At 39.3% G+C, this 972,092-nt stretch overlaps 11 protein-coding genes and 4 long non-coding RNA genes across 50 annotated transcripts; 5 read left to right on the plus strand and 10 right to left on the minus strand.

Moving 5' to 3' along the window:
- Nucleotides 1-34,588: 34,588 nt before the first annotated feature.
- RIMS2 (regulating synaptic membrane exocytosis 2) lies at nt 34,589-517,506 on the minus strand. Of its 22 annotated transcripts, XM_068932845.1 has the most exons (38): nt 517,025-517,506; nt 456,000-456,032; nt 455,516-455,602; nt 427,415-427,625; nt 414,414-414,425; nt 388,794-389,104; nt 309,602-310,527; nt 261,314-261,522; nt 260,118-260,237; nt 257,739-257,838; nt 256,792-256,915; nt 252,249-252,295; nt 250,941-251,053; nt 246,187-246,234; nt 237,423-237,553; nt 234,377-234,548; nt 233,659-233,812; nt 224,007-224,033; nt 218,516-218,584; nt 203,771-203,927; nt 199,093-199,209; nt 190,322-190,387; nt 189,632-189,739; nt 185,878-185,943; nt 183,399-183,461; nt 174,385-174,564; nt 173,154-173,263; nt 172,292-172,324; nt 154,904-154,993; nt 137,843-137,878; nt 133,221-133,321; nt 114,697-114,869; nt 92,887-93,128; nt 41,460-41,601; nt 39,876-39,988; nt 39,124-39,225; nt 37,979-38,118; nt 34,589-37,540 (listed from the first exon to the last, which is right to left on the minus strand). In XM_068932845.1, the coding sequence occupies exons 1-38, from the start codon at nt 517,198-517,200 to the stop codon at nt 37,322-37,324; spliced, it is 5,328 nt and encodes a 1,775-aa protein (XP_068788946.1). In that variant the 5' UTR covers nt 517,201-517,506; the 3' UTR covers nt 34,589-37,321. The 22 variants fall into 22 exon arrangements, with proteins under 22 accessions (XP_068788946.1, XP_068788947.1, XP_068788954.1 ...); XM_068932846.1 differs by lacking the exons at nt 189,632-189,739; nt 190,322-190,387; XM_068932853.1 differs by lacking the exons at nt 189,632-189,739; nt 190,322-190,387; nt 261,314-261,522 and adding an exon at nt 261,639-261,706.
- Nucleotides 517,507-518,416: 910 nt separating this feature from the next.
- On the plus strand, nt 518,417-522,121 carry LOC104148952 (uncharacterized). The gene is made up of 3 exons (XR_011139256.1): nt 518,417-518,515; nt 519,317-519,454; nt 520,012-522,121. It is a non-coding gene; the product is annotated as an uncharacterized lncRNA (long non-coding RNA).
- Nucleotides 522,122-537,956: 15,835 nt separating this feature from the next.
- DCAF13 (DDB1 and CUL4 associated factor 13) lies at nt 537,957-566,471 on the minus strand. Its single transcript, XM_068932869.1, has 11 exons — nt 566,283-566,471; nt 563,960-564,159; nt 562,030-562,137; nt 560,420-560,509; nt 559,545-559,700; nt 558,671-558,748; nt 554,510-554,592; nt 552,599-552,763; nt 549,957-550,092; nt 541,940-542,103; nt 537,957-541,112 (listed from the first exon to the last, which is right to left on the minus strand). Exons 1-11 carry the CDS (start codon nt 566,350-566,352, stop codon nt 541,025-541,027), a joined length of 1,338 nt encoding a protein of 445 aa, XP_068788970.1. The 5' UTR covers nt 566,353-566,471; the 3' UTR covers nt 537,957-541,024.
- Nucleotides 566,472-566,509: 38 nt separating this feature from the next.
- On the plus strand, nt 566,510-584,267 carry SLC25A32 (solute carrier family 25 member 32). The gene is made up of 7 exons (XM_068932870.1): nt 566,510-566,778; nt 569,988-570,138; nt 571,298-571,383; nt 572,471-572,631; nt 578,692-578,805; nt 579,145-579,290; nt 580,985-584,267. The coding sequence occupies exons 1-7, from the start codon at nt 566,613-566,615 to the stop codon at nt 581,118-581,120; spliced, it is 960 nt and encodes a 319-aa protein (XP_068788971.1). The 5' UTR covers nt 566,510-566,612; the 3' UTR covers nt 581,121-584,267.
- CTHRC1 (collagen triple helix repeat containing 1) lies at nt 584,248-590,828 on the minus strand. The gene is made up of 4 exons (XM_068932871.1): nt 590,502-590,828; nt 587,261-587,482; nt 586,124-586,340; nt 584,248-584,719 (listed from the first exon to the last, which is right to left on the minus strand). The coding sequence occupies exons 1-4, from the start codon at nt 590,820-590,822 to the stop codon at nt 584,577-584,579; spliced, it is 903 nt and encodes a 300-aa protein (XP_068788972.1). The 5' UTR covers nt 590,823-590,828; the 3' UTR covers nt 584,248-584,576.
- A 9,534-nt stretch (nt 590,829-600,362) lies between these two features.
- FZD6 (frizzled class receptor 6) lies at nt 600,363-632,497 on the minus strand. Of its 6 annotated transcripts, none has more exons than XM_068932875.1 (8): nt 632,361-632,497; nt 631,458-631,846; nt 610,390-610,586; nt 606,853-607,870; nt 604,650-604,798; nt 602,953-603,384; nt 602,189-602,388; nt 600,363-602,042 (listed from the first exon to the last, which is right to left on the minus strand). In XM_068932875.1, exons 2-7 carry the CDS (start codon nt 631,635-631,637, stop codon nt 602,232-602,234), a joined length of 2,133 nt encoding a protein of 710 aa, XP_068788976.1. In that variant the 5' UTR covers nt 631,638-631,846; nt 632,361-632,497; the 3' UTR covers nt 600,363-602,042; nt 602,189-602,231. The 6 variants fall into 6 exon arrangements, with proteins under 6 accessions (XP_068788976.1, XP_068788978.1, XP_068788977.1 ...); XM_068932877.1 differs by having other exon boundaries at nt 600,363-601,436; nt 632,361-632,437; XM_068932876.1 differs by lacking the exon at nt 632,361-632,497 and adding an exon at nt 632,015-632,164.
- An 18,064-nt stretch (nt 632,498-650,561) lies between these two features.
- BAALC (BAALC binder of MAP3K1 and KLF4) lies at nt 650,562-678,962 on the minus strand. Its single transcript, XM_068932879.1, has 3 exons — nt 678,729-678,962; nt 657,897-658,066; nt 650,562-654,741 (listed from the first exon to the last, which is right to left on the minus strand). Exons 1-3 carry the CDS (start codon nt 678,877-678,879, stop codon nt 654,637-654,639), a joined length of 426 nt encoding a protein of 141 aa, XP_068788980.1. The 5' UTR covers nt 678,880-678,962; the 3' UTR covers nt 650,562-654,636.
- Nucleotides 678,963-702,343: 23,381 nt separating this feature from the next.
- On the minus strand, nt 702,344-725,121 carry ATP6V1C1 (ATPase H+ transporting V1 subunit C1). 4 transcript variants are annotated; one of them, XM_068932880.1, is made up of 13 exons: nt 724,962-725,121; nt 718,934-719,116; nt 716,581-716,648; nt 715,125-715,210; nt 714,029-714,123; nt 710,692-710,783; nt 709,504-709,602; nt 708,036-708,104; nt 706,592-706,684; nt 706,393-706,486; nt 705,456-705,553; nt 704,142-704,268; nt 702,344-702,964 (listed from the first exon to the last, which is right to left on the minus strand). In XM_068932880.1, exons 2-13 carry the CDS (start codon nt 719,063-719,065, stop codon nt 702,869-702,871), a joined length of 1,149 nt encoding a protein of 382 aa, XP_068788981.1. In that variant the 5' UTR covers nt 719,066-719,116; nt 724,962-725,121; the 3' UTR covers nt 702,344-702,868. The 4 variants fall into 4 exon arrangements, with proteins under 4 accessions (XP_068788981.1, XP_068788982.1, XP_068788983.1 ...); XM_068932881.1 differs by having other exon boundaries at nt 724,999-725,096; XM_068932882.1 differs by having other exon boundaries at nt 715,125-715,230; nt 724,962-725,092.
- A 1,825-nt stretch (nt 725,122-726,946) lies between these two features.
- Nucleotides 726,947-728,168, minus strand: LOC138066214 (uncharacterized). Its single transcript, XR_011139455.1, has 3 exons — nt 727,993-728,168; nt 727,570-727,624; nt 726,947-727,297 (listed from the first exon to the last, which is right to left on the minus strand). It is a non-coding gene; the product is annotated as an uncharacterized lncRNA (long non-coding RNA).
- A 25,835-nt stretch (nt 728,169-754,003) lies between these two features.
- Nucleotides 754,004-786,833, plus strand: AZIN1 (antizyme inhibitor 1). The gene is made up of 12 exons (XM_068932885.1): nt 754,004-754,528; nt 760,247-760,384; nt 772,871-773,068; nt 775,131-775,304; nt 775,591-775,763; nt 779,992-780,126; nt 781,795-781,876; nt 783,153-783,227; nt 784,345-784,510; nt 785,085-785,200; nt 785,305-785,519; nt 786,157-786,833. The coding sequence occupies exons 3-12, from the start codon at nt 772,967-772,969 to the stop codon at nt 786,266-786,268; spliced, it is 1,350 nt and encodes a 449-aa protein (XP_068788986.1). The 5' UTR covers nt 754,004-754,528; nt 760,247-760,384; nt 772,871-772,966; the 3' UTR covers nt 786,269-786,833.
- An 18,314-nt stretch (nt 786,834-805,147) lies between these two features.
- LOC104148959 (uncharacterized) lies at nt 805,148-811,269 on the minus strand. 2 transcript variants are annotated; one of them, XR_011139258.1, is made up of 3 exons: nt 811,072-811,269; nt 808,692-808,853; nt 805,148-805,574 (listed from the first exon to the last, which is right to left on the minus strand). It is a non-coding gene; the product is annotated as an uncharacterized lncRNA (long non-coding RNA). The 2 variants fall into 2 exon arrangements; XR_011139257.1 differs by lacking the exon at nt 808,692-808,853.
- Nucleotides 811,270-811,820: 551 nt separating this feature from the next.
- KLF10 (KLF transcription factor 10) lies at nt 811,821-817,743 on the plus strand. Of its 3 annotated transcripts, none has more exons than XM_068932887.1 (4): nt 811,821-812,003; nt 814,041-814,280; nt 814,378-815,278; nt 816,204-817,743. In XM_068932887.1, the coding sequence occupies exons 2-4, from the start codon at nt 814,050-814,052 to the stop codon at nt 816,461-816,463; spliced, it is 1,392 nt and encodes a 463-aa protein (XP_068788988.1). In that variant the 5' UTR covers nt 811,821-812,003; nt 814,041-814,049; the 3' UTR covers nt 816,464-817,743. The 3 variants fall into 3 exon arrangements, with proteins under 3 accessions (XP_068788988.1, XP_068788987.1, XP_009680644.2); XM_068932886.1 differs by lacking the exon at nt 811,821-812,003 and adding an exon at nt 812,226-812,307; XM_009682349.2 differs by lacking the exon at nt 811,821-812,003 and adding an exon at nt 813,040-813,391.
- Nucleotides 817,744-821,944: 4,201 nt separating this feature from the next.
- Nucleotides 821,945-827,465, minus strand: LOC138066060 (uncharacterized). Its single transcript, XR_011139259.1, has 3 exons — nt 827,092-827,465; nt 822,199-822,356; nt 821,945-822,100 (listed from the first exon to the last, which is right to left on the minus strand). It is a non-coding gene; the product is annotated as an uncharacterized lncRNA (long non-coding RNA).
- A 12,117-nt stretch (nt 827,466-839,582) lies between these two features.
- On the minus strand, nt 839,583-850,440 carry ODF1 (outer dense fiber of sperm tails 1). Its single transcript, XM_009682358.2, has 2 exons — nt 849,790-850,440; nt 839,583-847,575 (listed from the first exon to the last, which is right to left on the minus strand). Exons 1-2 carry the CDS (start codon nt 850,077-850,079, stop codon nt 847,263-847,265), a joined length of 603 nt encoding a protein of 200 aa, XP_009680653.2. The 5' UTR covers nt 850,080-850,440; the 3' UTR covers nt 839,583-847,262.
- Nucleotides 850,441-879,025: 28,585 nt separating this feature from the next.
- Nucleotides 879,026-966,235, plus strand: UBR5 (ubiquitin protein ligase E3 component n-recognin 5). Of its 4 annotated transcripts, none has more exons than XM_068932889.1 (60): nt 879,026-879,197; nt 897,951-897,995; nt 898,493-898,574; nt 898,775-898,851; nt 899,634-899,753; nt 903,308-903,497; nt 904,651-904,810; nt 909,298-909,447; nt 911,387-911,598; nt 914,376-914,492; nt 914,572-914,682; nt 915,490-915,644; nt 917,605-917,722; nt 918,562-918,746; nt 919,581-919,690; nt 921,309-921,421; nt 928,452-928,595; nt 928,690-928,801; nt 929,007-929,161; nt 930,698-930,895; nt 932,057-932,267; nt 932,878-932,922; nt 934,848-934,974; nt 936,194-936,345; nt 936,729-936,824; nt 937,250-937,373; nt 937,674-937,771; nt 938,632-938,780; nt 939,196-939,287; nt 940,244-940,390; nt 940,485-940,603; nt 940,685-940,811; nt 940,911-941,040; nt 941,270-941,430; nt 941,985-942,224; nt 942,999-943,122; nt 943,904-944,015; nt 945,611-945,742; nt 946,666-946,923; nt 947,265-947,533; nt 949,471-949,682; nt 950,056-950,286; nt 951,761-951,834; nt 952,767-952,939; nt 953,018-953,152; nt 953,710-953,930; nt 956,324-956,444; nt 956,550-956,648; nt 956,944-957,187; nt 957,785-957,896; nt 958,421-958,565; nt 958,857-958,987; nt 959,554-959,614; nt 959,939-960,114; nt 960,647-960,731; nt 962,115-962,270; nt 962,662-962,775; nt 963,915-964,059; nt 964,664-964,749; nt 965,612-966,235. In XM_068932889.1, exons 1-60 carry the CDS (start codon nt 879,136-879,138, stop codon nt 965,822-965,824), a joined length of 8,463 nt encoding a protein of 2,820 aa, XP_068788990.1. In that variant the 5' UTR covers nt 879,026-879,135; the 3' UTR covers nt 965,825-966,235. The 4 variants fall into 4 exon arrangements, with proteins under 4 accessions (XP_068788990.1, XP_068788991.1, XP_068788992.1 ...); XM_068932890.1 differs by having other exon boundaries at nt 879,027-879,197; nt 953,039-953,152; XM_068932891.1 differs by lacking the exon at nt 932,878-932,922 and having other exon boundaries at nt 879,027-879,197; nt 953,039-953,152.
- The last annotated feature ends 5,857 nt before the right edge of the window (nt 966,236-972,092 follow it).

Here is a 972,092-nt window from a genome sequence, read left to right on the forward strand (position 1 = left end):
CCAATCAGCAATTACAGAAGTACTGAAATGAACGTTACCTATTTATCCTTGGCTGAATGGCCCTACATGTAATTTTCCAGACAGCCAGTTTTCCAGCAGGTACTGAAGTAGCAGGACACAGTGGCTCACCATAAGACCACGTTTCCCATCCACAGAGTAGCCATATCTTTGCTATTTCAGTATCAGCTACTAAATTAGCTCTGGAAGCAGGAAGGCAGCACGATGAACATAGCACAGTCACTGAATTATGCATAATGTAAGGGTATAATTAGATATAGTGCAAGAAGTACCATCTATAACTGGGGGACATTTCTGTTCATTATAGGAAAAATGAATGAAATGATCCTTTAAACAGAGCATATTTTTCATACTATTATATGGGGGAAAATTCAGAAAAGTGATCCCAGCAAGTGCACATTAGATCAGACCAAGTTTCCATCTAGCCCAGCATCTCAGCCTTGACAACGGCCTGTAGCAGCTGTTTTACAGAATCGCTGGGCTTGCTCCAGTATGTCCATGTCTGTCTTGTTCTTAGGAGCCCAGCCCAGCCCCAGTCCTGTAGATGTGTCTCACCAGTGCTGAGCAGAGGGGGAGGATCACCTCCCTCAACCTGCTGGCAGCACTTTGCTTAATGCAGCTCAGGATACCAGTGGCCTCCTTTGCCACAAAGACACATTGCTGGCTCCTGGTCTAATTGTTGTCCACAAGAAGCTCCACGTCCTTTTCGGCAAAGCTGCTTTCCACCCAGTCAACATTCAGCCTGTACTGGTGCATGGGTTATTCCTACCCAGGTACAGGAGTTTGTATTCTTTTGTTGAACTTCATGGGATTCCTTTTAGCCCTGGCAGTCTTCACAACATCCAGGATCTGAGTGCCCAGCAAGCAGCAAATGTGCTGCTATGCAGCAGGTCAGGTTGGAAATGGAGCAGGTGAAGTCAGGCAGATGGAGGCCTCCACCGCCCGCAGTAGGGAGTCTCCTACTGCCATCACTTGCTGCTTCCTCCTGGTGCTCCTGCATGGCTCAGGATTGGCAGGCTTGAATGCTTCATTGAACAGAGTTCCCAGCCTTTGGTCTGCTAAAAAGGCACTGAACCTCTTTTGTAGTTGCAGATCGGCAGGTGGAACAGGAGCTGTCCTCCTGGTGCCAGAAGTCACAAGCTTCTAGCCTTTGCCATCATAGGAGTCTCCATTTCCCAACCCAATAAGCACAGACTCTACTTGCTCCTCTAACTAGTTGGAGGTTCAGGCTCTTGAAGCTGCAGGGTCTTGGAGAAGATCCAGTTAATCTGTTTTTCGTTATCTCTGATGCTGCACAGTCTCCTGCAGCTCCTTCACTTGGCAGCACAGACCTTCCACCAGCACACACCTCCTGCAGGCAAGGAGCCCATCTTTTCAAGTCCCAGAGCCAGCAAGAGGCCCCATGCATCCCTGCAGCCCCAGACCTGAAGAGCTGAATCATCCTGCAGCATCTCAGTCCAGGCCGAGACATCTGATGCTGCTCCAGGGGTTCTGGGGGCCATGCCCTATAATGCATCACCACCATCGCTGAGCACACAAACACTGTCCTCTGCAGAGTTTCTGGCCTTCTTTTGTTCACTCTTCTGCACAAACTGCTGCGCAAACTGTTGTGTCTGTTGGCTGCCAGTTAAGGAAAAGAGCACAATAACACATATTTACTTTTTGTATCCAGTGATCAGCGTTAAGGGACTTACATAGGAGAGTTACAGCTGGGTCATTAAGTTTAATATCCACCAAATATTCATTGCTACTCACTTTCTTCCTCTTTACATACAGTCTGGCAAAGGCATTATTTTTCTCACCTGAGGTGCTGTCTTCTAGTCGTTTTACAAGGCAGTGTAGTAAGACAGTTTACAGGCACAGATTTTATCTCTTGGCTGTGGAAGTTTTGCAGCACTTAATACTCCCTTTGGGGCTCCAGGAAGAACAGAGGCTCCCATAGCACCATAACAAACAGTGGGAGTGTGCAATAGGAATTTTCTTCCGTTGCCAGTCAGTTATGGCACTGAGAGGAAGTTCACAGTAACTTAACTGCTGGCCAGATTGGCAGTCCAGTCCTTTGCCAAAGGACTTGGCCCAAAGATGAATGGGAGTGGAGCATTTCTGCATCTACTTAGGCTAAATGCAAGAAAGGAAGTGGTTTGTGGTCATCTGGGTGGAAAAACTTTTTCTACCCTTCATCGTTTCAAGAACATGGAATTGTGGGTATACTTTACCCATACTTGTCACTTGAATTGCACCTTGGCAGTAACCGGCATCAGTGCTTTTAGCCTCAGATCTCCTAGAGAGCTGAATAAACCTGTAAAGTACATACAGAAAATGCAGAAATGAGCATTGTAGCCTAAAAAGTATGCTAACATGTCAGGTACCCTAACTCCATGAGAAGCTGCCTTGAATGATAATAGCATGCTCATAAAGATCCTCAGCTGGTTATTCCCAACCCATGTGTTGCAGGTAGGGACACCTCTCAGTTGTGTCAACGTCACTGTTGGTTTTTTGTTTTTTTTTGGAGAATTCCTTTAAAGCAGAATATGTTAGTGACCCATTTACAGCACACACTCAACAGCTGCATCAGTACAGCTATGAAACATATTCCCCTGGGTCCAGGGTGGATCCTGCAGGCCTGGCTTAGCTGGGTTTGCTGCCAAGGGCAAGGTATCACAAACTACAGCACAAGTGTGTGTTGGCAGAATGTTTTCTCTTGCTGACAACAGCTGCTGGGGCTGCCTGGCCCCTGGACTAGCCTGCCAAAGGTGTTCAGCAGCGACTGCTGTAAAATGGCAGGAACTGAGAGCTTACTGTCAGCACAGTATCACAGCTTATTGCTCTGAATAACAATATCACAATGGCTGGTCTTTTTCTCCTCACCTCTCTCTTTGCTGGTGTGGTATGGGTCCATCTGCATACCCTAAAAAAATGAGGATGGTTCCAGAATCAGTGCATTTCCAGCCTCTTTTCCCACTCTACCTTTTAAACCCTGCAAAATGACTGGCAGAATTTGCTTGCACATAAAAACCACTAAACATGTCTTTGCTCAAGACCTGTTTTGGCATTTCCTTAATGCATTCGAACTGATACGATACCATGATTAACATAGGTTTGATAAGGCAGTGTTTTCACTATTGTAACATGCATCTTTGATGCATATTGTGTTGGATTTGTCTTTAGGATGGTGAAGGTTGTTTTCTTTTGTGCCAAATCTGTTTGCTGCAAGAATAAGCATAGTTCATAGCCGTGAACACACTGTTGCATTTAAATCTTTTGCTGTTCTGATCTGCCTGCTTCTGCGTAAAAAAGACCAGCTAGCAACTAACAGCCCTTCCTTGCGTTTGTGGTCCAGAGAAGGCAGGAAAGAAACAAAGCTCAGCAATTGTAAATATTTGTGCTCTTGTTTTTGAGTCATGGTTTTAATTAGTGTTTCTGTTTTACTGCTACACTAGAGATTTAGATTTAAATAAGACAATTAAATTTTCTTTTCTAAACATCAGAGGAAATGAAATAATGACAGTGGATCATTACTCACAGTGAGCGGAACTCCACCAGACCAGTAGAGTATCTGGAGCCAGCAACACAGCAGCTATGAGTAAATGGTTCTCAGAGTGAATTAGGATCACACAATCTCACTTCTGATGGACCCCAGTAAAAACCCAGTATCCAAACACTGCTGAGCTTGGATAAAGCTTGTATCTGATACTGGCAGCTGAAGCTAATCCTTGTCTGACATGTTTGAATCACTGCGAAAACACAAACTTGATTCTTGCTTTAAAGAAATATCCCTGTAAGACGAACTGGGGAAGAAGTAAAGGGAGGGTTCCTAAAGGTCTCCAGGAAAGCAATTTAAGAGTTTTCAGTTAAATAAATGTCATTTACAGCCACATAAACAGACCTGACTTAGTCCTAGGAAAATAAGGTCTTGAGGCTTCTCTATGGAGCCCTGATTGAATGCCCAGCCAACATCATGAAGTGACTGTCCAAGGCACAGATTCATCAGATCCTCCTTCTTGGAATGAAAACTGGAAAAGTCTCTCTTGACTGCTATAAGTTGCTGTAAGTTATATTAATTTGTTTATGTTTCACAACCTCTTCTGTGTTGGAGATGTCACGTCCAGCAAGTTACGCAATAAAGAGAAGCTTTACCGTCAGCCTTCCAGCCTGGCTACAGCTGGAATCTCCAGTCACAGAGATGAGAAGCATTTTGAAGAAGACATAAAAAATCAAAGTTTAAAAAAGCACGGGTAGCAGTTCCACAGTTATAATAAGCAGCTGCATGTGCCTAGCTGTCTCTACTAAAAACAAGGATGCATAGCCTCTATGAGATGCTGTGCTAAGGTATCTATATTATTTGAAGTATCTGAACAGCCTTGTGGGGAAATAAATGTTTTGCTGGATCATGGCTGCCTGTGGAATTCCTGCACAACAGTTCATAGACTGAACTGTTGGGAAAATTTAAGGATGCACATTTTTTGGCTGGAACTTCCCTTGCTGTCACCATGCCCCTGGCTTTGGGCTCAGCCGAGTCCCTGGCCTCAGCATTCCCAGCCTCCTTACTCCCTACTGGCCCAACTGCTCTTGTATTTTTACTTTAATCCAACTCAAAATTATATTGCTTATAAAAGGTATATTATTACTAAACGTTAAAATAAGCTAGGTCAGTTTGGCGGCGTTGGATTACTGAGAGATTTCACAAGAGGTTATTCAAGACAATCTGAGAGAGAAAGTAATCTCCACCAAGTAGTCATGATAGAGAGTGGCTGGGGACAGTAAGGCAAGTCCTCAGCTCAGTGGCAGGCTGAAGACACTGTGCAAGCTGCTACCTAACTGGGGAACAACTGGGGACACTCACAAAGCACTATACATTTTCCAGGAGTAGATTCCAAACCATTTTCATCAGCTTAAAAACAATCCCAAGTTATCTATAGATTGATAAGATTTTTATTATCTTTCTGATGCCTCATTCTTTTTTCTTTCTTTTGTGTTTTCCCTCTACTGTTCTCTCAATACCCTATTATCTTTTTTTACCAAAGCTAAAGATATGCCAGACAAAAAAAATTGACCTTTTCAAATGACTCTAAAGGAAATGAGAAACAAATAGAATGCACTACAAAAAAGTTTGCCCCAGACAGTTACAATGCAATGAAATACCAAGCTATTCCAATCTAATTTTCCATAATATATGCTCTTTTAGATAGCTGAAGTTAGCATTGCTCCAGTGAAGGAACCCGTACAGCAAGGACTGCCAAGGTCATAAAAAAAAAAAGGTTATACGGAAAAAAGAAGAAAAATAATAACAGCTTTTGTTGGACCATATCTTACCAGGAAATCTGAAACATTACTAATAAATTCTTTACTGCATGATATGAAAAGAATCAGTGAGATAAGGAAAGAAATAATGTAGCCAAATAACAGTAAGTGGATAGCAATCTTTGCTTAGAATAATGCAAGTAGAATTTATAATGGATCTATCAAAGCGTCTGGCAATGTTTCTATAAAATAGGCCCGGCATTTCCATCTTTACCCCTCAGTTACCCTGAAGAAGCTTAGAACTTTGCTGACTTGGTCCAAACTCGTAGTAAAATGTTGTTTTCCAGTCCTGGATTTTGGGTTTAGCTAATGACTAATAAGAAAGTTCCCCCTGACAAAAAATGAATAAAAAAATTTTAAAAAGTTCAGCAGCCAAAGGCTTACAAGACAATACTTGTCATTGCTCTTTCCAAAGTCTTTCCTTGTTGTGTTATCTGCTTCTGGCCAAAGACTGAATTCTCTTTCTGCTGTTTTCGGACTACCACATGGTTTAGTTAAAGAATGGCTTCTTTAAATTAAAAAAAAAAAAAAAAGGAGGAAGTAAGGAGAGGAATTGGTTGGTGCAATAATGTTAGTTCTTGTATACAATGAGTATATGATACAGAAAAGGGTACAGAAGTTGAGCTTTTTGAGGCAGAATAACTGGTAAAACCAAGGGGTAGTCAAAGAATGGAACCCACAAAGCATTGTAAAACAAACCTCAATACACATTTGCAGGCTCATGGAAAGCGATAGGATTTTGTTAGCTATTAATATGTAGTATTATGGGTTTCCATCTGTCCTGTAAAGTAAACATGCCGCCTTCCCGTAAGTGCCACTGCCCATATCAGCTACAAAAAATATTTACTATTCTTTATCCATTAAACAATTAGTATCATATTTCAGCTCCTGGGAGGTATAAAATCAGTGCGAATTAGAGCCTAAACTATGTAAGAACTTGAATCAGCTGGCAGTTTCCCCAGCTAATTAGTGATAAGGCAAGAAACTGCAGTTTAATGCTACTGAATAGATGTGCAAAGGGGTAGTAGTGCCTTCATTTTAAACAACATAAAGAAGAAGAGAGAGAGAGAGAGAGACAGAGCTAGAACAGGAAAGAGTACGATGAGAGTGTATATAGTCCTAAAATTTGGCCTTCATCATCCTCCCTGCAACAATCCCCTTGGGGCTTCAGCATGACGAGTGATGCACAAAGAGCAATACAGCAAACAGTAATGCACACTGTCAAAAGAGATGTTCCTGTTTCTGCCTTGGCAGGGCCCTGAGGTCCAAGGGCACAGAGAGAATACAAATATGAGCAGGACTAACCGGGGAAGTAGCTACAATAAAAATAATGATGACAAAGGGAAATGGGAAAGATTCTTATCAGGCCATTGCAGTGCTTGGAACAGGTTCTTTGAGTTTATTTGGTTTGTTGGACTGCAGTCAATTAAATTATTTTTTAAGGAAGTGAGAAAAGAGAGAACTATAGCTTATATCAGCTGGAAGTGGTAGCTCAGGATAGTTCTGATCAGAAGGAAGAAGGTAGCTGAAATATGGAGAAGTTACACGTTTATTTGGAAATAATATTGGGATGCAAGTAAAAAGTATACTTCCAGTAACCAAAACTGAAAAGGAAGGATGCCAGCTTTTCTTCTGACCTACTCAGAGGTTTCTGAGCCCCAGATTCACCAACCAAATCACTGGATTAGCTGTCATGTGCAGAGCAACTTGGTGCAGTGCAGAAGAAAAAGAGAAAATTTTATTTTTATTGATGATGGCAAACACAGGAAAATGTTGCTAGTTGACTGCAGAGAAGGGAGAGTAGAAAAATTTTTCTGTGCCTATATCAATTGTTGATGTCTTAGACAAAATTCACTAACAATTAACAATTCATTAACTGAAGTTGTCACAGTTAAGCACTCGCAGCATACAACTGCTGAAGAGAAATATAAAAAACCCACTAAATATTAAAGTATAACTTTTATAAGACAAGCGGTTTCTACTCCAGTAGATTTACCTTCTGCATTTCTTCTGAAAGCAACATTCAGGCATCCAGCGTATTATCCCTTCTTCAGTAATCACACAACTAGTGTTCATAAGCGGTTGTACAGTATTAGGAAGAAAACGGCTAATCAGCCATTTCTTTTCTGGCAATCATGCAAATATTGTGTACAACATGAGATAAGCCACTTCAGAGTTACAAAAGATTCTGCAAGTATCAGAAACTTTGGGGGAAAACATATTTTATGATCAGTCAACAGGCTTCAGCATGAAAGGTTCAATGGGTAATAGGCTATCTAGGAGAAAATGGGGATGTGAGAAATGCCAGCAGATGAGGAAGCTCTGAAGAAGACTGCTTTCCACCTGAATTAGCTGCTACCAAATGAATCATTTAGGAAATTCCCGTTTCTTCCCGTTGAGCTTTTCCTCAAAGCGCTCAGATGTTCTTGTGGTGCCTGTGCCAGCACCTAGAAACTGTGGTTCCAAATGGACTTGAATGGAGAGATTTACAGGAAAGGTCTTGAGGACGCATTTGAGTTGAACTGTAATTATTAATAGGTTGAGTAATACTATGCTGAAAGAGCTTGATAATAACTGTGACATTAATAGGATTGTTTGGAGATAAACCAGTCAACTATGCTGGAAGCAAAACAGAGTGAGAGAGCTTGATGCTGGGTCTTTCCTGTGTGAGGACCTGCAGCAGTAGAGAAATACTTTACAAGGAAAATTAGCCCAAGATACGCTCTAAATCTTAAAGGTAGATTATATGTTAAAAGCTCTACCTACGATAATTAAAATCGATGACTGCTGCTGCAAAACTGGATCCTAGCTGACAAATGCCCTATTATACACTCTTCAGAGATTCCAGATAAAATATCAACATAATAACTCCATTTTATTTGCTTCTGGCATCGTGTAAATGTTTGAGTCAACTGGATGGGGTTAGAGGAGGACGTTCAATACACTGTAATTACTTTTCCTTTTTCCTGCTTCGCCAGTTCTTGATGCGTCTTTCCTCCTCATCATAATTATACTGAAAGCTTTTATTCTATTTTCTTTATCCATTCTGTGGATACTATATAAATATTAATGAGGTGAAATATCTGTAAGAGCAAAAGCAACCGAGTATTTTAAACAAAGGTAGGTAAATATCCTCCTTGTTTCACTGAGGTTTTATAAGATTTATATCTTAGTTACTTAACCAATACATGGACCATACAGCTCAGATTAGGAAAGAGAAAACCCTTGTCATACTTTTAGTCAAATTGATTTGCTACTATCTGTTCAGAATATCAATGTCACAGAGAGTTTAATCTTACTACAGTATAACGAGCCTTGTAACTATTAAAACCTATTTTGTATTAACTCTTCGTTTCCTGTAGCTTGCTGCATGTTCATTTTGTTAAGGTATAATTATTTTCTTTAGCTTTTTTAATGGGACAACCTTTCTTTTTTTTTTTTCAAAGTGCCACAGACCAGATGTCCCTACCAAAAGAAAAGGCCTAATTGTTCAAATCAATGTAATTTACCTATGAAGTAACTTGGTTTTGAGCCACATGGTACTCTGCTTGGCAAAACTTTAGCAGAGTTAGGACTGACCTTTTCCTGCAGCTCCAACCCTCCATCCAAGCAGAAAATCTAGTTTTTAATCATGTTTTCAGAGACACAGGATGTCTCAAAGTTACACAAACTATGTGAGCATTTCAAATAAATTAACTATTCCTTGCATTCCATGTCTCTAACAAGTCATAGATACAGACAAAACAATAAAATACACCTACACATGCCTCCATGCTTCTCTGCCCCGACAGTGCTTTGTGATTTTGCGTTTCGTCCAGAGACCTTTTGTCACAACCATCTCCTTCAAATCACAGGGCCTCTCTGATCCTTCTCCCTTTCTAAGATGCCTGAACTCTCTTTCTATATACTTTGTCCTCTATGTCAGGTTAAAACCATGAGAAAAACCATTGTCAGGTTGTTCAAATCCCCATCAGACCTTGTGTTGCTTAGTTACCAGGTGACCCAAGTGGTTCCTGGGTCTGACCATGTCCTTTGCCCAGGCATTTGAGCAGAAATATTTAAGAGTTCATAAATGTCTGTCGCTAGGCCTGTGTCGCTGGTTCCAGGAATTTCGATCCAAGATGAAGGCAAAACCTTTGCAGAGATGGCAGGTTAGTCCTGTAATCAAAACAGCATTTGCAGTTCGTGACCTCTGCCAGAAGTATCAGAGTAAATAGGATATGTATTGCAAAATTGCCATACAGACAGAGATGGTGGCTGTGTGCTTCAGCCTGGATACATTAGAACCTAGCTGACAATGTGCTTGTTTCAGTGACCGATACATAAAAGGATGCAGACCAGATCTGCCACTGCCGACGAATTTCCTTGGACACTGCAGGCTTCTGGTCTACAAAGGAAGCTCCTGGTTTTTGGGGAAAGTCCAGGTCTGACCATCTTCCCGCACCTCCTGGCCATTCAGGGTGGCTACACGAATCATGGGACCACCCGGCATTCAGCTTCATGGTGAACATTACCCTCGCTGCCTCCCCACGAAAGCCAGAGCTGCTGCGCTCCCCCAGCACTCAGCCACAGCAGTTGTCTGCCGTCCCCCAGTGCCGACCCAGCATACCCAGTTCCCTCCTATGAGAGGAGATAACTGTTGGGAAGCCAGCAGGATGGAGGGAACTAAATTCTCTGCTCTTTAAGGAGTTTCCAAGGTGGCAGAAGGATTGAGCGATTTCGTCTTGGCCCTGGTCACCCACTACGTTGTGGCCACCTATCACGTCCATCCTCATGCTGCGGTCAGTAGCCTTACATAGTCCTCTCTCTAGCTAGAGTTGGGAGCTCTTCTCCCTCTCCAACCCCACCGTGAGTGCCAGCTGCATGGTTAGGCGAGTGTGATCTGCTCCCAGACTAAATTTATGTGTGCTTTATGAAGGGATAAAACTGTGAAGGGCAGGACAGATAGTTCTGGGGCAAGAAACCATGACAGTATAGGCAGAAAGAAAGGAAAGAAGAGGGGGAAACACCATCCTCTGCTTCATCTTGCCCATGCATACTCTCGCTACCATAGTCATTCCCTCTCTTCCTTGCTTGCCCCCTTGTCCCCCCAGGCTACATTTCTCTCTTTTTATGTAACATGAAAAAAATTCACATGCTGCCTTAGCTATCAGCAGCTCAGCTCATGCTGATAAAAAGCAGTTGGGTTCCCAAGGAACCATTTGCCAGGATTTTGCCTCACGCACATGTAAAGCTGTATAATAACTCTATGCAAATTTGAGGTTTACTTGGCTTTTTGTCAGCTAAATACATACCTACCCTTCAGTTCTCTTCTTTGATGGTACTTTCTCATACTTTCTTGAGTTTAACGGATTTTTTCAGTTTTGTAGTTGCAAGGTGTGCAGGCATGGGTGTGTGCATGTGTGTGTCTGTGTCAGAAGAAACATAAGACCATCTTGTAGCCTGACACTTGTCAGGGTGGTGTAAGAAAAAAAAAAAATCTCTTCAACCGGTCTGACACAACAGACATCAATGTATGACTCATTAACGATTGTACTTAGTGCAGAACATGCCCTGAAGTGTATCTGGGTGGGCAGATACAGCCTTCTTGGAATATCTGATGGCAAAAGATTCCTCTGCACTTCCTATCCTAAAGCAGTGCTGTTCAGCTTATGACCCAAGGGTTGCTGGTGATCTATCACCATGAAATGATTGCAAAAAATCCGCTAACTATGCTAAGCAGATTTAAAAACTCTTCACAGGCATAACTCCAGGCAGCTAACAGGTATGTGTCCTGCTCATCACCCCAAACTTAATTAATATTTTTAATGTAACTGTAAAGTTCTGATTTTTGCAAAACATTAACAATTTGTTTATCCAGATGTTAGACATTTTATTTATTTATTTCCCTCCCTTTGCGCTGCCATCCAACAGTTGGAAGACGGTACAAGATGGCCTGTGGATTTTTTTTCCTCAAAGCTTAAGCAGTCCTTTATATTAAAAAGGTTGAGAGCAATTGCTTTAGTGATATAAATATATCACATTAAAAAATAGTTATTAGACTGTGTGGCAAATAAAAATGAGACTTGTTTCTGTTTTCAAAACTCAAAATTATTGTGGGTATTTTATTTTGTTTTTGTTTTTAATTAAAACTCTAGTACAGCATCTTTTGTGTTTGTGGTAATTATTCTGAACTTTGTGTCCCAAAGGAGCAACGTGTAAATAGTTCACTCTTTTGTGGCTATTTGTTCCTGCTATTACTTCAGGAAATGTGTTTTCCAAGCTCTGCATTAGTTTAGCCAGCTGGTGACAAATGTAGTCATTTTTGTTAACACAAGCAGGACGCAGTTAAGCAATAGAATAGACTGTATTTCCTGGTAATATAATGTGACCATCTGAGGAAACATTAATTGTACAAAATGTTTTTTCTTAAGTGCATTCTTTATTATTGATGTGCTAGTTGTCAATGTGAATGGAGAATGGTTTATAAATCATTGACAACTGTCATCAGAAGCTTCAGAATTCTGAGGACTTTTCAGTCTGCCCTGCTGTCCCTGAAATCAACGCTAAGGCTACTCTAGATTGAAACTAAAATAACTATGGGAATTTAGGTTTTGTGCCAATATACATTGTGCTAACAGCTTTGATTTTGACGGATCCACTATAAGCTCAGCCTGGAAAGGTGACTAAAACTCTGCCCTGGTCCAGCTACACTGGAAGCGTCTACCAGGCACCAAAGTGGGAAAGTAATTGAGAAGCTCTCTTCACCAACACTAATGCAACCAGTAGCCAACAGCGTGGCACGTGCGTTCATGAGCTAACGTACCAGTGAATTTAGAGAATTCATGTTCATCCAAAATAGAAATTCTCAGGTTGGCCAAATCCATCTACATGTGCCATCAAGTTATAGCAAGTCCCCGGGTGGGTAGAAGTTACTGTACAGTACAGTCCCTCACCACATCCTTTTTCTCCCAGTCTAAGCTGCCACCACTTTCCTCTTGTCTGTGGTGACCCCAGCGGCATTTGTGCCATTTCAGCTGCCAGCAGCCAATCTCAGCTAATCCCTGCTGAAAAGCCTGCCTGGATTTGGGTCAATGACGCCCATGTCCATGTGAGTAGCTCTGCACTCGGTTGCCAGAACCCTGACTTCCCGAGCATGGCACGGGATCGCAGGCTGTAGCGTTGCGCGGCGCCAGCCCAGGCTGGCAGGGCTCGAAAGTGCAGGCAGTGTGCCAGGCAGCAGCAGCAGCTGCGCTGTCCCTGCCACCCCGGTGTTCCCCAGAAAGGCATTTGTGTGGCACTTCCTGAGTTAATATCAGCACTTGGCATGGACAGGGCACACCCCAGATCATCTGCCCACGTATTACTTAGAGTGGCTGGTAGGCAGTACCTCTTTCTAGAGCATTTCAAGGACTCCTTTCTTACACAGAAAACAGGAGCCAGTCCTACAACAGACTGCTAAATGTAATAAAAAATCCTGCCAAGTGGTCTTTTTGCAGTAATCGTCTAGGATAAAATTTCATTGCAGTTTGTGTTTCAGAACACAGACCTTCCAAGAGGTGGGTGTTTTCTTCAAAATGCATTGTGTCCAGTTGAAGAGACTCCCATCCCACCCTGCCCCACATGACACCAACATCCACACCTGCTGCAGTCAGTGCCCAGCCTGTATTCTTGCAAGGGGTCGGTGGATACATCCAGAAAACTGCTTCCAGTTTTGAGTTCCCCTCCAGGACAAGAAAGACATTGATAAACTGGAGTGAGTTCAGCAGAGGGCCACTGAGGTGGTCGGAGCTGGAACTCTTCCCTGTGAGGAGAGGCTGAGGGAGCTGGGCTTGGTCAGCCTGGGGAAGGGACGGCTGTAGGAGGCCTAGCAGCAGCCTTGCAATATCAAGAGATGATTGAGAAGATGAGGCCAGACTCTTTACAGCTGTAAAGGATGAGATACAGTGGACATAAATTCATGCAAGAAAGGCTCCTAATGGATATAAGGAAATATTTTTCCCCATGAAGACAGTTGAGCATTGGAACAGGTTGCCTAGAGAGGCTGTGCAGTCTTCCTCCCTGGAGGTTTGCAAGACCTGACTGGATAAAGCCCTGAACAACCTGGTCTGACGTCATGGCATGAGGTTGGACCGGAGACGTCCTGCATTCCCTTCCAGACTGAAGTATCCTGTGATTCCCTGACTGTATGGTTCCATCCCAGGTGCAGGATGTAATGTTTGTCTTTGTTGAGTTTGTCCTTTTGGCCCATTCCTCCAGCCTGTCTAGCTACGTCTGAACTGCAGTATAGTCCTCAAGCATAGCTGATCCCTCACCCCTAATTAAGTGTCATATAGAAACTTCATGAGAGTGCACTCCATCACCTCCTTCAGGTCATTGGGAAAGATGTTTAACTGGACAGGTCCCAGGACCCTGTGGTACCAGCCTCCAGGTAGCGTACAACCTATTAATCACTACCCTCTGAGTTTGACCCCCCAGCCAGTTTTTTTACCCATCTATTTGTCCATCCATCCAGACTGTAATGTCCTAACTTGGACACTTAAAGCTCCTTATAATGTATGAAAAATCCAGCACATCCTCTTCCAACACTTACTTCTTGAGTTTCCTTAGAACTGTCATGTGAATCTGTTCATTTGATTTTAATGTTAACATTAGAGCTTTAAGAACTTCATGACATTTCCTTTTCTTGTCTTGAATTTGTCTCAAATGAGTCTGGTAGTGCAAAGCTACAGATCATCCATACTTTACCTGGAGCTTAAAGTCAGAGTAATCTTGTGCATCAACTAGGTTTGGAAACATTGCATTTTATTCACCCTAAACAATGAATATTTCATTGATTATTTTAGGTGATACTGTAGTTGACAGCTGGGAGTTTTCTCTTGTCTGACTGTTAGCATTTGTCTGTAATGATTGTCTTATCTGTAATGAATCATGGGCAAATGGACAAGAGGAACTAGAACTATTCTATCCTTCACAGAATACTGCTCTTTATAATACAATGTTTTAAGGAAAAGAGACATTTGGGAATGAAGAACAAGTAAGGTTTGGCTGCTTTTGTGCTGCCTTGGCAATACAAGCATGGTTTTGTTGGCCAGTCTGCTCTGACTGTTTTAGTCTGCTCTGAATTTCTCCTTAAAAGTTGAAAACATTTAAGTGGTTTTAAACTAAGCTCCATAACAGTAAGCTCCAAATAGCAAGGGATGTTGTTCAGTGTTTATTTATGAATTCTTCGCTAGCTTTTAAAGCTCAAGGATATTTCTAGAAAAAACCTTGCATTAAAATGAAGATAAAGTCACTCCTCAGTAAGGTAAGGGTAAAAAGTAAACACACACCCCAAATCACCCACTCGGAGCCCAGAAAATTCAGAGTTGAGCTCATTTTTCAGCATGAACCACGTTGACTGTTACTGATATATTTCTGAGGCAACTCCGGATGTGGAAGGCACCTCTGGTGATTGTCTAGTCCAACCCTCTGCTCAAGTAGGGCCAGCTAGAGTTGGTTGCTCAGGACCATGCCCAGTTAGGTTTTGAATATCTCCAAGGACAGGGACTCCACCACCTCTCTGGGAAACCTGTTCTAATGCTTGACCACACTCACAATCAAAAAGATTTTTTCTAATGTTTAAGTGGAATTTCCTGTACTTCAATCCGTGCCCTTTCCCTCTTCTCCTGTCACTGGGCACCACTGAGAAGAGCCTGGCTGCGTCTCCTTCACTTCCTCCTATGAGATTTTTACATGCATTGATAAGATCTCCTTGAACCTTCTCTTCTCCAGGCTGACCAGTCCCAGCTCTCTCAGCCTCTCCTCCTATGAGAGATGCTGAGTGATGCCTTAACCATTTTTGTGGCCTTTCGCTGGACTTGCTGCGATATGTCCACGTCTGTCCTGAACTGGGGAGCCCAGCACTCATCCCAGCACTGCAGATACGTCTCACCAGGGCTGAGTAGAGGGGAAGGATCACCTCCCTCAACCTGTTGGCAACACTCTACATAATGCAGCCAAGGATGCTGTTGACTTCTTTGATGCAAAGACATCCTGCTGGCTCATGGTCAACTTGCTGTCCACCAGGACTCCCAGGACTTCTTCTGCAAAGCTGCTGGTTAGACTCCAGCATGAAAATCCTTTTCATCTACTCTGAGGCTACAAAAAATAAGGGCAACATTCAAAAAGGTATTTTGGCACCTAAGAGCAATTTAGATGGACTTTACAAACTGGTGGTCCAGACATTCAGTACTACGTAGTTCCCTTCAGAGGCAGTAGGACTGGGACTCTTCTCAGCTGCCTTTAAATCTCTATGTAGCCAATCTCAATTCTCTTTATGGATAAAGTGCCTTAGGCACATGTAGAGTACAATTTATCCCGAGCGCTCTAGGAGTAAACGGGTCATATTGCACAGCTGTCTGTTTCCTTCCATCTGCTGTAAAGGGAGTCCAGATGGCTTCTTGGGTCGAATGAATCCATCTCTTGGTAGCCACATGTTCACAGGAAAACGCAGTACACCAGTTGATGCTACCCTTTCTCTCTCCCTCTTTCCCTAATTCCCACCCCTCATCGCCATGCAAGCTCATCATGCTTAGAAGTCCAGGTGATGAACCAGAGCAGGGAACTGATCTGGGCCGAAAAAAACTCATAACAGAAAATAGGTTTTTTTTAACTTAACCTATGTTTCCAGCAGCACACCTTCCTAAACAGTTGTATCCACACCTGTCCAGGCAGGAGAAGGGCTGAAAGGAGCTGCAGTGAGGTACAAGCTCAGTACAGCCCAGCAAGGTCTCCTCAAGGAGGCCTGCTGGTTAGGGGTGCAATGAGCATCTCACACACACTGACAACAAAGAGTCCAAAACCAGCAGTTGTAATGCTGCCTCTTCCAGTGCAGGTTGTAATGGTCTGGCTTCCTGGGCACCAGGACATACTGCTTCTCCTCTGCTCCTCAGCCCTTCCCTGGCTAGCCCTGTGGTGAAGGCATTCTCCCAGAAGAAAAAGAGAAATTACTTCAAATTACCTCAGATAGCACAAGGACCCGATCCACAGTCTCCCTCCACTGTGCAAAAGATGCACACAGTGTCTTTTTTCCAGCTCTTTTGTCAGGGAAAATAACATAAGCCAGTCATTCACGTCCAGAGGACATGGCTGGGTGAATTCCAGTCTCACAGAGTTGCTTCAGGGCTGCAGGTAAGTACTTGTGGCCAGGAAAGACAGAAAGAGAAAAAATGTCAACCACCTCAGAGTCATGGTGTCTTTAAACCTTTCCTCTCCTTTTTCCTCCCTCTCTGACTAATGTTCTAACTGAAGCATCCTTTCATGGCTAACAGCATGGCTCAAGTGTGTCATTCCTACAGGGCAGAGTTGAGGATGTTTAAATGTTTTAAGGATATATGTCCATATTTCAAGTTATTTCATTGCAAGTTACAATTAAAAGTAATCCAAACATCATTTCTCTGGTTTACTATGCACAGTTTTAGTAAACTTATAACTTTGTAATGTTCCATACTTCCATTCCTTGGCTGTCTCACTTCAATGCCATCTAAACACGTCTGGCAACATCAACAAGTAAATCAATACCAGCTTTTCTGTGCATTTTAAACAAATAAATCACAAACATGGTTATTTCTAAATGAAGCTGCACCTTCCTACGCAAGTTCTTCTGTAGGTACAGGAGTTCTGTACTAAGAAAAATCCCTCAGATCCTGACTGTTCTTATAATAAATCACTTGTGTTACTGAAACCAGAGGTGCGAGAATGACTAAACTTACTGAACCGAGGATAAAGAAGTTGGTATATTTTTGCCCAGAATACGCATGAGACACCATCCATTGCAAAACCTCTGGGTCACACCAAGTTTCAGAAAGTGGCGTGTCCCAATAGAAAGTGGAAGTTTCTTACATACAGGGGGAGCTGTAATGACTGGGGCTGCGAGATGCAAGGTGGCTGCAGGTTACTACAGCAGCAGTTGTCTTCTGAAGCACCGAGGCCCTCAAGCCGAGTGTGCTGCAGCATCACCATCAACGCTGGATTTGATGTTGTACTCCCAGGGCAGCAGCTGGAGGTCTGCAAAGGCCACGCCTGTGCTTGAAGTAAGGCACATTTCCTTTTCTCTCATGGCTTGGTTTTTTGCAAGCACCAGCCAAGACTTTCAGCTGTTCCTATCCTCCTCCAGGAAAGAGACATAGGCAGCATTTGTAAAAGTATTTTGCTTACTATTGGCAGTACACATACTGTTGTCTGGAATGTCTGTGCTAAAGCAAAAACCTATGCTATTTCATATGTTGCCTGGTGTTTATGTCTTGTTTTCTGTCTCAGGTCTTGTCTGTGAGGGGAAAATTCATAGTATACACTTGACGTGTGCCTGAACACTGTAATTGGAGCTTTTTTCTTTCTTTGACTAATAGCAGAGAGCACACTGCACTCTATCAGAGCGAGTATCACCAGAATCAATGCATCATGCCTGCAGGTTTCTAAATTCAGCATGGATGTCATGTGCACAGCACCTGATCCAAAGCCTATTAAATGAATTTCACATAAGGTCTAAATGTAGAAAACAATGATAGAAATGTCAGGTCAGTTACTATGGCCTAACTTTTAACAGAACTCTCTAAAGTGCTTAAACTCATGGGTTTTTTATGTGAGAGGCACAGCAGATATAGTGGCATAAATCAGTAAATGCGCTGGTGAGGTTGCTCAGTAGGAACAATAAGTGACTCCTTAATCACACCACCATCTACATATGCAGACAAGTGATGTAAAATTTCCTTTGCAGCCGAGGCTGTGGGAAACTCATCTGTCAGGAGGATATAATTACCCAGGACTTCAGGGTTGTCACCAAATTTCTTACACAGCACAGTGACCGAGACCGAGACTGTTTACCTTCAAAACTGCAGTGTTACAAAATCCAGCCCTTTGACCAGATGTTATGTCTAACTTCATGCTTAAAACGTCTTGGTGGAGAATGTGCTATGTCATAGGCTGACGGTGCTGCTTTTCTGCCCTGTTGCTCTGAGCTTCCATGCCAGCCTCCTGCCTACCCTGAGATACCCCACGTAAACAGGCACTGTTCAGCTTGGGAAGACTGATGACATCATAGCCTAGAATGATACAGCTGGAGACCATCTGTCTCTGGACTTAGCTCTAGGCCATAGGACCGACACATGTTGCCACAAGGCACAGAACAAGCATTTCTGCGTGTTGCAAGGCTGAAGCTGTGAATGGGAACAATTAAATAAGCGTGGAGTTGGAGGCAGAAGTAACTTTAGTATTTGCAGAAGCAGTGCCTAGAGCACAGGTCTGCACAGCTGCATAGGAGTGTCCTGAACTTGTGCATCTCTCTGGCTAGTGAATATCTAATTGTTGCACACAGAACAGAGGACATTCTGAAAATGCTTCTTAGTTTGTGCCCTTCTGGCAATGTAGGCAGAGGAACACCTGGTTTGTGGAACTAGGTAGGACTTAGGCTGTAGCAGTCATGCCTAAATAAATCTTCAGATGCCAGTGAAACTTACTGATTAAACTACGAGCACCTGTGATGAGTCAGGTCACTGTTAACAGTTGGATGATGGGTGTCTTCAATGTATAGAGACAGTTAGCAGATACTAAGGGTAAGTCTGTACTAAGGCTAAGGAGATACGTGTGCACTGCTGCAGTTGGACAGCTTCCGAGGGTGATGGTGGCTTGTTTGAAGCCAAGGCAGGTCGCTGACACAGCACTGAAATTCCAGGACAGACCTACCCGTGGGGTGTAGTTCCGTGGTCTGAGCCTGTGCTGCTGCCAGGTGGTAGTTCCTCCCTGCCTTTACCCTGCACTTGCATATTCCCACCTCTGTCTCCTGCTAGTCTTGGGACCCACAGCTCCGTGGTTACTGGATTAGAGAATTAATGCTTCTGAAAGCAAATCCTAGGAATATTATGGCTTTGGTCTACTGGCAGTGTAGACACAGCCTAACCTAACCTGACCCAAAATCCGCCCCCGCCAGGCCTATATGCTTCATTTTGAGCAACAAGAGGTTGCGCAAACCACTCAAACTCAATACTGAGTGTGTAAAAATGATCTTGTACTGTTCCAAAGGGTGACTTGCTGAGTATGCAAAGGAGAAGTTTGAATATAGGGACTCATCCTTTCCTGACACTAAAATAATTTTAGAAAGGAATTTGCAGGTTGCTCATATAAGTAAGATCCTTCTGCTCTCTGCTCAGGCATTTATAAGGCCTCTGCTGGGCTGATTTTCCTCCTGTTAACTTATAAGAAAGAATTAGCTAAGTTTAAAGGGAACTGAGTAAGATCCATTAGCACAAGACAGTTCCACAAGTAACCATAAAATAGGTAAAAGTTGAAGTAAGCCTTACTAGGCATGGGGTCAGAATATGACTTCAGGTGGCATTTCTCTGCTAATGATCCCTTAATGGTTGCATCTGACAAACAGCACAATGAAAGGAACTTTAAAAATGTCTCTGTTGCTGATAGCCATGACTACTGTGGTGTAAGATACGGATCTGTCTAGGATGAGTCATAGGGTATTTCAAATATGATAATGACTTGTATTTCGTTTTGGATTATGTGTTTCCCATGTTCTGTGGAGAAGCACCAGTTATGGAAGTGTTACTTTTCATCTGACCCTGGCACTGTAGGAAGGAAAGCTTTCAAAGATCTTGGGGGGTAAAAAATGTTTGATTGGCTTTGTAAATCTCTGTCCCCTTGCTTTAAAACACAATAGCTGGCTCAGAGAGGCAGTCTTCACATTTTTGGTCTGCCAGCAGAATATGTTTGGCTGCACAACATAGCTGCAGTTTTCCTTCCTATTAAAAGCAGGATGTCGTGTATTCAGCTATTACAGTCCTTTATTTTTGTTATGTAAATGTATAATGTTCAGTATCACAAGAGGCTGCCCCCACCTACAGCACGCAACACTGTTGTTCAGAAACCTCATCAGCATGAAGGAGGGCTTCCAGCCCTGCCACTCGCCTCCTGCTGCCTTGCAAATCTCCTGGCATGCCAGCTCCTGTTTACTGCCATCACTGCCACGCGCAGGGTGCTCTCACCTCCTGGGGGAGGCTGGTAAAGGTAATTCCTTAAGCCAGGCATTTTGCATAAAATGCAGAGGTGGGAGATAAACCACGACTTTCAGACCCTCAGAGCTGCATTCTGCAGGAAGTATTTTCTTGTTCGTCCTTCAGTTTGGTTTATAGCATTTTTTGTTTTCATGGCTGGCACAGCAAGGCTGGGAATCATGTTTTAGAAACATGGGAGCGGAGGTTGTCCTCTGTGGAGTAAATTCCTCTAAACTCAGGGCCTTGTGCCTCAGGACTTTGTAGGCTGTGGCACTTTAGGTGGTTTTTCCGAGTTATCCAGTGCCTTCCAGTTATGGAGGCATTTGCCTACAGATTCTGTGGAGTCACTCCCTAGTCTTCACACGAGTTTTTTTAGCATTATTTTTGGTATTTCATATTTACAGCAGAGGCAGTTTTTCTTGAGGTATAATGATGTTAATTTTTCTTAAAGTATAATAATGTTGGTCTTACATTGTCTAACCAGGGAAAAAGTCCCATCTCCTTCTGCTGTTCTTCCTGCTTTTGCTCAGCTTTCCCTGAAACAGGCAGGCACATCCCAGCCTGCAGCACAAGGACCTAAGGGGACAGTGTATCCAGGTAGCCCTGTAATACAGTATTAACATTACCAGTAACAGGCCATAAGCTTCGTACTGAGTTTGCAAGGCCTCAAGACTGATGTATGAACTTTTCTTGACCTGCCTGCAAGCCTCTTACTTTGTTTAGCTGTGATAGCAGTTTCTCCAACTGACCAGGCATCTACGGCTCATTTGTTTTACTGTTGTGGTAAAACCGTGGATTTAGATATAGCAGTTACAAGCATCTATTCTATGTAGAATGAGATATTTACCAGTCTAATATTATGCTGTAGTGTAGAGAAACACAAGCCTGGCACAACAGCAGAGGCCATGAGAAGTTGGGAAACAGGGTGCAGCGTAGAGGAGAGCAGGTGTGGGATGAAATGGTATGGGGGGCAGACCTGGCATCGGAGACCTCACGGCTATAAACAACTCACTCATGTTCAGCTGAAGAAATGCAGACCTGGGGCTGGACAAAACTGGTTTTAAGGGTAACAAAGAGAACAAAGAACAGGTATGTAAGGTATGTAAAAGCTACTATGTATTGTAAACTCAAACGTAACATGGAGCTGCAGACCAGCAAGAGCAAAGTTAGCAATGCATGTTAGCAAACATATAAAAATGACCCCAAGCAGATCTCACAGAGAGGAAGAAGAAATCATCGACATGAAACATCATGTTCTTCCTAGCAAAGGACTCCAGATGCTACAGCTGGCCACAGCACCCCCCACTGCCAACAGCAGGACAAAACCACAGATGTGAGGCCCCACAGGAGCAGGGAAAGGGAGAGCATAACATGAGGGAAAAGAGTAAAAAGTAATAAATGTGTTTATAACAATTTTAACTGTGCTATTATTGTTATCGAAACTTTTTCCAGATAGCCATATTTTTTCACTTTCTGTAATAATGATATTTGGGCTAATAATGATTCTCAGCTTACAGTGTTAAGACTTAAATTATACTAACGATAGATTCTTGGCTAGATAGACAAGGTATGTTTCTTCTTTGTCCATTAACAAGATTTGGAGTGTAAAAGTTTGATCTCTGACAGTAAGGAGCTGTGGTTCCTTAGGTCCAGCCTGCGGTAGGATCCCGCAGCCAAGCTCACTGCCCAGCGCGTGCAGGGGAAGAGGTGCCTCCAGAGCAGCTAAACCACTAGCACGCAGACCAGGGGGCTGCCTCTGCCCAAGGGGTGTTGTGCACCTGGTCCCTGCCTCTCAGCCGGCTCCTGGATGAGGTGACCCCCGAAATGAGACATCTCCTCTGATGAGGTGACCAGCCAGCCTTCTTGTCCCCAGCGAATCCCCTCGCCTGGCGCCTGGCGGGATGCAGGAGCCCCGCTCCCCGCTGCCGTTCCCAGCAAGGCAGCCTCTGGTGCCAGCCAGCCAGCGGCTTCCAGGATCTGCGCACCGGTGTCGTTCCTGGAAGCGTGCTGCCAGCCCCCCCGCCGCTCTGCAGCACTAGCAAGCAGCACTGTTTCTGTCGTCTCCCAGGTAATGGATTCGACTAAAGTCAGCAACAAGACTTCCATTATGTTTAGTGCGCTAAACTGGCAGGTGTGCAAGGTCCATTGCTTGGTGGATGATTTACTGAAAATAAACCTTCTATCTCTCGAGTTCCCATCTCTCACTCATTGTATGTGTTAATACTGTAGTGACAAAAGTATGTGTTTGGAAAGGTAGCTTCAGGAAGGAAAAATACTGCTGGAACTAATGATTAGCTAGATCATAGGGAGGCAGTAAGTTTCCTTGCCCTGCATGTATATGAATGCTTCCCATTTGGGATTTTTCTTTGCTTACTCTCAGACATACAAATGCCTGATACAAAACCAACAGGCAATTTAAAAATGAGAAATTTGACAGAAAAAGGCCAGAAAAGTTTACTATTTAAGCTTTCACCTACTGTTATTATTTTTATGTGGCACTCTCTGAGCACACGCTCTCTAAGCACAGAAGTGAGATACACAGAAACACTTCCTGCTCTGGAGTGTGGACAACATGATTAGCTGAAACAGTATTTTTGTAGATAGGGAACTGACATACACAGGACTGTGCGTAGTGTACTTAGAAATGATTTCAGTGACTTATCTGTGATTTCACAAGGAGTCTGTGAAAGGCAGGTGCCACAGAAAGGGTCACTGAGTCCAGTCCCTTCCAATCACAGCCACCACGTCATATATTCCCTTTAGAAACCTCTCACGCTCTATCCACACAGAATTACTTCTCCATTTACAGCAAACCAAATCAGCTGTCTTTCCCTCTTGACATACTATTTTGGTTCCTTCAATGAATGTTAATGCCTTCTGACTTGTTAAAATAGTACTAGTTTTATTAACATTATGAGAGATAATTATGGCAATAAGGAAATACCTGGACAGTACATGGCTACTGTACAGCACAGGGAAATTTAATGTGTTTCATGTCTCAGCTTTAACAATTCATGAAGGCATCAAGTTCCTCAAAAGGTCCCTATCGCTGCAAACAGCGCTATTGATTTCCACTGTATTCTGGAGGTCTGGAGCCAAGGTTTTATTGCAGAACTGGTCTGAGATGCTTTCTGGGAATAGCATCAGAGGTTGAACATCCAACAGCATGCAGAGGCAACGTGGAGATACCTGCGTTACTACTGCTCCACTGAATAAAGGGAAGACTTTGCTGCCCAGGGCTATCAAGCCAGCCCTAGGTTTGTATCCAGCAACTTCAGTTCAGTGCCGGCTGGAGGAAGGAGGGTCTGTGAAATCAGTCTCAGTTACCTAAAAAAGGGGAAGAGGAGACAAAACCCTTTCCAAATCAGTAAAAATACTTATGCATTGACACTCCTATTGTTGAAAGTAGTGATCTGGCATTTGCTTTTGGAGCAAAGCTTTGGGTTAATTAAGGTGAAGTAGTCATTGATGTTACAGCTTTGGGGGTATTTAGCAGTCTGAACAATGCTAAACGGTTATTAATTGAATGTCCATAATATAACTGTATTTCTGAGGTTTTTGATCCCAAAGCCTTTGGAAATTAGAAACAGAGCTGAAATCCAGTGCAGTTTTGGCTACGTGTTCTGCCCAATTGCTTTTGTCACATAGGCCAGGGAGACACTGGAGAGAAGTGAAATTGGTTGCTGCAATTAGCAGAGGTCAGTGCTTGTGAAACAATTGCACCATCTTAATGTGCATGGTTCTGCAGATTTTAGGAGTTTAGCTTTTTTTTGTGAGAGATGAATAGCAGCAGAATATAATGCTGCTTGAGCAGCTTGCAAAAGGTTTTCTCTTTTGTCTTCCCTTGCTTTTTTTACCCTCATGATTTTCTGGGTCTCATTTGTACAAAGTGTGATTTTTAAAAAATTGTTGATATGAAGTTCTCTTCCAAGAACAAGGCCAAAATATAAAAGCATGTAGTCTACTGGTCATACAATAATGCTGAGTGTGACAAAAAGTGATGCACCTTGTGATGCACCAAAGGGAAAAGTGCTTTTTGAACTGGAGGACGGAAGAGAGGGCAGCAGGGCTGGAGCAAAGAGATTCACTTCGCTCCGGAGCTTGTTCATATGCTGGTCTCATCACTGTGTCTGTGCTATGCATGTGCTCAACTTCTGCCTCTCAAATACATTTATATACATAAAAGTAATTTTGAATTTCAGGGAAAGGTAGAATAGAAAAAACTCTAAGAGCAGTCGGCCACATGAAAGCGCAGCACTATATAATGCTCCATTTTAGCTGGAAAAAGCAGTGGATGTAACCCAGTTCAGTAAAGGCTCTTCAGAGAAGTGCTGTAATGGCTGAGTGTCTGGCTGCAGCTTTTCATGGAGCCGTGCACTCGAGGACTGAAACAACCGACCCTGAAGCTCGCCTGGGTGCCGCGCGGCACGCGCCCGGCAGGGTGACGGCTCCTGCGGCGGGCAGCGAGGGCCAGGGGACGCACGTGCCCCCAGCAGAAGTGGCTGCTGCCAGCCGGGGCGCTTTGTACACCCTGCTCTGTGCTAATGACACTTAGTGTAAGCATCTAAGATAGGGCCCCCCCCCTTTATTTTTTTTTTCTCCTTTGAATTTCTTGTGATCTGCAGTGGTATAAATTAATCCTCCAACATAAAAAAATTATTTTCTGCGAGGATGAAAAGGAAAACTCAAACCTTTTCTCCACAGGCAAGGCAGAGCCCTCAGAACTAATTGGCAGGGAATAAAATTGTGCTGATAAGCCTTCATTTTGTCTTTCCTGGGCCAGCAGAAAGAAAAAGGATTCAGAACACCATTAAAATTAAAATTTATTGCAGGGAGCAAACCTTTTAACGTAGGAAATGGGAGGCTTTAGTGGAGATAAAACCTTCTACGTTTTGATTTCCTGCCACTGTTCAGTGCATAACCCAAGCAAAATGCAAGCCTGTTATCTCTCTCTCGTTTCCTTGGGCTCTGTAGGGCCCTTGGTGACTCAGAGCGCAGGCTGCGCTTGATGCACTTATTCCTCCATATCAGCCACTGTCAGCTGACTGCTTCTTTAGCTGGCCTCATCCGCAGCCAGCCTGGAAATCATCTGCTCGTTTCAGGGTAACGCTTTATTTACCTGTGCTAAATTCTGAAGAAATCCAGTGTTTTAGAATAGCAAATACATTACCCTCAGCAGCTGTTGTCAACACTGATTTAATAGCAGCTAATAAAACTTTTATGAAAGTGCTTTGCGGTGCTTTGCCCTAAACCAAAAGCATGTTTAAGGGCTGCTTCCTGAACCGAAGCCTGGATCCGAGCCAGCAGGCTAATTCACACCACTGCAGAATCTGGCCCCTTGTCTGTTTACCCTGACTGTGGGCTAAGTCCTGCTCTCCTCTCTGTGTGAACATTTGCAGATAAGTTTTAAAGGAAATGAAAGTTTTACCAGAGAAAAAATGTTCACGAAAATGTCTTTTTGTCTTGCTCATTTTAATAATAATAATAACAAAAATCTTGGCATATTTTTTTTCTTTCCCAAGTGACAAATCTTTAAAAGTCAATGGACAGAAATCCACTGTGTAAAATTTTGAGTGCATTAGTCAATAGGAAATTCATTGTTGACTTTGATGCAGTAAGGATTTTGGACGGACATCTCCAAAGTGGGCTCCTCAGGTTTAAACAGTAAATTGTTCTTAGAAATACAGTACAGCTCCGGGAATGGTCCTCTGTTTTCTCAGCTTGTACCGAAATCAGAGAGGCTAATGTGCACGTTCCCGTTCCTTCCTTTGTACACTAGCTTCTCTACAAGCTGCAGTTCAAAATAAGGTGCAAGTTCAAGAACAGCCAGCTTAGCTGAAAGTTAATAAAAGAGCCAGAAGATGGCCAGATAGAGAAGCCCAGGTAGAAATCATGGCACTGAGCTTAATTTCAGCAGCTTTAGAGATGACACATAATAACAACAAATAAACCTGCATAAATCCACTCTCCAAGGCAACAGTTACCTTCACTGTTTACCAACATATCTGCACAAACAAGATTTGGATGCCCTGATCATTTCCTCTTCCTCTGAGTCCAAGGGAAAAGAGACAAATATGAGAAGGGATCAGTATAGCTAGGCCCCAGCACCCCTTGCTGAAATCCCTATATCAAGCCACCCATCTCCTTTCATGCTCAAGGATAGCTTTTAGTATGATTTGCATACTTCAGAAAAAGATTCCCAGCGATGCTGAGAGCATGATGTCCCTGGGTTACTTGCATTATTAACTGATTATTTTTTCAGTTAAAGGGTGCCTTATTGCATCATTCGAAAATGGTGAAAGCCTGAGCGTTGTGCCTTTGGTCCTGCTAAGGCTTTCCTGCTGAGCTGGGGACCTCCTTACCAGCAGTTTTGTTCCTGAGAAGGCCAGCTCTGAAAATTTGCAAGGGAAGCCCAAGTAACATGTAGAAAAAAACTCTGGCAAATTGCAGATGCTGTATTTCCCTCTGTGAGTTCTGGCTTTTTTTCCCTCAAGCGTCTTCTTCAGCTGCCGGCCTCAGGACGCCCGGCTCCTCCTCTGAACTGTGCTGCTTGCTACAGCCTGTCCTAGGCACGTCCTTGGACCTGGCTTGTTCTTAATGTCCGTGTGACTTACACAGTAACCTTCATTACATGTGCATGTTTTTCACAACTGATGTCATATCACACACTACTTTGGGGCTAAAATCTTTGTTACAAAACTAGTCTATTAGAATCAGGCTTAACCTGCTGGTGTAGCAGCAATTTCTGCAATCCTTATACAGGCCAGATGTCTATTAGCACGGCACCGTGTACAGCCCTGTGTTCCCCAATGACTGGATCCACCAGCCTGCCCCATAGCAGAAAGCACTTTTCCCAGGCAGAGGTCCCGCTGGTGTTAATGGAGGTACTCAAACACAAACAAGAGGAGAAAGCCAGGCCCAGCTGATAAATATACTTTGTGTATGTAACCATGCTGCACATCTCCGTATCTCTGTATCAGTCTCTTCCAGGCCTGTTTTTTTGTAGCATTAGGATATTTCCTTTAGGTGCCAGACACACGTGTCCTGGCTCTTTAACGAGAAATATTTAATGGTGTTCAGCTGCCACTGGGAAGGATTCCTGCTGAGGACTGCAAGTGAAGTAGGAAACTGTCAGAAGTGCTTGACTGAAGTGACTGCTTCTCTTTAGCATGTCCCTAGGTCAAGGGACACTTAACATTTTCGAGTGTTCTCCCTATGTATTGCATAGACAGCCCAAGTACCTAGTTCAGAACCGGGGGTCCGTTGGGCAGTAGAGTCCAATTAAAATCAGGTTTAAAACCTCCCATTAATATACCCTGGAGGTGTCTGACAGTACCATTGCTTTACTTCTAACTTCCATCTCTTCTCAAAAGTGCTTTCCTTATGATTTTCGTAGAGAAGAACTTGTCTCAAACATCTCAAACTGTATTAATAGTTTCCACCTGGATATATGTGGTCAGTAAATAATAGGGTAGAAAAAAAAAAAACAAAACAAGACATTTGTGGGTAAGGGAACTTCAGAAAGAAAGAGGGTGTCATCTGGAGATTTGTAAATATGATCTTTGCACCAATTCATTTCACTGTTACTTGGAAGCCTTAAAGACTGCAGATCAACAGCAAGATTATGGATGTAGGTACCCTCAAAGACCATGGGAATTACCATGCTGGATCATAACCTCTCCCTCCACCTGGATTTGACAGTAGCAGCACTAAAGGCTTCAAATACCTTTAAATCCCCAGGTAGACAGGAGCAGGACAACCTGCTCCACACAAAATGCTTATCCTTGTCTCTGATGCTTAGAGATCAGCCTCAGCCCAGAAACTGCATCCTTTCCAAAAATCAGTTAGGAACAGTTGTGATGTTCAGATCAATGACAGTTTTTCATTGGAAAAATTAGGCTTGTGTAACTTCCACCTGCATGCTGGTTTATTTATTTTAACTATTTATGTGATTATGGGTCAATATCACAGCTGCGGAACTAGGCTAGACAACACACTGCTTTTGACCAGGGGATGGAGAGGAATGAATTCAATCACTTACTCTCTTCTTCTTCTCTCACTTACTTCCTCTCTTCAGGCTTTAATTACTTTGCTTGGTTCATTCATGTCATCCTTGTTAATTGTGACTAATTGGCCATAAGTCTGTTCTCTTTTTGCAAACTCCAACAAGTAGAACCAGCTTATGCAATGTAAACTCTTGTCCAGGAGAGCAGCCTTCTGGCAAAGCTGAAAAAGGCCATGGTCCTGTCGCTTGCTCACCCTCAACCAGATCGTCCGCAAGCTGGCTGGCTCGTCTTGCCGTTCCCACTGAGGGAGGCGCCAGGACATGTGCTGTAGCCCTTTCTAACCGCCTCGCCCCCCCCCCCAGCCCGACTTAGCCTGGCCTTCCTGGGGCAGGGGAGGCCTGGCCTTCCTGTGCTTAGGGCCAAAAATCTTCAGTTTTGCTCACAGTGTTCAGGAGCCTGGTTGTCTTACAATAGCTTTTTTTTTCTTGAAACTCCTGTTGAATTCAGCCCTTCTCCTTTAAAAGCTCTGCACTTTAGATAAAAGCATTTATTTCAGACCACATGGAAGAAAAAGAACAGGCTTCAAAATTTGGCAAGCAAGGTGCTATCTACACCATTTGGAAAGGAATGATCTATCCTTTGATAGATCATTCACATAGGCAGATATCACTCATAACTAAATCCTTTGATCTCTCCCATCTGGTTCTCCTTTCCTGTGTGCAAAGGCTCTCAGGCTACATCAGTCAAGGAGGCCTGTCCATCCCCTGAAGTGCTGGCAGGTCCCATCTGTGCATTGACACCATTAGCATGGCTTTAACCCATGCCAAAGAGCACTCTCCCATAAAAAGTTTTGAGGATAGCCTAGGCCAGCACTTGTTCCCAGCAGTTCGGGAAGGGAAGGAAAGGAAGGGAGGAAGGAAGGGAGGAAGTTTGGGTGTGCAGACGGACAGCAAGCCACGCTGCTTGCTTGTGGCACCAGTGAGCAGGAGCTGGCTTGCTTTATTTAGCAGTACGGCTGTAACCTATATGAATTCGGATCGGAGGCAGAAGCAAGACAGCAATGCTAGGGATAGGCTGTCACAGTGCTCTAGCAGCCAGGATGGCACCTTGCAGATGAAAGCTGAGAAGCTGTTTGAGAGTAGAAATGTGACTTATCCCTGTGCCATGGTGTCTAGCCAAGGCCAAGGACAGCCACAGGGTCAGACTGAGGTTCGGAGGTTTGAATGAGAGGGCTGCAGGGTGCCTGGGGCGAGGCGGAAGCCTCAGTGGGTAAACTTGTCCCTTCCCAACATTTCTGGCTTCACAAAACTCAAATTTGTTTTCACTCAAGTCTTCGGAGAGAGATTTTTCCCAAACATTTTCTGGAAACCCAAAGTACATGGGATGAGCACTGACCTAAGGAGTCTTTATCTCTTATCCACAAGGTGGCATTGTAATTTTGGGAGGTAGTTGCATGGCCTGCCTTGGAAGCTGAATCGCCTTAGGCTTCCTATGTAACTGATAGGAAGGGTGCTCAAAATGGCTTTCCAGAGGATCCTAAATTAGAATTACCCTGTAGGGACTCTTGTTTCTTTCCATCAGCTACAATTAAATAGACTCTTAATTTGGGCTCTCTGTGTTTCACCTAAATCAGATGCCTGAGGACAGCATGAGTGTCCATCTCAGACTGCAAGTGTGGCTTGCTGAGCTGCCTTGACACCCAGCTGTCACAATTAAGTTTGTTAATCAACATTGATTAGGAGAGCAAAGCTACTGAAGGAGGGAGGGAGGAAGGGAGAAAACTATATGCCAGACTATTCTGAATTTGTTGCCTAAGGCATCTGCTCACATTTTAAGTATAAATCAGACACATATTAGATGTGGATGGTTCACGTGGCACCAGCTCGATCCTGCTCTCAGTTTATGGATCACCACCAAAGAAAACAGAGAAGGAAAAACTGCGCCTAAGCAGGTAAAGAAAACAATTATTATATAAAAATGAGTTCTTAATTACCCAGTTGTGCGATCAAAGAAAACTAGCTCTACAATTGTGCAGATACTAAGATATTTATTGATACCTCAGCAAGTTAATTCAGAACAGGAAATCCTGGTTAGAAATGAATGTAGTCCATAGAAATCAGTAGTCTGAAATGGGGATTCTCATGTTCATTTTCTTTCTTTTTCATCTTATTTAAACTTTTACAGTTAAGAACTATGCCAACAGGGCTTTTTTATTTTGAGGTTGTTCTATGTGCTGGCAGAAACCTGAAGGCCATTTCACCCCTATGTCTCCACTCAACATCTCCTTGTCTAGCTTATGTTCTTAGGGGACAGGTTGGGGACGAGATTTTCAGCAGATTTGGTGGGCTGTCTCCCTTCATGGGACCCAAACATCTCTTGGCTCATGCTGAGAGCTACCCTTTTTAGCTCTGACTTTGTTTCAGCAGCCAAAGAGCACCAGGATATATGACAGCTCCAGCTTACATCTTTGTAATAGCTCCATATTACTCAAGGAAGATTCCTAGAGAGCCAGAGCTGCAGAGTACATACCCAATGGAGGCCAGGAGCCACCTGCCCTGTCCACACAGCCCATGTGTGCAGCCCTGGAAGGTGTGTGCTGATGCTTTAGCACATGAGCCAGGCGATACATAGCAGCTATGGCAGTAAGCAAGCCTTGAGTTCAGCCTCAGAAACAGAAAAGCACCGCTTGGAAGTTGTTATGGAACCAGCGTGTGGACTGTAAAAACTATTAAAGCAAATCATTATCTTTGCATCATTTCCCATGTGTGGTAGACCATAAAAAAAAAAAAAACATGTTTGAAAATAGCATCAAGCTTCTTAACCTATTTCCGTGTAGCAGCACTCTTAATGTGCTGGTCAATGGAAGATGGGGCCTTATCCTCATAAAAATGACTCCTACTTACCTGCAGGACAGCCATCTGCTGCTATTTAGGAATGCTGCAGCTAACGTGTTAATTAACTGGAAACAAAATAGGGCATCAGTAAAACACATTGCCACTGTTACTTTGCTGTCTTTGCTTTTCTTCAGTCTTCCCTAAATCTACTTTTCATTCTTTTCAAGAGTGTAGTAATTTTGGCTGCTATTGGCATTCAAACGAAGCTGATATGTCCTGGCAGGCATAATACCGGTCTTTTCTTCATCCATGTGTCAGATGCACTATTTGCATAGCAAGACTGGCTGCTTGGGTTTTGGCCTAGTAAGTGCTGGTATTTTGTTCTGTTTTCATATCACTGAGTGGGGTCACCTTAACATAAATATCATTACTAAAACACTGATTGTTCCCTAACTGAATTTGAAGCTAGTGAGAAGGACTTTGAAAAAGATATCTTTTAGTCCACGGGACTAGCCCCGCTAACAGCTGTTCAGAGAAATAGTCTGTTCCAGAGAAATAGCCTGCCAGTGCCAACTCTGGTCTCCACTTGGGGAGTCAACCTAGACCTCTGAGTAGCTGTCTCTAAAGCTAATGGCATCTAGTGCCACTCACACAGTCCATCTTCACACCAACAATACTTCAGCCATATGTATGAATAAGCAGTTCTGGGTTGCAAAGACAGTCATGGAGAGCAGGCTTTTTTGGCGATGTTTTCCTCAGGCCTGTATCATGGACTTTCTGCAAAAGTAGGATGCCCATTTACTTCTGTATGACTTCATGTCAAATAGACTGTGGGGCATTAATGCCCTATGGTTTAATTATTATGGGTGGACAACAGCTTTTCTTTCTCTTTGTGGTTGGATTGAAGAGTGACCTGACAGTACAGTGTTTCAGTTCTGAGAAATTAATTCCCAGCCATTTCCTCCCCCATCAGTCCATCTGTTGCCAGCCTCCTGCTGAACCTCAAACCTAGGAATTACACAGGCAGTTCAGATAGGACTTGCTAATCATGGAGTCTTTATTCTTATTCCTAGCTGCTGAATCTGAGTCCATTTCTCCTAAGCACAGTTGTTTCGAAGTTAGACACTGAGTGCGCAGCGGTCATCTCCTGCTTCGGCCTCTGTAGTCAATGGGGAGAGAGAGGGAGAGAAGTTGCTCTCCCCTGAGTGATTCATGCCATTCTAAATGAGGCATCTGAAACAGACAGGTATTAAGCCAGTAATTCCAGAGACTGATTTATCTTCTCTCTCTGTAATATATATATTTTTTCCAACTAAAGCTAGATTCATATCTCTCCTAAATGTGGGCGATTCTTGTCTAGGAAAATATGCGTCCTCTTTCTCCCATAGCTTTTTGCTCCTGATAAAGGCTCACTAGAAATATTTACCAAGGAAGGGACAGAAGGGGTAGTCACACTTGGAAGATGGTTATGCAATTTATAATTTTAGTGTCTGCTCTTTGCTATCTGGATGATAGGGAGATTAGAATTATACAGAGATATTAGCTAAAGAAACAACTATGAACTTCTTTAAACTCCAGTCGCAGCATTATATAACTTTGTGAGGGTGAAATCTAATGGTCTGTTAATTTTTATATCACATTTAAACACTGGTATTTAATCTTCTATATAAAAGCACTTATAACTTAATTAGTTATCCAGTTGTGATCAACTCTGTGACCAATCTGATAACAGCAAAATGCCGTGAGAATGCAGCGACTCAGAGCAGGGGTACTGGTTAGCAGGGGATGGCCGCACAGTGTCCCCAGTTGCTGCAGGAGCATCTTACTGCTCACACTTTGAAGACCTACAGCAACGGCATGGAAACCGAAAAGCCCCGCAAGTAGGGTGACATAGCACTTACACTACACTTTTCATTGCCATAGCTCTTTCTGGGAAAACAAATCAACCAGCGGAGCCAATGTTTAGAAGTCATGAGTAAAGCAAGACTACTAAGATTAAAACAATCTGTAGTTTTGCTTTGTTTGAAATTAAGGGGAAGTGGGCAAGCTGTTGGGGACGGGAAATGGTAAGCAATTTTGTGAAACTGCCTCAAAGATATAAAGGAAGGATCCTTCGGAAAAGTGTATTGTGGCCTCTTTCGACCTGGACAACTGACCAGTGTGCATCTTTGAGTATTTGCTGAGGGTGACAGTGTTTATTGACAAAAAGCACCCACGGGGACAACTGCTGGTGCATTCAGTTGTGACAGTCGGAGATGATGTCCTGCCCCCCCAACCCCATCACACTGCCGGGGGCGACGTTTGGGCCTTGGCCACAGCAGGTCTGGTCTTACCCACCTTCACAACGGCTGGAGCCCACAACCAGGCTTTGACCAGAGGCAGCTGTGGCCTGGTACCTACCTGCTCTGTCAGCCTTATAACTGGGGTGCGAACATAAGCAGAGGAGACTCGTGAACAGCAGGGATGATAGTTGTTTAATGCACCAGAGTTTGGTTTTGTTTCCCCAACATCCCACTTTCGAGATACAGTAAAACAAACCGCTGGCGAGTGTTGCTCACAGCTCCAGCCACCATGCTGCCCCAAATACATTTGCTTTCTTGTTTTATTTCTCTTACGACAAACCAGCCTTTAAGTGTTCAGTAAATTTCCAGGGCAGAGGTACCTGTTAGCGTCGGCGCTTGAGTTTTTCCAAGTCGCAGACCTTCCCTCAGAGGAGCCAGGCAGAGAGAAAACCCTCCATCGCTACCACCGTCCCCACCTCCGTCCCTGCCACCAGCCTGGCTGCAACCGGCCCTGGCTTTGGGAAGCATCAGCCCTGAGAACGCCCTCGGGTTGAGTCACGCAGCCAGCGAGGTCCTGGACTACGGAGGCAGCCCCCTGCCCACTGCGCGCAGCAGCAGCAGCCCAGGGCAGAGCAGCCACCGCTGCCCACCAGGCACTCTGTCTGGATTTGTGCCCTGCGCAAAGAAAGCTAATATTCTCTAGTCTAGCGGCACGTCACAGCTGCTCCAGGCCAGCTGGCTCTAGCCCATCGGACAGTCCCAGCATGTTTAGCTTAGTGGCTACAACGAAGCCCCAGCTCATCCTGGCAGTCAGGTTTCGGCAGCTGAAGCCGGTGGCCGTGCTGGCGCCGCAGCCGCGCATCCGAGCGGGCGCGTGGGCGCCCTGCTGAGCCGCGGTCCGGCTCAGGGAGCAGGCAGGGCTCGCCTCCGACCCCCTCCGCACACACGGCGTGAAAACCCCGGCAATGAGAGTCTTACTTCACCGATGGCACGGCGTTTACGGCATTGCCCTGCGAACAAGAGCTTTACTGCTCCTCAGTTTCCCGCACTGTTTCCTGAAGGCCACAAACGCCGTTAAAGAAGGGCGCTGACCAGCTCAGCAAGGAAAGAGCCAGAGCACCGCACACAAGTTCTGTAAAGAAAATGTTTTATTTAAAGTGTTAAATACCATCACCAGAATGAATTTGATTTACATTAGTTGGTGTTCATTACAGGCCTAATCTGCCTTTTTTTTTTTTCCCCCCAACTGCAATTCCTTTTAACTTTTTAAAACGTACTATGTACAAGACAGCAGTGATCACTGGAATAGTGCTATTTACATGACTAAACCATAAGTAGAGTTGCAGACGTGTGAAAATTAAAAAAAAAAAAAAGCATTAATTTTTTTAAAATAAATACTGCATCATGACAAGTATGTACAAACCTTCCATGCGTCATGTCCTTGATTTTAAAATTGGAAATAATTTATATAGGACTATGCATACAAGAACATGTGAGTGCATCTCACAATTCCAGGAAAAGGGTTATGTGTTTTTGTTCAATTGTAGGGGATACTGTTCACTGCATGTTGGTATTATTTATTTGTTTGCTGGCAGACAAGTGTCTAAATTATTTCCATAAATATAATGTTTACCAGTCTGTCCATTAACTAAATAATAATCCATTATATAATCTCTGAGGACAAGACACAATCTTGATTTATATGATATTGCACAAAGTAAAAGGCATTTTAAGTGTTACTATTATTACTTTTGCCCTCTTAAGAGGCATGTACAATTTTTTAATGGGCAACATTAACAGAATTTCAAATAAAATTAGAATAAGTCTGTGTGGCCTTAAAGTTAAATGTGTTGTATATTTCAAAAATTATTGCAAGATTTCAATATTAAATCTTAAGTAGGTATTAAAGGCATACAAAGACCCAGAAAAGTGGGACATTTTCTTATTAAATGTTAGCCAGTTACCTTCCCTTTAAATAACGTAATTTAATGAGAAGCTTGAACTTGCAGCACCACCCCCTGGTAGTTACTGTCTGCTACAGAAAATAGGGCTTTGAAGCTCTGTTGCCTGCACTGAGGGTTCTGGTAATGGTGACAAATAATTCTTAGAGTGGTACTGATAAACTTTTCTTTAAGGCTATTTTATGAACCAAAGATTGACATTTTTCTGACTGATATTACCGAATTATGTCTTTGCCAACACAACTGTAGTCCATGAAAATTGAACTGTACAGCAGAAGAACTGTAAGAATTAGTAACCTCTGTTGTCTTTATAAACCCAAGAATGTAGCAATTTATTTGGTTTAGTGCAAATAAAATTGTTTAAATTTATTTCCTAAAAAAACCTCAAACATTTACTTAATTTTTTTCTCTTTCCAAAACCTTCCAGAAATGATAGTTCAACCCTTGAATGAATGATGCTGGTGCTGAAAACAAATTTATTGACAACATCTTACAATGGCCATATGATTCCAGTATTTTGCTGTAGAATTCAATCTGAAGGTGAGAAAAAAATGAAAATAAGTTACCATGCACTGTACAATAAATTGCAAAAAGTTCAAATATCTTCTTTATCAAATACATGCTGAATTACATTAATGTACTCCCAAGCCATGTTGCAAAATCCTTTTCAACATGCTTGAAAAAAAGTAAGTTCTTAAACAATGTTTTTCTCAAATAATTCAGAACTGCAAGAACAATCTGCAACCCTGAACCAAATATGGGGCATAAGAGAGTAGTAAGTCAAAAGGTAGCCATTTTAGAGTATGATGGTCATCCTGGGAGGTAGTGGGGAAAAAGAGCAACAGGAAGAAGGGAGATTGGAAGAGAGAAGAGGAAGGAGGAGGTAAAAGAAGTGTACAATTTGCACATTATGTTGAACTTTACAAGGCTTGTACCTTTTACATTTAAATAAATTTAATATATTACACTTATTTCTTGTCACATAAACAGAATTTTAAATATTTGCTAGAAATTATTTGTAATATAAGTCTGCAAAAATACAGACCATGACTGGTTTAAAGAATGATAAACGTGGTGTGTCTTTTTATCACCCTGTTGCATTCTCTTCCCTTTAAAACCATGCACTAGTGAAATTTATTTTTAAAAATAATATAAATTGTTGAAAATGGCTGATTTATTTATTTATTTTTTTTTTGCAAGTTGCAGCCCCAAGAAAATAATTTAAGTGTTCAGCTAAATCTGTGTCCATGCAAAAAAGTTTCTTTAATTTCATACAGTACAGTATATCCACGGAATTTTATTTTTCAGAGAGTCCATCACATCTGGGGTTTCACTGTGACTATAGCTGGAGCTACGAAGCCTGCCACTCTTAAGTCTTGAACCTTTTCAGTACGGAGAGTTTTCAAGTAACTGTTTCAAATGACAGCTGACTTTTCTTTTCAAGAGTTCTTATGTTCTTCCAATGTCTGCAAATCCACTGACTTGCGACATGGCTTCATGGGAGGGAAACGCCATTTCTGCGGCATAACCAAGCTTCAGGAGCGGGGAGGGCAGATAAATAAAGAAACGGGAGCAACAAAATAGATATGCCATTGAAAAGGACTTTTGTTGCATGAAACAGATGATTGATTCTTTTAGTTTAGTCCATGGCTTCGGATTGGACCAAAACTGAGTGTCCCTGAACTCCAAACCTGTCAGTTTGTTACACCGTCAGTCCTTCCCCTGAGGGCCTTCCATAGGGCACAATGTGTGCAACTTCCTTGAGAACACAGGATCGCGTTGTAGCCCTAGAAACAGGCTCAGAAGACACAACATTAAGCATGCAGTGTTACCAGGGTTTGCGACCTGTAATTTTTTTTTCGTTTTGTAACGCTGGTTGCTATGACAACAGTTTCACAGCTGCTATGAGCGAGCATACGAAGGTCCCGTCGAACTTTCCAGAGATGACTGGGAGGCTCTTCTAGTGAGAGGAGCTAAGGTTGGGTCTACTAGGGAGGAAGGAGGGAAAAGTTTGAACCACCCAATCACCATGTTGGACAGGTCCAGTTCATCTAAAAGTATCTGTGCCACTCCCATAAAGGATTTGTGATCCATTCGTCCGTAGTCTCCCCAAACAATAATCTGTTAGCAAAGGAAACACGAAAAAACAGAGAAGTTTCAGCAAAAATTATGGAAGCTGCCATCTCTTTCTTCAATAGCCTCCATTTATTTAATTATAGCAAGGAATGGAATTATCTGACTGCTGACATAGTTTAACTCTGCATATATTACCATGATGCAGCAGCAGAAGCAACTTGGGCAGTAACTGAAAGAAAGCAAGCCCAGCAAGACAAGGAGCCCATGCACACAACAGAGACAAAATAATCTAGAACTAACTTTTGCTCAGCGCTTTGCACTTGCTAGTCATCAACAGATGTTGCTATATGCCTTATGTGCTCAACACACGTTTGAAACATCAGTACTTGCCAAAAGAAGCTTGAAAGAAAGTTTGAAGCTTATTCACCGAGAACTGTACAGACGGCATGTTTTCAGATGCAGAAAGACTTTGATGCACATTACCTGTAAAACTTTTCCTTGGGGACTTTCTTCAAATGATAGAAGTTGCTGATAAAGTGGTTCCAGAGTTTTTCTTGCTACCTTTGTTTTCTTTTTGGCTATGCAGACTCCATTTTCTAATAAATACACCTTTACGTATGGTGCTTAGAGGGAAAGAAAATAAAGAACAGTAAGTAAAGGAAAAGTCCATATTTTTGCACAACAGATGTAACGTTTTATCATCATATGCTAAAATCTACCATTTAGTGGATATATTGCTTATACGAACAAACAGCTTCACCAACAACATTAACATTTATTAACATGCAAAGCATCCATGCATTTTATTTACTTTATCTCCCTGGTATCCTTTTTCTCTACTTCTTTTTATATGATTCTTTTGCCAAGAAATAACTCAGATTTTGACCTGGAAAAATCTCATATTCCTATATATAGCATCCCTATACTGTACAGTATACAAAATAGGCCTGTTGGGTAAATGAATGACTTGCACTGACTTTGGTGAGATTTGGATCAATGCTCCAAATTGTTAATAATTTAAAATAATCTACAAGGTGAAAATCAGTGGAGAAAAGACTGACACGATTTCTATTTCAGCAGAAGAGCCTACTAAAAATACCATGATATTGTCCTTTTCATACAGTGCTATAGGACATCCGACTATGAAATAAGGAGTAAATATCAAGTACTGGTCTCCTTTTCAGAGCAGGTTCCTATTCCACACATCCTGATAATTCCCTCTTTCCCCCTAAGACTCCTATATCACATCTTCAGCATATGCCTTCCCTTCTGCCCCATAACCAAGGATGCATTTGCTGTTACTAAAATATCTTCAATGTCTTCTGGCACCCCAGAGAACAGTCTGACGTTTTTTCCTCCTGAAGTTTAAAATGTTTCTAAAATGCTCCTAAAGTTTAAAATGTAACTGTTTAAAATGACCTTTTGTATTTACTGCAAGCTTTTATACCAGTTCAGTGTATTTTTACATTTCAGCGTACAATACTGTAATTTAGTGTTATGTGTATCTGCTAAAAGAGTTCTGTTCACTTAAGTTGAACAGTAAAGCCTCAGAAGTTAAGGGGAGAGTTGTTGGTTCTGGGGGGGGGGAGGGTTTCGGTACAGCTTTATTCATGCTGCTTCTTTCTTACCTGGCAGTGTCTTTGAACCTGGTTTTACAACAAGGCCACGAGCTCGAATTATTTCTACTTCCAACTGTCCTTTCTTGTCCATCATTCCCACCTGGATATCTCCTAGAAAAGAAAATGAAATCCTGGCATTGTAAATCAGAAATATCTAATCATACTAACAGCTACAGAAAATTCTAGAATGAGTATGTGATGACTTTTCTCTTGCATTAAACCAGTATATATGATCACGATTTTAATACTACTAGATAATTTCTTAGCCTTTTCACTGCTATTTATGCCTGTATACATTACAAAAAAACCCTGTAAACAACATTTCATCTTCCTTTCTCCCTGCCCCAGTCACTTGAAATTATATTCCTTTTTGTCTAATGAATCCCAGAGACATACGGGCAGCAAGTACTTGTATTACGACATAACTCTGCAAAATTGCTTGAAATCTCATTTCACTATGGTTCTAGTTTTAAAAAAAGTATAAAAAGTGATTCAGAGAAAAGATTGGTCCCATTAACCACATTTTAAAGATGCAAAAACCGAAGAAGAACAGATGAAAGATTAATTCCTCAATGCATCTTTCCACTTCTAAGCCTCCTAATGAGCACCCACAATTATGTAAAATCCTGACTGAACTTGAGGTTATAGTTCTGGTTTTAACTGAGTTGTCCAAAATCACATGGCAATATTTAAAGAATTAGAATCTAGATCATTTCTACGCTCTCATTACCAGACCCAGTAGATGACGGTGCAATGCTTACCCATTGATGGTGTTGCCAAAGTTTGTCGCCCTACAAGCTGGGCAGGACCAAGTCCATCCAGAAAATCACTGAACTGGCTATCTGCAGCCAATCTCACACCAGGGAAAATCAAACTAAAAGATAATATTGTGAAAAATTAACAAATACACTGGAATTTGATCTTTTTTTTCTTTTCTAGATATTTTGCCCATAGCACTTACGTTTTTTGGCACCAGTGCGCAAAAGGAACTTACTTGCACTGACAAGATTGCAAAACAATTACTATAACTTTCAAAACTTCCTAGTGTTCAACAAGTAGCAATTCAGCCTCCAGCACATAACTAAACAGGTGATGGAAACACTAATCCTCATCGTTTTTAATTTCCACGGTAATATTTTTCCATCATGCTCCTTTTCCCAATATATCAACGATGATTGTTAATTACTGCAGTATTCACATGAGATCAGTTCAATATGATACTAATACAGGCCCTTTAGAGTAATTTAGCTACACATGAGTAAAATTTCTCAGGAAATTTTTCTTAGTCAATGTGAACTCAATGGCTGAATGTCAAGAGTATTCGGTGAAACAATTATGTTAGAATGCATATTGATCAATCCTTATAAAAACAACTTTTAAGTGGGCATTCATTAGGAATATTTTTCTAAAAATGTCTCTAAGAATGACATACATTCAGTAATGGAACTGAAATCAATCATGGTAAATAACCAAAGTAACTTAAAATTCAGGTTCTGAAATCTTGCCATAAATTATCTGTGAAACATTACAAGGCAACAATTATTCACAGAAACTGAATCTCATTGATAACTCACTCAGAAAAATGGTAATTTTCTAGATGATCAATGAAAAGAGAAAGAGGCAAAACTAGTGAAATTTACAATGACCATAGATAAATAAATGTACATCTCAAACACACAAAATGCATCAACTTGGACACCAGCTCTGCAAGGTGTATTGTCCAGAGCAGGTATATTGTCCAGAGCTCTGAATACCACTAATAAATCCATCCACAGTAAGATTTTTGTTGGAAATGTCTTGAACACACCATTCCTAGGTCCTTAACTTGGGCCTTTAAGAAAAGCATAATATGGGAAATTAAAATACGTAGGAGCTTTGTATTTCTACCCATGTCACTTCTTCAGGATTAATTAGCACAATTTTGGAAAAACTGTTGAACCTAGTGAAGGACATCTAGAAATGTAAGAAATTTCAGCTCTGTGAAAATATGCAAGGAGATGCACCTGAAAGTAGGGGTTTGCTGAACAGAAAGCATCCTTTTTTTGTAATTTATACACTGCACTATCCCTGCTTCCGCTCCTACCAAACTGCATGCTCCTGCCTGACCTGGCCCCAGGTGTCTTTAACGCGGTGCTGCAGAAATGATCACTGTACCACCCATACAAACAATGGGAAACTCTTTTAGTCAGAGGAGAAAACTTAGGCTTGATCTGCATTCAAATGACAAGAAGTCAGGAAGGGAATCCTGAGCGAAACAGGAACTACATCATTCATCTCACTCTTGTGTAACAATCAGTTTTGTGGAGAAATGTCAGGTAAGAGTATCAGTAATAACTTTTGCTTACTTTCCCTCAGAGCTGTAGCTGTTCATGCTCCCATCTGTAGATTCCCGGCTGGCCTGACGTGTCATCCAGTTCCTCATCTCCACAGCCAGTCCTGTCTCAGTGCTTCTCTGGACAGTGCTCCGCAGCTTCTTACCACCCGCTTCTGCAGAAACGAAACATGAGACTTCGTGATAACACGCTATAATAACTGACTGTTCCTGCAGAATCACAGAGCAGCTGAGGTTGGATGGCCCCTCTGGAGACCATCTAGTCCCACCCTGCTGCTCAAGCAGGGTCAGATAGAGCAGGTTGTGCAGGACCGTGTCCAGTCAGATTTTGAGTACCTCCAAGGATGGAGACCCCATAACTTCTCTGGGCAACATGTTCCAATGTTTGATCACCTTCCCAGTGAGAAAGTGTTTTCTTATGTTCAGACATTTCTTATGTTACGAGGTAGTAGTATAGACAATAAACAATCACTCCACATTGTAGAAACAGTCAAAGTAAGAAATTATTGCTCTATACCAAATCTTGCATTTTAAAAAAACAGTTATTTTAACAACAGGCAACTAGAACAGTTGTCAGAGACCCTTTAAATAACTGTCTCTGTCTGCTTTTCAAGGCCAGATAGCATACATAAAATACCAGTTCCTCAGAGTACTGTCTGCCCGCAGAGGTAACCAGAATTATAGTAGCCATAATCTTGTGTACTTAAAATATGTTTTCTCTAGAGGAACACAGGAAATCAAGAACTCTTCTCGTTCTTCTTTCTCCCTTCCCCCCCTTCCCTTTACACCATCTGGTTTTATTTAATATCTAAAAAATAAGTTTGTGTTGATTTTTATGCACAATATGAAACTTTTTTCCACCTCAAAGATTAGCAAACATGGTATCTGCTTGCATATTTTAACTTTAGTTGCAAAGACAGCAAAGTGACAGATAGCTGAGTACCAAATAAGGGGAAAATACTCAGAAAGAAATGTAACTGCATTTTAGTGTAGGGATTTTGATCAAGACCTTAACTAGAACACATATTGAAGCCCCAGCAAAAAAAGCCAAGAACAAAGTGGGAATGAAGCCTCAGTTTCTTTCTGTCATGAACAATATAGTTACTCCATGTCATTTCTGATTTTAAATTCTATTCCCCGCGATGCTGCAGAGAATTCTGCATTCCAATTTCTTACACCTGCATAAAGGATAAAAAATCCTAGCTTTAGCACAGAGATGTGTGATATACTGACGACAGTCTAAAAGAGTAGCAGTTCTAAATGGACATGACGCCAAATGATACCAGAATTCTTAAATATTGATACAAGAACAGTACAGCAATATACAAGATCCTAAAGGATATCTAGGGACCAGCCCTCTTCTGCAGTCTTTGTAGACCCTGCTACCCTTTCTCCTCCTCTGCCCCATCAAGTACCAGCAGACAGAAGAACAGCTGGGCTTGTGGATTTTAGAAGGAAAGTGAGCAAGGGAGGAGGACATTGTCCTGGGATTAGGAATCTCATAACCTGAGGAGAACGAGTGAGCACCGCAGCTGGGCTAGTGTAAGAGGCACTGTACCTGCGGAGAGGGCACAGGAGGAGGGAACATGTTTCCATGTCCTCACTCAGGGTCACTTTGTCCTACAGGCTACAGTGGGGTTGGAGTCCTGCAAAAACATATCCTAGTGCCTCCAACTGAAGCAGATCAGATAAGGAACACGGGAATTTTGGTGCAGTGGGAAATAGATACCCCAAACACTTTAACAACTACTGACCCCTTGTCAAAGAATGTTTCGTAACATTGCAGTATTTAGCAATAATGAGACATTTTCATATCAGCATCATAAATGATTCAAATCATATTGCTCATTACAAGACTTCAATGCAATCCTCGAGACCATAACTTTCAATCATTACAATGTATATAAGAAATAACAGAAGTAATAATTTTGTTCTGGAACTTCAGCTACCCACATGAATTTAGTACCCAACAGAGCAAAATCATTTTTGTATTACATCAAAACTACTTATAAATAGGCCCATCAATTTCGGGTGCAATAAATATAAACAAAAAAGAGATAAGTCCAATATTACGTTTGAAAAATGAAGAGCAGAAGTCAAAAATTTCATTTCTGTTGGGTTGTAATAGTCCAAGTGTCTGCTCTTTTTATAATTTATATTAAACTAATGAAAGCTGGCAGCTGACTTCCAACACTGGTCCCAAGTTCATCTAAAATCCAGTCACTCGGATCAAAGAAACATTCCCACAAAACTGCCTGGAAAAATTGTGCTACGGTTAGGCAGAAAAAGCACACTGTGTTATAGTTTTGTATGAAAAGCACAGAACTCCTCAGGCTCCATCCTCTTTTCATTAAGGTATCGTTACAGGATATTTCTCTTCTATTTTAAGTGCTCTTTTGATTAATTAGCATTTATTTTTGTTCAGTTCTGCTAAATGGCAGTCATTTTCCGTTAATTGTTGCAAGCATGAACTCTCTCATAAAAACGTAATAGAACATCTCCATCTTGCATGATTCTTCAAGTTTTCATATCCTTACACCTTTACAAGATTTCTGGGTTTGAGATAAACGTGAATTTGAATATGTGATACACAAAGGAGAATGCAGTAATTTTTATTAATTAGTAAGGAAGAGTTTTTCTGAATTACAATTCTAAAGCTGCATACCTCGACTCTAACAAAACACTCATAAGAATCAACACATCTGTTGCATACCAATTTAAGGAGAAATTAAGGCAGAATTAGCACAGCTGCCATTCAAGTCTTCACAGGAGCAGATGTTTCACTGGCTGTTCTTACCATCTTTCTATATTACACTTTTAAGCCGTTTTACTTTCCCACGTTCACTTGAACTCAAATAAGTGCTCTGGTTCATATTAAAACAGGCCAACAGCTGAGAATATGCAACTTTACTATAACATGAAAGTTAAAAACATACACTAAACTCAGCTTTTCTATAAGCACAGGTCCTAATCTGGCATTATCTTGACCGCTACATTGAATTCAAGAAGTGCTGAGAGAAGGCTATGTGAATAACCCTTTTCAAGTGTTCAAGAGAAGTAGGCAGAGCTCTCCAATGGTCTCAAAAGAGAAAGACCTGACTTTGCAGCAATAAGGCTCCTAATCATGATGCTGATGCTTCTTGAAACAACAGTGCAAGATTTTAACAGCAAAAATAGCAATTTGGAATAGAAGTATAGAAGAAGCCTCAGCTCACATACAGGACTCCTGAACCACTACTTTAGAGATGAGTATTCTTTCATATTAAGCTTGGCTAAACGAATATGAAATAATATGCATGAGAAATACCTGCACTTGATTGCCCACAATACTAGCAATACACTGATCCCTGGAAAAATGTAATAAATCAAATAAAATCCCACAATTCATCATGCAATTTAAAAAGCAAAGAGTATTCATATGAATCACAATTCATGTTTCATAAATTCAAAACTGAAATACTTAAAAGGCAATGAAAGCCAACTAGTGGCACTGAAAATGCAAGGTAGGTACACCAAGAAATAGCCTCTAGTGCCACATTTCCATGCTGCAGCTGGTGGAAGATCTGGCGGAAGGTCTTACCATTCCACTAAACCCAAATTATTTTTTCTCAGCCCTTCCTAGAAATTAAATCCTCCTCCTCAGTTGCGTTAATTCAGCAAGCTGTGTGACTGCACTCTGCACAGGATCGAGCCAAAAAGGAACAAATTAGCAATACCTTTAAAGTTGCTCATTTTTTTTAAGATCCATCACTTCACAAAATCACTTTCAAAAAGTAAACATACAGCCAAATGAGTCAAATTGAGGTAATGTTAATTTCCAGCTAGATAAACCACTTGGGGATGGATCTGCCACTGACACGGTAGTAAACACATATCCACAACCTAACCTACTGTACCTGGTGTCACTGTAAAGGTGGCAGTTTGGATTTATAACCATAAAGCATTTACACATGCAGGTTCACTTCACTTACACTGTTTTTTAATCCCCCCAAATGAAAGGATTCAGAAATTAGAGAGTTCAGTTTTTTGCTACTTATGTTGCTAACCTCTTATACTGAAAATGATTTATCTCACTATTTACCAAAATCTAATGAAGAATAGATTTTCTCCAAGTTAGCATCATCTAACTGCCCTAGAAATAAGAAATTTCTCTCGAGTCCTCATCACAAAATATGGAATATATTATCTGAAAAAATACTAGTTCAGATTCTTGTGGCCATATTGTAAGGAGTGGAACAAATTACAAGAAATAATTGCTTCGGCATTTATGAAAGCACATTCATTCTTATAGTCAATCACACTGGTAATTTAACTAATATGGTTACTGCAAATAGACTCTACAGGCCACATTTTCTAAACTACTTGTGGAATTATTTATTCCCAAAACTCTGAGTCTAAATCACTTGCAATTTAGGAGTGCCAAACCACTCTTAACAGATGAGGGTAAGCTAAAAACTGCAGAGAAGAGGAGAGATTATCTTCTGGGACCTGGGATGTAGCTGGGTGAGCACTGCTTCAGCAGGACTAAGCGAGGGCGCCCAGCTTGCTCTCAGCCTGTGCTTGCCCCAGCTGCTCACTACTCAGCACAGACCACAGGAGAGGCCAGTACTGAGGCAGGCAGATGCAAAGCGGTTATGCCAATTTGAAGGCAGTATGTGATCTCTTGGTAGGACATGTTCTCAGTAGAGAGCAACTGGGGCTTCAGAATTTAGGGACACTTAAATGGTTGGAGTGCCACTTCTCTGCTCTCCCTACGCCACCAAAAGGGGTGCATAAAAATGAGTGCGGTATTTTCATCTGAACTCAGGAGTTAGAGCCACCAGAAGACTAAGCTGTCTGTAAGTGACTATTTCGCAAGAGTGAAGCTCCTTAAGTATCCAGAGATCTGCTTCCGGACATGTTAAGAACATGTTAAAGAAAAATCTGAGCATGAACATTTGATCCCCCTTAAGTAAAGGGAGGAAGGCTAGGTCTCAAGTTCCTTTGCAGACCCACAATAATTTGTCCAGAACAGCCCAAGTTTTGGCCATACTGAACAAGGCATTTAGCTCTTTTTAAAGTACTGCTGGAAGCAGCAGATGAGTTGTTTCTCTCCTTGCATCACCCACAGACCCCAAGCAGCAGACCTGTTAGGATCTACTGCTTTAAGCAGGATTTCGGAAATGCAAATTCCACTGTCACCTCTGTTTAAGAAGATTTGAGCCCATCTAATCAATTCTCAAAAGACAGTGCTAGCCACCAGATTATAAACTGTTCTGTTACAGTTTTTCTGATGAAGATTTTTCACAATGCATGACATAAGTATTTATGAAGCACAAAGAGCATTTGGAGGGCCAGGCACTAATCGTAACCAGTGGGAAAGACATTGGTAAGGAAGGAGGGAAGACTTAGGTTCCAGTCCTTGCTCCCACAAACATCCAAACATAAAACACCTAGAAATTCAAATTAGCATGGTAATGGCCTGCCCTGCTAGCCTAAAAGCAGTGCTGCTCTCAGTATGAAAGCACTCAGGTTTGAAACATCTGAAAGAGCCTGGACTAAGATAGCCTCAGTCTGCCCAGTTTTCCAAAATCCTCCAGAAAGCCCTGTCTTACAGGCAGGAAGGGAATAACTGCCCAAAAGTCACGTGGCCTTCCTCGCCCGTAATATACGTGAAGCCTGAGAATGAAAAGATGTTGGGAGGAGAGGCCACGTCTCTTGGCCATGTTACAGGAGGTAAATTTTCTCTCAAACAATCTCTTGTATTTGTTCCTCTATGCTTTCAGGTACGCAAACATTTTCCTGTACACCCCACTGTGCAGATTCTTGCCATAAAAGATTTTTAAATTTCCTGGGAGGCCTCACTAGTTTTTCCTTTTAAGTCAAGAAATACTTTTCCTCTTTTTTCCTGTACCCTCTTGTTTCCTCCTCTCTCTTTCCTCTGGCCGTACTGGAAGCTAATTAAGGCAACAGACAGCACCTTACAAAAAAGTGAAAGAAAAAGAGAGATCTGAATGCAATGATCAACAGCAGAACTGTGGCTCCAACTTTTGGCCAAAGGCTGGTAGAGTAGCTCTCAGGTCCCATATTTGATGAAATGCCTTATACAGGACGTAAAAGGCAGACATCATGAATCTCTGCTGCTCAGGGGATATAAAGAGGTCATAAGCTCTGAGCAGACTGCAGCATCCTTTGTCTGTATTTTATTTCCCTTTCATGGCAGGGCTAGTCACATTTTCAAGCTGGAAAAGATCCCTCTGGCTTGTTGTGGCTGCATGATGTAATGTGCATGTTTACCATGCACTGCTCCCAAGTAATGCTGTGGTTGAAGGCAGACACCTGCTCCCCATTCTCTCCCACTTTTCCATGCATTTAAAGTTGTTTTCTGCCACTTCAATTTCTCTGCTGTGCTGATGCCCATTCTTCTGCTAGTACTAACTGACCCTCCAGCAAATTCTTAAAAGTATCAAACCACTGAAGCTGCTTTTGTCTCAATGGGGCATCAGTGTAAGCTCTTCAACACTGGATCCCAGAAGCTTCTGGAATATTTTTACAAGACTATGGTGCTAATAAGAGCTGTATTTCCAGATACAGGATAATTACATCAGTGTTCCTAAAATCCCTGTGCCACCTATATTATTAGTCAAATAGAATCACTAGTGAGCATGCTGCTTTACAGACAGACACGGAAAAATGGCAAACAGCTGTCTGGGACAGCTTACAATCGGATTTCAAAACCTGTGCTATGTAGTACTCCCTGAAAACCCCAATGGACTGTATCGGGAACCACAGCAGGGAAGTTTGGTGTCCAGCCAGTCTCCGAACCAAGGACTTTCCCTGGCAGCAGACACCGATGCTCTAGGAGCTGTCCCAGGGAAGCAAAACTAAAAGACCTCCGCTGCCTCGGTGAGCGGTGTTGCTGTCTATGCTATAACCGCCCGTCACGATTTCCACTTCTCTTCTGGCTGCTTGCTCTGACTCTTTAACGACAAACCAGCATTGGAGACTTCTGGGTATATAATTTTAGAGATGCTGAGGGTAGATTTTGATCATAATATGAATATAGTGGGTGACATTTGTAAATACACAAAGGAACTGCATACTTCTCAGTACAACTTGAAACACAGAAGGCTCCTGTTTCCATACATAAAATCCAAGTTTTCTTCTCCATATTTCAGACTAGATTACTTCTTTTTTCTTTTTTGCAACTGCATATTGCTTGCACTGGAATCAGTGACAACTCTATCTGTGCACATATCTAGGAAAAAAAAAACCCTCAGCTTTGCCTTTTTACTTCCAAACTCAACCCTTACTACTCTCCAGTTGAACTAATGATGCATTCATGCATCTTATTGAAAGACAAAACAAATATAAATCTCATGCGAGCTATAAAACTCATTCGCCTAAAAACATTCCAGTAGAACAATCAAAACCCCAAGCGTGCACTTTTAAAATGATAACTATAAATTTTAATTTATACACAAACAAAACAATTTTTTAAAATGGTTTTTCATCATCTATTTGGCCCAAGAAAGATCACCTCCTTATTATGTTTACATTAATTTTTTCAAAGGTATGGCTACAGAGCCCAGAAGGAATATTGTTTTCAAAATTACGAAAGATGTATTTCCAAGACAGCAGCTATACCGACATTCACTGAGTTAGTGAATTACATCTTGATTAACCGCTCCACTCTGAGATCCACAAAGGTTTGAATCTAGCCTGGAAAAATACTGTTGCTCACTAAGTGGCTCAAATACTAGATTAAAAAAAAAAAAATTTACTTGTGATGAGACACAACAGTAGACAGCAAATGCAGAATTATTACATTATCCTAATTACTTTTACTTAGAAATGTACAGCTCCTGACAGTGAGATCTGAAGCAGGGACACACTGTGCACAGCCACTCAGCTGCTTTCAGCCACGCACCAGAAGTCTCTGTTTCTATTACTGATAAAAGCATCAATTTCCTAAGTGTAGTTTGAGGACCTGCCTTATTATTGCTGTCAAATAACACAGGTAAGACACTGAAGAAGAATTCTGCCTTGCAGTCCACAGCTGTATGTCCCATGTGTCAAATGACCTGAATGAACAGTATTTTGGGTACCCTCATTTAGAGTAGTTACGATCTCCACAGAGACAGATGTTCTTCTAATTCAAATACAGCATGTCTGACTTTTTACCTTTTTTGTGCAAGTGTCAAAACAGAACGGTAGCATTTTATTTCCACTTTGTACATCCTGGACAGAGATCTAAATGACTACAAAAAGTGCAAAGCAGTGGGAAATCAGACTCATCCCCAAGCTATTAAAATCCTGAAAAAAACAGAGTAAGCAATTTTGTGGAATTACATTCTAATTGAATGCCATTTACATAAGGAATAGCTAATAGGTGCATGTCTTTACAAGAAATCTTTAAACCCACAGTCTTTGATCTTGCCAATGACAAAGGATGACCATCTTAAGCAAAAAGAAACTATCACTGCAATTTTCAGTTATACTGTCTATATATACATGCAGCTTTTTGGATTATGGCAACCTCAGGCGCTCACTAATAACAATTATTCCTTATATACAGAGGGTCTTAAAACTGCTTTTTTAATTTTTCTATTTTATGACTTGAGATACATATTCTAAATATTTAATAGTGACAGTAACACCATTCTTCAGCCCAATCTTGTTTATTTTTAGCATAGCTAGGGTCATTACATACCTTATCGAAGGATCTGAGCAGCATTTTTTAATGATGTAGCGTGTTGAAACAATTCAACACCCTCTGTTAGGACTTAATGAGACAGATCGTGCCAAGTAGTTGGATGGCTACTGAGATTACACAAATTAGAAACACTTCCTCCTCCTAGCTTTGTCTAAGATGAGTAATGATAATATGCAAATATAATTGTTTAAATAACCACAGTTCCCAAAACTCTGAGCAAATTCTATACTGTAATGACCCATTTTCTGACTACACCACTGTTGACCTTGCAATTTGAAAACTACAATTACAGCATGTAGATATACGTGAGACAGTTTTTCCAGGTGTGTGTAGGCACCACAAGGCATCGATGAAGCCTGTTGTACACGGCAGCTTCCCTGCTGATAAAGCCATAGCTGAGCTATCCGTCACCTATCTGGGTATACGCGTCAGCGTAGCTAAAGCTTAAATGAGAAACATGACAAATGTGTTGAGAAATACTGCTTTAAATTTCTGTTGGGCATTTCAGTCATTTAGTCAGGTTGTACTGAATGTTAACTCAGACAAAGTGACATTCAAATTCAAATGAATTCAGTTTCATTGAATGTCAGTCCTTCAGCAATCTTTTCTACTTTTCTCTGTTGGTTTTCCAGCTATTTCCCAGAGTACATGTTTTGTTTAAGTCACATTCCTAACGTCACTGGCAACAGGAAAACCATTTCTGTACTTCTTTTTTAAAAGGTGTAATCTATTTTGGCATTTATATCTCACCAGTATAGTACCTGAGTGCAATCAGTAAAAATACCAGGGACTGCAAAGGCAGATGCAACTGCTTGGAGTAACTTCTGCACTGTCCCCCTCCTGGGATCAGCCAGCAGGCTGGTGGTAGAAGTGGGAGAGACTAAGCCCCACAGCACAGGCGGAAAGGCAGGCTCAATTCAGCCCGAGCAGTGCTCCAGCAGCAAACTTAAAAAAAATTATCGACCGTAAACTTAAAGGTCATCTAGATTCTGTCTTCAGAGGTTTTTTTTTTTACCCTTTAGATGAGCCATCCCACTGTTGCAGGAGAGAGTAGACAACCTTTGGCCTGTAAGTGTCAGTCGATCCCAAGGTCCTTAAAGCTTTATCTTTTATAGCTGATATCCTTTCCACAAGGCAATATACCCTTATTTCATATTCCACTTTGGTTCTGCCTTCGAAAATTCCACATAAACAAGGTCATCTTTACCACCAAGGCCAAAAAGTAGGCCAATTCCCCCAAGAAAATGTAGTTATTCTCATTTTCTTCATTGCCTGATACTCCTGTTATCTCTTATTCTTCCTAAGAGTATAATTTTAAAGCATAACTACTTCATGTGCAGGATTCTGTTCACTTCAATAATTACTGTGTTAATGAATTTATTGTTACTACTTCCCCCATTTTCTATTTCTGGTTAAATTATTGTCTGCTTGTTATTGTCTACTGGGACCTCCAGAGGGACAGTGTGGCCTAACCACAGGAACAGAACCCAGGAACTGCAGGGTTTTATTCCAGCCCTGCCAAGAAGCAGTGACGAATCTGTGAGCAATGCCACCGAAACCAACCATACTATTCAAGGGAGCGGTTAGACATACATGTAACTACGGCCTAAACCTTCACTCCCTGACATGAATGGCAACGCTCTGGCTGATACCCATGCAGGATCAAACAACTTTTCAAGCAGGTTTTGTAGATAGAGCGTCGCCAGCTGGGTAACAGCAGCATGTAATGTGCTTCTATTCTTACTGAACTCCTGTAGCAACACTCAGATGCTTCCACTGGTAGACATCGGTATGCAAAATTGTCACGTATCTTCTCCTCAGCGAACATAGCTAATTCATGCTATTTTTGGCATGATTGTCTTGGGCTAAAGAACATTCTGTGGCTTCTTTTTCAATTGCCTTTTGTTTTTCCAGCGTACTGGGAGACCAAGACGCTTTCCAGTTCTTTCTGAATTAATTTAAATATTAAATTATCATAAATTATCTCTTGAATTGTCTTCAGCACCTGCAAAGCACTTAACTTTCCCCTTCAACTTCATAGTATCCTTCACTACCATCCAATAAACCAGTGCTTCGACAACAGAAGACATGAAATTGAAATATACTTCCTTTTGGAGGTCACATTTCCAGTAGCAATTCGACAGCTGCGTTCCTCATAACCTCCTATTTAACAGCACATATCAACACCTCACTGTAAATGCAGATCAGAACTGACTGTAAAAGACTATACTATGTAATGCAAATGTATTACAGTAAACTACACAGACAGTGTAATGTGAGTTAGCAGCCCCACTCATAAAAATGGACATAGGCTTTCTAGTGACCATTCAGCACCAGAACCTTTGTCTTCCTTTCTCAGTGTATCAACGTACGTTGGATCATTGTAATTCTTCTCCATTAACATTGTTCTACGTAAGAATTCACATTCATTCCCCTGTTGCCCCGGACTGTTTAGTAAACTCAAATCCACTGTTTTTAAACATTTTATGTGCTGGAGAATTTTGGACTATAGCTATACAAGCATCTAAAAGGATGTCACAGCGCAAATTCACTTAACAGTGGTAATTCCCTGGTCCTTTGAAATTAATGATAAAGTTTCCACCAATTTCAACGGAGCCAGGATATCGGACAAACTGTGAGGCCTGGGACACTTCAAGAGCAACTGGATTTCAGATAGGTACTAACTTGACCTCCACACCTCACACCTCTCTTCAGCCGTAAGTGTAATTTAAATCTGTTCCACCATCTGATGCCAGATCACACTTGGGATGGAGGCCATACCCTTTACCTTCAATGAACAAAATACGCAAAAGACATCCTTTGATAATACTGAGTATGTGATGAGATACCTAATTTGCTCTGGGACCATATGCAGCACTAGTTCTTCAGACCTGTCACTGAATCAGAAAACTGTAGACTATCCACAGCCCCTGCTTGTTCAGTACGTTACAGCCTGGACCTCAGGGCTTAATAGTCTCCTTCTTTAATCAACTGACACTTAAATCTATCTTCTCATTCATGGCATTCAAAAACGGCATCTAAAATCATTCCTATTAACACAGTCTACTGAGTTACTATTCAATTACTTCTAAACTTGACATTATTATTCTTATCCTTTCATACTCAAACATATACCTAAGAGTCAGTGTATTCATGTCAATAGTCAGCGACCAAAAGTTTTCAAGGGAGTATCACAAATAAATGTCCCAGCAAATCAAGTTTTCTATTTTTATTAAAAACATGATTTTGCAGGAAATGGAAGAACACTCCTGTAGCAGGGCATCTTTTTTTAACCTGTCAAACACAGAAATAATTACAATTGTAATCTTGAGTCTGGATAACTCATAAAGTTGGTTTAACATCTGTCTTTTTCAGATTAAACAGATTAATTTTTCAGATTAACCTGTACAAAGAGCATTAAGTCCACAAACAATGGAGTGCATAGACCACATCCATTTAAGTACGCTGACAGTACGTAATTACGTAAAAGCAATCAGAAGATAATAAATTCCAATTTGACTGTAGAGATGACTTGCAATCAAACAACCAGTCTGCATTTTTGTCTTTATAATCTCAATGAACGCACTTGGGAAGAGAGTTTCGCCACGACGCTTGTCACTCTGTCTGTAACCAGGTATGTTAGCAATCTCCGGTACTAGAAACTTAGTTGCATAAAAGCTATACAGCACTTCTGTCTCTACTTTCTCATTTGAACTACATGACGCACGTTTTCAGGTGTGGCCTACATGTGAATAGGATCAGAAATCACAAATCAACAAAACAAGTGAAAAATATATATATTACTTTACATTCCTGTTGAAGTAACTTGCCAGCACAAACTAAACAAAGCATTATAATTCAATTAATATTAAGTTAGGAGATGATCCTCTACTGATTTCCGTATTTTTTAGATTTCTTGAAACCAAGGAACGCTTTTAAACATACACAGGTCTCAGCTGAGAAATAAATTAGGTTCTTCCTAGAGAAATAAAGAAAATAGACCAAAACAAAATAAATAGATCCTCTTATTGTGGAGTATTTCACACAAGATTGATATGATTATTACAACTAATATTCAGGACTGAAAGGACAACTAGTCCTGGACAAAAAAAAAAGCCTTTAAAGAAGACCTAAGCATGCTTAGTATAATTTAAGATCTATTCAGTGCTTTAAAAACACTTGTTTTCAGCAATAGAGTTTATTAGCATGTCAGATGATTAAACAAAATGCACTCTGAGGCCTGCCCTGCAGTTTACTGGCAATATGTCATAGTTCACTTCTCTGTCCACGGCAAGGAACAGATGAGAGTACTGAAGGACAGCACATTTTGCTCCAGGGAGGAGTTCCCTGTTTTCAGTGGAAAGCAGCAAGCTGGACAGCCGCAGAATAGAGCTCAAGGGAACTGCGAGGAACTGCACCTCGGCCTCCCCCTCAAAAATGAAAGAAAGATAGCTTTAGGGAAGAAACTTAAGGGATTGTTGCACCTCGAACTATAAATAAGATACATAACAGCTGAGAACAAACATCTGCCTCTGAACTGTCTGCCTGAGACGTGCAAGGTGGTAAGTGCAGATGCAGGCGTTCTGAACACAGATTACCAACTCTGTACACATGTAGCTAATACATTTTTGTTCACGCACTTCGTACAAATACAGGTATCTTAATTTGATATCACTAAAATTTACCAGAAGTGCAACATGCTCAATTAATCTTTCTGAAGCAAAAAAATCTTAAAGTATTTCTGAGGAATGCTAGAAAGAAATGCTGTAAACTCATTCTATATCTAAATATATTTAAACACATCAAATCATATTCCTTATAAAAGCTTTTAAAACAAGCTCATGAAAAAAAAGAGTTCTACCTGAGGTCGGACTTGGTGTCAGACTTCTGCATATATACACATACCTTACACACATGCCTAATAGTAACTGGAACTTCTTGTTTTTCAGATTGTCCCAATGCTATTTACATTTTTGCTCCATTTTTTTAATAATCTATTTTTGCCACAGTAATACAGAAAAGTCAGCTGTCTTTCTCTTTTTGTTAACTTCTCGTCCTGCAATAAATACATGGAAATTGTACAACAGCCTTACTGATTGGTGTTACTTTTCTGAGCGGAGATTACCTCTGTGAGTGAGAACCACAATGTGCAACGCTAAACATAGCTGTCTACCTACCCTGAGCTTCCTAAGGAAAAGTTAAACGGGGCCAGTTCTTGATTGTTCAAATCTGCTTTTCTTTGTAATTTATGTCATAACAATAGACAAAGCATACCTGAACAACCCCAAGCACTGGCAGAAAACAGCCTCTGAGGAAATCTAACTTTCCAGCCAGTGCTTCCCATGCAAGCGAAGAGACAATCACAAGACCCTCTCCCTTACTTTGTCTACATCACTAAAGCGTACAGGTAATCAAAGGTAATGCTCAGGCCGAACACCCCAAAAGCTCCTTCCTGGCTTGGCAAGCACCGCGTCACTCATCACTCCCCCACGACAATAACTCCCTGGAAGTCACCCGCGTCGCGGCAGCCGCGCCACGCACGGGTTCCCCGCCGGCGGCCGCGACCGCGCACCGGCAGAGCCGCCTCCCGCGGACCGGCCGCAGGCTGCGCGGCGCGGCCCGGCGCGGCAGAGCTCCCCGGCGGCGGCGGCGGTGCCGCCCGCACCTGCGGCGGCGCCTCACCTCCGTCCTCCTCCAGGGAGTTCATGCAGGGGAAGTAGACGGCCAGCGCCTCGAAGGAGGCCGAGAGGCTGCTGCGGCTCTGCGAGCGCTGCATGCTGCGCCCGCCGGCCGCCGTCTGCCTGCCCATCTTGGCCGAGCGGCACCCGCCCTTGGCGCGGTACAAGAAGCGCGGCGTCTTGGCGGCGGGCGGGCGCGGCGCGGAGGCGCCCGAGGGGCCGTGCCCGGGTCCGCGGGGCGCGGAGGCGGCGCGGAGGCGGCGCGGCGCCCCTCGGCAGCGCCCGTAGCCGGGGCAGCCACCGGCGGGTCAGCCGTCTGCAGGCGCCGGGCGGCGGCGGTGCGAGCCGGGACCGGCGGGCAGAGGCTTCGCGCGGGACCCCGCTGCGCGCCGCCCGCCCAGCGGCCGCCGGCCCGGCCCGTCCCGTCCCGTCCCGCCGCGCCGCGGGGGCGGGCACAGCGCGGCGGGGGCAGGCTCCGCGCCGCGGCCGCTGAAGCGAGAGGAGGAGGAAGGGGGGGGCCAGGACCCCCCTGCCCGGCCCCTTCCCGGCGGCCGCGCCGTGGCGTCTCGGCGGCGCGCTGCCCTCCGGGCGCTCCCGGCGGCGCCGCCGCTGCCCGGCCCCGCTGCGGCAGGCACGGCGCGGGAGCCCCCCTCCTCCCCCCAGCCCAAACCCGCGTGCTCCCAGCTCCCCCCCCGCCCCCCGGAGCAGGGGCAGCTGCGCCTTTCCTGCCTTCACAGAACTTGCTCGTGGCCGCAACAGAACATTTTTATTTTTCGTCGATTTTATTTCAGCACTTTCAACACCTGACCTTTCTTTCCTGTTTATGCGGTATATTAGTTGAGCATACAGTATTTGGCAACCTCCCCCCAAAACAGTAACAAACTAAAGCAATGGTTATCATTCAGAAGAGCTACCTGCGACTCTGTCAGTCTTTTGCAGTATCAATAACTTCTTTCCCTATAGTGTGTGACAGTGCCAAACCTGCAGGTACTGGGCCCTGCCTATGTATGATGCTGTTTTCTTACTGGCTCTTGGTAACCATAACCATAATTTTAGCAAATGTACTATTCTTTCCAGTTTCTTTCAGACGTTGTTAACGCCCCCAAAACAATGGCATACGTTATTTAGGCACTGATTTAACAAACTTCGCAGACAGAATGCCAGTTTGAAGGCAGCTGAAATTCTTCATGAGGAATGTTTATAGTCATACCCCTGCAGTGTATTTCATTGAGCTGCTGTCTGGAAAGGAGTATTTGTGGCTGGATCATAATAAGAGGTTATAAATAGTCTATTACTCTGGTGCTTTGCTAAAGGAATAAAAACGAATCAAAACTTAAACTCTGAGGGATGGAACCCATAATCACTCAATCTATAGGGAAAAAAAAAGTGATTTCTGTGTATTCTTATGTATTTCTTTGCACTGCCTTCATTTTGCAGGCTAATGACTATGAACAGGTCTGCTATAAGTGTCTATGTTATATCAGTTACAACTTAAGTCAAGAAAAATGTAAGTACATGCCTCCATTTTAGTCTTTAATTTTCTAAATTCCTAAATTTTAGTACCAGTTTCAGCCCAGTAACTGCTTACTTAGGCCCATAATTCATTCTGAAAAGGAACACACTTCTATTTATCTCTTAGTCCAGTAGAGCATATTCTGTTGCTACACTGTATTGAAAATTCAATACTGAAAAACAAAAGGAGTTGAGGAAATAACAATCTCTCCATAATACTTAATTGCACTCAGGTCTGACAGCTATTTTTGCATATGTACAATATTTCAAGGCTATTATCATCTAGTATGCCTAAGAAAACATGTTGCATGTGACACCATAGCAACTTATCTTAGAAAAAGATAAATCTTCCTCTATTCTGCTATTCGAACTACAGATGAAGTCTAGGTTGACTTGCCTAGACTTAGACACTTAACTTTTAGATGTCTAATTGAGGCCTTACTCCAAAGCGTCTATTTAGTTGGTCATTCTATATGAGTTCATCTTGCTCTAGTTGCATGACAAAGGCTAAATGCCTTTCAGTGTATCTGTGACTTTTAAGAAGGGGAACCGACAGACAGACATCACCTTGTGCTGTACCAACAGGTAGGGACGCTGGCAGGCCATAGCCATAGAAGCCTGATGCGCTACTTGGGTTTGAGGTGGACACTGGACTTGCCTGGAATATAACTAGCATTTCTTCTAAAATCTACCCTTTACATTTGTACCAATTCACACTAAAGCATATTCAAGCTGCAGAATGAACTTTTTCTGTTCACAGATTACTCTAAAAAGGTAAGTTACTAAAAGACAGTAAAACAATCAGCTCTAAAATAAATAATGATGATGGTGTTATTAATAATAATCAATCTCTAACATACAATTATCACCTAATTGGCAAAAAAAAAGTGTACAAGTAATTGTTAAAAGTAATTGTTAAAGATATTTCCTAAAGACTTGGTGACTATAGAATATTCTATCCATATCTATATCCATATCTATACTAAAGCAGACAAAATACCTTCAACATTTTTAGCAATGCAGGGTATGGCAGAAAGTGAATGTCTATGGCTTGGTTTATTTTAAAATTCACTCAAGATCACTTTTGGGAATTGGAATGCAAAGAAATAGTTAACATTCATTATGCTTCAGCTGAACTACTAGTGATTTTCGTAAAAAAAAAAGCTGAATAAATATGAAAAATAAGACGAGGACAAAGCGAAAAGCAAAACAATAGCTGGCTGGACAACTTAAAAGATGTTTACAGAATAGCAGGCAGACTGTAAAATATATATTCAAAGAAGAGCAACTGATCTGCCACATTTGTTTAATCTACTTTCACTCCCCTTTATAAATACCCTTTTTGGAAGTACTCCTTTTAGAAGAAACAATACCTACCTACCTAGTAGTACTCTTACTTTCCCAAATGAGATAGTGAGCACATCTTCCAGTTCGTGCTAAGCTCCGAACTCGGCAGAAAGTGGAAGTCGCCCTCAAAGTGCTCTTAGCCCTCAGGTCTGATGGGCTGCCTGGCTGCTGCTCTCCAGCGCAGCCGATGCAGCGGGGTCAGCACGTCACACAGGACAGGCACTCATCTGTCAGAGGTAATTTGGGATGTGGGAACTCTGCTGAGCCCTGAAGGTCATGCTGCGGTGCCATGGGCCTCCACCTTCCTGGTTACTTCAGAATTTACCAAGAAATAGAAGCAACACCATGCCATTTAAAACCAACCTTCTTGGCATGCATGCCAATAGCAATTGGATTATAATCCCAGGAATAATCAAGTGGTATTGTATTACTGTTTGATTATGAGCTCCATCATACTGAATACATTTAGCAAGATTAAAATCAATTGATGTTTCCTAATATTACATAGTATGTAAACAAAGTGTTAATATCATTGATAAAATCAGCTTCTACCATGAAAGTCACTTTAAATATTCCAGAATCTGTATAGAGTCAATGCCAAATTCCCCAAATTACTATTGGTGCAATACAAGACACCTGTTCAGCAAATCTGTGACAAAGCACCAGATCACAATCCTGTCCAAATTTCCTTAACATGCTTATCCCTTCTGATTTTCTTTCTTTAAAATAAAAGTTCAGAGATAATAATGAAAACAAAGACAAAGAATTGAGATAAGAAAGCAATAAATTGTTCAATATTCGATATGGGATTCCAAGGAGCTGTCAATGGGCCGTAGATAACAGTTGCATTATACAAACAACCTAACTGATGGTTGTCTATATGCATGCCTTGGTTGCAGAAAACAGGATTACTATCCTGACAGTGACACCCACTCCCCCTGCCCCATCTAGTTGTTTTGACGGATATTTTAACTGCTGCTCACTGACTTGTGTCATCGGTTGCAAGCGAGTAAAATTCCTTTTATAGGAACTGCATCCCAGCTCGGATTTCAATGCTAAGTATTAAGACAAAACATGAAACTTTCACATATCATATTTCTTTAACATTTTCTAATAGTTCGCTTAAAGAACAGTCAGGTTGTAAGAATCCAGGTCAAACAGAACAAGGTTAAACATCAGCTATAAATGTTATGTACTATCTCAAGGCAATTCTACTTGTAGCGTAGGATTTATCATCAAATATTTTCATGGCTCATCTACCAAACGAGGGACACAATTTCCTGGTAGTTGTATTCCCTGAAAATTACTAAAAAATCATATACCATGAATTTGGAGCACTGGATCTTTAGTGCCAACCTGTTTTAAATACAGCCAACCCATCATGGGATTCCACATTTCATAGATGTATATCTCTCTTTTTCTACATAGCTACTGCAGTTAAGGACAGCAAAAGTTAAGCACAGCACAGTTAAGCACAAGAAAAAAATACTATGGAAAATTATTTATTCTCCACCTCTTACCGTCTTTAGAACATGACTGGGTATATTTCTTCACGAGTGCTCCAACCAAACACAAATTATTAGACTTTAAACAGGGATACTTAGGTAAAATAATGATTTGATGATCCCTTCATGAAAACATATTTTTTTCTATAGAGAAAAATGTATTTCTTTACTTGCCCTGTGCACATTTTGGAGAGGATTCTCCAGTGCAAACACTATGGAAAGCTGATCTAACGTTTCTAAACGCTCCTTTTAAAATCTGTGATGCCAGAAGCCATTAGGCAAATGGGACTGTCCAGAAAAGGAGTTATCTGGAGAAGACTACAGCACATATCTCTGGAGACAGAGACAATGCAGCAATACATCAAGAGGTATGATCAGGAAAGGGAAAAACTGATAAGATAGATAGGTAGAATTTGCAGGGGTTTTTATGAGTATTATATTCCTTTTTGCAGTTTCACATCACAGCAAATGACTAGGAGAACCCTCTCCTCTCATCGGAGGAAGCCAGGAGCAAAACTTGGATGTTGCATGGTACATTGAGGAGACGACCTCAGCCTTCTCAGATCATCTCAGCTTGCCCCTTTCTCTACCGCCTCTGATGCTCTCCTGTCAATCATCACCCACAGACCCACAGATTTCTTCTGTTTGCTATATAAAAGATTTCTTCTGGTCATGGCTATCTTTAGAAAAGACAATACAGCTGCCTAGCTTTCTAAAGATGTTAATTATCTTTAACTTACACTATGCCTATTAACGATTAGGCATAAGACGTTACAAGTATAATCCAAACTCTTTAACCACTTTCCACCCAATGGCTTCAACACATACGAAAAATTATTGTGGAATGTGTTTGCTAAAGGAAGGATGAATGGCTTCCTATTATAATCCTATTATAATAGTCCTCCCCATTTCCCATGGAGATGTAATCCAGACCATGTTTTGTTTAACTGAGTTTGGTCTCCTCTCATTATACCCTCAGCATTCACTAAGCAGAGACAGCCAATACATTTCAAGAGAAAAGAAACATTTGATAAACATCATCAAAGGTCTCAGAAAATGAGTTAACTGAATTATTCCCCCCCCACACACACACACCTGGAAAAAATCTGGAAACCCAGCATTTATCTAATTTTAGGAAGACAGGAAAAAGGAAAATATATCTCAGTATTAATTGGAGGAAATGTTACTCTCCGAATAAGCTGTTCTTCAAATAATTTCCTGTAGTCTGACCAGCTTAAGTATCACTGGGATATAAGACTGCAACTGTTATTGAAATTAAACCTTTTTTTCCTGTAAAGCTAAAGGAATACACTGAAAAGATCATTAAAGAATTGCTCAGTCAATGTAAAACACTATGTAATCTGATTTTAAGAGTATATGTTGTGAATTACACCACTGCATATTTCTCTCCCGAGGAGAGAAAGCCTGAGGAAAGCAGTGCCAGAAACACATTTACAGCAGCACATGACAGAACACTAATAAAAGAATGCAAGACTTCTGAAGAAGTTCTTATAGTATACAGCTACGTCATTTGACTGGATAGTGTACATGAGACATGTTTGATAAGTACATCTCTGAACTTGGCAAAGGGTCCTGAGATGTTACCTATTTAATGTCCACACTTTGACTCGCCTGTGGGAGATTCAGCTTTCTTCTCCCTACCTGGTCCAGTAAAATCTGCACGCAGCCAGTAAAATCCTCCTGCCCGACTTCTTCTGGTCTGGAGACTCAGAGGATCCCTCAGGGGCATGGATGCTCATCCACGCCCAGCTCCTGCACCACTGACCTTCAGTGGGCTCCTGCTCAACTTGCGGTTTCATGACACATTGACCGCTGCCACATCATCTCCATGCTCAGTCATCAGGGTATCCATTTTCTAGACTCTTTTTTATTTTAGTCAATACATTTTGCATTTTCTGAGCATTTATTATGAAGCAATTATGTAGTAGGCTGCCACACTTTTGCCTCTGCTCAAGTGATAACAGCAAATTCTTCCATTCTCCATTCTCCTGATTGTTTTGGCATTTTCTACTGTAAGGTAAACTCCATCGCAAATATCAGTCTAGGTCTATAGTACAGATTTCTACCAAAATAGCTATGCTGACCAGATGCACACAGCTTCCGTGACCCACATAGCTGTTCTGGAAGAATCCCTTAGTCGTTAGTGCAAATGTAGTTATAACAGGAAAACAGTATTTTGTTTAAATTGCTTGTTTTGCATGCCCAAATTAGGACTCATTTGCTGGCACTGAATTCTACTATTCCTGCAATGGAAAAATGCTTTTACTGTCTGCATCGCCTTAACCGCCTAGGGCAGTGAATTCTACTGTTAAGTAATTTAGCCTTTGTAGGGTTCGTCCCAAAGTCTTGATTTCTGCATTTTCAGAAGGTACAAACAATGATTTGAAGAGCTGAAAGCAGTGTCTTTCACTGTGTCTCTCCTAAATACACTGGTTTCAATTTCTAAAACTGAAATTCAGGAATTTTAACATAAAGTTTTAAAAGGTAGAGAGATATAGATGGAAAAGTAATAACATTTTTCTTTCTGGAAAGGAAGCTTAGTAGGATGCTTTCAGATCTACAGAGACACTAGTTTTAATTCTTAAGTAACATAATAGGATTGCTTGACCTGCAGGTGTCATTCCTCTTCTTTTTTTTATTTCTTCCTTAATTAAAATGAAGGAGATTTGTTAAAAAGTCTTTTTTTTTAATGTTACTCTTAGTAATATGTGGAAGTTGCTTGTTCTTATTTAAATAAAATATCTGTAACTTTCCTCTGTGATGTTTGTGATAAAACCAAAAAAACTAGCTAAAGTCATACTCTTTCTAAATAACAGAGGGAGTTGCTAACAGCCCAGCATGCAGTGGTGCAACGTAGCTAGCTCAAAAGTAGCTAAGAGGTCAGAACTGTAGCAGAAAAACTTAACGCAATTAAGTATTTCTATTTTGATTAAAATAATTTCACACCTTCAGGATCACAAGGCAATCTACAAACCACAAGGTGTTCTAGAAAATGTATTATTTCGTAATACTGGATGGAGGTGAGAAATAAAAAGCAGGGAAATAAAAATTTACGTGCTCTTTTTTAAGGAAGAAAAGGTTTTGAGAAAGAAAACCACAGGAAACAATATTAAGCTGCACAAAAACACCATTTTTTGAATGCATACATGGGAACTATCCATGCTCTCCATTTGGATGCTAATCTACCCTTGTAGTCTCTGAGAAGAGCAATCCACACAGAATAACTTTCTCTGTAACTCACCAGATCCCTCAGCTTAAAAACAAACGGCAGGCATTCACAGATAGTCCCCGATCTTACTATTTCAGCTGCCGGCATACTACACTGGAGGTTTTCAAAATATCTTAGATGAGGACAATGTAATTGAATTTAGTTTCTGAAATCATGTCTTCATGAAACATGATTTATTTCCCTCTATAATTCAGTCTTCAGTACAGAAGTGAGCGAAACAGTACAAAAACATTGGCACTTTAGAAGCCTGTGGTGCACGCTGTGCTGCACAATAAATACAGAGAGTTAATGTACCTGTGTCAATGCAGCTGCTGTTAGTTAAAAAGATATACTGTGGTAAAGAACCTTAAGATTTTTCAGCTGGTCTTTTTCCAGAAAAAAAAATTGTAATGAAACATTTTTGCAAACAACATATGAAATGACAAATGAACACAACAATACAGAAAGCAAAATATATATCTGCCACACATTTCTCTCTGGTCTCTGCACTGAAGCGCTGTAATGCCTAGAGAGCACATAGCTTGCTGAGGATACCGCTGCTAAAATGCAGGTGTGGTTAGATGTAAACTTCCATATACAAGCGTTTCATTATTATCAAGCAGTAAACGCTCTGGAGAGTCAAAATGTCAGTATTTTAAAGAGATATTTGTCTTCAAGTCTGTATCCTAATTTTGACCTACCTCTGGAAGATTAATTTAGACTAAATAGGGACAGTTCTGCAAAATTCTGCGCATAACAGGTTGTCTGGTTTTCTTTACATCATAGACTACATTTATTGGAAACGCTACATTTACTGGCAACACTATATGCCACCATTATGTGCATTATTTCACTGCAGAACAATCAAGCAGTGGCTTTTTGAGACTTCTTTTGCTATGCAGAGCCTTGCAGAGCCTTGCCACATCTATTAATCCCTTGCAAAGCGCAGTCTTTCAAATTGCCTGCGCTGTCGCCACTGTGTAGCCCAAGGGTAACCAGCTCCATTCACACCAGTGACTCAGACTCTGCCAGCCCAACTTCCACTTATGCACTTCCAGTTAACGCACTAAGTGGCAACCTCTGGATCTAAAAAGTGCAAGAACTTCAGTGGAAGATAGACCGATTTATTGAGGTCATTAATTTCCACAGAGCTCCCTGTGGGTGCAAAAATATGTGGTAAGACTATTTCAAAGCCTTAACGAGCAGCTTAATCACACAGAAGCACTGTATTTGGGTGGATCTGAGCGACAGAGAATTCAATTCACTAATAAACACCTTAATTTTAATGGTCAACCCTAAGCTCACTGACTACAGAACTACAGTCTGACTTGCTGAGCACTGGGATTCACCCAAAAAGAAAAAAAATGCTCTCAAGATAAAGTCTAAATGAGTAAGAGGAAAGAAATATATTTTTGTCTACTGATGTCATATTTAACTCACAGAAATCACAATTTTTGGTTTTACTTTATCGTTTTTCAAACTGTTTGTCTTCCCTGTGGAGGGAATGTGTGCTGTTGTCACTACACTGCTCTCATTTCCATGGTATTTGAGTCATAGCAGTGTCTCTTAAGCCTTAATCACACAATCACATGGATCCCAAAAATCCCAGTGCTGCTGAAAAATAATTTAATGATGCTCTGTCGTTTTTATTTGGGTGATCTACAGCTATGTCTATACTGAAAACACAACACCAATGTACGTTCTGAGTCACTGGAACTAGATCCCTTTTGCCACTATATTGTTAGAAGACTCCCTAGCACAAGATCAGCCTGACCTTCTAACACTTCTCCAAAAAATCTGGGTTCAGGAGTTAAAATGGGCCAAGAACCACTTCCAAAAGGCTGTTTTGGAGGGTAGGAGAGCTTAATAGTATAGACGTGGGTAATTCTTTGCTAACTGGACTTAGGGCCAGAGAACAACCCAGTGCATTTCAAGTCACTAATACAGAGGAAACTTGTTCCTCTCAGATTGGACTGAGAGATTGGACTACGGACTTAAAACTGCCAGGCAGGAATTTGTCTGTAGCTACAAAATATGAAGTTAGCTTGCCAAACAACGTATTTGGCTTCAGTCACGATACTATGAATAACTTCTGGTCGAAGTTAGCTGTTTGAAAACCTGTTAGCCATGCTATCACTATATTTATGAGTTCAAACGTGAGTCAAAATACCATATGTGAAGTTTTAACTGGTGTGTATAACTTGGAACTCTTCGAAACTTTTCACACTTCACATACTATCTTATATCAAGTCCACACTACTTTTTGTGTGGCTGAGTGACCACTGGTGGGTTTAAGGTTTGGCCAAAAGGGGGCATGGTCAGCAAGTTCATCCCTCACTAAAACACCCTGCTCCATGCAAAAGCTCCTCTAACCGAAAGTTGTTTCTGTTGAGAACATTATTGCAACCTTTAGATGGAATAACTAATGCAGTATCACTTTGTTAAATGTAAAACCACTCTACAGACAATGGCATGCTTGCCTCTTTAAACATCTTCGCTTATTTTAAAGGCCACACCATACAACGATAAGAACATAAACGTTACGTAGATTTGAGAAATTCCCTTGAAGAACTTACATTCTATTCAAAATGGCATTTGAAGGTTAACTCCCTCCGATTTCATGTTATTTACACAGACATGCTACCTAGTTTTTTGTATACCTTTTTGCAGTTTCCAAAGACGCAGTGACATTTCACAATATATATACACACACACTATAGAATGACATGTAAGGCCACACTGGAGATCTGTTCACAATTTCATATTTAGGGTCTGATAATAATACAGAGCTGCAAAATGCCATAGTCTACTATTCTATTACTACTAGCACTAGTTAATATAGACTAAGGATCAGATGTGCAGGTGACGTAAGTTTGGCCCTCTGCACGACTTGTGTTCCTGGATCCTGCAAAATGCTGAGCAACTTTAGCTTCTTTAGGCAGTGTGGCATATAGGAAATAAAGTTTACCACTTTATCTAGTGAGGTGCCCCATTATAGCTGTGCAAGATGATCTAAATATGTCATCAAATACAATGAATGCCTAAAAATAGAGTGGAGTCATAAAGGTGTAATAGGCTGCAATTTGCAATAAGCTATAATGAAACCATTTAAAACATTTATACATCATAATGCTCTATATTTTCTTGTATACACATTCTTGTTTAAATTATAGGTGTTTTTTTTCAAATATGTTCAATTCCAGGTCTAAATTCTTAGCACAATAAATAGCCAGGATGAGGTAGAATAGCTGCATTTTCTTTTTCTACCTTAACCAGCATAGAAATAAAAACAAACTAGTCATTAATGAATATCACTCATCGCAAAATTCAGGCATTTTGGACTGTCACACTAAACTAAGTGCAGCAATCTGACTGTTACATGGAGAACAGCAGTAACAGTAGTACATTTCGCAGACAGCTGGCACATCCAGTACACTGTTACGTCAGGTTACAGAGCATCATGATGACCTCTCCTGTAACTTAGTTAAAAATATCAAACAAATCATGTAATCAGATTGCACACTGCCCAACAGTGAGGACATAGGGAAAAACTTGCAAAGCGTAAGCCCTCGGTAAAGTGCTTTGAGATTGATAATGCTTCCACATAGGGCTTTAAATATCTCTTTCAAAGTCTTCCATGGCTAATAGACCGAATCAAGCCTGCTGAGAAGACTGAAGCTTTGGTGTTCAAAGATGAGCTGCTTCCAGTGCCACTCCTACAGCAACATACAACTCCTCTCTTGGACGTTTACATTTTAAAATTGCTACACAAATATACCCAGAGAGGCAAATACCTACAGAATACTTTTTAAACTGCAGTTTGCTAAAAACACTGATGGAAAGCTATGAAGTCATAAGCTCCCAAACCTTGACTGATTCCACAGGAGATTGCCAGTGTGGAAGAGGACGCCTAGAAATTGCTTCGCTTCGCTACCTAAACAGTCCTAGAGCTCTGAAAATGCATGCTGAGTGCACACCTCATACACATGTGCATACTTAAGGTTCACATAATCTATAAATCAATAAATCCCTGCACTGACTGGCTTTCCAAAACTCCCTGAGATATATGGTTCAATATCTTTCAGGTGTAATTTCGGCTGTCAGCTGAAGTGCAAATGAACGAGAATACATGAGAATGATGTACTTCACATTTTCAACATCAGGCCTCTTTTGTTCACGTGCAAAACTACCTGTGAGCATGAGTCTGTGAATAATTTTCACTCTTTTGCATTTTGATCTGTTTTCCTAGGATTATGTTGTATTTTCTATTTTACTATTTCAAAATATTCATCCTTCAGCTTCATCTGGCTGCCTTCTGTTGTCATATTTAGTCCACATTTACACAATGATAAAGCTGGAAGATCAAGACAAGTTTGGACCTGAATGTAGAAGACACTATACAAACTCATAAATGGAGTCTTTGCTCAAAATAGCTGACAATCTGAGAGATAAGACATAGCACATCAAAATCACAGGCTGCACAACAAAAGAAATTGAACCAAATTTACATTGTTTTCAGTAAGTCAGGAGCAAAAACTTCTTGCCATCTGAATAACTGCAATCCACATGCAATATTTCAAATGCAATAGTAGTAACATCCTCCTAATCTTTGCCTAGCTTCATACTATGAGACACTTTATATCAATTTCCATTCCGCCAGCGTAAATTCAGATTTGCTTACTGAAGGGAGGAGTACAATTTCTTCAGTGGAAGGAAAAGTCAAATGCGTGCATTTATTAATTTATTATAAATAAAAAAAGAACCTAGATAATTCTAGGAAAAAATGGACCATTTAGATGTCCAAAATCCAATAATAGTATTCTTTTTCAAGATCATGGCAGTCCCTATAGCAAGTGGTAAGTGACTCACGTAAGTGAGTCTAAGTAAGAGGTGTTTCTCTGGGTTAGAGGCTAAAAGAGTCTCTGATCGCAAAAAAAGATCTAAGTGGGTCATGTTCTTTGCCATAATGAGTTTACTTACACAGCAGAGTGGAGCTGGTACTCTAGCTCAGCGTGGGTACTAGAAAATGCATCTGTCCTGGTTTTGGCCAGGCTATATAGTTTTGCACAATATGCCACTTGTTTTTCGGGAGTCACCTCAGGTATTTGTGACAGCACTGTGTTGTGTGGCACTGACATGCATTGACATACCCTGAGGATGGGATTTATCTCATTTCACTTCAGCAGATTAAAAGTAGAAGTCTTGTTTAAACCAGCTGCCTAAACTCCCTCTATAGCCAATGGGAAAAATCTGAAAGAACCTAATTGTAGCAGACTGCAATGCCAGAGCACAAATTATGGCAAATGAATGAAGTCCTGGAAAAGTTAACAGTGGATGTTAAGTGAAAATTAAAAAAAACCTATGGACTCAGTTAGTAACTACATACAGCCACATAAATAATAGAGCCAAAGCTAGAGGATTACAGAATCCAGAACTATGAATATTACCGGAGTTTATCAGCAATGTAAAAGAGCCACTCACACCTTTTTGGACTACTGGACAAGTATAGTTAAGGCATGTCAAATTTTTAACTCAACAGAGTGCAAGGCCGTGCACTGCATATCTTGCTCTGAGATCTCTGACTCCCCCTTCCAGAAGCCCATGGGCCAGTTTACAGCTAGAGCAAATAGGGAGGTTGCCTCCCACCTCCCAAATCAGACTAAGATGCCTAGCTGAGCTGTGAGCGTTCCTTTTTCGTATATACATGCGTGTGTGTCTATATACATGCACCTATATTATATTAATGGTTTCACATTCCAGAAAGTACAGAAGTGAACTGAAAAAAACCAACGAGGACTACAGCCCATCTGTTTGCCAGATCTCAATGGCAAGGTGCACCTAATTTGAAATGCTCTTACATATAAACAACATTTTAAAAATAACCCCGAAATAATAAATGTAACTCAGTTCTTAATAAAAACATGTCTGCTAGTTCTTTCTCCATAAATTTCAGCTGAGTAGTGCATACACTTTTTAATTTAAAGAGGAGCTGAGAATCTCCCTCACTTATTTTGGAGGGATCTGTCAGGAACTCTTGGGTTCTCAGAACCCTAAAAGTCAAAGCAATAATTCTTTGCTTACTTCTCCTCCTCCCCTGCTCCTTTTGTTTCTGAAACAAAATAAAATAGATACACATTTTGTTAATTAAAATTCCTTATTTTTTGCTGTATGAATACTGGCTATTGTTACTTTCTAAAATAATCTTTTGTGGATTTAACAAATGTCAGACTTTCATCAGCAGTCTGCACCAGCATTCTTGTTTGGAGAGCTCTAAAAACTCAATTAGACAGAAGCACACACTAATGCAGATGAGTTATTTGAAAACAGTTTTCCTACATCTGCCTATTATGAGGTGCGTCAAAGATAGCTGACACTTCACAATTTTACAATATGGGCTTTACTTAACGTTTTAATATAGTTTAGTTAATGAAAGTCCCCTAGTTTTCTCTACATACCACTCTAATTCAGTCCTATCATGTTTAATTATCTCAATATCTGTTTGTTCAGTTTAGGGTATTTGTTCAGATTGACAGTCATTTAGTATATAGATGAGTTGAACACTGCATGCATGAAAAGAGAGGGAAAAGTTCTCTAAGTACAAATGTGACAAATGACCATGTGAGAACATCTTTTCCTCTGAATATTTAGAAAATGTTTTAAATTTGAATTTAAATATTATTTTACTCAGTGCAATGTGAGATATAGCAGAAAAGTATAGATTACACAGTTAAGCTGTTGATGCTAGTGTCTCCTCAAGACGTGGGGCCAACTCCTGGCTTTGCTTACATTTGCACAAATATGGAGTCACTTTGTGACCCCCCTCTAGATTAACATTGCATTTGAGATTTCATAGGAGTGTATCAGGTAAGCACACAAATCAATTGATGTATGCACCTACCTGCTTAAAAATCTTTTATAAGTGAGCTAACATCATGGCTAGAATATTGTTCTTACGAGAAGATAAGTATTATTAAACAGATTAAAGATAAATAGCTTAATAAAATGTTTAGCTGTTTAACTGCAGTAATCAAAACCAGCTTTGATATGAGTTAATCAGACTTTTACAAAAAGCCAAATAAAACTTATACTAGATGAAATCTTCAGAGTGAGGAAAAAAAAGAGACATTTCTTTAGAGAACTGAAACTGCTATATTGAATAAACCACGCATAAACGTTTGGTTTCTAACATCCATGTGGTCTGATAATTCGACTGCTGCTTTCCTGTCCCAAACCAAACACCGGAACAGAGATAAATGCAGAGGAAACATAAGAAAGTGAAAATGGCCATATCAGGACAAACCAAAGGTCTTTTTATTCAATATCCCGTTTGTCAGTATGGCTAGTACCAATGCTTAAGAAGCTCATGTAAGGAAAAAAAAAAACATATATACCTCTCTCTCTCTCTCTCTCTCTCTCTCTCTCTCCCCCTCTCCCTCTCCCTCTCTATATATGTATACACATATATATAGGAAAGAATCTCCCAGTTTCATTGACCAGTGGTTTAGAGCCTGAGTTAGAGGCTGTTGTGTTTAATTGCCACTGCTAGGTCCACCACACCTAAATTTGCCTAATCCCTTTCTGACCAGAATATACATTTGGCCAGTACAATATCCTCCAGAGTAAGATCCTCAACCATCTCCTTCGCAGTCTTTTTTTTGAGAAGAATCCCATTCCATATTTTTCACCATCACCACCCTTGTTACTTTTTGATGTACTTCCTCTAGCTTTGTGCCCTTGCTGGGGCTGTGGAGCATCGGAGATACATACAGCAGAATAACTATATTTTCTGCTCTGTTTTGTTACATTCTTTTCCTAATAATTGTAACATCATGTTTAGGGGGGAAAAGCATAGGACTTGCTGATTGTGGAGTCAAAACAGTGGCAGGAAAAGGTTAAAATGGATTTCAAATTTGAGATGACTTAATAAGAAATAAATGTTCACATTTTTTGAACAACTTGTAAGTGACGAAAATGCCTCTCTCCTGTTTTGGAGGGCTTCAACTCATAAACATCTGTGTTCAGACAGTGGTATGAGAAAGCAGTGATCAGCTCTGGGTGCTTGAACTCAGAGCCCTATGACTCTTTCAGTATACAATTTTTGAGTCAGGCTCTAAGCCAGCATTGTGTTGTGCCCTGCATGACTGAGAGATATGAATTTCAGGTATGTTTGACACAGGCAGAAAATTATAAACCTGGGCAAAAATTTCCACATCTCATCATATGCAAACATGAAACTACAGAGAAAAAGGGGAAATTTTTTCTAACTAGGAAATTCTTTCAACATATGTAAAGTTTTATGACAGGACTAAGGAAATTACTAGCTAAGATGGTAGCAAAGAGGTAATGAAATCCATCAGAAGAATCCAGCAAACAGGCCCGAAGGGAGAACTGAAATGGTAGGCGAGGGAATAACAAAACAAGAGCAATGCCTTCTTAAGCATACACCAGCAGATGACAGAGTGAAGGATCAATAGGTTTAATTAGGAAACACCTTCATCTGGGATTTGATGCAAATTGTGCACATAATTTTTATATGGGACTAGGAGAAATCACTGAGCATTACTGCCAAACTCCAGCTGGAATGGAAAAAAAACCCTCCTTTACCTGCCAGAAAGGAAACACTCTTTTCCCTCCAGCGTATTTTGGGCTACCCTGATGAGACTGACCTGGAAGGATGACTACAGCCAATTATCCAGTAAAATTATTGGCTCTAGTTACATAAGGGAACCTGTAGAGACAAACCCTAATATCTGTAGCGTTCTGGTGAGAAAATGAAACTCTGCAGTAACATGAAGACTCCTGGACAATCCTTTGCAGGATCAGCACCCTACGGAAAAAGAGCTTTTGATGGAGACAACTAAAGTAATAGGCCAACTGGAAAAAAAGTAGTTCTCCCTTTGAACTTCGTATGAACAAGGATGGGCTTTCTTACAGAGGAAAAAAGATCTGAAGCAGGAAAAGTTAGGTGTGAGGGGGAACTTTAGTAATCTCACAAAAATGGTACATGTGAAGGAATCTGCAATATATATACAGAAGGCAGATGATAGACAGAAAACATGGATTGTGGCAGCTGCAGGACATCATATTCTGAGTCATTAGCTCATGAGATCTTGAGACGTTTGGGGGTCACTGTTCAGTTCAGAAAAGACTGAATTTATTCTTTTGGACTGGATGAAAACTAACAGAAAAATGTCTATTTTTATTAATATGATTCTATTATGGAGTCCACAGAGCCTTTCATTATATCCTAGGCTCCCACTGAGCACTCAGATAACACACAACCCTCATTATAGAAATCTGACTTGGTTTTCAGCAGACTTAAACATCAAGCAATTGGTCATCGCCTTTTCTAGCTCTTCAGACCCCAAAGCGAGTGGTTCCCCGTGGTGTCAGGAAACACATTCTTCCAGCTGTTACCAGCTGTGTCTGGTATTCCCTAATGGGACAGAGACTGAGCAGCTACTCCACAAATCATGACCACCAGTTGCTGTGAGGGAACAAAAGACAGGGCACAAAAGAGGAGGTCTTTGCTCAGCACCTAAAAATTGGCAGGTCTGATATCACTAGCCATAGAAGGTGTTTTTGCATCTTGCGTTAGTCAGATTAATATCTTCTTTCATTTATTTGTGATATCTCACTACTGTCCTACATGTTGTTGTTGCATCCAAGATGAACTTTAATTTTTGTCTTATAGGAGGACATTGCATATTTGATTCACAATCTTAATTAACACACTTAAATTAGCACCTAAAAGCTATCTAATGAGATGATTTTAAATGATGAAGATTTACACACTTTGTGTCATAGCTACCTTGAAAACTACCTCTTCCTTTTGTAATTCCTCCACTACTGAATATCAGCTATACCTAAGTTATCACACAGAAAAGACATAAGAACAGGGTATTTTTAGAAAAGGATCCTCTGCTTTCAAATATAGTTCCACTTTGAGCCAAAAGAGTTGGAATTTGCTGACTGTTAGGGGATTCTGCGAACCTTTTCTTATCCCTTAGGATTTTGAAGAGGAGAAATGAAAGCTAAGAGGGGAAATTTGTAGCTTTTAATCCCAATGGACTCTGAGTAAAAATAATAACTTTCCAAAGCAGCACTATGTGAAAAAATCATTTCTAAGAAAGGTAAGGACATTTGCTGAGAATCATAGTACTAAATAAAGTTTGTTCTGTGGGACAGCCTTTAATATCAAATTGGGGACTTTTCTTTAAAAAGAAAAGACCATACGCTCAAGACCATACATTTATTATCTAACATTGTATTTAATCCTCCCTCAGAATCAAAAGATAATCTACATACTCAGAACCTCCAAATGATGAATCTGAGGGTAATATGAAGTTGCATTCCTGTTCCTTTTATGGTTCTCAAATGTCTGTACTGGTTATTTATTTTCAGTACAAATAGAAGTAACATTGTAATTATCCTTCTATGCTAATACTTTTGTTATTGTATTAAAAGTATTTTAAAAAGAACACATGGCATTCACTGGCATAAACACTTGTATTGTGAAATGGCTCCACTCGGCTTATGCGTGATTCTTTGCCGATACAATTTTCCAACAATATGTCTATATTGTATTCCTATTACTGCAAGTTACCACTTTTATGAACAAATACAGTATTGTTTGCTTTCATGAAGTAGAAGGAAATATAGTCATTCTTCTCTATATTGTTAACATCATACTATGCAATAACTAGCAGTATAACTGGTTAATTCTGATATGTTTATTAGGACCAGATGATGCAAAATACAATAATGTTCTTAAATTTATCCAAAAATCACCTGTTACTGGCTAGAATAAAACTAAAATGTCATTGACTGGTACTATAAGACAAAACATAGATGTGCAGGTGTATGAGAGAGAAGTTTACTGGCTTACTATTAATGCACATTGAACAATGTGAACGAAGGCTCAGCATATTTTCTAGAGATGGGAAGAGTGCCAGGTGTGCAGAAGTGCCACACCTCTGTCAAAGCAAGCAAGGAGCTGATGACGTTGCAGTAGTGCAGGCAGGTCAGTCTTGTCAGGCATTCGACACACTTCACACATTAACCATGCACAAACCTAGTGCACAGGATTAATCTTCAGATAAAAGTAAGATATTTCCATCAAGCACTATCCTGCCTGCTGGTTTACCTTCATTTCCCCATCACTGAACAGTATCTCCTGAAAACTGGCTTCTCTGAATGTTCATCTTGCCTCCTTCTTGAATCACAATAAATACCTTTTTTTCCATGCAGCACAGTGCTATATTTATAAGCAGAGTGAGAGAGGGAAAGAACAATCATTTTCTTGTCCCATAATAAACACTATCCATTTCCCCAATTACTAGATTTTACCTCTTCTTTCTTCAGGACGAAGCACTGCGTTCACATGCCCAGTTTTGTTTTCTAGCCACTGAACAATCATCTAACCTGAGCTTGAGGGCCTAAAAATGTAAAAGAGGTAGCATCTGTCTAGACCTTAAGCAAGCAAAATCATATTTTGCAATGAAGTAAAGAAACGTATTTGTAAATGCTGCCTAATAGATATTGACAATACACTCCTCACCGTGATCTACCTACAGTTGTAACCAAACATAATTTGCTAATTTTTATTCAGTCTGAATGCTATCCATGCATCTAGCTTTGATGTCAGAGTGAAAGGAACAGAAGTAACTCAATGAGAAACAAAAGTGAGTAAGAGGAAGAATCCTGAAGGTTGCTGAAAGTAAGGGCACTGGGCTTGAACTTACAGTGACAAAGAAGTAAGGTGGTGAGAGCAGGGGGTAAGAAAGATTATTTTAATTGCGCAGTACACAAGGGCATGCCAACATACAGGAGAAACAAAGAAATACTGGAATGCAGGAAGGAAAATGAGTATACCACATAGAACTGTATAGCATAATGGTAAGTCTTGTCTACTTTCGGGGACAGGGAGGGAGAGGCAGGTTGCTATAATATAGCATTTTGCCTTAAAAAACATGTTGCTTTTTGCAATTTCTTCTACAGGCAGGTCAAGAGTAATCTCTTTTGGCGAGTGAGCAGCAAAATCAAATCTCATCATTCCTAAGCCATATTTCTCCTGTCTAATAAAAATACATAGTCAATGCTTATTAAGCTAAGTGAGGATCCATCATAAATTGCCAAAGAGAGTAACAGAAAAAAAAAAGCTCTAGGAGTAGTTAACAGCGAAGTCTTCCCTTCCCTTCCCTTCCCTTCCCTTCCCTTCCCTTCCCTTCCCTTCCCTTCCCTTCCTTTCCCTTCCCTTCCCCTTCCCTTCCCCTCCCTTCCCTTCCCTTCCCTTCCCTTCCTTTCCCTTCCCTTCCCCTTCCCTTCCCCTTCCCTTCTCTTTCAGCAATGCTTTCAATTGCTCATCCTCTTGCTTGAGGCTTAGGCCTTTGCGTGTCAAAGCTTTAGTGCACTTTTAACCCAGTAAGGAGTAGGTGGGAGTAACAGTCATCACGAAGAAATCATTTATACATCTGCATGTGAATCACGCCCTTCCCTCTTGGAACAGTTCTTTGGCCTTCTTCATTCATGCCCTAAAAATATTAAATTTTGCATATGATCTACATATAGAGAAGGATAGGTAGATTGTCTGAATCCATCAAGAGATGGACAGATCAGAGCAGAAAAATCACATACCCTGGTTACTGCAAATTTATTACAAAATGGACTGAAGAACCAGCACAGTATAGAAGAAATTGCATGGAAAAATGATAGAAATCAAGCTGTTACTTGGCTACCAAAGTCAGCCCAGGCACTGTTATACAGTTACTTTCGCCCTATGTCTCAATTTGGAAGGCAAGAATGAAGCAGAAAAAAAGAATAACATGTATCACTTATACAGAAAATAGCAGTTCTCACTGGGAGAATTATAGAAATTAAAAACAGACAGATCTATTAATCCAGCTAACCATTGCCACTGCCAGAGTAAGAGTGTTCACAGTAGGACACACATACAGCCCATTCAGGACAGGATCAAAAACACTGCTGACATGATGCTATTATTTGCTGTATATTGCTTGAATTATATTTTCTTAAATAACTCAGGACGTCTACAACATACCATTAATTATTAGGAATTAAAGTACTAGCTTCATTCCTTGAGATATGGCTTTAAATCTGACTGAGAGCCCAATTCACAACATAATCCCTCAAAAGGACACAACAAACTTCACGACTGCATCAAGCATCCAACTGGCAATTTTGTGTTTAGCCCAGTGTAAGGAGTGAAGAAGAGAAAAGCTCCATTTCAGCACTGAAATGTATTTAACAATGTTAATTATCTTATTACCATGTACTGATAGCCTAGTAATGCTCAGAGCTGCAACCTGGAAGAATAGCTCTGGCTGTCAGATAATGAAGTGATCTAGTAGCTGTGTATGTCATTTCCAGTCTAGTTTCCTTCAGAGAAAGTTCTTACATGGTCGGACCGTCTGCCCATCTGGACATTTTTCTGCCCTCACTACCTTTGGAACCTACTGGACAATTGCAGGCAAGTTCCATAGTAGATAGAGGTCTCAAAGATATTCGTTTCCTACAAGTTTAATGAAAAATAAATGGCTGCAAAGAGCCGCAAATTAGTGCTCCCATTGAGAAGTCAGACCTCTGGTGGTACTGTGCCAACCTTTGTTTAGGCAGCTCTTCTCCCACTAAGCAGGGAACAGGAAAGAGGCAAGGAGAGAGCCAGGGATTTAGAAAATTTGATCAAGAACTGCTTGAGATGCTGACTGAGAGAGTTGATTATTACATTGTGGGGAGGAAAACTGTACACCCCAATAACTCTGACATCTGTGTAATAACTACAGTTAAGAGGAAATGGAAAAGCTAAAAACTTATTTATATGCATGTACATGCATATATATATGTGTATGTGTATACGTATACATATTTGACAGATGTGGGTTCATCTCAAACTTAAACACATATGTAAATCAGGCTTGATTGCTCTGAGACTGCTGAATCTAAATATGTTTCACAGAATTGGACATTTTCACTCCAACATATTGCACTTATCAATCTCAAATGAAAGGTGATACTCCAAAAAGACACCAGTGTCTACTTCTATGCAAGTACCATGTCTTAAATATCCTAATGTAACAGATAAAAATTGAGAGAAACTTTCAATTCAAAGTAGGAAGAATATTTAACACAACTGTCTTCTTTTTGGAGGGAGTGCACTGAGGATGGGCCTATGAAACTATAATCCGATTTCCAGCCCCAACAAAGTAGTGATTTTCAATCACTGTTCTTGCTCATGGGAAACTACGCCACTTTCATAGCTGTTCAATATTAAAAATCAATAGGTCACGCACTAACAATTTTTACTGAGCCCAAACAGTAACAGATATTGATTTAAAGATTGGAAGGGGAGAGAGAAGAAAGCATGACACCTAATGAAAAAAGAAAATTTCTATTTGAGTCCCTCATCTGCTCTGCTTTCTTGGAAGGATTTTCCGAGTCATTCCAAGCAGTCCTGCAGAGTTCTCACTCACAAAAGATTTTCTCTCTTATTATATTTTTCCCCATCCACTCTTCTCGTTCTGTCTCTAACGTCCTTGTTCTTGATTCCACACTCTAATAAGCAGTTAAATCCATATTGTCATTTAGTCCTCTCCTGCATATGCCTTCCTCCTCTTTCACTGATAAAATTGTTGAACTTCCCCACACTCCACTTTCCTGACTTCTTGACTCTTCTCACATTCAAGTCAGCTCTGCTGCCTTCTGCTGCTGTTCATCCCCACCAATAACTTTGGCTTTAATGCTGTGGTTTTGATGAAAAACTTCTGAACAGGTTGTCTGTCGCTGTTCTCTCACCTCAGATGTTGAGCTCCTCATCCTGGGTCTTTATATTTTTACCAGTCTCATATATCTCGCTAACCTTCCTTTGATATTGATATCATCCTATGATACTAGTACCTTCCTTTCATATTGATTTACGATCAATGTCTTACAGGCCTGTTTTCATAAGAATTAATAGAACAGCTTCTGTATTTTTAATCCTTAAGTCTTTTGTTGAGAAGCTAGATAATTCCGAGCAGGTTACTGTTTTCATGTTGGCCAACTATTTTCAGTCAAATCCAGACTCTCTTAGCGAAAAACAATACAACACAACAAAGTGTCTTCACTTCTCTGGTATTTAGACACACTGGACAGACATAACTCAGGAAGAGAGGTGGAGAAAAAGCAGGAGGTGATGGGTGGAATTGGAAGGCGGAAGTGGAAGGTGGAACTGGAAAACTCAGTTAACTGTGCTGATAGGAAGGAATGCAAATTGGCTAAAAATCATTTTATTAGTTCCCTAGAATGTATTTTCAGATGACAACAGAAAATAAGTTCAAGCATTCTCATGAGTTTTACCTGTGTGATCCCTGAGGACAGTTTCAGTTCGTGCCATTCCTTTCACAGTTTTATATAAATGGAAAGAAAAAGAATAATGGAAACACAAAGCTATAAAACTTGGAATTACTAACATGAAGATAGAGGGTGCTGTGGAAATTTCATGCAAATATTTATGGAACACTCTGCCATCCACCTTATCCTCCTAAACTTATTTATCTTTGTGGTCTATTCATTCAAATGTAGTTGAAACCAGCCAGGGGGATATAAAACTACAAAGTGTTACAGAGGGTGTATACAGGCTGATAAACTCTGCATACACACACTAACAAAGGGATGACTGCATGAAACTTACCTTCTTAGGCTATGTTTATGGTAGTAAAGTCTACAGGGCCACAGCACTGGCTGAAGCACTGGCCCGCAAACACCTTTGCCCTTAAGCCACACTTCACATCAATATTTTGACAAAGGCCAGCTAGGGCTCTCCCAAAAAGGCACAGTTCAGGAGACAGCACGGGCATAGGAGGATTCCAGTAGATTTTAGGGATGAGGAAGCCTTAAATAGGTTAGCCATACAGATATCAGCCAGGTCTTGCTCTTAGCAAGAGCAGATCCTAGTCTTTTCATTTATCTGTACAGAGGTAGCCTTAAGTGACTGTCAGATTCAGAGCTTTAGAGGCTCCAGAAAAAGACCTCCAGACTTCTTTTCATATACATTGTGTATCTCCAAAAGGCAGATGAGTTCAGGATACACTAAGGTAAAATTAAAAGTGATAGACATTTTCTTCCACAGTTCAAGAAAACTGAGAATATGCAACATAAACAATTGGCAGATGTTTAAATTCATCTCTACTGAAAAGAGACAAGCATGGTGGCAAAAGCAAACACCAACTTGGACCATCTGAGAAAAGTTATTTCAAAATCGCAAAAAATCCTCTTCCCAGTAGGGTTCTGTTCAACAGTTCCCATAATCTGCCAACGTGCTGCATGAAAGTAGCTGCTTAAATGGAATAGTAAAAGGGATGCAAGTTAATGACTTCTGCTAGGCACTAAGCACTTACAGATGTTTCTGTAAGGAAGTTACTGAACTGACTAATCAGTTCATTTCCATGCAGATTCACCTTCGACTTGTAGCTGCTGCTGGCACCTGATTGCTCTCGGTGCATTCACTGAATATGAAGGGTTTCTTAGCTTGCGCACTGGCTGAAAAACTCTTACACCAGTATGTTGTTCAGCTACTAGGTAGCTAATGAAATAGCACAACAAACAGTGTCTTGTTGCCTGACAGAATGGTATAACTCTCCAGACTTTTATGCATTTTGCCTATTTAATTATGACTGATTCTGTACACCTCTTAGCATTTCTATCCTTTTACTGATGAAGACATGATTTAGGCCTTGGATATAATGGTGAAGTTAAACAAAGTAAAGAAACTGCTATAAAAGGATATTTTGTGGCAACACAGCTAAAGGGTTTCTCTAGTTCTCGTCTTCTAGTGGTCCTAGCAAAGAAAGAGAGCTTCAGCAGAGAACAGGATTGCTTTTGCATAAAGAGTGGATTCACATAAGTCTTCCCTCACTTTGTGAAGGAAGCCATCTCTCTAATGCACCTTTAACTTCAGTGGGACTACTTATGTGTTTAATAGCAAGCACATGCAACACATTTGCTAATTTCCAACATTCATAAATAATACTTAACCTCAAAAATAAAATCAGAATGTATTACAACAGGAAAATCATAAAAAGCCTAAACTTTTTTCTTCTCCCAAATTACATATATTCAAATAAAACAATTTTATTTGCACACTCTGGATAGGAGCTCAAATTCAGGTCAAGTAACATAACTCAATGTAGACAGAGATCACAAAAAAACAACTTTTCAATTGCCTACCAACTCTATCAAGGAACTAACTGAAAAGCCTGCTCTGCAGGATTGCCCAGAACAGCAGTGAGCCCCATCCATCCGAGCTCAATACTAGGTGTGAAACAAAGAGGATGTATCTATCTGAGAAAGAGTGATATAAGAAAGAAATGTAGCTGATACCAGGTGAGACGAGGTTCTTTGCCCTACTCAAGAAACAGGTACATTTTGGTGAAACACAAGCAATGCTTTTAACTAGAACTCCAAGTTCAGCAGTGTTTTTATTTAAGCTTTGAAGACCCTTTCAGGTTGTACTAATTTTTAACCTGTGAGTTTGAGGCTTCAAAAATACTACTCCATCTTCCATACTCTTGAAATGACTGAAAAATTTTAAACACTAGCAAGTGGTGTCAAAATTATAAAATGTTGACACTTAAATCAAGTCGGATTGTTTCATATGCATGCTTATTACAGCAGAATTTGTACTGGTCACTGATACACTTCAGAAATCAATGAGTAAACTAATGGAGTATAAAAAAGATCTATAAAGATTTTTTCTGATGTTCTTATACTATAGCACATTTTTATGTGATACTAAAACAAAAAAGGCTGTTGCCTTGCTAGAACAGAAAGTATATTACAGTTTTTAGAAAATCTAGGATATAAACTTTCTATAAAAATCAGGGATTTTAAAGATGTTAATATGTTATCTTTTCCATTCAATACATTAGTTAAATATGGCACTGCCTTAATCATAGCAGGTTTCACACAAAATCCTGTCTAAATTCTACATTTCACAAAATACTCAAGATACCCACCCCACAAAAATATCAATAGTCACTATTAATTAATTTAATTCATCACAGAGAAGTCATTTTTGATTCACAGTACAAATTTATCCTTTACAGGTCTTATTGTAGCAAATATTACCAAGAGGAGTGCTTATTACTGTGAATATCTTCAATTAAGTCTCAATGTGATTTCACAGACTGAGCTAAAAATAATTTTTGCTGGTACCAAATTCTACCTAGATAATGACAAAATCTAAATATTACATTTCCATAATTAGGAAACTGGATCAAATCTGAATATAACCTTTTGAGCAGAGTTTTAATTTCTGTAAGAGTACCTATATAATTTAATATTTCATACTGTATTCAAAAGCTTGTAACAGTAAAAAAAAAGTCAAAGTCATTTCTACAAACACTTTCAGGAACAACTAAAAACTCTCTAAAATAGGTATAAGAAAACCACACCCCTCCCAATTGTTAAGAATTGCTATGTTTAATTACATTACCATAAAAGCTAAGACTACTAAGCAAATATCTCCCAGAGGCTCCATTCTTCTTATGCACATACAGAAAGAACATAAATTCAAATAGGAAATTACTTTAGCTGACAAAAGGGAAAAAAAAGACATTTTTGCCTTTGTTAAGGAGTCATTCACCTTCTCCTAAACATGCTCTAATAGTAGAAATGGTTTGAGAACAAATTACATGTTTTCTTCCCACCATACTATGCTTTGAACGACAATTTTTTTGCTTCTTTTTATACATATGAATATATATATATATCCCTGAACAGGAAAAGACAGCTTAACTCAACTTAAATGTGCCTAATAGTATTAGAGAAAATGCAATCGTATTATTTAAGCAGTAATTTGAAGGCTATGACAGAAGCTGCAACAATATTTAAGAAAAATCTTAAAGGAATTCCTCAATTGTAAATGACTAAAAGAAAAAAAACTATAGCAAAAATATACAATTCACAAGTATACACCTTGAACCAGATTCTCAAGTTTCCACTGACTTTAGATGCACTTATGACTTCTTCAAAACCCTCACTGTCCATTGCCAAAGCGTTTGACCACTCGGATTTGTTTTACTTCAGCTTCATCAAATTGAAAAAAATATATATCCTAGAGTAGTCCAATAGTGTACTCAAAAAGTAAGATGTTCATGCAGAAAGACAGCAAAAAGTAATTTCATTAATTCTTTGCTGCTGTATTGCTAAACCCTGGACTTGGTAAGTCAAGTACCGTGACTCTTGCCAAGCACCTACCCTACACATCAGCATCCAGAAAAAACAGGTTCTGCAGGTTCTGCCCAAGGGACAAATCTGGTAAATCTCTGAAGTGCAGCTACTGTGCTCAAGAAGTGTAGAGCTGGCAACTGCTTTATTTTATAATAGTCAAGAGGAGAAGAAACAGAATCTCAGTCCCACTCTTCCCCTTTTTATGGTGCTACCTAGAGGACTTATCCAGGATGGGGAAAGATCTGGATTCAAAGATTCTCCTCTGCTGCAGAAGATGAAAACATTTCCTACTTTCTTGGAGAGTACATAACACACAGCAACTCCAGTATTTTGCAGTGAGAATAATCCCTATGCTATAACCTGAAGTTATGCTAGCATGCAAAGAATGAAAGATCCAAGAGACTAAATAAAGCATTGATAAGAGAGCTAAGACCACAGGCTAGTGGCTAGCGCACTTTGTTCATGAGTAGAGGGTCCAGCTCTCTGATCCAAGCACTGCTTATGCATTTTCTGTGAATCATCACCATTACATTTCGCTAATTCTAAATGCTCTGTTTATACCATTTCTCCTGTAAGAGTTTTCTATTAGTGGCACCAAGAGATTTTGAGTGATAGCATCACCACACCACTTCAATGCAAGAAAAGGCAAACCTGAATGACCTGGGGATGCCTGTAAGTTTATCCTAGTCCATTATGAGAGAAACCAGTACAAGGAGCCGAGAAATGTGCAGGAGTCCACATAACTGTATTCTCAATATCTGCATGATTTCCTATGAGCAGCATATCTTGGGTAGTGCTTAAAAGTAGAAGTACTACAACCTCTCCCTCCCTCATTTCATCCTAGGGAGACCATAGACTAGAGTCTTATTCACAATACAGGCATAAGACATCCTGTGGAAATAGGCAATCTGAGAGTACAATAAAACAGATCTTTTCTAATACCACAACATACAGTTGCATATAGGCTGAGGCCAGAGAATTGTTCTGAATTAGTTTACAAAGTATGCCTTTAAAACCAACTTTACATCTTGAGACACCTTTATGATTTCTATGTTCAGATGATTATTTTACAAACTACCTTCTATCCTTAGAAGCAAATCTCCATTCATCAAAAGGATAAAAATGGTATAGCTGATGGCATGGGCACTGTTAAAGTCATAATTTCAATACTGAGATATGACTTGCTAAAGGACATTTAATATTTCCGTCTCTGTAATTACAGTGAAGGAAAACCTGTGTTGTTATAAAATGTTGAATTAGAAAAGATGCAGCCCTAATTAATCTGTAAATGCAAATGTTGCATTTATTTGGTTTTGATGCTAGAACCATGTTTCTGATGAGAGTCCAAGAGCAAGACACACAAGCCCTCTTCCTGCTGGCCCTCGGAAGTCTGGAGCAAAACTCCTTCCACAGTACAGCATCCTTCGGTAAAGCTGCTCGATAGAAGCAATGTGTGCATCTGCACGTTACCCTTCTGGAATAACGTAATCACTTATTTTTAGCTATGTTAAAAATTGGCAAGACTAGAAATATTAGTTCATCTGCAAACAAGTAAAATGGAATTTTATTCCCTAAGGTATAAACTACATCCTATATAGATACACAGAATAATAATTCCAGCTAAGTTTCTTAGTATCTTTCAGGTAAACTGAAAAGTGACTCTCTGGCAGAATAAAAGCATGAAATCACCTATAAAGCTCTTTTCACTCTCAAATTTCAGGAGGATGAAGTCAGAGTTCTTTTTCACAGAATATCTAACAAGAAATTCATACATATAATATCCCATGTTAAGCAAAGGATTATAAAAGCACAAAAATCACATAAAACTGTCTCATGGAAAGCCTAAATTATTCTGCTGAAGAGCTGTCATAGAACCTAAAAGAGAAATGCTCTACAAATTGAATCAATTCATGAAGAACAGTGATGACTTTCTTCATATAATAATGCCAAGAACAAACCTTGTTTATTGTGAAAACAGAAATAAAAGAGCTATAAACTTTTTGGGAGGAGATATGTACTTTTTTTTAGCAAGGGTCTTATGAGAATTCTTGTGCTCTGAATATGAAAAGATAGTTTAGCAGTATTTTCACCAAGAAAGATCACCCTACATTTCTCTCTCTATTTATACTGCTAATTATGAAAAGAATGAAAATCTGGTAGAAGGTCAAGCTAAAAGTTCTGATCTCACTTACAGCTTTCTCCTTTTTTCCCTTATTAATGAAATCAAGTGGTAATGTAAGTAAGTTGCTTTTTTAAGGAAAGGGTTGACAACATGGAAAATCATTTTTAGAAATGTAGGTTGACTTTATCACTCATATAAATGCTTACAACCAAGGGATTTAGCATTACCTCCACCACAGCTGGAAAGCTCACAGGTGTAAGCCTCACTGAGCTGGTAACTAAGTGTTATAGACAGAGAGAGTTCAATGAGTGTTTTGTGACTGAGGCAGTATTGCTCATCTGGTATATACGATCTGCATATTTCGTCCACAAATTAAGCCTTTTATTCTTACTTCCTTTTCTCATTATCGAATTTTCTTCTCATCTGCCTGGAAGTTCTGCTTACATATGGCATAAGGTGTCTCCTATGTGCTATATGTGAGAAATGTCTTTCAGAAGACCACTTCGGTAAGATCACAAGTAGTACTCATTGGAATTCAGTTCTGACACCTCAGCTATATACTTCTTTTCACTGCATGAATCTCTTACAGAAATTTTATGAAAATATTAGAAGTCATATACATAACTACCTTCAGGAAGATTGTTATGGACAGTTATATAAACCTGGTACTGCATTATCTTCTTTCCTACCCTTTTCCTACCTACAGAAGAAAACTTTTTAAAATAAAAATCTACCAATTTAGTAACATGCAGTTAAAAGCTTGTGAGATCAGCCTTTTTAGTTTGTTATTAAGTATATTTATTTCTTAGAATACTCTCCAGAGTTTATTTAGTAGAAGTTGATTAATGCTCTTAGCAATGTATTTAGCACAATGATACTTTCTCCATGGTAATGGATTCAGGTCATATTTCTCAAGTAATCAGTAGCACAAACTGGCCTTAATCTCTGTCAACAACTAATCCTATGTTTCTCTCAATGCAATATAGTTCTTTTTCTGAAAGTAAATCAGATTATACATAAAGAATACTGATACAAGTGTAATACTACACATTAGAGTAATTCATTTACATTACTAAACTGTAAACTCTGAACCCTACTCTTACAACCCTATGGCCTCACTGGGACCTTGTGCCGTATGCGGCATCACCTTGCCAAAGTTTGTCTTTTTGCTAAAGAAGGTGCATTCTTTGTCTTGGTCATCAGAAAAAAAGTTATTGAGTTCTAACAGAGTAGTCAGCTTATATGGAGCACCGTGTTGCCACAAAGAAACTGCTTTGGGCAGTGTCAGTCTACCCCCAGGGTCTTCTGTTAGGCTTATGTGTGCAGGGCCCTCCAGAGCAGCATACCTCGGAGTAATGCTCTACAGAGAAGCACAAAGGCAGTTTATTCTATTTGAACACATGGTTACAGCTCTCTGCTGTAAATGAAACTGCTTAGGCGATTGGATATAGCGAGTCTGAGAACGTAATAGGTCTTGGCTAACTGAAGACAAAAGATTTGCTCAAGTAAAAGAAAGACGTCAACTGCTTAAGGGAAGTCAGGGCACCCAGGTGCCCTGCCAGAGACATCGCATTTGAGTCCAAAAGCAGAACTAAGTGTAATCAGAGAAGGGCAAAAGCTACAGCTAAGGGTTACAGGCTTAAACCCGTATGAAAGCCTCACCATCAGTTTTCTCAGAGTTGTCTGGCAGAAAAAGGATTGCATTCAAGATATGCATAGCGAAGCATAAATGCTGTTAGATGCTGGTTGGGTTTTGCATTTTGTGTTTGATTTTCCCCTGTAAAGGAAGCCAGGTTCTTCACTGGGAAGAATGTCCATAGACTCATGACTTGAAGGTCACAACACAAACCTTTTCTGACCTGCCAATCTTAGCTTTTAGGAACGACAGGTTGAATCAAGCACAGGGAGTATTCCTTTAGCTATTTTCTGCACATTGAAAAGAGTACAGGAATCAGAACTAAAGTCAATTCCACTTCACTCTACAGTATCTTGTCTTTTACTTAAGTGTTATTTATATTAGCAGACTTTCCAAAATCTTTGAAATTACTTTTGTCATCCAACTGTTATCTTGATGTCAAGGTCAAAGAAATTGCAGCGATTTCTAGGCTCTTTTTTAAAGTTGGTAAAATACCGACTCTGTATATTCTTGCACTTGAAATTTTCTTTAAATAAAACAATAGGCAAGAAATATCACAGCAGTGATGCACATTGTTAGAAGGGCACAAAGTAATATGGCCTCTCTGCAAATAAATTACAGCTCTTATTTAAGTACAACTGGAAACTGGAGAATGAGTCTTGTCTATTTTTATTCATGTTTTCTCTATTCTTATTATCTTAACACTGGCAATTTTTCTTCTATTTGTTTTCCCACAGGGATAGTGATCCACAGAGCACCATTTAAGATCTCCTCTTGTAACAGACATGAGGAAAGATGTCACCCAGATTTTCTGTATATTTTAATTCTTTTGCTCTCAACAACTAAAAAAAGGTCAGTTCCTAGTGACTGTCTTAATGAGGTTAGATCCAGACCTGTCCAACTTCTTGAATTATAACTTTAGTTTCATAAATTAACCTCAATGGCCTTGGTCAGCAGATTTACTAGATTAGCAATTTTCTGTGCATTTTAAGACTGTACTATTACACCCCTCAGGAGAACACAGGATTGCTTATATTGCTTATTCAGGTCTTTGTCATATTTCAGATGTATTCAACTCTTTCTCTGGAGGCCTTCCAACACAGAGTACACACTAGACATAACTGAATGAAATCAAAATGCCTGTCTTAGGATACAATTATATCTGCTCATATATTGCTTTCATTTGATTAAATACACTGATATCTAGTTAGATACTCCATTAATCCAGCAAGGCTTTTGACACTGTCTCCCATCACATCCTCCTAGGTAAGCTCAGGAAGTGTGGGCTAGATGAGTGGACAGTGAGGTGGATTGAGAACTGGCTGGATGGCTGAGCTCAGAGGGTTGTGGTGAATGGCGCAGAGTCTAGTTGGAGGCCTGTGGCTAGTGGTGTCCCCCAGGGGTCAGTCCTGGGTCCAGTCTTGTTCAATGTATTCATCAATGACCTGGAGGAAGGCACAGAGTGCACCCTCAGCAAGTTTGCTGATGATAGCAAACTAGGAGAGGCTGACACACCAGAATGGCTGTGCTGCCATTCAGAGGGACCTGGACAGGCTGGAGAGATGGGTGAGAGGAACCTCCAGAAGTCCAACAAAGGCAAGTGCAGGGTGCTGCACCTAGGCAGGAATAAGCCCATGCACCAGTACAGGCTGGGGGTTGACCTGCTGGAAAGCAGCTCTGCTGAGAAGGACCTGGGAGTGCTGGTGGATAACAAGTTAAACATGAGCCAGCAGTGTGCCCTTGTGGCCAAGAAGGCCAATGGTCTCCTGGGGTGCATTAGGCAGAGTGTTGCCAGCAGGTCGAGGGAGGGGATCCTGCCCCTCTACTCAGCCCTGGGGAGGCCTCACCTGGAGTACTGTGTCCAGTTCTGGGCTCCCCAGGACAAGAGAGACATGGCACTCCTGGAGAGAGTCCAGCGGAGGGCTACAAAGATGATGAGGGGCCTGGAGCATCTCTCCTATGAAGAAAGGCTGAGAGAGCTGGGCCTGTTCAGCCTGGAGAAGAGAAGACTGACAGGGGATCTGATCAACATGTATAAGTATCTGAAGGGAGGGTGTCAAGAGGATGAGGCCAGCCTCTTCTCCGTGGTGCCCAGCAACAGGACAAGAGGCAATGAGCATACACTGAACCACAGGAAGTTCCACCTGAACCTGAGAAAAAACTTCTTTCCTGTGAGGGTGACAGAGCACTGGAACAGGTTGCCCAGAGAGGTAGTGGAGTCTCCTTCGCTGGAGATATTCAAAAGCCGTCTGGATGTGATCCTGGGCAACATACTCTAGAGGTCCTTGCTTGAGCAGGGAGGTTGGACTAGATGATCTCCAGAGGTCCCTTCCAACCTAAACCATTCTGTGATTCTGTGATTCTGTAATTCTTCCAACATTACTGTTTGCTTTCAAGATATCCCTTTAACTTAGAACTTACACTCCTGCCTGCATCACATTTTCTTTTATGCAGATTTGCTTGTTTCATGGACATTATCATTTCTATATGTGATGGACTGTATCTTTTGATATGTTCATGTTGCCTTCAGTACTGTTAGCCTGGTATAATCACTAGGCAGCTGTTTGCAGGGCATCTTAACGTCCTAGGGATTGATTTCCTGAAAACTTTTCAATTGTTTCCTTACAACGCCTGCTAAGTTACAAGCAGGCTATTCTGAGCAACATTCCCTGATTGAGCTCTCAAGAGCATCAGCTACACACTGCTCTGTACTACTTGGGACCTCTAGTATTATTGGAGAACTACAGATTTTTTTTTTTCGGCATTTTAGTCAGAAAACAGAAAACAATGTTTTGTAATTCCTATTGTTTGCTCTTCTTCTTCATAGATTGTGAAATGAGGGCAGGAGGGGAAAAACCAGTAGAGAATTGTTACCTGAGAAGGCATCAAAAGTCTGGGCATGCTTTATGCAAGTTCTCCTCCTCTCAGCTTTCATATACTTTTTTGTGTAACATCAGGAGATTATCCTTTTTGCCCTTTTCTCCTTTTCCCAGGTCTTATTAATTGGTTGTATTATATTTCACATTAATATATGCTGAATATCGTTTGCAAGCAGTTCCACGCAAGGATTGTGACTTTATATATTTTCTATGTCATCTAAATTATTAAGACAGTTACTCCCTTTCTTCCCCTCAGTAACAACAAACCAACATACCCTCTATTCCCCAAAACTCAAGCAAGAATTCCTACTTGAATAAACTAAAATAATTAAAGAGTAAAATAAAAAAATATATATTAATTTGTATATATTTAGAATGTCAATTTCCCAGTACTAATTCCCCCCCTAATAACAAGAGATAACATAAAGGTATATTGAAAGGACAGTAAAAATTAATTTCTTATGATATTTATTATATGCCTGATTCCCAGTTCTGAAAACAATCATAATAACCTACCTTCAAAAAATTTCTAATATAATTTTAGTTATAAAACATGAATGAAGAAAACTACTGAAATACAATTATGCTTTACAAGACACTAGAAAGAAACTTTAGAGACACTAACAGACATTTCTTTACTGATTTCAGCACGGGACACATGTTGAAACCTTAGTTGCTATAAATGTAACATTTTCTGTAGAACTGTAGTATTGCTGGTATCTCCTGATATCAGCATGCTTTTTCAACCCTGCCATGTCAACTAAAGAGATACTTGGCTGACCACTTGAGCATAATGTCTTCAGAAATTACCTAAAGAGCCTTTATACTTCAACCAGTTTCTCTATAACAGTGCCTTGCAATCTGAGTATCACCTGCCTTTCAGCTACAGAAATTAGAGGAAGTCTGCAGCACGTTCAGTATTTTGATACCAGGCCTTGTGTCAGTGCTTGTATCAATACATGATTTCTTTGTACAGGCATTTAACATCTGAAACAGGACGATAATGTGGTAAAACAGGGAATAGTTATCCATTCATTAAATAAACAAACTGAAAGTTTTAAACCTCAGGCATTCATATATAACCCTGGTGCCCAATATTTTCTTTAAGATGGTCCAAAGGACAGACACTGAAGATATGCACAACACTTCTTCATGATGTGACCTCCCCCTCTCCTAACCGACTGGCCATCACCTTGTCTTGCTAGAGACACATCTCTGTGCATATACTGTTGCCAAGGGCCAAACAATCCCTGACGTGCTCACTGACATGCTCACCATATGGCCAGCATGCATGTATGACCCATTTATTTAAATGAAGCACATGACTGTCACGTGCGGCCACAGGACAAGCCCCTCTGGGTCATGGGATGGGAGATAACTCGAGAGCTCTTGTCTAATAGGGCACAGGAGCTGGTACACTGCAACAGTTGAATAAGACAACTCATGCCCAACCTACAGGCGCGAGTCCTTTCCAGAAAAGGACAGCAGGAGCACATCTGTGCTCTACACACAGAGTCCTGACTGCAGCAGGACTTCCCTGAGTGCAGCCCTCTCCTGGGGAGGAGTAGAGGGGGAATGATGGCCTGCCAAAGCCATGCAGATCCCTCTGGTCTCTGCTGCAGCTGTAACAGGACTGAAATAAGTTTCTGTATTCACGAGTTTTTCAGAACACCCCTTCATAGTGAACGAGTCAAGAGACCTTGAGTAATTTTGAAAGATACAGATTTCACATTTGTCCATAACCAGATCATCCAATCAGTTTTGGGGCAACTGGCTGGATATAACAGTGAGAGAGAAGCTTCACATTAAAAGTGCCATCCCAAATAACTAACTCAGCATGGTATTTAAATTAAGTCTAAGCAAGCCCCACAGAGATACAGATTCTCTCTAGTCTCTCTGAGAAACTTATAGGTGAAAAGCATACGAAGAGCTGACTTCCTTCTTAAATTCAGTTACTATCTCTCACATTAAGACAGACCAGATTAGATCAGAACTACTAATGCAGTTCATTATATTTGACTTGACATCCACATACCTGTATGATACAGTTGATGTGGTTACATATCTGTTCACTATCACATGAGCAAAAATAATTTCTAGGTGAGTATGCAGCTAGGTTTTTTTCTAGACATTTCCCAGGTCTATATAAATATGACTTCATCTTTCCCCTCATTCATTGAGCTTGGAGAAAATAGAAACATGTATGAAACTGCCATTTCCATAACCAGCAACTGAGCTGGTAAGACGACACACTCCTGCAAAGATTTGCCTGCTGATGTAGTCATCAGTGTCTGCATGATTTTCAGAGCTTTTGCTATGTACATTCTTTCCCCTCCACTTCTTCATTCCCTCCTTTCTCACATAGTGTTCGGTAAGGCGCACATTCAGATCTCCCTGTTCTCTTTCTGTGCTTCCCCTTCTGCACCGCTTTCTTATTCCTCCTTTCAGTGTCCCCTCTTTCTCCCGTCTACTCTTTCCAGGTTTTTAAGTCCTCCTCTTACAAAATTTTACTCAGAAAATTGGCCAAAATTTTTGGCATTGCAAACCATCATTTTACTGCATTTACTTGCACATCAAACCTCTTATCACTTCAGTTTCACCATATAAATTGCAGACTTTTCAGAGAAGTGAAAAATCTTTTATCAAGGCTTGAACAGTGTTTAGCACAATGGAGACCTTCAGATGGGACCACATATTGTTAAACACTACTGGCAAAAGTGATGTTGAACCATACAACAACATTACATCTGTTTTGCTTAGATACTGAACATATATCTCATGTATAGAACTTTAAATATATAAAAACATGTATGTGCATATCTATATACGTTGCTTATTTATGCTTTATATAAAATAATTTTAATACAAATAATCCTTTCCAACATAAAGTACACTGGCTAATTGGCAATGAGAGCTTTTCAGAGTGCATTATATGGATTTTCCCTGAAATAGGAGGGATAAAGTGCATTGGATTTTAAATGCTTTGAGTGTCAACGTAGAAAATCTGTCCACTTTTCCGAGGCAGACTATTTCAGTGATGAATTTTAACTGACATAACCAGAAATGAGGAAAATTTATACTGATGGTGAATATGCTTGTAGGCTGAAAAGAAAGGAATTAAAAAACAATAAAATGGTTGTACTAATGCAGCAAAATGTAATATGTAATCGTGTTCATGAAAATTATTTTGTTTCAAAATAAATGTTCCATGTTCAAATATGAGAAAAAACATATGCAAGCACTATTCAGAACAAAAGAGAAGGAATTTTGCAACTGCATTTAGCGATCCTTCACAAACTATTAGTAAGAATTCCCCGAAACATAAGTACAGCAGCTCACGCTGGTTCCTGAGAAACAAAGGGATTATTGCATTAAGTTGTTTCTAGCAAGTGAAAAAACACAAGCCTCAGTCCAACCTGAAAAGGATCCTTGCTGAAAAAAATAAGTTTAGTAAATGTCCAGACAATTAAAATGTTTGACCAATTTCTTCTCTCCCTAGAATACTGTTCATGAAGCAATGTCAACAAGATATTCAAACGATTAAGTTGCAATACATGCATAATACATACGTTCAAATGATACTTCAAGAGAAAAAGAATCCAATTCCTACCAGTTTGGCTGAGTTGTGACGTGCTGCGGCTTTTTCTCGAGAGGCCCACAATGGCGACCATCTTGGCACCAATGCTGGAGCGTCTCTTTTTGCCGCCACCACCAACAGTGCCCACTGCCGTGTCCGACTGGCTGCCATCGTTCTTGTCGAGTGTGTACATGTCCCCGCTGATGCTGGTGCTCTTGGTCATGTTCTTTCCTGAGGCGCCCATCTGTCTGCTTTGCATTTTGGATGTAAAGACACTGTCAGCCAGTGGACGAATAAACAGTGCAGACAAAGAAGAGTAAAAAGGGGAAGACAGAAAAGGACAGGTTTCAGATGGAAAGTTTTGGGACACTGGAGGGTAAAAGCAGCTAATTCACACAGGTAGGGTTTGTTTTTCTTAGAGGTAAAGAGGAATAACTTTAATTGTTAGGTTCCTGTTTGGTGTCCTGTAAACATACTTGACTCATCCAAATTTTGTTTTAAACACTAAGCTCTTATTCACTGATTGTCATTACCAGCAAAAACATAGCAATGATTGAATACATTAGGATACCATATATAGAATTTTTTAAAATTTTATGCAAAAAGACCAGTATGTTCCTGCACATTTTTATTTTGTTCTTAATGATTTCAGTGTTGTTCTTTCATATTTCACTTATCAAATCACAAATATTGGTTCATCTAGTTTATCAACTAAGTAGATTCTGAAAATGGCTTGAGTAAAGATCGCCTGGGCCAGGCAAGGAAAACAAAGCAAATAAAGCACAGAAAATGTAATTTACAGTGCTGCTTTTTTCAACAGCAAATCAGAGGTGCAGAAACCCAACACAGATGAATAGTAGTTACACATGAATTTTCACCTGATTAGACTTTTTCTTTGTTACTAGAAAGCATTTGTACTATGTTTATATCTCATTATAATAGCCTATAAAGCAAACAGTCAAAAGCTAACATAAGAAGTGTTTTCCATGCTTTTCCGTACGGTAGACCCTTCAGTAAGCTAAAGCAAAGGCACCTCCTGGCTCCTCTGTTGTTCTCATGATCTTCCTGCAGTAACTATAGTGCTTGATTACTTGAGAAAGGTCTGAGAACAGGGTAACAAGGCTAGGTTAAAAGACAACTTTCTTCAGTACAGAGCTTATCTAAGATTATTATCCCCATTTCTCTTATACATCTCTTCTATGCTTTTCTTGAGATTCATCTATCATAGTATCAAGTTTTTACCTTTGTTCACCCTTTTTCTTGTTGAGGTGACAGAGCAATATAGGGCTGTTGGATATTTGCTGTCCCCCTAAAAGTGCCATTATCTCCAAGTATTAATTGTCACTGTGGCAGCATAAGTACTGAAACACCAGAAGTGCTTCCTGTTGGTCATTACTGCTCCCAGCTTTTAGGTCTTATGACAAAACATTTGTTTAGCGATAACTTCTACTGTTAATGGTGCTAGCACCTATAGAACATGTTATTTATCTATTTATTTAAACTGGCAAGACACTTCAGAAATATATAAGTAAATGAAAGGTTTTAATGAGAGTAGATCAAAAGGACACTGTACACAAATGCAGCAGTGAGGCTACTACATCCCAGGATGTACAAACCAAATAATACACTTTTCAAGCCATCAGATAGAAGGTCAAATTGTGGGCAGACTGACACATAGTGGACCCAGGGCCCGATCTCCAAGAGGTCTGGGTTAAGGGACTTTTTCTTCGCACAGAAATGAAAGTCTGTAGTGATATGTGACATGCCTGGAGAAATACCCAGACTGGAAACTCGAAAGCACATGTAAGCCTGATAATATGCGTAAAGGATATTTTGATATTTTGAAGTGAAACTTCCTGCATAGAACTTGGATCTTTATTATTCTATTCAGTATGGCAAATCTCATTAATAAGGCCATGCTAGATACAGTGCCAAACCATCCATAGAGAAAAAAATCCTGGGATATTTTTGGAAATCATGGGAAATAATTAATTAAAATTGTCATTACATAAAGGCTAAAAAAAGGTTATTTTTGCTTTTTAAATACTTTCTCCAAAACATACTAAGGCTACTCCTAGAGCTGTGAGGCTTTACCTCTCAACAGAGGGCTCTAGAGTTGATTATTATTTATGAATTCATTCATATACAAATATATATTTGCAAATTTGCTTCTCTGGCCAGGAGAGTGTGAAAATAACTGAGGTTCCCTTAGAGGTCAGCTTTGTTGGCTGAGGAACAGTTCTGTGATAGCTGTGATTCCTTTCTGTGTCTTCTTTGGGCTGAACAGAGAGGTTATGAAAGTGCTCACTCTTGGCATAGGTTATTTTTGACTCCTTTGCCTATAGCTAGGCATAGCCACACTATTTTCCCCTTATGTATAATGGCTTAAATCGATTTCAAAAAAAGAAGGTAGTGTTGCTTCTTTATGAAGTTTTACAATAAACGTGCTGTCAATAAAACCTATCTAACAGATTAATACAGTGCCCTCAAAAGCCAAGGGACCACTGGGTCCCTTCCAGATGATTCAAGGGGAAGTGAGATAAGGCATCAGATTTGGAATAGCATGAACAGAGGAAGATACAGGAGCTGGTTTATCCAGGAAATCGACCTTAGGCATGATGTCAAAAAATACTGGGTGTGCTTCCTAAGGAAGTTATCAGCGAAAATTTGAGTTAGTATCATCAGCTGAGAAAAAGCGCAAAACAAAGTTGAGAGATAGTCTTAGTGCCCTTAATTGGACAGACAGTAACACAAGTTTGAAATCAGTGGTAACAGGAAAGTTTTTTCACCTCTCCTTCTTATTACATGTTAGTACATATTGACGCACATTGTTAAATTTAACACTAAGACAAGAGTGGGATAGGATGCAAGTAAACAGGAAGGCACAGAAGAAAAAAAGTCAGTCTCTAGTTCTGGGTTTTTTTAACACTATGACAACTCATTCATAAGATGATGATTATATCACATGCTATATTTTCCTTGAAACTAACACCTTTAAGTATTGCTTCATAGAAAGGAGGTGCTACAGAAAGTAATTCTCAGTTTCAACACTATCTTGCATATAACAAACATTAGAGAGAGCTAGGAAGGACAATGTCGGGAAGAGCTCATATCTTCCACATTATTTCATGCAAAATTCTTCTAAGAATCAGAAAAGTATAGCCCTTCAACCGCTAATGCTATTTTAACCCACATTTTATACGGGAATATGATTAACGTGAATGTGCTGTCTGTCAAGTCTACTTCTTTTCAATAATTTTTTAATCAGTTGTATTCTAATTTGACATAGGAGTAGAAAACTAAAGCTCTTTAGTTCTTGTTCTTGAATTGTCTTTGAAAACAGATCCCTGGAGAGAAACTTTTATTAATGCCCCTTCAGGGAAGGCTGTACTGTAAGTCCCTGATATTTCACATGGGATTTAATTCTTACAGCACAGGTTGATAGGAACATTATTCTTACTGTTTGCAGAACAACCTATTCCACTAATGCTTTTTTCAAGAATGACATCCAGAAAATCAGTAGGTTCCTATCATATTTACTAACAGAAAATAATAATTATTGCATGTTTTGTAAGTGATATTAACCTTTAGGAAAGGTCATAGCAGTGAAAACAGAAATCTTATATTTTCTCACAAAACTTTTACTGAGAAGAAAGCTCCCACTTCCTGAGTCTTATGTGCCTTTACCACATCACTGAAGCACTTCACGTGCAATTGCCCAAGATACATAATTCTATTGAAAAGCAAAGGATTGCAACAATCACCCCTATTAAAGCAAACAATGTGCCTAAAAAGGTTAGCATGCACACAAATTTGCTATAATTTCAGCAGACAGTTACTTATGAAAGCACTAGAACTAGCATTAGAAGGATCTGCTCCTTTGTTGCTGTTTAAGGACTTCAGTACCACAAAAGGAAGTTTTGCTCTGTATACCTGCTAACAATGAGGTAGACTTCATTCAGCCAGGTTCCACTGACCAACTAAGAAAATTAGGAGTGAGAATTCAAGTAAGGAAAAACAAATTTAGATTTAGAATTGTGTAGATATTTCAATACTAGTACAAATAACTAATATTGACAGCTCATTCACAGAGTCCTTTTTATTTTCCAATAGAGTTCTAAAAATATTTTCTCTAGTTAAAGTTTTTCCTCCTGAAAAACAAACAGCAGGGAAGACATCTTTGCTATGATCCCAACTAGCAATCAGCTCCTTGAAAAAGCCACCACATAGCAGTGACTTTGTCTTTCCTCAAACCCTCTTTCTCCAAGAAGGTTTGAGAAATATGTACTAGGAGGGTTTTGAATGGCTCATAGTGTCATTCAAAGTATAGCTGAAGGGATCATGAGCAAGCAAACTCCTTCCTCAACACTCTGAACCCAAACCCCTTTCATACTTTCTGGCCATCCAAGCCCTCGCTCACTAATCAGTCTTGGTAGATGCTTGGTATCTTCTCCCATTAAGTTATTCCTCTACCACGACTCTCTTTTGATAGCGCCAGAAATGGCTGATTCCCTGAAGAAATAGGGTGGCTTATGTCAGGTTTGGTTCCTTGCCAAAATAACAGTACTATGAAAGGGACTGTGAAGTAAAACAGTAAATCCTACAATCTTTTCTCTTAACAGGAAAAAAAAAAGATTTATCCATTGACTTTTCTTTACATGTATACCCATACACAAACACACATATCTATATCATCTTTATCTATATCTATATCATTTATTTATCCATATTACTCTTCTGGTCTATAAGTCTGGATCCTCATCTATAAGATTAGATCCTTGTATATTAATAAATATCTACTGGCAGCATGTAATAAAATTAAATTTAGCTGTAAATTGTAAATATGCACATAACATATCATAGGTAATATGGACACATGGATGTAAGGTGATGGGCAAACTGCAAAAGACTTGAAATGAAAATGCTTTTAAGCTGGAAAACTGTGAAACCTGGAACATATAAGTATGTACCACCGTATTTTAAAACTGACATTAAATAACAGTAATTTATGAGACAAAGAATAGAACTGAACTAAAAATATGGTTTTCAAAGTGGGGTGGAAAAAACCTGAAAGGTAAATATCTAGGAATTAACTATGCTATTCCCAATCACACGTGAATAATAGCACAATTATCATCCTTATTAGAATCTAAAGATGAACAAAATCATTACAGAAACCCCTGTTCCTGGCAGCCTACAGCAACAGCAACAGAAAACAGTGAACTTGACAAGCTACTGACCTTGGCTTAATGGGGGCACCACCTAGCAGTCAACAAGAGCAGGGCGCTGGGCAAAACTCACAAGGGAATCTTGCTTCCTGAGTTACCCTTAAACTAGGAAACCACTTGAGGACACTCAGAACTGAAGATAAGTGTTTGCATAATTACGATTATGCAAAGTCCAGTGAGAGGCTTCAGTGCTTAAATTTTCAAGTGAGTAAGGAAAAAGGGATGATTCCTCTACTTGGTCTTCCACTTCAGTCATGTTCTTTTCGAGTTCTTCTCCGTTGTGGGAAGTAGTTTTATACACCTGCCCTAAAGCACAGCATTCCTCTGTAATTGCTTCACAAACAGAGGGAAGAGGAAAATGTTAAATGACCTAACAGCTAAGTGTAAAACACACCCTGAAGTCTAATCATCAGTTAGAACAGTCTACTCACAGCAAACACAAAACAGGTATTTGACATATTTGTATTTTCCCAAGTGATAATTATTCCACATAGTCAGGGTTAAGTTGAACAAGATGGCTTCCTATGTATTTTACAATGAATTTTCTTGACTTCAACTTTTTGTGGTCATATGTACTACAAATGAATTTTAAAGGAATACATTCTCAAAGAATGCAGCAGAAAAATGTTCTTCAAAACAAATCAGAGAAAAATAATACATTAGAAAAGAAATTAAAATAAGACATCTTTGTTTATGTGTAATTTAAAGTCATTAGTGTAGAGGAAATACCATAAGTGTTCTGATATATTCTTAAAAATATATTGGGCTAGCCAGCTGAAGGGAGGCAGAATGACAGATATTCAACTAGAGGAAATTTATATTGTTCTTACTGTCATTGAAGAGCCGTATACCATACATAATAGTAAATAAAATGGCTCAGGCCTGTTCTCTGACCTTGAGAGCTTGCATATACACAGCTAATTTATATTCTCCCCAAAAGAGGGTTTCCTCACACATGCTGCCTCCTGGAAATAGCCCATGCCATGTCCTGAGCTGCGCCTGGGCACTGTCTCTGAATGCCAATTGTCCTGCACAAAGGTGTGCCAAGGAGCATGGAAGCGGTTTGAACAGTATGAGTGATCATTCTAGATAGTGCGTGAGACTATGCCCTGGCCCTGTCTAGTTTATTGGTATAGACATAACCTTACGTTCCTTAATGAAACTAAAAATCACAGATTGTTCTTGAATTCTGATATTCTACGGTTGATCAGGCCAATTCTAGGCCATAAGCTTTCTCCTACTGCTTCTAAGGAAAAACAGTCAATAATCACAAAATTGCTAGTCATCCACAGCTTTATGGAAAATGTAATATTGTATTTCTGATTTCTTTAAAGGCATTAATCTTCAAAACCTCTTTGGCAAGGCCCATTTGTTTCCAAAGCAGGAGTGCAGCTCTTCTCTGGAATCCATCTGTGTTTGCTGTCAAAGTTTTAGAGACTCTTACTACAGCAGCTAATCAGAAACTACCTGCTTCTTCTCCCTGGGGTTTGTCAATATCTATGCTGAATTACAGAAAGACTAGGAAAGACTGGCAGATAAATCCTCCCAAAATATGTTGTCTAGGATCTGCTCTTTTGAAAATGATCCCTTCTGGGGTCGATACATCAGCCAGAGGGGAATACTGCAGAGCGCCTAAGGAAATCCTCACAGGAGGGAGGCAGCGAAGCACATCTCGTAAGATGTTTCATTCAGTCTTGGTATCTCCTGCTTTAGACACACCATTTCCTTGATATCTGAGCAAGAAGGACAGTGACAGACAGTTCATGTGGTTTGGGTTAAATCCTTTGACTAGAGGGCAGATTTCACAGTGCACAAGGAGGGTGCCTCTAAAGGCAGCAAAACTGCCTCAAAGCCACTTGATATTCAGCCATGTAGTTTGGAACTTTTGTACCACGTAAGATGGACCGCAACGGGAACAAAATGCTCCAGATCCTAGATAAACAGGTTTCTTACAAAAACTTGGCTTAATCAGTAGATCAGTGGAGAGTAGCTGACTTTTGGATCTTAAGGAGAAAAAAGTAAGTCAGAAACTTCACTGTTATGGTTCTCACAATTTCTGACTGGCTTATTTGTGCTCCAGAGGCACATTTATGGGCTTATAGAAATTACTTACTCCAGAATTAATCACAAAATAATATTGCTGGCTGATGTCATACCTTCCATGAGAGCAGTTGCAGAAACACTGAATCCTCATTGTTTCATATTTACCAAATGGGAAATATCCTCCTGTCTCCACAGTTAAAGAACCTGCAGTCTTTGGCTGCCTACGTTGCAAACCATTTGCAAATCTTGGTTGGTATCTTACTAGTTGGTCAGATTCTTGCCTGAGAAAACAGAAACTCTTTTACAGAAACTTGCTGATTAGTATCGTAAGTGCCAAATTTCCTCAGGAATCTTTTGTTTAGGCTGGGGAAAAAAAATACTGACACCTGGGAGTCCTTATGCTTTTTCATGCCTGTTGAGATTTACAATATGTGGCAAACCAACCAGAATAGGGAAGGAGGAACCCAAGATAGTGACTCCCCTGAAAGCTGTCATTGCTTTCAGGTGTCCCACAGGTTAAAGAATCTTACTAAGATTTCTGGAGACATCATATACTGTTGAACAGGGAAGTACTGCCCATTTTTTCTGTACCTTAAGTAATCCAACAGGCAGCGGCATGAACGGGCAACCTAAAACTAGGTAAATCTACTAATTCAGTCATTCTGCAAAGACAAGATACAAGAAACAAGACAAACAGGCACTAACCCAAATCAAAGACAAAGAATATTTTCGATTTGGGAACAAAGACAAATAAGAAACACCTTAAATCATTGTTCTCCAAATAAAAAGTTTCTGACTGTGTGGATTTGTGCATAGCTTATAAGACAAATCTTTTCTTACTACATACAGTCATTTAATAAACACAAATCATATTCTCTCAGGCATCCTCTGGCACTGCTGCATTTTTCTCTCCTTGAATTATCAAAAGAATAATGCACTCCTGTAAAGACAATATTTCTCCTTCCCCTATCTCATTTGTTAAAACAATACCACAATCCACCTTTCACTGCTCTTCCTTCTATCATTTTCCTTACTAATAAACTTTCAAGACAGATATTTTATGTTGGCAGATGTAAAAAGCCTCTTCTCCCTCTTTACTAACCTTGTAAGCTGACATCACAACGGTAGGAGTTCTTCTGCAGTAAAGTACTGCTAACAGTCTGCAAAACTTGCTTTTAAAATAAATCAGGCCCTAGCCCTGAACTTTGACAGTCTGTGGCAGAAAGCAGTACAGTAAGCAGTAAAGAATTCTTGCACTCATTCAGTGGCTGCACAGTCACTAATAAATCACATAGAAAAATATCACTTCATTCTACAAAGAATGAATAAAAATGTTGTTATTATATATGCTCCTAAGCATGACTGTTAGACTAACATTATTATGTCAATCTCAATCCTTTTGTTTTTCAGCTAGCAGCAAATGCACTTTACTACAAACAATATTATCTAACATAGCCACTTTTCCAATCTGCAGTATTACTAATATTTTTAAATATGAAAGAGAAAATAGTGTATCTTGTTAAGGGGATTTTTGAGGATTTATTTTGTTTTTCTGCAGTCTTCATTATCACTGAATTGGAAATGAGAATATATCATCTTGCTTCTGTGCCAGAAGTATATGTGCTAGAGAATCAGATTTACACTGAAGTCTTTTGGGAGATTTTATAGGTTTCTTTTTTTCCCAATATAAATTCAATATCAATATTTCCCTATCATTTTCCTTACTTCTCTGGTAAATGATCCCTAACTAACAATAAAGCACTTGCAACTATAACACTTCACTTTGCCAAGTGATGTACTGTGATGTCCCAGCGAAAGGATTTTAATGATTTTTCAATTGTATTTTCTTACACTTACTCCTTGTGAGATTGGAAGACCACTGAGGATTTCTTTTACGGCTTTTTACAAGCAGGAAATGAATTTTAATGCCATTCTTAATAGACCTCTTTAAGTCATTTGGAGAGGTTCTCATTTCATTAATTTGCTGAAAAACATTAACAGAAACAGCGTTATGGGGACAGCTGTGATGTAGGAAATAACAATTCCACAGGAATGTTGCTTCTGGCCAATACATGTACTCATCTGCCAATTCACATCACAGAGAGACATGACAGCTTTGAAACTGTAATGTCTCTTGAGACTCACTTGGCCAAAAATTATCTTATCAACTCATTTGCGATATAAATATTGAAAAGTTACTGGACTGACTTCACCATTAGGTTTATTTTACTGAAATCATAATACAAAAGGTAGTGGGAAAACAACTGAGCTTGTAATTAGTAAATCTTTCTAATGAATTGGTCTAATCATGGAAGATTTATCTTTTTCATGAGAAATGAATTACTGAATAAAGCAGTGATGATAATGGATTTTGTTATATATATTTACTAATCAGAGAAATCATGTGTGCACATCTGAAAATAAAAATAACCTAGTACTTCTACAATAAGGAAGTAACTGTTTTAAAGGTCTCTCACAAAGTAGAAGCACCTCACCAGTTACAGTACATAGGTTGACATAAACTGGATCTTTCCTACTCATTTATATATCCAGCTCTGGATATTGCTGTCCATTTTATTTCACAAAACAACAGCTGTATAGCTTTTTCTGTATTATGCCTAGAATGATAGGCATCTTTGACAGAAAAAAAATCTTACAATTGTTCATGGCCATGCTGTGGGGTTACTTATCAAACATTGCTACAACAAATGAGAGATGAAGGAGAAACATTTTAAAAGACAACTGTTTCTAAAAAGCTAGCAGTTGAATTTTTCACAGAGCTTCAGAGGTTCTTAATAAAAAATCTTGCTGTTTCAGAAAGAATAATAGGCCATTGGTTTTACTCAGAAATACAATTTATAGCAAGTTTTTTATTTAAATTAAATTAAAATTACAGGTCAACAAAAATATTACATTCATGTTTATCTACTGTTGACAGACTTTCAAGTTTTCCTTCATAGAGTTACCGAAAAGCTTCATTACCTTAAGAGATATGCATCTATGCAGAAATCCCTTCCTTTGCTATAGTGAACTAAAGCAAACATTTAATATATATATGACTTCAAAAGAAGCCTAGAAAGAATGACAGCTAAAGCACAAAAATCTTCTATTAGTCAGTTCTCATTTTAGCTTGATATACGTTTGTAAAACATAAGCAGTTTATTTGAGCTCTGAAAGCTTGGCAATAGGGAAACAGAATCCTAAATAAAGACAGATTCAGTTGTAGAATATTATCCAGAATTTGTGAGTTTAGAAAGTTGAGCATTTTCTTTAACCCACCCTGGCAAAAAAACACCTGCCTTCTTAATAGCAGGTTAACAATAGGCTTGCTGAATTAGAACTGACAGTGAGCAATCTGACTGAGTGCCTCTTACAGAAATGCACCTTGCGTGTATTTAATTTGAAGGTTAGAATGCTGTGTGCTTATTTGAACATATTCCTGAATTACAGTCTTCCAATAGAGAAAAGTCAGAGAGGGAGCATTCTGCTTTACGTATTAATGATGCTGACTAAATCACAAAATACAACTATACTGCAAGCTTGCTTAATGTTGGCCAGATTTATTCCCTGCAGAATTTAAAAGAGCTCTTTGAAATGAAAAGCAAGCCGTGAACAGATAGAGTAAACCTTAAATCTGCCATGTGCCCCAGACCTAAAACTACCAGAGACATAATATAAAATCAAGTCTGGAAAATGAGAAAAATTTGAAAGTTGAAGGTATACACTCTCAAAAATATTTGGAGATCAGAGAAATCACATATTGCCTCAGGGCATAAAGAACCATGGTTTGGTATCTTTATTTGCTATACTGAAATTACTTAAAAGGAAGATTTTTTGTTTAGCAAACATTGACAGCTAAAAGGCTTCTGAAGACAATCATGCAGGAACTTGATAGCCAGCACTACTGAGACTACATTAAGGGGAAAAATCACATAATAGACAGAGAAAAACCAGATGTCCGAAAAGGGCTTTGACTAATTCAACTGTTGTAATCAATATGGATTTCACTATAGCTGCATCTATACGTCACTCATCAAAGACTGGATTGCTTTGATTAGTAGTGTACAAAGTGGATCTGCTCAGGCCCCTTGTCTTTTGTACTGCTAATGTGTGGGGGGTCTAAAGAATAAAGGAACAGTGACATTTCCTCCATTCCTTGTAAATACAGGTTGCTTGAGAACGCTAAAAAAATCAGGGTCAGAATAGACACTGCTAACATCTCACAAAATCATACTTTCTCTTTGAATTGATCTTCTGGGACCAAGAGCTAAATGGACACAGGCAAGAGATCTGAAGCCATAATTACCTCAACCAAAGAGACATTATCTGGGACATCATGATCTCGCCTGCCTGACTTCTGTCACTTTGACAAAATGACTTTGAGTCACCTGGGCCGCTGGGGGGAATTAGAAAGGCATACAGGAGACTAAAGACCATCATAAAAAGAAAGCGTTGTGAGGAAATTTGGCTTCCAACTTTCTGAACTCACGTTTGCAGACTTGGTTTTCCAGCCTGGAGAGAACAGAGCTCCCTCCTAAGGAACTATCGGGTCTATATGCATCTTTGGAGCACCCGTTCAGTGTTGTTTACCGTGGGCTGTCATAGAAGTATGCCTGTGGGAAGAGCTGGGCTTGCAGTGGTCACCCAAGCCCACAAGCTCTTTACTCACTAGTAGGGGCCACATGATGAAACATCTCCCTGCTTGTGTAGGTAGTGCTTTACAGACACGCTCCCCGCTAGCTTTTGCTGCTGCAGCTTCTCAAGATGAGTAAGAGAACCGTGAAGGCACAGTGAGAGTACTGAACTCCAGAAAGTTCAAGTAACTTTGGTCAAATAACTTCAAAATCAAACAGATGGTCAATGGCACACCCCTGGAGCATCATCTTACAATGTGCATTAAGTAAGTAAAAATAAGGCTGGCACTGGGCCCTTGACCTTTAGTTAAAATATCATACTTGCCAGATGGATCTGGCAATATATCTTTCACAGCTGTAGGGAAATGAGGATGAGAGATTTTTCTCTCTGAGAAAGAGAGGCTTCAAAGGTCCTTTTCTGACACCTACTCTTATTCAATTTTGATTTTTCTTGTACTGCCAACACAACTAGGATGTCCAAATTCAGACAAACTCAAAAAGTTTTTAACGCTTCTGTGGCTTGACATCACTTCTCAACTCATTGTGCCTTTGAGTGCTATTTTGATCGATGTCTGCCATAAATACCCTTTTTTGTCAGAAATACATTTCTGACTGGATGAACAGTTCTCTTAAAAAACAAATAGCAAGTAGCTTACAAGGATTTCTCTTATTTGACTGAGGCTTCTATAATACAATTTTCCTTAAGTATAGACCAGAAAAGCCTGAAATCACCACTGCCTGTATCAGTGTCAAAGATGGTTTCACTGAGTGACCATGATAAGAGGTCTCTGTCATGAATCAGAACTCCCAGACCCAGGACAGCCTTCCCAGTGCCCTCCATGCCTGCTATACATGGTCTGGTGCTCTTTGTCTTAAAGAAGAGTAAAAAAATCACTGCTTTGTTGAACAACTGAAATCTTGAAAGTCTTGCTCGTTCATTTCCCTAGGCTTTACATGGTTTGCAGTTTTGTGAAGACGTTCAGTTCTATATGGCTTACAGTCTTTTGCCTTTGTGCAACTGGTGCCAGTGACAGCTTTGACAATTACTGGCAATTAATAGACTTCAGTACTGAGGATACCAAGTTTAGCCCTAGTGGTCTTGAATTTCTAGGGATAAAGGGCTGTTAAAACTGCAAATATTTTAGGACAGATGGACCATCTCAAGGAATTCTGAGTAACCTTCTCAAAAGTCTCTAGCTTTGATTTAAATACCATTTTGAAAAATGGGAGCCTAATGCATAGATGTTATCATATTACTAACAAAAAATACCAACAATGTATCTATATTTGGACAAAACCAGTACCTATATTTTAGAAATATCTTTATGAAGTAACAAGAAGGAAATTTATAGTTGTTTCTTACATAATCTTATTTACTATTTTTAAGGAAGTACATTCAGAGGAATCACCAAAGGAACTAAATTAGTTTTACAGTCTTTTCACTTTTCTATTCAAAAATAACACTCAGATTAAACTCTTCGGAATAGTGAAAACATATAGCACTGCGATGGAACCATAGAATCACAGATGTGAGAGAAAGAAAAGCCTAAAGAAAGCTTTTCTGATTCAATTCATTGCGTTTATAAGTTTTCTCCCCACACTTAGTTCTTGCTATTGCTATTCCATTTCATGGACCTGTTGTGCTGAATCTTGCCCAATTACAGAGAAAAAAAGCTTGTCCACTGAGGAACATACAACTTAAATAAGTTTTAAAAAGAGAGGCTTTAGGCTTTAGAAATTGAGCTTTTTAAACACACTTAGAAGTGCAAAAACCAATAATTTAATAATTATATTTCCATCCAGCCACATTTTAATTTTTCACCCTCATCTCTACTTTTTGCATGTCTCCAAGGCTTTCCATTTGCTTTTTTTTTTAACGACTGGTACATGGTTTTTAAATAACCTTCAGTAAGAGGAGTACACATCAGTGTTTTCCGGACCACAGGTTACAGCTAATACTCAGTAGAGGTGGAAGCGCGGGAGTTTCATAGAAAGGGAAGCAATTGCAAAAGATACTGTGTGGCTGTCAAAGAAAAAACGTCCAAGAGTTCCGTGCTGGGCACCATACAACAAAACTACAGACTGTTCCAAACGAGGTAGTCTCACTGTCCACCTGTTAATAACGTGCACTTCCAAACTGATTACTTCATTATTTCTCAGTGGATAAAAGTAAGTTTAGTAGCTGATTCTATACATCATTTGTGCTAACTCGTAAGGTTCCCTAATGGGTTTGATAGAATGCGACGAATATCTTAGAATCAGGTGGCTTCGTTAGACTTCTTCAATGATTGGTATTCTGCTCCTGGGACAGATTTCACAAAGCATATATGAATTAATATAATTCTTTTCCAAACCAATGATAGATTGATATCCTTTTCCATAATACTTCTTCAGAAATCACAGAAAGTTTTCTCCTGTATGTTATTTGTGTAAGTGCAAAAAAACACTGGCCAAATTATTGGCTGAATGTGTTGCTGCAGACACAGCTGCTACTACAGCTCTTGAAGATTTGCCTCAATGTGGAATACTTAAATAAGTTAACGAACTTACAGTAAAATGCAAGGCTTTTGATCTATGCTTTAAATGGGGTAAGAATTTGTCACGAACTGCTCACGAACCTCTTTACAAAGCCCAATAAAACTAATGAAATCTTACTGAAAACAGCACTTAGCTTTAACTACTTTGATTTCAGATCCACAAACTGGTAATAGTAAACAACTCTCTGCTTATCTAATTAGAAGTGCACAGAACAGTTATGCTGAGGGTACACAAAATAAAGCTGATGCTTTTTTTATTCAACCATTCATCCCGCATCCCTTCGCCAGCTGCCTGAATAAAGTGATCTGTATTTGAAAAGAGCTGGTGAACACTGTACCTGCAACCTGTAATTCTGATCCCATGAACGGCAAAGTCATTCTGTTATGAGGTTGAAGAACTTACTACACCAATACCTTGGGTTGAGAGCTAGGGGAAATTGTAGGCTGACGTCCTTGAAAAATTACATCAACATTCATGTTAAACAGCTATACTCAAGTTCTCTCTCTTATCATGGCAGAAAAAAAATTGGGTGAACCTTAATAGCTTAAGGGGTGCCTGTTACGGCAGTGGTGGCGTCCCAGCACCTCTTGCCATTTCAGCTGAGGCCCACGCTGGGACTTGTCCCACCTCACCCCAAGCTGGGAGCAAGCTCAGTCACAGGAAGGGAAGGGTGCAATGGGAGGCTGGCAGCTGGGGATACACTGCTGCTGCCATTGTCATTCCACCTGCCTGTAGCCTGCTTTTGCTTACTTAGGAGAGGCTCCTGAGTGTTTAGCACAGCCTGAATTTCTTGTTCTAATGATGGTAGTGTGTTTCTGTCCACGCTGTTTCCCAAAATACCTAGGGAATGGCCAGGGATTTACCAGTCTGCATACACTGTGTTGAAGTGTCTGGCCTGTTTGTGCATGGTTTAAGTGACCTGCAGAAGCACAAATCCAGCACTTCTAGGAAGATATTGCTGGATTTATCAAGTGCACGGTCTGCCTGTACTGCTCTTTTGCAAAAGGACTGATCACACAACGGGGAAAGAGCCCCCACTACAGTTTCCTCTACAAATGTATGTCCTATTTTGCTAGGAAGGTTAGGCACCATTAAGGTGTTTCATCCATTAGTGCAGTTGGAGTAACCACTATAATTACTCTGAAATAGCTTTAAGAAACCAAACAACATATGCACACTGAAAATAGATTCCTAATGCTTGCTATCTTTTGCACAGTTTTAGATATTTTTACCAGAACTGAAATTTTCACAGAACGTTCCTGGCCTCCACCACTACAGGGGAGCTTGCACAGACTGAACGGATCTGCTTTTTCATCCAGCTTTGCAAAACACTGTATTTAACTGATAATAGCTGCAATCAGTGTGGAAGCCACATAAACACTGAAATACTGAGATTACAATATAAAGCAAATCTAAGAAACAAATGCTCATCAGGAGCATCAGGAATCAGTTTCAAAACCTATATAATTAAATTCTCTAAATATTTTCAACTGAATCACACACAAAAAAGAAAGGGAAGTGAGCTTGATTTGAATCTTTACAGACCACAAAGGAAATGACATGGAGAGCATTAAGAACCATCAGGAAGAGAACAATCTTTTTATCTGAACAAATCCATTGCCTAAAACTGTTCTCCACTCTGCTTCTTGTGCCATGGAGTGCTTCTGAAGAATTACATCCCAGCTGATTTTTCCTGCTACAAATTCATTCTCTCCTTCTTCAGTTCTGTCATCTTCCTAGTTAATCAATTCTATTTCTCCTTCTTTTAGCTTTCACTTCTCTTTTTCACACAGAATTGCACTGATTTCTTCCAAAATATAGCAAAATACATGATCTGTTTTTCTCTTGTACTATCTATGTATTTTCCCCTTTACAGTTTTCTCCTCCTTCTCCCCTGTCATGGACATAGAAATGTCTCATTGGGTCTCTTCCTTAGCTGCCTCATTTGCCTAAGTGACTACATGCTGTCTTCTGATTTCCTTTGCTCTCATCTCTCACACTTTCCTTACTCACATGTCTAGCCACCTGGCCACCACTGGTTCTTTCCCCAGATAACAGAAACACACTTTGACATATCCCTTTAAAAAGTAAAACAGATCCTCTGTTCTTGCCCTCACCAGCTCTGCAACTATTGCCACATCTCCTTTCTCCTTTCTTGCATTAATTGAACACATTGAATAACTCAGTGCTGAGTTTCTGTTTTCCAATTCCACTTCAGTTTCCAAACTTTCACCTTTTGCATTCAGCTGAAACTGCTTCTGCTGAAGTCTTTAATGATCTCCTAAGATTTTGAAAGCACACGTTCTCTCCTTTGTCTTGCTATAATTAACATGCTCTTTCTGAAATTTTGTCTTCCCTCAGCTTCCATAGTGCATCCTCTCTTGAACTTCCTCTAATCATTCATTCAACACATCTCTAGTAGATTCTCATTTTCTGCCCTGTGAGGGTCCTACAGGGTTGATATCATCGGTATCCCTGAAACCAACATACCTTCAGCAACAGTACATCAAAATATTATCCCTTCTGCACTAATAGTTCACAGAACTCCCTCTTCTCTCCCCTCCAGTCTTCTGGCTACATGGCAACCTTTCTTTGGCACCTCCCTGTGAATCACCAATTTCAGCTCAGTACTGCTGACCTCCATTTTTCCCTCCAAGACCTCTCCTCTGCTTCTTCTCCCAGTGATGTGGGACATGCAAATTGTTCGTGGCTGTTACATGGGTAGGACTTTTAACTCAGGCTTTACATTAGGTCCACAAACTTATGTCTTGCACAAAGTTTCTATTTCACATCTAACCTCTCTGTCCATCCATGCACCTAAATGTTTTGTTCACTTTCTCATCATTTCATATGCCAGTTATCATAGTGCTTTTCTCCAGCCCTAACAGAATCACAGAATCACAGAATCACAGAATCACAGAATCGTTTAGGTTGGAAGGGACCTCTGGAGATCATCTAGTCCAACCTCCCTGCTCAAGCAGGGTCCTCTAGAGCACAACCTACCTAACCTATCCCCATTCAGAATACTGTAGGAAAGATAAATTTCATAGCCTTTCAATTGTATCTCAGTACAAAGATATCATTTTTCTTTACCCCGTTGAACATACGTTGCTTGTCTTTATTTTCTAGTGCTGTAATCACTGCTCCTTATCACATTTATCTTTTCTCATTTAGCTCCTGCTCCTGATCAGGCTTGCCCTATCATTCACTTATTGTATTTTCTAATCATGTTTTCTCCCCAATGTTTCAAATGCTTGAAAAGAGCTCTTCAGAAGCATTCAGAAAGCTATCTTATTTTCCTTCCTCAAGTTTCCCCTTCGTACTCTTCATTGTCAAGATGCCCTCAAGCCTTTATTGTAACTATCTCCTGTCATGTGGAGCATCATTTAATTCTCCCACATTCCCTCCTCTGGAGCAATGTTATCTCACTATTTGGACTGTTCGTGTTTGGAAAAGAGGTTCTATTTTTTTATGTATTTGAGCACTGTCCGAGACAGTGAAACCCAGGTTCATGACTACAGTTGCTATATATTGATATGATATCACAAAACTATCATGATTTTCAGAATTAATATATTGGACTGATATTTAGGAAAACGTTAAGAAAGGTTAAGATTTAGATCAGTCTGATATAGACTTCTTGCAATAAAAATTATGAATGCTCACACATTAGGTCTAAGAGGGTTCCTCTTGTCCCTAATATCATCAGGGAATTATTTAGCTAACAGATTAAAAGTACGTTGAATAAGAAATAATATCTTCCAGTCAAGCAAAATACTTAGCAGCATTGTCACAAAACAACTGTACGTAAGGAATCCTTAAAACTTATATCAGGAAAGCCTGATCCATGCTTTTAGCTGCGCATCAACTATATGCCAATTTTTAGTTTTACAACGTTTAATGAATGCAAAATCTGACTCTACAGCTATTTCTGCCAAGAAGATTTATCAACTTTTTGTGCTCCAGTACTCCAAAAGTTAATGCAGTGTATTCACTAATTTCATTAAGACTTCAGTAAAAACTGCAGGTGTATATGCAGCTGAGCACATATATGAAGTTTTATAAGGGCTAATAAAATAATCATTTTATGTAATAAATACTAAAAAGACCAACTTCTAAGGAAAATCTGGGCATCTTAAAAGTTACAGAACATGCCATCAGAAGGAACTGGATTAACATCCATTCTTACGACTTATTCTACCTTCTGTTTTGTCTACCCCTTACACAAGTCATGATGACAGGATTACTACTAATCTTCAAGGGGAATTACTTCAGTATGCTAATGATACACAACTATGGATATATGTATCTCCGTCTGTGTCCTTTTCAGCTTGCTTCCTAGGAGATTGCTAGGAGTCTTCAGCTAGGAGACTGCTTAGAAAATACTGAAAATATGAGCACTTACTGCACTATGGGAAAGGAAGGTGGATACAGAGTAACTTTTCTTTTTATTCACAACTTTTATACCAAAAGTGGGCAAAGCAGGCAAGGGACAGATTTTTCATGGCAGGGGCAGAAATTTTATACAAAGTCACTGCAAAAGAGCCACTAAGTAATATCTTGTTTCTCTAGCAAGTAGGGACTCCTGACTTCCTTTATTCCTGTAGGCAGAGAGCAGCTAAAAAGCAGAAGGGTAAACTGGAAGGGGGAGTAAGAAGTTGCATCTTAAGGAGGACTTTAGTTTCTATAAGGGGTAACATTTTTGACTGAAGACTAACCTGAGTGAATGCTGGAAACCAGAAATAGGTCCTGCTTTTTGAGAGGCAGGACTTCCAGATCCCATGAAACTGGGAACTTATTGGGATCCTGGAGAGAAAAGAGTCTTCAAAACATCCTTTCCCGCAGTACCCTTTAAAAGTTCCTGGAGCAAGTATGCAAGGCAATCTTAAAGACAGCTCTTTATAAACCGCTGGCTTCCTGAATTCTAAAATGCACTCACATGAGTGCAGGAATGACAACAACAATATACAGAAGTGGTAGTACGACTATATTGGCCCATGCTGCCCCAACCTGAACACCACACATTTTGACTCTTTTTTTTTCCTACCACTCTGAGAACTGCTTTAAGAATTCCCTTTTCTCCTTCTCACTGCAGGTGAACTGGTTTTTGTATCTCCATTTAGAAAGAACGTGTGTGTGTGTGTGTGTGTGTGTGTGTGTGTGTGTGTCTTAGTATATGTACAGGCATGTACACACATATGTATGTAGCAAGGGAAGAAAGTGGAATGCAGTCTCTGATACAGTAGAGTGCTCTGTGCTTACCCTAGTATATATTAGCACAGTTTCATAGGCATAAGTTATCTATAGGTAGTCTAACATTAGAAGCTTAAAAGAAAATAAATTTTTCCAGGTTTTTTTCCTATTCTTACATGGTGAAAAGAGGTTCAAGAATATTCAGCAAATCTCAAACTCACTTGTTTCTAGTAAAAAAGAATACTGTATTTCTCATAATGCGAATTACATGGATTTTGCAATACAAAATGTCATACATTAACAATAAAAGTCATGGTTCAAAAGGAATTGTGGTAAAAGTGTAAATCTAGAATATTAGCTGATAAAATCAGAGCCAATTGTGCTGAAATGTTTCTGGACACAATACAGCAGCAGAGGTACATAACCCTTCCACAATACAGCAACCCACAATATTATTCACATTGTAGAAAAAAAAAAAAAACTTTGCTTATCCATGTAAATTGTCACTCAATATGCACATTTATCAGCCTACACAAAGAGGATTAAAACAATTCAACTCCTCTTATTTAGTACTGCCACACATGAAGAGTACAGATGGCTTTGATATTGATGACGTATCACTTAACAAAAGATTTCTTCCCTGAAATAACAATTCAAACAGGGAATATTAAGAGGTATCTTACAATTTCTATTGTTTATATAGTCAAACCCAAACGCCATTCTAAACCAATCTAAAAAATAACATGCTGTAGTTGCATGCATAATAATGAGTAAAGTGTGCTGCATTATTTAGTACGCAGAACAAGTTCACTGCACTTGGAGTGAGACTTGTTTAAACATAAAAGTATCATGGTTGAAGGTAGAAGAGGCTGCAGAGAACATAGGCAGCAAGCTAGGCAAAGGGAAAAAAAGGGAAGACAAGTAGGGTCCAGGTACAGGAGGAAAAGGAATAGCTCTGCAAAAACAGAAATATATTTTACCTGACATCCTCTTTCCCTTCCTCAGCTTGGTCCTCTTGGGTCTTTTCCTCATGCCCTGATCCTTTGATTTCCTTCTTATCACAGTTCTCTGTCACCTCTTGCCCTTCCCCTTTTTCATTAATTGCTTGCTCCTTCACTTTTTCCTCCTCCTCTTTTTCCTCCTCCTCAGGAAATATCTCATCTTGTTCATCCCCTTCCAGCCCTCCCTCTTTTTTTTCCTCTATATCCCTTGTCCTTCTGAAGTCAATACAAATTGAACAAGGCATGCAAAAGGAAAAAAGAAAAGAACAAAGTAAAGTTAGGGTCAGAGAGAAGAGCATGCATGAACTCATATGAAAGAATATGTAAAAGAAAACAAACTAAAAGACAGAAGTAGTCATAAGTTAAAGCATGCTGGCTGAATCTCCAGCCTACACTAGAAAAGCTTTAAATTAGGACAGACTTTTAAGACCCTCTTTGAATAAGAGTTGCATGGCAATACATCCCATACAAAATCATACATAACCGTAAGATAAATATAATGTGGTCCTCACAGTGCTCATATAAACAGAGAAATGTTTAAATCATTTTTCAAAATCATCATTTCTCTTGAGAGGACAAATTTCTGAGCATTAATAATTTGATCTGATATCAAATTTTTCTGAGAGATGCAGGTGTGTTACATCTTCCAAGAAAAAGTATCTTTCATTTATTCTGAACCCAAGGTGCCTCTGAGTGCACGCAGGGTGCAGGCAAAGGAGATGGAGCATTTTGCTCACAGATGCTCCGCAGACATCTTGTTGAAGATTAATTCACAGTGGATATATATCTGTATCTGTTTAAATATTAAATAAGACTCCTGCAAAAGTACAACAGCTCTAGTTTAAAAAGTCAGTTAGAGATGTCTCTCGCCTCGTTGACAAGAAATTGCAAGTTAAATGGGCCTTTTAGCCATATTAAGTATTTTACAAAACTGTTTTCAGAAAATGTAAATCAAAGTGCATCTAGTGCCTGCTGACAGCAGACGTTTTTTATCCTAGTCCATGCTAGTATAACTCAAGATGACGAACTTTGCTAAAAACAAACAGCATAAAGAATTCAAAAAGCATTAGATGCAGAACACACTCAAATCAGTATTCTGAAAATTTTCCGCAGATTTCAATTTAGGCAAAACACTCATTTCAAACACAGATATTGAAAATTGTTCAGTTACTTAAGTTAGGCAGCCATGGCTGGCGTTAAGCTCACCTTATTTTCTTGTTTCCTCTTGGTCGCTCTGATTGGACGGACATGTAGCTTGTGCTGCTGAAGCGCGAAGCACTGCTTGTCCTTGACACAGCTGAGACATCACTGACATCGCTGTCTGAAGACTTATTGGAAACATTGTCTGAGCCTCGCTGAGGATCCCGTCCTGACCGATACTATAAGAGCAGAGAGACAAAGATTCAGATGCTGTCAGTGACACTACCACAAATCAGCTTTGGAATCAGTCTCCAATGATATCTCAACTGCCTGTATCACCGGACTGCCTGGCATTTTTATAATGAAGTTTTTAACTGACATGGAATACAGATTATTTATTATGGTTCATAGTAGTTTTACTCTGCTGCTATCCGGTTGAAGTTATTAGCGCCAGACTTTGATCCACAGAGCAACTTGTACAAAACTTCCAGCTCTTCCAAAGGTTTCACAAGCCTTAGCAAAGACATATAAACCACTGTAGAGTATTTCCTACCACAGCTATTTCACCAGTGCACAAAAGCAAAGCAGGGAGACTTAGTGACCTGCCCAAGATTGCTGCGTTAGTTAGAGAAAAATGGAACAGGAGACAGAATTTGCTTCAAGCTATCTACAAAATAAGTGTCTCTCTGGGGGCCTATCCTATTTACAAGAACTGACAAACGTTAACACTTTAAAAAAAAAGTAAACAGATAGATGAGGTTATCGAATCAAAAGAGGAAGTGATGTTGTAGCGGTGCAAACAAAGCCACCTCTTGCTGAACTGTTGGGCTGGGAAGTCTGAAAGGCCCCAGCAATGAAGGGACAGGATTTAGAGAGAATTTCTACTGACAATATACAAATGCCTCATCTGTTTAAAGATGCCAACAGTACTCTGGCTTGTTGACAGCATACTCCAAACACTGAATTGGCAGGTGACTGGCGATCAGAGATAAGCCTATACAACAAAAAGCACTGTTGTGCAGAGGTATCCAAGTTAGAGCTGAACAAAATATTATGGCTATACTATTCTTGTTATTTAAGTCAGCTTTGTGTTTACAAAGTCGGTTTAGCCTTAAGTTCAGCCTTATACTACCAAGACTAGGAAGTACAGCCTAGCACACTGGGCTACTACCAGGCACTATAGCAAGGTAGTAGCAAGAGCTCCCTTCAGGCCAGTGTCTCAGTATTTGCTTAGGCTCTCACTTAAGTTTTGCATGTCATGCAGAACCTCATGCTGCCATGGCTGCACTACCACTGGTCCCCAATAGAGCTAATGTATAGCTAAATCATATGTGCTTGTATGAGCAGTTGTCATACATATAGTGGCTAGTGACCTCAGTGCAGACGTGGGGTTAACACTGCAGACCTAATGTGGCTATACTATAGGGAAATAAGATAGACTGTAGTTTCAGATGTAAATCATTGATGGAATTGTTAATTAAATTCCAATTAGAGGATAGATAATTACTTGTGGTAATTCACAGAATAACAGATCTCAACCTGCAGATCCCACACCGAGCTTGTCATGCAGCCAGTGAAAAGGAAGCTTCTCAATGAAACACATCCAAGTGACAGGAAGCAGCAAACCACCCCACTCCTACAAAGTCCATCTAACAGATCGTTCCTACAGCACACAGGAAGTCTCAAAAACCTCTGGTTTTGTCAGTTTTATTTCAACACCAGTAAGCTAATCCCATTTCTTAAAAATACATTTGGGGTAGAAATGTATGACATCTATCAAATCAGACCTTTTCCTAAATAAAATAGCCTTATTGTATTTTTATTTTAAAAACAACTAGCACAGTAGTAATAATCTACTGCTGTACAGTGAGGATAAGGAATTACAAAAGTAACAATAGCAACTTCAGAGTAAGTAATACCTGAACTATCAGGGGAGAAAGAGACCATTACCTGCTGTCTTTTTTCTCTGTCATAGCTAAGAGTATTTCCCACCAAGTATTCGAGATTGGGCCAGATGATAAATAAATATTATTTGATCCTTATTATTTCAGGATACTTCAGATTTGGAATGAAGAATGTTTTAGAGGAAGTTACGTGATCCTTTAATTAAATACAAATGTCTTAACGTAAAATATTTCTTTTTAAAAGTCTCACTAAGTATTTGTATGTTTTCTTAATTGCACTCCCAGCATCTCTTAACTGCCTACCAAAATAACACCTAGAACCTGAAACTAAATTGTCTGTCTTTTTTTGGACAAAGCTCAAATACTTCAAACTCATCCATAAAGTCTGATCTAAATGGCTGTTCTGTTCTTACATCAATTATTTCCATCCCCTACCTTTTTGACCATATCTGACTTTATTTTAAGATATACATTATAACTGTAAGTATATTGTGTGTAGCGTTTCAGTGACTACAACACAGAAGATGAAACATAGTGTTTGTCTGACAGAAACCATGCCGGTATTTTAGTTTTACAGTTGTTTCTGAAATTGCAGATCAATATAAGGCAGTTTTCAAAGTGCTCCTTTGCCCTCTGCCTCAAAGTAAAATGCCACTTCCATTGTATGAGTACTGATTTTTAAAAAGTATCCCATTTCCCGTATCGAGTATCTCATATCACACAGCTTGACTGCAAAACATTTTGCACAATTTTGCACAATTTTGCATTCTTTGTGCAAACCTTTTTTTCATTTTCTGTGAGGCTAAAGACGTCCAAAGGCATTATATCATGCATCACATTCCTTGTTCTTCTTCCTCCAAATTTCACGGATTTTTTTTTTAAGTTACCAACGGCATAACAAGATAACAATTACACTGAAAAGGTCCTTATTTATCCAGTGCCATCCTCCTATTCTATCTGAAAGACTGCTGCCATTTCCTCTCCCTGTCCACAGCTGTCCTTCACATCCTCTTCTGTCAGACCCAACATTGGCTGTGTTACAATTACTGCAGGGTACTTGTGGTCCCCCAGGGTGGATCCTAGCTGTATGTTTGCATCCGTTCTGAGTGAAAAACCTCTCTGTATACTCTGATTTCCTTCAGAAGAAAACGTAGATACGGAGGCAGCAAGGGAGCCTCCTCTGCACCCACAGCTTCCCTGGTTTGGACAATCAGGAGGTCAACACTGCGGTGAAGTGTACCCACGTACAATACAGGTTGATTAAACTCTGCCTTTTTTTTTTTTTTTTTTTGCTCTCCCTTCTAATACAACAACGTCTGCAAACATTCTGACCCCTTTGTGAACTGCCGTTATATGGCTGACAGGCTATATGAAACCACAGCTGCTCTGATACTTATTTCTCAGAAGAAATTGTATTGGAATTTCTAATTCAAAGAGAGTTTTTAAGTGTTTTGTATTACTTTAATCTATTGTTACTAGTCTTCCATCTTGGATTATACAGTCATGCTGTTGTCCAGGCAATTGGAATCACCAGGGATTTCCAACTGCCTTTCTGTTTTATTAACATTTTTTCTTTTTTATGGTCTACTCATCAGATTTTATTTGCTAGCATTTACATAGGAGCAATTAAATCCGGTCAATGCTTCAATTAATCAAAATGTTGGGAAGATGGTTTCAGACTATTGTTCATTGTCCTACCCCAATAAGATTAAGGAACCATTCTAGACTTTTTCAATACTTCCTTTCCAAGCTGACAAAAGCTTTTGAGCAGCCAGAGTACAGCAATTGTATGAAATTTTCTGTAATTTCAATTGGAGCTTCTGGTTCAAGTTTGCAACCTCATAAGGCACTGTGAATCTTAGTTACCATACAGCATTTGAATGAATGTTATTAGATTGTTTAATTGTGTTTGAATCTTTTCCTAAAGGTGCCCAATAGAGTATGCCATTAAAAATAAAACTGAATACTTACAAATACTTACAACAACAACATCACATTTACATAAAGCAAAAGATTTTAAGTCTCTACATATACAAATATGTAGAGAGAACATTTGTTTGTTTATATACTGCATAAAAACTGAAGATGAAGATGACAAGCTGCCCTGCAACTAATTCATAGTTAGCCATCTCAATAATCATCGGTTTCGTCTGTCCGTCTTGTCAGGTTACCTCAAGGCAACTGAGGCTCTGCTAGCCTGGTCAGCTTCTGCCAGCCCTGCTTTGGCAGTCAGCTACAATCACACGGCACCTATCAGTTTCTTCAGAGATTTAAGGTCTGACCAGGGAGTTTAATTTCCCCACTACTCTCGTATAAGGTATACAAAAAACTCAACAGTTGCCTTAGACTTGCCTGAATGGAGCTGGAACCAGCTCTAGCTCGAACCCATTCTTGATCGCTTATCCTGACTTCTGCTTTGTAGTCCTGGGTGTTACACTTTCCTCCTCCTTTTTATTCTAAATTCTTGGATCCTGCTTTCCTAGCCCTGGATTTTGCTTCTGACCAGTCCTTTTGGCATTGCTCCAATCCTGTCCTCCCTTCAGCCGGCTGCTAGTTTGCATTATGCACCCATTGGTTTCCTGACCACCGGCCCGATTGTGCCTCTCTCAGTACAGTACTCTTGTCTTGCAGTAGCATAAAAGAGAGAGCTACATATAGCGTAGTTATTTCTAAGCATTGTGGTGCCTGAGTCAGTAAGTCCAGCTGGGTATAAATTAGTGCCTGGGAAGGCACCTGGCTATCATCCCCTGTACTCCCACTACCTCATTCAACATCATTTTTTCCCCATTAGTCAGAACATTCCACCCTACTTTTACCTTGAATGAAATGAACTGATTGTAACCTGATTTGCAAATCCCACCTTCCAAACCATCCTAATCTCCAATGAACTTAGGCCACTTGTTAAAAAAGAATGTCTATGTTTCAACTGAACATGTGAAAAAAAGCTGTACTTCAATTCCTCATGTCCTTCCCGTAGAGATCCAAGGGGGTAAACAAGCTAGGAATCTAGAGAACCTCTATTCCACTGCTGAGGCGAAGCCATGCTGCAAACAACATCCTACTGCTAAACTGAAAAAGATCAAGAAAGTCAGAAGTGAAAAAACATCTAGTAAGTCAGACACTTTTTTACCCTGAGGACAGTGAAGCAGTCGATAAGGTTGCCCAGAGAGGTTCTTTAGTCTCCATCCACAAAGGTTTTCAAGCCCCAGCTGGATAAATCCCTGAGCAGCCTGGTCTGATCTTATGGCCGACCCTGCCTTGAGCAGGAGGTTGGACTGGAGACCTCCTGAGGTCCCCTACAGCCTGAATTATTCTGGGATCCTATAGGTCAAGATGCTCCAGGAGCTGAAGTAAAAACTTCAAGGGCAGCAGTAATACAGAAGTCACCATTAGATCATTGACTAAGGAGACGTAAAAATATAGAAGGAGGTAGTCTTGGAGGCAAGGCAGGCAAAAAAGCATCTGCTTCACATACACTGGCCAATGGTGCATTCTTTTAAGAAGTCCCCAGGTGCACAATATGAAATAAATATAGCACAACACTAGGAAAGATTCTGGGATTACCTCAAGGAGAAGTTATCAGACCTGCAAATATTTGGTAAAGTAGAAAGCACTAAGGTAACTCCAAAAAAGTATCTGGGCCCTTTAGCAATTGAGAATTAACTTTCCAAAAGATCTCTACCTACAAAAAAATTTGTTCTTGCAGTCAGTTTCAAAATACAGAGCAGTCTCTCATTCTGATGTTATTTTTTTCATACAGTATGATTTCTGGAAGATTAAGACAACTTCTAATTTCAGCTGCATTGATACCTGTTCTTATCCAAAAAAGAAATCAAGATGTTATTGATGTTCATTCACACAGATTAGCTTCAGTCTAGGGAACTAAGTGTTCTCATTTAGCTCAGGTCAGGACCACATTTTGTGAATTTTGAAAGGAGAGAACACTGCAAATTTTCTCACTGGCGTATAAAGTTACCACACTATTTCAAAGACTGGAATGGCCATTACCTAAAATCCCATCTCTCATATGAAAAGTGCAAAAGATGGTAAAAGTGGGTAAAAGATAGTTGATTTATTCAAATGAAAGGCAATTTGAAAAAACAAATTAAGCAACATAGCAACAATTTAGAAGCATCACCTGAAAAAATGCTCAGAAGTGTGTTATGCACTGAAGTGAAAATCTAAAGTTTACAAAGGCCAAGCAGGATACTTCACAGTATCTCAACAAAAGCTGCCTTAAAATCTTAACTCATAGAAATATGAGTTTCTAGGCCAAATCATTAAGTTATTGGAACTCTGCTCTGGGATATGACTATTCATAATAACAACAGGTTTAAACTAGCTATGGTACCACTGGCGTGCATTGTTGGATAGTATGACTGATGTACACTATAGAATTAAATATCTACTTTAAAAACTAACATAACTACTTTGTATTGTCTATCAAGGAAGGTAACTGAGATTTTTAAGATGAGGTTTCATAGTGTGAATATTAAAATAATATGGCTTCTTGCATGGTTCTAGTTGATTCCAATAGACTAAAATGAGGCAAAAAAGGGATCCAAATATAGCATGTAGCTACGATGACAGAGCTATAACTGACTATATAAATTGGAATAAATAGAAAAATCTTATATGTGTCCTGTGGATGGACATCCGTAGGACACAACATTAATTAAACTTTCCCTTTATACAAGATCTGATGATTCCAGTACACCTTAGTAAGTCACAGACAAACCACAGATTGCTCTCACACAGCCAGAATTTCCCTGAGGATTTTTCATCAAAAGTAAAGATTTAAAAAAAATATAAGCCCACATAATATGAAGGTAAATAAATATGAGCTTCAAAAAAGAACCCTCTAATGGATAATTAAAAGGCGGATGGACGTATGTCCTGTAATCAGACCCCCTTTTTTGATTTAAAGGAATTCAGAAAAGCAGGCAAAATGGAAAATAAAACAAAACTCTTTCTATGATATATTTGAAACAATTGCTATCCAAGATCCCTTTCATACTGCTGACCTTCTCCTGGTCTGTTAACTGCTATTCAAAAAAGGGCATAGAGTCAGTCAACAAATTTCCCTTCAGGGAAACAGGTCCACAGACTACTTTGTGACAGTGCACAATGGATTCTCAGTATAAAATATCTTTTCAAATTCCCTAGCCTCTTTTTAATTGCTACATAATAGTTTTTTGACTGTCTTATACAGAAGGAACAAAATCTATCTCAAATGGAGATCAGCAGTCCTTTAGGATTCCAGAGCACTGTGCCAAGTCTACTGAAGAGGCATCATCATGGACACAGTGTTCACTGTCAAAAACTTGAGATGTTCAAGCCATGGTGACTGCAAAAAAGCAGGGGTTCAGGGCTTCACAGTGCAATTCCAGTTAATAGCCTCTCCAGTGCTTTATCTCCTGGTGAACTCTAGCACGTTTTTTAGAACTCAGAGTCAAAGTGTGCTTCCTGTATTATTTTTTTCTCTTCCTCAAGTAGTTCACAAGCCACTTCTGTCACCATTGCACTCAAGCTCTCTTGCACTCTGTAAGGTCCTGTCACCCCAAAAGCAGTTTATTTCTTTTTTTTTTTAAGAGGGTAACAAGGTAGGATTTCTGCTTTGTTTAAAAAACCCTCTTTTGTGTATGATTTTTCTAAGCTTCTTGCAGATGTTACTGTACAAACTCAGTTACTCAAGTCAAACACTACGCATTTTAAAGAGCCAGATTTTTATCTGGATCTCTGTAAGTTTACATTAGCCTATGTCTCTCATAAACAATAACTGAACAAAAAAGATGGAAAGGCAACCATCTTCAATTGTCTTATTACAGAATTTCTGTTTCACCACACTTCATTTCACCCCAAAAGTCTGCTAACCATTTTAACAAATCTGCTAGTTTGAGAACAGAAGCATAAAATTCCTTCCCCTTAGTCCTACTTTCTTTATGTAACATTTAAATATGACTTTCACCAAATTTGTCCAGCACCTTCAAAGGAATTCATGCCGAAGAGAACAGCTGGATTGACACATGGGCCATCTGGTGAGTGCTTATTCCTGTAAGCAGAAGTGCCTAAGGACCATGAGTTACACAATTGCTCAAGAACACGGTATAAATATATCTTTGTATGACTCCACTTAAAAAGTCCAAAAATTCATATATTTCAAAGAGAAGAGCCTCCAGTATCAAGCATGTTTTGAGGGAAGGTCCCATTATCTTTTTTCTTAATCTTTTGTTTTCACTGATTCTCAAGATGCATCTTGAAAAAAACCCTGCACAAAAATAAAAGTATGAGCTCAGCTGATGGCCTACATATTTTCTGCTGATTCATGCCTAACTAAAAGAGAAACAAATCTGCAAGATGCGGATATCACCATCTCCTTATTCCTCCGCACACAGGTTAAGCTGCTTAGAAAACATTACTTCTCCCTAAAAACGGATTTTCTCATTACCTTTACCCCTGTTACATTAGTAATGAGGGGAAAAAGGCTGCAGGGAGCTTGTCAAATGCAGCCTGTACCTCAGGAGTGAAAACACAGAACTCTTTTTCTCTTTCTCTCTTGTCCATTGTACTTCAGTTCTCAAAGAGGGAGAAACTAGAGACTATGCATTTGCCTTTCATAGCCCTTTGTAAATATTATGAATATTTACTCGCTTTACTTACTCTCAAGTACAATTTGAATTCACTTCTACAATAAATAAGCAATAGGTAATATCATTAATTACAGCTTCAACTTCACATAAAACACAAACAACAGAATAATAACATGTAATATTTCAGGAGAAGAAACAAAAAATAATTGAATTGAAACTGTACAAGGAATTTAGACAATTTTTTAAAAGCGATATATTGAAACCTAGGAGAGCACCTCTCCTATGAAGAAAGACTGCGAGAGCTGGGCCTGTTCAGTCTGCAGAAGAGAAGACTGACAGGGGATCTCATCAACGTGTACAAGTATCTGAAGGGGGAGTGTCAAGAGGATGAGGCCAGCCTCTTCTTCGTGGTGCCCAGCAACAGGACAAGAGGCAATGGGCAGAAACTGAACCACAGGAAGTTCCACCTGAACCTGAGAAAAAACTTCTTCACTGTGAGGGTGACAGAGCATTGGAACAGGTTGCCCAGAGAGGTGGTGGAGTCTCCTTCGCTGGAGATATTCAAAACCCGTCTGGATGTGATCCTGGGCAATATGCTCTAGGTGACCCTGCTTGAACAGGGAGGTTGGACTAGATGATCTCCAGAGGTCCCTTCCAACCTAAACGATTCTGTGAAACCATTCTGGGTTAAAACTGTCTGTGAACACTTTTGAAGCTCCGTAGTGACTATAAATAATAAGAATCTTGAAAATACTCTTCATTTCATAGATGGTACCTTCCTTAGCATAGCACTTCCTAACACTATGTGACTGGGAACTAGTTTAGAACTGAGAAAGAATTTCTCATTTCACTACTAACACTGCCTCCTACATAGCGTGCCAGTTAGTTTTTCACGATTCTTGAACCTCAGAATCAGCCTGTTAGTGGAAACTAATTTACGTTATCTTCTCTTCAGTACAAAAAATTCTGTTGCAAAGTGTTTGACGTTTTATTTTTGGAAAATCATATTCACAGTAGCATGTGGACATTAAGAATTAGCTAGTTGCTTCATATTAAACTGCAGAAGTATACGCATCATTAGAATTGCTTTTTAACTAATGTCGTGTCATTTTAGCGAGAATAGAAAGAGGATAAGGCATCCTCATTCTGTAAAATGTAAAGGATCTAAGATATTTAATATGATGAGATGAAAATAAATTCATTTAAACATTTGGTCCAGTCTTGAGGCAAAAGGTTGATGAGATAAATTTCTCTATGACAATACAATTTGAACTATTTGACAAAATCACTTATGTTTGGTTGTATGATATCATTTTTCTCAAGGTGAAATGACTCTGGAAGAAATGCAATTACCAAACATCTTTTCAGTTATAATACAAAGGATATTAGATGAAAAAGTGTATATTCTCCAAGATACAGTCTGCTTTTGCAGACTGCAGTTTAACTTCATTTGATAATTTTATCTTAAATTCCACTTTTTACTGCATCTTGGAGCCCTACTAGTAGAATAAGTTTGCTACAATAATTAAATCATTTTATGATTTGTCTTAGAAAAACAAACATCTGGGTACTTTGTTGAATTTATTCAGATGTAGGACTTGAATTTTCAGAAAAGCTTTTTATTTTTTCATGTTATTTTTGTTATCATGCACCAATTGTAGCCTGCTGACAGTGTAATCGGTGTTAAAATGACAAATTCCATCTGTAGCAGGATAATACTTTTTCTGATGTATTATTAAAGAAAGTATTCTATTGCCTAACACTAAATCAATATTATCTCTCATAAGCAAAGACTTTACTTCCAAATGACTGTCAGAGACAACACAGGTTACAAGGGCCACCTAGATAGTTTCATGTTTTAATAAGATTCTCGTTAAAACTGCTCCTAAAGCATGCAGACTTTATGAAAGAAAGATTTCCCTGCACTGAGACTCCAACGTCCTGATCTTACTTCTATCATGTTCTTAGAGCAGAATCAGCTTTGCAGAATAATGGCAGTGTGTGTTACACAACCTAATTCTTCACATATGCTCTTTGCAAAATGGAAGCTTGAAGTCACATTTATAGTCACTAAAATTAACTCTACAAGATTATGTATTTAAGATGATACTTTAAAAACAGAAGCAAAAAGTGTAATACCTTGGGGAAATCTGATATAGATGCATAATTTTTTTTCTTGCATGAAAAGCAGCAACAGTTCATCAAAAAAAAAAATCTGTTGTTTGGAAAAAGGTCGATAAAGTGGCAACACTCCCATTGATTTCTTTGGAGTTTCCATTAAAGAAAATCAACCCATTAAAAACAAAAAAAAAGGGCTGGACCAAACTAAAAATCCATACTGATAAGACGACTACATAGGACTCATTGTTATAATCAAAATATCTTTAGTGAAGAATTACAAATGACGAAACTAAGCTCCGGGTGAATCCTAAATCTGCGGTGTGCCCCAGCTGCACTGCCAGTTTGGCTCTCTGGAGGCAGCTACAGGAGTAACTCTGCAACCTGGTGCACTACACGAAATCCGGGGCAAGCCTGGAGGGGCGTGCAGAGAGCAGCCAGCCAGCTCTCCTGCTCTCCAGTCTCTGTGTGCGCGGAGAGATGGGCATCTGAGCGTGGTATGTGTTCTCCGAACCACCCGCTGCTGAGCAGACTTCCTGTATCTTCATTTTGACTCCTACACCTTTAAGGAAACTCCACGCAAGCCCAGCACTGGGCTGTGCACCTATCGTTCCTGTGCAATGCTCTGCTTCATTTTCCAAGATCAAGAGCCTAGCAAACTGCTTTGGCAAACATACTCTGGCTTAGCTAAAAACCACTGCTCTACCCTTGCTATCTTTCAAAAGTAAACAATGTCCCTTATGAACTTATTCTGCCTCGCACTGAATTAAGTACTACAAACTGCCGGCTGGAGTGCTATACATTATCACACGTTGTTATTGTCATTTCTTGGGTTCCCTACTATTGAGGCAATTCAATTCACTTCCATGTTCTCTATTTCTGAATGTCACACTTTGGCATCTAGACAATAAGCATGTATTTCCCAGTTCAACTTATTTCTGAAAGTCCCTAGATTTTCTGTTCTGTAATTCGTTTCTGTAATTTGCTGTTAATAAAATCCTTATTTTTCCAATCAATTATAATAACTAATGGATATTCAGAGCCAAATCAGGCTGGTGATTTTATTTTTTAAATTTAGGACTCATTTTTCTTTTCGAGATTCATCAAACCACGCACTTCAACAATATTTCATAACAATTTTAAGCTCTGCTTTCTAGATTTATGATTAGCAACATAGGCTTACACACAAACTAAGAAAATGGCTGACAAACTACACAAAGCACATGCAGACAGATCAAGATATCCAGTACCAGTCTCCTTTCACGTGCTTACATTTCTGCCATTATCATGACATCTGAATGCAGTATTTGTGTTAACCAGAGCACAGCATTCAAGAGTACCCTAAGTCTGTATCAGAGACACACCTATTCAAGATTCAAAAATGTATTAGAAAAGCATCAAAACTGAAATAAATTAAATGAGCACTAGAATGAAGTGAGAAAGAAAAAGGAAGCCTTAACACCACTATGCAACAGAAGTCTTCTCTGAGTTTGCATATCATTAACTAAAGAAGAAAATGAAAATCATTGAGGAAAATATTATAAATCGTATCAGTCCACATCTGTATTCAAATCACTAAATTCCATTTCACCCATCAGCAAAACACAGGAGCACAATAAAACAGCAATGAAGAGATGTTTTCCACATCACCATGCACTTAGAGCTCAAATTTAGAATTTTGAAAAAATTTTATTTCATCAGAATATCTTTTTGAGTCTTATATTTCAACGTACAAACTTATATTTATAGGAAATAAAATTGCAACATCAGCACTTTACATGATTAACTTTTCATGATGAAAATATAATAAACTACTTGATTAAAAGTATAAATTCTAACAGCACTATGGGCTCAAAAGATTCTCTTTAGTCATTTAGTAGTAAAATTCCCTGCATAATACAAATCAGAATGATTGATTAAGTAACTTGAGTGCTCACAGGCTTTTGAGAGTGACAGGAACTGTCCTTCCAGCTAGGATAGCTGGTTTAGCTAATCTAGTTTCCTCTCCAAAACCACAATTACTGACTAGTCCATAGGAAGGCACAAGAACCATGTAACAGGCAGTAACTAAATGGGTTCCTCACATGGAAAAGATCATTGCTAGGCTAATTTTAGTGTTTGCCTCATGTCCTGGAGCACAGGGCTTACTATAGCGGGGAAGGAGAAAGGGGAAAAGGGAAAGGGGAAAGCTGAAAGTGAAGGGACCCAATAAAACTAGGCATGGCTGCTTCCATTTATAAACCCATCAAATTGCATTTGCTAGGCCCTTAGTTTTACCGATATCTTACAGAAATTAATTGCATGGAATAATTGCCTGTTAATTATTGCCTTCTTAATTATTCTTCAGCATAGCTCCATTCTAATTATTTAGTCCCTCCAAGTTTTATCCCTATATATAAGATTTTAAACATTTAAACCAGGATGTTAAGAGTGAAATATGTGAAACAGGCTTCCAACTTTTGCAATATTTTGATGGAATTCAGATGTCTAACCTAGCTTCCTTTTTTAATTCAATTTTGAATATTTCTGATTGCACTCTTAACAACATAAGATGTCAGAAACAATTATGAGATCAAAGAAGCATAATCATAGCTGTTACAAAATGTCAAAGTATTACTGGACAGATCATGATCTTCCCTCAAACTCCCAAGGTCTAAGCTTTCATTTTCACTGAAAAATTGCCAATTCAAAAATAAAATAAATAAACAACACCTTATAGATGATAATAATATCAAAGCTGTTCAATATCCTATTTATTTAGGTTTTCATTCAGCTGTCCCCTCCCTAAGGATTTCCAGAAGAAAAGTACCAAAGTACCACCTATTTCTGTCAGCAGTCTCTGCTGCTTTACGGACTGAGGCCTCACTCCAGGTGAGGCCTCACCTCGAGTACTGTGCCCAATTCTGGGCTCCCCAGGACAAGAGAGACATGGCACTCCTGGAGAGAGTCCAGCGGAGGGCTACCAAGATGATGAGGGGCCTGGAGCATCTCTCCTATGAAGAAAGGCTGAGAGAGCTGGGACTGTTCAGCCTGGAGAAGAGAAGACTGACAGGGGATCTGATCAACATGTATAAGTATCTGAAGGGAGGGTGTCAAGAGGATGAGGCCAGTCTCTTCTCCGTGGTGCCCAGCAACAGGACAAGAGGCAATGGGCAGAAACTGAACCACAGGAAGTTCCACCTAAACCTGAGAAAAAACTTCTTCACTGTGAGGGTGACAGAGCACTGGAACAGGTTGCCCAGAGAGGTGGTGGAGTCTCCTTCGCTGGAGATATTCAAAACCCGTCTGGATGTGATCCTGGGCAATATACTCTAGAGGTCCTTGCTTGAGCAGGGAGGTTGGACTAGATGATCTCCAGAGGTCCCTTCCAAGCTCAACCATTCTGTGATTCTGTGATTCTGTTGTGTGAAATGCTTTTTTTGTTTTGCTTTTTAAGGAGGAGACAAACACATCCCCAAAATACCTTTAAATCCTAAACGTTTCTATCAACAACACAGGTCAAAGACCACCACACAGAACTGTACCAATGACACAGCTGCTCACAGCAGGTTCCCGAGGAAACAGGCAGTTTTTGAACAGCTGGATGAAATGACAGAGTGTGACTACACTGAGAGTTAAGGAGACCTGTTTCTAATGTATTTAAACTCAACCTCTTCCTCTTCCGGCATTACAGCTCTTGTCTTTTGCATTTTCTTTTACACAGTCCTTAACAAGGTAGTTGATTCATTGCTGAACCCAAGTGTCTCAGTTGGCAGAACTGCAACTTTTCAGTGTCTACATGTTCCAAGCGCATTTCAGCTGTGTCTATACTAGTCAACTAAACAGGGTGCATGCTTAAACCTTCTTTTCCACTGTTCAGTTTGGTTTGGGCTTGTTATGAGTTTAAAAAGGTCACAAAGTAACATGGTAGTATGTCAGATACTACTAGTCTCCTACATGAAACACAGAGAACTCTGTTCATACATTTATGCTGTGCCGTATCTGACAAATATAAAACTTGAATTGTCACTATTGATTACAAGAAATTGCAGTACTACATAGCACTGAAGATGTGGAAAGTTTCAGTCTTATCATCAGTATGAATCATTAAGGGTGGTGTTAGGAAGTCCTCTTTGGCATTCTGGATTACTCTGTATTTAATGTACTCTCTTCTACATTATGGCTAAATAATCTTCTTAATGATTCTGGTAAAATCTCTGTTTTTATCCCATCTTTTACCAATTGTTCCCCATCTTTGTTGCTTGTTCTTATAATATACCCTATTACAATTATTATTTTAATTATTTTATATACTATATTATAGTATATAGTATTATATTACAATACACGGTATTATGAGTTAGTAACTGGATTTCTCTGCACCTTTTTGTAGGTCATTATTTTCTCCTAATATAACCAATAAAATGAGCCTAATGAGATTTTGAGTTTTAAATGCATATTCACTAGTTGCCAATCCCTATTTTATCTTTAGTCCTAAAGAAAACAATCATTTATCACTCTTCTCACTCCTTCTCCTACGTAAATTTTCCAGTTTCACTTAGTTAGACCTGCAATGCTTTTAGATACTAAGACCATTTTGGAACGGCTAATGTGACCTCAGTTGATGGAATTCTTTCTTTTGATCCCACACTAATGTTACACTAATTGGAAACATTTCCTGGGTTCATATACATCATATACACACAGTATTTTCTTGCCATTCTGTTTTTTAACCTTCTTCTTGTTTCTGTTGTTGCTATTGAGCAACAAGGCCTTTCCAATCTCGCCAGTCAATCCATGAGCATGTTCTAGTCGTGGGAGCAAGAACAGAGGAACAGCAGGATTCCTCCCACCCTTTTCCCTTCAGTGAGGGCAGGGATTCCTGAAGCAGAATATTAGTGCTCACTGGGAATGACTAAGGGAAGGAGTTACCCATCAAACAATAATATCAATTTGGTCACCAAGAGAGCTAACAGCAGCAGCACCAAGCAAGGAGCAAGGCAGAGAGGTTTTAAGAGGTAGTCTGGAACTGAATCAACCAAATGAGACCAAACTTCACCCAGCTCACTGCTCTCAGTATCTCTGGGCTCTGACCATGGCCTTTCTCTTTTCACAGTTCATCTTACCCAAATACTTAAAACTCTGGTGCTACTGTGAACTCAGGTTTTCCTGCATGTTAGCTTCTACCAGCACTGAAATTCAGACTTTAGTATCTATTCCAATACAATTCCACTTGCACTCAAAATTCAGAAATAAACAGTTGTTGCAAGAGCAGAAATATTTCAAACTAATCATTTATGCCTACATTATTTTTTCCTCTCATGTCTCCTTAGTCGTTAACATGCTTATACAGAATCTAAACATATTGCTTGCTGTCCTTATGTCTGTTCTGAAAGCATACTAAAGAAAGTTTTGTGTTTAGGGAAAGAGATATTATACAATATATGACCTGCCAAACTCATGTATATAGAATATTATGGAAGCAAAACACTTAGTTTCCAAAAATGTGGAGGCACATGTATGCATGATAACAATACGGTCTGTAATTACATCAGTCATGAGACAAAATTATAAAGGAAAGTCAGTTTTCTATTTCAGTAGCTTCTAAGAGTACAGATACCAGGAAGAAAATTTCTCCCATAAGCATCTTAATGCAAAATTCTGTACCATAGAAGTGTCTATCTTCCTCTGAAGTCCCTAATAGTGACTTCTAGAGGTAGAACAAACTGAGACAGATACAATCCTGGATGGCTATTTTAATACTGTCCCACTTCTACTGTTACAGCTTTTACTTTCTCAGAAGAAATGGTTTTTTTTTTTTTCCAATTCAAAGTAATTAAGAGCAAAATGTGTTTGCTGTTTATTTCCATTTAAAGAAAGAAACAGAATGGAAATCTAAGAGACAATTCCATGTGCTAATTTTCCTTGAATGTCATTTAGCGCTTAATGACATTGTTTTCAGGCATAATACACTTCACTGCCTGCTTGTGCCAGCTGACAGATTTAGAAAATCAAGGTCACTGTTATGTATATAGAACATCAGATTTCAGTTTGCATTTGACATGTGTGTTTTGGTTCATAACTCCAAAAGAAATTATGTAGAAACCAGGAAGACCAATTGTACTTACTCATTTTCTGTCTCTAGATAATATTAGCGCTTAATTAAAGGGGAGCTGGAGCAGTGGTAGTAAAAAAGTGAAGACAGAACTCTCAATGGCTTCTGAGAGTTATGGTTCTCATACAGCTTGAAAAATTTTAAGAACATATATCCAAATTACTACAGGCACCTGCTACTGAATATTTAGTGTCTGGTTCTAAGAGTTCAGTGACAGAATAAATAATTCCTTTCCAATTACTGAAACTGCACCTTCACAGAAGAGTAAATTAACTGTCAGTTTCTGGAGACAGTTTGTTTTATGCATGCAAAAATAAATCACCATTTTCATTAAATGCTTTGATTTATAATTTTCTTCTTTAATACATTCCAATAATACTGAAAGTAAAATTTAAATAAAAAGGAAAAAAATGTATAGTGAGGCCCAATGATACTGTGTGGGTGAAATGGGAAAAACAAGTGTAAGAAACGTTTCCTTGGGTAATTCTATTCCACTCAGTTCCCTTACATGAGGGACCAGTTACTCTCTTTACTTCACATGCAGTCCTGACTAGAATCTCAGAGTCAAAAATTGAGGGAGCAGCAAAATTAGCTGAATAACTCTCTTTTTACATATAGTGCTATATACTGTTGTAATGCTTACAAGCAGGTTTGCTCACAGTATTAAGCCCAGCTCCGTATAAAAGAGGTAACACCTTTCAAAGTGGACTGATATACTGAATATAGATATATATGAAAATAATTTTGCCATCTATGTCAATATAAAACAAATATGTAAATATGTCAGTTTCCCAAGTCACTTCTACACCTTAATAAAAACTCCTGTATCTTCTATAGTAAAAATTAAGCAGAGAAAATACCCTGATAATCACGCAGCACACCCAGAGAGTGAAAACATTTTAAGCCATTTTCACAGTGTTCTTTTGGGTTTTTTTCCAATTATTTCATTAATAGTCTCTTCCACTTTATCCTGTTTGGGCTTCTCAAAAGGTCTCTACTTTCTCACACTGACATATACATTTTTCAGAAGAAATTACATCACTAGAAGTCAGTATATTACATTAATGTACATTATCTACAATACTACTAATAATATATGTGATTTCTTCGCCTTCAAATATTAAATAGCTCAGTTTACAATAACTTTGCCAGTCCTTGAAGTGAAGGAACTACATCCTGGAAACAAGCCTAAGATAGACTTTTCTTCCTCAGAGAGCTTTTATAGGTCAGAAGTCTTGTGTTTCCCACTTACAATCTGACCTCAATTAATGAAGTCTTTTAGAGGACACTAAATTATTTTTGTATAATAGAAGTTTAAATTGAGAATATCTGCACTGTTTTAAATAACACACCATATACGACATGACCCCATTCCAGATAGCAGGAAATAGCAGGATAATATATTTGGGGCTATACTACTATAAAACCATTCCAATTTTTGGTAATTGCCACAGCTGGGATGGAAGTTTGTGTTGAGGTAGAAAACAACCTTTCCAGGAGCTAAACTGCCGCTATTAAGCTAAGTAACACCATGTCTTCCGAACTTTCAGTAGGTCAAGATAAGGTTATGTTTCCCTACACAAAAACCAGAAGGTTTCAGTGGCTTTCAACTGCATATTACTTAATAAACCTCTTTTTTCCTTCTCTTTGATCTTTTTAATCTTGGCCCTATTGTTCATTCGAATGCATAAAAGCCACTTCTATTTGATGATTTAACTTGTATTTCCTAAATGTTAATAATCAAGAACACTCTATGTTATAGGTTTTGCTGCACTTTTCCAGTTATTTAATTATAGATACATAATAAGCTCCTACTGAAAAAAAACCACTCTCTCACTCATCTATCGGTTTTTCTTTTTGTTTTTCAAAACAAAACTCCCTTGCCTTAGAATGATAATCTTGCTCCAGCCTGGAATCTGATCCCGCTACCTGTTTGTACTTGCTCATTTTCATTTGGCGATTCCTCTCTTCTACATCCATAGCACCTGTTAGTAAAAAGAAAAAGAAAGAAATAAAATAAATACACAAGTAGTCTTCAATTCCAAGTTTAACGTTATGTTCATGGAATTTCTAACAGAAAGAGATGAAATCTCAGTGTATGTAACTTTAACTATGTAATTTCTGAATTACAATTTTGTGGAAAAATGGATCAAGAAGTTATAAGAAGAGGAGAATAGTAGATGAGTTAGCATTTCCACAACATCTGAATAAGTGTTGCATTATCTACAAAGTTCAAATGAACCTGACTTTGTTAAGGAAAGGAACGTAAATGGAACAGAATGTTTTCACAGGATAGCATTTTACTATTACAAAAGTATTCAACAGAAACTGAATCATTCATTTACAAAAAATAAAGAATGCAAAGAAAATCTGTTTATTTTGGATGGAGATCCTGGTTCATCGTTTGTTATAGTAGAATACCAGCACTTGTATCAAACTACTAATCAGGTAAGGGCCACAGGCTGGCATAACTTCCCTTTACCGTTACTTAATATGCTCAGATTAATTTAAAAAATGTTTAAAGGGATGTTAAAGAGCCACCCAGTGGTATCGCTATATTACATTCTAGTGACACACAGCTTCAAGAACAATTTCAATACATGATTAGTCTCCGTTAGAGGTGGGTGTTTACAATGCTATTCAGGTATCAAATGTTTTCAGCCAACTGGTACTGTAATACCATGATTTACTTTCTAAAATAATGAGGAAGAAAGTGCCAAAGCAGAGATCAAAGTGTGAGAAATAGAAATAGAAAAATGAGAAGAAGATAACAAAATGAGAGGAAGATAAGAGCCTAGAATTAAAAAAAAAAAGCCTTGTAAACAAAATATAGTTATCTATTATGTACACACAAGGCGTGATTCTCTTCCACTTAATGTGATAAAAATCAAGAGTAATTCATTATTCACTGATTGCTAAAAAGCATTCATTTTGACTGACATTTATCTTATACTTTCCACATTTTTAAGGTTATCTAAGATTAAATTTTCAGAATAACAACAGCCATAAATGCGAGCTTCTGTATATTCACACTGGACAATATGGATTTTTATGTATGGAACTGGGATGGGAATATTAGTCTCCAGTATACTACATAAATCTGATTTAAACTCCAAACCTAAGTTCTAAGTGAGAACCTAACAGTAAAGTGGGGCTTTGTACGGGACCTCTGCAGAGTCCCTGAGCTTTGCATTCTCCTTCTTTACAACAGTAATGATAATACTACCCTGGGCAAGAAAGGCCTGCCAGCCAAATTGTGCAACGTCTGGAAGGGAGGGGGTGAGGAGAAGAGGGAACAGGTAAGGCTAAGCTGTACTGTTATCTAGAAACCCTTCTGGCTTCTGATTTCCTACTCAAACTCTCCATCTCTACTCCCCACAAACAACATGAACAAAAACACTTCATCAAAACCTTTCATAGAGATGTAAATCAGTATCAATGAACAAAAAGAAGAAATGATGCTTTTTATAGGGAGAGTGACAATGAAGAGAGCAGCAGATGAAAATTCCTAAAATACAATATGCCTAGTGTTTCCTATCAAAATTTCCCTCAACTATCATAGCCTTCTAAAAGCAGTATTTGCCAATGGTCACTAAGCCACAGAGTTTTTTTAATGATCTAGTTTTAAAAGCTTTAAAAAGGTATTTATAAATTTTATTTTCTCTGTTCAACATAGAAACTTTAAATGGAAAAATGATATTTTTCTTTTTTCAATAGCAGAAATAACACATTGGTGTTACTGATGAGGTAAAATACTCTAACTTCTGTTTAAAGAAAGAAATCATCTTTTGATGAAATCAGGACATTCTACGAATCCGCTTGACATTCTGTAGTATCTTTTGAAAGGGCTTGTTTTCACCAAAAGGGAAGAGATGATAGATACTATTTTAGAAATTTCGTGGATTTTTCTTACGAAGTTTCTCTTACGAAATCATCACATATGTTCTTTGTCCACAGTCGTTCTGCCATGAAAACCTGATTAAATGACAAGAAGTGGTGAAATAACACCTCTTGATCACACATTAGAAATTTCATAATTACTTGTGAAAATAGTTATTCCTATTTATGATCATTTGGCAAATGAAAATTAGCACTTTTCCATATATCCAGTTCCATGTGTTCTGTAAAACCAAACACTCCTAAATATGCAGTTGAGCAGGGAGTATAATATATAAGCCCCTAAAGCAAGTCCTCTGTAGTAAAATAGGCCTAGACCTGACTTTGTGATCAGTCTGCATTATACTTCTGAAATACTTGAATACAGAACAATATCAGTCTAACGTCATGTTAAAGACTTTTGTTTCAATTAATTATTCAGGCTTAGTTCAATTTATAGATTTGTGATTTGTATAGTCATATTCTGGAATGTTTTCTGTTAATTTTAGAAAAGTTCACCGAGGCCTACAGTGCTTATGGATTCTGTGACATCTCGTAATCTCAGTTTTCCAGTTCTCTTCTCCAGTCTTAAAACCTCATCAGTAAAAGCAGTGAAAATTCTGTAATTTCTATTTATGCTAGTGAAAAATTTTTAATAGCAGCTGGAAATGCAAAAGGGGAAAGCTCATACCCATTTTGCTATGTTTTATAATTAGGGACAGGAAGGAAACGTGAGATGGCTAAGTCTCTGAAAAGTCAAAATTTAAAAGGTAAAATTGATGGCTTATTTTAGTCTCAAGAGAAAAACACTGTAGACAGCAAAATTTAAAATAAATTTACTCAATTCCCATAAACTTATTAAAAGAAAATCTAACTTGCTATGTTCTTTTGAAACATAACCATTAACAAACAAATTAATTCAATTATATGCAAAAAAAGGGAATCCTTGGGGCAACGGAAAGTTCATAATGCAGAAGATCAGCTTCGGTTTTGCTGTACATGGCGCTGACGTGCAGAAAGATCGTGCAGGGATATTGACTGCCGCAGGCTCATTTCATCTGAAACTAAAGCCAGACACAACCAAGATCCGGATAGGAGTAGGACAGGCTGAGAGAGTGTCATGGCCGCTTCCCTCTCACATGGGCCAGAGCGTATGCACTACTGCAGTTAAGTGATGCAAATGCAGGGCTCTAACCATCTCCTGTTCCACTGGCAAATCTATACCTAGCTGATACCTACATGTGGTGATTTAAGCAGGAGCAGAAAGTACTTCTAGAGGGTCAGTAACTGTTGGGTACATAGGAAGCTTCAGCTCCTAATACGATTTCAGTAATCAAGTCAAGACTTGACATCAGTCCCACACTAAGGACTCCACTGTAATCAGAAGGTATATATGGAGTATACGCAGATACAGATACAGCATAACTAACTCTAATCTATTAAGTATCAATAGTGGTAAAAATGTAGGAGCATAATCTCTGACATTGGTAGTAGAAGGCTGACTGAGTCCTTAGGTGGTTATTCAAGTTGTTAGCTGGAGCCCAATACAACACATTTTCAGGGCTATAGAGATCTGAACTATAAAGCTAGTTCTGATAAACTTTCCTGTATTGCCATCACATCTCAAGTTGCATGCAAATGAATTTTGGCCAGGTAGAAGTGAGTGAGCTCACTTGTACATTTCTTCTATCTTGAACTCCTTTTCAGAATTTGACTTGTAGATAACAGTAGTGGCTGCAACAGAAAAAGCCAAGGAGTCCCTCAAACGTTAGGCATAGGAATAAAAAAAAATCAAAAGAGACTGATGGAAGAACAAAGCCTGATGTTGCTAAGTGAATACAACTGTGAAAAAGGCTGGGATCATTGTACTGTAGCCGTACCTCAAAGTTTTGCTCACTTTAATTGCCTCTCCAGTGTAAAAACAAAACGTGGCCTGAAAATTAGCTCTATGGGGTTTTCTTCAGCACAGGGAAATTCCTGGCTGATGAAGAGCCAGCTGCTGATTCAGTACTACCCATTCAAAATATTTTAAAAAGAGATTATGCCAAGGGAAAGCAGCGTGATTACAGTGTAGGCAGAGTCCAGAAATGCCGGAACTGGGCCCTGGAGTGCAGTGCACAGCAGCCCTGTAACCTGTCCTTGGATCAGCAAGGGCTCACAGCAAGCACTAGAATCACTGCCCCAGCCTCAAATGCAGCCTATTATTTTCAAGTTTTATCTTGACGTAAAATTCAGCTACTTCAGCACTAGAGCTGTCGTCATGACTGGAAACTAAATGTTTGTTTTCTAATAACAATTTTAAGGGGCTGTAATCAGCTGTTCATAGAGTCACATTTTGTAACAGAGAGAAGAAGGTAGATGGGGCTTGCATGTATGCATACTCTGTGGCTGGTGTAAGAAGTACAGTATGGAAGTCCTAGGGCATAGGAAAGCCTTCTTTAGCTGTCTCTGATCTCTTTCCTCCCATTTCTCCCCCTAATTTGACTCCCTTAAACAAGGAAATGAAATACATTTGGGAAAGCCCCAAGTATGTTTCTTAGTTTCTGTTATCTAATACTTATCTGCTTAAACATACTCTGTTAAAGAACTTAAGGGAAAAATATGAAGATATTTTGAATAATCCACCCTACCTGCATCCCCATTCTCTGGATCTGCTTTCTTTTCTTCTATAAACAAATGAAAGCAATATGTAAAACAAAAAGAGAAGGAGAGAGAAAATGCAGAAATAATAATAAAAGCAACAAAAACATGCATTTAAAAGGAAAAATGAATAAAATCCAACAAATTAATTTAAACTGATGACTTTAGCCACACAACCAAGTATGGTGCTCTGCTTCCAGAGGCATATTCACTGCATGCTACTGTCTACATTTTTGCACCCTAATGACTTACTGGAGGGAACCCAGGGGTATTTTGTGCCCTTCCAGAATCATTAACACACTCTATACAAAAGACAGTAAGGCAGGTGTCAGATGTAGTTAGTTTACAGTTCCCTTGAACAGGATGATGCACAAATAAAAGTAAAACATTAGTTTATGCTATGTGTTTTCCACAGCTTATACGCAATATGCGGTCAAGTGGTTCAAGCATAAAAAATTAATGTCTCAGAATAGCTTTCAGTAATTACTTTAAATCTTCCTCGGGATAATCAATTCTCATAGCTTCTACAGGTTAAAAGGTTTAATAACGTTATCATTGTAGCTTTTCTTAGAGCTCAAAAATGATGAAGAACAAAAGATGCTAACAGCTATACATAGAACCCAGTTTGTGCACGTAAATCCATCTAACTGATGCCAAAAAATATTCTGAATGCAAATCAAAGGTTGTATATGGCTCAGGGCACGCTTCTGTCACAAAGAAACATCGGTTCCCTATCAACTAGTTTGGCAGCGCATACACACTGCACTCTGAAATCCAAGTTCGGTAATTAATGTAAAAGAATTTTAAGTCAAATGAAATTTACTGTAATTAGAAATACATGAACTTTTAAGCAGTTTCTCTGTTTCTTCTTCTTATCATAAGCCAGAATCTTAATAATTTCAATTAAAATAATCCGAAGAATACGGAACAACTCCCTCTCACCACAAACCAAAAATAGCATATACTATTACAATTAAGTACTTTTTACCAACTTACTAGTTACTGAGGATTGCCCACAAAATTGCTATGTCGTTTATAGTACACTGACTATCACCACCGAAGAAGAAAATAGAGATGTTACATTTCAAAGAAGTACCAGTTTGTAGGGGATTATCACAGCAGAAGACTAAGTCCTAAGACCTAAAGAGAAAATATACTGGGACAAAGTAGAGGTGTAATATAGAAAAATGCGATCCCGTGCTATGCTTTGATGGGATCTGGCATTTATGTGCCATTCTATGTGGGATCAAGGTGGTTCTCCTACTGCCAACTCCCAGTGGAAATGTTAGACAAATTAATGTCAGACGTGGCAAGTCACAAACCTACACCCATTCCCACACCTTTGGAAATCAGTAGATATCAAATGGGTTCTTGCAGCCCATTCCCCGCCCCCGCTTCCTCCTCCATTTTGTCTACAGTGCGTAAGTAATGCCCTTTGCATGCTGTCCTACTACTCTGGCCTTTGCGTAGTCTGGCCTATATTGGCCCTGTCTGGGCTGTGGATACGTGGGCTATGAAGAAGGCAGAAAAGCAGAGGTAGTTGTGTTTGCTTTTCAAGCTTTCAAAGGATTTTAAAATTGCAGTTACCAATGCAAGAACTATGAATACAACCCTGGCTTCTAACCCTGGCTTCTCCTATCTCATTACTTTCTAAAGCAAAAGTCATTTGATAGCAATACCACTGATTAAATGCGATGCAACATTTATGAAAGTGAAGTAACAGGCATTAAAATACCTTTGAGTTTGAGCAGAGACAGGATGATATAATATCTAAGTTATTTCATATATATGGTGAAAATAAATCTTTACTCTACCTGAAATAGCATCCTACTACTGAAAGCTAATAGGATAATTTATATTTTTTATTCCTTCTCTGAGATGTTTTATAAGGCCACTTGTCCATCTTTCTGGGCCACAGGACTTCTCATAAACAAAGCTTTAAATGAAGACATTGTCAAAGAAAAAGGAAAACTTGAAACAAGTCTAAGTTTCCTTTGTTCTCATTCCTCCTTTAAAAGGTACAAAACAAATCTTTCCACATTAACTCATAGAAAAGCATACCATAGTCTTGGCAAGCAGGAAACTGCTGGATTCTTGAATTATAAAGTGCAATTGAAGTGCTGTGACATTTATTACAAATCCCCAGAACAAGCAAATCCTTTAGATTTTTAAGGGAAAGGTTGGCAACAGTGGATCCTACCCTTCAAACTGAGGTTTCGGTTGTATTCTAAAGAACTGTCTGGAGAAGTGCTAGAAAGAGCAGAAGTTTGAACTGAGAAAGTTATCATTTGGGTGGGAAGCGGCAAAACTGAGCAGTTATCAGTATTATCTTACGAAACTCATTGACCAAAGAAAACAAGGCCAACTTCTCATCAGCACAAATCTTCACAGCAATTATGTGCCTCATCATCCCATCTTAAAAGATAAGAGTGCAAGCTCAGCATGTTGAAACTAAAAGAACGGTTTTGGTTCCCTCAGTTGTTAGGTGCCCAAATCAAAAAATTGTAAATAGGATTAACATCTCAGAAAAACTGAACACCAATAAATCACTCAAAGATCTTTTGAAAATGTCTCAAACTGAATAATATAAATTGCACTTGATCATTGCTACTGGAATGATCACTTACATTTCATAAAATAGGAAATGCTTCTCTACTTAAGTGCTTTCTTAAAAATTGAGCCTGACTTTTCAAAGGGGTGGGAATTAATAAACATCATGTAATTAAAAAAATTAAATTTTTACTTAGGACTCTAACTTTAGGTAATTACTTTTTAAATGGTAGTAAAACATCTTAGTAACATCATTTCTTTCTATACCTGACAGAAAAGACCTCTCTCTTGAAACGTTCTTGATCAGAATACAGGAAAAGCAATTTTATACCAAAGCAAATCTCTAAAACAATACTTTTATCAAAGCAAACACAGAAAACAATCAAACAAACATCAGATACCAAAACTTCTAAGTTAAAGTCCTGCAATCAAAGGGTTATGTTTCCTTCTATTTGCAGAGCTACTCAATTCCAATTCTACCTCTATATTTTGCTCTCTTTGGAAAAAATCTGTCACCGCCTCCTATTTCAAAAAAATATTTTGCTATATGCCTCACTCTCCGATTCAGGCAGGGTATATGCTGCTGCTTTCCTTCATACATACAGTAATGGAAAAAAACTCTTTCTAAGAGCAGATAAATCCATAGTAATCCAGGAAAAGGTCTTTTCATCTCCACTTCTGCCATTAGGTCAGCAAGACCAGAATTTCTTAAATTATTAGTCACATACTGCAAAACCAGTACCCATGCTCCAAGAAGCAAAGCCTCTAGCTGAGACCTTTTGCATAAGCTCCTACAGAAGCCACTATTGCTATTCCTGATAGTCTTTTTGTCTTAACTGTCTATACTCACATATATTCCAAATGTTAATATAAGAAGACTGGTAAGCTGTTATATTTTTAAAGATCTGCAAGTTATGAAATTAGCCCAAAATTTTTTCATTCCGGCTATCCACAGCATGAAAAATCTAACTGCCTAACTGCTACAGGTCTAAAGAAAGATCAGGTGATGCCTGATACAAATGGCTGCTGAACTTCACTCGAGCGCTTTATGGCCAAGGTATGGTAAACATAAAAAAAGCTATTGCTACAACAAGCAAGGCCTTTCCAAGAAGTGCATGCTCCACATCACAATCTGAATAAAAAGAATATGAATGACAGCTATAGAAATATGGCTCACGAAATAAAAAATTCTGCACAAGAATTGAAGCCTTGTTTCTTAAGTGTTTTTATATTAAAGTTTAAATGAGATTGAAGTGTGAATTACTGTCCTTAAAAGGGAATGCTAGAATGAAGACTATTTCAGTTAGCCAGATTCCTAGTGGGGGAGCATGCCTTTACATTCCTGTTTTCTATTTGAGAATTGTTTGACTTTTTTTTTTTCTTGTTCTTGGCTTCAGATTGACACATTAAATAAAAACTGAAACCTGGGGACATTTCTCACCAATTAAAGAAATTTTCATCACAGTGCTCAAACCATGTTAGCAATGCTACTTTAGATTATTTGCAGGATATATGGCACTGCTTTGTAAAAGAGTTGAATAAGATGGTGTGGCGAGCTAGACAGGAAAGTTAACGAATTCCTAGAATCATCGGTCCTCATCACTAGGGAAAGATCAGTTCAGCTGGCAAAGGACAAAGGTCTTTTGGAGCAAGCCTGAAAGTCTGCTCTGTTCTATATGTTCATTAAAATAATAATCAGGGGTATGACCTAGTATTTTTATACTAGGTGCGCTTACCCATGGATCCTTTTTCAAGGTGATTTTTACATGGTAGCCCATGATGTTTGTCCTACTTGCCACTTCATACAAAGGTATACCTACATTTTGATGGCTTTGAAGAACACTGAGATCCCACAAAGAAAAAGGGATTAAAGAGGAAGCAATAAGACTAATGTTGGCTAAAAAACCATATTTCAATCCCCTCAAGAACTCTGACTCTTTCTCCATATCCAAATGGTATGCAATAGGATTTTGAAAACGCAATAGAAAAATATCTGCAGGGTCAGTGGACTGCTATATTCTGTTCTCATAAAAATATATTCAGATCAGCTATGTTATAAACATAGCTCTCTGTTGTCCTCATGAAAGCTTGAGCACAGTCTTATTTTATGTTCTCCAGAACCCTGTTTATCAAGTATGTAGGTGCCTCAGATTTCCCATCACTGAATATACTCCACAGAATAACCACAGAATATTTCACATTCTGATAGAGCCACTCCAGAACGCAGGCAGAAACACTTGATGATAACTATGCCTCTGCTTCCAGAAAAGCAAACACCTATTAATAGAGATTCTTCAGCCATCCTAAGAATACAAGAAATCTTCGTTAGCATCTCAATACTCAGAAATATGATGCAAGATGTAAGCAAAGAGCACAAAACAACAGTCATTCAAGACTAGGGAGAATTACAAATTCAGCTAGTTAACCTTTACTGGTAACAATGTGTATGCTCTGGTATTACATTCTGCCTCTTGTATAATTATGCTCTCATTTTTAAGCTAGGTAATGACATCACAACTTTTTTCTTTTGGTAGACTGAAGATCAGTCCTTATTTACCTGGCTAGGTTCAGATGGCTATTTGGGTTACTGGTTTTGGGGGCCTTTGGGGTTTTCTTGGTTTTAATTCTAATTCTAATCAAAATGAAAAGTAAGGGCAGTCTCCCAGCCATCCAATATAATACATCTATTAGTATGCTAAGTACCTTTAAACTCTATTTTGGAGTCTGTGGCCTTTGTTGACCAAATACAGTGTCAGTCTATTTAAAATGTCTCAGTCATAATCTGTGGCATGAGATTTTGAACATAACTGTCAAGTTAAATATCATAGAAACCTTCAGAGATGCACAAGTCAGTTAACCACATTTGTGCTAAAAGGCTAAAAATTCCATCAAATCTGAAAAACGTTTTCTGTATCTCATATGCTTGAAGACCACAGGAAGCATTAGCTGCAATTTGTTGGTGCGATGGTAACTAGTCAGTCTAAACAATCTTACTGGTAAAAAGAAATTTCTCCACTTCATGACTGTGGTTCTTTGGCAGGTGAGGTTCTACTTCACTTGCCCATACTGAATATACAGGTGGGTGAACAGCCATGTGTCTTCCTAACTATCCTTAAATCCTATGAAACATTTTAAATAATTTCCAAAATACAGTTTTAGAAACAAATTGTGAAACTTCTGCATTGCTAAACTCCTCATTTACCCAAGGAAAACAGGGTTCAATCATTAAGGATGCTATCAGTCTGTACTGCTGCCAGATAACAGAATCTGTATCAAAATAATTCTGATTGATTGTGAGCTTTCTGAATTTATGCTTGTGTCTGAGATATGCAGCATAAATTGCATATATTGCATGCACTCCTATAGGATTTTCCTATTAAGAAAATCCTAGATTTCTTTCAGGGAATAAAATTTTGTTATTTTTGCTCTGAAAGATGATAATATCCAGAGAGACAAACTGGTAATATTTTTATTTCATATCTATATTCACACATTCAGATATTTAGCTTCACAACATTTCTTGGTCTTGTAACACCTAAAATCAATCGCTAATCCTTCACCTAAATGTTTGGTAGCATGGCAAATACTGTGAAAAGCATTTCCTAATGAATCCTGTAAACGGATAATCCTAGTTCCACACATTCTAAAGCAAATTCTAAAGAAAATGGAATGTCTCCTTTTGAAATGTCACCCTTGCTTTTAGCTATGCAGGCAGCTGGTCAGAGCGTCTCCACGTGCAATGTGTAAACTATGATGTCATCAAGGTAAAAGTAGCATCTGCAAGGTTCCATAAAGATAATCCCTGACTCTAGGGGATCACGGCAAGGGTAGTAACAAAGATACTGAGTTCTGAAAGAACAGCCCTAGCAGAGGAAACACAAAAACTTCTGACTAAATACCACCCAAGTTTAATGGGCCAGGCAAAGTACAACATAGACTACTTTAGATCTTAGAAGCTAAATGGCATCCAAATTCCTTCTTTAGTTTGTTGGGACAATAGTGGAAGCACAGAGAATAAATTACAGCTTTGAAATAATAATGGTAAAACTTTTAAATACATAGGGGGAATTTCTTTGTTGTTCTGATATACATGATTGAACAAGCAGGGCAAGCATGAATAACTACTGTATTTTCAGTGCTAGAATGCCTTGTTAAACGTTAGTTCTGTGCCACTAAAACAAATAAAAGTGTCTAGGTCCTTGGACAAAACTCAATAATTAAATAGAAAAAACAGTAAAATGGCAGCTTAAAATTTAATATGAAAGATGAAAATTAAAAAAAAAAAAGAGTAATATACAACATGAAAAAAAGACAAGCCATGAACAATATGGATAAACCTAATCTCTAATGTTTTGGCTTCTCTGTCTTTTATCATCACACTCTTGTTTTACATTTGTTGGCATGAGAGAATAGTTTCTGATCACTAACATCTCTACCTCTTGATCACTAACATCTCTACCTCTAATCTCCATGTGTTGTTCAAAGGATCTAAGCTTGAGATGCCAGTGCATGAAATGAAATTAATGAAATTATTCAGTTCTCAAATTATATCCTCCCCAAGGTGAATAATAAATTGTTATATCTGTTTCCAAAACTTCTGTTGCAGTTGTCAGATGCGATGATAAAACAGATTACAGACTGCTCGCACGTGCAAGCTGGAAACTTAGAGGCTAATACATAGATAATGGAGATAGGAAATAAGCACTGAGATGAGAGAATTCTAATCACTTTAAAGTCTTAAGATATAACACACGTATCATCAGTTAGCTTTTAATGCTTACTTTTTGTAGAGTACATAGTTTATAGGCAATAAAAATTACACAAAAATCCTATCTAAAATTAAATTCCTATGATTTGTTTAAATATACTGAGGGGGGAGGAGAGTGGAAAGTATGTGAGGTGAGCCATGATAAAATCTACAGGAAAGGTAAAATAAAAAAAATAGCACAGAGAAGAGCAGTAGAAGAGACAGACCTGAGTTTCTTCTCCTTGGTGATTCCGCTTCTTCTGTGATCACATCGTGTAATGGACAGACATAGACAAAGGAGATGGGCGTGAGAGGATGTATTCAGAAGGTTAAAACTGACACCGAGGGAAAGGGCCAAAAATGGTCTTAGAGAGAAGTCTGCAGTGCAGAGTTAGTAAATGAAGAAAAAAAACCACAGATACCAGAAGGAAAAAGAAAGCTGAAGAAGAAGTGGTTAAACTACTGTTGTTGAAGAAGAACAGTAAAGATAGGGTTAGTATAAAAGCTGAGGAAATAACAAATGTTTTAATTGACAGCAAAGTCAATCCTTGGAATGAAGCTGAAGAAAAACCTGGATAGCAAAACGTATGTTAACTAGCAGATACGCTTCAGGTTCATGACTATTCATCTTTTTGGAATGTTATCTACTTGAACGCATATATCATTTTCTTCTTTTAATTACTGAACAGATCATTTAAGGTCATCATTGGGAAGTGTATGATTATTAGATATTTGAATTATTTAATTGTTTGAATTCACGCTGAACTAAACTTTCATATATCCAAAACGGAAAATAAAAAGGAAATAGCTTGTTTGGAAAATGATATACAAGCCCAGGAATTTCAGAATCCACATAACACACTCTGGAAAGGACTGCATTATAGTAACACACTACCACTGGCAATCTCATCGCGACCAAAGAACTGAACATGAGAAAAGGGAATTAATGTGCAGCTATTACCTCTCACAGTCAATTCGGCAGATATTTTGTTCAGAACCAAATGTTACTCATAGCCCACAGAAGTCTAAGTTACCAGAAATGCATGCAAGTTCAAAGCAACTGTCTCATTACTTACTTCATTACTTCACATTCAAAACACATACTGCCATTTCAGATATGGAAAACATCTGAGGGACAGTGTCACTTTCTGTACTGAACATCTATTTGTAGTAAAGGAACGGAGGAATTCATCTTGAAATGTAGTAATAAGTAGAAAGAACTGTGAAGCTACCAACTTTAGCAAAACAAATGCATTCTTCTAAAAGTATCAGAGTTAATATGAAAAAAAAGTCTATTTATAAGCTCTAATCTGATTTCTGCTTGCAGTCTTTTAGAGAGTCACAAAACATGGCTCATAATTCATTAGTACTGCAGATGATATATTAAGAACTCCACAAAAGTTTGGACATTACAAAAATATGCTATAATCTTATCCACATTTTATAGTCAATATCAAGACACCATTCAAAAATGCAAAATTAGAATAAGTAATATAAATCAAAAAAATTAAATTAAAGACAACACTAAATTTCAACTGATAACCAATGTCTTCTACAGTTAAACCATTTTATTTTATAGCTGGCAGACTATAATTTTCATCTACTATCAAATGCCAAGACTGTACCCACACTTTGTTGTAAAACAAGAAAACAAACAGTTTGTAACATACATATTTGGAATGCATTTTTAGGCAATCAACTTTCTCACAGAATGAACCCAGCTATGTGCTATATTTCATATATATATATATATATATATATGAAAGCATAAAAGTTGACAGCTTTGACAAAGGATGTTATGTGTTCTCATATTAAAAAAAAGTAATGGTGTATGAGCATCTTTTTATCTGGGCAAGTACAATGAATTCATAATATGAAATATGAAAAAGTAAATGCAAAGATTGACTTTACCTTGGTGTTATATAGCCTATATTAATACAGTGTGACCATAATTGCTGTAGCTGTTAAATGAATAAATCATTATTAATATCATCAAAGTCCCAGATAAAGTACTTAAACTTTGCAAAAATGTTTTCTATTATAAGCCCATAACCTTGAAGGCAACAGTCCTACTAGTGACTAGTAGTCCTACTCCAGAGGAGTCACTAGAAGTCTGTGTCGTGACCTCCTCACATTTCATTTATTATTTTGAACATGCATAAGTATGTGTTCCTTCGAGACATATACTTGCACTAAGATAAATTCTTCTTAAGAAGTAGTCCAAGGCCCAGATACAGTAATGCAAACAACCACAAGGAGTTCCAGTAAGGTCAACGGCACTTGGCATGGACACAAGTGTATACCACGGAAACTCCTTTTGAAGATTTTGCCACCAAATGACCAGTACTTGGCTGCATATTAGTCCCATGTAGCAATCTTTTACAAATTGCATTTTAAAAGCCCTCATGCAAAGTATTTGTTATGAAAAAAATTGTTTATTTATCAAAGAGCCAAACAAAATATATCAGAAGAATAATTTTAATACAAGCCAGAGAGGGAAATTAAAGATAGTAGATCACTTTATCTATCTGTGAATATCTGTTCAGCTGATACCTCATCTCTCAAGATCTGTTGCTTCTAATATTTTTTACATCAATTGCTGCAAATATTAATGAATTACTCAGTAGAATTTGTGGCACGGTAATACATCAATTTTTTTCAATTAACGATGATAAGAAGGAAGTACTAATAGCCCCATCAATTTAGATACAATAGCACTTACATTAATCAATCTGCTTATTAAGAGACCATGCCATACATCCCAAACAACAGAGTTTTAAAACTCTATCTCTGTAGCTTTTAATCTACTAAATCAGATCTTTGTACATAGTACATAGAAATGTACTGAGGACAAAATCATGGAATAAATTCTATTAAGTTTATATAACGTCAATAAGCAGTCTTCCTTTGCATAGTTATTGCTTTGTTGTGGAACTAGCATTTGTTTGGATCAATTGTTCATGTTGACGTAGGAGAGCGCTATGTGTAAGGGTATTATAACAGATTTAGAAACAAGTGAGACTCTCTCAATGAATAAACTTATGAATTAAATGAAAACCAGCTATTGTACTGCAAGTCTGAATAAGAGAAAAGAAATATCTAGTATTTTATCATGCTTTCATACAGAAATCTTCATTGTAAGCGATGTCAGTTATTAAAGAGAAGTATTTAGGAACTTAATATATGAACAACCATACCTGAAACTTATATGGCAAACACACCCATCTGAAATTCTAAAAGTTGCATCGGACAGAGCGGTGTAAGTTAATTACTATTTTTATCCAAAGGCTTTTCTTAATTTCAGGATTTTTTTGTTCCTTAAAAACAAAGATCTTTACCTATGTTTATGACCTCACAAAAAATTTCTGTGGTTTCCAGATTTGGAAAGCTCAGTTTTCTGACACTCTTCACATAAGAAGGCACAATCAAGTAGGCAACATTTTAAAACACGAACCATTCAAACTGACATCATTCAAACTCGGAACTGCTAAGGACAGAGATAACAGAGGAATAGTAGACAGCAATATAGTTAAGAGCAGAAATAGTCATTAAACGAAGATTTAGAATGAATGGGTAACTATTTGACTACATTGAAGTGTGAACAAAATCAGTTTTCCATAATATTCTTCAACAGCATTAAATCTCATCTACCTTTCCTGTAGGTACAGAGCCCCATTCACACTTCTGATTTTTTCAACCCAATCCTATGAGCTGAAGGTGCAGTCTTTATCTTAAGGTGTAAATTCACACAAACATAATCGCAGCTGCACACTGGACAGACACTGGCATTTTTCCTCAAAAATATAAGCAGAGGATTAGGATACAGAAAATACTTATAGAGAAGATAGAAACAATACATTTTATTTTGCAACTAAATAATATATGCTAGGTAAGATAGTAAGAACATGAAAACTGCGGGATATTACCACCCAAAGATAAAGATAATAGAGAAGAAGGTAGAAAACAACATACAAGAAGAAATCAAAATAGTCAGTAGCATGAACTGTATACATTATAAGAAAACATGTAGACTGCATTAATTTTTTGTAAGTCTCAAGAGATAAACCAAATGAGGAAGTCAGAGAGACAGCTTTTATGATTTTGTGTCTCTGAGTAAAGTTCAAGTTATAATTTTATATCAAAAGAGAAAAATGACAAAATAATCAAATTTCAAAATATTAATGGACTACAGTTAAACGTTGAATTAGAAGTATTTATAAACTCTGAACAGATAATAAAGAAATCTCACTATTAAGTTAGCTGATTTAGGTAACCAAACCTATTTTGAAATTCTATTTCAAAAAAACATATGATTCCCATACGCTCTCTATCGTCAATAAAGGACAGATTAGCTATCTTAAATCAAATATCTTCCCATTTTAAATCTATTCTCATCCTAGCGGTGTCAGTAAGTTTCATCACCTACAGAATCAGGTTGTCCATGAGATCACAATAGGTAAGATTGCATGAACGGTTTCTGAAATACAAAAGAGTAGTAAAAAGGTATGCACAAAAAGGTATGTGGTTTGCTAGGCATTTTCAGGCCACCTCACTATCTGTGATTTGTTGTAAATGACAGTAAACTCCTTTCTGACTTCATGCAATTTGGCTGAGACACTGAAGCACAATATTTGACTATGTCTGTGCCCTATTCACATCTGGACTGCAACTCCCATCCACATAGACACCCCTTTTAACCATAAGAAATCTCTGTCTCTTGAATCCAAAACTTTTTTTCCTTTGGTACAAATTAAGTGTACTGACATTCAAAGTGGAATAGGAAGAAATCAAAGTAAATTTTAAAATAAATAAAGACATAAGAGGAGTATCTGTTTTGAATTATTAACTGCAAAGACAGTACCTAGTAAGTGTGGAAACACTCATGGGTTTTCAACAAAACAATTACTCATGCCTTATAGTCTATCTACATCACTTCTTACTTGCCATGGCTTAAACGATTCTCATAGATTCAACATGGCACGTAACATGTAGCTCTTCCCATAAATTTTACTTCACTATTTTTCAGGTCCCATGGTATCTTAATAAGATCCTTTTTTATAACTTCTCCTTAGCACTACCTTGCATCAGTGTCAAGGACTTTTTGTTTTTCCCTTTCCCAATCCATTTCTTTTGAAAACTGTTCTACTGCCCAGTCACTTTTCCCCTTTAGCAATCATGAACTACACTCTGACTCACTTTGCTCCTCGCCTCTCCTTTTCAGAAGAGTATAATTTTATACAAATGAGCTTAGGTAAGATTCTGCAAATGATTTGCTTAATTCTGCAGTTACTTCCATTAGCCTTCTTTCTGCTCTCTGAATATCCTCTTATCACTACTTTGTCTTTTCCAGCATCATTCATTCCCCATTTCAAATCAGATCTCTCATTTATATTTTTGCATTTATCATACTTTCAACTGTGACTAAAAACTTCTTTTAAAATCACCACCTCTCCTTTTGACCACGGTTTACTACTTCAAGTGATGCCATGGCAATAGATACATAAACCATAAAACTATAGTCACATTAAAAATTATTTCTGAAAACCCTTTTCTGTGTACAGTTAAGGAATGTTCCCGCCTAGAAAAAAAGATAAATGTTCCATGTATGCAACCACCCATTATCCTCTTCAAATTAAAAGCCAATCAGTACATATAAAATACTTACCGTTTGTAAGCATGCATTACCTTTGTCTTATGTTTAACTTACCATTGTCAAGATCCCTCTAAAACTTTAGTACTACTTTAAAAAAATACTGCTTTCCCTCAAATTATTACAAGGGCACTTCATTTTGTTTCATTCCACCCAGAGAAGTGTAAATCCATTTCAACTAATCTGTCTCCTTTTGTTCAGTCATATTAAAATATGTATCAGCACTTTCCCATGGTTGTATTCTTCAACTGTTGCTTAGAAATTAAGTGTCTGTAGCAAGGGCTACACATTTGATAACACAAACTTCTCAATAGGCAATAACAATGAAACCATTCTGGCAAACAGATAATAACTATCAAATCTGCTGGCCCCAAGTTTGAAAAACAGGCAGAAAACAGTAGTATTTCCTTTATTATCTCATGTGGGTAGTTTCTGCATCAGCTGTAACATGTGTGGATGCAGGTACGGTTTGCTAGACTGCATTCAGCTTCCAAACTCTGCACAGTCAGACAGACCGCATACTTCAAAAAACAACTGAAAAGAAAGAAAAATGAGTACTCCTTCCTTGGTGGTCTAAATCATGTGCTTTCTCCCTTAATAAACCTGTTGGGTTCAGGAAAGATTACTGATGATACTAGATGAAAATAACTGCTTATTTAAGCAAAACAGCATCTTGCCCAATCCTCTGTACAGGACCTATGTTCTCTACCCGCAGCCTACTCCTTTTCCAGCTTGTTCTCTTAAGGCATCATGTATAAAAACGTGAAAATGCTTGCATTCTACTTTTTTTTGTTTTGCACTGATCAAGGACTAGAGCTTTATTCTCTTTCCATCATTCATCACCTATTACAGCTCAGAGGCAGGGGTGTTTAAAGTAGAAAGTGCTTTGTTGTTTAGGTAGGAACAAATAAGTACTCCATAAGCTCTTTGACTCCATGGTATTCTGAGAATACAGCGTTTTCTCAGCGCTGACACTGGCCAAAGCAAGGGCACACGCTGCCCGTGCCTTGAATTTTGATGTGAAGCTCACCGATGATTCTGCAGTTTTGCCCTTCAGAATATTTGCATAAATACAATCGACTTTTTGTAATTTACTGAACAATATTTTTGAAAATTGCCTCATAACTTAAGGATTTAATTAGGAATTTTATCATTTTCTGTGGTAAAGCCTGAATCATAAGAAACATTTTACTACAGTGTTTAGTGACTTTAAATTATTCTCCAACAAATTTGCTAACCTCATTTCTAGTCACGCATACACCTTGAGTTTAACGCTTCACATGCTACAGCAGTATTATTATTTTTCTTGTTACTTGGAATTATTTTTATGATCTATTTATGATTTTATCTAGAGCTGTTTGCACGGTCTCACTTCTTCGCTCAGTATATTTACGTAATCAATATTGAATTTTTGTCGCAGACTTGGTTAGCTTAGCTGTGATACTGCCATTGGCTTGTCCACATGACTGAGTAGGTTATATTCTTAACAGACAAACTGGACTTGAAAACTGGGTAAGTTTACAAAGCAGGCTATAGCAGAAAATCCTTTGCATGAAAAGGCCATAAAATTAGGGCAACAGCAATATGAAGTGCCTGTATTCCTCCCTGCTGCTCTCTGTAGACTGCTGACTGGAGCCAGGGAATAAGCTGTGCTAATATTTCCTTGCTATTTTCTGTGCAAGCACTCTCAGACGATGGTAAACACAACCCCGCGCAGAGGGTAAAGCCCACGTGGGAAAGCGTTATGGAATCTGAACCTTCCTTACATAGATTCCGTCAGGCTGCATCACGGGCAGATGAGGAACACAGAGCCAATATATCTTAGCGTCCGGGGTGAGTGCAGTGTTGTGGCATCGCCTCTCAATTGCATTGACTCTGCTGTGCCTTGAAAATGGATACTAAGTGTTTGTACTTACATAGGGATGTCTTCAGGGGACAGTAGTGTGCCTTAAAGCATGTAGCACAGCTCCTGGAAGCAGCATGGATTTGTTACCTTGGCATTCCTCGGCTTCTCCTGCCTCTTTAGTACTTAGTGCTTTTGACAAATGGAGCATCAGTTTGGAAAAGCATCATGCTACCGTAGCTGCACCCTTTTGGGTGTTTAGGTGTTCAGAACCACCTCAGGTCTTTCTGCAACAGACGTCATTGCCCATGTACACACCATAGCCAACATTACCAATGATGTAAATTAGAGGAGATTTTAAGCTCATACCCAGAATCAGCCCTCACAGAAAAGCCTAGGACTGGTGCAGCACAGAACAAACATTTTTACTCTATCTATTCTAGGGTTTGGCAATTGTGACTGTGGCTTTTCAAACAAATTCTGTGTATTCTCTGCAGTACTTGGGAGCAGTGGTACTGTTCCTGAGGAAAGAATAGATAGAAATCAGTAAAATACTGCTTGGATATAAAAAAGTTTTCTAAAATGACAACTTCTTATTGTCCGTATGTTTCGCATTTCTATGCTGCCACTTGTTTTCTTGTCTTACAAGATTTTGCTCATGTTCCAAAACGTAGAGTGCCCTGAGGGTAGGCAACTAATAAAATATGACTCCCTCTTCTAAAAATGGGGAAGGTGGCCCTACCAAGTTTTGCTAATAACTATGGATGTGCCATCTGCCTACAGACATTAGAGTACCACAGTTTTTGGCCCATCTCAGCTGGGAGATGGAGATGATGACCATACTTAGCTATCATGTAAGAGAAAACTCTGGGCAGAGGCACTACTCTGCTGAACTGGCTCTGGGAAAGCAACAGTAAAGTTTTGCACTTGTAGTAGTCTGAATCTGTAGTTTAGTAGTTAAGCCACTCAGCTGGAAGAGAAGGAACACTTACACTCTGATCCTAGCCCTCAGGCGCAGCACTTCTTTTATCCTGCTACTTCCTCTAATGTATAAAAAAGCCAGGGAACAAGGAATTCAACTGCAGGTGTGGCCTACATTCCCTAATTGCTAAGTTACAGTGTTACTCTGGATTTTGCTGCTCCTCTTCACTCCTGACTCATGCACTTTAAGCTGTACAGTTTAGCTTCAGCAAGAAACTTGGAAATAGTCAGCTTGTAGGTAAGCCTAAAACTGGAGATTGCAGCACTAATTTAGAAGGTGGCACAAATGCCTGATCATATAAACTTTTACTTGTGTGAGCAGGAAAAAATGTTATCATTAGAAACAGTAAGACAACTAATACAGCCAAGGGAAAAAGAGATTTGCACCTTCATGACCCAAAACCACACCTAAGTATTCTTGTAACTGAAAAATTCCTATTCAGCATGAAATCTGCAGTCTAAAACATTCTATTCTACTCTGCTCTGCTCTGCTCTGCTCTGCTCTATTCCTTGCACTGTGTTCATCATCATGACATCCCAGGGCTTTTTGCAATTGGATTAAGTAATGTGACTCACACATTTTCTTGTCTGATTTGACAGGAGAGAAATTACTGTTTTTATTATTATTCGGTTTGCTTTTTATTGCTATACATTTGTAGAAATGAAGATAGAGTCAAAGGTTGGACTTTACGGTTGAGGTGGAAGAAGGTTTGTGGTAGTTTTTAGTTCAAGAAGAAATTCATTCATGTACAGGACTGAAGAAGGATTTGTTTCAGAACTCCAGATTTAGGTATAAAAAGCAGCTCATGCTAAAAAATGATGTCAGACTGTTATTTGTGCTGCGTGTAATGGTGCAAGAAGGTTTCAAATTCAAGTCTTGGAAAGATGATTTTCCCACCATACATGCAGTATATACCTTGGTCTGGTCAGCTAAATAGGATTCAGCATAACTCATACTTGGAGTCCTGAGGCTTGCACATATAAATAAATCAAAAATAAAAATAAAAATAAACTAAAAAGCAAGCTAAGTCTAATATTAAGCCAAAATACTTCTTTCCTAATGCATGTGCATTCTAACACAATTGCTGACAAAAGCAGGTCTATTTTTGCTATTCTAAAACAAAACTCCATACAACACTAATCTAAATGGTCTCTACATACTAGAAACTTCACACCAAAGTGAAAAAAATAAGGTACATCAAGCACACACGCATTACAAAAGCATGAAATGTGTTTTTATAGTCTCATGCTTTCATGTGGTTTTCCAAACCCTGACAAACCTGGCTCAGAATGGTGTTTCTTTTTCGGCAATGGTTTGTCATCAGTTATTGTACCATTCACCTTTTTCTGCTGGTCCTCCCATGTAACTTCTAGCATAAACCAAAAAAAATCAGAGATATTATGTAACTTACATTAATAATACACCTAATATCATTTGGGACAACTTCATGTAAACAAATAAACTATCATTACCATGGCAAAAATTTAGTTTAATTCTTTAATTTCAAGGCCTGTAGTGGAAAGAATTAGTCAATACCATAAATACAGATCAGAACATACTATATAAAAGTTAATATTTATGTATTTGATCAAATATCATGTTCTCTCTCTCTCTGTTAAAATTTGCAATCTGAATTGAAAAGCATAATGCTATTTACACAATACTTACTTCCATTTTTTAAAAGATGTTAAGATATTAAATTCTACAGATTCTTATAACATTTTTGTATTGCTACCAATTAAAAAAGACATTGATCAAAAATATATCGGTAAAAAAGGCTTTGCAAAAGTATAATTCAAACAAACAAAACAAAAACTGACCGTCAATCATGTATGTTCATTTTTAAATTGACAGAGCATTTTAACCATGAATTGAGTTGCATACTATCCTCAAAAAATATTGTCAAAAATTTGGTAATAGTCAAAACTAGGTCAGGTTTTCGTTTTAAATCTCAGATTAGATACGCTTTCAGCTTGCATTTTATGCAAATTACATTACTCAATACATACTAACAAGAAAATAACTTACAGATCCTATACTCTGCAACCAGCATATCTGACCTAACCACTCAGTAAAAGAGCTATGAATAGCGGCTATGAAAGCACGTATCCTCCGCTCCAAAAAGAAACTCAGTTCTCTAGACTAAGAAGAATTCTGGAATATCTTCCTGAGATTGTTAGATATTTTAGATGGAATTCTCCATCTTTTGAAAATTAAACTGGGTGGTTAGCATACTATTACAGATTTTAAACCTCTTGTTATCTCATGTCAAAACCAAATCTGGCCCAATGAACTGACAGGTTTTATACCCTAAACTTCATTTTTATTTTGAACTGTTGAGAATCTGCTTGTTTTGCTGATCTCACAAAGCACAAGAGCTTCTCACAGACTTTGCTTACAAGTATAAACACTTATATAATCACAAAAATAGTAATGCAGAAGAATACGATGCATGTGGAATACATTTTCGATCTTGTAAATTCAAAACTAATTGACATAAAGTGATACCGTTCCATGACATTTCACTTTTTTATTTTAATTGAGGAGGATGGCTATCTGACATTTAAAATGTAGAAATGTATCTGTGGTCATCTTATCTGCGGCCTTCGTACTTGTAGCTGCTCCATAACACTTCTAAACGTGAAAAAGACACTACCAGTCACTGTTAGCACTTTTTGTTTTTAAGTTTTATGGTGATATCAGTTAGAAGATGCACAAGGTTCATTGGGCCACGGAGAGGATAAGAAAGAGGGATGTTGACTGTGTATTCTAGTGAGCAGGACGTTTTCACGCAGGGAAGTCCTGTGTTCTGGTCCTGCTCCAAGGATGGTATAAGCATCTTCAATTTAAGTCACTGAACACAGCACATAAACTGCACTACTGAGAGAAAGTATTAGAAATGAGAATCAAATAACAAAGGTCTAAAGGTATTTTGCTCCTACCTTGGCAAGGGAAATACATTGTTCTATGAAAGGCTGCTGAGATAACTGATAATTACATAGTGCCCAGCATAAAATACAAGGGCATGTATCAATATTGTAATAAACAACACATCCAGCAACAAATCAGCTGTTTACTTCCCTCCACAGGTTTGTGTAACCCATTCCTCTGGAATCCTATGAACCTCTGAAACACTAGCTTTACTACTGCAAGGACTTCTACAGATGAAATAACAGGATTTGTGCTTTAGATGAGCCATAGTTTGATTTTTGAGGTCAAAGTAGTTTTAAAGTCATCAGTGTCTTGTATGAAGAAAGAGTATACAATTTTTCACTGCAGCATAGTTCTAACTACATGAAATCACTCAGTCTCTGAAAGCTTCAAACAGTATCTGCTTAATGCTCAAATTAATTATACCAATACTAATAACAACCTGAGCAGATTTAGACAACTGTTTTCAATTAGCTGGACTTCAATTTCTTTTCCTCTATTCTCCAATGAGTGTTCACAGAACATACATAAGACAGTTTTTCCAGGTAGGACCACATCGTATTATCCATGGTATATGACCTCCAATATAGCAGTAACGTCATCAATATTTTCATATAATATGGCCTAGTAAAAAGCTCAAGCAGTTAAGGATTAGATCTTCTGATGCTCCCAACATGTGTTCAAGAAAGTGGAAAAAATCGTTTTTACCAACGTATAGCATACTAACATAGCCATATCAAAATACCCATCCAGGATTCTAATCTCAGGAAGATGTATTAGAATAAATGCTAGTTGTTGCTAAATATAAAATTTATACTTCTGATATGAACATGAAGAAAGAGAAATATCCAATATATTTAATGAATTTGTTAACTTTCATAGGATAAGTTTGTTAGATCATTACTCTGGTGATAAACCTTGCAAAAAAGTTGTTGTCCTATGAAAGGTGGCTTTGATTTTTGATGGAGCTGCTGGCTTCAAGTAATACCTCTATAAAATGTCAATATAATGATTGTATGACGCCACAGATAAGTATGCTGAAGCAGAGGCTGTGTACTATGTGTAGCACAAAATAAGGAACTTCAGAAGGAACACTCTCTTTCCAGACTGTGGAAACTGAATATTATTATGTTTCTTCCTAACCAAAAGGTAAGGCTTTTTTCTTTATCTCTATGAAAACATACATGTTTAGTAATACTTTTTTTAATGATGCCATCTATGCTCCCTTTTTCTTGGACAAATCCCGAAGTGCCTTATTAACTACATACCAAAAAATTCAATGACCTTAATCCAACTACCTTTGAGTCTAAAGCATAGTCACTTCTGGGAGAAGACAGTGTTAGACAACAGTTACGTCAAATAGTGAAGATACTCAGAGTAAGGTAAAAAGAAGGCAGAAAGTATTCTCAAGCACTGAATTTTGTCAGGCCATATAATGAACAGTCTAAATATTAAAGAATATCAGGAGGTCTAGAGTGACTTTCATGCTTGTTTTATGGCAGCTTTAGAAGACAGGACCTTCTCAGAGTTCTTTCTCAAAATTCCTCATTTGGTTCTGAACCTAGAAACCATAGCTCAGTCTGTCATCAAAACTACTTTTCCTAGCACAAAAGAAAAGCTTTCTTAAGCCTTGCTATCCTTCTGAGAGCTAAGCAGATTCATTTGTAAACACAAATGTTTATGTCTGTTTCTTCTGAAAAATAGTTAAGCCACTTTGGGTACTCTAAAAATACTACTGTGAAAACACTTGAAGTGACAAGCATGGTGAGAAAAATATCAACAAAAATATAGCTCTTCGAATAACTACTTTCACCGTTTTAGCCTTAAAAAAGTAAAAACTATTATAAAACAACAAAGCAACACAGGCTATTTTTTACTTTTATACTAAATTGGATGGTACGAACGTGTAAGTACTTTCAGGAAGGGCTCAGATAACCGTGCCTCCATAGCTTTAATTATCCTTACAGCACATCAAAGTTGAATTCAAATGACTTCTTTAACAGCAACGTAGTACAACTCTCAGATTGAGTATATGAAGATTGGAGCTAGTCAAGTTCAGATCAGGTGAAAAGCTTCACTGATTTAGGTAACTGCAGAAGTTTTGGCTAGTCATGGTTTTCATTTAACTGAGAAATAAAAACACATGAACTGATTAGATTCAGTCCAACATTTGAACTTTTATTCACTCTTTTCTAATTCAATTTCCATCTTTGCATGTTCTTCAAAGCTAAGAAGCTATGCTCGTAAAGGAGAGCTTTCTATTTGGGGACTATTGAGAAATGCTGATGAATAGGCAAAATACTAAATGTCACTGCTGCCCACATCCTCTCCAATTAGTTAAGTATGCATGATAGTCTCTAAAATCTCTTTTCTTCTTTGAGCAAATAGCCACTGTCTATTTCCTTGTGGTTTTAACCAAAGTTTCTTGTAAACTTGCAAATATTTGGGAAGAACCTATAGCAAGAATCGATAAATAACCATTTCCTAATTGATTATTCAGCTCCTACCAATCCGTCTTCACATACAAATGAAATTCAGTCTGTTTTTTTGTTGTGAGAATGAGTTTTGACTCATGTGTAAAGAAAGATGAAAAATTCTTAAAAAGACTTCATGCAGATTACATAAAGGATAGGATTATTGAGTCAGAATATTGTAGCTATCTGAAGCACCTTTGGGGCTAGAAGGATTAGACAGATGTACTGATTTAAGTTTCTTCCTGTTGCTATGAAACATGCAACCATTAGATGTAGTTGTTTGAATTTATCCCGTAGGGCACCTGCCCACCACTGCGGGCCCTGGTCTCCCCACTGCAAGTCAGGCTGTATGCTATTCCCTCTTGAGAATGACACTCAGCAGAGCAGCCTGGGAGGGGAGTTGGTGCACTCCAGCACATCTAGAAGTGGTATAACTGCAGGATTTCTTACATTTCTCTTTAGAATAGTTAATATTAAAAATACATAAATAACCTATAGTAAGAAGAGTTGTAGATCTCCAATTTTTCTGAATGTCTAATCGTGTCTCCTTAGCACCAGCAATGTGCTGGAATGATGCTGTAAACTAAAGAAGTACAAGATGATGCAGCAAAATATCAAGATGCTAATGATGTGGAATTTTTTTACGTAAATACTCCTCCTCCTTTCTTTTCTCAGCAGTACAGACAATAATTCCTCCTTATAACTTAAAATTATATCTCAATCATCCTTTGCTTAAAACTCTTTTTCATATGCTTTCTCTTTTATTTGAATTTCCAACTTTTTAGATTAAATCCACTCAGCTTTTAATTCTTTTCAGTATCTAAACTTTCTGTGAACCAATTTTTATCGGTGCATTTCTAGTTTTAGACTTTTGATTAGGTTATCATAAAGTCTTCACTCTGTCATTAGGACATACTTAATTTAGTCATCTTTTCCCGCAAATGTAAAATCCTCAGAACTTCTTTCTATTTTTAATGCTATAAGATGAATGCTCAGAAAGGAATCATATTCTTAATAATACATGGTGACAACTACTGCAAAAATGAGTCAAAAGTGAGTTTGGCTAGCGCTTATTAAACACAAAGCAGCGCAATAGAAAGCCATTAGAATTGTGGGGATAAACTGTCAAAAGCGGAGAAATTATGTTTTGACCCAGATACTCATGATCTTTACCTCATGCATAGGGAAACAAAAAGGAAGAATTAATTGGAGATGATTTGTTTTCATTATAGAAAAGGCTGAATTCTTGTTATCCAAATTTTAATTTACAAAACAAAGTCTCTAATAAATTAGGGTCATCAGTCTGAAGAGTCCACACAGAGGAAAATATTCTCAGCAGTGTCAAACCCCTACTGGGGGAGAAAAATGGCTTGAAGTCAACGACATACAAATTGGCCCAGACGTACCACATTATATATGCGTTCAACCCAGTCTCACCTTGCACTGCCACCATGCTGCTTATGGCATAAAGACTGGTTCCGAATGACACACGTTCAGCAACGAAGGCTTTATGCCAGCCTGGTGCTGCTCCTGCATCTTTAGCTGCCTCAGTATAATGGGGCTGATGGTCCCCTATGCACTCGTAACAGGAACTAGACTCTGGCTCAATATCTGAAGAGAGGTAATACCATTTATAGTGTTTCCTTGACAAATTTGGAAGAAGACCTCCTGTCTCTCCAGGTAATATCCTACCAGCATACTACACCAAATCTGAGGACACCATTTCTTAGCTTCTCCTGTTCACATAGTAACAGTTCATCTCAAGTTGATTTTTTTTTCCCCCCATACACTGGAAGAATGATTCTATACATTGGAGCTGAACGCATTCATGTGAGATGTGGTGACCTGTGTTTCCTCCAGAAAGTGAAATGAATGTGGGTCTCTCATCTGGGAGCATCGTCCTCAATGCTGGTAGAGATGTGGATGATACAAAGGCAGGGGCAGCACCCCTCCCTTGCAAGTTTTAGGAGTGAGATGCACAGCACATACACACAACTTCACATGAAGCTAGTTTGCAAATTGGAGCCAAGTCAACAAAATAATTTTGTGATATGTTAACACCATTTTTAACAAAATAAACTGTTGTTTGCAAATGGCTATTTAAGCATCACTTATATAGCGGTTTTAACTAATGTTAGCATTGCAATAAAAATCTGACATATCTTCATTATTTAGTGTTATGATTTCATCTTCTTTACTGAACTACATATTCTGCAAAAAACTGTGGGCTTCATTCCCTGGGGCTGCAGTGAGAATACATTAAAACAACTTTCATGTAAGTCATTAGACAGGCAATAAAAATATGGCCATACAGCTATATTTTATCTTATCATCACTAGTGTGACAAAAATTATAGTGCACTGTAGGTCATTTCTTTATTCTAGCAGTATTTGCTTCAAATTGACTTAAGGCTGTGATGTTTAAGTGTCACAAAGTCACTACCAAGGCTTTTATTCCAGAACTGTTTGGAGGGCGTTTATTTGTTTTTTATATCTTCTTATCTGTTTTTAAAATATGGCAATTTTGCTCCCTCTTCTGGTTATATGCCTGAAACACATTAGAAATGAATATTGTCCCGCTGGCCTATTGACCTGTTACAAATGGGTAAATTTTGAACATCTCAGATAAGCAGCTCTACCTAGTCACCCATTTGGTAAGTAAGTACTGCAGGTTTATGTTGGCAGGACTGCTATATGCAGAGGGGGGGAGAAGAAAGCTTAGGAGGAAGATGGAGATACTACAAAAAGACACTACTGCTGTTTACGTAGATCCCTGAGGCAGAAGTAGTAGGAGACTGGGAATCCAATGTCCTAGACAGGCATTACTACATGCTGCTTCTGCTTCTAATCCTTTCCCTAGCATGCATGCTTGGTTTGCTGAGGTCCAGGCACTGGGCTAGACGGATTTTTGGTCAGACTGGTATGGCCATTCTCATGTTGTTATGAAAGCTAAACAGAAAGACAACTCAGAATATCTCCAGAATCCAATGATCAATGAATTGAGCAACTATTTAAATAAGGCAGATTGCAAGTTAGTGCAAGTACAAAAGGAAAGCTTCCGCTCTGCAGCTCTTTTGCACTGTCTCTGTTCAGTTTGCATTGCCATTCCCATGGGCGTCTGTGCGCGCTCCACGCATGCAAGGACACGCAAACAGCCTGCAGATCCACCTTGCAGAATGCAGGACATAAGCTTTAACTTGGTGCAGGTATTTTATTTTTTTCTGCGCATACAGGCACTTAAGCATATGCACCTATAAGACATGCAACGTAGAAGTGGAATTCATGTATGAAACTTCTTCATACCAATTCTGAAATGTAACAGTGATTCACATAAAATATTTTTCATATCTAGAATGAAATGGTTACATCCTCGTTAGGATCATGTTTCTTTAGTATACCTGACAAATCTTTTCTTGTCCATTTTTTTTTCTAACAGTCTGTTGGTTTGTGTGCTATTTTTTATGCTCCCTGGACTATTAAGACTTTAATGTAGTCCTTGTCAGGGCACTGAGCCCCTTCCCCCCCGGAGAAGTGTAGCTACCTGCCCTCAAGGGCAGCTCTGTGACAAGGATTGCTGCCTGAGGAGCTTCAGCCGGCCTCTGAGCCCTTCAGGAAAAAGCCGGAAGAAGCCTAAGCCTCCCGCTCCTTTGCTTGGGAGCTGCTTTTAAGCTGAGGCTCCCGTGTGTGGCCCCAGCCTGAGCTGGGCGGCAGCCGCGCCGGTGCCTGGCCACAGGCACGCTGATCCAGACCCAGACCCTGACCCGCGGACTGACCTCCCGGCTGGCCTCGGCCCTGCCTCGTCACCACGGACCCATCGGTGACCCGGACTCGGGCTAACCCTGGCTGCAGCCCCGGGCCCTGCCCTGCTCTCCTCACGCGGGGGCTGTGGGGGAACGGCCGGCCCCGTGTCACCCTCGGCACCCTGCTCCCTGCCCTGGCCAAGCCACCCACCCTGCCTGCGCCCGGACAGTTATCATACGATGTGTGGTAGTGACTACACGAGCTCATTTAAAGCAACGTCAAGCACAACAGCATGTCTTGTCACCTGTAACATATAGCTTCCTAGTTCAGAATATTCACATATATTTAATTGCTGCTATATTTAATTGCACATATATTTAATTTACTAAAAAAGGGGTATTCTTTTAGCAAGTCTTCAAATATTTCTTGGATTTCAGAAAGATAATTGATTAGCGCATGACCATGCATACCACATAAATGCTCTGCGAGAGATTGCCTCTAGCCACTTTAAGTGCAGTCAAGATTGAAGTTTATGGCATAATTCTAAAATGTTAAAAAGCTAATCAGCCAAAAAAATGATTCTGAAAACCAGCCACTAGTTTTAAAAACTAATACCAATCGATAAAATGCAATAAATGACTTACAGCAAGATGAAAAATACAGATTTGTTTCTTCAGAATGCTTTACGTATTTCAGAACATCCACTACCACTAACTAATTAATAACCTGTATATTTTCTTATTACACAAATGCTGTCCAGAGCAAAACCCTCACGCTATTTCTCAGCATTACCATTTAAGAAATGTTGGATTTGTATCCATACTTTAAAAGAGACAAACTATGTCTGACTAGCGGACAAAATGACACCACATTGTGAGGTACCAGTTTTAGAAATGCTGCTTTACCCTATGACATAATTCTGAATGTTATATAAATCAGTCAAATTTGAAGCTATAGAGGGTAAATTTATAGTTAGATTCTTTCTCATCTGCTATATTTCTGGGCAGTTTTAGAGCTAAATTCATAAAACAGTTACTCACATCAGATGGAATTTCAGCTGCATACAGGTTCCTCAGTTTGGAGAATCTGTATCTTACAGGTGCTTTAGGTCTTCTTTTAGTTTTTTTGGTTGTGTGTTTTTTTTTTACTTCACCATTTTCTCAGACTGAAGGACTACAGTTATGTGCCTACCTACAACTGCAGCAGTCTCAACAGCTCAATGTTTTACTTAAACTTAACTTTGCTTGAATTAGAATTTAATTAAAATCTAGTATTCTGCTCCCTAGAGTACTCATAGCACATATAAATATGTTAGGTATTCTCACAGCACACAGAAAACACACATTCAGTATCACTCTTCATGCAAAATTCAGAAGCTGCCATGGTCTCTTACCAAAGTATAGATCCACTGAGCCAGAGGAATAGAGAACACATATGACATTTGCAGACATTTGCAGCTCAGTAGTTCAGGCACTCAAAGCACAAGCCCTGTTTACCAGGAATCCCAAACAGTCTTAGATGGAAGATGCTTTGGTCAGCCAGAAGGACAATAGGTCCCTCTGGCATGACAGACACATCCTTGCTTTTCAAAAAAATATACGTATATTTCTGGATGTGAGTTAAGCAGGTTCACTTTGGATGACTCCTTTGACTAGGGTTCCTGTATTCTGCAAATCTGCATTGCAGTCTAAATACTTTAGATTTCATCTGACGTGTGCAGCAAGTATGGGATACAGCACACATTTAATTCTAGTGCTCCAGTCATCCAGACTGTTGATTCTGGGACTGGGAGTTCCTGATTCAGCAAAAGTAGAAAAACTGCCCCATTTATTCTAAATAGGCCTCATGACCACATATAAAGGTGTTGTAAACTACATCTTCAGTAATATCATTAAGTGCAAAAAAAACTTTTTGATTCCAAGAAAGATTTTAAAACCACAGTTGAAAACATTTTTTTAAGTGCAAGAGGTAAAACAATACATTAAAACTGAACATACACGAAGGGACTAATTTTGAACTAACAGAACAAAGGAACGCACACACATGCAACAAACAAATAAATAATTCTCAAACACCACAATTCACTAACACCACCATCGACTTGCCTTTTCTCCCATTAATAGGTGGGTTTTGATGTTTTTCCTCACAATCTTTATGACATTAAAAACGGACAATGATGATTAACAATTGGAACTGATATTGTGATGAACAACTTAACCATAGCGCACACAAATACTTCGCAAACTATATAAGCACAATTCCAGGCACTATGCTTGTGCTATCACAAAACACACACAGTGAACAGTACACAACAAAATCACAACAAAAGCAAGACAAATATGAGCTGCAGTATAATGAAAAACAGGAAGGCCAAGATCTACAAGCACATTTCCAATGCTTAAGTGCAAACCACAATTCCAAAAAATTCCTCCTCTGCAGCTGCCAAATCTCCTTGTCCAGATATTAGCCCTTGTTCATCATTAACATTCTGAGAGAGCCCTCAACTTCCCCCAGGCACCTAACTCCTGCATAACCCTCAGGGAATCCAGAAACTAGACAAAGTGTAACGTTAAGTCCTCTGAGCAGCCTCATCTGCCATGTATGTTTGGAAGATGCATAACATACATCAAATAGATCTGACTTCTCCTAAAATGCATTTGCATGCAATTGATCCACTGGAGATAGAGGAGGTCCTAGAACCCTTGTTTCCCTACTCCTGGGCTACTACTCTAGTCACCAGACTTCTGAATAAGTATTGAGCCCTACCACACTAAATCCCGACGTTATTTTAAGAAGAAAATAGTGATCCACATTTTCTACTTTTGAAGAACAACAGGAGCGGGGCCCAGGGCACGGGATTCCAAACAGACTGGGATTCAGGCACCCTTACTTTTAAGAAGGGGTGGGATTTTAGGTATAACTCAGGCTTAGGCAGTAAGCATGAGTAACATTTTCTAACAGTCAGTCCTAGATGAGCTTTTGCCTGGCATTTTGGTTTTTATGGACCACCCTTCTGGAGCACTAAATTCTCTCCACATAACTGCAGTAGTAGCCTCAGCTCATTACCCTTTTCTCGGCTTCACTCTATAGACCTTGAGGCCTGCAGCACTACATTTTAGACATCTAAGTTTAGCACTGGATCTAGCCCCAAATATTTAAATCCAGAAAAACATGGCTGTGCTGCTCTTCCACACCCACCATAGTTGATGTAATGTCAAAAACAATTATCAGCTGGAATATTATTTGTGAGAAAAGATTTAACTTCAAGTGCTAATGGAATTTGACCTATTAACGCTGCACATTTATGTTTTTCTGATTCTTCCTTTGAGAAAGAAACTTAAGAACAGAAAAAAAATGATGGTTGAAAAAATCTTTAGATCTCTGCATGTCTTTGACACTGTAGGAAGTGCAGTTTTTGAAAGTGTAGAAGTCCTATATTTTAATTGCTTGGTATGTGAGATAGTTTAAAAAATATTTTTTACTTGTTTGATTTAAAAGGGAAAAAGGGATATCTCTAGATCTTCATCTATCAGTACTCATCACACTAGCTTCCTTTTTCTACCAACTGAAGTTTTTTTCAAGCAGGATAAGCGACATTATGCAAACTATTCTAAGTACTTCAATGCAGCGCACTTTCCTACTATTTTTGTTCAGTATCACTGGTGGGCCTACACAAACTAGGGAAGAAAAAGTGTTCTGATGCAATAATGTTTACTTCCTTCCTTGTCAAAAATACCAACGAGAAAGTAGGGGGAACCATGTCTAAGGGATGTTAATTCACCTAGATCTACTAAGGCTGAAACCTGACCATAGACAGGAGTAGAATACTTTCACAGAGCAAGACAGATAAAAGTTAAGTGAATTTTGCAGGTTGATAATCCATGTTGTATTGAATTTGTTTGTCTTGCTCTTAAATGAAACGATATGATTATTGTCCGGCCTCTGACTTGTAATATATTTACAAGCTGGCTGGCAAAGCTTCCCTGCATGCTCAGGGGGAAATATCTCTAAAGGAGACAAACACTTGTGGTCAGACAGACCTGCCTCGACCTCTGATTCCTGAACTCCACTACGCTTGTTTTCTTCCTCTCCTGCTGCATTCGTATAAGCAAGGTATGAGAAGGGGTGGGGGGAAAAATGACAAAAACATGCATGCTTTATTACAAGTTGATCAAATAAAAGATAAACATCAAACAAAAGACATACAACAATAGCATACAAACCCTCAGTCTGTGGCACAAATTACTTTGTGAGTCAATCAAAGATTAAATAAATATTTGTGTTATTATCATCTCTGGTTTACTCCAATGAGATTTTTCTGCAAGTAATGATGGTCCTTAATATTCCTGTTTGCCATTTTATTTCAAAATCACTGAAGCACTAGAATTCAGATAGCAAGTACTAAAGCAGAAAAAGTAGACATATATTGACAGGTAACTGGTTTAAAAGCATCTTTGGCTTAGCTTTTCTTTTATTTTTTCTAGAAATAGAAGTCCCAGCCTCCATTCTCAAAGAGTATATTTAAAATTGTGTTTAAATCTTTAGTAATCATTAGTAATATGGAAAAAAATAATATAATTTTTACCTGAATTTCAAAGTAATTAGAAAATAAAAACAATTCTGTATCAGGAACTACAATTAGAAGGGAACTGAGACCTAGAGCATATCTAAATGTTGGTGAACTCTGAAACAGTTGGAAATAGCAGTGAAGTTAGACAAATATACTTCTTTTGTCTAAGTAATGAAGAAAGAATCAGAACAACTTCCTTTTGTGACAAAATTTATCTAATGCCCTGCTAACAACAGCAACGATATAAAAGAGCGTTGAGTTGAATAGCTGTTGTACCATAAGTCTGATTTCATTTTAATGTCAATTATTTAAACGTTGCTTTGATGTGATGTAATACCGTACAGTTATTGAAGGTTCAGATTTCTATTACTTATTGTGCACACTTTTTGTATTCTTTATTTCCAGATTTTTTCCAGTTCTCTCATTACTTCTGCAGGTTTATTTTATGTGCGACTAAATAGCTCACTGAATTCTTTGACTTTGGGGCTAGTTAGCATGCAATCATAATTTATAAACTTCTTGTTCTGCCAGGTTATTGTTAATAGGCAGAGAGATTTAGATAATAACTGATGTCAATGCAACAGAAACTAATTTCTAAACAGATTTCTGCTCTATAACTCTGTGATAAAATAATGAAAATTGAATTCCAATTGAAATTCTGTATTCTGCATATTGTAAAGTATTTAGTAGGGACACCTTCTATACAGTCAGCCTTCTCTCGTAGAAAAAAAAATAATGTAGAAGAGGTAGGCCAAAAACTTAAAAAGAAGAATTTAATTCCACTAGAATTGAACAAGAATGTTTCTGGCATGTCAGTACCCTAAAACAGAAAGAAACAGTGGCTGTCATGAGCACAGGTTGTACGGACCTTTGCCCATTTTTCATCATGCTTTTTGTAGATCTAGTCCTAGAAGTTAAGATCTTCGAGTGGCATGTAAAAAAGAGGGGTGTAAATCCTCCTTCTAGCAGTCCAAGAGAAAAGTACAAACCATTACTTCACACCTTTCAAGTAAGCATCTTAGCCCTGCGTTATCGGTAACATTTTCTCCGGTTTTTCAATAGAAATTGTACTACTGCAGGTAAAATATTTTAATAGGCCTTCGAATAAGTATGGATTGAACTCTTCTACCTCTCAGGATAGTGATCTAAGCATTTACAGCCAAAATCCAGAGATATATTTTTGCTCATATCTAATAGAAATCAAAAGCCCAAGGAAGTTTCATGCATTATCCCAAAGGCAGCCTAGAAGCCAATGTTAACTAAGCCAATGTTAACTCTTTACTTTGTTGTCAAGTGCATATGACCAGGAGTTACCTTGTGCAAGAGCAAAGGTATCTAAGACTGCATATTCACTACCACAGTCACATACACAGAAAAAAGTGGGTGCAAAGAAATCTATTTTCAGTTTTTATTTTACTGCTTGACCAAGTCATCACGTTCCTTGCCAAGCTCAAGCTAGTCCGAGTTCCTATCCTATATGATATATATGTGATCAATCACATTCTACAGAACACACTACCTGTGCTATATATTTTTACCAAAATGTTACAGGATTTTTAAAACTGTGAAATCATAGCTGTCAGAATATGATAGAATTACGGCCAGTGTGAATATTGGTTCTCTGCAGTTCCATTATAATAGCCTTTCTCTGAATCCCGTCAAAAGACTATAGGGGACTGAAAAACACAATAAAATTCCTTCCTAATTTGCAAAATTATGTCTCATTTAACAGAGAACTTATGCTGTGAATGAGACAGAAACCCCTAAAATAAATAGCATATCTTCCTGTCTTCAACAGTAACTGTTTTTTCCCAATCATTAGAGTATCTCAGTAACTCATGTTCCTTACTTCATAGCGCGTCAATAATACAATTGCCAGTATAGCTATTTTCATTTTACAGACTTGAAATTGTGTCTGAGACATATAAAAACTGGAGTGATGGCTGATAGCTATCCCTGATTAAAGCCAGTCAGTTATCCCCTGTTAATTCCACTTGCAGATAATTTTATTCTGGAATAAGAGCATCCATACCTGAAATTAAGAGGGGACAGTTAATTGGCATTAATGTCAGCTTTAGCAGTCTCTGAAATAACTTGCCCAAGGTACAAGAATATGATGAGTTCCTGTAATTAAAGTCTATACTATAGAGCATAAATAAAAGAGCAAATCCTAACTGAGCTCTACTATTTGCTAAATTTCTGAGCGCTTCATTTTTCCACCTTAAAGTTTTATTACAACAGTTCTGATGTAATTTTCTAGTTTTTTAGCTGGATGGATGGTTGTTTTTTGTAGGGATGACAAAAGAAGGAGTATATTTTTAAGAGGAAAGGGAAAAATCTATCTCAGAAAAAAATACTCCTTTGATTAGTAATTAACAGCAAACTGAAAGGACTAATACTGAATATTGTCAAGAACTCTTTATAGTGCTTTGCTTTCATTAGCAGCAAGAGGCAGTCACTCAGCTTACCCTTCTACCAAGGCCAGAAAGAACAAAGAAATATATTATAGCTGCACATTAGGGAATAGAATCTTGTTAACCCTTAAGAGCTATAAATATTCCAGTATTCACTTATTGTCTATAGTGCTAATAAAAACAAGTTCCACTTAATACAATTGTTTTTCTACAAATGTTAACTTCAAGCAAAATGTCTCTAGCTTTAGCATAATCTGAACACATAAAAAACAAAGTTAAGGTAAAAAAGACTATATTCGGGCATCTCAAAAGTTAAAATCTGTTAGAAACCTCAAGTGGTCTCAGACTTCTTTTTAAAATAAGCTTTTAAAAGTGTTTTCCAGCCACCTAGCATGAAAATGTAGTGAATTAACAAAATGAAAAACAAAAACCCCTATATGCTTACGGTTTATTCTGGCTAGATAATATAACTACGTGTATTCTAGAGGTATCCAGTCTCTCTCTTAAAAGGTGAAATCAGACACTGGAAACAGAACTGTGGAAGCTAAGCATAATATTTGATGAACACAAAAGATACCAAATCCTCCCTCTCATTTTAAGCTAAAGATATGATTCAATAATGACACGAAAGACTACTTCTCTAGGACAATAACGTTTTCCAATATGGTCATACAAGCTTCCTTTGTATTGTGACAGCTGTTTTGATTATCACCAGAACATACAATAACACATAACAATCCACTGGAATGACTATGAAGTTTTCAGGTTTACTTGTTGCTTTATTTTCTTTGCTATTATTATTCATATCGACTATAGTCAATGTTTCCGATTCTACTAAATTTCAGTTGTTATTCTCACTGGCACTTCACTCACATAATATTTTTTTGTAAATGGAATTAATTGCAGTTAAAAACTACTATTAATTAACCATAATTATCTTCTGTCACTGACAAAAGTTAAATAATCTGTTGTTCGTGTAGAGTGTTACTTCTTTTAAGAAAACAGCGATCCTAAAGAAGAATACAAAAAGCCTCAAAATAGAATTACACGGTTTGAATAGATTATGAGCTCTTAACTCATAACAAAAAATTATGTAGAACACCGTGTGAAAGCCTGCATAAGTATGGGTTATGTTTTTTAAATTACAGTATTTGCACCTTTACTTGAACAAAATGTAACATGAAGTGTGTCTAGTGTGTGGCTTCAGTCTCTGATGATGTTTCGATTGTATATTACAATACCAGTATCTATCGATTTCACAATTTTCTGTAACCCAGATTTACCAAAAGACTACTCTTAGACAAAGGTACAATAAAATATTACTCAGTTTTTGAATAAAAATGTATACAGCTTCTCAAGTCCCAGAAGTACTTACCAGAGGAAACAATTCTAGCATTCCTATAAAAATAATTCTTTTTAATGTATTCATTATATTTCTCTATGATGAACCTATGATGTAAATAAGACTGCTGTTCTCTCTAATCAAATGCAGTAAAAATATGCAGTATGTCACAACTGCTGCCCCGGAGAGCTCACAGTCTAAATAGATATACTAAACAAAGAGTAGGGAAAAGTGATAAAACATGAAAGCATATATAACAATGACAGCAAACATCATGTGATTAGATGCAATTAGTTCCTGGCACAGCTAGGTTGTAATTCATATAAGCATTTCACAACACATAAGACAACAGAGAAATGTATATACTAGGGTAATGATCTGAGAAAACAAGAGTTTTCTTTTCATGAAATTCTGATTCTGGAATGCAAATAAGCACCATAAACATTGTAAATACTAAAGAAAAAAAAATCTGATGAGACAGATACAGTTATACTACATGTAGACCCTCAGTGGTATAACCAAGGACTGCAATTGATATCTTATGGCTTGTTTTGAAGCAACTTAAATAGTTTTAACTGTATAAAATATAAGGGGATTTCATTTTAAGCAAAAGTATTATCACTTTTTTTTTAAAAGGCTGTCTTGCTGCAAATGATTTTTGCTTCTATATCTTTTAAAAATTACCCACTAATTCAGCAATTGCTTTAGGTAACCGCATAACATTGTACACGTAATATCGTAATAAAAACATGATTCCGATTAAGTGCATGATTAACACTAACCATGCCAAATAGCCTGAAGTGCTGAAATTTAAATATATGCCTAAATTGCTAATTCTGAAAAGAGTAATGTAAATGTTTATGGACCTACACAGGTTAATTGGCTTCAATGGAACTTGAAATACTCTCCTTTGTTACAGTGTCAATTCTTGGTATTTAAAGACGGGTATATGTCTGGGTACTTTTCCAATGATGATCATATTTAGAGAATACTATTTGTTCTCCCCTTTTTACGTAGAACCCTGTAAAATTTATGACCCATAGATCTGAATATAAAAAAAGACTGAATAATTATCACAATAATTCAGGCTAAGTCTATGCAATCAAGCAACATCAATTGCAGTTGGGTTTATTTTTGCCTATATGCCTCTCAGAAAGGCTTTCAGGTGAAAAACAAACCCTCCTTTATGTACAGACCTTCATAAGGTTCTATCTCCTTGTCTCCATTGTCTAGGGAAAGTAACAAAACAAAAACAAAAAAGGGAACCAAAGCACAGGGGTTAAAAACAACAGAAATTTTATAAAAGATACAATATACACGTTCAGAAGGATTAAAAAAAAAAAAAAGGTGTATATGGCCATTTAGACTGATTTTGCACAGCATGTATAGATACCAGAAGCGGAAGAGTGAGAATACATTTGCTATCAAAAATGTGTTTCTTTTCCTCTGTTTCTAAACATTTTGGAAAATGTTTCCACTGACCAGTGCTTTTAAGAAACACTGAAAATAACCACGTTTAGAGTATCAGTAGATCACGAATCATGAAATATTTTGTTGACCTTTCCTATTTTAAGGACTATTACATCTTTCCTTGTTCCTCCTGTTTCAAGGTGCAAAGGTTTTATACTACTACTCTACAGTATACTGCATGTGAGCTCACAAGTGATCAGCTATGCTGATAACTTCCAGAAGAGCCAGAGTTTTATCACTAAACAACATACAAAAGCTCATTTCCTGCGCCTGTTGAAGTCAATGACAAAACACCTACTGAGTTCAAAAGGAACAGGATCGTGCTAATAGTTAATCCAGTAAGGTTTGTATTTGTTGTATTATAGATGATTACTGTACTGCAGATGATTCATTTCAATCAAGATCTTTGTAAATGTTAAAAGATACTAAAAGAAAATACAGTACAGAATACAAAACTACTATCACATCCTAGTTCTATGCACAAAAGCTCAAGAGCTTTAAGGTATAATTCCAAAAGAAAAAAAAAATATATAATCAACATTCATGAGCAAGTCTGAAATGTGATTAAGCAAAAAAACATACACTTACTTCTCTCCAATGTCCCTTTTGGTGGGAGCTGTGGTAACTGCCTCCCCCTTCGCCCTGCTACTGGAGTGCTTGATGGACTTGTTTGAACGGACCCGGTTCGAGGGTGTGACCTATGAGACACACATAAATACAAACCATAGCCATTAAATGACAATTTCATCCTTAAATACCTAAAAGACCTGGTAAAATTTCAAAGAAGGTTTAGATCACTTGGGACCCTTGTAGTCCCAAAGCAAAACTATTATCTCTTTTCAGAAAAAGATCAGGTCAAAAAGAGAAATCTCTCTCTGAAAAAACAAAGCAAAAAAAAAAAAAAAGCCAAAATAAGGCTAAGGACCCATAGGCTACTTGTTTGCACTGTCAAGTCAGGAAACGCATTGTGTGCGTATGTACACATGGATATAATACCCACATACACATAAAATTATCTACAGGCCAAATTCTAGGATCTTTACTCAGTTTACATTTAATTACACTTCAATTGAGTGGCAACACAATTACAGGGATTTAACTAAACAAATGAAGTAACAAACTGAGAGAGGACACTGAGATTCGATTCTTGATGTTAACAACTCCCACTTTCAGAAAGCAAAAGTGTGCGCTAAAATAAGGAGAGGCTTTACTGAACATCAACTAGACCAAATGTATTCATCTTCTTATTGTAGTACAGTTATTTAAGCTAAGAGCAATTTATAGAAATCTGCAACTGTCAATCAGTAAAGATATAGTATTGTACTCAAACAGGAATGATACAGACTATGGCACAGTAAAATGTAGTCAGAGGAAATGGTGGTTAAAATGACAGCTAATACACAAAGTTGATTCAGTCCATCTAAAGAAACTTTTTTAAAAAAAATAGTTTCATTTGATGTTTTCATGATGGTTGTTCCTTAAGGGATGTCTGATGAAGACAAACAATTTCGCATTCTGTAAGAGAAGAATGTGATAGTTATGAGGTGCTTTATGTGGGAAACCATCCAGGAATCCTGAGAAATGAGAAATCACAAACAAATGCCGTTAAATACTGTTAGTAAACAACTTACAATGGCAGCCACACCATTATATCCACAGTAGAATATAAATAGTGTGTTGGCACTGAAGGGGTTAGTATCTATTGCTACTAGTGATCAGCTAAGGATGGCAGGCGATACCAATTAGCTATTGGGAAAATAAAATGGTGAGCTGGGGAGGGGGCAGAAGGGGATTAGTCTGATCGATTTGTCTGTTTCACCTCGGTAAGGCAGGTGAAGGAGGGGCAGATCTTCCAGTCATTAATGAAGGCATCGACCTGATGAGGTTTGAGTCAGGACGCTCTGTGGATCGGGAGCGGGAGTTGGTCCGCTCTAGCACAGGATGTTGCTCTGTTGATCTGGATCTTTGATATGGCTGTCTATCTGCTGCTTCACAATTCCTGTAATGTTAGTCAAAAAGCAGCTCAGTTGACCTTTGACTTTTCTGTTACGTATAAAATATGCTGCATGATATTGGTTTGGAGAAAATCATTTTATTATGCACACTTTTTTGGTAAATTTTCTGAGTTCGCTTCTTGATAACATACAGTTTTTTTAAAGATATATGCTTTGGCTTGCTCAAAACTCTTGATAAATGGGCTGAAATGTTTTCAATGTCTCAGTAATGACTATCCATGCAATAGTCTGTTTCCTGACAATATCTGGGTAAAAAAATTATTTTGTTGATTTATGCATCCGTCTTAGAGGAAAAGAATAGCTGACATAATACCATCTCTCATTAAAGCTAAGGATCTTTTTAATTGTGCATTTTCATTGCACATTTTTACTTACAGGAGTACATTTTTACAGACTCCACCATTTTTAGAAGTTCTCTTGAACAAGTATTCACAGGGATAAACTCCACAGCAAATACCATCAAGCTCAGATACTGCCAGATGTTATAATTACCACATATTGCTGTTAACTGTATTATTAGACTCATGATATCAGTCAAAAAGTAAGCCAGGCTCTAGTAATGAATTCATACACAGTACTTGCACTGCAATTAGTAAAAGAGCTACAACATCACTCACACTTGCAGAAGTTCCACCAACTAGATAGTGTGGTTTGTGATAAAAAAAATCTTCTCACCCTCAGCCTAAAGAACAGTGCCAAAATAGCAATGGAAAAAGTCAGCATTAGAGACAGGGAAAAAGTGAACCAAGTAAAAGTGAACTTCCAGATCAATCAGTCTGGTCTTCTATTATCATAGGCAATTAATCATGCCATTACTTTTGGAAACTAATGAAGCTCCACCTTTCGTCACAGTATAATTGGTATGTTTGCAAGGAGTAAAATTTGCTAATCCTAAAATATATAAATTCATGGTAACTTCAAAATTAAAATGTACACCTTAATGAATCCACTTATTAAATTTCCACTCCTTCCAGCTCTACCTGAGTAACTGAATTGCTGTAGAATCCAAATGATGAACGCATACTCTTTAGGTCTTTTCCTTGAGCTAAGTCGCATATTTTACAATGAAGTCAGTTAATAACTGGATGGTGATCCAAGTATAACATAAACCCAAATTTTAATTATTACCAAAAAAAGAGATGTAGTGCAGCCTCATTATGAAGAGTCTTATGTTATTAACAGTATTTATTTCTAAAAGACCATACTGAGATGGAACAAAGTTTTCTCTAAGGCTGCTAACTTTGCTGAATGAGTTGATAAAACATTCATTAAAACGAATGTCTCTTCATGTTTTCCATGAGGTAGTAATTGGATTCCTAGAGAATTAGAAGGAACTCCCACAGACAGGTTCAGAATAATACCATTCACCAAGAACCTATGCCTAAAGCTCCTAACAAGCAAACACACCACAGTGAGACACATAATGGTAATTATAAGCTAAAGCACTAAGGATTGGAGGAAAAGTACAATGAGCCTGGCACAAAACCACAACAAAATTACCTCACATCTTCTTCTATCAGTTCTGTTTCTGAGTGGGAAGCCTCTTCAGCAAAAAAATCCACTGTCTCGCTTCTTTTACATTGTGAGTAAACAAAGAAACATAACCTTAGGTTTTAAATGGATGTTGCTTAGCTTAGATAACCGTTTAAGAGGGGTTTCAGTGCTACAGAAGGTAAGAAAGGAGTCAACCATCTGCATGGTGTTTAAAAATAACTTTCTTTGGCTATGAGAATAAATTTGCAGAAAAAACAATTCCTAAATTAAGCAAAATTGCAAAAAAGAATATGATTAAGGTCCAGACTGAGCCCAACCCCCATGTTGAGCACCCACATGTATAAGAAAATTCATGAGTCAATAGAGACTTTCTCTCCTCTTTTGGCCTCCCACATAGAGAGACCTATAATACCTCTACTTATTCCAAAGAGCTGGCAAGTTGCTGGTGCACACAGCAGCAGGGCGTGAGGCAGGAACTGGGCAACATGGCAAGAGGTACAATTCCTTTTTCTAGGTATCCTTCTCTCCTAACAGCAAGCAGGACATATGGAGGAACAGGTGAGCAGCGACCACAGAATGGATTCATGTAGACAGTTTGCGAGATGTTAAGCCTCTGTCCTGTATGACTTCTAAAGCCCTATTCTCTTTACCAATTGTATAAGAAGCATTTTTAGGATAGCATAGATCTGACCCATTGCCTGCTTTGGAATGGAGGAAGGCATTTTTATTGTTAGGGTCGGTATTGTTAATGGCTTAGTATGCATGTTTTGTATTCTGCAGAGCATGGATCCACCATACCTAACCATGCTGTTAAGAGATAAATGTTGCAGAAATTTTATATTCAATAGTTAATGTAATATAAAAATATATATATATCATAAAATATAAATAGTATTTACTACTGGTGGAAAACCAAATAGGAGTTCCTAGAAGTGAAAGAAAACATGGATTTTGGCAGTCAACCTTTTGCTTTTTGACCAAGCCTTGACACCACTGTTGCTTTTGCAGATGGAAGGATTTAGTTGAAACCTGAGGTGAAACTGAGTTGCTACCCTCAGGTTACAGATTACATGCTGCAAACTTCCTAATACCCTTAGCAAAAAATGGAGTGCCAGATAAGCATAGTAACAGCCTTCCACTTGAAAGCATCACTGTGTGTTTTTGTCATACTCATTTGCAGAACAATGCAACAGACAGATTCACGGTTTGGAGGAAACTAAGTATATTCTTTGTCCTCACATATTCTTTGTCCCTTCAACAGGAGACACACGCACTAGAAAATCCAGGTCTTCAGAGATGAATTGTCCCCTTTTATAGAAAAAATACCACTCCAATAACTTGCTTAGCCAGTGAAGCTCCCCACCTACCACAACATACAACTATTGATTAATGTCACAGTCCAGCCATAAGTGTGGGGCGTGGAATTTTTTAAACACATCATTGAACTGAAACAAAAGATTGTGACTTTTCAGATAACTTTCATGTGGGTTTACGTTCCCAAGTTATCTAGATGCATCTGAAAGTTCCACCTACTCTGATTATAATTCATAATGTATGAAACATTGATTTTTAAAGAGGAAAAGATAATACTCAAAGTTAAGACTATTCAACATCCACATAATGTCTTAATGTATGCTAGAGGCATTTTGTTGTTGCTAACAGACTTTTCATTAAAAACAGACAGTTAAAGAAATGTCAGAGAACGGCCTCCTCCTCTTCATATTACCAACCATAGCATCCTTCTACCTTGTTAGAGAAAATATGCACAGTAGGTGGTCTAGTCTCCTATCAAAGTGCAGGAGATTTGCGAGCGTATATCTTCCATACGCTGGAGGAACAGTAGAGCAGTAGGTGTTTACTTCTTAACCAGAGAACCATCTATCACTCTGAAATTGTTTGAGCTCTCTCTAAGGCACCATGCAGAAAAGCTCTGGGAGTATTCAGTTAAAAATTTATATTCCAAACCCATACAAATTTACATTAAAATTTTAGAGGATGAGCCCCATCGTATTCAGGAACTGCTGTAAATTCTAGTAACTAAAATATCTAACCAAAGGCGCTACAACATTTTATACTAACTACTGATTTATCTGCATTGTTTTATATTCATATTCTGGAAATTTCCAAAGCTAACAGTTTTCCCAATGCAGAAAGTAACCATTTCTAATTTTTAGTTTTTCAGATTTGTTACTTAACAAATAAAAAGGAGAGTTTTCAACAAATGAATAAAATCATTAATCTAAACTTATGTCAGAAAGTCTCATAAAAAATGAACATTTTGAAGCAGTAACCAATCATAAAAGCTCGCAACATGAACATAAATTACTTTTTTCCAGAATAACTGAAAGCAGTTTATTTGATTACTCATGTACAACATTCTTTTAACTGGGTGCAAGACTAAAAAGTAGGCTATGACATAATGTCAATCAAAAATTTAAAAGTTCTAGGTTATTGTAACAAAAAACTGAAGAAATAAAAATAGAATTGCAGTAGAATTATAACATACTATAATTCAGCTCCTATTTCATCTTCTTTCATCTAGAAATACTGAGCACAGAACAAGAAAAATACAGCAATACATTCTCTAATGATCATAATTTCAAACTCCAGCTACTATACAATGGTAATACCTGTCAGTGTCTGTGGATGGTTGCTGGATTTCAATCCTTGGACATGTTACTCTTCTACTAGCTATAGGAACTTTGCTGTTTAGTCACAGACACAAGATCGTCTGTTAGCATAACACAGATAAGCATGTCTGCAAACAAGTGAGATTTCTAGTACCAATCAAGCTTAACAAATCTGAGATATAAGTACTGTAATAGAAAATGGGAAAATACGAGGTAGTACACTGTTGAAGTATCAAGCTAAAGTAGTGACTGGTTAGCATCACTAGATCACTGAGCCAAAACTATAAGGAAACTTCATATAATACTATGTGCTGCCATAGTTTTTAAAAGCTAGGCATTTAATGTTTTTAGGTACCATTGTAAAATAAAAAAAAAATAAGAAATAAAGTACAATATTTTTTCTGCAGTAGTAGTCAATTGTGCTTTATCTATATATAAAAAAATATATATACATATTTAAATACACACACATGTATATTTTTATACCCACATGCGCACACACATACACACATTATACTACCAGGCATGTGACAACTACAGGAATGTCTACACTACAGTCATAGGAGAGAGCGGACTGTACCATGCCAGTATCTGAACCACTTTTCTACTAGCTAGCTCCGCTACACAATTGAAGCAGAAGCCTCACACTGTGCTCCAGCTGCTAAGCACAGACTGCTACACGTACAGAAACTCATTTGCTTACAGCTTGCTTGGGTTTCTGTACACGACATTGCAGTCACTTTGATGACTCAGGTGTAGACATACCTAATCATGCTAACAAATGATAGCATGATACAATTACAAAAATGCTAAACGAAAGCACAGATATTTGTATCTGTACAGATTTACTCCCCACAATATGTTTCTTCATCAACAGATTGTAAGGTAATTTAGAATAGCAGTGCCCTGCTTTGAGCAGGGAGATAGACCAGAGGCCCCTTTCAACACAAATTATTATATGATTCTACGAACGCAACGAGAGAGTTACATTAGCCATTACAAGTATCAATAAAGCCTGTAAGCAGTGTTGGTGGTCAAGTAATACTGAACTGATGTGCTGAAATAGTGCATATCCTCCCTATCTGTAATATCAGACCCTATTAATTCTGTGCATTCAAATTACGAGTTCTGCAGGAACAGAAAAGAAATGAGTACATTTGAAGAAAAAACACTAAAAATATGAAAATAATTTCTTCCTCACAGAAAGTCTCAACGTTAACCAAAAAGAAGCAGCATACTGAATGCTGCTGAGAACAAGGCTTCTTAACTTTCCAAACTCTCAGTTGTCACAAATCCTATTAATAATTGCATTTTAACGAAAGCATACACAGCACAATGAGTGCCAGCTTAACTTAAAGTATCAGTTCCCAGTATTTTACATGACAGTAATTTCTCAAAAAATGAACCTTCCAGGCTAACATTTGCATACACAGAGGTGAACCAATGAATGCAAGCAATATACATGTTGCCTTATGCCTTACGGATTTACTAGCTTGCCTTACTAACTTTCTAGCATTAACATTAATTCATATTTTTATCCTATGTTGAAAATATGAAACTTATGGAGGTATTTTTTCACTTCTCATTTAAAAGTTTGAGAGATGCAAGCAGATCTTTGCTGTAACTGCAATATGTGAAATGATTGTTTGTGCATGAATGCTTCTGGTACTTAGAAATTATACTTTCATCTATACGGAGACAGCTCCCTTTTATAGTACTTTGTATTTTACTAACTATTTCCAGCTTTTAGTATCTTTAACATTGACCCTCAATTGACACAAATCACAAAGAATCACACAGCAGGCTCAGATCTCTCCACCTCCATGAGATGACTCACTGAAGATCATAGGATAGAGGGCCTTTAACATTCAAAAGCTGGGAGCTCAAATTTCTCAAAGACAAGAGCTAAGATCCTTTTTCCCTCTCTCAGCCCAATTCTATTAGTAAATATACTGATGTATCTTTCCCAAAGAAAATAATCTGAATTTTAATAAAAATATTAGAAATATTCCAAGGTATGAGCACTCAAGCCTTATAACTTTATTATACAGTTTTGCCCACTTCAGGATATACTATTTCACCCAGTCACTGGAATGCTTAATCATAAAGACAGATGTATGAGCAATGGTAGCAACATTTGAGAGTTCTAATTAACACGTATTTCAAGACCGAAGAATAAGTGGTGTATAAGGAAATATATATGGAAGTTTTCCCCAGCAGGGCTTTAAACCTTCAAATTTAATTCAGCAGAGCACTAGGACTATAGAGTAATCAAGAGAATTAGTTCCAGGCTCAAAATTAAGGATGTGACTGAATATGCTTTGTTATACTGCAGCACTAAATGCTATATTTGAAAAGTGCTTGTTCTTTTTTTCTCAGATCTGAAATTTAACTTTATTTATACACAGAACACCATATATAATTGGTCTCTCTTTTCTAGTAACATTTTTAAGGTCTGATAATGTGATAGACATTTAATTAGTAAAATGTCACAAACAAGGCTTAATTCTACAGATTTGTGTATATCTGCTTAACTTTTAGCAATAGGAGTAGACCTGTAATTATAACCTCAGTGAAGCTGACGAGTTTTGTCACTTCACAAGGCCAGGATTTCAATCAGATCATACCAAGATAAGTAGTTATGTAAGTCTTTATTATCCTTTAAGCTATTAAATCATGAATAAGCATAATAGAGTACTGTTTCCATTAAAGGCATTCTGTAAATCCACTGCTATTAACAGATTCTGCCCCATTTCAGCACTCTTTATTCTATTAAAGAATTTTTTATGCCTTACGGTCTATTTAAATGTCATATTGGTTTGCAAAAAATGTTCTTGCCTTCTCTTCCATTTTCCACAGCTTTTTGGAGCTTAATTTAAGTTGGAACAGAGAGTACTAACACATAAAAGTTTATTTTTCAAGTTACAAATCTGTTATTTTTTCCCTGATACTACACTATACTAGCATCTATATTGTACTAAGTTTTAAAAAAGTGAAGTAAAACTAAACTGAACTATTACTAAACTAAACTAATACTAAACTAAATTAATAAATTAAAACTATATAATGTGTCTATTAAAAACAAAACCACAAACTTTTCTTAGCCTTGAGCACTTTCCACCTTTTTTATTGCTGGGTATTTTCAGTATGCTTGTGCACTTTCTCAGGAACAGTTCATTTGCACGGTGCTCCCCGTAAGTATAAATAAAGTGTATACTACTAACAATTAAAATTGAAGAGTCAGCAGGCAATGGGACACTGGCACAAATAGCCAGGGCAGAAATATGGTCCCAAGGAAGTTTCTGTAGCTGCTCTAATGTCCAGCCAAAGGACCCTATATAACCTATCCAGTGAGCAGAGAAACTTGCATTAAAATGTTGGAGGATGAATTTTGTTTTTAATCAGAATTTTTTAAGTTCCAGTTGATAAGATCACTTAAAGTCTCCTTCACTCTCTAACTTCCATAAATGGAATTGCTATATTAGCTAATATACTTTGCAAAATACGAATCACTATTTTATTTAAATAGTCTTGGGACTACAGGTCACTAACAGTTACAGGTAACTAATCCCTTATACATCTCTTTCCAATATACTGGATCTTTATACAGTTGCTCACATTCAAATGAGTACAGCTTAGTAAACCCCCAACTATCTGTTTTGGGTGCATGACTATTTCTCCAGAAAAATCACATTTACTTGTGCAGCTATAAAAGAATAAATAAAAACACAAATTTTAAACTAGGTTCACTTTTAAATTCACTAATAAATAATAATTGAGCCAAAGCAGGGAATTAATTCAATACTTATGCACAATTCACATGTTATTAAGTACCTGTGAAATTACAGCATTTGAGATACCAATTTATAGTATTATTTTGCAAAAATTAATATAAAATATTTTTGAGATTTAATTTCATTAAGGAAAAATTCCCAGTAACTCAATGGGAGTTTCACTTAAGGACTTCAGGATTTTCCAGCAACTTGGAACACACCCTATGTTTCTCTTAGTCACCAAAACATGTCACTGATAATATAATCCAGCTCCTACTTAAAAGATATGGAAGGGCAGAAAGAAGCAAGCTTTTTTCACATTCGCAAAGGAAACAAGAAGTAAAAATAAGGAAAGAAAATGTTGCAAGGGCAAAAACAAAATGAGAGAGAAGCAGTAAAGCTAGAGAACTCTGATTGTGCAGGTGTATGTAGGAACATCTGGACATTCCCTTGATCAGGAGCCAAGTGCAGCTGGGCAGAACTGAGCGTTGGTAAGCACAAAGCGCATTACCTGGGCTATGCACCGCTCACAGAGAGGAGAAAGGTTAGACAGCTGGAATTGGGATTACTCCCAAAGCTAAAAAGTATTAGGTCTCAAAGGTACATGCCCTTACATGTGCATGTAGACTGGTATTATCACTCAAAGAGAAAGCACTTTTTTTTTAAAACAGCCCTGAACATTGAGAACATATTTTAAAAATAGCTCAAACATAATCAATGTTCTTTTTATATTTGTAATTTAATAAAACAGTCTAATGCTGGAAAAAAGACTAGCACAAAAGTATGTCTTTTCTGAGTCAAGAAAGACAGACATAAAGGAAAATGTACTTCTTAAGAATAAATTTAGTGCTATAATAAAGCAATTCTATGAGATTAGAAATACATTTTAGCTCGGTCTGTAACTCTATGCTCTTTACTTACCCATAATTTTCAGCTGAACCATTGACTACATGATCTGCCCATGAACTTGCACCATTGTACCACCTTTACAACGCAGTTAAAATAAAGAAGTGTTATAAAGAAGCATATGCAATATTAGTAACACTCTAATTCATATGACATGAGCACTTCTCATTACAATTGGGAGTTTTCCAATTGTTTCCAAATCATTTTCTGTATTTCCTTCTATTTCCTCTTAGGTATGAAGAAAAACACATCTTCTTTAATTAATTAATCTTTCCTGATATAGTACTCAATATATTTCACCTTTACTATTTTCAGCAGTTTAGCCACAAATTTCAATTCCATAAAGTCTAATGGATCCCTTATTTTTTCTCATACAAAAGTTTTCATGTTTTCAATGGCTACTGTGTTTGTGAAATAAATAACAATATTTGTGGAGCTACAATATCAACTTAAAAATAATATTCTATGAAGCAATAGCATAAAATGATGCTCTTAATTTTATTAAATATTTTATCTTTTCAAATTTATTTACTTTTCAACTTGATAGGTAGTTGGTTTTCACAGTTATTTAAGAAGCAGAAGAAAATTCACATTCCACTCAGGTCAAACAATGAAAATAAATTAAATTTTCTATCTCTATTACTGTGCGCAGTATTGAACATGGGCTACCTAGCTTAAACATTTACAGCATCATTTCAGTAAAATCAGTTGGAGATCACATCAGAACATGTATAAAAACATTTTATCTTAAAGTAGAACCAGGAAGAAATCTTATCTTAAAGTAGAACCATAGAGAAAAGAAATAACGGGATGAAAAAAGCTGCCTTGGTTTCAGAAGCCCTGGGATAATCTGTTTTTGTTCCATCAGCCTGGTATGTTGAAAATATACCCAAATCACCCCATATCTGGTTAAGGACATTCAACTTCAGCCTTATCTGGAGATCCAGATTTTCAGGATCCTGCTCAGGGATAGCACTGGACCTGCAACAGTCCCACTATTCGATGATTTCCACATGACAGAGAGTGAGAACCAAGAAAGGGATTTTCAAAAAGGGACCATAGTATTCTCAATTTGAATATATCTCTTCCTTTGCTTGTAATACAGAAAATCCCAACCAGAGTCTGCACAATTAACTTTTTAACGACTTACATACACTTATCAAAGGTTGTGATGAATCTGCTCTCAGAAGTCATGGTAGGATGGATGTTTTACTTCTCAGATCTGAGGTTTTGAGATGTGTTCTCAAACTACATAATCTCACACCTCCTGATCATTATAGCAAGGGAAGGTAGTGAGAGAAGATAGTACGGAGTGCAGTATATGTGAATGTAACTCAGCTGCTCTTGTTTCTTCTACAACAAATTGGATGGTAGAGGTAATGGCATTTCTTACATGGCTTGTAGCCATGACTGGATGAAAGTTAGTTCAGCTTAGTTTAATTAGAATACAACTGGAGAAGGACAGGTATATATTTATGCTCTCTCTGATCATCACTTTCTCCAGTTAGCTAATATTTTAGGTAAGATTTTTCTGTAAAAGTGTCTTACTCTAGCCACCATGCATATATAAATACGGTTTTTAAATTGCAGTTTACTTTATGTTTTTTACAAATGTGGCTGTATTTGTTCTTAGTGATCTAATGAAAATGAACAAAATTTCTTCCTATTAGTAAACATTCCTCTCCCTATTAGTAAATATTCCTTGCTTTACTTGCTCACATACTTCAGTTGGAGATCAGATACAGTCCTAAAAATGGATACTGAAATATAAAAGAACTATTGTACAAAATGAGAGAAATATCAACTCCTTTCTTTCTTCAGATTTCTATCGTTTTGGACTTTGCCTCTCTCTCTCAATGTGAAATGCTGTTATCATGTAACTATTTCCAGAGACACTGCAAAATTTTTCAGATTACACTCCCAATTTGAGATATATTATGTCCACTGTGATATCAAAATTTACATGGAACAATAGTGCTTTTGGTCCTAGCAGAGCAAACACTCAAAATCAGCTGCAAGGCACTAGTCATTTTTAGGTCAGTAAAAGCACTAATACGTCAAAAGTTGAAACATCCTTACATGTCTCTAGATATTAAAAGACTGAAATTGAAGACGTAAATTTGTCCTTTGATTATTCATAATGACTGAAAACGTTAGCTATTAGAAGTATGTTGTGATGAAGTGGAGAAAAACTTCCAGTTATACCTAACTCATCTGTATTATTGCTTTTCCTCCCACATCTTCTAGCCAATAAACCTTTTTCAACTGAGAGCTTCCATAAAAAAAATCCAGAGTGGAGGCAAAGGAGGGCTAAAAGAAAATGAGGTATTTAAAGCTCTGGAGATTAGCTGTTCCATTTTAAAAGAAATACTGCATGAAGTGCACTGTAAATTTAAATATCATGAATCTTGGCCAATAAAAAATCTTAGAATACGCTTCATAAAAATTGTTATATCACTCAACTTTATCTATTTTATTATAGAAATAGAAATACCTTTCAGGAGTATAGGTTGTGTCGTCATAATATGTATTAGGCACTCTTCTCTCCTGCCTAGTCCTCCTGAATATGGAATAAACAGCACAGATATTTCAGACATTTTAATAGTGCTTTTTTATTATGTGTTTTCCCTTGCCGTATAATTAAGATAGTAATGAGTACATAGAGTACATTTATTTACTTTATGTTCAGCAATGTCTTCTAAACTTATATATTCATATATAAGGTCATTTTAAAGTCCTAATTCTGAATTATATTTAATCAGCAACATATTAAGGACATTTGATCAATTCACACACTTCATAGGACTGCAAAGTTACATCAGTAGGAAAACAGTATTTACGCAATTGCAAAATTTCAGCAAAAACAGCATACAGCTGTTATGAAATTTCTGGTAAAATGAGGGTCAAGAAACAAACAGGAATCAAAAGTTTCTTTCCTTAAGAGAAGCAGCACAAATGTTGCCGGAAGTAAGCTGCACATCTTGCACAAAATGTGCATAAACCAACTTGTATGGTCCTCCAAACTCAAATCTCAGAGATTAAGGGAAAAAAAATAAAATTAAATAGCATACAGCGTAGTGCTCTCAGTGATTAAGCTGAACTCTGAGAAAGAAAAGCTGAGAATGGAAGAGTTAACACAGTAAAGCTTTCAGCAGATTTTTATTTGGGAGGAAAAACCTATTCAGAAAACCTAGAAAAACAGTATATCTTTATTTTTTGATAAATTTGGGGTGAAAATCTTGAGAATATTATATATAACTGTATAACTGTACAGGACTTGTGAACTGTGGAATATAAATAAAAGGGCAAGTAAAGCCCTGCATGTCCAAAAATGATATCTTATGTATGTTTATTCTGAGTGGCTGCAACAGTGTGAGCTGGTACCAGCTTGTGCTACCGTGCTGAATATTAGATAGCTGAATATTACATGAAAGGGTCAACCAAAATTTGAATAGAGGGCTGGACAGCAGGGAGCTCTTGAGAAAGCACTGGGACCCAAGGGCAATGAAGTCACTGTGGCCACACATGTCCCCTACCATCTTTCTCAAGCTCAAGCAAACTATCCTGGCAATGCTGCCTCTGTTTCCTTTTGGAGGGCAATAGCTGGACTCCTTCAAAAGGAAGGAACTATTGCCAAGGTAAAATGATGACAGCACCATGGCCTAAGAAGGAACTCACAAGTTAAGGTTTTTGATAGTGTAAGATCATCCTAGAACATCAAAGAATATCAAACTAAGATAAGACAGTAAGTGAAGCAATCATCAGTACAGAAAAGAGCAAACACAACCTGTTAGCCAGCTCTGTGAAGAGAAACAAACTGCTAGCGAAGACTGCAGGAGTTAAGGGGCTAGCTATGAATGACTATAAGTAGTGAAAGGAGCCATGAAAAACAAAGAAGGTAAGTAATCTTGACTGATGTATCTGTATGACATATTTGCTCGAAGGACATCCACACTGGCAGCTACATAATGTCATATAAGACAAAAATCTCTATTTCAGATGCAAGACTCTTCCCTGAATATTGGACATTACAGAACAATGTTTACTATTTTGATAAACAGTGGAAAATATAAATACTTATTTTACATATTTTAAAAAGTGAAAATAAAAAGTGTCAAGAGAGGAGATGATTGCTTAATATCAGCACGACACTGATTAAGCAGAAGGGACTAAGAAGACAGGACTAAGGTCTTTCTTGCATTATAAAAATAACATATTTTTAGGTAAGCATTAAACTAGATAAAAAGTTTAAAGACAGACAAGGAAAGATGGTTTTAAAAAATCTTTCATATATTTCCAAAATACAAAAAAAGGAAGAGGAAATGACTCAGGGTGTCTATAAGGATAATGAGGAATAAGACAATGATTATCCTTTATTTGGTCCTTAAATACCTGGAGAACGGCTTTCAGAGTATGGAAGGACAGAAAGGGTGAAAAACTACGAAAAGTCATAGTGATTATCAAGTACTCATAGTAGTTCTTATCTGGTGACATGACTCATTTAGCTTGAATACTAACGTACACAGGATTCCAGAGGACCAGAAAGTCCTTGATCAGAGTCTACAGCCCCAGGATTCCCAAGATACTGCTCTGACACTTGAAGTGAGTAAGAAACGTTCCATTGCATGTAGGATTTTTCTTTCAGATTTCAGCAGGAATTAGCTGTAATAGGACTCCTCAGAAATAAGGCCCCCAAAAAGATCTACTGCATCTCACCGCTAAAATCCCAGCTTTTTCTTCTTTATGTACATACTACCACTTTTGCTCTTTATTGTCATTGTTTCTAATTTATGTTTTGAGATGAAGTTTTACAGAAACTAAGATAAAGATTTGCAAGGCAAGATCCTCAAACTAAGACAATCTGATAATAGCTCCAACTTTTGGCACTATTTGAATAGGTACAGATTCAGATAAACTAAGGCAAATGTCACTATAACAGTATATAAAAATTAAATATTGAAATAGTATATACATGGGTACCTTTCTTCACATATTTTCAGAAAAAAAATAAAAATCCCTCTCATTTAAACTCTCTGCACGTGTAGTGAGCTATTAAATATACTGTTTCTTCAAATTAAATTTTACATAATACAATATAATTTCAAGACAAATGTTTAGCTGAGTTAGAAAGGTTATAAGGTTTATTACATTACAGCTTTGGAGAATTTTTAAAAGACAAGTTTTTTTAGAAGGAATATTTTCATGATATTATAACAGTTCTGGATTCCATTTTGTTTCTGTATCTAAAGTCAGTTTTACCCGTACAAAAAATATGTTTTTTATAGGTTTGAATCCAGAGCAACACTTAGTGAAATTCTCAAAGGAAATTATATCTAGATGGCAGCCATGAAGTTAATATACAAAAATTCTTTAGTTCTTCCAATGGAAAATTGTACCTTGCCTGTCTTGTAAAGCAATGGAGGTATCAACCATTACTACTATCTGAGATTAGAAGCTATCACTATTTTAATTAGCTAACAGTTTATCTAACAGTTAAAGATATGAATCTTTATATAACTCTTCCTGTTGATACACAAACGTGAACTTTTTTCTAATTTGAAATATTTGATGAAAATACCATAATTACACCAGTATTTTTTTGCATCTGCAGTACAACACCAGCATGCCTTACTAAGTTTCTTAAAAGCCACTGTATTTCATGTATAATCATTTCATACAAATTATTATGGGCTTAGCTTTCCTCTGCCATATTTTCCTTATATGAATAGGAATTCTGATGTTCTGTAATCACACATAGCTTTTGCGTATGTATACTTCTGTAGTTTAAGTATTCATAAACTACAGAATAAGCATCATATAAATATGTATAACATAAATAACACTTGCACATTTCACTCTATTTTTCAGTTAATTTCAAAAAGACTTTTTCTGTGTACTTTGCGGCAGATAGGCATCTTCTCATTATTCCCAAGAGAAAAATAAGTACAAAAAGCACTTCAGAAAATCCCATCAAAAATAAGAGTTGTACAAAGACACTTACACAAAATATACATATAACTCCATTTATGAAACTGACTTTTATAAGACTATTCAGTTTCTCTTTGGATTTAGCCATACTCTGGAGCAGTCAGTCTTAGATGCATGCAAACTCCCAGAATATCATAAAATATCCTCACTGTATGTGTTTCTCACTTAAAACATTGGTCACATTCTTAGTTTGGAAATCAAACGCAGTCCTGTCAAAGTATAAGGGGTAGAATAAACAATATGCTCCACACCAATTATACCTCTCAAGATCATAGTAAGCACCCTCAGAATAGGTACGGCACATCTTACGGGAGCGAAGCAATCTGACTGCATCTTCACAAAACAGAGGATACATTGAGTGATCCTTGCTGCCAAAACATAAAGGGTGAACACAATGAAAAGCAACACAAAGATGAAATGAGGATAAACATGAAAAGGAGGAAAATTCAGCAACAGAACTAAATACTGGAACAGAACTCAACTGGAACATCAGTGAATTTAGCAAAATTACTTTTAAAAAATTAAGGTCTATTAACCTGCAGCTGAGGTTATGAGAGAAGTATCATACTTCAGGCTTATCTGCCGTAACCTCTAACACAGTCATATTTGTATTACATTTTGAATATGAAAATTAAAGTATCAGAAGTTGTGTTGGTTGATTTAAATAGCTTTCTTTATTGGATTTTTAAGAGATTGGAATGATATAAATATAGCATCATTCTGCACCTTCAATTGCAGACTTTTGGCAGTGAAAATAAAAAAGAAGCAAAAAGCTAAGAACTACCCAGTGATTTTCTACTTACTCTACTAAGAATATTGATGTTGATATTTATTCAACACTTCTAGGTTTTCTACCACTACACATTGACTGATAAAGAGAGAAGTGGACATGAACGTACATACAGGTACATGCATTATCCACACAGAGTCACACAGAGGAGAACATGTACCTGGCATCTCTGTGATGGTGATCTGAGGACTGAGTATACCGGGAACGAGGCAGAGTAACATAATGACTGAATACATGGCGGAAACAAAAATACAAATATGAAACAATAAGATGGAGAAGGAATACATATCACACGACAGAAACATAAAGATTTGAGAATACAGGGGCTATGAAAGCACTGTATAGAGCATTGAAATGATTAACAAAATTATAAATCAGATATAGAGTTCTAAAGAAAAAATTACCTAAATGATTCACACATTTATTCTGAAAAGCCAGCAAGAGACTTTGGATCAAAAGGATAGCTAAAATTTGGGATCTTTTAAGTTATTTCAGTTAGGGCAGAGAAGGTATAAATCTCCAGCTGAACAGAATCTCAAGAAGTCATATCGCCTGTTCCCTTGCCTGAAAGCAATGATAACTTCAATACTAATATCATCTTTGGCCAAGGTTTACTTTGTCTGTCTGAAAGGCTACTAGTGTTAGGAATTCTGCAATATCTCCACATAGCCATAGCAATTAATTTATGCATTTATTTGGGGGGAAATGGAAAGTTCCTGCAGAATGGAAAATACATTTTCTAATCAACTCTAATTTTTTATAATGAACCACCACCCCATGGTGGACATGGACATATCCACCTGTGTGGCTTTGTAAAAGTAGTAAGCAGAGAACTAAACAATGTAGGAATTGAATATATCACTGCACATTTCAGTATACCTAAAGCTTGACCATATTTAGAAGTGATATGTTATTCAGATAATAGATGAATGTACAGGAAAGCCCCAATGTCATTTAAATAATATATGAAGCTATGTATCTGCAACAGAGTATGACAGAAAAAAGGCATACATTTGAAAATAATGAAAACAAAGTATTTGCCTTTTGTTCGTATTGTGAGAAAATTTGTCAACATTTTTGTAATTTGTTATATCTTGCTTTATATTTGTTATTGCACCAGGAACTCCTCAAATTATCAATGCTTATTGTAAAAAGTGAACAATATTATTTCTCTTTCAATAATACTATATGCACACAGTACAGGAAAAAACAGTTTTGAAAACAGTATTTCACTTTCAAATTACAAGAAATTATAACACTGCAAGAAAGAATCCCTGGACTACAGCCCCTCGGAAGTTGGGGTATTTCAGAGCAATGTCCAAAAACAAAAGCCCACGTTAGAAGAGAAATTCAAGTCTGTAAACAGCATGGAAAACCTCACATTTCTCCTGTGCTTTTAGTTCTCATTTGTTAATTTTTTTTACAGTTAATGATTTTCTAATAATGAGACACATATTTACATATAGCTATATTACCTATATGTATTATCTTTGCCTCTTTTGCACGTGGATACAATGTAACATCAGCCACATGTAAATGTTCTTTATAAGCATATTATATAATCATATGTAGTACAAGAGATCTTTGTGCTCACTGCTTTCCAAATACATGCCAAAGCACAGTCTTCAGTAAAAAAAGCTTTTAACTTAAGTCCCTGATTATGTAATTTATACTTCGCAGACAGATCGTTACAAGAACAAGGAAGCCTACACAACTCAGTAAGGCTCAATTTGCCACAGCATGCTGAAAATTGGAAGATGAGATCCTAAGAAGGACTTAACAATTAAGAAAATAACGGCAGAGCTGCACTGCAGGCTGCAAATAGCGTTTCAATCTTTGAACTAGGGCACAGACTTGAGTACCAAGCGCAGTCTACCCATAACAGCCTGGCATTCAACATGCTGCCAAGAAGCATTATAAACTAATTCCACCATGTTCCTAAAAATTGCTTTAGAATACAAGCACACCCACAGGAAAAACAATCAAATAAAAATGTAGGCGTCTACCCCATGGCAACTGTGATATGTGGTTACGGCAAAGAACTGCACACCAGTCCGTTTCCAGGGCTCTATTTACAAGCTATGTCCACGTGAACATGTCTTTAAGTGATTGAGCTGAAATTCTGGAATTAAATATCACAATATTGTTGCAAATATTACATTAGTATTAATTACTAATTAAGTCCTTCCAGCTGGTAGATGACATTTTAATGTTAACAGTTCACTTTCACTTCCTCATCTTTTCAGCGAACTGCTGATAAGTTTCCTTGAAATTCTTTCAAAAACGGAAGATGTCAAATATAATATATTCAAATAGTTTTTAAAGGGTAAGGCTTCAGAAAAAAATCAGGGTCTTAAACAGCGTTGCAGAACATGAATTTAATGGCCATGCAATTGCTATTTGCAAGCAGCTGAACTCACTGTCTGTAAGAAGGAATACCCATGACTTTTTCCAGGCATGTAGACAAACATGATAATTCTCATTTTTCAAAGGAAATAGAAAATGATACCTTAACATGTTCTGATATCACTCAAATTTACCCATTTCCTTACACCTTCAAGAAAATTTCAAGAACGAACAGGGTAACAGAGCAGAGCTCAATGATTCAGTGACCAGTTAGAGTGCCTAACTCCAAGTATTTCATCTCCAGGGGCTGCCTAGATCTGCCAGAATAGTCTCACAAGCACACATGAAAACACACACACATACTCACAATGCTTCACTGTACAATCCATTGTACAACTTTCTGTTCTTACTGTACAAGGGGAGCTTACCCTGCCCTTCACAGCTTGGGATATTTCACTCAACAGTAAAGATGAGGCATTAGAAAATAACCACTCTCTCTCAATTTCTATTCTCTGTGACCAGGTCCCACAATTCAATTAGTATTCCAGCCTCTGTATCAGAGTAGGAAGATGACTCCAAAATATTTCTGTGGAAGGGATGAATGTGTGGAGCACTATTATGTTCTGACAATCGTGTGCTTATGGAAGCGGCCATAAATAACTTTGAATGCAAGACAAGATTCTCTTTTCCAAAACTAGAGCTTGAACCAATCAAACGCGGTTGAAAGAAAAGGCTTTTATCATTCTATTAATGTTTATCCACTCTGATCCTCAATTTTTTTCCCAGTGCGTTATCCCACCATAATTTACTTTAACTGATACATGAAGTACGTTGTCAGCAATACTATCCTCCATTTTCACTAGCAGCCTTTTACTCTTTCCCAAGTAAAATAGCAATTTAAATGTATGACAGGTAATAAATGATTAAGATTTCTAAAAGGAAATTTTATTTTTAGGTTTGTGAATTTACCTTTAACCAAGCACTCATAAACTGGTCAAGTTACAAGTTTCTGAAAATCAAACAATGCTAAAGCGCAGGAATTAGCTTAAGCAAACTGTAGAGAAAGGAGCAGTTGGCTCTTTGGGCTGATTTAGCAGGGAACTTAGGGAAAAAAAGAGCCACTGAAGGTGGGAGGAGGGAGAAGAGAGGGGTCCGGACTATGACATTTAGGGAAAGTACTGCAGCAAGGAATCAAGTACGAAAACGAGCCTAGGATCAAGTTAGGATTGCAAACCCAAGCGCAGAGGGTTCAAGGGAAGAGGGGGCTGGAACTAGTAAAGTGATTAAGGCTTCAAGGAAAAGGTGTGCAACATCTCCTACTAGCAGCTTATTCACTCTAAAGATGTTAACTACTACCATCAGTTACTTTTTCCAAACAGCTGAGGCCTGTGACACACGTGTAAAAATTTTGATTCTCCAGTGAACAAAGTGGCAGTTAATGTGCTGTTTGGTGGAATGCTTTCCACACTGCTTTATAAGCACCTGAGACATTACACACAAAAAGCTCCTTTAATAAAATGTGAAGTCAAGCACACAACTCCTAGAAAATGACAAGTGCCATGCATGAATAAAACATTAGATACAAAATTTTCCCTGCTGCATTCTGTACAAAAGATAAACAACATAGTTTTATTTGATATTTAGACTTTTCAAAGCAGAGAATGAGTTTTCTTTAAGTAAAAACATCAATAGCTTTTCCACCCCATAAGGATACAGATGTTTGTTGTCACACTGATTGCACAGAAATTCTTGCTCAGCTCCTTAGGGCAGACTAAGCCCTAGAAATATTCCAATTCATTGTGATTAACCATTTGGAGAATTTAGCTGCCAAACAACAGCAATTATCTGCAGAGAATGTGTGAACTGACACTCACTGTCTCATCAAATTGAGACGAATTTCTGTAAGAAAATCAATATCACAAGATCACAGTGCTCTCCCTCATACATTTCAAGTCCTCGCTCCTAAGGACACAGCACTAAAGCTTTTGAATAGAACGACTGCATTATTGTTAATATAGGCGTTTTGTATGTGTACTTTATAAGAAATGTATCGATGACTTTTCTTTTTTTTTTTTTTCTAATTCAGCTTGAAAGCTGTGAATCCCAAGACCTTTCAGACGTAACTGCATCTGCAAGAGCCAGCTGCCCTTGCGCCCTTCCTACTCCACCCCTCTTTTGGAGGCTACGGCCCTCTAGCAAAGGCACCAGGAGGGTGGCAGGAGTAACTGTCCACCACTGTAAATTAATAGGGATTTTTCCTGTCAAGTAATATGCCTACTACAAACCACAGCTGCTAGGGAGAAAACACTATCCTTTCTGCCATCCTTACTACAAGGCTAGAACATGGGAGAGAACTAGGATTAAGATGCCTTCAGCAACTAAATCCAACTGGGCTCATAAGGTAGAGCTCTGAGACAGAAAATTGTGTTTGGCGATATTACAAGCAACAGAGTCTGTTTATAGAAAGCATAGCACCATCTTACCTACAGGAATCCCTACTTGCACCAACTGTATTAAGTATGTATTTGACTTGCAACTGTAGGTGTAGTTGCACAAGATGTGGGTACACACTAATGTGTACATGAACATTATTAGGAAGTACCGTGCACCATTAAGGCGCGTTGCAAAAATCTGAAATGACAAAAAGCGCTTACAAGAGGCATTGCAATTACTGTGATTTAAGTAGATCCACATCATTTTATAATACAGCTATAAGCAAACTTGCAGCAGTGCATTTTTTTAATCGTTTGGCTTTTTTTCCTGATTTTTTTCTAATGTGCTGAGTATTTGCAGAATGAAAGGAACAACAACATAACATACCAATCATAAAAAATACACAACTAAGAATTGCAAATACCATCTCAGAACTTCCATATAAAGCATCAGTTACCCTTTTTAATTTGCAATATCTGTATATCTGTGATATACAGTAAACTGATTAGTCACATTATAAATGATTAATTAAAATGTTATTCTGCTTTTTCTCCCTGTTTCCCTGCAGGTACATAGTAGAGGTACATACAGAATTTAGAAGTATTTCTTACGCAATTCCATTGCAGGGTCATTTGAGTGAAGCAATCTCTGAATGCCACTATACATATGCTAATTTTACCTTGAGTAATTTCATGCCTCAGGGAGAGCACATCTTGAATAAAGAATCTAGTGAGATTAATGCTGGTTTAATAATATCTAATTTGCTTAGAGCACTATTTCCTGTACAATTGAGTACAATTCCCTGTAACTGTCTTGGTGTTTCTCATCAAGTATTGATATATCACTCAGAATGTAATATATACATATAGTTTCGGCAGATGTCTTGTTTTTAGGCTTATGCTAGGATTCTCACGTTATTCCTCTAATCCACCCAATTATATCCATAGTTTAAATATAAAATTATTATAGCAAATCTGGCTGTTTCCAACATTTTTTCAATAGCTTGATTAACTTGTTTTGGCTTCTGAAGTGAGGTAATAGTCTACTTTGGAGAGCTTATTAAAAACATGTCTAGCTAGAAGGCTACCCTGTTCACAGAGGTACGGGACTTTATATAAGCATTCATATTTTTTTCCATGAGAAGTTTAAGTAATTTTATAAAAGTGTGAGTGCTTGCAAAAAAAAAAAAAACCTCATCACATTTTGAACAAAATGAACCAGTACCTCTATATCAAATATACGGGTAACAAAGTAACTTAAATAATTTCACACTTGGAGTTACCAGTATACAATACAATTCTGACCTTTTTGATAACACAGGAACAGAGATAAATTTTGACTGTAGTTTTGCCCTACCAACAAAAATCAGTGTATGAACTGATAACAAATTTGACATATTTAAAGGCCTGGTGTTAGAAATGAAAATTATCTCCAACAAAATTTAAAAATGTACATCTGGCTGCTTTTTTAATATTTTGATTTTCATTTCTAACTACATAGTTTTGAGGGAATGTTTACTTTGCCATTACACTTGAGGTCATTAGTGTTTCTTGCATGTGGTTCCACTTCACTTCTTAATGCCATACATGTTAGACAACTCTACACTAGAAAATTGAGGAAAGAAGGTTCGCACGCATTTTCTCAGTCACTTTCCAACACAATACCTGAGCATGTCTACAGAATCTACTTTTGCAAAGTCTCTTCTTTGCAAGCAGCTCCAAGGGATGAACACAGCAAGGAACGAACAATAAATCCTCAGAGCAGTGGAGAAGCAAAGTATGATTTTTTTTTCAGAGGTTAAGTGTGGGACCAAATAAGGATGACAAGTAGAAAGATTATAAACCTATATAAAAGTTCAGAGTTTTTCCACTTCTCCTCATTGCCTGCAGTTCAGGCAGGATTCAGGATTAATACTCTTGGAGTGTTATTTTAGAGACTTCTTAGTGTATGCACAAACATTTTTTATTACATAAGACAGAGCGTGAGACAAATATTCAGTAAAAAAATCTGAGGTCTAGTAATTTTCCATTCGTAAACCTAACCTGTCAAACTAACAGTGAATATAAATCACGATAAAAGTTTGGGACTATCCTTTTTCCTATTCTCGTGAGTGTCGCCTAGAATCAATATGCTTCAGAGACACTGTGTGTTGCAATAAAGGCATAATTAGTCCAAAATCTGATTACACAGAGAGCCACTCACTGAGCATGCACAGGAAGACTTCTGTACATGTTTTGGAAAATAGAGATGACAAACCTGCTTTCAGAGATTCAGAACACATAACAAGCAAATACCTACTCATCAAGAATTCTTACAGGAAAGTTCAAAAATGTCATTACCAACAACTTTCTGACATTCTTTTTTTAAAAATATTCTAAAAAAATTGATTTCTCTTTCTCTAACCCAAGCCAGTGCAGTAGAGGAGATCTGCTTGAAGTGGACAAGGAAAGATTGTAGTGCTGTACCTCAGACCGCCTTTTACTGCTATGTATGTATCGGGGATGTAGCAAGCAAATGCAGCAAACAGTGAACAAACGCAAGAGCATTCCATAAGGCATAGAAGGACTCCAAGGATAAGCTCAGATCCTAGTTCAAGGGTGATTGGTCTAAGTATCAACATAATATTATCCCAAGAGTGTTCTGACTTTCCTTGTAAGGAAAAGGCTTAGAATCCTTAAGTTAATGCCTTCTGCATGAAAAACAACTAGCCCCATCAGCCAACTAAATAGTATTTTCTTTTTCATAATATAGATAGAAATATCAAGTAATTTAGTACAAAAGGGAGGTTCTCCTATAATCTACTTACACCTTTAATGAATACAGTTAACATTCTAGATGATAGCTATTTGATTGCTTTTCAGTATTTTTTTTTTTTTCACCCATTTGGACCTTTTTGGCCAGAGGTTCCATTTAAAAATCACTTGAATAGATATGCATGTATTTTTTCTTTTGATATTCTTTTTTCTATCTTATCTTATTATAAAAATGAATTAAAGCTATGTTTTGTCCTGAAGATATTCTTTCAAGACATATTCATCTTTTCTGTTCAATATAGCCAGTCAAAAACCCACTGATTTCTTAAATTCTTCTTCGCATTACAGTTACAACTGCATTTATTTGCTGTGATATCACTTGAGGAATAATCTGTAAGTATTAACTTCAAGTACTATTCATGCAGCACTACTGAAAATTAAAAAATATACCTGTATTACTACTTACTATGTGCAATTCAGAAATGAGACAACAGCTAGCAATCACATCTCTGTGATTCTGATTAAGCTTTAAATGTGACATATAGGACGGGCAGAAGTATTTCAAAATTAAAGGTATCAAATGCTTTTTCTTTTAATTTTCTGACCTGAAGACAATGGGGTGGTAAAGACCTTTTCAATATTTTTTTTTAACTGCAGAAAGACACTACCTCAGTTAATTCAGGAAAATTAGCTGCATCTGCTGATTAATGCCTGTAATTCTTCCTCTATGTCATTAAAATTCATACGGGTTGCTACAGCTCTGCTCACTCTTTAGGAAGCTCCATTAACCAAAATGTTACTCATGGTGAGATGTGCCTCAAAATACAAAGACCCCAATTTTATTCTAACACACATTGCCATAGCAGCTGATTTTATCACCAAATGGCTCATAAAGCTGAGAAAAGACAAATACAGGGCTAGGATATACTTCTGTGATGTCTGTAAATTCCACTGTATCCAACGGGAGTATTACGTTAATACTGAGCTTAAATTATACGTCTTTATGCCTCTTTACTCAAGCACACAAAAATTATCATCTAAGGCTACTGGTACATTTTTTTAAAATATTCAGCCCTTGAAGAATTTATTAGTATAGTACATAAAATACTTTTCATAAAAAGGACAGCTAAGCTATTTCCCTGTTACAGAGCACAATTTCTCACAGATTTTTCAAATTCCCTCTTACCAAAGACAAACTAAGTTGTTAGTTTGTCAGCCTTCTGGGCACTGTATATTTTTTAATACATCATATAACCAGTGGATAAATCAGTAGCGAAAATAATCGTCTGTGGGATTAGGTTAGTAAATTTGTTGTTTACTCTAGTGAGCTATCACACTGAAATCATTCATATTGATGAGCATAAGCTTCAGCTGTTCTTAATTCCAGTCAGATATTTACCTCTCTCTGTCCGGTGAGTAGTGGTCATCTATTACACGGTGTCTATCCATTCGGTTCAGGGTATTGTAATGTGCAGGGGTAGATCGAGTCCCTCGTAGTCCCTGATCCACGTTACGACTACAAATAAAAGATATCAGATTTCCTTTCAGAAACCTTTTCTCAGTTTTCTGTACTACAGGAAAAGGCACTAACACCACGTGTGGGATAGTTTGGGGGGAGTTTTTTGGTATTTGCTTTGAAAATGAGAGAATTTCAATATTTTATTTAAAGGGTTAATTTTCATCAAAATTTGATTATTCTTTCCAGACTAGTACTTTCAAGGAGAATTTCCTTCCTACTTAAAAAATACACTGTAAGGAATTTTCCAGGAGCCACTGAGTTTGGCTATACTAGGAATGTGTAAACTTAGTGGGCACAATGAGGACTACTGGCTATTAAGGGAGACTGCAACCTGCTGAACACATTGTCATCTGAATAAAACAGCAGATATTTGTTTTGCAGTGAAAAGCTTATTCTCTAGCTCATTAGCATAGAATCTGAAAAAGATAGCATTTTTTAATTAAATGTTTTTTTATTCCAATAGCAAGAGTAAGCGGCACACTTAGCACAGCTATGGTTCAAGAGTATCTGTCACCCTTTCAGTTTAGTCCTGCTTGAGATGAAGGCTTTGCCCACAGAAAGCTTTACTCAGTTTAAACATTAATACCTACTGATTTCCACAGACCTTACTTTTGCCACTCTCTAAAACAAACCTACAAGAAGGGGAAGATAGGAAGACAACAGTTAACTGTTACAATTATCAGAAAAATAAAATAGGATAGTTTTGCAGGGATTTGAAAATAATAGGGTTTGCATGCTTCCCTCCACAGAAATTCAAAAGTTAGACCTATAAATTCTTCTGCCTTCTATTCTTTCCCCCAGCCTTCCCTAAACGTGGGCCTCCTTTCACTTTTACTCTGTTCAGCTCCCGCGCCTTTAGCTCACCATTGCCCTTTTTTATGCATGTTTGCACCCTAAAACAGATAGTGATTAGTGTCCTCTAGTGTTCTTTGCTGATTATTCTACTTTTCTCAACAATCAACTCTCATTCTTCCTTTCTCAATTCTAGTCTCTGTCTAACTCTTTCCTCAGTCTCTCTTTTCTTTCAGGTTCTCTCTACCACAGTCTATGTATGCGTACTCTGGCCTTTTTTCTTAATTAAATATAAATAAATAAATCAACATATTTTACTTAACTCCCTAATAGAGAAAAAAAAAAAAAAAAGAGAAAAACCCTCTTCTTCCTCACCTTCATTTTAAAGTGCACTCTGTTTTAAGTACTCACTTTGTAATTTAAATCCAATCCCTTTCCTTTATTTGCTTTGTTAGCATCATCCCAGGTGATGCATTAACTCAAACTTAAGGTTGCATTTGAAAATCATCAACCATTCTGTAATCACTGGGCTTTCCCGAGCCTGTCCTCTTCAGTGTCTTCGCTTATCTCACTGTGTTTTAGCATTTCATTCGCTGGGTTTTATTTTCTTCCTCTCTTTCAATGTGGACCATAGCATTCCCAGCCCCTTTTTTTCATGTTGCAATCCCATCTCTGAGCAATGTCAGTGTCAAACTCGGGTTTAAATTCCATCTTTGTGCTGATAACCCCATCATCTCCCTCCCACACAAAACAAAACCTCACCTATTTTTCTTACTGATTGATGTTCACAGATGTCCAGCCATCAACTGCAACTGAACAATGCCAACATTGAACTTCTCATCCTTCTCCCTGAGGCCTTCTTCTCATTCCATAATTTTGTAATAGCAGAAAAGAAAATTACCTACCTTGTTTTTTTCTGTCTATGGGATTAGCTTTATTTTTCACTCAGTCCTTCTTTTGACTTAAATATCTAAGCTTTATAAATGTTGTTATTTTTCTGCAAAATTTCTCCAAGATCTGACCTTTGCTCTGCCCACACAACCAAAACTCCTGAGTAAACTTTCTTTATTAGTATCTTCTTTCTAGTCTTAGTACTGAAAAACTCAGTATTAACCTGTTCACTCATATCATTTTCAATAAGATTGTGTTCTCAGCTGACTGCTCTAAATAAATCATTCTTTCTTAAGTTTCTGCATTGTATCAGATTCTGACTTGCTGCTGCTTTTTACAGTCCTATACAATTGTATTTCTTCCACTCCAAACAAAGCATTATTACTATTTCAGTCCTGTTCCACTCTGCTAAGGATTCTTGTGTTAGCCAGTTTTATTATTTACCAGAAAAAGACATATACTTTTTCTCCAAGGAAACTTCTTACATACGAGAAGTTCCTTTCACATGATATATCATCACTCCTTTGGATCTTCCTTGCAGTTGACAGAATGTGCATGGAGTAAAGCAACCAGATAACAGGTAGGCAAGTGAAAAGCTGTAATTGCAGCTGATGATGGTCCTATTGGATTTACCACACCATTTCAGCCTCTCCACTTTCTGTATTTCACGATCGTCCTGTTTTTCGAATGTAAAGTCTTAGAAAAAGCTAAATGTGATTTTGGTCACATGTTGGCCTACCACAGCCTAAACTCTATTCTGATCTACAGAAAGAATAACATAATCCATCACGTATATTAGCTGAAAATATTACAAGAGGCTTTTGCTTCTTTCCTAGAGACTTTTAATCTGTTCTCACCTCTGTCAGAGGTAAAATCATACAATTTAACAGTTACCAGATTACTAATGTATATGTTCAAAGTAAAATTCTCTTGTCAGCTACCATGCAACTCAGTTTTGGTCAATTTTAAGGGCTTCAAGCTACACATTTATTAACTAGGTCCGGTGGAAGAACTGAAAGCTCTTGAACCATCTCTGCAAAACTGCTTCTAAGGTATAAAAGCAACTTGTGTTTCTATGTCCCAAGAGAGGCTCTTGCCTGCAGATGCATCATTAAGTAACTGGGAGATCGCTGGACGTGCAGTATGCTTACTGAAGTTAGAACAAGTCTGTAGCAGCACATATATAACAAACTCAACTATATGTGCAAATGTGATTAACAATGCTTATAGCTTTGCTGAGTATGGCTGGATTTTCATTAGAATGAAAAAGGATCATGCTCCTTCTTTTTTATGAAGTCTTAAGTTCTAGCAAATGATTCTCCGGACTCTACAAATCCTGAAATAAATGATTCAGGGTATGGGATTGAAATACTAGATAAGTAATGCATTTGACTGTCAGATTGTAGGAAATAGCTGCAACATTTTTCTCTGTAAGTTCAAAATTATATTTAAAAATTTAGCTTAGGACAGGCAGAAAGCAAGAAATATATCATACAGGTAAAGACTGGCAAAATGACAAGTAGATGAAAAGATTTTTTTAATGGTGTTAGTCAAGTGTTAATTACTAGTTTGGTTTACAGTTCTGCCCAAAACGCACATACTACAACAATCACAATTTTTCTCACATTTGTGTCTATGTCCAACAGAAAAAAAATTCTAGAGATTTAATATAGGTAATTAGTTTAAAATATGTATAGCAGAAATCAGAACAGGCCCTCTTGCCTACTGCTTATCTAATTACATACTGTCTTATTTAAAGCAAAGTTGTATTAACATTTTTTTTAAATTTCAAGTAGAAACTTACAGTTTCTGCATGTTAGCTGTCTGTGATGACATGGGGTAAATTTGGGATCCTAATAATTCACTAATGGCAAATGATATCTTTTAATCTGTATCTGTTAGAGGAAATGGTAAGTAAACAAGTAAGTAAGAGAATATGAAGTCAAGAGAATTTTAAGCTAACCTAAGTAACAAAAGCAACAGGAAAGCAGAACAGAAGAGAATCAAAATGGCTGTAGAAGAAAGGGATTCATTCATGTACCTTAATAGGAATACTGGATATGAAATCCTCAGTATTCAATGGGAACTGTGAACTTTATGGGCAAAGGACGTAACTTACTATGCTTATTCCAGTTTAGAGAATTACACCAGCTGAGAACCTAGCCATTGATAGAAACAACAAATGCTGGAAGAAACGCTTCATTCCCCTTACACTTCTATTTTTGCTTCTTCTAAAAGAAAGTTTCTCCACGTGGGAAATATCTTAATTCTGGATTAAACAGTATATTCTATCAACTAGCAGTTATTATCCAAAATGGCCAGCTTATGGAAGAAATGTCCTGCTCGTTGTTTCATAAGATAAATAGCTATCAGAGGCTTTCTAAGATCAGGAGAGAGAAGTTTTCAATATAAAATCATATGTATGTCAATATATTCTTGATGCTTTAAAAAGTTTGAAGAAAATATTAAAAAGTAAGCTACCATGGGCAAAAACGATAGCTCTCCCAGAACCCTAATCCTATGCAGACAAGAGGATTGAAAATGGATGCTAACAAACAAAGACTAAGAAAATGAAGAACCTTTAGATACTGTAAAACACAAAACCTTCCAAATAGCTCTTGAAAATGAACATCTGGAGTAAATATTTTTCTTTCTTTAGATTGGAATGTATTTTGGTTTTTTATGAAAAATAAAACAAAATTAGGTGAATTTCTACACATCAATATAGCGTAAGAACAAACATCCTTGGCTTTACGTAATTTCATAGGATATAACTAATTCATTGTCATTTTGGAAGTCACGTCATTCTCTCTGTATTTTCACAAGATCAATAGCACTTTACTTCATATACCTGCAGAGTTAAATAACAGTTTACCTTTGTGGGGGAGGGACGCTGGGAGACCACGATCTAGTACGTCCTATGCTATCACCACGGTGAGGGGATCCTGATCGAGAGCAATGATTAGATGACATAACTTGTTCTGGCACTGACAGCGTGGAACTTTGAAGATCTCTCCCATTATGTCGATAATCTAAAAAGAAATACAAATATTCAATAAAACTGGAATAGCATTTTTCTTTCCTATTACATCTGTAGCGATTTAAAATGTGATAGATGATAGGTTTTGATCAAGAATGCCATATGTTCTTTATGGTGCCTGTAATAAAAAATATCTATGTAAACATAATTCCTCTTGTTATGTTTAAGTCCAGCTTTAGTTCCTATAGTTACACTTTGAATTTATATAAATTAATTGCCATGCACAACACTGGTATTCATAATAATCAAAATATCCACCTTTACCACTTATTTGTGGTGAATATGATGCATTAATAGTAGTCACGCAAAACTGATTTTTTTTTTAGAATAAATAACATACAAAATTGATTACTGCATTTTGCAATTAAAAGCTGTATTGTAACGATTACTTACAATATGCAATACCATGACACTACACACAGATATGTTCAAGATTCAAAACTAATCCAAAATTCAGTTAAAAAAATTGGGATAGCAAACTTCTGGATGTTTGAACATAGAGTTGGGGCTAAACAATTTCTATTTCCAGAAAGAGCTTCAGAAACAATGACACGGGATTTCACTCACAGGTCTGAACTTAAGCAACGTGGTTACTTTGCAAATATATGAGCTAAGGCTACACAAACACCTGCTGACATTCCTTAGCTAAGCTTGAATTAAGATAATAGGAAGCATGAAATAGTCTAGGCAAAGTCTTACCAGATATAATAGTTTAAAAGGCAATTACAGGGCCATCATACATATGGATTTTAAAAAATCTTTTTTAAAAGCCAGGTTTACTGAAGTAACTATCTGCACGTAACTGCAAAAATAGCACTGCCCTATTCTTTTTAAAAATGTCAGCTTAAAAACCTGAATTCAGGGTACAATACTATCTGTGAACAAAAGATTCCAGATATACAGTAATTTCAAAGAAGTATTCACGTATTTTGTCAGGATCAAATTAATATGTATTATTAAGAGACAGAGGAATTCCAAATCTTAGCCTGATGATAATGTTTTGCAGACGCAAACAACTCCTGACAGATATGACCCTTGATATAACTGAATTTTCGCTCCGAAGATGGGAATTAAGTGATTATAGTAAAAAGTGTTTAGAGACTTCCACAGGCCACTGGAAAATTCTGGCGCACAAAATTATAATTTTCTTCCTGTTAGAATGAGATTCCAAGAGGACTTAGACTTCTACTCCAGACTGTTTGTGGCTTTCTTCCTGGAAAATTTTTGGCAATCACCTAACCAGAACCTAATTAATGCAGTCCATTTCACGGTTCCAAGGATGTTTGATATTTCCAGCTAAACACTGCTATACGCTATATGACCTCAGGATCAAGGAGGTATAGGAATCATCCTAATTCATGAATTTCTTCCTCCTCTTTGTGCGTATGTGCGTATGTGTGTACATAAAGGGGAAAAACACCACACCATCATTACAATCATCTGAAAACAACGATGTTGAGGATTAGATATGCTCTTGTCACTTCAAAGCAAACAAGTAATGTTATGTGCAGCCTAGGTTGGTAGCCAGTAATGAACGACAGATATTTATCCCATGTAGAATTATCTGCTACATAATTAGCACATATGCTGTCAGAGCATATAAGGTCCATTGCAACACACAGTTCTGGGTGAAATTGCCAGAGAGAGGGGGGAGTTGTTCTCAGTTGTTCAAGCTGAGTATTTTAACTAATCAGTCAGGTACAAGATATCGGTCTAACAAAGATATTTGCATCTCCAAAGAACAGAAACAATGCTTATTTTAGTTAATGTGAAAGGTCATAAAAATCTGCTTGATAAAAAGGGAAGAGAAGTACAAGGCAGTTATAGGACACCCCTCCCACAAGAAGTGAAAGGGGAAATTAGCTACAAAAAAGGTTGTGAGCAGTGATGAAGGCTGATAAGGAAAGGACTATCTTTTTTTATTACTATTTAATCATCATGTAAATACTTTATATTTCTTCTTTCCTTTCTTGACCAACGTATCTTATAAATATTTTGGACTTGTGTTGTCTATTTCAGGTGCTGTAACTAAATGTTTTCATCCGCATTTTATCTTAACCTTGCTTTTCCTAAGTGCCATTTTACTACAAGTAAGGGTCACGGTATTCATCAACCAAGGGTGTCTCAATCCATATGTGGGGCATTTGACTCCCTCAGACATCCTCTGGAGTACCCTCATTTCAGCTGCACAAGCAAAGGGGAGAGCTGGAAGCACCGGTGTGAGCAGCGTTTCTCAGCAGCTGATGGTACACTTGGTATATACACTTGGTATATAAACTTTCTAGCAAGTAGCAAGACACTGGGGTAGCCTTAAGCCTCCGCAGCATGGGTCACATCAAAAAGAATATAATATAAATACTTACTGCACTAGACAAAAATGTTATCTTAATACAAGCACAATCAAGAGTGTCCGTAAGGGGGTCAAGAAATTCAGGTCCTGACATATGGAGAGATAGTAAAGTACAGAGGGCATCTGTAGCAAAGTTTTTACAAGTCAAAGCATGCAAATCAATAGATTCTGCAACTATCAATCAAAAGAGAAAAAGCTAAAGTAAACGTAAAATAATTAAATTCATTAAATCTGCATATATATACAAATGAATTACTTTGATACAAAAAGCCTTCTCCAGCTCTAACTTCTGATCCTTCAGCTGACCACCTGCACACTGTTGCAACAAATCAAAATATATGACTACCTAATTAAATTTCCAAGTATAATCCTGATCAAAAATGTTTCACATCAGATTGGAAGCAGATGTGCAATGCTTTCTGATAACTGCAATGCCTCCTTAAATGCCAATTTAAAAAGACAGAAACTATAAATGATTCTAATATTTTTGCATCAATCCAATTAGTAATGTTAAGCTGTGTTCTGAGAAACAGATTAATAGCTGTATGCTTTGTTGCCAGAAAATGAACTTTGCAAGTTTATAACGGATTCACTCAAAGCAATAACTGCTGTATTTATCAACTCCTTTTTTGTCAACGTGCGACATACTGGAGAGTAACAGTTTGAGTAACGCTACCCATTCATGTAAGTTAATTTCAAAGTCGTCCTTCAGTGCTGTAGAATTCATTAATGCAGTTTTCTGCTATTATTTCGTAGTAAATATTTTTACTAGGCAGGAATTCAAAGCAACACAGCATACAACATCATACACAATCTCCTACTGAAAATAACCATGTGAGACCTTCACAGAACATAACTTTCTGTGAGCGTCTGTAGCATATAATATGGCAGACTAGTCACTCACATGATGCCCGTTCTGGGCACACAGTCAGAGAAAAAACTAGAACCATCTACGAAACTGGCAGGTCCAAAAGGCAAGAACCTAGCAAGCTTTTTGATCAGTTTTGAACTTAAACAAGTCTGTCTAAGGTCAGCTTTGGCACATTACAAAGTTAGGAGTTACAAGTATCTGTCTTGCAGGCACTTGGCTCCAGCATATCATAGTTTAAAGGTTCTTGGTCTTTGAGTCTTTGCATTTAACTGGAAAACAAGTTTTCCTTATTCAAAATAGTGGAGACAATTTTTTCAGAGTATCAGGTTTTAATAAAAAATACTATTGTTATTGCTCTGTTTACTGTTTTATTTCTACAAATAAATACAGATTTCCAAACTTCATTGCCAAGGTCATATTTATTTTCCTTTCTGAATCTAATGATCAGAATCCAAAATGGGAAAAGTGTAGTTAATTACACCCCTCTGCATTCCAAAATAAAACTGTTGTCTGTGCTTAAACCATAGAGAAAATGCATGTCATATGCCCAGCCACTGGACTCCAACGTGCCTTTATGCCCCCTGTACATTGATATTCTCTCCAGCTGAAATCAGATGAAAAAGACAGTATCTACTACAGTGTACCCGGAGACTTCAACTGCTATGGGATTTCATCCCAAAATTTAGAAAGTATAGAGAAACCACCTTGGTTTCAGTGGGAAAATGGCAGGAATATAAAAAGTACCTAACCAACTGTTTAAGAATAAACTTTGTAAGATAAAGCCTATTGAGACTCTGCTGATACTGAAATAATCGATTCAGTGACAAGTGATCTTTCACTTGTTTATTCTTTCATTGAATTGCAAGTTGATCTGAATGGCTTTCGTTGCAATTGCCACCTGCCAAATAACATACTTGTGTATGTAAGAAATTTGTGCCTTTCATTGATCTCCTTAAAACTCCAGACATACAAGACAAGAAATCTGTGATTATCCTTCAGGCACAGGAGATACAAAGAGAACAGTGGGTCAGCTCTTCAGCTAAAAAAGTCATAGCAAGGATGCTATGACTTCAAGCTTTACAAAGATGATAGTAAAACAAAGCTTTTGTGGGAGGCTTAATAAGATACTTGGTACCAATCCATACACCTCAAAAGTGGCCAACACTGCAATAAATAGGCTTAGTAATCAACACTGGAGTTCCTGTAAGTCCCAAACAGACTTTAAAGCAGCTATCCCTGATTGAACGACCCATGGAGTATGAGCTGATGATGTTGCTACTCCTCACTTGAGGACTAATTCTCTCTAGCACAGGACTGCCTTTGCTTGCCCAAGTGCTGCAGATTCAAGTCTCTCTCAAGAGTGGTGATGTTCTAAAAATTATTGTGATTTATTCAATCAAAAGGTACAATTTGTCTTCCAATTTCAAAAAAATCCTATGCCCTGGAAACAAGCTTACAGAAGGAAAGTGAAACTATTTTACCGTGTAAAGAAAATGTAGGCACCACTTTACTATGTAAAGAAAATGTAGGCACTAAAAACAGGCTGTAAGTGCAACTTGACCAAGGAGCTGCTATTGAGCAGAGCAGTCAGTTAATTATAGCAGCAGAAAAAATAGGATAACCATTGGAATCTTCTTGCAGCTATAAATATTAAGTCATTAGCATAAAATCAAAGGCTCTATAACTACAGCAAGCCTCTTAAATCAACGTACAGAGCACAAAGAACCTGATAATCAGTAGAGCGATAATCAGAGATAAACAACTGGGGCTGCGGACCCTTAAAAGCTGGGCATGTGACAAAAGTATCTGCAATTCCACCACCTCCCTTATCCAAGGGTTTCATTAAAAACTGTGATATACAACAAATTAAGAATTCCACAAGGCACACGAAACACACCTTCCTCTGAGCTACAGTTTTAATTTTCTCTGTTTTAAGAGAGCGCATTAAGACACTTGATTTAAAGCAGTCATGCACACAGCAGGGCTGTTCTGTGCTCATCTTTTGCAATAGTCACTAAAAAATTGTTATCAATTTCCACAGCTTTTAGGCACAAAACTACAGCAAATTGCAAACATCCAAATAAGATGTCAAAATCAACAGCACTAAAAAAGTTGAAAAAAAACCCAGAAAAGTATGAAAGAAACTTTTAATTTATATCTCTTTTTGCGTGACTGACTTGAGAGAAATTATTTGTATGAAAACTGTTCTAGTTTTATATAAGAATTGCTGTTCATCACAGACACAACTGACTTGTTTCAGACACTTAGGCTAAATGGCATTTCCTCCAGTTTAACATCTGTACTTGACAGAGGTGTCCAACTTTCTATTTAGCAGTTATTTCGTTTAAATACTCACTGTGGTTGGGCTTAGAGCAAGCAACAATTATATAATCAAATTGCAAAAAAAGTTTAGCATATAAAGATTTCACACACGGACACTTTGGGGACAATCAATCAACTCTTTTATGCACATGTACTCAGCTTCTATTGGGATTTGAATCTCTAAATGCAGAATCTGGATGTCCTGTGAAAAAGTGCTGAACAGTAACAAATCAACTGAATTAAATAAACTGAATTAAAAACATCAGAACACTCTTTAAATTGAAGATTCATTCTGCGTATTTCGTTTCTGCATCAAAATATTATTTTGCTTCTAAAAGAAGAATTAATATATATTGAAAGAAAATAGAAAATGTTTTAGTCAGAACAAATGTTTACTTGCTGTGTAGTAACTCAGTTCTTCAAGAGGTGTTTTTTTGTCTCTATTGCACTGATGGTACATAGGCACTCATCACACTTGAGACAATTCTTTTGATCGTTAGTGCTTATTGGGAATGTCCCGACAAAGTAAGAATTCAGAGCTTGAGGAGTTGTCCAGTGTTGTCCATACACACAACATAGCACATAAAGCTTGAAAAAGCACAGTCACTACAGAGTAAATGTTTCTTCTTCGTTATGTATATAGCCACTTTGATAGTGATTTCCAAAACACTCCAAAACACTGGTGAGATCAGTGCAGATGGGAACAGTTAATTCTTCTAAAATAGCAAACAGAAGACAATTCTGCTGCATATTTGGTCAGAGTTGGACATCTCTGCAGCAGTACCTGTTTTTAGTGAAGTGGACACAGCTGTCCTGCAGATGTTTATGACTGGCACATTCCTTAGAGAAACAATACAAAACTTTCTTCTGTGCTACTGGAACAAGCTATGATCTTTAAGGAAAGGCCACATTCCTCAGTATGTTTACTGGGACTGTTGTCTAAACTAAATATTTTAATGTTTTTTCAGAGAATTTTTTTCACAGACAAATATTTTAATGTTGAGACAGCTCATCCTTCAAATCTAACTTCAAAGGTGCTGATTAAATTGGGATTAGGCTCCAAATGGCTCTGTTCTACCTACATGAGAATGAAACTCCCAAAGAACACCTTGGATGATCTTTGTTGCTATAATTTTGGAAATATTGAAAGACAGATAGTATAACCTGAAAGTAAATCTAAGATCATCTTTGGTAGATATTGGACACAGTGCAAATGACACTCTCTTCTTATATGTGGGAGGCTTTCCCTCCAAAGCTTGGAATTTTCCCACCTTCCCGGATGACGTTAATGCTACCAATTACTATTGAAATTGTTTTCATGGAAACGTAAGAATTCCGCCCATGTTGAAATAACCTTTAGATTCTAAAACAGATTAGATTCTCTATTTGGAAATTAATCCTTTTAAATCCCTGGTGTCATATGTAGGATATTTGTGATTTGGAGAATAAAAAACTAACGTAACTACCAAATTAATTCCTCAGTAGGGTAATTCTTTAGTCCTAGATTGTAATCTAAACAATGTGGAATCTGTGTCTTAGAAGGAGACATTTGTCACTGCTATGCCAAATCTTTTCCATTTACTAAGATACATATACCACTAAAGCCTTCCCTACTATGGATGAAGTTGTTACAAGTACTTAAGAAATTTCTTTCTAAACAGGTCAGCTACTTAAGGTATCCGGTAAAACAAATGGCATATGAATCAAGATGAAGGATTAGGTCAGTATTCTGAAGAAGAACATCCACTCTGAGAGTGCTGAGAGGAAGGACAGAGAGATTTCTGACAGGTATGTATCTAAATTGACTTGGCAATACAATTTATGCTTCATTAAAATTCTCACTTACTAAATTCTAAGTGTAATTCATTAAAATTCCAAACAAAATGCATCCTAAATTTCCAGAGAAGAAGCAATAATACTTTCTGTTTTCTCTCATAATAAACATATCATGAGACAATTCTTCCTGAGAAATATAGTATAAATTATTTAGTAGTAACCCTTGTTTATGGTTCTCTGCAAACCAACAGACATACATCTTCTCAGTAGATGAACTGTCACTTACATGCACGCTGGACAAATCTACAAATCTCCCAAATTAGCAGCCTATTGACACTATGGATTGGAATTTGATTTATCTTTTTGTGGAGTATTATGGAGCATCACTGTGTATTATAGCTTTTTTTGGAGTATTTCTTCCTCAGAAGAAATCCCCATGTTTGTAACTCATCCCCATGTTTGTAACTCATCCCAGCCAGGCTTTCTCTCCTGATGAGAAGTATCTGTTAAGAGACTCTTTGATGGGAACGCAACTTCTTTACAGCTTCCCATCACATTTTAGATGCCTCCATCACTCTGTAGATGTTAGGACTGTGGTAGAACATGAACTAACATGCTGAGTTCACATTTACGTAACTTTACTCAAAGAACAGAATGCTAGTGATAATTATGGATAATCTACAAATGCAACTTGAAATTAATTATATCTTCCCTTTCAAATGGGAGTGATACAGCTTATATTTAAAAATATGAACTTGTTCTAAAAAATTGTGTTAACAGAATTTGGATGTTTGAAGAAAAAGATGTTTTGTCAACTGAGGAGAGTATATTAAACAAATATTGATGAAAATAATAGTGGTATGGCTAAACTTTACTCTTGATAAAAGTACAAGAAAAACTTTAAATAATTATAATTAAAATTCCTATGTTAAGGACTTTAGGTAAAAAGTTGTAAATAAATACACATCACTACTGTTTAAAAGGAATAATAAGGAGTAATGTTTATCTTGATGTAAGGGGCCAGCACAAGGACTATTTTAACAATGCTTGAATCGCTTTAAATTTTTTGGAGAATTTACAAGGTATATAGACATTAAGCTGATTTTTTAGTCAAGAAAAAACACACTGAACAATCATTAGAACAGAGAAATGGACATCAGGACATAATAAAACAAAAAGCTGGTGAATGTTTATACTGGTAGTTACTGGGCTTTGGGGGCAATACAGACTCCCATTCTGGGCTAGCTGGTTATCTAGAATGAAATTCTTTTCTGCATTCTGATAGGGACAGAATACATCCATTCTACATACTAACACTGTAAGATATCTTTCAATGGGCAGCTGATTTCAAGCAGTACCCAAGGCATTTATGTGTTCTATATATGCTTCCAACAGCAATCACTACAAGTATCCAGGCATAAAAATTCAGATCACTTTATTGGTGAGTACAGACAGGGCCTTTTGTGTCCTCTGCAGGAAAGGATGCAACATGGCAGTGAAAGAATTCTTTTGAACAAAAGGAATCCTTAAGTGTTTCAAGAAGTGAAGAAAAAATGAATAATTGCTTTTCATTCCTTTTCAAAAACAGAATAATTCTTGTAAGTTCAATAAGAATTTCTTTACGGGCTGCAATTGTTTTTTTCTCAACTACCCAGCTCTAGACACTTGCTGAGTAAATATCTCATTTGTATTTTCATTTTGCTCCTAAAATACCTTGTTATCTTTTACACAATGAGAAAAACTGTAAATGTTTTTCTTCTCAAGGCTGGAAGGCTGCAATCTTTTTCTCTCAAAAGCTCTTCTCTGCAGAGATTTGTAATGCAGCTTATGTGGAATTCAGTGCCTTACATTCTTCCAGGATTCCCCTGTTCAAACTTATCTCAGATTACAAGGCTATCTCATAAACCAATGTAGTATGGATAAGATAATGGTATCAAACTGAATTTAAAACATTAAGATCTTACTTAATATTTAAGAACTACTACAAATAGATGAGACTTTTTATGATTTTATGATGTCTTGACAAGATATGTCCCCACTTGTTCAAAGAAGTCTGACTAGGTTACTTGCATAGTTCAACATACAAAATGATGAAATACTTGGGAAGATGCAGATTTAGAAATTATACTATGTATTTGTTGGACTTAGTTTCTGTTCTACTTTGGTACATAGAAAAGAAAAAAAAGGAATAGTGTTAAATCAATTGTACTTAACAATATTATAATTTAGACGGTGTTTTGCAAACTGTTCAGGAATTTTTCTAAAATCAATATAGCAACATTGTACCACTGTTATTGATAAGCACATAAGAGCATCCAAAGGAGCAAGTGAGGAAGGTAACATGCTCCAGCACAGTACTGCTGATGACAGACAGCTTTAGGGCCAAAGGATATTGTTCAGGGCAGCACAATGACTACTTTAAACCACTTAAAGGTAATGTAAAAGATAAAGAGCTACAAATATTTCTCCTTCTGCTATCCTGCACTAACATCAAATCCAGCAGCAGTGAGATGTTATAGAGATTCTGAACTAGTATTTTTAGATTCCAACATGAAATGATTGCGTATTGCAGGTGAAGAAAGTTCTTTCAAAATCTTGACAAAAATCACTTTTACATGTTGTTTTAAATGCACAATCGTTATGTTATAACTCTTTCTGATAGTAGCTGGTGTAAAATTCACGCATAGTCAGGAAAAAGCAATTGAAGTCTGGTGGATCAAATTGCCTTAGCAATAAGAAACAGCAGCTGCAGATATACTAAAAATTAGTTAGACAATTACACAAGGAACTAGAGCTTACAAAGTGCTTTCTGTTTCAGCAAATATCATCTAAGAACTGTTTTAAGATCTTCCCTTTTGTATTTCTGTCTATCACTGGCTTGTCCAAAGATTAAGTCATTTGACCTTATGGGACCAATACTAGAGAAACTACACGAAAAGGAGCTGTGGACAAAGAGATAAATTGCAACTACGATTAGGAATATCCACATGCAAGACAGTATTTATCTTTTAATGAAAAATGAATAAATGCATAATAAGATCAAGCAAGGTCCATGGATTTTCTTAGGTGTATACATTGTTTTGAATAAAAATAAACAAAAGAAGAACTAGAAGAAAATTCTTGCTCTTATTAAAGGTTTCTGGTCTTTAGTTTGCATGTGCAATACTTTGAATAGCAAGAATTTTGTGGAAAGGATCACAGAGAGTATTTGACAGATATTAGCAAATATATTTGATGTGATATAGTATTTATATTGCAGAAGGAAAGACAGAAAAACAAAGTGTCATGTTAAATAAAATCTGACAATATAAAATGAAAGAACTTGCATAAGTAAGAAAGAAAGAAAACAGAGAGACAAATGGCTGAAGTATTACTCTTGATACAGAGAAGGTAAATATTTAAATCAGGACCACACTGTGACGAGTTTGCAAACTGAATAGATCTTTAACTAAGAGAAGGATGTGGGTGGTAAGTAAGACAAGACAACAAAGATAAATTAAAAAAAAGGTAAATATACTGACAGCTGCACAAAAAATAAAAGAAATAAATACATTTTTCAAAACTGAAAGAACATCAAACTTTCCTACCCCCACAAAGCCAGCCTGAATTACAATGCAACTAAGGCAGTGGAATTGTCAGAAGAAATCCAAAAGCAAAAAGGTACTACAGAAACAAGTTTAGGTACATTACCAACTCAGGTAAGGGAAGTAGACTCATTCTCAGAACTATAAAAACTCACAAATTTTACAAGCAGTTGTCAAAACAGGAGTTAAACAATTCATTTCCTGTAAAATGGTATCTAGCATAAAGCAGGCTTTAATGACCACATTTGTAGTCTTCATATAATCACTTAAAAAAATAGGTAAAGTAAATAAATAATGAAAAATCAATTTTTAAGAAGCACTTTCAAAGGAGAAAGATAGAAAAAAAGACATTTCCATAATCTAGTAGGATATATAGCCATTCAACATACTGCATCTTAATTTGCATTAGGAAAAACATATGTCATAGGTGCCTGAGAAAAGAAACTTAGAGGTAAATGAGCTATAATCTTTATTTAAAAATCAACCTTCAAAAAGATAGAGGAATAATTTAAGAGGCTAATGTGTTTCAAATATAGTATGAAGCAAATAAATTCACAATATTGTAAATCCAGCTGTTTTGCAGGAATCCCACTGATGTTAGAACACCTGGTAAAGCTTCTCCAAAAGCTTTTTCAAGGACAATACAAAGATTTCAGTTTCAAAATGTCACCACACTAAGTACTTTAGACAAATATCTATCAAATTTTCTTTTTTTCCTTTTTTAGGAAACTCCAGAGTTGAGCTGGTGCATTTCTAATTAGACTGTCCAACAGGAATATAAAAGCCCTTCCCTTCGGGAAGACAGGAAATCTGAAAGCCTTACTTACTATTAAGCATATCCTGAAAGCTAACCAACCTTAGACTGAAAGAACAGTAATAACAAAGGGACTTTTAAGAATCACAGCCTCTCTGATTCCAATGCTTTGTGCTACCCTGGCTACATATCCTTCCTGTCTTCTTCCTGCCATAAAAGAAACAGGCAGTGGCAATATGAGACTGCGCTAAGTTTTCCTAAATATCTCCTCAATTAAGGTATTAATCTGAAAACTGACTCTATTAGTGTTTGAAGACAAAAGATTTAAGGAAGATAGATTATTTAGTGGTCTTGCAGCCACAGCACTCATTTATTTTCTGGTAAAACTGTTAGAAACTTAGCGTATAGCAAAATTTGAGCAGAGATTAACAAAAATCTGAATGTTCATGCAGAAAAGAGAAAAAATATATTCCTTTGGGACAGAATAACTTTCACCATGGAGAATCAACAAGGCTAGATTTTTCCTAATATTAATGAGGACATCTTGGGCTTAAAAATGCTTGCTTTCTAGATATGGTAAGAGGAGACTTACAGTGAACCACAGCCAATAAACATGTTAACAATATGACCACTTGTCCTGTTTGTACCAGAAAGTGTGTTTAATATTGTGCTGATTGATAAAGTTTATATGCTGATTAAAAATCGATTCTCACAATACGCACAAGTCCTACGGTAAGGAGGCAGGGGCTGTGACGTTGCAGTCCTTCCGCTCTCCACGTGCTGCTCTTCCCCCTCAGCCTGAACATCACCTTGAAACGGTGCTCTTCTTCCCCCTCAACCTAAACATCACCTCCTCGTAAACAGCACCTGGAAAGGGGCTAACTAAGCATGCACCAACTAAAACTTGTCTAGTACGCAAATGCACCTGGATGGAGGTTAATGGAGTATCGTCTAGTATGCTAATATGACTATGAGTTAATCATCTTATCCCCCATAAATAGGGGGTGGTCCAGAGACCACTGAGCTCTCCTGCACGGCAGCAGGCTGCACTGCAGAATCTCCTCTTGAGTATGGACGCCTCTCAAGGTTGCTCCTTGAGGTCAAGAGATTCCTTACCCGCAAGAGACCCTTGGTAAGTGACACTGATAGCATGCTAAAACTTTGTAACTTTGTTACCTCTCTGATTAATTGTACACATCATCCTTAGACATAAACCTTAGATATAAATCCTAGGCATAAACCTTAGGCATAAACCTTAGACTAAGTCCGGTCTCCCTGACATCTACTTTGCAAACTTTGCTTGGTTACGTCTCTCAGTGATTGTGTGACTGTGTATATAATCCTCAAACACAAACCACTGACAAGTCTGGGACTACGACTGGACCCATCTGGAGGGTCCTTTCTGAACTTCATGACACAATGGGAGGGTCTCCTTGCTGTATGAGTGTGTATCCTTAGACATAAACTGTTGAATAAGGCTGGGACTAGGACTGGATCCCCTGGGTCCTTTCTGAACCTCATGACTCAATGGGAGGGCCTCCTTGATACTTTCACCTGACCCTGTCCTTCAAGCACTGAATAACCTGGGTGAACCATGCCATTCAACCCTTGTTAAGTCACTGTCTTATTCACAGTTGTGTTCTGTTAAATCTATAGAACATATTGCTGCTTCTCTCTACTGAGTGAAGTGCATCACTTCTCCTCACTCCGTCCGCGACAGGGTCGAAAATTAAACAAAGCGTAAGAGAAAACCGTGAAATATCTAGAAATACAAAACTGTCTGACTCAGACAACATGGAAATGCATCCAAGCTCAGATTGGTATCAGTTTTTAAAACAGGACTGTGCAAACTCAAGTGAGTAGGTAGCTCATTAAAGATTTGGATTTATTAATATGTGGTTACATCCCACCTTACAAATACCCACAATTGCCTCTTTCTATCTCCTTTCTTTCCCCACCCTCAGCCTCAGCTCTAGTACAACCCCTCTGGCTCATGTTCCTATATATCTTTCCATCAGCATGTGCTACACCCAAATTAAAGCTATACATATGCTGACAGGTGGCTGTGTTACAAAAACGTATGTTTTGATAGCCCAGCTGACCGCTGCCTTACAGCTGCAGGACAGACCAAGCAGCACGTACTGCTCCACATATGCTGAGTAAGATACTCCCATACGTTAGGTAGGCCTGCCCTAAAGGAAACAGTAGCAGTGTAAAACACAGGCTGCTCAGAGTGGTCAACAGACCTCAGGAGAGCAAGAGGCTAAATTAGCCCACACTGAGCCTGTGCTGCCAACCTTACACTGGTACCAGTGTCCTCTAGCACAGATTTAAAGCTGACATATATTTTCTTTTGTCGCCAGGGAAAGCAAATGATTCTCTGATTTTATTGGTTTTGGTTTTGATTACATTATACTCTTTTCTCTCACAAGAAGAATAGGAATACTACATCTTTTACAAGACAGCTACTACTTTAAATACTCATCAAGCTCCCAATTCAAACACTTCTTAATAAGAACAGATGATCTGTTAAGACATCACCCTTCCTGCCTTAAATGTGCAGGTTTCATATCTTCGGTGGTGTTATTACTTCACCACAGAGTTCTCATGGATACATAAAATCCAAATGACTAAGTCAATAATTGAAGAATTTGCCTACCATTTCATATAAAAAACACTTTTATGCTATTTTTATCATTAAATAAAAGCAACAAAGAAATTCATACATTGATTTTTCCCTTTGTTGGTCTTTTTGTGTGGTTAAACATGCATTATCAATCATATTTATTTTGTGTCTGTTAGAAAAATATGCACTTAGAATCCATTTCTTTTTATCAGAAAAATATTCTGAAATTCATAATAATAAATTATAAATAAGAAAGATTTCTACTGAGCTCAGAGGAGTAAGTTTAGAAAGTAATACCTGAAACAACACCAATTCCATCATCACAGTCATAGTCAGAGACTTCACTATCGCTGATTCTTTTGGACCCTGCCAGAAAAAAACACAATATATCACTGTTATTTACCTGTATGTCAGAACTACTCTCACACAATAGTACATAAATAGATGGTAAGGATTTCATACTCAACAATGAAGCATTAATACATAAATATAAGGAAATTTATTGTTTTATTATTGCAAAGGTAGCAACTATTTTCACCTCAATGCCTAATATTATATATAATGACATAGTGAAATACAGCTCTACAATCTTTTTTTAATGAAATAGTTAAATATACTTTGTGTGCATTCCATACAGAAATACACATTATACTATTCATCTTCCGAGCGTTCATGTATTAGACACACACACCCCCCCTAAAAATCTGTGAACATCAGAAAAATGAATTACTGTGATCATGTTAGATGGATGTAGTAGTTTCTTTAGCATTATTAGGAACAGGCAGCTTCACACACACGTCCCGCAAAATAAAATCTCTCTAGGATACTTCAGAGGAAACAAGCTATTAAATGCTACTACAGGTGTATACCTGTTAAAATAGCTAGAGCTTAGTTGGCAAAAGCAGATTCCAAGTCCACAATTAGAGCTAAAATGTTGGGCACATACGACAAATATACGTGTTAGTCTGTGTTTGGCTTAATTTTACTTATCTCTGTCCTTGGTATCTTTTAAACAGCAGATAGGGTGCGTTTCATTGCTGATGTCAAGATTAAGCAATGGCATGCCAATAAGTGAATGATAATTATTCATTTACTTGTTTCAGACTGTGAAAATCCCTGTTTTTCAGTAACATGGTCTGTCTATTCTAATTCTCTGGCCATCTAAAAATAGGCAACTAGTAACTAGGAGATTTAATCTAATTGTCACCAAACCTTCAATCATGTGCAAGAATTTTGATGGTTACCATAGGGACAATTTACCTTTCTGAAAAACACATAGAAAAAATAGAGGTTAAAACTGTGAGTAAACTCTAAAGGAGTGCAGGACAAAGTAGGATTAAGCTTCTGTCTTGGTGACTGGCACAGAATGATTCCTAGCCTAAATTTTGTGAGGACTTTTTTCTTTAAATCCAAGCTATTTGATTAAAATATGAAATTACAAGCAAATGATTAAAATCAGCACTAGAGAAGACCTAGAAGATGAGTGCAAGAGTGAAAGAAAAGGTTTCATCCTCTTAACAGACTTTCTGAGAATCAGGATAATTTTTAAAAAGCAGTGAAGTCTGACTTGAAGACAATATTCAATCGGATTATTTTCTTAATTATAGTAGTACACAGGCCTAACAAAAATCTCTCTTGCTTCTCAAAGAAAGAGCATCTACTCCACCTGTGATGCTGTTTCTCCTGCTCTTTTTAGCAGAGAACCTTCTACTGGAGCATGGACATACAAGCTAGTGAGTTTGGCTGGGATTTGGCTGGAATCTAAAAGGCAGAAGCTGCCAAAAGGAGTGCTGAAAGAGCTGTTCTGGCCTCTTGGATAACCTGCTACACATCTGAGAGTGGTCTGCTGCTGCTCGAGCACCAGCATCGCTCGAGCTTCCACTGGGGAGAGAGGATTATGGAAAGGGAACATGAGGGCAACTGGGCAGTTTGCTGATGCTCATCACACGGATGCTTGGAATGGGTTGTATCAACCATGATTTGAATGAATGCAATTCATTGATTGTCTAATTCATCCTTATTCATGAATGAATTAATTACAATTAAGGTTCCTTTATTTATGTTTATATTTATGGCTAAGTAGATCTAGCTTAAAGTTATTATTAGAATATTATGTTCTGCATCCTGGAGAAAAGATTTGCATTTCTGAGGATGAAAATAGCCAGCTGTTGTCACAGACTCAAGACTTCCCACCCACACAGGTAAAATTACATGCTGTAGTAGTTGCAGAGTATTTCTGGGAGAAAAGTAAGAAGTATCAGTGGACAACTAGTATAGGGGAGAAGGGTCTCTCTCCTCTCAACCCCCCATTCACTTTTCCCAGAATCTCCTGATACCTCAACTTCAAATCAACTTCCAGGACCTTTCCCCTTCCCATATACAGGCCCCTGTCTTTGTTTCGATCCCCTTTGCTTCCCCAGCTTAAGCTGCAGGGAAGAGGTGGGGCACTGGAAAAGCAAATGGCCCCGGATCAAGACTTGCCCTAAGGATGGCAGTAGAGAAAGAGTAGAGTCAAGAGAAGAAGCAGATTTCAGAGCCTTCTCCAGCTGCTCCTGCTGCTGCAAAGAGGACAGTCTCTTGCAACAGCTGACATCCCTTCAGTACAAAAACTTTTTCTCTGTGCAGACAAGAGACATGAAGCTTGTTCAAGCTAGATCACCTCTTCAATCTCCTCAAGCACAGACTATCTTAGGCAAAAATCTAACTATTAACAGACTCAAAACAACTGAAAAATAATCATGTTTAGGTAATATTTCATCTATTTTTAAATATAACTGTGAAGGCTGGTTAAGAAGTTTAAAAAAATTAAGATTAATTACTGGATTTTATCTTTAGAAATCAATGTTTTCAGGAAGGACAGCGGAAGGAAAGCATGTCTATTAAATATGTAATGTCATGAAGCACTGCCTGGAATATGTAACTTCTGCAAAGTAATCCAATTAATTTTATTTAAAATGTCTTCCATTAACTTCAGAAGTGGAACAGATTAGAAGGTCCATAGGTCATCCGTTATTGAATTCAGCATTCAAAATGCAAGTATAAATGTTGGCATCTTATTTTAAGATTTCTTGTAAATTTTGCAAGAGTAATTTCATCTGCTCTATATTCATTCTAAATGCTAATTGTCTTTTCAGTGTATTGACAATGTAAATTTGAAGATACAGCCTTCAGGCCGTCCTTAACCATCTCTCATAAAAATACTGTTTCATTATCTAAGTAATCTGAACCATTGTCAATGAAACAAAGAGAGAACAATTCATAATTTATCTGGGAAATGTGACAATGAAGCCTCTCACAAACAAATTACGCCAAAGCAATACTGCTAATGAAGCTGTTATTTAGTATTTTTATGCATCTCTTAAAGTGTTTGACAAGTATGTTATAAAATATGGTACATATAACAGCAAGGAAATGAAATCCTTTCCAATATAAATTCAAAATTTAATACAAGAATTTGAGCAGTAACACCTGGGACAGTGGGTGCAACAAATAAATGCATCAATGCCTATAGTTTGTATGTAATTAACTTTGTCTTTGATGGGCTTTAAACATAAGGAATGGTATTAATTAAGTCTCATTGCCAGGGTACTGGAATGTAGTTTATTAACAAAGCACTCTACTAAGGGCTAATATTGCCATGTTTTCTGGTAACTGGACGGTAACAGATGGTAAACATTGACTTTTGAGCGCCTTCCACCAGGATTAATGGTTAGTGTCACTTACAGACTGCAGGCAAAATAGACTCCATATTGTAAACCACAAAAAACGCTTTAATTCAGTGTATTCCCGGTGTAAAGAATGTGTGAAGAATTTATATGCTTTCTAGCTTTCTTCTTATTTTCATAGCTAGCAATAAATTGAAGGAAAACATGAGTTATTTAATTCCATTTTATGAATCAAATACTTTGCTGGTTTATTTTTACTTTACACAGGCTGCAGTGTTGGTGCCCATGGAAAGCTATTACAACTTCAGAAAAAAAAATATGAAAATAATTTAAGAAGATTTCACAGAATTGTCTTTACTTTCACAAAAACACATTTCTTCCCACAACCATATTCTATGACTGGAATTCTCAAATTATGGAAGAAACAGTACCCAATCATAAATATTTTCTAGTAAGACAACTTTAATTTGTGGAGAATTTCAGATCTCCTGACTGCTACGTGAAAACTGATGTTGGATAATGACACTGAGCTATGCTTCATCCTACAGGCAAAACAGCCTGTATGACCAGCCAATATAGCTATCAGAACTGACTAGCATGGGGATGGAATGAGAAATAACAAGATTAAGGTGAGTCACCTTAAACACAGAAGAAATGGCCAGACTCTAGGGCTCAGGAATTCTCTCTGTGCTTTTCTTGTGGAAAAAAACAGAAAAGAGAGCAGATCAAGCTCCCCAGCTGGGAATCCTGTCCCTTACAATGCAGGAATACTTTAAGAAGTTTCATGAACTCCTTGGGTGAACGAAGGGTAATGAAGCATGCCTATGCCCTGGTTCTCTGGAACTGGAATAAGACCTTGTTCCATGTTCAGACCTGGAACAATTAGCAACCCTAAAATCAGTCTCATAACTGTCTTAAGAATTTGCTCTCTCATATTCATTCAGTCTGTGCCTGAGGGTTTTGAATGTGAACTGATTTCTTATGTAGCCCTGCTGTCTGCATGTTAATCTGTCACTCCATGCTCCCGCACAAAATACTGCATTTTTGTTGTTGTTGTTTTGGCCAATTTCATCTACACTGACAGAGGAGCAGAAATACCAACTTTAATTAAGTTCCTACAGATCTCTGAAAATGGTTGCTGGATACAAGAGAAAGACCCAAATCAGAACCTCTAATAGAAAACAAACAAAATAACACTGAAATGTCTGGCTAATGGACACACACATAAATCCACACTACCCATAGCAAACATGATCTCTTTTCATGTGAAGCTAAGAGACATGACAATGATCTGGGATTATTTCAGAAGACAGTATAGGAGATAGAACATGGGAAAGAAAGGATAGAAGTAACAGAAAACAGGCCTTCTTAGTCCTACTCTCAAGAAAATCCAGTGTTTTTTTTTTTCTCTCCGCTATGGTATTGGCTCTATTTTCTTCACAATATGATGTGTTTCATTTCTTAAATAGAACTGAAAGATAATTAGATGTACCAATTCTTAATGAAATTCCCATAATTAAAATTAAAGGAATTGCAAAAAGTCCCCCATGAAATAAGCTATAAAATTTAAGCTTGTAAAAGCTTTACATTATGAGTTTATCTATATTTAATTAAGGCAAACCAAATATACCACTTCTCAGATATAACAACTACATTTTTAACTGGGGACTTAAAGCAATATGAAATTGTAAAAACACATATCAATATAAATACTGATTTTGCCAGTATTTCACTTACCCCATGTCTGTATTCTAAAAATATTTACACTAGTTCTCAATCGGTTGCAGTATGACAGTGTCCATTTTACCACAGCTTAAGCAAGATAGCATAGTATAGTTAATAGAGCACACTACAGTTTACCTACCAAAGCTTTACCTAAAATGAAGGCAGACGAAACAAGTATAGTATTACAATACTGCTCTGTTATCAATACTGAGGTGCTATGAACAGAGAAACAAAGCCAACAAAGAACCTGTAACTGAAAAGCAGATGGGGAAAGCCAAAGAACATTTTAGCAATTTAGCATCTGCACAGTAGGTAGCATAAGCACACTAACAAAATATCAAATTAAATTTTGCATGTATATGTAAGCAGTAAGCATTTCTCGCATGCTGAAAATTTACCTGAATTATATGAATATAAGCCTTTATCTGGAAAACAAATATTGAAATGAAGCAGTGTCAAGGAAAAATATACGAATCAATACATGTAACAGGGATGGTTTGTACCTTAAACTTCTTATTAATCGCTTCTGGAAATTGAAGAATATGATATGGTAGGCCACATTCATTCAAAAGAAAAAACCTCAACTAGCGTGAAGAAATTAAACCACAAAAATGCCAAATCACTTCTGGATCAACATTTCTACTAAATAGTCACAGAGGACTAGCAGAGATATTCCAGTCGTTTCCAATTCTGAAATAGAGCTGCACATTCATTATAAATAAAAATGTTTAACTTTTTAAGAGCAACTGATGTATAGTCAGCTAAATATGAAGTCTGAATTACTACACTTACTTAAAATCACTGTACGTTAGTACTTTCGCAGGATGATTTTAGCAAAACTTTGCTGAGATGTAGCTCTGAATCCTACATTAAACTTAGCAGACTCAGAAGTGATGCTTCAGTCACTCTTCTGTCTCCACCTACTCAATGGCCTTGATTTGGTACATATATACCTACAGGAATACCTTACGCACATGTCATTCTTCCCAATGAATTTAAGGTTTCTGATGTGAACACAATGACTAAATACAAGATTTGGGTTATTGGTTGCATTACTAAAGTATAGCTGTTCTAAGCATTTTAACTTTCTATATAACCATACCATTTTTCCTAAAGTTCAAAATTTCTTGAAAAAATTGAATTTACATATGTTAATATGCAAAAATCTGGACATTTTTGGAAATATAAAATGTCACTTTGTATTTGCAGATTTTCTAAATGTGACTTCAATAAGGTAATGGGAATATGCCTGGGAGTGAGGATAATCTGAATACTGTCGTGACATTAATAAGACATTATAAATGTTTTTATTCCTTTTAGGTTTACAAATATTAACTTGGCATCACAGTGCTCACAGACACCATTTTAAGTAATAAAGACTGACAGACTGTAAGTAATGCACCTCAGACGATCAGGTATGACAGTATAATAGAGGAGAAATGAAAATTCAGATTTCTTGGCAAGTGGCCCTGTTAAAAATCCACTAGACGACTGAGCCCCTTCTGGCAAATCATAGCTTTTCTGACATCCAGTTACATACTCTTTGAATATGTAGACAGAATCACTTCATAATCTACAACATTCAATTTTTAATTCTATATATTTTAAAACTGTATTTCTTTTTGAATATAATTAATTCTTGTGGATTAGCTCTAGAATTCTACTTAGCTATATAATTTCAAAGCAAAAATAGGGCTTTTTTTTCAACATCATTTATAAACTTTTAGATGTGAACTTTAGTACATAAGTTCTCTAATTTTTGTGTTCCTTAGTACAAGTTTCTTCCAATTACAAATTTCATGAAAAACTGACATGGAATCACAGAATGCTTGAAGTTGGAAAGCACCTCTGGAGATCACCTAGTCCAACCCCCCCTGCGCAAGTCAGGTCACCTAGGGAATGTTGCTCAGGATTGTGTCCAGATGGCTTTTGAATATCTCCAAGGAAGGAGACGCCACAACCATCATGGGCAACCTGTTCCAGTGCTCAGTCACCCTCACAGGAAAGAAGTTTTTCCTCATATTCAGATGGAACTGCCTGTGTTTCAGTTTGTGCCGGTTGCCTCTCGTCCTACCACTGGGCACCACGGAGGAGAGTCTGGCTGCATCTTCTTTACAGCCTCCCATCAGATATCTATACACATTGATCAGATCGCCCCTCAAGTCTTCTCTTCTCCTGGTTGAAGAGTCCCAGCTCTCGCAGCCTTTCCGCATATGGGAGGTGCTCCAGTCCCCTCTTCATCTTTGTGGGCCTCCGCTGGACTCTCTCCAGGAGTGCCATGTCTCTCTTGTCCTGGGCAGCCCAGCCCTGGACACAGTACTCCAGGTGAGGCCTCCCCAGGGCTGAGGAGAGGGGGAGGACCCCCTCCCTCGAGCTGCTGGCAACGCTCTTCGGAAGGCACCCCGGGATACCATTGGCCTTCTTGGCCACAAGGGCACCTTACTGACTCGTGGTCAACTTGTCATCCGCCAGGACTCCCAGGGCCTTCTCTGCAGAGCTGCTTTCCAGCAGGTCGGCTGCCAGCGTGCTCTGGTGCACGGGGTTATTCCTCCGCAGGTGCAGGGCCCTGCACTTGCCTTTGCTAAACCTCCTGAGGTCCTTCTCTGCCCATCTCTCCAGCCCGTCGAGGGCCCTCTGAATGGCAGCACAGCCCTCTGGGGTATCAGCCACTGCTCCCCGTTTTGTATCACGGGCCAACTTGCCGAGGGTGTACTCTGTCCCTTCATCCAGGTGACTGAGGAATAAGTTAAACAATGCAGGACCCAGGAGTGACCCCTGGGGGACACCGCTAGCTACAGGCCTCCAGCTAGACTCTGTGCCACTGACCACAACCGTCTGAGCTCTGCCATTCAGCCATTTCTCCATCCACCTCACCCATCCACTCATCCAGCCCGCAGTTGCTGAGCTTGCCTGTGAGGACGTGATGGGAGACAGTGTCAGAAGCCTTGCTGAAGTCCAGGTAGTCAGGCTCTGCCCTCACCTCCCCAGCCGGTCATTCCATCAGAGAAGGCTATCAGGTTGGTTAAGCGTGATTTCCCCTTTGTGAATCCATGCTGACTACTGCTGATGACCTTCTTGTCCTCCACATACGTCGAGATGGCCTGCAGGAGGAGCTGTGAATGAATGAGTTACAGGCTGACTGGCCTGTAGTTCCCTGAGTCCTGCTTGCCCTTTTTGAAGACTGGGGTGACATTTACTTTCTTCCAGATGATTGAAGCTGCCTAGCAATGACATTTGTCAGCTCCTTCAGCACTCCTGGGTGCCATCCCATGAGGGCCCCTGGACTTGTGGATGTCAAGTTTGATTAAATGATCTCTAACTCAGTTCTCCTCCAACACTTCTTTAGCTACAAAATCATGCAAAATGGTGTGTGGGAAAGTCTTCTAGTTTACTAGAATTTCAATAGAGCCATCAAAATGATTTTGATGAATACAGTCTGGAAATTATTTATATAATTAAAAGGGATGGACTTTCTTGAATTAAAATTCTGCAAAGAGCTGTAAAAGAGTAAGCTTCTTGAAGAGCAGAAGAATGTATAAATACAGACACTATTATGGGACTGGGGACTAGAGAAGCCACATTTGTTTCTGCGTGGTTACAACACAGAAAGGAAGAAGTCAGAATATTATTAAATTTATTTGAAAATTTCACCACAGCCATTAAAATTGAGTATTATAGTTCATTATACTTCAAAAAGTAAAAAAAACAAACCCTACTTTTAGTCAGAAAAGGGTCTACATCTTTCAGAATCATTTAAAAGGTCCCCTAGCTTGCTATCTACCCAGTGCATAGAAAGGTTACTTATATACTATCCAGTGAGTTATTTTGACAAGAACATTGCTTTTCTGCCATCATTATATGACTGAGGGATAATTTAATAACATGATTATATCAATTAACTAGAGCAACAGATTTATAAACAATATCCAAATTCCGTTTAGTTGCTTCAAAACACTGATAGGATTTGAAATATTTTGTAGTTTAATTACAATTTAATAATGTTTATTTTTAATTCTTCAAAGAGCACAGAATTTAATAATTTTCTTTCTTTTATATTTTGATAGTTTAAGGCCTCTACAGACACCCCTGCATCATGTTAAATACCTTTGTATTAAAGTATTTAATAGACCATAGATGTACAATAAATAGAATAAATAAATTATAGAAGTATAATAAATGCAATAGTGGCACTTGTTTCAAAATCTCTGAACAAAACATTAATACAAGCAAACAAAGATAACATGCTCAAGCCCTGTGTTCCATAAAAGAAAGAGAAAAATAAAAGAATAAGCATGAAAGGGAAAAAAATGTGTTATTCTTATTCTCTAGGGTTAACTTCTTGTCATGTATTCACTGCTTATGGATCTGTGCCACTGACCATAAAATGCTCCATATTATAATGTGAAAAAAGGTCACTGATATGCATTTCCATTAAGTACTACTCACTTATCTACTAGTGAATGTAATTATTATAATTCCCTCAAGTAAGAATCAGTAACATTGATTTAAAACTACTCTACTGATTTACCATATTCACAGCCTATTAAAACGAAATTGTTAAGACCGCAAGACCCTGATTCTGCAGTAAGATGAGACTCTACAGAGTTCCAGAAAGGTCAGTGGCTTTCACTGGAAGACTGAGGTTCAAGATGCAGAGGCTCCAATTTCAAAGGATAAAGTTTCAGATACACTGCAATCAATTATTATTAAGCTTCAGTAATCTGGCACTACCATGAAACCATCATACTGTTCCACAAAATAGACTTGAATACTTTAATACTAAAAAAATGGAAGAGAAGACCTGAATTAACAGTTATAACATGCCACTCATCTTTGGTTTGGTAGTGATTGAATAGTACACAGTCACAGAACTTTTGCAAAAAAAACTTCAGGACCCAGCAATGACAAGTCCATCTAATAATCACTCTCAGAATAAGCAATGGAGGCCTTCATTTGTGAATTCAGTCTACAAATTTGGTGTTTCTGGTTGGATGTGATAATTTTTAGCAAGTCTGAATATAGACCTAGAAAATATAATATGGCTCCTGACAAACTGTACAAAGCTTAGCCATGAAGATGACTCTAGAACTTACTCTGTCATCCAAAAAAAGCTTTGCTTATGGATTATAAATTCTTTCTTCTCATCCAAATTAATAGATAAAGTTTGGAAAAGGAATGCTATATATAGCTTTTGCATGCTATATGCCGATTTCTTTTGTAAAACAAACTACACTCAATTTTTCTCCCCAAAATTTGAAATATTCATTGCTGCAATTTCTCTCCCACCAGATTTTCTTCACATAGCTTATTTAAGAATCATGTAGGTTAGGGAAGGGAGCCTTCAATGACATTAATTTAAAAAAAAATGAAAGTTAAATTTTCCATAAAAGAAACCTACTTCACAGTTTCCTTATTTCCAGTTATTTTGAACCTGATTGATTCCTCGTGTTCATGCTCTTGGTAGAATGCAGTTTGATCCACCATTTTGGACTTCTATGTGTTGATTTCCAAACACTGTCATTTCTAAAATTTCTAAGATTTTGGTTTCAACAAGACAGTTACTTTCACATAAATTCCCTATTTTTCCCTTACTGAGGATACATATTTCAAAAAAATATAATACCACATTGTGTATTCCTCATGGCATTTTAAGCTTCCACTCTCTTTCCATTGTTCCAATACACACACATGCTGTAACTGGAGACCTGCAAACGTTTGCATTACTGGTTTTGTATGTATCTCCCCTTTTTTTTGGCATTTAGCTATTATCCACACTGTCCACCCACTCTCTGCAGTCAGCAGATCAATAATTCAGCCAGCTTGTTATAAAGCTGCAAAATCTAACTTTGAAAACAAGTGTCTGTTACTTTTTAATCCTAACTCATCAGTAAATTCTTAAAATACTTGAAGTAAAATAAAAAAATAATAGCTGCTCCTAAAACAAATTCAGAGTTACTACAGAATTAAAAAATTCAATGTGCTTCCAAATGTGCAATAGCTCAATATTCTTTACCAGCTAAATAGTATCAGCCCACACTGCACAGATACAAACATTATATGGACATAACTGTAAAAGACTGATTAAGAAAGGTTTGGATTCAATTTGGTGACTGCTATCTCTGCATTCTGGGATACGCAGAAAGGAAGTAATTACTGATTTACAGTCCCATGGTACAAATCCTCCTTCACTTCTGCATCAGTTATCACTGAAAAGTAATGCTAACAATAATTTCTATCCCATTTATCTTAACATTTGTGAATGCAATATCCAAATCACATTTACTTTTCAGTGGAATCTGGGGTTAGACTCTTACCTAGTGTGAGAAGCATTAATAATAGTGTCACTTAACTGACTATATGAAATCTCAACATTTTTTTCAAAGTAACTTTGAATTTTCTATTTACAATCTCTTGTCAGAGGCAATATAAAAAATAACTTTAATTTGCCCATGATTTCAATTAATGCTGTCTGGAATTTTTAAAGTATGGATGATTTTAGGTTAAAAGTTGGGGGAAAGTTGGGCCGTTTTACAAATCCACTTAAAAAGTCCAGCATGATAAGTGAAACAGACCTACTTATTACCTCACATTTCGTATGTAATAAGAAAAAAACCTAAAACACATTGATCGGATAAAAGGCAAACAGTTTATGAAAATCTGCAATATAATTATACAGCTGACAGAGCTCATAGGTCATAATTCTATGTTCTATAGCAATTCCAACGTCTAAGTAGCTGTCTCATTAAAAAGACAGTCCTCAGGAAAATGCATGGTAATAGTTTTTCATCAATAGGAGGTTAATGGACTGCATGGACCAGAGGATTGGGCAAGTGAATGTGGACAGTTGATTGGGAACTCTCTGTATCACAACATCATGTCTACTCAAAGATACTGAGAGATAACTAGAGATAGAAACTGAGTTACTGTCTCTCTTTGAAAGTCACTTCCTAAAAAAATGGCATATGGGACTCTGCAGAAAGCTTGCACTATGCTACTGACTATCGGTAAATACAGGAGTTCAGTCTTCAGGCCTGACAATCTGCTCGTTTTTAAGAACACTAAAATTCATTAAAAAGAAAATAAAAGTGCTTCATGGTACAGCCACATAAATTCTGAGAATTATAAGAAAAGTAAGTGGGTAAGTGTAGGCAGTTCTTTTAAAATACCTTCAGGGAATAACATTTAAGTATTTTTTTCCTAGTATATGTATTTATAGTAACCTGTCAGTCATGAAGATAAGAAAGCTTAGGTGTCTTTTTATATAAACAACAAACAACCTTGTAATTCAAGATCTCTCTCTTCTTTCTTATTTCTCATACTTACAGTTTTGGGGGGCATAAAATAAGGCACTTTACATTCTACTCACTAATTCTATACATAGAGGCATCACAGAAGTGAATAAAAGGCGGGAGGACTGAACTGCTCTTGAAGCTGAAGGCAGCTTTTGCAGCCCCAGCAACTGAAATCTGTTTACTGTATAAGAGCACAGTAAGTGCTCTTAAAAAGTGCTGTTAGATACACCTTGCCTTCATTCTGGATAATTTTATTTTTCACAAAGTCATAATGCTTCCCTGAAAATAAAAAATGAGGTCATCTTCTGCTTTAAAATGTTGTCTTCCGTATTTCTGTTTGTCCCAAAATGTAGCGTTACTATCTGGGAAGCATTTTGATCATATACAAGAGTTTGCATTGAAGAGTACAAAAAGGGCTTCAGACACAAGAAACAATGAGATCTTAAGTTTAATTAAATATTCTTTTGAAATTTCCAAAAAAAAAAGGGTAAAAGAACCAAGCTTCTATATGCTGTTGTATTCTTAATATTTTACTCAGTGAAGGCAAACAAGCATAACATCTGATGTCTGCCCTTCTTCATTCCCCTAGAGATGAACTTCAAAATCACGTAGGTTGGGAGGGACCTTCTGAAGGTCATCTGGTGCAAGGCCCACTTCAAAGCAGGGCCAACTTACATTGCGTTGTTCAGGGTCTTGTCCAATTGAGTTCTCGATATCTCCAAGGGAATACTCCATCACCCTTCTAGGTAATCAGGAAATACTTTTATTTTCATTTCAGAGGTGCAACACAAATTCACAGGCTTTTTTGATAAATAGAGTCTGTTACCACGGCAAAATTCTGACCAGGTGCTAAGTTTCTGTTAGGATGTCTTCCCAGCACCAAACAGAGAGGGCTTCTAATCCCAAAAGACATTACTCTCTATCCTTTGCATGTAATACTCTTTCTCTAAACTGAGAATGACTTATGGCATGCAAGGATTCATAGAGCACATGGGTTTCCAGGACACTAGAGAAAACCCTTTGTATGGAATCCCCATCTCAGCTGGAATGCACACATCATAAGCTCTTGGAGAAATGTATCAATGTTCCAGCAGTCATAGTGAACTTCTGAAATTACTTCTTTGGTTAAAGCTTGTGGAAAACTATATGGCATCAAGGTACTGCTCTGGGAACAATCAGGTTAAATTATCCTTCACTGAAAAGCAGGATTTCTACACCAAATCTTACTGTTCCACCAACCTAAAAGTCAATGCAAGTCCTTCCCTATACATTTCCACAGAGAGTGATAAGAAGGAAAAGTATTAGAACTTTTTCCTGGCTTTCCACCTTTGAGTTAATGCCTTTGAACAAATCTTTAATCAAATATCAATACCTTTCATAGCAATTATTTATTGAGCAGATGGGTACTACTACAAACAAAGAGCGTTTCTTTGCAGGACTGAGTATTTCCCGAAAGCTAGAATTTCACTGATGTCACACATGAACTCATTTCATATACAAACAGATACTGAAAAGTCCAATTGGTTTATAAAAGTATTGTTACATGGAAGAAAACTTATATTTAACTTATTAAAAATACGTTCCAAAATGGCAGAAAATAAAGAAGAAAAATAGTTAAAATAAGAATTAATTAAACAACAGTCATGGTCCTGAAAAGATTGAAGAGGAGTGAACTGAAAAAGAGGTCCTCACCTGTTAGCTAGCATGTCTTTCCTTCTTCTTTGGATAAGTATAATGTCATGGCTTGAAGGCTACACACTTCAGCCAACTCTCATTTAATGTATCTATCTCAGAATATTATGATATGGAGCATTTTAATCCTTTTCACCTTCCAGGGCACAGACACAAAATCTGCCAACTACTTTTAAATATTCACATGCAAGAGATAAATTAATAGAGAATCCATACAGAACATATGAAGTACTCAAGCTTCATCGAGCTTCTGTGAGTTTGTGTGTGTTAATAAATGCACACGCGCACACACACTCACACAAAATAACCAAAGAAAATGCAAAGAGTTTTCCAGGTTTTTTTTTGCAAAAATTATCTATGGGAATAATAGAAGATTTTTCACAGCGTCGACATATTTTATGAAGTTAATTCACTGAAGGATAGCTTTGAGTCACTGACACTAGTGAGCAGTTTATCTAGAGAAACAATGAGAGTAAGGATGAAACAGATTCACACCGTATACTGTCTTATGTATCTCTTTTCCTTAATAAACTATTTTCTGTTTGCCAAGTATCTACTGCTAACAGCAAACTACCGTGGATCAAATATACCTAACTGTATGAAATAGTATTACAAGAGAAATTCCATTTGTGAATCTAACCACATATAATACTATCAAAATAAAGCAACAGGCCATGATATTTAGTTACACGTGATGTTACATACAAGTCACTGCTCTTCATTTTAAAGAAGTCTGAGCCAAAAGAAAGTTATTGCACTTTCATTTTTGGTTAACTAATGAAATGATGAACCTAATACAGGAAATAGGACTTCAGAAGATAAAAACAGTACATTGGCAAAGACCAAGATAATTCAGTCAAGCTGAGGATTTGAAACAGGTAGACTAATAAGAAAATTGGTGGATCATACAGTATTCAGTATTACCATTTGTAACAGCTCGGAGTCTCATGAGTAATCATAAATAATCTAATTCATAACACTGTAAGCTTCCCATTTACAAGAATTTAATATACTCTACATGTTAATTCAAATGAACTACACACAGCATGTAAAACCAGCAACTTACTTTGTAACCTCCGTGTGGGACTCTCGCCATGGAGTTGTCTGCGTGGCAAATATGGTGAGGGGTGGGGAAGTGGCAATGAAGAGACATCATGTGTTTGAAGTTTGTACCAGTGAGGTTCATCATCTAGTAATGCTGTCTCTAACTCAATAAGAATCTAAAGAATAAAAAATGATTAAAAATAAGATGGCATTACATAACAGAACACTTTTAAAATAGGCCTATCCATAAATCTCATTCTATTTATTCTCTTACTGTTAAGGAGTATGTTTGAAATTTTATAAAAATCTTACTTTTCATTTAAGAAAGGAGATCCTATGCTTTTGATGAACAAAACCCTTTCACAAAACCCTGATTACCTTAACAACAACCTTAATAGCATTCAAGCATCTTGTAGCAAATTATTCAGCAGAATTTGTCAACATTTTAGTAAGACAGAACCATGGATAATATGGATTTTAATGAACAGTTCTCAAAGAAATTGAAACCATGTGCACACCGTTTCAGAAACAGAACAAATACAAAATGAATCTGAGATCAGGACTGTGTGGTAAGCGTGAGGTTACTATTTGTTTACTGCTAAGTAAAATAAGTAGAAATATAACAATTTAAAGCAGCTTTGCTTTATCACATTTAATTATTTTATTCAAAAATGTTGTATCTAGATATAAATATGTACCCAACTATATTCCTAAAATAAAAACCAATGATAACCATATACCTCGCCTAAAAATTCACTTTCTTCCTCTCGAACTCGTGCTTGGTCCCAAAGAGTAACTTCTAACATTCGTTCTCTAAATTCTCTCCGGTGAACTGGAGAATAAATGAATGTTTGGTTCCACTTAGGTTCCAATGTTTTCTTTACTGTTTTTGTTCTTCTTTTATTTTTATCACTGCAAAAAATAATTAAATATTAAAAATGTCCAAAAGACCACGACATTGTAATAAGCATCTCATGGAATGCAGCAAAGCTTAAATCAGTTGTACCTTGTGTAGCTTTTGGAAATACTATGATAATATACCTAAAAATTAGTACTTTATGATACAATTAAGTTCAGTACATATATTCAGAGTAATTCATAACCTCCTATTAAAAACTAAATGTAGCCAATTCCCAGTTCACACGCCAACTTCAATTTTAAGAAGTTTCCTGAAAACCACAAATGTTTTAATAAGCTCATCTTGGAAACAGAAAAGTTTTTGTGAAAAAAAATATACTTTATAAAACAAAATATATGTAGATGGGATTTCTGTGGGTTGCTGTTTGGCAGTAAAACATCTATATGGATAACACTAGGCACAGGAAAAATCGGCATTTCAGATAAAGCAGCCAGATGATTCACTCGAGCTTCCCGGTCCTACAGTCCTACAGATTGTTGAGCCACGGAGCAGGGGGTTCGGGCTGCCAGACCAGCACAGGAGCGGTTGGGGAGCTACATGTAGGGCCCCAAACCCTCGGCTCCAGCACCAGGGCTTTGCGGACTGAGGGCTCCACAGCTGGGAACTTCAAAGCCCTGCGAATGAATTTGATTTCTTTTGCCAACAATGCTGGAAGGAACAGTGTTCTCAGAACGGCTCCTGAAACCCCCTGAGTGACCAGGGTCTCCACTGCAAGGTGGGCCTGATGTTTCAAAGCCTGACAACATCTCCATGCAAGGCACCACCACGGGAATCCTAACTCTTGTTCAAGGGCGTTATTGCTTGAGCCATTGCTTGTGGTAAAGGCAAGGTGTTTTGCAGAACATTTCTGTTTGAAAAAAATAGTATTTGCTGAAGTAAACAAGTTTCACTGGAAAATATCCACGTTCCTTCTACTGAGAATACTGAAAAAGGTACTCATAACAATCCTTAATTTTAAACTTGCTGATAACTACTTAATGCAACAGCAGCACTAAATCAACGGGATTTTTTAATACGGTAACGAAGACACTGTCCATTTGCAAATATTTTCAGCTGCAATATAGTTATTTTATTTCTGAACCGTTACTTAGAATCTGGATCAATGTATTAACTATGAAACAACATTTTTAGCCACACTGTTAAAACAAATAATACAATTATTTCTATTAAAAGAAAGATTTGCTTGCCCTTGATATTTGAAATAAGTTACATGGGAAGAGCTTTTCTATTGAACTGTGTTTAATCAAAGAGAGTTTCACATCTTCACCTAATTAAGCACTTAACTTTTTAAAATGCATTTTACCTCTAGCAGGTTTCTTTCTCTTACAAAAGAAATATAATTTTGCTAACTTAGGCTTTTCTTCTGAGGAAAAGAAAGGCAATTTGCCTGTCACAAAACAGCTAATTCAAAAAGATAGCTTGCTAATTTTTATATATGTGATAGGAAACACAAGGAATAATTGAAGAAAAAGTTCTGAACTCTTCACATAAACAGGAAGAGAAAAACATAAGATATTTCTTGTGAAACATTAGCATACAATAATAAAATATATACATTTTGGTATTTGGATAGATTAAATTATTTAATGAAATATTTGTTTCTTTTATGTACAATTATTCCAACTGACATTGTGAGCCACTGTGAATATAGACATTTTTAGCAGCTTTACTAATCTTCAAAAAGCCAGTAAGGCTACTTTAGCAGACTATTCTCAGTTTAGCTTAGCTTCAGTGTCTCCAAACACACTACAGTAATTTGAACAAACTAAGAATCTGGTCCAATGGTTTAAATATTTTTGAGGCAAAGACAATCCAGCCAAGAACTTTCTGTCAAATCATACCATAATTTATGCAGTCACAGCAAATTTTCTTGTTAACATATGGCATAAAATGTAAGTGGAAAAGCAGTGTCCTCCAAAGAACTGAACAGCTTTCTTTCCGGATGAAGTCAATTGGAACTAAAGATAGCTAGCATCTTCCCAGTTTAGATATTATGAAAACCAAAGGATGTAAAAACACAAGCTGTAAAGATACAACCACTTCTACAGATTCAGCAGTCCACTGGCCAATTTTTTAAATACTGAGTCAGGTTAAACCTTTGAATTAGCTGACTGATAGACTACAAAATAAAGCTAAATATTTTCCCCTACTGACATGTGCTGAAGAAATACAAAAAAAAAAAAAAAGGTCAGCTTGGGGACATACTATCCCCTTTACTGTTCCTCCTGCCACCCAAGTGCAAATGAAAGAAAATCATGGATTAAGAAATAAAGAAGTGATTTAGGAAGAAGGGCCCCCACCACTGTATCACTTTCCTTAGATGCATGTGTGTCACAGGTACAGATTAATATAAATCACGTGCTTTGGGGAAAGCCTTCCACTTGTATCTGGGGATTCTCAATATCTTGCCCACTACAATATATACTGTGATATGAAATCCACAGGTTTCAGATGTCACACCTTCTCCTGTTTTGCAATGTAAAGGTGGGGGGAAAACAAAGTGCTGAAGAAATATCAGTCCAGAAGTCTGTGAACCTAATTCTGTGCAATTTTCTGTGCATCAGACAGGAATAACTGCCTAGGAAATAAGAGCATAACAAAGCACCAACAATATATCTTGCAATATATTTTGCATGCAAAGAGGTATGTTTACCTTTCCTTTTCCATTCAGTATTTAATAAAATATCCAGCTAAAGTGAATTTGTGTCCAGTGTTCAAAGCCAAACTGCTGTTACATAGCATGCTCAATAAAGAAACTCCAACCTGTAAGATTATTCCATGAGAGTATGACCAGCAAACTCAGCTCCACATTCTGAATATCACATTGATTCTTACTCAAAAGCTCCTCGTCTTTCTGTTCACCCTACCTTCTGTCCGGAAGAAAGTAAATTTTAACATAAGGATTCCTTGGCCTCCCATCTTCCCTTGAAGGAAGATCCTTTGCTCCCAATATCGTGACTATTAACTGATGACCAACCTTGTCATACCACAGTTTTATCTGTAATAAGAAAATATTTGTTAGTGAACTAATTTCTCCAACAAAGTAGCACATTAATCCTTAAAATTAATTTTATTCATTAGCTTCTATTTATATCGGTTACTTAAACATAGAAACAGTGTTCTATTTTGTACTTATAATAAAGCAGAAATAAATAAGTTAATACTTTAATACCTTCAGTATGTACCAGGAATCATTCATTTTTAAAACTTTATATAGTAAGTACATTACTTCATACTAATTGTCTTTCACATGGTGCTCTGGTTAGGATTATTCTCTCTTGGCAGTAGTATTGTATTACTTCTATTACTGATGTATGGTATTCATCTATATCCATTTCTAAGGGTTTTATTCACAATGAATGAAGGAATGTTTCATGTCCTGTTGTGCTGGAAAGACTGTGGGGTAAGACCATAAACATCTTGAGTCTCCTTAAAATGTTTTCCAAGGAGATGTGGAGACTTATACTGAACTCAAATAAGCCTTCCAGAAATTATAAAAAAGTGAGAGGGAGGTTCAGCTGACCAACTCTCTTCCCAGTCCTACTCAGCAACAACAGGGCAAAAACTGCTATTACTCTGTAGAAATTATCCTTACTATTAATCACTCTCAGAGTTGGTGTAGCAACGGACAACCATTTTTATCACAGTCATTAAAAGCTGCTATTTAACTGTTCCAATTTGAAAATTATAGCTGCCAATATATTATCCAAGGAGAGGATATACCTGCTTTAGAGCACTCACTCTGGCACGGGGAAATGGTGCAGGCAGGGCATAACAAAACTTTGCAAATAATCAGGGAGTCATTACATGGAAGTACCACTACAATATTATTAACTACAGCTGACAAAGCAGACTGTCTTCCTGGGGGGCTTCCTTGAGGCAAAGGACAAATTAGAACATTTAAAGGACACATTGTCCTTCCCTGAACTTGAGGGAATCAAAGAGGATAGTGCCCAACTCCACACTTTGCAAAGCAGTGCACCTTTAGACTCTGCCTAAGGTAAATGTAATCAGGGGCAGGTGCCCCTTCTATGGAGCCTAACCCACATCATTTCGGATACAGGGTCTCCATTTGCTGTCATAGCTCCTCATCCTCTGCATTTCAGTCCCCTGAAGAAAGGTCTTGATGCAGTTCTCAAGTCTTCTGGCCCACGACCAAGAGACTGGTTTACCTTTCTGCCATTTCTAATACTTCAGTAAGTGGAGTGACGCTCAGTCCTACCAATTCATTCAGTGGTGGCAGTGTATTTCTACTTCCTACCCCATTACCAGTTCCTACATTTCCTGTAGCCACCAGCCAGCGGTGTTTGAATAGGTATTAAAGAAAAGGGGCAGGTATTAAAGAAAAGCAGGTCCATGCCCTTGGACCTGCTTCTGACTTTATAGGCTTCTTGCACCAACAGTTAAAGCACTCTGTGACTACTAAGGCAGAAAAATGTGTGGAAGAAATTATCTTTAATATGTTTTATTCAGCAGAGCTCTAGAGGCTGTTCCTCCATTCCTGCAAAGTAAGGGGCTCTGTCAATATTTCTCTAAACTGAGAATCATCTAGGCTATTACAAATCTTCATCCAGGTACAGATCACAAGTAGAAAGGTTCACACCAACCGCACAGACCCAAAGAGAGGCTTTGATGACATCTGAAGTATAAGCCATCTTAAAAGCAAGCCTCTGTCATTAAATGCAGGAAGGACACCTACATTTTACCATCCACCTGCAGTTTGCTTCAGGCATCCGTGAGCAAAGGACAGACTTGTCTATTCACAAGCACTTGCTAGGGCCACTCTCTCAAGGGGAATAGCAGTGAAGGACATTCCTCATCACCTGTTTTTCTGGGAAAATTATCCTCATTTAAGCAGAATGCAATATATTTGTGATCCAGCCACTACTGAAATCTGTGACTGAATGAAGGTGAGATAATCCAAACCTTGGTGCCAAAAATACAACCGCTCATGTTCAGACTAAATATTCCTTTGCTATATCTATTTCAGATTGGATTTTTTGCAAAAAACTTCATCCAAAATGCTCTGGAGAATGACCTGAAGGGGAATGTTAAAACCTCTGACACCATTTATTTGAGATGCCCTAACCTCTGTGTTCTGGATCAAGAACTTAAAATTTGCAGTGACTCACATCTTATACTCTTTTCTTATGGCACTGTCCAAATGTGGAAGAGCATGTACATAATGGGCACCTTCCCCAGAAACTACAGACCTGGCTTGTTACAGGCCAGGCCAGGAGGTAGAATGAAGAGCAGAAGTCTCTCTCTCCTGTGTTCACAATGCTAACTCTCCCAACACAGCACAGGCACTGTAACCCAAGAAGTCATTTGACTTGGATACAGAGAGAAGAGAAGAAACCGTGGGAGTGAGAGAACGGATGAAAAACCCCACAGAGGGGTGGATGGGTCTGCAATCTCATGAGGTTAGAAGAAGGAAGAGGAGACAATGAAAAGAAGCTGCTTTAGAACAATGGAAAAAAAAAACAGTATACCGGATGCTTCTTGGTGAAACACAGGAAGAAGAGAGTCATTGATGTTAGGGACAATAGAAGAACAGGGGCACAGAAACAGACTGGATGGGAGAAGTGGAATGAGGCAAACAAAGAACCCAGTCAGTCCATAACTGGGGCAAAATATGTTGAATAGAGAGAGTGAGATAAAAGAAAAATGTGACAAGATGTCAGGGCTGGAAATTGGAAGGAAAAATGAGAAACAAGGATTTAGAGTAGCATACTAAACATGGAACATGGCATTGGGAATAGGACTGACCTAATTCTGACTCTCCTGTGCATATGCAATATGTGCATATTATGACACAATATGTGGATGTTATTGTATTTTCCTACAAGGATCTTGTGTTTTATATTCACAAAGAGAGAAAGGACAGTCATTTAAGACAGATGGCTGCTCTCCAAGAGGACTGGACTCCATCCCTTCCTCTTTCCCAAAGGTCTTGTGTGTTGGAGGATGGATCGTTTGAAACATTTCAAAAGGGATTTACAAATTGCACATTCTTCATTATCTGGGACTCTGACCTGATACACTGAAGCCTGATTTGAGGAAGTGTTGAGGTCACAATGTTTGAATTGAAGTATTAGGCCTGTATAGTGCTAAAGTCACTGAAAAATCAGAACCTGGCTGTCTCAGATTTTGATCTTAATCGTTTAGGTTGGAAGGGACCTCTGGAGATCATCTAATCGCTCAGTCATAATTTCTCAGTTCATAACCAATAAATGCAGAACAATCCTACCACACCTCATAGACTATTCCATTCATTTTACATTGTGAAATCAACACAGGGATAGCATATGTATAATGGAAAAGTCCATGAGCAAATTAATTTTTCCCTTATATTTGTGTTGAATAGTACACAGAAAAGATTCCTAATACCACAAAGAGAAAAGCATTGAATTATTCAATCTAGAGAGTGAAAGTCCCACAGAAATACACAGGCATTGTGATGCTCAGTACTGAAAGAGCTAAGGAGCTGTCTAACGGAGCAGATCCTACAAACCTCCATGCAGCAGTTTTCTGAACATACAGGAAATGCACCTATAAAAGGAGGTGATTCAAATAAAAATTTAGACATCTAAGGAACTGTGACAGATGCCATCCTGATCTAAATGGAGGGAAGGAGAGGCCAAAATTGCAACACATGAAATAGACCACAAGAACTCTGTGCTGCGTGATGCTAATGTGGAAGGTAATGTCTGTAAAAATCAACTTGGATAAGACCTCATCTACCTAAATCCTACCTAATTTAGGATTTAGGCACCTAAAATTCACCTTATCAGAGACTGAGCCAACTGGAATAGTTTCTAAAGATCTTCCTACTTAGTGTGGAAGTCATGGAAACTTATGTTTGCATGTCATACATATGCTCATATACTTTCCTCTTCTAGACAGATGTGCACCTACTTCTTGGGTAAACTTCTCTTGTGATCTATATTCAGGCAAACAGGCATCTGAACTCAATGAACCCTTAAATTGTGAGAAGGTCTGTCATCCGAAGAGTGGTGCATCTGCCACACTGCTTTAGAGGGGTTTCCAGGTAAAAGTACCTGTCATACAGAGCTTAAGCAATAGGAACTACCTGCAATTCACTGATGAAGGTATTTGTCAGGGAGAGAACAGAGCTGAGGTCTGGTCCCATCTTCACAGGACTCTCTCTGCTTTTTAACCTATAGTGCTGTAATGCAAGATCAATACACATTCTGGGTGGTAATTCTGGAACATGCTAAGCTAAAATTAAGCTTTCTCTGCCTGCTGACCAGCTAGCACAACACACATATTCCTGGCCACAGAGTATCTCAACTTCAGGGAAGACTTCATGCTCCAAAGAAGATAAGGATGTGTAATAGTTTGATGATAAAGAAACTTTTCTGAGAGACATGTTCAATCCCTCCAGTTTAAGGAGGACCCAAAATACGTATGTCCTGTTTCTGGAATGACCGTTCTACACATAAGGCAGGATACAAAAGGTAGCTGCTCATGCAGCATTCTAAGAAGTGATGATGCTTGTACCTGGTATTCCCTTTTGAGTACCTATATCCTCAGAAGAAGAGACAGACCCCTACCTCAATGGATTGACTCACTGTTTACAGTAACCTAAGTTCCATATAGTTAATGGAGACAGGCATCCTCTATTTGGCCTGGATCACTCACTGTAGATATCGAGGCATCTATTTTTTTCCTCCAGCTGTACAAGTGGATAACTGCCCAAGCTGCCCCACAAGGCACCTCAGATTTACTTGAGGCTAGCATCCCTAACTTATGTAAGTTCACTTACATAAGAGCACATAAACTTACTTTTCACCTAGGTCTTTTCACTTACTTTTCACTTTTCACTTTTAAACTTACTTAAGCACATAAACTAACTTTACTACGTTTCAACCTTTTTCCTTGTATATCTTGCCCTAACTGGACATTTTTTATTCAGAACACTGACAGAAGTCAGAGTCCTGGAAAAAAAGTGATCATGTAATTAGGATCAATACCTTAATACATCTGCATAAGGGAAGTAAGTTAAGAAAACTGAAATAATATAATAATATAATACTGGCATTTCCTATCTTCCTATCTCATGAATACTTCACTGATCAATCTTAGCTATGTATTTCTAATACAGTGTTTCGTGTATAACACTCCATATCTCAAATGGTAACTTTAGATTTAAAACCAGAGAATATTTATACTTATTAATTCTGTGCTACACTTATTTATTTGTTATAAGAGTTGCTTAATGAATTTCATGGGATTAAGAAATACCCTTGTGCGACTGCAAAAGAATGCCTGCTCCGGAGCTTGAACTCTACTACCACAGCAAAGTGAAAATGGCTCAGGTCAAAACATCACTAGGTTTAAGACACAGCTGGCCCTGCATTTTTGCTCTTATTTTCTTCATCATGATTTTTATTCTAACTAGTATAGATGTTTACGGCTGTGATATTTTGAAACTGAGAAACTACTTTTCTCTCCTCTTTTCATTATACCTCAGTAGGATATGTGTTGAAAAAAACTGTTCTTTTATTTTTCAAAATGCTTAAAGCAATCATTTTATTTGGACTACGCTTATAAGGTTGCACATGCCCTTAGTGGTAAAGTCTGTGGTGTAGCTGAGATAAGCTTTGGTCGTTCTTAAACCTAGCTCTAACAAAGGCTAACTACTGAGTGTTGCTAAATCAAACTATCAACGCTGCCTGCTTGGGGTGCTGTCTGATATGCTGGAACAAATACCAGAAAAGACTGTCAGAAAAGGCTGCCTTCAAGGATATGAAGGCCAGAAAATTATGGAGGCATTTACGCTATTCACATACACGTAATTAAAATTTCTGTTTTAGTGGCTTCATTTTGATTCCAGCAATGTCAAATAGATGCAAGTGTATACTTTTAGGCTTCATCAAACATAATAATATTCTGTATTAAAGTAAAAAGGATGCGTGAAATTCTTAAGTTAGAAAAAAATAGTGGCTTAATTGCAACTCTGGCTCAATAAGCAGCTCAGTCTGGTTCAACTAAATGAATAAGAGATACTGCAAGGAAAATACATTTAAGAACAGATGATTCACTATTGAAATATTAGAAAACATGATTCTTTAAGTTAGAAAACTGCTGGTATGCTAAACTGAAGCTAAACATTTCAAGAAATAAATACACTTCTTTCTAAGAGCTATATAAGTAGTAAAATTTCAGGAGAGGAGTGCATGGCAAGGGAAAAAGGAAAATGATTGTTTTTCTTTTCAATAAAATACTTATAATTGTTAAATCATCAAGGGTTACAAGAGATAGCAAATGGGTGGAAGGGCATGGAGAGAAGTGTGGAGGAGGAACCTGTGCCAGAATCTGGAACGTGCATCACCAGGATCAGTTTCAAATTAAGAAGGAGAGAAGAGGCAAGCAAGAATAAAGATGTGCCTTTCCATTAAGAGCAATGAAACAAATAGGTATAAACAGAAGTGTCTGGAGATCCTCATTCCTGTAGCCAATTCTACAGACAAGCTAAATCACAGCCCACAATGTAACATATACGTCCTGACTTAGCCATAAACAACAGCTCAGAGCTCTGAGTTAGCTAAATCCTCACACCCAAAAGCAGCTGCAGCTCTGCACTGCTACTGGATCCCAGTCTAATAGCCAAGCTAGCCTTCTTAAAGATCATTGGAGTCTCTGCTCTTCCCCGTATTGTAAACATATCTTAAATTAATTCATGTTAAACTATCTACTTCCTCTGCTGAAAGCGGGCAGATGGGCAGCCTGACCTTTTGTTTCAGCCTAGGTGAAAAGATTTTCTCACAGGCTTAAGTTTGAGCTCTTCAGGAACTCTTGTCATATAGACATCATTATATTTGGCTCTGACCATTACTGAGCTCTGCAAAAAACTGTTAAAGGTGTCCACAATGGTTCCACAGACATTGTGCAGAAGCAAAACTAAGGCTAAAGACAGTTCCAATCTATAATATAACAAATAACACAATCCAAAGTCTGGGAGTAAGCCTCTGAGATACACTCTTACTTTCTGCTGGATATTCTCTATCAAGCACTAAACTTGTTTATTATCCTAAATAAGTACCATAATCATTTGATCATAGCAAATTATTTTGTTTTTTTAAATTAATGATATTAGTCTAAAAAGAGCTAACAAATTTTATATCTATCTATGTTTTTATCTTATATAACGTGCTTAAAATAATAACTACCACATGTCACTTCTACATTACAGTATTTCATGAAACAGTTACAAGTTGACATTTGCTTTTTCAAGTGAACACTCAATTGTCAGATTATTTCTTAATTTATTTTACACGTATCGAAAAAGAAGTATTAAGTAACTACTTATTTATCTTGAATACAATATTTACCTTTTTCAAGTACTTAAAGATTTGTGATAGAATTTGTACCCTTCTTTGATTTTATTATCACAAGGAGAAACTAACTTTCTTAATCATACTAAAGAATATGTTTTAAATTTTTAACAGAAAGTCAGTTTATGTCCATAGCACATAGGAATATATTTACTTTAAGCAATACTTTCAAGACCCTAGTTTTGTAATCTTAAACTTTTCTTACATTTTTATTGGGAATTTATATTTAAGCACTTTTAAGGACTACTTTAGGGAAACAACACATTGTTAAAATATATGTGCGTAGTTTATCAACTCTTAGTCATAACCAAATCATTTTCTATAGTGTTATTTAGAATTCCTTTATGAATTTATACGATCATTTTTTCCATTTCAATATGAAATTTAATCATCTCATTCTCATCATTTAGATCCACTCCTTTACATCTTTCTTTGAGTAACTGATCAAACGAGAAACGTTTCTACAGCTCCCACAAAAAAGATTAACATCTTCATAAAGATATTTTGTAACAAAAGCAGATAATACTCTATACACAAAACACTGAAAAACATGCAGCAAAGCAAGATAAGCATTGTAACATATTAGTAAAACTTACTTTTGCATTAATCTACAGTACCTTAAGAGTTTCCTAATGAAAAAAGGCAAACAAGTTGTACCCAAAAGACTATTTAAAGCTAAATAAATTCCGTAACACAAAAGCAGATATCATTTTTGAAGTAAATGAACTTTCAGTTATTTTGACAAACTTTTAAAACGCAAGAACTGAATTTTAGACACAAAAAATTTGTTTCTTTATACCAGGTACAAACTTATTTGCCTGTCTTCCACTCAAGGTGCTACTATTACTTGGAAAATGCAAAAAAGGATGTGTTAACAATAATGAATGATTTAAAGAGACATTGATCTTGATAGAATGAGCTCAAATGTAACAGGACAAAATTATTTATTGCTTAAGCAATACATACATTATGTATGGGGGATACATAGCCATTATCACTGCTGAAACCTGTGTGAGTTTAAATATATTGGGTAAACAACAAAACAAAAAATAATTGTCTCTTTAAATTGTAATTTAATATTTTAACCTCCATGCAGAACTTTACAAGCTGCTCACAAGATGACATGAAACTTGTTAATATGGTTTAAAGCAACGCACTGAAAATATGGGAAAACGGACTACAGTGTAACGTTTTCCTACTATGCATTTTCCATAACACACAAAAGAAAAAAACACAATTTTAGTTTCTGTCAGGCAGACGAAGCCTTTACCTGAACCCTAGGAACAAAAGGCGTTGTTCTTCTACTAAGGCTTTGGCTCTGGTAAGCAAAATTAAAGAAAAAGCAATAAAACAAAACCAAAAAGGACAACACGCTGGAAACTAAAAGACCAAAAGTAAAAACAAAGACACACAACTATTACTTTAAACACAGCTTTACACCAAGGACATGTTTATCTAAAACGAAGTATTTTAACACAACATATAAATTAAATCCGCAAACCTACTACCAAATCATATCAAAACTCTGTGATTGAAATTCTAGCCTTAAGGAAGTCAGCAGGCATTTTGCCACTGATTCCCCAGGAGCAAGGATTTCGTTTGACATGTTCGCCAAAGGATAACATTTACAATAGATTTAAAAATAACATTAACAAAAGCAGCAGGTCAGCAAAGTGTGATTTAAAAGTGGGCTAGAAAATATAAATTCAACTTGACCCTCTCTTTCAGAAAGATTGTAGACACATATTCAGAGACTGAAACAAATACAGTTCACACACTGACAGCTTCGGCTGCTTTCTACAGGAAAGCAATACTAAGTTTTCCACAGCTGTGACTTTAAAGGGCATTTCTATAGAAAGCCCTACTAAATACTTTAAAAATGATTAAAAGAAAAGGCTATCTGATATTAGCAGTACGCGGGGAAGGTGCAATAAATATACTTCCAATATCTAGCAATCATGACAGAAATGACATATGGTATATACAGAAAACCCTTGCACGAAATGCGATCTATAGCATTTAGCCACATAGCACACAGAAGACCCATTTATAACCCTTATGTTCGTGAATTAATATTTAAAGACATAATGACACTGTGGATCTCAGAAGCTACATTGAGACTATCGGTACCAGCCGCACGCCTGAATTCCCGGACCAGCTACAAACTCCAGCCACTCTCCGTCTCCAGCTTAGAGCGAGCAGTAATGGAGTTGGACAGAAAAGACACCTGAGCACAGGGACCGGACAGGAGCAGGAGCACACCCCAACAGGTCAGAGACTGGATAAGGGGGGGAACAGGAGTATGGGAGGATGTCACAACAGCCACAGCAATCTGGTAATGCTGGCTGGGCCTAAAGGCAACTCAGCAAGTAAAAAAAATCTCTGCCTCCCTGCTTCGTTTTCCTGAGATTATCAGTCTACTTCAAAGTAAGGGAAAGAAGCTACTGCCCAGTGTTGTGTTCACTTCCATAACAGCTGTACCCAGAGCATGGAGAAAGGCAGCGAACTGAAGAATGGTTCTCGCATACCTGGCGTGCACAGATGCTGGAGAAATCTGTTGCATAAAAAGTGTGAAGTAATCTATTCTCATAGCGAAGCAAGAGGATATATAAGAAAACTCGACAGTCTGAGTCACAGGTTTTGTCTGATGTGCTCCTGAGGTGCAGCAGTGGCACACTGCCCCCCACATTGCACGGCAGTACTGTACAGCCTAATGTTAAGGGTGCCAGAATATGACCTACTTACACACAACGAAAGTAGATCTACAGCTTGCTTCTGCTCTGTATTACAACAGAAATATAGATATTCAGAATATCACAATCCTTAAAGGGACAGAATGTCTCCACCATGCCCCAGGAACCCACAGCTGCCACACTGTGCCCTGCAGATGGAGGGCAACAAGCACATACTCACACTACACAAACTTTAACCTTAGGACAACATTGGGTTACCTGTCCTGAAAAATAGAAAGTAGGGAAGGGGATGGGGAAGAGGAAGGGGAAGGGATAGAGGAAAGGAAGGGGAAGGGAAAGGGGAAAGGATAGGCAAAGGCACAGGTGAAGCATGCCTCATACTTGACCTCATCTTCCCCCTAGATACACAGACATATCATGTTCTTTGCAATGTGCAATATCCCCTTTCTAATATGCTGCAGATTATTCAATGAGAACTAATATACCTTCATTTTACTGCTTTATAAACTGAATATGCATGGAAAATCTGTCGAAGTACAAACGCTTCTGTGGTTCAGCTGAACAAGCAAATAGCTTAATTTCATAAATGACGACACTTTTCTCTGTTAGAATTTCCACTAGTAAAAAAAAAGAAATAGTGTAATTCTATACATGTACCCATTTACCTGTTCTTCTAGTCAGGTTATCAGTCTCTAACGCTAACTAACTACTGCAGAAGCATTCCGAGTTATACCTTTCATGCAGCATTGAAAAAATAGCCCAAATGCAGTAATGAAGCAAAGAGCACCAACACACAAAGAATACTAACTTTTTCAAAATGTCATTAAAAGAAAAACAAATAAATGAAAAACCATACCAACAGGAACCAGACAAGGCAAATAATAATAAAACAACAAATGCAACAACAACCAAATGTACTCCCCTCAAAGAACAACGTGGACCAAAAACACCATAAAATAAATTGCACAAAGCACAGGTAATAAATTATTCCGATATCTTAGTATACTATGACAAACAATAGTTTAGTGTAGCTGCACATAATTTGTTTCAATTAAATATGTATTTGTGTAGAATAATTATCGATGGAAAGATGATTTCTAAAGTATGCAGGATGGCTTGCTTAGTGGGAAATCCTATTACTCAGCTCTGGAGTGTCAGTCAGTGTAGGAGTGTCACTGCAGCCTCAACAGAAGAAAACAGGTACACAGACTAATCCCAATTCAGAGAAAAACGTGTAAGATTGGACAGAGAGAAAAAGGCATCACTGCAATTAACCTGGCTAAATAACTTTTGTGCTATACCCTAAACCACCTGAGATTCAACATAGCAACCACTAGAAACACATTCTCTTTTCTTCTAAAATCATTTCTAATGCTTTCTTATTTTTGTCTAGGAGTCAAATGCATAAATACGGAAACTTAACTTCTGATTTAAACACCTAGCTAAATTGCCTTAATGTCAAAACTATTAAATACTGAGGGTGCTTATTCACTTCTAAAGGTATTCAAGGCTTCTCCAAAAAATCTGTCACTGAAGACCTTAAATTATGTACTGAATTACAAATGTCTCGGTCAAGGAACATAATTAGATAAGAACTCAATCAGCCTTTTTTCATTCTACGTCTTTAAGGCCAAAGCAAAACTCCGCTCAACACTATCCATCTATACAAGTAAATATGCAAAATCCGACACAAGAATTGTGCCAAAATACATATCTGAGCACATAGCCATTTTAATTTGAGCACGCTACACATACAGGAGCACACAAAGAGCTGGCATTAGAGATAGCCTGAAGTATATATGGGGTAAACTGAAGTAACACACAACTTTGCCGAAATACCTAAAAGAATGTGCAGATTTCTCCACTTCTGACCACAACTTTGCTATTTCACAGCCTATTACATACAACTACCCTGACAACAGCCCATCAGACTACAGAGGATTATCAGAAAACACAGAAAACACGTTGGAAATCTTGTCTGTCACCCATTTCATCACGATTCCTCACACCTGCCTGGATTCACCCACCAGCTCTCAGCATGTCACCAGACACGCTTTTTCACATGTCCTCGCATTGCCACAAAGCACAGCACCTTTCTGCATTCTGTCCCCCATCCACCCGCAGCCTACTGCAAATATTTTCCTGCCTAGGCACTCACCACAAAAAGCACATTCCCAATTTTACGAAGTCAGTATTTTCTTCCATTTCCATTTACTCAGCTACTTGTGAATGAATGACTGCTCCACCAACTATCCCGTCAGAAAACAGCTGATTAAAAACATGAAAAGCAAAACACTGAAGCTGTTATATTTTGTACAAAGTGTACAGTGATGATTTCTAATTCTACATTTTCCAAAGGATTCCGTCTTTCAAAGTATTTAAGTACAGCAGTTACACAAAATTAAAAATTATATATTGCAGATGGCTGGTCTGATTAGCAAAACAAATAACGTCCCATGCATTGCAAAATAGAGTGGACATGGCGGCTGACCAGACAGAAAATATTTATTCCTCTCTTCTATAGACACCATAAACCATTTGTGTGAGACCTATAAGCAGTCTGCTTAGATTTTCTGCATGTTTTTATAGCCCACTCATTATGTTAACATAAACATCTTGGAAGAAATCTAAATGTGACATTTTCAAACTTGCATCAACTTTGCACTGCTTCCATTTTGTTTTCCTCTCAATTTCAAAAGCTACCAGACCACAACTAAGCACTTAGAAAAATCACATTTTGGAGCCGTAAATGGCACAGAAGGAAGTAAAAAACCTAAGTCCATCAGTTTAGTACCAAAATGATCCTTTCAAAGAAAACGTTCATACAATGAACTTAGTAAGAGTGAAGAACGAAAGTGAATAACATGACATACTGCTATAATGAGTATAACATTAGTAAACAGGCAAAGGGATATCTGATAAAAGTCATATTTGAGAGCTAGGGCATAAAAACAAACAGTACTATTGTCCAAGCACGCAGCTGATAAAACTTACCAACTGTACACGTAGGTGTTACAGTTGCAAAAATATATACACACAACTGCACAAATATAACTGGAGGACAAGATTAGGCCTTTCCGAACATCTGACTACCAATCTGACAGCTTACTAGGAAAATACACATATATATGTCTAACATAACATACGATGTAAAATTTCTAAAAGCTCTTAAAAAACTATGTCCCTTCCTATTCTGAGATATATAACATAACCAAAAAAAAATTAGAAGGTTTAACAAGAAATTTATTTTAGAGCTAGCTTGCACTCTGCACAAAACTTTGGATATGCTGAAAAAAAGTACAACATTAATATTAATGAAATGTTTACATACTGAAAGTTGTCCAGACAAGAACTGTGGAACATCCCTTAACATGCCAGGACTCATAGGAGAAGTCACTGAAATAGAAGGTCGGTCCATTTTTTGAGACTCAAATGAACTAGAACCTGTAATCATAAATATATTTTTTATAAATAGTACCACTTACATATTTTTCACAACATTCTTTAAATAAAAAGATACAAATAATCACACATGTAATAAAGTTGTTTATTGTGCTAGAATTGCTATTTTACCTATTCAGAATGATCAAATAGTGATACTCAATCTTCTGATGCTGAAATGCAATCAAAAGCTTACCAAGTTTATTATAGCTTTAAAATGCCATGTCAAGCATATAGAACAAATAATAGTTTATTCAAATAATATCCACAGTAATTATGCCTGTAAATTGAAGGCCCCAAACTGCTATTTACATTAATGTGGTCAAAGGAATTCAGTCTTCTGAAGAATACTTTTTCACTTGTACAATTAGGCTTATTGTTTTTATTAGATTTTTATAAAAATATCAAGATGCAGATCAAGTATCTTGTACATTTTGTTTCTAACCTGTAATAATTTCTGCAAACTGTCAGAGAACAAGCTTTGACATATAAAATGTAGAGTAAAAAAGGACTATATTATAAGTACAAAATACTGCTTATTAATATTCCATATCTCACAAAATGTAATGGATTTTATTTTAAGATTTGGCTCATCAGTGAAGAGTTATTGTAGGAGCTTTTTCACATTACTATAATTAAGTTTATGACACTGCATTTATTAATAGCTTCTATTACAAAAGAATTCTAAAATAATGATAAAAAAAAAATAACTCCAGGCTGAAAGCCATCTTACAAGATCTAAGCCAAAGAACAAGCTATTTTTCTCACATAAATATTGGTTTAGCCTATTTAAAGAGAGCTGGATAGTCCTAATAAAATAGAAGAATTCTGATTTCAAAGTAACTGTCTCTTTAGTTTTAAATAATTAATAGTTCATCCTCATTTTTAGTTGAAAAGGAAATTAAAAATTAGGATTAATGTTCTTGCATATTAGTCAGCATTAGGTTTTTCTTTTCAACAAAAAACAGCCTAAGTTTATAACAAAATGTCAAATCTAAATTAGCATAGCCCTACTTCCGATAGGTTATTATTAAACAAAGGTAGATGAGATAAACAGATAATACAGGATGATGACATATTGAGACAAATACAGACAAACAGACCAGGGCTATGCTGACTGAAACGACAACCTACTTCAATCTACTTGTGCTTACATAAAAGAGAGAGAAGATTTTCCTACCCCACAATTGAAACTTACTGGACTCCAGCTGTGCATGTGTGCTGTCAGGTATTCTGGGAATATCCCTGAAATCAGGAAAAGTAAGACAGGCTGATCTAACAATCAGATTCATATTTCAGTTAAACTGTAACATTTTTCAAGTCACCATGGAATGCCTCAGGATAATCACACAATCTACTGATTGTCTTCAGCCACAGGGAGGTTTTTTCCTTTGTCCCATATAACTAATTTCAGTGGCAAATTAAAACCTACAGCACAGGTGGTTTGGTGAATGTAGGAGTTCTACGAACGCAGTTTTGTGTAGTCACAATTGAAACTGAATGCAGTTTTCTGTAGTCACAAATAAAATAATTGAATAAATAAAAAAAAATCTCAGAATCAACGACAGACTGAAATTGTGAGTAGTAAACTTTATTATGACACTATAAACGATTTAAACTTACTGGACACTTGATCAAACACACCAGACCCTCAGTACTGGCTATCCCACTATGTCCTTTACTCTTCTTAAACCCCACACTTGGAAGACCTTAGCTTTTCTGCGAGAAGACTAAAGGTACAACTGCATTTGACAAAATTACATACTTGCATATGCACAAGCTGCTGTATCACCGGTACTAAACGGCATGTACAGCTATGTATTTTTGGAACACTCAGTGGCAATGACTGAGTACCTCATTATGCTCACCCCACACACAGGGACCTACTCGGCCTGCGAGGGACAAACATTGCTATATTAACAATACCCTAACAGAAACATTTTGGAAGCACTTGCGCAAAACAAGGCAAGATTATGACCTTCAGTTCTTAGTCACAGTAAAAACAGTAGTTAAAATGATTTTGTGTGTTTCAGTAGATTTCGGTTTTTGAAGGACTATTAAGAGGAGGGGAACGTTAAAAACGCTTTCAGTAATATCCACTACTTGATCCAATGAAAGAAAGTCTATACTACATATAAATAAAACTTACCTAGTTCCTTTTTGGTATACTCTTACTGAACATTTATCAACAGTCACTAGAAAAATAGCTTCACTAAACAAATTCAGGAATTCCATTCACCAGACGAACTGGTGCTGCAGCACCCAATAGTTAAAATGCATCAAAAGCCACGTGACTGGCTCACTGTGGCTAAGGAAACATCACTGTCTCTGTTGCTAGTAAGCAAAACAGGTCAGAAACTTTTAAATGCTATTGAAAAAGTAAATGCTAATAGTTTGCACACGTGATATTTGTAGCATTTATAGAGGAACCCAATCCTTGCCTATTACTTCACTCAAATATACACTCTAGAATCTAACCTTTAATTTAAAATTATTTCTAGCATATGAGTTTGAGAAGAAAACCTTGAAAACATGTACCATTGTGAACAGATAGAATAAGAGTTTTCTGCAGATAGCTGAAACAATAAACTTGAAAGCTCTGAACACTACCATGTATGTTCCTGAAACATTCAGACCACAGTATTTCACCATCATGTGAATGGCATTTCTTACAGGGAACTCTCACCAAGACAAACAGATATAGGAGAAACAACTACAGAAATCTTGTATTGGCATGGAGAGAAAGGGTGTTTTGGTAAGTATTTCTAAGCACCCCTTGACATTTTAAGATATGTTTCATTGAAAGCACATTCGACAGAATAATTAGTACAACACAATACGTCCTGCCTTCTAAAATGACAATAGTAATATGTATTTTAAAATACATATTTCTGAGAATTAGGAAGAGGAAAAGGGAAAAGTTGCTGCATGTAAGAGATAGCCAGATCCCTCAGAATCGCAACTTGGCCATCAGTTTTTATTGTAAGAGAGAAAAAGGGATAAATTATATGCAGAAATGGCACCATTGTTTTTTGAAAAGGATCTTTCCATTTCATCTTCCTTTATCAGCTTGGCTTGTCATCTTCAGTTTTCTTAACATTCAGCCCATAATATAATGAGGAAGAACTACCCATAGTGTTTACTGGAATTTGTCTTTGTATTCAGAATATCAGAATGAGACAACAGGTTCTCTCTCAACTAAACTAACTGCCAGTCTCTGACTGTCTCAAGATTTCTGGCATGAGTTAATGCACTACCATGAGATCATCAGGAGACTCTCATATCTTAATTAATAATAGGAGATACCTCAATGTGAAAGTGCTCCAGGGAATAAAGTTTCACTCTATTTAAAATCACTGAAAGTTCAAGTTAATCCAAAGTCTGAAGGGATGATTATTTTATTCGCTGGGGCAGAACTGGGACCTATGGCTTTGTTCCCTTGGGCAAGTATAAGACGTTCATTTCCATAGTCCCTTTGAGTATGACCAGGAGTCTCCTAAACTGAGAAGATACTAGGATATTTCCAGCTCATCAACTGAAATCTCATGAAAAACACTTCTGAATTCTACTTTTTATATCAAATTCCAAAGAGTCACATATATCATCTGATCAGAATCTAAAAAGTCACCAACCTGCAGATGATTAAAATAAATATTCATTCAAAGTCTAAATAATATCTCTAGAAAGTATTTAACATTGAGGCTTCAGATATAAACCATTTATGCTAGTACCTGGAGATTTAGAAGTGAAGAAGCTCTTCTACTGCAAAAAGAGACTAGGGATCAAGTAGGCAGAACAATCTATTTAGCCCTGATCTGGCTCAGTTCTTCAGCCAATAAGGCAAGTAGTTAATGCTGAAGAGGGCACCCTGAGAGCATGCATGGCCTTCTTTAAGAAATTATACATGAGCCACTCTAGTGCCAGCAAGCGGCATGCATGGCTACATCAATGAAAGACATTATGATAAGGAAGGTAAAAAACAAAAGAGAGTAAACATACATAAAAGCACAGGAAAGAATAGAGGAGATTTTCCACAGTGAAAGGAAAGCAGAAAGAGAAAAAAAAAAAAAGTAGCTATTTTCAGCACTGGTGCTTCTGCTGTTTGAGAGAAGCGAAGATCTTACACATGTATGAAAGGTATGTGAAACCTCTTCTGAGAAAATATTCTTTCAGCAATGTAGTCTGTCCCTTGGCTTTACTATTCTATTGACAGCTCCCAAGTTATGCCAAGGTTTTTATGGATCAGACAGAAGATACAGCTTTTGCCCTACAGGGGTTGCAATTCAATACATAAGAGAGAACCTCTCATCTCATTGACAAGACAAAGCAATTTTTGTTACCAAGTTCCCAGGTTAAAATTGTCAAACCGCATTAAGACCTACATGTCGTTTCTTCAAGTTGAACACACCCAGGTACATTATCTGGAAGCTGAACCCATAACAATGAAATTTCAGCCTCAGATTAGATGTTTCTAGATTTTTGTTAGTACTTCCTATTTTCAGTTGCTATGTTATTCATGATTTCCAGTATGAAGCAAAGATAATTTTGTGTGTGTGTGTGTGTGTGTGTGTGTGTGTGTGTGTGTGTGTGTGTGTGTGTGTCTAGAGAAAAAGGAAAGGGATAAATATATTTTTAATATGTAATTACATGTAATAATATAAACATATTTCTCCCACAGGAATTATATTACTACATATGAATTTCATACTAATTATATTTTGAACAATAGTAAGCCACAGTTGCAGATCCTATAAACAAGTCCCTACGCACAAAATTATCTTCAAAGTCATTAATAAAAAGGTCTACAATTAGGAAGCGCAAATCAACTTCAGTGATAAGCATCCCTTTTCACAGCCCCAGTACGATCATCTATGGAACTGCCAGTGGAGAAGTAAAAGAGGGACATCACCACAGTCTGTAGAACTTGAAGAAAAAGAATGGATAAAGAAGGGGAATTATTCATAGTCTAAGATAATGAAGCAAGCAGAAATGTTCAATGGCTAAGCAAGAAAAATTAAGGTTTAGCCATTAAGAGGTAGGTCTGAATGTCAGGCAAAAGTGTGCAGTATGAAACACCAAAAAAACGTGCTGGACAGTTGAGATAAGCACTGCTACTAGCTATTCATGCGGATATCTTCTCTTTTACATACCAAGCAATAACTTCACAGATAATCTCCTCACTGGTGAAGAGGATGAAAATTTGGATTCAACCCTGTCTCCCAAGCATACTGATTATGTCGTCAACATTCTGTGTTTTGGCCAAAATTCCACATTGCAGACTATCAGTAAATAGAGTTTATTATTAGTTCACTGCCCCAAGTATAAACATATAATTATATATGTTATATAAAAACAGGAGTGGAGAAGTAAGAATCAAGAATAAAGTTAATAATCAAGGATTTTGATGATAAAGTGTATAACCACAGTTTCAGAGCCAGACCAGGCTGGGACAACAACTAAATAACCGCTGAAGGGAACCTCCTTTTGACCCTACCAGCAGATGATAGTTTGGGCATGAAGAAATGTCACCTGGAGCTATCTCAGGGAATACTGGATTTCACATCCCCTCATTCTACCAACCGCAAAGGCCTATCATTCTAGCTGTGCCTACAGTTTAGAGAATTTTGCATATAATTTCATTCTTTACAATATTTATGAATCTGTTTGATATATTCTTTAATAAAAATGAAATTTAGTGACTTTTTATCAAAACTAATACTAAAATTTACAAAGTTACTTACCCAATTGGCCTTGAAACTACAAGCTCCACCTGCGGCTCAGGTTTGGACTCTAAAATGATGTTATACACCTCCTCAAAGGTGGCTCCTTGTAGTAGCCGTCCATTCCATTCTAATACTTCATCACCTAAAATTTCAGTAATAATACTCTGCTTAAGAACTCTGCTGTGAACTGTACTTACAATGACAATTTAATCTATACTATTATAAGTTTACTGAATTATGAAACCTATGCTACAGAACAAGTTTGGAATTTTAAACACAGGAAAATAGTGAGCATTAAAACATTTCTACAGATCAACTTTGAAAAGAAAAGGTCAACAAAACAATAACATTATCATTAGGACACCTACTGATTTAGATATAGCTCTTACTTGCATTGCTAATAGTGGCTTTTAAAAAAAAAACAACATGATGATCTTTAGAAAATGCATTTCTTCAAAAAACAGCATATCTAATCAACTTACTATTCTGAAGACCCATTTCCATGTAAAAGTTTAGCATTTAGGTTCTCTGATAGTTCTTACGTTAACATTTAATATTTCTTGCACATTCTCCAATGGAGAAATTTGTGGTTTGCATGTTGGGACAGAAACAGAACTTAAAAGTTTCTTAGCTGGACTGGTTCTTTTGGCTCATATGTGATAGCTTGGTTTAGCTCTAAATAAAAATATACACCATAAATTGAGCAGGTAGGACATCAGTGGAATATGTGATTTTGAGCACATGAAAATATGAATGAAAACACAAAAATGTCATTTTGAAAAACACCAGATTTTATGTATTTCATAAAAGTACTAATGTGGATAACTAGTAACTGAATGTCAGGTTGAATTCTGCAGCAGCTCATGATATTTGTTTAATATAATCTTACTTCTAATTAAACTCGTTCTCTTGTTACCACCTTTAGAAAAGCAACGCAGCAGTACAACTCTATAGCAGATACATACCTGGTCTAAGATGTCCCACTGTATCAGCTAAGCTTCCTTTTTTAACTTTGGTGATAAATGCACAGAGTCGACCTGATTCAGTCATCTTTCCTCCTACTACCTGTTTCAAAGAGGAATTATTTTCATGGAATAAGCATTACTTTAAACAATTGAAACTTTCTGGCAGCAGAAAAAATAATTAGATGATTGCTTCGGTTTTCAGGTAGACTGGGTAAGACATATACGCTTGACTAAAGACCACGGAATATTGGCTTTGGCAGGCTATGTTTGTACCTTTTCCAGATATTTATGCACATATTTAAACACAATACAAATACAGAATGCTAAAGCTTTTAAACTTTACCATGTACACTTCCACTATTTCACAGTACTGCAAAATAGCAAAAAAAAAGGAAGTATTGGACATTAGACTGCTTACTTCAATACATTTAGGAGAAAATAGATATATTAATGCAACAGAACTCATGGCATTCACATAGGCCTGACTGCTATTAATGGCATTTAGAGGTAGGTATTAAGAGGAGAATATACTTGCTAATTTGCAGGCAAAAGGCACAAAAGTCAATGTTGTTAACTCAAGATGTGCTATTCTGAAGCTATTTATTTAGCTAAAAACAAACAAAAAAAATTCTCATCCATGCTTTGCTTTGCTTTCCTGTTCTTTACTTGTAACGCTAGCCAGTTTGATGAAAAAAATCTATATGAAGATACTCATTTCATTTATTTAAATGTTGTGGGAAATCTTGCTTGCACAATAGGATTCATGCTAAGAACTCCATTTTATGTTTGCATTATTTCCTTTAAAAAGAGAACTACACTTTTAACGTAACCTGCAAAATCATATTACTATGCAGAAGGATTTATACTAGGTAGCAAACGTCTTTATCAATTAATCAAATGTGCTTTGCCTGGGTAAGTTTGATGAGAACACTTGTCACACTGAAGATTGCTCTGCAGCAAAATTCACGTAGATTTAACCTTACTATATATCTTAGAATCAAGAAATTCAGACAGCAGAACCAGATATAACTGTATGATCTTCAAATTCTTAGATTTCTTAACCATCTCCATATTAGGGATGAAAAACTGTAATATCAAATTCAGTTCCGTTACTTTCAATAGGGTAAATATTTTAAAAATCAGGTCAGAAAAAACTGTTGAAAATCACTTTTTAAGAAGTCTATTGAGATTAAAAAGTAGTTATTCTTGATTCTAAACTATTCATGAATATGAATGAAGAGTTCATCTTTATAATAGAGGATAAACTATTTATACATAATAGTAAGTAATAGTGGTAGTATTAGTCTCATCTTTTGCATTTTCTGACAGAAAGACAATAATACATATACCAAAAGCAATGCTCAAACGCCTTCTCCACTAACCTCAAAATACAATCATTCATCAATTAAATTAAAATTGAAAAAAATTTCCAAAGCAGATCAGTATAGTTTGTAATTAATTGCATTGATATAATCCCTGTTTATAGTACATGACTACAGCCTGATCTGTTTACCTGAAATGAAGCCACCGTCATGCTAAATAGAGGATACTGAATTAATCAAATTTCCTTATTATTTGCCACAATAAGGAAGTTTATCCAAAATAAATACATGCTTGTTTTTTTATCATGTATAATTCATTCTCATTCTCATACTAGTATTGATTCAAATAATGGTATCACATAAAAATGAGATTATAATGTGAGCTAGACATCTCTTCACTTTGTTTTGGAAGAGTATTGCAACATGAAAAAGATGCAAACTCATTACTTTGCAATAATATATAATAAAAAAATACTTAATTTACAATAAATAAATGCTAAGTAATAGTCAATCTTGTATATTTAAAACATAATAAATCATAAATTTGAAAACATAATAAGTCAATCAATCAGAGGGAAAAAAACTCAAGAAACAAGGCTTTTCCAATGGCAAACTCTGCTCTAGATCCAGGTGTCATTAAGCTCCAGATGGCTCCTATATCTTCACAAAAGGTTATTTGTTTTTCACATTTCTCCTCTCTTTTGGGAAAGGAAGTTATACTGCAGTACAATACCCAGTCCCGAAGAAAGTGGACAGGGCTTGGCTTACCCAGCAAGCACACAATTTAGTACTCTGCAGAGCAGACGTTCTCTGAAAACTTGGCGAAAACATGTCTAGTCCTGTAGCAACATGTAATTTAGAGAGTCTTTCTGGGACCCCATAAAATTACTTTTGGTAAGTGAATATAAAATGTCTTTATACCTTACTTTTGAGAATAATAAGATATTATAGAAATAGCTGTAGATACAGTATATTTTATGAGAACAGTTGTGTTATAAACACAGCTTCTTTAGCTGAGAGAAAGTTACAAGTAGTTTCAAAATTATACGTTACTAACCTTCAATCCAAGCATTGCTCCCGAGTCTCTAGGCACACTTCCATCTTTTAGTCGTTTATTTAACAAAATCCGACCAATGAGACGGTCTCCATCTTTGGATGGCTGCCAGGTTACTGGATGCTAGCATATGGTGTCAATGAAAAATAAAGTGAATAGAATTTTAAAGAATAATATTTCAGTAACACTTTTCATTATCTGATATATTTTTAAAATGCAATGGAAGTACTATGATTACATTAGTGCTTAATCTAATCTGATAGAATGACAGAAAACAAGTCCTGAAAAAGATTCATTTGGACATACAGTCCATCACAAAGTATTTCTAAGATATAAAAATATTATCAACTTTACTATATCGAATTTGCAAATATCTATACCACCACAGCATCTTGATAGCTAAATAGACATAGAAAACTATGCATAGTTATGCATATACAATGAAAATCTCACCAGAGCACTCACAAAAATAAATGTTGAAATCTATTGATGTAAAATATAATTTAAAAATTTTTAAATAATATTTTTATTTTGTGTAATCATAGCACTTTTTCCACAGATAAGCACCACTTTCATGCTCTAGTTCATGCAAAACTAGCAGGCACAGACAATTCCTTCTCATTACAACTAATAACTCCAAAAAGATTTCTCATAATTCCCACCAAACCAAAATCAAAATAACAAACACCAAAGCAGATGGCAAAGACTTTAGTTCTGCACAATACTACACAAAAATGGCATGGCAACAAAACAAAAGAACTACCATGACAGTGAAAGGGAAAAAAGAAAAACAACTTTTCCGTGCAGAGAGAGACCCAATTTTCTCCCTTTTTCACCTGGGATTTAAACTATTAATTTAATTTCAGCCCCAGGAGTTTGAATGCAGTAAATCAAGTAAGCCAATCAGCAGAATCCTTATTGTTAATTACTTTATACTTGAAGGTAATACCATGATATACCATTACGTAACCGTAATAACATTCCTTTGTGCCTCAATAATTTTTTTTCTTAGGCTGCCAAACAGTGCAAGCTGCAAGCATGCAGGGACTTTTCATTTGTTTTTCTTTTCTGCACCTTAAGAAATGCTACATTGTCTCTAGAAACACCCTGTCTTATTTTATGCACTACTTCAATGAGTGACAGAGAGCAAACAAAGACCAAATGAGCAGGTTAAAATGCAAGCTCCATAATCTCAGTACCTTTTCGCTATGGCTATGCTCCTCGTTTAGAGTTGTGCTACTACACGTATCTACCCCAGAGTCTTTAATCTGAGGCTCAGACCATTCCAAGTCCTCTTCCAAAGAGTGGCCACCAAAGCATACCATTTTCTTTTGTCTCTCAGATAAGGTGTTAGAATCCGACAAAACTGCCTGCTCACTAGTTTTTCTTTTTCCCCTTTGACTGTCCCCTATAGGTGTGGGATAAAAAAAGGATACAAAAAAGAAAACATGCAAAGGTGTAAATAAAACAAAGGAAATGTGAAATGATAAAGGAAACTACATGGTAAGGCTCCACATGTCTCACCAAAGACATTGGGGATGCCTCACTGCTATGCCAAGACGTATGGTCCAACCAGTTGTAATCCATGTCTCCTGTGAGAATCAGACAGACAAGATAGTGCAGTAAAGGAAAGGTGAAAGAAAGGACAGACAAAGATACAGTCACATTGTAAAGACTTCTGATAATCCTGACTGATCCACAACCTTTGGCAGCAGGACTTGCAAAGTGTTTCCCACAAAAATTTAGACTCCAAAATCAACAGAATACATGGAATATGAAATACAGTGAGGAAGCAGGTGTGTGTGTTTACGTGTGCATATAACTATACACAGTGTAAAGCATCAGTGATTCAGAAATAACTTCTTCTATAAAATTACTTACATTAAATTAAATCAAAGTAAACAAATTGTACTGTGTCCATAACAGAGTTTTCTGAAAGGAAAGCATCTGAATGTAGAATGGGTTTCAATCATAACCTAAAGAAACAGTTTTGTCTTAACGAATGGCTTTCTTTGCTTTTCCAACACAAACGAATGTTTTTTTCTAATCACCAAAATACTTAAACAATGGAATGCTATACCGAGCTGTACTGCAGCTATTCTGAAGAAGTTTAAATGATCTTTTAAAATATGACAGATTGTTAAGAAAAAAAATAAGAATATTTTTAGAGTAAAAAGCATATTAACTTGGCTTGAAATTCCCAGAGAATCAGCTACTGTTTAAATATCAGGCAGAAATCTAGTTAGTATAGGTGTCTCATAATGGAGAATAAAAGTGTTTTGAGACTGTTATTTTTGACGTTGTTTGTGGCAGACAATAGATAGGAAGAAAGGCATCCATGGTTTTGAACAAAAGGTCTAAATTAATAATACTGCTGTCCACAGAACTGGAGAATGATTTGTGGGTTTTATCTAAATGATCTCATTGATCTGGGTATTCTAAACTGTAAATTATGCCTAGACATTTTGGCAGTATTACATTTCCCTTTTTGTTTACAATACAGTTACTACAGGTTACATAGTATTTTGGCATTATTGTGTGCAGGATAAAAAGTTCCAATCTAGTTCTGCTCTTCTTAGTACAGACCACAAAGGGCACGTTTCTATTTCCATTACTGCAGATCCTGCTCTGACATCGCTCAACTTCTTCCCTTGAAACTACAACAGTGAGTTTACAAAATATAGTTAATACATCTAACCACAGTCTAAGCAATTATTTATAAAACCTTATATAGAGGATGCGCAGATACCACCCCATAACACTAAGGTACAGAAAGCTAATACATGTTTTGGAAAATAAAATATAATCTCCTCAGAGGGATACTATGTACAGTAAGTAATATAGTCCTTGTTCATTTGTTTTCTCCTAGTTCACATACTTGCATATGTAATATGCAAGCAAAATCCTTTCTCATCTCCATTTTAAAGAAGGAAATCTACTGAATATACAGCATTTCTTTTTAAACAGTTATTTTGAGTTTGAACTTAAACCTCTGTGCTCTGCAGAAATACAGTAGTATAGTCAATATCCTTTGATTTCATAGAAATAGAACCTCATTAAATTATTCTGAAGCTCTAATTCATTCGCATTTTCTAAGTAGTAAATGGGTCTGCTTTAAATGTAGTAAGTGTGTTTCTTGATTCATTGGAAGACACATTTTAAACTGGGAAATTCTCACCAAACCCACCTTCTCATGAGAGTTAACATTTTGACTACATTTTGAATAAAACTGTGAATATCCTGTAAAGGGAAAAGAAATATTGTTCTGAGAGCTGATAATATTTCGCAAAAGATACCTCTAGTACTGAGTTTTCAATGCTGCCTTACCTCTGTCTCCAAAGAATTGGTTTCAGGAAAACTGAGTTGAAGCATCAGTGAGCTCATAAAATACAGTCTTTACTGTACTTATACACATTTAGAGATATCAAAGATAGCAAAAGTTCCAGTTTACATAACATTGCCCATTTCTAAAATCCTTATTTAAAAGTATATTTAAAAAATAATCTGAATAGTGAGGAAAATTCACCTCATACATTAATGACATTGTTTCGACTCTATGGCGCATGAAGTTAAGCCACACGAGTACTGTTTTTCCCAGCATTTATCTTCTGCGTCATCAATATGATGGCTGTACCCAAAACCCAAAGTCTCACTACAGAGTGGTAGTCCGGTTCCCTACAATTTGGCATCTAAATGTACAAGTAGAGCACTGAAATCAAATGGGCTTTATAAGCAGAATAGTTTAAATTGATCATTCTTACTGATTCCAGTTCCTCACTATTTCTGAGGAACATATACTTTTGTCAATAATTAAACTTCAATGTAAGTATCTATCATTAGGCATTATAATCTACCACTGGAAATTACTAGCCAAGTTCTATGGTTTTAAAAATCTCAGCAATCTTTACTATAATTTATAATCCAAAAGGAACCACCAGAAAGGAATTCAGGGGTATACCTATTATGCCCTTGCTGTTCTATAATGAACATCTTCACCCACAATTTATAAAACTCTTCTGCACATTGAATATTCATGTTCACATTATTCATATCAGTTTACATGGCTTTGCCAGCTCTTCTATTGGTACATTTTCTGATATAAACTGTACAATTTTGCATGAACTTGTCAACAGTAAGGATTCCTATTAAACTCAACTTTCACTTGTAAGATCTATGTAAGAAATAGGAAATAACTTGCTAAAATAGGAAAATAAGTTACTGAAAATTCGACGTGACTGAGATGTACTCATCATATACACATTCACACTGCTTGTGTGCATATACCCAGTCACCAATAACTGATCCAGTCTTTACTGCTATACGCATGCCAACAACATGTGTTTATAGGCAAACATTCAAATACAGAAATTAAAGAGTTTTGCAGCAACTGACACACTTTGAGATATGCTCTATGTTCACCCTACAGGTATATATATGAGTAAATGGTGAGCCATGTCAGGCTCTAACAATTTCTCATATGCACACTCATATTTTGAATGTACATACTAACTTTCAATTAAAAAATAGACATTTTGGATACATATTTTTTTCACTAAAGCTATCCAACCTAGTAATCCACATATATTAATAAACACACATGTATATGACTGATAACTTGAAATTTTAAAAACTTACCATTCACAGAGTAAAAAAAAAAAAAAATCAATTATTTTCCACCTATAGAACTTTCAGTTTCTTTCTAGTCTCTGGAAAATGATTTTCTCATAAGGCAAGTCCTCAGCAGTGGTAATGGAGACTAAAGTCCATGGACCATAGAAGACTTTTTTTTCTACGTCCAAGTGTTTAAGCCTAGAACCCTGGGTCATTTGTGGTTTTAACTGATTTCTGCTTACTGAAAAATTTTCCAAGCGTCCTCTCATTCATGTATTATATGGTGCAACCACATACTCTACATATCCAATATCAGACACACTTAGCCCAGCACATTTATGCCCTAGGCATATGCCCATAGAAATTGTTACATTTTAAAAGATAAAGTTACCTTTTAGTAACACTTACTCTTCATCAAATCTTAAGCCCTAAACCTGAATTTGCACTGATACACATACAAACTTGAGCCTGTTGCCAGGTTAACGCGCTCCCAATTCTCCCTCTACCTTTTTTGCCTTCTCCTTTTCAGTCAAGATGTAAAAACCTGATTGTTTCCTTTTAATTTAGTTAATTGTCTCAGAGTAAACATCAATTATGCTAAAATTCAAATGATAAAAAATAAGCAACAAGACCCAAAGACTGTATTGTCCATATCTGGTTTTCTTTCCATTAAATATATAATTTTATTTACGTTTCAAAAAAAATTTTCATAGAAATTAGAAATGATAAAACCCTTCTACGCCACCCAGATTTTATTCCCACTTTCATAGTTAATCAAATGGAATCAAAGCATTATTTATCAAAATACTTAAACTAATATATAATATATCCAGGAGGACTGTGTGCAAGGCCCTGCGGAGAATTAGTATCCATCTCTGTGAGAGACATTTATAGCTTAGTATGCTCCTACTTTTTTGAGGTTCAAAGAACAACTTAATAAAATGATTGAACATAATTTTTTCACTGCAAGTTCTATCAATACTAATATCTTGACTGGGTAAATGATTTGTGAAATCTTGTGAAATTACAAGGAATATTTAAAAATATATAGTTGTTTCTCAGTAACAAAACCCGTTATTTGATAATCTTTACTTAGGAAAGACACTGTATCTTTAATTCTGACTAGTAGAGAACATATTTATTGGTCTCTTAGATATTTCTCTTCCATAACAGCAGGTGCTTTATTACTGCGAATATGTGCATGTACGGTGTGTGGCAGAAATGACTCAGGAAAAATGTCACCTATTTGATAAATTATATAAGCTACAATATCCAAGCCTTCTTTCACAGAGAAAGCATATGTTACGAAAAATGATACAGTCTTAGCCAATACCATTATAATAGTATTTGAATGCCTTATGAGCTCAGGAGTACAGCTGGATATGAGAAAGGACATATGTGAATTCTGTTCTTACTAATGTCAGTGAGCTATATGAGTACCTGGAAAGCTTGCATGGACAAAATAGGTTGGGAAGAGAACGGGATCAGTGACCTAGCCTTTCCACATAAATAGCATTAAGCTAAAGGTTTTATAAGTTTACTGATTTTTAGTGTGCTTTGCTCTTACAATCTTTATCCAAAATCAAGTAAAGTTTTACTTACAATATCTCCACCCTGCAACTCACAGTAACGGGAACTTTCCAGAGTGTGAGAACTTAACAAGCAAATATGCATTTAAATGAATTCTAGTCACTTTCCATTTTCTATTTTAAAGTTTGATTATGGATTTTTTGCTTCCTAGAACAGCTTTCCCACCCAGAAATATGGTATCCAAGTATCTTTTAAAAGGCATTGAATATAAATGCAATATACACAGTATATGATTGCTACCTTTTGAGTGTAGTTCCAAGTTCATGGTCAAGTCCAAAATCCTTTCTCTTCCAAGTGGTTTAGATGTAAGAGATTCAATTCAATTGGCCATATATAGGCATGCATGGCCATTTGGGAGGCTTAATGGTGCCCAAAACCTTCACATAAGATGTGTGGATGATCTGTGTCTTTCTGGAGCAACAGCTGGAGGTCAGCTGGGATACCCTAAGGCATTTCGAGTAGCACCAGATGCCAACTGAACTGAGCCCAAGAAGCTCCATATTAAAATACCTACATATAGGTGTCTATAACACAGTTCATGGCGTCTCAAGAGTAATTCAGTTCACATCAAAGTAAGCCACCTGATCTGGTCAACTGCCTAGCTCTCTAGTTGACTGTTTTGACTAGATCTGAATTAACTTTATGGAAATCTATAGTCCTAGCTCACATCATCATATTCTGCTGCCCTGCAACAGTATTACCAGGATAACACTAGACAAAGAGGTCAATAGGACTCCTTCATCCCAACATTTTATACCAGAAGACAGTTTGCAAAATGTGCAGGCATCCATTTTACCATGCTGCTTGTGCACAGACTCTGTGTATTTTGATCTACTCCTCTGGCCAACACTCCTACAAGACAGCATACGCTTGCCCCATTTGGCGTAACCATTTAGATAATTCTTCCTAATTGTTTCTCTTAGGGGAAGAAACCAATAATTTAGTTAGGGCTTTGTTCTGTGCAACCTGTTTGTTTACAAGGAGTACATACATAAGCCATAGTTTTTAAATACAAAAATCAGGATGCAATGGGTTCTTTTGCTCACCTTCTGACATCTCCTTCCATGCGTTATTTTACACCAAAACGCTCTTTTCTTTTTTTTCCTTGCTGCCTTACTTGCCATCCTCTCCATACGCTGATATATTTTTGTCAATTCTCTTTCATACACAGAATTTGTCCCCCTTCTGCTTAATCTGTGATCCTAATGAAGCTCTAAAACTTTATCACTAGACACTGTTCAAGGTTACATGCAATCTAATTTTTGATTGTAATTTTTAACGATATCACTGATCACTAAGCAAGCAGATTCAGTGGCTTGCTTCCCTACTTGGCTACAAATCGAGGAAAGTATCATATCAGTAATGTCAATGCCTAACCCATAACATAATTTTATCATGTCAACTTCATTTTGCACCTCTCAGCAAGAGTCAATATTGATAGCAGAACGAATGTTCTGTTAATTTATGTGAATTAGTTAGGACAAATGGTATTGTTTTGGGAGTAAAAGAAGAGTTTGAAGTGGTTGTTAGTGACTTTGTACTGGCACTAGAGGAGGTAAAATAATCTTAAACTTTGTAATTAACACCATGGCACTAAGCTTTATTCTTGATCCTAAAATGATGTTACCTTATCTCAGTTCAAGGATTTTGACCTGTGAAAGAAAATTTTTATAACATTATTACATATACTAAAATAAAAATCTCTAGGTTCTTTGACAGGCAAAGATGCCCACAATACTTCAGTGTACGGTGCTGTGAGTCCCAAATCCTGCTGAGCGCCTCCTACAGAAGCAAGGGACAAGAAAACCCCAGAACCTCCTATCTGACATTAAGAAATCTTAGGAAGGGGACTGCACTAGATCCTGAATTAATAGAAACAGAAAGCCTGCAGAGGTTCTGTTCCTTCTTGTACCAAAAATGCATTCTGTTTTTGAGAGGTCTTTACCCAAGCTCATGGAAAGAACTTGCCAAAGACAGTAGAGCAACTTGTTCTCTTACAAAGTTCCACAGCAGCTGTAATATCCGCAAACACTGAATACTCAGAATAATGTCAGCTTATAAAAATACGGTACTGAAAATATACCGGGTAGCATTTTTAGAACCATTATATTTAGCAAAGTATAAAGCAAATTAGACATTCAAAGAAGTCTGAAGAAGATAAACAAGTAACTCTTTTAAAAAGGCTTTTCTGAAAATCTCAGCCATAATTAATGACCCATAATGAGTTTAACAACTGGTACATTTTCAAATTAGATTGTTTCTTCATCTACTGAATAGTGAACAGAAGTAGCAGCTATGACTGAAGACAGATATAAAACTTGCAATGAGATCAGAGAAACCTGTCTAAACTGGGAAGTTCTTCTTCTCTTCATAAATTAAAAACATCATCTTCCTTTGAAGCAAGCAAAAAAAAAGTTTCCTCAAGTTGAAATGTCACTGCCAAAAAGAACAGGTTATAAACCAGTAACTTGAACTCCTTCAAGCCATGTAATCTATCTGACTACATACTGCATGCTGAATACATACTACCTACTGATAATATGAGTCAGTGAGTGTGCATATATGCCATTACTCAATACTATCAATGATTTAGCCTTGCAGTTTCAGGAATAGGTATATTCCCCTTTCAAGTTCATGTTCAGCATAAGGCTATAGAGGAAACAGCACATCCCATGTCTTATGAGTTTTTTCTAAACTGCAGAATCTAGTGAAGCCACATACCAGAAAAACTCTGAAGAAAAGCAGAAGTGGACTACACTTGCTGAAGGACTCTGATCTAAGCAGCTTCCTGTCTGTGCTTGGGATATTATCCAAATGAACTGTCACACATCTGGTGACTCCGAACAAGAACTACACAGCCACAACTGCCTGAGGATGACTGTGTGAGTCTTGCACAGTGACTCCAGATGTGCTTAAACAATTGCTAAGTCAGCTCTGGACAATTCAGTGACATCACAGCATTTGGTGCAGGTACCAATGTCGTGTTGTCTCGCACATCACAAGTATGGAAACATTTTTAGCAAAGTCGCTGTTGCATTTTGAGGACGGATGACAAAAAGAAGCTTCCTCTTACAGATCTTATAACAGGCTTTGAAACGTCTTCTCATGCATTTCAACATTCCTGGTTTGGAAATGACTATTCCTCTGGATCTGTCAGCTTTTGATATGAACAGAAGAGGAAACTTTCTGAAGGATCTGGTCAAAACAAAAAGAGAATCTGTTCTTTACATGCAAGATATGAAGTACAGTATTGATTGCTAATACTTGAAATAGAGAAATGCAGTAATCTAATCCTTTGGTTAGCGTGGAATTTGGGGAGAAATGTGGGATATGTTCCCAGTGATGTTGTATCTTGAAAAAATATCAAAGGGATCAGCCATTATGGATTGTATCTCCATCAAAGGTCACATCACTGTAAGGGACACTTCCATAAACTGGTGCCTCAGTGAGTAGGCTTCTAGAGTTTCATGATCTCACTGATCTGATGAGGTCCTAGATCCAGGTCCCTTTCAGTAGCAGACAGGAATAGTCTAATCAACCCCTTATATCACAGAATTACAGAATGGTTGAGGATGGAAGGGACCTCTACAGATCATCTAGTCCAACCTCCCTGCTCAAGCAGGGTTACCTACAGCACGTTGCCCAGGATCGTGTCCAGGTAGGTTTTACATACCTCCAAGGAAGGAAACTCCTCAACCTCTCTGGGCAGCCTGTGCCAGTGCCCAGTCATCCTCACAGCAAAGAAGTTTTTCCTCATGTTCAGACAGAACTTCCTGTGTTTCACCTTGTGCCAGTTGCCTCTCATTCTATCGCTGGGCACCACTGAGAAGAGTCTGGTCCCAGAAATAGAAGTCTGAAGCAGAAATCCTAGGAAGACCTAGCTCAAACTGAAGGATAAACCTAAGTCTTAAGTCTCCTGCAGACTGTCCCAGATACAGATGACAAAGAACAGGACAAGACAGGGAAGAACTTGATCCATTTCACCAGAAAAGTACCTCTGATAAATCCCTTTCACTATCAATGAAAGGGATCACAGAGTAGACACACTTATACTCTTGTGGCAAGAATTATCCAGATTTAATATCTTTAGTTACTATTGTACGATGACTAGAATGGTCTCTGTGATTTGAATTTATATACATCATACAAGCGCCTTTAGACCTCTCTGAGATGGTCAGGCACCCCGACAGCAATATGGTTGGTGAGACTCATGGCTTTATGAAGGGGAAGAGTCATAATGAGGAGAAGAGTCAAGTTCTTACACTGGAGACAGAAAGTCTTTACTGAAAAGCAAAAGTGCTGCCTGTGATTTAGTGACATCTCTGCATCTCACTGGCACTTGCTATGATTGCAGTGCTGCTCTCGCTGCCAGTAATAAAAGTAAACTTGGCAATCAGGAGAAAGATGCATCAATCTCCTTTGATGATAAGGTGGCTGTGAATCAGACTGATGTTTGCGCTTAGCCCTCACTATGCAAATCAGCAGCACCTATGCCATTAATTGTAAACTGAAAGGCCTCAAGAGCCTCACTGCTAGGGGCTGGGAAGACTCTGGGCAACATGACAAATAAATGCAAAAGAGCAGTATCTCTTGTCAGACCTCCTAGAAAGGAGACCTTGACACATTCAAGAGACATTCAGTGCTGGAATTCTTAACTGATGTCACAGATTGAGTGGTACAATCCCCTATCTGCACCAGAACGTAACACTACAAATAAAATCACTACGCACAGTACAGCAGAGACTTCTCATTTCGAGCTTAGAAAACTAGCAGATGTTGTAATAAGTAGGAATGTGTGCCTCACCTGAAAATTAGAGACATTCAAAATTCATCTTAGGTAGTTTTAGCTTTTTATATCTGAACTAGTTACTCTTAGCTCCATTCATCTGACATATTTCATAAATCTATTTTAATTTCACATGAATTGTACCGCACAAGTGCCTATTATTTTTTTAAATGACTGTAAAAGAAGTTAAGATGACTAGCTTAGATGCAGATATCTAGTTTCTGGATATCTACATTTAGTCAGATGGAAACCCACCTCTGATATATGGATCTGCTTATTTATAGCACTCCTACAGGTGATAAATGGTCAAAAACTGATTTTCCATGACCCTCCAGAACTGCCCTTTTTAATGGTGCACACTTCAAGTTCTTACGGCCAAGAAGTAAAGAAACAAAAGAAAAACTATAAATCTGGAAGAAGATACTGAACAGTACAGTGCTCCATCCCACCAAGCGGATGAGAAAATAAATAAGGTAATGGGGGGGGACTCATTACCATACGCACCCATGTGGCAAGAATGACGAAATGGAGAGGGCATCAACTGGAGATACTGCAACAGAAAAACTTCTCTGGTCTAAAGAGAAAGGGCAGAAAACATATGTAAAATGAAAATGTACATGTGCTCTGTCACTCAGCAACAGAACATCTTCTGCGATGATGAATTTCTGAAAACATTCCTTCTAATGGAAATGCTGGCAAACCCTTCAGTAGAGTCACTCTGCATTTTTATATAATACAGAAACATATACTTTCTATCAACAGAGATCTGTTTTGAAGACATTCACTGATGGTTTATACGCTTGTGGAAAAGCTTATGGGATTTTGGCTGTATTTTTCATGGCTCATTTAGAATTTAAAAATCTCTTGCTTTGCCTTTGTTTTTTAAGTGATGTCATTTAGGGGAAAATGTTATTTAAAATGGAGACACTGGCTTACCCTCAAACCAAACGTAAGCTTGTTTTCAAATACTACTAATACTGCTCAGTGGAAAGGATATTGTTCTTAAAGGAAAGAATTACTCAATGGAAAGGGTGACAAGGTTTCAGCATGACTATTTCTTCTATTCTGTCTCTCTTTTGCAAACTGGAAACCTTAGCATCCACTGCTGAGAGAGGTACTGCAAGTATCTTCTTCACTGTGTTTTCCCAGAAGGGTTTAAACTATGGAAAATACTTTCTTCAAAACTACATTTTCTAAAACAAAATTAGGCTTTATCTATCAGGCAAATATGTTTCGATAAAGGTCTTTTCTTGGATTAAATGGAAGGAAAGCATATTGATACGCAAATCATTTTTACAACTGACTGTTTACCCACAGTAGAAAGCTGCTGGGTATTTGAATAAGTGGGCTGGAGTAGAAAGAAAGAAAAAAAGGGGAAGAAAGAAAGAAAAAGAAAGAAAGAACAAACAGAATTTCTTAATGGAAGTTCACACAGCAAAGTGGCACATACCAAATGGTCTCATAAGTCTACAGTCATGCCTCTCACCTCATCTGTAGTGCGATCCTATATGTCATACACTGTGGCCTCTATCACGTAACCTAGTACACTGAAACTCAAACCCTGTGCCACCAAGAAAATAGACTGGTACTGTTTAGAAGTCATTGCAATCACAGAATCACAGAATGGTTGAGGATGGAAGGGACCTCTGCAGATCATCTAGTTCAGCCCTCACACAGCAGGCTTCCAGGATCGTGTTCAGATCGGGTTTTGAGTATCTTCAAGAACAGTGGACTCTGGGCAACCTCTCTGGGCAACCTGTTCCAAGGCATAGTCACTTTTACAGGAAAGAAGCTTTTCCTCAAGTTCAGATGGAACTGCCTGTGTTTCAGTTTGTGCCGGTTGCCTCTTGTCCTGTCACTGGGCACCGCAGAGGAGAGTCTGGTCCCATCCTCTCTACAGTCTCCCAATGGATATTTGTACATATTGATAAGGTCCCCCCCTAAGCATTCTCTTCTTCAGCCTATGCTATCCCAACTCTCTCAACCTTTCCTCCTGTGAGAGATGTTCTAGTCCCTTAATCCTCTTAGTAGCTGGACTCACTCCAGCAGTGCCATACAGCTCTCTTGTACTGCAGAGCCCAGCCTCGGACACAGTACTCCAGGTGAGGCCTCCCCAGGGCTGAGGAGAGGGTGGGGATCAGCTCCCTTGACCTGCTGGCAACGCTCTTCCGAAGGCAACCAAGGATGCTGTCGGTCTTGGCCACAAGGGCACCTTACTGACTCACCCTTACTGACTCATGGTCAACTTGTCATCCGCCAGGACTCCCAGGGCCTTCTCTGCAGAGCTGCTTTCCAGCAGGTCGGCTGCCAGCATGCTCTGGTGCACGGGGTTATTCCTCCGCAGGTGCAGGGCACTTGCCTTTGCTAAACTTCCTGAGGTCCTTCTCTGCCCATCTCTCCAGCCCGTCGAGGGCCCTCTGAATGGCAGCACAGCCCTCTGGGGTATCAGCCACTGCTCCCCGTTTTGTATCACGGGCCAACTTGCTGAGGGTGCACTCCGTCCCATCACCCAGGTGATTAATGAATAAGTTAAACAATACTGAACCCAGTATTGACCCCTGGGGGGACGCTGCTAGCTGCAGGCCTCCAGCTAGATTCTGTGCCACTGGTCACAACCCCAGCTCACCCTTGCCAGTTGATACCTGCTTAATGTTGAAGTGTTCTCAGATTTGCACACCTTTGTATTATGCTCCCTGCTACTCACACATTCCTAACAACACCAAGGAGTACTGGAACTAATGATCTGCTATGACTGTCTCATGTGACTCTTTAAGAATCTGTCTTAGGAAGATGTGAACTTCAAATTACACTTTGACCATATTTATGGCATTTGCACTTTTCCACTTCTTCCCTCCCTTCTTCCTGTAGGTCCAATAAGCTGTGAGCATGTGCCAAATATTTCCCAGATGAGAGAATTCCTTCAGGAGAATATAAAGAAAATCACACTGGAAAGCTTAGAAAGTACTATTTCTCAATGGTGCCTAGCAGTAAGTAATCAAAATAAATTTATTTTTTCTTTTTATTACTTTAATTTTCCAATTCTTCTTACTGTATAGGCCTTTTTCCTTTTCCTCCCCCATTCAGATCCACAAACACTGCACATATATCCATGGAATGACCTCATACATATTTCTTGCCTATCTGTCATTGCCATCCATCCCACCATCCCAGTCTTCCAAATGATAGCTTCATTGCAAGTTCTTCACTGTCTCTCCCTAGGAAATCAATTGAACAAATTTAAACAAATCAATGTCAGCTTTGAAACTGAAAAAAGTCAATACCAGCTTGCCTGTGCCTCAATGAGGAACCCTTGGAAAGTGGAAACAACCAGTATTAGTAACGCATGGCAAAATAAAACCTATTAATTCTATTAAAGAATCCCATAACTCGTCCTTGTTCCAGTACCTCAATCCTCTGCAATACAGGGATGATATTCCCATCACCTAGAAGTAGACATCCTTGTTAAGCGTGCTGAATTAGTCTACCTCTCTTCACAGACTAGGCCGCTAAAACTATGAACTACGTTTGCCATCTGACTGGCTCAGAAAAATGAGTTACCTTGGAAAATGACTGCTAAGGACGCACAGTTCTGTCATACAAGCACAGAAGATCCAATGGTTCTGGGCTGCATTGGAGCTATTGCACAACTGGGAGCTGATCTGCACACGCACAACAAATTCCTTGCTCACACTTTTGAAAATAGTCCAGGCAAATTTAGTTGTCTCTCTGCCAACAGCAAGGCAGCAGTAAAACCTGCCAAGCCAGTTGGAAATGAGCTGTTCAACCACCTGGAAAAGAATGCATTTCATGATTGGAGCACTATGAAAATTTGTAAGAAACAGCTGCAATGTTGAAGAAATAGGACTGGGTCTTGTATGCCCCGTGACACTAATTTTCCTTTAGACTTTCCTATGCATTAGCATTTTTTACACTCACTGAAGGAGACCTGGGTAAACTGAATAAATAATTAGCTTCAGGGAAATTCTATAAAGCAATAGTAGACATGTTTTCTTATGCAGTTCACTTTGGGCTGGGCTACTATATATCCAACTTTCCACAGATACATACTCTTTTTACATCCTGAAGTTTTGTCTTTGACAAAGTTGTATCTGATACAGTCAGAAAAACTCCAGCAAGGCTGCCTGGCATTTGGAAGTCTCAGGGGCATAGGATTTACTGCACATGCACGGGATAGTAAATGTGACCCTATTTCTATTTGGGTACTTTGGACAGACATATGAGCTCTCTACCTTTGTGAGGCCCCATGTTTAACCAGATGTGCATTTTAACTTCTTTTAGAAACAGGTAACAACTAACAGGGAGTCTATACCAATGTTTTCTTCAAATAATGAATTTAAAGCTACTAGAAGAGCTGGAGACAATGCAAATGATAAAAACGTATGTTTATTCTCTGAACGTAGGGGCACACCGATGTATAGATCCCTACAATATTTATATTAATGACAGTAAAAATTACAGAACAAGTAGCTCTTTATACTGGGTACTTTTTTACTTTCAATTTTTAGTGCTTTGATGTTAGCACTAATTACTATAGGGGAAAAAAAAAAAAAAACCTAAGCCAGTTTTAATCAATGTATCCTAATTATTAAATGAGACTCAAAGTTACAGGCTGAAGACAACAGAAGACCACAACAGAAAGCAAGGGAATGGGTTCTTTATGAGATATGATGCCAAATTCACAAAGAAGAACATAAATCTAGCATAGCAGTTGTGCTCATGACAGAGCTGTATTAATTTCATCAAGAAAACAAACAAGCATAAGAAAAGCTGAAATAGTGAATATATCAGGCATGAAAGGAAAATCTTATTTAACTTACTTTAGAAGCATCATAAATCTATTAATTTGCAATAGCATCCTGTATTTTCATCCCTGAGGTCATGTATAGGCAATTCTAATGGAGACAATACCAACACAGAGATGCCTCCTACTGTAGGCACATCATCTAAAATCAATTCCCCTCAACAACCTAACAGGCACGCATATACTGTGACTGAAGAACAGCTAGCTGTTTCATTGACTGAATCTTTTCCCATTCTCTCTACTTCTTCTGTCCAGGATAGCAGATGTTTTGCTACCAGAACATGATATTGAGAAATACTGATATTGCGATTTTCAGCATGAGATAACCAGGGAATAAATTAATGCGTCTGAGTATCTAACAGAATAGTACAATAAAGAATCATAACAATAATATATCATCTAAAAAATACAAGCATTTACAATTTTGAAGTGAAACAATTTTATAAAATAATCAATTTTATAATTGGTTATAAACTGGCATCTTGATACAATTGGCATCTAATTCCAGTTCACCATTGTCTCTGTCTGCTCAGTTATTAGTTTTGGTTCTGGGGAAAAACAATTCTCAACTTCAATCCTTGGACATAGTTGCTCTGTAGGAAAGGGGTAAGGATAATATAAGACGGTGATAGGTCTAATCTACGTTTTTAAAAAATGGTATTCCCAATAAGTTATGAAAAGTTCTCAGTGGGCAGAGAGAAAGACTGTAAATTAATTCTAAATGTCTTGATCGTGGATGAAGAAAAAGAAATTTTAGTATAGAAACAAGAGCAACGTTAAAAAGAAAATCTTCTGCATTTGATGTTTAAACAACCAGGTATTTTGAATAGCATAGTGCCACCCAGGAGTTAAGATGACATATTTTCTTGCCTATAATTCTCAATTTGCATTATGTAGAAAACCATAGGCAAATTTTAAAATTCTACATAACAATCAAGAGGGAAATATAATTGCTGTGGTATACGTCATCAGTTGATGAAACTATTCATTACAGGGAAATATAGCATTTCAATACAAATCATAGCCATTCTTCTCTTTAAAGCTCATCTAATACTTCACATGCAGAACACTAATAATAGCCTTTCTGATTGTCTAAGCAAGTATAATGTTTAATTAACTCGAGCTGCCAGCTTCTCAAAACGTGGTTTCTAAACTGCAGCAGACACAACATAGGCTCACTTCACTGTTAAAATGACTTGGTTTGAGAAAAGAGAAATAATTCACAGCAGTAAAACCGAAGCATCATCCATCCCTGGCAGCACACATGCCACAAACTGTCCATAAACATGCAGTGCATCTGCTGATTCAGTAAGCTGGAGTGGCAGCAAAAAAAAAAAGAAAAAAACAGTGCTGGAGGGCTTTTCATCACCTTGACACCTCAATAAAAGTCTCTGTAAACTAGTAATTGGATCATTAATTATTGATCTCTCCTTTAATCGTCACCATGAAGAAAGTAACTTGTAAATTTGGAATATTTAAAAACACCTCTTGTTCTGACTTTGTTTACATGGTTTTTTTATTCTAAACATTTTCTTTGAATGAAATTAAAAATCTCCTTAAATAAAAACAGCAACCCAGAAAATGAAATTCTAGTGAACTCTAGAAGTCAGAATCATAATGAACAGTCACATTTAGCTTCATACTTCCTATGTACAGGCTTGACAGCATAACAATATATAAGCAAATTAGTTTAGAGCAGTGATTTCTTATACCTGATTTACAATTTAAAGAACAGATGTGCAATAATAAAATACCAGTGAGGTAGATTGTTGTTTTTTAAAATACCGTAGCAGCCTCAAATGCATTCTGTATCTTTATATTTAAATGTATGTGTGTACAGGCAGGGACATCCACTTACTTCCTTTATTAATAAGAACCTTAGGTTACAAGGTGAAATAGTCAGGAGGTATGAACGATATGAGACTTAAAGTTTGCCTTGGAGTCTTTATTTAGTCCCTGTACAAAGGTATTATTGTACAGTCTTATCTATACTAATGTATTATTGTACAATACAACGGCATACTTTTTTTAATCCCCCATGGACCACTAGCATCTTCTGTGCACAGAAAGCAGAGTGTAGATTCGATTAGTAGCCAGAAAATATTTCTCTTTTTTCAGTGGGTGACCCCATTCATTAGCTACTGAATACAGTTTAAATAAATACTAATCTAAATACAAAATTATTTGCCTCCTCAGAGTGATTCTCTGGTGCTCTCATAGTATCTTAGTCTGGTGGGGGGGCTAGGTTAACTTGGACGAGTTTTAATTTGTGGCAGGCGTACATAATGAAATGAGGCGGGTGCTACTGTTATCCCCTTTTAAAATGAATCACTGACCTCAAGACATAGAAGCCAAAACTGTCAGAAGTCCCTAACAATATTCAGTGCCAAACCTGAGGAACACATGACTTGGTTTTCCCCAAGGATTCCTCGAGTTGTACTTCTGCCTTTTCCCAGCTCAGTTATTTTCAGATTTAGCATAAAGACAAGAATTTACAAAAATCTACTTACCAAACAGGCAGTAGATTATATTATATGATTAGAACAAACAATTTCCTCTTTCCCAACATCCACCAACCATTGCGCATGTCTACATACATAAACTGGATGGAAACCTCCTTTAAATATAAATTTTCTATGGATTTGCTTCAAAGAGAATAGATACGGTTAATAACATGTTGTGGAGATATGAAGGTAAGATTTTTGAAGTCATAGACGTATACGTATTTCCACATTCCTAAATTAATTTTGAATCTTGATGATAAAAAGTAGATAGATTTCTTGATTGTAATTTTCAGTGTATTCATGATTTCAAAAGTGTGTAGAACAATGGAAGAAGGATCCATGAAAGAACAGTTGATTATGTAGCTCTATAATTATTTCATTTAGCTGAATACATAAATAAGCATTTTGCTCAGAGACCTTTCCACAGTCAACAAGAACTACTCCTGTAATTACAGCTTTCATGGTAGCTGAAGCTATAATAAAGGTTACATAAGGAACCTAATCTCAGTCTCCTGTTTTTTTATGATCACAACTAGCCAAAAATATATCTACCAAGGCTAAATGTTTCCATAATGAGTTTAAGCAAAAGGTCATTTTTCAGAATTTTTTAAGGAAAATGCCCTCACATCCCCTACTTATTCATCTTTAAATTTCTGGAAAGTTAAGGTAAGAGGAGAAAAAAAGTCATAAAATCTAATGCCTTTCTTGAGTGATTCAAATACAATAGGGAATTTCACCTCATGAAGTGGATCAGCTCCTATGTTACAGAGACTTTCATTGCACAGAGTTGTGTTGCCAATATTGCGTGGCTTACATCAGAAAAGTCTTTCAAAAGTAGATAGCTCAGCAGAGCCTGGACCACCATTCTTTCCTCCATGGAGAACTATTCACAGAACAGAAGCTACACATTTCTTATGGAAACACTGCAATTACACTCCTCCAAAGACCTATTTTGTTAACATTTCATTCACATTACAACTATATCAAGGATAACAAAGGGAAACGTTTTCAAAAGCACCAAGTGACTTTCCATAGAATTGTGTAAGAGCCTCACTGTGCAGCCACTTTCAAAACATCCTTGCTTCATTTGCTCAATTCCTTACTCGTACACTTTACTTGCCAGTATTATCAATCCAGATTAACATAACTGTCCAAATAAAAGGCTTTTCCCACTTGTCTTGCTGCTCTGCAAACTAGTTCTATCTTCAGATGAGCTGCTATTCTAACCAACTATGACTGAAAAATGTGCCGTGCTAAACAAGAGTAGCAGAAAATGCATCAGCTCTTCTCTCTACAGTCTGTCCTCTCCAGAGACATGTGCACTTGACTAATGAGCTATTTACTCATCTCAGCCAAGTATGAAATTGAAAGCCTTTGATGGGGCAACTTAACAAGCAATATGAAAATTACATAAACAATTTATTTTATTTTAAATTAACAGTGTCAGAAATCTGTTGAAATTAAATTCCAGGGGATTCCCGTGATCCAGATATGACCACTGTTAAGGAAGAAATTTGTGTTGCCCTTCCCGGTAAAGGACAGAAAACCAGGGCTGAAGCTGCCTCTTTCCCTCACCATGTGTTCCCAGCACCTCCGAACAGGAGGGAGATGTGAGCAAAATAGTTGCAGGGTCTGGCTGGCATCAGTGTCACACCATAACCTTAGCAGATATGGCCAGTTGGGCTGTAAAAAACAGAAGGATCATTTCCCTGATTTAAAACTGGCAGCAAGCACTTGGAAAAGCAACCCCTTAAAAGACCGCTCAGCAAATTTTTCTTGGAACACCCTGAAGCACTCTTCTGCCTGCGTCTGCCCACCTCAGACTGCCTACCACGGAGCAGCTCTGCTGTGCTGAGAGAACTGCAGTCCTCGCCCGAGTCAAGCTCTTACACAAAAGCAAAGCCATGAATTACCTATAAGCTAATACATGTATTACAACTACATTTGGAATATCTTATTATCTGGACCTGTCCCTGAAAATATCTGCCATAATATTTAGAAGTATTTATATTTATAGATTGGAAATAACTTTTTACCTCAGTAGTCTTTTGTTGAGGTTTACTATTATGCAAGTAAATTTGAACTGTTTGTGTCTATCAAAAGAAAATAAAATCAGCTTAAAAGAAAATCTTGGTTACTAATACTGCAAATAATGACACTATTAACTTTTATTACTACTTCATACTAGATTCTGAATAGTAACTTCCATTTCTAGAAATGATTTATTGAATACAGAGATACCAAAGATTTTTGCAGATGTAGGACTGGGCACGCTCATAACTATCCTACTGTAAACAGCACAAACAGTTAATGGCTTTTAAGGGTGACATTGCTGTTCCTATTTTTTTTTTTAATGTCAAATCTGATAGAGAACTGGCAAGTGTGACATGCTTTGGGAATAACAACTTTGGTAAACTACATGCCTCAACAGAGTTACAAAATTCAACTGTTTCTCTGCCACAGTTGAATACCTTTTCTTTCTTTTACTTTACTTCAAACGAGGCCAATTTGCCTATGTAAAAATGGCATTCATGTTTCATATATGACTATGTTCTTAAAATCAGTCTTCTGCAGTTTTCCTTTTGTTTTTGCAATATCCTATCTTTTATAAACAAAGTAAAATAACCAATCTACTTTTTCTTTCAGTGAAGTCAGAAGCAGTAAGGGTTCATAACACAAAGATCTCATACTCCCCCACTCCTTCTCTCCAAGATCTCTTTCTTCTCCAAAAGCTCTGTCAGATGCCATCAACACCATGTAATTGAATATGACAGCTAAATAAACAGGTGAATCTAATGCTAGTGAAAGGCAACTTTGGATAAAAATTTACTGACCTATACCAGTTGTTCTGACCTTTCCCAAAGCATGGGAAACTTTTCTGAGCCAGTATCACAGCGCAGTCAATGTCATAGTTCTCTCTTTGGCAGCTTCAGCTTTCATATTTAATTCTGTGTGGTCCTGAACAAGATGGGGGGAGTCTTACAGGCTACACATTACTGTAAACCATGGGTTATGACTTACAAACCTACAGTGTAGCCAAAGACCAAAGGTAACACTGACCTCATCTTGACAGCCCGGGTATGTTGAGGAATGGAAGTTGCCTCATCTGTGAGAGGCCTAATAAAATAGTTATGTCTGTGAGGTTCATGCACTTTTAAACTTGTGCAGAAACTATCTATTCCAGTAATAAATTGTTTCAGAACAGTTGTGAAAGCAGCAAGATGGGTATGTTGGCTGTCAAGATTCTGCAGTTCTTTCCCTGGCTAAAAGGATCCATCAGGAGACCTAGCAGGCAGAGCTAACACAAGCGAGGACCAGTTTGGTTCATTCTTTCTCAGACGCTGTCTAACAAAAGGAGATTTAGATATTCCACACCACAGACTTCAAGCCCTGTTCCCAGCTCTAGCCTCCTACAATGTCTCAGTTACTTTATCTGCTACGAGAGATGAATCATAAAAGAGTAGATTTAAGAGAGCTTTGAACATAATAAAAAAGGTATGAATTCAATGTACAGGAATGAATAAAGGCTACTAGTACTAATATGAGAGTATCAAATTGGTATCACGGTTTGAGAATTTGGAAGACTTTGATTCTTCCAAAATCTTACATGACCCAGTCTGGAGCAAAGGAAGACCGGAACAAAAAGGCAAAGAACCAAGCCTGGGGTTTAGCAGGAACTGAAATGAAAGCAGGAAAAAAACAGATGTATTGCTTTGTTTAAATGTTCTGTGTCTGGATGGTACAAGTCCCCTCAACCAGTATTTTAGCAAATGACCCCCAACTGAAATCTAACGATAACCAAGGCTGACTGAAATGTGAATCTTCACTTCTTCTAATAACACTAATGAGCAGTGAGCTCAAAATGAAAGGGATCTGAACGCTAAACTTGGTTCTGACCGTGATCCACTGTTTTCCAACTTGTAAAATCAAGATAATAAAGCTTTCTTCGACCTATAGAGATAAATGAATGCATGTGAGCAACTCCGAAACTACTGTGATGAGCATTTTACAAAGGTATACGGAAAAATGGAACAGCTCCAAAATCCGCGCTCTTTCCACAATAAGAATTAAAGGAATAAGTATGTGTCTCATTCTCCAAGTACTGTTCATTCTCTGCACCGAAAAGTGCAGATGCCTGCTGGAAAAGGGCAATAGGGTAATTGAATTAACGATATTATTATTATTACAAAAGCCAATACTTAGGGAGGCACAAATACAGTTGACCACGCAATCTGGTTTACTGACATTTTGGAATTCTGCATGCCTGATTTTGAAACCTAACATTGTTCTCTGCAGTTCTAGAGAAGAACTGATTGGACATGGGCTACAGTTCTGTGCACCATGCTGAAAATACCATCTCAGAGGTGAATGATCAGGATGGAGACTCCTCAGGTTGGCACGCAGCAGTTAAGTTTGTCACATTCTGCATTTAGTTTTCAGAGTAATTCAAATGTTTCAATCATTCTTGAAAATGTTTCACACTACCATCTTGAACTGCTTCCATTAAAGGTTCACACTGGTACGTTTTTACAAAGCCCCTGTTTACAGTTCTTGATTGCTTCTGAGTTAAACATCAGCAGGATAATTAGAAAAGGAGTAGAAAACAACACCAAAATTTAGCCCAGTTTAATTATTTCCATAGTACATTAGAATCTGCTTTAAAAATGAATTTAAAAACAAATTTTTCAGTCCCTCTGTGTATTAGTAATATGAAAAAATTTAAATGTATATAAACATACATAACTGTTTAATTTAATTTGAACATTATGTATTTCCACATTTTAAAATCTTCATTATACCTTAGCAGGATGCAATGTTCTATTTAACAACATCAAAATATTGTTCTCAGTCTATATTGGACATCAGCCAGAACGCTCTCAGCTGGCATTGCAAGTACAAATGTAAGCAAAAAATCTGGTTAGCATTTCTCAATATATTTTTACACAGCCTTTATGTTGCTAACTTTTGTTTAGGAAAGTACTTCACTATGCTTTATACTAAATATTTTCCTTCTAAATGCATAAGTTATATATGTTGGTGGCTTTTTTTCTTTTTGGTTTCTGCTAACGAAACAGATGTGAAGATCATACAAACAGAAGTATCATAATTAATTTAATAAAAATAATTAAAATTCAATAAATATATTCATGCACACACTTTGTTGTAGTATAAAAAGAAAAAACGTATTCCTTCTTCAAAACTTTCTGGGAAAATTATCTATACTGGGCAGCCTGAGGAGAACATAACGCAACTGATGAAGGAAAAACGATTAGTATTACCAGTCAGCTTCATCATTTCTAACTAGAGTCAGCATTTACGAATATTATTCATATGATCTCAATACTTATTCCTGCACATATAATTTTTACACTATTAGCTACAGGGAGGATGTGAGGTAAGTGACACGTATAATCCAGTTTATTATGTTCCTAGAACTGATTTTGCATTAACATTATACTTGCTGAGAAAGATAACAGTAATCCATGTAAATGCCTCCAAAGGAAACAGAAATTCTCAGCTCACTTCTGAAGTCATGACTTGCATATTCTGCCCTTTGCTCTGCCACATTCTTTACTCATGACTCAGGATAATGGACACCAGAACACATTAACATTTCAAACCGAAAAAGCGAATTAAATTTTTTGTACTCTTTCCTGCTGGTGGGAATATCTTTCAGCTACAGGAAAAAAGAACTTTTATGCATATGCTAAAATTTAAATGTTTCTGTAAAGTGTGCCGCATGTTTTAATCAAGAGCTTCCTATAAGCCAATGTTAGGTAACACATATACTTCCCAGGCTGGATTTCCACTCTTCGTTTTCTGCCTTTTGCAGCCTTTTTCTTTGCAGGATCGTAAACGCCTAAACAAGATGCTGGATAAAAGCATTCAAGCAGCTAATTTCCTAGCAGCTGGCTTAAGTGGAAACTCTCATATAACTCCTTCAAAACCAGAACTTCACCAATCAAAACACCAGAAGAAGGCAAAAGTGACTGTCCCAGATAAAAAGCAAATGCTAGCAAGCAACATCACAACCAGATTTCCCGTCATTTCTCATCTGAAAGTGACTAGAAAAATCCAGGACTCTGCACAGAAGTCTCAATGATTTCTGGATGAAATCTGCACATATTACGATTCGGACAAGTGTTCTTTTCACTGGCTTCACAGGAATATCGACCCACACCCAAGGGGCTTGTACATGTCAAGCAGTAAATTGCTCCACAGGTGGAATCGCGCTCGTGCTTGGGAACGCAAACTGAACCGGCTCAGCCTCCCAGCTCACTGCGGTGCTTACGAGCAGCAGAGCAACAGAAGGTCAGCAGAACCAGGGGGTTTGATCAGGATAGCATCTTTTACCTAAAATGTTCATTTTGTAGGATTCTTCCAGAGGAAAAAACAACTTTCAACTGTAGTCAAATAAGAAATACAACTGTTGATAATTTTAAAAGAATATACTGCACTAAAGAAATAATTTGATAAGCTCTATGAATACATTGCTTGTTTGCTGAATAGCTACACTGAACGAAAAAGAAATAACTTCTGAGTCTGGCCTTCCTCCATGTTCTAAGTTACTTGCAGGCCATATAAATCACATAACAACAGGAGACCCAACCAACAGCAACATAATGAGTTATACATAAAAATAATTGGTCTAATAAATCACGTCAGCAAAAAAAACAAGCAGTAAAAAATGGAAAATGCATTGTTAGTGTCAAGCTTGCAGCTCTGCCTCTGCCTATTCTGCTTATCTCTTCAGATATGAATTCTGTGACATACAACACTGCAGAGAAAACAGGTATAAGCAAAACAACTTACACATACTATACAGCAAGTTCATATTTTTGCATAGTACATACTGTGCATCTTAGATAATGTATTGATTGCTTAGGAAATGGGAAATATATCTTTACCATATTTGTAAAATGTTAGACTTTTCTGGTTGTTTTTGAACTTATTAATGTTTCAACATTTTTCTTTTTGAGATAATAATAAACTTATTTGTATTGCAATTTCAAAGTTTGCCATGAAAGCCTAATAAATGCATTTCTCTGATGTAACAGATTCATTTCACATCCAAAAATTTGGTATATTATGAATTATTGCTAGTGCTTAATATGAATTAACAGACTGAGCATCACTGCTGTTATATACCTGCCTATTTTCTGCATCTAAAGCCCACATAGCAAATTTCACCATTAGATCTTAAGAAGAAGCCCACGTCATTCATATCATATTTCAGATTGCGAAGTGAAAGACAGAAAGACTAAGTGTGTTGATTGAGGTAACGCAGCAATGATATGGCAGAGTCAAAACGAAACCTAACAATAATTACCAACCATACGATCTTCCTAAAACTGTGTGAAATGCAAAATATTTCCAAACAAAATATACAAGTAAATAATGTCACACAAAACAGTTAAAACCATTAATCTTATTCTGTTATAAGTAAAAAGTTTCAAATTTTTGGAAAACATAATTGAGATTTTGTGTGTATTTATTTAGGAGTATAGTATAGGAAGGGGAAGCAAACTTTATACTTTGGCTCGTGAATTTTCTCCAATCTTTTTTATCATTCCACCATGAAAAAGAAAGAAGGAAAGAGATATATATTTAATCTTTTTCTCAGTATGTAAAACTGTTTATTTATATATCCTTATTGCAGTTGCTGAGGTGGAGATGAGATTATTTTGATCTGACACAATTTCAGACACATATTATGAAAAGAATAAACATTCAGAATTAAAAAAAATGCCCCATCCCATTACAAATCACTTTCTGTTTGAAACATACACTACCCTATCAATTTTCTCAACCAAGCCATCACTAGACTTCAGGAGAATGGAACAGTGCTCAGAAGCTGACATTCCAGCACAGGATTCAGCGTTCCAAACCCAGATAATTTGAAATTTTTGTTTCATAGTGGCCATACAGTGAGGAGCTACCAGAGAATTTTGAAGGATTTGTATGAGTAATGCTTCTAGTCATTTCAACAGTCCTACTAGTGTCAATGATGAGCATTAACATCACCATCTCTCTGTTTGCCTCACGGTAATTCTTACGGGCAAAGCTAAGGACACAGTGAGGATTTACTGCCCTCCTAACCTACTCTGCAGACCTGGATTATCCCTTCAGCTCTGTGTCCCAATTCTTTGTGTTGTAAATGCTTATTGCCAGGTCCCTGCAGTTCCCATTTTTCTTCTTTTTGCTCGCTACCTACAATGTTTTTCTCTGCTCTCCATTCCATTTATCTCCTTTTCGTTACTATGATGTCAGAAAAAGCCAAGACCAATTCTCTTCTATGATTCTGTTTCTGTGTGTTGGCAGGGGCCCTTTTTGATTGTTTCAATATCCGAATTTTTTCATAGCACTGGTTCATGCTGGCATCACCCTTAAGAAAGAACATACCAGATGTTTTACCACCTAATTGCCATGGAAATGAATCCATTGTGAACACACTGTGAGCAAAGCAACATAATTTTTTGCCCATAATAAAGGTTTCAAGTTTTTCAATTCCAGAATGCAATCCTAATTTATTTTTTTTTGCAAAGATGAATAGTTTGCTCTATTAGATCTTATCCCGTGGCAGAATATATTTTTTTAATTCAGTTAGGTTACAAACAGCCTCTTTTCTTTTACCATGACAGAATGTTCCAGTTTCTCTGTCTGCCTAAGCAATATAAATATTTCAGAAGAAAGAAAAATCTTCTCGATACCGATACATAAATCTTACAACATGGTTATTACATTAAAAGACGTTCTCCTGTAGGGCCATGTTTAAACCAACACTAGCAGGTCACAGAAAGGACTAAAGATTAGCTACAGAAATTTGTTCGGATAAAAGGTGGTTAATCACAAAGACTGAATTATAAAGGATTATGGGGCTCCTGTAGGGCAGATGTTTTGCTACTGATGCCACAGAACATATAAAGCAAACAGAAGGGAAAATGTATAATTTTTCACTGACTAAGGATTTTCCATATCCTAAATACTTCTAGTAATACAGGCAATCTTCAGAACCGCTCGGCAAATGTGAGCTTGTTTACAGACTTTGTAAAGGTACTAGGGAGCTTTCTCGCTTTTCTTGGCTTTGATTATATCCCCCAAATATATCCATACTTTATAACTGTTAGACTGCAACTGTCACGTGTGGCAAATCTTTATGATTTGTGCTCATAACGAAAATCAAACACATTATTGGATAGAAAGAAGGTCACAACTAGCAAGTCCGTCCTTTTAAGCTCACCTCAGTGCATGAGTACTACATTATAATGATTGTATTCTCTAACTTTTTCATTCTTACTAAAGTGTCTGTCTTGTGCTGCTCCCCTCATTACGCACCCCACTCAATTTGTTAACAGCCCACCCCACGCAAACTGTTCATGTGAATGTGAGTAACGTCAAACAAAAGAGAGCAATGCACAGCTTGTTTATTAAGGTAGAATCAAGAAACTGGTCACGGGAAATAAAAGTCCCCATGGGTATGAAAGTCCACAAGTGCAAAATAAATTCTGAGACAGAAAACTAGGAGATTAATTCAGATTAAGCACTTGCAATGTTTTGCTGTCATTCTGACTGAACATAATACTAAAATTTAAAATCCAAAATCATATTTTTCTCAGCTTTATCATACTTCAGAATTTGTTGATGCCAAAACACTGCTTTATTATTTTATAGTCAAAGCCTCTGGCTAAAAGCAAAATATTATGTACCTTTTTCCGTCTATAACTTACTGAAATTGCAAGTATTTGATTTCATGAGGAATGCACATCAAGGAAGTAGGCCATATGTCATATGCACACTTTTAAACTATACTACAATATCTACATTGCATTGTGCCATAAATCAAGGGTTATGACACAAACTACTATAGGAAAAAGCATGTGGATGACATGCTCTTTACTGTTTAGTCCTATATGTGATGCCATAAAAACATAAAATCCTTACAACCTTCAGAGAGATATTTTAACTCTGTACTTCAAATCCATCATCAGTCTGAATGTTCCTGCTCTATTTATTACTCTTCCATCAATATATTTCTCTACTGCCCTGTTGAAACTATTTTTGTGAAAATATTCTTTCTAAATATTCTCTAAGAGACACTGTCAATCGTTACAATAACTCATCAGGACCCTCAAAGGGAGTATTTGTACAAAGGTAACTCAAAAACTCTCAGAAATAATATCAATGCACTCAAAAATGAGACTAAAAACTCTAAATCTCAATCAGTGGTGAAGCGCAGCTTTAGAAAAACATTACAGTTTGGGCACAGATGCAATGAATAATGATGTGCAGATGATTTTCAGGGCAGATCTACAAATGCTTCATTTAGCCACATCTGCACAGGCTGTTGAGAACAGACTTAATCTGGTATGCCAATACTCTATCATTACTGTGAACTGAGTTTTATAAAAGTATTAATTAATCTCTTTTTTCTTTCTTTTAAAGGAAATAATTATAGTTGCTTAAAGGCAGCAAATATTTTATTCAAAATTGTGACTTCCTGAAAAAAGTGTTTTGATTTTCAAGAAAACTATTTCAAAATGGAAGTTAGGAAAAAATAAACACTGTCTTTCAAAAGTGGGTACGCAATCACAATACTTTCTTCTTTCCTTTTTTAAAATGTTGTAGGATTAAAAATATCAGCCGCAATAAACTCTAGGTATCATATGAATCCTCCTCATTAATTTGCATTTGCTAGACAAATATTTATGTATTTCTCTAGTGCTTAACAGTTTGTTGATCTTTTTTTTACTCCTGCTTCTGCCTGGTATCATAATTTTACACAAGCCTCAACTGTATGGGTTTTTTTACTTGAAAGAGGATGTGTTAAGAGATCTGAGTAAAACAATTAACAGTTTTGCAAACTATGCTACTGTCATGGTCAGCTTCTGTTGGCTTCCACCAGAAGAATCCAGGCTGTAAGCTCTAATCTTTGCAAGAAAGTGGCTGAGCATTTATATTTCTTCCAACAGCTTGACCTGAAGTCACTCAGGTTAACTAGACTCATTTTTTAAAATCAAAACATCAATCTGATTCAAAGTGATGCTCACGGAATTTTTTCCTACTAATTTTAGGGGAGCCAAAACTATATCCAGAGCAGATAAATTTAACAGCAAATAGTCTTAATATCTAAAAATTTGCATAAGCTATTCAAATTAAAGTATAAAATGTATTTAAAAAGAAAATATATGAAATGCACTTGGTTACACGAACATACAGTGGTATAATGACCTCCAAGAGTTCTTATGAAGGCTACACCTATTTGTAACAAAACAAAAAGCAGTACAGCAGTATTTGGGAACATACACTTTGATGGATGCATAATCAGTGATCATGCCTCTCTCAACATCCAGCTGGAAATGTGGCTCCATTTAAGTCAGCAGGAAAATTCCCACTGACTTGAGTGTTGCTTGGATTTCACTACTACAGAACAACTCAGAGATACTCTGCTAGCCATCAGGCATCTACAATTTTAATCTTATCTTCCTGAAGACAAAACCTTTGCTCTTGGAATGCTTTCCTCCCAGTCACCCATGTCACAGCTGGTTAGATACGTAGGTCAGATAAGAAATCCATGAGGTGGTCAAATGGATAAATCTGAAACAGCCTTCAGAAATATGGTCACAATCACTATTGCTTTTCCTCCACGTATCACTTCAACACATTCTATTTTCCCTCCTGTTTTCCTTCTTGACTTCTGTATAACCAGTCCCAAGACTGTCCAGCTTTTGACTTCATGATACTACCACCATCATAACCAGTATGAGAGGCTCAAATACAGATAGCAATATTGTCCAAACGAATAGACTCAGAAAGGGGGAGCATAGAGCAAGGCAAGTAACTATAGCCCCAAGCTAACGTTTGGAGACTAAAGCCTACCCACTCTCAAACAGGATGTCTATGTAGTATATCCTGCATCTACTGCACTGAACAAAGCAATTGCTGTTTATATTTCTATACATCTTCTCTTTTTATCAGTACCATGATCCTGAAGTAAAGAAATAATCTTAACAAACTCAGCTGAGCCAAAACTCGTTTGTTTGCCTCTCCTTCTCCCAGGAATAACAGTTAGCACCAGTGAGAGTCTCTTTAACAAGCTATTTTTTTCTTCCAAGGATTTTACAGAATATGAAAGAGATGTGTTCATTATTTAACTCTCATATTCCAGGGATTTAAATCTTTTCTGTTTGTGTTATAAATTTAAATCTATATATAAAAATAAAATAATACAAATTCAAGTTTCTCAGCGTCGTAGGCAGAACTGAATTTTGCTGTGCTAAGAGCTAGTGCTGGTCCACTCCTGCCACCAGCAAGGCTCAGGGAGATGGAGGCTGGAAGCTGTGGGGGAAGGCACATTCAGAGCCAGGTTTGTTGTTCCTGATGCCTCCAGGCCCTGACTGTCACTGCAGCTCCTACTGTTACTTGAAGAGATCAGTCGGCTCATCTGCTCACGCTCCAGCAGCAGTCACTGCACCACACACTAACCTCTCTCGCAGCAACAGCAGCAGCGGCAGCGGCGGCAGCAGCAGCAGCAGCAAGCTCAGCATGCAAAATAAGCAACGGGGTCACAGCGGTTTCACCAACCCTGGTTACCCTGGGCTACTGCCTGCCTTGCTTAGTCCTAAAAGCCACCCAAGACACAGCCACACAGTTAGCTGCAAAGGGCTACACGTGTACTTACTTCTTCTACACCCTTTGCCAAACAGACACAAGAAAGTCCTCAAAAGGAAACAGCATAATTGTATTTACGCAAACTGAGCTCATGCTAATGTAACTGGCCGCTCCATTGAGCATATTACCAGTAATATATTAACATGTGGAAATGGCTGCTGAACTGAGGTTACAGATGTCCCTCTGGTTCAGAGTGCAGAATAGCCTAGTGCTTACCTGTGTGGATACGCTCTAGTGATACTTTTACCTATGTGCATCTTGGTAATAATTCAAGCCAACTCAGGTAGAAGAACAAATCATTCTTAGAGACGTTTAGAAAATCTGTTCTTTTTTAGCAAACCTGCAATACTTGGTACTGCATTCATTGTAATAATCTTGCTATGTTACTCCTACTTGAAAAGGCTTTACAGAACACACGACACTGAATTTACTGGATAGCCATAGTGCACCTAAACTCTTAACTCATCCTTTGGTTATCAAAGCATTTCAACTCCTGCTCTTTCAGGCTGGCATTACTTGGTGCATCCCCAAAAGACTACCGCTGGTCACATGTTCAGGCAGATATGCTGATTCAGGACAAGCCCTCCCTGACATTAGCCTGCAACAAGATCCCCTCTGCCACCAAAAGCTGAGTGACCAGCCTGCAAGAGCTGGCAAGAGGGGCCACATCAGTCCTCCTCTGGCAAGAGTCATTTTATACACATTTCATCAACAGAAACTAATCTTAATCAAACCCATAGTTTGTGCCCTTCATAAGCACAATATTTCTCCTTTTCGTATAGCGTAATGGATTGAAAAAAATGCACTTCGAAGGAAAAAAAACCTGATGTCTGTTTTCATTCTTTCGCAAATGAATTCATTGACAAAGGGATGATGAAATGTACCCCTTTTATTTTCTTTCTTTGATACATGGCTTTCAGTTATTATAAATGTCATTCTTGCCTTTTCTCTTTTAAATGCTATCTGACCCCATAAATCAAATTATTAAAGCTTTTGGATTCTCACGTAATAGAAATATTATATTGAACTTCAATCAGTTACAAATTAAACAATTCTAAGTGTGTTTCTAATTTTGAAGTATTTAATGAATCTTTAATGAAGAAAATATTGACTCTAATTTTAAAATCCATATTTTCTCCTCACATAATTTTAGCAATACCTCCCCTCACTGATCTTAAATTCACTAAGTGTATTCTTCTAACAAGATGAACACTTAAATCCTAGCATCATATAACATACACTGTTTATCACTGGAATGTTAATGATTATCCATATCCATTATCCTCTGATTTCTCAAATCTTCATTGAAATGGCAGGAAAACACTAACAACATCCGTACAATTACAAAACATATTTGATTTTAATATTTTCTTATGAAAAAAGCACCACTTTCTCTTCTGCAGATCCTTTCCTGAATTCATTTGTATTTAATGTTTAATATTTTTATTTGAATAATATTTATCCATTTAGAGGTTTGCTAGATCAAGTCATCTAAATGACTGCATTAAAAATCTAAAGCAAATCAGCCAGCCAAATACATAACACACAGCCAAGCACATTTTCTCTTATCTGCTGAAATGAACTATTAAAAGACATGGCAGATTCTCCTCTGTCCTTCAAACAAAGAAAAAAAAAAGATGCCTTTCAGGAAATGTCCTTTGATCAAACACAAGATATGCTCTAGTCATACAAATATTGGGCTCGGTAACAAAGCAATGGCATGATACTGAATGGACTATGATGAACAGCAGGCCGTGCTGAATGTTGCAAGGGTCATTATTCATTTTAAATTCTACAAAGCCATAAGAAATGATTTAGAAAAAATAGCAGAAATAATAAAGTAAAGCAGAGCTTTCCTGCTGAACACAGCATTGACAGTTGACGGAGTTAGACTACAGATATCAGTGTAACTATAAGTTCTGTTGCAGTAATACCTAAAAGCAGCAGTCAAGGAATAGGACCCTTTTGAGTATGCCTCTGCCTGTAATATGGAAACCCAGCCACTATATTATGCTTATATTTTTATTATAAATAGTTTGCAAGTACATGATCTGATGGGGCTGCCTAGTTCAGCACAGTCATCTGCTTTATTTTCATAGGGAATATAACAGCCAAAGCATTTGGTGGATTATGCTACATAATACTAAATTTAAACCTCTAATAGGTGGGCCAGATCCTCGGCCTTGAAACAGCCCTACTGTGCACTCTTAAGCCAGCAAAGCAGGCTTAGCTAACCATCTGACAAATTGGCCAGTATGAGAAAGTCTCAGGGTAGCACAGAACTGAAAATGCCTCCTGTCTCATTCCTGGCACTTGGCATATACCCGTGGGACCAAAATATTTCTGGACCATAGCAAGCCTTATCTAGTAAAGTCTAAACCATAAAGTTGCATGGTGAGGACGTTTATCTTCCCAGTAAACACTGGCTCAAAAGCTCCATTGATATAATGTAATCACAGCTGTACAACTCTCTGTTAGACTGCAGCTGTAGTCACCCCAAGATCCACCCTGAGTCACACCGAGATCCTAGCAGGCTCTGTGTCCCAAGAGCAGCAGGGCTTTAGGAAGCTGCTGTTGTATTTGCAACTTCCAGGTCAGATTAAATAAGTAAACATGATGCAGAAAGATCTATAGATGAATACAGATTCTAGGACCAGAATGGAGGGAAAAATATAAATTTGTTAGTTTATCTTCCACAATTGAGTCACACAACTGAATTCCCTTGTGTCATTTATTGTTAGACAATCCACCTCAAAATTATTTACCAACTGTACTGGCAGATATGATTAGAAAAGATTTGCCAACTGTACAAGCTGTTCTCATTACAAAGATAAATCTTTAATAACTTCCATTTTTGCAGCAGAAGAACTTTCAAAATGAACTTGAAGAAAGAAAATACATACAGCTAGAAGGATCTAAAGAAGAAATACTCACAAAACTGTATACAGCAAGAAAAAGAAGAATGATGAAATGTATTACCATACTAAAAAATACCAAAGTTTGTTTCACAGACATCAGTATCTGAAGTTCTACTTTGTTAGCTCGGTGATTCCATTGCTACAATCTAATAAGGGCCATGCAACCTTGAACAGGAGAGAAAGTTTCTGTGGCTTGTCATTGCTGGGAGAAATTACTTCTTAACCCTAATGCTGTTTAGTGCACTAGTATTAGAAGCTTGAATACTGGCTGTAGGAATTTACTCAAGGAACAATATCTATCGAAGTCAAAATTGATTATGATAATGAGCTTAAGTCAATTATCCAAACAATATTTAACACATTATAATTCTCCCCAGCCAATACAAGGAAGAGTTCAGCTTAAGCATGAGTCTGTGATCATCTGTTCCATACAGAACAAATTATTAACACATAGCTTTGTTTGAAAAAGATGCTCTTTGAAAGGGTATTACACTATTTTTCTGTACTGAGTATTTAATATAAAGCCCTCACTCAACTCTCTTTAATTATTTGGCCTAGCTGTTAAAAACATCTTGTTAGGAACATATTTCAACTTGTCAGAAAAGATCTACCACCACCTGTGCAGATAAAGGGAAAAGGGTTTAATTTATCTTGAAACACCATGGGTGAATGAATCTTAGTTTTGCTCTGCATAACTCCTCCTTCCTCAAACTTGGTGGAAAGCAAGAGGCATTTCTGAATATTATAGTAATTCCTGATATGAAAAAAACTTACAGCGGTGGCTGGAGTCAGGGAGAAAATACTGTGAAAGAATGCTAAGGAAACAGGGCCTTGCAAGGGTATGCTTAGTGCAGAAATGCTGGACCAGCTGCTTGGTTTAGATCTGCATAGCAACATTGCCATTTACAGAATGAAACGGAGCTGGGTAAGCAAGAGAATTCTGTTCTTCTCAAGAACAGAACAGCTAGGAGGAAGGGAAAGGTGCTATATTAAAGGTTTGCACTAGGTTAAAAACTAAAGTATCTGAGAAGAACTGAGCCAATTTGAGAAAAGAGAGAATTACATAAATCACGGATTTATGCACTTGCAGCATATCACCATGTGCTAATCTTAACACAACACTGCTATCACCTCGATTCAGCTATATACTCTCTAGATAGCTAACCTTTTTGGTGTTAGTGTTCAAATCAAAACAACATACAGCAGAGCAACACTGGTAGGGTTGTAAAAAGAAGTACTTAAAAACTGGAAATGGCACAGTTTGTATTACTGATCCCAGGCTCTACCCCAGCGCCAAATTTCCCCCAGCTAGAATGAGCCTCCTTCTTCACCTCTCTCAGCAGCCCCAGTCCCAGTTTGTCCTTGCCAGAGTCACCAGTCTCCTCTCACTCCCACAGCCTTCTGGCTAACTTGTCAACTCCCAGGGACAGTTTTCTCTCTCCATCTCCAGTCCCTGTCACAGGCTTTTTGTCCTAGTTCACTGTTTTTCCTCCTTAAATTTGCTTTAGTACGCTTTGCTTGTAAAGCATGCTTTTTCCCTGCCTGGAGTCAGCAGGATATGGAACACGTGTCAAGAACACAAAATACACGCTCCTTCTTTTGTACTCTTGTGCCCATAGCTACCTTGGTCCAGATCAGTTCTAGTGAAAATCCTGTTGTGCCTGTGAGTCTCTGGGAGAAAAACAGGAAATAATTACTTCATAAAGGTCCCTATATACTGTGGTAATACATAGGAGCTATGAGAACCTTCAACAACTTCAGGAGCAGCATAGATATTAGCAATTAACTGCTAACAATTCTCTCCTAAGCCTATACAAACTGCTATTTTTTCAAAGATTTATAGTGTTGCCAAGTGTGGGTCAGTTTTCATAGTGACATAAAACGCACTGCCCCAGAATGAGGGTGATGCACTACTTCGAATTACTGTCTTAAGGATTTTTCACATGGACAAAACAATACATTGTCCCCTGGCCTCCTCCTTCAAAATGAATTGAATTACTTTTCCTGAAATGTTATTTTAAAAAATACCAGCCTGCAGCATAAACCCAGCATGGAAAACTGCAGCTCAGAGTGCCAAGTTTCAGTGAGCTAGAAACTACAGATAAAACTGTCTCAAAGTAGGAAGGGTGAGGAAATCTTACTAAAAGCCAGTGCTACGAGTCCAGGTGATGTGCAGCTGCTGTCTATAATTAGTAATTAAGTTCTATAACTACATGGTACTTTCATAGTACTTCTTACAGTACATTTTTACCATTGTGAAGAAACAGAAACAGCCAACTTTCAGCTTCACCACAGCTCTGTAAAATGCTCAGTGATCTGTGCAGAGCAATCGAAGGTTATTACCTTCACAGGGTGCACAAATGTAAAAGGCACAAAGAGGTAGGGCATTGCATGCTACAAGTCTCTTTCCAGATATTTAAAAAGAATGCAGCTGTTGACTAAGCACTCTTCGCTCTCATTGAATTTCATAGGAGTACTGAAACTTAAGTGCTTGTGAAAAATACAGCTCTTAAATTCCACAGCAATGCATCTTGTCTAGTCATCTAGTCTACTGTGAAGTGAATAAAGGAAGGTGTTAATGTTAGCGAATCAGAATGGTAATGTTTTACACCCACTTCTCAGTCACTTTGTACAGATAAAAAAGGAAGATAGCAACAATAAGTCAGGCTCAGAGAGTGCTGAATACGAGTCACGTCAAGATGCCTTCTTGTGTACCTGTTTTTACTGCATTTTTCCTTTCTTAGAGAAAACTCTTTAAGGAAAAAGACAACAGTGTTGAGCATGTGTTTGCTGGTGCAAAGCTTGGCATAACCATATATCTTTGTGAACTCAATCTACAACAGTAACACAAAGTATTGCAACTTTCATAGACGCTGTTTCTCATCTTAGAAAGGTGCCATAATGGATTCTGACTTGCTCAAGCTCACTGTTTAGAAGTTGTCTTCTGCAGCCCAGAACTGGAAAGCTGCTTATCTCACAGGATATCTGAAGAGCGATAGTCAGCCTGTGTAGTAATGAGGACGAAGGCAGAGCAGCTCAGTACAGACTCATCACATGAATACTTACCCAGCTTCCCAGGAGTCAGCATTCTCTGCAGCTCCGGTGTTATCAGTACTTCAGCTTGCTCACTGAAAGCTGGCTCTCATCTATCAAGATGAGCTGCAGTCACACCTCTGACTGCAGTGCAGCCCTATCCTTAGATAAGATATGTAGTTTCAATTTCAGGAAAATGCTAATTCCAAGAGTCTCTGGTCTACTCTGCCACCTCTCAGGCTTTCACATGCATCATCCTTTAAAATCTGCACTTTTGCCTATAATGTTGCCAGTGTTGCTTGAAAGTCATACTGTTATTTACTGCTTAGCGCAAACGTGTTTCATTAGATGGCTGAGCTATCTAACAGTTCACTGTCACTGAAAGTGATTGTCTCCTTCTTTCCCTTGCTGCTCCCAGCAGTGTGACAATGTTCTTTTGTGACAGTTTTGGTCATAGTGTGAAATACCACGGTAATTCTTTAGCTCATTAAGTTCGAAGAGAACTATTCATTTTCTGTGATCATTTAGTTTTCTGCCAAAGCAGTGACCTGAACTCACTAAAGCTGGCAAATATTGGATTTAGTTCAGGCCAGCAAGCACAGGAGAAGATGAGGAATGGGACTTTCCTTTTAGGTGGCAATAAGGTGATGGGTCATCACAGCTCACCTTGTTGAACCACACTCCGATTTTAAACCTTGTGCTCTCTTTCTGCTCTTTTTTTAGAGAGGGACACTGACACTTTGATGTCTTCTCAACTTTTAATAAAGACTTTAAATTTGTTCAGCCACTATTGGCGTTATTTTCCCAGATAACTTATACTTTTACAAAAAATGTGTTATTGCATTTCTCTCTTCTTGTAGTACTGAAGACACAAAACAAATAGCAGAAAACATACTGCAGTTAGCCTTAATTATACTGGATTACATCCACCAGGGTTTCAACTACTGACTAGCCTTGGCTTTTGTAAGGGATCATAGTGATTGATCTGAGGCAACTGATTACAAATGTCTGTAAACAAGGAACTTTCAGCCTCATACATATGTTTTCTACAGCGAAAAGAAGATAGTTGCCATTTAAATTCTTCTTGGGTTATTAGTCCAAAGGTCAAACCTAATTCTGGTGTAATTCATCAATCAAAACCTTTCAAGAAAAAAATCAATTCCTTCAACTCATCCATGTACTGGTTTTTAAAAGAAATCATGTTCTTTTTTGTAATTCTCTCTTTTTTTTTTTTTTTAAGTATACTGGACTTGCATAATCAAAGCTGAACAATCAGATTTTCAAAGGAACTCAGCTTCTAGAAGCTCCCAGTATGGCCTAATTTTCAGAACTAAGCTTAAAAAAAAAAGAATTAAAGCCAATCTTAAATATAGAAGAAACATTAAAATTCTTAAAAATTATAAAATCTCCTGAAATATACTACAGTCACTCTTTCTAGATAACATATCATGTAGTATCTAGATATCATGCATAGTCTGTCATAAACCAAGCCTTTCCTTGCTATTATAGATGCATATAAAAATGGCCTAGATATATGCATAAGAGAAAAAAGTCATGGAGTTTCACGATGAAAACTTTTATCTGATTTTTAGTTAGCTAATGTAACTTATTTATTTAGCTTATGTAACTAATGTAGTATTTCCCATTTTCCAAGTAAATAGATTATATAACTATGGCTAAGATAATCATAATCCAAGTGTTCAGAAGGCCATCAAATGAAAATAAGGGAGCTATTTCTTAAGAATATTTCTGCAGAATACCACTGATCTGAGTGCATTTCCTTAAGAATTAGCATCTTCAATCTGGCCTAAACTTCCACGTGTGACAAAAGTCAGATTCATTCATCTCATCTATCTTTACATATCTCAAACGAGTATCTTAACATAGATAACAACTGCTGCATCAATACAGGTTAGTAAATTCAGTTTTCTATTGAGACAGATGAAACATAAAACAGAACCTGCATTACAACGTGTCCTCTCACCATCTACATCTCCATACGCATAAGGGCTATTAACAATTTCGTTTACAACAAATTACTTAATCAAACAGATGAAATGGGGAAATCAAACATGCATACAAAAATGAGTGGCTCCCAGCAGAACCAAGTACAATTTACCCAGTTATTGTTAAATATCCGCTGAAATTGTTTAAAAAGTCTCTTCAAATCTGAATGCCTGTAAGTGCTGCAGCAGGATCACTCAAATTTTTGCCTAAACTACGAGGCTTCAAAAAGAAGGGCAGGAAAGAAAGTAATATAAGAGAAAAATTATAAATTCTGTAAAGGGAAAAAGAACCACTGTTTAATGTCAAGATGTGGATGGGTTACACAAAGGCAGAGCAGGCTGCTACATAAGCAAAGGAGATGTTGCCATGAGAAACTCAGTGGAATATTAATGTTATCTCTCTCTCTCTCGCCTCCTCTCCCTCTCTTTTATCCTGTAACAATTTCATTTAACATGTAACAATGCCTAAACATAGTCTGCAGATCTGCTCCACCCTCAACACATCTGGACGTTCTAAAATGTAAATATGTTACACTAGAAGCTTATACATTACATAGGAAATGTTTTCAGAAATAAATTATAAATTAAAATTTTCAAATGCTTTCATATTTCAAAGCCATGTAAGGAACTTTATAACTGAGAAAGTGACAATTTATAGCCCCCAAAAAAGCAGTGCAGTGCTAAACATCAAGTCTTTTTCTCTGAGCTAGTCTTTAACCTTTCCATGACAAAAAGGAAAGGTGGAACAAAGGTGGTAAGCAAATCATATATAAAACTTAATTCTCAAGAGAGATGTAGGCATTTTATATTCCATGTCAAAATATATTTCTCAGTGCAATTTTATGACAGAACCATTTTGATGATTTGATTAACTGCAATGTCTCCATTTTCTCCAGACAGTTTTATTTAATATTTTTTCAATTACTGAAAAAGTCATTATCATTACATCAAGGTTTTTCTATCTTTGTTCTAAAAGTAGAATTTTACTATCAAAACAGTGGACCATCAAGGAGGAAACACACTACTGATCCTTGGAAATGTACAGTCCCCACAAACATCAGAAAACTTTCAAGTCAAGAAACCAAGCAAGTCCCTCTAAGTAGGTAAGTCCATTGGTTGAAAATAGAAATCAATGCAATGCATCAAAAAGTTGAAAATAATTTTTTTTGTTTTCTCAATATATTTTCAAGAAAGTACTACTGCTGGAAAAAGTCAGCTAGGATTTACACAAATTGGGTGAAATCAGGCTCCTAATAACCAGATTCCTAACTAGGTGGCCTGATTTTCAAAAACCTTAATCATTCAGAATGTCCCTTTTTATTGGCAGAAAAGCCAGTAATTTATTGGGGAAAGCATTGTTCTGTCTTTTCAAAAAACTTGGCCACTTACTAAGGGCTTTGACTGAGCAGTGAGGACAGGTTTTGGCAGGACCGTGGCCATGACGCCTCCTGCCCCAAGCCACCCAGCCCACCCTCACGCCCAGGCTCTGGCCTCCACTGCAGGACCCACTTGTGGTGACAAGCAGCCGCTGACCAGCTGTAGCTCACCGTTACAGCCAGACCCATTAAAGGAAAGAGAAACTGGTGCCAGTTTATCTAGATTACGCCTTCCAAATATTTCTGGCACCTAGACTATAAACTACAATGGATTAGATGCTTGGAGGGGGAAGAGAATTAGGAAAAGATGGCAAGGAGGAGCGTCACCTCCGGCAAGCAGGTATTTGCGCATTCAGCTCTCTCCTTTGACAGTATTACATTTAATCCCAAGCATCTTCTGTGACTAAACCCAGCTCTTAAATGCCACACTTGGAGAAGCTTGGGGCAGCGGGGCTAAGGGACAGAGCATGCTAGGAATCCAATTTGCAGGTGGGTGACATAAATACAGCCCACTCTACTTATTCTCCTCCACTTTTGTTTCTCTTCTTCTTCCCCTCTCATTACCCTATCCTTAATGAAATGGACCAAAAAATCACAGAATCACAGAATCATTTAGGTTGGAAGGGACCTCTGGAGATCATCTAGTCCAACCTCCCTGCTCAAGCAGGGTCACCTAGAGCACATTGCCCAGGATCACAATAAAAATATCAAAGGAAGAGGAAACTTGCTTACTTTTTTAAAGAAACGGCAAAAAACATCACGCCATACGATTTAAAGAATGTTCTCAAACAATTACTTTTAAAAATTAATTAAGGATAATAATTTGACAATGGCCTTTTATGTTTCTGATATTTAATTGTGGAAGCAGCAAAATTACCTGCAAAATCAGCTTAAACATGTCATGGGAAAGCACTAACAGTTCAAAAGGGCATTGAGTCTAATCCAGTCATTACATCTATGAGAGACAGGTTTGAGTCCTTTACTAGAAGAATAATGATTTCATAAAGTATGAACAAAATTTTGTTATGAAAAATACCTGTGCGTGTGTTCTGGAGATATCTCGTGTCATGGTTATTACTCTTTTTACTTCTGTTTGCTGGGAGTCCTCCTTGAATTCACTACAAGCACTACAGCATTTAGTTAAATGTTCAGAAACTCAGGTACATTCTATGATGGCTTTTTATTCTATCATGGCATTATAGGAAACTAAAGGTTTTTATATTGAATCCAGTATGTCTTTATTTGGCTCATCTCTGCCAAATCTTTATTAATTATTAGTCCTGATGCGTAATGCAAGACTCGGAGCACAAGTCCTAAGCTTTTGAATTTGTTAGACACAGATTTTGAATAGAAAAAAGTGGGCCAGTCTGGGTAAAATAAGAACCACCTCCACACGAAGCCTTACATTTCTCAGGATCAACTCCTTACCAGGCATGTTTGGACAGTGACTTCTTCCATTGCCATTTACAGCTACAAAAGGCCACTGAATATTTCCTGAGTTTATGCAGCACACTTCCCAGCTGTCAAGATGTGAAAGGATAATAGGAAATTATTTTTAAACTATATAGCACAAGTCTATTTTAATTTTTATTTAAATTGGAAAGAGGAAAAAGTGCCTCAGAGAAAGCCATAATGCTTTTTATAATAATTTTTAAAATGGTATTTCACACAGCTCATTGGCTTTCTGTTTTAATTTAAAAAGAAAAATCACCTTTATGCCCAGAATAAAAGATTTCTGAGGATTTCCAGGGAAAAATACATCTTCTGGTTAATGTGTTAAAAATACGGTGTTAAGCTGAAAATTTTTATCATAATAACTAATAATAATAATAGATAATAATAGATAATAATAGATAATATTAGTTATCATAATAAAAATTTCCCCGTAAGAGAAAAATATCTAAAACCTATGCTCTACTAACATACATATTAATCTCATCCAGAACCATAAATAACTACTACTAACCCACTAAAATACTTCAGCCATAGCTCGTTGTTCTTCTATCACATCGCATCAAGAAAAGAATTACTGTGGTGCCTGCCTACCACTTCGGTTTTAGCTGTAGTTCCAGCCAAGCTCCAGAGTAGAAACAAACATCACTGAAGAATTGCAGTTTTAATAGTTTGTGTACATTTGCATGTAGAAGATTCAAGTTGCAATTTAGTCACGGTTTTAAGTCAATAAAAATGAGTATTAGATTTTTGTTGGCATCAAAGCACTATAAAATTACTCATGTTCAATTACTCGTGAGAAAATAGTCTCCTCTGACTATTATGTGAAAATATTTCCTCTTCTATACTTCAATAAATCCCTATCCATTCTCATATTCTGATAAAAGTATAGCGAGGTACACTTTGCCATCTTTTTAGCATGCACTGTAATACTTAATAAGACATTGTCATGTCATCAAAAAGTTTCAAATATCAATGTAGGTATTTGTTCTTTTTGCCTGACTAGAGAGTGTTACCCCCAACAGTTTCCCAGCTTAGTGTAGTGTGAACCCGCTTAAGTGCTTCTGCCAGCAGAGTGGAAGGAGTGACGTAAGGGTGCAAATATGCTGTCAAAAACGGGGAAAGGAAGGGCTGTTTCTGTGAGGGACATTGTTGGCTTACGCCAGGTTTAAGTGCCTGCAAATTTAAAATGTTATGTAGTTGGTTCCTCTAAATACCAGAGGAGACCACATCACTTCCCTTTATCTTCTGAAGAACATACAAGTATCTAAGTAGAAGAAGGTTTGGCAAAAATACAATAAAAAAGCATTTCTTTATTATTAGAAATCTCCATAAATTTAAAGATGCTAGTTCTGCTATCACATGCATCTATGAGAATGTATTTGTTTTTTTAGAAAATCCTATGACAACTAATACTAAAATTTTACAGTAGTAAGGTACTTCTCATTTGGTGCTGTAAGAAGTACTTTAAAAGCCGCAATTTCCTATTGCTCAAACACATCCAAGGAGAAAACTCTAGCATTTCTTACCTCCTAATTGCTGAAATTAATCACTTTAAAGTCAAGACAGAGACTTAGATTTATAGGAGAAAAAAAAAATCCTAAAATTGTGAATTTCCAGTCAAACGCTTTATATATTAAAAACACATTTTCTTTACATAAAATGTCGGAAGCCTATTTGACAAAGGAGGATTTTTTTACAAATGGAAAACATCCTCTCACCTGCAATATAAGGAAAATGATAATAACAATAAATTTAGTGAGAGTTTAAGACTTGGCTTTTAATAAAAACTCACGACAGACTTTCTGGTGTTTTGAATAATCAATTATTCTTCTAATGACCGTTCAGAATTTAATATTTTCATCTCTAAAATATCTCCATACTGAAACAGTGTAGAATTTCAAAGACATTGATGTTCAAGACAGTGCTGTGCTCAGTCTTGAAATGTTGGCTTCTAGTACGATTCTTATTTGTTACACTGAAATTAGACTTTCAGGAATGCTCTAACATGAATGAAACAGATCTAAGAAACAATGACCTCATTCTGATCTAATTTTTTAGCACAGTTAACTTTGAAGTCAGAGCTGCTGAAGATCTATGAAACTGGCACAAGTAGGATTGAAATCAGGTCCCTTGTCTCTTAGAATTTAAAAGCGAGGGGACTGTGATGGTATATCACTTGCTTGGCAAGTCTGTTCATGTAAGACATATACTACTCCTGCAGTAGTAGCACTCAGACGTAAAAATGGGCTTTCTTCTCTTCTCACATCATGTGCTACAATTAATTTTTAACCTGTGACAATAGCAAATTGTTTCAAAATAGACTTTATTCTATATTAAAAACTGAAGAGTATTGGATTGATTTTAATTTTGCCATAAAAAACTAGGTCCGGCAACTTGTTCCGTAAGGGACAACGTTTGCAACTTCTGCAGTGAAAAATTGCAGTAATTTATATTTTTGTAAATAAGCATAACACGACCAAGAAAAGGTTATATATCCGAGTTTTCAATACCCTTAGTGCCAAAGAACAGAATATTAGCCCTTTGTCCTGCATACACATATCTCTACTCAGATAACCTGTGCTCTAGAGCTTTCAGTCAACAATACTGGTACTTTGAAGTGTATAAGACCATGGGAGCCTATCTATTTGCATGTTATCTATTTGAATTTCTGTGATAAAAACGGGCATCCATCTAGCTATCATGTTTTAATAAAAGAACAGTAAAAGTAAACAGTGAACTTAAGAACTGAACCTCTGACAAAGCACATTTGCCCTCTCCAGCACAGATTCCACCCACCTAAGATGTCAGTCACCATCTGTGCAGAGAGATACCTCTCGCAGGGCACGCTGGAAGGGGGTGGCAGCCTGGTGTGCACGTATTTACCTAAACTGCTCACCACTGTCAAAAAATCCACATTGTCCTACTTTATATTTAGAGTAATCATCCAGTATCCCCAAATGTGCTCACCCCAGGTACACTTCGCCTCTGCATTACCTACACTCTGAGCACGGGTGCGACAGCCGCAGGGAGCACTGCATTGCCTGGGCCTGACTGCGGCAAGCCTCCTTGGACTGCACTGCAAGTGGGACAGTATTGCCACTAGGAATACATAGGCAGTGGTACTGTATGGTTTTCTAACAATATCTGGGAAATCTGCACATACACAGAACAAGTGTGCAGCACTCTTCCTCACTCTGCTACATGCTAGCTGACAAATTTTGGAGGCCCATTCAAACTGGTCCTAGGACCTATATTTCTTAAGACAGAACTGACAAACACCTATCTACAAACACAAATTTAAAAAATACTTTATTATTTCATCATAATAGAAGAGATTTATATTGGACAAGCAATGGAGACAGCTTGGACTAGTGTGCACACGACAAAAACCATAAATTCATTCGAAATTTTGTAGACAGTGTCGTTCAATTTTCACTGTATTGCAATGAGCAACATGACAATTCTTATCTTACAAATCATGTTTCTCACAGCTTTGAAACCGAACAAAGTAAACAGGAATAGCTTTGAGAAAGAATAGGTGAATTTAACAATATAGAATGTTTACAAATTGATCATTATGATTTTTTACATTTACTGATTGAGGATCCTTTTTATTGTCTCCTAAAAGTTACAATTTCATAAAACGACTGGCATTTCAAGAATTGTTTTTGCCTAACATCTTAATCAATTTTGTTCTTTTAGGAAATACACCTAGCATTTTAGTCCAAAATATATGGTCACCTTTTTTTATCTGTAAAAAATATTTTTAAACACAACCACACTGATGGGGAACGCTATCCTGCAGATAAAGCGGACCATCTGCTACACCATTCCCCAGGGTTAGTGACAATGCTGAAAAGGAGATACAGCTTTTGCAGTTTCTGTCACACTAGTGGCTCCTCATCTTAGTCCCACGCTTCACACCTAGGCCAACTCCCTCTCTGCTCCTCAGGCTGTTGCTGCTAGACCTGCACTCCTTCCTCAGTAAATCCCAGCTCCCTACGCCAAAGCTCATATGCCCCGCTCAGCTCTCCTATACTTCTCTCTAAACATCCTTTTCTCAACCGCTCACAGCTTTTCCCAAATCTTCTCCTTATGTTTCCAATCTGCTGCTTCTCAGCCAAGCTCAGTATACTGCAACCTACAGGTCTGTCTCCTTCACTTTTTCTCTTCTTCCCAGAATACAGCTCACGGGTTCAGTCTACTTGACCTGCAGGTTTTGTTCTCCCCTCTTCTGGTTCACTCCAGTCTCAGTAACCATCTCAACCCACTGGTTTGCAGCTACGCAATCCCATTTTATTTTGTAGTTCTTAAACTTACTCTCCAGGTCAGTCCAGCCTCCTGCAGCCTCTGGATTCCCACTCCAATATAAAAATTCTCAGGCTAGTTTATGACTCGTATTTCCTGATCCAAACATAGTTGCATTACAAAACCTACACTGGATCTTAAGAATCTAGCTCTTTTCCTTCTACAGTTGAATCTCCATCTTCAATGGAGAGTATCTACAATACCAGTATCTACAGTACTTCTTCATCATTCCTGTGTTTCATTCAGCTGTCAACTGGGTGCCTGAGTGATGTTTAGGTATTTACCAGCTTTCTCTGCTCCCATTTCTAGCTCACAGTTTCCCTCATCCCAGATCTAAAAGAGCCAGGAGCATTTCAAGGCAACAGTTTCTCTGGTCATTACAAGAAACATGCAGAAAAATGATTTTGCCTGGTCCCCTCCCTGAAGACAGTCAAGTTATATTTTCAGAAGTTAAGGAAAAATTACCTTAAGACAGACAGCTACTGAAATGAGCTCAGCCCCAAATATTTAAAGTCACAGGCATTCAGTAATAACAGATGCTCTTCCCAGAGCTCTTAATCCAGCAGCTGGTGCCTGTTTCCATTGGACTTGTAGAATGAAAAGGCTATCTTCACTTCTTACATGTATATGTATGTTTAAAAAGGTAATGTCGACCTTTTCCTATTGTGGATAAGCTTGAAGAGGTAAACTTGCAGCTCTTTTAAGAGTTTATGGCTATGTTTTGAGATAATTCACAATTTTTACAGTAGTTTCTCAAAAAAAGTATAAAGGGCTCGGAAAGTCTTAGACGTAATTTAGTGAACAGCTGTTCCTGCAGCTCTGGCCCAGAATGCTCCTCACAGCTGAGCAGTTACTAATATTTATTTGCAGATTCTGTGAAAAGATATGGAAAACCCATACAGAAGGAGATGGAGAACAAATTATTCTCTTCTTTTGGAGAACAAACTATTGCTGCATCCAAAAATCTCACTCTAACATTGCCACCCTTTGTGGCTCTGAGGCTGAATTTTTTATATTTAGCATTACATTTTAGGCTAAACAAACTTTGTACGTGGCCTAAAAGAACAGCTGATAACTCCTCAGGTCTGAGGAGCACTTGTAAGGCAGAAAGCCAGTAATCTGTGGGGAGGGGAAGCCCATTTTTTATAGAACGTGTTTTAAATAATTAATGGCCATTTTATCAATTAAGGAAATAACGTATTGCAATACATGGGAGATGGGGTTTTATGTGTTGGATTTCTGTTGGTGGTGTCCATGAAGAAATCACTTGCTTATATGAACTCTGAGCGCAGGCTGTTTCACACAGTAAGAGGCATTCATGAAAATAAAAACAATGATGTAGGACTTCCTGGGTCTAGCCACAGCAGTTGTGAAGGCTGGCTCCAGATGGTGGGAACCCCTCCTCCTCTTCTACTAGCAGTTCTCCGATCTCCTCCCCCACACCTAGCAGAAGCCAAAGCCCCCAAATCCACTCAAAGAAACACTTGCCTGGAGCTGCCGCTTCAGGGTTTTAAGAGTCGGAGAAAAGTCAGAAGCAATCAGACCGCTTCCCCCACTCTGGCAGTTGAGCTTTCTCCTTTACAAAAATCTTTCTCCTCTACGAAAAGCCCAGGCTGTTCTCCAGACGAGTTCCAGCTACAGGCCACTGGCTGCGCCACGCTGACTAAGCTATCGTCTATACAACATGAACACTTCTTACATAATTCATTCACAATCAGCAACACATAAAGTAGGGAGTTTTTTCCTGTGAAATCTTGCAAGCATTTTTCATTCATTTATCAGATAAATGCTCAAGGTAGCTCCATTCACTACCTCGGAAGTCACCATAGGCATGACATACTATCATTACTAATATGATACATATTATTATTACCAATAGAAATGTGTTTTCTTTCACAGTTGAAATATAAAATTATCTGTGTAAAAACTGTCATTTACACCAGATTATGGTCACACAGACCCTATTATTTCTGTACATTATCTTTTGCATATGCTTTTTATACTATGTGTACAAATAATGTTATTTGTATATTAAGTTGTATAGTACGTTTCCTATTGTAAATTTCACTAGATAAACACTTTGTTACTACTCTCCCAGATAATAATTGGGTCTGTTTTCTACCACGCTGCTACTAAGAGTGAATCATGAATCCCTGGAAGCTGAAAGGAATTTTGCTGTTGATCAGGAAGATTAAAGCGGTTTGGATTTCATCACAGGAATTTTGTATTAGTGCATCTAACTGTCTACCTCGCCTTTGGACCAAATTTCCTTCTATTCTACCCTAGTTGCTGCTATCGACATATGAAAACCCAGAGTAATTTCACTTAACTCAGATGAATTACTTGCTTCAGAAACAATGCTGATAACAAATTGTAGCAAATTTTCTAGTCTCAAACCGCAATAGCAGATAAACACTGAAACTTTATAAAAGACACTTCCTTTTCCTACCTGTTCATACCTTGAACATTGCTATTAAGGAACACAAAACATTCACAAGTGTGAGGAAAAGAGGCAGTGGCATAACAATAATAATAGAAAACAAGTTACAACTACTATACTTTAGATCAACAAGATACATGAAGGTAAGTGATCCAATATTAACTTGATTCAGCTCATCTAACAGTTTAAATTGATGGTCCCCAATGTTTTCATGTTTCAGTCATATGTAGGAACTGTTACCTTTGGATAGGTTGGGAACTATTCCAATTAATCTCAGCTTTTCTTCTGACAATGGAATAACTCCAACATCATGAATCCTAATAAGTGCTAAAACCAAAATGCACCAGAGCCCCATGGCAAAAAGAAGTCTCCACTGATAGAAACCACCTCAGTTATTTCAAATACGTTTTAAAGTTTGAATGCTTAACTTTATACAGACAGTTTTTTTGCCAGATCAGATGTTCTTTAACCTCAAGCAGCCACCTTGAAGCTGGTTTAAGCTCTGTATCGTGTGCTTTACCTAAATGAACAGCAATGCAGTCATGTGGCCATGCTTGATCCAGATCAAATTTGTACTGATGGGAGACCAAGGGGTACGCAAATCTGGTATTAATGGTCATGAAACTATGACTTTGTATGACAGTCCAGCTCTAGATACTTTGCGGATTTAATTAACATATTTTTCAATAGACATGGTTTTCCCTTTAACATATCCAGATACTTCTAGTAACAGTTATGTTCTTCTCCACGTAAATCTTTGTGCAATTTGTCATTAAATGTGGATTTCAATACATGAAACAGAAATCAAAAAAAGCCCAACTCCTATCAATCACAACAAACTTAAGATATATTTGAAGAGCTGTTGATATGTAGCTGCAAAACATTCTACTACGTAAAACAGAAATACAAGGGAATAGTAAATGAATCACATCTATACAGTGAAATAATCAAAAAATTAAAAAATCTTACCTTTTTCACTAACACTTTCGCTTTCAATCTCTACATCATCACAACTTGTGTATTCTGGAGTAGAGGCCAGTTCTTCTTCTGAGCTGCTTAACGAAACCTGGCGCATTTTACCTCCCTTTTTGGTTTTATGGGGCTTTGGTGGTGGAGGTCTGACAGATTCAGACTGGTCTGAGCTGAGCGAATCGTTCCGTAACATAGTTTCCATCTTCTCACGTTTTGTTTTCCGTACAGCAGAATTGGGATCCAAATGGTGTTGTTTCCTTAAAGAATCAGAACGCCTCATGTCTGGTCTTTCCAGAGGAATTGGACTCCTCCTAGGTGTAGGAGGGCTATGGTTTGTGGTCCTCTGACGATTGGGACTTGGTCCCTGAGCCTCTCGAGTTCTTTCCATAGAGTATGAACGCTGATTCTCCATGGCAGCTCTGCGCTCAGACACAGATCTTTGTCTTGATGGTCGTTCCATCCTCAGCATAGATATCCGGGAATCTTCCAACTCAGTATTTGCCAATGAGACATCACTATGTCTCCGTTCATGACGTGCTCGGGATACTTCGGCATGGATACGCATTTGTTCCTCATATGGTTGTGGCTTAACTGGATAACGAGCCAGATTAGGATCACTTCGGTATCGTGCCTGGTATTCCTCTTCCCTCCGCTGCCTTTCATATTCTTCCCTATTCTGTACATCCTCTTCCTCTACCGGATACTCCTTGGAACGCCTGCGACTCCTTCGGTTGGAATCTCTGTAATCACCTGGTTCAGGTTCTTCATATAACTGAGGGCCACGCTGGGACCGCCTATCTGAATAATCTGATGGTGACCTGGGCATTGCACTGTCTGATGTAGCATACTGTGAATATTCGTCTCTTTCTTCCCTTTGGTCGTATCTTCTGTTCTGATCTCTTGATATTGATGGGCTTCTTTTCCTAAATAATCAGTACAAGCAAGAAGAAAGAGAATTCTGTCAATATTGCCCGCTGCACAAATAAACAGTTAACGCTAACTGATACAATAATCAACTCATGGGAAAAAAAATCCATTCATTGCATTTCTTTCTGAATGCGCTTGTGCATTTTCGGCACTAAATTAAAGAAAGCAAGTCATTCTGCAAATCTATTAACAGAGCACAATTTAAGTCACAAATAGCTTTACATAAAAAATGTTAATATGATAATAACATATACTTCAATATATAGAATATAAGAATATAGAATAGTGTAATCATTTAACTGTTTTACAAGAATTTCAGCTTTGTAACCCCTGGTAATGATTTTAAAGTGATATAGCCTGACCTTAAAGTGACATACCTTGATAATATAGTTTTGTTTCTCTTTTACAATCCCTATAGAAATTAAGGCCAGATGGATCATTCAATTAGTCGCTCTGATCTTACAAGAGCCATTATTGCCTAAAAGCATATGCTTCTGTTCTCACAAAACTATAATGCCTGCCAAGAGCAGAAATCAAGACAAAGATCCAATGGCAGCATTTGTCTAAATTACATAGTCTACATAAACTCAGAAAGCAAACAATTTTTGTGTTGTATAAGAAAGCAAAGAAGAGCCTCGAGGTCCTGCCAGTCCGAGCTGACAAAAAACCTCCTTCTCATCCCTACTTTTGACGATAGTATTAGTCCAAGTATGTGAACAAAACACACCAGACAGATACCAGAATGGATTTCCTGTACCACGTTAAGCATTGACTAGTTCTTTGCAATACAGCATATCCGGCCATAGACGATTTCTGAGGCCTCAGAAGTATGTGAAAAAAGAACTGCTCATCAACTGATATTCTTTCCTGGTTCTGACAGATGATTGTCTGAAGCTTTCAGTTTTATTATGGACAATATTTCAATATGGGAAGTGCCTGGAACACATTATGAATGTTATAAATCCCGTTTATTTGATACTGCACTGTTTGCTACTTGGTTAGAAGGGATTAATCATATAGGGGGTAGTGACTCATAGCAGAAAAAAAAGACAAGAGCTTCAGACCAAGCCTTTACCAAATCTTAAAAGTATAATGTGCATGTTAAATGCTACTTCCAGACATGCCCAGCTTGGTACTTTGTTTTTAACCCCAGATGGAACTGGAGGAGTTACCCACAGCAAACTTGGAGCAAAGATCCAAGATGTGGAGAAAAGAGACAGAAAGGCAGCAACTGCTGTGAAGTCTGAATGGCTGCCCTTAGATGTGGGATTTCTCTGGGATAACAGGCCAGCTGAAGCTTTAAGCAACGAAAATATGCATGTAAATATATTCTTATATTATCAACCCTTTGCTCTTCTTATAAATTGTTCTATCTTTATGATTAAGAACCCTTTGTAAATGGTTTTTACCCTCACAAATGGCCACTGATCCTGAAAAGCAGCCTTGCAGGCAGACAGTGAGGAGAAGATCCTGCCTAGTGCGAGGAAGGATGCAGAAAAGAAGATCAAAGCCCTGCTGTTGCCACAGTTGTCCTAAAAGAGATAAGGTAAGGAAAAGCTTCAACTTAGTGAAGGGGAAAAGGAAAAACAGGCTTTTTGATGTCCAGGAAAGCAGGCTGAAAGGGCTCTGCCTTGCTAGTACGCAAGAAAATGCTTTTCTCAGAGCCAGATGGGAAATGCAGTTTCTGCTCAGCAAGGGAACAAAGCCGCTGGCTAAGAAGAGTTTGTGTGGGGGGTGACTGGCAAATTGGCACCCTGTCTTAGGTACCATACAGGGTCACTAAACTGTGCTTGAAAGATTTGGATCCAGTCTTGCCTCGTAAACATTAAAGTACTGTAGCCTTATAATGGCATCTGCAAACGAGGAAACTAATTTAATCTTGCAAAAGCGCAGCTCTTCCTGTGAAGCATGACAAATAATATAAGCATCATTTGGATGCCTATTTGCTTACAGTGATGTTAAGATGTCCTATCTGTCTTATTAAAGTGTCCACGTACGTATCAGCACGTATCCTAACCTCTGCAAATTTAATGAGAACTCTATGGGTCCTGCTATCGAGAAGTCAAATTGAATAGTCCTAATGTGACATGAACAGAGAGTTTCCTAAGTCTAAAACCAGAAGGAATGGGCAATGGGAACAGATAATTCCAGAACTACTAGAATGCAGAGAGTTTGCAGAGACATAGACGTTTTCAGTAATACCACAGAGATATCAGTGAAGAGGTATGTGGGAACTTATTTTTAAGATATTCATTTTCCATTTAAATATCTCAGACGATAAAACATATGCCACATCCCCAAATAAACTATTCCAGTAGCAAATTACCTTCACTGTTGAAAATTTCAGCCATGCCTATAATAAAAAATTGCCAAACTTCAACTCCCAGATTCTGTCACCCATATTGCAAAATAATAAATCCACGTCACACCGTTCTCATAAAAATGCAAAGAGTAGAGAGAAAGCTGTTCTGGAAACATCAGAACTATAATGGCAGATAAGAGCATGGTGGAGGGAAGGATGGGTTGAAGGGATAAGGAAGATGAAATATCCATATGAGTAAAAATGATTATTATAGACTTTCTGCTGAGATAAATACACTTCTGCCAGGAAAACATTTCATCTGGGGAACGGCTACAAGATTTAGCAGTAAAAATACCCTTTTTTGCTAGCATGAGCTATGTCAATGAGAGTAGAATGTGCCAATATAGCACTATGTTTTTATACCTCTAATAGAAACATTTTCTGACCCTGTATGCTACATCTACCACAAGCAGTCATTGCCTTTGCTCCATTTTGTTGCCAATATATGAATATACCAGCACACCTATGGCCTACAGTAATGTAAAGATCAACTGAGTCCCGAATCTATTCTAAGTTTTCACGGGAGGAAACAGCCTCACAGAGGCGCTCCACATGGCAACTATTAGGCCATGTGCAAGAATTAGGACCTTCCTGTAAGGGCAACTTGCACTTGCAACCTTGCACTTGCACTCTTGCAACCTTTTTCTTCAGAGAAAGCAGCCCGACAGGTAAAAGTCACTAATTTAATTCCTGGCCTATGTTGACTGGGACTGTGAAACTCTCTTTCCAATTAATTTCATCCCTGCTGAAGGGATTTAACTTCACTACCAGCATCAAATGCCAGAAGTTGTAATCCTATCAATCAGAAATAAATTAACTTTACCTGTGCATCTGATGGGCCAGGAACCTTGCTAGCAAGAAAAGGCTCATCCTGTCCAGCAGTCACCACACTACTCATTATTCAAGCCTGTGCACTTTATTGGTCATCATAATACAATCAGCCCCTGCTTTACCATTACTCTTTTTTTTTGGTTATAAAAATACCTGCTACAAATATATCTGTACAATGTATATGCTTTAAAACATACGACAGGATGTATAGTACACATGAAAACTTACATAGTCTGACACTACTATTAAAAATCTGCTGTTATTTTTAGATCACAAGCTAATTCTCACTCACCTTCATGAGCCTTTGCCTAATCCATTTCTCACTATCACCTACCTTTAAGATACCTTATAAAAGCCTTTCCTCGTGTTCCTCCAGCTAGATGCACCGTGGAAAATCATTACTCTTGTCCTTGCAGGACTTTACTGGGACATTAAAAGCTAAGAGAATTTTGAATGTTTGACAACAGCTGTGATACACACCATCCAGCCTGCAGCCCAACTAACCACTGTGTATCTCCTGTCAGAAGGACTACCACCTTTTCTGAAAAGGTTACTACTCCACTGAAAAATCCTCAAAGTCATTGTGATTACTGTTTCTTTGAATCAATAATAAAATAAAAACCCTACTATATTTAGAAAACTCTAAAATTTACACAGGTCTTTATGTTAGGCACATTCTATAAATATTATTAACAAATTTTCAGATCTAGAAATCAAAATTTATTTTCTACTAATTATCACTGTACATAAAATTTTTTCTTTTCCTCTTATGAAGAGATGACATTTACTCTTGTAATACGTACCTCTAAGCCTTCCACTGGTGGAAACCTTATTTACAGTGCAATGCAAATATCACTAGTACTACAAAAAAGCAAATGGCTTGACTGTAATCTGACCTCCTGCTCATATAGTTAAATTACTCAGCTCCCCCACACTCCAATAGCAGATAAGTACTTTAAATATGGCACACAAGAATACAGTAAGTCTGCTTTGATGACTCTGATTTCAGTACTAGAACTATATAGTTTGAAAATCTTTGGCATTCATTTGTATTCTTCCTTGACGAGAAAAATACCTTTCTGCTTTTTGCTGTAGATTTTTTAAAAAATGACCATAAGAGTATTGAGGAAGAAGAAAATATGAAAAGGCAAGTTTCCATCACTTTACAAAAGCTAGTCACATTCAACCACACTGTAAAACAAAAAATTTAATATTACAGTCAAAACTAGATCTCAGATCTTCCTGGCTACTAATCTTGTTCTCAGAACAACAGAAGACAGTTAAATTGGAGAAAACTTTCAAGAAAATATCATTCTAAAGCTCCATTCACACACACAGGTACCTGAAATCATCCACATAAATTTGGAGATTTTTATAAATAAGAAGTTTTAGGCCAATTAAAGAAAACAGTAAGTGCTCAGTTGGCCTGAGTCATGATCAGCTATTTGAAAATATACTAGTCACCTATTCGTAACACTTCATTATAATTTACCAAAAGATAGTCTAATATTTTGATCTCTATTCCCTATACATTACCAAGGAACACAATTGACCAAAAAATTAAAACTGAAAATATTTGTCCTGTACCTATTCTAAATGAATTAGAAAGATGACTGCATTATTCTATTACAATTTTTATCTGTCTGGTCTTTCCTAGAAAAGTTATTTTCCTTCTATTTCCAGGAATAAGAAATGTTTCAGAATTAATTTGAGCACTCATAAAAGAGAAATACATGAACTGAGAAAGATTCCTTATACTTTCTTTTGTTTCAGCATCAGTAAAACTATGCTCATGTTTTAGTAGTAGGGACCACTGTTTTGATACAAACAAAACAAAACACACACTGTTATTCAGAAAACTCTGTCACAAATGACTGCACAATTAGGAAGGAATAGTTATAATAATGAGCCTTGACTCATGTCCTAAAGCTAATTTTGCTAAATTCCTTTCAAAGTACGATACTTTCAATACATGAAAGAATAATTCAGAGTATGTAAATGTTCGCATTTTCCTCTGGGACTCTCATGAAAGCCATGCAAGGGACAGGGCTTCTTGGGAGTAACAGCATAAATTACATGGAGCACAGTTTTGTCTCTCCTTTTCTAAGCTGCTCTTGTCAGGAAAACCACATCTATTGGTTCCCCGAATGATCATACAAGAATGGCTCTATTCTTCTGTGTGTTACATTCAAATGCTAGTCAGGTACCTGTTTTGAGTCAGTGACAGGGAGCAGATACAAGACAATCATGACACCTTGCAAAAGAGTGCCGGAACTGCAAGAAGATGAGCTGAATACACTATGGACCTTGCAGTGAAAACTGCTAAAAAGTAAATAGGCATTTGGAACTCAGTAATGAGATGTTAATTACTTTGCTTTTCAGATACTAAATTTTTAATTTCTACCATGCCTATCCAAGCAAACCTACACTGCGAGTGCAAAGAACCCACAAGACTTGCACCACAAAGTTGGGGAGAACAGACTGCACTTTTCAGGGAGCGCTCTATTCTTTCACTGTTAGGTACCTTCATGAAAGTTATGAAATTTCCACAAACTCCCTTTGCCATACTAAGGTATCAAAAAAAGATTTACCAGTTTTTTGGAAGTGTTTATAAGCGACTAACTGGTATTGATTTAATTCCTTTTCTCATTCTCTGTTTGTAACTTTCATTAAACTGTTTTACTGAATCCCATTGTGCATGAGAAATCATTTTGCACACACTGCAAAAGCAGCTATGGCTCCAGCTTATTAAAAGTAAAATAGCTTTTTCTGGCTTTTAAGTAGCTCCAATTTCTGCACAGAGAACTTTCTGCACTTCTTCTATACTGTCAAGATTTATACTACGCTAAATCTTCAGATTGTTCTCCTCTCCTTCGTTTCTCACTCCTAAAAAAAGAACACTAGCAACCAATGCATGACTTTCAAGCTACAGTATTTAGAAAGCCAACTCCAATAAAAAGAAAAGGGTTTTAATTTATCACATTTTTTGACCAATACAGTTTTAAACAGGCTGCCTTGAAGTACACCTAGTACTCAGAGATTTAAGCAATTCATTACATTAAGTTCATCTGAGACATTACTTCATTTCTCATTTCACCAATGCCTTACAAATTGTATTTTATAGCAACTATATTTTGAATCACTAAAATGCCTTCCAGCTAAATATTTCCAAGCCATAATGAATTAACTTTACAATGATGGTTATAAAATTTACTGAAGCATGAAAATAATACTGCAGGTGTTGATCTCTAATAGATTTTATCAGATAATACAAGTTCAATGACTGCAGGCTGGTATCAATGGTATGAAAGGAAATTTGTGGTACAAAATCATTAACATAAAGAAATTCACCACTGATAACAACTTTGCTTTGAACTTGATACGATTATGTAGACACACAAAATAATGCAATTACCTCAGAACCACCTATGTTCTATACAAGCAACTCGGCAGAAATTCAGCATTGCAGCTTTGAAGGGTTTAATCAGTATGCGTGGGAGAAAGAATTATAACACAGAAACAAACTGAAAAAAACTAGTGATTTTAAATATCTCTTGCTAATCTACACATGTTTCAGTAACAAGTTTGTTTCACAGCTTTATATTAAATCAAGAACATGACATGTGGCAAATGGGACTGCCAATGGAAGATGTTTCTCTCCTCTTTTGTTATGACCGAGTTTTCACTATCACTTGTTTATGTCATATGATTTCAGAGAACTACAAGGAGAACAGGTTTTAAGTTAAAAGAATTTGTTATAAACATATAACATATGACTATTTCTGTACTGTAATTTCAAAATATAGCCTTTGCTTAGTGATGGTTCATTAATCCACTGTAAATTTTATAATAATTAGAAGCATGCACACACACACGCAAAAATATGTCCTTGTAAATTTGCATAAAAACTACTTTTGAAGATATTAATGAGAAGTAATAAAATATTTCTATTTTAATATTACTGTTCATTCAGCTACCTTGATGAATGCTTACCATTTACAAAGAGGTAAAACATCCTAAAACTTTTCTTTTTTTAAATTTTTGAACATTTTCAGAATGTATACTTTGCTAATGATCTCTACTGAATACACACCCAAAAAAACTCACCCACTTTTTCAGTAAAATCATTTGTTGAAAATGCTTAACTTAAAAACAATACTAAACTGCTTAAAACTCTTTCTTGAATAATTAGTCAGAACATGCATTCTATTATCACTCTTGATATTGACACCAAAGAAATCATTTGCATAAGGTCAGAATCCATCAGCAGCTGTCACATAGGATTCAAAATGAGTGTAAAACCTGGGGTGTTTAAAGTACAGTAGGTACACATACATATTAAAGCATAAGAATGAGTTAAAAGAATACGGAATAATATAAAATGTGACTAAATTCCAAAATTCCAAAATTCTACATATGCTATTTTTATTAAAAGAAATTCAATTCTGCAAGAAAAATTTTTAAGTTGCAGAAAATATAATTCAACGTGAAATATTAAATTAAGGAAAAATGCAAGACTTCATTGAAGGTACTATTCTCCTATATCTAAAACTCAACAAAAAGTTTTTCCGTCCTTCCAATAAGCTTTTTTGCTCAAAATAAGAAATATCTTCCTAATCATCCCAAAAGAATAAAATACGCTGAGCATTATACATTGCTTTCACATAAGACATTCAGCACCTTTCTTCCTTGCTTTACCTTTTGATCAGCCACTGCACATCTGGGAAGTAGGAAGCCTCAGGTTCATGAGAATACATCAACTTCTGTTCTGGCTAGGTCTTTCATTTAATCCTCTAGGTTCAGTGAAATCATATGAACAGTCTCTTAATTTTGAGACAAAATTATTTAAATATATTTTATCATCCTTTCCCTTCCCCTAAAACACAGTTACAAAACATAAGGCATCTGGGAACAAAAAAATCCTGTTGTATGAAATACCACCAGTTCAAGTCAGAGAGCTGACCCAAAGGGAAGCTATTGGGAGCATGAGACGAGTGTTATAGTTTAATGCTGTTACCATGTGCTGTATATAGCTGGAGGTCAAGGAAGAATTTACCCTATAAGGAGGATTATGGTACTTAGCTGATTAGAGCCTTGCTACAGTACTATTGCCTGCAAATGTACAGGCTTGCAAGATACTCATTTTAAACTATTTTTAAAATTTTCCAGTTCTAGTATTTTGCGATTTGTGGTACTATGTCCAGTATCGTTTCTTGTGTTACACATCTCAAATGAAACTATGTAATATTTATTATTTTTAGTTTGCATCAAGTCAAATTTTGACATAATTTTCAACAGCTTAGGCTAAAAACAGCTGTAGCATCTACCTCAGACTGATGTCCGAAGCATGCTGTAGAACTCAAAATATTTTCTTAGTTTTTATAAGCCATTCTCAAAACAAAATAGTGAAAATCAACAGGCTGTTATTTCTAGCAACATCAGAACTCAATATGTCAACTCCCTTGACCTATGCAAACTATTTTAAAAATAAATTATATTTTAAACATAATGTTGCTGAAAGCACCATACCTCAGATAAATTTGACTTTAATAAATTTAAGCCATGGCAAAGTGGCATCACATTGGAAAAAGAGAAACTTAGAAACAACCTACATTTTCTCCATCTCAGCTATGAGAATGATGAGTTCAGGTTCTTAGAAATGGCATTCTCACAACGCAGTTTTTATCTTAGCCATCACAAAGAACATATCATAGCATATTTCATCTCTACAAGTCTGCATCTAATTTTCAGTCTAATCTTTTTACAGTTATTTGGTTTCTTTCCATGGAGTTAATTCAGTAGGTGTTTTTCCCAGGATTTGAAAGTATACTGGTTTTGGTAGAAGGATTTCAAAATCTTTAAGTCTGCTGAAGAGGAGAACTATGTTTTAAAGAAACATTCCATTATTGCTAGGCTGTTATTACCATAAAATAAAAAAGATACCTACTTCAACAGTGATCAAGCAGTAAGGAAATATCAGCAACGTGAACAGTCCTGTGAGGGCTGTTTTGCCTCGTAACTTCTCCGCAGGCTGTTTTAGACTGTTAAACTCATAAAACTGTAACTCAACTAACGAATGTGAGTCAGTGCATCTTTCCTTTTTTTTCTTTCTTGTATCCACAATTACAATATATATGTGACATCATGCAATGAATTTGATTTTTTAAATATCTCTAGGGTTCATATTTCGGCTGGAAGAGATGGAATAGTTTGTACTGCGCTGTTATGATGCCTTCACAAAACAGTAAGCAGAAAAAAATATAATAAAACCGTCCAATTTCTTCAGTAACATGAGGCAAAAGCTCATGATTAAATCCAGCAAACTACATCAGTGGTGGCTCATCTATGAATGTTAGGCTGTGTGCAGCAGCCCCTCCAAGTAGGCAAATGGAATGTGTGCTAGGGGACACCACCTGGACCACTATGAAAAGAGACGGCTGCATTCAATAACGGTTGGAACCAAGGTAAAGAGAACTTTAATTTTCAATTCAACTGTCCCTTTCAACATGCTGGCAGGTTACGATTAAATGTGTGTACTCTGAAAGCAACATCTAACTCTACCCATCACAGTAGCAGACTGCAAGTTTATGGAAAAATAATGTGTATTTCCTTACAGCTACAGTATCTATAATGTATATTCGTAGAAGATGACTCCACAATATTTTTCAAGCTAAAAGAATTTGGTCCACAGCAGTTTAAGTATGGCTGTCCATTAACAGTCCTTGCGTGAGCCCAAATGTGCAGGATGAAACAGTTTACAGCTGCCTAGATAGATGTCATTGAGTTTGGATCTCCTGGCTCAGATGGGAGGAAGGGAGATGTGCTGCCACGCCACTGCTCCCTGGGTTTTTAGATGCGCTGTGTGGAAAACTTCCCACCACAGTACCATGCAGCAGCAACATCACATGCCTAACATTCTGTTTTTTCATATTATCAGCAGATAACAGGGATACAGAACCAGTTCAGATCCCTGAACTTAGGCACTTCTAACAGAGCTACTTTGCTTTTTTACAGTACTGTGACGAGCTCTGGATGTTCCCTCCTCTTAGTTTCTGATGGTCTCTTACAGATATCTGCATTGTAGAGTCTTCTATAGAAGACGCTCAACATACAGCTTGCCAAAGAAGAAAATTTATTCCAGGATCTTTGAAAAAATCCATATGGAAGATCATTAGCTACTCTAGTAAGTGTATGGAATTAATTGACTCTTGGAAGTGAAAAGGATAACCCTGGCTGACTAATAGCTTTTACTTTGGGAGGTGTCATCCAGTCAAGACAACAACAGGAAAGAACAGAGGAGAATACAGACCTGTTCTAGCAAGAAGCAAAATAATGCTAAATAGTCCCTGCAGAACTACTCGAAGCAAACCATAAAGTAAACTCACTGAAATATATAACTACTTCTGTTCCAAGAAGATAGTTCTGTGGAAACGAAAGATATCTTAAAATAAAACAATTAAAACAAACATAACTTAATATCTTGATACAAACAAGCCATTAGATGTACTGCGCATTCTACTGCAATGGAAAAAGACTTAATCACTTTAGTCTTACTTGAAAAAGAATTCAGGGTACTGGTTTTTCTTATTCCACAAGATAAATGAATGGCCCTTTAGTAACACCATTTGTATAGCAACATTCCAACTAATTCCTCTTTCACAGTTCCTGTCACCATCATAACCTGCACTACCCAACAAGCTGACTTCTGTAGGATTCTCCAAAGTCATTATACAATGATGAAACCATGATTAAAGCTCAGGGTTGTCTCGATTTTGGACCTAATGTTGGTCACTTCTATCTACAAGAGCATTTCTAGAAAAAGAGTGAGAACTAAGAAGAAGAAGGCCAACCAAGACCAATATGAGGCTTAATTGTCAGATAGCTGAGAAATGCTGAAAGTGAATACTATCTGATTGTACCACTGAGTTCAAGTGGTACAAGTCATCTGAGCCTTCCATAACGTCAGACTACTACGTGAAATTACTGAGTACTGACTATGACTCAGTATCTAAGCAGAATGTGACCAAGCAACTATGAGAACACAGTAAAGGAAAGGAAAAAAGGAATTAAGAACAGGGATGATTAAAAACACTTTGTGAAGACACTCATGACAGCTTTTAGAAATGAGTGATTAGGATACAGAGAAGGCAGAGACACGGAATGCCTTCTTTGCTTCCGTCTTTACTGCTAAGACCAGCCCTCACGAATCCCGGACCCTGGAGACAAGACAGACAGAAAGTCTGGAGAAAGGAACACTTTCCTTTGGTGAAGGAGGATCGGGTTAGAGATCATTTAGGCAAACTTGACATCCACAAGTCCAGGGGCCCTCATGGGTGGGATGCACCCACGAGTGCTGAGGGGGTGGCACACATCATTGCTAAGCCACTCTCCGTCATCTTGGAAAGCACATGGAGAACAGGAGAGGTGCCTGATGACCGGAAGAAAGCCAGTGTCACCCCAGTCTTCAAAAAGGGCGAGAAGGAGGAGCCGGGAAACTACAGGCCTGTCAGCCTCACCTCCATCCCTGGAAAGCTGATGGAACAGCTCCTCCTGCAGGCCATCTCGACGTATGTGGAGGACAAGAAGGTCATCAGCAGTAGTCAGCATGGATTCACAAAGGGGAAATCACGCTTAACCAACCTGATAGCCTTCTCTGATGGAATGACCGGCTGGGGAGGTGAGGGCAGAGCCTGACTACCTGGACTTCAGCAAGGCTTCTGACACTGTCTCCCCTCCCATCACGTCCTCACAGGCAAGCTCAGCAACTGCGGGCTGGATGAGTGGATGGGTGAGGTGGATGGAGAAATGGCTGAATGGCAGAGCTCAGACGGTTGTGGTCAGTGGCACAGAGTCTAGCTGGAGGCCTGTAGCTAGCGGTGTCCCCCAGGGGTCACTCCTGGGTCCTGCATTGTTTAACTTATTCCTCAGTCACCTGGATGAAGGGACAGAGTACACCCTCGGCAAGTTGGCCCGTGATACAAAACGGGGAGCAGTGGCTGATACCCCAGAGGGCTGTGCTGCCATTCAGAGGGCCCTCGACGGGCTGGAGAGATGGGCAGAGAAGGACCTCAGGAGGTTTAGCAAAGGCAAGTGCAGGGCCCTGCACCTGCGGAGGAATAACCCCGTGCACCAGAGCACGCTGGCAGCCGACCTGCTGGAAAGCAGCTCTGCAGAGAAGGCCCTGGGAGTCCTGGCGGATGACAAGTTGACCACGAGTCAGTAAGGTGCCCTTGTGGCCAAGAAGGCCAATGGTATCCCGGGGTGCCTTCCGAAGAGCGTTGCCAGCAGCTCGAGGGAGGGGGTCCTCCCCCTCTCCCCAGCCCTGGGGAGGCCTCACCTGGAGTACTGTGTCCAGGGCTGGGCTGCCCAGGACAAGAGAGACATGGCACTCCTGGAGAGAGTCCAGCGGAGGCCTTATCTGTGCTTTATGCTGTATTACTGCTTTATCTTTCTGGTTGCTTATTTTGCACTAGCACTGCTCTTGTGCCTTGTGACAACTCTGCTTCGACAGATATGTATCTCATCGTTTTAGTTCCTCTTCCTGATCTGCTCACATTCTTCTTCTTTGCAATTAGACTTCAAAGGTACCTTGTGATCATAGCAAAATCACAAAAAATATCAGGGATCCAAGACTTACATATTCCTCTATCCATCTCTTAAGAGGTATTTAGCTTTCAGGCACCATGCCATGATTGTGTCCATCTGCAAATCAGATCTTCTCCATTAGAGAAGCTGTTTGCATCAGGCATTGCAATATATCTTTAAAGCACTTATCTTCAGAGCCTTTTTCACAGAGATCACAGTATCTTTTTCAGGTCATCTTTTACGACACCCTGTTCTGAGGGGTTGAACCATATTGCTTCACGTGAACCAGCTGTATGGAGGCTTTTCTTAAGTAATTATTCAAGATCAGCACGGGAAATAATATTGAAATACATTGATATCAGAACTGGATATAAAGCAAATAAGATTTAAAATGACAATTTAAATTAGAAGACTCACAGAATACTTAGTTTACGGTGACAGGCACGCTTTCCACCCAGTAAGTAGTATATCAAGGAACAGAGGTACAATTACTCTACAATTTTTAACAATTACTGTTACAGTTGAAATGATGTATCTATCTTCACTATTCTTATGCAATATCCTGTTGCAGTTTGGAGATGTGGGAGGTACCTAGCCTTGCCCAAGTTCAAGGTGAAATCACAACACTTAAGTAGCAATCTGGTGCACAAAGCCTGCAATGTTGCAGGAAGTATCCTGCAGCAAGTATCACGAGGGAGCAACAGTGCTGACTGTCTATGTCCTCTTACATGGAGAATACAAAGATGTATGTAACAGCAATGCACACTCACTCTGATTTACCAATCTAATTTACAGTAACATTTATGTCTTCTGAATTTGTTAGTTTAGCATTATAATGGATAAGAAAGCAACAGTTCCATAGTGAAGATAAAAAGATATGGAATTTAAGTGGGTAAGGTAAAAAAGGAGGGGAACACATGCCTTAACTATAACTTAAACTTCCAGATAGTTTCAGACAAGCAGCTATGCAATAGATGAGATACTGCACATCTAGCATGTGTCCACCTTCAGATTTAGAAAGCATATGATTAAGAAAGCATAAGAAAGAATGGAGAGACAGAAGAAAGAGAGAAGCATGAAACTCCAGAAATTCAAAGAAAAGGCTGAGGGAAGAGAAACGGAAGCAAGAGAGAATGTGCTACTTAACCTCCACCTATTCTAAATGAGGTTCCCTTCCATGCACCAGAAGGTCTGTTTAGTGGTTTTGATATCACCAAAATGCACTCCAGCTAGGAGGCTGAGATTCTCAAAAGTGCCTAACATCTGCATTCATATTTCATTGCTTCTCCCAAAACCACTACTTTAAGACTAATTATTTTCACTAGAAAAGCTACTTTCGTCATATTACTTATATCTCAGTAGAAATGCTGTTGCTGGGGATTTAAAACCCATTTATATCTTTCCCACAACACCCAGGCAAATAGCAGTCTGCAGTACAGAAACCTAAGTAAAAAATTGTTTACAATAAATATTTCTTAAAATAATAAACACTAGCTATAGCAAGCTTAATTTTTTCTAGAGTAAATCCTACTATGGCAACACACTAGTAAGACTGAATATCCTTTTGAAACATTCAGTTTAGATTATGTAACAAAAATGTGAATGGCTAAAATAAAAATTATTGATCTTGACAATAATTGCTAATGATTATGCCAATATTGTTTTAACTAAATGTTTATTTTCTTATTTTTACTTTATTAATCCAAAAAATAACAGCTATTCTAGTAGCACCATAATGTTTTTTCTGGCATGAGCACAGAGCATCTATTGCCTCATCTTTGAAGAATTTGTTACCTGCCCCTTGAGAGGCAATATTCTCATTGTCAAGTGTTTAGTGATGGTAGTTAATAAGACAAAAGCTATCCAAGTATCTACCAGGAGCCAATAAAATCAAATATAAAGATCCAGTCATAGAGAATTCAAGACATAGCTTCCTCAAGATTTAAAGCTAGAATTTTTGAAAAGGAAAAGTGACTAAATGGGAAACTATTATTCTATGTATTGTTCTTGTTGCTATAATTAAAAGAAGACAAAAACTTAAAAAGTATTAGGACAAAGGCAACATGTTGCAGTTATATCAAAGTGTAATCTGACATTTATTTTCCTTGACCATCTCCTTCCAAGATCACTGTTAACACGAATGCAGCATCCTCTACAGAAATTCAGATCCCTGAATCTATAAAGCCACACACAATGAAAGAAAAAAAAAAAAGAACTTATTGCTAAATATTGTACTAAGCCACATTTTCTGACAAAAATCACAATGTCAGGAAAAACATCTATAAGGATAACTGTAGCATTTTACTTAATCTTCCTTTAATGAGGCTAAGACAAAGTATTGGTGGGGACCCTGATTTTTGGAGGGACAGAGATATCCAAACAGACATAACTCCAATTGTAATTCTGGGCATGACCAACAGATACTGCCAATTTCTAATATGTCAGGAGTCCTGTCAGTGAGATGAAAGCTGGCTGAGATGATGAGCAACCATGCTATAAATTTAATAGTTTCAAATCTTTTAACTGATACACTGTTGACAATTCAGCTAGACAGTTCCAGTGGTCAGTCTTTAGTGGTTAAATAGCTAATATCAAAATCATTCAATGAGGTTCCTGTTCATGAACTCTGTGGCACACTTTATATAGACACAAAGCTTTATACAAAATAAATATTGCTCTTTTACCATATTCTTTTCAGTAAAATAGTTTTCTGTTATGTTTTCAATAATGAACATAAAAACAAACATGCAAGTTAAATGTCTTCAGAATTCACATACTTTTTCCTGAATGCCAGGATAAGTTACCTCTAAAATAGCACATTAAAATTTTAAAGTACTTGAAACACACTTTTCAAACAAATGTAGGCATGCTTGAAGAGGTAGCTCTCTTGCAGTTAAAAAGTGCAACTGCCCTTTTAGCCAGGAACTAATGGAGAGGTTGCGCAGGGCACAACATGACTGCTAGATCACAAACCAGACAGGGAGAGAGCGACAGATGCTCCCTCATCCTCTTTTTACAATAGATTATTGTATTGCATTGTTGACAACTATATTCATTATTAAAATTTCAAAATTTATGGCACAGACTAATTAAATCCATTTTCCTCAAAATTCATTGTACCATGAAATATATGTATATTAGCAGTTTCAGTGTCAAAGTGTTTTTATATTCTATTAATGTATACATTTTTTGAAAAGTTAAAGGGTTTTTTGCAGTGAAAGGGAGAGGTTTTTTTTCTTTAATTACAATAGTATTTAGTCCGCATTCTCTAAAGCTCAATACTTTTCACGCCATTATCGGAACTAGAGAGTACGTGCTGGGGCTGCATTGTACTTTCCGGTTGAAAGAACAGCAAAAGGAGACAACTGCACATTTACTCTGATACTCACTAGAAAAACCTTCAACCCCTGCAGAACAAAAAACATGTATGTAGAAAACGTTCACTTTGAGGGATACAATAAAAATGTGAATACAAGCTCCTTTCAGCAAATAATGACTCATGCATTTAGTCTTTGCTGATTTTCTCTTACAGCTCATACGAAGTGCTACAAAATATCGGGTCACTGAATACACAAAATGTAACTGCATAGTTAGCATTACAAAGGCAAGCTCCCTTACAGAACCTTTTCAAAATCGGAAGCAACTAACCAATTCAAGATATGCAGTGAAGTCTATTGGATACATCACAAAAATCTCATTCCTCAGTCTGTATTTGTGACCACGCTTAAGCAATTTAATTAACCGGTCAAGAAACAATACAAGAATCTCGTCAGTGCTGGATTTTTCAGAGAATGCCATGCCCTGTACAAGCACATAGGTTTTTAGCAGAGTTCTTAGAATGAGCGAATGAAAATAAAGTTATCAGAGGGAAAACTACAGTAACACATAAGCAGTACACTTTGGACTTATTTTCTAAAGTGCAGGCAACCAAAGAGAAGTACCGCATCAATTATTCAAGAGCACTGTATTCCAAAAATGTTTAAGATGACCCCACATTTTAAAACCTCAAAAGGAGGCTGAGGTTTTTGAAAACTGATAATATTACACTTCTGTGAATCACTAGATACTATGCAATAGCTCTGAACGTGTCAAAATTCACTAAGTTCTTCCACCTGTGTCTGTAACAAGAAATATTTAATTTATCTGCTTATTGCTACACTGCAGATATGGGAGATTCAGAAAAACTTGACAGGAAGAGGTGGACAGACTTTGCTGGTAGTTTATTTTTCAGCGTAAAGGATCAAAAGATTCAAAATTAGTTTTTACAGCCAGCTTTTGCAGTTAGCACTTTTGCATATAATCACTTTTATTCTTTTTCATATGTGGAGATTTTGTCAGTTTCCCTGTATGTAGGAATAATCATAAGGAAAAATGGGTAATAATGAAAAAAAGAGAAGACTCCCTTACCTTAGAGTTATTGGAGATCTTTGAGATGTATCGCTCTGATGCACAGATACCCCAGGCACTTAATACGTAATCTTAACGCCATCAGTATATGTTGAGGCTGCACTTGCCTGCTCCCACCCTACTCCCTACAAGGCATGGAAAGGGCTACCTTCATGGTAGCTCCTTTGCTACCACAGACTCCAGGTGGGAGATTCCCAGTGGTGAGGACAGAGGAAGTACCATGCCTCCATATGCATAGTAACAGGTATTGGCATTTGCATTCTCTTTCAAATGACTGACACTCATAAGCAGTTCGTTTTTGCTGACTCACAAACAGTAACCTGATATGCAGAATCTAGATGCTCCAAATCTATCAAAAAATGACTCATAGGACTCTGCCAAAATGAGCAGCATATCTATAAGCCTTTATAAAGAAACAGTATCCCTTAAATGTACATATTAACCCCTAGAGCGCAGCTCTTAAGTTAACTATAAGCAGTATCTTTTTCCTTCTCAAATTCACTACAAAACTGGAATTGACCATAAAACTGAAGCTCTAAATTAAATTTTATCATTGCTAATAAATAGGGGAATGATTTTTCATAGGACTTTGCTAACAAAAAAGAGATGATTTTTCATAGGACTTTGCTCACTGTGCTTTATAATACGTTAATCCAGTCATTCCTATTTCTTCTAAAAATACTGCAATTTATATTTTGCTGTCAAGTGACCTTGGAACATTTAAATGCTTAATTCACTGCATGTTAATATGTAGAGATATGCATACGGAACTCTGCATATCTAGAAAAAATCAGAACTATAAAGTTAAGTAACAGATGTACCAGAAACTATATCATTCTGTACCTTAGAATAAAAATCAAAATATGGTTTTATCTTACATTCAAATTAACACATTTTATTTTATCTGCCATGCTGCATTATCATGACACAGTGCTCTTCAAGAAGAAAAAAATAAATTAACATTAACTATTGCTATACAATAAGGGATAAGAGCTTAATTTTCAGCATAATCCTTAATGGGTACACATTGACTTACATGTACTTACAGACTATTACATTTTGACTATGTACTTACACGGGGATACTCAAACACTCTTTAAGTTTAGCTCAGAGAATATGCTCTCCCCAGGCTCCCGCTACAGTCAATGGTGAGAGACAGATGACTCTAAAAGGTGACTCAGACCAGAAAACTAAGTTTAGGTTCTCTGAATCATCCCCAGAGAAGCACTCTCTCTCCACTGACTATGAAGAGAGCCAAAGGGAGATGAGCTACAAGCTAAATTCAGCCTTTATGGATTTCTTGCACAAGTATCACATTGTGTAAAGTGTGAATAGCCTATCAGAGTCCTCATACCTTAAAAATGGCATTTACAGCTCTTTCAGACAATGCTTTACGAAAAATCAGAAGAATCATTCATTCACATATGGAAATTTCTGAAAATACTACATAAACTGAAACCTTTGCCTTTCTGATAACGAACTTTGCATGTTATTACATTCAGACTAGCAACCATTACTGTCACCATTAACACTCAGTTGCCAATAAAGAAAAAAAAAATAGCCTAAAGATATTATTGGGTTGGTTTTCAACAGAACATCTGCCTTTTTGACATTTATATTTCACAAATCAGTGAATGGAACAACAAACTAGACCCAGATCCAAGGAGCAGGGTCATCTCACCTAGTTTTAGATAACAGCAATGTAAGCATCTATTTCAGAGCAGGCTCCCTCAGTCACTAGTAATTCCCTTAGAGTCACAAAAAAGAAATGGCACTTGCGCTGCCACTTGAAATTTTAGCTGTCTATCTTGGTAAGAGATGAATTGCTCCCTAGAAGTGCTTATTTCTCTCCATTTACTGTAAAGGAAGAATAGACATCTAACTCAGACACTTCTACATAGTAGACTTTTAAAGCTATGTGAGATGAGTCCAAACTGAAGAATATCAAAAGTGCCATTCAAATGAAAAACACACAAATTCAACCAATGATGTGTAGAAGATCAGTAAGAAAGTCTGCAAGAACTGAATAATCAAATCCTTTCCTACAAGAGGAGAAACATGTGGCATGCTAAAGAGCCTCACAGATTTTCTTATTTTAACACAGTTGCACTAAAATGTTGGGGTACCTATTTTGATAGCTGAAGATCTGGAGTAAGATCAGAGCAAACAATCAGGACACAGGATTTTTTTTTACTAAAAACACTAATTATAAAACCTTTTGAAATCAGTATATTTTATCATTTGAATTGCTCTCACAGTACTGGATAAATAATAACTCAAAAAAGTTGGTGTTTCAAAACATCACCGGTGCTTAAGTTAACAAAGGAAATCTAGTCTGAATGAGCATACTGAAAACATTAAAATGCTATATGGTTCATATCTATGATGTGCCTTTAACACTTCTCTTATGTGTCTTAAAATTGATTATAGTCTTAGAGAAATGTGAACAAGTCCTTGTAGAACAAGATTTTGGTTTCTGAAAATATACCGTATTTTTGCTTCATCATTTTCCCAGTCATATATTTTCGTACACTAGAATATTTAGAATTAACACGAACACTGTTTCCTCTCAGACTCAAAGGATCTGTGCCCTACATTGGTATCTGTTCCACTATTCTGCAAGAGAGATGACAAAGATCTCTTTGACATCTAGTTTTTTTCCTTTCATGCATCTTGTTTCTCTTCTCGCTGGCTAACTCACATGCTGTCTATCACTGTTACATATCTGATAAAAAGGATGAAACCATCGGGCACGAATGTTCTTTTCTCTTTCAATAAATGACAACCAAGATGATGACAGTGCCTTCCAAATGTCCAATGTGAATTTTCGTACAGAAGAAGGACTGACTCAGACTTTGTCAGTTTTGAAGCAGGATCTTAATGAAAGGCCTTTTTTCTTGGTAACGTCTCAGTCGTTTTTGGCTTATTTTTCCAAAAGAATTTCAAAGAGTTTTTCCAAAAGGTCTCAGAGAGCTTTGGCAATTTTTTAATAGGTGACTTTATAGAATTACTCAAACATCAGGAAACACTGAAAGATTAATAAAAAAGTTGTTTTCATGGAACAGATGTATATTCAGTTAATGTTTTTAAACATAAAATATGTCGTCTTCTTCCATATTTACAAGGCTGTATGGCTTCTGAGTAGTCAAATAATGTCACACCTTTTTACCATACATTCATGACATTTCACTTGAAAATGGCCCTAAGACTTAAAAGAAATTACTCAAAAGAACTGAGTATTCTTTTAATACTCAATTAAAATGAATTGAGTATTGTTACCTTCTCCTAGAGTGATCTGATTTTTATTTTTAAGTAGATATTTAATAAAATATTTTTAAATGATTTGCTCTTTTCTCCTCTTGAAATAGGAGCATATCAAGGCTCTGTCTGAAAATATTAGAATGATTCCATTTATATTAGTGAAAGTCAGTCTTCTAGATACATTAAATGACACTCAAAGTGAACACTGAGAAACAGACATTTCAAAGGAGTATCAGTAACATGAAACACTCCAGATTACCTTGACAATTTATTGATACCAGATTATGTTATCTCAATGGTTTTAAGTCAACGGTTTTAGATAATGTGAGCTTTTCCTCTGAATATGCATTTTTAAATAGTATGCTGAAGTAGCATTGCAAAGACAAAAGCCACTGCAGCAGAACACTTTCAATCAATTTACAAGAGCCACATTTAAATGCTATCCAGTAGAACCATACCACCATCTTACATTTCATCTAACAAACTGCTAGTGAAATATGAACTAATACTTTTTCTAACACAGATGCAGGGATCACTCACTACCTACTGCCCTGAGCAGGTACCTTTTGCAGAATGAAAGTGCCATTCTCTAACAGGGCCTGTTCTACAACTTGAATGTCTTCATTAAGAAATTTTACTGAGTTTAAGCATTAATGTGAGCCAACAAGAGATTCACAGTCGTACCAAAGATTAGCTATTGGGCCCTTTTTGATTTGCTGTATCACCTCTTTAATGGGCATATTCAGTCACCTTTTCATCTCTCTGTTCAAGTCTATTTAGTAACATGAGGTGTCTTGCAGCGCTGCTAAGGGAAACAAATATAAGTTGTTTGCATACTTCCTGTCTGTGGTGCTGCCAAGAAAAAAGCCCAAATTTGTTATCTCCTAACATAATCCAAGGCAATTCACTCAGATCAAAAGTTTTAAACTCCCAGTTAGTTTTCACTCTGATTTGTTCCTGCAGCACCTATTCTGAAATTATGCATGTCCAGAAACCTAATAATCAGCTTTTTCACTCTCCACAGCTAAGAAACCAAAAACCACGTCACTCCAAAACAGATCATTTACTATAGCTTTAATATTCTTTTTAACCAGTTAATTTCACCAAAACATAGAATAATAACTTAATTTTGAGTTACCTTTAAAAAGCACCATTATAAATAGATGGAAAGCATCATTACCAAACCTTGTTTTTTAAAAAAAATGCAAATTTTTCATCTAGGCTTGACATTTTTAACTTTCATTCTAGCTTTTCCAGAGATATGTGAGGGTTTTTCTTTATTCTGAACAATGTGAAGCAATACACCTTATGTTAATCAAAAGAGACGGTACAACACTTTCTGCATTATCATAAGGCTAACATGCTTACTATATTTTCCCCTTTTTTTAACCTGACAGAAATAGAACAATGTAAAAAAAGATGGTCCTTAAATCGGACTGAGGCACTAACTTCAATATACTTATGTTAGGAAATTACAGCAGTACTCTAGTTCCAAAAGGACTTAACTGAAACTTGATTTCTGCATTCTGGCATAGGCCTCAAACTGCAAATTTAAACATTTACTTCGCTTTTGAATGTTAAAATGCGAAGTTATCTAAGGAGCTACTTTTCCATCTACATATTCAAAAAACTAGGATCAGCCTAGGTAAAACCTCCTTTCCCCATTCCAAGCGAAAATATACCCTAATATCATTACCCTGTAGACTTTTAAAATAAAAGAATGATAATATGTGTTGAAGGTAATTCAGATTTTTATGTAGAAGTAAAGCCATAATGAAAATTAAAACTTCATAATATTCTATTTGTGATAGTAAATTCAGAATACAGAAATGAAATTTTTAATCCTTCTCATAAAAAAACTCTGGAAGCTAGAATAATATGCATTTAGAGTTCACCAACACATATGGTGAAATTAAATGAAATGTCTGAAAGACTTTTATAAGAAAACTAAAAAATTAAAAGAAGGAGTATTTTAACAATAAATTTATTTAAAGACAAATGAAGGCTCAACATTTAGTAACCCTTGCACTGCATACAATGATCCATAACTCATTTAGTGGGAATGCTGAACTATATTACACAAACATTGTAGTGATATAATTCAATTTTATTCATTGAGAAAAAGATATTTTAGAAAAGAAAGCATAGTTCAATTTAAATATAGCACATCCAGATTCGCTGTTCAAATAATCCAGCCATTCTAAACTAGTAAAAACTTGTAATTACAGTATAAACAAATTTGAAATATTTTTGCATTCTTATCATTCTCAACAGCTGATCATTAATGTGCTTTCACAGCTCCCTGCATCATCAGTCAGCGTTTTGTTTCAAAATATCATCAGGTTTCAGCTAAAACTTTAGCATCTATATGATGTCTTTTCAAGTTACGAGGAGTCTTAATTCACTGTACAGCAATTAACAGAAAAAAAAAAACGAAGACACCAGTAAAAGCTTGAATAAAATTCTCCTTGTTCTACTATTAGGGGAAAAAAAACAAATTTTTAGTAGTGGAATATTTTATTGTGCTATATTACGCTATACTGCATGCTATACTACATTGCACAAATATTGTAATTTAGCATACCTGTGCCTCAGATAAAAAGTCTATTCAACCATTCAGCTACTCAAAAATAATGCGAGCAAAGTAAAATGTCTTCGTTAATTATACTGGGTATGTTTTGTCCTTCGTACTGGGAATTGTCAAGTGAAAAAAATCACTTTGCAACCAAAAATGTAAAAGACAAAAGATGTAATTATCCTTTTCTTTTTTTACAGTATTTTCATGTATAGAAATATCCACACTCAAGCCAGGGGCTACACAAATACGTTATCAAGCAGAAAATGAATTAATTAATTTACAGTGTGATCTCTTTAAGAATCTTGTTTCCAGAAATAATAGTTCAGCAAGCAGTGATCAGTTTACCAGGTTTATTTAAGAGATATAAGCATTACAAGTCTGCCAGTAGTTAAAAAGGGCCAGTAACTGTAGAAGGTAAGAAATGCATATTAAAGCTGTGTATGGGGCAGGGGCCTTGGTGACAAAGGATACAGAGAAGGCAGAGACACGGAATGCCTTCTTTGCTTCCGTCTTTACTGCTAAGACCAGCCCTCACGAATCCCGGACCCTGGAGACAAGACAGACAGAAAGTCTGGAGAAAGGAACACTTTCCTTTGGTGAAGGAGGATCGGGTTAGAGATCATTTAGGCAAACTTGACATCCACAAGTCCAGGGGCCCTCATGGGTGGGATGCACCCACGAGTGCTGAGGGGGTGGCACACATCATTGCTAAGCCACTCTCCGTCATCTTGGAAAGCACATGGAGAACAGGAGAGGTGCCTGATGACCGGAAGAAAGCCAGTGTCACCCCAGTCTTCAAAAAGGGCGAGAAGGAGGAGCCGGGAAACTACAGGCCTGTCAGCCTCACCTCCATCCCTGGAAAGCTGATGGAACAGCTCCTCCTGCAGGCCATCTCGACGTATGTGGAGGACAAGAAGGTCATCAGCAGTAGTCAGCATGGATTCACAAAGGGGAAATCACGCTTAACCAACCTGATAGCCTTCTCTGATGGAATGACCGGCTGGGGAGGTGAGGGCAGAGCCTGACTACCTGGACTTCAGCAAGGCTTCTGACACTGTCTCCCCTCCCATCACGTCCTCACAGGCAAGCTCAGCAACTGCGGGCTGGATGAGTGGATGGGTGAGGTGGATGGAGAAATGGCTGAATGGCAGAGCTCAGACGGTTGTGGTCAGTGGCACAGAGTCTAGCTGGAGGCCTGTAGCTAGCGGTGTCCCCCAGGGGTCACTCCTGGGTCCTGCATTGTTTAACTTATTCCTCAGTCACCTGGATGAAGGGACAGAGTACACCCTCGGCAAGTTGGCCCGTGATACAAAACGGGGAGCAGTGGCTGATACCCCAGAGGGCTGTGCTGCCATTCAGAGGGCCCTCGACGGGCTGGAGAGATGGGCAGAGAAGGACCTCAGGAGTTTTAGCAAAGGCAAGTGCAGGGCCCTGCACCTGCGGAGGAATAACCCCGTGCACCAGAGCACGCTGGCAGCCGACCTGCTGGAAAGCAGCTCTGCAGAGAAGGACCTGGGAGTCCTGGCGGATGACAAGTTGACCACGAGTCAGTAAGGTGCCCTTGTGGCCAAGAAGGCCAATGGTATCCCGGGGTGCCTTCCGAAGAGCGTTGCCAGCAGCTCGAGGGAGGGGGTCCTCCCCCTCTCCTCAGCCCTGGGGAGGCCTCACCTGGAGTACTGTGTCCAGGGCTGGGCTGCCCAGGACAAGAGAGACATGGCACTCCTGGAGAGAGTCCAGCGGAGGCCCACAAAGATGAAGAGGGGACTGGAGCACCTCCCATATGCGGAAAGGCTGCGAGAGCTGGGACTCTTCAACCAGGAGAAGAGAAGACTTGAGGGGCGATCTGATCAATGTGTATAGATATCTGATGGGAGGCTGTAAAGAAGATGCAGCCAGACTCTCCTCCGTGGTGCCCAGTGGTAGGACGAGAGGCAACCGGCACAAACTGAAACACAGGCAGTTCCATCTGAATATGAGGAAAAACTTCTTCCCTGTGAGGTCAGCTGACTGCTGGAACAGGTTGCCCATGATGGTTGTGGAGTCTCCTTCCTTGGAGGTATTCAAAACTCAACTGGACATGATCCTGGGCAACGTGCTGTAGGTGGCCCTGCTTGAGCGCAGGGGTTGGACTAGGTGATCTCCAGAGGTCCCCTCCCACCTCAACCATTCTGTCATTCTGTGATTCTACAAGGCATTATATATGTATAGCAATTTATAATTCAGCCAGGCAAATGAAGTAAAAAAAATACAATTGTACACAAGGGATTTTTTTCCTAAATGAAGCTTCAAGCCAAAGCTGAAGTTGCCTATAGGAGCTAGTTATATAGTTACACATAGTTACATAGATGTCTAAGGGCACCAGTTGTAAAAACAGAAGTCCGAGCAACTAGCAAAAATCCAGTTTGTAATCTGGCCATATCTCTAATCTAAATTAAAAAAAAATTAAAAAGTCTATATACAGTGTACAGAAGCATAATTAACAAATTTCTCGTAAGCAACTAAAACCTCAAAATTTATGAAACAGATTTTAATTAATTATTATACAGTTAAGCTGTATGAGGAAGAATAATATAAGCCTGGTTCTCCATTTCCCTGCAATAGTGTAATTTCACTACAGTAAATATAATTTCAGTAATGTAAATATAGATTAACATAGTAAAGACTAAAACACATTCATCTCTGACTTTTATTAACAGATACCCTCTACTCCAAACTCAAATACCGATACCAAAATACAAATCGCCCAACTGTGGCCCAGCACAACCTGCAGTGGAAGCTGAGAGAATACAGGGCCATCGGGTCCATGCTTTTAGCTCGACTCTGCTTCTGTTCATTTATTTCCTAAGATGCCATAAGAAGCCATCAACAAGATGCTCAAGGTTGCGCTGCCTGTCTGACTTTGCAGCTATGAATGAGCACTTAGAGTACACTTTGGGCAGCCAAAGAAAAGGTAAATTGTGACTCAGAGGTGGGAATGCGAGGCTCAGAATATGGGACAGATGAAAGTGGACCAAAAACTACTTAAGCTGTCAAAGACAATGTCTCCTCTAAACTACATTCTGAGCAGGCCAACTGATGACTCACATTCTCAGTGTTAGGCACACACTTCACCACCTTCCTGCACAAAGATATTCACTTGCATTTTTAGAAGCTGTATTTCATCATATCTATTTCATTATATATAGGATGTTTCTAGGGTTCATCCTATTTACCCTTTCTTTTTTTCTGCTCCAGTGTTAGCAACAGCCCTCAGTTAGCACCATCAAAATATTTAATTAACATACCATTTATCTCCAGACTTTACACAAATCCATGTATACTCACTTACCTCCCATCCTGAACATTGCCATTTATCCTAACCTACTGTAAGGTGTTGTTCAGTCTCTTTTCAATACATGTAATTGTGCTTGTGCTCAAATCAATTTGAAATACTGTAAGACATCTCAAGAGACTATACTGAACACTTTAGCAGAGCACAGTTCATTATTCATCTTCTTTATCCATTTATACAATTTTGTCACATAAAATAGTTTGTTAAGCAACATTTTTCCTCTCTACTTTCAAAATAATTATTGCTCTTGGTTTTAGGGGCCCCTATATGGTTACAGATCTTTTCTTCTAATATTTTCCTTATTATTTAACTAGGGATGTAAGCTGGATGTAAGAGATTGTACTTGCTGGATGTAAGAGATTGAACTTGACAGGTTTACATGTCAGAATTCTGAAGATTCATATTACATATCCTACCTCATCACCCTACATATTTTTATTGGCTTTTAAATCTGTGCAAATCCTAGAGCCAGTAACTAGACAAATGCTTCCCTCCCTTTCTCTCTCCTTCCATTGCATTACACATTAAAATGACCTGGGGTTAGACGATCCTTAGAACAAGTGGTTAGAGGATGGAGGGAATGTTAACATGGACAGAATGGACATGAACAGGACAAGATGGACAGAACACTTGAGAAAAAAGGTCTTTAAAGGCAACAGAAAAGAACATTCAAGAACATAATCAGAGAAAGAATGTTCTTCTGTGAGCAAAATGAGTATTAGATAAATTATGAAGAACCACTCCACTGCGTCATCTTGTGAAGTTTGCATCATTAATAGCAGCTATAGAATTGTAAAAACACATACGTGAGTACCAAACTTCTCCTCATGGAGACAAAGGATATATGCTGGGACTATTCAGTAGATTTACAGATGATCTCTAAAAGGAGTCAGATACTGAGATAACTGAGTTTCCACAGTCATTTGGAATGGAATGAAAGCTAACTGCTAAGAATTACAAATGAGATCTTATAATAATGACTGGATAATAAATTGGCATACAATATTAAATGTTAAAAAAACATAAAAGGGCACAAATGACCCTAACCAGACATACACTGTAAACAGACCATAAATTAGCTATTATCCCCTCAAATAACAGAGGCATTGTGGACAGTTCTCTGAAATATCACCTCAGTGCTCAGGAGAAGTCAAAAGCATAGTAAAAATGTTTTAAAAAGTTCAAAAGAAATAGAGAAGACTCCTGGAAGATGAGGTAAATCCATAAAATCGTGTATGAAATGGAAAAGGGAAACAGGAAGCAATTACTAACTGCATCTCACAAAATTACATGTACCCAATGAAATTGTCTGGTTTTAAAGCAGACAAAAGGAAACACTTTCTCCACAGAGGATATAATCCATTTGTTGCTATGGATGGGCTGTGGATGCCAAAAGACTAACTGGACTGAAAAAAACAATTAGGCAATGGGAAGACAAGGCTACTATAGACAATCTAGCCATAACATTGCCAGGTCCCTAAACTTCTATTTCTTGGCAGCTAAGATCACTCTAGACTTGCACTGCTTTTCATACTCTTCTGTAAACATCTGCTGCTGGCCATTGTCTGAGACAGGATGTTGACTTATATGAATTTTTGGTATGATCAGTATGGCCTCTCTTACCTCATGTGAGAAAGTAAACAGGGTGGCAAAACAAAAAACAGAGGTGGTGATTCAACAGGAACAAGGAACCAGATTTTTCTATTACCATAGAGAATGACTAGATATATGATTGTAAGAAGCAATTATAGAACTAAAATATTTGTTATATTGTTTCTCAGTAGTTACAAAAAATTGTACTGTCTCTGGGATTTCTAGTGCATCTTCTTGCCACTACAGTGGCAGAAGGTGAGTGCTTCTGTATACCTGACCATGCTTTTCCGTCCAGTAACTTGATGGATTCCCTGCTTCCTGTGAAGATTCATTCAGGCTGAACATCATTACTTAGCAGACCTTCACATTAAGCAGATAAAAGGAATCTCAGTTCGGCCATTTAAAGAAAATATATCGTTCTCTCACAAAATGATCTTCTAGTCCTTTCAATTATAGAGAAAAAGTAGAAAATATGAATTCCAAAGATTCTGAAATGGAAAACTACAATATCCATTCTTGCAGAACAGAAACAAAAAAAGCACATGCCATTTTACAACCAAGCTGAAACTCTGAAGTGCGCGTTTGGTTTGTCTTACTCCTAAAAGTTTTCTGCACAAGTGCTTTTTTATAATGTTATATAGTATATGCCAGAAATTAAATAAGGAAATGTGCAGCCCATATCTGCCTATGTTCAGCTGTCCCTCAGCTGAATAATTGAGAGTTTCCAGACATAGAGAATCTACTCACAGTAACAGAAATGGAATAATATTTAACATTAAAAAAAATGGATTCTTGCATAAAAGTAAAAACTTTTAATACAAAGTATGTGGTCTGTGACTGACGGTGATAGAAGAGGCAAGGGAGATGTTTCTAAATTAATTGCAGGATATATGCAATAGCCAATCACAGTATGACTGTAAGTATGACACAAGCACGTGATAGGGTGAAAAAGGTAAATGTGATTTTAGGATTAATCACAATTATACTTTCAGCAACATAAAGAAGCATCGGTATCGTTGCACAAGGCACTGTAAGACTCCACTTAGACTAACTTTGTACAATTTTGGTAACTTATCTTCAAAAAAGAAGTAAATCACACAGAAGAGCTATTGCAATGATTAGGAAAATAGAGAATTTCCCTAAAAAGTGATATTAAAACACTTTGGCTTATTTAGCTATGCAAAACAAAGGTTTAGCGGGAATATTACAACTCTATGTATCTAATTAGAGACAAATATCATGGAGGGAAAATAATAATTTAAGTTATAGGATAATGCTATCTCAAGATGAGACAGGCATGAACAAACTAAGACTAAAAATTAAAAGGTGTAATCGTCTATAAAGTACTTCTCTGGGATGGCATTCCAAATAGGGTCGAGGACGCATAAAGCCTCTGCATTAAGGCAGAAGCAGTAATTATAAACAAGGTGTCATTTGATTAAGATACAGAAGCACACAGAAGTCTATTTAACTAGCATACATAAGGAAACGCTGGAAAAAAAGATTCCATCAGTTTTTACCTGCTCATCAGGTCAACCTGCTCATCAATTACCTGCTCATTCCATCAGTTTTTCATTTAAGAAGTCCTGTGCTCTAAGGCTTCCACCACTCACATGTACATTCCTCTTTCTCCAGAGGCATGATCTGATTTTAGGTTTGTTACGCTGATTAGTTAGTTTTCACTGATGTGTGAGAATTTGGCTCCAGCTATCAACAGACTGTTGAGAGGAGGACTAGCATGCTCCAGACGGTATGAAAAAAAATCTCAGCTGTTTGATTGTTGCATATTCCTTACCCTTTCATGGTTAGACTAATTGACACATTTGGGGTTAAGAAGGAATTTTAGCTAAGTTGGACTAGCAGGGTCTAATTTTCTGTCTTTCTCTGGAGCATGAAGTATGGTTTACCTTTTAAAGGTAATCTGGCATTTTCATCTATAGGTGTTCCTCCTATTGCAAAAATGTGAGATACTGGTATGGCTCTTGCCTTTTTCTGAAATCTTTCATTGTAGGTCTCAAGTTTGTAATAGTGTAAAAGTAAAAAATGCTGTGGTTTGTAGCAGGTAGTATTTTGTAGACCTCTCTAAACGAAGTATCTACTTGTACATTTGCCTGCAATGTAAGTGACTGGACTCAATGATTCTAGTAGCTTTCACCTTATGCTCTTCTTGTGGATGTAGGTTCTCCTTTGAGAACCTTTAAACAATTCTGAAAGTGGTAAGTTAATGAGTAGCACCATCCAGCCAAGAAGAGCCAATAAGTCCTTATTTGAACACTTTAACATATCCTTCTCAAAATCAGAAATGAGACATTAACTCAGAGCAAGCATGTTTAGTAATTGGCTGAATTCAGCGACAAAGAACTGTTCTACAGACTTCAACACAGAATGTGCCTCAAACACACCCGCAGCCCTGCTTGGCTGAGTCCAATATTCACCAAGAATTTTTTATGTTCTAATAGGTTTTATTATATGATCTCATTCATTTGGATAACTTTTAAATGGCATCACCTCTGCACTTTTCTCCACAGGGTATAAGCACTGCATTATCCTTTTAAAAGGTCTTTCTTCTATCTCTCACAAAAGGAGTCCTTTTCCCGTGAAAGGAATGCATGCAAAGTTTTCAGAAGGGTTTTTTTTTTTTTTTCCCCCTGAATAGGCAGGAACCCAAAGGGAATAAACACAAAGAAACAACTTATTGGCTGTTTGGCATGAAAGTGTGCAAATGTCTGGGAATTAAGTAACAAAGTGACCTAAGGATCACTTCATCAATGTGTGCTATACTGCACATTAAACCATTTATCCCTAATGGTTTAATACGTTCGCAACGTATCTGCCAGATCTCATTATGGCTGTAAGAAGGCAGCTTTAACCAATAACTGTGTAAAGAACAAAGCTTTCTGGAGATTCAAATGGTGCTTCCATTTGCATTTTAACCTAGCCAGTTTAAAGCCCCCGAAAGCACTGGTTTTCTCACTAGTAAAAAGGCATAGGCAAGGTATTTTGTATATCTGAAAACCGTCAACAAATGTGTCCAAGCCGTCACTGAAGAAAATTGTCCAAGAATGTAACCAGATCTTGCTAGCTAGAGTGGAGTGATCAACAGGATATACTCGTTAATGGGTGCCCAGCCCAAACAGCAAGATAATCAAATATGTCAAATTAATCAAAAATAATAGAGAGATCTGTAACTGTCCAAGAGATATAATCTTTGATAATCTCTTTTGATAGAAAGTTAAGAAAAATAAAAAGAATATTTTGCAAGAAACAGGATTCCACTTTGCCTTCTGAAGTCAAGATACGAGACATGAGCTCAAGATATGAGCTGATGAGCTTCTTAATCTGTTAATAATAATGGTACATACCAGAACTAATGACACTGCCTCACATCACCTTCGCAGGTTACAGTTGTTTTCAGAACTAAAAACTAGTGACTCTTCTTGAAGACCTTACTGATCACTCACTAAAAGGAAATATTTTGGAGGTGAGGTTTTATGTAGCTGTGGTTTTGTAGAATGTAAGTGCACCATCTCTTAAAAGGCTCATTTAGTCATCCAACGTCAATTTAATTTATATCACTAAATGGGGGTCGGGCAGTTCACATCACTAAAAGGGTCCCTCTGTGTCAGAGAAGTTCCTTTACCTACTTCATCTTCACTGAAGAACTTTTAAGGAAATTATCTCAAATGTTCTTAAATCAATGTTCTAACAGATAAAACCTAAGACAAACTGTATGCTTGTTATAATTTCTCAGCCGTCCATTAGCATCACCTAGCACGCATGCACTTTGTGTTACGTGACAAGGGATTAGCTGTACCACTTCCACGTTACTGTTGTGTAGCTTCAGTCCAGCTACAAAGCATTTTGTCATGCTAGCTAACAAAACGACTAGTTCATTAAGGTCCATCTATAATGTATCAAAAGGAAAGGTGTCCTACTGTGGAGAGACATTAGTATAAGCATATATGCCACACATACTGGGAATCTCAGGCTATCAAAGCCAAAATGTCCCTAGAATTTTTAAAGAAGATAGATGTTAGTTCAATTATGAAAAAAACATTGTGTCAACACAAGGAAATCTTTTTAAGATATCGTCCTGCCAGAGAAAAAGGAATTGGTCACGCAACTAAAAATTAGTAACATCTTAGGTACAAATAAATCATCACAACTACTTTATTTTTATATAATGCAGAGTCAAGCCCAAGTCCATAATATACTTAAAAGAGGCTTTAAAATAATCCGTGCCACAAAGCTGAAAACAAGGATCCAAATTAAACGGAAAAAAAATGTACACTGAAAAGTGGAAATGCTGACTGAGTACTCTTCAGAACATTTTAGCAGCTATCCAGAAAAGCTAAACTACAGGGTAAGTGAAAGCAGTTACACAAATGTAACAAGTGAAAAAGAGAGGAAGCTGAGAATAATTAACATAAAGTTAGAACCTAACAGAAATCTGGTAATGGAAACAAAAATATATAAGGAAAATCCCTTGTCAGATGAGACAGGGACAAAAAAACGCAGAAAGTATTTTTACAAGGATAGTAAGAGTAAAGGAATTTTAATGATAATATATGTCTATTATGAAATGGAAATGGTAAAATTTTCAGTGACTAGGCAGTAACGCTGAGTAAGTATTTCTGTTCTGTGGTCTGGAAGGAAGCCAGATGATATATTGATATTAGGTGGTGATGATAATAAAATAATTTCTATTCCATCAGCAGCTAAGGAAATGTCTAATTTTAGTAATGACTGATTTACTAAGTAAGTGATATGGACTTTTAGTTTATACCCAGGAGCTTCAGAAGTGCTACACAAAGAGCAAGCTGAACTTTTAACAGTGATTTTCAAGATCTTAAAGCAGGGATATTTCAAACAAAGGATGGGTGTGCCAATAGTTGTTCATATATTGAAAGAATCCTCCAAGTAAGCATAGGGTTGTCGGTATGACACTGACTGAATGACTGAAGGAAAGGAATACTCCAAAAAACATGTTTCAGTATAGCAACTGTAAAGTCATACAGCTAGGAAAAAACAGGTAAGCCATATCAGTAGGATCGAAGACTCCAGGCTGGAAAGTTGTCGCATCGGTTTTCAAGAAAGAAGCTGAAAAGGGGGGCTAATATAATCCTTGAATAAAAAATAAGGAACTGAGGAGACTGAATCCATTATGTAAGTTATACTACTTCTATTACTGCTATAAAGTTATATTGCAACTTCCTCTGAAGATTATGTCAAGGACTGATGTCTGAACTCCATAAAGTACATATTCACAAATGAGGAACAAAAATGGTTACATGGCTGGGAATATGTCACATGACAAAGATTCAATTAATTCAGTCTGTTTAGCTTATTAAATGGGAAATAAATTTCATAATAGGCAGCTTTTTAATTTAGGTACAAGAAGAACGAGATCTAATACTTGGAAATGGTAACTGACTGATGAGGTATGTTCCTTTAAAAACAAAGCTCTTAGAACTGGAATGATTTTGAGAGATTATAATGTATTTTTATGAAAACTGTTAAGTGAAAAGCAAATGTTTTCGGAATAGTATATATGATTTAAGTCATAAAAATCCATTTAGTCCCAACATTCATAACATGAATTGATAGGCATATAGATAGATTGATGAGAATCATCATGAATACTTTGATGAGCACCACAGAAAACCACTACCTGTGGCTGGAGCGGTGAATCAGCAATATCCACAATCTATGCAAGCTTCTTCAAATGCAGAGAAATCATATCCACCCTCCACTAACTTTAACTGTCTAGACTGAACATAAGGCATGCAATATATATAATACAAAACATACAGTAGTACATATTTAAGTTATAAACGGGATTTAAAGGTTTCCTCTCCAAGAAGGTAGCCTACATTTAAGGCTTGCTTTTAAACAAAAACTAATGCTATACTCAATATTAATTGAAATGCTTGCAATGGAAACTTTGCCTGAATTAAAACATTTTTTCTTGAGTGACTGCAGCCACCAAAAGGCAAACTAACAGATTTCAAAAGAAAAGCAAAATTCTCTGAAACTCAGCAATCTGTTTCTTTGTGAAAGAAGAATGTAATTCAAAACAAACATCCAAAGAAACAAATATACTGCAACATCATAGAGTATAATATTTTTAGTAAGGTCAATGGTTAATGTAGAAAGCATGCTTGAAAAGTGAAGGGATGTTCCTTTGTTTGTGTCAAATTAAATCTATATTGCTGCTTTTTGACATTATTGTTGACAAATACATAACAGTTCTTTTCTACAGATGAAACAAGAGGATTGGAAATATGTTTTCTTCTGGATGATCAGATTCACAGGAACTAAACAGCATGGTTGTTTCATAGAGGAATATCCTGTAAAAAATGATCTAGCACTTGACCTTGAACCCTGACATTTTCACAACTTTGACCTGCTTTGCATGTCTATAGGCAGTCCACTTTATTTCTCTGCAAGTTTCTAGTCTGCCTTTCTCTATATTTTCCTAAAAATATTTTCCTAAAAAAAACCCATAGTCTTATCTCTACCTGGACACTCACTTCTTTAGTCACAGTCCAGTTTCCCTTATTCCCCTTCATCTCAAATCTCTATGATATGGTGTACTCCACCTGCATAGATTTTCTCCCCCACTTCACCTTTAGTTACTTCACAAATTAAGTCCAAAAGAAATCATTCTTACCATCCAGTATGGCCTCCTAGATCACACTGACCAGAAGATTTTTTCATCAGGATCACAAATTGCATTTGGAGTTGAAAAATATGCTTCAGAAAAACCTTCAACTGTGATTTTGAGCCTTATAATGTAAAGTTCTCCAACTCTAAGAGAAAACTACCTTTTTCTACTCTGAGATATCTCTTTCCTGACAGCTAATGGAGTTTATTGCCTCTTTGTATGAGAGACTAGAAAAAAAACTTTTCTTCAGGCAAGCAAATATCAAGTAAACATTTCACCCTCTTTAAATAAATTGCATGCTTAGTCTCTTACTTTAAGGCAGGTTTTCCAGACTTTGAATCACCATTGTAGAACTTTCTCAAGCTCTTCCCCAGAGTGAACATTCTTTTGGATGAAGTTAATGATCTGACAAATGTCTTTCACACTTATCTCCCCTGAAGCCAAATTGGATCATACTTGATTTATATTCACACCTATGTGAAAGATAACATTTTGCCTGAATGAAACATTAAGTTATGAAATACAGCCTGTTGTCACAGGTACTGACAAAGGTACATCAGTACAAATCAGTTAAGCTATTAGGAATTCACCCACCTGAAACTCTTGCTGCTCCTTCGTAGCTTTCTACCTGAGTTGCCTTATAGCTTTACCTTTATCCTAAGTCAACTTTGGAGGTGTAGCACTCACATGAGCAAGAAGGAGAATGTTAGCAGTTCACTCCATTTTTCAGATACTCATGTTCTTGCTCCAAACTATATCCCACCTCCAGTCCTGCTTGTCAGACCTTTCTCCCTCTTCAGGCGTAAGATTTAATCATGTTAACTCAGGTAAGTTACATGCTGTGGACAAGGTGACCGACTTTGTGCCCTCCTCAGTGGATTCACCTATAGGGCTCTTTCCAAGTCAAGGCCACAGGAAAGAGCCTCACAGGTACAAGGTAGAAGAGCCTCCCTTCTACTCCCTTTCATGAACCCATCATTTCCCATCTATTAGGTTGACTGCATTGACTGCACTGTTCTGAAGCCAGCTGGACACCTCTTAATCACTCCCTGCCTCAGACTGTGTTGGAAGATGATCTGCCGCCTTCTCCTCCACGACTTGCATGCAGTAAGTTATGTCAGAGTTTGACCACTTCTTTTAAACGGAGTATACTTCCTGTGCAAGTACTTACTGTGTACATACACTGTACAAGATTGCACTAAGTATAATAGTGCTCTGCAAGTTTATACAATAACAATCTAATTATGTAAACAAAATAATAGTAAACTAGGCTTTTACGAGACCATAAGCCATTAATTGATTTGTAAAATGAGAGTTTCGTGGAAATTTTTTACTTTACTTACTTATATTTACACTTAAATCTCCACAAAGGGGTTTAGACCTAATACAATGTAGTTTTAATTCTAATTTAAAAGTTAGAAATTAAACCCCTAATAATGAAGATGGAGAATCATAGATCTTTTGAAATAAAGGGAAAAACGTGTGTAATACGCCTTTTTTTGTTGTTGACATTTAACTTGTCACCAGTAATACATAACTGATGATAACACTATGTGATCATCGGTTGCTTTTGGTCTACAGAAGGGATCTCAAAGATGACGACATAAAAAACAAAAACGTGTCTGATCACAGACTGACGATGCATTCCAGATACACCACACACACTAGCGCCTTGCAATGAAAGTCCTTGAATCAGTCCCACTTCCCTCACACTGTCTCTGATAACACTGCTTCTCCTATTTTCAAGTCAAAGACACTCTCACACTATGGCAAGTCAAAGCACTGACCAATGGTCCTCTCCCCATCCCACCATCCTGCCTGCTCTTGGCTGCTAACCCACTACACAGAGGAAGGCAAAAGGTAGATAACTCTAGATTTTTCACTATCTCTTGTCTGAGCTTTAACTTACCATGCTACCAGCTAGAGCTGAAAAGTGGGAAAAAAGTTGTTGGCAATACAGAAAGTAATATTGCAGTTTAAAGTCTACACAAATGCCTTTAAACTCCCCTGGTAACATCACTAACTGTGAGAATCCCTAGAAAGAGATTCTGCTGGTCATTTAGGATATCTTTCAGCTCTCTATATAGCCCAGGCGGAGCAAGAGTGAATAGAAGAAAACTGCCCTCAAGTTATGACTATGATCTGTTGACATTTTTAAGGCAAAACACTCAACTCATTTGCTCATAAAACTGGACTTTACTTATCTCTGTATTATGAAATATTTTATTTTCCTTTTCTCCCCTCAATCTCTCCATCATTAGCAATCTAGGGTATTTTGTGCAACTGTATCTTTCCATAAAGCATAACTTAAAAGGTGCTGCTTACTGTACTTATCAAGTGAATTTTATGCAGTATATATCAACAGTTAAGATATTTAATTACAGTTATCAGAGTCTCAGCATTTCATGACACAGTCAGTGAATATAATAACAGTGCCTCAAAGTAAAACTGATTAACTGATAAATTATTAAATATACAGGCTTTCAACACATCTAAAAATATCCTCTTTATTTTTTCAATTTTAGTAGAAACTTTCTGCAGCACAGTGCTTTTAATATGCATTTTATTGCTTTAAATTATGTAAGCTTTAATTTTTAAACATTTACAGGAAATGAACTGAAACTGAAATGTTTACTGGTGTCTTACTCTAAGAGACAATGAATATATAAAAGAAATGATGCATTGCTGCCAGTTTTTATGACATATGTGCATCAATACACATCCATAAAGCTAATAAGAGAGAAAATATAATTGTTTGCTCCACCTTGCAAACAACAATATCTTAAAAACAGAAAAAAAGGGCTGGCTATTATTAGGGGAGCACTAATATGTTAGTGATGAGGAGAGTTTAGGATGAGAAGGCAAGATCATCTTGCTCGCTTGCACGAACCCAAGTAAGGGGATGAGGGCAACTGCAACTGCCTCTTAAGTATGTGACTCATGAAGTAGGAATCAAAATACTAAGTTAATCATTTAAAGTTCTCATTTACTGCAAATGAGAAGCATTAGGCATCTGACAACTCGACTCACTACACTTCAAAGTATTATCATGGATACCTAAGTCAACAAACAAAAAATGCTTAAGAGAGGGGTGCATCTGAAATCTCGCCTCTCACCTGAACATATCATAAACCTCTTCATGTGATGGGGATTCACAGACCAAAACATATGAGGCACTTATGGATATAGCTGCACTACAGCCATAAACTTGCTCATCACCTATCCTGAAAATGTGTCCAGCTCACTCTTTTAACAATCGTTCAGCCTTGAGCTGTGCTCAGCGCAAAGCTCAGAGGGGGAACTGCCACCCAGTCCTGCTGTCCTCTCAATGCCTACAGAACTGACATGGCTACAGGATGGCTCAAAAAACATGCAGAAAAGAACCATCGCCCTGCTCTTGGTTCCTGTCCTTCTTCTCGTCTTTGAATTTGAATTTGAATTCACTGAAAAATGTTATTTTAAAATGTAGCCTCTTCGGGAGTTTGACAATTTTTAACGAATCTGTGTATTTTCTGAAAATTTTTGTGCAAGATCATCTTTGATATTTTCAGTTTAGAAATCATATTATCTTTGTAAGGTGCAGGAACTTACATTATACACTTATATTTAAAGCAAATAAATAGTGAAGCCATGTAAAAAAAAAAAGTCTAAAGGCGAGAGCAATACAGGGACAATATATTTGGAAATGAGCTGCTTCTATGGCAGAAGAGACAGTACGGAGCTCACTTTTTGCAAACCACACAAAATTTTGTTTGCACTGAATTATCTTGATGACAAATTTACCTTATGAATAATTCCACTGCAGTCAAAGCATACAAAGATAAGCAAAAGTTGCTGCAGGTTTGGGGTCCAAATACATAGAAAAGGGTTCAAGAACATTTGTATATTTCAGTGAATTTATATTTTTGGCCACAATTAGTTTTAGTCTCCGTAGACTGGGGCTGTAGTAATTTGAATTTCATTAATCTTGCATTCCTTATCTTATTTAACTTTCACATACTAAAAATTTCCTATTTGTTCTCTAAAAGATGCTGTCCTCCTACCAAAAACTATAATAGTTAAATGAAAGAATAAACTTTTTTATGTAGATGATATTTCAATTGCTAAGAGCAAGAAAAGGGATAGATAGCGTTTGTCTACCACACTATCTGAGTAATGAATTCTTTTTTATATATACGAATCTTCTCCCAAGCTAGGTAGAGGGAACTGCCTCTGCCTGAAGTAAAGATATAAAAAGAATTAATTAATTAATTAACAAACATTTCCTCTTTAGCGTCTTCTATTTTTTTGAGTATATCATCATTAAAAATAACTACACATTGTACTGATAAAATAACCTCTCAAATCACAATAACAAAGATACAGTGATCTCATTTAGAGAACTGATTCAAAATCCGGGTGCATCTAACAATCATATTGACATGAGGTATAATATTTAATACATGTATAACATATCAAATATATGCATATATTTTATTTAATATTTGCCCCACTTGCTTTTCTCAGTATACTCTGAATTTCATCAAAATTCTGATTAACTAGTTAATTGTCTTCAGCATGTAAAATCTTAGGCAGGCAATGTGAGCTAGGGGGGATTAGGTAGGACCTAGGCAGCAAATAAGTTTTCAGGAAGTAGTAGGAACCGCAGCCCTTGCACTTACATATCCCTGTAAATGCTAGGCCCTCTAAAAAGACGAAGCAATTGTTACCTCACCTTTTCTGGTCAGCAATAGATTTAAATTAATAGCCATTTTCTTGTGAAGCACCTTAGAGAGTTTGGAAGGTCCAGAATCCATATGAGCAAATATACATGTCTAAAATGTCATTCATCTCATCCTAATGTTAGCTGCCTAAAATGTCTTAGCTGGATTCTGTGCTAGAAGTATTTATGTCTCTCCAATGGTTTTACAGGAAGCCTACAGTGATGAGCTCAGAGCCTGAAGTTAGGTGAGACAAATGTGGGCCGAGGCCTCAATACTTCCTCCCGCAGTACAAAATCTTCTTGATGCCCATATACCAGCCTCTTGAGCCCAGCGTCAGCTTTTAAAATATTCTTTCTAGATTTTCATCTTCTAATACAAGTTCCATTTCACATATTTATATATACATATGCCTGAGTCAGTAAGTTTATATAACTGAAAATGATTTTAGCAATGCAAAGGGCAAAACCTTCCTAATGAAAACTTAAAACCCACAGATAGAAGCAAGCATTAAAAATACTTTCAGAATCCATGCATTTTGTCCCTGGGATTTTTTGCTATTTCTTTTCAGAGATACTTGACTTTTGAATTAAGTCTTCATAAAGAAAGACTAAAATAGAATTGGAATTTAAGTAAACACAGTGTCTGATAATATTTCAACTACAAACTCATCATGTGCCCTAGAGCAAATCCTTCCCTTTCTGTCTCTATTTTTTCTGTCAAATTACTGCTCTTACAATGAAAATGAAATTTTACAGAATTGTTAATAAAGGTCTAAGAGTGAGATTCAAACTCAGCCAGCTCTTACTTGGTTTCATACTGTTCACATGGCAACATAAAACTGAAAAACTGGCGAGGCAGGAATCATTATCTTGATAGGACTGGAAAATGAACAGGGTTTCAGTAGGGGGAGCCAAAGTTATTGAAAGCTATTTGCTCATTCAAAAAACCTTATTTGCATAAAGTATCTTGGGATAAGCTGCAGAAAACTGAAAGAATATTAAACTGTAATTTTTTATTTTATTTTGTGGAAACGTTGTTATCCAAAGACTCTTAAAACTTCTATGTGGAAGTTATTTGCATAAGGAATTCTGAATTAACCAAAGGAATAAACATTATGTGGAACAGATGGGAATGAAACGGGAAAATAAATTATTCTTTATCCTTTTTTATTGTACACTAGCTTTTTTTTTTCTCTTCATCCTACTAACACAGAATGTCAAAGCTGGCAGTACTATGGCATCTTACACAAGCAAGAAGATGACGTTAGCAATCATGTTTCAGGATTCTTGGACATCTTCCTTTGTAAAGAGTGTAATAACTTAGATACTTAGTATGAGAGAAAGAGCAAAAAGCAGTCACTAGTACCATCACAAGAGTTGGTGGGAGGTAGAATGACAGTGATAATGATAAAGAAAGTAATCCCTGAGTATTTCCTAGGAACTACTACATTTTCCCATCTTAACAATATAAAATAAATGCAGTGAGTCTATCTACAGAAAAGATTTATTTTATTAATTTGAAAACTATCATAAAGAATGCATACTGCAGCATGAAAAGAATCAAGAGATATTGCTATGTAAAGATGTGCTGAGATAATCAGTAAGCAACCTTAACATTTCAAATATTTTTTTCCTTTTTTACTATCCAAGAAATCTGCAAATTGCAGGTGGAATGACATTTAGCATTTTGGACAAAGGCCTTCGGCGGTAGGTCAAATTAATTTTTCATCCTATGGGAGGAAGCACATATTTTATCTGTTGTATTATTCTTTAGGGAATCTTCCAAGCAAATCATTCCCTCTTTAAACCTTATGTAAAAGGTAACATATAAACATGGTCCAAACTTTTTTCTGAAAATGAGGTCTTTCCTGACAAAACAGATATTTAGATAAAGAATAAGTAAAATTCATTAATTTAGTTTTAGCTCTTTGATTTGCCTTGCATTTGACTGAAAAAGAGAAGAATTAGCAGAATATGACAGAAGTGAGGCTAGCATGATGCAGGAAACAACAGAGATTGTAGCAGTATTATTTGTTCCACTAATAATGCTTGTTACTCCTTCTGTGCTAATCAGGCATTCACGTACCGTAAACAGTAATTCCTACTCAATCTGGATGACAGATAACCTTCCAGAGAGAGTACTGGAATCTTAGATGTTATTACACTGTACTGTACTGACAGGTAGTAAAAATAATCAAAAATGACTTCCTTTTCCAACTTTTCCTGAAAAAATATGGCAGAAATAGAATACAGCTAGAGAGCCCTTATTAGATCATCTAGTTTGTTTCCATGACAATGAAGGATTATTCCCCAAAGTCCATTTTCTAGAGTTTTCCCAATCTAATTTTAGAAGTTTTTATTTTTTAAGGCTTATACCATTTCCAAGGCAATTCATTCTATAACTTGGTACATTAGTAAATTTTTACCAGTATTCAATCTCAACCTTTAACTAATTTCATCACACTTTAACTTTTTTAAAATTCTTCTAACTAATTCTCCTTCCTCCTTGCTGTTTACACAATTAGTGCATTCATACACTGCTATTTTCTCCTTTCTACTAATCAGCTATATTCCGTGCTCCAAATGGACATATTTCCATTTCTCCTCTCTACTCCATCTCCCTTGGTTGTTTTCATCCCTTTTTATTGCTTTTCTGAAATCTAAATTTGCTAAAAATTGTCCTGAATTATGTACAGTGATCCCAGTATCACTGTCTCAGAGCTATACAAGGCAGCTTGTTCCACCTGGTATTTAACAAAGTTATAAATACTACTCAAAACCTACCAAGGCTGTGCTTAAAACTTTTCAATTCGGTGATAATCTGCCAGTGATGGTCAGCATAAGGAGAGCCTAAAAGCCACCAAGTCCTGCCAGCACACTGAGAAGTCTTCATTCCTCTCTACACCAGTGCTAACAGCTGCTTTACAGCCTTTTAGGTGCAAAATACATTGTTTTTGTTTTTGCATTAATCAAAGTGTAGACAAGGCCACAAGCGGGATCTTCAAATCCTACAGTTTTAATCTTTCTTTCAGATACTCACATTGTTCCTGGAATGTATCTACTTTCTGTAACATTTTGAAATATCATCTAGCACAGAATGCAGGAGTTGTCTTTAAGTGGAAAACACTGAATTTCCATTCTACAAATGACATTTATCTAAAGCTCGCTGTTAATTTCTTAGTCTAATATTCATCCATTATCTTGAGCTCCGTTCAGATATTGGTACATTCATCAGAAAGAGATTAAATATGAAGCTCCTTTTTCCCATTGGTTCACTAGAACCAAAAAGTCTGGTCACCAAATAAAAAGGTGGCTTTGAGAAGGAATATAAGGATGTTTGGGAGGTATACTGTAAGAGCTTTTCATGGCAAAATACCTAGTTTATCCTATTAGATTTACTGAGGGAATAAGACAAGAGGAAATACTGTAGTCCTATTTTAACAAATAAATGACTTCACATATGTAACATAAAAGAATTAAACCACCAAAGTAAAATACAATCTCCACTGACTAATCAAGATCTATACTTCCAGCTATGGCAAGGAATCTTATTTTCATATTTTTGCTAGTTAGCAGATTATAAAGAATCTGGAAAAGGCCACACTTAAACATTTTTCACTGTTCTGTTTATACAGATCTTGAAAAAAATGAGATGCAATATGTAAATATTTATTATTTTAAGTGATTAGAACTCAAAAACTCATTAAAATATTGCTTTAGGCTCCTCAGATAATTCTAGCTTTACTTAGAGAACGTTACAAATTCCTGAAACTCATTTGCTTTCATACAAGAAACAAAAGTTAAATTTTCTGCTTCCAAGGAATAAAATAAGATTCAGCATTAATTATGGAACCATAAAGAATTCACAATAATACATGGGCACCTGTATAAATGTAGTATCATTCCTCGTATAGTATCCAAACTGCCTTATTTATTATACATGATTATATGGCACAAATAAAATGCAGCAGCCCTGCAGCAGAAAGTGCAGCTAATCAGCACAAGTATATCACAGACAGAAAACATTATCAGGCAAAATGGAGGGTATGCTTTCACTGCAGAGTTCATACAGACTTGCGCTGTGATAGTGACAGTATCCTTCCTCGCATAAACCTCTTCTCTCCGTTCGGTAACACTGCTGACTTGGACTCCCTGACACTTTGTGAGTACTGGCAAATCTGGGCTTACGGTCTGGTTCTGAAGTACCCTGCTACAACTGCATCAGTTTCATGCTAGTATTAGTCAATTTGCAATCAGCATAAAGTGCATTAATCTTTATAGGATTTTCTTGTATTTCTGTCAGCGTATCCACTTCGATTTTTTCTAAAATGCAGCCTAAATAGACACTACACAGAACTGATTAATTACATTAATCAATTAAGCCCATCAAAAACATAGGAAGTATAAGCTTTCTTTTGCGTTCTAGATCTGCTCGGCACATTGATTAATCTAGTCACAGTGCTAGTAAAGCAAAGGCTAGTTCAGAAATCTGAAATGAATATATTGGCCTGAGAACGTTACCTTTTGGTTGGCTTTTGTTGGCTTTGATTATGTAACTTAAAGTAGTGCGTTCTTTTCTGGAGAAAAAAAAAGTCCCCTAATGGTCACTAGTGCAATATAGTTTACAAAACTAAAACAAAGGTAAGTTATTTGTTTTTAGCTAGTCATATGAGCAAGGAAAGATGTTGAACTTTGAATGAAGTGCTTTTGTTATACACTGTGGAACAGAATTAAATATATCCCCGTATAAAGTGACTAGAAAAAAAAAGTTTCTGAAATTTTACAATTTTTAACTTTGCATGACATGACGGATGCATGATGCATGACTGAATGGACTTATTTTTTCATTTTGTACCATTTTCTTGTTGGGGAGAGAACTGAAACATGAGAAATAAAAGCAAACATAGGTAAAAGGAAAGAAACATTACATTGCAACTCAATGAACAGGTCTACGCAACAGACTCCATTTCCTATCTTATCTTCACACTGTCTCAACTCCCTAGAGTTCCATGTACATTTTCCATACATTTTCATGGCAACTCCAATGAACTAACAGAACTTTTTGAGGAAGAACAAATATATTATGCACAATTTGAAATTGTTAGAATGAAAGTCCCAGAATTCAAGTAACACTTATATAGTGACAAAGACCTATTTAAAATGGTTCTTCTCACTGCAGCTGAAGCAACAATAGATTCAAGATTAATTCTCATTCTGACCCAAACTGCTGTTGTCTCATTCTGACCCCAACTTGCAACCAATGAAAGGTGACTATATACAGAAGCTTTTTCTATATGACACAAGAACAGTTCAGAGCTCTCACATGTAACCAAAATGAAATACTGATTAACATATCTTGTATAACCTTCAGTAGGAAAGCGATTATTGAAAGAGCATTTAGACACTAGTAATTATTCAAAAGGTTTCACAATTAAAGGTAAGTAAGAAATGTTCAGATCTCTTCAGCTGTTTCTATTTCTATATTTAGCTGGGAACTCTAATATATAGTATATATTATCCACAGAATAGAATCGTATCAAAGATCTCTTCGCATTTCCTGCATGGAAGTACTGTGACACTAAAATTCACAAAAATATAGATCTGCAGGTCCTTCCCTAGTTTACCGCCAGAAGGCCACATACATAGTCCCTACAGAATAACTGAATATTTTCCTGGGATTTACAGAGAAGAGAACAAGGTATTTCTGTGCAGAAGTGCCACTGTGCGGGCAGAAGCCGAGTAGCTTGTACAGTTATCCAGTTTTTCAGTGTCTCCATTATACTTGGTTAATGTTACCTAATCTGCATCCTTACTGCACAATATCAGCAGACTTACTAAGAATTTCCTTTCAAACATGTTTATTTGTATATTATTTAAATATTGAAAAAGCATGTTCAGTTTCTAAATTAAGGGAAAAAAACACTGAAAGATCTATCCCAAGACAAAAAATTAGCGTAGTAAGGACAGAGCAGCTGTGTAGCTGACAGCATGAAAGGAAACAGCGTAGTTAGTAATAAGATGCAATTTGCAGCTGGTACGACTGAGGGCATCCTTGGTGCAAGTGAAGAGTATGGCTTAAAATCCTTATGCCTCTATAAGTTAGTTAAACTCCTCTACCACACGATCTAAAATCTAAATATGAAGCTAAATACTCAGAAAATATGACTAAAATTCCATTTGATCTTTCACTTACATACAATTGCAACCCAAGGATCCTGAAGCTCTTTACAAATATTTACAAATTAAGCTTCAGAGCTGCCCATGAAATACTAAATCTGAATTATATACCAGGAAATATTGCCAGTGAAGTTTATGTGATTTCCCTCAAACTCTGAAGGATCTGTTGACAGAGGCAGGTCTGGAATCCAAACCCTTTCACCTCCAGGTCTTTGACTTAATGACAATAATACCTTCTTCTCATGTGTCATTCCAAAAGAGAGATTTACCATTACAGGTACTCTTGAGGCATGATAATTACGAGCACATTTTCCCATTAAAGATATATGCTAAGCACAAGTAGCACACTTGTACTTTTGTGCAAGGAAATTATTTGAATTGCCTAATCTTTAAAATCTTAATTCCAGTTGCATTTTAAAATCTTTTCTGTCTTCTCTGACACTTTTCCAGCTTTCAAAATTATGATAACTAAATCAAGTAAGTGCTACTGGAAAAATTCTTGATAGCAGGGCACTTAAGAAGCATTTACTGTGGTTATTTGAATAATGACCAAACAGTGTCAGAGTCACTGTGACACAGAAGAACTATAAAATTTGGATCTTCTTTAAAAACACACTTTTCTTGTAATTTTATAGCCAAATAATGCCACCATTAGCAGCAAAAGGTGGAAGTCCTTGAGTGAATGAAGCGCTGAGCATCTCTGGGTTCCTAATAACCACACAATATGCACTTGCTCTGAGTACAATCTGAAGACACAGAAGCAATAACATAAAAAATTAATATTGGGAAAACTAAGACATGCAAAAGGAAATCTTAGTATACAAAAGAGGAGAGGAAGGAATGAGAAGGGAGATGTTATGCTTCCTCTTTAGCTAAATTTCTGAAGGCTATTTTTAGATTTTTCAGTTATGTTGCATATCTATATTTGCATATAATTTTTGTAGGACTAGAGACAATAAATCAGTAACTGGAATGTAAAGTCATTTTGAAATTTTGGAATTCCATCATCTGGCAACGTGGTATTCTTTATCTACCTAAGATATTTTTTAAATAATAATTTGAATGTACTATATGGAGAAAAATTACTCAAGTTTGTATAACATTTTCTCACTTCATTACTTTATCCTTTATTTAATACATTTTTTACTTACAAACACATGTACATAAAACATGCCAAAAGGCCTTGCCTTTGGTGTACAATAGTTAAATTATACTTGTTACACTTGTACACTTACACTTCTTTGTTTTAGAGTATCTCTCAGTGACTTTGTATATTATTTTATGGGCTAAAAAAAGATAAATATTTTAAAGTAATTACCATGATTGCATTTCCTTGCTTGTCAACTTAATTTTGTTCATCCTTTAACAAGGAAAGGTTGTTTTTCAATTATAATATTAATGGCAATCACTACCTAAGAGACATGAACTAAAAACTAATTTATTGAAAATATTGATTAAGTTTCATGATTAAAAATTATCTAGATTACCAGAAGATAGGGATTTGGAAGTATATCTTCATCATAAAGATGGTTCAAAAGTTAGAGGGAGGATGTATTAATCAAGATATATTTTAGTTTTCTCATAAATAAAGACACTCACTATATGGGCACACTCTGGCTTTTGTGAGATAAATCCAATACAATTCTTATTCTAAAACCAATAAAACACAGGTTTCAACAATTCAACCTGCAATCCTTTTCATAGACAAAATTTTCCAAAACATAACATTTCCATTTCATATTTCATTCTCAAAATTTACTTTTTGTCAGATTAAGGGGAAAAAACAAAACAGAAACCACAAAGCAGCTATCAGAAAGCTGCCTTTGCCTTCCTGAACTGAAGCCAAGGACTTGAAATATTTCCAACTTCCACTTTCAACCACCTATCTAGAGGTAAGGCTAAAACAATACAGTTAACTCCAAAAATCATCTCAGATTGCTCTGGTTTCCCAAGGGCCAATACTTTTCTTTTTTTAATGCCTTTTTTTCAGAATCTGAGGCTCAGATAAGAAACTTTCTTGAACAACTTTGAAAAACAGCATTTTCTGTGGGTAAAGCTTTGCGTCTTTTCAGTGCAAAATCAAGAGTGCAATCCTGGGGAATCTAAAGGGACACTAGGTCCATCATTAGCAACTGCTAGGACAGCTCTGTCTCACCTGAAAGGAAAGAAGCAGTGCAGCTGTAATACCGTTCAATTTTCCCTAGTTTATCCAGATCTAGACAGTCAAACTTCCCATTTTTGTTTGTGTTACCCAGTTCTTCTCGGAGATGGGAGATTCAAGAGGCTTAAATTGGCTTGGTTTCCCTACTATTTCTCTTCCTACCTAGAATCACACTACACCAAAAGAATAAAAAGAAAAAAAAAGTCAAGAAATGGATGACAAGCAGGGCCCACGCCAGCAGAAGTGGTCTTCCTCATTCTCACTGCTTCAGTGAGTCAGTAATGGCAGCAGCAGCAGCAAGTGGGAAAGCTTCTCTATCGAGAAGCACAAAGTAGTTTCATAGGCATGGTTTAAGACACCAAAACGTGTTTCTCATTTGTACTTATGAGAAGTACGTTTGTTTCTTGCATTGAGACCTGATAAAACATAAAGGTGATATCTTAGTACTGATAAGGAAAGTTTTGCTTCTTGAAGGACCATGTTTCTACAATGCATTATAATTACTATTACTGACATGGTAATCAATTATTGCCATTAGGAGGCACGACACGCTTTAAATGTAGATGCGATTTAACAAACTGACCTAAAAGAAGAGCTGAAACGATAAAGAAGGGAGCAAAAATAAAAAGGTGAGGAGCCGCATGAGTGCTGTTAACCATCTTTGTGATGCAGCCAGTACTGAACAAAGTAGGACTGGTGAAGACTCTCCCCAAAGAGTGAGAGAGAGTCTTTGGAGCTTTTGGCCCAATAGGTGGGAAGACTGAAATATTTATGAATAAGCTCCTGATATTTATTTTGCCTCATAGCAGCACACTGAACTCTTTAAATTAAGGCAGTGTGGAACAGATTCACACAGCATTCATGCCACTGTTACAAGACTGACAACACCCTGAAGAAAGGTAAAGTAGACAAGTGAGTTATCGTTTCAGCCACCACAGCTCAGTCTGTCACCCAATGTATCTACTGCCTTATCTAATAAAGGTTCAAGACTGGCAGTTTTGATTTCTGGATGTCCATCTTGCAATATCCACTTTTCATAAACCTCTGGGCACTTGTCATTGAGCACACCTTGTTAAAATATTTAAAGTTGAGCACAGAAAATCAGTAGCCGTTTTTTAATATCTTAGCTTCTGCCTTCTCCTCATCCGGAAAAAGAAGATAATAACACCTACATCTCATGGGGATGTTCTGAAGAATTACAGGAATTATCTAAGTTACTCCAGAACGGAAAGGGTTTTTTCTCATATGTTCTGATCAAAAACGATGTACTTGAATAACTCAAATATAGAGCTTAGATTTCTGCTGCTCTCACACAAGTGAAAACAAAATCAAGTTTTAAAGCATGTTTTATTGGTTCAAAATGTAGTATGATTTAAAATTGCAAATTTAATATACTGCCTGAATTATGGTAAATTATCCACACCTGACCCCCTCCTCTTTTTTCTTCCTCGTGGGAGGTAAGATCATACGCCAGGTAAGATCATACGTCATCATCAGATAACAGCAGCTGATGTTCAAAGAGTATAGAGAGAAACTTGTTACTGCTGCAAAGATCCACAGCTCTAGGAGATTCACAGCGGGAGCATATGTCACTTTATTAAATCTGTAGCAACTGAGGTGAGAGTAACAGAAAGGATCTCTCTAAAGAGCTGGAAGAGATGGAAAAAGGGATGGTTCTGTATGGAAATCTCTCTTACTTTTCTCTCTCTGAAAATATCTGTAACAGGATGTTACAAGGATATTCTTTCCTAGAAATTAGGATTTAAAAGGCAAAAACAAAAAACAACTGCAGCCAAGAGAGGACGGAACGCAGAACTTCCTTCCAGAAAAAAAAAATGTGGGACTAAGTTAGGAGGTTCCATTGCTTCTTCCAAGAAAAATAGAAAGCTGAGAAGGGGGAGATGAAACAAAAAACAAAACCCAAAAACCTCATGCTACTTGTCCCACTTTCTCCCAAAGTTACAAATCAAGGGCCAAAGGACGGATGATGTTAAATATACTCATTCACAGCTCAAGGAGGACACAGTGCTCTGTGAGAGGGATGCATGGCAAGGTGCAATGGTAACCACAAAATTTACTGAGCTCCCTCATCCTTGCTGTCTGCCAGCGCTTGTTTATCTTTTGGTAGTCCTTTGAAATTGCTTACAAGAGGAAGGGGAAATGAAAGCTTCTTTTCTCTCCTTGTTCCAAGGGCTCTCATGGGATACTACGAAACATAGCTGTAAGAGTCTCTCTCCACCTTTCATTTACATGTGGCTGTCCCAGACAGTCTTCCCCTTGTGTTTATAGGAGTTTATATATTTATTTATATTTACCTGAATTTACCTGAATATGGCTTACGCATCTAATTTTAGGAGGAAAACAAGATAGAGGATCATTGGACATGGGTAACTCAACTCGCCGAATTCATCATTTTCAAAGGAAAATATTTGCAATCCACAATTCCTAACCCAGACTTCTGCCAAAAGTACCATTTTGGGAAAACTGAACTTTGATTTTGTAGTAATTACTTAATATTCTCAATATTTATAAAATATCTGACAGGTTGTACATCCTAAATCATGAGCTTTTCTACTGAATAATGCAACAACCTCTGCTAGCGTTCAAAGCCACATACATAACAGAATAACCAATATATTGGTGCAACGAGTAAATGCAGACCAGTCTGCCACTGTTCTGCTGAAGTAACACAGAGACATATTGCTGGTGTTAGCTTAGTATGAGAATTCTGATTGTGTTTGATGCAAACCCCAAAGAGTAAAGAACTGGGGGAAAAATAACTTTGCTAGGCCTGTAATTCATTAAAGAAAAAATTAAATAGAAGGAATACAAAAAATAGTTCTGAATTTTTTTTCTCACATTGCATGACTTTTCATTTGATAAAGCACAGTAGCCACAAATTTCAAGAAATGGTTGAAGACAGAATTACGCAGTAGGGAAGTAATATGGGAACAGATGTGAAAATCCCAACAAACTGCATTTCTAAAGGTAGCTAGGTTTCTAACGTGAGGGGTGGCAGTTTTAGTTAGTATTCATTGTTCTGTGCCAGAATAGGGACAATACACTTTCAATTCCAGTGCCATCGGTGTGGCTTTTTCCTTGGCTCTTGAACTAATAATATATGTAAAGGCAACATACTCTCAGAATTACAGCAAACCCTTGCTTTGTTGAACTGATACACAGTCAGAAAAAATCAAATCTATACTGCTGAAATAGCTCCACAAAATTGTTTCCAAAAAAGGAATAGAAAGTGATCTTTTTCATTCAATGTCAAAGTAATCATTACTTGCACGATGATGAATAACAAACGTCTGTGCCAGTAATTCTGGACATCATATGATGGCTTCATTATAAAATGGAGCATTAGCAAACAGCTGATTGTTATAGTTAGGAAACAAAACAGAAAATTAAATAATGAAAATAAAGAATACTTTTCTGCTAAAATGACATTTTCAGTGTAAGTATCTGGTTTCATTAATAGGCTAATTTTTTAGATATTTTAGGAACCTTTTGAAAATAAGAGTAATTATTTAAAAGCCACTTAACCCAGTTATTCAAAAAGCAGAAACACTTAAGAATGTCTAAAAATATAAGGTTTTAATTTAATGATATAAAATATATTTTACTTCTTTAAAGTAAAGTAGGCGTTTTTAATTTCAAAGCATGGACCACTGCTGAGTCTCTGCTGTACATAGAATCCGTGATGAGAACAGCCTTTTCATTATTTTAAGGGGAGAAGATACTAGTCATCTTATGCCCCTGTGTGGCCAACCTGGACAACAAATTCTCCTTCATGTAGCTGTAACAAAGAAATAACAACATACTCTGGGATAAAGCATATTTAGGTAAATCTACTGCTTTCCATTCTCAAAGAAGGGCTGTTGTTAATACATACTGCAAATGGTAAAATTGGACTGATACTGTTCCTTGCAGTTTGTATCAATTTTAATCACAAAGGATACTCACTATTATGCAGTGATGTGTTAATCTGAACATTGCCCAAAGCACTTACGAATTCCAATGCAGTATGCTGCTACAAATAGACCATCTGACAACACAGTCTTTGTACATTCAACTACAAAAGTAGAACGGCAGTCAGAAAAACCTAGTGTATCTGATAATTAAAGGCTTTTAAAGATATCTAAAAACTTTAATTCAATCTCCTTACTCATTTGAATGAAAAGTATATCAGTTAAAATTCATCAGAAAAATTTTAAAGTCCAAAAATCTGAAGCTTCCTTAGACTCTGCTTTAGAATTTGGATATAATGTAAGCACTTAGTCGTAATGTTTTCAAAAACAAACTGAAGGTCTCCTGATTTCTCTTCCTGTACTTTCTTCTCTAAAATGCAAGAAGACTTCATTCCCATACTAGCTATTGGACAAATGCCAAGAATGCAAAACAACGCTAGTGACTTTCTAACATTTGGTAATTCTAATCATTTTTCAATAAAAAGTAGCTATTGCCCAGGAAATAGCACTACAGTCCACAATGCAGGTGAAACAAAATTCTGAAGTAAACTCATAGCTCTTACTGCTTCAGCTGGCTGGAGTTGGTACTGTCAGGTAAGAGACACACAGGACTGGGAGAAAGGCACAGTAAACCAAGCATCTCTTTCACACTCACAAGAGCATCTTACACAATGGTGTGGCAGTATAACTGGCAGAAGAAAACTAAACGGCAATGTTCCTCTAACAGATGCTGTTAGCAGAGGCTAACTAAGCTCATTTAAACAGTAACATCAATCTAGCTCATGAGCAGTCTAGTGTTTCCCCTATCAGTTCTGTAATGCAAAGAATAAACCATAAAAAGACAACTCATGTAAGGTCTCTTTGTAAAATGATAACAGTTTAATACATACTCCTGCTAACGTTTTGTATAATACCAGAAAGCCAAGGCCAAGATAACTAGCTTTCCTGAAACAAAATCACAGCAGGCCTAAACTTTCAGAAGAACTGAAGGACTCTAAGAATATAGATCATGTTAAAATTAACAGGAATGCATTTTCTCTTACAGTTCTATGCATACTACCTATTTTCACTATGACTCTTTGTTTTAGAGCTCATTATCCACTATACTGTTAGTATGCACTAGCATGTTTTCTTCACATTATGTATATGGCAGTATATCTGCAGTTAATGATTCTGTGCTTACTGTCAGTTGTTATTTTTCTGGCCTCTGAATTTTTTTATGTAAAAACAGAATGAAAAGATCTGAAAAAGCAAAATAATCATCCCTTTTTAGTCCTCTGACTCAATATTCAACCTTAACATTCAAAGACACAGACCACTTTACACCTCCTAAAAGAATCTTTTACATGCTAAAAGTATTTATCTTTTCCTTACCACAGTTCTGAAATATTAACTCTTAATGAATGAACAATTAGTTTTCAGTAGACGCGTTACACTACCTGTGCAAAGCTTTAAGTGAAAAATCTACTTAGAACATTGACTTAATCCAAAATAATTTATTTTGGCCTCCAAAAGACATTTAGTTTAGACTTTTTAGCGTCTATTCAGCATATATCTTCTTCACAGCCATTTTATCAAGATGAAATTTAAAATACTAATACTTGTGCAGAAGACAGAAAGAATCTTTTTACTCGATAACCTTAAACAACTTTCAACTAATAAACCAGTTTAATTCTAGATAACACCGAAAATATGACTTAGCCTAGCATGGTTACTCTTCCACATTGTTAAAAAATTGCACAATGTTTTCTTGAGGCCAAAAGCATATGTACCTAGAATAACACTACATAGTTTCTTATAAATATAGAAATATTCTCATCCTAATTCAGATAGCTCATACTGGGTCAGAGGCTGGGTTTCCTAATAATCATTTCTTGTTAATCAGCCTTCTAGAATAAATATAATTCTAAATCTCAGTCATAATAAATGTAATAAAATATTTCTCTGAGGTCTTTTGACTTGAAATTGGTACCATTTGCAGCTTTTGCCTGAGAATTTTAAGCAAAGTACATGCACCTGACATATGGATCTGTAAAAATTTAATAAAAAGCATGCAGCTTGATCTGCAGCAACAGATACAGAGAATCAGGAATAGGTTTGCAGAAGATCAGAACAGTTGCTTAGGGTTTTCTTGATCGTTGCAGGCCTTGAAACTATGCACTTGGAAACATGCACTGCTTTACCATCACAGTTGATAACACATAAACTATTGCTCCATTTTGTAGAGCTTCAAAGATTTCACAGTACACCAAAGGGATGTAAAAAAAATCCCATTCACTACAGATTTCATTTATATGTATAAAAAATTAATTCACTAAATTGATTACAATTACAAAAGCTACCTCTGTAATTTTGCATGCTTATTTAGAAATTCATAACTGGGATAATAAAACTTAAGAACAGTGAAATGAAATAAACATTACAGTATTTTATAAAAGAAACATGAACAGTAAGGGAGAGAATCCTGAACACACTATTCTGGGCAATAAAAGGTAAATGGTTTTCTGAGGTATTAAATTCAAATATCACTGTATTTAAAAAAGAATATCCTATTTAAAGAGATTTCTCCCACAGATACAGAGAAGATTAAAATGCTGGATATAGTCTCTGCAATATTACTTCCACCCTTTTTCCAGAACGTTTCCATCAGTGCACTATCACTATAAAAAACTACAGGATTCTCTTTCTCTCTGATCTGCATCCACACTTTTTAGACAATATTCTTACTCATTTTTACCTTCAATATTTAACAGCAGCATGACAAAAGTTCTCAACATCAGTAATACACCATATGTTTACTGAATAATGCAACAAAAATCAGTAATTTTTATTTCAGTTTACTCCCAAAAACAAAACTAAGAAATCAATTCAACAACCATCTCAAACCAGTAAACAGCAACTTCTCCCTACCATCTCTAATTCCCACAAAACAATAACTATTCATAAAAGGATAGCCTACAGAGCTGACTGACCTACTGCAAAGCATCCACTGATCATCTATAATTTGGCTAGTTAAAAAGACAATTGAAAAGCACTGCACACAGAATCAAAGTCTTCTAAAAATAAGAAGCTGCTTTTTGCATATTTTCCAAATGGTATGCAGGACTGCTAATTTACATCTTCCAACAAATTATGTATGGTTAAACAGACACATCTTTGAGCATTTAATCCTTTCACTGCCACATCCACACAGAAATCATTTCCTCAGACAAATTTGTTTATGAATACTTAATATGCTTCAAGGATTACACCTAATAATGCTACCTTCTAATGGGAGCTAATGTATTTGAAAGATACATATCCACCTTAAATATGTTATTCTCTCGGTGCTGGGTTAATTCCTGCAGATAGAGTTCTCATTTAAATCCTGATACAAAACATACAAATACCAAGGGAAGAGACTCATTGCTACCACAAAAATATTAACGTCTGAGAGAGTAATTATAAAGGTACCCCACTGAAAAACATGTAAATAGATTACTGTTAACATAGGCACAGAAATAGTAAGGGAAAAATGTTACATTTCTACTCACCTAGTGTTGTTCAATGTCTGTCCAAAAAGATCATTTTGTAAAATATTTGGAGGGGATGAGAAAACCCCATGAAAATGAGATAAAACAGAATTGCAGACCTGGCGCAGTGTCTCAAATTGCATTTTCTCTCTTTCCTTCCCTTCTATTTTTCTTCACCACCTGTCTTAAAAGTCATCTGTTTTGCACACACCATCAAATGCAAACATGCCAATCAAGTTCCATATTTCTCCTGATCTCTGTAAAAACTGTGCCTAAATGAGCAGGGGTTGATAGTTAATTGTACAGTCATTATTCTTCTAATTCAGTCGTAGAAGATTTAGTACCCGTGCGGCTTTCTCCTGACTGTAGCAAGAATTCTAAACAGCAGAAAGCTTTTTGGGCATTCCCAGATGAAGTGTGAAGCTGAGCTGCTTTCATGTACTATACTCATATTTCTCTAAGCCTACTAAAAACACGCAGTGAATAGATGCTGTCGTCAGGAGTTTCAGCACATCTGGCTGCCAGCAATAAAATCTCTGAAGTAATAAAAATGAGGACAAGGCATCCTCACACTGTTACTACTGTCGACGAGGAGGAGGACTTCTGCATTTTCCCCTCCTTCTTCCCTCCCCTGTAAAAATGACTAACACCACTGACCGTGTATGTAGGTCTCTTCTTTTTTTTTTTTTTTAAATGTAGAGGCAGCTATACAGCACAGAAAGCCCACTCTAAAAATAGATACCATATTCTTCATATAATAACATGTAGCATTGAGACTGCAGCAGTAGACTTTTTGCCTGTACTTGAAAAGCTATACTGTACCTTACAGGAGATAACAGGATTTTCATTGCAAACATGTAAATGTAGTATCAATTCATGGCTAAAGGAAGCAATCTACACTCTATAACCCTGCTCAGTTAGGTGCTGTATGTACAGCACTGAGTCAATGATTAATCACACAAAGTTGAAAAATCACCAAAAGCAATGGCCACTCATATATACAGCACATTTCAAAATAAGAAGTCTTCTGCACCTTTTAAAAGTTTATTGCACAGAATCAAGCATGACAGAACTGAGCAAAATCAATCACTTCTTTGGGTGCGCTATACCTGTTTAATCTCAGGAAAAGTCATAGGTTTAGGAGCCTATGTCTCTGGTGCACATACAGTCCAGAAAATCAATGAGCAAGAAGTAGAATCAGTCATCTAACAGAATACAGAGAGATTTTGCAGCACAGTGTGCACAGTGAACACTATTAAATGTACAAAAGATAAATACCCCTGCCTGACCACAAAATGTATTTTTCCTCTTTTCTCTCAATGCTTGTGTCAGGTTAGAGGAGAGCATTACATAACATTACAGAATATACTCTATCACTCTCAAATTGAAAAATAACAATTAAAATGATTTTCCTTTTAATATCTTATTTTCCATCCACAGCTTCTAACATCTTAGCACCAATTACAAAATCTCCAAATAAAATCAGCATAAAATGAGGGCCATTACTAAAGCTCTTCCACCAAAAGTGATTTTAATCCCAGAAGAAATGGGAATAAGCAACCTTCCAGCTAATTAAAATATTGCACTGATGTGCTCAGACAGGAGTACCCATCCAGCCTTCTTTGGCCAGAAGGATGGCAGCTACAATATAGAGCTTTTCAAAGAAAAAAAGGAAATGGGAACAAATTCATCTACAGGCCTGTCAAAGGGATATAGGGAGCTTCTTAACACTTATGTTAAAACTTTCAAAAATGTATAGGGAAAATATCAGTTAATTAAACTGTTCCTAAAACTCATGTGAAGACCTACAAACTACTATACAATATTTAGTATCTGTATTTCTGCCTATAACATACTGTACATTGTGGAAACATATCTTTCTTTGAGAAATTTATTACCATGAGTGGTAAAAAGTACTAGGCTATATGTATCATAAATCTGATAACAATAATGAGTTCCTAAAGTCGGAATTAAGGAGTATGTATAGCTATTTTGTGATAATAAAATGAAAACCTAAAACTTTGTAACCATCTTTCCCATACTGCAGGGAAATTCACGCTTGTCACAGCAAAATGTCTCCTTACCTTCCATCGGAAAGACATAATTTTCAAATCTGGTGCAAGAAATAGAATTTTCTGTTCAAAATGATTCAAGGTATTCAAATAATTATTAGCCTTTTATGCACTGCTTAACAATATGGAGACAATGTTGACTGTTGAGTCGGTATAAGAATAACATTTCATTGCATGTTGCAAATATATCACCATTTGCTGTGTGGGTCATGGATGGTCATCAAAGCCAAAATGCTCCTGCAACTGCAATTGCTAGGTCTGAACGTTTGACATTCACCTTTCTATGTCTTCCTTTTCAGATTTTTAAAACGGAAGTTATGACATATATTCCTTTTTGTAAAACTGTACAAAAACTATTGACAAAATGCAATACATATTACAACTTTTCATTTCTTCTTTTAAATCTGGCATAAGGAATGCCTCCATATATTCATGCAAGTAAAACTATTAATGGGAAAAAGGTAGAAGGAAACTTTTTAAAGGCATATACTCTGTCAATGCTATTAGAAGAAAACTCATACATAATTTTTTTTGTGTGCAAATGCATGTCTGGAAGTTTTCATCAAGATTGAATTTAGTGCTGACTAGAAATGTAATTGGTATTTTTTATTCCAAAAAAATAAATGTGGTACAGAAAAATAAAGAGTTTCCTTTCTTTCCTGACCTTTCTATTGCTCTCACAGGGACCCTTTTGGCTGATTCTTTCCTACATTTATTATGCAGCCTATATTATTACATAGACCTTATTATATACACTTATAAGTGTAACATTTATTATCATAAAGGCCTTCTTAGTTACATATACCTTTGCCAAAATGTAATCATTTGGTCTGGAAGGAAGCAAGAGGCGTAACAGGAACAAGTCAGAGGGGACAGAACAAAGGAGAATGAGCAGATTAGGTTGCACCCACTAAAGTACAACCCTTCAGAACGAGAAAGGACAATCAAAAGAAACCTGTAGAACCACACATAAAATTTATTTCCTGAACGCTAATATCATTGGAGAACACAATAGTACAGGTACTAGTCTCCTTATTCCATCCCTGCTAGAGACCTGCTCCTATACTACATACGACAAAAATTTCTTGTGCTGGAAGGAAGAGGGACCGAGTCTCCTTTTTTACAAGTTAGGAAATTATATTCTTCCCCTCTCCTCAGCCCTGGGGAGGCCTCACCTGGAGTACTGTGTCCAGTTCTGGGCTGCCCAGGACAAGAGAGACATGGCACTACTGGAGAGAGTCCAGCGGAGGCCTACAAAGATGATGAGGGGACTGGAGCATCTTTTCTATTAGGAAAGGCTGCGAGAGCTGGGCCTGTTCAGCCTGGAGAAGAGAAGACTGAGGGGGGAATCTCATCAATGTGTACAAGTATCCGAAGGGAGGGTGTCAAGAGGATGGGACCAGACTCTTCTCCGCGGTGCCCAGCGACAGGACAAGAGGCAACCGGCACAAATTGAAACACAGGCAGTTCCATCTGAACATGAGGAGAAACTTCTTTCCCGTGAGGGTGACCGAGCACTGGAACAGGTTGCCCGTGATGGTTGTGGAGTCTCCTTCCTTGGAGATATTCAAAAGCTGTCTGAACACAATCCTGGGCAATGTGCTCTAGGTGACCCTGCTTGAGCAGGGGTTTTGGACTAGGTGATCTCCAGAGGTCCCTTCCAACCTTGGCCGTTCTGTGATTCTGATTCTGTGATATCCTTAAAATACCTATGTTAAGAGCTTCATGTAGTAATTCTGGAAGAGGCAGGATTTTTTCTTCTTCCATTTGACATTTAATTTCGTTACACTTTAGATTTCCTTGTTCCTTCTTGCAAGCCATGCACTCTATACCTGCCGATATCTGTATTAAAAGTAGTGCAAGTCCTATGGACAAAAATTTCCTTTTTCAAAACATCCCTAATTCTGTACTTAGACACGTATAAGGGGAGGTAAATTTTACTCTAGCAATCATGACTTTGGAATTTCCTGACTTTGGAGGGCCTGATTCAAGTAATTTTGATAATGATTTTTATTACAGTGTTTTGTGTATTTATACTTGCACACATGCATTACTGCTAATTAAGATTATAAATAATAATCAGTTTAATTTCCACATCAGTTTTACAAAGGTTTTCATAGACATTAATGCAAAGTTCTTTAAACATATTGCACATAATGGGAAAAATGAGTACCAGACAGTCTAAGTGACACCGCCATGGCTGAAATGGCCCATTTCAACATGAAAAGACAAACCTAGGAAAGCATCATAGGCTTTACTTAGCTGAGCACCACTGAGATCCATACAGATACCTATTTCTCTAGTCAAGCTGAATCTTAATAAACATCCTCCAGCTACAAATAGTTTCAAAGAAAATTTATTCCAGAAAGCTCCCAAATGTATGGATTTTTTTCAGTTGGTATAAAAATACATTTATCTTTCAAGATAAGATTGAACTTCCTCTTTAAATTTGATGCTAGAATTCAGAAAGCTCTTAAGGGAAACCTATTACATAAAGAAAGCTGACAATATGTTCAAATATGTTATCTCAAACATTACTTAGAAGCATCACTATTGTTATAGGCACACAGAAAATATGTTAAAAGAAAGTCATAGCTTAAGCAAACTAATGTCATGAAACCTCATTAAAACTATGCATTGCACCCCACAGGGCATTTAGGAGCATTCTGTGATAAAAGCTACTATCAGGTACAATTTTGGATTAAATTCCATTCTTATTTATTGGGCATTATGTAAGTACAGTTTGATGGAAACAAAGAAGAAAATGGTAGAGATAAGTCACTTGGAGTACAGAAGTTAGAGTGTTTTAAGGTACAGAAAAGTCGAGCCTCTTTATTTCTTCTCCTCTGGACCCTAAATAAAGTAACCAATAAATAAATCCCTGTAGTGCATCCATCACTGGTCTCAAATCTGCCCTTACCAGAACATTTATCTAAATAAATATTTAAAATAAAATTTCTGCATAATTTGATGTAAGCATTCTTGCTATTATAGGAAAAAAACACCCGAAAAAATGCTTTCCACACAGGTGGTTAACACCAGTGGCCTTGCACCACTGTGGGTTGCTGTTACATTATTACTGTTTACAGACTACTCATTTTGGGTCAGATTAATAAACTGATGCCCTATGAACATGATCTTATAGGACTAATTTAAATTCAGTATTTGGATGCACTTTTATTTGCTACTGTAAATGAAACACAACCAGACTGCTTCTTTTGGAAGCGCACATTCACTAGTATTTCATAACATCAATGTGCAAAGGATGAGCTTCACAAGAGGAGCTTAGTAGGAATTAAGGCAATTCCACAACTGTAAATTTAAACAGCAAAGAACAGAAGTCACCAAAACTGGTACCCGAAACAACTAAGACAGGAAATAACAGAGAGAGGAATGCAAACACAGCCCCAGCCCCCCAAAAGAGGTAAGTACCTAAATCCAGGCTGCAGGGAAGCATTAGTCTCTGCTCAGGAAGCACAATAAAGAATCCTCTTCTTGAGCTGGATGATGTTTCAAACATGACAGTGATTCAAAAAGCACCCTTATTTCTATTACGGTAAACCTGGCGTTTAGAACATTGTCTTGGGACACTGAGTCCCAAAATTCTCTTCTGCCCTCCTCAAACATGCCCAAAATGTCCTCATCAACACTGCCTTGGATTTTCCAAAGTGGGAGCTTATCTTTGCTGTTGAGGCTGTTCTCTTTCCCATAAAATAATTAAATATTGAAAGAACTATTTATTGCACTGAGTTAAACATTAATTGACAGTGGAAAAGTGATACTGATTTTATTCCCTGGCAGTCAGGTCACAGATCTAAGGAGGAAGATATTGAAATTCCAGCTAAGAGACCAAACCTCGCCACAGAGAATATCTGCTAACAAAGTACAGTAAGATAAAAGAACATGAGTTCATGTGAGTATCCAACCACCTAAAATTGTGTTCTTTTCTTGCTTGCATTTTTATTCCAGTATCTTCATCCCTTCCCTGTTTCTGTACTTTCATTTCTGAGGCATTCTATCCATAGTCATATTTTTTTCTAATTCCTTCTTCTGAAAAATAATTCATTGTCTATTTCTTCCTTTAATACTAATCTATACTCTCCTTTTAGCCTAATTAACAAACTTTAAACCTAAGAATATGAGACTTTTAGGAAGCTGTGCACTGTTTTTCTGTCCATATTCTTGCTCCCAACTATCAGCATCACTAACAAGCTTGGGCAGACAGGTTGATTTCAAGTACATTGGAAAAAGGGAGCATAAATATTAAAATAGTTATGTTCCAACAAGCTGTGTGAATATCAGCATCATTAAAGGAGGAGAAAGACCAAAGTCAGTGCATGCAAACAGAGGGAAAGGTGGGTAGAACTGAACTATTACCCATTGACTTTGGCAGTAGAAAGCCAATCAGAATGTGGACACTTTATGAACAGCCACATCATTGCCATCTTAAGTTTGACAGAAAAATCATGAGTACTAGTAAAAGGTGCTTAAGTTTTTGTGATCCTCTATTTCACCATTGAGGAAAAAGGTCAGAAGAACAAGGGAAACCTTTACACTGAGTCTCATGCCCACGGAACCACCTACTTCCGTTATATTTAATCCCTCATTCCTCAGTTTCCATTGCTGTGGCTGCTAATGATATTCCATGCACACAGGACTCCTCAAAGTTTCTCTTCTGTTCCACCAGCAGTGATATAACTAATGATACAATAATTATTTTTTCTTACTTTACAAAAATACATAGTCATTGCAAACCCTATACATAAGTACAGTATCTATTGTATACTTCAGGCAATTAAGCTTAAATGATCTGATTCAGGCCACAAATGAGCATAATGTTAGCACTTCAGATAAGATGTATGAGTCCCAATCACTTCCCTCACTTGCTAGAACTTTGTTTCTCCAGAGTACGTTGGGTTGTCCTTCCCTGTAGCAGCAAGCGTTTAGTAGCCTGATTCCAGTAAAATTAGTGATAACAAACCCACTGTATATCAACATTCTTTGGATTGAGGTCCAAAAAAGCTGTCCCTTCAGCACCATGCCTCTAGCGGGTTCTGGCTATCGGGACTGTTCTTTTAGTGCCAGTGAAAGTAGTCTGTGCACATATACCTCAAATCATGAACTCACCCAGCAACAACCACAACACTCCGAAGGGTTGTAAGGCTACTGCAATTAATCTACTTATACTCAGGATAAAACACAACAATAAATTGTCAGTTTCCATTTTGCATCTTTAAGGGGATCTGGATATTTTTACAATGCCCAACTTTGAAAATTCTCAGAACAACTACTGTTATTACCATAGGGGAAAAAATAGGTGAGTAAACGTCTATTTTTTAAGGAAAGCCAAAATTAACCTTGGCACGTATAGATTCCCAAGAAAGTCAAAAAGTATAGACTACGTCAGCCCCAAAGGCCAAGTCTTGATGAGAGATTCCAGATTAGCCTTGGACTTTCTAAAGCTCCAAAAAAAAAAGTTCCAACTGTGCTTAAGTTCTTGTGATGAGATCAAACAATTCATTTCCCTAAATCTCATCGCGGTCTAACTAAAAGATAGAATTAATTATGATCCGCTGACAAGTATGGCACAAAAACTTTTCGCAAGTTAGCAAACAAGTTAAACATGAGATTCTACCTACATATTACAGTGTAGAAAGAATATATTTTACAAGAAAAATAATTGGAAGCTCAGATTTATTTCATTTTGTCCAATTACAGCTTAACTGAAATGTTATTACATGAAGGGAAAAATGAAGGCATATGAGACTGTTTAAATGACTCACTTGTCATAAACTGTTTCAATGTTAAAAATCTGCATTTTTAAAAAATCACATAACAGAAGGGTAAGTCCAATTTTGCTCCTTAGGCAGACACTAGGAAATTTGCCATATGTTCAATTGGGAAATCCTGCTGTTAGGCCCAGTGTGGACAGATACAAAAACTGGCAATGACCATACAAGCTGCACTTTCCAAAATGAGTGAGACAAAGGATATAAACAATCAAATTGGACAAGGCAAACGTAAAAACGATCTTTTAAAATATTTTTATTATCAATGGTAATAGACTATCTATGACTCTACTGTTACAGTTCTGCTTTTTGAAATTATCAGTAGCCTCAGAACCAGGCATGCCTTCAATTCTAATGATTTTAAAGCTATTTTTAACATGAAAAATTTTCATTTATTGGTTAATTTCCTTAGCTCAATATAGATCATGGCTTCACAAACCTCTCCATGGAATTCTTTAACATATTAATTGAAAGACAATATGGGAAATTTTATTTAAATATGACAAGACATAGAATAGTTGAAAAATAATTACAGCAAGTATTTAACTTTAATTATCTCTCGTATCTCTGATCTCCTTATCCTTCTGTAGATTACACAATATATACAACTTGCACAGTGAAGTAGAAAACCTCTATTGCTGGAGCACACAATGAAATACAGAAAAAATCACTATAAATGGCCTTATTCTTCTCATACGCTACTTATATTGATATAACTCCACTGTGTTAAGTAAAGTTTTACAGACATACACTGGAGGAATAGAGCAAAATGTGAAAGTTCTGAACGGCAAAATCCTCATGTCAAAGTGAAAGCTCTCAAGCATTTTATGTTTGCAAGGTTATTGATGGACTTAAGAGGTAGAGGCAAAAGCATCTGCAATCAGCAGCTTTCCTCATACCCCAAACAGCCCATTTACATTTGCAAATCTATGTTAGAGATCCAACAAATTCAATCAAAAACAACTAGCTGCTCAAAGCGGTATAGACTTCAGGAATGGCCAGAGATCAGCATAATAAAAGTTGTAGAGGTTCATAATGCATTTTTAAAATAAATGATTAGTTACTGCTTCTTTTTAACTGTTATCACAGTAACATTGCTTAGCAAACTCTGTGTTTAAAATTGGAGATGTTATGGGTTTTACGCACATTCAGAGGTTGAATTTAGGTTGTCTGAATCATTCTCTGAAGTCATCTACACAGACACTCAAATTTATTCCAATTAAATATAAATGCCTAACACACACATGTATGTATATAAGTGTATATGTCTATATGCATATATGTATATTATTCTCCAAATTAAACCAATTTAAGAGAGGACATGATTAGCACAAAGCAGACACTAAAAATTACATCCTGTAACAGCACCTTGATGGTTACTAATAATGTAAATGCACACAGCATGGCGATGAATTCAATACGCATACTCAGGTAAAAAGAGAGGGAAAACAGTGGGAACAATGTTCTCCTTGTGAAACACAGTTCTCTTCCTCTTTGGATGACATTCTTTACACAAACACTTTTTAGGTGACAAGCTGATCCTGAAGTTCCTTACAATGAAAAGAAAATACATTTACATTGATCTTGAAGTCATGGTGTGATTATATGGTGCAGAAACTGGCCCTCATTCCATGTGAACTTGGGAGTTTGATTAATTTTACAAATTATTTTCTGTTACCTGGGCATATCTTATGATATTTATTGCAGTACCTCTAGTTTCAAGTGACTGATCTGGATCTTGAAGGGTCTCAAAACTTGCCGTATTATAGCAAAATGTCCAGGTAATCTGTGATGGAAACAAAAGCTAATACAGGAGTAAACCAGAAGACAGCTCTTTATCTGAATGATAGTAAGGTAAAGACTGGCCTTTTTGTTTTGTGACATAGGAGTTAAAAGACCATATCCATGTAGTGGACTGTTTGTTCATTTCTGCTGCATTTCAATACACTGGATACAAGTTGCAAGCTTCCATACCTTAGCAACCAGTTTTAAGAGACTAATTTATCCTTAATTCTTGTCATTTCAAAATTCATAGTCTCTTGGATTGCTCCCATCTTCAGCTGACTAGAGTAAAACAACTCACAGACACCAGAATATTTTCCTGATGATCATACATACAGCTCTGGAATTCATTTCTTTGAACAGTGTCATGCAGCCTGGGTTTTATAAGCGTTAAGACAGTGTAAATATCTTACTTCGGAAAGATTTCAGTTAAATACTGGAGTTTTTATGTTAGCAGAGTAATAGCAATGAAGTCATTGCTGGTCATTAAGTCAAAAGCTTTGGGGTAGGGAGGAGGGTTAATTTTATTAATTTATTCTTTTCATAAGTGTAAGGTTTCATGATACTTGGTGATGCACCACAGTATAAATTGCTAAACAAATCTCATTTTCAGGGAGGAAAACATGCTTCTGAGGGAAGTACAAACACCACACAGAGCAATCAAAAATGCTTGTCTTGAGGAAAAGCTCCTGGTTTACCTTCACCAGGATTAACTCTGAGAATAATCAAGAGTTTTTGTGAATAACTATAAATACGACATAGGGTTTTCATATGAATACTTTTAATTACTTGAAGGAGGAGAGAAGTAAAAGGTATGTAAGAATATCCTGATTATGCCAATGCATTGGTCATTACTGCAATGTAATCGATATATCATCATCCAAAGCAATTTCAAAGCATTACACTTTTGTATTTAACTTTCCTGTACGCAAAGATCCAACTCCTTGCTTCAAATTTTGATAAATATTTTCTAAATCAAATACTCCAATCATGGCATTGGAGTAGACATGGAGCGCATCTGAAAAACATGTTTTTTTTTTTTTAAGAAATGCAAAACCATGTTAACCTGGGCTTCTTTCAAGAGTTTTTTGCTTTATTAAGCAGTTAAGGAATGATACAGGAAGATAAATCATTACATGTCCATTTTAGAAAAAATGCAACTATGTCAGCATCATGAAGGGTGAAGCTGTTGAGCTCACCACTGAGTTGTTTCATTGTTGAAATTCAGGAGGTGAAATTGTTGAACTAATTGTGAATCCTCTTCGAGCCTGAACTACTGCTCAGGATTCTAACTGAAGCATAAAGATACAACTGAGAAAGATCCATTTTAGTCATCCCAGCACCTGCTGCCAGAATCAACAAGATTTAACTAATATTCAAAAATTGTTTTTGTGCACTAACACAGTACTTTAGAATCCAAGTTCCTCTTCAGCCTCACAGTCTATTTGGAATTACAAAAATCAAAAACAAAAACCAAATAAACAAACAAAAACCAAACAAAGAAACAAACAAACAAAGAAAGAAACACCAGAGGGTTTCTGCTTTAATTTAATCTGATTTCATGACTATTTCTTTTTCTTTTACCCAGCATCAAGGAAGTCTATCATTTTAAGTCCAGCTAAAGATTTTCACAAAGTCATTACAAAATAAAATGTCTTATAGTTAAAAGGCCTTGCCTTCTATCAAGATATTACCATAAGGACTGCTGTCCTTGCTATTTTCTTTTTGCCAAAGAAAACAGGTTTCCTGCGGCAAAGTTCGTGGTTCATACTATCGCAAATGGCATGCTGAAAACTCATTTCCGCAGATAAACTACAGCTAGGGAGCCACTCAAGTATGTAATATTAACTGACAAAATACTGGACCAGAAATTAGAAATGCTGCGTCTGGAGCAACTGAACCTCTTGTTGCTCTATGAACATGAATCAACACTTACTGAGGTCCCTGGTAACACTTTCAGGAACTCCACTACTGCAGAAGCGCGCACTAGGGCTGTCCTGATGTAGAATGAGAGACTTGCTGAAACAGAAGGGCACGATTACAGGGCACGATGCTGTACAGCACAGAGATGTCAGAGCCAGTTCTAAGTATTGAGCTGCATCCACACAACCCACTGTATAGCATATGCAGGTATTAGCTTGGATTTTAACACTGCACTGTGTAATGTAGAGTTACTCAAGTGACCTCAGGTCATTCATATACCTAGCTGACATGACATTGTACTGAACTCATTTGGTGGAATATTACCTTAAAATGTCTACGGCCATCTTTCTTTTGGCTAGTAAAGAATGTACTGAGACCTGTTTTCACTGAAAGGCAGTTGAACAGAAAATGGAAACAGGAAAATGGAGATTTCTCAAAGCCCAGGAGGGAAGCTCCCATTTATGCCATCCCAGAGCTTGGAGGGAGACTTATATATGATTATAGTACTGTTGGAAATTGAGGAAGAGAGGTGGAGCTAGAGGAAAGAAAAAGATCCGGATTAAAGAAGAAAAGAACCAGTCCGTCTTCATGTGAAGGACAACCATCAATATACCTTTGATAATGCTTCTAACGCCCAGCCAGAATTTGGTAAGAAGTCACATCAGTGAGACAGAGAAAATAATACACAACAGACAAAAAAAGGCACTCTGGGGTAGACAAACGGATAAGCAAGGATTTGGCTTTAGAAGGGAGATTTAAAAGAAAGAAATTGAAGACATAGATGAAGGGGCAGAAAAACAAACAAAATAACCATGCAAAAATAAGGTAGAAAACAAAATGGTACCTTTTTATAATGGAATTTTTAATTATGCAAATACAGCCACCCTAGTCCTATTACATGTCAGTTAGCCTTCCTCACATGTGTGTAAAACAGATTTACATTTACTAAAATTATTAATCTTGCAATCTAAAAGATAAATGACAATTACATTGCACTAAAGAAGTAACTGCTTTATTACCTGTGCCTTCTAGAGACACAAAGAAAGAGCCAAAGAAAGAATCAAAACAGTAATAATTACTTGTGTTCATTTTTTATGTTAATTCAGCACATATAGCTATGGTAAAAAGCAGGAAATTTAAAGTCCATTCATCGAATGGCCTCCTGTGTAGTTCACAACCACTTTGCTGCCAGAAACTACAAACATGACTTAATAGGAATTCTTTATGAAATGTTAGCCATTTCACTGGGCTGCACTCCACAGATGCCATTTTTTCACCTTTATACACCTGTTTTTAATACGAAATTCAAACTAAATCTTTTATTTACACGGCTGAAGAGAAATTAGCCTCCAAAGTACAGAGCACAGCACAACTAGGGATTATGAACACACAGTGGGCTCTGACATTCATGTTTGTGCAAGGTCCACAAAACAGCAATCTGAAAAGATATGATCAACCCAGAAAGGTACTAGCCTCATTAATTAAAAAGATTAAATTAAAAATGCTACCATCCTCAATTTTTTCTGACATTGTTTTCTTTCAGCAGTAATCTAGCTAAAAGCAATACTACATTTAACTCCATAAATGTTAACTGCTGTTAGCATTTAATAAAACTGTCCAATATTCTGATACAGCTGAGATCTCTCTTTAGAGACTTAGATTATGAATGGTCTTATATCATATTTGCTAACTCTGCTGTGATATACAGAAGCATAACGCTGCAACTGAAGGCCAAACTCCATTCCAAAGATACTGACTATCAGCACTGAGTATCAAGAGCGCTCTGAGCTCATTCTGCATTAACAGTTCCTGGAAGCCAGTAAAAGAGTGTTTCCCTTTAACATTAAACTATTTGAAATAACCAGTGCAAAGAAGGGAGATGGCAGCCGACACAGTCATCCCATCTCCATGCTACTCTTGATGACAATGATAAATTGGGCTGTTCTGGGTTCTTCAGAAGGAAAGACCCATTCTGACCTTCTCCAATTATCTGAAAACATATCCAGGCTAAATCAGGAGAACTGGAATATTGTGCACCTCAGCAAAACATATGCCACCAAAACATAAGAAAAAGTGTTCTATGTAGCATTTTCAGCAGCTATATCTTCTGAAGAACAAGAACAACATAAAAAAAGATTTTTCCCAACCATGGGACAACTTTGTCTTGATTGCTTGCTCCCTTCTGTGCTCACATACACCCACAAGGACAACTCCCGCCACACACACACACACACACACATTCTGGTCATCCTCTCCGATATTTACGTCAGGTCTACATCCTCCCTGCTCGCACAAGGCCTCCTGTGTATAGCTATAGGCTGAGCAGGACTAACAGATCTCCCAGTTAGCATGCCCCACCTCTGGTTCCTCGGTTCTTGTTCCTCTCCTCTCATTCCACTATGACAGATTCAACACCAGCACTTACAGCACTTACAGACAGATTAATGACATGATCTCTGAACTGGGCAGGCTGAGTCCCTCCTAATGCAAACTAAAATGTAAGGAATATGGCTGAAAGGAAAGTTTTCTGTCACAAATTAGGCTTTAGAGGCCAAGAATCTCCTATGTAACAGTAAAAAGTGTCTGGTTACCTAACAGTAAAAAGTGTCTGGCTACGCATGTTCCCAGCCTACTTTTACATAAGAAGTTGGTTTCTCATAACATGACATGAAGATCCCATGGTATTATTCAAAATAAAGATATGTAACATATATCAGTTGGAAATCTACAAATACAATATTGGCAATACAAGTGCTTGAAACTCAGATATTGCTTTTATTTTTGACAGAATTTTCATTAGATTTCTATGTTTCCTCTCTTCAGATACTCCTAGACGAGTAGTGCTTTTTGCTTTACTTATTGTTTTATTTCTTCAGTCAGTGTAAAACTGAGAGAAAAGTCAAGTAGTAGGTGCTAGCTTTCAGCGCAACAAATATGCATAATTAGGAAAAACTCAAGTAATCAATAACAATAAGCAAAAATACAGATATTATGTTACAAGAGAACTATTTTTTAAAAGGCACTCTACAGCAAATCATGAAAATGAAATTCCTTAAAACCAACATGAGATTTGCTCACTACAAGAGAGGGCTGGTATAGCTTTGTACTTACTGCCGAGTTCAGACCTTCACCTAAAACTGGGATTCATCCTCTTTGTTACATATTTAATTAATGTTTGAAAAGAACAGCAGCTGTTTTAGACTGTATACTAAAGCAGGCTCGCTCTGCTACCGTCAGGAAATTTGCCTCTTCCCTTTCTTTCTTCTCTAAAGAGATTACCTTTCTGTGAAAAACGATTCTAAATTCTATCCACTAGCAGCCAGAGGCACAGAGTTTTTGCTACCTGGTATTAGCCGAAGAAGGCTAGCTTAAAACAATAATAATAATAAAAGGAAGTAACTTTACATAAAGTAACATCAGAAAAAAATTCTTAAAAATTCATTGGCTAGCCTAGTATTTAGGTGGGAAAAGAAGAACGAACAAACAAAAGAGAGAGAGAGAGAGAGTAATTAAAGCCTCAAAAACACACTGCCATGAAACCATGAAGTCACAGTGCTGCTGCATGTCTGGAATGCTATACGAGCCCTGCCCTGTGCAGGAGACCCACAAAACTGAGAGTAGGAGACAAACAGAATTGTGGAAACAGTTTTGTTTCTCAGAAGATAGGTAGTTCTGCAAACATAATGATGAAAGAAAGCTCCCTCTCTTTTTCAGAGGTTAGAATGGTATGGAGATGCTACAACCTATTGCAACGTCCTAGTAACAGATAGAAACATGAAAGATTAAGCCTGCATTACAGTTTCTAAGGCTAGGTTGTTAACACACAAAGCAAGTACCATTAAGGAAGTTTGACAACTGTACTTCTTATACAGACCGTGCATGTAGGCTTTACAAGACGGTACGAAACACCTGACTCATTCTCATAACTATGGAAGCCTAATCCCCATCATAAGTTTCTATTATTTTGTTGAGACTTATGCATTGAAGGATTTCTGAATTTCTTTGACCCAAGGTACTTCTTTCTGATAAGCAAATATCATATTTTTTCTGGCATTCTTCCTACAAATTTCAAGTGCTTTCTCTGGCCATAGTTATAAATTTTGTTTTTATGTCATTCTAGATTCAGACAACCGATAAGCTTAACTTTGGTTTGTACTTGGAAATTATGGGAACAGCCATAAAAGTGTGAACCACACTCCTAGACCTATATGAAGAGGTATAAAATAACTAAAAGAGGAGTTCTATTATAAAGAACCTAACTCATTTGTTCTCAGTTATTACCACAAGAAATATTCACAGCCTAAACTGAATTGGAAGGATAGGCAGCACAAGAAACAAAAGCAGAACTACTGAAACAACAATTTTCACATTGACATTGCTTTCACTTTACAACGCCAAGGGCTGACTACCAGGGTGCAGAAGAAATGCTGGAATAGGAGCAGGAAGATGAAGGCAATACTTTCTTTGGATGCAGTTCAAATCTCATTCAACTTAAATCTTAAATTAATATGTTCAAAGTATTGTAGGGTACCTCTAATGCCAAAAGTTTGCATCCTGTTCTAGCACCAGCCGAAGCAAATGACAGCTCTTTGCACTCATCCATGGTAAGGAATATTGATTCAATTTCAAACTCACCTGCAAAATACTTATACTAAGCATTAGATTTATTCATAAAGTGAAAGGATATTTATATGCTTTCTCAACAATTGAGTATTTTTTCATTGCAGTGGTCAATGACATTAAAATTTATATTAGCTATATATAAACAACTGTAAAAGTTTAAAATCACTGTTGTCCTTAATGGATAGTTCTGTGCATTCTGATAGGTACTATAACATAAAAATTTGCGCATACCATAGTCATTCTGATTCTTGGATACTCAAATCTCTTATTTTAAACAGTGTTTATATATAATTCTTTCAGTATTTCTCACAGTCTTGAAATATATCATCGGTTGGAAAAACATAGGTAAAAATGTTAAAGTGCCTCTATTTTACTCAGCCTGAGATTGCTTTCAAATATGCTTAGATATGCTATCCACAACTCCAAGGAAAGATTACATACTTTTTTAAGATACCTGATCTAAAGATCTCTCAGCTAAGTACTCAAAACCAGAAACACTCAAAATCAGCAGCTGCACTACAGTGCTGTAGCATAAGTGCTTACTTTGCAGAAGAAATATAATGATCATCTTGGGAAATAGTCAGTTTTCAGACTATCAGAAAGACATGTAACTGACTGATTCCTGTTACACTGTCATGTTTTATATTACAATAAACTACTGTCAGTGGTGTTCTCTGAGTATCAATCATTGTTCAAATTTCAGTAATTAAAGAAAGAAGAGTCATTTGAAAAAGATACAACCTGAAACAGAGAAGGATGCATGTTTTCATTTAGTTAATTCATGCTGCTCTTTGATGCTTCTCAACTAACCGATGTGTGCTTTTTCCTTTCTCCTCCTCTTCACTCTTGTTTTGGCCTCTTTCTTAATTTCTGTTTACTCTCTGACATCCTCAACTGCAGTCCCAAAAGACAGAGTCTATGCTGCCAACTCAGACCAAGAACAGAAGCAAAGCGACAGAGTGGACCACTGTCATTCTGTTGTCATTGCTAATACAACAGAATAAAACCTTTATATGTGAGAATCATCCATGTATATATTCCATAAAGAAAATATTCCTCACAATCTGCAATGGCCTAAGCATCTTCAGAACCAAGTAGCCTCAACACAATCTTGTGTGCAGTTTCTACCCAGAATAAAATGCATCCTCTGGACCCACTATAGGGGGTGGAAACCACTATAAACAACCTATTTTTTCTGACAAAAAAGAAAAGGGAAGATAGAAAATGAACCCGAAGCATATGCAGCTTTGAAAGGAGAAAGGAAGGAGGAGGGCAGTGGGAGATGAATGTATGTATTTTGTTATCTGTGTCTGCTGGCCTAGAAAACAGATACTGTCATTGTTGTTTCAACTCCACAGCTGCTCACTCTTTCAGTTTGCTGTTTTAATTCTGTTTTTTATTATTTAATCTCATATCCTTACAGTTAATCTGGAAGGGGATGACGTTGCCTTATTCATTAGTCTTGCTTCAAATCAGTCCAACATGATCTTTATACATAACAAGAATCCATTCTCTTTTTTCAATATGGCTGACCTTCTGACAGATAAAGCAATAGTAAATTAACTCATGAAACACAAAAACAAACTTTCTCACTATTTTCACCATGTGTTGCATTGAACCTCATCAGAATATCCTTGAGGCGTGCTTTCTTTACAGCAATAGAGGAACGTATGAAAAACATGCATTGTTGAATTAGAGTTAGTATATTCAAACTTTGGAAAGCTTTCAAACTTTCGTTTCATACAGGATACATTATAGAAAAAAAATGGTAATCAGTTCTTATTTACCTGAACTACATAACAGCATTTCACTCAGGCATTAGAAGTGGTTATGTAATTATAAGCTAGTACTAGGAAAATGCACGGCTTTTTTCATACACCGAGATAACTACTACTTAAAAAGGATTGTGAAATGCCAGATACGTAGAAAAGAGGTCCTGAAGCAACACCTCTGGAATGTCACAAAAAGTCAGATCCGGGAAATGACTGAAACTGCTTTACAACTGACCAGTCCTACTGAGAGTAAGGAAAATAGCTATGGTAGAACTCAAACATGAAATATCACCTAAAGATCTAACAATACAGTCAAATAGAATGACACATTATAAAAAGCTTTGGATCAGCACTAAGGTTTCCTGTTCCCCAACTGACATTATATACATTTTCTTTGGCTTGGGAAGGAAGAAGTCAGCCATTTCACAAGCTGACTATCTTCTCCAAAATGACTGAAAAAAAAAAATACATCTTTTCAGATAACTTTTTTTGCTAGGAAGGAAACATAACATACTGGACGATGAGTAGTGTAGGTCTTGAGGGCAATAGAGTGCATGAATGCTTTTGATCAAAATAACAAAAAGGACTCTTTTGTATAATCCAGAAATAATTTGAAATTGGATAGCATAAATCAAAGAACTGCTATGCATAACAGCCATAACTCTCCCATCTGTGCACAGCAGATCTCAGAATGGACCATTTGAATCTATACAGATAGTAATAGTTTGCATTTCTTTGATTCACATCATTTGGCACTTTTCAAGAGGATGGGGCCAGACCAATTTCAGTGGTGCCCAGCAACAGGACAAGAGGCAATGGGCACAAATTGAAACACAGGCAGTTCCATCCGAACATGAGGAAAAACTTCTTTCCTGTGAGGGTGACTGAGCACTAGAACAGGTTGCCCACAGAGCTTGTGGAGTCTCCCTCTCTGGAGATATTCAAAATACAACTGGATGCAATCCTGGGCAATGTGCTCTAGGTGACCCCGCTTGAGCAGAGGGGTTGAACTAGAGGTCCAGAGGTCCCTTCCAACCTTGGCCATTCTGTGATTCTATGAAGAGTCTAGCATTATGGTCCATCAGCATCCACACTGCTCACAAGGATGTCTGTGAAAACCACCATGCATGGTTACTTCTTAACTGCCTTTAGCATAAAATCTCCATGGAATACAAATTACGTCAGTCCCACCTCAATCAATGTCAGATATAAGTTGGCCAGTTACTAAAAGGAATGTAACGCTGGATCCTATGACATGCCTGCTGGCTTTAACTTCTCCATGGATTTATTTCACAGAAAGTAGTGTAAGCACTGTAAGACATATTCTGAATATTGGATACGGACCACAAAAAATTTTAATAATGGAAGAATCTTCTGCTGGTGGTAAGTACATTTTGCTGCTGAATAAATTTTGACTTCTGTTCTCCTCTGGAATGGATCCAATATAAGAAATACAGACTTGGAGAATGTGCAATCCAAAATTATCCCAAATGTCTTTAAGACAACAAATTTCAGATCAATCAATCAATCACGATCTACGTTCATGTACCTTTCCGTCTGAGCAGTTTAGGTTCTACTCATTGCAAATGGAACTTTTACATACAGCAGGGGAACAGAATACTGGTCTAATGTTGGAAACTGAGTCTTATTTTAATAAAGAATAATACTAGTCAAGAATACAGCATAACACAAAATACGTTGAGCACTACTCAAGAACATAAAGCAACAAAAAAAAAAGAGGTAGTAAGGAATGAAATGAAAATGGAATTGGCCTTCTTGGGATTCAGTGAGTGAATGCTGCCCTTCCTTCTGTGACCAACTAGTGTCTCCAGATGACCAAGATAAGATAAATAATACCTTATATAAAGAACTATTAACTAACGATTGCTGTAACATAAAAGGAAGCTGCAGCTGTTCCAGTATCAAACCATCAAGCATATTTAATAAAGTAATTTCTAAGTTTAACTGGAAATGTGTTGATTTGAAAAAATATTCTTTAAGAAATGTAAAAAAAATTTCCACAAAATAATTCAGGCTTTGCTATGGTCATCAGTATATACACACAAATAAAGCATTATAAACCAAATTACTTAAATACAACCAAACTTGGGGGAAAAAAGGCTTTAAAATTACAGTAAAAGGTTATGCAGAACATCAGTACAACACACAATGCTTATGCTAATATAAACAAATTAATTTTAAATAAAATAAAATCAATACATAGGTAGCTTTGTCAATACAACCTTTTATATGTCTATTAAAATAAATTTTGAAAATAAATTCTGAACTTTGAGGCAAGACTTGGAAAAAATGAGATTTTATCCTTCTATTCACTGCATAAAAAACCCCAATGATATATAGTCTTAGGGATAGTGTTTTTAACAAAGGGTTTATTGTTTTTAAATTACAAAATTATTTTTGATGTCAAAACTAATGTGTTTGGAGTAAAAAATGAAATAGAGACAATAGAGTTCTCATTTTCTAATTGCTTCAATTACACTGTGCTAGACAAAAAACAACCACTTCTAAATATTTCAGACTTCTTATGCTATTTCCCCATCATTTAGAGCACTTTGACCTGCCACGCGTTTTTTTTCCTGGATTTAACTTATCTAGACAAATGGTCTAGCATCCTAGAGTAGTTCAACTTCTGAGTGGAATTACTTGAGAATAAAAAAAGAATCATCAAGATAATCTTTCATGTAACATGCTTCTCTGCTGGCTAGTTCTTTCAGTTAATGTTAAGAATATAAATACCTATCATAAAGTACTCAAAAAAGAAGACCTGAGAGACCAGGAACCTACAGGAAAAATTGAATATAATTGCTTGACCACAGCTTTAAGGTTTCAATGGATAAAAAAAACTTTTAACTTGATCAATAAGTAGACTATACATAGGTTTATAAAAATACTGCTAAAATTACATAAAATTGTTGTTACTATACTATGCACTACTTCAGTAGCAAGATAATACTATATTATGTATACCTCTTAACAGCAGTTGAATGCAATATATTGTAAGCCTTTCCAGTATTACTGCTAAGAATAGCAATGGCATCACAACATATACAGGACCAAATTTAAGATCTAACTGTATCTTTGAATTATGGGACAGACTCTCTCAGAGATGCTGATATTCCCCTCTAACAGCCCCATCAAGAAGGAGTTCTATTCAATATCTGCACCAAATGAAAGACAGTTCACATGAGGAACATGAGGTAAGAAAATTATTCAGAAGACCCTCTAACCTTCTAGAGCATGTAATATTTATCATAAGTATAATCTAATTGTACTTACAAATGTTAATTTTGGAACATTAGTATGCGTAGCCAGGTAAAACAGAAAGGGGACAATGACTGAAAGAGCAATCTGGCTTTAAACAATTTGTTGGGTAGTGGTATTCATGATCAGCAGGATGATTCTGATTTCAAGCATGAAGTCTACATTCTTTCTGTTAGTAAATACTGTTTTATACTATATATGCTTCTCATACACTTCTGCTTAGAATAAATGCATGCATATTACATACCTGAATTTTATAAGTCCCTTTCTCCCCTCTCTTCCTGCATTCACATAACATAAAAACACTCTGGGAGTTAAATTATTACTGAGAAGAACAAGAAACTGCTATTCTATCGTCAAATTATTTTTCTATCATCAAATTATTTATGATTCCATTTTCCTGGAAAATTAAGAAGGAAAAAAAAGAAAGAGCGAGAGTGAAGAAGAGCAAGAGCAAGAAAAAGCGAGAAAGCAAGCAAGCAAAAGCAAGAGAAAGAGCTCTCTCAGAGAGTGAGAGCGCGACAGAGAGCGTGAGAGAATCATTCTTTCTCGTTACGTCTCCTGCTCCTTAGCAGTGAGTTAAGCTGCCAGCTTCTGTAGCTTAGTTCTTAGAGACCGTGAATGTAATTAAGGAGCACTCAGAGCCGGTAAGTGCTGAACTCATCAACTGAAATCAGAGCAAAGGGAAACTGGCGGAATAAGTAAAACAAAAAAGGTTAGATGAATTACATTCAATCTGTTTCCAAGTAAGACCAAATACAGGAAATAAAATATGGTGGAATACAGGAGGTGAGGGGAAAGGAAAACAATTTTCATCATATTAGTTGCAAAAGATACTACAGCTGTCTAACTTGTTTCAAGCTTGCTGTATAAATATTGTTTAAAAAGTTACAGGTGAGCAGCAGAGGAAGGCTGCCAGAGGATCTTGCTTTGGCTGACAAATTTCAAGGCAGGTAGAGATCTCTGGAGAGAGAGGATATCATTTCCCGTGACCAACACGTGACCAAGCTCACTCTCTTCTTACCCTTTCCACCATATTTTAAGTCCTATTTCAGTCTTGTTTAGAAAGAAATTCAATGTATTAATTAAACTGTTTTTACCTTTCTGTTACAGTAAATTATAGCCACAGAGGTGAGAGCCTTCCGGTGCCTTTTGGCATAATCACTTCAACAAAATGAGAGGGCAGTTTCATCTTCAGCCTCTGGCCAAGTCTAGATCCTATCACACTAGTCTTAAAGCAGTCACAGATTTAAGCAATGCGAGGTAACCAGATAAATCGTAAGATAAACCATGAGATAAACCAGAGAAGAACAAACATTGGTACTAATGACAAGAACTACCAGTAAGAAAACGAGAAATCACGAAAAATTCAGGTCATCACACAAAGATTTCACTATCTTCCATTCTCTGTACAGCACAAACTAAAAGATGCTTTAATTAGATAGTCTGAACAGCCACCATCTTCTATTAATCTGCATTTTTAAGACTTATTTTGAAGCAGTTTAGAATTATAAAAATTCTGCCATAGAGTGAGTTACCACCAAGTACTGAGGCAGCTAGCTGCTGTTAAAACAAATACAGAAACCTTCTGTACAGGACAATGAGTACGCTTCAACACTGTTGCAAGCACATGGAGAAAGTCTGTCACACTGTAACTGTCATCTTCCATGTGTTCTCCATGTGGAGAAGGGAGGAAGAATGCACACTCTTTATGACCATCTGAACACAATAAACAGCTCCTCAGGTGCTTATTGCTTAAAATAGAGTTGTTTCAAAAATCCTGGTATTTATAGATAAAAGAATAAAAATAAGAAAAAAGAATAAAATTTATAGCATAAATTCAACAGATCTTATTGGTATAAAGATTAAAAACTTTCTTACTTGTCTGATGTTGTGTCACTCGTTACTTGGTGCTTTACACCTGAACCATTTTTAATCGAGTCTTGTCTTGTGAGCCCTTGAGATCTGTTTTTGTCCAAAGCTTGTGTGGATATGTCACCTGACGGTCCTTGGTACTGTGAATGCTCCTGGAGTTTTGCTTTTTTCTCTTGAGGCGCTTCCTCGTTCCGCAGACCTCTAACACCTTCTTGATTACGCTGCTGTGGTGCATTTGATCCACTGTTATAGAACCAGGCTCCTGATTTTGTGAGGATTTCTTGTTGTTTTCGGCACAAGTTACAGACCCACATTACCTGTTCAGAGATATTTAAATGGAAAATCTGTTAGCTTGTAAACACAGGGTTTACAAAGTTTTGGTCAAGTATACATCAACTGTTTGCTGCCATTTCCAAACGTAGAAAGAATACAATTTTCTTTCTATAATATAAAGTTACTGGAAATGTATCCACTGCACAACAAAACTGTCTGTACAACCTTGGAAGAAAGTATTTTAACAAAAGTATAAACACAAAACATTTTTATGCTACTTTTGTTTTGTCACTTACAGTACACAGGACGGATAGTAGATGTATATATTTAAAGCATTTTCCTATTAGCATTCACAGATTTGAGAAGGAAGACTAAAGGATAAGGACAATAAAAAATTAAAAAAGGCATAAAACAATTAATCATCCAGTTAAACCATTCTCTTATTAAGTCAGGGAAAGGAGCACTGGAAAAGATTCTCCACTACCGAGAACAAATGGTTTTATAATCCTCCAAAATGCTCTGCTGATTTACATCAGCTGTGCTCTGTATCTTGCATTTAACTGAAGAAGCTGACTTCAAGACCTGACTCGATTTTCAAAGCTATTGCAAATAAACCTTTTTTAAATAAAATAACAACATATAGGGCAGTGAGTCTCTCCATTTCACAGTCAAGATTTAACTTCTACTGTATACTTACTAAATTATTAAAATGACTAAAGCTTCCCGGTTGAGGGCTCTTGCACTTAGTTATGAGATTTTTAATATTACAAAATGTGTTTGCTTGAGAGGTTTCTGTATCTGATCACCTTAGTCACCTGACAGTGAAGGAAACTGCTCATGCCAATCATTTCCAAAGTTAATTTTACATTCAATTCTTACATTATGTGACAATAAATCAAGATGTAATGAAAAGAATGTAACATGCCAGCTATTAATACAATAGTGTACTCAAATTAGTTATTATCTTAACATTTTGATTGTATATAGCATTCATTCACCTTTAGTCCTTTGTCCTTCTCATTTGTCCTTAGCCTTTTACTCAGCTCTCCTGTTCTTTATATATTTTTTCTCTTACTTTGCAGACAAAATTATACTTTTTTTTTCTACATATTCTGTATATGCTCCTTGAATGTCTACACTCAGCCTTCGACACAGTTTATCACATCTCCAGTTCTAATCATACATTGAGATGCCCTTCCTCCTTGGTTCACATTACAGTACAACCAAAGGCCTAGTTAATGCTCTTCATTATTGCTTTAAATGCAGCTAGTAAGAAAGATAGTTGAATCACCTTGAAAACCACCTTGGAGTTTCTCTCTCCATAATACATAGAGCTCAGTCCACCAGAAAGGGTTTGAGAGCTGTAAACTGCATCTTTTATTCTTCAGTAAATTATCTAATAGAAAACTTTTGCCACGCTATCTAGACAAGTCTCACCAAAAATGTTGTGGTAAAAGTTTCCTATAGAAGGCTACTTGCATATTGAGTTCTCACTCAAATTGAACTCATCGATCTCCTCACTCACAAACTGCCAAGGCTGGGGACAGGAAAAGTAAGTGTTACTTGCTAATTCAATCATGGCACTATGCCATCCTGATAAATTTCCCTCTTAAAACTTTTTATAGAGCTGATATTCCACCTTTGAGAACTCCTGTCAGCTTACTTCAACAAGCAGGACAAGCTATCAAAAGTGTTGACACAGGGTAAAAAAGAGAGACGACTCCCTAAGTAGCTGTCCGAAGTAGGTCAGATCTCCTCAGAACAAAGGTCAATAGCATGTATGCTGCAGACCTGGCCAGTATCCAAATACAGATGTTAGAACAGGTCTGTTTCCCCTTCTCTAATCAAGTGAGGAACTAGACAGAATTTCCAAATTGAAATTTCAGTAGACGGGAAATATTTTTGCCTTCTTTAATTGATAACAATAAAAGCCTTTAATATTTTAGTTGCTTTGTACACAGCTGAAAAATGGTCTAAAGTTGCCATATGTATGTAAGTGCAATGAGACGACCTGATCTGAAACAATTTTTCAAGCATACAAATGTATAAGAATTTGAATGACTACAAGATCAAATCCTCAAAAGCTTTGTGTGTACTATTTTTCCTTCTGTTAGTAGGAGATGCTAAAATGTCACAATAACTAGGTATCACAGGCTAAACAATTGAGCAAGCTTGTCCTTGGCTCTCAGCCACATTTTGTCCTAGAACACTGCACTCCATGATGACCACTGTTATCTTCTTGTACCCAACAAAATGATAGGTGATTTAATATCTCCTCCCCTAAAAACAGAGTCAGCAAGAGGGCTCTGATCTAACTTCTTCCCCGTAACACACAATTTAGTGATCTGCTTCAATATAAATCTCAGCTCCTGACAAACTAGGTAGCTGACATCGTGTATCAGAACACAGCATGCAACTGTTAGTGCCATAAGACCTCCCCCCTCCCTTATGAAACAGGCAAACTTTTTATGATAAAAGTTTGATCGACCCCTGTCTCTGTTTAAAGATGCTGTCCCTATCTTACTTGCAAATATTTACTGCATGATCATATGGCACTCTATTTCCATCTCTAAAGTCTGGAGTCCTTTTTTCCATTGTCAATGACACTCCACAGAAGACATCATATCATATCCCAGTTCCTACTGAAGTCTAACTGGTTGCAAAGATATTCTGCAATGTTTCTTGCAGGCTACCAAAGTAATGGGGTCAGACCTGCAGGAAATAATATAAGTACTTTACCAGAAAGCACATCATGAAACATAAAGAAAAAATTATAAAAGAAAGAAAAATAAAAATCTAACTTAAGGTATTCCACAATGGAAAAGGAAATTCAAATACAGAACATGAAAAACACATATATTTCTGTATTTTGCACATTCTTCTATGCTTTTAAGCACTTTGTAATTTTTATTAGCTGGCACTTCTGATAAAACCTTATTTTCAAGGTAGTTCTAACTATGGCAGACTTCCATAGTGTTAATCTAAGGATTTATAATTTTCACTTAAAGCAATCACAAAGAATGAACAGAAAGGCCACTGTCACACACACAGAGAAATGTACAGGCTTTTAACATGTATTAAGAAATTCAAGTCCTCAGTTATTACAGGGCAGAACTGACTTCATCTTATCATAGTCTGTAGTGTTTTTTCTGCAATTTAGAAAATACCAGTAATTTACAGTGCAGGCTCTCAAATAGGTGACAGGCATGCGTATAAGAGTGTCACAAAAGCACGGAGAGCAAGGTGGCAGACTCCCGGGCAGGAATTCTCCTTCTGCTACCACAAGCCTCTGATACAGACAGAGCCGCTCAGCTGCTCAGACCCCCTTGCTGGGCAGCTCTGTCCTTGCCGGGGTCCAGGCAGGAGGGAACACTTCATATGGCTGTGACAGAGGCACAGCAGAGAGCAGGAAAAGGGGACCAAATGAGTGAATCTCACGCTTAATACATGCATTTCGCAGTATCTGCAAAGAAGGACAACAGTTGTCCTTCTAAAATAATATTTTTAAAACGCCTAATCCCTTACATGATATATTTACACTCTCACGTAATCACACCACCTACTACACTCGATTTTAAAACCCCTAAGAATTGACCAGCACTACTCTGTAACATATTCATGTCAAAAACATACTCATGAATGTTTTTTGTATACAAACACCAATGTTGCAATTTTAGGGTGTCAGTTCTGCTCAATATTGGAACACTGTCAAATTTAAAAGACAAAATGGACACATCTGCTCTCCAACATCTCAAATAATTATTTTTAGTAGTAGTTGCAAATAGGAATCCAAGTGCTAGTGATACTGTACCAAGATGTGTATTTCAATACTAATGGCTGAAACACCATCTAGTGCCTAGCATAAGAACTGCTGATGTTATTTTAAAATATATTTCTCCAGTGATTTGTCACAGTGACCACACAAAACGTCTCTAGCCTAGCATTTTAACATTAACTCCAAATTGAATTCATTTTTTAAAAAAGATTTTTTATGCAACACTTTCTTTTTACAAGAAGTATTCCAAATTAGGACTAGACAAATTTACTACAAACCTTCAGTTCACTTTCAGTTCACAAAGATTGGTTCTACACATGGAACAAATAGGTGCTAAACTTTTTTGGATTTCTTCACCAGTTTTTTGCAGGATGATTCTGTAATATGCTCTAACATCTACTAGCACCTCCTAAAATCTTTGATCACTTCATATCAAAACTTTTTATTTATTAATAAGCACACAAAAAGCAAACTCTGCAAAACCTAAAATATCCATTTAATCAGCCATTGCACATCTGCAGCTATCTCTGACATAACTAATGCATGAAACATTACTCCTTTTATTGTCCTAAATAAAGACATTACAAACTTTTCAATTAGCAGAAATTCTTCGCAACACATTTCACGCACCACTTTAAATCCATTAAAAATGGAAAAGATATTTACAAAAATAAAAAGATATTTACAAAGAAAGTACATTTGCAGACATTTTAAAGCCAATTTATATATAATTTACATATATACATAATATAATCATTTTAATGTTTTCCGATGAATTATGTGAAAAGACAGCTATCTTACAAAATACCATTCACTATTCCCCTAGGCATTATTGAAGTATAGCTGGCCTCACACTAAGTTCAAAGAACAAAATGGAAGTCTTATTGCATTTAAGATTGGATGCCTGAATAAGAGTTCAGATAAGAGTCTGAATTTGATAGCTTAGACACTATAATCTAAAAAATGATGACATCAAATCATCGTTAGCCTTCAGAACCGTTTTTTGAACTCCAAGTAGATGTGATGTACAAAAGTGTACTGAAAGGGTAACTGAGTTTCTAGAGAATAGTAAAGTTCATTATTACAGTATTATCACATTTCTTAACATTAAGCTGCTTGCTTATTTAGGGTTATATTAACTGCTGCGCTTGCTGATACTTGTTTCCTCAGATTTTTCAGAAAAATTCACTTCGTATACAAATATACATATCATTTTTTTTGTCCTCATATTTTAGGTAAGATACAATTCCTTAGACAGTCTACAAAGCAACAGCAATATAGCATTGAAAGGAAGTGGGAGAATAAAGGAAACAGTAGGAAAAGTCCCACCTCTTCATTCGAGTTCAGCACCAGCTTTAGTAAATATGTATACTGAAGTACTAGTTAGTCCTTCTTTTTTCTTTTTTTTCTTTCTTTAAAGCAATCATAGGTGCAAAACAATTGATCGCATCATGGAGCAGTGCAATATTTGAAGCCACCACGTACCAATAAAGGTTTCGTCAAGTAAAGAGTAGTTCTATCTCCATTAGTCACGGCTTTGATTTGGAACAGACACTGCTGAATCAGTGATGGCACTTGGTAGCATGAGTCAGCTTCTTCTGTACGGTCACTGAAGCTACGATTATACAGCAAATCCATGGAACTTTGGTTACCGTGGCCCTGTTTGCTCCTCCCAGGGAGAAGCAGGGGCCAATGGTGTTTTCCTTCCCTCTAGATGCAATTTCTGCTGGGCTTTCCCCATTTTGCATGTTTGAAATATAACATGTAACATAAGCGTTTTCAAAGAATAATCAATGGGTCTCTTGGTTCTGGGGCTGCCTGGGCTGCTGTGAACACTGTGTCCCCAAAAAATCTTATCTCCTTTTCTGGATACTGGTCTGTTTCTGAAGACATTAAAACTCTCCAAAGTTTTTCAATAAGATATGTTGATATTCCACTATGAATAGCACATACCAGAAGTAAAACTTTATAGTATTTTTCATGATATTTAGAGTGGGAAGCTCTTTAAATTACAACAGAAGATCTTCTGAAGTTAGCTAAATATTAATTCCTATCTATTTGGTTCTATACACCACGAAAAAAGAGGCTCATGTTTGCTCTAAAAATAGAAACTTTCTTCTTCTCCACTCTGAAGTCTGGATTCTCTTTTACAGCTGAGACTACTAATTTCTATTACTGAGGAGGGAAAGCCTATATTTCTTTTTATGAGTTGCTTCCTTTTAAATCTTTAATATTTCTTTTTAATGAAAGCAACTACTTAATACTCACTGTGTGTGCTGTCAATAGCTGGCATTTATATTTCTGAAAAGCGTAGGGGACTGGAACAAACAGGCTGGAAGACGTAGGCCTCATTGATAGAGATATCTTTCCAGGGGTTCAGGTCAAGATTAATGATACACCTTTTGTAGTTACTAAGATTTATTTTAAAGGCATGAACTTGTTATCTGAGACAGAATGAAATAGATCATACTACTTTATGATCACATGGTGTAAACAGCAAGGTCAAAATATATGTTTCAAGGAGGCAAAACTTCTCCAGCTCATCGTACTGCTCTGACTGTACTGATACAGGTCATCTTGTACACGTGAAGGCCCAACCATATCACAGTCCGTCCTTTTTTCAAAGAAATCTTGCTTTTCTTTTCCTGCTATTTTTTTTCCAAGTATATATTCTTTTTTTAAGGTTAAAAACATCTCCCTTCCTTCCTGTTCTTTTTCAATGTTGATCCTACTTTAAGCAGGAGGTTGATCTCCTAAGAATCATTCAGGTTGGAAGAGACCTATCATCATTTGCAACAGCATTTCCGTAACACTTTTTCTACATAAATACAAAACCCAAATGTTGACCTGTTCTCAGGTCAACAGAATTCCTCTGGATGTGACTGTAACTGAGAACAAAAATCCCTTACAGTGGATATGGATCGTGAAATTTTCCCTATAGATAGTTTAGTTTGTATGAGGTGTCAATCAATTTTATTGCTTCTCTTCCAAAGCAAAATAAATGTGCAAGATTTCACATTGTCTATAAAGAAATCAATAACGTTACTGACACTGCATGGTAGCTGCTTCTATTACTGTACTATAGCAAAGAGAGGTCATATCTTACTATTTATTCCATTCAGCTGTACCTCACCATACCTGTGGGATACCTTCACCTTTTGCGTAACTCCATTTCCTTCAGTGAAAGGAATGCATTTAGTCAAGGAAGTCTATTACAGGAGCAAAGATAAGCTCTAAATTTGTGACCGTTACAAAATAATTGATAAAAAATTAATTCTTTTTCCAGTATTTTGGTGTGCCACTAGTCTGTGCTATGGTACTGCCTTTCACTTTCAGGCAAGTAATAAAGGTATAATCAATTTGGCCAGCTGCCATAACTGTAACGCTTATTTGTCCTGTCTATCCCTACTGATGTATTTAGCTGTTTATACTTGCCTCACAGACCAACCTCCCACCCCTAAAAACTCTATTAAATACCACAAGGATTTCAATAGCAGTCAATGATAAGGGTGGATGCTTACTATATGAGGCTAACATCTTTACATACATTTTAAGGGATATATACTTTTGTATACTAAGAGAGGGTTATTATATTGTCATTTTGCTCATGAGCTGATGATGAATGGATATATTCTGTATGAAAACTTACGAAGGGGTCACCAACAAACAAGCCAGCCTAAAGCAATTCCTTCAATACAGTATATAATTACATGATTCTATTTTTTAAGCATAAAAGAGAAAAATAGTTACTACAGTAACCGACTACAATTTTTAAAAGGTGTATTGACTCTTCTGAACTAATGCTGTTAATCATCCTAACAGTATAGTACATCCTTCCTATTTTTTTATTATTATCCTTAAGGCATAAGTTGACAATTTTGTCTGTAAATTTTCCTTTCCTAGAGCACAATCAGTGAATAAGAAATCTGACAACGAAAACAAATAATTTATGTTCATAATCTGCAATAAAGCATTCCATATGCACAGTAGCACTTGCAAGTGTTAGTTGGAAGACGAATTTAGGTGGGTTAATGCAAGCCAGAGATAGTCTATGAACATGTACATTCTTCCTGAAGTATACTGTACACAAAGAAGCAGTTTATATATAAAATAACTGATGTTCTTCAACATCTATGGTCTATTTTACAGCAGGCAAAATAACGAATTTTGCTTTTGTTGCTGATCCAGAAAATTGCATTAAAATGTTTTGCAAGTCTAACCGCTACTGGTTTCATTTCACAATACCCCCGCTACGCTTTCGTAGGCCATTCTTCAACAAAGTGACTGTTAAACGTAACTTTTTTAGATCTACTTATTTGTCTTTTTCATTATGGCAGAGGCGCACCTCAACACACTTCAGCTTGAGGCATTTCTAATCAAAGCCAGTGGACACAGTGCATAATTCGTGCACACAGAGCCACACTAGCCATACCCAATTCTTTCATGAGTTTCATGATTTCACGATGAACCAGATGGTGTAAGTACTTCCTCCACTGAGAAAGCAGCTAAAAAGAAACCAGGTGAGGTGTGGACACAGTACACACCAGTGAGCACTGCATCCCAGCTATATTTATAGCTGCACTGCTTCCAAAATTGAGCTTGTAAACCTGTATAGCACTCCACAATGCCACGAGCGCTTATTAAACAAGAGTGGTGCTTTCTTGCATGAAATAAACCTGCTATAATTGCACAGAATCCATAACACAGTTCCACAAGGCCTTTCTTTAACCTTGGAAACTTGCATAATCATGTAATGTATTGAGAATGTGCAGCTGACCAAGAGACCGTTACTGAAGTTTCAGATTTGTAACAGTTTCAAGAAAGCAAGAGAACCGGAGCATACATTTGCTCTCAATCTTCCCAGTAACAATTTAAGACCATTAAGTAAGAATGTTGGATTGAAAGAAACTTGATACATTGATTCCAGTTGCCTACTGCCTCAAACAGCAGCATCATTTAATAACTTAATAATTGGATAAAGTTCCATTTTAAAATTAACTACAAATAGTGAGGCCAAAATCTGTCAGAATGCTTTTCCAAGACTTACAGCTCCAATGGAAAGAATGTCTTTTAATTTTCAGCACTTGTTTATTCCAAGCTCGTTTAGTACCATTTATTCATGTACCAGTGCTGCCATTCATTTTAAATAGTTCCTTTTTCTCCATAGTGTTTGCTGCCTGGTATTTTTATAGATAGCAATCATGTGCCTTCTCTGCTTTCATTTTGCAACACCAAATAGATTTAGCTCTTTCAAGCTACGTCTATACTAGCAAACAAAACATAACCATGTCACAGGGCCAGGTGCTAGCCCATAATTGCCTATGCTGATTAATTCTCATGCTTCCTGGCACAGTTTCGGCCTTTGCTAACCACCACTCTCCCAAACAATGCCAGGACACACTGTAGCGGAACAGCATGGGCTAAGAACTGATCCTAACAAGCAATGTGGACACAGCCACCCTGCTGTAGAAAGGAAAAGAATTCAGGGGTGTTGACCAGGATTGATCCACACAACAGTCCCTGTACCCACACAGGGACACACAACATTCCTGCACCCTTAGCATCTTATCATTAGTGTTCATTCTCATGATCATCCTAATAATCCTACTCTGTACCTATTCCAATTAACATTCATCTTTCTTGACAACGGGTGCTCAGATTTCCAAAGGTCCCACTGGAACCAGAGTGAAGAAAAACATTAAATTTGCTTTTAAAACATCCTAGACTCCCATACTTTTTTCAATGTTTTACAAAATGAAGGGATTCTCGGTTCAGAGTAGAAATTCTTCCTGGTCCTTAAGTTCCTGATCTGACACTGCTATTTAATCTCACTGATTTTTATTACTGAAGTTCTCAAAACCATCTGGTTCTTTATTATATGCTATCCCATTTCCTGTATAGACTGTTAAAACTCCCAGATTTGTGACACCAATGAATTTAAATACTACTTTCCTGTTCTCTGTGCCAAGGCCACCAGATCTTCTGCAATATTAATACTGAGGAACTCAGCTAGTAACTTGCTTATAGCTTCTCTCTCCGTATCACTTTTGAAGCAATTCTTAACTCTTCATCTTAATCAATAATTTCTAGGTTACACTGTATCATTTAATGTTTTGTAAATAAGTTTCAGATAATCATTATACTTTAATCCTTAGCCATCTCTGCACTTCAACTTGAGCTCCTTGAACTTTCCAGTCGAAATACTTTTGCCCATTTGTTCCCTTAATTCCTCAGAGAGGAATTCTCTGTAGAAAGTGTTGCTAAAGCAACTGTTGCTGATAGATTAGAAAGTTGTGATGGAAGAATGTCAGCTACATTTGTAGTAGAAAAAAACAAATAGGCAGCTACAGTTGGAGTAAGGCAGCATAACAGGCATTACAATTATTAATTTTCCACTGTTTTATATCAAAGTGATTGACTATTTAACAGTTTATTACACAAATCCAGGATGTGTGAAAATATTAAGTTTTATTTACAAAAAGATAAGTACAACATTTTCTTGATTTTCTTAAAATAATTCAGGCAAAAATAATTACTGTGTTCCACCAGATTTCGCACACAATAGAAATAAATCACAGTTCCGAGCTGTTCTATTTCACAAAGATTCTTACTCTCAAAGGCGTGGGTAAAAACTTTCAAGTCTCTTACAGTGATTTGATTTGGAAGCTGCTTTGTGGCCTCAAAGTATCAATTAGATGTTTTTTATATCAGTCTCTGTTCAAAGTTCTGTACTCATGTCATGCCTTCATTAAGGAATCAACTAAAAAAAATAACAAATGCTCTACAGACCGAGGTGCTGAGCACATGCATTAGCTAACGTTTGTAAGCTGTTTGAAGATGAATAGCACTAAGTGTTCACAGGTTATTTACTACTATAAAATATGACATCAACAAGAGGCCAAAAAGGGAGAAAATGCGACTACACCATTTATATACTTTGTGCCATTACTCATTAATGAGATTGTCTCAGAAAAAAAAGAAAGATCCAGCTGTAGGGAAACGTGGAAGAATGACAATAGGAAAACTGAGATGGAGCCTATAATGCAGTTACTGCTGTATTGAATCTCCCATTGACATTCTCCAACTTAATATAAACTTGCTGCCTAACAGCAATGTAGACACAGCAGCACAACTCTCAGCACAGGCTGCAAAACTCAGCCAAGAAACTAAGGCATATATTCAGGCTAGAAGTCTACGCTTATGTGCACGCTAAGCCAGATGCACTCTAAGCAGAATTTGAGATGTACACATCTTATAATCACATAAGATGCAACTACAATTAACACAGATAGAACAATAACAAAATATAAGACTAAAAAAATTTTAAAATTGTATTCAGTTTAATGAATTTCAAAATAGAAATGCAGGAGAGGAGCAGGAAAGTATTAGACTTAGAGATACCTAACACAGCCTGTGATATATTATTTATCAGTATGTTAAAGAGAATAACCATATTTGGCCAAGGGAAAAGGAGGCTACATATAATAAAGCTGATTTTTTATTGCAGTGTGAAACAGTCCCCTTTCTTAACATATACAACTGGGTAATGGTCTACCTTTCTATTCTAAATACAGACAGTTCTCTGCACTTCCATAATTATTTTCTTTCTTTAAAATATCTACAAATTCTAATTGTGTAAAATCCTTCTGTTACTTCAGTAGCCAGTTGAGATAGCTAGGTGAATGCATCCCCTTGTCAGTATAAATCAGTGGGCTTCCAAAACCCAGGAAGTGCGTTATTACTGAGATTTATTGTCATCCCTAAATGAAGTACTGCTCTGCATTTCACTCAGATAATTCTATCTAGATTTTAAAAACCACTTCCTACTTTATTGTTCCTTTGCATCCTTTCCTCTCGCAGGCAAGGGGAGGTGGTAATACTCTTCAGATACACAATTCAGGTGACAGTATAAAGCAGGAACAATGCCAAGTCTCATACCTTAAGTGCTTCATTTCCTTCAAAACTCAAAACATGAAGATTCAAATTAAGTGAAAACAGGGAAGAAATCACAGACTACATGTCTTGAAGAACACCAATAACTGAACAGGCAAGTAATTTCTCTTTGAAAAAAAGTCCATACTCAGATTTCAGTTAGCAGCTAACAAATAGAGGACTTCGCAAAGAATATTACCTAATAATAAAGATAATACAGTCCCAACAAACGTTGCATCCTGATTTGAAGCTCTCATCAGAGCACAAGGCCTTCCAGAAGTATGTCCTGAAAACCACGTCTCTGCCTTATAAATTACACATAGTGCACCTAACAGCAGGCAGTTTGTTGCAGTTTTGAGAACTCCCCAAGTTGTGCACCTATTGCATTCTAGGGCACCACTGGAAGCTATTAGCAATGTGTGTTGATAAACCAGCACATCTTATTAGTGTCATCTCCATGTGATTTCTGCTTCTTCCTTCATTTTTCCATCATCCACTACAGTGTTCAATGGAGGGAATCAAGTTCTGTGAAGACCCTGTATCACAGAATCACAGAATGGCCAAGGTTGGAAGGGACCTCTGGAGATCACCTAGTCCAAAACCCCTGCTCAAGCAGGGTCACCTAGAGCACATTGCCCAGGATTGTGTTCAGACAGCTTTTGAATATCTCCAAGGAAGGAGACTCCACAACCATCACGGGCAACCTGTTCCAGTGCTCGGTCACCCTCACGGGAAAGAAGTTTCTCCTCATGTTCAGATGGAACTGCCTGTGTTTCAATTTGTGCCGGTTGCCTCTTGTCCTGTCGCTGGGCACCGCGGAGAAGAGTCTGGTCCCATCCTCTTGACACCCTCCCTTCGGATACTTGTACACATTGATGAGATTCCCCCCTCAGTCTTCTCTTCTCCAGGCTGAACAGGCCCAGCTCTCGCAGCCTTTCCTAATAGAAAAGATGCTCCAGTCCCCTCATCATCTTTGTAGGCCTCCGCTGGACTCTCTCCAGTAGTGCCATGTCTCTCTTGTCCTGGGCAGCCCAGAACTGGACACAGTACTCCAGGTGAGGCCTCCCCAGGGCTGAGGAGAGGGGCAGGATCCCCTCCCTCCACCTGCTGGCAACACCCTGCCTAATGCACCCCAGGACACTATTGGCCTTCCTGGCCACAAGGACCCATTGCTGTATGCAGCCTTTATGAATGGTCTAGGTTAAATGCATGAGGCTTCAGAAAGAAAAGAGGTTAAACAGGCACTTCCATCAAGATTAAATCCTAACACAATGTTAGGGTGAAACAACGGCTGCGTTTTCCTACAGACTTTGCAAGCAATTGCATAAGGAGATGTCGCAACTCAGACTTAACAATCACAAAAACCGAAAGTCTGGGAGTATATCTGGACAAAAGCGATCATCAAAAATGTGAACCTCTCTCAGAAGAGGTAAGTGTTTTAAGTACTCCTTACTTAGGATTCTTATGGCATAATACAGATTTTTTTATTCTTTAAACAGCCAGGTGATTTATGGTTAGAAATTTTAGATTTTAGACCAAACCAAAAAAATGTGTCATCACTGGAAACTCTCAGATTTCTACCACTGTGCTTACTGAACTTGAAACTGCTATCTATTGTATTTACAAACTCCTTCCAGACAATAAAAGTAAACAGCTTAGAGAAGCAAATACTTAGCTCCACCTTCAGAGAATGAAAAATCAATCCTTCCTACCAAGGAGACTGTGAAAGGCATATGCTTCCGCCCCACAGTTACTATCTGCCAGAAAATTCTTAAACACTACCCACCAACACTAGACTGTGTATATATGATGAGCTCCAAAGGAGAAGTGGCAAAACAGTTACCTTGAACAGTCCTCATTCTTTCCAGTATAATGTACCACAGGTGCTCAGAACCCTATCCTGAAGGCAGAAAGACTCTTAGAGATTCACACTAGCTTCAGCAAAGGCAGAAATTTCTTTAGATGAAAGGGGTAAGGAGATCAGAACTAGAGAAGGCCAGAGTTCAAGATCTGGAGTATACAGGTTTTCCAGACTTTCTCTAGGAGCCTCCCAGGATGTTGCCCTAGCAAGCTCTAAATTGAAGATTACCTAATCCCTACTTTACCTATACTTGCCAATACAAAGAAATCGCATGTTTAAAATACCAATATTTTAAATGTCATAGAAGCATTGGTGAGATTTTGTGTGCTCTTTTGGGTTTTTTTGTTCTTGATTTTTTACAATTAGGGCAGCAGTTGTACTAACGTGTTTAAGTAAAAGTGGCTGATAAATTATGAGAATGCTCTTAAACTGCCTCCTGCTTTATGTAGTGGATGACACAACAGAGCTCATAAAGTTCAGGTCATCATCATAGATTCTAGAAAATGAAATTCCAACCCATTTTTCAAAATATAGTTATAAATATTCACAAATACTCACACTATTTCAAAAGATAAAAAGAATTCAGTAAATGGTAAAATCTTCTGCAACACTGAATGTTCCCTCTACTACAACTGATGTTTGCAAAGGTAAAATTGTGCCAGCTCCAATTAAACTGCAACAAAGAGATAAATCTCTTGAAGCCTGATGCCGTGTATCTCAAAATTTCAAAAGAAGAAAAGAAGTCTTTCCAAAACAAAAAGTAAGTTTTAGATCATTATCATCTAAAATTGATATTACACGTGAAAGCAACAGACCTACCTGTAACACAGAAGACTAGACATGGTACAAAAAAAGGAGATGACGGTTTTTATGCATGCTGCATCTGACTCCGACTCCAATTCAGCTAGTACTATTGAGCAATGGAAACTCTGTCCTCAGTTTTGAAACAATATGATAGAACTGTATGTTTCCTGTATCTGTTTTAGCATTATATATTGGCTGAAAAATATTTGTTCAATAACACAGTTTTCAACATAGCAACCCTTGCAGATAGCTAACCCTACTGTAGCGAATGCATACCTACTCTGACTTCTCAAAGCAAAAAGGTATGTATGTCTGCAACTTTTCAAAAATTAACATCAAAACTGTCAGAATGCTACCCAACTTCTTCGCATGCATTCAAAGTAGCTTCCTGAACCTTCCCAAATGTTCTTTTAGAAAAATCCCAAATTTTAGTTCAGAGTAACCAGACTTCAAAGTTAAGTTATGATTTTGTTTTTTCTTTAATTTTGGTGCAGGTACACTACAACGAAACGAAGTGAAAACAGCAGTTCTTATGCATAAAATACGAATCTGTGGAAGTACATCAGAACCAGGCTGTCAGACCTGAGGCAAGTTTTCAACAGTGCTTGGATTTTCAGGAAACTCCTAAGGTTTATAATGACTGAAACAATCAATGTCATCTTTCTTTAGAGGCCAGAAAATGATAACATATTTAATTTAAATACAAGAAAAGTCTGCATTCAGTAAAGCATATATAGTCAAAATAAGCAATTTTCTTTCAAGTTTTCCATGAATTATTTCTTTCTGAATTTTCTAAGGTCATCCTACTCCAAAAAATAGGTCAATAGAACTGTAGCTGCTTTCTTCATTTACATTCCTCAGATCGGGATCCTCATATAAGTTCGCATTAAGTTCAAAGCTCTAATGGATGACTTCTTCAGAATACAAATTCATCATATTAAAATTCTGAACTATAGGCACAGACCCACAGCCGTGCAATTTCACTGCTAGTTAAGGAGAAATGGATGCTGATGAAATCAAACTTCAGTAACTAAAAGGATCCCTTGTGAATGTGGCCCCAGGGATCGTAAAGGTAAATATTTTTATCTACTAAAGATTCATCTGTAGGATTTCTTAGGATCAGTAATGTCTCCATTCCTACTTTAAAAAAAGGAGTGATTTCCTGTAAGTATATTGCACATAAGACAAAGGAAAAACTCCTAGCATGAAAACTAACATCACCATACCCAACCTAAAAAGAAATTTCAGATTAATGCAGGTCAATAGTCACATGAAGTGCGGCATTTCTACAGCGACCAGACTCTTCTGCTAGCTCTGAGATGAAGCCTTTTTTTCACACTCAAGTGGAAAATTTCCCCCAGCCTTTTGTGTTGCTATAGTTTTAGTCTCCTTCCCTGGAGAGGCTGCTTCTCCCACTGAGAGAAGATACGACATATGCTGAAATACTTTCACGTACTAGACGATTCACAAAAGAGAAATCCCTGAAGAATGCCCAGTTGCAGGAAAAAGTATAATCAGAGTTTGCATATTATTACACAAAATTGCAAAGATCAAAGCAACCGGACAACAAAGCTTCTAGTCCACAGTAGTAAAACTACTTTTTATGAACTTAAAATGGTAACAATTCAGTTATCTATGCTACTTTGTAACAGCAGCATATTGAGGGCTGGCTTGCAATGCACTAACATCCGATAAAGAATTTAGGAAATGCTGTGATCTATAAAGTCAACCTCGGTAACTTTGGTATACCCTCAAGGTTTAAAAATAACACTCACAGCTCCCTTGCTGAAAAGCTATGATTTTCAAAGCAAAACGAAGATCTGATTGCAGATTTTTTACATGAGGGGAATTTTGGGACATTTTTCTACAAAGCTACTAAAAAGATCTGAAATAGTGGAACTTTTCTGAAAACTGGAAATTTTCTGAAACTTATGGTTTAAAGTAGCTTGCTGCAGATCATTTCCAGAGAGAATTACACTTCACAGAGATGCTCCACACTTCATACAGAGAGCCAAAACAATACTACATTTATTTTAAGGCCCTGTTCTTTGCTATTAAAGGACTCATTAGTTCACAGTCCTCTTTGTTCAACATGTCACCTATGCTCCAGAGGAGGCTCCAATTAACAGAACCCCATGCTGAACTAAATGGCAAAAGAAAAGTAAAGAATACCTATAAAAAATACAGAAAATAAGACCATGTCTTCTAATCTTTACTAGAAAGGTTAAAATGTTTCTATTCACAAGAGCTTTTTCTTAAATATTATCCTGGTAATTTGTGCCAGGAGTGTTTTGATAAACATGAGAAGCAAAGATTAATAAATAAGCTTAATAAAAAAGAAAATTCATAAGAAAAAGAGGAATTGAAAAGATTTACATTTGATACTACTTAAAATTGAATTTAAAATTCATGATGCAGCTATAATAGAAGTATCACAATCCTGTTCAGCATATAGAATGTATATTATTAAGATTTTGATACAATTAAATTACAGGAAGTCTAATGTTACAGGATCAAGGCTATTTTATTATAAAGTCTCCTATAACTAGCCAGTTAAATAAATTAAGTAATTTTAAGACAGAAATGATCATACAGATCTAGAAAGAATCCAAAAACTTAGAGTATCACAGAAAAATCTCTTAACAACATGGTCCATAATAATAAAGGATTTCTCTTGGATAAGAACTAAATGTAAGGTTTTTTTAGAACTTCTTAACAAGCATTTCAGATTGGTGTCTTGTTCTATTACAAGATAACTTGCAAGCTTAATTTCACTTTTTGTTATTAAAAAAACATGTTCTTAAGAATATAAAGAACAATTAGGCTCCTCCCAAATGACTGTGGTCAGTACAATGAAAATTTTTGTTGGCCTCTGCTAGTGACTTACATAATAAAAAGAAAACAAAGCAAGGATTAGGTATTACAAATGAACTTGATGCAGATTAAGAGAACCTTATAAATTTCCTTCCCATGTATAGGGCAAAAACAACTTGTTAAGGAATATATAATCATCACTTTGTTATAGTTTAAAAATGAACTAACATTGAATGTGAATAAACAATTACACATTGGTATATATCATAGAGCATTTAAACTGTATCTTAAACTCCGCAAAGTACAGAAAGAACTGTTTTGATCTCTTGGAAAGATACTATATATTCCCTACCTAGAAATGTAAGAAATCCTAATGGTTAACAACAATCAGTATCATCTTTCATAATCATATGACCAAGCACCTGAGAGCAAGAATACCTTAATTAACCAGGTCATGACTCTGAAGTTATGTAGCAATTACACTGAAACGGAAAGATGGACAGGTTAAATGAACACTACTGATTAACACTGCCCAAGAAGGTAAAACATTTAAAGATAAATGGGAGGTATGTTTGTATACAGAGTAAACTAAATGACTAAAAGTTTAATTTCAATTAATAAAAATACATTTAAAATTCTCTCAGCATAACACCACCCTGGGAATTTATTTTGTGAAGCACGTTAGCCTCAACATTGAATAGGACTCTTAATAATTTCCTCATGTATTTGGTTTACAAAGCATAGATTATTTTACTTATTGCAGATCTAGAATAATAAAAAGGACTTGTAAACTACATTGAGATAATCTTCAATAAACTACAAACATTAGCACAAATCAATTGACTGAAATTGAATTAGCTACCTGAAATCCAGGCTTCTCTGTAGATCTCCTTGATACTCAATGAAGGCATCTTTATAGTAATTCAAACCAAGGAATTTTTAATTTTCAAATATGTCCTATTTATACTTTAGTGAAAAACTCTGTTTAAACACAACACTTTTCACATTTATTTAAACTGTCTCAAAAAATACACCTAAGTCCAAGATGTGCTCAAGTAGTCCACATAAAATCACTCATACTATGCTGAGTAACAACAGTCCTGCGTGTGCATCCAGTATTTGATGTATCAACAGATGCTTGACACATAAATTCCTATTTTCTCATAGCACATCAAAACAGCAAATACAAACTATTAACCCAGCTGCAAGGCCTTTTTCATTTAATTCCTCAAGCTATCAATAGTGTTCCTTGAAGACACTATCTAAATAAAGCTCTAAGCAAGCAGTTCATTCAGGGAAGGGGGGGGGGGGGGGGAGAGAGAGAAAAAAGAAAAAACATCATGGCACGTTTGCTGCTTTACTCTATTACTAGCAATGTCTTCATTACTTATATACATATATATATATATGTATGTGTGTGTATATATATACATATATATATATATAGGCACTGGTTTTCAGCCACTGAAGCCGAATCTAGATAATAAAACATTTATACCATCCCCCGCAGTGCCATAATGTCTAACCATGCTCAAAGAGCCCTGGCTGTGCTGTTACACACCTGCGACTGAAACAGGGGATTTGCTGAGCTAACTTTGATAAAGGTCTACACCTGGAACTTAATACCACATGCTATGCTTTCTGCATACTGCAACAGGTGGCAAATATAACTTAATGCTCAAGAACTGTTTAGTCTTCTGGTTCTGGAAGTGCAAATAGCCCTATTAATTTAAACAGCAGAAACGAAAGAGAAAATTTTTGATGTGGTAACAGTATATATTGTTATTTCATTGTTTTCATAGATTTTTTTAATAATCTTATTTTACAATGTATATATAAAACTATTTTAAAATATCTTGAAGAAGGAATGAAGAGGAAAATCGACCTATTTTTCATAATTTGGTAATAAAAAATAAATTTCTAATGCTGTCAGGGCAAAATAAATAGCTACCAAATGAAAACCTGCCCCTCTAATTCTACTAGGTTCCCTTTGCATTAACTCTGATGCTTTTCAGGAATTCAGTTCCATCTGAAAGCAAACCAACTATTACTAATTTCTGTACTGGAAAAGTAAAATGCCAGAGAGTATGTGTGCAGGACAAAGCTTATAGCTGGACACAGTATTTTTTGGAAAACTAAGACAACTTTTGGGCACACAAGTCCTTTGTTATCTGATATAGAAGTGTATACATGGCTGTAAAAGGATTTCAGATCTACTTACTTTTCTAGTCAGTGTTCAATTCATTCTTAACTTCTTATCTAGAAACAAGAAACACCTTCGAGTGTGTTCTTCGAGCACAGAGCTGGCTAAAGAAAGTAAACACTCAGGCTCACTACATAGCTGAATAAATAATCCTGTAGTCATTGTACTGCACTAATGAAGACTATTCTGAAGCTACGCTACGCTACAAAGTTGCTGCACTTGTTTATTTTCCAATTAACTTTCAAATACAAGAGAAGCTGGAAAAGGAGACTGGCAATTTCTAGGGTCACATGCCACTTTCCCTGAATGCTGTGGAGGGATGCCATTAACCCTGTCTGTAAGGAAATGGTCCATCAAAATACTGCGGCGGGCGGGGGGAGGGCAAAGGCCTCACTCCTCCCAGCCCAGCTTCTCCAGCAACTCTCAGAAGTTAGTATGAAGCTGGACTACATCACAGTGTTAATTCCCCTGTTCAATAGCTCTAATGGCCAAGTATATCTTAATATGACAGAAAGGCCATCAAAATTAACAAGCCATAGGGAGAGAGCTAATTTGGGGAAAACTGATATTTAAAAACTGATATTTAAATATATTTATGGAGAACCCACTTTATTTGTTTTGCAGTCCAATTCCAGGAAACAGAAGACAGAAACTGTCGGTTTTCACTGCCATGTTTGTTAAAAGCGTGTTCTGTTATTGGAAGTGCATTCTCGAGGGATGAAGAAAACAAGAATGAGCTTTGAATGCAGAAAGATAAAGGACAGCAGCTTAGACAAAGGGACACATGAGAAATAAGATCAGAGGGCATGCTAGAACAAGTGACCTAAGACAGGAAGGGCTAAGTTGCCAACTCTCCGAATTACTTTTAGAGATCCCAATCTGAAACTCAAGAGCTGAGGAAAATCATTGAGCTTCCTGCAACTTACAGAGGTCTCAGAAAACAATCCTAAGTAAGAGCTGGAACAGGAGACTTTTTCAGAGGTATTCTAAGTTTAGGAAATATTTTATTGCTTTTGTGAGCCTCTTTGTAAGAAAGTTTTTTTCAAAATATCGGTAACTGAGAACTTAATATTATTCTTTGTTAAGAAAAATATCCTTTTGAGCAAATGCAGCCCATGAAAGCCTTGATGAGACTCAGTGATAAGGCTCCAAGGTCAATCTGAGGCCAGCGTAAAGAGCAGGACAAGCATTTACCCAAACAGGTATTTTCCAACAGCAAGAGGGCAGCAGTAAGAGGAACAACGCATGACTCCTCAAATACTTGTTGTCACACACAGGCTATCCCCAGGTGAGAAAGTTTTAGGACACACAGGAGGCACAGCCCTGCAACATAGATGGTTTAGAAACAATATGATTCTTGGCAGGGCCCAGGACCTGTTCAGAGAGGGAGAAGTAAAGTGAGAAAAATTCTCTCTTTTGTCTGACAGTTCAAGTGAAATTTCCACCAAATGTCAAGAACATTCTCAGCAATACTTTGGTCTCTCCTGACTGGAGTAATAATACTCTGAAATATGGTGAAGGTAAATGCGGGAACAGGAAATTTTACCTAGGGTAAGACAAAGGGAAGGAGGGAAAGAATAAGGCTGTAAGCTTTTTTATCTTTTTTAATACTATTTTATATAGAACTGTTTTATTGAGATTAATTTGCTGAAAGTGACTGGTATTGTCAGAAATGATTAAAATCTGTACATTTAAACAAAATTCTAGGAAAACATTCAGAATATATGTTCAATTCTCCATTTGCTTAGAGAAGTCTTTGGAGGAATTTATCAAAAAAGATTCTAAGTTTCTTAAGAGTAGTGAAAGTTGGAGACTCGATTTTTAAAGACTAACTATTTGTCTATGTCTTGAATATTTCAAAATGCATAACATTATAAAGGTACAGGAACTACTTCAAAAAACTGTTACATGTTTTATCCACTCTGCAGAGGAGATAAAGACAGAACAGGGAGGAAGCTTCCTAGTTTTGCTGTGCATGGGTTTATCCTGTATTATAAATGAATCTGTTGAAAGCTTTAATTTACCTGTAGCAATTTAAAATAGATTCCCTAAAAATGAATTCCCGAACCTGCTAGAAGAGATGAAAGAGGAAAGAAAGTACTCTACAAAAGGTAAGCCATTGAAATGCCCATTTCATGTCATAATTCTTTAACTGATCAGGCAGAAAAATAAAGCTATCAAAAGAAAAACAATTCTTACAGTTTGAGGTACAGCTCTATGTTAAAATCTGTGAGATTAATACAGAGTAATTCAGAGTCTTTGTTTGACAGACATCCAATCAGGCTCCCTCCAGCATCAAAAGTGCTATTTCAGGAGACTATTCCTCCTAGCACTGAATGAAGTGGCTGCAAGGAAGCTAATGGTGTTGCTCATTTTAATAAAGTAATTTAGTTAGGAATATAATTTTCAAAATCCAAGTAAAGCAATGTGATCTTGTGAATCTCTATCTAAGGAAATTAAAGGAAAGACTTGCTCTCACTAGCAAGCAAACAACCTCCAAGGCCCCCTGTCTCCTTCAGCTTTTAAAAAACAGACCTTCTGCATCTCTCTCGCACAAACACACACACACACACATTATCTTTTTGCTTCAGTTGAGCACAGTTTTATGACAGCCAATCACAAACTGCATTCTAGCTTCTGAGATAAGAGAAAAAAACATATTTCACTATCAGCTACAGGCATTATCTAATCGAGACGAGGGTTTTCCCTCACTTTCAGAATTGCCAAAGCACGGTAGCAGTGATCTAACAACAACCGGTGCAAAAAATGTTCCCATGTTAACTTAATAAAGTTGCACCTAACTTGACCGTAACAGTGGTCTTTTCATCTCTGAACCTGGGACAGCTATTAAACAAAGAATAAGAAAACAAACACTTGAAAAACATGTATTGATACCTCTAGACCTCAAAAGTCCATAACTAATCACATAATAGGGATTTTATCAAAGTTTCTAACAGTCAGATCGCGATCAGTAAAGTGAAGGAACCTAAACCAGAAGGAACCATGTTTTCTCCAGTCAGCTGTTTCCAAAAACTTCTTAAATGACACTTGCTTACTTGTTTTCTCCAGAAGTATTGATGACTATTTTTAAGCCAACGCCTCCAAGTAAAGGTATGTAATTTGGTTTAAATTCATGTTAAATTTGAGGCAAAATTAAATCATCCTATTACTTCTTCATTTTCAAGTATTTGCAGTGAAGACATTTTTTTTACACAAACTTTATCGCACTTCTTAACGCCTCATCTTTTGAATTTGACCTTCCATGATTTTCAACTATATAGCCATACATTTTCAGTATTAAAGCTAACAGTATTGCTCATTTTAATAAAGTAATTTAGTTAGGAATATAATTTTCAAAATCCAAGCAAAGGAACGTGATCTTGTGAATCTCTACCTAAGGAAATATATTTATTTTCATTTAGCCTTAACTGACTTCAGTTTTTCAAGGAACATTTGTCTAGCTCATAGTTACATTTCGATTGACTGAATAATAGTGACACAATTTCAGGAAATCCTGTAAAATGTACCTTGGTTATCAAAGAAAATAAAAATACAGAATCTGAAAAAATTCACTAAACATATTATTTTTCATCAAAAAACTGTCAACTATTCTTAACTGTTACCTTCTGAGAGATAGCTTACGCTTTCATTAACTTAACATAAATTATTCCTTTCCGGGTACACTAGCTCTCCATTCTGCAAAAAAGTTTTATAGACTGTGATAGCAGACTAAACACATGGCTAGGATAGCTGACTATATGTGGGCACAGTGAGACTTTTTCTCCCACACGACTATCAGTATCTAAATCCTCTTCAATGTATGTTCAATGGTCCAATACAAAAGAGTCAGAGTTCACGTTCAACTCTGTTCCCCATGATCATAAACAGCTGCAGTGGACTGCCATATGATTGTCCCACACATTCAACACCAAGAGCTGTCCCAGCTTTTCTCTATAATCTTCATTTAAAAATTTGAGAAGATTTCTGAAGAGGACATATTGAGATGTCTTTCTACTCTGTAAGTCCTCATAGATATAGATCTATGGGGATCTTACCTAGATCTAACAGTACACTAGGTTGACTTTCTTAACCTACGTTTACTAAGCACAGAATATGCCTCTTAGATACTGGAATTTCACACCTTCTCTGATATGCTAATACTGGAAAGTGAAGGGTAATCAGTAATTTTAAGGATACTCTGAGTAGGTTAACCTTCTAGTAAACGTTTTATCACATAAAATTGAAAAAAATCCTATTTATATTGGGTTATTTGTTTTTCATGGAGCATAACTCCATGAAACACACTGAGAGATTTTTAACAACACTTGTAGCACTAAAAGAGTAAGATGAAGACACTGCTGTCCCTACTTCACAATGCTTGTGATTAAGAAAAAATCTGTTCTTTCTGCCTTTATAACTTCTAAAATATCTATTTCAAAATCAGCAGAACCTAAAAGTAATTTGAGGCACAATCATTAATTTTGGAAAAATCTAAATAGGTAATAGGCTACAAAAATTCCTGTTCCTTCCCTCTTTGGGGAGGACACGCACATGATAAAACTAGGTGTTCACATAACCTTATTACTGTACCTTCTTGCATTCATTATTTTCAAGTGAATTTAAGATTTGATACTGCAAAAACATACACAAATGCCTCATGGATATTAGTTGTTGGACTGACTACAGGAATACCGTTAACGTGCATCAGTTACTTACGAGATTACACTGAAAGGACAAATTCTTCAAGTAAAAAATAGCTCTGAACATCTACCTTTTTTATTCTACAGTTACCTCTGTGTTCCAGGAGCTAGGAGTACTTCATGGATCGTGTGAGTTCATAACCTTTTAACGGTAAGGAAATCTAAACTGGCTGGCCAAAAGGAAGCTATGTTAGGCTGTAATAGCATATGTGATGCTGTGATCCACCACAAAGATTGCTTGCCCTGTGTGCATTCACTGGGTTTATATAAGCTGTAAAGAATGTTTTAGTTCATCTGATACAGGCATTTCCTTGCCAAGCATTATAGGGTGCATTGGTTTTGCAATTGCAATTCATTTTAGAGTATATTAGAGATTTTCATTAACAGACCTACACTAGCCCAGGTACTTTTCTCAATTTTATTTTTTAAAAATTACATTTGATTTGCTACTACAATATACTGAAATATATCCTGGCATATTCTCATATTAAGCTTTATACTACCTTTCCTAAACATAACTAAAATAAAATTGGTTATCTGTTTTAGGTATAATATTAGCAAAATAAACACCAAACATTAGTGACATGCACAACTTTTAACATTATTTCAACATTACGCTCAATACAATATGTGCACTACATTTTTGAAACACATACATGTAATTTCATTTTAGAAGTAAGTTAACTACAGATGGATAACTCCATGACACTCCTAGTATATTCTTGCATGTATAGAATAGGCATGTTTTCTGAATGATTACTGGTATCTGATTGTATTGCCATTAAAAACCAAAACTGAACTAGCATGTTAAAAAAATTTAAGAAAAAAACTAAAACATTAAGCACATACATGTTAATGACACAAATATAGCTATCACAGGAGACAAAACTGATTTTAATAAATTTATGCCGTTTTGATAAAATTCCTTTGTATTTTTGTAAGGAAAACAATTCTGAGACAATTTTCTATTTTATTTTTTAAAACTGTGCACATATCATATTGCAAAACTAAAGGAAATGTAGGGGCATGCTCATAAACTTTGCAAACAGAGAGGATTATCATGCATAATGTCCACAACAACTCACAGATTACTGCTATCTGAAAAACAGGTAAGCGTTTCATGCCAAACTTTGCTTTCATTTTAACGATAGTAACTTCCTTGCCTTCAGCAGGAAATATACCTCTGTAAATGAAAGCAAATGTAGGCAAGGAAATAAGTCTACCCATAAAAGAAAAGGATTTTAGACAGAAAAAAGGCTCTAACCACTTTGTCCTCCTGGAGTTCATTTCCACGAAAGCAAGAAAGAAAGGACAGAAAAAAGACAAAGAAGGAAAGAGTCACTTTCATTATGAAAGCAAGCAGTATTATTTGTTAGTAAAATAAACAAATTTCAGAAGAAATTAATTTATCTTTCTTATTTCCTCTAAAAATGAAGATCGAGTGAAAAAGAGCGAAAAATATTTCATTTTAATAACTTTCTTAATCTTTTTATGGGTGAAACTCTGAAGATTTTTTTTATGTCAGATTAAAAATATTTATACAAAGAAAGCTGCATCAAAAAAAGTCATTTTTATAAAAATAATTTGGGAGTCAAGTCCTAATTACTGTAATAAAATAAACAGGGCATCTCATAAAGAGGATGCAGAATTTAGCTCTACATGCCTTGGACCTCAATACTGCAAATGATTAACATGAATCAATCCTTCGCACTTGCACAGAGTCCAGTGAGATGAAAGATGTTCATTTATTATAGCTAGAAATCAGCTGTGCATAATGACATAACTGCATCTACTCATGCTTTAAAATATCAGACTTTTAAAGCACAGGGAGACAGAGACTGTCTCAAGTGTTTACTGCATGTCATGTCAGATCTATATTATCTCATACTTTTTTCATATCAATAATTATTAAATACAAATATTAGCACTGATTATAATTTTCCTTGAAGGAATTGTCTTTTAGCTGTCCAAAACTGTAAATGGAAGAATATTTTAGGAAAAAAAAGAATTCAAAATGGTTTCAATCAAAATAATTTCCCATTTTTTGTGAAAGATGAATAACAATGTACAAATGAACAATATTTTCTAGTACCTCAATTTCACATGCCAGTACACAAACTTAAATCTAGGCATGCACTTAAGCATTTTACTGTGTTAAGCATTTAACAATTGCTTACCAGAAGGAGGAACAACTTATTTTGTAACTTGTTGTTCAGATACCTGTATGGCATATAACTTCGTGCTTTTATGCTCCTACAAGAGTTTTAGGTTCCCCCCCACATTAGAGATACTATAAAACATGAGAGAATACAGCAGAGGGCAACTGAGATGGTCGGAGGACTGCAGCCCATGATATACAAAGGAGAAGCTGAGAGAGCTGGGCTTCTTTAGCCTGAAGAAGGCTGAGGGCTGGGAAGAAGGAAGAAGGGAACTAATTTCAGTCTTCAACTACTTAAGAGTGAGCTATAGAGAAGACGACAGAGTCAGACTTTTCTTGGAGGCACACAGCTAAAGGAAAAAAACGCAACAATCAAGGGATTGCATTGGATATAAAAAAAAAAAAAACAAAAAAAACAAGAGTATGTTAAACACTGAAACAGGTTGCCCAAATAGCTTATGGAATCTCCATTCTTGGAGATTTTCACAACTCAACTGGCTGAAAACCCTGAGAAACCTGACCTAACTTTAAAGCCAGTCCTGCCTGGAGCAAGATGTTGGACTAGATAACGTCCAGAGGTCCCTTCTGACCTAACATATTCTAAGATCCTATATGTGGTAGTAAAAGTTCAAAGTATTTTCAAAGGTGCTCCCATTTCTAGTGGCATTCTTAGTTACACAGACACAAAACATCATTGAAAACTATCTAGATCACTGCACTTCTAAGCACTATCACTCTGTGCAAAGACATATTTATCTGCGCAGCATCCGGTGCACTGCTGCCTCCCCAGCAGGGCTTCCTGTCCCACAACAGTAAGAATGGCAGGAGTTGCTCACAGATAACGTGAATGCAAACAACCAGTGTCTCCATCTCTTATCCTCACCTCTGGAGAAATAATCTCTACTCTACAAAAGGAGCATAAACCACATCCAAGTATCTTTAGCTTGGAGATGAAGAAATTTTGGGGATGGCAAATGTCTGATAAGGTAGCTTTCTTTTTGAATGTCTCTCAGCCATAGGAAGGGTAAGTAACAGCATAGAAAAGCAATCAGGTCAGAATAATCCAGGTCCCCAATTCAGGGAACCAGACAAGAGTTAAGTACTGTGTTCAATTTTAAAATAAAATAACTTGACAAAATTAAATAAATGCCTAGAAGATTTAATTTTGAAAATAGTACATAACGAAAAAGTCAAAGATTTTCTATACATGAAACTGAAAAAAGGTAAAGTAGTAGGTTTCACACAAAAATAGGGAACAGACTCAGTGACATTTCAAATTAGGATGTTATCTTTAAAGCACAGCAAAAACCAATAATGAAATGAGAAAGATGAACAGTAAGTAGAAGAGGTTAGAATTATGCAAACTTAACAAAGAGACCCATGCCTTAAGAAAACAAAATTTTGAGCTGAAAACTATCTCTATTATTTGATTCTTTTACAAATACCTTAACTTACTGTCATACCTGCCTAGGCTGACTATTCTTTGAAGCAGAGTTGTCTGTTCTAGGCACGTTTCTTCTTCATGTCTTAGTAACTTTCAATATCTAGCTATTAACCTTCAGTTTTCCATATTCTCTACTGCACCACTACCCCGACATTTTAAAACATACTATGAATAAGGCCCATAATATTTCAAGAAACTGTTTAGAAATTGTGCTATTTTGTAAGTGTTAATTCCTTATAAAGTTTACTCCAGACTTCCCATAATTTGCATATTTGAAAACATGCGGTGTTATGTGTAGTATTCTTCTCAAAGACACAGTGCTGTACAAGACAAGAGACAAAAAACACTAGATGGAACATTAGAAACTCAAACTAGATATAAAGGTGGTTTGTTTGTTTGTTTGTTTGTTTGTTACCATGAGACAAGTCAAGCACTGGAGGAGATTGCATGAAAAGGTTGTTGAATCTCCATCCTTGGAGATTTCAAACTCAGTTGGCAAAGGCCATCAGAAACCTAATCTAATTGGACATGCTTCAGGCAGCAGGTTTGACTAGATGATCCCCAGAAGTCCTTTCCAACCTAGTAATTCTATGATACTTTGCCCTTAGCCGTTAAGAAATTCTGCCTATATTAGCCCTTATTTAAATAACTTTATCCTACATACACTTACATATATTTAAAAGTCCTCCTTTGTCATTGGTACGAATTTCTTTCCCAATTTGATCTGTATTCCAAAAATCATGACTGATGCAATTTATCGGATTCAGAAATAACAAACTGAAGAGACAGAAACAAATTCTGACTGTAACACTTATCGGTATTCAAGAAAGGAATATAATAGTTTAGAAATTTTGAGATAGTGTTTCTAAGTAACAACTCTTATGCCACTATGTAAGGAGCCACTGACTCAGAAATACTGATGTGGTAACACTGGTCTGTTCATTCTGTGTGTCACTTTGCCAAATCTTAATTTGTGTTCAAACTAAGAGTTTCCAACAGCCAAACTTTACTTTAATCACATAAAAGATAAAATACACACTAAATATATAGTAAGAATGTAAGCAAGTAGAACATACCAACTCATATTTCCTAAAAACTCAAGACTATATTAGTGAAAATCATGGCTGATCAGTAATTTTCATCTATCAAAATTATAACCATAGAGGAACCTCATTCTCTGATAGCTTAAAGGATGTCCCAAAGTACAAGCACCTCTTAGGCAGTGCTTAAAATAATACATAATTACATATTTATAAGACATATACTAAAAGGAGATTGAAGATCTCAGAAAATAATGGTCAAATGAAGAGATCCTCAAATATAAGACTTCAGTATATGAGTAGGTGAAATGTTAATAACACAAAATAATTCTAGAAATTGGTGCTATTGAAGGCACTTTAGAGTCCAAATCCTGTCCTTCACACTGTGATCATCACAGTTATCAAACAGGACTCAGTTCAGGCACAAAATATCTATGTGGAGTAACTTTCAGGATGAAGAGACTCTTCAGAAGCAGGCTCTGAAATATAAAGATACGTGAAGTCCAAGACAAGCAGTCACGTATTGCCAGATAGCCAAGACCACCTCTAGTAGCATCTTAGCTGCCTCCTCAATGCTGACTCAAAATATTCTTCCATTTCACACCAGTACAATGTAAGTAGCAACGTGACTGACCATATGAGAGACAGTCTAATAAGCCATTTCAATAGCAAGCATTGACATTTAGAAATGATTCCGTTCAGTACTCAAAGAACTGATGCTAAAAAACAAATAAATAAATTGGTCAGACTTGTAAGATATTTACTCTATGCCATGTGAAATTCAAACACCTTTTTACATCAGTTTTGTGAGGAAAGGCCTTAACTCCATGAACATTCAGGCACACAAAAATGTTAGCAAATGATTGGAATTCCATCCCATATTCAGAAGAAATCTAGAATGAGTCAACATCTATACGTTACCCTTGAAAAAAAATCTGTTAGAAGGTAGATTTGGCGCTCAGATGTGTGACCTGAAAACCACACTCCAAGAAAATATTTTTTCAGCTGAGAAATCTAAGCATAAAAATAGGAATACAGGCTATTATCTGCTTTTTAATGAGGACCAAAACAGTTACCAAGTGAGAATAGTTTAAAATAAAGAATTAAAAGAATAAAAGGAGTAGCAAAAATAATAAAGTAAGTAGTTTCTGTAGTTGGCATTTGAAGAGAATGATTATTTCTTTTAAAATCACACAGCTCTTTTGAAGAATCAAGAGAACCTAAAGTATTGATACAGAAACGCCAAGACTCTGGGTATCAGTTCTGCCAGGCACCAGTTTGTAAGAAAAGTTTACAAGTTGGAGAGGAGTAACGTATGCTGATTCAAAATGATCGTTGTGCCAAGCCTTCAATCTGAGTGGAGATGCAGCAGTTTGAAGAACTGAGTTTTGCTGGACCAGCACACTACTTCTATAATGTTCAGGCACTGGCAGGGCCGGTGGCTTGGACAGATCCAGTAGCAGGGCACCAAGGGTGGTGACACAAGGCAGGCCATGCCCTTGCTAACAGTGCCTCACCCCACAGCCCCTGCGTGAGGAGGGAAGGGCCAGGCCTGGGATGGTAGCCAAGGTCAGGCCTGAGTCCATGTCACTGACAAGTCCATGGTGATGAGGCAGGGCTGAGGCCAGCCAGGAAGGCAAGTAGATAGATCAGGATCAGTAAGGGACATGGCCAGGCACCAGCATGGCTGCAGCACAGCTCAGGCAGGGGCCAAGGCTTAGTTCCTGAGCTTAAAAGCAGCTCCCAAGCAAAGCAGGTAGAGGCCTCCAGCAGGGTTCATCATAGCTCCTTCTCACGCAGCTCTGTCCCAGCAGTTTGATCCCAGCCAAAACTGTCTTTGGGGTGGGGTGGGGGGTCTCAAAGGTCTGTGACATATACTAGCTGAACAGTGGTCCTGCTGAGTTTGGGCATAACTTTCAAAGGAATAAAGAGGCTGCCCAACTCAAATAAATTAGACCTGACCGCTGTTAGAGATGTCTTACAATCATGCATGTTCACTATGGTTATTAACATTGTTGTTTTCCTATAATCAGGACAAGATTTCAGACTCTACGTCCTTGAAGTCTTTAATGTATTTGATATCATCAACTCCATTCTCTCCATGAAAAGATTAAGATGTGAAATTCATCCCAATTAGAATGATAACATTTATAGTCCAGTTGGGAATTTGGAAGTTCACTTCTACACAGAAGTTTGTCTTCAGAACAATTCATCAGCTTGAAATTGTGGTGCTCCTTACTTTTACTGATCTGCCTGGACTCAGATTCTCCAGAAAGATGAATACAGCTGTATGTATAAAGATTTTACAGGTATTACATGCTTTAAATTGAAAAAAAAAAATAAAAGTAAAACTGTGGTTTAGAGAAATCCTTTTCATCAAGTTTGCAATGTCCTGTGTCTTTTCTAGGGAAAACTGCATCCCTACGAGCAAGAAGTCCAGCAAAGCGGGCAGGAGACCTGCATGGATGAGCAAGGAACTCCTGGCAAAACTCCAACAGAAGAAGGAAGTCTACAGAATGTGGAAAAGGGGACAGGCCACTTGGGAGGAATATAGGGACGTTGTCAGAGTATGCAGAGATGCGATGAGGAAGGCCCATTTGGAATTAAAGCTGGCAAGAGATGTCAAGGACAACAAGAAGGGCTTCTTCATATACATCAAGAGCAAAAGGAAGACTAGGGAAAACGTGGGCCCGCTGCTGAATGGGGCGGGTGCCCTGGTAATGAAGGATATAGAGAAGGCAGAGTTATTGAATGCTGCCTTTGCTTCAGTCTTCACTGCTAAGGCCAGTCCTGAGGAATTCCAGACCCTGGGGACAAGAGAGGAAGGCTGGAGAAAGGAAGACTCTCCCTTGGTCGAGGAGGATCGGGTTAGAGATCTTTTGTCCAAACTTGACATCCATAAATCCATGGGCCCTGATGGGATGCACCCACGAGTGCTGAGGGAGCTGGCGGATGTTATTGCTAGGCCACTCTCCATCATCTTGGAGATGGTCTTGGAGATCAGGAGAGGTGCCTGAGGGCTGGAAGAAAGCCAATGTCACCCCAGTCTTCCAAAAGGGCAAGAAGGAGGAGCCAGGAAACTACAGGCCTGTCAGCCTCACCTCCATCCCTGGAAAGGGGATGGAACAGCTCATCCTGGAGGTCATCACTAAGCATCTGGAGGACAAGAAGGTGATCAGGAGTATTCAGCATGGATTCACCAAAGGGAAATCATGCTTGACCAATCTGATAGCCTTCTCTGATGGAATGACTGGCTGGGTAGAGGAGGGGAGAGCAGTGGATGTTGTCTCCCTGGACTTCAGCAAGGCTTCTGACACTGTCTCCCATCACATCCTCCTAGGTAAACTCAGGAAGTGTGGGCTAGATGAGTGGACAGTGAGGTGGATTGAGAACTGGCTGGATGGCCAAGCTCAGAGGGCTGTGGTGAATGGCGCAGAGTCAAGTTGGAGGCCTGTGGCTAGCGGTGTCCCCCAGGGGTCACTACTGGGTCCAGTCTTGTTCAATGTATTCATCAATGACCTGGAGGAAGGGACAGAGTGCACCTTCAGCAAGTTTGCTGATGATACCAAACTAGGAGGAGTGGCTGACACACCAGAAGGCTGTGCTGCCATTCAGAGGGACCTGGACAGGCTGGAGAGATGGGTGAGAGGAACCTCCGGAAGTCCAACAAAGGCAAGTGCAGGGTGCTGCACCTAGGCAGTTATATAACCCCATGCACCAGAGCATGCTGGCAGCCGACCTGCTGGAAAGCAGCTCTGCAGAGAAGGACCTGGGAGTGCTGGTGGATGACAAGTTAAACATGAGCCAGCAGTGCGCCCTTGTGGCCAGGAAGGCCAATAGTGTCCTGGGGTGCATTAGGCAGGGTGTTGCCAGCAGGTGGAGGGAGGGGATCCTGCCCCTCTCCTCAGCCCTGGGGAGGCCTCACCTGGAGTACTGTGTCCAGTTCTGGGCTGCCCAGGACAAGAGAGACATGGCACTACTGGAGAGAGTCCAGCGGAGGCCTACAAAGATGATGAGGGGACTGGAGCATCTTTTCTATTAGGAAAGGCTGCGAGAGCTGGGCCTGTTCAGCCTGGAGAAGAGAAGACTGAGGGGGGAATCTCATCAATGTGTACAAGTATCCGAAGGGAGGGTGTCAAGAGGATGGGACCAGACTCTTCTCCGCGGTGCCCAGCGACAGGACAAGAGGCAACCGGCACAAATTGAAACACAGGCAGTTCCATCTGAACATGAGGAGAAACTTCTTTCCCGTGAGGGTGACCGAGCACTGGAACAGGTTGCCCGTGATGGTTGTGGAGTCTCCTTCCTTGGAGATATTCAAAAGCTGTCTGAACACAATCCTGGGCAATGTGCTCTAGGTGACCCTGCTTGAGCAGGGGTTTTGGACTAGGTGATCTCCAGAGGTCCCTTCCAACCTTGGCCATTCTGTGATTCTGTGAAATGTAGAATAGAAACATGTCTCATAAGGATCAACTTATTTGTATGTGATAGGAATTCACTGAGTTTAGCCCAAATCCTAGTGACTTAAAAATCTTGGTTGTGGCAGATATAATTCTTTGGTGCCTGCCAGTTTTTGACAGAATGAAATGGATTACGCATCAGCACAGGCAAGCCAAAATTTCATTGAATTCATTGTGAATGCATATCGCTGGTCATGCTGTAGATCATGTAGTTAGAAATGCATCTGACAAAGAGAAGAGAATTTGAAGGTCCTCGAAAAAACTAATGTAGACTCAGACAAATAATCAGAATGCAAATGTTTCACAGAACCAGAGGCAGCTCAGGGAAGTTCCCTACTCATATCTTGTGTGTTTCACACACACTTTTCTGTGTGTGAACTCCCAGAAACAACTGACCAGATGAAAGTCTCTTACTTTTGATGTTCAAAGACAAAGAGGTAAGAATATTTTAGCTGCTACAACTGATAGCAGGTCACTAAACACCCTGAAAGAACATATTGAACATACCTCAAATTAAGATTTCAGAACAAGTATTGTTTCCTTTCTTTACAAGTGAAATCTGAGTTTAGTGAACCAGCATTCTGAGCTGCTGAAAATTAGATGTACGTGAAGCTGTAGGCGTCCAAAAGCTGTAAACACCCAATAGTTAGCATTTAATTTTCTAAGCTGCATAAACCTCTTTCTTCTACCTACTGCATCCTTCAGTGTGCATTTCCCTATATGAATCAATATACAATTATGGAAGAACAATTACTGTTTGCTGCCATGTTTCTTTCAGAAATGCAGTTTTAATCAAGCCAACATTTTTCATAAAGATCAAAGATGTTGGTTAAAGATCCCTTACTCACATGAGATTCAAACCCTCATCCTGATGAATACTTCTATCACTAAGGTAAGAGTTAGGAGCATGGAAGCAGCAATACCACCATTATCGATGCTGGGTTTTGTTCTAAAAAGAACTCTGACATAATGGTTATTTCTGTACAAACTGAATTGAACTTTAATGCCTACATTTCAGGCACTGAATCTAAACTGAAGAGGAGATAAATCATCCAGTCATTCCAGAAGCCCAAATTCTGTGTGCAATCCCCATGTCTTCATTTACAGCTTTATATGCAGGTATATCTGCAAAGTAGAGTAGACTCTTAGTGGACTGCTAAGAGCTATCAGCTTACTCAGAAGATCTTATTTGTAAAGCCTTGTAATGCTGCCAAATACTACTCAGTTGAGAACTTTCCAAATCAAATTATCTCATACTACTCAGGCAACAGGCACTGTCTTCCAAAAGCACTGTCATCACACATGCTACAGATAGCCATAGCGCAATATCCCATAAACCTGCACTTTTGCCACTGTCACTAATGACTTTATGCAGCACACCGTGATATGAATACATGGTTAAGTACTCTACCATCTAGGAATTCTTCAGGCGAGGAATTATCTAGTTGAATGGATTTACTGAATCCCCTTCAACAAGACAAACTAAATGAGGAAAATATCCCATTCAAAATGGATATGGACGCTTTGGAAATTACCAACAGATGCTTGTTGCCTGCATAAGTTTCCAAAAAATCTGTAGCTGAACTCTTATCTTGGCCTTGTTATCTTTACTTAAAAATGCCATTCTTCTCCTTACAAATGATTTCTTGATACTGTAATAGTGACCAAAGACCAAAAGAATAAAAGTCTTTACACTTGATGTTATACCAACTTCAAAGAGGACACTTCAATTCCCAGAGAAAGTACTGTGTAAGATAGGACAAGTCCAAATAGCAACAAACAATAGAAGGATGAAAGCAACAAAAACAAAATGATACAAACAAGAGAAGATCAAAATGTGTCACTTAATTACTCATACGCACTTTCTTTCTTTCTTTTTAAACATATCTGTAGAGGGAGGTTTGCCATGATTATGACGTAAGAATCAAGGTTAGCTTCTATGATGAAAGATCAGAAAGAAAAAAGGCAATGGTGAAAGGATGAGAAGAGAAGCCCACCAAGGAATATTATTCAAACCAAGGGATACTATTTTGGAGCCTTTTGCTTTACTAAAATTCTAAAAGAGATCTGCTAACTACAGCCTCAAAGGTTATAAGTAGTAATTGTCCTTTGTGGACTTTGAAACAGAAGTGTTCTTTGCAGTTCTGTATCTTCTAAGATGTAGGCTGCTTACCCTCACCTGTTCTAAAGTATATAGTATCAGAAGCTGGTGTAAATGGGACGAATTTGGCTGGAAACTTGATATTATGAAAAAGATCACAAATAGATCAAATAGCTCCATCAAAGAACGTTTCAGAGTCACTCGGTTTTAGAATAAACTAGCAAAAGGAACAGTCAAAAGGGTAAAACACTTTCAGGAGACACAGAGATTCTTTAAAAATCATCTTACGCAAAGTCCAAGGCAGACGCATACAACCTGCCAGAAAAAGTCTATAAAGATCAAAGAAAATCTAGGACAGTCAGAACAGGAGGTTATTAGAAGACGACATCTTCAAAAAGTTAGGGTCTATCCAAATAAGGAAAATAGAAAAGAATGAATTTTGGTAAATTACAATAAGGTAGGCCAAAAAAACTTTTCATGGAATAATGTGCATGGAATGTACAGAGGCATAAAATACATCAGAATTAAAAGGACACTGTCAGAGTCTGAGTCTAAATTAAATCTTTTGTTTCATGCTCACTGTGATCAGAGATACTTACTCCACATCCCTACTTTATGGGGAATAAACGGGATGATTTACTTCAAATGGATATTATCAAAAAAAGAAGTCGCAAGGTGAATCAACAAAACTAACAAATTTTTAGAATCAGATGATATTCAGCATAAAGTCCTAAAAAAAACCTCAAATCTAAAATGTCTATTAAGTGTAATACAAAGTCTCTCCTTGATAGAAGATAGTAAATATAATGCCAGCTTATTTATTAAGGAATTTCAGAGTTTGATCAATCGAATAACAGACAAGTGAGTCTGACATCCATACTGGGCAAATCCACAGAAACCAAAATATAGAACAAAATTGGCAAGCATATTGATAAATATTAATAAATTATTATATAATGTGGAAAAGTCAGAGAGGCTTTTGTAAAAGGAAGTCACGTCTGCTACATCTATTAGAATTCCTTCAAAAAGTCACTGAGCATGTGATTAAATGGGATCAGATGATATAGCCAAGCTGGACTTCCAAGCTTTAAAGAATCTCAGCTCCCATAAAATCGGAATAAATTCATTCATGGCAAAACTTAACTGGTTAAAAAACAAGAACAACAGGAATAAACGGTCAAGGTTTTTTTTAAAGGGAGAGATATCACCAGTGGAGCCTCAAGGGAATTTTTCTAGAAATGCTCTTCTGTCCAGCATACTCATAGACAATCTCCAAAACAAATGTATGAGAACTGGAAAAGTTAATTTATCACGCAAAGTTATCCATAGTGGTAGAAACAAAAGTCAACCGACAAGAGCTGCAGAACAGACTACTGAACGCAGAAGTCCACTTACAAAAAGAAAGATTAGGTTAGACAGTAAGAAAAGCTTCCTAAGGTGAGGATGATGAAGCAGTGGAACAAACAACCTAAGCAGCTGTGGAAGAATCGCACTGGAAATCAGTCAAGAGAAGTTAGACAAATATCTGTGCAATTCACATGATCCTGCCTAAGGATAGTTTAAATGATCTCTGCAAACATCTCATTAGGAGATGAAGCCTTCCTCCTAATGCTCTTTTTCTATGGTTCTAGGTATGTAGACATAATGACTCTGAAAGTCTGTCCTGATTGCCTTTAATAATCAGATGAAATTAATACAGAAATTATTATATCCTTTATTACTGGTAATAGGATCTAGTTAAAAAAGCAATAACAATATGTGAGCTTACTCAAGACAAAAGGCACTACGTGAATTTTAAAATTGCCTTCTTAACAAAATTCTGTCAGGTTCAAGGCAGCTTGAGAGATTTACGCACAACATCAGTTACTTTAGTCATTAGAAAATAGCCAAAACTTGAGTCCATTACCAACACATATATTTAAGCGTCCTTTTCTCTGTCTTCCTTAGCTCAATTTTAGAACTAAAAAAATACGTAACATCCATATGATTTTCTCCTACCCACCAGCACATTAAGATGGCATTTACAAATTGCATGATATCTACAATGATCGTATTATTGAAAAATATTCATTTATGGAAATAAATAAATGACTGTATTAATTTACAAAACAAGTGTTTCCATAGAAGATCAGCATAAGAAGTCAAGAATATTGTCATGAATATCCTATGAATATCTGTCAGAATCTGAAAAAAATACATATATCTGATATGATATAAAATGTTGAATAAACTGCTCTCAGGATTGAACTGTCTTCTGCAATTATCTTAGTTCTGCTGATTCTTTTATTCTATAATCCAACTTTTTAAAAATGCAGCTTACTGGTTTACCTAGTGATATATAGTGAATACCAGCATACTAGCTTTAACTTTATTTTCTTTCTTAATGTATTTAATTTTTGAAGGTTTAATATGGTATCTCTGAAGACAAATTATATTAAGATTTCTAGTGATATTTCTTCTAAATATTTTTGGTTCTTTCAAGAACTTTCTGTGAAAATATTAAAATCAGCTTACGAACCACATTTAATCCACTTTCCTTAAAATACACTAATATAAATATATAGAATGCTACATATCATCCATATGCATAGGCACCAATGCATAATAAACATGTAAAAATAATTATAATATATTGCATATGCTAATCTAACACTCATTTAACAAAAATCTTGTCCAGATTTGTGGGCAAGCAGAAAAACAACAATTCTAGCTCTAAGTTCTAATATTCACACTGTCTCAATATTAGCCTCACTAGATTGCTAGATATACTCCCTATCTCCCATACAGAGACTCAGTCCTCTGGTGAGAGAATTGTACTTGCATGAGCTTGACAGTAGAAATGTGGCATATGCTAATTTAAAAGTCATATTCACAAACCAATTGCAAGTCAGAGCTTTAATGAAGATTACGTGAAAAGAGGAGAGACATCTTAAAATACCCTAAGTAGATATAATTTCCTCCTTAAAGGAAATCTGTTTAAGTACATAGTTTGGATGCAGTAGCAATGAATAAAAGATACTGAGTTTGAAGAAGTCAAGTACTAAATTTTCATCACTCCATACCTTGTTTGACCGTAAAGATACTCTTCCTCCGCAGCGTGCACAGAATTTAGTTTGGCAATATGAACAGTTATGGCCACAGCCATCAGCAAATTTTGTTTTGTGGCAGATGCCACAGGTTGGGGCATCACCCTTGTGCTCCTGCTGCTGCTGTGATTCTTCACCCATCTTTTTCACTTGCTCCTTATACATTTCAAACTGCTGATGTAATTTTCTGCAGAAAAAAAGAGATTATTAACAGTTGTTTTATTTAAGCCTGCAAATACTTCACAATCAATAAACAACAGTCAATTTCAAAACATTAATTAGAGAGAAATACTGTGGCAAAGAAAATACATTTAATTATGATATTCCAGAAGTGTAACTTTCAAGAATTACTTCTTTTTCGATATAACTAAACTCTAGGAGGAAGCCCAACACTGATAACACGCCGCACATAGCCCAGCTCCTACAAAGAGAAGAAGCTCTGATATAGGATGTGACTAGCTCTTATCCACAAATATAGCAGTAGGAAACATGGGCTGAGTGATCCAAGACCCTGAGGTAGCAGATGACAAATCAGCTAATAGTGGGGGGAAAAAATCTGATTTATTCTTCCAAGTGTACTTTTATCTAATACCAGCAGACAGACACAAGTATCTTTATCTTGATGTAACTTACCCTGTTTTTTGCAACAGTACAGCACAGGCTGATTATTCTAAAATGCTTTATCAATCACTGTTCAAACACAAGTTACCTCAGTTTAACAAGTTACTAGAAATCAATTAAGCTACTCATATTATTATTTTGGTACTGCCCGGTCATGTCAAAGGAAAGGCAATTGACTACCTTAGATATAAAATTCAGAGACAGTAGTTTAAGAGATGTATGTATATGTGTTTTACCTTCCATTTCCAGTGGATTAGGAGCATATTCATAGTCAGTTACCACATGCATACAAAATTGCCATAATTCCTCCAGGCATGCTATTTTACTCATATCTCTGAGCCCACAATATTCAAATTCTGTTTAATCTCCACATATGGCACTTAAAATTGTCTTACTATGATTAAAGTTACAGACTCATTTCAAATTTTATAAGAGCAGTTTTTTCCTAAAGCCTCTGTTTCTGGAGGTAAATGATGTCATTTTTCAGCTCAGATGGTCGCTGAGAAAAGCTGGAAAATGTGATATAATATATTGCAAGGACTCAAAACCAGAGAAAATAAAAAGAGCTTTGACTTCTCTTTTATTTTCATGCCTGTGATTTTAAGGGGTCTGAATCACAATCTTTACATTTTTAGTATGGAATTCAACTCAATATAGCAAACTCCCTACGTTTGCTATATTGCTAATTGTAGCATCTAAAAATTTGAGTCTAGTTAGTTTAGCTCACTGCAGTCCCTGTACAGAGACAAGTACAACCAAAAAATGATGCATATCCCACCCATTCAGCAAAATTGTTCCTAACAATTCTAAGCCAATATTACAAAACACGGACTTCACTGCACTTAATTATACCCTCAGAAATCATCCCATTAATCCTCCATCCTACTGCAATCATTTATTTGTCTCTGTATTTGGCTCAAATTCTTTGCATTCACCTTTAAAGTTTTCCACCGCTTGGCTGCTCTTCTCATAACCTCTGCCTAAGCCTCTTTCCATTTTGCCACCTCCTTACATTTGCACTTCTGTGTTTCTATTCCACTACTTCTATGCTTGGAACAGATTCTTTAATCCTCTGTCAGAGTGACTGTCTTCTTCGTATTCATTACATAGCATACTTCTTTTGACTAACCTTATAAATCTGAGGTTCCAAAATAGATTATTGTTGAGTTAACTGTTAGTATTTATTGTTACAAAATCATCAATTTCTCCTATGTCACAATTCAGCAGAACACATAAATACCTACTGAGCCATGAGCTCACAAGTAGTCCCACTAAATCCAAAAACCTCTCTTTTCAAGAATGCCTATAACAAAATAGGAATAGTTGTGCTTTGAAGTATGAATGGAAGGTCAGCAGACTGACTTTCTGAGATTAATGAAAATGAAACTAAACTCCAGAGCCAAGGACTCTTTACAGAAGAATACTGTGATATTAATCTCTCCACTTCAGCAAAGGCAGAATTTGAAATATCAAATTTTGATTCTGGTGAATGAATATTCTGTTTCATAGATTAGTTTGGATTCACTGCCAGCAGCTGAAATTCAAATTAATCTTCAGAAAGCCCATTTGCTATTCTCTTAACATGGAAGCAATCTGAAAGGTAACAAAAAAAGGAAAAAGTTTTAGATAAGTATAAATAGATAAGTCTCTTGTACCATTTCTTGATAAGCATGTTGCTGGTCAGATTTGAAACAATTCTCTGTCAGCTGATGTCTCCGTATATCAGTATCTGGGACATACACACCTGTTTTGATATGGGACAATGTAAATACTTTTATCAGCCTGCAATGCAGACAGATCTTCAAATCGCTGTTGTCAATTAAGCAGTGATATAACCTGTATGCCTCATTAGACAATCTATGTTTCACATACCATTATGCATTATTTTCAGGAACGATAAACAAATTACACAAATATTTCTTAAAATATAAATTATTTTACTGACGTTATTTATTTCCTTCCCTTTCTAAATCTCCATCTTTATTACTAGAATTTTAAAAATTACTTACCACTTGACAGTATTTTGAATACACATAGCAGCATTACAATTAATGTCTAATACCTTTGAAACGTTCCTGGCTATTAAAAAATGAAAGTATGTCTTATTAGCAGATGATAGAATATCTGCTGATTCCTGTGATATGAAGATCCCATTAACAGCCCAGGGCTGAAAGAATGCTTTGTTTTCATCAGTAACGTCTTTCACACTTAGAAAAGCTGCTGCTTACCAAACAGAAGGTATAGGCCATTCTGGGTCTTGTCCAGATGTAATTTTGGAGGAAGAAGGAGGAAAAGTTTGTCTGGATTTTTTGTTTTGTTTTGGGTTTTTTTTTTTTCTACAATGCTCAGACCAAAATGTAGCTTTGATTGGACCAGAGGAATGTAATCTTCATTGGGGAAGTCCGGTTCTCTGTTCCTTCTACCAGTTTGTCATCACCACTAAAGATTTCTATCTTCCCTTTTTTTTCAGTTGAGGCAACCAGATCTACAGCCCACTTTGAGCAGCAAATTTTGTAAAGCACACTGCTGCTATTACAAGGCAGTTGGGATACTGTAAATTCCTCTTTCTTGGAGTAGCTGGAGATCAAAGGAGGCAGTGACAGCTTTCTTCCTAAATTGCCTTTTAGTGGTCCTAGTGTGAGTCCCTTAAATTAGTACACTGCTATAAGGCAAAGCATACATGCTGAATGCTGGTAGCGACTCTTCCCATGTGAGCAAAATGGCACATGGAATGAGGTAGGCATGCAAGAGGATTTCCTGCGCCTCTCAGAGCAGTAGTAACACAGCTGTTAAGCTTCTATTTTCAAACATCTTCTAAGTGTACAAGAACTTGAATAACTGAATAGAACAGCATAGAGTGACCAACTAATAAATCCCTCCAATGGAAGAGGGCTCAGAGGAGATGGGCAAGGGGAAGGGCCCATGAAACTCAGGAATAATGTAGGGAGTGACTGACCACAGTGGTTGCACAGGAAGCTGACTTGATCTCAACACAAAAGGGATTGGAGGGTGTCCTTTGTTTTAGACAAACAGCTATGTCAGTTGAGTAGATCAACTGACTACATCCCAGCTGAGTGCATCAGCTGGTGGTGTAAATGTTTCTCCTGGAGTTCATCAGAAGAGTGTGCATGTCTCCCTGAGTTAGCCAGTTCAGCATGGAGGGAGGGAATATGAGACTCAGCCCAATATAGAGTATAAAAACAGAACAATTAACTAGATAGATAACTTCAAAGAGGAATGGGCTTGAGCTGGTTTCAGCCCATGTATTCCTTCCCAGTGACCGAGGAGACCCAGCACCATGATGGTAAGTGTCGTGATGGCAGAGACCAGTAACTGGAACCGCATCTGTATTGTGACTGAACTGTATATTGCAACTGCTATATTTTCCTAACTGTAACCTACGCTTGTATTGTGGTTTCAGTATATACCTGGAACGCTCTGCTAAATCAAAAACCCTGTGTAACATCAAATATCTTCGAATAAGTAAATTTTGCTATTAAAAATTACACCCTCCATATGTGGCATATCTAAAGGAACCTGGTCCGAGAGTATTGGACTCCAATACATAGTTACCTCTCATATTCTTTTTTGATAAGCTAAGAGGCGCTTCACACTGTTCTTGTGGTTTACAGATCTGAAACATTTCTGAAGTCATCCTCTGCACTCTTCCTAGCATTTCAGATCCTTCCTGAAGTCAACACCTGACTGACACAAAGTCTTGTCATTGTCGTGTACACAGAATAGTCCTTTTTGCTTTCCTCCCCACCTTCATATTCTCTGTTAATATAAAGCCAATGTTCAAAATGCCCTAAGAAATACTATAGATTGTTAAATCTATAGTCAAAGCCACATGGTGGAATAGTAAGTTACTACTCCAAAGCCCAAAATCAAAACATATGGCCAGGTTTCCCAAAACTCCAACTGAAGAGCCTAATTACTAAGAATTCCACATAGAGGAAGGTGCTTCCCTCTAACCCAGAGACAGGTTCTGAATCTCCAGAGAAGGAGAGGCCACGTGCTACCTATCAGCACTCCTTACATACTGGCTAGTATGATGCAGTTATTCTGCTTTATTTCCAGACTCCCATATCCAGACCCTTCTTACTCCCTAGACAGGAAATCTATATCAGGCCTGAAACAGTAACATTAGCAACAATACTGGCTTTGCTAGGCACTACAATATCTAAATTGGCTCAGGAGAATTTCTAAGTTTCTTTGTGGATTTCAATCTCGAAGATTTACTAAACCTGACTGAAAGTCACCATGGCTCTCCAATCACTTAACTGTTTCTGGAAATTGTATTCTGAACTTGTTTGAAAAACAAATATCTAGTAAAACAAAGACAGCTACTGAGTGCTGTTCTGGATGCTTCCAAAGACCTGTAACAGAGTATAATGTCAGACTCTAGATAAAGAAAGAATGTCTAAATTGGAAATTACAGCCAGATCCAAGGTCTTCTCTCCACCAGCAGGTTCAAAACAAGTAAAAACTTTTTTCAAACAGAATGTAGTAAAGCTATAGGTCTCCCTGTCACAGGAGGATGAGATTGCTAAAAGTATATCTGGATTCAACAGCAACTGAACAAGTTTACAGAAAAAAAATCCATCCCTACCTCCACCCCCAAAGTACTGACACTCTTTGATTGCCATTTCCTATATTTGACAGTGGGGAAGGTATCACTGTATACTTCTCGTTATACCTCTTCACAGATATTCAGTATCCGACACTGCTAGGGCCAGAATACTGAGGTAGATCGACCTTTGGTCTGACCAGATAGAGCCACTCTTACGTTATGCTCACAGCAGTCTACCTTCAACAGGAGGGACAGAGAACAGTATCATAACTTAATATTCCCTATGAAGGCTACAAAAGTGTACTGCAATCTGTTTTTTAATCATCTGCAACAGGGTTCCTGCAAAACTCATAGAAGAAATTAACTTTTGGTTACCCATACCTTGTTAAGTTACATCAGCATTAAAATTCAGCTTTCCTATTAGCATTCTAGGATAAAAAGTACTCCTACAAATTTCCATCTGTTTCACATCTGAAGCTTCCAGCTGTCAGTCTTAGTTACTACAGGTTTATATTCACGGTCCACATGTTCCTGTAGGAACCTGATTCTGTGCAGCATTATTAACCAAGATAGGAAAACATAGTTCATAGCCTTATCAGAGAGTTAAATTAGACTTTACACTTTAGAGTTTATGAAACAGTAGAAAAAAATATTAAAATGGTAATACTAATCAAAAAATTGAAAGTGCAAGAGAGATTCATTTTTCTTTAGAATTCTTTATCTCTTCAGATATTTCTATATTTTTTCAGATAAGATTATTAAAAATACACATGAAGCCTAACTGCAAAGAACAAGCTTGTTGAGGAAATTAAATTGGGAAACCAGCTTTCTTAACCCAGGAATATATCCTTTCTGTATTCCAGATATAAATAAACAAGACAAAATGGTTTCACCAGAAACATTGGAGACCCTTCCCAAACAAATACTACCACACTGAGGCAATTAAAATTATCTCAAGTAATACTATGTTATTTCCCATGTTTACCCACATATATGGCAAGAATTGTTAGGATTTGCTTTTTTTTTTTTCCCCAGCAAAACTCCCTTAACAATATCCTTTTTATTGTACCATAGAGATGTTGTAGAAACTAGCAGGCAGTTCACTCCCTTTCTCCACCAGGCCAGACAGGAGGCTAGAGGCATGCTTCTTTTGTGTACCTACGAGCTATCTCAAGACCTCAACTGCCACTGACTTTTTTCCAGAAAGAGGGAAAGCATGTTTACTTAAAGTTGTCTCTGTTTTTTATCCACACGCTGCCCCCAGGACGTAGGAGCTGCATCTTTGTCTTTGTCTCTTTCAGCCCTTCTGCTACCTGGTTACAATACCACCTGGCCTGTAGTAGTGCAGGGAGTGGGGTCATTCCTCTGGCCTCTATGGGAATGATGTGGGGGTCAACATTGCCCTAATGGGAATCTGTGGACTCAGGGGTAAGTGGCTTCTTCTGCCTTCTCTCTGGTTCAGAAGGACTTCACTGTTTAATATTCTTTGTTCAATAAAGCAGGACAGGAGTTGCTAACAAGAAAGAGCTGAATGAGGATGAAAACAGAATTTCACTCTGGAAATCTGGCATATTTCAACATTCTACCCCGACAGCAGCATATAATTGGTAGTCAGTAGTCTGGCCCATTTCCATCAGTAAAACATGTAATCTCTGAAACCTTGCTTGCCTTTTAATTTTGCCAAACAGTGTGTTCTTGATTTAAAGCATATTATCTATGCTGAACCTCAAGTTTATTTTAGGCTATGTTCAGCTTTGCTGCTTCCTTATAATCTATAGCCTTTGTTTTCATGATTATTTTCTCACCAGTCTCACTGATGCATAAAAAGCATAAGCCTTTTGCCAATTCTTAAAAGCCTTATATACTGAAATAATTTCACTTTTGTTTCCTCTTGGGCACAAGTATCTATGTAAGGTCACCACAAATTTTGCCTCCAAGTATAAAGTTTTCAAGGTTATACAGAAAAGTTTTCTAAAATCCTTCTTCTAGTAGCAAACAACTTATTGTCTGCCAAAATAGTTCATTGTTTTGTCAGTATTTTCTGTTTCAAGAAAAATATTACTCATATTGACAGCTACCAGAAAAAATTAAACGCTGAAGACAAAATCTAATAAATTATCAATTAGATTGCACTCAATACGTATTCTACTTACTTAGCAGAACCACCTGAGAAGAGTATGCATCCTTGAAACAAAATACAAATTATTCAGCTTAGGGAGTCCACAAAAAACTTCCTATTTTATATATCAATATATTTTTTTCTTCATTGTCTAGCTTGCAAGGGTTTAAACCAAAAATCAAACTAATAACACTCAGAGATAGCTGTTTACAGCAGTATAATAGTTAAAGAACTGTTAGTAAAAACTGTGTAACATTTAGTTTTTATAAAATGTAATGCTTTCCAAACTCCACTTTGTTCTATTTATCTGCAGTCATGTCCCTATTTAGAACATTACTGCCTGAGAGGGCTCAGAAGTTCAGGGAACTGAAAGCAGCCAGTACTAGCAAACTTCAGAGCTTAGAACTGATCTCAGGACTCCCAGGTCTCTGAATTCCAGTCCCTATACTCCAGAGAGTAACTCTGCAGTGACCAAGATCCATGCTTGTAAGTCTGAATAACCAGGCTCTGCAGATGATTTACACCAGGCCAAAATGTTTCTCCATTATATGAATCTTAGGCGCACTACAGGTTTTGGCTTTAAATTAAGATAAATTACATGAAATCATGTTTAACTGGTAAAGTCATATTTACAAGGTTAGAATAAGTCTGAACTAAAGCCTTCATTGACCAGTAACTCAGCAATGTATATTTACAACCCTTGTATGTTTAGACAGCACCCTCAATAGTACTCTCACATGCTAGCTGTTTGTATCGATAGAAAGTCTCTCTCCTCTTCCACATTGTTTCAGAAAAGATAAGCATCCCCTTTAATAACTGCTATAAACTTTACAGGAAAAGGAAAGGTCAGCATGAATTTATGCAAACACCTGGTGATAATGGACAGTTAAGCTGGAAGAAAAAAAATGTATTAGAGTCAAGTTTTAGTCACTGTTATCTCTTGAGAGAATGAGTTCCCTGAATCACAATCATCCCTTCTGGAAGTTTTATCAGTGAAGCCCACCAGCCTTATGTGACTAGTTAAGACTGTTTTTTGGATCGTAAAATGTCCTATCTGAGACAATTGCATAGAGGACTTTTGAGTATCAAAAGTAACTCTTTGTAAGAGATTGGATTGACCTGTCAGGGTCATGAAATAGTTTCTACTGGGATACTTGTTTGGGTCTGGAAGGAAGCAGTGCATTCAATTTGGCTTATTCTTGGCTCCCCACAGCTTTCTGGAAATGAGAAGCTCAGTATCAGTCAAAGAGCAGAAATATCTGGACCTCTGATCAGCTATCAGCTATTACTGAAAGTGAGTAAGAAATGCAGGTTCAGTCATCTGATGTCTCTTAGATCCTTTAATTCTTATTTCTCTTCTGTCCTCCAGAAACGTCCCCAGAACTTTCAGCATTTTACCAAAAATATGCTTTAAGAGTGACAAGCAGTTCTGAAGCCACTGCTGCCTTCCAAAGGTTCTCACTTAAATGTTTCTGAAACTTCCAAAGCTGCTTAAAATCTCCCAACAGAATGGGGGATTGATAAGAAGTACCCAGGGTATCGAGGCGAGATGTAAGCACAGCAGCCACTTCTCATTTCCTGGCTATCGTTCTCTCAAAGTTTTGGACTGATTGGAGCCTCTGCCTCATTTCCTGTTCCAGAGGCAGTGCACGGATGTGGCTGGAATCCAGGCTTTGAAAAGGGTTTGTTCACTCTCAGTTATGCCAAGATCATTCATTCAACAATTTTTTCTGTCTGGTGGCAATGATTATTTGGAAATAAGCAAAATATCATTTCCCACACAAATATTGTATTCATCACCTAATGCTTTCTGTTTTCAAAACAGTACTAGCTAACCTAATACTGAATACACCCATATCTTTCCCAAATGAATAATAATCTTGCACATTTAACCCCATGGGTAGGTAGATGTTAGGAACCAACTGCATGAACAGCAGCTCTGCCACAAGAACCTGAGACATATGGTAGATATCAGGTTGAATATGAGCCCAGCAGCGTGCTCTCATTACAAATTAGGCAAATTACATATGGGGCTACATAAGGAAGAATACAGCCAGAAGATAAAGGGAAATTACTGTTCCCCTTTAGGGTGCAGGCAGTGAGGCTGCACCTGGAATATTGTGTTCAATTTGGGACCCACTAGGCTCAAGAAGGATGCAGACAAACTAGAGCGGTCCAGGAGAGGGCCACTAAAACGGTCAGCAGCCTAGACCATGGAAGCTTTGAGGAGGAACAAAGGAGCTGGGTCCTTTCAGTCTGAGGAAGAGGAAGGGGCTAAGGAGTGATCTAACTGGCTACCTGATCTAACAACTACCTGAAGAAGTAGTAACAAAGATGACAGACAAGAGAGCCAAATTCTTTTTGGTAGCAGCAAATGCTAAAAGAAGGGGTAAAAGGCCCCTTGGGGGCTTCAGGTTCACTGGTTCCTGGGACTTGCAGGACACTGGAAGAAGTTTTTTAACTTGGAGGAAAACGCAGCACTAGAACAGGTCGTCCCAAGAGTTTGTAGAATCTCCATCCCTGGAGATATTCAAAATTCACCCGGAAAAAGCTCCTGCTGACCTGATCTACTGTGGCAATAATCGAGCTTTGAGTGGCAACTGGTCCACAGAGCCTGTCCAACCACCATTTCCATTATTATGTACCTGACAATGGCTTTCTGAAGCAAGACAAGAAACATGAAGTCCAAGTTCAAATAGAAACATATGGCAAAATATTCAACAACAAGAACTTCGCTTAGCACTGCTTAGAAAAAAAAAAGAAAAGGATTTGATAGTGTTTACCAATAGAAAGGAAACTCCTCATATCAGTGCTACAGAACACCAAAAAGAAAGCCAAAATGATACTACCTAAGATCAACAATCTAAGTATCTCCATCTTTGTGGTATGAAGTCTTCATTGATGAGTACTCACAATCTTGAAACAAAGTATTTTAATTCCAAAGTATTCAGGAGAAAAGCAAGTGAACTGAAAACAACTACAAAATGATGCTTTCAGCCATCACTGTGAATACTAAAGTGCTTGAAATATCATTTAGTATGAGCCTCTGCACTGCTAAGACTTGAAAGTTTCACACAACTGCAGATCTACAATAACAATGTAATGAGATTCACAGTCAATGAAAAGTAAGCAAACAACTTAAAACACCTCTCTCTGACAATACTATTGCAGAATAAATTCAAAAAGGGCGGTAGATATTTAAAGTGAGTTTATGGCCCAAATCCAGGATATCTTTTACTTTTCTTGCAACTAAATGAGTCTACAGATACAACTACTATTGCCCATTCACTTGAATATGTGAACCATAAATGTGAAAGTTATCTGAAAAATTTTATTCTTTCCTCTATTACCAAAATAATTATATGTAACAGATACACCGGGTTTCTACAAGCAAACTGTAAAGTGGGAGAAGTACATTAGGATTTGTTCGCATGTTGCATGTTCCGTAAAAGTAAGCCTCACTGGGTTGCTTCTATTTAATTGTCCATCTCCAATGACCAACAGGATCAGGTTCACCAGAAAGTTCTGTCAGAAAAGAAAATGCTTTTTATAAACCACAGTCAAAATATTTAACTGTCTCAAAGTTTGACCAGTGACCTTACATGTACTTTTAGCTCCATGGAGTTTACTCCTTTATACTGATATGTGGAGGCCATAAAGAAGCATTTTTTTAACTATGTTCAGAAATGCAAAATAGCACTTTCTTAATGGCAAAACATCAGTTTTACCAGTATTTGGCTGAAATGAGAAAGGAGAATAAATAAAAGCCATTTTCAGAAGATCATGATTCTGCTTTCAAAATAGCAGATAAAGAAAAACTATTAAGTAATAAAAGGACTCAAGTCTCACTTCAAAAATGAACCTGTCATCCAATTCTGTTTACAATTAATGGATTATCCTACCCGGGCAGATAATGCAACAACAGTCTTGATGTCATTCATGATTCAGAGTTTTCAGCTTTCATATCAGTGAAAATGAAATATTGACAGAAATCAGATGTCAGCAGAGATCTCTAGTGAACATTCACTTAACCCACAACTGTTTAACTTGTTCTGTGTTAAAATGGAGTCTCTACTGTCTCATTGGGAATGACATACGATTTTAACTGTCTGTTTTCCTTAAACACACAATAATTAACTGTTTTCTACTGTCAGTAGGTTTAACTTCATAGCCACCTAAGTAAGTGAAATGGCTAAGCTTAAGCTTTAGCTAAAAATTTTTCTACTGAAGAATATGTAGAGATTGCAAATTGAAAAAGGGCTAGAACAACAATTGTACAGTAAAACACTACTTTTTAATCTATGCCCTGGAATTTACAATAACTGGGAAAAATTAGGAACATGGAAAGAGCTGTTCAGAATTTTCTAATTAAATGGCTTTTCATCTGAGGCACTTGATTTGAGTTCCTATTTAAAATACCAGATCTGGCTAAACTTTTACAAAGTGTTTTTCTCCCCCCGAATCTTGGATATAATATCCAGAAAATGAAAGATACTGTAACGTCCAATTAGTTTGAGTATTTACTCAAAATGTGAGAGACCTAGACTTTAGTCCTTACTTGCCATGAATCCCAGTCTTCCACAAGCTATGCAAGAACACTAACTCTCACGCTCATCTCAAAGTATCTCATAGTCTCTGCTATGGGAGCTGTTGCACTTTGTATAAATAGTTTGAAATACTTTTTTAATTTGCTGTAGTGAAGCATGGGGGGAATAATGAAGGCTTCCAGTTTGTACTGTGCCATGTCTTGTTCTCAGCTTATTTGACCTTCCTCACTAAACAGTAAATATTTCTCTCACTGTATTCTTCCTATGTCATAATAAATTAATTAATCTTGAATAAACCTAAAGTAATGTCATTGAATCTAGTTTTATTTTAATAAAATCAGAAACTCATTAAAAGAAAAAAAAAACAAAACTAAAAAATTCATTTTTAATAATTAAGTAGGATAATGATTCTGTGACTAAATCAATGGATTACTGGCTTGCTAGACAAAAAGTTTAACTGGAACTGGCAGGATTACCTTACTTGCTTTTTTTTTTCCTGTTTATAATGCTCAGTATTGAATAAAACTGCAGCCTTTGTTTATTAATTAAGTAAGGCCACCCATCACTGGCAAGGTACCAGTGAGCAAAGGCTTTTTAGTGCAACAGCCTGTGCAAGGCTACAAGAAAAAGTAAACACAGAGAAGATGAACATATGGCCAATTAAAGTCTGACCTTAATTAATCTTTGGATATTTCTGTGTGGCTTTAGTGAAAGTAAGATAAAGCTAGACAATACGGATATAAAGGAAAAACAAGGTGGTAACCCCCAGGGGTATCTGTTGTTTCCGCAGAACAACAGACAGATACTTACTCATACCTTTTCTGTAGTGCACAGCTTCATAGTTTGAGGTAATTGCAAAATTAAATTGACAAGTGATATCCTTGTGAAAACAAACTTATTGTTTGTTAAAATTAATCTTTAACCGAATTTATTGTATTTTTACAATCCATAATGTAGAAGCTATAAAGTTCCACTTAAGGTTTAAACACCTAGAATATAGAAACAAATCAAATTCATCTGGAACTTTTTCAACACTCATTTTTCTGGTAAAATAAGTGAGAGAAGCATTTTAAAAGCAAAGAGAATACTATATTCCTCCAACACTTGACCTCTATCCATGGACAAATCATTCAGAGAAAGTTAGTAATTTCTCTGTAACTAACGATTATGAGATTAGCTGCCTATGAACAAAGGAAGTTCCTTCATAACTCCATTTAGAAATTAGTCTACGCATTTGAGTATCTACATAGCCCTTATGCATTTTATTTCAATGTAACTGTGAACAATCTGATCATTCTTTTCTAGATCTTATTTAAAAATCTTAACTTGCAGCAGAAGGCTCCAAAACTTTCATACCAATTAGTTTGTACATTTATATTAGGGTTTTTTTCATTCTCATTAGCTTCTCCTTTTTCAGAAAAATTCTGTAAAGGAGCTTCTTTAAACCATTATGATTCTATAGTGCCCTGTAATGTTTCTTCTCATTTCTTCCTAAAATAAATCTTCTAGCTAACTTTTTCATTCCTTCTCCACACAAGAGTCACCATTATTCTAGTAACTTTTGTCACCTGCTTCTGTATCTTCTCCAACTGTACTGGAGAGATCACTAGGACTCCTTATTCTAATGTCTAAACATCAAGCAGGTAAATCAAATCCACGCTGTTATGTACAGTAGTAGTAGGATCCCTTCTGCTCCTTTTCTCACCCTGTGACAAGGCTGGCCCTTCCCTATAGCTGAAGATTCAAATAGTATCACCTAGCATAGGCCTCCCTCTCATATAAGAAATCCTGCCTATATGCCATGCTATTTACGATAGAAAAAGAGAAGCTTCTAGTGCCTGACTAATAACAGGAAACTCTCCAAGTTCATTCCACAGCTGCGTAACTCAACTAAAAATACTTTATCTCTAGCTCCGTGGGCCTTGCCCCTGTGTTTGTAATCAACAATATCCCAAAGGAGTTGCTTTGGTAAATTGCTGAAACCATTAAGTACTAATCCCCAGCTGACAATCAGGACGAAGCACTTGAACTTCCAGTAAAAGTAGGCTGGCAGAGAGTATATGACTCAGCACAAGAATAGTTTCTTAAAGATGGGCATTTGTACTGTCATTGCACATATTTTCTGTCCCAGTTACAGCAAGCCAAAGAAATCTCTCAACTAAGATTACAAATACCCAGACAATTATGGTAAACATTTTTTTTTTTTTTTTTTACTAATTTCTTATGAAAGAGTGTATATAGTCATTCTGTGCGCCCTGCATATCCAGCTACTTTCAGGTGCATTTCATCAGTTTCAACCAAATTTTCTGAAAAAGAAAAACTGTCTCAGAGACAACTGAATTACAAGTTTGGAAAAACAGTTATTGTCATAGGACAGAAATTTTGGAACTTTTCTGTCTGCAGGTAAAGATGCATCATGAGCTCAAGCTTTACTGGATAATATAAAATACATACAGAATGTATTTTATATGAGAGAGAGACCCGATGGCAAGTGATACTATTTGAGTCTTCAGCTATACTGATATGATTATATGATCATGTATTGCTATTGTTAAGTACTTCGGACAAGCGGTAGTGAAGTTTTTGGAAGCTGTGCATAAGAGCAACGTATCTTGCTTTCACCATTCAGTCTCACAGTGTTGAAGACTAGGATCTGTCCCTAATTTCTATGACAGAAGGCACAAAGGGCAAATTAGTAGCATGGATATTGCTGTAAACGAGGCATATAGTAATGTAGCATCACACATATTTAAAATTAGGACACTCTTTAACTATCACTACTTGCAACAGCCCAAGTACAGGAAAAGCTCAACCAGAGACCAATCTTTCTTAGACCCCTAAGTCAATCAGCTGCAAAACACAAATCCCCAGGTAAAAAGGCTTTATTTCTGCTACTTCTTACTTACAAGGAAGAGTCAGAGCTCCTTGCTAAATAGATGGGAAATAACATTTTATGGCTTATTTTGTAACACAAAACTATTATATAAACTAAAATTAGGGCAAAAATTAAGTAAAATCCCAAAACATTACACCACTTCAATTAACTGCGAAGAATATCTTTTACGGAAATTGAGTATAATTAAGAAAAAATACTGAAATATTTTCGTCTTCCACCAGGGATCAGTTCATGCTTGTTTGGATTTAACATGAGCCAATCAGTCTTCATGTCGGATAGGTATTTTGTAGCTGTTGCAATACCCTAATGATGTTATGGGCTTTGCCCAAAATTGAAACTCACATTTGGGTATCACCCACGCAAAGCTGACATGGAAGTATACCAACTTTCATCCCCTATGCAAAAATTCTGTCCTGAAATCTGAATCATCGAGGAATACACTAGGCTGAGGCTCTCAGAAAAATTCTCAGAGAATTTCCTTTGCTATTTTTATACTATTACTGTACTTTTTATACTTAAAAACTGTGCTGCTTTTTATAAGCACTGTTGCATGTTTCTTTCTGATTCAGTCATTTAAGTATTTTAGAACTGCAGTGTTATATCAGTCTAAAATGTTAGAGATATAGTTGCATAAATAAAAATATAAAGTTGCAATGTTAGAAATATAGTTGATTGCCTTTATATCTTTTCTGATACAGTTTGTGTTAGGTATCTAAATAAGTATCAGTTCTCAAAAAAGCTGGGCCACACCTACATACTTTTTAAGGTTTCAACCTGTGTCATTGAGCAAATTTGACATTAATGTCAAATTGCACTTTAAATAAGGGGAATGAATATCAGATAGCATTTTTCTAAGTTAAATTATTAGACGGTTGTTTTTTAAACAGTAGCCTCATTATTAAAAATTATATAAATTAATATTCCCTCCAAATAACTCACTAACAAAAGTTTCACAGTTTTTCTGATACTTGACTTGTATTCATAAATCACACTTTTATTTACCAACTATACCTTAAAAAAGGGGCTAATTCAGTCACTGGCTATTAAGTACATTGCAACATTATTACATTTATAAAGAGTATCTCCAGCAGAGATAATATTTCTCACAGTCACTCAGGTTACTTTATTTCCAACATCGGTTAATATACAAAAGGAAGCCATCAACTTCACACCATAGTTTTAGAAATGTCTAAAATACCTAAGCTACTGTGTTAAACTTCTAAATTCTTACACGCAAGGCAAAATTACTATTTTTTTTAGGCAATTTCACATACTAACAAAATAAATACATTCAAAGTAATAGGTCAGACTGTCTTGGCTCCGAAATGTAACACCTCCTGACACTATAGTATCATGATTAGAGTGAGTTCATTCCACATCATTTGCAATATTCATGAGACTTTTCAATTATTAAGTAGCCCCTATCTTTTTACTTCTCTGACTGGGTTGTTCCTATCTTGATGGTTTTCCTTTTTTAACAGGAGAGAAACTTGGGCAATACTAAGAAAGTTAACATAAGCTAGTCTGAACCTAGACTTCCATATCTTCCCTTTATTCAAAAGACACACTGAACTCAAATTTTGACTTGGCAGAATTAAATATAATGTTAATTTAGGTTACAACAGTATTTCCTCATTTTAGACAAACAGTATTTGATAAAAACTGAAAAGAGAACTAGTGATCTGTGCCTCCAAAACTGTATAAACAGTCTTTGGTCAAACACTATTTCTAAGAGATAATGTCCAAATTTGCCAAATAAAACTTAGACTTTTATGCAAATCACCTCGCCCAAAAAAATCAATGACAGAGAAAATATCAGAATTTAATCCTATATTTAGATCATTGTAATTAACATTGTAATTAAAGCTTATTAATTAATTACTCATTAAGGGTTCAGTCCTATTGGGCATATGTGAGGGTTATAAGAGAACAATAATGGGCAACCAGTAGGGCTGCTGATAATGCTGTGCTGCAATATAGTGGAATATAGTGTGCTGCAATATAATGCAATATAGTGGAACTACATGGAAACAGAAAGGCCCTGAAAAGCTACCAGAGGAAGCAAGGACACCATGACAAGCATAGACCAGGAACTATTTTACAGACAGCTGTGTGAAATTCTGTTTTCCTGTTAACTCTTTAACACTTTTCTCTGCCAAGATTGTGGTATTAGTTTACTAAAATCTTTTCTTGAAATTGCTTGGAAACAAAGTAAATGTAAATGGATTCTACTCACGTTTGTATTAGCTTTACTGCACTTAAACACGTAGAACAAAACTTAGTCTTGCTCTTCACCATACCAATCTTTTTTTCCTGTGTAACAGTTCTCATGTTTATGCATTCTATTTTTTCATATTGTTGAGCAGGGTTCATAAATTACTATATTGTATATTGATCCTCTAAGTTGCTGAGAAATCTTTTTCTTTAAATAATAAGATCTACAGATCTATGTGACTGGGTCTATTCATCCAGCTCACAACTTTGCTCCAAATCAAACTTGGCAGACTCTGGCCACAGGGATGCATCACATTCCAGTGTGACTTTCCCTTCTCCACATATCCTCATTGAGGTAACTTCCACAACCATGGCATTTCAACAAATCTACTATCCTAAGTTAAAGACAGTGTGAAAACACTTTGGAGAAAAAATATCTATTGTTTTTACTGCAGAACGTGTGGTTAACTCCACTTAAAGATAACAAATCCAGGTGTTCAAAATCAATTTCCATTCCTATTTTAGATGACCCTTTTGTATCCAGGACTGGCCAGACCTATGGATATTACTACCCACAGAAGGTCCAATATCAATACTGACAAACACTGATAAATTTTCGGTTTTTCTTCATGCTAACCTAACTAATATGTTGCAACACTATGCTTCCAGCATGGTAAGCAGGATCTTTCTTTAAATATGGGCACCCAAAAAAAAAAAAAAGGAAGTTGATTATATACACGTATGTCCTTCATCTGAGCTCTGAAGGCAGAATCAAAAGAGAGGCAAAGGCATTGGCTAGGACATAACAGCCAATACTCGAACAAATCAGCATCTAAAAAGCTTAGTAGAGGAGATAAAGTTTTAATCCTGTGATTATCACAGCTCATAAAGCATGAACGGAAATATTTAACCAAAGAAAGAATATTTATTTAGTGTACACAGGTAATTAAGATTGTAATTACTATCGTAATAGTTAAGAAGCATAGACAATGGAGTTAAGAATTCAATAGTGAGTCTTTTAGAGGACAGCTTCTACAGACCGTACAACATTTTCTTGAGAGATTCCGTATGAGTAATCTAAAGAGGAGAATGCAGTTGTCATTGCTACATATGATGCAACATGACTGGAGTAAGTTTGTTGCCTGAGTATTTAATGTTGAAAGAGATAACATTCTGCTGCTTCAGGGATCACCTGTTAGTGCTCATTACCCTGTTGGCGAACACTGCACTAGAAATAAGAAAATATGTTTTGCTCTTAAGTACATAATCAGGGGGCGGAGGTCCTCAACTGTTCCAAAATTGTTTTCTGATACAAGCAAAACAGTCTCTATCCATGGACAAAGCAGACCTGAGATGAAAAGACTCACTGTATTCCAGCTGAGGAACCTGAGTTCTCTTTTTGCTGAATATCCTTGCACTGAACGAAGAATATTCTTTTCCTAAAATAAAACTATCTGTAGTAATCAGCTGTGGAAGTAAGGGATATACATATGGATGTTAAGCCTGCTTAAGGACAACAAAGGGTGAATTGCAGAAGGGATAACTGGAACTACTGACAGGTTTTCCAATTTTAGACTCACTGAATCATGATTGTAAGAGATCAGAATTCCCAATAGGCCACAATAAAACTGGATTTTTATTTCTGTAAGACTGCTTTTTTCCATTATGACAATCTTCACCGTCTGTTAATGTTATTCATAGATGAGACTTTGTACCCAATAGTACTCATCCTCACCCCAGGCTTCTGATCAACTCACCCTGGCACCATCTGTCTATGTTTGTTCAGAGTCCAAGATACTCCAGGCGCCACATCACTATGAATTTACTTCAACTTTCTCTCCATACAGAGCATAATCAGGAAAACATTTTTAGGAAGAGATAAGTGAATTTCTTTCTTCCATAAAATCAATATTACTGCTACTACAATCACAGAAAGCCAGCCCTGAGAGCACATGTAGAAGCAAATGGGAATGATTATACTGAGAAATTAGAAAGATCCATCCATCTGTAAAATAGGAGACTTGTCTGAGGGTTTCATAATAGAAATGTTTGGAGGACCATTCTCCTTTTGGAGCATAATTTAGATGTTTTAGATATTTGTTCAGTCATCCTCAGTCTCTAAGACCAGTACTCTAGCTCTCAAGTGAAGACTGCCAGCACATCACAACAATCTGCACCGGGCGATGAAGGACAACTGTCTCATCTCATACATCTTCCCTATCCTCATGAAATGGGATGAATGGGGCAGAGCTCCACACCCTATAGTCAGCCTCTTCTAAACCAGTATGATACTTTCCTGCCTTAAATAAGAGAGGATTTAAGTGATACGTCTTCCCCCTAGTCTTGCTGTTCCCCACTCCACCCCCCACCCCATACACACACCTCTTGGATCAGGGCATGAACACTGCATTTTATTTATATCTAATGAACTGGCCAAACACCGCAAACAACTCCTTAATAAAGGAATAAAAGGAGAGAATGGTGAAGAACAACTTACTCAACCTTGCTCACACCAAAACATGCAATGGAATCAGCCATGGAAAATGCACCAGAAATAAAACCATGTAACTTGAGAGAACAATCTCTTCCAGAGGCAAAGGACAACGCTGGCTCACAGCTATTAACACAAATTTTACCGAAAGGAATTGTAATGTACAAGGATGTAACTAACATTTGTACTTTTCTTCAGAAAAACTCTGCAGTTGGGAAGCCTAATTGTATTTCCAGCAAGCCTAAGTGTGTTTCCTGTCTCTAGGGGACAGGAATTCCTCAGATACTAATGATTGACAGGTCTGGTTCTGCTCTCAAACTGCAAGCAAGCAAAAATACCCACTGCTATGAAACTTACCATGAAAAATAATCTCGCTTTCCACTGGTATCATTAACAGCTGGAAGGGCTCAACACTTCATAGTAGTACTCATCACTACCTGGAACCGGATCATTCATAGAAGTTATTTGCACAGCTACAAAGTGTTTTCCATATATGCTTTCAGTAGCAATCATCAAAATGTAGGCCTTAAATCTAAGAACTGGCCTTGGTGAAGTGCCATACATCACTCAGTACTGAAGAAACGGGACAGAGCTAAAAGGTATCAAGCATTTTTGGTGTTCCTGTCACTAACTGGTAATGTTTAAAAACTAATTTCCTGCTTCTGAAATTGTTTATTAGTACTTGAACCCGGGTGGGGTTTTTTTTCAGAATTTCACCCAACTTTTTGTTTGAGGATAGTTGTGCAGTTACGAGGTTCTAACTGATTCAACCATAATCACTAAATTTCTCCACTCTCTTAAATGTTTATTCAACATTGTTTATTATGCTCTATTTAGGCTCTAAGAACAATCATACCCGATAGTAAAAGCTGTTATTGATAATTTAAGAACAATCTCTACTTTTAGTGAAAAAAGTTATTCAGAATACTTTTTATCCCAAGCTACCATTCATTAAAACTACCGTTTTGAAAGCCTTATTACATCAAACACTACTGATTTTAGAGATTTGGTGTATTTGATATAAATAGATTACAAAACTTTATTAAAGACATGAGTCTTGTGAATTTAGTGTCTTAGATAGTTCAACCTCATGATAGCACATGCAGATGAATGTACCACAGACAATACTAACAACAGTAACTGATGTCCATGGGAAAGAAAATAGTAATGGGGTATACAAGGCCAGAGAGCCAAAAGTAAATACACTGGGAGATAAAACTCTTGCCAGAGTGAGATGGGCACAGAAGTCTTTGAACTAGAAAAAAGGAAATCTTGAGTTTGAAAGAAATAGTCTATGAAAATATTTATTTTATTGAAAGGAATTTTTTCAACTAATCAGAAACCAGAAATACAGCAGTTACTAACCACAAATGCATGGCATGGTACAGGTCTGAATTCTCCACATACCTGCAGGGGTTCTATTTGCATGTTTACTGTACAATACAGAGATCTGTGCACTCTGACTTCTGCTATCAGAGGTTAGTGTATAAGGATGTGATAAGGATGGCTCACTTTTCAGAGTCACAGATAAAAACACAACTCCATACTCTGCTGCTCATTTCAGACCCTTCCTCTTACACAGCTGTATTTTTATTTATGAGGACACTAAAGACATCTTTTTTCATATACTCAAAAAAAAGAAAAAAAATAGTTATCATTTTTTTCTTGCAACATAGAACATATTTCCTTATAGGAATTTGGGATGCTTGTTATCTCATTAATTACCACATCTTGAGCTGATAAATACCCTGGTCTGCTTTAAGTTGCTATGGAAAGTACTGTAACCATTACTGAGTGGTCTTCAAATTGTTGCAGGATCAAGAGTTTTTAATCAACTTTTACCTTTACAGCTTCCAGCCATGCAACAAGAATAGTCTGGCTGTACCATATAGACTTCTTTAAGTTTCAGATTCTGATTATGCCTATGCAGATATGCCATACAACTGCTGTGCTCCCAAGCTTCCCTTCTGTTTCAAGCACCCTAACTTTGTTTCCATATGACACCGTTTGTGTGTTTATCCCACCCTCCCAACAGAAGCGTTGAATGAGCTGGAAATATTTAATAGATGACAAAAGATTATTTAAGGCATCAGTGACTTAAGAGAATATAAAGTCTATTGAAATTCAGGCTATGGTATTCGTTACGTTCACAGTGGATCCTAGAGAATCATGAACCTGGACGCTATTCATCAATGTGATACCACTTCCCACGTTCCTTAATTTCTACCCAGGTATCAGACAGATGATAAATTCTCCCTGCTTTAGTTCTCTCTTCAGCTGACAATAGTTTGTATCAATCTGAAACAAAAATATACGAACCAGAATGTATTCTCTCTTTCCTTTCTTTTGCTCAGTCTTTGTCAAGCTGTCTCTCTGAATATGACTACGAAATTAAATTAAATTAATATAGTAGCAGCTCTGTAAGAAAGCTAAGAATATGTTGTTTGTGTCACCTAGTATTACTTTAGTTAAGAAAATAGTTAAAGAAAGCTAATTTTATAATACTCATATTACTAAAAAAGATTTACATCATGAATGTTTATTTAAAATTGAGATTTAATCCGTAAAAATATTCTATATATAGCACCTGCTATGGGTGCGCTAAAGAGTTACTTCTAAATAAAAATCTAGGCACTATAATGTGAATCAAACCTGTCAACAGATAATCATGACCTACATTTCCATATATATTCTGTGAAAGTCATTTTGCCCTTTGTAATAATTGAAAACTCCTTTTTAATATTTCCAGGAAGTTTTAGTCAGATTGCCTCAGTAAAAATAGCCACTTCCTTTACCAGCTGAGTCCCTGGCAGACACAAATGAGGAAATGAAGGAGCAGATATCTGTAACGGAACTGAAAATTGCATGGGAAAGTAGGCAGCAGCATGTTAGAGGAGGGAAACAAAAATGTAAATAATGGGAACTATACTGACTTCTGCAGATCATGTTAAATGATCATTTGCAATCTAAAATGATCATGCACTTTAAGAAAAGCAAGGTTCAGTATTTACACGGCAGGACAGAAATATCTTGCCCTTTTTTTAAAACCAGTGATCATTTTAGATAAAATTAGAAGTCCTGGAACTAGCAATATTGCAAATACAATAAGGTTCACATCACTTTTACCCACAAAACACAGTTTGTCCAATCATCCTAAGGAGAAGGACTTCAAATTATTAGGAATAATAGCCAGTAGAGTATAACAGGTGTGATATGATCTTCTCTAGACATTTTGACCTTCCTAAACCAAGATTTGCTGGGCATCATATAAACTGAATTTGCCATGTGACCTTTATCATCAGCTCTTCACAGAATGACATGCAAAAGCGTCTTTTGAAAGCAATGAAAATATCATGCATCATGGTAATGCCCAAGGCCAAAAGGAGTGGACGGCCTCCAAGCACTGAAAGAACCCCTTTTGCCAGTACAATGAAGGTAGAAACCACTGGAAACTTAGGTCAGTCATTCAGCTATGTGCTTAACATGCTATCCCCTTATTATGGAAAGGGCAAAGCTTAAGCTTAAGCCAGCATTTTCTATATCTATTTGCTTATCTCATTCAGCCAACCTGTCAAATCTCTAGGGGTACTGTCCATTTCTTTTGGAAAGCAGTTCAAACCAGGATGTTGTCAGCATATTGGTAGCACCATAGACCATGACATCCATGACCTCTCTGAGAAGTTTCAAAAATCATACCTGAGAGAAAGTCTTCTCACATAAAGCTTTTAAGAGGCGCTTCATTTGTGCAATGTATTGCAGTCCATATTCTAAACAGGAAGGGGTTAATACATCTGAACATATATACATTTGGAAACACTCTCTTCTTCAGTTGTATCAATTTAAGTCTTATCTTGCAAAATATATAATTTCTAGAGATTTCAGGTATACTAAACAGCTCAGATGATAGCTTCTTTTTAGCCCTTCCTTATTCATGAGCAGAATTATTTTCCTTTATCATTATTTTATTCAACTACTAATCTGAGTAAAATATATACATTTGGAATAACTCAGCCTGGAAGTTTGGGGGAGAGGGCGCAGGTGTTTCACCCGTTCTTGCCAATAATGCTAGCTGCTGTCCAGCAATTCACAGTTAAATATTTTTCATTCTGTCTTTCTCTTTCTACTTGCAAGTCCCTTTTTCTCTTTTTAACCCCAGATCCTCAAGGAATGCCTCACTATACCATACTACCTAGTTTTTGTTTAAAGATGACTACTTCTTTCAGAAATAGAAATCTTCTAAACAATATATTCATTAAATTGTCCCTACTGGGGTATTTTGCAATTCCTTGTTAATAAGATTTCTTAATTTATCGAAAATGTAAAATCTAGTATCCTTGGACAAAAAACAAATAGCCAGTATTTGTGGGTTAAATAACAAATTTATAATAAATATAATATATAACATTTATATAATATATATAATAAACATGATTTATATATTATATATCAAATATATAATAAATGTGATAAATAACAAACAGCCAGCATTTTGTGGGTTTATGTTGTGTATGTTTTAAGATTAAAATCGACCAGCTGGATTCAAAGTGAAACATATTTCTTATGAACACTATATTCACCTGTACCTAACATGTTTATCTTTGCCTGAGATCCACCATATTTGTGCCTACTATCGTGGCCTCGCTAACACTACAAATAATACAATCAACACAAATAAACCTTCCTCACATTAAATACTACAAGGAAAAAAAAACTGAAAAAGGTCTAATGCATCATTACAAGTCAGCCAACTTTAATTTCATGCTGCAAACAACAAACTTAACAATATCATAATAATAAGGTTCATGATCAGTCATCAGAATCACCTAACAGAAGTTGTTTAGGTACCTCATACTTATTTTGTTATGGGGATGGCAACAGTTTCACAGTTAAGAAGTTATTTTGTGGATTTACAGTATTTGACTTTGAGATAGCTACAATCTCCCTGTTTCTTTTTTTCATACTGTAAATTATAATTTTACTTTCAGCCCATTTGCTCTGTTTTATTTCCACCTTTCTGTCTGAGAAAAGAAACACAGTGAGTGCTAGATTTCTCATGACTCCAACTTCGCAAGTGTATGGGCTGCAAAAATATATTTTTCTCTTTAAGAAAAAATATTCCTTTAAGTGAGAGTACTCTTTTCAATAGTACTATTAAAAACCATACTGAACACAGACTGCAAATAAACCGGGGGACTGGAAACATGGGACTGGAAATACTTACGGTAGATATTTCATAGCCCTTAGGAATCTAAATACAAAATATGGAAGTTGTATCCAGCTCAGGAAGCCACTACAACACCTGAAGTTGAGAGGTTATATCAGGGGAAGAATTAGTCTATGCCTGCCCTGCTTCTTATGTGCATTCTTAAATATCCACTACTGAGCACTGTCCAACAGGCAATACTAGACTAGGTGGATCTTTAGTGCCACCTAGCATGGGAATTCCTTTGTTTTGATGGGATCTTAACACAATTACATAATCTTTCTTAAAACCAAAAATATAAACTCCAAGGCAAAGCCTGAGCCCACAGAGCACTAGCAAATCCTTATGAGGATCATTTTGAATATAACTTCTACAAACTATATGCCATACATGTTCAAAGAAATAAAAATTGATAGGCTAATTGCTGAGCATGAAAAGCAGTTGCTTCGGTGGGTAGCTTAGGATTTCTACTCTGCAAGGATGCTGACATGCATATACACTGAACATTTTAGACAAAATTCACGTTGAAGTGCATAGGAGCTGGAGATAAAGCATCCCTCATCCAGGAAAGCAAGATATGGAATTCACTTCCAAAGGATGTCAGACTAGTCCTACACTTGCTTATGATGAGGACATGCGGTCAATCCTTCATCAAAAATACTTTCACCAGGGCAAAAATAAAATTCATAATATGATACCTCATGTTCTCAATCACTACCATGCTTCCTCCTCTGCCTTCTCCCACCACATTCTGTCCTCCTCATATGAACTGTACTGCAATCAGTTTTTTCATCAGGAAAGTTGGACAGCTATACATATCTTAAAATCCATTACAGAATCAGATAATGATACTAAGGGGAAAATGCTCAGATACTTATGGATAGTGGTAGAAATTTCTTAAGACAATGATCTCCAGGTACAACAATAGCAAGCCATTAAAGGCAGAAAAAAAAAATAAAGTTGCATTATTAGGATTTCTCTTCTAGTTTCTCCCTGAAAATTTACAACAATCACAAAAATAAATTCATGATATGATCACAAATAAAGAGTGCTGGAAGACACTTTAAAAAGTTACTTAGTCCATTCTCTTAGTAAATAAGCTAACTATGTGTCTTGTCTAACAAATATTTATCTAACCCACTCTTTAAGATTTTCAGTGACACAGCTTCCATGGAATTCCCAGGCAAGCTGTTCAATATTTTTGTGTTCCTACCATTAAAAAAATTTTCCTCTTCCCTGACTCAAGTTAAGTTTATTACTTTCTGCTTGATCACCATACACATGGAGAAGAGATTATTTCCTTCCACTTTACAGCAACTTCCTACATATTTAGAGATTTATCCCTCTCCTTCATCCCTTGGGATTTTCTCTTAAGTAGGCTAAACCTCCAATCTTTGAACTTTTCAATGCTTCCCTATATGCCACGTTTTTCAGACATCTGATTACTCATTCCTGGTGGTCTCCGCTGAATTCTAACTCTTCCGCATCTTTCATGGTGTCCAAAACTGGGCACACCATTCCAGGTGAGACCTTACTAAAGCTTAGCAGAATGAAAAGATTACTTCACAGCACTGTCAGGCTATTGTCTAAACATCCCAGTATCATATTTACCTCTTTCCTAATACTGACTCTTGTTCAGCTTACATGCTATTATGCCTCCCATACTCTTTTCCAAAGAACTACTACAGTTGTTTTCTATCCTGCATCAACTGCATAAACTACCCCTATCTAACTATAGTACTTTGAACTTATCCTTTTGAATAGCATCATAACCCTTTTGAACAGCATCGTATCACAACCATAATTCTAATTTTTCAAGATATTTTCAGAATCTTACCCTACCAAACGTCACACTTCTCCCAGCTTTGTTCCAGCTGTAAATTCAATGCGTATATATATCTTAAATCATTTCCCAGATATGTAATGAAAAAACTGAACAAAGGTGGTTCCCAAAAAGACCACTACAGAGCCCTGTTCAAAAAATCCTTCTATTATGATAGTGAACCATTTATAAATATTTTTGGCCCCTATAATTCAATTGTTTACACTAAACATATAGTATTTTCAGTTTCTTTAAAGCCATATGCTTCATACGTAGAACACGAGTAAGCAGAACAAAGTTTGCTGCATTGAGAAAATTGGAAAGGAGGAAGGAAACTAAGGAGGAACTGAGATTTCATGAACAATCTTGAGTATTGCCAGTACCTAACAAAAACCAATAAAGAAAACCTCATCTATTAATATGTAATCTTAACCTAAGCTAATTAAGAATTTATGCAAGCCTAGCAGAATCAGAGCTCAAAATAATACATTCCTTTAGAGAAACTCAATTTTATGGCCTATTTCTCTGTTTAATTTTGTGAATATTTGCAACTACATATTTTTAAAAATATATATAACAGCTTTCATGGACTAAAAGTATGAAACTCCACTTACATATGTAAATTTAAAAATAAACTAAGATTGGATCTGCCTGAAAAATATTTAGTAACAAGTAATATGCACTTTTTACACCACTTATGCATGGGTTCAAAAGCAAATAGGTTTTTTTTATTATGTGAACTCACAAGATGATCCTTTCTACAATAAAGAAAACATAGTAACTTAAAAATTAGGCTTAAATAACATCAACAGCCACATTTATAAAAGTTTGAAAATTTAAAATAAAAAAATATTTTCAGTTTCTCATTATTAAATGAGTATTTTCAGCCCCATGCTTTAAGTTTTACCCTAAGACTGAATCTCCCCACTTTGCCAGTTTCTGTTAATCCTTATCATTTTCAGATAACAAGAAAAGTAAAATTTTTCGTATGTCTCTCATACTGCCTTGGCATTGTAAAAGGTCCATGGATGAAATAACTGGCCCCGCCAAAGTCAAAACTGCCCTTGACTTTGACAGAACCAAGATTTCACCTTATATCTGCTAAACTTTTGAAGCTTTACAGATATTTTAGAAGAAAAAACGAAATGAAAATGTTCCTAGTGCTTAAGAATATCTTCATACGTATTATGTAGATTTGTATAGCATTCTATGCACAATCAATGTCACAAACACTGTATATGGGCATAGACATACTATATATAATACTACATGTCTTATTATTCAAGCTCCTCATGCACAGAATACACACTTCACTGGGAGTTTCACATATGGAGTATCTGCAGAAAAAGGCCAATGGAGCAGTAGTAGCTCCTAAGATGTATTCTAATTTAATCACTGATGTTATTGGTAGAGGTCAAACTTGATTTTCAGTTTTCCCTTTGCCAATCAGAGGTCAGAAAACAGAGGCAGTGTCAGCTTGTAAAATGCCCTCAGCAGGATGTTCTAAATGGGCAATTGTTATAAACATACTCTCTAGTATGTTTTAATGCTATACAGACATTACTTAGTCTACAGAGAGCAGCTTACTTACGTCTGGGGCTCCTTTTCACTTTGTTGTTTTTGCGGTGGTTGAAGAACGTTATTTACCAGCTCAGTAATCCCACTAAAGGGAAACCACCTGTTTAAATAAGCAAATAATGTGACTGAATAACCAGATAAAACCACACTAGATTCATGTTCTCTTATCCGGTAATAATAGAAATATACAGGCGGAAAAGCTAGAGCCAATGGGAATGTTAGCTGCAATACTAAGTCAGCCACTAAGGATGTAAGGGAAGTAAAGTCTTAAAATTAACCAGTTCACAAGCAGGCAGCAAGAACCTACATCCAGCTAACACGTGGATGAAGTAAGAAGCTGCAGGCAGCTCTCTTACAAGCCAGTCAGGAAGCAGATGACAAACTAACTGCAGCCTATCAGGTATTAGTGAAAGCTAATACCATCAAAGGTGCAGAAAGCAGAAAATGGCAAAGGTAGAAAAGTCAAGCCTACTGCACTTTTAAGATATTTTACTTACTGTGTCAGCTGTGGTTTTTGTTCTTCTTTGACCCTAAAAAGATAAGTTTGCACAACTGAGTGCAACATGCTGTAAAACAACTATCCTGAAGTTCTACCACGTGTATCAGATGAGCAGGAAAAGATCTTACTTTGAGTTAAAAGGTATTCCTTTAATATTTGTTGAATATTTATATTAAGCTGTATCCTGTGCTTGTTTCCATTACAGATTAAAAACAAGAGAATGCAAAGTATCGAAAATTTTTAGTTACAATGTGAAATTAGTGATGTACTGCAACTGGTTTCCAATTCTATGGACAGAGTATCTTGACAGAACACTTTCGCAATACATTTAACTATAAATGCAAGGAAAGTGCTTTAAGTTATGTTAACTATAATCTGCTTTTTATATTTTTATTTACAATCAATTATCTACAATATTTCAAAGTGAATTTAAAACATTTAACAAGTCATTTAAAATGTAACATCCTAAACTAATAAATGAAAGAAAAATTGGCATTGTATTTATTAAACTATAACGATGGCCAACAAATTAGCTCTAAAAACTTAGGAAGCCTTTTCAAGTAAAATTTACTAGGATCTGCTAAATGAAATAATTAGGTAATGCATACAGTAGGTCAGAGAGTATTGATGAATATTCGTCCATTTGCTTTAGGGAAACGTTCAGTTTGAAACACACGCTTTAATTTGAGTGACCAAGCCAAAGTTCTACCTAATAACTTTCCACTCAACTCAAGAATGAAGATACATACTCATATGAGTATTTATATCCTATAATTGTAGATATCCATCTTAAATATCAAGTTAGCATATAACATATGCTCAATAAAAACAAATAGGCTTCTAACTTAGATGTTTGGAATTTTCCTCTGGAGAAGACTCCCTTACGGGAGGTGCAGGCTCCTAATTTAAGCAGATGCTTTACGTTGGATAGAATATTGAAGAAGCTCACAAAACCAGCTCCACATCTCCTGCTCCATATCATATTAAAGTGAATACTACTGTGACAGGGTTCAGTGGCTAGACAAGAACTAAACAAGAAAAGGGGTCACTAAGATGCACTAAAAACCTTTCAAAATTTACTACAGAAAGGGAAAACAGAACATGCAACACACAGTAAAAAATGTTCTAGCGTGGTTTGCCTCTTCAGCATACAAAAATATACGTTCCAGTGCAAAAATCAGGCAAATGCACTCCCAAATTCAGAAATATAAAAATTACAATTCTTCATGCAGTCTCAGTTCCACTCCACCATACATCTCAATTTTAACATTATCTTTATTTAAGAGATCCCATACTAGTTTTTTCTACACAGAAGATTCAAGTGTGAGGGGAGAACTGAACAATACACATACCTTCTACATTAGGCAGCTTTAGACATCTAATTCAGAACCCACAATGTTGAGAGCCTAAATGCCCTATACGGTCAATTGTGAGAAGAAAACACTTCCAGAGGATGACTCAGAGCTCCTAAGTTGCATGACTAGAGCTAAATAATGTAAATATCACCTCCCTGGCAACTGAACAAAGAAAATTGAATTGCGGTTACTCAGTGATTTCTTATATTCCTTTCAATATATGCTCCAAAACTTTTAAATTATTTAAATTTAAATTTAAATATTCTTGAATTATTTTAAATTTTTTAAATTATTATTATTATTTTAAAATTTTAAATTATCTTTCCTTGTGATTTTTTTTCTATTGAACTAAACAAATAAAATCTGAGTGCTTCACATAATAATCAGATTACAATCAACATCTTCCCTTTGGACAGTGACCATAGTCTTTTTTTTTCAGATGCGGAACTGAAACCAAAATAGAATAAGATCAAAACTGGCAATAGTGTGTGCTAATTCTGAGCTCCATTTGCAGTCTTTCGTATTTTTTTTCAAGAGGATTTAGCATCTTTACATAATTGTATATGTTCCGTGACTTCAACTGCAGCTGCAAGTCATTGATATTTTTGAAAACCTTACAATGGGATTTTTAATATAGCACCCATTAAATAAAAATCTTTACTCATTAGTAGACACCTTGAAGATCTGCAGTTGAAATGATTTTCCCAGTGTTTTATAGGAACTCCGATTTCTAAGTCAGGATATAATTTGATTCCACCATCCAAAATACATTCACTGTGAAAATCCTACTACAGTTCTGCATCTCACCCCCTATCCACTTTCCAACACTGCAGTTACGTGAGGGCAACATCTTCCTTCATTGCATTAACTATGATACATTCCTTGAGTACTGTACACACTAGTCTTTAGTCCAAGGATTAGGCACGGATCTTCCTCGACTTTGTAACAACAGAGGAGGGGAAGCTGTAATTTGAAAAGAAATTATGAAAAAAAATCTACAGAAAATCAGATTCTACCATATGAGACTAAACGATTATCAGCCTTGTCGACTGACAGGCCTGGAATCTTCAGGTATACAGCACAGACAATTTACCACTCAGGTCATGGAACAGATCGGGATTCCGGATCTAAGCCATCAAACCAAAGGCTAATGCCTGTTACCCTCTCTCCAAAAGGCTCTTCAATCAGATGAAACTAGGAGTAGAAACTATAAAAACTGATAGAAGTAATGATACATTAGATGAAACACACATAAGGTATTTTTAACACAAGTGTGGTTTAAATAGCTTTTTCTAGATAAAAGAGGACTGAAGAAACTGAGGAGTCTTAAACCCTGTCTACATACTCCATATATAGTGGCATTTCCTGGGTTATAAGTGCCTTATGTTTTCCTCCTCCTTCCTCCACGGCTTTCAGAAATCAGAAGTTAGTAATTCCTTACAAGAATTGGATTGACACTTCCAAAAAAAAATTCCATTTAATCAACAGACTAACTGAAAAACCTTGAGCAGTATGACTGCATACTTCTTCTTTCAGACTACCTGTTTTCGTTTTACTTTTTCATATCATTTCTATCTTACCCTCTAGAAACTCAGCCAAGAACAAAGCCTATTTATCCACCAGAACCCATTTCCAATCACAACCAGTTTACTAAGACCACTAACAGGCATCAGATAATGTGTCTGATCAACAGTGACTGGGACAATGTATTCCAACAGTATGTCACTATTAAACATATCACTACCTATTTTCAATTTTGATGATTTTTGTCACTATGGGATTTCACCCAACGCCTTCTGCAAGCATCAAATTCATTCTAAAACGTTAAAGAGTTTGAAACCTTTATCAGTCCACAATATTTTTTGTAGAGTTCGTAATGCCATATGCTGCTTCATTTGCTTCACTTGAAAACAAGAAAGAATTTTTCTATACATCAACAATAAAGAACTTTTGCACTTTTCTGAGGTCTGGAACCTAGGCCCTTTGAAAAGCTCATAGCACCATTCCTCTTGTGTTCCTCTGGAAACCTATACGGTGCAAGTGCCACACACCTTTGATCTTTTCCAGGAGCTACAGTCATTAGGTTAGATCTCAAGTTTTAATGAACACTGTTTGATATTAGACCCTTTCTCCGTACTAATAATTTCCTCTAAGACTATGACTAGTCCCACTGGCACGGAGAATGAATAGAAGGATAAAGAGGGAAGAGAACAAGAGAAACAGAATCAGGAGAAAAAGTAGTGAAGAAAGTAAAATTATTAACACACACACACACACAAAAAAAATCTTTCTCAGCCCTTTAAGCTCTTTATCATTTTCTATTCTTCAATCTACTACCACTAGTAGTTGCATTAGTAAATGGTCTTATCTAAAGTCTACTATGCCAAAAACTCATGTCATTCTACCAAAAAGGTCTGCTGATTAGGTAAACCCACAAGTACTTTACCATCAGACCTCTCCTCTACTCGTACATATGTGGGTGCACATTCACAAAAACAGACAGGTGGAATTCAGGTGCCTATATCCATAAAATTGACTCGTAAACTTGACGCTCAACCTCTTAGATACCTGAAATGAAACAGGTAACTAGTTTTTCCTCCAGTACAGTTTAAGGGTATCCAGATTGCAGAATATTGCTGGAACTGCAGCCGTCCTTCACAGGGATAAACATCTTAATAACTACCTCAAACCCAACAGTGCTCAAGAGTCACAAATTTGGCATCCATGCACCCAAGAGCACAATGAGATCTAATCAGTACAAACGGTCCTGGTCCAAGTGTACCTAATGTCTCCTGGAAACACTGAGTTCAGCATAACGCATGTAACATCCTACGCCATTTTCATTCAGAAATGTTATAGGCCGATAGCTACAATACTTTCCTCAGTAGTGGAACAACAGTCTTCTATGCTCTCCACAGCCTAAGAGGATCAAAAACAGATCTCTGCCTTTGTATCTTCTAGCCACCTCACTCGAGGCTAGACTGGGATGGACGTTTTTCCTAGCCTTTTTGTTGAACCTGAGAGGATTGGAAATAAAAATTAAACTTTTGTTTGGGATTTGGACTTCCTTCATGCATGAAAGAAAATAGCCAAATATTATTCATTATTGCAATTAATGTTTCCATTAACATTATCAATATCACTTTAATGAAGTTATTCCTGCTCCTTTTACTGTAGCCATTTTTATGAAACAAATTGCCTATGAAGTCCAGAGAGTGGGATAGTTGTACGAAATTTTAAGTTTGGGGAACATAATGCCCAATAGCCCAAAACACAAAGCAGAATATATACACAGTAGTCTTAATGAGAAATGCCTGCTACACAAAACTTGATTAAGAATTAAGATGAGATTAAATATTAATGTGCAAACTATCTGTTTTCCTAAAGCAAGCAGTACAGGAACAATGAGGGAGAGTCTCAGACCTATAAAAAGAATCTTCATCTTTTGCTTTCTCTACAGATACAATATTGACATTGACCTCCAGCCATGTTCATAAAAAAGAAGTCAAGAATATTTGAGAGAAGATTCAAGCACTGCAAATCACAGCAAATAATTTTGTCTAAAATACAGATTTTTAGTTATGCACATAAAAAAGAGCATCTACAGAGCTGCTATCCTTCAAATTAATGCAAGTGCATTACTTCCAGCTACTTGACACACACATACATTACTACAAAGTGAATTAAACTGAGTGTTGTCCTCAGGATGTGCATTTGTTCTTCTTTATATATCAGATCCCCCTAGCCCAGATGACAATGAAAAGCCAGCAACTAGCTCCAAGTCGAGATGTCAGCACTCAGGCTTTGAGGAGATTTTATTCTCTCTCTCTTCAAAAACTGTCTCCAATTATTAGAAGATCTGAACTATATTCCAAGATCATCTGATATTTAGCAAATATAATCTCAGTGTAAACACAGTGAAAGGCATAAGCTAAAGACAAAACTGTAAATTCAGTTTATGGACTTTAAGTATTTTTAAATAAAATGGATGCCTATACACAGACATATTAATAATTCATAGGACTACTGTAACTATAGCACACTATGATGTAAAAGTAGAAAGGATTATTCAGAAGCCAAGTCTTATAAGTAATAAAAAGCAGATACCTCTCTGTTTGTGATGTTTGTAATACTTGCTATAAAAGAGAGAAATCTTAAAGGTCTATTGATAACAAAGGTCGATCAGGGAGGTATTTTTAAAACCATCCTCTGCAGTCCGATGCTTCCATCACTTGACCAAAGAAGTCTCTAAATCATCTGAAAGTCAGGGAGATATCACAGCCTTTAGGGTACATTGTTTTAAACAAAGACACTTCAATGTAAAACTCATAAATATATCAAAAAGACCAACTCAAACAATTCTAATACACTACAACACGCATGTAGAAAATATACACTAGATAAAAAGGTATGTTCATGTTTGTGCTAATACATACAATTTATTAAATGTTTGTGAAATTCTGCAAAAATTTTAGGTTTCAGGCATATGTTTGCACACTTGGAAAGCTAAGAAATTATCCTTGCCATCGAAAATACAGAACTAAGTATCAAATGAGCTGGCAGTTCTGCATCTTGCAACTCATCACGCACCTTCCAAAAAGCTCTCATTGCATGTAAAGGTAAAGAGTAGAGATCCCTGATGAATCCCTCCACGAAACTTTTTACAGATTAAAGATGCAATTACTAAGTGAATACCATGCAATAAAGAATAGCACTACCCAACATCAACTGTGCTGAAGGCTGCATGGGAAGGTGGTAAAAAAAGAAAAAGAGAACGATTTCAGTGTCTTTGGCATTTTTTAAAGATTCTGGTTAAGTTATATAACAGTCTTTCTAAGGAATTTATATATTCCCATTCTTACAGTACATGAACTCCACAATGTTTTAAGATTATTTAAGATGTGATCCTGGGCAATATGCTCTAGAGGACCCTGCTTGAGAAGGGAGATTGGACTAGATGATCTCCAGAGGTCCCTTCCAACCTAAACCATTCTGTGATTATTTACCAATATTTCTGTAACGTGGAAAAATTTCATCCCCCACATAGCCCAGAAAACAGCAGAGAAATTGAAAAAGGATTTAAATGGGTGATGGTAACATTCTCCTCCCCTCCCCCTTTATCTTTATCCCTCCCTCCCCCTTGCTCTTTCTCTCTCATGAAAAATGGTAATGAGTGAATAACTGTATTGAAACTATTAAAGGGATGCCAGTTCCCTTAGTCTAACTAGAGTGTGTGCTGAAAAAGAGGAAGATGATCTGCTCCATCCACATTCAGAGGTCTTTACCACCTTTTCCTAGAGCGCAAGGTCCATTAACTCATTTTTCTAGCTTTCCTCTGAAGACTTTTTTTCTCTCTCTTCTTTTTTTGTATCTTTCAGTATTCCAATAATATCATGATATTCCCTCCACAACTGGAAAACTAAGAAGAATGATTAGTGTGAAGTGACTATCTGCTCAGAAGTCTGAAGTCACGATGCATGAAATTATTTAACTTTGCATGCATCCACTGCTGAAAAAACAAAAAGCAATTTTTGCAGCATGTTACACATTCTGCAGACTGGTTGGGCTTATTTATCTCATTTACCTTTAACAATCACTTCCAAGAAAAGTAGTTTTAGCATCATTATTTCATAATACTTGAGTTTCTATAGGTTAATACAACATAGTCAAATATGTGTAAATTAAGAAAGAGGAGACCTCTACAGCAGAGGTAAGTTAAACTATGTAACTATGTTTAAGAGAGTTAAGGAGATTAAACTTAACTGCCATGTTAATTAGATAACTGGTAGATATTTACATCTTAGTAACTAACTTGATTATCCCACTGATGTTAAAAGCACATTCAGCTTATTAATTTAGTGAGTATAGATACCAAGAACTAACACGGATCTTATTTTGGACAATACTGTCATGTCTTTTCTAAGGAAAGATTTTTTTTAAAAAAAGTTTGTAAGTGATTTTCTTAAGTGGTTTTGACCAGTTTGTAACAAAAGTATTAACAATTTCTGGAAAAACGCTCTCTGAGATCAGAAGCAGAGAGGCAGCTGGTCAGCTCATACTAGTAAAAAAGCAAGCAGTAGAAGTTCTTAGGCTAGGAACAGTATCTGTAACACAGAGTAAATTGAAAACCCTTCTAAATCCAAATTGAGGTGGTTGTAGTTATTAAAGATAAAAGAAAAATGACAATATGTGCACACACACACACACAAAATATACATACAATTTAAGAATCAGCAAAGACCTATAAATGTTTTTTATATATACTGCTGAATAGTATGATGCTGAATAGTAACCCAAGCTGAATGAGCACCTTACAGAACCTTTAATGAAAATCACCACTAACACAATGAATTCCCTAAGACTATACTTTGATATTTAAATGATAATTAGAAATTGGTCGATTTTAATCAAACGTCTTTCAGATAGAAGTCATTTCCAGATGAACACGTCTGCAGGTGGAATTCTGATACTAATATTTTTAGAAAATGTATACTAAAATGCGGTACATTACACTGCAAACATAATGCTGAACAGCCCTATACTTTGCTTTCAGTTCTAAGACTGAAGAGACTGACACAAAGTTTTGATTAGGTTAGAACTAGCCCAATAAATCAGACCCTGCTTATCTTAGGATGTAAGCTCTTCAGGCCAAAAACGTTTCTTACTCTTTACTCCTGGAGTAAGAGAAAGAGACACTGTGTTCTACAAACGAATTCATAAACCTGCATTGTATGTAGTGCAAGCCATATAATTTCCTTATTTCATAAACATTATGAGTTATAATTAAAAAAAACTGGTGAATAGTTGTAGAAAAGTCCCTAGGGATATAGTCATTTTGGCAGCTCACTAGTTCTGCCACTAAGGAACAAGGAAATAAAACTTTCCAAGACTGGTGACAAAGACCTCTAGAACGGTCTCTTAATATTAGAAAGATCTCACTGCTTCTCACTTACATCTCTCCTAGCTTGGTCACATTTTTTCCTTTGCGTTGTGGCTTTGATATTAAAACCATAAAATGAGTGTTAAAATCACAGATCAACACATGAGAAAATGATTGTGGTACAAGTGTAATAAATGAGCACAACATTCAATGGCAGCCGCTACGTTATGTGTATTTTCAATAATTAAAGCGTGGATCAATGCATCCTTTTGAAGGTTATCCAAAATTGGAAGCAGGAGGCATCAACCAGGCAGGTGATATGAAAAGGTCACTGTTTAAAATCTAGTATTTGTCCAAAGCTACCACATTGCTTAAAATAAGCTACTGCAGTTTTTTCCTATATTTAGCAAACAAAAGAGTATTTTGGTTATCACAGAGTAAGTGAGAATTTGTAACTGTCAGCATTATAATCAGTTGCCATGTGGAATATGCCAGCTGCTTCCCACTTGGGCATCTTGTGTCTGCCGAGGAAATGAGGCATGTAAAAACTAGAAACAAAAAAAAAGAAATTGGAAGGCAATAATTAAGGCAAAGTTTTTGGATCAGTGAAAGCTGTCCAAGAGGAGCAATGAAAATACACAAAACACAGTGATCTAATGTGTGTTAGAAACTGAAAATAGTAAAGTTTTATAATACATTATTCACCTTATTTAAATAAGGAAAAGTACTCAGTGGAGAAGACTCTTCCAGTCTTCAAGTTCCAGAAATTTTTTTTCACGTTGTCTCAATACTAACTTTCTTGAACTAGGAGTTTCACCGGTCTGAGCTTCTCTGGGTAAATTAACCACTACCTATTAGTTGTTCATTCCTGGCACCATATATAATAGCAATTGCAAGTTCAGCACTAGCCAACTTTCAAAACACAAAATCAAAAGTTAGGCTGTGTTAGAAATCCAGTAACAGCAAAACGAAGGCCCAATTAATGTATACGAAAGGTGTCAAGGGCACTAGTTAAAAAGAGAAAGGAGGAGACCTTAAAGAGGTCCTTCAGTCCCCACAAATATTATTTTAATAGAAGTTTATATATTCAGTTTCTCTTTGTGCATTTACAGAGCAGCTAGTATGATGTAATTCTTTACTAGAATGAATCTCCCGAGTCTACTTTCAAGAACAGGAGACACAGCTAAATACTTATTTTGCTTCAATCAGTTTGTTCTGCCAGTGGACTCTTAGACATAAAAGCTATGTTTCTATGAATACTGATTTTCTTCTCTTTAGGAAGCAACAACGTGATAAATCAGCTTAACCATTTGTCGTCTATTCTGCAGCATTTTTGGTCAAACTATTGCCTCTCCCACATGATTTGAAAAGCCCTAACTTCTCTAATAATCTCAGTAATCCTATTATATAAAGGCTGAAAGGCCTCATATGGGACCCCTGACACTTCATTACGGCCTCTACATAGGCAGCAACTGCCTTCACTCAGTGTGTTTTAAACTATGTTAAGATCATCTTAGCTGATTAAGCTTAAAAATTATGTCAACTTAAGTATATTCAAAGAAACAATTTTATTTTGGTTTAAATTTCCCTCTCCAAATTAATAAATGTCATTCTCATAAATATTGTGGCTGTTTCCAGCAGGTGATTCAAGAGGAAAAGAAATATTCAACCTAAAATGCCAGGAGTCAAATCAGAAGAATTTACTGAACTATCATTTCATTTTCAAAGAAGGGGAAGAGGCAGAATCGTCCTACTCAAGTAAGATGCGTTACAAAATGTAATTCTGTGTAATTATGGGGACCCCATAACAAGCCATAGGCGAGGTTCAGATTGAAAAATGTTTTGATTTATATATCTTATTGTATTGCCAGTTTCATAACAAAGATTAGTTTTGACAAGCTAGAATTTTGACTATATAGTTCATATGTTACCTGAAAAAGTTATTTGCATAATTCTATTTTTAAACAAAACTGAAGAAAATTCTAATTATCTTCTGTTTTATTGCTGCTGTTAGTTTGAATTTAGTCAGCTTCTGGTTTTGGATTTTTTTCTAATGTTTTTTAAAGCAGCTTAACAAAACAGTCAGCTGTAAATAAAATGTTCCTTCAATGCAGTCCTTAAGACACATACTCTAATGTTATACCTTGTAAGTGTTATTTCAAAAAACTTAGGATTCACCATAGGAGTGCTAGAGTAGCTTTGGAAGCTGCTTCTCTCTATCACCATAATCTTTCATGTTTCCTATGAGAGAGAAAAATGTTTTATAGTCTTGCCTATATGGTATGCAAAAGGTACCATACTCTTTACATTATCAGAAGTCATCCTTTACCTGTGGAAATGAAGATGGCTATACCATGATGATTATGAATTATAGATACTTGTTCATGTCCAAAATGCACAAATTTATCTATCATCTCATTGATAGTAATAACACATACATAGCTATACCCCAACGTAACACACAAGTTCACTCAAGTTTACTTGAGTAACTCTATAATCTACATGCATAATTTTATCTAAGCAACCTTCAGCAACAAATAATCAAATACCATTTCAGTTGTCCTACACTTATTTTCCTTAAAAAAAGAAAATAAATGCTATTTAAAATGTTTTTGGCAGAGCTCTTCACTGCACTATTTCACCGCATTTAAATAATAACTTAAAAATATATAGAAAATCTAATCCATTGGAGAGTTTTCTATTTTGTTGTTTACTTGTAGGTATATCTAGACACATACTAAGGAAAAATATCGTAAATGTATTCACCTGAACCAACTCATAACACTTTTTATGAGATATTTATTACAGTGTCCAGATTGCATTTTTTCTTAGTTAATGTAATGTCCATTAACTATTTCTATATTGGAAAAATGAGAGATTTTGCTATTTAAGCCTCAAATACTTTTGCAATTAACTGAAATTCTCAAGGAACTCAGAAATCACAAAGCAAAGCAGAGAGCCTCACTGTAAATTTACACTAAAACAAGGATAGGGAAATCAATAACTGTTTAATCTCTTTTCAGAATATTAGCTTAAGTGTATGTAATATATTTTAAGTGTTCTGTTGAAGAGATGGCCTCCCAAATACTAAATTTGCAGAATTAAAAATATAAGTAGAGAATTTTTTTTTAAATAAACAGTCAAAAAAGCAGTTATTGCTAGTTTTCTCTGCTTCGCCTTCAACAGTAGATGGCATTCTTGGCATCTCCTTCAGGAAGTGCTCTCCTAGGAGCTTATAACGTCACCAAACCTGCAATCCTGGGCTCAGCTGTTAGCAGGTGAATTCAATAAAAATTCATATTAACTCTGTAATTAATTTCAAATGTGTTAGCAATTATTTAGGTCTTGATATGTTATTTTGACTGTTAAGTAAGATTTTTATAACATAATTAGCTATAATACAAGCAATACAGCAAGCTAAAATCACCTGCAATCATGCATGAAGCTGTCAGTGACTATCACATCACAGTGGTATTAGCAGCATAGGTACTTCATCAGTAAGGACAGCTTACTAAATGTTAAATGTTTTCCTCACCAAAAAGGAAATATAATGTAGTTTCTGCTACAAAAAATAAAAAAATACAATCTGTATTTTAAATATGAAATGAAAATCAAGGGGAAGAACAAATAAACGTGAAATACAACAGTTCTGCATCTGCAAGAAAATTGGAGGCTATTGTTTCATACAGATTTTGTGACAACACTTTGCAAAGAGATTGTTGAATTTTGCCAAGTGGGAAAAGGAAAGTGTTATTTCTACTGATAGAAACTTTACTGTAACATTTTCTTATTTTAAGAACAGAAAATGTAGTCTTATATAGCTCAAATATGAGCATGTTTAATTGTCGGTTTAAGAAATCACTGTTTTTAGCTGATTTGCTGTTGCTAGTCACATAAATCTTTAATCTAGTATTAAAGAAAAAATTTTAAATACGTGCTGAAGGGGATAATTTCAAATTTTGGAATGAAGACCTTTCGCTAGAAGAATTGAACATAATTTTTTTTTCTAGGAAAATAAATAATTAAATAAAAATATAAATGGAAATACTTACAGCTCAGTACCCTGAATTCTCTATGCGTTTATTTTTAAAAAAATTTACCTTATAGCTGGCAAATTACTGGTAGTTACTGTGATATATAATCTCACCTAAGTGACACAAGAGTCAAAGAAGCAGTTTAGCTTAGATTAAGACATCACTAAGACATGAAGACGTTATCTTTAAAAACAGCCTTCACTGGAGGAGTTAAAAACTTATTAAGAGTTAACAATCATAAACAAAATATTACTAAAAACTACAAAATGTCTGCATAATTAGTTACAGTAACAGAATTTTTAAATTGTGGAAATGCTCTTTTTCGTTGGTTTTATAAGCCTGAATCAACGTTCCAATAAGAAGTAAAACGCATCAGTCTATTTATCGTAGAACAGTTTGCTATTGCTGTCTATCCGCCTCCTTCAACTGTTACTTTGTTGGGATTTCTTTGCTTACTTGTATCTTCATTCTAAAATGAATTAAATAATACTTGGAACTCCCCAAATGTTTCTAGACTTTTTCTGACTCTTCTTCTGAATCCACTTGTCTTGCACTTGTTGTATGAATAAAGTTCTCTTAGCTTTAAGGAGTTTGAGTTTATTCAAATTGGTAATTTTTGTGGAAATTTTTATTTCTTCTTTTATTTCTTATACAAATGTTAATTAAACTGGAGTGTTGTTAAGAGTTCATAATTGTTTTTATCTATTGACCACAGGCATCAGGTTCAGGAGATGAAAATAATCCAACACTATGAACATTGCCATGAATTAATGACATCACTCTGCACACCTTCCACCATCTCTATAGTTAGTTTCAACTCTAAAGTTTTAAAACTGACATTCAAAGAATATCACTTGACTTAAAAAAGGAACTGCCTTGATAAAGCATTCTAAACAGAAACCACCTCACCTTGTCTAATTCATCAAGGAAAATCCACTTAAAAAAAAAAAAGTCTTGGCAAAATATACGGGTGAGACAAATCTTTAACTATTTTGACTTTGTAGTCTCAAGTAAAATTATTGCAAATAGCTTCCATATCACACTTCTAAGAGCACACTAAGCAGAAGCTAAGCAACATTTAAATCATCTGCTATAAAAATTTATGAAAGTTATTTCTTTTAATCTAAGATGTAAGAGCCTCTGAACAGAATTCTTTGGTCATCAATAATTTTAAATGCTAAAACTATTGTGCATTTTCACTAATTCCTGCCAAATGCAAACCTCTGTAATGGCTAGCGACTGAATCTAACTGAGACACATTTCCTGCTCAAGTGAGCTGTGGTTTTTATTCATCCCAATCTAAACTTGCAACATAAAAGCTTGGAAAGTAGGACATTTTGGGTCTACTAGATTTGATGTTCCGGAGTCAATGCAGACTAATGAATCAAGCACTACTAAATTTCTAAGGTTGTGCTACCATCGTATATTTCCTTTCTGTCTGCATGTTCATTTCTTCAGTGTCTTTTTACATGTTATTCAGTATATTAGTTCAATAGCCAGTGAAAAAATCACTAAATTTGATCTCTCACTGTATCACAGACACAACTATAAAATGAGGATCTGATTAGGGTAATTATTCCCATCACTCAACAAAAGCAAAACACCTGGTATACAAATAGGCCCCAAGGAAAAGCTCTGGAGTCCCAAAATGAGAGGCTATAACAAAACAAAAAATTGTATTACTATTTCATAAATTCTGTGCTGATTTATACTTATTTAATTGGGTTTTATAAGAGAACTAGTCACACACAAGCACAATTTATCCTTCTGGTAAACAATTTAACCTCTGAGATCTCTTATATATAAATTACAGTCAAAGTCAATAAAAGTTGTTCAATCATTTAACTTTTTCTTCTGGTTCACAAACACATCATAATTGTTCCTGAAAGCAGTACAGACATTTCTATATCAACAAAGTTATTTCCCAAAAGTGTGTAAAACCTTCAGTTATGTGATTACTTTTAATATAGATTACTTTTAATGTAAATTAAATATATCAGAAACTCTAACAGAAAAAAACATCTTACAGATTGCTCTCCGACTTTGTTTTATCTTTTGCTAAGTTTAACTTTCTTAGCCAAATTGTAAAAAGCCTCCTACAGTTAGACACACAATTTAGTATGTAGGTTGGTCACTTTTAAATCTTTCTACCAAATACCCCTGAAAATTTTAAGTGCACAACTAAACATCATACTCTAATTAAATAAAACTACAGTGCTTATTATTAAATAAAACTATGGTATTTAATTAAATAAAATATGCAGTACTCAATGGCTAGCAAAGTACACTAAGGCACTAGAAACAAGGGCTGACTCAACAGCTGAACTTCCTAAAAGGATATGATGTCTCTTACATGGTGTTGAAGAATCTCAAGTTTGTCTCTCTTGTTTTCTGCGTTTCCTTGAGTAGATTTAGGAACCAATCAGGGATTTAAAACACGTCCCTCTCCCAAAAACATGGTATCTGGAATGCTCACTGCTTCTTGTAAGAGCGACTAGTTTTGAATTCCAGAAACTTAGTACTGGCCACAAATAGGTTAAAGGCACTTGCATGGCAGGAGGCAGGAGCAGAAAAAATGAAATGCAGTTCCCTCAGATCTCCCATTCTTGTCTAACAAACTGACACTTGTACGAGAGGCATAAATGAAATGCTACCTGTGAAAATACTTGCCTCTGTGAGTGTCTTCTTTAAAGAGAAATTCTGAATGTTTAGTAACTGAATCCTCAGTCGCATAGATTGGATGATCATTTAACCCATTAATCTTTACTGTAAAACATATACTCATTGCTCTTGTTACCAGCTCATTATATTCATTCATGCCTGTTTGCAAATTGTGTGCATTTAAAAATGAATAGAACCACCATTCATGAAGACACTATACCCAAACAGAAATCAGTAAATAGGGAGTGACATCAAAAACAGCCCAGACAATAGTCTCATGATATAAAGATGTAGCGCATGATAAACATCCTTAAAATGCACAAGTAAGCACATTTTGCAGGGTTATAACACTTAGCAATCCAAGCACCCATTTCTAATGGGAGTAGGAAACTAAATATTACAATTTCAGTATTTTCTTAAATTCACAGTAGTAGCATAAATGAGAGGTAAAGGAAATTGATCTGCAGGTAAGTTTAAAAGTGATTCTCAAGTTCATGGACTAATGGACGTACATCTCACTGTTTTATAAGAAAATACCTACCTCTTTCTTCTAAGCAAGAAAATACATGCATTTTTGATTAAAAAGATAGTGAGAGACAAAAAAAATACTAAGTACATGAAAAATATATCCAAGGTCAGCATAAGGAGTAAAGTTTTCAAAACCACAGAACTGTTTTATAGAAGGATGAGTTCCACTACATTTCAGTCATAGTTACTCTCACAAGTCACTGTCTATCCCAAGCAGTTAAGTTCAATTCACACAAGCACGTGTGTGTGGCAAATGACAAAACAGCGCTTTCAACTTTAGCATTAACTTGGCCATTCTGCACAAACTGCGTATTAAATAGACTAATTGCTTCATATCTCATCCGAATCTCCCAAACTGCAATTTAAGCTCAATATTTCTTGTCCTATCATCCACTGTGAGCACACAGAATAACAGCCTTTCGTGTATTTGAACATCTTAATGTGCTCTTTAATCTTCTGTCCTAAAGCATATCAAATTTGTTCAGCATCTCCTCATGGCATGTTTTCTAGAAATCTCACCTGGACTGCTATCAACTAATTGACAGTTATTTTGAGCTACAGTTTTCAAAACTGAACACATTCCAGCTGGGCTTTTACTGCTGCCGATTAGAACTGAAGGGTTTTCTCATTGCTTTGCAGGATATACTAATGGTTATGCAACCTATAAAGGTAACTACTTTTTTCCATAACAACACGGACAATTAAGTTCACGTTCAGCATAAAAGGCAGTTTAAAACCTAGATACTGCTCAGGGAATTGCTATCTCATCAGCTTCTGACTAACTTCAGTTTAGGCAAAAGATCACATCTGAGCATAGCGCTTACTGAATAATGTCCTTGTTGAATATCATTCAGAATCTTTAGACCATATCTCCAATTTGTCAAGATCTTTTTGAATCTCTTTTCTAATTTGCTAACATGTAAGAGAACTCTATTCTATCACTCTGGGCATTAATGGAAAGATCGACTGTGTTGACTCACAATTTTAGCAAAATGTCATTCAGTACATTTTTCCTTTTAGACAGCAAACCATCCCCAGCTCGTAAGCAAAAATTTCTAACCATCATTCTGTAATACATATTCTACAGTACTCTTCTACAGCAGTTTTCTCTAGATCACCTGCCCTGGCTTGCTTAGGAATACATATTGAAAGATTGTATTTTGAAAAGCTTAAGTCAAGATACGTTACCTACTGCCACTTCTCTGTATAGAGAACCTGATACCTGTTATAGAATGAAATCGGATTTTTTGGCACAATTTGTTCCTGATAAATTCACGTTGGCTGTCATTTATTTCTTTGTTTTTCAGGTACTTACAAGAATTTTGCTTATTTCTTCTACTGTTTTTCTGGAAATTAAACTGGGCTGACTCACCTCTAACGCACTGCCTCTTCTCCCCAAAACATACATTTTTTAAAATGGATTCTGCGATTTCTCCTTCCTAGCCTAGCCCTCCCAAAGAATATCACCAAAGGAGAGATCTCATCAGATTTCATGAGCGCTTGAAATAGCTGAGAATGAAATCCATGAGATTCAACTAATTAGCATTTTTATTATCAATTTGTGACTCATAAACGTATTTAAATTCACAATTTGAAAGACAATCCTAGCATCTCAGTCAGTAAAAATGTTACTTTAGTCACCTAGAACAAATTAGGCTGAGAACAGAAACAAAAATCTACCTTCTAAAGCCCTGCCTATTCAGGAAATTTGGCTATAGAAGTATTAGTAGCAAGTCCTTGACCTTCTGAGGTCACAACAAAGTATAGACTATCTATGACCACCTTTAAATAAATACTCTCATTCCCACTCCTGAAAAAAACACAGTAGTCCCATGAACACTCTCTCCTACAGTTAAAACACTTGCATTAATTGAGATACAGAATTTAAAACCGTTTGCCAATTTTTGGCAATAGTGTCTTCATTTCTCTCAAACAGGCTTCAGGAAGGGGCAGGTATAATATTTTCTTACTAACACAGATGATCCTTGTTCTCTAAAGAGAGAGAAGGTTTATCTACATTAGTCCTGCCAAGCCTGTCTGTGTAACGTTTATAATGAAGCCTCTCCATTTATATTGGCGCTGCTTGTCAACATCAAATATTCATGTTTCAGTCTTATAGCAAAGATTTAGAATTTTATTGAACATCTTTGGCCTATTCTCCCAAGATCCTCAGGATTCTTAGTCAAAGCTGAATTCTTAGCTGGGGAAGTGACACTGATGGAGGATAGGAAAAGAACAGAGAGATGAATATGTGCTTGTCACAGTTGCAGAAACAACACATTTTGAGACTGAGCCTTACTTACAGTCTCCTACTTTTTATATACTTATACAGAAAAAGATACTCATACCATATTTTCTTTTTCAAAAGGGACATCAATTCTAAGGAAAAGAAGGATCTAAGTAGCTAAACTGAATCCCTGAGTTAATTTCTTCATGAACGGAGTATACAATTCAAGTAGTTACTTAAAGCATTCTTTCCAAACAATGCACGGCAAAAAGGGGTAATGCCAATGGCAGACACAAATTTCAAAACTAAGTCATGAAAGAGGGCAAGGAATGGCATGAGGACTGCTAGGGAAAATATGAGACCTGCATTCAATTTATTTACCTTGTTGGAAAAATTATAAAACCAGCAATTTGATTTCAATCTTATCAATTTCTACATACATAGGAGATGTCTGAAAGAGCATTTGCCCTGTGAAGATGGTTCGTTGCCCCTTTCACTTTGACAGTCTAGCTCCCTGACCATCCAAAGCATACACATATTAGTTTCAGGCAGCACCATTATGAGTCAACCAATTAGTCACTTTGGTGCAGAAAACATGAGAACGAGAAGATAGTAAATACTAGTCTATACCAGGCATAAGGAATGCAAGTACCATCTGGGTTGGCAACCAGGGTTCTTCTCACATGTATAAAACAGATAGTATTGCTACAGCCTGAGAAATCTGTTCTCAAGAAACTGAAGCCGAAAAAAAATTAGATTAGACCCAAAATGCAAATTTTTAAAAGTGATTTTTTTTTTTAATATTGAAATGATGTATCTACGATAGTGGTGAAACTTTACAATTTTACATCAAGATGGGACACATTCCCAAATATATTATACTTCAATCTCACTTTCTTCAGCTTGATGCAATAATTGTTCAATGAAATTGTATTATGAATGTTATGGATGAAGTCATATCATAATAATGGTCCCTCCTGTGGCTTAAAAATCTAATTAAACACTCTTAGTTTCTCTTATTAATGCGGAAGCACTCAGGGCACTCAGAGATTTTCCTATGTGTATGAATCCAAATGTTTTTTCAATTTGATCAGTTTTTTCAATTGATCAGCCCCCTCAAGAGATAAGCCATCACCTACTATGTTAACATTATATAATTAGCACAATCATTTAACTGAGACGTAATATATGCTGAAATGATCAGTATCTGAGTATTTTTACAGTTTTATAAGCATTGCAAAAACAGGGTAAATATTAATATGCACCCAAAAACAAAAGTCACATTCTACGCACAGTGCACACTTTCAAGCAACAAGTTAATATTATGATACCTTGATTCAAGCTTAAAGTTACTTCAAAATTATACTATTCAGATATTGTTTAAATAACAATAAATAATTTTATCTAAAAAGATGTTTTTCTCTAAGGGCCCATTTTGTTCATGAATAATCAAACATACATTACACACCTACTGTAATGCTATAGGAGTCACTGCTTCTTAGTTTGCCTATAATTATTTTATTTCAACATCTCTGCTAATATCAATTTTTGTAATAAAAGCAGTTCTAAAAATATTGCAGTAATAGTATCCCATTGACTGCAGTAACTAAAAAAGTAGCAAACAGTACAAAAGAAATAAGGCTACAAGAATATAAAAGTGCTTAGATCTTGAAGGAGATAATAGTGAATTCCATAAACTTGTGTGAAGAAGAATCCTTTAATTTTTTGAGAACATGTATATAGTTGTTTGATGTAGCTCAATATACTAAGCACAGAAACACTTAGAAAATGGAAGTGTGGAAGCAACTCTTTTCTTTACAAAATAAACTCTAGACTGAGCTATAAAAAACCTATTAAATGACTACATAATTGACTTTGCATAATGTTTTTTACTGCTAATACAATGCTGCAGAACAACACTGATTTGCAAAACAATCTTAGAACAGAAAGCAGTGATGGAAGTCCTGTGACCTCTGCCTTCTTCCACAATTCCTGTCAAGAAATGCTAAGCTCTTCTGATTTCAGTATCTATATAAAAAAATGTATTTATATCTTTGTAAATAAGCACAGAGTTACACTGATCACAGCTTTAGAACTCTTACTTAATTTTTCTATGATGCTTCAAAGCTCAGCTTAGCATCTGGATATGCTGATTTTATCACTTATAATGATGACAGTGTTTCACTATTTGAACAAGATCACTTCAGGAATGCAGAACAGCTGGTGAAAGCTGAAAAAGATTAACTGAGTGGACAGAAGAAACCACTTTGGAATGTTTGTACTCCTTTTTGGTTGAACATATATATCCACAAATGGTCAACTCAATCAAATGTTTCAGAACTCTGTTAAGACTTCTTGTTTGTAATGGGCTACCATAAATCAGCACCTACAGCTGTTTTCTCCTTTCCTAGCTGGTCTGAAGATTTTATTTCATCTTGTTGGATGCCCATATTTATCAGCTGCCCTCATCGCTAGCTATCTCAGTTATACTAATGCAACATTCCTCAGCAAGAAGCTATCAGCCCTTCGCAAATTCCAACTACTACATTTTTCTTCCATAAGGGCTGTAGCCTACTCTCTACACTGGTTTTTAATAGAAGAGAGTGTCAAGTGGAAAGTTTCATTTCTTATCTTCCAAATGCTTAGTATCCTATGACCAACGGGGCCAGGATGAAGATCATGATGAATAATTTCACTCCTCAGGCTTAGTAATGGTTTTAGCATACACGAAAGGAGATAGAGCTTTACTGCAATGACCTTTGACTCCAAAACCACAGTGTCTTCTGTTCCAGCTGCTAGGTGCACTTCACTGATCTTGCTTCTTTTAATATCAACACAAAGAAATGTACATATCAAAAAAGCCACTCCATCAAAAAAACTAACAGCACATAAAATTCCTACTGCAGGGAGAGAATGCAAGAGAACGCACTAAATGTAGCAGATGTTGTTCATATCCTTTAATACTTGACTGAAAGATTAAAGATACTATGTTGATAAGGACAACATAAGAATCTCCACAGAAGAGAATGCGATTAGCACGTCAGTACCACTGTTAAAAATGAGGGAACAGCTTAATGTAAACATAAACAGAATTCTCATTTTCATATTTAATTAAATTTGAAAATTGTAGAATATCCAATGACGTTGCTTCAGAACTTCTAATTTTTTATGAAGCCTGCCAGAAGTGCAGAAGACTAGGCTTCACAATTAACATTAAATCGGCCACAAATAACATAGCACTCTGGCCATATTGATCAATGCTAATAACATTCCATTTGTCACATCTTGCATTGTTCCTGTTCACGATCTCAGGATGCAAATGGAGCGACTTCATTATAAACATTACACAAACTAGTTGTTGAAACCACAAATGAATGTTGGGAGACCTATAATTACTGTATTATTATTTACTGGCATTATCACAGCAGGAAAAAATAACTGTGGATTCAGACTTTTTCCAAACAAAATGGAATATCTATTCTATATATCACAGATACTAGATTTGAAGAAAAACATCATTAAAAATATGAAAGTGAAATCTAAAAAAATATACACTACTTATATTTACTGGTAGTTACTTAAAACTCACAGAGTTCAACCCCAATGGTTCCCATAAAAAGAGCACTTTAAATGTGTTTAAATATCATTAAAAATATTTGGGAAATGCTAAGCACTTTCCTAAATACTAGTTAAAGTTAAGAGGATTAGCAAAGAAGGTGCTCAGCTAATAATATAAGACAAAAATACATTGCATATCATATGCAAATGTGATTTATGGAGTTGTCAATGTAGACTTTTTTTTGAAATTTTGAAATTTCCGATAGTGAGGAAATTTAAACTACTTTCTGTAAAGTGGAGTAGAACAGCAGCATCAGTGATGGCATTATTATAACTGATGTATTTTATCTGAAGTCATCATCTCCACACTACATTAAAAAACCTATTCTAGTTGGAATGTCAGTGACAACTCAAAAATTTACATGGCTCTTTAAAAATAAATGAAGTGGTTACGGATGCTATAAGTCATTTTTAAAAGAACTAGAAAACAAACGCAGTATCATTCATCTGTTGGGAAAGAAGGGAAAATGCCCTCTAACCATTCTTGGAATAAATACATCTCAGGATTCCTAGCTTTGGAGACAAATACAGTTTAGCGCTTTTTAGCTCTCAGAAACAAAGGTCTTAGTGAATCAATTATAGACTTCTTTTTCTGTATTTCTCATCTGAAAATTACAGTACTCCTTTATTCAAATCTGTTTGATATTTATTGCTACTAAGTCAGGGATGTGTTCATATGCTGTGGCTGTAATATAGGAATGGCTGCCAGGCAAGTAAATATGCAGGTCTTACACAAGCCATGCCTAACTCAAACTTTAAGAAACAGAGTAACTGCCCAGTTAGCTTTACAACAAAAATTATTATTTCTCTGGATTATGACAGCACACAGAGGCTCCAATGGCTACCTCCTACCACCTTCATGTTAGAGTGCATTTATATGGCAAGAGCGCTGGAGAGCTCTGTTTTCAAAAACAGTTGGAGGTCATACTAAAAGACTGCAATGCTTATGAACATATGAACATTACACAAGTCTTTGCATAGGTAAGGACTAATGGCGTGATTTAAAGTGACTACTTTGCTGCATTCTTAAAATGGTGAAAAAGTATCCCACGAAAATTACTTAGTGTGTCTAAATTATGCACTAAGTACAGTTAATGGAGAAAGTTAAGTATCTTCAACAGAACCTGGAACCTCAAAAAACGGGGAAGAAATCATATAAATCTAGTCAACAGGAGGAGAATGATACAACTGTTCTGAACTTCTTCCTTATGAGTTCAGGTATCTGCTGAGATTTCTCTCTGCACATTTGAAATGATGTCCAACAGTATATTGAATGGTATTTTCATAGAATCCTCTCCTAGAACTCAGAACCTGACCAGCACAGGTTTATTCTTTTTATAAAGGTGGTTTCAATCTTTGGAATAATAGCTTATGCAGCCAGAAACTAAAGTCAGGGGTTGAAAACCCAGACCTCTTCACATTCCCAAATGAAGTCTTTACCTATTAGGCTAGAGAGCCGGGCTCCTCCTGACTTCCCTCTCCTTTCAACAAATGAGTCTTTCACCATTATCTACATAACATTAAAGGTTCAACAGGAAGGATAATGAACATCCTATCAGACTTTTCACCTAATTCTTGAAGGAGGTGTGAGTCTCAAACTTTCTGAGTGGAAAGTTATGGAGCAAATCCTACTGGAGGCCATTTATAAACACATGAAGGATAAGAAAGTGAACTGGAACAGCCAGCATGGATTTACCAAGGGCAAATCATGCCCGAACGACCCGATTGCCTTCTATGATGAGCTGACAGGCTGTGTGGACAAGTAAAGAGTAGTGGATGTTGTAAAGGCCTTTGACAGTCTCCCATTGTATCCTCATAGTCAAACTGAGGATACATGGACTGGACAAGTAGATGCTAAGATGGGTGAATAATTGGCTGGACCGCCAGGCTCAAAGGATGGTGATCAGACAATGAAGCCCAGCAGGTGACCAGGTACTCTACTTGGCACTGTTGAAACCACATCTGGAATAACTGTGTCCAGTTTGGGGCTCCCCAGTACAAGAGAGATATTGATACTGAAGCAAGTCCAGCAGAAAGCCACCAAGATGGTCCTAGGGCTGGAGTGCTTGTACAAAGGGAAGCTGAGAGGCTGACGGGAGAGAGACGGGAGAGAGACGGGAGAGAGACGGGAGAGAGACGGGAGAGAGACGGGAGAGAGACGGGAGAGAGACGGGAGAGAGACGGGAGAGAGACGGGAGAGAGACGGGAGAGAGACGGGAGAGAGACGGGAGAGAGACGGGAGAGAGACGGGAGAGCTTTTTGTCATTTACAATAGCCTAATAGGAGAGGGCAAAGAAGATGGGAGCCAGCCTCTTCTCAGAGGTGCAGAGGTGCATAGAATGCAATGGGGTGACAGACATAGGTTGGAATATGGGAAATTCCAACCAGGCATAAGGAAAACATTTTTTATCATGAGGGTGGTCAAATACCAGGAGAGATTGTAGAATCTCCATCCTTGGACATACTCATAATTTGACAAGTTCTTAAGCAACGTGATCTATCTGGCCTTGCTTTGAGTAGCTGCTGGACCAGATGACCTCAAGAGGGCCCTTCCAAACTACATAATTTTATGATGCTATGAAATGAACACAGACCTTGCACTGTCTGAGTAAGTACTCTGACCTCCCCCTCTATGCCCTCCATTATAAAAACGTAAAATGTTTTCAGTGAAATGGGGCCATATCTGTTGCGTTTCATGACAGATTCAATGCTATAGGTATGTATGAGGTTAGCTCACTGCAACTCTGATGGTGTTCAGATTGAATTTAGAAACTTCTCTGACTAGTTTTTGGATTATGACAAACTGAAACTCCTGTTTCTCCCTATTAAGACACTTCTGTGCACACGCTAGTGCTCAAACTTATACATGCAGGGAGCTTTAGAAGAAACACCTGGTTCTGTACCAAATGTTAGGTGCACGTCAGAAGACAAATTTCTAAGACAGACATCTAAATCTTATGTATGTACCTAAAAGACTGTGAGTAGTTTTAGTAATTTAGGGATTATTCACCACAGTAAAGTTAAGCATGAGGCCAAGCATTCAAGGCCAAGCAGCATGTTACATGCTCAGTACTACTATCAGTGCTGCTTTAGTTCTATTTCAAAAAGCAAAGGCTGCTTCCAAAAACAAGTATCAGATCCATTTTACATTACATCTTAGTCTGCCATTATTCATTACAATGCCTGTTCATTTACAATTCTTAATGCAGTTTACGGAAGTAAACGTAGGAATGAGAATTTACAGACGTTTCTGTACAAATTAGATTTGTCACTTTGCAAAATGAGAGTAAAGGACTAGTGTTAAAAAAAAGAGTACTTATGATTTTAGTTTAAGGAAAAACATCCCAAAAAGAGACAAATTATCAATTTAGCTTTGTCATCTGAAAAGCTGAAAGGGCAAAATCTATGCCTATTCTATTTTTGTGCTTGTTGGAAATTTTTTATATAATGTGCTAACTGTTACCAAAAAAAAGGCTAATATTCGTACCGAAGTTCTTGCAACACAGCTTCTGTAACTGTTTTTACCTAAAGCAAAATACATCTGAACAAGCAACTCTTTCAAGCAGCATGACAGGTGATCCCTAACAGATGCCATTGATCTTTCTTTGCTTAATATAGAACAAACTGTCACTAAGTGACAAAGTGAATAAAACATTCCTAACGTTTCCTTTCCAAAGGATTTACTGCATATGGCAAAAAGTGGGCTGGGCACTTTTACTCTGTAATTTCATTTGATACTAGTTATCCAACATCTGGGTACTACTGGTAATAAATGTTATTTCCACCAAAATGCATTCATTTTTGCTTTAAAAAAGCATAATATGGGATGCATATATACCTACCGAAGCCAAATCAGTGTCAGGATTAATGAAAAGTATGTGTTTAAAACATATCCTTCCGTAATATAAAGCACTTAAGTATCCCACTGAATTTTATCAATTGCCTGTACTCACCCCAAACATTTCTCCATTTCTCCCCAAGGACTAATTAAGTTTTTTCAAAACACGAAAAGCTTGGACCCAAAATTTCAATACATAAACACATGAAAGTTCAAAACCAAAACACTTCTCAAGCCTTAAGCACACTAGCAATTCGGATAAACATGAACTACTCTTCTTCCATTTAGAAGCTACATCTCTAAGCATTTCAATATCAAGACTTCAATGGGAACTTACTCTACTGAAAAGCTGGTAAGTTTCAGTAAGGTGGTATACAATGTACAAGCGGTCTGACTGTAAAGAGAAATCTACATGCAATATTCAATTTTGCAACAAGTATTTTCATGTTAGCTAATAAGAACCTTTTGGGAGCAAGCCGCATTACAAAAATCTTTTGGAAAGCATTAAAATACCAGTTACACAACCGTAATATCAGTAAATGCTAACATATCAGAATATAAATAGTCTGTAATTATCTTTAATGCTCTACAAAGAAAGGAATCCTGACAGCACAAATTCATGTGAGACATCACAACACAACACACGGAGTTCAACCAGGTCCTTACTACAGACCAAATCCATACAAACAAGAGGAAGCAATCAACTTAAAAATGAAATGTGTCCTAGTATTATGACTAATATACAGTCAGATATACTTTTGGGATTCTCATATAGCTGCAAGAGCCAGTCTCTCATATATTTAATGATTACCTGAATCAGGAAGAACTGAAAAATAGGACAGGTAAGTTATTTATCTGAATATTTTTGAAACATTTCCAATAAAAGGTTTAAAATAAAAGGTAGTTCCATTTCTATGTTTAATAAAAGGACGGGTTATTTATTTCCCAAAATAGTTTCTTTAACTTAACCCAGAGGTGTAACCACACTTGTGTAGTTTTAGTATCATTCTTTCTAGTTACATATATTTTTTGATATAGCATTGAGTAGAAAATCAAGATGCTTGGGAAGAATTAATCCTTCCTTAAGGAAATCTGTATATTAACAACAAAACACATCAGTAAAAATGATGAAAACTTTCATAAAATGATACTTAACGGAAGTGAAAATTCTTGCTTAATTTAAAACAACTGTTCATTCATACGTTCATTAGCAGTCAAATACAACAGAATCACTAGGAATAACGAGGCTTACCTTAATAATTAAAAGCATTTACTGCGTGACTGAACTTATTTACATGCAACTGCAGTTGGTTAAGTCCACTGACCTCCGCAAAAAATTGAAAAGCCCAGTTTCAGTAAATAATTACATTGCTGTATATGATGAAAGTTTACGCTCTTCTATTTTTCTTTTACATTTACATACACAAAAGAAACAAAAAGGAATTCTTAAGGGGAAAAAAGTCAGCTTACACCAGCGGAATCACAAAGTTTTCTCTGCCTACAGGAGAGAACAGGAGACTAATATGACATCTTAAATGCCCCAGTGATAACTGTGGGTTAACAAAAAGCTTTTCAAGCTGAACAGTAGTTTACAAAAGACTCTGTCAAGGTTTGAAGACCTAAAATTAGATGTACAATACCAGCTGTATTACTGCTTTGGAAATATGCTTCTTGCAATCTCCATTAGCTCTGTCAGTGTGCTTCATTCTCAATGTACTCAGGATACCAAGATGCTTAGCAGGAAGGAACCCTACTTTTGCAGTAAAGCAGTACCCTTTCAATTGAATTTAATCTCAGCATTTGGAAGATATATGATCAACAAAATACCAATTGAAGAATGGACTATGTTGGATAATTTAGTCATTACTTGCCAGAATGGTACGTAGAGAAAGGAATCAACTATCACAGCTGCCATCCCCTTATCTCCTACAGCTCAATATCCAGAACAGTAACAAGTATTCATTAGGCTGATTCTGAGAACTATGCCAACCAGACAAAAATAAAAAACACATCTCAAGGTACTACTTGTAAATCACAAACAAAATCTAGAAGGCAAGATTCAACAGCTATCTCAACAGCTGTTGAATATCAGCTATCTCTTTTCTTCCTTGTCTTTTTCACCTCTTACTGCCATCACCTTGATCAGAAACTTTCTTAACAGCTACAACTTCATGATTGCAGCACCACCATGAGCCAAAGATGAATAAGGCAGCTAAAAGCAATGTCCTAACTAAGCCAGGCTAACAAGGCTTTGTGCTCTGCTTGAGTTTCTCCAGTAGTGAGCTGTAAATAAAAGACAACACAAAGATAAAGTTTCTTCCTTCTTGTTTTCCTTTTCCTTCCCTTTGTGTTTATCTGTAAAAGGAAAGAGAATCAAACTAACAACGGTAGCTACAGCCCATCTTGACCAGTTCTTTTGTTTTCCCTGATAAGACATCTAAAACACTGTCAGATGTTGCAGAGGAGAGTTTTCCTTTTAAAAACTCCCTAACTAGCATGAAAAAGACTAAGAGATACTATAAAGGTAACACTGTCATTGTAAGAGATTTTTTGGTGGTCATCTTCTCCATGGGATTAAGCAGACCAAGGTCTCTCTTCTCAAAACTGAGTTTCTTTTAGCCGTTCAGCATTATAAATCTATGCAGTCACACTATTTGCTAAGCTCACTCATCCCCTTAAAACTGACAAAAAGCACTGTTCTATCACAGTTCAGCTACTGTGTTATTATTAATCTGCGCTCTGGCAGCCTCTTGAGTGTTACATACTGTGTGAAATTTAAGAAAGCATGACCCCTCCTAAAACAAATCAGAATTTGCAATTACAAAACAGATGTAAGGCAGAGGGGGTCTGAAACACATCTTGCTAACTCCAGCCTTTTGAAAGCAAATTGATTAGTTTCACAATTCTAGTTTGAGAAAACACAACCTAATGATCAAAGAAGTGAAGTGGAATTTCTTTTTCCTAACTATCAATTTGTGATCTGGTAAACTTGTGGGCTTGTTCCAAAAACAGAAAGGCCCATGAACAGTAACCATTTAACCTCCCATTTTACCAGCTACTATAATGCTCACACTGTATTCAAATAATCTGTATTCACACTAATATAAAATAGAATAAAAAGCAAATGCATGGTATCTGTATAAAACTATTATTAAGTAAACTAAAAAAGGCAAATGCTGGTTTCCATCTCAGAAAAAGATAGCTGAGGTGATCCTTTGATTTACTGCAAAAACTTTTCAATACAATTTAAGAAATGATTTAGAATCTTAAGAAGGAAATTAACAAAAATGATATAGTGGGAAATTACAACTCCAAAACTGTCAAGATAGTAATCTTTCTGTACTTTATTTACTTTCTTTGTGCTTTTACAAGCTGATAATAATTTGCAGAAACATGGTTACGAAAAATTCCAACTATGATATTTGTACACTTCTATTCTCAAGCATTTCAGCGTGCTGCTGTGTATATCACACGCGCTGTAACGTAACAGCTTCACATCTCAGATACAGCACTACCCTCATAACCAAAAGCAATCAACAGGAAATGACTGTTTCCGGCCCACGCCCCACGGTGCACATAAACATACTCCAAGACAGAGCCTCTATATTCACAGAGATGGCATGGAGAATGACACTGATACATTCATGACATTGACATGAAGTTAATTATTTTATTCCACGTTGACACTAATATAGCTAGACGGTCTCTAACATTGTATCAGAAGGTCCTATCTGCTTCGCTTAGTGTTCTTCAAAAAAATAAATTCACAACTATCACTGCAACTTCTATAAAACCTTCTGTGCTTTGTACTCCTTAAGATGAAAGAAAATGTTACATAAAGATAGGCAATCCATCATGTACTGGATACAGACAGTTAAACAAACTGTCCTACCTTTTCTCAATAACAATTATTTTCAGGATGTAAAAATATGTCATCGATGCATAGTTAAAAAGGAACTGAAACACTTTTTTTAATGTTGTCTAGGTATCTATTATAGATAATATGTGAGGTGTACCAGTTTTACAGTGTAAGTAAGTGTACATTCATACAGACTACAATCTTGTATTTAATTCTCCCACAAACATATTTATGATGAAAAAACCCTTTATGTCTGAGAGTTGTTCTTGAGTTCTCACAGTGCTGCCAGACGCCACAAAATAGAGCAATTTTTGTTTAAAGCACTTTTACAACGAAGAAAAAGTAAAAATGACAGTCTTAACATATCTCGTGCTTTTAAGACACAGTTCTGCTTAAGTGCATTTTCATTAATTTTCACCTCTGTTAATATCTCAGAGCTAACGCAGCTCTGATAACAACCCAAACTTTATTTTAATTCACTGGCTCATTTTTGACTGTGTTATCACATTTTATGTTATCTTTAACCTCTGTTGATCTTTAGTAGAATTATTTACCTAAATTCCTTTTCCTAGTATCTGAATTTATTAATGATGAAGGATATCAGGTAGAAAAAACAGTTTAATTTTAAATCCCCAGAGCTTAAAGCTCTAGTAGCTACGAAGTGCTACTATTTTCTGTCATGGTTTTTGTCCTTTTTTTTTTTTTTTTTGCTTTCTGAACAGTGAATGCACTTTACATAGATTTAACTACATGTTAAGACATGGAACTCCATATTGTTATTTTTACAAAGCCATTTTTCAAAGCATAATCGTATTATGGATTGCCTTTAACCTCTGATGATCTATGCTGTACCGAGGCACAGTATTTCATAGAGAGAGAGCCATCCCCTGTGTTTTTAACGGATGTAAAATTAACTATATTGCTTCTGAGAGTAGACATGACTTTTTATTTTTAGCATTTATGTGTGCCATACTTTCTCGCAAATGATTTTCCTACTGTAGCAAAGCAAAATTTAATCAGTTAAGATGTTATGAACTCAAGCAGGTATAGATTTATGAATATTCTTGTTTTATGAATACACATCATGAATACCACACAATTCCCGTTACAAAATACTGTTTTCAGTTGATTAAACATTGTTACTTTTCAACCATTTGGGCTGATATGCTACCTTCCAGGTTTGTACTTCAGTCTACATTTCTTTAATAACCTCTGTAAGGGCTTCTCTTACATATAAACAAAGCTGCAAGAGAACAACCTGTTTTGTTTTCAAAAAACGTCAGCAAATCTGGTATCATTTTGAGAAACTTTCTTTGGAGGAATTTGACCAAGTATGTGCCACTGGCTGTCTTTTGGAAACCAAATGAAAAATCTTTGATCCTAATTGTAGATCACACACCTTAATGAGAATTCTTAGGTTTTAGAAGCCAAATCCTCCAAAGGTTTCAGCCACAAGAGGAATGTTCTAACCTGGGCTGAGCAAAACTGTATCTGAAATGATAGCTCCAAGCTTCTGAGAGTCATATCAGGTTTCGATTCAGGTACCCGAAATGAGACTAGAATGGCTCTTTCTCCTGAGCAACCTGCTGGGATCAGGCATCTTATGGGATATGTATTATAAACCTTTCTAAATCCTAGTATGCATTATATTTACTTCCCACCGCAGCAAATGCAACCCACAATTACCAAGTATTCTTCTGCTAATACCTCTCACAGTCACTGACAGCATGTCCCATCGTGCTCTGCTACGCATTCAAGTAGAAACTGATGATCAGTCACTGTTAATACTTTATTAGCTGCTGTAACAGAGATAAGAGCTGTCATTCTAAAGGCACCATCCTTATGACGATCAGTACAAGGCAACCTGATGTGCTTTGTTCACACATCACTACTTCTGCTTGTAAAAGGAAGAACTAAGGAGTTAGAAAATACTAAAATTAATGATGTTATTTAGGTGATCTCTATTTGGAGTCTACGCATGTGTTACAAGACTTAATTATATGATCACATGTTATTTTTCCCAACAATCCTCTGCCTTGCTTTGTCAGGTGTCAGGATAGCTGTCATTCAACATTCAGCTGTTACAGGTTAGCTGTCGTTTAACTAACAAGTAGTTATTCAATATTTTGTGTTCTTCTCACTTCAGCTCTCCTCATTTGCCCTGTGCTGAATTCACTGAACACCACTCAAACCCTACTCTGAATACATAATTCAGTATTTGCCATGGACTTTTCAGTTATTCTTGCTGCTATCATCTGAACCTTTAAAAAGGCAGGCTATTTATCAGTAATAGGAAGTTCTTCAATAGATGCAGTCCATACACAGATTCACAGTGAGTGTGAGGATCACACTTAAGCACTCAATATCAAACTTATCCTGAGAGTATGCTTGCATTCCACAATTTCCTCTGCTGCTCACTCAAAGCTCTACAGCAGAATTTTTCTGTCAAGTGCTGCATCATACCTGGAGGTGACTGAGGCATCATGCTTGGAAAGAGCAGATCATCTGCAGATTTCAGGGATGCAGGTATTCTTTGCAGTTGATACTTACTTCCATTGCTGGAGCTCTCAGGCAGCTGGCCCTCACCCCCAGTGTAGCTATTTCTTAGTACTTTCATAGTGGTCAAGTAATAATGTTGGTAGCCTTTAGTGTGAGGGTCTTTGAATATTTCTTGCTTCAAGAAACAAAAAAACTAGAATTTCGTATATTATAAATAAAAGGTAAGTTATTCTGGACGTCCAGGCTATCTATGAATGAACATCCACGGTGTGAATGAACATCCCAGTTCTGGAACTATACACATTAAAAAAAAAAAAAAAAAGCAAAACTAACTGAACTTAAAGAACATATTAGATTCCTTCCTCAGTCAAATCTTATTCAGGAAAAGGTTACATAGGTGTATCATCCATAAGAGTCTTTCCTACCTTTCAGGCTATGTGGCAGCCTATGGAAAAAATTGTTTATCCAGAGATGAAGTACGCATGTCGCCAGAGTGTCAAACTTGAAGAAAACAGTCAGATAATTCCTTTCTATTGAACAAGCCATCTTGGTTTAAAAGGTTTGTTTTACCATTCATCATTTTTTCCAAGCACAGCAAGTCATTAATTACATTTGCTAGCACAAATCTGACCTAAATGTACTGGTAATACTTTCTAAATGCCTAGACTACTTTTGTAAAGTTACCTGTTCTCCTGGATGCAAAAATAACTCACTGCTTTCAGGACACTCAACAGACAGAAATGCTTCCTCTCGACAGTTTCTACCCTGAATTCTGCTTAGCCAGTTGCACAGTAAAGTCAGGCTAATTAAAGTCGCAAAAGAAGTCAATCCAATGTCTTTCCCTCAAAGCCAGTTGATCCTCAAGAAAAAAAAAATACACTCAGTAGACTTCATTTGTATAGATTTCAGTAAAGTTTCAAGCTATGCCACAGGGCAATTTACTAATTAAACCAGGGCAGGGCAGGAACTGGCCAGAAAATGTCAATGATGCGTACTACTGAAAGAAGCAGCACTACGCTAAAGAAAAGTAAGTAGTAAAGTTCCTCTAGCAGTGATCTGGCGAACCAGTCTAATATTTTCATTACTCTTGGATGCAAAAGCAGGAACACAATGCACACTTTGGCTGACAACACGAAGCTAAGACCACTGCCAGTACTAAGACAGATAAACACTTTGCACAAAAAGAACTAGCCAACCTTGAGAATACCAGCAACAGAAATAGGATGAGAGTCTGCATGACAGCTTCATGTAAATTGGAAACTGGTTAAACTTTGTTACCCCCGATGGACTCGCCCATAACGAACCTGCCACCCCCTGAACCGCTGCCAACCCGCAGAGAACCTTCCAGAAGGGAGGCTGGGCGCGCCCACGCGGCGGCAGCCAATCGTCAGGCACCACAGGAACCTGAGCCAATCAGAAACGGACAGCGTCTCCCCAAGCCTGTAACTGAGGGGGGCTGGCGAGAGCTCGGCTGGGCCCTGCCCGCCGGCCCGGCAGCGCTGCCCTTCCCCAAGGAGCAGGTGAGGTGGCGTGGCGCTCGGTATCATTAAATATGCCGGCGACTGCAACTGTTGTTGGTGTCTGAGCCCGTTTAGTCTCTGCGCTGCCAGGTCGGTCTCAAACTGCGACAGTGAGTTGTACCAAGTAGGAGACCACGCGTTTAAGAAGCCAGTACACAAAAGGCTCTGCCGCTCACACAACGACTGGGAGTGGAGTGGCCAAAAGCACCAACTCGAGAGAGAGATCCGGTCCAGCTACTTCTGCTAAAGAGAGCAGAGTGTTAATGCCAAGATGTTTGATCCTTGTACAACTTCATCTTGGATACGCTATGCGCTCCTGGTTATCCTTGTTCAAGAAAGATGAACTTATGCTTGGAGAGCTGGGAGGGTGATCAGAGGACAGACAGCTTAACTGACTAGAGTAACATGAGACCTGAAATAACTGGAGTAAATGTAGAGGCAAATACCAGGCAAACAGGTAACACGTTAAAAGAACCAACAGGTATAAACTGGCTGGGACTGTTTAAGCAGAAAGTTAGAAGATGGTTTCTGATTCCAGAGTGATGTGCTAGAACACCTTCAGACAAAAGTGAGAATACAGTTAAACTAACCAAGCTCTAGCTATAAAATAGTTACGAAAGGGATTGTAAAACGTGATTGTCTGAGACAGCTAGAGCTAGGACTTAATGACCTAGGAGTGACTTATTCCTACTAGGGTCCCATCCTACATCCAGCTACACTTTAGAAAACCAGGAATGGAGAATAGTCAAGTTCCCATTTCAAAAGCAAAACGGGCAATTTTTTTTTGATTTTAACATCTGATACAAATTACGTGGGCACCAATAGAAAGTTGGCATTTCCAGATCTTCATATGTGCATATGTCCCACACATACAACTATCTCCGTACTTAAGAGTTGGTTGTAAAAGTGTATGTACTTTAAAAAAAAATGTTGGATAAAAAAATTGTTGGAAATTGAAGCTTACTTAGCTAGGTATTTCTGTGTGTTACATGGAATCCTCTGCCTTGTAGGAGCCTGGTACGTTTTTAAAGCTTTGCACTCACAGAACACCCCGCAAATTTTCTATAGTAAGTGCTTTATAAGCTTCCCATTGCCATCAGGAAACATTATAATGCCAAATTTTCTAAATGTTACAAAAGAAGAAATGGAAATAGCTATTTAAGATTTAAATAAATAAATTTAAATACATTAACACCTGGCAAGAATCGCGCTCCATCTGTTCTGTTATCTAACTTATAGTCACATATACTATATTAACAAGATTTCCAGCTAAGTAAATGATCCTCCTGCTATGACCATGTACGTGTATCTCCGTCCTCTGAATTGTTTCAATTAGCACTGCTTTACTCCTTTAAAGCAACAATAAATTCTTTACTAAAATAGTTAACAAAAAACATAGCAAGTTTTATTAAAATTACAATGAGGTTTACACCACATTTCTTATAATTTCTCTTACATTTGCATATATTATTATTTTAGTCAAACATATAATAAGGAAACACTTCTAGTTTGCAGGTGAAAAAAGAGTTTAATTCATTAACTGGGATATTAAAAGGTTAATTGACCAATTTATGTAATAATAATAATAATAATGTTTATATTCAAGTCTGAACTTATACATTTAAAAAAATCTATTAAAGTACAAGAATTCCTCATCTCTGCTGTACTTAGGTCCAAACAAATCTGAAAAAATCTTCATATGGATATAGGAAGGACATTATATATCACTGTATAAAAACATAGTATGCCCATATCCATAACATGTCTCAATTCTAGTTACCCTCCCTCTGAGAGAATACATCATTTTCAAAAACCTAGCAAGAAGGACAGTAAGAATGATCAGAAGCAGGGACCGATTTTCGCATTGGAAAATCTATATGTAAGCTTTCTAAGGATCTGAGACTAGACTGAGATAGGCTCAGATTATCTAGACTGGAAAAAGAAACTGTTGAGGGGGGGATATGTCAGAGGTCTGTAAAATTATGACTGGCATAGTCAAAGTTATTATGGATGCACTACTTTCCTCATCGTAGTAGAGCTATGTGATACCTACTAGAGTTATCAAGTGGCAAATTTAAAAATAAAATGGAAAGGTTTTCTTCCGCATGTTGTTGAGCTGGAAATGCTGAAACCAGAGGTATGAATGTGTACACGGACAGACCATCAGTGCCTCTTGTGCCCAGTCATGTGGATATAACACCCAGCTCAGCAAATCCTAGATTCTGGCAAAAACTTTTCTGAACAAGGATAACTTTATAAATGCCTGCTTCTTTCCTAAACTTTCATGCCTGTCAAAGATATCCCCCTAGATAATGATCCAGAGGGACCAGTTTGGTAGTTCGTACATTTTAATCATTTCATTCACAAAAAATAATTATTTTGTCCACCTTTTGTGTTATTCAGAAGATGAGACAAGCCAAGTTGTGTACTGAACAAATTCAGAGAGATTTGGAATACACAGGTAATCCAGGTCATTCCCACTCTGCACTGAACTGTAACACCACTGTAGTTCAGTCTTCTTAACTGTCAAGATAGAATAAATGATATTTTGTCCCAGCTCTTGCAGAAAATCAACTTACTTTGATTCCTATTTGGCGGGGGAGGGAGAAGACGCCTCTCCTCCAGTCCATTTAAAAATTAGTTCCTGAATTCCACTGTATGTTTTTATTAAGATAGCATGCTACAAATCTTTTCCCTTTACTATTTTAATTCATGATGTCTCTGACTTACGTAATATGTACATCTAAGTTATACATCAGGAGCCTCTTAAGGAGGTATTTCCCTGTATGTTTCTTCCCCATCAGATTGAACAAGGAAAAGTCAATAATTAGTACAAAATTTCAAATACTTATCAACATACTAAACTGGATTCATCTTAACCTAGTTTTATTATTGCCTGTCCATATCCATAATAAAGAAAATGGCAAACTTAGTGGCCATATTCTTCTGGAAATTGAATACTACTACTTATTTCTTCAGTGTATGACTCTTTGGGGTGATACTACTAAGTATCTAAGGACGCACTCACATGACAGCCCTGATGTTTAGGATCATTTATTTCCCTGGTACACATGACTGTGTCACTTACTGAATTAGCAGAAGCCCTTAGGACCCCAAATGAAACCAGTAATTTTGTTCAGCCTTCTTTGTTTCTTCTACGAGTCCCCAATTTGTCTGACCTATGTCTGTGACATTATATACTATTCACAATTTTCTCCTGAAGGGTCAGGAGGTAGCAAATAGTGTTCCAGATACTATCTTGCATTTTAAAAACGACAGAACAGATCAGCACCTAAATCCTCAGCTTCGTTCAACAGGTTTCTTATTATTTGTAATTCTATTTCTCACTAACCAGTGGATCAGGAAGAACGGGGACTAGTGTTACACATCTAAAACCAAAATGTATTGCAAGCTACACAACTCATGCCCAGTAAACTCGTCAATTGGTTCATATTACAAAATTTAAAATATTTTGTTTCTAAAATCACTTCAGTTGCAGTGCCTTCTTGTAAAGCTGCCTATAGGAAATGAAAACAATAGCCTAGAATTAGCATACTTTTGTTGTCAGTATACGTTCTCACACCTGTGACTGTTCTGCTTCATGCATTAATTCTGTGTGTCCCATCAGCACTGGCTTCTCGACCTGGCCTTTGCCATGGCATATCATGCCAGGTCTGAGAACTGTCAATTTGTGTCATGATCAGTAGAAAAAACCCTCTAGTTTGCCTCTTAGATTTTTCAGCCTCTGAATGACTGTCCTATACCCTTTTTCATGTATTTTCTTCAACATTTCAGAACTCCTAGCAACATTAAACCAAATTCCTAGCTCTGACTGTTCTCTCAGGCATACATGCTAATAAATGTGATTCCTTGCTGTATCTGCTTATCTCCTCACATTATGGAATGACTACTTATAAAAAATCTGTGAAAAATAAGACTATTTAATGTAATATAACCTCCTACTTAACACAAACTGGATTTTCTAAAGGAACAGCTCCTCAGACACTTAAGCCACATGAATTGACTTCAATAATACAAAATACCAGTGTATCTAGCCACGCAAGAACAAACCATTGTATTCATCTCTTGTCTCTGGTACTAACTCAATTTTTAATCCACAGCTACTTTAGCATTTCAGGAAAAATTAATACACCAGAGTTTAGCAGAGGCATTTCAAGCCTATGAAAGCAACCCAAACGCCCACATCTTGCATTTGCTGTAAAGACAGAACTAATTTCCAGGTTCTTTATTCTGAGAGAATTAAACAGAGCCCAATCTGTAAATACTTAAATCTATAGTGAAGCTAAGTCCCTATGAAGTCCAGAGGAGACAAAGTAGCATTTAGGACAGACCTACACAGTCATTCAAACACAAATGGGAATGCTCTGTCAGGGCTTGAGTAATACTGACCTTTGGATCAATAAGGCTCTCTTGGAAAGTGCTGAAATATACTTTAAAATACATGTGTGTAACTAGTATAAAATGCGCTATATTCTTCTATATATAAACATTTGGATGGCCTCTCTCCTGAATTTTCTGTAGACCAAACAGAAGACGCTGGACACACCCAAGGTTACATAGGAACCCTGATTTCTGTATCCATCCTGAAAAAGTAAACCTCTAAAAATTCTATCATTCTAACATTTGAAAAGATTTGACGTCCACAGTTTGTTAATTCTCTGGCTAATAGAATTAGGAATTGAAGTAAATGGGTAGTGACTGGAATCTAATAACACAATGCTTTCAGATGGAAACCCAGAGATTTCCAGGTGGTCTTCTGTGTTCCTCTACCTTGTTGCTTGAAGGAAAAGAGCCTGCTTTTCAGAGTGAGGATGTTAGGAAGGTCTTACTATTCTAGTATTAAGACTTTTCTTTAGTCAGCTTAATCTTCTGTCATCTATTCCTTCATACACTTTGGAAGACCTCTCATTTTCTAACAGAAATTGAAAGAGAAATGAGAACTTACATAATCCAGAGTTCTGAAGGACAGAAAAGAATATGTTTTCATTCCCATCACCACATTAATCTCCAGACAGAAGTCCTGAAAATTTTCTTGACAAGCTTTTCAACTTTGAGTGACAATGAGCTTTTGCTTGGTCAAGTACACACAACCCTCACCAAAAAGTCCAATTCCTTGAACATGTATTCATAATTAGCAAGGAGTTGAGGATAACAATAAAGTATTAAACTAAAAGGTGAAAAGCAAAGTTTGATCCAAATTTCTAAATCCATTTTTGGTCTGCCATGGATTATCAGGTACAGAATGTGAAGCCAAAAACTTTCAGAACATAAAACACTCAATCACCGATCACCGCTCCACAAATCATTTCTAAGCTAACAAAAAATTCCTCCTGAGTTTCAAGGATCTTCAGGAAAAAAAACTGACTTTTTCAAGAAAATGACTGTCCATCTGTAAGAAACACTTTTAGCAAATCTCTTTGCTAAATTATTATTAGTTATTTAATCGACAGCATCACCACCATAACATCCCATGTTTTCACATAGATTTGTACATGTAACCTGAATCAGGAAATAAACACAATTCCGGAACAACATGCTATGAAATCATTCAGGCTTGAAGCAAGAAAGGTGAAAGAGAAGGAAGTAGTTATATTCTCCCAAGTGCAGATGAGTAATCTACATCACCCGCAAGTCAAGCTTTATTCATTTGAAATTCTAGACAAACACAGGAGAAAATAGGAAAACACAATCATCCAGTTTTTCTGATACCATGGTAATTTCCTCAATACCAGCATGGAAAGTGAAAATGGACTGTGACTTACTCAGTCTCCTAATAAAGGCATAGCAGCAGATTCTCAGCTGGTATAAATCTGCATCTTACAAAATACTTTTCTAACTAGGGCATTTTTACCCGACTGCTGTTCTTCAGTTCAAAGATAATACTGGAGAAATTACATTTTTCTCCAAGCTGCTATCTGTCAACAGCTCAGATAGATAGGTTCCCCTTTCTTATTCGGTTGCCTCTCCTTGTGCACCGTATTTTTTCAGAGATTGACCCCTGACTAAGAGGGCAGCTGTCTGAGCCGGTGGAAGTGGGCCAGTAAACTAGTACTGGGAGAAGAGCCCAACATGAAATTCATATGGCAGAGGAAGCTATAAAACAGGAAACAGAAGGGAGCTATTCTCAAATCCCAACCTTTTTTAGATGGCTGTTCCAAAATTTTCAAATTCTGACAGTTACAGTGACAAACATAAGAAAAAAAAAACAGGTGTGAGTGTGAAATACTGCTTAGTTTTTACCTTAATCTCTTTGACTAATAAAGGTGATAAATGGAAAAGAAAAAAAAAAACACCGTGGGTCTGGCTTAGTAATTAGCACTAGTTTTATTTTAGGAAACTGATCAACAAAGATGCAGCCTTCAAAGAATTATAAGTTTGAAATAGCTCTTAGTTCTATGAGTTGTTTACTATTCTCCTGTTTCATTTATAAATCTTTATTGTTGCCTCTTCCTAAGTTCTCCGGATGAGCTCTCTTCTGCGTTGTGCAAAAATTAATAAAAGCAGAGAGACATATTTAAGAGCAGTTCCTCTGGGGAGTGTCAATCAAAATTACATTTTAACAAAACTTGCAGAGAGGCATAAAGTTACTACAAATTCTAACATAACCCTAAGTAAACAAGCACTTCCAAAAACACATAAAAAATCCTGTCAGCTGCCCCAAAAAGCTCACAATATAAATTAGATAAGAATAGTGAAAGGTAGGCAATTTAATTTCTTCTCTGTATTATCATCTAAGCATGGGGACTAATTCAGTTTTCTAGGGAGTTAAGATTCTTATTCTGAGACAACAGAAGGTTATTTGTTAAATGTTAAAAATAATTAGAAGTAGATCCTATTTATTGGTTGTGTTGTAGACATAGAAAAGAATATTGAAACACTATAGAGTATAGATAATATTGGAGTTTTTATAGCAAAGGTTTAGCTCACTGTATTGTCAGATTCATGCAGTGATGAAGCGTTGATTCAGCAAGTGATTTTAATCAAACAGATAAGTAGCACTGAAACTAACATTGTTGGCCCATTCTGGGTGGAAACTTAGTGTTTTTATACTGTCTCAGGCATTAGCTGGAGATTCCCTGTCTCCAGTAAAGGGGAGATGGTCAGAGTTAATAATAATCTCTCTTCGTACAGATTAACTGGGATGAATTGTTTTTCTAACCCAGGAAACACATCAGATGACACTTCCTTAATGATTTAATATTTTCATGCATACTTGTGGGTGTACTCTAAGGCATAATCGTTGCTCTAAAACAAACTTCTGTAACTGACTGAAGATAGAAAGATAAATGAGAGAAAGGCATTATATTCGAGATACCAAAAAAAATCCAGACCGAACATTCAAAATCCACAAAGGGAAAGGAAAGTATAAGGTACAAACTTAGAGGTTATTCCATTTCACGTAAGATTTAGATGTCATGAATGAACACCAAAAAATTAGAATTTTTCTCCAAGTGAAAGTACTGTTTTTTCCACCTAGTTTGATGGGAATTGGAGTGTGGTACAAGTCATTTGGGATGCTGCCAAGAAGTAAGGGTCCTAGATGTTCCAGCCAGCCCCATCGCTGCAGAACTGGAGTCTGCACAACTGAAAGGATCCAGACTCCGGCTCCCCATCAGCCCACAGCAAGGCTGCTAAGGGTCTGCGGAGAGGGGCTGGCAGGGATCCTGGTTTCTTCCAGCAGAAACCAGTTATCAAAACTTGCCTGGCTTTTACCAACGTTGTCACAATTTGAAAAGTTCAAAAAAAATCCTAAGAAAAATTGGAGGAAAAAAAGATTTCTTTCGTTAGCTCGGTGAACACGCAAATCCCATCAGAAAGTTCAGAAACTCCAGTGAAGCCTTGTGTACAACCAGACATTACTGAGGAGGCAACAATATCCTATGGGGGCCAGAAAGAACATACATAGTTGGTAGTATTTCTGCACGATATACTGTGATAGAAAATTCTAATGGAAGAGTGTGGAAATAAAATAAAATAAAATACATCAATCAAAATCTTCTTCTTATCCCATTTAAAAATATACAAGGTTTTTTGCTCACATTTTAAACTTAGAGCTGTAGAAAGATAACCTAAATCAAAATGGAGCATTAGACCATAAAATAAACTGAAAAACACAGGGAAGATTCTAGCTGACCAGATCATCAAAGAAACTTTTAAAACACTTCAGGAATGAGTAATATTTTGTCACAGATCACTTCTTTGGTCACTTGAAATAAAACCAGAGGAACTAATACCTATCAGATTTAGTGCTGTGGTTTCTCCTTTTCTTCCCCTTATTTTTTCTTTATTTTTTCTCTCTTTTTTTTTCCATCAATGTTATATTACCTTTATTTCTGACCCAAAGAAATTTATGACAGTGAGCTAAATTCATCCATCATAAATGTTCTCACAACAGACAGCCTGATTTATAAACAGGTTTTGTCTACTGTGTATGAGGCCTGAAAGGACAGGTCAAATAAACCCCTACCTAATAGCATTTAACAGTAAAACTGTTAAAATAAGACTAAATGTCATTATTCACTATTAGACTACAGCTAGGGGCACAGCAAGCTAATTGCTTCATTACAATGGACGGATTAGATTATTAAGAGTGAAATGATTATCAAGTGCGCAGCCATGGGGTCACACCGATTCCTCATTTCTCCTGGAGGCACAGTTGTACTGATGGCAAAGAGTGTTTCTAAAGCCTTAAGTACCCAGGAGGCTGCACTTTTTCTTTTCAAATGAAGACACTGTCACTCTTCTTCATGCTTTGATCATTTCCTAATCAGACTACTACGACTTTTTCCACTGAGGAGGAGAAATGTAACTTGCACAGAATTCAGTAACCTCGCTCTCAAAGAAAAACAACCTGGGAGTACATGTCACACATTCCGTGGTTAAAAACGTTACCGCAGGACAAACTACAGAATTCGCTGCCATACACATTGCTGATTAATCCACAACACAATGCACACTGGAGGTAAAGGGATTCAGAACAGGACCTAGGATGCATCTGAACAAACCTTTTGCTGTGCACCTAGATATCCTCATCCCCTAATCACTTGTAACAGTTATTTTTTGTAGTATGCCACAGCTCTCACCTGATGCACACAGCAGGGCTTTCTTTTTGTGGAAACCAGGACACAGCAGAACTGGAGAGCACACACTTCAATTTTGTCTTACTGTGGAGTAAACCTTAAAGCTGAATTGCACATCTGGATCTAGAGAACCTGGACATACGCCAAGCTGCAGAGATCAGGAAATGTATTCCGAGAAGCCACTGACAGAACATGCTCAGTCTGGAACATCAAGACTTTGCAAGTCTTTATTAACAATTACTAGACTGCGCTCAGGATTCCTATGCTCCTTAAATTGAATGACCCACCTTCTCACTGAAAACTTTCTGCAATAATAACATCCTTCCTGAAAGACAGAAAATAAGCAGAGAGAGACAAAGACAAACACACTGAGCTACGAGTCTCCTGGACAGTGCGATTTTGCTCTTGTTTTCACTAAAAGCCCAGGGAATGGAATAGAACCTACTTGTGCTGCTTCAGAGGCAACATTTGTTCAAGGCTGTGATAATGCATTTGGGGCATGTTAAGGGATAATCTGTCAGGTTTCTTCCTGTTTCTAGTCACTTCTTTCTTCGAAACAGCTCAGATGATCACACAACTTGGGAACAAAGGTAAGGTCAGCTCCCTCTCCACCTCTGCCCAACAAAACACCCACACTGTTGCTGGAGATGGGTAGTAGCAGGCCTCTTTCCTATCCCGTAAAAGAAATGCAGGAGCTTTATATCCCTCTTGGGCACACAGTTAGTATCATGGTTGGGTGCTTTCTCTCTGTGTATGTTCAGCATTTTGGTATCACTCTTTAACAGATGTCTTGAGTCAATCTCTCCATCTTCTCAAGAATTTAGATCAATCTACTCTACTTAAAGCTCAGTGAAACAGCTTATTAAAAAAAGGCAGTACAGGGAAAAAGAAAGAAACTAGTCTAGAAATCTAGACTACAGCTTCCTTCAAGTGTGTCTGACAGACTGAGAAACCACAAGTAGGATGTAGCAAAACAAGAAAGTGAATAAGCAAATGAACAGAAACTGATGGCATCCAGCATTTTGACTGGCATGACTGTCTGTCACAAGCGCGGGAAAAAAACCTCTTCGGTATGCACTGCTGTAGCTGACAGCACAGAAAAAAAGCTTCAGCTATCAAACACCAGCCGTTGGAAATATCACTAATCAAATACTTGCTTTTTAAATTTCTCTGCTTTGATTCTTACTTGACTACACGCTCGTACACAGGACAGTCCAGATCTACATTATTAGACAAATGAAGTGCATAATTTCTGCTTTACACTCATTTTAAATTATATAGCTTTCTGTTAGCTTCACATCAGAATTATTCTTTAAATATTTTTGAAGTCCAGAAAAACGTATACCAAAACTGATTCAAGTAACTCAAATAGTGAGGGGCACTCTTAAAGGCTAGTTTGTAAAAAAAAGAGAACAATAGAAGCACTGTAAGCCCAGTTGTCCTCCATTCATCTACTGCAAGCAAATAAAAACCTAAAGATTTATCTATACACAGGCTGATGTCATAACTGTGGATATAATGTTACAGTTTCTTTCTACTCTCCTTTTTCTGTTATTAAAAGCACAGTACTTGTTATACCTGCAATTTTTCTTGAAATTTGACTCAAAGCTTTATCACCTTTGTGATAGTTTCACTCTTTATTATAATACTAACCTTTATACTGTACCTGTTTCACAAACTGATGGTACACAAAAGTATTTGGAGGTAGCACAGGAGCCAAAGGTGTGTGAGATTAACAAAGAATTTAAGACAAAAGATTGGAAAGGAAGAAGCCTTAGAAGCAACCACGAACACACGAAGTGCTGAAGCTATAAAGACTGCTAACTTCTTTACCACTCTGTAGAAGACAGCTAAGTTCATTTTTAACAGATACTGTGCATAGCATGATTAATTATAATATTTGTAATGAATACCTGTCATTTTACTTGCTGGGGTACTCTGGGCAAATTATCTCACTTTTCTGTATTTGTTCTATAGATTTTATTTATTTAGCTACATAAAGATCATCTAGTAGAACACTCGACATTATTATGCTTATCCAGTTCTATCAGGGAAAAACATTATCAGTATTTGAAGAAATTATTAGAAAACACCTTACTGTCTAAGAATATTAAAGACATCAGCAAAATATTAGTGGCCAATGTACAACCCATGCTCTCATTTTATCTACCTCCAACTCAAGCAATATTAGCAGTAAACCTAAGAATATTTGGAAGTAGGTGCAGTAATGTTGGCAATACAGTAAGGGTCCTCTGTATGAAATGAGAACAAGAGAAGTCTTACGAGACCAAAGAATACAATTCCAAAATGACAGAATTTTTTTGGTTTGTTTCAGGATTTACCCCTCATGGGCATTACGCCTCCCTTCTGTTTACCATTCTTGCCAACATGCCAAAGCGAACCGAGCAAGTTCAGAAACTACAACTTCATTACTTAAATTCTCAAGGACAGGAGAGAGGCCATCTGCAGTCTCTCACTCCAGCATTGCCCTCATAGGTTTTGACGTAAATGATGAGGAATAATAGTACTGATTTTTTTTTTTTGACAATAAGATTAAATCAGAAGTGATCTAATGACATCAGCAGACTTATAACAGAATAAAAGAATCTAAGTTAAACCAATACCAGGTTAAATCATTTTATTATGGAAACAAAATTTTCAGGAAAGCATCACAAAGTGTTTTACTTGCCAGTGATGTGGTCTAAACCAAATATTTTCTTACGAGCATCGTCTATAAAAAAATTGTGATTTAGGAAAAGTAAAAAATTTTAAATTAGTCTATACTAAAATCTGTAAGACTGACAGGCTTGACTGGTCATCTCCCAGAAAACTATTGTGTATAAAATGGATACAAAATTATAAGATTTGGAAAAGCCTATCTCAGCTAACCTACATATATGTAAAATTTAAAATATCAACCTGCTGTTTAGATAATTTAAAATATATTTGGAGTACAGGAAGAAATATATCATTTCTTGGATGGAAAAATACATCTTGTTTAAAATGAGCATGCTGTTCATAATATCTTCCTTATTTCAAAATAATTCCAGTATCATCTCAGATAGATCTCTAGAAAATTCCAGCCTTATTTTCTACAGGGAAAACCATCTACTGTAAGTCCATTTTCTTTACATACAGTGGGCAGGAAGACCTCTAAATATTTCATTTTACAATAATGCAGGCACTCAAGCCAGCAATACAAACCAGTAATGGAGTCACTGTAATCCAGTCAGACACTGGATATTTGTTGAACTGGACACTGAAACAGTATGAATATTAACCTGTGAAAAAGTAAAAGCCTACTCTACCCTCCAGGAATTTGTGTCTGATATTTATAGAAAAAATGCTCAAAAGGAAGTTAGTTTTAATAAAATTGCTGCCTTCTGAGTGAATACGACATTTTCTAAATGTATAATTCATTCGTATTTTGGGGCAGCAAATCATTCCAGAAGAGTGGGCTTTGATTCTGCAAAGAGGACCATCACACTCAGTCTGGGGTATAATACAAGAGGAACATGTTAAAATATTGTTTGCATAGCCACTTGTACCAGCAGCCTAGAGGGGAGGCATAAGAAGGGGAAGCGTTGTTTTATTTTCAGTGAAATACAGAGCAAAGAAAGATGACCGTTAGAGAAATCACAGAGAAAAGATATTTTCTAACCAGCATAGCTCCTAAAGAATACTAGGCTAATATTAGCAACCAAGTTGTACAAAATATTTGAATATTTAATAGTCCTAGATAACAGTCCTAGTCCTAACAGATTTATTTCTCTCCTGAAAAATGAAATGTCCCTCTAAATGGCAGTGCTGTTTAAAAATAAGGAAGCGAGACACTAGAGGAAGTTGTTACCCATATGATAATATTTTTAATTTTACTTCTTAAACAGTGATTTTTTTCAAAAAAAAAAAATCAATACAGTTAGGTTACATATCACATGAACAAATAAGCTTTTAAGACTATTTACTTTTATTACAATTACAAAAATTCTAAGCATTTTAATGCAGGGTTTATCTTTTGCTTCTGTGTTTGCATAGACTCTAGCAGCGCTCACGCTTTGTGTTCCTCTGTGCTCTCTTATAAAGATTCAGTAGTTCATGACCTCAGCATATTTAAATTCAACCACAATTGTTGTAATCTACAGGATTCACTATCTAATGCTGTTTTAATAGCAGATTAAATTACAACAAAATTATTCATACCTCCTCTCTTATCTAAAATATCAATGTAGCCTGTATTTCAGGTAAATTACAAATAAACTTAGAGCCAAAATCATCACATAATTTGAACAATCAGATCTTATCTCCATACAGAAACTCAAATACTAGGGGCAAAACAGCTCCCATTATTTCACACAATGAAAAGAGCCTTCGGTCATTATGTCACCTGTGAAAATATAAAAGCTTATGGATGCAGCAATTACAGCTAGGACCCTTGCTACACATCTGTCATTATTTACGTCCCAGATCACAAGGTTTTTTTTTAATATATAGAAAAGGCAACAACACAATTTCTGGAACCCATCTGCTTAGCTAGCTTCATCTAAGTAAAGTATTTCCGCCCTCCTTTCCTTCCATATCCTATGGTCGGAACAGACCTGTCCTGTTAGATCAGAAAGTTTTAGATTCCACCCTCACTTTATTAGATCATATAAAATCAAGGTTTTAAAAGTGTCTGTTTGAGACAAAAACCGCATACACTGTTTGATACAGACATAAAAGCTCATTCTACCTGAAGAAACACAAGCAATTGTTTTCTGACTCAAGTTATTCAACAGAAACATTTTATGAATGTTTTCCTAGCTTTATTCCCAGAAAAGTTCTGAATGCACATTTTGACCCCATCTGCTCATAGACCTTAAATTGAGCCTTCAAAATCAGCAGTCATTTCATAAATGTAGACTGCTGCTTTTCTCCATGACTGCAACACGACCAGTCACTGCAGACTGCAGGAGGCTAACAGTGAAAATCGTGTGGGTACAACCAGGAGTCCACTGCTGCCCAAAACTTGGAAAGCTGCTGTAAGCAGTCACTGCCAGCCCTCGGCCATGCTAGCAGAGCGCAGAGACCGTGCGCTAAACCCGATGACGTCCTTGATCTCCATTTAAAATAACCCTGTTAAAATGGGGAGAAGGAGGAATTTTTTCAATCGGCTGAACTTCCCTGGACCAGTGGCACTAGACGGTCCTCCTGTCCTTCGTGGTGGGACAAGGATGGGGAGTGGTAATGCCGGCAGGGATGGAGCTGCAGGTCTGGTGCCTGCACGGCCACTTGGCCCTACCACCCGAGCAGGCTCTTCCTACCCCTGCCTCGATTCAACGGGCAACCTGCTAAGAGCCATGCCACCAGGATCAAGCCAGCCTCTGTAAAAATAGGTGCAAAATACTTATGCCATACTGAAAGGGCAGGGATACACATTTTAGCTGTGAATCTAGTGAGTTACAAACTTCAGTATAAATTATTATACAGGTTTTCATTCATTACAGCAAGTTAAAATTAAGTATGAACTAAAGGGCACAGAATACGCAGGTGAATGGGCAAGAGTTCACTAACAGTCCTTTACTTCCAGGTTTCGCTTTATTGTATCACAATTATCAAATTTCCAAAGAAAAGCTTTATTAAACTGAAACTAAGGCTAGAATACATATTAGTAATGTAAATATAAAAACCATTATGCAGCTGTTCTAATCATCCCTAAAATAAGATGCTAACAACAGCCAAACATACTAAGCAAAGGAAATGCACAATAGAGCTCTGGCATAAACTGCATTCCTCATCACAATAATACCATTCAATAACCTTATAAATACTGAATAAAGTTGTTTATATCCAAGAAAGAAGTTATTTAATGGCACTTCTCCTCTTTTATCACAAGCTACCATCTTTCTTGTGGGCAGCTTTACTGAACTCCCAGCAGCGCCGATGCGAGGCAGGAGCTGTTTTAAAAATAGGTCATCTTTATTAAGGATGTACTTAGTCTTACTTGTATTACGAATAGCAGCCCTTTTGAAAGGCAAATTTTTCATGGATTACTATAATAAAACACTCTTAAACCCCTATCAAAGAAAAAAACTTTGATTATGAAAAATGACCAAAAAATGCTAACAATTCTAAACTACTGTTTCTCATTTACCTAAGAGTAAAATTAAGAGAATATATTATCCAGTTGTTCAAATCAGTAACAATAAAAAAACCAAGTGTCTTTATTTATTTAATGACTAACTGAACTAATTAAGTTACTGTTAAACTTTCTGAAAATCCCTTCTTTATTAAAAAAGTAAATGCTATAATTTGGAAATGATATGCTATACTCTTTACGCACACAACGGTTAAAAGCTTTAAAAAAAGAAACTGATTATTAACTATTAAACCATGACTGAACTCCCATAGTGAAACTGCAGTTTTGGTGAGTATTTCTTCTTTTTATTTCAGATATGATTAGGAAAAAAAAAGGAAATCTAAACAACTGCACTGTTTGAACCCATATTCCTTTAAATTAATGAATCTTCTTGTACATAACTGGTCCCGCTGAGTTAAGAAATAGTTATTTGTGTGTGAGATGCTAATTTTGCAGATAAATGTCAGGATGATCATGGTCTAACGATACAATTATAATCACTCTTGTTTGTGTAAAACAACTATGAGCATTCATACTAATAGTTAAATGTCTGACTAAATGTTTATTTTACCTTTCTCCAAATAAAAATCTCTTTTATACAAGAGAATATCTGTGTTATCAAGACTTTTCAAATCTATGACTTGGATCAAATTTTAGACAAGAACACACAGTAAACTATGTGGATGATGTTTTCACAAATACAACCCAATATCACTAAAATCCCCAGTCTTCCAACCATGCCTAAATAAATTCAAAGTATATAAATGTATATCAATGTTCAGCTACCGTCCATTTATTTCATTCATCTCTGGCCACCTGCGTGTTCAGCTATCCAGCATATGTGCGAATTTGATGCTTTCCCAGTTCCGAGTACGTGGAGCTCTACCCTGAAAATACCTTTTCCTGGCTGATTGCCTTCAGAGCACCCTCCACAGCATTTTGTCAGATAAACCAGAATCAGGAAAAAAAAAAAACTCTCTGGATTTTCTGCTACATATTTTTAAACACGGAAGATATGATTTTTTTTAAAGAAATATACAGATACTGGGTAAAAATATAATTTTGTTTCAATCCTATTGCTTAACTTTACAACCTGCTAACCTTTGAATCCCCCAGGGATTTCTGCATGAGACTATTTTTGGTAAAGTTTAACAGAATAATGAAAATTACTGCTTCTCTTGAAATGTCTTCTGACGTGATATATGTTAATACAGCAACAGTATGAGCACTTGAGAAATATTTCCCATTCAGTTACATTTGGTTCTTCAAACTTGCCGTTGATATGTAAACCTGACTATCTGCAAAGCGGCCACAGGCATAATTTTACAACTAATGCAAAAAGCCAAGAAATTATTCAGAATCAGACCAAGGAGCTTCATTCTACTCATAAATTAAAATGAAATTCTTATTTTTAAAGAGCTTATATTGTTTGTTGTTATATTTCATATCTGTAATGACACAAGTAGTTTGAGAAAAATTAAGATTTTCCTGAAGCACTTTACCTTAGTACCAAACATGTAAGTGTTCAATATAAATATAATCCTCAGCCTTCTAGACATGGCTGTGATGCTATTTTTCTAGCTGTTAGATAATACATGGTTCAGCTGTCACTTACTGTGCAGCAGTTGGTTACACAGAATGAAATGAATCATAATCGCAATGACTAACCAAATTAATGAAAGCATGCTGAATCAAAACCCATGTTCCTGAATTGTCTTAGGGCCTGATTCAGCAAAAATATTTGATTTCAATGCCACAGAATATCTTCTGCAGATACCTGCTTTTCCAGGCTTTTCAAGCAAGAAAGCACCCAATTTAGACTGCATGTCAATAGGTTTTTTTAAATAGCAGTTCAAGAGTATTTTTTATCAGTAGTTTCTTTATCAGTGGTATGTTTTTAATCAAAAGTTACCTATCAACTTGTAAATATGCAGTAGCTAAATAAGTATTATTAAACCAATGGCTAACTAGTAGAAAAGAAGAAATTCAAAGCATGGAACATATTCAAAGCACACATTGAAATCTCTCCAACTTATGTCAATATAGGGAAGAAGAGAGATGGAGTGTGAGTTATGGAGGGAAACGGTCATCTTAAATTGAGTTTGCAGGCCATTCTGCATTTCTTTGGGTCTGAATATTGTACTGTTTTAAGTCTACAACTGGTAGACAAATCAAGATGAAAAATTATCTCCTGCATTCCTAACTTCTCATCTAGCAATTGGATTGTCTTCAACCATTGAATTCTAGCTTCTGTTTTGAAATGTCCACTAAACATTTTCACTGGTGAAGGGCACGTGAAGATTTTCTTTGTAATGTACACAGCTGGGCTTTGGATGCAAATCCAAACAGAAACCACTTAAGAGAAATGAAAAAAGTTTTCTTGGTAGATATGGTTAATCCCACATACTGGAAAGATCTGATATTCCAGGATCATCTTTTAAACCTGGTTCATTGCAGGCTTTCTAAATTTAGTCTAAAAGATATACCAACTCCTGAGAGTAACCTTGGAAACATACTCAGGTTCCTAGCAGTGCATCTCAAATATTAAAAATATGGATAAATGAACATGCCCTAATTAATAACTGGCAGAAAGATTAGCAAAAGATGCAGACTGAGAAAGAGGTGTCTGAAGAAATCTAGGGAACAATAAAAGTCAGGGCCAGTAGGGAAAGTGATCATGGCATTTTTAAAAGAACATGTAATGAAGAGTTCTTCTCAAAGCCAGAACTCTGAGGGTGAGATTCAACTTGGCTAGCTCAAGAGGTCTACAAGCTCAGGATGTCTACTCTGACATACTCACTTTACGTTCTCTTTAAGCCCACGGCCAGAAACGGGAACTGCAGTTCAACTGACCTATGTGAAATACCTAATCTAAGACAAGAAGGACCACATCCTAAAGACACCTCTCTATCTCCATTGGCTATAAAGGGAATGCAGGCTATTTCAGATGTAGTTGTCTCACACTGTAGTTATTTACATCTGGTCAGAAGAATCCCAGAGATTCTCTAGGTTCAATCCTTAACCCAAGCTCCAGAGGTTATAAAAGAGGAGTAAAAAAGACACCAAAACTGAGGGAAGTGTTTTCCTTAAGCAAGTAGTTCTATGAGTACTGAAGCTATTAAAGTCCGATTTTATGAGGATTCACAGCTCATGATTGATTTATTTTGATGTCTATAGTCGGTCCTCTCCTATGTGGACTCCTTGGCATCTAATATGGTGTGAGACGGCTTTTCCTTAGCCAGGAATGCGGAGAATACCTTTCCACTATCCATCTACTTATTTTTATTAAACCCTTAGAAAGTAAGTATCTTTGGAACCTCAACTTCTTTATCAAATTTATTTCAAGTCAGCCAACAGGTTCAACAGACTGAATAAACACAGCAAAGGAAGACACTGTTTCCCATACAATAGTGTATGAGTTATAACTCTTTCCAAGGAAGTACAAGGTCTGTGTTCTAGGCCTGTCTCAGCCTCAGGAGATTTGAATGCAGAGCTCTCTCTTCTCTAAACAACAAGCTATGGGCAAAACAAAACGGACATCATTCTCCATCCTACCAGTGAACAACAGTGCAGTCAGGAATGTGAATGTATGGACAAGCAAGAGAAGGTCTAACTAAATAGCTCCGCGATTAGGATATTCTCTAGAGGCAAATTCCTGGTTCTTGCTACAAGGGCTGTTTATGCATTTTATTTAAGAGCTCTAATGCAAAATTCATAAGAGGCTTCTGATACAGATAGAATAGAACTCAATAAGGATGAAGACAAAACACTGTGCTTAGCAGGGGTAATCAACTGCAAAATACAAAATGAGGAATGATTCATTCAACAGCATTTCTGCAGTAAAGCATGTTGAAGTAGATCACAAGCTGAACATGAATCAATAATGCTATACCACGACAAAAAAACCAAACATACATGACACTGGCTGTACAAGGAAAGTGTTCTATGTAAGACACCTGCTGTTATCCTTACACCCTCTCCATTCGCCTGTGGTTGGAATACTGTGTCCAGCTTTGGGCACCGAATTTCAAAAAAGATGAATTAGAAAGAGTTAGAAAGAATAATAGAGGACAGCAACAAGACTGGCCAAAAGTCTAGGAAATATAATCTGCTGAGTCTACAGAAAGGAGACAACGAGAATCTACAAGAGGAGATATGATCAGACTTGTGAAATATATAAAAGGTTGCTGCAAAAAGAAAAGTAATAGATTGCGCTGCATTTCCATTGGGGACAGAGTAAGCAGCAAGCGGCAGGAAGGAGATTTAGGTTTAACATGAGGAAAAAAAGTCTAATGTTAAGGGTAATTACTCTGAGTAACTGAAATTACCTAGGGAGATCATGGAATTTCCATCCCTGGTTAGGTCAGTAGTTGGATTAGTTGTTTCCATACCTTTCAGGAGTAAACTGTCATTTGAAAAAACTGGACAAGCTTCATATTTAACTGGATCCTGGAGCTTTACCCCAAGATCTGTTTGGCCCCACGGCTGCCCTCTCTTCTCCCTCTCCCATGTAGCCAGCACAGCTCTTGCAGGGCTGAATAGCTTGAACTCTGTATCTTACCTGTTATATGCTCTTATCTCAGCCATGAAGCCTATTTATTTCACTAGTTAGGCAGGACCTCACAGCTGGGAACTGCTAGCTTAGATAAGTAACCGTCAGGAATGGCTGTGTTACAGCTGGTCATGTCTTGAGGCAAAGGATGAACTGGAAAACCTCTTGAGGTCCCATCCAGCCCTTTTTTCTATTATTCTATGTGTTATCTGAGCTCTGAACAGCTATAAAAGCACTACTTTTCACTCATCCTTTCCGTAAAGGGAAAAATAGGTATATGTAGCAGGAGCTAGAGCCTATGGAAACAGATCTCTTCTTAACACACTGGAGAGCTCATTTTTGAAAAGTTACATGAACTGTTTTGCAACCCTGCTTTCCAAAAAAGAACGACTGCTTCCAACGCACAATTATATTCAGCGGTCAAAACATATGATGTCCCTCCAATGTTTAAGATAATACACGTTCTAAAGAAAGCCTGCCCTTATAAACACACAGAATCAACACTGACGTTATATCAAATACTCAGTACTGCTCTATGACCTGTGAGATGTTCTATATACAAATGTAATACAGTATTTGCTATAAGAAACCATTACATTACAACCTAACCTTTAAAAATTTTAGTCAATTAAGAGAAAGAATAAGTTATCAGGCAGTATTCAGACAACTATGAGACTTAAGAAGAAAATTTCGTCTCCACAAAGACAGTAAAAAGACACTAAAATAATTTCTTCATGTTAATTACAGTTCAAAGATTTTCTTTGTGAATTTTTAAATAGAAGTATGTGGACTTTTCTGAAACACAAGTTCAGCTCTTGCTAACTCCTGATAGAACAAAATGGTTATCTTGGTTTGAGTTAATAAGTAAGTGTTAAAAGTCTAAATCAAAGATATCCTTTAGGCTCTCCCATCAAAACTTCAAAACTCTAGAAGATAAGTAAACTTAAATATTAAAAACTCCTCCCTCATCAAAATGCCTGAATATGATTTCAGTTTATTGAAATGCAACTAAGATCACCCTACAAACACATTTAGCCAGCGAAATGTGATGACAGCTGATACTTGAATTCAAGACTATGAAAGAATTGTCTTCCACCTTCAGTGAAAACATCAGAGAACAGTATAAATTACTGTGAACTCTTACTCCCCTAAAATGATATGTATTAATTCCTTAAATGCACTCTTATTCCCTTATTTGGTCTTGTATTATTGCATTAACTCTTATAATCTCAGTCTTCTCTGATCATCCCTTTGCAACTTCACAACAATACCTTGGAGGAGCGACATGAGCAAGCCGCCACAGAATATCAAGCAGCAGCAGCTTTTCAGCACAGCACTGATTCTGCAATTTTACTGCATCATCCAAACTTTAATAATCATGAGATGAAGTTGCTGAAGTTTACTGAGTTTACAAAAGTACAACCAGATTAAATTTCAACTGTTCTAGTACTAAACAAGCTCAACAGACAGTTACAATTTGAGAAAATAACAATTCCTTCTGTTACATCATATTGTCCTGTAAAGGACACATAATCTAAGCTCAGTAAACAGGCAAAACAATGGGATTTGATTTGAACTTCACATTTATAAAATACATTAATTTGCCTGAAATACATCTGTTGTTTGAATGACATGTTTAAGCAACCAGTATTTAATTAGATTTGTCCTATCTATGAGACTAAATTAAGAAAACTCACCTTTGCCCAATTATAAAGAGATTAGGTCATCTATGATAACATGTAGCTATTAACCATGATTAAGTCAGCCCCCACGATCTAATTTTAACTCAACAAATTTTACCCACCTTGAAGTTAAAATTTCATTGTTAAGGTGTAATGTCTGTTGCAGTCTCACAGTTATTGGTTGAATGTAAGTGATGCTCCCGAAGAGCTGGAAGAGTTGTTAAGTAAAGTAATCATTTTTTGTGATCTTTTTATTTCCCCAGGTTCCTCTTCCTTTCAAAAAAGCCATCAGAGAAGACGTTGGGGGAAAAGGAAAGAAAAGATAACACCAAAAAATCGTTCCTGGAAAAGATGAGCCTGGCAAAGGTGGCCCAGTGTTTCTACAGGCTTCCATAGCCTTCGGACTGACTCTAAATATGATGGTAAAACTTGAAGTAAGCCAGTAAAGCAGAGGGATGAGAGATGGCATTCAGCTGAAAAAAAAAAAAAATCCCAAGACTGTTATGTCTACCTTACAGATAAAAACGGAACATTTACGTAAATGACTAATTTCATGAGAGTAGTTCCACTGGATTAAATTTCAAAGTGTAAACCATTATATTACTTTTCCCTCCTCATTATGGAACTTTGAATATATTGCAAGTGCTTTAAGAATTCATTGGCAGGGTAAAAACACATTTTATATCATGTCACAAGTCTCCGTTCTGTAATAACCTATCTGTGCTGTGTATTTTCGCACTTACAGTATATACTGTAATTAAGCTCTTCTTTCAGTGGAAAAATCAATTGTTTGACATTCTCAGTTATTTAAAAGTTATCCAGCTCATAGCTGCATGCATACAAAATCCCAGAACGGAGCATTCAGTCATCTAACCTGACTTCCAGAGACCACTGAATTTCACGTAGTTACTGCTTTCTAGGATACAGGCCCAGAGCCTGAAAGTGTGGTCTTGAAAATGCAAATGAAATGAAAGTGTGGTCTTGAAAGGCTCTTGCCGTGAAAATGCAAAATTAAGCATTTTCTTCTTTTTCATTTGAGGAAGAGTGAAAACAGATTTATTTCACAAGACTTTTTCAGAAAGCACATACTGGTTGGTGTTAAATATCTACTTTGGGGGTCCTTTATTAACTATATCCTTTATTTTCTATTAGCTATTCTATCTTCTATAACTTTTCTGGGTTTTGGTCACATCTGACGTCAGGCCTTTCTACCTCCAACTCATCCTGCTTGCCCTGGAACATCATCAGCACTAGTCCACTCTTTTGAAATTCTACTCAACATTAACATGAGATATCCCAGTAGAGTTACTGCCAGTCTGTAAAGTCTCGAAATACATTGTGCTTAGTCACCAGCAGGAACTGCTACTACTACTACCACCACTACTGCTATTTGTAGACAGTGTCTAATGCGTGCTATATGCTTTTTAGAACAATTGCAAACACTGGGTCTTCTTGAAGAGCAAATGGCACAAGCTGTAACTCCCTGACAAATATTATCTACAGCGTAAAATGTTCAACCATGTGGTAAGAGAGAAGAGTTAATGACAATGTTGAGAGAGGCCAACAAGTCAGTACAATTGTTAAAACAAAAGAAAAGGGAGGAAGACCAAGAATATGGGAGGGAGCAGGGAACAAGGGAGCAGAAAGAGAAGGCAAAAGGGAAGGAAAAGGAGGCAGAAGGGGATTTGTGTTCTTCCTCATTTATATCTTGTTATAACTGCCACTATCACCTATTTTTAAACTGCATAAAGTTACTGTTTTTAAAATCATCTTGACCATATACTTTTATTTTATAGTACATAGAAACAAAAGGAAAATAATGAGTAGTGTAACAATAGCCTACTCTGATCGGCATTCTAGATTCAGACAAAATTCAATGTGAAGTTACGGAAGCATCACTTACAACTAACATTGATTGGAGTCCTAAGCAGCCCAAATGTATTGTGCCTTACTTAAAAACTTTGGAATTTCCCATATATACCTCTCTATTCCAGGAAAACAAAAAGAATAATCACCACCTGCACCTCTATCTTCCCTCCAACCCCCAAATCCAAATCCTAAACCTACAATACTTTTAAGGAAGTGTAAATCATAGCTGGTTATTTATAAAGCAGTGCAAGTGTTTATAAAGCAGTATGATCGCTCTGTGAGACGGATATTTACACTGCTGTGATTCACAGCCGTCAATCTATTGCTTCCTCTCCCCCAGTCCCAGCATGCTGTCCCACACCTTACTCGCCCACAGCGCCTTACACAGCTCACAGAGTCTAGCTTCTTTGTGGTCTGCTTGACAAGGGATTTTGTGTCAGTAAGTGCAGTTACCCAGCTGCAACCACGGACACAGAGAGCTGAGCACGCGCAAGCCCAGAGGCAGTCATACCTACCTACCTAGCTAGCCCAGCCTGTTTCTCGTTAGCCCTGCCTAGAGACAACACTAGCTGACTTCAGTTACCCAAAAAAAACCCACAAAGCCTGATGTCTTTAATAAGGACCTCATGGTAAAGCTAGGTGATACTTTGCAAATATGTTAAAAGCTGAATGTTTTCATACATCAATTTCTCATGGGAAAACTTGCCTCATATTGAGCCAAACAGTCCATACGCCTGAAAAATTGAAGCAGATATCTTTTCAGAGCTGTGAGTCCAAGGAGAGCGTTTTATCTTTAGAATAGCATGGTCATGCAAAGGAGGCGAAAACTTATGATACTGCACCACAGAGGCTAAAACACAAGTCTTTCACAAATAATGTTGTCACCCTAGCGCCTTCTATGAATCTTTCCTCCTGTGTGCCTCCTCTCAAGCCAGTCCTTTGACACAGAAATCAAGTAGAAATGAAAAACAAAAAAGCACAGGACTGAGTCCATGAATCAATTAATGAAGGGAAAATGCATTGTCTAAAATCTGTTAGAAAGCTTACGTACACAAAACTAGAAACTGTAAGGGGCAGGATGTGCCTCTTACGGGCACAGCCTTAAAGGAAAAGTCATCACCAAAAGTTCTATGCTATATCCAAAAAAGCGAAACATCCACAGACAGAAGTTGAAAATATGCAAATATTCCTATAACCACAGAGAAGAATTTAAGCCCGGTGTAGAGACATAAATTTATTTTCTTTGAGTGTCATACATTATGCATATGAAATACTATGCAAAATTTATGTTCAATAACCTTGTCAAAAAGACACCTTCTTGGTACATGACATTCAAAATGCACTCCAAAGGTCCCCAAAATTCCAGAAGAGACACTCGCAGCAGCAGCCCTTGTTGCCCGTCCTCCCTTTTAAAGGGAAGCTCCACACTAGGAACACTGTGCACAGCTGTAACGAGATGGATCTCACAGACCAAACCAGGCCACAGGAGAGAGCAAATCTGGAAAGCTTCTATTCTACATGCCATCAGGTTCCAGCAAATCCTGGCAAGAATTCATGCTGACCTGATCACCATTAGTTGCTACAGATTACAACTCAATACAATCTGCATTTTCTTTCCCCTAAAAGAGTAAAACAAGCATAAGGAGAAGAAGTTATATGTCTATTTTAAATCCACACATATTTACCCCAGGGAGAGAAAAGAAAAGAATAAATAGCCCCCATTACAGATGTGAGTCACACCACTTAATGCACTTTTGGAAGATGCTCAAATACCACAGTGATGGGCACAGCATAAGACTTTGAAAAGCACAAAATAGAAATAGAATGGAGAAAGGAAGTAGAGCCCCCGGGACTAGCCATTCATACCGACACTTGGTCACCATAAATTATCCAAAATTTAGAGGAAATCCATGCTTGCCCCTTTCTACAACATTTGAGCAGTTCTTGTGATAATATCTCTAAGCGTCAACTCTATTCCCAGCATCTTTTTTTATTCTCCCATAGTTTTCCGTGGAGTGAAATCACACAGTTTTATTGCTTAGTTAGACAAAAGTACCTTCCACTTGAAAGGGAGCTTGCCTTCGAAGAGAATTACGCTTGAACAAAGACGGTAGGATTTAGCTCTTCCTTTATCTATATGCAACAACAATAGTTCGTTCATATAAATATATTTGGGGTTTTTTGAATATATTGCAACTCCTTCTTTTTTCCTTCTCTGGACAGAAAGAAAATAACTGCCAAGAGAATTAAACCCAGTAATTAAACCCAGAATTAAACCCAGTAATAGCTACTCAGAAGTGCAGAACAAGGTGTGGCTTGACTTTGGTGGAGGATTGTGATTAATAAATCCATAGCTTTTTTCAGACTAAACATGTATCTGAAGGTTTCAAGGAGCCACTTCACTTTAAGAAAAATAAAACTGGTGAGTTGCTAATCTGACACTGTATCAGTTCTCAGTATCCTATAAACTATTATGGGCCATCTATCCAAATTCCATTGACAATAGCATTTTTACAAAACAGCTGTTTTAGGCTGTCCTTTGTGCATAAACTTTATGTTCTACCGTTTCCGTTACTGCTTACACGGGACTCAAGAGGAAACTTCAGTGAGAAATAATGGGAAACTAAACGCCACATAAAGTTTATACTTTATTTTCAGATTGTGATGAAGACCTATCTTTTGTCCATTGTCTGCTTTCAAGACACAGATGTTTACAAATGAAAACAGTTCCGTTTCATTTCTTAGAGTTGATTTTACCTTGTCATTATTTGAGAATGGTTTATTTTTCATTTGTAAGCTGAACAGTTAAAACTGATCCTAGCTTTGTCTCTTCCTTCAGTAAAATAATGTAAACAATCCTGCCTTTAACAGGCATAATCAGCAACAGCACAGGAAGCTGTCAGCGTTCTAGTTACCTTTAGAAGCTAAGCGGTTAATTCTTTACGTCCATTTTTTTCAGGCACACAGAAAGCAACTTCCATTAAAAAAACTACATACATATTTCTACAGAGTATCATATTGAAATCATAGATTATATTAGATCATAAATATTATATAGTCTTAAAAAAAAAAGCTGCCAGGGACCTTTTTAAAAATTGTAATGCTACTATTATAGATTAAAACTGCAAGTGGAATAACCTTCCATTTCATTCTTTGCTAATGATTTTTACGAGTGCAGAGATTTCAAGACAAAAAATATATATTTTCTGTTTTGATATGCCATAACATTTAGAAATGCAGAAGAGCTTAAACACTTTTTAAAATGAAAGTGCCACAGTAGCAAACAAACTGCATAATATTAGACTGAAAGTTATTTAGTTTTGATTCTTTGGAGTAATACAATGAGACAGGGTACTTGCTTTCCAGTGCTTACATCACACTGTCATTCTTCAGAATGTTCAGCAAATAAAATATCTTCTTAAACAGCCATTTAACTGATTTTAGGAGCAGACCGCCTCCCAGTTTAGTAGCTGTCACATAAATGATAGCGGAAGTTTCAGTTTCCGCTGTGCCACTATCCATAAAGCGATGCACCTTAGAAACACACTTCCAGAGCCAGCAACGAAAGCCCAGAAGGCCGCGTTCAGGTACTGAGTTTGAAGGGGCAGCTCAAGTCAACGTGCCCAGGACACAATACTAATTCTCCCGCTTTAACTTGCTTTGTTCTGGTATTAAAAAAAAAAAAAAACCCTCAGTGCTTCAGCTTCACGGCACTCACAGAAGTAACGTGTACGGTAAGGGCAGCTTTGCCCATCTGGAAGCCCTGGGAAAGCAGCGCGATGACTCCGCCGCCGCGGGGAAGCGGTTTTCCTGAGCGCGCTCGGCGCTCGCTAACTAGGGCTTATGGGGGGACACCACGGCGGCAGAGCTGTGTCCCCCCCGCCCCCGAAACCGCCGGTGTCGCCCCACAGCCGGGGCACCGGCCACCTCTGCGGCCGCCCCGCTGCTTCCCGGCGCGCCCGGGAAGCGGCCGCGAGGACGAGCCCCGGCCCCGGCCCCGGCCCCGGCGGCGAGGGCTGCGCGCCCGGACAGCTCCCGGTGCTGAAGCGCCGCCGCCGCCGCCGCGGGCCGAGCCGGGCGGCCCCGCTGCCGCTTCCCCCGCGCCGGGGCTCGCGCTTGGAAAGAGCAGCGAGGCGGGGGCGGGCGGGCGGCAGACACGTTGTCGGAGGAAGATGGCGGCTGTGGCAAACCCACCCAGAGAGACGGCCGGTGCCTAGGCCCCGACGGCCCCCCCTGCGCCCCGGGGGGGGGGGGGGAAGCGGGGCCGCCGCCGCCCGCCCGGAGCCCGCCGCGCCCCCGCCGCGGGGCCCGAGCCCGCCGATCCGCCCCCCTCCGGCGGCGCCAACCGCCGCCTCGACCCACCCTTCCTTCCCCTAACGGCACACGCCGGGTGAGAACGGCACCTGTGCGGCCATATTGGGCGCCGTGCCCCGCCGGTGCCCGGCGCGGAGCCCCAGCCCGCCGCCGCCGCCCCGCGCAGAGCCGCGGAGGCCCCAGCCCGGCGGCCCCCCTGCCGCCGCCGCCGCCCCACAGCCGCCGGGGCACGGCCACGGCCGGCAGCGAGGCAGCCCCCGCCCGCCCGCGGCCCCTCGCCTGCCCCCGCCGCGCCCCTGCCCCGGCCCCGGCCCCGGCGCCCGCAGGGACCTCGGCGGCACCGGGCGAGGGAGGGATGTGGCTGCCCTTACTTGAGCACGGATTGCTCCTTCTCCTCTTCCTTCTTCTGGCGGTCCATGACGGCCAGGATGATCTTCCGCTCTTCCTCCGTGAGGTGGCTGAGATCGGGCATCTCGGGCTGAGGAGCCGGCGGCGGCGGAGGCTGAGGAGGAGCAGGGCCGCCGCGGGGCCCGACAGGAGCCGACATGTTGGGCTGGAGCTCGGCACCGCTACGGGAAACACTGTCCTAACTCCGGCGGCGGCGGCGGCACCAGCAGGAGCGGCCGCCACCGGCGCTGAGAGAAATACATACAAATCAATACCCCGTAATCAATCAGCGCCTAATGACTGCCCCGCTGAAGAGGCAGCGCCCGGGGAGGGGCGGGTGCCCGGGCCCCGAGCTCGCACACGCCCGCCCGGGCCCCTGCGGCGACGGGGACGGCGACGAGCAGGGGGAGCGGCAGGGCAAGGAGGGACGAGGGCAGAGGAAGGGCCGGAGGCAGCGTGGGGCGAGCCGGGGGGGGGGGCGGGGAGGAGGGCCGGATGGGCACCAGGAGCCCTGCGGCTGGGGTCACAGCGAGACGATGCTGACCCCAAGCGCCGGCGGGAAGGCGGCGGGGACGGAGGCAGGCAGCCAGCGGCGGCGCGGCAGGAAGGCGCGGCAGGCGGCCGGCCGCGGGGGGCGAGGCGGCGGCGCGCGTGGGAGAGCGCAGCCCGGGCACCCGCGGGCGCGGAGCGGCGGGCAGCCCCTGCGGGCGAGCGCCGGTCCCGGCCGCCAGCCGCCGCTCATAACTCCCCGCCGCCGTCCACCGAGGGGGCCGCGGGGCGCCGCTCGCCGCCTCCCGCCGCCGCTGCTCCTCCGCCGGGCCCGGCCGCCGCCGCCTGTCGCCGCCTCGCTCGGCTGCTCCCCTCTGGGCTGCGGGACACCGGCCGCCTAACCCATGGCATCGCGCAGAGCCGGAGTCACGGGAGGGGGCTCCGCATCCGCCACCGCCACCCCCGCGGGACCAGCGCGACGCCTCTTCCTGCCGCGGGGGGGCCGAGGGGGCCCGGCGCCCGCCGCCTAGCGACGCTGCGCGGCCGCGGCGGCTCCGGGCGGCGGGGGAGGGGACGGGGGCGGTGCGGGGGGGCGCACTGCTATTTATTTATTTACAAAGGCACGAAAATGGATGCGATAAAAACCGCGCGAGGGAGGACGAGGAGGAGGCAGAGCGGGGGGAGAGGAGCCCGCTCGGAGAGCGGCCGGCCGGCCGGCGGGGGAGGAGCAGGGCGCAGAGACGACGCGGGCGGGAAGCGGCCGCGGGGCCGCCTGAGGGGAGGAGGCGGCGGCGGCGGCGGCGGCGCGCGCCCGGCGGGAGCCGCCGCCACAGGTGGAGCCGGGCCCGGCGCCGCCGCTTCCCGCCGGGCGCCGCCTCGGCCTCGCCGCGCCGGGCGCGGGGCTCCCGCCCCCGCAGGCCTGAAGCGAAGGCCCTGAAGGACAGCGACGAGCAGCCGACAGCCCCGGGCGGCCTGCTGCCCCCAGAGTAACTTCCCCTTGTTCTTAAGCAAACAGGCAGGGTGGGAAACCCACAGAGGTTGTAATTTTTTTTTTTTTCCTTAACTGGCCTTCAAAGGGGATCTTGCTGTTCGGTTTTGTGGGTGCAGCCTAACAGAGCTGCTCTTCCGTATATAACCTCTGTACTCGCCCTGGCTGGAGCATCGTGCAGCCGGCGCAAGGCGTAAGCGTAAAACGCGTCCTCGCGTACGTTTTGCCAGGTTTCTCCTACGCAGAAAAGCAGAAATGTCCTGATGAAGGCGGGCCAGGGCAGGGGTCCTCGCCCCGCGCTAGAAACAAGGCTGACTTGGGATAAACCGCTCACAAGGCTCTTGCTACCTGCTAGCCCACCTCAGCGGTCGTTTTGGTGGCGAGAACTAATTTCTGGAGAAGGAGTCATACAATGCCAAAAATGCCATCCAGCCCAAATTAATGGAAAGTAAGCGTTAAAAAAATGAATTCAATCCAGATCAGTTGGTTTTCAGTCTAGTTACTGGTAGCGTAGTTAGAGAACGACTCGGTGCTCTCACACATTTTGAGAGAGAACGCGTATTACGCGTCAGCCTTGGATATCATGTGAATGCCTGTACTTACAGGAAAGCGGTTTGGTAAGGTTTAGTTTGGATAGTTTGAAATCTCCACCATACATCATACGTTTCTAAGGCCAGCGCTATTTCTAATGGACTAGGGCATCAGCTTATAATCAGATGGGAAGGCCTGGGAGGGGGGGGGAAAAGAGAGTTTCATCTTCCTTAAACTCTCCTGGTCATCATTAACTGTGTTTCCACAGAGAATAAATTCCAGATGCCGGTTCACTAACTAAAGAATGTTCCTCAGGAGATGCTGTGCTAAAGATTTCACTCATTTGGGAAGACAAGTCCTGGAGAAACAGATCACCAGAAGAACATGATAGGTGAGCTGCGATAAGGCAAGTTATCCATACCTACCTATATCACCTATATTCACTGATACTTAATTCTGTCCAAAAAGTGTCATTGGCACCCTCAACTGAAAGGAGACTGTTCCGTTTCTTGATGTAACTTCTCATTATTCTTTTATGTATAATATACCCTTTGCATACATATATTATATTTGAGCAGATAGCCTTATCAAGTAAACTATGTGATTTTCACCAAGTCCTCAAAGCATTCTGGTCTTCCAGTCAACATCACCTTCACCTTTCAGGCTGGATGCCAGCCTGCTGGCTTTCATCCAGTTCCTTGTTTCTTCCAGGCACTAGATAAATCTGGCATCTGAGTCAAAAAGAAAAGGAAACGTAGAACTGTGTGTCATCAAATTACCAAAGACAGTACAGTCCATTTCAATTTATAGATGTTGAATGGAAGAATTAACAGGACTGATCCTTTTGGGGAATGACATTTTATTCTGGGGAAGTGAGGAAAAAGAGAGATCACTCAATCGCTTCTAAGAGTAAGTAAAAAGAAATAAGCAGACCATTTTAACGCAATCTCTCCACCCTGCCAGGTTACACAGCTGTTTCAGAAATGCTTCATGCCATGTCTCAACCATAAACACCCAACAGTGTTTCGATCATAGCTGCGGTTGCGAGACATCACTACATTGCAGACTCAAGGGTCATCGTGCATTACTTCGTTCATCTGAATTTCTTTCCAGTGGAAATTTACCTCTGAATTTTCTGGATTTATAGTGTTGCTCTGAAATCATTTCAACAAGCTTGTGATTTTTCATCCTCAAACTAAAATGCCTGCTCTCAACATGACTGTAGAATTTCAAGAGCTTTCTTTTAATATTTGCCCTCTTCCCACTAAATTCTGTGCCACTAAAAGTCTAACTATAAACAAATAAATCCAGGGCTGGGAACTGTAATCCCCATATATTATCTAGTTATTTGCTTTGAAAGGATAAGAGGATTCAGAGCAGAAGTCATCCTGTGACTCACTGAAGAAATGGTTCTGTTTGACCTTTTTATGCTTCTACCTTCCCTTTCTTCTCATCAGTTCCACCTATCATTCTTCTCATTTCCCTGCAATTAAATAGAAACATTATTTGTTCATGTTCGTGTCAGGTTGCACAGAATTGTCTCATGCTGTTACTGCTATTTACATTACCCAGATGACATATTGATGAAAATACACTAGAGCAAACTTCTCTACCTACTCCAGAGTAATTGTGTCAACAATAATCTACAGTCAACCAACAACAAACGTTATTATGTAGTGTGCTCATTTATGGAACTTATTTTTAAGGAACACTAGTTTGTAATTCCCTCAGTAGTGAAACATCTGCAAATTCTGGCCTTCACTTTCATAGGTTGTGCCTCTGAGTGCTGTTCGTTTCAACTGTCGTTCTGGATTCACTATATTCTGAAAAATCAGATTCACATCCCCGTTTTACATTCTTCTTTTGGAATTGATCTCCCATTGTATAGCCTGCGACTGAAATTCACACCAGTTATATATCAGAGGTACCCAATACTTTCTTTTAGTGGCTTCTATAAAGTTATCTAAATGCATTAATACCAGCAGGTTTATTAATTCAAGTTTTCTGATACTCTTTTTTTCCTACTTTTTTCCATCTCTGTTACACAAGAGGGATTCCCAAGGAAACAATATTATTTCACCCTGATTTTATGTGTTGTTACAGCATGTATGTCTCTCACCATCCTTATTCGCATTTCTTTCCTCACAGCAACTACAAGAGTAAACAAATTGGTAGATTTGTCATTAAATTATGCTAAGTCTAATTCTTTCCTGAAAAGGTGGGGCTAACAGCTGCTTTATAATCTTTGGTACAAGGGAGAATTTCTCTGTAACTAGTTATTTCCTTTATTTTTGTCCTAAGTTGAAAAATTCATTTGGAAAATACCTTTATAAGGCTGATATGAAAAGAACATTGAAGTATTCTGCTATGGATTCTGCTATTCTATTCTATAAAGGAATAGAGAAAATTGGACACATATTCTTGATTGAATGCCTCCAGCGTTCAGACTCTCAGTGGATCAAATCAGATGTATGCCCAGCAAGAAATGCACCTTATAAGACTCTTCCTGGATGCATTTTGCAAGGAACTCCTCAAATTCCTCTCAAGGAAGCATAAATCTTTGTTTTGCAACAATCTGTGATTCCTGGTTCCTATTTTAAGTACTACAAAACCATCATTGACTGGTTTACTGATGCAGTCTTGGATCTTTCCCAGCCTTCCCCCGTCTAAATTGAGGAAGCTAGTAATATTGTATAACATCACCTACATTTTCCATCTGGTTTCTTTCAGGGGGGATTTTGCTTACTGTGTAGAATTTTTTTCTGCTCCTCAGTTTGATACTTCCCCATAAGGGATTTGAAGAATGCTAGATATTTTTGGATAAAAGTTAGTTTTCTGTATTTGTTACCTCTCACCTCTCATAAAAGAGGGTTATCCATAGTCTGTACAGTACTTCCCTACCTGTATGTCAAATACACTTGGTGAAATACCCCTTCCCAATTTCTCTGATGTAAATGATCTGTCTACAGTAGAGGAAAAAATGTTAATCTTTTAGCTAGTGCCCCCTAACTAGGGTTAGACAGGCGGCCATTTGTTTTCTGAGTGGAATACTTAATAAACATAATATCTAGGGTTTGGGAGTTTTTGTCCAGAACAGTTATACACACACATACACATTCATAAAATCATAATATGATCAATTCTAATAACTTTATCATGTCTCACCGCTGTAACTTCATTTAAATGGTTAGTCTGAAATATTCTCACTGAACTAAATGTGATATCTAATAAGCTAAATTAAAGGAATAGGTAAAAAAAAAGTCTTTACAGGATCTTAAACATACTCGTATTTCTGGCCAGATTTGTCTTTTCAATTTTGAATGTTGTTCAGTTAGTTGAAACTAAAAGGATTTTCTGAAAGAAGCTAAAAATTTCTGCCTAAGTACAGTTCTTCAGTTATACATTTCTCAGCGGTCTGTTAGATGTTTGACCCGTATAATCAATATTTCTGAATAACCAGGCAGTGTGTGAATTCCTCTACTCTAGAAGACCCTGATAACAATAAATCAAGGATTTTGTTTTCAAGAGTGTAGCAGTTCTACAGCTAATTTGGAAGAAACATACCAAAATCATACAAAAGTCTATATTTTTATTGGTCGCTTATTGGCCCCTTCACTGGTATTAAAAATTGTCCCCAAGTTAGGCACTTCGGTTTCCTTTTAACAGTTCTGGGTTGCCAGATACTATGCAGTTTTCCAAATCAGGAATACTGAGTATATAAAAATTATTTAATACATAGAGCAAGCGCTCATGTTATCACAGATGGTGCTTAGAGTTTTATCACATCTTCCTACAATTTATGGTTACTGCATTGTCTTGTCTGTTTTCTGCCTTGTAATCCCACTTCTCTGACCCCTGCTAATTTTCTGAAACTCAAGCTGCCTCAGAAGACTCACCAGTATTCTTCAGCCCCACGTGACTTTTTTTTTTTATTCAGTCATAAGATTGTCCTTCAGAGTTTGGGTACAGAGTATCCTGTACCAAATCTCAGGAATACATTCATTCTTATTGTGGTGACAGCTTGAAAGTCCCAAATCTCCTGACTTTATACAAGAAACGTGAGTTTATCCTTTTTTTTAATGGAGTCTACCTTGTGATTCTGTCTGTGTAAATTCATTGTTCATTATTAAAAGTAATAATAATAGTCTCAATTATTATGAATAATAATGAACAACAATTCCTTATTATTTTGACAGTAATGCCTAGAAGGCCTAGTCCAGTATCAAGACCCCAATGTCCTAGGTATTTATAGAAAAATAGCACAGACAACAGCCCGTTGCCACAGGAAGCCCAGAGTCAGAAAGCCATAGACAAAATGCAGCTGGTGGGTAACAGGTAAATGCAGTGTGTTGAAGCCTTGACAGCAATAAGATAAAGTTAGCAACACTACATAAATGGAAGATAACTGGTTTTTCCCCAGACATCATCATAAGACCATCTTAATCTAAACAATTTTCTGTCCTCTAGGCATCTTGCCGATTCAGTGTTCAGTCCCATTTCTAATCCATTAAGTTGGCTTGCCTCTCAGGATTAAAGTTTTGTTAAGGGTAGATATCTGTGTTACAGGTAACATACATCACAGGCTGGTTATACGTATCACAAAGCCATGCTGCATGTAACTCGAGGCAGTGTAAGAGTTAGTGATAAACTTGGATGAAATCCAAGCAAACTAGCATAAAGAGCTGCACTGTTACAGCACCTAGGGTATCTCAGGCACATCACTATAATATGACTAGGGTTTGGATGATTAAGGCATTTTAATGTCTGTGACCTCAGATGAGGTTAAATTAATCTTTAGAGAAATATAAAAAAAGATGCTTTTGTAGGAGGAGGGGTACTGCTGGAAGAGAATTGTTTAAACTTGTCCACAGTATCACAACAGTAGGAAGTGCAAAAGGTGCTGCATATCGATTCAGTGGAGACGGTGATGTCCGTACCTGCAAAACCAAACTGTTACTGAGATTCCTCATTCATTGCACCCATTTTAAGTTGAGGCCTCTGTGTTGGTGAGAGATAGAAAACATTGGTTTCACTTCACTCGCTTTTTTCAAAATCCAAAACCAGCTGGGCTTTAGCAGTTTGGATTTTCAAGTAAGGTTCATTCTCACAGACCTGGAGTATAGCAGCTTTGATAATGAAAACATGCCTGAAAGGGATGGTAATTAAAGCTTAGCATATGGTATTTTCTGTCTAGAAATCTACCTGTCTAGGTTTCACATCTGCCAAATGACTAGCAAATTAATCAGGAACTTCAACTAATTCAAATAATAGGTAAAAGCAGAAGTGGTAGCACTGCTAAACTGCCTCTAAAAGCATAGGGGGAGAGGACACTTTTTTTTTTTCCCCAAGCAAAGAGTCTTTCTTCACAGTTTTAGCTCCCAGTACATGAAGAAAGGAGTCAGTATTTCGTGAAAGTTCATTTTATACTCCAGAGACAGAAGGCAACTAGAATGACAAAAGCTAATACGTAATTGGCCAACAGCCTATTTCTTACGTATTGAGATCATTAGCACTCATTTGACACTTTCTAGTACTTTTTTCCTGAAAAAAATCCCCATGACACTGGCTGGCACACCTCTGATAAAATCAAACACATAGTACAGCATGAAAAGTTTACGAAGAACAATATTAATCAACATTAATCAACTCTGTCATTTTACTAGGCTAAGGGAAAAATTGCATTAGGCCAAATTAGAGTCAGCAAATGCCTGATGCCACTACAATGCCTCCTTTGTGTTTTGTTCTCCAGAACAGAGTTCTGCCATACATTAAAAAAAAAAACACATATGGTTAAAACAAGATTCATTCACTATGTACACTAATATCATTATCACTTAATAATTATAATTTATTTCCTAATAAGGAGGAAATAAAAACATTTTAAAAAGAGATCCATGTGCACAAAAGCTTCCTATTTTTACTAGCAATATTAGTCAGTCTAAGAACATGTATGACCTTTGACCACAACTATTACCTTCCCTGAGATACATAGTCTCATACAAGTGAATGTGAAAAATAAGTTAGATGTGCTGAAAGACAGCAAAAATAGTTGAAATATTAATAGATGATAACTTTATGTTTTTGCTCTTGTTTCCAGCTTTTCCTGAGGTGGAATAAGAGGCAGCTTGAAAACATCATTTCTATCTGTTTTCCGGATGGACAGAAAAGATGTTGTCTAGGCAGAATTGTCTTGAGACAAAGGAGGCAAGGGACGATGGGGAAGAGGTAATAAAATATGACCTAGCTGCTGACATTTCATCTTACATTTCAGAGAAGGACATAAAAAGAAGTGTAGTGAATTTCCTTCTTCAAATGTAAAAGGACTTGTTTCAGTCTTAATGTGCCGTGAGCTAGTAGCTCAGATATCAGCTGTTAAAGCCAGCCTTGTCCTAATATAAAATTAGTGGAATATTCTTTCAAAAGCAGTTTTCTATGAGTTGGAAAGGAAAAGAGCACAACCAGCAACTATTCTAATATTTAGAAAGTAAACAATACTGAGCTAAAACTGCTGCATAGCCTATATTTCATTAAGCAGCATGCTGCAGCTCAGGTTAGTGCTACAAATTTGACGTGCCAAAAGGCCAAAACAGGACGCTTGGCACAGAAAGATTTCACAGCCTCATCTGTACTTTTACGTGGGGAGGAATTCCACGGCAAATTTCTGCCGTCTCTCCCTGAGCAAAACAGTGCAAGTATTGAAGCTTTCTAGCATCGGCCGCACTAGTGGACTGAATTTGTTTTGCACTTGAATTCAAGGGGCCAATAAATCCACTGAGTGTGCAAAAGCAAGAAGCTGAACCTTAGCTACACTGAGGTTCAGATGTTTACAATTACTGCAGTAATACAATCCTGTCCTAGTAACGCTTGCCTCATTACTGTTGTATTTCTCCCCAAAATGGGCTAGATTAATAGTCTTTTTTATTCTCCACCAATATATTAGAAGCAAAGATGCAAAGAAAATCCTCTAGCTATTTGGGTGCATTCTTCCCTCCATGTAGGTCTTGTATATGAGTTGTTCTGATGTAACTATCTTTCTGTGAGTGTATTTTCCCCTGTGCCAGCTATTTCAAAGGACAGTAAGCAAAAAGTCATCCATAACAATTGGTGGCATTTTATTGGTGATGCTCTGGATTTCATAGGTAATCACCTCTCATACACATTTTCAAGAGCATTAATGGCTGTTAGCAGTTCAAAAACCATAAAGTAACCTGTAACATACCCAAGTCCAAAACTCAGTGGTAAGAGGCATTAAAAAAATGAATTAGATATGGAAGTGAGGCATTGTTTCTTCTTTGAAAATCACTGTGGCCCAAGAGGAAACGTAGGGCACATCAGCATTTGATAAATCAGTGTCAAAACCTGGTTACTCTTCAGCTCATCAAGTTTCAATGAAATAGCAAGCTGCCTTCTCTAAGGAAATCAGTGATTTACACCAGTGACAGAGCTGTTCTTCTACTTTGCTCTCACTAACCACACAGACTATGGATCCAGTTTCCAGGTTGCAAGTTGAAGCTTTACCAACAATTTATTTGGTGCCTCCACCAAGAAAAACAAATAAAACCCCACAAGATGGAACATTTCATCTGACTTCAAAGACAACCTACTTGAATACAAAAAAAAATGTCATTTAGGGCATTGCAGCAGAAAATGGATAACCTCATTTCAGAATAGGCTGCTAGATTTTGCCATTCTGGCTATTACTCAAAGCACTTCAGTTGGCCAACACTTGAACATTCCTGTTACAGAGGAAAAAGCTAAGCCCTTTACCTCCTTGAGCAGATACAACATAAAATTTCAAAAATGAAGCGCCGCATCTAACCTGTGTTAGCAGAGTATTGCAAAACAGCTGACGATGTCACTGGTGACTCCTAGAAAGCAGTGCAGAAATGTCGGATACACGCTTCTTGTGTGCCTCAGAAAGAACCGTTTCTCCTTTCTAGTTAGAAAGTTGTCTCCTGTGACTTTGTCCACCTGGTGTAGCATCTTAACCTTTTATATGCTTCTCTGCTTATACTGCCCTGAAGCCTACACTGTTACTGCCATGCTTTAGTACCTTGCAACTATATTACTCCATTGCTTTATGTCCTGTTTTTTCCTGTATTGGTACATACGATGAGAGGCTGACAAAGACATCTCAGCTTTACTGTGCCCTTTCACAGAATAGCTTAAAGAGGAAAAGGTTAACCTGTTCATTGCCTGATTCTATTATTTGATATGGAGGAATATACTGTCCCTTTATATAATGATGCCCACGTGTGCATATCAGTGATATTTTGCTGCATTCAAATCCTCATGCTCAGAGTAGCATAAAATACCCCGTTTTTATTTACATTAATATTTTCCTATTTTGTGCTATCTGGTTTGTATGCCTCTTCTCCAATTTTTGGTATAATGAATTCTACATTGTTCTTGAAAAAGAAGAAAAATCAATGCCAATTTTTTTCCCCCAAATGGTGACGTTACATGAAGTAAAAAAATACATGACAACAGTGTAGGGCGCAACAGGGCTAATCATTGGAGAAAGCAAGATCTGGGGTGAGAGGAGGCAACATTTGCATGACTCAAGAAGGAACAGAAATTTCTACAGGGCATAGATTCATGAGTCAGAACCACATATAGAAAATAAGCAACAAATTTTGATTTATAGAGATATAATTCTATTGAGAGTTTCTGTTAACTGGACCATAAAGTATCTGTGGTTTACAACATCACTGAAACCTCTTGTTCATAACAGTTCATTATGCATCTGTATTTTTCTTCACATTCTCACAAAAAGTTAGCTGCATCTCTGAAAATCTGTAGGAATCTCTTGAAGGATCATGCTGAATACTAAAATGCTGAAAGGAGATAATTTACCAGATTTCTGGTCACATGCTATTTTGAAGCTTTTTACTTCAAAACAATATATGAAGAAAAAAGCATGATAAAAACAATGATAAAGTAGTCTACCAGGCAACACACAATAGTTGTACTATTTTCTATGTAAATAAAATCAGGGGATAGTTGAGCATAGGATTTTCAAAATCCTCTAAGCACCAGATATGAACAGATAGAGAGGCTAAATTAACCTGCTTAATCCTATGCTGCAATATTAATACTGCAATACTGATACTACAGTATAAATTGCCAGAATTATGCTGAACGTATGCACACACACCCCACACACATACAGAGGCAAACACACATTTCCCCATTTCTGAAACTAGTACCTTACTGTGTTAGGGTTGCTTAGGAGACTCTCTAATCCGAAGAGTTATGTCAGCAGGATGATGCAGGCTCCTGACAGGTCGACCAGTGCTGGGTACATCAAAGATAGAGGCCAGACGGGAATGAATCTCTGATTCCGCAAGAGTGGGAGGGCAAGGCTGACCGCCTCCCTCTCTAGAAACATTACTAGCAATGTCTTCACTTTGTCTCCATGACAATTTCCATCTCAGCTTCTTGGATTAGTGGCTAGTCCCAAATGAATTTGTACGACAAGCATCGGTCCAATCCTGCCTCCGCAAGAAGCTGGTGTCTTGAAGTAGCTGCTGCTCCAGAGTCCCTCTATGTTATGTATAAGATCCTGGCAGGTACGATGCTTCAAGCTGGAAAAATCAGCTCAAGTTATAAGGGAGATGGAAAATTACAGTATTGATATTCTCAGCATGAGTGAGTACAGATGGTCAGGAACAGATTGTATCAAATTGAAGAACAATAATAAAATCATGAACTACTCAGGTTCCCCAGCTGGAGGAAAAGAGAGCTGCATTGATCATGAGCGGCACTGTGTAAAGAGCCATACTAGACAGATCAGGAACCAACTAGCAGCAAAGGAGCAGGTAATACAGTTCAAGGTAGTATGCAAGGATGAAAACCCTCCAAGTGCTACTACCTTACAAACCTGCCTTCTAAAACCTCCCACAGAAGCTCATTAACAGCAGCATACCCACGTTGTCACGTGTAGATATGGATGGGAGAGTAGGGACAGATAAATATGGACCGGGCAACACGACTCGGTGCCTGGAATTGGTTCACATAGCAGCACTCATGAAGAACTCATGCAACTTTGATAACTAAATCATCTGTTGGTGGCAAGAACATATGTGAGTACCACATATGAGTTGCCATCATGAAAATTAAATGGATTTATGGATTTTCAATGTCAACTTTAAAAAAAAAGATTTTCCACAACGACAGGCATACTTTCCAGCTTTGACATAAAAAATTTTGAAGCTCTTCAGTAAAACATATGTTAATAGAACTAAGATTTTACTGAAAATTTTTGACAGCTAGAAAAAGGAAGGATGGGTCACTGCAATGCTAATGACTGTCATCATCAAAGAGGGACAGGCCAAGCAGAACCTCCCAAATGCTCATGGCAAAATGGGATTAACAAATGGAAAAAGGGAATACATGTTTATCAAGAAGAGACAACCACACCGAAAGGCAGCAAAATCAGGGTTTGTGACGGTTGTATTCCAACCACAAAAAGTTTGCTGGTGATTTTAATTATAGCTAGAATGAATTAATAAAAAACAAATGAGAAAATACTCTCATCATCCAAAACCAAATTAAAGATGAGCAGGAGACTCTCATTGAATGCTAAAACTGCCCTATCACCTGAAAAAAATTCACGCTGGATAATTTGAACAAGATATTAATTGTGAGAAAATCATCTTCCATTAAAGTGAAGACAGATGTAAAAAAGTTGAAGTACTATAAGGCACAACGCAGGGTAACACAGATCTGATCTGCTCCAAGCAGGCAGTAAAAAGGAACAGAAAATGATGCTTTAAATCTTAAACTGAGTACAAGAGAATGAGTCCGCTGTGGAAGAATGAAGAACAACCTTAAAAAAGTTACTTAAAAGACAGTTTTAGTGACTATGAAACTGACATAGCATCACAGTCCTCTCAAGAAAATTCTTCTCCATGCTTATGCTGAATTGGGTTTGCAATATTGCTATATCTCCAGCTACTTTTATCAACAACAGGTTGTTTTTGTCTTGCCTGATCTTTTACTGACCATATTTTCAAACTGTGCAATATCACCTAACAACAAAAGCACAAATGCAACAAATGGCACGTACTGAACACCCTAGATTTTGTCAACTTTCAGAGAACTGTCAGAGAGAGTCTCCCTGAAATTTCTCAGTGATGCCCTGTACAATAACCAGAAAATGTTGCAGTTTCATTAACACATCAAAGGGGCCAAGATCTCTAACCAGATAGTTTGGAGTTAACACTGAATTTACTGTATTGTTTTTTGTTGCCTTTAGTTTCCGGAGGCAACTGATCTTCAAGGCAGACAGTGCAATTCTATGGTCAGGTCGTGCACTTGGAGATCTGGACTTGGCTGTGATATGCGTCTTCTGAAGACCTCAGTAAAAACCATGCAGCTAAAGAACCACCCCCTGTCAGAACTGAATAAAACATCCTAAAGTCACAAAGTCAAAGGAAAAGGTTGTGAAAATAAGTGTGACCTCAGATGATTCTGTTGCTCTGTAAGAGGGAAGTCTTGAGAACTGTTATTAACTCGCTTACCAAAACAGCAACTTTTGCAGGATTGCTTCTGTAAGAAAATGACTCACATGAAAAGCATTGCTTTTCAGTGGCTAGCCTCCAAAGGGAAATCTAACACCCCCCCGCAGTAAGCTAGGAATCTTTGGTAACTATGCGTTAAACTTACAACTATGGGTCAAGATTACGTAATGGATGGAAATTTGCTTTCAGTGTTGGTATTACCCTTGGTTATTCAGAGAAAAGTAGTTACACAGAACAAACTATGCTGGGGTCTTGTCTCAAGACACACAAACCTGGGCTGCACCTGGAAAGCATCGGGTGTTCAGTGATGCTATGACTACGCCCTGGAGTGAGGAAGTGAGAGAAAGCCAAGCAAACCAGAGACATTCCCAGCAGTGTTAGCTGAAGCAGAAGTTTCGCAAACATTTGGAAAACCATGAAGGCATTGGCTTGTGATAGTACAACTTAAAAGACAGCTGACCTCTACGTTACACTTCTGATGATATGAAAAGTGGGTTGGATTAAGACAGACCGATACAATGAAAATCGGACTGATCTGCAGTTTCTGCCTTCAGATCTCTTTCTGTGGAAGATTTAATTGGTTAGTTTAGCATTCCACTAACCCATCCCCGCGTTTCAGCTCTTCCCATCTTGTGAATTAAGTTCTTGGCTAGTAAACATTTCTACCAAAACTTTCTTTCAGTAGACTTTTTTTTTTTTTGTTTGGAGCATTTAGTTCTAATTCGTTCTGTCTCATTTTTTCATGTCTATCACCATAAATGCATCCCTTAGCATGACTACCCAATTGAATTTGACTCAGTCCAAAATTCACTATGACATTTCTACAACATACAGAGCTCAGTGAAAATCTGTGTCTAGCGCAGCTCACATAAAAGAGTCTCTACAGAATAAGGCACAAAAGCCATAAAGGTTTTTGTCTTTTGAAGCAAATTACCACACATTGTCCACAATTTCAGGATTTGTCACTGAGCTAGAATCCTACTTTTATTCTTTTGATTCCTGGGGGGAAAAACCCTTCTGATTAGACATTAGTTTTAAATCACATTTAGGGACCCTATTACCGTATTAAGTTTATTCCACAGTTTGACATCAATATCATAATCCATTTACCTACTCCATGCTGCTTTAACTTTTGATAGTGAACATTTTCTGTTCAAGATGTTGTATCGAAGCAACTGGACAGCCATAACTGACAGGATTATGTAAAAACAGTGGCTTATCATGAATGCCCTAACATTTTCTGATTTTAAATACTCACTTGAGAATGAGGCAACTGCAAATATTGCCAGTGGTTTTGTTTGCCAAGGTTATATTTTGCCTTAAGTGATGCAAAAGAACACAGGCTCCATTCCTGAAATAGCTAGTCTATAAATATGATACCTTCAGATATCCAGCTGAGCCAATGAATCTTTTAGCCTTCAGACTTAAATGCTGGATTATCCCATTTGTGAAAAAAAATAAAGGTAGGCATTTTAGATATTTTGCCTTACATACTTATGGCATAAGAGAGAGTGATTTTCCTAGTCTTTACTCAAACTGAGTGAGAAAACTGCTGACATGTTCCGGCCTTTCCCATCTGTGACTTGTAACTCCCCCAACTCCTACCAAGCCAAACCCCACCCCTTTTGGCCAGTCTGCAAAACCTTGTTATAATCTGGTAATAATCCTTCCACTTCTGAGGTGTTCCTTTCTTCTGATCCTCCAAGTATTTTGTTACCAGGTTTCCTCTCCCTTAATGCTTCCCAAGGACTACGCACACCATAAGCTCCATAGTTTGTAGGCATCTAAAAGTGATTAAAGCAACCAGATGCCTTTCAGTGCTTAATGATCATAACTTTGAAGGGGTTTAGCATAATGTTCCACTACTTAATACTACATAGTGGAAACATCCATAAGAAAGAAGTATTTCTGTTTTCTGTTCAGCTAAAGCTAAATGATATAGCAAAGTCAACGATCACCATACACACAAAGCAAGCACTTCAGAGGTGCTCTTTAAGGAAGCAGGAATGTGGAGAGAGCAAGACAAGGAAAAGGAGGGAAAGAAAACTTTACTGGTGGAGAATCCGTAATTCTCTGATAAAACCGATTCTACAAATACAGAGAAGTGTTTTTATCCTCAGATCTCATTCAACTCCACTCTAGATCCCAAAGTGCAGGAAACAGCAGACAGTTACTCTCTCAGGACAGTGTAGAAGAAAAGAGAAATGAGTAATCACAAAACTGTTGCTGTCTAGCTACCCAAGAACATTTGCTTGAGATCGTAAAAGGAGGAGTGCTCAGACTGAGACACTGCAGCCTTCCAGTAGTGAAACTGGATTCCAAAATACTGTCAAATACTGTTTGGGGAATACTGGATCACGCTCACCTTTGGTAACCACCCCCGTGAATCACTGGAGCTATTACTAAGACCAAGACAAAGCCTTTCTACTCAGACTAGAAGTACTGTGAAGATGCTGTATGATTTTTACATACAGTTTACCTACTTCGTACAGCAACAGCAACACACTGCCTTCTTTTCTCAACTGGCATATGCTTCCGTCTCTCTCTCTGTCCATTGAATAGGAAAGCTCTTAGTTCTGGCATTTTAAAATTTAAACTGTTTATTTCTTTTTAAACTAGGACCACTAAAGACAAAGGTTCATTTGAAGTTGGTAAGGTTTGGCTCCATCAACACATGAACTACACAGGAACACTTGTCTTATGCAAGTGTTTGATCTAACGGCCTTTCTTAGCAGAGGAAACAAATCCCCTTTCCCCCTGCTAACTCCCTGCATGCACTTTTACTTTGTGCCATGACACACGAACAAGCATTTATGCGCTATTTTGCAAATTCGAGGCATTTTTTCATGTCACTGAACAGAAATTGGTTTCTGCAATAAAGCTATCAGAAAAAAAAATCAGATCTTCAGCTTTAAAGAATTCTGTTCTGCTTGAACACAAGTCAGAGACTTGGGTGTGAGTTTTGTGATAAATACATGAGTCCAGCATGTCTTTTAAATCTATATTAAATCTGTAGTTTTCGATCATACTGAATTTTTAAAATCACATTTTTACAATGATGGTCAAAATACTATCTCCATGCATTTATCTTAACCTTCTTAATAATCAGCAATCGTCCTTTGTCTGCAGCCAGATCTTTTTTACCCACACAAGACCTAGAAGTAGAAAACATGATGCAACATGCTATAAATGCCCAATCATCTCCGTCCACCTGCCAAGAACACAGCATTTGCATCTGTTGACACAGCTCCAGACTCAGACAAAATGAAAACACTGAATATACTAACGTTTACTTATATTTTAAAAACTTTAAAAAATCAAGATCTTCCACTTTTTATCCCAAGATCCATAGAGATCCCAGATCAAGCTTTCAAGGCACAGAAAAAGTGCAGCTCTGCTTAAAGGCAATGAGAATAGTAATTACTCATCAGCCTTCAAATAAGTGCTTAAGTTTGTTTCCAATCGCTTATAAAGGACATGATCTCCAACTTAGAGGAGAAAAGGAGTGAGGTATTATTTTACTTTAATATAGTATGGAATGCCAGTTTCAACAGATTTCAGTTGATGGCATTTGAGCTACGATCTTTGATTTTGTCCTAGATTTCTTCATCTATCTTCTTAAGTCCCAGAAACCCCAGATGAACACAACACAGCCTTTTCTTTCTAATTAAAGTCCATCTTCTTCAAATGCCTTTCCATCTTTCTCCAGTATAACATTGAGCTCTTAAGTTTCCCACAAACTATTTTCCACAGAAACTTCTTTGCCCTCAGTTACAGAACCTCATTCGTCTTTTCTTCACGGGGTTTTAGACTTCTGTGATGCTGCATAGCAGACAACAACTTCTAGAACGTGCTGTAAAGGTTACCGATTTTCCAGTACCGGCGAAAGGAAAAACTTGTCAGACTGCACTATGCTTAGGAGTACCCATGTGACTTCAATTTCAAAACGACAGTGACACAGTTTTAAAGGATTAATTTCTGTCCTACATGCAAGTTTGCACAATAATTTGCAGGTTTCTGATGCAGAGCATTTACTTCAGCCCAGCACTTACTTTGCAATTACCAGAAAACCAATATGTGCACCTGCTTTCCCCACAGGCTGTGAATGGACTGCACCCACCCATACTCACACATCCATCTGCCCCAGGTTGCTCTCCTCCTTGCCATCATGCTTCCCCATCTCCATTTGCAGTATGCCCTACTCTGCCTCACTGGCATCTTTCTCACAGAAAAGCCCCACTCCTTTCTTCTAGAAACTCTCTGGAAGACAGAAGGCCTGGTGGAAGACTTTCACATCTTAGAAGTTATTTTCACTACAGTCATCCTTTAAAGTGAATAAATCTTCAGGTATTCAGGTAATTAATCTTACTCATTTTGAGATGGTAAATGTCAAAAGAGATGTAGAACTTCTTTTATTGCCCTAAGACCCTATATCGAAATAGTAGTACTCTATGTATGCAAAGCATCTTTACAGTTTTTCCTATTCATTCTCTTGACATTATTTTGTTCTAAGCAACCCCTGACTGTATCAAACGAAATAATAACACAAATTAAAAAAATCCTTTTCAGCACCATCTTAAATATAAAGAAAAATGTTTTGAGAAACTGTGGATGCAGCTACATCTACAGAAAAGTTATCTTTAAAAATGTTATTCCCAAATCTTATTCATGCACAAACATATACAAATAAAATAAATATTTACAAAAACAACCTGTAAGTTAGCTCCTCCATATTAAAAGTCATTGCTGCCACTTGATTTAGCCTGTATTGGATTGTATTAAGTCAATCAATACTTTTGTGTTATTACGTGCCCATACAGCTAAATAGGATGCAGCCATATGGGAAGAGCAAGCTCAGTCTTCTAGCAGATGTTTTCAAATTAAAAATTGAAACAGGTCCATTAATTTTGAATTGTACCATTACATATTAATACAGGTAAATTCATTAATAAGTGAAACAACAAAGTAATGAGGCTGATAAAGAGGTTATATGGTCCCAGAACGGGCATTTGCTGAAGAATAATCATTCCAGATGGAAACCACCATTTGACTACCTCTTCCCTTCATTTCTCTTTTATTAAAGATGTTGTATTTTATAAATATGATATACGTTTTCATGTACAATATATTCCATTTTAAGAGCTTGACGTCAATTCATTCAATAAACTGGTAATTTCTTTAAATTGACAAAAGTACCTCTAGCTAAGATCTAGGTAACTGATACAGAAACACCCTTTTCAAAACATAAGCCCTTTCAACGCAGCACTACTGTTGCTTATTACTTAGTTAAATCAAAACTTTTATCACAAACCAATTCCATGCACCAACCTTCACTATCTTAAATAGTAGTTTCATTAAGATAAAATCCAAATTTGCTAAATATTCTTCTCCAAGCTCTGCATTTGTCTCCCTAATTTCACACTTTTCTTTGGTTTTGCTCATCTTCAACCTGACCACCTCTGTGTGTGATTCTGACCAAATCTAAATAATCACAAGTGAACTAGCTGACTTTGGTGTCCTGATGTTATAAATTATACAAGAGCGAGAAGCTTTGAAAATCCTAATACAGTTACCTAAATAAGGGAGAAATGAATCCTGAGAGTAACTATTTCTCTCCACCAAGTACAAAGAGAAATCAGGTATACCCAAGCTGTTTACCATGTTTGTACCGTAGACATCTACAGTTAAGGAAGATGAATTCTACTGCAAGTGTCACTATGTTGGCCCAAAAAAGAGGACCAGAAGGCACTACAAAGAACGACATTTTCATATCATAAAGCGTGTTAGATTATCTGACTAGAGGTTAAGCAAATTAAACACAAAGACATAGCAAGGATCAGAAGAACAATTAGTGAAAATGGAGCACACTGAATTGCTACTCCTAAAACCATCAGAGAATGTTAGACCATTGTTCCTGGTGTGAAACTGCAGTAACATGAGTAAAGGAAATTCTGGAGTGCCAGGCAAATGAGGGGGATTACTGCCTGAGGGGTATAGGACTGGGCCTGTTCAGCCTGGAGAAGAGAAGACGGAGGGGGGATCTGAAGGGAGGCTATAAAGAGGATAGGGCCAGACTCTTCTCAGCTGTGCCCAGCAGTAGGACAAGAGGCAACAGGCACAAGCTGAAACACAGGAAGTTCCATCTGAACATAAGGAAAGCCTTCTTGACTGAGAGGATAACAGAGCACTGGATTGCAGAGGTTGCCCACGAACGCTGTGGAGTCTCCTTCCTTGGAAATATTCAAAACCCAATTGGACACAATCCTGGGCAACATTCTCTAGGTGACCCTGCTTGAGCGGAGGGGGGTTGGACTAGATGATCTCCAGAGGTCCATTCCAACCTCAACTGTTCTGCGATTCTGTGACTTACAGGATAGAGGGGAAAGAGAATTTAGGGATAGAACAGAAATAAATTGGGGTTGTGTAAAATTTATTACAAGATATTTTCAGGGACTGCAGGAATGTGCGAGACTTATTATGAGACCTTTAAGGAAAACATCAAAGGTGGGGTAAAGGCAGAGAGCAAGGTGGATTGGGGAGAAACAAGCATGGAAAAAATAGAGGGGAAAAAGAAGGATAAAGGGGGTCAGTCACACGTAAAGAGGTTGCTGGTTACTGCACTTCTATGCCTGAGCCTTGTATTCATCACTGCAGTCTGGCCTGTGTTCTTAGTAAACCTCATTTCTAACCGTTTTGTGTTTATGTATGTGTCAAAGCTAGCAAATTTCAAGTGGGACTAGCCAATGAGTGGGACAAGAGGAAGTGAGTACCAGCAACTGGAGTGGGACCACAAAGCTGAGGGACTTGAGAGTCCAGGGTCCAGCAACTGGGGAATAGCAGGGGCTGGATGCCAGTCACTAATGGTCTACCAGCTACCAGAGAAACCCTATTGTGCACCCTATTGTTCCAGTGGTGAACTACAGCCATGACCAGCTGGAAAGGAGAAGCAGGACTGAGCTGTATGAAGCAAGTGTAGTCTGTGTTAATCCAGGTGCCGGTAAAAGCTCTGTTCTCTGAATGAGTGTGTGGTGGGTCACGTGCAGTATATTGTTTGTACTGTGCAGACACGCACACAGTATGTGTGCACATAGGTAGGTATATGTGTATTGGGAATGTGTGTACAGGCTTGCCGCTGGCTGGACCCAGGGACACAGAAGCCCAGCAGCCTCACATCCCGCAGGCTGGGATGGGAGAAAGCCCCAGGCCCTGAAGCCCATCAGATTCAACTACCCAAAACAAAGCGAAGAATGCCCACAAGGACTCTGACAAAAAGCTTGAGTAAAAATCTATTTACTTGGTCTAAACTCTTATCTATTTCCATATAATCCTCAGAAACCTGAATGGCAGTGTATCTTGTTCCAGATATCTAGAACATACACAGAGTAAAATAAATCATTTTATTCAAATATCATTATGTAGCCTGGCTACAATAAAACAGGTGTAGACTCCATAGGAAATCTTTATCATGAAGCAGCTCAAATTAACCAAAGCTATGAACATTGATTTAAATAATTCTGTATCAAAGAAGTTATTTCTCTTTTGAAACAGACTTTAAGTGGAATAAATATCTTCCCAAACACAGAATACATACAGAAATTACTGCTTTTAATAAGTAGCAGGTATGCCGACACTGTATTTGCTTCAGAAAACAGTCCACGATTTTTCCCTGCTAGATCAACCATAACAAAAACTTGAAGACAATTGTTAGCAGTTTCCTTGTGTTTTCTGCATCTTAGTTGAGCCACATTTAATAATAATTAAAAAAAAGCTAAAGATTTTACTCCGCCTACAACCTCAGTATGCATACATGCAAAAACATGCATCCATACCCTTATATAATAATTTAGGTAAATTTAGGTAACTCCTTTAAGGTGATTAAGAAGAAACCAGATTACATCTCAAATCTTTCGGGGGCAGGGAGGAGACTAAGAGCTCCAGCTTCTTTAACACAAATTCTACACCTTTTCAGTGATGGCCTATGACAGACTTGTATAAGCCCTTCTTGTAAGCACAGAGCTACCACTTAGGAACTATCATATTTAGAGAAATAAAATTCTCTCAAGTATTGTGGCACTATCTATTTTCGGTGGACAACCACAAAGTGTTGGAGACTAACTGTAAAGGTTTACAAAAGGACCGTTTTAACAAGCCAACAGCAGCTAGCACAACAAAATGCAAGTCCACAACTAGGGCTCCTCTAAACAGACAAAAGTGCAAACAGCACCTGCAGAATCCCAGACAACTAACTTGCAACTAGAAAACCCCAGCCCATACCTACATTGATTTTACAACTAGCACGTCCCTAGAAGTCATAGTAAGACTTGATTTTGGAAAACAGACTTTTTCCTGGAATGCTAAGAGACAGTGCCCCACTTGATACAACCCTACTTGATGACAAGGCCAAGATCTCTGTACAAGATCACACCCACTGAATTTGGAAAAGGAAAGGAAACAATTTCCAAATACACCAGTCTCTAAATATTCTGACCCTAAACTTTAAAATTCCTTTTTTCAGTACACTGTTAGATCTCTTTAGCAACAGTTTGAGCTGACCTTAATCCTTCAAGTTGCTCCACTTGTTGGCCTGTTTGAAATCAATAGTGCAAAAACTCTTAGCACATCAAGAGATTCTTTGGCCTGTCCATTCCATGCAGCAGAGCCTCACAGCTACAGTACCTTGTGATGTCCAAACTAGCTCCAGAACTGAATGCTTTGTAGTTGAATTCAGAGTTTTGCACCCAAGCCAAAAAACTCCAAGAGGCAGGATTTGTTCACACCAGAGGTTAACATGACTTAACTGCACTACTGGGATCCAAAGGTCTGAAAACAAAACCAACAACCAACTACACCAACTCAACCTCAACTGAAAAGGCTGAAAATTTTTGTCAAAATGCAGAACATTAGTCTGGCTTTGCAAATTGTTCAGGATTTGCTACAGCTGTGTCATAAGCCATACTTTGGACAGCACATTCTCCCTCAATTTTCTCACTGTTCCTGGAAGGAAGTAAATTCCATTTGGCACAGAGCACATCATCATGTTAGTGCAACAGACACATGGCCAGCATCACTCTTTTCCCTGATCTGTTCTACCGCTTCTCATAACCCTACAGATCTTCAGATCTGCTTCTCTTCCCACCCCATAAGGAAAGTGAACCAAAGCGTAAAAGACGCATTATGGCCTCTTGTTACCAAACAGCCATAATTTTGGCTCAAGGTGATACTTCCAAAGTAAAAAACAGAAAACAAGTTAAATTACAGAGTTAATTCCAATAGGGTTCATAACATATTTGTTGTGCACAAACTTAGGAGTAGTTACAGACTGCATAGTAGTGCAACGGCTGAAAAAACAAATCCTTTTGTACAGAAAATGTTAAATAACATTAAAAATAAAAGATGCCTACCAAGAATCTATCATAATATTTATGGTCATTAAGTATCTTGCATTTCTGCAAGAGAAGGCTTCAGCCTAAGAGGCCTAGTTGAATTCTGGCACAGTTTTCTGTTCTTCTGAGCACCTTTGTATCTTCAGTAAAAAGCTAAGTCTATCCCAGTGAAAGAGAAGCAAAGCATTTCTCACAAAAATGGTGAAAGAGCTTTGGGGCTGCAGGTAACTTTAGAAATATGAAGCTCCTATTTCTTAATACAAGCTTTTAAGGAAGCTTGTAATAAAAACTCATCTAAAGAAGTTTTGGGGTTTTCTAAAACCTGGATGAAGGATGACATAAGTTGTATAAGTTTTAAATAAGCTAAACAGAAAAGATATTTATTCAAGAAAGTCATTATTAGTATTAGCAACTTTAACAGTCTTTGAAGTTTTGTCGAGTCCTGTAACAACAGTTAAGAACACAGAACAAAACTCTAAATATGCTTACAGAGGTCTGACAGTCACGCTGAATTCCTTTTAGATAAAGGGAAAATGGTATACCATTCTGCAATAAATATAGTGCAGTATATTAGTCATTTGGAATAATCATGACCTAGCAGCCCACTGCTTTATGGTCACTTTTTTACTTCATTAGATTTCTGTAGAAAGTCAGTGTAAAGACAACTGATTTTACGATTCTAATATATGGAACTTAGTTATTTGCTGCTGCCAGTTCTGAATCACGTTCATTCTTCTTTTGAAGGAAAAGTACCAAGGAATAGAATTGGAGCCACAGATATCCTACCCCAAGGATCAAGTTATCTGCTTACATTAAAAGGGAGAAACTCCACTGAAATATACAGATTTGGGCCCAGTAACACCAGCCACACAGATGGTAATAAAAGACTCAAAGCCAATTCTTAGGACTACGCAAAGCAGACGATGACTTGAGAAATCAGAGCAACTGTATACATGAAAGAAAAGCAACGTTTCCAGAGCCACACTTTGTCTTACTAACGACCCTCACATTTTGTACAGTGGGTTCAAACTTTTTTTTCCAAATGTCATTTTGTAAATATGAAAAAAATTATTTCACTACTGCCACAATATGTTTCTTCTTCTCTGACACAAAAGGCACAGATCCTGGTTTGCTGTGCTTACGACGATTCTGTTCCCTAGAATAGAAAGAAGAAAAATGCAATTCAGTATTTGGCACAAAGAGTTAAAAAAAAATACTATTTTCTTCCTTAAGCTACTACTGAGATACCTTGCAACTTAAAAAAAAAAAAAAAAAAAGAAAGAAAAAAAGAAAAAAAAATCAGAAGTGCTCTGCTTTTAATTAATCAAAACCAATGTATTTCCTCTTTGAGAAGGAGGATTACTCCTTTGAAGAAAAAAAAAAAACTTCAAAGCTGGCTAATTTAGAAAAGTTTTAAATAGAGCCTTTTCTTGGGACACAGTTTACTTGGTTTTCGTGTCAGTAGGATTTGCTCCTCAAGTATGTAGAAAGCTTTCAGGTGAGAAAAATGACTAAAACCCACCACTTTATATTTTTATTGACAATTTCATGGCAACAGTAAAGTATGCCATCTTCCTCTCCTAGGAATCCAATATGCCAATGATCATGCTGATGCTGCAGTCTGGCATTTAAAAATAAAACAAAAACAAAAAACAAACAACTCCAGGCTATTGCAACGTTGTGTCACATCACACACAACACAGCACTGCGGCTCACTGCAACCTGATATTCTCTCCTATTCCTTCGGTAAACTTGGAGACACAGCCAGTCCTTGTTGCTACTGGCACCTATCTGCATTTTCCTTGTAACTGAAGGCTGATCAATCCAGTATTTCACAGTCACTTATTCACAGGATTAAAAGTAACTCATATTTCTTCTTCCCATACACTGTAGCTTTAATAATGCTATCGCAGCAATGTATGGCAGCAAGTGACGCTTTTTATGAAGACAGAAAGAAAACAAAGCCAGAAAAGGAAGACATACTTTCGCCGACGAGCTTCTTTCATGATACGTTGCTCCTTGACTTGGCAATAGATGCTTTTAGGCAAGTGACGATGCCGAGCTATGCGTTTGATCTGTGGATGGTACTGGAACTTCTCCTTCAGCTTCTGATTGTAGTTCATAGCTGCCTTTTCTCGTGGTGCAAGCTGTATGGGGAAAAGCACAACACACACACACAATGTTAGAAAAGAACAGGGACTGAACTGACAGGATTTTCTCTACAAAATGAAACCTTACTTCAGATATTTTCCTTCTAGCAAATGGCTTCAACCGCAGAAACTTGAGAATTATGGTAAATAACTATTAGAAACCTACAACTATAATACCTCATTGCTCAAACATAAAACACTACCACAATTTCCATGTTCAGAGAAACAATTCTACTTACTTCCCTAAAATCACATTGTAGTGTGCTGTAGATAAGGACAGAGAATAGAAATAGCTGACAGTAAAACCTCTTTGATCAGAATCTGTTTGCTCTCCTAACTTCTGCCAATGATCAACTTTTGCTGTGAAACAAAGATTCTCAGGCATTTTAATACTAGCCAGTATAAGTGCAAATGCTACAAATGAATTGTCTTGATGGAAAGCTTTATAGACAGCTCTTTACCTGGCCTAAATCTTATCTGGATCCATTTTTTAAAAAGTCCATAAGGAAGAACAGTGTGCATATGACAGTACAAGCCTTAGCTTGCCTGTATGGCACACATGGGAGTTCCAGCTTTCATCGTGCAGCTAAAATATCTTAGCATCACAAGTACATGAAATACAAGTGAGTCAGTATTACCGCAAAAGACTTAATTTTAAATAAAATTATGGATAAATTTTAGACAAATTTATGTCTGAGCCACCACCACCAAACAAAAGGGAGAGATCCCCGTTTCCCTACAGCTAACCTGCAGAGGAATTATTTCTGAAACTAGGCATGGTTCCTTTGGTCCTTATATATCAGAAGGAAAAATCTCAATGTGTTGTATTTTGGTTTAAAGCATGCACTGCTTCATGAGCAATGTTAAGTTCTAGGTATATTGGATTTGGGGGAGATCTGCAGGAGATCTTCAGTTGCATTACAGTCTAGCACATGTTCAGTCTTAGACCAAAGCAGCATGTGATGCTGAATCTTTAAGAAAAAAAATCCTCTACCCCCAAGCCATTTAGGGGTTTTCAGATTAGCAAGAGATCTACTACAACCTATCCTCTCCCTACAAACAGAATCTCTAACTCTAGTGTTTCAGACATCTAAAACCCCTTCATATTCTTACCAAAGAGTGACACAAGTCTTTTGCTTCCCCCCTCAGCCACTACTACTTGCACCTAAAGTCTTAGAAACAAATCAGTAATTCATACAAGTTTTATTAATTCACCTTTACATCTGCCTCAATTTCACTAATTTCTCACTTTCTGTGAAGCTGTCACGAGTAGACAAGACCTGAATTTCTGACATTAAAAACAACAACAAAAAGACACTTTCTTAGAACAAAAAAAGCTTGGAAATTCCATCCACGTTATGAAGCATGCCTTTTTTAGCAGCAATTGGCTACTTCTTTTCTGTTCTGGAGGTCACCTTCAAAAGTGACTTCCACTGGAATATACATATTTTTTTTTTCAGAATTTATGAAATATACCATACTCAATTTAGTTCTGAAATACCATTAACGGTCTGAAAGCAAGATATTAATAAAACAGATGGGAAAGTAGTTTCTCCTTTGAGACAATAAAGAAACCAGGTACCAGACATAGAGCTGCAATTAAACTCATCACTCGGAAAACTGTTATTCAGGTATCAATATATTCTTATCCTCTGTTTCTCCATACGCTTTTATTCATAAAGTAAATCCTTCCACTTTACTTACCTTTATCATAATCTCTCAAATTGCAAATGAATAAATTCTACAATCCTAGCCACTAAAACTATACTCCCTCCTCCCTTTAGTCAAATTCCTCTACTGAGCCAGCCTGAATAGCTGGTTCACCCTCAGTAAGTCCCAGGTGCTCCCACTCCGCAGAAAACTGCCAACATATTCTAAATTAAAGAGCTTTTATTTTAATTAAATGCAATGATTTTTCTTTAATTTAATTTAAGAAGAGCAAATTGCTGCTGATTTAGCGTAACCTTGATGATTCAGCAGACAGAGGTGAATCTGTAAATTAAAGATACATCCAGGATATCTTATTTAAAAAATTAATATAGATAGACCAGTGGTTATGTTTGAGTCGGTTTCCATTTTTACATGCAATGTAATGCGTAAAAACGCACCTATCTGGTCACTTCCCATCCAATTGCAAATTGTCAATGCCCCATTTACAACGTAGTGCTAGATGTGCCCTTATCTATATAGCGGTAAAAGAAAATCATGTGTAAATGACAAGTTAGTATCTATTTAGCAAATATACCAGACAGCTAAAAAAGCAGACTGCAACAACACAAGGAACTCCAATCTCTCTCTTGCAAGTCCTTCTACAAAGGTCAACCTAAACAGCTGAAGAGAACAGCATTACTTCCCACAGTGCTTTGTACTGGAGAAGACTGTAAATTCAGCACAAATTAGCAGGATTAAAGACTATGTTTATAATGACTAGAACACTCTACAATGTAATACATTGGGATTTATACAATATCGTGAGTGCAAGACATATACTCAAAGATGTGTGTGACCTTTTTTAAAACATTCCAAAAATGAATGCGCAACTTCCTGTACAAGGAAGACAGAGGTTAGGTGGCAGAAAGGCAGCTATTTGTGCCAGTACTGAAGCGGTATTTCACAGCAAATATCTAGAATGAAAAAAAGGGAGAAGGAGAACCGTAAAATACACCCAACTTATCAGTAATACGAAAACATGTCCTAGAGTAAACTGTTTACACCTTTTCCTCCCTCCAGGTGATAGAGGCTAGTTTTTTTTTTCCTCCTCTAAGCAGAACGAAGGTAAGCATTTTTCCAGAGCCCTGATGGAAAAGCTAAAATCACCTTTAACAAATCATATTCCCTTTAAAATGGATTATATCTGTACTGCGCATGTATTTAAAAACTCCACAGTATTAGACTGCTGCAATTCAACAAAGGAATATGAAGTGGCTGTTATCTATCCTGCCCAGGTTGTCCTTCCAGGTTAAGTCAGATAAAGCACAGATGCAACATATTTTTAGAATGCAAACCTAGCCCAGCAATTTTCCATATCATAATTGGTCTTTATTTAAAAATTTTCCATTGCTCTCCTGAAAATTCATTTCTAAATTTATTGCTATGAAGTTTATTACTCATTGTTTCCCTTAATCAAAAATGATTCTTTATATCTATCCGAATGGAGAACACAAAAGAAGAATCATGTAAATGTGAAGAGCACAAACTCATAGCTAAAGGGATGAAATCGCATGTGCATTTAACCACAACCCCCAACGCACTACTAAAAGAATGCCATGTCACACAATATCTGGTACTGCCAGGCTTCAGCCTTATGTCACAAAACGTAACTTTATACTAGAAGACGACTGAAAGGCTACACAATTACTTAGACAGCTTTGATACTCTCCTGCTAAGGCGCTTTGCTAGATCAAAAAACAAGGCTTTGAGTTAAAGACTGGATGAAACTACAAGGCCATTAGGTCTGCATCGTGTAGGAAAACAGCAAACCTGTGTTCCACTACTGTTATACTTACTTCTCATACTTACAAATCTTTTGTATTTCAGGAAGCGTAAAACATAGGAAGAAGATTTTCTCCTTCAGTTGTCCAGTATTCTGCTCTAATCCTGAAGTTCTTTGGAAAGGTAACAGAACCAAATTGTGTAGCTGTTACTCACAGAAGTCATGCTACTAAGCATTTACACTGTAAGAACTGCAGGTGCAGAAAACTGCGTGTGTTAATATTTTGAAGAATACAGCTTTCTGCAGTTTTGCTGATGGCTCACTGCTATTCATAAAAACCCAATATAGCCCTTTCTTTTTATTAATTAGATGAATTCTATTTTATTAGCTGAAACCTATTCTGTTAACGCTGTTTCTCCTGCCTTTTCACTCATATGAAGCTCTTTTTTCCCCCTTTTCCTCACAAGGCAAAGGCATTTCCCCCCCCCCCCACCCTTTTAGAAGTCCCAAACCTCTCCAAGATCACAATAAAATGTAAATGTAAATATACATTTATTACGTGTAATAAGTGAACTGTCTGGAGTAGCGTCTTAGTCTTTATTTATTCCCGTCTTTCTTGTTTACATATGCAGAGCTACAGACTTACTACTTTAAAAAGAAAACCTATGAAGTCCTGTTTACCTTCGTGATGTTACTGAAAAAAGCTGAACTTTTATTTAAGAAAACATCTAAACACTAAATTGTTTTAAAGTAACCTCTGCAGTAGCCCCAACAAAAAGATTTAGTTTGTGTTACCCCTACATAAAACCCATGCAGATTTAACTGCCAGTGGAGTAGAGACACAGCACGCCTCTGGCTCCTCCAGAGACTTTGATTCTTACTTTAATGTTTCACTGATTTTAAATAATGAGTGCAATGCCAAATACATTAATAAACCAAAGGAAACATTCATGTCAGAACTGATGACTGCTTGGGTAACTACAGTTCAGAAAGCACAACTTTCCTACTGCGTAACTATTCATCAGTCTGAAGTCGCAACATAAGTACTGTATTCAGTCTAACTTCCTTGGAACCCAGCAATCTTGAAAACAAGTAAGACTAAGTGCTCACCAAAGAAAAAAATTTTTGATTAGCATTTTTATTTTTCTCTTTCAGGATGCTGGCCACCACCCACCCCCAGCCCAAAAATATCCATCTTGAAATACAATGTATTACAAGATGTTGGCATTTTATTAGGAATATAGTGACCTTTGGATGAGTCATTCAATCAAATCTTCTCAGCTAAGGAAAATAGCAGATCCAAGCAACTAAGCATTTAAGACCTATTCTGACACTTGCAACAGAATTACTGAATGCTCTGCTTTGCAAGTTGAAAATGTTCAAAAAACAGTGGAAGAACTGGACAGTTATAAAATGAGCAAGCACATGTCTATAAAGATAAGAACACCAGTCCTCTAAAAAATAAAAAGCTTGTGCTAAAGAAAACCAGTGGAACCTGGTAAACAGGCATTAACACTTACAACATTAAGAACCACAGGAACTACAAGGCTGGATCAAAGAAGGTATTGGCACAGTTGGCTGAATCCAAGTGACATTTCCAAGGTATATTCAGGAATCTTAGAAGCTCTCAAGATTCCACCCTAATCCCTAGCAGCAACAATTACTCTCTGAACACCTGAAAAACTGAATTTCATAGTGCTTCCAAAAATATTTTTATAGTAACTACAGCAGCTCTGGACACTTGCAAATTCTATGTCTTGCTAAATTCATGGCCTCAATAGCATCATGTGTTAAACACATTTCCAGGAAAGATATGAGGCTGTGAAACATTATTTGCTCTTAATTTTAACATAATTCTTTCCACGTTCATTAATGCTGTCCATGTGAAATTAGGGAGCAGAAACTTCCAATTCAGTTTTTCTGGAACCCTTGAAAGCTCTTCCCATACTTCTTTTGGTTCCTTATTTTTGGTTTCTTAAGATGACTTTTATTTTGCTAGGGTGTTTTTCTTTTTTTTTTTTTTCTTTTTCTTCTTTTTGAGCTAGGATGACAAGCTGCATAGAGTGTTCTAGATGATGGGATGACTTTCATTTCTGATAATCAGAAAACAGACCAAAAGCGACAGCAGACCTAAATGGTATAGGTAACTCAACTCAGTCTCCTTGGGATTTGAGGGCTCAAAGTCTTCATCAGAAATGCTTAACAAAACCTTACACACATGCATGCTACAAAAGCTGTATTAGTATGATCTCATATTAGCAGAACTGAATCCTACGCACAACCTCCAAGAGGCACGTCAAGCAGTAGCAACGTACTGAAAAACTAGAAAAACATGGGCAGGCTATTTTGTGTAGGATCCACTGAGAGGTCAAGGACCACAAGAGTGCTCATCTGCAGACCACAGCAAATAACCTACAGTCAGGACTGGCAGTGTCTTTTTGGAGCCATCTCCAGGCAACCGTTAGTGAGGCAAATACTACAGAAAAGAGCAGAATGACATTTACCATTCTACTTTTTGAATACTTGAACCAGTAGCTAAGTAGTCCTTCTGGTATGCAATATTTATACTTTACAGAAGTAATTGGTTTTGCTCATTACTTCCCAATTCTAAGTATACTTATTCTTTCATAAAAAAGAAGCCAATGCCATCTAGTAGTCAACAGAATGAATTTTCTGCTTGCACACTAAAACATTAGCAATCATCCTATACGAAAATGATGTTTTAGATAATTTGCTTAGCACCTTGTCCTTTACACGAGGTAACGAGGATGGTGAATAAAGAGTTTTAGACAGATGAAAAGGGTGTTCCAGTAATTATATGGATACACCAACAAGCAAATAGGTGGTATTTCTGCCCAGTGCTGCACCACCTCAGCAAATTCAACATAAAAATTGAATCCAAAAGCAAAGTCCATAGTGAACATTGTAGAATCTGTGGAATTAGCAGGTAAGGGGATGATTGTTAAATGTTTGACTGAAGCACTCATGGATAAATCCCACAGATCAGTTCAGAACAGAAAGAGATAGCACTATAAACACAAAAAAGACGACAATACTTTAAAGTAATTCAACTTGAAATAGTAGTTTTCAACCACAGATACTGTATAGGCTAGAAAGATTTTTTATCTCTAGCTCTACAGCAAGGATAAGAAAAACAATAGGACTTTCAAATACCTATGGTGGGCCACAGCTACAGATACACACATTGTTTTAGCTGTGCTTTCCCTTATTAACATTCCCTTATTAAGCCCTTCACAGTCCACGGCTTTTCCCATTCCACATTGTAGCCCTAGTACCACTCTCATTCACCTGTCACCTATCCCAGCTCCATCCCCTTTCCCTCCTATGCAGATACTATCACTTAACAGAGCTTTAAATAACTACTAGCAGCCCTAGACATAACCGTAGAACGGATCTGGGCCCTTAACCGTACAGCGTCCTTCCCCGAACTACAGCTTCCTACTCCTCCCCCCTCAGTCTTTTACAAGATCAAGTAGGAATTCCTCTTCAAGAGGAATTCAAAGCACTATTTGACAGCTATGCTGATGGGCTCAGAAGCAGCATTGTAAGCATCTCCAAAATGCCCTAACAATATAAAGCTATGTAAAGTGATTACTCCCAGGGGGCGAAGCGTCAAATTCATTCTCCAAAGTTATTCAGTACTTTTTAACAGGACTGTGTTGACGGATATATGCAAGTGACAACTGTAATAGCATATCTTGGCTTTGTCTATACACCAACATTTGAACAGGTGTAACTGAAAAAAAAGGCATCTATTAGACTGAGGTCTACTACTAGAAACGCTTGAACCAAACTGACTTACATTGAATTAAATGGACTTAAAACCCTGTATCAATTTGCCCTGTCGGTATTTGAGAGTTATACAGGTTAATGACAGTCCTGGTTATGCATCAGAGCAAACGCTCTATTTTACCATGCACGTGCTTATCACAGCACGAACTGGGCAAGTACCAGTTACATGTCAGTCACAGAACATTTTTAAAAGTAGTGAGCCTACACTTCAGTAGAATCACTTGTGTATGGCATACCGGAATTTATTGCTTTCTCACTAGTGCAAAGGGGTGAATTCTCACCCGTTGCACACATACAGAAAACTCGAGTCTAGTTTAGTTTAAATTGATAATTATAAGCAACAACAAAAAATCACCTTGCATAGCAATGAGGAATGTAAGTCGTCATCAGCTTAATATTAAAAACTGCAGTAGCTGCAACATGAACTCTATTAAGTTATATATGCAGGCATGTTAGTTTTCTAGCTAAAATTTCAAACTACAATTTTACATTTTCTCTTTAGAAATAGAAGATTTTAGATGCTTAATAGGTTAAACGGTTGTAATAAAAAACCCTAAAACACAGCCTGCCATGTGATAACAATAACCAAAAACAAGTCTCTTACCACTCCCAGTTTTTCAGAAGCATTAGCCTTCCAAAGACGAATATTCATCTCATCTGAGCCACACAGAATGTATTTATTATCTGAAGTCCATTTTACAGTGATGACATGCTGCATTCGTTTTGTATGATATATCTCCCTAAAGCAAAGAAAAATATTTTAAATTTTTTTAGAATTGCTTTTCCTAATATTACCTTTCACATAGCACAAAGTTTTCTGTTCAAACTAGAATATATATTTTTCTGACTTTTTAAAAAATATTCTGACTCTTTCAAACAAGGTGCTAGATCTTAGATTATATCTAGTTATATTTATGCATTACACTGATATATATGTCTACAGATAGGTATTTTTATAAATTCATATACAATATACTGGTTAGACTGATAAAATTCCACCTGCAATAAGATGCTTTTTAAAAAAGTGCTTTCAGAAATTACAGTAAGTAGCTAATGAACCACTCTTTGTCAAACATCATACCAAGGGTATACAGTATCATACTCATAAAACACCCACAATAATTTTCACTAATATGCTATTATAGTGATCAAGCATTACTGAATGGGACTACAGAAGAAAACACTAAGAATTTCACCTCCAGCTATCCATTTACGAATACGATAATAGATCAGTTACTCTTCATTGTGACTTCTCTCCTTTTCCCCCAAAATGGACTGATTTTCCAAATCTTGAACTTTATTTTAAAAATAAAAAATAGCATTGAAAGTTTAGAGTTTTTCAAATTGATAAGGGATCAAAAGTCTGAGGTAAGTGGCATACAGTCAGGATCCTTGCTTACAGACACCCCTACGTATGCCTCAGCAGTTTTCCAAGAGGCATCAGATCTTCCATTTGGAGCCCTTTCCACATTTCATAGGATTAATTGCAACAGTGTAATTCTAAGAAAGCACAGCTTCTAAAGAATTTTATGTTTCCTAGAATGATCTAGTCAGCTTTTATGAAGCTAAGTCCTTCATCTGTAAGTCACTAGATTGAAGGCAACCATGCTGTCAAAAAGTTTCTTTTCCTTCCACAGTACTCGTCAACAATCTGCTATAAACAGCTAAAGCCTTTCACTGTTGCTTCACAGGGTCTGCTCAGTTTCCCCTCAATGGCAGCTCTGTGCTTTAATTTTGCATATCAGGTGCTTTTGTAAACATTACTATTACACAGGAAGGAAAATCCAATGAACACAAGCGCTTGCTATTCACGCTGCTTAACAAACAAGACTTAAAAAAAAAAAAAAAACACAAAGGAACCACAATACTTAATTCTACTTAAAACATTTTTGCAAGACAGGGAGAAAGCAGAAACAATCTGTAGGTCAGTTATCAAAGAAAATGGACAAAACCCCTCTCAATCTCTACTGATGGACAGGAGCATACAAACAGTGATGCTGAACACTGGATAATTGCATCAATCAATAATAAAAATATATTTCTTCGTCAATCACTATTCCAACATCCTAAAGGAAATGCGTAAAATTTAAACTAGCAGCAACATTTTTTTTTCAAGAGGAGGAGGGAAGGCAACTAAAAAAAACGTAAAATGAAGTTAAGAGTAAAGAAAAAATGGAAGGACTGACAGAATAATGAAGGCAGGGTTATGAAGAACAAATGATACCAGATGGACTCGATAACTTGCTTTGATTTTCATCAAATTGAAAAAAAAATAATAATGGACCACACAGTAGATCCAATCTGAACTTCAACAAAATATTTAATACACTGCCTTATGAAACCTTGCGTGAAAAACTAATTCCTACTGAGCTGTACTCAAAGTACTGTCACATGAATCAAAACCTGGTTAACAAAGCATGAACAAAAGGTAGTAATAAATGGAAGTGAATTAGATCACAAAAATGTCCCAAACAGATCGTAAAAAATCTGTATTACCATGCTTCTCATGTAATGTCTTTAGTAATCATCCATATAGGATGAAGACAGCCCCTAAAAAAAAAAAAATGCTACAATCTTGTGAGACACTGCAAACGTCAGTGATAACAGACATACAGTACAAAAGGAACTAAATACATTAAAGACACAGAAAGGGAAATAAGATGGGATTCATCCTGGTAAAATAGAAATGATTATATCTAAGAACAATAATTCAGAACTGATACTGAATCTAGTTGGAAAGCAATAACGTCAAGGAAAGTACGAGGTAACTGAAAAACAAAAATATGAGTGTGCAGAGTATTAACAGGGAAAATACTAAAATCAAGACGTATACATATATTCACACTACAGAAGAGGAAGCAAATCTTCCACTTGTATAAATAGCCAGTGTTTCTTTACAAATACATACTTCCCTCCGGATATCTTTGCATCAGAAAGAAACAGAAGAAAAAAGCCAAACATGCAACATGTTTGAGAAATCTTACCCACAGGATTCCACTGCAATTTTAATCCAAAATTGCAATATCAGTATTGCTACCTGTTAAATGAAAGTTTTACTCTAACGCATAGTCCAAAATTGTCTGTCAACTACATGAGCTGTCACTCTCAAGTTATGTGCAGAATAAGATAGTAATATTCACGGAAAATGAATGCCTCGGTGAAGATGTTAACTGAATTAAGAATTTTGAGGACTAGGGAAGGAAGCCATAGTGATGCATGAGACAGAGAGGTGTAAAAATCACTCACCTGCTGTGACCTTTGTCTACAGGAAAAATGCGGATAGATTTATCAAAGCTGGCAGACACAAATTCTTTCCCAGTGGGTGAATAATCCACATCAAGAACAGCAGACACATGATCCATATGCACCATCACAGGTGATGCAAGAAAGCGCATATCAAAAGTATATAAGCTTTAAAAGAAAAAGACCAACAGTGTAACATCTTAACACCTCAAGTAATTAGCATATTTTTGGTAAACAGCTACCTAAATCACACACAAACTATGCTTAAGGATAGATCCATACTGAAGAGGAAATTTTTTTAAAACTGCTAGTAACAATGAAAAGAAAGAAAAATGCATTATTTAGGGCTTAGAATAAGCTTCCTAGTCAGTGGCTTTAGTTATTAGACCAGATCTGTGTCTCTTGCTCTTCTCTCAAAGAACAGATAGGACTCCACTTCAGCATCTGTTCTTGGGCCATCGATCTAACCTACTTCTCCAACCACTTGCCCACAACGTCCTCCTTCACTCCATCTTTGGATAGAAGTATGTAACTTTAACTTGGACAACACCTCTGAATCAGTTATCCTCATTATGGACAGTCTATCAACTCTGCAAGGTTTCTAGACCTTCCCACACTGGAATCTCTCAGTAACTCAAAGTCTACTGTGACGTTCCCATGTGGTTGGTTCTCCTTCTAAAGAAGGCCAGCTGAGCAGAGAGTCTGCAGGAGTCCAAGGAAAGCTTGATCCCTCAACGCATGGAGCTACTGGTTCAGTAGAGCATATCATCTTTAGAAAAGCATCACATTAAAAATAGACACACAGCTGATGAACCACAGCTGGCTTGCTCTTAAGCACTGCAGAAGAATTCAGGCAGAAGAGGTGAAGTTAACCTGCACTTATATAGAAGATGTTAGCTCAATGTTTTCTATACAGGAGTGAACTGGTAATTATTACTTTTTCCTTCTGTATTCCTTCAGAAAATAGATGCTTTTAATCAGCTAACACTTGCAGGTGTTGTTGATACATGCACTTACCATTGCACTCATACTAGTTGCTTTAGTTTAAGAGAGCAGTTGCCACTAACAGTAACAGCTACCATTTTTAGTTTACTAAGGAACAAGAAATCAGCTATAAGCAAACACTTTAGGTAGCCTTACTTTACCATAATCAAAACAGTCAAAAAGTAGTATATTAAATTCAACACCCGCTTTCAAGGTCTGGGCAGATTCCATTTCTTTGGAAGAAAAGCCTTAAGATAAGTGACAAAATTCCTAAGTTCTAGAAGACAACAGTGATCTATTGCTAGATCACTGGCTTCCTGGAAAAAAGGATATGGAGCCTATTTTGCAGTGGCCTAGTTTCAGGGGCAGCTTTTCCCAATATCAGATTAGCTGCTCACATGAATAGTATTGTCCAGAAGTAAAAAAGTGTTTTGAGACACTGGAAGGATAAGTATTACAGTCTCTGGAACTGTTTCACAAAAGATTAATTTTTTTAGAAATGTTCCCATCAAAATAGCTGATCAGTACAATATACTAAGCTTCACAATAGCTGGCAAGAAAATAAACACTTATATTGCCTCAGGCTGTACGAATAGTGATTAATTTCTCGGTCCCTTGGCAAGCTACGCTTGCATGAGTTCAACTGCATTTTTTTTTTTATTATGATAGAACAAAACAGTGGTTAATTTTTTTGTTGTAAATTACAGTGCTTCCCTCCATCCCCATTGGAATACAAGAAAAAGAGGCAGCTTATTGCCAAAAATTTTTTAATCAACGAGTCTGTAATTTTCTAAGACATTATTACTTAAGTGACTCAAATCTAGAAAGTTTAAATAGCTTTTTTAAAAATATATTGTAAAATGCTGATAAATCACCAAGACACAGATTAAAAACATGATCAGGACTATCAAAAAGCAGGATCGCACTTACTTGTAGTCTTCATTCGCTGCAGTGAAAATGAAAGCTTCCATGGGGTTCCAACACAATGTATTTGTCCTCATCTTCAAGATAACCTGAAAGGTACTTACACATTGCTACCTTGTCATAGGTAATAAAACACTGGCTATGCCTTAAATAGGAAGCTTCTTATTCCACTAGAGACACGTGAACGCCTTCTTTCTAGATAAAGAATTGCGACAGAGGCATAGTGATATACACGAGAGAACATTTCCTTAGCAGTGTTAGAATTAAAACCCAAGAATTCCTGTCCCTGATCACATACTCATTACTTCGTGCAATGCTGCAATTAAATTTTCCTCTATGAGCCGCTTTGGAAGAAAGTCTTCCTAAGCTGTCTTTTAACCAAAAAGTAACGTGCCAACCTGGAACCTCCAGAAAAATCTCACTTCTCTATCATATTTACAGGAGTCTTTAATTGAGTCTGTTTGTTTATACAGTATCTATTTCATCAAAGGCTATGAACCAGCATTTGCAAAGTAACAATATCATTCTGATGTTCTCCCAGTTTTTGCCATCCCTTTGTTATTTTATTGCAGAAATTACAGTTTATGAGTTCTCTAGGCCAGGTGCCATTTCTTATTTTTTTCTGAGAAGTGCCAAGCAGCGTCTGAAATAGTTACCATCTTGTAATTTACTCACCACCATCACTACCTTAGCAGTGAACTAGTTCCTTCACACTCATAAGACTTGCTTGCCCCTGGCAAGCAGATGGCTACAAAGAGGCCAGTTTGCCTTAAAGCAGGAGCAGTGTAGCTGATGACTACCTTAATAAGACCCTTCCACTTTAATAACAGTGGATGAGACAAGAGGTATTAGGAAGCCATATACTGGATACCCCCAACTTGGAGGACTCCAGTGGCAAGAACAGCCGGGCGACTGGGGTGGGAAGAGGAGTCTTCTGGCACCCAGAATGGCACAACAGCTTTGGCTTCTTGCAGCTCCTGGAGCTTTCAACCATTGTATTTAAAAATAACTCCCATACATGATGCCTGACACAAAGTAGATGAATAATTACAGAGCAACTCATTAATAAACAGAATAACTCTAAACAGAATTTTCCATAATACTCCAGACCAACCATAATCCTACCTCAAAATTAAAGACCTGAAAGTTTGGTGTTTAATCATATGCTACTCAAATCCCATTTTTGTTCTCACCTCACTATACCAAACATGATACATTTACACGCATTTAACAAAATATACCTGTGCAAATTTAAAAGTTAAAATAATGAACAAAGTCTCAAAGCAAGTTAACAGCGATGACCTCTACTGATCCACCCTCCAAAGGGATTGTTGACTTGATTAGCGTGTGCATATTCTCATGTCTCTCGCTCTCTACCAATCTTCATTTTCTAGACGATGCTACTACTTCTAGGTTCAATACAAAATGAAGTCTGCACTGCAAAATACTGCTCATTTCCAGAAGTTATATGCACACAGAACTGAATGCAATCATCAGATGTCTGAAGTGTTTTCTACTTTTAAAAGTGACTTTACTGAAAATAGGCTACTGAAAGGCTCTGTGTTTATGGTAGTATGATAACTAGAATTTTTTCACATTTCAGCCTTGTTCTTCTAATAAACTCTGCACATACATCTGGGAAGCTAACAATCAAGGAAGGTTCTTTAACCTTCCCCGTCCAAGATTTCCAGCTTCTGCAAAATGAGTACAGGAGTAACTGAAACATATTACATGAATGATATATTCTTAAAATCACGACAAAAAATAACTCTGATATTACTGGAAAATCCAGCTCCCTTTCAAAAGGGGTCACGTTTATTAAAAGTCCACGCTCTACCTCTTCCTTCACATTTTTTTTTGCTTAAGCCTATAGCGTTCAGCTTATTTCACCAGCAGTATTTGCATTTAAAATAGCACCTAAGAAAAGGATGTTCTCTATAGTTCTAGCATTACATTCAGTAATAGCTACATACAGCAGCCTGAGTTTGAAGTGATTTAAGTTGTTGTAAATACATTAATAGCGGCATTTTAGAACTATTAAAATCTTTAGCAGAGCCATCTTCTGACACTATTTTTAATCAATTATAGATATACCTTGTCATTTCACAAGAAGTAGTCCTTATTAGGACAAGTCAAAGTTGTGAAGTCCTTGAAGATTTGGCTATCTTGGTTTATTTACTTCAACTGTAAGCACTTGCTAAGACGAAAAATAAAATGAGTCGGCTTGGACATTTTGAGATTTCTATAATATAAAAGCAGACTGCCCAAATAACTAACCTCTCCTTCTTTACTATCTGCAAGGTATCTTACAGCTTACATGGTTAAAATTTCAAGCAAGAGACAACACAGTTTCTGCCAGCTGTACAAATATTAAAGTTGTCCATCTTTAAAACACCCTAATCTCTTTCCTTCTGTTATCCCACAGGTTGCACAAGAACGACTTTTGGTTTTAAAACGTGCTGTCTTTTACTAAATGTCTTCCTCTTGTCATAGAATAGGAGTGCTCCCCTTCATCTTTTTCCAACTTTTTTAGATCATTCATTATTTTGTACTTATGTAACATTCCACCATCTTATTTGTCTCTCCCCTAAACTTAAGACTTCAAAACTCATGGACAGGACAAGCAGGCAAGGGAGCTAGCTTCACAAGTTATACTCTTATTTCCATTAAAGAAGGATCTCCTGTTGAGTTGCAAACTCAGGGCAATGTGTGAGCTGCTTTGCCGATTGCTCTTCAAGAACACATCGGCACTAGGATCCAGCGCCTCCCCAGGGGCAAGGTGCCTCTGTCAGCACCATGCTTCTCTTGGGAATTACTGAGATCTTAGCTTTCGATGCACAGCCAGATATTCAACGTGTCTCTGCAGAGAACAATCGTTCCCATCTCAGCAGAATCCCAGCAGAGGCTACGGTATCCGCAGATGCAAGGAAGTTTTGATTAGTGTTTTGCTTCTATGGCAGGAAATGTGCTTACACACACTGCTTACCAGGCATACATGATATATATATATACATATATAGATATAGAGAGAGAGAGATATGTAGATATCTATCTATAGATATATCTATCTATATACGGGGTATGTGTGTGTAACATTCAGTTATACTCAAACTTAGTTCACAAGTACTCGAACTACATCCTTTTAACTTCTAATTGCTTATCTACAGCACTGGCCAAATTCATTTCTGCATTCACACCTCAAATTAGCATTATTGACGACTTTTTTTAAAGCACTGTCTCAGTGGCCCAAATGAAACTTCATCAAAAATTGCTGGTGCACAGGGAAAGAAAGAAATACTGTTATGCCAACAACAGTCCTATTTTATGACTATTTTAAGTGCCGTTATAGCATTCCAGTGTATACTAGCCTACAGTCATCGCAAACAGTATATAACATACCAGAAGGATACTGAGTGAATATTCGCAAGCCAGAATATCAATACTTCAAGAAGCAGAATTGTTAAGACAGTTGTGGGGCTCAAGAAACAATGAATTTGATCCCACTTGTTAATACTTGTATGTAAATTATTGGTTTCTCACTTTAAACAAATACATACATCCTCTTAAAGATGAGCAAGAACTTTCATGTTACTGCTAAATACCACAGAAAGATATAGTATATAATTTCCATTTCATTGCAAAGGATTTCTGAAACTTGTATAGTAGGTGCATAGATTATATCACTTAACACAGTGTAGCTCACGAAGGAATTATTTTCATACAAAAAAAATACTTTTTCAAATGCAGAGCAAGGCTCTCCAATGGTCTAAAGCAAATGCCTTGTAAGTTACCTTGCTTCCTTCTGGCAAGGGAAAAAAAAAGTCACACATACACAGACACAAAGCACTAAATGAACACAAAGTTCTTATCGTGAAATTGCTGTCAGGTCAGGCACTTTATCAAGAATTACAACAGAGCGAGGATGACAGCCGGTTTGAACATAGAAAAGGGCCTTTTTAACTCTAGTTTGAATCCCAAGATTAAGTTAATAAGCTCAGTTAAGAGACTCAAAAAATACGAACACTCAGTGAACCCACAGTTCAGAGCTTCCCTTTCTCTATCATCATCAATGCTATCAATACTATAGCAGACTATCTCTGTATTCTGTATCATTACTACTGCCACAATCTTTTACTAAAAAACAGACTAAAAAGAAGAAAAATTTACCTTCTTTAATGGAGTTGATTGTCTCATATCATACAGCACGATATTTCTGTCAGAAGCACAGCTTCCTAAAAGGTATGTCTAAAATAAATAAATAAATAGATAAATAAATAAAAATCAGTGTTTTACCCACATCAGTGTTTTATTATGCATGCTCTTCTAAACACATCTAGAGGATGGTAAGCAGTTTTCCCCACATATTTAAGCAGTTTCACTAAGCCTGCAGTCAAATAGTTCCCCTAAGTAAATATATTCACAATTCTTTGCGTACAGTTAATTATTGAGCCCAAGCATTTTAAATAGCTTTCCCAGTAAAATTCAGAATCCACCCACTCCTCTCTACTCTACAAGTAACAAGCACCTGCTCATATACACTTTACTTCAACCCACAAGCACAACTCACTCAACAGGTATATAGGAACTGCTGTAGAAGATCAGAGCAGATTCAGTTATTTGTTGTGGAATGGCAGAAGACTTTGTCACAGAAAATTACAGGAGAGGACGAGATAAGAGCTCCACAGCCACGCAACTACTATGTTACATGATTGAAGTACAGGGTACATACTGGTGTGGGGCAGAAAAGAGACTACCCTACCTCTTTTTCTCCCTTCCCCCATTAAAAGAAAAAAAAAAAAAGAAATACATGGTATCTATCAAAGCACGTACATATGTGTGTGTGTGTGTGTGTGTGTGTGCGTGCATGCACGTGTGTGTGCATGTATATATGCGCACACACACACACACTCCCTTACATATCATGTTAGAACACAAAGAAATTTACTTTGGGAAAAAGCAGTTAAAGATAGTACTAATACAGTTTAGATTTTACACTAATCAAGAAAAATATTGATATTCCAATACATAACACAAACATTACCTCAATTGGATTAAATTTTACACTGCTTATGCTATCAAAACCCCATGTCAGAGAACACATGGGACTTGTCCTTTGTTCATCCCAAATGTCCACTTGTTGGCCACAGGTGGCAAAAACAGCTTCTTTCCAGTGGTGATCAATTCCTGTATACACTGTCTTTAGAAGAAAAAAAAAAAAAGACCCAAAGCAAATGTTTACGTAAATATATATGTATGTCCTGTTATAGAAAAGATCAAGAGACCATTGCATATCGAGTCTGCCATGTTTTTGTTTGTTCATATATCTCAAAACTGAGCCACCAGTGGCACCGGAAACTGAGTCTTATTAGACGCACCCTTATACAATTGGCTAGTTTTCTGCATGCTCATTTATATGCATGCATCATAAATTTGTTAATCTACAACAGTGTCAGCATTAGACAGCTGACACTTCAGATAAAGTACCATTTCAGACAAAGTCATGGCTGATTTTATAGCAATTAGGAATTTTTAAAATAAAGTCAAAGTTTTGTATTGAATGGCTGTGAGGTATTGGCATGAAAACAGAATTATTTTATGCAGATCAAGCACTGAAAGCACGCAGCTGAAGAGGAATACACTACAGAAAGATGTGACCAGTCCCCAGGAAAGGAACGATTGCTAAAGACAGACCGAAGCAGTCTCTGATGACATGTGAGATATTCCTTTCTAGTTACGTGTAAATGAAAAGCTGAAGGTATTTTTAAAGTGCCATTATAAAATTTGATGCCACCACCTTACAACCCATTACAATAACCAATTACAATAATCTATTTCTATCCCCTCCAAAGCCAAATAAGAATTGAGTCAAACAATTCAAAAGAATAGATGTAGGAAATCAAAATTAAGGTTTTCTACCTTTCCAAGAATTGTATGAATCGGTTCTTCTTCTTCTCCATATCCTGGACTCTCCATTTTCCATTGCTTCACAGTTTTGTCATCACCAACCTGGAAATATTGCAGACAGCATGTACAGTTTTACATGAATTTATTCTGCTTATTTGAATTAATTTGCTTTGCAACTAAGAAGAGGCAATCTTTCAAAATAAAAGAGCGTTCTCTAATAACACTAATAATAAAAAGAGTGCTTCTCTCTTGCCTGTTCACTGTTCTGTTTCATTCCTCTTAGCCGAGGATTAGTTCTCACTGTCATACTTTACTAGAAACTTGTAAGGTACCCCCTGAAGATTTTATTTTCAGTCTGAAACAGTCATGTCTGCACACGTTACTCCAGCACCTTTTGTATCTGACTGTATTAAAATAAGTTTTGCTTGAATTGGATCGTCACATGCAGAATTTCTGCGCTGAAGATTTATTTAAGCTTTATTTAAACATTTTGAAAAAAAAAATTGATCTAGTTGCTACATTGGATCTTCTCCATTCTTCAAAAGAGATACTTCCAGGGTTGAATAACAAAAAGGTGAAATGAGAAAACGGCTATTTTTTTAGCCTATATTTTATGATTCTTAAATAAAAAGAGTATCCTACACTGCAAATCATCTTCTGGAAGTCATTTGGTGGGCATGTAAACTGTTAAAAGGCACTTTCCATCTGAGTTGCTCCAGTTGCCTGCTCCTAACCCCAAGCTACCTCTTACATTATGCCAGTAGAAGTTTTTGCATGGCTGTGCCATGACCTGGATCAGGGAAACTGTATCTGGCCCAAAAAAAAGTTAGCTATACATGTTCAACTTCCTCTCCTGACAGCATCAGTTCTCTTTCTTCAGAATGTCAAAAGGGGATTCTAATTTGGTGTCATTTAGAATATTCTGCTGCAACTTCCCCTGTACCGGTAACTACTGCCCTCATGACCTGGTATCTAGTTCAGAAAATATAAATGTATAACAGTTAACATAGGTTTATATGCTTAGCACATAAGAAGCAAAACCTGAGGACTTTCTGATCTTCAAACACAATTGTTTTTATTGTAACGTCTTAGAATTGTTTTAATGCAAAAAGGAAAACATACCATTTCCAAACAGTTTACATGTAACTGAATCAGTTGCAGTTGATACAAACTAATAAAGTTTTATTAAATAAAACCTTATTGAGCTTAATTACTCAGTTGGAACCATCTTAAATTAATTAGTTCATCTTTAATCACAGGGAATTCAAACACTTACAGAAGTAACCACCTACATGTCTTCCAATGAATATAGACTATCTACCTCTCTCGCATTAAATAGCTAACTTAAAATTTAATTAAATGACCATCATTTTGCAATTTACCCGGTATTTATCCTTTTCACAGTCTTGAATAACATAAGTATCATAGCACCAAAAAAACGTTCATCAGAAACAGAATTGACAGGTTCACACGACAAATTTAATAAATGCATTCAAATTCTAAAAATAACTGAAATTTAAATATTCTACAGGAGAGATTACAGTAAGTTGCTTGCTAGAAAATAGCTGGTCAACAGCTGATCTGTATTGTTAGAGCGTACTAAGGAGACATATTATACTTACAGTAAAGAACGAGGTTCCACAGAAACGAGCACACATCCCTCGCACAAAGCCTTCATGGGCTTGTAAAGTACGAATACACTGTCGTTTGGTCAAGTTCCAAATTTTAACCTGTTAAAAACGGAAAAGTATTCTGTTGTTATTTAATTCAGTTTTCTACAGCCCACAATTACAGTTCATAATTCAAGCAGAAGAGAGCACACACATTATAACAAAATGGCACAGCTGGCTTGAACACTAGCCAGATTTATGTTAAAACCACTTAATTATCTCCTTGAAATAAACAAACAAACAAAAAACATATAGCTCTTTGCTTTTTACTCCTTCCTCCCCCAAACTATACACTTACATTATTTTTGCATTCCCTTATTTTTGATCTGGAATTCTTATTAGAAGACAGCAGCAGTGTTAATTTTAGCAATGACATCCCTTAAAGAAAAAGGCACAAGAAAATAACTTTTGCAACCAATGCAACGTTTTCAACTTCAGCTGCTGTATTATAACCTAAATGTATGTCTACCCCTCACAGGGATTTCTGCTCCAAAATATTTGGAGCCATTTAAATTAAAGAAATGGAGGAGCTCAGTTTTCACATTTGTAAGTACTGTTACTGCTCTGTCAGCGGATAAGAAATCTCAACCACCTTTCATATACACTTATTCCCATGACCCCAAAATTCATTTTCCTCCTGTTTTAAGAGGTTAATCTCCCTTACGCTGCTGTATGATGAATGTATGTTCTATAAATCCTGGAAAGTAAGCGGATACCCAGAAGACACATTTAAAATATACAATTACTATCAAATGTACAACAACATAAGGGTGAGGGAGGGCAGAGAAGATAAATGGTTTTCTTCTGCAATTGCCTCCACATCACAGAACGGCCAAGGTTGGAAGGGACCTCTGGAGATCATCTAGTCCAACCCCCCTGCTCAAGCAGGGTCCTCTAGAGCCCATTGCCCAGGGTCACGTCCAGGCGGCTTTTGAGTATCTCCAGCAAAGGAGACTCCACAACCCCTCTGGGCAACCCGTGCCAGGGCTCAGTCACCCTCGCAGTCAAGAAGTTTTTCCTCATGTTCAGATGGAACTGCCTGTGTTTCAATTTGTGCCCACTGCACAGTTTCTGCCCACTTGTCCTGTCGCTGGGCACCACAGGGAAGAGACTGGCCTCATCTTCTCGACACCCCCCCTTCAGATACTTGTACATTGATGAGATCCCCTCTCAGTCTTCTCTTCTCCAGGCTCAACAGGCCCAGCTCTCTCAGCCTTTCTTCATAGGAGAGATGCTCCAGCCCCCTAATCATTTTCGTAGCCCTTCATGAAGTAAAGCCCACAAAAAGTACCCTTGCTTGCTATTCGTAATAATTATCTAAAATATCACACAGATACACGGTTATCATTTTTAGGGAAGAAGTGAAATTATTATTCCACAAAGTTTTTGAAAGTGTGTCCCTCCCCCCTAGCTCATCTGACTTTATGTAATCTTCTGAATCTGTAGCAGTTCAACTTCAAAGGGCAGTGGGGGGGGGGGGGGGAAAGGACGCAAAAAGCCATAGGGATCGCAAGTTTTAACACTCATTGCTCTATGTCAAGAAACTGAATGTTACCTCCAACTCACAGCTTACCAGAAGTTTCTAGATTTGTGTAAGCACTTACCCGCAGCTATGACAGCCCCTTCTCACTCTTTAACTTAGAGGAACTGTATAGCTGAGAACTGCTTCCTAAACCTTTTTGACATTCATCCCATGCCGGCAGGTCACAACCTGCAGTTTGAGAAACACTGTCCCAAACTGGATAGGATGCCCCTTCTGAGTGAAGTTACGGTATGATAGCCGAACAAAGACACAAAGACAGATAAAAAGAGGGCATTAAAAAAAAAAAAAGAGAGGGGAAGAAAGTGACCTTGTTTGTCGTGGTTTGTAACTGCAGCTTACCTCTCCATCACAAGCTCCAGAAAGCACTGTAGACAAACTCTTTGGGTGTTTGGCCATGCAATTAACTCCATCTCTATGGCCATCAAGCGAGCTAAGAAAGGGTTTTGCAAAAACACGTTCTAGCTTTGTTGCATTCAGAGCTCTTGTGTACTCCCGTGGAACCTCAAAAGGATGCAATATGGGATCATAATTTCTTGGAACTGCAATAAGAGTAACAGTCATTACAAATCTGTTATATGTACTGTATATAACTCAAGGTAAGGTGCATTCAGATGCTTTTCTGTTTGATTTTCCTAGCTGTCGAAGAATTTACTGCAACACTAAGATTTATGCCATACTTACTGTTTTGAAATTGATCTATGGGGATTAGTATGCTCACTTGGCAATGTTTAAGCTAATGAAGTCTGAAATAACTTTAAAGTTACTCGACACCCTTTTTAAGAGTATACTGCTAAACTAACGAATGCACGCAGCAAACTGAAAATTACAGATATTTTGCCCTTCTTGAAATGGATATTAAAAAACAAAACAAAAAACACCTCCTGCCACCAAATTCCAGTAAACGCAGAAAGGATGTGCCTAAACTGACAGGCACAGGGAGCTGCAACCTAGCTCTGTTCCTCTTCAGGCAGCTGCAAAGCAGCTCTGGCTCAGAAATGAGACACAGTCGCTTGGTACTTTGCTGGTGCTATCTCCTTTCGCTGACAGGGATGGTTTATATCCAATAAGCTTGGAGCAAGGGTCTCTCTGCATCCATTTGTGTACCCACGCCTAAAGATAAATTGAGAAAGACAGTAGGAACCGACATTGTGTTTTATACAAAAAGCGTTGTCAGTTGTTCTACTGACAACAGTTAGATCACTCATCAAGATTCAATGCTTATTTCAGTCTACTGATTTTCAAAGAATATTTTTTGCATATTAAAACCCCTAAAAATAAAACCTCTGAGGAAATGGTTGTATACCATTCCATTATATGATAAAGAATTTGATTTAAAAACCTACACACAAACCACACCTCAGCTATTGTTCTAATAAGTAGATTTAATCATCTCGTTCATGGTTTAAGTGCATAACCACAATTAAACAACGAGAAAACGCATAGTTCACAGAATGGTTGAGGTTGGAAGGGACCTCTGCAGATCACCTAGTGCAACCGTCCTGCTCAAACAGGGTCACCTAGGGCAGGCTGCCCAGGACACTGTCGAGACGGCTTCTGAATATCTCCAGGACTGAACAGCACCGGTTATAGTGCTACTTCACAAACAACATAGTTGCCTACCTCTAATTCAATCAAATCAATTCATAGTATATGCAATTTCAAATACTACAGGTCTCTTCTGCTCAAAATACTATTTGATTTAGCGATGCCAAGAAATCCAGAACTTTACACGTGCTCTAACTTTACAAACCTTTCTCCTGAACTATTTTTACACTAAGTAGAAATCAAATCCCATTTCTATCGTTCATAGAGATGAAACTGCGAGCCTGTGTAAAATCAGCTCTGACAGAATATCAGTAGAACAGAGCGTGGAAAGCCATCATCTCATCTACCAGGCCAGAGTTGCTGCATCTAAAACTAACAACTACAGTCTGCAAGATTTTGCCAGTTTCCGTAAGAGATATGCCATAATACAAAAAGCAGGGGGAGAGCTACTGTGCCTGAAACATTAATACATGTAAAAGACTGCTAAGAGTGAGTAGCAGAGCGGGGACTAAAAAACCGAAAATCTGCAGTCCCAACTTTCACTGCGCTTTTAGACGTATCTTGTGAAGCCCCATTTCAGTTCAGGTAACAGAATCACAACCCTTTTTCTTCACAGATGGTTAACTCCCTTCAAACCCCGTTTGAGAGAAATGAACGCAGAGCTTGCCGGCAGACGGCAGGGAAGTCACTTAAGCATTTCAGAGGCGAACATTAACGCCGCTCTTTAACTTCCAGACTCACAGCTTCCGAGACGACCGAAGCGGGGCGTTGCGCGGCCACAGCTCCCCTCCAACCCCTGTAACGAACGCTCAACGGGCGCCGCAGACACGCCCCGCACCGGGCGCATGCGCAGAGCGCCCCCCACCCCCCCACTCCGCGCACGCCGAGCCACCGTTAGCGCCTCCTCAGCCAAGCCCGGCGGCGGGCGAGGAAAAGGAAAGCTAAAGCTCTCGGGGGCCTCCGCACGGCGACCGCGGCGCACCGCTGGCTGGGAACCTTGCCCGCGGGGGCAGCCGACCAGCGGCGTGCGGCCGGCGGGTGCTCGAGGCCCTTCCCGCCCGCTGCCCTCGGCGCTGCCGTGCCCGTGCGGACGGCATGTGGGCCCAGCCCTCCTCACCGCGCTGCAGGTCCAGTTTGGTCTCGCGGACATAATCATCGGGGTTCCGGCTCAGCACTTTGACCCGCATCCTCCCGGCCGCTGCACACGCACACGCACACGCTCCCCTGCCGCTTCCGCTCCGCCGGGCCGGGGGGGGGGGGGGGGAGGAGGAGGTGGCCGCCTCTCACTTGAGCGCATGCGCCGGGCGGCAGGTTCCCGCCGGACTCTCGCGAGACGCGCGCGGGCGGAGCAGGTCCGGCCCTCGGTCCGCGGCGGGGGAGGGGGCGCCTCGCCCCCTGCCCGCGCACTGCAGCCGTTGGGCGCCGCGCGCGCCGTCAGCCGTGGGCGATGGGCGCGCAGGGCCCCGCGTGCGCCGTGGGGGCGCCGGCCGCGCCGCCCGTGCGCTCCCTCTTCCGCCACGTGCGGCTGGAGAACCTGGCGGCGGGGCTGAGCGGCGGCGTCATCTCCACCCTGGTGCTGCACCCGCTAGACCTGGTTAAGATCCGCTTCGCAGGTGAGGCCGGGCCGCCCCTTCCCCGCCCCCCGCCCCCCGCCCCCAGTTTCCCTCTGGGAGGCTGCGCCGCCGTCCGCCCCGGTGAGGCGGGCCGGGGCCTTGCGCGGCCGAGCGGGGGCGCCCGCGGCCGGGAGGCTCTGGAAGGCCGCGGTGCCCGCGGCCGGGAGCTGCTGCGGCTCTTAGGCCTCCGATCTGCAGGCCGAGGTCGCAGCGTGCCTGTGTGGGGCCAAGGCGTCTGCTGGGGGAGGTGGAGTGTGCCGTCATGCAAAAGCCTGAGCTCTTCTCAGAGCTAGCCCTTAATGCTGTCGGCTGCAAATGCAAACCGTACGTTGTGCTTAAGATTTACTAATCCCGTTGCACTTGATGTTTCTGAGCCAGTGACCCACAAACTCTCTTTGGAGAGGTAGGAAAAGGGGAGTACAGCCAGATAAGATTTCGGTGGCTGCAAATTTTTGTCGGTCAAAGTCTATGCGTAGTTGCATAATGACAGGCTTTCGCAGAGTAGCCGTGCAGCTGAGAATAATCGGGCAGTAGGCCAAAAGAGATGGTTCCCTCCTCTCCTTTCTCGAGGTAGGTTTTTGTGTTGTTCCCAGAGACTACAAAATGTGCTGTTACTTGTAGGCTCCGTTATGTGATCAGATCAATCCAAAACAGGGATTTAAACACTTTCTTGTGTGTCTTGAGGGCACACTCTGGTCTATTAAGAGTATAACTAGCAGAAGTGATCCTTCTCTCTTTGGCACTTGTGAGACCACATCTGAAGTACTAGGTCCAATCTTGGGTTCCCCAGTACAAGAAAGACATTGACATACTGGACTTGGCCCAGAAGAGGCCGCCAAGCTGGTCAGGGAGCTGTAACATATGACGTACAAGGAGAGGCTGAGAGAACTGGTTCAGTTCACGCTTTAGAAGGAGACAGCTAAGTGCAGACATTTTGCTGTACCTGATCAGAGGGAGGCTACTGAGAAGTTGGATTTTTCTTGGCAGTGCTCAGCAATAGGACAAGAGGCAACAGACACAAGTTGTAACAGGGGAAATTCCAATTAGATATTAGGAAAACAACATTTTTACCGTGAGGGTGATCACATGCTGGAAGAAGTTGGAGATACTCAACAGTTGACTGGACATGTCCCCAAGCAACCTATCTAAATAGGCCTGTTTTGAGCAGAGGGTTGTATTAGATGACGTCTGGAGGTCTCTTCCAACCTAAATTATTCTGATTCCATATGATTGTTTCACTTTAGTTCTTGATTCTAATCAAGTTTTGGTTGGACTCGTCCAAGGCTCGTAGGTTTTCTACCAAAGTCTCTTCTGAATCACTGAGATCTGAACTCTGTCTTTTAACAGAATAGCTTGTGTGTTGTTTTTTAATACCCGGCAAATGTATCTTTTGTCATGGAAGGGAGTAACATGCTGGTATCTTTTGAGTTTAAATGTCATTTAGGCACTTCTTCCCAGCCCCATGTAAGTTGTGGTTAACGGTCCTTTCCGTTCCTGGTGGCTATCCCAGGGATAGTTTTTGTACTATCCCTAAGTTATTTACTAATATTCCAATATTAAACTTATTCTGCCTTATCTTCAGATAGCTTTTTGGTCAGACTGTATAGGGGGAATGACAGGGATAATTTCATGTGCTTGTTTGGGTTGAAAATAACATTTCCCATGCTTTGTCTTCGACCAGGAAGTAACGGCTGAGATCAGAAATGAACACCACGGAGATTCTCAGCAGCATCATACCAGACAGAGTTACATTGAAATCTTTGATTTCCCCCTTTTTTGGTGTCTTTCTAAACCAGATTTAATAGCAGGGTGGTAAAAATGTGGGAAAGGACCGATGGTGCTAACTCAGGAAGAATGAGAAAGGAGTTCAGTTGGTGTTCTAGTTTTGAGTGGTTAGCAAGATGTTGGTGCTTTGTTAAAATATGCCCAGAAAAAGCATTTTGTCTTTAGTGCTGGAGTCTGTCACGACGCAGTATTGTACACAAAGTTCAACGGAGAATGAATAATGAATAGAGTATTAAACAGAAATATCTGAAATTTTTGCCTGCCAGAACTGATCTTGATGAGGACACAAGAGCTTTACTGAGTATAAAACTTTGACATTCTCAGTAAAATTGCAGTCTAGCCTTATGCCTATACTAGTAATGAAAGCTCCTGATCAGTTATTAGTGTAGTAGAATATTTCAGTTTGGAGGGGAGCTGTGGAGTTCAACCCCCGCTCATAGCAGGTCTACTTAGATCACATTGCTCAGGTTCTTGTCCAGCTGAGTTTTAAGTTGCTCCAGAGATGCCTCCAAGGGTGACCAGCTCCAATATTTGATGACGTTCCTGGAGCAAAAAGTTATTCGTTAGGTCTAGTCACAATTTCTTGTGTTCTAATGCGTGTCTGTTGCCTCTTGTCTTCTCGCCATGCGCTGTACTGCACATGCTGTAGGTAACCATATTACCGTCTTGCTGTAGGAGCAATAGTAGTTAATGTTTTAAGCTGCATGAGCAGCACCTGTGTTCTAAATAAAACATCTCTAACAAAACTGACACGTTTCGTCTTGTTAACAGTCACGTTTTCTGAATGTTTTGACAAAGAGCTGCTCAGTTATTGAGCAGAAGTGTGCATGTTTAAAAAGTGTGTTTTCCTACACGTCCATTCAGTGAGTATAGAAGGAGAAACAAGAATTTATGGTGGAATAACCTTTGAGTGTTCTGGTAAAAACACTTTGAGTCACTAAGACATGGCTTGTTAAGGATATTCCTAGAACGTTTAAAAGAAGAAGATTTAATTTAAGAGTTGCTATTTAGTGCTTAGTCAAACTCCTTATGGAAGTGTGTTGCTGAAGACCCCACAAGTATCACTCAAAATACAACATGAAGTTGCTGGAGTGTTAAAAAGAAAAGGCAGAAAACTTTAGGTCAAAGCTACTGTTCACCAAAAATATGTATTAATTTTGTCAGATTTATAGGGGCTTTCTCTTGCAGAGCTGAGTTCTGGGGGTTTTGGTTTTTTTGTTTTTTTTTTTTAAGTTCTTTAACCGTAGGCTCCTCTTGAAGCTCTAAACCTCAACTCGTGCATACCTTTAAAATATAGCTAATCGGTTAGGTTTCCACATTCACTGCAGCTTTGTTTGGAGGCCACGTACTTACATGGTGGCTCTTAGACAGCTGAACTTCGTACTTCCTCAAACCTTTTTCGATATAATCTCTCTGTTACATAGTAAGTGATGGATTGGAGCTGAGGCCAAAATACCATGGGATTCTCCACTGTATGACCACTATCTGGAAGCATGAAGGACTGCGAGGCTTGTATCAAGGGGTAACTCCAAACATGTGGGGAGCTGGGGCTTCCTGGGGACTTTACTTTTTCTTGTAAGTAGAACTGTGAAATGTTTCATTTCCTATGTAATTAATCCTCAGATATAGGCTGCCTCTTCTTCTGGGGGAAGCGGGGTATGAAAATACGCTAAGTGACTTATAAACTTGTGATTCTTCTGGAAAGTCCAAGTCTGCTGCCCTTTAGTATGGTCCACTGTTTTACAACGTAAGCCATTTGAGGCAGAAACTTGTTACTTTGTCAGGCACAGTGCATGCCTATGGTGCTTCAAAAATACTAAGTAATTTGGGAGATTGCGACATCGTTCTTGAAGAAGCTTCTAAAAGTGGTGAAAAACTGTGGGAAAAGAAAAATTGTACGAAAAATAAGAACCTAAACTATGAAAGATTATAAAAAATTAAAGAATAAAAAGTTGTCTACTGAAGCTAAACGTTTAACTGATTTTCTATAATTTTAGTGCCAGTGAGTTCTTCCTATTTTATGAACGGACGTGCTTTGCTCATAAAGCCTGTTTTTTGTTTTTGTTTAATTTTTTAATATTCGATCGTTTCTACTTTATTAGCTATGTAACTGTGATCTGGTTTCCTGCTGGCCCCAATTAGCTGAAACATTTTAGAGAATGGTTATTTGGTGTGCCTGTGCAAAGCTCACTCATCAGTTGTCTAGATTCTGTTCTTGCTAGGCTTTGTTCCTCAAACAAAGTTCTTTGCTATTAGATCGTTGTTGAACTCCTATTGACTGCTTCTCAATCCACAAAGCAGGTGGCAGGACTGGAAACTGGGTCGAGAGAGAGAGCTCCCTGTATTTCTGAGCTACAAAATAGATGCCTGTCACTGTTTCCTTTTAATAAAAGGAGGACTACCTAATCAGTTTCTCTGAAGTTAATTCTTGAGATCCGATAACTGTTTCAAGATGTAAACTGATGTAACTGTAAACAAGATGTAACTGTTTCACACTGTTACTGAGAGTAATACTTATCAATTTAAATTTGTATTACTGCAGTTCACTTGAAAGAATTAACTATTCAGCAATTAATTAATCAAGTAAACAAAGATACTTTGCTTATACATCTGTTTTGGAAGTTGAGTGACGCCTAATGTTTTCCCTGATCTTAAGTGAATTTTATGTGGGGGTTGTTTCTTAGCGATGTATGTTTCTCTTTACCTTTACCAAAATACATGTTATATTTTCCAGTTATAATGCTATCAAAGCTTACAAAAAGGAGGGGAAGCTGGAAAGTCTAAGTGCAACTGAACACCTCGTGTCAGCTGCGGAGGCTGGTGAGTTAAATGCAAAGAAGATTAATGTTTGTTTCTAGCTTGTCCATATGCTGCTTTGCCTTTGTCAGTGCTACTTTTTCTTACAGGTGACAAGTGTAAGTGTTTCAGTCCAAATGGAATTATATATTGTCTATAAATAAATTAATGATGTTTAGGGTGAATGTTTGTGGTCTTTAGTTTCATTCAGAATTAGTAGTTGTTCAAATGTTTTCTGACCTTGTTTTTTATTTTGTGTAAGTGTTCTATATTTAGTACTACTTTGAGTCCCAAAGCATAAGCTATATAACTGTTATTATCAGCTTGCCAACCCATTAAGTGTTAAGCACTTAGACTTGGAAAAGAGAAGGCCTGTTGAACTTAGTAGAATAACTGACCTGGTCATTGGTCTTCACGAATCTTTAAATTTAAGCTCCAAGTTTTCTTAGAAACTGTACATCCAAAATATAAATACGTTTTCTATCACCATGACTTCTACTACTTTGTTTCTAATACGTGTTCTTGTATATGCGTCTGTGTCATACTTACTAATCGAGGCAATGGAGAAGACTTTTTATTAGGACGCTCTAGCTTTTTCCTGTTGAAAATAAGGCACGTTGTTGGACGTGAAAAATAGCAATGGATGGTTCTACTATTGCGTTTTTAATAATTTATAAAGCTGCAGCAGATCGCTTGAGTTATCCTGGCAATATGATTAAGCACATTTCTCGTAACCAACGTGTCCATTAAGTTTGGAAAAATTATGTATGTGAATACTAATTGAGATAATCGGAGCACATTATGAGGTTACTTAGTTTCCTGTCTAGTACAGATTACATTGCTCATTGTGGAAAGGTGATGCAAACGAGGGGATGGACTCTGCTAGTCCAACTAGTAGGTTGGATTTTGTTGTGAACTTTGAAGGCAGAGAGAGAGAGAGAGAGAGAGAGAGCAATGATGTGCCTAAAGTTTATCTGTTTTAAGTAATACGAGTACTCTTTTACGATGAGTAGTTTTGTCATTGTAGAAGTCCATGGCGCATTGAACTGAGCAAGCTGGGACGAGCTTTGGAGCTGGCCTAAAAATCAGTCTAATTTCCCTCTGTTCTCAGGAGCCATGACCCTCTGTATTACAAACCCAATATGGGTAACGAAGACTCGACTTGTGTTACAGTATAACGCTGGTGTTGATCCATCAAAGCGGCAGTACAAAGGAATGCTTGATGCTCTTAAGAAGATATACAAGAAAGAGGGCGTACGTGGCTTGTATAAGGTAATACAATTTAAGAAAAATTCCAGAATTGGTTGTCGCCACTCTGTACTGCTGAGACTTGTCTACAAAAAACTGCAAGTTGCTTGTTTGTATAAGCTCACTTATTTTTTTCCTGTGAGTCGTCTTCCCTACTAAATAACTGCAGCAAAAAGGCTGAATCATAAGAAAAGCAATTGGAACGTTGAAATGTAGAAAATCGCCAAAAATAGAATGCAAGCTTTATGGCTGAACAATTTTCTATTGGGAGATAATGCTGAAATGAGAGTAAGCTGCAATCTGCTTTTTAATGTTTTTGTGGTCTTCCTATAATTAGGATTTGGATGAGGATGGCAGCAAGAGTGTAATCTGTCTTGCTACTAGTCCTTTCTTCCATTTCATCCCATATCTGTCTTTGGGACGTCTTGTGGAACATAAATATATGACTAAGGTAGCTGTTAATTTTTTCTTCCATAATGGATGGTTTCACAACTGTTCATTTGCCCTGTAGTTATTCAGGTCTGTACTCTGTCATCTGTAGATCCATAAACTTTGCAGACTTCTAAATGTGGTCTGCATATGTGTGTTTTGTTTTGTTTTAACTCCCCTTAATTTAGGGAAACAGATGGCAACTGGAGTTGACCTACTTTGTGCCTCCCCCTTCCTTCAGGCCATGACATCGAGATATAGTCATCAGTACCTGGAAGGTGTGAAGAAATCTGTTTTAGTTCAGTTCGGCTCTTTTCCTGCAAGTAATGCTATAGAGCGGGAACACTGTCTGTCAGGAATTGTCCTGATTACTGAACATGAACTGATTTTTTTCGCTGAGAAGAATATAATCCTTTCTAAGCTGAGACACTAGTATGCCACATGTCAATGAATGGCAACTTCTGGCACTAGGAACAAGATACTTTACTTATTCCTAAACTGAAATTGTCAGGATTTCTGACTTGCCTGCCTGGATGTCTGCTCTGTTCCATGTAGATAAGTTCTAATTTCTTGCTTCTGTTAGGAGTTAAGATGCTTTTCTGTTAAGTTACTTTTCAGATTTTTCATGCGTTTAGTATGTGTTGGCTTTGGCACCAGACACTTCTTTGTAGCATTAGTCTGCAAGTGGGGGGAGCTACACCAGGTAATTCCTTAGAAAGAGCAAATTACTTGCTGAAGTAGCAGTCCTGAAAGGAAGATTGCCTAGATATGCCCTGAGGGACCTAAATAACTATCACACAACTTTCATCTGACATGAGGATCCCCCCAGTCTTTTCTAAACTAGGGAAGAAAGCACCTCTGCAGGTACCTCTTTGACTTGTCCCCACTGTAACCTTCCTCCATGCTGTGTTGCTTTGTTCTTTTTTGGGGGGTTAATTTTTTTTTTTCTCCTTGCTGTGTTTGAACTTTGAGGGCTGCAGTTTTGATAATTATCGTGAGTTGCAAGACTTTTAGCGCACATGAATGTCATCTTTTTCCTTGTAATCTTAGTTTCAGATAGAGTTCTTAGAGCAAATAAGGAAACCTGGGAGAATACCACTGCAGGCTGGAAATAAAATCTGGAAGTAGTACCTTTCTTGTTTATTTGAGATTAGCCTTCCAAAACTGAGATTTCTCTCCAAGCTATTTCATTCCTTTAAGAGCAGAAACATATCTTGCACTCTGTTGCATGAGATGCCTTTACTGTTCTGAGCAATTCCGTTTAGGTTTTTGGGACACAGCCCTGGTGATACCAGAATGCTTCAGTCTTTCTAGCAGGGATTAAAGCTGTATCTATTAGATCTGTTGAGTTCTGTCAGTCTTTAACTTGTCTTTCACTAATTCATCCCAGTAATCATCTATTTAGTTATCTTTCCCACCCCCCATCCATAGGCTTCTTCCTTTGGCCTCCATCCCTCAGGATCAGGGGAAGAGCCCCTCCTCTGGTGCACTCCAAGCTGCCAGCAATCAGCTTGGGGTTATGTAGTTTGAATAAGCCTATTAGTCAGACCTGTTGGAGAGCTGAGCTCTCCAAATTATTTTGCCTTATGAAGTTGAATGTCATGCTGTCACCACTGTATTAAGAATCTTGGATGTTTCTCTTGATTTAAGTGTAAGGTAGGATAGCGCAAACATTATGAAATAATCATAAGACTGTAGGAGTTGGAACTTCAGGAAAAAGTGTCTCGGAGCTCTTGGGAAATGATTAGCTGTCTTCTATAGAGTGGTTGATTACTAAAACCTCAAGAAGGTAACTAATATTCTTTTTGGCCTCTGTGCATCTGTATTTGTATCTTTAGCGTTATTTTGCTTCAGTGGTGATGTGGAGGCAACAATTGGAGCGATGCTTAGTAGACAGCTGTAACATAAATAAGTGCAGAAAATTTAAGGAGATTAAAGGAAAGAAGTGTCAAGGCTGAGAATAGTAATGCCGTATGCTAAAAACAAAAGAAATCCCAGTAGTGATACATCTTCGTTACCAGATGAAGATAGATATATTGGACACTTAGGTATAATAGTTCCACCTTTGGAAGGCAAGGTTGTATATTTTGAGAATAAAGTTTTTTTCTAGTCCATGAATGTTGAACTTAGCACTCTTATGTTTTGCTATGTTTTTTATATGCTTTTTTTTTTCTTTTAGCGAATGTGAAGTTTGTAACCTAAGTGGCTTCTATACCTCTTCATATTTGCCTGTAGCAAAATACTCTGAGATTTGACCATCCTGAGTTTAAATTTAGACCCAGGTTCTACAGAGAAAAAGAGAAGGGAGCCTCAGTTTCTTTCTCTCACGTAAGGGAAGGTGTCAGACTTCACCTTGGAGGAATTAAGGCTCACAGGGAGATGTAATGGTACCTTTCCAACGTCTTTCTGTACGAGATGTCAGAGTAAGTTACCACTGGACTTTGGCACCCTAACAACCCAAATGGAGACGATGCTACACAGATTACAAAAGGAATTTTTTCTATATTCTTTCAGAGTATGTAGCAGAGGCTGCTCTGCATGAGCTCTCTTAAACACTTTAGATAGCGGTTTGCATACCTCATCACCAAAGGAACCTAGTTGCCTACTTTACTGAGAAACTTGAGGAGCAGATAGTGAATCCTGTCACTCCTGCACAGATTTTCCTCTGTATGTGTTTGTCTCGGTTCCTTTTCATTACACTGGCAACCTATGGAATTTTAACCAACTGGACAGTGTTTCCCTTGCCTGGGATCATCTGCACTTGTAGCTGCTTTAAGCCAACTTTAAAATACATTTTTCTTCCAGTGTCTATTGTTAAGAATTGTACACTATAGCATTTGTCTCTAATTATATATTTAAATCTGTCCGTTGTTTGAGGATTCTGCATTGTATAGAAACTCAAAAAAATAAGGTTCTAACCCTCCAAAAGAAGATCAAACAGGACTTCTTTGAGCAAAAATTGATGCTGTTAAGTCCTCATGTCCTCATAAATGTTCTAAAGATATGTTGAGAGTAGTAAAATAAAAAAAAAGCAGGAAGTACGTAAAGTGAAATGATTTTAAAATTGATCTTCACTTTAGGGTCTTATGGAAGATGAAGAATATCTAATTTAATCTGTCTTTGTGGCAAGAAAGATTTTTGTGTAAACTTGTAAGAATAAGAAAATTGAGTGGGAATGTCTTTCAAAGACTCCTCCTCAGCCAGATAGTTTCAATACTGAAAAGAAATCAGTTTTGTTTTGAAATGTTTTTCTTTAAGAACACATTGACTCAATTCCTCCTTTTTGCTTGAGTAGTAGAAGCCTGGATCAGCTTCTAATTTTCTTAGGGCTGATGACAACCCAGGCAACTCTCAGCCGTTTTTGCCCCTTTTAACACCGGCCAACCATTAGAAACCTTCCGTCTGCAAGTTTTCACCAACATAATGTGCTGGTATTCAGTTAGTAAATCTTATCAGTAGATTCTTTAGGAGTCTTGGGTGCAAGTTATCCAAATCTGCTGGCTTAAATTTTAAGTGTTTAGCACTCCTGAGTGGTGTTGAACATTCCTCTCTTGTTAGTGGGAAAAATATGACATCATTCTCCTGTGATATCAGTACCTCATCCTAATTCTTTCCAAGTAAAGAGCAATTATTTCCTGCATCTTTAACACTTGTACTGTGTAATCATGGGCATGCATTTGTGAAGATTTTCACTGCGATCAGTATATTTAAATTTCTTACTGTTCGTGGTTCCTCTTGACCCTGAGCTTTGACGACTTTTTTATTTTCCCTTCATTCATTTCTATTTTTTACATTTATTGTTGGTTTAATTTTCTTTTTGAACCAGGATTCGCTGAAAAACAAAATTGTCCTTTCCCTCTACTATGGCCCTTTGGCTTCAGACTTTACAAAATCCTAACATTATGCTCACAGTTGACAAAATGCAGACAATTTTTTTTAATTCCATTTGTCCGTATTTGGAGAAGCTGCTGCTTCTAGGTTGTTGATTGCAAACTGGGATGCTAGCTACCCCCGAATGCATTTCATCAGTTTGTGATCACTGATCAGTTCATAACCATTATTTTCTACTGTGATAACAAATTCATCCTCATTTATCCAAGAGAAGTCCTAGAAAACCCTTCCTCAATGAGTGTAACACCTTGCATTTAAGAAGTCTATAGCCTTCAGAAAGCTAATCTCTGACGTGCTAGAAGCTTTGTGCGATTTTCATCCCTCTTGTTTTATTTCTTTCTGCAAGTTAGGAGTTTATGAAGTAATTTACCTTTTTGTCCTGTTATACACTAGAAATGCAAATGGTTCCCTGCCAGGTTGCCTTTTCTTCATTTCCAGGCTCTTAGTAGTATATTGATCTGTATGTATTTAACATTCCGGGCTTCTGATTTAGCCTGATACAGAATTGTATGTCTGGGCACATCTGTTTTATGATCCATTCAGGTAGGACAGAGGATTAAAAAAAGTTCACCATGTGAAAACTGATGGAACTGTTCAATGCCAGTGATTTCTGAGAAATGTGGGTTCTTCTAGTCCTTTTACCCACCTTTTGATCACTTATTGCTTCCTAGTTGTCCCTCTGCAACAGTTTTCAGCAAGCTTTTGGCTGCTCTAAGTCACTTTCAGCCAAGATGATTTATTCCCCATTTAGTTGTACTTGTCCAGAGTAAGTGATAGATTCTCCAAAAAGAGAACTGGTGCTTGTCAGAACCCATGCAGCTGTTAATTTTCAGCAACTCCTGCCCTTTCTTTTTTGTAGAGAGAATTCAGAGAATACTTGTTTCCCCCCTTCACTTCAACTTTTTTTGAAAGAAAAGGTTTCTTTACATGTTCCTATATTGCCTCTTACCAATGGGGAACATTTCCCAGATTGCTTGGTTACAGCTTTGTTCTTGCAACTAAAGTCACCTCTGCTAGGCTGCCCTGGGACATGCTTTGAGCAGGGCGAGGAACGCTCCCAAACTGATCCAAGTCTTAGATTTATTTATTTAAAGTAAATCATACATACATACAAAGTCCTTACAGGAGATAAGCCTTGCATCTGTGCCCTTCAGCTTTCCACTGTACAAATGTGTGCGTGTGTGTAGATGTGTACACGCACACAGACACGTATATCGCCAGGACTTGCTCACAAGAGGTTTCTGTACCTCTAATCCTGATGGCCGCCTTCACCCGATACACTGGCTTCTGTCAGAGTCTCAGGTGGGAAATAAACGGGCTTGAGCCCAGCCCATGGAAGGGGCAGGCACTCTGCAGCACATTTACAAGAACGTAACTTGAATGTATTCTTACTGTCCTGATCATGCCACCAGCTGTTTAAGACCTATTCTTGTGCTTTGTTAGGTGGAGTCCCTAGGCCATTTATTTTATCTTGCTTACTCATTAGGTGTCTTAGTCTGTAAGTCCTGTGGAATTGAGTAACGTTTAATACACTTTTGTGTGATGCTTACCATAAGAAAACCAACCCGCATGAGCTTTGAGTCGTTCTGCACAGTAACGATTGTTGCATTCACAATTTGTAAAGGAAAGGTGGATGTGCGTGCGTGTGTGTGTGTGTGTGTGTGTGTGTGTGTGTGTGTGTGTGTGTGTGTAAACTGAGCTTTAGCAAGTTGTACAGCTTTTTGTGGATTGCTGTTTAACCTTGTTTTATTCCTTCTTTTTAAGGGATTTGTGCCTGGTCTGTTTGGAACTTCACATGGAGCACTTCAGTTCATGGCATATGAGGACTTGAAACTGAGATACAACAAGTATAGGAACAGACTATCAGATACGAAACTGGTAAGATTACTGGGAACGTAAGCATACTGTGGCCTATGGGCAAGTGAAAATTTATTAGATTTGTTTAGATCACAGAACGACCAAGCTTACAAAGTACTGATAGGTTAATTGGAGTGAATGAAAGAAGAACATGTTCAACTTCTCACATTTTTGGCACAAGAAGTCAGCAACTGGCTGGTCCTGGTTTTGGGTAAAACATTGCCATTTTTTGAAATGTGTGTGCTTTAAAGGGGAAGAAATCTAGAGTATTGTTTAGCTCAGATTACAAAAACCAAATAAGATTCTGTGAAATTGGCTAGTTTATATTATAGCAAGCTTTGTAATTTTTATTGCTTTTAGAACACTGTGGAATACATAACAATGGCAGCCGTATCCAAAATATTTGCTGTGTCAGCAACATATCCCTATCAGGTTGTACGAGCTCGTCTTCAAGATCAGCATAATACATACTCTGGCGTGTTTGATGTGATCCGCAGGACATGGAGGTAGGCACGCAGAATTAAAATCTGAAAAACATCTGGGAAGATGACACCGTTTTACAGCATCAGAACCATGTTTATTGGCTTCTCTCTGCTGCTGACTTGCAGAACCAGTGCAGCTCAGAGCAAACAAAATGGTAGCTGCACAAAGTCATATTGTGCAGGATGCCACTAAAAACTGAAATAAAAGGACAAAGCAGGAGATAGGTGAGGGTCAGTCCTTGCCTGCAGACTTCTGTTGTTTATTCTGCCTCCTTCCTCCCTTTCCCAATGAATTTCTCTTACAGATTAGCAAGGTTAAAAAATAATATTGAGTTAGCCATTTGGGGGTTCTTAAACAGGGAAATTTCATGCTTACATGCTTTAGATTGACACATACCATGGGAGGGTTGTGCTTTTGGGAGTTGCGGTTGATTCAAATTCCTGGCAGGAGGAAGTGAGCTAGACAGAGCTGTTCATACCAATGTCCCCAGGTTACCATGGGGCCAAGATGCATTTCTAGTCTAGTCTCAGCTTCCTGTAGGACATATAGAGAATTATTTTCTCACAGTTGTGTGTATCTTCTCCCACACCATCTTCCCGCAGCTTCACAAGGCGTGTGACGGTTTTAACACAGCACTCTAGTTACTAAGGTTGGCCACCCTTGCAATACACAACCGATATTCATCTTGCCCTGAACAATGTTTGTGGATTGCAACTTAATCCAAGAGAAACACAAATGGAGTCACCTACTTCCTGGGATAGTAAGCGGTGCCCCATGAATGAGGCTATGTTGTCCAAGGGCCAACTCTGGCTCAGAGGCGGGGCGGTACAAACATTTTGGCCGAAGCCAGCTTTTAGTAAAAAAATAGCTTTGATGTCTCAGCACTGTGCACTTTAGTGATGTGGTTTGCAGGAAGGCTCATTAGTTCTGGTACAGCGTGATTCAACCAGTCTGGGCCCAGTACTGTACTCATATGAAACAAATAAATGCAACCTAGAACACTGAGGAGGGTAGCATAAACCACACCTAAGCACTTTCCAAAACCTGCCTTGACCATAGTCATCACTCCAGGTGTCCTAGACCCCTATGAAGCTGGGAAACAGGGAGCTGAAAACAGAAGTCTTTGAAACTTTTTAAGTGTTAAGAAGCCCTAACTAACATGAACATTGTGATTCAAATTGGAAGGAGTTGGAGTCTTTCTTAGTAGCCAGGGGGATTGGAAGTCTGTAGGAGTGCTCTGCTCCTCTAAAAATGAATGCAAACTTCTGCAGCTGACTTATCTTAGTGGTGTTGACCCTCAGCTCACTTGCTGTTACACAGCCCAGAATCGCAAAGCATTTCAGCCCTGTTGACTTCCATGAGATTAAATATGTAATGCTTTTTGGAACAGGCTGCAGAAATGTAAGTTATTTTAACCACTTCTTGTTGCACGAAGAAAGATACTAAATTGCCTCCAATTTAGAAAATACCAAAAAAACCCCAACGTCTAGGCTAAACTACTCATGTACGGTAGGTATCCTGTTGTTTGTTTCGAAGAGAAAATGGTGACCCAAGAATTGATGTAGGATGTCTTTTTAAACATTTTTTATAAAATTGTTCTGAAATCGTTACTCTTCACCTGAAGTGCCTCTCTTAGTGAGAGAAATACCATACCTTGTTTTATATCTCATTTCTATTAAAGTACATTAAAAGCAAATGCTTTTCTGTGTCTTTAAAGGAGAGAAGGAATTCATGGATTTTACAAAGGAATTATTCCCAATGTGATCAGAGTGACGCCTGCCTGCTGTATTACCTTCGTAGTGTATGAAAATGTATCTAGTTTTTTACTTAGTTTTAGAAAAGAGAATAATTAAAGGTACAAGCTTTTGTTCAGAAGGAATTTATCCTTTATTTTTTACATTTATGATCTGTGAAAGATTTAGGCAGCAGTCTACTTTGACATTGTGAATTGATTTAGTATTTTGAGGGGAGAACCTACAGATGGTGAAAACCTGCTTACATTTGTTGCTGAACGTACCTGGGCTGCTCCATTCCTCTGTCCTCTCTGAATCAGCAGTGTCTACTTGAAACAATGTCTGTGCAACTGTGAAATAGCACTGTGACTGGATGAAGTGAAAACTGATATAAAGGCAACTCTGCAATCTGTTAAAACTTTAAATACGGTGTCTTTATCTGAGTCTTATGAAGCATGTATGTAGCTGTTTACAGAAACGTCTGGAGTCTTCTGAATCCACCTCTGTGTAATTTGTCAGATTTAGGCTATTGGAGTGCTCCAAATTGATTGCTCATCCAGCACAAGTGCTGCCTCAGCGGTATGCAGTTTGGAAACTCAAATTGTTTTGTAAACAGTCAGCTGTCCTTTCTTGTTTTTTGAATAATGGCCAAACTGATGAAACCCCGTTCTTGTTTACTACCAAGACAGATTTGCAGTGTGGTTTTGGGCTTGCTTGGTTTTAACATCAGACCAGAGTCCGTGTTGAGCACATCACTGGCCACTTACTTTTCTCTCTCTCTTCTCTCTGCCTCTAAGCAAGAGATTGTCTCCCTCACTAATATGTCTGACCAAATAATATTAAGTAAATGCATATTTAAAAGTAGGTTACATAAGAAAATTTAGGTTTTTTAGTAATCGTGTAAATAATGTTGCAGTTTTCAAGGCACTTTAAAAAACAAAGATGACCCTGCTTATTTTGAATAATATTCTTTGAAAAAAATAGGTAGTCTAAAAAATGCTGTGCACAGGACTTTTTAAAAAAAAAAAAAAAAGTCTTCAAATTTAATCTAAAGAAATGACTTTCAAAATATTTCAGCTGCTAACTTAGTAGTAAACTAAATTACCATATATCTCATAGTAAATTTGAATAATAATGATGTTTACTTACATGACAAAAATTGCTGTCAAGGATATGTACTTTCTGGCGATCTTGGTTTTTTTTAGTTCTTTGTTAAGAAAATACACTACTGGCTAGAACATCTGCCTTCTACTGTTAGCATGAAGGTGTTAACCAGCCTCTAAAAAGTATCACTTAACTGAGGAGGAAAGAACTTAGGAAAGGTTATCAACAAGCAGGGGGAAATCGGTTTCGTAAGGAGCGGAGAATGCTATCCAGCAAAACTCCCAAATAATCATTTGGAAAAGTTTGCTGATTAATAGAAGGCTAACCTTAACCAGAAATAAGGCTTTTAAACAGAGGTTAGAGAACTGCTTTTACTTTCAGGTTAAAACTTAGAAAACTACAAGAACTGCTCAATATTTTGAATCTGCATTCAGCAATCTGCTTGCTTGTTTCAGCTGATACTATTGGCATGTGATATGTTTCTGTATGTTTAACTTTTTTAATAATTCACACTTTCTTTTCCACTGATCCCATGTCCTATACAGATGCATTTGACAATATACTATGATATCTCATCTGAGAGGGCATGTGGCCATTATGGCTGACCTTGTTTTTTACTATAAAAGCTTTCATGTGTATTTGACAGAAATTTACTTACCATGTAAATTACTGTTTAGATCACTAATCCTAACTTTTTGTGCCTTAAGACAGTTTTCACTTGGTTTTCTGTGTCTTCTGGTATGTAGAAGGAATTTGATGGAACACTTGCGTTAACTCCACCATCCAAGATGCAAAATATATTGTGAAGTTATAGACATACAAATAAATCTAAGAAAATAACAGAAGTTATGCACTTACTACCCTGGATTACTATGTTCTATACCCAGGACAGCTTACTCATGCTCTAGGATAAATGCAAAGACAGGCTACAAGCATGTATACAATCAAGTACTGTATGTTCACTGACATCCTGTAAATTCATACCATAGCTTAGCTCACAGTTACTTGTCTGTGTTCAGATACCTTAAAACCCATCGTCCAGGCCAATGAAAACAGTGATGGTTTTTCAGAGACAAATACCAGCTATATAATTTGCTGGATTACAGCAGTATCACACACATGCTTGCAGTGAGGAAAGCCTGAATGCTTTCCTAGCTTCAGGTGTGTTCCTTTAATACTGCTTAAAAAGCCTGGGGACAATCTTACAGCCTGTTCAGAAAAAAAGCCGTGGTTTTGTAATGACTAGTTGAAATACATTAAATCTGTAATAAGTAATTTATTTCCTTTTAATTTATTGAAAGAGCTTATACTTCTGCATGTTATACATGCTTTTTCTCTACTTGTTTTTTATTTCATTAATTAAATTTGGTTTTGTAATGTAAACATGACTCTGTTTCCCTTTAGAATTTGCATGACTTTAAAAAAAAAAAAAAAATTGAGTACTATCACTTGTATTTGGAACAGAACACTTAAAATGGTGCTGCCAATACTGTGCTAGTTAGGAGATGCAGCATGATCGATGTTACCGCTTTTTATCCAGTCTTGCGACTGCAGTCAAGTATCTGTAACATCATTCTTTCAGTTTACCAGTACACTTCTTGAAGGCCAAGGCTTCTCAACCTTATATCCATAATCTTCTAAACTATTTAATATATCTAGTTTTTAATTAACACCAAAGTGATTGGGTATATCTGACAGGCTAAATTCAGGAGAATTAGTTATTTTAGTGGAGAAAGGAAATTAAGTTTTATAACGGTAAAATTATGTAGTATTTGCGTGCTTGTAGTGGAGAGTCATAACGGATTTTTATATTGAAATCCAGTCCATCTAGAAGCAAAGAGGGGAAGGAAAACTTAACGACAGTGTTTGTACTTACTTTTTCAAAATGAGGTATATAATGCTTACTGATCATGGTCTGCTCACAGTTAAGTCAGCGGGAGTTTGTTCAGACCCTTAAGACTTTTAATAGCAGAGCATCCTATCCTGCAATCGTGCTCACAGGAGTAGATTTTGGGTATGTGTTTTGAAGGTTTAGGCTAAGATGTGAGCTTTCTCTGAAGTCTTCTAAAGCCATCATTGTCCACTGTAATACTATGGAAATACCGTAACCAGTTTGCTGACCAATAAAATAACCTGAATTTTTTGTAAAAGGTCTTATTTATTTGATATAAAAAAGTTAGTTACAACTCTTAAAAATGGTGATACATGTTCATATTACAATCCAAACAATGAATTAAAAAAGGAAACTAATATGTGTCTAGTATTTATATTCTAAAATTATTCTAATAAAAGCCTCTTCAGTGTGCCATAAAGAGGTTAGGCAAAACACTGCAGCTGCAAGAGTTTGGTGCCTTTTAGCCAGTTACTTGCATCCAAATCTATAGAAATAAATTTTGAAGAAAATTGTACATAATAATAAAAAAAAGTTAGGGAGAGGTTATAAAAAAAAAAAAAAAAAAAGGGCTTGGAAAGTTATTTTGGCAGTTCTTCAATGATGATACGGGAGACTGAATTCCATCCAGTAGAAGCATCTCCCCTTGGATAATCTGAGCAAGTCCCAACCCAGATGGCAACATCCACCAACCCGGCATTGATCCCTTCACACAGACCTTCCACTGTTTAAAGACAAAAATTGTGTTAACCTGAGCAGACACAATCATGTATTTCACAACTGAAGCTGGATACAAACATTTAAGAGCAGCAGTTCATTCCAGGTTTGTGCTATTTAGTTAAATCTGAATAACATTTTTAGAAATAAAAAAAAAAAAAGACTGAAAAAAATAGTGAGGTAACAGGAACAGAGTCCATGCTTCCTTTTGGCCTCTGTTACATTACCTGAAGCAGTCAGCAATCCTCAGGATGGCCAAATGGGAGGTGTATCTCCTCTAAATGCTTAAGTTTACAAACTGGTAGCTGGGACATGGCTTCAATCCCATCCAGTTATCTTTTCTGAAACAATACAGGTGGTGGTGGGAGGGGGGGCAACAGCTGGACCTGGCTTCCACAGCCTAGCCATGCAAAAGTGCCTGCCACCCTGTAATCTTCCAGTCCTACTTCCCTGTTTCTGTGTAATGCTCCGCTGCTATCACCTTTCTTTTCCACTGGCACCACTAGTTGGAGATGGGTTAATGAGAACAGACATGTTCCTTGATGCAAAAAAAAAAAAAACTATCATAGCTATAGAAGCTGTACTTATTACTGTCATAAAATACTACAGGAAGGAAAATGGTCTTTTGTAAAGAGTTGCGCTGCTGGCTTCACAATATTTTAGCTTTGTTCTAGGCAGAAATCTGTTGGGCTCTGAGAACAAAGTATAGCTGAAACCACGGATGTAATGTGAAGAGTATTCATAGCCCTAAGTCTGTTAAGTTAATGCAACACATTTGGTTTTATAGATGCTTCTCAGAGTATAAGGAGCAACCATCAGAAAGGTAAAGCAGTGCAGACTTCATGCAAGTATATTTACCCCCTTTACCCCCTAAAGAGTATCATACTTTTTAATGTTGGAATGACTTCACTACTTTGTTTTATGCTAAGCCAATAAGTAATTTCACTTTTGCATCTCAGCTGAAAATTATGGTAGAAATTCCAGGAGGACTAAGTCTAGTCTAATTCTGCCCAGATAACTGTGCAAATAGCATTATTTTAATTCAGGATAATATTTTTTGGCAGTAATGCAATTTTACCACGTGCTAATACAGCATAGCATGTCTCTACGTTCACGTTATTATATCAGAGATCAGTAGAATTTCTAGACAGAAACCTCTTCCATTTCCAAAGTGCAGGATGTAAAGTATCGTGAAAAATATCATAGTAAAAAAGAACTATTTAATAAATAATTGCAGTACTGTTACTATTGATAGTCCATTTTAACACAAAACAAGTATTAACTGACTACCCTTCTGCCTCTTGAGTCTTTTGACTTTCTACAGCAGAATCTTTGCGCTCTACCCATTTGTTAACTGGATTTGCCAGCAGCTGGTAACGTATTTCTATTCATGCGATCTTGGCATACATACCTGAAGAAGTTCGATGTATGTTAATGGTAGAATTCAGTTCTGGACTTCCTTGATCTAAATATATTATGGCTTCAATAGGAAGTGGCCCAGCACATTCTGCTCCGTTAAAAGTAAAATACCAGCGCTGACAACAGGCATTTCTGCATTTTAGCCGAAGTGATCCACTGAAGAGAACTCGAAGAGCACTGTTAGAGCGCATCTTTGTAAATGTACATTCCTAAGAGGGGACAAAAATGTTTTGGTAGCAGTTTCTGATTTTGAACCTATTTCCTAGAATGGTTTTGAGAATGTTTTGACTATGTATCGTCTTTATTCTTTCCGTGCTTCCCCCCCCCACAAAAAAAAAAAAAGTAGTGCCTAGCAAATACAGTATGATGCAAATCAGAGAGAGGATTGCAGGGAAGGGGGACTATTGAAATTCTTAATTTTAATTAGAAAATAGCTGCTGGTACGTTGGTAACCTAGTTACCTTCCGGGGTTTATTTACAGTGCCATGAGCTATCTGAAAGCTGCACTCAACTCCTTGCACTGCTTCATTGCTCCTGTTGGGTTGGGATTTCTAACTCTCTTGCTAGGCTTGCACCATTCTGTTAGTAAGCTCTATACTGCAGCAGAGGATGGACTACTTGGTCAGACTGGGTAAGACATTAATTCCGAATGATGTTGATCCTGTTTGCAGTAATACCTTACAACAGAGTTTTTCTGAATGTCCGTTTTGAGGCAGAAGTTATAAAGACAAGTACAATTAACAGATGTAAGTCTCTCCTGCCCTTTATAATGTGGTAAAAGTCTTGCCCTACTTATGGAGGTACTTTTTAGGTAGTGTCACTTCCAGCCCTATAGTTTCAAATGTGAAAAACTGAGCGTGGTCTTCTAAAAGTACTCTTATACCAGCTACATCATTCTTTTGAAACACTGTGACAGAAATAAACAACTGGGCACATGTTGGAAGCTCTTTACACATACTTGAGATGGACCTGAGGTAAACCTCTGAGAAGTTCACCCTCGCACGCTGAAAAAAGCTCCAATGGGAAATGTGTGTTATTTGTGCTATGCGGTACGCAGAGTTAAATTTATAAACTGCTGTGGTACTGCTGTAGTTGGTAAAATACAGCATCTTTGGCAAAGCTTACTTACTGCTATTTTCCCAAGATCTATGCCATAATTCAATGCACTCCATGAACACTGCTTGAAGTTGGGTGTCCAGGACTCCTCGAAGCTCTCTCGCATACACTCTCCCTTCTCCCCCTTGAGGCCGTCGCGCCCCGGGATGCCAGGTGTCCCGGGGATCCCGTTGACTCCAGGGCTCCCGTCGCGCCCAGGAACCCCGCTGGGGCCTTGTAAGCACATTCCATTATACTGGAAAATATGACAGATTTTGCTGACTCTCCATTACCTCTGAGGCTAGCCCCCCACCCCCAAAACTTGTGGCACAAGCTAATGGCTCTTTCGGGATCAACAAGAACACAGTTCCAGTAGAGGAAAAAGTAGGAAAAAATATAAAATAATTTCAAAGATAAATTAAAAGTGCAAGCAGAATTTACTGTAAATTATGATTTCAATTATTTTATGAAAAAAATGCATAAACATTAACTCCTAAAGAGGATCAGAAATTGTCCTAGTCCAAGGATTAAAACCACAGTGGTTTGAATCAGTCTTCTGATTCAAAACATTCCAATACAAAAACAACAACAAAAAAAGTTAAATTTCAATAGTTACTTTTTCCTATCCCACCACTGCTTGTATGACTGTCTTGGTAAAAGCTTTTACTATAATTTGGTCCTTTTTTCTTGTTTAAAGTAGATAAACTTTTGCATTTCATACAGAGCAGAGGCTAACAGTTTTTTCTTCCATCACCTTTTCTTTGGAGCAGAATCACGTTGTTACAGTAATCATTTCATGCAAGGCAGACTCCACAGTGCCAAAGTGGCTTTTAAATAATGCACTTTAAAAGCACATTGATGTCGATACGGATTTGGGAAGCTCTGCAGTGCAATAAACCTGTACTCAGGATTCCCATCCATATCAATGGAGATACGGGCATGGAAGAACTGAACACTGTTGTCCTCCATAACGTTAAAGTAGTTATGAAAGGTCAAATGTTGCCTGCCCAAACTATATGTTAACACACTTTGTCTTTGTAAGATCTGGTTTCGCCGTCCTTCGATACTGAGTTTGTGCAGCGCAGCGTTCCTCCCTGGACACCAGGGAGGAGCCAATTTGTGTCAAAGCCAGCGGGAGCAGGCACAGAAATAGTGTCAGTGGGAATCTGCACATGCTGGTGATGTCACCGCACTCCCCACAGTTTTGAGATTAAATGTTCTTTCCCGTCTGGTGACCGACTGCTTGCTCCAATCATCATCTCAGATCTCCAGAGTTGGAAAATGGTAAGGAAGCAGTGGATTGTTTTAATCAAGACGGCCACCTTTAAAAATGTTAACTGAACGTGAACTGAAGACTGCTTGGAGGAGCGCATAACAGATAATCATGCAAAGACTTCTCTGTTTCTTACAGCACTGATTACCTGGTTTTTGATGATATTTTTCCATTTAGATCTATGTGTAATACTGATTTGCTCTGTTTTTTGCACCTGGCCACTTCACACAAAAGCATTAAGCATACCGAAATCAGCAAACTCTCAGGGCATTCGCTCACAGGAGCAGCCCAGCATCCGAGCGCCTGAGAAGGACGCTCCAGCTGCCTGGTTCCCCACCCGACCTGGCCGTCCACCACGAGGGGGCAGAGCTCGTCAAAAAAGAGGCGGCTGCAACCGCTGCGAGTTTAAAACTATAAATCTTTTTTCCAGAGAGCATAGCTTAAGCTGTTGCACACCAAAAAATTTAATGCGAGCAAAAGAATTACCTAGGCTTTGGTCTCCACTCCAAATAAATTCAAAATCAAGTACTGCCAAGTACTTGCCAAATCAAGTATTTCTACATCTTTTCCTAGGCTGGAAATGCGTAAAGCATCTTTTAAAATGAAAATGGCTGCTGAAGCCAGGAACCCCTCTCACTCATGTCTTTTTTCAGTCTGCTCTTTCTCCGTATTGAGTTTGCGTTAGTTGACCCAGACTGTACAACAGGACTTGGCTGAATCAGCTTGCATCTATTTATCTGAGCTGTGCTGCTCAGTCTGCCACACCCAAAAGCACAAAGCAATGCAAGAGAAACGGCCGATATAAGGGGCCCTTAAGTACTGCTCGGCTAGAAAACTTGAGTTGTTCCATGAGTGCAGAGGCCTTATTCTTGATGCAACTCAATTTCCACAATAAAAGTGAAAGGACACCAAAGCTGTGTGAAAGGGAAGTAGCTTTGCCAGCAAGGGTGTCTTCAGCACATCACTTTTGGGGATCTCTCTGGAGGTCATGGAAGAAATGTCCATGTCACTGATTTTCTATAGGAGGTGAGTGGCAGTCCAGCAGCTCTTGGAAATGGCCTCACATCTGCTTTTTACATTCCAAGCACTGGAAAATCCTAGTCCTTTCTGCATCCCCGAGATGGGATAGTCCCAATGCATTCAGGTTTCTAGTTGCAATGGAACCGCAAACAGAACTATGCAGACCCAAGTGCCAAAGGAAATGCATTAACGTGACTAGGTAAAAGTGGAATTAGTAGGCATGCCGTAAGACGCAGCTTGCATAGCATCTAATGGCTGTTAAAGAGTAGGGCTTTTATTTCTTCTCGTAGTTTATTATTGATTCACTGCTCGAGTCTTTTAGCAAATAAACAGCATTTACTATTTATGTTATAAGGGCTGAAAGATTTCATCTTTGCGATTTGCAGGGGGAAGGATGGCAGCTCACAGTACATCCTTTATTCCCGCAGCGAAGCCTCTGCTTTAACTTGGCCTCGCTTTCCCATGCGGACATGACTGGGAGCGGAGACTATGTTGACTTTAACCACAAACTCCAGAGATTCTGATCCTATGTAGAAAACACGAAGCGATACACCCAGCCTCTGAACAGGAGCGGCTGCTGTGAAAAGGTCGTCTGACCCTTTCTCAGCACTCTCCTGATTCATCCCGGACAGGCTGTAATAAAAAGCGCCAGAGCGAAATCAAACGGCCCCCAGAAGCAGGGCAACAGCACGCAAAACCCCAGCGATGCCGAGAGGCGAGCGGGGCGCCGGGTCCGCCGCAGCTCCCCCGCCCGCCGACACGTCGCAGGGCGCAGGCAGCCCCAACGGCTGGGCTGGCTTATTTTTTGTCCGGTCCTTGCGATAAAAAAGCAGAGGCGCGCCCGCCCCGCCGGCCGCTCGGCGGCCACCTCACCTCGCCTCGCCTCGGCGGCCCCGGCGCCCCCCGCCATCTTCCCCGCGCCGAGCCGCCGCTCCCCTGCCCCCCAGCCGGCCCCCAGCCCCCTCCCGCCCGCCGCACTCACCACGTCCACCACCTCCCGCTGCCGCAGCGCCTTCTGCTTCCCCTTGGGGCTCTCCGCGCCGCCGGGCGCCGGGGACAGCGACAGCAGCAGCAGCAGGAGCAGCGGAGCGGCGGCGGCGCCCGGGGCGCAGCGCATGGCGCGGGCTGAGGCGACGCGCGGCCGCGCTGGCGGGGCGGCGGGCGGCGCGGAGGGGCCGTGCGTCGCGCTCCGCGGCGGCGCGGCGATAAATGAGCCTTTCACAGCGCGAAGCCCGAGCTCCCTCCCCGGGGAGGCCCGGAATTTCCATCCTGTAACCGAGCAGGAACTTCCAGGCAGAGCCATCCCCCCCTTCCCCCCCCCCCCCCCCGCCATTGGCACGGGGGCTGGGGGGCTCCCGCCCCCTCGCGCCAGGCTCCGCTCCGGGCTCCGCGGCGTTTTGCCGGGGCGGGGGGGCAGGCGCGGCCGCTGCCGCTTGGCCCGGCCCCCCCTCCCCCCCCCCCCCGCGGGCGGGCGCGCTGCGGGGCTCCGCGGCTCGCGGGGTGGCGAGGACAGCGCCGCCATCTCGGGGCCTCGAGTGAGGCCCTCGCGGAGCGCGGCCGCTCGGCGCCGACCGTTGGGCGCGTGAGGGGAGCTGCCGGCGCCATGGCCGCGGCGGCCGCCTCAGCGGCGGACGAGGGCGGGAAGGAGGTGTTAACGGCGGAGAAACTACCAGAAACGTAAGGCGAGGGCACGCTTAGACGCTGCTTCAAGAGGGGCCTGGCGACGGGGCGGCGCGGTCGCCCCACGGCCACGGGGGAAACCCGCCGCGTAACCCAAGCCGCGGTCAGGAGCCGTTTCGCTCCTCGCAGAGCACCGAGCAGCCCCCCTTGGGCGCCCTGAGGAGTTTGCTTTACCGATGTTACCTTTCTGGTGAAGGAGGTGTTTTGTCAGCTTTACCGATATTACCTTTCTGGTTAAGGAGGTGTTTTGTCAGGAACTCACACAAAGGCGGCATAATGCCACTGCAGAAGCCTAACGCAGCGTCAATAGAAACCAGGTTAACATAGCTGCTAGGTAAAAATTACCGATTTAACCGGAGTACAAGGTAAAGACACAAAATCCTTCTAAACAGCAGCAAAAAATTAGGCTTTTGTAAAATACCTCACCCGCACTGAACACTGTTCGTTTAGTAACGCAATAAAATGCCCTGCAATCCAGCATAAACCATCTCATTTTCCCTGCATTCAAAATAATATACTTTATGTTTGCATTATACTAGAAATGAAAGCACTCCAAAGAATGCTGTATATCCTTGAGTATTAAATGGAAGTAACAGATACTTGAAAGATAACTCAGGAATGTTGCAATCTTAGTGGGATTTGTAGCGGTAAAGTTTCCAGAAGGAAGAGATACTTCAGGAAAAAAAGAAGTATTGAAGTGTATTTAAGGCATTTTTCATGTAGGGAATGCACGTTAACAAGACACTGAGCCTTTCACTCTAGAACCTGCAGAACCAGATTTTTATTTAAGTTAAACTTCTTTATGGTGTTCTGACTGTGTAATTACCTCTGCACTCTAAGCTACTGCTCTTTCCTCTCCTTTCCCACCTCCATATTGCCCAAATGCAGTAAAGCAGTACGTGAGATTTGGACCCTATGAGCTGTGTTATGTAGTGTCCTGAAAATAAGAATTGCTGTCCACAGTGTTTCTCTGAGGCAGGGACTCCTACTTTTGGTTTGTGGGGAACTGCAGTGATACACACATCTTGCTTTATAAAATGGCTACAAAAAATTATTCCCTGAATGAGTTGGGGAAGGCTATGGGATGATGTAAATTCCTACGTACAGCAGTTGCTTCTGTGACAGCCTTGGTAAATATCCACAAACACACACACGCAGAACATGTATTATGCAATTGGATGTCACTGCTGACAAACCTTTCCTTTAGTCAGAGTTCATGATAGTATTAGGAGGAGGATCTTTGACTTCTCTGTCACATGCTTGTTTGCACAAGTGAGGCATCGTGATCCTAGTGCCTAAGGATCCCCAGCGTTGACAGTGTCTATCGCTAAGGTACGTCCTTTCCCAGATCACCAAACTTCTCTGTTACCGAATTGATTTCTTCAAATGTGTGATAGCTGAAGTACACAGTGCAGCAGCATTGAAGACCTTCTTAATACAGTTACTCTTATTTTAGATAGCAAAATTTACATATACGTCTGTGTGCATTTCCTTGGGTTCTCTCACCATTACAGCATTCTTAGATCTAGGTTAGAAGTTTTTAAGCAATACGGGATCCTTTCGCTCCGCTCCCCATCCTGCATATGAATTCTTCTAGAACACAGGAGGCACTTGAGGTCCAGAATGGCTGATTCTTCCAGGGGAAGCAGACTAAGAAAGCTGTAAAAGAAGGTCTTAGCAAATAACGGTGGAACGTCTGCTTCAAATTCCAGTAAAGGTACTGCATAGTCCCTAGCACTCATTTGACTTGCAACGTGAATTATCATCTGGAAAACAGAAATATAAACATCCTTCTTAGCCTGGTTCAATCTGATCAAGCCCTTGTCATCTGCAAGGCTTTTGCTTTGTGTGCTTCTCACATATTTAGATGCTGTTTATACTTCTGAAGACAGTCACCATTGTTGAATGTTGGGTGAGATACTCAAACTGAATCACAGCTAGCAATCTAATTTGCCTTAAAATATTTTCAGTACCAGACGGGCTGTTACAATAATCTGGCTTGACCATCTGCAGAGCTGGAGCCCTTATATGTCAACGCGTGATTCCTTCATCAAACCTGTACTGCTATACGATAGAGAATTTTTCTTTTAAATGTGGCATTACACCCATATCAGCAAAGATGGTGAGGTTCATATATCCACCATTTAAATGTCACTAAAATCTTCCTCGCTGCCATTCTGCTGCTACATAACTCAGGGAGAGAGGCTCACACAAGACCCCCACCACAAGTTGCAGACCTCACTCCAGGCCAGCGCTGAGAGCGCAGTTTCCCAGCTGTGACTCCAGCCGTCTCCTGCTCCTCCTCCCCCACCTTGGAGACCAGCCACATGAGGCTGGAGAAGAGAGTGCGCTCAGGCACACCAGAGCTCGCATTTGCCTGGGCTATAAAAGGTTTGAATTCAAGTGTTTGCCATTGGGTCACCAGGACTTTCAGCCTTTCTTGTGCAAGCTCTTCCATTTTACGAATACTGTTTTTTTGGAGCAGGATTTTGAATCCCCATATTCCTCATCTTGGAGGCGTAACCTAGCCCTTGAAATCCATATCCTTTTTTGGCCCAGTAAATAAGTGGTATTCATTATTATAAATTGGTGTTCATTCATGGATCTTCACAAACTCAGACAACTTGAACAGGAAAAATTAAGAGCATTTTACCTTAATAAAATGCAGAACCTGGAACTGAAAGACCACAGCATACTCCAAATCTGGTAGAACAAAAATTTTAACAACTACTTACACAGGGAGAAGCTTTAACCACTCAGAAATGGGTTCTTCTTAGATGGGAAGTATATTAATTCTGGCTTTTTACAACCACGGAGACCAAGTATCTTAAAACAAGTTCATTGCTTAGGATCCTGAGCCAAAAGAAGCACCTGCCTAATGAGGTAAGTGCCAAATCCTGGGCTTTTTCTCTGCTTTTAACTCTTTATTGCCTTAGAAGTTTCCTTGTTCAGGTGAGGCCTGGGGATATTGACTCTGAATGGCAATGCTATCTATGCATTGCTTTGGAAGACTTTGTGCCTGCTGGAGGCTAAGCAGCAGAGCACTTAGGGTAGGCATTGGCAGTGTCCAGCACTGCAACACTCAAGTTGCTGAGCTAGCCTTGGTATGTGCTTTTAATCATGGAGTTTGTAATTTAGCTCTTGTTCATTACTGATACTTTGGGGTAAGTTGTAGGTGACTGAGTTAATATGAGGGCCCATTGCTTTTTTTTAAAATGTTCTCTATTTTTAGTAGAAGGTGAAAATGTGTCAAAGACTTACAAGGCTGAGATCGGAGAAGACTGTTGAATTTTGCAAATGGCTCTTTGCAGCCTGACTGTCTGATCAGGGAAACAAAGAACAGTCTGTCCTGCTGCAGAAGAAAACCAAAGTAAGACTGCTCAGGAAAATTTATTACAGGTTTAAGAAATATATTTAATTTTCTTCCACAAAAAAACCTTTTAGAACACCATAAAAAACAAAGAGACCGTGTCCTTGATCCCTTTTAATACCTTTTAATTAATATATTTTATTTAAATAGCATATTTAACTTTTTAAAATAACCCGAAACCTCTCTCCTTGTATGTTACTGCTTTACTAGCACAGATATACTTATTTAAATCATCTGCCAGTAGCTTCTAAATAAACATGATAAACATGGCATTATAGTCAGAATATTACTTTGCAGGTACATATTTTATCATTTGAATCTTAAATAGTTGTAAGGCAGATTCCTTTTAGACTCTAAGACTCACTGAAGTATTATTTCTGCCTCAGACTGTAAGAAAGACTAATGTATTGTTTCTGCCTTTGAAAAAATCTTAGCAGTTTAAGTCGTATCAATATTCTACTTCTTGAGATACCATTTCTCCAGGTGAAAGTCGAGTCATGCCAACAGATCACTATGCATCTCACAAGCCCATGAAAAAGGGTTGAAGATCGAAGTGATAGCCAAAAAGAAAAGGTAAAGGTTAGAACATATAATGAAGTTCTTCAAAGACCAGAGGCTCTTAACTGCCACGAAAGCACACAATAACCCTTCAGAGGTCTGTCTGGAGTCTCCCTCATATGTTCAAAAAGCCATCTGGACACAATCCTGGATAATGTGCTCTAGGTGACCTTGCTTGACCAGGGGTTTGGACTAGATGATCTCCAGAGGTCCCTTCCAACCTCAACCATTCTGTAATGCTGTGATTCTGTAAGGAAGAAAAAACTCTGTGTCTGTATGTAGGCAGATGGCAGCTTTGAGTGCCAGACAAAAATAATAAAATTAAATATACAGTTGTGATATTCTTCTAAATAACCACACAGAAGTTATTAATTTTACTATAGGAAATACTGTACAAACACACAGTGCAAACCACAGGAGAGAGGATTAGACCACTCTTTACTATTCCTGTTATTACTCGGATTAATTAAGCCTTCTCTCAAGGTAAAACTTGAAACATTATTACCAAGAGAGCATGAGCAGGACATATGACATATATCAAAGAGCTCATCTTGTAGAAACAGCTTTTATAAACTGCTGGAACTTCTAGGCAGATCTTTGTTCTTTAAGTAGTGTAGTTGATTTACAGTTGTATTTCCCTACAGCTGTTACTTTTACAATAATAAATGAAGCGCTGAATACCTTAAACTAAATACCACTCACACGTTGTCAGACCAGGGATGAACTTTTGTAGAACTATTTGGGGGAACTAAATGCATTTATAATCAGACGTATCCATAGTGTAAACATTATGATGACAAGTCTATACTGAGACCTGTTTTTACTTGATTGAAAATTTGACTCTAAATGAGTATGATGCGTACCTCTGTGAAACTCGCTGTCTTCCAAGTGCCATTTCCGCAATCCTAGCTGCAGACATAGAAACATTTGGATTGGAAGGGATGTCTGGAGTTTATCTGGTCCAATCCCCTGCTCAGAGCAGGTCTGGTTAGGTCAGGTTGCTTGAGGACTTAAATCCGCAGCAGAATGTGAAAATTACCTCTGTCCGGTCCCAACTTAGAAATTTAAAGACAATAGTGATAATAGGGATAAGAATAAATGTACAGCGCAGGCCTCCAGTGAATTAAAATGTGTAAGGAGGGAGCTCGGACTCGGGGGGAAAACTTTAGTTGATTAGACTGATTATAATTAGTCAATGGTAGAAAAATTGGCTGCCTGAATCCTCAATGAATAGAAGAGCCATTTTTGCTGAAAAATTATCATGTATTTGAGAGGCACAGTTTTATTTCTAATATGGCTTCCTTCTATCCTTAAAACTTTGCTGTCATTACAGCACATCTTGATTGATTAAAAAGTTTCATCGTATAAATGAAGTTAACAACATCCACTGGCAGGTAGAGAAACTTTCTGTATGTGTGCCCTAAATACATCTACTGCTGTTGAGGTTACATTAATTTACAAGGCAGATTTTTCCCTCATTTTTATTGTGTGTCCGTCCTTGTTCTTTTCTACTCTCTTGGGCCTCCTTTTCTCTTCCAGCAGAACTTCATCCTGACTTTTAGCTTCTCTCACGTTATCCATTCTCTGGATGATCTTGACTATTACAATCACATTTTAAGAAAACTAGCTTGCAGTAATTTCCATTTTGAGTCCTGACTTGCACCAGTCCAATACATTTCCATCTCATCTGTTCATTACTGTCTCACAAGTTTCTCCATGACATCTCTTTACATTTTACAGAATGGGATATGCTTTCTGGATTCTGCTCATCCCTCATCCACTTGTTCTTTAGCTGGACGTCTGGATGGCACCTTCACCTGCACAAATTTCGAAAGAGCGAATCTAAGAGAGAACTCTGTCCAGCAGCCAAAGGTCAGTGGCGCATACCCAGTGCCCAGAAACATTTTCAACTGCTTCAGCCTCCTCTGTCTTCTTAGGCTGAGTCCTTCAAGATTTGCCTGTGCTCTCTGATGATAGGTTTATTTGATACTAGAGTCAGCTTTGGGAAGAGTGCACCTTCCCAGCTAGCTTAAGCCATCATTGCATTAAATAACTTACTAATCATTTCCTCAAGGACTTTATCTGGCAGTATCTATCATACTTCTGTCCCCGTTTCAGTTCTTGTGATCCAGCGTCATGTAGACGGGCAGGATATCAGGAAGATAAACTGGGATGCGTATTAGCTTCCTAAGAATACAGAAACTTTGCTCATTCTGCATACATGACCAACGCTGAACGTACTTTCCCCCCTTTATTAAGGTCCTTTAGCTGGCCACGTCCAGTGACCCTGCTATCATCTCTGTAATATACAAACCTACCTAACGGAAGTGAACTTTCTTCTTGCCTTTTCTCTTTCCCTCATGTGTCCAGAGTCTTAACGCATCGGCGTGTTCCTCCCTAACACTGACAACAGCTGATGTTCTTCTTCCGTGGCAGCATTGCCCTACTTGAGAATATACTCTCTCGACTGGAGATCAATATCCCTCCAGTTCACCAGCAAATGGTATTGAGAGCCCATTTAGCACTTTATTTCCACAAAAATTGCTTTCTTCCACACAGTTCTTCTGGCAGAAACTATTATTATCTTCAGCCTCCTGTTCCTTTCCAGCTCCTGTTTGTGCTGAGAAACCAGTTGTGAGTCATTTAATGATGGCTGATTGTTGCAGGTTTAAAGATATGTGCTTTTATTAATTTAGCTAGTAAGGCTTGCAGTAAAGCAAAACTATGTTAGTTTTAGTTTTGATGAACAAATTGAAGGCAGTAAGCACAATGGAGAATTCAGATATAAACGTCATAGCATATTTTTAATCTTTTAATTACACTTTATGATGTCTCAAACACTCGTTAATAAGAAGTAAAATCTGGTTAATATACAGAAACGGATTTGATAGATGTACGTCAGAAAGATACTCCTACTTCCACTTCTAGAGATAAAAAATAGACAGCTTATGAAGGTGTGGTATAGGTAGCTCAACTTCCCTAATTTTTTAAAATTATTTCTAAACATTTTAGTCCTTAAAGAAAAAAAAAAAAGGATGAATAGGATAAGGGACAAAAATAAGAGTGAAAGAATAAACAACAAAAAAAAGGGAAGACAGGAAATAACTTTTATTCCTGTGAGACTCTAAAATACCTTTGGTGCCAGCCGTCTAAATTTTTGCAAATACCAGAGGTTAGTATTGGCAGAGATTTTGACCAGTGAACAGAACCAAACAGAAAGTGGTCAGACATCTTCAATGACCTATTGAACACAGCAGCCAGCATCAACTGAGGGCTGCAGCAGTTCTCCTTTGATGTGCAGCTTTCTGAAATTGTGCGTTGAGAATGGGTGGTCAAAATTCAAAGGAAGCATGATTCCTCTTCCTGTTCAACTATGGCATTTTTCAGTGCTGTTTAGCATGTTAAACTTATTTTTTTAAAGTTCAATATTTAAATTTAATTTTCTGATTTAGCTTCTGAAATTCAACTAAAAAGAAACTTTACTGTCTTTAAAACATGAATTTTATATAAATATATATTCTATGGCCAGTGAAGAAAAAGGACCCACAGGTCTCTGTAAATCAGATGAACAATTGTCAAAAGAAAAAAAAAAAAGAATGTTTTAGCTATTTAGTGTTCCATATCTGTATTGGTTCTTTGGATGCTTGAAAAAGTAAAAGGATTTAAAGAGATTTTTAAATACTGCAGACATTTTTCTTATAAACTGCTAATACTACCTTTCAGATATTACAAATAGAAACAGAACAACAAACCCTTTTCCAATGTCCTTGTTTCGTTTCTGCAAACTTGAACTATTTTTTCCAAATATTTGCATAGCTTTCTTTTGTACTCTAGGTAAGCTTCATCCCACTTTTCTCTAAAAAGATTAGCAAAATAGAACAGTAAAATAGAGTATACACAAAATAGACCATAAAACTACTGTATTAGTATTTGCTGGCACTGTTTATATCACAGATCAAATTTAATATATCTTGTCCACTGAAACATTTTATACGTGACTTGAAAACCGAATATAATACATATTTTGAGGTGAGTTACAACAGAGACACAGTAAGAGAAAGAAGAGAAGGAAGAGACCATTTGGCACATACATTTTAAGGCTTGAAGAACTGTTAGTGTCCTCTATTTTAGCTTCTTGCAAAGGTGGAGAACTAGAACAATAATTGCTGTAACAACATTTTAAATTCTTGGAATTATAGTACATCTTTCAGAAAGATGTCCAGTCTCGATTAAATGATGTAGGTAGATGGAGATGTTCCAATATGCTTGCAGTTTTAAAAAAAGCCCGTTTAATGTGAATGCCTATCTTCAGTTTTAACCACTGGATTGCGATGACTTGTGGGAAATCGCAGATGCAAGCAAATACCTTGACCACCCTCTGTTAAAAAGAACAATGTTAATAAGCTTCTTCATAGTCCATCGCTGTAAGGCAATCTTCCAGACCCTTTCATCCCCCCCGATTCATCCCTAACACCTCTTTTCTTAACCTTTCCAACTCTTTTTCCCCATCATCATTTTTGTAGCCGTTCCAATAACTACTTCCCTTTCCAGCAACTACTTGGTATTTCCAGGTTAAAACATCCAGAAATCACGGACAATCTCTTTATAATGTTTACTTTGGGAATTCACATTCTGTCAGCAGTACAGCAGTACTGGAACACAAGCGCTACAATCTAATTCTACCACTGATAGATTCCATTTTAAAAGAATGTCCTGACAAGTGTTTAGTTAATATTTTACAGTTCTTTGAAAATGCAGTTATTTTTAAGTATCATCTCTGTAACTCCAAGTTCTCTTTGTACTCATCTTCTTCATAGCAGTTACAAAAAGCATAACTTTTTCTGCATTACCTAAAAAAGCAAATAAGTAAATTTAAAAAATATATCAGTATTTATTTTATGAAAGTTTAGCCACATCGTATCGTGGAAACAGATATTCTCTGTAAACTAAAGGAGCTTTTTACCTAGAGAGCCTATGAGAAAGAACGCTCTAAATATTAGGATGAAAGAACTAGCTCAGTTTCTCGCTCTTTCATAAACTCTTTGTGTTCATTTGGACAATTCACATCAATTTTCTCTGTCTCACTTCCTCACTTAAACAACAAGGATAAAAGCACTGAAGTACTTATTACCTCAGACAGCTGTACATTAAAGAGTCTTAGGTGCAAAAATACCATAGTAGTGTAACAGTAAACACGCTAAATGTAGTTAATAAGAAATACCAACTCAGAAGCTCTTACTATACAACAGTATATTTTATTACTAGCAAAGACAATAATACCAAAACTATTGCAAGTGTGTATAAAGTTCTCCGTTTACAAACATGACTACAAGAGCGAAGGGTATTTAGTGTGTACTTTTACAGAAGATATTTTAGAGTTTTTTCATTGTCCTTTTCAGCAGCAAGAATACTATATATTTTGTAAAGGGCAAACTATAAAAGAAATGGCACATCCTATTTAAAGCAATAAATTACAAATGATAAAATGCAGAAGACAATATAAGGTGAATACATTCAAATTTTAACACATGATGGATAAAACTTTGGTTTATCAGAATTGTATTTCCTACGGAATCAGCATTTACATGACCTTTGTATTATGCAATTTTGCTTGACTGGTCAAAGCAAAATCACCATGAAAGCTGTACAAACTGGAATGGAGTAGTTTCTCTGCCTACTAGCAAAATGAATATGTCAGTTTAAGAGCCATATTATTATTAATAACAAATATGCAAGATGCTGAACGGTCTTACAAAATGCACTTAACTTTTAGAGTTAGACAGACAGTAAAATCCTGGCTCCAAATTAACTCAAGTAATGAATCACATCATTGACTGCAGTGGAGCCAAGATTTGTAAAGCACCAAACCATGAAACTCTTATCCATGTCAGTAGTACTTACTCTTGAAAACCACCCTATCAATAAAAAGGCTACCTGTATTAAGGACTTTTCAATTTAAAGAAAATATATTGCTATAGCATATAGAAAATTAAACTTTGTAAAAAAAAAAAAAAAAGCATTACGGTCTTGTTTTAATAAAAATATTGTTAAATAAGCCTGCATATTAACTCCAAAATTTATTTTCTGCAAGATATTTTCTCCACAGAATTTTAAAAAAATTCAAGTCAGTTGCATAGAAACAAAGGGAAACAGATACACTCTCACTGCAGCTCAGCAGAAAAATGTATACTTCCGATTCTGTCCCCACGTCTTCAGGTATCTTGTCTGGCATGATGCACTGGAACACCACACCAGGAGGGGCTCAAGGAAGCATTTTTCGGTAGCACTGCTGCATCCATTGTACCATCCCTGTAACAGGATGCACAGGTGTCTTACCAGTATTCCCCCCAGATGTGCAGTGTATGGTGTACATTATATACAAAGGTATTTTTTGTGTTCGATCATCAAAAGACTGTTGACTTTAGTAATATCTACTGGAAGCACATTACCTTTACCAAGTTTGTGCAATACAGACAAAACAGTAGTTCTAAATATTGATCTTATGCAGTCAGTTATTTACATAATTCATTTCTATGTACAAAATAAATCACTATAATTCCAGATTTCCTTTCATATTCAGTGTAGAAACTACCATAAAAACAGTGCTACAATCGATATCTCCAGACACATACTTTCGAAAGTATTTATACCTTTGTATCTCAATTTTAAGTGATACAGCCTTTTAAGATATAGTTAAAAGAAGAATTGTTAACAACAAAATCTGAAAAATATCAAAGATGCAGATGGAACTTTTATGCCTCGAAAAGTAACACTGCTTTCCATGCATCATTTTAATGCAAGTTATTACAAAGTGTTCTTAATATTGAGAACAGTATTTGTTTCTCTCCTCTCTTTCTCTTAAATTACTGCCAGTCAATCCAGCTGTGTCCTGTAGAACTTTAGTTTCCATTATTCCTGGATGGGATTAAATAGAGTACATTATTGCTAGTTGTCCCCACTACAGAACTTACATTTCCATAAGTGCAAAACAAGATATGTGTCTTTTTTTTTAAATAAGGCACAGAATATCAACTATTTCCAGTGTAACACAGAATCCTCACCAGTTTTAAAAACTGAAAATGTTCATATGAAATTTTCCATCTTTCAAGGGTTTAAACTGTTTCCAGAATTCAACTCTTTTCTGCTGTCTGAAGCTGAGTAGACAAGTAGTGACATTGAACCAGACTGTGAGACATCAGGTATTTGGGAACTGCTGCTTTGCAATGGAGGAGAGTCGATAAAATCATTTTTAGGAGTTATCCTGTAAGTAATTAAAAATAAAACACAGGAAGTCAGTTTTAAGCACAATGCATTAGACTGAAAAACAAATACATTTAGTAGTAACAAAATGATAATATATCTCCAGCTATATTCTTTTCAGTGCAGTTCTGTATAATCTTTTTCAAGCTTAGGAGTCACCACTGCTCTTTTTCAGATTGGTCACCGTCCAGAATGGTTGTACTGCAGCCACAGATTTCTCTATGCCGTTGGATGGCATGTTTTTCTGACCTTTCTAGCACCGTACCCTAAATCTATCTCAAAGATCACTGTTTAGCAATACAAAAACATCCTAAGAGCTAAAGCTCCTGCACTTGACACTTTAAAAAAAAAAAAAATCTTAAAGAATGATGAAATATCCCACATGATAGAAGCTGTGAGATTTGTGAGGCTATATGGAAAAATTTGTAAGAATTACTGTACTCTCTTTTGAGAGCTACTGAAGCTTAATTGCATACTGATTCTTCAGGGAAAGAAGAAACAGAAAATACACAAAAGTAGTGATAGTACAAGTAAGCACCACAACTATTGAGTTAAGGAGTCTTACCTTCCTTCACCTATTCTCTTCATACTCCCAGACAAGCTACTCATATCACATGTATTATCTGCTTTGCCTCTTTTTTCCACCTGATCCACGGTCAGCTTAGAACTAGATAACATTGGATCTCCACGCAAATTTTCACCTTCCTCGATTTTTTGGGTTGATGTTCCATCTGCCTCCATCTCCTTCTCAGATGCTTCTGGAGATGTTTTAATTTCCGTTACAGTTTCCTGGCTTAAGTAATCATGATTAGTGATTGCTACTGCAGAAGTTCCGTGATTTGCTGTGCCACCTGTACTAGTCCCCATTGATTTTGAAATAACTTTCAGTTTGTGCGAACTGGATTTGTAGTGCTTCTTTTTATGCTTAACTTTGGAATTGTGCCTCAAGAAAAATTCACATGATTCTTGCAGTACTCTTCGACTCTCACTGATTGGACTGGAAGAAAATATAAAGGTGTGACTAAGTGAAGAGGATAATTTCAGATAATGTAATATAGTTTCTTATACCAAAAATGTGTAGGAATAGCAACCAGTGATGTAATCTGAGCTGGATGTTAATGAGCATGAGGAAAACAATTACATGTGAAAAAAGGGGGAAAGAATCTGATTGTAATGGCTCCAAAGTAATTATGTCTGTGGAACAATTAAAGCCAATTTCTACATTTCTTACTTCAGCAAGTAGGTCCAATGACATCAGTGGGTTAATCATCTAAGAAAGGAAAGTAGGATTAGCTCATAAGCAGCTGTATTACCAAATTAAATTTCTGTAATGTAAGCCTTGTTCAAGTGAAAAAAATGGTAGGCAATACAAAATTGACTTCATCATTATTTTTAAAACAGTATAGCTGAAAGCATCTGAAACAAGAAAAAATATACAGGAAATGGAAGAGAAGGGAGAGGGAAAGGAGCTATAAGCTCATCATCAAGGAACGCAGATGTAAAATAAAAGGACGTTACGGACCGCTGGATTGGGAAATCCAAAGAAATAAAAAGATCTAAAAATATATTAATAATTTATAAGCAATACATATAATCTAAAAAGAAATAATCAAGGAATAACGAGGAAGGAGAAGAATGACAACTACAAGAAATAGAGGTTACGTTTATAAGCTGTTTTTATCCAGAGATAACTTTACTAAAATTCAGTAATAAAACTGAATTACTCTGTCTCAGAAACAAAGTAAGGAGCAGTAGTATAATACAGTAAAAGTGAAACTAAGGAGGGGACAATCAAAATAATTTTAAAATAATACAAGCATGGCAGACAAGAAAAGCACAGCACATGCTATTATTGCATGACAGTAAACATAGCTAAGCACAGTGCCAACTGAAGAAATCAAAACACCTGAAAGGACCTAAGTTAATGGCTACAGTTATCTTCCCTGATTCGAATGGAAATCACAGACCTATCAGTCACTACTAAACACATCATGTTTTCTGTTCTATGAAGAGAACTAGTCAGTAGAGGAATATATTTTCTGTCTTCTGAGAAGGCCATCAAAAAGTCATTGCCTATGTAAAATTTCCATAGGCTCCACTAGAATTTTGCCTATGCCCCTATGCAGCATTTAAACTCCAAAAAAGAAAGAGCACAAAGACAACACTTTGATTACCTGAGCTATGTTTAAGGAACATGTCTGGCATGCAACACATTTTAAAGTATACGCTGAAAAGCCAAGGAAAAAAAAGAATTGTTCTTACTCTCTTTTGCGGTTTCTGTTGAAGAAATTGGCCCATTCAGAACAGGTCTTTTTACTTCCCACCCAAAAGACTGGAGATATGCCAACAATTAATGTCAGTAGATACTTCATCAGAAACAAAAATATTTCTGGTCTTGCTAATGCCTTTGCCTAGAAGGCAATAAAGTTTAATAAATACACAGAAGAAAGCATACTTGTTCATCTATATTTTAAGTGCAGAAAACCAACAAATTATGTGAAAGATGCACTTTCTCCTTATGGCAAGTATCCTTTGTTCAGGCTTGTCCTGTAGACAAATGTAAGACATGTTGAGTCAAGTCAGGCCTAGTTAATGTCTGCTTGCAGGCTATAGCTGAAGACAGAGAGGAGATTAGTTAAAGGAAATATTTTTCTATTAAATTGGATGGAAAGGTAATTTCAGGAGTAATAGTTTTAGTAAGCATGTTCTTCAGTGACAGTTCGTATGTAGGAGCTTCATCCCTTCAACTTAAAAGAAACAGTTAATCAGATTAGACAGCATCTTCAGGGAGCCGCAGGGAACTGCATAGCTGTTTTCTACCCTTTATTGCAAAATTAATCCACCTCTTTGCAGAACAGAATCATAGCAGCTGAGACATTTAACTCAGTAAGAGATTATTATCTTCTTCTCCCATGCTGCAAATTTAATTTATGTTATCTGGTTTATCTGCCAATTCCATCTATGAAAGTCACTACTTCTGTTAGCGAGGCAACGTTAGCTACTTAAATTGAAGTTTGTTTTTATTTAGTTTTGACTTGATGAACGTCAAAAAGAAGTCTGCAAGCTAGCTCAAGTGAGCCAAGGCCGAGAGTGCAACTTTAAGCTGCTCTGTAGTTGGAAAACGCTGTTTATTATAGGGACAGATCCAATTAAGTATGTTTTTGTGTAACATTCCCTGCTCCTACCTACTCTTTCCAATAGGTTAATTAAAGGACGAGAATGGATGTCCTTCATGCCTTATTATCCTAAGCTGCTATATTAGCTGCTATATTTAAGCACTACAAGACAAGCACTGAAAAAAAGAACAAAAGGCTTGTTTTCAGCCTTGTTTATTTTGGGCCATTTGTGTGGTATGAAGCTCAGTGCAAAACTCACTGAAGACAGCGCACTTGTCAAGAACATTAATGGAAGCAAAAATAACCAAGGAGTCTATGAGTTGTGATACTTTTAGCTTATATCGCTTTTAATACAGAGGATATAGAAGATGTTTAAGAACATGGAAGGATCAAGCCTTATGGCACAATGCTTGTGTTTATATTCCTCTTTTTAATGGTAGTTTATTGCAGTAGAAACATAGATAAGTGCAAAGCAATGAAAGATGACTTGAGAAACCTACAGTTCTGTTAGTGATAGTTTCTTCTTGAATATTTGTGCTTAAATGGGGGCGGCACAAACCACAAATTACTTGCGGTTACAGGGAGTTTTAGGTATTTACAAAAAAAAATGTAATGCACAGAGAGTACTGAACATGTTCAATTTTACTTTAAAAGCCTTTCTAAGGAAGTTTTTTTTTTTTAAGAGCCTACTGTTATATAAGAATATCTCAGCAATTTAAAGTTTAAATTTTTTTTTGGTTATCTCTTCACTTTATTGAAAATCAGCCTGCAAACGACAACTGTCATGCAAAAAATATCCTAGAAATTTGTTTTTAGTTTCAAGTGTCTTACACTTCTACGCTTCAGGAAAAAAAAAAAGACAAAAGTGATTTTAAATCTATGGTTATAAGCAACATTTTAAATCCAATTTAGACTCAATTTTCAAGACTGTATTTTTCAATTTCAACTGAAATTGAAGCAAATTCTCCTTAGGTACTGAGATACCAAGCTACACAACCAGGTAAGAACGTGCAGAGCAACTGTTTTTAGCAATAGACACTGGGTGGAAAGAATATATGCACGCACATGCACACACTTTTTTCATTAAGTTCAAGTATTTTAAGGATTACATAATCCCTTTAGAGCTGTGAGTTAGAATTTAACTGTTGAGTGCTATTAACTTGATTAGTGAAAATTTTCAAAACAAAAGTAGACGATCAGCAATTTGGCTTGAAAACAACTCATCATTGCATATTTTTGAATTATTTAACCTGAAAATAACCTACTAAACTGCACTGCCCTATAGTGATGCATAAGAGTTTTCTCTAATTAACCTTGCAGTACTAATTATGAAGAAAACTGCCACTTGCCTGATAAGGACAAGGAATGTGGTACTGGTCACAGTGGTCGAAGACCCAAGTTGTTTCCCAGATTTTCCGATTCACCAGTTCATAGACATAACATCCAAGAAGTGCCACAAGTGGCACCAAGTATAAACCACTAAAAACTCCAATTCGGATCATAAATTTCTTTAGCTTCTCTTGGTTCCTGCCATCATGCTGTATGACTTGCCGCACATGGTTTAAAGAGATAATACCAGCTAAAAGAAGAGAGAGACCAACAAAAACACAAAGGCACAATGGCAAAAGCACAAAGTACAGAGATGCATCCAGATCGTAGAGACCCACAAAACAAACTCCACTGATATTGTCCCCTTCAACTTTGTTCATTGCAAGAAGCATAATGGTTAGAAAACCAGGTATCCCCCATGCAACTGTGTGGAACCACATGGCCTTCTGTGCAATAGCTTCACAACTCCATTTTCTTCCTGCTGCAAGGAACCAAGTGATCGTAAGGATCACCCACCATATAGTTCCTGCCATAGTGAAAAAATACAAAACCATGAAGAGGACAGTACAGGCTTTGTTTTGAGAGCCAAGAACCACCGTTTCACCAATTTCTAACTTATCATCTGCCTTGTTACAGGCAGTTCTATTTCCAAGTAAAAATCCAATAAAGTACATAAGAGACACTATGCTGTAACAGACTGAATAATATATGATCGGTCTCTCTGGGTATCTGAACCTTTTAACATCAATTAGAAAAGTCAGGAATGTGAAGAGTGTAGCACAAAGACAAAAAATTGAAACGATTCCAATGAAGCTTTTTGCAACATCCAATTCATAATTTTTGAAGTACATATTGGGACATGGGGGTGCACACTGATCAATTCCTAGAAACTTGTAGCCTTGTCCATTGGAAGTGTGCAAGTGTCGTGGACACCAGAATCCGTAATCTCTGCGGGTCTGTCCTGGGGTCTTCTGAGTTCCATGCACATTTGTAGTTACAGCAGCAGTAGCAGGAGCAGTCTCATCGCAGTTGACCAGTCTACATAAATTAACAGAATAGAAAATATCTTAATGCCCCTCATTATCAACTATAATTTACAATTATTCTCTATAAATATGAAAAAATCTGCTTCTAAGCTCTGTTAAATTTTATAGATGACGCAAAATACGGCTTGTGAGAATAAAACCAGGTGGCATGTTAAAAATAGTAGACTTAAGATTTTATTTTTGGCTTAGAAGAACATTCAAATACAGCTATTTAACTATTGCTCGCTATCCGATGATTTATTAGTCAGGAAGCACTTCCTACTCAAGTTGCAATTGTTCCTTTATGGTCTCAGTCCACACCAAAATTTTATGGATGCCTATAAAAATATTTACAGTAGATTTTCTATCTGGATAACAGTACACTGTTGGAGACACACTGCAAATGATCCGCTCAAAACACAACTTCCAATCAAGAACAAGGAATGAAGGGTGACAGTATCTAGGATTTACTGAAGACTAGTATAAGATGCTATTACTATGACTTGTTGTGTTACGGTAATATTTCATTGCTGATGTCAGTACTACAAAAACTACCTAACTGAAAAAGACAAGCGAAACAGATAGCCAAGGCAGAAACTGATCAGTATTTTAGTAATTTTTATAGCTCTGCAATGCTCATTTAAAAATTGCTCAAGGCTCAGTTGCTCAGGGGTTGAATTGGACAAAACAGGTGAGCTATATTTATGATTCATAGTCTAGGATTAGCAGTGTTGTACACGTCTTCACGCTAGATTATGTAAGCATAAGTCAAACAGGTAAGTATTTACTCAAAATGGGATTGTTCTTTATATGCATTCTGAGTTAAAGTGTATATTTATTTACCATAATGTTTAAAATAACATTTATTGCATTATAGCTTTTAAAGTTAGATTCTGTTATCTCAAAACATTCTTGGACAAATGCTATTATGAGGGTCTGTCTGCAAAAAATGTGCTGACCTTAAAAGCAAGAGTATTTTTTTAGCTCAGCTTGAGCTTAAAAACTTGTTTTTGTTCCTCTGCATTATTGTGCAATCTAAATAAAGCCAGACTAAAAAATAAGGAAACTGATTCAGTAACAGATTGTTTCAGTAGCCATGGGACAGACCAGTATGCACAGGAACACTGCAAATGTAGTCACCCAAGTCTTAACAGGCTTTGCGCACTTCTGTAGGAATAAGAGTGCACATAACTCAGGATTATAGTTACTGCCTGTTGAAGCCCATCCCCGTGCCAGCCCATCTTCTGAGGATTCTAGCAGCAGCATCTTTGCTGTTTCCAGAATATCCTGTATTTTATGGACTATTCCGTAGGAGGTACTGGGCAGAGATGATTTCACAAAGACACAGAGCAGGTTAATTTTCAGTAAACACTAGCAGTAATAAATTAAAGCTGCAGAGAGTGTTGTAAAAAAGGAATTTAATCAAAAATATCATTTGGAACACATACTGAATAACTAGATTAACTAATAAGTTTACTAATTTTTCAAAATAATTCTGGAAAACATTTGCTGCACTGAGTGGCACTGTTATGCAGAGGCTCACACTAGATGGAAAAGTTGACACCTAGCTCTCAAAAATCCACACTCAAATTTTTCCACAGGACTAAGGGCAAGAGAGTTAATGCCATCTGTCATAATCATTTGGATATGGATTTCTACCAGGAATCATGGCGCAGGGACTGTTTCTGCTCTCCTGTAGCCCCATCACAAATGAGCAACTGTACGGAGGTTAGACACATGGTTTGTTAAGTTTCCAGCACTTACTCCTTTTTTCTACTTCTTGCACTTCCATGTGCTAAATAAAAAAAACACCTGGCCTTAAATATTTATAAATATCTCCAGGTGAGGGTCAGAACCTTAAGAAGAATGTAATAAAGTGTTTTCAGTGGTTTCCATTTAATACATAAAGAGTCCATTTTTTCCCCCAATGCAGTATTAACTGTCTTCTCTCTCTGGAACAAAGATCTGAAATACTTTGAGAAAAAGGTGAAATCTTTGTGGAAAAAGCAGACTTTTGGCACACAGCACAGGAAAAATACAAGAAGATTTAATCTGCTCATTTACGTGATTAGGGCTGTGTGCGCATTCAAATAGAGTGTTTTATGTTTCATCATTTTATATGAGCAATCATTTATAAAACCCCTGTGAAGTAGGTATTATTATCCCTAGTTCAGAGATGAGAAAGCAGAGTGAAATCTATGCTGTAACATTTAATGCTTCATTTAAGTTTTAAGCGTATGTAGAAAAAAGCTTCTGCAGGGATCCGAATAGTGAAGGGCATTCACAGCTGCAGAACTCCGTTGCAACTGGAATCAAAATCGCTCACAGGAAATGCAGGTGGTCATATTAATAATGAAAAAGTTTTAATAAAAAATACTCCTGTGCACTCAACACTGTATTGTCTCCACTGATGTGGAGGCTACAGCAAAATATTGTTTAACATATGTCTCAGATTTCCAATTTAGTCCAGGTCAAATAGGGTATGTTTGAACTTATCACCTCCACTATCTGCCACATGATAAGATACCATACCTGTTACATTCCAGCTCTTCAGGCCATACGATACCAAAAGTATCAATCAATTGTTTACAGTCAGAATATACTTGCTCACAGAGGCTTCGACAAGGGTGAATCACATGAACTTGCTCCAGGCAGGCAGGGACAAATGCTTTGCACAGAAATGTCTGGACGTCTGGTGAACAGTGAAGATTCATAAGAGCAAGGAAAGGCTTTGGGAAAGAAAAAAGACTTTGATTAGTAATTTTAAAAAGATAATTAAAGGCAGTAAAGCTAATTTTCCTCACTGTGGCTCATATTTGTTCTCCTGTAGGTTTGAAAAAATATGAGAGACTACTGTTTGCTCAACAGTTGTAAAAAGGAGCAGAACCTGGTAGTCTGGGGAGAAAGGAGACTCCAAGTTCTACTAGCACTTCTAGCACGCTCCCGGCTCTGATATCTTGGCCCATCTCTAACTATTCAGATCTAATTTTTCTTATTTGACAAAAGTAGAAATCTGAAAGGTATCATTACCAAGATTTTAAAATACAGGGTATAAGGTTAGGTTCCTGTGTTCACCGGTCAATTTCTAAATAAGTGGCCCAAGATTTTAAAAAACGTGCCCGTCTCCGTAGCTCCTGTTGGAATTGCGTTTTCAATTCTAAGCGGTATGTCACATTCATCATCTTCCCTCACACTACAGATGGCTTTTTTATTGTTAATACAGTCCAAATATCATTTTTAATTACTTATTTTTAATACATTTCAAAATCTCAACATGACTGAGAATTTCTCTGCCTTTATTACTGCAAGCTGGACAGTGAATTACTAATGACTATTCTTACTCAAGAATTCACAGTATCACAGAAGAGCTGAGGTTGGAAGGGACCTCTGGAGATCATCTAGTCCAACCCCCCCGCTCATGTGGGGTCGCCTACCGCATGTTGCCCAGGATCGTGTCCAGATGGCTTTTGAGTATCTCCAGGGAAGGAGACTCCACAACCTCCCTGGGCAACCTGTTCCAGTTGCCCAGGGAACTGGGCGCAGTAAAGAAGCTTGAATGAAATTCAATGCAACTTTTTTTTTTTTTAGTCTACCCGTTCAATCCCCTATTTTCAGATACACTGACCTCTAAGGAGAAAAAAATAAAACCCTCTTTCTCTCATTTTATCAGTTTTATTACTGGGGAAAATGATTTTAGCCAAAATACTATTGTGTGCACAAACTTCAGACAAACCAAGAGTTGTCGGTCACTTTTTCAATTACTATGCCATTATAATGGCAGCATATTCAAGGAAGCAAGCATTGATACATTAGCAGTGTAGCCAGAGATGCTCTTGCACTTCCAAGTGGGCTGTATGTTTAAAGCAACAGGGACAACAGAAATCCAAGGGACGCTGGGTGGCTGCGTAAGTAGGCCCTAGTGTCAGTAAGCACAGGTAGAAATAACGCCAGCAGAGCCAGGCGTGCTAGCGCCATGTCATCGGCTTTCAGGGTACGTGGAGACAAGATCCTTGATGGCCACAAGGCCCCGGGGACCATCAGGATGGATCCAGCACCGGCATCCTTAAGGAGCCGAACGCAGCGGGTGACCCCAAGGCCGAGGACAAGCAGCTGTGCTGCCAGGACTGGGCGCCCCTTCGCCCAGCCCTCCTCGACCCACAGCAACCCCAGCCAAAAGTGAGGTTGAGACCGAGCGACTGCGCCCGTGTGCACGCATCTACGCGTGTTTACAGGCTCTAGTATCAATGGCTCCTAATTAAACCCCCGTAGCTGAACCTGGTACGGGTTGCTGTTTACTTTGTTTTGCCATGACATCAGGCAAACCTTCCTAATCCAGTTCGTTAAAGGAAAACGAGTGAATTTAAATCCCTTTCTGAGGCAAAGGGAATTAACCCATGGCCGAGGGTGGAAATGAGTCTGCAAAATCATGTCAGGCTAAGTCCTTTTTAAGCCAGCTGTTTGACAGAACACTTTTCTTCTTCAGGTTCAGACAAAGAACCTCCATATCACAGGTAAATGGTTAAGTTCATGCATCAGGAAAGATGAGACATTTAATGCACTTTGAAGTGTGCTGATAAATAGAGACAGTGCATGACAATTTCAAAGTAGACAGAGCTTTTAGTACAAAACAGTATGACAAATATTTTTTTTGGTTTATTTGCTGTTAACAGCTGTGTATCTCGGTTATTCTAAATTCATCAACCAGTGACAGGCAAAGGAAGGATTAACGACTGCGTCTAGAACAGAATCCTTAATTTTGTCAGTTTTTAAATATCCCAAATTATGTACATACATGTATGCCAAGGGCAAGTCTGATTATCGAGCATGCAGTTTAAAAGGAAAGACACTGATAAAATAAACATATTTCCCCACTCAAAATGGAATAGCTACAAATCCTCAAGGGACCTCAGCAAAAAATGTAGGAATGGGGGAGGGATGGAGAAGATAAGAGAGTAAGAATAACAGAAAAACCTCTTAGGAAAAAACAAAAAAAAGTTAAGTTGGCACTATGCTTTACAGCACTCTGGCTGTGCGCTGCATCTGCAAATTCCATCACAGCAAGCATACCGAAGTCTGTCCCTCACCAGGATGTCTGCTGTGGACCTACCTTCCCGGGAACCCAAGGCCTGAATATTTTCTGATGAGGAGAGAAGAATAGCTCTGGTATAACGTGTGGAACTCAACAGGTTCGATAACTTTCTAAATGCTAAACACTGCTTCAAAAAAAAAAAAAAAAGAAATATAGAAGGCTGGAGTTAACTAGATGAATTCAATTTCCTTGACACAATCACGATGCAAATCTTGATTGCTCCAATGTTTAATTTGTTAACTCTTTTCTTTCTTGTACTTAAGATAAATATAATAACTTGTGTAGCTGTACAGAACTCCTATAGAAATTGAATTTACTTTTGAAGTTAAGGTCTGTAGAAATCATTACTAATTCTTCCTTTTTTCACTCACAGTTCATCTCAGTTAATTTAAACATCAATTTTAATTTTCTACAGCAGCTTTTGAGGTGCCACTCAAAAAAACTTTTGCAAATTGGGTAAAACAGCAATATTTTCTCTGGAAAGCAGTAGTTAAAAAATGATGTTCATATTTATAAAATCAGTTTTGTCTAAAGAAATTTTTTGCTCGGATGTTTTGACTAGCAACTAACAATTTTTGAATAGCATTATCCGATACAACATAACTAAAGAGGCTACATAACTTAAGTAAGCTCACTTGATACACAAAACGAGTATAAAGGAAATTGTCTAGTCAAGAAATTCAGGATTCAAAACCAACCTTAAGCATTCTAACAGAATTGCTGTTATATAAAAATACTTCAAATATCACAATAATCACTATGGAATCAATAATATTGCCATAAATTAGAGGTAGATGTTGACCAGCGAAAAATTACATGCATGCAAGAATTTTACTATGGCATGTTGTCACTGGCTAAATATTGTGCTTTAAATAACATGTTTTATAATTTAAAACCAAGTATCTACGTATAAGTATTCAACAGAAATGGAAAATGGTAGGAAGAAGAAAGCTATGCTCAGCTGATAATGCAACCATAGTAGAAATCCAAGGGCTTGGCTTACAAGAGTAATTGTTCTTGTAATAATCCTTTTAGCTTCTGCTAAAATATATTTACCTTTTAACACCTGAAATTAAGAGCAGGAAATCTGGTGTTCTCAAAAAACAAGCAGGCATTCTCGGTCAGACCAAACGTGTATTTAGCTAACTATCCTGTCCCGATAATGGCTGCTAGCAGTGACGCATAAGACTAAGACAAGCAGACATCTCCTAGCTTCCAGCAATCAATGGCTCAGGAAACTTTCTGAGCTGCCGGTTAGATCCAGACTGATGTGTTTAAAGGACACAAACATACCCTTTTCCCAAGAATGCGTCTAATCCCTTTTTGAACGATTAATGCTTACACCCTTTATAAAATACTGTAGCAAAATGCTTTATTGCCCAATTTAACTAGGCACTGTGCAAGAAAATACTGCATTTTACTTGCTTATTGCAACTCCTAGTTCCTGCAACCTAATTCATATGTTTTGACAGCAGTTAACAGATTACTCACTACTTTTCCTATGCCGTTTTGCCAACCTGCCATCATGATTTTATTGACTTTTTTCCGTATTCCCCAAATTATCTCTTCTTTTATCTAGAAGCCACAGGCTGTTTTGTCTGTCCTCAACATAGGATCTATTCTATACTTTTAGTCATTTTTTTCATTCTCTTGCGTGCATATTTTGTGTGTGTGTGTGTGTGTGTGTATATATATATTTATATAAAAAGATGTAAGCATGCTTTGAATTTACATATTAGCACAATATTGTTTTTATTTTTTCCTTATTCCTTCCATAATACACAACGCTTTCTATTTGCCTTGCCTTCATCTGAACCCCGACCACACATTTCCATAGAACTATCCAAAGAGACTTCAAAATCTCTTTTCCGAGTGGCAATAGCTAATGTAATACTGTGCCCATCTATTTGTATGAATAGTTGAGGTTATTTTCCCCTGCACTCATCACTCTGCGTTTACCAACACTAAATCTCATCTATTATTTTATTGTCCAGTTGCATCTTTCCTGAGACCTCTCTGCAAATCTTCACTCAATTTTGTATTCTAAGCAAATTCATTATCCATCCCCTTTTCCAGGTAATTTATGAATTAGCTGTATACCACAGGTTTCAGTACAGATGATTTGGGGAACTCCTCTAGTCATCTATTTGCTATAAGACCACACTATCATCTAATGATTTCACACTATACATTGGGTGGGGGGGAGGTATTTACTCCTGCCTTTTCTTCTTACTTTTTTTCAGGCAGGCATTCGAAAAGAAAATCGCCATTAGGGTATCAGCACAGTTTCTTTAAAAACCTTGCGTTATGAACCACGTCAAAGTGTTTTTGAAAACCAAAGTATAATAAATTGTCTGAATCATCCTTTTCAACAAATGTGCTGAGTCCTTCAAAGAGCTCTGACGGATCTTGTAAGGAATGAGTTCTCCCAACCAAGAAACTCTACAAAACGTAGAACGCCACCTCGAGCACAGGCAAACAGGATTTGCAAAAACATACATTTGTTTTCAGAAACTGTCTACTTTTATCATTTAAGAGCATCAGAAGAGGTACCGAATTGTGCTTGGAATTGTGTTCTTAATTATGCATCTTTAAACATGGGCTTTACTTCCAGCTAGCCAATTTGGAAATGTTTCATTATAGAAAATAATAGGTCTGCATTTCCTGGTAGTCTGTAAAAGCTAAAATAAAAATGCCCAAAACAAAAGTATTCTGTCCTCCTACTGGATAGTGTGTGAGCAAAAAGAAAGTAAAGCTGAGGCCACAGCTCACTGAAAATAAGAATTAGTTGCTTCGAGGCTGCAGTATCAGGTACACTGTCACGGAGCTTAACTGGTCCTGCCGCCTAATCCTTCAGCTTTGTTCACTCCAAGCACATCAAGTGGTTACACAAACATGCCACAAGAACTCAAACATTACAGACTGTCTCTGCCGTGAACTTTACCCTCTCAGGTCAGCTTCCCTGGTGTCTCAAACCACTAAACATTTTCTATCCAAGTAACCAGCATGCATGTACATGTGTATGTCCTGAGCATCCAAATCCGAGATTAAACTCACAGATTCATCAAACTGGTAAATCTAGAATCAAGCATCACGGTCCTCTCCTAATTAGAAAGCCCAAGACTTGCAAGTGGCATGACTGCATGGAACAAGAGGCTTTTCCAGGAAAGCAGGACACTTGGCGTATCTCCTTAGCAAGCATTGCTATCACAGGAAGGACAGACACGAAAACCTGCAGACTTGGTGATGGCCGTGCTAAAATAGAGTAAAACTAGGCTGTTTTAAAACCAAGCATGGAGCCTCGCATAGCCGATGGAAGTCCTACAATAAAAATTCCTACCTTCTTGCCAATGGAAACAAAACCCAGTAAACATGAGGCAAGCTAGAATACGCTAACAGCGTACTACAATAATAAGCTAACTAGCAGCTAGCAGCGAGCAACGGCAAAGCCAAAGGCGGCGCAGTCTGCAGGGCCAGCAGGAGCACTATCAAGCGACAGCGGGGAGGAACTGAGGCCAGCGCAACGCGAGCTGTTCCAGCGCGCTGCCAGGGCAGAGTGTGGGAGGGCCATGGGTACCGCACAGAAACCTCCCCCAGCGCAGAACTGGCCCAACTGACCCCCTCCCCCACACCCCTCGCAAGGCACACGCTTACCCACAGGTGACTGTGAGTAAGGACCGTCACAGAGGAGAACAGCAGCGCCAGCCAGCGAGGGAAATACCCTCAGCACTGAGCAAAACATCAACACCTAACTTAGTAAGTCTTAGATTCTTTCAGGAAGTAACTCCATATTGTATTTTCTCCAGAGGCAAAGCCAGACTACTTCAGTGATGCAGTTTCTGGTGTGGTCCCGCAAGCAATTGCAATGACCCAACTGAGAGGAGTGAAAAAACTTGTGCCGCGTAGGGAATAAACGGCTAGGTGCAAACAGAATCTCTCAAACTTGCTTTGCCAACAAATGAGTCGTAATGTAGAGCTACATGTGAATCAGCCCGTTTCTTCTGTTTTTTGCTTAGCAGGGTTAGAAGCTCAGGACACAACAGAAACAAGGTCAGTGTTCTAGCAAGAGAGTGCAGATGACTTTGGTCTCCCTCATCTCAGCTTTTCCCTAGAAAAAAGTATTACCAAAGATGATTAGATGTCACTAGGGTTAAGATACGAATACACCTCAAAATAGATAAGCCTAAAATGTTCTCCTGTACTCTGTAAATTAATGCCATAGAAATATTTAAATAATATAAAAAATGATGAGTGAAAATACAGAGGTCTTTGCTTACAAACAACTGTGGCACACCTTGACTGCGAAAAGACTGTAAATATTTTGAGTTGCTGAGACAGGCAGAGTATAAGAGTCTTTGTTCAGCTATTTGGGAGCCAGTGATGTAAAACAGTAAGAATCAACTCTCTTAACCACTCAGGTTTAGCTACCCAAGTTAAATCATTTAGCTTTAACACTTGCTTAACACTGAGGTTAACTAACAAAGTTAAACAATGAGAGCTACCAATTGTGTTAGCGTTAAGCAAAGGTACTTGTTTCACGGTTTGATACAAATCTCGTGCAGAGTTGTTGCTTTAGGTCACCCCTGCTACTTTATATAACTGCATATTTCAATTTTGGAAGCAAAGATGGGATTAAATCTGAATTTCTACAGTTACACTAAATAGCATACCCCAGATTCCGATCTTAAACATACATGTATTAAAGATACGTATTCTTATACCTGAAACCGTTTACCTGCTTTACAGGAAGTAAGACCTCACCTAAAGGTCTTTATATTAAGTAAGTTAACAAGTACCAGATGTAACCCCAACTATTGTCCGATAAGTGTCATTCTAGAATTATAGTATAACCTCACAACCTAAACACAACACATTTCACGTATACACTTTCATATGTGATACGTGGGAAACATGGCCACCTTCGACCACTGCGTATATAAATGCCGTGGTCTCAAAAGAATAGGCAGTAATTACTCTTTATACTCAGAGCTGTATCAACAATTAATCTTCACAATATCCTTAGCCACCTTTATAAAGATTATCTATCTCAATTAAAAATAGCAAAATAAGTAGAGCACGGTTGATTTAATCCCTCACTATTGTTTCAATAGAGTTATTTTGGATTCCATGCAAATGAGATTAGTATCATACCCAGGAAGATTAATGCCTTTATACAACTCCCAGATGGGCTGGCAAGGGTGGTAATTTGCTCGTGGCCACACAGTGAATTAGCTGCCAAGAATCCCTGACTTCTAATTCATGCACAATTAATTAAGTCACGATAAATAAGTGTACTAGCATTTGACACTAAATGAAGGATGAAATTTAAATTATATTTTCAAGTTAGATTAAGTTTAAAGCAGGGCTGAGAAAAGACTGGCTGCTTCTTACTGGAAGTTATCCTGATGAATTTAGATTAAGGGCAAGTTCAAGACATTTTTAAGTTGATACGTAAGGATTTAGAAAAATTCTTATCTTGCAGGAGGATGGGACAGTTTAAGCGACAGTCTCTTGTTGGTACGTGCCTACTAGAAATTACTACTTCCACAGCAGAGCTGCAAAACAAATGAGCCTGCAGCTCATCAACTTCAGTGCAATGTCAACAACCCTTCTTTGAGCCACCAGTGAAGATGGTATGAACTAGCCTGCTAATTTAGCTCTAAATTAGGGAGGACCTGGACACTCCAAGCCAGTACCTGAGCTGTGGGTAATAACCAGTATTTGCTGACAGCAGCAGCAAATATCAATCATAACCTATATTTTCTAACCTCAGTTAAAATGATAACAGTCACTCCTGTAAAATAGAAGTTTTTCAGAATTCATTGCCAAGAATAAAATAATTTAGATAGGAATATAAAAAATGTGATATTCATCATTAGACCATGCTAATTTGATAGAGCCAAAAGAAAACCACGTACAGCACGCAAATTCGATATTTATTTTTATAAGCTGCTTTTAAGTTAGGCAGCCTTACTTTCTGCAGATTGTAAAATAGAATTAAGGCAAAATATAAATCATGCTTAATTTAAAACCTTGTAAAACCTTTTCTAAATTTAATCAGTTCAGAGGTTATAAACATGAAATGAAATCTTTGATCAGAAAAGAAAGTAGGTTACTCCAGTAGTTTAAAAGACAAATAGTTTAAGTTTCCTACCCAAGGACAATCTGGAGTTCAAGGAGCTGAGGAAAAAAAAAAAAAAAAAAGGAAAAATGTAGCAAACAAGCAAGCGGATCAAACAATGTTTTTCCACAATGAAAGAAGTTTACAAAGTCGTCAGCTTTGATCTTTGTCCTTCAGCTGAAGAACAAATGCCATCTGTGCACCTGGACCTTCAAAGACAAAACGCTGTTTTAGTGAACTGCGACTCTGAAGGAAGAGCAGGGAGAGTCTGACTTGGACTGGCTGAAAAGCTTAACTGGTCCCAGCAGTCTGATCCTTCCACTGCCGTACGGATGTGGGAGCTTCCGGCCAGTCACCACCTGAAGCACCACAGTCTACAAGGAAAAGTTTAGAGTCAGATGCCAGCAAATCTTAGAAACTCCGTGCCGTAAACCCCAGTGGTTCAGGAGTGTGCAAGCAGGTCAGATGCCCCTGGTGTGCAGACCAGGGGAGAGACCTTCATTACCAGGCTCAAGCTAAACTGGTCAGCCATCAGTTCAGACCTCTTAGTCTGTGCAACTGTTCAATAAGCTGAATTACTCATCATCTAAACATTCATTATATTTGCAATTAAACAATCAGGATATCTGTAAACTCTTTTCCACCGTTCACCGCTGCACTTGTGCAATGTATTTGACTGTATTTTGTGTTGCAGACCTTCAAAGTAGCTGTTCAAAGTTCACGAGAGAATTAATCAGAATTCCAAACAGCGTTAGGCCAAGGCACACTGGGGAAAGTTCTCAAAAGCCTGCAGGGCTGCTAAGCACTTAACACTCACTAAAAAGAAAGATCAACAGCTGGCCACTCAATGTACCATTCTAGCACCAAAAGTATAGAAAACCACACACACAGAAAGATAAAGCAGGCTATTCTGCTTTTGACTGCTATGGGCTTTCATATACCAGCAACTACAGAATTTAAGGTAAAATAATCAATGACCCTGTGGCCCCTTTACGTACTTTTTAAGTACGAAATAAAAATTATATAATACCCATATTTTTAAACTATAAAAAGTTTAGAAACAAAATAAACAGGAATATTGCATCCCAGTAAGGGAAGTTATGGTGAAACAAACTAAAGCATTGCAATACTTTCCAAAATGGCTTCCTAGAAAAACTGTCTGCATTTTGTGGTTCTAACCTAAATTATAGATTGACCTAAATTATAGATCATATTACAGCCTCTACAATTTACTATTCAAAAAAAAGAGGAGTTTTAATTAGTATTACAGAACTGAAATATTTATGCAATGCTTTCAATTATATATGGTTTTATCTCCATGTACATGACTTGGAGCATAAAAGACAGACAAATGTGAGTTACAAAACTGAAGAATACTGTGGGCCCTCAAACCTCTGAAATCTTGACTACTCATATGGGCGCTTCATTATATCTGGACTGTGGCAACACAAGAATCTTCAACCTTAAATACTTCAGGTATCTGCCATTTACTATAGTAGTAAATGGATTTATTACTGAACATTTTGTATAGAATACAATTTAGAAGAACGTCATTAATACAGCTGGTAGGCTACCCGTTATCTAGACGAAGGCTCCCCATTTGGAGGGAATTACAACAGAAGTAGTTACTGTTTGGGGCCCGAAACAGTCAGACCAGACTGATGTTCTCCCCAACTCTGTGAGCGCAGAGATCTGTTTTAGCAGAACAGCACAGCCCAGATGGAGGAGAAGAGAGTACTAACCCTGCAGCATGCGTTCTTCCACGCTTCCTTTGCGCAAACTAAATCAGGAAAATCTCAGCCATTACAGGACTGAACGTTTCAAATAATCCTCTCTCAATCTTTGGGGACATCAGATAAAGAAATCAAGAGCTAAATCCACAAAAAGGATTGGATATTGCAACCGTAACTTGTGGTTGCTAACTCTGAGGCACTTAGCAAAATCCTCAAAGCAGTTTTCCTAGGCAATGGCCACGAAGAGAGGCACCCGAGAGCGACATTAACAGAACTCAGGAACCTGGCAGATAACCTCACGAACAAAAGAAAATGCTCAAGAGGAACAGGAATCAAATCAATATGACCAAGAATTATGCAACTAACTCCAAGCTCCACCGCAGGGTTTATTCAGTGGACTCCTACTCAGGATTCGCAGGGATCCATGGTCAGTTACCTCCTTTGCCACTCTATAAAACAAAGAGATTTTCTTGCCCATAACTCACAAAAATTCACAGGGTTCACTATGAACTTGTCTCCTGGTCAGCAAAGCAGCATGTCAGCACCTCCGTGTATGGCCAGCTAACCAGCAGCAACTGGATGTGGTGAGGTGGGCAAATGCAAACTGACGGGCTTTAAATCTAACAACTCGGTCAACGCACCTGACGTGCATACCTGACTTTGGCTATCTGTCATGTCACATAATAAAGTGAATGTTTAGTGAAAGTTTACAGAAGTTGTTAATTTTAACAAATTTGATGTAGCAGTATAACAACTGCTTTACTAAACTTCAAACAGACCAACCTACTTAGTTCTTATTAAAAAAAAAAAATCAGTACAAGTCACTTATGTCATGTACACCGTTCACTAGGCAGGACTCGCTCTTCTGAATGAATTCTTAGAAATAATACGAGAGCACAGACCAAAAGTCATACAGAACACCAAAAAGGAACGATATGAACATCGGAGCCACAAACCAGAAGCAGTTGAAAAAAACACTGGAAAACTACAAGGCGACCATGCTTTGTTTTTGTTTGGGAAGCTTCGACCATGCAGTGAACTTTTTATACACTTGGCACCCACCACCTGCTGTAAATCGGGATCCAGAGCAATTTTCTGCAGAATCACTACTTCTGGGAAGATCATTTATAAACACAATGGGGGCACAAAACAGAAAACCAAGCCTTCCACTTTAAATGCACTTCTCCTATAACTATTATCTTCACTACATTCTGAAAACATAAAACAAGTTAATTCAAAGGAGTGGATCCTTTTATTACTGTAATAGCAAAAGCAGTACTTCAAATTTGAAAAAAGAATATATAAAATCTCTTTTAAAAAAAAGAAGAGTTGCTTATTCCTAAGTATGCATGGGAAAATAGTTGTTTAACTATTTTCTGATATTTTTGTTCAGTTAAATTATCAAAATTCTAAAGGACAGATGTGGCAGCTGGTAAGAAAAGAAACTAATTCCTTTACTGTCAACAGCCATTACTTTATGATCGCCTCCTCCTTCCTCCAAATGCAAGACATCCAAAAATAGGAAACAAGCTCTCTGAAAAATCAAACTAAGGAACTGATGTCACACGGGAGCCACTTTCTGCACTTGCTGCCTCACACAAAGTCTCTCCTCCCTCCCTCCGGCCACCCAAATCCCTGGCACCTTAAAACACCCTACCTTCTCCTGATATAGGGAGGATCGAGAACTCAAAGGAGAGAGAGTTTCCTGCAGTTTGCTGCTGGCCATAGCACAGAAGTAACTTCACACTGCTCAGTGGGCACCCTGTTGAGCTGCCTTCACCCTCCCCTCCCAGGAGTCAGCCCAAACAGAAATGGGTACATCCCCAGCACCTCCACCACGCTCCAGAAACCTTCACCTCGCAAAGCTGCGGTCTCTAGGGATGGTCACAAGCAAGACTACTGCACTGTAACCTCACAGGTGGTTGAGGACACACATGTGTTCTTCTCTCCTTCACAGGTGCCTTGCTGAAGAGGAGGATGCAATGGTCACCTCTTCTTTCACTCCCTTCCCCCTGGCATCCCAGTCCTAGACCGCAGCAGGCAGCTTATGCCTTGGAAGGTCACCCCTGGGGCAATGCTGCAGCACCTCAGGGCTGCGGTGGCGCTGTGGACAGCAGAGAACAGATTGTGCCAACAGTCCCTGACTAGCCCACCAAGGACAACCCAGAAGCACCAGAGCAGCTCTTGCCCCACCCTGCTGCCAAACTGGCAAAGGTTCAGGAGGCTTTAGAAACATGGCAGGGGTGGCAATTCTTGCAGGAGACCTTGCATTTCCCTCCAGAGTTGCCAAACAAATCACTACAGTCGCAACTGGTGGGTCAGACGCAGGAGGGCCCGTAGGAGCTACACCCTCAGTGTCTGTTCTGCACCCCCTATCCAAACACCCTAAGCACCCAAGCAAGGCTGCGAGGCAGCATGCTGTAGGTAGCTGTTAGGACCTCTCCTGCTCTCCCCAATTCTAAATGCCCTACGCTAGCCCATTTTTCCTTATCACTAGCCCACAGTGAGCCAGAATGGGAAATGTCTGTTTTGTTGGCCATGGTGGCCCCCCACTGTCTTCCCCATTTCTCCTGTTCTAAAAGCTCTAGGTCACCTTTTCACCTTCCCATTCATCCTATGAGCTGTGAGCTATGTTAACCTTCAGAGTACGAAGCTGTCTGTAGCTCCAGGCTTGTCTCCATCTGGAAGGCTGCACCTTCCTAGCAAGAGTGTTACCTGATGTGTAGTAGTAGGGAGCTGGGACAGGGAGTCTAGGTCACAGGGTATTGCTAAAGCCATCGTGAGGCTGGCTGCACGCAGTCCCTCTCTGAACAGCTGCTTTTAACTTTTGCATGCAGGATAAACGTGCAGGGAGTTTCGCCACTAAGTCCCTTTTGAACAGGAGAGCGACAGTAGTTTCTGAGACTGAAGAGATCTGGCTGTGCAGACTCTGTGGGAAATACAGTGTGGGCCAAAGCAGGAAGGATGTGGTTATTCTCTGAATGAAGTTCACCCACCAAAAGCCTAGGCTCAGGAAAGATGGATGATTTTTCCCAGGAAGCTCTTGTTTCACTACAGGGAGGGAAAAGAGAAGATTTCTTTGGTGAGAGGGTACCTTTTCCATCCTGCAGAGCCCGACTATCTAGGCCTGTCCCATATCCCTCTACTGCTGAGCAAGTTTCTCCCCTCTCAGTTACAACAGCTGCTTACACAGCCCTTAGCGTGCTCCCCTGCCTACCACTCTTCTTTCCTCTACTAGCAAAACTGAAAGCAAGCAAATCTCCATTCATCTCCATCATGCAGTTCAGGAGAAGACAGCAGACATCTGTCTGCATCAGGCACATTGCCGCTGTGGAGGCAGCAACCACAGCTACACACAATACACAGAGAAGGTCCAAAAAGGCAAGGGAAGACGCAGTAGCCATGTTTGCCCAAAAGAGACTGTGAATCAACAGCCAACAAATAAGTGAGAATGCAAGCTTTGTGGTCAGACACTCCTACCCGCTCCTCTGGAATAGGGTAGAGAGCTAGACGACACAAGAAAGGTTTTAGGAATCATCATATTTAATAATTGCATTTGCCACACTGGAAAAAAGCATGGATATTTGACCACATCTCCTATCTCATGTGCTCCTTTCCTGGACGTTCAGTTGTTCATGGTCCTTCACAGCTGAAGGCACAGAGAGCATCCTGCACCCCAGTGCTATCCTGAACACCTACAACCATCTTGCAACTGGAAGAAGAGCTGCACGCTCCACTCCTCTCCCACTGCACGCAACAAGGGCACGGGCTCCATCGCTGCCAGGATACAGCCTCACGAGCCATGCAGCACAGCGGACAAACAGCATCTCACAGTTGCACGAAGGCACCTTAACACTGCAGTGGCCTCTTTAGAAAGATGTCGCGACAGCCCTATTTGATCCTTCAGCTAGAGCTGTAGAAGACATATGCATTATGAAACCTGCTAAGATACTCATGAGTCTACCTGGCTAGTCCACCAAGGCCTGCACAGCAATCACGTAGCTGTTGTCAGAGATGCCATGGGCCATGCACTGGATCGGAATAAGCATCTTGTTAACAGCTCCCACACAGTTTGACAACCCACAGACAGCAGAGGCCTGGATGATTTTGTCCACCTGTATTATTCAAAGGAAGACAGTTTGGAAGATGAGCTTCAAGATCTTGATCACTTTATCACTCTCAGTAGACTTGTCCTCCCTAAACTGCTTTGCTGCTAAGTAGAAGTCAGGAGGTTCCACAAGGCAATAGCCACTTCTTTAAAAGCATGGACACGCTCTGGAAATTGTGGGCAATGATAGTGAGGTGTAAGGACAAATATCAGCTTCAAATGCACCTTTCTATATCTGAAAGCTCTGTGCCCGCTGTCCCCCATTCCAAGGTTGATGTGTTCTCAACAACAGTTTGAACTCAGCTCCCAGGCCCTGACCCTCCTACCAATCAAGACAAAGCAGTCCTAGATGCAATAATAGCTCTGTCCATGTTCTCCTCCTCTACATAAAGATACTCAGGAAAGCAGGCATGTACCTATTCATGAGTGTCCTCCAGGAGGAGGCTGTAGCCACAGGACTAAGCCTACCACTCCATACATTAACCTATCCAGTGACCACATTCAGAGCACATGTGCGTAGGGAAGTGGAGGTTTGAGGGGCAGTAGCACAATGAGCCTCAGAAATCACGAGGGCTTGTAGCTACACATGCAGGCAATGGCAGAAGGGACAGCAATGCGCTCTCATCATCTGCAGGAGACAACAACAGTTGGCATGGCATTTCCCAAACAGGTCTGCAGTTGAGAGAAAGATCTGCAAAATAGCCTTCCTTAGGTCAACTTCAAACGTCATGTACAGAAGGATGTTCAACCCGGGAGACTGGCCTAAATCCAGATGAGAGTAAAACTCCTCAAGCTCACGCACAGGACAGATAGGGAGCAACGTTAACAACTTCATCGAGCGATCCACTTCTGTAACACCAATTACTTGCTAGCGTAGACACAGCCTCTGAACACGGATGAAGACGAATCACGAATTCTGGGAATCACACCACAGCTAACATGGGCTAAGTACCCTCTTTTCTTTGAGCATAGATTAGTTTGGACCCCCTTCTACTATAAGCAGCATCCTTTCAGGACAGTGAGCATGGCAGTACTGTTTGCATTATCGGGCAGCCTGGGAACACTGTTCTGACAAACCAGCATTAGATTTTGCAGATGACTGATATGCTTAAAGCCAGTGTAATAGGATTACACATATTAGCTTGGCTGGTTTCAGACAACAGAGGATGAGATAATCACACTTGCTGAAGAGCCTCAGTACTGCAGATAAACTTTTTTTTTAGTGGCAGTAATTGAGCCTCCTCACAGGAGTCGGCAGAGATGGTACAATATTGTAGGGCTAAACTTCTCACCATTTTAAAAACTAACAATGGTTTGGTTTCTTTGAGAGACCTGAGAGACAGAGAGCGCCCGCGAGAGAGAGCATGAGCCCGCATGTGCAAAACCCCAAAACATTCCTTCTACCCACCCCAATTTCTATAACATGGTATAGAATGACACAGATTTGTGCAATTTGCATTTTTTTTACCCATTAGCCACAACTGTTCTGCAAGAGACTTAATGATGCTCAGTACATCAGAATTATTCACGTTTACCAACTATTCTGTATTTTTAGAGCCTTGCCCAGCACAGAAGTCAGTCATACTGGTGCGTATTTCCTTTGAACCACAGGACAAGCCTTAAAAAAAAGTTTGGCATTTTTCCCCGTTCATCTAACAGGTAGCAGTTTAGCTATTTCACTACCGAAATATTTTGTGACCACCACTTTGTTCTGATAAGCTAGAAGGAAATTACCTGTTTTAATCTGTTCTAAAGAATATATGATGTACAGCATGCTACGTTTACCACTTTTTAAACAAGCCTTCCCTCTGTCAACAGTCACCACCATATACTGCAATGGGACAGCAAAGCTACTACCAGCAAAATACTAATTTAAAAGGCTCCTTTTACTTGTTCCACATGGGCCAATTTCCATGCCTGCGCTCTTTCCCCAATTCAGGCTGTGAGGTGGCAGCAGCAAGGGCAAAGAAACAACTTCAGGCAGGTAAAGATCACTGACTGCCTTCCTAATTAAAGCTGAGCTTCCAAATATTTGAGAGAGAGAAATTTAAGCTTCAGGTTTTACAGTACGGATGTGATGATTCTCTAGGCTGAAGGGGTCAGGACAAAATGCATGTATTGCACCACGCGCTGCTCACTAGGGCTTAGGCAAGAGAGAGGCAGGATGTCTGTCTGTACAGGTTTCAGTAAATTCACACCTGTGCTGTTTTGCAGAACATCCCAGTAACAGCGTTCTACGCTAAACAGAATGGCTTTCCCTAACGTTCTGCAGAAAGAAGGTGGACTTTTTCTTCTCCTCTCAGCCACCACCACCTCCTCCTCCTCCCATATATAGGTACTGATTTAAGTTTGTCAGATATCAGCTTTACAGGTTTTATAAGTATCTTCATAGCAAATTAATTGTGAATATACACTTAGTGGAAGCAAATTAAGTGATCACATACAATAATAATTTAAACATTACATTTAGAGAAGTAAAAAAAAAACACAGGACTTCTGCATTAAGCTTTTGAAGATATTTCAAAATAGTTTTGGTAACTTGTATGAGAACTATAGTCAGTTTAACTTCTCCCACCGCTGTACCCAGTTCCATTGTACTTTCTATGGATAAACACATTGTCTGTCACAGGATCAAAGAACTGAGACGTGAATGGAAAAATTCAATACTGAATAATTTTTCCAGTCTCCCAGAGGTACTTTATTGTTCTCTATGGGATGCTTTCCAGTGCTTTGTATAGCCTGCTTTAAAAATTCACTGGCAAAAGTCTTTACTCTTTGTACTTCTACACATCATTGGATCTTATCCGTCAGGAAGTCTCAAGTGCTTGTCTACGCATTCCAGAACTATAGCAGAACAGATTAAGAGATAAAAACAAAAGAACTTATTATAGAGTAACACTCTCCGCTTTGCTGGAAAAATGTTTTATACTGACAACCTAATCCAAAAAGTTAAAGTAATTATATTGGAATTAGAAGCGACTTGGTTTTAAGACCACAAGAGGGAGTTTTCCTATTTAACTACAGCAAAATAGCTTCTTCTTTACTGCTATGTCTATCCATTCTTTTCAATGGACAAGCCCTAGAGCTCCAGCTTCCTAATTTGAGCTAATAACAACATGAAAGTGTCATTGTTAAATTGCTTAAAGATACAGACACCATGAAGGCTGCAGATAGCTAGATTCCACTGTTAGGCAGCTGTTGGAGTTAACAAACACCAAAAAACCCAAAACTTCATGCCACTGTCATGCAGTTTTATTTTACTAAAATCTGCATTTGTATTAGCTAAACTAAACCAAATATAAAACAAAACTTAAATAGCCAAAACTCAGTCCACCAAGCTGAAGATTCAAAGTGATAGAAATTGGGGGGAAGGGGGAACAAACTGGAAACTACAAATTTTCTGTTGCAGAAAATAAGAGCCCAAAGGGACTATCGTCATTAGCCAGACCACGCAGAGCAGAGGCCGTAAGATCGACTTAGTCTTTTTTCCTGCTGCGGTCAGGTCAGTTCTGGTTTACAGCATATCATGAAGAACTGATGTATAGGCTAGAAAAGAGCTGGAGATCCAGCTGATTTCCTGGATGAAAACCACCACCAGAAACACTGGCTCCATATCATCCTCCAGAGAGGATCACTATGAAGATATCATCCCAGAAATGCCAGTGTAACATCTTTCCAAAAAGGAGAGACAATAAACCCATACACAAGCCTCGTACTCCAGTAAGCAGAAGGGACAGCTCTTCGGGCCGGGTGAAGCTACGCAAGCTTTGCCACAGCAGAACACACCTGCAGAGCCTTACAAGTGTAATATACAAGAGAATTATCACAGTTCTGGACAGTGAACATCACCCTCAAGAGAGGCTCATCCTCTTGACTACCTACTCTTCTTTGTTTTTTCTCAGAGTAAACACTCAGAACAGGTAGCAGGAAGAAGTTTCCATGGAGGACAGAAGCAGCAAATGGGACTAAGATGAAACCCCTTTCTTGGACAAAACAGAATTTTGAAGAAGTCTCCTCCACACACCCTGGAATGGCATGATTAAGTAGCTCACCCCAAATCAGTTAAGATGGAGCGAGAAACATAGTACAAGCCTTAGACTCAAAACTCAATGTTTACATTTTCAGACCATGCCCAGTCTTGAAAACAGGCTGTGGGGACAGGGAAAGAGAGAGAGGGAATTAAAAAACAAAGCCTTTCAGCATTCCTACTGAAGATCAAAAGGAGGACATTTTAACCAACATACTATTAAAATTCTTTCTTTGGTATGAGTGAAGTTTGCACTACCAATTACAGAAATATTCAAGCTCCTAAAACAACAGATGTCTCCTCCACCTCCCAGCCCGCTGCCTGTTTATGGCTGCAGAATGAAATTAAACAATGTTCCAAATAACTCAACAGTTCCGCTGCCTCTGCTGTGAAACCGAGTTGCCTGAACAGCAGAACCTTTGACAATTGCTGATAGTTTATCATTCCCACAACCGGCCACAGACAGACTGTGCTGGTGCCATTAATGACTACCATGCAGAATTGCATCAAAAGCTGCAAAGTGACAGTGGTATGCACTAGTCTCCCTCAGGAAATAAAGGCCCAACAACGAACTGGACTAAGCTTATCACATCAACTCCAATTTAATGGCTAGCAACAGATTCAAAAGCTACAAAATGGGAGAAAAACTTCCTTACGCTTTCACAAGTAGAGCATGTCTCTGAAAAATCCTGTTTGACCAACCAATCAGTCAGCACTGATCAATTACAAATAACAGGAGGCAGACCAGCACGCATATGCATCAAGTAGCTGAGGAATGTCTACACAACATTACAGTAGTGAGGTACACAAAATTAGAGGCCGGACTATAGCAATGACAGGACAGGAGGAAGAAAATGGAACAGGGGAGGGAAAGCCCAAATCCTAATAGACGCTGTTGTTGCAAATAGCTATAAACAGCCACCAGGCAGTTGGCTGAGTAGTACCCCTCAGCCGCTGCAGAACGTCAGAGGTGGTTATAAGGGAGCCAGGACGGAAAAAAGAAGCAGCAAAAAACTGCACGATAGCAAGTTTTGTGTAACATGTGTCGAGTAAGCACAGGTAAACCACGAACCCCTTCAAGGAGGAACTCCTTCCACACAGAAGGAAAGCGGTAGGCACAAGTTTGTGACAGTTCAGAAAGGTCAGTCATAGCAAACTAATAAAAATGGCGCTGCGGCCTATCTGCTCTAACAGCAGCATGACTGGGAGGCATGAATACTGACGAAAGCTAGCTCAACAGTTGTAAAGCCACGCCAAGAGCGAGCCAGCGGCATACCCGACAATGTAAAACGGTAGACGCTACAGAAAACATTCCAGACGAACGATGACTGGAGGAGGCTGCACAGAATTTGGAAGCTGAAGTCTATAGCCTACCTTCCAATTTAAAAGCATATAATTTATCTGACATCTGTGCCTCAATTCAGTTGCTCTCAAACAGCCTCACATAAACTTCTGGTGACATTTTAATATTACAGTTTCCCATTCATCTACCTTGGGACGACAAATACAATGCGAGACCAAAGTCTGCACCCTTCCAGCTAGAGGCCAAGCAGAGAATCCTGGGGATCCCAAACAGCACTAAACAAATGTTCTGGCAACTGAGCCAAGCATACTGAACTTGCATTTTCCAGGCACAGTAAAAACAAATCTGTAAGTAATTCCAATGTCATCTTTTAACATGCTACCAGAAACGTCTAAGTTTTCAACGCACTTCCATTTCAGTCTTTGCACAGCACAAGACTGTGAGCTTTTCAAGACTTGTATTAAGAAGTTTCCCCCTCCTCATTCCACCGTAAAGCCATTATTAAAACAGGTTTAAAACTTGTTTTACAAGCCTCTCACCCAGAGAGGCGCTCACCCTCTACAGCTATTATTACTGGCAAAGCCTTTCCACCAGGTGGCAAACTGTCGAGAGAGCCGTAGACTAAAGTCAGTTCAGGCAAGAGAATCTTAACTGCAAACAAGAAAGTTTCTCTTAAAGACACTCAGTCAAGAGACAGCAGAGAGCAACAAGCACAATGGAGAATGGGGCTAAGAATGAGTTTAGGAATTTCTCAGCAGACTGCACATAAGGTAAGAGAGTTAACAAAAAGCACCTTCTAAACAGTTATTTTCACACCACCTGAGTTCTGGTGGGCCAGGATATCAGTAAGTTTTGTCAGCTGCAAAATTTCAAGAATTGCTGCACATTAGTGAGGTGGCCCAGGCTGCATATGGTCCACTCTGCCAGAGCGCTCAGCACAGCCACGCTGTTGTGCTACACCCGTTCCTCCTGCAGTCTCATACGGGATCCAAGGGAGGGGGTGGAAGAGATCCTATAGCTCCCTTACACAAGGCTTCTATATCCAAGAAGCTCAGTGCAGTCCACAGGTATTCAAAGCAGCATCCAATCACTTACTATTATCTGCCTTCTCCTTCAGCGTAACAAACACCACGAGCTATTTCTCAATGACAAAAAAAAAAAAAAAAGCTTTTTCACTGTATTTACACTTATATACTACAATAAGGGAGGGAGAACTCACCTCCATTTGGAGAGCAGCAGTGTCCTGGTCGTAGTGTCCCATGATATTTGGAAAAAAAGTCATATTGTAAGTCATTCCTGAACATCTGGAAATAGTAATCGGTTCACATGTGAATAAACTGTGCCCTTGTACCCCAGTCAGAAGTAGGCTGCAAGTCACAAAGAACACGAGCGCTCCCATTTTGTCGAGATCCCCGATTTCAGCACATAGCTTCGGTCAGCGGTCACGCAGGCTGCCTCTTGCCAAGCAGAGGCATCTTCCCCTCCTCCTTCCGCAGGGAGACGGGAACCACGGGCGGTTCGGAAGGCGATCAGACTCCTCGCCGCTGCTCCGGCTATGTCCCCATCTTGCCCGATTTCGGGAAACCCCTTCCTTCGCTAACCCGCGAGCTGCGAAAGCAAGAACGAGACGAGCCACCGCGTCACCGACCGCCGGCACGACTCGGCCGCCGCCGCCCCCGGCCGGCACCTGCGGCCCAGCCAGCCGCCCCGCCGAGAGGAGGCGCGGACGGGCCGGGCCGCCCCCGCGGAGCTCCCGCGGCCGCGCCGCCCACCTACCTCGCAGGGCCCCGTCCCGTCCCGCGGCGGGGAGCGCCGCCTCGCCCCAGGGCAGCGCTGTGTTTTGACACCGCTCCCGCCCGGGCCCCGCAGCTACCGCTGCTCCCAACGCCCCGTGTCGGCGCTCCGTTCCCAGCCCCGCCCTGCCGAGAGGCGCCCGCAGGGCCGGGCGGGGGCGGCGGCGACGGGGACCCGGCCCCGCAGCCAGCACTCGCCGGGCGCAGCCTCGGCGCCGCCACCGCCCCGCCCAGGCCAGGCCAGGCCGCCCCCTGGCGGGGACCCGCCCGGCCCGGGCCGCCCCCGCGGCCAGGTCCCTTCGGTTCGGCGCCGCCACCTCCCGCCTCACCTGGCCGCGGCCGCGGCTGCAATGGCCGCTGCGGCCGGGCGCGACCCACAGGATGTGGCGTGTGCCGGCGCGCGGGGGGGGCAGCGCCGCGGGGGCGCTCGCGCGATACTTGGGCGGGCGGCGCGGGCGGCGGCCTCACCTTTCCCGCCCTCCGCTGTGAGGGGAGACGGCGCTTCCCCGCCCTCCTGCCTCCCTCGCCGGCTGCCGCCCGGGGCGCCCCTGTGGCGACACCCGCGCCCGCCCAGGCGGGGAGGCCGCCCCTCGAAAGAGACTCCTCGCTGTGTCTTTCATTTTGGGGTTTTTTTTTTTTTTTTTTTTGGTAGGGAGCGTTGCCCTCCTTCGACAGCGTCTGTCCGCCTGTGCGCCTCGCCTCGACGGCGGCGGTGCGGCGTCCGCAGCCCGCGCTGGGCTCTGGGGGCGGCGGCGCTCCCCCTCCAGACGACACAGGGGCTCAGGTGGGCCCCGTGGGTCCCTTTGCTGCCCGCCTGTCCCCGGGTTTCCGAAGCGCGCGCAGATTAACCGGGATAAACGTGCACACGCAGAGAGCCAAGCGGAAAGAAGGATCCTTCCAAGTAGTATCTGACGCTTACGTTTTGATAACAGTCCTGAGTATTAACTAGGCAACATGTTACGTAAACACGAGCACGACTAACAGAATTTCAAACATCAAGAAATGGACGTGTCCCTTCTATCGACACAGTTCTGAGCTTTCTTTCCGAATAAGCACGTTAAATCCAGTAAAATCCATCGTTACCGAGTTCTGTAAGGGCTCTGTAGTCAGTCGACAGGGCGCTTCCCTGGAAGCGTGTAGCATCTGTTCGGTATTAATGCAAAGAAAGCAGAACTGGTGCAGACGCTACTTAGATGAGGATAAGGTTGAGGAAGAGGTAAATGTTAGAAGTCAGTGTGGAACAACTGAATTTAATGAAGGAAAGGAAATTTTTTTTTATTGATGTGTTTGCTAAGAAAGCGATGAAGACAAAAGAAGTGCTGTGATGAGTCTCCAGATGAAGGAAAAATACCTGACTGTACCTTCCAGATTTAGTTGCTTCTAGAGTTGCTTTTAGTTGTTTTCTAGAGACCGAGCTCAAGGATCTGTGGACCATCCACTTCCGCTTCTCCTCCTAGCTGAGACCAGGCCACACGAATACACATCCAGTAGCATTTAACCATGTTCACAAGCAGCTAGGCCTGAGCTAATAAGACCCGACTATGGAAATGCTGAAGATCAGACAACCAGATTTCTCTGCGTGGAGCTACCTGAGGTCTCATCAGACCGGTGCTCAGCCATTTTAGTAGCTCTGCGCTGCAGTGCTGGAACGGGAAACACCAGATGCCGAGACATGCAAACCAGGTGTAGGAATGGTTTAGCTCCGTTCAGGCAGCACTACATTTCTGCTAATATGCCCCGAGCTAGTCTGTGCAGAGTCAGGCATATTTATCCATAAACCAGATAATCCATCCATAGCTAGTGGAGAGCGTGTAGTTGCTCATCGTTATTCAGAGGATCACAAACATCTAAAAGCTCTCTCCTCATGCAGATCTTTGTTGTATAATGTCCTTTGCAAATATATACAAATTTGAAAAATCCTCCAGCTTCCCGTACGTGAAACTATTTTGGCACCTGCATGAATCACTACAGGGATTACACCTACCTGCCACAGATGCAAATAGCTCTGCCGTTTGAGCAAATGGGGTGACTTGATAGCTGTGCGGAAATTTCAGCCAAACTACGGAAGCTGGTCAAAGTAGCAAGCAGCAGAATAATAGAGTATTAAAAGAGTTTAGCAACTTTAGCTGTAAGCTTTGCTAGTATCATACTGTATAAAGTAATACCTTAGCATTATATAAACTGATGCCTTTGGTCCTTCTATCAGAATGCATTTTCATGCATAGATTAAATCACTAAACCACATGTATGACTAAATGACATCGTTTTCCTTCCTTTAAAGCTCTAATGTTTTTGTTATATGACTGGAAAAGGTAGAGAAAAAGAAGGATGAGCCCTTTTTTCAATCACACTATTAATATATTTTGTTTCCTCACAATCTAGTTGCTAAGCAAGTTATTCCAGAGGTTGGTTCTCAGAGCCATGATCTAAGTATCTTTGTTTCTCGCTATATAAATGCCTCATCTATCCAGAGCGAGGAATGTGAGCACCCTCGCTGGTATCTAGCAAAGCATTTTTAGGTGTGATTCAGTATTTTAAGCATGTGCTCAAATATATTGCTGATTAGGGATGAGACTACTCAGATGGGCAAGTACTTCGCTCACCTGGCACCCGAGATTTTGTTAACATTTCAGTTAATGTATTAATAATTTTCTGACCTTTCTCTGGCACTGCTTCACACACTTACAGTCTAGCAATTTGTACGGTGAAGAAATTAAGTGATTTAGAACCTTGTTTAAATCTGAGGTCTCCTCAGATGTCTTTGAAGAGATTTAGCAGCAGGAGGGTCAGCGGCGGTGACGGCAGCTCCCTTCCAAGCTCTGCGGACTGCTGCGCCTGCCCAAGGGAAGCCGTGCAACAGGATATGTGCAGGCCTTTCCAGGCCCAAACGCCGCCTGTCTGCTTTCAACCCATCCTCTTCAGAAATATTAGCTGGGCTTTGAACTGAAGCGCCTTTTACTCCCTCAGCTTTTTGTTAAGGACGCCTCCCCAAAAATAAGGGCAAAAAGCAGCGTGACCACATTCGCCAGCTATGCAAACGTGTCAGTGCCCCATGCGCTCACGCTCTGGGGAGGAAGGATCTGAAATGGCTGGTAGTCATCAGGGAGCAGCGTACCTCTGAAATAGGAGGGATTTAGTGCTTCAATTCTGCACACAACAGTTTTACACCAGCTTGAGCTTTCTCCTGTTGGCACACCTAGAAACTACATAACTGAATTATATTGTTGGAACACTGTACCAAAGTTTGACTTAATGTAATTTAAATATTACAGATTTACCAATGCTGTAGTTTGATATTGGCTAATGCAATTGTAAGGTTCATAATGTTCTTATTATTCTGCATTTAAGACACATTATTCATAATTTGGTGAGATTTAGAAGAAGTGAATAGCCAGTAGGTGGCACCAATAAATCCTGTTGTGAGACTTAAAATTTTAAGGTGTCTTTCTTGTCTCGTTCTCAAATGCATTTTGAAAATAAAAGGACTAGACAAAACAGTATTATTAAGGTAATTTATTTTAATTAGTTTGCAGTAATAGTCAAGGAAAACATTGCAGTTTATAAACTGAATGTATTTTCCCAGGTCAAAATGCTACCATTTAATTGAATATACAGACTCATGAGAAGGGCTTAGTAAGAACATACAGATGTTCCTCACTAATTTCACAGTTATTTAGTAAATCTAGTCTTTGATGAGTTAGTGCCTTCTGAGCATCCCTCAAATCTCATGCAGCTCTTCCAGCTTAAACCTTTCTTTATAATACATTTCTTCTGTAAAGCCTATAAACTGTAGTCCCCCACAACCCACAACAGGAATGAAAACCAGAAAAGCATATGGAGAAAGCCAAAAGGTTTATTCATTGCTAGGTGGCAGGCACGGTACTGGGTACTCGGAGGCCATGTCATCTTCTTCACTCAACAAAATATGACCTATTTAGACTTCAGTCCTTTAAAATATTATGGCTGTGTGGTTTGTGGCACCCACACAGATCACACATTAAAAGATGTTGATTTCCTTTATGGTATAAGGATCTCATCTTTCGTTTGTCTGTAAAAGACAACAGCACTGTGCCTTTGTAGTGTTGCTTTAATAAAATAGTGATTATGTTAATATTATTCCTTTCCCAACAGGTTACCTCACTTTACCTCAGCTATTAAGCACAATGTAAACAAAACAGGAAATACTCTTATAAAGGAGTAAACTTTCCTCAGAATGATCAAGGAAATGTCATTCCTTGTGAACTACTTGTAGCAGACTTCCTCATGCCTGGGTAAATCTGCAGTCCATCTTAGGTGACACTAACAGTAGCAGCAAAGCAGCAACGGTGCATATGTTTGCCCGGTGGTGCTCCTCTTATCTCGTTCTTGCTGTGGCTCAGGCTGTATTTCCTTTGGACAATGTCACAAAGGCTGGGGGAAAGGAAATCTGGGCTAAAGAGCATGAGTCTTTTCCAATGGAAAAGACTGATACAAACCAGGCGTTGTGTTACAGCGGACAAGCAAGGTATGGATGACGCTCATATCAAAATAACACATCCTGAGTTAATGGAGTGTGTTACGAGTTTTGTACGCTGTTCCCCCCAAAATATTGATGCATTAACTTGAGTTGAACCCCCCCAAAATACTGATGCATTAACTTGAGTTGAACTGTCCCTATCTACATGATACGCAATTAGCAGAGTGGGATTGAATTTACACAGATTTCAGTTGCTGCTTTGTAAATTAGCACTTTAATATGTTTCTTGAAATGTCCAAATGTCAGGGATACAATGAAACAATAGTTTGTGGAGCTCAGACACTAGCTGCCGTGAGTGCCAAAGGTACTAATCCACGTGTTTGAGGCAGACTAGTGAGCATCCGCAGCACAGTTCCAGGGTATTGGTGATTACGCCCGTCCAATAACGGGTATTGTCTTCACCACATAACAGTACAGTTCTGCAGTGACTTCTCAAGTTGCAGGGAACTGTATAGCAGAATATGTTACACAAAAAAAAAAAAAACCTGTCTGTAGCTATACCCTCTGGCATCTCCTCCTAGTCAGATTTCTGGAATGGCTGATTGATTCACTATGCAGTAAACTGAGAAGGAAGACATTCAGATAGGAAGTACGAATTTTTGGTTTTCATTGCTTCAAAATCTCATTTTTGTATGTAATAAAATTTCTTTGATACTATATGGGGTGAAGTTGCTGTTAATGTTTAATGTATCAGAATTAAGCAGAAAATATTATGGTCACTGTATCCATCCCCTTTTCCTATATAATAGTAAGCTGTCTCCTGTCAAGGTCTTTGTCACTCTTTTGATCCATTTATGATAACAAAATTATTTGAATGTTATTGTTTTAATATGCAGAAATAACAAGTAGATTTGCCCTTCCTGAGCTTCTTGACGGGTGCGCCCAAGCTACTACAAAATTGAAGCAGCACGCAGAATACTAATTATATTTTCAGCTGAGACATACAGTTCTTCTGAAGATCAATGTAGAATATAAAAATTAGTCACACTTTACATCTTGGGGTAACTGTAACCACATGAAAACTAATTTGTTGGGTTAATAAAATCTTGTGTACTCCAGGACCTGTGTCAGCATTACTATTTTAAACTAGGATCTGCAAAATGTGCTTATGGAACCAGTTATACCATGTCCTGGGAGACAGTGCTGATCACTGTTAACATTTATAGATTATGTAAATCTCGTTTTCTCAGTTTCCTTCCGTGTCTTTTCATCCTTGCTCTTTAGGATCAACCATTATATCACTAGTCAATGTCTAGAGGTGAAGCCTTTTCCACCCAAGAATTTATAGACAAAAAGATTTCAGAGCTAGCTTTGCAAGTGTGAAAGCATTTCGGTATACAAATCAGAGCAGAAAAAGGAAAACTGAAGTACTGTTAGACAAAATACGATAGACAAAGCCAATAATAGATGAGAAAGGAAAATCTGTACGATGTGACAGTAGCAATCTCAGTAAGTCTGAAAAAGGAACAAATGCTTCACGGGCAAGCAACTGATTCTAAGCACAAAAATACATTTGTTTCAATATATACAGTTAACATTCGAATTCTTACATAGCAGAATTTCAGTAGTTTACTGATGCTCGTCTGTTACGTCTGACAGAGTTTCGAAAAGAGGAATCAGGGAAGGGGCTAACCACTACCTATTTGTATATTTTTACATGACTTTTATAACAAAGGGTGCTTGGTTCCATGTCTGTGTCTTCATTTTCTTTCTCAGACTTTCTGCCATATCGGTGAACGTCTCCGACTCCAGGTGAAAGGAGGCCAAAAGCCAAAGAGTAAAGCTACAAAAGGAGAAGGAAGGCCAGGAAGAAAGGGGGAAGGACAAAGGATCAGACTTGTCTGAGGCAGTGGGACCAGAAGCAGAGGAGAAAGGCTGGGGCAGCAGGAGCTCTCTAGGCTGTTTCCTTCTATGCCGAAGGCAGGGACAGAAGGCTGGGCAAGAGTTTACAGGCTGGATAAGGATGAAGTATATGAAGCTCAACTCTAGGCAATTCCTGAGGAGCTTGTGATGCATCTGCTATGGGAAAACAACACAAAAACGGGGCATAGAAAAACTGGAAAAAAGAGTCCTGAGATGGGAGATGAGGTTACTCTTCTCCGAGTGATAGTACAGGAAAGCCTGGGGCCTAGGTTTACAAAACGTGAAAATGGCTGAAAAGTATCCACAAAGCTTTCCCTCTGACAAAAGGAGAGTGGAGGGCACTCGCTTTATTGTCTTCTGGATCCCAAATAGCTTCTGCAAGGCAAAGAGACACTTAGGATTCATGGAAGATTTCTCTGACCCTCCTTGCCAATTGCAGTCTAATCATCGTGGTTGTCTTTATCCTCAGACGACCCAAACTCCCTTTGAATGATAGGGATGCCCATGTTTCCTTCCCTGGAGCTACTTCACGTAAGTTAGTGTGATGTCCGTGTACCACGATAAAATACGATTTAGATCCTCGCAGTAGTAGAGGACAGTAACTTAGCAATAACTGTGCGTTCACTTTTGGGTTTAGTTGCCTTGCAAGTCTGGCCCAGGGCCTTAGTTTTAATCCTGTACTGCTATAGATGGCATTTATAGCTGTGCGGTGCCATCTGAGCACAAATTACAGGGTGCATTACCACAGTCATGTGCCACCAGTGGTCAACCCATGCACTGATCCTTTACTCAGATTTTCAGACTGGTTAGGACCATCTGAGAGAGTCAGTGAGGATCGTGATATGCTCGAAGCACGTGTTCTTCTACGACACTGATTTTTTATGATTTCATTAGGAACAAGTTTGGGATGAGGTTCTGTGTCTGGTCCAACTCTTCAGAGGTACTATGCTGTAGGACCAGTGACTTTCACAGTGAAAAGCAAAAGTAAGTGAAAAATAATCCTAGCCTAGCAGAGGAGGCCTTGGTCTATTGTGCCCTTGGTCTAGTTGGAGAAGCTGATCATGGCTGGTAGCTGATGCAGACCTAGAGATACCGACGGCAGTCAAGGGGGAAGCCCAAGCCCAGCACACATTTAAGGGACCAGGCCAACCCAGCCTGAGTTTCTTTATGAAGAGGAGCAGGGATATGCAGGGACTGTAGCACTGTGTATAGAGATTTTAGACATTTCATGGCAAAGAGTACCGTAAGACAGCTGCTGGAACCTGTTCAAAATGCCAGTAGAGCAAAATGGACCAACAAGATCCAGCTTAATCCAGCTTAACTCACCCAACTCAATTTCTGCTGGCAGTTCAGTTTAAGTATTATAGCTAGGATTTTTCAGTCTGGTCCTTGGTTGCATAGATCGAATTTTACTGTCTTTTCTCTGGGCATGAAATGTCATAGTGACTGGCATAGAGTACGAGCTGAAAACAAGTATCTGGGAGCTTCATTCTTCACTGCTCAACAGCAGTTATTTGCTCCGGTGCAAAGGGACTGAAAATGAATGCAAACCACTAGTAATGAAAAAAGGCAGTGTTTTGTTTCTCTTCTCCTCTTTGCATTTGCATTAAGCTAACAGGTGCATCACTGCACTTTGCACGAAATTAATTCAACTTCCTTTGCAAAACTCAGGTCTAGGCATGCAACCCACTATCATGGAGAAATTTATATTAAAAGCAGATACTGATGTTTTTAGCAGAAGACAAAGAACAAATTCTGTCATCTTATCAAAAATTTATTGATTGACTTACACTGGTGCAACTAGCACCAGGATTTAGCCCAACCGACTGATATATCCATAATCAATATTTTTCTTCTTTCCATTCTCCTCTTCGTGCCTATTTGGCAAGATGCATGTTTCTGCATCACTGCCAATTGCATTATGCTATTTCTTTAGCCACTAGGAAATCCAACAGTTTTCTACACTCCTGGGAGTAGACTAATTCAGCTAAGCTTTTGTTCTATCTCTACGTGAATTATGTGAGTGCAACTGCCAAACGCCATGGAAGTGTTCTCAAATTTCTACCGAAACGGAAGAATCCAGAGCCACTCTGTGTTCAGGAACTCTGGCTGTGTCAGTTCAAGTGCTGGTTTTAATTTGCTACTGAACTTGAAAGCAGAAAGAAAGAAGAAAATGAAACCTGCTTCATGTAGCTGCCTACTTTGAGAGCAATTCACTGTAAAACAACATGGTTTCTTCTGGATTACAGACTATTGTGGGAGAACAGCAGCAGCATAATACGTGTTGAATACATAATGAGAGAGGCTGCTTTCACTTTGAATATGCAGAAAAGTCATTCATTTTTAAATTGTATTAAATTATATTTTAAAAATCCTTGGGGTAAATACACAAGCACTGCTTTCTACCCACAGTAAAGTCAACTTATACCACATTGGCAATATAAAGGGATCCAAGAGGATATGCAATATATACTAATTGTAAAAACTTTACTTTAGCGGTAGTAAAGTAGACAGTGTGGTATGCAGTCATCTTAAAATAAGTGAAAATCAGTGTCACTTGAATAAAAACTTACTCTTTGATAGTAGTGCAAACAAAGTAGTCAGTCAGGGGTGGGAGAAAGATGTCTTGTAGGCCGGTCACCACGACTTGCACTGGGTTGTACTGGTGTGTCTAAGCAAAGTGTGAAACTTTTCAGTCATATGACGAAAGAAATAATTATTTCTGTTAACCTCAAAGACACTCAAATGCTCAGCAGAAGTGAAAGATGCTGTTTTCTGAGAGACCAACAGGCAGTCTAAGAGGGGTGTCAAGATGTGTATATTTATTGTACTGCTCATTTTTAAAAAAAGCGTCACTTGGGTTTGCTCAGGCAAATCTCCAACCTGTTTTTGAGAGAACAGAAGTATTTTTAAGAATTCAGTAGCACTGGCCATTGAAGCATGTGGGGTAAACGTCATTTGAATTTGAAGAGACGTAGCTTAAGGAATTGACCAGACATAAATCAGAATATCCTGAGCTAGTAAAAAAGATCATTAATTTACCACTCGAGTATTCTATAAGGTGATGGTAAACATAGAAAATAAGAACTCTCGTTATGTCCTCTTAAGACAATAGCTTTCTGCCTGCCTTGAAAGTATCCAAAATAAAAGCCTCCAATTATTCATATCTGTGACAGTGGACTTCCAGGACACAATGTGCTTGAGACTGCAGGAAAGACTTTTTGGTTAATCTAACAAGCAGATAATCACAAGGAATCAAATGAATTTGAGAAGTTGCCATTCCTGAGCTCTGAACAGCTGACCTCTCAGCTGAGACCTGGTGTTTGACCATCTGTGTGGTAATTTTTCATTGCTCTGCAAAATTACTGGTTTGCTTAATTCACCACTGGGAGGTTCTCTGGCATATGAAAAAGGCAAATTTTAAATCACTGCAGCGTCTTCTATGTAGGATACAGAGATTATAAGTGTGGGACACTTGCTTGTGTCACGAGACGAGCTTAACTTGAGTGTTGAGTCAGAGAAGCAGTGTTAATAGGGCTGGGAGAAAAAGCTGGGAGAAAACTTTCCAGCAGATGCTGGTCACAGAAGTGCTTGGAGTTATCACAGAAATTATCTCCCATTGTTTATCTCCCATCTTGCTGAGGCCAGGGCAACAGGACTTGGTATACCCTCTATAAAGAAACAGGACGACATCAAAGATACCTGACTTTGTCATCAAATTCTCCTCCTAAATGAAACAAAATGAATTATGTTAGTCACTTTGATCAAAAAGGTCACACATGGTCAGCTCTGGAAGGATTACTTTATGGGTTTCCTCAGGTATGTTATTACAAGTAGCCCAGATATACAAGACTTCACACATTCGTAAGAGCAGAGAGAAATGAAAACATTGCCTTTCCTGTGAGGAATATCATATGAACTCTCCTTAGTCTAAATTCAGCCTGGTTCCAAATTCAGCTATGGGGAGCTGGCCACTACACTTCTGAAGGCATCTCCCCTATCGTAGTTTGTGTTCAAAACATCACGGTTTGCCCCTCCTAAGTGGGCTAGCTGCACCACGGTGCATAGCCATGAAACTTGGCTTGCTACACATCCAGCAGGCTTCCCAGCAGCACATCCACTGACCTTTCTGGTGTGCCATGTACAGCACTTTTGTCTCACATATGGCAAGTGACTACCTCAGCAAACGCCACAAAAACTGTCTGGACACCCCGCACGTTGGTAACTACTTGCCGCAAGAGCGTGCTGCTGCTGCACTTGCCATTGCTACTGCTTTTTGGTGCCTCTGCCACTGCTGTGGTTATTACTCACGTTCAGGTCAGAGAAACGTCAATGCCATCCGTGGTCTATCGCATGCCTGACTCCTACTCCTGAACAGGGTCTCCCCAAGAGAGCTGGAGGCATCAATCCTGGCAAGGGGAACAGCCATCCTAGGGAAGGCAGCATATGGGCAGGCTGTTGCCAGAGATGTGAACTGACAGTTCAGATTGATTAATCCTCACAGGGGAAGTCGCCTGGGCTACATCACTACCACTCTCCCCATCATCCTGAAGAGACCTGTGACCCAGGATGTGCCAACCACCAGGGGTGACCAAAGGTAGATACAGAGGTCTTATATATATGGTCCATCCACAAGAGTTGGAGGCAGCTGGCAGAAGCCCATGACAGCTTGCCCTTGAGCTCTGAAATCTCACCATCTGTTAGACTACTGATTAGCAGGCAACCAATTTATGTCTACAGTGAGTATGGGCATGGTGGAAGTTTGTGAAGCCATCATCCAGATGGTTTATCCTTGAGTGTACTGAGTGTGTTTATAAATTATAAAGATCAGACAAGTGGAAAGTAATTTTGATAACTTAATTTTGATAATTTTGATAATTTAATATTGCCGTAACTAGTGGGTATGGAGTATTGTGTCTGTTGCTGTAGGTGTCTGAATGTATCTGTGTCTTCCAATGAATTGTTATTTTTGTAAAGTGACAGAGTTTAATAATGACCCTAAAACAAGTACGTATACATGAAGGTTGTGCTAAAAAACCATTAATTAAGTCATCAGTAAGCTACAGCTTTAAGGTGGTTGAAGAAAAACAGGGGGTTGTAGTAGAGGTCCCTGAAAGTACAAGCACAGAATGATGCTAGAGGCCTTGAAAGTGCAAGCACAGAATCATAGTAGACGTGCCAGGACTGCAAACACAAATCACAGATGGTCAGTACTAGTTGCTAAAGAAAAACAAACCTGTGAATTGCTAACGACAACAAAGAACAAGCCTCCAAAATAACTAGATACAGCAAACAGATATCTTCTAAAACAATGAGGAAAGAGCAAGTAAGTAGACTGCGTTAGAAAATATATAAAAATGACTCTGAATAGACCCAGAGTAAGGAGGAGAAAACCCCCCAGCACCAGTGTCATACTTTTCCCAGAGAAGTGGAGGAAGAAACTGTGAGCATTAACGTCATAGTCCTCCTAGTGAAGAACTTAGGCTACTGACGACTTGCTGAAGCAGCCCCCTTCCTTAGTGGAGAAGACTGGGGCCATTGGCCGTCGGAGCCAGAGAGACGATGAAGGTTGAGCATGAGCTGTATCATTATTTGGAATGAGCTGTAATGACTGGACAATTTGGACTATCTGTGTTAGTATCATTGTAACTGGACTAATAATAACTCTTTTATTAGACTTAAAACTTCATTAGACTAACAATGAATTCTTAGTTGTGCATATACGGTGTGTTTCTTTAGCCCGTATAGATTGCACAGAACATTTGGTCTGGTTCCCTGCCCTTGAGGACTGGCTGTTAAAATGCAGTGCAGCCACTGATGGAGAACATAGGCAGCCCTTCTGAGAGCCCTATGGCATTTCTGTGAACGGTCCTTTGTAGGCAGAAGGCTGCAGTAATCACACAAGACGAGACTGCAGCTTACATGTTCCTGTGGTCCTGGCAAGGATCTCACTTAAAGGATAAGAATTGGATTTACTTTGACTGCAATTTCTGATGCAGAAAGATAGTAGATGTAGCTTGATAATGAGCACGTTCGTCATGTAGCTGAATGGACAGAATCCACGAGCTGAGCGTGTGTGTGTCGGTGGACAGAAAGGAGCAGAAGGAGTGATGTATAATAAACAAAAGTGGAAAGAGTGTTATATTACAATGAAATGTGCGTGAACATATGCGAGACTCCAGGAAGGTCAGGTATGAAAGAAACAGGGAATTCTGCCTGAGGGAAGGGGCTAGAGACTTGCAAGATAAAGGCTTAGACTGTGGTTGGACTGCCCATATGGCATTGACCAGCAACCTCAAAAGCAGGTGATGATAGGACCTGACTTCATGATATGTGAAACCATCTGTGCCCCCAGGGGAACGAGCAAGACCTAAAAGCCCGAGCAAGCAACAAGTAATGCTCAGCCATACAGCTGAGAGATACCATGAACAGAACCAGTATGAATGAGTCAGTGTTTAAGGTGTATAAAGAGTTTCCTCTAAACAGTGACTGTTAACACTAGACTAGCTGTAAGTGAGTGGGAGCTATTAGTGTTAACCTTAGATCAGCCATGTTTGCAATCAACAAGTTATGTATGTCTACCATATCCTTGAGGTTGTGCAGCCTTTTTCCAGAGGGCTGTGAATGTGAGGGGACCTGAGCAGGTCTGCTAAGACTGTCAGCCCCTCTTCTGCGTGGTCTCTCCCTGCTCCCAGGGTGTCCTCTCAACTTTGGGGGGTTTCTGCCTGAGTTCTTGGTAGGAGGCCAAAGTTGCCATCTACACAAAAGCTACATCTCTACTAGTCAATTGGACGTGCCCTTTTTTTAAACTGGCTCTTTCCCAGAGTAGTTAAAGAATTGCTGTGCAGCTCACAGGAGCTGTTTGCAGCGCGCTGCCGAGGGTCGGCGCACCATGCCCTGGGCTGCAGCGCACGGGCGCACTGGGAGAGGCAGATGGCGAGCCTGCCGGGTGGTGATGGGGACAAGCAGACACAGTGTAGACCCACAGCCTGCATGGAGCAGCTCCTGGGCCAAGCCCGGTTTTATCGCAGCGGGAACAATCTGTTCTGTTCCAGAAGAGAGGCTGGGAGGGGACGCACATACGTGCATACGTGCAGTGCAGATGGTCCAGGGACTAGGCTCTAGGAGCAAGTCTTGGAGCTAAGTGATTTGACAGTGTAGACCCACCCACTGATAAAATGCGTTTGTAATATGAAATGCTAGTGAGAGCTTATCAGAGGGAATTAAAAAGACCTGCATAACTTAAGAAGCTGCCTCCTTAACAGCGATGTGAGTGATTAATATATTGTGAGAAAACACAGCATCCAGACAGATAAGAAGCGATGACAGTACCTGTGTCTGCATGCCTGCTGAATAGTGTGGCCTAGCATACATTCCGGAATTTATTATTTTGTATTTATTAATTATTATCCCAAATTGTCAAAGATTGCCATGCTGGCAACCACAGTCAAGGGAGACCAGTTCCATATCTAGTAGGTGTGAAAATCCAGCTAGAGCAGTAACCTATTGCATTCCAGCAGTGGGTGTAAAATACTTGCTTCAGCCTACGAATTTAAACATGTGATTTCATCTGAAGCATGGTCTTGAATCAGAAACATAAATAGTGAGTATCATTTGCATAGAACACTATAACTATACATAGTTAACATTTATTATAAATAGTGAAACTATACATAGCAAATATTTAACTCCTGACATCCCAAAAGTTCCCAGAGAATATGCTACTACTTGCATGGGTTTGCAGCTGGACCATGAGGCAATGAGACACAGCTTTGCTCCTGTGCTTGGCAGGGCTTCAGACCATGGGCTTCAGCTTCCCCACGTCCACCTCTGAAACGTGGACAGTTATGCTAGCTGTAACATAATGTGTGGACCCACATGCTGCAAACGTTGCATCATATGAGTACTATGCTGAAGCTGAAAAAAATCTTTTTTCTGGGGGAAGCTAATCTGAGGATAAGGCAGATGCTACTACAGTGCAGAAGGGCTGGTTTAGGGACACGGGCAAGACTCAGCTCCTGGCGTTTTTGGATCAGATCAGCCCTCCCCCCCAGTTTACTAAAACCCAGAAAGTTTTATCTGCATTGCATGAACAAATCCAATAGCTTTCTTTTCTGGTAAGAGCAGAGACAAATGACCATTAATAGTCTTCGTGCTTTTTGCATTTGACAGCTTCTCGTAGCTAATAAATAATAGGCTGTGTTAGCTCTCGTGACTTTTCTTAAGCTGCTTTTGGCTGTGAGCAAATTGCTCTTTCTATCCATGCAGTAATGCCCCAGACATATTTCCCTGTATCCAAACATGTGGGTGTTTTGCAGAGGATAATGGAAATTAAATTAAAGCTGAATAATACTGATTACAATGCAAGAGTATGCAAGCAAGGCTAATTAATACAACTGGCAGCACAGCTCAGTCCTGACCTGTGACACCACTCACTCTTGTCTCCCTCAACCCTATTTTCTTCCTGGGCAGTCACTCACAGCAATGTAAAACTGCTTGTTTCAAACAGTGCAGCAAGCTTGATAGGGAGACATTTACAGAGCAATAGCGCTTTTCTCCCTCAAGACTTAAACGATGTTCAAGCCTCCGGAAATAAAAGAAAAGCTCCATTCTCCTTTCTGCCTTCTTGCTTACAAACACCCTAATTCTACCGTAAAGATTAGAATCTTTCTTATGTTTTAGTGTTTGCTGAGTTTTTCTGTGCTAGAAACTGTTGCAAATAAATAAACTGAAATTTTATCCTGTTAAAGTGGCGTCAACAAATGTTTTTTTCTTATGAATCAGCTCGCTTTTTATCCCACGTTAGTGATTAATGGCAGTTTACCACAAGCAAGAGAATGGCTTTTAACTTTGGATAACGTGCACAGACTACCCGAGAAAATTCTGAAAATGGGACCGGAGGGCCTGAAAGGTTGACGATGGGTTGGAACAAGACATCCTGCACCTCTGCATCTTTGACCACTAGATCTCTTTTCTTTCTGGTACCTATTCCACATCCTTCATCAAAAAAATCTGGAAGGGAGGCAGCTCAGAAGGCACTGGAGCAATGTGGGAGGTTTGGCCTGAGGCCACTGCAGGTTTAATCTTGAAACATTGCAGTGTATCGAGGTCTTCAAAATACAAGGCCAAATTTGCCTCACTGTGGAATAAAAGCATGCTGCGAACGCAGGGTTTATACAGTGTTGTAGATCACTTAGCACCCCAGAAGCTTCACGACCAGAAATGCTCTAAAGAGCCAGACTACGGCTAGACCTGGGCAGTTTTACTAGATGAAGGAGGAACCATCCTAGCCCTTTTTGGGCCATCAATTCAGCGCAGCAAGGCGGGAGAGCAGCCCCCGTTCCACCTCTCGGTCGAAGCTGTTCGCCGTGAAAGGACGGCAGAGCTGCTGCCTCCGCACGCGGTCCCCACGGGCGCGCGAGGAACCGAGTCCACGTTTGCTCCCGGGGCGCTGCCTGCAGCGAGCTCTGCCCCTGCCGCTCCGCGCGGCAGCGAGGGCTCTGCTGGCGAGGCGCAGGCCAGCCCCCGAATTTGGAGCGTGCTGCTCGCCGGGGGCCCGGGTGCTGTTACCTGTCTGACCGCTGCACTGCAGTTTCTGTGTGTCCCTCCAGTTCTTTCTTTTTGGCACGTCTGAACGCTGCTCCTTCATTGCTGTTCTTCCTTTTCAGCAGGAAACAAACTAGCTGCTGTATCAGCATTTCGGCCACGAATCAAAGAAGAACGAGCTGCTTGTCAAGGTACACCCCAGGCAGAGGCAATTAGGCTAGGGGTGATATTTCGGCAGGAGTAACCCTTTCTGGCGTTAGGGAAAAATATCTTAACAACTTAGAGTCACTGGAAAGGTTTTAGGAAAAGTGTTACCTGTAAAAGTCATGGCTTAGTTTCTATAGCACAGGTTGAACGATGCACCGGCTATTTTCTCAAATCTGTGCTTTGCAACACGGTCAGGACCATACGTATTTTATTAGCTGTGTGTCCTATCTGCCTCCTGCTTTTACAACACAGATCTTTGCACCAGGCAGTTAAAACCTTTGCTGCTAGCCTGGGCTGTGCAGTTTCACTGGCGGGAGCTTTAGACTGTTTTCTTCAGCGTTGTACTTGGCTGCCATTCTTTCCATGCCCCTGGATATTTTTTTAATCCTTATACGGACTAGTCAGTCATGATTTCATTGATTATTTCAGAGTTGCAGACAACTAAATAGCACAGGTATGTTGCTTTTAATGTGGACCCAAATGCACAGCCCTCACTAGTGTCATGGTGTAGTGGTACCTCTCTGGGGATACACATAAAAAAGCTTTTTGTGCCACAGTTGATAATGACAATTCCCTTAAGTGTCATATTATTAACAGCAAGCAGAATTAACAGCAAGCATTTTTCCTCTTCCCCCCACGTTTGGCTACCTTTGTAGCACTCACTCATTGCACAGTTGTTCTACCACCTTCTAGGAAGGTCTCAAACACACCTGAAATGATGAAGAGCTTCTACAAGAAGAAGAGTGCTACAACCCGAGGCCTGAACTTGGGACTGACTGTACTTCCTCCCACTTGGTTTTTGACAGCAGCATTGTGATCATGTCTTTCTGATGAACACAGCATGTCCTGTGGCCATTCCTCTGCAGGTTATCTGAGTACTGAATAGTGCTGTGATTCAGAAGTAAACGTTACCCTTTTTGTATGTTTGAATTTACCCCTTCTTTTCTCTGGTATCCTTCCCAATGAAACTTCCAGTACATTTCTTCCCTATCGTCATGCCATACAGATTTTCTCCAAGATTTCAAAACGTTCCTCGCCAACAAAACCGTCATGCTGTGTACCCGGCTAGCTTGCAGAGTCATCCTTTTCCTTATCCAGCTTTTCCTTGCTGTTGACCATGCTCATTCCTGTGTCTTGTCTGAGAGAACACTGTATGCCCTTTGGGACAGGGACTGTGTCATTTTTTATTATGTAGTAAGCTTAGTAATGAATCTTCCCAGGTGCAACTGGAAGAAGTATGAAGAGAGAGGAAGAAGAAAGTCAGATAGCTGTTATTACCACCCAAGGAGAAATAGGGCTTTAATTACATGAGTATGTCATGCTTGCCTAGTATTTTACCTCCTCTTCTCCACAGACATTATAATTGGATCAGTCCTAAAAAGTACAAAATTAATGTCAAATGCCTTTTTTATTCAGTAGTTGTCTCAGGGAAGAGCTATTTGGAAGACAAGAAAAAGACAGCCTCAGGGTTCTAGAAAATTTAATAGAATAGGGGTTTCTATGGGCTGGGACAGAACAGCCACGTGAATCGCAGAATTAGCTCTCCCTAGACCATACAACAGGTATTTGTCTAGTGTGATCTTACACAACCTTCCTAGACAATCTGTCACATATTTATTTACCATTAATATTAGTTTTCAGCTTTTTTAACATTAATCTTTCCAGCTTCACCTTAAGTCCATTTCTTCTTGCCTTCTTCCCAGGCAACACAAAGAAGAACAGAAGAATGTTTCCCATCAGCTTTCTCTGTTCCACACTAAGCAAACACACTTCCGTCAGTCTGTCCTGGCAGACTGTGCCTTCCAGCCTGCTGATTGCTTTTGTGGTTCTCTTCTGGACTTTCTTAAAGTGAGGTGCCGGGAACGGGCCAGAGTGCTTTAGCAGAGCCCTTATCAAGGCCACATAAGGTGGAAGGATTACTTCAAGGATTGCTTCAAGCTGCGTTGACATTCCTATTTTTATCGTGAGAACTCAGAACTCAGTGAGTTCTCGTTTCCCCCCCCCCACAAATGACAGGACATCTTACGAGAGAACATGTCTCAAGTTCCCAATGTCTTCCACTTTTGCTGTTACAGCAACCATGAGCTTTCTTGTTTGTAATTATGAAAGCTACAGTTCCTCCCATTTTTCATCTTATAAACCCTCTTTAGCAAATACAGCAGTTTCTTCTGGTGAGAATATGTATTTTAGGTGACCATGCAGTCCACAAGCCTCAGCTTGAGACTATTAGGTACAAAAATATTCTGATTCCATCAAGTGAGGAAGTGGGAACCATTCACTATACCTTCTCAGTTGTTGGTCCTAATTTTTAAAGATAAATCAACAACAAGCACAGGAATATTAAATGCACAGGATAATAAACAGACACATCAGTCTAAAAGATTTTCTTTTTTTTTTTCAAGTTGAAGGTCAATCTTCAATAATTTGCAAAGAAAATGAGAGTACAAAAATGCTCCTTTTATTCTACTTTGAATCCTTCCTTAGATAGATTATTCATATTTCCAAATAAAACTAAGCCTGATTTTTCAAACACCATTTCTGTGCACAAATGTTATAGCTCATTCTTTTCATAAGGCATGTTAAACAGATTTCAGTTCAAACATTCAAACATTTTACACTCGTGTGTCATAATTAAAAACACAAATGAAAGGTTCACAAAAACCATGCATGACCTGCAGAACACAATTACATATTAAAGACACTGCAGTGTACACATGCACAGACATGCACATGTGAGTATGTATACGACCATACTAGGAAGATCAAAATAATCTGTTTCGTATGTGACCTTAGTCTTGTAGATAACAAGGATGCATGTTTAACCCAGTACTTATATATTGCTTACACAATAATTGTACTTTCTTCCATTTTCAATGAATGATCATTTTTGCTGCACAGTAAAATTGTGTGTCCTCCAATGAACGGCACAGAGTAATGCCGAAATTCTGAAATACACTAGGAAAGTGTAAGGGACACAATCAAGGAATAGCAAAAGATTGAAATTCCACTGAGTTACAAGAGAGGGTGAATTTGCCTAACGTCATCTACTGGCAACTATGAATTCTTTCTCTTCTTTATCCAAGGGCTGCTTTGTATACAATTTCAAATGGTCATTCTGAAATTTATTTTAGTGTCTCAATTTCTCGTATATCAGAAGAAAACGTATTTTATGTGTATATACGTATCAGAAGAAAGTCCTATCTGCATGTTGTATTGGAACTGTGGAAACACAACAAAGTTAGTTTGTTTCTATTTAAAATCTGAGCTAAGGTAAATCTTAAAAACTCACCCACGGTTGGCAAATAATTTCAGTAGAAGGAGTGTTGTTTCAGGCTAGCTGTACAAATCCTCTTGTGCAGCCAAGGAATGGGGAACAAATTAAGTGGCATAACACCTTGTGTGGGAAAATTACATTTCAAAAATCCTGTTTTGTAAGAAGGCAAAGATTTCAGCAGGTCCTTTACCTAAAAGTGTGTGTGTCTTCTACCCTGGTTGTATTATTTCCTGCACTTGGGCCATTTATATTTTAAAGATCCTAGCTGAAGAACAAACCCTGTAGATGAGACGCTTCACTCCTAGAAAGGCCTCCTGGAGTGAAGATGTCTGGATGATTCTTCGAGCTTGCTTCGTGCCTTAAAACCAGCAGAGGAAACTATTTTTAGGACTTTTAAGTTGTCTTAAGCAGTATAGACTAGACTTGGTTACCCTTAGTTATACTGAGTGGTATATTATTTCATAAACAAATTGGTTGTTTCAACTACTGGTTGTCTCTAGTACAGGCAGAGCAAAGAAAACATAAATATAACCCTATGTAAGCGCACAGGCAGAACTCACGTCTCCACCACACAATCTTAGTTCTGTTGAGGTCATTGGGAACTTATGCTTGAAGAACTAACAAGCTATCGAAGACATAATGTAATGTCTTTTCACTTATCTCTTAAGAAATAAGAACAGTAATATGCTACATGAAAAGAGTTTATAAGGTTGCTTGTAACTAGGTATGGCTCATAACACAAAAGTCAGATCAATCTTTGAATGCCCTAAAGTTACGGTTCAGGATATAAACTGGTTCCTTGGATCTCGAACTAGCTCAGACAAGTTGTCATGAGCAGATACAGGGGTCAACCAGAGCAGGCAACTTTCATGACTCCACAACTGCCATTCTGATGAGGGACATGGCAGCATGACCAAGGTCTGCAGTATTGCACAGATAATTACGCACCAACGCCATCCCCTGCTAACCATCCTGCCACATCTCATGCTCTGAATATAAGACTCAAAAGTCAGACTCCCTGCTGACTGCTCACATGCAACGAGAGCTATTTCTCATATCTTTTTAGGATGCAGCTTTGCAGTCTTCCGCCTGCTGTGTGACCCAAGATGCCAGATGCATCTGGTCAGCGCATCATCACGAAATAATTTCTTAGCTCGTAAATCTCATTGTTCGAACTCCTCTGTCTTTGCATCTATTCACCCTAACTTCGTATCCATCCAAGACAACTATCTGTGGAACAGCTTCTTAAGTAATGGCAAGCAATGAAACTTCCCTTTTGCCCGCTTTCAAAATCCAAGGCACCCTTGCACAAAGCAGCATCACTGATCACTTTCCACAGGTTTTCTGTATCACACTGTTTTATACTGTACTGTCTCTGCCAGTAAATCCTTTGAAACAGAAGTGGGTTGCAAGTTTGGCACAGCTCTGAAAAGGTTCACTTTCTGCTCTGCATAAATAATGCAGAATCTTGAATGTGTGCTTTCAATTAGATTAGTGCATGGTCAAAAACAATGGCTATCCATTTCTAAATTAATATTGCTGAGCTGCTGCAGCTGCTGTTTATTGTTAGAGTGAGTCAAGTCCCTTCCTGTCCTCTAATGTTGCAAGCAAGTTGGCAGAGAGCCACAAGTTGGAAGGATAAATGCAGACAGCATGTTTTACCTACATAACATTATTTTCAGTATTTGTTAGCTCTTCTATGTAAATACGCAGCACAAGATCACTTAAGAGATAACACACTGAAGAGAGCTTAACACAGGATCTTTGTCCTTTTTTAGAACATCTAAAAATAACTATTTGTTAAAAATACATATCCTAATATATGCAAAAATCTCTCACTGCCTCTGTATTTTGCTTTGTCTTTGTGTTGGAATAATAGAAAACAATTACTAACCTAAACAATTCCTGACTGCATAGAGTTGTTGTACTCCAAGTAAAGTATTAAGTACTTATATACCTAGCAGCAAGTTATTAAAATCATCCTAATATGGAATAAATTAGGATTCAGTCCCACAACGCTATTTATACTTATTTGCCTAAGTGTAAAAAAGACTTCCCGCAGTTCATATACAGATTTTCTTCCCATTCTCATTTGTTATGAACAGTGTTTGAGTAGTTATTTTAAATGGTCCTCAAAGGATGCTCATGTGCTTGATGGGGGAGGCAAATAAGTTTACCTTTTATCTTCATAAAAGTATAAGCTCACAGAGAATATGTATTATTACTTCTATATAAAGAAGCAATATGCTAAATTCATTGCTGGACTTTACGACACTGAACATTTATATTCCTTTTAGCTGTATATTTATGATAAACATGGAGTGCTATGATACAGGATGCATATAATGCAATTAAATACATGTTCTGCCCACCAAATCAACTGTGTCTAATCAAATAAAGTTAAATTTTGGAGCTATCATCAGTGGAGCATTGTTTTAAGAAGCATGGTTATTGTCAGGTAAAGGTGAGCGACCACTATTTTCCAGAGTCTAGTGAAGTGTCTCTGGGTCTCAAAATAGTTAAAGGGCCTAAAAAAGAGAGTAGCCAGAACTCTACCTGTCAGCTAACACAGTGAAGTTCAAGTAAGACCGGAATATGTAAGCTATTATTTTTAAGACATAAATTCTGTCAACATAGAAAGTAAATTAAAACTAAGTATTTAAAAGATTAATCTATAAAAAGGCTAGTATATGATGTAACTATATATAACTGATATATATAGCTTAAAAGAGATATAATGGAAGCCATCCATGTGTCTTTATTTCTGAGATATCTGGGTTTGAGTTTTATTGAAGTGAAGCTCTTTAAATGAACTCTGTAGATTTGAGTGTACCTACTTCAAACTCCTTATGACTAAAAACGCTGATTCATTTTTTCATTTCCTGCTTTAAATTAAGATGAACAACACCTCTCATCCTAATAGCAATGCAGAACAAGACATCTATAAGTAGAGAACATAGCACTTTGTAAAAACAAATGGCACAAATTTTGGCATATATCCGTGTAGTGCCACTGCATTAGAAAAGTGACACCTGAACCTCGCAGGCTGTTCGCAGCTGTTTTCTGCAGGACACGTTTCTGAAGGCACTCGGCAGCAGCTGCCCACTGTCATCTTGCGATCTTCAGGCGCTACGTGACTGATCACATTTAAAGTGCAGCGAAGTATTGGTAGGTCCATCCTCACTTTCGCTTTACTTCATTAATTGACACAATTCTTTGCTATCCTTCTGTCGCTTTGTCTGATGCTCTTTGTAACATTAATGGTGACTTCTTTTGTGGGCATTATCTTTGTGTCCCGTTTACTCTGTGAAAGCGTTAAACAATACAATGAGTTCCACATCAAGACAGGACAAAAAGTCATCGGCAATTACCTCATCATTTATGGAAACAGTTCAATTTAATAAGCACAAAGACCTGAGTAGTCTTCACACACCACTGTGATGTAGAGCAACTGTCTCATTCAGCCTGGATGTAAGCTTCTATGCCTGCTTTAAAGGCTATGGACATAAGCAGGCCTTGGATCAACGCTTTTGGCTATCATAAAGATTTCTGCACGTGTGTCTTTCAAAAGCAAAGCAAATAAATCTGGCTTCAGTCCAGAAGTGGAACTTAATGGTTTCCTTCGATGTCACTGGAAACTGAGTGTGACTGCCCTGAAACAGAACCCTGCTTTCTTGCAGGTTTCTTAAATGAAAATACAGTTTTGAAATAGCACTTAGTTCCGCTTGCATATAAGACCTCGGTACAATATATACCTTCCAGATCTTCATCAATTAATTTCCAAATATCCAGAATATTCAGTCTCTCTGAGATATGAAAGTGCATCTTTAATTTAAATTTGTCCTTCTTCATCTCCTAGTTTGTCTGCTTGTTGCCATAAGCAACACATTCTAATATGCAGTAAATTGGATAGGTCTAGCAGAGCACACTTATAATTGGGCTGATATAAACACAGAGTTGGGTTAGGTGTTTTTGATCATTGCATCTTAAATGTTCTTGAGACTGTTTGTAAATGTGAATAATGCCAGGTAAACTAGGCATAATTCGCCTGGTAAATAATGCTAGGTAAACATCCGCTGACATCAGCAGAAGCTACACTTATTTATCTGGGGTCAACAACCGGGAATCACATTTGCCAGTGTGCATTACTTCACATTTCTGCAAACTGCGTTACATCTTCTCCCTTACTATCTAGTCCCCCAGTGTTCATGCCCACTCAGTGTTTCTCCAAAGACTACATACATCATGAAAATCAAACTCGGTTATTGTCACTCCATTGCAGTAAATAATCCGGATATCACCTTCGCTCTTGACTACTATAGTGCCTTCACTGTTATTAGTTTTCATCATCAACGTCTTTTGCATCCAAGTCGTTTTCCCATTACCCTCATGAGAGGATACTAGGAGGCAGATTTCCCAGGTGCCGCCTCGTGTCAAACCCTTTCCCATTCAACACCAAAGATTGTACCCAATGCTATGGTAAAGTAGCAGGATGCTCGAAAGCTTAAAGCCTGAGAAAATGAGACACAGAGACACAAAGCAATTTACCCCAAACCACCCCACAGGCCAATAGCAGAAGCCAAGTCTCCAGAGCTCAACGTGTATTACCTCACGTGGTTGTCTACAGCATCTAGAGATAAAAGACAAACTGTAGTCAATGAGAATATTCAGATGAATAAAATATGCACATTTTGAGTTGTGGGAGGACAGTCACATTCTCTTCTCTCTAGGCATGTAAACTTTAGCTGTCCAAACTAGAAACCCGTTCATCTTATGCTTCCCTAAATAGTCAATGGAGAAACAGAGATTCAGAATGGTAAATCGGAGCTGGAACCTAACACAGATACTACAACTTGCCCACTGTAGGAACCTAGATTTCTTTTTTGACTCTAATAAATTCAGACAAAAGTACCTTCCTTTCTTTAGATACCTGCATTTAAGTGCACAGAATAATATAAATACCCTGCTTAGAATCAGAAATGTTCTCTGCACACTTAGCTGTAACAGTACAAATATATGCTCGAATGTATCTTAGCTAGAAGAAGCCATAGGCTACAACCGCAGCCATAGGACCCAAGTCAGTAACCCATACTTCACTGGGTAGTCTCATTGCGGTCAACATTCACTCATTAATATGTTGCAGGAATTTGCCCATATTTCCCATTAAGTCTTAATGCAGAAGCAACTTTTCAATAGCTTGCAAAATTAAAAAAAGAAAAATCTTCTCCAACAATATGTCAGATATACAACATAATTCTCAAGTGTTGCCAAGTGTCTCACAAATTGGATTAATAATTATGTTAGTTCTGTTCAATCATATTCAATCTGACCAATTATTTTTTCTCTGTGGGCTACTGGTTATGACAGGCATTCATGTTTTTCATTTACAGCAAACCTCCTGTGGCTCTAGATGTCATGCAAATGCAGAATGTGTACCTGTACTTCTGCAGCTGCAATATCTACTGCAAACATACAGCACAATCTATGTCACTGGGGAATACTTCCATACTTCAGGGGTACTGAAGGGAAGATATTATACAATGAAGGTTTAAGACTAACACATAGGTACCAATGTGCTTGCTGTTAGCAAATGCAAGGTAAAATTTGATCCACGTTCCCGTTTGCATTTGCTTAGTCCCTCTAGGCTTAAATTTCCCTTGCTCAAGGATCTGATTCACAAGAGGGGACATCGAGCTTATTATGGGATGGTTGTAGAAGTTCCTGTCCCCACTATCCATGACACTCCGTTCTGTGAGATTCTTGGCCTCTGAGAAACTGAGAAAGTGGTAAACCAGCTGTGATTTTTGGATTACTTTAATCTGCAGCAGTTGAGCAGTTGCTACATGAACAGCGCAGCAGTGGAAACCCATGAGAAATAAGCAGGGTAGACAGCTAGGAGAGGAGATATCTGGCACCAAACTCTTATTTTTTCATACATTACTGTTACATTGGATGAATCTTCTACAAAGTATAGAGTAGGTGAGGGGGAGGAGGACAGAGGATCCGATCCAGGCCTGCTGAAGTTACTGAAAAGACTCCCATTGACTTTCTTAGGCTTTGCATTCAGCCTTGAATGAACCAGGGTTCATGCAGCGAATACAACTCAAGCAAAGCATTAATTAAGGAAAAGCATATTCTCTTTCAGATTATTAATCTAAACAGCTTGCACAATACGTGACATAGTTTGATTGAGTTGAAAAACAGACAGTGTAGGGGTTTTTGCTGTGATAGGCATGTGAGTTACTCCAGCTGCTGAATAAAACATCAATTCTGTGGCCACTCAGGCGTGACACTGTCAGAGGTGCTAGACTTAATCATGCTGTGGCTGCGCTGCGACTATTCTATCTTATCCCCAAGTATCTAATAGAGTTTGACTGCAGAAAGGAATATTGTCACAGAAATAATTTTGATCTGGTTGAAGCTAGTCCTGAGCATCATGGAACATAATTACAGTCCTACCTCTGCTGTTCGGAAGCTGTTCGGCCTCTGTGCCACAGCTCCAGTGCCGGGAACTGTGGAGTTGGCACACTGAGGACCACAGTTGGGTTTTTTCTCGGTGTTCAGAATTCCAGTTGTGGTTGATGCTGTAGTCACACCTGTCTGAGCTGATTTTCCATCCTCTAAAATACCTAGAAGGGATATACGAAATCATGTAATTACTACTACATAGTAGCTTATAACCGTGGCTATGGTTTCCTCCTATTTTACCACTTTTTCGTAATAACGCAAGTCATGAAAGGTGCTTGATGGTGCTACAGTGAGAGCCTTCTGCCTCCTTTTGTAACCTTTCTCCTTACATTTTCATTATTTGTTCTTTCTCCCGTATTCCCTCTTCTGTGAAACGGTGGCTCAGAAAACAAGGAAAACTCTTTAATATGAGTGCAGCATGTTAGTAGCCCTTTGTTCAACTGCAGATCCCTGCTGGCTGCTGCTTGTGGAGTTTCCACACACAGAGCTGCTTGCATGAGTGAGGGCTTAACTAAGGACTCAGGGGCAGGCACAAAAAGGAGCTTCCCTTAAATCTGTTTCAGTTATGCTAAACGTAGGGGTTAGAGCTGAGGTGAGACCAATACGGATGGAGAGATGGCTTTATTTATGGCCTTGAACATTTGCTTAAGCAGAAGTTGAGGAAAGAATTTGGAAAAAATAGATTTTATACTGTTTTAGCTATCAATAATCAAGTAAGTGATTAATTAGTATTTGCTTTCCGCTCTAGCTGCATGGATAAGGCATGTACAATACAAATATGATGTTGACCAGCCTAAAAATTTACTCATCTTATTACATTGACAAAAATGAGTTGTCATTTATGGTGAGCCCAGAAGACATCTGGTTGCAACACCAGGTCTGAAATCCAAATAGGGATGGATGGCGGATGCATCGCTGTAGCTCTCCATTTTTTTAGCAAAGCTCATTTATAAAGAGCTTTATGGTCTAACAGAAAAAAAACCCAGATAGATCTACTAACAAACTGGCAATGCAAGCATCAAAACTGCAAGAAGCAAGTATTGACCAATATTAAAGGAAAAATAAGAGTGAGGAAGAACAATGACAATTTATTGCTACTTGAAATGCGCATTGCATCATCAAATCCACTTGCCATGAGGCAGAAGGGAATTTAAGTGCAGCATTAAGAATATTAAAAATGAAACAGAAGAAGTCCTGAATTCTGTCCCAGAAGTCTGTAAGAAAAGTTGCTTTATCAATAGAAAGAAACACCAGTAGCAGCTTGCTAAAGACAATGACTGAAAGCAACAAAGCTAATCGAAACAGCATGTCAAAACAGCTGTTCCAGATATAGTAAAAGGAATCAACCGAATGTTCAAGTTCTTGTTACTCAAAATGTGTAAGGTCATGTCAGATTTAAGAAGTCTAAATAAAACTTGTCACTGCATTTCCCTAAGCAGTCAGAAGATGGTGTTAAGAGTTTTCATAAGCCAGTTTACCTTGTGTTGCTGATCACCAAAAATAATAGGAAAGTATCTACTTCTTGATAGAGAAAAGATCATTTTGAAACTTTAAAATATTGTACTATATTTTAAGTAAAAAACCTAAAAAGTACTTGAGTCTTTGGAAACTACCTTTTTCTTCCAGATAATAAAACTAATGTTCTCATGCCTGAAGCTACAAGTAACTTCCCATAAGGCAACAGTAAACCTCACCTCTCCTGCATCTCCAGAAAGTCCATACCTACTCGTATTTCAGATCTTCTGCATTCCTACCACTCCCCAGAGCAAGATGAGAGGTGGAAAAGTGACTTGGTGCAGAGCAATACATTTTATAGACTGATATCACACACAAAATCAATTTTCAGGAAGGGAGATGGAGAGGTAATTAGTTATGTATGAATAATAACTCTAAACCTACTACGTAGTCACCGCACAGTCTACTTATTCACTTTGCAGCGGAGCTGTGTGAGCAAGCTTGAGAAATGCTTTGAACAGGCAAAATGCTCTAGGCATTATATACTAATTCCATTAATTGAATCGCGGACATTTTAAACTTACATGAATTATGAGATTTTCCTTCTGTGGAGTCATTCTTCTAAATTACTTTCTACCATGCGCCGTTTTGGCCATCTGGCCTGTAACTAAGCCATCTTGTGAAACAGCTGTCAGCTGAAAAGCAGCTTTGTTATAAAGCACAAGTGTTCATTATCAGATGATTGTGTTGCTCTTACAGTCTCTCGTAGAACAATTTTCTTCACATCAATACGTTTCCATAAGCTGATGGAAAAATCTCAATCCTGAAAATGGTTTATCTGGTTCATTTTTTCACCTCTGTTAGTTTGCAGCTTGAGCGTCATTCATTGCAAGAAAGAGACCTTTTCGCCAGTACTTGTCAGAAATGAACCAGATATCAGCAGAATGAAGCAGATATCTGAGCTTTCCAGCATCGCTCCCAGTATATCTTTCTACAGTTGATCTAGTGATCACCAACACTAGGGTTCCTCAGCAGTGCAAAAGGCTTGGTTATCTTAAACTGACCTTATCATGTTCGCTATTCGGAAGCTAAGAAACTCTTTTAGAATTGTTTCATTAGCAAATAGATGATTTACAGGGTAGGCAACAGTTTAGACTTCAATAACTTGCTCTTTAGATACGAGCACTGAGAAGAAAACACAGTGAGAACGCATGAGCAGTGGAAGTGAGAGCACAAAATTTGTTGGCAATTCATAAAGTGAAACATATTTTATGGACTGGATGTATAACAAAAATGCTGTTTACAAAACAAAGATGATAATAGAGAAAAGGTCAGGAACAGATCTGTGGCTTTTTAGATGGCAAATATTTTGCATTGCTATTTGGGGTTTGCCATAGTACACAAAAATGGAACAGTTACATTTTTTTAAGTTTTTGCGACCCGGAAGCTGCGAGCTAGCAGGGTGGCAACTCTCCGAATCTTGTCTCAGTGCCGTTCACACCAGGCTATCTTTCTGGATGTGTGCATCGTCCTCACAGCATGGGTTCGGTAACCGTCCTCCTCTGTCTTCCGCTGTCTAAATTTGCAGAGAGCTTCAGCAGAAATTTAAACAAATGGGTTCAGTAACATTGCTCTCACTCTCGTTTTCCAGCTCCCTGCCAGGACAACCCCTGCCAAAAGTGTGTGGGCCTCATGAGGCCAGGAAAAATAGTATGTCTCATTACAATGCTCTGTCAAATTCATATATTTTATTTTCAAATGAACTTGCAAGCCTAGAACATTCTTACGGCTCCAGTCCCCCAGTGAGAGTTTCTGAGTGATTATCAAACCTTCGCCAAGGTAAGGGTGACCTTTTTGTCAGGAATGGTTAGTTGGTGCTTCAGGGCTTGCCAGACTGTTCCCATCAGGGGGAGAAATGGGTGATAAGACATGTACTTCACTGCATGTAATTGCGTTTATTTCTGAAGAACGTACATGAGTTCTCGTTCAATGGACGCAGGAAGAATACGCAACCGTGAGCAGCGCCGTTGCTCAGAAATCCAGGTCTATCTTTCCAGTGAGAACCGCGCAAAACAATTTGCTCTGGGCTTCTCCCACTGCAACGCTGCCTGCCCTCTTCCTTTCTACCAGCTTTCCAGCCTGCACGGGCAACTGTGACTCTTGCCTTTCCTACCAGTCCAATGGAAATCCTTTACGCTGTAGTGTGACAAACATTTCTTTCAGCAGCACGAGGGAAAAAAAGGTTATTTTTAATTCAGATCAATCCCTCGACTTTATTCATCATCCAACGACGCAAGCAGTTTTACTGGCACAACTCAGAAGGTAGCTCAAGAATGGAAACAAGCAGCCTGCGTTGGTGCAACTACCAAAAAACCAAAATAAACCCACTCATCCTTCTACACTCTTTCTTCTCACTAAGTTGACTGCTGAGCTATCTAAATCCTCTGAAGGTGCATTCACATTGCTTCCAACTATCCCTTCGTCAGGAGACATTTATTTGTTCCATCCTTCTAGCCTAGATCCACCAAAGATTCCTGTCGCATTACAGAGTAACATTGATGTCCCAAAGATTTCTACAGAAGTTTCTGGTCCAGGCTACAATGTGATGTGACTGACTGATTACATAGACATCTACACAAATAAATTTTTCTCTAAAACCTCTTTCACTAGGAAGTCTGATCATTTAGATCAAACAGTGCTAGTCTCAAATAAACTTTCATGTTGTGTATTTTCAAATTCAAAAACTTCAGTAGATTTTGAAAAAACAGATTGGCTCAAGTACTTTTTTCCGCTAAAAAGCTGGCATGAAATTAGCGCCTTTTGTTCAAACTTCCCAAAATATGGACGTTTGGAAAATGGAATACAGATAAAAATCAATTCTGCTTACTGAATTTTACAAATCAAAACTAAAATCTGTCCATAGGAGAGCTGGGTATGTTTCAACTGTTCCACAATTTAGAGGGATATTTCAGGACAGTTTTGTAATTGTACTAGTATGTATTGAATAGAAAGTTGCCTAACATGAAAACTATCTCAATGTAAGCATGAAACCCAGCAAGATACGACAAATCTGTCTGATATATATATCACATGTGAAGAATAGGCATATTAAAGGTAATATAAACTCCTAGAAGAGCACAAAATGATCAGAACATGAAAATTCTGACGACTAGCATAAAAATAAAGTCATCAGTATTTTTAAATCGCTCACAAAACCAGAATAAAATTAGCTCTCCAAGAACTGCTGCTACTCATAATGAACAGTTTATCATGATGCTGAATACTTAGACTCCCAGTAGGACACCAAGTCCAAGTTTTTCCAGTCTTCCTGGGATACTCTCCTACTCTCTTCACTGTGAAAAATCCGGTGTGTCCAAGCAAACACCAAACCCGATTTTAGCAGGCAGATCACGAACCCTTCTATGATTTAGTTACCTTAATTCTAACCCTGCTCTAAAACTGCCTTTATTAATTAACCATAGTTGTTATTGTGAAGATTCTTTGTTTTACAGACTACAAAGCAGTATATTAATCACTGGTAGGACACTACTATTTTTAAAAGGACAGAAGAGTTTTTCATAACGAAGTAATACAGTAAACAATACTGTTCAAAGACATGTTTCAATTCTCAAATGACACTTAAAAATCCCATGTAAATTCACTAATGTGTTCAGGGGGGAAATCTGTCCAGGATGCTCCTCTTCTCTGCTGGCTATACCAAACATCTGTCCTAACATCTCCCTCTCAACTTCTTCCTCTCAACCTCACTGCTCCAAGAGCAACATTTACCAAATCCCATCTCCCACCATGTTCTCTGAGCCCTCTTTTGTCTATAATCCTAAGTATTTTTAAAAGTTTAATGAGTTCTTAGACATTCCCAGACAGCAGCATTCCACAAATGTGATCAGTGAAAATAAGATACAATGTACAAATAGGATTCATTTTCATATAATCAGAAAACGGATTATGTAATACTGAGGCCATTCCTGAAATATTTCTTTTCAATAAGCATTAGATACTTAAAAGCAATTTGTGCATAATAGTAAAGTACGTAAGTTCTTAATGCCTCAGGCGTTTTGTAGTTTAGGAGTTATATATTTAAATTTATACTCTGAAAAGTTGCTCACGTACTTGCAAGCTAATGCCTACTCAAAATAAAGTGTGCTTAAATCATATTTTGTAACTCTCTGAAATCATTTAAATGGGGAGGAAACAGTCTAAGAAAGATTTTAAAATAATCATTTTAGTAAATAAGGGTGTTCATCACAGAGAAATCAAAGAAAATCTAAAACGTGGAATGAAAATTTAAGACATGCATTTCTGATTTCTTCTATCATGACGATAACATTAGTGATAACAAAATCAAGGATAAGCAATATATAAAGGTAGCTGTCGTTCTTCATACAGCCTAGTCATGCCTAAGAATTAATGCACAATGGATACTTAATGAGAGTATCTCCTAAATATCAGAGGGAATTTTTACTCTTAAAATTTAACTCTTTCTAACCAGGTTTTTTAGTATGGCAATAGGGATGACGTGAAGAGCGGGGAAAATCTGACATAATTAATTCAGATTGTGAAACAAACACTGGAGTAAAAAGCAAAATAGTGTCATGATTCATCAACTGACTCGGAGGCAGGAAAAAAGAGAACAACTACAGGGCTGATTTTCTGTATGGCAAAAGATGAAGATATAAGTTCCTCGAGGCTTTTTGATAGATCTAACACTCTTTAGCATATATTTGCTAACGATCCAGACAGGGAGACAAATAATGAGATAACAGCATTTACAAATAGCCCTTAATTATCAGGACTACAGGGAACTTCTCAAAACACAGAGGGCCTGAAGGTATGACTGCCTGCATCTGTTTGCACAGACATAGCTAAAAGAACAAGATCTTAGTAAGATCCAAGATGAGTTGAAAATTTATGTGACTAACAAAAATAACAAACGCTACAATAGCTAATGGTATCAAGAAATGTGGAAGGGTAATAACAGAGCCTCGTAATTCAGAGATTAAGTCTTACCCATAATAATCAGACCTTTGTGGAGAAAATTATTCCACATGTGCTTGCCACAATATTTTCAAACCCGATATTAAAGTGCCAGGTAGTGGCCAAAACGCGCCATGAATTCTGACCCAAAGAGTCTACAGGAACCTGTGCTATCCCACGGGATAGTATTGAATAATAGGCATATATTTGTTCACAGTGAGTAAATGTTGATTAGTATGCCATATTTATATCTTTGGAATTGACCACAGACAAATCAGTAAGGGTCAATTTTCTCGTTTAGCCCTTTCTATTTATCACGGCTGTTATCTCATGAATAATGCGTAACATACGTAAAACGCCTGCATAATAAGATACTGTGGCACAGTGCACGGTAAAGATGAACTCCGAGAAAATTCACGGCAAAGAAAAATGAACAATGCTATTACAACACACAGTTGCTTCCAGAGAAAATGCGTATTTGTTACCATCACTGAATTCATTGCTTTTAACATTAAGTACACAGAGCACTGAAATAACTGTCTTCTATACCTGCTTCCCTGACTGGAAGCCGCTCATGTTTGGGAAAACCACACATCTGCAGGACTGAGTACTGGCATGTACTCCTACTGCATAAATGAAACACAGGATGGATTTATTAAAAATAAGGGGAGTAGAGGTTGGGAAGAAAGGAAACTTTAAGTCATTTCCTCCTATGCAGAGGCCAGATGGTCAGGAAAAGTCAGGAAACCCAACAAGGAAGGGTTTAGGATTTTTCAGTCATAGCAAAGAGTGAGTTTGTAAGCCAGGATGAAGGATCCAGCAGGTCTGCAGAGGGAGGACCTGTTGCAGCACGAAAATATCATCAGAAAGAGTGTTCATACTTCTGGATCTTCCTATTGCCCAGCCATTTGGAGAATCCAGAATGATTTATCTGAACTCTAATGTGATATGGATTTTAGATGGTGAAGCAAAACAAACCACTTATTTGCATCTTCTGCATGTTCTATCCTGGCCACTGAAATTCCTTGGAGTCTCTTTTTAGAGATCTCCACAAAAGTGCTTCTCCTGCCTGCTGGGGAAAAGGCACTGTGCTGGGAAGGAGACCTCTTTTCCTGTCCTGAAGTCCTCCATGCGTTGGCTGGGCAGAAGTGACTTCAACCAGGTAGCATTCAGCAACGCCCCCAGAGTGCCACAGTCCTCAGGAGAGCAGAAGGAAACCGTGTGCCTTACTTGTGTATGAAAAGTGATACCAAGGTGAGACTACTCACCACCCTACTGTGCTATCAACCATTGAATGTTTATGGGAATTCAGCTGATCCAAGGAGTACGAACAGCCTCTTCCTTTTCTGTTTAGAAAGCATCTACTTCACTTTCAGCACTGAAGTAAGTAGGTAATAAAGAAGAGTAATATGAAGCAGTCTATATTTACGCAAGATAGCAGGGCTTGTATAATAGCTGATAAATAGCAAAAGGCAAATCAAACTCTTAGATCCTGCTCTTGCCACTAGACTCAGGTAGATAGGCCTCTGTGTCCTGTCAGGTTCAGGAGACATGCAATTCTCTTCTGGAAGATGAAGGTATAAGTGTCCAATTGAATACTGGAAAAACTGGCTCTTGATGGATATGCTCAATAAATATAAATGACTATAGGAATTTTGGAGTCCTGGCAAAACTGGGAGACCAAGCACTATATCTTCCTACTTTTTGGGTTGGCATGCTTGCTTATTTTCCTGCCTTCTGTCACTTCATTTCTGAGCGTAAGACAAATGAGATTCTGATATCCTTGTATATTTCAAAACTTCTCTTCCCATGGCTAGTATGAAATGAGGCAAGATGGTCTAATATATGATAGGCTAAAGGAATTTCTAAAAGATGCTAGAACTGGAATTTAACATGCATCTGGGTAAATAAGCACATGATAAGTAGTGCTGAAAATCAGATCTCATTTATTACTACATTATTAAGACTTCTACTAGAGAGTATTCAAGCACTAGCCAGACAAGTAAAATGCAAAAAGGACACTGTTAAAGCTGCAAACCTTGATATTCCTTAGATGGTCTAATTTTCCAGGTACAGCTGGATGCTAAATGTTTGCATATTGGTATATTTTGATTTCAAATTAGGACACAGGATCATGGTGCAATTCTCTTGCAAACAGGCTTAACAATGCTGGAACCCCAAGTATGGGATGAATAGGAAACTGTATACAATACAATTGTATACATACATACCCCACGTATGAAAAGTGCATATGAAATTTGTATTTATTCCAAATACAAAATGCACATGGGCAACAATTTTTAACAATGCGCCTTTCGCCAAAAAATATCCAGCCTCATTTTTAGATTTCTTGACTAGTCATGTTGCACAGAAATCTGAATGTTCTTGAGATGCAGTGGTCGTTTCAAAGGGTTGGAAGATTTTTCAGGGCTGAGCAGTAAAATCATTAAAGAAATACTTCAAGTTTAAATTATGACCAGTTAATTGAACAGTGCTTAAATTAGCTTGCAAAATCATAATATTTAGAATATAAATGGCTTTTATATCTGGGAGAAAGTGTTCAAACACTATATCCTCACCACGAGGCTGGTAAACATTACAGCCCTCAATTCTCTTTTCCTCAAGGAAATGAGAATGAAATTTCTTCAAGTCAGAGAAGCCAATGTCATAGTCTATTTATTTCAATTTCCCCACTTATGTGGCCGTATGTATTCAGGAGGCCAGGGCCTCCCGCTCTATGATCCAAAAAGCCTCTATTGCCTCCCAGCTCTCTGAGGCTTCCTCCTCTTGGCTGGGTCCCAGAAAGCACGTTAAAAGGATTCAGTAGGGCAAAGGAAAGAAGGAGATAAAGCAGCAAAAAGTAGATCCTGTTAAGCTGTATTAACTTCTCCAGGTATCATCGCAGGGTTTGGGAAGTACTGATTTCACAGCCCAGAATACCGTGACACAAACTGCTTTGCTATACTATATGTGAATTCATTATGAAAAATTATGCGGTGCTCTGAATCAGAGCCTTTGCTTCTGAAGGTCTCACCTGCCACGGCCATGGTTGCTACAGGGACTATTTAACCAAATTAAAGAGGTCCTGAAGATTCTGCAGACTTCGTGTTTTCTACAAAGTTTAACACAATTACTTGCAACTTTGGAAATTGTTCTCGTATTATTGGCTATAGGAGTGTTAAAGAAACCAGATAAAACGCTTGCTGAAATACAGTCAGCGGTCCATATACCAACAAGAACTCCCTTCTGTATAATTCATTGATTATTTGCAGGAAAATGGGAGTCCATTTTCATTATTTAGTCACCAGAAAAATATATTTGCATTATTAGAGATATCAGAGCTTTACATTCTATCGCAGTAAAGTTTTTCAATGGTAATGTCCCTATAATCCTGAGTAAATGTTGCTTGTGCACCCTATGGATCCACACATGGAGTTTATTTTATTTTTGTTGAAACGTAGCAAACAGGCAATTACTTCCTCCTCAGAAAGACAGGTTGATTTTAATTCCTAATGTCTAAAAATCATAAAATAAAAAAAAACCCATAAAATAGCTCTGGTAGTTTCAGGGTTGTATAAGCCCCTTCCCGATTTCTAAGAAGTGCCACAGTTTTTCCTAACAATGTTTACTCTTTATTACACTTCTTTCCCTCATCCGTGCTACTGCTGTGCTACGTGCTACTGCTGGCTGAGGTGGAATCCCCAGCAATCTCTGCTGAACGATCTACCTCCTTAAAAGCCAAGCACGTTGCCTCGTCAGTACCCACAGCTCCAGAACATGAAAATGATTCCAAATTATTGCACGCAAATAAAATATGCTGCCCCTATTCCACTAAAGTGGTCTCAGAAGCTCTATTATTTTGGAAGCTGGCAAGATTTAAAGAGCTATTATCATCTTTGAACCCAAGGCTCTGGTCTTTCTGACTCAAAGTCCATGGTAATAAAACCTGTGAAGCAGAAGATAACAGCTTTGTGCTAAAACTTGGGGAAAACTTAGATGAGTTGTAGCTGCAGGGAAGGTCTGAAAAGGTTTAGTGCCAGCTGGCCTTCAGGAAGCCAACCATGTCTCTGGAAGTGAGAGAACTGAAAGGGTATCAAGGCTGCTATGACTTACAGCAAGACAAAGGATACCACATGGGAAACAGACTCCAAAAGTAACTGAGGTGGAATTGATCTGAATCCGGAAGGGAAGATAAGAAGTGTAAACATGAAAGAATTGTAATCAGGGTGCTAGGAAAAGATTTAATGAGGTGAGGACAACAGAGTTTCACAGATGAAGATACATATTTTAAGAACTTGAACTGGAATGAAGAATTGAATTTTCTCCATATTATGGAATAAGAATTGGCAACACTTTGGAACAGCCTTCATTTACAGGAGAGAGGTCAAAGGCTTAGAAGTCTAATTATTTTTTATACCGGGGAAAATCATGATTTGGAATGGACTAAGTGACTTAGCAGTGCCACACTGTGTGCCTAAGGCAGATTGCTCATTCTTCAAAAGTGAAAAATGAATATATAAATAGCCAATCTCCAAAGTACTTCTCATGATACTGCATTTTAAAAATATAGGTAGCGCATGGATCTTCACATGAAAAAATATATGCTTATGTTTCAGTGCTGCCCATGAAAAATTCACTTTACACAATCATACACTCTGTGCACAATACCTTACTTCATGGGTGTTCAAACTAAGCCAAAGCAGCCTATTTTCCAAAGGTTCTTGCTTTTGGATCAGTTCCTGTCTGACAGGACAGGACAAAAAAAGCCAAAAAAAAAAAAAAGTTCTCATTATATGAAAGCACTATGCTACATGGAAAACGAGCTGCAGATTGTTGTTCCTCTCTCAGTCATCCTTACCACAATTGTACCTACCCTGTTTTAAGAAAGGCTCTGAACAGTGGCTCGAATTTGCAGATGTTCACAGGGTCTCTCCTTAGGGATGTGGTAATACAACATCAGCCATTAAGTTTTTAGAACAATTTCCACTACAGAAATGAAAGTGTTCTTATCATTCTCATTATCTAGCTAGTCAAGCATGGAATTTTAAGATAAGTAGACAGTATCACTGCAATTAATTGTACCAAGGAAAAGTAAAAATCATTAAGTAGACTAAACAGAAACACCTGTTAAAAATACCTATGTGTACATGAAAACTGAGATGAAATGGCTCTTCAGTTTTGCTCAGCAAGATTCAGCAGCTGGACGTTGAAGCTAAAGGTTCAAGGTAAGACATTAGATGTATATTTTAACAGTGAGTGACTAACTATTGGCATAGTTTACAAAGGCCGAGGCAAACTGTCAAGTCACTGAAAAGCTGTAAATCAAGTCTGGTTCCCTAAAGGTATATTCCATCTGGGAATTAATTTGGGGAACAGCAGTGGGTTTTATGGTCAGATGACCCCTTCTGGCCTTACAGTCTATGAACATATGAAAGGATATTGTTGACTTGACTGGTTCATAGTATGACTGATGCCTTAAAAATGCTTTGACTTAAGACATTCATATGTATGTGAAAAGATTATCACTCATATTTAGTGCTCATCTTAAAATAAGGGTAGTAGCTGTATTAAAACCTAATGTAAGTTGCTAACAACCTACTAAATATATCTATGAACGGTTTTTCATCTTTTCCCCTGACAGTGCTAAACACTCAGAAAGCAGCCAGACACCAGCTTTATGCAAGTGGCAGAAAATCGTACTTTCAGCACTGCAAGTGCTATTTTAAAACCCTTGTGATGAAGGCCCTCGTGCGGGAAATACTGGCAGTTTACAAGAATGATGATTGTAGTGTGAGAGGAAATGGGGAGAGCACAATATCCAGCTGCAACATATAGAAACAGAAACACACAATATGTATGGCTAGGAAACTGGAAGGCCAAAAAAATCAGTCAGTCACTAGAGGGACTGGTTGATTATTTGGCTCTGCAGTGGCTGTCATCCACCAAAACAAGGCTATCCCAAATCCATGAGAAGGAACGAGAGGCTCAACCTCACTTCTGTTTCATCAGATGCTTAAAACGTAAGGCTCAGTCAAGTGAACAGCAATGCAGAAACAGTCTGGACCGTCTCAGTGGATTAAAGAAAACTTAAAATGAAAAATCCTGCAGTGCAGTCTGCAGCTACCAGTGCTAACCAGTACAATAGTGCTTCCCCATTTATCTATTTGTTTTACTCTTAACTGATCTTTTTCCTAAACGGAGTAGAAAAGACAAGTGTGAGAGTCTAAGGAAATAATTATGTGTGTACTCATAATATAAGAAAATTGGGATAGGAATACATCAGTTATTTTTGTACAATAAAGGGACAAGATACCTTTTCATGCAAGTCCACTGCAGAGAAATGTACATATTCATACATCTTTTGAAATATTGATCACATAATCTAGAAAGAAGTGTTGCTTTATGTGAGTCAAAGAAAAAGCTTTACAGTAAACTCATAGCTTCTATCACAGAGCTTTTCAGTCTTAACTATTACTCCATTTGAGTTTAACATAAAACCTCAACTTTAAATTTCAGATTTTTTTTAAAGTTTTTTTTTTTTAAAACTGCAGGAATGTCTGAGAAAAAAAGTAGCAGTATCAGTACTAGCACTATCAATTCTGTTTCTATTAAGAAATATATTTCTATAACTGACTCCAGCTATCCAGACTTCTATCACTTAAATGCTGGATTACTGCAATATGTGCTAAATGTGGAAATTTTGAAAATCTGAGTCAATGGACAATGAAGTAATCTGCAAGCCGTGTTTCCTGTATGAAATACATCACGGATTTGCTCTGAGATTGGCAGCAGTCTTCATTTAAATCCTTTTTTAGGTATTTGTTTGAAACCATACCTTCCTAAACTGGAATACATAGGGTGAGAACTTGCCAGAAATTATAAAATCATTCCTGAGAAAAAGGTAAATAATTTTTAAATGTCTTGAATCAGGAAATAAGAGAGGGGAAAAAAAAGGAGAAATTTTTCCACAAAAAGTATATTTCACAGCAGTTTCTTTCCGAGAGAATCCTGCAGGCAGAAAGTGCCATTGACAAGAAACACCTGAAGAGGAGAAAATACCATTTGAGTTCCCTCCTTAAACATCTACAAATACTTTCCCCTTCCCACTATCCCTCCTCCCCGCTGCCTTCTGCTCTTCACTTAGTTAACGAGAGCCTTTTGCAAAAGCAGTAACAGAATTTTTTCCCATGGAAGATTTTGATGTTCTAAAAAGGACTTTTCCTCACTGGAAAATCATTCAGACAGATGGTTCCAAATCACCTCTAACGACACTTAACAACCTTTCCTCTTTGTGATAGCAGATAGCTAAAAAAGTCTTTAATGTAATTTAAGTGTTCATGCACATAACATCTTTCAGCGAATTTATTTTATCCAGGGGTAAATGACAGCACCAGGGTAAACTGCAGGTGGTCAGTCCTAGTAGGTCTACTTTAAACTGCAGGAGGAAATTAGCAAGACTGATGGCCACTGCCTAACCTGGAGTTAAGCAGAGACCAAGACACTTTGTGAAAAAGTTAGCATAGTATATCTAAAAATTGTAACCGGTTGAGGTTCAGATCGAACAATCCACCCCCAGACATTTCGCTTAGCAAAGCAGAAGGATCCCGACCCGCTGCTTTTGCAAGCCCGGCAGAAAGAACAAGTGAGAAGAGGCTGCTGAGAAAGGCGCGGACCCCGAGGTCCTGCCCGGCCCCTGCTCGCCACCGGGCGGCTGCTCTTGGCCAAGTCGCCAGGACCTTTCAGGGAGGCTCAGGGCAGTGCCTGGATGACAACCATCACCTACCATTACACCAGGCTGCAGTTTTTCAGCAATTGAGTCTATAAGATCTGATAAAGTAACAACCCAAAGTCTCATAACTGAAGAATTTTTCTCATCTGTCAGTTGTAACAGATACTTTGGCGAAAATCTTGCTTACAATGGACCCTTTATATACGGCTTTTGATATGTATTAATAAAGAATTCAGTTAGAAAGACTTGTACAGGTGGTGGACGGAGGTTGTTTATTTGGCCCTTCAGAACATACCAAGTATCACTGACTTTTTTTTTTTTCCTAACTGAAGCAACAGAACAAAATAAACAAAAAATCCACACAGCGTAAAAGTATACTGAATGGTCATGCTGCAAAACAGCGGCATGAATCCTTGTCCAAATTACTTACTTGCCCTGTATATTGTCTCAAACCACATTTGCTTCTGTAACAGTCCTCTCAGTCTAGAAGAAAATGTAAGCACACGCGGTCTCAATATCAGTAGAACATTTTCTGTGCTTAAAAACAAGCAGATATTTAGTTTTGGGAGGTGGCTCTGGTGACTCAGGAAAATAAAAGGATAATGCCTAAGTTTGCTCATAGTATATTAAAATAATAGCTTGCTTTCCGCTTGAATTTCAATCTCAGTTCTAAAATAACATCTGTACCTATGTGAAATTAAGATAGTATTAAACCAGCAAACTACAGCAAAGATGGAAGCGTATGGATCAGCAGAATTAGCAGCAATGTTTGGGCTGAAAAATATGGTTACTACAACAAGTTGTATGAGTCTAAGTTTTCTAATAATTCCAATGCTGCCTTGTTGTGTTGTAAACATCGGTTTTGGTTAATACTGCAATCCTTGACTGGGCTGTATGCCGAGTGAAATGCAAGTATACTTGTAGAATGAAGAAAAGCAATGTTGAGTTGTTTCAGTTCAGTGAAGCAACCGTTCAGTTCTGTAATAAACCATCATTTATTACACAGATTATCCATTTAATTCTATTGTTTTCCTCTATTGCTATGTTAATGTTCTTTGTAATTCCCTGACTCATAGACTGAAGCAAAAACGTGATTTGTTCCTAGCAAAAATTACTAATTTCCCCATTTTAAGGGAGGAACATGGCTGGGCTGTGCATCAGTGTTACTTCCCTTCTGTCCCTGTCACGCTTGCCATCCCTCTCCTGCAGACGTGCTGTGAGAAGTTTAACTAGAAGTTGCTAAAGCATATGTGAATGACTAATTCTCCTGAAACAGCAGGGACTCTTGGCGTTTTGATTGCTTTGACTTACGTTCACATTTGGTACTGAGTTTGTACTTTCAGTACTGACAGGTTTATTTGTCTGTTCTTCAATGGGTACAGCAAAGTATTATACAGAACTAGGTGTCATTTAGAAAGAAACCCTTTGAAGAACAGCACTATCAAATCATCCTTTTAAGAAACTGATTTTTAAAAGGCTCTGAACCCAATCCTCTTCTCAGGCATGTGTAAGCTTCTACACAAATCTGCTCTACAGGTGAGTTTTACATATGTAAAATGTCTATTACCTACTCATGTAAATATTACCATACTCAGAAAGCTGGTGTACAAAGTTAAGCCGAAACGTAAGAGACTAAATGAAAGCTAAATGACAAAAATCAGATAAAAAAGCTTTCTCTCCCTACTCTGCCTAGAAAACATCCCACATGCTACCTATTCTTTTCTTCCTCTTCTTTTTGCATGGCTTTGAAGGGTTTCTTCAGTACAGATCTCCAGAGGCTAGCGGCAACTGAAATTTAAAGAGTCCATAAAATTAAAATCCAGAAACAACATCACAATGGCATCCTTTAGCTAGCACCATGTTATTATAGCCAGTCTAGATTAAGGTGTAATATAGAATTAATTACTGCATGTACACTCAGGACGACACTGTTTATTCACTTTTACTGTATTTCTGAACTGTAACAAAGTTATCTCCTTCAAAATATCACATGTCAGAATCACTGCTATCATCTACTTCTTAAACACACTAGATTTTGACTCAATCTGTTAAGAAACTGTAACAGGCATAAGAGCACAGAGAAATATTGATATACCCTTACTATGCATCAGCAAAGGTAACCAATCTTTGGCTTTAGGCCAAAATAAATCTATTTTATTAAATGCTTCATTTACAACCTGATGGTTGCTTATTCATTTAAGTTAAAAGTTTAACTTTTTGTTTACGTGCTAAATGAAACAGCATATGACTGCAGCTGTGGTCAGAACCAGCACCAGTCTCTGCTGTTATGGCAACCAGTACTCCAACAGCCCCATTTTGCTACAACTGCTTTCAGTCTCTCCTGCTATAGAGCAGTAGAGAATGGAAAAGCAATTTCCAAAAACTTCTGTATAAAGGGCTGCCACTGAAATGCTGCACTCTGTATGCTGATTCCTGAGCAGAGGCTAACCGCAGAGATGCACCCGCTCTACAGAGCCTTCCCCTAGCTGCCAGTAATCACAGGGGGGCCGAGCAGTAGCACAGCTGTGCCACTCAACCCCAGAGAACAGAACCGACCAGGACTTACTCATAAACGTACAACTATATTAAAGACAGTTAGGGCAGATTAAATTCAGATTGCTAGATACTTATAAAATTTCTCTCCTATTCTTCTCATGGAATTTTTTTACAAGTCCTTAGAAAGGACTCCATCCTGCTCCCATTTCATAGATTTTTTGTAAATGACTTCAGAAGGCATGGACTGCACCTAAAAAGATTTCCCATCCGGCAGACCATTAACTATAGTTACCTTTGTGGCTATCACGATCACATTTTTCTCCAGAGTGCATTGGGTCAGTCTGCATTGAAATACATTGCAGATATTGCTTATCTTTAACATGCTCCAGGAGAAAAGACTTTACTACAGAAATAGTACAGAGACAATAGAATAATTGTCTTCGTTTTTAAAGCCTTAGCCACTACTGTGACTCAAGCAGTGATAAAAAATAAACAGATCTTTTATTAGATGAGCTACTCAACAATTGAATTCTGAGACAAAACACAGCTTTTCAGTTCTGACACAAGAATTCTCTTTCATTTGATTACTAGACCATTTAAGAGTTTATTTGCATCTCCAAACCACTCTCCAGCCACGACTGGGGTCTTACTGAGCTAGTCACAGTTGGAACACACAGGACAGGATCTGTCCCTTACTGACTTTACAGTGAATGAGCTAAATCATGCTTGTAAAGTCTTTCTGACCATGAGGCAACTTGCTGTTTTATTCACTCTGAGGCACTTTCAAGCATAACAAAGAAAAGATTATTTCTTAATAGAGCAGCTAACTTAGCCACTGAAAAACAAAAAGGAGAAATAAGACAACTTGAAGTCCACTTTAGAACAAAAATAGTCAATTTTATTGTAGCTGCTACTCAGTGGGATTAGAAAACACTTCTATAATACTGGTAGCCAGTAAGAAATTGGGCATCTTAAGTTACTCGCCTGTTTATATATATATTTATATATCTATATATATGTATATATACACACATCTGTATCTCAAAAAGTTTTATCCCAATATAACACAGCAGAATACACAAATGTATTCTAAGATATTTTATAGCTTTCAGGCAAGTTTGTTTATTTTAAAATAGAAAGCCTTTTCCCTGTGGTTTGCTTGTAACCTGTGGTGACTGCCTTCAGGGACTAGTCCGATACTGCAGCTCCTTACCTCCTCAACAAGCCATTGATTCAGCTAAGTGGAGCTGTTAGCAGGAGTAGACTGTTTAAAAAGAGCAGGTAAACTGCAAAGATCAAGGAAAGTTACTAAGCAGAAATGTAGTCTATTATCTTCCCGAGCTATAGCCTATGCATTAGCTGAATCTCACAAGAAGTTCTTAGCTTACACAGCAACGTATGTACTTGTGAGAAACTGTTCTGTTGTATAGTTTCATTGCGAGCCTTCCTTCTTTTTTTTTTTTTTTTTTAAAAAACTCTCTCCCTCCCTCCTGCAAGCCACTCACATTATATACAGTATGTAAGCTTATGTTTTAGATGTCTTTCCATTTCACCACCTGCAGTGCTTCAGGAAGTAATTTGCTATTTTTAATACCACTGTCCCTCCTGACTAACTTAGGCCGTTCAACACTGTCAAAGGCTCAGCAGTGTATTGCAACAAGCTGCTACCACCTATACTTGTCTGCTAGTGCCTTCTCGTGATCCTAGGAGAAGTGGCCGGCCTAATTTTAGCTATATTATCACAATTTAATAGTTCTGTATGCTTTATGCAAAAAAGATTACAATATGCTTTATTAAAATGGTTGCAGAAAAAATCAAGTAGAGACGTGAACGTATTCTAAAAAAGATGAATTAAAGTAGGAAGAAAGGAAAAGTGAAGGGAAAATAAAAATTACTCTTTTATTAATTTAAGGGAAGTAATAACTATCAACACTGTTAGTCAAGATACAAACATTTGGCTACACAGATATGTTATCATCCTAGAGAGAGTAAACAAAGCTAAATATGCTGGCAGGAAATTTTGGGATGGGATTAGATTACTAAGATTAATACATGGTAGTTATCTACCCTTTCTTCATCAATATGCTTGTTGCTCTTATCTATCATATGTTCTTCCATGTTTGTCTAATTTGCCCCTCTTTCCATTTTGATATGGAATGTTTAGTGTTGGTTTTTTTCCCACTTAACTGAAACATGTCAAAGGCAGACACCTTTTATCGCTTTTGACCGATTCCTGAAATCTTACTTTATTCCTGTCTCCGCTTCTTTCTTCACAGAATTTCACCCATTTGTTCCAAGAGAAAAGTGACAGATAGCTTCACTCTCTTCTCCCCTTGCCGCTTTGTCTCGTCTCCCTTCCTCCTGACTCCCTCCTCCTTTTCTGTCACAGCTATAGAAGTTTCCTACATCCATTTGTGCCAGTGTCACACCCCATCTCCTGATCTCCCCCATGGTACTCTTGTCCCTTATTCTTCTCTTTTGTTTTTCACTCCTCTGTAGTTCTCAGTTCTAGCAAAAAAAGGCATGCTTTCCCCTTTTCTCTTAAGCCCATACTTGACCTCATTTGCCCCTCCAATTGCTGCTTCCTCTCCCTTTCATCCGTAAATTCACTGAATGAGTTGTTTCTAGCCACTGGAGTACCTCTCCTTCATGCCATTCCAGACCCTCTCCTGCCTCAAGCATTACCCTACAACAGCTCTCAAAGTACCTTACGACTTTTTAGGACCAGTGTGAATTCCTCACACTCTAACCTGCTCCTCGCTGCTGCCAACGTGGCTGTGTTGAAAGGTGAATGCCACCCTTCCTGAAGTCTCAGCCTCCCTGTGTGCCCATCACTCTGTCCTCTCCTCCATTCTCCTCTAATCTGCTCTTCAGTGTGTTCTTGGAGTTTCTCTTATCCTAATCAGTTTCTATAGCACTTGAGTGATGTCTCTTGTCCTCTTCTCCTTATCTCTGGTACTCTCATCTGTAAATACAAATTCAGTCAACATATGTTTCTATGCAGAATACTTACTGGTGTACTACTTTATCACCTCCTATTCAATGTCAAGTCTCAGACTGACTTCTGTTTATGACATTTTGCCACCAACTCAAACTAAAGAATGCTAAATATTTCTACCAAGGCCATCCTTGCTATGTCCAGCCTTCACTGCTGGAGACAACAGCCTTGCCTGCCATTCCAGCTTACTGCCCAGTACCATCTTGAACTTCTTTAAGTTCCTCATCTTTTTTAATATAACATTTTGTATTTCAACTCACGTTCAAGTTCTTCTACTTTCACATGTGGCTACTGCAGCATTTTTTTTGGTCTTTGCAAGTACAATCGATACCCTTTACATCTTCTTCTCCTTCTGCCATATTTGAGATAGGGCAGAAGAGTCACCTCCCAAGGCCAGCTGGCAGTGATGCCAGCCTTTGCGAATCTTGAGTCATGCTCTCCCAGGCTTTGTAGCTCACTACAGATATCTGCAAAACTACTTTTCTCTGAAGCTGCCTATATGCATTTACTGCTTTATATACAAATTATAACCTCCTTGGGGCATCAACCATTTCCACGTGATGTTTGTGCGACACCTAGCACAACGGCCCTAGACGGAGACTTCTCGATACCGCTGCAATACAGAGTGAATCCTGACGGCATTTCGAAGCCCCACACCACATCACGGCTCCTCACCGCCTTCTCCCTCTCTGTTCCTGCCGTAACGCCCCGGGCGCCCAACTACGAACAGGCCGCGAGCTGGCCAGAAGGGAGCAGCTCGAGCTGGCGGGTCGGCTCCCCCGCAGCCCCCACCAGACCAGCCCGCTTTGGGAGAGCAGGGAGAGGGCAGCAGTTCTTCCTCCTTCTAAACCTGCTTCCCAGACCACTTGCTTTGCCAAAAAAAAAAAAAAACCCAAAACCCCACGCTTCCCACAGCAAGACCACCCTTCTGGTGCCAACATGAGGGGCCCTGACATGCTCTCTCTCAGGGCGAAGCGCCGCCGCCGGCGGGTCCCCAGCCACCCAGCAAGCTCCCCTGCGTGGAGGCCGAGAGGGGGAGGCTGGCGAGCCTCCGCCGGGCAGCGGAGGAGCTCAGCTGCCTGGCTGCCGGCCGGGGCAGAGCGGCGGCCGGCTGTTTCAGGCCGCCGAGAGGGGGGCGCGGCGGGCTCACCGGGGCGCGGCGGGGCGGGCTCGGCGGCGCCGGCCTCCTGCGGCGGGCTCTCCGAGTCGGTGTTGGTCAGCCAGGTGGACTCGGTCTCCCGCGTCCAGCTCTCGTAGTAGCGCGGCTCGATAGCGTCGGCCCGGCTGCCCCCGCAGCCCATGGCGCCTCAGAGCCGGAGCCGGCCCCGCCGCCGCCACCACCCTCCTCCTCGCCCCGGCAGCATCGCGCCCCCCGCCCGGCCCGCACCTCGCTCACTCCCGCCGCCCCATCCCGCTCACCCGCCTTCACTGCCCCTCCTCCGCCCTCCTCGCCGCCTTTATCCTCTCCTTCAGCCTCTCCCGCCCCGCGCCGTCCCCGCCCTCTTCTCTCCTCCCTCACGGCCCCTTCCCCCGCCCTCCCCTGCCCGCTCCCCGCCCGCAGGTGCGGCGCCGCCCAGGGGGGAGCGGAGGAGGGGGCAGAGACCGGTGGGGGAGGGACGCTAGGGAGAGGGGCGCTGAGGGGAGGGCGATGAGGACTCTGGCGAGAGGGGTGCTGAGCAGCGGGATATTGGCAGGGACATTGAGGGGAGGGCGCTGAGGAGAGGGACGTTGGGGAGAGGGCAGCTGAGGAGAGGGCACCGTGGAGCGGGACATAGAGAGGAGGGACATTGAGGGGAGGGCGCTGTGCCTGGCTCCCTGTGGAGTGGCGGTGGCTGGGCCGGGCAGAGCCCCCCGGCTCCCACCGCTGAGGGCAGGGAGCAGGACCGCAGCGGGCCGGCCAGGCCTCCCCCTTGCACCTCTTCAGGCAGGCAGGTTGGCGCTTCGTCCCACCCAACCGGGGGGGCGGGTGGAAACGGCAGCCTGCTCTGGCAGCGCGGCCGGGCCTGCTCTGGCGCCCCGTTTGATAAACCCGGCACCCGTCTCGCAAACCCACCTGCCCCTTCTTTGCGTTAGCCGGGAGGGCCTTGCTTCTGGCTTGCGCGCTCACTCGGATGCTGCTGCTAAGGGGGGAGTCGAAGGTGCCGTGATCGGTGTTTAACTCCCAAGAAACCGGGGCTGTTTGTTCTTGGACGTACTCTTCCTGGAAGCGATGGAGAGCAAACCAGGCTACATAGGTGATTCTTGCAAAATGGAACATAATTCGTGTTGTAGTGAGCAATCCAAATGGCAGGCACAGGGGTTTGGCATTGTTTCAAGTCATATTGATAGCGTTTATCGTTTGTATTGCAAATAGCTGTTTCTCGGGACCCCCAGTCAGGGATGGGTTAAGCCCCATAGTATGAGGTGCTATAGGATCCTATCGTGAGAGAGACTTTATCCCAAATAAACGTTTCTGCTCTGTAATAATTTTGTAGTAGAGCAACAAGCATGACCTTTTCACCTAAAGCAATTTACAGAATGCTACAGAAATCATGTGTACTGCACTTCCTGTAGTTATGTCACACAGCTGTTCAGCTAAAAAAAGTATGCGCAGTGAAAACTCGAGAAATTATGATTATATGTTATTAGAGCTGGAAGCAGAAACAGTATGTCTTTGGAGCTGAAAGCTCTGGTTTTTAACAGGTGGTGTAAGACCTTTAATCAATTACAGTTATTCAGCAGATCTTACTTTTGCAATCCCTCCGTTAGCACTTAATGGTTCAGAAGTGGTTTGGGTTGAACAGTATTCCCAGCGTTGCCAAATCACCCGTTACACTTCTTGAAGCAGCTGACTACTTAGATGTTTGTAAGCAGCTTCTCAGCCAAATACTGACTCACAATGATTTTACTTTCCTGCTGAAATCTGCTGAGATCCCTCACAACGTGGCATTGCCGCTGACATTTATAGCCCACATACTTGCGTTACCACGGATGCTTGGTCCTAAGACCGGTGAGACAGCTGTCTGACTAGAAGTACCTACTTTTTCATTACTATGATAACGTTTTTATGTATTAATAAGATTTTTAAAAGGGGTTTCAACAGAGATTTTATTTTAATCAGGCTGCGCCACTGCCCGAGCAGTGGAATAAGGTGGTATCTGAAAGCAAGTATATCTAACACGCTTCCTGCTTCATTAATTTTATATGCCCTAAGTGGAGACTGCATGTCCTAGCAATAACTGCAAGGCATACTTCAGTCTCCAAATGAAAGCTTGAGCAATACAGTTGATGTCTCACGTTGTAATTATATGAAGAACTTCCTAGATAGTGCTAAGCAATGTGTGCTCCAGAAGAGAACCTCTGGGGAAATCTTTTTATTTTGTTTTAGGTTAGCTTAAAAATTGGAAAGACTCTTACAGAATCCTGTTATTCCACGTGTACTTTCACATCACTTAGATTTAGTTCTATCTGTACTTGCAGAGATTACATCCTCTAACACATTTTTTCTAACACAGTTTTAAAACTCTTGAAAAGCTATTGGCAAGAAAACAATGAAAGGGTTCGCTTTATTTTTCAGTATTATTATCACCAGTGAATAGGATTTAGGCTGTAGATGTGAAGTACGTTCTTAAACCATTAAGTCAACCCACAATAATTTTCACTGACCCCTGCAAACGTACCTGTTTTGCAGAAATACTCAGCATCAACTTTCAAATTTCTATCCTCTCCTGGTGGAGCACTTAGCAAATTGCTGCAGAAAAGTAATAATGCAAATACATCTTTTTTTCTACTGCATTCATATTTAAATGACTGGTGTCATTTTTCATCGCTTTATCACATCACTTGGACAACGTTAAGACTTGTTAATTTTCACTCTCAAATACGAAGATTTGACAAAGGTCAAAAAATGAAGAAATCCTTCAAAATAAGATGTTTAGATAACCTTAGCTAAAACAAACAAAATACTTTTGTTAGTTCTGGCAAGTAAACTGTTTAATTTTATTTTCATCCGTTCCTAGTGGAACTGAGAACCGTTTTTTTGAAATCCTATGTTGTTTCCACAAGTAAAAGAATGTTCATTCTTTGGTGTGTTTTTAATTAACTTAAGAGACTAAGAGAAAAAAGAGAGTTGTATTCTTTTGTTGAAAGAGCCCCATCAGTCAAGGGTACTTTTATGTCCAAATCCATTCTGATTAAGAAAATTATTTCTCACTGGCTTGTGTGCTGGGCACAACACAGAATTTTCATGTGTCCATGAAAATGGCAAAGAGCAAACTCCGAGATGTGTAACAGTTGGGTCAGTGAGTCTGTGCTGTAGCTACAAAGTTCAGTGCCCTATGACAATTAAATGCATTTTCATTTGCATGTTTGCTGACAGGAAAAAGAAAGTAGCAGTTTTAATACAGCAATGTAACAAGATAAAATAATAATAGTGACAATACTAATTTGATCATTTGGCTTTGCACTGAGAAAGTGATAAAATAAACAGGATTGTATCTTGAGCATTTAGAAAAATATGTTTTGTATTATGTAAAGTAAAAAAGAAGTAATAGCAGCAACAGAATTTATTCAATAATTTTGTTCCGTTCAGGACCCTGCTTTTCAAAAGGAATCTTTGGTCATAATTTTATCAGTGAAGAAAGAGGATAGAAGAGAGTACTTGTCCTCAGAAACATAGAAAATACTCAGAGTCAAATTAATCCTTGGCATGAAACCATCTATCCCCAGTGGTGTAATCAGCTACGAATTAGTCTGTCAGTGAGGAGAGGGTGGACAGCAATCAAGGTGGAGCAGGAAGAGGATGACGACAACGTGTGAATGAAGAATTGCAATCTGCGGAAATTGTGGTGGGAAACACTTTACAACTTATTTTTCTTTTTTTACTTCAGTGCCTGGAGTGTTATAGCCTAGCAGGAGTAAGATTGAGAAAGTGAATCTTTTTGTCACATTTAAATTGTCATGCTGTTACCATCGTGCCAGGTAATTAATAGGGAAGTAAAATGTGATCTCTCTCTATTAATCATTAGCACAAGCGTGGCCTCATCCAAATCCTGTCAGTGGAGTTTGCATTATGTTTCGGCTGTTCTGTTTTTGTGATGCCTGACACACTCCACACAAAAACGTTTTTCCTTATAACACGGTCACAGAATCACATAACGATTGAGGTTGGAAGGGACCTCTGGAGATCATCTAGTCCAACTGCCCTGCTCAAGCAGGGCCTTCTAGAGCACATTGCCCAGGATCGCATCCAGGCGGGTCAGTAATGACTGTGCTGTATATGTCTGTGGCTGTCCCCTAAGTCAGAAATCAAAGTAGGAAATAAAGGGACAGAACGGGCGGGGGATGAACAAGGAAATGGCCATTATTCTGTAGGAACAGGGGGCAGATGAGAAACGAAGAGGGTAGCCAAGGTGGTACTTACCTGCGAGTAGGCTAGATTTCCCCTTTTGTGTGTGTGTGATCCTAGGCCAGTCTTTGAGTTGCAAGGATGTCATAAACCAGTGCTGTGATTCTGGAACTAAATGATCTGAATTCTGTTCACATCTGCCTGTTTCTGTCGAGATTTGCTGCATTTCTATAGGAAGCCATTTGCTGAGTGCTCTGTATGATTTTCTAATCTCGATCTGATAGGCAAATTAATTAGCATGACCTTCTTTTTCGTCTTCAAGGGTCCAGCACAGAGGTGTCTACCATTACAAAAATGAAGTTTTTTATAGTTTTAAGAAATCTTTTTCTTTTCTTAGGCTTGGAAAGAGACATGAGGAAGGAAAAGAAAGAATGAAATAAGGAAATATGCTTGCTCTGTCTGTAATTAACTCAGAAAATATTTGGGTCACATCTTTAATTGGCCTCAAGTCAGCCTCTAAACATACATGTATAAGAATTCAGAATTGCCTAGAATTATATATGTTTTGTACACACATTAAGTATTTTCAAGATATGATGCGTATTATTTTATGTGCAACCTGACACTGGCATTCTAAAACTTGGTCTTTCTAGTCTGGTATTTTATGTCTCTTGAGGAGAAATAAAATGAATTAGCTGTGTTATATGCATTTGACATCATCACTCTAAGCTTGCAATATGCCTAGAAGCAAGGTTGTCTCTGAAGCTGTCGCACAGTATATTTGAGTCAGCTTTCCTCACAACCGCAGATTCTTACTTCAAGCAGATGATCAAGCATTCATCTTTACCATCATGAGTACTTGTAAAATGTGATTTTCTTGCCTTGATTGCTTAAATCAAATCTCTAAAATGATTTTCAAACTCACACCGTACAATTTCCACATTGCTCTGCAGTAATTATGCATATCTTTCAACCAGGAAACGATAACATTTATCTTATATGGCCATTCAAACCAGGAAAGATCTCAATTTATTATTTACAGCTCACTGAAAATTTGTAATTGATATTCAACAGTAGCTACATCTGCAGGTTTGGTAAGATGTCTCCAAACAATTCATAAACAGGAAAAAAGTTAATTAGCCTACTGTTTTAGTTCTTCTCTTCACATTTAACGAGCACTCTGAAATAGAGCCCCAAATCCCAACATCCAGGTAGTCAGAGAGCGAAAATTTGATTTCCCACATCTGAGCCTGCCTATTTACGTTTAAACTGGATTAAAACCCCAAAAGGAATACTTTTCCAGATTCCTAATTGTGCCCCCAGCAACACAGAAATTTCCCAAGACGGCCTAATATCATGGAAATTTCACAGTCAGTTGACCTTTCCACAGGGAGAGCTTACAAGATTTTTCAGGCATGTCTTTGAACCACATTTGAACTTTAATTCTGACCTGTACTTGTGAATGGTCCAGTCTCCTTCCTTCACATAGTATGGCTAATGTTTCCTAGGGAAGCCCATGCAAGTTTTAAATAAACAAGAGGTTTAGGATCAGAACTATACCTTTTGAATTACACACGGCTAAGCATATCAGCTTTCTGAGCAAGTGGTGTATAACAATTGTATAGCAGGCATAAAAATTTCTTCGCTGTGTGATAATTTACTGATAGTCTATGAATATCAGAATTGGGCCTGACATGCGTATTTGTGAATTGTTCCATCTTACTTTTTCAGTATGCTGTTTGCAAAGAGAACGTCAATATTGATGTGCAGAAAGTTAAGATCTTAAAGTTTTCTCTCTGTCTTAACTTCTAAAATGTTGAGTGTGAAACATTTTAAAGTAACACTAGAATATTTGCTTACTTTAGGAAATAAGGTTCAGTATCTTTTTTCTGCATTTGGAATACAGCGTCGCTCTGTGCTGTCTGAACGCATTGAGTTTGCATTCAAGCATGGAAAGAGGTTTGAAGAGTCTCAATAGAGGCAGAGCTGTGCTGGATGGTGATGGAAGCTGGGTTATCAGGGAAAGGAGGATGCTAGCCCTAGGGATAGCACTCTTGCTAATGGCTAGAGACATTTTGCCCTTAGGAAAACATGTTCTCAAATATTTTCCCATGAACTCAAGTAGTTTGAAGGGGTCAGGAGAGGAGGAGGTAAAAAAAATGGGTGTGACAAAGAGGGTTTGGCCATGTTACTTTGCCACTGTGAAAGGCACTGGTTGTTCTAAATGGCCATTCCCTTTTCACATAGTATTTAAAGGGCATAATAACCATCAGTGGAAATACATCCTACAAAGTTATGCTAGGCAGGAGCAGGCAAGCTGAGATCTCCTCCCTCTCAAAGAAAGTAGGAGATCTTCCTTCAGCCCCTGTGGGTGTCCCAGGACTGTCAAAATAATCTGAAGGTTAATGAAATGAAATGATTTTCTGGGAACAAATGTGTCACCTGTGCACTGTGCTTCATTTGAGAGTGTATAAACCTCACTTGGGTGAGGAGCCTGAGTGTGGCTGATCAGGTGTAATCTCCGCTGGTACAGCAAGGACAATACAGAGAGAGGCTTCAAACGGTTCACACGGGGACTCTGTGAGCGGCACTCCAGAGAGGTGGCAGCCAGGAAACCTGTCACCACAGTGGTGCAAATCAACCACTGCCTGCAGAAGCTGGTATCCGTGCAAACTGTAGTATCAGTGAAAACCTTAAACAGCAAAAACAGTAGTAGCACTGCGCAGTGGTTGATTTATTCTTATATCTCCTAATCTCTGCAGAGCTTCTCCACATAAAACCTGTTTACCTTGTGCTCTGTTCCAAGGCTACAGTTTGTCCCAAATTAAGAAGGTAAATCATAAAACATAGTTATGAAATCAGTATTTCATGTAGCTAAGTAATACATACTGGGTAGCCATTTATCACTTAGAACATTCCTACCAAAGTGCATCTGAAATTTTATGGCCCTAATACTTAAATGTTAATTAAAATAGCCTGGACTTTTTCCTTCAGACATATTCTCTTATTTGCAGATAATACAAGATTAAACGGGTACTGCTACATTTTAACTGTTTATGGGTAATTCATTTATTTTATTATAGACTACAAGCTATGACAGCCTAAAGCTAAGCTCAATGAAATCTAAATACAATTAATAGGTGAGTAGGCACTCCATTAGTTATGTACTACATTAGGAAAGTGATGTAAATTGAGGGAATTCTTAATTCTACACATACAGGGTTCGTTCAGTCAACTATAAACCTGACAAAATATAATATTTGCCGTTGACTATTCGTACACTTGTTTCTATTCTCTACTGCGCTAAGAAGATGAAAAACAGGGAGTGGGAAATCAGCAAGGTTTGGTTATCTTTGTGTCATCAATGTATTAGATAAAGGAGTTTAATTAGAAGTAATTATGTTGTGTAGTTTAATAATTAGAATGTTTTAAAACAACAAATAGAGATCATACCCATTCAATAAGCGCCTTCGAATCCTTCTGAGCTTTAGCACAATCTTAACTAACCCATTGCCTGATGTATGAGTCTTTCTTCCAACTCCAGTGCTTCTGCCAGCATTGTTTTGATGAAATGTAAAGCTTTCCTCAGTGCAATTATTCTGAATTTAGCCTCGTTCCTAAAAAATATTAGTTATGAAAGAGCCTGCCTTCCTGTTTGTTTCCCCTTTTATTCCATCTGAACTGTGTTGAGCCTCCAGCAACTTCTTCCTAATGCTTCTTGGAAGCTTTGACTTTTCTTGATGATGTATGTGGTCAATCCCAGGGGAAGAAGCGGTAGCAGTACAGCAGTGCCCACTACAAGTTCCTTTTTACACAAAGATATGAAATGCAGCTGTAAATATTTTGAGGTTTCAGCCATTTTAGTTTGGTACACAGTATCTGAGTCACCGGTTGCTGCACAGTGCCTGTGTTTGCTGTGGTGTGTCAGTGCAGTAGGAGACAGCAGATGATACCGTTATTATGTAAAATCACTTCCACCCACTGTAGTGACTCACCAGAACGTCACTGAGCAGGATTTACATCAGTTTCAAAATATATCTCCATTATCCATTCCTGTCTCAGCAGATTATTTATTTCTTCCTTCCAATCCTTCTCTGAATGACGACAGCCTGTATACATTACTTTCTATCGGGAGCAGTACAGGGCTGGAGGCTCTGAACTGCCCGTTTTCGTTCAGTTTGACAGAACCAATTGCCTATCAGTTACGGCCGGGACAGAAATGCAGTGTCGCAAGGGCTGTGTTCTTCCTGTTCATCGAATGCCTGGGCCCTTTTCCTATGAGGGAGGTTTCCCTCTTCGATTAGTTTTGCCTTTGCTAACAGCAAGTCCATTCTTAGGTATCTTAAAATGTTGCCTCATCTACCGTATTAACGTAAACTAGTGCTAATCTCAGTTTGCCTTGATATACCAGTCTGTAAATGATGATTCCAGGGCTGCTTAATCTAAGAGAAGAACTGGACAGACAGCTGGGCACGCTAACTGTCGTCTGTCCCAATTTAAATTTGCTAGTGCTTATAACATCTTCAGTGAAGGAAACTGCAGTGGGAAGTCAGCCTGATATGGGACCCTAATGTCAGGAAAATAAGGACATCTTTTTTAGCATAGCTATTGTCTAGTGGTGAACACTGGCATCTCAACATTGTAGAAGCACTATTATTGGTTTTGACCTGCTAGTGATATTAAATAATTACTTTCATTCTTATTTATTTGAGGGAGTTTATTATCTTATTAATTTCCTGTGCAGTAGTTCTCTGCTCTGCCATACTTAGTGTATAAATGTGAGTAGGTAACATTTACATGCATTTGCATATTTGGGCCTAACTTAAATTGAAGTCAGGTGGACTTAGAAATCTAAAGATCTCTGGAAATTTGGAGCGTTAGCTCTGTGCCTAATTTCTCAAACCTGTAAAAAGGAGATATTGAAGCCTTTGCATCATTGCCAAAGTAAATATATACAAATTGTATAGGATGCCATGCTAGTGCACAAACTAGAGCATGGCACATAAAGGGAAAAAATATCTATCAGAAGTTCTCAAAACACATTGGAGAAAATATTGACAGAGATTTTCTATCTCAGTGCAGCAGGCAAGAATTATGCCTATGGAGAGCAAAACGCAACCACCATTTTAAGGCAGTTGGGCTGCTTTTACCTGCTGAATAACAGTCCCTGAAGTGTATCTCCATTTTAGCCACCTGGTGCTGAAATAACCCGAATGCTCTCACCTGAGCATAGTCCAGTGGAACGGAGGAAGCATAGCTCTTCATGGAAGCTGCTGACCCTTAAGTCTCTCTCCCGTTCCAGAGACACCAGAGCTCACTGGCTGTTTAAAATTTGCCTTCATCTATTTTCTGCGGTGCAGAGATTGAAAGCTCTGAAGAAGAAAGAGTATTGAAAGCTCTCCGGTCTGGCTCGATCTAGAGGCCAAAACCCGAAGAGAAGCCCTCCGACAGAAGCTTTGCTCATCTAATCCAGTCCATGAATATTGGAATATTCAGGATTTCACTAAATACCTGGCTCTTCAAAGATTTGCCATGCTTCTTTATTGGATAATCTCCATGCATCACTTTCCCTTGCTAGTACCTAAGTACATGTCAGTTTTTAATTGTCAGAAAGTTTTTATCTTCTTAAATAACTTTTCAGGCCTTACAATCCACATAAAACAATATATCATTTTAAAGACTGTGAGGATTTGTCTTCTTTAAGAATTGTTTGCAGATGGAAGATAGGTGTTCCTGCTCTGACTTCATGGCTTACTCTCTTTCCTTCTTAAACAGGTATGTGTAACTACCACTCCTTGCTGCTCAGTCCATGTAATTTATTGATAAATGTGGTAACTGACCAGCAGACAAGACAATGCCAGAGCTTCTCATCAGCCAGAAAGTTTCCTTCCAGCCTCACCAAATCCTTTCAGCAAACCACTGTCTTCTTGCCCACTGAGTGCAGGCGTTTTGAACAAAGTGCTGGAGGCAAGTCATAATTCAATTTTATTGACCCTATTACAAGAGCGCCATCATTTTATGTCTTGGTTAGGTTTTGAAAACCTCTTTCAGTTTGAGTAACTTTTGATTAGTGGGGTGAATTATCCTAAGTTGGAAAACAGTGATTTATGACATTCATGCTGTGGTTGAATGATGAGCTGAATTTCTGTTGCTTTTTTACACACAGCACTAAAATTTCCACTTAAGCAATTATCAGTTTCACTGTAAGGCATTTTGAATTGCTGCTTAGAGCATTATGACACTGCTGTTTTCTGTTGGAAGAGCAAACTGGAGGATCTGTATACACACTGTAGAGGAATCTGTGGTTTTAACATATTATGGTTTTCCTTTTAGGCTTTCTTTCCTATCCATTATTTGTCATTTTAACATGACAAATCGCATCTGATGTTGGCATGGGAAGAGTTTGACATACTAGAATATAGCCAATAGCAAATGGCTAGAAATTTGGGCTACCAGAGAATAGACTAAAATTTAGGCATGATTTTATTTTTATTTTTTAAACAGTGAGGGCAGCACTGGAATAATTTAAGTAGGAGTATGGGTTACTGAAGTATTATTCTATTTAGCTGTTTAAGACTAGATATTTTACCAGCAAATAAGCACTTGTTCAGCTAGGCATTTTGAACGAGCTGCAGAAGTCACTTGTTGAAGTTCTGTGGTCTGGGTTGCACGTAATGGTCCTGTATGGGCTTAAAGCCTATTCATTTTTCTGTCTTTATCAGACAAAATTTCTGTGATTGCAGGTAAGGCTTGCATAGTCATGAATAAATCCAACTTGAATGTAAATGTTAATATAAAAGTTATCCGTGGGTACTGCTGACACTTGGTTTTAGAAGGGAGGAACTTTGTGTTACTCATATACAAAAAGCACTAAAGAACTGCCAGAGAACAAACTCTCCCACAGCCATGTGAGCTCTTCATTATCCATCTTCCCCACCGCGCTTGGGTCTCATGCTAGCCTCTGGTCTTGACTGATGAGATTAACTGATTTTACTAGAGCTCTTTACTCCAGTACTCTCCTGGTGTAAGGGCAGCAAGGATTACAGATTAAGAGAAGTTAATTCTGATTTACTCATCTTTCTGATCTTCTTTGTCACTAACTAGTCTATGACAACTAGTCTAGACAACTAGACTAACTAGTCTATGACAAAAAACATAGCAGGCTGTAGAGTCTGATCAGACCCAGATCTAAAGGCTAGGGAGAGAGGAAATTAAGCTCTTGCCATTTCTGGCAGCAAAGATCTTCATGCAAAAATGTTAGGGGTCCTGCTCAACTTAAATCAACAAAACTATGAGAGGTGGTCAGTAAAGTCAGTTCTGTCCTTGTTGAAGTTTGTAATTTCAGGTAAAGAAAAATCGGAGGTCCATGTAAAATTGCTGCTGCTATTTGTGCGTGCAAGTCTCATTCACCTGTGAAAAATGATCGGACATCAAGGAAATGGGTTAGAAATTCATGTATGACCCACAGTGTTAGTCACAACTATGAAGGCTTCAAGGCCTGTTTTTACACATCATGATACTGGCGCTTCATATCAGTCAGTTGTATAGCTTCTGCTGCTGAAACCTGTCTAAAACCCCTGTAATGGCTAGTGCCAGTCCAAATCAGAGAATGAGAGAAGCGTGATTTCAGATAAAATCAGTATGTTTCTAGGTAGTGCACTGAGGAAAGAGAAAAATGCAGGTAAAGAAGAGAGACCAGAAAAAAGAGCGATCATCCAAGTGTAGTTATAGAAACTCTGATCTCAACCGTCGTCACGAGGTTACCCTGAGAGCAGTGATGAAACAGAGATTAAATAGTTATTTCAGTGAAAATTCGTACTTCTCCAGATGTCACCTAACACGCAAATTCCACTCATTCATGCCTGAATTCCCTGAAATTTTGAATTACTCAGCTGCTGTTTCCAGAACGTTTTGTGTTACAGACCAAAACAACACCGAAGGGCACTGCTTCGTCCGTGCATTAAGTGTATCAGGGACAATCACGTCAGTGCACAAGTTATTTATTAGCAGTTTTACTCTGCACCTGGGAGCCCTGACACAGGCCATGAGTTTATTGTATTACATCTGGGCAAACAGAACAACCTGATTCACCTGGCCTCGGAGAGATTATAGATGATAGCTGATATGGGTTTGGTTGTAATTTATTTTTGGCCTTTGTAATGGTAAGACAAAATAATAGGCCCACCTCTGCTTCCATTGACCCCGGTTTTATCATGGATATAATACCAGTGCGTTCAGCATTCAGGATCAGTTACTATGGGTTCACACGCAACGGGAAGGTAATGTGTTTGCTTCATTTTCGGTATATGACTCATCATAAGGATGGAGAAAGAGAGCACAAATCTAAATAGTTTTAAGAACAGTTAAAAAGCAACATCAACAACAAAAAAGCTTTATCTTAAAGCAGCCCAACATGACACTCAAAGATTGGGAATTGCAGAGCGCGCTATGCAGAGGAATAAAGTTTGAGGCAGTAGGTTTTTGAGCACAGAAACAGAGTACCTGTGATGCAGCTTGAGATTAAGAGATCTAAACATGTCGATGCCCCATTGCAGTCAGCAGAGACCTAATTAATAGCTTGGAGGGCCCAGCCAGAAGGGGTTCAAAGCAATGGCATTAGCAAAGTATCCAGAGCTATCTGATATGCCCTGGGGCATCCTGCTTGGCCTCCAATCACTGACGGGGAAGAGCATGAGTCTCACGTGGGTCCTATGTCTGACCTACCTGTCCTAACTGGCTGTCCAGGATACCTGGTGGTCTTTTAAATGGCACTGGACAGCTGGGTTTCCATACTTGTAACAAATCCCAGGTCTTAAGTTGTCTACACTGAGAGCTTAGGCACCCAGCTTACATGTAGACACCTGAGTGTTGATGTCCTGAGCTGAATTTCACAGCTTGTCTTTCTTGGTTAAACTACGTTCCAGCCACTAACTCTGCCGCTTTGAGTCTTTCTCAGGAGATGTTCATTTTGGTAAAGATTCCTTGTCCACGTTATGGACAAACGTTGGATGCTATTCCACAGCGCAGCCCAGATGACAAAAGAAAATCTTCTTCAAAGTTTGTTGCTCTAACATTATTATTTGCAAAGATTTACTTAAATCAAGATAGGGAAAGGTGTTAGTTCCTTAATTATATTAAAAAATATTATGGTCAGCATAAAAAATATTACGGTTAAGCAGCTGACCTGCTTTTAAAGATTCTTGTGAAAGTAACGTTTCTTTCCTTAGAACTCAAATTGCACAGGTTTGTTTTATTGCGAAATTATTTAAGAAGAACAAAATTCCTACGTAACTGTTTTAAACATAAATGGATTTTGTGTTATTGTTCGTGTTCCACAACTGAACTCCTTGGGGTCAGTTGCGTGAGAGCTACTGAGAGATACAAAGGCCTAAACGAGGCAACTGAATTCTTTTCCAGCAAAGCAGAGCAGCAGGAAAATTATAGGTTGGATTCAACATGTTGAGCATAATCCTAGCCTGATTTAAATAAGTGTCAAGACTGTCATTAACTGCAGTGGGGATAGTATTTCACCTATTCGTTTTCATTTTTTCAGTTTTGAAGCTCTAAGATTTGAAATGCTTGCATAACAAAAAGTATATTTATATGAAAAAGTATTTTTATTATTACAACAGCTTTTCTCGCCTAAACACAAAATAATACTTATCTGCTTTTCTTAAGCTACACTTTTTCAGAAGGTCAGCTAAAGCATTTAATGAATCTAAAGCTATCTTTAAAGAATTCAAAGTTTTTAAAAAGAATTTAAAGCTATTTTTAGACTCTGCCTAAACAACTATCCTAATAAACTTTTTTGTTAGGAAAAAAAAATTATTAGGGAAAATAACAAGAGATGAATACCATATTTCAATTCATTATTTCTGGTATCAGTTGAAGTAAATCTTCCTAAATACTTTAAACTTATCACAGAGTGTAGCCCCACTTGAAAACACCCAGAACGTGGGGTTGGAAGTTACCATGTGGACTACTCAGGGGAACTGATTTGCACCCGAACTGTTGCACCCGAACTGTTGAACTTGATGGTAAGTACTGTCTACTTAGCACCTAAAAAAAGAAAAATTCCCCAAACAGGCTAAGTCTGTAGGTGTTTAAAGATGGCTTTAATGCTTCTTTCCTTCGCTTGAAAAAATAACACAGGTTTTATAGTCCATTTAGACCATCTCATGACTTCAGAGGAAGTATAGTTGATGATTCACTGCCTTTGTATTCACCTAGCAAAAAGAGTCAATCGGTGCTTTGTCTACCAAAGTAGAAAAAAAGAAGCTTGATGTCTTAAGCCATATCATTCCCACAAGCTGAAATGTCCAGGTCGAGACCAGAAAGAAGATTAGGTCTTTGGCTTACTCGAAAGCACCTTCTGTTGGTAGCAGATTGCTCACAGATGTGCGTAGATGTGCACTTGCAAGCACTTCTTTACATTCTTATGAATCTGGCAAGCAGAAGTTCCCTTAGGTATCTGGAGAAAGTAACCATTTTTGACAGCTAAGAATTTGTACGATACCGGCTTGTTAAACGGGGAAGAGTTTGTATATTTCTATTTCGTTCTCCTGAAGCACATCTGTTGTGTTAAATTATGTTCTTCAGAATATATATCCCAGTTAAAAATGTGAATGATTTATTTCACAGCCCAAAACTATTTGTCACAAATAATTTCAGATTTTGTTGCCACCAGTAATTAATAATGATTTCAACACTCATTCATTTTTACTAGGAAATTATCTACCAGGGAAGAGGGAGGTGGTAAGAAAGAAGCCAAAAATATTGATTAGTTTAAAACAGTCAAAAGGAGTTTCTAGTTGGTGGGGCTTTGCGTTGCTGATATTTTTATCAGTGCAAAGATTACTTTTCATTGTCTGGAAAAATAATTTTAAATTTAGGCTTTACCATATCTCTCTAGATTTGCTGAACAGTTATAACCAATCTCAGTAGTCTCAATGACCCCAGTATCTGAGTGACAGGCTTATAAGACCTATGGTTCAATCCTGGTACTAAAATGTCTCCCAAATACTGTAGCAGCACAGGCTTATCACTTTGTGCTGAAATTTTTATGATTGTATTTGTTTTATATTTTCTGTTACATTCATCTAAACTGTGTAAGCACCTTTTCGTGATGTTTGTTTTCATCTTCTATTCTGATAAATAATACTGCCTGTTCACACTACCTTGCTGTTCCCTGTCCTCCCTTAGAATTTAAAAGTTCTATTCTTGTTATAGATTTATAAAAATGATGTCACTGTAAGTGATTTATATGTTAAAGAAACATTACTTATATCTCTATTAGATTTAATTTTGATTGCATTTCTCATAAGGAAACAATTTCCTCCTTCAAATAACTTAAAAATAAATGATAAGACACCAGAGCTGTTCTTAACATGTGCTTAATATCAGTCTACTAAGCAAATCTTCAAGGCTTTTTTTTCATAGTGAGTTCTCAATGACTGACTGTGGCAAGCAGATAGCTTTTGATTTGCTATGCAATATGAAACCACCACTATTTCCTTGCTCTTTCACATGGCTTTTTCTTAACAGAGTATTGTTTCTCAAGCAATTATGAATGCTATTCTTCTGCTACTCATTTCCTAGTGGTAAAGCTTAGCCTTGAATCAAGCTGAAAAACTCTAACACCAATATAGGTAATTCTGATCCATGATTTTCCAAGGGGCGTCTGGGATTCTAGGTATAGTTCACTTTGTAGCGGTGCAAAACTTTGTCTTTTCACCTGTCTATTGTATCGGTAACTGAAAAATCTAGATGTAATTTAATTTTCCCAGGCACTTAAACAAGGGAGCCATAATGACTGGATTGAAGTACATTTTGTCTTTATGATCCTTTGGACCATTCACAATTTCTGCAGCATGACTGGCTGCAAGACACATGGGTGAAGCTGACAAGTTAGATTGTTGCTTACGTGGGAGATAAAGACGAGGATGGATTTGAATTTAGGGCAACCAAGGCGGGGGGTTGCCAATACTGAATACTTCTAAGAAAACCAGGCCGCTGAGAAGGGAAGGAGCCCAGCATTGCTTAGCAACATGAAAACATTCAAAACCACAACCTCTGGTAGAGTGGCAGTTTATACACTCAAGGAGAAAAAGAGAAGAGACCAGTGAGAGAGTATAAAAGAAGGAGAGCAAGGGACTGAGGGGAAAGTCAGAGTAGCAGAAGGACAGAGAATAAGAGATTCAGGAAAAGGTATGCAGTGGCCTACTGAAAGTTGATACAACCAACTTTGACAAGGTGAGGGAGCAACCAGTGCCAGGCTGTTGTTCTTGACCACTCCCGTCGACCGAAAATGGGTGGAAAATGGGTTCTTACAGAGTGAGATTGTCCCATATATTCTAGATCGGTATTTTTTCTTACAGTTGTTTTCTCCATCGTGTTCACAAGTTAAGTGGAAAATACTTTTCTGACTAGTGTCTCATATTCCCCCTTTTTTTGTAAGCTCTGTCCAAGAGGAGAAGAAGGGCTACAGATCCTGGACTTGGTTTGGATCTCAACCACAGTCTTCACAAGCCGTTGTGGTGAAGTCACTGACCCAAAGGGTAAGTCTGCGCTTGAGCTGGTGAAGCAGTTCCAGCACCCAGGTTTGTTTCTGCTTCCCTTGTGGCATCACTAGTGATACACGTAGCTGCACAGTGAGCCAAAGCTCTGTTTGAAAATGAGTAGTTTTCAGCTGGATCAACTGCCAGATCTGCCCTAGTGCACTGACACTAACACAAGATAGACGCTGACAACGTAGATCTATGCAAGAATAATGCAACTGAGCAGTCATGTCCTCAGCGCCTCTGTCCAGAGTGACCACGGATGTCTTCTGGGAAATCTGGGAAGAAAAGGCAAGTCTCTGCCAGGATCTATTAAAAGAAGTTACCAAAAACCTAAATTTCAAACATTTAACTTAAAAATCTAAGTTTTGGGGGGAAGGAAGCTCAATAGCTTGGGAACAAAACTTCTGGAACTACAGGAATATTTTTACACACCAAAAAATTCAGAAACTATTTTAAAAGGATATAAAAGTTGAAAGGCCTGCGACAATGCTTGATAATACAGTTTTCAGCTTCAGGATAGTTCTGTTTTTATTCCCGTTGTTGCTCTGGGCATGAAGCAGGGTTGTGTATTGAAAAAGGAGGTGGTAGAGAAGTTGGGAAGTTGAAGTTTTGATGGAAAAATAATTTAATTCCTAATAACCCCCTAATTTAATTTTTGGCAAAATCAACTGAAATAGTAAACAATGTAGTCAAAGAATCCACTTTTAAAATACTAAAGTGCCATGATGGGCCTGAAGTTAGAAATATAAATTTCCAGGCAGCAATTCTGAATCCATCAGAATTCTGTTTCACTGTGAAGATGTGTAAATATCCTCTGTTTGAATATGTGCACAGCAACAGATACTCCTCTCTAGAGAGCAAAAAGAAGCAAGGAATAATAATTATATACATTATTAAAAATTTCCTTGATATTATGAAAGCACGAGATGAAATCATTAAAAAAAAACAAACAATCTTAATCGTTCTCAAGCACTGGGTGACAGTTTTACCCTGACAGCTTTTTGTAAGTAGCTCGAGATTGCTCTCTAGCGGTGGAAAAATAGATTTCATGTCTGAAAATTGTTTCTTCAGTCAAAACGTTCAAGAATTCCTGAAAGAGCATACAGAGCGATGTACAGACAGACAGGAGACCCTAAAGCTAGAAGTTTTTAGAAGAACCATACTTTGGCCAAAAAATATTATGCACCCTCACTTTTACTGTTGTAACTCTTTAGCATAAAAGTACAGTACTGCCAAACAACATTTTCTATTCAAAGCTGACTCCCCATCACCTACTTTTACTTAATTTAGCTTCCCCTTTAGTTTTCCTCTTTGCTCTGGCCAATGCGCTGCTGTTCAAACCTGTACGTAGCCAGTGGCACACCTGCAGCTTCTCAGACTGCCAGCATCCCTGCGGGAGACATCTGCATGCCTGTTGGCTCACTGAGGATTGCTGCAGCTCTGCTCCTCCCAAATCTGCTTTGCAGCTCTGGTGGGTATCATGGCTCGGGTCAGAGGGGAAGAAGGGAAAAAAAAACACTGCTCGTACAAAATAGACTTGCCTCCTCTCTTTTTTCCCACAGAAAAAAGGCAGGAACCCTTCAACTTCAACATCCTGTTTCTTCAAAGCGCCGCTTCTTACTTTAGATATAAAGAAACCGTACATATTCTTTCTGGCCAAAAGTCTCAGGGAAATACAGTCTGCTTGTGGGCTCAATTGAACCTCAACAAAATTATATTAAATTCACTGACGTTGTACTGGCAGGAGTTCAGACATTATACTTGTATTTTCCGTGACCTGACAAAATGCAAGATTCGTCTCTCGGTGATTTACCAAAACCTGACCTTTACAGGGTTAAGGGTTCATGATTTACTCTTCCAGTGATTCTTGCAGTTAATGACCCAGTGAAGAAGTGTACGAGTTTCTTTATACCAAAGCAACACTAAAAGATCCCAGGTAGGGATCACATCCCCACCTAATAAATACCAAACAAATGGCAATACCATTTGTTTATGACTCATCTCGCGTATTGTGCCCTTAAAGATATTTAAGTTGGTATAAGATAGACTACATACTGTCTGTCTGGGGACAATTACTAAGCTGCTGGCAAATGTTAAAGTCACTCAGTCTACGAATCAAATCTAAGGGAGATGGAAGACAAACACTACATTTATTGATACATGAGATCAAGCAGAATTCAAACATCCCTTCCCCAGTGTGAATTCTACCAAATAAACAAATGCATGTACAAAGGTAAGAAGTTACCTCCTAAACTCTTCTGCTCAGGAGTCAATCACTGTGGGCAGTGTTTTTCTGTATTTAATAATTAAGCAGACCGTAGATACATTCATCTTTCATAAAGCTTTCAAAAATCATTAATTTCTTTAGAAAAGTTAAACTAACAGAGGTTTAAAGCTAAGTATCTCAAAATGTTATTATACTGAAAAAAAAGAAACAAACCAAGTGTCAAATTCACTGGTCACTACCATTGGCCACCTTTGGTGCCAGGGCACAGTGCTGGCTCATGGTCACTTTGGTGTTGACCAGGACCCCAGATCCTCCCCTGCAGAGCTGCTTTCCAGCAGGTTGGCTGCCAATTTGTATTGGTGCATGGAATTATTCCTCCCCAGATGCAGGGCTTTGCACTTCCCTTTATTGCATTTCATGGGGTTCCTGCTGCCCATTTCTCCAGCCTGTCGAAGGCCCTCTGAATGGCAACACAGTGCTCTGATGTATCAGCCACTCCTCCCAGTTTTGTATCATCTGCTTACTTGCTGAGGATGCACTGTGTCCCATCAGCCAGGTAATTACGAAAACGTTAACCAGTATTGGTTCCAGTATTGATCCGTGGGAGACACTAGTGACTGGCCGCCAGCTGGACTTCACAACCCTCTGAGCCCAGTAGTTCAGCCAGTTTTAATCTACCCCACTGTCCACTTACCTAGTCCATACTTCAGTTTGTCTGTGAGGATGTTATAGCAAACAGTGTCAAATGCCTTGCTGAAGTCAAGATAAACTCCGCTCACCCCCTCATTCACCAAGCTACTCATTTCTTTGTAGAAGGTTATCAGGTTGGTCAGGCACGATTTCCCCTTTGTAAATCCATGCTGACTACTCCCAATCACCTCGTCCTTACGATGCTTGGAAGTGGTTTCCAGGATTGTTTGCTTCATTGCCTTCCCCGGGATCGAGGTGAGTCTGGCTGGCCTGTAATTCCCCACATCCTCCTTCTTGCCCTTCTTGAAGATACGAGTGACATGTGCTTTGTTCCAGCAAATTTCTATTTGTGGTTCATTTTCCATAAGTTCATTAAAAGTCTCCTGCTCTGTTTCATGCCTTTGGTGATCTCGCCTAGTGGACTGAGAGACAGCAAGAAGCAAGTACACACGCCCTAATACCTCTTCTTGCTCATAAATATCTAATATCTAGCTGTTTTCTGTGTCTGGGTAACTGTCCATTCTACAACCTCCTAGCTAACAAATTTTCTCTTCTGCCCAGTTCTCCACTCCTTCTTCTCCCGGTCCTGGTAACCCTGAAGGAATGCACTGCAGTTATCATTTTCTAATACAATTTCATTACTGTGTTTTATTTAGTGGTTTTCTAATGGTTAAATTTAACAAAATATTAATATGCTGCTATTTTAGATACTTTCACTATGCAGCACGTCTCCCCTTCTCAGATTTTGACTATTTATAGACATTCAGATTGTGAAACGCCAGTTATGCCTGCTTTTCCTATTAAGACATAAATCACCTGTTGTTACTTTAAAATTGTCATACTCCTCACATTCCAGGGTATATATGCTCTCAATTTCTTCCATAAATCATCTGCCTTAATCACTTGGCACGCTTCTTACTTACTGAAAGAAAAATTTCCATTTCTACAGAGTTTAATCCCTGTTCCATTTGGCCAGAATTCTTTTAAGAACTCCAGAAATGTAATAAATTGTATAAACAGAAGAGAGGGTTTTTATTGTAGCCTTTCCCTATAAATTAAATCTACTCCAGACTACCCTCCATGCCCTCTATCCAAAGTATCTCCCTTTACCACTAGGAAAGCCCAGGGACCTCAGCTGTCCCTGCTACTCCATGGCTGGTCATTAATATTTAATACTCTATATAATCTTCCTCTCCTTGCAAATAGCGATCGTGAGTCTACTCTTTCAGCCACAGGCAACTCTAGTCTAGAGGCACCACTGAAATTCCTTTATTGAAGTAGTATAGTAAAAATCTAGCATAACATGACATACTAACAACGAGCATTGAGTAGGATCTAGAAGTGCTAAACCTGCGGATTAGTATGTCAAGGCATCTCTCGCCTTCAGATAAAAAAAGAAGGGTCTAATTAAATGTATCACACATTGTACCATCTATTGGTTATCATTTATTGGCTGTTTTGTCAGTTATTCTGCACACATGAACTCAGGTTTTGCTAGGATCTTACATTCAGATATCAGCTCTGAATTCTTTTTTATGCATCCTTGTACACTTCTGTCATGCAGCATCATGGTCATACTGCAACATATCCTCTTGACAGTCAAAAAGCATCCCTTTCATTGTCCATAAAATAAATGCAGAATGATAGAATAATTTAAGCTGGAATGCACCTCTGGAGGTCATCCAGCCCACTCCCTGCTCAAAGCAGGTCTCACTAGATCAGGTTGCTCAGGGATGTGTCCCATTGAGCCACGAACCTCTCCACAGATAGAGAGTCCGCAACCTCTCTGGGCAACCTCTTCCAGTACTTTATCGCACTCATGGTAAAAAAATAAAAAAAATAAAAAAAATTCTTCTACATTCTTCTACTTAATCAGAACGTTCCATATTCCATCTTGTGTCTGCTGCCTCTCATCCCATCACTGTGCACCTCTGAGCAGGCTCCGGCTCCATCTTCTCTATATCCACGGCTCAGGCAGTTGTAGACAGCAGTAACAGCTGCCCTTAAGCTTCTCTCCTCCAGTATGAACAACCTCAGTTCTCCCAGCTTCTACTTGCATGCCCTGCGCTCCTGGCCCCTGACCAGCTCTGTGACGTCCACCAGATTCGCTCCAGTGTGCCAATGTCTTTCTTGCAACTGCACAAGTGCTGAACGGAGGGGAAGGACCACTACCCTGGACCTGCTGGTTACACTTTTACTAATACAGCCTAGCATACAGTTGGCCTTCGCCACAAGGGCACACTGCTGGCTCACGGTCAACTTGTTTTCTACAAGGAGCCAAAAGGTCCTTTTTCAGCAAAGCTGCTTCCCAGCCAGTCAGACCCAAACCTGTTCTGGTGCATGGGGTTATTCCTCCTGGAACACAGGACTTGGCACGTGCTTTTGTTGACCTTCATGAGGTTCACGTCTTTTCTCTAGCCTGTCCCGCTCCCTCTGAATAGCAGCCCTGTCTCTCAACATAGTGACTGTCCCCCCTAAATTTGGTGTCTATTCTGTGGGCCAGCTGCCTCTTGCTTCCACATTCAAGCGCTCCTTAACTTAAAAAGAAGCTAGTGCTGCTTTAGCAGGCTCCTTAGACAAGGCAGAGACTCATCACAGTCCACAGCAAAGCAGGCTGCATAGTGCTTACTGTACTCATATACTTTATACTGTAGCCTTCATACTGTACTTATTCGCAGTAAGTTTTAAAAACAAAAATCAAATAAAAGAGCAGAGACAAATGTCTTGTCTGATTCCTTCAGGATAAGGAAAAAAAATATCCAGTATCTGAGAACCAGGGATTTCACAGGCTGCCCTTTTACCCCAAAAGTTCAGAACTAAGGAGTATATCTTCATACACAATAATAAAAGTAAACATTCAAATTTAGGTCTACACATGGGAGGAGCTGGGCAAGAAAGGGGGAAACGCTTCCACTCGCTCATGGACTTCACTAATCTGGTGAGCGCAGTAAGCAGCTGTTGTCTTCTCTAAAGGAATGAGCCAGAGAGCCTAAGAACAACTGAACACTTGATCTCATTCGCTCCTGTTTTACCTATAAAATTACTATCAGTAAGAGAAGCAAATAGTTTTCCACAGGCTGAATCACAGCACACATGTTGTCTTGCATTTCATTTTTTCTGTAGACTTCAGAACCACAGTTCATTATCAGGAGCTAGATAAAACTTCTGCACTCAAAACTGGCCTCCTTTTCCAGTAACTAGAAGCTTCAGTGTTTGTTCATCCAACATAACAAATTCTTCAAAAGTGCTTCTGATTCACGACAAGGGATTCTACAGTTGAGACTGGTATTTTCAGTTAAGAACTAAATTAGAAAAGAAATCCAATGGCTACAGTACTTCCAATATTAAGTCTGACAAATCTGTGCTCCCCAGTCTTAGTCTTTAAAGCCAACTTGCGTTAAGAGAAATATGCAGTAAAAGCTGCAGTAAACTGTAATATGTAGCATATTTGCAATAGCTGTGATAACTACTAAAATAACCCCTTCTCTATACACATGTAAAGGAAGCTGGCACTTGCCCTGCACAATAGAAAGGATGCCACAAAAAAGGGGGGGGGAAGCATCTAATAATACGATACTCAAAGCCATGAAGTGGTTCCAGGCTGCAACTCTGTAGACTGAAAACTACGAAGAACATCAAAAAAAAAAAATCACAGACATGACTGCTTTGCAAGCTAGTCCAGGTTATTATTCTTCCCCATAATTACTCCTCCAATTTCTTTAGAGACGTGAAGGAGCTAAACATGAAATACACATTTATACATAGTTTTGGTGGCCAAACAACATACACTTGAGTATTTCCACACAATACAGCAAAAGAAATACCTGCATATCTTAAAAGTATTTGTGTTGAACTCTATTGCATTTCTGCACCATCATATGCAGGATATAGCATTGGTTTTTAAGATCTCATCAACTGATTAAGTTTGAACAGAGGCATCCACAGTTATATCATACAATAAATACTGACACATTTGCACAGGTATTTTTATTTTTCCTGTGTGTTTACAGTGCTTTGATTGTAATTTTAAAACATTCAGAAAGCACAATTTCATACCAATCTTACATAGTTTACATCACAGTTCAACAATGTTAACACAATCGTATCTACTAAATCAAATGAACAAAATGGCCATGAACATTTACACTATTCTTTTGTAAACAAGTTTCTTTTAATATAAACAATGGTAAATGGAATTAACACACATCACCATATGAAAGAGGAATGATCTTTTCCTTAAATAAATGACTCTGTTTATAAATACTTCAATTCTCTCAATAAACATTTACAGACATAATTGGTTAAAAGTAGAGTACCTACACTTTTCTTTAAAAAGAAAATGCCTAGAGATGGACCACGGTGGGCAAAATTCACCTAACATAAGAAGCAAGCATAGGATTAGTAGAGTGTTAAAAGTTTTACTGTACTTCAACCTCACTTCTGTTTGTTTACACCAACACTGAAAGGATTGTCATGTTAGGGAACTTCTACTTGAATTCCAGCAAATTGCAGTCGATCTTGTAGTACACATACGGGTAGTATTCCTGTTGACTGAGGTTTAAGCCTGGAATATCCATAGTTGCCTGCAAAAGAGTTTTGAAACCAGTTATCCTTTTACAATTCATCAGACTCTTATTCAGAAGCAGATGAAATGTTCAGGTGTTTGAGAAGCAAATAGGCCAGGCAAGACTTCAAGCTTAAATTTTCATGTTCAAGTGACTGTTTAAGCAGCAGACAAAAAAAACCTCTCAAACTTTTGTTAAAAGGATAACAACGTTTTTCAAAATGAAATACAAGTGCTTTTTCAAAATCTAGGTAGCTTTGCATCAATAATTCACATGTGTTGCTATAGTAAACATACTGCCACTAAATGGAAGAAAATGGACTATAATGCTGTTTCACTACTTCCAAACACAGTAAGTTTATGAGAATCATATTATGGGGTGCTTGAACGATCCAGGAGGTTGCATGAAGCTCGGCATCTTTAATTTTCACCTTAATTGTCACATCCCCATCCCCAAAGCAGCTCTGAAGTACTTTAGAGAAAAACGTCATTATTTTATTCAGCTGAACTCACTGGGTGGTCTATCTTTGGTTAATTTTTAACTATCTATGAAAAGCACTGCTTTTCCATACAAAGCAAACTCAGTGGAATAAGCCTCCCGACAAACCAATTTTCAACATGGAAATCGGACACCTCTACATAAGGAAAGTATGACTCCAGCTTGACATCAATTCAGTCTCCTTCAGCAAAGAACAATGAAGTTAAATGAAAAACAAAGACAGCAAAGTCACCGAAGAGTTCATTTGATCATTTTAATGCCACTTAGACTGTGGAAAGTAATTTTTATTATTCTTTCTATTCTCAAAAAAAAAAGATATGAAATGTGTTCAAGTTCCTTAAGCGTAATTCCAGACCAAAACTGACTTTGAATTCTTTGGGGATGTGAGTATGTACGCAATGTGTAGGACATCTTTCCCTTCATGGTAGATAAGAACACTAGAGGAAGAAATAACACAGGACTTAAACCAGATAGCTCTTCAAGTGCATTAGCTGCAACTCAAAGTACTATTTCCTTTCAAAAAAAGGTACTGTAGAAGTGGCACTTTTATAAGGAGAGTTATAATTCTTTACACTGTGAGAGAATGATGGAGAATACAGATAAAGGTATTGCTTTTTAATGAAGCTAAAGAGACTTCTTTTGTTTAAATGGATTAAGCTTAGTATTGAATACAAGTAGCAGTTATAAAAATACTTACATCAATGATAGCTGCTGCACTGCTGTCAAGGTGCTTGTATAAGTCATACAAAACCTCCCTCAGTTTTTTCATTGTTTTTTTGTTGGGCTGAAGGAGCATTGCCTGGAAGTTAACTGGCAAACCATACCTGAGGAAATCAAGCAGAAAGCTCTGAAAATGCTGAAATAAGCCTTAGGTTGATTTATCCTTTAGAAGCAGTATCTTTTTTTATTTTGAGAAAGAATCCTATTGCTAAAGGGGAAATTCTGCTTTTTTGTTTGTTTTGAAAAACCATTCTGTTTCTACGGTTTACAATACGACATCAACAAAACGGAACTTTTTTCTTCAAGTTTAAAATAATGGAACAGTAGTTTAAATCCTTTTGAATCCTTGAGTGCTTAGCACAATTCTCATTAAAAAGTTACCTGAAGTCTTGGACTAAGTTTTGAACATTCCTGTTAGTTTACTTGTAAGATTTTGCTTATGCCACTAGGTGGAGAATCTAGTGTCTGCTGAAGTCTTCCTTTCTAGATATGTAGAAAGAGATGTTGATTTTCAAATCAAGTCCAACTGCCTTCCTTACTCAAATTTTTCTCAAAATAAGCCTGTAGCTATTATGAAACAGACTAGGTTAAAAGTTAATGTGATTTTCCCCCGATTGTCTCCTTCTCTATGATAATCGTTATTCAAGTTAACACACATAGGAACCGCCCCCGCCCCCTTCCCCCCCCAAACCTTCTAGTGTTCGGCCTGACCAAGGCTGAAATACTGTCTGCTCTAAAAAACAAGTCACTCCTTTTGCAGAATCACTAAAGCTATTTTTTACTCACACTTACTAGCAATATTTCTGGATAGGTAGAAAGAAAACAAACACAAAGAGAAATTTTACATTGAGAATACTGAACAAGAACTGCTGTGTATTTCAAGATATCAAGCTGCATTACTCAGTCTGCATATTTTTCATTCTTAACTATTCACGTTTCCTACAGAAACGGAAGATATGATAAGTTCTTGTTTACAAACTACTCAGTTTGAGCAAGCTAAGAGTCAGTAAGAATGCCTTGCCTAGTACCTTAACTCCTAAAACAATGGGAAAAAGCATCTCCAAGGGGCAAGATAAACAGTTATCTACCTCAAGGGTTTCTCAACTACTTTGCTCAGGTTCCACAATCAGCAAGAAGAGCTAAGTCACCAGCTGTTCTTGCTGCCCTGCCCCTTGTACCTTCCTGCCCAGAAGAGCGGTATTCACCTACCTCAGTTCAGCAAGCCCAACCTACGCGCAACTTCTTACAAAGCCTAGCAAGACAAACACTCTTCAGGTCTCTGGCTCTTTACCTTAGAACAGATTCAACAAAAACTCTTAATGCTTTTACATGAATCCATGCAATGAAAGCTTCACTGAAATTAACTTTCAGCCACCGAACCAGAGGTCCCTGTGAAAGGGAAGAGAATGAAAGAAAATCTATAATTCACAAATTTTAGAAGCCTGTTAAGCACATATAGGGTGACAGTTAATATGCGTATCATGATATGAAGACAACTTAAAGGCACAGTTGACTAAGGACGTAACGGCTCAAGGGTGTTTCAGTATGGAGTAAAAAGTTTTATAAGATTTCTTCTCTTCTCCTGTGTACACTGTCGCACGAGTTGTGGACTGACTGTATTAAGAGCCATTTTAATAATATCTCATTATTTCTTCTTGTCTATTTTCAAACTTCATATATGATCAACTGCATTTTCAGCATTTCAACACAAGAGCGCGCGTGCTACAGAAAACTCAGTTATCCTTGAGCATGTTATCTGGGTTGCAGGCTGACTGCGCTATGTCTTCCCTCCAATGCTTCCTCAAAACCACAAGTTCATGACATCATGGTGCAGCAACAACCAGTCAGCTCCGAGTCCAACAGGCCTTTTCCAGTGGCCTGGCTAGAACTTCCAGACAGCGCTTAGATTTCTCTCCAAATTCTCCTGTGTCCAGACAATCCATAACTGCTACTGCAGCCCCTGTTTGAGTGCAGTTTAGACTATTTTAAACAGCCTCTAAAGTCAGAGACCATGTCTGCACATGCATCTTCTTCAACAGAAGAGATCATATTTAGCCATTTTCATGTGCCCAAAGCCTAAACTTTACCTCCACGAATATGTCCATCTCGAGCCAAAGTTAAAGATGCATTAAATTAGTGCATCTTCCTGTCAATTTCTGGTCTAAGTTAAGACTATTCTGTGCTTGGAAATCTCAGGTTTCTATAATGACTAGTTTATATAAACTTACAAACTGTTTCTTCTTGTCAGTCGACAGTCTATTCATTTCTTCTTTATCGGCTTTCATCTCTTCTTCATTATACTGGAAGTCACGGACCATAAATCTGCATTTGGAAGTGAATAAAAATCACAAGTGGCTATCTAGAGATCCTTCAAAGTATGAGAGACAGAACACACACATACGTGAACACACACAGAGTAAGCCTTACTTATATTCTCTGGCTTTATGCTTGAAGTCATCCACTGCCTTCCTGAACAAGGTGACATTACAAAGGTAACTATCTTGATCCTCAAAGAGAACACTACATATTGAAAAAAAATATGTGTCAGAACGTATATGGTTCAAGTCACTACAGATCTGAAATACAATATCTTAAGTTGTACTTTATTGCTACTTAGGCAGGAATATAAGTGTAGATAATTACATGGGATTAATTCCCAAATTAAACACCCTGCAACAGAAAGCTTTGGCAACCACTCTTAGTTACTCTCTTAAAGAATGGCAGTTGGCATTTCACATTAACAGACAGTCCACGAATACAAACACTTTATACAAGTCTGGATATTTCTACAAGTTAAAATTATTTTACTAGAAAAGGATCTAAAGCTAGTTTAACACTGAAATGTTGAGACTACACAATTTAAATGGAAAAAAAATTAAAAGGACAAGGTTTGGCAAGGAAAAGTGTTGCCTACGCTTACCTATGCTAAGACTCTAAGATTTATTATTGTTATAGTTCACTACTATACTGTGTACTTTGAGAGTTCACCTTGGGGAAAAATGCTTGAGAAGCTTTAGACTGTTCCTCAATGCTGTATGGTCTTCAATAGAAGCACGATGCAACAATTTATCAAGTCACCTCTTATGCTACATCTAGGTCATGGTTTCCCAGTAATTAAGTCAGAATCATTAGCGGACCTCCCAGCAGGCTGAAGTTGATCCAACAAGTGAGTAGCTAGGCAGTTCAGATTTTAGAACTGGTGTTTTTATCTGCCTGATAAAAACCTCAATAAGAGTTCTAATTAATATCACAGCAACACTTGGTGCTGTATGTTGACTATATTTTTGATTTGGTCATGAGATTAGTAAAGTGGCATAACTATTATCAAATCATGGCCCTATTATCAAATCATCTTCCCCATCAAGTACCAGCATGGTACCAAGTACCTTTGTTAGCGCATAGAGACAAGTTACTTTTCTTTTCATAGGGGAAAACCATCCATGTTTCCAGTTCTTCACTCCCTAACAGCTTTCAAAGGGTATATGTCACTTGTTTCAAGTTCTCTGAGTATTGGCATAATCCTTACAAAAGGGCAGCTACTCTTTGTTGCTAACGCCCATCATGCATTAACCTGAAGCTAAACGCGCTCGATCTAGGATGGATGCACTTGGTTGAATGCACCTCGTCTAGATTAACCTTCCTCTTCAATTCTTTTGCCCTTTCCACATAAACAATGAGTTTGATACCTCTGTCAACCCTAGAACTGGAGATCCTTTGAATGTTTCAAGTACAGTGTAGTCAAGCTTGACTCAGATAAAGCTAAAAATTTTGTCAAGTTTTAGTCTAATCTTTAAAACTAAGTCACTACAAATAAAGAACATGCTTATAAGATATTATGCAAACAGATGAGATTTAGCATTTGACATCTTACTTGCTGGAACGTGGTACAACCATCTCTGCTAGTGTTTCATATTGCTTAACCCAGTCGTTATAATTTAACCTAGAAAATACACAGGTTATGGTTAGATTTTCAGCACCAGAGTAAGAAACCTTACATAGAAGTCTAATGTATCAAGCTTTTCCAAAGAATTTTTAAGAACGTTTAGTTACCATATCTGCCAACATCCAGCTATAGGCTTTCAGAAATACATAAGACATCAGGGACAGTTATCCTCATTCTCTTTGCTATGTTTATTGCTAACTAAACTACGATGAGAGCAAAAGTGAGAAAAATATGTTATCTTCAGTCTTCATGTCCGTTCACATGTGCAACATTTTGGAAATCAAAGAACTATCAAACAAGATTACTCATAATTAAATACAGATCTCAGAGGACCAACCAACTGGACTTAACTGCCCAGGTTTTCCAAAAACTTCTTATATACTCCAGAGGAGTGGAGTTAAAGTAAAAGGAGTACTTTTTCTACCATTACAAATGGGTTCCTCTGTGTCCTGCACTTGCCTGAAAGACCACTGTGAATTTTGGAAGCCCTGCCGTTCTTTAGCTCAAAGCGCAGCGGTTCCACCCTTTCAACGTCAAAAACAAGTCACAGGTAGAAGAAAAATAAGAGTAAAGGTATACTAAGCACTAGTTCTCTTCTAAAAGCATGGCACCCGTTTTGCCTTCCCCATAATTTTACATGTCACAGAGACTACTTCTTCAGGTAATAAACAGCCTAGTGGCTAACATTAAAAGTCAGAAACTAACCTTGCTCCCAATTCCAGAAAGACAGTCCAGTGCTACAAAGACAGCAGATCTAATTGTCCAGGGTTTAGCCATTTTCCCACTTTACAGTCTTATGGACATCTGTATCACCACTTTCTCTGGTAGGGGGACTTTTTTCCCTCCCCCCCCACCAAAAGGGGAGAGGAAAGGGAAATGTCTCGCTTTGTTCCCAACAAAGCGTTGACATGACATAAGCAGTATTCTGCTGGTAGGGACTTCAATAAAATAAGCAGTGTTCTGGCAATCTGGAAGGGTGTGCAGCAAGGGAACTAAGAGTACGTTTTGCACACTAAATGGTGAAATCCACCATAGAGCTAACTAGGATAATTCAGTCATTAAACCTTCTAATGGAAAACACAGTACTTATTAGTGACTCCTTTTCATGCTGCAAAAGGTATCCTTATGAAAATAATGTTAGCTACGAGACCTAAGTTTGATTACTGAGATTCACGAGCACTCATTATTCCTTATGAGGAGCCCTTGTGAAAAACAGAACGTATGTGCACAGGCTCATTTGCCACTGCTTAGCATCAAAAAGTTTGTGTTAATTCATGCAGAAAAACCCAAAACAATTTTAGATGTCTTTTCTTGCAGTAGTATAGGGTTGTGGGATCTATTATTTTATTTAGATTTATTATTTTATTCTGCTCTTAGGGCAAGGTAGCGAACTTACTTTGGTACAATCACTAATAATGTGACCAAATATTCTGAATCAAGTACAAAGTCCTCTTTCTTTACAATATCAGCAAGACTTCTAGTTAGCAAGCTTCCCCTGTAGAGAAACGGAGGTAGAGTAAATACATGCTTAAGATTTGAACTGGTCTGGACAACAGTTTTAGCGCTTAATTAGTATAACCTTTTAGAAAGTGTATTTCAATTAAGCATTGATCATTACGCAGAGCAAACAAAATATCCTCATGTGTGTATTATATCTTACTGTTAAAAGTCACTGAAAGTTTTTTCAGTCAGCTCCCCTGTTGCATGATACAGCAAAATCTTTATTTCCGTATTCCCAATACCAAACAGACTTAAGAAAAAAAAAAAGAGAGATTGGCTTAAGTGATTTAAGAACACAACCATTAATTCTCAGTAAACTCTAGCATACGAAGCCTCAGAGTTTCATTCAAGCTCATACACACCTACAGAACCTCAGTGAAAATTTAAAGAGTGACAATGCCTAATGTTCACAAAAGATTAAAAACCTACACAAATTTAACAGGCTTCAGCTGCAGCTTATAACCCACTCATAAAACGGCTGTCCTTCGTTTGGTCCATAGATCTGAATCATAGCCAGCAGGCTTATCCCATTAACTGTAATGGTAGGACTGGGTCAAATTTAACAACCGTATTTCAACAGGAGAACTACTGTACTTCAATTGTATTTCAGATCATCGTATGTAATGACAAGATAGCATGTAGTTCTTGATTGTCTGCATGCTCTTGCGCGCATGCAGATAATCTTTCTGCTGGTTTATTTTAGGGAAAAAGGTACTTATGTGAAGAAATGCACTAATATAGATATGCTTACAGCACAAACAAGATAAAGGGAAAAAAACTTTCTTGTTTATATAGACACCTAAGTAGCAGTATTACATACCATGTAAACAACAAGTTTCTCTCAAAAGGTTCAGCAATTTTACTATTTGTATATATTTTTGTGTATTTTGCAACCGCTCACCAATTACAAGTGAGCCAGGGAAGTTAGCTGTAAATAAATGTACTTTTATGACAGCTGTTTTTCAAGATTGATGAACACCTCAAAAATATACTAAGCTTAGGGTTTGTATGAATTCACACATTACTAACTTTTCACAATGAAAAAACCTTTATTATGCTGCTTTAGCAAAAACACATTACTCACGCATTCTTTCTTTCCAAATTCTGAAGGTTGCCTTTGAGATTATTGTATGCCGAGGCTCTTGCTTTTAGATCGTTGTCAATCTGGTTTACTCCCTTAAACATAAAAGGGAACAGTGTCTAAAGAACTGAAATAGTTTTTCGATTTCTTAACTTTAAAGCTTAGATCTGGAGACGCTACAACACCCAGCAGATCATTCCTCCACCGGCTTGAAGCTACCACCCTCCAGCTCAGCTCACAGAAAGGGTTATCGGAAGTTTACTTCCCCACTATGATATAAGGATACTTGTGAGCACTCAGTATCATTTGCTCCAGCTGTTACTTCATTTCTAGTTATACTTTTCCCTTATCAGAGTTTCAGTGACAAGAATGATGGTAAACAAATCAAGAATTAACTAAGTAACCCAAAGCATTCTTGCTTTGTCTCAGCTAAAGCTTAGGAGACTATTTTGCATGCTATTTGCCTCTTGCACGTTTTCTTTCACCCTTTCTTAAGATGAATGGCCTTGGGCACTTTGAAAGATAGAATATCCACTAAAAGCATTAGCTGCCTCATTCCAAACAGCTGTTAATATCTAGAATTCTAGATATTATCACATTTATGTGAATTTTTCTAAACATCAGAGCTATTTCTCCTTTTGTATGTTTTCAAAGAAAAATGCAATGAATTATATCACCAACCGTCTTCACAAAGTCTTCTTTTATGCTGCTGTTTTTCACTTGCAGTGGCTTACAATTATAAAGGAAAGTCTGTTTTCAGGAGGTTTTATAGGAACCTTCCTCATTTTGTAAAAACTCACATAGATATTTTGGAATGTCTGAAGTTATATATGGCCATCTCCGGGATAGCTAGATAAACAGCATTTCAGACTTTAATCCAATGTTTGTCTTTAAAAGTACAGACTGTATTATACTCTTAACATCACTGATAACTTTCAATCATCTTTGAAGCTTTTATATCAAAGTTCCAGCTATTTTACTGTTTAGACTCAGACTCTCAAATTTTGTTTGCTGTTCCTGCTCAAATAAGCCACCTTCTCAAATACATTCTCCAGGATTAATTGGCATGATTACCAAAAATGACTTATTCCCTGTTAGATAGCTTTGTAGCAGCTTAAAGAACATAAAACCAATTAAGCTATTAGGTCTTAAACACCCAATCATATTTCTTTCAGCTTGTACCCTATGCACTGCACAAGAAAATACTTTAAAATCAATATACTTAGCTGGATAACTGAAAGAATTCAGTACAAGATTATTCTTGCCTATAACACAGCCTACTCTCTCCTTTACTGCTTCCTCACTACAGTATAGGTACATGCATACAAAAAAAATCCTAGTGGCAAGTATGTGAACACCTAGTTAATAGACCTTCTCTTTCTTTGGGCCTAGGCTGTTGACAGAACATCTTTTTGTTTTGATACAACACTTCAGTGTACTGCAAACAACACTTCAGTGCACTGTAAACAGCTTGGGGAACAAGATATGATTTTAGTTCTACAAAATAAATCTCTCTCAAAAGCTATGTCACTCAGTTATACAATGACTATGTTTACGATAATACATAAGATCACTTGTCTCAACCAGAAAGCACTTATGTAAGCTATACAGCAAAACATGCAGAGAAATGGTTAAGAGGGGGATTCACCCCAGAACTTCTACATACCTGTCTCTCAGCATTTCACTATATAACTAAAGACTTAGTGAAGTACTGAAATTAAATGGGATAAATGTAAGCTAATTATTTAAGTTAAAGTTCAGGTTTTGAAGTATAGCTTCATTGCAAGAGGATGCTCTATCTAGCAAACTCTAAGACTTGGGAAAACATGCACTGAAACCTTGATAACATTTCAATAAATAAAAGTGTAAGTCCCTCTATGTTCTTTGCAGCTTTCTCAGCAAACTTACATTGCTATAAAAATGAGTTCTATACTGCGAAAGCAGGTACATTCCGATAATAAGAGAACAGGCAAATATTTCCTCTACTCACTAACTTTCACTCATATTTCAAGGTCAAATTTAAGGAAATTAACTTTTTAAAGAATCACTTCCCTGGTAAAATTGGTAAAAATCACATTATCCTGTCTTCTGCTCTATCCCTCTTTTCCCACACAGTTCCTCTTCCCTTCAAGTTAAAGTTGTGTTCCTGTATCTGTCAAGAAGATGTTGTAAACAGTTGAACGCTTCACTTAAGCCTTCCTTCTTCAGAAAGAAGCATAATGTATTTCAGTGTTACATTTTAATTATTTTAGATCTGCAGGATATTTTTATGATGCAAATCTTGGCAGAACTGTACATCAGTCATTCTTCCTCCAATAGAACTCCATATGGCAGACATTTTCCAGAAAGTTACTGAGTATAATTTCCAAGGGTAAATTCGAGATATGGTGATATCACCAACAAACATATCAGAATGAACATGTCAGTTACATTCTCAGTCAGCTACATAACATATATTAGGTTCTTGTAGTCTCTGTAAAAATTTTAAACTAATACTTTTAGGACAGAAACCAACAGCTGGAGAATCTGCACTTACTGCAAAGCGTTTAGCCTGCCAACAGTAATACTTCCCCTCATGATTATAGCTTCCACATGTCTATCACCAAAGATGATAGCCTAGGCTCAGAGTGCCTATAGATATCTATTTATTGATACAAATTATTCCAAGAACCAATTGGCAGTTTACAAAAAAAAAAAAGAAGATAGAAAAACTGAAAGACATTAAAGCAAGGGTAGCTTACAGAGAACTATTTCATTATTTCAACACAGTCAGTCAGTACTCAAGACCCTAACTGGGCTTACAGCAGGTACAAGGCAAATGAAATCCACAAGGTGAAAAACACTTTTACCAAGTTTTAACCAACTTTACCAAAGGGAGGGGGAACCTACAACATCAGAGATGAGCTTGCCTTATATCTTGCTTTGAAGGGCTATTTTTCCCTTCATAGCCGACTGCTATAGCTTTCAGAAGAGATAAAACCCCGGTTTCACTATCAATAGCCCAAGATGTTTTAGAACATCAGACAAATGGCAAACTAATACAGCAAAACTGAGATGCAAGGGACGTAATTTACTAGCTCTTTGTTAGTTTAACCTAGTAAGTTTAAGAAACAAAACTAGTGAAGACAGCATGATGGCCTTCAGGAAGCGCAGTCTTCAAATCCCATCTTTATCCCAAATCATTTGTTTGGGTACTAGAACATATATGCTGCTACCAGCTTCACTACTACTGTTGTAACAAAGTTAGACAAAGATAAGAAAGAGACAAAAAGCGCCGAATACTAGGTTTTGTATATAAATACTTCAAGAAATAAAGTTTTATAAAAACAAATTATCTTACCTTTGCAATAATTTCTGATATATTCTTCAAAGATTGTTTGATCGGATATTTGGCCATATCCCACTGAAATCTTGTTATATAGGTGACCAAGTCAACTGAAATGTTAAAGAGGGACTTGGTTAAGATAGATAACAAAGACAAGACTGATGTATTACACTCCATTTAGGATTAGTGTAACAGAAGAGTTCTGTAATAGAAAGTCTGTGGACCTTCACATATATAGAACCTGTTGCTTGAGAATTTTGAAAATAAACTACCAAATTAGGAATAAGTTATCTTAGGTTTTCTGCACCTTTGTAGACCCTACGTTACATTTACTACCAAGCCAACGATGGCTGGAAGAAGCACTGAGAACATCAAACATTATTCTGCCTGCTTTGTATGGGGGGGGGGAGGGGGAGAAAGGGCTGGAGAAGGGCGAGTGATGAAGGAGGAAAAAAAAAGCGCAAAAATTTGGCTCACCTGAAGCAATAGTTTCATAAAACTATCCACAAGAGAGACTAGTCCAAGTTATTCTTCAAGATTAGTTGTCTTAATTAGGACCCCAGCACTTGTCTCATGTTAATTCACTTATATAAGCCTCTTTTGCATCAATATAAGCTGTATGAAATTTTATGAAGCTGCTAGTGGAAGCAATACATTGATTTAGATATCAATGAAGTTCTTAGTATGAGCAGCTGCTTCCAAGAGACAGCTGGTTTTATAAAGATGTTCTATGATGATCTGGGAACAACTGAATATTCCAGTATATTGATGTATTCCAGTATATATTGATATCTACCTAGATGATAGACTAATACACAGAATGCTTACAACAATCAGTAATTCTTTGTGTTTCACCAGAGACCGGTGATGACAAAATACAGCCCTAAAGGATCAAAAGGCTCCTCTTATAAGTGAATATTTAGCATGAGACTGGTAATTTTCTGCCATGCTGGATCCTATCATTTCTTTCAGGGCAAATGATTCACAGGAAAAAGTATTTCCATGTTTGAAGTAGGCTTTCAGAATATCATTCAGAGAACCAGCATTAAGTATGGATCAGGATCATTGCCTTCCCTCATATCACTTTTACATATTACAGGTAACGCTTTACCTCCATTAGCCAGAAGGTTTTCCTGAACTTTGTCTTTACTGTCTTCTAGAACATCAGCCATATACTGGGCCACCTTCTTGACCACACTGAAAAACAAAAGATAGAGCTAGGAAAAAAAAAAAGAGTGAAAACACTGCCATTTGGAGAAATACTACTGATGAAATTGATCTGAAAAAGCCTTGGAAAAGAATTAAGTGATTGATCAAATATGAAAAATTGTTTTAAATATAAGCTCTCCAAGACACAAACTGGGCTTGGTGTGTGAAGGAGATCAACTTCCCAAGAATACACAAGAATTTTATTTAAATCATTCTCTACAGTGCTACTACTAATCAGTTATCAACAAGGTGAGGCTATTTCCCTCACCTCTAGCGAGCAAAGGTTGACTTCACGTGTAATCTCCAATCTTTTTTTGAATTAAGTCAGCATTTCAAAACCCTAACCCCATTCTCTAAGTGGATAGTGAGGTAGAGAAAATTAATAAACTAAATTAAACACAAAGCAACTATGACAATGAAATGGCAAAGATGACTGAATACCCATGGAGCAATCCCTGTGCTCCTAAGCCCTCCTTAGATCTGACACTCAAGACCCGCCTTCCTCTCTAGAGAGGGTATGCTTAATATTATTTACATTTGCCATGCAAAACAGTTTCCTGATCTACTTAAAAGAAATTGCTTAATACTTCTCTCCTTGAAACAGGAGATGGCACCACAAGGTCTGACTACATCAAGTTTTCTTGCATTTGCTCAAAATCGCTTTCAAAGGACCATTAGTTTCCTTAAAAGTAACAGCTTTTGTATTTTAATTTTAATACTGTGTAACGCTCTTCAGGCTAGGAACTAACGTGGATACCTTCTCAAAATCTGTATATATTATTTCAGTTTGCTAAATTTGCTAAAAATCATATCTTCTACTCCATTTCATCACCATTTCCAGCAGCTGTCAGGCTCAATTCTTAACTGTTCTCCAGTATCTGGCAGCACACAGCATTACTATATGGAGAACCATCCTTCATCAGTTCATGCTGTCCCACTATGATATAAATTGTTTAGATTTTCTTTTTTCAGATAGAGATGCTAGTGAAAAATCACAGTTTAACTTACTGAAACCTTAGCTTGCTGATTTGAACATAACAAAACACTGTACTGTGAGGGTGGCTGAACGCTGGAGTAGGTTGCCCAGGGAAGCTGTGGAGTCTCCAGCCTTGGAGATCCTCAAAACCCAATTCGACATGGTCCTGGGCAACCTGCTCTAGGTGACCCAGCTTGAGCAGGGGGTTGGACCAGATGATCTCCAGAAGTCCTTTCCAAGTCCAGCTATTCTGTGATTTTGTGGCTGCCTACACAGGATTATCAAGCCAAAAAGTTGAAAACAATCCCTGTATCAGTATGACTTGGCAAACTATCACATCATTGTTTTGATATTTTGCATGCTAGTACAAACAAACTGTTACCTCTCCACAAACGCATCCAGTTTAGCCAGTTCATCTGAAAGACCAACTAAAACATCCAGTGTGCCAACCTAGAAGGAAAGATCAAAACGTATTAGCAATTTTATATGCAAACCTAGAAAGATAAAAACAAATTACAATAAAAGCAAGCTCCCCTGAACAGGTAGTTTTGTATAACTGTACAAACTCCAGGATTTTGGACTTGCTGATTTAAGAAAGTCATACAGTGCTTAAACTGCTCAAGTTATCCTTAAAGGTCCATTGCATTAGATCTAATTCGCTCTACTTTGGTGCACAGTTTGTTCTGCATTCCAGCTACCCAAAACACATTAAAACAACTTTTACATTATGAATTGGCTGCATTTTCCATAAGTCATTCACTTCAAGATTTGATTTACTGCTTTAGATCATATTTGAGATTCCTGTAATCAAGTCTCTCAGTGCTGGAGGCAACCAGAATACAGAAAGTTTAGAAGATGGAAGAGTCCTGCAGTAGTCAGACCAAAAGAGTCTGGAACTTTTTGCAGCAAGAGTAATGGAATAAGAGTACAGTGTTTTTAAAAAGTTTCTCTAAAGCCTTCACTTTTTCTTCCCTCCTCCTCCTCCTCCAGAAAACATTTTCTTTCCTTACTTGCAATATGTTTACCTCTTCAGAAAAAAAGATTTTAGACTCAGTGTAATTCAAGCATGAAACTTACAGCAAAGTAGTTAAATATTCTGAGGTCTAGTTGTTTCATACACAAGTCTCAAATGGATCTTAAGACATCAAAAACTGTAAAATAGTATAGCTGCGCTGAAGTTAAACAGCTGAAAGGTGTCTTTGTTTTCAATAGGTCATACAACAAGGGTTTCTTTGGTTCTCCAAGCCCAACACATTTGTTCCTTCTGTTCAATGAAAGTAGGAGGTATCCCCAAAAAGACTTCTGTTCTTAAGTCCAAAATTTTATATACTGGTTTACGTATAATAATATCTCAGCACAAATGCAAGTGAAACTTTTCTCTAGTCAACATTATTAACATTAAGGGCTTTAAATCTAGCATCTTTATTTTATACATACGACCACTCATCATCTGCACATTTCTATGCACAATCAATAAGGCTGTTGTTCACTGGAGAGTAAATTATTTTTTCAACAAGTTTTAACTGAAGGAGCCCGCTCTTGAAACAGTTTTACTAGGTACACAGAAGCCAGACTGTATACCACAGTATATAAATTTAAAGCACATTCAGCTTCTTCCCCTTTTAGGAAGGGTTTTAGTTCATGGGAAATAGAGTAGAAACAAAAACAATTGATTATAACCCTAGTGGGCCACATGAGTTTTCAGCAATAACTCTTAAATCCTGTAGTTACCCTACAGTTAGAAAGTCATCTTGACTCAGGTCTAAGGATCTCATGGGAAGAGAGTGACTTTTGCAGTAGTTATTCTTCTTACCTCCTCTAATACAACTCTTGAAAAAACTCAGGACTGTCTAAAGGTGAATGTAAATTATTGCAGTTGGAAGGCCCCCTAAAAAGCATGCTGCAGCATTGTATGCTCTGGGCCCATTCATCACGGAGACAGGAACGAGGCATCATGCCTGCTCAACCTGACTACAGACCAATATAGGTTACAGTGTGCCTTCACTTCGGTAGGTTTTCACTCCCCAAAAGATAAACTGAGCTCACAATTCTGAAACATTCTGGTGTCAGGACAGACCTTTTCTTAAGGAAGACACTGGCTCCTAACTTCTCCGTACCCTGATAATTGTACTTAACCAAGAGAAACTGCTTTCAATTTTTACTTCTCTTCCATTCTCCAGGAACAGTTGAATCAATTTTATTCCTATTTTCTATAACACACCCTGACAGGTCATATTAAAGTAGTCAGCTGGAGACAATAAAAGCTGTTCTGCCAGAAGAACGTCGTAGCTGTTTTCTGTGTCCAGATGTTTTATCAAAACCCCTGTTTTAAATCAGGCTGTTTCGCTGCATCTCAGCCAGAAAAGGAGAAACAGACAATTTAGAAGTAAAATCAAAGACAAACCTATCACCTGAATACTCAAAGGACAAGTCTTCATTTGCATTTAAGTTACAAAATTCATTTTTTGCTCCAGCTAGCTGCATGAAGTCAAGACTACTTCCCCAGAAAAAGCTGCTGTAGTAGCTTTAAGAATGCAGCTCGCTGAACCTTCAAACTTACAGAGTAAAGAACCTTTAACTTAGAAATTCAGAAGAAAGGTAATTGACTGCTGTCTAAATTAAGTTTTTTAGAACCACATATACTCAAAAGAAAGCAGCTGTTTTCCCTAAAAAGTCTGCAAATATTCATAATCTACAGTTTTAGTCTGAAGAAACAGGACACAGGGCTTACATACCTTTAAGTCTGGAATATTGAACTTTGAATTAGTAGAAAGATTGTTACTCTTTGTCGTTGCTGCATGTAGTTTCTCCCATGTCTGTTGACAGGTTTTTTCCCCAGGAGCAGAAATCAGCCAAAATTCAGTCATTTTTGTGTCTTTATCTTGACACTTTCTACTTCTGAAGATAGAGGCAAGATGCTGTGAAAAGGAGGAAAGTGGGGGTAGGTGGGGGGGGTGGGTGGAGAAAGAGTATTTGCTGTTAGTTCAGGATTCAAAGCTTTGCTTTAAGAAAAATATTCTCTTACATGCTAGTAAAGTGGAGTTCTAGTCACCATAAAACATTCTACCAAGAGTATCGCATGATCCCAAATTTGTATTTTCCTGTCTTCCAAATCATACTTGCACAGTTGGAGAGTTTTTTTTAAACTCTCCATCTTGCAAGTTGAAGCAGGTTGAATTTGCAGTATCAGCATCTTTCAACTACGATTCCACAAAAGATCATAAGTAAACAATCAAACTGAAAATAAATACAATAACATAGGTTCCAATTATATTTTTATAGCTGTATATAGTTTCCAGCATCAGTATGACAGACAACTTTTTCAAATACGTAAGAGAAAAAAAAGATACTTCAACTCTGATGTTATAGCTTTTCTGATCACTTTTCAGATTAGGACAGTATTTTAAAGTGATTAAATGTCTAAAAAAGTATTTAAATGATAAAAAGCGCTAGGTTTTTATTTTTTCTTTCAAGCAAAGAGGGTTCTCCTGGCAGCTAAGAACAAAAGTAAAGGACATTTTCTAGTCACTGTATCTCTATTGTCACTGCAGACTTTTATAACCTTATACATACTAGCATTATTCAGGAGAATAACTGTACTATAAAAAAAAAAAATCATGCGAGATACTTCACAAATGAGTTGAAGAAGTTAAAATGGTATATGCATTCTTCTGTCACTAACAAATAGAACAAACAAGTTAAGAGTTACTAGATTTTTTGAATTAGGAAGTGAATAGAGAAATCAAAGCATACCTTGAGAGAATCAAAATGTCTTCTGCAGCATGTTTTAGAAGCGTCAAGACTAACTGACATTTTATAATGAGAGCCAAGATTATAGCACTCAACTTTTTCTGAGAGAATTAAATACCATATTTGTAAGAAGCAAGACGCAGTAGCAAACTTTTCCCCCCCAAAAAGACAACTGAGTCCTGCATCTGTAGAACAGTTCTAGAGTCAACAAGTCATCAAGGGTCTTGAAGTGACAGAGATGAACTAAGTCTTGTTAACAGATACTTCTATTAACTATGCAGGAAACCTACAGCTGAAGAAAGTTTACCAGCCCATTAAATTAACAGTGTGAAGCACATCTCTTCACCAGCCATCCTCCTTCATGACATCCAATTATTAAAGCTCTTGACCTTGCACACTCACTGACATCTGACACACCAGAACCACGTGGTACCACAGCAGGGCTACGATTCTAAACATATACAGTGAAAAAGCTGGACACCGTTATCTGAAAAATCATGATATGAACAACACTAGACATGTGTCCCACCCTGCACGTATGGTTTGACCCAGCCCAGCTCTGCCTGTACGCTCTCCTAGGCTGGGCCAGTGCACCTTGCACAGCTGATTCACTCCATCAGCAGAAAGAGGTAGAGTCTCCCCATCGACACTACTCTTTCTTCACACCTAACAAGTTGCCAAAGCAGGTTAGAAGAAGGGACAAGGAGTTCTTTGCTTCTGGAAATAGCAGAGGTGAGAGAAGGGGTGCTCTTTGCGAGAGGCCCAGGTGAAAAGATGGGAGTCTTCTTCCTCTTTGTGCTATGGCCTCAACTGTTAGGGTGAAGTACCCAGAACAAAGTCAGAGAGGGAAAAACGCACACTAAGAGCCCTCAGACACCACTACCCCTTGCGCCCCTGTGCCCTACAAGTCTATGGTGTAACAATGCCTGGTCATACTGTATTAATGGTTTTGGTATTGATAGTTATCAGGAAAAATTAACGCGGAATTGGTTGCCACTGATATAACATGATCTGTGCTATCAGGTGTCTTTGTTTAGGGAAACGCTAATTGAATTATCTCATGTAATGGGCCTCCACAGGAGGTCTATTGAACAGCAACATTTTGGAAAAGAGAAAACTTCCTCTTCTAATGACTTAGAGGCATTATCCTCCTTAACACATGCCAAACTCAGTGAAACCATTGCACCCTGCATTTTCCTGTGCTCTGCTGAACCCTGGCACTATAAAAGATATAGCCGAGTTTAAGGAGATGCTACTGCAGTTTATGAATGTACTTGAAGCATTTAAGTTTTAACTTGCTTTTGTTTGGATTTGACTAGGACTTGAAGAGGCTTTGGAATAGCCGTTGGAGAATTAAAAGGAACTAGTTCTGGCTGCAGCAGCAGAGCGCAAACACCCAAGTGAGAAACAGAGCAGCCATAACACAAATCCAAAGCTTCTCTTCAGTAAAAGGGATGGATGCTGTATTTTCCATGTTTTCCACTGAAACATAAATAGCCCTTTAAAAAAAACGTATAAAGTTTCCATAGATGAGATCAGCCAAGGAAACGGTTACATTTTCACAGTGGCACAGCCATTCTCTGCATTGCAGGTTGGGAAAATCAGCTGTTAAATATCTAAACACCTCTTCTTACAATAAAATCTTTAGTAGGCCCATAACAGAAAGTAATTGCTTTTAACAAGTTTTTCGATCTTTAAGTTAGTTTTCAAAGATTTGCTGGGCCGAATTCATATTAAGACTACAAATCTCCTGTAAATAAAACTGAAGGTACAACCACCTGACAGACAGACCTGCAGCAAATCTTTTTTTCTGCTTAAACAGCAATGAAGTGCAGTACTTCTTGATTTCTTAGCATTAAAGGCAAAAATAGTTTGTTCAGTTGAACAAACAAGATCTTTTTCTACTCCTCAAAGTGGATAGAAAAAGATAAAGAGTTGTAGCTCCCAAGAATCATTAAGCTAGTAGGTTTCTCTTCCTTTCTTCCCACCCCCCCCCCCCACCCCATCCCTGCAATCCCCTTTTTGCTCATGTGGTTAGTTTTCCTCAAAAATTGTTCCATTTCTAGTAGCTGGTGGAAATAAGATGATTCACTGTTTTGGGCACCTACTGAATGGAGGATTGTATGAAATGGGCAGAGAAGAGCGCTGATACACAAAAGACTGACATTTAGCTCATCGAGACATTGCCCCAGTCAGTTACACTGACTAGTTTTAGTATCATGGCTTATTTTAAGTTCCCAGACAGATTTTCAAATACATACAATGAGAAAAGGAAAGTTTTACAAGTTTGCTTGTATGTTTATTTTATGTTAAGGGGACTGGTGTCTGAGATCAGGACTGCAGGAAATAGAGAACAAGAAGTGGGGAAAGGAGAAGTGTCACAGAACAGTAAGAAAAACAGAAGCGATGCCAGCCAGCCAAAAAAAAAAATACATACTGACCCATTATAAAATGAAAGTCATGAAGTTTAAAGGACGGTCCTTCTATGGATGGACCACAGAACAAAGGAGGAAATACCAAGCATTCAAATTTTCTAACTGTGTTGACAGGTATTTAATAGTAAACTATTACTGTGTTTCTTTGAATTGCAAATAACAGAATATAGTCTTCCTTCCACTGCAGTGAATTTACAAATACTTCTTGATCTAAGGAGAGAATAAATTGGCAAGTCTTGGCATCTCAGTAGTCTACAAAACCTACCACCTGTCTCATTTTGGCCTTAACAGTGGAATATCAGCATAAGGATACGATCAATTTTAAGAGCTGCACTTTGCCCTGAAAAGGCTCACCTACGTTGTCACTTTGTTCGTATTTTAGAACTACACATACAGCAAGCGTTATTATATGACCACCCAAAAACTCCGGTCCCATCCAGACCGGATGTGTATTAAGCACTGTCTGTGTAAGGATATAGCCCTAACCTAAGACCCTGCAGTCTGAGGCATTCTAAAACTAAGTTACAGGAAAAAAACATCACAGAGAAACAAAGGAGTTGCGAGTTTCTTAAGCTTGCTAGCAGAAGCAAGTTCAGTTTAGCTTTTAGCTGTGTTATCTCATGGCTAAAGAAAAAAATTGAGCTGCACCTCAGGGGTTAAGGACGTGGCTAACAACCAGATGATTAAACCTCTTCATTTTATCTGCTTTGCTTACCTTTGCAGCTGACAACATTAACTGAAGCAGAGTGCCTACAACAGAAGATAGGCAACTTTTTGTTGGGGCCTATCAGCTATCATCTAACCTTCCTCACTCCCGAAGAACAGTAATTGCATTAGTCTAATAAAATTCTCTCCGATTTCCTTCCTTTTATATTTTAGGACAGCAACACAATGGAAAGACCCTTCTCCTTCTTGCCAAACAAATCTTCCAAGGTATTTTTCTCCTAAACGTCCATTCAATACCATATCACGCTAGGATACTAAAATGAGCAGAAAACTATGGTCCTAGTTCTGGTGAATATGGATAGAATCACCCATCCACGACTTAAGGAGTGAAACTTGCTTTTCAAGTTTCATTGCAAGTATTTTCTGGTAAACTTCAGCAAAAAGCGTTTGCTATACAGGTGGGAGAAAAACACATAAAGCTAGGAAAAGAAAAAAACAAAGTATATAAAAAAAATCTCTCAATAGACAAGTCTAAACTGAAGTTCAAGACTTTCAGGAACCACTTCTGGAATATCAAGTTTATATATTGCATTTAGCTAGCTTCATTGATACTTTTAATACTACAGGTCATGAAGTTACTATTTTAATATTGATCAACTGAAGTTCCAATAGCTCAAAAAAAATCGTTTAACCTTACCAAACTAGTAATGCTTTGGCCTATCTTCACCCTGTTTAGCACTCATGAAGGACACAGTCTCAATTATAAGGGCTTAATATTAGCAATCTATTAGAACATACTTTCTTCATTTTAGATTCAACTACTAAGCAGCAACCCAGTGAATTTCTCTTGACACTCTTCTATAAGCATATCTGCAACACAATGTTGGCTATAATGAAGTCTCTCATATCCTGTTAAAAAGAGATAGAGACTTAAGTAATGCAAATACATTAGCGAAACGTTCTGCTAGACAGTGAGCCCAATTTGTCTATAAAATACACTCAAAGTATTTCATCCCTTGATGCATTTCCCCTAGATTTCCTATTTTGAATCCCTAACTAATATCTGAAATATGTCTGCTATACTATTAAAATGTATTTTGCATTACTCTCTGTAATTAATACTACTTAGCTTTTGTACTATTAGGAAAATTGGCAATAAAAGAAAAATAGATTTCCAAAGAAAAAGCTTTCATGCATCATGCCATATCCAAGCAATAACATCTCTAAACAGATGTTTGAATTAGTATTTGGGAACAGAGAGAGCGATGTCAAAACAGTCTCAACTAACATGCTTTGTATTACGTTTCGCAAGAACAACGAGGTTTTAGAAGGAGGGGAATACTGTTTATTCTTTCCCATTTAGCTCAGATATTCACTAGCGTGACTTAGAAGATCCCCAGCACGCAGCATTTCATCGAGTCCTTGGGATGTTATTTCTTCAAGCTTGTTCTCAGAAATCCCTTCCGGTGCTTAGTGTCGGGCTTTCGCTGCCTCACCATTTCACGAACAGGAGTCACCGTCATGAGGAAGCGCTAGCTATGCCGAAGATTTCACAACTGAGCTTTCCTACGCCTTGTGCGAACAGAGCCTGGGGACGAGGCGGGGGCCCTGCCGCCACCCTGCACGATCGCGACCACAGGGTTCACACCACAGCTCCCACGACGCCGGCCGCTCCGCTCCGCGCCTGCCCCAGCAGGCTTCGCCTTCGGGGTAAACCCGCGCCGAGCAGCCGCTCCGCTCCGCTCCCGGCCCTGGCAGCGGCGGCCGCGCACTGCTCTCCCCGCCGCCGCCCCGAGCCAGGCCCGCCCTCGCCGAGCGGCGCCCCGGCCCCGGCCCCGCGCACCACACGCCCGGCCCGGCCCGGCCCGGCCCGCTCCGCTCCGCTCCGCTCCCGCCGCCCTCCCGCACTCACCGGGGCCGGGGCGGGAGGCGGCTCCCAACGGATTTACCCGTCACTGCTCCATGCCCGGCCGGCCGCGCGCCGCCCGCACACCGCCGCCGCCGCCTCACGTGACGCGCCCGGTCAGCTGACGCCGCCGCAGCGCCCGTCACGAGGCAGCGGAGCGCGGGGCGGGCGCAGGCGCGGCCCGGCCCGGCTCGCTGGGGGCCCTCGCGGCGGGCTGAGCCGCGGGTTCGAGACCGCGGTCGGCCGCCCCGGCCCGGCGTGCGGCGAGGCCGCAGCAGCGGTGTCACGGGCACGATCGGCCTCCGCGGGAGCGGAGCGGAGCTGCCGCAGCGCCCGGGGCCCGGCCCCGGCGGGGTCCGGCCGCCCTGCACCAGGGCCCTTCCTGCCTGGTGGGCACCGGCCACCTCAGCACGGGCTGGCCTAGGGCCTAGCAGGGAGCGGGGTGCAAAGAGGTTGACGTTTCCTGGCTGAAAATGCGCTCCTGAAGCTTAACGTTACTTTTTTTCACCGCAGCTGGTTTCCGTCCAGCGGTTCCCCGAAAAGTCACACGGCCCCGCCGGCGGCGAGCAGCCGGCGCTTTGGCCGCTGGCTGGGGTTTGCCCTCTGCGGTGCGTAGGCCCCGCTCGGTGCTGCCAGGCCCGGAGCCGCACGGGTGAGAGGCGGCCGGGGCCGCCGCTGCAGCCGCCCGCAGCCTGCTGGTAAATCCGGGCTGGCGCAGAGAGTCTGCGGGAAGACCGCATGTGGATCAGAGTGGCCTTGCCCGCTCGGAGGAAGCTGATCATGTTAGAAAGGCTTCATATGGTTTTGCCCTTAGGACAGAGAAGGATATTCAGGTTTGAAAACGTGTGTGCGTGCATGCTTGCTACGGTTGGCTAGTTTTCGCAGCTCAGGTCTAGGAAAACACACATCCTTGGAAAGTGTAATGATAATTCAGAGATCTCACTCTCAGTATATGTGTGCTTAAGTGTTTTCTTGCCACTGATCTGCAGTGAAAGACTTTGGAAGAAAGACAGTATGCATGCAGATGAAGAGCAGGAAAAGAGGGATGTAGAAAGAGGCTTTACTGAAGTTTTACTTTGGCACTAAGACCCATTTTTCTTGCCTTGTACTATAACTGCTAAGTGAAAACTAGATGAAATTGTTCAAGTTGTAAATTGCTCTGCTGCTAGGAAAGCCTTTTGTTGTGTGAAACTGCCCATCATCTTATTTCACATTATTATGTGGAGAAAGCAGGAACCTTATACAAAACCCAAACCGAGGGGTTTGGTTTCCTATTTTTCTTCTATTTTTCTTCAGGTAGGCACTGATTAGGGCCATCTCATAGCTGGAGGTGAGGCAGGGAGCTGCCTTCCACTGGCAGCCCAGAGGAGGCACAGATGTGATGGCACATATCAAAAAGGTGACTTCCCAAAGTCCCAGCCCAGCAAGGTACATCGCTTCATGTCTCCGGGAGCAACTCCAGTCCTCTAGTCCAGTGGTTTTCATCGCCTTAAATATTTATAGATCTAGCTGCTCCAAGCTTTGTTTAGTCAAGTTCAAAGTATGTATATTGTCAGACATGTCCCAGTGTGGCAAGTCAGTCTTTTTTTAACCCTTTAGCCATTTGTGTTGCTCTTCAGTCACCAGAGCAATCACCAATCTTTTAAAGATGTTCCCATTACTGAACTGCCCACAGCCATTTATAATATTCTAGACATACTCCTACTGGTATGGTTTTTTTAGACAGACGTTCTTTGTATCACTATAAAAAAAGTATATTCGAAGATAACGCAGAAAAATAAAGTTACCGAAATTAAAAGTGGGCAAACATTTTTAAATACTTGCATTACAAATTCCAGCAAGGATCGTTTGTTAATGGCTGAATTGTTAACATTCAGTCAGTTTTCTGTGGAAATTCATATGAAACTTATCAACAGGCACATTTCCTCATTATTACTGTTAGCTGTTTCTTGAAAATGTAGCACTATATGGCATATTATCAACACTAAGCTACAAATGCAAGTCATTCTCTATGTTATTTATGGAACAAGATAAGATTTTTTTAGCGATCCATAGCTCCAAGCTATTAGATGGAAACTTGGCATTAAACTCTATAAATAAACATAGCAGTTAGCAAATGCTACTGTAAAGCGAGTATTAACAGAGGAATACCAAGCATTTCTAACCTGCGTGACGACAACATGCTTGTAAAACTGCAGGAGGGGACTCTGAGGACAAGGACCTACGACCTGCCAATTCAAGTCCACCTGCTACTGTGGTTGTTTTTATAATGATAACTGTGATTTGGTTAATTAAGATCAAAGATGTACAAAGCAGGCCGGTAGGCAATCTGTAGCTCTTCACTAGAAAACAAACAAGGGAAAAAACAATTAGCACAAATGGAATAGGCAAGATATTAGCCCCCTCAGAATAAAAACACAGTATCAGTAAGCTATAACAAGGTCTTTAAGCAACCTGTCAGTGAGAAACCCAGGCCAGACTCATACTAACTGTAAATGATATCATGGAAAAGGCTATAAAGAAATGTTATTTAAAACCAGAGCTACTATGATCTACGTGGGTATATAATAGATTAAACAGATATATTCACTAATATTTTTATAAACATACTTACCTGTGACATCATGGTATTTGGTCTGACAGGGCTATTTTTATGAAGACCCAGCAGCCTGAAAGAAATAGCATATACTTTTTTATTCTACTGAGAAATGCATTCACTGAAGTTTCATTTGGAGAGTGGGGAACTGTAGTGGGTCTTTTTGAACTTGATTTTTTTCTGTTGTATTTTTTGAAAAATAATTATCTGTGTAAGTCATCAAATAGAAATCTAATTCAACAACTCACATTTATGTCAAAGATGACCTTGGATCAGCTCTCCATACATTCAGCTTTAGGACTGTATTCAGCTTTGAATATCTGAATAGCTAATTTTTGTTTAGCAAAATACTTATGCACAAGCTAAATGCAGTTTGACTTGAGTGTGCACAGAGGTATTTGCAGATAAAAATACTGGGCCCTTACAATCAGGAAAACTTACCTAGAAGTTAAGCAACAGGCAGCAGAAATAACCGTGGCTGGGTTGCCCCTGGTTTCACCCACTGCAGAAAGTGATAGCTCTTTTAGATCTGGAGCGTGAAAATAAGAACGCATGAGACGGGTCATGGAAGTAGCTGCTGCATTTCAAAAATCCTAGCGATGAAAGTGATGCTACCCAGGACTGGAAACTGCTGCAGCAAGAATAATCCCACAGTGCTCATATGACCCAAAGCATGTGTCCTGCACCAGGCGGCGATGGGGAGTCCCCAGCCGCCAGTGCTCTTGTTGGTAAATCCATGCCTGCTGCCCAGGAGCGTCGGCCAAAAAGCCCGTTCCAGGCTGATGTCAGAAGCCATTCAAGGACTCTGTCCCATGGAAGCCCTGCCACTTGTTTAGCAAGCTGTCATTTCCATTCCGTATCCCCTCATGGTGATGAATTTTTCCACATTAAAAGTGGTGAAAGGATTTTAGCTTGTCCTTCTACTGCAATGACTCTTGACGTCTTCAAGCATTTTCTTAGGGAAATGCAGATTTTTTTTGAATTGTGGAAATACAGATTTTATTTGAACTATGAGTATTCCCCTCATTCTCTTTCTGTTTATTAGTTTTGATTTGTCACCACCTTTTCTTTTCTGTAGTGATCTGTGCAGAGCTATATTTTCTTCTATGATATATGGATGACATACACAATGGCAATTGGCAGAGATGGTGAAGATTTCCCATGCTTTCTGATATTCTCTGAGGCACGTTCCTCACAAATTATACAGATAACTTCCTGAAGACAATGGGACTATTACCATCAGTTTTAGTAAGATGAGAATTTTACTTTTAAAAAGTAAAGTCTTTTTAATGAGTCAGTAGGATTTTTTTATTCTGGTGATAGAGATGCTAAAATAAAGATTCTTTGAAGCTTGCAGGAGTAAAGGCCTAAAAGTTGAAAGTTATGTTTTCTAAAACCTGAGTGACTATCTGTAGATCTAAAGTAGTTCAAAAGATGAAAAAGAATAATACTGCAATATGTATAGCACAATATTCAGTTACACAAGATTCAAATATCTCAAAAATCGCAAGTACAACGGGGTAAGATGATGCTGGTATGTGTAACATAGTGGAAACACCAGTATAAGACCTGAGCCTCCATCCTCTATCAGTTTTGCTGACAGGAGAATGAGAGAGACAATGTTATTTTGCCAAAAACACTCAAAGCATTTTGAGATGAAAAGGGTGATGCTCGGTTCTCTGTTTTCTTTGCCCCTCTCTAGACTACAAAATGTGGAGGAGAAATAAGCTGATATTACTCTGTTAGTTCCTTTTATTTTTCCTGAAGGTGGTGATACAACTTTTGAATGCATTTTAATAACAGATACCCATCAAAGCACATTGCATTTTAATCTTTCTTGATGTTGTCTGGGAGACACAAGCCTTAAGATTAAAATTTAAATCTTTGAAAAAATACATTTGCAAACTGGAACAGAAATGGTATATTTTCTCCAGTCAAGCTTTTTGATGGAAAGGAGACAGATTTTCTTCTCTGTTTTAAAACTGCCTCCCTGGCTTTCAACTTCAGATCAAGGACTTGAGGAAAGAAATTATTCTGAATTTGCAAAAAAATCCTAAATTTCCATCATCTTTAGTTTCTGATCTTTTGAAGTCACTCTGTATATAGATATGTATGTATGTATGTATATGTATATTTATGCATATATGCATTTAATTATTTTATACTATGTGGGCAGTGTCTTCAGGACAGGTGCAGAAACACTTAAAGCAGCATACTTAAAAGCCTTTGGGCAGGACATATTGTGATGAACTTTGAGATCTATGTCCAAGGCCATGTCCCATATCCAGAAGAGGGAGACTGTGAAGACCATTTTCGCATCTCAAGCAAGCGTGCCACCCAGACAGCAGCAAGCAGTGCCTAGCTGTGTTTAGGGCAGGGCAGAGTCCCTCGAGTACACTACTGATCCAGGACACGGAGCTGAAATATTTGGGAGTACAGCTGATTTATGGAGCGGGCACTAGGAAGCTCAGCGCTGTCATGAATCTACGTTTCAGAGCCTCTGCTGGTACAGCTAAGCTGACGAGGGCTTATTATGCCACCACAGTGCCAGGCCTGGATTTACCAGAAGGGATTGGCAAGGCTGCAGCCTCGTACTGTTGGCAATGCCCAGGGTGTGTCACACATTTCAGCCACGAAGCTACGCAGCGCTTCTGTCTGCACATGTGCTGCACCAAGCTTTGTGTTAGTCCCTTTCTTGAATAACGTTAAATCAGATGATGTGCTCTTTGGCTGGCATAGCTGCGTTTACAGCAGTTCGGCTGACCTGGCTACGCCAGCAGAACTTGGCAGGGTGCACCCTGTTTCAGGCAGTTACACGTTTGTCCAGCAGAAGAAATCTAGGAGCCCGGGGGAGGTCTGTCAGCAGAACGGCTGGATGCCTTGGGGCTTGTATGAGCAGCCAGGAGTGAGCTCTGTGGACACCAGTGATGATAGATGTTGATTCACTGTAATTAAATGCCTGAACCCCACTGGGGATCTTTCTTGGTTTTGATGGTCATGTCATTCTGATTATTTTTTCTTTTTTTCTGCTTTTAATATTACTAAATAAAGAGTCAGTTTAGGTAGTTTGAGTATCATAGAGTAGTGTTTTAATGAATTATGTCTGTATAGTGTGAAAGATGGAAGCAATATGTAATCACAATAGGAACAGCAATCATGGATTGGCAACTTATATTTTATGAAATATTTTAAAGATGTAAGTCACAATAAAGTATTGATTGTTATTATAATCTGGCGTCCAGCTCTGTAAGCACTCATTTAACTAAGTAGACCATATCTTGCGCCTTTTTAGATGCTACTTTTAGACACAGAAATTGCTGATAATGCAGGTTACTACATGAGTGTTCTGACAGGAAAAACAGAAAGTCCATCCCATTTCCATATAACCAGCCAAGAGAATTTTCCTCTCATTCAAACCCTTTGGTTATAATCCTGGCCAAATTCATTTCCCGCCACAGCATTATACCAGAAACATTATTAGGGCATAGCGTGGTAAGAAACTATGTGGCAGCGATGCCAGCTTACAATGTCATTGTCTCCCTTCTTTGTCCTTGACTGCCCTGCATTGTCTCCCTGGCTGTCCAGTGCTGTGCTAGCACAAGCGTTCTGTGGTCACGCAGTGCACTGGATTGCCGGATTGGGGAACTCACGTGGCTGAAAAGCAGCCCTTTTTTTGCCCAGATATTTTTCAGCTGAATCAGTTCCTTAACCTGGTTTATGGAGTGGCTGCATAAATGTTTGTGCCAGCACTTGGAAGGGCAGAGCTGGGGTGAGAATGAGAAACTCATACGGTACAAAAACAATGAAGTGTTAAGTTGGTTTATGCAGTACTTTCAGTACATTTACTGAATGGATAATCGTGACCTCACACAAATAAAATTGTATATGTGCTTTATTCTTTATGGCATTTAAGCCACTGAAATCAGTAAAATAGGTGATTAAGTGCTAACTACCACAAAAAGTTCTTTCACCTACAAAACTCATACAAATTATATAATGCTTTTATCTTTACTTAAAATTTCTGATAGAGGGCAATGTTAGCACAACTCATCTTGTGATTCCTGCATCTGTCCTCTTGTTTCTCCCAGTCTATAAATGATGGTATGTTTGGACTCTTTACAGTGCAGGAAAGCTAATACATCTGTCTAGCTTCCTAAAGTCTATTTTTGCCCAGCATATCTCCAAGGCAACTACACTGACAGTGTGATACTTATATATCACTGCCTCTTTATTTTTTATTTGCCAAAAGGGCAGTGATTTATCTCTAGGTGATTTTAGACAGTTAGGCTTACTCCCCAAGTGATACTGAGTAGTCTTCCCCCTCTTCTCACAGCTCAAAAAGCTTTATCTGCCAGTGGGCAGATGAACTAAACAAATGCTAAAATCCAGATAGTGGGCTGAAATGCTCCATGTGGGCAATACAGTGAGAACAAGCAAAATCAGTTAAAAGCAGCCAAAGCCTCTATCCAAAGCACAGCTAAATCTTCAGCAGGCTTGCTGACCTGTGGCTTTTTTTGTTCATCTTTGTATTATTCAGGATTTCTGTGTCCTGTTCAGTAAGAGAAGCAACCTGCAGGAAAAGTCTGAGGAAGGGCTGGTCTCAGGCTGAGATGGTAGTGCAAGTGGTATCTTCTGTGAAAAATTATTGAGAACCACTTTTATCTAATGTTTCTTGAGCTTGGAACTGATGTTTCCAGCCGTAGTAAAAGCAGGAAGTGTCAAAATTTTGAGGAGTTTTATGCCAGATTCCTGTGGTCACCAAAGATCTACTTATTTTCTCTATCTCACAACTGCTTTCTCAGAGGAGGTTTTTGTTTTTCGGTTTGCCTGTCAGCAGGAGGGAGAGTTTAGGAGTGTTATTCACCAAAACAGAAAGGCTCCAGTTGTTCAGACTTGGGGAAGCTGCAGGTGAAGGTGGCAGTCATTATATTGCCCATCAATGAAAGTGCAGAAGAAGCCCAGTCTTTAAGCTGCTGTTCAAGTGAAAATGCTGCTTGGTCTAATGTCTCGTTTTAAGTACTCACATGGTCTGTGTCAGTACATTCAAATATTGGGAGTTTTCTCGTGGCTGTTGTGGTGGCTGTAACTCTTCCTTTGGATAAGGTTAGGATCCCAAGTATACTCTGAAATGAACATTAGCTAAGTCTTAGTTTTTCTATTACAGGAATGCCCTGAGGCATGGAGAAATCATGATTCCCAGTGTGCAGAGCATCCACAGCTCCCATTAATTTCATTTGGGAATACGAATGCTTAACATTCATGAAAATCTGGCCCTCAGTGATGTGCCTGAGGAGCTTTTAACTGTGAGCCAGTGACAGGAATGCGAATAAAAATCTAGAGGTCTAGTACCATGTCTGTGGTCATAACTCATAGGCTTTCCCACCTTCTTTTCAGGGTACCAATCAGAACCACAGTCAGCATATCAACCGAATATTCATTTTTTTATGCTACACAGAAATACAGTGTTTTAGCTGAAATTTCTCTTTTGGGACGCTAATTATTCTAAGCATGTTAATGAGTGGTTAAATGTCTGTTACAGTTAAAAAATAGTTAAGAAAGTGTAATGTCAGAACACTACCTTAAAAATTGTCCTCCTTAAAAATTCAGGATGCTTTCCTGAATTTTGCTAATGTGTTAGCAAGGCATGGTCCTGGGGGTGCAGTGTGATAGGACTTGCTTATTTAATCCTCCCTGGAATTTCCAGCAAGGCCACAAAGACTCTAAGCCAGCTAGTGAGTCTTCGCGTGGTGGGAAAGGGCAGAAGAAAACCAGCATTCTGCTCAGCGGGGCAGCCTTGCTCTCCCTTTCCTCAGTAGCTGGCCGTAGCTGGTTGTAAGCATAGTAGAAACCCAACCCCTCGTGCTAAGAAAGCGCCCCAAGCTCTTTGGAGGAACGGTATGCTTCAGCCTGAAGCCCTCGTCTCCTGGGGTGGTCCGGCTCTGAACTGCCCTGCTCAGAGCTGCTTACCACCTACAGAGGTGTCCAAGGAGCCAGGACTGGCACCCTGGGTCCACACAGCATATCAGCTTGCTTTGCCATGGCAGTTTGTTTCTGATAGAAGTTAATTATTTATAGTTCTGTGGCAAAGTGATTCTAATACCTCTGTGAAGAATGCACCACTGAATAAAATGTCACCAGGCTTGGCGGAAAGAGTAGGGTGTGTTTCTGTGTCTCATTGCTCTGAACTACAATACTAATGTGCAAACTGCAGCACTGTCAGCTTCAACAGCCTCAAAATAAATAATTCAAAAAAACTGGTGATTGCGTTTTAAGGAAATTTGCTTCTTTCTAAAGCTCCTAACAATTCTTACCTTCAGTTTTTTCTCTATAGCTCATGGAGCTATGGAGAACGTGTAGATGTCTTCACTGCAGGAACTAGGTGGAAGAAAACAAGTAATATCACAAGGTCTCACAGTAACTTGGCAAGTGTTGCAAAACTGCAGCTGGCTTACGTTTGTGGAGAAACCTTTTGCCTTTATAACTTGGACATCCCATTGGCCTTAATGTCACATTGCCAACCCAATATTTTATCCGGACTTTGTGATCTGATAAGACCTCTTGTTTGCAGGGAAACTAGGATATCTGGTGAAATCTAGTACTTGGTAAGTCCTTTGTTGCACTGATGATGTGCACAAACTGCTGGATATTTCTGCTTATATGATTATTTTTTAAATTTGTATAAAGGTAGGTTATTTTTACAGAGAGATCGTATATATATATACAAACAGAATTTTTAGAAGAGTTCCTTTCTGGAAAGGAACTGTGCAGGGCTAATTAGAGTTAATATATTATTTGAAATGAGAGTTAATATATTTCTAAGACCATAACATACCTGCAATCTAAAACATTCACCTATTTTTAAATGGGTAGTGAATAAACACTCCCTGGCAAGCATCCCCCTTTCATCTGGTCACTGGGCAATTCATTCACCAGATTTGACACTTTTGGATTTTCACTTTAAAGTTATTCATAAATTTGTACAAGAAGCAAAATGTATGGGTGAGAGAGAAACTGCTTAAAAAGAACAATGCTATCACTAAAGCTATTACAAAGTCCTACTATTTTTCTTAAGACAAATATACATGATGCAGGAGCTGCTAATGCTGGATTAGCCCCATGGCTCATGTAATCCCATGTCTTTCCCCTGGCAGTAGCCAGCAGAGGAAGGGTAAGAAACATCCTAATCCTGATTAACTAAAGATTGATGTAAACCCTGATAGCTTTTTAAATTTCAAACTATTGCAACTCCAAATATCCATGTTGATATTCAGGCTCTTACTAACCCTTTAAAAGTTTTTGCTATCAGTAACATCTTATAGGAATGAGTCCCACAGCTCAGCTATACATCATGAGAAATAACCTTACTTTACACAGTTCTTAATGTGCCACATTTCAATTTCTTCAATTGTCCGTTTGTTCTTGCATCATGAGAGATAATGGAAGTGAAGTTCATGAAGTTCAACAAAGGCAAGTGCAGGGTCTTGCACCTAGGGAGGAACAGCCCCGTACGCGAGTACAGGCTGGGTGCTGACCTGCTGGAAAGCAGCTCTGCCGAGAGGGACCTGGGAGTGCTGGTAGACAAGTTAAGCATGAGCCAGCAGTGTGGCCTTGTGGCCAAGAAGGCCAATGGGATCCTGGGGTGCATGAGGCAGAGTGTTGCCAGCAGGTGGAGGGAGGTGATCCTCCCCTTCTGCTCAGCCCTGGTGAGGCCTCACCTGGAGTACTGTGTCCAGGGCTGGGCTCCCCAGTACAAGAGAGACACAGAGCTACTGGAGAGAGTCCAGCGGAGGGCTACAAAGATGATGAGGGGACTGGAGCACCTCTCCTATGAAGAAAGGCTGCGAGAGCTGGGCCTGTTCAGCCTGGAGAAGAGAAGACTGAGAGGGGATCTCATCAATGTATATAAGTATGTGAAGGGAGGGTGTTAAGAAGACAGGGCCAGACTGTTCCCTGTGGTGCCCAGTGACAGGACGAGAGGCAACAGGCACAAACTGAAACACAGGCAGTTCCATCTGAACATGAGGAAAAACTTCTTCACTGTGAGGGTGACTGAGCCCTGGCACAGGTTGCCCAGAGAGGTTGTGGAGTCTCCTTCCTTGGAAATATTCAAAAGCCATCTGAACAAAAACCTGGGCAATGTGCTCTAGGTGACCCTGCTTGAGCAGGGAGGTTGGACTAGATGATCTCCAGAGGTCCCCTCCAACCTCAACCGTTCTGTGATTCTGTGAAGTCCATAGTCTGCCTTTTCCATATTGTCATTATTTGATGCATTTCTGTTACTCATGTCTCTGTGTTTAAGCAGGCTCTTCCATCTCTGGGTTTATCCACACAGGAAGCAAACTGTTGTCAAGAAAGCGAGAGGGTGAATTCAAAGTGCAATACTATTTTGCACAAACTCTGTGTGTGAGCACACTTCTTTTAAAAATTTATTCCAATGTACTTCTAGTGTACACAGCCAGCTTATTTACAGAAAGCCAGGGAAGCAGAGTGCGAAAGTCCCGTCGTACGCCACAGCACAGTGCTGGTTGGGTTACTGATAGCTCAGCTCTTTTCCCACCATGCCTGACTGTGGGGTGCAGCTCTGCCCTTGTGAAACCGCTCGGCGACAGTGTCTGTGCAGGGCAGCGAGAGCTGGTGTGAGACACATACTGCAGCGCTTTCTCCGTGCAGACAGCCTCCCCAGGAGGTTTTCGATGACATCTTCTGAAGGCTCCTCTAAGCCACTCTTGCTCTGCTTTTATTGAAACAGGTTTAAATGCTATTATCGAGTGCATAGGGAAGGCTGGGAACAATGCAAAAGGAGGGGCAGAGAAGGCAGTGCAAAGATTATTGGCTTGCAACTGCACAAATTGTAGGTCATATGGAAGAGCAGGTTTTAAGTGATCAAAAGAGGAGAGGGGAGTGGGCCAGCTGTGTCAAATTGCTATGACAAAACATAGAGGAAAGAAAAGGACATGGCACAAAGAAGGCAGGACAGCAGAGTCCCTGTATTTGTTATCTCTGTATTTGCTGTACAGCTACAAACTCTGTGGCTTCCTGATTGAAGGAGAATTGGATCATATAGGCAAGTCTGGAAGGAAGCTAGGTGTAATTCCTTAGCAGTTGAAGCAATAGTAGTTCCCAGGTGGGACTGTCTGCAGAGCTGTCAGTTTTACTTATTTTTTTCCTTTACAGACTGTCCAAACATTTTATCTGAGTGAGTGATGTGGAAACCATTTATTTTGTAAGGACTTTCCCCTTAAAGGCAAGCTCACAGCGTAAAAGGTCTCCCAGGCTCTGCTGCAGGCTGGCAGCAGTTTCTGACTGACAGCCAAAAATATGTTCTTGCAGCAGTGTTTCCATACTGATGGCACTACAACAGAGGCAGCTCAGCTAGAGATAGAGTCGAGAAAAACACGTTTGCCAGAATCTACAATTCTGGCTGCATGGACTTCAAGGTAGCTGTCATTGTGGCTGTTTTATTTGTCTTTGCCTAAGGCAGCAACAGGAATTATGTTCATATTGCACATAAAAATCATCCTAGTAAAAATGTCCTAGGTCTTTATCCTCTCATGTTATCTTACCCAAGAATTATCCTCATCACTTTGAAAAGCTGAGATTTCTCTGAGCACAGTAAAAGGCCTACATAGCATTAGGTGCTGGAGAGGTGACAGATTATGCTATAGTTAAATGTTTTGAAGAGTGGGAAGGAGAAGAGAAAACCCCTGAAATTTCCACTGCTTCAGTCTTGCTTTATCAAGCTGGGGAGGGAAAATTAATGCTAGAGATTTAGCTCCCTTTTGAGCTGGGGCCAAGAAGAGGTTTCAGATGACCTGTGCAAGCAGAGCAACGTTTCAGAGCAGCCCATGCCTGGAAGGACATGCTATTCTACCTAGCTGATTCCTAAAATATAATCTGCAGCCACCGGCTGACAGGCAGGAGCCTCATGCATGTACAGTGCTTTCCTCTGCCGGTTGACCTAGTTGTTCCTGCGGAGAGTCGCACACAATAACAAGTCTGTTAAGTGACTGCAGATTTCTTTACACAAACATGCAAGCAAGAAATTAAAGAAATGTTGATAAGCTTTTAGAGGCACACAGGCCTGGTTTTTTTTTTGGGGGGGGGGAGGGGGGGTTGTATGGTTTGTCCTCTCTGTGAACCCAGTTGAGATGGGAAGCTGCTGCAAGCTTCGGCCACCGGCAGCTCACCGGCTGCTCAGGGCTTGCCAGAGCCAGCAGAAGACCCGGCCCCTGAGGTGAGTCCTGCTCTCATGTCACATCCTCCAGCGCCCAGGGATCGTTTGGTCTGTTGTGCTTGTGTCTTAGGCTGAAAGATAAAAGGAAAGACTGAACCCTTCTGCATTATGCCATCCTCTAGCCAAAGGCATCACAGTGTTTCTCTAAGGTAAGCAGCAGCAGTCAGGGCTGCGCACCTGGCTGCCAGTGATTTCTGTATCGCTGGACATTAAAGATACTTTGAGATACCTTACAGGGACCTGAGTTTCAGAGGAGAGATACCTAGCAGTTTCTGAGCTGTTGCACTTTCTAGGAGTTCATAGTCCTTAAGGGATCGGCTATCAACTTGCAAGCGCTTGTCCAAATCTTTTTCCCTTCCAAAAGTGCACAAATGTAAAAATTGTCCTGTGCTTGCAAATACAGCATTTTTTAGCCATATCTGTTTCAGAAGCATGTTATTTTGGGATGATATTTGAAAAATAGTCTCAGACAGTCTTTTTAGTAATAATACTTTCTTTTCAGCATGAGGTATGGTCCACCAAGCAGAGCAGCTGGCAGTAACTTTGGGTGCTGTTGAGGGAAACCGCTGCCCTCAGAAGTGAGGTTTGCTCCTGGAAGAAGGCCTGCTTGCAGCCTGCAGCATGGACATGCAGAGCCTTGTTTTAGGATCTCTTTTGAAAGGTTCTTTGTGAACACTTTAAGTAATGGAGACAGGAGTTAGGCTGCACAGGGTGAGAAGACAGCTCTTTGCTCTACAGTCTTACTACCTGAAGAGCCAGGCACGTCGCTTTGTGGTTTGCCGCCCTGACCTTTTTCTTATTGATATTGAAGAATATTTGTATCAGGATATATGTTATGTAAAATATATCTTTATGGGGTGGGAAGTGAACCATCATCGTATTTTATTTTATTAAAAAGAAGGCCAATAAAGATCTCTTTTTAGGTTACCTATATCTATGAGGTGAACACTATGTACTTCCTGTGGGATCGGGGTAGAAGGTTATAAGGCATGGATGACATTCAGGTCCATAATGCTTTGGATGTATAACTGTGATAAGCCTGAGGCAAATAAAGCTGATTTGCGTATAAACTGTTGTCGTAATGAAAAGGCAGATGAAGGAAGGCAGATCTTGCTCTATTGCAGCTACATTTTTCAGGATGCTAAAGAGTGATCACAGACTCCTTCTGCAATTTTTTTTTTTTTTGAGAAATAAATGCTCCAGAAACCATTCTTTCCATAAAAGATGCCAGTACAGATGAAGCATTGGAAAGAGTCTCCTCGCCACCAGAGCAACAAAGCACCAAGGCAAACCTGCTTTTCCCTTGTAACATATCACACTGCACAAACGTTAACGGGCCACCGGCGCCGGAGCCAAGCTTTCGGGAGCAGCTCCAGCTGCTGCAGGTGTTGCCATGGCAGTGCCTCCGCCAGCTTTGAAGTGAAGTCTCTCTTCCGTGGCTGCTGCTCGACGCCTGGGGCCTCGGCGCAGCCCCGCAGACCTGCTTTTCTACACAACTAGTTATTATGCTCTTGGGCCCGTGCAGCGTCATTGCACAAGCACAGCGCAGGCTGGAGCGCTCCATGACAGTGCTGTCAACTGAAGGTCTCTGCACGCTGTCCTGAGTGTGTTTGCGGAGAACTGCAGCGTTTTCTATTTTTCCCACTTTGTGATAAACGACCGTAGGAATATTAATAGTCTTTTCCAAGAACTCTAACACAACTGTTTGGTGAAAACTTTAAGATCCTGGGGTACAATGATTAGGAACAGGAGAGGGCTAGGATTTTTTTTCTTTAGCTTTTAATCATATACAAAATATCAAAAAATGTTCCTCAAGTATTATGCAACAGAAGTGTCAGAGAAGTGTGGAGAAGAGCAGAGAAGAAAATATCATGCAAACTCAGCCTGTCCTCCAGCTTTTGCCACAGCCTTTGCGTGGATTTAAACATCTGCAAGCTCTGCTCTCAGCATGTCACGCTGCCCTGAAGTTTCTGCCAGTTTTAAATATTAGTGACTAATCAGTAGTCAGTTGGATCTGGGCGGATAACATGCACTGCATCCGCTGTCGAAGGCAGTTGCAGGGACGGAACCGAAACCCGCGGAAGGACGAGCGCTGCAACGGCAGGAGAGGCTGGCGCTGCCGAGCTGCTGCTCTCCGGCAGGGCGCAGTGCTGCGGATCTGCGCTCGCCGTTGCCCTGCCGTAGCTCCGCCGCTTGCCGAAAAGCGTACTGCCCTGCGTAAAAGAAAATCATAGAGCACAGTGAAATAGTAACTCACACCAGAAATGTTACAATATTTCATGGAATTTTCGAAAAGGGCGCTCATTATAATATGTTGTGAATATAGACATCTTGTTTTCCTGGAGATATGTGTTAACACATTGCAAAAAGTTTGTAGCTTACTGTATTTTTTTATTCGCACAGTTTATTCATAGACCAGGCCTTTTTATACTGTAGTCCTCTTCAGTACAGGATTTACATAGAGGGTATTTACTCTGCACCTATGGTAATGGAGAAGGCACTGTTTTACAGATGGAGGCAACTGAAAGGTTTAGGTTTCTTCCTAAAAGTTGGGTAGTTGCATTACAGATAAGAAGAACACTTGTATTGCCCGTATGCACGTAGTCACGATATCACCGAAGAAGGCAGGCTGCAAGAGTATGGCCCTAAGCGTGGAGCAGAAGCTCCTTTACCTCACTTTCTGCAGTGCATAAAAAAAGTCTGGTCATGATAAAACGTTCTTTGTGACAAATTACATTTTAAGCATAATTAACATTCAAGGTACAAATCTGGAAATGATTCCAAGAAGGCTTTCTATTCTAGGATTGTTTTAATCAATTCTTGTGCATCACCTGTAATCATTATATCCTCAGTATTGGTCTTGTATATATGTGAAATTTGGATTGCCCTGTTGTGAACCAAAGCCGTATTTTAACACAGTGTAGATGCTCACGGTAATGTGATTTCCAGATTTTTACACTCATTATCACATTGGTACTGACTGTGGATATTTTTTCTACATTAATCACTTCAGAAAACAGGTAATATGTGATCTGACTTATTAAAATGAGTTAGTGCTCCACGATCTGTTCGTAATCTAATGACTTGCAAAGTAAGAAAAAGTAAGACAATCAAGAACCACACACCAGTTGAAGTATATCTTCAACTTATACATCTACTGTGTTTGCAGTTGTTATGACAAGTTTAACTGTTTTGTGGCCTTTTCAGCCAAATCCTATTTGAATGATGATGATAGTAAACTTAATGAATTTGAAGCAGCTATAAAATCCCTCTGTTGAATTTGGGAAGATGGGATCACCTATCCTTACGTGCAATTTTTTGAAAACCTGTCTCCTTCTGTGGAAGCACGAGTATTCCCACTAACTCCATCTTCAGACTTGTGTGGTAGCTATTTTTCACTCAGTGAGCTAACTTTCACCTAACTGAGTGAACTTCACAGAGTTTTAATAGACTACTCTTTATATTTAGGACTTCTTAACCTAAGTCATTGCCAAAGAGGAATTTAAATTTCTCCGGTTTCCATTCCAACTCTACTTTCAGGGTCCCTCTTATCTTTTCAAGCCTCCCAAGATACATAAAATACATTGCTGTTTTTTGAAACTAAAGTTTACTTCTGTGCAAAGAGATCGTCTTGGTGATGAGGGGACATGAGTGACTGATATTGAATCTAGCGCTTCATAGTTTACCTCCTGAAATACTGCATACAATTTGGTTGATTTTGTAACTACTGTAGTGGCTAGTGGTATTGTTTATTTTGTTTTTTGTTAGTTGGATCGTATTATTTTTAATGGCGTTCTGGCATGCCAAATCCTAAGCACATGCTTGGCAAGGACTATATGTAGCTTGCAGTTCCTCCTTGCACTGCTTTGCTAGTTCACTTGATGCTATGACTGCCATTTCGGTGACACTTTCAGAGCATCACTCAAGCACAGTAAAGCAGCTTTAATTACTGATACAGTTACCCTGCCAACATACAAGCTACACTGTACCATCTAGATAATTCTTCATGGATATTTCTGCTCATTTATTTACCCGCAGCAAGTTTGTTGCTTAATGTCTGTGTATCGCACTGCATACAATCTTCTCCAAATTTATTCCTCATAGGCTTAAAAGCTATCATTTGCATTGTCTTATTATGAAAACCTGGACTTCTGATTTGAGGTTTAGGTTGATTTTTGCTTTTTTATTTTTTTCCCCTCCGGGTTCTTTGGAATATCGGGATTACAATCCACCTGCAAACTCAAAATGGTTAAATAAAATTTCAGGCAGTTTTTCTGCTTAAGGGCATGATTTCAGGTTGCTCATTATAGACAGCCTTGCAGTACAAGTGGTTATCTGGCACGGGTAGGCATATAACTTGGTATTTTCACTGGAATCTCCCTTGTTTCTTCTCCATTCTGAGAGTACTGAAAACTAAACATGTCATTAGTATTCTCTGTGGTCTTTTGAAAAATATCAGCTGCATCATTATGATATAAGGAAAATTGGTGCCTCTCAAATTTGTCTAAAGCTTCTCTCCTATTAGGGAATGCAAGCTATGTGAAAATTTCATTCTTGGACTGAGTCAAAAGCAGTTGCACATGGAACTGAACATTAGTGAAAACTAATTATACCGTCCTTAGCTTCAGAGCAGTGGAAGAAAACATGAGTTATCAGAGGAGGATGAGCCAAGAGAATGACCTGGTTTTCCAAAGTTGTGCTCAGACAGAGACATAAAGCGTGACTGATGAGGTGTCTGAGGAATGCTAATGGTATCATGCAGCTGGCATCTCATGCTAAAGCAAGAAGCGGCAGTGACAGCTTGGTACTGCAATCAGAAGAAATCTACCCCCACGTTGCAGGAAGCGTAGCTGCATGCTTTTTAATCAGTTACAGTCTAAGTGATTTCTTTTCAGTGTTTTCCAAGTATTCTCTTTATTTTATACTACACTTATTTGCTCATTGAGAATGCTGTGGGAATGCATAAGTTTAATCACACATACAGGATTCTGGCAAATCGAAACACGAATCTGACCCCATAGCTTTGTACTGTCACTGTTGCACATAACCTCATCCAGACTGTGGTCGAATGAGACAATCTGTTCCACCACCAGCAGCTGTAACCATGTCTGCTCGCCTATGATTTGTGCCTTGTTTTGCATACTGCCAAAATCCTTGCTCACCTTCGCATATCCCCTAACTTCTCCCTCCTTCTCAAAAGCCGCAGGTACTTGCTGTAACACCTCTTATCCCCAGTCGCCTGCCAAATACCAGCCAGGCAAGAGGCAGCGTAGGCTGTGGCCACTTGCAAGCAACTGCTGTCCGGGCTGGCCAGCCAAACCGGCTGAACCCAGCAAGCGTTCACTGAGCTCCTGCAGCTGCCTTTACCTTCAGGGATGCTGATCTTGGTGGAAGCAACTAGTGGGGCTGCCGAAAGCATGGAAGATGAGCAAAATGTGAGTTTCATCCAGCCCCCTCCCACAAGAAGAGGGGGACTCTATCTGCTGAATCCGTTCTACTTAGAAAGAAATGGCTCCAGGACCTGCTGCAGGTGACACTTTTAACGTGAATCTCTAGAAATAAAGACTTGCTATCCTGGAGAAACTCAGAGACTTTGGAGTGCTGGGATCATATAGCTCTATCTCACCAGGGCTGAAGGGAACAAACAGTGAATATGATGAACTGCCCTTATTGCAATAACATAACTGCTATGGTTTTATCGGTAGCTATAGCCTCCCTTCAAACTGAAAAAAAGAAGCTGTCTATACCCCTTTTTTGATATTTATTGTGAGACTGAAGTTTAATAGTCAAGTATCTTCTGTCAAAAATCCTTATGGATATTGCTGGGGGAAAAGTAGGGGTGATGAATACATGCTACTGAGTTTGCAGCACGAAAAGGGAGCTTGCTGTTTCAGGCAGTCCCAGCCCAGTCATGCATAGTTTGCGGAGGTCTCTTTTATCTAGACTGAGAACCTCAAGGAAATGTTATGCTAGCCAAAAGGCTGGCAGGAGACAGGATGTTGTCTGAGTGATGGGAATATTCTTCTGATCAGAATTTAAAAACCAGACAGCTTAAAAAGACAATAACGAGACAGCGCTCTGGAATAAAGGATACCAAACACAACACTGTCTTAGCTGTGGTTCTGCAAGTGGGATTATGCATGTGAAATCTTCTTGTTGTGTTTGCCATTTTTATTCAAGGTGAACAGAATGAACACATTATATGTAGAGCAAAAAAAGGAAGCATGCTTTGAATGTCAAGATCGTCAGTTTTTCTCTCCAGACAGAGGATATGACACCCTTATGTTCACATTTCTACCTGTTACTTGGCAGAAGAGACAACCTATGGTTGCTAGTTTTCAAGATTTTAGTGTGAATATTGTGTATCTGGGTTGTTTTTAAGTGTTTATCCTGAAACACTGTACATTTTCTGAGTTTGCCCTTTCCATAATTATCACCTCTTCCTATGACTTTCAATGGGATTGAAATGAGAGTTTGCCCTTATGAAGATGGCCGCTATTTCTGTTCGTCACAAAACCCAGCTAAGTTGCTTTCAGCAAGGTTGAAGCCGTGTATTGTGGATAAGAAAAGTCCCTTGCAAAACAAGGCGCAAGAAAACGTGGAGGTTCGGAAAAGGAGACCGTGGAAGCAGCAAGCAGGAGAAACTTATTAAGATGAGCAAAAACCCCTGAGGAATTAGACGAATGGAAAGAAAAAGAAACAGATTAAGGGAACCTTGGAGGAGTAAAAGGCCAGCGGTGCGGCTGATGGGCTGCAGCTGCGCAGAGCGGGACACACGGCAGCACAGAGAGGGAGGGCTGTGGGAGCAAAGGGGGTTTGGGGAGGGAGCCTGCGAGTGTGGGGGGGGAAGCACACAGGGGCAGGCGGCACAGGGCCTGGCTGGTCAGCTTAAGGAAGATAACTGCTGAAAAGAAAATTAAGCGGTCCCTTCTCTAATTCCTTGTGTTATGAAGTGAAAGATTTTTCTCCAAATATTAACTAAAATTTACTGCACTTGCATTTATTTTGAAACCTGCAATAAAACAAACCAAGGTATGATAGGTCTCCCTTAAAGACAGGGTAAAAAATCTGCCTATAGGTGAAAAATGTGATTTATTTTTTCATAATTGTTATACCTTTTTTTGAAGCCTCTATGGTAATTTTCTGTGGCCTTTTTTTTTATGGTTGAGTCTGTTAGTGTAGTGTGACACGTTAAAAATTGCATAGTCTTTCCACTAGGATAGTTAACTCTACAATGAGACTTTGCACAGTCTTGGAGATCTCATAGTCTCGACGTGCCCATTTTTTGCCACCGTGGAGTGGCAGGCATTGAACTATTGAACTTTGACATTCACAGGGTAGCTTTAATACCTTGCAGAAATGATAAAATCTGGGCAAGTCATTTTTCCTTAAATCTAAACACTTATGTTGTCAGCCAAAATAGGATTTCTGGGATCGAGTGCTCTACTGCTACCTTCGTTTTCAGTTTTTATTTGATAAGGCATGGCATTTACATTCTTTGTCTGGTTAGGTCCATGTTAACAAGACATGCACTGAAGGAAAGGGTTGATGATGGAAATTCAGAGTGTAGAATCGTTGGATAAGCTCCACAGTAAAGCAATGTTGCATATTAAAGATTAACACTTGATTCATAAGATCAAATATTTGTATTCTCAGGGACTGCACTCACTTCATTAATTTGCAGTTATTCGTGACACAATCACGATACATTTCAGGAAAAAAAATCATTAATAATTATTTTGGTTAAGTTTTAGAAGATCATCTTATTTTTAAAAATTCCCAGGAAATGCACTGAAGAATTCCTGTCACAGCCATGGGGGTTGTTTTAGGGGTATGGATTCACTTGTTACTGTTCCTCAGTTCATTTTTGTTGGAGGGGATGATGACAGAGACAAGGCTAATTTGACATTTTTGGTCTTCTTGCTTAAGTTCTGAGTAAGTTCTTTTTCAGTAAATTGCGTGAGTATTCAAACAATTCAGTGACTGTTCAATACAACCGCTGGCTCAGCTTAGGTGAAAACAAGTCTTGTGAAAGGTCTTATTAACGGTTATAGGGGGCATTATGTTAAAAATGCTATGAGAACATTTAAGTTCAGACGTTTTGCTTAAGCATGTATATTCATTAAGTGACCGTGGATCAAAATCTTCACTAAGAGGCAGCATAATTAAGGTTTTTGACTTATGCATTGATCTCAAATACATGTAAAATTCTTACAGTTTTAGAGTTCTTTATCAAGATGAGACTTGGGCATTGACAAGGGTATACTAGATGAAACTGTTTCATGGAATAACTTTTTCAGATTTTAACAAATCAATTTTAAACTATTATCAGTTTGCCATGATTCACAATGTACTAGATGTGTTAAAAGCTGAAGTATAACTTCTTAGCTTTGTATAACAAATAGTCTGTTGTAAGAAATAATTTAGCGTTTCATCAAGGCAAATAGTAGGACTAATCGCATTCCATTTATCTCTGGCCATATCAAATCTGGTGTGGTATTTAAAAGCAAACTTTGTCCGAGAATGAAGTGGAAGTCATTGAAACTGATTACACTTAAAATTCTGTTTACATGTGATAAACTCTCAGAAACTCAGTCCCTATGTTGTTAGTAGCAGTAGCAGTAGCAGTAGTAGCAGTAGTAGTAGTAGCAGTAGCAGTAGTGTTCTTGTAAATCCTGCTTCTATTACAGACTAGGACGTCCAGAATAAAGGAAAGAAACAGCACTGTGCGGGAGGTGGTAACTGCCTGACCTTAAACGCAGTCTGCTCTTTCCAGTGGTGGATGTTACTTCTGTAGCCACCTCTCCTGCTCTGCTCCAGCAGTGCCAGAGATGGACCTGCGTCTGGCTCAGCCACTGTGGCTCAAACGCGCTTCCCGGCTTGGTCTGTGCGCTGACGTCCTGTTCAGCTCCGAGACTGCAGCAGCCTTCCCCGACCCGGTGCCGAGTCCCTGCTCCAAACCACACGTAGCCTTCTGGAGAGTGGAGAAGAGGGGAAACAAGTTCCAAAATACAAAAGAAAATTATCCATAGCAAGAAAGAAAAGAAGGAGGTAGGAAGAAAGGTATTAGCAAAAAAGAGAGGATGGTGGCATTTTTGCTAACAAAAGGAGCTTTTAGGCCGTCGGCCAAGCTGCGTAAGATGCAGTGCAGAGCTGTGAAAATGCCTGTGTGACCCAGGGAACGTGTCGTGTTCCTGTGCTACAAATGCAGCGTAGTTCTTCATGTCTCTGCAGAGACTTACAGCAGTCTTACGTGAGGTTTCTGCAACCTCCCCTCTTCCTCTACTTTCCTATTCTACCTGTATCCCTTAGAAAATGATTTGGTGCCTTGAAATCTTTCAAGGTAAGGAAATGTCTTCTGGCAAACATTCGCTACCACTGCTTTGCCGCCTGATGCAAGAATGAACAGCAACTACCTGGCCCCTTTTTACTCCCTCTTTGACAAACAAACCAAAAAGAGAACCCTGCCCCTAGAGAGCCATGCAAGCGCAACAGCGGAAAACTCGTTTGCATGTTTTTGCGAGCAAACGCAGGGTAATTAGATAAGGAAGAACCTCCACAACGTGGCTCCTTGGGGTCACGCCTCAGGCTTCGGCATCAGTTCAAAGCAGCCGACATCTTCTGGCTTAGCCCTGTATCTCACGAGCTGAGCGCGCGCTGGGCCGTTCGTTCTTGCTGCCCAAAATGGGATAAGAAGAAGAGGATGAGGCGCTAAGCAAATGGTACTGCCCCGGCCTTGTCTGCCGATTCCTTCGCGTTCAGCTTTCATCTGTGTTTGGTCTGCGAATTTGACAATTTGGAGGGTACTGACTATTCTGGCCAGCTGTGATGAAATGGCGTGTCATAAAAATAACTCAGCAACGTGTTGCTTCGCTTTGCTTAACTTTGCTGTTGGCTCTGCCTGTTTGCCCCGGGGACGGCACCAACATAGGATCCTGAACACATGATACCCACGGCTACTGTTTCACTTTCAGCAGCTCTCTGTCCCATCCAGGGCCTGGCTAAAGCCCTAAACAAAATGAGTCGGCTCACAGGATCTTGAGGGCAACAACATTAAAAAGGGATTTCCTTCCCCTTTGTTGAGCCTAGAAAAAGAAATTACAAAGCACAAATCTTAGATTAAGGGTCAGTGCCATGGCAGAAAGAGTGGCGGAGGCATGAACTCAATTCCCTAGAGAAGAAAATCAAGGTTGGTTGCATGCAATTGGGAACTCAAAAGACCAACTGCTTAGAGGCCCTGACTGCTAACGGCATCGTTACTGCAGTGGTCTGACACTGAACCGCAGAAGTTCGGACCCTTACGGTTCCTGCCAACGAGATGTACATGACACAGGCCCTGCAGATCCCTCCGTGTGCTCTTAATTTCACTGTAGGAGTAATTATTCCATGTTGGTCACTACTGCCAGCCTATCATATGTGGGCTCTTCATTTTTAAGGGGGGAAAAAATGTTCTTTTTGAAAAGTTCTGCCTGAAGTTCTAAGACAAAAATACACAACATAGAAACTGCAAACGCGGAGGCAAGTGACTAGCGCCACATCCTGCTCATCTTACTCCCGCTAACATGAGCAGATCTATTCATGCAAGTAAAGCAAACAGGATTTATCTTAAATGGCTCAAATATTTCTCTCAAGCGTGTTGTCGCTTGCTTTGAAAACACTGGAGGTTTGCTAGGGTTCGGTTGTCTGCCTGAAGAGCCTTGCCCCTGTCGGCCCGGTGGGAAAGGCCTCTGCCTTGATTCGCCATGCCTCGGCCCGAAAAGGCGGCGGGCAGCGCTGTTAATCGGGCGGAAAACGCAGGCGCGTGCTGGCGGGCTGCGCTGAAGGGCGGCTCAGGAGAGCGCCTTGCCTCCCGCTGCTCCCCATCGCGGCGGGGCGACGGCGGCGAACGGCCCCGGCAAGCGCGAGGCGCTGCTCCGAGGCTCAGCTGGAAAACGTGCTCCTTTCGGCCGGCGAAGGGCCTGGCGGGGCGCCCGGTGAAAGGCCCTAGCAGCCGGGGGAAGCTCGGCGAAACGTCTAGAAAACGGGAGGATAACTAGCGGCTGCGTTTGGGAAGGGGGGCGGTCACTGGCCCCTGGAAATACCGACAAGCAAAGGAGCTCAAAAAAGCTTTTAATCATTGGACGAGAGCTAATCCAGAATGATCATAGGGCCAAATGCAAGGAAGACAGCCTACACAAACTGTGAGGGCTGAGTAAGCACCTGGAAAGAAAAAGTCCTCGCAAACAGCAACAAAGAGAGCGTGGTTTACAACAGAGTTAACAGGAAGGAATCTCTCCGCTCTGTAACCACCAGAAATGGCGCATGATACGCGTTTTTTAACCTTCATCAGCAGTCTTGGGTGGTGCTCAAGCCATTTTATCCCAGTTTAGTGTTCAGACTACTGTGCTTTTAAGCTGATACAGTCTTATCAGTGTAGATAGGGTAGAGAGGCTGAATCCGCGGCCTCTGGCTGAGCCTTCAGGTTTCAGTGATGATCTGTGATACACGGATGCAGGGAACTAGCAGGTGAGTGATTAATGCATACCTAAGCATCTATCACGTAATGATCTCAAGTCATTTCTAACCTGGACTGGATTCAGGCATGCTTCCTAAAAGTAAAAAGTCCACCTCATATTGCAGATGCTTAAAGCTTGTGAGGCTTCTTGCTCTTTGCTAGTTAGTACCGTTTATGTAGGTTAGGTCACCTCACTCTCAAGTAACCCTCATATTTGAATATTCTCTTCAATAGTCCTTATGTAATAATAGCTCAGATATTTATTTATTATGTTTTCTCTCTACCTTTGATTTTGTAGGACAAGCCTAGTTTAGTGTTACTTACTTGTGATACCTTTATATAGTGCTTTGTGCCACTATTTCCAATCTTTTTCCATGCGTGGCATCATCCAGTGTGCATTTATAGACGCTACACCAGGCAAAGCAACAGGCAGGCATTTGCTCCTTTTAACCTTTCTCTTGTGTAAATGATTTAGCCCAAGGATGAGATCTACTCTGCAGCTCCTCACTGTATAGTTACACTTACACGTAGCTCATCCTAGAAAGCCGGGACCTTATTTCTGCCCCAGTTGCTTTGCTCCAACAAATGATTCAGTAAATAGAGGTGAGAGGTGACAGCTCTGCATGTGTTAAGGCAGAGACAGCTTTCCTCCCACTGCCTCTATGCTTTTAATAATTATGAATCATTCCTGTTATCAACATTTCTTTCAAATGGACAGGAACAGTGATACCTCTCAGGTACCTAGCGATGAAAAAGGTCCAAAGATTAAAGCAGCAAATTGATATTACTTCCAGAAAGTCCTATTTACATAGGTCATTGTACCAAAGAGAGGGACTGCTGGACCTGTAGACTGGTTTTTACAGCACTGCGGGAACAAGAGACCCTGAACTGTCACTGGCTTCATCTTCCTTTCCTCACGCGTCCTGTGCACAGAAGGTCCTGCCCCAAGCAGCTGAGACGAAAATGAAATTTGGGCGCCTTCTCTCCTCCGGCTGCCGTGCCCTGCTGCTGCTGCCGGGCAGCTGCAGCGTCAGCTCTTGCTGGCACCAGCTGCCTCCGCCTGTGAGAGGAGCCACGAGAGGGGCCGTATCGCCGAGCTCAAGCATTCAAAAGCTGAGGTAACCTTCTCCCTATCCCAAAAGGTCGACCCTTATTTTTGTCTTGTTGTTTTTAACTTTCAGCAAACACGTTACGAACTCTTCACCACGACCACTGAAGCTAGAGACATTTTATTCTCAACGGGAGGTGAAATTCCTGCATCATCACATAATTCCTGCACCTGAGGTTTAAGGGAAAAAAAAAAAAACCCACTGACTACCACAAGAGTTGGCAGCAGTGAGGGAAGAGGAAGAGGAGCTGGAGGCGGAAATAGTTTAATGTGCTCACCTGCCGGAGCAGACCCTGGTGGCCCTGCTGACAGCCGGCGATAGGGGGGACCTCGCAGAGGGGAAGGAAACGGGAGAGCCAGCGGGGAGAAAAGGTAGCCCATAGGAAGACATAAAGAGAAGGAAATACTTTGGGTTAGCAGAGAAGGTCATCAGGCTGCCCATACAGCCCTCCGACATCTGTCCAAACCAACCCTATGCTCCTAACCGCTGCGTTACCTCACCGGGGAATGGTTTTTGCACTCCAAAACAAGAGGTGGGGAGCAGTGTCTTTCCTGCTCCTGTTTATCTGCGTCAGAGGGATAAAACCTAATTTTGTCTACATGCAACTGGGAATAGAACAGAGAAGAAAATGTGAGGGGGAAAGAAAGGAAACGTGCTAGTAGTGCCACACAACTGGGAGTGAGGGGAATTTAGGGCTGCACATGTATTTTGTGCTCTGCTGCGCTTTTATCACTGGAGAACAAAGGTTCAGTTGTTACTCTAGTAACCCACGCTATATGTTGTGCACACGGAGCCATACTAGATTAGGAATCCAAGTATTAAAACTGAGCAAAGAGAAACGTTAATAAGGCAGGAGGAAATTTTATTTCAGCTTTCCTGCATTCTGCCTATCCAGACAAAACAGAACCGCTGTTTTGTCTAGTACTACACTCAAAATGTGTATGTTTTTGAGCTGTGACATCAGTTTTCTATTTCTACATTAATATCACTGGTGGAAGTAGGAACCCTGCATACAGTGTTCATCCCTCGATTTCTTCCCGTTTTGTATAGTGGCTTCACAGTTCAGGCTTGTACTCCTCCAAACAGTGAGCTGCTTCTACCTTTTTTTAGTAGGTTTGAGAGGATGAAGTGTATGTTTCTGTTTTCAAATGTTCCTTCCTCCATGTGAGCAGGAAATCCTTCTCCCCCTCCATACATTTTTAAAATAGCTGTCAGTGTCCCCAATTAATTGCATATCAAATTGAAGTTTTTTTCCTGTCCTACGTGACTGTCCTCCCCTCTCACTCTGTCTGTTTTCATATTCACGGCAGGAATACTAAAAAACACCCTCCACCCCTAAAATGAACACAATAAACTTGCCAAAACAAAAACTACGCATTTTTCTCATCTGGAAAGATAAACGCAGAAGAAATGAACCTGATGTGGCGGTTATATCACTCATGTGCAGCTGGGATATCTTCAGACAGGACCATCAGGAGAAGTCTAAGAACACAGATAAAGCAGAAAGTTCTGCATAGAAACTGCAGTGCCAATACTGACTTGTTCTTTGCCTTCTCCCCTCTGGATCACTTTTTGGCTGTACCTCAACTCCTCCTAGTTTTCATCCAGCCATGTCCTTTTCCTAGTTTAAATCCCTTATGAAAATATCGTTTAAAAAGTCTATCTTCCCCAAAGATACAGCTTTCTGAATCACTCCTGGACATGGCTTTCGGAATTGCTCCTGTGTATCAATCATTGTAACCTTTGTCCTGCTCCCCAACCCTTCCTTCTTTTTTTGTCTGTTAATGATTCACATTTATCGTGCCTTGTCCGAGATCTGTCCAAATCTCTCTTCCTCTCTCTCTCTAACTTTGTTTTTTTCTCTGATTCCTTCTCCTGCTTTTGTATCCTGGACTAGGAACTGGAAGCAGTAGGTAAGTCACAGATGAAGGCTGTGATAGAGCACACACCTGAGAAAACAGCAGTGCAAAGCACTTCATTGTTACTCTTAAAGGCAGGGTTTGCTGCAAATGCGTGTGGGATGTCTGACTTTCTAATCAGCGCTCCTGCTTTTACTGACTTCATTCATATCTACCAGCACTGTTATCAGGAGAGATGAGAGGCTGTAATGAGTGTGCATATATTTGTCAGTTCACTTCCTCCTCATTTAAATGACTTGCAAAAGGGAGGATGACAACAGATGAAAAGACGAACAGACTTCATCACCGCATGCTCAGTCTCATTTTATTTCTGAGGAGAGGACAGGTGTGCATCTATTGTCCACCTCTGTGAACTGTCCCTGCTATAAAACTAAACAAACCCAGCTTTGCTTTGGAAGGAAAAAAAATCCGTAACTGTACTAAGATTACACTTTCTTCTAGAAAATAAACGTGCCCTTAGCTGAACAATTAGTCTCCATCCACTTCTTTTGGTGGGTCTCAGTGAACTGGAAAATTACATATTTTAGTCTCTGGAAACAATTATGAGTACTAGAATGAGCTTTTAAAAAAACAGGTCTATGTACTTTGGTAAAATTAACATAGTGGATGGGGAACTCCAGCAGTGAGGGTTCGCTCCCCAGCTCCAGCGCAAAACCCTCTTGCCACCTCCAGCTAAGCCACCCGAGGGGCTGTTTTCCACCTGTAGCATGAGTTGTGCTTCCTCACAGGAATTTCATGAAAAGAAATAAAGGCTTGTGATGTGCTGAGGACACGGGAGCGCTTAAGTCAAACTCAGTGAAACATATGGGTCAACTATATCCTTCAGTTCACATATTTACTTTTGGGAGTCCTGAGGACTCAAAATTCATGAAAAGACTGCAGCTTGCCAGATACGCAGTATGATTGAAGTCACCTTCAGTAAGATTTAAAACCAACCTATTAATGCTCAGTGAATCGGTAGGAGTTAATAGGCTGTTATTAACTCGCTGAATGAGGCCTCTGACTGCCCAGGAAGGCCTGGTTTCTTCTGCCATCTGCTCACGGTGCCAAGTGACCCAGGGTTGGTCTTATTTTTTGTGGAGGCCATTGCTGAAAAACACGATTCAAGCTGTCATAGGGAGGTGGCGCGTGGGGAACCAGCTGTCCTGGCTTTTGAGGGACGCCTTTTATATGACCCCTCACGGTCTGTGACCCGCTTTCCGCGAGGAACTACCGAAACGACGGCAGAGAAGCGCGTGCCTGCGCGCTTCGCAGAGAGGCCAGACCCACAGCGCCAGGCAGGGTCTGCGCTTCCCCCGTCTCCCCTTCACCACCCTTTCTTCCTCCTCTCTCTAGTTCTTATGAAGATATTCGCCACCTTTCTTCAACAGGTAAAGAAACCAGCTGCTCCCACGCCAAGGAGGGAAAAAAAAGGGAAGAAGAAGAGGGGAACGCGTGACGCTGGCACAGCGCCAAGCCCCCGCCGGAAGCGGCTGCGGGGAAGATGCTGTAACAGATCGTTTCGCTGCTTCTCCCTGCACCTGGCGGCCCCGGCCCCGGCCCGCTCGTTACCTCAGGCAGCGGCAGCGGCAGCGGCGCCGCGCGGCCGGTTTCCCTCCCGCCTCCCTCCCCCCCTCCACCCCGCGCCCGGCGAGGCCTCCCCGCGCCGCCTCCATGTCAGGAAGCGGCGCCCGCGGCGGCCGGGCCGGGCCGGGCCGGGCTATGGCGCTGGCAGCTGCCCTGCGGCGCGGGGCGGCCTGCGCCTCGGCGCACGCTCGCCCGGTGGCGCCCCGGCCGGCAGGAGAAGCGAGTTTGAACGGCCGCGGGGGGCGGTGTGGCGGCGGCGGCGGCGGCGGCGCCCTCCCCGCTGTGCGCTGACGTGTGGCGCCGCCGCCCGCCCCGCCCACCGCGCGATAAGAGCGCTGCCGGCGGTACCGCCTTCTCCTCTCTCCGCGCCTCGCCGCCCGGTGGCTCTGCCCGTGCCTGCGCCCCCGGCTGCCGCAGCCCCGCGCCCCCGGCCCGCTCCCGCTCCGTGTCTCTCTCCTCTGTCTCTCTCTCCGCCTGTGCCCTCCCGTCCCGGCGCTGCGCAGCGCTTTCCCCGCCGGTCGCCCCCGCAGCCTATGGCCCTGGAAGGCGCCGCTGCCGCCGCCTGTATTTCTGCTGTAGGTTCCCACATCCCTCTTTAAAAATTCCGCCTAAAAAGAGAAGACGATTTACCAAATCTTTCGGGCCGTTATCTCACGTGAGTACCGGCGCGGGGGGGCCCGGCCCGGCCCACGGCCCCTTCCCTTCCCCCCCCCCCCCCCGGCACGGGGCAGGAGGAGGCGGTGGGTGGTGAGCGGTGGGGTGGGAGGAGGCGGCCCCCCACCCCGAGCCCCGGCGGGGGCCGGCGCGTCCCTTGAGCCCGCAGGCGGGAGGGAGCGGAGGAGCCCCCCGGGGAGGGGGGGGGGGGAGAGTGACCCTCCCAAACCGCCGGTGGAAGGGGCGCCGCGGCTGCCTGTAGGCGCTGGCGGGGGAGCCGGCGGGGTGGCGGCTCCCTCCCCCGCGCTGCCCCTTCTCCTCCGGCCCCCGCCGGAGGTGGCGGCCTACGGGCGACACCAGCTGCGGCCGGCGGCGGCAGATGGAGAGCGGCGGGCAGGAGTCGGAGCCGAGCCGCCCTCCCCGTGCCGGCGCGCGGCGAGGCGCCGCCACGGCTCGGTGCGGCCCGGCCCGGCCCGGCGCGGAGGGGGTCAGCTAACATGGCGGACGGCTGTGCGCGCCGGAGGCGGCGAGGGGCCGCCGGGGCCGAGGGCGGCCGCGGGGAGGGGGCTCGGCGGCTGTGCCCTAACATGGCGGATCGTGGTGGAGGGGGCTGTGTGCCGTGTCTGCTGCCGCCTGAGCCGGGCCCGGCGGTAGGAGACCTTTTCTGCTGGGCATTGCCGTGCTTCTTATCCGAGCTTTTCCTGGGGGGAGGGGGGTGCAGGGGAAATTTCTGACTAGGTCCCATAATAAGAGGAGATTCCCCCTGGCCCAGAAGTGCTCCCCGGTGGACGGTCCCCTTCCCTTGTCACAGCTGCCCTGGCTCGCTGGCGCCGCTCACCACGCGGGTCTTCATCGCTTCTTTTCCCCACGGTGAAGTGACCCCCCCCCCGCCAAAAGCCTCGCCTGGGGCACGGGGGGAGCAGGCTGGTAGCGGGCTTCAGGGCAGGCCTGGCTAGTAGCAGGAGAAGAGCTTGTGGCATGGCAGAGGAGTCTCTGCTCACCCGCTTCTCAGAGGCCATGTTGTGCGTTTGTGATTGTGACTATCCATCCGGGTTCTCGCCTTGCGCTGTCACACTTTTCTTCCCCAACCCCCTCACCTGAGCGGCTGCCCTGAGCGCCTGCCGCTCACCCTGGAGAGAGCAGACCCCTTCCTGGTTAGCTCAGCTGATGGCGGGGGGCTCCAAGGAGGACAGTGGCAGCGCGAGCTTTCAGGGTGTTGCACAAGTGACTCTTTCTGTGACAAGAGCTGGAATGACGGGGCAAATTCTGTTAACATAGGTGTCCAGCAGAGTTCAGAGGAAAGTGGAGTCCTTTTCCTCCAGCTCAGCAGTCTCCCTTTGTCTGAGGTGTTTCTCTCTTCCTTCTGGTTGTCTCAAGGACGCTTATTTTTCCCCTCCCCTTGATAAGTCTGTCAGTGTAGCAGTAGCAGGGTTGATGCTCCCAGTTCTTCTGGAAGTCTCTTGGTTGAGTCTCAACCTCCTTGATTTGGCTGCCGTGGCCAGTACTTGTCCAGTTGGCCGCTTTTTCAGTGGCTTTAGGAAAGTATGGAGAAGAGGGTTGAGTTGTTGCTCAGCTACCAGCTGGATGCCTGTGTAAAGCGTGTGCCTGGATGTCAGGGTATCCCCTTAGTGTGCATGTGCTCCCCATGGTTCCCTTGCCTGTTTTGAGATGTCAGCAGAGGAGCAACCTGTCACTGGCTTAGAGGAGCTGTAAGCACAGTGTGGGAGTGAAGGACAGTAGTGCTTTTTATGCCTATGTTAAGGGGACTGTTCAAACAGGGGAAAACACAGCCTCTGAAATGGTGGAGCTTGTTGCTAGACAGCACTGCAGATCTTTTTCAGCGAGTAGTCTAGACTCATTCGCAGCCAGAGAAGATGTGTGTCTGTGCTAGGGTGGACCCAAGCTGTGGTTAAGAGAAAAGTAAGTAAGCTTAAATCTTTCGAGCCTTTCTGAGGTGTATTTTCTGCAGTGTGAAATCCTGCACTGCCAATGTGTGTCAGCAGGCAGAAGTACTGCTTTTCAGACCTCTGCAGCAGCCTCTGGTGACTGAGCATGATTTGATTGTGTAGTCCCAGGCGAATATAGCTGCCCTGAACTAAAACACAGCGCAGGGCCCAGTAAAGCGGGTTAGCTCTGTCTTCTTTCCCTAATGAGCAGCATGGCTGGGCTTCCTATGCTGCGGGATTGAGGTGGAGCGCTGCCCCACTTCTGCCCCTGCCCCCACCCCAGCTGTTGAATTTTTGGCTCTAAAGATACTGCACTTGCTTGCTATTCTTCCCGTGATAAATGTGAGAAGCAGCAGTGCTGGAGGGGAGATGGGGGGCTGTGAATAACAGCCATGGTAGGAGGGGTTTGTTCCAGTCTGGACTGGTCCAGTCCAGTTCTTCCCTTCCTGTCACCGTGTGAACAATGCTGCTGCCGCTGGTGACACTGCGGCCCCCTCCCCGTGCCCGGGAGGCCGTGGCGAGTGCTGGGGATCGCCCCCTCCCCTCCCGGCTCTGCCTGGTGCGCTCTGAGCTGGGCGCCAGCCCGTGGCCAGCCTCTCCTCCATCGCTGCTCCCTCTGGCATCCCTGAACCCCGGGAGGAACGTGGTTAAGCCTGAGAGAAAGAAGGGTCTTTCCATCAGTTTGTGAGGGAGACGGTATTGTTTTGTGGTGATATAGTAATGTAAATGTTTCTGCTGTGGAGACTGTTTTAGTCAAGGCGAGAGGTAGAGTTACTGTACCTTTCAGTGCTGCAGGCCGCCCTGAGGCAAGCAGCTTCTGCATCGTGGCTAGTCTGGTGCGTGGATTGTTTCCTAAAACGTTGGTGCAGGTGTATGTAGGGAGTAATGCTCAACTGGATTGCATGATTTGAAAACGATTCAATTTCTCCAATTAAAGGAGAGATAGGCTGCTGTGGCAGGGAATTAAGACTGTCCCTTCCTGAAGGGAGACTTAATCATGTGCAAATGGACTAATTTGGATTGGATATAAGGGTAAGTTTCAGTTCAAAGATCCTAGTGCTGATCCTTGTTGATCCTAGTGCTGAAGAAAGGGTAAATGGGAGAATTTCTGGCGCTCTCTTCAGGAGAGCAAGCAGACCAGTGCTTTCCTGCAGGGACTGCTTCACCAAAATGTCCTAGCGCTGGTCTGGACAAGAGCTATTGTAACAAAAGAATAGCAATTTTTTTTTTTTTTCTGGAACCAGAGTAACTGGTGCCTCCAAGTCTGTCAGTTGGTATGAATGTGAGGTCATTACACTTCTACATTTCTATGGTTTGGTTCATGGATATTTCAGCTCAGGGCACTAAGGATGTTTTTCTCAGAAGTTGAGAGATGCAGTGGATCATTTTGTCAAAGAAAATGAATCTATGCTCAGAGTTTTGTAGGCCTGTCTGTATCAGACTGGGGGGGTGGAAAGGGCAGAGGAGCTGGGAAGGGCCTGGCACTGACTGGCCCACTGGTTCTGGTAGGGTTTGTCAGGTGAATGCAGTTGTGTTGGCAGATATGCATCCTGTGGATGACTAGTAGGGTTTATCATCTTCAGACGTCTGTTAACTACCCAAATATAAAGTGCAGCTGCAGTCCAACTTGAAGCACCTGCTAGTAGGGTATATTTATGGATACGTATATGAGTAAAGACATAGAGGTGTCACTTGAGTTTTAAAAGACAAAGCTGCCTTGTTGATTAGTCTCAACTTCAAGCTTGTTATTTAGCAAAGAACACTCGTATGAGACTTTAAGATCTTTAAACAATAGAACATTTCATTGTGGCCCTTCACCTGGGCAATTTCTTTAAAACTACGATTGTCCACGTGAGTTATGGACATGGATGTCTACTGTGTGAAAATGGTAATCCTGTTTTACTGCAGTAGAGCAAACTAGCTTTTTTTTAATTATTTGCCTTACAGAGTAAAATTGTTGCAATTTAAAAGCCTTAAATCACGCTGTATTCATCTCTGAATGTTTAATATCTGCAAAGCTGCTGGAAAGAGGCAAGTAAAACTGTATTATCTACACAATTGTGTAGAAACTTCAGATAGATACTTCTCATTTAAAAGAAGATCTGAAGTGCAGCTAGAACTTAGCACGGTTTTATGCTTAACTGTCACTACAGAAAATGATCAGTTTTCATTCCAACACCAAGGAAACTGTGCTACTGCACTTTCTTCTTGGGACGTGTGAGAATATGGTAATAGTACTGCTGATTACATTCGTCTGAAACATGGCCTTTTAAGCTTTGCGCTAAAGGTCATGTGCTCCCCCCTAGAAGCACTGGTTTTAATGATTGGCTTTGCGAGGAAGGTAAACTTAATTTGTGCTTGCTGAAAAAATTGTTTGAGTTCTTCTGTATAATCAGAACAGCGTTAGCAAAGAGTGGAACTACTAGTTAATTTTACAAAAGCAAAATGTTGCCTGCTTTTAAAACTGGTATGTGTAATCTGAAAATGAGATATTACTGACTAGCTTTAATGAAAAGAAAAAGTTTAAATACACTGCACATACTAACTCTAGCTGACAAGTCCTTGAAACCTCAATGCTTCAAAACTGATATTTTTATTTAATATTATGTTGCAGAATGCTAATGCTAATTCATATGGCAAAGCCAAAGAGATTGTGCTGTAGAGTTGCTGTGAAACAGTTGCTCTCAAGTTGCATTCTCTTTGCTTGTAATTCAGTACTGTACAGAGTATACTAGTTTAGCTTTCTAATAGCAAGAAAATACACTTCTGGAAAAATATACTTCAGCTTAACTGTAACGTGGTTCAAAAGATGACCATTTGGGTTAGGTGATTTCCAGAAGCCAGGTTTTTGTAGTCTGCATGTATAATCTTGTTTAAATAATGACAGCAGTGAAGATTCATTTTTAATATGTATTGGTATGTTCTGCACTTCATACCATAGACCACAGTGAATTTGTGGAGACTTTGGTATGTCTTGGGTTTACACTTGAGTTCTGTAGTGTGTTTAATTCCATTACAATCTGATAGGTCTATTTAGAAGGAATAACTGTTTGTCAGCAGGGCTGGTTAAAGTTTCCTTAAGTGTTTTCTATGTTCATTTTACTGTTTTGTATGACTTTTTACCTTAATTTGAGTAAACAAGCCTTCTACTTTAAAATGCTCAAGTTTAGTGTTGTGTATAACAGCCTTTAGGGTCAGCTAAACTATTTTCTCATTCTTCAAGGCAAGCATGAATTTTTCTTTTTGCAGTCTTGCTCACCTCTAGACTTGTACATATGGTATTCACCCTCACTATATAAAGCATTATTTTCATCCCAGAACTTCACCCACGTATCACTTCCATTCACAGCAGAGAAAGAATATGGCAAAGGAGCAGAAAGGAAGTTGCACGGGAGGGGGGAAAAATTGCAGTGGGTTAAAAACGTTTCTGAGACAGCAGTCAAAAGTTAAGATCTTCTCCTGTAAAGTAGGATCACATAGAGCTCCTTGCCTTTAGGTTTGAAAATCTTCTAATTTAGACTGTGAAAGAAGAGTACAGATAAGTTTTGTGTGCCTAGTTTGTGCGTTAGCAGTTCTTCATCTAACTGACTTCATCTGGCTCAGTTTGCATTCGCTGTTGAAAACTGGGCATTTTATGTGATTGTAGACTTTAACAATGGGATGTTGCAATCCCCCTTAAAAGCAAAACTAAAAATTTGTCATGTCTTTTAAGATAAAGCTTTTATTTTGTTCTTGTTGTCAATTTTTGCCTTTGTGTGCATTTTCTCCCACAGGGCAAAATCTCTGATCAGGTTTACAACTATCCAGAGGGTTTAGGAGAAGTGCTTTATAGAGAGCAGTTCGACTTCAACGCGGAGCCACCTTGGGAACCTAGCTGATGATAGTAGGGTTCCATCTCCTAACTTGTCCATGTAAGTCTCTTTCTCCCTCTCTTCACTTGTATGCAGGATAAGCGCTTTTGAAAGCATGAGCAGCGTGTACTGGCTTTTTTAGGTAAACAAGATAAATGTCTTGGTGTGGATTATCAAAAATGTGAAAATAATTACATGCGTAGCATCCTGTGCTTTCACTCAAGGAAGCACTGTAGCTTTTACTAACCTAATACTTTCTCAACAGAGTTATGTGATTGATTTCAGTGGGACTTAAATGTGTAAGTAAACTTCATGAGTAGAGTTACTCTTCTGAACTGAGGCTGTTGGCTGCAGAAATCTTAAAATAAAATGCAGTAACTTCTAATTCTGAAGTCATGAGTTGGCACTGAGTAACGTAACAACACCAGATCACGATTTGCTTGGTATTGTGTGATTTCTTAAGGCATTTTTTACTGGAATAGTTAAAACTTGCTATTGTAAACAATAACTAATGCTGATCATGAAGGGTGTGCCTTCCCAGATGCCTGTCTCCATTATTTGCTAATTGCTGTCCACTTCCACAAATAGTTGTAGCTGAGCTACAGTAGATTGTGGAGTTCTGTGTTGGATGGAAGTCATTTACCAATTATAAATGCCCTTAAATTTTAAGAGGCAAACAGTTATTAAAGAAAAAACCCATGATAACTGAAAACAAATGAATACGCATAGCTGATCTTAAGGAGCTCAAACTCTGGAATGCGTGTGGTTATCCTGTTCTCTTAATGTAAAACAATTGCTTTGTGTGGTTTTTAACAATAAGCTGATTTGTAACATCTGAGTTGAGCCAATTTTGTATGGTACTAGTATTTTCCAGTCTAGCTAAATATATTTTGTGTTTGTTTACTATCTATAAATTACATAAAGCTCTTTAGTGTAAAATTTTTAAATGAGTGGCTAAGTGCATCTAACTCAGCCAGGTACTTTTTAAATGCCCAAGAGAGTTTAAATGTCAGTTATGTTAGTATGTTTCCTAATAAGGTGCTTAATGTAGCTGACCCTGTCCTTTGAAAACATTGCAGTAGGGAAAGCACAGGGTGAGCTTGGTTTATCATGACATCGGGCTTTATCTGCAGAGATTGTTTTCTTCTGGCTTTGTTTGAAATGGGCTGGAATCAACCAAATATATCTGGATCTATGTAGATGACTGTTCTAGCCAAGTGAATATGGTTAACATTGAAAATTATCTGAGCATCTCTGATACCTTGTAAGTTACATATGATTTCCTTTACAAGCAAAAGACCTAAAAAAAAAAAAAAAAAAGTTCCTTTTACTCAGTTTCAGCTACCTTTTATATGTGATTAGAACAACTCCGTGCATGACACTTTGCACTTGAACAGAAATAAAGTAAATACTTACAGGAAAGGCAGAATTTTTAGGAGGAAGGAGTAAAGGTAGTATAAAATCTTAGGCTACTTTAAATGAATTTTTACTTTTTAAGACTGTTTTGAAGTGATTTTGGCTCTGAAGTTTTATACTTCAGGATGGAGAACCTTGTTTTGGTACTTTCACTGAGAATATTCTCTCTTTTACTGGTGGACTGACATGCTGTAGTAAATCCTGCAAGTTAAACTTGTCCTACAGTGGAAATGCATCTGGATTTGCTGTGTTTGTAGCTGAATGTTCAGATGCTCTGTGTGTTTGTGCTAGGATCTATTATGTCTTTAGTAATAACGTACTGTACAGAAATATAAGTAGCTTAATGAATGTAGTTTGCCAGTAAGTCTGTGTGTTTTGGCTGTGCTGAAGCACAGCTAAATGCCTCAAACACATCTTAGATGTACTTAAGTTAGGCAGCTAATTGGTAGTTTGAACCCTTTTAAACTTGTAAAGTGATTTAATGGGAAAAGGTCAATTGAGCATTTAAATATAATTATGAATCTTATTTTCCAATGGAAGTCAAATAAAAATCCTACATCTGAAGGTGTACTTACACACTCATTAAACTTGCTTCCTTTTTTATTCTCTCCCTCCCCATTTTACCTTTGTGCTATGTTGGCCAAGGGAGAACTTCTTGAGATTTAGTTCTGTCTTGCTCTTCAAGCTCTCATTTCCTTAGCAAAAAGTCTGGCAACTATTCTATTTCCTGCCACGTCTGGTTGATCAGAAATTGAGGGACTTAGTGATGGAAATCTGATTTATTAACTAGCCCTGTCTATGCTAAGTGGAAGTAGTAGCTATTTGGACTGGCTAGCTTCAAATTCTCTTGAATTTTTGTCTGAATGGCACGGAGGGGGCAATGAGGGAACAGGAGGACTTGGGCAGGAGAGGGCAATGGAGAGACTGAAAGTTTGTATTGATTGAACAAGTGAAGATCTGAGGGAAGTAAACTTTGCTTGTAGTATCATGAAAGAGAAATGCTGGCATGTATGCTTCTGTAGTACCCTATTCTTCTGAGAGCATTCATTTTTGTAAGCTTTGAATATGTTATTCGAAACAGATAAGCTAGCAAACTTCAAGAAAACCAAAGAATTTTTTTGGAAAACATGGTTCTTGTAGGAGGAAGCGTCAAGTAGGACATTATTTTTGAGTATTTTCTCCCTTTTCTTACTTTATTCTTCCTCAGAAATGCTCTTTTATATTTTAATTGTGTGAAATAGTCCTGAGAGAACAGTGGGAAGAATGAACTCAAGCAGTATAAACATTCTGCTATGTCCTGTCTGGTTTTGAAATGAGGGGCAACTTGGGTAATGCAAAATGCCGACTGTTGATGTAAATAGAAATACCTGCTTTGGCTTTTCCCTGAGTTGTTTAATGGTTGCATTTGGCTACCTGAATGATAAGGATAAAGTTGGTGAAATTGCATCTTGGAACATTAAGATGTTCGCAGTATGAACAGGCTGTACTGAAAGCGAAGAACTTAATTTCTACTTTTTTTAATATATCTGCTTATGTATTTAACTGCTGGTGTTAATGACAAAATGCTTCTACTTTTTTGCTCTCTTCTTAATGAAGAACCATTACAGTAAGAAATGAGATGAATATTTTCTACCTCTAACAATTATGCTGATGCAAAAATCCTAATTTCATAAATATTTATTTGCCAGATGTAAGACAGTAATTGAAAGGCATTATAGGGAACCTGTTTGGTTTGCAGAGATTTTGTTCTTGGCTGGGAAAGGTGGTTTTCCTCTTTCTCTAAACGGTGTATAGTTATGACAGTGTAAAGAAATTGTAAACGGTGTTTTTTATGGATGCTTGCATATGACAGGTATGTGTTTAGTTGCTTCTCAGACCATTTTAATTTTCTTGTATTCCAGATGTTTGCATTAGTTGCAGTGTTTAAATATGGAAACTTTACGATAAAGCTGTTAATCTGGGAAGTCACTGTGTTAAACCATAAAGAACCTGGGGATGTAATGCTTACTTCAAAGAAAGCAATTGCATGCCTATGTGGAAGTCTCATAGCACTTGACAGCTTTTGTTTGCCCTAAAATGTGTGTCCTGGAGCATTGTGCAGACTGACATTTGGAGGGGGTTAAGTGAGTGGTGTTACCGTATTGTTTTTCAAACCATGACTTGCAGTGAGTCAGCATTTCCAGCAAGGAACGAATGTTGTACTGTACTAATTTCTGCCTGTTATAGATTTAGAATAAGTTTAAACGACTTGTTTGATTGCCTTTTGTGTGTATTTGATCTTTCACGAATTTTATCACTGTTCCTCCTCCTCCACCTGGGGTGGGGGGAACAGAATAAAGTACAGTCTCACTAAAGGTCGTAGTATCATAACAGACTGATTTAAAAGGAACATCTCTTACGTTTGCACCATTTTGTAATGCTGCTGTAGCAGTGCTGGAGGTAATTTCAGTTTTTTTCCTTGTCAAATATTCTTCCTGTCTTGTCCTCAACAAGATTGAAGAGATGTCATTTCTTCCAGAGCAAGAGAAATTGGAGAGGAGAGGAATGAGCTGTGATTCTCTGAGGACAGAAGTTGGTAGGCTAGTAGCAGCTTTTTTTTTTTCTTTACTAGATCAGTTTGGCAAAATGAAAAGCCCAGAAGTTACAGACATGCTTAGAAAAAGCAACTGTTTTTTAACAGCCTGAGAGTGGTTATACTCAGTTGTTTCTGATTTCTCACTAGTGGTTTAAGTCTGTACTTAGTGGTACTTCCTTTTTGTCCCTGCCTCTTGACCACAGGATGCTTTTGGACTAATGAACTATGAAAAGGCAAGCCTGTTTTTAGCAAATGACCTTCATTAAAGCTGACGAAAAACTTACTGCCCAATTAATTGTTGCTGTTGTTCAAAGTTGATGTGACAGATCAGTTGAGTAAAACACAAATGTTAAATTTTACTGTCTTTTTCATAGAGCGGTATGCTCATCTAGAATGAATATATTCATTTCTGCTCTGAAACATTTTTCTAAAATCTTTGACTGTAAGCTTTAACTTGCCACATAAGTGTTTATTTTTGTTGTTATTTTCAGGGTGTTCAAGAAGCCTCCCTGCCCCTCATGCTTTGTTTAAATTAGTTCTTCCCTACCCTCCCCAGGATCTCCCTAAATGTAAAAAGGTAGCTTTTAAAGAAGTGTTCTTCTGTACAGTCTCTGTCTGAAAACTAGACACAATTATTAACTATGAAAAACCTCTCTTCTTAGAGTACTACAGAATTAGCCTAAATTCACTCCCATGTGAGTCATCTAGATAAATAAGAGACTTAAAAAAAACAACAACAAAAAAGCCAGCTGTTGTTTAGACCTAGCCTCTTCATTTGCCATGAGATGCCAGCAATTAGCCTGCAGGCCATGTGTGCCTAGGTAGTCTAAAGTCTATTCAGTGCTCATGACTGGTGCCATTGAATGTACTAAAACCCTCCAGTAGGGCAGATTTGTGCTTCCTCTCAGAGAGAGAGGAGGTATGGATTAATACAGTGGAAGAGTTTCTTGACTACCTGCACTCTTCGGAGTCTAGGAAGTGTCATGTGGTAATGAGTGACAAACAAGGGATGGGTAATTCCAAACATCAAAATAAAATATTTTCTGTACTACTGGGGATCTTCTCTTGTAGAAGAGAAAGGTCATGTTTCTCCTCCCCCAACTTAACAGGAAAAAAAATTAACATCTAGTAAGTGGTACCCTTGTATATACAGTAATTCCTTAAAGTACTTTAGTTTTGCCTCCTGACTATCTAGCAAAGTTGTACAAATATATCGGGGAATTGTAAGTTTTGTCCAGTGTTTTGACCTAATATAAAGAAGCTCAGATATGAGGCTTTTGTCAGCCCAATCACTACTTCTACGTACATTCACCTGCAGATACTTAAAGCTATGACTGATCAGATAGAGTATGGGAGAGGGAATGAGGAACTTGGAAATTCATCTTGTACATGTGCCAGCGCTACCCTGTCAAAATATGGCTAGTGAGTTTTGTTAGAAGCTTTTTCTAAAATCATAAACCAAAACCAGACTAGATGTGTAGAAGAGATGTTTGACTTTAGGGGGGAGTTTTGAGAAAGTTACGGGTTTTGAAAGGTTAACTTAATCTGCTACATTTGAATAATCTGCTGAAAATGGAAATCACAGAATCGTTTAGGTTGGAAGGGACCTCTGGAGATCATCTAGTCCAACCTCCCTGCTCAAGCAGGGTCCTCTAGAGCACATTGCCCAGGATCACATCCGGATGGGTTTTGAGTATCTCCAGCGAAGGAGACTCCACCACCTCTCTGGGCAACCTGTTCCAATGCTCTGTCACCCTCACAGTGAAGAAGTTTTTTCTCAGGTTTAGGTGGAACTTCCTGTGGTTCAGTTTCTGCCCATTGCATCTTGTCCTGTCACTGGGCACCATGGAGAAGAGGCTGGCCTCATCCTCTTGACACTCCCCCTTCAGATACTTGTAGACGTTGATGAGATCACCTCTCAGTCTTCGCTTCAGATTGAACAGGCCCAGCTCTTGCAGCCTTTCTTCATAGGAGAGATGCTCCAGGCCCCTCATCATCTCTATAGCCCTCTACTGGACTCTCCTCCAGTAGCGCCATGTCTGTCTTGTACTGGGGAGCCCAGAATTAGACACAGTACTCCAGGTGAGGCCTCCCCAGGGCTGAGGAGAGGGGCAGGATCACCTCCCTCCACCTGCTGGCAACACTCTGCCTCATGCAGCCCAGGAGACCATTGACCTTCTTGGCCACAAGGCCACACTGCTGCCTCATGGTTAACTTGTCCACCAGGACTCCCAGGTCCCTCTCGGCAGAGCTGCTTTCCAGCAGGTCAACCCCCAGCCTGTCCTGCTGCATGGGATTATTTCTCCCTAGGTGCAGGACCTTGCACTTGCCTTTGTTGAACTTCCTGAGGTTCCTCTCCAGCCTGTCCAGGTCCCTCTGAATGGCAGCACAGCCTTCTGGTGTGTCAGCCTCTCCCCCCCCAGTTTAGTATCATCAGCAAACTTACTGAGGGTGCACTCTGTCCCTTCCTCCAGGTCATTGATGAATACATTGAACAGGACTGACCCCTGGGGGACACCACTAGCTACAGGCCTCCAACTTGACTCTGTGCCACTGACCACAACCCTCTGAGCTTGGCCATCCAGCCAGTTCTCAATCCACCTCACCGTCCACTCATCTAGCCCACACTTCCTGAGTTTACCTAGGAGGATGTGATGGGAGACAGTGTCCAAAGCCTTGCTGAAGTCCAGGGAGACAACATCCACTGCTCTCCCCTCCTCTACCCAGCCAGTCATTCCGTCATAGAAGGCTATCCGATTGGTCAAGCATGATTTCCCTTTGGTGAATCCATGCTGACTCCTCCTGATCACCTTCTTGTCCTCCACATGCTTAGTGATGACCTCCAGGATGAGCTATTCCATCACCTTTCCAGGGATGGAGGTGAGGCTGACAGGCCTGTAGCTTCCTGGCTCCTCCTTGCCCTTTAGGAAGACTGGGGTGACATTGGCTTTCTTCCAGCCCTCAGGCACCTCTCCTGATCTCCAGGACCTTTCCAAGAGGATGGAGAGTGGCCTAGCGATAACATCCGCCAGCTCCCTCAGCCCTCGTGGGTGCATCCCATCGGGGCCCATGGATTTATGGATGTCAAGTTTGGACAAAAGATCTCTAACCTGATCCTCCTCGACCAAGGGAGAGTCTTCCTTTCTCCAGCCTTCCTCTGTTGTCCCCAGGGTCTGGAATTCCTGAGGACTGGCCTTAGCAGCGAAGACTGAAGCAAAGAAGGCATTCAATAACTCTGCCTTCTCTATATCCTTTGTTACCAGGGCACCCGCCCCATTCAGCAGCGGGCCCACGTTTTCCCTAGTCTTCCTTTTGCTCTTGATGCATTTGAAGAACCCCTTCTTGTTGTCCTTGACATCCCTTGCCAGATTTAATTCCAAGTGGGCCTTAGCCTTCCTTGTTCCATCCCTGCACACTCTGGCAACATCCCTGTATTCCTCCCAAGTGGCCTGTCCCCTTCTCCACATTCTGTAGACTTCCTTCTTCTGTTGGAGTGTTGTCTGGAGTTCCTTGCTCATCCATGCAGGTCTCCTGCCCACTTTGCTGGACTTCTTCCTCAGAGGGATGCACTGCTCTTGAGCCTGGAGGAGGTGATGCTTGAATATGAACCAGCTTTCTTGGACCCCTCTTCCTTCTAGGGCCCTACCCCATGAGATTCCCCGAAGTAGGTCCCTGAAGAGGCCAAAGTTAGCTCTCCTGAAGTCCGGGGTTGCAATCCTACTCATTGCCCTGCTCCCTCCTCATAGGATCCTGAACTCCACCATCTCATGGTCACTGTGACCCAACCTTCACCTCTCCAACTAGACCTTCTTTGTTTGTTAGTACAAGGTCTAGCATTGCACCTCTCCTCGTTGGCGTCTCCACCACCTGGGTCAAGAAATTATCATCAATGCTCTGCAGGAACCTCTTTGACTGTTTGTGCCTAGCTGTGCTGTCTTCCCAGCAGATGTCAGGGTGGTTGAAGTCTCCCATGAGAACCAGGGCCTGTGATCGTGAGGCTACTTCCAGCTGTCTGTAGAAGGCCTCATCGATGACTTCCTCCTGATCAGGTGGCCTGTAGTAAACCCCCACAACAGTGTCACCCAGGTTACCCTGCCCTTTAATCCTTACCCATAGGCTCTCAACTTGCTCTTCATCCACCCCTAGGCAGAGCTCCACACATTCTAGTTGCTTCCTCACATAAAGAGCAACTCCACCACCTCGCCTTCCTGGCCTGTCTTTCCTAAAAAGCACGTAGCCATCCATGACAGCATCCCAGTCATGTGAACTATCCCACCATGTTTCTGTAACTGCAATGAGATCATGGCCCTGCGACCGCACACAGATCTCTAACTCTTCCTGCTTATTGCCCATGCTGCGTGCATTGGTATACAGGCATTTCAGAGAGCCAGTCAAGCATACAAGCTTCCCAGAAGAGGTGCAAGAGGATCCTCCATAGCCATGTCCCATGCTGTCTCCCCTGGCTGCATGCGCCCGCTGGAGGCATCCTGACTTGAGCGGTGTTTTACTGACTCCCCTGCCACTATACCACTCCCCTTCCCCCATCTTGCCTAGCTTAAAGCCCTCCGTACCAGGCTGGCCAATCTGTTGGCAAAGACGCGCGTGCCCCGCTTGGTAAGGTGGATCCCATTGCTCCCCATCAGCTGTTGATCTTCAAACAGGGTCCCATGGTCATAGAAACCAAAGCCCTGTTGCCAACACCAGCAGCGCAGCCAGTTGTTCACTTGGAAAACTCGTCTACTCCTCCTCCTGTCCTTTCTCCTCACAGGCAAGACTGAGGAGAAAACAACCTGGGCTCCCAGACCCTTCACCACCATTCCCAGAGCTCTGAAGTCCTGTTTGATGGTTTCCAGTTTGCCTTTCATGTCGTTAGCGCCCACATGGAAGATCAGCAGAGGGTAGTAGTCCGATGCATGGACAAGCCTTGGCAGTCTTTCCACGACATCTCTTATTGGAGCCCCTGGCAGGCAGCAAACCTCTCTGGACAAGAGGTCAGGTCGACAGACAGGTGCCTCTGTCCCCTGCAGCAGGGAGTCACCCACAACAATCACTCTCTGCTTCTTCCGGGGGTTCCTGCACAGCACAGGGTCTGCCAGGCCAGTTGCCTCCCTTGGAGCCATGCCCAGCTGCTCCTCGGCTTGGAGGGCGCTAAGCTTGTTCTTCAAGAGTAAGTCTTGAGGAGGAGCAAGAGCCTTTCTCCTTCTACGAGAGGTCACCAGCTTCCAGCCCTCTTCAACAGCGTTATGATGCACCTTTACACACAGTGCTGAGCCCTCTGACACCTCCGCTGCAGTGGGGGCAGGGGACTCCTGGAGCTGAACAGTCTCCGAGAACGCCCTGTCAATCTCCTGCTCATCCTCTCGGATGCTACGCAGCCTACCACCCTCCTCCCGTAACTCCCTTATCTGGTGATGCAACTGGTCAGCCACAGCACACCTCACACAGGAGAGCTGACTGTCAGCCCAGGCCTCGCGGAGAGGCCCCAGGCACTCCCTGCAGCCTGACACCTGCAAGGCTGCATCTGCTGTCTGAGGTGAGGGTCTGTCTGGGTTGAAGCCTCAGACACAGCCGATGCAGCACCTCCAGCAGCCACTGGGGAACGTGCTCTGCGGCGTGTCATGACCATGCCCCGGGGAAGGACACACCACTGTGCAAAACGGAGAGGTGCCTTCTTTGCCTTCTGGCACCCTTCTGCACAAACTGCTGCATCTGTCCACTGCCTCTGTTGGCTGCACTCTGGGAGCTGTGCTCTAGGCCTGGCTCTTATATAGGCCTCTGCCTAGCAGTGACTCACAAGGGTGCTCGACCCACCCAATCAGGAGCCACCTGAAACAAAACCTCCCTCTGCCCAGGGCAGCCCAGAGAGCTCGTTAGCAGCAGCCCCACCTGGCTAGAGCTTCCCAGGAGAAGTTAAGTCAAGGTCCCCTGCAGGAGTCCTTGCCCAGCTCTCCCTTCCTGCTAGCAGCAAGCACCGTCTAGTTCCTCGGGGGTCCCCAGAAAGTCTCCACAACTTCCAACAAGGCCCACAAAAGGCCCAGGCAGAGCCCAGACACTGCTGTGCAAACTGCTGCGTCTGTTCGCTGCCTCTGTTGGCTGCGCTCAGAAACAAAATCCTTTTGTTTTTGCTGTGTTCCTCAATATGGTTGTTTAGGTACTCCACTCTTTCGCCATTATTTTTCTTGCAACAGTACAACAAAAGATTCTGTTATTGTAGGGAAAATGTTTAATGTTTTTATTATACAACCAGCAAGTTCCTGAAGCTTCATGAAGTACTTTTAAATCTAGTTAAACATTGGACTGTTTTAAGTCACAGAATAAAGAAATCATGCCAAAGGAACTGGTCTGCTGCCAGCGGTTTAACTATATTCATAGTTTCCCTTGCTCCTCCTGACCTTCCAGTTTTTGCATAGACCAGAACTGTCTCAAATTTTTAGTAAAATGTGGATGCCAGCTTTTTACAGAAAAGTGTTTCTGGTACTTCCACTCCTGGATACCGTGGATATTTGTGGAGGTGAATGTGTTAAGGGCTTTGATGTGCTAATTTGCTAGGAAGTACCTGTTGCTGGTAGCTAATGTAAACGTGACTGTAAGATTTTTGTTCCTTTCATTGATTCAAAGTCAAATTTAGTTTACAAGGCGGTGTGTGTGTTTGGGGGGGGGGGTGGAATTTTAACTGTCATTCACTAACCTAAGTTGAGATTTGATTTTAAAGATACTTTTCCTGTTTTTTAAAAGTTCTGCCACCTAGTCATTGTTTTTATAATCAGAATTTACTTAACTGTCATATTGGTGTCAGGATTTATCTTATTCTTTCATAATTGTTTTGGATCTTTGGGTTAATTTAAATAAGCATATGACTCTGTGTCTGATACAAGTCTGCTGGATAAGAAGAATGCTTGTCTTTAGCATTGACTTTCTGAATGCAACTGAAAATACTGCTGCTTCTGAGTTGGTCACCTGTCAGTAAATACTACTTTTGAGGAAAACATAGGTGGCGTACTCAATGATTTAAGCAGAGAGCATACAAAGCTGTGCTGGCTATTTGTCCATTACCGGTTAAAATGACAAGAAAGTAATAAAACTGCTCCACAGTTGTCTTTGTCAATAGGAGCTTAAGTGAAAGTAAATTTTTTCATATCAACAGCGTTGACCGAAGTTATGTTGCAAACTGGTCTTTGACAGGTTGGGAGGTGGAGGACGAAATGAGACAAAGCTAGTATCTGTGATCACTTGAAACTAAAATTATCGTCTTAACTTCTAGAGTTTCTTGGTGAAGCTGAACTCAACTGAAACATTCGAGTCCTATCAACATTTTTAACCAGAAAAATTTTATTATTTTAAAGCCAAATACCAAGAGTCTTTAAAAATTGCCCAGTCTTTTAGTAGCTGCTGTGCAACTCCTGTCCAAAGACTTCGAAAAATGGCTAGGGTATCCACATAAGGAGACTAGCTGGCTGGCTAGCTTTGATTAGTCTTGCACTTGTCGTAAAGATGTAAGTTTAAAAAAAGTAAAGTGGTCTGATCTGTCAATTATTACAAAGTAATAAATTGCTTTCAAGAAAGACAGCTCTAAGGGAATGTGAACTGAAAATTATTCTAGTCCTCAAGTAAGACTGATAAAGTTACATAATCAGCTGTTGGTAGTTCTCTTGTGTACTGATTTTTACTTGAAACTGACTTTATTTCATCCATGTTCTAAGACTGGGTGTATATATTGCAATGTCTTCTATCTTTGGACCTTGTTGATTCAAGCTTTATTTTTGTAGAACAAAATCAAATTGACAGTAAAGGTTGACGATATGATGCAGTTGAAGTTAGGCTGTAACTGTTAGGTTTCTTTATACCAGTTGCATTTACTGAGTTTAACTTAACTGAGTCACTTTAAAAATTACTTTTGGCTATTGCCTTCTCTGTTCTGTTCACTTCTAAGTGGAGATTTAAAGGTAGGTAATTTTATGAACAGAATAACAAAATAACTATTTAGTGGATTTAATGTTTACAAGCAATAGTTTTAGAGAAGTAGCATCTAAACAAAAGTAGCGTGTCAACAAAAACGTGTCAATTTGACAAATATCAATGCTGGCATTTAATGAACTGTTTTCTTTCATGAATTCAGGAATGTTTTATTACAGACAGTCTTCCAGTGGTGTACTTGAATACTAATGTCACTTAAGATGTTGCACTTTGAAATGGCTGAGATTAAGTGTTTGTACAAGTATTCTACATCTGCAGTATTTTTAATAGTGTGCGTAAGCTTTACACAATTCCATGTGTGTTCAGTCTGTGATTCTTCCCAAGAACAGTCTTTGCATTACTAAACTCATCTTTAAGTTTAGTATCAGATTTAAAGTGCATACTTTCTGTCTTATTCTTGGATTCAGTGAAATTGCAGTATTGTTATCATGGGCAAATAGAAGAAATACATTTTTTTATTCTGTCCATTTGTTTCTATCTGTTTGTGGTACATCAAATGCAGAAAGCTCTTCCTAATCTTTAAATAGTCCTGTAGAATGCCTTGCGCTTTTTTCACATTGATTTATGTTTTCTTTGTACAGTTTGTTGCATAATTTAAGGACCCGGATATAAGGCTTGGAAGCCCATCCCTTGTGTTTCTTGGTTTATGACTGTCGGCTTTGTGGAATACGGCTGAGATGAAAGGATTTCTGGAGGATGCAAATTACTCCATTGGCCTGTTGGATGAAGGAGCAACTCTTGCAGATGTTATTGACAACTGTATTTATGAACATACTCATGTAAGTCTTTAAAATTTCCAAATCTGTTGGTTAGTTTTCTTAAGTTCTCAAACTGGGTCAAGGTATTTAGTACTAATGAGCTGACAGCAACAGAGGAACAATCAGCTAAAACTCTCATTAAAACGAGATTCCTGTTCTAATTCTTTGCTGTTGTTCCTATTTGTCTCAGGCTGAATTCTGTTGGGGAAACTTGGGCAACAATTGTTACCTCCCTGAGCACGGCTAGGAGGAAAATGGTCTTGCTAATATATTGAATACAGGTTCCCATCTCATTCCTTGAAGAGCTTTTATTGTCAAAGGGTGTTAGAGCAGGAATTTGAAATTTGGCAAGTTGATAGTGCTGAGTTAGAAACACTTTTTGTTTTCTTCTTTCCCTGAAAACGTGCCAAAGTTTAGACAAATTCATGTGCTTGGCCACTTTGACCACAGATTTTAAACATGGCTTCAGTCATGCTCATATGGTTGTAAGTCTTCCCATAAGCCTTTTCCATGTTAGAAATACAAGTAGGAGGAACAAGACAATGGGAGGTACTACTCCTTTCTTTCAAGAAAGTAAACTGATCTAAGAGCTAGTGAGGTTTAGCCATCCTCTGGAAAAAAAATAACTTGAAGAATTCTGTGTATACAAACAGTTTTATTGAATAAGGCCTCACTGCTTTCTTAGGAGGCTGGAAGATGTTGTAGCCCTTGTTTTATGGACAAAGTTACAGAGAGGGAGAGCTTTACAAAAAATTTTGTTAAGCAAATCTTGTATCCTTAATATGCCATACCTAGAGATGTTCACTTTATCCTATGGTTTATCAGAACTAGTGTTAGATGAAGTGCTCAGCTGTAGTACAGCAAATAGCTAAATCCCATGGCCTTCTGCAGTCAGGTATAGGATTCCCAAATCCTGATTCCTAATATTCTTTTTCTGTCTAGCAAATAAATAGGTAAACTACTGGCAACATGTCATGTCTCCAACCACTGGCTGGCTCACAGAGGATAGCTGCCTCCTGCTGCTTTCATTTACTCCTTTAGCTCAAGGGGTAGAGGCCTGTGCCATGGATCTAAAGCTCCAGATCCCATTCCTGCTGGTGACCCGTACAGGGGGTCAGTATGCTTCCACCCGATGGAATTTCTATTTGTGTTTTTTAAACAGAAATAAAGACATTGTGTACTATAAGCCACAAGAGAAAATTTCATATCTGCGAAAGTCAAGTGCTAGTATTAACATTTGCTATACAGTCTTAATTCAGATTGATCGTATATTCTGTGATGGACTTTAATTGGTGTACAGTAGGCTATTCACTTACAGGAATTATACTGAGTGCACGTTATGAACAAATACAGAATGATCTGTTTGGCTCTTGGTCTACCACATCTACAACATGACTTGATATTGAGCAAGACTATGGTAACAAATGCGCAATGGGAACTGTTGCAGTTCCTGTAAAATTGTCTGTGCATTTTCTTAAAGATAATGTACTTGACTCTGCAACCTTAGTGCTTTGAGTTTAGTTCTTTAAATTCTGTTTAACCTTTGTGCGTCATAAAACGTGGAGAACAGTCTCAGTGTGTTGACTTCATCAGTTAAAACTTTCAGTAGAAAGTCACTAAGCTATTACCTAGGTGCTGAAATAACTGGTAGTGCATTAGATTATTTTTTCTTGTATGATAAACTACAGATTATGTTGAGACTGGAAACTTTCATCCCAGTGCATTTTTTTCCTCCAAAGAATTGCAGACTTCTAAAAATAGAAAGTTGGAAGATACTTGTTACTTTTCTGTATTTTCAGATAAAATTGATATTTGGCATTTAAAATCTTTTTTCCCTGGAATCTCAGAATATTGCCTAAATAATATTCAAAATATCTTTAAGTGGTAGGTATTCTTTGATGTAAAGCTAGTTCAAATTGCTAGCTAAAAATAAAACCCAAGTGAATTGATTGAGGTCAAACCTAAAAGTTAATAGCAGGACAGAAAATACATAATCCTTTATGATTTCGCTTCATAGGTTGTTTCTGTTTTGACAACAAGCCCACAATTTCAGACATTTTATTTTCCTAATTTTGTTTTTTAGACCGGAAAAAGAGCATTTTATGTTGGTGATCTTGGAAAGCTTGTAAAGAAAAACATGCAATGGCAGAATGTGATGGCACCAATAAAACCATTTTACCCTGTAAAATGCAATTCTACTCCAGGTGTACTTGAAATTTTGGGAACTCTTGGAATTGGATTTGCATGTTCCAATAAAGTAAGTGTTCTTTTTGTGTACATCTCTGCCTTTTCTCTTCTATCTTTCATCTGTCCATCAGCTTTTTGATATCAAGTGCCATGTTACTATTTAATATAATTTAAATTGTAAATTATTAAGTAACTGGCTATTACAAATTCATGCTTCTATCCCGGAAGCAGCAAATAGTTTTCTCTAGAGCTTATATGGACTATTTTGTATAGTACTAGACTATATTTAATGCAAATTCAGTAGAGATAGTGCCCTTGAGTGCGTCTGAAACGCTGCTGTGGTCTTATTTTTTCAGTCTGAAATGGCATTGGTACAAGACCTGGGCATTTCTCCTGAAAACATTATATATACAAATCCTTGCAAGCAAGCTTCTCAGATAAAGTATGCAGCAAAAACTGGAATAAACATCATGACCTGCGACAACGATACTGAGCTGAAGAAAATTGCACGTAGCCATCCAAATGCTAAGTAAGTGTCAATTTTGTTTTTTTGCTTTTTACATGATAAGAATTTGGCTGTAATCTTGGGTTGTTTGAGTTGCAGGAGACATGACTTCTTTAAGAAAAAATAGATACAAGTGAATTGGTATTATCTTGCTTCTTTTGAAGGTAGTTTTTTGTGCAAGATTTTTCCGGTCTGAGTCTCACCTTCCCCTTTTGATATTGAGCCCTCTTTTTGGAGGGAAATCTTGTATTTTGGCTTGGTAGGGTAGTCTTGATACATAGATTTAAAGGTTTTGGTGGCCAGACTTCAGAATTGTGGCACCTTGTCATCTCCAAGTACATCTTCATTCTGCTTTTTGTGACTTCAGTTTTTTCTTTCGGGATATTCTTCTTTGATTTTAGTGGCTTCAGCCAAAGTCTGGACAGAGAAATTATCAGCAAATGAGCACATGCACTGGGTCCCATGCAGGGCTTGAACATGCTGTGCTGGTTTGAGATGTGCCTACAGAGATTTTCCCACTTAGAAAACAGTGAGGAACTTAGAGTCAAGTTCTTCTTTGAGTCAGTTCAGTCTTGGCCCAGATGCTTTCTGTAGAGAAATAACTAAAGCTGATGTTTTAGCTGTTAAATATGAGAATTCTGTTGCTGCCAATTGTATCTGTACAGGATGGTGGTTTCTTTTAGATTGATAGGTGCTTACTTCATAAATGAGGAAGGTGATGCTTAATGAAGGCTTTGTGGGCCAAATCTTTAAGCCATTGCCTGCAGTGAATATTAAGTGCTTGCTGGTGACTACTGAGGCATAGCTTCCATGCAAACTTTGTCAGGGTGCCCTGAGAAATGAGTTGCCTGACATCCTTACCAAAGCCCTTGGTGTTAGACGGTCCTCATCAAAGCATCGTGTCTTCAGTCACAGCTTTGTGAGCAGTTACAGAGCTGGGAAGATTCTACGACATTGAGTATTTGGGGAGACTGCTAATCCCACCTCATTATTTAAGCCTACTTCAGAATTTCACAAAATTGCTGTTACAAATGATTATGCTTCATCCTCCTCGAACCCTGTCAGTGCTTTGCACACTAGAGTACTTCCTGTGCAAAGAAAGTAATCTATGATAAATAATATTGTGGGTATAATGGTGGCCTTGACATACTTGTGCATTGGAATGCCTTAGCCAAACTAAAATTGTCTTTTACATCGCTAGTGATGTAACTAGCTAATTAATTACGTTGTCAGAACAGACACGGGCGATTAAAATTACACAGGTGCTAGCTGACTTTGGCTAAGCTGTTGACAGAGTGAAGCATACTTAACACTAGACAGCAGTATGTGGACCTAGTTGTGGGACTTCTCCTCTTAAGCAGCGGTTTGCTTGTATAAGTCTTCTGATCAGACAAGCGAGCAGCGTAACTGTGAAGGCTGCCTCTTTCTGTGCTCTGCTCCATCCATTGTTTGCTTGTTGGGATGACCTTTGCCTGGAGTAAAGACTGTTCAGATGCCTGTTTTAGATTTCAAATATCTTTTGGCTCTTGTGAGTAAAGACTTAGTTTTCCAGGCTGTGCAACCTTAGATATTCATGGCTGCCAAGTAGAGACTATTTTCCCAGTTTCAGACTTTCTTGACTGAATTATTTCCTACAATAGGGATGAGGAGCTCTAGAAAATCCTCTTGATTCGGGAGGACATGAACAAGAGCCAGTAGTTTGTGGAGTGGCCCTTTAATATGGGTGATAAGAGTGGCAAAGCGCCATCTGAATTACCCGTATAGCCACTTGCCTGAAGATAACTAGGCTGTGGGCAGTCTGAAGGATCTGTCTGACAGCAGAAGGAACAAGAGTAAACAAGGCAAAAGACAATATGCCCTTTTCTATTTCGGTCTCTTTCTGTCAGTAAAGAGGAAGATGACTTCTGAAAACTAGTTTTTGTGCTGATATGTTTTCTTGAATGTAATAGCCTCTTTTAAAAGGTGTTCTCTATCTTAACATCCAGAGCAAGAGAAGTTAGGATGCAGAATTTTCTTCAACCAGGAAAACTTTAAAGCAAGGAGACAGAATGCAGGAATTGCATAAGCTGGGGGGGGAGGAAACAAAGCTGCTTTTTAAAGGATCGGTTTAATGCTTGAAAATTCCTAATTACAAAGGATAAGAAATTACTTTTGTAAAGGAATCGCTCTTTGACATCTAAATTTTCTAGGAGAACTGGAGATCAGGTTTCAATTCTATAAAGATTTGTCTGCTTTAGGGTTTTTTTTTTGACTATTACATTCTCATTCAAGTCACTAAAACTTTGATACTGAAGTAACAGCTCTAGTGTTTCTTCTTCTCTCTTCCCTTTGGCATACTTTCAAAAAGTCAAAGCCTTTATGTACATATAGCCTTGTTCTTACTACCTGTGGTAGTTACAGCTAGGTTGTCTTTGAGTGAGGCCAATTGTGCTTCAGCAGAGGAAGTCCTGCTTAGGAAGCTGTCGTTCTGTCTCCTAATTTTCTTATATCTTAGGAAGTTTTAATAACTTGCGTGCCCCTAAACTTCTTAGAGAAAGGGGAGATATGTGAAGAAAGGGGTACTTACAGCTTTACTTCCTTTCGTATGATTTGCCTAGAAAAATCCAAAGGTAACAATTATGCTTGGGGTGTCCTGAAAGTGGTAGAGTGGCTGCTTATAAAGATCAGTGCTTTTTTTTTAAACTAACAAAAAATGCCCCAGATCTCAAACATGTACGTGGTCCTGTATTCCTGCTCTAACTGCAAGAGACCAAGAAGAATCATACTAGATTTCCAGAAGTCAGAATAACACTTCTTGTACAGTGGTTTCCCCTAAATAAATCTCTTGATTAATTTATAACACTGTTATGAAAACGCATCAATAAAATTTAAAATAGGATGTCATCTTAAAATATTATTGTCTAATCTGAGATTTAAAGTACTGTGGTTTTGAATTTTTTAAAACACTTTAGAGAATTTAATTTTTAAGACTTGTGTGTTTATCTAGTATTTTTTCCAAATGTTTTACAAAATACTGCTTGACTGCAAACTTTAAGGGGTGTCTGTACTAGTAGAAAGCCAGGAGATGAGACCAGTCTGAGTTTCCCAAGTGGTATAAATTAAAATTGTCAAGGATTGCCAGGCAACATGTGTGAGAACTTAGGATCGTTGCTCTTTACGAAATATCATTTTGAAGACATTGAGATGTTCAGAAGGGACTCTTGAAAGTCATGGTAGCTGTTAGGCCATCATATGTTGTACTGGCTAAGCTGTTTGTTGCATATCTCAAAGAATGTCTTCATTTCCAGGTGCAGAGCTTTTGCTACTTGTTCATGCTCTCCATCTCGGTTACCTGCAATGTCCTCTACATAGTCTATTTGTATATCATGATAACAGCTTAGTGAACCAGCGTGGCTAATTAAATGATCTTTCTTGTGGTTGGGAGAGAAGGGAAACTAGTGTGTGTGTGGTGGTTTTTTTAGGAGACAGCAGTTTATAACTGTTAATTTTTTTTTATTTTTTTTATTTTTTAGGACAGAGGGGGGGAATGCACCTAGAGGTTTTTGAGCTTGTCTTTGCCAAACGGAAGTGTTACTTTAGTGTAAAACTGTCAACAACTGACAGTCCAGTTTGCCAAACCTGCACAGAATTAGGCTTTGATCTGAGGGAGGAAGTTATCTCACTGCATGATAAAACTGTGTAGAAGATGGTATTCACTACATTTCCTTTCCCCGAGCGTCCTGAAGGAAGGAGAGAAAATGAATGGACCCTACCTGTCCCTGTGACTAGCTGAGGGCGGAGGTAGAGGGATGTGGCCAGGGTGCACTTTGTGTCAAACTGCTATTCTCTAGATGCATTTAACCAAATCTGGTACATGACTGATTGAAGGGGAATCTCTGTGTTCTCTTTGTTTTGGTTAAAAAGGAGGACAGAGATGGGAAAGCATGTTGACAGTCATTTATGGTTTTATGAGAAAGTATACATTATTAGAAGGTAACATTCTCTTTTATTACAGCACTCAACAGACTCTTGCTGCTACAAAAGAGTCTTAGTTGCTGCATTTCGAAATCCCTTATCCTTGTTGGCTCCATGTTTTAGCCCCTAATTGCTAGTTTTTTCTCTGTACAGGATTGTTTTTATTAGGTTCACTTGACTCGTCCATCGATGGAGCTGGAGTACTGACAACATAATCAACATGCTTCTGACAGTCTTCAGGCTTCACATGTGCTGATGATGTAAACCAACTGCCCCAATCATCTTCCCCTTCTCTTAGGCTCTTACTGCACATTGCCACAGAAGACATTAGTGCTGATGAGGAGATGAATATGAAGTTTGGTACCACCCTGAAGAACTGTAGGCACCTCATGGAATGTGCTAAGGAGTTTGGAATCCAAATAGTTGGGGTTAAGTGAGTAACTTTATTGTTCTCTCCTGACTACTGAGATGTGTTTATGATATGCTCAAGACTTGGAACTACAGCATGGTGTTTTGTTTGTTTATTTGGTTTCTTTAACAGGTTAAGAAAATATTTTTTTGATCATGTCAGTTTTTGTTTGCAAGCAAAACAACTAGTAGGCAAGGAGAAAGTAGTATGAAACAAAGTAATTTTACTGTCATTAAAGCAATTCAAAAAAGCATCAAAAATCTTTCTGACATGGTAAAAGAAAAGTTAAGCATAGCTATTTTCTAGCTATGCTTTTGGACTTCTCTGGTAATTTGGCTTGTAGTTTTTCAGCAGTAAACAGATGAGCAAATGAGATGCTAGTGTAGGATAGCTTGGACAGATGTTGATCTAGGCAAACCTGGGGTTCAGTTTTCTCAGAATGAAGTCTTGTGTCTCTCATTGATTTTGTTTAGAGGCAGTACTCAGGTTTTTGGCTTGCAGGTGGCAGAAATTAATCGCAGTGCTCTGAGAGCTTCCAGATAGTCTGTGGTATTTTAATTTGAAGTTTGATGTACCAAAGGGTTTTATTGTATGGAGCAAAAATGCATGCATGAGTCTTGGTTCTCTTTGCCTTTAACTACTAATACATGACGTGCTTATGAATCCTTTAAGAAAGCAATCAAACAAGTAAAACAAGGGTGGGTCCTCTGTCAGAAAAACAGACTAAAAAGTGATGACATTACTAAGAAAAAGTATTTCTTTTATATCCAGGATATCTGAACTAATTTTAACCAAGAACACATTGCTTTTTTTACATTTTAAATAGATTTCAAACTTGGGTTCATTCAAATGAGTTGCATTGACTTTTTAAACTTTTAACCTTTGCCTCAGTGGTATTCCTTAAAGTGAATGAACATGGATTAGACAGTTTAGTGGCTCAGTTTAGGTATGTGTATGGGGCATCCAAAACGAGCAGACCGTGCTAATCTCGAGAGAGTCAACGGAAACGTCGATACTTATTTTAGTACCTCAGCTACTGCGAGTAGTGTGGCAATATTTAACCTTTTGGGCAAGGAGCTAGAGAGGATTCAGGAGACTGGGAGGCAACACTGCTTTGCTAGCCTGCTTCTTGCTGTGAAACCAGGACCTGGCTTGATTGGTGAAGAGGCTTCAGAAGAGGGTAGTAGTGGGACATCCTTGCCGCGCCCCCCCCCCCCCCCCCGACCTAAATGTTAGGTTGAGTAGATAGCATATACAGTACAGCTCTAGCTTTGGCAAGAGCTGGGTGGCCCAGGGGAGGGGACATGCAGGCAAAGCAATGCAAAGAAGATAGGGTAAAACAGGGGTGACTTTATACGAGTACTATTAGCTTTGGCACATGTAAAAGAAAACTTAACTGCTTTGATATTGAAGACTGAAAGGTTCGGTAAACTTGTCATTATTAAAGATTAGGATATTGCAGGCCACTCTTAGCATTCAAAGCAAGACAGGCCCCATGCACAGAGATACAGTGGAGTAGAAGGCAATCATCATTTGAGCAGCGTTCTTTATATGATTAGTGTATATCATGCAAACTCATCTTTTGCCACTTGGGAATAAACTACTTTCCTTACTATTGTGGATAAAGAAGCAGTTTGCTTGCTCTGAAGGCTGTGAGGTTCTGTATATTAACTGCATCTTTATTTCTTTCAGATTTCATGTTTCAAGCAATTGCAAGGAACTGCAAACGTACATTCATGCTATATCTGATGCTCGGTGTGTGTTTGACATGGCTGTAAGTAGATAAATATATATGTGCAAGTGCTTCAGCAGAGGATCTGTTCTATTCTCATCATACCAACAAGCCAAGTACATTATTTCTAAAATATATTGTATTAGTGTAGGAAATGTAACTTTCAGTAATTAGCCAAATATGCCTTGTGAGATGTGGCAGAGGTAGAACAAAGTTTATAATCCTAGTTCTGGAATTCTGGAAAAACAAATACAAAGAAATTGGCAGAAGTTACTGAATACTGTCCCACTGACAGGCAGTAGCCTAGTATGCAAGCAGTTATAAATCAGTAAACTTTTATAGGCACCATAGGGAAAAAGTATTGTTGTTATCAAATGCAAGGCAACGATATTTGCCAAGATGACCTACTTCCAATGAAGAATAAAACGAAACACTTTAACAGCTACTACTTAGTATTGACTTTCAAATGAAAATTTAGTCTTCCACTTTTGCTAAAAGCTTTTTGAATTCAAGTTTCAATCCTATAAATATACAGCTTTTCTTAAGTTACACTAAAATGTTAAGTATTTGTCTTGGCATTTATGTTGAAAGAAATATTAACTTGAAGCATGTGACTTATTTCTTACAATGCTTAGGTTGTAAAGATTTCACACTTGGGAATTAGAATTTGAGTAAAGTGGAATTGTTTTAGGGGTACTTCAGATGACTTATCTAAATATGTATTGCATGTTCTATATGTATTTGCCCTATCACAAAAAATATTTTATTTGAAAACATCTTGTCATATAAAATGAGAAGCTTGTAAACCAAATACAGAAGAATTCAAGTAATCTCTTTACTCTCATTATGGCAGTTCATGCGTTAACTGTGACTGGTCATACATGACGAGCAACATAACTAAGGTTCTCACACTCATCTTTGCGAATGTGCAAATGTATTCTAGCAGTCTTTGTTACCTAAGTGCTGTCTAAAAGACCTCCTGTATACATATTTGTAAATTCCAAAAACTCTTTGGTGCAATGCACCACCCTGGTTAGCAAATATTGCCCGAATATAACAAATGGCACAAGATGGGAGTTGAGACTGCAGTAGGACTCTTACTAGAGATTTGTGTAACCAGCCGCTGATATCCCAATACTATTACTTCTAGGTTTAGTGCAGGAATACTAATTTTTATTGTGATGTAACTCCTTCACTAGACTGTCCTGTGTTAAATATACACAGAAGTGTAAGTATATAGAAAATGACCGTAGTAAGGAACAACAAAAATATTGTTACAGTTGCACTTGTGTACTTAAATTCTTCCTGTTTGTTTTAGGAAGAATTTGGCTTTAAGATGAACATGTTGGATATTGGTGGGGGCTTCACGGGTTCTGAACTGCAGCTGGAAGAGGTTTGTTGAAACACTATTTGTGAAGTTGAATGCTTAACCTTTCAGTTCCAACTAATATTGATAGATAAAACCCATTTTTAATTCCACAACAATAGACTGCAAATCCGTAAGATCTAAATAATTGGTTGTATATTCTCTGTCGTGGGTATTGCGATGAATTCTTGAAGGTGATTGTTATTTCTTTTTAATCCTGTTCATAAGTTATTGTCACCGGCTAAATTAAGTTAAGGTGGCTTAAGCTAATAATTTTTTACACTTGACTGTTATATGCTCTGCTGCATGGTTTGGGCCATGATTGATTAGCATGCTTTTGTTCATAAACCATATTGTTACTATACTGCAATTCTTGGTACTTTGCGTTATTACTGAAGACAAAAAGCTTTGACCTTATCTCTGCTTTGGTCATCCTTAAATAAAACTTTTGGGATTGGTTTGGCATAAACTGGATCTTCGGTATGCAGTATTTCCTAATAGTTTAAATGGGTTATTCTGTTTTATGTTGTCTTTAGGACAAACTCCCTGAAGGTAGGGCAGTCAACTGATTCAACAAAGTTAATAATAACAAAAAACAGTTTTTTGTTAGCTTGTTCTAACTGTTACTTAGTTAACCTACTTGTTAACCTTGAGGCAAGTATGCGGCTTAAGATTTGAGAAATTCAGCTATAATCAGTATTAAATAATTCAATCTGCTTCCAATGTGAAAGTATTCAGAACTGATCGCATAACAAGCCCTTTCATTGGTCTTGTGTTGGTTTCGTACATAATTTTACATTGTATACTGTGCTAGAAAAACTTTGAAATTACTTGCCTAATCTTGAGTGTGCCCCAAGTTGAACTTTGGATGGAAACAGGGACTGCATCATATTCAGATTCATGGTACTCGGTCTTCAGTGCTTAACTGAATGTTCTACTTCCAACCACTTAAATTTTGGACCTCTGGTAAGGGCACTTGTCAAAGAACAGAGGAGTAGAATAAGCTTGTGGCATGCTTTACTAGAACTGTGTATTGCTGACTGGAAACTTGTGATGGACAAACTGTCAGCCAAATGTCTATATCAGTAAATGCATATTTTAATGAGATGAGTCTTATAAGTCTAATCTGATTTCAATTTTGTAGGTTAATCGTGTCATCAGGCCGCTGCTGGATGTCTACTTTCCTAAGGAATCTGGTGTTAATGTGATTGCAGAGCCCGGATGTTACTATGTTTCGTCTGCATTTACACTAGCAGTTAACATCATTGCAAAGAAAACTGTTGAGTATGATAAACTTCTTCCTTCTGGAGGTAAGCAATGTATGTACCTTTTGCATGTTATGAATTGGTGCAGGTCGGAATGGACTAGTTTGCCTTTATATGTTTAATACATGCCCTGTGCCTGAGTTGTAATCCATCTTTTGGATTTTGACCATGCATTATTTGTATCTTATTTTCTCCTTGTTACAATTGTTTTTAGCATTTCCTGTTTCCTTAGTAATACTGTTTGACTTCTCAGTGACTTACATTGCCAACATAGTAACCCTATGTTGTGTGGTCTACAGAAAGTTTAATTAGAGGAACAACGTAAGAGGGCTAGTCTGTCTGCTAAAATAGACACTGGATTTACATTCTTAACAATGTTACTGAAAAATGTTAATTTATTAAGCCTTTGCATTTCATGATGCAGCTAAATTGATAATCTGGCTCGTACTGATTACTCTGTTCGTAGTTACAGTATATATGGCTCCTCCTTTTTAGGAAGAAGCTGTTGACTTAAGTGAAATAAGCATTTCTTTTGCAGTCTAACTTTAAAAAAAAAAAAAAAAACCAACCAACCAAGCAACCACACACACATGCAAGATACCTTTCTTTTTCCTTCCAGTGGAGCAAACCAGGAATGATGAACCAGTATTTACATATTACATAAATGATGGTGTTTATGGTTCTTTTGCAAGCAAATTGTCTGAGAAACTGAATACTACTCCGGAGGTTCACAAGGTGAGTCCTTTTGTGTTTTTCAGAGAGGCTAAACAATTATCCCTGTGTGTATTTGAAACTTTTAATAAATGAATATCTGAATTATTTGGATCACTTCCATATAGAAATACAAGGAAGATGAGCCTCTGTTCGCAAGCAGCCTTTGGGGTCCATCCTGTGATGAGCTTGATCAAATTGTGGAAAACTGTCTTCTTCCTGAGCTGAGTGTTGGAGATTGGCTGATCTTCGATAATATGGGTTCTGGTACCTTAGGTGAACAGTCTACCTTTAACGACTATCAGAGGCCACTGATTTACTACATGATATCTTTCGGTGACTGGTAAGAAAATTGACTTAATGGTGACAAGACTGTTTTTACCCCCTTCAAGAGTGCACACACAGCACTTATAATAACAAATACAAGAAGATGCAAGTATTTCATTTTAAAATGAATGCTGGCCGGAAGAGCTTTTTGTTTTGGTTGGTTTTTTTACTATGCTGTCCAACTTCACCAAGATAAAACTGAGAATTGTCATAGACTGCCTATTTTAGGACTGACAGAAAAGTGAAGTTCCTAATGTGAACTGTGGATTTAGTGGTACTTGTTCCTGAGCTGAACCCTTTTACTGCTTAACGTTGACGTTTTCTAATACTAGTAATTGCAACTTGCATACAATTTTGGCATCATAGTTGCAGGCAGGAAAGTTAGTAACACTGTTGCAATGCTGGTGACAGTTGAGTAACCTGTTCTAAAACCTAAGTAGCAGAGGCCCTCAGCCTCCCTCGATGGAGAGTCACAGCCTTTCTGTGTTTGTCAAGTATGGGCATAGTTGATCTTCTCCCTTGCTGCTGAGACTAAGGCCGCCATCATGGGGGGCAGTAGACTTCAAACGCCAAATTTAATGCTGATTTCTGATGTTAAATGGTATGTGAGGACTTTTTCTTCTTGATTATAGCTGTTACACTTTCTGTTGCAGGGATGAGATGCAAGATGCTGGAATTACTTCAGACACATTGATGAAGAATTTCTTCTTCGTGCCTTCTTGCATTCAGCTGAGCTCAGAAGACCGCTTTTCCACTGCAGCTTAAACAGGCATTAACGCTTCATTTAGACCTGCAATTGCAAGTCTGTAGTTTGTCTGGTCAACATTCCAGTGTGGAAGAAATGGAACAATCTTGAATTCAATTCATTCTCTTCAAAACTTGAAAAAATAGTAATAGCTAATTGGGACCAGGCAAAACCAGCTACAGCTACAATTCACTGGGGCGTGTGGGAGGGTTAGATAATGGCATCCAAATTTAAACTTAACAGTTTGTTCAACCCCTGAGCGTTTAAATATGCAACAAAATGGATGACTTAGTGGAGATGGAAACCCATCACTTGGGTTCTTCAACAGTTTACATACAAGTACACAGTTTTTATACTAAGGATTCCTGTTAGAAAAGTCTTGTAAAGTTATTGTCTTCTGCCCAGATATATCAAATGTCAGTGGGAAACCAGTGTGACTTCATTAGATGTTTAGTGTATTTAGAATGTGTAAATTTGTGCTTTGAACTGTAGTTTAATAAATGTAAAATTGCATCATAGTATTTGTTGTATTTGACCCTTGATGTACCCCTTGTATGATTGCAATAAAACTTTGTGTAGATTTTACTTTTTTCAGGCTAACTTTGGGAGGGGCTAGGCAGAAGAGGTAGCTATAAAGTAGATGTATACATGATTTGAGAAGCCTGCTTTTCTCTAGCCCATTCCTTCAATTTTAAGTTAGTAGAGCATTAAGTCATGAATAATTTAAGTAAATTAGGTTTAATAAACCTGTGTTAAGGTTGGATAAGTTACTGGAAGGTTGAAATGCAGTTTTGTAGTGCAGTTTGTAGTGTTTCTTAGAGTATGATCTTAGTTTACCAGTTCTAAAACTAAAAATAGCAAACCTGCCATAGATATAGATGTACACAGAAGAGGTAGTCTTTTAGCTAGCGTGCATGTAGTGATCCCATTGCAGCATGCGTTAGTACAGCTCCGCTGGTTGTCGCAGAACCTCTGGCTTTTTTTTCTTTAGTGGGGTTTATTGAAGAGTCAATTTCAGCTAGCTCTGTATAGTGCAAACTCCTAACAGAAGGGCTACATGTTTTTCAGAAACCTCAGTGCTCTCTTTCATTGTACTTTAAATATATCCACAAAGTAAAGATGAAGCACGCTACTGAAAGTATGCACTCCAACTGCACTAACAATTTTGCTGAAACCATTCAGTGGATTTCCTTGTTCTGTTGTTGGAGCCTCTTAATTTCTTTTAGGTCCTTTTCTTGCTTTCTCACTTTAAGTTAATCTCCCCAGCCTTAAAATTGGGTGAGGGGGAGGGAGAAGGCATGTCAGCTTTTTGAAATGATATATCAAGTTCTAGATCCTGTAGTCAAAGGGGGATTATTTTTAACACTTGGGGGTAGAATTTCTATCTCTTGGTTGCAAGTGTATCTCACAGAAGTGCCAAGTGGTAGAAATTCTTAGCTTTTTGGTTCCCTAAGGCAAAGACTTCATAAAACTTGATGCCCCTTTTACTCAAAAGGGGGGACAGCTCATCATGGAATGAGCTTTTCAGTTTTAACTCAACTACTGATGACTTGTCAGAAGATTTACAGGCCAGCCTAAGTAGTGGCTTATGTTTTGAAGATATGGTCTAAGAAATACTGGAATTAAATGGGGAAGTAGGAAAGGGAGTAATGATTGTAGGAAACTTGGTGTTTGAAATCTCGTTATTAGCCATCCCTGTCCTTCAGGAAGTCATACACTTAAGTCTACCAGTTAGTCTTCTCTAGATCCTACAAGACACATTAGACTGCAAAAGTTTTTGACTATAAAATACCACTACAGTTGCCTAAGATAATTTAACAGGATTATATTGTGCAGTCTAAAGGAGAGATGTTTTATGTTAGCTTGCAAGTCAGTTGAAAAATCCCTTTATAAATTATGCAGCGGTCACAGCAGAAATGTCCATTGTACTTGAAGACAAGTTTGCCATTAAACCAACCTGAAGTTTGAACACAGTATGTATTTCAGTTTGATTTGCTATAAGTGTTGCTATTTGTTTATGTTGTAATTGCAATTCAGAAATTACCTGAAAATATAAAAGGCAAATGATTTCTGTATAGTACACTGAACTGTAATGTAGCTTTGTTCTGCTCGATACACAGCTGCAGCTAGCTCTTGTTTGCCGAGGACACTGCTTTTGCAGACCTTCTGGTATATTTAGCTGTAATAGCATTGGCTGGGATTTCTTGGATATTGATATATGCAAGCAGTGTTTCGGTGTATAATCTGCTTATCTTGCCTACTAAACAGATCCCATCTGCTTTAATGTGAAGTACTACCCTGATACAGTCCTTTAGTCTTGTGCATACTATTTCCCAAGGAAAGCCTAGGGTTGTAATTTGAGGCAATACTATGTTACTAAAACTCTGCCACTCTGCTCAAGAGTGGGAGAAAATGACCCCACCTTTCCCTATCTGCCACAGCAGCTACACAGCTGACTTGTATTGGCTCAGTGCCCTGGATCCATCACTGGATGTTTTGCCACTTTGGATATATTCTGACACTCTTCATTGCTGCTTTTTGGGAGTAGGGGTGGTGGGGAGGCAGTGGAGTCTGTTAATGTGTTTAGTACCAGGCCATATACAGTACTGAACCCAGCTTTAAAAAGAAGAAGAAAAAAAAAAAACTCAAAGAAGCAGTTGCTTTAAAAGACAGCATGCAGTAGAAAATTCATTTGTAGCACTACTTACTTTTGAGAAAATACTAGCACTACCTAGTACTGCCTGTTACTTTTATAGCTGGATAACTAGGGTGTGCTAGTGTGATGCTTGATGTTGATGAGCTGTAGTTTGCTCTTGGAGTCCTGACCATGTGTGGCACCTAGGATGGATGTTCGCTCTCATTCTTGCATGCCGAGTGGAGTAGTGGTGCTACTGAGGGTATTTGCACAGTTAAAAAGTGAGTACACCCAGGTAGGTAAGTCTTCTCGTAACTACATGTGCTGTGTCTAGCTCAGAAGAGGGGAGAAGCAGGTCTGGGGTGCTGGTTATGCCAACTAGTGCTGAACACTGCCAGGAGCTATGAGAAAAAGCAGGTTACGTGCTGCAGGTTGTGGTGTATCTTAACTGGTTTTAACTAATAGTGAAGGAAAAAGTCATTTATTTAACTTGCGTTGTCCTTTAGTTCATTCAGTGAAAGAATAACTTTCTTGTGTTGGACAATTACAAGTCTGTTCCTTCCTGGAACCTCAGAGTATGCTGATTTCAAACTTCTTGATTATTGTCTGTATTTATCTTTCAAGTCTGTTATATTCCCATTATCACTAATAATGGGAATCCTAAGGGAATGCATGTGATGAGGTTATGGAACTCTGCAAGGGTGCACTTTTTAATTAAATATTTGCTGGTCTATTTACTGAAAGACAAGGACATGCCTGTCTCCTCTGATAATCTAGCAGACAGGATGGTAGTGGAAGTGATAACAATGCAAAATTAGTATGGAACCCTTTTAAAGATTATATTCTTAGAGCAATAAGCTTTCTTTCACATTATATTTTAATCTCTTTGCAGCTGTATAGTTTTTAATCTGAATAAGGTGTATTAATAGGATTAACCAGCCAGATACCTAGGACAAAGCTAATTGTGGTTGTCACTGAGTCAGGAAAAGAAAAGCTTTCAGGGAGGCTGCTGTGCTCTGTCTGACTGGCTGCTTCCCATGATCTGGGAGAGCGGGCAGACTCCTGCTATGGATGTGTTTTTCTCTGGAGACTGTGTTGCCCTTCCTTGACTTGACCGAAGTTGCTGCAGTATGGCCATAGCGCAGCCTGCAACCTCTGTGAAACGCGTGTAATGGCAGGTATCCGTTATACTACTGTAGAACAGAGATGCTCAGTATCAAACAAATATGATGGGGGGTGGGGGAGGGGAAAAAGCTATTTCAAGTCCAGGAATTTGTAATGCTCTTTGAATACCAGGCAGTTTTAGATCCTGGTTGTAGTGTTTTGTTCATGTATGCAACCTCAGACCAACAGGCTGCCTGTTGTACTGTTAAGAAAACCACTCAAATACTTGTGTCACAAGTCTATAATACTTCTCATATTAAAATATCTGCTGGTAAGGGGTCCAGAGCTGGAGTCCTTTGGTTCTGCTGAAGGCAAACTTCTGCCATCTAGGCCATCCGTGTGGTATCTTTGGCTTCAGATCTGGACACAGCAACAAATGTGTAAGCTTTGTTATAACTGAGAACTGAAACATCCAAACCCACTTACTGTGGCAAAACAGTGGAGCTTTTTCAAGAAGCATAGGGTAGGTCAAAGCAGGTCTGCTTGCTAAAACATCCTTCCAGAAACAGCATGTTCAGCTTCAGTGCTAACAGAACAGCTACATCTGGTGCCCCCTTATTATGGAGCTTATGGCCTTTTTTTTCCTGTTCATTTTCACACAAAGAGAAATGAGCAGTAGTTTAGTGTATATAAAGCTTTTTAACCTAACCTCTTGGGTTAAGTCAAAGGTTTTAAAACATTCATGAGTAGTGTTTGCTAGCTGATTTTTGCTTGTCTAAGAGGGCTGCTATCTTGTCCTTACTCCTCTTCCTTTCTCTCTTTAGCTTTATACAACTGAGATAATATTAAATATTCACAAAACCCAAACTGACACTGTGTTCACCTGAACTATTAGATGAGGGGGTACAGTTTCTGGTCCTGCTGAAGAGTTAATTATTGGTACAAAGCGGGGACACCTTCACTTGGCCCAATGCAGCAGCAGCAGCCAGCTGGCTCCTTGAGGCCCCCCTCTGCATGGGAGGGGGGAGCCCAGCTCTTCGGGTGCCAACCTGGCTCTGCGGGCAGTTTGCGGCTGCACAGCAGCCAGGGCCAGCTAGCAGCCAGGCTAGCGCTGGTGAACACAGTGCCTCTGTACCACGCATCCTGCTCGCGTCGGCGTGCACCGCGCAGGGCAGTGTTGGAGCTGGCTGACACACCAAGTCCTCGAGTCGGCTGATGCGAGCGCTCTTGGTTTCTGCAGCCATCGCTGGCTTTTCTTGTTCTCTGAGCACAAACGGTGACTGCAGCGGCAAGAATGGGGCAGGTGGTGGTGGTCACGCGCCTGCAGTGGGCAGGGAAGGAGGTGTGACAGCAGTGGGCTGGGTACCTGGTGCAGCACAGAGCAGAGGGGCTGCCAGGGGCTGCAGTGTGGTGTGGGGGCTGGCCCTGCTCATCTCACCGCCCTGTAAGTTCCCTTTAATAAAACCTACCGGGAGACGCCTGCAGTAGGATACTGCTGCTGGGCCGCAGCACCTGAGGCACTCTGCTCTGGGGCCATCGGGGCCAGGCTGTGTAAGCCTGTGTCTGAGTATTCAGCCATATAACTCTTAACTAATCAGGGCTGGAAATCGCCTATGAGCAACTTCACCTCAGTTCAGCAATTCAGTGCTGCCTCAGACTCATTACATGGGAGGACTTCACAAAATACTTAACTATCCAGAAAACTGTAAAAGAGACCTTTAGTTCAGATAATGCCATGTGTTGTGATGGCTGCTGTTGGAAACAGTGTGTGTGAGGCACCTGGCCAGGTGAAGCAGGAAGGAGCTTCGCCAGCCGGCAGCACCGGGGCCTGCCCAGGGCTCCTACTGCGAGGCAGTTTTTCGGTCCACCTGCTCGCTCCTCTCCCTGCTGCTCTCCGCTAGAGGCCCCCGTCCTCCTTGCGGTGCCTCAGCTGGCCGGCGTGCTGGAGCCCGGCGGCTGCTGGGGCGGGTTTGCCGCCAGCCCCTGCTTGGCACCAGGCCCCGGGTTTGTAGCACTGACGTGAGGGAGGCTGCTAAAGCCGCACGCGATGCTCCTGCGCAAGCAAGTGCCTTGTGAATCTCTTATGGCCCAAATTCAGTTTTTGTTAAACGTGTCACCCGGGCTCCTCAGGGACGGAGACGTGCCTGTGCTTCCCGAAGAGGCCAGTGCTCCTGTTGTTAGCACGGACGTGGTTTCACTTCCGAAGTCCAGGCCCGGGGCCGTTCTGGGGGGTTGGCAGTGAGACGGTAAACAGCGGCAGGAGTGAGAGAGACGAGTCATGCACGTTAAAAACATCCTGCTCTTCATCGTGCTCCCTGCTTGAGCCCAACCTCTAATCCTGGCGATGACGTTTCTTCCCCGATCTGTTTGGCAGCCGCCTTGCGCAGCCAGACAGTACCCGCTGCTCTCGCAGCACGCGCCGCAGCGAGCGGTGGGGCTGGCAGCGGTCGTGCCGGCAGCGGCAGCAAACCTGGCCCTGCGCGCCCAGCCCAGCCCAGCCCAGCCCAGCCCAGCCCAGCCCAGCCTATCTGCGTTTCGCCAGCACGTTATGTGGAAAAAATCCCCGTTTTTGGTGTGTGCTGGAATGCTGACGCCTCCTTACCCACCGAGCCTGACAGGGAACTTGGAAAGTACCGTCTGCACCGCAGAGTCGCTGTCCTTACACAGGCAAACGCGCACGCTCTTACACTTGAGGAAAAAGAGCATTTATGGCTTCGCTAAGTTTGCACGAACTGAAGGAATCACCCTGTGTAACTTCATAGTTTGTGATTAAAGGATCATTAGATCCACTGGCTTACAGGCCTTGCACGACATGGGCTTTCTCAGCAGAGGTCCCAACGGTCCCTACTGAAACAGTTAAGTGTCGGCACGGCCAAACTGGCCGCAGGGAAACCCCAGCGCAGTGCGGTGAGGCGATCTGTGCTGGGCCAGCGAGTCCCTGAGGGCTGCCAGGAAGGGCACCATGGCCCCGGCCTCTGCCCGCAGCTCTGGCCTCCTGCTCCGCAGCAACAGGAAGCAATTGAGTGCCATCTCCTGCCCACAGGTGGCTCCAGGAGATGAGAATTTGAGAGGTTCCTTATCCAAAAGTTTAAATAAAACAAACATAATTCTGTCTTGTCCCCAGCTTTCGCAGTTTCCCTGTAAGTGCCCCAGCCCCACGAGTGTCCCTGGTGGCGCAGGGTCCTGGCCGGGCCGAGGGAGGTGCTTGCTCCTGAGGAGCATGAGTCCTCCAACCCCAGCTGCTCCTGGAGACCCGGCCTGGCAAAGGGCAGGATCGCACCAGTTCCTTTCCCGCTTGCCCACCAAGTGGCACCCGGCCAGCAGCTTGGGGCTGAAAGTACTTCTGTGACCTTCACGTACCTGGTTTACTGACTCATGAAGCAAGCCACAGCCCACCTAAAAGATTTTTTTGCAAAGAAAACTACTCACTGGTTTCCGCAGTGTACCAGTCAGCTCAGTAAACTGGGTGGCCAGCAGGGAGCTCCAGACACACACCAGAGCCGCCCGGCAGAGGCTGTGCCTGCTGGGCCGGGCTCACATCTCCTCCGAGAGCCAACCCCAAGGGCACCTGGAGCTGGGGAAGAGCACAGGAAAGTCTCCTCCTCTCGCTCAGCTCTTCTTCGGACATTTCTTTCTTTCCAGTGTCTCATTCCTCCTTTGTACAATCCTGCTCTTTCATCAAAAGCAGACATAAAAAAACATGGCATCTGTGTTGTCCCCGCCTTTTGCTAAGACAGCTTTGGAGAAGCGCCCTGACACAGGACACCCCCAGGGGCCCAGGCACTGCTTATGGCGCCGCCCTGGGATAGCCGCATTTGAAGATTGATGGCGCCAAAGCCTGGCAGTCCCCAAGGGAGGAGGAGAGATTCAGGCCCAGCAGGGGGAGAGGGTCACAGCTGTGTGGTTTCAGAAAACTACTGGAAGAAAATAAGAATGAGCTGATACTACTTCAGAGTTTCTTTTTTTTCTCGCTTTTGCCTTTTTGGTCCCCCATGGTTACCCTCTCCACTCCTCTACATCTGTGTTGACAAGCTGCTGACCAACCTCCTCAGCCAAGACCAGCCCTCCCACCAACAACTAGCCCCCAACTTGTCCTGAACATGGTGAAAACTAGGTCGCATTTTCTCTGTCCTTTCATCACCCTCTTTCTAGTTATACAGATTGCAAGCTCCACATTTTTTTTTCACATGCTACTTATGGGCCTCATAAAATTCAAGCATGTGAAGCAGTTTAGACGTATTAGTCAAGCGTTGCAACAGGTTCTCTGAAGAGGCCGTGCACCCTCCGTCCTTGAAGGCTTGTTGAGACCCGGCTGGATAGAGCTGTGAGCAAGGTTGGACTGCGGACCTCGTGCGGCCCCTTCCAGCCCGAGTTACCCTGCGGTAGCAGCCCACAGCTTGCCCGAGGTGACAGACCTTCCTTTTGCCTGGAGGCGGGCTAAGCCCGGCCTGGGTGGTGCCAGCTGCGCGAGGAGCACAGCGCCCAGGCCTGCAGCGGTGCCCAGCACCTCGCCCCAGCCCGCGGTGCGACAGCTGTGGCGCCAGGGTATGAGACCAGGGACTCCTGTGTCTCCTCCACAGATGTGGACGTTCCCATTAGAAGTTTCAATTTCAACAATTACTATTTTCCAGCAACAACAGTTTCAGTGGCGAATTCCTAGCTGGCTCCAGCTATTCAGCTGAGCTGCCCTAAGACGCAGACATCAGCGAGGAGGACGAGCAGCAGAGACACCTCCGTCTCCAGTTTGCCTTGAACCCGAGGTGTTCGAAGCCTCTCGCTGAGTCGCTTCTCCACAGTGACATCGCCAGCGGGCGACGCAGCCCCGCAGCCGCCGGCCCCGGGGCGGGAGGGGTTTCAAGGTCAGCGGCAAGGCCTCCGCCATCGGCGGGCGCCGTGCTGCTCTCCGCGTGCCGGGGCGCCCGGCAGCGCGCCCGGCTCTGCCCCGACGCAGCTCGCTCCCTCCGGGAATCCGCTGTACCGGGAAAGGCACCCGGTGTCTGTACCGCTACCCCCACGCTGGGGGCTGTACCGAGATAAACGACTTCAGTCGGGGCGGGGGGGGGGGGAAGGGAAATTGCACTACCTTGGTGTAGTGCCAGGTTTTTTTCCAACGGGTAGGTATAGCCAGGGCCACGGCAGCCGCCTGGAGGAGCCCCACACATTGGCAAGAGCACCTGGGACACTTAGTCACCTTGCCACTTGGACACCGTGTTTTCCCTTGTAAGAATTCCCCTAATGCCATGGGATCCACATTTCCCTCCCACCCCGGCCTGCTGTTCAGCGTCAGCGCAGGCTGCCAAGCAGCTGCCGCCGGCAGCCATCCCCGCGCGCGGCGGCCGCGGGCACCGTGCTGCTTCGGCGCAGGGCCAGCGCGGTGCCGCGGCCTGAGCCAGCGGCGGGCAGGCAGCCCTCACCCCTGCCCACCCCGCCGGAGCTGCACCAGGGCACCCGAAACTTTCTACTGGAGACATGAGACCGGGAGAGAGTTGGGGTTTTTGCTGCCTAGAGGCAGGCCAGACAATGCCTCCAAAATGTTTGCTTTTAAAACATCCCCTGGGCTGCTTTAGAGACAGTCAGGGCAGACCTGGCTTCCCAGCAGCGCGGGTTGCCCGGCTGGGGAAAGTCCCTCTGGGAACGCACGAGAAACCTGGGATAACCCCGACGCGGCCCGGCACATCGTCCTTCGGGGCCTGCAGGCTGAGCTGGTCCGCGTTGCGGTGCCGCAGCCCCACCGGCTCTGCCCAGGGCCACGATGGGCCCTGGGGGCGGCCGGGTGCGAGGGCATCGGCAGCCGGCCGGGCTGCCAAAATGCTGGGGGGAAAGGCCAAAATCGAAAAGTAGCTCCCATCTTCAGTTCAGCTAGCAAAGTAATACTTTTTTTTTTTTTTTGGTAATTTGTAGGGAAAAAAAAATCCACAAATCAGGGCTGTTTTAACTTAGCATATTTTGATGTACCGTTTCTCTGTTACTGTCTGCCTGCCAAATCTATTTTGTAATCTCTCGGGAGCAAGGACTCTCCTGGTTTCTACATTGTCGAAGCGCCCGGCCCTCGTTGCCCGACACAGGCAGCAACCGCTTGCTTTTCCGGGCACCAAACGCAACCCCAGCACCGGCCGATTAGTGCCAGCCTTGAAGGAGCCGCTGAGGCTCCTCCCGCACGAGCAGAGCCTGAAGCCGCTGCCCACTGCATTTAAATCCGTGACAGATGCCACCTGTTTGGGTGTTTCTGTGGAGTTAAGCCATCTTAAATCTCAAACAAGGCTATTACCAACTAAGATGAGTCATCTATAACCAGGGTACTAGAGGTCTGGCGCTGAAGATCAACAGTTGTCTTATAAACCCACTGTTTATAGAGAAAGTCTGGCTCATAAATAATATATAAACCTGGACCTAAGTGTTCAGCATTCAATCTACTGGATGTGCTGGCAGAGCTGGCTGCAAGCGCACGGGGCTGCAGCTTCTGATACACCCACATACAGCAAAACAAGTCCATCCCTGACCCCAGGAGTCACTGGCCCTCAAGAGGTAAAAAAACAAGGAGAAATCACGAGGCAAAAATCAAAAATCCCTCCTCCCTGGAAAGCACCGAGAGCATACGTAACTCCGACGCCCCGAGCCCTGTGCCGGATGCCCGGGGCTGCACGGCTGCAGGGGCTGTCACAGGGCCCTCGGGGGCTCTGGGGGCAGCCGTGGGGCGCTCGGGGCCGGGGCTGGCCGGGGGAGCCGCTGCCCTCCTCCTCCTCCTGCCTCAGGCAGGGGCGACCGGCAGTGCCGCCTCGCCTCCCAGCGCTGCGTGGAGAAAGGACCCGTGGTAGATTTCTCTGATGTCAAAACGCTTCCTAGGTACCTGCAGAGCAGGTAGATTGGCTGGAGATCAAGCAGGAACAAACTCTGCCTCTGCCCAAAACGCTGAGGGCCTCCGGAGCTGGAGGAGCTCTGGAGGAGGGAACCGTGTCTCACCTGCCAAGTGTCCCGACGTGCACTCAGGCAAGCCTGAAACACCCACGACAAGAGGGGCCGCGCGCGCGGCCCCAGCTGGGCTCTGAAATCTCGAACGCCGGCTGCGGCCAAGCCGTGCGTGCGGCTGTGAAGGAAAGGGGAGCTCTGACACAGATCCTCTGCTCCCGCCAGCCAAAGCCGCTCGTTTGCCAGGACAGGGCTTAGCACCGGAGGAGAAAACTCCAGTTACGCTCTCCAGACTTGCAGCAGGCAGCGGGGGAGACGAGCTAAGAGATGCCGCGCCAGCCACAGTGCCACGCGAGCAGCTGCCCCCCACCCCCGCACCGCCCACAAGCCGCTACAATGGCTTTTGGGCCAGAAACTGCCAGTTTTTTCCAGGAGCTGGTTCAGGTGCCCGACACGTCTCTCCCACCTCCTGACACTCTGGGCAGAGTATTCTGGCCAACCTGCCAGCATCTACGCTGGCAGGGAAAGAAGCAGGGCTATCTGGGGTCACTGTAGTTACGCATTTCAGTATGATCAGATTTTCTTTTTTTACACATAAACTCTTTTTTTTGCCTTTCCAGTGACTATTTAAAATTTCTAAGACTCCTAAGACATTGTCCCTTCAAGCTTCTGGGGTTTGTCTCCTACTGCAACAACTTCACCTTCAAATACATTGTCTTGCAAGAGTAGAGCTCTCTGTTCTTATACATATTCTACACATACAGAAATAGTGTTTGTCTTTGTCCAGTTCTGCAGCTGGACGCTTCTGGGGCATGTCCATGTGAAAGACACTAAAGAAACAGGTCATTTTTTTATTCCCTGCAGTTCACAACCACTGATCCTTTCTGCATTAATACAGGAACTAAAATTATTCATCTCATTTTTAATTTTGAACAAACGACTACTTATCCCAGGGACACAGTTTAAGATAAGATATACAACAGAAGGGTGAAATTGAGGGCATGTGCCACTACATATAACGCAGCCTGCTCTGGAATAAGCTAAGATCAAACTAGGCGAAGCCCCTGAGAGAAAGTAAGAAGGTATTGTCTCAGCATTAAGTATATTGTTAATCTTTTTCTAAGAAGTTGAAATATCCAGCTTCTGTGCTAGGCTCTGCCACCCATTTAGCAAACCGATAAAAGGAAGCAGTGGAATTGTAATAATCTAGACGAAAGCTGTGTGTGCGTCGCTTGGAACCTATTTTATGTGTTGTGTAAAGTTTCTGTATTGTATAGAAGTTGCAGCAGGACATGAGAGCAAGGGCAAACCTACTACATGAGTCCATTTTTTTTTTTTTTTTGTAAACCAGTGGTCATGGGTTTTTGCAACAGATTTCCAAAATATCCTTTTACAGAGGCTCACAAACTGTCACATGCTCACAGAAAAACAGCAAACAACTCGGGAGAGATGGTGATTTGCCTGTTCCCCCTTGGTCTCGCTGGAGCTGGCATGAGTTTTGAATGAGTAACTGTGTCTGTAAGTGCTCCGGAGGGACAACAGTTGCAGGCACCAAACCGCCACTTCTGACGATCGCGGGAGCTTTGAGCGCTTTCAGCCCACAGCAGAGGTTTCTCTCACACGTGGTGAAGGCATCGGGCCCAAATCAGCACTTTGAGGCCTGACTCATAAGCCCTAGTTCTTGAAGCCAGTGAGGGAATGACAAAAAAACACCTTTGATAAACTGCTAGGGACAAATCACCTGTGACCATCTTCTTTAACAAAAAACACATCATTTCCAGCACTTACAAGGAAAGCAAAGCCTAATTTCCACAGCACTTCAACACTTTACAGGGATGGCAACGTAATCATAAAAAAAAACTACCTAGCACAATGTATTTGCCTCTTCTTTCATGCGTGCCAAAAGCATGGCCAGAGCCCTGTACTCGTTCCGAACAAAAGCGGATTCCACAGAGTTGTGGTCCAGCGTGTTACTCCAAAGGAAATCCCCTACTTCAGCGAGAGTAAGAGAGGCAAATGTCATCCCAAGCTGGAAGTCAAAACAATGTTAAAAGAGAGGCAACAAGATGCATGTCAGGCCCAATAATGGATGCATCTTCCCCATGCTCGGGCTTGCTCCAGCGTGCTGTTGTCCGAACTGACTTACTCCGTGACAGGCAGTGCAGGAAGGCAACACCAACCAAATACACCGTGAGAGCAGCACTGGTAAGGGCCTGGTAAGGCCAGGAGGTTGGCGGCTACCTTACTGCACCAATTTCCACGTGGGAGACGACTTGGGAAAAGGCATTTAGCAACGGCCTCCGCTTGCACTGACCTCCCCGCTGCTGGTGGCTGATCATTTATTTGTATCAGAACCAGCCAAGAGTTTGGAGAGGACCCAGGCTCTTGTGGCTCGCGGTTCCCGCTCCTCCCTGCTTCAGACAGTGCCTGCAGAGCCACCAGGATTACCGAAACAAACCGTCTTTGGAAGCAGTACTGCAACAAACAGTGCTTTCCTGCTCCCGCTTTAATAAAACCGCCCATGCAACGCGATAAGTTTCCCAGTCTGGATCCACGTGGACATAGTAAACATGGCCCCTGCTGCCTTTCACTTACAAAACTCTGTTGACATATTTCAGTCCTCACTTTTCTTCTGTTGCGAACCAATACCTTTCTGTGCGTGCGTACACTGAGGTTGGCAGAGCTGTACGGGGTTCTCCTGACATATATTTGAGACCAGATACTTTTTGTACTGCTGAGCGATTCATCAGGAGAAAACCTTTTCAGGACATTTAACCTGTATCGAATCTAAAAAGGCCTTTTATTGTCATTATTTATAGTTTAGTTCTGGCAGCCTCCTTGCTACCCTACTCAACGCAAAATTTAGACACACAGTATGTTAAGAACTTACCCGTTAAGCAAAGCAGCAAATGGGTAAGATAAACTGACATGACCAAAGGAACATATTTTTTTTAAATTCCACTTAAACACATTTTCTTTTGTATTTTATGGCAACAAGGAGTACGTAGAAACAATTTTAATAGGGAAATTTCTTGCCCTGATGTACTAAAATGAATAAAGAATTATGGCTGATATTTTCAAATCTGTCTAAGGGATTCACATGTCCAATTAAAACAAACAAAGTGAGCATCCAAATCCCCCAAGCATCCCTGAAAATCCTCCTATCCATGTGCACAGGGCCATGCATATGAATATATATAGAACTGTATGCGTAGAACACTAACCATTTAATATTTCTTGCACCAAAACAACTGTTTCTAAGGATCCTGAAGATATACACATGTAAAAATGAACTCCAATTAGCTGCAGTATTTGAAAGACTGCTCAGCTAAGTCTGTCATATGATCTAATCAATACTGATTGTTTGTTTAACAAGAGTAAATTTGACCAAAAGGTTTCAAAAGCTTCAAGCACTCTAACACACAGTGCCAGTAGGATTATTTTAAGGGCATTTACCCCAGTTGCCAAACAGCAGTGCACTAACCAAACCCACACACTATTTGAGTTTGTGCGGGCCAGAATCAGTGCTATTAATAGTCATCGCAAATAGGGGAGAAGGCTCTGTGCATATAGGGCTGCACGTAGGTCTGTTCCTAATAACTGCAGCTTCACTGTGTCATCTGTGTCATCCTAATACGGCTTAATAAAGTTCCTTTCAGCATGGGTCACTCCCTTGTGTTTCTTCAGGTTAAAAGACACATTTCAGAGATGATCTTATTTTACAGATACACATACTTTAGTTTCTCAGCTTTGCCTTCCACAGGTAGGTTAACCAGGACGATACTACATCTTTGATTTCACTGTAACTGCAAGCATTCAAAATCTGAGTCTTTAATTCACTGCATAGGAGGGAACAGATCTAAACTGCAACATCGAATTGATGAAACGGGATACTATGCAGCTCACACGGGGCAGAAAAATCCCAGGGCAGGAGAGAGTGGGGGAATCATACCAGCTTTAGGTGTTCCCAAGGCTTTGCCTCCAGAAACGGCCTGTCTGACAAGAAAGCAGACAAAGCTTTCTGAAGAATTGTTATGGATGTGGCCTGCTCCAGAAAACTGTACGTTTACAGCTTATAACCGTACAGAGAATCTTTTGGTCCCGTGAGGCTGACCTGAATTTGAGGTTAACATCCTCAGGACAAAGGAAACCAGAGAGCCTCAGCCTGTCCTCCTTTTGTCTGTATTCATGTTTTGGCAATGGTCTCTGCCAGCACCCACTGATTGACAATGAGCTCCATGAGGATGGGATTTAATGCCTGCACATCCAGATACTTGCAGTGAAAGGCTTCATACACCAGCAGAACAAAAATGTGGAAAATGAGCCCACAAAAGGCTTTGTTAGGTAAGGTGAGTGAGTCGCAAGAGCCCTCTGAGCCACGTGCGATACTGCCTGCTCCACCTACACTCACCTCCGCGCTGGACATGGCCTTGCTTGGAACGGACATGAAGGCAGTTCCTGGTAAGCACATGGTCCTCACCAGCTAGCGTGGGATGTAGCTGTTTATTGACCGATGGCTAAAACCGTGCCAGGTGCAAAACAAACACACGTACACACACAAACATTACAACATCAATGTTCCTTCTACTATGCCTGGCACCACCAAATAAATGAAAATGGGTGGTTCCTGGAAACAAGAACTGGACACAAGCTTTCATCTGATAGAGACCTATGCTTTGTGTTCTGTTCAGTCTTTTGCTCAGAATCACTCACTGCACTGGAAGCAACATTGCAGAGTCACGCCCTCTTTCTTTCCACCAAATACCAGCATTTCCAGTGAGATGAAATGGTATTTTGCAAGACTCGTTTTGTCCTGCCACGACTGCAAACAGACGGTTCTCTTTCGACAGTACCCATGAAAAGGCTCAATGGACTGCTGCAAATGAACGTGTCAGTCAGTCTTCTTCATTTACTCATCTCTGTGCAAAAACAGAGCTTATTTGCAAAATCACTCCAGATTAACTCATCATCTGGAAAACCACTAGAAAAATGTTAAAACAGAAAGAAAAAAACCCCAATTTCATAAAGCTTAATATTTCTGGAAATAGTGAAAAACGAATGTCAGCTGTCTCCTGAGAGAATAGCTTTAGTTGCAGGCAAGCCTCCGCCTGAAAATGTTCCAAGCTGCCCTTCTAAACCAGCTCTGAGAACTACAGAGTTTGCAGCTAACCTAAAGAGGCCGACCCAGGGGCCTACAAAGTGGCTCCAGGTGGACAGGCACATTTCCATAAAGCCAACAGGACAGAGCCTCTCTGCCTACAATACCTCTCATTGTAGCCATGTCTAACAAACTACATCGTGGAGCAAATAGGTGCAAATCAAAACGTCTGACACAGGATAGAGGCAAACAAGCTGCTTCCCTGAACAGCAGGCCTAAGAGAGGTGGGTTCCTACAGATTTTGAGCCTCTTCTCTACATGCCCCATCTCAATAACCACATCATCCCTTTTCCTTGGTGCCCCTGCAAGATCCGCAGGTTTCCTCAACATCGCCTAAATTCTGGCCCCCAGTGCCCCACCACAGTATTCCCCCGCTCCTCATAGCTTTTACCCAAGTCTCTTGGTGGTGGGTGCTATGGCTGGGGTAGAGGCATGTGTGTATTTGCTGGTCACCAGCTGCCCGAGTGCTGAGTGGCCAGCAAACCCAGGAGCTCACGGTGGGATTCACCTCACCTTCCTTCATTTGTCGTGGCTGTCCAGACTCCCAGTATTGGCACCGGCGAAGAAGCCAACAGAGGTCAGAGCGCAATTCGTCTCACACTAAGGAAGGAAGGAACATGCTCAAGCTCCGTGGGTTTTATTAATACTCTACTAACTATAAAAAGAGCTATAAAGACAGACACTTGTGTCACAGGCACCTAATCTTGCATGAACCCCACCCATAGTGACTCTGAGTACATTTATATTCGCTTTGCTATTTGAACCAGAGAGCAACCTTGGTCCCAGGGTCACACAGTGCAAACTAGCTTGCTTCCCAACTGCTCACTGCAAGGGTCCTTTGCAGCAGGCGATCGGCATCCAGGGACGAGATGAGTGGGAGCATGCTGCCGCGTGACAGCCGTGCCAGAGCACTCCTCGCTGCCCAGGGCCTCCTTGGTCCACCTCGGCCTCCTATGCCGGCGTGCTCACTAGCGTAGGCTACACCCCGCAGCCCTCAGTGGCTGTTTTGCATAAACGCCTGCATAGAGATCTACGCCCTTCCAGGTAGTGAGCTCATCCCTGACTGTAGCTCAGCTCTTTTTCCCCTCATGGAGAAATTTTGGACCCAGAAGACAACAGCAACAGGTGGGTTCCGACTGCTGAGGCTATTGCAGGGTTGTTTGCCAGGAAATGGCCCCCACCCCTTACCAGGCATACCACTTACTGGATACTACAGAAAAGAGAACGACCATTGCCCTTTGGAGGCTGGTAATCACTGCAGATTTATAGATACCATAACCAGCTTCACAGGCTCAGCCCACAGTGCAGATGCTATTGGTGAGCTGCAGGACCAAGAGGCATATCCCCAGGGGCAAGCTGCACAGAGAATTGAAGGAGAGACAAGATGCCAGCACACTGCTGCCATGCAGGTTGTTGGGATAGGTTGCACATTGCATAACCTCTGCAATCTCCACCTAAATCACTGCACAAGGAGTGGATGTATCAAGGCTGGGTCCTCCAGCCTGCCTCTGCCTGTGGCACTACACAACCAGGAGGCCTGGTATATACCCAAAGATACAAACACCTCCCCCCTGCATTTTCCCACATAGAACATAACTGCTTCCCCACATCCCATGAGCCTACTCCTGTGTTGTTAACCGCAAGAAAGCAACTGGGGTTGAGTTGCATTTGCAAAGTCCAGGGGTTTGGCACATTTGATGAAAAGTCTTTGGGCGAGTTCTTCTGGTCATGAAAGCAATCCTTCTGCCGGGGGTCCCCTCCCATAGGTCTCTGATGAAACACAATCTGCACACTGTGCGTCTAGAGGGTAAGCAGGGATCTACTCTGTGGCCGAGGATCTCACACAAAACTGAAACAGCACAAATACTTATGCAGAGCAGCACCAAAGCAGGCTTTCACAGAGGTCCTTTTTAAAAATTTGAAGTAGTATTGCTCAATCCTTGTATTGCTGCCAAGAGAATATCTGAGCAGCAAAGCTGTGACTCTTATGACGTCTCTGTATATGAAATTCAAGGCCTTGATCGCCATGGGTCACTAGAGTGTCCCCTCTTTCCTTAGTTCCTGTGCCATCCTAAGAAAATAAATCTCAATTACGGATAGTGAGGTGATTGCGTAACAGCATGCCAGTAGCGTGTCTTGTACCATGATGCCAAGGGTGTGGTATGTGAGCACAGGCATTTGGCAAGAGACAGCAGCAGGATATGGGAGAGCTCAAGGCCTGCTGGGACATACTGGAGGAGTGTACTGGTGTACAGAGAGCCAGAGTGGGTGCAGTTTTGTCTGTATTGTACGTAGAACATGTTACCTGCATCTTCATTTGCCTTTTCCTATCCATAAATGATTTGCTTGCTCAAATGTAAACCAACACCTATGCAACGAGGGTCGGATCAAGCATTAGCATCAGAGAGCAAAACTGTCAGTAGAACTATCTAATACTGCAGGAGTCCTTAGTATCTCTATCTCATCTGCCACATGTGGTTGAGACTAGTCAATAGTACAAAAATCATTAAGAGTAAGTAGGCTTAAAGAAAAGAAGAGCAGGACCTTTGTTCATAAGACTTCTATCAAAATACTTCTATTTGGAAGTGCCGAAGTGCTCTGTTACCTGTGTTAGAAGGAGGAAAGGTGGAACTGTCCCTGCTGGCTTCCATATTCCATGAATATGTCAAATGAGAGGCCCTGGCCATACCACCATCTTTCATACCTCCAGAATTTATCCCATCAGAGGAACTCCTGAAATGCAGCAGCTGTGAGATCGTTATGTAACGACTACATTTTGTGCTGATATGAAAAACATACCAAGGGTGCTCCTAACATTTCCATCTGGAAAACCATGTATCTCATCATAGCATGGGCAGGTGGCTTTGTTATTTATGTAAGCTCATTCTGCAATGCTTAGAGGCTGTCTTATTCTCATCTGACTGGCTGACAATTCAGCTGCTAAGCCACCAGCTCTGATTTTGTTAACAGTAATTCAAATTGCTGTTTGAAAGAGATCTTTCAAACTCTATCTGCAAAAAAGCAATGCCATTTTGCTATATTCTTCCACAGGCATCCATATTCTTAAATGGGATGCCTTCACATCACACACAGGACCCAACAACATTGCCCTTTATTTGCTCTATCAACAAAACCACAAGCATTGCACAAGTGAAGGAAGAACACACAAGTTAGTTACTAAACAGAAGTAAACACATGATCACACCGTGCCTGGATATTTTTATCTACCTTGTTGAAACTGGTCAGTTTATCCAGTGTCCTGATGGAGTTAGACCACATTTCAGTTCTTTGTAAACACAGAAAAATATGAAGCATGACCCACATGGAAAGAATCAACAAATCATCCCAACATTAACCTCTGATTTCCACCATAGAGAATTCCCAGGATTTCTTGGATCAAGCCATACAGACAGTACACAACTTGGCTGGTTTGACATGGGCAGACATCACAGTTCTGGCTGCCCTTCCACAAAGACAGATGGGAAGCAGGGCTGTAGCTGACACCGTCGTCCTGTCCAGCATCCTGCAAAGAAACACAATTCTTGTGACAGCCACGGGACTTGGGAGAAGTTCTGGTTGATGTACAACCTGATCCTGCTCTACAACACATGAATATAAGACTTCTCACGGTCTTTAGGGGGTGCTGAAACAATTATTACCTTAGCTAGGCTCTTTCTACTCTGGCTAAAATAACCATCCATTTCACAGTTTCTCTGAGACAAGTATGTCTTTAACACCAGATGTTAAAAATATCCATTGGTGTCCCATCCAAAAAAAAAAAAAAAAAAAGGAATATGGCTTCCTACCTATTAGCATACAGAAGCTAAGATTTTAGGATAAACGAGCAACTTACAATTCCTACTTAATTCTGCATGGCAAAGCCATAATAAAGCACAGATAACAGAGCTGTATTTCCTAAGAGCAGAGTGAAATTCAGGAAATATGAGTTTTACGTAAGGACTGCTGGACAGGACTGAAGTCACACAGTTGGCCAGTGATTTACCAGCCACGTTGCCATTTTTTGCTCTAATTTATCTTCCCAATCCCATGACAATTTAGTTTTCCACATCAAAGAATATGACCTGCAGGCTGGATACGTGATTTCCTGGGAAATTTAAATTTAAGAGAGAGTGTAATAGGCATATATAAATAAATAACCCGTAAGTGTTTAAAAGTCAAAACTCCTAAACTTCTTCAGAAAAAAAAAAAAAAGGTTAGTTTTCCCCTAGGTGGCATAAAATCATGTCCCCAGCTTCTCTGGGAAACTGGATGAAAAATAAAACCAAATCTGAACGTACAGTTCAGATGCTTCCAGTGACCGCTAAAGAAAATCAGTTTTACTGAAAACTGCTCACTTGCCAAGAACTAAGTTTCTCTTATCTGTCTTAGGCTTCATTAGGGGCATTTCAGTTTTCTTCCTCCTGCCATGCCGTCTCCTATGGCAGTAACGCAAACATCAGTGCCAGTAACAACTTCTGAAGCCTTCCACTGAACAGCACCGAGCAGGCAAGGCAGAACTAGAATTGCCATGACTCAGGAACAGCCACAAATGCTCTGGAGGAAAGAGGACATGAGCAATACTTTGCAAAATGCACGTACGCAGTAACTAGGTTTAGTATCATGTAGGACAGAGGAGAAACACAATGCTACCAGCCAAAACAGGACTTCCTGGGTCTGGTGAAATAAACTAAAATTCTGAAGTCTTAACGTTAATTACAAATATGTTCTGTTTTTTTTTTTTTTTTTTTCACCTGGTACTCTAATAAGCAATTCCACAACCAGGCCAAAGCAGCTTTTTCCCAGGGCTGGGATGTGAGAGAAAAAGGGGATGTGAAGAGGGAGGGAAGGGAATTTACAGGAGACAAAAGAGGAGATAAGCTGCCTTGTTGTGGATGATGTGCTCCACCTCCCCCAGCTATCATCTGATATACAAAGCTCGGAAACTGCTGTCTCTAGTAGAAGAGACACTTTTCCAATTATTAATAAATGAATGAGAGCAGAAGTAAACGCGCCAGGGAAAAGAGAACCGACCCCCACTGTGCAACCTTCTCCTGCTCTGAACTCGCTTTCTGCTGCCCTCAGCCCTCCCTCCGGCCCCCTCCCCTTTCGCAGTTTGCTCCCTTCCTTCCTTCCTCTCATATTCCCTGGTTGCCACTTTCCTGCCATTTCAGAGCCGCTTCCCTTGCCACCCCCTCAGCCTCAGCTGTTTTCAGACACCCACTGCATTGCTCTGCATATGAAAATGTGCTGTCACATTTTCCAGCCTCTGAAGCAGAGATTATTTTTGGGAGAGGTGGTTTTCACAGTTTTGCCCTGCAGTTCACAGGCAGACGACACTTGCGCACGGGAAGAGGAGGGGGAAGGAAAGAGCAGTTCAACACACACGCGGGGCCCCTCGAAAGCCCACACAGTTTAATCCCCCAAGGATGTTCGGGGTGTGCACTCAGAAGGGACCCTCTGTGTGTGTGTGCGTGTGCGTGCGATGAAGCCGCTGTTAGGTGCAGGAGTCAAGGAGCAGTTAAATCTCCCCGCTTTGGAGGACTGCCCTTCTCCAGTCCCAACTCCAGCTGCTAGAGCTGCTGCTACAGGACATGTCCCCGACACGAGAGTCGAGCCTGTCTGTGGAGGACAGGAGCAGTGATGTCCAGCTCCACGCTCTCGCACAAGGTCAGCTCTCTTTTCCCCAAAAGTCTCTAAAGGCCAGGTGCATCCCTATTCCCCCCAGGCCACCAAGGCAGTCTTTTACAGAACCCAAATTCCCTGCTAAGCACCACAGTCTGCATCCTGCCCCCCAGGCTGAAGATCTGGCCTAAAGATCCCGATGCGGGGAGGGAGGACAGTAGGAGGATTTTGATCTACAAATCTCGTCTCAACCGTCCGTGCGCTTTCTCTGCGGCAGGTGAGCGCCAAACCCTGAAATCCAGAGCTGGCAGCGGAAGACAAGCACTAATGTGGTGGGATTAAACCGCGCAGGGGAGAGGAGAGATGGAGACTGGGAGATCGAGAGTAAGCAGGAGGTTTACCAAGGGCCCGGAAGAGCAGACACTGAGGAGAATAGCAGTTGGAGAGGGTTGCTCTGGAAATTACAGGTGAAACGAGCTGTTAAAAGAAGCAGACAAAAAAGGCAATTGGGAAGGTGTGGCTGAGAGCTGTGTACATTTTGGGATGGAGTGGCTGTAGGTGTCGGTCAGGGTCAGGGAGGATCTAGAAATGACTAAGGAGGCGGTCGAGTGAGAACGGCAGTAGGTGGTGCAGAGCAGGCTAGGACAGGCACACTGGGAAGGCAACAACTGGGAGAGGCTGTGACAGTGAGAAAGCAGCCTGGCTACCACGGGAAGTGGGGAAGGTGCACCTGCGAACCATACTAGGAAGGGAGGAGGTGCAAAGGGCACCTAAGATTGGCAACTGGCAAAGGTAAACTGTGAGGAATCAGTGGAAAAATATCACTGGAAGGGGTGTCACGAGTAGAAACGACAGTCCTGCACTAGTTTCAGACACAAAAGGCAGAGGAAGCCCGGGAGAGGCCTTAACAGGAGGCCAAGGCAAATATGGGCAAGAAAGGTGAGGAAAGGACAGGAGGAGAGAGAAGTAGAAAGAGCAAGAAACAAAACAAAAATAAGTAGGCCCCCTAGAAAGATACCTGAAATTGTCAGGGAGTCCTTTATTGTTCTTCCCCATATTTATACCATAGTAGAGTCCAGTAGTACTTATCACTGTTGTGTCACATTACGCTTGATATTGTACAAGCTGAGAGAGATGGCCACAGCTGCAAAGTATATACAACAGCCTGGTTCAGCGTCCCCTGAAAGTAACCGGAACCCTTATGATGACTCTACAAGGCACTTGATCCAGCAGAGACATCATTATACCAATTTCTAAAGTTTTCTTTTGGTTTTATATGAAAACGATTCCGAGTTTTCTTCAAAGAGCACTTTATCTTCCCTATAAAAGCACTATGGAGCCATCTGACCTTCCACAGATATTGTTGACAATACCAACACATACTAGCAAATCTTGTCATAGTAAGACCCCCCCCCCCCCGAAGTGTTTCATACCACAACAGCTCGCGGTAGGCTGTTAGTAGGGCGTGGTAGTTTATGCTACCAATTGTGAATTTTTTCCCATTGAAATTCTAACTGTGTTAGCAAATCATTTTTCTGGATAAGTATTACATATCTTTAAAGCTGAAAAAGCTACAAAGTTCCACCTATTTTGAGGTGTTTAAACACTGCTGAGACATGGGCAGAAGCTATTCATTTTGTGAGTGAATTTATTACCTAAAAATAATACTGTAATGTACTGCTGGTGCAACTTTTACAGATTTAGATTTAGGAACAATAATATGCTTTGAAAGATGCTTCATAAATTTTGAGATTAAAAACAATCACGATCACAAAAACTGTAACACAGCATGCTATAACAGAAACCACAGAATTTCACTAAGAACTTCTGGATTAGTCTCACAGCATTCATTCAAGTTGGAGTGGAGGCAGGCAGATACACTCACAGGTCTCAAAGTCTTTCCCCAGATGTGCCTCATGTGATGGTAAAACCGTTAGGCAAGGCAGAGTACATTCCAGGAGTCGAGCATCCATTTTCAACAAAAACTCTTCCCACTGATTCCCGTGGGGAAAACACTAAGCCTGATGGTAACAACAAGCACACTTTCTCCTGTTAAAAGATAACGGGAGGTGTGGGCTCCAGTCATTCGTAAACAACTGTTTGCTACCATTAGTGAAAAGGCTTTGGGTCATCCTGAATTTCTCACTTTTGGGAATTCCCTCTAGATAAGGCAGCCAAGCCAATAAGTTTCTCTGCAAGTACGGCAGGGATCTTGAAGAATCTAGCCAAAAGGCAAGCAGATACTCACTGCTGCTACAGGTTGCATAACATAAAGAGATGATGGGAGATACAGATTTCCCACTGGCAAGCAGTAACAGTTTTCTCAGATACTACAATAGTGGAAGCTGTGGTAGAACTGAGGGGAGAGGGCTCCCACTGTCGCTTCTCAAGCACGGAGGGACACAGTAGGAGAGAGTGACCCACGAGAGGTGCAAGTGAATAGCACTGTTGAGAGGAATAATAGAAATTCCATCTGTACAATGTATTAGTGGAAACTGTGGAATCAAAGCAATACCAGGGAAATGTGTTTTCCTTAGAGAGTAAAATTAACACTCTTTTGTCAATAAATAGATTTTTTTAGTTGATTAAGAATTGTTTTAAATTATTTTTTACTCTGTGCCATTTTTGCAATAGTTATATCCTCATTCTTCTTTCAATGTGTCTGCTACTCTGGCAGTATTTTTCACTTCAGACATAATAAAGCATTCTGGGAGGCTTCCAAGCAAGTTATAGGAGGACATAACTTGCTGCGAGTTCCTTTCCGTCCATGGGGACCTGCTGACAGGAGGAAGAAGAGCTAGGCAGAAAAAAACCAAATACTGCACCATGCCACCAGTGTTAATGGGGTAAAGAGAGGAAAATATTTTTTAGCGGAAGAAAAAATATCACAGGAAAAATGTTCTGAATAACTAGGGATAGAATTGCCTCGTAGGAGGAGGGGAGATCTCTGAAGTGAAGCTGAGTAAATAGGAAAAATGGAACTGAACCATAACGAAGCATCAGCAGTATTTCTAAAGCAGAACGGCACTCCAGCAAAAACAGCACTAACAACCACAGCACAGCCTGGCTTGAGATCCTGCTTCGCAGATGCTGACACACACGGCCATCTCTTCTGGTTGTATCACAAGTTTTCTGACAGGAAGACGAATCCACCTTGTTAAACTCTGCATCTAGCAGAAGGGCATGGAACAGCTCCTGCCCTTCTGGAGGGCTGGCGGCTGCTCTCCAGGCCTCCTGCCGCGAGCTGCTGGGAAGCAGGGTGAGGCAGCCCACACACGGCTCCTGGCAGCGCCGCTTTCTCAGGGTAGCTTGTTTACAGCTAGGCATACCCGCAGGGCAGCGCTCTTCGGTTTGCAGTGCGGACACGCCAGGAAGCCTCACCGATCAGGAGTTTTTACCTTGGATATCGGTGCTTTAGAGGTCCCGGTCGCGATACGGTTATCGTTCGTCGCAGCTTCGGCACGCAGCCCGAGCGAGGCCCTGCGTGGCCTCGCGCGGCACCCCGACAGCTGCGGTCCCCCACCCCACCGCGCAAGCTCAGGGCGATCCGGCGCGGCCCCGACACCCCCTCACACGCCCGCGGGGCCGGCGGCCGCGCCGAGGCGGGGCCGGGCGGCCAGGCCCGTCTCGCCGCGCCGCGCCGCACCGCGGCCGCGCTCGGGGCGCCCCAGGCCCCGGCGGCGGGGCTGCCAGCACACATCCGCCGGCGCCGAGGCGGGCTCGCCCACGGGGTCGCGTTTCCGGCCTCGCCGTCGCGAGGGGACGCGGGGAGGCCCGGGGAGGCCGGCGGGGCCGCCCCCTCCTCCCCCTCCTTCCCCCCCGGCCTCGCTTCACCTCAGCGGCGGCGGCGGCGGCGGGGGGGGGGGGGGGGGGGGGCCGGGCCCAGGCGGCTGCTCGCCCGGAGCCGCGTGATCTCATGTGTCAGGAAGCGCCGGGCCGCCCCCCGCCGCGCCCACCCGGATGCGGGGAGGGGACACTGACTCAGCCGGCGGCGGAGGCGGCAGCGGGGACTTACCGCGGGCCGGGCCGGGCCGGGCGGCGCGGCGCCGCGCACACGCCGCGCTGACACACGGGCCACGCCGCTGGGCAGCCGCCGATCACGCGCGGGCGGCGCGCGCCCATTGGCCGCCGCCGCACACACCTTTGCCGCCGATTGGCGGCGGGCGGCGGCCGCCCCCGCCCCCGCGCGGGGCTGGCGGAGCCGCCACCTGAATGGGGAGCTGCGAACAAAAAGAGAAAAATAACGGCAGCGGCCGGAGAGCGCCCGGGCGACGGCTCGCGTCAGCCTCGGCATCGGGCCCCGCCGCTCCGGCACCGGCACCGGCTGGCGGTGAGTGCCCGCTGCCCCCGCCGCAGGTGGCCGTCCGTGGGGTGGGAGATGTCAGGCCCGCCCGGGGGCGCGGGGGCATCCCGGGGCAGGGCTGCGGCCGGGGCTGCCGAGGGAGCGCGGGAGGGACGGAGGGACGGGCGCGGCGCTGCGCGGCGGGCAGTGAGCGCGGGATCCGGCGGGGCAGAGCGGGGTGGGGGGTTGGCCGGCTGGGGTGGGCAGGAGGAGGGGTCGCCAGCAGCGGCGTGGGCGGGCGATCGGGCTGGCAGGGCCTGAGCCGCAGCGGGGCGACGGGGAGAGCTGCGGGGTGAGAGCGAGGAAAAGGGGGAGCCCGCGTGAGGGGGGCGGCCGCCGGCGAGGTCAGGCGCCGCAGGGAGGAAGGGGGACCTGCTGGGGGCCCGCTGGCACGGGCGGTGCGTGAGCGTGTGCGAGCGGCGGGCTCCGCGGGGGCACGTGCGCGGCGGCGGGGGTCCCGCGGCCGGGGGCGGCGAGGCGGGCGGAGGACCGGCCGGCGCTGACTGAGCCTACCGCGGGGCAGCTCCCCCGCCGGCGCCTCCTAGACCCCCCCCCCCCCCGGCGGCGGCGGGAGGCGCCGGGTAGGGTGGCGCTGACCCCCGCCCGGCGCGGCGCGGCGCTGCGGCTCCCCGCGGCGGGCTTCCCCCGGCTCCCCCGCCCTCCCGCCCTGCAGTCCGTGTGGCTGCGGCGGGGGGGCCGGGGGGGGGGGAAGCGTGGCTGCCAGCCCTGCGCCGCCGCCGCCGGCGGGCTCCCTTCCTGCCAGGCCGGGGCCGCCGCGGCCGTCGCCTCCCTCAGGGCGGGCGGGGGCGGGAGGACGGGCGGGCGGGCTCGCGCGCGGCGAAGTGGGTGAAAGGTCTCCGCGCGGCGCTGCCCCGCTCACGTTTCCCCGAGCAGCCGTTGATCACGCTTTGTTCACATGCCCCCGCCCCGGCCGCGCCTCGCCCGGCGCCAGCCAATGGGCGCTGGCGCGGCCCGGCCTTGGGAGCCAATGGGGGCGGGCGGGGGCGGGCGGTTTGGAAGGCCGGCGGGGTGCGCTGAGGTGAGCGTGGCGCGCGCCCAGCGGCCTCCCTCCCTTCCCCCCTCCCTTCCCTCCCCCACTCGGCCGCGCGCTGTCGCCGCCGCCCGCCCGCCCGCCGCGCGCGGGGGAGCCGAGAGCGGGAAGGCGGCGGCTGGTAGCGAGAGCCGGGCCCGGCCATCCGCCCCCATTACTCAGAGGTTGGTCAAGTCCCAGCGCAAAGATGCGGCTTAACCGTGGCTCCGCCGGAGCGGCTTACACAGAACTTTCAGAAACGCGGCTTTGCCGCCCAGGCTCACCAGCTCAAGGCAGATTTTGCCAGCATCGAGGCACACCATCACCTTTGAAATCAAAAGCTGTGGTAAGGGTAGCAGCGTTAATAGCAGTGGCACATATAGCCCAGAAGACTTTCTGTTTGGTTAGTGCCCTGAGGAGATCACCCACATGGTGAACATGCACACATGTGTCAGTCCTCCATGTTGGTGGCTTTTTCTATGTGTATGTGTCAGCGTCGGTGAGCTCTGAGTACTTTCTAGAACGTTTTCTTTGGAGGCTAACAGCTTTTTAAGGAAATGTGCCTCAGTCTCAGTATGGTCTCTTTTTTGTATGTCAAAATAAGCACAATATTGAGGGCTGTATTTTAAGCAAAATGAAAGAGGGGAGGGGGGGGAGAAGTAATTTTAGTTTTCTTTCTCACAAAACCTTCAAAAAAAACTTTGAGATACTCAGCACTTGCAATACGGAATAACTTAAACTGTTCAAGAATAAAGAGGGATTCTTTTTGTCTGAAGAAACTTCATAATCTTTATTAGATAACCAGATTTCCCTCCCAACTTCATAAAAATATTACATAAAGAAGAAAGGGGACAGGAAAGTGCAAACGTACCAAACATTATCAAGATGTCTTGTACGGATTATGTTGTTCTGTTTTTATGATGCTTTCAGACAACAATTAAGTGTTGAAACTTGGGGTGAGGCTCTAAACTTTTTTTTTTCTCAAACCCAAACAGGAGAAAGAAATGGAGATGATGACTGAGAAACAGAGAGATACCAGGTATTTCTGGAACAATACCCCTGAAAAAAGTGATTATGAGGCTGTAGAGGCCCTTATATCTATGAGTTGCAACTGGAAATCAGACTTCAAAAAATATGCAGAAATGAGACCTATAACTCCAGCCTCTGATGTGTCAGAAGAGAGTGAGGAGACTTTGCTTCCCGGAGCAGCAGACTTCAATGCGATACCAGCATTTGTAAGTTTTTAATATTGTTTGTGTGCGTTTTTAACAATCAGTGTGGTAATATGTTGATAACAACGTCCCCCTTACTTTGCCTTTTTCCTCTGCTTAGTGCCTGACTCCACCCTACAGCCCTTCTGATTTTGAGATGTCTCAAATAATTCATCCGGTGGCACCAGCGCCATCTACAGCGCAATGCAAATCGTCTGCTGAGACTGGGAAGCCTCCTCTTGCCGCACCTCTCAAAGAGGCCGAGAGGTCTCCTGCACCGAGACCTTTGAAGGCACAAGCAACAAGTGTTATTCGCCATACTGCTGATGCTCAGCTTTGTAATCGCAAAACCTGTCCAGTGAGAGCAGCCAGTGTGCTGAAATACCAGGACAGTGTTTCAAGAGAAACAGATAATAAACAGAACAATGAAGCAGAACGTTTAGTTCGTTCAGCTGCGTTGTCTAACCGAGCGAGTCACCAAAGTAGTAAATCGCCAGCTGTAGAAGGAAAAACTGCAGAACCAGCTGTCAGTCCTGTGCCCTTGACAAAGCCTTCAGTCAGCAGAGCTGAGTCTGTTCCTGGATCAGCACAGCAGTCAGCAGTGATGGCACCGCCATGCCCTGTCCAAGGAAGTGGAGTCCCCCCTGTGCCAGTAATTTGCCAGATGGTCCCTCTGCCTACGAACAACTCTGTTGTGACAGCAGTAGTGCCCAGCCCGACACCAAGCCAGCAGTCAGCTCTCTGTCAGCCCATGGTGTTCATGGGTGCTCAAGTTCCCAAAGGTGCTGTTATGTTTGTTGTGCCTCAGCCAGTTGTGCAGAACACAAAGGCTCCGATTATTAGTCCAAATGGCACAAGACTCTCTCCTATTGCCCCTGCTCCTGGCTTCGTACCTTCTGCAGCAAAAGTTACTCCTCCAGCTGATTCTTCAAGAATAAGAAGTCACATTTGCAACTACCCAGGATGTGGGAAAACCTACTTCAAGAGCTCCCATCTGAAGGCTCATGTCCGGACACACACAGGTTGGTTACCATTGCTGGATGTTAAGAATCTGTGTAGAAAGAATTTGTGGCTATACACTGCTTGTTAAGGTTCTAGTAATGACTGGATTTGTTCATGGAACAAATTATGAGGCAGCAGTGAAATACTTCTTCTGCTAGTACACATTATAACGCCACCTCATCATTGACAGGAAATCTCCCAGAGCGGAAGTTGATTCAGCAGTTTGTGCTAATGTTCTTACGTGTCAGAAGGCATTCAGTAGTCTTTCTTAAAAGTACTGGAAGCAAGGGCTTGCCCAAGTGTATATGGCTTTCCGTAGTAGCTTATCAGAGAGCTCCACAAGACTGCCTTTATCAGAAGTGGATAAAAATTAAGAGTAAAGAGAGTGACTTAGGAAAGAATAGAAGCATCCACTGCAAACTGTTCCCATGTTGGTTACTTCAGAGTATTTTCTCTAAGCAGACAAACTTCAGCTCTTAATCACAGTAGCAAAAGGAGTCATGTGTGCTTTCGCATTGGCTTACAGTGCACTACCAGAGCTCTGTTACATACAAATGGGACTAACATGATTACAGGTTGCATTTCAGGAGGTCATTTTGGTAATGCTAAGTCATCGTAATCCACAGTACATGTAGAGCTGAGGGTGAAAGTTCAGCTGTTTTGAGACGTAAAGAGTGTCTCAAATTCTTCATTTTCCAGGGGATGCTTAACCCTTTGTACTACCTAGCTTTGCTAGTGAGTCCTCGTGTTTATATAAAAGTATATAAATGCAATTTTTCACGTTGGGTATCTAGATATGTATTTATATCAATAAAAATAGCATTTTTGTAGCTTTTGGCTCAACTGCCATAATAGAAACTTTTTACAAAAAGTCAAAAGTCAAGGCAATAACGTCGTTGCTCAGTTAGTATTCATGAATTTTTTTCACTTTTTTCCCCCCTTTAGGAGAAAAGCCCTTTAGTTGCAGTTGGAAAGGCTGTGACAGAAGGTTTGCACGTTCTGATGAACTGTCTCGTCATCGCCGAACACACACTGGTGAGAAGAAGTTTGCCTGCCCCATGTGTGAGCGGCGGTTCATGAGGAGCGACCACTTAACGAAGCATGCACGTCGCCACTTATCAGCTAAGAAGTTACCAAACTGGCAAATGGAAGTGAGCAAGCTAAATGATATTGCTGTACCACCTACATCTGCAACTGCACAGTGAAAGAACTTACCTTGAAGATGGTGGAATTAACTGTTGTCACTGGAAAATGCCAGTTAAAAAATAGGCTTTTGCTCCAGGTCTGTGATTCTCCAGTGCTAGCTGCTGATGGCACTGCAGCAGAGAGGCAAAGGCAGTCTGTGCTTGGTCACAAAAAATGTTGCTGAGAGAACCAGTGGCTGACTGTGGAAGAGCGTGTGTCTTTTGCACTGGTAAGGAGAGAGAGAAGGTGAAGGTTCTAGAGCAGAGCAGCACACACTGTGCAAGTTTTGAATTTTTGCAAATTATTCATATATACTACAGATTGGTCAAGCATAAATGTTACTGAGGGTTTGCTGCTGATGCTTGAGACCAACTCAAATTTTAAATTTCAGTTGTGGATCTTCAGTAGAACACAGATTAGAAACACAGCAGTGTATGGGTGCACACTTAGAAGCCCAGAATGCACCTGTATAAGATAATCTGAATCAGTTTTCCTACCGTTTGTCACTTTTTCTTGGTAGGATTTCCCCCTCCCACCGTGTATTCTCAGGCCCAGTCATGAGGAACGGTTTAGTGCCAAACTCCTGGGGATTTAGGCCTAACCTCCCGCATTAACTTAACAGGTATACCAACCAGCTTTATACTACTGTGCAAAGGGGGGTTTCAAACAGAAGTCAAGGGCTGCCACGTGGGCAGATGGAGGGTAGAGAAAGTTTCTGAATCCTCATTAGCTTTGTTGTAATATTTTCCCAGCTTCTTTTGAAAGCTTTGTGATTATTACAATTGGTTATACTTAGGCATCATACGATGCTTCTGCTTTTGTGTTGCTTATGGATTCCTTTATATCCTCTCAAAATTCTGTATCACTGCATTTTTCATAAACAGATACAGTGCACTTTTAATTAAAAAAGTAACTGTAAACTACTTGGTTTGATTACGAAAGAAAAACAAGAATCGTAGACTTCTTGATGGTGTTAATTCTTTGAAAGATGGTTTAATACTAGACGTGGAATATGGATGTATTCTGTATTGTATTAAATTAGAAAGTCAAGTGATTTGAAAAGTAAAATGAGGCAGTAAAGCCATCAGCCCTGAATTAAAACTAGATTTTGTGATAAATAATGCATCAACTTTCACTATTTCTATTTTATCATATTATGTTGAAGACACATATCTGAAAGTGAACAGTTTGAAAATAGTGTATTAGATACGCTCTTTTGTGACTACTTAAAAGATTTGCACATTTCTTATGTTGTACTTTATACTTTGTTTACAATAAAAACAGTTTTCTTTAATATGGACCTCTTTTTTTTTTCTCTTTTTTTCTGTAACAGAACTCGATTAGTGTTATTTCCTTGCATGGAAAATGACCTCAAAACAAGCATAGTGTCCATCAGTGTCTGGCTTGACCAATGAGACTCTCTTTCTTAACATTTGATTTATAGGCTCTATAAAGCCAACTTGTATGGAATTTGAAGTCAACACTTAGTTCTTCAAGTCTTTCCCCCCGCCTTTTCCCTCCTCCCCCCTTTCTTTCCCCAGACACTCAAAAGTAAATGTGCTTATGTGGGCCATTGTAACACTTGTCAAAAATATCTTTTTGCTAGTCATGGAATTGCAATTTCTTCTCCAAAATGAAATCCAGCCCCCTATTTTAGGTGGCCAGGCCATGTGGTTGAAGGTGCTAGATAGACTCCCCTTGTACAGTATGGGATTCAGATTCCTCTGAGGCATTGCCTACAGCTAGCCAGAAAGCAACACTGAGACAGAGATGTATACTGAGTCTCACCATTCTCTAGGGTATAGGTGTGTTTGCCCACTGAGGATCCTTACCTAGAGCTGTGTCCAAAAGGTAGCCTGTATATAATTCCTACAGGGAACAGAGCAGGGAGGTGTTTTTTTTTTTTTTTTTTTAACCTTTTCAGTACAGGAGGTAGCTTCACAGTTTCTCTACCTTCTACTGCTTCTGACTTTATGCAGCAGATAATTACTTAGAAAGATTTATGTGGGCCCTTCCATGTCCTCATCTGATTCCCTCCCCTGCCTGCAGGGATTCCCGAGTTTCATAATTGTGTGGCTGCTGACTCACTGTCGTTCCCTATTTGGGATCGGGGCACTCCTTACCTTTCCTGTTAGACGCAGCGCCTTGCATAATGGAAGAACTGGAGTCATTGCATTTCCTTCTTGTTCCAAGAGGGAATGCGACATCACAGCCTAATGCAGGAGATGCTTCCCCACATGCATGATCCTGGTCAGCTGTCTTGCTACAACCCCTTCCTGTATTTTCTATTTCACAGTAATCAGATAAAATATGTTAACAGCCCTGGGAGTAGGGTCTGAAGCCCTTCCCATGTATGCAAGCTACCCACTAAGCTACAAAGCCAGGTCCCTTCTTCAGCGTGTTTTCTGGCACAATGATCCATTAATTCAGTTTTGTACAGGGGCACCACGGAAGGAGGGCACAAAGCAAGTGCCGCCCCCCGCCCCCCACTTCATGCTGTCCACAGTCTATTGGCTGCAGTGGACCCATAGGCAGAGCGCGCTGGGGGTTTTGCACCCCCTCAGGTTCAAGAGGGAACTGAACTTCAGTCTCTGATTTCCCAAGCAAGCGCTCTAGCCACTCTGCTGTTGTATAAATGGGGAGGAAAGGGAGTTTCTGCACCATGACCATCTCTGTTGCCTGTGTCCTCCACAGAAAAAGCAGCTGCTGGCACTCTCCATGGGGCAGCCAGCTCCAGAGGTGTGTGTGGGGCGTGCTCTGTGAGCACCTACTGAGTGATCACCTTTGAGGAGGCTGGCAAAAGAAAGCTTGTTTCTGGATCCCAGTGAAGTATAGACATGAACTAGAGATTGAACTGCTCAGTTGTCAAGACTATGATACTTGAAGAAACTTAAGGTGGAAAATCCTGATGCACAGCCAATTCATGGGCAGTAACCCTTGGCAGCGCCCACCCTCGCTTATAGGGGCACAGTTCCTTCTTGCAAGACGGCTGCAGCTTAGATCAATGAGATAAAGAGCAGCATCCTGTCAGCCTTGCCTATATTAAGGCAGTGCTGCAAAGATTTCTTGACTTTGCCCCTGCCAGTGGGGGTGAGGCGATCTTCACAAAGAGGAATTTGCCAGAACGGATTAGGTACCAGAAACTTCTTGTGCTTAAATGTTGCAGATGTCATGTAAGCTGCCTCTGCAGCCTGGTGTGCTTTTAGTGCTGGTAGTGGAGCTGCAGCACCAGCAGCAGCAGGAAGGTTTTTAACTGCACCAAACTCTATAATGACAGAAAGGAAGAGTCAGCAACACAGGCTGGCTTTCATGAGGACTAATATATGCAAAGCAATTAATTTATCCTAGCATGTACACATTCATTTCTACCCCTTTGCATTACCAATGTATCCAAACAACATATTGCACCGAGCTCCTGCCAGGCAGTTGGAGTGTTATATTGCTCCCGAAACAGGCACGTTTTCTGTCTCAGGTGAATGTGTTAGGTTAAATCTTCAGGTAATGTAGGCCCATTAAAGTCAGTGGATCAATGGTAATCAAACACCCACTGAGCAAAGCGAGATGTTTGACGGCAGAGCTCTGCGCGGTGTGCAGAGGTGGAACTATTCACCAGAAGAAGGCTTCCAGGATCCAAGGCGTCTCTGCAAACAACATGCAGCAAAATTCCTCACTGTAAAGGCAGGATTTATCAATGAGGAAATGCCCCTTGGATTACTTCCATCTGAGGACAGATTCCTAATGGTGACTCTACCTCACATACAGTTTTTTTAAAGCTTAATCATAGCAGCAAACACTGGAAATTAAACCAGTTATTGAAGTGTTTAATCCAAGTCTAATCTGGAACATGGAGTTGAAAGGATGGTAATCCAGGATGCTTTTAGCCACCTTTCTACTGCTGAATTTTTCGCACAATCAGATTTTGTTGCACGGTAGGAAACCTCGGGAGGGGGGAGGAGGGCGTCTTCAAAATGATTTTGAATTTTCTCCAGACTTCTGTAAGGAATTACATTTCCCTTAGTCTCCCATTTAAAACAAAAATGCACCTGCGATTTTATCTTCCTGCTTGTGATTTGGAGGACACGAAGATGAAGCCAAACATTCGCCGCAACCCCGCCGATTCGTACTTGGAGGCCAGCCCTCGCCGTGGCGGAGCGGGAGCAGAGGGCCGGGGCGGCGGGGGCAGGCGGTGCTCGCCGCCCCCCGCCAGGGGAAGCCGCTCGGGTGCTTTGCGGGGCAGAAAAGAGCCCGGGGGAGCCGCTGCGCCAGGCGGCTCCAGGGAGACCCGAGGCCTCGGCAGGGGAGGCCGCAGCGCTGGCAGGGCCGAGCGGCTCCCCGGCCGCTGCTCCGGCTCGCCGCGCTGCTCACGCGAGGCCGCAGCGCATGTTCTGGGAAGCAGATTTCTAAAGTATCTATAAACCTTTCCTCTTGCTGCTGAGCGCGGCTCTTCAAAGTGAGGCACGCACATAAACGTCGAAGTTGCAGTGGTAACGTCGGTTATGGAAACCGGAGCGGGAGACGTTGCCCGTCCCAGCTGGCAGGGCCGAGCGGCCGTGGGTCCCGCGGGAGCCGGCGGGACCGCTCCTGCAAACGCAGGGTGCGTGCTCCCCGGCGCCGGGACGGGGCTCTCGGCCACGGCGTCGTTCCCGGTCAAACCAAACCGATAGCGTTGGCGAAGGCGGGCAAGCTTTCAGGCTCAGCAGCCCTTTATCGAACACGACGAGGAAGAGCAAAGCAGCGGCCACCTCCAGGCAGCTGCGTGCTGGCCGTGGGGCGAGAGGGAGGGCAGGGAGTCACCAAACCCGCTGGTTATACGTAGAGCTCCACGTTGCGCCGAGGGACGCGGTGGTGAGCTCACCCGCCCGGAGCAAAGCGGCATAAGGTGGGCGGTCAGCTCAGCTGCAGCTGGGCTCGGGGCCGGCCCCCTCCACCAGGAGGAGTTGGGGCTCCGAGTCCGGTTATCCCCCCGCTGCCCAAACCGCCGCGGGGAGCAGAGAGGCGACGGTCGCGGGAGCCCCAGGGGGCCCCAGCCAGCGCTGGGACTTCAGAGTACGTGCACGGACTGTGTCTCTGCCTGTGCTCCAGGGATGTCAATCTGTTCAGAGAGGATGGAGAGAAGGCTGGAAAAAATACTCATTTTCCCTTGTGGTTTAGGGAACAATAATTTCCATTACTGCAGAAGCATTTGCGGGAGGCTCAGATGCTATGCGAGTGAACTAATACGTATTTTAAAAGAAAAGGGGTCCTGAGACGGGGCCACTCGCCTGGAGCCACCCACAGTGTCGGTGCTAAGGCCAGCGCCAGGGCAGCTCTTCGCTGGCCTTGCCGGGGGGCCCGGAGAGCTGCGTTTGCTGAGGTCTCCCCTGCTGAACTTCACCGTCCAGCGGCGCTATTTCAGGACCGCCTCAACCAACCAAGACGACGGTCCTGGCAGAGGTAGCGCTCTGCTCAGCGGCCAGGTTGGGTGCCATCATGCAGACGTGGCATACGCCGAGGAGCCGCGAGGAAGGAAGGGCTTTCACCATCGGCTGGCCTTAGACTTGCACGCCACATGCCGAAACATACGGTATCCCCCGGCAGCTCACCGCTTTGACTGTAAATAGATGATTCATTCGTCTGCTTTGGCAACAAACTTCCATCACCAAGGAAACACTTGCAAGCTGTCAGAAAAGTTATAACACAAAATCAGGTCAAGAGACATGACGAGTGAATGAATATATGTGTTACAGGCGCGAGCTACCCTGTGTCACACATTTACCTCAAGAGCAAAAGAGCCTGTGGTCGGAGGGGGTAACATGCAAAGCAGAACAAACGTGGGATGTGGGATGTGTCTTCCGAGGTAATAGGGCGTATCGTTCGGAGCTCACATGCTGTCTTTTCCAGGGATATTTTGGTCTGGAATGTATTCTGTTTTCACTGGAAGAAAATTTGATACTTAAGCAGTAAGAAAACAAGAACAAAACACTTCTCTAGCCGTCTCATTGGGCTCATGAGAACGCACAGGCTAACCTTGCTAACGCACTTGCTATATACTGATAAAAATGTAAAATGCATGAAAGCATCCAGACTCCCCGCTGGGATGGCCCAGCTCGGATGGAGCGTTACACTTCCGGGGCGCTCTGCTGTGAAAGCCAAAGCACTTTCCCAGGAAGGCGAATGCTGCTCTTCCCACCGTTTCACCTCTTGGGTAGGTTTCGGGAGATAGCGAGGTATTAGCTCGGCAAGGACTTCACAGATAGATAAACTGCTTTGGCATTGCCCAGGAACACCTCCGCGCTAGCAGCCGTGCTGAGGCTCTGAGCGCACCCTGCGGGCAGCCGAATATTCCCCAGGGCCCGTGCGAGGCTCGTATCGCTTTGAATATTTGGGGTTTACAGCCTCTCCTCACCGCTCAGCTTCTCTCCTGAAGGCTTATAACGCATTCAAGAGGGACTAACATTTGTCGGGTCTATTTTTTAAAATCTTCACAAACTTATCATTTCATTAATGCAGTCTGGGCTGAACTCCATCAAGTTGTCATCGTTTAATTGTGAATCCTGTGATCTTTGAAGCGATCGTTAGATGACTGACATTTGGCACTCAAAGCGAGCAGAAAGCTCAGACATTTTAAACACTTTTGCTTGGGAGATGGAGCTTTTAATGTTCAATTGCCTACTTGGCAGCTGAAAAATACAACCTCCGTCTCCCCGAAACACAGAGGAAAATAGAGAGTATCACATGCAATCTGACCAGAATTGAAGAAAACAAAATACAAAGAACACATTAATGGCCTAACAAGTCAGAATTTCCATTTCCTTAGTGGGGCGGTCAGAAAATTAACAAAAAGCTCCTCAAGCAAGCAATAAGAAAGCCTTTCCCGGGACCACCTGTCGGCCGCTACTCGGCGTCGGTCATTTGTTGCGGGCAGGAGGAGCGGTCGCTCAATAAAAAGGCAAGGAGAAGCGACAGCATCGCTGGGGTACAAACAGAGCCGCCGTCTTCAAATAAACGATGAAATCAGCTTAATTAAGACATAATTCTTGATCAGCTGTAATCCATGTTCATTAGATAACCCTGAATAAGGGGGGAGGGATTGAAACGGAAGACGTGAGCGTGAGGTTAGCCAAAGGGAGCCTCGTGCTTTCAGCTGGGAAGGGAAGCGTTTACCTGAAGAGTGTGGCGTGGGCCGCTGTAAGATGTTTTCCCTCCTCTGCTGTACAACCTGCATACGGTACTGCACTGCGCCGCTAATTTGGCCTGGCTATTGGGCGACCAGCTAGAGGAAATAGCTGCCTTCTGATGGAGCACAACTAGTTTGGTTTTGTTTTCTCCTCCCCGACAGCATCGTGTGCCTGTTTGCTGCTGCGCAGGTGCTCAGCCCCTGGGTCTCTGCCGTTCCCCGGCCGGGGACAGGAGTGTTGCAGACCGCGGGAGCCGGGACGTGGGACGCCAGCGCTACCGGTTCCCGCGTCCCGGTTGGGCTCTGTGGCAGCTTTTGTTCCCGCAGCCTTTCCGCTTGGCAGGTGGCGGTCAGCCCTGCTTAGAGGTAATCCTGATGGGGTGCTCTTATTTTTCACAAAACCTGGAAGAGCTTGATATCTTTGAGACCTCCCCTCCTTGGTCAGACTTGGCTGAGGTTAGCCGTGACCTTCGCAAATTACGAGGGAAAACTGGCAGCTGCTCAGGGAGATGATGTGATCACCTCCATTTTGTTTCACCAGGAAACCAGGTTAACGAAAAGGTCTTGCCGTTTTCTGAAATGAAAGGAAAACTTGGTGTCCCTGGGTAGTTCTCAAACCAACGCACAAATCAGAAATACTCATCATTGGACTAAGAAGGAGAAATAAGCTGTTATTATCTTTAAGTACTCAGAGGGAGGTAGGGTGAGTGGAAAGGACAGGCGCTGGCCTAGCTGGCGTTGCATGTGTCCTGCACTGATTCATTCTAACTACAATCCTTGCAGCCATGGGATAGCAGGAAGTATTTTAAATCTTTCCATAAGAAAACCTCATAAACGGTTAGTTGTTAATCTGCAGCTGGTGGGGTTCTTTTCCATTTATGCAAGAGACTTTTCAATTCCCTATTTAAGTGAAGCAACAAGTATGATGAGTCTACGATGAGTCACCAGGCCAGGAAAAAAGCGGCAGGAAGACTGGACTATTTTTAAAATGCAAAAGAAAGAAAGGAAACATATTCTAGATGCAGCTAGATCTGGAAGGTGAATCGATCTTCTTCTGTGGGATTGTGTGTTCCCAGGCCCTGGAACGAGAAACTCCCAGAAAGGAGGGACGAGCTGCTGGCAGGACATCCGTGCTTTTTTGGGTGGGTGAGACAGAAAGAACTAATTTACATTTCACGGATGAGCACGTGCCGCAGAGCCTATCGGCCGCTTGGAGAACGTGAGCGTCCTCCCCGGGCTTGGGAAAGCCGCAGCTGCGAACGCTGCGCGGCGGGGCCGGCCGCAGCCACGCGTCTGCGGCTCCCTCTCGTTGAGACACTCGGTCATGTCCTGCTTCACCAGCTGGCTGCCGAGAGGGGAGCTAAACCAGGGCAAGCGCTCTGCCGCTACGCTGTGGCCAAAACGTCGGTCGTGGGCTCGAGACAGCTTGCCTGGAGGCAGGCCGGGTGTCGTGGGACGAGTCAGGCTGTGTCCGCGGTGCGCGGACCACCACGGGGTCCGCGGGGCCACCACGGGGCTGCAGGTCGCGCTCACGTCCATCACACGGGATTAGACCGTGCCAGTGCCTGATAGTGCAGAGGGGCCTGAAGGCTGGACCCGCCAAGCGGTCTGACATGCCTTTGCCCTCCCTCCCGTCCCGTGCCCGCATCGTCTCAGCCAGGGCAAGGCACAAGCCTCCGTCCCCAGACCACGCCAAGGCACTTTGCGGGGCGTTGAACAGCGCACAGGAGTCAGAAGGTAATGCTTTTTCTTAATCTCTTTAGGCACATATTATGTGCCAGCGTCTTGATTCAGCCCTTAGTTTTCATTCAAGACGCTGTTTGGTGATGGTGGCTTTCCTGTAGCGTTGTTTACTGCATGTCACAGCAAGTAGGATTTCTATATAGCCAATGAGATTTCATAAGTTTAGGAGCTTACTTAGGTTCTAGTTTCATGAAGTGCTGAAAAAGAGGCTGGATCTTTAGTGTTCACGTGGTAATTTCTCCTGATTCAGTGTACCCAAGGCCAAAACTTGCTCCACACTATTTGCACGAAGTCCTACTTGCGCACCATTTCAGCGCTGTGAGCTGGATGCCAACGCTTCAACTAGTGAGTCATTAAAAAAAGCACCCAAATTGGTGTGTTTCTGGGGAGCAAACAAAGGGATGCCTCGCTTGAGGTGTGTTTGGTGTGCTCAAGTTAGCAGCATTGCCTGCCTTTGCTGCATGCAACCTTTAAGAAAAAATGGCAAACACTCTGCATGTGCTTAAAGTGCTGTTAATACATAATAAACAAACAAACAAAAAGAAGTGTTCCTGTGGGGGTATTTCAATAGTTTTCACCGCTGTCGTGGTTTGAAACTCTGCAAAAGTATGAATGGATTTAGTTTTGCAACCTTCCTGGTGCGAAGGAGAGAATTCTTCAGCAGCACAGCGTGCATCATTATCCGTACGTGGTTACGCATCGTCATACACGCGCAGCAGCACAACCTCTTGCCATAATCGCTTCATATCTAACAAATATGGGCGCTGACTCCTGAAGGCATTCGAGCATACGTTGAAGCCATTCTGACACTAAAGCAAACTTTTAATTGCGCTGGAAAGTGTTGTCTTCCATTTAAATAAAAATCATCACTGCAATAAGGAATCAATTTGTCTTATTTCTACGCATTGCTAATGGAGCTGGTTGGCTCTAACAGTCCATAAAACAAACCGTTCATTTTGTTTGAGCAGCGTTGCAGTCTGGTAAAATAGATTGGCTCAGAGCTCTTGCGAAGACGCTGTCGAATTCCGCGCAGATCTAGCACGCCTTGCTGGGTCTGACACTTTCAACATACGTTTCAGAAGTTCTTACAGTCTCTGGTGGTTAAGTACAATTTCCTGACAAACCTCAGCGCCACTTATCTGACTGGCAACGTTTAGGGTTTCCTTCTGCCGACCTCTTACCTGCTAGTCTTGGGCTCCGAGCCCTTGCGGTAGTGTTACTCTGTGCGAGTTTCCAGTTCTTATCTTTATTGACAGCTGCGATAAAAACTTGCTTGGCGTGACTGGGCAGCCGTGCCTCTTCAGAGAAACGTTGGGAGGGCAAAGCGGCACGTAGGTTCAATAGTAGGGGCTGGTTTTTTTCACTCGCCTCCCGTTCTGCGTCCATCAGCTGGGAAGGATGGAGAAGCCCCGCTGTGCTCTTGGCTCGGAGCCTCTGCGCTAACAAATCTCGGCAGCGAGGTCTGGGGGCGACGAGGGAAGCGAGGGGGCAGAGCGGAGCGGGCTCCGTGCGGGGGCCTGGGGTGGGCGCCCGCGACAGGCTGTGACACCTCCTCGCGCACCGGCACCGGGAACCGCGGCCACGGCACGGCCTAGGCGCTAATTAGTTTAATGAATGCTGATATAATAGGAACTCTTTACCACCCTGAGCACTGATTACCATGTAATTTAAGTGCTGGGTTTGAAGCCACGGGACTCTCGTAATGCCACTGGAGTCAAATGACGCGTTGCTGTGAATTCACCCTCTTACCTTTTTGTTTGGTCTTTCTGGTGCTTTTTGTTTAAATGCTGGTTCTCTTGTTTTGTTTTCCTCACTGCTGCCTATTTCTTTCTCCTTTTTTTTATTTTTTTTAAAGATAACAAGCAAATTTCATTGCCTCTCCTCTCCCCAGTCGCTTTGCCACCATCTTAATTTGTCCTCCGTTTGGTGCGTGCTCTTACAAGAGGAAGTTGAACGCTTTGATATGCTGGATTGCTTTTTAAAGTTTTGACAAACACTGATATTTACCATGGCAACGACACCAAGGCAGTAGCGCCCTGAACACAAACCTCGCTCTTAGGGAAAGAGACATAACCCTACGACGTCAGCCGGCTTTTTAAACAGCTGTTTAACTGCAGACGAGATACCTTAACGGCAGTTCTTGGTTGAGGGATGTGAATCCCCTTGTCCCGTAATTTCCTTTCCCTCCCCCAATTCCCTTCCTGTTCGGCCAGAGGAGCTGACGCCCACGGCCCCTGCTGAAGCGCGGCGGAGCCTTCCCCATGGCTCTGCCTCGCTTGGCGAAGGGCGCTGCCTCCCTCCCCCGGGCGGAGTTGCGCAGCGCCCTGTCACCCGCGAGAAGCGCTGCCGGATCAGGCAGGCCGCCAGCGTGTCACTGAAGGGAGCCCCGCCAACTGTTGCAGTCTCAGCAGCCACCACGCAGGCGCGAGGGGAAGGAATGTGCAGGATATAGTGACGGACTGGGAAATGATTGCTTCTGCGTTTTGTACTGAAGACTTGGGCTCTAGGGAAAGCGGCTACAGCATATCTGAGGCAGCGTGCATATAATTTAGTGGGTTTGGTGGTTTTTTTTCGGGTACTATCCCGTATGAGAGCCAGAGGGAAGGTATGGACCGTTGGGGCCGCAAGAGGGGCGCCGGGGAGGGCTGGGAGGTTGGCGCAGAGGCTCGCACGGTGCTGCGGGCGCCCCGCGGCGCGGGGGAAGGCACGCTGGTCGGCGGAGAGGTTTAGCAGAAGGAGCGGGGTAAGCCAAGGGTGCCCGGGCCGGGGATCGAAGGGGCTGTGACTGATGGCCCTGGCTGGGCTGAGATGGGGCTGGGGCTGGCAGAGGCCCCAGGCCGGGCCGGGGGGACCGGGGGCACCCCTGGGGCCAGGCAGTTTCTACCGACCGCTAGTTCCTGCTGCGGGGAGGGGTGTTTGGCCGAGTCCTGCTCTGTGGCCATGTCAGATACAACAAAATTAACTGCCTGAATTTACTGGACGTGACCTGCAACTCTGCAAAAGGACTAGTTACTGCTTTTGCGAGGATGGCAGGCAGTGCAAAGACCTTTTCCAAGAAGTCCCACGTTGCTCCGTGGCCGCCTGCCAGATCCCGTGGGCACCTGGAGACCACGGGCAGCTTGCGCCCCCTCCTCCCCACACGCATGCCAGCGAATCTCAGGTCTGGAAACTTGCTACCTGATACTCTCAAGTGTTAAACTGAGCAGCAGCTGAAGGCTCGGCTATCCAGGGAATTAATTTCCAAAGCCACACAAGACACAGCAAGCGCGGGAGCGGCTCTGGGTACTTGAAGCTGGAGCCTTGCTTCCCTGTTATTTACCTATTGATTGGCTAAGGTTGACAATTCAACCACGCCTCCCCATTTTCATTACAGTCCAATTTCTAAAGAGATCTTGGAAAACTCTCCTAACTCTAAGGCCCCAGGAAGAAAATTAAATCCCTTTTCTTCTTTTCTCCCTGCTGCTTCCTTCAAACAAAAGGTGGTATTCACTCGAGGAGCTTTACATTCTAATATTACCCGCACAACAGCACCAGGACTGGCTGAGCCAGCTTGTATTTCAGAGAAAAACATATAGTAGTTCCCTTTTTTCTTTTTTCTTTTAAATATCTGAAATAGTTTTGGTTTTCCCCTGACATTTTATTCAGAACAAGCACTTACACAGCTCCCAGCTAAGAGGTGCCTGAAGGGGACAACTCTTTTACATGATGGTACAAGACACAAAAGGTGTCTGCTAGGGCCTTGTAAATCTGCCTTTGCAGAGGTAGCGTTCAGCAATTTGCTATTTTTAATTCAGGATTAAGAGAGAACATACTTGTGTTCACCAGCAGAGACTCCCAGCGACTATGAATTTGGGGATCAGAACCGGAGTCCTTCTCCCTGTGAAAGACAGATGAACTGACCTTGGATGGCTGCAGCCACTTGCTGATGTCTGCTAGCCGCGCTACCACTTGCTGATAGCTCTGCTGCTGCGCGGTGGCTCTTAACGTCTTCCGGCTTTCTGGTTTACTTTGTTTCTGCCATAACCCTGAAGCTGCCTGGCTTCGAAGCCCTCGTAGCACTGGTCAGACATGGGGCCCGGGCCACGGCGGTGCAGCAAAAGGAGCTACGCAAGGAGGAGGTCCGTAGGGGACGGCAGGGCTGTGCTGGTGCTGGGGGCTAACAGTGGTGCGTGGGGACTGCGTCTCTGGAGATGGGGGCGGGAGAAAGGGGTTGCAAAGAGGAGAGCTGGTCCGAGGGGGCAGCGGGTACACGGTGGGAGGGGATGTCTCCCAGACGTGTTAATGTTTGGGAGTGGTGGCTCACAGAAACTCGGTTCCCTAGGACTACGCAAAGACTGAAAACTGTGGAAATGATGGAGTTAGCTGTAACTTGGCTTCCCTCTCTAGTGAGGACATTTTTAAAGAGCTTCATGCAAAAAGTCAACGCAAATAATGTTTTCCTTTTGTTGTTTTCTTCCTCCGTTCTACTTTAGTGTGTTGGCATTCCCCACGCATTCCTGTAGTTGACTCAGCCTCCTGGGAGGGAGAGCCCGAGAGAGACGGGCCAGAGCTAGAGCTCAGCTTTCTCCAGCTCGGAAACGTGGAGGTCTCAGCTGTGTGCAGCCCACTTCAATGTAGGGATCAGAGCCGAAAGTCAGCTCCAAAGTATAGGATTGTAGTTCAGAGGCATCACTATTTCCTGTCCATCATTTAGTTCAGAAAGGAGTGTTAGATAAGAATTGTTATCCAGAAGCTGTTTTTCTTGTATCTGTTCTTCCTTTTTCCGCTTTCAGAGTTATGAAATCAAGGGCATGAACTCTTCCAGAAGGGAGCTGAGGTCTTCTGACAGAAACATCTGCATGTCCTTTGCATAGAGAGTGATGGGGAGGAACGGATGAGGATGTCTGTTAAGAAGGGAGCAGAGAACAGCAAGTGTGGTAGTAGCAGCTTCTCTTTTGCTGCTCTTGAACTGCGAAAGCTGCTGTTTGCGGCCTCTCTAGCATCACCTGCAACCTCCTGCCTCTCAGCTTTGGAGCAGGCCCTGAAAGAGGTGGAGGTGGGAGCTGCATGTTGGCAAAACCATCCAGAGGGGTGGCAAACAACATTTTTCTGTCTCATTTTCTTTTTTCTTTTTTTTTTTTTTTTCTCCACATAGTCCTGAAATCACATAATGCGACTGCAAGGAAGAGGCTGAGGACAGAGCTGCCAGGGAAGAACAACAGTTTAGATGACATGGGTGTTCAGCTAATTTTGTGTACATGGGAAAACTGGACCGTGGGGAGAGAGGGCTAAGGCAGAGTTACTGCAGGGGCTGAGAGGCACTTCTGTATCACACAATGTCTTTGCAAAGCAGATCACGAGCTGTGCTGCTACTTCACTCCCCCATCCTTATTGCAACTGCATCTGCCTGCGTGTTAGACCCCATGAGCTGCCATGGTGAGACAAAATATTGTTTGTCACGTCTTGCTGAAAAAGGGCCTCTCCTTAGCATTCAGAGCTCCTCCTATAGCCCTGAGTGTGATGTTTGGATGTGTGACAGCCTCCCTCCTTCCGTCAAATTTGCCATGTGACACTCTATTTTGCAATTCAAAAAAAAAAAAAATCAGAGGAAAGCTGCTTGTATTAATTTTTCTTTTGGCATTAGAAAGGCAGATTGTAATTCTCAGCAGATTGAACTGATCTGATTAAATTCTGAGTGGTTCCTGTGCTAATGGCAGCACTTGAGGTAACTCGGTGGAGAGCCAAGAAAATACTGCTTTACTGAGAAATCTGGGAGTTTTATTTTTTAGTCCCTGTAGCTGCTCTGAGAATTTCTCCCCCCCACCTTTTTTTAAAGTTTTCTGAATCTTAATATGCTTATTTGAAAATGAAGGCATAAACTATGAACTAGACCTTGGTGTCAAGGGCATGACCCCAGTATTTTAGAGTGACGGTCACTCCATTTCATGAAGTTAGTCCTTCATCAGTCAAAGATTAGAAAGCCTGGGCCTGATTCCTATCTGTCATCAGCTGGAGTTTCCAAGGGCATTTAGGGGATCATAAATACAACAATAGCTTCTATGAAAGTTTCTTACAGGGGACTTTTTAAAGCTATGGCTGGCCCCCAAAGGCATGAAGAGCCCTGGTAGTTACATGGATGCCAGGATTTACAGAGTTAATTCTCTAGTGAGTGAGCTATTGTCTATGCTAGTAAAAGATGAAAAGGAAGACCTTCATCCCCCTGCAACAACACTGGTTTCCCTGCAATTGCACTGCTGGAACAAATTTTAAAAAAGAAAGAAGAAAAGTAAATAAGATAAGTAAGATATGGTAAATAAGAAGCAGGTTCCCAGCAGTGGCAGGCTTGTTCAGAAAGCCTGTGGTCCCCACGGTGGGAGCTGTCTCCTGCCCGAGTTGGGTCACTGCATAACCAGGAAAGCTGGCTCGGAGGCAGCCTGCCTCGGCAGCCAGGACACCCTCCTGGTGCCAGGCATGCATCTGATGCAGGTGCTCCCAGCTGGCAAATACACCAGCAAGTCCTGCAGCCCAGGACTTCCTGTCCCTGTGGGGGAATCCTCACCCCAAGGGCAGTCAGGTGCTCCTTGTCCCTGTCCGCTGCGGGGATTTCCTTGCCCAGCTCTGCCCTTCCTACCATGAATGGGAATTGCTCGAGGCTTGCTTGCTGCAGACTCCTGGCTGGCAGACGTTCGTGAGAAACGTGAGCTGCAAGGCTGGCCCCTTTGGGGCAGAAACAGCCTGGGATGAAAGCTGCAGCCTCCTATCTCTATGTTAACCAAGATGTTGTTGTGGACAAAGCATCTGCCAGTGCTTGGGAAAGAAAATTCCTTTACCTGGCTGTGGTCAACGCTGGGCGAAATTTAACTGCACCAGCAGTGTGTGAGCATGATTGGCAGACTGAGCCTCTCCAGGAATTTAAGCCCTATCCCAGCCACCCTAAAATCCCAGAGGAGTTTAATTGGGAGTGAAGCACCTCAAGACCACAGAGCCTTTGCACGCACACACGGGTTTATGATGAAGCTCTCAGGGAACTCGGCGCTCCCTGAAATTTGGGTGCCTGCAATCTACTGGTAGGCAGCCTGCATCCAGCGTGCTGCAAATTGTGGCTCTGTTCACTGCATAAATTGGAGCCAGTTGGAGCAGTGGTTCAGGTGAGGGACAGTTTTGTTTGTTCATTTTTGTTTTCTCTTAGGTCCACAGACTAGGCAGAACACCATCTTGTGTTGCAGATATTTTCGTATGCTGCTTCTCTGTAAATAAACCTGTGTCCAAGATCTGAGCTGTCACTTATCTCTGCCAATGAGGAGTCCATAAACTGCACCTGCTGCCCCTCTATACCAGCAGTGGTTGTTCTACACAGGCTCTGTCCTAAAGCCAGCAAACAAAAAACTGGGGAAGAGAAAAAGAAGAAGCTTGATGAGATGGAATGTCAGGGGATAAAGTCCATTTGCTATATGATTTTTACAACCCCAAAGAACCGTAGCCAAAAAATAAGCCAACCCCTGTGCTTCACTTTGGTTTCAGGTGACTTTCTGTCTGCACTAGCTATATTAGGTCATATGAAACTCTTCTACTATTGCTTTGTTGATAGAAAAACTGGAAAGCCCAACTATCTTGGAGTTTCAAGCTGGAACTGCTGTGGCATTCATTGGTGTGACTAGCAGAAAGCATGAGTCTGTGCAGCTTCCTTTTTCTCTTTAGCTGGATCTTTTTGGACTGTTTCTTTCCCTGATCAGTGACACCGATGGCGGTCACCTTTATTTCAGATGAAATGTGTATGTCTTAAAATCCAAGGAAGAACCTGCAACAGGCTGAGTCGCTCCTTCCCTTCAGTCCTCTGCGTGCTACCTGCCACAACCTAGTAAAACTACCCGAGCGGGACGTAAAGTGATTCAAGACTTCTGCAATCAAAAGTGTCTAGCTTTACTTGGTCAGCAGAGATGGATTTTTAATGATGTATCTTTGATTCCCAGCACTGAATGTACCTCAAATGTCTTGCTATATAGAAAGTGAAAGTTAGCATGGCCCACTGGAATCCCGCCTGCATCTGTTCTAGCTGAGTTTAGCTCTTTTATATGATTCTGGACACACCTTCACAGGCATTTATGTGCTTTACATAAACATAATGCAGGATATAGAGTAGGAAAAGAATAGGTGAAGTATGTGCTAAAAGATATATGAGCAGTTGCTATAAAAATGCTAGTGCTGTTTTGGGCCTCTTAAGGATGTTCAGTGACGTGCAGTAAATTATTCTACATGGTTTTGTGAGCAGTAGTGAATTTAACAGAGTTTTCAGGGAGCCAGAAGTGTCTCTGTAATCACAGTCAAGGAGCTTGAATAAAAAGTGTTCCAGTCAGCAAGAGTAAAAATATCTGGTCTTTACTTTTTGAGCCTTCTTGATAATGTTTGAAATCCAGTTAAACCTGTATAACCCAGGAGAAAAGTAGCACAAATAATGTCAGTGAGATTTATGTTAAAACGATGCAAGGGTGAGAGCCTTTGTCTCTTCAAACGTATGTGGTTACCCTTCCTCCTATGATCATCAAAGCACTATTCTAAAAATGTTAGATTTTAGAGACAAGCTCACTTCCCTAGATGTTATTTGAGGTATTCTGTTCCAGTGTAATGAACATAAGCGACGAGCTGCTCTTTCTGTTGGATCTCCTGGGTCTATGCACATGCAGAGGGTTTGGAAGCAAACAATTTTTCATCTGTGAATGGGGTGTGGAAGAGGGCAATCAGGAGAAAGCTGTTAATAGGTCAGAAAGAATAAGCTGAGGTCCAGAAAGCCACTTAAATTTAAGTTGAAAGTTTGAGTCTTCCTCAAGGTAGAGGAAGATAGACAACAGGAAAAGGCGCTGCGCAGTGGTTCTCGTCCGAGCTGACTCCCGCGACTGACTGAATAAAGTCAGGCGTCCGGTGCTTGGTCAGGAAAGGCTCCTGCTCAGGTTGGGAGTCTCAGAGATTTTACACCCATGCCAAACACTGGTGCACTGGGACTCTCGTACTGAGCACTGACACAACATTCTTGGAAGAAAAGAGCTCAAGGACGAGAATTCAAGTTTTAGAGAAACTAGAGCCTTTTGTGCACGGATACAAGATGCATCAAGGCGATTCAGGAGTTAAGAAGTGGTTAAACTTTCTCGAGTAGAGATCTGCTGTGCATTAAGTCAAGCATTTAATTAGTCATTTTATTTCAAATTTGAAAGAAACAGTTCCCTTATGGAAAATGGGACGTGCTAGGGTCACATCAGCATGGGATGGATCTTAGCTCCTTTTCATGCCTTAGAAGGCTAACTGAGTTACTAATCGAAACTTTCCCAGGATATTTGTGTGTTCATGAGAAACCAGTAGGAGAGTTTAAGGCTAGAAGGCATCATCAGGACATCTAGTTTGATACACTGTATTTCACAGACGATTAGGTTTCAGCTTCATATCCTGGTACTGAGCTAAATCTTGTGCTCGGCTGCAGTGTGTGATGAAAGGCGTCCACTACTGACATAACACATCAGTAGGTGGAAAAGCCACAACGGCTTTTAGTGGCGTGTTCCAGCCATTGTCTGCCTTTCGCGTTGCAGTTTGGTCTGGCCTCGGGCCATTGCATTTCCTACTAGGGACTGAAGAGACTACTGGGATGTGTTTTACCCTTGGATATGGGTGGCTGGCCAAAACTGTGGGATCTCGCAATGCTCTTGTTAGGAGAGACTGCTGAAGGAGTAAAGTATTTTTGGCGCAGTCTCGGTTTGTTTAGACAGATATCCCAAAGTCTGTGCCTCTTTCTCAGGGTAGGCTAGTTGTGCAGTCCTTGCTGGGATCCCTCTGCATACTCTATTTACATTTATTTACATCTACTTACATCCATTTACATTTCTCCAAAGTGAACTGTCCTCCTTGCATGCAATTTAACGTGTTTGATTTAAATCTGTCCAGCGCTCTGATGCGTTCCAAAGTTGTTTGGAACCTCTAGTCTTTACTCCTTTAATGTTTTGTTCATCTTTTTTTCCCTCAGATGAAATATATTTTATGAAGTTTTTCTTTTTGTACCCTCTGTACCATACCATGCTGTGTATCAAACATATAATTTTTCTGCTGAAACAGTTAGGTGCTGAACATGGTCCTCAGGCAGTCTGAGGATTCAGCATCTCCCCAAATGAGGCCTCCAATGTCCTCAAACGGGTGCTCTGCTTTTCTCTAGGAATCCTGATCTGAAACTGGCTTTATTTCTGACACGTTTGTCAAGGCCAAGTGTATCCTTACTCTTGCTTTGTCATGAACATATACCCAGAGAAATATCTAGAAAAACAGAAAGCTGCTGGGGCCGTCCTGTTTTGCGTACAGCCCCTCAGATGGCCGGATGAGCCCTGCCTGGAGCTGCGGAGGACTTGGCACATCACGGGCACCCGGTGCTACCTGCTCAGGAGCAGAGGCCGGAGTAATCTGGTTGCAAATTAGATGCAGTTTTTGTTACAGGGTCACCAGCACCCTGGGAACAGGCTGTCACCAATAAATTTGTTAGAGGGGACCTTTTGGCTGTGCTCCCTGCAGAGCTGCCTGGTTCTGACCCAGCCACCTGCAGGCAACACGTCTCTGTGCTCCCAGACCACATAGTCCTCCAGGAGACGATTTTTAAATGCCGCTTGTGTCTCTTTTAAACTCGATTTTATCTTGCATGTAAATCTTGCTAGACTGAGCCTCTGGCTGAAGACAAGCGCTGCTGCATCAGCTCTTCCGCTCCGTGACAGCGCAAGGTATCTGCGGGCACAGGGCCAGGGCTGAGCGGCCGGAGCGGATTCCCCGAGAGTCATGTGTGTGTGCTTTCTCCAGACTTCAGCTCTACCTCAAGGGCTCTGCTTTAGAGGAAATGAAGTAAATGCGGCAAAACGTGTAGCTGCATCCCACGCGGGCAGCCGGGTGAGCCGTCATTCCCAGAAGCACGCGTGAGCGTTAAGGACCGTCCTGGCCCATTTTCAGAATGGAGATGCCGCGTGGGCTGAGCCCCCCGGGGCGCCCTTCGCCGGAGGCGCAGCTCCGAGGCCCCCGCCAGCCCCGCGCCGGGGTCCCGAGGGAGCAGCAGGTTTGTCCTCCTGGCGCACCGGCGGCCCTGGGTGGGAGGGCGCGCTCTGAACGAGTCCCGCAGCGGCGAGGGCGCGAAACCTGGGACGGGCCAGAAGGGCACCCCGAGGCTGCCCGCGCCCGGGAGCGGGGAAGACGAGTGTCGAGTTCCCCGAGCTCCCTCCGAGGCCCGGCTCGCGCCGGAGGCAGCAGAAATCCCCCGCCTCTGGGGATGCCAGCGGGCCTGCGCAAGGCTGCCTCACAGCCTTGCTCTTTCCTTTCGGTGCTGGGTGTTGCCCAGCCCCGGGCCTCGATGGAGCCAATATTTAGTGCTGTGTTTACTGCTTCTCCTTTTGTGTGTGCAGCAATCTTCTGTCCCATCTGGGCTGCGATTGCTTTACCTCTGTTTTGCAGGAAAAGTAAGTGGCGTATATAAATGGTTGAATAATCCTACGGTACAGGTGCTGCTCCTGCTCCTTTAATAACCACTCTGGGGAACAAATGGTGAGTGCCTCCTCTGATTTGGTTTGCTGCTTTAATCTAATGCAAAGTGTTATTCTTTGTGCATACTTTGCATACTCCTCCTAGAAGAAAACTACTATATTATCATGAAATCAACTGTAGCATGTTTAAAACCTCATCACACTAACCGGGCACATAAGCTAAACTTCTTGTCTACGTGCACCAGTCCCTTGGGTTATTTTTAAATAATTAGGGTCACGTTACACTGCAGCATTAACATGAATAAATCTTGGTGGGTGGCAGTCATGGATTCAGAGCTAGTACCCTGCTCTCTTGGCGCACTGAGCAGTCAAGGAGGACCTGGGACCAGCATAGGGGATTAAAATTTCACACCGTCCCCAAGATCAGAGTTTTCAACATACTTTCCTGTTTACAGCAGCACCTGAAAGCATGCTAAAGGAGTCTCTTTTCCACCCCAAGCTGCTCTCTGAAACATGGACCTCTTTTTCAAACCTTTCATGTCTTGCTGCCACCTTTTATGCTTTTGCTAAGTTGGTGGTGTGGTTGGGCAATTCTGCATGTGCCATGACCAGATCAGCTGGACCAGTTCTGCAGGCACCGATCGCTCCTGGCTCTCCCAGCACGTGCCTCTCCGTACACAGTGCGCTCTTCGCTCTGAGCAGCACGCTGACATGTGGACAAATAAATGTCTTTCCATTTCCTTGAGAGGATTAGCTTTGCATGTATTCACATTAGCAGTCCAGTTCTGCGGTCTGCAGCTATTTCCCAGTGAATTTGATGGGAATAGAGAGTGCTCAGGATCTGCTATGACTAGAGCCCAAGCGTTGGCATTTTCATTCATTCATCTCCTTTTAAATGTTCTGCACCCTTACCGTATTTTACAGTCAGTACAACCTCAGAAAGGCCAATGTTAGCTGTTACATTCTGCTTTCATTGCATGCTACATATCAGGCTTTTTTTCAGTCCTTCTCTTCTGCTGTCCCTCTAGAAAAGGATGATCTTTGTCTTTGATGATTTATCTGCATGTTCCTTATTCCCTGTTTGTCTCAAATCTCACATCTGTTACATCAGTCATCTGTACTGCATCCTTCAGATTCTGCTTGCATTTAAATGTTTCTAGCAGGCAACCACGAGAGAGGGGAAATCCAAAACAGCTACAGAAGTAGGAGTTGTTAAGTGCGGGCATATAGCTGCCAGCGTACATGGGAAGCGAAGGCGAGCTGCAGCACCTTGGGGATGCTCTGATGGGGTTTGTGCCTGGGTGCAGACCCGCTCCGCGCACCTGGCTGGCCCCACTCTCTCCTCTTCTTGGGCCTTTTTCTGTCCCTTTGCAGGAGCACGGGACCTGCCCTCCGTGGTTGCCCTGCGCGAGCCTGGGGTTTGCGCTGGGCTCCGCACGGCTGCAGCGCTCTCCCGGCCCGCTGGCATGCTCTGGGCCCCTCCGTCGGTGTCTTACAGCCGGGCCAGGCCATTCCTTCCTGCCTCTTTTTATTTTGCACTCTCCGTACACGAACTTTGGGGGAACTGGGTCACCGACAAGGCAAGGAAAGCTCCCCGGATCCGGCGCCTGTCCCAGCAAGGGCGACACGGGGCTGGCAGAGGAAGAAAAACAGCTAATGTAGGAATTAAGCCTTCGGTAACTCATGGGAGGACTGAAGGCCAGAAATTATCCTTGATAATCCTAAAGCAGGGGCTCAGCTTTCAACATCCCACGAAACACTTCTCGCGTTGTGTTGGTGGAGGGCAGCGGCGCGGCGCGGCTGGGGGTCGATCCCAGCCGCTGGGGCTGCCGTGTGCCGCGGCACGTTTCCTTGCCCCACGTGGCCGTCCAGTGCCGGAGCTGCAAACGTTGGGGAAGGGAAAACGTGGAGGGGTCCAGGTGTGGCCAGGGAGCGGGAAAACGGGGAATTGGGAGCGCTGTCTGTCGGTGCGGGTTTCGAGCCCTCCCGCTTTCCGGGGCGTTGTTGTGCCCACGCGGATGGGAACGGCAGAGCAGATCCACTGGGCTGCCGCTTTCCGAAAATAACAAAGCGGAAGGGTGCTCACAAACATTTTAACCACCTTCTCCATCGCTGCAGGTGCCTTCGCCTGTTTCCGGGCGGTTGCACAGAAGGGCAGCGGTGCGCGCTGCAGGCGAGGAGCAACCAGCCCTCCCGCTGCCGCTACGCGAATGCGAGCTGGGTCCCACCACGGCCGGTGAGCCCTGCAAACAGGATCCCCACGCGGTGCCGCCGGCACACGCAGGTGGCCCTTTGGGGCGCTCGCTGGCGGCGGCGGGGTTTGCCGCGGATTCCTGCCGCGACCCACGGCGGGGCGGGAGGCGCGGGAAACGCTCTAGCCGGCCCCGCGGCGCGCGGCGGCTGCTCCGGACTGCCCCGGCTTGCTCAGTATCCTGGTCTGCTGGGGCCTGGGGACCTGAACCTCACCAGGGAGGCAGCTTCGTGCTTTGTCCGCTCTTTTGATAATGTTTTAAAGTGCCACGTCCGTTCATGTGACTGTGAGAACAAAATTAACCCCGGAAACTCTGTCTCTTTTCCATGCTTTTCCTCACAAACAGGCATAAATACATAAAACTCTTTTTCTTTCTTTCTTTTTTTAAAAGATGCTGTATTTTATTTTTCTGGCAAGTTAAAACCTGTACTAGTGAGGGGCAGGGGATGATGATTTGCCCTGTAATTTGATTCATGCTTTACAGTGTGTTAATTACAGGATTGTTTCCACTTGCAGGCCTTCAAAGGCTGCACGAGATGTCCCAAGGTAGGGACTAGCATGAAGAACCAAGGAGCCGAGAGACCTTCTTTTATTTATAATTAAAGTTGAAACAGACAAACAGAGAAGAACAATTCCATGTTTATGATTCCAACCACCTGAAAATAGCACATGATATCTGTTACCGAGATGATAACCTCAGAGCCAGACCAGCTTTTTGGAGCTAGGTTGCTTGATTGTGATTTAAGCCCTAGCGAAAGCAGTGCTTGGTCATCCCGTCCTTGCAGCAGCCTGGGACAAAGATGGGGAAACGTTTCGCTGGCGGTCTCCCGAGTGCACGAAGAAGGCAGCAGCCTGGGGAAACTGAGGCATCTGCCTGCACGTGGCTGTCACCGCACTGCCGAGGGAGTGAGGTGAAGGTGGAGGGCAGCGAGGGTGTTGGGGGGGAAATTAGTTGGGGAGGAAAAGTGGGGGGAAGAATCGGAAAGCTTTCAAAGTGAGGACAGAGCCTGGACAGGGTGCCCACAGAAACGCTGCTGTACACACACTGCGAAACAAGATGCCTCAACAAGGCCAGCAGTCGGGAAGAGCATACGTACAGATAATGAGCGTGATACAATAGCTCTGTGCGAGTCCGAAGAGTGTCTCCGAGGAAAAACAGAAGGAAATCCCAAACGAAAGCACAAACCACAGCAATTAAAATGGAGAGGAGGCAAGTAGAAAATAGCCAGAGATAAAAAAAATAATTAAAAAAAGAGGAATAGCAAGCATCTGACTAGTGACCAGGGAGGGAACTCGCAAGGTTGAACAGTGGGGAACAAGAGCCCATGTCCCACGCTCATGGCAACCTCTAGGCAGTCCTGCTAGAAAGAACAGTTTACTCCTAATCTAAATGTAATGCAGGATCATTAATGATGTGACAAGTGCAGAGTCCAAGGTGACAACAAATCCAAGAAGTCTTTGGTATAGAAATACACTTGGGGGTGAGAGCTCCTACTCTGTCTTCTAAACTATTAGTGCCTTCTCTGTGGGAGATGATGGAAAATATGTCCTGAAAGTTTTTCTGAGAAATTAAGGTGCCAAAAGTGTTAACAGGGACAACAGTTAATTTAACTTTAGGCACCAATGAAGTGTGCGGAGTAAGTTTCTCACCTCATTGTCCTGTAGGGAAAGTAATCAAAGGCAGCTGCTATGTCACAGGGCTGAAGTAATGTAGAAGTAAAGTACTGTCAGTGCTGGGGGACACCGGGGCAGCCTGCACTGTCCCATTACGTGGCTGGAGCAAATCCAAAAGCCTCTATGTGCCAGTGCTCAGCAGACAAGAAACCGGGGTGTGAAGAGTAGGGTTGGCCCTTGCAGCTCGGAATAACTTTCCTGGATGTTCGCTCATTTGCAAAAATCACCCTCTGGGTCTGGTACAGCCCTTCCAGAAAGCATGAGAAGCCTTCCCGGGGCCGTGGCAACGCTTTCTGGGAGAGCAGCGCACCAGCGAGCAGGGACAGCAAAGCTGGGATCTCTTCGCACCTTCCCACTGAGATACCACTCTCCCCAGTTTGCAATAGCTAGGAGAGAAATAATGCTTCTACATTACATAACCCTGCGGAGCACTGCCTGGCTGTAGGAAAACTCCCCGAAACACATGACTGAAGAGAGATCTGCAGCTAACATCCTCAAATGACCTTCTGTTACAAATTCCTACTGCTGTGTGTATTTATAAATGCCCCGATAAGGCTAGAGTTCAAGAATGCAGTGACGTTTATAGCTAGAAAGCCAAATCGCCCTCCCAGGCATCTTCCTCGCGCCAGGGAATTCCAAGAGGGCATTTGCTTCTGTGAGGATGGTCAAAAAGAGCCCACAAAATACATTTGTGCAACAATATGCTGAGGAGCGCAATAAAATCAACACCTGGAAGTCCCTGCTCTGGCTACGAGTCCTGACACAGGCAGATTGCTGAAGGCAGTGAAACTAGTCTTCCTAAGGAGATCTGCTCAAGGGAAAAAGAGTCGCAGGATCAAAGTTCAATACAATCCAGTGTAGAAACTTAATGGTCTCCTGGTCTGTCATGAGGGCCCTTGCATGTTGCAATTCCACAAGTGGCAATTCTGCCTCGCACCATCCTTTTCATTTGCTATTAGTGCTGCAGATAAAAGTGCAAGCGTCACTGCATATCAGCCTTATTGCTCTGTGAGTAATAGCACCTTTATTATTTTTGCTTTTAGAAGATATTTACACAGTGATAAATAAATAATTAAATAAAAATCTGCCACCTAGTGGCAAAGTAATTTCTTTTTGGGAGATGCTAACGTGTCTTGCTGTGTTAACGATATTTTTCCAAAGGTGCTTTCTTTTAGCAAAGTCACATCTAAGCAGTATTTGCAGTGTACAGATTTCATTCCTTGGGTATGTTCCAAGGAATTTATAGCATGTAGGTGGTATTCGCAGATCTAAATGACTCGTTGAGTGATTTGTTTCCATTACAGAAAAGGTCTTAGAGGTGCTCCTACCAACCTGGACTAGCATTTCACAGGATATAAAATGAGTTAGGGGCTTTCTTCAGGATGTCTGTTAACATATCACACAGCCTTCAAGTCATATGTGAATTGAAACACTGGGAGTCCTAATCAATAGTAAAAAATGTGGCTCATTTCTATAAGAAAAAAATATAGATCAAGTAGTTTTTCGCTGCATCCTGCTCCAATAATTGAAGTGTGCTTCCCTTCGGGATGTTTCTTAACGTCAGCTAGGCTGCCACGCAAATCCTCTCCAGGTCAGCAGTGGGAGAACGAGAAACACAGGCCACACTTGCAGCGTGCAGTCTTAAAATGGGCAGCCCCTTGTGAGATGTGGGAGCAGAGTGAATTGGCCACCTGGCAGAAGTACCTCACACAATGCAGCACCAGAAAGATATAAAGGTCTTTCAATCTTGGAAAGACTACAAAAGATATATATATATATAAAAGAGAGAGCATTGTGTATTGCCATAAGAAAGAGATGATTTCTTTTCTCTGTTTGCTGTGTTGATGAATGAGATATGGCATTACCGTGTGCAGTTCTACTGCCCACCCCTGACAAGGGTACTGAAAACTTGTGAAAGCGTGCAAGAAGGAACTAAAAGAATAAGAGTTGGAAGGCAGGTCTTAAAATGAGAAACTTCAGAGTTCCAAGATTCAAAAGTGACTTAATTACAATATAGAAGTTCATAGCTACGACTATGCTACTACTAAGACAGCTTCTGAGGACTTTTTTTTCCCTCTGGCAGAGAAAAAAATGAATTGATGATGCCAGACAATACCAGGTTGGTAACAAGGCACGGCATTTAATTACAAGGTATTAAGCCACTGGAAAAAAACACAAAGAGAAGTGTGGAGTCTGTCTCCTAAAGTCTTCAAATCAAGACTAGATCCCTTTCTGGAAGTTATACTTTGGCCAGTTTATTTGTGGTATAAGATAATATACGAGGAGATGATCTGCCAGTGCCTTTTAGTCTCGAACTCCAGGGATAAAAACATAGCTGTAAACCAAGTTGTGCTGTTTGGGAGTTTAAAAATGGTTTTAGGAGCCTAATTTAGGAACAAAGTGTGAACAGGATGTGTTAAAAGGTTGAGCAATAAAGATAAGCGCAGTCATAGGTAGCCCTGTGATCCCTCTAGGACTTTATATATTCTGCAAGTCTGGGTAGATGACAGGCATTGAAATAGATTTCTCTTCTGCACCCTTAGGCACTTCCTGTAGAAGTGGTTACAAATTACTACTAAAAGGACTGTATCCCAAGAGGTTTTATTTTTCAGTGGGTTGCTCTGTACGAGGGAGGTCTTCTCAGGGTCGTTTTTAGCACCCGCAAGCCCCACCCTTGCCTCTCGCTCTCAAAGGAGGCTCCCTTGCCACCTCCTAGTTGAGACATGGCCTATATCTAAACGCCTTCAACCAACAGCAGGAAAACTGAGCTACCTGGGTGTAGGCATGTACATACTGATCCAACGATATACCAAGCCCATAAAGCTTAGAATTTATTATCACCTCTTATTTAGATGTTGCCTGGATGCTGAAAATATGCCAGAAGAAGCCCATTTCTCTAAAATTAGTTAAATTACTAGCTGGATAAGGCCAAAATGATTGTCAGCCATTTCTTGTAATGTTTTACTGAACTGGCTGTCCAACGGCACCAGCGACTTCAACAGCAAAGCTTGTGGAGTGAGCTATCCTTGGCTGCGCTCACCAGAAGAGAGGCAAAAGTACTGCTGACCGCTCGAGCCCGGTCCGAAGGGCATCGCGTGGGTGCAGTGGGCTGGTGTGAGCCTTTGGAGAGCACGGGCAGGGTGTGCCCCTTCCTGGAGCCTTTTTGCAGCCGGGGCAGGGGGCAGAGGGAAGAGCGGCGCGGTCCCCTGCAGCCATCGTGCTGCCTGCGAGCGGCACGGTGAAGCAGGCAGGGCTTGACTCACTCCTTTGTAGCCCAGCCCCTCTGATTTCACCACATTCAGATGATGAATGCAAATTGTGAAAAGCAAGCCAGCTTTTTTCAGTCTGCAAATAAAGGGCTGGTTTTGTTTTCTTTAGACCTGAGTGTTTCCAGGGCGATACCCCGGCTGCTGCGGTGGGTCGGCGCTCTCAGCAGCAGGGACCTCCTGGGCTCTGGAAGCACCTTGCCGCAGCCGCGCAGGTGCCCAAGGCCCCATGCTAAGCGAATGAACGCATTTCTCAACCAGGCTCATGTCCGGTGGTGCTGTCCCAGTTCGGAGGGGGTTTTGACTGGACTCTCCAAGCTGCAGCACGTTTGCACAGTAACGCCGCAGGCTGCCCACCCGCTCCCGCTGACAGGTTAGTTAATGCTAGAGGTTCGTTCCTGCACTAGCGCAAACTAAAGTTCCTCTGCCAGGATAATCTGTCATGGGGGAGTGTGCACCACAAAGCGGTTGCAACTTTCCTCCCCCGGGGCCCCAGGGGCGAACGAGGCCTGAAACAGGTGGTGCTCTTTGGAGAGGCAGCTTAGCCACAGCTTGGAAATGCAGAGATTGAGTATGTTTTCCTGTTACTTGCCTTTCTAGAGCGAAAGTGAACGCTGCTTTCTCCTGCCGTAACCCCTGAGGAAGGGGCTGTGGTAGACACACAGCTCTCCCTTCTGCAGGAGTGAGTACAGAAGTGGAGGAAGCCAATGCAGCAAATACAGTCGTCCAATACATCTGTCCCTTTTGTGTCACCCCCTGTCCCACTGATTCTGTGTGCGGGTGTACGCAGAGCGAGTGAGGGCTATGGCAGCGGTCACGCACCTGTCAGCAAACCAGAGGGCTGTGTGAGGTCTCACTTTGGAGATGCTGCAGTGACTGGCTGAAATTTTTTGTTAACGTTTCCTTGAAGAAATGATATTGACAATCCCCTCCCTCTTTCAACATGAGAAATGTTTTCTTATTAATTCTGAACTATTGATTTTCCTCTACACTGCGACAGGAAATGCTTTTAGTCGTTCTCTCATCTGGTGGTAAATGCTTTGTGATATTCCCAGCGCCTCCTAAATAAACGCTCTCTGTCCTTCAAACGCAGTTCTTCCCAACAGTGCAACTTTCGTAAGAAGCAAATGGAGTGAACAAATGGCACAGCTTATTTTTTCATGTATTGCTTTCCAATATTTGTAAGGGAGAGTCAACTCTATAGGGGACCTATCTGCTCCTGTTCTTTTTGATCCAGATAATGGGCGAAAGACCCAAAAAGGGCAGAAGGCAGCAGCTTTCTCTGGGACGAGACAGCCTTAGGAGACTTGCACCTCTCTACAGGAGCCAAAGAAAGGCCAGGTCTCTGGGTGTTGCAACAGCCTTGTGGGCCTCTCCACTCCATGGAAAAAAAATGTTGCAAACTAGGGAGCTGGCCATGGGGGCAGGGAAGCCCAGGGAGCATGCACGCACCTGCTCGAGGATGCTAGAAACCACCTTTTTCCTGGCCATGAAAGCGCTGTGCTAGAAGGGAGGAAAAAGGATGATGCTGTGCAGGTCAGATTCTTGCTTCTAGATGGCGTGGGTGGGTCCCCGACAGGGATCTTGTCCGTTTTCCTTCGCTATGACTGGACATCATGGGACAAAATTGAGTTAGCTGAGGGGATGCTAGCTGTGACATCGTGGATAGTATATACCATGTTCAGCGTTTTGATGACTAAGCCTAAACGCATTTAAAAGAAACCTGTCTCCATGTGCTGTGGAGGGAAACCTCACCAATACCAGGGAAACCTCACTAGTTTTGTTGGCAGAAGCAGAGCAGCAGGCTCGTGGTGGCAGAAAGGAACAAACACCAGGACCAGGAACAAAAAAAAAGAGCAGTTGGAAAAACTGCTCGTAACCTTTTTGGATCCAGTTTTGTTAGTCAGAGAAAGGCGGCAGAGCACTCGCTAAGGGCTGGGCCATCCGAGCCGGGGAGCGCCTCGGTGCAACGCAGCAGGGCCATAGACCGGTTGCCTCAGCTCCTGCCTTCCTGGCCAGCTAAATAACATGTGGCTTAGGTGGTCATGTAACGACTGACCGAGGAGCCCTACTGCTGAGAGAAAACTGGGCATAAGGCACCCGTGCCTCAGCTCACCAGGCTCCCCCATGGCTCATTTTCAGTGTTCAGATGCTTTTCCTCCTCTTTGACTAGAAAGAGTTGACTAGACAAGCCCTGGCTTTTTGTTGGGGACTAGCACGCTCAGGGATAACAACAGGCATGAGAACACGAAGTGCACTCCTGTATACAATAATGCTAAGTAAACACATGAATGAAATAGGCTTTTTGTACTTCTGTAATCTGGGAATGGAACTGACTCGCTTATTAATTTCCTTTCCTAAGTGCTGGAGACTGAAATATCCCTATCCAGGACAGACTGAGCAGTGTCAGGGTGGCATTTCCTCCGTGTTACAGCATTTGTGGGATCACTACCAAAAAATGTTGTTCATTTCTGGAATTTGCATGGGGTGATGGGAACTGCAAACAAGTTCAGAAGAAGGGCTGCAAGAATAGTTCAAGACTGGGAAAAATGGCTTTCCAGTGAGAAAATGGAGCAGGCTCTATTGGTTTTTCTTCTCTTCAGGAAGCTTAAGAGGTGATCAGGTCACCAGTGTAGGGAAGAAATTTCTGCTAGAGATGGCTTTTCACAGGGACGGACAAGATGAGATGCAGGTGAACCTAGATAAATTTAGAAAAGAAATGAAGAAAACATGTTCCAAAGAGCATGGGTAGTTTACCACTGGCACACCTAACTCAGAGGTGTTGCCTAGGAATGGGTTTCCCCCCTTGAAGTCTTTATTATCAAGATTTTCTTCCCAGAAAATATCCTCCAGCTCAAACGGAAGTGATGCGATTGAGGGAAGAGTCATTATTATCGAAATGTGACTGATCATAATGGTTTCTTTCAGCTTTTAAAATCCATAAGCAACAGCAACACCTGTTCTGAATTATGCCACCTCCAGCAGTGTCTTTTTCATCTAGCAAGTGATCAAGTATTCCCAAATTGGTTTGTATCTTCCTGCTTTCCAGGTGGTCCCCCCCTTTGATCATCAAATCCCTTCAAAATGAGACTCACACACACCTTTTTGGAATGCTCTCTTTTGTTTCACAGGAGGTCAGAGGTGCTGCTGGCGCATGCTCAGCGCTCGGACCCGAACCCCGTGGGAGCTGCGCTGGACCGACCCGCACTGTGTCCATGAACTGTTTGGCTGCAGCGGCTCGCTGCTCCCTGCCTTCGGTCAGAGACTCATAAGACATGGGTAGCACTTGCGTGGAGTTTCAATCTTCACGATACTGTTAGGTCCTACAGAATACATCACCTCGTCTTCTTCCACCCCAGGAGGCAAGCTGATTTCTTTTGTGATGTTTTTGTAGTTATACTCTTTCCCTCTTATGGTGCTGTGTTCCTCCTCGTGCTCTGCTAACACTTTAACCTTCCCATCTTTCACCTTTACAGTAACTTCATCAGGGTCAAAACCGTTCACATCCATCAAAGCTAAAAGCTTATGATCATGGGAAGAGTTCAACATCTTATTAAGTCTTCTTCGCTCACTGAAATAAAAACAAGAAGACAACCTTTCAGTCCAACTAATAGAGGGATGGGTGGTTACCCTTGAGGACAAGAGAAGTAAACAGGAAACTGTTGGGTCTATCTTCACACATACACTGATGCACAGCCCTTGTGGAATTGTCTACACTCTCAAAATGAATACATGATGCTTCTTCGCATGCTTCAGCGATAAGGAGCATTTTGCTGTGTGCTCTTGGCATGGGGCAACTGAGAAGATGAAAAGTTCTTTCACCTGAATATACAGAAGCCACTGCTCCTCTTTCACAGGTAAACATGTCCACTAGGCCAAGCATGTCTATGTTACGCCTTGTTCTAAATGTTTAATGGATAGTTACAATGAATTGTGTTTTCCAGTTAGGCATTTTGTTTAAAGTGAACAGTGGATAAGAGACACATCTGGCAAAAAATACAAAAAATGCTCATGCAAAGCTGGGCTGGAGGCTTACTGATCCACTAAAATGATTTCTAATACTGTCAAACGGTAACTCTGCTCAGTCAAAAGAATGGCTGTTTTTCAAATCATTTGTAAAATATACAGTAGAAGGGTAGCCTCAGTTCTAATAGGCTAGACTGGATACAAGGCAACAAATTAAGAAGAAAATGTGTGTGATGGAACAGGAAAAGGGGTAACAAATGAGAAAACAGGTGTGACCAGAAGGTGAGAAATCCCAGAGTGGTTCATTACTAAAGTACACCAATTGCAGAAATACTATTTCTGTTAAAAAAGCCTGCAATGAATCAACATGGTACAGTGCTTTTAAAATGGATTTTCTGTGCTCTCTGAGAGCTGGCTCCACCATCTACCTCTTCGGTCTTTTTACATTGCTTGTTGGAGGAGAATAAGCTTCTGGGAGAAGAGTTGGTCATTCAGAGCATTTTGGGGGGAAACTGAACTGAGTTGAATTCTCCAGCCTGACAGGCTGAAATCCTGCTCTGGTGTGATTTCAGATGAAAGCGGTACAGATTCATTCACAGATTCATGACAGGTTCCATAGCCAGTTCTCCCGAGCGCGGCACCGACTGGGACGGTGAGCCTGACGCTTGGGCAAATAGCTCCCGGCAGTCCCACAGGCAGCTCCTGAAGACCTTCAGGATTCACACAGAGTTTCCATGCACTTTACTGAGATGCTGTGTAATTCTGCAATTGGATGCTGTACTTGTCCAGTTCTGACACCCAGTGCACTGACGAAAACCTGGGCTCTTACAGCAGCCAGGGTAGGGCCAGGGAGCCGGGAGGGCCCCGTCTGAAATGAGCTGCCCGACAGCCTCGTGTGAGCTGCAGCCAGCAGATAAGTTTAAAGTAACCTCACAGCAACTTTCAATTCTGCTGAAGTCAGTGTAAAATTAACCCAGGGGTCAGGCTTTTTCCTCTAACTTCTTTGCACCCACTAGATAACACACACGGCAGCCTGTGGCCGATACTCGCTGCTCTACGGGTCATGAAAATGTGACGCTTTTAATTGACAAAATCAAGGTCTCGTCTCCAGGCACAACAAAACAGAACTCAAGCAGAAGCTTGGGTAGTCTTAGTTTTGGGGAGGGAATAAAAATACAGGAAATGTAATAACAGGCTTCCACCACCGTCTGATTTCTTACCCCTTCTGCTTTCTAAGCATTTGTTTTTGCCTTAACTCTAACAGGAAGGCGTTATCATTTAACCATTGCCTTCCTGTAGGGCTATATTTTATTTTTATCTATGCTAAAGTCAGTCTGGAACTATATTGACAAAATAACATCCTCATCACAGTGGTCAAAATGGGGATTTAGAAATCCTGAAACTCACTGCTCCTACTTAGTATTTGGGAAAACACAGAGATACGTGCCCGGCATGCCACATACAGGCCCCTTTTGGGTATTGATGAAGATGACAACATGTTTTTACTTTAAATAGACTTAAATTGAATTTACATTGAAGATGGACTTCGCTCCACAGCTGAACAGCTTTGGATCTAGCGGCGTACCTTACTTTTGGACACAGTTGGTAAGACGGTTGAAGTCACGTTTTTTCATACTTAAGGTCCAGAGTATTTCAGGTGCTGCACCAGCAGCGCCAAATGCTTTCCCTTCCTCCAGAATTTCCCCCCCAGCTGGTATTTGTCTCCTGCCCTGCTTACCTATTTCCACCTTTGACATCCCCTTAATCCGGCCTCAAAAGACGCAAATACCCGTAGCAAGCCTGCAGGCGGCCCTTTTACCTGGCCAGCTCGCGCTCCAGCTCGAGCTGGGCTCGGAGGACCTTCCTCTCCCAGGCGGCGAGGCAGGACGCCCGGCAGACGAGGCCGCAGAGGCAGCGGGGACAGGGGTGCAGGGCGCAGCAGCAGCGCAGGTGCAGGGGCCGGCTGCACAGGCAGGGCGGCAGGGGGCTGTCGCAGAGCTGGTGCAGCTGCAGGCGCAGGTCCAGCACCTTCAGCTGCCTCTTGATCTCCCGGTCGGCCTTCCTCAAGTCCCGCTTGGCATCTTCCAAAAAGCGACTGCACAAAGACATGGTAGCGCTTTACACCATATTAGTGTACGAGTGCAACCGTGCTGGCTTGCACTCGCGGGGGGAAAAAAATTTGCCTGGAGAGCTCTGGCCAGACGCGCGCTGTGGAAACGGGGCCGCGGGCGCTGCTGCGGGGTCCAGCGGGCGCTCTGTGACGTCACGGGCCGGCCAGCGTGTCACAGGCCGCGTTGCCATGGGAACGGAAGCGGGGGGAGCGGGGCAGCTCCCCCGCTGCTGCGGGCAGGTGTCGGCTGCAGGCGCGCTGTGCATCACTACAGCTGCTCGCCGTATTTCCTTTTCTGCAACACGCACGGCACGCAAACCACCGCCGCTCTCTGCTCTCAGCCAGAAATCCCTGCGGACCGAATCCCCAGTCTTTGTTCCGTCCTTAAACTTAGTCTTCCGGCAAAATTCACGGTGAATTCGCTTTCTCACCTCCTAATCAGGGCTGCCGCCAAAAGCAGCCCGCACCTGGCCGAGGACTCGGGCGAAAGCAGCGTCGCGCGCTCGAAGCAGGATTACTGCCCCTCCCAGAGCCGTCTCCCGCAGCGCTCCCCCCGTCAGAGCGGGCGGCCGCCCCGTCGCCGCCACCCGGCCGCTGGCGGACCCGGGGCGGTGCAGCGAGGCCCGGCTCCCCTACAGACGCCCCCCTGCGCCCCGCGGGCCCAGGCCCTGCGCCCCTTCCCCGGAGCTGCGCGCCCAACCTGCCCCATTTCTGCCGTGTTAGAGACCCCTCCGTTTTATTATTCGGAGTTCCGTTTTCCCGAGGTTTTCTTCCGGTCATGACAACAGGTTCAAATGTGGCTTCACGGCCTGCTGCCCCCATCGGTAACGTCTCACCTACGCCTGTTAATGCTCTGTGCAAAAGCCTCCGTTTTTTTTTTTTTTCTGTGAAGGACGTTTGAAATGTGCAGAAATGGGCGCTTCCCTTTATATACTTTAATCGATAGCTGCAATTAAGGTACTTTTGGGAACACTTAGAGGACATACCTGAGACCTTTAATAATACTTTTGCCTCTGCTCTCACACCATATTAAACGAACAAGGAGCTAGTAAAAGCGGACCCAGGTATTCATCTCCACTTCGGGAGCCTAACGGATATCCCTTTGCAGCTTGCATCTGACTGCCCGTCAGGAAGCGCTGCTGTTTAGGCAGGAGCGGATGACACGGCGACTTCAGTCAAGAGAAGCCAGCAAGAGCGTTTTGCGTCCTGGCGTTATTTTCCAGGGAGGAGGAGGCCGCTGAGGCCCCGTGCCCGCTCAGAGCACGGCTAGCTGCACCGACCGGAGCCGACGGTCTTACCTTTTCCGATCTCGTGCGCGCTGGGCAACGTCTGCTTGCTCAGGGAACTCCGCCAGAGGTGCGTGAGTCATCAGCTCGTGCCTCGAGGACTTCCCGAGCCGTGCTGTTCCCGTCAGCTTGCTGTATCGGTTTTTGCCGAGAATGACCTGCACGAGTTTCGGTCTCAGCAGCGCTGGCCGCCCGTGCGGGTTTGCCCCGCTCCCTGAAGGACGCCTGCATTTTAAAGTGATTTGTGAGCAGCATTTACACAGAAGGGTCTCCGGTGTAAAACTCCTAGCTAATTAACTGCCAGCAGTGAGGGAGGCCGCACAGGCGCGTCTTTCCTTCCCTCGCCTCCTCCCTCCATCCCGTCTCTCCTTCCTTCCTTCCTTCCCTCCCTCTTTCCTTCCTTTCTTCCTTCCTTTCTTTTCGTTGACCATAGATGAAGTCTCAGTGGCCGGCTTGGACCGGGAATTGAGTATGGCACTGCTACATTTTTGATAGGACGTATCTCCCCACTTTACAACTGCTAGCTGTAACCAAAAGCCAAAATAGCCTCCAGCTAGAAAATTCCCCACCAGAAAAATGAACAGTGGTGTCTGAATCTATCTCTCTGAGACACCGGATGCCACGCGGTTGAAAAGTCTCTCTGAGGGAGATGTGCTGTTATTTGGGCAGAGGCCCTTGTCAAGAGACGGTGTTGGTGTGGTGCAAAATGAGCAAAGAGCTGCCATTGTTTACGACGTTGCTGTGAAATCTTTTGTTCCACGGTCACGGTTTTCCACAGCTGAAGCAGATTGTTCCTGGTATTGCAGGACAGTCTAAAAATCTGTCCTGTTAATCATGTGTAGGAAGAGACACATCCTCTGTCCCAAAGCAGCTACCGCCTAAATTGGGGAAATCGAAGCTGACGCTGACCTTTGTTGAAAGCCAAATGCTTACATACATACTTGTCAGGCAAAACTTCATAACAAACCACAATTCCCAGCAATGATATTCGCCATTAGCCTCTCTCCCATCACCTCTAATTAAGTGCCGTAGCCCAAGACATGAACCGTATTTCCTCAGCTTGTCCTGTAACACAAAAGCCAATCCCAGCCTTAGCAGCATCAGCATATATGTCTCTTAGGCATCTGCAGACTGGTGAACTGTATGATGTGTCATCTTCCCAAGGGGAAATAAGAGTTTGGCTTTTCAATAAATCAAAAGAGCCAGCTTATTTTATATTGAATGGTGGTTTCATCCAGAAAAAATTGCTTTATGCTTTATTACTCATAAAAGGCATCACTTTTTTGGTCTCAAGACAAATCTTTTATTTAAAAGCTTAATTCAAAGACTGCCAATGTGTGAACAGTCCCTCCTGTATGAAGTCTGTATACCTTTCTGACTGGAGTATTTTGCCTTTAAAACTCTGACACTCTCTAGTCTCTCTGGCTCCACATGAAAGAGTCTTTCAGGAGGTCTCTCTCGCATGGTAAGAGCCTGAATCATTTATTTCATAGAGAAAGTTTTGTGTGCCAAGTCACATCTGAAGAGATGAGATCTGGAGCAGACCACTCAAGAGTATCAGACTAAATCTTCCTGACAGAGCCCTAGGGGTACGTATAGCTCGAGCCATTTTTAAGGAAGGAAACCAAATGCAAAAATGTGTCAAAATAACAATATTTGTGCATGAAAAGTGACGACTTGAAAACAATCTCCTGCGGGGCTGACTCGGGAGCCTCTCATGGGAGGACCCTCATGGGGACCAAACCCACCAGCCCTGTGCACCTGCCAGCTGCGGCAGTTCTCAGCCCGGACACACGTCCCTGTGAAAATCGCTTCTCGGGCAGCAGCCCAGAGCCTGGGAGGCTGGCAGCTATCATAGCAGGTGATCCCGGTGGTCCCGGGTCTGCGCTGGGGAACGGACCTCGACCACTATGTGGTCCTTGCAGCGAAGCAGTGCCATGAGGACTCTGATTCCCAGGCCTAGGCACGTGCAAATGAATTAAGAGCGGTATGTATTAGGAGCTGCTATGTGACTGAGTTATGAGTATTGTTAATCCCCTTTTTATTTATTTAACTGCAGTTATTTGTTATTCTCCAGCTCATGTAATAGTAAGGAATTAGCATAGTGAAATGCAGTTTCATAAAGAAGGTCCTGACTCTATGCAGAATGTGGACTTGTTTCTGTACAGTGGGATTCTCCTTAAAATGTACCTTAAAGACTTCCACAGCTTCTGGGAATGTCATATCCCCCCATAGGCCAGAGGACTTGAGCTTCACGGCCCAGGCACTCTTACCCATGAAAAAGGAACCGTGTTTCACCCTGACCCCTACCATCATCAGTAAGCTACTGTCTGGCAAAGGGGGGCACAGCCAGCCAGCCAGGCATCCTGACCACCCCCAGCAGCAGTGGCAACGGCAGTAGGAGCGTGTCATCGTGGTCCGTTCTCCTCTGAAGCACTTCTGGGCAATAACGGATCGATACTCTTCTGCTGTTGGTAGCAGCCTCATCCAGACAGAGGAAAAAAAGAGAGTGAGAGAGAGAGAGAGAAAAAAAAAAAAAAAAGCAGGAAATTTACATTTGTCCAGAGTCTGGGATTTTTGATGTTCAGGTTTGGACAGAAGTCGTTAAAGAACTGCTAGACTTGAGGTACTCGGTTCTCTGGTGGACTGCATGTTGCCCCCCGGGAGGCTGAGTGAGGGATTGCCCATGTTGTGGCCCGTCCTGCTTGAGACCTGTCAGACTGCAAGTTGTTGAACTCTGAATTTTCATGATTCTAATTACCATCTTTGCAACCCCTTTTCCTTAATTTAATATTTTGGCAGTAAAGCCAAAAACTGTTCAAACCGCAAATACATAACTGTAAAGTCCAATGAAGTCTGCTACTGCTACCTACCTTTCAAATTCTTTGAATTTTTTTTTTTAGGTTCTAGTGGCTCTCAAAAGATCTGTGAATCACCTAGAAATTATATAGGGAAAAAAAAGAAAACAGCTAGCAAAGTAAAGCAATGGCAAGCATCCCCATCTCAGGTGCTGCCAGCGGCAGGCATGCTGTGGGGAGGCACTGGGCGCTCTTTAAAGCAAAGGACATTTCAGACCCCAGTTCTGAACCGGCGATCAGAAGAGAAAAGCTGAAGCCACATCAGGGAGAGATATACCAAGAAAAGCTGGCTAGGACAGAAATAAACACAATGGGCCTCACGGCAAGCAACCAAAGATACACTTCTACAGTTGTCTTTTGTTCGCCTCATAGGCCACTATACAAGAGCGGAGCACTGTGGTCCCTCCTGCTAACTCATCTGAAAGGAATACATAAAACTCCTTAACAAAACACATGAACAGAGTTGCTGCTTTTCTAGCAGGCAGCCACTGAAAGCCAGAAGCACCCTGTGAGATGGAGGTTTTGCTCGCATTAGGACAGGTGAACATCATCTTTAGACTGATAGTTTACAGTCTTTCACTTCGGTAGTTTGGGGCCTGTCCAAAACATTCAAATCTCAAGAAAAGAGGCTGAACGTTACACTCCCCTGCAGTTTTTTTTCTGCTGAGGAAGCTGGTTTTAGCAGCTGAGACATCTGGAACCAAGGGAAATATCCTCCAGCACTTCCAATATGTTTCCAGTATATATTTATTCTTATTTCTGGGCAGAAGTGAAGATTTTGCTGCCAGCATCTGCAGACATCACCCTCTGAGTGCAGGGGCACCTCTCCAGCATGTGCAAGCTCCCACTCAAGCTAGCATTCAAGATCCAGTTCATCTTGCGGCCATGCTTGGAGGATGCCTGGTAGGCATGGCGGGAGAAAGGACATCTGAGCTCCCATTTCCCAGGGGCACGGGTCCAAGTGTACCCTCACCTGCCCCACGGGGCGGCCAGGGCCTGCCAGGGCTCTCCTGCTGCTCCACGTCTTCCACATATCCCTTGCAGCAGTGTCACCGGTTTGGCATCAGGCAGGCAAGTTGAGCAGGCTCCTTCCTAGCCAGTCACACCGCCACTTGCCTGAAAGCCACAGGGAACGGTAAGGGTCTGAGCCCCAGTGCTGCCCTACTTGTCTAGGAGGCAAGAACTTTGCGTCTTCCAGTTTTCTCTCAGACTTGCGGTTCTCTGGAGAGCATCGTGGTGGGTTCAGGGTCATGGCCCAAGACCCTAAATACCAAGCGGAGGGACCCGCGTGTAAAATCAGCTCTCTGAGGGGAGCACCACACGTCCTACATAGCTCCCCGTGTTCGTAGAGGACACATAGCCATCCAAGCACAGGTTTGCTGAGCTCCCCTTTGCCCCTTTCCCACGCCATTGCCACTGGCCAAAGCGCACCATGTCATGCAGTTCCTGACACGCGGTGGCTCTGCTTCAGGGACCGTGCCTGCTTCTTCTCATCTTACTATGTCCTGAAACCTCCAGGGAGATACTGCAGTAGATGAAACGCAGTGTCAGCTAGTGCTCTCTGTGAAATCAATTAACACAGGGGTATCAATACTGTTTTATAAATATTTCCTGAAAAACCTGTGCTTGGAACTGCTCACCCCCAAAGGCAGTAAACATTCCAGAACTGTCATAAAATATACATACATACATACATATATATATATATATATATGTATATATATATATCTTTAGTGGTATTTTCAATTGGTCTTTAAAAATTTAAAAGATTATCCACAGGCAGGACATTTTTAATGCTCTGAAAACTGGGCTGTAGTTTTTAAACCAAAAGTGAATATACAGCGCTTAAAGTAATTTGTGGTGTTGTTTCTCTTTACAGCCATCAGCTATGCAAGACTTGTATGCTGGCAGTGTGCTTTTTCATGCCTCTGTTGTTGTTTTTAGTTAGAAAAAACACTCTAGACCTTTGGTCTTCCCTATACAAATCAGTCACTTTGCATTTAGATGGATAGGTGGCTTGACAAGAAAAGTTATTTTATTATCTTCTTAACAAGAAAAGTTACTTTTCATCTTATGCTTTATGATGTTTCTATAAAGATCTACATAGTGATAACCTATGCTGCTACTTCCCCAGCTTAGAGCAGAAGTGTGCCCCTGCTTTGGCTGTAATAAGTGGCACTTGCTTGCAGGTGCTTGTTAGAGCCTCTAACCAGTTTCGGGAGGCTGTTGCTGGCTCTTTCTAGCATTCTAGCACCTTTTGCAATTTACAGCAGCTGGGTATTGTAAATTTAGTTTCAGAGCTGTCTCAGTGGCCTGTGATCCTCGATTTCCAGTAGTGTCTCCACATAGTCTGTGGATGTCTTGGGAAAGGGACCTCGAAAGCATTCAGAGGAGAAAGACTGATCTGTTTCTCCATTGGCAAATTATGGCAGTGGATGGGTTGCCTGGTATGTCTTTTCAGGCTTCATTTCCTCTGGGTCATGATGTTATAGAGAAATCCACGGTCTATATTGTTCAGAGGAATCAGATCTCACCTCAGCCTGGTCTATAAAAGCCAGCAAACATTAACCATAAGCCGCCTCAAATTAGTGATGTCACCTGCATATAGTACAGCAAGAGGACTGTAGGACCGATAATGCACTTGGTGTTTGGGAAGTGGACAAACTGTGCACGCGATGACAAACTGTAAAGAGCAGGTTTGTCACCTCTGGCTCTTGCGATTTGATGCTGATACCAGAAGAATGGCAGATTGGAGGGAGCAAGGTTATCCCTTATGGATGCCAAACCAACAGTGTCTGGGACGAACTGAGGCTAGTGAGTCCTTGAACTGACCCTAGTCATGACATATCTCAGCTAGCCTGGAGAGAAGTACACAGACGGTCCATAAACTGGCTTAATTTTTGCCTGAGTACTCCAAACCATTCAGAGTGTGAGTCTTGTCTCCTGCTACCTTCTGTCTCCCAGTCTTCTTCCATGGTCTTGCTTTTCTTTCTCTATCTCTCTCTCTCTCTCTCTCTCTCTCTGAAAAGATGTCAGTGTAGTTGGCATTTTCTGCAATGTCGCTGTGAGGATGTTATCAGTGAGGTGGCTAAGGACAGCATCTTAAGCAGTTCGGTGCTCATCCAAGCTCCCCAGCCCTGAGCAGGCTGCTCAGTCCCTGTGCGAGGCTTGTCAGTGTCCGTGCCAGAGCTCACAGACCTTCACTGCCCTCCCGGGTGATACTGGGTGATGAGCTACTGCTCTCACAGCGGCATTTGTTGTGCTAAATTGCACAAACAAAAGGAGCCCAGAACCTCCCTGGTCTGTTTGTTCCTCTCTCTTTGTGGCTTTGTAGGGACAAACAAGGAATCTGCTGAGGGATGAATGAGGAAGGGTGGCACAATTTGTTTCGTTGTGTTATTTATGTCCTGAGGTGGAATGGAAGGGACAGATGAAAAGGGGCAGAAGGAAGGCAAAGGCAAAGGTGCTTCCGCACCTTGCTTTGCGCGAGAGATGGTGGTCGCGGACTCCATTGCAGGGAACTTGAACTCTCTCCACAGTGCAGAGCGAGAGGCAGGCGAAGGACAGATGACTGCCCCACTCTCCGGCTTCTTCCAGCTTACCTGCAGGCAGACTCTTAGCTGTTTGCTACCACCTCCTATCACCAGATGAGGACAAAACACAAGCTCTCCCACCATCAGGGCTGTGAGATTGACTCCCTGAGGGCAAGTACTGCTTTTTAAGGCATCACCATAAACAGCTGGAACAGACTTTTCTGAAGCTGCTCAGGGCTCCACCAGAGACCTGTCAGCTCCTGTAGAGTGGCTAAAGAGATGCAAGGCATTACGGCCCTCCAGCTACTTGCTACTGCAGCCCAGCTGAGCCACTGCAACAGGCTGCATGAGCCCTTCAGTCAGAGCCAGCCTGGTTAGCTCAAATGATTGCTGGTGAGGGATGAGAAGGGTTTTGCAGGCCATCTCACCTGCCCAGCAGTGCTCAGGTTGTCCCTAGGTGACACAAGGTCACCACTGGGTGGGGATACGACATCTGACTGTCCCCTCCACCATATGCATTTAGGAAGGGGATGTTTTGTCATTTTCAGCTTAACACAAAACAGAAATAAAAAGTATTGTAGATGGGGCTGCTAAGAAGGTATCTCTTCAGCAAAGCTGGCATAAGAGGTCCCCGGCCTTTACCTTCCACTCCCTCATGCCATGCATTTATCTCAGGGCTATCTTTAATCTAGCTCATTTCAGTGATGTGGTTTATGTCAAGGACCCACAGATCATTCATTTTTAGCTGGGGCCAACGGAAGAAAGGGTGGTCAGGGTGGGAGGGCACCTCTTTCAGGGGCAGTGGCACACTGATGAGGCCATGTGCTTGTAAAGCCAAATATGGAAAACTGGTGACCTGTGGAGGAAGCACAGGAACAGGCAAGCAGCTTTCATTGCTAAATAAAAGGGAAGTGGAGCTACACCAGTTTGAAACAGCTTCTCCAAAGTGTCTGCTTCTTCTAGAGCAATTTCTGAAAATATGCGACTCTGTAATAAAGGGCTGGGTTCCTGACTCATGAGAAGCAGTTTAGTTTACAGAAGCAGCACTCCTGGGGCAGACTAATCTGCTGTGTGTTAAACAAGCATTTCTTGATGGGCTGCTCCCACGTAGCCAGGGCCTGTGTCCACTCCTTCACTTCCTCCCCAATTCCTCAGCAGTGAGGCACCTACCCAGGCTTGATCAGCCCCAGATGTGAGTGGGCTGGATGGCTGAGCTGGGGCGTGAGAATCCGTGCCGGAAAACATCGTATGTCATGACTAATACTGCCATATGAGCTGCCAGTGCTTCTGGGATGCATCAGGAAGATCTCTGTGTTGCAGGAAGGTGAGCTACTTTATAATTATTCCCTGTGAACTGCAGGAGAACTTGCCTTCTCTTCTGGGCACGGATGAGTAATTACAGGCAGACACTGGGGGAATAACAGTGTGTAAATGACTTGGCCTACGTCATTGCTGCAGAGCTAAGGACTTCTCAGCCACTGGCAAAGTGGCACCTGGGTTCTTGCTGGCATGCCTAGCCGGCCCAGTTTGAAAGGGGCACCAAACCCAGCTGTGAAGGTATGTGGATGGATGGGAATTACTTAAAGAACAAGTTAACTCTGCCTTGAAGACCTGTTCTCTGCCAGTTCAAGAACCAGTCAGTTCCTTTCCACTGTGCATTCGAGCGATTTCTACAACATGCTTTGTTCCTCCAGCTGCTAGAATGGTTCCCATGCTCCCCCACATAAAGAGGGTTCTCCTTTACTGCATGTGATGTGGTGCTGTAAATGCTATGTGTGAGTTGCTGACAATATGCTGATATTTGACTACTGTTCGTTATTGGGATGTGAAGAATTACCAGGGGAAAACTGCTATGGTATGATATACGCTTCAGCTTAATCAAGTCCTTGTCCAGTGAAGTCAAGGTGAATTTTGATTTCTGCTAAGATCAGGCCTTCAAATATATCTGGGTCTTTCAAGGAAGTGAGGTCCATCATTCAAGCCTAATTTGAAAATGCTATTTTCAACTTTTTTTCCTACAATGAAATAATACATCTTCTTGCTTTCAGCTCCAAGTCTGCTGTATTCCTAGGGTGGCCATGCAGTCAGGTCTAACCTAGGGTGAGGAGGATGAGGCTCAAGGAGCACACACACCACAGCATCTATCTCTGATCTGGCCATTGGCAATCCAGGTAGTCGTTCCTGAGCTCATTACCACAGTGATATTAAAAACAGCAATATTCCAACACAGTTAAGCCAAACTCAGTTTAGGTTCTTTGTCTGTGTCTGACCCCTTAAGGGTCCCTGGTTTTCAAGATCTTCCTGACACCCATGAAGCTAAGAACCTTATTCTTAAAATGTAAAAGCAGAGGGAAGGGATGGAAATTGGAAGATGTCTTTTAGACTACTGCGTACCGTCAGGTGTTACTGCCTCTCCCTGTCTTCAGTGCTGAGCTGGAGACTCAGAGTCTCCCCAGAAAGACAGACTTTAAGATACTCCACATACCAAGAGATTTGCAAAAAAATCTCCACACCCTGAGGGCTAGAAGCACTGCTGCCTTCATTGCCCTTGCAAATATAATGGCTGAATTAGCCCAGTTTTTCAAGGCATCTCTTGGTTTCTTTTGAACAAGAACAGAATCAAGTACAGCAAGTACTGAGGTTGGCCAACATATTTTCAGACCTACCAGTCTTTGACAGTGTCTCTGACATATTGATTAACACATATTTGCCAGAATCTCTTAAAACTCCAAACATATTTTAAAATATGTTTTAAGGCTATGTCTTTTATCCTAGTCTGGACTAACACTCATGCAGAAAGCAAGATGTTGTTTAACTGAGAGTACAATTGCGTGCAGAGTACTGCAGCCACACACTGAAATCAGGTAACCATGAGCTCAAATGGATAATAATGATCATTTTTCCCCTCTCCTAATTTCCATATGTGATGGAAGTAATTAGCCATGTAACTGTGCACCTATGTGTCCAGCCAAGTATTGCTGAAAGACTTGGAGCAGACCCAGGGAATCAGGCTCTCAAGCTCAGCCTCCTCTTCTTTCAAGAGACATTGGCTTCCCATACAAAGCCTGTTAGAATTAAGTCCTGTGAATGTTATTTCTGGATTCCCAATACACTGTTTATGTAAATGAGGCAATCCTTTGATATCCTCTTGGTTTTACCAACATATTTAACACTCTTTAACCTTCATGGGAAAAGATATTCGTGTTATATCAATAACTGGGCTTTATGTCTTTCCTCAAGGAATTCTTTCTCCACTTGAAATTCATAATGGAGCAATATAGTTCCTTCAATTCAAATGTAAATGGTTGGTTCAATATTTTACACAGATTTACTTCTCACTCTCCTTCTCAGACACATCAATGCTTAGCCAACTTTAAAAGGGATTTTTCTTGCTTTACTAGTGCTGTCCTAAGGTGCCTTTCTTTTAAATAATGCTTCTTGCAAAACCTCGGTGTCTCCTCCACTTCTGCTCTCCCACTGGCACATAGCAGCAAGGATCTGAGAGCAGGGCTGCACTTTCTTACATTTAAATAAATAAGTATTCTTGTTCCAAACAAGATCTGATCTAAATAGGCCGGACAGAAGGGAACAAGTATTACCCTTCCCTTTTTTATAGCAGAACACTTCATTAATTGTCGAACTGTTAATGGTATTATTCACTCTAGCTTTGCATCTTTGAATACAATTGAAGCAGTGACAGACTTTTCCCTTGCACATTTCTGAGCACCAGAGAATCCAGCATCATTGCTAATGAGGCTTTATCCCATTGGTGCTCAGGATCTTGGCTCAAAACACCCTGCAGCATCATACCTTGGACAGCAAAAGCCAGTAGCATGCCTATTGTGGCATGTCATCAGTACTCTCTGTGTCTGCCATTATTAAACCCTTTTCTACCTCCAAAGCATCCCAAGATCTCCTTGCTAGCTCTGCCTTTCTGCCTGCTCACTGGCTCCCCTTGCATCACGGCCTCTGCAGCACCTCTGCTGTGGCGACCCTGTTGGTGCAGGGGACCGGTTGTGCAGTCTGTTTGGAAGACGCATGCATAACAATTGCTTCCCAATGGCACATCATGCAGATTTGGAAGGGGGTGATACTATGGAGTACCCAGAGTTCCTATCTCTCTGCATCAAGCCAGTCCATCCTTCCCAAAGGTAGCGTCTGAAAGCTGCTGCAGTGCTTAATGGAGAAGAGCCTGCTGCTTAGACCGAAATTTCTTCTCTCTGACGCAAACGGAATCATTTCCAGGGCCTTTCATCCCCTTTCTATAGTACAAATGGACTGCAGTAGTCTTCAGACCCTAAAGTTATGCTGGTAATTCCCTTGCTTCAGCTTTGTTTTCAGCCAACATTACTGTATTCCAACTGTTCTCATTTAGTTCAAACAGCTCAGCAAATTGTGCAAGTCTGGCACCCAGAAGAGATTTAAATTGTGGAGCAGCTGAAGACAACTGCTATCTATTCTTTCCAGTTATCAGATAAATGAAAGATATCTGAGTATTGCACAGTGGTGCACAACTGGCCCAGGAAGGTATGAACTCAGATGTGAAAACGAGTGCCGAGGGCCATTGGTCGCTGAGCAGTTTAATACTTAGTGTATTTGCAGATCCTGTTCTTGCATTTTAGGCATCTTGTCTACTAAATGTAAATAAAGAACAAAGTGTTATTCTCTACAAAAAATGTATTTTCTGTTGTTGATCAATAGTCTAACATCCACTTCTATTAAGGGATGTTCAGTCCTCTGGAAATGACATTCAGCTTTGCTGCAGGTGTAGAAAGGAATGCACTGGTGCAATGTAAGGGATATTGTTAATGAGAGCTCTTAGCTCTTTTTATTTCTACAGCAACCATGTTCAAGTCAACAGAAAATAGATTGTATGTGCAAGGCCACCTTTTGTTTTCTTCTCTGCCAATGATGCCGGTAAGGCCTCCCCCCTTGGGGAGGGGGCGGGGTATGCCAAGGTTACTTGAATGCGATAAAGTCCTCTGCATTTCAATCAGTGTGTTTAAGAAAGTATTTCCCCTAAAGACTATGTTGACACAGTCATTGCTCTTCCCTTGAAAGAGGTGAATGAGAATTCCCTTGTGGCAGGCTTGCTGGACTGGCTTCAATATCACTAATCAAAAAAAGGGATTTGTCTGTCAGCAGGAATCGTTGTGCTTCTTGATGCTTATTCAAGGTTGCACAGAGCTGTCTGAGTCTCAGAATGCATATTCTACTGGGAAACTTGATTATTTCAAATCTCCCTGCCTTCCAAATTAGAACACAATGTAAATGTTGTTTTGAAAAAATCAGAATAAGCTTATTGAAGTCCTTTGTTTAGATGTCGGTGTCTTAGTATTTAAGGGATTCATATTCAATTGAAAAAATCTGAATTAAGTGCTTGATGATTCTTTCATATCTCAATGAAATCAGTGCTTCTGTGAAACATTTTCATTCCCATCTGCTGGGAAAAAAAAAATCAGTCAATTTTAATGAAAAATGAGTTACTAAATAAATCTGTATCGCTGCATATTCCAGAGTACCAAAGACATGGGGTTGGACTAGATGATCTCCAGAGGTCCCTTTCAACCTCAACCATTCTGCGTTTCTGTGATTCTGTGACGTGTTTCTCCAGTGGTCAGTTCTCCTCACCATGGACTTCTTCTCTTGGGTCGTTTCTGTGACAGCTGCTTTCTGTCACAAGATGGAGAAAGGCATAGGCCCTGCCCATGACAGAAAAACTAGCTTTGCCTTAGTTCTCTCCAGCTTTTCTTCCCTGTTCAGAGAGGGATGAGCAAGCGCTTCTTGTTGCCCACAGGCAAGGGGCAGCAATGATGGTGGCCAAGGAAGGTGGGAAGGATGAGTAGTCCAGCAGTGCAGGTCCTACCCCATGACACTAAGCATGGGCCTTCTTTAGGAGTAGTAAAATGGGAGCTGTATCAGCCTTGTTTTTTCCAGTGAGTGTATCCTAGGGCCTTAGGGATTTTATCTATAATACCCTCACAGCAGATGTAAATAAACCAGAGGTTAAAATCGAAGAGCTTCTGGTAGTTTTTTCACAGTGCTAGCAACAGTGGCGAGCTTAAGGAAAAGCCACTTTAGAGTGGTGATCCTAACCTCCACCTGGGAAATACCTGAAGGTGCCAGGCGCATCCTGAAATGGTTATCTCTGCAGAGAGGTTTGGCTACTCGAGCGCTGTGAAACACCAAATTCCTCAATTTATAGATTTTCCACTTCATAATATTTTTTTCTTTTCCATTGCTGGCTTCTAGTTTCGGGAGCACCTGGACACACAGGGGAAAAAAAAAACCCAGAAAAACAAAAGTGAATCATCTTCAAACGAAGCCAGATCTGGAGCTGTAAGTAAACTTCTCAAGGCCACATGAAGAAGCTGCGTCTCTTCACCACAGGGGGCTGGAACTTCAGAGCAGCTTTGATATCACAGGTAAACATGTTACTAAACGGCAGTTATATGGGGAGGAGAAAGAGCCCAAGATAACTGTGAAGTGTTATTATTCGAGATTTGTTTGAGGTGATTTTCTTCCTTGGTGGGTAATTATCAGATTAAATGGTTTAAGAATGAAAATTAGAAAAATTCTTCAAGAGGAAAAAAAAGTAGCCTCAGTCCTTGGTACTCTTTCCCAAGAAACCTATGAAGTATCTCTTATAATGTGAGAACAGTAATTTAATTGTATTATAAAGCAGACTGGAGAAATGCAAGAATGTGACAGACAAGCACTTCCAGCCACCTATGACTATAAAAATCCCAGTTTGCAGCATGAGTGCTCTCTAACCACATCCAGAGGGCTGTATTTGTGAAAGAGATCAAAGACAGCACAAAACTGTTGTCCTTACCACCTCAATTTTAGATGATCTCTGAATCCTCCCATGTGCTGCTGTGCAAAATTGAGAATCTTTCCCTTGTTCTCTGGCAGCGCTGTTAGAACGTGAGATAGGGTCAGAGAGCAATTTCTGGTGTTACCGAGGTGTTTAAAATTAAGCCTGTGCTTTGATTAACCATACCCACGACACCCTATTTTAGACGTCATGATCACGGGGACAGCCCCCTTGCTGCAGTGGGAGATGTCCTGCACCTCTGAGATGGATCTGTAAGGGCTGCTGCTTGGGATGAGGTGATGTTACCTATGCACACAGATGGTGGTCTGGTGACAAGCAAAGGTTAGGCTTGCTCTGGAGGGACGCTTTGGTGAAGACCCTCTCTCATGTCGGGCTGGAAGATGTGCTGCTGCAGTCAGTCTGTCCTAGTATGAAGAGTCAGATGGACACTTGCGGGTTGCATGTGACTGTGTGTGCCATGTACAGGAGCTGCTGAGGCTGTCATCTCAATGTTACTACAGTTACATTTTTCCTTGTGTCACACCTGTGTTTGAACCTGCCTTTCCTGTTCCTCTCCAGTACCCAGCAGCTGCATATCCGGCAGCATGATGTGCCCACATCCTGCTCTGCTCCATACGGCACTGGGTGCCTCGTGAGTGCAGGGATCCCACAGGCATGTAGTGACGCACAAAAATTTGAGGTTGAGGACATAGTTCACAGGAGGATCACATCCCTGCTTCAGGGCAAACAACCGTGACAGGGGACTGCTTCGGCCACCTGATAGTGAGCCAGGACCCTATGTGCCCAGAGCCCCAGCCACAGGGGCACTGCCCTCTGCATGGGGCCAGGCAGTCTGCTCCTGCCTTGAGCAGGTTCGCTTCACTTCACACCTCTACAGCAAAGACATCTGCTCCTGCCTAGCTTTCCTTTGAAGCCTGATGGGGAACCAGCTACTCCCAAGGTGTGATTAATGCTGTCATCAAGTGGGTTGGTGCCCATTTCTCCCCACTGCCTACACAGGAAGGGCAGAGAGCTAGCTTGGAGGTGGGCATCCACACTGTGAAAGCAGGTGGAGTGAGTGCTGCCTTTCGTGTCCCAAAGTGTGGGAACTGCTGGTCTTTGGATGTAATCCTACTCTAGCTAACACTACTGAAAACACTTTCTGCGTGTGTACGTAATCTTTTTTCAAACTCAGACAAACCTGGTCTGACCTAGGAAAGCTCCAGATGTTGCTATAGCTCTCAGAAAGCTTTCCTGTTCCAGAAACTACACTGGAAAAAAAAAAACTTTTTTTTTTTTAATTAATAGCTGAGTTTCAGCCATTATAGAACATCTTAAAGCCCTTCTTTCCCCAGCATCACCCAGGCACACAACTAATGAACATTGATAGACCATCCAGTGTAGAGCTAGTCTAAACCTGTCAGTAATAACCAAGGCTGATTCCGTACATTAATTATATGTTGTGTAAAAAAGGATTTCCTAACAGCTTTTTTTAAGTTAAACTGAAGATCTGGATCTTTCCTTTTTTATGTGTCATGGGACTAGATAAACCAGAATGCAAAATCCTGTAACAGCTGTACTTCACATATCAGCATTATATATCAGCATCATATCTTCTCCAGAGCGCCTGCCTCCCAATGTAAGGTATCCTGGTGTTTTAAAATGAATCTCTCTTCAAAGGTGCATCCTTGGGCTTAACACACATTCCGGGTTCCTCTTAATTTATTGCACATCTTTAGAAGAGTGGAGATCCCAGGGTCCACCTTTTGAGTACTAATAGCTGTAAGCTATGATAGGTCATCTTGGCACCCGAGTGTGGAGGAGGCTGGAATGTGCTGGCCAGGTTTTCACGAGGTAGCGAGGAGGGGCAGGGGCAGGCAGGAATTTGTCCGTGCCACCCCATCAGAGGGTTCCCACACAGAGGGAGATTTATGGAGACGCTTAGGCCATGGCCAGCTTGCTCTGCTCATGGTATTCACAGCACTCATGACTGTAGTGCTGTGCCTCAGATCTCCCATTCTTGGAAAAGGCTACTGAGGAAGTATAAAGAAAAGCAATCCTTGCAATATCTGATGTCTTTAGGTGTCTTATCCCGCTGACATGCTACACTGACAGATGAAAAATTGTGCCCTTGCTGATTCTCCAATATTTTAGCTATCTATTTCCTTGCAGAAACAGGTTTGAATGGTCATGTTCAGCTATGAAGTAGCTTTAGGAAAGAAATCAAGAGTAAGATGATTAAGATATCATAATTATGGCTACTTCATACAGAAAAGGGGGCATTAACATGTGCACCTGACACTGCAGACCTGTAACTTCAACATTTCCAATGGATTCACCTTAGCTTTCTGGAGTGTCCCCATGCAGAGAAAATGCCTGAGGTGGCAACATACTTGCATGAAATCTCTGCTGGCAAAAACCACACTGAGACTAACTGCAAAAGAGATGGGATGCTATGGCCCTGCCTCCAAAAGTGTTAGGCTGGCTAAGAATTACCATATTTAAATCTCAGCATTGGCAAGCTTAAAGCATAATTTCCCAGGCCAATGGAAACGAGGATCTTTCCGAAGAACCTCATTAAGACAACTGCAGACATGTGCTAGCAAAGCAGCATGATCAAACCTTATCTGAATACAGATGTTCAGGTTTTAGCAGCAGCGTGGATAGAACCTTAGTGTCTAGTCTTTAGTGATGGCTCTGGGAATGGTAAAGCTACAGTGATTTGAAGTGGACTGTGAGGCATTTCCTGATGTTTCATTTAAGGAAATGTACATTGACTACAATTTTGCACTTCAGTTTTTGGGAAATACACAGGCTGACAAGGGGTTATAATTCTCTTGCAGGTACATTCACTGCAAAACTGCACAAATACATTGTAGAGGTTTCCTAGCAACTTCCTTTCAAAGTCTCTGTGCTCAAATCTGTTTTGAGATGTAGGCTATCATAAAACAGTATTTCTGCCTATTTAAATTACTTTTGTTCTTTTAAGCTGGCAAGGCAAGCGCAGTAGCAGCAGTAGTGTCTGATCTATATCCTTTTCAGCTATTCACTCCAAAACTAACAAAAAGCTGAACTGATGAAGGTGGGTTTGTTGCTTTTTTCTCTAACCAGATCACTGATCCACTGCTCAAATTGCTGAGCAACAGGAAAACCCTAAACCCTTCTTTTTTATAAAAAAAGGCATAGGATCAATATGTTCTCTGACCTCTTCATCATTGCTAAGGGCATTTCGCATTTCTGAAGCTAACACACATTATGTGCTTTGGACAACCTTTTCCACACATGATAGACATCACAATTTTAGCCAAAAATCCTCTTAAAAACAAGCAAAACCAAGTAACTAAACCTTGCTAATCTCTGTGTGCATGCATGTGTATTCAGTTTAAAATTGGCCATAGGATTGATTTCAGTCTGTAAATCCACTGATAGCATCCAGGTTGGAATACACTGAAGTGCTTATTCAGTATTTTGTGCTGGCTCAGTCTGCTTGAAATGACACTCTTAGCTAAAAGGAAAGTGCAATCTGATGAGTAGAACAAACTCAAAAGAGTTTAGATATAAGAGGGAAGCAGGAGAGAAACCCAGATTATCTCCATCTCCTAAAATAGCACTGAGACATTATTTGTTATTGAACTCATTTGTTACATAGATTCATATTCCTTCAAAGATAGCAGGAAGAAAAAAAAAGAACCTCCCCACTCTTCAGCAACTGGCAAAGGAATGACAAGTGCCTCAGTGTTTTCACTGGCACCTGGGCTGCTCTGTGAGCTCTCTCTTGCAGGGAGCCATAAGCAACTGAAGTTCAAGAGGAAACATGAAATAAAGTCCTCATATGCTGCAGCCAGACTCGTTCTTGTGCTCTTCAGGAACCATCCCTAGCTAATCCTGAACAAACTGTATATTCATGGAGCTTGTCACCCCACCTGGGTAAGGTGGAGGCACAAAAATGATCTTTCCAGGACCATCCTATGTGAAACCTCTCCCTTTCTCCTCAGGCTTGGCTGCTGCTATGATTATTTTACCCCAGCATCAGACATCTCTACCAGAGATTAGCTGCACTTACACCCTTGTGTATATTGGGAATTTGCCCAAATCCTGGCATTTGCCATACTTCACTGCTGTAAACCATTGTATTTCTTGCTTAAACATTAGTGTTTGCACCATTGCAGCTATGTCAGTTGTTGGCATCAGTTGCAGAGATCAGGGCAAACTTCCAAAGCATATCAGGCCTTGGATTTCTATCAAAACCCATCTGTTCCTGGCTGAGAGTTATTCCCACCACCTTTATATCTGGGTGGGATAATGAGCTACTTGGACTCATAAATTAGTACAACATGTAGCTCTTTAAATAGCCTTCCTCTCCAGAAAGTGATAGCTCCTACTCTATCCTGTGTACAACAGTCAATTCAGACAGCTAGGAGGACTTCTAGTTGACAATGTCAATTGTTTTTAAAGTGCTAGTGCGCTGCTGCCATTTGAAAAGTAATTTAATACTTCTCCCGGCACTGCTTCAGTCACTTCAAATAGTTGGAAAACAACGTGTATTAAACAGTGGCCAACAGCCAGGATGCTTGCCCTTTCCAAGATATCCAGGCTGAGTTTAGGTATAGCTTACGCTGGGCAGGATTGCAGAGTGAGCGTTACAGCAATACATCTCCTCTATCAATTTAAAAACATTTGTTGTTAATTGAGTGTGTGCACAAGGGTTAGCCTCATACCCGAAGTCTTGTCTTAAGAATTTGGTAATTAAAGCCTGCAATGATTGGAAAGAATTCAAACAGTTCTATTGTTCCAGCACGTCGCAGTGAGCTGTAACACTAAGAGTTAACACTCTGCTGCATGCCACCACAAATCTGCATGATGCCTTGTATTTGGCAGCTTATTTGCATAATTTTAAATGAGTCTTTTGTCTTGAAAATAAAATCTAAAACAGAGCTTCAAAAATAAATGGTAGATATTAACATTTCATATAAGGGGAAGGTTCACTTAAGTATACTTGTCTGAACTCTTCACTTGAGGCTGTTAAAATAGTTTTTATAGAGAGATCTTGTTTCTTTATCGGAAAGCCTTGGGCATTCTTTCACAGCGCCATTTTGCCTATCCTAAAGAAGGTCTAATATACTTACACCACGCAGATGTGCTTAATCTGGCCTTGCAATGCCCAGACCACCTGAAGGGCTCAGCGGCCCCAGCCCAGCTAGCTCTGCGGCTGCTGCCATTGTACAGACAGGAGGTGGCTGCCTTTGAGAGGAGGGCCTGGCCCACCCTGCTCCTAGCGGGTGTCCCGACCGAGGGGGCATGTAATGCCACCCAAACTCCACCACCTGCACAGCCCTGCCCCAGGCACTCCCACTGACTTGAACAGGACAGCTTGCAGAGAATACAGTCTGACAAATGCAAAACTAATTGTGGGACCAGAGCTTTAACAATTTTGTGTTTAGATCATATTATAGCACTTCAAAATCCACTGCATTAAACTGGAGAAACAATGCCAGTGACTGGAGACTAAACCCACATAATAAGCACAGTACTATTGGGGATGGACTTATCTCCCACTTTTAGATGCTTGACTGTAGGTGTCTGCATGTAGGTGTACGAGCTCGATGTCCAACCTCCCACTGCCATGGAGCAGTCTAGAGACAGTGATTCAGGTCACTGGAAAATGGTTACCCATATTTGGTCAGCTGAGTCACACTCCAGGCTCCACTGACTGCAGCAACTAGGTCTCCATTGACTAAAAGGGAGATTCGACACCTAAATTTAGGTATCTTTTGTCTGGGTCAGACTCCCACTCTTAGTTCAGTTGGCGATTTATGAGTTCTTTGCTGGTTGAGCCATGAACCTCTCAGCTGTTCATGCTCTCATTTGGGAGGTAGACACAAAGCATAGTGCCTTTTACTTGTAGTGTGGTGTTTCAGTGTAGGAGAAGGGGCGATTAGCATGAACTGACAGTTTAGCATGTTTTAAATCATAGTTTATCAGAGCAGCAGAATAAATTCTAAAAAAAAAATAAGTCAAATAAAAAGATACACATTTAACTCTAAACTCACCTGTCATTATTATGACTGAAGCATATCTGAACTTCCAGCACAATCCCTTACATACTGTAAACTTTTGTAAATTCCTCAGGGCAGAGACTTGCAATTTCTTTATTAAAATTTTACAGGATTTCTAAATGTCACAGCTCAAGATGATGCACTTGTGCTCTTTGCAGTCTTGAAAGTTAGGCAATACCAGTAAACATTTTCCCCTTTGCTCCAGTTCTCATCTTTTACAATTCCAGTCAGGCTGTTCCTCTTTTTCCTGCACTTTACCTAGAGGAGCAACAAAGACCAGGAGGGCCTCTACCTCTTCCCTTGCCAGCCAGGGGGAATAGTTTCAGGGAGAGTCTTAGGCAAATCTAGATTGGTCTAGGTAGCATGTACAAGCTGTGTTGGGACAACGACAATGTTACATATGTAATCTGCACTGAACACAGCTGTCAGATGTTAACAAGTTTCTACCAAACGTGCTTAATTCAATTTCTTTTTGTCTCATGCTCACAACTCAAAAAAATTTGGATGAACTTTCATGCGAGTGATAATCCCAATGCCCTCTTTCAAACTAAGCTTTTAGTAAAATGTTAAAGACTATTTAGGGCCATCTTTTTCTATCTTCACTTTTTGAAATAGCTGGATTTTGTAGTTGAAACGTCTTTTAAGAACTAGCCAAAGGCAGATTTGCTGTATTAAAAATTTCAGCCCAAATAATTAATGCCTGAAAAATGTGTAAACACGCAGTTCATCAAAGTTTATAGCACCAGACAACATTCACTGTATGTGAAACTAGCTGCATATACAATCAGTATCAAGCAAGTCTCTATTTGCAAATTTGCCCATTTGCAAATCTTCATGCAACTATCTTCCTGTCTATATAAATACATGCACCAACATATATGCAGGCATATACAACAGAAATGTTGGAACTACTGTTATCCACAACACAATGTTCATCTATCAGTTAACTGTGTCCCTTTCCCCTCACACTGCAATGAAAGAAAACTTCCAAAATATTTATTCATATTTTCTTTACTCCATTAGTTTCCCTGAAGCTAAATGGTAAATACAGAAGCAGTTCTCAGTATAGGTCTCTGTGTATAGCATTTCTTACCGCCTACTGCCCTCACTGTATTTTTTCTCCCTTTTCGGCACTGAAGTTCCACTGCCATAAAAATCGTAGAACTTCATTTCATAGGACTTCCATCTATTAGAGCGGTCTCTTTTCACACGCAGTCAACATCTATTTTTCTGACATTTTCTCTCTTCCACAATGGGTTGTGATGACCTGGTGCAATTATGTCCTTAGTCTGGGAATATGCTACTAGGAAATAGGGGAACATTTAAGAAACACCTGTCCTGTTCGATGGAAATAGCCTTAGTGATCTAAGGTGGTGGTGGGGGGGAAGCTTACATGATTGTTGGCAAACAGTGAGATGTTTCCTGAAAGCAAAGCCCATCGTTTACAGAGAACAGAGGGGTCCAAGAGATGAGAAAGTCTTCACTTCTGGAGAGTTGTTTCAAAACCATGCCTGGATGCCTGTGATTGAAACCTCGGACTGATAAAACAAGAAAGAATTATTTTGGGACAGCTGATGAATTTGCTGCCTCTGTCTACACTCCCTCCCGCGCAGGCCAAATTTCTCAGATTTCAGGCTGTTTCTGAACAGCCACATGTACAAGTTTTCAACAGACATGGATTTTGATTGGTTTAAACGTCAGCTCTAAATGAAGGCTGCAGAGGGGCTGTTTCACAAGCAGCTCATTTTTGTGTGTCTGTCTGCCTATGTCAGTGTTCTGGTTCAGAGTAGGAGTTTCCCTCTTACGACCCTCCAGTTCATATTGTGGAGCAGTCTCAGAGCACAAAATCTGGCCTCCTTTCCAGTGAAACTGAACTGCAAGATGTGCTTCCAAAGTGCAACAAATGCTTTTACGTACCTGGTGAATGCTCAGTCCATGAGGCAAGCCTAGAGCTAGTCAGCATCAAACCCTCCCAAAATGCACGTAGCATGGATGCTTGGGCTCTCAGCACCCACTGCTTTACTCTACAGTCCACTCATCTTGACATTTTTAAATTTTAAGAATTTATAAAGTGGAATTTAAAAAAAATGTAATAACTAGCTATCATTTTCTTCTATACTGTAAGTAGATGGCAATGATACGGGGCTATTTGATGACCAACAATAGAGGACCAGAGGCTAGAAAGTAGGTTAACACAAAGAAAGTCGAATCCTGGCCCCACTGGAATCAATGGAAAAAATCACTTGATTTTGCACCGGAAGGTCTCCATTCTATTCACTGCCATTAACAAATTCACACTGCAATAATTTCTGAAGGTAGTATATGAATCAGGACCGTACATAACTATAGCTATGAATGCAGTTCACCCCTGCAATTTATGAAGGCTTTTTTTCCCCAAAACTTGCCATTTTTGAAGATAAATATTGCTGAAATATGGTTAACCTAATCAAACAGAGGAAACAGGAAAATAAAATCCCCTTTTCGTCCCAATTAATCATCCAGATTCCCTTTTGGTCTGCAGATAGATGACCAGAAGACAATTCTAGAGAGAGCTTAGACAACCTGCTTAGGCTACACACGTAACTTTTGGATTGCTAAAGTCAGTTCACATGAATTCTAGCCTTTGTTACCAAAATCTGCTTTGACATAAACAAGCAAAATCCTGCTTTTCAGCTGCCTGCACAGGAATACTTGCCCAGATGATGCAGGTGACATATCGGTTCAGAAATATACCCAGCGTGGACTCTGTATGTGTGCCCTCTCTGTACTGTCTTCCAGGAACAGTCTCACAATGCCAGTGTTCACCTCTGTCCTCCTCAGGAAGCTTCAGCTCCTGTAAAATGCTGGGCTGGGGTGGGGGTGGAGGGGCAGTAAACTCCTCCACTTGTAATACTCAGTCACATTTGTGAGCGGCCAGGTCTAGTTCTACACAAACACCATCTCTTAGATGTTGTGACCAGGCCTGAACAAGGAGAGATGTCCTGGATGCCTAGTCAGAAGGAAGAAGCAGAGGAACTGGCAGAGAAGGGTGCAAGTAAGGAGTTATAACAAGGGCGAGGAGTGATGTGAAATGAGTGATCTGCCAAAGGATTAGGGGCAGAAAACAGCATTTCACTCTGCCAGATGCTGGTGGATATATGAACTGTACTGAATAGTTGGAAGCGACCTCAGCATGATCCCAGCCATACTGTGCAAACCTCACATAACCAGGAGAAAGTGATCCTGAGGTATACTAAAGAAGGAAGGAATGGATGCAGAATCCTAATTTCTAATCTAGTTCTTCACTACAGAGCCAGGGAAAAGGAAACGGCAAGCAGCTCAGATAGGAAAAGGGAAGGGAGATCAGGTATCTGCCTCATTACCTGATTTTAAATGGATGCATTTTAGCCTGATTGTGTATGGTAGGAAGTATTGCATGAGCACACTGTGTGTCGATGCTTCTATCTCACCATATTAACTTTTGAATATATGAGTCCCAACCAAATTAACATAAGGTCATGGTCTCAAAGATCTCTGCTGGTTTCATTTATCTAAGTACTAAAGAAGAGGGAGAAAAACCTATTGGTACACCAGCTGACAGAAAGGCTGCAGTAGAGCTCACCCTTTATTAGCTGGCAGAGAATCCACAGAGGAGAGAGACATTACAACTGCTTCAGTGATAGTTTGGGCGCTATTAGACACTGAAAAAGCCACAATAACAAAAAACAAATCGGTGGGAAACAAGGTTTCATCAGCTCTGAAGTTTATAGTGCTATCTGCTTTTTGTGTGCTGGAACCACAGTTCTTTAAGATCAGTGTTACTTTGTACACAAGACGAATTATCTATTAAAGGAACCTCTTTAATTTACTGCCAGGTATAAGTCAGAAAATAAGAGATTATAAGCATTTAATAGATGGCATCGCTTGGCATCAAGTTTCAGCTATCATAAATCAGCAACGTATTAAAAAATCAGTCTATTACAATCCAAGACATGAACATGACAAAACATAATCCAAGACAGCAGAAAGCAAACTGCAGGCAGTGCAGTCCTCCTCAGTTGGAATTCTTTGCTTTCTAGTGTTAACTTGTAAACTATGCAGGTCATAGAAGTGTTACAAAACACACAGATGCGTTTTAAAAGCCTGATGTTCCCAGCCCCAGACAAATTACTCTTATGCTATACCTGAATAGAGGGAGACTAGGAGGTAGTAAGGAACTTGCTTTTCTTTCGCTTGGGGCACAAGGTGCTGGAAAGAGAATTTTTTTCTTTGAGGTGTACTTTGTTGATCAATATACAAACTTGTTTGGTCCTGCGAATAATTCAGAAGCTACAGTTTCCTACGCAGCATTTTTGTTGACGTTTTGAGGAATGCTGGCCTCGTTTCTTCCACAGCAAAATATCATCTTATCCTGCCAGTCTGTGATGTCATCTGTGTTGACATATGAAGTTAACAGCCTGGAAAATGCACGAGGCATCCTTAGATGCCTGATACGGTATTTCTAAGCCTGAAGCCTTGCCTCAAAAGCTCAGGGCCTCTACCCCAACTTTAGCGTGCTGCATCAGCCATAGCCACACTGCCTGTGGCACATTTGTCAGCATGTGCTTGCACTGCTTCCAGTGCAAACACCCTGCAGTCTTTCTACGATAATCCTCCCATCTCTACCAGGTCCCCTTTAGGACTAACGGACAATGGAAAGCAATGCAAACCATCTAGCCTGCAGCTGTTGTTCAGCAAGCTGCCTGGGAATAAGTCTCACTTGTTGTATATTTTTCGAAAGGTATTTCTGAAGGAAAAGTTCCTGAACAATCTGGTCTAATTGGACCTGCTTGGAGCAGAAGTCTGGACTAGATAAACGCCAGAAGCCCCTTCCAAACTGCATGAGTCTAAAAAGTTAGGAAAATGTTGACATTTATCAAAACTCAACTTCTGACATGATAGCAACAAAGCCACAGGAGTTATCTGATACGGTATTTCTAAGCTGGCAAAAGTTCTAGCAGAGACAAGTATACCAGCAAGAAACTTGTTCTGCTGGTTGGGTGTTGGTATATTTATAGTTGCACCTTAACAAGAAAGCTTCTTCTTTATCAGTAGGCCTGAAAATAGCAACTTTTTATACACAGAGGAATGCAGCAACATAAGGAACTAAATTTCTTAGGCCAAGACACAAGTCCCGTCTTAAAAGCACATGTTGAAAAGAAATAAAATTAGTTGTGTTCTTGAATTTTTACATGACTTAGTAAATGCAAATTTTTAAAGGCCATTTCATTACTGGATGCTGTCATTAGGAAAAGTCTTTTATTTTGAAGTTTCTAAGAAATAAAAACTTTAAGAATAAGCAGATCTTTGATTAGAAAGCAATTCTGTTAGGATGCATTTCAGATGAATCAAGGGACCATCAAATTCCATTGTCTATGTCATTTTCTTCTCAGAAAAACATCAAAGGACAACAAAGGAACTCAATGTATTATCATTTACTGGTACTCTAGAACTGATCTAGTATGATGTGGTCTTACAGCCTAATTAGGCAAGTATGGGCTACTTCCAATAGCACGTTGGAACTTTGATCGTGTTCCAAATTCCTGTCAGAATAAAATAGTCAGCTAAACATTAAATGTCCTCTCACCTACACCTAGCATTAGCTTCCATTCTGCACAGCAGTATAAACTCTTAGGTGTGAACAATGAAAGCTGAGATTTGCACCACCAAAGTTTATTCTGGCTCCAAGCATATGTTCCCGTGGAATCAATTTTTTTCCCTTTCTGCTTATGCTGAGTGTTTGCACTGGCACAGGCATAGGCAATGGACAGAACTGGGGTTCAGTCATAATGTAAATAAAGCTAGAGAAAATCATCACTCAGACATGCCTCAGTAGACTGCTGAGCCCTAACAGACATCTGCTCTCTTTGGGCTTTTCAAGCTGTTTTCCTGTCTTTTATCTAATAAGTTTCCACAACCCATTAACTTTTAAAACTTGCAGGTAACAGGTGGAAGAAAGAAAGAAACTGGTATCTCATCATTATGCCTAGCCCTTAACAGAATTCCACAAATTATGCTATTCCGAAGTGTAAATGCTTTGAAGAACTAGGTTGTAATCTTCAGAGCATACATAAATATCTGGAGCTTCCCAAACCCTACTAAAAATACCTGAAAGCATCCCTAAAAGATGCAGCAAGATCCACTGAAGGACTTCATGAAGTCCTTCCTACAGTTCACTGGAATAGAGAAATGACTGCCACAAAGGCAGATACTCATTGTGTAGGGGGGAAGGGAGGGGAAGAGAAATCAAACTGAGATGCAAGGTTTATCAATTGATTATCAGAACATGCAGGTCATTCTGATACAATGACTGAGGCCAAGACAACTTAGAGGAACTTCCCACTGCAGTAAACAATATAGACGTTTTCAGGGAAAATAAAAGCTGATGTTAAAAAATAACCAACCAAAAAGAACCCCCCCCCCCCGAGCAAAACTATCAAACTTCAATCAAGTGCAGAACTAAGGCATCCAAAAAACTATTAATTCTCACTTAACAGAAAAGAGGCAAAACAGCTACCCACTTAAAGTAGGACCCTTTGTTTTTAAAATACAGCTACGGCGCAGTGTCACTACAGAACAGAATTAATACTATTTTGACACCTTGCATATTTCCAGAAATGAGGATTTTTTTACAGTGTAAGCTAAATTACCTAAATTACATATCTGTACTCTCAAACCTATTTGACTGTCACTTCTGCCTGAGAACAGAACATGCTGAGAAATAGCGTCTGAGAATAGGAAATCTGGAACCTGTCCATTTAATACATTTTTTGTTCTCTTTACCACACTTCATCATTAATGATAATTGTATTGAAAAAACCTTCACAAGCTCCCCATGTCTTTGGGCTGCAAACAGCTATTTTAGTTCATTCTTGGATTAGCTCATTTCAGCTGTGCTGGGGAAAGAGCCAGGGAAGAAAGGGGAACGGGTGATGGCAAATGTCAAAGTGACATGCACTCCTCAGATTTGAGAGGGGAAGAGCAAGCTGAGATTTCTAGGGATTATGACTGCATAGGCCCAAAAAAACCCTATATCTCAGTGAACCAAGTTTCAAATTTTTTTGTAGAGTGGCAAGCATTCTGCACATGCTAAAAAATTCCAAGTCAGTTTTCTAAAATTCTGATTTCCTGCAAATAAACAGAATGAGCTGCAAAGACAGTAAAATCCAGTCAAAGCCAACGTTTAGTACAATCCCAGCCAAGGTGTTGGTTTCTGTAGAAACCAACGAATGTTTTGACTTTGTTACTCGACTTTCTGTAAATTTAGATATTAATTTCTTAAAAACCATCCCTTTTGCAAAGTATGTTCCCTTCCAAAAGCATGATAAAATCCCTTCCAGGAGCACAGTGCGCAGCCACTAAGGCACAAAGTGCTCCATGGTGTTTCAGGGATAACTTTCTACGCTGATATAGCACAAATCTGCCTGGAAAAGGGTGGAAAATTTTGGCTATTAGAGAGAAGACTGACTGTGCGACCGGCTAGTCATAGCCAGGAACTGAAAACCAGCCTCCTAACTTTGGGAAAGCAGATAACGAAGGGCAGCTAGTTCGAAAATCCCCTCTGAGGTCACCCGCGCCACAAGGAGGGCCTGAGGAGGCGAAAACCCACTGACACGCCTCGTTCGCCAGGCCCGCAGCAAAGCGTGGCGAGGCGCGGCTCCGCCCACCCGCTCTGCCTCTCTTCTCCGTTAAGCCGACGGGCAAACGGCAGCTCCGGCCAGCCCGGCCCTGGCGAGCGGAGTGGCGGCGCGGCGCGGCCGGCTCCGCCCGCCCACCCGCGGTGGCAGGCGCCCAGCCGGGGCCGCTCGCCGCCTCCCGCAGCGGAGGGGAGCGGGGCGGAGCCGCCCGCCCCCGGCGCGGCCCGCTCGGCCGCAGGGGCCGCCACAGGCCCGGCCCGGCCCGCGCCTCAGGGAGCCGCGCGCGCGCCGCCGCTGCCGCCGCCCCGCCCCCGCCGCACGCGCGCGCACGCCACCGCCAGCGGCGGCGGCCAAGGGGAGCGCCGGGGAGTTGCTCTCGGGAGCACGTGGTCTTTCACGTCCCTCGCGCATGACGTCACCGCGCTTTGCGAGACCTCCCGTCCATCCCGCCAATCCGCCGCCCGCTTAGTGGAGGGGCGCTGCCCGGCGGCGAGCGCACCACTCAGCGCGCGGCTTGCATAGCGGCCGGCCGGCCGCCGCCCCGCCTTTCCCCGGCGCGGCGCAAGGAGGGAGGGAGAAGGGCCCGCTGGAAGTTAAGATGGCGGCGCGTGTGTGAGTGCGGTGCGGGCTGAGCCTCTTCCCGGCACTCCGCTGCGGGCTCCCTCGTCCCCCGCGCCCCGCGTCGCGGCGGGCGAGCCAAGGACTCCGCCGGCGGCCCCGAGCGCCCCCGGGGGAGGGAAAGACGCCGAGCGCCCCCCTCCCCCCGCCGCCCCCCCCGCCCCCATTGTGTGCCCGGCGCCTGCCCGCCTGCCTCCCTCCGCCGGGGGGGGCAGCGGCGGCGGCGCGGAACATGACCTCGATCCACTTCGTGGTGCACCCGCTCCCGGGCACCGAGGACCAGCTCAATGACCGGTGAGGGGCAGGCCGGTGCGGCGGGGGGCGGAGGGGAGGGGCCGGCCTGGCGCAGCTCGGCCCCCGTGGGTGAGGGGAGGGGCCGGCGGCGGCGGCCGGAGCGCGGCGCGCCGAGGGCGCCCTGGGGCAGGGGCAGCGGCGGCGCCGGGCCGCGGGGGGGCGGCCCCGGTGTCGTCGTCGTCCTCTCCCCCCCCCCCCCCCGTCGCCCCCGCGCCGGGCGCTCCCGGCGCCTTCCCCGCGCGGGGCCGCGGCCGTCCTCTCGCTGCGGCCGCGCCGGCGCCGTCAACTTTGCCCCCCGCGGGAGAGGGGGTGGCGGGCCGCGACCTCCGCCGTGGGCCCGCGGCGGGGCCTCGGCTCCGCGTGCCCCGTGCCGATGTCCGCCCCAGGAAGGAGGTTATCGTGGCTCCCGGGCCGAGCGCGAGGAGGAGCGAGAATGTGTCCATTTTAATCAGAGATGAATCGAGGCAGACAATGCAGATGGGAGACCGCGGTGTGTGTGTGCGAGTGGGGAGGGGAGGATAATAGAGACGTGCATGAAGGATGTAACGCGTATGCACGCTTGGAGTCTGCTTTATGTTCCTCTTTATTTATTATTGCGGGTTATTTAAACAAGAAGGGTGGCCTGATCTTCAGATCGCTGGTTGTATGCGGCTTGGCTCAGCTTGGTATGACAGATAGAACAGAAGCACAGTGTTTTTTGGAAATCTCATAGCTAACTTTATTTTGGTTTATGGGAGAGAAATTGCAGGCTGGGAGAAAATAAAATACTTGGGAGAAAATTAAATCTATTACCTAAGTAGATTTCATTGCTGGATCTGTGTTTTACAGCCTTCTGTGTGGCTGTCAAATATTTCTTCTGTAGCAATTACTAATTGTATATGTTATAGTTAGTAAATTTCACTTGTGCCTGGTTATACGTAAATCCTTAAGAAATATGTAACTTTGCACTTTGAATTTCTTATGAATTTATGTATGAGCAAATCAAAATCTTTAATCAACACTGGATAGAAACCTAAGTATTTTTTACACTATAGCTAAATACTATTTAATATTTATCAGTGCATGTAAGTTTTTATAAATATACGTACGCTTGATTATATTTTTGTCTTCCTGGATTTTACTAAGTTTGAGACTAGATCACGGTCCATCTCACTCCACTGTTGGTAGTTTAGGCTAGGAAAAGTGATCTGTCTTTCCCGAGATGGCTCTTGTTAAAACACAGCTGAAGTTCAAGGGCTTATGAGGAGGAAAATAGGTCATTGTAAAGATAAATTTCTCCCAAACTGCATCATCCCTGTCCTTAAGCAGGGAGAAGATATTTCTAATGATAAAATAGGTCTGTGACCCAAAGCATGTTAATGTGGAGTGCATTTTTTTTTTTTTTCCCTTACCTGGATAGTACATTTTACAGGACTCGTTCTTCATGTGCCTCCTAGGAGGAGGCCTAACCTTTCCTAAGGGATTGATTGGCTTTCTCCACAGTCGTGCATTCAAAGTTGACCTACAGCTTCTTTCTTTAGAGTGACAAACTGTGAGAGGTAATGCTGTACTAGGAGTGCTTCTGCTTCTTCATCCTACTATTTTGATTTAGGGTAAGATCTAGGACTTTGATCTTGAAAGGACCTCAGTGATTTTTCTTTTTCATTTTTTTTAACGTTGATAGGCCCTTAGAAAACATTTAGCATGTAATTATCACACTTAGCTCAGAATGAAAGAGCTCATCTGATATTCTTTTAGTATGTCACCTGTTTTGTTGACTTATTGATGTTAAATACGATGTCGCTTCAGTCCTCATAATGCTTTTTTTTTTTAACCACAGCAGCAGCTCTTACAACTTTTATTTGATACAGGAAGCTTCATAAAATGTGGTAATTAATATATGGAGGAAGCTACAGAAGTGCTATTAAGTACTGACTTATTCTGAAAAATCAAGTGGCTCCTTGATCTGAGCTGCAAATCATAAATTTCCACTTCAGAAACATAATTTGACTAGAAATGTGGTAGCTATGTATCAGAACTTGTAATGCAGTGAAATCAGAATGATTCATAAATAGGACTGAGGCACATATGTATGTGCTGGAACTGGCAGTTCAATTTTATCAGTAGCATTGCTGCTAATTACTATTCTGTCAATATGTATCAGGATAGCCTAATAAATTTTCATATACGTGTACATGGAAGTTAGGATCTTGGAGCATCTCATGCATCTGCTGTGTTTCTTCCCTTTCTCACCCTTTAAAGGCTTTTTTGCATCTGTGCTACAAACAGCAGTCGGTAGCCCAAGTTATTTTTTTTCCCCATCTCCATTCTGAATGATAATTGCATCTCAATAATCAAAATTTCTCAATTTTTGGGACTATAATTCTGTGTTGCATACTTTCATTAGTAATGTACATAGCACGTGATAAACTGTATTACTTTCATGAGCACAGTTCATGAGTAGCTAGATGTTCTGCATGTAAGGAACAGTCACATTTTAAAACAATGCATTTATCAGTGTAGCCCCCATGCATTCAGGATACTTGAGTTTTGGATTTTTATAATAAAAGTATTTGATATGTCTGCACAGGTTATTAAGCATAGTGTATGAAAGGGGTGAAGTGATTTAGAAACCATCCTTCTCTTAAAGTAGATTGTATGTCTACTGCAGAATGTAACTGTAGAACCACAAATGATTGGGAATAGTCCTGACAACATGCACACATGATCTGAAAGTACTTTTTACCGAGTTTTTTTTTTTTTTTTTTTTAGATACTTATGTTGTACCTTGATGGTAGGTACTAGACCTCTCTCAAATAAACTGACACAACATTAGCTTGTCCGTGACACTCATTTAGATGTCTGGAAGCTAGCTGCTATGAAGAAAACTAATTGAATACAAGGTTATATTTACTTTTGTGTTGTATTGGATTATTTTTTGAGATTAATAATAGGCTCAGCTTTTGTTTAGGATGAACATAAGTAATTAAGCTTTTTCCAGTAAGTTTATTTAGGAAGACAGGTAACTTGGAAGCTTTCCCCCAAGCAATTTTTTTCTCCGCGAATGAAATGTGAAAAGTGTAAGCAGGAGAAAAATCGGGTAAGGCCTGCAGTTTCAGAAATAACTCCGTAAAGTATTGGGAAGGTAGATAACTAATGATTTTAATCTTTGAAAAAAGAGATGCCTAGCTTCTATTGCTGTGGGTGTTAAATATATTTTATTGATTATCTACCTGTTTGGTGGATGCTTCAGGCCTGGAGACTTTGTGCTTTGTGAAGGAAGTCTGGCACACAATTTAATAGATAGGTCCATTGTAGTGAATTCTTGTTAGTATTTTTCTTAATATTATATTGGAGGGGAGAGGGAAAAGTGGGTGGCAAAATGGCAAATAACAATTTATTGGCTATTGTGAAACCTCACAGGTTTCATAATATTTTTAACTACTCAACTCCCTATTCTGCAGAATGAGAAGGGGAGTCTTTCACCTTGTGTTAGGCTTCTTGGTTTTCCACACGTGAACTCATCTTCAGGGGCAGGATTTATCTTAAGGCTTTATGTTTGTTTTTACCCTATACTAAGAGAATTTTTGTCAGCTAAGCCACTTAAGTGCTGGCATAGACAGGGTAGATTGTCATTTCTGAAGTGGTCAATGATACATTGGTAGTGTGCTATTTTCCTTTTCCCTGTGAAGATGATATGTAGTGGATTTGGTTAAATAGAGAGTATTCTGAATTTAGAGTGAGTGCTAAGAAGTGGTATGCAGTAAGTTTTCTTGAAGTAAGCTTTTTGAAGCAAATAGTGCCTGAGAAGGTTCATTCTAAGCTTCAATGAATACAGTTAACTTTGGGGAAAGAAAAGAGTCTCTTTTTTTTTTTTTTTTTTTAATCTTAAGTGAGTTTGTGTTTCCTTAATAATATATTCAGTGCCTTTTTATAGTATTTGAATATAGCTTTCTTTAGGCCATGCCTAAACTGAAAAAGTTAGCTATTGTACTTTACATTACACATATTGTTCACACTCTGATAATCAATTTCCATGGAAAAGTACCTAGCAAGAACATACCATTTTAGTCTGTGCCTGTGGTATCTCACAGCTTATGTATGTGAAAATGGCACTTTAAGGTAATAGGCAAGTGATCATTCGGTCATGTGAGCTGCGGCTCTGGCAGGTTTTCTTACTCACTTTTGTACTTAGTGATAAGCAAATTGGTTAAAAATCCCAAGCAGATATTGCTGAAGTGAGTAGTGGGGAGGGAGCTGGTGGTAGGGCATGGTATGTTTTTTTGCAGGTAGCCAGCAGGGATGTGGAGCTGTTGTCCTGGCTCCAAGCATCTTCAGGAGCCCTGTGTTGAGAGGGAGAGTTCCTGATAAAGCAAAGGTTTGTCTAGGCCAGAACACCCTCTTCTATGTTCGTGGGCCTGTTGGGAGACCACCTGTCCTCTGCTGGAGAGGAAGGTGGCCCTAAGTGTAAACTTCCCTGCCATTACTTGTATGTAAGCTGCATTGCTGCTCAAAGCTGAGGAAAAGGAGGGATGGGTCAGCTTGTTTTTAAACAGAAAACCTGCAGACTGTGTAAGGAAAATACGGTACTGCAGCCCTCTGTGAATACGTATTTTAGCTTATGTGGTTTATTTTGGTGCACTTTAAACTGTTTCCTGATCTAACTTAGCAAAAGTGAAGTTAGCTGATCTCAAACAGAAATAGATGGTTTAATTAAAGGGAAACCGTTGCTAATGTAATGCTTTAATTCCCTGAGTTACAGATGCTTGATGATGCTTTAGTAGCAGCAGATGTATTGACTTCATTTTTAGGATTTAATTTTTCAAAAGCATGAAGAATCTTACATTCACCTGTTTTAGAAGAATGTCAGTGGGGGAGTGTGACAGCTATCATGGCATTCTTATTATTTGACTCTTAGTTAAAAACACTTTCTTAATAAAAGATGTTAGCTGTGTCAAACAGTTTATGCCACCGTTATGGTTCTACACACCATTGTACAATTCATAAGTTGAGAACCAATGTGTTAGAATTTTATCTCTTTATTCGGTGTTATTTAAGGATGATAATTTGGGAAGCTAAGCATCTTCTCCAGTCCAGTTTGTTATAATCTTTGTTTATAAATAAAAGTAAGGTCTGTGAAAATTCTGCCTGCGTAAGATTTACTTTCTTAAATATACGGTAAGATGGTTTTTTACTGTAGATCAGAATAAAATCTGAGCTCACACTTTTGTTCTTGGACTAACCTGACTCTAATTTGTTTGGCAAATAAGAATGTGTTTTATTCTGTTCTTTAACTAAGGTAACTTTTGTTGTTGAAACAGTATAAGAAGAAATAAATTGCATATATGCATACTTCACAACCTCCAAGGGAATTTCCAAGGGAAATTTCTGACCAGCTGCTCAGAATTTACATGAGCATCATTTTGTATATGGTTGGAAGTGAAAAGTTACTTCTGTGCAGTCCGGTAGTCTCTGCCTTTATGGACTTTGCTTTGTCACGATCCTCTTCTGGCTACAGTTAGGTGTTGCACGCGAGACCCAGTTTCTGGAGAGTATATGTGTAATTGACTGTGAATGCTCTTGCTGAAAGTTTCACGAGGTGGCATAAGTCAAACTAATTGCTTTCTGCTGATGGGGGAGGTTCCCACCACTTCCCTTACACTAACAAGTATCTGATTTCATGGTAAGCGGACTCAATTTGCTAAAATGATGTAAAACTAACCTTCGTAAAGTGAAGTGCATGCATTTTTGTGGATTAGGGAACTGAACTGGTTTATCTCCATGTCATGTGAGCATCAGAACAGATGAATGAATAAGGGGGGATTTTGAGAAGTGCTGTAGGAGGGAGGAGTGGGAGTGAAGAACAAGGGAAGAGGAAGCAGGATTGAGTTCCTTTCATTTTGAAAGCAATAAGTTTATTTTGGCTACGGTAATGTGAAACTCTACGGTGAATGTGGCTTGGGACAAGAGTAGTTGTGACTGAAGTCACGAGGAATTCAGTAATCTGGGCACAAACGTTGCCTCTTCTTCCCCCTCTCATTATCAGTGCGGTTTGGGCATTGTGTTGATTAGATCAGTGATCAAATAAGGTTAATGAAATAACATCCGAATGGCCGTATTTTAAGGATGGAGACACAAGCCAGCTGTCAGAAAACAGCTTTTTTAATTCAAAGAAAATTAAGATCAGTGAACAATATTTATTGTGTTAATTCTTTGTAAAAGTTAGTGTATAATCAATTATATACTTCTAGGCTAATTTTGATAAAATAAGTACGTGTTTAGTAAATGCTGAAGTTGCCACATAGGATACTTTTGTAAGATGATGTTTGTCATAAATTCATAATTAAACCCTGCAATAGGTGTAAAGGGTATCACTTTTTTTTTTTTAAATGTTCTAAAGAGTCTTTCAGAAGACACTGCTTAATAGACCAAAAAAAGTTATGTTTATGTGAAAAATTACTTCAGTTTTTCTCAAATGGTATACCTAAACATGGCTAGCTTTTCAGTATACTGTAGCTGCATTTTTACAATTATGGCTTGGTTAATTGTTGCTAGATTAACTGAAATGTACTGCAGTATGTATTTGTCAATTAGATAAAGAAGAGGGGGGAGGTTCAAGGTAGCTTTTATTGTAGTGACTACACTAACAGCAATCTAGGTAGTTAAATTTGCAAGATGCTCCCTATAAAAGTTGCTGTTTTGTCTTTCCCTGCATCAGCCTTACAGCTACTTAAAAATGACCGTATACAAAAGCTACTTGTGCTAGATTTTCAGTTGTATAAACTTTTTTTTTTAAACTCGATTCAGACAAATCCAATAAGGATTTGTCTGTTAGTAACAACTTCTCATAGCAGACTACAGCATAAATCCTGGAGAGAACATTGGGATGAGCCCTAGTATAGTAGCCAGAGGATTTTAAACTAGGAGGCAACGTTTAGGAGAAAAAATATTTTCCTAAGTCTGAAAATACAGTTTTTCAAGATGTGCATGTATTCTGTGCAATACTGTAAGCCTGTCAGCTTAAATGAGGATGATCACAGCACCCAGTCCACTACAGCAACGATTATTGAGGTTTCAGATCTTAAGCCTTTTATCTTTTTGGCATAGTACTGTTTTTGCAGTAAACTCTGCCCTTTACTTTTAAAAAAATCTATCTGTGCTTAAAAAAAAAAAAAAGGCAACGAACACCACCTCCTTCTTTTACACTTCCCCTCTGGGAAAAAAAGTTGTTTTGGTTTTGATTTAAAGGGCTTTTTGGTACATTTGAGAGAGAACCTGTACCACCTCACTGATAACGAAGATATGAAGTGTCTGCTTCTTATAAACACTTCAAACATAATGAAAAAAGGAGTAGAGGGACGTATGTAGTGGTCAGCTATATCTATATGTAGAATTGCCTGTTTGGATCCAATTGAAGAGTGAAGTAAGCACTGAATTTCTTCTGTCTTTGAAAATGTAATCTTCCACTCGCAAGTCCGATTGCTGCTGCTCCCCACTTGCAAAGCAAGTTTCTTATAGTAAATGTGCTTCATCCTGTTTTCCAGCAAATCTTAGCTACTGTGCTTTAAAATGCAATGTGCTTTACAGTACCAATTCATATTGATACAGAAAAAGCTTTGAATGTTAATTTGCCATCTGTTTTTTAACACCACAGCATGACTACTTGTTTTGTTGCAGTTCTAAAAGTGACCTTCAAGATAGCATAGTATTTTATGTTTTGTCTCATTGGCTGTTTTTGTAAACTCAAGTCCATTGATATTATGCTATAAGGTGTTTCTTAGAGGTTTCTCAATTTGTTTACATTCACAAAACAGCTGAAACATATGTGTTTTTGAAGTAAAACAATTCCAGTTACTACCTTTTATCAGAGAAGATACCAAAATAGCTTTGGCCCTTATGCGTCTGATTTAATTTTACATTATGATGTTTTATTAAAGAATATGAATTAAAAGCTTTGAAAACATTTAGATAGTTAAATTCCAAAGCAGTATTAATTATTTTGGAACTACCCACTACCACTGTTCTATTGCCAGCAGCGAGGTCTGCCAACTTAATATGTGACAACGGAAGTGTAGCTCAGCAGATGAAAGCATGAAGGTGATGGATGTTTTCATAATCTTAAGAAACTTGTGTCTTCAGGGGAAAAAAAGGGAACTTTGTTTTGTTTTTTTGTTTATTCAAGTTAATCAGTATTGTGGGCAGGCTGGGAATATCTTGAGTAATCTAGGACCATTTTACCTATGCAGCTGTTGTTTTCCTATTCATAATAAAATAGCCTAGAAGGAAACTTCTATGCTCTGTACACAGGTCTTAGTGGTATTGCTTGCCCTTGTCTGTAGTTCGAGCTGGACTCTAATTTTTATCTTTTTATATGCTGTGTGGCAAAAGTAGTTGGCTAGTTCAACCAAGCCTATGTTAAAACAACATTTTTTATTAGCCTAGTCATTCATTATAGTTCATTTTCTCTTCTCCTTTAGGTTCCCTCAAAATCTTTTCTTTGCTGCCTTTTTGTCATTTTATACTGTTAAGTTCTTTGGGACATAGATTATCTTTTTAGATATTTAAGTAGTTCCTGATGTTATAAAATTGATCTTGATTGGGTCCTCTGGATGCTGCTACAAACTCTAATTTCACTTTGTAGTTTCTAATATGGAGTCTGGCATTGACTTAATTTGTGCTACAGTATTTTTACCAAAACCTTAATTGGAAAATACCTACCCATGTGAATGCATTTGTATGAGAGCTGTATGCCTTATTCTGCTGTCATTTGAAGTCATTGGGTTTTTTCCCCCCTTTGAATGGCGGTGGTGTCATTCTTATTTCTCTTTCATCTTGTAAAATTATTTTTTTCAATATATCTTCCAGTGTTTCTTCTTTTGCTTATAGTATGTAATTTTACTGTTCTGTATCTGGCCTGAGAATGAGCACAGGGCTGTTTTTTATTTTTTATTTTATTTTTCTTTTAGCAAGTATCAAGAATTTTTGTTGTGTGGGTATTTCGTTTAAGGGCTTGTGGCGTTTAACCCATCTAACAGTTTTTCACTTTTACTAAAACTGCATTGTTTTTGTTGTCATCAGAACTTTAATGAAGGTCAGTCTTAGGTTATTGACCCTTCTCTTTTCTTCAGCTGGGTTCACACTTAACACATCAGTAAAAACAGCTTTCCCTCTCATCTCTCTCATACAAAAAAAAAAAAACCAAAACAATTTGCTGATTTTTGTAAAATGCATCTGTCTCCAGGGAAGAGTTTTTAAAGGTATAAAACATACCAATTACACAAATCATACCATCCTGTTGTTGTGGGGGCAGGTTAGCTAGGCAGAACGTAATATGGCTAGGATTGCCCTACTCTTTCTGGGAGTGTGTTTGGGGGGCACGGGGGGGGGGGGGGGGGGGACCGGGACGGGGAAAGGGAGACAGAGAGACACTGTTAGTAAGGTGTTGCCAGAATGGCCAAAGCCTCATTTTTTTTTTTTTCTCTTACACATTCTGCAGTGCATCTGGCAGGATTGTTACCTGAAATAGTATGGCTATAGGCAAAGTGTGAAGCAGTAGCTACGCAATGTGCTGCTTCATGAGTTTTTGTAGAGGAACCAAAATAGTAGTTATGCTGAGGGGAAGCACCTGGAGTTTTGTGGCTGCAGTACAGACAGATGGAGAGGAGAGAATTTGTTTTTGGGCAATGCAAAAAGTATTGCGATGAGCCACACACCTCAAAAGCTGGGTTTCTTTTGAGTTATTTTGCCTACAGTATGCATCTGACAAAGTGATTTGGCTGCTTGTTTTTCTGGCATGATGCTTGCTCTCTGTTCCCTGTGCCAGGTCTTATTCCATTCCTCCCTAAATCAGATAGGCAGGGTCTGAGAGGAAGGTTTAAGGATGTACGTTTATTCACAGAGTACAATGTGAGGAGTGGAGGAGTTTGATATTTAAAAAAGCAGTTTTTAACAAGTTTGAAAAAGTGACCCACAGATAATATTACAACATCACAGTTTTTGCTGAAAATTTCAGACCCTCAAGCAAGAGGAAGGAGGGCAGTCGCCAAGTAACTGATTGGGCATGCTAAATGATCTTTCTCTATTACCACAACTAATTCAGCATGTGAATAAGCAGGCAGGACTCTTTTTGCAATGTAGCTTGTTTATGCTTTCTTTTTTATTAAAAATCACTTGTACAGAATATATGATTTCTTTTCATTAGCCAAGACATAATGACTTAAAAATTCTTACTTGCTTTTTAAAATATTTTTTTGTAGCATTTGGATGCTCCGAACAGAGGTCACTTTCTGACTTTGCATATAGTGTTCATAGCTTCCAAGAGTTTAGAGGAAGAATGAAAGGGAAGATGGTGAAGAGACTGGCTTGGGTTCCCACAGTAGCCTCTGCTGGGACCAGAACCTGGATCTCCTGGCTTGAAGCTAATGTGCTGGTGAAACAGACAGCGTCCCTGGTGGCTCATAATTAGCTTGTGAAGGAGCTTAAGACTTTACAATGATGATTTTTGTTTTGATAGCAGTTGTTTTTAGTAAAACCGTTACAACAGAGACTCCATTAGTAAAAAATTTGAACATTCTTCCCCCAACCCGTTGTCTAAGTGTAGGCTTTTAAGTTTCACCCTTTCTAATTGAACAAGTCACTGTGTAGAGCGTGCAGTGTCCGAGCTATGTTTTGACAGTTAGCATTCATGCGTCTCTCAACATAGCAGTACTGACTCATGTTATTTTGCGTATTTGTTCAAGATCCTTGGACCCACCCAGCTGTATATGGGGTTCTAAATTCCCATTATCCACATTCTGCTATCAGGGAAGGATAAATTTACTGAAATGATGGATAATTAAATAGGTTACAACTTGCATTGTGTTAAGATTCAGAACCTGTGTCCAGCTAAGGTAGCTGGTCCAATTGCTTAGCTTTTAATGGTCTTTTGACTCAAGAAATAGGTTTATGCTGAATGGTAAACAGGAATTCTTTGCAACTACAAGGACTTTGTGCAGTTAAGCAAAATCTGAAAACACAGAATGATGATTTGATACGTTCTGCAACAGAGAACAGATTTCTATCTTGTATTACCTGAATTTGGGACCTGCGTTTTTGGAAGTCTGCTGTCATAGAATAAGGTGAGATTGAGGTTGACTCGTTCCCCTGTGGTATGAGTCTCTTTTTTTTTTTTTTTTTTTTTCCGTAGAAACACTACTAGGAATTAAGGTGACCTGTGGTCGTAGACTTTACTACCAAATGCTCTGAACGTTGCTCTAAGTAACGTGGCATTTGTAGGTATGCTTTAACTGCTATGTGCTAGTACTGTCAGGACTCATTTGTGATTTCTTTCTGTTTGTACTCAATCTTTTTATTACAGCTATATTCAGGACAGGGACCGTTTTATACTTTACAGTGGCTCACACAACAGGAATAGGATATCTAGGTGCATCCATAAAATAATACAAATGGGTGTTAAATGTGTCATAGCTATTTTAGGGCATAGGTGTTTGCTTATTTTAAAAAGCACAATTAACTTCATTGAACATGTCTCTGCAAAAGTAAAATTAGTTAAAAAAAAAAAAAACAACCCTCCTCTTGAGCTAATTATGGCTGTGCTTTGCATTGTGTGTATTTATTTATTTATTTTTCTCGGGACAGACATTTTCAGTCTCACTTTAATGGTGAGTTGTTTAGGCTGCTGACTGGTTCCCCTAGTTCAAAGTGTATTTACACCCCATGTTCAGGTTTATCATTTATCACAGGTATCTACTTCTGGCAAACCTAATACTGCATTTCACAAGTCCTACAGCTGGTCTGTTCCCTGATCTTGCTAGAGGTGCCCTGTTTGCGTTAGAGAAGCAAAAGGAAATACTTCCATCTGGGTGTTTTAATATCCATGAGTATTTTTACCTGATGTCTAGATTATACTGCCCGGACACTTCCCTCGCGCCTCAGTGTGTGTGTGTGTGTGTGTGTATATATTTTCCAAGTCACTACCCTTACAGGGTTTCTACAGTAAAACAAGACCTCTTAGCTTTTCAAAGGCAAAATCATTGTTTTCTTGCCAAACCTCCAAACCAAAAGTATGGAGATCCCATCCTATAAGCCAAATGCCCTCTCATAGAGTGATACCAAATCTGCCTTACTTTGTTAAACAATACCAAAACTTAAATATGTGCTTATCCTCTCTGTAGCATAAAGTAGGTAGTTAAGTCATTTTACTCTCCTATGCAGTGTGTGTTTAATGCTGACATTAGATGTTGGGGGGTATCTGTCTTATCTTCTGGTGTTATTGCCACTGTTTTGTCTTTGCTAATTTTTGTTGTCCTTCTGCCTTAACCATGTCTTAAGACTTCCAGTGATTACAGAAAACTGATTTTGAAAAGATTATTTCATTTGATGACTTCCATATTAATTTTCTAGTGCAGCTTCCTGTTTCAGCACCATGTTGTTATTGTTCCAAAAAGGACTATTAAACTGTCAGAATAGCCTTATCAACCAAACTGACAATCTCATAAAATAAAAACTCAAGTTTGACGGGAGCTGTTTTCTGTTAGTCAGACAAGAGGTCTGTCTTGTTGTCATCCTGTTTGTGACTGTGACCAGTACCGAATGACAGGAGAAGAGTATTAAAAGAGGGCAGATGTGTAAGGATGCTCTTCCAGCTTCTAAAAATTTGCAGCTTAGGGGTTTCCTCAGCTGGAGGTGTTGACTTAGTACGCTGTGGCCTTTGACATCCCATTTTCCCCTCCCTGCCTCATCTCATGTTTGTTCTACAGCTTAACTACGTGTTGTGCCCTTTTGTTCCTTTTGCACCTGCCGACTGCTAGTTTGATTTGTTGCTCCTAGTACCTGTATTAGAAGAGTTGGTGAAATGTCGTTCCCTGTTTATCCTTTCTGTGCCAGATGTCTTCATTTTCCAGCGGTAGTCTTCTACAGCTTTGAAGGATCCTGGTCTCCGTAGACGTTCTTTGGGCCCATACCACTTAACTTTGTTGCCTTTTTCTTAAACTTTTCCAGTTCTGCTGTATGTTGCTTGGAACAGGGGAGAAAACGTCAGAACCACATGTAATTCATGGTACACCTGGTCACTTACTGAGTGGCATTAACTTTTTGTCTTACTATTTCTTTCAGTGATCTGTGTATTATAGTCCAAATGCACCAGCCCACCTCACTGCTGATTAGTACTGACTTGAAGATCATAATTTTGTACTTGCACTGGAGATTGTTCTTTTTCTTTTGTGCATTACTTTACATTTTCCACAGTCACTTTATTGCATGCTTTTGTGTGGTACTTGTGCAGTTCTTTGTGGCTGGCCACCACCTCTTACTATCCAGAATGACTTAATACTTGAAGCAAACTTTATTTAACCCTCCTTCTCCCTCCTTCCTCCTACTCCTTGGAGGAGAAGAGATTTTTTTTTCACCTTTGTCCTAATGGAAAAAATGAAGAAACAAAGTTGCTTGGTAGAGGAGCTCTGGAAGGCTGCCTCTTCAGAAACTCTCTTATACGATTTGGCATGGCAATCAGGGCATGTGTAATAGGAGCAAGATCCTTTTGTATGCAGCATTAGGGCATGAAAGACATCTGGATGTGACTTTACATCGACCACAGCGTCCAGTATCTAAGACATCCTGGGATCAGGATACAAAAATAACACATTTATTTTAGCTTGTCATTGGTATGCATTTCTGAGACTCTGATTTTATGACTCTTATAGACCTAGAGGAGTTCACACACAATTTGAGATAGGCAGGAATGAAGGGGCTTTTATTTGGAAGCTATGCGGCTCTGCTGGGCTGAAAAGACTCAGTAGTTGGCTGCATAGCTGCCTTGCCAGAGCTGGCTCATGTGAGCTGTGAACACTTCATGGTGTCAACTGCGGGATAAAAGTGAAGGTTGTATTTACTTATTGGTTATTGGTATGTTGGTCAATACTGTCTTCCAATGTGTGAGGGTTTTTCCCTTGGATATCTGCCTATTCTTAATCTTTCTTTGGAAAACTTGTCTTTCTTATATGCGTTATATAAGAACTGATTATTCTGTTGCATATATTTCTTTCCACTCTGGTGAAGAAGTTTCATAAGGTTGTTGGCTTACAGACTTCATTGCCATATTAAGTTGTCTTAGAGAGGCCTGATCACTTAGAAAAACCTGTCAGGGCTAAATTTATTTTATTTTGAAATTCTCTACTTGAAGTTGTTCATCAGACCAAGCTGTTGTTTAAATGTATGTACCTTTCCTTTTCATCTTCCAGTGATGGCACCTTTGCCATCATCATCACGTAGTGATGAAGTTAGGAAAGCTCTTGTGGTGGGGCTCCTGCCTGATTCATAAACTTAGTTTGAAGTGTGCAAGTAACTTCTTAAGGCTATGAAGGATCAACTTCAGGAAAAAACGTAAGAGGACGGATCTTAGGAACATTGTGTCTGGGGCTCTAAGTGTTTCTTGCTTAGAAAGAAAGACTTCTTTTCTTCTTTCTTGGGGACATGCAACATGTGAACATTTAACTTTGCACTTCTGCAGTTAAATGTTTGGGTTGTTTCACTTGAGTGAATTTTACTGTGTGTTCTTTAAAAACCTCGCTGACAGTTAAAAATTTAGCTTACAGTTGCATAGTGAAAAAATGTTTTTGAAAATAATTTATGTAGTTAAAGAAATCCATCTGTGAGATGCTACAAGTAACTTTAATACTTCTAAATAAATGTGGCAGGTGTACTGTTACTTGACTAGAGCTGCAAAACATGTCAAATTGGTTTTTAGCCCCTGTATTGTTTCTATTTAACAGTAGGTAAGTTTCTGAGGGAAAACTATGTAAATCTTGCTACAGTTATCAGATGAAATTCCTATTTGCAGTGCACCATGCTTTGCATCTTACATGCCTCCTTGAGAAGGTCTTCCAGATGTTCACTGCGAATAGAAGATACAGGTGGTTTTTTAACTGTTAGTTTCTTAACACACAAATTGGAAAGACGGATGAACAATGAAACATTTGTTGGACTGTTTTAAAATCTTAGAGCGATGCAGAAATTTTGCTTAATATTGCATGTTACTGTAGATGGTTTTTGCTGGCATGATGGAAATACTCTTGAAAAACTGAAGGATGACTAGCTGTGCCTCTTGGAAACTGTGAGCCTGATGAGCAAGTATAGTAGAAGTCCAGTGGTGTCCCCCCCCCCCCCCCGCTTGGGACAACCTGCCTATTTCAAAATGTAAGACTTTAATTCTTACAGGTTGGGTGAAAGCATATGTTGTAAAATAAAACTTTGCTTATGTGAATTTAAGATTATAGAATATAGTGCTTGTTTAAACAAGTTGAAATTGCTTTAAAATGTATTGAAATTTATTATTTCTGTAAACAGATTAGTATTTTGAACGCTCCACTTGCTTATGGAGTCTGAGTTCCTGTAGCCCTGACCTAGAACATCTTCCCTTGCTTAGTGTGAGCATAGTTCCCTTGTAGTCTCGTCAGCCTGGAGCAGCTGGAAGTTCTAGCTGCTGAAGTTAAAATCAAAGAAATCTCTCCTCGGTTTGGACAAACCGACTTCTTGTGTCTCCTCGCAACTGAATTTGGTTTGATTTTTGTAGGAATATTTTAAAAACGTGTCTCTTAATGCACAGGCCATCGTCACTGAGCCTTTGGTTCAAAAATGTAAAGGGCCAGTGCTTTCCTCCCAAAATCTGTTTGTGAGCAAATGCCGTGTTCTTTTTGCCCTCATTCTTTGAAATAGTTTAATTGCCTTTAATGAGAATTTTCCAAAGCTTAGCCTGTCCAGCCATTAGTGTGAGATTCAACCTATTGCAGTAAGGTGTTGGATAAAAGGTCTCGGTAGAAGTGTGGGCCTTCTTTAATGCATGGATTCATTAAATCATCTCTGCCTGTACCTCTCTTTCCAGTGCATCATCAGTTAAAGTTATTGAACAGTACTTTTTAAAAGTAACCTAATCTTAAATATGCATTGAGTATTTTTGTCTTCAGATCTGCAGCACAATACCATGCAACTGTGCAAGCAGAAAGACTTAGATTGCTACAAGAACTTTTTTTGTGAAATTCTTTGCTTTTGAGTTTTTATTTGTACGTTCTGTGCAGAGGATAAACTTCTACAAGCATATCTTTTTGCCTGGTTCTGCTCTTTTTCAACTGATGTAGTTTTGTGGTTGTTAACACAAATGTTGGTGGCAGCACAAGAAAGAGGGAGGAATGGGGTTGAAATGACTGGCCCAGCATGGAGGAAGCGCACAACTGCTCCTTTTTTACTCAGTGCCGTTCCACATAAATTTCAAGTTTTATGGATCTCTAAGCTTATTTTGCAATGCTTTGTAATTTTATTATTTTGGCAGTTGTATAAGAGGTGAGGGGGTCAGGTAGTCTGTCTTGGGGAGAGAGCAAGTTCAGTACTTTCAGAATCATAGCATATATCCTCCTTTCTCCCCTTAAATGTTGAGAGCAGCCTCTTTTCAATTCTGTTAGGGATCTTTGTAATCTGTGCTTTCTGATCTTTGCTTTCTGTGCGTTTTTCTTCCCTATTACTTGTAAAAAATAAGTAAAAAAGGATTAAGATGATATTTACAAATTGAAAAATATGTATTTAATAGTCTCAGGTTTTATCTTGTAAAACTCAAGGAAACATTAACTGTTGCTCAGAGTAGTCTAGTAAACTGTCTCCTGCAGATACAGTGCTACCATGTTTGCCACCAGCTTTTCATATGGGCAATACGGTGAACTTAACTGAAGACCGGAAAACCTACTATTATTACTCATGCTTGCCAGGAGGAGAAATGCTAATGGAAAACTGCTCATGATTTCTGTGGGAAATGTTAGCTGATATACTTAAGACATGAAACTTCAGGGATGTTTTATTTGTCATATATTATGCAGCAGATTCCTACTTGCTTTACAGAGCCCTTGTGGTATGCCTTGGACTATGTCATTTTTTCCTGGGGATTTCGTGCTGGATTCTCCCCCCAGTGGTTTACTCTCGTGGGGGTGCCCTTTGCAGAGGTTGCTTGTGAAGGTTATGTCCTGTGTTTCCTTTTGTGGATGGTCTTCATAGAATCTTTTGTGTTGCCACTGTGTTGGCGCTTGGCCTGTGAAGTAGTTGTGACTGGAAATTGGGATTGCAAGAATGCCTATTTACAAAGCAGCAGCTTGGCTTGTGGAGCAGAAGGTGATAATTCTAAGCACGTTCACTTTCTGCTGTCCTTTCATTGTGGTTCTTTCTTATTGCGCTTGTATCAGACACGAAGTTGTTTGTATCAGTATAAATCATCTTGTCTCCTAAATACAGGTGTATCTTTCTCCTCCCCTCTCCTTCAAATAAGTGCTATAGAGTTAAAAACTTTCAAGCTGATAGCGTTACGATTTGGACGTTTGGACCTCTAATCTGTATTCTTTCTCATGCTCAGGGTTTGCAAGTAACTTAGACTGCTATGGACAACAGACTCATAGAAAATGAAATGAATCAAGTAAAAGGCTAGGGTTTAAAGACATGGATGGATGCAGACAGAGGAAAACAGTGCTGATGCGAATACCTTTTTTGCTGAGATTAGAAGGGTGTTGCTGATCAAGAAGGAGGTTTGCAGAATGCTAGGATAAATAAGGTGCAAAAGTTAGTGGTTTTTGGCTTTGTTTTCTTTTTTTAATTGGAAAGACCTTGAATTATTTTTACAGGATTCATCTCCCTTGGTTTTATTTCTGAATATAATGCAAATATTCTAGCTAAATTTGGAAACTGTTTAGGGGCTTCTTTCAGATTGTTTGCCGTTTTTGGGAAGAAAAGAGCCTGTGTTTCACCTGAACTGCTTACCTGGTATTATGAGAGTGTCTTTGCTGCCTAGAGACGATTTTTTCTAAGTGGATGAAAAAAGGTAGAGATGACAGTGTTAGTTTCTACTTTTGGACACTATGCCCCCTAAGCTGGAGTGTTTCATGGATGCTCTGTTTGGTGAGGTAATGTAGGGATAGCAAAGGAGGTACCTTTGGAAACCATTTTCTTTCCCCTTTTAGTAAGGGTGATGTTTTAGGTAACACCACGTACAGTAGCGACTTTTCTGACTTATTTTTTCTGTTCATCAAAGTTTGTCATTTATCACTTTTGACACTGGCTTTTTTGTGCATCTGTTTTCCTTTGTTTCCTGTTTTGGGGAACTTAATGTCATATTTTTACTCCGAGATACCACATGTTTGGATTCCCTAGAAAATGATAATCCTGTTTGCTCAGACTGTGTTCAGATTTATACCAAGAAACACAAATATATCTACAGTTTATGCTTACTGTTTCATCTGCTTACTTTGTATGTAAAGTTGGAAAATGGTAGTAACGAAGCAGGAGTGATGCTTTATTATTATTATTATTTTTTTTTTTTTTATAGTGGCTTAACCCTGAGGAAATGCAAGCAAAATCATGGGTTGGGTAGCATGGTAATAGATGGAAGTGTAAAACCCTAAAATAAAAAATACCCTCCAAATCAAAAATCTAATTTGAAGCTGAACACCATTCAGTTCTGAAGCAGACTCCCACCATCAACTAGTAGTTATGTTTTCTTCATTAAATGTGGTAGTCAGTTGTTCTCATAATGTACTTTCACCATCTCCTGGCGTAATGACATGAGACTGTTATTTTGCACTTTGAATCGTTAAATTTGGCATTAGGTGTTCGGTTCAATCAGTGTATAGGATGTTGAAGTATCCCTGCTAACTAAAAAAAATCACGTCATAAGCATGCTGCTTAAGGGAATGTTGTGTACCTTGGAGGATATCTTTCAAACAACAGCTTAATTTCTTTCTGTTTCAGATTAAGGGAAGTTTCAGAGAAGCTGAACAAATATAATTTAAACAGGTAAGACATACCAGGCACTGTTGTAAGCCATCTAGGAAACTTTTTCTGATATCATCAAGAAGTAAAGGATTGCACTGTAGATACAGCCTTAGAAAGCCTCAATGCTAACACTAAACTTCAGAAATGCTTCAGATAAGACAGTATGTAAGGAAGAAAATGTTATGTTTTCAATCATAATGTAGTCTAGTATTAAACACTCACCCTATAGAACAGGTCCTTAATTTTGAAGTATAGTCCCTACTGTTTATTACTGACCAAATAAAATGAAAAAATTTCTGTCACCTTTTAAGATTTTGTTCTGCATTTTCTGTGATTAATGACTGAAAATATATCATAGTTGCTTCAACTAATGTACATTTTTAGTCATTCTTGAATGTTTCTATATCAGTAATCATCACTGCACATTGTTCCTTCCATATGCCACTTGTTTTTTGTTTTTTTTTTTCCCAGACTTTAAAAGTTTAAAAATGTTATACATGCTCACTTTTTGTTTTCAGCCACCCCCCTTTGAATGTATTGGAACAGGCTACTATTAAACAGTGTGTGGTGGGACCAAATCATGCTGCATTTCTTCTTGAGGTAAATTACTCAAAAATCTGTTGAGATAACAAAGTTGAAATCATACAGTTAAAGCTAATTCTTTTAACATCAAATTGATCAACATTCTTCAGCAACTGAAGACCTGTTTACTTGTTTGTGTATGTGATTTTTTTTTTTTTTCCTGTAACTTTGTCTTGTATTTCAATTTTGGACATTTGGTTTTCTTGTTTTAAATATAGGATGGTAGAGTCTGCAGGATTGGTTTTTCAGTTCAGCCAGACAGATTGGAATTGGGTAAACCTGATAATAATGATGGGTAAGAAATACTTTTCTTTATATTAAATTATTATTTTGAACTGGATAAGCAGCTTGATGGTTTTTTGTTTTGTTTTAAGCTAGAACGCCTTTGAAATGGGTACTTGAAGTTGATATGCGGTGGTTACAGTGATGCAGCCAAAGAGCATAGCTTGACTGGTGTAGGAATAAATAGTAGATGTGGTTCTAAAAGAAGTGGTACAGGATCTCTTTAAATTAAAGAAACAATCAAACAAAAATCCCCCAAAACAACTTTAATGAAAGAAACTGGCTTATATTTTTAAGCCTCATGTAGAATCTGCTCTGAAAGTGGTCCCATCTGGAGGGGCTTGCTTTCTAGATCTATTATCTTCAGTCCAGGTAAGTCCTCCTTATTAGGACTACTAATCATATTTGGGTGTAAAACTTTTTAATACAAGTAGCGTACTTAGGCTCTGGTTTACAGATAGAACACCTGGCAATTACAATTTGTACATATCCGCTAACTGAAAACACTTAGTGCAGTGGCTATTTCAAATCACTAATTAGCTTAATATGCGTTTGAAACTATGTTGTTATGGATTGCTCATGTAAGAAAGATCTGTTAGGCATGCTTTCCATTTTATTTTTTTCAGCATACATCTTAACATACAGTTAGATTAGTTTGCAATATTCCCCAAGGGTGTTGCTTAAGCTGGTATGTTACCAGACTAAGTCCCTGAGAATTTAGACCTGGGATTCCAGGTTTTGTTCTTAACCCATTTGGGATTGTTTTGTGACTGATTTACCATCTTTTACTTTCAGTTCAAAGTTGAGCAGTGGCTCAGGGGCAGGAAGGACATCCAGGCCAGGCAGGACTAGTGACTCCCCATGGTTTCTGTCTGGTTCTGAAACTCTGGGCAGACTGGCAGGCAACACCCTTGGGTAAGTTTTGATAGGATTGAGGCTGCAATCTGTTTGTTCCATATTTGAGTATATGTGTATACACATATATAAATTGTATGCAGTATGTGTAAGGGAACGTATAATTACAGCAGTTGTATAGGTAGGCTATAACAAAAACCTGATTAATTTTATTAAAATAACAGATATGCAAGTGACCCTTCAGTGCCTAGGATATGGAGCATTCTTCATACATTCTGGTACATGTGTGAAGAATAACTTGGTTTTGGCTGTGTTGACTTTTTTTGAATGTTTAGTTCCTCAGTTTTGAAATCCAGTTTTTTTAGAGGGACACTATCAATTTAATAGAATAGTAGCATGAAGTAAAATGAGTGCATTAATACAGGAAAAAATCTTTACTATGTGTACTGACAGACTTTCATGTAGTCAGTTTTATTGTGCTCTCTTCTCCCTTGCCCCTAGTAATGAGCTGCTGTTTGTTAAGGTATTATACGTAGTAATAGGAAGGAAACATTTGGAAAAGGTTGTGACTCAGAACCTTTAAAATAGAAAAAGGAACATGAAAATACAGTATACAAACTCATTATATATTTTTTTTAATAATTAGCTTTAGAATTGATGGTGTCCCTTTATATAGCAATGTAACTTAATCTTCATTACATAATTGCAGTGGACTTTTCATTTTATGCTTTTGTAACACATTGAACAGAGCTGCTTCCTATGGTTACTAATTATACTAAGGAGATTCACTTTTAGAAACTGCAGTTTTGCATAAACGTTTTGTTAAGAGGGAAGAACTTAAGCTTTTTTTTTTTTTTTTCCTTTCCTCCCGAAATGAATTTGTTTCCCTCACTAAATGAGCTGATTTCATCTGGAATTTAGTTGCATGAAAGATCTGCCTACCCACGCCCTAACTTCTTGTGAAGTCTTCATGCATCCTAGCCTAAATCATGTGGTGGACTGTAAAGGAAAACTGATGGTGTCATGCTTGAAAAATTAATTTGGAAAATGTAGGGTTTTTTCCCTCAGACTAGGCATGTGTTGATTTTTTTTTTTTTCTTTTACCTGAGCATAATCAGTTAAAATTAACTGAAGCCATGTGCTTAGGAGACCAACCCTGAAGAATTTCTACTTTCTTCTCTTGCATAGTTCAGAAATGGATGATTGAGACTCACCAAACTAGTAGAGTAACAGAGGATACTAAAGGATATATTTAAAGGAAAGAAATACTTATTAATTTAAGTCCTAAAACACGCAAACTGCAGAGTGCTTAGATTAGATCACTGGATTTGGAAAATTGTTAGCATTTTAGTGGGCAGTGGATATATCTGGAAAACTAATAGGTCAGCAGAAATGAACAGAAAGAGTTCCCTTTCATACTAATACTTATTCTAGATTTAAACAGCTTTAGTGGAAATAATTGCGTCCTTAAGATTTTTCTTCATAACAGATCTATGCTCTCAAGCAGCTAACTTAGTGATCTGGCAGAGGGACTATAGCACTTCAAGTGAATTTAAGCCTGCTTGAGAGAAGTCTGAATGAAAAGAAAGATTTATGAACACTAGGGAAGTGCATTTCGTGAAGATAACTTTTTATCTATCAAGGTTGATCAGTAGATTTCAGAACTCTTAAAGGCATGTGTGTTTAACATTGCAAAGAGGTCAGGGAATGAAACATACCTCTTTTAGGAGAATTAAATGTGTCACTCTGGGTTTTTCTTAAAAGAACAACTTTAAACCACATCTTAATTAGATTGTTGTTACACTAAAAATAACGGTAGTGTGCTAACCCACTGGCTTTCCCCAAATTTGATGTAACTTGCAGTAGTACAATATACAGTTAGTGTATGTGAATTTAAAGAACACGGTCCTGTGATACCTTTTAATGCTCAAGTTAGGATATGCTTGTAATATTTTTTTAATTGTTATAAGAATATAAGTCTCTTAACTGTTAGATCTCTCAAGTCTGTCACTGATAGTTTATAATTTAAAATAGAAGAATGCATCAGTAATAAGTACTAAAACAGAACATGTAAGCTTCTCTTTACACCCACATCCTTCCTGCTGAGAGCTGAATTGAAAATTTTTCTCTGTAGGAATAACTTAGTTTCCCCCTTTCCAATAGCAAGAATGCACCTTTAGAAACAAACTTGCTCATTTTATTTAATTTAATGTCACACGCTTCCCTCCCCCCATCATTTTCACTAATATCTTTTTTGTGAGCTATTTCTAACTCATGAGACAAAACACTTATGCTGAAGTTGTCACTGAATTGGTTATTGTCTTATATTGGGTCATTGTCTGTATAGTTGGTGGCTAGGATCCTGAAAACGCAGATTTCTCTGAGGCAGGACATTATCTTAGACGTTATTCTGTAGTTTTATGGTCTTGTCTAAAAGAAAAATTGGTAATCAAAACATAAAACATAAGACTTTATTGTTATTTACTTAATTAGCTTTAATATCTGCAGGTGATATACTTTAAAATGAACTTTTTTGCATCTCAGTGGATATTATTTCAGAGGAAATACTCTGCCCTTACTAACCGGACTCCAAATCTTATTTTTAATCTTTTATTTTTCATGAAAGGAAGTTGAGGCTTAGGGTGATTGACAGCAAAAAAGTTCTACTGATACTGATGATTGAATAGCAGTAATGCCATATGCAGTATTCTTTACAGTATGTTTCTGCAACAAAATTTAGTTTATTTTGAGGAATAAACTAGAGTCTTTTTTGGCCTTTCAGGACCACAGAGTATCTAGATTTGTTTGTACAATAGATTCATTTGGAACAGTTCTCTGGTTTTCGAAGTTAGTGGATAGTTGTAATAATGGTGAGTTGTATGTTTCTAGAAGGCACTACTTTATATTCCCTTTTTGGATATTGACACACTGAAAAGAAAAAGCTGTTTGGTCAGTCATTTTACATGTTCTTTTTTGATGTATGCAGTCGATGCTGTTTACTCCAAGAGGAATAGATCCAGTAGTACAATCTCTCAAAAACCATCCACGTATGCCAGAGCAATATCTAGTGCAAGATGTATCTTGCAATCAAGGTTACTTAATTTTTCCAGGGCTATCTTAAGCGGTTTCTTAATGTAAATCACATCTCAAAAAATTTGAGAAGAGTCATCTGAATATTGTGACCTTCTGTGAAACACAGTTCACTGTTCACGAAGCTGCTGCTTATACGTGCTTCTATAGCAGGAGGGTTATGGTTGAGTTTTAGGTGTTACGCTACTTTTACTGTTGCTGTTAGAAGCTGCAGGAATTGTGTGTGAGTGTTTGCGTGCGGGTATGTATGTATACATCCACACAGCTATAGGAGTAGGAAAAGGTGCAAACTTCAATCTGAGTCATATTTCCTGTTTCTCCTGTGTAGTTCAGAGCTGTATCAATTGCCTGGTGCTGTTCTAGTTAGTTTTGAGAGATCCTTTCATAGCATTTGTCTATGAAGTCAATGTGCAGTATCTTTAAGAGATGTCTACAGAATATTCATAATAAAACTGAAGCCATACTTCTTGAAATAATCCTCAAAGTATGCTGCTATTTAAAAAAAAAAAATCTAAATCTTCTAGAAGTCGCTGGAGTTCAGGAGTTGGTGGAAGTGGAGGAGGATCTTCTGGTAGATCATCTGCTGGAGCTCGAGATTCCCGAAGGCAGACCAGAGTTATACGCACAGGACGTGACAGAGGATCTGGACTGCTGGGGAGTCAGCCACAACCAGTGATTCCAGCATCAGTCATTCCAGAGGAACTCATTTCACAGGTAAGAGCTACAGCGTCTTGGTGCCAGAAACTTTTGGCAGCTTCTCATAGCGTATGAACAGGAGAATGTTGTAATAGCAGTTTATTTTCTCCAAGGAATTATGGCATATAAATAAAAAGATTGACTTTCTCCAGCTGAATTCTTTTGTTCTGAAATCCATAATGTGCGTGATGAATCTTTTTGGATTCCAGAATTTTAATTTCCCAAGATTCCCTTAAGACGAGGGCTATGCTTAATTTTGATGAAGAACGTCATGCATTGTTTATTTGCAGATGGGAATGTAGTAAAAAAAATTAAAATATTTGAATATCTTATCAAGTATTTTTGAAGGAGTGTAAAGAAGCAGGGCAGATTCATGTCTTTTTTTTCTTGCTGGATGAAAGGAGTGATTTAATTTCAATTTAAATGAAAGTTATTAAATATATTTAATCTATTTAAAATGCTAATAATTTTTCTTCATGGACACTTCTACTTAATGGTTTAGTAAATGCAACTGATAAATGTTGGGCATCAATTACTCTGCTTTTACCCCTTAATGAACCAAAGGTCAAATAAGCTGGTGGACTTTATGCTATGTGATTCAATGGAATTTGTTAAAACAATATTTTTCTCCATTTGAATAAATTAATACCTTCAGAATATGTAACTAGTTAACACATTTTAATTCTTAGTTTAAAACAAGTTTCTGGTCATGATTGGGAATACAGCCAGTAGTTGGTGTGCCAAAGATTAGCTGCCCGTATGCTTTGGAGGGCATATAGCATAGCTGGCACAAGATAGGAGCTGGAAGGCAAAGTGTCTTAGAGACATCGGTGACAAAGTGGCTTCTAGTTCCTCTCTCTCTTTGAGTTCCAAATTCGGTAAGAGCTGGCAGCATCTGCTTTTGTAGAGGCAAGATGCTAGCCCATTAGGAAATTCAGCCCCAAAGCTGGAATTCGGTGCTCTAACTTAAGCTGAGAACAAGTTAAGTATTTAGCATAAGATATCTGGAAAAATCTGCATGAGTCTTTGCCTCTAGGTACTGCGTGTGACTTCTGAAGAACAAATAGTAGCATTCTTGCTTTTTGTTGGACTGCTTCTAGAATTAAGCTTTCTTATCTTGCGAATGGTGAGTTGAGAATGGCCAGTAACTAATTATGCTCTGCTCTTACAGGCACAAGTTGTTTTACAAGGGAAATCCAGAAGTATTATTATTCGGGAACTCCAGCGAACAAATCTTGATGTAAACCTTGCTGTAAATAATTTGTTGAGTCGTGATGATGAAGATGGAGATGATGGGGATGACACAGCAAGTGAATCATACCTTCCTGGAGGTTTGTATCCTTCAAACTAATAAGAAAATAACCCTGTGCTCTTATTTTCCTGTATTTAAGAATTGACAGCATGTTCCATGCTGTGCAAGGTATACAGGACAGCCCTTCCTTATAGAAGTGAAATGTCATGATGCACAAAAAAAAAATGCCCTGGGATGTAAGGAGGGATTAGTTCAGTCATTTAAAGAATAACTATTGACTCTACTTGTGGGTGACATGAAAGTGAATTTTTTAGGATCCTGGGCTTTGTAACATCAGCATTACATATGTATGTTGCTGCTCATTGAGATGACTGCTGTGTGCCTTGCTCATAAAAGCTAATTCTAAAATTGAATAGTGACTTGCATGTTTTTTTACTAATGCATTCTTAAGATACAGGGTTTTTTAGGCAAAAGTTATGCAGCTTTTTTATCAAAATGTCTCAAGTGAGAGTGAAACAGTTTACAAATCTTACAGTTAGACTGAGAATTTATTCTTCATCTCAAATGCCCCTCATACAGAAATGCTGGAAATACAGGTATAATATTGCTACTGAAGTTCTGTAGTTTTGAAATATTGACTATCCCATGCAATTTCTTTTCAGAAAAGACTTCCAGTCATCTTTTGCATTGACTAAATAACTTAGTCAAATCTAATATTTGCATGTGTATAGTTAGGTGTGCTGTATGGGGGGGGGAACCTAAACTCTGACTACATATTAGCTTTCCTTTTTATGTGTCAGAATGATATTTTGATATTTTTTCTAATAGATGTTTTTTCTGCTCATCTGGTTCACCAGGAAGGCTCATGGGCTTCCTCCACCTTTATCTTGATGATCATGTGATTAGATAAAGAGGCTTTTTTGTTCTGCAGTAGAGGCTTTGTAATCCATTTTACCTCTTCCGGTTTCAGTTGCATTTGACAAGCTTTTTTATATTGCTGTAGAATCAAGAATCCTCTGGTTGAACTCGTAGGTAGGGGTGAAAAATCCTTAATGTGAGTCTTGATTTTTAGTGATCAGTGTTAAGACAGATGCACTGGAGGAAGTAAATTCTTCTAACTCTGTCTGTTTATTTGAAGCAGGAGTTCTTCCTCTAAGCATACCAGAATGCCTTCCTCCAGAAACCGCCTTCAGAAGATAAATCACTGTTAGTAGTCATTTGGAGTGGAAGTTCATTTTAACCAGTACTGACTAGCTTTCTGCAGCATTACTATTCTCTTGGTGCTTCATGAGATCATAGGGATCAATTAGTAGGGACTGTCTGAAAACCTATGACTGCTCAGATTTATTATAGGATGCCTGGGCTACAGTCTGAGTCTCTTGTATTTGAGATAGGTTAAAGTAGTATGCCAGGTTTGGTTTCACTGTCTTAAGTAGATGCCAGAAAACAACTTCCTCATTGACTTAACTCTTAAAGCTTCTCCCCTTTTTAGACTCCCCTTTTTAGACTAATCATTCCTTTAAGAGATTGCAACCTCCTAATATTAGTATTTTTTCGACTCTCCTTTTACTCTGTGCAGAAACTTGGCTAACTTTTCCCCAATTCTTGTATGGAAGGAGGAGGAAATGACAACTGAAATGAAACCTGCTATGTCTCAACCTTGTCTTCAAAGATGTGATTCACAGTTGCTAGAGCATGCGCTGCCTTCTATATCTGTCCTTATGTTATTTAAGTTTTATGGGCAAATTAACTAGGTGTGTTGCACAGAAATGAATTCCCTCAGGATCAGAACGTGATCAAAGCAGAGAAGTCCAGTTGAGTAGCAGTCAGTGCTGTTATGACTCTACCATCGATATATTAAATAGTACAAATTTAGCAGTTCTCATCCTTATGACTTAGTCATGTAGGCTAGATTTCAGGTAAGTGTGATGACCAGAGAACCTTGCCTGTAACTCTTTGAAAAAAGAGCAACATCCTGTCCTTTCTGACTGCACAGAAACAATGTTTAAGTTTTTTGCTCCAAGAAATTTGCATTCTCCTCATTTTCACTTGTATTGCCTATGGATGTTCTTTTGGACCTGTAACATTAGAGTTCATGGGAGAAAACTGTAGGTAACCAGTAGCGGCTTTACACATTCAATCCTTAATAAGGTTTTTATAAGTGATTCTGAAAGATAACTTCTTTTGTGTGGTTTTTATCTTTTTGTGTGTATGTGTTTTTGTGGTTTTATTTTTGTTTTTAATGATGTCAAACTAATGCTTTAAAGCTCTCTGTTTTTGTTCCTCCCAAGCACAAAAAAAAAAAAATGACAAGACTACTTTTGCCTCAGGACTTTTGAGGCTCCTGCATTTGAATTAAAAGGATATGCTAATTTTTACTTTCTTCCTTCTGCATGTCTGGTGCTCTGTGACCCTTAAATTTAGGGGTTACTCCTCTAAATCTTACAAGGCAGAGAGGCTTTTTTTTTCCAATTTGCACTTGATTTTAAAAGGAAAAAAAGTACTAAATTACTTTACAGTTACTGTGAAATTTGAAAATTCTTGTTTCATACATCATTTCGTCAGTATATCAGTTGTGATAATCTCAGTTAGTATTGTGAGGATTATACATCTGCTTTCTTTTTTTTGGGGGGGGGGGGGGGGGGGGGGGGGGGGGAGGCTGTCGGGATGAGGGTCAGGATGACCAAAGTAGTTTCCATTCTTTCAGAGATCTTCAAAATGTCTTAAGTGAAGAGCAGAAGTTCTACTTTTCTGCACATACTGCCTTTACTAAATGTCTCTGTTTTTATTTTAGAGCCTTACATACTTTGGGGTGTGTTTTTTGGTTTTGGTTTTTTGTTTTTTAATCTAGTCATATTATTTTTGTTTTACAATGGTCATGTAAGAAGATTCTGTGTGCGTTTGATATATAGCAGGTACCTGGGGAAAATAAGGTAAAAACCTACATAAATCATAATTAGTTAGCATAGAAAAGACCTGAAGGCGTCTAGATTAATTTTCTAGCCCATAACAAATTGTTTTGGAGGCTGCTTCTAGGCTTTCTGTTTCTTTTAATCTTTTCTGGTTCTCTAGAGCTTAATATAATTTTTATAGGTCAAGTTTGTGCATGTCCGCTCATAACTTCTTCATATAGCTGGTTCTCACTACTGGAACTCTTGAAACATAGTTTTGGCGACATCCAGAATATCTAGACAACTTTAGATTTTTTGGAATCTGAGACAAGCTTGTTTAAAAATCTCTTTTTTTTCTTTTTTTTTTTCTCCCTCCTGAAGGAGAGGCAAGAGAGACTTGTTTTGTATTGCAGCACTATTTGTTTTGATTTGCAGCAAAGACTGAAATTGGAGTGTAATATAGGGATCAGTTTAAAACTGAATGTTCAGTGACTTCCCTTTTGGGACGACAACTAGGTGTATGGAATTTATTTAGTTATTTTTATTTTTTGAAGATGAATTTCAAGTTAGGTAATATAGGTAATATCCTGAATAAACATATGTCATCAAGAAATGAGTGGTGGAATCCTGTTTGACTTTGGTTTCTTAGGATACCAAAATGCACGTTTATGTCCCTTCACTGTCACAGTTTAATCCAAACTTCACAGAGTTAGAGATACTGAAGCCATCAAATTCCTGAACGTTTCATACAAATACGCAGGTGAGAAGAGGAGAGACCTTATGATTCCCCTTAAGGGAAAGGGCATAATGAGAGCTCAGTTTCAGATCAGAATCTATCCAGGCAAAGTCTTTCAATAAATGAATCCATGGCAAATAATGTGCTTTTGGTTGTATTATCAGTCCATATTCCTGGGCTTCACTGAAGCGTTGCGTGAATTTTTAGGAGGCTCTTCTGTGTGCAAATAGCATCTATGCTTTACTACACAGAAGGATATTGATAGCTCAGAGATGATTTTTTTTTTTTTTAGTAGTAGCCAAGATTGTTACAGTATTTAGGTTCATCTTTGTATAAAACAATGGTTCTTTCTTCCAGATAACTGTTGTTGTTTTAAATGTTGCTACCATTTAAAGCTTTGCACTGAGAGCGGCATCTACCAGCTTGTGAACTGAACAAATGTCATTCTCTGAAAGAAATGTTCCATGGAGGAATGTATGCTCTTTGATATCAAAGATGAGACTCTATGAGGGGCAGCTTTCATCATCAATTTTATCCTCCTTAAATCTAGGTCATCTTTGGAGTTCTGTGTATGTGCGTAAGTGTGTGAGCACCTGTATGTATGTATATTTACCTTGGCACTTCATTCTTCCAAGCAAAAAGCTAAGATTTGAATTTCTGGGTTACTGAGACTTGTTTCAGGTAAGACTCGTTTAGGAAATGTGGCTAGATAAGTGAGGGAACAGTTCTCGCAGGGAAGCTGGGTCTGTGCTCTAGTCGACCACGCTTGATCGTAAATGTGGATGAGGCACATCAGTTTGCACTGGTGAATCTGAAGAGCAGAAATTCAATTAATAGGTAGGGTTTTTTTTAATTTTGATATTCACCTAGTTGGTGGTCTCTCTAGCTGATGTTTTAAGTAGCTGATTATTCACTTAAGACCCTTGTCTCCTCTTATAGAGGATCTTATGTCTCTTCTGGATGCTGACATACATTCTGCTCACCCAAGTGTCATTATTGATGCTGATGCTATGTTTTCAGAAGATATTAGTTACTTTGGTTATCCATCCTTTCGGCGCTCATCGCTTTCCAGGCTAGGCTCATCCAGAGGTAATTTTGCACCTTTTTTTCTTTGTAATAAGTAGTTTTCTGTGCAAAATGTTTATGATAGTACACACTGGTGGTTTAGATTCTGATCTAGTGTGAAAGTAGACTGTAATATGTTGTCAAAGATATAGAGTAGATAAGTAGACTGTTACTCATGATCAGAATTATTAATGACTTTGAATATGAGCAGGTAAGTTCTGTAAGAACCTTGATAGTCAGATGATCACTGACGTTGCGAAGCGTTGTAAAATTTTTGCGTGATAAGTTTATTTTAAAATGTGTAGTATAAGTACCTACTAACTCATCTGTTGCATTAGGAATATTTAATTTTGCTCAGAAATCAGTAACAAGTGATGACATGCAGCATTCTTAATCAGATTGGGAGGGGGATTGGTCTTTATGCACTGTTCTTTACACTTTCTTAAGGTGTTCCATGACAGAGATTAATGTTATGGAATGAGGAGAAGTATGTTTAGATACAAGGGAGGGAGAAGATATCTATATTCTACTTTTTGGAAGCATTTTTGTAGTTGGATAGGGACAACTCCGTACAGTTGGTAATGAACACCTTGAGTAGCGTTAAGGTGTGTTACCTGTTTTTGTAAAGCCTATTACACTTAATAGAACATGGAGTAATTTCTTAGCTTTTTGAAGCTATTACACAAATGCCCACGGTATTTATAAACTGTTAATCCAACCTCTGCTGTCATTGTTTATTTAGTACAGTTCTGTTGCCTTTTGTGAACCTGTTATAGTATATTAATTGCTGAACACTTAAGTGCTGTTACAAAATTATTAGTCAAGGATCAGTGTGATGTTTGCTAGAAGATAGTAAGTACAGTACAACATGAAATATATTTGTAAGAGAAGCTGTTGTTTTTGGCTTATGTAAAAGCTTTCCCATTTGTCTAGTATAGCAAAAGACCCAAGACTTGGAGTAATTTATTGAAACTATGATACAGTAACATGGTCATCTCATACATGTAATTCCAATTGACTTTTGTGAACATAAATGAAGTACTTAATACGTTAAATGCATTATGTGCATGTACAAATATTTAGCATCTGACATAACTCCTTCTAAATTCCTCCTTTTTTTTCCTTTCCTAAGGTTATTCTATATAAGACGTTACCACGAATTTTATAATCCTTATTTTCCATGCATAGTTGACTGTTGGAAAGTTAGTTTGATTACCTGATTTAAAAAATTTATCTGCATGAGCGAACTGCAGAGTACTGGCTTTAGACAGTTTGTAGGCCAATTGGAGGGGAAGCCTTTTGGTAAGGAACATTTTCCTACAAGGATCCTTTTTAAAACTTGTCTGACTCTTGAAAAGTTTTCATTTGATCTACTCAAAACAGATACACTTTAACTTATTAAATCCAGTCCTATAGAGTATGGCTTTCAACAAAAGGGGTTGGATTATCAAAAGTTTATACAAGAGCTTTTTTTTATGCTTGCTTTCTTTAACCTTTTCAAATTATTGTTTTTTGGGGAAAGTTGTTATGAAACTCTCTAATAAATACTCTTTTTTGGTTTGCTTAAATGTATCTAACAGACGGTATAGATTTAGATTTTTTTTTTTTAACTAGATTAATAAAACATTACTACAAAACTCTGCATATTGTACTCTAAAACTTTAAGTTGCTATGTTAAATGTATTTGGCCTCTTATAATTTAAATGAAAAGTAAGCAATATGCTTTCACATTTTGTTAGTACACAAACTATAAGACTTCTTTATTTCTATCTTACTATTTTTATATTTAGTAATTCTAAAGTACATATGCTTGAAAGGGTTAATCTATTGAATGTTGCATGTCAGGACTTCTTTATTTTTAATCTTTGTGAGTAGTTATAACTGCTGTTAGTTGCATCCTGAAGGGTCTTTACTAGAGAGTGGCTTACTTTTATCCCACTGGTGTGACCCAATTGCATACCAGTTCTCCTTCTTCCCTTAGAGAGAGACTCTGAGCTGTTGCGTGAACGTGAGTCCGTTTTACGTTTGCGTGAACGAAGGTGGCTTGATGGAGCCTCATTTGATAATGAAAGAGGCTCTACAAGTAAGGAAGGGGAACCAAACCTGGACAAGAAGAATACACCAGTTCAAAGTCCTGTTTCTTTAGGAGAAGACTTGCAGTGGTGGCCAGATAAGGTATTGAAAATTTGTGTTTTATTTGCATGTTTTGCAATAGACTTCTGTTTGTGTCTTCCAAATAAATACTCTTTATTTCCGTGTTAAATTTCCCAGTTTAGTGTGTGTGAGATAACGTAAATAGCATATGCTTTATTATGCACTTAGGAAAACTATAAATAATTAATTATACCGGTATAATCATGGTCCTGCTATTATTTTTGTTTTAATTTCTTCCTTCGTGTATTTTTGAAGCCACCACCGTAGATTGCAAGGCTTGGTTTCTTTTTTTCACTTAGATGCTCAAAGAATTTCATAAGCAATAGGGAAACAGCTTAAACTATCCTTCTGTACAAGAAATAAAGAAAAACTTGGTTAGCATTTTTTTTTCTAGGATACTTTCAGTTTGATTGGATCAGACTTGTAAGAAACAGCAATGAAAGCTGGCACGTACTGGTTAACGCAAAACAAGACTGCAAATAACATAAATGAATATCGACAGTTACTTAAGAATCCCTTTGACTTTGATTAGCTGGACTTTTTAGCATCTCTAATTCCATTTTCAAGGAATGAAAAATTTCCCCCTGTGAGATGTAAGACTAATAGGAATGTTGCAGGCTATATGTTGCAGGCTGTGTACTTGTAGTCATCATCTTGATGAATTATCTAGATGCCTGGTGAAATGAACGAACTTTCCAGGAATGGAAGTGAAAGCTGGTGTTTATTAGGCCAAATTTTATGAAGCTGGGGTGTTTCTTTCTAGTGTTCCTGTTTCTATCTGTTTACAGTATCTGTGTGGTTACTGAAAAGGCAAATAATGTAATTCCTTTGGTCTGAAGTCAGTGTTTATAACTGAACACACAAGACTGGTTACAGTACCAGACTTGTATGTTGTTCATGCATCTTTGTGCCGTTACTCTTTTGAACGGCCTCATAGAGGCTTATGTAGTCTAGGTTCTGATTTTAGATCACAAGTGCTAATATTTTGATGGAAGGGGGAGAAGGGCTTCGAATGGCAGGTCTCTAGTTTTACCTTGTGTGTATAAAACTGTTAATTCATTTTATAACTTTTTTTTAAATAAGCAAGATAAAAAGTCCCGGTGATATTTTCTTGTAGCAAAAATTGCTTTCTATACTTAACTTTGAGACATTAGGCCATATAACTTGAAGATTCGTTTACCCTGATGAAGTAGAGATGCATCTCCTCAGACTGCTATATGTTGTGATGGCAGTTCTTTCTCAGAATATGTAGTATTTATATATTGGAAATTATTAATCATGACTCAGGTTAGCATTACTGCTACGTCTGTGGACTGCGTTGGTAGATGCCCTCCAGAACACGATAGTTCTCTTATGACTTAACTAGTACTTGAGCCTGTTATTGTACTATAAAACAGAATTCTTGTGACTTCGCCTGTCCCTTCCTGCAGCCTTCTCTTTCTTCTTTCCCAAGATATTCAGAATTTTGAGCTATTGGTTAGAGATGCACTGAGTACTGTGTCATTGAAGGATACGCTCATGCCTCTTGAAATATGCAACTCCATGCACACAAATAACAGAGAACTATGTGAATCTAGATTGATGAAACTGAAAACCTTTGTTTTCACTTGAAAACTTTTGTAGCTGAAAGGAAAGCCTCTTAACTGAAGGGACAGATAAATTACTGTTTGTTCTTTTTCTAATGGTCTCACATTGAGAGTTCAGTTTCCCATCGGATGACTGTATTACTTAAAACAAGGTATCCGATTGCTTTGTTGGCTTTTGCGATACAAGGGAGGCAGCTAAGGATACTGGTCCAGCAGATATCTAGTGTAGCGAAAACAGGTTTTGAAGCTGTAAAAGATAGAATTTTATAACATTTGATTATGCTAATTTAATTTAGCATTTTTTTTACACTGTATTTTCCCTTCAGTGGAAGGGAACTTTCAGTTTGTGTAAAGATTATTAGAAAGAACGTGGTTGACTCAGCAGTTGCTGAGGAGCAATGAATTAGCTGGCCTTACTCGTTCTCAGTAAACAGCAGTAAGTATTTTGTCAAGTTCTTCAAATTCACAGGTTTGTAGGTTGGGATTCCCATCAGTGCAATGGGAAACAGGAACTTGGAAAAATGAGATTGTAATTGCATAGGCGCTGCAACATACAGCCAAATCTAAGAGAAAAGGCCTGTGAGATCCAGGTAATGTGCAAGATGAAACAGTTGAGCAAAGTGGTATTAGCTAAGTAGTGGGAAAATACCACATGGAACTAGCTGAAGTGTTAAAAAGCAAAAAAGAAACCCGTAACCTGTAATTGGAAGCTTGTCCAGCGTGATGGGTCACAGTGATGGATTGAAGTGACATTTAGCACACTGAGTTTTAGAACTTGATCTTGTTTGCTGTTGTCTGTTTGCCTTTGGAAGTGGAAGATTTAACTGAGGTAGTGAATTGGAAGTTTGTTGAAAGATATCTTCATGAGCATACTGAAGATTAAGGCAATTAGGTTGCTTTTCTGTTCATTTCAAAAGGCCAGAATTCTAGAGGGAAACATTTCTTTTAGAAATGCCACAAGTCGGAGGTCTTCCCATCTTTAGTTTGATAAGCAGTATTTTGTTCTGAAATTATGTGGAGGTAGTACTACTTGTTTCTTTGAGGATGTGCTTGGTTTATGACAAGCTCATCTTTATTTCCAAGTCCAAAATTCTTTGACACGCTGAAAAAAAACTTAAGTTCATTTTTTATATTTAAATTTGTTATGTTAAAATTTTGATATGCAGATTTTGTAATAGTGCTGACTTAGACTTCATATTTCTGTACTTGTAGGATGGAACAAAGTTTATTTCTATTGGAGCTCTGTATTCTGAGCTTGTGGCAGTTAGCAGTAAAGGAGAACTCTATCAATGGAAGTGGAGTGAATCAGAGCCTTATAGAAATGCACAGGTACTGTACACCCTTAAATGCTACCTTCAGCATGCTTTACAGGCTTTGAATATCTAAAGTATTTTTCTTGTTTTCAAAGAATCCTTCGCTACATCATCCACGAGCCATGTTCTTGGGATTAACCAATGAAAAGATAGTACTCCTTTCTGCAAATAGTATTAGAGCAACTGTTGCCACTGAAAATAACAAGGTATGAGATGTGTGGTGGTTGCTGAATTTGGTAAAGCTTTTTTTCAGCTACATATGTTGTATTTGTAGTGAAGTTGATTCTTCAGCTTTGTCAGTAGTAGGAACTAATAATCTTTGTTTACTCGTTCATCTTCTTTTCTTCTATAGAAATGTAAAAACAAAACAAGCCTAATTTGTGTTTTGTAAAAATGCAAAAAGTAAAAAGCAGAAAATGTGAATGGAAAACTTGATAATATTTAGATCCAGCAGATTTGGAGTTGAAACAGTGAAAGGATATCTGTTTTACCTGATGATCTGAAACGCTTGACTGTTGCGCTAGAATCTGACCCTGGTTTTGGAATAGAGAAGCCTGTTAATGTTTGGGATGTCATTACTGAAAAACTAGTGCATTGAAGCTTTCAGTACTGTAAAGTAAGTTAAATAAATAAGCTTTTCTGCTCAGTCAAGAGTGAACTTGAAACTGTGAAACATTTGGTTTGATAAAGTGTATGTACTTACTGAAATACTTTTAGAACATGGTGACACATGTCCTCTTTTTTCCTGTCTGGGACTGGAAATAGAGGAAAGATGTCCCAGAAGCTCAGTTCTAGGGGAGGAAAAGGTGGTAGGGGATAATATCCCACATGGGGTTATTGAGATATCTATCTATCTATCTATATTTATTTATTTTTATATGTATTTATTTATTTATTTATTTATTTTTTCCTTCCCCAATCAGTAGTAAATGTTACATTAAACTTAAGGAGCAACTTTTTCTGTCCCCCCCCCCCCCCAACCTTTCCTGTTTCTTTCTTCCCTTTTCCCTTAGGTTGCTACCTGGGTGGATGAAACTTTAAGCTCAGTAGCTTCTAAATTAGAACACACTGCACAGACGTATTCAGAGCTTCAGGGAGAGCGGATTGTTTCCTTACATTGTTGTGCTCTATATACATGTGCTCAGCTAGAGAACAACTTGTATTGGTGGTAAGTAAATGTTGTGTTTGCATAGAGTGGTGTGGTTGTAATGGATATCTTCATATCGTTTGTTCTGAGAAGCACTGCAAAATGGCTGAATTGTAATTCTTCTGAGTTCTGTAACTCTTCACCTGAGCTTGATACCCATTGAAAAGTTTGTCTTCCTTTGCGCCTAAAGATTTTAGATCCAATTAGAACATCTTTAAGAGAATAAATGTATCCATAGAAGATGTTTGTGAATGCTTTGGTAATCGGATACTTCAGTACCGTACTATTTCACAGAATAACCTTAGTACATTTTAAGCCTTTCAGGCCTTTTTCAAATTATAAGCGTGGAACAAACTTAATCAACTGAGAGGTCCCCATTCGTGTCAGGGTCTGTTAGAAAGTCTGATCTGCTAGTTTATGGTCTAGATCCTAAATAAGACAGAAATAACATCAGATGTTCTGGAACTTGTTATTAAAATACATAATGCATAAACATTTATAAAATTTGAAATATTAGGCTGCTTAATAATTAAATTTTATATCAAGATATCTTAATTATGTTCAAAAAAAAAAAACTTTCAAAAACAACACTTCCAAAAGAGCTCTGAAAGGCATATCTAACTCGAGTGAATTTATTGAGTATCATTAATGCATTGTCAGTGTGTGTTTTTTGTCTCCGCTTTAGAAGTTGTTGCGCTATATATAATAGCAGAAGCTCAAGTACCTTTTGGGCATGGATATGTTAAATACTTGGTGATGAGTTGGAAATCTTAGCACTGAAAATCGAGTCTGTGAAATAGCTTTTTTCATTATATTCTGTTAACTCTAGAAAACTTCGAAGTAGAATTGTAGCTTTGCTTGTAAACCTAAAGTCCTTTTTTCAATTCTGAATTCTAGTCTGAAATCTCAGAGTTACAGCTGTTCTGTTTTTTTATGTCACTATGGACATACTTCACTCAGAATAATTACTTGGTATGGAAATTAATAAGCCTTAAAATTGGAGATACCTGTCTGTCTGACCCTTCTGTTTTTATTTCTTTTTAGAATAATCGGTCCAATTTATTAAAGACGCTTATTAGCATCTATATATAATCTTTGAATAATAAATTTTTTTTTTAATCAACAAGCCACTTGTGGGAAGGGTTAAATTTCCATGTTGGTAATTATATATTAATCAGATTGATGTAGGCAGAAGCTTCTGTTACTATCGATATACTTAGGTGCAGTGGTCTCTGATATGGTAAAGAGGACTTCAGTCCTGTGCAAGACTGGAAAACAGCACTTCTCATGTTTTGCCTAGCATGAAAGACTTTCAGATAAAAACATCTAACTTCATAACACACTGGCTGAAACATGAAGCATTGAAATTTTATAGTGTCAAAATCAAAATAAAAAGAGGATTTAACTGCATACTTAAGTATTATTTTAGAAAAGGAGGAGTTTCTCCCCCCCCACCCCTCAGCAGCTTAAATCTGCCAGAAGACCCCTGGAGTCCTTCAGCCATGTCCACAGAGAGGAAGTGAGGTGTTTGGAGTGTAAAAGTGACAAGGCTTATCCTGGTCCCTAGTGAAGACAAGACAGCAAATTCTGGAAATTACCGCTAGTCACGGCCAATATATTATCAGGTTCAGAGGGGACAGTGCACGGCTTAAGCTGTGTCTGGAGCGCAGTCTCAGGCAGAGGTCTCAAGGCATTTTGGAATAGAATGGTAGTTATCAATTGGCAGTGACATTTCTTATGCACTGTCCCCCTTTGTCCTCCTCTTCCTTATAAATTAGAAAGTTGAGATGAATTTTGGAAGGTGGGGGTGCATATGGAAAAAGATGTCACTTCTGCAGTGCTTTGGGATTTTGGAGAAGGTAGCACAGAGAGCTGTATATTTAAACATGACTACATTAAGCAGAAAGAATAAATTGTTCAAGGATATAAAGACAGTATTTCTTTCATAGCCTTTTGTTAATATTATGTGTTTTTTCCGCAGGGGAGTAGTTCCTTTCAGCCAAAGGAAGAAAATGCTAGAAAAGGCCAGAGCAAAAAATAAAAAGCCCAAATCTAGTGCTGGTATTTCCTCAATGCCAAACATAACCGTTGGAACACAGGCAAGTGCAACTGTCACATGGGACACAGTTGTAGTGGTATATGATGAACCTACAGCCTGTTCTTACACAAAGAAGAATTGCAATTCAAGCTCCTTTCCTGTTATGCACAGGCGTTCTATAAGTAATCTAGAGTTAAAATATATGATTGAAATACTATGACTATGAAGTGATATATCTTGTTAGTGTTTATATTGTTTTATTAGTATGATTATTACTGTAAACATGGAGGAACAAACAGTATCCGTACAAAATACCTTTGTTCTCACTTACCTGCATCTTTCCTACCAATTCTGTACTTTGAGAGAAAGAAAGTGTAGAAACGTTATGCTTTAAAAGAGCATTTAGCTTTGTAAATGACTAGGCATTTAACTACCTACAGGATTAGGGTCTGAGATTGATTCATGCAGGACTATAGGGCTTTGGTTTGAATTCTTTACTAAAAAACATTAATAACTGATAAAGAAGTTTAGGTTTCTTCTTGTGATTAATAGTATAACTAGTATGAGCCGAAACAGCTCCCTTCCAGGGACTCTGCTGCTTTTGGTTCCCAGTGCCTTCTAATCTGCTCTGGGATGAGTCTTCATGTTTTTGCTGAATTGTTCCTTTTTGGGCTGAGCCTCTAAATAGTGTATATCTAACAGTTACACTTCTAAAGCTGTTTTCAGCTGCCAGTTGTACAACGACCTCTTTCTTCTAGTAAAGTGCATAGTACATCATGCTAACTTTCCTCTTCACCCAGTTCCATAAGTTTTCCTTTCCTTTTTTTCTGGCTGCTACATGTCACCAAGAAAATGCGTGTAATCCAGTGTTCTCATTGAAATAAATACTTCTATTTTTAGGTGTGTTTAAGAAATAACCCCCTCTATCATGCTGGAGCAGTTGCTTTTTCAATCAGTGCTGGAATTCCTAAAGTAGGTGTCTTAATGGAATCTGTTTGGAACATGAATGACAGCTGTCGATTTCAGCTTCGGTCGCCAGAGAGCTTGAAAAACATGGAGAAAGCTAGCAAAACTACTGAGGCAAAGTAAGTATGTTGAATGAAAAAACACACACGCACGCACACACAGAGCACTTGTTTAATATTCTTGTGAATTGTTGATTGATCAAGATTGGAAGGAAGGTCTTTTTCTTATTTTAAACTTGTTGATATTTTGTAGGCTCTTAACTTTCTTGTAAACTCTATTAAATGTGCAGAAAGGCTTACTGCAAGAAAGATGTCTCAGTTATCTGAAATAACTATGGAAATGTGAAGATGCAAGAAGAGTATTAGATGAAGACTTAAACACCCCTCCCCCACCAAGCATTTCATAATTAATGTTTCCATACACTCAAATATGAGATCTTGGAAAGTGGTTTTGTTTGTGGAACTAACTACTTTCAAGCCCTTTGTGGCATTGTGAGACATCTTTCAGCCCCTCAATACTTGGAATAAAATCATTTGGATTGGCAGTTGTCAGTTTAAATCTTTCTGTAAAGGTTAAAGTTTACCAATTTCAGAGTTTCAGATGACTGTATAAAACTAATAATTCTTTCTATCTTCAACATCTGAGGATATTTATGCTTGATATTGTTGTATTTATGCTCCATTAATGTTATAAAGCTAATCTTCTGATTAAGAAGCACAGCACCATCCAGAATATGGGATATATATAGTCATGTTGGTTAGGACATTTGTTCTGAAGTATGAAGTTATTTCATTAAAGTATTTGCCAAAAAAATACTTTTGTTATTACAAAAATCAGGATGTGGTGCGTGGCTGGTTTCTTGGACATAATGACAGTCTGTCTGTCTGTCTGTCTGTCATGGAAGAGACTTCACCTTCTTGTTTCTTTATTCTAAGTAATGCTTTTTATTCTAGGCCTGAAAGCAAACAGGAACCAGTGAAAACTGAGATGGGTCCTCCTCCATCCCCAGCTTCTACTTGTAGTGATGCATCCTCAATAGCAAGCAGTGCATCAATGCCATATAGTAAGTAATGTAGATAGTTCATAGTATGGTAAAATATTTGTGCAGATAAGATGTTTTAATAAATGGCAGCCCTGGAAAGATATGATATTAATTTCAGAAGTCTGAGGAAAAGTAAAAAAAAATTCTTTTTGGCCTTTCACAATGAACCGCAATATATATAAAGGAATTTAAGTGTATTAGTGTAAGTAATGACTACTTGATGTAAGGTGTAACTAAGTAAGCATAATATTTAGTTCTCTTCAAAATCAGAAGGTGATCAGCAGAAAGCCAGAAAATAAAGCTGTTTTTGTGTTTAATTGGAATGCGATAGTGAGGTTGTTTACAACCCAGATACTGAAATTGTTTTGGAGGATTCCTTTCAAGATTAAGATGTTTGTGCACAGTTTGCCTCAAAGATGGCCTTCCATGGGGCAAAGCAGTAGTTGGTCATCGTTATTGCATTAAATGTCTAAAACCAGACATTCTTTACTGGATGTGTACAAGTAGTCAGGAAAGTTTTTTTTTTTTTATAGTGTAAAATTGAACTTCAAGACCTAAAATACTCTATTAGAATTCTGTGTCCTGAGCCAATGTAACTGACTTCTGATGGATCTTTGGGTTTGTTGTTTGTTTTTCCCCTCCATTTAAATGCGTAGATTTTATAAAGGGTTTATTGCAATATCATCATTTGAAAATCTTTTCTGTGGCCCTGTAGATTCTAGTTGTTCACAGGCTGCAGTTTTAAGAATTGTTCAGCTAGAGAATCAAATGGCCTCATGCAATGATTGAGAATTTCTTATGCTCAGATCTGTAGTACTAATTTATAGTATTAGTAGAATCTTTTGTTATTGATGCCTTCTGTTTTGTAGTTCTTTCAACTGTAATTATCCCATGACTATAACTTTATGTGGCATTTTGAACTACTATTTGAAGTTAGCGTCACAGTTGGCTGAAAAGTTCTCTGCTTCTTAATTTAAATTATGTTGATAATATTAGTTATACTGTAGATAATCATTTCAGGAGATGAAAGTTCTTGTCAGTGTTAATTTAGCCATGTTATGTATTTAATGTTTTTTCCTCAGTGATTTTGAATTTACTCTAGTTGCTGTTCGGATAATGTCTCTGAAGCAAATCTTACTATATTGCAATTGCTATGAGTCCAAATATTTTTTTTGCCTCAGTTACTACTGTTTTAGAAATTTCTCCAAAAATCCATAGGTTAGTAGTCCTTTGCAAAGGGTGAAATAAAGTACTCTTCAGCAGTGCTGAACGCAGGGTATTACAATCTCAGTCTTGTTACAGCATGAATATCTGAGCCATGCAAAAATTACTTCATATAATAACCTCCTTTAATCATGTTTTTCTTTTTTTTAATTTATAGCTTGAATGTCATTAAAATATATTTATTTCTCTGATAAAGAGTCTTTATTGGTGCTAATTCAATAGAAAAGCATGAAAGTGGCATGCTACATTATGTACCTTTGACTTAATGTAACTTTAAGATTCTTGTTAACCTCTGTCATTAACCTCATTAATTTTAGATTTGAATATTGAAGGTGTCTTTGGGAGGGGGAAAGGTTTGGTGTTTGTTTGTTTGTGTCAAGTGACTTTTTTTTTTTTAATTTTTCGTAACTCTCAGAACGACGACGATCTACTCCTGCCCCAAAAGAGGAAGAGAAAGTGAATGAAGAGCAGTGGTCTCTGAGAGAAGTCGTGTTTGTGGAAGATGTTAAGAATGTTCCTGTTGGCAAGGTTTGTTTAAAATGCACTGTCCCACTGTCCCATATCAATTAAAGATATATCTTAATTGATAAAGATATATCAATTTTTTCTTTTAGATAAGCTAACTGGTAAAGTGTACTGTACTGTTGTACATTGTAAACTGATAGTTTGGGGTGACACCTGAGAATGTCTTCTGTTTCTTATTTCTTTGACTTGTTTGCTATCATTTTGTTGTGCACAAATTAAAAAAAAAAATGCAAACAAGAGAATATGTTCCAAATAAAACATTCTGAATCTTAAAAATAACCTTCCGGTCCTTCAAGTTGAAACAAAGTGTTATGAAACACAGATATAATTTCACATAAACTTTTCAGTGACCAGAACCATAGGTCCCCTATTTGTCCAGTGAGACTGAAAGGTTACATGTGGTGTGACTTTAAAATATGGGCTGAATGCTTAGGTGAATTTGGCAATCAAAGAACAGGAATATTTTGATTAGACATAGGTAATGTGCGTACTAGAGAGTATTAGAATTTTTTTCCCCATTAATATAACTATAGAAGTATTCGATTTCAGTAATACAAAAAACTATTTGTTTGGTCCTCGTAATCATAATATTCTCTTTAGTAAGCCTTCGCTATGACTAAGAGTGCCACAGAGGAAAATAAATCTTTTCCATACTCCATCTCTCCTTCCATGTTGTGTCCTATTAGGAGGGATTAGGTCATCTAGACAGTTCTCTGTTATGCCCTTCAAAAGTAGGAAAGCCAGTACAGGTTTCCTATGAAATGAAAAGATTGGGTTGCTTTCTTTTTTTTTTAAAAACAAACCCACAAACTTCTTTGAAGGGAGGAGGCCCACAATGAATTTTCATCATCTTTTGTAGATCATTTCTGTATAGGGACCTATGGAACAAGTTAATTTGCCAAAACGCTTAAATTAAGTCTCAAAACCTTGCTTACAGTTAACGTCACTGAGATCATCATCTGCCTCTCTCACCAGCTTTGGGCAAGCAATGTTATCTTTCCTTCCTGTTTTAGATCCTAAACTCTTCAGGACAGGGTCTGTTTTACTACTTTTGTATACAGTTGTAAAGGTGTCTTGCTTAGTGGGCTGCATCAAGAAGTACTCAAATATAGATGAGTTGGAATTCTGATATGCTAATATGTTCACTGAAGTGCATTAAAGTGCTAAAACCACTAAGTGGGCTGTGTTCTAAATAGAATTATTAGTTCTGCTCTATTCTATATCGGTCACTTATGGCAAAGATGCCTTTTTTCTTTTTTTCATAAAATATGCTCTATTTTTCCACTCATGTGTATTGTCATTTACAACTCTTTCCTGATACAGTTTTGCAATGCTTTATCTAAACTTTAAAGTTTAGATAGACTCCAGCACACAAAACCATACACAATATTTTACCTAGTGATGTCCAGATTAAGATGGAAATACAGTTTATACCCTTTTTATATGTTCTGTTTGTAGTTTGGTTCAGGTCTGCCATTATATGAAGAAGGTTGGAGGTACAGCAGTCTGCAGAGAGGACGCTGTTCAGTGTTCTCTTACAGGCCTTCAGAATAGTTAATGTTGTTCGTTGTGAAACAGTAATGCTTAGTGATTTAGCTTTTATTAAGTTGAGTTGAGCAGGAAGATAATTTGACTTCTGAACAATCTGAACTGTTATTTGTGTAAGTAATTTTTGAGTGTATTCAGATGTTCAGACTGCAAAAACATAGTCAAGTGGGTTTGGGCTTTTTAAAATGTCCTGGGTTAAGGAATCCAGTCTTTTTAGAGAACACTCCAGGTATACCTTCATCTGGTCTTCCATGACCTTTTGTTTACTGAATGACTTTCTAAAAATTCACATTTCTGATATTTTGCTATGGATTGCCTTTAGTGGCTTGAGTACCTTGCATGAGAATATACTACTTCCCATGTAACCTGGGAGTTTGTTACCTTTGGCATCTCAGAAAACTGGAAAGGCTTTGAAGCACTGTTTTGAGTTTTAAGTACTTGCTGTTACAAGGCATTATGTCAAAAGCACAATACTTAGCTTCTCTCAAATTGCTGTCATTAAGTAAAATACTGGATGAGCACATGAATAATGGGATGACTTTGAGAAATACTGACTGATAATGTAGCAGAGGTACTTTGACCACAGCATAAAGTGAATGGTACTAAAATAATCCCTCTTTGAGGTCAAAAATCTTGCCTTACATAATGGTTCAGGTCTGAAATAGTAAATGAAGGAGCAAAGAATTAATTGCTGTCCTCTTATCTGTAGCAAGAGCATCTGAAATTCTGTAGGCTTATATTCTGTAGAATAAAATGAAGTAGCTGTTTGCCCCTTTTAAAAATATTTTGGTAATACTTTGTGGTACAGAGATAGGAATGTCAGCTAATGCTTCAGAATATGGAATTCAGAGAGAGGAAAGTAGTTGAAATTTATTAGACCTTGGTCTGTATCTCTAAAATTTATCTTTATAAGTCTTTAGTTCTGGAAAATTGATGTTCCTGTAATCTTAGATGTATGTGACAACTTTATGGAGACTCTAGAAGGTGCTTAGGTAGTTATGATTCTTCCTAGGCCAAATGTTAAGTTCTGTTTGTAGAACTGTGAGCAAGCAGTTGGACTTAAGTTTTAACATGCTGGTTTTCTCTTTGGACTCGTACTTACCCTGAGACATTAGCAGCCCTCCATTGAGTTCTAAGGTCAGTGCTTGTGATAATTCTGATGCCAGTAGATTGTATAACCAGCGTTTTACACACTGCATCATAGATGTGGATTATGTTTGGTGCCAAAGGAACAAATGCCCAGAGTGTAGTGAAAGTGCGAAAATTCTTACATTGGTGTATTCTTGAAAGAAACCGAGAAAGCAGAAGAGCCTACCAGATAACTCTTGGATTTAGTCATCTTTCTCCTTGAAGCGTATTATTTTCTGATCTTATTTCAGTTAAAATGCTTTCATGGACTTGGAACAAAACCGAGCCTTTATTCCTTCAAGTCCATCATTAGATGAAGCAGGTAATGATTAGAAGATTATCCACCTAATGAAAGACTGACAGAGTGGAAAAGCCTGGCACCCGTCTCTTCTGTTGCCTGCATTGGTACAAACAGGCCTGCTGGTCTGAGAAATCTGAAATCATCATCTTCCAGTGTAGCTTAGGAAAGGCATGGGCTGAAATAAGCCTTCATTACTGTTCACTGAAACCAAAGGAACAGAAGGTGGTTGTGTCTGTCCCATGCATTTTGGGATATCTACTTACTGACATTAGCTTCTGGATTTCTTGTTCTGGAATGACTTAAAAATGCTGTCTGGAACCACTGTTAGAAAAAAGGGTAGGGGACCTGGGTTGGAGCTGCTTTTTTCTTGTTCTTTGGCAGCTGCGGTTCGTTTTGGTCTGAGGCTTTCCATTGGCAGTGTCCAAGGCCTCCCCAAACTGCCTCTGTTCATCAAAGTTGTCCTGGATCAGGTGAGACTTCCATATATTATCAATTTTGAAGTTCCTGTGCCCAGAAATCTTACCCAGTCCTATGGATTTTGCGTAACATGAGTTGGATTGAATGGTTTATGTTCCTTAACTTGTACTTTAGAATATATTGTTTCAGTCAGTCACTTAAACTTTTTGGTTTTGGTTTGATTTCTGTCCGAGCTTGAAGCGTTCCAATCAGAAGGATGACTTGAAAGAGCCCAAGGCAGAAACAGTGCTAGAAAAGCTATCTAATCTCTCATAGGACTCTTGTTTTGTATCCTCTGAAGCTGAATATTTTTTAAAATTGTCAGCATTTCTTTGGAAATGCTCATTCTACTTTGAGAGTGGAGGTGGAAATGTTTTCTGGCATTACAGTTATTTCCATTCCAGCAAGCAGAAGACTAGATAAGAAAGTGAACATATATTTTCCTTTGTCTTCTGCTGCCATGTCTTGAGAAGGAATATGGTGATTCTGGAGAGGGAAAAATTCTATAAATTGTCAGTAGATCCAAACAAGTTTAATTTCAAAAGGCTCAAGTGCTGATAGTCAACTTCCTTGTTTTTAGAAGATACTCGGCCTATCGTTAAGGTAATTTTAGGCAAAGAACCCTAAGAGGAGATGGTGGAGGAGAAGAAGCAGGGCTCAGGACCTGTCTGCGTTTGATTTTGAGGAAGGAACTTTTGTTGAAAGCTTTCTGCCAATCAGTGCGTGTGTGAGCGTGTGGGTGTCTTTTGTTGTTTGAGGGGGTTTTTTTCTCTTTCCAATTTGACTTTTGCGTAATGCTTTAGAGGAGTATAACAGTGGACAGACAGTAAAGGTAGAAGAAATAATGAATACTCTGATCTCTCAGTTATTTCAGTTTATCAATTATGTTTTTTCTTCCGTTAAAATAAAAGATCAGATCCAGTTATATTGTAATTGAAAATGCTGTAAGAAGAGAGATTTTTCTTTTGGAAAAGCTAACTGAAACTTTCCTTTTGGTGTTACTTTTTTTTTTTCATTTGTTTGATTCAGTTCTTCTAATTTGGTCCTTATAAGGCATATGTTTGTATATCTAGTTCTGTTAAATGCTTGTTTCTAACTGATGAAATTTTTAGAAAGTCCACAAATGGTGAAAAGTTGCATTAGCAATATGAACAGTGAAAGCACATTGGTTCTATAAGCTGATGTGTCTAAATCCTTTAAGCTCTGTGTTGTATTTTTTTTTTTTCTTGTTAATGTGTTTTTCAGTGAGTTCAGAGTTTTGGCTCATTTCAGTTCAGAGGAATGTTAATGCTGCTCATTTATCTTGTTTAATGCCAGCCTGTTACAATACATCTTTGAGTCTGTTCTCTGCAGTTGCTATCAAATTTCCACTTAAGCTCCTAGTTGTTTGCTACATCAGTGGACAGTTTATTTGTATTTCTTTTTGCCTAACAACCAGTAACTGCAATAGTAACAGTTTAACTAAAGAACTTCATTGTAATAGTCATTTGAAGATATGGATTTCTTCTCAAACAAATCCTAATAAACATTTTCCAGTTTTCCAAGATCAACTCTTCAGTGGTTGGGTTTTTCTTTTTTCTCTCTTTTTTTTTTTTTTTTTTAACCACAAATGAAACCAATTCTAGCATGTGCAAATTAAAAGAATCGTGATAGGGTTCCAGCCCTTAAGTTCTCACATGTTCAAAGAAACTGATAAGTGATTTAGGTGATAACACTAACAGCAGCCAGAAAGCATGTAGAAAAAACTTTTAATTATAGAGGTAGGATAAGTTGGTTTTTTTCCCCTTCCTCCTCCCCCCATACCAACTTGATTATCAATTTGAAGCTTTACAAAGGAGATTTCGTAGGTCCTGTTAGACAATGACCATGTAGAATCATCTCTTTTCAGAAGAGACCCAAATTTAAAAGGCTTTTCCAGCAGCCTTTAGTCACTAAAAAAAAAAAAAAAATTCTGCATGTCAAAGCAGGAATTATGGTTGAACCATCAGCATGTAATCGCATGCTAGAAAAAAAAATCTGAATGTACCTTGATTTGAGTTATTTTGACCAAGTCATGATTTTTCCCTAGAATGTTGTCTTGTAAACCTCAATACAGATCTGTCTTTGTATATTCTAGATCAGAGTTAATGCTCGTTAATCTTTTGGCTAGGTCTGAATTTTGAAATGTTTAAGTAGTATTTGTACAGCTGTTGGTGATAACGTGCCACTAGGAACTCTGCTACTAGAGTAAAGTTTCAGTGTAGGGGAACAAGTGGTCTGACTCCATCCACAATCCCTTACAAAAAATTGACTAATAACCTTTTGCATCTATCAGTACATCCTTTCTCTAGAGGACTTAATAGGCTGCTGCTACCTGGAGAAGTTGGGAGAAAACATGGAAATGTCTGAATGTTTGTTACCTGTAATATCTTGAAGAGTAAAGAGTTGCTTTTGATGGGAGACCTTTGAAATAGAAAGTTTTTGTTACACCTAGATCTTTAATATTACTTATTTCTTTTTGTTTAGGCCCTCATTTCTGAATAATTTCTAACCAAGTTCATGGTTGCTTTTACCTAGTTTTGACCAAGACTGAAAGCGTAATGAGATCTTATTCCTTCTCAAAATTAAAACATCTCCTCCCTCCCCCCGATAGCTTTGTGTACCTTTTGAGGGAGTTATGGTGTTAACTGGTACTTCAAAGGGCCTTGCTATTTGGTTGCATTGTAAGAGGTATCTATATCAAGGAAAGCTATTTTGACAGTTCCGATTAGATATGTATGACAGCAACTCTTTAGAGATGCTTAGAATCTCAGAAGTGACTGTGTATGCAGGATTGAAAAACTTTGTTCCCATTTTGAGGGGGGAAGGACACACATTAAGTGTTTCTGGATACGTGTCTGTATCCTTTGATCCTAAGGGACTGAGAAAACTTCATTGAATGTAATGGTAATGAACCTAATTGAAGGTAATGGACCCATAAAACAATACTCCGTGCGTTCTTGTCTTGAGGAATGAACATTAAGACTGCAGTAGAGGCTTAAAAATTCTTAAATGGAAAAGATGAATAAAGAATGATTTCCTGTTTCTCATAGTACAAGAACTAATAGACACCTAATAAAGTAAGAGGCTCAGTGTAGATTTTTTTTTTTTTTTTTTTAGTAGGATGGTTAGCTAATATTTGGAATTCATTGCCACAAGAGTAGTGTTCACTTCAAAAAGTGATTAGACAAATTAATAAAAGCAGAGTCTATCCAGGCTATTAAATATAAAGTTGTCCTGCAGTTTCCAGTGGATGAAAGTTGGAAAGATATACCAGGGAAGTATCAGTATCTAGCAGTTGGGGTAGATTCTTGTTGGAGGTAGGGTGTTGAATTGGAGGGACCTCTGAATCAGATTCGGGATGCTCATGAAGTCGTTAAGAAATCCACGTTTCTAAGTATTCAGTGATATTAGCAAAAGTAGTAAGGCTGGTAATCAAGAGCTGTAGAATCTTATCACTGTCTTTTGTAAATTTTATTTTTTCCTGACAAAGGTCTGGCTTATTTTGAAGCAAATCAGCCTAAGCTATTTTCAGTCTCTTTTTGAAGCTTTTACTAAAACTGTACTGTGTTCTGCTTGTAGGTGCTAAAAGTGGATGGTGCTTATGTTGCTGTGAAATTTCCGGGCACCTCCAGTAATGCAAACTGTCAGAGCAGTTCTAATTCAGATCCTGATCCTTCCTCTCTTCTCCAAGATTGTAGGCTGCTCAGAATAGATGAACTGCAGGTATGGCTTTGTGAAACACTGAGAAAATGAGCAGTGTTTTGGAATGTGAGCACCATGTGCAAACTGCCTATTAAAATTTTACATATGTTTTTAGGTAGTAAAAACTGGTGGAACTCCAAAAGTTCCTGACTGTTTTCAAAGGACACCTAAAAAACTGTGTATTCCTGAAAAAACAGAGATTCTAGCAGTAAATGTAGATTCAAAAGGTAAGTAGAACTTTACCTTAAGATACTTCATTGTGTTATTTATTACCTGCCTCCCTCCCTAATGGAAAACTACAGCTGTCAAACTGAAAAAAAAAAAAAATTGTTTTCATTGAGATTAATAAATCGTTTAAGCTTCAGTAGTTAAGTTCTTTTATGGAATGCCATCAGCAAAGAGATTAACCTTTCTCTTCATGTATTTTTAAAGGAGTGCATGCTGTCCTGAAAACTGGGAACTGGGTTCGATACTGTATATTTGACCTTGCTACAGGAAAGGCTGAACAGGAAAATAATTTCCCTACTAGCAGCATTGCGTTCCTGGGTCAGAATGAGAGAAGTGTTGCCATTTTTACAGCTGGACAGGTTTGTTCTGCATGTCAGTCATTTAACCTCCATTTGTTTCACTTCCTTCATCTTCAAATGGCATGGTACAGCTTTTGTGAGGCTTTCCCAAAGCTGGCAAAAAATAGGATCTAAATGAGTTGTGAAAGATTTGCTGCTACCATTAATATTTTAGAAGAGGGGTGGGTAGTCACAGAATCACAGAATGGCTGACGTTGGAACGGACCTTTGGAGATCACCTAGTCCAACCCCCGTCCTCAAGCAGGGTCAGCTGTAGCAGGTTTCCCAGGACTGAGTCCAGTTGGGTTTTCAGTATCTCCAAAATGGAGACTCCACTACCTCTCTGGGCAACCTGTTCCAATGCTCAGTTACCCTCACAGTAAAAGAGTTTTTCCTTACGTTCAGATGGAATTTCTTGTGTTTCGGTTTGTGCCCATTGCTTTTTGTCCTGTCATGGGGCACCATGAGGAGAGAGTCTGATATGGGAGGGAGGCTGTAAAGAAGATGGATCGAAATAATATACTTTGATAAAAATCCCCCCCCCCCATGAGCTTCAGCCTCCAGGCTGAAGAATGCCAGCTTTTCTTCATATGACACATGTTCCGGTCCCTTGATCATTTTGGTAGCCTTTCTCTGGACTTGCTCCAGTAGCTCCATATCCCTCTTGTACTGGGGAGCCCATTTCTGGACACAGTACTCCAGATGTGGCCTCACAAGGGCTGAGCAGAGGGGAAGAATCATCTTCCTTGACCTGCTGGCAACACTTTTCCTAGTGCAACCTAGGATACCACCGGCCGCCTTTGCTGCTAGGGCACATTGGGGGGTAGCACTTTTTATAATCTTATTCATAGTCTTTCTTGGTCCTTGATAGAGTAGTTTGTGTTAAAACTTTTATTCATTTTTTTTTTATTGTAAACTTGCTATCTAACTTTGGAAGAGAGTGGATTTTCATCTGACTCACTTGAGGGGGGAAAAAAAAAGGAAATGTTAACAAAAAAAATTTGCGTTTGATATTAAAAATAATACTGAGTTTTTGTGCAACTCTTTCTACCATCTACCATTTTGTGCTACTCTTTCTTAAGCATCCTATTTTAGCTGATTATACAACTGATTGCACAGTACAGACATACATGAGGAGGGCTTAGAATAAATACCAAATTCATTTTGTTAACTTCCATACAAACAATATTCTTCGCTTTTAATAGTTGACGGAAACATTTTTGGCAAAGGAATTCAGCTTGTACATTTAATTTTATATGTTCAAGTTTCTGTTGGTGTGCTTCAGTAAGCTAAGTTTCAGTACCTTATGTTTCATTATTAATATTTCATTAAAGACACTTTTAATAGTATTTACTATATTAAACCTGTTCCAGGCATTTGAGGAAAGGATTCCACTGTCTTATGCTTATATGCCACTTGTAAGGATAGGAGACAAGGTGTAAACGAGAATCTTGGGTAGACTGGACTTCTTGTAGGCAGTCAAGTGGACCTTTTGGGAAGGGTAATATTTATAAATTGTGGAGATACAATGTTAAAAACCTTTTTTCCCAAATGTAGGAATCTCCTATTATTCTTAGAGATGGAAATGGTACTATCTATCCGATGGCAAAAGACTGCATGGGTGGGATAAGAGACCCTGACTGGCTTGATCTTCCACCTATTAGTAGTCTTGGAATGGGTGTTCATTCCTTAACAAATCTTCCTGCTAACTCCACCATCAAAAAGAAAGCTGCTATTATCATTATGGCTGTTGAGGTAAAATACTTTCTTTAATATGTCATAATGTGCTCTTTTTACTGCTTGCTTTTATAAAATGATGCTTAAAACAGTTTAGTGTTTAGAATATGTATTAATACTACTTTAAAGAAATTAATACCAGCTGAAGAATCTCCTATAAACATGAAAGTACAAACAGAGGTATGTAATAAGTGAAAGATATGTTTTGGTGGCGCATAGCTTCAGTATAAAACCTGGTCAGGCTTTTAACTAATATTATATACTGGCAGTATGCACATGAAAGAGATAGTTTTAGAAGTAATGCCTAAAAATAATTTTATTTAAATTTTGGGAGCGTACAGCTTTTCTGACGGGTATAACACCTTAGTTTATCTTGCTGTGAATGCAGTATATCTCTCTCTCTCTCTCTCTCTCTCTCTCTCTCCCCCCCTCTCTTTCTCTCTCTCTCTTTTTCTTTTTTCAAACCTTATATTAGGACCATAAATGAGAAAATGATAAGAGAGAAACAAAGAGTTTTCACTTGAATTAGTTGTAAAGCCCTGTAGTGATCTGTGATGCTGTATGAACAGGTCTGCTGTGACTTTATGTATAGTGCTTGTATAAATCAGTCAGTGATTTGGTGCAGCTTAGTTGCATCTGCTCTGTGCTATGCTGCCACCAGGAGGTATTGTGTACCTATTAGGCTGAGATTGATTTCACAGTGGAGTATTCAACACCTGTGGAAAAGCTTGTTATATGGGGGGAGCCTCCCAGGCCTGAGGAGGGTTTGGGAGCTTTTATTCCTTCATTTTCCAGCATGTATATCATTTAAAATAAATATGTAAACCTAGTTAATGTGGACACCTTAGTCTTCCAATTGTGCCATTCTTACCATTTGATTTGTAGCCATGAAATTTGAAATAATCTGTGTTAAGAACCAAACTGTGAAGTCAAAGGCATACTTTTGTGAGCCTGCTAGCTTCCGTTGTTTAAGTACGTCCTTTCCTCAATCTGTTCGTGTCTGAATGCTATTTTCTGTTTTTTAACAGTGGAATAGTTGAGATGATGCTTACTCTAAACGGGTCCTGCACTGACTGCCACAGGATGTCCTAGATTTAGACCAAGTTTAGAAGTACTTAAACTTGTATATCTGCAGTCTGTATTTTCATTTGTTACATTATTTTATTCTTTTGAGCACAGAAACAAACTTTAATGCAGCATATTCTCCGATGTGACTATGAGGCTTGCAGACAATACCTGATGAATCTTGAACAAGCAGTTGTCTTGGATCAGAATCCACAAGTGCTGCAGACATTCCTCGGCCACAGATGTGATGGAAACCGCAATATTCTGCATGCTTGTGTATCTGTATGCTTTCCAACCAGCAACAAAGAAACAAAAGAGGAAGAGGGTGAGCTCAACAATGTCTTGAAAACAATTTGAAAATAAACTTTTAATGCATTTTCAAGAATATTTTAAATACAGACTGCATTCCTCAGCTATGGGTATCTTAAAATTTAGCACCTGAAATGTGTCCTAACCTTTCCGAGGTGCTGGGGCAAAAAAAATTTTTTTTTTTTTTAAAAACTGTCATGAGGATTTATAGAAATTCAGTACTTACCAATACTAGGCTATCTTTATTCATTGTAAGAGACAAACTTTCCACATCCACATACTGATTCTAGATGAAAACAAATATTTTCCTCTTTATATCAATAGTAATTTTTTAACAAAATATTTAATATTTTTCAAGGGTTATAGTTAATGCCTCAATTAAAAAAATGTTTGCTTGCCATATATATATTAAGAAATGTGAACAAATAATTTGTTAAGCCAGGCATTGACACCATTTAAAATGTCTAAATGCTACTATGTGAAAAGTATATTAACAGAACAACAAGGTTGCTAAGTCAAGCACTCAAAAATTAGGAAATGCCAGAGTTAAGTTTACCCATGTGCTATACGTGGGTATGCATTGTGATATGGTCTTTAATTACACCGTCATACTATTTTTTTCACAGGACTACCTCATTCAGTGCACAAGATGGACGGTGCTCACCGAATGGGTAGCTATTCAATATTTCTTTTTATCCTCATCATTCAGTGTGTGGCCCCATTCCTTACTTACTACGCACCATACAAACCCTGCAATGAATAATGAATAAACTTCCTTGTGGGATTTTGTATGGTGCTGTCATTGAATTTTTAGTCATTTGTAGACCTTAATTGTTCCTCATATCCCTATTTATAAAATGGGGATAATGCTACAACTTGCTCATCTCTTGAGGGTATTGGAGCTTGAAGTTCTTATGTATTCGGAAGTATTAGCTCATTTTGAGAGTTCTGTTTGAGAAGCCTAGGGTCTGATCTCATTCTTTGAGTAGATGTTTCAAAACACTTTATTCCAGAGCTGAGTTAATCATAACTTTAGTTGTTCTGTGAATGTCAACCATGTCTGTGAGTCAGGCACTTGTTTAGTGTCCAAAAATGAGTAAAATGTATCATGATCATCTGTAAAAGCTTGTTTCATAAAGTTCTGTGTGCTGTTAGATGTGGCAGAAATAAGATCCAGTTCTCCCAAGTGATGTTTAGTGGCATTAAACACAAGACAATGTTTCCCCCTCTCCCTTCTAGGCTCTTGTGGCATTGCTACACAGCTTTACAACTTTTGCAGCGAATAAGGCACAAGCAGCTTCCTCACCATACAACCCTTCATCTTTAGTGTGTCGTCCATCCTGTGCACTGATTGAGGCAGGGGTCTTGTGGGGGGGGGGGGGGGGGGGAGGCAAAACAAACCAAAAAAACCCCTCAAAACCAGCAAACAAAATCCAACCAACCATGCAACCGAATATTGTGTTTTACTATAAGCACATGAGGAAGCCGAAATAAGGATGCATGGGCAAACTTAATCTGACTTTTTCTAATTTGAGTGCTTGTCTCTGCAACCTTGACATTCTTTGAGTAATTTCATTTGAATGTATTTTACCCTTTGAAAAAAATATAAACATTTGAAAAATGTGAACTTCATAGACTTTCACACCCCTCTGCCTCTCTCTTTCCCCTCACAAAAGCTGTTTTTAGAAGGGGATTCATATCCTTAGATTCAAAGCACATTCACCTTCCAATGGAACTGCTAGGAATTGATAGGAGGGACAAGCTTATTTTCTATGCATCATCTGGAGGGCAGTGGTGACTAATATTATTATCTGTAAGTTAAACTGCAAAGATCATTGATTTAGGAATAACGAGTTCTGTTCAAGACTCCAGATATGATGCTCCTTAACAATTATAAACCCTACGGCACCTTCCCACCTAATGCCTGCCTGAGATCCTTCACTCTTCATGTGGCTTCCTCTTTAAATGCCAGAGCAGGAATATTGAGGATATGGATCAATCTTTTTGTTTGGAGATCCTGTTACTAGTTTCATCATAGCTCCCATGGAGATGGATAAAGGAACTGAAGAAAAAGTGGGCCCAGACATGCAAAGCTAGTGAAAGGTTGCTCTGTTGTTCTGTGGTTTGATACTTGCTCAGTCTAGCCAGTAGAAAGGATCTTTGAAAAGACACATCCAAAAGACACATCCAAAGACAGCTAAAATGTTAGAATTCTGATCTTAAATTTCAGTATCTTTACTGAACGTCTGTATACTGAGTTTTTCTAGAGATTTAGGGCAGATTTCATAAGGCAGTAAAACAGCTAATTATCCTTAGAGCCAGGGCATTTACTGTTGATGGATTTCAAAACTTGATCTGAACTGAATTTTAGCTATTCTCTTTAGTTAACACTGGAACCAAAGATAGGTGAAATATCTCTGCACAGAATTATTCATATATATATATATATATAGTGTGTATGTGTATATATATGTGTGTGTTTATAGCTTGAGGGGTCACTCTCAAAGGCTCCTATTTGAGGACTATTCATAAGTCCTGATGTGATGAATTATTTCCAAATGAAATCTTGGCACCAAAGTTTTTCTTATTTTTTCAGAAGCAGAGCGCTCTGAAAGGAATACATTTGCTGAAAGACTGTCAGCTGTTGAAGCTATTGCAAATGCAATCTCAGTTGTGTCAAGCAATGGCCCAGGAAATCGGTCAGGATCATCAAGCAGCAGAAGGTATACTGACTAACTTTTTCTTGTTTTCTCTCTGCTAATTTCAGTATTAATTACAAAGCTCTCAATTCTTTCCTTCAGGCAAGTTTAAGAAAGGGTTCTATCGCTAGTTTAAAATCAGATTTCCCTTCTTCAAGCACCAAACAGGGGCTATAGTGATTTTTTTTTTTTTTTTTTTTTTTTTGCCTCTTCTGGCATGACCACCAACACTGGTATGTTTCTAAATTGCTTTGGTTTTCTAGGGTTGGTGAGGTTCCCCTCCTCAGCTGTAAAGTGGAAATACTTCTCCTTAGAGGGGAGGAAATGTGGTTTGTAAGGTCTAATGTTGACAGTAACTGAGTGGTTTTCATGTCAACAGAACTTAAAGGAATCCGTACTGAGTTATTGTCAGTTCAGTGCTCTCTGGATGAGAATGCTGTATAATTTTTGTACTTAGGTCTGTAGTTGAAGCAATTCCTGTGAAACGTCTTTGTCTTTTCTAAGCTACAGTCTTCATTCCTATGAGGTGGAGGAGGTTGACGAGAGGGTTGATGCTTCCCCACCACGTCCTCTAGGAGGCATGACTCTTACTTAAGAGAAAGTGTATTGAAACAAAGAAAAAAAACAAAACACACTTTTGAGTTTATACCTCTTTCCTGGTATCACACTGAGCTCTTCTGCTTCTGCATTATTCCTACCACCTTTCCCTCTGGTATGGTGATACAGAATTTCTTAAAATTGTTTTATCCTCACTAAAGTAGTTCTTTCACATTGCATACTTTTAGACAAATTACTTCTTTCAAATGATAGATTTTTCAAGTCCCTTTTTTATTCCTTCATAAACCTCTCTTTCTGAAGTTAGATTTACAATGACAACAAATCCCTTCACAGGCTTATCTCCCCTGGCAACAAGTTTTAGGTATATAGTGTTGGTAATGCCCATCAGCTGCTGCTCTGTGCAAAAGGCTGTGCTGGAGTGACCAGGGAAAGGCTGAGGAGGAGTGGTAGATGTGTTCTGGGGTCAGCTGTGTCTTGATTCAGTGTTAGCTGACTGTCCTTCAAAGGACAATGCATTGTGACAAAATTGAATAAAGGAATGAAAAATACCTCTTTGTTCATTCTTCTCTATGCTGAAGTAAACTGGAAAGAAATTTGGTTTCCTTTTTGAGTGCGAAATTTTACTTTAATGTTCTCTAACTATTTAATGAATGAAAATGTATTTTTGCCTCATTTTTGTATTCAGTTTGAGATTAAGAGAAATGATGAGAAGATCCTTGAGAGCTGCTGGATTGGGCAGACATGAAGCTGGTGCTTCATCAAGTGATCACCAGGATCCAGTTTCTCCTCCAATAGCTCCTCCCAGCTGGGTTCCAGATCCTCCTGCTATGGATCCAGGTAAGTCTGCTAGTGTATCAAACTAAACTGTAAAATCAGATATTTAACAATGGTACCAATGACTTTTAAGGTGAATTGCCTTCAGCATGACATGAAAATATTTAATGTCATTGAGCTAGTGAGACTTGTTTTAAGAGCTGACTCAAGACTTAAAAGCACTTTCAAATCCAGGATGCATCTTTCTATTGCTGTTGCCAATTTTCTGCAGAGTATATTTTGTAATGCTGGTTACGCTGATGCTAGTCTAGGAATGTAGCGGCTTGTAGGAAAGGGCACCAATTAAATGCAGAAAACGTGCAGGGTGTTAGACACTGCAGAAAGAGCATGTTGCTAGGGGTGTTTTTATATATTGATGTACATCCTGCTGTTCTGTTTACTGAAAGATGGTGACATTGATTTTATCCTGGCCCCCGCTGTGGGATCTCTTACCACAGCAGCGACTGGCACCGGCCAAGGACCTAGCACCTCCACTATTCCAGGTGAGAACACACTACTTACATAACCATGATGTAAAATGATCTCAAAAGCTATCTTTGCTTGTGTGGACTTTTTGCATATACAAGCATGTCTTTCCAAATGAAGAGATTGGATTGAAAGAGAATTTTACAAGTGTACAGAAAGTACATAAAGCCCTATGCTGTGTTTTACATAAAAACTGTTTTTATCTGGAGATGACATGTATGTGAAAATAGAGTGATCGTTATGCCATTGGGCTTACTGCCTGTATTTCAGAAATTTGGACCTGAAACTTACAATATTTCAGTGAAATGGTGCTGAAACTAGAAAACCCATGAAAAGTCGAGCTACTGATTAATCACTCCCTTCAGTGAAATATCAAGTTATTTGCTTTTAATAGCTACTCATTTTTGGAGAAAACTGTTTATATATTTTTTTCTCATTACAGGTCCTTCTACTGAACCGTCTGTAGTGGAATCAAAGGATCGGAAGGCAAATGCTCATTTCATACTGAAATTACTATGTGATAGTGTTGTTTTACAACCCTATCTTCGAGAATTGCTGTCAGCCAAGTAAGGGTTTTGAAATGTATTCTCACTATCCTTTTTAGTGGTATATCACCTGAAATTTGTTGTGTAAAAGCCTTTTTAAAAAGTTGTTTAAAGGCACATTATTTAAAATGGAGAATTTTAGAATGTGGACTATGTTTATATTTCGCAGAAATGAAATGAATAAGAGTGCTTATTCACTTAGTGTTTTTTCTGTTTGTGCAAGATTGACAGTGTTACAATGTTCTGATGTATTTGTTTCTTATTTTTCCTGTTGTAACAAAAAACCGATATGTTTTGACTTTCCCCCCCACCCCCTCCTAGGGATGCGAGAGGCATGACGCCATTTATGTCAGCAGTTAGTGGCAGGGCATATCCTGCTGCAATTACAATTCTAGAAACTGCGCAGAAAATTGCTAAAGGTAAATTACTTTCAGTATTAATTAGTATATTGTTTCATTCTAAAGTTTGACGTTAGGATGTGTGCAAATTCTTATTAACAGTACTTTTTTGTGTGAAATTAAACGTGTGTTTGAGCAGTTGCTGATGGTAGTAGACCCTGTTCTGGAAGAAGCGTTTACCACTGCGTGTTCTGGAAATCTTACTGTTAACCAATATCTTTCTAGTGTGTAGTGTATCTATATTGCAATGGAGTTCTATGAATATTATCACTTTTGTGTACTATTTAATCCTTTCAGCGTTCCATTACTTTACAAAAATCAGCGGATTAACTTGAAAGTTCTTTCTTTGAATTCAAAAATAGCACCTGATTTAAAACAGTATGCAGAGTTAGATCTTGTTGCTGTGAAGACTCTTATGCAAACACCTATTTTGTGACTCTCTTTTTATATTGAGATTTTATTGCATAAGAGAAATATGTGAGGTTGAACTTGAGGGGAAGCTTGAGCAATTAGAATGGTGGTATGTCAAGATCTGTAGGACTGTGTGTATTTCTTATAAGAATATTGCTTGTAAGTTATTTTTAATCCTTCAAAATGGTGATGCAGTGAATTGATTAGGACAACCTTAATTTTAAAACTAAAGAAGAGTTGCTGGTTGTAATTCTCAGTCAGGAATTTGCAGCTTCTTCCATAAGAAATACCTGCAATGTGGCATGCAGAAATTTTTCATTAAAAAACTGTTAGGGAGGCTTTATTCAAACTTCTGTATGGGGTTTTATATTGGCAAACTTCCGTCAAGGATGGGCTCTGTTTGTGGGGTCTTCCCCCCCCCCCCCACCTTTTTTTTAATCTTTAACACTGGTGGTCTGTTCCTCTTTTAGCTGAGGCAACTTCAAGTGAAAAAGAAGATGATGTGTTTATGGGAATGGTTTGTCCTTCTGGTACAAATCCAGATGACTCTCCTTTGTATGTTTTGTGTTGTAATGATACATGCAGTTTTACTTGGACTGGTGCAGAACATATTAATCAAGTAAGTGTTTTTGCTTTTTTTTTTTCTGTACAGATTCTATTAGTCTACTAATCTAGTTTTTAAATGATTAAAGTTGTAATATTTTAATGATTATAACTTTTAATAGTCTGGGATAGTTATTGCTTTCCTTAATTGCTTCTTACTCTTCAAGCTGGCTGTGGTATCAAAATATTGTTGCTAATAGGTGGGGGTTTTTCCTTCTTGCTAGGTTGGGCAAAAATGTTGATGGATTCTGTGTTTTCAAAGACTTAGCTAATAACAAAATTTCACCTTCTAAAATTGACTTATTTCTAAGTGAAGCCATCAATCTGCACAAGTGCAGTTTTATTGTAAGCTCAGATGTTGCAAGGTAGCAAGTGTTGAAGGGAGAAAACTATGCATTACGCTTTTGGTAAAACTGCTTTTTTTGTTTTAGGATATATTTGAATGCCGAACATGTGGCCTACTGGAATCTCTTTGTTGTTGCACGGAATGTGCAAGGGTCTGCCACAAAGGACATGACTGCAAGTAAGTATTGTGTTCTGTTTCTTAAATTAAAATTAATCATTTGGGTTGTCATTTGTTTACTGATGGATAATAATTTTCTTTGTTAAATTCTTCAGGTATTAGAGAACAAAAGATTAATAAAATATTTCAGATATCTTAATTTCCTTTCCTTCTGCTCTGTAAGATTTATGGGTCAAGATTGAAAGCAAGAATAATATGAAGCAGACTTGTACTTTTCGCTTTGGAGGGTTAGAGTAAAGGAATAAGGTAGTCTAACACCCTCAAAGTATTTAATGAATAAACACTGTTTTGAAAATAATGTAGCTAAATAGTACCATGATTTCATTTTGGATGCCTCTAAAAGTTTCTGATGCCAATGAGCCCTGATGAATATGCTACACTTCCTTCTGAAACTTGACGGTAACAGCCTGTCATCTCCAAGATCAACTGTAATAAAGGGAGAACTGAGCTAAACAGTCACATGTACACTCGAGATGTCTCTGCCCAGCCTGGCCACATCTTGGAAGCTACAGATTTTTGTACCCCCTCTTACAGGGTGTAGCTGTTACTGGATTAGTATCCTAGCTGTAATAAGCTAAGAAATACAATTATAAAGATGTTCTTGTCATTGTAGGAATTAATGAGATTTTATTGCATGTGGAAAGAATTTTCAGTTCAGCTTTCTTGTCTGGAGGCTATTTTGGGGAGGGGTCAGCAGGCTTGGATGAGATTTATTAAGACTCTGTGAAAAGCTCTGCAATGAAACTACCTTCCTAAAATCAGTTGTAGGAATAGAGAATAGCAAACGCCAAGTGTAGCCGCTTAAAATGTCTGCATTTCTCTCCTAAGCTAGTTTTTGGTGCCTTTAAAAACTCTAGCAGCAATCTTAATGCGTACATAAGCACCCTCAGTCTGTTTAGAAGGTATTTGGTTTGTACCTGAACAGTGTTGTCCCTTACTTTTTCTATGCGTTGTAGGCTCAAACGAACATCCCCTACAGCCTACTGTGACTGCTGGGAAAAGTGCAAATGTAAAACGTTGATCGCAGGGCAAAAGTCTGCTCGCCTTGATCTGCTCTATCGACTGCTTACCACAACAAATCTTGTTACTATGCCAAACAGCAGGTAAGTTATCTTTTCAATGAATAGGACAACCTGTGTTTATGATTTTAAAACACATAGTATATTATATCTCCACCAATCTATTTTTGCATTACAGGGGAGAACATCTTCTGCTGTTTTTAGTACAGACAGTTGCCAGGCAAACAGTGGAACACTGCCAGTACAGACCACCTAGAATTAGGGAAGATCGTAATCGTAAAGCTGCAAATCCTGAAGGTAGGAGCTGTTTCACTGGAACAAATGGGCAAATTCTCTATTTCTGTATCTCTTTCTCATATTGCTTTTTTGTTTCTTTAGATTCTGATATGCCTGATCATGATTTAGAACCTCCTCGATTTGCCCAGCTTGCTTTGGAACGTGTTTTGCAAGACTGGAATGCTCTGAAGTCTATGATCATGTTTGGCTCCCAGGAAAATAAAGACCCGTGTGTATTTACAAATACTTGTCAATGTAAAGTTTGATCTGACATTTGAGACCTACTCACTTACATAAAGTTTATTCCTTTCTTTTTATTTTTTCCAAGTCTTAGTGCAAGCAGTAGGATAGGTCATCTTTTGCCTGAAGAACAAGTTTACCTTAATCAACAAAGTGGAACTATTCGCTTGGACTGTTTTACGCACTGCCTTATTGTCAAGTGTACAGCAGATATTTTGGTAAGCACTCTTAGCCATGTTTTAAATACATTTCTGAATAATGTGACTTTAATGTGTATCTTGGGTGATATATTCAAATGACTAACTTGAAATCAGTTTTGTTAGGGTTTTTTTTTTTTTTTTTAAATTATACTGTTATGACTATGGTCTGCCTTTGAATCTTGATCTCATTTGTTTCAAGCTTCTAAATTACACACCTTTATTGTGTTGTAATCACCTTTTTCAATAGCTTTTAGATACTTTGCTGGGTACTCTGGTAAAGGAGTTACAAAACAAATATACGCCAGGACGTAGAGAAGAAGCTATTGCTGTTACAATGAGATTCCTGCGTTCTGTGGCAAGAGTGTTTGTCATTCTTAGTGTGGAAATGGCTTCCTCAAAAAAGAAAAAGTAAGTGTTTCATTTTTTTAAAATTCTTTCTGTAAATGAGTTGACACTCATCAGTAATAGGCAGAATCATTTGAATTATTTAGCAGCCTATAGTGTTATGTGAAAAGCGTATAGATCAAGATTGGCCAGTAGCTCCTAGTATCACATGCAGCCTTTTAAATAGATTGTTTATTAAGCTTACATTCTTTTAAACCGGTATACTGACCTTTTCTCTCAAATCTTGAAATTTTTAAACAGAATTAGGATTTTTTTATGTATTTATCAAAACTATTACCTATAGTTGATTGTCAGTGATAGATTATATAGCCAGCTTTAGTTTTAAGTTATTGAATGATGCGTATTTTTAACTGACTTATTAATAGCTGTGCAGATTGTTACTACACACCCACACACAAACCCGTGTGTGTGCACACATGTATATATATTATTATTTATTATATGTGTGTATTAAAGATGGATATCTTTTTGGAGAAACTTTGATATAACTGAAATTTTTTTTGGAGAAGATACATTTGACCTTTCTTTTTCCTTCCCACCTTCCACCCTCCTCCCAGCAATTTTATTCCACAGCCAATTGGAAAATGTAAACGTGTGTTCCAGGCATTATTGCCCTACGCTGTCGAAGAGTTGTGCAATGTAGCAGAATCTCTAATTATTCCAGTAAGGATGGGAATTGCACGTCCTACAGCACCCTTTACTCTTGCTAGCACTAGTATAGATGCCATGCAGGGAAGTGAAGAACTATTTTCTGTGGAGCCTCTACCACCTAGGCCTTCATCTGACCAATCTAACAGGTAAAGCTCACTGTATGCTCTGTTCTCCTGAGGTTTGTCAGAGTTTTATTTTTGTTTTGTTTTTCTGTTAGCTTTTTACTTATAGGCCAACCATTCTGGAAAAGCTTTCCTACTGACAGAATTACAGAAGAATTGAAATTGATTCAGACCTTCAGAGGTCATCAGCTCCAACCCCACCCCACTCCCCCACCAGTTGCATCAGGTTGTTCAAGGCCTTGTTCATTTGGGTTCCGAATCTCTCCAAGTGTGGAAATTCCACGATGTTTTGAGGCAACTTTTTCTGATATTTGACTAGCCTCATTTTGAAGAATCTTTTTCTTATCTCTAGTAGGAATTTCTTCTTCTAATTTGTGTCCGTTTCCTCTTGCCTTTCACTGTATACTTCTGAGAAACAGCCAAAAAAAAAGTTAAATTTTTTTTTTTCCAGCAGTAATGTGAATGGTCTGCTGTCTGAAGATATTTACACAAGAAGCATGGAGTTTCTCTACAGGCTTTGAGAAGACTTCTGGTTTTAGGTCATCTAGTTGTGCTATGTGATATTTCAGCTTAGCTTTACTGTCGTTGAGCTATTCTCCCTTCCCACTCAACTGTCTAAGAAAAAGATGTTGATCCTAGTTTTTTGTTAAACCTGGGAAAATATTTTAATTCTTCCAGTCCAGCCATTTCAGCATGTTTTTTATATTTCCTTTGGAAAATGGATTTGAACTCTTGCTTCTTGAGCATGCTTTTCTTGTTATAACAAAAGAGAAACTTTTTTTTTTTTTTTTTTTAAAGTTCCAGTCAGGCTCAGTCATCCTATATCATAAGGAATCCTCAGCAAAGACGAATCAGCCAGTCGCAGCCAGTTCGTGGCAGGGATGAAGAACAAGACGATATTGTTTCAGCCGATGTGGAAGAGGTCAGCTTTCTTAATTTTTCTCAGTATGGCGTGTCATGTGTATTACAGTACACTAGCACAGGTTTTCAGCTCTGAACCAGTAAGTCATGTGTCAAGGACTTCAGTTCACCAAAGATGTTGAGAAATATTCCCTAGTGCCCTATAGGACTTTGTGAAGTCCAACTGTGCCGTATGCGTTCTGTTGTGACAGAGCTTTATAATCAAAGTAGCTATGTCTTTCTGTAGGTGGGGACAGAAGATATTTAACATGTAGTCATTTCAGAATGTACTAAATGCCTTGAATTTGACAGAATTGCAATATGGTTTAGAATAGTAACATCTCTAGTCTGTTTTGCATGTAATCTTACCCTACGTTATTACACCCTGTTAAAACACTTTTAAACAGTCTTCCAGCATATGGTTGCTGTTAGGTAGGTTCCACTAGAGAGCAAGAGGGTCTTTTGCCAGAAGGATGGTTCTTCAATATTTGGAAACTAACTTTAAGTTTTGTAGTCAGGTTTTCCCTTTCAGCATTAAAGTCTAGTGTCATAGGCTGTCTCGTATTTACGAGCCTGAATTTTTCCATAATGCTGTGAATTGTAAAATAAGATTGCCTAAAAACCTACACCCCAGCTGCTCTCTCCAAATGTGCACCACTACTGCAGCTGTAAGTTGGTTTTTCTATCAATAGATAGATAATTTTTTCCTATTTCTTAGTTTTTAAAGCAAATCTTAAATTGGGTTTTTGGAAATATGTAGATATGGAAGATACAGTAGCATAAACCTATAATGCTGTTTCTAGGTTGAGGTAGTTGAGGGGGTAGCTGGTGAAGAGGACCATCATGATGAACAAGAAGAACATGGTGAAGAGAATGCTGAAGCAGAAGGACAACATGATGAGCATGATGAAGATGGTATGTGCTTTTTGTAATGATCCTTTAATGATTTTATCCCATAATCTAGAAATAGACATGACAAAAGAGGGTAATATTAAAATGCCTAAAGAGTGAGATGATAACTGTTTTGTTGTATAACGTAAATCATGCATATTAACAGTAGAATGAACAAGCTGTGCATCAAAAACAGTAGGGATCTTCAGAAGTCACCAGTGATAATGGTTTGGGACACCTGCATAAGCAGAGAGACCTGAAGATGATATTGGGCTGCACATCTTAGGAGATGAGTAGAATTATGGATAATTAGTAGTAGGCGGACACATAAACATTTTTATTTTTTGCCTTTGTGCACAAGGAGAGACTATTAAGGTACCAAAGAATAAAAAAAAATATGTTGGCATTTGTTTTGTTAGCAATATCCATTTTGTCTTTGGCATTTGTTGTTTTAAAATGTCATTGACACAAACTATTTGAAGTATTTAAAAATAGCCTAGCTCTTGTATGGTTAATGATAGAGTAGTGATTATGGTAGATACATTCCCTAAAAGGGATCTGAGCCATTGTGCTCGAGTTTTTAGACCAATCACCTGTTGTTAAATTGTAGATGAACTTTCTGATGGAATTAAACCGTTACGTGTAAGGCTTTTTGTCATTAATGTGACTTATCTGGTATCACTCTCTTTGAGATTAGGTGACCCAAAGTTCAGATTAAAAAACGTTACCTTCTACTCTTTTTAAATGTGCATCATGTTTCCAGTCAACCCATTCTCAGTACAGTGTTAATTCATTTTCTGATTATTTGAAACATTAATTCTCAAAACTTAAACCTGCGTAGAAACTGTATTTTTTTAATTAGGTGTTTTTGTTTTTTAAGTTTTCAGATATTCCTTGGATAGTCATTTGAAACAGCTTAAGGTTAATTGTCCAAATATATGTGCACAAAGAAAGTTGTGGAGTCGTTTGGCTTGAGTGGCTAATTGTGAATTCTTAAAGTCTTACTTCTCAGTATGTCTTAATTTTCAGTGTTTCTGTTGAATGTACATGTGCAGTACAGTGTGAGAGGACATGGAGGTTCTTAATGTTTTTTGTAATTTTAATCTACCTGTAAGTGTAATCTAAGGAGTGGTTTCTGTGTGAAACAAGATGAAAGATGTATATAAAAATAGGAATGGTGTGGAGATGGTGAACAGGGATTGATTACATCTAATGAATGACTAGAGGCAACTAAAGACCTTGTTAGGTGTCAGGTTTAGAACAAATGAAAGTGATTTTTTTGTATGATGTTTAACTATGAAAATCATTGCTATCGGATGCTATGAATGCCAGAGATATAAAGGAGTTCAGGATTAGGCAAGTTTAGAGGAGAAACTTTTGTGAAGGGTTATCAAGGAGGAAGATGCAGTCTGAAGGCCAGGTATTGCTAACCCCTAGAAAATGGGAAAGTATGCTGCAAGTGTTTTTGTATGCTTGCGTTGCTTTTATGCCCTTTCCCTGCGTATCTGTTACTTTCTGTGGTAGTAAGAGGCTGTGGATTTAGTGTCTTATCTGAGACACTACAGTCATTCTAATCTTTCTCTTTTAAACATGAGATGTTTTTGATACTGTTTTTATAGGCAGTGATATGGAGTTGGATCTGCTGGCTGCAGCTGAAACAGAAAGTGACAGTGAGAGTAACCACAGTAATCAGGACAATGCTAGTGGGCGCAGAAGTGTTGTCACTGCAGCTACTGCTGGGTCAGAAGCAGGTATGCCACATCTTGTGTTTAATTTAGCTGTTTAAATTTAGGTATTAGGATTAAGTTGTACAGGAAGAAGAAATCTTTTAGTGACTTGAATACAGCTTTAACAAGGGCAGGACTGGCTCTATCTTAAAAAAAAGTGATACTGTCCTTTGCCTTTGGATCGGGACTGCATCCAACATTCCAAAGATATATTGGAGAAATGATTTATTTTATGTCTAGGTTGGATAAAAGGAGAATTACCTGAGCATGCCATCTTAACAAATATCTTTCCCTTTTAATCTTATTTTCCCTTTCTTTTTGTCTCCCTTCACCCTCCTTCCCCTCCCACCTCTATTTTCCCCGCATTCCCTCTTCTTCCTTTGCTTTTTCTTTACCTGTAAATGGAAAGAACTATGCAGACTTTTTTGATGAGTGAGTTGTATTAAGATGCGACCTGTCTGCTTATTTGCTTTTAGGGAGTTTCTGCATGTGTTAGTGAGAGATTATCTGGCACGCTTGTGAAATGAAATATTTTCACTCGTTTTTCATGTAAAAGTGAGATATGGTTTAATACAAAAACCTAACCAATTATTTGAAGATCTGAAAGCAACTACTGTACGTTCTGATTTGGAAGTGAAAGTCTTGAGTCATTGCCCGAGTGCAGAATCAGGCTTGCTTATAAATGAAGACTTTTTAAAAATCAAAATATTTCTTAATTTATTTTTTGAACTGTAAGTAATCTGACTGCTTTTTCATGAAACTGTTATTGAAAATTAGCAGTATGTCATAAGGACGATGCATTGAAGATTTGCAGCAATGGTATCTGAATCTTTTTAGTATGTGTAGTCTGTTCTCATGAAGAAGCTTACAACACTGTCACAGTACATGTACGCACGCAAACTAGTGCAGTTGTCAGTTACTGTTTATTGCTTATATTCCTTATATAGGAGCTAGCAGTGTTCCAGCATTCTTTTCTGAAGATGATTCTCAGTCAAATGATTCCAGTGATTCTGATAGCAGCAGCAGCCAGAGCGATGACATAGAGCAGGAGACCTTCATGCTTGATGAACCTCTGGAACGAACCACAAATAGCTCACATGCCAATGGTGCTACCCAAGCTCCCCGTTCAATGCAGTGGGCTGTACGCAATACCCAAAACCAGCGAACTACTAACACTGCTCCTTCTAGCACATCAGCCCCAGCAGGCAAGTCTGAGTAAAATGAACGCATGAATGCCAATTAACTCTGGCTTTGTTCCTTTGCCTGTTTTAGTTTGTTCTGTTAAGGGTGAGATGTTACGTGCTTGTCTCAGAGAGACAGAGGTGCTGTATCTTGACTGTTCCAGTTCTGATTTTGTGTTTAACAAAACAAAGCATCTGTTCTAGCTCTTAAGATGATGAATGTGCTTACTTGAGCTAGTAGTTTTTTTTACTAGCAGAGTTATGATGTCAGTACTGTATACAAGTTTATTCCTAGAAATAATATCAGCAAATACATAGCAAAGGGTAAATAAATTCATTAATGTCATACCTTCTCTTATGTTTAGCAAGTTCAGCAGGCTTGATTTACATTGATCCATCAAACCTACGCCGGAGTGGCACCATCAGTACGAGCGCCGCAGCAGCAGCTGCGGCTCTTGAAGCCAGCAATGCAAGCAGCTATTTAACATCTGCAAGCAGCTTAGCAAGGGCATACAGTATTGTGATACGACAGATATCTGATCTGATGGGTCTGATTCCCAAGTACAATCATCTAGTGTACTCCCAGATTCCTGCTGCAGTGAAGCTGACTTATCAAGATGCAGTAAACTTGCAGGTAAGAGCATCCAAAACTTTTGTGGATAAAATTTCAATACTGTTGGGTTTCTCTAGATACAGTTGAGTTTCTTTAGATACAGTCATAGAATTGTGGAGGTTGGAAGGGACCTCTGGAGATCATCTAGTCCAGCTCCCCCTCAAAGAAGAGTTAGCTAGAGCTGGTTGCTTAGGGCCAGGTCCAGTCAAGTTTTGAAAATCTCCAAGGAGGGATACTCTACAACCTCTCAGGGCAACCTATTCCAGTGTTTGACCACCCTGACAATAAAAAAAAGGCTTTTTTATGTTTAAATGGGATTTCCTGTATTTCAATTTGTGCCCATAACCTCTTTTCCTTTCATTGGTCCCACTGAGAAGAGTCTGATTCTGTCTCCTCTGCTTCCTCTCTTCAGATAATGAATCAATAAGGTGCTCCTGAGTCTGTTTCTTGAGGTTAAACAATCCCAGCTCTCAGCCTCTCCTAGTGAGAGATGCTGTAAGATGAAGTAGCTGTAGTTACCAGTTGCATCAGATTGTTCCTACATCATGCATATGCTTTCTAAAGTCTTTCAAAAAAGGAATTTCTGTTGATTTTTTTCAACCAAGTCTGACTGTTAATGTTTTATAATTTTTTCAATTGAAGTTTGACTGCTTTGGATATGATAGTGAACTATCTCTTGCCCAGTTTTTTGAACTGAACTGCTGAATCTATAATAAGAACACTAGCGAGGGCCAAACAATTAAAAAAGACGGTAAACGATTTCCAAAAGGTAGTGTCCCCCATCCTGTATTTCAAGAAAAGATCATCTTTAACCTGTTACTTGCACATTTTTTGTGGTACGGTGCACTTGACTGTCACCATATGTATGCGTATGTACCGTTTGACTGTACCGTTTGAATGCGTATGTAAAATGGATCTTTAGGGAAATTACTTGAAATAGAAGACTGGTGTCTGGCATGTATAGGAAGAAACAAATGAAAGACAACACAGAAGGAACTTAAGTGTTTATAAAATATATATAGAACTTGGCTGTAATATTAGTGCATAGAGGGGAAATAATCTGGAGATGTGAATTAGCAGCCTGAATTTAGTACAAAAATTTCTGTTCTGGAGATTCTTAGTGCGGATAATATTTTCTCTGCTGGCTAGAGATGTTTTGCAAAGGTTAACTTTTTGCTATTTTAGTCTACAGAAGAGAGCTGTCCAGTTGAGGCGGAAAGTATTTGTATTAGCCTATGAAAGCTTGAGAGCTGAACGTTTATTTGGATATAGAAATGGAGTTGCGAGAGCATTCTCTTAGTTTAATGGATACGAGAATATCTTTGAAAGGGGAGGGATGTTTTTGAAAACCAGAATTTGGAGGAATAAAGAAGCCAGACTGATGTTAGATCAAACAAATAGATCAGTGGAGTCAGGAAATGGTACGAGTAGCAGCCTACAGAGCCTGTACTGGGAACAAGAGAAGGGAGAAGCTGAAACAGGAGGAGAGTTGTGTATGCGTAGTTCTTTGTGTGGATCTTAACTTTGTCCTCCTCATTGAATAAGTTGCTAAGTGGCAAAAGATGGTGAAGGATCTGTATGGTGAGCACTGTAACAGCACGAGGGCTGTTAAAGCTACAGAAAGTCAGGATTTGGACCAAAATCTCCGAAATATGTACACCTAGGAGGTCCTGTGTGGTCATAAGGTGAGGAGCAGAAGACATCTTCAAAAGGAAGAAGGATGACGAGAATGCTTTAGAGACACCAAGGTAGTAAATGATGAGAGCTGCACACCCCTATGGCAAATAATCTCTCTTGGTAGAACTGTTGGGAAGTTAATTTATAGGTTGCTATTGAATGTGGTTTTACAGCCCCTTTGTCAAGAATTGGACTTAGCCATGGTGGAGCTTGTATTGCGATTAAATTCTTGTCACCTAATTTTATTGTGTGCCTAATTCATTACATCTCATTTTCTATAGAACTATGTAGAAGAAAAGCTTATTCCCACTTGGAATTGGATGGTTAGTATCATGGACTCTACAGAAGCTCAGCTGCGCTATGGTTCTGCATTAGCATCTGCTGGTGACCCTGGGCATCCGAATCATCCTCTCCATGCATCTCAGAACTCGGCCAGAAGGGAGAGGATGACTGCCCGTGAGGAAGCTAGCCTGAGAACGCTTGAGGGGAGAAGGTATGAAAACAGTTAGATTGTTGCATGTGATATGAATTACTAGCTTTACAAGCAAATCCTTTCGTTCACTGATGTTTTGGGAATTTAATTGTGAAATACAGCAGTGTAGTAGTTGTGATTTAAGATGGATTCCTCTGTTATTGCTACTGTTTGATTTACTCTGAAGTACTAGCTTTATCTTGAGTGTTAACTGTTTCTATTATTAGCACTTGAGCTGTTTATATACAGTAAAGCTTAAAACCATAATTGTTGTTCTTGTTATCACACTGCTTTTCTGTTTTTGAGTTTTCACATCCGTATTTGAAACACACAGACAGATAGGTAAAAGATTTGGTGCCTGATCTCTCTGTATTCAATTCTTTCCTTTCGCTAGACGTGCTACTTTACTCAGTGCCCGTCAGGGAATGATGTCAGCACGTGGTGATTTCCTGAACTATGCGCTGTCTTTGATGCGTTCTCACAATGATGAGCACTCAGATGTTCTTCCTGTTCTAGATGTCTGTTCACTAAAGCATGTAGCATACGTTTTTCAAGCCCTTATTTATTGGATTAAAGCAATGAATCAACAGACAACGTTGGATACTCCTCAGCTGGAACGGAAAAGGTATTGAGGCTGACTCACAGAAACAAACCATTTTGTGAAAAGTTGCATAAGCCTTTTGTTTCACATGCTTGAGTTGTTATGCAGCTACTCGTATATGTTTGAAGACTGTTAGGCCAATTGCAGCGTCCCATTCAAATCTTGTCCTGGTGACTGCTGTAAAAGATTTTCTTATCACTGAAACTTAAGTTTGATTTTTAATTCATGACAGCACCTCTAAAAGATTTACTAGAGACAATTTATCAGCCCCAAAATACAATCTGCTCATCATATTTAATGTAATAATGACTAAGTAAGTGTTTTGTCAAACATGCTAAGAACGAAATGAGAGAATTCTTAAATTTGGTATAAGGGGCACAGGAGTTCTATTTTCTGTTTAGTTGCGGGTACTTCAGACTTGCCCAGTTATTTACTGTGCAGTAGGGAAATCAGTAGCTGAAAAAGCCATCAAGTTGAACATCTATCCTATTTGAACTGTAGCGTTTTACAAAAACATACAAAAGAGTAATGACTAGCAGTCCTCAGTTTTAATTCCATGCTTACCGAGCTGTGTAAGCTTTCCTCGTGTAGCACAGACTCAGCTTTCTGAGCTCACAGGTAGTGACCTTTGATTTGAAACAGCAGTTAATAATCACAGGAATGTCTGTACATTAGGAATCTACACCATCTGTTTCCGTTTCTTTTAAGTGTTGAGGTAGTATGCCTGAACAGTCCTTGTCAACAGTTAGGTAAAATGCAAATCTTTGCACCTTCCTGCTGTGAATTTTCAATATCACAGGTCATGCTTAACTTTTCCTTTTCTCTGCAAAGTTTGGTAACTGTGATATACATGGTATCAACATTTCAGAGATGTATTGGACTACTGATTTAGTTCCAATGTTATGTTAAAAGTATCTTAAGGCCTATTACAACTTCAAAAATGTGTAATCCTAATTTCAGAACATATTCCGGAATGCACAAACTTCCACAAATGTATACTAATCAAAGTTCTTGACCTGTTCTATAATACAATCAAATCCATTTCTTTAGTACACTTCTCAGAGTTATCTTTTGGACTGTGATCAGTGAAACTATTTCCTTCCTAGGATAAAGTGAATTCTACACCAGTGAACTCTAGAATAGTATTCACTAAATGATTCTTTCCCTAATTTGGGGTTCCTATTCTGTTTATATTGACATATTCTCTAAACAAACAAGCATACCCATCACTGTCTGAAGCTGTAACTTTTTTAGATAAAACTTGGAAGTAGATGTCTTTAGATGGCCATATAACTAGAGGCAATGGTAGGCGTGAGTCTGAAACGAGAAGTACTGTACAGCTTTGAAAGCCATGTCCCAGTGGAACATACCTAGTTGACAACCAGTGATTTCAGTGAGAGTTCTTGTTAGCTTATATAGCTCTCAGGTAACCTTACTGATTATACTGTTGCTTTTATCAATCAGTCTATTTACAAACTTTGTTTTACTTTGTTTTTAGAACTCGGGAACTTTTGGAACTGGGTCTTGACAATGAAGATTCAGAACATGAAAATGATGATGACACCAATCAAAGTTAGTGTGCTGAGATCTGACACTTTCTGTTTTTTCCTTTTAGCTAGCTGTGGTTTTGAATAAAATTTGCTACTTGTTTATGTTATGTTAATACAGTGAAAGAATGTGCTGTGCTTTTAAAGTTTGATTTTTAGTGAGACTTTCTTACCGTCCTTACTTCACCAAACATCTGTCTTTGCCTGTTCTCATTCTGGTGCTCTCTTTTTTGTCTCCTTTCTCTCAAAATTGCATAAGTTGTGCCGTAGCTTATTGGCCTGCACAATGACAGAGTTTAAATTTTGAATCTGAGTTGAACTGACTTTTGGTCTGCTGAGAATGGTAGAAAATATGCTCTGTAGAAAACATTAATTGTGTAGGATTGCACGTTCAGTAAACTTGAATAGTCATTCCTGTTACTGTATGGTTTGCCTAGCTTCAAATTAGGTTTCCAACATCTTTAGATATATTGCACAATTCAGATAACTGAGCTCTAGGAAATCTTGGAACATGTTCCAGATTTGTTACTGACTTTATTTTTTTGTGATCCTGAGGGTGGGGTGACCAATTTTCTGTTCATCCATTATATTCCATCCCCCAAAAGATAAGGTCCCCGACTCTCCCCTGTTTATTTACTTCGTCTCTCATTTTACTCCTGTGTGTCAATTTTAATCAGCAGTCAGCACTGGAGGAGCACTGCTAAGGGAGAGTTGTCACTATAAAGCTGGTTACAATAAAAGGAATAAGGGTGACAACTTTTAAGAACTTAACTTTTAAGAACAGAGGATTCTTGGGAGCATCCTGTAGAACTGTTAAATTTTCGGAGAGAGATGGATTGCATTCCTGCTGCTCCAATCAGATAGCTAAGATGGAAGCTCCTTCATTTTTGATGTTTTAAATCCTTTGCTTTTATAACTGTAAGCGAAAACGAAAGTAAAAGCTGCTCTGATATTTAGGTGCTACGCTCAACGACAAGGATGATGACTCCCTCCCAGCAGAGACTGGCCAAAATCATCCATTTTTCCGACGGTCAGACTCCATGACGTTCCTTGGCTGCATTCCACCCAATCCTTTTGAGGTTCCTCTGGCGGAGGCCATCCCCCTAGCAGACCAGCCCCATCTGTTACAGGTGACATCAGAGATTGTGTTCTGGAAGATAATTCCTGTTTGCTTTTTCATTTCTAACTGAAGTATATTATTTACCCAGAATGCTTTTGTTAATTTTCAGCCAAATGCTCGCAAAGAAGATCTGTTTGGCCGACCAAGTCAGGGTCTATATTCGTCTTCTGCCAACAGTGGGAAATGCTTAGTGGAAGTGACAGTGGATAGAAACTGCCTTGAGGTAGATTTAAAGGTTTTGTTATTTTGAACAGTGGGGTTAACTTAAGCTACCTTCATCCCTTTGAAAATATTAAAGTATCTTTTTAAGAGAATCATGTTAAATATCTTTCGAAATGATAATTTGAGAGCGCGATAAATACAAAAACTTGGACTTGTTATGAAAAAGTATACTCTAGTTTTTAATTCATTTTAAATTTGTGGGACTCTTATGGTTACTGACTAATCTAGAATCTGATTTCAGGCAGTATTTTAAGGGCTGTAGTAGAATCTGCACTAATTGTGATATACCCATTATACTTGATTCTTTTTATGACAATTATATCCCCATGCCCAGTAGATTTGACTTGTCTTTAGACTGAACGTTAAATGGTGTGCATATGAAATGCAAACACAAAACAGGAATATTGTTTTGGGAAATTATTCTAAAACATTAAGATTATTGTGTTTTTACAAAGCAATTACAGGGCTTATATTTGTGTGGCTTGAAAATTGAATAGATCCTGGAAAAAAAAAAATGCAATTTTAAAATGCAATTAAATTTTACTTCTCATTGTTTAGGTTCTTCCAACTAAAATGTCTTATGCAGCCAATTTAAAAAATGTTATGAGTATGCAGAATCGACAAAAGAAGGAAGGGGAGGAACAAAACGTGCCTACAGAAGAATCTGAGAGTTCAAAGCCAGGGCCTTCAGCGCATGATCTTGCAGCGCAACTGAAAAGCAGCTTGTTAGCAGAGATTGGGCTAACAGAAAGCGAAGGGCCACCTCTCACATCTTTCAGGTAGCTGCAGTTCAAAATTATGCTTTTAAATATTGCTGAACTGATAGAAGGATGTTTGGGAATCTGAAAGGGTTTGGGGAGGATTAATTAAAATAGGTAGCTTCGTTTAGTTTGAATTTGTCACTGTTGTTTGATAGGTTTTAAACACTTGAATGGGCTTGAAAGAAGAAATTTTTGCAAACTATAGTAAGTCTTACTACCTAACTTCATGCTGCAGACAAACTTTGTGACTGATTGCTGAGGTGCTAAGTTAAGTGTTGGAATTGACAGCTTGCCACCTCTGTGTTTTGTGATAGTGACTGGTTTATGTAGTTCGGGACTGAACAGCTCTTACTTTGAATTAGAGCTTTTTTTTTTTTTTTTTTTTAAAATGAAGATCTTAATTGAATGGAACCTGATAATAGTGAATTCCATGTAGCAGTGAGGTTACATGCTTTTAGAAAAATTACTGTTTGGAAACAAGACTTGTGGTTCAGCTGATGCTAAGCAGCTTCATGTAAATTTTTTGTTGTTGTTTTCTTACTAGTATTGCTTACAGGCTTTGTCTACAAATTTATTATACGGTGATTATGTTGTTCTGTAATAGCATTTATGTAGATGACATGCCACTTACATCTGAGCACTTTAAAAAAAAAAAAAAAGTTCAATTGTTTACGCTGTGTATACATATGTAAACTATAAAGGAGCGTTTTGGGAAGGGTAGGGAGGAGTGAACTTGCTAAAAATATTTCTTTTCTATATGTGAAAAGAAGCAGATTGTTCTCTGTAGATTAGACTTTCTTTGCTATTAATAGCTGTAAACTTCTAAACGACATTAAAAAAAAAAAAAAATACATGCAAGTAATTTGTATACAAGAGGCTTGAAATAGCTGACTAGGAAGATTTCTGGCCTGCTGATGTTTATCTGTAAATTTTGCAAAAAGAGAAATTCTAAAGTAGTCCTAATACTGTAATAATATTCCCTTTCAACCAGCTTTAGCTAATGTACATTTGACTTCTCTAGTTAAGAAAAATGGAAAAATAACTGTAATGATTCATTTGGAATGAATGGAAGGATAGAAAAATAACTCCAACCAGCCGGTTATTGCAAAAAGTAGACATTTAATTTCACAGAAAAAATCAAGTTAAAATAATTTGATTCCATAAAAGTTGCATGCCTATGTACATGTGAATAATTGAGGCTTTAGATCATCATTGCGCTCTGATTCAAAACATTTCATGCATGTTATAAAATAAAGTTTATGGAAAATATATAAATGCTGGCTATGCTTTTTGAATCTAAAACTTCCATTGAATGAAATTTATTCATAGCACTCCCCAGAAATGCTAAAAAGTAGTTTTTGATACCTGGAAATACAAAATCAATGCTGAAACTTGCAGATGGTAGAAGAACAAGCAAAATCCTGAATGAGTATCAAGAAAAGATAAGTAATCCAGATAGTAATATAGGAACAGGGAATTATGTTTCCAGGATTTGCAATAATAGCATAGTACTGAGAAGTACTGAGTTCCTGATAAGCTTTTAGGGTTCATGGTTGCTAAAAGGGACTAACGAAATGCAGTTCTGTGTACAAAGAAGGACACCAAGTAACAGGGTTTTTTTTCCCTCTCCCTTGGCGGAAAATGTGGGCTAGCGTATCTAGTTCTGATGCCTATGTTAGAAGAAGGCTAAATTGGGACAGTTAATTCATTTAAACTATTGAAAATACTGTCTGGATAAAATGTTTTACCAAGATGTGAGCTCAGTTTGCTTATTTTATTGGGGGGGAAAAAAAATCCCCAAAGTGACTCGAGTATGTATTATGTAGAAATAGAACCTCCACTATGTATATGTAGAAAGGATTAAACTGGTAGCCTTTTTTTTTTTTTTTTGAGGTGTGTTTGTATGTTAAAAGGCAAATTAAGTTATCAGTGGTTCCTCTATATGCTAATGCTTAGTAAGCAAAAGTCATTTTAATTGACCAAACTCTATGGCCTTATAAGACTAAGGTCAGTTTACAAAATCTGATTAGTCTATTCCTTTTGTGTTAAGCTAAGTAGCCATCGACTAACACTGCAGTCTGTAGCTGGAAATGCTAGCTGTCTCTTAAGACAACTTATACTGAAATTCTTACAGTAATTTCCAGGTTTTATTATTTAAAGTCTATTATTTTATCAATATTGGTCAGTGATCTATAGAATATCTTAAACTAACATTTCTCTTAGTTTATATCCAACAAATTAACATTGGTGTCTGAGCTCTGCGCCTAGAAGTCCTGCATATTCCAGTTCCAAGTATGAGAAATAAGAGAACTTATTTTGAAGGCAGAGGGATAAGTAAAAGCAGAAGTACATAAAATGCGACTGAGATTTAACTTACTTTTTGCTTGTTTATCTTTTCCTCCCTCTGCCAGGCCACAATGTAGCTTCATGGGCATGGTTATATCTCACGACATGTTGTTGGGACGTTGGCGCCTTTCTTTAGAGTTGTTTGGTAGAGTGTTCATGGAAGATGTTGGAGCAGAGCCTGGATCGGTATGTATTTCCTAGTGTAAGGACAATGCTTTTGCAACTGAATTGTGAACCTCCGTCACTATTCTGGATTTTTTTACAATTTTATTTTATTTTTTGTTTTTTAAGATTTTGACTGAACTAGGTGGCTTTGAAGTAAAGGAATCAAAATTCCGCAGAGAGATGGAAAAGCTTAGAAACCAGCAGTCCAGGGATTTAACATTGGAGGTAAAAAATGTTAGTTTGTTTTCCAAATATGTTTTGATTAAAAGCTGAACTGACACACACTGCGTAACTTGATAGGAGAAGCTGTGTTTCAGAGTCTGCAAGCAGACGTTTTAAAGCTCACTGCATGAGCTGTATTGCAATTACACTATAGTTTTGCATACTCTAATTGACGTTTTCTGAGTCTGCGCAGAAGTTTCCAGCAACTTACTTGTGATTTCTTGTGAAGCTGAAATTTTTCTTTTCAGTGTGGTGATTGGTAAAGAGAGGAGAACCCTGAATTTTGTGTTTTCACTAGGTTGATCGAGACAGAGATCTTCTAATTCAGCAGACCATGAGGCAGCTCAATAATCATTTTGGTCGCAGGTGTGCTACCACTCCAATGGCTGTACACCGAGTAAAAGTTACTTTTAAGGATGAGCCCGGAGAAGGCAGCGGTGTAGCACGAAGCTTTTATACTGCCATTGCACAGGCTTTTCTGTCAAACGAGAAACTGCCAAATCTAGATTGTATTCAGAATGCCAACAAGGGTACCCATACAAGTAAGTGTTATATAGCAACTAATCTACAAATAGCCTTTGTTAAAGCCTTGGATGTTTTTTTCCATTGAAATACATGCAGTTGTTTGACTTCTGTGGATTCTCTTGTTAGATCAGCACAGGAATTAAGAAAATCTTATATGTTAGTTATCGGAGGCCAAAAATGGGCTGTTTTTTGTTCCTAGGAACAGGAGACCCTTGCTTTTCTCAGGACGGAAGTCTGCTTTAGATGTTCTTAGCTTTTTTGGAGACTCTTTCTCTCCGTACCTTACAGTAGATAGTAATTGTCTCATTTTTGCTAGGAAGTGCATACATTTAATATGACTACTCCATCTAGTCTGTCACAAATACATTTCAATCAATGCTGGTTTTGTGTGTGTATATAGACTTTGAAGGCTTCTGCCATTTTAAGTTTGTGCAAACGCTTTAGGTTCCTTTCATAAGCTTGACTGAACCCAAATCACTACTTAAAGCGAAGTGGTTCTGTCTCATTAGTATCTTTCAAGCTATCTTCTAAAAGGGTGTTCCCCTTGGTCTGGAATTTAGGTATGAGAGAGAAGTATAAAGGTGTTTAAGCTTCTGAGTTTTCTCCTCCTTCAGGTCTGATGCAGAGATTGCGAAATAGAGGGGAGAGAGATCGGGAAAGGGAGCGAGAGAGAGAAATGCGGAGAAGTAGTGGCTTACGAGCTGGTTCTCGGAGAGATAGGGATAGGTAAGTGACCTGTTTTTTAATTTATCAGAGAGATTTTGTCAAATAGCCTTGGTTATCTTCAGGAAAGATCCTTATATTTCCTAAATTAAAAGTACCACTCTTTATCACTTTCAAGAGCAAGTAACAGGGTAATTGAAATTCAAGATACACTTCAATTCTTTAAAGAAAAATTATGCTTATCTCAGCATTGACAGATTATGTCTCAACCATATGTCATAAATCTCTCCAGCTGAAACAACAGCAACAACTATTGTATTAGAGTTAAATTTTTGGGTGGTTTAGAAGCAACATTGCCGTTTCTGGTGGCATGTCTGGCTGCTGTATCCAAAATACTATTAGTGGCAAAATCTCTGGTCTATTTTGATTCTCTGTTTCTGAGTCATTCTCTCCAAGCAGCTATGAGAGACGCTACTACTCTAGCACAAAAGCTAATGCTATTTTGAATATGGGTGTGAACGGTCCTATTTCAGAGGATTTTTGCATATTTCCTTTGAATTTAGTATAAACTGCTGTAAATTTTTAAGGGACTTTAGAAGACAACTTTCCATTGACACACGGCCTTTTAGACCAGCATCAGAAGGAAATCCTAGTGATGACCCTGATCCTCTTCCAGCACACAGACAAGCCCTTGGAGAAAGGCTCTACCCTCGAGTACAAGCAATGCAGCCAGTAAGACTCATCTATGTAATATACTTAATTATATTTTGTTCTTGCCTTCTTTTCATTTAAAAATGATTTTTCTGTATCCATTGCTGTTTAATGTAAAATATTTGAATGTGTAGGGATGATGTGATGTCCTTTGGGATCTTCTTAACATTTCATTTCTGTAATTTGTCATTTAGCTGATGCGGTATCTCTTAACGCATTGCATATGGAAAGCTTTAATATTTTAAATAAAACTGTATTTGACAACTAAAGAGCTGGAGAAGAATAGTAAGACATTCAATTTCTTATCCCCAGGCTTTTGCAAGTAAAATCACAGGAATGTTGTTGGAATTGTCTCCTGCTCAGCTGCTTCTGTTACTAGCTAGTGAAGATTCCCTTAGAGCAAGAGTTGATGAAGCCATGGAACTCATTATTGCACATGGAAGGTAAAATATTAAAGATTTTGATGAAAGATGAAAACTGGTATTGTGGCCAAGGCACTTGAACTGTGATATATTTGACTTTGACACATCTCACTTGTTCCTAGCTTTGTTCTAGACCTTTTTCTTTGGACAAATGGCTTGTTAACTTTGGCTCCCTGTTAGAAAAGCAGGAATGCACCTCTTTTCCACACACTCTGCTTTTTCTTTCTGAATTGTAAGCCCCTTGAAACAAGGGCTGCTGCCTAATCCTGATCAGAATTGTGACTGCGTTGACTACTGTGTACAAATATAAAATCAAAATCCTAATGGACTTGAAAATCCAAATGAGCAAAAACTGCCCTTACAACTCAAACTACAATACTTGCGTACTTATGTAGTTATTGTGATTAAGGAACATAAAGCATATGCACCTAAAGGAATATGATTCCTCAATTATTATGATATGTAAGATCCAGAAATTGAACTTAAATATATTTAAGTGAATTCGTCTGCTTCCAGAATATGACCATTGCTTACTGTGAAATTAAATCTTTTTTTTTTCTCCCTCCCCCCCTCCTTCCTCTATCAAGGGAGAATGGTGCTGACAGTATATTGGATCTTGGTTTACTAGACTCTTCAGATAAAGTGCAGGTAAGGAATTCTTTCACCAACTGAAAGTTACTCTAAGATTCAATTGTACCAGTTAGTTTAAAAAAAAAAAAAAAAAAAAAAAAGAACCAACTAGAGCCTTATTTGATCATGCAAGACAGAGTTTTGCTTAGTTATCCCAATAAATATACTGTTGTTTTTTTATTATTTATTAGTTACACAAAATTATAAAATGTTATCATTAGGAAATCTAATGGAACTTTTTAGCTAAAGAAAGTTGAATCTTTGGATCTAGTGGCAAAGAACTTGCTGATGTTGCTCAGTAATTAGAAGTAAGTTTGATTGCTCTTTTGACTTTTGAAATAGGAAAATAGAAAGCGACATGGTTCGAGCCGCAGTGTAGTAGATATGGAATTAGATGATACAGATGATGGGGACGATAATGCACCACTTTTCTACCAACCTGGAAAACGAGGTTTTTATACACCAAGACCTGGTAAAAACACAGAAGCAAGGCTGAATTGTTTCAGAAACATTGGCAGGTATGTTATTAACTTACTATTCTGAAAAAATATAAAAGACTAAAATATAAAATGCCAGGGAGAGTACCAGAGATCCAAGTTGAAAAATTTTATTTACTCCTTATATATTCTGTATTTCTCACCTGGAGCTGTGTAGTAGGGAATTTTTATACATCTGCTTGAGGTTTCTCTTCCTGTTAAATTTTCAGTTTATCTTGTTCACGATCTGGAAGTTTACAATCTGGAACTTTTATAGTGTAGGAAATGATCTTTGGAAGTGGATTTGAGGAAAAAATTGCTTGTTTACTTCTGTCTTACTGATTGGGGAAGGAAAAGAGAATTACCAGTTTTCCTTGACAAATGATGTTGTGGATAAGACTGTACTGTGAAATGACGTATGACAGCAATTCACTTTTGGGGATTTATGGGGCGGGAAAATAAACTGCAGTTTACTTTTTGGAATATTCTGATTATTTTTTTAAAGAAAGTTTGCTAAAAGATCTCCAGTGTAATTTATGTTATAGCAAAACAAAAACCGAACCTTTATTTTCAGAATCCTAGGGTTGTGCTTGTTGCAGAATGAACTATGTCCCATCACGTTAAATAGACATGTAATCAAAGTTCTTCTTGGAAGAAAAGTAAGTTGAACATAGAAATCTGAATTTCCTTTAATTATATACAATTTCATCTTAACTGCATTTTGTTTTTTCAGAGTGAATTTGTTGACTAGTGGGGTTGGTCTGGAGCTGTCAGGATGCCTTTAAATTAGGAAATTTTCATTTTTTTCACTTCTTAGATTTTAAGAATAAGAAGTGAACTGCATAGATCCCCTGGAAGTGTTGTAATAGGTTAGCCTTTGATTCTCCTCAGAAACAGCCTACTGCTTTTTTTTTTTTTTTTTTTTTTTCCTCCTCTCCTCCCTTCCTGAGACTGAAGTCTCGGAGAGGTAGTATTAGACAGTACTAGGAGATACATCTTAGCTTACTCAGAGGCACTTTCCTCAGTATTTGAGAGAGCTCATTGAATTAAATTGTAATTGAATTTTATCTCAGGTGTGGGTTATGATTACTCTGAGTTAAATTATGCCTACATTTTCAGCCAAAACACTTCAGTAGGTTTTGTGGGTTTTTTTTCTCCTAAATGCTGATTATGTAGTACACGTTTCAGGCATTAGTCAATAGCATCATGAATTCTGTCTGATAAACAGACTTAAACCTAGGTTTGTTATTGCTGGCCCTTTGTTAAAAACAATGCTGGTCACATAGTCACTTATCTAACTTATGTATGATCTTTAATGAAAAGAGATTAATGACGAAAAGGTATGCCTTCACATATCCCCTGGTATCTTTCAGAAGAGATTCTGCCTGCTTGCTTTCTTTCAGAATTTTCTTCTTGAATGAATATTATATACATATATATATATTCCTTGCATTTAAATTTTGGGTACATCAAAGAACGTTTTGGTTGGAAAGGAATGGATAGCTTTCCCTTCTGTCTGATAATGGACATAGGAACAAGGAACTTTAGAAAACAGCAACAAGTAGTCTTTGGCTAAGTCTTGGAAGCTGTAACGTGCAGCTTCTGGGCCCTCAGTCTTCAAACACGTACTGCTGTTGAATGTTTAAATTGGGGAGGAAAATTTTTTCATTGATTTGGAGCACTGATGCAAATTATTTCCGGCTTCAGTCAAAGTTCATCAAACCTGTACTGATGTAAGTGATACGTAGGAGAAACTGTCCAAAAACCCTGTTCAGTTTCTTTGAGCTCTGTGCCCTTCATAGCAGAAAAGGCTTTGCAGGTCTCTCTGTTCTGCTAATGCACTTCAGTCCAGTATTCTGGTTATGAACCTTCAAAAGCAGGCTGAAAGCAGGAGTTTGGCTGCCATTATTTCCAAGTGTTTATGTGCTTCCATTACGTGTGTAATGCTATGGCTTGTACTAGTGTATGTATTAGGCAGATTCATGTTATTTTGAATAAATTCTTCAACAAGTGGTATATTTCAAACATCTGTGGTTTTTTAGGTGAACTGGCATGATTTTGCTTTTTTTGATCCGGTTATGTATGAAAGCCTTCGGCAACTTATCCTCGCTTCCCAGAGTACAGATGCTGATGCAGTGTTCGCTGCTATGGATTTAGCATTTGCAATAGACCTGTGTAAGGAGGAGGGTGGAGGGCAGGTAAGTAGAGCTAAGCTTGTCTCTGTAGTTTCGGAGTTTGACAACTTAAGCATGTGGCAGTATGCACGTAATCCAGGCTGTTCTGTGGCGCCAAAGCTAGCGTTCTACCCTTTCTACATTCAAAGTGAGGAGTTTTCTTTAGCCGTTGATGTGCGGGATGTTTTTCTCCAAATGTAATGTAGAGCCAGCCATAAAGCTTGGACAGATCCTAAAGAGTCTCTAAAGCTAACCAATAGTAGTAGCAGTAATTTTTGCCTCTTTTTAGAGTGAAAAAAGCATTATTAAGTTATAAATCACTGTTCAACATATCATATATCATGTCTTGTAATAATCTCGTTTACTCATTGCTTTTTTTTTTTCTTTTAAAATGGTTCTTGTTACTTTGCCATAGGTTGAACTTATCTCCAATGGTGTAAATATACCAGTCACTCCTCAGAATGTTTATGAATATGTCCGGAAATATGCCGAACACCGAATGTTGGTAGTAGCAGAACAGCCTCTACATGTAAGTCTTTGATTTAAAACCAAACAACCCTGCACCCCGACAAAGATTCCAATCTCTGTAATTGTTTTCCTCATGATGGTATTGCTAATCAGGTTCCTTTTGAAGTCTGACGGCCTGGTTAAAAAGACTTCCTAATGTCCTAACTTTTTTGTGATTGTACAGCTGTTTATGCAATACTATGAAGAAAAGCACTTGAATAAATTCTCTGTTTTGTAGAATGAAAGATTACTTCTTTTAAACTCAATCTCGTTGATAAAGTACATATGTTCATTTCTTGAGCTTAAATAGGCATCCTCTGGGGATTTTTGTATTGCATTTAGCAGCTACTTTGTTCTACTTTGTCACCTTTGACTTTTTCAAACTTTATTTATAAAGATAAAGAATTTCAAGGTGATTTATGTAAATATTCTGGAACTGCTGCCTTGATTGTACCTTTGCTTTAAAAGAAAAAATCAGTTGTTATGCATACAATTTTGTTCTTATTTTTACTACATACATTTCTTGTCAGAAATGTAACATTACACTGTAAAAATTATATTACAAGGAATTTGCTTTTTGAAGCCATTTTTAAGTGAAAATTATGGAATAAGATTTTTTTTTGTGCTTAGCGTGTAAAAGACCAATGCTTAAACCTGCTTACTGTGCTCTCAGATTTCTCTGTCGTACGATACTATGTTGAAACTGGGTCATTTTTGCTGACCTTGGTTTCCTGCTGTGGTTGAGTAATGGTAACATGCATGTGAGATGCATTTTTGTAGTTCTAGTCAGATGCAGTGTAGTCAGATGCAGTGTAGTCAGATGCAGTGTAGTCAGATGCAGTGTAGTCAGATGCAGTGTAGTCAGATGCAGTGTAGTCAGATGCAGTGTAGTCAGATGCAGTGTAGTCAGATGCAGTGTAGTCAGATGCAGTGTAGTCAGATGCAGTGTAGTCAGATGCAACTCAGCAACGTATCTGAACTTTTCAGCAATAAAGTGCATTTGTTTCTGCTCCTGTTGGTAGAATATAAATTCAAACTGTTACTGCTTTCTTTTGTGTGTGCCTAGTACTAGCCTATGACTTAACACAGTATTTTTAATGCATTTAAGATTAATCTGAAAGTGATGCGGCTACAATGTAGATCTTGTGGTTTTTATTTAAGGCAATGAGGAAAGGTCTCCTGGATGTACTTCCAAAGAATTCATTAGAAGATTTAACAGCAGAAGATTTCAGACTTCTGGTAAATGGCTGTGGTGAAGTAAATGTGCAAATGCTAATCAGCTTTACCTCTTTCAATGATGAGTCAGGTATGAAATAACTTACTCATTTAGAAACCGAGTTGCAAAGATAACCTAACGCTATAGTCTGTTGGGTAGAGTAACCAGCACTAAACGGTCTCCAAGTTGACTTCACTTAACGACTCATTGAAAGTCATAATAAAGTTCTTGCTGTGTTTTTTAGATACCTTTGAAAATATTTACTCTCAGATGGGGGCGGGGGCAGGGTGCATATGAGAAAACACACTTTCCAACTTTGGTGTCATTTGACATTAAATACAAGGATTGTGTTACTGGTAGTGTGTCTTTCCTTCTGAAAGTTCTAACCTATAGAACTGTAGAACTATAAATATGATTGAAATATGATTAAATAATTTTTAAACTACTTTTAGCTGTCATTAGACTCTTGGGGTAAGGAGGGGGTGGGATTTGTCCTGATACATGTCGGAATTGGCCTTTGCATTCAAAAATGTTTGTATTAGTTATATTGGAGACCAAACTAATTCTATCAAGCTTTAAGAAGAAGAGGGATTGTAGCTGAGATCCAACGTAAAGTAAATGTAAAAAAACAGATCTCCAAATATTTGTTGTCCAGTGTACCAGCTGAAGGTATATGTATTTTCATTTCACGCAGGAGAAAATGCTGAGAAGCTTTTGCAGTTCAAGCGTTGGTTTTGGTCCATAGTTGAGAAGATGAGTATGACAGAAAGACAAGATCTAGTAAGTTGTTCTTTCACGGTGGAAACGTGCAGAAGAACTGGAATTGCTTTTATATCATTACTGTTCTAATTGTGTTTACATACAGAGACTTTATATGTGAAGGGTAAAGTGACAGAGTAGGGAAGTTGTAATTGATGAGACTTTCATTTCTGGAAACATGAGATACGAATCCTAGAGATGCTTGCAGCTGAAAGTGTGTGGTGTGTCCTCACCCGAATGCACAAATCTCTTGCAGATTACAGATGCTTACGGTCTCAGCAGAGTAGTTCTCCTCCTTCCTTCTCAAGGCACTGTAGCAAAAGCTGATGAGAAGCATAAAAGAGCAAGATACTGTTCAGGGGATTTTATTCCTTTGCTAAAAGGAAACGAGGACTAATCTGATCTGAAAAGCAGAAAATCTAGAGCATATGTCTTAAGGCATATCTGTGGTTACACTTTGGTAGTGATTCTGCAAGTCAGTATTTCACATTTGAGACACCAAAATATTTTCCAGTGCTGACTTCTGTCTGTACAAGTAGTATATGTTCTGCAGTCATTGACTGTTGGCAGTTACCCTCTTCCCAGATGACCTGAGGATGTCACAATTTACTGAGGATTTCTTGATGTGGGATCATTTTGAGTTCTGCTTTTATTGTTTTTGATAGAAATAGGTAATATAATCAGCAGCTGAGGAAAGGAAATCTGTTACAAAAGCATGTAGCATGACCACTGAATTTAGCTGGCCTATCAAAAGGACTGTATGATCAAACATACTGTGACTATTCTGTACCATTCTTCTTTCACCCATGCCACAATGGCGATCTGTATGCAATGTGAATTTTTATGATCCTGAAAAATTTTAAATCCGATCTTCTTTTTTCAGGTTTACTTTTGGACATCAAGTCCATCATTGCCTGCCAGTGAGGAGGGATTCCAACCTATGCCATCAATCACAATAAGACCTCCAGATGACCAACATCTTCCTACAGCAAACACTTGCATTTCTCGCCTTTATGTCCCGCTCTATTCCTCTAAGCAGATTTTGAAACAGAAATTGTTACTCGCCATTAAGACCAAGAATTTTGGTTTTGTGTAGAGTATAAAAAAGTGTGTATTGCTGTGTAATATTACTAGCTAAGTTTTGTAGATTTTTCCATTTGTCTATAAAAGTTTATGAAAGTTAATGCTGTCATACCCCTGGTGGTACTTTAAAGAGTAAATGCAAACATTCCTGTACTAAATTTGTAACGTAAAGGCCTAAGGAGCGCTAGCGATCCTGATTGTAACAGTTTGCTAGTCAATAACTCCTTGGCCTAACCCCAGCCAAAGATGACAGCAGAACTATATAATTTACACTGTGATTTATCTTTTTGCTGAGGGAAAATATGTAAAATGTTCTGAAAATTCACTGCTGCCTTTGTGGAAAGTGTTTCAGCAAAGGTTCTTGTATAGAGGGAGTAGGGAATTTCGAAATAAAAAATTAAGTATGTTCTGTGTTTTATTTTAACTTTTTTATGGTGTTTAATTTGTGGTTGGCTGCAGTTGTGTATCATGTATATTGAACTTGTAAAAAAGTTCCTGACAGTTCAGATCTCAGACTTGGGATCACTCACTTATGAAACCACTTTCATTGCAATTTTTGTTCTGATTGCATTGAACTCTGGCACATCAGATACCATCACTAATATTTTGCATGTAATCTGTACTTTTAGTGGGGTTTTTTGTACATATGATGAGGCCAATGCACAGTATTTCATAGTTCACAATCAACATTTTTTGTATCCCTATTTCAGTGAACAGACAGTCAGGAGATTGTTCCACTACCAGTTCTAACCAGACACTTGTACTACGTTATCTTAACTATGTAAACTCAGCCTGGGCACTTTCTGGTAACTGTAAAATGTTTATAAGATCATGATTATTGAAGATACATTTTGGAAAACTTTAATGTTCGTGAGCAGCTTAACTTCTTTTGTATCTAGCCTTTTTTAAGTATCTTGTTACAGTTTTTTAATAAAGAAATTACAGACAAAATACCAAGTCATATTGAAGAAACAATAGTTTTTATTTATTTAGCCATTTATACTTTAGCTAACAGCATACACCAAATATAGTTGTTCATTAAAAATCTGAATTTTGTAACTGAAAAATTGACCTGCGGAAGACATTCAGCCCACATTTTACAGTTAGCAGAGAATCCTGAATGAAATGGGCCAGGCAACACCTTCTTTTCACAGAATTGGTTTGAAGGGAAGTGGCTTGTTCTGAAAAACCTCAAGGTTATTAGGTTAGAATAAAAATTTAACTGCACTGTAGTGGGTTCTGCTGTATGTTCACTTTTGAAGTGGTTGGTTTGGGGAGGGCAGTCTTCGAACATAACCTAGAACTTGTTTTTCCTAATACTTGAGTGTTTTGGGGGTTTTTTGAGAGCTAGGAAGTGATTAATAAAGGAAGGAGTTACTTTTTTTTTTCTCCTTTTTCTCCTGTGTCATAACAAAGGTCTGAAAGCTTAGTGGACTGAAGTATTGAAGGTTAATGGCTTTTGTGGTGGTGATGTTCTCTTTCTTCCTCTGCTTCTCTAGCCCTGTAAGTCCAAGTTTGTGATTGATGGGGAGAGCTAACGTAAGGTTCCATCAAAATCTGTGTGGAATTCAGCTCTGCCAAAGGTCTACTGGATTTTTAATTGAGCCAACTAATTGGGGATGTCCAGAATTTACCTATAACCGTGGGTTGTTTTATTTGTTTTTGGAAAAAAAAAAAAAAAGCCTCTGTTTTCATCATTTATTTAGTTGCCACAGGTATGCAGCACGGTTTAGGTCAGAAATTCTGATCGCCACTTGCCAAATTGATCCTGAAAACATTGTTTTCTAAATGAAGCTGACTGTTCCAGGCTTGTGTAGTTAAACTGCAGAGAAATCAAGTAAATGGATGTAGACTCATTTCTGCATGTACTGATACTTCCTGAATCAATCATTCTAGAAAAAGTTAGTTTTGATGTACGGGGATTGGAGTCTATTCTGGATTTACTGTTGTGACCTTCAGTGTATCTTAAGTTCAAAATTGTATCAGTTTTTATTATGCTAGTATAAATTTAAAAAAAAAAAAAAGGCAGTACAGCTACACAAGTCTAGCTATAGCTGTATTAGGGTAGTGATTTATACTGGTATTTATAGCTGTTCTCATATTCTAAGGAGAATAGTGACAAAGGTACAAAGCAACATATACCTTTTGCCTGGATTTCTAACTGGTGTAATTATTTCCGTTACCAAAAAAGCCTCTTAACTGAAATGTGTAAAGTTAGTTTAAAGCAAAAAAATAAACTGTTTTAGAGTAGGCCTCAAATCTACATTTTGTAAAATAAAAGCTCCCTCCCTCACAAAGCTTTGTGAGACCTAATGATGTATTAAAAAAACTACCCAAGATCCTTGGATGAAAGGCCATATAAAAATGTAAAGTACTGTGTGTATATAAATATATATATATATGTATTGTGTGTATATGTATATAAGTGTATGTGTATGTATAACATATAAATATATGTTATATGTATATATATTTCTGTATATAGCTTAAACATTTTTTAAATCCTGTAATGTATAGCTAGACAAAAATTATGCAGGTTAACTCACAGTAGCTCACCATATATACACACACAAGGCATTCTGATGACACAGGTGGAGAGGGAACCTAGAATGATTTATGCTGTCGTCATTGACTTGAAATGTGTATGTAGCTTTATAAATAGCTTTTTTCCTCTGTATGGTATATTTAAACTATATCAAGATTTTAATAAGAAAAATGTTTATTAAAATCATACACCTCATCTCCCTTTGACTTAAGCCCTTCTGTTAGTTCTTTTTTAAGATGTGGTAGAGAAACAAGTTACAGGAAAATTCCGTAATGTTTACATTTTTTTTTATAGTCTAAGTCTTTAGCTGTTCATAATTGCTGAGATAGGAGATAAAGGTAGCTACTAATAAAATGTTATCACCAACATATCAGTTCCTATTGTGAATCTAGGAAAAAAGTGATACCATAGTGCTAACCTCCCATGGCTAATTCTTAACCTTGGTTTCTGGGACTTGGTTAACTGTATCCAACACAGCAGCTAAATTGCATGCTTCAGCTTTGTTACAGTTTTCCAGAAGTGAAAATTTGAATGGTGTTTTCTCATCAAGTGGTATTTTCCAGCTGTTTGGTTTGGGAGTTAGTCTTTTGGTTGTTAGATAACAATTTGGTTGGGGGGGAAGGGGGAGGGAAGGAAAATCTGTGAATCAAAAACAGTGCCCTTCTTGAACAACAACAGTCATTCAGAGAGGCATAAGAAATCACATTTTGCTAACTCTTTAACCTAAATTTATATGTAGATTACTGTTTTTTAAACGTTTACTTCAATGTATTCATCTAAAAACGAGTGCATAGCGAGCAGAAAGCAGGAAATTTTTGTTTGGTTGTCATGCAGGTGGGAGAAGCGTGGGAGTCGCCAACGCAGCTCCTGTTGCCGTTGTGCTTCGCTCGGTACGCGTTTTTGAGGCCTCTTTCCGAATACCTCTTTGGTGCCATCTTTCACGCCATGTGAAAGATACTTCTGTAGTTGTTACATAATAACAACTTCCACGGAGGAAGCTTACCTGCTCTTCTGACTCCCTTTTTATAAGGTCCTCATAGCCTGTGTATCAGGTCTCTTGTGTATGGATCTGTGTAAACGCCATCTCTAACTGCCTCTGTACTCCTCGCTTCACTGACTTTTCCTCTGGCTTCCTGTCTCTTGGCTAGGCTACAGATCTCTAACTTCCTAGGGTTGTTTTTTTTTTTTCTCCTTCGTCTTTTCAGACTTTGTATAACTTGACCTTTTTCTGAACTTTTTGGTTTTCCTAATCCTTTTTTTAGCAGTGGGTCTGCCAAAATCAAATATAAAATCTTGCAAATCCAAACCCACTAGATTTCAGTGTGTGGCGTTCATTTATCCCTAAGTCTGAATGTTCACGCACAAATTGAAATCTGTACGGAAATTGGTCATATGAAAGCTTCAGTGACAGTCTTGAGCTCGCACTGCTGAAAACTGCCGTGGCCTGCGTGGAAAGGACACTGCTATGCTCTGCAACGGAAATCTGCGTTTGTTCGAAAGCTAACTTGCATCACGTTGCAGTCATTGCCCGCAGGAGTTCCTAGCCTCACCAGAGCATTGACGTCTCCTTTCCTTGCTGGAAATTGCTTTCGTTGCTTTAATTTGCAACTTTGGGTATTTTATCATTGAACGGATTTGCTGAACTGAGAAGCACAGAAGGCATTAGCGGGGTTTTGTTTTGGGGTTTTTGTTTTTGTTTTAAACAAGACAGCAAAGTACTCTCTTGAAACAAACCTGTAAGTGAGATTCTTCCCCCCCCCCCGCCCCCTCTTTCTCCATGGTTTAAAACTGGTATTAAGCACTTGTCTCACAGACTGTGATAGTTCAGTATTTCACATGTGTCGATGTCTCTGGGAAACTGCAGTAGAACTGCAAAGGTTTTTTTCCTTAGTATAATGTTAATTTTTTGCATTAAACATCACCAGTTACTATTATAGTAATACAGTGTTCAGTAAATTGGAATCGATTGGTTGCTATCAAATGTTTCAGATTTTTTTTCCCCATAACAGTGAAACTTTCAGTATGCTTCATCCAGTGACAGCTACAGCTAACATGTGTGGGTATGTTTGAGTATCATAGTCATATGAACTTATTAGAATAATAGGTTGCTGCCATAACTATTACAGTTTCACTGCAAGGAAGTACTTGCTTTGGCCATGCTGAAATTATTCACAAATTAATTTGCACATAGTGAATAGTTTTAAGCTGAAAAAGCAGCTATATCATTTTATAAGTGAAAATGAGTTAACGTCAAACAGTGTTTTTCATATAAAAATTGATCTTTAGTAAAGCATTTTTAAAAAGGGGACTAAGTATTCCCAAAATAAATAATATCTTTTGAAGGTGAGGGAAGAGGTATTACAGTTCAAGCTGTAATGACTGCCTTTTGGATGTCTCGATAGATAAGTTCTGGGGTGAACTGTGAATCAGTGCTTTTGAGTAATTTTTTTTTAACCTTGCTGTGAAAGAATGTTCAAGAAATTTTAGTTGCTGTTGCATTTTTTTTTAATTGCTTTTGTTATTTTCAGAACTACTACATATAAAATGAATTTGCAGATTGTTCTTATTCATGTATTTCCAAAGGAGAAGGTGGGCAGGCTTTTTCTTATTTTATACATACACACGTGAGTGTGTACATATGTATGTGTATATATACATATATGTATATATGTATATATGTTAAAGCTGGACAAAACTGCTCTGTTGAACAGACCAAGCTTCAGGGATACCAAGCAGTGCTGAGAAGCAGCCAGTAAGGTCTAGCTCTCTCTTGCAATGTACTCAATGCCTGGGCTACTGCTGCCCTTACTCTTGTGCCTGCCAGTAAACTATGGGAGCTGCTGCGAAGCCAGCGGCAGCCCAAGGGCAGTGCGCTCTGGCAGCAGGCTTGCAGCCCAGCCTTCGCCCTCCCCTGCTCTGGAGCTCAGTGCAACACTGCCTGGCGCTCAGCTCCCAGGGCGTCTGTCCCCGAGTTGGCCCAGGCCATGCAGGAATACCTGAGCCTCCCCCAGCTCCTGGGGCATATGTCCCGCTGCAGGAGCGCAGGGTCGCTCCCCCTGGGATGGAGTGGGTCAGCCGCTGAACCACCACGCGGCTGGGAGCTATAGATCAAAGACAGCTTTTGCCCTCCCCCTCGGAGCTTGTTTTAAATATTGTAGTACAGGTACAGTTGAGTAATCTTATGTCCTACAAAGCTATGCATAGTGCTGTATTTCGTGTGTATTTTATTTTGCCTGTAAACTACCTCTTTTAAAATTCTGCAACTGCTTTTCCATATTTCAGTATCATGTTTGTTGTGTAATTAAGGCGTATAAAACAAAGGTAGCAGAAGTTAGCAGATTTTTGTTGGAGGTGCGAGAACATCCAGCTGCAGTTTTGTTGATCCTTCCATCTTTCATGATACGTTTACTTTGTGGTACTCTTCCTCTATATATTATAGAATACCATTAAACTAGGCACTAGATGAATAGTCTCCTACTGTGCATCTGTAAATGGGAAAGTGTGTTTTTAAGAAGCTATCCCAAAATACTTGGAAGTCCATTCAATTGTTAATTATATTCGCTTATGGTAGTTCTTACATCGTGACAAATACTCGAAAGGATAATCCCTTGTTTAGAGAATTTTGAACCAGCCGCCAGATTAATCAAGTTAGAAGCAGGGGATTAAGACAGTTGATAAGCAGGTCAATTTTATTAAATAGTGTGATTAATATACTTCAGAGTTGTAGGGTTTTTTT

The sequence above is a fragment of the Struthio camelus genome, chromosome 2 (genome assembly GCF_040807025.1).
Source record: "Struthio camelus isolate bStrCam1 chromosome 2, bStrCam1.hap1, whole genome shotgun sequence".
Classification (NCBI taxonomy): domain Eukaryota; kingdom Metazoa; phylum Chordata; class Aves; order Struthioniformes; family Struthionidae; genus Struthio; species Struthio camelus.

Bases quoted from the DNA above. Each gene is read 5' to 3' on its own strand.
- RIMS2 (XM_068932845.1), bottom strand. From the start codon at position 517,200: ATGTCGGCTCCTGTCGGGCCCCGCGGCGGCCCTGCTCCTCCTCAGCCT. The intron at 456,033-517,024 runs GTAAGGGCAGCC...TTATCTTTTTAG, and splicing joins AAGGAGCAATCCGTGCTCAA to GGTCAAAGAAGAACAAAAAC. The intron at 38,119-39,123 runs GTAAGAAAGAAG...TTTCCCTCTAAG, and splicing joins AGGTTCAAAGACACTGCCAG to CACCATACGTAAAGGTGTAT.
- DCAF13 (XM_068932869.1), bottom strand. From the start codon at position 566,352: ATGCGGGTCAAAGTGCTGAGCCGGAACCCCGATGATTATGTCCGCGAG. The intron at 550,093-552,598 runs GTGAGTGATTTT...TCTTTGCTTTAG, and splicing joins GTAGACAAAGGTCACAGCAG to GGAGATATATCATACAAAAC. The intron at 541,113-541,939 runs GTATGTCTTCCT...TTTCTATTCTAG, and splicing joins AAAGAAGCTCGTCGGCGAAA to GGAACAGAATCGTCGTAAGC.
- SLC25A32 (XM_068932870.1), top strand. From the start codon at position 566,613: ATGGGCGCGCAGGGCCCCGCGTGCGCCGTGGGGGCGCCGGCCGCGCCG. The intron at 566,779-569,987 runs GTGAGGCCGGGC...TCTGTTACATAG, and splicing joins GGTTAAGATCCGCTTCGCAG to TAAGTGATGGATTGGAGCTG. The intron at 570,139-571,297 runs GTAAGTAGAACT...TATATTTTCCAG, and splicing joins TGGGGACTTTACTTTTTCTT to TTATAATGCTATCAAAGCTT.
- CTHRC1 (XM_068932871.1), bottom strand. From the start codon at position 590,822: ATGGCTCTGCCTGGAAGTTCCTGCTCGGTTACAGGATGGAAATTCCGG. The intron at 587,483-590,501 runs GTGAGTGCGGCG...CATATTTTCCAG, and splicing joins AGCGGGAGGTGGTGGACGTG to TATAATGGAATGTGCTTACA. The intron at 586,341-587,260 runs GTAAGTAAGCTT...GTCCCCTCTTAG, and splicing joins TAGATCTTGGGAAAATAGCA to GAATGTACATTTACAAAGAT.
- FZD6 (XM_068932875.1), bottom strand. From the start codon at position 631,637: ATGGGAGCGCTCGTGTTCTTTGTGACTTGCAGCCTACTTCTGACTGGG. The intron at 603,385-604,649 runs GTAAGAACAATT...ATTTTCTTCCAG, and splicing joins AACAGAAACCGCAAAAGAGA to TCCAATCAGTGAGAGTCGAA. The intron at 602,389-602,952 runs GTAAGACTCCTT...AATTACTTACAG, and splicing joins AAGAGAATAGGTGAAGGAAG to GATAACTCCTAAAAATGATT.
- BAALC (XM_068932879.1), bottom strand. From the start codon at position 678,879: ATGGGCTGCGGGGGCAGCCGGGCCGACGCTATCGAGCCGCGCTACTAC. The intron at 658,067-678,728 runs GTGAGCCCGCCG...TATCCCTTCTAG, and splicing joins GCCCGCCCCGCCGCGCCCCG to GTATTTTAGAGGATGGAAAA. The intron at 654,742-657,896 runs GTAGGACTGTAA...ACGCTTTCACAG, and splicing joins ACAGCTTCCGAACAGCAGAG to AGTAAACGGGACACAAAGAT.
- ATP6V1C1 (XM_068932880.1), bottom strand. From the start codon at position 719,065: ATGACTGAATTTTGGCTGATTTCTGCTCCTGGGGAAAAAACCTGTCAA. The intron at 714,124-715,124 runs GTAAAGCGTTAC...TTAACATTTCAG, and splicing joins AAACCTTCTGGCTAATGGAG to TTGACTTGGTCACCTATATA. The intron at 704,269-705,455 runs GTAAAGAGCCAG...TGATTTCCTCAG, and splicing joins TTTGTTGAATCTGTTCTAAG to GTATGGTTTGCCAGTTAACT.
- AZIN1 (XM_068932885.1), top strand. From the start codon at position 772,967: ATGAAAGGATTTCTGGAGGATGCAAATTACTCCATTGGCCTGTTGGAT. The intron at 773,069-775,130 runs GTAAGTCTTTAA...TTTGTTTTTTAG, and splicing joins GTATTTATGAACATACTCAT to ACCGGAAAAAGAGCATTTTA. The intron at 784,511-785,084 runs GTAAGCAATGTA...TTTTCCTTCCAG, and splicing joins TAAACTTCTTCCTTCTGGAG to TGGAGCAAACCAGGAATGAT.
- KLF10 (XM_009682349.2), top strand. From the start codon at position 813,254: ATGCGGCTTAACCGTGGCTCCGCCGGAGCGGCTTACACAGAACTTTCA. The intron at 813,392-814,040 runs GTAAGGGTAGCA...AAACCCAAACAG, and splicing joins CTTTGAAATCAAAAGCTGTG to GAGAAAGAAATGGAGATGAT. The intron at 814,281-814,377 runs GTAAGTTTTTAA...TCCTCTGCTTAG, and splicing joins TCAATGCGATACCAGCATTT to TGCCTGACTCCACCCTACAG.
- ODF1 (XM_009682358.2), bottom strand. From the start codon at position 850,079: ATGTCTTTGTGCAGTCGCTTTTTGGAAGATGCCAAGCGGGACTTGAGG. The intron at 847,576-849,789 runs GTAAAAGGGCCG...TTTTTATTTCAG, and splicing joins CTGGAGCGCGAGCTGGCCAG to TGAGCGAAGAAGACTTAATA.
- UBR5 (XM_068932889.1), top strand. From the start codon at position 879,136: ATGACCTCGATCCACTTCGTGGTGCACCCGCTCCCGGGCACCGAGGAC. The intron at 947,534-949,470 runs GTAAGAGCATCC...CATTTTCTATAG, and splicing joins AAGATGCAGTAAACTTGCAG to AACTATGTAGAAGAAAAGCT. The intron at 957,188-957,784 runs GTAAGTGTTATA...CTCCTCCTTCAG, and splicing joins CAACAAGGGTACCCATACAA to GTCTGATGCAGAGATTGCGA.